The following is a 1,153,433-nucleotide window of genomic DNA, read 5'->3' as shown; positions in this document are numbered from 1 at the left end:
CTTCGTCTCTAGATATCACTATGAACTCTACCTCTCTGCCAAATTTGGTGTAATTCGGTTCAGCCGTTCGTTCTGTAGCCCGGGCTAAAGGTCCCTATGAAAAATTGCATGGGGAAAACACGTTTTGGGGCACCCCTTTTCTCTCGGCCCCCACTTGACGAATCACCCCCAAACTTTCAGGGAAGGAGTGGAGCGGAGCAGGCCATTTTCTTGAAAAAAATAATCGTGAAGATTCGTACACAGGCGCCAAAGTTATTCCAAATAGAATGTTGTGGATCTCCTATGGAAATTAGGTCCTAACTATAACTACCTACTGGCCTATATATATAAGTCAAGAGTTATCCCCTAGGGAGAAGCCACACAGCAGAAGGTAAGTATCAGTGGTTTATTTGGGGTGAGCTGCCTCTGCAGAGTGAACACAAACATCAGGGATTAAAAGTCAATTTTGCCGACGCATTTCGTGCGCTGCGTGCACTTCTTCATGGGCTGAATTGGTGGAAAATTGGCAAGTTGATACAGGACACCTGATATGCAATGAGTACACGCCTATGTGGGCGGGAACATTCCCGCTGCCTCATGGCCGCTGTAGTGCCTGTTGATGTGCTCACAGTGGAGGCTTGCCAATAATTACTATTAAACCAGAAAATTCCTCAGTGGGTTGATGGAGGTTTTCATCAGAGCAGCAACACCATAAGACTCTCCTCCCCGCACCTTCTGCTTCCTATGCCGACGTCGGTTGGCGCCAGCACACAGGCCATGGGTCATAGCAGGGCTTCCACAGCGGCAGGACTGGCCGCAAACATAAAGTCAAGAGTTGTCCCCTAGGGAGAAGCCACACAGCAGAAGATAAGTATCAGCGGTTTATTTGGGGCGAGCTGCCGCTGCGGAGTGAACACAAACATCAGGGATTAAAAGTCAATTTTGCCGACGCGTTTCGTGCGCTGCGCGCACTTCTTCATGGGCTGACTTGGTGGAAAATTGGCAAGTTGATAAAGGACACCTGATATGCAACTAGTACACGCCTATGTGGGCGGGAATATTCCCGGTGCCTCATGTTCGCTGTAGTGCCTGTTGATGTGCTCACAGTGGTGGCTTGCCAATAATCACTATTAAACCAGTACACTCCTCAGTGGGTTGATGGAGGCTTTCATCAGAGCAGCAACACCATATGACTCTCCTCCCCGCACCTTCTGCTTCCTATGCCGACGTCGGTTGGCGCCAGCACACAGGCCATGGGTCATGGCAGGGCTTCCACAGTGGCAGGACTGGCCGCTAACATAAAGTCAAGAGAGTTGTTCCCTAAGGAGAAGCCACACAGCAGAAGGTAAGTATCAGCGGTTTATTTGGGGCGAGCTGCCGCTGCGGAGTGAACACAAACATCAGGGATTAAAAGTCAATTTTGCCGACGCGTTTCGTGCGCTGCACGCACTTCTTCATGGGCTGACCTGGTGGAAAATTGGCAAGTTGATACAGGACACCTGATATGCAATGAGTACACGCCTATGTGGGTGGGAACATTCCTGCTGCCTCATGGTCGCTGTAGTTGCTGTTGATGTGCTCACAGTGGAGGCTTGCCAATAATCCCTATTAAACCAGTAAATTCCTCAGTGGGTTGATGGAGGTTTTCATCAGAGCAGCAACACCATATGACTCTCCTCCCGCACCTTCTGCTTCCTATGCCGGCGTCGGTCGGCGCCAGCACACAGGCCATGGGTCATGGCGGGGCTTCCACCGCGGCAGGAATGCCCGCTAACATAAAGTCAAGAGAGTTGTCCCATAGGGAGAAGTCACACAGCAGAAGGAAAGTATCAGCGGTTTATTTGGGGCGAGCTGCCGCTGCGGAGTGAACACAAGCATCATGGATTAAAAGTCAATTTTGCCGACGCGTTTCGTGCGCTGCGCGCACTTCTTCATGGGCTGACTTGGTGGAAAATTGACAAGTTGATACAGGACACCTTTACTGGTTTAATAGTGATTATTGGCAAGCATCCACTGTGAGCACATTAACAGGCACTACAGCGACCATGAGGCAGCGGGAATGTTCCCGCCCACATAGGCGGGTATTCGTTGCATGTCAGGTGTCCTGTATCAACTTGCCAATTTTCCACCAAGTCATCCCATGTTGAGAATTCATTAAAAACCTTTAGTAGGCAAGGAGGGCAGGGCTATAGAGCTGCTGGTTAATGGAGAAAGTGTCCTGCATGGCCGCGAAAGAGTTTCTCGCTGCAGCCTCCCCGCATGCAGTGATTCTATCTGCATGGAGGGAGTGGTGCACTTCTCCACTGCCAAGGCCAGCCGTGCGAGTATACAAGCAAACAAAATAGCCCCTGAGCTTCGAGAAGGCACACCATGTTGCTCTGCTATCCAGCTTGTTTGGCCCCTGTGCAGCTCTCGTACCCCCTGTCCCTTCAATTCTCCAGGTCCGACGCGTTTCGAGGCTATAACCACCTCTTCATCATGGGATCTTATACAACGGCAGCCAGCTCACCTTCAAAATTCGGACCTCATCCCCCTAAGTTCGGGTGGGGTGTTGAGTGTTTTTGGGGCACGGGGGGGTTGGGGAGGGTCACTGCGGGGGTGAAAGGGGTAAAAGGGGTAAAAAATCCACAGTAACTAACAGAGAGAATTACAGAGAATTAAAAACAAGCATTGGAAATGCAATAGGTCTCGCAGTAGTAAAGTTTGAGCTATAGGTATTATTTATTTTTTTGTTTTTTATTCATGTGTTGTTTTTTCTAAATAGCTAAATTAATAGCTTTCTTCTTTACAAAGCCGATAGTTATAATTTTTGTAAATGTGACACCTCTAGCATTTGTAAAGCAACATGTTTTGTATTAACGGGACTTATATGTGACTTATATGTATTGATATAAAAAAATCAATGGCTTTAAAAAACAATTAATAATTAATATGTAAATAAAATGGATTTTTTTTATATTGCCAATAGCTTAAAGTTTATTAAATATATTTAGTGAAGATGCTGTGGTTGCGCTGAGTGAGGGTGAGTGAGGGTGAGAGTGAGTGAGGGTGAGGGTGAGTGAGGGGTTGAGGGTGAGTGAGGGTGAGGGGTTGAGGGTGAGTGAGTGAGGGTGAGGGGTTGAGGGTGAGTGAGGGTGGGTGAGGGGTTGAGGGTGAGTGAGGGTGGGTGAGGGTGAGTGAGGGTGAGTAAGGGTGAGTGAGGGTGAGTGAGGGTGAGTGAGGGTGATTGAGGGTGAGTGAGGGTGAGTGAGGGTGAGGGGTTGAGGGTGAGTGAGGGTGAGGGTGGGTGAGGGTGAGTGAGGGTGAGGGTGAGTGAGGGTGAGGGGTTGAGGGTGAGTGAGGGTGAGGGATTGAGGGTGAGGGGTTGAGGGTGAGTGAGGGTGAGGGTGAGTGAGGGTGAGTGAGTGTGAGGGGTTGAGGGTGAGTGAGGGTGAGGGTGAGTGAGGATGAGGTGTTGAGGGTGAGTGAGGGTGAGGGGTTGAGGGTGAGTGAGGGTGAGGGGTTGAGGGTGAGTGAGGGTGAGTGAGGGTGAGGGTGAGTGAGGGTGAGTGAGGGTGAGGGGTTGAGGGTGAGTGAGGGTGAGTGAGGGTGAGGGTGAGTGAGAGTGAGGGTGAGTGAGGGTGAGTGAGGGTGAGGGTGAGTGAGGGTGAGGGGTTGAGGGTGAGTGAGGGTGAGGGGTTGAGGGTGTCTAAGGTCGGATTGGTGTCAGTACAACGCGATGTATTACAACGCGTTCCGTTACAACGCGATTTTTACATCGCAAATACCATTACAATGCATGCCATTACAACGCATGGCATTACATAGCAGATACTTTTACAACGCATGGCATTACATCGTAAGTATAGGTAAGTATATCTTTTTTAAAAAAAATTTAATAAAGTTAATTAAATTAATTTAAAATAATAAAAATAATATAACATTTTTTAAACAGTAATTAATTTAATTATAGTAATGTAATAAATATTAAAATTGATATTAATTTAATATATTTAAAATAATATAATTAATGAAATATAAAAAATTTAAAAATAGAAAATAATATAATGTAATTAATTACAATAAAGATAATTATAATTTAATTAAATTATAAATAATACATAATATAATTATATTTAATATAATTAAAAGAATTTAATTAATTAAACATTTTTAAATAATATAATTTAATTATAATCGTTTATTAATACAATTAAATTAATAATTGTAAATATAGTTATTAATGTAATTAAATTAAATAAAATTAATTTAATTAATTTAATTTATATAAAGTCGTAATACCCCTGTACCCCAAAACCCAAACCCTGCCCTAAAACCTAAAAACACCCCTGTACCCCAAAACCCAAACCCTGCCCTAAAACCTAAAAACACCCCTGTACCCCAAAACCCAAACCCTGCCCTAAAACCTAAAAACACCCCTGTACCCCAAAACCCAAACCCTGCCCTAAAACCTAAAAACACCCCTGTACCCCAAAACCCAAACCCTGCCCTAAAACCTAAAAACACCCCTGTACCCCAAAACCCAAACCCTGCCCTAAAACCTAAAAACACCCCTGTACCCCAAAACCCAAACCCTGCCCTAAAACCTAAAAACACCCCTGTACCCCAAAACCCAAACCCTGCCCTAAAACCTAAAAACACCCCTGTATCCCAAAACCCAAACCCTGCCCTAAAACCTAAAAACACCCCTGTACCCCAAAACCCAAACCCTGCCCTAAAACCTAAAAACACCCCTGTACCCCAAAACCCAAACCCTGCCCTAAAACCTAAAAACACCCCTGTACCCCAAAACCCAAACACTGCCCTAAAACCTAAAAACACCCCTGTACCCCAAAACCCAAACCCTGCCCTAAAACCTAAAAACACCCCTGTACCCCAAAACCCAAACACTGCCCTAAAACCTAAAAACACCCCTGTACCCCAAAACCCAAACACTGCCCTAAAACCTAAAAATACCCCTGTACCCCAAAACCCAAACACTGCCCTAAAACCTAAAAATACCCAAACACCCCAAAACATATACATCAGTACCCCAAAACATATACTCCTATACTCATACTTATTTTAAAAAATACTTAAATTAATATATTTAATTTATAATATTTAAAAACGAAATAAATATTTTTTAATAATTAATAATAATTAAATCAATTATAAAATATTAAATAAAATAAAAAAAAAATTAAATACTTACCAATACTTACGATGTAATGGTATGCGTTGTAATAGCATCTGCTATGTAATGCCATGCGTTGTAATGGCATGCATTGTAATGGTATTTGCGATGTAATAGCTGCGTTGTAACAGCATTACGTTGTAAAAGATGCGTTGTAGCGGTAACACACCCTAAGGTCTCATCTGCATAACAACGATCTGATCAATACAGTGTTTAAAGATGGCTCCTATTGGTTTAATCAAGGGCAGCTGTACAGCTCTATCGGGTCAGAGTTTCCAGGGAGTTGTTGTGTGCGTTTGTGACTGAATTCAGTGTACGCTGGGCCCTTACTGTTTGTCTCCTTACAAGTGACTGAATAGCCAGGTATTGCACATTCACAATGTCCGTGGTTTATGTTCGGAGCTGTGTCTTAATGGCTGCAGTTGTAAGAGGTCATTTGTGGTGCTCTGTTCAGGCCCACGCCATTATTTATTTCTGCCCTTTCGTAATACCCTGAATATACATACCCCTGGCATTGTCTGTCATATTATTGCTTTCGAACATTATTCAGTTTATCACTGGAATACCCGAGTAAAGGAATTCAGCACTCTTCCTATGTTCTTTCTTTGTGGACACCGATGTAAAATTAACCTCTTTAGAAATAATGGATTTGCATCCCCAAAATATATTTGAGAATCACATCTCGGCAGATTTATCCTAAAAGCAGAACGTTTTAAAAGGCCATGGTTGTTGACCTAAATATGAACCCCCAAAAATGCTAATGTTCTGCTAAGCATCGCAGAGGTCATGCATGCCGCAGAGTTAAATGGCAGACTAACGTTGAACTAATGAAATGAGTACCACTGGTGTCGGCGAGAACACGTGATATGCCACAGCTGCTCAGTGTGCGGTCAGTACGCTACTTAAATGGTCATTGGTATATTAATGGACCCAAAAAAATCAGTGTGCGGGTAATATAATTAAGGGTGTCCACATGCGTGTTTGAGGTGGTTTCGTGCAATTGTTGCAGAATGGATTCTGAACCAAATCACCTCGTAGTCTCAAACTTTGACATTTACATAGCGCCCAGCTGTCAGAAGCGCTGCCTAAAGCTGCAACTGCAGCGCTTTAGGAAGGCATTCAGATTACATTTTGTACCAACAGGATGTCAGCATTTTACTTTGCGAGAGCACGCTAGAGAACAGAAACAGCAACAACATTGGCGGTTCAAAGGCTAGACTCCTTAATCCGAAATATGTTCCACTGGCTATGGGTTCCAGCAACAGAAAGGCAGCGCCATTTCTCGCGCCAGTAGTGGCACGCAGCCGCTGGGGTGACCGCAGCTCACACAAAGTAGGGGCTGGCATTCCTGGGATGCCAAAGATCTGAGGTGGGGGAGGGAGAGGTGAAAGGCTTCACAGATTTGTTCAACAAGGAAGTAATAAACAATGCGCGACGTCGGGAACTGCGGGCGAGCTCTTTTTGTGTGCATATAAAGTGTCAAATAAAGCGACTGCCAAGGTAGCTGTAGCCAAGGCGTGGAACGGCCGCCATTGTCCCGGGCTGATTGGAATGGAAAGTGAAATGTTTCAGGAAAGCATGTCGTGCCTGCATAGAAGAAGCTCATTAAAGACAAGACGGAGGGAAGAGAGGGAAGGGGGGAGGAGAAATGCGACACGGCGGGAAGGGGAGGGGGCGGAGCAGGTAAAATAAACAAACAAGACGGAGGGAAGAGAGGGGAGGGGGGAGGAGAAATGCGACACGGCGGGAAGGGGAGGGGGCGGAGCGGGTAAAACAAGACGGACGTGCACGCGCTTTTAAGCTCAATGCGCATGCGCATTGAGCTTAAAAGTCACGGGCACTGCAAGGAATCGCCACGATTCCTTGCAGTGGATAAAGAGTGGATAAGCCCCCATAGTCTCGCTTGCTCGATGCGCATGCGCATCGACAGGCGAGACCTAAAAATCACTTTTGATGCCATATGGAAATATATGCGTGTCATTATGTTTGTGTGCTATATATTAGAAGTAATTTTCTTTGGCTGCCTTTATGTTATCTAAGGGGATAAAGATTTGTTCTTTAAATGTCTCGGGCCTGAATAGCTGGAACAAAAAGAATAGGGTAGCTGCAGAATTGCGAAGCATTCAGTCAGAGTTGGTTTGTCTCCAAGAGACACACATACCGTGGAGGCAACGGTCAACTTTAGAAACACTTGAGTTTTCATTGGTGGTGTCTTCGCAGCAATCCTCAATGATCCGGGGGGGGGGGGAGGGTTAGCTAAATCTAATGTTGTAGCTACAGGACGTACTCTCTCAGATAGGCTTGGTAGATGGGCTATGCTGAATGTAGGTTTTGGGATAGTAAATATACAGTTTGTACCATTTATGGATCCAATTTAGATGAAGCAATGATTCTTGAGGAGCTAAATATACATTTAGCAACTTGGGGGACCCCGCTGGTAATCTGCTGGAATATAAATATTAACTTAACAAATCAAGAGCTGCCGAATGGACCCCGAAGATACAATGGCCGCAAACCATGTGTATTTAATGCCCTATATAATCTTGTAAATGATCATGGAGATATTGATGCATGGGGTAAATTACATCCGCTGGACCCAGGGTATACCTTTTACTCTTTTCCTCATAAAAAGATGGTGCGGTTAGATTACTTTTTTACAACTGTCGCTGCTTTGGTAGGGGTCTCAGTCCAAATTGTTCCTAGGATAGCTTCGGATCATTCTCCAATTATGTTAGAAATTGCCGCTGCTGGTTGTCACTCGCCTCCTAAAGGGTTCTCATTTGATCGGAAACTCTGTCTAAATGATGATTTTAGAGACCATATGACTGTTTGGATTAATGAATGTTTTGCTAATAATAGACATTCCGCTCAGAGAGCAATTGTCTGGGACACCTTTAAAGCATGCTTCAGAGAGGAGGTACTAAGTTTTGGCTTTCATCAGCAAAGAAAGAGAAAACTAGAGATGCAGGCACTATATTCTGCTCTGAGAGAAGCGGAGGGTGAATTAACACTCCAGGCTAATAATATTCCGGCACTAGAAGAGGCTGTTGCTAGATCCCGGGCTCAAATTCAGGGAGAGTGGAACTTGGAGAATGCCAGAAAATATCTGGTTCATAAAAAAACTCAATCACAAGTTTGGGGAAGCAGTTGGCAGGTGTCTGGAGCTACGACTGCGCATGAAAGAATCTGCTCGCCGCATTAAGGCGCTGAAGGATAAAGCAGGGATAGTCTGCCAGGACCCCACAGGGATTTTATCAATTTTTCATCAGTTTTATACTGAATTGTACACGCGACAGGTAGAGAAGGGTATTAATGTTAATAGGTGTATGGAAGTGGTTATGTCATATTTAGATGCTGCTGAGGAGACACAACTTGAATGTCCAATTACGATGGAAAATTAGAACTGGCAGTCAACACTTTAGCTTTAGGGAAGGCCGCTGGAACCTGATAAGTTTCCGTTGGAGATTTAGAAGCTTTTTTTTTACTTAATAAAAGACGATATTTTGAATACATATAGGGCGGCACAGGAGGGACATGCCCCTAAATCTTGCGCAGAAGCCACTATAGTGGTTTTAACAAAAAGGGCAAAGACCCGGAATTAGTAGGGTCATATCGTCTGATTTCATTATTAAATTGTGACGGTAAAATATAGTCTAAGATTCTGGCCTCCTGTCTTTCCAAGATTATTAGCTTGTTAGTCTGTCAAAATCAGCATGGGTTCATACCATCACGAGGGACAGTTACTCATGTGAACAAGGTGGTGATGTTTTTTGATGTCGCTCAGTCGGAGAAACAGGACTTGGGACTAATTTTACTGAAGGCATTCGATCGTGTGGAGTGGGAATACCTGTGGGAATTGATGCGCCGCTTGGGCTTTGGGAAAAGATTTATGACTGCCCTGCAGGTATTGTACACTTCACCGGTCGCTAAGATTGCATCAATGGGCCTATTATCGGCTTTAGTTGCTATTACAAGGGGCACCAGGCAAGGGTGCCCTTGTTCACCATTGCTTTTTGCCTTATACATCAATCCGTTTGTTGAGCAGTTAGGTAACACCCCCTTGATGAAACCCTTTGTTGTACAAAATATTCCATATTCAGTGTTTGCCTACGCTGATGATATTGCGGTGACATCGGCTGATCCACAATCTGCACTTCAAGAGATTGAGCAGCTAGCAATACATTTTGATCAGACGTCAGGATATAAATTGAATGTCACTAAAATTCAAATGTTATGCACTGATAATCTTGTTTTTGATGATGTTAGAGTTCTAACGGAAGTGACATATTTGGGTATTAAACTACGGGCGTCGATTCTAGAAGTGGTTGCTGCTAATTGGACTCCGTTGATATGTAGTATCAAGGAATCATTACATCGGTCTCAACTTCATTTTACGCAGAAGCAATATTGTAAAAATGAATGTTTTGCCGAAGGTTTTATATTTATTTAGGGCACTGCCTTTGGAAGTGTCTGGCGCCCAACTTCAACACTTACAATCCATATGCACTAAATTTCTTTTGCCACCGGGCAAACCTAGATGAGCAACCAGATTTATGATACTATCCATTGAACGTGGGGGCCTGCCCATCTCTGATTTTGCTTTGTATTTCTATGCATGTTTTTTGCTAGAGATGCAGGTGCTATTGACGGAGGAGGATCCTGTTAATACTGCAGAGGCCTCTTCGATTTTTCAGATTTTGTTAGGCTCTGAGGCACGACAATGTTTTTTTTAAGAAATTGATGGCAGCTATTTCAAGCGGACTAGGTTTAAAGTTTTGGAATCCGCTTTCAAAGTATGGAAGAGAATCCGCAAACTGTCTTTATTGGAGAGACTATCTCAATGTACCCCTACGAATGCGGTGAAAATTCTTCCCCCTATGTTTTCAGATAGTGTAGCACTTGGCTGGAGGAATAAAGGTATTCTTCAATTAGGGGACTTTTTTGTGGCTGGTTGAACCCTTATGTCTTACGAAGAGTTAGGGAGACTATATAATTCATCAAAATTTCAATTCTTTAAATTTCTTCAAATCTGAGATTTCATAAATCAGAAACATTTTCAGCTCCACCCAATCTAGTTGTCGAGGCTGTTAGGCGACAGGAGAAGATTGGGGTATTATATAAGATATTATTATCTTATGGATTAGACGACTTAGAAAAACATAATTCCAAATGGTCTATGATACTGGGGGTAGGCAATGTATTTATAGAGAATGCCATTGTAAGATCTAGGGAAGCACTACTGTCCACTAATTTGAGAGTGCAATTTTTCAAAACTGTTTTTAATTTGAATTATACGCAGGCACGTATGTTCAAGTGGGGGGGTGGGTACGATGGCAAATGTTTTCGGTGTAAGGTGGACACTGCCAGTAGTCTTCATATCTTTTTTAGCTGTTGTAAACTATCAAGATATATTTTGGGTATTGAGAATTTTCTGTCTATGATTATTGGGACTCCGCTGTGTATTACCCCTGCTATTATGCTTTTGGGCATTGGGCCTGAACTTAAAAAAAAGGTACTTCTTTGTGTAAAGATTGATATCTGATTTTTATTGCAATGACGGTAGCCAGACTTTGTACAGCTGCTGAATGGCTACAATCTGAACCTCCTCTCTTTGAATGCTGGCCGGCAAAAATGTATAATTTATTTCAGTTAGAATTTAGTTTGTATTCTGTAAAGGAGGTTAAGAAACGTAAGATCGTTTAGGTATTTGGGGTGCTTTCAGTGACCATATGAAATTGTGAATTTATGAATATCGGAATATCTTTTATATTTGTGTTACTGTGGTAAAATAAAAATAATAAAAAAAAAAAAAAAAGTATTACTATCCGTGATGATGCATATCAAGTGAGTGAGCTCGCCCCCTTATTCTGTTCACCATTAAGGTCTCTCTGTGATTAGGGCGAGCTCTCTTTTTCACTTTCTTCATTATTTTCCTTGGGTAGTGACTATCAATCAGCCATGCTGCTATTTTGGTGGCTTCAGTCTCATAATCTTCAAGGTTTGTGCAGTTGTGCCTGTCTGCAAGAACCAGCCAAGTGGCAAATTCTCTCTGAGGAGTGAACACGGATGCACACTAGTAGGTTATTTCAAACAGTGTTTTTTTTATAAAGTTGTGTGTGTAAGAATAGGTCTGGAAGTTAGAGCTCTTGATTATTCATTGAGTAAGTGAATTTGTAATATTGGTTTTAACTAATTTAGAAATGTTATTGCTCTATCTTTATCTCAATGCCAGATGACAAACACATCATTGATTTATCGCGGTCAAAGCCTTACATATTCCTCATATGGGTTATTGGTCCAAATCGTATCATTTTCAAATTGATACACATATAAGCAGGCCCAAAGTTGTAAATAAAGTGTTTCACCAAATTCCAAATAGTTTTTGGTAAGTGCCAACTCAGATTGGGTCACAGTAAGGTGAATGGATGTTTTGAATGCATATTCACTATTATGTAGAGTTCCTTCAGTTACCTCTAAACTCTCTGCCTGTGGTATGCTTGTGTAGAGGGCCTCCACACCAAGGCACACAATTATTTCTTATTTTGGGTTGAAAGGGAAATCCTTAAGTCTATTAAGCATATGTTAAGTGTATTTTATGTAGGAGAGCATTCATGTTAATAGGAGTCGCAGAAACCAGTCCACAGAAGTTGACAGCGGTTCCAACACAGAGCTTCTATCTGATACACAAACATTGACATCAAGAGGGATATACCGATTTCATCTGCAGAACTAAAGTCTGTTCTTGCCTTCCTCATGAGTGGACTTTGATCTGTTACACTGGCTACATTCTCCCTGCCACAAGACATACTGGGTCTATATCTTTTCGACCAAAACGAGGCTTGGTGAGTTATTTATGAATCTTCCATTGCCAGAGTGTTTTCACCTTATGCTTGTTGCATACAAGCACTGGTCTGAGCCCCCTGGGCCATTTGTAAACACTTGTACCCCCATTTCGAAGCCTGCGTTTACAACTTTGGCAGTAGTCTAAACTGGCATCTGGTATGTCACCAGGCTTCTGTTGCTTTGTCTTCATTGTGCATCTTTTGGCGAGGTTCTTGGTGGTGCGAGCCTTCCACTGTTCTCCCATATATAGTGCACCCCTCTCTTAGTTTGTTTAATTCATCTTGTACATCAGTTTTCCCCTTTCTCTCAAGTGTTCCTAGTGAGCTCTTACAGTGGGGCGGTTATCATCACTCAGAGGTGAGACTTCAGTTGTTCTGTGAATGTGAACATTTTTCACTGAGACATACATTGAGTATAGATACCAAATTCCATAAGACCACAGGCGTGCCCTATATTTAACTGATTACCTCATGGCAGGTGTGACACCTTCTGTAAGACTTTGATTTTTTAGCCAATGGCGTTAGTCATGTCCGGTCTTCTATAACCATGCTTATGAAAAGGAACATGAAACTATGAGTCCCAGACTTTAAAATGCTGACCGCATGGAGTTGGTATTAAGTCGCACAATGCACATGGGTCAGATACCCAAACGCTGGACAAACATTAATCTCCTATCTGTGGTGAATTTAATTTGTACAGTGTGGGATTTTGGCATCAAATTCGTTTGCGGACAACTTCAAAAACGGTCTCTGTTTTGCCTCCGAGATTTTGTCCCTCGAAAACAAAATACAAATCGACTAGTTAAAAATCACTACTGTTTCCTGACAGTAACTAATGAAGCCTTAAAAAAGCAATTAGTCCGTGACAATCAAAGATTTGATTAATTAAAAGTCAGACCTAAAGTATTAGCAAAGAAAAATCAATTTCTTAAAGGCGTAATTCACCATCTGAGTAGTGTTGTGAATAAACAGATTTTTTTTTAACCTATTGAACAGCGCATGCACTTTTTGTTGTAAGACATGGTGTGGGCGTACCAAGAACGTTCAGAGGCATGGAGCCTGCCCATTACTTACCACCGGATTTCCTATGACTCTCACTTTCCTGCTTCAGAATTGTGTTCCAGCTTGTCACTCTTGTGTTTGTCATTCCCATGGAGCATAGCCTCTTTACCATCTCTTTTGAATGGCTTGCTCTATGCTTCACTGCTTTCTCTTCAAGCACCACTTTCTTCTTTTGGGTAGAGCACTCCAGAGCAATGACTGTAAAATCCTTCTAGGTAACCCATGTCAGTGATGCAGTATCTGCTCACTTCCACACGGTTTACTTCATTTTGTATTCCCTATGAGTATTATTTCCTTTTCGCAGATGTTGTGTTTAGTTTTCCTTTTTCTCATGCAACGGATGTCTCTTGCATAGTACAGACTGTGAACTGAGTTACTCAGGAGTGTGGGTGAGTTCAGGTTTTGTTTGTTCATGACGGTGCACCATTGAGAGCTCTGGAATTGAAGCTAGAAGCAGCGCAAATCAAATTTCTCAAACTGCCTGCCAGTGGTTCTTAAAGATGTTAAAAATACATCCTCATTCAAAGTGTTGCCTGTATGCAGAGTGTAGTAAAGGAAGATGCACAGTCCAACTGTGTAGGTTAGATAATCCTTTATTGTAGATTCCTTCTAGGATAGATGAGTAGGAGAAGATAGGAAGTAAAAGTAAAACCCCACCAGGAGCAAGCTCTAAGCAGCTCAGCCTGAGTTGATCAACTGACACTGCGAGCCAGAGAGAGGCACTGTGAACCAGAGAGTCGCCCAGGCATTCTATGATGTCATGAACATTCTATTCAGTGAAGAACAGCAGAGAAGTAATTTACTACACAGAGCGCATAAATGCCAACTGTAATTACCATTTGATGTAAACATGTGTAGAGATATAAACAGCTTTTAAAATATTGACAGTACCAAAGAAAGAAAAATGTTGTGTTTACAGATGATGAGTGAGAGAGAGAGAGACAGAGTGTGTGTGGGGTGTATGTGTGTGTGTGTGTGTTTGTGTGTGCAAGTATATACTGAAGGTGCAGAGCTTGAAGGAAATACATGCAGAAGGACAGAGTGAGAGGCAGTGATGTAGTGGCAGGAGATTATGTGGGAGATATATAGATGGAGTCTTTCAACAAGTTGTGGGATATAAGGAGATGTAAGTGTCTAACAGAGAGAGAGAGATAGCAGGGGAAAGTCGTGTGAATGGGAGTACAGATGTGATTGAGGCACTTAAAATAGCACTCCTCCTTCTGCCGACCTTATTAATGTTTTATGCACAGTTATTTTTCAGACATTAAACATCTTTTATTCTAATTCGTCACCACAAATTGATTATTGGTACTCATTGTTCTTATAGTGCCAACAAGCATTGGCAAAGGCAAGGGTGCAGATTCACAAAAGCATTAAGAAGGATAAAAAATTGATACTAGAGTGCTCTTTAGGAAGCTGTTACATGCCTGTGGATCGGACCCGAAAAGTCCAACTCCCTATTAGTAAAAGCACAAGGGCACAATTGTCTCTTTTTTTTACTGAATATATCTGAGTATTCCCTGAATATTCCCTTTTTGTTTCGACTTTTGAAAATTTGCATTCATGTAAGAGTACTAAAAGTATACTAAAGGAGAACTACTTTATGTACTTTAAGTGGTTTGTGAATAGGCCCCTTCATGTCTGGCTTGTTTTAAGCAAATGTTTGTTGTTGTGTAGTATGTCTGGATGCAAGAATATAAAACTCTCAGAAGGGCACTAAAGTACGGTGTAAAAGGCCTGCTGAGTGAACCACAGAATTTTTGTTCACATGTTTTTAAGTTCTTAATTACATAGATCCCTCCTCTTGTAAGGGGTTGCTTCTTTGACTGAGCAACACAAACATAACTTGCACCCCTAAGATGTTAAGTACGATTGAAACTCTATTCTTAGCAAATACTTCTGCTGCAAACACACACCAGACACCAGTACTGTAGAAAGAAGTACTGAACAAATATCACCCAGCAGGGTTCCTGAACAGTGCCTGTGCCTGGACTCCTGCAACTGCTTTATAAATAATTAGGCCGTACTGTTGGGGCTGTGCTACTGGAGTCGCATAGACACGATGATGTCATTAATTGCAACCCACTTGGACGTTTCATGCAAGTGATGCTTCTACCCGCGGCCCGTACACAGGCGCTCATCCATCTCAGGCAAACAACGCAGAGTGACCGGCGCAGCCGAGGGCAGGAGTCCAGAACCCACTTCTTCCATCCGAAAAAAATCTGATTTTTCAAGCACACGGATTCGAATAAGCAAAAACATATTTCCACACACCGGCATGAGTTGAACAAATTGTTTGAGTTTCAGCCATTACCCTAAACCCGGGCGCTTCCTATATTTTTTCCGTTCATAATGAAAACATCTGGTGGCTGCAAATTGCAAAGTGTATTGACTTCCTTCGCATTAATGGTGCGAAAGCCCCTTCAAAGACGAATCACCGATGCTGTAAAGACTGGAGGCGGCAGCAGATGTTTCCCTAACAAGGCCAAAGCTGACCGTCAGATCTTGGGATCGGCAGCCACTCTTCCGTCGTCGCCCTGCTCTCCCGTGTGCACGATGCAGCTGCCACGAGTGCCCTCGATTCAGGGCCATTATCGGTGCCAGAAAGTGAGAATACCTCCACCTCCCCGATGAAACGCGAGCAGATTTGTGAGCTGGGCAAAGCATAACAATACACCAAAGTGACCAGACCTGGCATGATGGCAGCCACTATTCACAGGTTTGTGAGACTAGTCCTCCAAAAAAGCATATCAGGGCATTACTTGTGTATTGTACAAGTTTGGCACTCAGGAGGACTGGCTGCCTTTTTGCAAGGCTGATAAACTGGCGCCAGGGAGCACTCTTATGTCACTTCAGGATGGGTCTGCAGAGCATTTACCATATGTGCGAGTATGCATCTGCCATCGCTCAAATAAAGACTAGAGCGCTTCAGCCTTAACCACAGGAATTTAGTCAAGGCCTCAAGGTTGCTTTTCTGTTGGTCCTCGGTAGAATCTACAGCACATGTATGTGATGTTGTGATAAGGAAGAGATGAAGCAGTTAAAGGTAGGATATGTTTAATCTTTACACCTAATCCAACAGCGATGGCGCAGCAACTGTCAACTCTCGAAATCCTCTCACTTGAGAGTCTTCCGAAGCATCATGACAGTGACCTCATAACAGGTGAGATTCCATGCCACATTTCTCCTTCCCATACAACAAACTACACACAAAAAGATAATGCACAAATGCATGAGGAAACAAATGGAAAACCTTTAAAAATAAAACAATATAAGCAAGTAATTTCAGCATGAAGAACATATCACACCACAAAATCCTTGAGATAAGCAGGTTTCCTGTTCTCCCTAATGTTTGTCCAGTGTAATGGAGTAGTACTTCTAGAAGAATTTAGCAAACCTGAATTGCAGACTCCACTTACACCTGGTTGTGATTTTAAAGTTGAGTTGTCAGAAGAACTAAGCGTTTGCCGTATAACAGAAACGTTACTCTTGTTCCATACGTGATCATCATGTGTCTTAACAGTATTTTTGAAACATTTGGGGCCCGATGTAGGTAAATCTTTTTTACCACCTCTTAAATACCGATTCATACCGAATCGGTATTTAAGAAGTGGTAAAAAAGAGCAGGGCAGATGTAGGTAAGTAATTACCGAATCGGAAGGAATCGGTATTTACCGATTCGGTAAATACCGAATCGGTAATGCCCATTGATTCCTATGGGCATTGAAACCCATAGGAATCAATGGGCATTACCGAATCGGTATTTACCGAATCGGTAAATACCGAATTTTGCAAGGGTGCAGGGGGTGTCACTTTGACACCCTCTGGCACCCCAATTACAGGCATGTGTGCCATGTGGCACACAGACATGCCCTAAGGGCATGTCTGTGTGTCACATGGCACAGGTGTGCATGCACAGATGTGCATGCACACCTGGATTCGGTATTTTACCACCCAATTGGATTGGGTGGTAAAATACCGACTCCTAAAGGCCTGTGGCACTGTTGTCAGTGCCACCTACATGTGGAATTTACCGATTCGGTAAAAATACCGATTCAGTATTTTATCGAATCGGTAAATTTACCGAATCGGTAAAATTACCGATTCTTAAATAAAACGTCCCCTACATCTCTAAAGCCTAATACCGGTCGGAAACGGCCGAAATCGGCCGTTTCCGACCGGTATTAAGGCTCCTACATCGGGCCCCACATCACTTATATCCTCCTAGTGAATTTTGACCAAACTGCACACCCCTTGGGAGCTTTGATTTTGACAAAATCACCCACACAGACCTCAACATTTCTCACACACTTGCGGAAATCAAAGTCTTCTTTTCTCTTGCATTGAACAGCAATTTCTTTCTCTCTCCACAAACCAGGAGTATTGTCAACACCGCCTTTGCCCCAACACATCCATCCTGGACACACAGAAGTAGACGGAGATCTACCTTTGAACAATTCAAAAGGAGTCTTCCCGGTAGAGCCATGGGGTGAGAACCGATAGCCCAGAAGTCTATTAGACAATTCCTTCTTCCAATCCAAGCCATTCCCTCTTGCCATTTGGAAGCCTTCCTTTAAGGTTTTGATGTCTCTCTCAATGGCACCATTGGTCTCTGGATGATAAAGTGCCAATTTTGTGTGAATGACACCACACTTCTGCAAAAACAACTCTGTCTCACGAGAACAGAATTGCACCCCATTGTCCCTTTGTAAATACCTGGGAAAACTCTCTCTCTTAAACACACCCTCCAGAAACCTGATAAATGCCGAAGAAGAAATGTCCTGCCCACATGAAACCTCAACCCACCTGGAATATAGGTCCATGAGAACAATGACATAGGGTGTGGCATGTTCCCCTCTTATTGGCCCAAGAATATCAATTGCTACTGCTTCCCAAGGATATTTGGGCAGAGTTCTGCAAACTATGGGTAGCTGATTGGTTTTAAGGCCATTGTAACAAACTGCACACTCAGTCAAATCTCTAATCAAACACTCAACATCACGATCGAGTGAAGGCCACCAAAAATCTCTCCGAAGCCTCCCTTTAGTCTTAACAATACCCATGTGACCTTCATGGGCTAAACGTAATATTTTGGCTCTCAACTTTTCGGGAGGGATTAATCTCGTACCTCTCAACAAAAACCCTTTGTCAACAGCAAGTTCATCCACAATCCTCTCCCAACTTCCTGCACACTCCTTGAGCTGAGATTTACACCTCGTACCTAAACTGACAATATCTCTAATTTTGCACAAAGTCACATCCTTCTGAAGTTCATCCAACCACTCCTCTTCACCAATGGATCCTTCGGTCACCTCACACACACTAACTCCCTTCTCTGGTCCGGTTCATCACTACCATCAGACTAGGCAACATCCATGTCAACAAGTCTAGATAAACAATCAGCAGAAAAGTTGCTCACACCTGGGACATACTGGAGAGTGAAAAAGAAGTCCTGCAAACCTACCACCCATCTCCGTATACAGGATGAAATGGAATCAAGTCCCTACTTAGCAAATACCTCCACTAAGGGTTTATGATCAGTTTGCACATCAAATTTGATGCCCCAGAGAAATTGTTTAAACTTCATTATGGAACAGAACACAGCCAACGACTCTCGTTCAAATACAGAATAGTTGCGTTCTGCATCCCTGAGAGTTCTCGATCTGCACACAATAAGATTTTCCTTGCCATACTTGGTTTGAATAAGTAGAGCACCAAACCCTTTACCACTTGCATCACACAGAATCTTTGTCTCAGACGAAGCCTCAAAAGATTGCAACGAAGGAGCATTGCTGAACTCCCGCTTTACATTTGTGAATTCCTGTTTACACTCTGCACCCCACACAAAATCATTGCTCTTTTTTAACAGTTTCCTCAGATGGTAAGTTCTACTTGCGAAATCTTTTATGAAGCAGCTATAATACTCAACCATTCCCAAAAAGGATGAAAGTTCTTCTTTTGTCTTGGGTTCCTTCAAGGCTTTTATTGTATCCACAAGTTCATTCTAATCCCTGTAGAAGTAACTTTATAGCTTACTTTATTGACACCAAACCTGCACTTTTCTGCTTTGAGCGTTAGACCAGTTTCCTGAAGCTTCCGTAACACCTGGCAAACACGCTGGTCATGCTCTCATCATTGGAACCATAAATAATTATGTCGTCCTGATAACACTTCACGCAAGGCTGATCTTTCAAAAAAACAGACACAATCCTCTGTAAAACTGCAGCAGCAGATATTAAATCAAATGGCATCCTTTTAAAACAAAACATGCCAAAAGGAGTTGTGAAGGCTGTAATACCCTGTGAGCTCTCATGTAATTCGACCTGGTGGTAGGCCTACATCAGATCTAATGTGCTAAATATTTTTGCATTGGAAAAGGTCGTGATCATTTCCTCTATGTTGGGTAGCGGGAATCTGTCAACCACAACCTCTTTATTCAGTGCCCTCAAGTCCACACAAAGGCAAATGTCCCCCATTGCCCTTGCGTGCAACAACAATAGAGCCAACCAGTCAGTAGCTTCAACCTCTTTGATGACTCCACACTCTACCAACCTCTAGAGTTCGCTGTCAACCTCTGCTTGCAAATGCATGGAAATCCTTCTTACCTGCGCCACAACAGGGGTAGCACAGTCTCTTAGTCTGATCTTGTGTTTATAACCAACTAACTTACCAAATTTGTTTTTGAACAAGTCATTGAACTCTTTGGCAAACTTGTTATCATTATAATCAACCTGGTCAACTTGTACCTGTGGGTTTTTACCTGGATGTAGACTGACACCCAACTCCTTCTGGTGACACCAACCCAAAATATCACCCCCCTTGCAAGAAATATACATTTTTTCACTCATACTTTTACGGCACACACTAATAGTTGCTACAAAATAACCCATCATATCAATCTTGCTCCCACCATACCCTCCCGGGTTGTATATCCATTTCAGTGAGAAGCTTATCATCTGGGAACAAACTCAATAGCTTTTGCTTAGAGATGATGTTGATGCGGGAATAATAATCGAATGTTGTTATGGTGTCTTTCCCATCTAGACCAACTATTTCTGAAGGAAATGTTCTTTTTGACTCACTAACTTGCAACATAATCTCCTGGCACGGTTCCTTGCTCCTGCCCTCGTTATATCTTTTGTTTCTGTTCCTACAACACTTACTAACATGACATTTGATGCCACAGGAGTTGCAAACTTGAGACAAAGCAGGACAGAATTTATCATTGGCTCTATGACCATCATATCCACATTTGAAACAAGTAACATTGAGATTCTGTTCCTTACTCCTGGCACCTCTGACCTCAGAGGACTGTTTCACTTCAGGAACACTTTGAGATTTGACACAATGAGATTTGACTGTGTTAACTTCTGTAGTATTATCTGTGTCTGAAGCACTAGAGGTGTGCACCTCTTTCCCTGCCTTAAGCTCGCCAACACACTTCATCATATGCTGCAATTGCTGAGCAACAATCAGAACCTCCTCAAGAAGTGGTTCAGCTTTCATCTAAAGTTCCTCATGTAACTTGTCACTGTTGCAGAGCAGCACAAACTGATCTCTAATCCTTTCTTCGTCGCAACCCCAAATTTGCACTTAGATGCCAATTTCCACAAAGCAGTAACAAACTCTTCCACAGATCCATCCTTACCCTGACATCTTAAACCAAAAGGATATCTTTCTAAGATTGTACTTACTTGTGGTAAATAATGGCGATTTAACTTGGCAATCATAATTTCATACTCATTTAAGTCACGTGGCTCTGCGTGTGGGAGATCAGGTACATTTTCCAAAACATCCTGCCCCTTCGCCCCTGAACAATGTAACAACACATGTTTGCATTCAGCACTTAGCTTATTACCACAAACCAGTGCATCGTTACCAAATACCTTTTTCCACTTTGACCACCCTATATAGATAGTTCACCAGGGGAGGGGAGGGGGTGACGTTACATTCTGCATTTTCCTCTTTAGTTTCAAATATCTAAATTGTACACATTAAAACATGATGTCAATGTTAATGAACATAGAGCAGGAATAAACTCATGTGTCATACTAAGCATAGAGAAACACATACATAGAGCAGATAAATACAAAGAAAAGGTTTAAGCTAATAACCCTTTTGAGCAACTAAAAGGCACAACAATGACTAAAGTAGTGCCATGGACCTGTCACTCAGATTTACAGTTAGTTTGTCTTTTCTCTTTCAGAATGACGTCGTGTTCAAGAAAAGCTGGAGGGTGAACTCGACGTTCCTCCGCGCTACAAATATTAAGATACTGTACTTTTAAATAATGCTAATGTAGCATGCACTTTCTACAAAACATTACAGTTGGAGGGCAAAGAGTAGTTCCTTTGAACTAGACTCTTAGCACTCTAGATATGAGTATAAATGAAGGTATTTCGCATCCTGCTGCTTTACGTGCCCTAGTTGTCTGAAAAATAAACTATCTCCTTTCCTGAAGACTGACGCATGCGCAAAGCGAACACAGTGGCCACAGCGTCGGAGGGAGAAGAGTCGGTCCTCCGAACGCTTAAAAGCAATGAAAGGACGGGCTAGAGGCTGAATAGTCTTTCCTCTGAGCCCAGGGGCAAGAATATTACACACACCTTGGGACGCTCTTAATTCACATACGCCATCAATATCGCTCAGGGAGAGCACTTACCAGTCATCCAACAGCAGCATCTGAACAGACGAGATGTGCAGGCTCAAAGCAGAGACAGTGTCTCAAAGTCAGAGATATGCCAGGAAATTGTCTCACCGAGGAACCCTGGCCCAAACAAAATTGGAAGAATGCTTCGGTCAATTACATGACTCGAGGTCCGCCACCAAAAAACGACCAACTTAGCATCTCACCACACAGCTGCGACAACGAGCTGCCACACGCCCTGTTGAGCTGTACGACGGTGATAAATGCAGCATGAAGACGAGTCCCACCCAACGTCGCCAAAATTGTGATGTTGTGATAAAGAACAGATGAAGCGGTTAAAGGTAGGAGTTATTTGATCTTTGCACCACATCCAACAGTGATGGAGCAGCAATGGTCAACTCTCAGAATCCTCTCACATGAGAGCCTTCCAAAGCATTCTGACAGTGTCCTCATACAAGTGAGATTCCACGACAAACTGTACCAAAGAGTATTTACACTGACTGCCTCTGCCCAGATCACATCAGTGGGTTGCTCCTTTTTAGCTCCTGAATAGACTATACAAAGCATGTACCACAAAATATTTACCCTGACTGCCTCTGCCCAGATCACATTGGTGGGTTGCTCTTCTGTCGCTCCTGGATAAACTCTATGTTGGACTTGGCCCTTTTCCCTGAAATATTTGGCTTTTCGCTCCCCTAATTCTGCATGTCTCCCCCTCCCCCCTCGTAATAAAGTTGTATAGGCCCTGTGTAGTTGAGATGCCCTGTGTATTGTTAAAATCAATGCTAAGGTGCAGGTGCCCTCTTCCCCCAACATGGCTGCCACTGACCCCTGCTACTGCAGCGTGGTCTTATCAGGCGCATTCTAGTAGCCAGGAGCTGGCTGGAACTCCTAAACATTGTAACTATTCCAGCCTGCCTTGACTGCCCAGAGTTAGAGTAGGGAAGCTCCTGGAACCTTCTAGAATAGGGGCAGAGCCTATTTTTGCCGCCTTAGAGGGTGGTCACCTGACCTGGGCCTATATAAAGAAAGGGATGGAAACTTTCCAGTCAGTTAGGGCATCACTGACCTGGGGGACCCTACGCAGGAGACTTAGGCGGTGGGGCCTAGTCAGGGGCCTATGCCACTGGGAGTGACAGGGCTTAGGTGTTGCCTTCCAAGTTCAGTGAGGAACCCTGAACTAGACACTGATCTGGCCCGGTGGGAGGGGAACCCAGGGACCACCTGCAGTGACCTGCTGAAGAATCCTGACAGCAGCCCTCAACTCAAACCCTCCTTCAAGAAACCAAGAAACTGCTATTTACAAAGGGCGCCAGAACCATCAAGCCTCAAGAAGGAACCTAACTACCACAGGACTACTGGGGATCCACCAGGTACAGGGCTGTGCTTCTTCTGCCCCCTTTGTCCTGACCTCGGTCCCTGCGCTATCCTGCCACTGTCGTGTGGCCTGTCCTGCTTCATCTGAATTGCTAAACTGCCTCCCCAGCACACCCCTGCTGGTCCCTGGTAAGCGCTGTGCCACCAAGAACTACTGTGGCTCCAGAAATTGCTGTTGCTCCGGAGGCGCTGTGTTACCAGCGCTGCTGACTGAACTGCTTAGCGCTCCCATTTCTCTGCGCCAGTATCCTGGACTGCCTCACTACTGGTGCTGCTGCCCTACCTTCCCCAGCGCTCTCCTACTGTGCCCCTGAGTAGCGCTGGAGACTGCCGATCTGCTGAGCAGTGTTGTAATTGCTGTCTTGAGCAGCGCTGTATCTGCCGACCTGCTGCCTGTGAAGAGCGCTATATTTTCCCCTCAAGCGCGGGACCTCTGACACCTGATGCGGGCCTGAGCGTTGCGAGCGCTGACGTCATTGCCCCCGAAGCTCTATTTGTGCACTTACGCCGCAGCGTAAGTGCACAGACTGGGCCCCGTTGTGCGAGACTGGGCCCGTTGGCCCTAATTGGCCCCTGGAGCCACCGCCACTGTGCTAGAGCCTGCAATCACCCCTCCACAACCATTGGGGGGGCCCGAGTTTGCTGAGAATAGCCCCTGTTATGGAGAACTGGTGGCTTACACTCACCCTAGGCCGGCCCAGAGGTTATGTATATGGGCTGAGAGATTGTTTACTGTTGCCTGGTGCCAGGTTGGGCCTGCTTAAGGAGAATGTTCATTCTGGCCTAAAGACATGCTGGTTTACCTGATACCAAGGGTTATTACTGCCTAATGAATTGTGGCCCCATCTTTAATGGAATGTTCAGCCCTAATGCAATACTCCTTGTTGCCTGGTACAGTGTTTATCTTGTATTAATGAAATACTAATTTAAGCCTTATGTATGGTCACCTTCCATAATGAAATGGGCATGTTTACCTAATGAAATGTTCTTCTTCTTGATTAGGGAGATGGTTATCCTGGCATGAGGAAGTGTTTATCCCTGCGCAAGGTGATTACTGAAGGGTTTACTTCAGATACTGAGCTGTTCACTCCAGCCTCAGGAAATGTTTATGCTCCCTTGACGAAATGTTTAATGAGTCATGGCTACTGTGATTATAAATCTGCCCTAGGCAGGACTCCAAGGAATGTTGAAACGGCCATCGCTTTGCTGGTCCTGAGGCACAAGGTTATATATAGGCTTACGCTGGTTACCAAAATGTTGAATCCCTCTTCATGAGAGTAATGCCTGCTCATTCTGGTTAAAGGAACTGTTTATTCTAGCCTAATGAAATGTTGGCTTACCGGGTAGGATGTTAGTTCTCCTGCATAATGAAATGTTGCCTGATCTCTAAAGAGTTTTACTTGCCTAATGTTATGCTCACCCTTGCTGGGTGGGAAGTTAATGGATTTGCCTACTGAACAGGTTACTTACCTGCATGAAATGTTTAGTCTTGCTTAATGAAACGCTTCTTCCCTGAATGAAATGCTTTCCTGAAAGCCTACAGTTACCTACTGAAATGTTTAGAGCTAAGTTATGAAATGCTAATCCCTTTATTAGATGGTTATTGAAATATGCTATATTGATTATTGAACTGCTCCCTTTACTCCCCTCTGATGAAATGCTTTGATGAAATAGAGAAACTGTGATTTTTGATTACCCCGACTCTGCTCTAGATAAAATTATTTGATTGTTTTAATCAAACTCACTGGTGTGGTCTCCGTTATTGCGTGTGCGTTTATTGTCTCAGTGGATGCGTGTGCTGGGTAGTCATTAACACCTAAGCTTTCGGGTGCCTACCTGCTCGTGGTAGGCTACCCCCGGGGAACTGGTGACCCCAGTTCCTACACTCTACAAAGCATGCACACGGAATATTTACTCTGACTGCCTCTACCCAGATCACATCGGTGGGTTGCTCCTCTGTCGCTCCTGGATAAACCCTACAAAGCATGCACCACAGAATATTTACTCTGACTGCCTCTACCCAGATCACATCAGTGGGTGTCTCCTCTGTCGGTCTTGGATAGAATCTACAAAGCCTGCACCACGGGATATTTACCCTGACTGCCTCTACCCATCTTAAATCCGTGGGTGTCTCCTCTGTCTCCTCTGTCGCTCTTGGATTGACTCTACAAAGCATGCACTAAAATATATTTACCCTGACTGCCTTTACCGAGATCAAATCGGTGGGTTGCTCCTCTGTCAGTCCTGAATAGACGCTACAAAGCATGCACCACAGAATATTTATCCTGACTGCCTCTACCCAGATCACATCACTGGGTTGCTCCTCTGTCAGTCCTGGATAGACGCTACAAAGCATTCACCACAGAATATTTATACTGACTGCCCTCTACCCAGATCCCATCAATGGGTGTCTCCTCTTTCTCCTCTGTCGCTCTTGGATTGACTCTACAAAGCATGCACTAAAAGATATTTACCCTGACTGCCTTTACCCAGATCACATCGGTGGGTTGCTCCTCTGTCGCTCCTGGATAGGCTCTGCAAAGCATGCACCACAGAATATTTACCCTGACTGCCTCTACTCAGATCACATTGGTGGGTTGCTCCTCTGTCGCTCCTGGATAAAATCTACGAAGCATACACCACAGAATATTTATCCTGACTGCCTCTACCCAGATCCCATCAGTGGATTGCTTTTCTGTTGTTACTGAATAGACTCTATAAAGCATGCACCAGATAATATGTACCCTGACTGTCCTCTACCCAGACGCCATCAATGGTTGTCTCGTCTGTTTTTCCTGGATAGACTCTACAAAGCATGCACTGCAGAATATTTACCCTGACTGCCTCTACCCATATTACATCAGTGTCAAACCAGGCTACGTCGTCCCTTACCTTGTCCGGTTAGCGAAGCCTTTTGGATGACGTAGATGATTTCCGCAGAGACGCAAGGGACCAACTTCCCAAATGACTGACTATACTCTTACTGATTTTAAGTTCACAGTAAAAATAGAACTAGAAATAGGGGAGGAGGGCCGGTACTGGACATAGGTTGGTTGGATGATTCTTGCTGTCGACCTGCGAGGCAACAAGTATCAAAGTTTTAATTACAAGACCCTTTAGGATTCTCTTCTTCCTATTTTACAAAGACTAACTCCCTAACCTGTCTTCTAGTGAGAGAGTTTTAGCCTTACACCTACCTGCGATCAGTCTTGTCTTGGCAAACGTCCAGTATGTCTTGATCTTGTCTTGATGTTCTAGTCTTCAGGTTGCTTTCTGGTAACTGGCTCTAGATGTGTCTTTACAAGGATTTGCTACAAAAACAAACAAGTACAATAAAACACTATCCCTTCTTAACTCTTTTAAACATACATGTGACACTCTATCCTTAACTTACTTGTAACCTTTTCTTTAAGCACTGAAAGAGGGATTCTGTAAGGTCTTGTGTCTTGGCCTGCTTTACATTAGTGAAAAAACACAGGGAGAAACACAAACTGCGCATTGACCATAACTTTACCAGAGAACTTTCATTGCAACATCAAGATTCTGTCAAAGATTTATCATTACAATTCTAACATCACAATATCTTCTTGTAATGCCTTTTATAACACTAGTCTCTTGTTTAAAGAAAATGTATTTGTTATCTTCTTTCTTGTAGATTTAGAAAGGAGAAATGTTTCCAAAAATTGTTCTTGTCTTTCTTGCGATGGGTGCCTAAATAAAGAATCAAGATATGTACTTAACTTGTTGCATCTTTGTCTTTAAAGGAATCGGGATCGAGGATACTCCGTAGAGAAGACTTCCAGCTGCTCTGATTCTTCGAGAAAGGTGAGTTCCAGCGAGAGCCCCCAGGCGCGACCCTTCCTCGAGCTAAAGCAGAAGGCAAAGCGTCTTCTAGAAGGCTGGGTGCGGTTTAAATAGTAGACCGCACCCAGACCACACCCAGAAGATACGTGCGCACAATCACGCTCTGCCAACGCGAGCAGTCCAGCTCAGCGCGGCTTGGCGTGACAAGTGTCTGTGTGTCTCTGAGTCTTGCTGTAAGTTGTGTAGAAAAGATTACCTTGGCATTCAGAGGGAAATAAACAGTTTTGCAGAAGCTAAACAAGAAAACTATTATATATTCGTAGTTTGTACTAGACACTTGGCACATCAAAAATATATTTAGAGAACACAAACACCTTTATAAACCGAGCACCTCCATAATCACTTACACACATACTGACTACCAGGACGTGAGGGTGCACAGGAAAGGGGTGGGTTTTTATGGAACATAATGCCATAAGAAACTTACGGCGGATCCAGAGGGGTGGTTCATGACCAGGAAAGACTAGATTGGGGAATCATGACAATCAGTTGGTGTCTCATCTGTCTCCTCTGTCGCTCTTGGATTGAGACTACAAAGCATACAACACAGAATATTTATCCTGACTGCCCTCAACTCTGATCCTATCAGTGGGTTGCTCATCTTTCGCTCCTGGATAGTCTCTAAAAAGCATGCACCACAGAATATTTACCCTGACTGCATGTACCCAGATCCCATCAGTGGGTGTCTCTTCTGTCACTCTTGGATAGAATCTACAAAGTATGCACAACATAAAATGTACCCTGACTGCCTCTACCCAGATCCCACCAGTGGATTGCTCCTCTTTTGCTGCTGGGTAGACTTTACAAAGCATGCACCACAGAATATTTACACAGTCTGCCTTTACCCAGATCCCATCAGTGAGTGTCTCTTCTGTCACTCTTGGATATAATCTATAAAGCATGCACCACAGAATATTTACCTTGACTGCCTCTACCCCGATCCCATCAGTGGGTTGCTCCTCTGTCACTCTTGGATAGACTCTGCAAAGCATGCGCCACAGAATATTTATCCTGGATGCCTCTACCCAGTTCACATCAGTGGGTTGCTCCTCTGTCAGTCCTGGATAGACTATACAAAGCGTGCACCACAGAATATTTACCCTGACTACATCTACCCAGATCACATCATTTGGTAACCCTCTGTTGGTCTTGGATCGAGTCTACAAAGCATGCTCCACAGAATATTTACCTTGACTGCCTCTACCCAGATCCCATCAGTGGGTTGCTCCTATATCACTCCTGGATAGACTCTACAAAGCGCCCACCACAGAATATTTATATTGACTGCCCTCTACCCAGATCCCATCAGTGGGTTGCTCCTCTGTTGCTCCTGGATAGGCTTTACAAGGCATGCACCACAGAATATTTACCCTGACTGACTTTACCTAGATCACATCAGTGGGTGTCCCCTCTGTCGCTCTTGGATAAAGTCTAGAAAGCATGCACCACAGAATATTTACCCTGACTGCCACTAGCCAGATCACATCAGTGGCTGTCTCCTCTGTCGCTCTTGGATAAAGTCTACAAAGCATGCACCACAGAATATTTACCCTGACTGCCTCTACCCAGAACTCCTCTGTGGGTTGCCCCTCTGTTGCTACTGGATAGATTATACAAAACATGCACCACAGAACATTTACCCTGACTGCCTTTACCCAGATGCGATCAATGGGTGTCTCCTCTGTCCCTCTTGGATAGAATCTACAAAGCATGCACCACAGAATATTTACCCTGACTGCCTCTACCCAGATCACATCAGTGGGTGTCTCCTCTGTTGCTCCTGGATAGAGTTTAAAAAGCATGCACCACAGAGTATTTACTTGACTGCCTCTACCCAGATGCCATCAGTGGGTGTCTCCTCTGTCGCTCCTGGATAGAATCTACAAAGCATGCACCACAGAATATTTACCCTGACTGCCTTTACCCATATTACATCAGTTGGTGTCTCCTCTGTCTCCTCTGTCGCTCTTGGATTGAGACTACAAAGCATACAACACAAAATATTTATCCTGACTGCCCTCTACTCAGATACTATCAGTGGGTTGCTCCTCGTTTGCTCCTGGTTAGACTCTACAAAGCATGCACCACAACATATTTACCCTGACTGCCTTTACCCAGATCCCATCAGTGGGTGTCTCTTCTGTCACTCTTGGATAGAATCTACAAAGTATGCACCATATAAAATGTACCCTGGCTGCCTCTACCCAGATCCCACTAGTGGGTTGCTCCTCTTTTGCTCCTGGATAGACTCTGCAAAGTATGCACCACAGAATATTTACACAGACTACCTTTACCCAGATCCCATCAGTGGGTGTCTCTTCTGTCAGTCCTGGATAGACCCTACAAAGCGTGCACCACAGAATATTTACCCTGGCTTCCCAGATCACATCATTGGGTATCCCCTCTGTTGCTCTCGGATAGAGTCTACAAAACATGCTCCACAGAATATTTACCTTGACTGCCTCTACCCAGATCCCATCAGTGGGTTGCTCCTATATCACTCTTGGATAGACTCTACAAAGCGTCCACCACAGAATATTTATCCTGACTGCCCTCTACCCAGATCCCATCAGTGGGTTGCTCCTCTGTTGCTCCTGGATAGGCTTTACAAGGCATGCACCACAGAATATTTACCCTGACTGACTTTACCCAGATCACATCAGTAGGTGTCCCCTCTGTCGCTCTTGGATAAAGTCTACAAAGCATGTACCACAGAATATTTCCCTGACTGCCTCTACCCAGAACTCATCTGTGAGTTGCCCCTCTGTTGCTACTGGATAGACTCTACATTTACCCTGACTGCCTCTACCCAGAACTCATCGGTGGGTTGCCCCTCTATTGCTACTGGATAGATTCTACAAAGCATGCACCACAGAATATTTACCTTGACTGACTTTACCCAGATGCCATCAATGTCTGTCTCCTCTGTCGCTCTTGGATAGAATCTACAAAGTATGCACCACAGAATATTTACCCTGACTGCCTTTACCCAGATGCCATCAATGGGTGTCTCCTCTGTCGCTCTTGGATAGAATCTACAAAGCATGCACCACAGAATATTTACCCTGACTGCCTCTACCCAGATCACATTAGTGGGTGTCTTCTCTGTCGCTCTTGGATAGAGTTTAAAAAGCATGAACCACAGAATATTTACCCTGACTGCCTCTACCCAGATGCCATCAGTGGGTGTCTCCTTTTAAAAGAAAACATTTTTTATTGAGATTTACTGATGTCATACAAAAAGGTGTATACAAATTTGTTATATAATTATTCCTTTTAGACCATAAAAAAGAAACGCATGTTACAAGTTAATAACAGTTCAATAATAAATACATGTAATCCAAAGCCAAACTATTAAAATAATAGGGCAGTAGTTCAATAAACCATACATGATCAGGATACATATAAAGCCATACTTAGCCACTCGAGCTTCTCCAAATGGCGAGTGGTGCCCAGATGTTTCTTCCTAATTCCCTAGATTTTTTTACCTTTTAGCTCGTAGAGGCAAGACTCAATATTTTGCAATCCGAGCAACCTTGCGATCCACATTTGAAAGGTGGGAGGGGAGGAATCTTTCCAGCCTGCTGAAATAAGGATACGAAGTACAGCAGTAGATATAAAAACCAAAGCTTCGGCAGCACTTCACAGCTTCAATTTCCTATCTACGCCTAGCAGCATCAGGGAAGGGGATAGAATAATCCTACATTCTAGCAGTCCCTCCCAAAAATTTGAAATTTCCCTTAATATCAAAGAAAGCTGATCACAATGGTAGAACGTGTGAATTAGATCAGCAGGACCCTTATCACATCTAGGGCACTTATCGTTCTCCACCAAGCCCCAGGCATGCAGCTTCCCCGGGGTATGATACAAATTAAACAGGGTTTTGTAATGCTAGAGGATCGAAATAATCTCTTATTTAATACAAGTGCTAGATCTAAATCAACATCAGGATCGCCTAACTTCACTGCAATTGCAGATTCTGTTTTCTTCAAATTGTCCTGGATGCCCACCATTAGATGGTTATAGACTAATTTTATTTTATTGCCCCCGTTCCATAAATAATCAATTAGGGGGAAGCGTCTCATTACGGAAATCCTCGGTCTAAATGCCATCACTGTTTGAACTAGTTGTCCGTAGAGAAACCAGTGGTTAGATGGAATCCCAAACTTGTGCTGAATCACTTCAAACCTAAGTACCTCCCCCCCCTCCATAATGTCCCCTATGGTCCTTATTCAGTGTTCTTTCCAAAACAGGCAATTCCTGTCCATACCCAAATAGGGGAACAAGTTAGAGTTCCAGAGGAGGAGATGCGCATTGATCTTAGGGATTTCCAGCATCTTTTGGGTTGCTTTCCATGTCCCCCAAACCCCATCCAGGATCTTATACCAGGCCTTCTTATAATATCTCCGATCTACCTCGCTCAAAAGTAGCCCAACAGCCTTCTTCCCCAGTAAAAGCTCAAAGATGGATGGGGGATCCTGCCTATCTCCCCAGGCCGCTTCTGGGCTAGGGACCGATTGAAACAGTATAGACATTTGAGCCAGAAGGCAAGACGGATGTACCATGTTACAACGCATACCATTACAACTACCTACCATTACAACGCGACCATTACAACGCATACCATTACAACGCATAGCGCTTAGAGGTGCTGGATAGTGGTAAGTATAATTTACTATTCCAACTCCAGTCCCCGTGGACACTAGGGAAGGTGTTGGATAGTAAATTAAACTTATTCCCTATCCTAGAGCGCCCCCCAGCACAATGCGTTGTAATGGTATGCGTTGTAAAAGTTGCGTTGTAATAGTAGGTAGTTGTAAAAGTTGCGTTGTAACAGGTGTATACCAGGCAAGACAGATGATATAAACGGAGGTTTGGTAAGGCCATGCCTCCCCTTTCAAACGGGAGCAACATAAACTTCATGGAGCGCCTAGCGTTCCCATATTGCCAGATAAACTTGTTAAAGATTGATTCCAGATTTTTTATTAGTTTTTCCTCCAGTAATATTGGGATGGCACGAAACAGGTATAGAACCTTAGGGAATATTGACATTTTAAGGACGTTAACCCTCCCTACCAGAGAGAGGTGTAATACATCCAGCCTTTTTAATTCTGCTTCAATCGATCCCATAAGGGGACAGTAGTTTTCTGTGATGATCTTATCCACTGAGGCGCTAATCCTTACCCCTAAATAAACTGCTGAGTCTACGTATCTACTGTCCGACTTACTAATGTTCTTGGTACAAATAATCTGGGTCTTCCCCTCATTTAGCAGATACCCAGACCTACTTCCAAAATCCTTCGCCAGCTCAGCAAGTACAGGCATCGCCTGCTGCAGATCGGTAGTGAAAACCGCCAGATCGTCAGCATATGCTAGCAATTTATTTGTAAACCCGTTCAGCGTCACTGGATTAATCTGAGGGCAACCCAAGATTTTTTAGATCAGGGAGTCTATATATAATGAAAAGAGGATCGGAGAGCAGGGACAACCCTGGTGTGTTCCTCTCTTGATCACAATTTTCTCCAAACTCTCTCCCATTACTGACACCCGGGCCACCGGATCTTTATACATCGCTCTAAGAGCTCTGATGGCCTTGGGACCAAAGCCCCTACCTACAAGGATTCCCTACAAGTACTCCCAGACCACGCGGTCGAATGCTTTCTCCGCGTTGAGGAGGATCATGGCCATCTCTCCCCCCCTGGCAGCATGGGCATCAAACAGCGTGATAGCTCAGCGAGTGTGGTCTGTCGTGCCTCGCCCAGGCACAAACCCATGCTGCCAGGGAGAGACAAGACCGCCAATGATCCTCCCCAACCTTTTGGCCCAGATTTTTGAGTATAATTTAGTATCCGCATTAATGAGCGAAATAGGACGGTAAGAGCCCGGGTTCTCCTTGGGTTTTCCCTTCTTGTGAAAGATAATTATATTGGTCTCTTTCCAAGAATCTGGAATATCCCCTGTACACAGTATACCATTGAAGAGATCCAGCAAAATTGGGACTATCTCAGATTCAATGCTTTTGTAAACTTCCAGGGGGATTCCGTCCGGACCTGCTGCCGTACCGGCAGCAAGTTCCCGTAGGGCAGCCTGAATCTCGCTTCTAGTCATGTCCCTATCCAACTCTTCTCTAGATAGTTCATCCAGCATTGGGCCCCTATCCCCACTTTCCGCCATTTGTTGTTCTTGACGGCTCTCTTCATCGTACAGTTTTTGATAGAAATTTTTAAAGACCTTTAAAATTTCCTTTGACTCCGAGTAGTTCTTACCATCCTCTTGTATGCTCGATATGATGTTCCTAGTTCTATCCTGTCTGATACGAAGCGCCAGAACCCTACATGCCTGTTCCCCTGTCTCATACCGCTTAGCCCTTGAAGCCTGATAATCCCCTACTGCCTTCTGTGTAACCAATTTTTGGAGCTCAGCTTTAATAATCGCCAAGCCTCTTTGGCTCTCCGTCCCATCTACACCCCTACCAATGTCACTGATATGCAGTTCCTTTGCCTTCGCTAGATCGCCCATAAGTCTATCTAGCTCTCCCCTATCCGCTTTCCTAAGTCTCGCTGAGCAGCTAATGGTTTCCCTCCTAAGAGCCGCCTTAAAAGCTTCCCAGACGCCATTCCTGGATGTGCTGTAGCGATTTGCGTCAAAGAACTCCCCTGTCCATTTTGTTATATGTTCTAAAATCTTTGATCCGATAATAACCTCCTTTCAAAGGTCCAGCTGGTATGCCTTTTCTCTGCTATAGCTACTCTACAGGATAAGATCAGTGGATTATGATCCGAGATTATTCTAGGGATTTTCCTGATGCTAACTCTGTTCAATTCAGAAGATGAGATAAAGAAGTAATCTAATTTAGAGTATTTTTGAAACGGGTGTGAAAAATAAGTAAACCCAGGGTTCTGTGGCTCCTTTTCCCCCCAAACATCCTTCAGCCCATGTGAGCTCATTAGAGAGGACATAGCCCGAAACACCCTGGGTTTCCGTCCTGAGTACTTATGTGCATTATGTCAGCCAGTAGATATATTTAGATCACCACAGACTATCATAGGGGTTGGCCAGCCCGCTAGCTCTTCTTCCAGAAAATCAAAAACATCAGGATCATCACAGTTCGACCCGTAAATTGAACAAATTGTCTACCCTAAACACAGCTCTGCAATGACCCACCTTCCCAAAATATCGCTTTTAACCCACTTCGCCCCCCCTAAAGATGATCTACCTAGAATTGCAACCCCCCTGGTTGTTGATGTCTGTGATGTACAGGCTATCAGGTCAAAACCCTTAATAAATAGTAGATTCCGTTTGGCTCACGGCAGGTGGGTCTCTTGCAGACAAAGTACATCAATCCCGTTGTATTTAACGAAATGATCCAGCTTTTGGCGTTTCTTCCAGTCATTCAGCCCGCTAACGTTGACTGTACATATTCTAATATTCAGCATTAAATAATTTACTGACCATCCTTACCACTGTCTGCCCTATTTGTCCCCGAATATTCAGTAGCATTATCCCAACCAACACAATTGTAACCCTGAACCAACCGGGCTCATAACTGCCAGTCTACTTACAACACCAGATTATTTAATTTTTTCCATTTTCCCCCCTCACCCACTTTCCCCTCCCCACTCCCCCAACAGCCCCCTGCTCCCCAACCCCCCCCCTCAACCCCCCCTGCAAACCCCCCTGAACCGCCCACACCCCCCCTGCACTCCCTCAGTCGAGGCGCTCAGACCTTTTCTGTGCGTGTGATGTAAAGCAGTGGTCGCAATGAGCAATAAAAGAAATACCAAACAACTTCAACCTAACATCCCGCCCCAGGAATAGTCACACATAAGCACCCTGAGACCTAGTACACAACTTGAAAACCTGAAAACCAAAGAGAAAGGAATGCAGTATCCCCGTGGAGGTACTCTTAACAAACATGATATCCGGCTAATACTCTTTCCGCTAGAGCCTAATTGTCCAAAGAATCAAGGTACTCCTTCGCCTTTATCTCAGATGCAAAGTAATGGGTCCTCCCTTCATTAATAACCTTTAACTGAGCAGGGTTTATCAGGAAGGCCTGTAGTTTTATTTCTTGGAACGGTTTAATAAGCTGCCGTAATCTCCATCTCCTTTCTACCGGTACATGGCAGAAATCCGGCCGAACGAAGAATGAGATCCCCTCACTGGTCCTCCTAGCATCCGGTCTGGCCTTCTCTGCAATTAATTGCCTCAGTACAAAATTGCCAAGAAAGATTAGAATAGCCCTTGGCTTGTCTCCTTCCCTTGCGTTTTTCCGAACTTTAAAAGGATTGCTATGTACCCTCTGAATTTCGCTGGGCCAGTTCCAGCTGGAGAGCTCCGGGAATGCTTGGTCGAATAGCTTGATGGTATACGCTCTAATGTCTGAACCTTCGACCCCCTCTGGAATCCCAAGAACCCTAAGATTGTTACGTCTCAGTCTATTCTCCATTTCCTCGAGTTTCCATTGAATATCTACCACTTGTGCACAGTGGGCATCCACTTTGGTTACAGCAGCTGCTGCCTCGGCCTCAGTTGAAATGACCCTCTCCTCCAGGTTTGAAACTCTGTCCCCCAGATTCGTGCAAGCCTTAGACAACTTCCTCACCACCCCTGCATCTTCCTCATAGCGGCTTGTGATTTCTTACTGTCTTGGCGAGTCTCCTATCGATGGGCGATAATTTCCTGGTGTATCAATTCCAGAAGCGACATCTGAGATGCCTCCATGTTTGGACTCCCCTGTAATGGCATGGCCGATGAGTGATCCCAGCTTAGCTCATAGTGTTCTTGCCCCTTCGATAAAGCCCAAGGCCTGACCGCTGTAGTAGGGGGTTCTTGCTCCAGATCACTTTCTGAGTCCTGCATACTGCCTTCCAGGAAGGAGCTATGGTCATCCTCGTCTGACCACTCTGCATTTTCGGACACCGAGAAGAAACATTCACTTGGGAGCTTTTCCACCGGACCCCCCGATGCTCCACCTGGGATAGCCTCACTAAAAGCTGGGTCAAGATTGCAAGAGCCCGGGGCTACACCCACCTCAGGCTGCTCACCCCCCTCCCCCTGGGGAAGACCACTGCTGGTATATTGGCCTACCTTGGGAGAGGTGCCTGCCTTGTTGTCCAGAGTCTCTTGGCCTTTTGATGTTCCTCCTGCTGCGGGGTCCCCACATATGTCGGTTGCCGGGGTGGATATAATCACTCGCACGCTACCGGTCTGAGGAACTCCTTCGGATACTTGCTGGGTGATTACCCTTTCTGCGCTTTCTTCTATGCCAGCTAGACTGGTGGGCGTTGCACCTTGGCCCCCAACATCCTGTGTTGCCCCATCCACCGCCTGGAGTGGGATATCCTTTGCCCCTTTCTCCTTACTGCTCTTCAAAAACATGTCCACAATTGAAGCAGTTGCCTGACGTGTCTAAACTGTCAGCTGCTGATGTTTCCTTGCAGTGGGCGATTGTTGTTTCAGCCGGGGGTCTCCTTCCTCAAACGCCACCATTCCCCCCTCAGCCCCTCCTTTCTTCTTGGATGTTGCCGCTTTAGAATTATTCATTTTTGGGGCCATAACTCCTAGGCACAGCGGGCAGCCTCTTCTCCTAGTCCGGCTCCTTCTCAGGCTCGTCAGGCTCCAAAAATTGCCGACACCCAAATCTCGGCCGCGGCTCCTGACTCCGCTCCTGTGCTTTGTCTCCGCACGGAGCTCCGCTGCCTCACTCGCACGCCCCGCCCACCGACATTCGTGGAACGCCAGCGGCAGGGAGCGGGAGCTGTAGCAGCCAGCGCCAGAGCCCGGAGCAAAGGTCTCCCAGAGCCACAGCATGTAAGCAGGAGAATCATAACTTCATTGCCGGTATTTCATTCCTCAAAATCTTGGTCGCATGCTGCCGTAGTCCCAGTTTTGCACCATTCTAGGGCTTAGACCGCATCCTCATCACGACCCGCTGCTAACGGCCACGGCTACGCGGCCGCCATCTTGCCTCCACCCTGACCTTGCCTCACACATCACCATCAGTGGGTGTCTCCTCTGTCGCTCCTGGATAGACTCTACAAAGCATGCACAGCATAATATTTACCCTGACTGCCTCTACCCATATTACATCAGTTGGTGTCTCCTCTGTCTCGCTCTTGGGTTGAGATTACAAAGCATACAACACAAAATATTTATCCTGACTGCCCTCTACTTGGATCCTATCAGTGGGTTGCTCCTCTTTTGCTCCTGGATAGACTCTACAAAGCATGCTCCACAGAATATTTACCCTGACTGCCTTTACCCAGATCCCATCAGTGGGTGTCTCTTCTGTCACTCTTGGATAGAATCTACAAAGTATGCACCACATAAAATGTACCCTGACTGCCTCTACCCAGATACCATGAGTGGGTTGCTCCTCTTTTGCTCCTGGATAGACTCTACAAAGCATGCACCACAGAATATTTACACAGACTGCATTTACCCAGATACCATCAGTGGGTGTCTCTTCTGTCACTTTTGGATAGACTCTGCAAAGCATGCCCACAGAGTATTTATCCTGGATGCTTCTACCCAGTTCACATCAGTGGGTTGTTCCTCTGTCAGTCCTGGATAGACTTTACAAAGCGTGCACCACAGAATATTTACCCTGACTACATCTACCCAGATTACATCATTGAGTGTCCCCTCTGTTGTTCCTGGATAGACTCTACAAAGCATGTTCCAAAGAATATTTACCCTGACTGCCTCTACCCAGATCCCATCAGTGGGTTGCTCCTCTGTCACTCTTGGATAGACTCAACAAAGCGTGCACCACAGAATATTTATCCTAACTGCCCTCTACCCAGATCCCATCAGTGGGTTGCTCCTCTGACACTCTTGGATAGACTCAACAAAGCGTGCACCACAGAATATTTATCCTAACTGCCCTCTACCCAGATCCCATCAGTGGGTTGCTCCTCTGTTGCTCTTGGATTGACTCTATCACGCATGCATCACAGATTATGTATCATGACTGCCCTTTATTCAGTTCCCACCAGTGGGTTGCTCCTCTTTTGCTCCTGGATGGATTCTACAAAGCATGCACCACAGAATATTTACCCTGACTGCCTCTACCCAGATCACATCAGTGGGTGTCTCCTCTGTCGCTCTTGGATTGACTCTACCATGCATGCATCACAGATTATTTATCATGACTGCCCTCTATTCAGATCCCACCAGTTGGTTGCTCCTCTTTTGCTCCTGGATAGATTCTACAAAGCATGCACCACAGAGTATTTACCCTGAGTGCCTCTACCCAGAACTCATCTGTGGGTTGCCCCTCTGTTGCTACTGGATAGAATCTACATTTACCCTGACTGCCTTTACCGAGATGCCATCAATGTGTGTCTTCTCTGTCGCTCTTGGATAGAATCTACAAACCATGCACCACAGAATATTTCCCCTGACTGCCTCTACCCAGATGTCATCAGTGGGTTGCTCAGGAGTGAGGGAGAGGCTTCAGGAGGTGCCATTATTCTACTACTCAAAAATCGCAATTGTGCTAATTTGGCTTCCTTTTCCTGCAAAAGGGCATGGATTCATGTGAATTGTTCAGTACCAGTCACCCAGTCTCTCTCCCTTTACTCCTAGAGATGTAACTACATGATGGGGACCTACACTCAATGGTATAGCACAAATGTTAAAGCCCTTAAAATTGCTGCTACTCATTTAGTCATTTCAAAACCACCAGCATAGAACACTCACTTAAGCCTCCTGACAAACACGTATAGTAATCAGGAGGGGGGGGGGGGGGGGGGGGGGGGGGCACCGTTTCTGAAGGCCCAGCACTGAAGAACATGCATTTACCCTTTTTATACCAATGACAGTGCAAGGAGGTGCTTGGAAATCTGAAGCGGGTGCAATGCATTTCTGACACCGTCGAAGAATTGTCCTCCCTTAAAGAATTGGCCTTTATGTGAAATCTGAAGATTTCCAAACAGATCAGAGCCTTTGAGATCCTTGTAGAGGCACTTAAATTATGTTTTGTCTTTTCTTTTTTTTTGGTTGGTGTGGAGTTTTGCTGTGCAGACGTTCTTCACCTGCAATCTTAGCTTGTTCACATCCAGGTTACTTTATCCTTTATCTTTATGTGCCTCGCAGGGCAGTTTGTATTTCTGGAGACCTGGCATTCCCTTCTAGTGCTTACTAGGCGAATCATTGCCTTGTGCTCTTGTACTCTACTCTATCAGTATGGGGATGTGTACCAGTTCCGCTTCCTCCCTTTATACCTCATGATATAAAGATTATGACATGGAGGTGTGCTCATTGTAATAGACATTACCAGAAAGAAATCAGATATTTTCTTCCATTCAATATTGTTCTGTGAATAACAGAAAAGTATGACTCTAAAGCCTATTCAAGTGGTGGATGTTTGGGGTGGCATAATTTCACCACTGGAGAGTCAACCTGGATAGTTGTCCCTCCTCAGATCCACAGTTGAATCTTTAAATAATGTGTTTAACCCAATATCCAGCTTGGGAGTTGAAATATACATCTTTGTCGAGTCCAAGACAGTTCCTGGTTTTGAAAAAGCAGAAACTGGGTCACGAACTTTGATTGATCGGTCGGTAACACTTTTCACCATGCCCATGCTCTTGAGCTGATTCCAGATAAGCCTCTATCCAGTTTCCCCAGAGATTAAATACATACTGTGCCTTAATATTTTGCAGATGTTATAAATGAAAATACACATATGTTTTTCCTGTTGTCCTATCTTATTTATTTTCCATTTTATTGACTGTTCATCTACCTTTCTAGTATATCAAGTTGGCTCTAAGCCAAGGGACCACACAGACACTGAGTGTAAGGCTACTAGCTGGCAGCAGAGATTAATTATTTTTGGGTCTTTAACCTCCCTAGATAAAGTCCAGCAGATCCTTGTATAGACAACCCATCACGTGAAGGTAAGATGGCCCAATGGATGTGTGTTGAACTGTGAACTTCCTGACAGTTAGGTTAAAACACTTTCTACTAACATATGAACATGATTAGCCCTCCCCCCTTCTTTTTTCCTCTCTAACTGGGGAACCCACAATTATTCCTACCCAAGTATCTGCCCTTAAATAGAGCTTATGAAACTTTCCAAGGATAAGTAATCGGCGGTGATCGACACAAAATGCTAGGATGAGAAAAGCCTTGGTCTGTCAAAAAAAAGCAACTGAATTTCCAGCTGAGCTTGTGTGGACAGTGACGTTGAAATACACTTCTAACCTCAGCAAGATTAGATCTATGTTTGTCACAGAGGCAGCCTCTGAATGGCTAATGGCAGCACGACCAAGGCGACACATAGGCTGCTGTAAGTAGTGCCACCACGAGACTTGAGACATGAATAGACAGAGGGGCAGATTTACTAACCCAATACGCCGCTGGTGCATCACGTTTTGTGACGCACCGGTGGCGCAGCCTGCTAAGGGATATTTACAAGCACAGGTAAAGTCACCCTGCGTGACTACACCTGTGCTTGTAAATATCGCCCCTGTTCACGCAGCACTTTGCGTGTTAGGGGTGGGACATGGGTGTTGCTGTGGGTGTTCTCACGCAACACCCATGTCCACTGATGTATTTCCAGATTTACGAGAAATCGCAAACCTGGAAATGCGTCAGTTTGCTGCGCCACTATAAGGGTGGCGTAGCCAAGTGAAACGAGAAGAAATGTTTTCATTTCTCCTAGTTTTTCCTCTTTCAATGCGTGCTGCATTCTACAGCACGCATTGAAAGAGGAAAATGCCCGCAGTGATTGCTTTTGTGCAGGAAGGTGCCCCTTCCTTCACAAAAGCAATCTCCCCATAGTGCCATGGTGCAAGGGTGCCTGCGCCGGATCATGGCAGCTGTTTCTGCGCCAGCGCTGGGGAGAGCACAGGAATGCGACATTTCTTTGTAGATATGTTGCATTCTGTGCTCTGAAAGTGCTGCAGCGTGGCACAGCCAAAGGGCTTGCGGTGCCACGCTGCGGCACTTTCTTGTAGATCTGCCCCACAGAGTGCCTAAAACATAACATTAAATCCTGGCAAAGGAGGTGGGGTAGCAATTCTTTGAAATTTGTCTTCAATCTTTTTGGTAATGGGCTGCTGTTATGAACTAAAGATATACTCAGGAGCTCCAGTCCAATAACATGAGTATCCGCTATAAACTGGGCCTGTGTATATTGCTGATGCTTTGTGAACAGAAGCTGCATCCTGCCTTTTTTTCTTAAGAATGAAACCAAACCTGAAGATCTGCCCCAGCCCTGCTGCTGTCTGTCCGCCTGCTGAAAAAACGTCCCCTCCTTCTAGACAACTCAAGGAGAGCAGCTACACCGTCTAGAGGACATTGAAGCCTTTCAGTGACCCCTCATATGAAATGACGGTGCGAATAATCTGGAAGAGTGGCAAAATGCAGGTAAGCTTCTCTCCTTGACAAACACATTCTCCTAAAATGCGAGTCGCTCTTGTATTAAAGGAGGGACCTCCCTTTCCGCCATATACTGTGCTCCTAGCTTCCGCCTGGTATGGCATGTCCGTGTGCCACACTGAATCCCCTACCCTCTAGAGCCTGACAGGCTGTGCAAATGTTCACCAACCAGCAGTCGTTTGAACCCCAGATTTGGAGCTCGTAAATGAGGACATTGATGTCTGATTGAACTTTGGTCCTTCTAGACTGAGATAACAAAATTGCTGTATGGGTTGGAATAGGACCAATGTTTCATCCATGACCAGCAGTTCCAAAGTTGTGATGGTTTATGTTTTTGGGGTCACTTAACAATATGAACTCAGGAGTCCTGTATCTTAGTAGCCCTGGCACAGAGGGAGTTTTGGCTCCAGTCAGTAATAAACTCCTCAGTTCATATTGTTAGGCATTGGTTGGGATTGTCTACAATTACCTTCTGATCGCGCTGAACAGAAACATGGGTAACAACTTCAATCCACATTTGATTTACTTTCATTTCATTTCATTCAGACTTTGACTCGTGCAGCTTTTGTGAATAGGCTCAATTGTAAGTATCTCAGGCACACCTACTGGGCTTGAAACTGATGTCTTCTTTCCCCAGGACCACCAGGACTCCTCCTTATCTTCACTGATGATCAGCACTTCGGGCAGCTATCGATGCCGCTGAATTCTCATAAGAAATTATTGTTACCTTATTTCCGATGAGATGTGACAAGAGGAACCAAACATTGAAATGGAAATCTGAACCAATCCCTTGTCTGTGTATCAGTTGATCAGTACTGCACTTCACTCAACCATGAGAAAACCTTTATTGGACAGCCAAACAAACCTATTCAGAAAAGTGAAAACTTCCTAAGCAACATGTTCCGAAGAGTTTATTTCCAAAATGAATTGAAGTAAGGACAGCATGAAAGTGGAAAACAGTTAAGGAACTGTGGTTAGGGGTTTTAGGTTATCTGGGTTAAGCATACGGGTGTAGGGATTAAAGGTAAACGTTTTACAATATAGGCTAAAGTTTTGCGGTATGTGGTAATAGGGTTGATGTATGGACGTAGATATTATTATTATTATTATTATTATTTTTTTTAAAACCTTTATTTATAAAAGAAGGAGGTACATGCGCAGGCCCACAACCATCATGGCCGGCCGCAAAAACAGTCAATGAAACAGGAGAAACTAGAGCAAATCAGTAAACAGGATATATCGAAGTATAAAAGGAGTGGTTGTGGGACTCGCAAACAGGATATGAGGTTTTCATTTTAAAAGTTTAGAAGAGAAATAGGGGCTACAACAACAAGGACATCACACCTCAAAGGATAGAAGCACCAAGGAGACGAAAGGGATTTTACCCCAAGTACTATCGGAGATAGGCAATGACAAAAGCATCTATGCAATCTGGGCAGCCACGGCGACGATATTGGGCAATAAACCATAATACAATAATCCACATTTCTAAAATCACCCCAGAGAGCCTACCCCCCAAAAATAGAAAAACAGAGGCTCATCAAAAAGCCGGAAAAAAGAAAGAGAGGTGCGAGACCAAGAGACAGCCAACCCTACCAAAGAGGAAAGAACCCTCCCAAAGACGGAGAAGAGCGATAGGGACCATAGAACAAAACAAACTAAAATAACAAACCCCCCCCACACCCGCCACCCTGCACCCCTGTAATGGCTACGGCCTAACCCACTAACAGCGTGCCTGTCGCCCCGAAACTGCCCCACAGAAGGGAAATTATAAGAAGAAGCGGTGGAGGAGAAAAAGCAAACAAGCCCCCGGACACCTGGCACCCCCCACCAGCGGCGACCCCCCCATAACACAATCATCATCAAGCAATACTAAACAGTCAGCAATATTACGGGGAGGATAGTCACCATGAACCCCCCTCCCCCCCCCCCACCCAGAGCCCGGTGAGGGATTTGGTGCAGACCCGGCAAAACTAAACGGAGCAGCCCCAGGGAAACAGAAGTCAACCCTGCAAGTCTCACGAGGAGATCCATTACCAAAGGCGTATCAGTTTCAAACAAAGGGAGCGTCTCAAAGGGTCCGAAGCAGTGGCAAGGGGCGAATAAACCTCAAAGTCAAAGTCAGCCCTGACCAGTGCGAATCCGTTCCGGAGCACAACCCGACCAAGCCACATCCGACCAGAGGCAGCCAAAGCGTCCGTGGCATATCAGGGCATTGAAGATGGAACAAAGTCCGGTCACAAAATGGAGGCATCCCTCATGCAGACGGGCCGAGACAAAGGAAAATGGCGAGCCCCGTAGACAGGACCCTGAGACTCGACAAGGAAGTGCAGGACAGCCAGCGACAATACACCATCGGATAGGAGATGTAGAGGGAAGACCGTGTACTGTAGAGGATGAGGGAAAAGTGAGGCCGACTCTCAGAGAAACAAAGTCGGGCTGCCGCACGGGCTCCTCGAGATGGCGGGTCAATTCACTCGACTGGACCGCAGATTTCTGTGCAGGCGCTGTAGCGTCTGTGGCCGGTCTCGAGCAAAGATCATCCAGTTTCGCCGCCAGGGAGACACATGTGTCGGTAAATTGCGAGCGGAGCGCCCCAATCGCCGCCATTACGGATCTCAGTGAATGTGCGCCATCCACCTCCTCCATCCCGGGGCCCAGAGGACGGAGGGGGACACAATCTCCAGCCCACATCGCCGGGCTCCGGGTACACATTTCGCGATAGTAACAACACGGGCGCCCCAGACCAGCAAACTCAGCACACACACCGGCCGTGGGTGCAGCCCGTCAGCCCCCGGGGCGGGAAACGAGGGTCAGGCACACAACCCACAGTCACGGTGCAGGAGGATCACAGCACAGCATAGTGTCTCCACTCCGGCATCATCCATCAACGAGGACAAGGGACTCAAAGGTGGAAAAAAATATTCAGGCCTGGAAGACCGGCCACAATCGCGGTCCCACAGCCGATGTTGATCAGGTCCCTCTCGGGTATTTCAAAAATCGAGGTCCCGGCGGCAGCCCGGGAATAGGCCAAAAATGGAACACGACATAACTTCGTCGCTGAAGTGGACAGAAAATCCGGGAAAGCACCGTTGGCATCAGGCAACCTTCATACATCCAGGCCCAGGGCGTGGGTAGAGGATAAACAACAGGATTTACGGGCCGCCGGTGGAGGTCAACGGAGCCGGGAGCTTATGCGGCCATCTTGGTTCACGGCGTAGCTCCTCCCCCTGGACGTAGATATTTAAATGTTAGGGGTTATTAAAATGTTAGGGGTTAAGTAGGTAATCGTTTTAGGTGTAGGTTAAGTGTATAAGGTTTAATTTTATGGGGATAGGTGTTGCAGTTTAAGGGTATATGCTTAGAGGTATAGTTTTGAGGGTTTGAGGAATAGGGTTAAGGGAACAAGGGTATGGCTTTGGGGTTAACGGTTAAAGGTATATGGTTGAGGGTTTAGGATGAAACAATATGGATTAAGTATATGTTTAAGGGTTATGGGTTTGAGGAATAGTAGTAAAGGTTCAAAGTACAGGGTTATTGTTTAAAGGTTTGGAGTATGAGTAAAGGTTACGGATATAGTGGTCAATGGTTTGTGATAAAGTGTTAGGAGTTAGAATAAATAGTTCAGGTTTTTGCGTATAGCCTTTAAGAGCATAGAGTTAAGAGTTTAGGGTTAAAGCATAAGGCTATGACTTAAAGGCTAAGGGTATAAGGTTAGAGGTTAAGGGCAAGGGGTTATGTACATAGGGTTGGGGTATAGAGTTAAAGGTTAAGGTATAGGGTTTAAGGTTATTATACAGTGTTAAAGTAATAGGGTTAAGATTTGGGGTATAGATTATAAATTTACTGGTTGATGGTATGTGGGTTGCAGGTAATGGTGTAGGATTAAGGGTATATGGGTATAGAGGTTAATGGAAATGCGTATAGGATTATAGGTAGGCCTGGGTGAAATTTAAATTATGCTGGCATATTGTCCATCATTTTGGGAATTTCGCATTATGCTTGTTATGCGAAATTCCTAAATTATGCCATTAAGACTTTTCGCACAATTATGCTCCTTTTGTGTTAAAAGTTTACTGCCAATAGCATAATTTGTGGTACGCACAGTAATAAGAGAACGTGAGCGGCTGTTGTTCATGGTGCACTTTTGAGATGGGCATTACATATAATTCTATGTAATTTCACACAATTTTGCTATAATTTCAACTAATTACTTGAATGTAATAATTGTAGGTATAGAATTAAGAGTATAGCGTTACGGGTTTGGGCTTTAGGAGTTACGGGTTAAAAGGTTAGCTTTAAGGGTCCAATCTTAACCTCTATAAGTGCATTTGTTTAGTGTCATAGTTAGAGATGTGTTTAAAAACTGGCATGATGATTAATTTTACAATTATATTTTAGCCTACCTTTAAAAAGAAAATATCTAAGTATTGCTTTTCACAAAAAACATTATTTTAAATGAAAACATACACATCAGCTTCGAAGTGATTTAACTGAAAAGTGTTGAAAAACATATCTGATGCCATTTTTCAGTAAAAAGTCGGATTGGCAGGGTACAACAAACCCATTTTTTCATCCAGTATCTTAATCAGTAGACGGCACATGACATCTCCCATTTTATACAAGTAAATGGTTCCAGCAACTTCAGGATCTAATAAAAGGCCAGAAAAACATCGTCATGACTGGTAAATTGCAAGCTATAAGCCCATATATTTGCTTTTTAGCCTCAACTGCAAAATAAACCCAAGTTCCTGTTGTCAAACAACGTAGTTCATTTAAAATTCAATTAATATTTGTCCATCAGAAAAATTTGCATTTGCTGCATTCGAATTCCTATCAGTTACCAACAAGCTGTTGCAGTAAGGTTGTCTGGCACGCAGAAATATATTGTATACTTCTGCTCACTTTGTGGGTAATTGTGAAAACAAGCATTTTCAATGCAATAAGTCTCGCGTTTGCGAGAGTTTGGGCTATTGGCATTGTAAATGACAATGCCTTTTATTTATGTAAACCTGCAAGCTGTGAGTAAACACCGCTTGCAGGTTTTGTAAACACATAAATAAAAGGCATTACCATTTACAATGCCAATAGCTCAAACTCTTGCAAATGCGAGACCTTCACATCGTAAGCTAAATTGCAGGTGCCACACTTACTTCAAAAGTAAAGAAATAGAAAAAAAAAATCTTTACTTTTGTAACAATTGCCGCACCCACACTTCAGCTTAAGATGTTTAAAGCTAAAGGCAGGTGCCGCAATTGTAACAAAAGTAAGCAAATGGAAGAGAACAAGCATTGGAAATGCAATAGGGCTCGCATTAGGAAAGTTTGAGCTATTGGTGTTATAAATGAATTATTTTTATTTATGTGTTTTTTTTAAAATAGCTAAATTAATAGCTTTATCATTTACAATGCCAATAGTTATAACTTTCGCAAATGTGACACCTATAGCATTTGCAATGCAACATGTTTTGTATTTACGTGATTTAGATGTATTGATATTACAAATAACAATGGCTTTTAATTTTTTTAAAATAATTAATACTTAAATAATTTATTTAATTTGTAATGGCAATAGCTTAAACGTTTGTAAATAACATCTGTGAAGATTATGTTCAGTGTTTTTTATTGTGACGAAAATCCAAGAACAGAAGTGAAATATTAACATCTTTTTGTGATTTGTAATAAAGCATGAAAGCTTGAAAAATTGAAAGGACATATTTGAACCAGTAATGCTGTGGTTGCGCTGAGTGGTGTGTGCATCGGTAAAGCTGTTTGGTGGGTGCATTGGTGGAGCTTAGTTGGAGCATCGGTGGAGCTGTATGGTGGGTGCCATGGCAGAGCTGTGTGGTGGGTGCCACGGCTGAGCTGTGTGGTGGGTGCATTGGTGGAGCTGTGTGGTGGGTGCATTGGTGGAGCTGTGTGGTGGGTGCTTTGGTGGAGCTTAGTTGGAGCATCGGCAGAGCTGTGTGGTGGGTGCCTCGGCGGAGCTGTGTGGTGGGTGCCTCGGCGGAGCTGTGTGGTGGGTGCATTGGCAGAGCTGTGTGGTGGGTGCATCGGTGGAGCTGTGTCGGTGGAGCTGTGTGGTGGCTGCATCGCTGGAGCGGTGTGATGGGTGCATCGCTGGAGCTGTGTAGGTGGAGCTGTGTGGTGGGTGTATCGGTGGAGCTGTGTCGGTGGAGCTGTGTGGTGGGTGCATTAGTGGAGCTGTGTGGTGGGTGCATCGGTGGAGCTGTGTAGGTGGAGTTGTGTGGTGGGTGCATCGGTGGAGCTGTGTCGGTGGAGCTGTGTGGTGGGTGCATCGGTGGAGTTGGGTGGAGGGTGCATCGGTGGAGCTGTGTAGGTGGAGCTGTGTGGTGGGTGCATCGCTGGAGCTGTGTAGGTTGAGCTGTGTGGTGGGTGCATCGGTGGAGCTGTGTGGTGGGTGCATCAGTGGAGCTGTGTAGTTGGAGCTGTATGGTGGGTGCATCGGTGGAGCTGTGTGGTGGGTGCATCGGTGGAGCTGTGTAGGTGGAGCTGTGTGGTGGGTGCATCGGTGGAGCTGTGTGGTGGTTGCATCGGTGGAGCTGTGTGGTGGGTGCATCGGTGGAGCTGTATGGTGGGTGCATCGGTGGAGCTGTGTGGTGGGTGCATCGGTGGAGCTGTGTGGTGGGTGCATCGGTGGAGCTGTGTGGTAGGTGCATGGGTGGAGCTGTGTGGTGGGTGCATCGGTGGAGCTGGTGGGTGCATCGGTGGAGCTGTGTGGTGGGTGCATCGGTGGAGCTGTGTGGTGGATGCATCGGTGGAGCTGTGTGGTGGGAGCATCGGTGGAGCTGTGTGGTGGGTGCATCGGTGGAGCTGTGTGGTGGGTGCATCGGTGGAGCTGTGTGGTAGGGCATCTGTGGAGCTGTGTGGTGGGGCATCTGTGGAGCTGTTTGGTGGGGGCATGTGTAGTGGGTGCATCGGTGGAGGTGTGTGGTGGGTGCATCGGTGGAGCTGGGTATTGGGTGCATCAGTGGAGCTGTGTGGTGGGTGCATCGGTGGAGCTGTGTGGTGGGTGCATCGGTGGAGCTGTGTGGAGGTTGCATCGGTGGAGCTGTGTGGTTGGTGCAGCTGTGGAGCTGTGTGGTGGGTGCAGCTGTGGAGCTGTGTGGTGGGTGCATCTGTTGAGCTGTGTGGTGGGTGCCTCGGTAGAGCTGTGTGGTGGGTGCCTCGGTAGAGCTGTGTGGTGGGTGCCTCGGTGGAGCTGTGTGGTGGGTGCCTTAGTGGAGCTGTGTGGTGGTTGCATCGGTGGAGCTGTGTGGTGGTTGCATCGGTGGAGCTGTATGGTGGTTGCATCAGTGGAGCTGTGTAGGTAGATCTGTGTGGTGGGTGCATCGGTGGAGCTGTGTGGTGGGTGCATCGGTGGAGTTGGGTGGTGGGTGCATCGGTGGAGCTGTGTAGGTGGAGCTGTGTGGTGGGTGCATCGGTGGAGCTGTGTCGGTGGAGCTGTGTGGTGGGTGCCTCGGTGGAGCTGTGTAGGTGAAGCTGTGTGGTGGGTGCATCGGTGGAGCTGTGTCGGTGGAGCTGTGTGGTGGGTGCATTGGTGGAGATGGGTGGTGGGTGCATCGGTGGAGCTGTGTCGGAGGAGCTGTGTGGTGGCTGCATCGGTGGAGCTGTGTGGTGGCTGCATCGGTGGAGCTGTGTGGTGGCTGCATCGGCGGAGCTGTGTGGTGGGTGCATCGGTGGAGCTGTGTCGGTGGACCTGTGTGGTGGCTGCATTGCTGGAGCTGTGTGGTGGGTGCATCGGTGGAGCTGTGTCGGTGGAGCTGTGTGGTGGGTGCATCGGTGGAGCTGTGTCGGTGGAGCTGTGTGGTGGGTGCATCAGTGGAGCTGTGTCGGTGGAGCTGTATGGTGGGTGTATCAGTGGAGCTGTGTGGTGGGTGCATCGGTGGAGCTGTGTGGTGGGTGCATCGGTGGAGCTGGGTATTGGGTGCATCAGTGGAGCTGTGTGGTGGGTGCATCGGTGGAGCTGTGTGGTGGGTGCATCGGTGGAGCTGTGTGGAGGTTGCATCGGTGGAGCTGTGTGGTTGGTGCAGCTGTGGAGCTGTGTGGTGGGTGCAGCTGTGGAGCTGTGTGGTGGGTGCATCTGTTGAGCTGTGTGGTGGGTGCCTCGGTAGAGCTGTGTGGTGGGTGCCTCGGTAGAGCTGTGTGGTGGGTGCCTCGGTGGAGCTGTGTGGTGGGTGCCTCAGTGGAGCTGTGTGGTGGTTGCATCGGTGGAGCTGTGTGGTGGTTGCATCGGTGGAGCTGTATGGTGGTTGCATCAGTGGAGCTGTGTAGGTAGATCTGTGTGGTGGGTGCATCGGTGGAGCTGTGTCGGTGGAGCTGTGTGGTGGGTGCATCGGTGGAGTTGGGTGGTGGGTGCATCGGTGGAGCTGTGTAGGTGGAGCTGTGTGGTGGGTGCATCGGTGGAGCTGTGTCGGTGGAGCTGTGTGGTGGGTGCCTCGGTGGAGCTGTGTAGGTGAAGCTGTGTGGTGGGTGCATCGGTGGAGCTGTGTCGGTGGAGCTGTGTGGTGGGTGCATTGGTGGAGATGGGTGGTGGGTGCATCGGTGGAGCTGTGTCGGAGGAGCTGTGTGGTGGCTGCATCGGTGGAGCTGTGTGGTGGCTGCATCGGTGGAGCTGTGTGGTGGCTGCATCGGCGGAGCTGTGTGGTGGGTGCATCGGTGGAGCTGTGTCGGTGGACCTGTGTGGTGGCTGCATTGCTGGAGCTGTGTGGTGGGTGCATCGGTGGAGCTGTGTCGGTGGAGCTGTGTGGTGGGTGCATCGGTGGAGCTGTGTCGGTGGAGCTGTGTGGTGGGTGCATCGGTGGAGCTGTGTCGGTGGAGCTGTATGGTGGGTGCATCAGTGGAGCTGTGTGGTGGGTGCATCGGTGGAGCTGTGTAGGTGGAGCTGTGTGGTGGGTGCGTCGGTGGAGCTGTGTCGGTGGAGCTGTGTGGTGGGTGCATCGGTGGAGCTGTGTGGTGGAAGCATCGCAGGAGCTGTGTGGTGGATGCATCGGTGGAGCTGTGTGGTGGGTGCATCGGTGGAGCTGTGTGGTGGGTGCATCGGTGGAGCTGTGTGGTGGGTGCATCGGTGGAGCTGTGTGGTGGGTGCATCAGTGGAGCTGTGTGGTGGGTGCATCGGTGAAGCTCAGTGGATGCATTGGTGGAGCTGTGTGGTGGGTGCATTGGTGGAGCTGTGTCGGTGGAGCTGGGTGGTGGGTGCATCTGTGGAGCTGGGTGGTGGGTGCATCTGTGGAGCTGGGTGGTGGGTGCATCTGTGGAGGTGGGTGCATCGGTGGAGCTGTGTGGTGGGTGCATCGGTGGAGCTGTGTGGTGGGTGCATCGGTGGAGCTGTGTGGTGGGTGCATCGGTGGAGCTGTGTGGTGGGTGCATCGGCGGAGCTGTGTGGTGGGTGCATCGGCGGAGCTGTGTGGTGGGTGCCTCGGCGGAGCTGTGTGGTGGGTGCCTCAGCGGAGCTGTGTGGTGGTGCCTTGGCGGAGCTGTGTGGTGGGTGCATCAGTGGAGCTGTATGGTGGGTGCATCGGTAGAGCTGTGTGGTGGGTGCATCGGTGGAGCTGTGTGGTGGGTGCATCGGTGGAGCTGTGTGGTGGGTGCATCGGTGGAGCTGTGTGGTGGGTGCATCAGTGGAGCTGTGTGGTGGGTGCATCGGTGGAGCTGTGTGGTGGGTGCATCGGTGGAGCTGTGTGGTGGGTGCATCAGTGGAGCTGTGTGGTGGGTGCATCGGTGGAGCTGTGTGGTGGGGGCATCTGTGGAGCTGTGTGGTGGGGGCATGTGTAGTAGGGGCATGTGTGGTGGGTGCATCGGTGGAGGTGTGTGGTAGGTGCATCGGTGGAGGTGTGTGATGGGTGCATCGGTGGAGCTGTGTGGTGGGTGCATCGGTGGAGCTGTGTGGTGGGTGCATCGGTGGAGCTGTGTGGTGGGTGCATCTGTGGAGCTGTGTGGTGGGTGCATCTGTGGAGCTGTGTGGTGGGTGCCTCGGTGGAGCTGTGTGGTGGGTGCCTCGGTGGAGCTGTGTGGTGGGTGCCTCGGTGGAGCTGTGTGGTGGTTGCCTCGGTGGAGCTGTGTGGTGGTTGCATCGGTGGAGCTGTGTGGTGGGGGCATCTGTGGAGCTGTGTGGTGGGGGCTCTGTGGTGGGTGCATCGGTGGAGCTGTGTGGTGGGTGCATCGGTGGAGCTGTGTGGTGGGTGCCTCGGTGGAGCTGTGTGAGGGGTGCCTCGGTGGAGCTGTGTGGTGGTTGCCTCGGTGGAGCTGTGTGGTGGTTGCATCGGTGGAGCTGTGTGGTGGGGGCATCTGTGGAGCTGTGTGGTGGGGGCATCTATGGAGCTGTGTCGGTGGAGCTGTGTGGTGGGTGCCTCGGTGGAGCTGTGTAGGTGAAGCTGTGTGGTGGGTGCATCGGTGGAGCTGTGTCGGTGGAGCTGTGTGGTGGGTGCATTGGTGGAGTTGGGTGGTGGGTGCATCGGTGGAGCTGTGTCGGAGGAGCTGTGTGGTGGCTGCATCGGTGGAGCTGTGTGGTGGCTGCATCGGTGGAGCTGTGTGGTGGCTGCATCGGTGGAGCTGTGTGGTGGGTGCATCGGTGGAGCTGTGTCGGTGGACCTGTGTGGTGGCTGCATTGCTGGAGCTGTGTGGTGGGTGCATCGGTGGAGCTGTGTCGGTGGAGCTGTGTGGTGGGTGCATCGGTGGAGCTGTGTCGGTGGAGCTGTGTGGTGGGTGCATCGGTGGAGCTGTGTCGGTGGAGCTGTGTGGTGGGTGCATCAGTGGAGCTGTGTGGTGGGTGCATCGGTGGAGCTGTGTAGGTGGAGCTGTGTGGTGGGTGCGTCGGTGGAGCTGTGTCGGTGGAGCTGTGTGGTGGGTGCATCGGTGGAGTTGGGTGGTGGGTGCATCGGTGGAGCTGTGTGGTGGAAGCATCGCAGGAGCTGTGTGGTGGATGCATCGGTGGAGCTGTGTGGTGGGTGCATCGGTGGAGCTGTGTGGTGGGTGCATCGGTGGAGCTGTGTGGTGGGTGCATCGGTGGAGCTGTGTGGTGGGTGCATCAGTGGAGCTGTGTGGTGGGTGCATCGGTGAAGCTCAGTGGATGCATTGGTGGAGCTGTGTGGTGGGTGCATTGGTGGAGCTGTGTCGGTGGAGATGGGTGGTGGGTGCATCTGTGGAGCTGGGTGGTGGGTGCATCTGTGGAGCTGGGTGGTGGGTGCATCTGTGGAGGTGGGTGCATCGGTGGAGCTGTGTGGTGGGTGCATCGGTGGAGCTGTGTGGTGGGTGCATCGGTGGAGCTGTGTGGTGGGTGCATCGGTGGAGCTGTGTGGTGGGTGCATCGGCGGAGCTGTGTGGTGGGTGCATCGTTGGAGCTGTGTGGTGGGTGCCTCGGCGGAGCTGTGTGGTGGGTGCCTCAGCGGAGCTGTGTGGTGGTGCCTTGGCGGAGCTGTGTGGTGGGTGCATCGGTGGAGCTGTATGGTGGGTGCATCGGTAGAGCTGTGTGGTGGGTGCATCGATGAAGCTGTGTGGTGGGTGCATCGGTGGAGCTGTGTGGTGGGTGCATCGGTGGAGCTGTGTGGTGGGTGCATCGGTGGAGCTGTGTGGTGGGTGCATCAGTGGAGCTGTGTGGTGGGTGCATCGGTGGAGCTGTGTGGTGGGGGCATCTGTGGAGCTGTGTGGTGGGGGCATGTGTAGTAGGGGCATGTGTGGTGGGTGCATCGGTGGAGGTGTGTGGTGGGTGCATCAGTGGAGGTGTGTGATGGGTGCATCGGTGGAGCTGTGTGGTGGGTGCATCGGTGGAGCTGTGTGGTGGGTGCATCGGTGGAGCTGTGTGGTGGGTGCATTTGTGGAGCTGTGTGGTGGGTGCATCTGTGGAGCTGTGTGGTGGGTGCCTCGGTGGAGCTGTGTGGTGGGTGCCTCGGTGGAGCTGTGTGGTGGGTGCCTCGGTGGAGCTGTGTGGTGGTTGCCTCGGTGGAGCTGTGTGGTGGTTGCATCGGTGGAGCTGTGTGGTGGGGGCATCTGTGGAGCTGTGTGGTGGGGGCTCTGTGGTGGGTGCATCGGTGGAGCTGTGTGGTGGGTGCATCGGTGGAGCTGTGTGGTGGGTGCCTCGGTGGAGCTGTGTGGTGGGTGCCTCGGTGGAGCTGTGTGGTGGTTGCCTCGGTGGAGCTGTGTGGTGGTTGCATCGGTGGAGCTGTGTGGTGGGGGCATCTGTGGAGCTGTGTGGTGGGGGCATCTATGGAGCTGTGTGGTGGGGGCATGTGTAGTGGGGGCATGTGTGGTGGGTGCATCGGTGGAGGTGTGTGGTGGGTGCATCGGTGGAGGTGTGTGAGGGGTGCATCGGTGGAGCTGTGTGGTGGGTGCATCGGTGGAGCTGTGTGGTGGGTGCATCGGTGGAGCTGTGTGGTGGGGGCATCTGTGGAGCTGTGTGGTGGGGGCATGTGTAGTGGGGGCATGTGTGGTGGGTGCATCGGTGGAGGTGTGTGGTGGGTGCATCGGTGGAGGTGTGTGATGGGTGCATCGGTGGAGCTGTGTGGTGGGTGCATCGGTGGAGCTGTGTGGTGGGTGCATCGGTGGAGCTGTGTGGTGGTTGCATCGGTGGAGCTTTGTGGTGGGTGCATCTGTGGAGCTGTGTGGTGGGTGCATCTGTGGAGCTGTGTGGTGGGTGCCTCGGTGGAGCTGTGTGGTGGGTGCATCGGTGGAGCTGTGTGGTGGGTGCCTCGGTGGAGCTGTGTGGTGGGTGCATCGGTGGAGTTGTGTAGGTGGAGTTGGGTGGTGGGTGCATCGGGTGCATCGGGTGCATCGGTGGAGCTGTGTCGGTGGAGCTGTGTGGTGGGTGCATCAGTGGAGCTGTGTGGTGGGTGCCTTGGTGGAGCTGTGTAGGTGAAGCTGTGTGGTGGGAGCCTTAACGGAAATTACAACTCTCAAAACAAAAAAAATCTATCCTTTAACGATAATGGATAAATTATGACAAGTGCTTGCTACTGTTCCAACAGATACATGCAGAAAAATATGTAGGACGTTATTCTGGAAGGAAAACTAAATCACAGAAAAGAAAAGAGTACGAACCGTAAATGAGAGAGGTTTGTTTGTTAACATCTGCATTGGGAGAAGGTTTTGTTAAACCTGTCGGTGTTTAATTAATACAGAAGCTACACTATATTTTAAGGAATGACAAATTTTAAAGGCCTGCTTAGAAAATGATAAGTAGCAGGGCAAAATAAATCGCAACAATGTGTGCAGAAAGGAAAGAAAATATATATGAATGTTGTCTGGGCATGGCAACAGCACATGGCAACATAACTGCGCCTTAGCTAGCTACTACACAGTGCACTCAGTACTTAAACCAAAACTCCGAAAAGCCCTCTTAAGAAGCATGGAATTCGTGGTCCTAAGTTATTGAGGCACATTTTTGGGGGAGATGTGTTCCCAAAAGACGGCACACTGATTCACTCAAAAAATGGTTTTACTAACAGAGCGACATTTATCTTTACAGAAAAGGATACAGCATGCATTCCATGTTTCTTTCAAGCAGAGCATAAACAGTTGTTGCAGCAAGGGACGGGAAGATTAGGAGACGAAACTGAAAGTACGGCCGGCAGGCCGTGAATAATTAGGGGGTGACAAATGCGCTGGGAGGGCTGCCTTTGATGTGGTAATGCGAGGCAGGCAGGCAGGTCGGCTGGTGGCATTGTGCACGCGCTTTTTAGGGCTTGCGCTTGCGCAATGACCTAAAAAGCACATGCACTCAAAGGAATCGCCAGTGGAATCGCCAGTGGTGGTTAAACACTGGATAAGCCCCTATAGAGCTTCCAGCTGTGCTCATGCGCACAGCAGGCGAGCCCTAAAAATGGCGGTCACATGCTTTTTTTTCTATATTTTTACTTTTGTTACAATGGTGGCACCCGTGCTTAGGCTTTAAAAATCTTAAACTAAAGCGCAGGTGCCAAGATTGCTTCAAAGGGGATGGATAGAAAAATGCTAATTTTTTCTGTTTCTTTACTTTTGAAGCAATCACAGCACCCGCGTTTTAGCTTAAAATATTTAAAGCTAAAGCACGAGTGCCATATTGTAAAAAAAAGCAAATACATTTTTAAAAAGGCATGCTGCCACATTCAGCAATCGCAAGGAACAAAAAGAAAGCGCTGTCGCCATTATAAGTTCTGAGGTTAGTGCGCTAGTTAATATATATATTTTTTTAAAACATTGTGGGAGTGAGTGTCCTGCCCTCGAAAGCAGGCAGGAAAAAGCCCTTTAAGAAATTAGTGCTCGGAGACTGTAATTAAAACCTACTGAGGAACAACGCATGTTACAGGGGGTGTATTGATGGGAGGTTACAAGAAGAGAAAATGCGGTACTAAGGAGGGACTACTACGCCTATTGACCAATGAAAAGCCACCATTCACAAAGGATAGGGACAGGAGGCAATTAGAAAGTGGGTAGAGCTTCATGCCCTTATCCTGAATACAGCGTGTCTCAAAGAGACAGAGCAAGCGCTGCCTAGGCGATACCTAACAAGTCGCAATTCCAGAACATCTTAATGCTTCCAGGTGGTTACAAATAATTCCTGATAGGGTAGCATTAGTCTAAACAAAGTGCAGGTAGGAGCTACTATTATGTTTTGTGCCACATAATAGTGAGTAAATGTACTTCGGGTCATGTCTCAAAAAACATATGTTGAGGGCGCCTCTAGTTTCCATTGACAGTCTTTCTTTTAACTTTGCCCTCTTCTTCAGGAGAATTTTTTTTCCAAGGAAACAGCACTGATTGGACATTGACCATTATTAAGAGTAATACAAAATTCGCTATATAGTATTCCACTTCAGCCTTTGCAACATGTCCTCCGAGTCTGCTTTGTAATCGTATCTACTACCCTGGGACACTAGAGATAACAGACTTTTTCATTTAATATTGTCCAGTTCCGTCTGAATTGGAGAAGTCAGACAGAATGCATTTTTTTAATGATCCCCTTTATTTTTGTATAGCAGAGTCTATACTAAATTGAAAGGCGTTAAAACGTATATAGTTAACATCATCATCAAGTAATTGTGAATGCAAAGCAAACAATAGGGAGAGGGTGGGGAAAGGCAATTAGGATTTATTGATTTCCTTGGAGAGTTGTGTGCTAAGGGCTATCCTACTTGCCTTACATTGTATTTCATGTTTTTGTTTTAATTCAGAAATTAAATGAAAGGTCATTCATTGTTTTAAAGAATTGTACGTCACTGACCTGTATGAGAGGACAGATGAAAGGCGATTCTCCATTTACTCTGATTGCTCTTCATTGACTTTTGCGGCAGGGAGCAGGTGAAAGGTGGTTGTGCTTTTTCCATCAGTAATCAGGAAAGCCCTTACTCTAGCAGAGTAAAGGGGCTACCATTCGGCCTCGAGGGCTGATGAATTTGGTCCCACCTAGCCTCAATTAGTTGTTTTTGGGCCTCGTTTGTCTGCGGGTATGCAGACATAATGCCCATAACTGACACTCCTACGGAATACCATGACAGAGTGCGGTAGGGCCTGAGCTGGAATGCAGCGGCAAGTGGTAACTTGCAGAAGTAGTGGGCGGCAACACATGCACACACTCACTTCTACCCAGGCACAAGCACGCACACTTCACACCCATCCATTCACAAGCACATAAGCAGACACATACTCGCACCCATCCATTTACAAACACACAGGAGCACACATACTCACACCCATCCATTTACAAACACACAGGAGCACACATACTCGCACCCATCCATTTACAAACACACAGGAGCACACATACTCGCACCCATCCATTTACAAACACACAGGAGCACACATACTCGCACCCATCCATTTACAAACACACAGGAGCACACATACTCACACCCATCCATTTACAAGCACACACACATATTCACACCCATCCATTCCCAAGGAGACACGCATGGACACACTCCCACCCATTTGCAAGCACATGCACTCAAACACTTGCATTCACTCATTCACAGTACACACATACACATATATTCATACACTCACACACACACGCACCCAAACATTCAATAAGGTACTTACAGGGCGGCAGCAGTGATGACAAGACCAGTGGTTGGTGGGAGAAGCATGTCAATTGAAGATCCCACCACCTGCTTTCCTTAGCTAACCTTGTCATGGGTTAGCAATGAGAGGAGAACTTCCCTAACTTTTCACAGAATACAGTGGGTTCAGTGAGACATGCTGATTCCACCCCACTCTCACAGGTTAGGGAAGGGTGATGTGAGGCATTTCTGATAGAGTCATCATAGGGCTCTTCAAGGCTTACGCCCGCGCTGCCCAGGATTGACTATATTTGTGACATCCCCCATCATTTGAAAGGGAGGATCCTCAGAGGGATTTTCCAGTCTGGTGATTTTGGTGCCATAAGGGCGATGAGATCTTCAGCTAGACAAAACTTGGCTCAGGCCTCATGGCACCTGCACACCTGACCAGGGGCATAATGAACACCCCTGCAGCCCCTGCGGTGCAGGGGGGGGGGGATTCTTCTCTACAAGAAGGGGGCCCCCTCAGCATGTCTGTGCAGCCTTTTATGCACTTGCTGCATCTTATCTTGTAAGCACGTTCGTGCTTCCCATTGACCTCAAAGCACTAAGTCATGATGTTTTGGCTTTAACCAAGATTGTGCATCTTTTTAACCAATTCTTACCTTGGTTGGCTTTCCTCACACTCTCATTTCCTTGCTTCTTATTCATGTCTCTTCTTGTGAGTCCGTTTTAATCCATCCCATAAAGCTTTGCCTCTTTATCATCACTTTTATTTTTTATTTTAACATGTTTTATTTAATTTTATACAAGAACACATTAGCAATTCTGTTACAGGGTTAGCAGTTTATACATCAGTGTCCTGAGACATTATGACATGTATTCTTAGCTAACCCCACATGACGTTATTTAGTGAAAAAGAATGAAAGGTAGACAGAAAAAGGCTGGAAAGCAAGGGGTGAAAGAAGAGGTAGTGGAGAGGCACTGAGAGTTGCATTACTTGTTAATTACATCTGACATACAGTGGGGATGTTAGTACACATGATGACACACATACATGCCCAAGAGGGCCGCATTGATTGCGTCCAGTAGGACCCAGTAAAGTTCTGTTGTCAGGGTGGCTCACTGGTTAGAGGCGGCAGACCCGAGAGCAGAGGACGGCCCGGGACCAGGGTTCGATTCCCGGCGCGGCAGGTTTCTGGACCAGGGTCAGCGGACTCGATAATTCTCTCGCCTCGGTGCCCACTCTGATCAGCGATCACACTCGGCAACTCTGGGCATTAGCTTGCCTCATCTTCACTAACGGCCCCACCAGACCGCCGGGGATGCCTGGTCTCACCCTGGAGATACCCATTAAGGGACCATCTCTCAGGGAAGCCAGGAAGGGTTTCGCAGCGGTCGAAGCGCCTTGGGACCCTCTGGGTAAGTAGTGCGCTATATAAATGCCTATACATACATACATACAGGGTGGTGCTTAATTGGGGGTACCAGAATGTGTTTCGCCGACCTGCCTTGTTTTCATGGAGGCTCAAAAGAGTCAAGGCACGTGTCAAGAGACTACCACATCCTTCTGGAGGCCGGTTTCCAGGGTGAGTTCTGCAGTGCTATGTTATCCGCTCCTCTAAGATGTGTGATCCAGTTGAACCAGCCTTTGTAAGATGTCTTACTTGTGTCTTTCCAATTGGCGAGGACCATTTTCACTGCTGCTGTTAGTAGCAGGTCTAGTAGGTCCTTGTCGTGTTCCGATCTCAGTTCTGTGCTCATAAATGCAGTGGTCAGGGTGGAGAATTCTTTTGTTAGCGTACAGTCAAATCTATTTATAAAAGCAAAGATTTTCTCCCAGAATGTTTTGAGTGATGGGCAGTGAAGGATTAGATGTGCAAGATCGCCTTTATCTTTGTTACAGTTCCGGCATAATGCATCTTCCCTGAGGCCTAATGAGAATAACCGTGCAGGGGTCCAAAAAGCCTTGTGGAGCAGCCAAAAGTTTGTTTGTCAGAGTACTGGGGAGATCTTGTTGCATGAGGCTGAGGTCCATAGTGTGGGCCATTCTTGTTCATTATGTGTGGTTTTAGAGTAGGCAACTGTCTTGTCGTTAAGTTTAGAGGATTTAGGGCGGAGGAGTTTGTAGAGCTGCGAGACCTGGTGCCCTAATTTATTGATGTTTGACACATACCGGGAGATTGAAGGTTGTGAGGTGGATAATTTGGTTTTAGTCAAGGCCGATCTGACTTCCAAAAAGTTATAGAATTCAATGCCAGTTAGGTTATGTCTTCACTTGAGGTCTGTGAATGTAATGGGGTATGTTTTGTTTTCTAGTTGGTAAGGGTAGTAGATACCTTTCTCAATCTATTTATTGAAGGCTAGGCTTTTCCCTTCATAAAGAATCTTGCTATTGACACAGAGTGATTCCATTTTAGACCCTTTGATGCTATTCTCTTGCTTCATATCTACCTTTACTAGGGCGATTTTTGTGTTTTTAAAGATCGACTTGGAGGTATGGGGGTATCTATTTGCTGTTAATAGACGAGTGGGCTTAGGTGGTTTAGGATGGCCTTCTCTGCCTGTAACCAAGCCGGTGTGTAGCCGGTTGGCGGTGAAATCCAGTATGAGCCTTGTTTTGCCAGAAAAGCTAACTGGAATAATCTGAAGTCTGCTAGATATACCCCTCCTTGGTTTTTATCTAGTCTTAATTTTTTTATGCTTATCCGTGCTTTCTTCCCTCTCCAAAGGAATTTAGAGATCAGGATATCTACTTTGTGGTGGAAATCATCTGTGAGGAGGAGCGGGAGCATACTGATCATATAGTTAATCATTGGGGTGATCATCATTTTAATAGTTTAAATTCTGCCTCACCACTTATGATTGACTGGCTTCTGTGCTTCCACTGCTTTCTTTTCGAGCACTACTTTTTTTGTGAGAGTGTATGCTTTTTTCCAGTTTTCTCCGTTATGTACTTCTCTCCCCCTGCACTCCATGTTGGACTCTGCCGTACTTCCCACCTATTGCTTTTTTGCCCGTCGTGTGCTTCTCCCCTGCCCGCTCCACATTGCTCTCTCGCCCTTCAATCAATCAGTGGATTTATTGCGGCTAATCACCCAGGGAGGGGAGGTATCCAGGCTCTGAGGAAGAGGGGCTCAGTTAAACAGCCAAATCTTCAGAGCCCTTTGGAATTGCAGTAGAGAGGAGGAGGTCTAAAGCTGCAGAGGCAGTCTATTCCAAGTCTTGGCCGTAAGGTATGAAAATGAGAGTCCACCACTCCTGCTGCTGTGGATATTGGTGCATAGGTGGGGGACAGAGAGAGAGGCTTGTGGAACAGATATGTTTTGAGGGGTGGGCTAAAGCTGAGGCATTGGTTAGTGTAGGCAGGTCCCTGGTTATGTAGAGCCTACTATGCATGGATCAGCAGTTGGAATTTTCATCTTCTCTACATGAGGAGCCAGTGGATTCTTCCAAGGTTTGGGGTGATGGGTGTTCACCAGGGGAGGTTGAGAATGAGTCTGGCAGTGTTGTTCTGTATGGTCTGATGTCTTTGTAGGAGGTTGATGGGGATTCTTGCATAGAAAGCCATAGTCGAGTCAGCTGATGATGAGGGCCTGTGTGACGGTACGTCTTGTGTTCTGGGGAAGCCACATGAAGATTTTTTGTTACATGCATGGGTTGAAGAATCAGGCAGAGGAAACTGCTTTGATGTTATGTTATGTTAAGGACATTTTTAGAGCGCAACGGTTACCTGAGGGTGACCTAACACTAGCCACTTCACCTTTAGGAAGAGAACGGAAGAAGAGCAATTTATTTATCAAAAAGCCAGGTTTTTAGGCCCCTCCTGAATGCCAGTAGATCAGTGGCATTTCTCAGATGGACCGGAAGGTAATTCCAGGCTTTAGCTGCACTGAAAGCAAAACTTCTACCACCCTAGAATACTTTTTTTTGTGGGTGGTACTATGACAAACTAGGCTCCCCGTGAACAAAGAGTTCTTGTCGGAGTGTACCATTGAAACTGGCGTTTTAAATGGTCGGGTCCTATACCTTGCAAAGTCTTAAAAACCATGCAGAGGAGCAGGAGCTTCACGTTGGCCGTGTAAAATTCCAGCTCCCGCCAGACCTGTCTCCCTACCCTAACATCCTGAAGTTCATCCTGGTTGTAGACCCTGCCGCTTGTTAGCGGAGGGTTAGCGGTGCGCTTTCCAGCGACCCCGGCCCTGCTGCGGCATCGGGGGCCGGAGCTACGCCTCTTGCTGATCGAGGCCAGACAGCTTGCTGGTGCAGGGGACTCGAGTTGGCGAGGGGGCCGGCCGCTAGGATAACAACACTGGGGCCGCAGACCGGAAGTCGTCGTTCGGGCCCCGGTACGGTTTGACTGTTGCCCGCGATATCAGCGGAGCTGTGGCGGCATAGTAAGCGGTGGATGGCTCCCCCGCCCGGGACTGTGTGAGCGGAGCAGCGGTAGCGATGAGGATTGCGGGTGGCCCCTCCCCGCCTTAGGGAACGAGAACAGCTGGCTCCGGGAGGAGCAGGGGAGACTAATTGGCAGCGGGCTGAGGGCCCAGGAGCAGCGCTGTGCAGTGTCTGATGCCCCCAGCTTATGTTGCCTGTTGTGGGCGCCGTTTGTCTGCCTTGGCCCAGGGATCATCGGTGGTGAGGCGAGTCCCCATCGTCTGCGAGAGGTGTCCTTATGGTTCGGGAGCGCCTATGGGGGGGGCAGTGTAGCAGCTTACTGGTCCTCGGAGTGGGGGCTGTTGCCTGTGTGCCCCGCCATGAATGAATGCAGGCTGTTGGCGGCTGGGGGCCCCGCGGGTGAGACCTGCACATATCTCTGGTCACTGACCTGGCAGGCACCTAAACTCCTGATTGGGCAAAGGTCACTGTGTACGGCGGAGGTGGCGAAGTGGCTCCATCTGGACACTGGCTAAGTGGAGGAGCGTTCCACTCTTTTGTTCTATTCTACTTCTTCTTCTTTTGTGCATTTGGATTGCAGAGCCGTCCCCTCCTTAGGGTGAGACATTGCGGGAACCCCTGAACATCCTTCATTGGGCGTGGCGATCGGCTCGCTGGGTCTGGCCCTTGACGCAGCTGTTCTGCGTGGGCGCGGCTGCGCCTGTCTGCGCCGGTGGGTCCCCTGTGGCCCGAGATCGGAATTCCGGAAGTCCAGGTGATTGTCGACAACAGCGGCCTCGCAACTAGGGCTGTCTCGCGGCCCGTTATGGGGCCCCGGCCATTTGGTGGTTGTTCGGTTGCTCATTGCTATCCAACCGGAGGAAGCTGTGCACCATTGCTGTGCCTGGGCGTGGTGGTGTGGCCAGGGATCCATCGAGGTGGCATCTATGATGGCATCTAAGCCCGAGGTTGACAGATAGCAGTCAAGAACCTCCAAGGGGTCCCGACAAGTCCAGTCTAATAAACTGGATCGCTATACGATGCCTCGGGGTCACCCCCGGATTTGAGAAGGATTCAGTCGATTGGAGGAGATTCTTCGGGCCTGCTAGCTGAACCAACTCTACTTGATGTGATAGCAGCGATAGACGGTGTCAAGTCTTCCCTGGGACAAAAGATGGAGATTCTGGACCACAAACTGGACACTGTTACCATCTAAGTCAATCTCATACGGGCGGATCTTACCAAAACAAGTAAAAAAGTCAAGTCTCTAGATATTAAGACCGCCAGCTTAATAGATGACGTGGCACAGCTCCAACAGGAAGTGCGAGACCTTAAGGCCTCCAGCGTACTGACCAAGCAGAAGTTGGACGACTATGAGGGAAGGGCTTGCCGTAATAATGTCAGTATTATTGGCGTTCCCGAGAAGGCCGAGATCCCGGACCGGACCTGTTCGTCGAAGACATAATCCTCAAACATCTCAAGCCCAAGGGACTGGGTAACTTCTTTACGATTGAACGCGTGCATAGAGTGCCGGGGGGGAGGGCCCCTCCTCGCCCAATGATAGCGAGGGTGTTAAACTTCAGGAACAGGGACGCTATCCTGCAGGTCTCTAGGTCGGCAGGCCCCCTTAAATATGAAAACTCTACTATCTCCTTTTTCCCGGATTTCACCCAAGCAGTCCAGAAACAGCATCAAAGTTTCCTCGGAGTGAAGGAGAAGCTCAGAGATGGAGGTCTGAAGTATGCAATGATGTTCCCCGCCCGGTTGACAGTGGAGGCCGAAGGGAGGGTTTGTTTTTTCGATAATCCAGAGGTGGCTTCAGACTGGTTGGAAAATCGTCCCCGAGTGGATCGGAGCGGCAAGACCATGATGGAGGTGGCGGACTGGAGAGCAGTAATGACGACGACCACAGACTATTTGGGGATTTTGACATTTGTCAGGTAGTGGCTTGACCCACGTATACTTTGTTTGTTTTGGTCCCCGAGCTGCGTACTGTCAAGGACACAGAGTGAGGTAGTTCTTTGATGGGTGGGGGGGAGACGGGGTCCTGGTTTCCTCCACCTTTCTACTTTACATTAGTTAGTAGCTTAGTTTATGGGGCGACAATCACACTGCCAGTTGGGGATGGGCGGAAGCCTTGAGCAGGGGTGCAGGGAGAGGGGCGTGGGGGTTGAGGGACCTTGCAAATCTGATGTCCAAGGAATTGTTTGTGATTGGTTTAGTTTTGCTAATGTCAGGTAACGCGGGTTCCAGGGATTGTTTGTGTTTTGTTCGGTTTTGTTCTTATCAGGTGACAAGGATGTGAGTGTATTGTTTCCATACAAACAAGATGTCGAAAGATAAACATGGATAGGGGTTATCCCCTATCCCTGTTTAACTTTCGACATTGTGTGCTTAGCTGGAATGTAAATGGCCTAGGGGACAAGATTAAGAGAGGGATGGTTAGCCAATTTATCCGAAGGCACTCCCCGGATGTGGCGCTGCTGCAGGAGACGCATCTCATTGGGAACCTTTGCATGGATTTGCATAAAGGGGGCTATAAGTTGGTGGCGCATGCAGGGTTCACTTCATGGTCAAGGGGGGTTGGTATCTTGATTAAAAACTCCTTTCCTCTGACTGTTCATGCTACCTGGGTTGACAAGTGAGGCAGATACATTGGAATATCGGGGCAGTGGGAGGGGAGGCTGATTACCCTCGTTTCCATTTATGTCCCGCCAGGTCTGCACTCTGAAACATTTATTGATTTGGGCTCTATCTTCTTGACTCTACCCTTAGGCCTCCTAGTGATGGGATGTGACTTTAATGCAGTCATGGATGGTGAGGTGGATCGACAACCCACCGTGTGCTGTGGCCGGCACACAGGTGGCTCCAAGACTTTCTCGAGACAACGAGGCTGGTGGATGGTTGGCGGGTGCGCAATCCGAATGGGATACACTACACGCATGTTTCCGCTGCACACCATAGCCTGTCTAGGATAGATTACATGCTAGTACCAGCGGCTCAGGCTCACAATGTTCGGGAGACGTGGCATTTAGGGAGAGGCATCTCGGACCACGCACCGGTTTGGCTCCAGTTGGAGATAAACTATTTTAACATAGGCAGAATTGCCCCCATTAGTGCTTGGCATCTGAAAGAACCCGCCACTAAGAAGGAATTGATTAAGGCGACGGACAAGTATTTTCAGGAAAAGAGGGAAACAGTGGATTCGGCTCAGACATCGCAAGATCACCGACATCCACGACAGCTTCAACACCTCACCCGCTCCGACCGCTAAAGACCCAACCCCGAACACCACCTGCACCAACCAGCTGACCTCCTGGTCCCACGTCATTGACAGCGAGACACACATAGTCATGAACTCCATCCACTCAGGGTCTCCGTCAGACCCCTGCCCAAACCACGTCTTCAACAAAGCTGATGCAGCCATCGCACCCCAACTACAGAAGGTTATCAACATCTCCTTCGACACAGCAACATTCCCGGAAAGTTGGAAACACGCTGAAATCAACGCCCTCCTCAAGAAGCCCAAGGCGGACCCCAAAGACCTCAAGAACTTCTGGCCCATCTCCCTGCTCCCATTCCTGGCGAAGCTTACCGAGAAAATCGCCAACACACAGCTGACACGCCACCTCGAGGACAACAACAACCTCGACCCTTCCCAGTCCGGATTCAGATGAAACCACAGCACCGAGACAGCCCTCATCGCCGCCACAGACGACATCAGGCGCAAACTCGACAACAGCGAAACATCAGCCCTCATCCTCCTGGACCTATCAGCCGCCTTCGACACAGTCTGCCACCGCACACTAAGAACAAGCCTCCAAGAAGCCGGAATCCAGTAGATGGCCCTCGACTGGACCACATCCTTCCTCTCCGGCAGAACCCAGCAAGTCCGCCTTCCACCCTTCCAATCTAAAGCCACCGACAACATCTGCGGCGTACCCCAGGGCTCATCCCTCAGCCCAACTCTGTTCAATGTCTACATGGCCCCCCTCGCACAAGTCGCCCGCAAGCACAACCTGAACATCATCTCCTATGCCAACGACACCCAGATCATCCTCTCCCTCACCAAGGACCCGCACACCACCAAAACCAACCTCCACGAGGGAATGAAGGCCAACGCCGAATGGATGAGAAACAGCCGCCTGAAACTGAACTCGGACAAGACGGAAGTACTCATTCTCGGCCCCACCCCCTGTGCGTGGGACGACTCCTGGAGGCCGACCATGCTGGGAGCAGCTCCTACACCCACAGACCACACACGCAACCTAGGATTCATCCTCGACTCCTCCCTCTCCATGTCAAAGCAGGTCAACGCCTTCTCCTCCTCCTGCTACAACACCCTCCGCATGCTTCGCAGGATCTACAAGTGGATCCCACCTGAAACCCGAAGAACGGTGACCCAAGCCCTAGTCAGCAGCAGGCTGGACTACGGCAACTCACTCTATGCAGGAATCCCGATTAAACTCCTGCAACGACTACAACGCATACAAAACGCCTCCGCCCGACTGATCCTCAACGTCCCTCGCTGCAGCCACATCAACCCCCACCTGAGAGACCTGCACTGGCTCCCCGTCGACAAGAGGATCACCTTCAAACTCCTCACCCACGCACACAAAGCACTCCACAAGCCTACCTGAACAGCAGACTCAACTTCCACACCCCTGCCCGCCAGCTCCGCTCCGCCAGTCTCGCCCAGGCCGCTGTCCCGCGCATCCAACGAACAACATCCGGCGGCAGATCCTTCTCCTTCCCTGCAGCCAAGATCTGGAACACCCTCCCACTCCATCTGCGACAGACCCAAGACCTGCTCACCTTCAGAAGGCTCCTCAAGACCTGGCTCTTCGATCAGTAGTGGCACCACCTCCCCCCAACCTCAGCGCCTTGAGACCCTCATGGGTAAGTAGTGCACTTTACAAGTTCATTGATTGATTGATTGATTGTGGGAAGAATATAAAACAGTGGTCCGGGGGGAGGCCCTGTCCCTGATAGCCAAGAAGAAGAAGGAACGATTGGAGGACTTGGAAAAGGCGGAAGAGGAAGTGTTGAGATTGGAAAGAGAAGTGGTCCAGGCAGCCACACCGGAGGGTCTGCTCCAGTTAAAACTGCGGCAGGATGAATTTAGAGGCCTTGCCAGAGGTAAGGCCAAAGCACAGAATGAGGAGACACAGAGTAGAGTGTATGAGCACTGAGATAAGGCGGTCCATCACCTGTTTTGTTTGCAAATTCCGCCCTAAGTGCGCTGGGGATGCTCAGACGTGGGTCCCAGGCACTCCACACCACTGGAGTCAAGCTAGCCAGGCTGATGAGAGGTGTTACCTCGAAACCGGTCCGGTCCTCGGATGCTTGATTCCATTCTGGGAAGGACATGGCTTTTGTAGTTCGGACTGGACTGTTCCCATGGGGCACAGGGTCAGAGCTGATTTGCATATCGCCATTGTCTAACCCAGGGTGGTGTGGAGTGCAAAAAAACGATGGATTTGGGCCCAGATCTTTGGACTGGGATGAATGTGTGACATTGATCCACATTCGGTCCATCACCTGTTTTGTTTGCAAATTCCGCCCTAAGTGCGCTGGGGATGCTCAGACGTGGGTCCCAGGCACTCCACACCACTGGAGTCAAGCTAGCCGGGCTGATGAGAGGTGTTACCTCGAAACCGGTCCGGTCCTCGGATGCTTGATTCCGTTCTGGGAAGGACATGGCTTTTGTAGTTCGGACTGGACTGTTCCCATGGGGCACAGGGTCAGAGCTGATTTGCATATCGCCATTGTCTAACCCAGGGTGGTGTGGAGTGCAAAAAAACGATGGATTTGGGCCCAGATCTTTGGACTGGGATGAATGTGTGACATTGATCCACATTCGGTCCATCACCTGTTTTGTTTGCAAATTCCGCCCTAAGTGCGCTGGGGATGCTCAGACGTGGGTCCCAGGCCCTCCACACCACTGGAGTCAAGCTAGCCGGGCTGATGAGAGGTGTTACCTCGAAACCAGTCCGGTCCTCGGATGCTTGATTCCCTTCTGGGAAGGAGATGGCTTTTGTAGTTCGGACTGGACTGTTCCCATGGGGCACAGGGTCAGAGCTGATTTGCATATCGCCATTGTCTAACCCAGGGTGGTGTGGAGTGCAAAAAAACGATGGATTTGTGCCCAGATCTTTGGACTGGGATGAATGTGTGACATTGATCCACATTCGGTCCATCACCTGTTTTGTTTGCAAATTCCGCCCTAAGTGCGTTGGGGATGCTCAGACGTGGGTCCCAGGCACTCCACACCACTGGAGTCAAGCTAGCCGGGCTGATGAGAGGTGTTACCTCGAAACTGGTCCAGTCCTCGGATGCTTGATTCCGTTCTGGGAAGAACATGGCTTTTGTAGTTCGGACTGGACTGTTCCCATGAGGCACAGGGTCAGAGCTGATTTGCATATCGCCATTGTCTAACCCAGGGTGGTGTGGAGTGCAAAAAAACGATGGATTTGGGCCCAGATCTTTGGACTGGGATGAATGTGTGACATTGATCCACATTCGGTCCATCACCTGTTTTGTTTGCAAATTCCGCCCTAAGTGCGCTGGGGATGCTCAGACGTGGGTCCCAGGCACTCCACACTACTGGAGTCAAGCTAGCCGGGCTGATGAGAGGTGTTACCTCGAGACCGGTCCGGTCCTCGGATGCTTGATTCCGTTCTGGGAAGGACATGGCTTTTGTAGTTCGGACTGGACTGTTCCCATGGGGCACAGGGTCAGAGCTGATTTGCATATCGCCATTGTCTAACCCAGGGTGGTGTGGAGTGCAAAAAAACGATGGATTTGGGCCCAGATCTTTGGACTGGGATGAATGTGTGACATTGATCCACATTCGGTCCATCACCTGTTTTGTTTGCAAATTCCGCCCTAAGTGCGCTGGGGATGCTCAGACGTGGGTCCCAGGCACTCCACACCACTGGAGTCAAGGTAGCCGGGCTGATGAGAGGTGTTACTTCGAAACCGGTCCGGTCCTCGGATGCTTGATTCCGTTCTGGGAAGGACAAGGCTTTTGTAGTTCGGACTGGACTGTTCCCATGGGGCACAGGGTCAGAGCTGATTTGCATATCGCCATTGTCTAACCCAGGGTGCTGTGGAGTGCAAAAAAACGATGGATTTGGGCCCAGATCTTTGGACTGGGATGAATGTGTGACATTGATCCACATTCGGTCCATCACCTGTTTTGTTTGCAAATTCCGCCCTAAGTGCGCTGTGGATGCTCAGACGGGGGTCCCAGGCACTCCACACCACTGGAGTCAAGCTAGCCGGGCTGATGAGAGGTGTTACCTCGAAACCGGTCCGGTCCTCGGATGCTTGATTCCGTTCTGGGAAGGACATGGCTTTTGTAGTTCTGACTGGACTGTTCCCATGGGGCACAGGGTCAGAGCTGATTTGCATATCGCCATTGTCTAACCCAGGGTGGTGTGGAGTGCAAAAAAACGATGGATTTGGGCCCAGATCTTTGGACTGGGATGAATGTGTGACATTGATCCACATTCGGTCCATCACCTGTTTTGTTTGCAAATTCCGCCCTAAGTGCGCTGGGGATGCTCAGACGTGGGTCCCAGGCACTCCACACCACTGGAGTCAAGCTAGCCGGGCTGATGAGAGGTGTTACCTCGAAACCGGTCCGGTCCTCGGATGCTTGATTCCGTTCTGGGAAGGACATGGCTTTTGTAGTTCGGACTGGACTGTTCCCATGGGGCACAGGGTCAGAGCTGATTTGCATATCGCCATTGTCTAACCCAGGGTGGTGTGGAGTGCAAAAAAACGATGGATTTGGGCCCAGATCTTTGGACTGGGATGAATGTGTGACATTGATCCACATTCGGTCCATCACCTGTTTTGTTTGCCAGTTAAAACTGCGGCAGGATGAATTTAGAGGCCTTGCCAGAGGTAAGGCCAAAGCACAGAATGAGGAGACACAGAGTAGAGTGTATGAGCACTGAGATAAGGCGGGGAAGCTAACAGCCTGGCTTGAGAAGGGAGAGTGGACATCGCTGCTGGTACCGGAGTTGTTGAATGAGGATGCCTGTAAAATTACAGACCCGCAGGCAGTGGCAGATAGTTTTGCAGAGATTTCTGTGATGATATATATACAACCATCTCCCCCCTCTGCCTCTAGGGCACAAGTGTGCACCATCTCCCCCCTCTGCAAAGCCGCCGAGGCTCCCTTCAACTCTTCAACTAGTCACTACTCAACACCAGAGTCCAGCCTTCCTATGTTGTTTATTGAGGTCTCAAGACACCCTTCACGGCCGGATCCTGTTTCTGAAGTCTGTATTTTTTTCTAAATGTGATTATGTCTGCCAGTGACGACATTACAAAACAGCACTGCGCACAGTCTACACCAAAATAAAACATTCACGTAACTGTTTTTTTCCTCACCCAAATCTAATGTTTAGTTTAAACAGATTCATGTGCTGATATACATACACCATTTCCCCCTCTGCCTCCAGAGCACACGAGTGCACCATCTCTCCCCTTTGCCAGCCGCCGAGGCTCGCTTCAACTCTTCAACCTGTCACTGCTCAACACCAGAGTCCAGCCTTCCTTTGTTGTTTATTGAGGTCTCAAGAAGCCCCTTCACGCCCAAGGGGCTATTTTTTCTTGACCATGCTGTAGTGATGTGCTAACAGTAAAAAGGTGTGAGATCACCATCACTGCAGATAAAAGTGTTAGATCACTATCACTGCAGATATAGATGTGAGATCACCATCACTGCAGATATTGGTGTGAGATCACCATTACTTCAGATATAGGGGTAAGATCACCATTACTTCAGATATAGGTGTGAGATCACTATCACTGCAGATATAGGCTTGAGATAAATATCACTGCAGATATAGGCAAGAGGCCACCATCACTGTAGATATGGGTGTGGGATCACTATCACTGCAGATAAAGGTGTGAGATCACCATCCCTGCAGATATAGGTGTGAGATCACTATCACTGCAGATATAGGTGTAAGATCTCTATCACTCTACATATTGGTGTGAGATCACCATCATTGCATAGATTGGTGTGAGAACACTATATGAGATCACTATCACTGCAGATATAGGTGTAAGATCTCTATCACTGCACATATAGGTGTGAGATCACTATCACAGCAGATATATAGAATACCTACGTGTTCAGTATACGAGAGTTTAAGGTATTGGCATTATGAATGACAATGCCTTTTATTTATGTTTCAAAAACGAAAATAAATAAAAGGCATTGTCATTTACAATGTTAATAGCTCATATTGGTGTTAATGTGAGACCTATTGCATTTCAAATGCTTGTTTCTCTGTGGGTCTCGCTCTTAGTCTTTCTTTCACACCCTCTCCTGCCTCTCATACAACCACTCTGCCTCTCTTTCTCCCACCTCTCTCCCTCTCTCTGGCTACCTCTCTCTCTCTCTCTCTCTCTCTCTCTCTCTCTCTCTCTCTCTCTCTCTCTCTCTCTCTCTCTCTCTCTCTATGACAGTCCCTCTCACATTCTCCTCTCTCCCACACATACTCTATCCTGTGTGTCTTTCCCTCGCACTCTATCTCTCTTATAGTCACTCCCCTTCTCTCAATCTCCCCCTTAATCACTCTTTCCTTGCTTTGTCTCTCTCACCCTCGCTCTCTCATATGTGTCACTCCCTATCTGCTTCTTTCTCCATCTCTCTAGTGTCTCCCCTTCTCTCATTCTTCCTCTAGCTCTCCCTCCTTGCTTTGTGCCACTCCCCTTCACTCTGTGTGTGTGTGTCTGTCTCTCTCTTTCTCTCTCCATCTTGCTAGTCTCTCCCTCTTTCTCGCACCCTCTCTCTACCTCTCACCCCTCGCTATGTCTCACCCACCTTCTCTTTCTCTCTCTGTCTCCATCTTCTGATTCTGACTGGTTGCTTCCCTCTGGTGCCTCGAGCTGTCTGCTGCAGGCCCCCCCAGGCAGCACCTGCGATTGACCACCAATTAATTTGATAGGAAAGCCACCCCTTCTCAGGAGGACAGGTAGGCGTGACGTCTTCTGTCTCCACTGAGATGCACAGAACCAGCTAGGGCTGCTGCCATGGACACCGGTGGCCTTCAGTCTTACTTTCTTAGCAGTCTCCCTGGGGTCTACATCACATCTGTCACCTTTAGTAGATCTGGGTTGCAGAGACTTGGAAAGCTCAGTGGGTTCATGAGACTCTTCTGCCCAGATGTGACTCGGGCCTAGCACATCCTCCAGGAAACAAATCACTAGACGAGCCGGGCACCAGGTCCATAATGGACACCCCACAGCCTCCATGGTGCGGGCGGTCCCACAGTCTTCTCTACATGAAAGGGACCCCCTCCTCAGCATGTCTGTGCAGCATACTCTGAGCTGACACTGTGCAAACCCAGGACTGAAAATAAAGAATAACTTGTTTGTTTCTCTTCAGTCCCAGCCAGCCAGGCACCTTATATGACTGGGTAGGGCCCCCGAAGGAGAGCATGCTCAACAGAGCACAGCTCCTATTAGAGGGGAAGAGGAAGCATAGAAATGACTGGAGCGGAGGTAGGGTTACCATCTTTCCCAGAGAAAACTGTCATCTCTCTCTTTTCATGTTTTAACATTCTGCAAAGGCTTGCACATGATTCTTTAGTGAAACTTTGAATGAAATAATCTGTACTCATTTTAACATTGCCTTTCTGCCTTTGTTTACTTGAGTTATCAGTCAGGGACCATTAGGGGCATCTGAATACATGTTTTAAACTGTTTTCTTCTTACATTAACTGTTAAAGGTATGTATTGATAAGGGAAAGAAATAAGAGAGACGACATTAAATGCTAGTCATTGCAACTGAGTTCCCAATGTTTCTATTAAAGGATCTTGATAGACCTCAAGCATTACTGTTTCCCTCTGGCATGATTTGAATAAGGTGTCAGACAAAAGTTAAAAGCAACATGCAATACATATAATTTAAAAATAATTGAAAATTTATATCAATAAAAGCACAACATTGAAAAATTTTAAATCCTTGGTTTTCCACCTTGGACAGAAACATGTCAATGAAGGAGCACATCAACAACTCAGCCATAGGAGCCCTTTTCACACCAAAACATCTCAATTAAATAAAATCAAACCTTTTATCCACCCCATTGTTCTTAAGATCCAAAGCCCTCACCAGTGGAACTCCAAAAAGTCAATTTGCACCCATGAGAGACACTCTCAATGTGGCGGCCAGACTTCTCACAGGAATAAAGCGGTTTAAGCACATATCACCTACCCTCAAGAGTCCCACCTGACTTCCCATTGAAGGAAGATTGATCTTCAAGACTGCATGCATCACCCACAAAGCCCTTCATACAAAAAGTCCCAAACACCTAGAAACCAAACTTTTGAGGGCAGGTTGGAGCCGGGCACTGAGAAGTTTCAACCCACTTCATTTTATACCCCCTAATCTGAAAAAGAAATCCACTCTGGCGTGGGCCTTCTCCGGAAATGCCCTCAGGATATGGAACTAACAACCCAAAGACCTCCGCCGCAACCCCTCCTTTTCTTGCTTTAAACAAGACCTCAAATCTCTGCTACTTAACAACTACTTCAACACACAGCAAGTTGATTCACGTTCCCCAAATAACTTGCCCCACTCTACAGACTCTTTGATTGTGGTCTCCTGACCCAGTCAGTCCGTACTTTGGCACTAACGTCATTTGCTATGTACTTTTCCTGATGTTTCTCACTATTTTAATGATGTTTTGTAAATACTTTCCTTTGACTGCATTGACCACACATATTCTCACATGTATCTCAAATTCATCGATGCTCACAACTTGTAAATCAAACTGATACCTTCGGGTCTAGCTAGCGCTATTTAACCCCTTCGAGGCTAATGACGAGCTGGGCTCGTCATGGCGCTTACCTGCCGTGCGCGGATGACAAGGCCAGCTCGTCATCAGCCCCACCCTCGGGGGAAGCGCTGGCGTTCCCCTCGAGGGTCTGCGATCTTGGTTGTGTTGCTGGGGGCGGCAGCGGAAGAGCTTCCGCTGCCCCCCCCGCCTCCCCCATGGGAATCCCTGATGACGTCAGCGCGCACAGCGCACGCTGACATCATCAGGGATTCCCTGCGCTCGGGAAGCCATTTGCTTCCTGAGCGCCGTGCAGCAAGGTAGGTTTTTGGACTCCGGCGGGGGTTTGGGGCAGCGAAGAGGCATCAGGGGAGAGGAAAAAGATTTTCCTTTCCCCTGATGTCTCTTTGCAGGGCATTTCTGCCTCACGATCGCGCACAGCGTCGCGATTGTGCGGCGGAAATGCCCCCACTAGCACCAGGGATTGTTTATTTAGCTTTTCGGAAGCGACCCCTTGGGCAAGGGTCGCTTCCAGGTGGGCAGCCAAATAATTTTCAATTTTCTGCCCCCCCTGGGGGCAAATCGGCCCGTTTTTTCGGCCGTTTTGCCCCCAGGGGGGGCAGAAATTTCCCACTAGCACCAGGGTTGTTTTGTGAAGCCAAGATGGCGGCGATGGCTTTTGTTTACGTTTTTCTGTCCCCCCCTGGGGGCAAATCGGCCCGTTTTTTTTGCCGTTTTACCCCCAGGGGGGACAGAAAATGCCCACTAGCACCAGGGATTTTGTTTTTAGCTTTTAGGAAGCGACCCCTTGGGCAAGGGTCACTTCCAGGTGGCCTCATATATAACTTTTTGTTTTTCTGCCCCCCCTGGGGGCAAATCGGCCTGTTTTTCGGCCGTTTTGCCCCCAGGGGGGGCAGAAATTTCCCACTAGCACCAGGGTTTTTTGTTGGGGCAATGTGTTTGTTTTGGGAAGCGACCCCTTGGGTAAGGGTCGCTTCCAGGTGGCCATGATGGTTTTTTTGTTTTTCTGTCCACCCTGGGGGCAAATCGGCCCATTTTTTTTGCCGTTTTGCCCCCGGGGGGGGGGGGGGGGCAGAAAATGCCCAATAGCACCAGGGAATTAAAATTTTGTTTTTAGGTAGCGACCCCTTGGGCAAGGAGTAGTGCTTGGCTGGCGGTGTGTGCGGAGTGGCGCTTGGCTTGCAGTGTGCGTGGAGTGGTGTTTGGCTGGCGGTGCGTGTGGAGTGGCGCTTGGCTGGATGTGCGTGCAGTGGTACTTGGCTGTCTGTGCACGGAGTGGTGTTTGGCTGGTGGTGTGTGTGGAGTGGTGTTTGGCTGGCGGTGTGTGTGGAGTGGTCCTTGGCTGGATGTGTGCGTGGAGCGGTGTTTGGCTGGTGGTGAGTGGCGCTTGGCTTGCGGTGTGCGTGGAGTCGTGCTTGGCTGGCGGTGTGTGTGGAGTGGTACTTGGCTGTCGGTGTGCGCTGAGTGGTGTTTGGCTGGCGGTGTGCGTGGAGGGGTACTTGGCTATCTATGCACAGAGTGGTGCTTGGCTGGCAGTGTGTGTTGAGTGGTACTTGGCTGTCTGTGCACGGAGTGGTGTTTGGCTGGTGGTGTGTGGCGCTTGGCTTGCGGTGTGCGTGGAGTGGTGCTTGGCTGGCGGTGTGCGTGCAGTGGTACTTGGCTGTCTGTGCACGGAGTGGTGTTTGGCTGGTGGTGTGTGTGGAGTGGTGTTTGGCTGGCGGTGTGTGTGGAGTGGTACTTGGCTGGATGTGTGCGTGGAGCGGTGATTGGCTGGTGGTGAGTGGCGCTTGGCTTGCGGTGTGCGTGGAGTGGTGCTTGGCTGGCGGTGTGTGTGGAGTGGTACTTGGCTGTCGGTGTGCGCTGAGTGGTGTTTGGCTGGCGGTATGCGTGGAGTGGTACTTGGCTATCTATGCACGGAGTGGTGCTTGGCTGGCGGTGTGTGTGGAGTGGCGCTTGGCTGGTGGTGTGTGTGGAGTGGTCATTTGCTGTCTGTGCATGGAGTGCTGCTTGGCTGGCGGTGTGTGTGGAGTGGCACTTGGCTGGTGGTGTACGTGGAGTGATACTTTGCTGTCTGTGCACGGAGTGGTGCTTGGCTGACGGTGTGTGTGGAGTGGCGCAAGGCTGGTGGTGTGCGAGGAGTGCTACTTTGCTGTCTGTGCACGGAGTGCTGCTTGGCTGGCGGTGTGTGTGGAGTGGCGCTTGGCTGGTGGTGTGTGTGGAGTGGTACTTGGTTGTCTGTGCACGGAGTGGTGTTTGACTGGTGGTGTGTGTGGAGTGGTGTTTGGCTGGTGGTGTGTGTGGAGTGGTACTTGGCTGGATGGTGTGCGTGGAGCGGTGTTTGGCTGGCGGTGAGTTGCGCTTGGCTTGCGGTGTGCGTGGAGTGGTGCTTGGCTGGCGGTGTGTGTGGAGTGGTACTTGGCTGTCGGTGTGCGCTGAGTGGTGTTTGGCTGGCAGTGTGCGTGGAGGGGTACTTGACTATCTATGCACGCAGTGGTGCTTGGCTGGCGGTGTGTGTGGAGTGGCGCTTGGCTGGTGGTGTGTGTGGAGTGGTCATTTGCTGTCTGTGCATGGAGTGCTGCTTGGCTGGCGGTGTGTGTGGAGTGGCGCTTGGCTGGTGGTGTGCATGGAGTGATACTTTGCTGTCTGTGCACGGAGTGGTGCTTGGCTGACGGTGTGTGTGGAGTGGCGCAAGGCTGGTGGTGTGCGAGGAGTGCTACTTTGCTGTCTGTGCACGGAGTGCTGCTTGGCTGGCGGTGTGTGTGGAGTGGCGCTTGGCTGGTGGTGTGTGTGGAGTGGTACTTGGTTGTCTGTGCACGGAGTGGTGTTTGGCTGGTGGTGTGTGTGGAGTGGTGTTTGGCTGGCGGTGTGTGTGGAGTGGTACTTGGCTGGATGGTGTGCGTGGAGCGGTGTTTGGCTGGCGGTGAGTGGCGCTTGGCTTGCGGTGTGCGTGGAGTGGTGCTTGGCTGGCGGTGTGTGTGGAGTGGTACTTGGCTGTCGGTGTGCTCTGAGTGGTGTTTGGCTGGCAGTGTGCGTGGAGGGGTACTTGGCTATCTATGCACGCAGTGGTGCTTGGCTGGCGGTGTGTGTGGAGTGGCGCTTGGCTGGTGGTGTGTGTGGAGTGGTCATTTGCTGTCTGTGCACGGAGTGCTGCTTGGCTGGCGGTGTGTGTGGAGTGGCGCTTGGCTGGTGGTGTGCGAGGAGTGCTACTTTGCTGTCTGTGCACTGAGTGGTGCTTGGCTGGCGGTATGCGTGGAGTGGCGCTTGGCTGGTGGTGTGTGACTAGTTACTTTCTGTTGGTCACTACACACATTGCTAGTTGAGTGACACTCTACGCAGTCCATCTTTTTCTGTAGTTGCTGTGTCAGATATGTGGGCGTGTGAAAGTGATGGGCCCTTGAATGGCGCAGGCGGTGTAAATGTTTTGTATGTGTCACACGTACAAAAGGTATATGAATGTCCTTACTGCCCCTGTGTGATGGGGGTACTGTTAGGAGCAAAAGACTGACTGGCACCAAAGGGGTCTGGCAGTAAAAAAAAATCAAAAAATTAACCAGTGTCTTGATGTTAAACCTCATCTAATCCCAATTGGTCTAAGCCCTATTTGGTGGCCCATCTTGCCGAATTTAAATTTGGGGGGCAAGTTTGTGTGTTGTTTTTTGAATTGTTATATTGTTTGTGAAATGTGGTAGTTATTTTTTTTTCTTCTCTATTTTTGTCTTGTTTCAGGCTTTTGCTGTTTGGATTGTTGTAGGTTGCGTGTCTGTTTGCAGCTTGTGTAGTTGCTTGTGCTTGGTAAGTGAATGTATTTTGTACTACTTTCCCTTGATGTTTGTCTTTTTGAAAAAGGTTGTACTTCTACCAGTTTGTGTGGCTCTGTTTTTTTTTTGTTTTCAGTATTAGTGCTTGATGTGCACTTTGTTTTCTAATCTGTCATTTCTTTTTTTCTTTCTAGTGGGATATCATTTCTTTTTGCTGTGTCTCAACAGAGTAGGTGCTGGTGAGTGTAGCTATTTTTGGTTAGAGTGAAATTGTTTTGGATTGTATTTATCTGTTTGTGAAAGCCTTACCTTGTTTACTTCTTACTTTGCACAGTGTAGGTTGTTGTTCACTTGTGTGTGCAGTCTTCTTGCTTTTGAAGGATAATGGCTAGTCGCAGGATTACTGCTCAGCAGGTTCTTGGTTTGCTTTTTGAGTCTTCCTCTGACCATGGTTCAGAGTCTGACTCCGATTTGGACTCCCAGGTGGGGGCAGAAGATTCAGGCAGTGAGTTTTCTCTTCGCATGGTATCATCATCGGATGATGAATCTTCTTCTAGTGCTGATGAAGGGCCTATGTTAGAGGAGGACATTGTGATGCCGGTAGTGGGCCAAGAGGCATCTGTGCTGCTGCCTAGGGCCGCAAGGTTTCCTTTCTTTTTACGTCGGCAAGAGGTAAGTGGGCTGGAGCCTGCGCCCAAAAGGCTTCACATTGCTGTGGTGCGCAAAGAGGCATCTGGTGCTTTTCGTCTTTCTGCTGGTGTAGTGCAGCAAAAGGCATCTGTGGCTGTTAGGCTTCCCGGTGGTGTAGTGCAGCAAGTAGCATCTCAGGCTGCTGGGCTTCCCGTTGGTGTAGTGCATAAAGAGCCCTCTGGGGATGCTATGTATTCTGTTGGTGTTGTGCAGCCTGAAGTATCTGTGGCAGTTAGGCTTCCCATTGGTGTAGAGGGGCAAGAGGCATCTGGGTCTGCTTGGTTTCCCGGTGGTGTAGTGCAGCAAGAAGCATCTCAAGCTGCTGGGCTTCCCGTTGTTGTAGTGCAGGAAGAGCCCTCTGGGGATGCTATGTCTTCTGTTGATGTTGTGCAGCCAGAAGTATCTGTGGCTGTTAGGCCTCTCGTTGGTGAACAGCAGCAAGATGTTTCGGTGCTGCAGGCTGGGGCGGCTGCTCCCCCCGTTGATATGGATGGCCTCTGGGTTCCCCCTGGCATGGTGCAGCCGGCATTGCCAGAGTTCACTGGTGTTCCTGGGTGTAGAGTGAATACTGAGAATTTTCTGCCAATAAATTTTTTTGAGTTGTTTTTTGACAATGTGTTTTTGCAAGAGATTGTTGATCAAACCAATTTGTATGCAGAACAATATTTGAGGGCCAACAGTGCCAGCCTTAAGCCCCATTCTAGAGCAATCCGGTGGACTCCCACAAATGTTGAAGAGTTGAAAAAGTTTTTGGGATTAACTTTTTTGATGGGCTTGCTAAGGAAGCCATCAATTAATTCATATTGGTCCACTAGTCCCTTGATGGCAACAGCTATATTTCCAGCAATCATAAGTCGTGATCGGTATACGCTTCTTCTTCGGATGTTGCATTTTGTTGATAATAGTTTAGCGTTGTCACGCGATCACCCTGATTGTGACCGTTTGTTTAAAATTCGACCTGTCCTGGATCACTTTGTTGATCGTTTTTCTGAGATCTTTGTCCCTGGTAAAGAAATTGCAGTGGATGAGTCTTTGCTGTTGTTCAAGGGCCGCTTGGTTTTTAGGCAATACATTCCTAGTAAGAGGGCACGCTATGGAATCAAACTGTATATGCTGTGTGACAGTGAGACTGGATATGTCTACAATTTCAGGGTGTACACTGGTAAGGAGTCCAGCATTAACCCTCCTGGTTGTCCTTCTACTTTTGGAGTGACTGAGAAAATTGTGTGGGAACTAGGTAGAGGATTATTTTACAAAGGCCATCATTTATATGTAGATAACTTCTACACTGGTGTGCGGTTGTTCAAGGAGTTGGGCAAAGTGGGCACTGTTGCTTGTGGCACAATGCGCAGTAAACGTAAAGGTTTCCCAAAGGAACTTGTTTGCAAAAGGCTTGTGCGGGGACAGTCTACGGCTTTGCGATGTGGGGAGCTTCTAGCTGTGAAGTTTTCAGACAAGAGAGATGTGTACATGCTGACTACTATCCACAATGAAAGAACAGAACCTGTGCCTGTTTGGGGTCAGGGTGCTGAAGTGCGCAAACCTGTGTGCATTTTAGATTACAATAAGTTCATGGGAGGTGTTGACAGAGTAGATCAGAGGTTGGAACCTTATGCTGTTCTTCGAAAGGCTTACGTTTGGTACAAGAAGTTGGCTATCCATCTGTTCCACTTGGCAATTTTTAATGCTTTCGTTGTGTATCAGAAGTCTTGTCCTCAGAATAAGATGCCTTTTGTTAAGTTTCAGGAGTCTATAATAGGCAGGCTTGTACTTTTGGAGCAGGCAAGTGTTCCTAGATTTGGAGTGGTGGAGGAAGTGGCTAGATTGAAAGATCGCCACTTTCCTGAATCTATTCCTTCCACTCCCGCAAGAGACTTTCCGACTAGAAGATGCAGAGTCTGTTGGCGAAGAGGCGTGCGGAAGGAGTCTCGTTTATACTGTCCTGACTGTCCTTCTAAGCCTGCATTGTGTCTGTCAGCTTGTTTTAAATTGTACCACACGCAAAAGAAGTTTTGGGAGTTTTAATGAGCTCTAAATTGAATTGCCTGGTCTGCATTCTGTAAGAAATTTTTAGTTTGTTTCAAGGATTGGCATTAGTGCAAAGTGTTTAGTTTAAGAATTTGTGTTAGCTGTTTTGTAGGTATTTCCATTTGTTTAGTGTTTTTTTCAAAAAAAGAATTCTCAATGTGTTTGTGGTGTGTGCCGGCTGGTGCTTGGCTGGCGGTGTGTGTGGAGTTGCGCTTGGCTGGTGGTGTGCATGGAGTGGTACTTGGCTGTTGGTGCACGGAGTGGTGCTTGGCTGGCGGTGTGTGTGGAGTGGCTCTTGGTTGGTGGTGTTCGTGGAGTGGTACTTGGCTGTCTGTGCATGGAGTGGTGTTTGGCTGGTGGTGTGTGTGGAGTGGTGCTTGGCTGGTGGTGTGCGTGGAGTGGTGCTTGGCTGTCTGTGCATGGAGTTGGGTTTGGCTGGTGGAGTGTGTGGATTGGTGTATGGCTGGTGGTGTGTGTGGAGTGGTACTTGGCTGGATGGTGTGCGTGGAGTGGTGCTTAGCTGTTTGCATGGAGTGGTGCTTGGCTGGCGGTGTGTGTGGAGTGGCGCTTGGCTGGTGGTGTGTGTGGAGTGGTACTTGGCTGGTGGTGTGTGTGGAGTGGTACTTGGCTGTCTGTGCACGGAGTTGTGCTTGGCTGTCGTTGTGTGCTGAGTGGGGTTTGGCTGGCGGTGTGCATGGTCTGGTGCTTGGATGGTGGTGTGGGTGGACTGGCGCTTGGCTGGCAGTGTGTGAGTAGTTACTTTCTGTTGGTCACTACACACACTGCTAGTTGAGTGACACTCCACGCAGTCCATCATTTTGTGTAGTTGCAGTGTCAGAAATGTGGGCGTGTGAAAGTGATGGGCCCTTGAATGGCGCTGTCTGCTGGTGTGAGTGTTGAAATGTGATGGGTCTGCGGCTAGCGGTGTGAATGTTTTGTATGTGTCACACGTACGAAAGGTGTATGAATGGCCTGTAAAGAGGTTGGTGCCTTGACGTGGCTTTACAGCTCACGAGCTGTGAGTCAGTGGTTCAGTTTATCATACTTTCAATTATACGCAGTGTATTTCATTTTTTTGAAATTACTTGCGAATACAATTGTATGTACTGAATCATCACTCACCCTCGTGCCAAATCCAACCAGAATGTGTGTGTGCTTGCGGATTAGATGGCTGTGCAGTAATGTTTGTCTTTTATCTCTTTCTGAAGTAGGGTGTACCTTGTCTCTTATTGTGATTGTTGTAGTGTGTTGCTGTTCTTTCTGGATGGTGTCAATGGTCTGGTTTGTATCAGGTATGAAAGGCGCGTGAATGGCCTGTAAAATGGTTGGTGCCTTGTCGTGGCTTTACAGCTCACGAGTTGCGAGTCACTGGTTCGGTTTTTATGCATTTATTTATTGACAGTGCATTTCATTTTTTGAAATATCTTGTTAATAAAATTTTATGTACTGAACCATCACTCGCCCTCGTGCCAAATCCAACCTGTATGTGTGTGTCTTTCAGGAATAGTTAGCCGTGCCTTGAATGTTTGACTTTTGAGTAACTCTGTTACGGTGAACATTATAGCTATAAATAACTTACTAAATTTAGTTATTATTGTTAAACCATGGAAGTATATGGTCATGTCTTTCTGGTGAATTCTATTGTTGATTTTTATCCAGAATCTCCTGCAAACTTGAAATTGTCTGTCACAATTTCCTTGAATCACACGCTCTCAAATTGAAAACTTAATTCTCCACTGTACGATTTGGACCGTTCCCTGTTGCTGCCACTATGCATACCCACGCAAGTGAGGTACCATTTTTATCGGGAGACCTGGGGGAACGCTGGGTGGGAGGAAATTTGTGTGAGCCCAGTGATGCCACGCTTTCCCATGCAAAAAAGTGTGAAAAACCGATTTTTTTTTTAGCTAAAATTGAGGTTTGCAAGGGATTCTGGGTAAGGGACCGTTGGAGGTTCCACACAAGCCATACCTCCTTGGAAGCCCCCGGGTGTCTACTTTTCAGAAATGTATGGGTTTGGTAGGTTTCCCTAGATGGCCGTCTAGCACGGGGCCAAAAACCCAGGTAACCTCTCTTGCAAAAGCTGGTTGTATTGAATGTCAATACCGCCAGCTTTTGCAAGAGGAATTTTCTCGGATGGGACTGGGTATCGTTGGATTAATTGTGGTCTTAATACATTAGGCGACATATTTGGACATAATGGTATGTTAGATTTTGATACCATGAAAATTTTAAATGGTGTGACAAATGATATGCACTATCAATATCGCCAGCTGAGAGACTTCTTTATCAATAAAATGAAATTAACATCAATTACTCAGTCTGAAATAATAGAGTGTATATATTCCGATAAAACTAAATCACTTATAAAGTTGGGATATCAACTTTTAGCCAAGGATAAAATTGAAAATACTACCAACTTAGCTACTAAATGGTCTCGCCGGTTAAATCGGGATATTAATTCAGAACAGATCAGTAAAGCATTAACTCATATAAATGATGTTGTACACTCCTCCAATTTAAGACTGCAATCATACAGGACTATTACAGAATTATATTATACCCCAGAGAGGATTTCCGCTTGGGCTCAAGGGAACCAAATATCAGAAAAAACTAAATGTATGAAGTGTAACACCTATGCTGCTGATATAGAACATATGCTTTACTCCTGTCCGGCGTACTCTAGCTATTGGATGGGAATTATAAAACATCTTCAAGACAGTCAGATTAAATTACCGGACTTATCACCCCAATTGGTTTTACTTGATATCTATGAGACTCACTGTCTAAATCAAAATCTCATAACAATTTTATTAGCCTGTGCAAGACTAATTATAGCAAGAGCTTGGATATCTAAGAACACTCCAACGGTAGCTGAGTGGCTAACACTGGTTATAGAAATCAGAACTATGGAACTTACACTCGCAAAACATAGAGGCCCCAAAACTTTAGCTAGAAAAGAAAAAATTTGGAAGCAATTTTTTGAGGTATAAAAACTGTGGATTAGTGTGGATATATGAAGATATTAGTGAGAATTAATTGAATCACCATTATTTGTTTTAGGGAAATAGTTCTTTTATTAATAGGGACGTCCAGAAGCGGTCAAATCTAACTCTTGCTCTATCTTAGTTTTTATCCTTCTCCCTTCTTATTTGTGTTTTTGTATTCCAATACCCTAACCCTTTATTATGAGCAATGTAAATTTATGTTTTCTAACAATATTTTGAGAATGTAACAGTACTTATGTATGATGTTTGTTTCTTAATGATTCCTGCGACAATAAAAATATTTAAAAAAAAAAAAAATCAAAAATATATAGGTTTGCTAGGTTTCCCTAGGTGCCGGCAGAGCTAGGGTTCAAAAACAAAAGGTAGTCTCTTTGCCCAAAAAGTGCACAATTTCACTGAAAAATTGAGTTGTGACCACGTTGCGTTTTGCGCTGTTTCCTGTCGCAGCCACTATGCCTACCCACGCAAGTGAGATACCATTTTTCTCGGGAGACCTGGGGGAACGCTGGGTGGGTGGAAATTTGTTGATCCACGCAGATTCCGGAACTTTGCACCACAGAAATGTGAGGCAAATGTGTTTTTTTTGTCAAATTCTTAGCTTTGCAAGGGATTCTGGGTAAGAGAACCTGGGGGTAGGCAGTCGAGTCACCCCATCCTGAATTCCCCTGGGTGTCTACATTTCACAAATATATAGGTTTGCTAAGTTTCCCTAGGTGCCGGCAGAGCTAGGGTTCAAAAACAAAAGGTAGTCTCTTTGCCCAAAAAGTGCACAATTTCACTGAAAAATTGAGTTGTGACCACGTTGCGTTTTGCGCTGTTTCCTGTCGCAGCCACTATGCCTACCCACGCAAGTGAGATACCATTTTTCTCGGGAGACCTAGGGGAACGCTGGGTGGGTTGAAATTTGTTGATCCACGCAGATTCCGGAACTTTCCACCACAGAAATGTGAGGAAAATGCGTTTTTTTTCCAATTTCTTAGCTTTGCAAGGGAATCTGGGTAAGAGAACCTGGGGGTAGGCAGTCGAGTCACCCCATCCTGAATTTCCCTGGGTGTCTACTTTTCAAAAATATATAGGTTTGCTAGGTTTCCCTAGGTGCCGGCAGAGCTAGGGTTCAAAAACAAAAGGTAGTCTCTTTGCCCAAAAAGTGCGCAATTTCACAGAAAAATTGAGTTGTGACCAGGTTGCGTTTTGCACTGTTTCCTGTCGCAGCCACTATGCCTACCCACGCAAGTGAGATACCATTTTTCTCGGGAGACCTGGGGGAACGCTGGGTGGGTGGAAATTTGTTGATCCGCGCAGATTCCGGAACTTTCCACCACAGAAATAATAGGAAAATTAGTTTTGTTTTCCAATTTCTTAGCTTTGCAAGGGATTCTGGGTAAGAGAACCTGGGGGTAGGCAGTCGAGTCACCCCATCCTGAATTCCCCTGGGTGTCTACTTTTCAAAAATATATAGGTTTGCTAGGTTTCCCTAGGTGCCGGCAGAGCTAGGGTTCAAAAACAAAAGGTAGTCTCTTTGCCCAAAAAGTGCACAATTTCACTGAAAAATTGAGTTGTGACCACGTTGCGTTTTGCACTGTTTCCTGTCGCAGCCACTATGCCTACCTACGCAAATGAGATACCAGTTTTTCTCGGGAGACCTGGGGGAACGCTGGGTGGGTGGAAATTTGTTGATCCACGCAGATTCCGGAACTTTCCACCACAGAAATGTGAGGAAAATGCATTTTTTTCCAATTTCTTAGCTTTGCAAGGGATTCTGGGTAAGAGAACCTGGGGGTAGGCAGTCGAGTGACCCCATCCTGAATTCCCCTGGGTGTCTACTTTTCAAAAATATATAGGTTTGCTAGGTTTCCCTAGGTGCCGGCAGAGCTAGGGTTCAAAAACAAAAGGTAGTCTCTTTGCCCAAAAAGGGCACAATTTCACTGCAAAATTGAGTTGTGACCACGTTGCGTTTTGCGCTGTTTCCTGTCGCAGGCACTAGGCAGACCCAGGCAAGTGAGGTAGCATTTTTTTCAGGAGACCTGGGGGAACGCTGGGTGGGTGGAAATTTGTTGATCCACACAGACTGCAGAACTTTCCACCACAGAAATGTGAGGAAAATGTTTTTTTCTTCAAATTTCTCAACTTTACAAGGGATTCTGGGTAACAGAACCTGGGGGTAGGCAGTCGAGTCACCCCATCCTGAATTCCCCTGGATGTCTAGTTCTCAAAAATGTATAGGTTTGCTAGGTTTCCCTAGATGCCGGCAGAGCTAGGGTTCAAAAACAAAAGGTAGTCTCTTGGCCCAAAAAGGGCACAATTTCACTGAACAATTGAGTTGTGACCACGTTGCGTTTTGCACTGTTTCCTGTCGCAGCAACTATGCCTACCCACGCAAGTGAGATACCATTTTTCTCGGGAGACCTGGGGGAATGCTGGGTGGGTGGAAATTTGTTGATCCACGCAGATTCCAAAACTTTCCACCACAGAAATGTGAGGAAAATGTGTTTTTTTTGTCAAATTCTTAGCTTTGCAAGGGATTCTGGGTAACAAAACCTGAGGGTAGGCAGACGAGTCACCCCATCCTGTATTCCCCTGGGTGTCTACTTTTCAAAAATGTATAGGTTTGCTAGGTTTCCCTAGGTGCTGGCAGAGCAAGGGCTCAAAAACAAAAGGTAGTCTCTTTGTCCAAAAAGCGCAAGATTTCACTGTGAAATTGAGGTGCAACGACGTTGCGTTTTGCGCTGTTTCATGTCGCAGCCACTATGCCTAATAACGCAAGTGACGTACCATTTTTTTCGGGGGACCTGGGGGAACGCTGGGTATGTAGAAATTTGTTGATCCACGCAGATTCCAGAACTTTCCACCACAGAAATGTGAGGAAAATGTGTTTTTTTTGTCATATTTTTAGCTTTGCAAGGGATTCTGGGTAATAAAACCTGGGGGTAGGCAGACGAGTCACCCCATCCTGAATTTCCCTGGGTGTCTAGTTTTTAAAAATGTATAGGTTTGCTAGGTTTCCCTAGGTGCTGGCAGAGCTAGGACTCAAAAACAAAAGGTAGTCTCTTTGTCCAAAAAGCACAAGATTTCACTGGGAAATTGAGGTGCAACCACGTTGCGTTTTGCGCTGTTTCGTGTCGCAGCCACTATGCCTACCCACGCAAGTGAGGTACCATTTTTCTTGGGAGACCTGGGGGAACGCTGGGTGAGTAGAAATTTGTTGATCCACGCAGATTCCAAAACTTTCCACCACAGAAATGTGAGGAAAATGTGTTTTTTTTGTCAAATTCTTAGCTTTGCAAGGGATTCTGGGTAACAAACCCTGAGGGTAGGCAGAGGAGTCACCCCATCCTGAATTCCCCTGGGTGTCTACTTTTCAAAAATGTATAGGTTTGCTAGGTTTCCTTAGGTGCTGGCAGAGCTAGGGCGCAAAAACAAAAGGTAGTCTTTTTGTCCAAAAAGTGCAAAATTTTACTGGGAAATTGAGGTGCGACCATGTTGTTTTTTGTGCTGTTTCATGTCGCAGCCACTATGCCTACCCACGCAAGTGAGGTACCATTTTTTTCGGGAGACCTGGGGGAACGCTGGGTGGGTGGAAATTTCTAGATCCAAGCAGATTCCAGAACTTTCCACCACAGAAATGTGAGGAAAATGTGTTTATTTTGTCAAAATCCTAGCTTTGCAAGGTATTCTGGGTAACAAAACCTGGGGGTAGGCAGACGAGTCACCCCATCCTGAATTCCCCTGGGTGTCTACTTCTCAAAAATGTATAGGTTTGCTAGGTTTCCCTAGGTGCTGGCAGAGCTAGGGCTCAAAAACAAAAGGTAGTCTCTTTGTCCAAAGAGCGCAAGATTTCACTGGGAAATTGAGGTGCGACCACGTTGCGTTTTGCGCTGTTTCGTGTCGCAGCCACTATGCCTACCCACGCAAGTGAGGTACCATTGTTTTCGGGAGACCTGGGGGAACACTGGGTGGGTGGAAATTTGTTGATCCAAGCAGATTCCAGAACTTTCCTCCACAGAAATGTGAGGAAAATGTGTTTTTTTTGTCAAATTCTTAGGTTTGCAAGGGATTCTGGGTAACAAGACCTGGTGGTAGGCAGTCGAGTCACCCCATCCTGAATTCCCCTGGGTGTCTACTTTTCAAAAATGTATAGGTTTGCTAGGTTTCCCTAAGTGCCGGCAGAGCTAGGGTGCAAAAACTACAGGTAGGCACTTTGCTAAAAAAGGGTCAATTTGTAACTGCAAAATTTAGGTGTCACCACGTTGCATTTTGCGCCGTTTCCTGTCGCAGGCACAAGGCCGACCCACACAAGTGAGGTACCATTTTTATCGGGAGACTTGGGATAATTCAGATTTGTAAATCAACTGTTATTACCAATTGAGCTTTTGCGCATTTCTCCCTTTCAATGAAAGACATTGTGTAAAAAAAAAATAATTTTGAAAAATGACCAATAATTCTCATGCTAGTATGAGTATTCCCAATTTTGAAAATTAGCAATAATATACTGTTTCTGAACTCTATATTTTGTACCCAATTCAGAAATACATAGGTGTCTTTCATACAGATTTTTCCATGTATACATTTTCCAAGACAAAGTGCTCTATACCCAGTAAATGAAAAAATACCATTGCAAGTTGCTGCTCAGTTTTTGGATCTGGGTTCGTCGGGTTCTTGGTGAAACTACAAGTCCTATATATCCCCACAACCAGGAAGGTCTAACGGATGTAACAGTATATTGCTTTCCAAGAGCTGTCAAAACTAGAAAAAGTTATAGGTGAAAACGTTGAGACAAAAGGCTGTTTTTTTCAACAAGTTTTCAATTATTCGAATATTTAACTGTTAGTTTCTATAAAGAAACCTTCATGGATTTAGACAAATGACCCCTTTCTGAATTCAGAATTTTGTCTACTTTTTGAAAATGTACAGCTTTCTAGGATCCATTATTGCTTTCAAACTCATTTCTACCATTAACTGGAAGGAGGTGGAAAGCTCTAAAAATAGCAAAAATAGGCTATGTCCCAGAAAAATGCCAAAACTGTGTGAAAAATGTCGGTTCTCTGACAAAAGACTGTCATTTCCTAAAAGCTGAGAAAATGGAGATTTCAGCCCCACAAACCCTTTTTTGATAACATTTTCAGGGAAAAACCCAGAGGCTTTCATTTGCAGCTCGTTTTTCCCATTTTTCTGAAAAAAACAAAAAAATCACTATATTTTGGTTAATTTCTGGGACCCCTCCAAGGTAATCCACAAACCCTGGGCGCCTTTAGAATCCACATGATGTTGGAAGAAAAGGACGCAAATTTGGCGTGGATACCTTATGTGGTCAAAATGTTACAAGGGCCTAAGCGCGCACTACCCCAAATCGCCAAAAAAGGGCTTAGCACAGGAGGGGAAAAGGCCTAGCAGCGAAGGGGTTAAAACTCTAAAATATATAAATAAATAGATTGCCTTTGTGTTACATAAAAGTTTCAGTGAGTTCAATATTTAAATAAACATTTTAAGTTGTAGTATTGTAAAGCAGGCATCTCAACCTCTCTCTTGTCAGATGTATCTGTTTTGCAACCTGGTTCTTGTTATTTTGCATTTCCCATTATAGACAGAACTAAAAGTACTAGAATGCAGTGCATCAACTACTCACAATGGAAATGGGAAAATACAAGGTCACTGTGTGTAGGGTCTAATCGATGATTTATTTTACACATACACAGCACGAAAGCCTTTACCTTCATTGTTTCCAAAAAGAACATTTGTGTTTTCATACTGGAATAACAGGAATGTTCTGCATCATTGCAATTTTAGTTTCCAAACTAAAATCCCTCTCTTGTGCATAACAAGGGATACCAAAGCAGTGTCTATGGGCCTGCTAGGAAGGTGACCAAGTACATGATTTTATTGGGCAGATGATGATAATGCCAGGTGGCTGTAAGGGAATTATTGCTGAAAGGGGAGTCTGAAAGGTTTACTGAATTGCAAAATAGGTTTAGTACATATTAAAAACACATTTTGTGGTTGCAAACCCTATGACTTTGTGAATTGCATTGACTGGGAATCCTTCAAAATTGTTTGGTTTTAAGGTTCTGGGGGGGGGGCAGATGTATCAGCCGTTTTTTTAGCCGCAAACACTGTGATTCGTAAAAAAGCAGCATTTGCAACTAAAAAAGTGGAAAAAGGTATGTATGACACAAATCGCATCGCAAAATGAGAAATCACAAAAATTGCGATTTCTTAAAGTGAGAGAACATGAAATCTGCGAATTATATTGCGATTTCTTAATTTGCAATGTTCTCTGTTTGCGAAATTCGCAAACTGGATATCGGAAATTAAGAAATCGCGATGATATGTAACAAAAATTCGCAAATTGCGAATTTGTGAAAATCGCTATTTAAGAAATCGCTATTACGCCAAGTGCATGCAGTTGGTAACCAGGTGGAAGGTATAAAAAGCAGCCCACAATGCAACTGAAACTCCCACAATGGCAGCACTATATGAGATAGCCAGGAGGCTGCGAATCCGTGCCCTTGCACAGAGGAGACTGAGACAGGAGCTTATATTCAGACTGCGCATCACGCTGTTCCAGCAGACTGAAGAGGACATTCATGATAAGTACAGGCTGCACCCACACACCGTCTTGGACCTCATTGATGAGCTGAAACCCTTTTTGGAACACCCAACAGGCAGGACACAATCAATTCCCACCCATGTGCAGGTATTGTGCTCCTGCACCTTCTGGCCTCAGGGAGTTTCCAAGGAGTCATAGCAGAGGTTGGTGGGGTGTCACAGAGTGCTCTTTCTCACTTTTTTCATGCCTTTTTGGATGCAATGCTGAACAGGCTAATACATCACATATACTTCCCAAGAACCCAACAGGCATTACAAGAAGCCAAACTTGACTTCTATCAAATTGCACGTTTCCCCCATGTCTTTGGCTACATTGATGGGAGCCATATCGCCATCACACCACCAGCAGCAACAGAATATGTGTTCAGGAAACGGAAATGCTACCATTCCCTGAATATCCAGATTGTGTGCAATGCCAAATACATCATCAATGACATTGTGGCAAAATACCCTGGCAGCACACATGATTCTTTCATCTTCCGACATAGTGGGATACATGGATGTCTGAGTGCTGGAGAGTTTGGAGAGGGATACCTGCTAGGTACATAAATAGCACACATCCATCGATCTATACATTACTCATTTTGGGGGAGAACATTGACTTACCTTTCCTTTTCATCCATGCAGGTGACAGTGCCTAAGCAGTGCAAGACTTCATCCTAACACCATATCTGAATCCCGGAAATGCAAGTGAGAGGAGGTATAACAGGGCACACAGGTCAACATGCAGCGTCATAGAACGCACATTTGGCATCTTGAAGAGCCGTTTCAGATGCCTACATAAAAGTGGAGGGGCACTGCAGTACAGCCCTGAGACATGTTGTAATATAGTGACAAGCTGCGCAATGCTCCACAACATGGCAATGAGGAAAGAGACCGAAATTGATGTGAGCGATTCAGACCCATCGGATGATGACTGGACACCTCCCCGTGACAGGGCAGGAGCAGATGTAGGGGCAGCAGCTGGATGCCAGAGACGGTCTGAGATCACATAGAACTACTTTTAGGTAAGAATTGAATGTATTGTACAACAAATATCTGTGTAACAGGGGATGTGGTTATTCACACTTTACACACATTTATGTTTTCAGAACCCATGACATGTTACAACACAGTGATGACACTGATAAGTAATGTAATGAAAACACTTTATGTTGGTTGCATCACCAGTTTAAACATCAGTATCATTATCCGCTTCACCTCCTAAGGTGACGGCTGGGTACAGGGCGGGTTTTCTGTCTGTGTGCCCTCTGTTGCATGGCTAGCTGCAGAACCATGTCTGGCCCTGCAACGTTGTGTAAGTGGCATTGTAGTAGTGTTTCTGCTCCTACTGGAGGTCTCTTCACTCTCCCCAGAGACCATTAGGGTGCTGCCACCAGAGTTAGCAGCTTGCAACAGTTCCACAGCATTAGTAACTTGCTTTAGTCCTCTGGCAATGTCTTGGCAGCAGTGAGTCATCTGCATCTGCATAGTGATGCTCCGACGTGTTAGGTTGCTGATTGTTGTGCAGAGGCGGTTCACAGCCTTAGTATAACTGTGCATACGTGCATGGGCACGTTGTGCAGCCCTGTTCCTGGCACTTTCAGTGTGCTCTAATGTAGCACATAGTTTTTCAATGGCACCTGCCATGGCCATCATGCCCTCACCCATGTGACGCTGTTTTTTATTTAATGTGGTCAGCTGCCTGTTTATTGAACGCAGTGCCTTATGTTGCAGGCGCTGCACTTGAAGCATGTTCTGCTCCAGTCCTGCGAAAACAGTGCTCTCCTCTACATTGCCACTACTGCTCCTGGACAAAGGCCTACGTGCTCCATTTGTGTGAGACCTTTTCTGTGGTTGCTGTTGTCCACGACTCTCACATACTTCCTGATTTTCCTGACTATTGTCTCTTGCATCCCCAGTGTCGTCTATGTCATCCTCCAAAGGAGTAAGTGGGGGCACATATGTACGCTTCCTGCACATTATGGGTGTGTGATTTGATTCTTCACTGCTTTCCCCTTAATTGGAGTAGTCCACATTCATTTGGGAGTCCTCTTCCTCAAAAATGTCCCCTGGTGCCCTGGATTGTGCTGCGGATGTAAAGGGGGACATATGAGTTTGTGTTTTGTCATGCATTTTGGACTAAATAAAGGTTTCAAATTTGAAGTTGTATCAATCCTGACACTCTCATTTTGCCTTCACTGCAACCCACAATCTAAGCATGTGTTTTATTAGTCTCATTCACAAACTATCCTTCATCCAACTACAACTCTCATGATGCATTTCTATGTGTGTTGTAAGGAGTGGACCAGAGTCAAATGTGTTTGCTTCATGTCCCTCATTCTACACAGTGTGCATGCTATGTGTAGCTGTTTAAAGATTATTTGCCATGCATCTTACCTTGACTACTGGTTGCAGAGTCAGAGCTGTCAATCTCAGCCACTCCACACACACTCTCAGGCAGGAGAGTGGCCTCCACAAGCTCCTCATGGGGTGTTGGTTGTTCAGCAGTTGAAGTTCCTCCAATGGTCTTGTGTGTCTCCTTCAACCTGGCTGCCACCCTCTCCTTCGACCTTTGGTGCATGTCGTACCATCTTTTTCGCAGCTCATCAGTGGTACGGTTGGTGACTCCCACTGCATTTACCTTTTCCTGGATTTCCAGCCATATCTTTCTTTTTCTTGACTTTGGTACCTTCAAGGCTTGTTTCCCAAACAGGAGTTCATGGCTGCAGACCATTTCTTCAATTAGAGCCTCCTGTTCTTTTTCAGAAAACTTGTGTTTCCTTTTTCTTTTTTCAGGCTCCGTGCCCTCCTGTGGCCTCCGTGACTCCATTGTAGAGCTTGCAATGCTGTGCAGCCTCCAAACACACTCCTAACTGCCACTGGGTGTGGCTCAGGCAAGGAGGTGCAGCTAATCACTCCCACTTCCTGGTTGTGATGTCATAAAGCTGAACCTGTATTGCAGATTCCCGGTTTTGAGATTTCTTAATTTGCGAATTTCGCTATTAAGGATTTGCAAAACAGGATTCTGCGATTTTTTTGTGATATTTAAGAAATCGCAAAAATTCTGCGATTTATTACATACGTCCCGTTTTGCGAATCTGAAACGGCGAATCGAAAATTTTCGCAATTTGAGATTCGCAAAACGGAATCTTGATACATCTGCCCCTATGAAAGGGAAAGAGTTAATGTATATTCAATTGGTATGTAGCTGTGAAATATGTAATGTGTTTTAACCCCTTCCATGCTGATGACGGAACGGTTCCGTCATCAGCATCGGTTGAGCTGTGCTGATGACAGAACAGTTCCGTCATGACTCCGCCCGCGCAAGGCGGAGTCAGCACAGGCGGGGAAAATGCCCCGCACGCAAGGGGTTAAATTAGATTTTTTTAAATTGTTTTCAGTGAGATATTACTACTGTATTGTGTACCTGAAAACAAAATACAAATATAATACATAGAAGTTAGGGCTGCAGGCTTCAGGTGGGCAATTCCATATCTAAACTCTAACACAGCCCACAAATATACATGTTTCCTTGATTCTTTGGAGTGAGGAAACATGTGGTGTGGGCCCAATCAGCTTATCTTGCAGGGGGCCTCTCAGGTTTTGTTACCCCACTGTCCCTGGCTGCCTCACCCTGACTAGGTGAGTGCCTGTCAAACTGCCCTTTTTCTCAGCCTGGCAGATGCTCATCATATTTGAAAAAGGTGAGGTACTGTGGAGCTCCCACATCCGTAATGACAGGCCGTCTCTGCTGGCATGTACATTGAAAGAAACAGAAAACTAGAGAAAAAACTGAATTATCGGAAACGTATAAGAGCGGGACACATAGAATGAAAGAGTATGAGAGAAAGAGGTGAGAAAGAAAATAAAGAACTGAAGAGAGAAATTGGATGGGCAGATAGAAAGGCATTGCTTAATTTGTAACGGAAAGAGTATTGGTGCCCAAAGCTCTGTTCAGAAAACTGCGACCAGTGCACCGAATACTAAGGCTGCCTAGTCTTGAACCAGCCTCATGGCTCTTCAATCCACTATCAGGCATTCTCGGGACCTTTATCTCACAAATGCAGGTTCCTGCTTTCTCCCTTTACAATGGGGTTTCCATCTTTTTCTTCCTACTTCTTTCCTCTATGTATGTTTTTGCCTCTCTCGCTAGCAGTCAATGTCTGTTGAAGAAAAATAAGCGGCAACCACCTGCTCAAAATGAGCATTGTAAAAGGGTAAAGGAAAAAACAGGGGGAGAAAGAATGTTCACAGGAAATGTGAACTGAATGAAAGATAGGTTGTAAGGATGAACAAATGAATGGGTGTAAGGATGGGTAGTTGGAAGAGTGAAAAGTTGATTGTTAGAATGAAAGGATCAACATGTGAAAGTGTGACTGAATGGATGAATGAGGGGATAGAGAACAGTGAAAGGATGGATAGGATACATGAATGTTAATGATGTGTGATGGGTGGCTAAGGGTGAATGTATTGATGAATAGGTTGATAAAAGAAGAATGAAAGACTTAAAAGAACTCTTCTAAGCTACACATGCTCTGGGTGATTAGAAGTATGTTTCAAATGAGGGTATTTTAATATTCTGTCTCTTCTTTTGTGTTCTTTAGATTTCCATTTATTGCCACATGGGTGTGACTCGCTGGTGTTCGAAATTCAGATGTGTTGCAAATTGAGTGAAGTCTTTGCTGTCGAATGTGAGCCCAGTAGTTGTTTTGATGGGTTTATGAATTTCTCACCTGGCAAACATTTTATCTAAGGCAGATATGACTGCCTTTGCACTGGCTGGCGATAGTGACCTGACCAATGCAAAGCAGGAGTATTTGGCCAATGACAGCGAGTTTGTACTTGTCATTCCTCAAAGTGGCCAAAGAAATTGGCGGCCACATTTTGTCTTGCCCATTCTGGGAAAAGAGTCATCTGTAGTAGGAGTGGGCATGTACTCCTGTTGACTACTTGACATTGCTGGCAAGCCTACAGTGTCTCTTCTACTAATTGATCTAGATTAGGAAACCAATCATGCTGCTGCAATACTCGCTTAGTGGCTGCTTACTCAGTGGCTAAGACCTTCATGTTAATCTCACAAGGAGGGCCAGGGGCTTGGAAGGTCCAGCATACAGGCCCCATGCAGTTATAGCGAAACAAAAAGAGTATGCTGTTCATATAAGGAAAAAGGTGAAAGAAACAGCAGTGCGAGGGGAGAGAAGAGAGAGCAGGAAAAAGAGCCTGGGTGGCAGGCAGGGAATGGTATGCTAGTTACGAACAGGTGATAGGTAAGAGGATGCATGATTGCAAAGGGATAGCTCCAATAAGGAGCAAGGGCCTCATGCACCCCGAAGGGTGTCATGCTTCATCATAGGGCAACTCCTCGTTGGGCCAGCGTTGCAATGCCGAATGGGCCTCGCGGGGGCTCTTTGCCGGAGGTCTTCTCGGTTTGCCGTTGTGATGATTTAAGATGTTTTGGAGGGTGCCGATGTGTGGTGAGTAGAAGTGGGATAATGTAAGTGTGAGGTAAAAGTTGCTACATGATTCTCCAATGGAAGGGTTACCTGTGCCATGAGTAAAAACACCAACTGTAAAGTCATGAACTGGAGAGGGAAAAGTTATACCCACCTCAGTTTAAAGGAATGTGTAAGTTGTGCAGGGGGTCGACATGTTTCATGCCCTATACAGTCCAAACGGATCTAAGCATTTCAGCAGGACCTAAGTATCCTCATCTTCTCCTAGGCGATGGCGTGTACTGTGTATAGAAAAAGGAAGTCAGGTCCCCTAAAGTCTGTACTCAATTGTAGTCCTATTAAATGGTGAAAAAAAGAGGCACATTTTATACCTCCTGGAAAAAAGTGCAACTAATTAGGGGGTTGATCAGCCCCAACTGAGCCGGGCTGCTCGCTTGTTTTGCAAGAGAGACCAAACTTAGTCAGAGTGTCTGTAAACAAGGGACCTACCTATGTCCGGCCATCCCAGGATAAGACCTTCATGTGCCAGCTCAACAATTTGCTAGTACAGCTGGAATTATGATTCTTTTATCTTTCAGTATGAGTCCACAATCAGTTACTGATAGTTATCTTCCACAAGCCAGAATTCACTCAGTACTTGTTATTGTCCGCTAGTGTGTCATAAAGGTGTTGCCACACATTGTGCTCGGTTCTCCTCTTCACCTCTGTTAGCATTGAGTCACTGAGCATGTCTGCTGGTAGGATCTCTAGAGAGCAGACAGTGGTGTGGCATGAATAATGACAATAATGTATTTTTTCAGTTACATTGCACCCTGTCTCAGGAGTCTTACGACCACTTGGAATCTGTTCTCTGGCCACTATTCTGTCCCGCATTCGAGCACGAGTGGGTGTAGAAGTGTTTTTCTGCCAGCAAAGGGACCCGCGCTGACGCCTGGAGCCGAGTCACTGCTCCCCCCCGCCGCCGCAGCCTGAACATTGCGCGGCCGCCGAGCGGGGGGAGCAGAACAGGACTACATCTCCCAGGATTCCCTGAGTGGGCAACGCCCCCCCCCCCCCACCCAGCCACTTCCGCGCCCGGAGGCGCTATAATCAAGGCAGCTTCCTCCGCATCGCGGGACAAGTACGCGGGAGCGTCCGGGGCTAAGCCCGGGCAAAGGGCGGGCCGTCTGTGGCCGTCCGGGGACGGTGGAGGACGGGACGGGCCACCCCCTTTTCGCCTACAGGAGTCCCTAAGGCTGGTGTAAGGTAGGACCACCCCACCATGTCAACTATCTGCGATAAATCTGCATCTGCGGGGGGTAGTAAAGGAACTCTTGAGAACTACTTTACTAGGGCTGCTTTGGACTTGGACAAGGAAAACGAGCTGGTGGAGCGTAGGATTGAGCGTCGCCGCTCTATTGAATGCTTGAAGAATAGACCCTTGCTGGACACGGTGCCTGTACCCGTCCTACCAGACTCTCTCTCGGATATTATAAGTGAAGATCCTTTGTCTCTTGACAAGTTCCCTATACTCCTTAGAGACACTCCTCCGCCACCTGTAACTGTAAATATTGTATCCTCACCCAATATGCTGTCTCCGAGTATTTCCAATACAGTACCTAATGTTATTAATGGGCCTTCTCTTGCAGCCAGGGATTTACAAAAAAGGAAGGGCAAGACGCTTTATGCACCCAAAGCTCTTGGCCCTCCACCACCAAAAAAGAGAAGGGGGGTGTCACCCCAGAGGCCCAAGCTCAGTCATTCTGAGTTTGGTAAATCCCTTAAAGCTAACGCTCCAGCTGTTCCTATGATCAAGGCCCCAGTAACATCTGCTATGGCTCCACTGGCTTCTGTGGTTCCAGACACTAGTATTATAGTCCCGGTTTCCGATTTATTAAGAGAAGTGAGGTTAGCAACTCCCCCACTAGAGGAAGCCTTGCTGTCTGGTACCCCCCGGGATTCCATTGAGCACCTACTAAGATCTTTTATGCTCCCAATACTTGATATCCTGAAGAGGGTGGAACAACGGCTAGGGGAATATTGAGTCTTCATTTTGTAATAATGTAGGGGTTGGGCTTCCAATGAACTCCGTAAAGCCAGTCCCTCCACTGTCGGCCACAGCTCAGTCCCCAATCCCCCCTGTCCCTACCTCGGCTGCCCCCAAGGGTTCTAATAAGGGCAACAATAAAGTAAACAAACCCCTTGTTGTCACCCAATCACCCAATTGAGAGTCCCAGCACCTCAGCGAGCCCAACAACAGGTCCCTCAGGCGCCTGTAGTAAAGTCATTTGCTCAAGCTGTTAGCGATCCCCAGAAGGGAGGGTCTAATCCCTCCTCTCTGAACCTGCAAGCAGGGAGGGGAAGGTTGAGTCTACCAACAAATGATATATTACAGGGCTCTTATGTGGAATTACCACCTGATGCAGTGCCCTTTGTGGTCGTGCTTACAGGAGTCCCCACCCTAGAGGTTGGCAAAAGGGAGGGGTAGTCCCAGTTAAAAAATAAAATTATGCATTGGCTAGGACAAAATAGACCACTGCCATATCTTATTAATGGTGAGATCATTCACGTCAGGCGCCTCCCCTGGCTGGGCAGCAGGGAAAAAAAATAAAAATGGTGACCTCGTTGTAACAAATTTTAGGGACCCAGAGGCTGTTAGATTTATACTGAATGGGTCCTCGGGGAACAGGAGTAATGCCATAGTCCCTTATGACTTAACATATTTCTACCCAAGATCCCTAGTAAACCCCCATTCTATCCTGGAGCCCTAGCTGTTCCGCAGTGTAACATGTATATGCCATCCAATAACAGTTACACGGGGCATGTTTCTAGACCATTGCCTATTGGGAACGATCTTGGATGGAATACGGTCCCCGCTAGAGGCTATGGCACGCTTCATCGGAGGTTGGACCATTTACATGGGAACAGGAGAATGGATCATCTGATTCCATTTACCCCGTTAGAAATTTCTAACAGATTCAACATTTTCTCCTGACTGACAGCTGGGGTACTCTGACAATAGCCCATTGGGTATAGCGAATCCAGCACCAAACTCTTTATTACATCCCACACTTAAATACTTTACAATCTGTGCAATCCACTGAGCCTGAAATTGCACCCCCCTCTGATGAATGTTGCGCAGCGCCAGCAGGGTCTGCTCAGGGGTTACCAGTTGGTTTATCTTCTAATAAAACCCCCCATGGCGATTCACCATTGTCAGTCTCACCTGTAAGCTCTTTATTATCTGCCACTGGTAATAGCCCAACTCCCTGTTCAACTAGCCCTGCCGTAATTAGTGCGGCTGGAGGTGGGAAGGAGGCCTCCGGCCGGTGTATACCTTTGCTGAAGATGTCTTCCTGGAATATAGCTGGCCTTGAATCGAAGCTCGATTTGCCTGATTGGGGTAGCTTTATAGACCATTCTGACATTTGGTCCTTCCAGGAGACCTGGGCCATTCGGCCTTTATTTCGCGCTGGCTTTTTAAACTTTCTAGACCAGCTGTGAAAGGTGTCAGGGGCAGACCAGTGGGAGGCTTGGCTATCTGGGTACATCAACATGTGGGTGTTTCAGTGGAGGAGCTCCCGATGGACAACCCTGATTTGCTGGCAATACGAGTAACTTCGTCTTCGGGGCTGAATGTGGTGATTGTTAATGTTTATATGCGGGGTATTCAAGGTAGAAAATGTTCGCCTATTGCACTAGTGTTGGAGGGCCTTTTAAACTCACTGCGGGTGAACACTAACAGGGTGGTAATGGGGGACTTCAATACCTGTTTTGAACCCTTGGGGCTGGATGATGGAATAATCACTGAGGACGAGGATAGTCTATGGGGCATTCCGGGTTTAGAATTGCAACCCATTAAGAAGTGGTCACAATCAGCCCTATTTCTGAAGGGACTCTGTCTGAACCTAGGAATGCGTGCAGTCAATGGGAGATTGAAGTCTGATAGGATGGGGGCATCGACTTTCGATAATGGTAGATCTGGCTCCCGCATTGACTATATCCTGGTGAACCTCGAAATGTGGCCCATTTTATTGGATATGGTGATAGTAAGTAGACCCGAGAGCGACTACAATCCCCTGGTTCTATCGATTAAAGAAAGCACCTTTGCTGAGCTCTCTGTGGCAGAGGTTTGCCTGCCCCAGGTTTCTCTATCTAATAATGAAAGAGGGTTAGTTGGCCTAAACTAGCCCTAGATGAGGAGGCCATGTCAAGGATTAGAAGTTTGCTTAAGGACATAATGACTCAAATCAGTGGATCTGGGCAAGAGTCGGCCCTTCTGGACAATATTACCACAGTACACAGGGATCTTTTCTTAAACCTCAAAACTCTATTTGTTAAGTGCACTCGCCACAGAAGAACTAGGTTGAAACCCTTTACCTGGTTCGACAGAACATGTGGGGAATCACAAAAGGCGCTGCATGCAGCTTTAAAGACGAGAGTACAGAGCTCTATCCGCAGCTGTAGGGCTATCTACAAAAATGCGCAGGCCATCGCCAAAAAGAACTGGGATGAGGCTCGCTGGAGGGAATTGCTGGAGGCCTGTCAGAGTAACAACATGATCACATTTTGGCGGCAGCTTAAATGGGGCAATCGCCCACAAGATACAGTCCCCTCAAACTGTGTTGAGCCAAGGGAGTGGGTTGAGTACTATGGAAACCAATTTAAAGCGAATGTCACTAGTTCTGCCACTCTGCTGCCTATTACTTTCGATGATGCCCTGGTCTTTACTGCTTCTGAAGTGAGGGTGGTGTTAAGGGATGTCCCGGGAGGTAAAGCACCAGGCCCTGACTGCATTCCAGTGGATCTGTTTAAGCAGGAACAGGACCTATGGGTCCCTTATATTGTTCTATTAGCCAATGCACTGGCAAGGGGTGCTAAAGTCCCTGATTCATGGTTGGGGGCGGAGATCCTCCCAATTTATAAGAAGGGCGATCGCTCAGTAACGGTTAATTATCGACCTATTAGCCTATTTGATGCTGTAGAAAAGATTGTGGCGCGCCTTCTTTTGGGTAGGATCCAGAGCTGGATCTCTGATTATGATGTTTTAAGTCCTCTCCAGGCAGGTTTTCGGCCACATATGGGGACCCTGGAGCAAGTATTTAGATTTATGTTACTTTATTGGAAGGTGGTCTACCTGGGGGGGGGCCTTCTGTTCGCGGCTTTTGTGGACCTTAGGTCCGCATTTGACTTAGTGCCTAGGAATAAGCTCTGGGAAGTCTCGACGGATCTGGGCATGCCCAAAGAGCAGGTGGCCCTGCTCATCAATCTGCATTCAAACACTTATGCAAAAGTAAGATGGGGGCACCCGGGGAGACTACTGATAGCTTTAAAATCGCCAAGGGGGTCACACAAGGGTGTGTGTTGGCCCCCACCCTCTTCTCTTTGTTTATTAATGGGGTGACTAAGTACTTTTCCAACTTTCCAGCTGATGCCCCCTCCCTTGCTGGAAGGAAAATTCCCCTCCTCATGTTCGCAGACGACACTCTTATCATCTCTAAAACGAGGCAGGGCCTACAGTCTGCGCTGGCCCGCTTTGAGTGTTTCTGCAGCGAGCATGAGTTAGAGGTGAATGTCAGCAAGACCAAATTCATGGTTCTGCGAGGCCCCAAGGCTGTGAAGGCCAAGGTGTCAATGAGTGGAGCTATTCTGGATCAAACGAAGGTGTTTACATATTTGGGTGTCACACTAAGTGAGAATATGAGCTGGAAACCCCAATTGGATCTTATGGCCCTGAAACATGCCCAACTGGGGGGAGCCTTATTGAAGGAGCATGCAAAATCTCTGACTAAACCTCTGGCCCCGTTGGTCAAAATTTATGGCTCCAAGATAATTCCTGCAATTATCTACGGTGCAGAACTGTGGGGTTATAGTGATCTATCCACCCTGAGGGTGGCTCAGAATAGGTTCCTCAGAATGGCAACTGGGCTCCCACATTCAACACCTTCCATACCTCTACAGCTCGACTTAGGTGTTAAACCCATTGAGGATGTGGCACGGTATAGACCACTGGCGTTTTGGCGGCGCCTGTGGACTACACCCGAATTATCTCTGTTTGCCGAGGCTATCCTTGAAGTGAGGGGGCTTGAAGGGGCCCATAGGGTACCCTGGTTCTCTCATCTTAGAGAGCTCCTGAAAAACCTGAGCTTGGAGGTGCTATGGGTTGATCCAGCTAGTGCTACCTTTCCATCAAAAAAGGGTCTTAAAGATATCTACTGGCACTGGATCGGAGAGAGGAGATCCACTTTGGTTGTTGGCCCTATCATGTCTTTGGAATTTTTGGTTATTAAGGATGCCCCCAGATACGAGCCCTATTGGGACTTAATAACCAAGCCGAAAGATCGTAAATTGTACCATCAATTACAAGTTGGCTTGTTACCTGTGTGGGGGCTAACGCACTCCTGGTCCTCGGGGGGCAGTGATAAATGTCCTTTCTGTGTAGCAGCAGTAGAGAACATCGAACACATATTCTTCTGCTGCCCCATGTATTTGGTACCCAGAAAAATGTGGCTTTCACAGGTTTGCCGCTCACTGGGTACTAGATCTGCTATTGCAGCTATTAGGATCTTAAAAACTGATACTACTCCCCTTATCGTCATTGGTGTAGCAAAATTCCTGAGCTGGGCCTGGTCACTCCGTAGTCGCAATCTTGGAAAATGAAGTTTCTATGTTATTCGTTTTTATGTGTTCTTAGCTGCAACTTAGTATTGCTTATAGGTCATCATGGGTCTTCTTACATCGTTGTTTAAATGTAATACTTTTTTAACTTGGTTTTAAACTGTAAAGTATTTATTATCTTATATACTAATCTGTATGAACTGTATTTTTATGCATATTGTCTTGTATGATGTAAATCGAATAAAGACCTGTTTGACTTGACTTGTATTCCTCTGGTCTTCCATGTCGGCAGTGGGTGTCTGGACGTGTAATCCACCAGGTTGTTATCTTTTCTTAGTTTGTGCATTACAGAGTAGGTGTTTTCTTGCAGGTGAAGTCTCCATCTCTCAATATGTGGTAGTATAGCAGTGTTTAGGTTTCCAACCAGAGTTGCGTGCGTCTGGTTGTCCGTTGTTGTGGTGAAGAGTTTTCCATACTTGAAAATGTGGTAGTCTGCACAGGCCCACAAATCTGTCAAGTTTTGCCTTTCTGGTTGCTAATCTGCCTTTCCATTTGCGTAGGACTCCGATTGGCATATGGCACTGCATCTGTGGTCTTCTCCTCTCTAGTGTTAAACAACTGAGTTCTGTACACAATGTGATGTAAAATAGGACATGTTTATGGTATTGCTGGCATCCTTTTGGAATTCTAGTTCACACTTCTGAGTCTACTCATAAAGATACTCCTATTTTGTGAAGTGTGTCAAAAAACTGCTGATGGTGACCTAGTTTCTGATATACATCAATCAGTAGCCAGCCATTCCCAAAAGGACTGTAAATTGTTTATATCCATCCGTGGGAACTAGCATTTCATTCAGATCTTAGATTGTATCTGGACATATGCCCATATCAGAAAAATGCATCTAAAAAATGTGAGTTGAGTTCTGTGGAAGCATTAGAATCAGCTTTGGTTGATGTAGCACTAAACAAACTTGATATGAAGCTTTATCATAATTTTTTTCAATACTTCAAACATTGTCACATCAAGAATGTATCACTGTAGTTGTGGGCATTCATGACTGACCTGATTAATCTATTGATGCCTTCCTGGAATATCTCTGCTATGGAGGATATTCAGAAACTCAGGGCCAGATGTACACAGTGGTGGCTCCTCCGCTAAGGTGGAGGAGCATCACTCCACTGCTATTTAAGCAGAGCAAGCAAGAAAAATAAAATGGTAAGAACAAACCGTTATTATAAAACAATATTCTGTGAGGGACTGAGCCAGGTCGGTACTGGGCAGAGCTTGGCAGAGTGAGGAGTGTTTTTTGCACATGACTGTTTGGCCGGCACAGAAGGGCCAGCCAAACAGCTAAGCACACTTGGCATGTTCTCTATTGGGCTGTGTTGCTCAGCCCTGTGGAGAACATGCCCAGCCTCCCCAGGCCCTGCCTAAGTTTCCAAACAAGACGCTCAGACCAATCACGACGCTCATGCAGCGTCGTGATTGGCTGGGAGAGTCTGCTTTTGGTGGCTGCTTCCAGTGCAGAATGAAGAAGGCGGAGGAGAGGCGTGCAGCAGCTGTGGTGAAGAAAAGGTAATTTTAACTTTTTTTATTTGATCCATCATCCCTGCCTCACTACACCAGCTCGGAGGCAGCTACCACTGGATCCACCACCATTTTAGCAGCCGCAAACAGGAAAACATCCTGTTTGCAACCGCTAAAAAGGGTTGTAGCATGTACCAAGCCTATTTTGTGAATTTACCGACCCGCAAAATAGGCGTTGCAAGTCGCTATTGTGAAGAGGCGTGCGAAGGGCATCCCTACCTAATAGCGAGTCGCAGGGGAATGTTAGATTGTTTTGTGGCACGGGAAGGGGTCCCCAGGGGACCCTTTCCCCTTTGTGATTGGCAGCTAAAATGATTTCAAGATCAGGCCACTGCCTTTTCTTATGTTTCATTCTTCATTTTTAAATGCATCCTGTTTGCCTTTAAGGATAACAGGATTCATTTTTCGTTACTGTTTTATTGAAAAAGCAGTCACAGACATGGTGGTCTTATGACCCCAGCAGGCCACCATCTCTGTGAGTGCAAGCCATTCCCAATGGGTTGCAAAATGTGACCTGCCTCATGAATATTAATGAGGCAGGTCCTTTGCAACCCATTTGGGAAGCCCAAACAGTGTCTCAGACACTATTGTACATCAGTGTTTGTGACTTGCAATCTGTGAGATTAAAAAAAAATGCAAATTGCGAGTCGTAAACACTGAGTGTTCTGACTCCTAGTCTCTTGTATCAGAACAGCCCACGCTGAGTGGTGAATTTAGTAATGCACCTTGAGTCCTTGTGCTGCTGTAGCTGATGGTATCCCTTATTCAAGTCAAGTTTGGAAAAGACTGCAGAGCTGTTCAGGGAAAGGGGCGACCACTCGGTCCCCCCGAACGTATGGTTGGGTGCCCCGATCCTCCCGGGAAACCATTTTGGGCGAGGGGCGCGCCTTTTCCCGCCCAAGAGGGGTTGTCCTAGACACCTACACCGATGACCACGCCCAATAGGCGTACCGGAGGAGGGTACACGCCCTCCCGAAGAAGAATAAATAGAGCGGGAATCCGAAGAAGCGTCCTCTTGTTCCTGTGCTCTGAAGGCTGCACCCACTCGTTGCTCGTGAGCCCTCGACGGAACAAGCGGCAATTTTGAGAACTTGTAATTCTTGTGTTTCTCTTTCAGTGATTTACGGCTGAAGAATCCAGGACCGTGTTGATCGACTCGGAACGGATAGTCGAAACCATGTCTGGCAAGAAAACAGGAAAGGTTTCCGAGACAGAAACGGTGCTACGCATGTTGGTGAACCGGATAGCGGGCATGGAATGAAAGGTCGGACAAGTCCCAGCGCTTGGTCGAGATTTGGCGGTCGTCAAAAAACAACTGGCTGCAATGAACAAGCCCGGTAACCCTAAGAAGGTATTAGGGCCGGCCTTGCCGGGAATCGTCCCCGAGGGTAGAGGGAAATGGGTCAAGAGGAGTGCGGTTGCAGGGGAGGTTCCGGTCCCTGAGGTCCCTGTCACACCAGCTAATGACCCAGTACCAATCCCAGACGCGGGTCAATCGATCCCGGTTGTGATTACGCCCGCTAACGATGAGGATATGCCTCCTGAACTGGCCACCCAGTTGGCCGCATGGCTCAATAAGAAGGCAGGGGGTGCTACGGCGCCTGGAGACACGGCCGAAGAGGCCAAGTTACTAATCCAGCAGTTGCGGCAGTCGTGAGATGCCGTGAAAGCGAATCTTCCTCTTGTTTCCCCACAGGTGATACCGGAAGGACCGGCAGCTAGTCGCGAGAAAACGGCGGGAACAACGACCGAACCGGGTAAGCTCGCTTTGCAGCTGGCGGGAGAGGGCTCATTACAACATATCCCGATTGCCACGAAAGAACTGATATGGGCAGACAAGTATGTCAATATGTTTTCGTTATTAACTGACCATCGAGAGATGGAATATGCTAAAACACAGAAAGACTTGTGGCACCCAAGCGTCTGGCGCGCCAAGATGGCGGAGTTTAGGGTGGAGGAGACGATAACAAATTGGGCGAAGGCCTTTGCAATGTTTACTGCGATTATTGGTGAACGCAAGCCCGAGGTATTGACTGAACTGTCTTGTTATCAAACTCGTATAATGGATTTTTATGAAATGTATGAGGGAGACGAATGGAAAGGTTACGACATGAAATTCCGTAAAGCGAAAGAGTATGATTCCTCTCTGACTTGGGACTGCCTCGACTCAATTTCTTGGCATAAGCAGCTCCTGCCTGGGACGGCAGGGACATCCTCGCCAGGTGGGAGTGGGTCGGGGGTTTCCCGCCAAAAACCCGCGGTGCCCTTTCGAGCAGGCGCCGGTGGTGATCACCAGCCGAAGACCGGCGGGAATGGTGGAAAGCGGGGGGTCTGTTGGGGCTTCAATCGAGGTAACTGTAACAGACCGCAAGGAACATGTAGGTTCAAGCATGTGTGTGCGGGCTGTGGGAATTCCTCACACCCGGAGAGTTCATGTAGATCCAAAAATAACGGGGGGGAGGAAAGGGAGGCTCCAAGCAGGAGTGAGGCTGATCGTTGTGACCAATTGCCTACACCCGTTGATCTCCTTGGTTGAACAAATACCCTGATCATGTCTCCGCTGGGGTGTTGAGGAAGGGATTCTTATATGGCTTCCACATCCCGGCGGGGGATTTTCGAGGGGAACCTTTTTGTAAAAACCAGCTATCAACGCAGCAGAATCCAAGTGTGGTAAAGAGAAAAATTGTAAAAAGAAGTGAGTCTAGGGCGAGTGTCAGGGCCTTTTCAGCGCCCGCCAGTGGTGGATTTCATCTGTTGCCCATTGGGGGTGGTCCCGAAGAAGGAACTGGGGGAGTTTAGGCTGATCCATAACCTGTCTGCTCCAAGGGGTTTCTCGGTGAACGATGCTATTGACCCAGAAGTTTGTTCGGTGCGGTACGCGTCATTCGATGATGCCATCGCCATGTTAAATCGCCTGGGCCCCGGGGCGCTGATGGCAAAATCAGATATTGAATCAGCGTTCCGGTTGCTCCCGGTACACCCACAGGATCGGCGTTTGCTAGGTTTTGCTTTCCAAGGGAGTTATTACATGGATAAATGCATGCCGATGGGTTGCTCCATTTCTTGTGCCTATTTTGAAAGATTCAGCTGTTTTTTAGAGTGGGCATTCACCGAGGCCACAGGGCATAGGCATGTTATGCATTATCTAGATGACTTTCTGTTCTTGGGAGCAGCCGGCGACACGAAATGTGCGCAGGCGCTACAGGATTTTTGCATCCTCATGAGGGAGTTTGGAGTCCCATTGGCACCAGGTAAAACGGTTGGACCATCTACTTCACTGGAGTTTCTGGGAATTGAGCTCGATTCTGTGGAGGGGTGTTTCCGTTTGCTGGTAGAAAAGGTGGCTAAATTTAGGGCTTCCCTGGAACTTTGCCTTGGTAAGGGGAAAGTGACCCTGCACCAGTTACAGCAAACAGTGGGTCAGCTTAACTTTGCCTTGAGACTTATACCAATGGCCCGCCCCTTCTCACGCTCTATTGCACAAGCTATGGTTGGTCTCAAAGAAGGACACCACCGTACGAGACTGTCTGCAGAGGTTCGCCAGGATATGCGCATTTGGTTGGCATTTCTGGCGGACTTCAACGGTCGGGTAGTGTGGAGCAGGCCGCCAGCGTCTTCAGACGAGCTGGGTTTATGGACTGACTCGGCAGGGAGCGTGGGATTTTGCGCCATTTTTGGTAACCAATGGTCGGCGCAAACATGGCCGGCGTGGTGGCACTCCAGCGGTCTCACAAGTAACATTGGGTTCCTGGAGCTGTTCCCTATTTTTGTCGCTCTGATGGCATGGCCAGACGATTTCAGAGACCGCTCAGTCGTATTTTGGTCTGATAATATGACTGTTGTCGAATGTATTAACCGACAGGCAGCACACTGCAAATGGATTTTGAGATTGTTGAAAGAAATTGTGCTGCTTTGCATGAGACTGAATGTACAGTTTAGGGCGAAACATGTGCCGGGTGTACTGAATCATGTGGCTGATGCACTCTCTCATTCACATATGCAGGCGTTCAGGGGTTATCTACCTACAGCGGACCTAGCGGCGGCACCATTCCCCGAAGCACTCTGGCTAATCGGTGCCCCGGATTACAAGACCTTGTGGCAGCGAGCTTAGCCCCCAGGACGAGGAAGGCATACGAAGGAGCGTTTCGTTCCTATTGTGCATTTTTGGGTCCAACAAGGAATCAGAACTGGGGTCAGGAAGAATCCTTCCTAGGGTTCCTGGTAGCACTGCACAGAGAAGGCCGATCAGCGGCAACGGCCAATAGGCACAGGGCGGCCATTTCATTCATGGCGCAGGTACATGGCATCAAGGACCCAACAGGTTCCTTATTGGCGAAAAAAGCCCTTCGCGGCTGGCAGCGCCTCGAGGGTCGCAAGCAAGATGAGAGGCGCCCGATTGGCTTAGAAAGGTTGGCCCTACTCATAGCGAAACTAGTCGAGACATGCTCCTCCCAATTCGAAGCAGTTCTGTTCCGGGCAGCTTTCGCATTAGCGTTCCATGGGGCTATGCGGGTGAGCGAACTGGTCGCAAGGAATAAGTAAGATGTGGAGGGAGGCTTGTGCAGGGATCACAACCTAATTAGGGGTGATTCGATGGTAGTCACGATAGCGAGGTCCAAGACTGACCAGGGAGCTATGGGAAACAGTGTTGTTGTGCAGCGCGTGCGAGGGTCCCCCACATGCCCGATAATGTGTATAGAGGAATACTTGGCACTGAGGGCGGATACATGGGGGGGAGTTTGCTAAGGCACAACGATGGCACCCCACTGACGAGGTTTCAGTTCCAGAGGGTGCTAGCACTGACAATCGCTGCCGCGGGCATGGACCCGTGCGATTTTGGGACCCACTCCTTTAGGATAGGGGCTGCTACTGAGGCTACAGCCAGGGGTCAGGGTGCAGAGGAAGTGAAACAATTGGGACGATGGTCCTCGAATTGCTTCAAAAGGTATGTGCGATTGCACATGTTGTGAAGTCAGTTGACATGCACTCACGCTTCATGTCTTTTGTTTGAATTACAGTTTCGCGAGCATGTCATGCGGGGCGGAATTTGCAGTCGACCCAGTTTCAGGAGACCAGCGGTCTTGGATCACCGTCTGAGGAGAGAGTGGTGTGGGTCGTGGGCCACTCATACGTGAGGCGGGCCGGGGACGTATTCAAAGCAGGTGACGCGACTCGCGCAGCTGGGGAATACGGGTACAGAGTGGCCTTCCACGGAAGGGGCGGGCTCTGTATTGACCAATTCGAATCTTTTGTTGAGGGTCTCTTAGGGCGACAGAGGTCACCGCCATCTGTAGTCATAGTACACCTGGGGGGCAATGACTTGGTGACTCTGGGTAGACGAGTATTGTTTGAGCAAGTTTTGTCTGCCGTTAGCTGGTTGGCAAAAAGAATCCCGGGGTGCACGATTGCCTGGTCCCACATGATTCCCAGGAAAGTATGGCGGGGGGGCCTTTCGGTGTCAGCACTGAACCATTCGGTGAAGAAGGTTAACAATAAAATTGGTAGATTGTTTCGCTCTACACAGTTGCATAGTATTCCTCATGGGTGTATTCGGGGTGATCACATGTATCTGGATGATGGGGTTCACCTGTCCCGGGAGGGGAATGTTTTACTCATAGGAGACTTCATAGCATGGCTAAGGGGTTTGAGGAAGCATGACCTTTAGGAGGAGTCTGGGGGGGCCGGATAGCCGGTCAACTATCCGGCCTGTGGCGGTAAGGTCATGATCGGTGAGCAGTAATTTCAAGGTCCCTAGAGTGGGGCGCCACCCAATATGGATGGGAGCGCCCGGGGGGAGGCGGCCATTTGCCCCTCCCACTGGGAGGCGGAACCCACTAAGGATGGGTCGCCTTAGGGGAGATGGCCATAGGCCCCTTCCAGGGGAGGAGGCAGCTATATGCCCCTCCTACGAATTTCCCGGGGCCCGGATATCCGCGACGGCGGATAGAGAGTGTGGGGATGGGGGGGGGGGAGTCCACGCTGTCCTTCCTACAGATACCTCACACGGGAGCTCGGACGACCTTTAAGATGGCGTCGAGCGGAAAGGGGGGCCCCCAACAAGACAAGGGAAATTACAGTTGGCAATTAGGGTACAGTCCTCTGCGCATGCGCCATTCACACCGTGAGGGCGACAGTTTTGGTAGTAGGGATCTGACACCGGTTAAGACCTTGCCGTTGGCCCTTAATGCTAGGATGTACAATTTTAATTTAGAATGTATGCATTTGCAGGATGTTAGACTCGGCTAGGAAACCTTTGTATTAGAGATTTGTTAAGGTTAGCCAAAGAACATGTCTTCATCGAAATGTAATAAATATAAAATTGTACATGATTATGAAACTTTTATTTAATGTTTTAATTTTGTTTCATATTTTAATAAATACGGCCGGGAGGGTGACTCCCTCCCGCCTTCCAAAAGTTCAGAACTGCGTCCGACTTCCCATCCTTGGGGATTGTGTTGGGAGGGGGTGACGGGCATCCCGGCCATATGGAAAGGGGCGACCACTCGGTCCCCCCGAACGTATGGTTGGGTGCCCCGATCCTCCCGGGAAACCATTTTGGGCGGGGGGCGTGTCTCGGCTGGTATGCCCAAAGCGGCGTAGCCGGGGCGCGCCTTTTCCCGCCCAAGAGGGGTTGTCCTAGACACCTACACCGATGACCACACCCAGTAGGTGTACCGGAGGAGGGTACACGCCCTCCCGAAGAAGAATAAATAGAGCGGGAATCCGAAGAAGCGTCCTCTTGTTCCTGTGCTCTGAAGGCTGCACCCACTCGTTGCTCGTGAGCCCTCGACGGAACAAGCGGCAATTTTGACCCACCCACCAGCCCCTTATGGCAATGTTTGGTTTAAATAAAGTTTTGCTGAGATAGGCCTTTTTTCCTTTGTAGAGAAAGTAAAGGAATGTTTTAAGATAAGGATGTGACTTCTGCCTGTAAGATAATGAGGCTATGTCAGAATTTTTTCCTTCCTTAGTAGGTAAACAACTGTCGCATTTATGTTTTGGTCGGGCGGTAAGGTCATGATTGGTGAGCAGTAATTTCAAGGTCCCTAGAGTGGGGCGCCACCCAATATGGATGGGAGCGCCCGGGGGGAGGTGGCCATTGGCCCCACCCACTGGGAGGCGGAACCCACTAAGGATGGGTCGCCTAAGGGGAGACGGCCATAGGCCCCTTCCAGGGGAGGAGGCGGCTATATGCCCCTCCTACGAATTTCCCGGGGCCCGGATATCCGCGACGGCGGATAGAGAGTGTGGGGATGGGGGGGGGGGAGTCCACGCTGTCCTTCCTACAGATACCTCACACGGGAGCTCGGACGACCTTTAAGATGGCGTCGAGCGGAAAGGGGGGCCCCCAACAAGACAAGGGAAATTACAGTTGGCAATGAGGGTACAGTCCTCTGCGCATGCGCCATTCACACCGTGAGGGCGACAGTTTTGGTAGTAGGGATCTGACACCGGTTAAGACCTTGCCGTTGGCCCTTAATGCTAGGATGTACAATTTTAATTTAGAATGTATGCATTTGCAGGATGTTAGAATCGGCTAGGAAACCTTTGTATTAGAGATTTGTTAAGGTTAGCCAAAGAACATGTCTTCATCGAAATGTAATAAATATAAAATTGTACATGATTATGAAACTTTTATTTAATGTTTTAATTTTGTTTCATATTTTAATAAATACGGCCGGGAGGGTGACTCCCTCCCGCCTTCCAAAAGTTCAGAACTGCGTCCGACTTCCCATCCTTGGGGCTTGTGTTGGGAGGGGGTGACGGGCATCCCGGCCATATGAGCACGATTGTATCACTCATGTGCGTCCCATGGAGTATTTCTCTTTCTACGGAAGTGTTTGATTCTGTATGTCAACACACAGGCAGACCTGCTCTTCTATGCTTTCCTTTGAGAGGCTAGCAGCAGTGGTGCAGGTCCACTCGATTATTCTATGATCTCATTGATAAGTAGCTCCTGAAGCTCTTTCCTGCTGGCTTTTCAAGCAATGATGGCTCTTCATGTGGAACTGGACCGTGGGTCATCATTGAGTTGTAATTTTTTTTTCAAAAGCTTTTATTTTTTTCCTCCTGGTAAATAATTTGGGGTACTTCGTTACTATGAGGGTGTCTTCCACAATTTTGTATAAGATGGCAACTAGCATGAGTTCTTTGGCAGCTGGGAGGCTCAGCCGACAGTCTGCAAAAGCCACTCCATCTGTTACGTAAATGGGTACATTTACAGGACTATCTTTTGTAGGTTCATGGTATCCTGCATTTTCCCAGGCACTTCAGAGGTTTGATTGCCATTCAGGTGCAATTTTTCTCCTCGCCTTTCTCCTGAATAAGTTTGGGATACATTCGCCAATATTCTATGACACCACTGTTGTTCAGGGGTGCACTGCTGTCTAACACAAACAGTGTCATTTGATTTCCCATCTTAAGGACATCTCTCGGGCATCAGCGACTGGTGAGTATTTTCTACTGGTAAGCAGACATTCTTCACAGTCGCATAAGTATCATTAGGATGACTAGTGTAAGATTCTTGTGATGGTACTCACTGTGACCTTGTTCAGGATCTTCACAAGTTTCTGCTCTTGCCTCTTACTGAACCTGCATTGTGGCTCACTCTGTTGTCTCGTAACGCCTGAGTTTCTCTTTTTCTTATGCCTTTTTCACAGCCTCTCGTGGTGGGTTCATTTGCCACACATTTGAAATCCTTCACCCATTGCAAGGCATTTTTCTTCATGTGGGTAATCTGAACAGAATTTGTAGCGTTCTTGTGTTTTTTTTTGTCTGTGCTTCTTGTTTAGCCTTGCCTCTGTTTTTGCCTTAGTCTTTTGTCCGGGACCATCTTTTGTGGGTGGCTTTAGCTTTCTTTTTTGCTTTGTTTTGTAACCAGAATGCTTGGTCCTTATTTGATTGCTTTTTTTTTTTTTTTCTGCTTGGCCATGAAGTTGTGTCGTCTTTTTAATATTGTCTAGCACTGCAGTTTTCTTAGCAATCGGTTATGAAGGGCTTCTTTTTTTTTTTTGTCCTCATACTGCCAAAAAGTAGAGCAAGACTCAAGATGGGATACCTCTTACTACTCCATGCCAATCTTTACCAGCCCTTCGGATAGGCAATGGAAAAAGATAGAGCATTCCCTTCAAGAAGACACCGGTACCTTCTCCAATCCCGTTCACTTTATCCGGTTTCGTCCATCTAAGCTACTAAGGAGACTGGGTCCGACGGTGTTCTTTGGCTTAATCATTGGACCCGATATCTCTTTTTCTCCAAATTAACAGATTTGCCCATGTCTTCTCCCTCCTTTTCATATCACAAGCCATGTCACTTTCACTAGTATATATCACGCTTCTTAAAAGTTCTGAAAAAACTGGGGGATTTTCTGATTTCCAAAGCCTACAGATTTCTCTCCTGGCCAAAATAATAACATAGAAAATAAAATTAAATATAGGTGTGTTCATAGAATAGTCTTTTGGTAAACCAAAAAAGATCAGGCTAATGCTTAAATCAATTGGTCTCCCCAGAACAAATTCCAAAACATCGCGTACTTTGTACCAATAAAGTTTTCTTTATGGACATTCCATTAATATATGTACATCATCTGCATCTGGGAATTTACACCTCGGGCAACTATATACGTCCCGGTTGCCGTAGTTAATTTTTCAGGGGACCAATAAACTCTATAGACGGTGTATAGATGGTTTCTCCTCAGTTTAGCAGGTTTTACAACATCCTGTAACTTTACAAAGGAATCACACCAAACCTTGTATACATCTCTACTATTCCCTCAGTTCTCTCCATATTCCTCCCCCCATAGTCTCCGTACTTCTGTTTCACCCTTGTCCTCGACTTTCAATAATGCTCCATACTAATATGCAACTTCCTTCTTCCATATACCACTTCTAGTCACTTGGTCTAATATTTCTGCGCGGACTTCCTCAGCCTGCCATGTCTGTGTTAACCACCAAGATGAAATCTGATAGTATTTAAACCTTGTGATTGATCCTCGAGTTAACCTACACAATGCCTCCCAACTCATGAGATTAACACCGTCTTGCAGATCTCCCCAAAATTGTATTCCCACTCTTTTCAGTGGCATACTCAGTTGATCTTTTAGGCACTCTGGAGTACCAGGAGAGTCCCAAACTGGAGCCTGCATTGCATAGTACGGAATATCCATTTTTTTCCTTATGAACATCCATGTTTCTAGAGCGGCCCGCAATATTTTTAATCTTACTTTTTTATAGAATTTAGGATCTCCATATTTGTATAGGAAAAAGACCTGACCGTGAGTCACATCCTTTAACATGGCTTTAAATAAAAGACCTAACGATGAAGAATCAGGCTTATTCATCAATATCCTGAAATTTTTAAAATGGAAAGAATGACAATAAAGTAATAAATCTGGTAGGGCTAACCCTCCTACTTTAAGACCTCTCCTCAGCTTTTTCCAAACTATCCTGGTACCCTTTGTTGCCCATATAAAAGTGCCAATTTTACCTTGCAGTTTGGAAATGTCATCTCGCTTAAAAGTTAAAGGAATTGTGTTAAATAAAAAAGCAATTTTCGGCAAAATAATCATTTTAACAAGATTAACTCTCCCATGGATATTTAGAGGGAGGTTTGCCCATGAGTAAGCTGGCCACTTCCTTAGAAACCCTTTTCCAATTGACTTTTAGGATTTCCTCTAATCTCTGCACTAGATGGACCCCTAAATACCTCATTTGAGACTTTGCCCCTGGATAAATATTGACTTGGTTCCACTCCATTATTTCCATCTTGTCTTTATTTATACTATAACCAGAGACCAGTCCAAATTCTTCCGCCAGCTCAAATAACCGCGGTATGGTCTCTGTGGGGTTATTTGTATATAGGAGTAAATCATGTGCATAAAGAGCAGTTTCAAGTTCCATTACCCGTTGACATCCGTGCCATACCGGACCTACTGTCTTTCCGAAGAGCTATCAAAACTTTTCTGTTTCCATTACTCTAATCTTGGCTCTGTCTGATTTCCTCTTTTGGTTGTGTTATTTTGTCCATTATAGCACCGGGATGCCACTTTGCTGCGGCAGCTGAGCTCTCTATATATTTTATAACATAACATAAGATAACATCTCTCCGAGTCAATAAGGATGAATAGCAGTATCTTGCCTAAGCTTTTTAACAAAAGGTTCAAAATAAAGATTAAATAATAACGGTGACAGGGGGCACCCCTGTCTTGTACCTCTCCCAATATTAAACCAATCTGTCAGGACCCCATTCACTAATACCTTTGCTTTAGGACAGAGATAAATATTCTTGAGCGCTTGAATAACATTTTCAGGAAAACCGACTCTTTTTAGGGTTTCCCAAAGGTATTGCCACCTAACTTGGTCAAACGCTTTAGCAGCGTCTATAGCTACTATTGTCAATGAAACTTTATTAGCTTCAGCCATGTCAATAGCCCCTATTACCTGGAAGGTCAACTCATTGAGCTGCCTCCCTGGTGTAAAACCTCACTGATCCAAGTGGACTACCATCTTCATAACCTTTGCCACTCTTACCGCCAATATGCCAGTAAAAAGCTTATAGTCAGAATTTAATAACGATATAGGTCTATATGACTCTATTGATTGTGGGTCCTTATTGGGTTTTAAAATGAGTGTAACTGTGGCTTCTGACCAAGAATCTGGGGCATTTTCGCCTTCAATATAAATTTTATTAAATAAGATTTTCAAAACTGGTACTAAATTCACCAAAACTGCAAGGTAAAGCTCGCTCGGAAGCCCATCTGGGCCTGCAGCTTTTCCCCTAGCCATTTGTCTACATTGGGCCCAAATTTCTTCTTCTGTAATTTCAGTTTGTAAGTGGGCATTAAATTCTTCTGACAGCTTGGGAAGCATGGCTCACTCTAGCCATCCCTCCACCTCTTCTCGTTCTAGACTTATTTCTTCTTTGTAGAGGTCATTCATGAAAGATCTTGCTTTCTCTAATATCTCCTCCTCCCTACATGTTGACCTGCCAGAGCCCTACCAATTTAAACTCTTTATCAGATTCCTAGCCTTATCTTCTCTAGCTTTCATTCTAACAGAGAGCCACACTTTTCTCCATATGAAAAGTGCAGAAGCTTACTAGCTTTCCACTTGTCTAAAAGTTTCTTATCAATCTTGGCTTGGTATTCTGCACTTAATTTATCTAGATCTTTTTCTAGACATACAACTACTTCTGGGGCACTCATAACTTCCAGAGAAACTTTCTGCAATTCTGTTTCCTTATCCTTAATCTTTGTTATTCTCTCCATTTCTTCATGTCTCAGGACTCTATTTCTGCCTATCGAAATGGAACTAAGTATACCCCTTATATAGGCGTTATATGCCTCCCACACCGTCTGTGGTTTTGCTGTACCAATATTAAATTTAAAGTACTCATCAGTTTTATTTATCATCGCCGCTATCAAGTCTTCTTCTGATAACATGGATCTACCTAGGGTCCATCTCTTTTTTATCTCCCTATGCTTAAATCCCAAAATCATCTCAACTGCAGAGTGGTCTGACAATATCGCTGGGATATGTTTGATGTCTATGACCTCCGAACACAAAGCTTGATCCACCAAAAAAAATCAATTCTTGAATGATGTTTGTATTTTTTGCTATAGAAGGTATAGTCCTTGGAGGCATCATTCAATATCCTCCATATATCTAATAAATTAAATTCTTTGATTATATTATTAAACATTGAAAAAGTTCTTGGCGGGTTATTATATTTAGCTCTAGAGGTACGATCCTTCTGTTTATTAAAAACCAGGTTGAAAATCCCCCTACTATTATTGTCCCAGTAGTATTCATCACACTAACCTCTAATCTTTGAAGGGCTCCTGGATTATCCTCATTCGGGCCATAATAGACAGCACAAATTAGGGGTGAATCCTTTACTGTTAGAGTCGCGACCAACCACCTCCCCGAATGATCTGTCTCTTTTTTTTATAACTCTAATACCTACATTGCTGCTAATTATCAAAGCCATCCCTCTAGTACTCCCCCGTTGATCCGAGCAAAGAACCTCCTGTACCCACCTCTCCTTTTCCAGACCTAATCTACATTCTTGAGATTCTAAATGGGTCTCTTCTAAGCACAACAAATCAGCCTTACTGTTCCTCAAAAATTCCCTAACCCTAGATAGTTTTCTCTTACCTCTCAACCCGTTTACATTCCATGGTATTAGTTTAAGCGTTTGTTGCCTACCCATTCATCCCACTTTCAACCTCACATCAAAATTTTTTGGACACATATGAGAACTAATTTACCCCCCCATGAACCTCCCACCCTTTATATCCCCCCTTCCCTCCCCTGAGGAACCCTCCTACCATCCCCTTGCGGTTTACCAACCGCCATTCGGGACCTACCCTTCGCAGCCAAGACTTCATCTTGTTGTACATCTTTTTAATTAGATAAAGAAATTCCCCACCAGTATTATCTCGTGCACATGTGTTTTTTTTACATTTTCCTTACTCTTATATACACATATATATATACATAAACCCATATACATAAATTCTCTTTTTTTTAATCTAACTTTTTGATTTACTTTCTTCCTTTGTCCTATTTTTGCTGCATATTAACTTCCTCTCTCTGTACATCATCCTTAATCTTAAATTCCAGCTCCAACTACACTTCACTACTGATCCATTGTTTTCAAGAAAGAGTCTACATCTTCAGTGGAACTAAAATTATACATTTTGTTTTTCCACATTATTTTTAACATGGCAGGGTATCTCATCTGGACTTGCACCCCTCGGCTTCTCAGCTCCGGCATTCTTGTGCCTAGGTCCCATTGCCTCTGTGCGGTTCTCTTCCCGAGATCTGACCTATTAGCTATCAAATTAGGTTCTGAAGGGATTCTGACAGCTATCCTTCAATGATCCTTCAGCAGAAGGCAGCTTCATCTGAAACTTTGTCGAACTCGCAGAGTAAACCCAAGCTAACCCAAGTTAGAATACAGCTATCTACCCATGCAGGCTCTTCTTGCTAAGGTTATGCAAGCACACATGTCTGTAATATAGTAAGTCAAAAGGGCATGGTTAGAAAAGTGACAATGATGACAACTATGGTCAGCCCTTAATAATCGCATATGATAGGGTTCACTTAGTCCACAAGGCAAATGTGGGCAGAGAAGTTGCCTGAAAGAAATTCATTTACCAGACTAAGCACATGCTGCAAGGGCTGCCCATAAGGGGCACCAGTACTTGTAAAGAAAAGTTCAAGAGCCTGACACTGAACCAACCATCCAGTTCCCAGGGCATTGCTGACGCTTCCCAGGTCTCCACGGGGATCACTGTAACCCCATTGCAGCTGGCTTGTACTACCCAATAAGAGTCGTCAGGGAAACATCATTTTAAGTCTTGTTTATGACAGTAGAACAGACTTTTATACATATATTGGGCTTTGGGTCCATCCTTTTTAACCATTAGATTTCTGCAACAAGCCTCTCTCAGAAATTTTGAGGCATTGTCAATCACATCATGGCGCATCCCACTCGAATATTCATCTCTCACCTAATGCTATTTGCTGCTTGAGTGTATCCTTCTGCCTCCACTTAGTGTCCTACTTGCAATGAAATGAACGAGGGACTACTTTACAGCCATGGGCCTCCCTGTCCACTATTTCTAGCTCCCCTACCTGTCTTTCTCTTTCTAATGTGGTAATACTGCATCAGACTCTAAGCCATTTCCTTTTACCATCTTACAAACATTGCATCTTAGCTTTCAACCCTTTTTAATCTGCTTGCAGCTCAGCTTAAAAACACACATTTAAAAGTGCAAAATTCATTCATTACTCCCTACCAGATGCAATTGTGACTAATTAAGGGCAAGATGTGGATGGCCAACAAACTGATCAGCACTCATAGGGGCAGTAAAATGTGCTAGGGGTGAATGTGAGAAAGGGGTAGAATCCAGGAACCGGGGACTATCAAACACACAGGAAGAGGCTTGAGGAGGGAGAGCTTGTCTGTGGGCACTCGTTCTTCTTTTAAAACAAAACAGAGCAAGCTGTAAATACCTGACTAATATTATGTCATTCCTGGAAAGCTGTCACCCAACAAGACAACTTGTTAGAAAGGCATTTCAACATGCAGCTTGCATGCAACTGGGAGTAATAGCTAGGTGAAAAGCACGTGGCCCCAGTGAGCGCAGCAGCAAAACAAGCATTAATACAAGTTTGAGCTATTGGCGTCGCAAATGATGTTTGTTCATTTTTTTTGTTGAAAAATATCCCTACCGCAGCATAAGTAATAAAATAAAATGCATGAAGAAAAGGGTGCAGTACCTCCGGCTGTTACTAGGTGTCCATGTGGAGTTATAAAGGGACCTCTATGAGCAACATAAGGTACTGCACCCTTTTTAATGCTACTGCTGGGATATTTTTTAACAAAAAACTTCTAACGAGCATTATTATTTGCAACGTCAATAGCTCTAACTTTCAGTAATGCAAAACATATTGCATTACTGTGCAGTAGTGTGGCTCACCGGTTAGAGGCGGCAGACCCGAGAGCAGAGGACGGCCCGGGACCAGGGTTCGATTCCAGACGCGGCAGGTTTCTGGACCAGGGTCAGCGGACTCGATAATTCTCTCGCCTCGGTGCCCACTCTGATCAGCGATCACACTCGGCAACTCTGGGCATAAGCTTGCCTCATCTGCACTAACGGCCCCACCAGACCGCCGGGGATGCCTGGTCTCACCCTGGAGATACCCATTAAGGGACCTTCTCTCAGGGAAGCCAGGAAGGGTTTCGCAGCGGTCGAAGCGCGGAGATACTCCTCCGGGAGTCTATCCTAGCGCTATATAAACCCACAATTAATTGCAAATGGGGTAGTCTAATCCTGGATTTCCTTTTGCAAATCGAAACTATGCAGTCATCATGAACACGATGAGAATGATCTATTATATAAAAGGCAGGGACAGCTCCTCCGCAATGGCAGTGAAGCATCGCACCACTGTCTCAGATCCAGCCTTGAAAAATAAAACAATTTATCATCATCGTTTTATTTTTCACCTGCTGGCTGAGCCAGCCTGCTTAGGGAGAGCTGGGACCATGGGAAGGGGGAGGAGGACTGGTGCACTTCTATGTGAGCATGTGGGTTTGGCCAGCTGTCTTAGGCCGGCCAAACACACATGCACACTTATGTTTCTCCAACCGGGCTGCATTGAACAGTTGGCGAAACAGCACAGACTCTATCCCGAGCGGAGTGTCAAACCAGCCCGCTCAGGCTAATCCCCGCGCTGCTCTCATGGGATGAGTGCAGCGCAGGGATTGCACAGGGAGTCTGTGATGCAGTGTCTGCTGGGACCAGGAAGAATACCGAGGCACAACGCAGGAGGGGGCTGGCTACATCAGGTAAACTATTTTTTTCTACAAATGATTATTAACAACCCCCTGGGCTCCCCCTGTGCCCCCTCCACCTGCCCACCATGTTTTGTTTGTGGCAGCCACAACTGATAAGGGGAAATGCCGGGTATGAATATATTGAGTCCAAGAGAAAAGGAGTCACCTGATCATTTTACTCATTTATCAGTATGATGGTGCTAATCTCATCTGGTTTTTAACACCTCGTTGGGTGGCTGCCATAAATCTGGTGGGATACCCTCCATGGATCCAGAACTAGCAGAATAATATAGAGAAAAACACGACTTGTACCTTGCAACAGGTAGGTCTGTGGTTGGTGCTAAGAGTGTAAACAACACACTTCCTGGGCATAGACACATTCCTTGCAAAGCCTCAATATGAAAGGATTCAAAGTCAAAACAAAGCTTAACCTATATGCACCAGTAGAATGTTACCAATGTAACTAGAAAAAACACACTGCTTGATCACACTAAACTTCTAAGAAGGCCGTCTAGAGAAAATAAAAAATCAGAAATCCATTTGAACCTGAAGGAAATATTACTGCTCTAAAACGGGCCTGCTGTTTTTTTTTATTTTATTTAGTAAGATGCTGGGATTTGCTGGTATCCCCCCTTGCCGTCACACGCTTGCAGCCCTTGGTCTCAGAGAGCCATATGTTTTTGGCAAAATGGTGCTGCAGCTCATATGAGTGTGGCTGCTGAAACAGGCAGCACCCAGGGGTGCGACTGACGTGGCTGCAGCTGACCGAAATATGAACGAGTGGCACGTTCTAAGCGACTGCCAAGGTGGAGAGGGTGGTCTTATAATGTTTTCTACCATGGGGGGGAGCACATTGCTAATGAGTGTCAGGCAGCTTAACAAATGACATCATGCTTAAACTTAACGAAAACAACAGAAAAAGAAAAGAAACGAGCAGCGACCACAGAGGGGTGGTGGGGGCAGGCAAGCAGGGTGGGGAGGGCAAGCCGTTTGGCTGGAGGGGGTGGTACAGGGAGAATAACAGGTAATCTACGTGTACACTATGGTAATAATTTGCACTCCTTTTTTGAAAATCACTTTAAACTTAATGTTTTGCAATTACATCTGGTGCAGACCCATATCTTGACTAGCCCCAGTCAAGTTAGTATGAATGAGTAAACCACAGAAACCTGTGTTATGGGGTGCACTATCCACCAGCTCACTATTGCGTGATGCGCTATTCTCTAATTTTCATATATATTTTCAATCCAAACATATCAAAAGATTTTTCAAATAAATTATTCTCCAAAATTTAAACACATGATTGTTAGTCATCACATTGCACAATCATTGTAATCAGACCAAAAGCTAAACAAAAGCAGAAATATCATAAAACGGTGGTTGACTTTTCCTTCTTCAAAAAACGCTTTTATTCTTCTTTTTCCATCATCAAATGTGTTTGCTTGAAATCTTCAAACAACTCTCCACAAATAGACATATGAAGACATATCCCAATGCATTTCGATATGCACCTTTGTCAGGGGAATGCTCTACAAATAACATAAAAGTCGATCACATACAAGAAGATTCATGAGTTTTTAACATTTTCTAATCAAATAATACATTATGGGTTATTTAATCTGTTTTAACAGAAACCAGAGAATTACCAGCTAGGTTGTCACATATCGTGTAATGCCAATTGTCATGCTCATAAAAGTTCACCAGTGACTGAGAAACCAAAAAATGAATAAATCAGAAACGCCAAAGGATAAAACTGCACCATGTAATCTCCGTACCCAAAACAATGTTCACCAAAAAACCGTGTCTGTATCCAAGAGTGTCTAAACATGCCTTTAATTTATTGACAATCCTACCTTCACTAGCAATCAACGAACAGGTAAGCGTGTTGTATCCAAATAATAATCGATAACTTTATTCTGCAACATAAGTGATATAGTCCGTAAATGTCTAAGTTATTATGTATTTACTTAAGTTTATCCTATGTCCGTAGCACCAAATACTCACTCACTTGTCTTTATAAGGCCGTCCAGATTTTTGTGACACTAATTAGACTTGGTCTCTTTCCTTTATCTGAAATATAGTAATAATGCCGCCGTGTAAAGCTTGCAACCCATGCTGTTGATGAAACTGAAAAACGATATGCTCTGCCGCTCTACAATACCCAGTTCTTACCTATATTTTCATATGCTCGTCCAGAACGATTTACACTCGCTTTCCCGGTGATTCTGAACAATCTCAGAGTACCGGTACTTGGCATCTGACGTCACCCTTGTTGCGAACATCAATAACAGACTACAAGCCTGCCCACTCTATCCAAGATGGCGTATGTTTGCATTCGCTTGTTCTGGACAAGCCCGAATCGAATCTCACAATCTCAATAGTTTTGTGCTCACTCAAATACTGATCGATACTTCACTAAAAATAAACAATTGCCTGTATGTAAACTATTTAACAATTAAATAATAACATGTATATGAGATATTCACACAATCCTAAGGGGGAACCCTGTATAAATGTTTGTGAGGTTTTATTCAATTCAATTCAATTCAATTAATTTATATAGCGCGCTACATACCCAGAGGGTCTCAAGGCGCTTGAAGAAGGGTGGGGAATTACTTGTCGAATATCCAAGTTTTAAGTTGCTTTCTGAATGCTAGGTGGTTCTGAGTGAGGCGAAGGTGAGTTGGAAGTGAGTTCCAGGTTTTAGCTGCCAAGTAGGAGAAGGATCTTCCTCCCATGGTGGTTTTGTTGATGCGAGGTACAGCAGCAAGGGCTTGGTTGGAAGAGCGTAGCTGGCGTGAGGGGGTGTAGAAGGAAAGTCGTGTGTTGAGGCATTCGGGTCCAAGTTCGTAAAGTGCTTTGTGTGCGTGGGTTAGGAGGCGGAATGTTATCCTCTTATTGACGGGGAGCCAGTGGAGGTTTTTCAGGTGACCAGAAATGTGGTCTTTGCGCGGGATGTCTAGTATGAGTCTGGCTGATGCGTTCTGAATGCGTTGGAGTTTTTTCTGAAGTTTTGCGGTGGCACCGGCGTATAGGGTGTTTCCGTAGTCCAGGCGGCTTTTAACCAGTGCGTGGGTGACCGTTTTACTAGTTTCGGTGGGGATCCAGCGGAATGTTTTTTTGAGCATGCGAAGAATGTTGAAGCAAGATGATGAGACGGCGTTGACTTGTCTGGTCATCGAGAGTGAGGAGTCCAGGATGACGCCCAGGTTCCGTGCGTGGTCCGTCGGGATGGGTGCTTTTCCAAGGGCCTCTGGCCACCAAGAGTCGTCCCAGGTGGAGGGGGAGGTACCTAAGATAAGGACTTCTGTTTTGTCTGAGTTCAGTTTCAGACGGCTGTGCTTCATCCACTCGGCAACTTCTTTCATTCCTTCATGTAGGTTGGTTTTGGCGGTGTTAGGGTCTTTGGTGAGTGAGAGGATCAGTTGAGTATCATCAGCGTAGGAGATGATGTTGAGGTTGTGTTGGCGTGCTATGGCCGCGAGGGGGCTCATGTATACGTTGAAGAGGGTGGGGCTGAGTGAAGATCCTTGTGGCACGCCGCAGATGACTTCAGTGGCCTCTGACTTGAATGGTGGGAGGCGGACTCTCTGAGTTCTTCCGGCAAGGAACGAGGTGATCCATTCCTGTACTTTTCCTTGGATTCCGATGTTTCTGAGGCGTTGTAACAGGGTGCTATGACAGACTGTGTCAAAGGCTGCGGAGAGGTCGAGGAGGATGAGGGCGACTGTCACATAAATGTGATTGTAGTACAAGATATAACAAGCATTATTTCAACACAATGATGTAGTATTTACAGAAAGCAAATCATCTCTATCTAAAGGAAAGAGACCAAGTCTAATTAGTGTCATGAAAATATGGACTATTTAAGACATTAACCAAAGAAAAGAAAGCTTTTCCAAAAGGCTATTAAAGGAGCCAATTAAAAACATGGGCGAACATGGGCAGAGCTTAAAGCCCACATCCTGAGTACAATGATGTTCATTGTATACTTGGCGCAGCCTTACTGTGCTTTAAGCCAAAACCCTTGTTGTAACTAACACACATCCTGAGTACAGCGCTGCCTAGGCTAGACCTAAAAAGGGGTGAGAGTGGAAGAGATACTTTGTCAGCAGAGAGAGGACACAGCCTAAAGACATGAGAAATGAGGGAAGAGTCCAAATGGCCAAGAAGTGAATTTCATAACAGTAAAGGAGTTTTCTTAACAGCATCAGGCGGAGCCAGAAAGTTTTTCGATTCTCCCCCCCCCCCAAAAAGTGCAAATCTGTCCTCTGGATACATAAGTGAGAGGAGCCATTTTCAGCAAAACAGGCAAAGGATCAAACAAGTAGTGTGGTGGCCATTTTGAAATCAAGAATACCACCATAGGAATAAATGAAGGCGACCATTGCAAGGTCAGGTGGAACACAAAAATAGACACTTGTGGCAAATAATCAACCAGGAACAAGATAAGTAAAAAATAATGTGGATACGGACTTATTAGAGAGAAAAACAAATAGTGACCCAGAACACTGAGTTATCCAAATTTGAGCACTAAGAACACACATGCAAAACTATGTTGACTGAAAGCTAGCCAAGCAAAGGCTAAACCCCATTCCTAAGACTCCCAGATCCATTCGTAATAACTAAAAAAAACTGTATGGGCCCCTAACATGCTGAATGGCTGTATGATTTTGATGATTTCATTGAAGTGTTAAGTGAAGGGCTCCAATATTGATGCCCCCAAGCTTGCAGGGCGCACTGTACCTGCCCTGAAGTTTGCAGACGATACGTTATTGCTCGCAAAGTCCCCTATGGGCATCGAGAGGACTCTTGACAATTTCGATGCCTTATGCAAACATCGGGGCTTGGAGATTAATCTCCAAAAGACAAAGTTTATGGTATTTAATGGGGGCAAAAGTTCACGTATTAACCCGACCCTGAAGGGTCAACCTCTGGAAAGAGTTGTAGTGTTTGATTACCTTGGTATTACTCTGACAGAGAAAATGGATTGGGGAGCGCAGACACGCAAGGCTAACTTGAAATTAACCCAGGTTTTGGGAGGCATCCAAAAATTATTTAAAAAATCAACACAAAAGCAGGCTCTTCCGCCTATGGAAGCCTATAGGGCACAGGCAAGAAGTGCTGCACTATATGGTGCAGAAATTTGGGGGCATTGTACGCCATTAACTCTAGAACGCACAGAGAATGCGTTCATTAGACAGCTCTTTAGCCTCCAAATAAGTACGCCCCTAATTCCATTGAGAATGGATCTGGGAATTAGGTCCATTTGTGAGGAAGCTGCACTGAAACCATTAAACTTCTGGAGGCGCTTATGGAGCACTCCCGAGTTAGTCCTGTATAGAGAGGAATTAACTGAGATAATGGGGCTGAACGGGGCGGGTAAGATACCCTGGTTGAGACATTTAAAGTTGTTATGTGCGGAACTGGGACGGGTGGATTTGTGGGGGGAGCCTCGAATTCTGTCACAATCTATTACTAGGAAGGCCCTGGTTGAGGCTTATAGGGAACATTGGCTGTCCAATCTGATGAGTAACGGTTCAACTGGTCGGCTGACTAATGCTTTTCTTACAGTTAAAAGTACTTATTGGGCCGTGACCATTTTGGATAGTATTCAGCCAGCGTTGGCCCAAAAATTGTTTTTACAATTTAGATATGGGTGCCTCCCGCTTCGTTCGTTTGTTAAAAACTGGGGGGACCATGATGTGATTGAATGCCCTACCTGTGGTGAAGTAGAGGAAACGGAGGTGCACTTTTTCTTTCACTGCCACTCTTACAGGACACCTAGGCGACGCTGGTTAGTACAAGTATGTAAGAATATGGGCACAAGACACTCTAATGAGGCTTTTAGAATACTCAAAACTGAGTTGCACCCCCCAATTGTCTATTCAGTCTCCCATTATTTATTCTCCATGTGGTGCATAAGAAGGAAGTTTTTGGAGCCCGATCCCTAACGGTTGAACCCAGTATATGGTCTTTCCCGTTTTTTAGAAACAAAATAAGATTTATTAATTATGTCCCATGATTGAACAAATGTAATTGTAATTTTATTAACAATGAAGCTTTAGCTTCTGTTTTAATAAGTTATTTTATTGTATGTGTGTGGGTCTCTAGTATGGTTCTGTTCTAACAATTGCACAAATTATTTGCACTAGCACTTTATGGCCATTGCTGATGTGTACGGTGATTGAATGGAAGAACTGTATTAATGTTTTTACCAAGTTTTTATCCAAGTTTTTATGTACTGTGGACATTTATATGCTTTTATGGTAAATATACCGAAATAAAGCTTTCCAAAAGAAAATGAATGTTAAGTGAAACAGATAAAAAACAAAGGCTCCTCAAGAATACCTACTACTCAGATCGTTACCTATCATAGTGTGTGGATAGACTTAATGCAATAATCTTGCCAAAATAAAACGAGGACAATGAGCGATACAATTTCAACCAGACGTCCCAGAAAAAGGAGAATCGATGAGTGACTTCATAACACGCCCTCATTTATAAGACCACCCTCATGGTACCTCTAGTGATACCTGGTAATTCTATTCTTACCTCCCTCCCACCCTGGAGTTATCAATCCCCCCAGTATCGGGAATCCTGGGGTAGAGTCACTGGTTGATACCTGGGACGTTGTTATAAAGTTCTTAGTGGCATTAATAGTGGCATTAAGCAACATGGAAAAGATTAGCACTTTAAAGAGTTAGAAGAACGTTTCAGGGTACCAGTGGAAGCACTTTCAGAACCACATTCTGATATTTATGTGTACTGGCACTGAGCTGCATTGTCATTTGGGGGAAATGAGCACCACCCACTAATGGAGTTCTTTACAGATTGTCGGATGTTTTTATGCTATACCACAATTTGGCAATACTGTTACCACAACAACTTATCATGACATTATCTCAATTTAAATGTTCACGCATTGTTTTTGTGCCTTTTTCCACAATTATTGATCTAAAACTAGCACCAAATTTTTTGCTTTTGTTCTGGTACTGGTAGGCACGGAATATAGTCATTTTCTCTAAATGCACAAATTGCATTAAATGTAATGCAAAAAACTCATTTTCCTGGATTTTTACAGCATTCCACATATTATAAATGACTCCCAAAGTTGTATGTAAGTGATTGTCAAAACGCAACCAATATTAGCGCATGGCAATTTTTTTTATAATAATCGAGTATGTAGGAAAGATAAACTTCCATTTTAGTTCTGGCTTCATGGCTCTGCTGTCTGGATGACATATTTTTTAGAAATTCTTTGAAATATGAATAGAGTGGGTTTTGGCTTGGGTCCACCCAGAGAAGTATTACTCTCTTACCTCATGCATTCTGCTGGTGATGTATCATTGCACCTTCCAGGAAGTGCTTCAATCCATTAAAATATGCAAGGGGTTATTCTACATCTGAAACATAATTCAACTATGATGTTTGTCACAATCAGTTATTTTTCTCCTGCATGCATTCCACATGAAAGCAGCATGTGTGAATGTCTGCGTTTACATTTGTTAGTACATTAAAGCCAGACCTTTTGCTTGTTTCACATTATGCAGCAGCAGCAGTAGGAAAACCCTTTCTTCATGGAACAGGTTCACCTTGGGTAGAAACAGTGCCCTCCTTCACAGGGGTATTCTGCTAGGACGACAGCAGTGCATACCTTCTCCATCTCATTGCAGATAGAAATAGGGCAGGAACAATGCAAGCGTTGCTTCCTCACAGAACAGGTACCTCATGTCAGAAGCTAAGCATGCTTCCCACCACCCTCACAGAAGGGATCAAGTGCAATCTTCTATTCCCTGAAAAACATATCCAGCACTGCAGACTAGCATAAGCCTTAGAAGCTTCAGCAGCCACATGGGGTTAGTGAGCGCTCCAAATGTCTTGCAATACATAACCTTTACAGGTAAGGCATTAGTGAGATGTAGGTCCCTGAGAGATTTCTTCGATAATCAGGGGGAGGGAAAGAGAAGCTGTGATCCACTCGGCTTCCAATGGTCAGTATACCGATAAAGAATGCAAAAATAAATGCAATGCAGACCGTGCTACGAAATTCGTTTTATTAATTACATTGTTTACTTACCTCCAATTATCCAGATTCCGGTTTTTAGCACCCCCGCCCTGCCCCTCCCCGCTCCGCCTTTCTGCCCCAACGCAACTCCCTCCACGGGCCATGGCTGTGAGCTATGGATCAGTTATCACTTACGTGATATTCCACGTCATCTCCCACATGGTTTTGCTGTCGCTCGGAGACCATGTGTCGAGAAATAGCTGAGATCTAGTAGGTCATTGTTATTTGGAACAGCCTAGCTGCTGCCGACGTCCCTATGCTCTAGAGGGTACACAGGAGGCAATTTCTTACAAAAGGTTTTGAATGCGCATGTACCGGGCACTGTGCATTCCCAGCCCAGGTGCTGCACCTGTTCAAAATGTTGAGGGCCGCCACTGGTTACGGGGCAGTGACCATGACCCGCCATAATTCTCCCACGCTTGCTGCTGTGTGATGCCAAGATGTGTCACTCCACAGCCTCACAGGATGGTTCCCCCCCCCCCCCCCTCACTCTTCAGACAGGAAGGGGAGTGACAGATTCAGCAGACAAAGATCTATGTAGACAGTGCGTCCAGGTTTTCAACAAGTATAATGGAATATTTGTTCTCTTGATAGTAGCCCTCCACTCCTGAGAGTGAGGGGGTTTGCAAGAGGGCCGAGAATCGAAATATGATCGTGCTTTGGGCTTTATCCTGCAGATGGCGGGCTGACAGCTGTCAAGCACAGACATATCAAGTCTCACCCTCAAGGAATGGGCCTGACTCATTCTGGCTTCGAGGCCGGGCGCTTTTCACAGAACCCCTTTGGTAAACAGCAGTCAAAGTCACAAAAGACAGATTTCTCAAGATTGTAGCTGTAGGAGACATCAAGCACATGGCGCAGGCGGTAGGGCTGTGTGTTTACAACAGAGGATTGAATCTTTCAAAAGCAATTCTAAATCACATTTTTGAGCAATTGACTACATTTGGAGGGACCTGCCCAATGGTGGTTTGGGGGGTGGAGCCACAGAGGTCCCTGCACCCCAGGCTTTTCATGAGGATAGTGCAGTCAATTGACTGCGGAGGGGGTCCTTGACCGGTGGGTATAAGGGTCTGGGATGGCCGCAGTAAGTGGCAGGAGGCAAAGAGGTTAGTTTCGTCCTCTTAGAGGGTCACATGGCACGTAGGCCACTTCAGGGGGAGCAGGCAGTTTTTTTAGGCAGGCCCACCCTACCAACCACTAGCATAATGGGATGTGATATTGGATATATGAATAGAGGTGGTAGAGTTATACATGTGCGTAGGGGCGACATTTTTAAAGTTGCTGTTGGTAAGCAGGTGTTGTCTGCATGGCAGGTATGCCAATTGCTTATAGGCCACCTGAATGTTGGGTACACTGCTCAGTGGGTGGATCAGCTGCGGTGGGGACAGGGGTGAGAGTTATACAAGAAATGAAGGTTGACGCAGTGACTGTGAGGAGATTTGAAGAAAATAATTGAGTGAGAGTTGTTAAGGAATTGTGTGACAAATTCTGAATGGTGGTATTTAGGGGTGTGGGTACATTGTTTAAAAATAGAATTGTTTAGAGAGGCATACTGCCTCTGTAAGGCAATGGGCAGGAGCTTTCTATAAACTGCCTCATTGAAACTGCCTTTTTCACACATTTATAGTGTGTTGATCAAATTGTACAACATAAGATATAAAATATCAAGGCCTTTTGAAATGGTTAATTTTGCCAAAAAAGAAATAGAGAGGTTTCCTCGACAACAGGTTGTGTTCTGATGAGTGGCTGCATAGCTCCTAAGATGAGAAAGTTGATTTTGACCTTAACTGCCCAAATTCTTTCTCAACCCAAGATCCGGACTTTTGATACCTAAATATTTGTTTTTGATTAATTCTTCTTTTTTGTATGTGCCGGTGTATTGTGTGATCTGGAACAGGTGACACTGATGCAGGTACATTTCTTCCACTAGTCTTTATCATGATGCCCTCTATAAAAGCCTTAATTTGTCTTTCTTGTCTCCCACCTTTCGATCCATGCCCTATCATATGTTCGAGTCCTTGTCAACTTTCCCGCATTTCCTGTCCTCTTCCAGAAACAGGAAATGATGACTTGAAACCTGCCTGTGGATCTGAGAGGACTGCAGGGTTATATCTTTACACAACAAAATACCTGTGCTTAAAGAATTTTGTTCAATGGATGTAAACACTAATGTCTATGTTTCCGACTCAAAACATCGCTCTCAACTTGCTCTCTTTGAGAGGGGTACAATTGTTGTTATGAACGACATTTTAACTGTGAACTTTTCTAAGTTTAATTTTAGGCTTTCCAAAGCATTCTCCTAATATTACGTATTTTTTGTAAAACTGGACCTGGTTATAACCTTAACCTGCTCTCAAAGTGGACATCTGTCCTACATCTGAGCATAAATTCCTGGGCGCTGGAGACAGTGAAGACGGGGAGAGGAATAAAAATCCACAAATATGTCCATTGAAACTCTAAAATGACCATGACATCTATTAAATTTGAGCCCAAAGGGCTGCTAATTTGAACTCAAAATGTACATAAATTTAGAGCACGAACGTCCCAGGTTGAAATCCAAAATGAATCCTCAGATCGAGTTAAAAATGTCTTTTTTTAACCCAACCTATCACTCATATTTGTGCAAAATGTGCCTTTTTATTTTCGAATTCGTACTCTCCTCATCTTGGCCTAGTATTTCTAGAAACTGAAACCAAGGCAGCCCTAGGAACAAACCAGTTTGCTGGGAAAGAAGTAAACTGCAAACAAAAAATTCTGAAAATGTTAATTTCCTCCTTCTCGTTGTTGGTAGTCCTAGGGATGTGTGTCCACCCCACACACTCTTAAGCAGGAATCAGAATATGTTGGAAACCAAGAAGAGGTTGTACCTGAAAAACCAAAACAGGAAATTAATGTTCAGAGGAAAAGGGGTCTGTACAATACTTTTGTTAAATTATAATAAATTAGAATTTGTGCATTATCTAAAATCATTCCCGCCCTTCATGCCTTCAATAATGATTTTTGCACCCTCAACAACAGGTATAGTGTGTTCAAGTGAAGCTTTCTGAACCTTCCGTATCCGAGGCTCCTTGACATGATTTGGAGAGCTAGGGCTTTCTTTATTCTCGCTGACAAGCCCAGCAGGAGTATCCTTACAAGTCAACTGTTTTGTAGATTCTAACTGTGCAGAGATGCACCAACTTCGAAGGCCTGCCTTTTGGAGCCAGTAACACAGTTGAAACTCAAAACCCAGATTCTACCAGCTTTAAAACACTACTTACACAGACATTTAGTAAATGCAGTCTGCAAAAAAAATTATTACGCTGACTCCATATTTACTTGAAAGGCAATTTACAAATTTACGATAGGAAAAAAGTCCATAAATCTTGAAAAAGTCCACATAGGGATTGAGCAAGGGTTGTTAACATTGTTACCATTAAACCAGAGGCAAAGAAGTCATAGTTCCCAGGCTGTTTCCCACTAAGCTGGATATCATTGTATTGTAGCACCTTTATGAAATATGTTGACACCCTGACAATTGAACAAAATTCGAGGAAAATACGACTCTTCTTGTGCGTGATTGGGAACGTACAGGTTTACAGAATATCCTTAAATATCCTTTCTGGGAAACATTTTGGTGTTGTGTGTGAGGTTTGGAGGACTGCTCATAACATGTTGCAGAAAGCTTTGCTGCACTGAAGCATGGAGTGGACCAGGGTGGTGTCAGAGAGAGGGAGAGGCATTTGTGTATACTTGGCACCTTCAAGAAAGGCTACTCCATTTGTTGTGCATGGTCGATAGCATGTGGTGTTATGGAATATGTAGAAGTCATGTTTGTGTGCTGTGTGAGACTCACAGGCGTGCTACTAATTTGTTGCTTGAAATGTGCTTCTGCTAATAGACATAGATTGATGCAGAGAAAAGTATGACATAGGGTCACTTTTGTGTTTACTTAGAATGAAGATCATCTTCTGGTTATTGCTTAGGAAGACATTCTGATGCTTGTGGGGTTTGGTATGAAGAGGGTGTATAGTCTGGTGTAAGTGAAAGAGTTGTATGTCATTTATGACATTTTCCAGTCTTCTATAATGGCCACACAGAAGTGGCAGACAAGCATCCTACTGGAAGACCTTACTTCCCAACTGCACGACTGATTCTATGGAGACCACCTAGATGGAGAATGGGTTTAACTGAACCCTCTTAAGTTGCATGGTGAATCGCAGTGTTATGGACCATTCACTGTCAATTATAGTTTTAGTATGTGTGCAGTGCTTGCCATTTGGTGGGAACCAGGACCTGTGTGGTCGATAGCGGGGAAGAGATGTGGAAGGCAGCTGTAGCATAACTTCCAGTAGGACCACCCAAACTCTGCTTCCATTTAGGAAGGAGTTGCAGATGCACCTCTTTAAAGAACACTACATCACAATGCATTACCTGTCCACAGCCCAGCTTCCTTTTCTATCATTCATTGACCCTGTAGAGCTCGCTGCTCTCTTTTGGCTCCATTTGCGCTATAGTAATGCCATATACTTTCATACATACAACTCTCACAACTTCACACAGTAAGTATAAAAAAAGTCTTGAATGCTCATGTGAAGCGCTCTGACATCCACTTGTGTATCATGTTTGCGCTACAGAAAACAAGGGATAAGTAAATAAATAAACATTTGTGTGTGTGCGCACACACATGTGCCTGAAATGCAAATAGCACTAATATATGTTTCCAGGTTTATTCTGGTAATATTGGTCCTGGTATAATGGTGGTAATTCTGGGCATATTGTTGGCATTCATTGCATGATGGACATGCAAAACACGTGGCTTCCATACATGTGAGCACCTAATGAAAATGATGCAATTATAGCTGGGCACCAAACATGCATTGACTAAAAATGAAAAGTAGGTATTTCAGGACAAAGATTGTATCTTTTTCCAAGAAAGTAATGCACATTTTTAGCAAGGAAGTAAGTTAATATTCCAAGTGAAAAAGCGTGTATGTGACAGCAATGCGTTTACGTTTTCACGAAACTTAAAAATTGATGATTGACAACAAAAGTATTGCATTGTGAAAAACATATTTAAAACTAATACTTGAGTGATAATCGCCATTGCTGTCTGAGGCCCTGGCCTGTAAAACTGCTGTAATCTGTCTGATATTATAAACTGTAGTCTCCATCGCCTAAGTAATAGCACTGTTGTATGAGCTTGTAAATCTGCCCAACTTTCCTGTCTATGTCCAGAGATTGTAAGATTTGTGTATTTTAATATTTTCCCACCATATCCCTCACGAGGAGCTTCTCACTCATAACAAATGATTAAGAGTCTTCTTGGAACAAACATGATAGAAACAATGAAGGAAGTGATTTATAGAAGTGTAAAAGAGTGCTAGGAACAATTATAGGCCATGTATAATTGATTTTTAGAGTTATATATTTTAGGAAAGGCAGTTAAGTTTTGGGGGGAAACTATGATGATAAATGCAGCATTTTCTCTGATGTAAGGGTCAACCCTGCTCGCCCCGCCATGAAAGCATTGAAACATTTAATCAGTACCTTTTGAGAATGTTTCGATTTTTAGCACATGTATGTACAAATTATGAAGTAACAAGCACTGGCGTTGCCAATAGGTCTCGCATTAGGAAAGTTTGAGCTATTGGTCTTATGAATGACAATTTTTTGTATTTATGTGCTGGTTTTGAAAATAGCTAAATTGATAGCTTTGTCAGTTACAATGCCAATAGCTATAACTTTCGCAAATGTGACACCTATAGCATTTGTAATGCAACATGTTTTGTAGTTACGTGACTTAGATGTATTGATATTACAAATTACAATGGCTTTTAATTTTTTTAAATAATTAATACTTAAACAAATGTGATTTTAAAAAACCACCAATAAAGATATTTTGCTCTACCCCACTAAAGAAAACACTGTATCTAAATGTTGAATGTGTTGACCACAGTCATTCTTTGCAGAAATATAATTGAACTGTAATTAAAAGCACAAGATAGCTAGATGGCTGAGCGAAGCCAAAGCCACAGGGCAGACTTAAAAGAAATGTAATTGTTTTTTTCCAAACTGCTGCAGAGATGCTGTCACAAGAGTACAAAATTTAATTTGTTGCCTAAAAATACTACATACGCATGCAGCTCCAAGCCTAGCTACAGGTCTGGATGTGTGTGGAGGTTCTACATGAAAATGACATGTGCTGCATATCAAAGGATTCCTTTAAAAAAAAAAAAAAAAAAATATATATATATATATATATATATATATATATATATATATATATATATATATATATATATATGTAAAACGTGCTCAAATAATTAAAGGAAAACTAAACTTTGTTTTTCAGCGCAAGGACTATAAATATTACTAGTAGAGAGGTGATTTCAAACTACAATCGCACAAAGGGATGGGGTTGTCCGTTCTTCTGCTCCCAAGCTTAGGACATTCTTTATTTTCAAAATCGAGGCATGTTGCCAGAGGCCTTTCCGGAGCCAGATGGACCTCTTGTTACCTCCGTTTTACCAAAGGGGTGAAGGTGTCATTCCCGCTCTCTAACTGGGGCTGGCCGATTAACGTATGCAGATTGAACAGCGGGCCTGAGCAGAAGTGGCCTCACTTGTATTCAGCTGTGGCTCACCATTATGAACTAATCGTGCACAAGAGTCCTTTTGCATTATTTTGTTTATCCCTGAGAAGTTAAAAAAGCGTGTCTTTTTTTATAACCCCAACCTCCTTCTTTTCATAATACTTAAAACACCGAAGCAGTGTTTTGTGAAAAGGAACAATATGCAAATGTGAGCCACTTTGTTTTGGGTGCATGCCCATTTTTAGTCCCAATCCAACCCTGCCAGTGAGCATAAACGAGACACTAGTTAACAACTAATGCAACATGTTAGGTGAAGGAACTCAGCAAAGCGTTAATCATGCAGCCGGTGAAAAAAAACCACAGAATTTGCCTGCTCTTGAATAGCCTTGAGCATCGTTCAGACTGCACGAAACTTCATACATTGCATTTCCGCAAGGCAGCAGTTTGAGCTTGCATTGCTTGGGGCACAGCCCAATCCACAGACCTTAATTCACGGCATTGCCCACTAACAGTCTGAAACACCTTGGCCTACCCTTTCCAAGGCCACAGACCGCAAGGAATCATTTGTACCGTGAGACGGGCTATGTGTTTGCCTGGTTGGTGGAGCAGAGAGACCAGAGATGAACTCCACCCTGCTGATGTCATAACACTCCCTCATGTTGGAGCTCAGGCACGGAAGACTGAAGAGACGCACAGGTGGAGCAGGACACGCCCGTTCGTGCGTAGATTTTCACATGAAAGCTTTCCTAGACACAATAAGTTCCAGTCACTGGTTGGTGAAAGTGAAGTTACTGCATTGCAGATAGGTTGTATACATACCCGCAAGGTCATTGCAGGCCTTGAAGGCTTTAGCCCAGAAGTCGTCCACTGTGGCAGAGGAGGACGGCGCCATCCCAGAGAGGATGGCTGAGTGAGCTTCCCCCGCAATAGCAGCAGTGTCACCGTAGCGACATATGCATTGTGAAAGTGAAAGCGCTCCTAGCGCGCTGCTAACACAAAACAAGGCAACTAGAGTTCTTGGAACATCGAACACGGAGCGCCTTCGCCTGTTCCTACTTCATGTAGCGTGCTCGCCTCTAGGAGCTGTGTGCGGCAAGGGGCATTGGGGAGATGGAAAGGTTTGTAGACGGGCCAGCAGATTAATGAGCCGGGCATTAAGTCTTGAGTAACCAGGAGCGGCGCATCCAGTTTGAGATGTTTATCTGAGAGTGAGGGATGACGTCATGAATCTCCAATACGTTTATAAGTGGGTCATATCAAATGTTGGCAGAGGACAATGGTCGATATGTGCACCAATGTGGTTACAGCTCTTTGTATTCTGCTTATTTTCTTGGAAGATAAATATTCCTCTGAACAGAAAAAATGGTGGATCTGACTTTGCACACAGATAAACAGTGTGTTTTAGACAAAAAGCCGGGCTTTAAACGTGGAGCGTGCGTGAGCGCCCGCCGAGGTTAAAGTGAAAGCACATATATTTCCAATTAGACTGAAGTCGATGAAGGGGAAGACATTAGGAACAAGAGCGGCCGGGAAAGTGAAAGTACGGCCGGCCACCGGCCAGCCATGAATAATTAGGGGAGGAGAAGCCGCACAGCACACGCTGGGAGAAGCCCTTTGATGTGATGTGCGGCCGTGAAAAAATGCAATTAGGAGGGAGGGAGGGAGGCTGATGCGCGTGCTTGTTTGGTCACGTGATTCAGGTGAACTCAAAGAAAACCGCACGAAAAAACCCTTGGTTTCACGAGCATTTTGAGCACTTGAATTCTCGCTCCGCTCAATGGGCATGCGCATTGACAGGTCGTGAGACCTAAAAATGCACAGTTTGGTCACTTAAAAAAATGTTCTGGGACTTCCCAGGAGGAAGTAAAGTTTGCTTAGTGCAATTGGTGGTGGGTATTCATGCAAGATTACAAAGATTAACATTCAGCACTTCAGACAATTCAGCCCACCTGGAATCAAATGTCTCTTTATTGACATAGTGTGGCCAGACACTGTCAGGGTACACAGTTTCAGGGGCCAACAAGCTGTTTAAATGTTAGTATTCTAGGATTCTTACTAACACTGAATACTCAATCTGGCTACAAGTAGTAGTTGGTAGCTTTGAAAAAAAAAAACGAATTGATATCTGTGTATTATGCATTTATGACTACAAGTACCAGAATGCACAGACTGGATGAGCTACTGACGTATAGAGCAGCAAAATGCGAGCGCATGTTACCGTATCAGAGGGAATTTTCAACTATATATGTGATCTTGAGCTGTGTCCTATGGGTCTGGCAAATATTTCTAGTGGTGGGCGGTATGTTCCGGTCAGCCTACTGAATGGGTAGAATTTTGGCCACTTTGCTTTACTTCTTAATGCGGAGTTCTAGCCAAATTACACCAATAGCAAAAATTTTCTCTTGCGAGGCTACAGAATATGTGAGCTGACGAGCCAGATTTGGCTTCCCCATGATCAATAATTTAATGTGGTGGGTCACCAGCGTTTGCGAGCGGTCGTGGTCAGAGGGCTGCAGTTCAGGTAGATTTGCTGCTGCTCTAGCAGATTTTGAGGAATACTGGGTGGTAGAACAGTGTGGCTCTCCTCAGATTCCAGAACTATCCATCACAGAAATTTCGGTAAAATGTGTTTTTCTAGTCAAGCATTGAGGTTTGCAAGAGCTTCTGGGTAGGAAAATCTGGTGAGAGCCACAAAAGTCACCCTACCGTGGATTACCCTAAGAGCCTAGTTTTTAAAAATGTGCAGGTTTTCCAGGTTTTCCTAGGTGCCAGCTGAGCTAGGAACCAAAACCCACAGTCACCCACATCGCAAAAAAGAGTTTGAGCCCTTTCCTGTCAGGGGCACTAGGCCTACCCACACAAGTGAGATACTATTTTTTATCATGAAACTTCTGGGAACATTAAAAAATGTGTGGCTGCCCTCAGATCCCAGAACATTTCTATCACAGACATGTGATGAAATTTATTTTTTTAGTCAGCGTTTTAGGTTTGTAAGAACTTCTAGGTAGGAAAAACTGTTGAGAGCCGCCACACGTTACCCTTCCCTGGATTTCCCCAGGAGTCTAGTTTTCAAACATCTGCAGGTTTGCTAGGTTTTCTAGGTGCTAGCTGAGCTAGAGCCCCAAATCCACTTTTCTCTTTGTTCCTTTGTCATTCTAGGTAGGATCATTCTACGGGTCCAATGAGTGGCACTACTAAATTGTACTTACCTCACTCCCATCCTAGTCCTAAAGAAGCACGAAGGATCTCCTCCTGAGACCACATTATTGCACAAAACATGTCGACCCTACCCACATGCTAAACGGACTTTACACTCTTCTAGCTACTGAGGGCCATTATCACCCTCGAGCAGCACACAACCTTCTGTTTTTTTAATGATGACAGAGGGATTTTTTCTATTAAACTGTACTACCCTCACTTCCCTCTAGCCATCTTTTAATATCTGGACTTCACATCACCCATACTCAGACCCGCACACACCCATATGGCGAGATCACTAAACAAAGTGAACCTATGGGGTACACGTAGGGCATTGCAGGACCGGCCTGATGGGGAGCACAGCCCCATGATTAAGCATGACATCCTTCGGGGTGTGTGAGGGCATCAAGTAAAGGACACACTGTCCCCTTTTTTCTAAAAAGAACGGCACTCCCTTCTCTCTCCCTTACTCTTTCATAGGAACTGTGACTCTCCTCAGTAACAATACTATTATTCAGGATCACGAGTCACCAGACCTATATCCAGCTACTTACCCCATCTCTCAGTGGTTTTTAACTCACATTTTCTGGCTTTCCATTTGCTAGCTTTATTTGCCTTAGGATATCCAGCTCAAGTTTGTACCACCCCATGCCAAAGCAGGTTTTACAGTATTATTCCAGAAAACTAGTTTTCTGTGTAAACAGGCCGCTAAATCGTGTTCTTATCTCATCACATTTGCTGGCCATTCAAAGACAGAGGTCAAATGTCAGGCCGTATCTTCGAGGTAGCTTGGTGTTTATTTTGCTTTTAGCTGACATCATAGTAAGAGCGTTGACAGGAAAGAGGAATGCTGCATACTTTCTCCATGGATCTTGCTTGAGTCCATTTTTATTTTTTATTTTAGACATACCCAACTCAAAAGGTATCACAAAAGATTTGACTTTCATTCGTGGGGCATGAAGTTCACTATTGACATTGTCAGAGTGGGTAAAAGCATGAATGTTTCTAAAGTTATGATGGAAAATTATTACTTTAGTCTGATATACTAGTTACTCTCTTTCTTCAACGTTGATTAACTTATAAATGCCTGTCCATTTTTACAAGGAGCTGCATGCAAAGTTCAGGAGAGTGCTTGTGTACCGCACTGATTTAGTGTGATGTACTAGTACTAGTAAGATTAAACAGTTCTGCATGTGAATGAAATACCTTTCTTCAATTGTTGCAGAGACTTTTTCATATTTAACACGTTTTATGTAAAATTCCTCTTCTCTGTTGAGCCCATTTAATTTGTGAAACTGCCTTTTTAGGAACAAAGTACAAAACCACATTTCAGTCTCAGGGTCAGCCTAACATATGGTGATCTTGGGCAATTTACACTGTTTATGGCCCTTTCACTGTCAAGCACAGGATAAGGTCTTTTCACAGAAAAGAGCAAGCCACTTTGTAACACAATTTAACAAAACTTGTTTTTCACTTTGATGTTTAACCAGTTTACGGCGGCTGCGATTTTGTGGCAGTGCGGCACTTCCACCAAACAGGCGCGGCTGCGTCGACCATTGACCGACGGCAGCACTGGGGAGGTAGTGCTGCCGTCGGCCAATGGCCGACGGCAGCATGGAAGTGGTTAAAGCATAGGCTTTATTTATGACATATGTGGCAATTCGGTTTGGAGAGTTGTACAAGTTAAAAGGCATATTTATGAAAGCCTTTGTGTTTATGTTTAGCTACACAATAATGATATATTCCATCTGCAACTGAGCCTTTTTTTGGAACACATATATTACTGGATATAAACATTTTCTTCTTTTGTCCCGGCAGGTACTTAGGTTGTGATTCGACTGGTGCAGCAGGCGCAGTGGCACAAGTGTGAAAAGGTCTAGAAAACTCACTGAACAAGGAATATTGCTATATTCGACTTTGAAATAAGCAGTCACATGTGTAGTTACCTTGCAGGCCCTAAGTTTGTGATTTGAATAGTGCAGCAGGTGCAATGCCACATGGGCCAACTGGTCTAGAAAACACACTGAACACTGATTATTTTTATATTCTTCTACTAAACAAGCAGTCACAAGTGAATTTACCTTGCAGGCACTAGAGTCGTGATTTGAATGGTGCAGCAGGTGCAGTGGCACAAGGGACAAAATATCTTGAAAACCCACTGAATACCAATCTTTGCTATATTTTATGAATAAACAAGCAGTCACAAGTGCAATTATCTTACAGGCAGCATGGCCATGATTTGAATGGTGCAGCAGGTGCAGTGGGAAAGGGGCCAAAAGCGTATTGCTATATTTTACTATTAAACAAGCTGTCACAAGTACAATTACCTTGCAGCCACCAGGGGCATGATTTGAATGATGCAGCAGGTGCAGTGGCAAAGGGGTCAGAAGGTATATGAAACCCACTGAATACCAATTATTGATATATTTTACTACTACCCCCAACTCAGAACTAGCTATGGCCGGTATTTCTGTGCTCCCTAGTGACCATCTGTCATCCCCGTGTTCCCTGTTGTGCAGTACGAGCACTGCCGACTCCACCGCTGTGCTTTCTGACCCTTTCACTCGCCCCTCACGGGCTTCCTCCTTCGCAGGCTTTCTCTTCTCCTCACCTAGGACACTAGCACACCTTAAAATTGTGCAGATCACCTTTTTCACAGAACGGGTAGCTTTTATAAAAGCACTTAAAGGTTGTGTAATGTAATTAAGTGCTTTATAAGAGCAACAGTAACACTTCACAAAGACACCTGTTTTATGGCACTGGGGAGATTACATGATTTTGCCAGGATCCAATATAACCCCCCTAAGGATAATCCCAGCCAATCTCACATGACCAGCCATCCCAGGAGCGGTCAGTCAAACGACTCCCTAAGAAGGAATAGCAGCGTACCTACTACCCCGCAGTCACAGGAGTTAGGCGAAATTACCACAATGGGAGTAGCACACATGGGTGAGGGCAATGTCGACACGGACCAGGCATTTATCTCTCTTTTTATCTCTAACGGCCTCTTGGATACATTAAACCAGGGAATCTGTTACCATTACTACAACATATTCCACCTTTGAAAAACCTGACATCGGCTGAAATCACTTAGGTCAAATTCGCCCAAACTCCTGAAAAAAGGACATCAGAGACCACAATCACTAAATGAGGATCCACTGTCATCATGTACGCCCTCCTGAGAGAAGCCATACCTTTGAGGAGTGGGCATTGAGCTTCAAAAGATACATCCGTCAAAATACTGCATGTATTACTTCTGGAGCACTTAGCTGGTCAGCGAGGAAGCGCCCTGAAGGGCGCATGGGGCGCAACCCTCTACGGGCTACCATGCTCCACAAAAGCATATAATTACTTGGTAGTACACTGTGGAAACAATCAAGAAATGTTTGGTGCCAGTCAACAGCCCAGAAGGTTGAGAGTTGGAACCAGCTGCCCAGCTCTCAGAGTGGCACCTGACAACCCGCTTCCTAGCACCACGCAAAATCTCCTTCCGCAACCTTTTAACCTCCAGATTGGAAAACAGTTAAAGAAAAAGGAGCTTGTAATTACCTCATGGAATGTGGCAGGCCTTACCTCTACCGAGAACAAAAAGAGTCGGAAGGTCTGTTAAGCTACGTAGCTGAGTTTATAAGGTCCTTCTAAAATGACCCTTTTGGATTGCACTGAACCAGACCAAATGGTAACATGACACGATAATGTATTAGATATCCTATCAGCCCACCCATCTGGCGGAGCCTCGTCATGTAGGACGTCTGACCAGGTGGTGAGTCCAAGCCCATATGTATTGGCTAGACACCACACACTACTGGTTCATCATATGAACGTGTCCGTGCCACTGAATGGTGCTGAGAAAATGCAGTGCAAAACAGGGAATAAAGAATAAGTGATCTTAAAATGACGGTCGAGGTAAAGAAAAAATGTTTTTATTGAAGATATTCACCAAGACGCCAGATTAAAAAAGAGTGTGGGACAGTGTGAAATAATCACTGTGATGCTTGGTTGTGTTAAGGATCAGGCCAACATGTTTCTGCCGAAGGTGAAACTACACCGGCATTCTTCAGGGCCGAATACACAAAGATGTTGCTACTGCAATGATACACTCAGACAATTAATACAAAGTGCAGACAAAAAAAGGACAGACCAAATGATTTGTTAAAGTACTGTCCAAACTACTGGTGTGGTCTGATAGACCATCCTACCATCTCCTCCAGATCAGTAGTTAATAGAGGTAGAGATCCTAAAAATGGAAACAAAAAAAGACAACTAATATTGTTTGTTCTGCCATCATTATGGACTAATCACAATATCAGGACCAACATATAAACTCAGCTAGGCTAGTCCCTATTAGGACGGCCACATGTTAATAAGGTTTCATATTCAGGTCAACCACCAGACATTGCTGAACATTAATTATGAACAATGCTTTCAAAGACTTACCCAGCAATATGTGGGAGTCGAGCCTCACCTCACCCGGCGACGGCTCGGAGATTGAGGCCCCGCTCTGTGCACAGAACAAAAAATTTAACGTGTCATCCTGAGTTGACTCAGAGGTCTGTGGTCAGTGTCAGGTTATACAGTCTGTGCATTTAAAAACTGGTTGTGTGACTGTCCTCACTGAACGCTGCCCCATGGAGAACAAAGAGAAGGACTGGCTGTCTGACCAGATCAGAGTCTAGTCGCTGGCTAGTACAATGACCCTAGAATGATTACCTATGTTCATCTAGTGCCCATTCGATGGTGGTACAATCAGTTGTAAATACCCACCCTCCCTAGGCCAAGCAATGGATGTAAAAAGTGTGGCTCAGGAATAGTTATCCCGGAATTAGGGATCTGATTAGGAAGACCCATGTAATGTGCTCATCTAGAAGAGTACATGGAATGAAATAAAGTAGAGCATAAACCAATCCCCTTGGACTGCAGGTGAAGAAGGAGTAAGTTAAATGCTCAAAATTGCAAGTCTGACTAAGAAAGCGTCTGCCCCAAGTGAGTATAGTTTAACAATAAGCTATATGTGAAAATAGGGGCCACAGCAAGACCACAAAGCCTAGAAATGCGCGTTCCAATCAGGCTAACTCACCTCTCCGTCGGTACCTCTCGGCTGACACCTAAGCCGAAGGGGAGGCAACGAGGAGAGGTGAGGCTAATGTATTTATACCCCTTCTGATTGGTAAAACGGCAGCAGCTGTGCTCCTATCGCTGCTGCCGATATAGCGATCGTCTTAGTTATGCGCATGCGCGGAAAGGTGGCACTGAACAGCGCTGTCTTTAATATGCGCATGCGCGGCAAATTGGCACTAAACAGCGCTGTGTACCCAAACGCGGGCATGCGCAATGATGTACCCCAGCGCCTCCATGTCGGCGCCGGAATTAGAGCAGCGCACGCGTTTAGATAAACGGGCTGTTTGCAAACAACAGCAGAGATCCTAGCTAGTGAGCGCATGCTCTGTGATGTGCATGCTTGTGTTGTATGTATAATGCGTGTTGCCGAGAGTGACCATTCGGCAGGAGAATAACGCGGTATACTACATTGAATGACCCTGCCCCTCGAGACTAACACGCAAGGAATGCATAAAAGGTGATCACATTGGTGGCACAGTACATGACAGCTCCCAGTACGAACATAGCTACATTAGCTAGAGTCCCTAACAAGACATAATGCATCCTAAGGGGACAATGAACACCAACATGCTTATAATGGCAATGGTGTAGTTAGATACAGACCATAGTCAATCAGTGTAATCTGTAGATATAGAGAGAATGGGTGTAAAAGTGTGCTAGATGCCAGGACCCACAGCAAATTAAGGCGGAAGGGTACGAGACATGGTAGATGTTGTCACTATAAGACAAGGGGGTTCCAACACATGGCAGTAATCGCTGGTTATACTCAAGGGTGAGTCTACCAGGAGCAGAGACAACGGAGCTAACAGACTCTAGCCTAATGGTAGTATCGTGTTGGAAGTGAGATAAACCGTTTACTGACGTGTATTAAATGATGTCTGGTTGCTGCAGAGGTCTACATAGTGTGAAGTATGGGTAACACCATCTAATAGTGTGTTGAGTCATTAGTAGTAGATGGCGTCTCCGGAAGCTCGCGGCTGATTAAATGGACACCCAAGGTATGTTGTCATTCAACCCTGAGGTGTCAGTTTGCAATTTAAAAATCCAGCGTTGCTCCTTGATGAAAAGAAACCTTGAAATGTCCGTTATATGTGGTGGGATGAATGGTTGTTCCAAAACAACCCACCTAAGATCTTCAGCTTTATGCTTTTTAATCAAAAAGTGGTTTGTGAGGCAGGTGGACTGTTTATTACACCGTATTGTGCTCTTATGTTCACTAATACGGGACTTCACTTTCCTGGTGGTATGTCCAATGTAAGCCATGCCACACGGGCATGTAATCCTGTAGATCACTCTCTCAGAGTTACAGTTAGTATGTTTCAGCAACTTCCACGGTCTGTCGGTTCCGATGTCAACGGAAAGTGTCTTACAGGTCTGCGGGCATGACGCACAGTTACCACAGGGGTGGTGCCCTTGAACCGGAGTGGTATTCCAAATGGTGTCGAGGGTGGTGGTGATTTCCTTCCTTGGTGTCCGTGGTCTAGTGTGGACCAGTGTATCCCTGATGCTGGATCCTCGTTTGAAAGCAAACAGGGGCCTGGGTATATCCCCTGACACCGTGTTCAAGATTTTCCAATGTTTCAGGATTATTCTCTTGACCCTGTTGGAGCTGGTGCTGAAGGTATGTACCATAGTGATCCTTTCGGAAAGTGTCTTCACATTACGGTGTTCCATCAGAGCCTCCCGGTTATTGTTAAAGGCTCTCTTGTTAGCCCGACGTATCAATTGTTTTGGGTAATGCCGCTCCTTCAGGTTGCATGCTAGTTCCCTGGCATGTTGTTCATATAGCTGGTTAGAAGAGCAATTTCTCCGTACCCTGAGAAACTGACCCACTGGCAAATTGTCACGTAGTGACTGTGGGTGAAAACTCTGGTATGACAAGAGGGAATTGCGTGCCATTGGTTTCTTGTACAATCGGCTCTGAAGTCCTCCCTCTTCTGGAAAAATCAGAAGATCCAGAAATGGTAGTTGCTGCTTACTATACTCCACTGTGAAGCGGAGATATTGGTTCCTGGAGTTGAGCCATGCATGGAAATCGGTTATCTCCCCACAGGTGCCTCTCCATATGACGATGATGTCATCTATGTACCGTCGCCAAAGCAACACCTTACAAAAGTAAGGGTTGCTGTTGTTCAGGACGTGGTCTTGCTCGAACTGATGCATATAGAGGTTCGCCAAACTGGGGGCGAAAACGCTCCCCATTGATGTCCCCGAGACTTGGAGATAAAGGTCATCCTGGTACTGGAAGTAGTTCTCCATCATAGCCAGCCTGGCACACTCCATGATGAAAGGTATCGGAGTGATGGTCTCAGGTGGTTTAGATTCCAGTAGATGTCTTATGCAATCAAGGGTCTCCTGCTGCGGGAGGCATGTGTACAGAGACTCAACGTCGAAACTCACCAATAGGTCGGTCTCGACGTTGAACTCAGTCCCTGCAAGAAGACGAAGGACATCGCCAGTGTCCTGCAGATACGTGGGAGTCTCTTTCACCAGAGGTTTCAAAAAAACATCCACAAATGTTGAGAGCGGCTCCAGTAGAGACCCTATACCCGATATTATGGGGCGACCCGGAGGTGGTCTCTTCTCCTTGTGTATTTTAGGGAGGCAATAGAAGTAAGGGACCACCGGATGGATCGTGGTCAAATACCTTGCTTCTTGAGATGTAATCCATCCCTCACAGGATGCTTCCTCAACGAGACTCTTAATATCGTTGGAGAGCCTCATGGTCGGGTCTTCAGTGAGTCGACGATAGGCCTGCACGTTGCTCAGTTGTTGTAGGCACTCTCTGTGGTAGGTGTCTGTGTCCTGTATGACGACGGCACCGCCTTTGTCAGCGGGCTTGATGGTGATACTGGTGTCCTTGGACAGGGTAATGAGTGCCGATTTCTCCATTCTAGTCATGTTGGAAAAGGACTTGTTGTTGTCACGGTCCATGTTCATGATATCATGAGTAACTGCCTGCTCAAAGGCAATGACCCTAGCTGGCACCTGGTGACTGAGAGGTGTGAAAGTGGACTTGGGTTTAAGACCAGTATTGTGATCTATCGGGTCCACCGAATCGTTGTTTTCATTGGTTAGTTTAAAGAAAAAATGCAAGCGGACCTTCCTATAGAAGGACTCTAACTCACACCTCAAATTGAAAGGGTCTCCTACATTTGTAGGGACAAAGCCAAGTCCTTTGTTCAAAACTGAGGTCTCCATAGGCGTGAGTGTGCGACTGCTGAGATTCACTACTAAGTCGCTATCTCCTTCTAAGACTGTTCCCCTCTGCTGTTTGCGGGGTCTGGTGCCCAATTCACTGTCTGTTGACCTCTCTTCCTCCCCCGACTCCTGCCTCGGCCCTGCCATAAAAAAGACTGGTCGTAGTAGAAGTTAGGGTTTGGTGGGTAATTAGGCATTTGGTGACCAATGGGGGGTCCCATCGGGGGTTGATGATAGCCCCAAGGAGCAGGGGGCCACCAGGGTCCTGGACTCGGATAATATTGAGCCGCACGGCCCCTGTTGGATCTTCTCTGTGGGCCCCTCCCTCGTCCTCTGTTTGTTGAGCCTCTATTTGATTCACCTTGGTCGCTAGACCCTGATTCAGAGCCTGAGGAAGAGTAGTTGGATCCATATCTCTTCCCCTTGGAGTTATACACAGGGGCTACATAAGAATCACTCATGTACGGGTATGTGTTTTCCATTGAAAAGCGTGCAAGATCTTTCTTAAACTTCTCAACTTTAGTGGCGAGGATGTTATCATAATACTCTTTATTAGTTTTATTGGTTTCATCTAAAGTTTTTTTGAATGGTACTGACCTAATGGCTGCATTGATTTGACCTTCAAGGACCTGGATTTCAACCAAAAGAGCATCGGCTGTCTTCTTTGCGGTCTTAATAATCAGGATGAGCCAATCACGTGTACAGCGCCACGCTATAAGTGCCCAATCCCTTAGGAAGCCCTTGTCAGTTAGAAAGAGACGTGGTGTATTGGTCACTATTAGGCCAGAAGGTGCACACTTGCCATGCAAGTACTCATTCATGATTATGCCGTGTATTGTGGTGCGAGAATGGTTTTTCTTCATGTTTAATAAAGTTACCCAATCATCCTCTGTTGTTGTAATAGTAGTAGAGGATGTTGAGGCCAAACTTTCTAGAATACTGGGGTTGTCAGATAGAAGTGTGTTGAGGTCTTCGTCGTCAAAAGCCAGCCCTCCAAAGTCAGCCATGGTATGCGATCGAGGTGGGACAGAACAATCAAACAGTGAGCGAGAGTAGACCACACAGTCTCGTGTCGTCAAAAATTATAAAAGACCCGCAGTGGAAGCTGCTCAGAACGGGGAAACAAAGGTTAGGGAGGGTCAAGGGGACTATGTTTAGAGACCTACCAGACTCAATACCCCTAATCAAACTACCGAGAACAAAAAGAGTCGGAAGGTCTGTTAAGCTACGTAGCTGAGTTTATAAGGTCCTTCTAAAATGACCCTTTTGGATTGCACTGAACCAGACCAAATGGTAACATGACACGATAATGTATTAGATATCCTATCAGCCCACCCATCTGGCGGAGCCTCGTCATGTAGGACGTCTGACCAGGTGGTGAGTCCAAGCCCAGATGTATTGGCTAGACACCACACACTACTGGTTCATCATATGAACGTGTCCGTGCCACTGAATGGTGCTGAGAAAATGCAGTGCAAAACAGGGAATAAAGAATAAGTGATCTTAAAATGACGGTCGAGGTAAAGAAAAAATGTTTTTATTGAAGATATTCACCAAGACGCCAGATTAAAAAAGAGTGTGGGACAGTGTGAAATAATCACTGTGATGCTTGGTTGTGTTAAGGATCAGGCCAACATGTTTCTGCCGAAGGTGAAACTACACCGGCATTCTTCAGGGCCGAATACACAAAGATGTTGCTACTGCAATGATACACTCAGACAATTAATACAAAGTGCAGACAAAAAAAGGACAGACCAAATGATTTGTTAAAGTACTGTCCAAACTACTGGTGTGGTCTGATAGACCATCCTACCATCTCCTCCAGATCAGTAGTTAATAGAGGTAGAGATCCTAAAAATGGAAACAAAAAAAGACAACTAATATTGTTTGTTCTGCCATCATTATGGACTAATCACAATATCAGGACCAACATATAAACTCAGCTAGGCTAGTCCCTATTAGGACGGCCACATGTTAATAAGGTTTCATATTCAGGTCAACCACCAGACATTGCTGAACATTAATTATGAACAATGCTTTCAAAGACTTACCCAGCAATATGTGGGAGTCGAGCCTCACCTCACCCGGCGACGGCTCGGAGATTGAGGCCCCGCTCTGTGCACAGAACAAAAAATTTAACGTGTCATCCTGAGTTGACTCAGAGGTCTGTGGTCAGTGTCAGGTTATACAGTCTGTGCATTTAAAAACTGGTTGTGTGACTGTCCTCACTGAACGCTGCCCCATGGAGAACAAAGAGAAGGACTGGCTGTCTGACCAGATCAGAGTCTAGTCGCTGGCTAGTACAATGACCCTAGAATGATTACCTATGTTCATCTAGTGCCCATTCGATGGTGGTACAATCAGTTGTAAATACCCACCCTCCCTAGGCCAAGCAATGGATGTAAAAAGTGTGGCTCAGGAATAGTTATCCCGGAATTAGGGATCTGATTAGGAAGACCCATGTAATGTGCTCATCTAGAAGAGTACATGGAATGAAATAAAGTAGAGCATAAACCAATCCCCTTGGACTGCAGGTGAAGAAGGAGTAAGTTAAATGCTCAAAATTGCAAGTCTGACTAAGAAAGCGTCTGCCCCAAGTGAGTATAGTTTAACAATAAGCTATATGTGAAAATAGGGGCCACAGCAAGACCACAAAGCCTAGAAATGCGCGTTCCAATCAGGCTAACTCACCTCTCCGTCGGTACCTCTCGGCTGACACCTAAGCCGAAGGGGAGGCAACGAGGAGAGGTGAGGCTAATGTATTTATACCCCTTCTGATTGGTAAAACGGCAGCAGCTGTGCTCCTATCGCTGCTGCCGATATAGCGATCGTCTTAGTTATGCGCATGCGCGGAAAGGTGGCACTGAACAGCGCTGTCTTTAATATGCGCATGCGCGGCAAATTGGCACTAAACAGCGCTGTGTACCCAAACGCGGGCATGCGCAATGATGTACCCCAGCGCCTCCATGTCGGCGCCGGAATTAGAGCAGCGCACGCGTTTAGATAAACGGGCTGTTTGCAAACAACAGCAGAGATCCTAGCTAGTGAGCGCATGCTCTGTGATGTGCATGCTTGTGTTGTATGTATAATGCGCGTTGCCGAGAGTGACCATTCGGCAGGAGAATAACACGGTATACTACATTGAATGACCCTGCCCCTCGAGACTAACACGCAAGGAATGCATAAAAGGTGATCACATTGGTGGCACAGTACATGACAGCTCCCAGTACGAACATAGCTACATTAGCTAGAGTCCCTAACAAGACATAATGCATCCTAAGGGGACAATGAACACCAACATGCTTATAATGGCAATGGTGTAGTTAGATACAGACCATAGTCAATCAGTGTAATCTGTAGATATAGAGAGAATGGGTGTAAAAGTGTGCTAGATGCCAGGACCCACAGCAAATTAAGGCGGAAGGGTACGAGACATGGTAGATGTTGTCACTATAAGACAAGGGGGTTCCAACACATGGCAGTAATCGCTGGTTATACTCAAGGGTGAGTCTACCAGGAGCAGAGACAACGGAGCTAACAGACTCTAGCCTAATGGTAGTATCGTGTTGGAAGTGAGATAAACCGTTTACTGACGTGTATTAAATGATGTCTGGTTGCTGCAGAGGTCTACATAGTGTGAAGTATGGGTAACACCATCTAATAGTGTGTTGAGTCATTAGTAGTAGATGGCGTCTCCGGAAGCTCGCGGCTGATTAAATGGACACCCAAGGTATGTTGTCATTCAACCCTGAGGTGTCAGTTTGCAATTTAAAAATCCAGCGTTGCTCCTTGATGAAAAGAAACCTTGAAATGTCCGTTATATGTGGTGGGATGAATGGTTGTTCCAAAACAACCCACCTAAGATCTTCAGCTTTATGCTTTTTAATCAAAAAGTGGTTTGTGAGGCAGGTGGACTGTTTATTACACCGTATTGTGCTCTTATGTTCACTAATACGGGACTTCACTTTCCTGGTGGTATGTCCAATGTAAGCCATGCCACACGGGCATGTAATCCTGTAGATCACTCTCTCAGAGTTACAGTTAGTATGTTTCAGCAACTTCCACGGTCTGTCGGTTCCGATGTCAACGGAAAGTGTCTTACAGGTCTGCGGGCATGACGCACAGTTACCACAGGGGTGGTGCCCTTGAACCGGAGTGGTATTCCAAATGGTGTCGAGGGTGGTGGTGATTTCCTTCCTTGGTGTCCGTGGTCTAGTGTGGACCAGTGTATCCCTGATGCTGGATCCTCGTTTGAAAGCAAACAGGGGCCTGGGTATATCCCCTGACACCGTGTTCAAGATTTTCCAATGTTTCAGGATTATTCTCTTGACCCTGTTGGAGCTGGTGCTGAAGGTATGTACCATAGTGATCCTTTCGGAAAGTGTCTTCACATTACGGTGTTCCATCAGAGCCTCCCGGTTATTGTTAAAGGCTCTCTTGTTAGCCCGACGTATCAATTGTTTTGGGTAATGCCGCTCCTTCAGGTTGCATGCTAGTTCCCTGGCATGTTGTTCATATAGCTGGTTAGAAGAGCAATTTCTCCGTACCCTGAGAAACTGACCCACTGGCAAATTGTCACGTAGTGACTGTGGGTGAAAACTCTGGTATGACAAGAGGGAATTGCGTGCCATTGGTTTCTTGTACAATCGGCTCTGAAGTCCTCCCTCTTCTGGAAAAATCAGAAGATCCAGAAATGGTAGTTGCTGCTTACTATACTCCACTGTGAAGCGGAGATATTGGTTCCTGGAGTTGAGCCATGCATGGAAATCGGTTATCTCCCCACAGGTGCCTCTCCATATGACGTTGATGTCATCTATGTACCGTCGCCAAAGCAACACCTTACAAAAGTAAGGGTTGCTGTTGTTCAGGACGTGGTCTTGCTCGAACTGATGCATATAGAGGTTCGCCAAACTGGGGGCGAAAACGCTCCCCATTGATGTCCCCGAGACTTGGAGATAAAGGTCATCCTGGTACTGGAAGTAGTTCTCCATCATAGCCAGCCTGGCACACTCCATGATGAAAGGTATCGGAGTGATGGTCTCAGGTGGTTTAGATTCCAGTAGATGTCTTATGCAATCAAGGGTCTCCTGCTGCGGGATGCATGTGTACAGAGACTCAACGTCGAAACTCACCAATAGGTCGGTCTCGACGTTGAACTCAGTCCCTGCAAGAAGACGAAGGACATCGCCAGTGTCCTGCAGATACGTGGGAGTCTCTTTCACCAGAGGTTTCAAAAAAACATCCACAAATGTTGAGAGCGGCTCCAGTAGAGACCCTATACCCGATATTATGGGGCGACCCGGAGGTGGTCTCTTCTCCTTGTGTATTTTAGGGAGGCAATAGAAGTAAGGGACCACCGGATGGATCGTGGTCAAATACCTTGCTTCTTGAGATGTAATCCATCCCTCACAGGATGCTTCCTCAACGAGACTCTTAATATCGTTGGAGAGCCTCATGGTCGGGTCTTCAGTGAGTCGACGATAGGCCTGCACGTTGCTCAGTTGTTGTAGGCACTCTCTGTGGTAGGTGTCTGTGTCCTGTATGACGACGGCACCGCCTTTGTCAGCGGGCTTGATGGTGATACTGGTGTCCTTGGACAGGGTAATGAGTGCCGATTTCTCCATTCTAGTCATGTTGGAAAAGGACTTGTTGTTGTCACGGTCCATGTTCATGATATCATGAGTAACTGCCTGCTCAAAGGCAATGACCCTAGCTGGCACCTGGTGACTGAGAGGTGTGAAAGTGGACTTGGGTTTAAGACCAGTATTGTGATCTATCGGGTCCACCGAATCGTTGTTTTCATTGGTTAGTTTAAGGAAAAAATGCAAGCGGACCTTCCTATAGAAGGACTCTAACTCACACCTCAAATTGAAAGGGTCTCCTACATTTGTAGGGACAAAGCCAAGTCCTTTGTTCAAAACTGAGGTCTCCATAGGCGTGAGTGTGCGACTGCTGAGATTCACTACTAAGTCGCTATCTCCTTCTAAGACTGTTCCCCTCTGCTGTTTGCGGGGTCTGGTGCCCAATTCACTGTCTGTTGACCTCTCTTCCTCCCCCGACTCCTGCCTCGGCCCTGCCATAAAAAAGACTGGTCGTAGTAGAAGTTAGGGTTTGGTGGGTAATTAGGCATTTGGTGACCAATGGGGGGTCCCATCGGGGGTTGATGATAGCCCCAAGGAGCAGGGGGCCACCAGGGTCCTGGACTCGGATAATATTGAGCCGCACGGCCCCTGTTGGATCTTCTCTGTGGGCCCCTCCCTCGTCCTCTGTTTGTTGAGCCTCTATTTGATTCACCTTGGTCGCTAGACCCTGATTCAGAGCCTGAGGAAGAGTAGTTGGATCCATATCTCTTCCCCTTGGAGTTATACACAGGGGCTACATAAGAATCACTCATGTACGGGTATGTGTTTTCCATTGAAAAGCGTGCAAGATCTTTCTTAAACTTCTCAACTTTAGTGGCGAGGATGTTATCATAATACTCTTTATTAGTTTTATTGGTTTCATCTAAAGTTTTTTTGAATGGTACTGACCTAATGGCTGCATTGATTTGACCTTCAAGGACCTGGATTTCAACCAAAAGAGCATCGGCTGTCTTCTTTGCGGTCTTAATAATCAGGATGAGCCAATCACGTGTACAGCGCCACGCTATAAGTGCCCAATCCCTTAGGAAGCCCTTGTCAGTTAGAAAGAGACGTGGTGTATTGGTCACTATTAGGCCAGAAGGTGCACACTTGCCATGCAAGTACTCATTCATGATTATGCCGTGTATTGTGGTGCGAGAATGGTTTTTCTTCATGTTTAATAAAGTTACCCAATCATCCTCTGTTGTTGTAATAGTAGTAGAGGATGTTGAGGCCAAACTTTCTAGAATACTGGGGTTGTCAGATAGAAGTGTGTTGAGGTCTTCGTCGTCAAAAGCCAGCCCTCCAAAGTCAGCCATGGTATGCGATCGAGGTGGGACAGAACAATCAAACAGTGAGCGAGAGTAGACCACACAGTCTCGTGTCGTCAAAAATTATAAAAGACCCGCAGTGGAAGCTGCTCAGAACTGGAAAACAAAGGTTAGGGAGGGTCAAGGGGACTATGTTTAGAGACCTACCAGACTCAATACCCCTAATCAAACTACCGAGAACAAAAAGAGTCGGAAGGTCTGTTAAGCTACGTAGCTGAGTTTATAAGGTCCTTCTAAAATGACCCTTTTGGATTGCACTGAACCAGACCAAATGGTAACATGACACGATAATGTATTGGATATCCTATCAGCCCACCCATCTGGCGGAGCCTCGTCATGTAGGACGTCTGACCAGGTGGTGAGTCCAAGCCCAGATGTATTGGCTAGACACCACACGCTACTGGTTCATCATATGAACGTGTCCGTGCCACTGAATGGTGCTGAGAAAATGCAATGCAAAACAGGGAATAAAGAATAAGTGATCTTAAAATGACGGTCGAGGTAAAGAAAAAATGTTTTTATTGAAGATATTCACCAAGACGCCAGATTAAAAAAGAGTGTGGGACAGTGTGAAATAATCACTGTGATGCTTGGTTGTGTTAAGGATCAGGCCAACATGTTTCTGCCGAAGGTGAAACTACACCGGCATTCTTCAGGGCCGAATACACAAAGATGTTGCTACTGCAATGATACACTCAGACAATTAATACAAAGTGCAGACAAAAAAAGGACAGACCAAATGATTTGTTAAAGTACTGTCCAAACTACTGGTGTGGTCTGATAGACCATCCTACCATCTCCTCCAGATCAGTAGTTAATAGAGGTAGAGATCCTAAAAATGGAAACAAAAAAAGACAACTAATATTGTTTGTTCTGCCATCATTATGGACTAATCACAATATCAGGACCAACATATAAACTCAGCTAGGCTAGTCCCTATTAGGACGGCCACATGTTAATAAGGTTTCATATTCAGGTCAACCACCAGACATTGCTGAACATTAATTATGAACAATGCTTTCAAAGACTTACCCAGCAATATGTGGGAGTCGAGCCTCACCTCACCCGGCGACGGCTCGGAGATTGAGGCCCCGCTCTGTGCACAGAACAAAAAATTTAACGTGTCATCCTGAGTTGACTCAGAGGTCTGTGGTCAGTGTCAGGTTATACAGTCTGTGCATTTAAAAACTGGTTGTGTGACTGTCCTCACTGAACGCTGCCCCATGGAGAACAAAGAGAAGGACTGGCTGTCTGACCAGATCAGAGTCTAGTCGCTGGCTAGTACAATGACCCTAGAATGATTACCTATGTTCATCTAGTGCCCATTCGATGGTGGTACAATCAGTTGTAAATACCCACCCTCCCTAGGCCAAGCAATGGATGTAAAAAGTGTGGCTCAGGAATAGTTATCCCGGAATTAGGGATCTGATTAGGAAGACCCATGTAATGTGCTCATCTAGAAGAGTACATGGAATGAAATAAAGTAGAGCATAAACCAATCCCCTTGGACTGCAGGTGAAGAAGGAGTAAGTTAAATGCTCAAAATTGCAAGTCTGACTAAGAAAGCGTCTGCCCCAAGTGAGTATAGTTTAACAATAAGCTATATGTGAAAATAGGGGCCACAGCAAGACCACAAAGCCTAGAAATGCGCGTTCCAATCAGGCTAACTCACCTCTCCGTCGGTACCTCTCGGCTGACACCTAAGCCGAAGGGGAGGCAACGAGGAGAGGTGAGGCTAATGTATTTATACCCCTTCTGATTGGTAAAACGGCAGCAGCTGTGCTCCTATCGCTGCTGCCGATATAGCGATCGTCTTAGTTATGCGCATGCGCGGAAAGGTGGCACTGAACAGCGCTGTCTTTAATATGCGCATGCGCGGCAAATTGGCACTAAACAGCGCTGTGTACCCAAACGCGGGCATGCGCAATGATGTACCCCAGCGCCTCCATGTCGGCGCCGGAATTAGAGCAGCGCACGCGTTTAGATAAACGGGCTGTTTGCAAACAACAGCAGAGATCCTAGCTAGTGAGCGCATGCTCTGTGATGTGCATGCTTGTGTTGTATGTATAATGCGCGTTGCCGAGAGTGACCATTCGGCAGGAGAATAACGCGGTATACTACATTGAATGACCCTGCCCCTCGAGACTAACACGCAAGGAATGCATAAAAGGTGATCACATTGGTGGCACAGTACATGACAGCTCCCAGTACGAACATAGCTACATTAGCTAGAGTCCCTAACAAGACATAATGCATCCTAAGGGGACAATGAACACCAACATGCTTATAATGGCAATGGTGTAGTTAGATACAGACCATAGTCAATCAGTGTAATCTGTAGATATAGAGAGAATGGGTGTAAAAGTGTGCTAGATGCCAGGACCCACAGCAAATTAAGGCGGAAGGGTACGAGACATGGTAGATGTTGTCACTATAAGACAAGGGGGTTCCAACACATGGCAGTAATCGCTGGTTATACTCAAGGGTGAGTCTACCAGGAGCAGAGACAACGGAGCTAACAGACTCTAGCCTAATGGTAGTATCGTGTTGGAAGTGAGATAAACCGTTTACTGACGTGTATTAAATGATGTCTGGTTGCTGCAGAGGTCTACATAGTGTGAAGTATGGGTAACACCATCTAATAGTGTGTTGAGTCATTAGTAGTAGATGGCGTCTCCGGAAGCTCGCGGCTGATTAAATGGACACCCAAGGTATGTTGTCATTCAACCCTGAGGTGTCAGTTTGCAATTTAAAAATCCAGCGTTGCTCCTTGATGAAAAGAAACCTTGAAATGTCCGTTATATGTGGTGGGATGAATGGTTGTTCCAAAACAACCCACCTAAGATCTTCAGCTTTATGCTTTTTAATCAAAAAGTGGTTTGTGAGGCAGGTGGACTGTTTATTACACCGTATTGTGCTCTTATGTTCACTAATACGGGACTTCACTTTCCTGGTGGTATGTCCAATGTAAGCCATGCCACACGGGCATGTAATCCTGTAGATCACTCTCTCAGAGTTACAGTTAGTATGTTTCAGCAACTTCCACGGTCTGTCGGTTCCGATGTCAACGGAAAGTGTCTTACAGGTCTGCGGGCATGACGCACAGTTACCACAGGGGTGGTGCCCTTGAACCGGAGTGGTATTCCAAATGGTGTCGAGGGTGGTGGTGATTTCCTTCCTTGGTGTCCGTGGTCTAGTGTGGACCAGTGTATCCCTGATGCTGGATCCTCGTTTGAAAGCAAACAGGGGCCTGGGTATATCCCCTGACACCGTGTTCAAGATTTTCCAATGTTTCAGGATTATTCTCTTGACCCTGTTGGAGCTGGTGCTGAAGGTATGTACCATAGTGATCCTTTCGGAAAGTGTCTTCACATTACGGTGTTCCATCAGAGCCTCCCGGTTATTGTTAAAGGCTCTCTTGTTAGCCCGACGTATCAATTGTTTTGGGTAATGCCGCTCCTTCAGGTTGCATGCTAGTTCCCTGGCATGTTGTTCATATAGCTGGTTAGAAGAGCAATTTCTCCGTACCCTGAGAAACTGACCCACTGGCAAATTGTCACGTAGTGACTGTGGGTGAAAACTCTGGTATGACAAGAGGGAATTGCGTGCCATTGGTTTCTTGTACAATCGGCTCTGAAGTCCTCCCTCTTCTGGAAAAATCAGAAGATCCAGAAATGGTAGTTGCTGCTTACTATACTCCACTGTGAAGCGGAGATATTGGTTCCTGGAGTTGAGCCATGCATGGAAATCGGTTATCTCCCCACAGGTGCCTCTCCATATGACGATGATGTCATCTATGTACCGTCGCCAAAGCAACACCTTACAAAAGTAAGGGTTGCTGTTGTTCAGGACGTGGTCTTGCTCGAACTGATGCATATAGAGGTTCGCCAAACTGGGGGCGAAAACGCTCCCCATTGATGTCCCCGAGACTTGGAGATAAAGGTCATCCTGGTACTGGAAGTAGTTCTCCATCATAGCCAGCCTGGCACACTCCATGATGAAAGGTATCGGAGTGATGGTCTCAGGTGGTTTAGATTCCAGTAGATGTCTTATGCAATCAAGGGTCTCCTGCTGCGGGATGCATGTGTACAGAGACTCAACGTCGAAACTCACCAATAGGTCGGTCTCGACGTTGAACTCAGTCCCTGCAAGAAGACGAAGGACATCGCCAGTGTCCTGCAGATACGTGGGAGTCTCTTTCACCAGAGGTTTCAAAAAAACATCCACAAATGTTGAGAGCGGCTCCAGTAGAGACCCTATACCCGATATTATGGGGCGACCCGGAGGTGGTCTCTTCTCCTTGTGTATTTTAGGGAGGCAATAGAAGTAAGGGACCACCGGATGGATCGTGGTCAAATACCTTGCTTCTTGAGATGTAATCCATCCCTCACAGGATGCTTCCTCAACGAGACTCTTAATATCGTTGGAGAGCCTCATGGTCGGGTCTTCAGTGAGTCGACGATAGGCCTGCACGTTGCTCAGTTGTTGTAGGCACTCTCTGTGGTAGGTGTCTGTGTCCTGTATGACGACGGCACCGCCTTTGTCAGCGGGCTTGATGGTGATACTGGTGTCCTTGGACAGGGTAATGAGTGCCGATTTCTCCATTCTAGTCATGTTGGAAAAGGACTTGTTGTTGTCACGGTCCATGTTCATGATATCATGAGTAACTGCCTGCTCAAAGGCAATGACCCTAGCTGGCACCTGGTGACTGAGAGGTGTGAAAGTGGACTTGGGTTTAAGACCAGTATTGTGATCTATCGGGTCCACCGAATCGTTGTTTTCATTGGTTAGTTTAAAGAAAAAATGCAAGCGGACCTTCCTATAGAAGGACTCTAACTCACACCTCAAATTGAAAGGGTCTCCTACATTTGTAGGGACAAAGCCAAGTCCTTTGTTCAAAACTGAGGTCTCCATAGGCGTGAGTGTGCGACTGCTGAGATTCACTACTAAGTCGCTATCTCCTTCTAAGACTGTTCCCCTCTGCTGTTTGCGGGGTCTGGTGCCCAATTCACTGTCTGTTGACCTCTCTTCCTCCCCCGACTCCTGCCTCGGCCCTGCCATAAAAAAGACTGGTCGTAGTAGAAGTTAGGGTTTGGTGGGTAATTAGGCATTTGGTGACCAATGGGGGGTCCCATCGGGGGTTGATGATAGCCCCAAGGAGCAGGGGGCCACCAGGGTCCTGGACTCGGATAATATTGAGCCGCACGGCCCCTGTTGGATCTTCTCTGTGGGCCCCTCCCTCGTCCTCTGTTTGTTGAGCCTCTATTTGATTCACCTTGGTCGCTAGACCCTGATTCAGAGCCTGAGGAAGAGTAGTTGGATCCATATCTCTTCCCCTTGGAGTTATACACAGGGGCTACATAAGAATCACTCATGTACGGGTATGTGTTTTCCATTGAAAAGCGTGCAAGATCTTTCTTAAACTTCTCAACTTTAGTGGCGAGGATGTTATCATAATACTCTTTATTAGTTTTATTGGTTTCATCTAAAGTTTTTTTGAATGGTACTGACCTAATGGCTGCATTGATTTGACCTTCAAGGACCTGGATTTCAACCAAAAGAGCATCGGCTGTCTTCTTTGCGGTCTTAATAATCAGGATGAGCCAATCACGTGTACAGCGCCACGCTATAAGTGCCCAATCCCTTAGGAAGCCCTTGTCAGTTAGAAAGAGACGTGGTGTATTGGTCACTATTAGGCCAGAAGGTGCACACTTGCCATGCAAGTACTCATTCATGATTATGCCGTGTATTGTGGTGCGAGAATGGTTTTTCTTCATGTTTAATAAAGTTACCCAATCATCCTCTGTTGTTGTAATAGTAGTAGAGGATGTTGAGGCCAAACTTTCTAGAATACTGGGGTTGTCAGATAGAAGTGTGTTGAGGTCTTCGTCGTCAAAAGCCAGCCCTCCAAAGTCAGCCATGGTATGCGATCGAGGTGGGACAGAACAATCAAACAGTGAGCGAGAGTAGACCACACAGTCTCGTGTCGTCAAAAATTATAAAAGACCCGCAGTGGAAGCTGCTCAGAACTGGAAAACAAAGGTTAGGGAGGGTCAAGGGGACTATGTTTAGAGACCTACCAGACTCAATACCCCTAATCAAACTACCGAGAACAAAAAGAGTCGGAAGGTCTGTTAAGCTACGTAGCTGAGTTTATAAGGTCCTTCTAAAATGACCCTTTTGGATTGCACTGAACCAGACCAAATGGTAACATGACACGATAATGTATTAGATATCCTATCAGCCCACCCATCTGGCGGAGCCTCGTCATGTAGGACGTCTGACCAGGTGGTGAGTCCAAGCCCAGATGTATTGGCTAGACACCACACACTACTGGTTCATCATATGAACGTGTCCGTGCCACTGAATGGTGCTGAGAAAATGCAGTGCAAAACAGGGAATAAAGAATAAGTGATCTTAAAATGACGGTCGAGGTAAAGAAAAAATGTTTTTATTGAAGATATTCACCAAGACGCCAGATTAAAAAAGAGTGTGGGACAGTGTGAAATAATCACTGTGATGCTTGGTTGTGTTAAGGATCAGGCCAACATGTTTCTGCCGAAGGTGAAACTACACCGGCATTCTTCAGGGCCGAATACACAAAGATGTTGCTACTGCAATGATACACTCAGACAATTAATACAAAGTGCAGACAAAAAAAGGACAGACCAAATGATTTGTTAAAGTACTGTCCAAACTACTGGTGTGGTCTGATAGACCATCCCACCATCTCCTCCAGATCAGTAGTTAATAGAGGTAGAGATCCTAAAAATGGAAACAAAAAAAGACAACTAATATTGTTTGTTCTGCCATCATTATGGACTAATCACAATATCAGGACCAACATATAAACTCAGCTAGGCTAGTCCCTATTAGGACGGCCACATGTTAATAAGGTTTCATATTCAGGTCAACCACCAGACATTGCTGAACATTAATTATGAACAATGCTTTCAAAGACTTACCCAGCAATATGTGGGAGTCGAGCCTCACCTCACCCGGCGACGGCTCGGAGATTGAGGCCCCGCTCTGTGCACAGAACAAAAAATTTAACGTGTCATCCTGAGTTGACTCAGAGGTCTGTGGTCAGTGTCAGGTTATACAGTCTGTGCATTTAAAAACTGGTTGTGTGACTGTCCTCACTGAACGCTGCCCCATGGAGAACAAAGAGAAGGACTGGCTGTCTGACCAGATCAGAGTCTAGTCGCTGGCTAGTACAATGACCCTAGAATGATTACCTATGTTCATCTAGTGCCCATTCGATGGTGGTACAATCAGTTGTAAATACCCACCCTCCCTAGGCCAAGCAATGGATGTAAAAGGTGTGGCTCAGGAATAGTTATCCCGGAATTAGGGATCTGATTAGGAAGACCCATGTAATGTGCTCATCTAGAAGAGTACATGGAATGAAATAAAGTAGAGCATAAACCAATCCCCTTGGACTGCAGGTGAAGAAGGAGTAAGTTAAATGCTCAAAATTGCAAGTCTGACTAAGAAAGCGTCTGCCCCAAGTGAGTATAGTTTAACAATAAGCTATATGTGAAAATAGGGGCCACAGCAAGACCACAAAGCCTAGAAATGCGCGTTCCAATCAGGCTAACTCACCTCTCCGTCGGTACCTCTCGGCTGACACCTAAGCCGAAGGGGAGGCAACGAGGAGAGGTGAGGCTAATGTATTTATACCCCTTCTGATTGGTAAAACGGCAGCAGCTGTGCTCCTATCGCTGCTGCCGATATAGCGATCGTCTTAGTTATGCGCATGCGCGGAAAGGTGGCACTGAACAGCGCTGTCTTTAATATGCGCATGCGCGGCAAATTGGCACTAAACAGCGCTGTGTACCCAAACGCGGGCATGCGCAATGATGTACCCCAGCGCCTCCATGTCGGCGCCGGAATTAGAGCAGCGCACGCGTTTAGATAAACGGGCTGTTTGCAAACAACAGCAGAGATCCTAGCTAGTGAGCGCATGCTCTGTGATGTGCATGCTTGTGTTGTATGTATAATGCGCGTTGCCGAGAGTGACCATTCGGCAGGAGAATAACGCGGTATACTACATTGAATGACCCTGCCCCTCGAGACTAACACGCAAGGAATGCATAAAAGGTGATCACATTGGTGGCACAGTACATGACAGCTCCCAGTACGAACATAGCTACATTAGCTAGAGTCCCTAACAAGACATAATGCATCCTAAGGGGACAATGAACACCAACATGCTTATAATGGCAATGGTGTAGTTAGATACAGACCATAGTCAATCAGTGTAATCTGTAGATATAGAGAGAATGGGTGTAAAAGTGTGCTAGATGCCAGGACCCACAGCAAATAAGGCGGAAGGGTACGAGACATGGTAGATGTTGTCACTATAAGACAAGGGGGTTCCAACACATGGCAGTAATCGCTGGTTATACTCAAGGGTGAGTCTACCAGGAGCAGAGACAACGGAGCTAACAGACTCTAGCCTAATGGTAGTATCGTGTTGGAAGTGAGATAAACCGTTTACTGACGTGTATTAAATGATGTCTGGTTGCTGCAGAGGTCTACATAGTGTGAAGTATGGGTAACACCATCTAATAGTGTGTTGAGTCATTAGTAGTAGATGGCGTCTCCGGAAGCTCGCGGCTGATTAAATGGACACCCAAGGTATGTTGTCATTCAACCCTGAGGTGTCAGTTTGCAATTTAAAAATCCAGCGTTGCTCCTTGATGAAAAGAAACCTTGAAATGTCCGTTATATGTGGTGGGATGAATGGTTGTTCCAAAACAACCCACCTAAGATCTTCAGCTTTATGCTTTTTAATCAAAAAGTGGTTTGTGAGGCAGGTGGACTGTTTATTACACCGTATTGTGCTCTTATGTTCACTAATACGGGACTTCACTTTCCTGGTGGTATGTCCAATGTAAGCCATGCCACACGGGCATGTAATCCTGTAGATCACTCTCTCAGAGTTACAGTTAGTATGTTTCAGCAACTTCCACGGTCTGTCGGTTCCGATGTCAACGGAAAGTGTCTTACAGGTCTGCGGGCATGACGCACAGTTACCACAGGGGTGGTGCCCTTGAACCGGAGTGGTATTCCAAATGGTGTCGAGGGTGGTGGTGATTTCCTTCCTTGGTGTCCGTGGTCTAGTGTGGACCAGTGTATCCCTGATGCTGGATCCTCGTTTGAAAGCAAACAGGGGCCTGGGTATATCCCCTGACACCGTGTTCAAGATTTTCCAATGTTTCAGGATTATTCTCTTGACCCTGTTGGAGCTGGTGCTGAAGGTATGTACCATAGTGATCCTTTCGGAAAGTGTCTTCACATTACGGTGTTCCATCAGAGCCTCCCGGTTATTGTTAAAGGCTCTCTTGTTAGCCCGACGTATCAATTGTTTTGGGTAATGCCGCTCCTTCAGGTTGCATGCTAGTTCCCTGGCATGTTGTTCATATAGCTGGTTAGAAGAGCAATTTCTCCGTACCCTGAGAAACTGACCCACTGGCAAATTGTCACGTAGTGACTGTGGGTGAAAACTCTGGTATGACAAGAGGGAATTGCGTGCCATTGGTTTCTTGTACAATCGGCTCTGAAGTCCTCCCTCTTCTGGAAAAATCAGAAGATCCAGAAATGGTAGTTGCTGCTTACTATACTCCACTGTGAAGCGGAGATATTGGTTCCTGGAGTTGAGCCATGCATGGAAATCGGTTATCTCCCCACAGGTGCCTCTCCATATGACGATGATGTCATCTATGTACCGTCGCCAAAGCAACACCTTACAAAAGTAAGGGTTGCTGTTGTTCAGGACGTGGTCTTGCTCGAACTGATGCATATAGAGGTTCGCCAAACTGGGGGCGAAAACGCTCCCCATTGATGTCCCCGAGACTTGGAGATAAAGGTCATCCTGGTACTGGAAGTAGTTCTCCATCATAGCCAGCCTGGCACACTCCATGATGAAAGGTATCGGAGTGATGGTCTCAGGTGGTTTAGATTCCAGTAGATGTCTTATGCAATCAAGGGTCTCCTGCTGCGGGATGCATGTGTACAGAGACTCAACGTCGAAACTCACCAATAGGTCGGTCTCGACGTTGAACTCAGTCCCTGCAAGAAGACGAAGGACATCGCCAGTGTCCTGCAGATACGTGGGAGTCTCTTTCACCAGAGGTTTCAAAAAAACATCCACAAATGTTGAGAGCGGCTCCAGTAGAGACCCTATACCCGATATTATGGGGCGACCCGGAGGTGGTCTCTTCTCCTTGTGTATTTTAGGGAGGCAATAGAAGTAAGGGACCACCGGATGGATCGTGGTCAAATACCTTGCTTCTTGAGATGTAATCCATCCCTCACAGGATGCTTCCTCAACGAGACTCTTAATATCGTTGGAGAGCCTCATGGTCGGGTCTTCAGTGAGTCGACGATAGGCCTGCACGTTGCTCAGTTGTTGTAGGCACTCTCTGTGGTAGGTGTCTGTGTCCTGTATGACGACGGCACCGCCTTTGTCAGCGGGCTTGATGGTGATACTGGTGTCCTTGGACAGGGTAATGAGTGCCGATTTCTCCATTCTAGTCATGTTGGAAAAGGACTTGTTGTTGTCACGGTCCATGTTCATGATATCATGAGTAACTGCCTGCTCAAAGGCAATGACCCTAGCTGGCACCTAGTGACTGAGAGGTGTGAAAGTGGACTTGGGTTTAAGACCAGTATTGTGATCTATCGGGTCCACCGAATCGTTGTTTTCATTGGTTAGTTTAAAGAAAAAATGCAAGCGGACCTTCCTATAGAAGGACTCTAACTCACACCTCAAATTGAAAGGGTCTCCTACATTTGTAGGGACAAAGCCAAGTCCTTTGTTCAAAACTGAGGTCTCCATAGGCGTGAGTGTGCGACTGCTGAGATTCACTACTAAGTCGCTATCTCCTTCTAAGACTGTTCCCCTCTGCTGTTTGCGGGGTCTGGTGCCCAATTCACTGTCTGTTGACCTCTCTTCCTCCCCCGACTCCTGCCTCGGCCCTGCCATAAAAAAGACTGGTCGTAGTAGAAGTTAGGGTTTGGTGGGTAATTAGGCATTTGGTGACCAATGGGGGGTCCCATCGGGGGTTGATGATAGCCCCAAGGAGCAGGGGGCCACCAGGGTCCTGGACTCGGATAATATTGAGCCGCACGGCCCCTGTTGGATCTTCTCTGTGGGCCCCTCCCTCGTCCTCTGTTTGTTGAGCCTCTATTTGATTCACCTTGGTCGCTAGACCCTGATTCAGAGCCTGAGGAAGAGTAGTTGGATCCATATCTCTTCCCCTTGGAGTTATACACAGGGGCTACATAAGAATCACTCATGTACGGGTATGTGTTTTCCATTGAAAAGCGTGCAAGATCTTTCTTAAACTTCTCAACTTTAGTGGCGAGGATGTTATCATAATACTCTTTATTAGTTTTATTGGTTTCATCTAAAGTTTTTTTGAATGGTACTGACCTAATGGCTGCATTGATTTGACCTTCAAGGACCTGGATTTCAACCAAAAGAGCATCGGCTGTCTTCTTTGCGGTCTTAATAATCAGGATGAGCCAATCACGTGTACAGCGCCACGCTATAAGTGCCCAATCCCTTAGGAAGCCCTTGTCAGTTAGAAAGAGACGTGGTGTATTGGTCACTATTAGGCCAGAAGGTGCACACTTGCCATGCAAGTACTCATTCATGATTATGCCGTGTATTGTGGTGCGAGAATGGTTTTTCTTCATGTTTAATAAAGTTACCCAATCATCCTCTGTTGTTGTAATAGTAGTAGAGGATGTTGAGGCCAAACTTTCTAGAATACTGGGGTTGTCAGATAGAAGTGTGTTGAGGTCTTCGTCGTCAAAAGCCAGCCCTCCAAAGTCAGCCATGGTATGCGATCGAGGTGGGACAGAACAATCAAACAGTGAGCGAGAGTAGACCACACAGTCTCGTGTCGTCAAAAATTATAAAAGACCCGCAGTGGAAGCTGCTCAGAACTGTACGACTCCACCGCTGTGCTTTCTGACCCTTTCACTCGCCCCTCACGGGCTTCCTCCTTCGCAGGCTTTCTCTTCTCCTCACCTAGGACACTAGCACACCTTAAAATTGTGCAGATCACCTTTTTCACAGAACGGGTAGCTTTTATAAAAGCACTTAAAGGTTGTGTAATGTAATTAAGTGCTTTATAAGAGCAACAGTAACACTTCACAAAGACACCTGTTTTATGGCACTGGGGAGATTACATGATTTTGCCAGGATCCAATATAACCCCCCTAAGGATAATCCCAGCCAATCTCACATGACCAGCCATCCCAGGAGCGCTCAGTCAAACGACTCCCTAAGAAGGAATAGCAGCGTACCTACTACCCCGCAGTCACAGGAGTTAGGCGAAATTACCACAATGGGAGTAGCACACATGGGTGAGGGCAATGTCGACACGGACCAGGCATTTATCTCTCTTTTTATCTCTAACGGCCTCTTGGATACATTAAACCAGGGAATCTGTTACCATTACTACAACATATTCCACCTTTGAAAAACCTGACATCGGCTGAAATCACTTAGGTCAAATTCGCCCAAACTCCTGAAAAAAGGACATCAGAGACCACAATCACTAAATGAGGATCCACTGTCATCATGTACGCCCTCCTGAGAGAAGCCATACCTTTGAGGAGTGGGCATTGAGCTTCAAAAGATACATCCGTCAAAATACTGCATGTATTACTTCTGGAGCACTTAGCTGGTCAGCGAGGAAGCGCCCTGAAGGGCGCATGGGGCGCAACCCTCTACGGGCTACCATGCTCCACAAAAGCATATAATTACTTGGTAGTACACTGTGGAAACAATCAAGAAATGTTTGGTGCCAGTCAACAGCCCAGAAGGTTGAGAGTTGGAACCAGCTGCCCAGCTCTCAGAGTGGCACCTGACAACCCGCTTCCTAGCACCACGCAAAATCTCCTTCCGCAACCTTTTAACCTCCAGATTGGAAAACAGTTAAAGAAAAAGGAGCTTGTAATTACCTCATGGAATGTGGCAGGCCTTACCTCTAACCTGACATCCAAATCTGGATGAGAATTTCTTCAAAATAGTGGCATCATATGCCTGCAGGAAACTTAGGCACTAAACCCCTCAGTGTTATAAGGTTTCCATGAGCTCTTTAAGTCGGACACATGTACAAGCTTATTTGGCAGGCCATCAGGTTGCCTTTCAATCTTTATTAAGCAATCAGCTAAAATTCAAGTATCCCCATGCACTCAAAACCACAAGGGCCTGCAAGTCGTATCAATAGTAAAAGGGTTAAGATTCGGTCAGAGGGCTTTGCCTCTGCTCCTAATCAACTGTTACTTGAACTCTCAAAAAAACATGAAAGCATGCGCAATGGTCTCTCTTTGTACAACCTTGAAAGAAATTCTCGTATCCTATCCCTCCCACGAAGTAGTGATCGCAGAGGATTTTAACACCATGTCCCTGGGCAAATACTCCAAGACGGTACAAATGAGCAAGGAACGGGAACAAGTCAACAAGCTACTTGCCTCATTCAACTTAAAGTCTGTGGACCAAGTCATGACATGACCCACGAACATGCCTTGTCCCACATTTAAAGGTATCTCAACCATCGACTACATATTTATGCCCCCCTCCCCACCTTGGCAGACCACCTTCTGAATCTTGAAATAACAAATCGAGGAGAAAATGATCATAATACCCTAGTTTTAACCATGCACCTAAGTAATCCCACAGCAGACGAATTTCTGGGGTCAGGCATTTCAACTGGAGCAGAAATAAAGACTCTAGTCAGGAGAATCAAATGCTGACCCTTTCATTCCATACAGGTGGTCAAAAGGCTCGCAAACAGAAATAACAGCTATATGAACCGATATGGGGAGCAAATTCTAACACAATAGGATACAATGACCGAAGAACAATTAGATTCCTGGGGTGCAGGTGACGTTCGCAATCCATAAAGCCACTGCGATGCTACCCATAGTTGCCCAACCAGGACAAAAATACCTCAAGGAAGAACCTAAGGAGAACCATCCAATTATGTAAAATCAACCCCACAAGCAAACATTTAAAGGCAGTAAAAGACTTGAGAAAAGCTCATAAAAAAGGTTATGGGAACTTAAGAAGGCACAACAAGAAAAGGAGTTTTTAGAGATATTCAGGATGCTTAAGGAAAGATCTCTCACTCATTTCTGGATTTACGTGAACAAATTAAAATCACCTTACCCAACAAGGGAAAGTGCAGTTTCTAAATCCGAATGGGAGAAACATGTAACTGGCCTATTTACGTTCATCACTAAACAGACAATAAAGAGGTCCACCCAGCAGCAAATTGGAGACACACAAGAATTAACCTCACCATCCCAAATTGTAAAAATAATTAAGGATATGAAAGGCAATGGAGTGCCTTACCCAAACGGTCTCCCAGCCGGAAACTTCAAATGTGCACCAGAGGACTGGGCATCTCTTCTGACTCAGCTTTTGAACCGAGCCTACAGCTTGGGTCTAATTCCAGAAGCTTGGAGAGGTTCCACCCTATGCCCAATATCTAAAAAAAAATGTATTAATCGCCTTATAGCTTTGCTAGACTTGGAGGTAAAATCTTATTCCCGAATTTTGCAAAAAAAAATCTGGAAAACTGGGTATTAGAAAATGAGCTGCTTCCCTTTTTCCAAACAAGCTTCAGTGGAGAAGCAGCCACTAATGACAATATCATTGCACTAGCACCCTTAGCCATCAAGCCGCGCAGCATAAACAACTCCCACTCCTTTGCTGTTTTATTGATTTTACTGCAGCATTTGACAAAGTTGACAGACAGACTTTGTGGAGGAAACTGGCATGCTGGGTATTTCATCACCTCTTTTAACGGCCATAATCTCCCTGTACTCTACAACATGGGTTTATGTGAAACCGGGTCCGGCTACTCTCTCCGCCAAAATTTTCATTTCTGGGGGATTGAAACAAGGTCGTGTGCTAGTGCCCCAATATTTAAATCGATACACAGCAGACCTGGGGAAAGCCTTGGTTAACAGCTGCTGTGCCCTCCCTCGTTTATGTCATAGATCACTCCAAATTCTTCAATATGCTGAAGACATTGTTATTATGGACCACACCAAAGTGGTGCTTCAACGAGCACTGACCAGCCTAAATCCACATAATGCAAAGAACTTTCTTACCATCATTCCAGATCAAACCGTTCGCTATAAGAACTAAAAACAAGTTTCATGTAATGGGATCTGTGATCCTCACTTCAGCCCTTAAGTATAAGTATCTGGGTCTGTGGTTCACTGAATCTGCTCAATCGCCTGCTCAAATAAATTCTTTAAAAATTAAATCAACAGCAATCATTTATGGCTTAGACAGGCTTAATACCAACTTACACAGCCCATCTGCAGAGGGAATGAGCAAAGTCATTCAAGCCTTTCTTCTCCCAGCACTGCCACATGGCCATCAAGCCCTCCCTGAGCATGCTCGGAACACCTGGAACATGCGCAGTGCATGGATATAAGAACATCTTTCAACCGCCGAAATACCTCCATAGAGCAAGACCCAGATTGGAACTTGGGTTGGTAAAACAATCCCTCATTATCGAGGCAGACTTCCTTAAATTTTACATTTGCATATTAAAATCACCAGAAAACTCGCTCAAGTCCCGCCTCAGAGTCATTTTCGAGAAAAAAAACAGGATCCCTGTGGAATAAACAACTTCAGAGTGCGGTAGTAACTACTGCAATAAATCAAGCAGCGACCACTCTGGAGCCTACACAATATGGAAAAAGACCATCAACAGACAAATGCAACTGGCCTCATTTCAGCAAGATCAAGCTTCCGTAAAATCAACAGAGTTCTTGTGCCCTTTAAACTCTTCGTATTTGGTAGCAAAAGCCTAGACCTATCTATCAGCTACCCTAAAATATAGAACGCGGAGTGAGACCATGTATATTCGTTTGCTGGGCCTACCGATCCTGAGCAAACTCCAACTCACTTTTATTTCTTTTTCTGAACTTAGTGAATATAGTATGGCTCTAGCACTAAACTGCTCTGTTGTCTCCAAAGAAACAGTTAGAATCATATAACCCACCTCCCACAGATAATAGAGCAGTCATTTGTTAGAGGGTTCAATACAGGGAAAGAAGGGCGGGTTGAAAGTGTATCTATTTATTTGCATGAACTGATTCACAGTTTTTAAAGTTTTTATCTTTTTGTATTGGTGGTAATTAACTGATACAAATAAATTGATTCTTAATCTGAATCCAGGATCACATGATGTGGAGCTACGGCTGAGACGCGAACCTTGTTCCCCAAGTCAGCAGCTCTTACCGTTAATTAACATCTTTATTATAGCCATCTGCAACTTTTACAAAAAACATGGACAAAGACAATAGATTTCGCATAAACGAAACCTATTGGCTTTGCCAATTCTTGCGCTTTAATTTTGCATATAACACGATCTTGAAATACATTCTTCAGGATGTACGCTATATGAAAACTTCTCTAAACATTTGTTTTTTACTAAAACGTCCACGTAGAATAACAACCCAGGCCAGCCAAAGGGTGCGCATAACTGACTTGCCTCTTAGGGCCATATTTTTACCCATTCTGGGCCATATGTATCAAGCTAATTAGCATTCGCAAAGGCCGAAATTCGCAGAATTTCGGCCTTTTCGAATGCTAATTACCTAAATGGTATGCATCAAACATTTTTGCATCAAAATAAGGAATCGCAAAATTTGCTATTCCTTATTTTGCGTTTGCACTTAAGGAATCGCAAATTTTGCGATTCCTTAAATGCAATGTATTAAAGAAAAAATATGCAAAAAATGCCATCAAGGAATCGCAAATTACCACCAACTTCCAGTTGGTGGTAAGTTGTGAATTCTTTTAATAAAGGTTTTCTCCAAAAAAACAAAGGTGCCATATGACGCCCATACATGCCCTTAGGGCATGTATGTGCGCCATGTGCCCCCAAATGTCTTTTTCAGGGGTGCAGCAGGGTGTTCTTGAGACACTTTTGTAAGAAAAGAGAGGAACCCCTTGAGTTAGTCAAGGGAAGTGGGGTGTTGGACCCAGAAATTAGACTAGTTCCCTTGAGACATTATACAGGATAAGCTAAAACTTAGCTTTAAAGCAACCAACGATAAAATCACAACAATTTATTAAAGTAACAGAAATAAAAACAGTTTACATTTATACATCATACAATTACGAAGAAACAATTAAAATTTCAACTAATAATACAATCTATTGTGACCTGCACAATGCAACAGACAGACAAAAATTTGTTGTAAAACATAAAAAATTGTAAAATACAAGTGGTACATTCAATACTACAATTTCATCACTCCCTAGTTATATGGCCACAAATTTGTATATCAACAGAGGAGGAGAGGACTTGAATTGTACAGGAGTTTGGCGTCAATGCGTTTCGGTGGTTCTGAAGTGAATATGTTCCACCTTTATCAAGACTAAGGTTCGATGTCTGTCTTGTTTCAGGGTCTGTACAATTCCCCTGTATAATCTCTTCAGAATGTTGAATGATGTCACTTTATAGATTACGACGTTGTACAGATTAAAATGGTTCCTGAAGGAGATCAATCAAGTTCCATCTCTAAAATCGAGTGGAGAATCTTCTCCAATATGGAAAGAAGAACGTTTACATTAGCAAAGTTTTGCTGGAAAATGATGGGCGCTTGACACGTCTTTCGCTGTCAGGTAAAGCTGATTTTTAAGGTGGGGCGCTCTAGCAGTTTCCTCGAGCGGGAATACAATCTCCCCTCCTAAAGCGGATCAATCACGCTGCTTCTGGGGGTTCTGGTTCGAACATATTCGCTTCAGAACCACCGAAACGCGTTGACGCCAAACTCCTGTACAATTCAAGTCCTCTCCTCCCCTGTTGATATACAAATTTGTGGCCATATAACTACGGAGTGATGAAATTGTAGTATTGAATGTACCACTTGTATTTTACAATTTTTTATGTTTTACAACAAATTTTTGTCTGTCTGTTGCATTGTGCAGGTCACAATAGATTGTATTATTAGTTGAAATTTTAATTGTTTCTTCGTAATTGTATGATGTATAAATGTAAACTGTTTTTATTTCTGTTACTTTAATAAATTGATGTGTACCTTATGTTTAGAATTGTATTAGTTCATGATTTTATTGTTGGTTGCTTTAAAGCTAAGTTTTAGCTTATCCTGTATATGTCTCAAGGGAACTAGTCTAATTTCTGTTCTTGAGACACCCCTGCACCCTTGAAAAAATTCCTAATTTGCAATTAGCAAATTGCTAATCGCAAATTGCCCCTTCATTCCTATGGGCCTCCTGGCCCATAGAAATGAATGGTTAATTTGCGATTAGCAATTTGCTAATCGCAAATTAGGAATGGTAAGGAATCGCTATAAAAAAGCGATTTTGTACATACATACCGTTTTGCGTATTCAAAATAGCGATTCCCTAAAATTCGCTATTTGGAATTCGCAAAACGGATCTATGATACATATGGCCCTCTGTGTCTATGGGAAATGTGTTCATACATACGGCCCTTAGTTCTCTATTGTCATTGTCAGGGTGCGGGGATGCATGAATGTTTCAAAATTCATGTTTGAAAACTGTTCATTAAAAAATACTTGTACTGATTTAGTCTGATGTACTTCTACTACTAAGGTGAAACAGTTCTGCATGTGAATAAAATGTATTTTGCGATTTTTTTAGGAGACTTTTTCATATTTTACTCGTTTGTTGCGAAAAATCATTAAAAATGAAGGTGGCCCAAATGTTAGCTGTGCATCACACACTAGATATTTGCTTTCTTTCAAGTTGATTAACTTGTAAATAAATGCTGGCATATTTTGAAGAGGGGCCGCATGCAAAGGTAAGGAGTGACCTTGCGGTCACTAGACTATAGATCTATAGGCACATTATAGTAAAGATCATACAGCAGCACTGGCTTCAGTGCAGCATAGCTGAAAGTAAAAAAGAAAACACGATGATGGAGTCAAAGCTTGCTGTGTCATAAAGCTTTTTATCTTTACTTTCAGCAATTTACAACATGGCTAAAAACAGTGGCGAACTCAATAGATCTTGCATAGGCAGGATCTAATGACTTTGCCAATACTTCTAGTGTCATTTATGCAAACTCTTAAAGCCAATACTTGGTAAGTTATGTACCTCTAATTTACATGTGGTAGTTCTTCACTAGTTGGATTTGTTTCTATTGGAGATTGACCTTTGTTCATTGTAGTCCAGTTGAGGGTGTTGTTCAAATTTTAGCTTCCTTCTAATTAATCAAGGTGTCCTACCATAGAAGCAGCTTGATACACGATGGTTTGAACATGATTGCACATACCCTCCCTCCTCTCTTGTTTGCATGTGAGCTTGATATCTGCCATGTCACTGCCAATGTAGAGTTTCCCTGTCATGTCCCTGGATTTTTAGGTCTCACCTGAAACAGCGCATGTGCTGTCTTCGAGACATTTAGTAAGTGGCTTTTAAAAGTGCCACCACAGGCTTTTGCTGGCCTACAGCTTGCGTTCACAAGCTTGGGCACGTGCACAGCTGCCATCTGTGTTTTTATTGCCGTAGTCAGGCTCCTCTACTTGCAATACCCCCCTCCGTTTCCCCCTCCCTCCTGGTCAGCTTCATTTGCGTCTTCTATCTGTGAATCATGCTCCTCTGCTCGCACTCCCCCTCCCTTCTCCCCCTCCCTCTTCATCAGTTTCATTTGTGTCTTCTATCACTGTGAATGCTCCTGCTTCCACCAGGCACACACACCATCAGTCGTCAGTGCACGCTTTCACCAGACACACACACCACCAGCCGTCAGTGCACGCTTCCACCGGGCACAAGCACCACCAGTTGTCAGTGCATGCTTTCACCAGGCACACACACCACCAGCCGTCAGCGCACGCTTCCACCAGGCACACCCACCGCCAGCCATCAGTGCACACTTCCACTAGGCACACACCACCAGCCATCGGTGCAAAATTCCACCAGGCACACACACCACCAGCCGTTAGTTCAGGCTTCCACCTGGCACACACACGACCAGCCATCAGTGCATGCTTCCACCAGGCACACACACCACCAGCCGTCAGTGCACGCTTCCACCAGGCACACACACCACCAGTCAACAGTGCATGCTTCCACCAGACACACACCACTAGCCGTCAGTGCACGATCCCACCAGTCACACACACCACCAGCCGTCAGGGCACGCTTCCACCAGGCACACACACCACCAGCTATCAGTGCATGCTTTTACCAGGCACACACACCACCAGCCGTCAGTGCACGCTTCCACCGGGCACAAGCACCACCAGTCGTCAGTGCACGCGTCCACCAGGCACAAGCACCACCAGACGTCAGTGCATGCTTTCACCAGGCACACACACCACCAGCCGTCAGTGCCCGCTTCCACCAGGCACACCCACCGCCAGCCATCAGTGCAAAATTCCACCAGGCACACACACCAGCAGCCGTTAGTGCAGGCTTCCACCAGGCACACACATGACCAGCCATCAGTGCATGCTTCCACCAGGCACACATACCACCAGCCGTCAGTGCACGCTTCCACCAGGCACACACACCACCAGTCATCAGTGCATGCTTCCACCAGACACACACCACCAGCCGTCAGTGCACGCTTCCACCAGGCACACACACCACTAGCTGTCAGTGCATGCTTTTACCAGGCACACACACCACCAGCCGTCAGTGCACGCTTCCACCAGGCACACACACCACCAGCCGTCAGTACACACTTTCACCAGGCACACACACTACCAGCCATCACACACTACCAGCCATCGGTGCACTCTTCCACCAGGCACACACCACCAGCCGTCAGTGCACGCTTTCACCAGGCACACACACACCTCCAGCCGTTGGTGCATGCTTTCACTGGGCACACGCACCACCAGCCGTCAGTGCACACTTCCACCAGGCACACACACACCACCAGCTGTCAGTGTATGCTTCCACCAGGCACACACACCACCAGCCATCAGTGCACGTTTCCACCAGGGACACACACCACTAGCCATCAGTGCACGCTTTCACCAGGCACACACACCATCAGCCATCAGTGCGCGCTTCCACCAGGCACACACACCAACAGCCACCAGTGCATGCTTCCACCAGGCACACACACCACCAGCCGTCAGTGCACGCCTTCACCAGGCACACACACCACCAGCCGTCACTGCACGATTCCACCAGGCACTCACACCACCAGCTGACAGTGCACGCTTCCATCAGGCATACACACCACCAGCCGTCAGTGCACAATTCCACCAGACACACACACCACCAGCCGTCAGTGCATGCTTCCACCTGGCACACACACCACCAGCCGTCAGTGCATGCTTCCACCAGGCAGACACACCACCAGCAGTCAGTGCATGCTTCCACCAGGCACACACACCTCCAGCCATCAGTGCACACTTCCACCAGGCACATACACGACCAGCCGCCAGTGCACGCTTCCAACAGGCACACACACCACCAGCCATCAGTGCACACTTTCACCAGGCACACACACTACCAGCCATCACACACTACGAGCCGTCGGTGCACGCTTCCACCAGGCACACACCACCAGCCGCAGGTGCACGCTTTCACTAGGCACACACACCACTAGCCGTCTGTGCACCCTTCCTGCAGGCACACACACCACCAGCTGTCAGTGCATGCTTCCACCTGGCACACACACCACCAGCCGTCAGTGCATGCTTCCACCAGGCAGACACACCACCAGCAGTCAGTGCATGCTTCCACCAGGCACACACACCTCCAGCCATCAGTGCACACTTCCACCAGGCACATACACGACCAGCCGCCAGTGCACGCTTCCAACAGGCACACACACCACCAGCCATCAGTGCACACTTTCACCAGGCACACACACTACCAGCCATCACACACTACGAGCCGTCGGTGCACGCTTCCACCAGGCACACACCACCAGCCGCAGGTGCACGCTTTCACTAGGCACACACACCACTAGCCGTCTGTGCACCCTTCCTGCAGGCACACACACCACCAGCCGTCAGTGCATGCTTCCACCTGGCACACACACCACCAGCCGTCAGTGCATGCTTCCACCAGGCAGACACACCACCAGCAGTCAGTGCATGCTTCCACCAGGCACACACACCTCCAGCCATCAGTGCACACTTCCACCAGGCACATACACGACCAGCCGCCAGTGCACGCTTCCAACAGGCACACACACCACCAGCCATCAGTGCACACTTTCACCAGGCACACACACTACCAGCCATCACACACTACGAGCCGTCGGTGCACGCTTCCACCAGGCACACACCACCAGCCGCAGGTGCATGCTTCCACCAGGCACACACACCACCAGCCGTCAGTGCACACTTTAACTGTACACACACACCACCAGCCGTCAGTGCATTCTTCCACCAGGCACACACACCACCAGCCGTCAGTGCATGCTTTCACCAGACACACACACCACCAGCCGTCAGTGCACGCTTCCACCAGGCACACACACCACCAGCCTTCAGTGCACTCTTCCATCAGGCACAAACACCACCAGCCGTCAGTGCACCCTTCCACCAGCCACACACCACCAGCCGCCAGTGCACACTTTTTACCAGGCACACACATTACCAGCCGTAACACACTACTAGCCATCGGTGCATGCTTCTACCAGGCACACACCACCAGCCGTCAGTGCACGATTTTACCAGGCACACACACTACCAGCCATCAAACACTATCTGCCATCGGTGCATGCTTCCACCAGGCACAGACCACCAGCTGTCAGCACACGCTTTCATCAGGCACACACACACACCACCAGCCATCGGTGCACTCTTTCACCGGGCACAAACACCACCAGCCATCAGTGCACACTTTCACCAAGGCACACAAACCACCAGCCATCAGTGCACGCTTCCACCAGGCACACACCACCAGCCGTCAGTGCACCCTTACACCAGGCACACACACACCACCAGCCGTCAGTGCACACTTTCACTGGGCACACACACCACCAGCCATCTGTGCACACTTCCACCAGGCACACACACCACCAGCCGTCAGTGTACTCTTTCACCAGGCACACACACCACCAGCTGTCAGTGCACGCTTCCACCAGGCACACAAACTACCAGCCGTCAGTGCACGCTTCCACCAGGCACACACACCACCAGCCATCAGTGCAAGCTTTCACCCGGCACACACAACACCAGCCATCAGTGCACACTTTCACCAGGCACATACACTACCAGCCGTCACACACTACCAGCCGTCGGTCCATGCTTCCACAAGGCACACACCACCAGCCGTCAGTGCACGCTTTTACCAGGCACACACACATACCACCAGCCGTCGGTGCACGCTTTCACCGGGTACACACACCACCAGCCATCAGTGCACGCTTTCACCAGGCACACATACGAAAAGCCGTCAGTGCACGCTTTCACCAGGCACACACACCACCAGCCGTCAATGCACGTTTCCACCAGGCACACACACCACCAGCCATCAGTGCACTCTTTCACCGGCACACACACCACCAGTGGCGTCACTAGGGTTTGTGTCACCCGGTGCGGGTAACTCATGGTGTCACCCCCTCACGACTTACCGCATGGACCTGAAACCCAAAAGAGAAATGGCACACCCAGTGTACCCAGAGAAGCATGGCCCCAACCGAGGAATAACCAAAATAACAAATCACAAGTCAGCAGAAACACAAATCCATAGCCAAAAGCACAGGGACATAAAAGCTGCCAGGATGAACAATAAGGCAGCAGGATGAAGACCGGCCAGCAAAGCAGGCATATTTCAGCCAAAGCAGTTCACTTCATAGTATACGTATGAAGTGAACCACCTGCAAGTGAAGTGACGTGTTCAAGGAAAGGCCTGCACCCTGCCTTGAGCAATGAATCATGCAGGCCGGCCGTGTGCAACTGCAAGCACAATGCACCGCCCGGGTCAGGACTAGCCTAGGAGGCTGGAAGGGCGGGCCGGACAGGGTCTTCTTTTTATTTATGCGTTTTTATATTGCGCAGACTTTACCCAAAGGCGTCAGAGCGCTTCACATAGGAACAGTAATGAAACATGAGGGGAAAATTACAAGTGAATAAATTACAAAAGCAAACGTTAAGTTACAAGAGGCAAAAGTGACAATTGTGAGCAAACAAAATACATGAGGTTGCAAACGCTGCATTACAGGAGGAAAAAGTGACATCTGTGTGCAGGTTACAAGAGAAAACAAAGTACAATTAGAGGTATAATACTGCAATATATGGTAGACACTCAAGCACAAGAACAAACGTTACCTAAGCAATGGTGGCACTTGTGCAAGTATTGAAAGCAAACAAAATGCCATTACAGCAGTCCACAGGCGGTTCCTTCTGTGATGGCAAGGGGGAAGAGGGTTTCTATGATTCGTATGAATCAACATATCCACCGAGGCTCTGGGAATGACATCAGGAACTTCTAAGCTAGGACTATCCATCAAACGCCAGGGAGGGCGACATAGACGCCAGATTTTAGGAATGGCCACAATGTAAATAAGGTCTCTGGTTGAATTCTCAACCCAAATTATTTTTTTTGTGGTTATTCTGCAAGGAGCCCGCCCACTTGGCTTTACATTGGAATCCCCAGCTAAACACTGTTTTCGTTTTTATACCTGTTAGATGAGACCACTGCATGGATCTCTCTCAATCACTAACCTCTCTTGTGGAGAGAGACCCAATGCTCAAAAGTTGCTAAGTTTCAAGAAAGCTTAGCTGGTGGTGCACTAGACCTGCCCGAAGAGGGCCGAGTTTTCGTTTGTGCCAATGTGCGCCCAAGAAAAAAGCATTGCAGCTAGTAGCTACTGTCTGAATCTGATTCATTTGTGTGCCACTGAACTGCCACATTTCTAACTTAACTTAGTTCATTATAATAAATATTATTTCTCTCTCACCGATTGCCTCGCGACGATATCAAAGAAGATGTCGGATAATTCTTTATTCCCACTCCCCTGCGCAGCGCTGCCGCCGGTCTCGTCTCCTCCCTCCTGGCGCTTGACCGCTTTCCGCCGTGACGCGTCAGAGCAGGAGCGCACAGCGTGCGGGGGCTGTCCCAGGGCCGTCATTGGTAGCGCTAAAGATTGACGGCCCTGGGACCCACAAACTGCTGGGTAGTGGTCCTAACGGGGAGACTATTGCACAGTTTCAGCAGCATAACCTGATCCGATTGTTCACATAAATAAATTGCCACCTCGTTCTCTTTTAAAATAAATAATTAAAGGCAGGGTTAACAGGATGCCTTAATTAGGAGGTGAGACACCTGGGCTATTAAACAGAAGAGGAGGAGCCCTCGGGGAGCCTCATTCCTTAAACCACGTGATCGCCGGTACAACTGCTGCTCGTGAGTCTTGGGCAGAGAAGAACCCGAAAACCCGACCCCCCCCCCCCGCCCCAGTCAGCGTCAAACAACCCCCTGCTGGATAGAAATGCAACAATAGAAAATGAAACACAGGACTGTCAAACAGATTAGAAGGTTTCTTGGACTGGTGCAAAATGAAAAGACACTTCTGCAAGAAAAAAACAACTTCATTGACCATAACGCATTGCACATAAGAACGTTGGAACGGTTAAGTACGTGCGTGGAGCGAGCTGTGCAATGCACCACTACTACAAGGACCATAGTGCAGTCGAGATGAAGGAAGCCACGGTGAGCACCTGAGAGACTAAGTCACTAAGGGGCACCAACGTCGGAACGAAGCACAGGTGGCGTCCGGTACGGGCATCGCACCAGTGAGTGACCAACATCATGCATCTGGTGCGTGCGTGGCGAAGTGCTGCTGCTGCAGTGAGAGTGCACACACTCCAGCACTGCACTGACTGCAGTAGTAGCAGTATTGTATTTTTTTGTAAGCAGGTGCGCAACTGCGCATCGTGGTAGCGTGCGCTTGCGGCTTGTTGCACGCACTTATCCAGATTGGTGTCACCCCCCAGATGGGGTGACACCCGGTGCGGTCCGCACCCCCCGCACCCCCCTAGTGACGCCGCTGCACACCACTAGCTGTCAGTGCACGCTTTCACCAGGCACACACATCACCAGCCATCAGTGCACGCTTTCACGAAGCACACACACCACCAGCCATCAGTGCAGCAGGCAGGCTCTTTTCAGAGTTTCTTGGTAAATGTGTGTTCGATGCCGGGGAGGGAGTGGGTCGAATTTCCTTAAACCATGCTGATTATGCAGGTGCAGTGCATGAACTCCTATGTGGGTGAGTCATGCTGCCTGGGGCTCACTCACTCTACACTTGTAAATTGCAGCTGCACCAGGCTTTTTCTCATTTGCAAAGTTCGGCACATGCGCACCGCTAGGCAGCTCCCACATCTCCGGGAATGACTGCTTCCTACATCTAGAATGGAAACAACATTCAGAGCAATGAAAACAAGTTCATTTGATGCAAAGAACTGTTAACAAAAACCATGTCCAACTATTATACACAAAAGGACGGTGCACCAAAAGGGAGTACTCAGAAGCTCCAATTTGTATTCCAAAATTTCTCTATTCAATTCAAATTAAAACAAACTCCTCAGCCAGCGTGTTTCGTTCACAAAGAACTTCGTCAGGGCTATTCGGTGAAGGAAATGTCCCGTAGAATTGGACCCATCGCTGGAATGTATTAAAAACTATTGCAAACGACAGTTTCACAGGGGGCCAATAGATTAGTTGGCCACTGGACAAACCATGTACGTTGTCCGTCCTAAATAAAGTGAAGTAACCAATAGGGTTCCCGCAGTATAATAACGTTGGGAAGATCCGACCTAAGTCACGGCCGCCAGTTCGGATAGCTGGTAATGTAGAGAATGAATTGATCGTATGTCCATGTACAGCTATTGTAGCTTTGGCAACTTAAACAAAACAGGAACAAAAAACAAACAAGCATTGGCATAGCCAATAGGTCTCGCTTTTTGGACCCTATCAGTATTTAGTTATGCAGCAGAATATCCTTGGTGCACCAACACCAACTGTTGCATGGCTAAACACTTATAAGGTCCCAAATGCAAGACATATTGGCTATGTCAATGCTTGTTTCTTGTACCATCATTCCCTGTCACCTAGCTCCTTCACTTTATCCACTAGAAGGATGCGCACAGATAAATGACTTCCAGAAAGACAAGGGGCCTCATTTATGATTCCCCTTGTGGCACTTTTGTGCCGGAGGAGCATCACTTTTTTGACGCTCTGGTGGCACAATCTGCCAAAGCATATTTTCAAGTCCACACAAAGCCACATTATGTGGCTTTGCAAGGGCTTGTAAATATGTGCTCATAGATAACTGTCTGAAAGGAATTGTAAACCTGGGAATGCGTTGGATTCTAATACCACCCCAGGAGTGGCGTTAGGGAGGTACAACGAGGAGAAATGTTTTCTCTCTTTTTATTTGTGCTGCATTGTGCAGCACACATAGAAAGAGGAAATTGCCTCAATTGATTGATTTTGTGCAGAATGGTGTCCCTTCCTGCACAAAATTAATCAACCCCGCAACACCTGCAATGCCTGCGTTGGTGCATGGCAGCCCATTGTGCACCAGCTCAGGTGAAAAGCACTAGATACGGCGCAAACCTGCCCTTTTCTTTTGATGCAGGGCAGCGCTGCAAGATTCTTTGCGGCGCTGCCCTGCACCAAAACCTTGTAAATGAGGCCCATGATGTTTTCTTGCTGGAGAGCAGAACAGAGAGGAAAAGGATGGGCAGAAACCAGGATGAAGACGGGCTGCAAGCTATAGAGCTGATGAACAGGCAAAGAAAGGGACAGAGGCGTGAAGTCCTGGAAAAATTAAACATTTCTGATCTATCCTCTGACCTTCCAGCTTCCTATGACCTCTGGCCTTCCAGACAGAGTTAGGTTAGTTACATTTCTTGTACTGCCTATGGTAGACCTATAGGGCTGGGAATGAGTCATTAATTTCCCATGAGTCTACCAAGTGCCTTCGAATAAGGGAGGTAAGGCTTAGTAAAGTTCCACATTAGCTTTTATATCTTTGCTAGGTCAAAGTCATATTTTATTTTATCTAGTGTGAAACACTGAGAGGTAAAAACTAGGCAGTGAAGAAATACAGAAGACGCTAAAAACTTGACTGGGAAAACGTTGATTTATACCGGCATAATCTCTCATAATTTGGGGCATTTCGTATTACGATTGTTATGCGAAATGCGTGAGGTTACGCTATTATACAATGCTGTGTAATCGAAACTTTTAGAGTAAACATCCTATTGCGGGAACGCAGGAAGAGCCCAAGGAAACGGAACACCAGCAGCTGTTATCCATGTCATGCATGATTCTGTGCTATTTTTTAAGGATGTAAGGACGGTTTTTGAACAAACTGCAGAAGTCAGCACTTCATGCGATAACGCATAATTTCACTCAATTTTTCATGTAATTTCTGCAAAGGAAATTACGCAAATTTCTCTCAGGTCTAGTAAGGATGATAGAAGTGGCAAGACTGACAAAGGCACATGTGTGCTGAGACTATTTTTAGAGTCAAGCCTGCGAGACACTTGTTAACAACAAGCATTTGCAATGCAATAGGTCTCGCATTAATTAAGTTTGAGCTATTGGCATTGCTAAATATTGCAACACCAATTGCAACAAAAGTCTATAAATTGTAGGCCAAAAAAAGTGTATTTATTTTTGTAGCAATGGTAGCATGCTGCACTTTAGATGAATATGTTTAAATGTGAAGTGTGCAATACTGGGATTGCTACAATAATTAATTGTGGATGCTTTAACAATTGATGTGTACACAGATGGCTGGTGGAGTGTGTGCCTGTAGAAATTGTGCATTGATGGCTGGTGGAAGCGTGCACTGCTGGCTGGTGGTGTGTGTGCCTGGTGGAAGCGTGCACTGACGGCTGGTGGTGTGTGTGCCTGGTAAAAGCATGCACTGACGGCTGGTGGTGTGTGTGTGCCCGGTGAAAGCGTGCACTGACGTCTTTTGGTGTGTGCCTGGTGGAAGCGTGCACTGACAGCAGGTGGTGTTAGTGCCCGGTGAAAGCGTGCACTGACGGCTGGTGGTGTTTGTGCCCGGTGAAAGCATGCACTGATGACTTATGTTGTCTGTGTCTGGTGAAAGTGTGCACTTGCGATGTGGTTGTGTGTGTGGTTGTGTGTGTGGTTGTATGTGTGGTTGTATGTGTGGTTGTGTGGGTGTGTGGTTGTGGTTGTGTGTGTGTGGTTGTGTATGTGCGGTTGTGTGTGTGGTTGTGTGTGTGTGGTTGTGTGGTTGTGGTTGTGTGGTTGTGAGTGTGGTTGTGAGTGTGGTTGTGTGTGTGTGTGTGGTTGTGTGGGTGTGGTTGTGTTTGTGGTGATGGTGTGGTTGTGTGTGTGTGTTGTTGTGTGTGTGTGTGTGGTGTGTGTGTAATAGGGGGCTGGTGAGACTTCTCGCTCATGGTACTGTAAGCACTAGTGAATGGCCTCTAGGCGCCTGCATGAAGAGGATGCTGGTGAGAAGTAGCGATTTATTTGCAGTGCAGTCTCAATGCACCGTAGGCACTTATATGGTAAGCGTATGATGTTGAGAAGTACCAAATGATTTGCACTGCATTTCGAAAGGTCTTTTGACGCTTGAGTGAAATGCGTGCTACGAGAGTCACCGATTAATTAGCTCTGAAACGGAAGGTCCTCTACGGGCAGGGACGAATTGTGTGTTGGTGATAGGGAGAGAAGTTTAATATTTTTAAGGAGTTTTATATAGCTCGAACTGGACCCGTAGCACAAAGGTCGAGAGTGAGCTCATGGAACAGCGGGACGTGGATGGAGTAAATTACAGTGGTAGGGGCGAAAATATTTAACGTGATGTGGCACAAGGAGGTTTTAACTATAACATTGAGGTTTAAACAGCACACTGAGGGCCACTCCGAGGCACATACGAGGTGCACCAAAACTAAAAAGAGTTTCTATACCTGCCCACTAGAAAGAAAAGTAACTTCTCTATTAAAGTTATGATTATTAAAAAGACATTTTCTTTACACACGGTTTGCACATTTGGGTGGTGGCATGTTTTTAATTTCACTTTTTTACTGTTGTGACATATGAAATAAATAGAATACAAAAATCTATAAATAGTACTTTTCATAGCCCAAAACTATTGCCTTTGCTAGAGTCTGTTTCGATGCGCTGCACAGTCAAATGAAACTTTGGTGCGTTGCAGCCACAAATGACTAATCCTGATAGGCAGATTTTTACAGGAGCAGAAGACCATTGCTAAAGCAGAAACTGGTCAATAGTTTGCATTTGTGGCAGTTGCACTTGAGAATTAGAACATCAAAGCGGCCGCTTTTGTGGCGCCTGCTGTCTGTTTGAAGGTGAGAAAAAAAAGAAAAGAGCGGAAGTAAAAGCAGAGCGAGGCCAACAAAGAAAGGGGCAGGACTCCTTAATGGAGCAGGGAGGAGATGGGGGGCTCTTAGTGCTTAGTGAGGTGTGTCAACAGCAGCACTGTGTGTGGGGGAATGCAGCGTGTGCTCCAGTGAAGTGAATCCAAGCAGAGTTTGCATGTAAACAGAGCCTGTGATTAGCAACAAAAAAACAAGAGCAAAGACATAGATTTTCTATTATGCCAGTCATTTATTGGTGACAGAAGTGTAAGAATTTAGAACTTTGTAGATACATTTTTATTTTGCCTACCACAGTATTTCCAATCAACTGAAAAATTACCCCATTAGGGTTCTTTGTAGTAATGTAGACCCACCTCGAGGTGGTGCCCCAAGGCCAGTGCTGCTGTTTACCAGTTTGCAGGTCTTTGACTGGCAGGCTTCTGTGATATAATGCTACCGATAGTCAGAGCTTATTGAACAAATCATGTGGCTCTTATGTGAGGACATGTGAAAGATCAGTGGGGGCAGCAATGTGTGAAAGGGGAGTAGAGAGGGGCAGGGACTGCAAGAAGTACTCCTACAATCACCTAGAAGCTCAGCTCAGCGACTGTGGGTGCTTGGCGCAGTGTGAGAATAGCGCGAGGAGGAGGCCGGCCGGCATGCCAGGGCTGGTCCCGGTGTTAGTGGTGTTCGGCACCAGGGGTCTAGATGAATGTTCATGTTCCATTTTGCAGGTTAGGGTGATGGACGTGAATGCATTAATCCTTGGAAGCTGATTCTGAAGGATAGACAGACGCTGTCAGACGCAAAGATCAGTGTTGTTCTTAGTTATTCACTGACTTTACCCTCCTACTAGAAAGGGGGGGGGGGGAAGTTATAAATTCCAACACACAGATATGCAAACTTGTGAACTTCTGTATGTCAGATTGTGTGTAACAATACAACTGTACTTCTTTTTGCTAACATTACTGGAGTTTTCATCAGCGACAGTGCAATCCCGGCGCTCATGCACTGTACCCAAACCGCCTGCAGCCTTTGGGAGCATTTTTGAAAGTCCCTACTTAACTCTTGCAGAGCAACGCATGTGCGTTGGCTCAGCGAGACTTAAAAATGGCTTGTAGCCTGCCTGTTGCTTACCATTTGTTGGCTTGTGTGACACTCTTCTTTACAGCTTCGTAATTCGTCAATGCAGGCTTAACATAATTTCCGTTCCTCTCTGTGGAGGAGGGGTCAGGCACCGATTTGTTCAACTTATTCAGTGCCCGTCCGCTGCTCCCGATGGGATTGAGGTGCTATTTTGTTCTGTTTCACTTTTAGTGCCCTGCAAACAGAAGGCGTTTGACTGGCAAACATATACCCAGCAGGATAAACAAAATTACAAAGATTTATTTTTATAGTTAACTTTCTTTTATTTTGCCAAGTCTTCTTTTCTCACTTTGCACTCATGTTTTTTGTTTTTGCTCATAGGCACTGTTCTCAAAAGATGAGGATTATCTTTTTGCAAAGTGGCCTATATATAGTTTCTGAAATTATTCTTTAACACATATTCGTGTAGTACACTCTAAACCATTAAACCCCAATCCACGCCAATCCACCTCACCTCACCTTACACCAATCTGCCCCACTCAATCCAATACACCCAAGACAAATCCAATCCAATCCACCCCACTCCAATCCAAAGCACTCACCCCAATCCAAACCACTCCAATACACCACACTCAATTCCTCCCAACCCACCCCACTCCAGTCTGCCCCATTCCAAAGGAAAACAAACTGCCCCACTCCAATCCAAAACAATCTGCCCCAATACAATTCTCCGCACTCCAACCTACACCCCACTCCAATCCCCAAAAGTCTGCCCCACTCTAAAACAACTTGCCCCACTCCAGTCCAAAGCATTATGCCAACTCCAATCCAAAACATTCTGCCCTAATCCAATCTAAAACAGACTGCCCCACTTCAGTCTGCCCCACTCCAATCCAAAATAATCTGCCCACTACAATCCAAAACAATCTGACCCACTACCATCCAAAACAATCTGCCCCTCTTCAATCTGCCCCACTCCAATCCAAAACAATCTGCCCCCTCAATCCAAAACCAATCTGTCCCACTCCAATCTGCCCCACACATATCCATAACAATCTGCCCCACTCCAATCCAAAACAATCTGCCCCCTCAATCCAAATCAATCTGTCCCACTCAAATCTGCCCCACACACATCCATAACAATCTGCTCCACTCTAATCCAAAACAATCTGACCCACTCAAACCCATCTAACTCCAAACTGCCCCACTTCAATACATCCAACTCCAACCTGCCCCACTCCAGTCCGCCCAACTCCACTCTGCCCCACTCCAATTGAAAACAATCCGCCCCCCCTCCAATCTGCCCCACTCCAGTCCACCTCACTCCAATATAAAGCAATCTGTCCCACACCAATCAGCCCCACTCCAATCCAAAATAATCTGTCCACTCCAATCCAAAACAATCTGCCCCACTTCAATCCAATACAATCTTCCCACTCTGATCCACCCCACTCCAGTCTGCCTCAATCCAATCCAAAACAATCCACTCCACCCAATCCGCCCCACTCCAATACAAAACAATCTGCCCAGCTCTAATCCATCCAACTTCAATCTGCCCCACTTTAATATATCTAATTCCGACCTGCCCCTCTCCAATCCAAAACAATCTGCCCAACTCAAGTCTGACCCACTCCAATCTGCCCCACATCAACTTGCCCACTCCAATGCAAAACAATCTGCCTCACTCCCATCTAAAGCAATCCACCCCACTCCAATTCAAAATAATCTACTCAACTCCAATCAGCCCCACTCCAATCCAAAACAATCTGCTCCACTTATTTCTGCCCCAATCTAATCTAAAATAATCTGTCCTGCTCCAATCTAAAACAATCCACCCCACTCCAATCTGCCCCACTCTAATACACCCACTTCAGTCCAATCCACCTCACCCCAGTCCAATCCACCTCACCCCAATCAAATCCACCTCACCCCAATCCAGTTAAATCCAACCTACCCTTCTCCAATCCGCCCCACCCCAATGCACCACAATCCAATCCACCCCACACCAATCCAGTTCATCCCACCCCAATCCAATCCACCTTAATCAAATCCACCCCAATCCAAACTATCCCACTCAATCCGATCCACCTCACTCCAATCCAATCCACCCCACTGCAATCCAATCTGCTCCACCCCATCCTATGCCAATCCAATTCACCCCTCTCCAATTCACCCTACTCCATTCCACTCCACTCCACCCCACTGCAACCCAGTCCACCCCACTCCATATCAACCTACTCCACTTCAATCTAATACACCCCTTCCAGTCCACCCCACTCCATTGTAGTCCATTCAACCCCATTCTATTCCAATTCACCCACTCTACCCCAATCCAATTCATATGACCCCAGTTCAATCCACTCCACTCAGTTCAATCCATCCAGCCCATCACACTCAAATACACCCCACCCCACTCCAATCCAATCCAACCCACTCCAGTCCAATCCACTCCAATCCAGTACACCCCACTCTAATCCCACCTCCATTCCAGGACACCCTCTTTACTTTAATTCACTCCACTCCAAACCACCCTACTCTAATCCAATCCACCCCACTAAATCCAATCCACCCACCCCAAACCATTATAATTGACACCACTCCAATCCACCTTAATCCAATCCAATACACCCCACTACCTCAATCCACTCCATCTCACTCCACCCTATTCCACCCCACTCTACCCCCATTACACTCCACTCCCCTCTATGCCACTCCACTCTATGGCACTCTCTGCTACTGAACCACTAAACTCTCCTCCCCTCTACTCAACTTAAGACACTCTACTCCCCCGACTCTACCACAGCACTCTACTCCACCAAATCCAGTCTCTGACACTGTACTCCCACCGCTCCCCCCTAGGACACTCCTTGCCACTAAAATTCATCCATGTACAACAGCAGTCATGCTGGTGTAAAACATGGCTAAACACATTGCCAAAGCCAATGTCTCTCAGAGAGGTGAGACATGTTGGCTTTGCCAGTGCCTGTTATAGTTTTTCTTATGTGAAAAGGGCTATGAGGAGTTCTAGGGAATATGTTGTCACACTTCACTCACGCTGATCTACTAAGCTGCAGAAGGTGATTTGAATATTTGAAACTGCAACACATTACAAGCAGTATCCATGAGACCTCCGAATGTGGATGGCTTTTCATACTCACTCAGACAGCAGAAGGGCGCATGGTGGGAGACAGGGGCATAGGAAGGGGGGTGTAGGCTACCCCGGGGTGCCATCATTGAGCGGGGTGACAAAATGGCAAAAATATGTATTTTTAAAATAAAATTTAAAAAATTAAGGCTCACAACACTTTAAAAAATATATATATATATATTCAATATTCAACCGGGGGGGGGGGGGGGGGGGAGAGGGGTGACAACAAATTTTCCGCACCAGGTACCACCTGACCTCGCTACGCCACTGGCGAGAACAAAGCATCGATCATGGAGGGGGGGCTTGAACGGGAAATGTGCTGCATGGCTTTACATGCAGGCTGCTCAATGTTGCACAGAAAAACCTTACCTAATAACTCTATTAATCACCTCAAGGCCAGGAGACAAAAACAAGTAGTCTGAAGGTCCTCTGGAGGGGGCGTAACAGCACACTGGGGTCAAGGACAGAGGGGGCTTACCACAGAGATCCTTGCAGAGTTGATCCTCTCTCTAGGTCACACTGGATTGATAGTTCTTTGTCCTTCCTGCACAGTTCCTTGATCCCTAGATACCTGGACAGTTGTCCCGACTTCTAGGCAATTTCCTTCCTCGGGGTTATTCTTCTAACACCCACTACCCTGCCCCAGCATGTTCGCTTCTCTCAAGCTTGCCTTCCAGCAGGTTTTATTAACTACATTCTGTTCCAAACTTAAAGGGGAGCAGGTGATCAAATATTCTATCCCTGAAGCTCAGTGTGTTTCATTCACTTCCTCCTATCCCTGGTAAAGACGATTCTCGATCCACTGAGCAGAAAATAGTTCAATATTTGTACTCTGTCCAGCCAATCAGCTTTGTGCAATGTTAACATTTTGAAAGCAGCCTTCACTCGGATCCTGCATCCCCCCTACATGTTCCGTGCAGGGTCGCCATAGGTGTCTTCCAAAGGAAGGCCCCGAACGGTTCCAGACAGCTGATTTTTTTTCATATTAGGCTCAGACTGGTGCTGCTATGGTCCTTGTCACACAGCAGACAGAGCCTTGAGGGGGTAACTATTAGTGTCCTGACAAGGTACGCGCCAAATAACGAAAAAGAGGATACACCACTCTCACCCAAAAAACATTGTGGCACAGCTACAGTGGCAGTTCGAATGTCTACCATCAGGTTAAACATAGGCCAATCTCATATTAGGCGTTCAGTTTGTGTAGACAAAAACATAAAGGAATCTGGAGATGGATTCCTGTGATCTTGCGCACAGGGTCAAGACTGATTTGCATATAGCTGGGTTTAAACTGGAATGGCATGGGGAGCAAAAAAAGGATGGATTTAGGCCCAGGTCTCTCTACTGGGGTGAATGTATGACATTGTTATGCATTCTGTCCATCAATTGTTGTTTTTATATTTGTCACCCCATGGGTGACTGGTACGCCCAGTTGTAGGTCTCGTGCTCTCCATGCCACTGGAGTCAAGCTATCCTGGCTGATGAGGGGTGAAACCCTGAAACCGGTCCTAGGATGCTTGTTTCCAGTCCAGGGAGGACCTGGTCTGGCAGTTCGGGCTGGACTGTTCCCATTAGGCGCAGGGTAAAGACTGATTTGCATATGGCTGGGTGCAAACTGGAATGGCATGGGGAATCGAAAAAACAATGGATTTAGGCCCATATCTCTGTAGTGGGGTGAATGTATGACATTGTTCTACATTCTGTCCATCAATTGTTGTTTTTGCCCAATCACACACAAGCATATACACACATTCTCCACAATCACTTTTACTCATGGTTGCAGAGTGTGTGCACACCGCCCATCCAGGCCCCACATAGACTCAGAGAAAGATCCTGCAGAGTGAATCTAGTAGACCTTTTAACAGAACACTATTAATTTCTTCCCTGAAACTGACATGGAGAATGCCTATTCATTTTCATTAGAAATCACTGCTTTATAATATTTATGCTGCCCCCCTTGCAAAGAATGTGAAATCCTACAGGTTTGAATTAATATCCTATGGAAGGCATTTAATTGGTGACCCAGAAGCCTCTAAAGCAAGATTTTTTGACTGCATGAGGAAAGTCTCTTATTGGATGAATTCAAACGACCTACAACTTATTGGAAGAAAAATGGAAATCCTCCTGTTCGCTAAGGTGCAAGAACATTTGTCAGACGAATGGTGGCCGAAAGAGCTTGTAGTGCTCCTTGTTTAAAATCTGGGTTTTCAAGCAGACAAGCTCTCTATGAAGGAACATGTGATTTCCACCTGTGGTACTTGTTTCGGCCCCCTGCGACTGCTCAGGAGATTGTTCCCTTGGCTTTCTATCAGCTCATGGAAAACAAAGGCCTGGCTCTCATAATGAGGCGCCAAGGCTATGGTAAAGCACTTTTGGTGGCAGTGAACGAAACTTTCCTGTCCAAACTACAGGTGGCACAAAATACAGCAGCCCGTTTGGTCTGTGAGCTCCCTTCCAGATCTCCCTCAACCCGTTTAGTGCGGCCCCGATTTTCCCGCAGTGCGGCACTTCCGCAAAACGGGCGGGCCGCGTCGGCCATTGGCCGACGGCAGCACTGGGGAGGTAGTGCTGCCAATGGCCGACGGCAGCAAGGAAGGGGTTAAGAGACTTGCACTGGCTACCCATAAGGAAGCGTATTTTTTTTAAACACACATCCCTCACACAGAGCACTATTTGCCAATGGCCTGACTACCTTCGCACAAGGCTCTCATGGTGTCACCTGGGTAGAAACCTGAGGTCTAAGGATACAGCAGTCAACCTCACGACACAATCGTAAGACCCAAAAGTAGGGCTGTTTGTTCTCTTACCTAGTCACCAATCACTGGAACAGGCCAGCCCCTTAAATTTGATCTGGTCAGGATTTTGGTAGGTTTAGGAAATTGCTAAAAACGTGGCTCTTCTAATTATTATCAGCCGCTTTTTTTCCAGAGTCTGCAGTATTAGTGAGAGTATTCTCCTCTGGGAGCCTATTCAACATAACATAGCAAGTCTCACTTCGCCCAGTGACAGGACAATACTGAGCCCATCTCTCCAAAAGAGGTGTGCACTTTGGGTGCCCCTCCTGACATCAGAGCTATGCTCTGGACTTCAGTCTATTTACACAGGTGCCTTCAATGAACAAATCTGATTGACTTGTTCACTGAGGCAAAAACGAAATATCCCACTCTCCATCCAGTGACTTTACAAGCACACTGATAGAGCGGTGAGACTGGAGAAGGCTCCAGGGCCTGTGTGCCATTGTTTTTAGGTCTCGCCTAGCGAATGCAGCGCATGCGCTGCTGCACCTTGGCGAGCCTATTGTTGTCGGTTTTGTGCGCAAAGGGGACAAAACATGTGCACGCCTCGACAGGCGATGTGCATGCGCACGTCGTTTTGCTGCATCTTTTCCTTCAGCCAAATGCAAATCATGTTTATTTCTGTGTGTGTGCTGCCCGCTAAGGTCCCTTGATCAATAAATGTATCTGAGAGCAGGGCTCAGCTGTTCTATTGATTAAACTGATACAATGCTGTCTCACATTTGACTGGGGGTATTTCCAGCACCTATAGAAACCACCCATTGACTCTCACTGAGGCACAGGTGACTATGGGGTCAAGGAGGCTGGAAAATAATCCAATGGGGTCTATAAATAGAAGCGTTGGCCTTCAAGGACAGTTATTGTGGGCGCTTTTTACTTTCTTAACACATAGTGTCCAGAGCGCGTGTACACCCCGTAGTCCGGCCGCCGGACGTGCCTGGTGAATCGGTAAAGCCCAGCTCCTTCGCTGTTCAGGAGGAGAGAGCGTTTCACCTTAAAAGTCTGTTTGTCTCAAACAAAGACAGCCGGGCACCGTGGCGGAATCGCAGCCAGCTTACGTATTTGTTTGAAAAGCAGAAAAAAACGGCATAGATTAATGTCTGAAGGAGGGAGGAAGGGAGAGTTGCTTAAAAGAAAGGGTGGGAGTGTTTACATTTGCTGCATGTCTCGAGACATCTTTACTGGAACAACATGTGTCAGTGGCTCAAACAGAAGAACTGGGACAAAAAATGTGAAATCAAAATATTCCCACACGGTTCGCACTAATTATGTGGTGTGTGCCAAACATTTGGAAGACAACGATACTGTTCATAGCGTGAAAAAGACAACACAAGGTTGCACAGAAACGCCCCATTAGGCAAGTGATATTTCGAGGAAAGCAGAAACATATTAGTTAAAAAAAATATTTACCAATATATTTTTAAAAAATCGAAATTTGAAGTGCAGTTTAATAATAAACACGGGCCACTGGTATAAAATTCACAGAATCAACCCAAACAGAAGCTATTGGCATTGTAAATGACAATGCCTTTTATTTATGTTTTAAAAACCAACAAGTAAATAAAATACATTGCCATTTACAATGCCAAAAGCTCGAACTCTCACAACTACGAGACGTATTGCATTGCAAATGCTTGTTATTAATCTTTCTTAATGAGAGTTTAAGAAAAACTGCTAAGCCCAAGACAGAGAGGTGATACCCTCAAGAAGGTGAGAGTGGACCAGGCAGTGAGGTGAGTCAGAGGTAAGATACAGGTGGAGAAGCGAGACCAGCAAGTGAGGTAGGACAATGACAGAGACGCGGGATACAGAGAGACATTGGGCCTGCCTGTGGTGCAAGAGACAGCCAGAGAGAACAAGGACCGCCCGGTCTCAGCATCTCACGGACTGTGTTTCACAAATGTGTATTGGTGATAATGCTGCACCGGTAAATTGTTGATGCATTTTATTCTCTTTGTCTGTACATGTAAAAAGGCAATAAAGACAATATTTTTTCTTTTTTAAAGTATGTCAGACAAGGCAGTTACTGGAGACAAAGACAGAGAGGTGAGAACTGGAATTGAGGCGAGACAGGGGTGGGCAGATGAGACAAAGGCCATGAGGTGAATCAGAGCAGTAAGCGGAGACTAGGCAGTGAGGTTAGGCATTGACATGGTGTTGAGATGCAGATAAAGAGGTGAGACAGTGGAAGGTGGTGAGGCAAAGGCATGGAGGTGAGACCAGGCCAGGAGTGGCAATGCAATATACGTGAGACACAGATACAGAGGTGAGACCAGCCTGAGACTTCAGACCACTCGGTGAGGAGAACCATGGACAGGTAGGTGAGACACAGACAATGAGGAGAGACACAGGCAATGAGGTGAGACACAGACAATGAGGTGAGACACAGACAATGAGATGAGACATAGACAATGAGGTGAGACACAGACAATGAGATGAGACATAGACAATGAGATGAGACACAGACAATAAGGTGAGACACGGGCAATGGCATGAGGTGAGACACAGACAATGAGCTGAGGCACAGACAATGAGGTGAGACAGACAATGAGGTGAGACAGACAATGAGGTGAGACACAGACAATGAGGTGAGACACAGACAATGAGGTGAGACAGACAATGAGGTGAGACACAGACAATGGCATGAGGTGAGACAGACAATGGCATGAGGTGAGACAGACAATGGCATGAGGTGAGACAGACAATGGAATGCAGTGAGACACAGACAATGGCATGAGGTGAGACACAGACAATGAGGTGAGACACAGACAATAGAATGCAGTGAGATACAGACAATGAGGTGCGACACAGGCAATGAGGTGAGACACAGACAATGAGGTGAGTAACAGACAATGAGGTGAGGCACAGACAATGAGGTGAGACAGACAATGGCATGAGGTGAGCAAGGCAGTAAGGTGAAACACTGGCAGCGAAGTGAGGCATGGTCAGAAAGGTGAGACACAGATGGAAGGTGAGACCAGGCAGTCAGATAAGAAGCAGGCTGTGAGGTGAAGCAGACAGAGAGGTGAGTCACGGACAGAGAAGAGAGGTACAGACAGAGAGGAGAGGCACAGACAGAGAGGAGAGGTACAGACAGAGAGGAGAGGCACAGACAGAGAGGAGAGGTACAGACAGAGAGGAGGAGCACAGTCAGGGAGTTAGACGCTGCCCGGGAGGCCTAGGCAGCCCCTGCGGTGATGTGCAGGCAGAGAAGGGACTCACAAGCAAGGGGGTGAGACCAGGCAGTGAGTGGAGACAATGTCTGGAGGGTGCCACACAGACAGAGAAAAAGCGATCAAGAAGTGAACTGGGTCAGTGGAAATGATGTTAAAGGGGGTGAAACGCAGACAGGAATGTGAGAACAACGAGGGGTTGAGACCTACAGTAAGACAAGACAGAGACGACGGAGGTGGTCAGGTGGTGAAGTCAGAAGCAAAGAGGTAGATGTGACAGAGCCAGAGACAGGAAGGTGAGTCCAGTCAGTGAGGTGTGAGAAGGGCAGAGCCGGGTGAGGCACTGACGGAGAGGTGAGGCAGAGTAGAATAAGCAGAAAAATGAGACAAAGGCATGAAAGTAAGACGCGGGAGGGAAGGTGCGATATAGGCAGTGAGGGTAATAGGCATTAGGCAAGGTTAAACAGAGGCATTGAGGAGAAACACGAACAGTGCGTTCAAAGACAGTTCGAGAGGCGAGACACAGGCAGGGAGGAGAGAAACGGCCAGTAAGGTGAAACAGACAGAGAGAGCAGCAGGCGAGGGGCAAGTTACAGACAGGACGGCGAGACACACAGCCAGTGTGGTGAGAGCGAAAGACAAAGATCACTGCCGAAATGGGCTGCACGGAGGGCAGGTGCTCCCGGCGTCACTAGGGACCGGCCGGTTCACAAACACTGTATCCAAGGGAGGGGACGCGGCGAGAGGCGAGGAGAGCAGCGAGGAGCGGGCGCACGGAGCGGCAGACACGGGGCTCTGGATCGGTGGGGGGCCTCGGGGGAGAAGGGGGGCACTGGCAGCAGCACTGCAGAGGGGCAGGGACTCGAGGCAGCAGAGGAGGCAGGAAGAGCTGAAATTGCGTCAAGTATAGGGAGGCGTTAGGAGCAACAAACACTCACTCCCCACTACACCCCAGTGCCAGGGTTTGGGGAGAGCAGGACAGCTGTAACCAACCGACAAGAACGCCCCGCAAAGCATTACTGATAGGGGACAGGGCGACACTAACAGCCCCACGCTGCCCCAATAGTGCAGTGGTTGAGGGCAGTAGATGCAGCAGTGCTAGCATAAAGTACCACAAGGCTGGTTAACTGCCCCGCGTGGGGGAGGGGACAGAGGCGCAGGGCAATAGAGTTCAGGCAACCCCAAGAAGGGCTCGGCAGTGGGCTGAGAGCAGGGGCAAAAGGGTGAGAATTACTCTCAAAGAGTCAGTAAGGCTTGGACTGGGATAGTGTGAGCAGGGGCAGAAGCATCCCCCGCCTGTGTGATAAGAGCAGGGATGACACGTTTCTAGTCATGCTTTCAGCGAGTCAGGGCAGCAAGGCCAGGAGCAAGAGTAGCCAGAGGTGCTAAAAGAGATGGCACCAGGATCACATGCAGCGGAAACAGGCAGCACATCTGCGCCAGGATTCTGCTGAGAGGAGGTTTGGGTGAACCTCGAGGGAACACCTCACAAAGCCACTGGGATAATTGGGTACAGGAAGCGTCCAGACGAGGCCCTCTGTATCCAGCTGTTGGTAATGTAGCTGGCTTGCTTACCCCCTTCGAACACAGCCCCCACCGCCCACAGCTCTTCCGGGCCCCGCTGCACCCCCCGAGCGGACACAAGCACCATGTCTCACGTGTAAGTAAGACCTTTTCGGGGGAGGGGCATTGGAACGAAGGAACGTGACTTAACTGATTATGTTTTTTTCTTTGAGGCCTTCCTTCAAAGGGGGAACAGGGGAATGCTTTGAAGTCTTTTGTTGTTTCCAGGGGCGGTGGGCAGCGAGGGAATGCATCTCTTTGATGTTGTGGGTTCCAAAGGTACACGTGCAACTAACCTGGGCCCCGCGCACACCTGCCCCTTGCGGAGACCCTGGCACCGGAGAAGGGCTGGGGACCTAGACTTTGCACTGACCCACTGGTCCTATGTTAGGGGTGACACATTTAGCCAGTCTTCACTTTTTGGTTAGCCGCACTTTCTTTAAGTGGACAAGTAGCTCCAGGTTTTCCCTTACAAAATATTCTCTCGCAGGTCCCAGCAAACTAGAAGTGCAGGAATGGCTGATGATGTCACTCATTGCATGGGGATACTTGAGAGCTATCAATTCAATCAGCATCCCATGAATGCAAGTTGGTGGTTTCTAAGCGAAATGTATCAAAAGTGCTGTGGGTCAGGGCTCTACCGCACAATAAGGGTTCTCAGTCAATTAGACCCTGTAACCACAGGCCCTGCTGTTCTTCTAGACATGCTTGTGGTGTGGGCTGCTGCGGCAGCAAATGATGGACGGAATGCAAAATGAATCAAACATTCACCCCCAGTCAAGAGATCTGGGTTAAATTCATCGTTCTTTTGCTCACCATGCCACCCCAGTTTGGACCCAGCCATATGCAAAGCATTCTTGACCCTGCTCCTCTTGGGAACAGTCCAGCCTGATCTGCCACGCTGGGTCCTCCCTGGACCGGAAACAAGCATCCTGGGACCAGTTTCAGGGTAACACCCCTCATCAGCCAGGCTAGCTTGAATCCAGTGACACGGCGAGCAAGGTACCCAAATCTGGAACGGAACGGCATAGGGAGCAACAAACGCAATGGATTTAGGCCCAGATCTGTGTACTGGGGTGAATGCTTGATATTGTTCAGCATTCATCAATTGTTCTTTTTGCATGGTTTTGGCTGGGCACTAGCTGTAGCAGAAGCGCATTCCAGAATGCTGGACTGGGCCCTTGCGACGTTGTAGAACCTGTTGATGTCTTTCAGACTAGAGGACTCTAAACATTTTAAAGGTAGAGGTGGTACAATAGCAGTTTATAGTTTGGGGGCATATTCACCCACATCGTTGTTAAATTGCTATAGACAATAAATTCCTCAAGCGATCACTCAACCTTTTTGAAATGAAAAAAAAGCACGTTTTTAAAAGCACATTTAACAGCTTTAAACTCAGATGCTAAGACAAGAGTCACAACTGGGCATCTGGTCAATGAGAGTGTGTGGTTCCCTGCCCACAGGATTGGCCACACCCTCTGTACATGGTAGGTGCCACTGCTGGTAAGCTGCTTGCTAAGGGGCTGCTTTCCGAGCAGGATGAGCTGCATGACTCACCATGCCCCTTCTAGGCAGGGCTGGTTTGAACCTTTTTGCTCGGGGTGATTTTCGTTTCAAGTCAAGTCATGGGCCTCAACATATTATACCAAAGGTACTCACCTGGAGGCTTTAGATCCTAGTGGCTGTTTACAAAAAAGGCTCAAACCAATTTATAAGCTTTATTCGACATTTGTCATAAAAGCATTCACCTAGCCCTATACAATAAATACTACTTATAAAAATACTTCTAAAAATACATATTAAACATTAAATGTCGAATAATACATAGTAAAAAGTACATAGAAATTAGAACACATTATTACAGTTTAAAAGGTCACATTCCGTAAGTTAAAAAACAAAGAACAATAATCTATGTCGCAAAAAGACAGATTAAGGATATACATAATTTCATTATAATACAATAGCCGTTAGTGATCGGGTACGGATTAGCCACGACCAGGCCAAAAATTTTGCTACACCAACCACATATAATGTTGTACAGTCTGTTTCAAGTATCCTAAGGGCTTCAGATTGGCTTCTTGTTCCCAACTTTAAGCACACCGGTTTTAGCCACTTACGTCTGGGGGACAAATACAGTGGACAACAAAACAAGAAATGGGAGATGTGTTCAGTTTCTTCATTACAATGGTGACAATGTTCATCCCATGCCTGGGACCAATGCTTCTTGTACGCATTCAAAGGTAATGTACCAATGCGAAATTGAAAATAAAGTTTTCTGTCATATGGTTTTTCAATTAGGTCCCAAAAAGGTTCATATGAGGGGTACATTTTTATATTTAAAAAGCGAGATGTTAGATTTACGCTTGTGCTGTCACTAAACATTGTAAAATATACCATTTCCCAGTACAGATCTTTTAGCTTTTCCTTAGTAGGGAAGCAAGCTAGGTCTTTGTTGTCCCATAGATAGTCCAATTTCAATTTTATAAGTAGTCCCCGCAACTCCCTTAACCATGGGATAGTATGAAAACGATCGAATTTGATGACATCCATCAATGCTGCTGCATAGTGGCCTAATTCTGGGGTCACCATAATTCGTCTCCAATATAGGAGGGGCCGAAGCCTCGCTATATCCACAACTGATTTTCTACCCAGGTCTAGTTTTAACGGAATTGTTGGTGTGCTTTGGGGGACCATTACGATCCCTCTTAGGAACCTATTTTCAGCTCGGCCCAGTTCGCTCAAGTTTGAGAAACCCCATAGTTCAGAACCATATAAACAAGCCCCCAGGACTTTCATAGAATAAATTTCCATCACACAGTTTACAGGCTTTGTCAGTGAGGTTCGGTGTTTTAACGAGATGGCACCTGCTAGCTGTCTAAATTTTAGTAGGGTTGTGGTTATGTGATGCTTCCAGCTCATGTTTTCTTGCAGAGTGATACCTAGGTATGAAAAAGAGTCCACTCTTTCTAGTGGTGTTCCTTTGTATTTTATTACACCCTTAAAAGAGGACTGCTGATTGAGGCACATGAATTTCGTTTTAGTGGTGTTTAATTCTAGGCCCCTTTCATCACAATATACACCAAAGGCATCAACTACTTTTTGTAACCCACTGGGGGTGCGGGAAAGTAATAGTGTGTCGTCCGCAAACATGAGGACTGGCACACGAGAGCCGGCTATTACAGGGGCGTCACTGGCAATCTTCTCTAGATGTTTAACGATACCATTTATATAAATAGAGAAGAGGGTTGGCGCAAGGACACACCCTTGCCTCACCCCACGTTCGACCGGGAAGGGATCAGTTACATCTCCTTGTTTGCCCCATCGTATCCTAGCAAAATTGTTTTCATGTAGGCGAACAAGGAGTGTGAGCAATTCCTGGTTTAAGCCTGCGTCCGCCAAGGTCTGCCAGAGTTTTTCCCTGGGGACCAGGTCGAACGCGGCTTTTAAATCTACAAAAACTGCATACAATGTCCCCTTCTTCAAGGTGACATTTCTCCAATAAATTGTTAGAAAATGGAGGACTTGGTCGACGCTACTAGTTAGGGGCCTGAACCCAGCTTGATAAGATGACAGGATGTTATTTTCGTCGATCCATTGCTGCAGTTTATTTTGTACTAGTCGGCCCATTAGCTTTTGAGCTGTATCGATCAAACTAATGGGTCTGTAGTTTTTAGCCAGGGACCGGTCGCCTTTTTTATATATGGGAATTATTTCGGCTCCCTTCCATGAGGCAGGCACTTTCCCTCCCATAGCCACTGCATTGGCCAACATTGTAAAGTAGCTGCACCAGGACTTCCGGTCAGATAGGAAAATATCAGCCGGAATTCCATCCATGCCTGGGGCTTTCCCCCCTGCTACACAATCCAGTACAATACTCACATCCCTCTCAACAAATATTGGTGCTTTATAGTAAACTTGTGGAGGAAGACTAACATTATTAAACATGGGGTTACAAGCATACTGTGGTTGAAAGTATTCTATCCAACTGTTCTTTGCGACATTATTAGCAGGCTGGGGTGCTATGCCACCCTTTGCCCATTTTACTGAAGCCCAGAAGCGCTTAGAGTCCTTGGAGGTACATACCTCCTTGAGTTCTTGCCAGCAATCCTCATCCCAACGCTTCTTAGCTAATTTTTGAACCTGTCTATACTGGTTTCTCGCCAGCCTTACTGCTTCTGGCCTCCCTGATCTTAGTTCCCTGCTAAGGTTGTCTCGTGCTGCCCTATAGCTCTTATCATACCACCCTCTAATTTCTTGTGTTTTCTTCGTTTTATTTGTGGAAGTTTTTTTACGAAAAAAACTTTGGATTATGGAAAAAAGTGTCTCATGGGCGGCCATCATATAGTCATTAAAATCAGTCTGGCCATAATGGGACTTAATCTTGGCAACTTCGCCCACCACTACTTTCTTTAGAGTCTCTATTTTAGCAATATCTTCTAGGAGCATACTCCACTTCAAGTGTCGGGAGTTATTTGAACTTACTAGGTCCTGTGTAACCATATGATCCTCTCTAGGGTGCTCGGGTTTATCGTGGTAGGTATGTAGTGTCAGGCACAATGGATTGTGATCACTTTCAATCTTTTCCTTCACTTCCATATCTACCAATTTATCCCAGACCCTTACATCCAGGAGTATATGGTCTATCCTACTGGCCGATCGACCATTATCAAAGGTATTTTTCCCCATAGAATCTGACACTGCCCGACCATTTGCTGCTCTAAGTCCTCTTGAAAGACAAAAACTTTTCAGTTGTATTGCTACCGTGCTCCATTTCCTAATTACAGGGATATCTAGTTGGGGAATTCCCCACTTGGTATCCTCATCTTCGGCCAGGATTTTATCCTCCTCACCCAAGGGTTCAAAGGTAGTATTAAAATCCCCGCCTATTATTATATGGGTAGGGTCTGGTAGCTGTTCAATATTATTCTCGAGGCACGTTAGGGTCTCTGATGGTTTACCCCTGGCAACTCCCCTTGAAAAAAGATTGAACAGGGCTAGCTGTTGACCATTTTGCCAGGTGATATCAAGTGCCAAAATGTCGTTAGAGGGTATAGACCTTTGCTTAACCGAACAATTCAAAGTTTGGCGTACCCAAATTAACAGGCCCCCCGAGGGACGTCCCACTCGATTTCTTATTGCCGGGACGAAAAAGTTCAAATACCCTTGCCTAAAAATTGGTGTAAGCGACCAGGTTTCTTGGAACATGATAATGTCGTACTGGTTAATAAAGTCGACCCAGTCTGGGATATTTAGTTTATTAATAATTCCAGCTATGTTCCATGAAATAATTGATAATTGCGGTTTAGCCTTTTGGGGGTGTGTCTGAACTATATCAGGAATATTTAATGTTTCTGCAGGATCTACTCCTAGTATTACATTTTTACTCAATGTTGGTGGCATCTCAATTTCCTCCAATGTTCTTTCCTGTTCCACCTGGACTCTATTTTCTTCCTCTGAAAGGGAAGTACGAAATACATCTGGGGCTAGTGTAGATTCGTCTAACATGGAAGTCTTAACATATCCTTGGCCCAACTGCATATCTAGGGTGACAGGGGAGACACATGCGAGTCAATCACACTCATTTAAGTCAGTTAACACAGAATATTGGTTGTCCAAGTTTAGCCCCCACTCACATACTGGATTGGACCTGGCCCTTCTATTTCCCACAACTGTCCATTTTGTTCTTAATATACTCGGTTTGGCTACTAGACCTCTTCTGCTATAGAAGAAATCCAGTGTCAGTGGAACTATTTCAGCTGTCCTACGTTGTGGGGGGAGGATGTTCCGTAGGACATCAGGCAGGACCTCAGGGCCCTTGAAGTTCAAGACCACACAATCCCCTTGAAATTTCTTCGCCTTAGTACCTATCCACCTAACCCTTCTTGCTGTAAGCAGATCGTCAGATAATTTTTCCTTGCCCCAGGGAGATATATGCATATTACTACTAAGCCACTGGAGAGCCTTGTTTCTTAAGGAATCTGGAGACTCGATCTGTCCTGTTTTCAGCATGGGTGTGTTTGCTAGTACTAAAATAAGGGGCGAGGCTTCAACAATTAGTTCAACTGGGGCAGTTTCTGTGTTTAGGATCTCAGGGATGCCGTTGCCCACTAGTTGGGCTGCATCTGGAACTAGGGCCATGTCAGGGGTATTATCGTTCCTAGGGCTGGCTTGTTGGACTTGCTCTGATGGAGCTTGTAGGCCAATATTCATGTTCACCCCGAGTGATTTTCCCGCAGTCTCCATTTGTTCAAATTTGGATACTACTAAATTTGATATTTCCCCCACCCCCTCGTTGGTTTTCCTTAACAGGGACTCTAGCTTGTTGACCTTATTAGCTAATTGGTCAACTTTTGATATGAGGGGTTTCATTAATCCTAATAGTTTGGACTCTAATGTACCCATAAGCTTATTTAAGAGGGTGTCCTCCCCTTCTTCATTTTCATGCTCTTCCTCCCTTATCCCGTCCTCTATCTTTTTCTTTGCTCGTCTAGATGGGGTTACAGGTTTGTTTTTACAAGAGCGTAGGCCGCCTCTTCTAGGTGGCACCTTGGTAATCCCCTTTTTGACTCTTGGAGCGGGGACCGGTGTTGGGGGGGTATTGCTCTCTATAACTGACTCCTCAATTGTTACAGATTTATCTTGGTCTTCTAAGTTAATCAAATCTGTAAAGGGGTCAAGTTGTTGGTCCGTAGAGGCTATAGAAACATTAATTGCTGAGTGCTCATTTGGGTCTTCAATAGGGTCGATGGCAATGAGATCATCAGTGACAGACTGAGACACCCCTGATTGATTGATTTGAGCACAAGGTGGCGAATCCCCCATGCCCAGGGAGGACCTCCGATTATTATTAATTTTTGTCACTACCTGGACCAGGTAATTGTGCATTGTATTAGCCGGGGTGACAGGCGTTTTTTGTTTTGACATAGTGATCACACAATGATTAGCAGCGAAGCCCTAAAAATATGTAGCAATAATAGTCCAATTACACTGTAGATATGAAAGTGTATTACCTTGCCACAGTTCGATTTAGAGGGTGGGAGTAAGAGGGATGGCCCAGTCCAGTCTCTCACTGTCTAGAACGGGCTAAAACGGGCCCGCCCTTGGCCCGGGCTTCGCCCGGCGTCCCGCGAGACGGGGGTGATGCGCAATTTGAGCGCCTCCAGGCGCGCTGGTGACGCGGATGACGCGGCGTGCGCCGCTCGGCCTCCTGGGTAATGTAGTTCCCTCAACCACACTCCACTCGGCCACCTCGTACTCCCAGCTGGTAATGGAGTCGGGCAGCGCGAGACAGGAGGCGGGAGGGCTAAGCAGCAATAGGGTGGATTCAGTTCAGGACTCCTACTCCTCTCTGGCAGCAACAGCGTTCAACCGGCAAAGGTTCCCCCTCTCGACCGGGGTGATGCGCAATTTGAGCGCCTCCAGGCGCGCTGGTGACGCGGATGACGCGGCGTGCGCCGCTCGGCCTCCTGGGTAATGTAGTTCCCTCAACCACACTCCACTCGGCCACCTCGTACTCCCAGCTGGTAATGGAGTCGGGCAGCGCGAGACAGGAGGCGGGAGGGCTAAGCAGCAATAGGGTGGATTCAGTTCAGGACTCCTACTCCTCTCTGGCAGCAACAGCGTTCAACCGGCAAAGGTTCCCCCTCTCGACCGGGGTGATGAGCAATTTGAGCGCCTCCAGGCGCGCTGGTGACGCGGATGACGCGGCGTGCGCCGCTCGGCCTCCTGGGTAATGTAGTTCCCTCAACCACACTCCACTCGGCCACCTCGTACTCCCAGCTGGTAATGGAGTCGGGCAGCGCGAGACAGGAGGCGGGAGGGCTAAGCAGCAATAGGGTGGATTCAGTTCAGGACTCCTACTCCTCTCTGGCAGCAACAGCGTTCAACCGGCAAAGGTTCCCCCTCTCGACCGGGGTGATGCGCAATTTGAGCGCCTCCAGGCGCGCTGGTGACGCGGATGACGCGGCGTGCGCCGCTCAGCCTCCTGGGTAATGTAGTTCCCTCAACCACACTCCACTCGGCCACCTCGTACTCCCAGCTGGTAATGGAGTCGGGCAGCGCGAGACAGGAGGCGGGAGGGCTAAGCAGCAATAGGGTGGATTCAGTTCAGGACTCCTACTCCTCTCTGGCAGCAACAGCGTTCAACCGGCAAAGGTTCCCCCTCTCGACCGGGGTGATGCGCAATTTGAGCGCCTCCAGGCGCGCTGGTGACGCGGATGACGCGGCGTGCGCCGCTCGGCCTCCTGGGTAATGTAGTTCCCTCAACCACACTCCACTCGGCCACCTCGTACTCCCAGCTGGTAATGGAGTCGGGCAGCGCGAGACAGGAGGCGGGAGGGCTAAGCAGCAATAGGGTGGATTCAGTTCAGGACTCCTACTCCTCTCTGGCAGCAACAGCGTTCAACCGGCAAAGGCTCAAACCACCTTGGGGTTTAACTGACGGTGGTGAGAAAAGTCAGTGGTTTGAGTGACCACTGCAGAGGTCTGTGCAAAACTCAATGTCACAGATTCAAATCCACACAAGATTGATTCGGTCTTTCATCCAGAAAAGATCAAGCAACTACTTCCATTGAGTTGGATAACAAGAACACGTATTGTTTAAAAGTGGAGAGTGTCGGTGTATGAAATTTGCATAGACTAACTTTACATAATTACACAAAATGTCTATAGAATTGCATTCAAAATGCGAATACAGGGGCATATTTACAAGATAATGATGCAGCGCTGCAGGCCATCTTCTGCGCCTAGATGCACCATTACAAAAGTGCAGAAATGCGTCATATTTATTTATTTACAACAATACGATGCATCCCTGTGCTTTCCTCTGTGCTCCTCTAGCACCAATGCAGCCACTCTTCCACCATGGTACACGGTTGCCTGAGTTGCAGGGTTGATTGTTTTTGTTCAGGAAGGGGCACCTTCCTCCACAAAAACAATCATTGATGGCCTTTTCCTCTGTCTTTGTGTGCTACAAAATGCAGCACACATAGAAAGAAGAAAAAACGAGGCGAAATATAGGTATTTCTCCTCATTACGCTACTTTTATGCATTCCCTGGGGAGGCGTTAAGATCTGGCGCATTTCCAGGATTAAGAAACCTTGAAATCTGGGAATGCATCAGAATCCCACAGCAACACCCTTGGCCATGAAAAGTCATGCAGTGTGGCTTTGCGTGCCTTGTAAATATGAGCCAGCACACTGCACCACCCGAGCGGCAAAAAAAGTGACGCTCTGGGGGCGCAAGGAGCACATAAATATGCCCCACACTACTTAGCACTATATTTTAGTATGAAATGCATCCTCGTGTTTGCTAAAAAATGACCACAAAAAACATACGTTCCGCGAGCGCAAGCTGCCTGTATTCTGGTTGTGTGCATTGTTCTCAAGCCCCTGTGCTTAAGTTTTGTCGCAATCACAGCATAATTACACAAGGTAGCGTAATAATTTGTTAGGTGAAATTCCTGATATTATGTGAATCACACCGTGGTAATTTAAATTTCACCTGGGCCTAGGTGAGCGGCAGTTCAGCCGTTGGTATGTAAAAGATTATTGTTATAGTGATTTTATTAATTCCCAGTTACCTCCCAAGAGCAGCTAATCCTGCTGCAGTCTCTCCAGTGGTAACCACTCAGGCTTTCTCCTTCTGAGAACATTAAGCGACCTTAATATTATCCCGGAGCTCTGGAAGAACATTTAGAGGAATCAGGTTGTCACTTTGTAGAGATTTATAGGACTTTTTCTGTTGAACTGGCCCATTTCTGTCCCAGTAATGCTGATTCTTTGCATACTTTTAATTCGGTCTCAGTCCCAGCCCATCCATTACCCTGAGCATAAGAAGGCTTGTATTGTGCAACTAGGCCCCTCCAGGCTCTGCGATCGGAGCAAGAGATGCGTTGGAGTGAGGTAAGTGCACAGATTTTCATAAAGCGAGTAATCTCTGCACGGCTCATGTTGCCATAGAACAATATTTCACATATCATCCATCACAAAAATGGAGAAAAAAACATGTTCTTTTGATTGTTGAGGTAGAGCAGGCCCAGGTCCCGCGCACGTGCACTTAACGTGACAGACTTTAAATTTCCGTGCTCGAGACATCAAGTGCGCATTAGGAAGACCAACACCGAATTACAGGCCTCGCGTACAATTTAAGACCGGCGGATTTTCACCAGCTGGAATTCGTTGTGAAAATTTACAGTAACGCAGTGACTGGCGGCCGGGGGCTATTAGAGGTGGGAAACCTTAAAAATTCAAAGAGAGGACCGAGCCAGAGCCGAGCCGAGCCGGGTGCCTAGCTCGGCTCAAAGAGACAGTACGCTGACAGTACACAGACTGCAAACAGCTTCCGTTGGTATAGCAGGTGCAGTGGCACCAGAGTCCAGAGGTCTGAGTAACCCACTGAACCCTGATTATTCCTATATTTTATCATTAAAACAGCAGCTAGGTGGGGCCATATTTTCCCTAGTAATAGGGCCCGGGACACACTGGCTATGCAACTAAATGTAAACCTGACAACAACTGTTATGAAAAATAAGACAAAGGCACGTTATAGTGACTTTCTAACATCTTCGAGTGTCTTATTTTTGTGCATATGATTATATCACTGCGCAAAGTAATATTTATTTAAAGCCAGATTTAAAAAAAAAAATCAGTATTACCTCCATGTGCTGACAAAGCTGAAGTTTCATTCTGCCATGTTATCTGTATTTTTGGGGTATATTGTATTATGTGTGAAGCAAAATTATTATCCACTAACCATGTACAGGTGAGGTCTTTAAATAGTGCACATCCTGGACTAAATTGCTTCAATGTGCTCTCAAATTGATTGGTCAAGGAAAATGAAACATAGTACATTAAAGCAATTTGCCTTTGATCACACCATTTTGTCTAGTGGGGAAGCAGGCATTTGATTACAGGTTTTTTAGCCACTGTAGGTAAAATCGTTCTATCTTCCCATTTGAACAAAGCTTTGTGTTCAATATTATTTCCTGAATTACCCTTAGTTAATGGAATTCATTAAATGCCCCATCACATCATAAATCAAACTGACACCATAAACACCCACACACATATGTGTGTAACATATGTTCAGCCAGGCCCTGCGTCCAAACCCTTACTATGCAGTCAATAGCTATGCTCAGTGGGGGAGTTGGGTGAATATAGCAAAGAAATTCCCCAAAATTCACCGTCAAGTCAAAGGTTAAAATGATGTTATGTTAGGTACGGTATTTAGATCTTTCTGTAGGTTAAAAAAAACCTCAGAAATTCACTAAAAACATCAAAGGTTAGAGTGACGTTATATTTGGGTAAGGTACCAAAATGTTTAGCTTACATAAAAAACCCAAAACGCAGAAACAATATATGGCTGGTGCTCACTGGAGGGTCAGGCCTAACTCTAAATATTACTATTCACAAAAACAAAACAGGCCATGGCACTCCAAAGGTTGGTATTCCAAAATATATTTCTTCTACCATAAAAGTGACAGCAACATGCTACCAACGGGGTTGTTTGGTTATAGTTAGGTGAAAATGTCAGTTAAAACACATCATTCTAAATGTACAAATGTACAAAACCACTGAAATTTACCAGTTATGGTTACCTCAAGTAACTGTATCTAATACCCTAAGGTAATTATAACTTTTGCCCTCGCCATGCACTGCTAATTACCCCACTTATTAATTACTCATGACATCCTCTATTGCATTGTTGATAATATGACTGCAACATTTTCAATGAAATTATTGATGAGGAAATTGTGCAATGTGGGGGCACCAGTGAATGAATATATCTGGCAGCTTCGCGGATAGCCTGCGGCATGAAATATCTATATTTTTTCAACACAAATTTCTCAAAAACTACTGAACAGATTTCGACTAAATCTCAAAAAGCAAGCTTTCCTTTCTAGACCAAGATCTAGCTTTCTACCAAATTTTATTTGGTGTAATTATGTTCAGCTGTTTTGGCTCTATCTGTGCCTGATTTTCCTATGGAAAAATGAATAGGGCGAATGTGTTTTTTTCGGCACCTGCTTGATGGAGCACCCAAAAGCTTTCCAGGGAAAAGCCAGCATATTTTGTTAATGTCTGTATCCTGTTGGTGCCGCTAGGAGCAGGAAGGGCACCACTAAAAAAGTATTTAATGTTGTGGAGGGCTTCTGGAAGCCCAGCTTCCCCAATAAACATAAAAAAACACAGTAATTCTTCAGGGTCTTTAAATCCTTTTCCCCAGCAGAGCTACCTTATTTATTTTAAAGCACTCCATGTTGGAGCACTAAGCTCTTCACTTGGAGAGCAGGGACCCCTTGTGGTGAGTTCTATGACTGCACTTTGTGGTCTGAAAAATGTTAAAAGAAAGACTCAAAGCCATGGTTTTTTTTTTCCAGATAAGGTTTTATTAAAACAATTTTACGATAATCACTTTTAAACATGGCTATGTGAGAATTAATATTATATACATTTGGTTACAATTATTGCTGAGGTCTTGACAAAGATAACAGGTCTGCTCTATACTTGATAGTATACTTACTCCTTGATAAAGTCAATAGGCCTACTTTTTATATTTTGATGTTCTGACCCTATGATGAAGTCAGCAGGTCTGCCTTAACTAAAATGACGCACTTTATACACTTTATATTGCTACATCACAGCCATGATTGCCCGCTGGGATTATGTGCAGGGCTTGGCCAAAGGCCAGGCCTAGCACACAACCCCACACTGTACAAGGCCGAAGTACTACAGCACAGTTAGGAATCAATAATTTCAAGTAAGTATGCTATTTTGGGACTATAATACTTTTACGAGACTCGGGTATTTATATTGAACACGTGTGGTAAAAAGATTATCAAAGTAATAGTAATATTGCTGAATAATTATCATTCACTCGAAAATCACTTTTACTCAATAGTGCAGCAGGGCCGGACTGGGAACCACAATCAGCCCCGGCAAAGTGCTCGGCCGAGCTCTTTGCTGGGGCTGGTTTTCGGCCGATTTTGGCACAGGGCCGATTTCGCAGCTATGCTGCAAAATCGGCCCTATAAAAAAAACGGCCCCCAGTGGCCCAAAACCGTCCCCCACCCTTGCGGCGCATGGGGGGATTTCCCCGCACCCGCTATGGCCAGTCCGGGCCTGAGCAGCAGTTGTCGAGAGTACAATGAAACATGCTGATAATTTTACTTTTATTTAAGTGAAACATGATGCAAAATTGTAAGTTTACTTTTTTCATCATGTGTATTATTCAGCCACCCAGTGTTGTTTTGTTTTTAGTGTCACCCTTTGTTAGTCACTTTTCGGTCTCTATAGTATTTATGTATATAATCCTGTTCAAGGAAGGAATACTCCTATTTAAAACTGTTCTGAACACCTTGTGGTTGAACATTATCAACTTCACTGTTGATAACCAAACCATTTAATCTGCAGGCCTCAACAATATGGTCTGAAGGCCCTTTGGTTACTTGGAGACCAGAAGAGTGTCATCTGCAAATAAAAGAGTCACAGTCTTAATGTTTGCTAACACCGGGCCATTAGTACATGTGTACAGACCCTCTTCCAAAAAAACAAAGAGGGTCCCTGTAGGCTAAATGCTAGAAGAGGAAGCAGGGAAAATACAATCCAAAAAACATAGAAAAAAACGTCTCATAGAAAAGTATATAGCAATAGGTAATGTATCCATCAATTTCTATACAACATCATTGTCCCACACAGAACAATTTATAAGCAAAACATATACATTTATTTTTTCAATTCAAAAAATAAAATTATATGTTTTGCTTATAAATTTTTCTGTGTGGGACAATTATGTTGTATAGAAATTGATGGATACATTACCTATTGCTATATAATTTTCTAGGAGAGGGTTTTCTATGTTTTTTGGATTACAGAGCTTCTTCCACCTGATTAATATACAAAGAGAACAAACATAAGACAATTATCAGCATTTACAAGCACCTTTCTTTCTTGACAAGAAAAAGCTATGTGGGCTCCCCAGCTAGTGTCCAACAGACAGTAGTGAGTGGTGATCAGGTTACCTTTTAAAAGTATATTTTGCTCAGTGAACTGAAAAAATGCTCTAGAATGAGAAAGTTTCAGTCCTCGATCTTGCACAGTAGATGAGAAAGATTCAATCCTTGGTTCAGTGTCACCCCTGCCACACTTCTTTGCGACCCCCTAGGATGTGAAGCGCACCCCACATTTTGAAGACCACAGCTTTAGCACTACTTTTTCCATCAGCAACCTTTCTCAATTTGCTTTCTGTGACCATCTATATATATAAAAACAAATGTATGTCTGTCTGTTTGTCCTTGATGCATTACTACACCATTCATCCGATCGGCATGAAACTTTGGGAAGTTGTTGAGTACACCCCGCGAAGGTTTCTGGCAAAAAAAAAAAAAATGTTAAAAGTTGTTGAGTACACTCCCGCGAAGGTTGCTGGCAATTTTTTTTTCTTTTTTAAATATCGGCCCCCCCGGCCCCCCAGGGCCCTCATTATCTTTCCAATACTGAACGTTTACAGTTCCCGGTGCGACTCACTTTTGCAATGACCATCAACAAAGCACAAGGACATTCGAAATGAATAAGTTTCAATAAAAATTACACAATGTAAATTGAATGTTATCATAACAAGTTTCCTTAAATTTCCTTTAGTCTGAGATCGCAGCAACGCGCGACGTGTAAGCTCGTATATTCTAAAATGTTTATGTATCCTATACAATGGCGTGCAGGTGCACTGAAATGACTTTCCTTCATAGATTAAGTTTGTATTTATATTCACTCACATGTGGATCAGCCATATTTGTTGCTTCTAAGGACAATATTGTCACCCTGCTAATGGCACAAGATGTGTTCCTACAGTATTGAATTGCTCTAAAACTGGCCCAACCCTCGTAGCATTTCTGTTCAAGATCATATATCAACTAGGCGGGCTTCACTGGACCCCATCAACAACATCAGGCATAGCCCTTTCATACTGAAAATGTGTAATGAGAGGATTTTTATACCACTGCTCATAGCAACAAGCCACTTAGAGCTTAAAATTGAATATCATCCTGGTAATTTTTAAAAGTGGAGATTTGGTTTTTTTCTTTTTGTTTTTTTTTGGTAAACCTTTATTGTACGTAAAGCAGATACAATCATGGGCAAGCAAATCAATAAAGTCATAAGCATGCAACATTCCGTCTTCCAATTGCCCCATTGTAGCTCAGGAGAATGACCGTACCAGAACGATACCAGGATGGATGAGGTTTCTTTTTTAAAATTTCTAGAGATTACAGGATCAATGCCAAGCGATCGTTTCAGGACCTACAGCTGGCCATCAAAATGTACAAAAGCAGCCAGCTTAGCAATTAAAGTGGGAGTGAAGGGCGAAATAAACAATACAAAGTAGCCATCAAAACAATCACTACACGTGATAAACCATTGCCCCACCCCACAAAAACTGAGTACGCTACAGGAACCCTGTGGAACGATAAGGCAGAAAAAGAGTAAAGAAAAAGGGCCATAGAACCAAGGAGGAAACAAGAAAATAGAAAGAACCCCACCCCCCCCCACCCCCCAGCCCGCACCCCTGCAGAAGGCCATGGCCTACCCCCACCGGAATGTGTGCCCGTCGCCCTAAATAGGAGACCCGAAATATAGTTAGACAAAAGAGAAAGAAAGTGGAGGAGGAGAGAAAATTATTATACTGGCCCCCAGCCACCCACCCGTCCAAACCCCAGCCCTTCAAACCGGCACCCGTGCGACCGTCATTTCAATTCACAGAAGGCATGTCAGACATAGTCACCAGGAAATCAAACTCCAGCAATCCAGGACACGACCTCAACCCTGTCCCGTGCGATCTGATGCACCAACGGAGTCCAACCACAATCGACCCATTCCCACAACGAATTTTGCGAGGGAGTGAAGCCTCAAATCTAGTCCAGACTGCAGTCCACACACAATAAGGCGACATATCCGAATACGAACACAGTCATCATCATGGCAGTCCAACGATCTCAACACCGCTCTGGAGCGTGTCTTCCAGATCGCATGCACAGCATCCGGGAGGAAGAAGGGAAACAAAATGTCCGACAGTATCTGAGGCATCTCTAGGGTCTTCGGGAGCATAGCGTAGAGCGACACTGCCGCCTCTGGATCCAGTGTTAGTCCCACCGAACAGTGCGAACATCTGGAAGCCTGCGCACCAGTTACCACACAAGCCGGGACCTCCGGTGCTGCAATGTTCACAGGGGCAGCCATCGCGCTCCTCCCGGGTACAGATTGAACCAGGCAGGTAGTCGTGAGCCTGAAGACCGTCTGGCATCGTAAGTCTCGAGGTAGACACCATGGCATCCAATTTAGTCCCCAATGCTTGGGCGTCTTGTTCCAGGGTGGAGTGCAGGGCACTAAGAGCCGCTAGAAGGTCATAACACGTTAATCCAACTCCATGTACCATCACTTCCACGCTCCTCATTTCCATGCACTCCCCTCCTTGCTGCAAGCCAGCACTTCGGGTGGTACACTCCACATTATCACTTTGGGCAGCAAGCCGTTCCCTTAACGTGTGGGACCGAGCCTCAAACAAAGGCATGTCAGGCTCCATAGTACTGCAGCAATTCTGTGAGGGCAGTGTCAATAAATGTCCAATTGGCGGCATCCGATACGAGCCATCCGTGAAAGGGAACAGTTCATGCAAAAGCGGGTCGGGCGGCCAGCAGCGTCTGATCGGCTCACTTGCAATTAGACGCGTATTTACACAGTCCGTCGAAATTCCTACACTAGGCATACTCCGATCCGCACCGCTAGTTGTTCTAGCTGTCCTCGGCAAGAAGCAAGCCGATCATCACAGTAATCCAGCTGACTGACTCCTCCCCCGCACGGGTGACCGCTGTTGTTCACTTAGTGCCTGGCCCCGTCTTCAACGCACTGTCCCGGTTCCTACGTCATTGCAGGCCGCAAGATGTAAATGGATGTTTCTCCGGGCGTGTGGCCGGGAGAGCTGTCGGTGTCACGCGACCTATGACCGGGCGTCCTCACCGATGCAGGAGCGTAAAATAAGACCAGGATCTATTGCAGGATATCCGATCGGGAGGAGAAGGGCCGCGGAGCCGAGGTCTTAGGCGGCCATCACAGTCGCTGTCTTGGCTCCTCAAAAGCGGAGATTTGTTGATATAATTTGTGTGGATAGCCGAATCGATACATAATCAGACCAAATTAGTTCTCAAGTATAGGAATTAAATAGAGCAGAACCCTAAATGGGAGCCTATGAGAAGCCCTTGCCCACCTGGCTCGCTATTCAAGAATCTAGGAGTATAACATCAATAGTGCTAATCATACAATACACTCCCTCATACTTCCTCAGACTATGATCACCAGGCATAATTCTTCTTTGTAATTTCTTCCTCAACATTTGTCCCTCCCAATACTTCTTCCATTACTTAGTACTACCCCGCTGGCTTATACTAGCCCTTACTTTTGAAAATTGCAACAGTACTTAACGTGTGCCTTTAAGTTACTCATCCTTATACATTTCTTACATTTGAATATACATCTTGCTCTAGAGGCGACTACCACCCAAATACTGCTGGGTGTATTGAATAACTCTGCAGGGTCATCATAATACAAATTGTTGATTAACCTAGGGTACATAGTGGCGAAGAGGGAGATAGCCCAAAAATGGGGTAATAAAATAGGTCCAAAACTGCACTGCTGGGAACAGGGAATGGAGCTGTGTAGGATAAGGGAAAAGATGGTGTATGAAGGCAGAGAATGCTGTCGCAAATATGAGACAATATGGTGTGGAATGGACACGGGATGGTGAAAGGATATAGAGATCTGGGGCGGACAGTTGGCCATGGGCTAGGAAGGGGGTTAAAGAGGCAGTCTGGAAATAGGAACAACAAAGTATATAGGTGATAAAACCCAATCTGTGAATAGTCGAACCCTGAGAGGGACACGGCATCAACCTGATGGTCATAATGTAGGCTGTATCACTGCTGCATTTAATTTAAACTGTCGGTCTGTGTTTGAGAACTTGTCTTATATAAAAATAAATACAAATTATTTTGGGGGAAAAATAATATACATCTTGCTCTATTCGTATCATGTTTTGATACGTTACTGATTGATTCTCTACTTTTAAATGTATACTTTTAATTGGGTAAATGCATTTATTTTTGTCTAAATAAACAATGTAATAGTTGCTAAAATCTTTTCATTTCACAACTCTGTAACTGACAAATACAGAATATGTCAATAAAGCTGATCTAATTTCAGATTTAACAAAAATTCCCAATCAAACAGGTGGTAATATCTGAGAAATGGCAATTTTCATGCTGCACATTGGAAAGTTATATGCCTAACAAATTGAACTTCCTTAGTGCAGAAATTACTTACGTAATCTTCACAGTTTATCCCGTACCAGACTTCTTCAATTTCTCATGTAGGAATCATGCCAAGTCTGAACCTTGTGAACTTATTTAGCTTAGCAGGAATACAGAGTTCATTAATACAATGCTTGGGGAAATCATGCACAGTCTGACGTATACACCAGTCTATAAACTAGGCCTATAGCACTTGTGTTGACTTTGCAACTAGAAATGTTACTTCTCTCGCCCTGAAAGCATACCACTTATCGATAATATTAGATAGTTCAAACTCTCCACCGTTCCATTCACTTGAGGATAATGCAGGGATGTATAGTTTTGTTAAATTCTGAAACTTCCTAAAATATAATAATCTCTGCAGGTACTAAAGAAAGGCAAATGTTGATTCCAGCTCCTCAAAAAATGTCTCTTTTGCAAAAGCATAAGCCAAGAATCAAGCTACATACTCAGTGGTCCCCTCAATCTAATATAGCGAAAGAGCAACACTAAACTGAATGTCCACTCACACAATTTTGAAAGTATCCATGCTTTTGATTGTCAGTTGTATCCAAGCCAACTTAAGAAGGACCACATTTCCTGAAATTAATAGGAAAAGATCATGAATTGGTGTTTCACCTCTAGACTGCTAGAGGTACTCACCTTTAAAATGCTATCAAAGCTAATTGCAAGAATTCTACTAACATTTAGCTTAGGCTTTTCAGAAGGGGAGATAATTCATTCACTTTAACAGTTTCTGAGATTGTAATATATCAGCCCTAAGTGGTCAGCTTCCCTAAGCTATAGTGAAGTAGGGGTTTTGTTTTAAGGTTTATAAAGCATAGACAACTATCAACATGTGAAAGATGTTTTGTAAAATGCTTATTGAGTTAGCTCCTCTTGTACTTGGCACTTGCATTGTACCGTAGGCTAACAAGCATCGCCTTGTCTCCCAAGTGACGACCACTGCTATATTAGGTGAAAGTATGGGGACTGCTGAACTAAACTGTTATAGGGAGGATCTTTGTGGTGGTTTAGGCCTGGTAGTGGTTCTTTTGGCTGGTTCATGGATGTACAGGACTTGTTGAGGCAAATGGGTTGCAGCATATTTGGCTCTCCCTCAGTTCCATTACCACCCAAGCAGCACTTGAGATAAAGTCAACATTTAAAGTTTGGCTTCATGAGAAGCTGCTTTCAAGTACGATACAGGGAAGTTTGACGGAGGTTCTCCTGATTCATAAGTGCACCCTCAAACCAATCGCAGCCTGCGCAGGTAAGCGGTTGAGCAGTGGGGCGGATGGGGGGTGGGTTTCGACAGAAAATCCACCCCACCCGGCCCCACCGCTCTTACCTGCATTGTCCGTGACTGCCTCTAACTAGATGCTTATCTAGATGAGGTAGAGCCAGTGTTGGCCCAGGTTCTGTTTTTTAAGCTTAGGACTGGTATAGTACTATTGCATTGTATTACCCATACCTGGGGTACTCGGTATGTACGTAAAAAAACAGTGTTAGAGTTGATTGCACTGGTTTCAATTTGTTAGTTTGTTTGTCTGTTGTATGCTGTTCTAAGAGTAAAATTACAAAGGCCCTTATTTAATGATCTGGATTTCCCGAATTTGTGATCATCACAGGATTTGATGAAGACTGAAGCTTTAAGCACTGTGGAATTTTCGGTGTCCTGCTAGTTGCTAGTAGCTTGGATAAACATTTGCCTCTCTGTTTTTCCAAGATAATGCCATTTATTACTGTATGTATGTGAATTTTGACGAAAATTCGTTTTATTGACTTTGAAAAGTTTTATGGATTGCATCCAAAGTGAACTAAGTGACACAAAAGGGGGTGGTGATGGGCGGAGCATCTGAATCAATCAAACAATCACACCCAGTCAAAAGATCTAGGTTTAATCCATCACCGTTCTTTAGCCCACTCTGCCACCCCAGTTCAGACATGGCTATATGCAAATCAGTCTGACCCTGTGCCTCATGGGAACAGTCCAGCCCGAACTGCCAAGCCATGTCTTCCCTTGACCGGAAACAAGCTTCCGAGGATCGGTTTCTGGCATTCCAGCCGTCTTTAGCCCGGCTTGCTTGAATCCAGTGGCAAAGTGAGCAAGGGACTCACGTCTGAGCATACCCTGCCACACTTATGGCGGCCAAAAGCGGTACAAAAGGGGGTGGCGATGGACGGAGCATCTGAATCAATCAAACACTCACACTCAGTCAAAAGATCTGGGTTTAATCCATCACCGTTCTTTAACCCACTCTGCCACCCCAGTTCAGACATGGCTATATGCAAATCAGTCTGACCCTGTGCCTCATGGGAACAGTCCAGCCCGAACTGCCAAGCCATGTCTTCCTTGGACCAGAAACAAGCTTCAAAGTACCGGTTTCTGGCATTCCAGCCGTCTTCAGCCCGTCTTGCTTGAATCCAGTGGCAAAGTGAGCAAGGGACTCACGTCTGAGCATACCCTGCCACACTTATGGCGGCCAAAAGCGGTACAAAAGGGGGTGGTGATGGACGGAGCATCTGAATCAATCAAACACTCACACCCAGTCAAAAGATCTGGGTTTAATCCATCACCGTTCTTTAGCCCACTCTGCCACCCCAGTTCAGACATGGCTATATGCAAATCAGTCTGACCCTGTGCCTCATGGGAACAGTCCAACCCGAACTGCCAAGCCATGTCTTCCCTGGACCGGAAACAAGCTTCGAGGACCGGTTTCTGGCATTCCAGCCGTCTTCAGCCTGGCTTGCTTGAATCCAGTGGCAGAGTGAGCAAGGGACTCACGTCTGAGCATACCCTGCCACACTTATGGCAGCCAAAAGCAGTAGAAAAGGGGGTGGTGATGGACGGAGCATCTGAATCAATCAAACACTCACACCCAGTCAAAAGATCTGGGTTTAATCCATCACCGTTCTTTAGCCCACTCTGCCACCCCAGTTCAGACATGGCTATATGCAAATCAGTCTGACCCTGTGCCTCATGGGAACAGTCCAGCCCGAACTGCCAAGCCATGTCTTCCCTGGACCGGAAACAAGCTTCCGAGGACCGGGTTCTGGCATTCCAGCCGTCTTCAGCCCGGCTTGCTTGAATCCAGTGGCAAAGTGAGCAAGGGACTCACGTCTGAGCATACCCTGCCACACTTATGGCGGCCAAAAGCGGTACAAAAGGGGGTGGTGATGGACGGAGCATCTGAATTAATCAAACACTCACACCCAGTCAAAAGATCTGGGTGTAATCCATCACCGTTCTTTAGCCCACTCTGCCACCCCAGTTCAGACATGGCTATATGCAAATCAGTCTGACCCTGTGCCTCATGGGAACAGTCCAGCCTGAGCTGCCAAGCCATGTCTTCCCTGGACCAGAAACAAGCTTCCGAGGACCGGTTTCTGGCATTCCAGCCGTCTTCAGCCCGGCTTGCTTGAATCCAGTGGCAAAGTGAGCAAGGGACTCACGTCTGAGCATACCCTGCCACACTTATGGCGGCCAAAAGCGGTACAAAAGGGGGGTGGTGATGGACGGAGCATCTGAATCAATCAAACACTCACACCTAGTCAAAAGATCTGGGTTTAATCTATCACCGTTCTTTAGCCCACTCTGCCACCCCAGTTCAGACATGGCTATATGCAAATCAGTCTGACCCTGTGCATCATGGGAACAGTCCAGCCCGAACTGCCAAGCCATGTCTTCCCTGGACCGGAAACAAGCTTTTGTCAACCTTTCTTGGACTTTATTTAGAGGGTGCACATATTGAAGATTTATTCCCCAAAACCCTCTTCTATTTTCACAAAAAGTGTGCACCTATTTGACTGTGTCGAAGTTATGCGCAACTGGGCTTTCAAGGGGAAAAAGAATGTGGCGTTTTTCATATACCATACACCACCTTTTCACAATTCGTATGCAAATGCAATTTGATATACCCTTCTCTCATGAGTGTCTATGTCTAGTCACCCGCAAAGAATTCCGTTGTATAAAATGATTTCAAGCCCCCATTCACATGAGAGATGGAGAGTAAAAGGAAATGTAATTTTTTATTTAGATCATGTTGCATTTATGAATTTAAGTTTAGGACAAACATGCTTGGTCATAGGGCTACAGAATGCAGTAAGTATTGCAAACCTTGTCACAGCAAATAATCGTGAACTACACAAACCTACCCTTGTGAATTAAAAAAAAAAAACACAGCCCTGTTATTCAAACTCGCTAACTCACACAGATGTGGTTCCAATTCTGAAAATACAAGGGGAATATTATCAAGGAACGGAGTTGAAATTATCGCCGCTTTAGCGGCAGGAAACTGTCGCTCAAACGGTGATAATGGGCTCAATAGAAGCCCATGTTAACACCAGAGCATGGGCTTCTATTGGAACTCTCAAGGGCATATTATCAAGCCCATTGTCGCCGCTTTAGCGGCAGTTTCCACCCGCTAAAGCGGCGATAATTTTAAGGCCGTTCCTTGATAATATGCCCCCACATTTCTTTATTCCACATACTTCATTTATTGTGGGGGAAAAAGTAACATAAAACTCGAGGGCCTATTAGCAAGAAGCTCGTTAAAATTATCGCAGTTTTATTGGCAGGAAACTGCTGCTAAAGCGGCGATTAGAGGCTTAAAAATATGCGTTATAGAATTCTGATAGAAGCCCAGGTTAGATGTTGTTATGGCAGAGTTTTTGGCTGTATTTAGCAGTGATATAGACCTTAGTCTTGCTCACATCTAGTATAGGTATTCTTAGCCTGTGTTGGCCCTTTTAAGCCCTTTCTTCCAGACCTAGAAGAGGATAGCTGTTTAATATGATGATAGATCCTTTATTCTTGACTTTAACCTGTCTATTGCCTATTGGCTTTGACATACTTGACACATTGGTATGGTTTATGTAGGTATTCTGGCAGAGCTAAGGGGCATTTCATCCCTTTCAGGCCTACGAGCCTAGAGCTAGAGGGACTCCATCTTGATGAAGCTGAGAGGCTTTTCAGGGCAAAGGTAAAGTTTATAGTTAAGGCTGTTGTTCGCTTGGAGAGAACCGGCTCAGGCTGGCCCTTATCGAAGGAATGTATTTTTCTCCACTCCGAAGACACAACTTCAGGCTGGCCAGCTGGGAACGTGTCTTTGGTACGGGGAGGTACAAGAATTTGGCCGTAACTTTCCATGAAAGGACAAGCTTCCATATTAGTGAGCTACGGGAGAGGAGTAGTGGTCAGTTCAGTTTGGAGTTCAGTTCAGCGTGGTGCTCAGAACAGCTGGGAGCTCAGAACAGCTGGGAGCTCAGTTCAGCTTGGAGCTCAGAACAGCTTGGAGAGAGAGAGAGAATGTCTGCTGGAGCTGCAGAATAGAGTGCAGTTCTTGAATGGAGAAAGAAGGCAGACGATTGCTGAAGATGAGGAGAGAGAGAGCAGTGCAGAGGGCATCAAAGAAGGCTGTCAGCTGGAGCAACTGAACCAGAGGCGTGGTGATGTGGTGAAGGAGGGAGAGACAGAGAGAGCCCTAATCCCACCAGAGGCAGCGAGAGCCCTGATCCCACCAGAGGCAGAGAGAGAAATCTTCCTTCTAATAGGTGAGGTAGTCTGAATTAGTTACACTTACACTTACACTTTAACCTTGTTCTTATTCCCTAGGCTATTGCATGTCTAATCTTTTCCCTTTCAGCGGTGTGTTCCTGTTACCCCGCAGATAAATTGTATGTCTAATTCTTTTCTTTCAGCGGTGTGTTAAAGTTACTGCTAGTTATAGAGACCCCATAGTTTTGTATATGTATACTTTATTATTGTTACAATAAACATCCCCATTAATAGTGTGCATGAGTTTTTTTATGATAAAGCTAACCTGGCTTCTAGCCAGTTGCCGTTGAGCCACTGATGGATCAGAAGGGAGTAGGAGCGCTTAAATCAAGGAATAACTCAATCACATAGTGTGTATATCTTTGTCCCCATACAGTGAGGGTAATCCCCTTTCCTAGTAGTATTACTGTTTGAACAGATGCTACCCCTGATCAGGTAAGTAGTAGTGAGGGAGAGAGGAGACCTGCAACTAAGGGACTAAGTTAGTACACCCTCCCATAATCCTGTAAACAGCGTCTTCTGTTCCAAAGCATAGGTAACCTTTTTCTCATAGTCAGATGTTACAGCCAGAACAGATGCTGCCCCTGATCCGGTAAGTCTGAGTAAATAGAGAGAACAGGGAGCCCTTGAGCTAGGGAATTGTTGACACTAAGTAATTCGGCTATCCCATAATATTATTGTAGTAGCAGACCCTTAGTGAAGAGACATATATATATATCTGAAGGTGTTCATAGGAATGTGGTCGTCGTTGATATGCGGCGTTAGTGAGAACGTTGGGGAGGATGACCAGCGTGTATACCCACAGGATTGTGGCTTGTGTAAGTGAGAGCGTCAGGTGGGAGACTGGCGTGTAGGTTTGCCGGATTGCGAACCGTTTGGAAAAGAGAGCATTGGGTTCTGCAGGCCCATGTGTAGACGCACCGGATTGTGTGTCATATCTGCCCTAGGGTAGACCGGTCTGGGTCGGGGTGGCCGCGAGACCAACTGATGTGAATATAAGTGTGGTGTAGGGTATGGATATCCCTAGTAATCAGTGAGTATTCTTAGTATCCCTATAGATTTAGTGGTGTTTTTAATAATATGAGCTTGTATATTGCGAGTTCCCCATCCTCAGGTAGGTACCCAGGTGCCTGGATAGGTGGTCCTGAGGAGGGATGTGATTACGTTCTGGCTGGGTTGGAGGGGCCCCTAGGGGCTGATCCCATCTAATCAGAAAATCCAGCCATAACAGATGTGTAGGACATCTAACCTGGTCTTCTATTGGAATTCTACAGCGCATATTATCAAGCCCATTATCTCTGCTTTAGCAGCAGTTTCCTGTCGCTAAACAGCGATAATTTTAACGAGCTTCTTGCTAATATGCCCCTTGGTTTGGTGATTTTTCTGTCTAAGTGGCGCCTTCTGTTCTCACTTGAAATATTTTGCTCATTTGCAATGTTTTACAGGGTCTATATTTTTTGGGAAGAATTGAAAATCAATGCAGAAAGGGAGTCTTTGCCTATGTTCTTAGAGGAAACACCCTCAAGCACGACCACAATGTCTGAGCTTACTCTCAATATTCAACTTTTTGCATAATAATTGTGAGAATATGTTATGTAGTTCACAGGAGGATCCTTCTAAATTATTATTATAGGTAAGAATAGGACACTCAACCTCAAAGTGAAAATATACTGCAATATATCATGAAGCAGTAAGACACTTATCAGCAGAACCTCTACGTTTAGTTGACACATTTCATTTGATTTGATACATCTGTTTTGCTACAGATGCTTGAAGGCGTGGCCCATGCAGGCAAGAGCGGTGGGGTGTGGGGTGGGGTGGGGTACCATTCGACAGACGACAACAAGGAAAACTTAAATGAAAAAAACAGAAAACTACTTACCTTGCGCTCGCCGGATCGCCAACTCGATGATGCGCTGAGCGCAAGGTAAGTGTTTTTTCTTTTTAAATTTAAGCTTCCTCGTCGTTGTCTGTCCACTAACCCTCGCCTCACCGCTCTTACCTGCACAGGCCGTCCATGGATGCTTGATTTCTTAGAGACACGAAGATATGACGTGACAGATGATGAGCAAACATTTGTATTTCATTCCACCAGTTTAACTAACCCACATGTGCAAAATCTGTTAATGAAAGACAGATTCCTTTTTCTCTCACTTTCTTTTGTAATGCCAAAAAGAGCAACCTGATGGATCACTGCGTCTCCGAGCTGGGTAATGTGTCCCCTGCAGGGATTTAAGATGCAGTCATTTTAGTCCTGAGGCATGGGCATTTGATAGGCTGTCTCAAATTCCTAGGAGAGATGAATTAAGTATAAGGTACTGTATTGTTAAAAGGAAGTTTACTCTTATAACAAGAAACATTGATTACTCAGCTCTTTACCTCCTGGTCTGCGCTCCTCTACCCACTTCTGACAGCTCCTGACAGCCCCTCAAGACCGGGATTGCGACCCCAGTCCCTGATGCCTCCAGCCACTGCTCAGAGGTATGCTGGTTAGGCATTTGTTTCTGCTCGGCTGGGGTTGAATATCACCAGAAGCCCAATATTATTTTAATTTTATCGGGGGTAATCTTACAATCCAATTATAAACACTTCCTTTGGGGTAAGATGTTGTTCCATCTGTTCTTGCCGACTTTTTCCTGCCTCATTGCCATTTCTACTCCCCGCCCCCCTCTCCCTCCTCCTTGACAGCCCTTGCCACCTCCCAGGACTACTTATGGAGGCCACTGCACATCTGTGCCACTGGCATGCTGATGGCACACCAAAGGCAATCTCGTCTGCACCTGTCCATGCCTGGACCACGCCCAGCACCAATACCCCGGCCCTACCACCATCCACTGCTACACCTCCAAGGAGCTCCTGGCCCTGGACCCCGTATGGAGAGGACGTGAAGCAGTTGTTGGACAACTGCTTCACGTCCTCTCTGCGATCAATCAAAGGACCCCTCAACTGCCACCACTGCTGATTCGCCTGCCACACAGGACATCCTTCCTGAATGGAACCCCACACCACTCCCAGTCAAAAGACTACAAACAACCCTCAACAGCTCCAATGTATCCTGCTCAATGCCCACTCCCTCTGCAAACACGGCACAGAAATCTGGGATACTTTCACCACCCTCTCCCTAGACATAGCCTTTTCATCACCAAAACCTGAATCAATCCCTCCTTGAATCTCAACATCGCCATCGCCACCGCCACTCCCGACAGCTATAAGATGATTCATCAAGACTGCTCCAAAAAACACGGAGGAGTCACCAGCCTCATCTTCAGGGAAACTATACGATGCACTGTCATCAAAGACAACCTGACATCTCTCAAGGATCATGTCAGCTTCCGGCAACCGACTGACACTAAAACCACAAGAAGAGGCACTTTCACCTACAGACTTCCGGGACCTCATCCAGGCTTCTGCAACATCATCTCCAACCCTCATCGTCCCCCTAGCCATCAAGTCCCACCACTAAATCCTACTCAGCAGACTCCTTTTCCATGTTGACAACCCCAACAACGTCAACTCCATCTCCCTCCTGGAGAACTTGAGCAACACAGACCTCACCCAACTGGTTACCGAACCCATGCACAAAGCCAGACATGTACTCAACTCCATCTTTACCTCCAGAGACAAAGTCAAATTCACCCATTTCACATATCTCACCTGAATCGACCATGCCACCGTCCTCTTCACCATCTCCGATCCCCAGCACACAGCTGACAAACACCATTACCCCTTCCACAGAAGCTGGAGCAAGGCAATCAAGACTCAGTGGACTTAGGCATTCAGCTCCACAAAACCCAAAATGGCAGCAGACCTCGACTAGGGCATACCAAACTTCTCCATCTGGATCAGAAAATGTGCTGACAGAGTCGCTCCATGAAAACCAGCAAAAACCAACAAAACCTCAAAACAAGCGAGTTGGTACACCCCAGAGCTCAAAACCACCAAAAGCATCTGCTACTGACTCAAGAAGATATGGTGAACCACTAGGAATCCCTCTGACAGTGCCACGCACAAAGCAACCCTCATCAACTACCACCTATGCCTCAAGGAACACAAGAGAGCAGCTATTAACACCTGCATTGATACCGCGGCTAACCACATGAAGGAGCTCTTCAAAATAGTATAAGAATTCTACAACCCAACTTCCACAGAGAACACCATTCACCCCTCTCAAAAACCCTGTGACACCCTTTCGGACTTCTACTATGACAGCATAATCGCCACCTTCTACAACAACTTCGACCATCAACCCACATCTCTCAGTCTTGGTAAACTCAACCTCCCAGCAGACATCAGCCGAATGATCACCACCTGGTCTCCACTCACCACTCACACCACCACAACCGTCATGTTGTCTATCCACTCCAAGGCACCCACGACACCTGCCCCCACCATCTCGTCAACCTCGGAACCAGTCAGATCAGCACGGAACTCACTAGTATCATAAACACCTCCATCTCAACAGTGACCTCCCCGGAAAGATGGAAACACTCACAGGGCAGACCGCTCCTGTGAAGGACCGGGTTTTAGAACCCAGCGGCGTCAGGGAAAATGCCCGATGCCTTCGAGTTCCCCTGTCTTGGCTAACAGAGACACGGGACACTTCTTGATGACGTCAAAGACCAACGTTTATTGGCTGCAACCAGGAACAGAGGTCTACGAAGCACAACACGGGTGGTTTACTAAAGACTGCACAATTTCAATGAGCGGAGCATGGTCTTTTATGCCAAAAATCAAGCCTCAGGCAACATTTCAGACTAGCATTGGTTACCTACAAACTGACCAATCATAGAGTGACATTTCAAACATATTGTATGACGACAATCCCACTTTCCGTTGTCCAGCCCACCAGAAATGACCAAGCACATTCCATTTTCTTGTTCAGTCAGGCCGGACAAACCCATCATAAACCCTCAACCCAAATCAGTGATTATGTCGTAAAGGAAGGAGCAGAAACATATTAGAAGCAAGATAGAAAGGTGGGTACAGTGTACTATAAACTTCGGCATGTCCTGCTCTTTGATCTTTATCTGACCAGCTGCTTAACAAGGAACTGGCTCAGCGAGGTCAGCCTCGGGCAAGGGTGTCAGTTCGGCCAGGTCATTCAAGAGTCAGCTAAGGTGTACGTGTCCCAAAGACTCGTTCAGCCGTAGTCATCGGCCTATGTGAGGGCAACCACACAAAATGGCTGCCGCACACAAAATGGAACCCAAAGGTTCAAAACGAAATCCCTAAATACATAGTGTTCTCATTGATCGATTAATGCGAAAACACTCGTACACACCACACTCGTGATTTGCGGTCCGCTGACACCAAAATCATCCGACGACCTTTATTGAACGTTTTCGGAACCACCGAACCTCAGACCCTCAAACTACGGAACTACACCTGAAGAAACTCTCTGCCAAACCCAGTGAGCTCAAAAACTGCGGAACAATCTCCCTGCTCCTCTACCCAGCCAAAGTACTGGAGAAAGCCATCAATCAACAGCTCACTGAATAGCTAGAACACAACCACCTTCTTGATGCCTCACAATTAGGATTCCGTACCAACCACAGCACCATGATCATGCTGATTGCTGCCACAGATGACATCAGAACCCTTTTCGACCATGGAGAAACTTTGGCACTTATCCTCATCAAGCTCTCTGCTGCGTTCAACACTGTCTCCCACCACAGACTTTACAACATCGTCATACAGTAAAATGTCCTTAAGTGGATCGCCTCCTTACTTACAGACTGCTCAGAGAGCATCAAACTGCTATCCTTCCCCTCTGCACCCTAGCTGATCATATGTGGCGTACCACAAGGATCATCCATTAGCCCCACCCTGTTCAACATCTACATGACCCCCTTGGCAGATGTCATCAGAGACCACAGACTCAACATAATCTCCTACGCAGATGACACTCAGTTAATCCTCTAACTCACGAGGACCCCTCCACTGCCAGAACCAACTTGTTCAACATCAGGACGAACATGGCTAAATGGATGAAAGACAACTGCCTCAAACTCAACTCTGACAAAATAGAAGTTTTGATCTTCAGGAAGAATACCTCCAGTTGGAACCACAGCTGGTGGCCACTTGAATTCGGACCCACGCTCACCCAGACTGACCATGCACGCAACCCCTTGGCATCATCCTCACAGTCAACTGACCATAAAAAGGCAAGTCAACACAATCGCCTCCTTCTGCTTCCACACCCAGGAGCCACATCGCTCCACACATCAAAAACAGCCACTTGCTCCCCAGCCAGAACAGATACGAGTTTAAGATCCTTACACACGCCTACAAGCTCTTCGTGATCAAGGACCATCCTTCATCAACCACTGACTGAACTTCCATAAGCCCTCAAGGAGCCTGCACTCCTCGTAATTCTCCCTCACACACTCCCTCAACTGTGGGCACTCCTTTTCCTACATCGCTGCCAAGACCTCAACCAACCTGCCCCTCTACCTCCCGACAGCACCCTCCCTGGCAGACTTCAGGAAGAAACCCAAGACCGAGCTATTCAATGTAGACACAGCACTCTCAGTGCCCAGTTACCCCATGGGTGACAGTGCTGCGTTTTACAAATGACTGATTGATTGACTCAGGCTCTGCTCAACAAGATGGCTTGATGCTGTCAGTTCTGCTGCTGTCAAACCTAGTCATGGCTTATTGGATAGACAGAGGTAAACTCATTAGTTGTCTGCTGACCTAACTTATTTGCCCATCTCCTTGCCAACAGCCATCCCATTTCTGTCAGTGCTCTGCCCATTACCATTGACTCACCAATGTCTTGTTGGGAGACCAGAAGGGGTCCAAGCAGGGTGTCAATGATAAATGTACGGAAATCATTTTTCCATTAATGGACAGTGAATCAATGGAATGACCTCTTGTAGAAGTGATTGATTCGAAATCAATTAATTGATTAAAAAGGCCCTGGATAGACACATGGGGGCAACATACTGAGTAATCATCAATAATGCATGCTGTGCATGCTAAGAATAGGAGGACGTGAGCAGGCGTGATGATTTCTCCATGGAGCTCTTTCATATGTTTGGGTAGTGCAAGTAGTCTGTTGCCTCGGTGATTTGATGTATTGAAAGTCAAGCGTTTTTTCAAATTTGACTGTAGTTCTTGAACTCAGACTTGTAAATATGTTAAATAAAGTGAGTGCACTGTGCAGCTCATTCTCCTCGCAGTTTCAAAACGCGTGTTCCTTTAAAGTCTCTGCACTGGTGGAATCATGCTATTCCTTGTTTTGAGGTTTTGAGGCTGGTGGTTATTATCTTGAAGAAGTTAACATGGAATGTAAATTCTGGTTCATCCTAAAAATTGTGGTAGAGTTCTCAGTGTAAAGTGAATCATACCTCTGTGCATGGAAGGATTTAAAATGTCGTTTTTGGCTAGTAAAAGGTTCAAAACTGAGAGCACGAGTGATTGAAATCTATCACAGAAAAGGAGCATTTCACACTTTCTGCCAATACACGTCATAGCAGCCGAGGTGATGCAAGAGTATTTTATAATTAATGTTGATTCAATTCTTACCCTCTCTGAAGAACCTCGCAATAATATAATATTTGCACAGACTCAAAGGACTAGTAAAAAGCATATTTTGAAATGATTTCTGGGTTTGCTTCATTTTTCTTTCCTTCTCAGATATTTGTGTTCAGTTCAGATAAATACAGTTGTCACTTTTCACAAAGACCTCTTAGTCAGAAGTTGTAGGTGATACATTTGACAACGTGTGTACAAACTATCCCTTTGATCTTTTACCTGTGAAGTGAAAAGGCCCCGTTAGTCAAAATTATACTTACCCCATCTGTCTTTATGTAACTGCTCCTCACCCTGTCACCCAGTGTTCCTGGAGGGAAGGAAAAAAAGGGAAAACAGTGTTAGAAATCCCTCGGGTGTCATCCGGCAAGTTTGAGGGATCCCTTTTGGCCCTCAGTCATCTTCCTCACTGTCACCTTCCAATCCATCAATTACTGTGTAATCACGCAGGAGGCAGTATGTCGTCTTTGCGGCAGGCCAGAGTTGATATCTTCTTCTTCGTACTACAAGGCGGTTTCTGGAAAACAGAAGATTATCTTTAAAATAGCACAGAAGCCTCCAACAGTCCTGGAGGTCTCTGAGTGCGTGAGTCTTTGGAAACAAACCATAAATTACCGAGCCCATGGTGATGCATGTTATGGTGGGCGATAAGCCTTCTCCTGATCAAGGCTTTCTGAACATTTTGGCTTTTGACATAATCAATCATGTCCGTCACCAAGGAAAGATTGGGATCTGGCGACCCTGTATCTCACAGGCGAAACATCGTTTACAACCCAGTGTTTACCACGCAATGCCTTTACCACACAATGCCTTTACAACGCATTACCTTTACAATGCAAGACTTAAAAGGCATTGTGTGGTAAAGGCATTGTGTGGTAAAGACTGTGTTGTAAAGGATGTTTCGCCTGAGATACTGTGTCGCCAGATCGCAGACAATATTTGCCTATATATGTCTATATCTTTGGCACCAGTTGATGAATCTTAATGAAATTTCCCCCAGAAATGTGCCTGGTACTTCAGCCACTGTCTAGGTAGTTAGTCAAGCGGGGTCGGAGAAAAAAATGGGGGTCCCTAAATGCGTTTTTCACATGTTAATTCCCATAGACATTTAAACAAGACTACAGCCCTAACCACTGGACAGAATTAAACCACATTTGACAGGAAGTGAAATCTACGCAGATAATGATTTTTGTGATATGGTGTAAATCCATTTGGTAGTTTGGGAGAAATTTAGAAAGTGGGTGCATGGGCCCCCCCCTCCAAGTCTTTATGCAGTGGACAGCCACCTACCTGGGGCTATTTGTAAACATAATGTGGGGGAGGCTCGCACTCCCTCCTTCGCATCCCGGGGACCGCCAGCTCCCGGGGTTAATAGTAATAAATGTGGTGGAGCCTTACAGACCCACCCATGGCCTGTGGACCACAACCTCCCCGGGGCTGTCTAATTTGGAAATGGGAGAACTCACAGACCTCCCCTGGGCCCTGGGGACCAACACCTCCCTGGGCCCAAAATCAATTTTTTTTAAAATAGCAGGGAGGTCATGCGGCCCTACCCCAAACCGGTCTTGGCCCTGGGGACCACCACCTCTCCGGAGCAGGTCGTCATACAAGAATGGTGGGGTCCCCACGGCCTCCTCCTGGAATCAATAATGGCCCTGGAGACCACCACCATCCAGGGGCGCCTCCTGCTATGTCCCGGAATGCGCACCCTTGCGACATTATTATTATTATTATTATTATTATTACATTGCTCTTTGGTGTGTCTTGGCGGGAGCTTGTGGGCACTCCAGCTCATAGCAGGAGTTGGCCCTAGGGGTTGCGGTCCCCAGGGTCATTTATAGCTCCAGGAGGAGGGTTCCCTTCTTTTTTGTGTGTAGGGCCAGCCTTGGTGAGCTGGACGTCCCGGGGCCGATAATGGCCTGGGAGGGAGGCACCTAATTATTTTTAAAAAAATGGCCCCAGGTGGGTTGTGGACCCAGTGCCAGGGGGTCCCTGAGGACACCCCACTACAAATTCATTATGGCCCGTGGAGGTGGTTGTCCCCGGGGCCAGGAAGGTGTCCGAGAGGCCCACCATAATAATACATTCGCGCTGGGAAGGTGGTGGTCCCAGGGCATGGGGGGGGAGGGGTCCAAGAGCCCCCGATTTCTTTTTGTCATGGGGTCCTGGGGATATGGTGGTCCCTGGGGCCTGGGGGCTGTCCAAGAGGCCCCACAATTTTAAAATGAATAATCCCTGAGAGGTAGTGGTCCCCAGGGCATTGAAAAAGCCCCAGGAGGGGGGGCATGTGCCCGTCTCCTTTATTATCAAAATGCCCCGGGACCTGGCCCGCCGGGGCCAAATACAAATAAGATATAAGATAAGATCATTTTCTTTTATGCACAATTCATTAAAATCATTACAATCAGGCCATATAAAAACAATGTAAGGTGCATATATTCCAATATTATAAAAGAGTATATAAAACATTTTATCACTTTGTTATTTTAAAATGTAAGAGATTTAAACACAGCTTAAGCGACTATAAACACGAAGCTTAAAAACACTTGGCACTGCATTATAGGTTATAGTTCTGTGTGATGGTCGGAATCCAAAATTGCTTTTACTGCCTTCAGATATTTCATGAAGCGTGCCGCCAGCTGCACTAATTCACCTTTCATACACTCGACTATGGTAGCATGACATGTCTGTATATTTAAAGTGCGTCTATTAGGGCGAAGCCAATATATTCTCAGTGTGCGAAGTTCCGCGCAGATGCACATTATGTGGCTTAGAGATTCCTTTGCTGCTCAGCATGCTCGGCACTGAGTAGCTTCAGTCTCTTTGTACCCTCGCCCTTATTTGTAGGCCAACAATGAAATCTGTCTGAACCGCAATTTCATTAATTGACACTTCATTATTGGTTTTACGGGGAGGACAAGTAATGTGGCAAGGTCCCACTATTATAGAGTTTTAATGCTCATCTTCCATGACTTAAGTTTTTCAAAGTTTATGTATTGCTGTCAGCTGAAAGTAACTGTGCCTGTTTTGTTAAAAGTCTTGCTGCCTCCGATATCGGTATAGAGGCTGACCATATTTCCTTTGTTTCCAATACCTCAACACAATGAGCTAGAAATTCAGACCAAGTGGCCCATCAGGTGTTTATCATTGTCCAGATGTTTTTCTTGAATGTGTTATCCCTTGCTTGGTTGGCTTTTAGACAATAGGCTATGAATCTAGCTTTCAGCATCAACTTTTGAGATGAAAGGTTGAATTCTCTAGGTATTTGCGCATGTGAGGTAGCGGTCGATAAAAAGAAGACTTTACGGAAACAGGCTGACTGGGCTCTATCCAGCCATGTTATCATCTTATCTTTGAAAGCTATTGCATCATGGCCCATGACCTACTGATGGTAATAATTTTGCCCCCATTATTTGGATTAAGGGAGTGAGATCCAGTGAACCTAAGGTTTTCCTTCCTCTACAGAAAATGCCCTCCAAAGAGTGAGCCGTTCCTTGCATTGCAGTGATATGAGCGGACAGACATCCTTTGTGATCGATCCACACTCCTAAGTACCTGTAGGCAGTGACTATCTCAATAAGTTTATCTGCTATGTTCCATGCCCCTTTTCTTTTTAATTGTCGCAAGATTATCATTGCCTTTGTTTTTGCCTTATTTATTTTTAAATTGTTCTCTATGCAGTATAAAGACAATACAGTTAACAGCCGCTGTAATCCAGTCGGGGTTTGATCGAGCAATATTGTGTCGTCCGCATATTGGAGCGAATGAATTTTGGTTTCGGCTAGTTTGGGAGGAAAAGCTCAGGCTTCAGCCAAACATTCAGGTAAATAGGCAGAGTACAGATTAAAAAGCATTGGGGCCAATACGCGTCTTTGCCTTAAACCTTTATTGGTTTGTATATTTGTAGTGGTAGACCAGGCTGTAGTGACTCTAATCTTGACCCAAGTGTCCGAGTATAGAGCAATCAATGTTGCTAAGAGTGTATTGTCAATGCCCCGATAATTTAACTTCGTCCACAGTTGCGGGCGGGAGGGACACACTGTCAAAGGCAGTTTGGAAATCGATGTATGCAAGATACAGAGCCCTGCCTTTTTCTGCCAATGTTGTCTCGATCAGGTGGGACATACAAGTCAAGTTTTCTTTGATGTGCGATCCCTTTTGGAACCCTGTTGGTGTGTGAGGGATCAGTTTATGCGCTTCAGCCCAAGCCCTCAGCTATTGTAGCAGCATACTAGCGTAGAATTACTCATCCATATCTAGGAGCGCGATCATTCGGACATTTTCTGGGATCGATCTTGAGCCTTTTTTGCATATTGGTACAAGAAGGGATCCCCTCCATGATTCAGGAATGCTTTTTGCCGACCTATACTTCCAGAATAAAGGCGCCATGATTGTTACCCATTTACATGCTGTCCCTTTAAAGACCGTGGGCAGAATAGCATTGGGAACCCGGGCCCGTTCAGAATGCATTTTTTTAATGAGGTGAGTAACTTCGTCAGATGTAATCTCTTTTCGGTCACAGGAAAGGTCTTCTAACTCCATGACCCGATTTACATTGTTAATGTTCCTCATAACGGGATTTGTGCCATTGTTACTGGATGTCTCCACATAGAGAACTTCTATGTCATTTTCCCATGCTGTAGGCGAGATATTTGTGATTGTAGGGACTGGGTCAATCTACAGCAGTTATTCATCCAATTCCAGAAACACTTTTGGTCTCGAGATTTTATAATTTCATGTGCTTTACTCCAGTGGTTTTCTTTGATCATTCTCATGTAGGAGAATCTTGCTTTTCTATACTCTTGGCGCATATCTATACATTTTGCCTTTAAAGATCTATGTTCGGGCACCTCCTCAATGGTTTTGCGCATGATATTATTTTGTCTGCGCTTTATTTTCACCATTAGTAGTTTTTTAGGTCTCGGCTAAGCGCGCGGAAGCGCGTTCTTGCCGAGCACCTATTGTCGGCGTGTGTGCTTCCCAGGAGACATTCCTGGCTGAGTGCATCGCCTTGGAGGCGATTTCAAACTGACACGCGCACACGTACGATCGCTGTTGCCAGTTTCTTGCAATGTGCGCAGCTCCAATACAACACACGCATGCGCATAAACAGAAACACACGCACAAGGGCACACGCACGCACATACATACAGAGACACCCCCCCACACACATTCACACAAGCTCGCACACACACGCAAGTGCACCGAGCCCACCCCCACCGTCACCGTCGCACACATACATACACACACGAGCATACACACACACACACACACACGAGTGCACCAAGCCCCCCCAGCCCTTTGGAACTTACCGGGCCAATGTCGCGCAACCTCCTGCTGGCAGCTCCGGGGCTCTCCACCGCTCACAGGAGCCCCGGGCCGCGAGACGCATTGACTTCGCCTGCCTCCTCTTCCGGTCCGGACCAGGCCCCGCCCCCGTCACAGGCGACCTTGCCTGACTTCCGGTGCGGCCGCGGCGGGATTCCGGGGGCATTTTCTGCACAAACCTTGTTTTTTTACTTATATGTACCAGTGTGTGCTACAGCTTTACACCAATACAGCTATATCCAGTGTTATGTAGATTAAAAAAATACGTTTGAAATTCAGTGTCTTTTGAACTTTCTTAGAAAAGCGTTACAAAAGCAGTTCATTAACGTCGAAAAGGACCACAGTTAATTAAGGATTCCTTTTCATAAGCGCCCTCCTACCATGGTAGAAAGGGTACCGTTTTGTATTTGATTATTGAACAGGGGTCATAAGCTCTGGGATAGCTACAAAAATGCCCCGGTGAGCGTAAGTAGCAGTTTACATGATAAGTGTCCTTATCTTAGCGACAACATACACATATTGTTGGTTATCCTTGCTGAGAGCAAAACGTGTTTATCATCGGGTTTATCCAGGCTGCTTGATGGTGTTGGTCCTCCAACTCTAAACAAAAGATCTCACTTTACGGTTTTAAATAATTTGCATACCCCTGGTGTAGGCTCTCGCAAGGATTGATGCATACACGCAATTGCTTGTCTGGTCGGCTGTGGCAATAAGATGAATATCTTATTTGTTATGTACATGTCACTTCGACTCTGGAGACCATTTCATTTACGTTGTTTTTATGTCTAAGTTTGAGTAATGCAAGTACATAGTTTACAACAGTTTCCTAGACAGAACTCGTTGTGTTTTGCCAGGCAACAGTAACTGTTTGCCAAAATACATAAAATTAAAATGGATAAATGGCAAACTACTGTGACTTATTCAACTATATAGGGACGAGTCAAGGCTTTTTTTATTTTAAGAAATTCCTCTACTTTCAGAAGGCTTGAAGTTATACCTGGTACAATGAATGGTATTGTCGTTTGGCAGACTGTAGTGCATACCTGAGAGGAACATACTCACATCTTAACTGACCATTGCATGCTAGAGAATACAATTAATCAAATTATGTGGTGTAAAGTGCAAAAGGATTTAATCTTCAAATAAAACAAACCTTTTCATCAGAATATTTTGACGAATGTGGATTTCTTGGCACAGGAATGTTCCTAGTTTATGCAAGTTTTTATAGCTAGAGATTTGTTCACTAGCGGTGAAACTTTCTAAATGTTTTCTCTACAAGGGTGTCTTTTTTGCAGGTCTTTAGTACCGGAAGACCGGAGTCCTGTTCTCAGATTGTCAATTTGCTAGAAACGGCCAACCGGGCCATATCGTCTTGTTCCTAGTTCTAACCTCTACCGAGGTTGATGCGATCATGAAGAGCAGAGCACCGGTATTAGGTGCTACATTAACAATAAACGTTCTCTGAAAGGGCGAAGGACTATCTGGTCCACATTGTTGTGCTAGTCTGGTCTCCAAAGGAAAAGAAAATGATGGTGGCTTCAATACATCAATTAATCTCAGCCACTAGTAATTATTCTGGGCACCATGTCAGTCCTTTGTGTTTAAAAAATAAACAACTCAGTGCTAATCCAATAACAACTGGACGCAAACTGCAGTCCGTCATCGCTTATATACAGCACCATCTCTTATGTAAAGCACCACAGCTTCCCAATCTCATGCAAATGTAAAAACGTGATTTCTTTTGTCTAAGATTCGTCTAGCTTGCCTAATGCAAGATTTATTAAATAAAGCCAAGGAAAAAACCTTGAACAGCTAAGAACTGAGGATTTATGGGGTTACTGTTACTTTTTAGGAATCTAAATAAAAGCTTGAACACTTTTGCAAACAAAAATAAGGAAGTAAAATCTGTCAGGCACCACACTTACAAAAAAGAAAAAATAAAGTGTAGCCAAAGCTCTTATAATGACTTAGAAATTGAACAAATTAGTTGAACAGGAAGTATTACACTTGCTAGGCTCAGAAACGTTCATTTTCTTGTAGCAGGTCCTTGGAGACCTTCAATTGGCAAGCAATTCAATTCTTTGTTCAAGATTTTGATCTCAAGAGGTCCACAGAAAATTTAGGCAAATCAATACATAAATAACGTTACATCCTAAAAATATGTAATAATGTAATTGATGGTAATGTTACAAAATGTATAGTATGTTGTTTATTTCCATGCTGATGCACTTTGCCCTTTAAAAGGAGGCAACGCTGCCCATGCGCTGTCATGTGATAAGCAAAAACCCTGCCAGTGCCTTTTAAAATAGTTTACAATTCTAAAGGAGAAAGGGAAATCCCAAGCTCTTCCTTTAAATCAAAGCAACTCCGTGCCTGGGAAAAGTCTTGATAGAGAGAATATTTACACATGTACGAACCAAATATTTCATCGTTCATAGATCTCCTCAAAGAATCTTTTTTGCTGTTCTTAAGTGGATAACCCCACCGAATCTCACTAGCTAATCATTGTACATAGGAGCTTCGCAGTCCAATTCCAGCATCATTGCTGGAGTCGAAACAGACTAGTTACAGTTACATATTTTGTATAAAGTCTTCCCTTCCATATTCTCCAGAAAGTCCCATTTAATCACATTAATAGATTCTATAGCATGCAGTAATATAGGAAGGGCTTTCACTTTGAAAACAGAGAGCATATACATAAAGTGCCTTCACCCCACTGCATTATAAAAGGCTTGCAACCCATTTGCATGTGAGAGGGCTATAAAGGAACAATCTTGTATGTGGGCTTTATCCAGTGTACTGCCAGTTAGAACGTTCACTAAATAGGAATATGATTTTACAATCTTCATTTTCTCCGAGTCTATATTTCAGACATAATCAGTAATCTTCTAACATTTCTTACTTTTTAAAATAATTTTGCTCATTGAGACGTTGATCTTCAAATAGTGTAAGGCCGTATATACTTGGAGATTCAGAAAAGGGGGTGGTGATGAACAGAGTGTCTGAATTAAGCAGACCACTCTTACCCAGTCCAAAGATCAGGGCTTGATCCACCACCGTTTTTTAGCTCACTGCACCATCCCAGCTCAGAACCTGGCTACATGCAAATTAGTCTGTCCCTGGCCCAGTGCATCATGGGAACAGGGCAGACCAGACTACCAAGCCAATTCTTCACTGGAAAGGAGACAAGCTTCCGGGGACTGGTTTCTGGCATTTCAGCCGTCGTCGGCCCGGCTTGCTTGAATCCTGATGGTGCTGTGAGCAAGGGACTCATGTCTGAGTATACCCTTCAACACCTATAGTGGCCAAAAACGATTCAGAAAAGGGGGTGGTGATGAACAGAGTGTCTGAATTAAGCAGATCACTCTTACCCAGTCCAAAGATCAGGGCTTGATCCATCACCGTTTTTTTAGCTCACTGCACCATCCCAGCTCAGAACCTGGCTACATGCAAATTAGTCTGTCCCTGGCCCAGTGCATCATGGGAACAGGGCAGACCAGACTACCAAGCCAATTCTTCACTGGAAAGGAGACAAGCTTCCGGGGACCGGTTTCTGGCATTTCAGCCGTCGTCGGCCCGGCTTGCTTGAATCCTGATGGTGCAGTGAGCAAGGGACTCATGTCTGAGTATACCCTGCCACACCTATAGTGGCCAAAAACGATTCAGAAAAGGGGGTGGTGATGAACAGAGTGTCTGAATTAGGAAGACCAGTCTCACCCAGTCCAAAGATCAGGGGTTGATCCATCACCGTTTTTTAGCTCACTGCACCATCCCAGCTCAGAACCTGGCTACATGCAAATTAGTCTGTCCCTGGCCCAGTGCATCATGGGAACAGGGCAGACCAGACTACCAAGCCAATTCTTCACTGGAAAGGAGACAAGCTTCCGGAGACCGGTTTCTGGCATTTCAGCCCTCGTCGGCTCGGCTTGCTTGAATCCTGATGGTGCAGTGAGCAAGGGACTCATGTCTGAGTATACCCTGCCACACCTATAGTGGCCCAAAACGATTCAGAAAAGTGGGTGGTGATGAACAGAGTGTCTGAATTAAGCAGACCACTCTTACCCAGTCCAAAGATCAGGGCTTGATCCATCACCGTTTTTTAGCTCACTGCACCATCCCAGCTAAGAACCTGGCTACATGCAAATTAGTCTGTCCCTGGCCCAGTGCATCATGGGAACAGGGCAGACCAGACTACCAAGCCAATTCTTCACTGGAAAGGAGACAAGCTTACGGGGACCGGTTTCTGGCATTTCAGGCGTCGTCGGCCCGGCTTGCTTGAATCCTGATGGTGCAGTGAGCAAGGGACTCATGTCTGAGTATGCCCTCCCACACCTATAGTGGCCAAAAACGATTCAGAAAAGGGGGTGGTGATGAACAGAGTGTCTGAATTAAGCAGACCAGTCTTACCCAGTCCAAAGATCAGGGCTTGATCCATCACCGTTTTTTAGCTCACTGCACCATCCCAGCTCAGAACCTGGCTACATGCAAATTAGTCTGTCCCTGGCCCAGTGCATCATGGGAACAGGGCAGACCAGACTACCAAGCCAATTCTTCACTGGAAAGGAGACAAGCTTCCGGGGACCGGTTTCTAGCATTTCAGCCGTCGTCGGCCCGGCTTGCTTGAATCCTGATGGTGCAGTGAGCAAGGGACTCATGTCTGAGTATACCATGCCACACCAATAGTGGCCAGAAACGATTCAGAAAAGGGGGTGGTGATGAACAGAGTGTCTGAATTAAGCAGACCACTCTTACCCAGTCCAAAGATCAGGGATTGATCCATCACCATTTTTTAGCTTACTGCACCATCCCAGCTCAGAACCTGGCTACATGCAAATTAGTCTATCCCTGGCCCAGTGCATCATGGGAACAGGGCAGACCAGACTACCAAGCCAATTCTTCACTGGAAAGGAGACAAGCTTCCGGGGACCGGTTTCTGGCATTTCAGCCGTCGTCGGCCCGGCTTGCTTGAATCCTGATGGTGCAGTGAGCAAGGGACTCATGTCTGAGTATGCCCTGCCACACCTATAGTGGCCAAAAACGATTCAGAAAAGGGGGATGGTGATGAACAGAGTGTCTGAATTAAGCAGACCATTCTTTCCCAGTCCAAAGATCAGGGCTTGATCCATCACTGTTTTTTAGCTCACTGTACCATCCCAGCTCAGAACCTGGCTACATGCAACTTAGTCTGTCCCTGGCCCAGTGCATCATGGGAACAGGGCAGACCAGACTACCAAGCCAATTCTTCACTGGAAAGGAGACAAGCTTCCGGGGGCCGGTTTCTGGCATTTCAGCCGTCGTCGGCCCGGCTTGCTTGAATCCTGATGGTGCAGTGAGCAAGGGACTCATGTCTGAGTATACCCTGCCACACCTATAGTGGCCAAAAACGATTCAGAAAAGGGGGTGGTGATGAACAGAGTGTCTGAAATTAAGCAGACCACTCTTACCCAGTCCAAAGATCAGGGCTTGATCCACCACCGTTTTTTAGCTCACTGCACCATCCCAGCTCAGAACCTGGCTACATGCAAATTAGTCTGTCCCTGGCCCAGTGCATCATGGGAACAGGGCAGACCAGACTACCAAGCCAATTCTTCACTGGAAAGGAGACAAGCTTACGGGGACCGGTTTCTGGCATTTCAGCTGTCGTCGGCCCGGCTTGCTTGAATCCTGATGGTGCAGTGAGCAAGGGACTCATGTCTGAGTATGCCCTGCCACACCTATAGTGGCCAAAAACGATTCAGAAAAGGGGGTGGTGATGAACAGAGTGTCTGAATAAGCAGACCACTCTTACCCAGTCCAAAGATCAGGGGTTGATCCATCACCGTTTTTTAGCTCACTGCACCATCCCAGCTCAGAACCTGGCTACATGCAAATTAGTCTGTCCCTGGCCCAGTGCATCATGGGAACAGGGCAGACCAGACTACCAAGCCAATTCTTCACTGGAAAGGAGACAAGCTTCCGGGGACCGGTTTCTGGCATTTTAGCCGTCGTCGGCCCGGCTTGCTTGAATCCTGATGGTGCAGTGAGCAAGGGACTCATGTCTGAGTATACCATGCCACACCTATAGTGGCCAAAAACGATTCAGAAAAGGGGGTGGTGATGAACAGAGTGTCTGAATTAAGCAGACCACTCTTACCCAGTCCAAAGATCAGGGATTGATCCATCACCATTTTTTAGCTTACTGCACCATCCCAGCTCAGAACCTGGCTACATGCAAATTAGTCTGTCCCTGGCCCAGTGCATCATGGGAACAGGGCAGACCAGACTACCAAGCCAATTCTTCACTGGAAAGGAGACAAGCTTCCGGGGACCGGTTTCTGGCATTTCAGCCGTCGTCGGCCCGGCTTGCTTGAATCCTGATGGTGCAGTGAGCAAGGGACTCATGTCTGAGTATGCCCTGCCACACCTATAGTGCCAAAAACGATTCAGAAAAGGGGGTGGTGATGAACAGAGTGTCTGAATTAAGCAGACCATTCTTTCCCAGTCCAAAGATCAGGGCTTGATCCATCACTGTTTTTTAGCTCACTGTACCATCCCAGCTCAGAACCTGGCTACATGCAAATTAGTCTGTCCCTGGCCCAGTGCATCATGGGAACAGGGCAGACCAGACTACCAAGCCAATTCTTCACTGGAAAGGAGACAAGCTTCCGGGGACCGGTTTCTGGCATTTCAGCCGTCGTCGGCCCGGCTTGCTTGAATCCTGATGGTGCAGTGAGCAAGGGACTCATGTCTGAGTATACCCTGCCACACCTATAGTGGCCAAAAACGATTCAGAAAAGGGGGTGGTGATGAACAGAGTGTCTGAATTAAGCAGACCACTCTTACCCAGTCCAAAGATCAGGGCTTGATCCATCACCATTTTTTAGCTCACTGCACCATCCCAGCTCAGAACCTGGCTACATGCAAATTAGTCTGTCCCTGGCCAGTGCATCATGGGCCAGTGCATCATGGGAACAGGGCAGACCAGACTACCAAGCCTATACTTGGAGAGACACCAACCTATTTTTCAAACTCTTAGGTGTTAAAACCAGAATTACTATGCCGTCTGCATACATCAAACAGGGGAAGGGGCGACCACCTATTTTCGGAGCATCTCCCTTATTAGCTGAAAAACAGTCGGGGGGGAGGTCGAAACCTACAAGGACAATGGGGTCAGCTAACACCCTTGATTCAGCCCATTTTTTGTTCGAATTACGGAGGATAATCCTCAGTTGCCCCTAATGACAGTTGGCACCAGGTGGCGGAATGCAGGGCAATTAATAAAGAGAAGGGTGTCTGGCACACCCAGCTTCTTTCATTTTTAGGTCGAGCCTGAGCCAGCGCTGCTCTGGGGGTGAGCTGTGGTAGTTCTGTATGGAAGAGAAGCCCTGCTTGTCCTTTGTAAAAGCTGGTGTCTGATTCCTTAATAGGCTTGTTAGTCCCTCCTTACTACGGCCATGTCGTCATTTGTATCCTCCCATGGCTACTGGCCCCTTTACTTGCTTGTTACACAGTATATGTACTTTTTTAGGTTTCGGCCTAGCGATACACTGCGCAGCCGAAATGTAATGATTTGGAGTATGGGGGATTAAACCCGCCCCACTTCTCCATTGGCTGGCTTCCTAAACAGAGGCCAGCCATTGGAGCAGAGGGGAGTCACTCCATTTCAGCCCCGTCCTTTTCGGATTTGGAGGCGTGTTTTTTAATTTCAAACAAAAACATAAATAAAAATAATGTCATGAACAATGCCAAAAACTCTAACTTTAACAATGCCGAGACCATTGCATTGTATATGCTTGTTCTTTGAGTTGCTCATTTTTGGGGGGAAATTGGTTGGGTCTTGAATAAGCCTGGGCGTAGTTCGCGTAGCCGCACTCCGCGAGCTACGCGAAGATGTACTTGCACTCCGCGAACTACGCATAGCTCCGCGAGCATGCGTAGTAGCTTGCTTGACCCGTTTGCAAACAGAATGAGCCTTACAGGAGGTAAGGACGAATCCTAGGCACTCTGATAGGCACCTTGGTGCGTAAGTTCAATAAAGTTTTGAATTCAAAGTTGAGCGTGATTTGTGATTGATTTATTTCAACAATCCTTGTTCATAATAGTATTCAGTTGATCACGATTCAATATTTCATCATCATATTATAGTCATATGATCCAATGAATTTAAATTTTTACATTTCTTGTGAGGTTATACATTCAAAGCAGTCCCCGATGCATTTCGTGCTGAGATGCACTTCTTCAGACCAAAGCTGTCTCATCTGGAACCATCACCGAAAAAGACAAAAGATTTCTAGTCAAAGATCACCCCCAGATACCATACATTTATCTTGTACCCAAAATTCATAAGCACACTACCAAGCCACCTTTCAGACCGATAGTGAGCACATGTGATTCCATCCATGAACCAACCGGCAAGTACATCGATAAACATTTGCAAAAATTTGTGACAAACATGTCCACTTACATACAGGATACCACAGATTTTCTAATCAAGCTCCAAAACATTAACATACAACCCAATCAACCTGTGATCTTATGTACTATTGATGTCAACTCTCTATATACGTCGATACCTCATGATTTGGGACTGGAAGCACTAGAAACTGCCTTGGTACACAGTGAAAAACCCATGGATTTACAAGTTTTCATCATGGAACTCATGCAATATATTTTACATCACAGCTACTTCAAAGCATCGACTGGCAAATTCTACCAACAGTTATCAGGAGTCGCCATGGGCAACTGTGCGGCTCCTGCATATGCAAACCTGTTCATGTACTCATTCGAGACCAAACATGTATTGAATCACCAATTGTGGCAACCACACATACATGCCTATTACCGATACATTGATGACATTTTCCTAGTGTGGACAGGCAATGAGATTCAACTCCATCAAGCCATCAATTATCTCAACCATGTAGATGACCGCATTCAATTCACTTACAGTTTTGATTCCAAATCCATATCTTTTCTGGATGTACAAATCACATTAACTAACAACCAATTTGTCACTTCAATCTACACAAAAGCCACCGACTGGAATAACTACTTGCACTATAAGAGTTTCCACCAACCTAGTTTGAAACGACACCTGCCATACTCGCAACTCTTGCGGGCCAAAAGAATTGCATCTACTCCTGAAAATTTTGACCATAACAGTTCTACCATCATCACTAAATTCAAACAACGGGGCTACCCAGAGGAAATCACAGAAACAGCCAAAATCAGAGTCTTGAATAAATCCAGACAGGACCTATTAAAACCCAGAGAACAGCCTACAGAATCAGACACCCGTGTTGTATTTGTCTCAAAATATTCGACACAATCCTCAAAAATCAAACAATCTATTCGCAGGCACTGGCAAATGCTACAACTTGAAACGGACTTCAACAAGATATTTGACCATCCGCCAATTTTTGCGCACCAACGCTCTAAAAATATTGCGTCCATGCTTAAGCAATCTTCAACTCAAAAACAAATTACCTACAAAGGCACTATACCATGCCACAACTGTGGCCATTGCAGCAGTATCATTTCAGGAAATTGTCTATCACACCCTACCCAAGGGACGCCCATCCATCTGAAAGTCAATGCCACCTGTGACTCAACTAACGTCATATATATGCTGAAATGCCCGTGTGGCCTACCTTATGTAGGTAAAACTGAAAGGAAAATCAAAATAAGATTGACGGAGCACCGTAGCAACATACGCACTAAAAACCTCAAATCTTGTGTAGCAGCTCATTTTGTGCAACATGGACACAATCCCAGCCAAATTCGCTTCCTTGTTTTGGAAGTAGTGGATAAACATCCTCACATAGACAATAATAAAAACTTGCTCCGCCGTGAATTATATTGGATACACCGTCTTCTAGCGATGCACCCAAAAGGACTCAATGACAGATTGGAATACAGTTGTTACCTTTAAATATACTGTTCCGGTATTTTATCGATTCCACCTGTGAAATGATATGCTAATTTGATTGATACCCTTTATGTATATTTGCCCTTTGTGTACATTTGTCTTGCATCTATTAGGTTGTTCTATTCTCTTTTGTGACCTTTCCTCTGTTCTTTGCATCATCCCATTCTTTAGTCTCTTACATTATGTTCATCCTTGTATTGTCTTTCATACATGCCACTTTTTTACCTACACTGCTTTCTGTATCTTTATTATTTTCCTTTCTTCTGTACATGTCTCTCCTTTGTGCTTTACGTTGTTTGTCATCTTATTGATTTATATATTTTCATAATTTTTTTCTTATATTCACCCTTCATTCCTATATTTATTTGTGACCATTTAATCGTACACTTTCTTTTCACTCGCGTTTTTCGCCATTTCCCTAACCGAGTCTGTTTTCACTTTTCCGACTCCATGCGCTCTTAACCCCATCCAACGCGCATGCGTGGCGTCTTCCGGGTTCTCGAATCTGAGCTCGGTGTTCACTCGGATTACTTTGCGGAATGGGTCTAACCTTTTGCATACTTGGTAAGAGCCTTGCCTTTTCTTTCACGTTCTCAGTTCGGTTTAAGCTGTCACTTATTTTTAACGCACCGCCGCTTTTACAATCTCACATGTTTGTATTTCGGGTGTATTTTTTTTGGGATACTTCAATTTCTCACAGTGTTCTTTTACGTTTCTACTGATCACTATGTATATTCTTATTTTTCGATCACTGTTGTTTTTTACTCTTCGACTTTTCAACGTTCAACTTGGATACTATCTTTTCACACAACATGTTGGCATGCTATCTTTACGTTTGAACCGTCCTTTATTCACGTTCCTTTCCACTAACCGAAGATGAACCCACACTGGTTTTTCATCCTCTCGCCTAGTTTAACCTTGGTACCGTTTTCATTCACCATTGTTTAGTTTAGTTATACACACTGTGTGTCTGGGACTCCTGTATCAGCGCCCTACATATGGTTTCCCTTTACCTTTCAGATTCCCCCTGAAGAAGTGCATCTCAGCACGAAATGCATCGGGGACTGCTTTGAATGTATAACCTCACAAGAAATGTAAAAATTTAAATTCATTGGATCATATGACTATAATATGATGATGAAATATTGAATCGTGATCAACTGAATACTATTATGAACAAGGATTGTTGAAATAAATCAATCACAAATCACGCTCAACTTTGAATTCAAAACTTTATTGAACTTACGCACCAAGGTGCCTATCAGAGTGCCTAGGATTCGTCCTTACCTCCTGTAAGGCTCATTCTGTTTTCATGTTATATGCACCTTTTGGACCAGGAAGGTGACTTCCTAAGCACCTACAAACCAGACTACTGACCGCTTTCACCCTGGAGTGCAGCGGTTTCTCACAAAGTATCTTGACCCGTTTGCAAGCCATTTTTCATCTTCGGGAGCGCCGTGGAACTCTGGAACCTGCTCGACACCACATCTCCAGACGTCGCCTTCCTCTCGGAAACATGGATGAATGCCTCCTCAGCGCCCGACATCGCCGTCGCCATCCCGGGCGGATACAAGATCACCCGGAGAGACCGCGTCAATGAGACAGGAGGAGGCACAAGAACACCATCCGCATCACGACCAACTCAGACGACACCCTCACAGCCCCTTAACATCTTCACTTCCAGATACACACCGACCCCAAGACCACACTTAGAGGCACCCTCATCTACAGACCCCCAGGACCTCGCACACAATTCAGCGAAGACATCGCAGACTTTATCAGCCCGCACGCCCTCGCCTCCGCTGACTACATCCTCCTAGGGGACCTCAACTTCCACCTGGAGAACAACAACGACAACACCACCACCACCCTGCTGGACAGCCTCGCCAACCTCGGACTCATGCAACTGGTGAACACCCCCACCCACTACGCCGGACACACGCTTGGCCCAGTCTTCTCCTCCAGCAAGTACATCTCCTTCAGCCACTCCACCGGACTCCACTGGACAGACCACAGCTGCGTCCACTTCAGCTTCAGAAAGACCACGACTCACCACCACCCGCAACAGGTTCCCCGCAGGAACTGGAACAAGATCACCACCGACCAGCTCACCACTTCACTGAGCCAGAACCCGCCCGCCAGCTCAACGGAGCCCAACCAAGCAGCCAATAACCTCACACAGTGGATCACCAATTGCGCTCGCCCAACCAGCCTCGACCACTCGCAGTCCGGCTTCCGCGCCAACCACAGCACCGAGACCGCCCTCATCGCAGCCACTGACGACATCCGAGCCCTGCTCGACAACTGGGAAACAGCGGCCCTCATCCTCCTGGACCTCTCCGCAGCATTCGATACGGTCTGCCACCGCACCCTAGTGCAGCGCCTCAGCAACATCGGAATCCAAGAGAAGGCACTGGAGTGGATCATCTCGTTCCTCACCGGAAGAACCCAGAGAGTCCGCCTCCCCCCATACAGATCCAAGGCCACCGAAGTCATATGCGGCGTACCACAAGGATCATCACTCAGCCCCACCCTCTTCAACGTCTACATGAGCCCCCTCGCAGCCATCGTACGCCAACACAACCTCAACATCATCTCCTACGCCAACGACACCCAGCTGATCCTCTCCCTCACCAACGACCCAGGAACCGCCAGAACCAACCTACACGAAGGGATGAAAGACGTAGTCGAGTGGATGAGGAACAGCCGCCTGAAACTGAACTCAGACAAGACGGAAGTCCTCATCCTTGGATCATCACCCTCCGCCTGGGACGACTCCTGGTGGCCCCTGCCCTGGGCAGCGCACCCAAACCAACGGACCACACACGCAACCTGGGCTTCATCCTGGACTCCTCCCTCTCGATGACCAGACAAGTCAACGCCGTCTCATCATGATGCTTCAACATCCTACGCATGCTCCGAAAGATCTTCCCATGGCTCGCCACCGAAACCAGGAAGACGGTCACACAGGCACTTGTCACCAGCCGACTGGACTACGGAAACACCCTCTATACCGGAACCACAGCCAAACTCCAGAAAAGACTCTACCACATCCAGAACGCCTCCGCACGACTCATCTTGGACATCCCCCGACACAGCCACATCTCCAGACACCTGAGAGACCTTCACTGGCTCCCCGTCAGCAAGAGAATCACGTTCCAACTCCTCACCCGCGCACACAAGGCCCTCCACAACCTGGGCCCCAGGTACCTCAACAACCGCCTGACCTTCTACACTCCCACCCGCCAGCTACGATCGACCAGCCACGCCCTCGCCGCCGTGCCACGCATCCGAAGATCCACCATGGGAGGAAGATCCTTCTCCTACCTGGCAGCCAAGACTTGGAACTCCCTCCCCATCCACCTCCGTCTGACCCAAGACCACCTCTGCTTCAGGAAGCAACTCAAGACATGGCTGTTCGAGCAGTAGCGGACCCCCCTCCCCCAAGTGCCTTGAGACCCTCTGGGTGAGTAGCGCGCTATACAAATATCCTGATTGATTGATTGATTGATTGCCTGCATGCTCGGGATGTGTAGCGCGCGAAGGTACTCATGAGGTTTGTCCCGCCCGCTCGCGTCCCCTTATTTCCGGTCACTACTAACGTGTTCGCGAGTTATTCTGTGCCAGATTGCAGTTTCAGCATGTTCGGCAACTCGATCTTACCGACAAGCATCCTCGCGCACGCGAAAATGCTATTGAGCGCGCGAGAACTACGCTACGCAGCAGTTTGCGGAGTATTCGACAACTTCGCGTTCTCCGCGGAGCGCGGAGTTGCCGAAACTCCGCAAACTCCGCGAACGGAGCGTAGTTCTTCGCCCAGGGTTAGTCTTGAATTCGTCACAGTTGTTAATTTTTCCCCTGTTTCTTCAAAGAGGAGTTCCCATGATTTGGTTAAGGGCAATTCACCAGTACCCTGGGTAACTTTGTCCAATAGAGTTTCCACTTCTGAGTTCATTTTTTCTTGATGTTCTATCGCCCACTTTATTTTGTTTATTGGTTCTAGTTTTTCCTCTTCACCTTTCATCTCAATTCTTGGGTGACGACATTGCAGGGAAACAATATCACAAGTGATAATTGCGTGGTCACTTGCCACAATTGGTGTTGCCGAGAAGTCCTGAACTGAGTGGAAATGGGCAAACGAGATCCAGATGTAGTCCAGTGTAGCCAGTCTAACGTTTGAGAAGTGTGTATAAGCTGCTGGCAGGTCAGCGGCTGATCTACCGTTTAGGATTCGGAGGCCTAGGTGATTAAAAGAGCTGACAATTTGAGGCCATGATAATCTTTTTATTGGTACTGGCTGCTTATATTTGGAATAGACCAGGTGGAGTCATCCAGGGCTACCAGAGGGGAGTTCAGGTCTAAGGAGGCCATGAAATTAGCATTAAAGTCACCCATTATCATCCATAGGTCATCTGGGCACTGGGAATGGAGGTCCTTTATTGTTGGTAGCATTCTACTTAGGGTTGCTTCTAGTTTGATCTTTGATCAATGAAGATAAATGAAACCTAGTATCAGGGTCTGTACAACCTGTGTTGGCATGTCTAGTTTTAGCCACTTTGCCTTAACAAAAGTATAATCTCCACTTCCCTCACTTGTCAGCGATACCTGAGTGGCCAGATTGTTTTTAACGTAGATGGCTACCCCACCCAAGGCATGGCCACCTACTTGAGATGCGATGGCGTGTGATTCATAAATAGTGTAGTCCAGCCATGGTGTTGAGCACAGAGCCCAGGTTTCCTGTACCGCGATGATATTGTATCCCTGGAGATGTTGGATTGCGTCCCTTTTATCTTCATTGGCCGTTAGACCACTAATGCTCCAGGAGCAGATTTCCAACTTGGAAGCAAGGATTTTCTTGTTAGGAAGCAGCGCCAGGATTTTAGGAAAAGGGGTTTTATGGCCCATGGTAACCAGGCCCTTAGTCGAGCATTGGCGTTTGCCCCCTTCTGAGTCCATTGTAATTTGAATTAACCCTTCGCTCCCTGGTTTTATTCTCGGACCATCTTTGAGGCATGCAAATTGGAGCCTGTTGCAAGCTGAGTTGTGTCTTTACTATTCTCTCTTTCTTGATATTTTTGTTCTTGTTTTGCCTGCAATGCATTAACAGCTCAACTCTTCAGTATCGCCGGATATTTTATAGTGACCGGGTTCTTGATCTGAATCCCCCAGGCATCCAATCGCTTTTTATTTCCCCTTAGGGCATTAGTCATGGCCAGATTGGAGAAGATTGTCTCTGTTGTCTAATTTATCCCACCAGGCTCAGGAGCAAAAAAGTGACACTATCGATATCAGTAGTTTTTATATTTTCTGAACCTGGGATATTCGAGCAGAGCTTCAAGGTGTTCCCTCTATTGAGGTTATCCCACTTTCCCTGCGAGATGCATTCAGAGTATAGCAATATCTTTAGGTTTTCTGAATTTTTGTGTTTTATTTTATTTTATTTTAAAGGTTTTATATAGCGCTGGCTAGATCCGGAGGTATCAAAGCGCTTCATATGAGTATCAGATCATAGTTACAGGTTACGTTGTTACAAAGGTTACACAGTTATTAGAGCATGGCAACATAGTACTTGTAAGGTCGAGATAAACAATAAGCACAAATACTTAAGGGGAAAAGAAGGCAAGGGGAGAGATTAAGGGGAGGGAGGTAGGGGCAGGGGAAGTAGACAGATAATGAAGGCGGGAAAGAGGAGAGGAGGGTGAGAGGCACCGCATTGAAAGAGGAGGGGAAGGGCGACGGGGACACAAACCGGTAGACGAGTCAAAGCAACATCCAAAGTCCAGTAAGCTGTGATCCCAAGGGAGGTGGTATCACTTCCCTATCTCTGTCGCGAGAGGCTCCCTTTAGGCAGTGGACTCTCTCAGAGGGGTCTCTGAGACTCCAAGGCCTACATACTGGATCCTTCCCCAAAAAGGGGAGAGGTAGTGCTTTGGCAAGGGGTGCCATAACATACCTCAGCTGCGAGTGGCTCCCTTGGCGCAGTGGACTCTCTCAGCGGGGTTCGCTGAGACTCCAGAGTATAAATATTGGATCTTTCCCCAACAAGGGGAGAAGGAGTGCTTAGTCAAAGGGCACAAATGACAGGGGGTTAGGCAGAGTAGCAGGCAAGGGGAGAGATTCAGGGGGAGCGTATAGGAGCTAGGGAAGTAGACAAAGAGAGAAAGAGTACTAAATAGGAACCTATTTAATTAATGAGTTATTATATAGCACTGGCTAGACCCGAAGGAATCAGAGTGCTTAACATGAAGAACAATAATGTTGCAATTACCTTCAGTTAAAAGTTACATAAGTATCAAGAAAAGCATTTAAATAATATAGGGGACAAGGTGAATGGAGCAAGGAGGGGTAAGGGGAAAGGGGAAAGGGTAAAGGGGTAGGAGGAAGATAACACATAGAGACGAGGGGAAAATCAACCCAAGGTCCGGCTGGGTAGGTGACGGCGGGAGTCCATAACCCATCTCCTCTTTAGCTATCTGGTAGTTCCACCGGGCATCAGCACATAGGTGAGTCGCTGGTCTTTCTCCCACTGTTTCTCGCTGCTTACATTCACTGGCTGTGGGATAGGATGCGTTCCTGTACCCTTTACCAGAGTTTATGTATTGGGGAGGTGGGTTTAATGGGGGAATGGTTTGCACAAGATATACTCACGAGATAGTAACTTCAATTGGCATCTATGTTGTTTTTATGCTATCCCCTCACCAAGGGACACTGTTTGTTCAATTTATTAGCTATACTGTAATTGCTGAAGGGGAAAGTTTTTAACGTAAAGCATTTCTTGGCTATGTGAAAACTGCAATACAGACAGTTTTGACAAAATAACGTGCGAGTTAAAGAAATCTAACTTTAATTCAACTTAATTCACATTAAACACTCTGGTGGATTCAACCAGGGCCCCCAAGTCAGTCTATGTACGTTAATCTAAGAAATATATTTGTTTAAAAACGTATTTCAGGAATGTGATGGGCTTTACAAAGGTTGTACAGGCTCAAAGAAAATCTTCAGTAATATAGTTCACAATTCATAAATGTTTCTTCATGCAGCTGGTCTATGGTGAAGAAGTAGTATCACAAAAGTGTTAAAGAAACGTTACCTTTTTATTATAGATTTTAAAAGTCCAGATCAGAAACATAACGAACACTCAGGTTTACAAATCGGATGAGTCCTTCCAGAAGGAGTCTTCCTCAGTTATACAGAGACTACAATTGAGTGTTTGACCAGGCAGCAACCCTCTTCCATACTGGAGAATCCAAATGTCACAAAACCATTATAAAATATGAACTACTGGAAGTTAAAACTAAACTAAGAATAACAATGTCTCTCATATATACATGTGTACTGCTCAAATTGGATGTGAGGAACAACAGTTTCTCTGGGTTACCCAACATTTTCAGAACACCTTCACATAACAGCCTGTAATAGGATATTTTGCACTAATGAACAGAAGAGCAAAGACCCTATTCAGTTTCTAAAATCCTCAGTAGCTAGGCACATTCACAAAGAGACTCTCTTCACTCAACAAATCTTTGTATGACATTAACAGTCTTCTTCTGTTTGTTTGAGGAAATGTAAAGTGGTGAGGTCTTTCAGTACCACACCATGCTGAGTTTCCACTAGTGAACAATCAATATTACTGATGCTTCAGCTCTCCATTTGTCCATTTTTTGAAGGTTTGTTCTTGAAAGGATCATCTTGCGAAGAGGGTGTCGACAAGTCTTCAAGCTTATAACATCCATTGGCAGCTCCTGGCTTCACTCCACTGTCCCCTCTGTCAGACACCATGTACGGTTTGAGCCAGCCAACCAGTGGCGTGCTCCCAGGGGTATAGTGGGTCATCTTATGGTAGAACAGGAGTCCATCCACCTTAAATGTGAACTCTGTAGACAACACTTCACAGATTCTCTCTGGTGAACATGCAAAACTTTGCAGCCTCACAAATTTACAAAGGTCAAGTCGGGTTATCACATCCAGGCCTTCTTCTTCTTGCACTTTGGACTCAATCCAGAAGAAGCGCAAATCCGTCTGACAACCGTACACAGGATGGCCCCTCCAACACATAACATCCAGGATGTGGTACGTTCGGGTAACTTCGCAAAAAATGCAGTCAAGGATAGTGTAATCTTTTCCAAGAGCAGAGTTCTGCTATTTGTCTCCAGGCAGGAGTGAAGGAAATCGGTTCACACAGTAACCACTCTTAGTGTATGCTGTCTTAGAGCCCTTGGATGCTACAACAAGTGATCTTTTCCTGACAGGACAGATAACCAAAAGCCAATCCTGAGTCAATTCTTGGGCAACATCCATCAGCCACTCAGATAGCATCAACTGGTTGGCATAAAATGTTGATAATGTCTTGCCAGCATCCACATCCACATTGACTTTAGGACATCGAAAACCTCCATGTTATTTGAGGTTGGGTTCCTCTCGATTCTTCCAGAGGTTGGCTGGGCCTCACTGCCTGTGGGTGTACATCCCTCCTGGTCTTATGGTGAGTTAATGATAGATCATCAGTGCACGTTTGAGTAGATTTCCTTTCCCTGTGATTTGTATTTGCGATTGATAAGAGTCTTTGATTTTCTTGAAATGAGAGCTCCTTAGGGACTATTTTTTATGTAAGGTCAAGTCTATTTATTTTTCTTGGTTTAGATTTTCCTTGGTGGGTACTGTTATTATTTGGGTTGTCCACTACGTTCGCTGACGACCAGAGGTTTTTTGAATTTCCTGTTGGTTTGTCAGCAGTCCTTTCTAATTTGGAAATTTGTAATTTGTAATTTGTAACTGGGTTTTGTATCGCGCCAGCTCACCAACAGGTCTCAAAGCGCTACTGACCAAGTACAGCAACAAGAAACAGGATGAGAGTATAAGAGTGTCTGAAGCTAGTAACCGACTACTGAGGTGTAAGTGCGTCTTTGAAGAGTAGGGTCTTCAGGGACTTCCTAAAGTGGAGGAGGTTGGGTTCTCTATGAAGCGCCCCCGGTAGCTTATTCCAGATGATAGGAGCCTGAACTGAAAAGGATCTGCCTCCTTTTGTTGCCCCCCTCCTGGGGTCTGATTTGGTGGAGATCATCAGTTTTCATTTTTGGGAGTTCATTTTGTGTATGCCATATACCTTCGACTTGTAAGCATTGTGCATTATCCATTAGTTGCCAAAGCTCTGGTTCATTCACTGGCTGCTTTGTGGTTGGACGTTCCATAGTTCGATCTGGATCACATGAAGTTGTAATTTCACTTTTGGTTCTACCATCCTAATGCGTTCCTGGGGTTCTATCATTTAAATTTGAATTTGTGGGGCATAAATATCAACACTATGTTCCTTTTTTCCATCTGAAGCCAGTGCATGATAGACCCATCCTTGTTGCATTTTCCTTTGTTGGGTTTGTTTAATTAAAAAAAAAACGTTCTTGTTTTTCCTGGATAGATGTTGAACTTTCAAAGTTATTGTTTTCAGAGAAGTGGTTGTTTCAGAGCTTAGGTTTAGATAAGAAGAGGGTTTACTTTCAAGTTTTGGGTCAAATTTTGGATCCAGGGCATTATTACTTGATATGTATTTGGTGTCACTCCCCTCATTCCCGGTGATTTCCTGTGATTCCTCCAACCTGACCTGATTGCCATTTGACCTTATCTCTAAGGTAGCGGGTATTATTGGAGAATCTTTTGCTCTAGTTCTATTTGTTTGATCACCCATATTCCCAGAGAGCTCATGAAAGTCTTTGTTCATGTTTAAATGCGAATCATAATTCATGCTTGAGTTCAGAATTCAGATTACTAATGTAATGGAATGCCAGGGGCCCGTGCTTAAAAAAAATATATTTTCAGCAGGAGCCTCGTACCCAGCACGACAACTGCAGAAATGTTGAAAAATAAAATGCTTTTTTGGGGTCCCTATGGGTCCCTTCAAGAGGTCTAGGGGGTCGGGGTATTTCTACCCTGGACATTTCTTTTTTCTTTTAAAGTTTTTTCTGGGACTTGGCTCAAGCCGAGTTTCAAGATGGCTGCCAACACGTCCTGGTTTGAAATGTTGTCAGACAATCAGATCTCAACACGAGATTGGGAGGGGTCGCGTATCCGCTGTGTTCCAATATATACAAATTGAGATTTTCTTTAATATTTCAAAAACTACTTAATGGATTAAAACCAATTCGCAAAAAGGTTGCATTCTGGACCAACAGCTACCTTTCTGCCAAATTTGGTGCAATTCCGTTCAGCAGTTCAGGCTGTAGTCATGTCCAAAATCTCAATGGGAATTAACATGGGAAAAACTTGATACGGGACTTGTGAGAAGCAAGCCTGGTATATAATGTCCACGTATGTAAGTGGGCAACTTGCACAAGTCCAGACAACCCTTATGATGATTTAAGAGTTCTTAGACAACCGTGGAAAGCTCTCCAAGTCGTAGCTGTGGAGATCAGCCTTCAGGCTTAGTCCAGAAGGGGTGTGAAGCAGCTTGATCTACCAGAATGCAATCTTATAGTACAGACTAAGTGAAAAAGAATCACACAAAGTATTTATGAAAATATTATTTTTATATAATGCTCTCTAACACGTACAAATATCTCCTACCCGAAGATATGCACAATACACACAATACTTTGCAAAGAAATACAGGAAATAGCACAGAATACACAGTGGACCCCAGGTGGGGACCAAACCATATACTAAGGAAGTGGTATAAGAACCACGACTCGAGTCAAGACAACGTAGAAGTGCTGGAAACCGAAGGAACCACCCTAGGTGAGTGACTAGTAACCCCATGCAGAGAGTGTGCAGTGTGGGAACATGACTGCGTGCTCCGTACAAGTCTACGTGTATGTCACGGTGGATTTTTAAAGATTAAGGACCCTTCCCAGTTGACCCTGAAGAAATCCCATAGAAGACAGAAGGTTGGAGAGCCACCTTACCCTTGGATACCCTAGTATCCACATTACCTACACCAGGGAAGCCGGGTGCATACTTGCAAAGTGGTGTAGGAAACCGCTGTCGAACCCAATGGAGAACTTCAGCAAAGTGCAGCTGCTGAAGACAGAGAAAGTGTGCGGTAGAATCTGAAGGTGGATTCTAGTTGAGAGGTACCTGCAAACAGAGGGTACAGAGTCTGTGTCCCTCAGGAGTGACCAGGAGACTTGGAAGACAAATGCCCTCCGATGTCAGGTGTTTCAGGAGAGTTGACGATGACCATGACTCTGCAGCTGTGAGAACCAGGCGATGCTGAGGAAAACCAGGAGCCATGTATGGGCTGTCCCACGAAGTATGTCGAGTGCTGAGGGGTCAGTTTCCAGCGAGAGCCTTGGCAAAGGCAACCAACGCAGAAGTTGAAGAAGGTGCAATGTCGGAACCAGCACGGGTCAGGGGAAAAGCAGTGGAGGCAGGGCAGGCCCTGTGCAATGAAGAGATCCCAAAGAAGCAACGATAACCCTCAACAGGACCCACAGGCCAGAGGCATTGGAGTCGCAAGAGGACCTCGAGCAGCTCACCAAAACATGCAGGCCACAGTGCACACGATACAATGTGGACAAAGATTTCGGTCACTGGAGGTGCTTGCAGTTGGGGCCATATGGAGCCCGAAGATCTTGGTGGAAGGAAGCCAACAAGCCTTAGCAAATGCCAGATTCCTTCAGGTGTGTTTGATGCCCACAGGCCTTGGAAGGTTCCTGTATGGTGCACAGGTACAGACGATGCAGCAGATTGGAAGCTAGATGAAGTCGATCCCAAACGAAGTCCAGAGTGCCCAGATGGTGGAAGAAGAAGTGGTGTCTGATCTGAATCTTGTCCCATGACGATTCTAGGGACCCACCCACAGGTAAGCCCTTAAGTAACCTAAGTGAAGGGTTGGGACGATTCAAGGGACCCTCCAAGGGGAGGGTCTGGACATTGGTGGGGTTAGTCCCATGTCCTTTTTCTAGTTTCGCTCCAGAGCGGGAGCCAACAGCTCCCAGAGCTGGTTTGAACTGGACTATGCATGGGGACACCAAATGTGTACCTCATGCAGACTTAGTGATGCTGGCAAGTGCACCCACCCGGTCCCAATGCACTAAATCCTATATTGGAGGTGGTCACACCTCCCCATGACAATATGCCTATTGTTCTGCCTTCCCCTGCTCGAGCTTGGCTCAGCAGCAGGAGGGCAGAATCGTGTCTCTGGTCAGAAGTAACTATTTTGTGCTGTCCGGGTCTAGAAGGCCGGCACCGGGAATACTGAGACGCTAATGGAGGACTCTTCCAGTGCTTGGAATCATAGCTCCCACACTGTTTACGGTGTGGGGATATGATTCCAACATGTTGAATACCAAACATGATAGGATTCATTGCAGGCAGTTTTGAAATCGCATAATTACGCGGTGCCCCTCTATATGGTGTATGGCTTCTTCACTGACAACCCTGGAGAATGGGATTCATAGGCTGTAGGGGTGTCCTGCCATGCAGGGGTACCCTCTCACTTAGAACCAAGCACCCTGCCTTCAGGATTGTAAAGGTGTGCTATAGTGGGGACTTTTAAGTGCAGTGACCCTAGATATAGGAAACCTATATCTTTAGTAAGTGGTGCTAGTACCAGCTTACACAGGCTGCAATGGCAGGCCTGTAGTTCCATTTTGAATGGTCTCTCATGGGTGGCATAATACATGCTTCAGCCCATGGGAAACCTCTGCAGTACCTATGCCCTCGGTACCTTAATACCATATACTAGGGACTTATAGGGACTTATAGGGGGACCCAAGTATCCAATCTGGGAGGTACCTAGGTTCTGAACACAACAATTAAATGGAGAAAGGAGATAGACTGGGGTCCTGATTAGCAGGATCCCAGTCAGACTCGTCAATAACAGCTTAGCACCAGGCAAAAAGTGGGGGTAACCGTAAAAGCGGGTCCTACTTTCCTACAGGCCTCCTCCTTTTTCTCACCCCCGCTTGACAGATCACCATGAAACTTTCAAAACAGCATCTGGAGTGAGCATCATACTAATTTTCAAAATTTTACAAGGATTCGACGAACAACGTCAAAGTTATTGACAAATGAACAAAACACTTGTCCTATGGGCACTATATCCTAACTGTAACTACCTACTGGCGACAGCCAGTAGGTTATGTATATTCTGGTAAAATTAGGCGGTATGGAGGGGTAGAATGTCAGTCCCAAATTAAGTATCCTTTATTGGCTGGGGGTCACTATTAGATAGTATGGAGGGGTAGAGTGTCAGTCCCAAATAAATTATCCTTTGTTGAGGAATATGATTATCTACTATGTAAACATCCGCAAATCCCAGCCCTGTATTTATTGTCAAAATGACATTAAAATGTGTGTATACCTCCAGGGAGGCCAATTGTATCATCAGTAGGTAGTTTGTTGGAAAACACCTCGAGATATATAGACTATTTTTTGCAGCCTTTTGTACGTGCACTGCCCTCTTATCTCAGGGATACCTCGGATTTTCTCCAAATTATTGGGAACCTGGCATGGAAACCTGAGTATTGGCTGATTAGCTTTGATGTTACCAGCCTTTACACAAGTATACCGCAAGACTTGGGTATAGATGCAAGTAAATACTTTCTGAGGGGCAGATCACTTTTGCATTTGACACACACCGACATGCTTTTGGAGATGATGAAGATTTGTCTTCAAAATAACTATTTCATCTTCCATAAACAGTTGTACAAACAAATCCGGGGGACGGCGATGGGTACTTGCTTTGCTCCCAGTTTCGCAGGGCTTTACCTGGGCTGGTGGGAGAAGCTAGTGGTGAATAACATCTCCCACTTTAGTACCCACGTCGTCCTCTGGGCGCGTTACATAGACGACATTTTCTGTGTTTGGGGAGGTACATTAGAGGAGGCTAAAGAGTTTGAAACCATCCTCAATGATAACTCTTTGAATTTGCAGTTCCCGAGCACAATGAGCGAAACCCAATTAGAGTTCCTATATGTAAAACTGGAAGTTAACAATGATGGCCTTTGCAGCACCCTGTTTTGCAAAACAACAGCAGATAACAGCCTGCTACATGCAGAAAGCTGTCACCCTCCCAACCTGACCAGGAGCATCCCTCAGGGGGAACTTATAAGAGCCAAACGCAATTGTAGTACCCCAGATGGGTTTGATCAAGAAAAAGAACTAATGAATAAAAGATTTCAAGAGAGGGGATACAGTCGAACCATAATTAAACAAGCAGAGGATCGAGTTAATCTTCTTAAGAGAGAGGACTTACTTATCCCCAAGGAACATGATAAAAAAGAACAAATTCGTTTTATCACTACTTATGACAGTCAGGCATGGGAGGTTCGTCGCAGTTTGAAAAAATACTGGGATGTGCTTAAATTAGACAGTGATTTAAAAGATGCTATAAATAAAACTCCTTCAGTAACTTACAGGAAAGTAAGATCTCTGAGAGATACTTTGAGCACCACATTAATTAAGGAACCACGAAAATCAAGTTCGGTCCAAGGGATTTTTCCGTGTAGGAAATGTAAGGCCTGTAGACACAGCCACAATTGTAAATCATTAAAATTGTCGCAAGATCATATTGCTCATAAAATTATCAAACATTTACATTGCAACACTGATTTTGCAATTTATGCACTACGTTGTCCGTGCAATAAATTTTATATTGGCTGTACAACAAAGCCAGCAAAATTGAGGATACTAGAGCACTTGAGGGCGATAAAAAATCTGAATCAGCAATACCCAGTGGCCAGGCATTTTGCAGCTTAACACAGACAAAATCCTGATTTACTAGAGTTTACTGTGATCGACTGCATTGAGAACAAGCATTTACAATGCAACGGTTTCGCCTTTGGAAAAGTTAGAGCTATTGGCATTGTAAATGACAACATTTTTATTTATGTGTTGGCTTTGAAAACATAAATAAATGGCATTGTCATTTACAAAGCCAATAGCCTAATCTCTTGCAAATGCGACACCTATTGCATTTGACCCACACACACACAAAACTGGATCACAAGAAGGGAACAGAGGCACACACAAAACCGGGTCACAAGCAGGCAACAGAGGCACACACAAAACCGGGTCACAAGCAGACAACAGAGGGACACACAAAACCGGGTCGCAAGCAGGCAACAGAGGCTCACATTTTACTAGCAAGCTCGCCTTGGAAGAAAAGTTATTCACACAGCTTGGAAATGTGCAAGGTGGGGGCCCCAGTTCATACCACGCGCCCCCTTCCAACTTTGAATAAACTCTCTACAGATAAATACTGATAAAATGGCCCAAAAATACATTTGAATACATAGAGACAGAAATGTTAAAAAAAATAAAATCGGGAGCCTTCATCATAACTTTATCCATTGTCAACAGTTTGTTTGACCTTAAATGGTAAAGTTATCACAGTACTGTAAACTTTCCTTGGTGTGTATCAGGGCAGCAGAAAGCGATACAAATTATCAATGGTGAAGCACTATACAAATGCAGTTACTGTAAACCAGTGTTGGACAGCCGCATCTTAAGGCTTTGGATGGTCATCTTTAATAATAAATAATAATAATAATCAACATTTGTAAAGCGCACAGTCTCTAGGCGCTGGGGGCCGCCGGGAAGATTAAGCAAGCTATTGCCCAGTCACATGGTGCTGGGCTAATCTGCCGCCGGTGCAGGGGATCGAACCGTGATCCGCAGATTCCTAAGTCAGACGCCCTAGCCGCGGCGCCACACATCTTTACAATACTTCTCATACATTCACTGTATTCATTTTGAACTTGTAAAGAAATGCTCTAAAGGTGTTTGGCATGGTATGGAAGAGCGCACCCATTTCTACTTGCTGTAGGCAATTTTTGTAGCAATATCTTGCGAATCAACAGTAAAACGAAACCCTCCAGACCATAAAATTGGATGTCAGTAAGCCAGAAAACCGTCCACACACTGGCCTGTCAGACCAGCTCCTTTGGCATGGCGTATTTCCCTACATGCCAGCCCGACCCTGCATCCTTTGCAGCCTCTCGTTGATATACTGCCCGTCCCTCTCCGCGTTAATCTCCTTGTCCCTCGCGCCCCCTCTTCGTGACATAATATATGTCCCTCTTGCCCTCCGACCCCAATACGTCAAGTGCGCCTCCCCTCCCGTCCTCGCGCCCCACTTCCTGTGTTCGGGCGGCCTGCGCCTGTCTCCTGGATACAGGCCGCGGCTCGCGCTCACCCCGGTCCTGCTCTGTACACACCGGTTGCCTGGTGTAAATCTAGCCGCCAGATCTCCGAGACAGGAGATTGGACGGGGATAGGAACGCCATGCCGGCCGCGGTCAGGCCCGAAAAACCCTCACGTAAACATTGCTAACTTCATTCATTCCCGCCCTCGCTGCCGCGGCTTCCTCGTGAGAAGGAATTCAAGCCCACAGCAAACACACGGTGAGTTTATAGCAACCAACCGGCCCCGGGCGCGCAAAAAACCTCAGCAGCCTCGACTGCTGGTAGAGAGAGCGAGGGGCACAGTCTCAGAAAGAGTGGCGGGAGAGAGAACATTCTTCAGGACCAGGGTGTGAGGGAGATTGGCGGGAAGGAGGTTGGGGCGATAAGCACAAAGTGAAAGATGTAGCAATAGGGGTCAGTCTGGAATAGCCTGGTGGGATTTGGATATGAGAAAGCCGGGCATGAAACAGAGGTGCATCGAGCAGTGAAAGAGGTGTCCGAGGTGGGCGGTAATTATGGAGAAAGTAATGTTGAGAGAGGGGTATACCCTATCCCAGAGGTTGCCGAGAGATCCTAAATTTCCCTGCTGTTAGCGTGAGTACCATATCCAGTTAATTCTTTGGATTATGGCTCATGCACTTACAATGGAATAATAAAACAGGACTACAAGTACCAGAATGCCAAGCGAAAACCTTAACTGAACGAGCTGCCTACCCATGGACCTGTGAAACTATGGAGCTCGGGAATGTAGATAATAACATAGTGTAAAGGTCGGCGGTTAAAGGAGAGCTGTTTATGTAAATGGAAAGGTGGTAATAGAGGTCGAGGTAGCCGGGTAGTCCTAAAACTGATGACCTACCAGTACGTGATGTGCGCTGAACGTGTATTCCGGGGAGCGTGGCTATACAGGGGTGATAGGGACAAAGTATATATGTTAATGAGAGAAGAGAGAACAAGTCAGGTCCCGGGCCGGCAGCCAATCACAGCGCGGGCCGGGGAATGACGTCACGGGGGTGTCCCGGCCGGCAGATTCGGGGGCGTGTTTTTCGCGCTCTCTCCTTCCCATTGGCTGGAAGGTAAAATTCCAGCCAATGGGAAGAGGAGAGGGCGGGAGTTAAAAAAAGACTGAGAAACGCCCCCGAATCGCGTTCCGACGGGGAAAGAATGATTGACAGCCACTCTCTTCCAATGGCTAGCCTCCATTTATGGAGCTAGCCAATGGAAGACAGAGGTGGGACGAAGGCCCATACTGTCTCTAACATTAGATTTAGCCCTGGGCGGAGCACCTGCTTTGCAGGTGCTACGGCCAGGTCAAAACCTAAAAAGGAGAGGGGCGGGAATAGATGGCTGGAACTGCGGAAACTCGAGTCCAAATATATCATTCAGTCACATTACAGCCAAAAGGACATAATGTGGGGGATGAGTTGGCAATTCATCTGCAAACCTGGCAAGTATGTTTTTTTATGATTGTGAAATAATGACAGCTGCCTAATGTAAATCTCCATTCCTATGATTTTAATTGATTTTAACCTGTATTTCGTGATCGGACTGAGTACATAACAGTATGGAGTAAGAGCATCATTGTCTTTTTGTTTGCAGGAAAAGGAGCAATTAATTGAACTGATGGATGTCTTCGCCCACTGGGGCAACACTGAGATAAATGAACTATGTCCCATAAAATAATTCGTCCCCTACGGAGTATGGGAATCAATATTTGCCCACTGGGGCTTTATTGGATATTCAAAAATGGGCATTATCCAGGGACATGGATACATTGACTTAAATAATAATTACAACGTGTGGTTCAACAATGTGAAATCCGCTTTGTTGAAAACGGCAACTTTATTGAATACCACGAGGTTTTGAATAAGTAACAATGTAACGCTCAAAGTATGTTGTGTATGTTGTTTGATCACGTGTACGTTTGCAAAATATGCCACTATCTCTTTAAAAGGAATGGCAATGGACGATACCTCCACCCGTGAGCCAGAGGTCGGCTGACCTCGAAACGCGTAGGGTATTTTTCTTTGTGCCAATAAACCTTTTCTGCGCACTATTGGGGCCTCGACTCTGGTTTTTGTGAAGGATTTACAACCAGGAGGTGACTGAAAGTTTATGAGTCGGCAACCCTGCCGAGCGCCCGCCGAGAAAAAAAGAGGCAAGAGCACGCCGCTTTTTGTGTGTTTGGATATATATATATATATATATATATATATATATATATATATATATATATATATATAACCTGATATTGCAGCACTCTAGCTCTTATGTTTGCCACCGTCTTGACATAACCTGAAAGCATTTCTGGTGATATTTAGTTAGTTAGCACAGGAAATTCAGTGACGTGATATTACGCATGGGCGCCCATTAGGATGGTGGGCGGATCGCCCCCGTTGGGCCGGCGGTAGTCACCGCCACCCCGGCGGGGGCAATCCGCCCGCCATCCACACAGCAAAGACCCCCCGCCATATCATGATGGCTGGGGGGTCCGTGGCGTGCAGAGAGACCGTCCACTGCTTTTCCGCCTGTCGACTCGTGGACCGGCGGAAAAAGCGCCTGCATATGGTGGCGGTGTCTGAAAGACACCGCCATCCATATTACAATGCTGGTGTGGAAAGGCATACGGTCTTTGCTTTGGGGGCCCGTTGCGGGCTCCCAGGGTGAAGGGGGCTTGGGGGTGCACATGGGGGGTACCTATGGTACCCCCCCTCATTGCCGTGCACTACGTGGCAGGCACCACGTGGTGCCTGCCATGTAGTGCATGGCAATGCTGTGCACAGTCCTTTTCCATTGCGGGTGGGTCTGCAGCAGCAGATCCACCTGCAATGGAAAAGGCACAGGATGCGCCCGCCAGTGTGGCGGGCGCATCCTAATGTGCATGGCAGGACCGCCGCAGCATCGGTGGGTAGTCCCGCGCTCTGTTACTATGGCGGGCGGGTTATATCCGCCCGCCATCGTCATCAGCCCCTAAATCACCTTTTATTGACAGAGTATTTATGATGAGTATTTTCCCTTCTCAGAAACAATGTAACAAATAAACATTGTTGGTCCTCAAGCACAAAATGTGTCAGCTGTTCTTTTAGTGTTCCTGTGACAATGAAGATTTCCCTCTACAAAATGTGTGACGTTTTTTCCATAGCACTGCACTCTTGGCTTAGATAGCAACATTAATATGTATATTTTGTTGATATTTTTTTTTTAAAAAGCCAATAAGGGTGGATAACTATTACAGTAAGTTCGAGTCATGTAATCAGCAGCTGATTGCCTTAATTACACGATCTGTTGGACTAAGAAACAGTGGGCTTCCAAAGCCAACATCCACGCCAAGGAACCTTTTGAAGGGATGAGAAACCCCACCATCTACCTATGCAGATATAAAACCCATGCCTTTCTCTCTAGCATTCCATTCTGTTTCCCAGCTTGGTATTTCCAGTGACCGTGCACATCTGCTTTGCCAGCAGCCATACAATCATATTTTTACACCAAAGTCTAAACAGTGGACCACTCTCTACTTCTAGTGATTTGCAGAATGTCTCTTCGCTTGGAGTAAACCCTGTGCGTGCATTTTGATGAAGGTTGTAGGCCCAACACAAATTATTTAATATCTAGGGCAATCGCAATTGTCACCACTCCCAGTATGCCAGCAACTACCCTGCCCCAAAATCTCTACTCGACTCTGTATGACTACACCATTTGGAGCAAGTCAGCCCCATCTGAGTGACATCTTGGTGATTTTCCTGAAAGAGAATGAAATGTTTTTGTACCAAAATGGTTGTGAAATTTGATTTATGAAGGTTTTTGACGTGAATGAGATGAAATCGGGCACTGCTTGACAATTTCTGAACATACTCCTCGATCCTTTTCCACTAAACCTCAGTATTCTGCAGTCCACTCCCTGTGTCATTTAATGCTGAGTAGGGGTCTGCAAAGTTCATGTAATTTACATTGGCATGATTGTGCGAAATTTCTGGAAAAACTATGGGAAATTACATGAAATGCATAACCAGCATTTTGTGCTTTATTTTAACATGAAATGCGCCCTCACGTTTTTTTTTTATAGCACTTTCAACAAAAAACGCTTGTGTTTTTTTGTTTGGGTTGTTCCCTTGCATTTGGCATTTGAGGTAAAGTCTTACTGAGAATGGGTGTAATTGCGCAACGTGGTAAAATAGCATAATTTGAGAAATTTTGGACAACAAAAGTAATGCAAAATTAGTTACCATCATTGCGCTAGATTATGTTGGCATAACGAACATTTAATCTATACCTAATTCTGACCGGCAATTTCTGTCTCAGTGGTCTTCACAAAATGCTTTGTAAGGATTAGACAGCAGTGGCCACCCTGAATCAGTGAAGATCAGAGTTCCAATAGGGCGTTAGATTCTGGTGGCCTTACCAGAAAGCTCTCTCAACTCTTCATTAAACTCTACGGTCGCACATAACGAAAGGGCGCCGAAGGTTTTGTATCATATCCTTCATATCAAAGAATGCACATTTTTAAAACAGCTGTGGAGATAACATTCTACTACCAGTCGTTCTTGCAGGAAAATATACACTTTTCACAATCCTAGTTTCTAAGAAGCACACAGTTTTCTGATTCACCCATAAATGTACTGCTTGGAGTCCAGGAACACTTATTCTTGTTAATGTTGTAGGCCTTGAATTGTTGGAATATTTAATAATTTCCTTTTCAAATTTTTACCTGAAAAGCATGTCTTTTGTACCCAATTAATTCAGAAATAGTTCTTCTAGAGTCATTACTTAGGCCAATGCTTTCTGAATCGTCTTTGCTATCTGGAAAATAACTAAGACACTCAGATATTTCTTGGGGTGGTTGGGCTTGCTTGATACGAGGGCTTACCCACTGTTATATTGCTACATCTACAAATCATGCCAGGGAAGCATTTTGATAACCGTATGGTCATGACTGTTCTCATGATCACTTGTATATATTGCTCTAAGGACCTGATGTATGAGAGAGTTTTACCCATTCTGTGTCTATGGTGAAATGAGTTGATACATCAATGAATCAGGGAATTGTAGGCGTGCTACTCACCCATGGCGCTGAAGGGGGAGGGGGAGGGAGGGGGAAGCGGGGTATACCTAGATCTGTTTAGCCAAAGAACCAGGGGCCTTATTTATGAAGGACTTGCGCCGCCGATGCGTCACTTTTTCCCATGTTAAAAGTGACGCACCGGCGGCGCAAGTGCTTCATAAATAAGCCCCCAGGTCTTGAGGGTCTTCCTGAAGGTGTTCAGGGAGGGGGCGCCGGTAGCTCATACCAGGTCTTGGAATGAGGGTTGTAAGTGAAATAAAGAAGTAAAAAAAAGATGTTACTGTTGCCAAGGATGAAAATCTGAGTCTGGCTTGAAGGGATGTAAACCTAAGACATACCAAAACGCTGCATTTCTCAGTGGAGAGCGTTCAGCTCACTTAGCGTTCTCTATTCACCTGACTTGATCTTGCAGGAAGGGGGGAGGGCAGATGGTAAGTTCAGGTCAGCCATCCCAAATGGAAAGCACGTCCCTCGCCAGCAGACAGACCAGGTAACTCAAGAGCTGGTGTTTGCAGTTCAGTAGACTGGAACAATAGTCTGTTGTGTTCACTTTCTTTTCAAACTTCTGGGCCTCTGCCATGAAAGCAGGTGCTGGACCTGAGTTATGACCGGGGGGAAGAGGAGGGAGTGAGAACTGTAGAGGAAATTGGCTGTTCACCTGTGCGCATCGTCCTGAGAAGGATGACAGGCTCTGCGGTTATCCCGTCTCCAAGCTGACGTCAGTTAGTATGAAATATCCAACATGTGGCCTATAAGTCTTTGAAGGCATTGTTCAATTAGCATTTGCCACCTTGAATAATGATTGGTGGGCCAGGTGGTGAGGCGGGATAGCTACCATTGGTGCAGTAGGTGCAGTGCCACCAGGCCCAGAGCGCTGAGGGCCCATTGAACCCAGACTATACTGTAATTTACTATTACAAAAGGAGTCGAAAGGGGCCTTTATCCTTGCCTGCACCAGGGCATATGGCATCTTTGCACTGCTACTGGCTCGGTCCTTCCATCTGCTCTATCACCGAAGCTTGAATGTTAGAGTTCAGGGGAGAGCTGAGCTCATTGTATGCTTCAGATGCAGCCACACACCTACTGAGTGAAGACCCTCCAGGCGAGTGGCAGCTCCTCGAGGGAGTGCTGTGGGGCAGTGGGCCGGGTGGGTGGTAGTAAACTCCGGCACACGGCCGAACGGAGGAAATTAGATAAATAAATAAATAAAATGGATTACATTGCGCGTGCTGCATCGCCATTTGGTGATGCAGCTCGTGCAATGTAATTCGTTTTATTGATTTATTTATCTACTTAACTCCATTTGACTGTAGGCTGGAGTTTACTGTCCCCCACCCTGCCCCTACCCGGCCCCACCCCACCGCCTCGCAGCACTCCCTCGATGAGCCGCCACTGCTCCAGGTGCTAGCAGTGGGAGACAGGAACCAGCAATCCATCATATCAAAATGATTTATTTCAGTAATGACAGACAATGAAGGTGGTGCCAAAATAGGCGCTATGGCGGTTACTGCACGTGGTCGCCCTACCAAAAATGTACACTAATTACTCCACAGAAACACTGAATGTGTTCCTGCTTTATGGCACACTTGATCATACAGCGATTTAGTGACTGCTGCAGCTGTCAGTTCACAGAGAAAAAGATCTTATTTATGTTCATCGGCTGTGGTCACTCACAGACCCCACAGAGGTGTGAGCGCTACATAAATACAAACCCTTTTCCCTTCTCTATCCCTCCACTATTCTTCTCAATCCAAATAACTGACTAACATATCCACCACTCAAATTACTCTCATATTTTCACTGTACTAATTCTAGAGGTCTTAGATTTGGTGGGGGGCTGCTGGAAGTCACTCACCCATCAGAGGCGAGATTACTGCCTCTCTTTCAGTAGACGTAGTCTAAGAGCAAATGCCATGGAGGGAGCAGATCATTCAGCTATTCACCCACGTTTGTCACACGAGAAACGCAGATATCACAGGACAGTCATCAGTCATTATGTGTTCAAGTCCTGCTATCCAATCACAACCTTTGCAGACAATCTAATATTCATATTTAGGGGATGCTGTCCAATTATAACCATCACAGAAGACAGTTTTGTGGTGCAGGTGTACAAACCTGCTGTCACACAGTGGGCCACAGGAAGGACAGCTTGAAGGCGATGTTCATCCATTGAAGTCCAGTCGTAGGCTCCACAGAATGGACAAAAACATCATTGTTTGAGGCTGTTGCACAACACCCGCTGGTTGCGGACTGCCGTCCACCCACAGGATCTGTATACAGAATAATACAGGTGTTTTGCACCTCCTGTCCAGTCCGGCCCCACGTAGGGTAGATGTTTAAGGAGGTGCATGGTCGCGGTCCAGCTGCGGACCCAATCGAGTCTAGATTCATGCAGGGAATGAGCCACGCTAGTCTAATGGCAGGTTCAAGAATCATAATTTTCTGGGGCTTCTGCCCAGCTGCTGACTCTGCTTTGAGACGGGTGCGTTTAATTTGGTGGTGCTGTCCAACTCCAGCCCTCACAGAGAAGACATGTTCATAACTCTGCTCGAGTTCTGCAGTCATCAGCCCACTGGTACTTCCCTGGCTCTGGTTACTTTCAGGTGTCCAATTAGGGCCAAACCAGACTTATCCATACAGGTTTTGGTGCTGCAAAGATAATCATGGACTCATAGGTTGTTAATTGGTGTTCCAGTCACTGGAGTGCACACAGGGTCATTTCTTAAACGTGTTCAAACTTTGGCGAGCAAGCCTCAGTGTGCCGATACATGCAAAGAACTGCTCAGCATCTGTTGGGTCTATCAGAATGCTACTCGTCCAAGGCAGTCAATAAAACTCTAAAGGCGCCCATATAAAAGGGATTCCCTGACATGTGTTCAGATACATCCACCGCTAAACCCAACCCACCCCAAAGCCGGCCAGGAAAGAAAAGGACTGGAACATTCCTTTCAAACAATTACCATTTTAATGGACTCAACCTGAGTTGCACAATATTGTCACCTGTACGGTTACTGGAGGAAGGGGTCTAGGCAACTTAATCATTGGACAAGGCTCTCGTCCACGAGGGTCCTAGAAATGAAGGTGGTCTCTTCTGATCTCCAACCTGGAATTAGTCCTTAATACATAAAAATCCAACTAGAGAGTAGCCTGACCTCAACAGGGAGAAGTAGATTCCTCCAGCTCAATATGAATGTGTGTAGCAATCTCCCTTTGGCCATTTGAGCCAAAACTATTGTGTGACCCGAATTTGTCTGACGGGCTGGAAAGTGAGCAGGATTATTTATACAGCACACATTGCAAAACAAATTGTTCTGTGTCAATTGTGTATGTAAAAAAGGATTTCTGTAACATAATGGAGATTTATGTAACGATGGTGTTAAAGTCGAGTCTCTGGTCTCAATCCTTGTGTTGGTCTAGGTGAGAAGAAGCAGCCCCATCACCCAGGAAAGTTGTACTATTGAACACACTGCCAGCTGCGGAAAAAACTCATATGGAATTTAAAATTCAGGCCTACAAACTTTCCCTATATCTCAAAAGTGAATCGTACATCACTTCTTCAGAATATGCACTTAATCTCACACATTTTTATTCATTAGTTACTCAGAGCCACATGAAATGTTTACTTGGGTCACGGGAGCATACCAGCAAGAATGTCAGTTGTGGCAGTATGAAAATGGATCTTGCTTCAAAACTCACTCCACAGGTTGATCAAGGCACCACTGAGTCCCTGACCTCCACATACTCCAGGTTGGATGCCCTTCAAATAGGACACCGCAGCGGAAAACCATAAAGGGACTTATTTACAAGCCTCTTGCGCCACCGGTGCATCACTTTTACTAAGGGAAAAAGTGACGCACCTGCGGCGCATGTGGCTTGTAAATAAGCCACAAAGAATCTTTACTAACAGTAGCCAAAGCCCAGTGAGGAGTGCACGACATCCTGCAAGACCTCCTTGGTTAACACACAGCCATTACTGTGGGGCGCACTAGGCCCACGAAACAATAACAGTTACTGGGCTATCCATAACGAATAAAATATTTAGACAGATTATCTCTTCCTGACTCAATACAGTTTGCTCAAACGAGGAGTCGGAACACTTGCTGCAGAAAGACTTTCATTGCCTACAACTGATTCTGAAAGGGCAACAGTTGACTCCCAATATCAGGACAGCAGTAAATGGGGAAAACCTTTACAACACACTACCTTTACAATGCAGTCATTTAATCGCAACATCCTTTACAACGCATGCCATTACATTGCAGCCATTACAACGCATATCACTACAACGCATGCCCTTACAACGCATACCATTACAACACATCGTTTTTACCCCTACACTATCCAACACTTACCCTACTGTTGCACTCACTGGAGTGGGAATAGTAATTTTGACCCCTACACTATCCAACACTTACCCTACTGTTGCACTCGCTGGAGTGCGAATAGTAATTCTTACCCCTCCACTAACCAACACTTACCCTACTGTTAACCCCCAAAATTATGAGATGCAATGGTATGCGTTGTAATGGTATGCGTTGTAATAGTATGCGTTGTAATGGATGTTGCGATGTAAAAACTGTGTTGTAAAGGCATGCGTTTTAAATGTTTGCAGTGTAACATCATACATTTAGTAAATGAAGGGGCATCTTGTGCAACTAACAATATATTGCAGCACCCCAAAAGTCTTAGACCGCAAACGGAATGTCCTGGCTCAGGCACTCATATTTGTAATCTGAACGCATAGATGGACAGCATGTTTGTAAGTTTGGGAAGTGAACTCTGCTCTGCTCACAGAGTTTGCAGAAATGCCCGCGCTCCACGTTATGCACAGCTCGCGGACTTCCGAAAAACTCCACTCTGCGTAGTGGAGCAAAGTTTTTTCCCTCGCTCGCGTTCGTCAATGTCAAGGTGGCGAGCGCGAGCGAGGAAAATCCCCTTCTGGGGAGATTTTTCCTCGTTCAAGAATCAACATCAAGTTGATGAGTGCGAGCATGGAAAGTCAACCTACCAGTAAGATTTCTCAACGCAGGCGGACAGATTTCTAATTGCGAGTAGTAGCATATGCTCGCGACTGCTCGGTTTGAGAAACTGTCCGTTCGCCTTGAGAAAGCTGATGCTCAAGTAAAAATCTCTGTCAATCTTGACCCAATCTTTTTCCTTAGGGGAAAAATTCCCTTTAAAAAAGATGATTATCTGATTGTACTTTTTCATTACCTCATTCGATGGTTCACCTATTTTCGTTTCTCAAGAATATTCTTCTTTTGGCCAATCTACAGTAATCTTACACTCTGTCCCTAAATCAGCTAGAACAACAATCTCAAATAAGCCATCTAAGTATTTCAGCAACACCTTTGAAACCTTCACAAACCTCTCTACTTGTTTGTACCACCCGACTGGTTTCTCCCTTAGTCTGTGGAAAGCGTTCATAAAAGATAATATATCCTGTCTCGTCCAAGGAACATGAACACATCCACCACCTGGAACTTCTCTCATCGGACATGCCCTTGCAACTTGCTCTGTCTCTCTCAACGGAAACATAGATGCTCCTTTGGAAACGGCCTCTTCTTTCTTTCTCATCCATCTACCTTTCCATCGTTCTACATCTTCCCACTTCTTCAATCTATTCATCAATTCTTTCATCTGCAACCTTTTTCCAGACGCATTCAAACTCTCCAAATCCTTTTCAGTAAAAGCCAATCTATATGATTTCTGCAACACCTTCGACTTCCCTATGTCTACTCCATATTCACTAGCAGCCTCTGCTATTTTCTCATGCAGATTTCTGGCTCTCCAAGTAATACTTTTACACAAAAACAACTCTTGCTCTCAATAGGTTCCTAATCTGTCTGGACTTATTGTACCAATATTCATTTCTTCCAGATCTACTTTCAATTGACTCACATTTATACTTTGTGGTTGAGGTTTTTGCCTCTGCATTCCTTTTATCCAATCATTTAATTCTTCTGGTGAAGGACCTGCTGAACTCCCTGTCACTGGAAGGATATTCTGCCCTATTCTCCTTGGGTCTATTTGTATACTTCTTTTAGGGGTTTCTGTTATCATTTCACATACCGGAAGATCTAACAATGCATTATTCATGTCAGCCTGTCCATCTTCTCTGCTACTGTCACTGTTCCACTCCTCACGCTACTCCTTGGAACTGTCAACGTAAGTACTTTTGATATATTTTGTCTTTCTCCATACAACGGAACTACAGAACCAATTGTTACTGGCACCGTCTGTGCTTCTGCATTTAAACTTAACTGATTTAATTTCTGGATCTGCTCTAATTTTGCCTTATTTAATATGTCCATTTCCTTTTCTCGTATTACTCTATCTATTTACGAAACCTGTGGAGTTAATGGAGTTCCCATTCGTGGTGCAATCAGAGTCACCTTATTTGGACTTTCTTGATCGGGCGTAGGTCTTTTGGTCATATTGTCTTCTAACAACTCATCATCAGAATAATTTGGGTCATCTCTTAAACTTTAGGTCTCTATGTTTTTCCTTTTCTCTTACGTGTATCAAGAGGGAGAGAGAGGACCAGATAGCTAGTCCAGATCCCCGGTTTATATGTCAATTAATCAAAAAGAGACTAGCTAAGAATGGGGTTGACATGATATTTATATTTTAAGGATCATAGTGACTCAGTTTTGTTTTGTCAAGGGGTGGTGGCACCTGCTGGGTGTCCTTTAAAAGCCCTCACCCACCAACCTAGTTGGTGGCATGCTTCATCATCGGGCCCACCCAGTGACACCTAGCGTGTCCCGGGTGTGCTACGACGCCTGGTTACAGCGGAGCAGGTATGTCACTGTGTGTGCGGTGAAGGGTGATAAGTTGTGAGTTTAAAACGGCTTGGCGGGGGTCCCAGTGCCCAAAGGGTAAAGACACTTTATTACCTGGGCCTCCGTCAGCGGTTAAAAATAAGGCTGTGGGACGTTAGAGGCGAGTTACGACCTCCCACGTCCTTTAGAGTGTCAACATGTTTCAGCCAGTGCCTTATCAATATGCTGGCTTTCTTCAGGACTGATAAAAAGGTGTGTGCAATTAAAACTAGTGGGTGTGTAGTGCAGGCTATGTGTCTACACGCCCTAAAGTGTATCTAAGTGTGAGAGTGGGGATTCCCTTCTCAAGATCACCTGTACATATAACATAAAAAGACAAAGACAAAACATACAGAGGAAAAAGAGTCACTAGGAGATATTTATCATAGGTTTTGACAGCCGGCTTAATAGCGTTGGGGTGCAGGCTATGAGCGGCTCAAGTGTAATGGTACTGGTGGTACCATTATGGTGAAAGATCGCACTAGAACTTCGTAAGTGAAGTGGTTAAAAAAACGATATTTACAACAGTGGTGAGAGAGGTGAAAAAATGAGGCGTAAGGTCTATTTCTTACGCTAGTTTTAAGTTGTTTTCTCTTCAAGGTTATTGATGTGGCAAGGGGTTGGCCCTATATGGAAGACAAAGGTAGGACCACTGGGTTTAGGAGACCTGTGGGGAGAAAAGAGTGGTGGCGCTTACCCATGGTCGGGATGGTAGTTCAGCATACTCACAGGATTTCTGGCCAGCGCCGGCTTTGGACCTGTTGTGCCTCCTTCGCAGAACCGGTAAGTAATGGCCTGTGCTGCAGGTTTATATACTGAGGTTGATTGGTTGAGCGAGGGCACCTGGAGGATGGAAGGAATGGTGGAAAGACTCGAATTGTCGAGTCATGATCGCACTCAGGTGTGTGCCGGTTGCCTCGCGCTGGAGCGCGGTGTAGTGGGCAATGTCCGCACATGCGCGGTGCGAATGACTCGTTGGGCGCATGCGCGGTGGATTAGGTCTGCCGCGCGTGCGTATATTGGGAGTGCTGCCTGAAGGGTCCTATCGGCAGAGTGTGCATGCGCTGGTGATTAGCGCTTCTGTTGTCTTACACGTGCTGGCTCCTATGCGCAGAGGGAGGGCATGAGCACGTGGAGTAAAGCGCACGTGAGGGAAGGGGGTGTGGTGCTGGTTGGTGGCCAGTCTGGAGTGAGTGATTACACTTGTGGGCAAAGCGACCCAATACCTAGGAATAAAAGGTTCAGGGGGTTACTTTATTGAAAGGGGGAAGCCGGACATGATTATGAAGGCGGGTGGGCTGTTCCCTGGGAACACAGTTTGGTCAAGGAGTTCCGGGCCAGTCTGGAGTGAATGATTACACTTGTGGGCAAAGCGACCCAATATTTAGGAATAAGAGGCTCAGGGGGTAACTCAATTTACAGGGAACCGGTTAGTTGTTCCCTGGGATCACAGGTTGGTCAAGGAGTTCCAGGGGATGGCATCGTTCAGACCATGTGTAGCAGTGGAAAGACGGTATATCCATCTCTGCTCTTTGCTGAGAAGTTTCTTGTCATTATTGATGGGGCTTTCAGGGATTTGCTCAATGACTGTCCAGGTAAAGTCATTGGGTGTGTGGTAGTGGGTGATGAAGTGGTTGGTCAACTTACTGATGTACTTCTTGCATCGCATAGTGCTCCGATGCTCGGTTATCCTGGTTCTGATTTTGCGTGTTGTCATCCCCACATATCTGAGGCCACACGTGCATGTGAGTAAGTCAATCACATTCCGTGAGTTACAATTGGTATGGCTCCTTTGGGACCAGATTTTGTTGGGTTCGAGGTTCAAAGTTTTGGTGTGGGATGTGAGATGGCACACACTGCAGTCGTTGCAGGGGTAGTGTCCTGTTACTTTGGGCAGGCCCCATGCATTAAGTATTGTGTTTTCTGGTGGTTTTGGTGGTGGTTTCGGTCGGGTGCTTACTAGTTGGTCTCGCAGGTTGTGGCACCTCTTGTAGGCGAACCTGGGTAGTTCCCAATTCCTCTGTCCTGAATTGATGATTCTCCAATGTTTCTTAATGATCCCCTGTTAATGTTTTTCCTAACAGGAGCAATGATATGCGAGCAGCTTTTATTATTATTTTCATAAGCCCGGTACAAGATGTGAAATGCGGCCTAGTCATGCATTATTCTCGTTTCTTTCAAAGCGCAATGTTAAAGGCTGCCTAATTCTTTCATGCTTTAGTTTACTTTAGCAAACACATGCGCAAAACAGTTTTCCCAAAGTTTCGTGTAATTTGCATGTTCATTTTTCACTGCACACTGTTAGTAAATTTATGGGGGTGTTAATTCGAGCAGGCTTCTTTTGCGAGTTCCTGCTTCATCACCACGTACCTGGTTTGCTGCAAGAAAAATGCTGCTTCCAGTTTTGTCCAGCTTGCATGGCCGGACTGGCCATAGCGGGCACCGGGCGTTTCCCCGGTGGGCTGCTAGGGTGGGGGCCGATTTTAGGCCCCTTGGGGCCGTTTTTGTTACAGGGCTGTTTTTGCTCTATAGCTGAAAAATCAGCACCTGTTACAAAATCGGCCCTGGTAAACAGCTCAGCCGCTCCCAGGGGGGTCGACCGAGCTCTTTGCCAGGGCCAGTTTTGGTTCCCAGTCCGGCCCTGCCAGCTTGCGTAACCTGGAAACACCAGAAGAGAGGAGGAGAGCTTGCTCTTCTGAGGAAGCTGTCTTGATGTGGATTGTGAGATGTTGTGGCATTTTTCCGGCCTTCGCAGTATCTTGGAGTGCTGTGAGGATTATGAATTAGAAACCGGTCCCAGGATGCTTGTTTCCGGTCCAGGGAAGACATGGCTTGGCAGTTCGGGCTGGACTGTTCCCATGAGGCACAGAGTCAGACTGATTTGCATATGGCCATGTCTGAACTGGGGTGGCGGAGTGAGCTAAAGAATGGTGATGGATTAAACCCAGATCAGTTGACTGGGGGTGAGTGTTTGATTTGCTCAAACGCTCCGTCCATCATCCCCTTTTGTACCGCTTTGTGGAATGCATCTGTGGCATTGGTTGAAAGTCCGCACACTCTATCAGCTGTGGAAAGAGAGGAGTTGGTTTGAAACAACCTCCACGCCCTCAAGAGACCAGCCTGGGAGTGCGCTTGACAATGCACAGTGGCCTTAACAACTTTTCTGAAGACAAACTTTATCATCTTTAAAACAAGCCTGTTTGTGTGCGTGGTGACGCTTAGCGGCCATTTTACCGAGTTGAGGTAACCCGTTTTTGTTTCAATGCTGATATGAGTACCAGGCATGCGCTGCAGCAGAGATTACGTATTAAGACAAAAGCAGCCTAACGATCTGTAGGAACGTAGGGGCATATTATCAAGGGGGTTTATCTCCGCTTTTTTGGCTTTAAAAGCCAAGAAAGCGGAGATAAAATTATCTCCCTATTACCTAGCTGTCGCTAACACCAGTTAGCGACAGCTAGTGGGAGATAGCGACCATCTTGGGCCCCGCTTTGCATGTCAGTGATATTTATCACTAATGACATGCAAAGTGGGCGTGCCAAGATGTTAGCTACTGGAAACAGTCGCTAACATCGCTATCTCCTATTACCAACTTTTGGAGACATTCACGCTAAGCGCAAATATCTCCAAAAGCTAACACCTGCCCTGAGCAGTTCTTAGCCATGTTATCCAATGGGAGATGGATAACATGGCTAAGAGCATTAGCTCGGTAATGCATGAATATCGCTGGCTTTTCAGCGATATTCATGCATTTCGGCCGATTTTTATCGCTTAGGAGATAAACCTTGATAATAGCAAGGTTCCTAAGCGATAAAAATCGCCGCAGCTCGGCGATAAAAATATCCCCGCTAAACCAACATAGCGATAATTATGTTATGTTATGTTATGTTATGTTATTAACTTTTGTATCGCGCGCAGATGCCGCAGCCAAGAGGCGTCCCGGCGCTTTTGGAGATGGAAGACATAACACAACAGTGATGACCAAAGCACAGTGCTATACAGCAGAGAATAAGTGGGTTTTTAATTGTTTCCTAAACTGCAACAAATCGTGGATGGAACGAAGTGAAGCAGGCAAAGAGTTCCATAGTGAAGCCGCCATAACCGAGAAAGAGCGTCCACCCATTCTGGACTTTTTAAAACGAGGAACAATGGCCAAATTAGACCCTGCAGACCGAAGAGCTCTAGCAGGGACATAGTGGAGGATGGTCTGGGAGAGAATGGAGGGGGAGGCCAAATTAAGAATTTTAAAAGTGAGGCACAAAGCCTTGAACTTAATTCTTTGGCCTACTGAGAGCCAGTGAAGGTCGCGGATAGTACTACGAGCTGAAACAAATTTGGGGAGGCCGACCAGCATCCTAGCCGCCGAATTTTGTACCCGCTGAAGACGGGCAAGCTCAGCTTGGTTGATACCCAGCAACAGAGAACTGGCATAGTCCAATCTGGTCAACACCAGAGCTTGGACTATGATCTGCCTGGTGTCCGCGTCAAAAAATTTAAAAATAGGCCGTAGGCTTTGTAGAGCGCCAAAGCAGGTTCCTGCAACACGTTTAATGTGGGGAATAAAAGACAATTGATTGTCGAGCCAGACGCCCAAATTTCTGACTTCGGTTACAGGAGTAGGAACAGGACCCAATTCAGGAGGCCACCATTGGTCTCCCCAGAGCTCGCTGTCTCTACCGAAGAGAATAACCTCCGTCTTGGTGGCATTGAGTTGTAGGCGATTGTTCGCCATCCAGCCGGCGACCGCTTTGAGGGCTGCCTGAAAGGTGGGGGCGTTCATATTAGAATCGCCATTGAGTGACACCGCCAATTGTGTGTCATCGGCGTATGACACTATTGTAAGCCCAAAGCTAGCAGCTACCTGCGCCAGCGGAGCAACATACAAGTTAAAAAGGGTGGGGCTGAGGGCCGAGCCCTGTGGCACTCCCTGCAGAATGGGGCGAGGGGCGGAGATGTAGGGAGGAGTAGAAACTTTGAAGGTTCGACCCATAAGAAATGATCGAAACCATTCAAGCGCCTGTTCTCCGACTCCAGCCTCAGCGAGGCGATATAACAGGATGTGGTGGGAGACCGTGTCAAACGCGGCACTTAGATCCAGTAGGATCAGTGCCGCCGTCTGACCTTGGTCAAGTATATGCCTGATGTGTTCCACCACCGCCAAGAGAGCAGTCTCGGTACTATGACCGGCTCGAAACCCATTCTGGGAGTTATCCAGTATGTTTGCTTCTTGCAGGTGGAGGGATAAGATCTTATTAGCGTGAGCTTCAGCTATTTTAGCCATCCAAGGAAGGAGGGAAATAGGACGGTAGTGCTCAGATTTGGAGAGGTCAAGAGACGTTTTTTTTAGAATTGGTAAAATAGTGGCCCGCTTCCAAGCAGTGGGAACACTACCAGTTCTAAAGGAAAGATTTATTAAGTTCTGCATCGCCGGAAAACAGCAGTCTGCGAACTCACGAAATTGCATGGGTCTCATCGGGTCCTCCGGAGAGCCTGATTTAACTTTAACCGTCAGATTTAGGAACTCCTCTTGGGTGGGACCTGGAATGACTAGTAAGGGTTTAGAGACCGGAGGGGAGCTGGTAATTTCACTGACAAAAGGCGTGATAAACGACCTATATATGGCCTCCACTTTTTCGACGAAAAATATGGCCAGATCTTCACAATGCGTCATAGAAGCAGTGAACGTGGAGGCGGTTCTTTTGTTAGTGAGATCCTTACATACCCTAAAAATGGTTTTAGTTGGATTCGTGCTGCTTTTTATTTCTTGTGAGTAAAAAGCAGCCCTGGCTGAGCATATGGCCTTATGATACATCCTGATGCAAGATCTATAGGTTGCTTTAAGATCAGTATCATAGTTTCTGCGCCAGGCGCGTTCTGCTTTTTTACAAGATGCCTTTAGTGCCCTAAGGGGCTCATTATACCAGGGACTGGGGGAACCAGATTTAGCTTTGCTCCACCTAGCTGGTATGAGGGTATCCAAAGAGTGCTCTAGCCACTTGCAAAAGTCGTCATAGCCCCGGGAAACTTCCTCAGGAGGTTGAGGATGGTGCTGCAGCAGCAGATGGTGAAAGTGCTCTAAGTTCAGGTTTCTCCAAGGACGCTTAAGAATCTTAGGCAAGTTGTTATTGGCTAAGGGGATGTCAATGGCAATATGAGTTTCTATCAGGTGGTGATCAGTCCAGGCCATAGGCTTGGGCTGAAGCACTTTGATGTTAGAGGAGATGTTTGTCAGAAAAGGACAGTTGTTGGTAATATGCCCCTTAGTCCCTGCACGTTTCGGTGATAGGCACATCAGTTGTGCACAGTCAATTCTTGTGGGGACAGTTTTAATTCTCTCATGAGGTATAGGAATGTGAGTGACGGCCTTCTTAGATTGGTGACATACACACTGCATGCCTATGGATTTGCTACAAGTAACTTAAAATTGGTGAAAGACTGGTGTTACAGGTGGCATCCTTGAACATCGCTCTGTGTTTTGAGAAAAATAATATTTGAAAGCCAATCTTGAACAATGATAGGCACACCTGAAACTTCTTAGGTCGAGCCCAGCGCCTGCGCGCATGCATTGCTCGCTCTGCGAGGCATGCTGTGGTAGAGTATGTTGCGGAAGCCTCGCACACTCTCCACCCATATTTGTAATTGGCTTCTGTCATCGTCCTTCGTAAACTCTGGCTTCAGATTCATTATGAGGCTTGTTAGTCCCACCTTGGTACCGCCCTGTCCCCATTTGTTACCTCCCAAGAGGACTGGCCCTTTTACTTCATTCGATATACGCTATGTCTAATTTAGTCTGCAAGCACTAATTTCATTATTTTGTCCTCCAGACAAGTCATGCTTTCCTGCATAAGGTCCCTTCAGGTTCCAGAAAGGCAGCCGCTCATTTCTTGTTCTGCGCCGCTGCCAAAATTAACACAAACTCATGAATGGTGCCTGCTGCTCGCAGCCCCTCACCTCTGTCCAGCCATTGTTGTTCATGCTTACATTTCACGTGCTATACTTAATTTTGCTTTTACCAACAGTCCGCGCCGCTCCGAGTGCTGGATATGCTACTATGCAGAGCTCATTATCGCCCCACACAGTCCTTGCATAAATGTGCCAGCCGTCTGCTTTTGTTTGGTTCGGCATACAAGGGCCGCAGCTGCCTACCCCACCGCACCCCTCCCTTAACACCATTTCCCCCCCCCACCCCCCCCCCACCCCGCCCCCACAGGGTAACTAGGTGCATATTAGCAAGAACCTTGTTAAAATTATCGCTGTTTTAGCAGCAGGAAACTGCAGCTAAAACGGCGATAACGGGCTTGCTAATATGTGATGTAGAATTCCAATAGAAGCCCAGGTTAGATGTCCTGCACATATAACCTGGGCTACTTTTTAGCAAGCCCATTATCGCTGTTTTAGCGGCAGTTTCCTGCTGCTAAAACGGCGATAATTTTAACAAGGTTCTTGATAATATGCCCCTAGGTTATTTGCTGCTCAGTTATTACCGTGCTGGTTAGTGCCGGGTGCTTCTTGCGTAGCGCTTTATCTCGAGTGCACAGTTTGACAGGCGCGCAACACCCATTGGGCTCACCGGGCTTCAGCCCCCCCCCCCCGTCGCCTCCTCTGCCTGGGCTAAGATTACACGCACTGAAATGGTGCAAGATAGCATCCGATCGGAGAATGATTTTTTTAATGCTTTCTGAGAGGCCCAGCAGCCCGATCCAGCCAGCCTCTGCTTCAGTGAGTGACCTCCTGCCCCCACCTCTTGTTTTCCTTTACGGTGGCGCCGCGAGGTGAAATCCTTGCCTGAAGGCAGGGATTTCACCTAAGCGCTTGTGAGCATGGGGTGTGAAGTGCACAGCAGGGGGAAAGGGCTGGCCAGTTAAGGTGATGCTTTTCCTTTGTAAAGGAATTTCTGCTGGCTTCATAGCCCATGGGGTGCTGTCTGTGCACTTGTATAGATGTGTATTTCATACAAGTGCGCAGACAGCAACCCCTGGGCTATGATGCCAGCAGGAATTAATTTACAAAGGAAAAGCATCACCTGCACTGGCCATCCCTTTGCCCCTGCTGTCTGTGTACTTGGATGGAATTCACATCCAAGGCGCTGCTCACCAGATAAATGGTGAACAGGGCCATGGATCTTTCTATTTTCGCATCCAAGGGCACCAGGGAAGAAGCAGAGGAGGCCCAGGCAAGGAGAATCCAGGAGCCATTTGACCCCCACCTATCTACTCTGAGACCTTCGAGGGACTGGATGCCAGGACACAGTGCTGCTGATCAGCCAGCCTCCACAGTATAGTATCAGAGGAGCAGGCAGCAGTTTTTTATTTATGTAAGTCCCAGTAACTTTAATGCATTTTTCAGTACAGCATTACCTACTGCCTGCATGTCTAGGTTACTTTGAATGTTGTTCTTGACTTACATAAATAGAAACGTCAAAGAGGACAGTCCCCTCCAAATATGCAAATGTAGTGTAAGTTTGTAGTGTTCATTTTTTTTTTTTGTGGTGGTAGTGGGTAATTTTAGAGTTCAGGGTGGGTGTGGGTTTTAGGGTGCCAGTGAGTACTTTTATGGTTCAGGGTGGGTTACGGATTGGGGTGCCAGGGGGTAATTTTAGGGTTCTGAGCGGGTATGGGTTTTGGGGTTCCAGGGGGCAATTTTAGGGTTCAAGGTGAGTATGGGTTTTGGGGTGCCAGGGGACATTTTAGGGTTCAGCGTGGGTATGTGTTTTGGTGTGCCAGGGGTAATTTTAGGGTTCAGGGCAGGTGTGGGTTTTGGGATGTCAGGGGGCTATTTTAGGGTTCAGGTGGGTATGTGTTTTGGTGTGCCAGGGGTAATTTTAGGGTTCAGGGAAGGTGTGGGTTTTGGGGTGTCAGGGGGCAATTTTAGGGTTCAGGGTGGGTATGGGTTATGGGGTGCCGGGGGAATTTATGGTTCACCATGGGTATGGGTTTTGGGGTGCCAGGGGTAATTTTAGGGTTTAGGGCAGGTGTGGGTTTTCGGATGTCAGGGGGCTATTTTAGGGTTCAGGGTGGGTATGGGGTGCCAGGGGACATTTTAGGGTTCAGCGTGGGTATGTGTTTTGGTGTGCCAGGGGTAATTTTAGGTTTCAGGGCAAGTGTGGGTTTTGGGGTGTCAGGGGACAATTTTAGGGTTCAGGGTGGGTATGGGTTATGGGGTGCCAGTGGGGAATTTATGGTTCAGGGAGGGTGTGGGTTATGGGTTGCCGGGGGGCATTTATGGTTCAGCATGGGTATGGGGTTTGGGGTGCCAGGGGTAATTTTAAGGTTCAGGGTGGGTGTGGGTTTTGAGGTGCCATGGGATTAATTTTAAGGTTCAGCGTGGGTATGTGTTTTATAGTGCCAGGGGTAATTTTAGGGTTTAGGGCAAGTGTGGGTTTGGGTTTGGGATGTCAGGGGACTATTTTAGGGTTCATGGTGGGTATGGGTTATGGGGTGCCAGATGGAAATTTATGGTTCAGCATGGGTATGGGTTTTGGGGTGCCTGGGGTAATTTTAAGGTTCAGGGTGGGTTTGGGTTTTGGGGGGCAAGGGGGAATTTATGGTTCAGCATGGGTATGGTTTCTGGGGTGCCAGGGGTAATTTAAGGTTCAGGGCGGGTATGGGTTTTGGGGCTCTAGGCGGGTGATTTTAGGGTTCAGGGTGGTATTGGGTTTGGGGGTGCCAGGGGGTAATTTTAGGGTGTGGGGTGGGTATGGGTTTTGGGGTGCCGGGGAGGGATAATTTTAGGGATAGGATGGGTATGGGTTTTGGGGTGCCAGGGGTAATTATAGATTTCAGGGCGGGTATGGGTTTTAGGGTGTGAGGGGGTTAATTTTAGGGTTCTGCGTGGGTATGTGTTTTGGTGTGCCAGGGGTAATTTTACGATTCAGAGTTAGTATGGGTTTTGGGGGGCAATGCATCAAACTAACAAAAATGTGTGCTTTAATTGTTGTCCAGTTTCAAATGCAGAATTCACCACATTTTTTTCTCAGCTTGACCTGAGCATTAACCGATCCTGATTATCTGCCATTTTAGCTCCGCCCCATTGATTTACATTAGCCACGCCCCTTCGTCTGCCATGTTAGCCCCCCCGAAATTAAGACCTAGTTGCGCCCCTGCAGTTTGATGATACATAACATGTTTGAACTGCAATAATACCCTTTTAGAGTATGACAGTAATTGATGTACTAATGATTTTTCATAAAAAATCTGAGTTCTATCCCTATTTTTTTGTAAAGCTCTTTAGAAGTGCGGGGGTAACGCGAAAGGGTTTCTTTGCTTCCTCGAGCAGCCGTGAATTGGTGAGTTCATTGTGAGTTGTGTACATTTAGACTAAGAATAATTCCGTACGTGCTTGCATCCCAGGTTTCAGGCTATTTATTACCTAATTCACAAGTAGCACTACAATTTGTCTTCTAGAGGGTAATTATGTTTAATTCACCTGACAGTGAACCATCAGTTTGCCGAGAGAGTAGAGTGCACAGGCCAGCATGCAGAGAGCGTGTGGCACAGGCTGCAGCCCTACAGATTGTGTAGGAGCTGTCGGTACCCAAGTGGAACTTCTGGCTTCGTTTAGCCTGCTGCGGTGGTGATAAAATACACAGTATTGATATCATGGCATGTTTTACCCTGCCACAAAATTGCAGTATTTATTTCACAGAAATGCTGACTGTTAAATTCTGGTGAAAGCCAAATGGAAACACTACAGAAAGATGTGTAATAACTGCGTTATCCCAGGCTTTTCTCCCATGTACTTGGACCCAACTTTATAGCTGTAGGAAATGCCATGTGATAATACTTTATGGTAATGCCTTCAGATTTAGCATATTTAGCTTGGGTCTAAAAGGGAGGACCCTCATATCCAGGAATTGGGATCCTAGGGGAGTACCGGTACACAACTTCTGCAGCAGTGAGTCCTGCCGTAGGCGGAATCCTGGTACGCCTGCTGAGGCTTACAAAATGGATGCCAAATAGCCAGATTATGACTTGCACTTTGAACCTAGGGTCTGATCATTAATGACTTTGAGATTGCTCGGGGTTTGCAAATTTGCAGTTGTTCAATTTTCGGTAATTTATGCAGGATTGGTGAACAACACCCAAAAAGTTAATTATATTCCCTAATTATGCATGTGCAAAAGGTCATTTGCACAGTTGGCACTTGATTTTCCTTACAGCAAATCATGGATGCAAACATCAGTAATCGCAGCTGGCTAGTAATATATGTTTCAGCGAAAATGGAAGTTTGTAACAACAGATCAGGACAACGACTCATCGTGATCTAGGCCCTGCTTGATATAGAGCCAAAGTATTACATCCAGACAGAAGCTGAATAGGGAGAGAGAGAGATTAGGAACTCGTTCAATATGCAGCTCTTTAAAGAACACTAGATCACACGCAGTAACACTTTATGTCTGCTCTCAGAGCCCAGCTGCATCTCCTGTCTCTTGTTGACTGTATGCTTGCCTTTCACCCTGCACAGAGCTCCAGTGCTAGGTTTGCGCTATACAAATACCACATACATACATACATACATACCTCGGTTGATTCAGGGTTCTGTAAAGTTGGTCAGTGATGTGCCACGTTCCCAGCTTCTATGTGCCCACTCATGGGTCGCTGCCACTGCAGGAGACATGAAGCAGATTGTTGAACTACATGCATGAATGGCACTGAAGTGCCCTGTCATCAGACTAATATTCACACAGCACAGGAGAGAAGGCAGCTGTGTGCACACTACAGTAGAAAGTGTGCAGAAAAGATTCAGAACTGACCCTTCTGTCTGAGTATAAATTATCCCTCCCCTCCGTGGGCAGATTTAGGGTTTGGCGCAGTCGGTGTATGGGCGGTGGGTTTTGTCCTAAATCACCCTTCCTTTCTGCTGTGGAATCCTGTTTGGTGTCCAAGGTTCCTTTGCAATCACTCTCCCCCATCACACAGGTCTCTATCTCCGAGATAAAGGCCCAGACTGTCTGAGTACCCTTTTGGCATCAGCTCTACACGTCAGTGCCTTACTCTATCAGTCTGTCGTGCTGCAGATAATAGGTACTGACATATGGGCATCTTTGGCTCAAGACATAAGTCTACAGAAAAATAGAACTGCCCCTTTCCTGCCCCAATCTTCTCAAACTCTTGTCTTAAAATGCCTCCCATGTTCCTCAAAGCTAAATCCATTTTCAGTTGTTTTATACGTAAAATGTCACAAGGCTATGTTGTTCTGAGTCCTGGATCAACTTTGTCCTATATAGGGAGGCTATTTGTGTACCCAACTGACTCTTATCCTACTGCACTCATATTGCACTCATATTATATAACCATATTACTCCCTTTGTACCAGCCGCGGTCCGTGCAGGTAACAGCGGTGGGGCGGCGTTGGGGAGGATTTTGAGGGATGATGCAGAGGAAAAATTAATTTAATAATTATTTTTTTCCTCTGCAAAGCCCTCGAAATCCCCTCAAACCATGGCTGTTACCTGCACGGACCGGACCTCGGCTGCTTTGTACCCGTAACTCTGCAAGAGTAGCTAGGCAGAGCAATTAAGACGTACTGCAGGAGGGGAAGGTGGGTCTTTAAAAGATACAGTTTGACACAATGATCACAGTCAATAAATTCAATATCCAGCCATCTTCGTATCATTTGATAAGCAGATGTCTTGATTTGTGTATAGGAAATGCAGGAACATGAAAATGAAGAGCCCCAAAACGAACCAGACCGTTTTGGCCCCTTCCATGTTGTTATGCTATGTTATGTTTATTTGTATGAGACCCACTATTGGGTAACTCTGCCGCCTAAGAACGGGGTGCAGCTTTAGCTGGGGCCTATTAGAAACCCCATCTTTTTCAGTTTCTTATGAAACTGAAGGTCTGAGTTGGTGGCTTTGATGGTCAGTGGGAGGTTGTTCCATTCTTTTGGGGCCAGGTACAAAATAGTGCCCCCCATGACTCTGGTACTTAAGATGAGGGGAGCATGGGTGAGCAGGGGGCCGGCTGAGCAGAGTTTTTTGGTCGGTATGCAGAAGCTTATGCAGCTGTTCATGTATGCAAGGTCTTGATTGGGCAGGGCTTAGTATGTACGTGTGAGGAGCTTGTAGAGTGTGCGTTTGTGGACTAAGAGCCAGTGAGGGTCTTTGGGAGGCGTATAAATGTAAGTGCAGGGTGGGAGTTGGAGCTTTATGCTGTCTGCTCCGTTTTGGATGGTCTGGGGTCTTGTGGTGAGTTGTGTGGTCATGCCAAGATAAAGTGCCTTTCTGTAGTACTGCTTGCTGGTACTCAGGGCCTCTGTGACGGTTCTTGGGTGTTCAGCAGGAGCCATCTGAAGATTTTTCTGTAGAGCTTGAGGGGTTGAAAGCAGGAGAAGGGGACCATGTTGATCTGGTTGGTCATCAACATTTGATTTTCATTCACTTTTCCTAGGTTCCTGGCTTGGATTGACAGGTTGGGTGTCAGTCCTAGATTGGATGGCCACCAGGCTGAAGTTTAGAGTGAGACGTCTTTGCTGAAGACTAATATTTCCATCTTGTCAGAGTAGAGCTTCAGTCAGTGGTCTTCATCCAGTTGGGGACTTTGATCATGCAAGTGGTGAACTTCCTCTGGCTGTGGGAGGAATGGTCTGTGAGGGAGAGAATAAGACGGGTGTCATCTGCATATAAGATGATGCTGATACAGCGCCCTTCAGAGATTTTGGTGAGCATTGGCAAGCAAACATTCAACAGTATGGGGCTGAGCGAGGGTCCTTAGGAGACTCTGCAGATCAGTTTGGCAGCAACAGAGGATACAAGGCTTACGAATTTGGTGTGTGCATTGATGAAGGAGCTGATCAATCAGAGAGTGGGTCCGCCTATGCTTGTTTCATGGAGGTGTTGGATAAGGATAAAGTGAGAGGCAGTGTCTAACATGGCAGAGTGTGTGAGCAGGTCCAGTACCACCGTGTCTCCCACGTATAAGACAGATATTGTCAGTTGCGGAAATGAAGGGCAGTCTCCTTCCTGTGATTTAACCTGAAACCAGATTGAGAAGGGGCCAGGAGGTTGTTGTTGCGGTGGTCAGCCAGTCATTTTTTGAAAAGTTTTTAAGACTGTAGCCGGGGTGGGGAAGCATGAAGATCGGTCTGTAGTTTGACAAAATCTTCAGGTCTGCCAAATATTTCTTCAGAAGAGGTAGTATGATAGCATGTTTCCAGGCATCCAGATGGGTGATGAAGTCAATGAATATCGAGGTAACGGTGACAGAGATGAGGTTGAGTCTTTTTGTGAAGATAAAGTTAGGGCAGGAGTCTGATGGGGCCCCCGAGTGGATGGAGCACATCATGGTGGCAGTTTCCGTCTTGCTTGCGGGCCAACAGGTTGTAGCAGTATCTGGAGTTTTTTGTCATCTGCTTGGAGGGCTTTAAGGGTGAACAAGTCCAGTTGGGGAGCAAAGTTGCTGTACATGGTGCTGATTTTGTCTCTGATGTATTGGGAGAGTTAGGTGCATGGTTTCTGTGATGATGGGACTGTTGTGGAGCTGTCAGTGGGGGAGGTGAAGTCCTTTACTACAGAAATTATTTCTTTAGCGTTGTTGGAGTTGTTTTCAACTTGGTCACTGGAGTTTGCAGATGTGTGTGGATGTTTTCTTTGCAGACGATAGCTAGTCCTCCTTTTGGTTTGAAGATTTTCTCTTGTGTTCCAAATTTGAAGCAGTAGGAAAATGGCTACTGCGATGTCGGGTTGAGCCAGGCCTCTGCCACGAATCGAAGGTCTGGGAAGAGTTTGTGCAGGAGGTCCCAGACTTCGATGGTGTATGGGATGAGAGTGTGGATGTTAAGGAGGAGGCATATCAGAGTGTGGTGGGCGTTGTGCATGCAAGTGGTGTGTGGAGTATGGTAGCATGTGTGTGGTGGGTGGCAGGGATGCAGATGGGTGATGTGCATGAAAAGTGGCCGGTGGTGCAGGAGAATGTGCTTTGAGTGCCAGTAGTAGAGGCCCTGGTGCAGCACCTAGAAGGATGTACGGTTTTTAGGGTGTGGAGGTCTGTGGCTGGGTAGCATCTAAGGATGAGGTGGGTCGTCAGAGTACCAAGGGTCCATGAGTCGGGCGTGGATGTGTAGAGATGGGCTTGCCGATGCATTGCCAGCAGCATGCCTGCTGTATGCGTTTATGCTGTAGACGCCATTATGTAAGTCTGATCTGAAAGAAGATCATGGGGACGGTGGAGTTTTATAGTACTTGAAATAAGAGTGATCATGAAAATGGTTATACTATGAAACTGAGATTGCATGACTTCTGTTTTTCTCTGTGGCTACTCAGGTCTTTGGGGTTTATTATGAGCCCTCCAGATTGTCCATGGGAAATCAAACTAAAGGAGTATGCATCATATTGGAATTGTTCAAATGTGTTAAAATATGTCTCACTGTGTTGAAGGTTTGAGTGGAAATGTCAGAATAATACAAGACCACCACTCTATTTATGAGACTGGAAGGTCCATTGCAGAGGTATTGGTATAGTTCAGACCAGATGGACTGCAGAGTCTTAACGGCTCCTTTGAGACTCAGTTCCTCAGATCATTCTCATGCAAAGCTCCAGCCTGTAGGACAATGCCTGTGTCCTCCTGTACAGGGCTCAATTCCTCCTCACACACCAGGCAGTACAGCTTCCTCTTTCAGGACTCGATACAGGACAGGGACTACCACAATCTTCAGGGAGGGTTCCCAACAATGGTGGAAATGGCAACTTGGACAGTCCTGCTCCTTTTATATGATACTACAGAATTTTTCCAGAAGGCTGGACTAAGGCAATCAATTGATTCAAGGTTACACTACCTAAAATGAGATCTCAAGGCTGATAAAGTTGGAGTGCTAGATTTACAAACCTTAAACTCATCCATCAAACGTAGGGGCGCTAGTGAGCCCAAAGCAAGATGGCCGCACATTAGTGCAGCTCTGCTGGTCGGGGCCACAATCCGTCCATTATCCTTTAATTCTCCCAGTCATCTGCGGTGTAGAGTTAGCGTTTTGGATTACACATTGTTTGCTGCATCGGATGCAGTAATGTATGCGGCTGCTGCCTATACGGGAAAGCTGATATGTAGCCTCTGGTGGTTGGGGCATGAAACTAAGGAACTAAGGCGGGCGCCGACAAAACCTGGCTGTGTTGGAGACTTTACTGCTCGAGGAGTGAAGCTTGCAGTGTGGTGTTTGCAAGAGCCACTGTGGGGACGAGCGATATTGTGGCAGTGCTCAGGCCCGGACTGGCCGTTGAAGGCACCGGGCAATCCCCCGGTGGGCCGCATGGTTGGGGGCCGGTTTTGGGCCCCTGGGGCCGTTTTTGTTACAGGGCCGTTATGCTGCAAAAACGGCCCTGTAACAAAAACGGCCGAAAACCGGCCCTGTCACAGAGCGCGGTCGCACCTCTCCCCCCTCCCCTCTCCTGGGGGGGGGGGAGGGGAAGGGGGGCCGGCCGAGCACTTTGCCAGGGCCGGTTCTGGTTCCCAGTCCGGCCCTGGCAGTGCTGCCGGGAGCCGCTGTGTGTCAAGAGCATGTCGCAGATTTCGGGGCCTTGCTACGGGCTGGGGCCCGCAGGCGAGGAGGCGCGCAGAGGACAGGTGGCCGGTTGCGGCGCGGCCTTGCTCCTGCTCTGCTACGCCCCCGGTGCTGGAATACGGCTGGACGTCGGAAGCGGCCCTATGTGAGGTGAGCAGCGGCGGAGGATCAAGGGTGTCCAGCGCGCTGTGGGGGGCCTGTAAGACTGTTGCGGTGCGGCCTTACTGAGGCCACCGTGAGCCTCGCGGCCGATGTGAGGCCTGGTGTCCGGTGATCGTTGCGGGCATCGGGAGCAGCGCTGTCTGGAGCCGTTACTTGGATCCGTGGCTCTGGCTGGGAACGGGCGCACTAACAGCGGAATGGTGGAGTGGAGCATTTCTCTGCGGGCGGAGAGTTAGAGGAGGCTGGACGGCGGGAACAGAGACTGTTTGGTTGGCTGTTGTGCACCGGCGGCCCCCTTGGGATAATTTGGACTGTAGACTGTGTTATTTACGGCGGCGGAGGTTGTGTTCAGGAGTTATTGTGCACCCTCGCTCCTTGGGAAACTGGCACTCCTCCATTCTTGCTGGTATGTATGGCGGAGCCTACTGAGCCCATATAGCATCCTCTGTCACGCATTTGGCCAACGCTGTGGAGGTGGGTGAGGCCTGCGTTCGCTGTGGTTGGCCTGTTTGGAGTACGCCCTTGCTGCTGGTGGGACCGGCTGAAGTGGTGTCTGCTTCTGCACAAGCTTGGGACTAATTTCTTGGCGTGACATCTGCTGGAGACTTCCTCTGTGTTACTGTTGTGGCGCTACATGGTGGACTGCAGCTTTTGATTCTGTGCCCGGGCCTTCTTGGAGTTACACATACCTCAGGAGAGGTTCTGAGGAGTGCTGCTGCACCGGTATTGAATAGGTGCTGTGGCAGGGCTAATTTTGTATTTTTCCCCCCCGGATTGTTTGGGGACAGCATTTTAGATTGTCTCTGTTTGATCTGATTGTGACCAGCACAGTGAGCGTGCGGCCCTGACGAATTGTGGAGACCTTGAGTAACCTTGTATTTCGATTAGTATAGTGCGCAGTCTACAGTTTGTTTGTTCCGGTGGCAGGATGGGTAAGCCGGACTAGCACCTGCAATCTACGCTGTCCTTCGAATCTAAGCGCCTGAAGAACACGCAAAAACAGGAAGCGTCAGACACAGAGACGGATATGGAATCTGGTGGCAGCTCCAAGCTGGAAAAAATGTTGCTGGCAATGCAGCAGAGTCTTCAAACTATAGATGGAAAGATAGATAACCCGAACCTGCATATGGAGACCATGTCAGCAAACTTAGACAACCATGGTGTGCGTCGAAGGGAGGCGAAACAACATATCTCCACGGTTGAGGATAAGGTGGAACGTATTACGAAGTCTTGCTCTGAGGTAGATAAGATCTTTGAGGTCATAAGGGCCAAGAATGAGGACTTGGAGGCGAGATGGCGCCGGAACAACTTGCACATCACAGGAGTGCCTGAGCCCACCAATACGGGCAAGTTGGAGCTTTATGTGGAGGATTTGCTAAAAACCATGCTGGGGGCGGAGCATTTTTCAAATGTTCTGGTGGTGGAGAGAGCGCACTGGTCTCTTGCACCACGTCCGGTGCTGGGGGTGCTGCAGCGGCGGTTTTTTTGAGTCTTCCTAATTATCGCGACAGGGATGTGGCACTTCGGCGGGCAAGAGAATTGGGTACCACCAGTTATCAGGGGCTGAAGGTGGCCTTGTTTCTGGATTTTACAGTCGCAGTTCAACAGGACCGGGGGGAATTTAAGCACGTCAAAAAGAAGCTGCGCGATATGGGAAATACAGTATGCCATGTTATATCCCGCTCGGCTCAAGATACTCTATGGAAACAAGCCTCGGATCTGTATGACCCCTAAGGACGCTATGCAGTACATTAAGCAGCTGAAGAAGCGTGCTGCGACCAGACAGGCTGGTGAAGATGCGGACAATGAAGATTAGTATGTAATTACGGGTTGTATGCTGCTCCTGTACAATATAGGTGTGATTCATTGTAAATTGGTTGCTTACTGTTAACGTGATTTCTTTTTCCTGACTGTAGGATCCTGTCTTTGGGCTCTGGACAGGGGCTACATGTGAACTAATTTTAACAAATGAGATAGGAAATTGGAGAGCAGGGCAGTTGGGACCTCTGGACTTTTTGGAACACACTTGTCTCTGTACCATTTGGCTGCAACTTTTGTCCTGATGGGATTATTACTTGGGCTGCTCAGTATAAGTACAAGGAGGTTGTTGTGGCATTGGATATGGTTGGGAGTGGTGGGACGCTCAGCCATGCATTGCTGTACTACTTTACCATGCGCAATGTCCACATCTTTCTGGCTACTAGTATGCAGGGGTGAGACTGCTGAGCGATTGATTGATTTTAATTGATTGATTGATTGATTTTAAAACTTATATAGCGCTTACTGTCACCCCACGGGTATCCTGGCGCTTCAGACTAAAAACTGAACCACAATTGCATAGGTCACACCAGCCCAAGCCTAAATAGGGGACTCAAGCTAGGCTTTGGGAAAAAGCCAGGTTTTCAGGTTCCTGCAAAACTCTAGCAGGGCGCGGGTCTGTTTAAGGCACTGGGGAAGTCCATACCACAACCGAGCGCCGGCCACACTGAATGCTCTACCTCCTAGCCTGGCCCGTTTGAACCTAGGCACTGTGGCTAGTGCCTGGACGATCGGAGCTGCCTAGTGGGTTGATACCAAGAGAACCTTTCCTGCATAGGAACTGGCCCTAGCTCATGTACCGCTTTAAAAACCAAACACAGGGATTTGAAGCGAATACGTTCCATCACAGGTAGCCAATGCAGCTCTCTCAAGGCCAATGTTGTCGAGGAACAGGGTTGCCAGCCGAGGGCAAGTTTAGCTGCTGCAGACTGGATTCTTTGGAGCCCCTGCATAATGTATAATGGGGCCCCCAGATACAGCGAATTGCAATAATCCAGCCTGCTACCCACTATACTACTTACTACCAGTGGGCGCGCCTCTTTAGGTAACAAGGGAAGTATTTTACGCAACATATGTATTAAAGTAAAGAAGACATTGACGGTCTTATTAGCCTGTGATTCCATCTGGAGATCCTTGTCAATCAGTACCCCCAGGTTACGTACTCTGCTTGCCGGGGTCAATGGTTCCTCCTCTGGGGTAAGCCTAAATTCAGAGGGAAGTTGTCTAGGTGGCCTACCCGAGGAACAATAGACCACCTCGGTCTTTCCTGCGTTAATCTGTAGGGAATTCCTACTAAGCCAGTTGGCTGTCTTCCGCATGCATTCCTGAAACAGGTCAAGGGATACTGCATTGTCACCTTCCAGAGAGAAGGCCAGTTGTGTATTGTCCGCGTAATTGACTGTGCAGACTCCGACAGACTTTGTAATGGGGAGCAGGGGCTGCAGATAAATATTAAATAAGATGGGGCTGATCGCAGAGGCCTGCGGCACCCCATGGATGACTGATGATTTACTGGCAGTGAAAGGAGCTAGTGTTACCACCTGCTGACGTCCTGCCAGGTAGGATTGTAGCCATTGCAGTGCCCGCCCCCTCACTCCCAGATTCTGTAGTCTTTCCAGTAGGATGAGGTGGTTCGCCGTGTCGAAGACGGCCGACATATTGAGAAGCACTAGCACAGTCGCATTCCCGTTGTCAGCACGCATCCACAGGTTATCCAGCATTGTGACCAAGGCCCTCTCCGTCCCGTGACCAGGTTGGAAGCCAAACTGATCTTTGTCAAGTAAGGAGTACTCCTCCAGAAAACGCGACAGTTCCCTACTAACTGTTTTCTCTAGGATCTTCACTGGGTAGGGTAGGAGAGAAATAGGCCTGAAATTGGCCGGTACTGGTGGATCCAGGGAAGGCTTTTTAATCAGTGGAGTCACAGCTGCCAGTTTCCATTCCTCTGGGACCTCTCCTTTCTCCAGGGACTGATTACAAATCTGCCTCAACCAAGGAAGAGTGTCTCGGCCAGATGACTTCCATATTCTGGAGGGGAAGGGATCATTCGGTGAGCCTGAGGAGACACTCTCTACCAGACTATCAAATGCAGCTTTTGGGAGGGTTTGAAAATTATTCAGAGAAACCGGTTGTAATTGATCTTCAGCTCCCGTCTGTACAGGATTAAGTTGTTCAGCCTTGTTGGTAGCAATAAGACTATCCACAATCTTAGCGATTTTGTCTTGGAAATGTGTGGCAATTTCATCTCAAAGTTTTTGTGATGCTGCCACTTTATTGTCCATACATTTAGGGGCAGACAAAGCCTTAGTGATTTCAAAGAGGGCTTTTGTCCCATTAGATGCGTGGGCAATTGATCTTGCATAGAAGTCGGCCTTGGCCTTAAGGATGCTTTCCTTATAATGCAGCTGTCTCCGTCTTAGTTCAATTTTATCTTCCTCTCCATACCCCTTCCTCCATTTCCTTTCCGCCTTCTTGCGGAGCATGCGGAGCTGTTTCAGCTCCTCATTGAACCAAGGTGCTGTAGCCTTCCTCTTATTTTTTATCCTCTTCATGGGGATTACCTGGTCTAAGATGGCAGATATATGATTTATAGAGTAAGTAGTTCTCTTCTACCGATAACATGGGGTCGAAGTGTGTGACCTCTGAGTCAAATACTGGGGGTCTAATGTGACCCAGTTTCGCCCATTCCCTGCCTATCCTATAGGACCTTTGCTGATCTTCACTGTCCCTTGAGTGCAACGTCCTGATGCTAAACAGGACTAAATAGTGGTCTGACCAACTCTGAGGCATTACATTTAGTACCCTCGTTGTGGCTTGATTAGAAAATAGCAAGTCAAGGATGTGCCCCCCTTCATGTGTCGGGCTTTCCACCATGTGGGTGAGGTCCAGATTAGTACAAGTATGTCTTAGATCTCGCAGATGGTTATTAGTCTACCCATCTTCCCAGAGATTAAAATCTCCAAGAATAATCATTCTAGAGTGGGCCAGCGTAAGATTGGTAATTACATCAAAGAGGTTCTGATAGTCTGTAGAGCCCCCAGGGGGTCTATAGCATAGGAGTCCGGCAAGTAGGTTCCCACCTAGAGAGTATAATGCGAACCCCATCATTTCTATGCCCTCAACTTCATTAGACTGTAGGAATCTGAGATCCAGCTCTTCTTTAAAGATGACTCCCACTCTTCCCCCTCTGCCCGAGGCCCTAGGCTTATGTAGAATTTTATAGCCACTAGGGCAGGCAAATCCCAGAACAGCGGTGGACTCTATATTCAGCCATGTTTCTGTTAGGAATAGTACATCAAGTCGCAAATCCTCAATCAGATCAGAGACCTCTGCGGCATGCTTTGTGATTGACCGACTATTAATCAGCCCTCCCCTGAGAGTCCTCCGATCGTCTTTCACAGGGGCCACAGTCTTACCTAGCTCCAGAAGTCGTTCTCTATCATATTTTATCTGCCTTTGGTCGGCTTCCAGGCGGGCAGCGATTCCTGCGCCGTGCTCCTCCGGGGCGCAGACGGGCTTGCCTTTAAGTATGCTGGGCCGTGTGATCCGCCGAGCAGCAACGACTAGAGCGCCTCCCAAGATGGCGCCTGACAATGGTCGTGACCCTGCCTCTCCCTCACCCAAAATTACTGAAGACAATAATTTTACATTATGTGGGACGGAAATGCAATGTGACTGACCAATGCTTTTACAACTTGTAGATACTCCTAACAAAGGTTCTTTAACCGAAATGCATTGAGTAGGATGTGAATTGAATGTGATGGAGGAAATTCGGAACATGTTCATGCATAGGCCTGGGTGGGCAATACATAGAACAAGCTACATGCTAAAAGTTTATCAACAAATTTCACAGTTTTTGACGTGATAAAAAAACAAGAGAAACTATGATGAAAAATGAAGAAAATAAAATGGACCAAAACTGATTACTAAGGTGGATGTGTATTATTTTGAGATACCAAGTTGTATACGGCTGTGCAACCTGTCTCGACCTGCGAACCTGCGGGCCACTACTCTTGAATTAATTCTGTTCGGGTGCGTAAGGAACAGCGCACTAATACGGGTGCTGCACGCCAAACGTTAACAAGCATTTGCAATGCAATAGGTCTTGCATTTGCACAAGTTTAAGCTATTGGCATTTTAAATGATAATGCCTTTTATTTATGTTTTAAAAACGAAAACAGAAATAAAAGGCATTGTTGTTTGCAATGTCATTAGCTCAAACTTGCTTAAATGCAAGACCTATTGCATTGCAAATGCTTTTTTTAATGATCCCTGTCAATGGTGATGGGGGATTTCAGCAAGGGAGACTTTAAATAGGAGTGCACATGAACACAACATATGTTATCAAATCAAGCAGACAAAATGGCGTGCCTCGTTTAGGAAGCACATACAGCAAAGATGCACCTCAGACAAACCTTCTAAGACATAGGTACTGTTGGTAATTACCAGAAATATCGAAGTAGGCTGCTCCTGGACCCATAGTGGCATAACATATGGTTAATAAAAATGGGTCTTTGGGAGTATAACTTTAAGGCAGTAAACTGAAAACATGGTACGGACTGGGTATATGATGTAAGTAAATGGAAAATCAGACAATACTATGAAAACCCTACCTCGCAGGCCAAGCCTGCACTACCGGTCTTCTCTTAAAAAATACAAAAATCCTACAGCATTAAAGACGCAGGCCCAATTAACTCAAGTAAGTGCAGGTGCTTAAACTGACCATCGTGTTTACGATGTAACAATTACATCACGTTTGCGAATTAACAATGAGCTTTTACAACTAGAAAGTACGAAAAGCATTTTTTTTAAAGAAAAGAATGTGTTAGCTTGTCACAGAAGGAGGGCGGAAATAAAGGGACCCGGAAGTGTGAGCCCTGGAGGGGAACCCGAGGCCTGGGATTCCCCTCCAGCTCTGACTGGCCTACCAGGAAACCATGTCAGAGCAGTCTGTCTGACTCTGCCCCAGCCCTCCCAGCCTTAAGAGGGCAAGTAGATACGCCCCTGTGCAGCCTTTCAGAGGCGCTACAATAATGCTGGCTCCCTTTCTCCCAACCCTCAACACGTGCCTGGCTTTGCCTCAGCCCGTCTGAATCCTGGGTGGCGTCACACGAATCTTGTGGGGCCGAGAAGGGGCGAGGTCTTACCTGTGGGGGGCAGGGCGAGGAGAAGCAGCAGTGTCAGTTCGGAGAAGCGTGGGCTCCTGTCACCCTCGCCATGGTGCGGGCTTTCCTGTCCCGATACTGCCCTGTGCATCCTGGACCTCTGGAGCTCTGCCCTGTCAGCCCTGGTGCATTAGTGTCCGCTCTGCCCGTCTTAGTGCTCTGCCCGGTTAGGCCAGGTGCACTATCGCCAGCTCTGCCCGGTCACTCCCGGTATATTAGTGCCCGCTCTGACCGCACTGTCCTTGTGCATTAGTGTCCACTCTGCCCGTCTTAATGCCCTGCCCGGCCAGTCCTGGTGCATTAAGGCACGCTCTGTCCGGTAGGTCGTGGTGCATTAATGCCCACTCAGTCCGATATGTCCTGGTTCATTAGTGCCCGGTAAGTCCTGGTGCATTAGCGCCAGCTCTGCCCGGTAAGTCCTGGTGCATTAGTGCCCGCTTGGTTCGTCACCATGGACCCTTACAAAGGTTGGAAGGGGCTGGTCGGTAAAGGGCAGTATTGTAAATGCCGATGTTTTATGCATGGTGTCAGACCCCATGAAAAGCCCCTTCCCCCACAGAGAGCATGGTCTGGTCTGTTGTGCATCTTCAGACCCCATGTGAAGCCCCCGCCCCCCACCTGAGAGCATGACGCACTGCTTTCGTTTCTCTAAATTGTAGACTGAGTATCTCCGCGGAATAGACACCCGCTATTAGAAGAAAAAAAAACATTTGACTATGGACACAAATACGAACGTAAAAGGTGGTACATTTATACCCTAAAATTCAGTTGTTTTCTACCCGTGAAAACGGCAAATACATATACCGCTGGAACACATGCTTACCATTGAATAGTCATCCTAGGGAAAACAGGAAGCCATTGTTCACCTGCCATTGGCAAAGCAAGTGCTGCCACTTTGATCGACGCCAATACAAAAACGGCCATTATACAAGCCCAATAACCCTCCGCCCCTTGTAGAATAGGTTAACCTCATATGTGGGTCAATCAGAGATGGCAGCTACGGCGCATACTCGTACGTTCAGGCGATGTTCTCCTTTATGTACATTGAACCGCCCCCCACCCCAAGGACCGACTAGAGTTGAACCTTCACAGGGTGAGTCCTTCAACCTGGGGCGGGCGTCAAACAGACCAACTTTAGACACTGGGGTGACAATTCTGATTCTATGAGAAAACGCTGTTTTCACCTACTTAAGCCATATGAGTACCGCATGTCTGCGGGAGGGAAGCCCCACTAAATCTGTGCCTCCATCACCCTGCCTCTGACTGCGGCGCATGGCACGGACAGGAACCGGACGGATCCACCTGCCTCACTTCCTCTCCCAGTGACCGCGAGGCGGGGGTCCGGGCTGTTTACCACATTCACAGAGATAGACATCTTGTGGGGAAGGGGTGCAACTCGCCGTCCGCACGGAGAACCCAGGGAGCACAGACAACGAGCCCAGAGAGCAGAAACACAGCGTCCAGGCAGCACAGACACCACTGAGGACCGGCAACGTATCCATAGTAATGCCATTCGATAAACGGACCCCTCGCTCCAACCAAGGCAGACTATGCTTAAGCTGACCATAGATAAGATGAAAACGCTGCATTTTTCTATAGCCCACATATCAGGGTCCTCCGTCCGTCTGCCATGAGGGAAAGCACGCCATGCTTGTTGTTGAGGAAGACGAGTACACGTGTACTGGCGGGGTGTGTGTGTGTGTTTTTTTGGTGCATGTGTATTTTGGCGCAGTTACTGCATGGGACAGGAGATGTGCACAGCGTGTGACTGTACGTGGTGAGCGCACGCGTTCACATTTCCATGCCGGCCTGAAGCCTGCGCGTGCTCATCTCCTGTCTCCCTTGAGAGCCAAGTCAGCGACAATAGGTCTCGCTGGCGACAGCGCTTCAGGCTGAGTCACCAGGTGCGAGACCTAAAAAAGGAAGGCGACATGCACAATAATAAAGAAGATTAAGGGTGTACTTCGGGGCATTTCTTGTCTTGTCGCCATATGCATCAACACATTTTCCCATACACACAGAATGGGCAAAACCCTTTGATGCATCTGGCCCATGATCTCTAATTTGTGTGTTTTGTTCATTTGAATTTGCTATACTCGCTCAGATAACTGGATGTTTGACTATTTGTCTGGTTTTAAGGTGGATTGCTGTCTCTAATTACTAAATGAGTGAATATCCCTAAATATTGATGGTTAACTTTCCAATTACTTAATGTGTGCCTGTAAATCTTATCTCATTGAAAATGTGGGTTTTGGGGGCTAAGTGCAAGTTAGAGTGGGTGAATGGCTTTATAATACCAGACAACATAGTAAAGTTTCCCTCTTCTTTCTTACAGGGTCTATAATAAAATATGGGTGGAAGTGCAGGAGGCCCTGGGGCAACTGCTCCAGCAGGAAGCCTCAGACAAGCCCACAAAGCCTCAAAAGGACCGCCTGGTGATATTCCAGATGCTGGCCACCTTCTACATCAAGTATGTTCAGATCTTTCGCAACCTGGAGACTGCCTACGACCAAATGGCACACCCGCAGAAGCGACGAGTGATCCGCCTAGTGCTGGATGGCGTGATGGGGCGCATCCTTGAGTTGAAGAATGAGATGGTGGAGCTGGAGATGTCTGAGTTCCATTACTTTGATGACATCTTGCAGGATTTCAAGATGAGCCCAGTGAGTAACCTTCCAATCTACAAAATACTAAATCTCAGAAGAAGGGGCAAAGAGTCTGTGTAATACCTCTAGTGCCTGAGTGCCCCAGCATAAAACTGAAGAATCCTAGGGGGTGATGAGTAATATCCTGGAGGCTTGAGTTTTGTGAACATCCTTTTATGTTACAGCACTCATAAGAAAGCACATAGGCAAAAATGACATGGTTTGAGCCCGATGAGAGGCCTTGCATGGTACTGTGGATCATCTAGTTGTCACTGTGTAATACTAACAGGCCCTGAGGCCAATGAGAGTAATAACAGTCAGTGCAATGTCCAATTTTATTGATCCTAGTGGCCTCCTTGATATGTTATTGTTAATGTGAGGTTAGACATAGATTGCAGTGCCTTGATCACACAAGTTAATGCTGTCAACAATGACAGTCCTATGTTAATGGTCAAAATGGTTGGTAGAAAATACCTTTCTCTGATTTTATAACTTACTATGTCTATTTAATATGTGGCCTTCATGTGCTGACAACAAGAACCACAATATAGATGGCGGCTCCAGGTACATTGCATGCAATTTCATGATTGTCTTACTCCCAACAGAAGTGGAAGAAATAACATTAACCCCAAATCCTAGAGTAGCAGGGCTATTAGTCAGGAAATTAATTCTTAATTCCAGATCATGCAGCTCTACATCTTCCCATAGACCAGGGTTCTCCAAAGTTGGTCCTGGAGGGCCTGGTCCATGCTAGATTTTTAAGATAACTATATGTAACTAAATAGGGATATGCTAAAATTCTGCATGGATCTGGTCCTCCAGGGCAGACTTTGGAGAACCCTGCCATTGACCATACCTTCAAACCACAAACCATATTAGCCTCTAGAACACATTTCTTTAATACGAAACCTCCTCCACTAAGCCACACATCCTATGACACAGTAACATTTCTGGACTACACTCACGGTAGACTATATCCATATCTTCTCCACAGAAAACTATTTCTTCTACTTTACACAGTTTTCAACTATATCTCACATTATACTTCCCGCTAAAGCATGTAGAGCTACGTACAGATCGCACCTCTACATAGCTGTACATGTTTGCATGATATTGTCACCTTCCTGGCCCTTATCCCACTTTCTGGACCTTTTCTGCCCTAAATAGCACCCCCAACTAAACTAGTTAGAGTGCTTAATTTGTGCTAGTGGTTCTCAGTGGGAGTTGGCACCAGAAGCTCATTTTAGGGACTGATACCTATTTTTAACCATCAGATTTTAAATGAGAGCAAGGTAGAAACGGGAGAAAGAATTAGCACAGTAAAGGTAGGAAAACAGAAACAAAGGGAGAAAGAAGGAACTGTAAAAGTGAGATAAAGAGAAAAGAAGCAGAGGATGGTGGAAGAAAGGGGCATGAGGTGCAATTAAGAATGGGTGAATTTGATAATCTGTAACTCCATTATTCAGCAGGGCCAGTGGCATGCTTCACAGAAAAACCTTGGCCGTGCACTTTTTGTACAAATTAAGGGATGATTAGGCCACACCTCTTCCATTAGACCACACCACCTGCAATAGACCACACCTTATCCACTAGGTTCCCCCTTTTGTCTTGCAGATTACATGCGGTCCATGAGTCCATACATTTGACTAGATCACACTGCACCAATTAGACTTTCCTCTTGACTAGGCCACAGTGTCTTCACTGGATGCTGTTTACTTACCTAGACCACACTTCTTATTAGACTATAGCTCCTCTGTGAAAATAGCATCTCTCAATAAGATCACACCTGACACAGAATCACACATTTTGAAATTGAGCCTACTTCTTCAGTCAGATCACATTATCCCGTCTATTGACAGCTCCTTTTCCAGTAGACCTACAACTTTCTTCACTGGAGCACAGACTACAGGGTTAATGCTGCACTGCATATCCCACCCACACTTGAATGTACTGACCAACCCTGCTAGATGTCACAACTTCCACTAGACCACAGCTTCTGTGCTAGACAGCACATTGCCTACTACAGCATATATCTTGCATAGCCCTGATTCGCTAACCCACACTATTTACTCTAGAAAGCACCTCCTCAAAATGCTTCTGCCAAACTTTCTGTGTTAGCTTGCTCTAGAGAGATCTTTTGAACCACTCACCCGCTCTCTTCCCTTACTCGTTCAACAGACGACACATCTTTGCCTAGATCATGTATCATCCAATATACCACCTATCCTTCCCCAAAGAGTCCCTTCTCACTACATCATAACTCTCTCTAGATAACATGTAGCCTACTACCCTAACTTCTCCTACTGAATCACACCTGTGAGCACTGAACTTCCCCACTTCCTGCGCTATACTTGCAAGATTACTCATAAAAAGCATTATTTAGCATTTATCTGTCATACTTTTCTCCCTCCCCCACCCTCTTCTAGCAAAACCTGGAGATTCCCATCCCCAAGTACTTTGTGAAGGAGAAGATGAAAGTACTGAAGGATCGAGAGAAAATACTTGCCCAGATATTAGCCGATGCCGGGATGCAAGTCACAGAGACGGTGAGTGTGCGTAGACACAAGCGTGCTTATCAATCAATGATCTGTTGAGCAGCAAAGGCAAGCCTTGTGATGAATTTAAAAATATTGTTTTTAAGGCATAATAATTCAGCATTTTCAGCGATGTCATTAAACCAGCTATAGCCATTGTGGCATAAGAGTTACACTGAATGGCTTAATACATAGAATAAATAGTTGTATATAAGAGCAGTACAAACGAAAACGACCAGCTACTTGCAACCGAGAAAAGTCTGCTAAGACCCAGGAATATGATACATTGGGGGATGTTTCAGAGCATACATATGGCATCCATTTTGGGACTATTGGGCAAGTAAATATTTGTACTTTAAATATATAATGAGCTACACATAACCGGTAGGACAAATCCCAACATTGCTGGACAGATGCGGCAACCCTAAGAGGTGAAGTTGTGGAATGGTCAGAGCTCAGGACTTACGAGCGGGAAACCAGGTTCTAGTCGGTTCACCATCCGGTAATTTTGGGAAAACCACTTAATCTCCCCGTGCCTCCAAACATTGATGTGTCCGTCTGTAATGCGACTGGTGCTCATGTAAAGCGCTCCAATACCTTCGGGTCGAGTTCCCGCCATATCAAACTGCAAAATAAAATCTCTCGTTTAGGTCTCCTTCCTACATTACTGTCTTAGCTGATTCTTCTACAAACTTTTTTTCACCTTGGTTACGGGAGTGCAATAAATCCTAGGCTTAGGAAAAATAGAATCTTAAGAACTACGTTGAATTATACACCCCTTCAGGCCATCTCCTTGATAAGAAGTTTAGCTGGAGTTGGCAAAACATTAATTTTCTATTGTCTTTTCTCTGCGTGACAGTCTCTGGACATGGGCTGTGCTTTTTGGCATGGGTCCTCCGTGTTAATCTTCGTGCTGCCAGATAAGATATGCCCTGGTTCCTCTCTCACTGCCACCCGAGTTCTCCCTATGTCTGTGTCTCCATCCTTATCTTTTCTGGCTTTCGTGCTGCCGTTTTCTGGTATCTTCCTATATTTCACTGCTCTCGACCTTGGCCTGTACATACACATGGGACAACCAGGGCATCAGTTCATGGGGCCGATGGGAGTTTTCCTTCGGGCTCTCCAAGATTATTGTACATGAACGTAAGACACTCAACCGGAGTGCTGGGATAGTGTCGTGTGCAAACACCACTCAGAGAAACACTAGTTGCACACGGTAACTGGCCGTTTTTTTGCACCCAGTTATAATTTTCGCACAATACAAATGAGAATAGTTTGCACCACAACTTTTTCCAGGTAGGACTGGGGACGTTTCTTGATTCTGTTTTCTGTCCTGCACTGGCACAGAAATGTCTGTGTATTTCTTCGCCCCATTTTTAGAGCACACATAAATCCTAAAAATATCCAAGTTAGTGCATGTGTTGGAGGCAGCAGAACTTGGACTAGAGTGACCACCTGGCAAGAAGGGAAATTCTGGATTATGATCGTAAAAAGTCAGGACAAATAAACAAAATTCATGACAAAAGGTCATTTTTACGGACACATCGGAGTATGTTGCACAATTATAAAATTGCTGACAAAAGCCATTGCTAAAAAGGGTTTATTATGTGTGGTTTACATTACACATTGGAGTACGGGACAAAAATCCACACATATCTGGACGTATTTCAAGATGAAGAAACTAGCAAGCTTATACACTCCATGTAGAAATTGACAGCCGAGGTAAGGGTCCGTTTTCACAATTGGGGGCCGGTCTTTCAGGCTGTTGGCGCCACAGCTTTGGAACACTCTGCCCGTGACACTGCGGAGTACCTCCAATCTGCTGGCTTTCAGGAAGGGCCTTAAAACCTGGCTTTTTGCTCTTTAGATACGCTCTTTTCTTTTGATCTCTGGTTCTTTTTATTTGCTTTGTTATGCTTTCTACTACAGGTTTACAATAAAGCGTCGGGACACTCTTTGGAGTAGCCGTGCGCTATAAAAGATTTTTATAACATTTTATAACATAACAATTCTACCCAGTACCATGGATGATGGTGCCGGAAGCAGGGCTGTGTTGCAGAATGTAGACTTTGAGTTCACAGCAGCAGCACTACTAAAGAGTCTGAAACAGGGAGAGATGTGGTGGTGGGAAAGGAGCAGAGAACGATATTTATAGAGATGGCGAGACAGAAGATGGAAGAATGAAAGTGTACAGAGAGAGAAGAGGAAAGCAAGCGGGGGTCTGCCAGCTGAGAAAGAGAAAGATCGGACGATGGTGAAAAGAGAGTAGAGGATTACAGAAGAAGATGGTCAGAGAAAGGTGCGAAAAACAGAAACAGGAAGATTCTGAGGGCGGCAGAGAGGGGATTGAAAAGAGAAAAAAGGTAGAGGTGAATATGGGGTCAATATGGGGGCATATGGGGGAACAGAGATAAAGCATTTGGGGAGTGCGAGAGACAGAGACGAATGGTAAGGTAGGAGAGTGTACGAGGTTGAATAGGGGGTGAATGAAGAGATTGTGTGAAGGTTCACTGTGTAACTTGCATGTCAAAACTTTCAATCTCATTTCCGGTGCACCATTTCTTTGAAAACATGGTGCTCTTCTGCTCTTTCCCTTTTACGCAATGCAGCACAGCACCTGCACTTACTGCGCAGTGCTGTGTGAAATGTTAGGAAATATGCTCCTCAAGGACATGGCACAGGTGTCCAGACATAACTTGTGGTGGACCTTGTACAGTGCTCTGCTGTCATTGGCTATGGTCGCGCCACAGAAATAACATATACATACATACAGACAGACCGGAAATCACTGCTTGTTCAGAGAACTCTATTTTTCAAAGAATGAAGGACAAATCCATTCAAAGCTCCAGCACGGACCATTGTTTGGCAGTGAAGTAGTGTGGCTCACTGGTTAGAGGCGGCAGACCCGAGAGCAGAGGACGGCCCGGGACCAGGGTTCGATTCCCGGCGCGGCAGGTTTCTGGACCAGGGTCAGTGGACTCGATAATTCTCTCGCCTCGGTGCCCACTCTGATCAGCGTTCACACTCGGCAACTCTGGGCATTAGCTTGCCTCATCTTCACTAACGGCCCCACCAGACCGCCGGGGATGCCTGGTCTCACCCTGGAGATACCCATTAAGGGACCATCTCTCAGGGAAGCCAGGAAGGGTTTCGCAGCGGTCGAAGCGCCTTGGGACCCTATGGGTAAGTAGTGCGCTATATAAATGCCTATACATTTACATTACAGTCTTGCATAACAAACTTTTGGGGTTTGTGCACACCAGTCATAATACATGTTATGTGAGGCATTGCTAAATATCCTCTTCATTCTCCATTAACTGGACATGTTGAAATACAAACTTTAAAGAAACAGAGATTACAATAAAATGAAATCCCTCTGTTCTACGGCTAAGTTTTACTACCAGTCTATTCACCAATCAGCTCCTGAAGTGCTTTTGCCTCAGAGCCTGGGGCACTGGACAGGCTGCAGGAATGAGCCTAGAGTTGGGCGAGCCAACAAATTACCAGGGTCAGCCGAGCTGAATCAAGTGTCTGGTTTGGCTCTTGGAGCCTGTGAATGAGCCAAACCCTGAAAATGTTTAACATGTGAATCATATAACAGACATCACGTAAAATATGGTAAAGTCTCTTCATAATTCAAAAAAAGTGTGTTTCTTTAACGCCTTAACCGCGGCGGAAATTCCGCCACGGTGCGGGGCGTTCCATTGAGTGGGCGGGGCCGCGTCGGCCAATCGATGTGCGCAGCTCTACGGAGGTAGTTCTCGCGACAGCCATTTACCAACGGGCGCAGGGAAAAAGTTAACATGTGAAAGCATTCACATTAAAACGTCGTATTATAGCACTGCACTGAGAAGTCTTTTATAAAAGTGAACTTAGATTTCTGCCCCACCTCGTCTTGACGACAGTCCAATTAGTAAACTAAGAGGCAAAATAGTTGCCATGTGAAGAGAAAACAATACTGGAAGGTGCACCCAATGATGAAGGTCCAAAGGATACAGTTTTAACAAATGTTTATTTTGCTTTCTTTACTCCATATTCTGTAGCCCACCGTTGTTTTTTTATTTGAAATACAGTCGTCATGTGAACCCTAAATGTGGCCCAGATTGTTATAGAAAGAGCAACATTATAGTCTATTAAATCAAACAATACTTTTTTTTTGTACAACTGGCTTTCTGACCTCACATATTTGAAGGTAAATTCATAGGTGAAAGTGAAGAAAAATCAAGATCGGTAAAATAAAATATTTGCCTGAGATTGCACAATTTGGTTAAGGGGGAAGCTGCCATCAAACCAGGTTTTGTGGTTTCACTTTGTACAAATCAGTCGCTAAATTATTTGTCTCTCCTTACCGTAGTTTTTTTTTTTGCATGAGGGTAGAGCGAGGTTGGCAGGCAGAAACCATATGAAAGCTCTACTCATTATGGACTCAAGGTGCCAATGTGACCTCGAGCTGAGCCAGACTAAAGGCTTGAGGGAGGCTCGAGCTTTCAGCAGCTCTCCCACCTCAGCTACGCCCCTGACAGGACAAGCCTTAGTGCTGGTGGTAGCCGGTGTGACTATCTTTGTTGGCACCCCCGCTATCCCCGAACCGCACCCCAAAGACCTTGTTCTCCATGGATTCCCTCACTACCAGCATCCAATGCCCAAACAGACCCTCTCTCATGTGCATTTAATTTCCTAATGTAGAGTAGGGTGCCAGAGTGAGTTACATCACACACGTATTTAACAGAGGCAATGAATCATAGTAGTATGTAAGTCAATGTATAGGAAATGTTACGTAAGCCAATGATAGCTTCAAGGTGTAGGAGTCACATGCCAAGCATACTGGTAGGCATTATATGTTAAGAGTGCCGAGTCTAGAGACATACAAACTCTGGATTAAGCATGAGCGAATTTTGCGGATCTCGCGTTCGCGAATTTTGCGGATTTGCGGATTCGCAATCCGCAAAATCCGCGAATTCCCGCGAATTTGCGGTTTTTTTTTTTTTTGTGTTCGCCCGTGTTTCTGCCAGTTCGCGAGGGTTTTGTACACTTTCGCAAATTGCGAACTTACCTGTCGGGTCGCAAGTTTCGCGAACTTGTTGTTTCTACGTGTCCAGCCTGTTTGGGACACTCTTCTTCATCACTGCCACTCTCTGTCACCACTGCCACTCTCTGACTACTCATGCCACCCTCTGGCCCACCCATGCCACCCTCTGTTTCATCACCACACCCTCTGGTTGTCCAGTGTACATTATTTTCGGCAAAGCAAAGCACACCTTCCCTGCCTCAAGTGACCTGAATTAATTTGGGGCTGATTCATGTGTCACAGAATATTTTTTTAGCTGGCACCTGCTTCCTTAGTGCGCCCTGATTAGTGATCTTTTGCACTTGCTAAGTGCTTTCATTGTTGCAAAATTAGTTACAACACCTGCCCTGCCCCAACTGACAATAATGAATTAGGGGCTGATTAATGGATTTTAACTTCCAGCCTGGCTCCTGCTTGTCTCCCTTAGCTGTAATTCAGGACCTTTGTGGCATATGTGTAACTATTCTGAGGTTCAGAGCAGGGTCACATAATAGTTTCAACTGGCAACTGAACTCTGGAGGGGCCCCTCAGGAAGCACTCCAGGAAATGGCTACTAATGATGAGCCTGAACTTTTGAACCTGGTAAGTAGTTACTTTCAGTTTTGCTAAGATCGTATTTCTGCAATTTTGCACTTATTCGCGGGGCGCGAACTCACGCGAACAGTGCGAGCAGTGCGAGCAAAATCCGCTGCTCGCGGATTTGCGGATTTTGCGGGAAATTCGCAAATCTCGCGGATTGCGGATTTCCCGAAAATCCGCAAAATCCGCGAGCGGAACGGATTTTCCGCCCACGCCTACTCTGGATTTGAAATGTAACATAGTGGTTGGGGAGTCTTTGCTAATAAATAGTGATCATTATCCAAAGGAACACTACTTAGCGACCTTAAAATAATGAAAGATTGGGAAAAAAACATTAAAGTATAAACCCATGCATTACTTTTTGCATGCAGCTATTTGATGACAGTTTGTAGATAGCTGTGATGTGTTAGGATTATAGCTTATGAACTGCAATTAACAAAAGGAACTCTGTGAAAACAACAGTAACACGCTAAACTATCTACATAAGAAAACAATTTTTTGATCTCCATGTTAAACGTTGTTCTGTGGAGTCACATTATCCCGCTGCGCTACTTTATGGTGAGTCAAAACTGGACTACACAGAACTTGGATCTTGCAAAGCGATACAGTAGTCACCCGAGTTCTACTCCTATTTTTAGGTCTCACCTGGTGTTAGCAGCTCGCATGCGCTGCACTTGCGTTGCGAGAGCTTCTCGGAATCAATACGATTCCAGAATCTCGCTTTCTGCTCCGCCTGTGTTTTGCATTGGTGCACGTCATTTTGCGTCACCAATTATGCAAAACCGGGTGTCACGATTGTCCAGGAGGCTTTTTAGTCCCTCCTGGTTACCACCCTGTCCACTTTTGGCCCAGCCCACCGGGATTGGATCTTTTACTTGCAGCGGGGGACAGTGCCTCTTAATTAGCCGCTAAGCAGTTTTTTCTTTTCTTTGTGGGCCAATCTCACTGCAGGCACAACGTGTTTTTTTAGTAACGGAGCATTGTGCTTTAATGCGCTTTAAATTTTAAATGCAGTACGGGGCTGTACAATGCACTTTAAATTTTAAATGCAATATTGGGCTGTACAGAGGCCTCATTGCTGTGCCTGCCCTACATGAACGGATATTTCTTTGTTGTGTAGTGTGCAGTACTGAGCTATACAGAGCCCTCATTGCTGTGCTTGCGCTACATGAACGGATATAGTAGGCTCTTGCTCTACAAAGTCTGCTGGCTGTTTGTTTAGCAAATTCATAGAGCGCAAACTGAACTGAAGAGTAGTAGAGACCTTTACAAGACACCCAGTTACATTACAAAAGAGCACATTTACACAGGAACACGTTGCCTTTTAGAAGGCATGGGAGATTAACTAATTTGCCCAGAATCACACATTGATAAGCCAACGCCGTGACTGGAACAACACCAGCTTCCGCACGCAATCATCATGCGTGATTAGTAAATTAATCGCACGGGAACATCATGCGTGATTATTCAATTAACCTCCCCATGGTCCCCCTGTTTACTAAAAACGGGGTGCTAAGGAACATTCACATGCGCTATAAGAAGGGACTACCCCGTTAAATCTGTTTTGTGTTCTACCAACTCACCGTTTTTGTTTCTAATATTTGTGCTCTTTCTGCTCTCCCATGTGTCCCCTTCCAGATCCTCCTCTCCTTCTGCATTCTGCCACCACCCTCCTACCCAATAGTCGTCCACCACCACCATGTTTACCATCATCACCACGTCCACCACCACCACGTCCACCACCATCACCACCACCATGTCCACTACCACCACCATCTCCACCATGTCCACCACGTCCACCACCACCACCACCACCACATCCACCACCACCACGTCCACCACCAGCACCATGTCCACCACCACGTCCACCACCACCAAGTCCACCACCACCATGTCCACCACTACCACCACGTCCACCTCCACCTCGTCCACCACCACATCCACCAGCACCATGTCCACCACCACCACATCCACCACCACCACATCCACCACCACCACGTCCATAACCACCACCTCGATCACCACCACCACCACGTCCACCAAAACCATGTACACCACCACCATGTACACCACCACCATGTCCACCACCACCAAGTACACCATCACCACCTCCATGTCCACCACCACCACAACCACCACCACATCCACCACCACGTCCACCACCACGCCCACCACCACGTCCACCAACACCAAGTCCACCACCACCACATCCATCACCACCACATACACCACCACCACATCCACCACCACCACCACATCCACCACACCACCATGTCCACCACCACCACCATGTCCACTACCACCATGTCACCACCAACATCCCCACCACATCCAACACCACATCCACCACCACCACTACATCCACTACATCCATCACCACCATGTCCACCACCAACAGATTCACCAGTACCACGTCCACCACCGCCATCACCATGTCCACCACCATGTCCACCACCAAGTACACCACCATTATGTCCACCACCACCATGTCCACCACCATAATGTCCACCACCACCATGTCCACCACCACCATATCCACCACCACGTCCACCATGTCCACCACCTCCACCACCACCTCCACATCCACCACTACCATGTCCACCACAACCATGTCCACCACCACCGCGTCCACCACCACCACCATGTCCACCAGCACCACCAAAATGTCCACCACGTCCACCACCACCACGTCCACCACCACCACGTGTCGGGTTTGCCCCACAAGACTCACCTTTGCTTGTGGCGCGATTCCGCAGAGACGACAAGAGCACCCGTCCCTGCACCCACCTAACCCTCGTGGACGACAACACCCAGCAGGGATGAGATGGACGCCGGGATGGGAGCCAGGGTGTAGGGTTAAGGATGGCGTGGAGCTGGTGGGGCGTTCCGGAGACACTGGAAACCAGAATAAGAAAGATCAGAAAGGGATGCAGACCCGAAAGGAACCACCCCCACGTACACACACAGGACCAGGTACCCCTTGAGGACTTACCAAGGCTTCCGAAACGAAGAGTTCCCGATGAATGCAGCTTCGGTTGTGAATAGCGAGGAAGGTGCTCCTGCGCGTTATCGCCAAGTACAAACTAAAGAAAGCGCTCCTGCGCATTCACCCAAGCTAAAACAAAAAGGAAAGCGCTCCTGCGCGGGTAGCTGGAAACGGGAAACAACCACCCAGCTTGTGGTATCCGTGGAAAGGTGAAAGGATCTGTAGGCGGAGTTATTCCCTGATAGCGCTCCGGCGCGATGGGAAATCAAAGTAAAACCCCAAAACACAATCTTAGATCCAATTAGTACCCTTAGGGCGCTCCTGCGCACCAAGGGTCATGAAAACAAAATACAAAGGCAGCTAACGTGACTGGAAGTCAAAGCACTCCTGCCCGGCTCTTCTCCGGGCATGCAGGTCTCAGGAAACGTGAGCATCAGCTAGAATCCGGAATCCGAAGCACTCAGCCGGCGGGAAACGCGCCGTTTATGCGTTTTCCCCCGGAAGTGCTTCTGTGCCTGGTTTCCCCAGTGGCTAGACCGGGCACTCGACTTCCACCGGAAGTGAGTATCCCGGCCTCCCGTGTGTGTTGCGGGATGGCCGGCCGCGGCAACGCCGCGAGCCGTGACACCACGTTCACCACCACCGCGTCTTCCACCACCACCACGTTCACCACCACCACCACGTCCACCACCACCACATCCTCCACCACGTCCACCACGTCCACCACCATCACTACGTCCACCACATCCACCACCACCACATCCTTCACCACCACGTCCACCACCACCACCTGTGATGGGTCACTGGAGAGCAGGGGTAATAGGAGTATCAACCCCAGCTGTACATGGGACATTTAAAGATGCATTGGGTGCGAGAAGACAGGAAAAGGGGCTAGAAGTATTACACCAGACCAAAGAAACATTTTGAAGAGGCACAATGTCACAGGGGCTTCTGTAAAAGCACTCGCAGCATCTCGACCTCACAGTGGCATACCTGCACGAGCCACTCACTCAAAACAAGCATTGGCATAGCCAATAGGTCTCACCTTTGGTACCTTAAACGTGTTTAGCCATGCAGCACTTCATTTTGTTGCATCAAGGATATTGTGCTGGACAACTAAACACTTATAAGGTCCCGAAGGTGAGATTTGTTGGCTTGTTATTATTGCCTATAAATTAGTGGCACACAAGGAACTCAGAAGCCTGTGCCTTTAACCCTTTAATTTCAAACACAGTACTCCAGAAGCGTTAGCTGCACATGCCCCTTGACAAAAGCAGAATGCTATGTTCTAGGTCAGAGGAGGAGTAGGCGCACCACCTGCTGTAACATAACGGGCTGTCCCATTGTCATTCTGTTTGTGACAATTAGCCAGCAGACAGAATGACAATGAGCTTATCGCAGTCTGTGTGTAGTGAAAATGCACACCCCAACTTGGTGTACAAAATATCCTTTCTTCACAGGAACAAAGAAATTTGACCACATCTCGCCGGCACTCAAAGATCTGAAATGGCTCCCGATTGACCAACGAGCCAACTTCCGCACAGCCTGCCTAACACATAAAGCCATGCATACAGGCAAACCAGAATACCTGGCCTCAAAACTCAAAAGGGCTGGTCAATCCAGGAACCTCAGAAGCTCCGAAACACTCCTACTCATCCCGCTGAAATCACAGAAACGCAAGACCTCAAATAAATCCTTTGCGGGGAACGCGCCCAGGATCTGGAACTCCATCCCCCCACATATCAGAACGACCGCCTCCTTCCCACTATTCAAAGCGCTACTCAAAGCCCTCTTCCTTGAACGCTCTGGTGCTTAGCGAGAACCCCATCGCCCAACAGCAGAAATCAGATATCCTTTTGCGGAACTCAGAACTAACTAATTCTCTTATTGCGCTCTAGCTGCTGGTGTATGTCTGATTCTTGTTTTCTATGCTTATTGTCTTTGTTGCATTTCTCTATTTGCTGTGAAGCGCTCTGATACCCCCCGGGTCCAGCTAGCGCTATACAAAACTTCAATAAATAAAATAAATAAATTCTGCAGTAGCTGGGAACAGCAAGGCAGCAGCACTTCCTCATCAAAGCTCCTAGTCCAAACCACCCTCCGTAGAACCATGTATTTTCCAACACTCTATATTACCTGACAGATAGCTTACCACACACATGCTATTTCTTGCAAGCAACAACACCACACATCCTTCCTCTTTATACACATCAATATATAACAGTAAATCAATAAAAAATATATTAATATCACAACATAAAGATACAATCTTGATAATAGCATCTTGCTACCATAAGAGGGGTATAATAATAACAACACACACTAGAAAAAATTATACAAAATGCTAAATAGAAGATCTAAGAATTATGGATAATAATAACACATTAAAATGTCGGCTATTTTACTGTAACACAAAATCTTTACGTTTAGCTGGGGTTTTAATAATCCTACCCAATCCTTTCTACACTACCACCATCTTCCCCCAGGAACCTCTTCTCTTTCTTCAGAGGCTTCCAATCTACCTTCATGCACCATTACGACATATTCTTGTCACAACCAATTATCCCCAGAATACCCTTTTTCCTCAGCACACCTTTTCATAATTTCCATCTCCTTGCATTTTGCTATTTGACTCCAGTGCCACTTCCAGTTATCACTCAACCTCGCAGAATCTTTCAAACATCCCACAACTCTCAATGGTTCCGAATGCACACTTTCAGCTTAAGGAAGCTTACCCACCTTCCTGTCCTTCACCCAGTCACCTTCTACCAATCTCGCCACCTTGGTCCCTTTCTCAGCATCAAGAATATATTTGTACACACACTGAGCTTTCAGAATATTTTCAACCACAATTTCCGGTGACCATTCTACTTTTCTCACACTGTCCATCCATCCTAAACTGTCCATCCATCCTAAACTGTCCTTAGTGTATCGTTCTCGACTCCACATTAGGACAAAAGAACTGAATCTCATGAGTGAAGGAGTTAGGCGATCCAACCACAACATCTTCTTTAGTTCAACCTCCCATTTCTGACCATTTTTTACTGGCTATCTGAATGATTCCTTTAATCACTCGATTAAAGCACTCCACTGCGCAATTTCTAGCTGGATGATATACAGAGGTATTAACATGTTTGATTCCATTCTTTTTTAGAAACTCCTCCACCACAGCAGCCTTAATTTGGGGTCCATTATCACTTAAAAGTGTCTTTAGAAAACCCTCACTTAAAAAATCGGTGTCCAAAAATGTCACCACTGTCTCTGCATCTACTTTTCGTACAACGTTCAGTTCTGCCCACTTACCGAAGAAATCTACCAAGAAAAATATATATTTACTCTCCCCATTACAGTATGGATTGGACCCACATAATCCACTGGCAATATTTCCTAAACCATTTTTGGATACTTCATTGAAATCAGAGCTGGTCTCAGTCTATTTCAAGGTAAGTTTCTAGCCACTAGTGCACTGATTGAACTCTCCTTTTCATTTTCACTATATCAAAATGCCCTTTGCCCCCCACATAATAAAATCTGCCTCCACTCCTAGCTCATTCCTGACCTCCCGGAATCCTTTCACCACACCCCAACAACTCTTCCTGTCCACCCAACCTTCCTGGACACATTTCTTCACCTTTCCCAGTACAACACTCTTCTCATAGGCTTCCCTCCACTCTTCCTTCCCAATAGAGTCACAAACCTTCATCATCAGCCTAAGCAAACTAAAATTAATCCCACACACTCCACTGCAGGTAGAGGTATTGGACTTAAACAGTTCACCACTTTTTTTGCAGACCAGATACCTATCTTATCCAATAATTAAAATCCTGCAGCCTCATGGAAAACCTTGCAATTCTTGCTGAGCCTTTGGGAAACCCCCAGTAGTTACCAAGTTAACCAGCAGTTTATTATCCGTCCTCAAATCAAATTCAGTACCCCATACAAATGACCCCAAATACTCCATACACAAGCACGTTTTTCATTTCAATGGCAGAATCCGCTTTTTCAGCAGGGGTTAAACTTTGAGAAACACATTCAGTTCTTCTTGCTCATCCTTCTGTCTTAATACCACACCCAAACCCTTCTTGCTCCAATCTACTGTTATAATTCTACGCAGCATTATGTCAAACACATGAATATGTGCAGCCTTGCAAATAGCCTCCTAATGTTCTGAAATGAGATAGGGTAGTCTTATTACCCCCTGTCCTCTCATTAATTTTAACCCTAACCAATTTGGCAGAAGAATAAAGGATAATGTTCAGCCACCATGAGATAGTTTTATGGATGCTTTATATTATTTTGCCCTCTGTCCTCACTCTCAAACACTATCATTGCGCATCTTGAGAATTATACGTTTAGCAGGAGCATTGCTGTTGAGTGATATTCAACCTGGGGATGTCGGCAGCTGCAAGCAGATAAAATAACCTGGTGAAATACCGAGGAAAATCATCTGCATGCAAGACTGATTCTCAGATGTTATTCCCCAAAACCTACATTCCTAGTTATAGCCTCCCTCAGTAAATTGCTGTGACCCCCACCAATGGTAATTCTAAGTGGGGGAGAGGCCATTTCTGGCATTAAAGCGGGCAACTCAAAATGAGGGCCGAAGGACTGTCTATACAATACAATTCCTCTTCATCACCTCTGTTGCTACACATATTGTCTTATGACTTAAATACATGTTTAAAGTCCAAAAAGGAATGTCATCATGTCTAGATCAGGCCCTACGTTATTTTAAGGAGGATCTCAACTGAATATAAGGCAATCCCTTGAATGCCTCACCTCCCATCTGCCCTCATTCCTCCTCTGTGCCATTCAAACCTGAACCCGCCATGATGTGATGTACTGCACTCCCCAGCACATGACAGCTTAATGTCTTCTCCTGCAAAAGTACCAATTGACTAACTTTGACATACCTCTCTCAGATTCCCTACTGGTGTCTCATACTAAATTGATTGAATGCCTGGATGCTATAATACTGTATACACCCACCTATGACTATGACAGTCACTGAGAAGGGACTGTATACTCAGCCACTGCCACTCAGGGTGGCCTACTTCCTTATATTTGCTCTGATTTACTAGATCTCAACCAATCTTCATTGGCAATTCAATCAACGTTTACTCTGATTTTATCCACACCTTTTCTCCACCACCTTTAGTTTATCTTCTCTGCTCCCACTCTTTATTAGAGGTCTCAACACCCAACTGGAACACAGGCCCGGACTGGCCGTTGTGGGCCCGGGCAACCCCCCGGTGGGCAGCAAGGCTGGGGGCCAGTTGTGGGCCCCTGGGGGCCAATTTTGTTACAGGGCTGAAAAGCGGCTCCGCAAAGAGCTTGGTCACCCCTCTCTTCCAGGGAGGGGGTGTTAAGGGGTGGGGGGGACAGCCGAGCACTTTGCCAGGGCTGGTTTTCTTTCCCAGTCCGGCCCTGCTGGAAGACCCAGTTACAGTTTACTAGCCACCTTAAGGAGTCCCCTCCCCAGCTTTCCTACCCCACTCCAGCTAATCTTGTCCTGTGGCTCTGGTCATTGTTTTATATTGATGTAAAATTTGATGATGTTGTAATAACCTTTAATATGATGTCCACTCAAATGATTCTGGCAAACTGATTTCATTTGTGATCTTTGTATTTCAATAACGATCTGTTAAAAAAAAAAAAAAAATATATATATATATATATATATATATATATATATATATATATATATATATATATATATATATGTTTTGCATTCTTGCAACTTAACAGTTCAACCAGTAAGCACTGTGCGACAGGAAGATGTTGAAAACTCCACGGTTCTTCCTCCATCACAAGTGAAGCTCACACAGGACACCAACTGGTCTGGCCCTTGTCCTGTAAGCCCCAAGAACAATAATGAAGACCTTTCAAAGTCTATGGCAGTTACAGGGATCCGCTGAGTCAGTGGGCCAAATCATTGCACCAAATAGTGCAATGTGTCTATGCAGACAAAATTTGTATGGTATGTCCCTGCGAGAAATCTCCGTTCTTCATTGGCAAGACTGGTGAAGATACCGAGGTTCAGGAAAGTTACGTCGGGTGGTAGATCCTTTGGTGTGGCAGCTGCTAAACTGTGGAACGAACTCCCTGTGGAGCTCAGACAAGTCAGTGACCTCCTTCCCTTTAGAAGTAGATTAAAAACCCGGTTGTTTCCTAAGATTTAGTTGGCTGTCTGCTTCGGGCACATTTTTATGCTGCACTCTGAGTCTGCCCGCGCCAGGATGCCTGTTAGGTGACAGTGCGCTCTACAAATAAAGTAAATAAAGTAAATAAATAAATAAAAATGAAAACAAACATGGACATAAGCACAGTGTTCTGTGACCCTTTCTCACAGCTGGCACCAGGGCACAAGCTTGAACGTATTTGTGAGTCTTTGAAGCTGCCAGTGTTTAATAACACTGTGTGCCCTATAAAACGACATTTCCACATTTTGTCTGGAATAGCCAATAAAGAACCTTCTTCCTTCATTATGGGCTCTCCATGTGTCCCATGAATGGACTTGGGTAAAAGATCACAACAGAGATGCCAAAAGCTTCTCCCAGCAGCCGAGTCAGTGGTTAGACCAGTGCAGACCTTTAACATGTCTTGTTTCGCTTTGTTTAGCAAAGTATCCAACGGGGAAAGGCTTTATGGAATTTCTCAAAGCCACACACGTGCATTTGCAAAAGATAATTAAACACAGGGGGGTAAGGGCAGAACAATACTTGTGCCTCCTTCACAGAGCAGGTGGCAGCTTCCACTGGTGCAGCAGGTGCAGTGTTCTAGGACTATGAGTCCAGGTGCAGGTAACTTTTGCCGGTTGTCTTAGGCCGCCAAACAGACAGCACTTCTATTTCTCTAACCACAGTTGGGTTGGAAAAAAGCTGCAGGCTCCCAGGCAGTGTCAGAGTGGCAGACTAGGCCACTCAGACCAATCCTGGCGCTGCTCTCATAGCATGAGAGCCGAGTCTGGATTGGATGGGGAGACTGTGCCTTCCCAGAGACTGCTAGGATTGAAAGCCAGAGGTGGCCAATGACGTTTGAGGCAGCAGCAGTGAAAGGTATGCTTAAAAATTCATTATTTCCCCCTAAATTTGCAGCCCCCCCCCCTGCCAAACCGCCCCTCCCACTTTTGTGGCAGCCACCACTGCCTTTTGCTGAATATCGACAGCCAGGCATTTTACATTGTTCCAAGATAGTCATGTGTTTACTCAATTTTCTGATGGTGACAGATCTATAAAACTCATCAGATTCTGCCCTTGGTCATTAAATGGTAGCTGCTGGGTGTCTGAAGACAGCCAGGAAAGGTGTAAGAATGTGGTGGAAAGTGATTGGTTAAAAGTGTGCTTGACCCAGCCTGGTGCCTTAATACGTGATGATTCTGAGAGATTGTAACTGATATGACTGCTTGAGCTTGGGCCTTTGTGTATGAGGACATGCACAGCTCCCAGCAGCTTGGAAGAGAGGTGATGTGCAAAAACATTTTCTTCTGGGTGTATCTTAATGGAAGCTTTGTGATTCCTCAAATTCCCTGCTATGAGACAAACACATGGTCTGTACTACCTTTGTCCTTACAATTGGATTCCACTTCGACCACCCTGATTGGTCAGTGGCTTTTTGACCTCATTTTTGCCCTTCAACCTCACCCAGTCTGCCGAGGCGGGAACTGTATTTTTGTTTTAGTGAACTATGTACAAGGATTTTCCCCAATACCTGGGTCTGGGCTTAGCGCTCTGTTTTGCCCATGTGTGATAAGTTAAATAAGGACCTGCCCAGGGGTAATGTGTAGGGCATTTACCTTAAAAAGGACTATGGTGTGCATATTCAACTACATATGAGTATAGGAGAATCTTCCATTGTGTTTCTCATGCATATCGAGTTCTGTTTCTTTCTCCTGACATGTTTTCCCGTAAGGGGAGGCACGTGACAGAATGAACCTCAACTTTAAATCCCTGCTTACAGTGAATACCCCTTTCCTATCTCTGCAAACTCTCTCAAGGACTCATGGGTCCACCCTCTTTGAAGAAGGGATCCTCTTCCCTGTCCTGTTATCAACTATAGGGTACCCCATCTTAGAAGAGAGACTTGACCGGCTGGAATGTCATCTGTGTAATACATCTGGCTTTGCATTCGAAGATTAAACTGTTGACAGTGGAACAGCATTTGGCGATAAAAACTGTCAACATGTCAGTGGCCTAATTTACAGCCGCTGAGCTTCCCTCTTCCCTGTGTCTCCTTGGGATATGGGAAGAGGACATATGGTGGCAATAAAAATTACCATTGTTAAAAAAAATTGCATTAAAAAAGTTACGCTTTTCTTTTAAAGAATGGAAAGAAAAGGTAATGTCAAAGTACATTATGGGTAACCCAGCCCCAGCACTGAAAGGTGAGTCAGTTTAGGGGCATGTGCGTTTAATAAGGCAAAATGTTAGCAATCACAGTGATAGAGATATAGTGACTGGAGTGGGCTAACCTATCGTCCCATGCTGTACGCTGCGGAATGTGAAAGCAAAATATAAATCAAATTTGAACATGTCAGTAAATGAAGAGGGCTGACTCAAAACCCTAGTATACATTCAGGTATGTATTTGTGTTTTACTCAAGATTTGTTTTACATTTACATGAAGCGGAGAGACAACTAACTTTTTCTTGACCAGACCTAAAATGGCTTATCTATTCTTTACAAATCATTTCATTCTTTCAAGAAGAAAAGGCATATATATTTTATTTTAAAAAAAAAACCTCTGGCTCTTGCCCTTTGTATTTCCTAGGTCGCTGCTGCTTTGCTGCCATCTGTTGCCCCAAGGATTTTGGAGTGTAGTGGACACAGATATGTGTCGCGCATCCTCCAACCCCCTGCTGATGTGCCCAAACTTGACCTTTTGGGCACTAGACCACTATTTAACTTAACAATAAAATAGTGGGGAAATCTGGGATGCCTTATCAGAGGTATTTTCTAAAAAAAAAAAAAACTCCTTTAACCACCCTTCAGAAAGCACACTATAAAATTCATGCTGGGTTGGGAATAGAATTTCACAGGCACAACCATTGCTGGCAAAGGACTCTAGAGCTGACTTGAGGTTAATCAGTGGTGCTTGGTTGTTGCTTAGTGCTGGACCATATGAGGTTCTGGCATTGGCCTTTATCCTCGATGCTTAAATGAGGTTCTAGCACTGGCAACTAACTTCGACGGATCAGAAGTCTCCCTCCCCAGCAGCATTAGACCCTTAACGGTGAGTAGTCACGCTCTACAAGACACTTGAATTAGATTGATTGAACCTAACGAAATCCTATAGAATTGCACCAGCTGTTTCTTAGGTCCTAATCCTTCAGGTGCTTCTCGTTTTAGATGATATGGTGGGTTTGGGCATGATGGGAGAACTACAGAAAAAAACCATCATTCAAAATTGCCCTTACTTTGCTGACCAAAGGTGCCCTAGTCAACAGATTCCAGGTACTGCAGGTTATCAAGCACATAGTGTGTTATGTCCTCTGCTGCCTATTCAGATGGTTCATGCTATTATTGTTTTACTCTTCTTCTATGGACCAGAAGCCCAGATGCAGTCAAGACAAACATGATCTACCAAATGTATGTTTGCTTTTAAAACTGGATTGACAAGACTTACACAGTGGCACATGTGGGTAGTTTCTTCTTGGGGAAATAGTTGAAGGACAATGTCAGGCAGGATGCAGGCCATTATGTAGGGTAAAAGATGCATTAAAAAAAGAGTCTCTTCACTGAGGGCTCCTACGTGAAAGTCTCAGTCAACTGGCTGGTCGGCAGATGTGCAAATTCCACTGTCACTTTTTTACTGTTTTGATCATGTGGCGAGCATCGTGGATTCTGGTAGGTCTGGCCTAATCCATAGAAACTGTGCCTCTAAAATGCATTTTGCACTAAGATAATAGCAATAAATACTATAGGGCAAAAATACCAGTAGTCAGCAGCTGTTCGCTCTCTCTTTGTACTTTATTCCTCTGCTCCTGCAGTAGGATTTTGCCCCAAATTACTCTTAATTACTTAAATTCGCGTAATCGCATGATATTGGTAATTTGCATCACAAGAACAATTGCTGAGATTACTCCAATCACACCAGCATAATTAAATGTTTGCGCAGGCCTAATGAAACCCACAATCCCTTGGATCCTAGACAGAATTCAGTAACTGGAACGATGTATAGCAGGAAAGGTTCAAGCAGTTGTAGCATTACATGCTAGAGCAGAGGACGTCATTTAAAATGTGAAAGGTTCAGAGCCATATAGTAGATGGTGACAGGGGATGAATGTGGTTATATGTAGACTTCATCCTCATTTCCAGTTTCTGATCAGCATATCCACATTTGCACACTGACTCTAATTTGTAGGGTCTAACTATAATTTAGCATTCATTTGTAATCTCTGCTGGTGTGAGTACTACACTAACGTTTCCTGTTCCACTTGTACAGTTTTGTTTCACCTCTTCAATAGAGCTTAAGGATTCCCACTGTTGAATATATTCTTCATGGATCCTTTCCACTCAGAATCATCAGAAAACTGTTTTGAAAACCATTAAATAACAGACTGACCCCCTTCTGCTCATTCCGCAGTGTTTCCCATCCAAGACTTTTAGAAATCAGTAGCTCTTTTCTTTCAAGATAAAAAAATTCTTAGCCAGATTGCCTTTAGACCTATGTACCCTTCTCTACTGGACCTCCAGACACTGATAATCCTTAACAGCTGTAATTCCATTTTACTGATCCATTTGCTTGTCTGCAGGAATTACTTAAGCTGAAATTGGGCTCACCATTGCATGCCTGTCCTCCTTATATCAGTAGTCTCTGCCACCCCCCCCCCCCCTCAGTCTTAATTTCCTGCTTCTGCTGGGCCCTGTATTTTCTATATTCTAACAGACCATTAGCATTCCACCTATCCTGAAAAAACTGGCATGGGTCCTACCCTTATGCCAAACTTTAGGTTGTCTCTCTTCCACTGGCCACTTCCAAGTTCATGTAGGGCTTTATTTCAAGGCACTATTTTGACCTCATAATTTCTAACTTCTTATATGACATTCAGACTGGGTTTTGCTCAGAATGCATTATTGAGTTAGTGCTTCCAGCCACTCAGGCTGGCTTTGCGCATGTCTTTGCCAACTGGGATGCGCTGGAATTAGAACCTCTGCTTCCGGTGTTGTGGTCAGATCATTTTCTGATCACGTTTAGAATAAAACTGCCCCGGTCCAAAACACAGGAGAAAGCTAAGTTCGGTATGAAAAGAAGGAAGTGGGCGGAATTTTCACAGGGGGCTTTTAATCTGGTCTTTCTAAAGAAAGGTCCCCCCTCTGGCCGAGATGTAAATGGGGTGTGTAAAGATCTTGAGAGGCGTATAATTGATGCTCTGGACTGTACCGCACCTTGGGCAACTAAAACATCTATGAACAGACCCAAATCCGCGCCTTGGTTTAGTGAAGAGCTACGAACCGCTAAATCAACCTGCAAACACCTAGAAAGGCGCTGGAGGAAAGATTTCTCAGTCCATCTGGAAGCGGAATATAAAACTAGCCTTAAGAGCTACCATTCGCTTATTAGGAAGGAGAAGGCAGCTTATTTTAATGGTAGGATCAAACAGCGGAGAATTCTACAAAAGAGCTGTTTAAGGTCTTTTAAGAAATCTCCGCCTTGGCATCCGTCGCAGAGCCTATCGTCGGCTCTGATGAGGCATGCAATCGAATGGCTGAATACTTTGCAGAGAAGGTCGAGAAGATTTACTCTTCTTTTCCTGACTCAGCGCGCTTTGGCATAAGAGTGGAAAAGAAATCCATGGGTGCTCCCGAAATACAGGGTCTGTTTGAACTGACTGTGCCCCCCCCCAGGTCACTCTTAAAAAGATTGCCATTAGCATCAAATCAGGCTCGTGGATGTACTTGAGCCTTTTATGAGACATCTTGTGGAGATGTCTTTTATCTCAGGAGTGGTCCCGGAAATGTGGAAGGAGGCTATGGTACTCCCTTTACAGAAGAAGCCTCACATTAGTACTGATCAGCTTGATAACTTGCGCCACATCTCTCTGCTCCCGTACTTTGCCAAGATGGCGGAAAAGATTGTGAATATCCAACTCACCGCACATATTTCGAACAATAACCTTCTTCATCCTTCCCAGTCTGGCTTCTGGGCCTTTCACTCTACTGAATCGGCCCTGCTATACTCCACTGAGACCATCCGGAAGTTTGTGGACGAAGGGCAGACAGCGGCCTTAATTCTTTTAGATTAAAGTGCCGCTTTAGACACTGTCGCCCACCATACCCTGCTGCATGATTTAGAGAGCGGTGGTGTAGGTGGAAGAGCATTAAAGTGGATGGAATCCTTTTTATCTGAGCGCAGTTTCCAGGTCATGCAGGGTAGTTACTACTCTAGGAGGATCAAGTTGACCCAGGGGGTGCTGCAGGGCTCTATTTCGAGCCCTACATTGTTCAATCTTTACGTCGCCCCCTTGGCTAAGATCTCAGATAAATTTGGGATTAATGCCCTGTCCTATGCTGATGACACCCAGCTGGTGGTCTCTCTGACCCAAGCCCGGTCGGGAGCTGCCTCCAACTTTGTATCCTGCATCCAAGAACTGGCTGTATGGATGGCAAACAATTGCTTAAAATTGAATGGCAGCAAGACTCTAGGTATTGGTAATAGGGAAGGCTCCATCAGTATGGTCCTCGGCATAGTGGCCACAGTCACTGGGCCCCACTCCTACTCCTTGCGAGCAAGTTAGGAATCTTGGGGTTTGGGTGGACAACAAGTTGTCCTTCGTTTACCACACCAGGCGGGTGGCAGGCGCCTGTTTTGATATTTTGAGGGGACTACGGAAATCCCTGGAGACCCTACCCACGTGATCCAGAAAAATCCTTGATCATGCTCTGGTAACCTCACGCCTAGATCACGGCAACCTGCTGTATCTGGGTGCAACTGTCAGATGTCTGCAACGCTTGCAGTGCATCCAAAATGCAGCACCAAGGGTTGTTCTTATGCTCCCGAAGAGGGCCTCTGCCACTGGTGTGCTGGCCTCTCTACATTGGCTCCCCATTAGGGAGAGAGTAAAGTTCAAGGCCTTGTGTGTGAGTCACCGTATTTTATAGAAAAAGGTGCCCTATGACCTGCATGATTTCTTAACTCCCTATCTTCCGACTGAACTTTTAAGGTCAAGCGGGAAAGGGAAGGTGTATGTTCCAAAAAACAAGAGAGCTAGAATGGGCGGACGTTCGTTCTGCTATTTGGCAGCCCAGCTGTGGAACTCGCTCCCTCACGCACTCCGACTGGAGTGCTCTGAACCTACCTTACGGAACGGTATAAAAAACCCACCTGTTTCCTGCCTCCTAATCTGATTTGTTTAGCTGATTGTTGTTGTTTTTTACTGCTACCGTAGCGCGGGGACACACTGGTCTCAGTGTAACCAGGCGCTTTACAAATGTATTATTATTATTATTTACATGATGTCAGCGATGCAATGCATTGACTTCAACAGATCTGCAGCAGCATCTGACACCACCAACCATCAGTTGCATGTAACCAGGCTTAGCGAGAGTGGCATTATGAGCAATCTCCTTTCCTTGCTTAGTACTTTTGAGTAGGGTCCCCACAAAATATTATGCTGCCCATTCACATTTGGCCCTTATCACCCTCTTTTGTTGTGCCCTAAAGTACATTTTTTAAATGTATGGGGAAGGGTGTGCTGCTTTTTCCTCATACATTTAAAAATGTTACTTTGAGACGGTGGTGAAGCTTATTCAACCGCAAATGTATGTTATTAGGCTAACCACCTCAACATAAGCTGAATCTCTTAGTGGATACGTAGACACCACTGAAAAAGAATCTCAAAATAAACTGAGGTATTAATGTTGGGAGATTAAGTTGACCGTCAATGTAATTCTTACTGGCCCACTGCAATGGCTACTCCCCTGTGAAAGATATGGGGAACGCCAAGTTCAAAACTGATTATGTACTCCCATTGATCCCACAGATTTTCTCTTTCATTGCCGTCTGTACCTTCTGTCTGTGATGCTTTAAAAATGAATGCCTGTCCACTCTAGTGATGGCAATTATCTTGCCATATCAGTTATCATTTAGTCCTGCAAAGATTATGGAAAATGTATTTACTCGGGCCTCCCAAACTATTCTGTGGAATGACTTCAATGTCTTCAAAATCAGGAAATCTGAGTCATTAGGGAAGTTCTTCCATGAGACATGTGCTTGTGCATGTAATGCCCATGATGCAATTGGAGGACACGTTTCTAATGTAGTTTCTTGTGATGAAAGATTGAATTTAGACCTACTTACCTAAGGTTTGGTTAAAGAACACCATTTGAAGAGCTTCTAATAGATTGCTGTTTCATAGAATTCTGTTTGCCCAATTGTACATTCTGAAACAATGGAAGTATTCTGATTCCCCCAGTTCATTTTTGACTCAAAGAATTGCTTCATTTATTTGGAGTGGGCAAGCACTTGTGCAAATGTTAAGTATGTGGAAAACATTTTCAAAAGCCTGAGTAATATAAAAACAAATGCTTGTCTCAGCTATGACGTTTTAATATCAACATGCATTATCTACCATTAGATGAAAATGTTCTTATCTTATTTTCTGTATTTTGTACTTTTAGCTATCACACATAACCGTATAAATCATATTATGTATTTTGTATTTTTGAATTTCTAGCTTTTGACCTTAATTATCTGAAATATTGATGAGCATCTTTTTTTACAACAACATGGAATACACAGTTTCCCGATTGTCTTTGCGTGGGAGATAAAAACATCTGTGGAATTTTGACATTTCACATTTTTGGGAAATTTTAGAATGTCTGGGTTTGGAGCTTGACTGGAGGTTACAATCACTCTTTCCATTATGCACTCACTCACTGTATTTATTTTGAAAGTCTAGGTTTTTAGACATGTACCGCACAAAATTCAAGATTCTGCTGTATTGCTCTAGGTTTGCAACTTAGTAGGAAGTTATCATATGGACGTCCCATTATGCATTGCATTGCTTTCTATGCGGGTCACAGTTATGTGCGATGTTGTGGGAGAGAGAAATTCATGCAAGGTTATAATGTTTAGCCTGTTGCTGTATCCCAAATTAAGCCTGAGTGTGTAACTGATTCCCATTACCGTCTATAGTGTAAATCCAGGAGAAGTGGTTTTACCAAGTAATGTCTGTTGACTTAGATTCATCTATTGACCTTAAGGCGTACACTACAACACAGAAGCCCTAACCCACAACCATAGAGGAGAAACTACCCTTGGTGGCAGGAGTAAGGATGGGATTCTTGGACTTCTGTAAATTGTATACCACCTGAACAGAAGCTTTGCCCAAATAAAAACACAACATGATTGAACGCACCGTTTGTAAAGCACATTTTCCAAACCCATTCATATCTACATATATACATTTCCAGACTATACCCCTGCCTAAGCTTTTCTTACTGTTTTATGCGATGGTAATTGTTTTAGCACTTCCGAGATGTAAGATGGTTTTCCATATTGTGCTGAGTTTCTGGTATTGAGCCTAGCTTTGGTTCTTGAGAATAGAAAGGCAACCATAGTGTAAAGGCTGTTAACACTGTCTGGAGGAGAGAGTTAGCTCCACTTACTTGGTTGACATATATATCAGTAAATCTGTACTTACCCACGTATACTTACGTGGATGATATAATGTGAGTTGGTATTCTGGACTCTATATTTGCTTAGGCTGATGATAAGACAGTGGAATGCTGAAATACAACCCTTTCCTTCAGATTACAGATTGAATGATGCATTGTTTTGTTCTAGTAGCTTCAATCCAAGACAAATCGGTGATCTTTCTTAACTCCCTATCGTATCTCTCTTCCTTCTGTTTTCAGATTAAGCCAGAAAAGACCGTGTCCCTGGATGAAGCAGTGCGCATCCTTCAGATATCTGAGCGGGCCCGTCAGGGGCGGCTGAGGGCCAAATTTATGAAGGAGATTCACATGGAGGACAAGCGGGAGAAGATGGCCAGACTCCACGGGGACCACCTGTTGGACCCCGATGTTGCAGCTGTCCGCATTCAGAAGGTGAAACTCCTTTGGGGATAAAGATTTCTCACATTGGCCTGTTTCATCTCCAGAAAGAACTTTATATTGTATTTTACGTTGTTTAAGAGTAAAGTGAACAAAATGATTGTGCCCAAGCAGATTAGGGATGCATCCGGGGCCGGACAGGCCATAGCGGGCACCGGGCATTTTCCCAGTGGGCCAAAAGGGTGGAGGCCAGTTTTAGACCTGTGGTGGGCGGTTTTCTTACTTGGGCCAGTTTTGCAGCTGTGCTGCAATATCGACCCCCTGTAACAAAAAGCGGGAATGGTGCTTCTCACTAGCAATCCCCTGAGCTCCTAGAGCCTGTCTAGCACATGGCCAGGGCTGGTTGCTGTTCCCAGTCCGGGCATGGCAGCAAGTGATAAACCTGCTGGTGCAACTTCTGCCTGTGAGGACCTTTACAATCTGGGGGAAGTCGCAGCATTAGTCAGGCATAGATTGGATATGGAGAACTCTCTACTGGTGCATGAAGATCTTGCTGCTTTTCGCATGCATACAATGGCAGAGCAAGGGAGCAATAGACCTTCATGGTTGGCAAGTATTATGGAACATCAGGTACCATGTTATTTAGTAAAAATAATCGCAATCGGAGTCCAGAGAGCCCCACATAGCCCTGGTTCCCGGTGCCACTGCACCTAGAACACTATTGATAGCTATGTCCTATATGTATGCCATGTGCATTTTCTTTCAGAATATGTTCTTACACATTCTGCAACCTACTCCACTTTGCCAGGCTTTCCACCACCTCTGTGCTCCTCTCCCTTGCTCCGCAAACACCAGGGATGGTTTAAAAGGAATGTGAACTGGATGTAGTTGCAGTGCCATAGTATTCCAGGCGGGAAACATCCTTTACAATGCAACTTTTACCACGCAGTGCCTTTACGACGCAACTTTTACAACGCAAACCATTACAACGCATAGCGCTGGGGGGGAATAGGTTTAATTTACTATCCAACACCTTCCCTACTATCCACGGGGACTGGAGTTGGAATAGTAAATTAAACTATTCACTATCCAGCGCCCCAAAGCACTATGCGTTGTAAAGGCATGTGTTGTAAAAACCGCGTTGTAAAGGCATGCGTGGTAAAAGCATGCGTTGTAACGTCATACATCCATTCCAGGCGTACTGTCCGTGCCCAGAACTGCATGGTTGAGGTAATTTAAACTATTGTAAAAATATGCTGTAAACAAGCATACTCACTGTGTATGGCAACTTCCTTGGTCTTCACTAGCTGCATTATCTCTCTCTAATGACAAGGTGGAGTTGTTAGAACAGTATTGAGAACAAGCAGCATGTCAGGGGAAACACCAGAGGCCAGAAGCCTATATCCCAGAACATTACTAACGACTGATGATATGTCTCCTGTTTTCTTCCCAGACCTTGTGAAGAGGTACATTCGGCCAATAATCTCCGCACAGTGATGCACAACCCCCACAGACTATTGGGGAGTGTCAAAAGATCATTCTTGGAACACTCCCGTTGGGAGAGAGAAGGTTTAGAACTTCAGAAGCTATCAGCTAGAGGTCACATGCTTTTAAAAACTGTACAGGGGATGGAGCCATACCTGGGCTTGGTTCGCTTACAGCATGATAGGTTTTTACTGGTTAGGTTCAGGTGTAATCAATTGCACCATTTTTTGGCTTCCCGGTGTAGGTGGGTTCGGCCTGAGGCAGGGGTACCCTGCGGCTGCGACCATGTGTCTCCGCAGGACTTGCTCCACTTCATAATGTTTTGCTTCTACTTCAGTTGACCGAGGAAGCGTTTTTTAATCCTTCAGTATAAACAAGTCAGGCCCGCCTTGTTCTATCTTCTGATGCTCCCAACTGAGTATGTGACTTTTACTGTTTTATCTTTTTTACGAGCTGTATGGGCATCCAGGAAAACGAGACCTGATTATTTGCTTTATATGCTTTTTGTTCTTATGAGCAATTTTATTGTCTGTGTTTTATTGCTCATGAATTTGATTTTATTGTTTTTGATCTGTATTCTTTTATGGTGATTTTATTTACCAATTAAAGATTCAAATTGCATTATTGGGGCTTCCCAATGTAGTAAAACAGCCCCTTACAGATATCCATATTAACCAATCAAACCAATATTCATGAAAAAGTGTCTCAATACCTTGTAGTTGGTTTCCTAACTTCATTCAAATATATGTGTATATTCAATGCAAAAAAACACCAGCAGTGCGTACACAATATTATCTTACATTATAGCAAATATTTCCTTGCTTAACGAAGAAAACAATCCGCCCTTCTACCCCAATATTCAATGTGAAGATTTATTGCACTTGTACCACAAAGGATATTCTCCATTTGTACATTTTTTCATGATTCTGATCCCCTGTACTACTGTGTTTTCTCAGAATTGATATTAACAGCGGTCTAAAGAAGGAAAACTCTATCTATTTGCATTGTCTCACTCACAACTGGGTTATGAAATCTGATCTAGATCTTTTTCTTTCTCGGCACACTGTTATCTTCTTGTCGGACACAATATACTTTCGTTTACAACAAAACGTCGTTCAGAGTAGACCCCAAATAGTTCCAGTGCAATTAGGAAAATGATCGAAAACAGACTGAGTAAAGTTTCAACTAGATCAGAAGAAAAAAGACCTTATGCAAACACAGAAAGCCCAGTTGATGTTAACATGAAGGTCTTGTGCAACGCTTTGAGCTCCAGACTGGATCTACTAGTATCCCCAGAAAAGTAATGGATAAACTCACAAAAAGGAAAGAGAAGAAAAGAGAAGGGAAGGGAAGGGATGGGAAGCGAAGGGGAAGGGGATGGGTAAGGGGAAGGGGAAAGAGAAGAGAAGAGAAGAGAAGAGAAGAGAAGAGAAGAGTGAGTGAGTGAGTGAGATGGGAAAAACTGTGCATAAAAAATAGGACAAACTATGGATAAAAAGATAGGCTTAGCGCTGTTAAGCAAACATGGCAAAAGAAGCTTACGCTTTAGTTGAACACTCAGATCAAATTCACTATGAAGAACAAAGTGTGTCTGAATTATTCATGGTTTTCCAGGTACTTGCACAATCAACTGCCTGGAAAACAAAGTAATTCTGCCCGGGGACCTGGTAAGGGAGCCTGGGCAGTCTTTTGATAATGACATCTAGGGGATCTGGAAGAATCAAGGTGTCTCCGTATTTAGTGATTGACACAAGCCCTTAACCTTAAGTCACGATAAGGGAATTTCTGTACCTTTGAACCAAAATCTTCAGACAGTGGGGCATGGTTAGTAAAGACCAGCTGTTCAGCATCCTCCTTAAAACATCACCTGTCTTCTAAAATGACTGGCTCTACAGGTGGCTCCTTTGATAGGGAAGATCAGAGTTTGTTTAAACTTACAATTTTTACTGTGTCTCCTTAAGAAGTGACGCAAACATTTTACGCCAATTCTAAATATAATGTTTCGACAAGTAGCAAAGGGGCTGGGTCAAAAGCAGCTACTAAAATATCTCAGTGTACGCTATACTGCTTTCAATCAGGCTTTCATCTTGGGCATTAAACTGTGTTGCCCTCGGTCAATATCAGAGAGAAACTGATTTGGGAAAGGGATCTAAAGCCACCATTACTAATTCATTTGGATTTGTTTGGCCATTTCAACATGATGGATCATCATGTTTTACTGGAAAGGGATTAGGGACTAAGGCTTAGGGGAGCAGTTAGAATCTGCTGGACATCTTTTCTTTAGGAGAGCGCACCTCAAGTGAAAATGGAAGCATTTCTTTCTTGGAGTGGACATGTGAGCTGTGGAGACCCTCACGGATCAGTGCTCTCCACACCTCCTAATGCCTGCATGTAGTCACAAAAAGGGGGAGGTCAAAGCATGGATGCTGGAATTCCAAGGACCCCCAGCTCCTGGTACTGCTGGAAGAGCCTTGGGAAGTGGTGGGTGAGGGGCACATTCACAACAACCTTCGCAACATCTTGAAGTGGATCTAGGTCGTCATTGTTTTGATACAGTTAGAAACTGTGGCCCCTTTGCCAGCTCCATGTTCTTTGTCAGAAATTAAAGTCGCCCTTTCCACTGACAAAGACGTGTAAAAAAACACTCTTGTGCTTCTTTTTGACCACAATCTATATATAAAAAAAGAAATACATGAAAAAATAAGGAGCTGCTGTTTTTTTAGCTCAAATTGTCCGTCATGTCATTCTTCGAGGCAATTGAAAGTTATTAAGTCTAAGACAGTATCATCAATGCACCATGGTGACGTCATTGTAGTTTACAATGAACTATGTGCCTGAAAACTGCCTAGACTGTAGAAAGCGCATAACAGGTGGTAATAAGCTTTTCTAAGGTGAGAAGATAGCCTGCCCTGAAATGATCTCACTGACCTCTGGCCAGGCAGCATATAGAGTGCACAGTGAGGCAAAGGCAGCTGCCATTTGAAATATGTCTTTAGGTGGCATAGATGCCACCATTTGAAAAAAACACCAAGGAGACACTTTGCCGCGCGGGACTGCTGCAAATAGAAAGTTCGTGTTTGCGTATCTGTGTGTAATAAAGAGGAACGGTTTCTGCGACAATATTACCTAGGACATAGTGCCCACACTGCCAGCGCTCGCTCCACCTTGAGCCCCATACCACTTTCATACCAAGGAGACTCATGAGACATAAGTGTGGGAAACGTTGGTGCAGGTTTATTTTGCATAACAAGTAGCAGATAAGGTGGGTCATCTTACAGGCGATCCAATGCGGCAGCCCCTCGCTGACCCGCATGCCTAATTAGCCAATTTGCACGGTAAGTCGATGCTCTTGACGGTGCAATACGTTACTTTATTTCGTTGTACTCCCGCCCCCCCTGTCAGGGCGGAGCGATGAGGCACACCCCCGGTCGGTTCAGGCCCCCCGACCGCCCGAAGGACTAACGGGGCGCCGACGCTGTTTCCTGGAACCCCCTCGGCTCCAGGTTCTTGGCTCAGGCACCCCTACTGTGCCAGGCAGAGGTATTGACTGTATCCTTCTGCCGCAGAGGTACCCTTACTGTCCATCTGCTTCCAGATCGCCCTGTGACTCCGCCTGCAACACAAAACAGACCATTAGTTGTTCACAATTCGCCTGCCGCTCTGCTGCTGGGTCAGGGGCAGGGTGGGAACAGCGCAGAGCAGCCCAGGAAACGTGACCGGAAAAGACCGAGCAATGCTAGCCCTGCTAGTTATAGGTCGTCCCGTGAGCCCGCCTCCTGCTCGCAAGTCTCGCCACTCATTGGCTGTTGCAAAGGGGCCGGCGCGCTATTGTTCTGCTTCGCGCGGCATGTGGAACTAAGACGCTGTCTCGCGTGATCTCCCCTTCGTGTCGCGCGGCCAGCGGCATAGTGCCCACACTGCCAGCGCTCGCTCCACCTTGAGCCCCATACCACTTTCATACCAAGGAGACTCATGAGACATAAGTGTGGGAAACGTTGGTGCAGGTTTATTTTGCATAACAAGTAGCAGATAAGGTGGGTCATCTTACAGGCGATCCAATGCGGCAGCCCCTCGCTGACCCGCATGCCTAATTAGCCAATTTGCACGGTAAGTCGATGCTCTTGACGGTGCAATACGTTACTTTATTTCGTTGTACTCCCGCCCCCCCTGTCAGGGCGGAGCGATGAGGCACACCCCCGGTCGGTTCAGGCCCCCCGACCGCCCGAAGGACTAACGGGGCGCCAACGCTGTTTCCTGGAACCCCCTCGGCTCCAGGTTCTTGGCTCAGGCACCCCTACTGTGCCAGGCAGAGGTATTGACTGTATCCTTCTGCCGCAGAGGTACCCTTACTGTCCATCTGCTTCCAGATCGCCCTGTACTCCGCCACAGCTCTGGAGGAGGCCCCCGTCGATGACAGAGCCCCCCCACCACCTAGCTACTTTCCGTTGCTCTCTAGTGTCCTCAAGATCACTGGCACCCTGCAGCTCCCGGGGCTTCCTGTAAGTCAGAAGAAAGACATCCATACCAATCCCAGCCAGGTGAACCCCATCGCTTTCGTAGTAACCCACAGTCCTTTCTTGTATCAGCGCATGCCTAATGCCCAGGCCCCTCTCCTTCATGAATTCTTGCGTGGCCCTGTTGACCCTCTTCCTGCCTTGCTCGATGGCAAGTGCTGACCGCGCTCCCCTCCAAGCCCTACGGGGGACAATCTCCGACCATATCCGTGCAGTGGCACCCAATTTGTTCGTTATAGCGGTTACATCCCTCTGCATGTTCTCCACTAATGCTCTCCTCCCCACCGTCACCCGATCATTCCCTCACAGGTGTATCCCGAAGATGTTGGGAGGCCCCAGGTGCACCCCGCACCTTGAACCCCCCATTGTCGTTGTAACCCCTTAATTTAAGCCCATTATTCGGATGCTTCAGCCTGATGGTGACCATTGCATTTTGGGTCATTTATTTAATCTCTCCCCTTTACTAAGCCTTTAGGTGCACCTCTATCATAGTACCCTTCCACACACCACTATGGAGATTTCTTAGTATTTGCATTACTGTGTCTGCTGGTAATGGCAAACCAGTGATATGTGGCCAAGCAAAGCGGTGGCCTTGTGAAAGACGTCTCCAATGCTGAATAACCTGACCGTGGATGTCCTGGCAACTCACTGCAGGATCGTTATTTGAGATTGGTTAGAGCCCGCACTAGCAGATGCCCGTAGCCGCCAAATGTCATTCACAGTTCTCTGTTGTATTGCAGTGTTTCACCTCTAATTATACAGTATTTCCCTTGCAACCGTGCCACCATCGCCTACCTTACGTTTGTTCTAGGCCTGGGTGTCTAGCACATATTGCAGTATTGTACCTTCCATTGTACTTCGTATCCCTTACCACCTGCAACTCATCACTTATCCCTTCTACCATGCACTTTATGCTACCTCATTTATTTACTGTGCTACACAATTGTCACTTTACCACCTGTAACTGACGTCTTCTTTTGTACCATTGTCCCCTGTCATTTCTTGTACTTATTGTGAAGAGATCCGCCTTCGGGTAACGTCCGTGCTGTATAAAGAACGCATAAATAAATTAAATGAACAAAGTTGACCTCGAGCACATGAAGGACTGCCTCATTCAGGCTGCCTCATTCAGGATGGCGTACTTGACGCCCCTACATTGCACAATTTATTTTTATATCGCGAGCCAGGGAAAGGGGCTGTGCCCAGAAGGTGGCGACAGTGAGCTACCAGAGCTCAATCCTACAAATGGATGCATTTCTCAATGTATACATAAACTTGCTCCGACCTAACGATGGCGCTGTTGAATTAAAACTACAGCAAAAGTGGCGTAGTCAGCTAGCCTGAATTGTCATATACCTTCCCTTTGGAACATGCCGACACCTTTGCGCCAAAATGGTTACCTGGTGGATGTTGTGATGCTGTCAGCTGCTTTGGACCCGGACTAGTTAAGGGCAACATATACGTTAAGGATAGCGTGCTATTTCAGAATGCTGTCACGTAAGCTGAACAATATTGTACTAATGTCAAACCTGAAATGGACAATCCTGGAGTGATGTTGTTTACTGCTGACAAGCCAGGGAAAGATTTTTAATCCCTGTGGCAAACATGCGTGGCATTATAACGATGATGCCAGTCCCTTGGCTGAGGGGATTACCCAAGGCCACTCAAAATCCCCGATTGGTAAATTATGTTACTTTGAACCACGCCAACAAGCACAACAGCCGCCAACAAGGCACCTCAACGAAGATCCTCATTCCGTTTTGCCCAACCCCACTTCCGAACGCTGTACCAAAACATCCATCCCTCGAATCAGAAAGGAGAAGAGGGTGGAAGGAAACGGCGCGGCAACGATGCAAATGCAGAGATTCAATCTGTAGAAAAGGCGCACACATCCATGCGAAATGATGCTAGGTGAACAAAGCCAAACTCGCCCCCGCTGCAGAACAAAGGCAAATGTTGTAACCGGGCAATCTGGGCTCCAAACGAACTACAGCCAATTCACATTCAACAAACAAACAGGGGCCGGGGACCCACGGTCCTTGTGGCGACGGAGATGTGAGGCGGACGCTTCCTCATGCCTGGTCACGGTGCGCTGCACGACAACTCTGCACAAAATGAATCCCCACTACAAAGGCCCATCACCGGCCGCCGCTGCAACCCCCGCGTGGCAATCTGGGCAGACCAAGTTTCCAAAGTCACCGGAAGTAAACATCACCCCCAAATCGCTTTCGAGCACTTCGTTTACCCACTTTATCTCTGAGCACCTCGTACAAAAGGTGTTCAACCCCAGAGATGCAATCAATTCAACATCTGCTTGACAACAACCCAGAGTCTGAGTGCAACATAACCGGCTTCCATCTTCTCGGCTCACCAGAAAACGTCGACATGCCCTCCGCGCGCAGGACCAAGATGCCCAGTCCTCGACTCAACGCGCCCGCCATTTAGATGCCGAACATGAAACCAGGCACCACACTCTATTCACAACTCAGGAGCCGGTTACAGACACTGCCCGGCCCGCTCCCCCTCGGTCCCCCTAGGCCACACAAACCGCCGCTCTCGCTCCTCACCTCCTCCCGCTCTGTGCCCCTCCAACGCAGCCCCCGCAAGCTGAACACAGAACCCCGGAACCAGCACTCACCGCAAAACCGGACGAGGGAATACCCGACGCAAGACCCGAGAGGCCGGCAGACGCACGACGGACACACCATGAACAACAGCGCAGAGCAGCCCAGGAAACGTGACCGGAAAAGACCGAGCAATGCTAGCCCTGCTAGTTATAGGTCGTCCCGTGAGCCCGCCTCCCGCTCGCAAGTCTCGCCACTCATTGGCTGTTGCAAAGGGGCCGGCGCGCTATTGTTCTGCTTCGCGCGGCATGTGGAACTAAGACGCTGTCTCGCGTGATCTCCCCTTCGTGTCACGCGGCCAGCGGCAGTCTCCAACTTGCCGGGACTGTCCCTGCAAAAACGGGACGTTGGCAACTATTAGGCGGGGGAGACCAGAGAGCACATGAGGTGGAATAATAATATTAGGCTCACAATCTATAAAGGTTAACAGAGGGTAGCCATGAGAGCAGCCTGTAGCAATCCAGGAGGTGAATCCCGGGACCAAGGATGCAGGATACCGACTGAGTTAGAACCTTAAGGCTTCCGCCATGCGCCATGAAGCAGATTTATGTGTCCATGTTGTTGGATAAATAATAAATAAATAAATCATTGAAACATAAGACAACATTTATATTTCACTTTGAGAGCCCCCTTCTAACCTTACTTTGGGTGGCTAACAGTGTTTTGTCCAGTCACAACCTACAATTTGGAGCCGAGGGTTGATTACTCAATGTGGCTAACTTGTTTCTCCCACCACATGGCATTAGCCCAAACCACTGCACCTTGGGAAGTGCTTGCAATGTGAGCTCATTGGCAGAAGGAGCAGATGTCATACAGTGTCCAGGCCTAATACATGGGCGACAGACATGCACTGAGAGCTCCCAAGAACGCCTCATTAGACTTGATTAGCTATGTGTGCACGCAGAGCGCGCTAACATGATAAGCAGCAGGAGCAGCCTGCAGAGCAGTGCTTAATTTGTAAAAAAACATAAGTGTCATGGTCCCACGACAGGAGGCCTCTACAGCTGGCACCGCTCATTACCCCTTCCAGAGGTGCCACTGACAGTACAAACATAACTACTGACTGTCATACTCCTGCACATGTGACAATTCAGACTATTCCAGGACCCTAAAACTACAACAATGGCTTGCACAGCAGGTATTAGTCATTTCAATGTGTATGAAGTTAATACACATCTGTTCTTTTAAATTACACAAACAGCGCCACCATGCGGCAGAGAGCCACATGTGTCAGTGTTGACAATTAAATGCCCGGTGCCGAGCGCCAGAAACCCCCGGCTCAAATTAAGCACAACTACAGAGTACCCTTTTACCAAATAGTCTGCATTTGTGTACTGTTCCTTAAGGGAGAGGGTTTGAATGTCAAGGGCATTTTGCCCTAATGTCTGTTTCTGTTTTCCATCTCACCATAGGTTTGGCGTGGATTCATGCAGAGGAGGAAAACCAGGCGAGAGAGGGAGGAGGAGTTAATATTCCTTGGAATGGTAAGACGTCCTCATTGCTGAAGTATGTCTGCTTTCTGCCACTACCTCACCTTTTCTCATGTGATTTGCCTATGCAAAATCTTGAGATAATCTGTTACTAACATGTTCTGTATATACATTCTAAAATAAAATCTAGATAGATTGAAGGTGGTCTTTGCAAAATGTTGTTAGAATCTATAGAACTATGCAGATCTCCTTGAATTCAAAAAATCCATCAAGGTTGCACCTTTTCTGTTTGAATTCAAGAGTGCAGGATAGGATAATACTGTTCACTTAGACTGATAGCCTAGTTGGCTTAATGAATAGCCCAGTAAATTAGCATAGATAACTTGACTATCCTATTGGTCAGCATTTGATTAATGGTGCATCCCTGATTTTCTATGACATAGCTCTGTTGGCCAATGATATAGTCCAGTTGGCAGATACTAGAGCTCTGGTGGCTGATGGCATAGCTCTGTTGGCCAATGGCATCGCTCAGCTTGCTTGCAGGCAGATGTTGGGACGAAAAAGTCCTCTGCATGGTAATGGACTTGCACCCCTGCCCTAAATGCCCAATTGTACTGATGTCTGAATCCCTAATGCTGATTTATGTTGTCATAGGCAAAGATGAATCATGCGTGCACACTATGAGATATGCCTGTATCACAGATTGCCTTCTTGTTGGACTGGGAGAGGTGCCTAAAGCGCTACCCTCTTAGTGGTGGAAATTTTGTTGCCTTTGCCAGGAGTTAAGCAGGAAAAGTGCTGTGATGGCAGCATAACGTGTAGTGATTTTTATTTATTTATTTAATGCGATTTTCTATAGCGTGAACATTACCCGAAGGTGTCAGAGGGCTTTACAAAAGAACCAGTTGCGATACATGAGGACTTAGTATTACATGAGTTACATAAAAGATACAAAGATGAAAAAAAATTGCAAATGTACAAGTTGTAAAGTCACACAGGGAAGAGATACAAATAGAAAAAATTGCAAATGTGCAAGTTGTAAAGTCACTCAAGGAAGAGATACAAATGGATAAACTCTAAGAATCACATAGGAATGGCAGCGAGTACAAAGGTCTACTACATATACTAGTGGTTACAGTTATCTCTATATACATATATATACAAATAGTAGATTTTCTCAGGATTCCATTTTACCAGTGGTTCGGCTTGGACAAGTATATATCACATACTTACAGAGTGAAAAGTGAAATAAAAATTTTAAAAAATTAAATTAAATTAAAATAAAAAGGGGTAGAGAGCGTTATGTGGGGGAGAAGAGTTGGAGGCTGAGATTGGTGAGAGGAGAGAGGGGGACCTGAGGGGGAGAAAGAGATAAGGCAGTCCAGCGTAAGAGAAATGTCTGAAGGTCAGCAAGATGGAATCCAAGGGACCAAAGGAAAGGACAAGAATCAACAAAATGGCGGACCTGGGTCGTGGGCATCGATGGAAACCATCTCAACATGGCAAGATGCATCCAGGGCAAGAGCAGCAACAGGAGAGGGTCCCAAAATGGCGGGGCGCACTCGAGTTCCAGTCCAAAAGTTACGAGGGCCAAGTCCAAGGAAAACCAGGGAGCCGACTCAACGGAAGAAGAACAAGAGGGGAAAAGGAGCCAGACAGACAAAAGGAGGAGCATCATCAGTATTTGCACCTCCTTTCACCACTGCTGCACACACATGATCCCCTGGGGTAATCAACCTTTATCCCGCATTTTTTTTCCCACGGACTTTCAGGCCGCATACTATTAATCCGCAATCTCATTCATCCCGCATACCATCATCCCGCATTTTTTTACAACGCATGTGCTTTTATCACGGATGCCTTTAGAACGAAATATGTTGTAAAGGCATGTATGGTAAATGCATTTGCATTGTAAACGATGACGATGACAAGAGAGGTAAGGGGGTTTGGGTTAATTTTTAAGGGTGGGGGTCGTGCTGGGGTAGTGATTGTGTAGTGTAGTGTTGTTTTAGTGTAGTGTAGAGTTGTGGTGGTTGTTTAGTGTAGGGTTGTGCTGGGGAAAGTGTAATAGGGTTTAGGGTAGTGTTGTAGTGTTTGTGTAATGTAGGGTCATGCTGGGGTGTAGTGGTTTAGTGTAGTGTTTGTGTAGGGTCATGCTGGGGGTAGAGTATTAAGGTACTGTTGTAGTGTTTGTGTAGGGAAGTAAAGTGCTTTATGGTAGTGTTGGGGGTCGTGCTGGGTAGTGTAAATTTAGAAAATGGAATGTGTGTCAAGGGTGGGTGGTGCAGGGGTACTACATTAGAGTGTAGGGTAGTGTAGGGTAGGGTAGTGCACTTTTACTTACTTTTACAACTTTTACAACGAGTATACCTTTAACATGCATGCCTTTACGTTGTAAAGGCATGCGTGCTAAAGGCATATTCGTTCTAAAAGTTTTCGTTCTTTTAATTTGCGGACTAATAGTAGATGCAGGATTATTTCTGCGGACTGATGGTATGCGGGCTGTTTGTCTGCGGGATCACGTCATATATTCAATCCCTGGTCTAAATGCTCCCACGCTCCTGTACTGGGCACCACAGTCCACCCGTGTCATTAACTGGAGGGGTGTTAAAACAAATCCCCAGGTCTCCACCCAGCTTTCATGCTCAAGAAAAAACTGATGTCTATCTTGGCTCTCCCAGGGGAACGTTAGTGGCTTCGTCATATGTAGGGGTGAGCGCTGTAATTAAAATCCTCTCCCGGTCGTGTAACCTGTCCCGCCTGTCTGCTGTGACCACGAGCCCCCATCCACACACTGCGGTCGGGCCACACAGGCGAATGGAGGCTGCAGATCCAGCGATCACAGGCTGCACCAGCTTCGGGCACCCGCCGGGGAAGATGAAAGGGCAGCAGGGGGCCTGCTTCTGATGTTGTGTCCCCTGCATTGTTTCCTCATAACGTGGGTCCGTTTCACCGCAGCCCCTTCACGTCTACCTCCGTTTCACCATCTTGAGGTGTTATCGCCGGGGTGGATATTGCCGATATCACGGCAGAGCAGCCGCTGGAAGTATCGGCGGCCCCATTGGCAGACACTCCAGATCGTCCAATTTTGGCATTTGGCCCTTACAGATAATTTAGTGGGGATTGGAGGGCCACGTTAGGATGTTGTGCGCAGGGTTTCCACCAAGCTGAAACTCCAGGCATCCATGTTGGAATTGGTTCCTCCCTCCTTTTCCGTCCGCCCCCCCACCCAAATACGAGAACTCGGTTTGCGTTTTTGTAGCTGCTGCCTGCTACATGTTGGAATGTGTGTTCCAGCTGTGAGGGTACGAGCTGTACGGCCCCCCGGTGTCTGCCAGCCACAAGGTGGAGCCCTCAGGGCTGGATGAAGACCCCTCCTTCCCGGGGTCTTCATCCAGCTCCTCACTCACTTTTAAAAGGTCAGCTCCTGTGTGCTTAACTCACCCTTGGCTACATGAGATTGGTGTGAAGTGCTGTGCTGCGTAGAAGTGTGTATGTTTGCGTGGGAAGGGTGCAATACTGGGATAATGCAATACTGAGTATTATGTGCATGGTGGATGCATGTGATGGAGGTGAATGTGCTTCTAAGTGGTGAAGTACCTGAAGGATGTAGTGCTGTGCAGTGTGGGTAGGATAAATATATGCACTGAGTGTATGTTTTACCAGTGAGTGGTACAATATATGAAGGATGCAGTGCATGTATGATAAGTGCATATGCTGGGTGTACGTGGAGTGGTGTGGCTCACTGGTTAGAGGCGGCAGACCCGAAAGCAGAGGACGGCCCAGGACCAGGGTTCAATTCCCGACGCGCAGGGTCGTGGACCAGGGTCAGCGGACTCGATAATTCTCGCCTCGGTGCCTACTCTAACCAGGGATCACACTCGGCAACTCTGGGCATTAGCTTGCCTTATCTCCACAACGGCCCCACACATACGCCGGGGATGCCTTGTTTCACCTTGGAGATACCCAGCAGGGACCATCTCACAGGGAAAGCCAGGACGGGTTCCCCAGCGGTCTACAGCACTGAGATACCCCATGGCGGGGTGATACATGCGCTTTACAAGACACCATTACATTACATTACATTACATGTATGTCTACGAGTGGCACAGTAAAGGAAGGATACAGTGTTGGCCAGTGCGTGCATGTTAAATGCAAGTTCTGGATGTATGTGTGCCTCTGAGTGGTCAAGTACATGGAGGATACATCATTGTGAAGAGCGTGTATGCTCTATACATGCAGTTGATGGTGCAATACATGGAGGGCCCTGGCTTCCATTAGGGGAGACCCAGGCCTGCATGGTGAGATATGGAGAGGAGATAGAGAAATCCCCCCAGACAAATTTATATGTTGCTGTATTCCTGTAAGCTGTTTGGGGCACACACACTGGGGAGGGGGGGGGGGGGGATGAGGCCTCAACTGTACACTGAAAAGGGTGCTCTTTTACTCGGTGAGAAGTGACAAGGATATGCCTGGGCACCTCCCATGAAGGACATACGGCTGAAAAGAGAATCCAAAAGAGTAGTCCTGGGGCCCTGGGCTAACCTTTTGATGCATCTTTCACTGTGGCTGACATCCAGGTGAGAAGTCTAGTTACTTCCATGGCCAGTGTTGTGGGACTCCCAGCTTCAGAGGTATCCCTGCATTGACAGACTGTTTTTCAAGAGGAAAAGGAAGCAGAAAAGTAGGCATTTCAAAACCTCTCGCCCTAAATCACATTTAGTGTCTGGAAATGGACTATGAGAAAGGGATTTTGATACCACAATAATTGTAGTCTGCCAAGCAGCCAGATGTGCTAAGTGAAGAGGAGAAACTCTGCAAAACTTCTGCCAGCCACAGTAACACTCTAGAAAGAGGCCCACCCAATTCAAATCAGTACTGACCCTGTTTCTCAAGGAAACATTCCATCAAGAGCCTTGTTCATCTCACCCTTCCACTCTGCAGCTACTGCTCTTTTAGTTGGGAAATTGGAGGTTCGCCCCACCCCCCCCCCTCCCCCCCCCTCCCCCACCGTGTCCTTTTTTAAAGCCAAGTACAGCTTGATATTGACATCTGGCATATGTGAAGTGCTCAATCAATGGGAAGGCTTGCCACAATATTTTTATGTTAGTAACTATGTGCAGTCTGAGGCAATGCACTTTGTCGCTTTCACTGACATGTTTTTCAGTTGTTTCACCATACTTTTACTGCTTTTATGGGGGTTTCGTAACAACTTGCTGGCTGTCTTATAACACTTCCATCTGCTGGCTGTTCTATAACACTTTCATCTGTTTTATGATACTTTCAGTGACTTTGTTTTATCTATCTCTGACCTAAAACGGTTTTGTTATTCATAGTATTGCATTACATGGTAATATGCGGAACACATGGAGTGAAACATAAATATAAAGTATTAGTTTCACTTCTCTGTGTGATTCCATTAATTTATTTTGTTTTGTAAAGCATACAGTGGGGTGGGGTGGTTCTCTTTCAAGTATTTTTCACAAGTTGCCCTGGAAACACAACCTTTGTGTAATGTGATTATTCTCAGGTAGTGCCTTGGCTGACTCCAACCGTGGCACAATGAAGGGTGCAATCCTCCTAAAGCAATAATCAGGGACAGACAAAGCCTGGCCTAGAAGCTTCTTCCCCTTGAAAAAGGGAAACTGCAAGCTCACCTCTCTTTTCTGTCATCCACCAAATAACAGTGCTCTGGAAGACTAATTTGCACCTCTATGTTAAACAAAAGACTCTGTTTAATTTCCACAGGTAGTTCCGCCTCTCCTTCCTCACTTCCATGTCAGGGTCTCTTTCCCCCAGCTACAGGAATGCCGGCAATACACTTCCACTGTCAGGGATGCTGTTCTCACCCCTGTCCTGTGCCATGCTAATCCTGGGGCATCCAAATGGACCTGACTCTCCTTTGATATTTAATACTGTGAGGCAAACTTTGAGGGCGCAAGAAGACATCCTCTCCGGTATTTGCAAAATCGCCTTTTCACTGTATCCATCACTTTCCTTGTGAACATTCTCACGTTGATTTTGAGACGAGGTTAGTGATTCATTCAAGTGCCGCTTAATGCTTTAGATATGTCCAGCCATTACTTTGCTCTTCTAACTGCTGAGCTCATCTTCTGTCCTCACTGTAACAATGGTCATGCAGCAGGCAAACTGTTCACCTGTTTCTAGGGCCTGTCCAAAAATACCTAACATAGTCTATCTCATATGCAAAGAATGATGTTTATCTCTACAGTTTTTTTAATCTTCAGAGTGCATGCTACCCCAGAGGTGTACTCTATGTTCCTAAAAACTTGCATGAAAATGTTGACCTTGACTTAAAACCTTTGACGGTTACCTCTCCTTTTTCTTTGAATGGCCTCTCCTTATTTTCCAGCCTCAGCATGCATTCTCTCAGAGTACTACCTGCTCAAAAACACGTGCATGTGTGCCTTAATCTATTGTTGTATGGCTGGTAGCTGCCCACGCACTATCTTAAAGATCACAAACTGTCATGCTTTGACAGTCATAACCGGTAATTTGGCAATACCTAATCTCCTCTAGCTCATCTTCTAATCCCATTAACCATCTATATGAACTCACATATGCCATCCCATCACCCCTCTAATGTTCACACCAAATACACTAGAGTAAATTCATGGAATGGTCTCCTTGAGAGCAGTGGCATGAGAAAACCTTGAGTACCCCCCTGTGAGGTGCAGCGAGGGGGCCCCACGCATAAAACCAGTGGTGAAAAACATAATTTGTGCAAGAAAATTCATACTGACACATGCATCAAAGCTTTTTGCGATCGCAAACGATGCGATTCGCAAAAATCGGCCGTTTTTGCGATCGCAAAATTAGCTTTTGCATTGCTTCAAGGATCAAGGCCCTCGCAATTTGAGAATTCGCATTTAATTGTGAGTTCTCAAATTGTGATTGCATTTATGGAATCGCATTTTGCGATTTCTTAAATGCAATGCAAGAGCCACTTTGAAGTAGCGATTTCGCTACTAGGGGTCCCACATAAACATGAAGTTGAACTTCATGGTAATTTGCAAAAACTTTGAAAAATGCACTATAGTGCATTTTTCAAAGTTGTAGGATACACACACATGTCCTTGGGACATGTGTATGCGCAACATTTGTGCACAGATCAATTTCAGTGGTGCAACAGAATGTCCTTTTGACACCCTTGCACCCGTGAAATTGCATGTGCAATTTGCAAGGACCTATTGGTACTTGCAAATTGGGCATGCAATTTCCCTTTCATTCCTATGGGCCTGTAGTCCCATATAAATTAACGGGAAGCCATTCCTTATTTGCTAATCACAATTTGCGACTCGCAAATAAGGAGTGTGTAGGAATCGCTATTTGTATAGCGATTACTACATGCATAGGCTTTTGCGAGTCCTTAATTGTGCTTCCTTAATAATCGCAATTAAGGACTCGCAAAATCCTAGCTTGATGCATGTGCCTGATAATCTTTTTACATTGCTTTGCCCTTTGCTGTGGATTTTAAGACAAACTTGAAAATGTTTTTATGGGCATTGTTGAACACTGCCCCTAACATAAGAAACTGGACCAGGTGGATTCACTATATATGGAAAGTTGCTCCAAACACTTTTTAGCCAAGACCATGCTCAGATTTTGGAGTTCATACTTATAATAATTAAAATTAAACTTCAATTCCCACGATTTCTAGTGGTGCTGACTAAAGCACCAATTACTGAAAGTAACACTTAGCAAATGGAAATTTGACAGCACTGTCCCAGCACTGAATGCAAGTTTACGGGGAAGCCTCCCAGACAGAGCAGCTGTCTGGTTTGCTAAAGACATCTTAGAAACGGATCTATGACAGAATTTCGACAGACAGAATTTCGACCTGCACAAATATCGGCGTAATTATATCGATAGCAAAAATATCGACGCCCTATGTACAACATGGTAAGTACCAAAATATCGAAAAAATAATATCGATGTTAAAAATATCGTTGTCAAATATATCGATTTTTTTTGGATTTAAAATAACATAACAAATACTGTAAATAATACTTATTAATTACTTAAACATATTTAAATATATGTAATAATGGTAAAAAAAATAATAAGACATATTTAATTAAAAATATAATAATTAAAAATCATATATAATATATACTTACTTAACAATAATTACTATTCCTACTCCAGTGGGTGCAACAGTAGGGAAAACTGACCCTGTACCCTAAAAATACCCCTTTACCCAAAAACCTAAAACTGACACTGAACCCTAAAAATACCCCTTTACCCAAAAACTGAAAACTGACCCTGAACCCAAAAAAATACCCCTTTACCCAAGAACTGAAAACTGACCCTGAACCCAAAAAATACCTCTTTACCCAAAAACTGAAAACTGACCCTGAACCCTAAAAATACCCCTGTACCCAAAAACTGAAAACTGACCCTGAACCCTAAAAATACCCCTTTGCCCAAAACTAAAAACTGACCCTGAACCCTAAAAATACCCCTTTACTCAAAAACTGAAAACTGACCCTGAACCCAAAAAATACCCCTTTACCCAAAAACTAAAAACTGACCCTGAACCCTAAAAATACCCCTTTACACAAAAACTGAAAACTGACCCTGAACCCTACAAATACCCCTTTACACAAAAACTGAAAACTGACCCTGAACCCTAAAAATACCCCTTTACCCAAAAACCCAAAACTGACCCTGAACCCTAAAAATACTCCTTTACCCAAAATTAATTAATATTACAATTAAATTACTTCCCACCCTATTCCCCTATAAACCCACAACCCACTCCAGCAGTAAAACATATAATTTAGTTAAAATTATACATAAATTATCAATTAATTATTCTATTAATGAATTAAAATGATTCATTGCCAATTAATATTTAATAGCAAAATAAATTAATCATAAAAAATAATTATTTAATTACAAATAAATTACTTCCCACCCTATTCCCCTATAAACCCACAACCCGCTCCAGTAGTAAAACATATAATTTACTTAAAAAGATACATAAATTATCAATTAATTAATCAATTAATCAATTAAAATAAATCATTGCCAATTAATATTTAATTGCAAAATAATGTAATCATTAAAAAATAATTATTTAATTACAAATAAATTACTTCCCACCCTATTCCCCTATAAACCCACAACCCGCTCCAGTAGTAAAACATATAATTTACTTAAAAATATACATAAATTATCAATTAATTAATCAATTAATCAATTAAAATAATTCATTACCAATTAATATTTAATTGCAAAAATAATTTAATCATTAAAAAATAATTATTTAATTACAAATAAATTACTTCCCACCCTATTCCCCTAAAAACCCACAACCCGCTCTGGTAGTAAAACATATAATTTACTTTTATATATTTTTTATTTATAAAAACATATTAAACACATATTATAAAAATTAATTTAAATACTTAACTAAAATGTCTAACACATATTAGTAAATCGAAATTACTTACATCGATATATATGCTATCGATATAAGTAATGTCGATATTACTTACATCGATATATATGCTATCGATATAAGTAATTTCGATATTACTTACCTTAGGGTCGATATTCTGGCCATCGATATTCTGGACATCGATATTCTGTCTCTTCGATATTAGCAACTCGATATAAGTGTAAGTCGAAATTAAAGATTCGATATTTTGACTGTGTACCCTTAGAAACATTGTGAGAGCTTCCCTGGAAATGCTTTCTGCCCATTGCTTACTATTGACTTAGTGGTTTGTAACTCATAATTGCTCGCTTTCTATTTGCTGGCTTTATTTATTTTAGGATGTCCAGCTTGAGTTCGTCCCTCCCGTGGAGCATACCCTCACTATATTCTTCCACGTGCTTGCTTTCTGTAATCGGGCCTTTAAATCCTATTTTTATCTTGTCACATTTGCTGTGCATCCAAAGACAGAGGTCAAATGTCACGCTCTGTCTTCCGAGGTAACTTGGGGGCAGATTTACAATAAGTGGTGGCACATCCCTGCATGTTAGCAGGGATGCGCCACTTTTGTGCGCCATGCCTCCGCCACCATTGATGTGCTGCATTTACAATGAGGCGCACCAATAGGCAAAAACGGCACAGATGCATCACACATCTATGCTGTAAAAGCGGCGCATTGCTGGAGTTGCGTCGCAAGCGCGACGCAGCTCCAGCAAGGCACTGGGGGGGCCCTATCTTGTTAATGCTGCGTCAATCCTTACGCCTCCTTCAAGCAGGCGCAGGGTTTTGACGCAGCCTGGGCCCCAAAGTGTCTGAGTTAAATCTTGTAGATTTCACTCAGCCACTTTTAGGAGGGGTTCCTACGCGGGAATGCCCCCTCCCCCCCCCGCCCCGCGCAGGAACGCCTCCTTCTGGCGCAGGGCTTTACAACGTGACGCATCTCCCAGATGCGTCACGTTGTAAGCACCCCGCACCATGGCGCTGGCTTTGCGCCGCCGCTGCATCACGAAAGTGACGCAAGGGCGGCGTAAAAGGCGCGCAAGGGCTTGTATATCTGCCCCATAGTGTTCACTTTTCTTTTTCTGAGTTCAAAGTGCGATGACTTGTGTACAATTTTGCTGTAAAAGGAAGGCTTTTTTTCCATCACACAACAAAATGTGAATGTCTGTAAGTGAACTATGCATATATTACAGAATATATCAGAATTAAGAAAGGGCAAATGATGCACATTTTTTTGTGATACTGAAGTGCGGCAGAAACAAATATTTTAATACGATCAAAACAAATCAATACACTAGGTGATGTCATTTCCACACTTTATCGTTTATGCAGCTGTGTACTTTTATTAGTAAAACTGTATGTCGGTGCAAAATATAATGGTCATTTCAATTGAAAATGTGTTCTCTATAATGGCAGTGAGCTACCAAACCATGCATACTCCACTTCACGTCACTCCACTGTACTCTGCAACACTCCACTGTCCGCCATTCCACTCTACGCCACTCCACTCTCCTCTGTTCCATTCCACGCCACTGCAGCCTACTCTGCACCACTCCACTCTATGCTAGTCCCCTCTACGCCACTTCACTCTACTTGTCTACTCTACCCCACCCCACTCTATGCCACTGCACTCAATGCCACCTCACTTTACACTTCTCTACTTTACTGTGCACCACTCTACATTATTTCACTGCACTCTACGCCACTCTATGCCACTCTGTGCCACTCCACTCTAGGCCACTTCACTCTACTCCACTGCAATCTACCCTATGCCACTCCAATCTACACCACTCTCTTCTACTCTACACCATTCTTATCTATGTCACTCCATGAAACTCTACTCTGCACCAGTCCACTCTATGCCACTGCACTCTACTCTACCCATCACCACTCTTCTCTATGCCTCTACTCTCTGTGCCACTCTACTCTACTGTGCACCACTCTACTCTACGCCACTGCACTCTATGGCACTGCACTCTATGCCATTGCACTCTATGTAACTCTGCTATACTCTACTCTGCACCATTGCACTCTATGCCACTGTACTCTATGCCACTTCACTCTGTACCTTTCTATTCTACTCTACACTGCTCTGCACCACTCAGTTCAACCCCACAGAAATCTATGTCACTGCACTCTATGCCACTCTAGTCCACTCCCTGTCACTCTAATCTTTGCCACTGCATTCTATGATTCTTCAACACTCCGCTCTACAATATACCACTCTATTACATACCACTCTACTCTATACTATGCCACTCCACGCTACTCTATTCTACTCCACTCCAAGGCACTCTCCTCAATGTCACAAACGTTTAGCCGTGCTGAACAGTAGCCTCGCTGGTTTAAAACATGGCTAAAACACATTGGCAAAGTCAATAGCTCTAGCATAAGTGCAAACTATTGGCTTTTCCAAAGCTTGTTCATTTTTGACAGTGCAATGAAAAGTTAAAGTGTTGATCTACCTTTTCCTATTCGATCAAGGTCCATGGTTCACTAGCCTCAGTACACAAAAGTACAAACACAGCCCAAGATGATGTGTGCCTCTCTCTCCCCAAATCAGGCTATGTGGAAACAGTATCAGACAGCTCTATTACTTGAGCAAAATCACTGGCTTCAGTCCGACAATATGTTTCTATCCTGAGCTCCATAGAGTGGACTCAAGCAGGTTCCTTCACCCTGGACAGAATGCAGATGTCAATTCTGTGTCCAAGCAGCCTGCTGCCATGGTCGGTTTGCGGTGATGTGGATGTAGGGCACAGCCTGCCAGCATGTTCCATGGGGTACCCTATTAAATGTAATGAATGGGGGGCTCCCACAGTGTGTGGCTGTGAGTCCTTCCATTACGCCCCTGCTTGAAAGCACAAGACTAACCCCAGTAACAGACAACAATCACTGGTCTGACCAATGTCCTTGTGTTCCAGAGCAGCGTGTTGCCTGGCGTAAAGCACCTCAATGCCTCATCCACCAGGTGAGTGATTCGCATCATAGCACAATACATTACGCATGCTTTCTTGTTCGTGCTCTCCTGGACATGGTTTGATTGGGAGCGTGGCGGGTCATTGCTCTTGCTGGGGTGATCGGGAAGCAGGAAGGACACATTTGGCTGTGGCTATTCCAACAGGGCTAACTTTATGTCCAGTGCATGAAAATCTTGTTGTCCTTTCACTGACCCATTCACAACGCATTACTCATTTTTTCTTTGCATCTCAGGCGTAAAAATCGTTCACCAGAGCAGTTTCAAACGTTTGCAAACTCATTCTTACCCCAGAAACACAAACACACACGGGTTCAACCTAAACTGATCGAAGAAAAGAGACTTGTTTGTTTCAGGACAAGAGTCTTTTCCCTGACATTCTACTTGCATCTGGTTCCAGAAAGGCACCAAATGTGAGCTCATTGACCACTTTCAGATGGTCCTGGAGTGAAGCCGTTTAGTTGGGATCCAGAGAAGTCACTGGTACTGCGCAGTATCAGTGGTGGCTGTCAGTGGTAGGTACCGTCCTTCATCAGGGCCACAACTGCCAATTGCTCTCCAGTATGACAATGTTGATTTGCCTGTAATAGTGGGATCGAGGAATCAAGGCTTAACCACGGAGATCCTACTTGTCTAAAAACTAAAACTGAGCAAAATTGTAAAATTTTATTTTGTGAAATTCACCAAAAATTCTGTAAAATTATAAGAAGTTTCACAAAATCAAAATGTACAGCGTCCTGTGTGAAAATAAGCAAGAGGGCGTTTCTCTTGTTTCAGATATAAGCCAAGGGGACTAGTGTGTGAAGACGGTGTCTACTGCTGGAGATTTTATGCTCGAACCAGTCTCAAGCTGAAAACCGCGCAAAATCGTTCAACGTTTCGTAGTTGTAAAGTTCAGAGGAATTCACATTCCTTGAACTTCAAGAATTTCATGGATTTCGCAGGCATAATAAAAAATTCACACAGGCCTAAAAACTCAGAGTCTTGGTATCAAAATATTGAGTTTATATTTCATGCAATAAAAATATCATAGCAAAAATATCAACAAGGTAGTTATATGTAAGTAAGAGTATGTTTACTTTACTTAACTCCATTTGTACCTTGACAATATATTTATTTTCAAGTATGTAGAGGAGAGTTTAGAAAGTAAATCTGTACTCACAATTTCGGTTCTTTTATATTTCTGCTACTATACTTTGGTAGGACAGTATGAAGTACCTACAATGAACTCAGATACATCATGACACAGTAAATAACCCACTGTAAACTAGGAAAACTTTATTCTTTAGGCAAAAGTGTGGGTGTCCTCACAAGCCTTCACGTGTCGCTGTGTTCACCCTAACCACTCAATGAGGCAGAGTGTCTGACAGGAGGATGCAACAATGTGTCAAACTTTATTTTGATGCTCCAGCCCTCTGCACCATTAAATATTGGTGCTGCTAGGTATGAGTCTGGACCACTCATTTCAAAACAGTCTAAAAACCCTTAAAGGCCAAAACCCGCCACCAAAACTGGAATCATGGCTCTGCCAGGTCTAAAGTTAGTTTAGGGGCTGAGTCAAAATTCACATGAGTGGATCAGTTGAAATCACGGTGCTAGATGGTGACGGTGCACACTTCAGATGCAAGCATCTTGAAGTTAGCCTCCAGCTGTCAGGTTTTCGTTTGGTGGGAATTCTGAAATAACAGCTGTCAAGTTTTTTATTTGGTGGAAATCCTGGAATGCCTCTCAGCATGTACTCATTTTCACATTTTGCTGTGAATTCTGTCCGTCATGCCAGGCTGCAAAGTGTGCATAGCTCCCAGGCTGCAAACACATTAAGACACCCCTCACATAGGCTTCAGGGATGAGGTCTTGTTCTTTGCCCTCCCAGTCAGAAACATGCTCCTCGTCTATCAATGGGCAGTCCATCTTTCTATTTTCTGGAGAGGTTACAGTAGTTTGTGGTGGAAAGCAGGGGCTGTCCGATAATTCTGCTAAGTTTGAACACTCTTCCTATGAAGATGGACTGATTCTCCAGAGGTTTCAATCTTCTCTTTAAGGCAGAGGAGAACTTATTCCATCTGGTCACTGGCAAACATAGTTTATGTGCCTGTTAGGCAATGCCCATCACTATACTGCAAAGGACCCAGGGAAGCTTGATTTCCTCTACCCACCACATACCTCTGTATTTCAGGTCAGAGACTCTGGACAAAGCAGGACATGCAGATTGTCACTTCCGACGAACTATGATTTTGCGAGCCCACTCCGTGTGTCCTAGATCACTCTACTTACCCTAGACATGCTATTTTGGTCCACTTACCAAACAGTCAGCTAACCCATTACAGACTCCAGTTAGGGTTACAGGTATTTCCAGGAAACCAAAAATGGTGTCGAGGAACATTACCTACAATCAACTATGGGTGAGAATATACTTTGTAGTCACGAAAATATGAAGCACCTTTACTGGACCATTAATAGTCTAAAAGTAGAAGGAGGCACACCTTTTCCCAATCTAGGAGCCCATTATGATCGCGGACGGACTTGAGTCCGTCCGCGACCATAGAGGAGGAGGGAACCTCCGCATGGCCTGCGGAGTTACCTCCTGTCCAATTAGGATGTGAACGCCACCCTGGCGGTCACATCCTCTATTTTTACCATTGCGGCGGGTGTGGCTTCAAGCTGCACCCGCCGCAATGGTAAAAATGCATACATTGCATTTGTATGCAGAAAGTGGCAGGCACCGTGCGGTGTATGCCGATTTCTGCATACAAATGCAGGGGGGTACCATAGGTACCCCCCATGTGCACCCCCCACACCCCCTTCACCCAGGGGGCCCGCAACGGGCCCCGCAGTGAAGTTCCACATGCTTTTCCACGGCGGAAAACCCGCAGCGGAAAATCACTTTTTAAAGCCCATCCTAATATGGCTGGCGGTGTCTGAGAGACACCGCCACCATATTAGAGCTTTTCCGCCGTGGTTGTAAGCCAACCGCCGCGGAAAAGCTGCGGACGAAAACCAGGACCCACCAGCCATCCTAATGTGGCGGTGAGTCTTTGGTGGGTCCGCTGCGGTCTTTCTGCATCCTCCGGGCCGGCGGTGGCTTCCGCCGGCCCAGAGGATGTGGAAAGACCGCAATAGTAATAGGCCCCTTGGTGTGGATCTGCTGCTAATAATTGTCAATACTATCAAAGAAAACAATGGTCCAAACCGAAATTGATCTTTTGATCAATAAATAATGCACTCACAGTTGTTCTTTTTTCATTTTTCATTATTCAAACGAGTATCTGAATTGATCTACTCTAAAGAGTTAAACAATAAGGGTTATTTAACAAGGGAAAAGAAAAGCATCTGCCTGAAACCAACTAATTTATTCCAAACAGGAGTTTTTAATAAATTACTCCATCACAGCAAAATTAATTATATACATTTGTACATCTTCAAGAAAACAAACGGTAAAAAAGGGGGAGCAATCAGCTTCTAAAGAGGGAGTGCCAGAAAAAGAGAAAAAAGGTGATTTAGAGAAAAAGGGGTGTCAGCCTCAACGGAAAAGTGACATAAGATTTTGGGTAAATTGAAAAACAAAAGCTGTAAAAATCAGCTGATAATGCAATAAGGCCACTGTTGTTTGTTAAACTTTTCACATTTATACAGTCTCAACTGGCATGTATAATGAAACTTTCAATAAATAGTGGTCCTATTTGCTTATTAAAAGAAGTGTCGACGTTTCGACCCGTCTTGGGGTACAGGGGTGACTGGGAACCTCGACCTGCGGGTCTTCCTCAGGACGTGTATGACACAACCCTTTTACCGTCGATTTCCAAAATGTGAACCCAAGGGTTTCTTTTCCTAGGGTGATCACGGTCCTCCTACACCTGGATGGACATGCGTCTTGTCCCCAGTTCCTTACGCCTGCTTAATAAAGAAATAAACACACTGGTTAGGGAACAATACTTGAATAGGTCCACAGAAAGGTCTCGCAAAATAACCTTACTAAGGAGAAGGAGAAGGAGAGCAAGGTTAAAAATTAAAAAAGAGAGGGAAGATTCCCTATGGATAAAGTTAAGGGAGGCTGCAAATAGAGGGAATGTACGATTATTTTGGTCTCTCATTGGTGAGGGTTGTGGAATAAGAATCAGGTCCCTTCCCCCTCCTATTTCTGAGAAAGTTTGGGTGGGTTATGTCATGCAATTATATGCTGGTAATGGGCCTGTTGAGAATGACAGAAGGGTGGGCGATATCGGACCATTGTTTGAGCCGCCCTCTGAAAAGATCATCGAATTAGCCATAAAGGACTTGCGTTCGTCCGGCGCCATGGGCCCTGATGAGCTCCCAGTTTCGGTGTTAAAACAGGATACCGAATCATGGAGCAAAATCTTATTTCCAGTATTTAGATATTGCTTCCTACATAAAACTGTTCTTCCCTCTTGTAGGGGGAGTATTCTGGTACCCCTGTTTAAGAAGGGGGATAGGAATGCGCCCCAAAACTACCCACAAATAGCTTTGCTTGATGCCATAGGGAAAGTATTTGCGAAATGTCTATTAACATTAATATCTGACTGGGTAGATGGGGGGTCAGTTGCTGCCCTTGGAGCAAACGGGTTTCCGTAAGCATCACAGCACAATGGATAATTTATCCGCCTTACAGATAATTTTGGATAAATATATAGGGGCACAAGGCGGAAGAGTTTATGCTGCGTTTATAGATTTCTCCACAGCATTCGACAAAGTTGATCGCCCCCTGCTGTGGAGGAAGCTATCTTCTCTCGGAATGCCCTCCCTGCTCCTAGATTTAGTTAGAGATCTCCATACTGACACCTGGTGCAGGGTTTTATTGGGTGGCGAAAGAGGGCTATCCCAGGCGATACCCACTGCAAATGGATTGAAACAAGGATGTCTACTAGCGCCATTATTATTTTCTCTTTACATCTCTGACCTTCCTTCGTTTTTGTCATCAAGTGATGGTAACGTCCCAGTACTAGGGGGCTATCCAATTGTTTGTATGCTATATGCGGGCGATATTCTGATATTGGATTTAACTCCTAAAGGTTTGAATAATCGTCTACAAGCACTTCACATATATGCAGAATATCATCACCTGAAAATAAACGTAGTAAAAAGTAAAATCATGTGCATGGGAGATAGGAGAAAGATGAAATATGAGAACTTTAGGTGGATGGTGGGAGGAGACAGGCTGGAGGTGGTGAATTCCTATGTGTTCTTAGGGAAGATAATATCTGCCAATTCGAGCGATAAGGATCATGTTGCCAACAATTCTCGAAAGGCTCTGGCTCAGGGCAAAAGTCTGAGTGCTTTATATTGCGCGACGGGGAAAAGACACTTCCCGTATTTGCTAGAGGTCTTTCGGGCAAAGATTTCAGCATCCCTGCTCTATGGTGTTGAATTAATTGATCTGGGGCAATGGAGTTTTCTGCATATTGTAGAGGGAAAAGTCCTCCGACAATTAGCCTCAGTTAATACTGCCTGTACAACGGCCGCACTTAGATTAGAGTTTGGAATCCGTAGTAGTTGGGTGCAGGCTTTAGCAGGGATTGTCCGCTGGGTGTCGTGCATGGCTCGGGGGGAACCTGGGACCATGCGGAATCTGATGAAAAAAGAATTATTGGGATCCTTAAAAGAACACTCCAGAATTGTGAGGAATTTCAGAAAGGCGGTTGAATACCTTCAACTAGATGAATTAACTTTATTCACATTGTCCCCAGGACAGTTGAAGGCTGTTTTAAAACTGGCCACCTGGAAAATGAGTTTAAGCCTAGACAGGGAGGCAATTCTTGCAAAAAAAGGCCCCTCACCATTTATTGACTCCTGCCTATATAAGAAAATGCAACCGTACGTTTCATGGAACATACCTCACGGTATACGGCGTTTTTGGTTTCTTCTGAGGCAGGACCTCCTTCCTCTAAATAATTTAACATCTAGATAGTATGGGTCCCCTGCAATTTGTCATCTTTGCAATATGTCCACCCAGGATACTGTACATGTACTCTTTATATGCCCAGCCTTGCGGACATTACGTAGAAAGTGGTTTAGACATATATGTTTAAAATTGGGTCTCTTGTCGGCGAGCTCTTTTTTAAATGCCTTGTACAATCCGCCCAATGAAATGTTCTGCTTTAATATATTCAACTTTTTTAAATGTTTTTTAGATATTTATTAGAGGGCTTGGGAATCAAATGTCTAATAGTATATATTTTTTATCTTGTTATGTAAAGTATGTGTATGTATAAATATATGTTGTATTTTTTTTATGTGGATCTCTTATGAGTTCCAAAACATAAATAAAGAATTGAATTGAATTACACATGCCATGTCACTTGTAGCCCTTTGCTGTGCTTAAGTGGAAGCTTAGTCGGCAAACCCTGGCATTTCAGACTGTCACAGCGACGGGCTGCCGTGACGGGGTAAGTGGAAGGCTTCATCAGCTACAAATCTGACCAATACCTAAAGTACTAATCTAAGTGGCATCTGGTTCTGCACTCCCGTGCCACTCTCTGAGACGCCTTGTTTTAGAGCCTTTCCTATGTTAATTTAATGCGCTTGTTTAGCAATGTGCCCTAATGGCCAGAGCTGCCGACTTTGGAGCTGGAGAACCAAGTTCGAGCCTCGGCGTCAGCTCACCATTCTGAGATTCTGGGCAAATCACTTAATCTCCCCATGCCCATCAAAAATGCATGTGTCTTTGTGTAATGTAACTGGTGCTTATGTAAAGTGCTCCAATACCTTCCGGTCGAGTTTTTGCTATACAAATCTGCAACAACAAAAAGAAAATCCTGGGGACAGGCTCTGCCAAAGCATGCCCGACATTTAGAGGCAGGCGAATGTACACATGGTGGACAATACATGGTCCCATTTTGTTATAAAAGTGAAATGTTCTGCCTCTCTGCCAACCACGTGAGCCCAAAGCCAGCTCCTAAGAAGGAAAACTCCCCTTCCGCCTGCCACCCTTTAGGGTCACCCAGACCTCTCTGTCGTGTGGGCCACCTGACTCTATGTCCCCAGGGTGCCATCTTGCTATTACTGAGCCTTTCTTCTGTGACCCGCTGCATTCTGGTACTTGTAGTCTAATGTAGTCCTTTGTGATCTAAACGTGCATCGACCAGCACACATCGGAGCAGATTTACAAGTCCCTTGCACCACTTTTGCGTCTCTTTTAACATGGGAAAAGTGACACAAAAGTGGTGCAAGGGGCTTGAAAATCTGCCCCATCGTTTCTTAATTGCAGCTCTAAGACTGAACTATATTGTCTTTATGAAATGAAGCCACGGGGTCCCCCGTTCTGCGCTCCTGTGATCCCCTGCACACAGACACAAAAATCCTGTAAATTCCAAGTCCTATAAAGAGCTTTGGATAGACCAGAAATGTGTTCTCTCCCTTTCCGGTGTTTATCTTCTACCTCAGCCATTGTGCCCATAAATAACAGTCTGTGTAAACAGTACACAGATAATGCAGGCAAGGCACGCGCCTGTGTGTACAGCCAAAGGATCGAGCCTCGTAAATAAGCGATTTCCCGCCCCTCGTTTTGCCCGTCCTCCTATGCGAAGCTGTAAATGTTAGTAAACAGTATTGGCAGGGGCCAGGGAGGTGCAGGCTCAGCGCACAGACAGAAAGTTACATCTGAAGACTCATTTGCATTGGCTAGACTCTAGGAAGAAGGGTGATTTCTGCTCTGTCTGGCCCTGTTGATAGTTTCTAAATTCTAAGTTTCATGAAATGTGCTGTCTTTTTTGCCTTTTTGCATAACTGTAACTTTTGTGTGACGTTTGATCGTGGTAGGCAGGTTGGACTATAAAATGTCTTCCTGAGAGACATGTTTCTCCTGAAATGAAACGGTTTCAACTCAAACCAGTCTGATGACTATTTCGCTAATTACTTTTGATACCTTTGGGGACAAACAGCCTGATCCATCATTGGGAAGTTTTGCGAGTCTGAAATAGCGATTCATAAGGAATCGCTATTCCAGACTCGCAAAACAGGATTCATGTAGGAATCGCAAAAACAAATGCGATTCCTACATATTCCTTATTTGCGATTAGCAAATTGCTAATCGCAAATAAGGAATAACTCCCCATTCATTCCTATGGGCCAAAAGGCTCATAGGAATGAATGGGGAGTATTCCTTATTTGCGATTAGCAATTAGCTAATCGCAAATGAGATAGCGATTGAAAGGGTGCCAGGGGTGTCCAAAGGACACCCTGTAGCACCCCTTAAATGCAAATTTGAACAGGTGTTGCGCACACACATGTCCAAATGACATGTGTGTGTGCAACATGCAACTTCGAAAAATGCATTTAAAAGCATTTTTCTAAGTTTTCGCTATTTACCACGAGGTTTGACCTCGCGGTAAATAGCGGGCCGAAATTGCGAATTCGCAATTTTAAAATGGATGATGAATTGCATTTAAGGAATCTCAAATAGACATTCGTTAAATGTAATTCCTCGCAAAATAGCGAAATCGCTATTACCGATTTTTGCATTTGGGATGATGAATCCCAAATGCAAAAATAGCGCTCGCAAAGGGCCAGATTCTCAGAATCTGGCCCTTTGCGCGCCGATTTCGGCTTCATGAATCAGGCTATAAGTAACTAGGCATAAAGGAAAAAACTATTGTTTTGCATAGCATGCATATAACATTTTCGGCTGGATGGAACCATCAACGATAAATATGGGTGCTCGAAGAACCGTAGGTCTGTGGATGGGTGCCATGGATATATGTGCTCGTTGCCATCTTGGAAGATAAAACTCTGTATGTAGCAAAAATAATAGAATGTGTTCAGGGTGCTGGGAAAATAGGTACTATGCATGTTGACACAGCTGCCCATGTATCATCAGAAGTGGTAGACTGCACACTTTTTTTTAGGCCTGCAACATGCAGTTTTACAACAACTACACAGAAGGTACGTGGCGATAAAAACCTGGTATAAAATCTGGATCAATCGAGGTAACGAGATCAATAATGTGCTCTGGGCCACTCTACAAGGTGACCCTCAGTCTGCCTACAAAAAGTATTTACAAACATCGTTAAAAATCACTAGGATGGTAGACCTCTGGCAGCAGAACCTACCTCTTGCTTCCTTTCAGTTTATTATAAAGAAGGTGGCAATAAAGCACTCGCTTATAGAGGATAAAGCAATGTTCAGCAAGCGAGCCCGCGCATGGATGGTATTGTGGGGCATATTATCAAGGGGGTTTATCTCCGCTTTTTTGGCTTAAAAAGCCAAGAAAGCGGAGATAAAATTATCTCCCTATTACCTAGCTGTCGCTAACACCAGTTAGCGACAGCTAGTAGGAGATAGCGACCATCTTGGGCCCCGCTTTACATGTCAGTGAAATTTATCACTAATGACATGCAAAGTGGGCGTGCCAAGATGTTAGCGACTGGAAACAGTCGCTAACATCGCGATCTCCTATTACCAACTTTTGGAGATATTTGCGCTAAGCGCGAATATCTCCAAAAGCAAACACCTGCCCCATAGCAGTTCTTAGCCATGTTATCCAATGGTAGGTGGATAACATGGCTAAGAGCATTAGCTCGGTAATGCATGAATATCGCTGACTTTTCAGCGATATTCATGCATTTCGGCTGATTTTTATCGCTTAGGAGATAAACCTTGATAATAGCAAGGTTCCTAAGCGATAAAAATCGCCGCAGCTCGGCAATAAAAATATTGCCGCTAAACCAACATAGCGATAATTATGGCTAGTTGTTGGTAAAATGCCCCTGTATTCTTACACGAAAATTTGAGCCAGCTGCATAACTGGGTCTCCCCTTCTGCCCCTACTTAAAAACTAAGCTTTAGCACTACGTTTGGGGAAGCTGCCCTCCAATGCAGACTTGCCCCGCTGGAAGCATCAGGGTTCAAAATCATGTACTATTTGTGGGTCACCCACACAGGACTGCATTCATTTAATATGTATCTGCCCAGTCTTAGGTCTGCATCGCCGTAAACTGCTGAAGAGACAGTTCAACGAAAGAGGCATCCGCTCCTGTAGGATCGCTATATTATAATGCCTCGACCCGAACTGCAGCTTAGTTGCCACTTAATAACACTTTTAATCAGTTGCGAGAAAGACCTAAAATATTGACAGTGGTCATGCACAACGTTGCTTTAGAGGCCAATGTCTGTTTCTTTTAACATCAATTGCACTGTATAAATCAACCGTTTTTTATGTACTGTATAAACTTGGTGGTGTATCTCCCACTCATTTCGACCTTACACCTCCAAATTGAATTATTTTAAAAAAAACGTATGTAAACATAAATTCTAAGATGTATTTATTTCTGGGTGCATTTTAACGGTCTAATGCATTTTGATTATTGGAACATTGTTTTGGTTTTAATTAACTAAACAATAAAAAGTTTGACTGACAGTGTCAATTGCACTATATTGGCACATTTATCCCTGTACAGAACAAAACACATCTTTCGACTCACAGTTCCCAGGTCATAGCACCTGAGGGGTGCATTTAGGGTTTGGTGGAGCAGGAGCACTTCCGCAAATCATGATTAAACGTGTAGTCCCCGCACCACATCTAGTCAAACACTGTGTCATTAGATCTCTAGGACCCTCATCCCCTCCGCCACAGGTCTGCCAGATTTATGCGAAGAAGGATGTCCGTATTTAGGGGCTCATGACGATGTCGAGCGGAAAGCATCTGTCCGATACCGACTGGAAATCTGGACTAACGGACTAGCGGTCAGCAGTTACGCCTGCTCGATTACGATGCGACCAAACACTGTTCATTCTATTTCCCATAGTTCCCTATGGGAGCTCATTTTTCCACCTGACAACAGGTCGTAACACAGGCTCCTATGGGGAAATGGGGTGTGTGTAACACCCTGCACCCTGTCGCGGGTACCCCGTTGTGAAAGCCACACAGTTCAGGCTTTAACAGGGGGGTCCCTTAGATATCCCTTGGCCCCCATCCGGAGGCTACAGGATGAAGGGGGCCCTGCTAGGGGGACCCAAAGTCACTTACTGACAGCCTTCACGTGTCTGAAGAGCTGGCACAGAAAGGCTGTTGGAAACCGACATCGTAATACCGAGTATGGAAACGTTGTCCATAGGGGTGTATGATGTGGTTCCGACCGACACAGCTACTTTGAGAGCCGGTCTGAACCGATTCGAAATAACCTTGTGGTTTACGTTCCTACCGTGAACATCATAATCGGCCGGTTAGAATGTAAACCAGCTGAGTCGGACGGAAGGGTTCGGACGCGGTACAGAAAATTCTGACTGTGGGAAGGAGACTTTCCTCCTGACATCTTAATCGGCCCTATAGACTGGGCCTTTTAAAGCATATTTTTCGTGGCTAGGACTGCCATACAATGCACAGCAGGATGGAGGACATCAAGCCAGGGTTCTCCCAATCTCCAAAGGCTTTGGCGTGGTGCTTCAGTGACTTCATGTTGACAATCTTATGGACTATCTGTTGTCTTTTAAGTATGTACATCAGAGAACATGCAAAGTTATTTATTTGACTAAGTGGAGTACCACCAAGGCCATCAAGGGAAAATGGCAGCCAAGCGCAGGCAACATCTAGCACTCCGGCAAAATTGCATTCTTTTCCCTTACACTTATCAACCTAGGATTTAGCCAAGAATTTTCCTAAGTGTTAAACAATGAGATCGTAGTATGCCTTACACTGGATACACAATTGTTATGTCTCTACCAGACATTCAGAGTGTTGTTATCCAATAATGCGTACTTACCAGCTACTTTTAGGGCAGCTACTTGTCTATCCATTGACTTTCCAGTCATATATGTATCGTTCCTCCAGGCAGTGTGGTACATGCTACTGGTTCCACCTCATCTAATGGGAGTGGCCAGACCTTCCTTCCCTTGAGCGATACTTGTTCCACTTGTACACCAAGGTGTAAACAAATCCTAATACTTGGAAATTCTGCCGCTCATGCTAGCGACCCAACTGTTCATATTGAGCGTAATTAGACCAATATATCAAAACATCACTTTTCATCTGCATCCCTTCTACAATGCTGTTGTAATGACCAATTCCTGTACTTGCTGCACAACAGGCGAAGCAGCCTTGTAAATTTCCAGGCGATGGAAATAATTTTACTCGCTTTGTCTTCAGTTACCAATGCTCGTGCTAGACCACGCTGTCAATTTCATCCGGGTCACTAAACTGACGTATCAAGGCTCTGAGATAATTCAGATGTGTAAAGAGAACCAACCCCTGAGAATATCTCCCGGCCAGTTTGAGGAGTACATTGGGAATCCAGATTTCAGATAATATTTTGCCAGAAGGCAGTTCTTAAATTTCTAATCATTTTCTGTACTTCCTTGCTAATCCACCCCTCGCTCATGATCCCTATTGATGACTGATTGGTTCACAGACTCCTTTATTAAAGTGTCGACAGATCCAGGTGCAGTGAAGACACTCAGGCTCACATTACGAGTTCCACAGCGCGCGGGGCCAAAATTACCGGATCTACCCTCACACAACTGGCGCTCACTGGAAACCGAGACAGTTATTTGGGATTAATGTACATGATACTGTAACCACATCGAAAGAATGGAGAAGGTATTAAATTATAGAGCTGATTGTCTTTTGGGCGTGCACCTGATAGAATTTTTTAGTAGCTGCCAGAATACCCTGTAGTTAGCGAGGTATGCGTGCAAAGGAAAAATACAGAACTGCAGATTTTTTCCTGACTATTGTTACAGCTCAGTACATTTACTTTTTAAAGCGATAAAACCGAGATGCCTTGGCTCGATCCTTGGTTTCTCTTCCTTTCAGCAGTATGACTTGGGTTATTAATACCAACAATGAATCAGCACGCAAGGGACTGATTTCACATTTTTTAAATATAAACTTCAGAACTAGAGTGTTTCCTTTCTCCGGCTCATTATTTCACAAACACCTGCTTTGCTTAGCCTCAAATACTAAAATATGAAAGAATTCTGAATGAACTTCTCTCTTGTTGAAATTGAATTTCGGTGCAGCCGCCATGCATGGAGCTTACAAACACTTCCTGAAGGAATCTAAGATCATTAAACCGAGGCAACGTGATCAATGTTGATGGTAAGCAGCTGCTGCCTGTCACTTCAGACACAACCTCTGTTCCTGGGATTTTCTTCAACAAATCACTAAGGGGCAGATTTACAAGACCCTTGCACCACTTTTGCGTAACTTTTAACACGGGAAAAGTGACGCAAAAGTGGCGCACGGGGCTTCTAAATCTGCCCCTAAGTTCGATTGTGTGTTAAGTTTGATCCATTTTGGTGAAACAGGACTACAACTCGAAGAATGCCTAAGAATTGTTAAAGGAAAAGCCAGGAGCAGGGCGCACTTCATTTGTTGATTAATGGTCATCTAGAACCCTTACCAGATTTGATTTCCTTACGAAACAAAAGTGTAAATTGGTCATCTCAACAAAGATACAGCAGTACCATGAGGCATCGGTACCAGGCTTGGATGGGAACTCTGGCAAAGTTTTTATCCTCCAAGATTCCCTGCAACTTCCTCAACATTGTATTATTTACAAAGCACTGATACCAAGGTTTAGTGCCACACATAACAAAAGAGGAGGAAACAAAGGCACACATCTGAGATTTATTTCAACGGGAAAACTCTCCAGTGTTGTGCTAAAAGGCAAAAGTTGGCCATTCCTTCGTTAATGATAAGGGAGTTTGCTTCTCTCAGCTCTGTTGGGAAGGCCTGTCCTGCGTGTGAAGCTGTGGACTGCTGATCATAGGAGGTTCTGTCAGCTGTTTGCCACTGGAATGCACATGCTCCGGGGCTTTAATACATGTGTTTTCGAGAGAACTTCGAATTTAACTCTTTCTTGTACCAGTAACCAATGCACATGTGATATCTTGTGATATCTGATAGTACTGTGGAATATTGCAATTACTGCTCAGTTTTGAACAACTTGAAACTTTGCAGTGGTTTTTGCAGCCTCATAACACCCTAAGTAATCTAACTTTGTACTCACAGTTGCACATGCAAGTTTCAATCTTTTAGCTTCACCAATTAAGGTTGATCTCTGACTAAAAGTACAAGATGATACTATGCGGCTTAGTGGTTGAAATCATGGTGATCGTTTGGCTGCTTGTATACAGGAGTCTGATATAACTCCAATAGTTTTCACTTTGTTCTTAATAACAATGCTTAATTTGTGCAAGTGGTTTGGCTGAGCCAAACTGGGGTGGCATGGTGTGCGAAAAAATGATGGATTAAACCCAGATCTGCGACTGAGGGTGAATGTTTGAATTGTTCAGCAGTCCATCCATCTTCTGTTCTTTTTGCTTTTGTCACCAAAGCGAGAAGGGAATGCCCAGACATGGGTCCGTGCTCACTGTACCACTCATCATTCAAGCTAGCCTGACTGACGAGAAGTGATTTCCCGAAACTAGACCCAGGAGACGTGTGTTTCCTGTCCAGTGAGGACCTGGCTTGGCAGCTTGGGCTTGACTGTTCCCATGAGGAGCAGGGTCAAGACTGATTTGCATATGGCTGGGTCCAAACTGGGGTGGCGTGGTGAGCAATACAAAGTGGGTTAACCCCAGATCTGTGAGTGGGGTGAATGTTTGCATTGTTCTGCATTGCATCCATCATCTGTTCTTTTTGCTTCCCAAGTGGAAAGGGTAAGCCCAGACGTGGGTCCCGTGCTCATTGTGCAACTGGATTCAAGCTTGCCTGGCTGATGAGCGGTGATACCCTGAAACCGGTCCCAGGATGTTTGTTTCTGGTCTAGGGATGACCTGGCTTGGCTGTTAGGCCTGGACTGTTCCCATTAGGAGCAGGGTCAAGACTGATTTGCATATGACTGCATCCAAATGGGGTGGTGTGGTGAGCAAAACAATGATGGATTAAACCCAGATCTGTGATTGGGGGTGAATGTTTGCATTCCGTCCATCATCTGTACTTTATGCTCTTGCAGTGGTTGCAGATAGGGCCCACCAACACTCATTTTTGGAAACTGGCACTTATTTTTCCTCATCAGACTTTAATTCCTAGCAAGAGAGAGAAAAACAAACAAGCATTGGCAGAGCCAATAGGTCTGGCCTATGTGACTGCTATTGTAATTTGTCAACATCTTTTAGCCATGTTGCAGAGCAGAGTGGCTGCTGTGCAGTATGGCTAAAAAAAGCACTTGCTTGGGAACAGGAAGCTAAAAAGAAAAGCTTTATGATGCTGACAACGCTGGCCACATTATAGCACTTTTTTCTAATGGAGGGTGGTGCGGGCAACACATACATTGGAAGGGTGCGACCTCGGATGACTGCCCTAGCTATAAACAAAAAATGGTACCTCACTCACAGCACCTGCAGCAGAACGACCCTAATCAAGATAAAGAAATCAGTACTTGGGCCATGCTTAAGATGAATGAAGAGGAAGTGAAGCAAGCAGGCGATGCACAGTTAGGTGGGAGCAAATGAAAGTGACAATGAAGCCCATAAATGCTATGCAATGGTCGGGGTTCAATCCCCTTCTTGTACACAATATCTATCACGAGCAAAAGCGCATATGCATGCAGAGAGTGCGCTGTCCAGGTGAGACAAAAAATAAATAAAACCATTAGCTGAGCAAGTAAGTCTGGGCAATTTTAGGTGAATGTGTTCTTTGCTATAATCTTTTGCACTGTGTGTGTAAAACACGGGTGTTTGCTTAATAGCACCCTGAATTCTACTAACAAACATGGATTTTGTTTCAGCAGCATCCAGGTATAGCATTAAAGTAACCCTCAATTTGCCTAAATCACCCGGGTGAAATGTACTATTCAAATTGTGACGATTTGTCATTACCCAGAAAACTATTGGTGTGGGATGAGGTCATGAAATTTTGGGATGGAGACTAGAACACTGTAAAATGAGGTTAGGAACTCTGTAACTCCTCCTTGGTCAAATATTTCACCCCAAATGTTAAAATAGCACCTTTGTGCCAAAAGTTAGAATGTCCCTTAGCAATGGAGTCCATAACTTTTGGATACTTGGAGAAGTTTATGAATCTGTCAAAAGTTCACTGCACAAACCCAGCCTTCTATAAAATACAGTTCAATCTGGCCACCAGGCAGTCAAGCTCAGGTTGCTACACTTCAGTCAGTAATGTATCTATTAACTCTGCTGAGATCTGGGATCCTGTTTAAAGTTCCACTGTTTGGGTGTGCCAAAGCGCTGCCCATGATCCATCCAGAATGACAGAACAGCCCTCTCCAACACTCTCTGCTTTAATGGACATAAAGGGCGTTGATGGGGCAATGTCCAATGCCCAATGGCAGGTCATGGTCCAAGGAAGCCCACAAACTCAAAAGCAACAGTGCAGACAGGGCCTACCTTTTTTCAGATAGCACCCTGAGCAAAACTGATCTTGGGGGCCTTCTGATACTGTCTTCACCCCTCTCACCCTCCAGACTCGTTTTTTTTCAATTCAGCCTTTTCTGAGCACTATTTATAAAGATTGTTTCTGTTACTCAGTCAAATAGTACTGCTGATGCTGTGCTACACTTTTTTGTGTGAATGATAAAACCTTGGCCTGGTACCTGACACTGTTCCTCCTGTTATGATTGCATGAAAAAAAGATGGCCGACCCGATGGGTTCCGTTCACACTTCTTTAAGCTGTCGCTTTGCACGCCTGAAAGCAAGAGAGTATTCTTCCATTCATGGAAAAAACACATGGTTTATTTATCATGCTATGTGTTTGTTGTTTAATTTGACGTTCCTGGAAATAAGCTTAATAATGTCTGCGAAATGTAGCAAACCATACGAATGTTAGTGAAAAGACATGAGCATTATTAAAAGGTAAAGGGTGATGAGGGTTACAAATGGAATAGATACCTCAGACTTTCACTGCAAAGGTAAATAAAGAAAATAATATCGTTTGATCTTGTCACGTGATTAAAACTGAAAAAGGTCAACAAAAAGATCAAAAGAGGGAAAAAGGGACACAGGATGGACAGAGAGGATTGTAACATTCTTCTAAACTCCGTTGAGGCAGTCTGTTCAGCAGAGAAGGCATACTCCAGTCCCAGCTTCCACATTGTTAGAGTAACCTAGGGTATTGCTTCATCATGGAATTTTCTTTCTGGGACAGCTAGGGGCTACACACACAAAGTTGGCCAAGTATAACCAAATGCTTCCTCTACCAAAAAGCCAGGCCAATTGTCTTCGCCAATGCTTGTTTTATTCCTTGAAGGATCAGACCTGGTTGAATGGATTCATTTACAATATGCATTATAACTGACACATGCACCGAGCTGCAGGCTCTAATGAATCTCATGGACAGTGATCACTCAGGCAAGCGGTAGACTTATGTTTCCTAATATATCATTATTTCCTCAACTGTAACTTCCTGAAATGAAAAGTTCTATGAATGGACTCCTTGTCAGTCCTGTGGACAGAAAGTGCTCCATGTAGCTAGGTGTCATTGTTTACTGTAGTGCTCTTAGAAATTGATTAACCAGTCTACCTCTTTGTCCTCAAAATAATTGACACTTATTACACCGCCCGTAACTACAGAAGAAGGTAGCATGAAGAGGGGCTGGATTACCTAGTGATTTTAGTATACAGAATATCACTTTAATGAAGTTATCTGCATTATCAACCTTCTCTGCACTTTACACTTACTTTGCACCTTGAACTAATCCTTACACTCCTTTTTGAATGCCTTCATCCTCGTCAACTTAATATTGTACGTTGCACAGTCCTTAGTTTGGGTCAATTGTTCCTAAGTTGACTTGATTTTTCTCTTTTGTGGTCCGTTGTAGGGTTGGTCTAAAACATATCACCTTGTTTCGGGGCGTGAAAGACGAATACAATGTTTAGTTTCTGATGGTGAAATTGATACCCCAGTCATAAGGTGATCCAATGAATGGGATTTACTTGACTCAATAGACACAGCCAATTAGCTTCTGTTTATAGATGATGGATATTGCTGCCACCGCAGATGCAAATAGTTGTGGGAGCTCTCAGTGTACAATGTGACTCTGGTATTATTGGTAACAACAAAATGGCCAAGGACATTAGCTAGCCAAGTTTGATTTTCATTAATAGATCTGCCATTATCCAGATTGTTGATCGCTAAGTGAAGTGCAACTATGGATCATGCATATATAAGAGTACACTTATGTGGTATGTGAGTGCACCCTTGATCAAGTTGTATATTTTAGTGGAATTCGGAGTTTCTACCCGTTTCAAAGTTAGATATGGAGTGTATGCTACATTGATGAATTTGCACTTTTTTTGTTAAGTTCTTACAGTTTGCCCAAGCAAACTGAAATATTATCCATACATTATATATATGCACTTAGTTTTGAGAAATTACTCTTTTACCGGACTTAGGTTAAGTCTGGTGCTCCGATTTAGGAATCACTTTTTTCGGTGTCTGACCCTATGTAGAGAGGTTTCATGTGCTTAGTTACACTTTGTTCTACTGACGTCTCATTTGAGAGGTTAATTCAACGTGATGATCTTCCTTTTTTTTTTTAAAGTGAGTGCAGTTAAAGCAGAACGCTCTGTAATTTAAATAAATTCATTACTAATAATATAAAAGTGTGCGGCATGCTGCAATGTTGTGAGTGGATTCATGGAAGATCATTAAAGAAAATATTGCTCACCAACTTATAAAGTAGACCATGTAACAACACAAGTTAAAAGTCCAGTAATTATGGGAGGTTACAAACGCAGACAAGGAGAGACTATTAAGCCCATTCACAAATGAAAGGCAAACATTTTGCAAGGACAGTACAAGAGCCAATTAAAAATATGGGAGGCAAATTGGTGGAGCTTCTACGCCATACCTCAGTACAGCATGCCTCACAGAGCAGCACATGCGCTGCCCAGGCTCGACCAGAAATATCACCAACATGTGGCAGACTGTCATAAGTAACGGTTGCGGGAATTAAGTGCCAGAAACTGTCGGCTCAAAATAAGCACTGCTGCCCACCCACTGCCTCTTTTCAGCTTGGTGATATCTTGCTTGTCCAGTCACCATGAAAAAATATTTAGGTAAATGCCATGAGTATGCCCTACTGTGGGGAACTGCCGGTCATGTGATGTTGCGAACATTGCATTAACCTCTATTGAAGGAGCAAATTCAACAGCTATAACAACCACAAGAAAGGTCACTAGAAACATGCACTCAACGCCACTGTATCGCACTCTACATTACTTCACTTTAGGACATACTATTCTACACCACTTTACAATAATCTACTCAACTCTACAACACTTAACTCTATCACACTCTACTCCACTTCAAGTAGCCCTGGGCAAAGCACTACACTAAGCTCGCGTAGTTTGCGAAGTTTGTGCAACTTGGCACTACGCGAACTGCACGTAGCACAGTGCGAACACGCGCAGCGTAGTGCAGCGGTCATTTTTTGCTCGCTCTGGGTCCTCAACATCAAGTTGGCGACCGCGAGCAAGCAAAATGACATCCTGGCGAGACTTTTTCCTCGTTCGCGATCAGCAACATTTAGTTCCTGATCGCGAGCGTGGAAAATAAACATCCCGGTGAGATTCTCAATGCGGGGAGGTCTGGTTTCTCATTGCGAGTGGTCGCGTAAGCTGCCGCTCGAGTAAAAATCTCCTTGAGCGGCAGAAAACTACACCTCGCACTGTGCAAGATGCCGTTTTCAATGATTGCACAGTGCCGGATGCTTGTCCGCACTGTGCAATCATTGAAAACAGCATCTTGCACAGTGCGAACAGGGTACTACCCAGTTCGCGTAGTGCTATGCGTAGTTCGCGTAGTGCGAAGTGCACTTCGCGTAGTTACACGTAGCGCTACTTAGCGAACTACGGCCAGCCCTAGCTTTAAGCCACTACACTCTAGGCCACTCTACTCCACTTTACGACACTCCATTCTATGACACTCCACTCTGCGACACTCTACTGTATTGCACTCTACTGTATGGCACTCCACTGTACGACACTCCAGTCTATGACAGAGTACAACACTCCAATCTACAGGACTCTGCTCCACTCTACAAGGATCTACTCCTCTCTATGCCACACCACTTTACTCCATTCTACATCACTCTATGACCCTCTGCAACACTCTACTCCACTCTACACAACTTCCTCTATGCCTCTCCATGCCACTTTACTCCAGTCTACTCCACTCAACTCAATGACACACTACTCCACTCTACTCAACTCTATACCACTCCACTCTATGCCACCCCACTCTACGACACTCTATGCCACTCCACTAGACAACACTCTACTCCACTCTACTGTATGCCCCTCCACTCAATGCCCCCTCATTCTTCCCCCTCCACTCTACTCCTTTCTACTCTATTCCACTGTACACAACTCAAATCCACTCAATTCTACTCCACAACACTGCACGACACCCCACAATACTCCACTCTCCTTCATGACATTCCACTACACTACGCTCTACTCCACGACACTCCACTGAACTTTACAACTCTCCACTCTAGGATACTCCACTTTACAACATTCCACTGTACTCTATGACACTCCACAATTCTTCATTTTATGACACTCCACTCTATGACACTCCATGACACTTCTCTACTCCCCTCTACACCACTCCACAACATTTTATGTCACTCCATAACCTTCTACGTCACTCCACTATACTCTATGTCATCCCACTCTACGACACTATATGCCACTCCGCTCTACTCCACCCTGCTGTATGCCCCTCCACTCTATGCCTCTCCACTCTTTGCCCCTCCACTCTACTCCATTCTACTCAACTTCACTAAATGCCACTCTACTCCACAACAATTCATTCCACTCCACGACACTCCACTCTATTTCAAAATACTCAACTCCACAACACTCCACTCCATTGTACTCCATGACACTCCACTCTATGACTTTCCACTCTATGACACTGTACCTTACAACACTCCACTCTACTCTACAAGACTCCACTCTATTACATTGTATTTTGCGACACTCCACCCTATGACACTACCCTGTATGACACTCCATGACACTCCTCTCCACTCCACTCCCATCTTCACCACTATACATCCCTCCGCAACTCTCTATGTCACTCCACGACATTCTATGCCACTTCACTCTACAAGACTCCACTCCACTCTATACCTCTCCACTCCACTTTCTTCTACACCCCTTTTAGCCATGCTGAACAGCAGCCATATGTGGGTGAAAGCTGTTGCACAACATGGCTAAAACACATTGGCAAAGACAATACCTCTTGCATAGGCATCACTTATTGGCTTTGCCAATGCTTGTTCATCTCCTCACTGGTTCACATACATGCTCACCTAATCAATTATTTGTCAATTGATTTATTTATCCACTAGACTACCGGCTCACACTTCTCCACTCTGCTTTCTGACCTCTCATTCCCACCTACTCGCACTTCCCTACTGCCAATTCTGTGCACACTACCCTCTTCCATATACTCTTTTTCTCGCCTACCCAATGCTAACTCACTCATTCATCCATCTATTTTGCATCTCAGCTCATTGACCCACCAAAAGAGCTATCCAGTCATCTACTCTTCCACAAACTGACTTAAGGAATTATTCACTGACTTATCTATGTACCACCAAGCCACATCACCATCTATTTAATCATCTTTCAAGGCGTACACTCCTTTCCCCCACTCAGCAGGTGGGCCACAAGGTAAGTGGGTGGGTGCGTACCATCAATTAATGTATTTATTAATTCACCTAGCCGTTGGCACACTCCCTGACCCACTCATCCACCCTCCCACGGACTCAGGTGTCACTTAGTCACCCACTCGAACAGTCACCCGCCCATTTATTCACTCAACCTTCGGCTTCGGGAACAGTAATGGAATAATTCTTGCAAACCATGCCCCAGTCCAGATACCCTCCAGTGCCTGCTTAGCAGACTGACAGCTCACAGGACCTCTGGACGTTCAGATGCTGGCTGTGAATGCTGCGTTTTGTTTGGCTCTCTAGAAAAGTTCTTCATGCTCCCTCTCCGTGACAGATGATCAGATTTCTGGCTTTGGGCCACGGGACGAATGCTGAGCCAGGGCTCGAAGAGCTCTGACATGTCAGCCATAACAGCGTAGGCTTTAACAAAATACATGCATGGTGCCACAGTTTCCGTTTTCTCAGTGAATGTCATGCTGTTAAAAGGCACCAGATTGACAGCTCTTCTGCTGCCTAGCCTGTAGGCTGGCCTTGCTATGGCCATCTCTTTAAGTAGAGCGAGTATTTTGGGGGAGATGGTTATGTCCACCTCAATTTGCATTCAGGCAAACCACTGTGCACAGTGGAGATAAGATCAGTGTCTGCGGGCTTATTTACAAGCCCCTTGTGCCCCCAATGCATCACTTTTTCCCATGTTAAAAGTGACATACCAGCGGCACAAGGGCAGCGGCGGCCGCTCCATTAGGTTGGAGGAGCGCCACCACCAGCAAAAAAACAATAATAATACAGGTTTTAAACCTGTTTTATTTTAATCTGCTGAACCCGCCACCAGGGCTCTGATAAGTGTTGTGGGCGGGTCCAGGGGAAGACACTGCTGGTGGGAGAGTGGCGGGCACTGTTACAGTGCGCATGACGGTTTGGCTAGCCGTCTCAGGCTGGCCAAACCGTCCTACACAGTGAAGCTCTCTCCAGCCCCATATGCATTGCTGGAGCTGGAGAGAACAGGCACAGGCTCCCAGGCTGCCTGAGAGCAGTAGTTGCCAGCACTGAGGCCAATCTTGACGCTGCTTTCATGCATTATCGTGATTGGCTACAGTGCATACTAGGAGCCTGTGCCCAGGAGTAGCCTGGAGGAGCACAATGAGGTGGTCGGCATCCGTAGGAGTTATTTTTTTTCTTTTTTTCTTTTTTTTAGTTGCCCGAACCCTGATCCCTGCCCCACCTCCCTCATCTGGCCCAGCCCGTAGCCCCCCGTCACTTTGGCAGGGGGCGGGTTGCTACTGCACAAGGGGCTTGTAAATTAGCCCCCTGATTTTTACTGGTAGTGAGGCAGAGGACTTGGTGTTGGGGCGTTAGTCAAGAACTTTGATTTCACTGAAATTATACATGTAATATTCTTACTGATGGGGGATTTCAGTCAGCCCTCTTCATCTATTGGTTTGTTGTTGTATCATTTACATTTTCCACTCACTAAAGCATGCAGCATGCAGCAATGGTTCAACCACACCAAAGGTTGTCACTGGCTGGTGTCATTGGTAAACTTCACTGTGAGTGACGACGTTCTTCTCTTTCACAAGGTGCACATCTGCACACAAACATTGGCGTAGGTAGGGGTGTGTGGTGGGTGCGGGCCACCCCGGGTGTCATCACTGAGGGGGGTGACATAAAGGCAAAAATATGTGTTTTAAACAAATATTTTTGCCATTTTGTCAAGCCAGGGGTGAGAAGAAATTTTCCGCACTGGGTACCACCTGGCCTTGCTACGCCGCTGCACACAAAGCAGTTTCCTTTCATGGCAGGGAGTGCTATGACAATGTGTGCTTTTGGAGACCAAAAAGATTGTTTTGATTTTAGTCACTTGTGTTTTTTTATACTGATGAGTGCCTGGCAGCTCCCAGGACAATCTAGCTTTACATAGACTATAACAAAGCAAAATAATCACTGAGAAAGCAAAAAGGTTAGCAGGCAACGACAGCCAGATTGGCTTTGCCAATATTTGTTTATCGAGTAGCCGGGTCCTGATCGTAGGTCCCACTCCTGACAGTCAGTAATTAGCGGTTATTTTCTCTGATTATAACATTGGACCCTATTCCGAGTCTGTAGGTATTCTGAGATATAGATAATGCTAGAGTTATATGCATCAAGCTAAAAACCGGTCGCAAAGGGGCAGATTCTCAGAATCTGCCCCTTTGCGACCGGTATTTTTGCATTTGGGATGCATCATCCCAAATGCAAAAATCGCAAATAGAGAATTCGCTAAATTGCCATTGTTTGCATTTAAGGAATCTGCAATGCATGAAAGTTTCAAAAATAGCGAATTCGCTAATAGGGCACGCAAATTACCACGAAGTACAACTTCATGGTAATTTGCAAAAACTTTGAAAAATGCACTTTTGTGCATTTTTCAAAGTTTCATGTTGCACACATACATGCCCTAAGGGCATGTGTGTGCGCAACAAATGTGCACAGATCAAATTCAGGGGTGCAACAGGGTGTCCTTTGGACACCCCTGCACCCTTGAACTCGCAATCTCAATTTGCGAATCGCTAATTGCGATTCGCAAATTGAGATTGTCTTCCCATTCATTCCTATGGGCCTCTAGGCCCATAGGAATGAATGGGGAGGTATTCATTAATTGCGACTCACAATTTGCGAGTCGCAATTAAGGAATTCTAAGGAATCGCTATTTTTGTAGTGATTGCTTGATGCATTCCATTTTGCTATTCCTTATTAGCGATCCCTTATTTTTCGCTAATAAGGAATCTCAAAATGGATGATTGATGCATCTGGCCCATAGAGTCTGGTTGGTATTTTCATCGCTATTACTGACCAGTTCGAGTTTTCAGCCTGGAATGGTGAAGACCTGGAATTACTGGCTCCAATCCTGCATGTGATTTCCAAATCTTGGCCTGTTTCAGCCCGTGTTTTCATCCTGCTTAGGTAGGAGTTAAATCTGTACAGAAACACATTTGGTTTTACCTGTTGTTCCCACATCTGGTAACATTTGGAATCACAAGGCCTGTACCTCGCATGGGCATACCCCTCCCCTCGAACAGAGCATGAGGGCCAGAGAGTACATTTTGTATTTATTAGCACAGTATCAGGTCCGGTATATGTTTGTCTTTCAAGTGAGTATCAGAAAACTGAAGCTTTACACATCTATATACTGTGAGATGGGATTTTCCTAAGGAAGAAGGACTGGGCTCAGGCAGGACTGAGCCAGATACCATCCAAAGACCTGGGGTTGTCTCACCATCCTAAATAACAGATGGAGGAGGGAGACTACTGACATTGGACCATCAAAAGGACCTTCACGGCCTGTGATGGGGCATCTGAGATACCATCAGGTGATAGAGGAGGTTTGAGTTTGAACTGTCCTAATGGCATCATGTGACATGGGAGCTGTGTGACTGAACCACCATCATCCTGTTCGACTGTGGAAGGCAGTGAGAAAGGACTGCCAAAAAGACCACTGGTAACCAAAGGAGTTATGAGATAGAAAAGCCTTAAAGGTCACCCGGAGATGCTGAGCTTTGAGATGACATTTTGAGGTACTGGACTGACCTGAACACCATTTTGCATCCATAATTTGGCAGTGTTGTCGATCCTTCCCATTTTTGGGGACCATGAGTTACTTCACATTTTCAGGGTTTGTAATGATGGCGGTCATAATGGAATGGCTACACCCAATATCCCACAACTAAAAAAAAATCAACGTCTACTTACTGACAACTGAGGAATAGAAAAGGAACGTGCAAAATTAGAAAGAATAGCAAAATATGTATTATTTGCGTAAAAACTGCCCACAGTTATGCATATTACATGAGACGTATGTAGTTGATAACTAGAGTCAACATTTCATGCAAGGACATACACTAATTCTTTTGAGGTGCCAGTAGGGGACTAGTTTGAGAACAAAACGTGTCATGCGAGCCATTTTCTGTTCAATGCAGTATCTCGCAGATGGAAATTCTGCGAAATTGGTTATTCTTGAAATGACAAATATTTCGCAGGACCCGAATTTCTCTACTTTTCACTGGTGTAATAGAAATGTAGCCAATGTGTCCCTCCTCACGCGGGTGCGGACAGAGGTAGAGGAAAACTGGATTCTCCCAGCCTTGACTTTTGACGATGGAATGTGCTGGCACTGGGACTTGGCCCCTCCTCACATCTTGGCCAGTCTAAGATTGCAGGCATTATCAGCGTAATTGAACTGGAAATATTCCATCTGCCACTTAATTTGCAAATATAAACATGATAATTCTATGTTTCTAATTAGTAATTTTACGAAATTGCTGCTATCTGTCCTTTGGTTCTTTGGATATTAAGAGTAAGAAAAACATTTAAAACAATAGGGTATTTCAAGGACGGTGCAATGAATAAATAAAGGCAAGGCACAGGCATGGGGAAGGGGAGTACTAAGTCAGCAAGGTGAAGCTGGGGTAAACCATGCATGTAAGAGCAGGCAGGAGCAGGAGTGGCTGAGTGGGCCTGGCGATGCTTATCAGCCTTGAAACACTGAGTGACTATGTTTACAAAGATCAAAGTGCAGTAAAGTGCTCTGCAGGCTCACCACATCTCTCCAGATGCCCCTAGATGCCAGCCCTGTAATATCCCCCTGGCATGACCCTTAGATCTTGATGGTTTATGGAAATCAGTCTCACTTCAGACAGGACCACCGTGAAAGTAGAAAGGTCTACTCCTGTCAACAATTTTGAAACCAGCAGCATTCAAAATGATCATCAACCTGGAATGTCAGCCTGGCTGTTCCTGTCCCTTCTGGGCGTCGAAATTGTTGCTTTATATGTACCAAGCACAACTCAATTTCCTAAACTGTTTTTCTGCGTAGGTCTTTTTTTTCTGGACTCCTTGTGTATATATGTATGCATGTATATTTATATAGTGCAAACCTTGCTGAGAGCAACAGAGTTCTGTACATGGTCCACGGCGAAGACAAAGTCAGTGTGTGATGAGAGTGGTAGCTGGTTTCTGAGCTCACAAGTTCACTGTATTGTGATATAGTGTTCCTAAGAGGTGAGTCTTCAGCTTCTCCTAAGATGGAGCAGGGTTGGTCAGTCTTGATGGATATGGAGATGTTTTTAATCCAATATATGACAAGGAGAGAGGTAGGGAGAGTACTTTGACACTCTTGTTCCCCGGTCAATGATCAATAAACAAAAGAAGAGTGTCTATGAAAAGGCTAAGCCGTTCTAGGGAGCACAGTAACAGCCACACTGGGATGTTAAGGAAGGCCCTCACTCACCACCTAGTGATGACATGCTTCATCATCGGGCCCCACCAAAGAGACCGAGTGTCTCTTTGGTGTGCTGCAACGCCAGGATTACTGCGGAGCGGGATGGTGAGTTTAGGGCGTGTTGAGTGCAAATGAAAATTAGTGAGTGATGAGGGTATTAAAAAGAGTCAGTAGTGTATCTGAGGTAATTTTATTAAATGATCACTAAAGACAAAGGGTATTAAAATATGTGAGGAAACAGTCCACTTTAATTGAGTGGTGGGTTCCTAAAGAGTAGTCGACATGTTTCTTGCCATCGAAACGGTGTTACTTTACCCGGCAATTCATCAGGACTGGGTGTGATAAACCCTGGCGGTATGGGCACACTAAGGCCCACCCTTACCTAGGGATGTGAGTGTGAAAATTATAAATAAAGGTGAAAACATCCCAGTGTGGCTGTTACTGTGCTCCCTAGAACGGCTTAGCCTTTTCATAGACACTCTTCTTTTGTTTATTGATGTTTTTAATCCCTTCACTGCGGCTATTCCGCCACAGTGCTAAGGGGGGAGGGTGGCAGAGCGGCGGGCGCATGCTGGTGACGGAACCGCTCCGTCACCAGCGTTGGTTGCGCTGTGCTCATGATGGAGCGGTTCCGTCACGGCCACACCCGCTCAATTGAACTCGCCGTGCAGGCGCGAAATCAGCGCCGTGCAGGCGCGGCGGCAGGGCCATGACGGAACTGCTCCATCATCAGCACAGCGCCACCGCAGCTGATGATGGAGCGGTTCCGTCATCAGCAGGGGAGGGGTTAAAGATCCTCGGTGCACAGATATAGCAGGCCAAGCTGAGATGTGCAGAGAGCCACCAGAGACTGTGATCTTGTCAGGCAGATGGGCAGGGGTGCTGGTTGTGATGGCTTTGTAGATGATGCAGCTAGCCGACTGCTCATAAGTGCATTAAGTGTCTCCTTTTTTAAAATCATTCACAGTGGTTTAATTCTCAGGTCCCTTGAGTAGGGGCTCAGCATGTGTAAGCATGAAGAGCAGAGATTGATTCACAATCCAAAAGGAAGAAACAGATCGAGAAAAGAGAACCACTATTAATAGCGGGAAAGCAATGTATAACATAAAGAATATTTTTTCATGCACTGGGCAAATAAGTGGATATGAGTCACCTTTTTGTGTATCCTCATCATCATCCTCCTGAATTTGTAAATGCTTTGATGGAATCCTCTCCCAACTAGCGGGAGATTAAGAGCCCGATTTAGAGCTCTCCAAGTGAAAAATCTGTTACTATCTTGATGGAGATTGAATATCCTCCAAAACAACAGGTTTCTGCTATTAAGGTGGAGCTGTGGAAAGACCACCAGGGTTGTAAAGCCAATTTGACATATTTCACTGGTGGATTTGCCTATTGGTTCTCAAATCAGTCTGTGAATTGTCAGCAGTATTTCTGCTACCATCAGAGCTATCATCCGTACGCGATATACTGGAAACAGGTCCACTGAGAAAATGCATTGTGAGCGTCTATAGTCCTCATCCTTTATATATGTTGGTGGGGATCCTCAACATTTTAGGGACTACACAGGTATATTTTACTGCCATTACTGCCAACCTTGTGCAGCAGATAATTTGGGCGGTAAATCAGCTTAGATGCATTTATGCCAGTTGCGGGGGATAATCGATGGTCAATCCAGATGAATTTGGGCTGATTAAAACTTATATAAATTGACAGATTTACTGGTCTTAGTGGATACAATGCATCAGTTGCTCTTGAAGCAGAAATTTTTACTACCAACTTTTAAATGTGGCCCTCATTTAATACTCAGCATATGGCTATTAAAGTACAATAAGAGTCAGATGCCCGTTTGGGAGAATGCGCAGAGAATGAGTAAGCCTTACAAAGGTTATGAAAATCAGTGAACTGCTGCCATTTGGTTGTAATAAGCAGATCTGGACTGGCCTACCGGGCATTCAGGCAGTGCCCAACAGGCTGGTCTGACAGGTCAGTGTGTGTGTGCCAATTTTTGTTGACTGGCTGTGGGCCTGCTTTGTGGTCTCCTGGGTCGGTCTTAACCGTTGATTTCCCTAATATTAAAAAAAGGATTGTCTGCAGCAAGCTTAAATCTTTCAGCCTTTCATACCTTGCAAAACACTTTCATAGTGTTCTTTGCAAATTCAAAACTGTCCCAATTTGCAAACATGGCCCTTTTTATTTGCTATCTAATTAATTTATTGTTGCCACTTTATTTTGATGCCAGGGCCTTTTCTGTCCCAGTCTGACCCTGGTATAAGATTCAAACAACTAGAGTTACCCCGGAAAAGGTAATGTCTGGTTGAAGACCGTGGTACGTATGTATCCACATGTGTATGTATGTATGTATGCATGCATGCATGCATGTATATATGTATGTATATATGTAATTATTTGTGTATGTATTGGTATCTTTACAGCCCAAACCTAGCTTGAGAGCAATGAAGAGCTGTACAAGAGCCATCGCTCCTGGGAAGATAAATGAATTGGTGGGAGGTCAGGGGTAGACTGTCCCCCTTGAAGAGGTGCATTTGCCACTCTTTTCAGAATTGAAGTAGAGTCGTGTACTTCTGATGTTGATAGGGATATTGTTCCAGTTCATTGGCTTAAAAGTCAAAGAGGGTCAAACATCTTCACAAGCAGTCCCGTCCCGAAACCTGGCAGCACCATTTAAAAGAATCAAGACTGACACTGGATCAGATGCCCCACGAGAGCCTCAGCAGAATTTGAACCATATGTCATACTTGAAGTAGTCAATATGCAGAATTGTACATACACTAAGCTGAAGTCTCTTCACCCGCACAAAAGAGAAGATGAATTCCAAAAGGACAGGTGCAGCCGCTGAGAAACAGTAGTTGGGGCATTACTATTCTGTACAAGAAGAGAAGACAGGAAGTGCACAGCATGGATGGTGGTAGCACTTATTCTCTTCTGTGGGGCCCTCTGTGCCTGGATCTACACAGGGTGCCTCAGGTCTAACTTATCAATTGGATTCTGAATGTGCATCAATAATGCCTGAGGAGTCTTCAGAAAATAAAATATTAATTGAGCTTTGCACTTCCAGGATAACTACCTGTGCATTAATCCCTAGTGTAGATTTCAACACCGTTTTGGCTGTGTTTAATACAGGGGCGTGGCTTCCATTGATGCAGCAGGTGCAGTGGCACTGGCGTCTAGAGGAGGCCTGAGGGGTCCACTGGACCCTGATTATTGCTTTTTTTTCCAAAGTTCAAACAGTGGCCAGGGAGCCCATTTCCTTTCTTGCACCAAGGCCCATGCCACACTGGCTGCACCATTGGTTGAAGACTCCATTCAACAGTCAGCAAATTCAAATTTGGTTCAGTGGAAGAGTGTATTTCCTGCCTTAGGGTCCACTAATGGTCTTTTTGACAGTTGGCCGAGTTGCCACGTTAATCAAAAAGGAAACTTAAAAGCCAGTCCCGCGAGCTGCGACGCAATGAGCCGTTTTGTACAGGGTTTCCCAAAAGCACCGGAATGGCACAGCGTGGGGTGTGCATGTGCAGAAACGTTCTGTTATGAATGTGTGTGTTTGTGTTGGCTGCCGCCCTGGCTGCCGAGGCAGGCTCCATTAGTCGGTTCTGGGTCATTAGAGCCGTGCAGGCAGTGGCTCGGGTTAAGCACGCGGGAGGCCTGAGGAGATGGCCGCTCTTGCAGAGGCGGCTGCGCGCGCTCTTGCCGGCATCCGAGGGCGCACAAAGCGCCTAAGGGCTTCTGTCGAACATCGAGTCTGAGTTCCACTTGGAAATGTAAACGAGCCGTTTATTTTCATGTTTACAGCTCCGCGGAATTCGTGCGGGTCATGTTCTTGCCCCGAAGCAAGGGCCCTTTGTTAATGTTTGAACTTAGAACAACATTCTTCTCCGTAAGAGAGGGCTGCACCTGTGTCTTGCGAGCAAAGTGCAAAGCCTGAGAGAGAAAATGGCGCTGTACTGTGCGGTCCGTACCTGTTCTGTGAGAGTATATAGGAGGGTCAGAGTTTGTGCTCTTTATTTTATGTTTGGGAGAAACTGCCGCCTCTGTGAGGGAGCAAAGGCACCAGTTAGTACTCAATGTGTGCTCGTGTTACAGGTGGTGGCACCTGCCCTCATTTTTGTGGCCGGGACTTATTTGTCTGCATCAGACTTTGGATGGAGCAAGAGAGAGAAAGACAGGAGAGGTCATAGGTGACAAGATTCCCAGGTCAATGCTTGACTAGTTAAGCCAACCCATTTAGGAAGGTATCACATTGCACACAACAGCACACATCTGAGCAATCATCACAAGCATAACATCTAACTGTACATGTTAGACTGAACATTAGCCACACATCCAACACAGCACAGATGCACTACATAGCTGAGTATCACAGCGCTGTGCGCCAAGAAGCACAACACACTAACAGCAACAGTCATTGGGCCTGAATGCAAGAATGGCTGCTAAAAGACATCATCAAAACCCAGTTTTCGAAAATTCTTTTAAAAAATGTCAAACATATTTATCGATCTTATTCCCATTTCTCCGTTGAAAAAAATGAAACTGCAGGGACATCCTTTGTTGACTCCAAACAATTGATTTTACATTGCATTGGAAAAATGGGCTGTTGCTACATGCTGTATTGGTGGTCTGTATGCAGGGCCCGAAACTATGCAGGTGTAGAGCTAATGAAAACAAGTGAGTCATTTTGCCAGTGTCAAGAAAAATTACTGAAGTATGTGACTGAATTTTGGGCAATTACAGTAATTGCAAGAGATTTTAGGAACATATTACAACTTTCTTCACAATGGTCTTTTTTATTGAACGAGGCCAGCTCAAAGCTTTAGGCAATACTTACACATTAAATAGGACAGAACTTCCTTAGTTATTTACATATCCTATTATTATGGCTATGTTTAAAAAATATACCAATTTTTTAATTAATTAATTAAAGGAATTTGCTCAACCACTAGGATTTTAGTGCTATTTTCCAAACTACAAATCCTACCTAGATTACACCTAATTTTCAAAAGCACTGCATGGATATTTAGGGTAGCACTTGAATATTAAAATTTCAGATTTTATTCTTATGCTAACGTTCAAACTAATTTACTATTACATTCTCTTCAGGTTTTGAAATCAGCAGATAAATACACTGGCAAACCCACAAATCCTAAACCCAAATAGTACATGCAGTTTGCAGTGGTCTTCAACTATGAAATGTTATTAAGGGGTAAACATTTCTGAGTAGGTTTTCTATTCATTAACAGCCACATAATAAGCTCACACTGGCAGCTCGATTTCAAGACAATCTAGACTACTTTACTTAGGCATAAGTCGACGCCAAGGCAGAGGTCACAATACATGCCTTTTCTCATCCGATTAGTAGTAGGTCGATATATAAGGCATCTCTCTTCTGTAGATGCTACAAAAGTAATATAACTGCAGAAAGCAGACATCTAAGTCAATCAGGAGTTTGTTAAAGCGCGACTACTCACCCGTAAGGGTCTCAAGGCGCTAGGGGTGGGGGGGTGCAGGTTCCATTCCATCAAGGAGGGGGTCTGTCGAAGAGCCAGGTTTTGAGGTTTCTTGCGAAGATGGGGAGCGATGTTGTCTGTCTGAGGTGGAGCGGAAGGGCGTTCCATGCTTTGGCCGCGAGGAAGGAGAAGGAGCTTCCTCCCGATCTGGTCTTTCTGGTGCGGGGGACCACGGCGTAGGAAAGCTGGGCTGATCGTAGGGTCCTTTGGGGTGCGTGGAATTTGAGTCGGCTGTTCAGGTATGCTGGTCCGGTGCCGTGGAGGGCCTTGTGTGCGTGGGTGAGCATCTTAAAGGTGATTCTCGCCTCGACGGGGAGCCAGTGGAGTGTGCGCAGGTGCTGGGAGATGTGGCAGTGTTTTGGCAGGTTGAGGACCAGTCTTGCGGCGGCGTTCTGGATGTTCTGTAGCTTGCGGATGAGGTTTTTGTTTATTCCGGCGTAGAGTGCGTTGCCGTAGTCGAGTCTGCTGGTGACCAGGGCGTGAGTGACTGTCTTTCGGTGTTCGGGGGGGATCGATTTGAAGGTCTTACGAAGGAGGCGGAGGGTGTGGAAGCAGGAAGATGAGACAGAGTTGATCTGGCGGTCCATTTTGAGCTCGGAGTCCAGGATGATTCCCAGGTTGCGTGCGTGGTCTGTGGGGGCTGGCGGGTTTCCGAGGGCGGTAGGCCACCAGGTGTCGCTCCAGGCGTCGGGGTTTGGGCCCATGATGAGTACTTCTGTTTTGTTGGTGTTTAGTTGAAGGCAGCTGTTTTTCATCCATTTGGCGACGGCTTCCATGCCTTCTCGAAAGTTGCGTCTGGCGGTGTTGGGCTCGTTGGATAGGGAGAGGATGAGCTGGGTGTCGTCTGCATATGACACGATGTTGAGTCCGTAGGTTCTGACGATGGGGGCAAGTGGAGCCATGTAGACGTTGAAGAGCGTCGGGCTGAGGGAGGAGCCCTGGGAGACTCCGCAGGTGATCGGTGTGGGGTCCGAGAGGAAAGGGGGGAGTCTGACCCGCTGCGTCCTGCCGGAGAGGAAGGAGCAGATCCAGTCGAGGGCCTTGTCCTGGATTCCTGCATCGTAGAGTCTGCGTATTAGGGTGCGGTGGGAGACTGTGTCGAACGCCGCTGATAGGTCGAGGAGGATGAGGGCTACTGTTTCTCCTTTGTCCAGTAAGGTGCGGATGTCGTCTGTTGCGGCGAGGAGGGCGGTTTCCGTACTGTGGTTTTTTTCTGAAGCCGGATTGGGAGGAGTCGAGGATGTTGTGTTCTTCAATGAATGTGGCGAGTTGGCTGTTGATGGCTTTCACGATGACTTTCGCTGGGAACGGGAGCAGGGAGATGGGTCTGTAGTTTTTGAGGTCGGTGGGGTCCGCTGAGGGTTTCTTTAGGAGGGGGTTGACCTCGGCGTGTTTCCAGTCGTTGGGGAACGAGGCGGTCGCCAGGGAGCGGTTGATGGTTTGGCGGAGCACAGGTGCGATGGTGTTGGCGGCTCTGTTGAAGATGTGGTGGGGGCAGGGGTCCATGGGGGCCCCTGAGTGGATTGACTTCATTGGCTTCAGTGTGTCTTCGGTGGTGAGGGCTGTCCAGTCATCAATCGCTGGTTTCCGGGTGTCGGGGGTGGTTGGTGAGGGTTCAGTGTGTTGGTTGTCTTCGTCGAAGTTGTCGTAGATGCTCTTGATTTTGTGGTGGAAAAAGATGCTGAGTTTGTCGCAGAGGTCTTGTGAGGGAGGGATGTCCGTAGACTCGCTGGTGGGTTGGGCGAACTCCTTGATGATGCTGAAGAGTTCCTTGCTGTTGTGTGCGTGGGTGGAGATTCTGTCTTCAATCGCTTTTTTCCTCCTTTCTCTGATGAGTTGATGGTGGGCGTTGGTGGCGGCTCTGAAGTTGTTGTGGGCTTCTGTGGATTTGGTGTTTCTCCAGGCCTTTTCAAGGCGGCGGCATGTGCGCCTGGACTCTCGAAGTTCGGTGGTAAACCATCTGGCTTTCTTGGCACGGGTATTGTTTTTCTTGAGGGGGGCTATGGTGTTGGTGCTGTCCGAGATCCATCTATGCAGGGTTCGGGCTGCGGTGTTGGGGTCGTTGTTTTCCGCGATGGTTGGGGTGGAGTTGTTGAGTGAGGAGGTGAGCTGGTCATCGGTGATTTTGGTCCAGTTTCTTTGTGGAAGCAGGTGCTGGTGTCTGTGGATGGTGGGTGTTCTGAAGGTGAAGTGGACGCAACGATGGTCGGTCCATGGGAGTTTTTAGTGGTGTGGCTGAAGGTGATGGAGTTTCCTGTAGTGAAGAGGGGGTCGAGGGTGAGTCCTGCTGAGTGCGTGGGCTCGGTCACGATCTGGTGGAGTCCAATGTTGTGGAGGTTGTCCAGGAGGGATGTGGTGTTGGGGTCCAGTTGATTGTCGAGGTGGAAGTTGAGGTCTCCCAGCAGGGTGTAGTTGGTGGATGCGATGGCCTACGGGGAGATAATGTCCGTGATGGAGTTGGCAAAGGGTCCGCGGGGTCCAGGGGGTCGGTAGATGAGGGTTCCTCGGAGGGTGGCGGTGGGGCTGGCCAGTATCTTGAAGTGAAGGTGTTCCATCAGTTCTGTGGACTCGTCAGGGAGTGTGCTCAGGCAGAGGCTGGATTTGTGGACGATGGCGATTCCTCCTCCTGGGTGGATGGGGCGGTCCTTCCTGGAGATCTTGTATCCTTGGGGGATGGCGATGGCGATGTCCGGTCCCGAGGTGGTGTTGGTCCAGGTTTCGGTGAAGAATGCTACGTCTGGGGTGGTGCTGTCGAGGAGGTCCCAGATTTCTGTTGCCTGTTTGTGGAGGGATCGGACGTTGAGGAGGATGCATTGCAGGGTCTTCGGTTCGGTTGTGTTCTTGTGGGCGGGTTGTGCTGGATCCGTGTTCTTGGCGGTGCTGCAGGTGTGCCGGCAGCGGTGACAGCTGAAGGGTCCATGGGTGTCGGCTGGTGATGCTAGCTTGCAGTTGTTGTTGCAGCCTGGGTTGAGTGCGTGGAGTGCTGCTGGGTCGTAGCGTTGGCGGGGCGGAGGTCCAGGGTTCCTGGTGCTGGTTGCAGACGGGTCGCAGACGGGCGCAGACGTGCTTGCCTTTGATGCGCCTTCGGATGCGCCTTCGAATGAGGCGCAGGGAAACCTGCGGGTGGAGGAGGACCTCGATCACCAACACTGAAGAGTGCAGGGGTAGGGGCACCTCACTTAATGGTGGAGTTGCGAGGGTGGGAGAGCAATTTCACTGACAATGAGTCAGTGGTCTTGCTCGCCTGTCCCCGCAGTGGCTGCCATTAAGTAGGGGTCGGGGAGGGCTGGACAGCTGGGAGGCGGGGAGGGGAGCTGGATTGGGCCGGTCGTGCTGGGGGGGGAGGGGCCGCGGGGGCAGCAGCGGCGGGGAAAGGTAAAGGGAGGAAAGAAGGGATAAAGAAAAAAGGGAAAATAAGCAGAAATAAGGCACAAAAGAGCAGAGATGCAGAAAAGAGCAGAAAGGTGAAAGATAGAAAGGGTAAAAAAACGAGTGAAAACGAGTGAAGGAGCAGAGGGAGAGAAAGGGAAAATGGGCAGAAATAAGGCTCCAAAGAGCAGAGGTGCAGAAAGGTGAAAGATAGAAAGGGGAAAAAAACGAGTGAAAACGAGTGAAGGAGCAGAGGGAGAGAAAGGGAGAATGCGCAGAAATAAGGTGCAAAAGAGCAGAGGTGCAGAAAGGTGAAAGTTAGAAAGGGGAGAAAAACGAGTGAAGGAGCAGAAAGAAAGAAAGGAGACAGAGGTCCACTGGACCACCAGGGATGAGGCGCAGGGAAACCTGCGGGTGAAGGAGGGCCTCGATCACCAACACTGAAGAGTGCAGGGGCAGGGGCACCTCACTTAATGGTGGAGCTGCGAGGGTGGGAGAGCAATTTCACTGACAATGAGTCAGTGGTCTTGCTCGCCTGTCCCCGCAGTGGCCGCCATTAAGTAGGGGCCGGGGAGGGCTGGACAGCTGGGAGGCGGGGAGGGGAGCTGGATTGGGCCGGTCGTGCTGGGGGGGAGGGGCCGCGGGGGCAGCAGCGGCGGGGAAAGGTAAAGGGAGGAAAGAAGGGATAAAGAAAAAAGGGAAAATGAGCAGAAATAAGGCACAAAAGAGCAGAGATGCAGAAAAGAGCAGAAAGGTGAAATATAGAAAGGGTAAAAAAACGAGTGAAAAAGAGTGAAGGAGCAGAGGGAGAGAAAGGGAAAATGGGCAGATATAAGGCACAAAAGAGCAGAGGTGCAGAAAGGTGAAAGATAGAAAGGGGAAAAAAACGAGTGAAAACGAGTTAAGGAGCAGAGGGAGAGAAAGGGAGAATGGGCAGAAATAAGGCGCAAAAGAGCAGAGGTGCAGAAAGGTGAAAGATAGAAAGGGGAGAAAAACGAGTGAAGGAGCAGAAAGAAAGAAAGGAGACAGAGGTCCACTGGACCACCAGGGATGAGGCGCAGGGAAACCTGCGGGTGGAGGAGGGCCTCGATCACCAACACTGAAGAGTGCAGGGGCAGGGGCACCTCACTTAATGGTGGGGCTGCGAGGGTGGGAGAGCAATTTCACTGACAATGAGTCAGTGGTCTTGCTCGCCTGTCCCCGCAGTGGCCGCCATTAAGTATGGGGTCGGGGAGGGCTGGACAGATGGGAGGCGGGGAGGGGAGCTGGATTGGGCCGGTCGTGCTGGGGGGGGAGGGGCCGCGGGGGCAGCAGCGGCGGGGAAAGGTAAAGGGAGGAAAGAAGGGATAGAGAAAAAAGGGAAAATAAGCAGAAATAAGGCACAAAAGAGCAGAGATGCAGAAAAGAGCAGAAAGGTGAAAGATAGAAAGGGTAAAAAAACGAGTGAAAACGAGTGAAGGAGCAGAGGGAGAGAAAGGGAAAATGGGCAGAAATAAGGCACAAAAGAGCAGAGGTGCAGAAAGGTGAAAGATAGAAAGGGGAAAAAAACGAGTGAAAACGAGTGAAGGAGCAGAGGGAGAGAAAGGGAGAATGGGCAGAAATAAGGCGCAAAAGAGCAGAGGTGCAGAAAGGTGAAAGATAGAAAGGGGAGAAAAACGAGTGAAGGAGCAGAAAGAAAGAAAGGAGACAGAGGTCCACTGGACCACTAGGGATGAGGCGCAGGGAAACCTGCGGGTGGAGGAGGGCCTCGATCACCAACACTGAAGAGTGCAGGGGCAGGGGCACCTCACTTAATGGTGGAGCTGCGAGGGTGGGAGAGCAATTTCACTGACAATGAGTCAGTGGTCTTGCTCGCCTGTCCCCGCATTGGCCGCCATTAAGTAGGGGTCGGGGAGGGCTGGACAGCTGGGAGGCGGGAAGGGGAGCTGGATTGGGCCGGTCGTGCTGGGGGGGGGGGAGGGGCCGCGGGGGCAGCAGCGGCGGGGAAAGGTAAAGGGAGGAAAGAAGGGATAAAGAAAAAAGGGAAAATAAGCAGAAATAAGGCACAAAAGAGCAGAGATGCAGAAAAGAGCAGAAAGGTGAAAGATAGAAAGGGTAAAAAAACGAGTGAAAACGAGTGAAGGAGCAGAGGGAGAGAAAGGGAAAATGGGCAGAAATAAGGCACAAAAGAGCAGAGGTGCAGAAAGGTGAAAGATAGAAAGGGGAAAAAAACGAGTGAAAACGAGTGAAGGAGCAGAGGGAGAGAAAGGGAGAATGGGCAGAAATAAGGCGCAAAAGAGCAGAGGTGCAGAAAGGTGAAAGATAGAAAGGGGAGAAAAACGAGTGAAGGAGCAGAAAGAAAGAAAGGAGACAGAGGTCCACTGGACCACCAGGGATGAGGCGCAGGGAAACCTGCGGGTGGAGGAGGGCCTCGATCACCAACACTGAAGAGTGCAGGGGCAGGGGACCTCACTTAATGGTGGAGCTGCGAGGGTGGGAGAGCAATTTCACTGACAATGAGTCAGTGGTCTTGCTAAGTGAGGGAGCTTACAGTGGAGTAGCTAGCCCTTTGGCTGTCCGTGGCAGTCCCTCCGTTTGCCGCCCCGCGGCGGCCTTATTGAGGCGTGGGGGGGTTGCTGCCGAGATTCCGCTGATTGCCGCCCCCGAGGGCCGCATTATAGAGCGGGGGGGATTTCCACCCGAGGCGGCAGGTAAGAGCGGGTGGAGGCAGGCGCCCCCGGGGTGGACTGCCCCTTCTTGCTATGCCACTGGGTGCTTATGAGCGATCCTCCAATCCTCCATTAATGTTGACCTTATGGAGATCTCGTCACACCTAAGGAAACATTGGCACCAGTACTTAATTTGGGAGAAAATTAGTCCCAGGGCCCTCGTCAGGAGGACTGTACAGCTTGCACCATCCATAGCCCCGCCAGTAAAGCCAATGACAGTGCCAACAGAACAACTAACAATCACACAGGTGTGACAAATCATAATATTCCGGGCCCCCAAAGTCATACAAATGGCTTGGAGGCAGGTATTAGTCATTGTAAATGTAAATTGAATGAATAAACAGCTGTTGTGCTCATATTTAAATTAGGCAGACAGCAATTAGGTGTCGGTGCCGAGCACCAGAAACCACAGGCTCAAATTAAGCACTGGTTGACACATTCCTTATCCAATATACAACAAAAAGTAATTGAGAAAATCTAATAGTGCATGATTAATTGCTTATACCTTTACAACTCCATGAAAACATAATGGCAACATAACTTTAGTGCAATAAATGTAGTATGAAGAAGGAATATACTTAAGAAGGTCAAACTCAGCCCACAGGTGCAACAGAAGTAAATATATTTCATACTACAATATGGATTGATTAGGGAATTGATGCAATGGGAAAGCCAACATAAATCCTGCAATTCTCTTGCTTTATTTAGCGGTAGAGGAAGCACCATGCTTCAGGCAGGCACTGTCTTAGCAGTCTCTACCATTGGAAATCTTTGTATCATGTGAATGTCATAAGGTTCATTCAGTTTAGAGCAAGCTTATTTATATTTATTTTTTCGCCAGGGTTCGCAATGGCAGGAAAATAACAAGAATTTCCAATGCAATAGGTCTTGCATTTAGGAGAGATTGAGCTATTGGAATAGTAACGCCTTTACTATATGTGCTGTTTTTAGAGCAGATAAATAAAAGGCATTGTCATTTACAAGGCAAATAGCTTAAACTCTCGCAAATGCGAGACCAATTGTATTGCAAATCCGTTCGGTGCCATGCTGTAAAGGTTTTTTAAAAGATTAGGAGAGAGCATGTCAAGCCTACAACAGCAGGCAGGAAAAAGCTTTTTGAGAAAATAGTGCTTAGAGGCTGTAATTAAAGCCTACCAATTAACAACACAAATAACAGAGGGGGTCGCCACGGGAGGTTACAAAATGTGACAAGGTTGTACAAAGGAGGGACTACTAAGCCTATTGACCAGTGAACAGTGGACAATGACAAAGGCCAATGAAAATATGGGCAGAGAGTGGGCGGAGCTTCAAGTCCTTACCTGAGTACAGCATGCCTCGCAGAGCAGCGTATGCGCTGCCCAGGCTCAACTTAGAAATTAACACAATGCCCCATGTGAACAGGGAGACAACCCCCTTCCAGTCACATATGTTTGTTTTTGTATTAAAGAAACAAACCCCGTCTTCTGGGAGGGTTGGTTCAGAAGTTTAAAAAAAGTAAGCAGGAAGCCATGAACTGGCAGCTCGCGAGGCATTTGTTTTCACCAAAAGACCTCTGGGCACCCCGGTAATAGTACTTTCAGTCAAAAATGGCTAGGAAGAGTAATGAGAAACTCAAAATACAACAGGAGGACAGCTGTGGGGGGACAAGAGATGTGGCCTTCCACCTATCTTTAAAAAAACTCCCGTCATTCAATTATCAAAATGTAAATAAAATTAAGCAAATGTAAAAAACAAAAGATATATTAGGACTTTGGTAACCCCTCGAATAAACAGATACAACAACCATCTCTCTATTGAAATTATGAATTTAGGACATGAATTAGGGTTAGTTGACAATTAAAATTATCCAACTTCGTGAGGAAGTCCTAAGTCTAGAGGACAATTCTCCTGAGATTTTGTTCTCCATCATAGTAACCCTCTGACAGCGTTATTTCTATGTGTGGATTCGGTTATGTAGTAATCTAGTTCGCCTGAAAGTGGAGAAATTTCAATTGCAATCCAATACTAAATCAGTGTCATAGGCACTGGTGACAATTGAAATCCCCATTCTTCATTACCCATCAGCAAAATGTTTCTTAAATTAAAATTGAAGAGAGAAAAAATGAGTTAAAAATAGAATACAAAATAAAATCCTGAAGCTTGAATCAAGATGTAAATAAACTTTTGAGATCATCAATGTATGCTCCGTCTAATTCAATCCCAAATTCCAATAATTCAACTGTGAATTATTTCTTTAAAATAAGAAAGGCAGGAGGAATTGCATCGCTTGCACATTGACTCCTATTGACACTATAAAAGTGTCATCACACAAAAGTTGACAATTGCCCTTGTACCTTTCATAAATAATATATAAAAAGGTTGGTCGCTGAACGAGAAAACAATCTTTACAGTACGGTCACTACAATGAATGCGTCTTTACCACACATTGTTAAAAAGGGTTCCAAAGACAACCAGTAACCAAAGACCCCTTTTTGTTGCCCGGCGGTATCGCCTCTATGACCCACCAATGTTAATCAATGAAGAAGCAGGCGCTGGAGACTGGAAGGCAGGAAACGAGGATTTTTATTCTCTCCGGAGGAGAACACATCAATTCAGACAGCAAGTATCGTCACGAGGTGCTCTAACCACATCTCTGAGGCCTGGCCTCTTATACTAGGGTTTATGACCTTTATTGCACATAACACATTCTCGCAACACGTTGATAGTTGAAAGAACATCCTCGGAATCTCCCCTTCAGGCCCGTTCCCACATACATGTACAGTTGGATTCCCCACCCCGGTCACAACAGGTGATGGTTGCCGCACAGCAGGGCATTCCGCCGATTCACGGAATGCATGGGGTTGATCGGATCTCATAGGGTGGGGGCTTTGATCGGCTCGAGGGTCTTTTGATGGGGAGGGGAAGCTTCCTACTGTACGGGGTAATAAACAGTATCCGCAGGGCCAGGTGGCGGCCTGGGAACAAGGAAGACAAACGGGGACACAGGAAAAGGGGGTTTGCATCAAAAGGATCTGTGGCCATGAAAGGAATGAGGGGAGGTGTCGCGCTGGGAACAGGATGGGATTCTGTGTTGAAGCTGCGCTGAAGGGGGGTTTATGACCCAAGGCATGAGAGAGCGGGGGTTGCCAATGTGCGAGGGGAATGCTTGCGAGGTTAAGGGAGAGAGAGACGCACTGGCTATCAGCGAGGGGCAGGGAGGCCATGGTGTTCAAAATGGCTGCCGCTTACGCGCACGAATGGGCTTGAAAAGGGGGCAAGATGGCGCCGATAATGTTGACATTTGCAGTCTAATCTTTAACAGTCCTCCCTTTTCAACATATCTTAGCCAACTTGCTTACTCAATGTCAATCTTCATCAAATTCCTAACCTCGGCATCATATATTGCTCTCATATGTTCGTTTCCAAAGTCCACAGTCTTAGGGCAAATACAATTTATACATAATGTACACAGGGGTGGTAGACATTGAATTCCTAAGCATAAACCGCATATTACAACCACAGGAATCAGGATAATGGTGAATAGTCTCCAGCCCCAGTTCTTAACGGTGCTCCAGAACCACCCACCAAGCGACCATTCTTCTTGTTCTTGGTGGACTTCTGAAGAGAGTCTATGAAGATGTTCGATGGCTTTGTACACTGAGGGTGAGTTGTCCGGTATGTACGTACAGCAGCTGGACCCAATAATGCGGCATGCCCCACCACGATCCGCAAGAACCACATCTAGGACAAGGCGGTTCTGGAGGGCCACCAAGCGGACCGCTTGAAGTTCAGCGGTGTTGTTAGCAAGGATACCAGCCGTGATGTTCATTGTTGTCTCAACTGCTTGAGTCAGATGTCGGATGGCACGGCTGTTTGCCATCGGGCCCCAGAGGGGGACAAGTCCTTTCATAGCATCGATGAACTGCGCTCCTGTTGAGTCGGCTTGTTCAATGTCCTTGGCTCGTTTTTGTCTGTGATGATTTGCTGGTGCCACATAAGTCGGAGGAAGGATGAAGGAAATGAAACAAGTGCCCCCCCAGCCTTTGGGGAGCCAGGTGTAAGCCTTCGTGCCACAGACGAAATACGTGTTTGGAGATGCCACAAAGGAAGGTGGGTCGGCGGAGTCCAGAGTTCTGGAAAACCGGCAAGCACTGTGGCCTACCAGCTGAGTCCCAAGCCCTTCCATGCACATGTGGCCGGTGACGTTGATGACTGACAGGGCCACAGTCAGAGTGGCAGCCGTTCGTTTTCGCAGGTAAGAGAAGGTGGTTCTGGTTGGATTATTGAACACTTGCATTTCAACTTGTTCTTTAGCAGGGATGTCCAAGTGGTTTGTGTTGTTGGTGGTCTGCGGGCAGAAGTGTGTCTTTGTCCTGTTCCGCCAGACCTCGTGGTAGAAATGCGTTACGGTTTTGCTGGAGGTGACATTGTCCTTAAAGCTTTCTTGCAGAAGCATCAGCCAAGCAAGACAGGAGCCGTGAACTGAGAAAGGTGAAGGGATGAATGGTATCGAGTGTCCAGTGGCGTGGGGTAGCAACCCACAGATCCAACAGTTGGTGGCATTTGTGGCAAGGTTGTGCTGGTGAAGTAGTTGTACGAAGGAGTTATTCCAAAATTCCTTTCGTCTCTCTCTGAGTTGGGGAGAGAGCGAAATCAGATAATGTTCCTTCATGGTGGTAGGCTGGACAGTGGTCAGGAATGTTTCGTGAGCAGGTGCATTTTCTTCCACAATCCAGAGTGTGGTCATGAGGAGAAAGCAGAAAAGGATCGTGATGAGGAGTGCAATAGTCTTTGGGCTATGGAGTCTGTCTGCTTTTGGGTTTCTGCGGTGGGTATTTCCTGTTGCCTTCATCATCTTCTTATTTGGCGCTTCCATCATCTTCTTATCTGGCGCTTCCATCATCTTCAAGGTGCTCGGTAGCGGGCAGAACCACAGACTTTGTTTTGCTTCTCTCCGGGTAACCCTTGGTAGTGTTTAGGTCACCGTTCTGAGATTTAACTCAGTCCGTGGTCTACTTAGCCGAGGCTCCCTCCTTTCGACGCAGGAAATACCCTTCTTTCGATGGCACTGTGGGATCAGAGAATTTTGAAAGTTCAAGTGTTTCGGTATCAGGATAACAGGTTAGTGACGGTCGGTCTTTGTTCAGGAGCTCTTCTTGGTTGTCGATGTTTTCGGTCGAGGTCAGGGTCGAAGAGATCTTCTTACAGTGGTGTGCATGCAGCCAGTTGCGTTTTCCCTCCACCCGTAGTGCTGTTCGGGTGGTGATGAGGACTTGCCAGGGGCCCATCCACCGGGGTTCCAGACTCTTGGCACGCTGGAAGTTCCGGATCAGGACGAAGTCCCCAGGTTGGATGGTGTGCCCGGGACCCCTGGAAGTGTCAGGGATGGCATGCAGCACCTGTTGATGGATAACAGACAGAGTTTTAGTCAACTGGCATAAGTAATCAGACATTAGGACGTCCGGGACGTCATGAATGGAAGTTGGTTTCGGTGCAGACCAGACATTCATAGGCCGGCCGAAGACAACCTCGTATGGTGTCAAGTGGTGTTTGGTAGGGGTGGAACGCATTGAGAGCAATGCCAGGGGGAGTGCGTCTGGCCATTTCAGTCCTGTGGTAGCTACTATTTTGGCCAATTTTAGTTTCAGTGTGGCGTTATGTCGTTCAACTAGTCCAGCAGATTGGGGGTGGAAGACTGCATGGAACTTTTGTTTTACACCCAACCCCTTCAAAATGAGTTGGATAACTTCGGCTACGAAGTGGGGGCCATTGTCGCTCCACAAAATCCTACAAAGGCCGTAACGGGGGAAAAACTCCTTTAATAGTACTTTTGCCGTGGCCATAGCAGTGTTGTCACGGGTTGGGTATGCTTCCACCCATTTGCTAAATGCGCACACCACCACAAGTACATATTTCAGGCCTTGACATCTGTCTAGTTGGATGTAGTCCATTTGCAGGACTTCAAACGGGTGATTCGGGACCCCAAACCCTCCCCGGGGTACTACAGTTCCTTTCCCAGGATTGTGTTGCAGGCATATCAAACATTGTTGGACCAGGCGTTTGGCGGACTCTGTGATCTTATCATTGTGCCAAACTCTGGAGACAAGTTCAATCATGGGGGCTGATCCTATGTGGGCAGGGGAATGTGCCATAGTCAGTATGGGAATCAGATATGAGTCAGGTAACAACCATTTGTTTGTGTCTTTTGTCCGCCAGCAGCCTTCGTCATCTTTCAATCCCACCCGTGTCCATTCAGTCAGTTCGTGTTGTGTGCTAGCCATTTGAATGTCTCTAATAGTGTCCCTAGCGTCAGACCATTTTTCTGCTTGTGACCTGGTCACGTACATGCGTGTTGTCGTCCTATTTTCAGCTGTCGTTCGGGCAGTGATGTCGGCTAGTGCATTCCCCTGTCCAATAATGTCTGTCACCTTTTTGTGTGCCTGACATTTGATGACTGCTAGCTTTTTGGGGAGAAGGACGGCTTCGATCAAGGCGGAGACTAGATCCCCGTGCAAAATGGGGGTGCCGTGTGAGGTCAAGAATCCCCTCTCCCTCCAAAGGAGCCCAAAATGGTGAACCACCCCAAAGGCATACTGACTGTCGGTGTAAATGTTTGCTGTGGTTCCTGCTGCTAGAATACAGGCTCGTGTCAGGGCAATCAGTTCCGCCGCCTGGGCAGATCGTTGTGTTATGCGGGCTGTCTCGACTACAGTTCGAGCCGTGGTGACTGCATAGGCAGCTGAAGTGGTGCCATCGGGGAGTTTGATGCAAGAACCGTCCACCCACAGCTCTCCGTCGGGGTTGGGAAAGGCCGTGTCTCTGAGGTCAACCCTACTTCTGGTCTGTTCGTCTGTGAGGGTCACACAGTCGTGTACAGGGTGTGCATTGGGATCGTTTTCTGGTAAGGGCAGCAGGGTTGCTGGGTTCAGTGTGGTGCATCTCTTCAGAGTGATGTGGGGTGCGAGCAGAGTCAGTTCGTACCCTGTCAGTCGTGCACTCGTCAGGTGTTGTGTTTTGGTTTGGTTTAGGAGGGTGTCAACTGCATGGGGTACCAGTACTGTGAGGGAATTCGAGAGCACGATCCCCTCACTCTGTCGGATAGAGATCGCGGCAGCAGCTACGGCTCGAAGGCAAGCAGGCAGGGCTCTGGCTACAGGGTCGAGAGTGGCTGAGAAGTAAGCGCATGGTCGTTGCTTTGAGCCGATGGACTGGGTCAGGACAGATAAAGCACACCCCTCCCTTTCATGGGTGTAAAGGGAGAAGGGCTTTGTGTAATCGGGGGTACCCAACACAGGGGCCGAGCAGAGGGCATCTCGTAGTTGCATGAAAGAAGCCTGACACTCAGGGGTCCAAGGGAGTGGGAGAGGGATGTCCTTTGCTAACAAGGAAAGCAGTGGTTTTACTACAAGGCTAAAGTTGGGTAACCACTGTCGGCAGAAGGAGGTGAGGCCTAGTAGAGAGCGGACCTGTTTCTGGGTCTTAGGGACGGGGGTGTCGAGAATGGTTTGGATTCGGTCAGGAGTCAATTTCCTCCCGTCTTTGGACAAAAGGTGGCCTAGGTAAGTGACCTGGGGTTGGCAGAATTGCAACTTCTTCTTAGAGACCTTGTGGCCATTTTCTGCAAGGAAATGCAGGAGTTGAATGGTGGCTGTGACAGCTAGTGGAGTGGTGTCGGCTGCCAAGAGGATGTCATCGACATATTGTACTAACACCACTCCATCGGGTAACTGGACTTGATCCAGTTGTCTCTTGAGGGCCTGGCTGTAGATGCTAGGGCTTTCTGTGTAGCCCTGGGGTGCTCGGCAGAACCTATATGAGCGGGCTTTTAGGGTGAAACCGAAGAGATATCGGCTGTCTGGGTGGATGGGGATGGAAAAGAATGCGTTTTTGAGGTCAATGACAGTGAAGGTGGTGGCAGTGGAGGGAATCAAAGTCAGGATGGTGGTAATGTCCGAGACCACAGGGTACTGGGGTACCACCACTTTGTTGATCTCTCGAAGGTCAATGATGAAGCGGTATGCTTTCTCGTCTCCTTCTCCCTGTTTCTTAATGATGGGCAAGATTGGGCTGTTGCAAACGTTGCTAACTACTTCCTCTACCACTCCTGCGTCTATCAGTGATTGGATGATTTCTACCAATGCCTTCTCGCCCTCGGGCGATATCCGATATTGTGGAAGTTTTGGGAGTGCTGCATCTGGTCGAACAGTAATGTGCACTGGGTCGATCATCATGCGCCCTACATCCAAATCCGTTTTGGCCCACAGATACGGAGGCAGAGTGTCAAGCAGGGAAGTGTCAGCGTCGGTGATGGAAAACATGTGTCTGGGGGGGCAATGTCTAAGCAGATCAGGATTGTCGTAAAGGAAAACTCGGACTCCATCTTGGGAACATCTAATCGTTGCTCGGAAGTGTTTCAATAAGTCGAGTCCCATAATTGCGTCAGGGCTTTTGGAGGAAAGCAAAAACGTAGTGTCGGTGGTGTTGTTTTCTAAGTCAAAGAGGATTGGGGCGGACAAAGGGTTAGTGGAGGGCGTCCCATCGAAACCTGTCGATGTTATTAGTGAGCCAGACAAGGGTGCCCTTGGAATCAGTCGTTTAGATAATGCACTACGTGTTGCGCCAGTGTCTACCAGGAATGGTGACTTTGTACCCAAGACCTTAGCAGTGACATAAGGGCCTTGCTGGTCAACATGGAGCTCGACTGGATCCCTCCCTTGCCCTAGGCAGTCCTATGCAAAGTCATGAACATCATCGTAGTCAGATTGCTGGCATTGGTTCTGTCGGGGTCGATCAAATGTGTTTGGCCTACTTGATCTATCATTAGTTGCGTTGTTTGGGGGTCCTCGCTGTGGTCCCCTATTTCTTGGTTCGTTTGCTGAATCTCTAGGATCTCTATTTCTGGTGAGTTCCAAAAGAACTGGGCACTGAGATTTCCAGTGGCCCGATCCTTTACAGAAGGCACACTGGTCCTCTCTAATGTCTGTACGTCCAATGTGGGGAGTTGAAGTACGGTCTTTGGGAGGTGCCGTTTTAGGGACGTTCACCTGATGGTTTCCCCGGTATTGGTCTCGTCCCAGAGTCACCCCTTGCAGTTGAGCCATCATCACCCTTTCCTTTAATTCTTTCTTCTTTCTCTCTGTTGTTCTATCGTTTTCGTTTTTCTGATGTTCATAATATTGGGCCATCTGGAGGATAGCCGTGGGTTTGGAGGCTGCCCAACTACTTTCGCTGGCCTGTAGTTTCTGCGAGACCTCCGGTGATAAGCCCTTAACGTAATTCTGGACAAACAGATGGTGTCCGGTTGCAGTGGTCAGATCCTGGCCGCTGTAATCGGAGAACACCGTTTCAAACCGGGAGAAGTATTCCGATACATCCTCCTGAGGTTTCTGGCGACAAGCCGTTACTATCGACCAGTCCACTTTCTTTTCTGGGATCAGGGTTTTTAATTTCTGTACGATTTTATCCGGGAGGTCTAAAATGGCTTTCAAAGGCTTTTGTCCGGGTTCTCGTTGTCTGTCAATGCCATCGAGTTGTGACCAGTTATGTCCAAACAGCTCAGAGTGGTCGACTTTCCGGATTTGCTTCCACACATCAGCTGGTAGACATAACCCGAAAAACAAGTCGATGTCAGCCAGAGTCATAATCGTCGATCCTAGAGCTGTACCCAACTCAGTATAGAAGGCAGTGGGGTTTTTACGTAGGTCAGGCAGAGATTTCCGGAAGGTCAGAATCTCTTGCCGGTCCCATGGTTGGTAGACCCAATTGTACACTACCCTTCCCTTTGCATCTTTGTTGTTTGCGTCATCGTGAGTCCCTTCACCTCGTGGAGGAACCCAGTAAGGGGCAGCCTCTCGTATCGGCATCATGGTGTTAGATCGTTCAGTTTGTGGTTCGGTTGCTACGGATGTTGTGGATTCGATTTTCGGCTTTTGTTCAGTGAGGTGGCGGAAAACCTCAAGCGTACGCGTAAGGAGGTCCGTCACATCACTCTCACTCTCGTCCCCGATATCAACCTTCCGGTACAGAGTCGTTAGGCTCTGGGGACCTTTTTCTTGATATCGGTCCTCGTACGCATTTAAGACGTGGTAACACAGTTGTACAGTAAAGTGTCGTCTGTGACTCCCAGTATAAGAATTAAACACATCCGTGACGGACTCCTCATCTTCCCTCTTCTCTACCAGTATCTTTGCTATCTTGTCGACCCCTGCTCGCTCATGTTTGCTTAGTCTGTATGTTCTAGCAGGACCAACCCTTCGGGCCTCTGGGTCGCCCAACGTTGTCGTTTGCGTAGCATCTAATACAAGGAGTTCAGCCGGCACAGAGGCCATGGGGGCTGAAGCCGTGGTGCTACTCTCGCTTGTACCTGGGGGTAGTGGGTGCTGTGCTAAGGGTTGGGAAGGGGCATATGGAGGGGGCATGTGGATGATCGGAGGACCTAGCAGCAGATCATCGTTGGTTCGCTGTTTCGAGTGTAATTCAGGGTAGAGCGTGGAGGGCGTTCTAACCAGACACTGGCTTGATGTTTCTATTTCTAGCTTCTGTTTGGTATCCTCTCTTTCTTTTATCTCTTTCTCTAGTTTCTGAGCCGCTAGGTGGGCTGCTTTCCGCAGCTCTTTTCCCAACCTACTCTCAGTTCTCTTTTTACGTTGTTCGGCTTCTTTTCGCCACATGCCGAAGCTATCAAGCATAGTGGGCGTCGTCTTGTTTTTACCAAGGGCTGTTTCTAGTGTGTTTATCGTCTTCAAAGGATCCTACCAGTGGCCACTGACTTTCTCGATCCTTTTTCGTATATTTATGCCACAGCTGGCTATAGGCTATAGCGATTAATCCATGCTTCATGAACATGTCCTTATTAGGGGTGCCTTCCAGCGGAGCCGGATGGTTCATCTCTAATAAGCGGTCCGGGCTAAACAGGCTACTAACCAGTGGGGAGAAGACAGGCATGACGGATCACAATGGGATAATAGTCAGCACTACCTATCTTATCGCTGCGTGCAAAGACTAGACAGAATATTTCTATTCTACGTTGTTTGCACGTAGTGAATACCTCATGAACCAATCTTGAGCAATCAATGTTAGGTCAAAAATAAAAAATCAATATGGTCAATGGGAAGAATAAGTAGGCTCGCAAAGGTTCGCGTCACCTACCCTTTCACTATCTGCAAAGAGGGGACCTATTCTTCCCTGTTTGCAGACAGAGAATCTCCAGAAAACAATCTATAACAGTTAATCAATGGGGGGTGGGGGGCAATTGTTCAATGGGGGAGAAAGATAGGTCCGACGGGTGCGTACCTATCCTTCGCTGTTTATAAAGGGAGAGCCTGTTGTTTCTCCGTTTGCAGACAGTGAATCTCCAAATAAATTAACAAAAAGTAATACTAGTATTTTCTCAACAATTATCAATCACTTTCAATTATCTATCACTTTCGCAATTCGTCGTGTTTACACGACCTTACCCGGACCGCATGGACAGTTTCTTGTCTTCCGAATCCAGCGCCCGATCGTCCTCTTCTCTTCGTACTTCTCGTGGCACTCCTGATGGTTCCCAGTCAGGACCGCAGATCACTCGAGAGAGGTCTGTTCGGAACCAGTGAAGTTCGGATGATCGGCTGTCAGACGAGGGTCTATCGGACAGGGTACCTTCCGATCGTTGCAGTCGTTCACTCTGTCGTCAGGACCTCTCCCACTGGATCCACGAGTCGCTGATGGGCCCCACGTTTGGGACGCCAATTGTTAAAAAGGGTTCCAAAGACAACCAGTAACCAAAGACCCCTTTTTGTTGCCCGGCGGTATCGCCTCTATGACCCACCAATGTTAATCAATGAAGAAGCAGGCGCTGGAGACTGGAAGGCAGGAAACGAGGATTTTTATTCTCTCCGGAGGAGAACACATCAATTCAGACAGCAAGTATCGTCACGAGGTGCTCTAACCACATCTCTGAGGCCTGGCCTCTTATACTAGGGTTTATGACCTTTATTGCACATAACACATTCTCGCAACACGTTGATAGTTGAAAGAACATCCTCGGAATCTCCCCTTCAGGCCCGTTCCCACATACATGTACAGTTGGATTCCCCACCCCGGTCACAACAGGTGATGGTTGCCGCACAGCAGGGCATTCCGCCGATTCACGGAATGCATGGGGTTGATCGGATCTCATAGGGTGGGGGCTTTGATCGGCTCGAGGGTCTTTTGATGGGGAGGGGAAGCTTCCTACTGTACGGGGTAATAAACAGTATCCGCAGGGCCAGGTGGCGGCCTGGGAACAAGGAAGACAAACGGGGACACAGGAAAAGGGGGTTTGCATCAAAAGGATCTGTGGCCATGAAAGGAATGAGGGGAGGTGTCGCGCTGGGAACAGGATGGGATTCTGTGTTGAAGCTGCGCCGAAGGGGGGTTTATGACCCAAGGCATGAGAGAGCGGGGGTTGCCAATGTGCGAGGGGAATGCTTGCGAGGTTAAGGGAGAGAGAGACGCACTGGCTATCAGCGAGGGGCAGGGAGGCCATGGTGTTCAAAATGGCTGCCGCTTACGCGCACGAATGGGCTTGAAAAGGGGGCAAGATGGCGCCGATAATGTTGACATTTGCAGTCTAATCTTTAACAACATTCCTTTACCATGTATGGGGTCCATTAGTATTGCGGGCGGATCGCCGCCTGCAAAAAACCTCCGCCTGCTCTCCATTTACCCCCCGCCACATTACCATGACGGGGGGACCCCGGCGGACGGAAAGACCATCCGCCAGTTTTCAGCCCGGTCACAGAGTCGACCGGGCGGAAAAGGTGCTAACATGGTGGCGGTGTCTGGGAGACACCGCCATCCATATTAGCATGTCTGCTGGGTTGTGCCTTTCCGTGGCGGCAACGGGCAGGTGGTTTTCGCCATTGGGGGCCCGTAGTTGGCTCCCTGGGATTCAGGGGGGTGGGGGGTGCACATGGGGGGTACCCATTGCATACCCACTGCTTTGGAACTTGCGTTCCAAAACAGTGGGCATGTAATGCAAAATAGACATATCTGCCCTTATTGTGGGATTTACAGTAATCTCGAATCAGATAAAAAAAAGAAAAATGGAAGTTGGTGTGCAAACACTGATTCACTGTGTAATTCTCCGTACCTGAGAGACGAGCTTGGAATGTCCCAGTAATACCTCATCATGGAATTATGTTATCCAGTCATTCTGGGTGTGGGATCAACAATGAGGTAACCCCCAAACCTCTTGTAATTAGTGTCATAGTTGTTCTTCTTCCTATAAATGATGCTGCAGCTAGGATGCCATTTTCTTCAGCTCCAGACCTCTGAATTAGGCAGGAGATCATATGACTCCCCTCCAGTGCTTAATTTGTAAAATATTAAGTGCCTGCCAGGGCTCTGACCAGGAGGCCACTGCAGCTTGCAACATCCATCGCCCTTGTCAACGCTGCCAAAACAACTACAAACCATCTCTATCGCATGTAAATGAGACAGTTCAGATTATTCCAGGTCGCCAAACCTAAAGGAATGGCTGGGGAGGCAATTTAATAGCAATTTTAATGTATATTGTAGTCTTAGACTACCGTTGTTCTGCTCATCTCTAAATTAGATGAGCAGCGCCACCATGTGGTGGACTCTTTCAAGTATGCTGGTGACAATTAGGTGCTGGTGCCGAGCACCAGAAATTAATTAAGTGGCGGTGCTGAGCACCGGAAAGCACCGGCTCAAATTAAGAACTGCTCCCCTCTTTCCAGACATTTTACGACCAAAGTTTCAAAGCAGAGGCAGTATAATATACATTTTTATTTTGAGGCTGAGATATCATTTGTGGTTAGTCGGTTTTCTTAACATCAGTATACCATTTGATGCCTAGAGAATCAATACCTGACCATTCGTCCTCATTGGTTCATGACTATTAAGAGTGTATGGTTATAGAGAAGTTTAAGTGAATACGTCTAGGCCGTGCCATTGATACCGCAGACTACACCTGTGTTTGAAATAGGAGTTACTGCTTCCAAGACCTAGGGGCCCTATTATGATGGCGGATGGACTTGCGTCCGTCCGCCACCCCTGAGTAAGAGGGACCGTCCGCATGGGCAGCGGCGGTCCCTCCATGGCAATTAGGATGTGACATCCACCCTGGCGGTCACATCCTGTATTTTTTACATTCGGCGGGTGCTGCTTGAAGCAGAACCCACCGCAACGTAAAAAATGAAAGCAGTGCATTTGCATGCACAAAGCGGCAGGCACCGCGTGGTGCCTGCCGCTTCGTGCACGCAAAGGCAGGTGTGCACCCTCCACCTCCCCTTCACCCAGGGGGCCCGCAACGGGCCCCCAAAGTGAATGTCCGTATGCTTTTTCACGGCGGAAAAGCCGGCGGGAAATGCATGTGATTCCCTCCATCCTAATATGGCTGGCGGTTTCTGATAGACACCGCCAGCCATATTAGTGCTTTTCCGCCACGGTCGGAAGGCGACCGCGGCGGAAAAGCTGCGGACGGAATTCAAGACCCACCAGCCATCCTAATTTGGAGGTGGGTCTTTGGAGGCTCCGCAGCGGTTTTCCCACATCCTCCGGGCCAGCGGTGGCTTCCGCCGGCCCGGAGGATGCGGAAAAACCGCGATCATAATCGGCCCCTAATCTGTATTAACTAATTCTCTGCATCAAAATGGTGTAGCCATTGGTGAACAGTCAAAATATCGATTTTTTTATATTGATATGCCAAACTATCGAGTTTTTAATATCGAGTAAACATAATATCGACCATCAAAAATATAGTGGAGCAGAATATCGACATGCAGGTAAGAAATATCGTTTTCAATAATATTGAAGTCAGTAATAACAATAGTCATAAAATCGTTGTTAAGAATATCGATTTTTTTTTACTGTTTTAAGTGTTATTATATGTGTTAAAAGTATATATTATTTTTGTAAAGTATGTCGAAATTTTTTTAAAGTAATGAATTTTATGTTAAATTATTTTTGATTATTTTAGTTCCGTAGCGGGTTGTGGGTTTATAGGGGAATAGGGTGGGAAGTAATTTAATCATAATATATTACTTAAGAATTATTTAGAATTAATTAATCACATGTTAATTACTTTTTGCGTAGTTTAATTCTGTAGCTGGTTGTGGGTTTATAGGGGAATAGGGTGGGAAGTAATTTAATTGAGATTAATTAATTATTTTATTAATTAATCAGTGGGTGATAATTCATATTATTAATTAAGTTAATTAATTTATTAAACATCAAGTATACATTTATTAATAACAAGTAATGAGTAATTGGTAATTATGTTTATTGTGTAAACATATTAAATAGTTATTAATTTGTTTATATGTTAATTGTGTACCTTTTTTAGGAGTGGGTTGTGGGTTTATAGGGGAAGAGGGTTGAAAGTAATTTAAATTGTAATTAAGTACTTATTAAATTGTATTTATTGGTATTGGTAATTATTTTACTGTTAATTATTAATTGGTAATTCATTTTTATTAATTGAAAATTATATTAATTGTATTAATTATTAATGGAGTGCAGTGTGTGTTTCAGCCGCGGTCGGTAGTGGGAGTACCTGCCGGGTGGTGATGTGGGGAGGGAGAGGGACAGGGTGGGGGGTAGTAAACTACGGATTACGGAGGTTTACAGGTAAGTAAACATATAAATAAGTAAAACGAATTTCGTTGCACGCACTGCATCGCATTTGGGGATGCAGTGCATGCAACGAAATTTGATATTATTAAGTTAATATATATATAAAAAATGTATGTTTATTTTTTTACATTTCATTTACTATGTAATATTTTTAAAAAAAATTAAGTATGCTTTCCTTAATTATATTTATTATTTAATTAATTTTATATTACTTTCAAGACATTTAAAAAATTTGAAATTTTTGCAAACTTGGGGGTCCATTACGATGGTTGGCGGGCGGACACCGTAACAGAATGCGGGCCTGTCCGCAAGGGCTGCGGCAGTCTTGCACCTGCAATTACGATGCCACAGTGGCGGTGGCATCGCCTATTACCACCATTGTGGTGGGCTGTGCTCACAGCACCACCCCCCACAATGCTGGGAATGCACTTTGTGCATTGACATACACAAGGTGACAGGTCCCACGCAGGGCCTGCCACTTTGTCCATGCCAATATAAGGGCAAAGTGGACCCATGTGCACCCGCAGGCCCCCAACTTCTTCGGGGCCCGCTACAGGCTCCCAGAGGCAAAGACCGCATGCCTTTTCATGGTGGCAACGCCATCGTGGAAAGGCTGCTCTCCGCTGTAATCCTTATATGGTTGGCAGTGTCTTGCAGACACCACCACCATATGAACCATGTTCTCTGCCCGGTCGACGAGTCGACCGGCGGAAAACCTGCGACCAGTCTTTCCATCCGCCACATGGCGGGGGTCTTTGAAGTGTGGGCGGCGGGCGGATCGCCCCCGCCGGGCCAGCGGTGACTACCGCTGGGCCAGCGGGGACTATGCGCCCGCCATCCTAATGGACCCTTATATTTTTAACATCGATATTTTGGATTCAATATTTTTGCACTTACCTGTTAGTAGATAGGAAGTTAATATTCTGATCGTCAATATTTTTACCTCGATATTTTGGTAGGTCGATATTCTTCACATCGATATTTTGTCAGTGATCCTTAGCCATTGCAGGATTCAACATACGCGTTCCAAAAATGCAACAGCTGGGCGTTCCCTAATCTAGAAAGTGTAATTTAACTCTCCTATTACTACAACTGCATTATTGCTCTTACTGGAGCAGAGATTGTCCTACGTGGGGCTGAAGCCAAAAACCATTACTTTGAAAGAGAAGTACAAAGCCTCTCCCAATGGCTTTGATATTGGTAGATGCCCACCAACTCCAGATTCTGATATTCACTATGTCTAGGTTCATTCAGATCTCTGAAGTTTCATTGACCCATGTGTCAGATGGTGGTAAAACAGGCACTTTGTCATTACTTCCTTTAAAGACTGCATATACTTCTCTCTCATTGCTGTACAAGATGACATTCTGCAAGGCTAAATGGGAGAGATCGGAGAACCTCTGTGGAAGACAACCAATAAGCAGCTCTGTTGAAGGACGAATAATTAGCTGAACATCAGTGTTCTGGGCTACCTTAGACACTGCAGATCAGAAGACGAGGAATGTGACAAGCCACATTACCTTACAGAGGTCATCGAATTTCAGTCCTCCTCTGTCGTAAGCTGTCAGGCATATTAATACTGAAACCAAAAGTTACAAAAGCCATGGGACCCTCCAGAAAAATTAGGGGGTCATTAGGATGGCGGACTGACTTTGTCCGCCCGCCATCTTTTCGGGGATTGGGACCGCCCGCCATAAGGGCGCGGGTCCCGTTTGGGCAATTAGGATGCGCCCGCCACAGTGGCGGGCTCATACTGCATTCCTGGCATTGTGGCGGGCGGTGCACTCAGGACCGCCCCCCACAATGCTAGGAAGGCATGTTGTTTACTTCCATGCACAACATGGCAGGCACCGCGCGGTGCCTGCAATGTTGTGCATGGAACTGCTTGGGGGTACAATATGTACCCCCCATGTGCCACCCCCCAACATCCTGGGGGCCCGCAGTGGCCCCCCTAACCCAAACACCGCATGCCTTTCCATGGCGGAATTGAAAGCACCCTCCCGCCTGCATCCTGATGTGGATGGCAGTGTCTAGCAGACACCGCCACCATATGAAACCCTTTCCCGCTCGGTCAACTCATTGACCGGGCGGAAAAGCGGCGGACGGTCTTCCCGTCCGCCACAGTCCCCCCGCCATACTAATGTGGCAGGGGGGAAATGGGTGACGGGCGGGCTAGGATGTAGGGCGGCTCGCCATGCTAATGGGCCCCTAAGTGTCTCCATCTGATCACATTCTCAAGAAATTATTATTTTCAACACTATTACAGGGGACTCTATCCACAATTGTTTTCAGATTTAAAAATCTCATTATCTAGCCAGGTCCAAAACTTCCAAGTCTAATGAGTAAGATATTCAATGGAAAGTCATTAGGATTATCTTCCAAGACTGCCTCTCTTTTGAAACAGAATTACCACCTATATTCCTCTTTTGGAAAGTAGGATGGCCACCTCATTCCAGTTCTGAAGTTTTCTACTACAAGCCATTGATTGCAGGGTTATTAAACTAATTCCTTAGGCTATCTCACAAATGCTGGCTAATGGAAAAAGTGCCCTTTATGACCTGGAGAGAAGTGGTCATCTAAGTATCAAGATAAATGACACACTGTGGGCCTCATTTACAACATTTTGATGCACAGCAGTGCAACAAACCTTCCTGTCGAAGATACAGTGCATTCCTGTCCTTCTCCCCTGTGCCAGCGCACAAACGGCAGCTGTGCACCAGTGCAGACACCCTTGCATCATTTTGCAGGGGGTGCCTGCGCTGAGGAGATGGTTGTTTTTGTGCAGGAAGGTAGACCTTTGTGCACGAAAACAATCAATAAAGGTATTTTCCTCTTTCTATCCATACTGCAAGAGGAAAATATGAGGAGACATAAAAGTATTTTTCCTCGTTGTGCTTCCTTATGCCTCCCCTGGGACTGCGTCAAGTTTCATGGATGTTGTGTGGGAACACCCACAGCAACACCCATGGAACACCCGTTTCATGCAGAAGTATGCATGAAAGGGAAATATATTTACAAGGTCTTGAAAAGTCACATAGGGTGACTTTACAAGTCCTTGTAAATATGGGGAAGCCCATTGCGCTGCTGGTGAATCAATAAAAGTGACTCACTGGCGGTGCAATTGTTTTGTACCGCCAGTTTTCCAGCAGTGGAAAGACGCACTTTGGTAGCAAGTTAGACTACAGCCTACAAAGAAGCAGGCTGCAACTAAAATGACCTATCTACAAAGAAAAATGTTTAGAACTTTACAATAGGAGATGGAGGGTCATCAGGTCAGCACTCCTAGGTAAATATTTCACAGGAGTATTCCCAGACACTTATGAGTAAAAATAAAAGAGGAAGACATACTCTTCTATCAGACTTTACAAGGTTCAGCAAATAACTGTGGAAAGAGACAAGTCAGACCTACTTTTTCAAGTAGTAGGTTTATTTCTAGAACTCAAATGCTTTTTACTTATGAACCTACAACATACATGCGTAATTAAATTGTGTAAATTCAGCTCACCTGTTGACATTCTTCCTCTCGATATTCTTCATCTTGAATTATCCGCCTTGACCCTTTCAATTTCTCAGAGTATTTAACCCTCTTTGAACCATGGACTTGTTTCTAAGGAACTTAAAATCAGGGTTGTGAAGCCTCCTTTGAAAAAGGTGAGGTTGAACCCCAAGACCTCTTCAATTACTTCCCATGTTGGTTGTAGATTGTGCCATAGTAGAGAATTTTCCCTGCTTGCAGTACAGAGTGACCTATTAAGGACTGCTGATGGGAACATCGCAAGGGTGTTAAGTCTGCTTGATTTTTTGGCATCCTTCGACATAGTTGACCACAATCTTCCTATTATACACCCAGATGAGCGAGGTATTGAGAGGGTGGAACTTAAGTGGTTCAAATCCTTTGCAACAAAAGCCTCCAGATAGTCTCCATAGGGAGATGGATGTCCGAAACATTTGTAGTACATACTGGAGTAAATCAAGGCTCCACATTAAATCAGCTTCTTTTTAACACAAGTCAAGTCAAGTAGTCTTTATTCAAATACAAATTCATAAAAGACATTTACAGATCTAAAACACTAATCGATATAAACCATGTTTAAAAAACAGTGTCATCTTTAACAAATCACAATGATCGTAGGTCCAGTCAAAATTTCCATGTGGCTCGGTTCATAAATACTAGAAATACAAAATTCGTAATGAGAACGGTAATGAATAGAATAAAATGAGATAAAATACAATTTTAAAAATATTGGTCATGCGTCAATTTTAACTTTTTAGTTTCTAAAGTAAAAACCAGGACCATTAAAAAAGCAATGGGGGTGTTCCTGTCACATTTACCTTGTTCAGACAACCCTTTCGCCCGCTGGATCCACATGCCATGTAAAAATTTAGATATGGCAATAATACAGAAGTCATTATCGTCTGTTTTAAGGATCCTAATGGCTTCTGTGCCTGATGTAATACCCAACAAAAGACATATTGGCTTAATCCATTTATGTCTCAAGTTCCTATATGTTGGGCAAATAAAAAAAACATGAGCAATGGATTCCACTTGGTCCGGGCAAAACGGACATTCCTTAGATTTTCCTAAGCCCCATTTACTTGTGAAAGATTTTAAAGGGAGGGTACCTATCCGGTATTGATGATACAATTTCCTATCACTTGGGACTGTAATAAGATTCCAATATTTTTCAAATACCGGTACATGTTTAGTCTCCATAAATGCTTTGGACAAGGAGTTGCTAGTTAGAGACAAAAATCTTTTGGCCGTCACCATGTTCCAATACAGTCCCTTAAGGTCCTTGCGAGATGGAAATGGAGAACTGGTTGGATTAAGCCACAGATGATTAAGACCCATCTCCATCAGAACCAACCTAACTTGCCTTAGCCAGGGGATTTTACCTGATCCATAAGTGTCCCTGACCTCCACTAGGGAATGGGCATACTCCACGAGTTCCTCTGTAACCCAAATCCTCCTCCAATATGCCACTGGTCGAAATCGGGCTATATCCTCCAAAAATTGACTGCCCAGTTCATAAAAGAGCGGTATGAGTGGAGTAGATTGTGGCAAGCCTGTTATGGACCGCATACATTTATTTTGGGCATTTGAGAGGATGGATATATTACTGAATTCTGCCCCATATAGGATAGATGCAGAGATTTTAGCATTAAAGATCTTCAGTAAAGGGGCGATCGGCTTGGAATGGGATAGTCTTATTTCTTTGGCCAAAACCCTTGTCATTTGAACATGTCTAAGTGAAATCATGTCCACGTGCGGGGACCAGTTTAATCTAGAGCTGAGTGTGATGCCCAGGTATGTGAATACATTGGCATGTTCGAGCGGAACATTATCCATGGTGGCCTGCCCTACAACTGTTTTATGATTATGGAGAACCATAAACTTAGTTTTGGTTACATTAATTACAAGTCCAAAGTCTTTACAAAAGGTCTCAAACCTGTTAATGGCTATCTGGAGACCTTTTTGGGTTTTTAACAGCAACAGGGTGTCGTCGGCAAACATTAACAGGGGTATTTTCCTTCCATTTAGAGATGGGGCATCAGTGGGGAAATTTTCAAAGTAATTAGTCACCCTGTTAATGTATGTAGAAAATAACGTTGGAGCCAGTACACACCCCTGTCTTACCCCCCTTTCTATATTGAATCTATCTGTCACTTGGCCAAACCTGCCCCAGCGGACTTGGGCAAAATTTCCTTCGTGTAGTTTGATCACAAAAGCCAGCAAGTCCACTGGCATCCCCAGGTCGGCCAAGATTTCCCATAACCTTAATCTAGGCACCAGATCAAAAGCCGTTTTGAGATCCACAAAAGCAGCATATATTCGCCCTCGTTTTAAAAACACCACATTCCAATATATTAAGACAAATCTAGAAACCTGGTCAATGGTACTTTGGTGTGCACTGAACCCTGCCTGTAGGGGAGATAAAATACTACACTCATCAATCCACGTTTGAATACGGCCCAAGGCAAGCCTAGCGATTACCTTTTGAAGGCAATCTATTAGGCGTATGGGCCTATAATTACCTGGGTCCGATTTATCGCCTTTTTTGTAGATAGGTAGTATTTCTGCTCCTTTCCAGGAGTCCGGGATTGGGGTTCACTTGGCAATAGCGTTTGCCAGGATCTGAATGTAAACTACCCAGATCTCCTTGTTGTGCAAAAACAAGTCGGCAGGTACACAGTCAATCCCTGGGGCTCTACCACTACTTACACTTACACTATTAAGGGCTGCTTCTACTTCCTTTCTAGTAAAGCTTAAGTCCGATGTTCCTATCTGATTGACCACATGTCCTAAGGGGATGTTGAAATCATCTGCTCCTCTAACAAATTGGTTTGTATAGTGTGAAACCCATTTCTCAGGAGGGACATGATTGTCTGGTGGTTTACCCTGGCAGCCCCTACCCCATTTCAGGAGATGCCAGAATCCTGTCATATTTTGTTCTAAACTGGCACCATATAATTCCTGCCAGTATTCTTCCTCCCATTCTTTTTTGCCTATCTGTTGGACCTGCTTGTAGTCTATGCGTGCTTGGACTATAGTGTCTCTATTTTTCGTGCGGATTGCCTCATATAATGTTTTGTAGGCCCTCCTGCATGTATTACTATACCAGGACTCTACAGAGGGTTTTACAATACTTTTGGTTTTAAAATTATCTATAATAAAAAAGCTCTTTAATTGATTAAAAAGATTTTTATGGATTGTGATCACTCTCTACTCTTACCTCAACAGACACATCGACAATTTTTGGCCAAAATTCCTTGTTAAAAAGAATATAGTCGATACGGCTACATCGTTGGCTGGTGCTATATGTAACAGAACCTCCCTTATCTGACAGGGTTCTGCCGTTGGCTGCTCTGAGGCCATACTAAAACATTGGGGGCTGTATTACACATAGTGCCCCGGTAGTGTAATGGGTATGTTTGTGCCCCGGGGCACTATGGTTTTACAGAAAAGTCCTGTAATGAATGTGACTTTTCACCAATACGCCACACTTAAACCCTGGACTTCCACCTGGGAGCAAATTTACCACTGCACCTTTAAATGATACACTTTGAGCAGCACTTCCTAAAGACAAGGAAGGAACACAGCACTCCCTTTAGGCAAGGCAAAAAACAAATCCAGATACATTTAAAATAACACACACAGGTTTATTAACGCAATATTTTAAAAAGGCAGGCCATATATATCAGTAATTGAAGACTCCCAAAATATCAAATGACTCAAATGAACAAGTAAAATAAAATGCAGTATGAACAAATGGAAAAGAGTAGAAAATGTATACAAGAGATGGTTAGGAATATCTCACCGGTTGAATTTGCATCATCCTTGCCAACTCAAGCTGGGGTAAGCCCATCAACAGCCCAGGAAGGAGTACAATCCGGACACAAGTTCCGTCACCTCCACAGCAATAAGTCTAGTCTGTGGTGAGCTTCCACCTGGCCCTTGAAGGTTCCCAGCTTAAATATCATTATTAAACGTGAGGTGAAGCTTCTAGAAAACCTCGCCCCTTGTCATTGGAAAAAACCTAGCTGGCTGTACCAGTCTGCGTCAAGGCCAAGACGAAGGCTGGCCAAGCTTCCGTATTTTGACTTCGAGGCAGAGTTGCACATTCTACCGATAATATCCAGTTCACTCTGGTCAGTGAGGACGAAAAACAAGTGAAGAGCAAAAACCTACCCTCCCTCACTGTTTCTTGAGACAATAGTCTCAGAAAAATTAAATAAGGTAAAACATCCAAAAGATGTACACATTAAGAAAATCACATCACTAAAAATTGTTCCTTCAAAGAGGTTGGAAAACAACCTAAAGCTTTAGCTACATCCATTTTTCGCAAGTTCACTGCAAGACTCATTGCTACACTGTGAGACATTGCCCTGCATTTTACATATAATAGTTTTAAAAATTGTCTGTTTTGTTGTTGTTGTTAAATAATGTTTCTTGAAACAAGTGTCGCTTAAAAAATTAATGTTAAGAAAAGAAAGCAGTCCAACAGTACATAAGAACATGTACACTTAAAAGTCACACACTGATTCTATTAGATGCCGAAAAGGCTTTTAACCGGGTCGCCGGGACGTTTTGTGGATTGTTTTTCTGCAGTTGAGGTTTGGCCCCGGTTTTATTTTACCTGTCCAGGCTTTGTACCGATCTCCTACAGCTAGAATATGTATGATGGGTCTAGAATCAGAACTAGTAAGTATTACTAGAGGTACAAGACAGGTATGCCACTGCTCCCCACTGTTGTTTTCCCTATATATTCACTCTTTTTTAAATATGCTGGAGCAGAGCTGTAGGATCAAACTTATTACTTCTAGACAAGACCAATTTCGGGTTTAGGCTTATGTTAACGACATAGCAGTCATAACATCGGACCTAGCGGAAGCTATGCCAGAAATTAAGCAACTTGCACATAGGTTTGGTTCCTTTGCAGGGTACAAACTTAACGTGTCGAAATCCCCAGATTATCTGTGTGAACAAAACCAGTAATAATGATCCTAGAATAGTTGAGGAGGCGACATATTTGGGAATCAGGATTAGAACATCTCTAAGGGAATTAGTCGAGGTTAACTGAAGGGCAGTTTTGCCCAATGTCAAACAAAGGTTGGAGAGGTGGGAATGTTTGCATTTTTTGCTGGTTGGGAGATGTACCATCTTGAAAATGAACATCTTGCCTAAAGTTTTATATTTCTTTAGATCAGGCCTGCTAGAACTTTCCTGCAATCAGCTACAACAGCTGCAATCAATCTGTGCTTGATTTGTTTGGGCCCCGGGAAAACCGTGGAGAGCAATGCATTTCATGACTCTCCCATGGGAGAAAGGTGGATGGTCAGTCCCAGATTTCACACTATATTACTAGGCCTGCATATTACAAAACATGCAGATTATATTCATGGGAGAAGAGGATGGTAATGCTGCCAAAGCTCCATCTATATATCGGTTTGATTTAGGAGTAGAAGCTATTAATTGCTTATTCAAAATGCTGAAAGGTAGCTATTACAAAAAAACTTGGTTTAAGGTCATATTCACGACTTTTATGATTTGAAAGGTGGTGCAAAAGAGTTTCCAGATCGAAGGGATTTCGTACTATACACCTACATCCGCTATAACCTTACTGCCAGACGTTTTTTGGGATTGGATGGTTGACAGCTGGAGAGGTAAAATGATTAAACAAATCGGTGATTTCTACGAAGAAGAGGGTCTTTGCTCTTCTTTTGCAACACTGACTGTTAAATACGATCTACCTAAAAATGCATTCTTTAAGTTTTTACAAATTTGTGACTTCTTATGCAAGCTGCAGAGGGTGATAGAACCAGACTTGATAGTAGAAGCTATTAGAGGCAATCCTAAGATCGGGGTATTGTACAAATGCTTATTGGAGACAAGGAGGGACGACCTTGACATGCAAAATCTTAAATGGGAGCGTCGCCTGGGGAAAGTTCTTTCAGTGAAACACTCGAATGATATAGCTGGGAAGATCCTGATTTTGGCTAAGTTAAGAGCACAGCACTTTAAGACTCCATTCAATTTGTATCATACCCCAGCAAAGATGGTGAAATGGGTAGGAGTGAATGACGGAAAATGGTTCCGGTGTGGAACAGATAGGGCAGATATAGTACTTTTTTGTATACATGTGAAAAATTGATACAGTTTGTGGGATATATTAAGAGATTCCTTTCAGAGATAACAGGGGGCGTGCTTAAGATCTCAGCGTCTATAATGCTATTAGGAATTGGGGAAGACGAAACAGGGGCTACTGGCTCATAGATTTTTCTATTTGGTCTTCATAGCAATTGCAGTGGCTTGGCTCTGCATCTCGTCCATGTGGTTACAGCAGGCTCCTTCCTTTGAGATGTGGAGGGTCAGATTTTATAGTATATTTAATCTAGAATATAGCCTATATACAGCAACGGCCCCCACAACGCTAAGGATGGCTGGCCTCCACCTTGGGGGTGCCCAGGAGTGAACGCCTCACAGGGAAAGCCAGGATGGGTTCCACAGCGGTATTCGTACAAGCGCCTTGAGACCCTTGCGGGTGAGTAGTGCGCTATACAAGAATCAATTTACTATGGTGCTACAAAGGCGGAAGTTGGGTATGCAGGTATGGGACCCAATGATAGAGCACATGAGAGATTGAAGTTTTTATTACTATGTATAATGCACTTCATGCTTAGATAGGTATTTCATTGTATATAGTCAATTTGTTTTTAACTTAAACATGAACTCCCCCTATGTTGTTGTTATTATATTAGCCCTGATGTGTATCTACTGTATTACATGTGATGAATTTATGATCTTTGTACTAATTTATTCCTGCTATGGATTAAAAAAATTAAAAAAAAAAAAAAAATGTCACACACATCACCCATCATTTTCCCACATTCCAGGTGCTAGACCTAGAGCTGATAACAGACATTACATGCTAATCTACCTAGGGCTATCTCTGTTCTCATTCTTGAAACCAGTAATCAGGTGATATTAGCATACATTTCCTCCACACACAAGGAATTTAAAATGAGTGAAATGGAAGCCACTTTTCCTAAAAGAGATCTGGGGGGCTGATTCACAGAACTAATTTACGACAAAATCCTAAACTTACTACTTTTGGTATTCACAGAAGGCATTTAGTAGTCTTAAATTAGGATTTTGTCTTAAATTATGATTTAGTCTCAAGTTAGGATTTTGTCCTAAATTAGGATTTTGTCTTAAATTAGGATTTTGTCCTAAATTAGGATTTTGTCTTAAATTAGGATTTTCTGTTAAATTAGGGTTTTGTTTTAAGCTAAACTTGAGACAAACTTAAGCTAAACTTAATTTTAACTTAAGACAGAATCCTAACTTAAGACAAAATCCTACTTTAGAACAAAATCCTGATTGGGACAAAATCCTAACTTAAGACAAAATCATAATTTAAGACAAAATCATAATTTAGGACAAAATCCTACTTAAGACAAAATCCTAACTTTAGACAAAATCCTAACTCAGGCCACAATCCTAATTTAAGACAAAATCCTAACTTTAATACAAAATCCTAACTCAAGACTATTAAATGCCTTCTGTGAATACCAAAAGTAGTAAGTTTAGGATTTTGTCGTGAGTTAGTTCTGTGAATCAGGCCCTGGGTTATTAAATGTTTCAACTGTTGCTTGTGATGAAATGATTTAGATTGCTAAGAATTCACTAACTGAGCTTGTGGGGCTTTTTCATTCCAGCATAATTCAGAAAATGTGTTGTGCTCCTTGAGATATAGTTTGTGCAGACACCTTAGTGAACAGTTTACACTCGAGCACAAGAGACTCAGAAACTAACGTCCTACGCGGTACGCAAGCAGGGGTAAGAACACGCAATAAGCATGAACTGATTCTACGTTTGATTTGCAGAGCATCAGAATCTGCACCTGAGACTGATTCATGCTTCTTGCATAATGGCCAAAAGGACAAGCTTATCAAGGGTCACCCAAGTGGGAGATCGTATGAGGTAGAATCAGCAGGTGTAGAGTCACAAGGGAGAATTGCGACCAGTGTAACTTCTCTATATACAGGGTGACGTGCTAATTAGTGCTACTTTGAGATTAAAAAGCACTGCCTCTTCTAAAAAAGACAAAAATTGGACTGGACTTTAAAGTTATTGTACCTGTTGGTTGATTATTGGGTTCGTAGCTGCCCACCTCCCACCCACACACTCACACTACCTCCCTAAGCAACCCGTGACTGCTATAGCTCACTTCCATGACAGTCAAGTGCGGTAAATGTTGTAGTTCGCCCAGTTTACAAAGCCATAGTAGCAAAGAGCCCAGGAACCAAAGACAAATTAGGTCAATCACCACAGATAGGGCCTAGGAGCCCATGTCTTCCCTGCACCCGCCCACCCACCTATATCTGACAGGTGCCCTCTATTTCATTTATTTACATGTATTTGTTTATAAAATGGCACAGTAATGTATCATTTTTTTGACTATTTGGTTTATTGAGAGATTGAGTGGGTAATATTTTTAAAAAAATAATGTATTAGTTGTTTAAAATGCTAAATATTTAATACTTCTCAGAGAAACCTTTTCTGTGAGAAAGAGTCTCTTACATGCTGAAATGATGCATACTACATGGTGTACAACTGTCAACACATTTTGCGATTATTGTGTAAGGTGAAAATCAGAGGTTATACACATATATCGTCAGTGTAATAAAAATGTCATGCAAGCCTACCCATGAACATTTGAAAGCCTTTCCTATAGCATCCCCTGTATTACAATTACCAGGTGTTAGCACCTCTTTATAAAGCAACCATTACAAGTCTGAGGCTTGAAACGAGGAATAAAGCACGGGTCCCTGAATAAACGGATTGTTTACTAAATGTTATCCTGAATTCTGGAACCCTTTGGCACTCAGCTTTTCCAGATTTTTACAGAATATAAGAAAGAAGAGAGCCTCGTAATCCTGTGAAGGTTGCTGTGATTTCCATGTGCCTTATTTATGGCTATTAACATGGTACACAAATAATACAAGACTCATGACCGGGCTGCAGGCAGTCACCAGCCAGGCTGGCAGATGTAATGTGACGTCACATTATTTTGAACCCACACGATCAAAATAGTCAAGGCTGCTAGCCACCACAACAAACTGGAGGCCCTTTGTTGAGGTCCCCCGAGTCTGATTTGCTGCGACGGCGCACGGTGCAACATTTGGCGGTAACTGGGGAGACAGAAAGAGAATACTGTAAGTAAACAGGTGCTACAACAAGTGGGGAGAGCTTAGGACAAAGCAGGCCTGCCCCCGGCAGCCCTTTTCTGCCAGGGGTGTTTTTGTTGTTATTTCCATTTGCATCGACGGAAGTTGCTTTGGAAGGCCCCAGAGCCAGCTGCTGAGACTGCTGAGAAAATGCACGGAAGCAAATGAGAAAAGGAACCCTTCAAAAGTCTGCAAGCTGAAACAATCACTGTGGAGCTCAGAAAAAAAACAAGGGGAAGTGCGGGGTTTTAGGAAATTCAATTAACAAACACACATAACCCTCACTGGGAGAGCTGGCGTTTGATGCATAGCAGGTTTCTCAGCCTTGGGCCACTAGGGAGTGCCTTAGATCCCACGCCCCTGGAAAGTTAAATGTCGTGGATACTTTTGCACATCGGAACATTCTTTGGTCTGGCGTGCTCCAGGCTTTACCAGCTCCATCTTAGTGCAATGTACTCACTGACAGCTCTCGCAACGGCGGATCCTATGGACACCAACCTATTTGGACTCATTCACCCTGCACGAGTGTGGTGCACACTGGGATTTCCTGTATTAGACACATTGCTTTGTCATAAATGCACCATACTCATATTTCAATTCAAAAGGAATTATGAAGACCTCCCCACACCCATTCCACTGGTGATAGCATTACATACATCAGGGAAACTTGAATTATGCACATCTACAGCCACAACGTTTTCTTATAATTATGGATATAGTGCACTTTACACATAGCCCACCATCTGCGGCATACATGTCAGACGTCATCCAAAATAAATTCTTTCTAGCTGTACCAGATCAAACATGACCAAAAAAGTCCCATACACGGTCCAGCGTATGGCACTCCCTTTTCAAAGCTTATCTGGTAACGTTTTAGATGCTAATTGCTTCATTCCAGTCTTAAAATGGTGCTGGTTAGGTGAAACCTTTGCTCATACAGTATTTACATATGTTAAATGACAAAATAGTGATATTATACTGCCACAAAATGTGCCACATAGTTTGCATTGTTTGCCGCATCATTTAGTCAACTCTGCCACATAATTTGGCCCTTCATTACTGCATAATTTGAAACAAAATAGGTAACCAATCTAAACCATGACTTAAAAAATATAGCCTTTTGAGTATATGGCTATTTAAGCAGCCCCAAAATAAATTATTTTGACTTCTCAACTGGTATGCTCAGGAGTTTTTGTTTCATAAAGTAATGGCGAACTTCCAGAATGTTCCCCCGTTAAAGTTTGTTTAAGCGTCATTTATTACAGCACATGGAATGCCCGAGCTTCAAGTAGGAGTTGTTTTTAGAGGATTTTCCTTAGCCAGGCGTTCAGTTAAGAATGTTTTTACTGGCAGAATAAGTTGCAAATAATGCTCTTGTAACTGGATTTCTTTTTCGAGTAATCTTCTAAAGGAAGATCTGGAGAGAACTGAGCTCTCCTTTGGGAAGAAACGTGCTCACAGAATACCATTATTATTGCAGCGTTTGATGTAATGTTTCTTTTCTTGCAAATTTTTGCAAACTGAATATCCTCATCATGGTAATTGGTATTATAATGTGCCCTTGGCCACTAGAGAGCATACTTTACTAGCCAATTGCTTTTCTAATACGGGCGCTTACCCCATTGGGAACTCTCAACTTACTCAAAGTGAAGCCATGGCTCAAAATATTTTAATAAAATTTGAGTCTAATGGAGTTTGTGACTCAACATTTGCTATTTGGTCTGCCCGATATTGAATCCGAATACATTCCAGAGAGCATCCTTCATTCCCTACATAGACACCCTCCATGTTTAAGGAGCTTGAACCAGGGCAATATAAAATTTACTGAATGCGTCAATTGCACCGGTCTTGTGAGTCAACACTTATTTTGGATGGAAACGACAGTGACTTTGTCAATAAAAATGAGGTTGTTCTCGGTATAGGCTCTTTAACTGTACTCAGTTTTGTACCTGCAGTCAGTGTAGCTTATCCTGAGGTGACAGGTTAATCTGGCTTCTGCATTTTAAATTAGTGGAAGAAGTTTGATTTTCTTTGATGCATCGGTATACCTGGTGTAGTCAGGGTGGTGAGGAATTTGGGGGTGAGGGGGTGGGAGGGACTCAGGGTGCAGAGGGAGAGGTTAAGTACTACCTTTCCCAGGGATGTCTAGATAAGATGTTAAAATCTTTGGTAGCCTTAGACGAAAAGTCTAGTCTTTACCACCCAGTGTAAATCGGTCTCATCCGCTAACATGTAGGAACTCCTACTGTTGGGCTTCAGCGCCCCATCTGCTAGGCTCCCGCATGTATTCTGTTGCGCAGGAAGTTGGGCGGAGTCACCGCTTAAGTTGGTGTTCTCTGGAGGGTAGCAGTCAGGTACCAGCAGGTGTCTCTTCTCCCCTGCAGGAGGAAAGAGTGTCTGACACACGGTGTCAGTGTCCCAATATGAGTAAAGGCGCCATCTTGGATTGGTTTTAAATTTGATCCTAGATGGGATTCCTCATTCCAGGATAGAAATTGCCTAATCCAATATAGAGGAAGGAATTTCTGTGTAGAATTTGTCACTTCCAGTCTTTGCGTCGCAAAGCTCCTGTTATGCTTAGTAATTTTGTTGATATTCTGTGTTGCTATTTTCTTCCAGTTTAGGTTCCTCTGGTGTTACGCAGGCATTTGGTTCTCTGCTGTCATCTTCAGGGGGTTTTTGCTTTGGCTTTTTCCCCTCCTCAGGAGTGGTTTCTTTCCTTGGACACTTTCCTGTTGCTGTTTTTTTCCAACATCAGTTGGTACAGTGTCTGCAGAAAGGAATCGCCCATATCTCGGGGTCAAATCCTCAAAGCTGTGAAGACTTCAGCTATGTCCAGCCCTTAACACCTACATTTTTTAAAACATGAAGAGGTTTAAGCTGATCCTCCATGGGCAGAGACCAGGGAAATGAATCCAACAGCTAGGGAGTGAGATTGGATGTGTTTTTCCTGAGTTTAGCAGCCAGAAGCTTCTCTGACGTGTTACCCGCTTCATAATATTTTTATTGAATGTTTGCCAAAGGGCACTCTGCTTTGTTAATCACCATCAGTTGGAGTTGGCCTGAGTTATCTGGAGCCAAGTCTTTGCAAGAGGGTTTCTCTTCTAGTAATGAAAGTCTGTTTGAAAGTCTTGTAATAATGGACTGTGGATCTGGGCATGCCTAGAGCTTTCTGCTATGCAGGTCGCTCCAAGCCTAACCTTCATGAAATCTCATTGCATCGCTAAACTACATTCCCCTATATCATTATGTCATATACAATCTTTTAAATGGGTTTGTAGTGCTGCTGCATCTATCCTGTCTCTGAACCGGCACTATTTGGTCAGATTATGTGATGAAGCATCTCTGGCCATGTCTCAGTAATATTTACACCAGCTTGATAAGTTATGGAGTATTTCCGCTCCTTCTACTGCTCGCTGCCTTCTCGTTCGGAAGATTCTTTGCAGGTTTGCTGTCCTAGCCACAAGGGCCTCCAGTAGCACATAGTTGTGTATTCTACCGAAGTTCCCTGCTCTCTCAATGTATGTGTGTAATAAAGGCCCACTTCGGGCGCTCCCAACCTACTGTACAAATAAGGGCCCTAGTCGGAGTCCTGTCATTTCAGTGCCTCCCTAGACCCTCCTCTGCCTTTTTCCCTGCTGAGGCAGGTTTGCGGGGCGGGGAGTGGTAAGTACTTAGGTGTGCATGACAGTTTGGCCGGCCGTCTTGGCCTGGCTAGTCATGTACACTTTGCATATTCCCCACCAGGCTGTAATACACAGCCTGGTGAGGAACATGTACATGCTCCACTGCCTGTCTGAGCGCCCAACCTCTGCATTCAGACCCACCAATCACAACACTGCATTGCAGCATTGTGATTGGCTTACAGGAACCCATGTGTGCTTCCTGCTTCTGTTCAGGACTCGCTGTAAGGGAAGCGGAGAAAAGACGTGGCCGGTGAGGAAGTGAATGACTTTTATCTTTTCTACTCCCCCTGCCCTACCACCCCTGATCTGTGCCAGCCGCCACTGCCCGGAAGTGAGTGGAGAATATCTTCTTACCCCCTCCTCCTTGTCCATGCTCCAAACCAGCGGTGTAGGTTTTTTGATGGATGTTTTATTTGTAGGTTCCATTCTATGAAGAACATTCTTGCTGCAGAAATTATTGTGCAAACACAACAGGTGATGGACCGAATGTGGATCAATGTCACACACTCAACCCAGTCCAAAGATCTGGGCCCAAATCCATCGTTTTTTTGCACTCCACACCACCCCGGGTTAGACAATGGCGATATGCAAATCAGCTCTGACCCTGTGCCCCATGGGAACAGTCCAGTCCGAACTACAAAAGCCATGTCCTTCCCAGAACGGAATCAAGCATCCGAGGACCGGACCGGTTTCGAGGTAATGCTTGATTCCGTTCTGGGAAGGACATGGCTTTTGTAGTTCGGACTGGACTGTTCCCATGGGGCAACAGGGTCAGAGCTGATTTGCATATCGCCATTGTCTAACCCAGGGTGGTGTGGAGTGCAAAAAAACGATGGATTTGGGCCCAGATCTTTTGACTGGGGGAATGTGTGACATTGATCCACATTCGGTCCATCACTTGTTGTTTTTGCAATTGCCGCCCTAAGTGCGCTGGGGATGCCCAGACGTGGGTCCCAGGCACTCCACACCACTTGGAGTCAAGCTAGCCGGGCTGATGAGAGGTGTTACCTCGAAACCGGTCCGGTCCTCGGATGCTTGATTCCGTTCTGGGAAGGACATGGCTTTTGTAGTTCGGACTGGACTGTTCCCATGGGGCAACAGGGTCAGAGCTGATTTGCATATCGCCATTGTCTAACCCAGGGTGGTGTGGAGTGCAAAAAAACGATGGATTTGGGCCCAGATCTTTTGACTGGGGGAATGTGTGACATTGATCCACATTCGGTCCATCACTTGTTGTTTTTGCAGAAATTATTGTGCAACAATTGATCTGGTGAAGGTTTTTCATGTGAAAATATTGTTCTTTTTGCAGGAGATATTTTCAGCGAATGTTAGTGTTGTTGTAGTATATGTTAGCAGTACGTTCTTTTAGTGAACATTCTCGCTCTGTCAAAGTCCTTGTTCACAGGATTTGCATAAGTTGTCCACCCTGAGAAGAACGCCAACTATACATCTAAGCACAGTCCCAGATTTCGGTAGAAGTCAAGCAGCACAGCAAGTAAAGTTGCAGCTCTGCATTTCATGAAAGGAAGAGAGCAGAACAGTGCCCTATCTACCAAGATGTGGTGTTGTTCCACTCTCTCCCTGCACTGGTGCACTTTTGGCCGCCATGCACAAACGCAGACATCCATGTGTCATAATGTAAGGGTGCCTGTGGTGTGGGAAGCATAGAATGAGTGATAAAAGGGGTCCCTACCTGTACGAAACATATGCTTAAAGGCATTTCCCACTTTTTATGTGGGCTGTACAATATAGGATTCTTGCAAAGTGGAAAAAACTAGGAAAAATATTCTTGTTAAGCCTGCCTCGCAGAGGCTCAGGATTTTATCATAAATTCCTGTGTGCAATTCTTCGCAAAAAGGAAGTTGCGTTGAAGACCATGGATGGTTCCATGGGAACCCCTATGCACCACTCAAGGAACGACCCTTGGGTGCAAGTTAATGCATGTCAGCAGCTCTTTGCATTACTTTGGGTTACAATCCAATGAAAATCACAATTTATGATGGGTTGCAAAACCCAACGTAACACTTTGTGTTGGGTTTGCTTCAAAAGAGTAACGCAAACATGACAAAAAGTATTTGTAAATCTAGGCCGAAGTTTCCTTTTTTGATGCACCAGTTTAACACTCCCTCCCCCCCCCCCCCCCCCGCCCCCCTCTTTTAATGAGATATTTTTTGACTTGTCCCTCTTGGTATTCGAGGGGATGCCATAACACAGTGCCTGTCTGAGCCACTTCTTTATTGACATTTTCAGGTCCCCCCATCTCATTTCCTGAAGGTGACGGCCACCCAGCAGCGTGCCCAGAAGACCTACTCTCTGCGCTGGGGCCTACAGGAAGATCATGAGGTGGAGTACCAGCAGGCCCTGGTCCAGATCAAAGACAGCATAAGAGAGCTGGAGGGCCCCGACATCAAGGAAACACTGCAAGAGCAGATCCGCCAGTGGTTCATCGAATGCCGGTAAGGAGGAGGGCCTCATGTGGTACCTGAGCTGACAAGCTGTTGTAGTAACACCAAAGAGTATACTGCGCTCCCACCATTATTTACCTGCTGGCGCTCTTGTAAAAAATCATTGTCACTCAAGTACCAAACACATGGGCATGCTGACCATTGCCTGGGGGCCCCATGAGCATAGGGGCCGCTTGCAGACCAGAATTTAACACTCATTTTCTGTTAAACATTTTTATTCCTGTGACTGGTTGTGTAGGCAGGGTCCAGTGCACTGCTTTGCCTGGGGCCCATAATGCTGTTAAGACGGCCCTGCATCCAAGCTTTGGAAAGTTCCTGTAAGCAAGCATGTTTGGCACTACACAAGCCAAGTTAGAATAGATGGACACATTTAAGTGCAGGGCAAACACGTTATTCTAGAGAGACAGTCACGGCGTTGAATAGAAACACTGCTTTAAGCAGCAAGCGCAGAAAGCAATGGGAAAGTCACGTGCAAGGATTATCACAATGACGATCCTTAGCAGGCACGAGCAGTATCAAACACGAGACGACCTCGTCAGCTGTCCCACAACTGTACTCAATTCTGGGTGTAGCCGGCACAGGTAACAGCGGTGGGGCGAGGCAGGTAGGGGTGGGGGGGGGGGGGGGGGGGGAGAGGACAGACAAAAGGATAGGGAAAGTAAAATTTAAAAATAAATAAAACCACTTACCTTTGTGCTCGCCGCATCGCCGACTCGGTGATGCAGCGAGCGCAAGGTAAGTTGTATTATTTATGAACTTGCGCTCGCCACACCGCTGAATCGGTGGTGTGGCGATCACAAGGTAAGTGGTTTTATTTATTTTACTTTCCCTATCACTTTGTCTGTCCACTTTTCCCCACAGCCCTGCCCCACAGCTGTTACCTGTGCCGGCCACGCCTGCTCAAGTCACACACACACCTGTCCATTGTGTCTGGTACGCGTGCACCCGCACCTGCTTACACAGTGTGGTTCTCAAGTTGTTGAGACTGTTACTGTGCACTGGGGAGCATTGACCTCAACGGACCATTTTGTGCAAGACCAGTCCTTATTTTCCCATTTTTTGGAGTCAATAAAACAGTTTCTATATGGAAACTTCCAAAATAATCACACTTTCTTAATCAATGGGCAATCTACTGTATTAATGTATATCATCTGTGTATTGGGAGATTGGTTAGCGTTATTTGTAATGTGTGTAATGTAAACATAATCATCAGTAGACTTTTGAAGCTTGGTGGATAGTCATTTAAGAGGGATCTAGCTGGTGACCGGGGGCATTGCTATCATTGGTGCAGCAGGTGCAATGTCATGGGGCCAAATAATCCAAGGGGCCCTCTGCATCCCAGATGTGGGTGCATTCAGTACCTAACTCCTTGAATGAGTGGCCATTTTCCTTGTTGCCTTAAAGCCCATCATACCCTTGTAGTGCCATGCGCTAGGTAAAAGGTTGAAACAGGAGAGAGGAATGGAAGGGGATGCGTAATATCGAGCGTAAAATTCGAGGTTACTATGTAACCTACTTAGGCGAAGGACGGTTCTCAAGATCACACGTGTCAGAAGAGTGCTTTCACCGCTGTCATATGTCCTTAATCTAACAACTTACCCATATATCTCAACCTTTATGACAGATTCACTAGAAAGTCTCTCCTGCAGCTGAAATGCATCTTGCAGTACTTGCAGGAACACAAAAAGATGATGGACAGAATCCTTAACATTGTCAAACATTCACCCCCAGTCACAGATTTGGTTTAAATCCATCTTTTGTTGCTCACCATGCCACCCCAGTTTGGACCCAGCCATATGCAAGTCAGTCTTGACCCTACTCCCATGGGAACAGTCCAGCCTGAGCTGCTAGGACCAGTCAATCCTATACTGGAAACAAGCATCCTGGGACCAATTTCGAGGTATCACCTATCATCAGCAGGCTAGCTTAAGTCCAGTGGCATAGCGAGCATGGGACCCACGTCTGAGCATACCCGTCCCACTTAGGATGTCTATAGCAACACAAAAGGACCCAGGATGCTTGTTTTCAGGTCCAGGGAGGACCTGGCCTGGCAGTTCGGGCTGGACTGTTTCTATGGGCGAGTGTGCTCCTTGGGTTTCAACACTTCAGGGCGACACATGTAATATGCAGCATGGCTTCAGACAGACTTCTTCTATCAGTGAGTATGATCTTCAATTTCTGTGAAAAGATTCGAAACTGAAAAGCACATCTTTAAATCTTATTTCACTCTCATTTAAGCCAAAACATTGCGTGTAGTGTCAGTTTCATTTAAGGCATGATAAGCTTATTTATTGAACTCTATGTAGTAATATTAATTCAATAAATAAAGGAATACAAAGCATTGCATTTCATTAGGATGTAACCATACAGTGCACGAATTGAACACTTTACCTCCAAGAAAACTTGGGTTTACATCTCAGCTTCCCCACTTGGGCAAATCGCCTGATCCGTGGAACATCACTCTGCTTCACTATGTATCATTTTCCTTACCCAAGCAATTTGAGAGCACATGGAAGCAATTCAGTGCTGGAACTGCTCAATAAAAAAACGTTCTTATATATTAATATAAAGTAAAAAGTAATCTTGCTTCACATTTAATAATATAGGCCATGTAAGCAGAGAACATGACAAGCGGAAACGTCTTGAGTAGCTGATGCATCGTCATTACGGCATGGGATTATTCATGAATGTTTAAAGAAATATTACTTTCAATAAATGCCACTCAATTCAAGCAATTTAAAAGTGTGGATTGGAGACTCTCAGAAATGCTGTTTTGTTTTAGTTTTTTCATTTTACAGTGTTTATCATATTTTTTCATAGCATTTGTTGGCAAATTTTGATCTTTTGATATCTCAGCTCGTTCTTTGGCTTTTAGATCCAAGCCAGACCCCTAACTTGGCTCCGGCTCTGTGCTCCCCAAGGCCTTACATGACCCCACTGAGAAAAGTAGTGTCTCCTACGCCCTTGGTTGTGGTCCCAGGCCATTGGAAATGTGCTTTTGTCTCACAACTCACATGAGAGAGGCAGGTCCTGCAGACGGTGCTCCCCAGGGCCTGACTAAGCTGCATCTGCAGCACAGTGGAAGGAGGTGGAGAAAGTAATGATTGGGGCAAGGGAAAATTGGGAGGATGGGGAATGTTTCACGTGTAGAGAGTCTCTGTATAACCTATGTGGTCCTGGATGACGGGCATGAGCATTTTCTTCACAGTCGGAGACTGAGAGAGGCAGTAGAGCTGGAATAGAGTCAGTCACTTCAGACTGATTGATATGCTACTGCTGTCCTAGTCAGCATATCGGGTGTGCTCTGCAAGTCTGCACGTGAGTTCCCAGCCTCACTGATGTGACTGGGCAAATGCAGGGTTCATTATGTGCATTGACTCTTTAAGGACAAATTTTTGAGGAGGTGGAATTGGAGCACTGGTGCTTTTACATGTTAAAACAATCCTGCACCTTTTCATGGCTTTGTGTTGAGCAAGGACACTGAAACTGAAACATTCCCTTTTTCCATAACACCAGACTCGAATACCTCAATCACCACCTCTCCTTTACACTCCGACCGGACATCTCCACTCCGCCCATCCGGCCCTGGCCACTATCCCACGGATCCGCAAGACCTCAATTGGAGTAAGATCCTACTACCTCGCTGCAAAGACCCGGAACTCCCTACCTCTGCATTTTAGGCAATCATTGTCACTGCCTCAATTCAGGAAGGCTCTGTTACTGAACTGCAGGAATCCCCCCAGCGCCCTGAGATCCTCACGGGTGATTAGTGTGCTCTATAAGAATATTGATTGATTGAACACATTCAGCAGCGTCGGCAGTTGTCTGCTACTGTTATGAGCCACAATGTTGGCAGGGGGAGGCATATTGCATTCCAGCTTGGCCCATAACACAGGCCGAAGTTAAGGTACCATCGGGCCTTCTTTTGTTGGAGTATCCTGGCTGGGAGCTAACAGGAGCCTCACACCTAAATGCAATAGAGTGGAAACAAAGGCTCACAGCCAGCTTATAACTTCATAGGTAGTTAAGAGAGGTATGCTTTTGGTTTTTTTCAGTTTCTGCATGCAAGAAATATGCATGCACTGTAATAATGTCAGATGTGTTGGTCTGTCCCTGAATTTACACAAGTAACTTAAAAACAACGATTTTGTTTGATATATTTTATAGCACTACTCATCCAAGTGCAGGGTGTCAGAGCACTTACATCAGAAGTACACAATATATATTGATAATAAATCATATGTGTGTAAATTAATGTACAGGGTGTGTTACATGTGACATTGAGAGGTACAAGGTGTAGTAGCCACATGTCCTTCAGAGCTCACTGTACTATATTAGAAGGAATACAATTTATGAACTGTAACCAACAAAAAGATCTATGTGTTAAAAGCAGTAGCTCACTTATCTATTTACATTAAAAAAACTCTGTCATCTTCATGTTACATATTGTGCTTTGCCGGAGACATATTAACATTCTATGCTGCTTTGATTTAAAACTGGGACTTGACAAAGCACAGATCTCTCTAAAAAATATGTTAACCTCCAAAGTTATCTTACCATTATTATTATTACCTGAGATTTATCAAGTACACAAAGATCTCTGCTGCAGGTGTCTTAACCCCATAAGATATTGTAAAATGGACTTTGCAAACAATTAAGCAGAACAGAATTACTGCCACGTGTCTCCTTATTGCCAATCACATTGCAATAACTCAGAGAGGTCAATGAAGGGATTATAAGAGAGCAAACCAGGCATAAACATCAAGAGGTGAAAGAATAGAGAGGGCAAAGCAAGGACACAGGAGAGAGTACAGTGGTTGAAAGGAAAGTCTACGAGGCATCGAGACTGGAGGGAGACCAAACAGGTAGATGGAAAGGGCATGATGGGAGAGAGCAAAATAGCATGGTTATGGTCAACGCTTGTACTAGAAGTGGGCCATGTAGACTAGAGAGTGGAAGTGGGCGGCAGCCTCATTGGAATTTTGTGTTTTCAAAACAGATTATGCCGTGGGAGCAGCTGTTCATCTTCCCATTTCTTACACACAAAGCAAGTACACCAAATGCAGCAATGCAAGTACCACTTCCCTCACGCCACTGAGGTAGAGCATGAGCAACAGCATGTGTGTTTGTAAGCGGTGCCAGAAGGGTATCTTGGAACCGAATGACAGAGGTTTATTATTATCTCTCTCAATGGTACTCATTTATTGAACTCTGATCAATTAAAGCCTGAGTAGACCCTGCCAGGACATGAACCTGTGACCAGGAGGTCAAACACGGGGCTCTATGGCAGAAACATCAGCCCACTAAGCTGCAAGACCTGGCATGCTTCCTTCGTGCACAATAAGTGCTGCAGGACAGCAACAGTAAGCTCCCTCACATAAACAGCAGGCGAGCAGAAGGAGCAGAGTTTATCCTCCCCTTCTTTACACAGGGTGCGAGTACTTGTAAAGATGGGTCTCAGGCAGGATTCCTTCTTCAAGTATTTTATTGGCAACTCTGCTAAGCACAGCATAGACGATCACAACATGTCGCCGTTCCCTCATCAACTGTCCCTCCCTGGAACACCACGCATGCACTCTATTCTAAGAACACCCAAACACTCTACCCAAGAACACTACAATAAGAATACAACAACACAACACATCTTCCCCCTTAACAATAATATTGATGAGCAAAGGATAAAAACTATATACAACATAAAGGTAGAGCAAATGAAAACTATCTACAACATAATGGTTTACAACACAACACACATCTTCCCCCTTAACAATAAAATTGTTGAGCAAAAAAAAACTATATACACAGTTAATTTCCTATGCAATTATCTTCTTCAGCTCTTACATCTTCCACTTCGTCTTCTTTCCTCACTTCTTAGTTTTTACCCAGTCACCTGCCTCAAGTTCTTCCACCCTTGTCACACTCTTTCTGTCAAGGTTCTTATTTCCCTTAACTCTTCCCGGTGATGTACTATCCATCCATCCTATGTCAAATCTACCCTCTCCATTCCTACTCTGGCCTGAAACAACAAAATTAATGGCATTTCTTTCTTTATAACTTACATGAACAGCATACCCTTCCAATTCCATTTCATGTATGAATTCCATAAGCACGCCAATTTTCCTTGAGAACACATCACTAAACTTTCCCTTAATTCCTCCCGCTAAATCATCATCTTTAATTTTTTCCGCTAAATCATCATTCCCATCCAACACCATAACCTGCTCTTTTGCATTCGGATTAAGTATTATATCCAAACTTGCCTGATCTTTCCATCCTAAAACACTTGGTCCATTTTGCGCAGCATACATTCTTACCTCTGCCACCCTCCTTTTAAACACAAATGTCACATCTCTACACCCCACCATAGGAATGCTTTTCCCAGTGAATCCTCTTGGATTTACGTCACTTTTCATTAGAACACTACAATAAGAATACAACAACACAACAGTACTGTTCACCGCAGGCAGCAGCAGTGTCACCTTTCTGACGTAACACTCAAACTCACAGTTTACAAAAAACCCAGCAGGGCACACTCTGGCCTTGTGCACAGAACCAGCTTGGAATTCAGGAAGGGTATTGTGCGCGTGGAGTGGGAGGAGTCGGGCCCGAGAGTGGCTTTTCTTGCGTCCCAGTACAATGAGTGTTTGTTTCTGTATTTCTGTCCCAGGTCCAGCACTCTGTCCTGTTCTCTGGGCCAGTGGGTTGGTAGCCGCCCTGAAGGTCACACGGCGCAGCTGCCTTCTCAGCCTCCCACTGGACTCTGAGTCTGGGAGGCATTTGAGGCCGCAGTGGGGCGCGCCCCTCCTCGGCACGAGCCCTTTCATCCCATGGCGGTGGCGGTGCGAGAGATCAAGGGCCTGTCTGCTCTAGTTTCAGGTACACGAAGCAGCCCTGCTCTGGCTGCAATCTGCAGGCGCGTCCCATCTCTGCGCATCTGGAGCCCTGGGCTGCGCCAGGGCCTCGCGCGCCAGCAGCAGCCCCAGCCTCTGCTCAGACCCCTCGCTGCTTTCATCTTGTTGTGTGTCAATTTTTAATGCACACAATGGGTTCCAGATTGAACGCATTAGATGCAAATGTTCTCCTTCACATGGTCGTAATACCGCAAGGAAAGCAGACATGAGGAAGAAGGAATCTATTTATTACCTCGCTCTGAAAGTTGTTCTGCTCCGTAGACTGGAACCATTAGTCTGGAGACGCCAAACGTGGAAACGTGCTCAAATGTGGCTTCTGGAACATGTAGAGCCCAAGTCTAAAATCAAGTGCAATATAACAAGAAGGGTAAAGAATACAACTTAGCTCCCGCCTCTTCTCGTGAGGAGAGAGGTGACCTGTTGAAAATGCTCAACTTAAGTGCCATCCACATGGGTCTGACACACTCCCTCAATAATGGATTTAGAAAGATTTAGTAGAACAACAGGGGCGTGGCTTAATTCTTTTGTATATTTTAAAACATCTTATGGGGTTAAGACACCTGCTGCAGAGATCTGTGTGCGCTTGGTACATCTCGGAATAATAATGCTAAGGTCACTTTGGAGGTCAACGCATTTGCTGGAGAGATCCGTGTTTTGTCAAGTGCATGTTTTAAATCAAAGTAGCATAGAGTGTTAATATGTCTCCTTCTGCAAAGCAAATTATGTAACACGCTGTCAACAAGGTTTAATTTCATGTAAATTGGCAAATTGGTTACTGCTTTTAACAGAGATCCTTTTGTTCCTTGCAGTTAATACATTGTATTCCTTCTAACATAGCACAGTGAGCTATGAAGGGCATGTGGATACTACACCTTGTAACCCTCCCTGTCTAATGTATTACATCCTGCACATTAATTTAAACACATATGATTTATTGACATTGTATCATGTGTGCATGTGATGTAAAGTGCTCTGACGTGCTGCATTTGACTGAGTTGCCCTATATCACTACAAAAGAAATCAAACAAAATAGTGGGATTTAAATTATTTGTGTAAATACTGTGACATATCAACACAAGGACTGAACAAAGTCAAAAGCTTGCCTCTCTGAACTACATGTGAAGTGATAAGCTGGTGCCTTTGTTTTCCCTCCATTGCATTTAGTTGGGATGCTCCCAATAGCTCCCAGCCGGGACGCTTGAAAGGCCCCCACTGGAATCTGATAATACCCGCAGGTAGGCATGGGCGGAAAATCCGTTCCGCTCGCGGATTTTGCGGATTTTCGGGAAATCCGCAATCCGCGAGATTTGCGAATCTCCCGCAAAATCCGCAAATCCGCGAGCAGCGGATTTTGCTCGCACTGCTCGCACTGTTCGCGTGAGTTCGCGTGAGTTCGCGCCCCGCGAATAAGTGCAAAATTGCAGAAATACGATCTTAGCAAAACTGAAAGTAACTACTTACCAGGTTCAAAAGTTCAGGCTCATCATTAGTAGCCATTTCCTGTAGTGCTTCCTGAGGGGCCCCTCCAGAGTTCAGTTGCCAGTTGAAACTATTATGTGACCCTGCTCTGAACCTCAGAATAGTTACACATATGCCACAAAGGTCCTGAATTACAGCTAAGGGAGACAAGCAGGAGCCAGGCTGGAAGTTAAAATCCATTAATCAGCCCCTAATTCATTATTGTCAGTTGGGGCAGGGCAGGTGTTGTAACTAATTTTGCAACAATGAAAGCACTTAGCAAGTGCAAAAGATCACTAATCAGGGCGCACTAAGGAAGCAGGTGCCAGCTAAAAAAATATTCTGTGACACATTAATCAGCCCCAAATTAATTCAGGTCACTTGAGGCAGGGAAGGTGTGCTTTGCTTTGCCGAAAATAATGTACACTGGACAACCAGAGGGTGTGGTGATGAAACAGAGGGTGGCATGGGTGGGCCAGAGGGTGGCATGAGTAGTCAGAGAGTGGCAGTGGTGACAGAGAGTGGCAGTGATGAAGAAGAGTGTCCCAAACAGGCTGGACACGTAGAAACAACAAGTTCGCGATACTTGCGACCCGACAGGTAAGTTCGCAATTTGCGAAAGTGTACAAAACCCTCGCGAACTGGCAGAAACACGGGCGAACACAAAAAAAAAAAAAATACGCAAATTCGCGGGAATTCGCGGATTTTGCGGATTGCGAATCCGCAAAATTCGCGAACGCGAGATCCGCAAAATTCGCTCATGCTTACCCGCAGGCACTGCTGAATGTGCCCCGGTATATAAAAATTACACAGGTAAAAGTTTAGTATATTTCTGTGGGGCCTAACCTCTTAGTAGGGTAGACTGTGTCCACCCCATGACAAAAGTGGGTAGACGCCGTCTACCCCTGTCTACCCTCGACGTGTGCCCTGGTACTTGCCCATTTAAAGCACTAGATGGGTCACAGAGAAAGGTAAACAGCCCAAGAGAACTGTGAGACAAGAGCTGGAGGGGGGCAGGTGGGAGCTCACCAGGGGTTGTAGTGCAGAGGGCCAAAGCGGGTGGGATGCGTGTGGCGAGAGGGGGAGGGTAGTGGAAGAATGCATTAGTTGCTGAGCAGTTTTATGATGCGTGGCAATGTTCGTGATCTCATACAGCCAAATTCGTGCTGGCTGTTGCACATAGAGCTGTGTTTGTAAACGTAAGCTATTCTGTAGTGCCCCATTAACTTACTGTGAGAGATCTCAGAGTTTATTTGCAGCTGTCTGGCATCCGATAGCAGCAATTTGTTTTGCTTAATGTTTTTTTCTTGCGGAAGAATTCTGGCATTGGGCTTTGACAGACACTACATCTCCTCGCGCGCTGTTTAAATCGGGGGTTATCTCTCGTGGCGCAGGATTTATCACCTTCACTCCTTAGCTGAGGTGCAGTGTAAAAGGATAAGTGCTATTTCTGTGGCGCATCGTCAAATGAGTGTGCCTAATGCACACCTTTTCCCCTTCCTCACTCACCCGCACGTCCAGTAAGTGCGAAGAGCCGTCCCTGAGTTTCCTCCGCCCCCTGCTGGCGGGGAAGCCCAACTGCCCCGCCGCCGCGCGCGCTGCGCAGGTGCACTGACCGCAGCCTCTGACGAGCAGGAAGGAAGACGCGGAGAGCGGGGAGACGTTTCCCGACACATCTGTTTTGGAAAGGAATGTGCGCTTTCACACACACAACAGCTCAACCGGAGCTGGCAGTGCTTTCTGCTTAGTCTTTTGCAGCACATAATTATTTAGAGGGCTCAACGGGGGATCAACTTAAAACATCCCCATAAATATGGAAAGACATCCTTAATCTTGCAGCGTGTTTCTGCAGACAGAGCACACTGAAGCAATGCCAGAAATGTGTTGCCTGGCCTGACATCATACTTCAATTGCATGCTTTTAGTTCTAGTTCTCCGGCCTGTTTCTTGACCCTTTCCCTATTCCTATTATCATTTCTGGTTCTAATGTTTTATTTCCGTTCTTCTCACTCTCTTACCATGATTTCCGACTCATCTATCTTTTTAGCTTTATCCCTCTTCCCTTTTCCCTGAGTTTATGTCCTTTGTTTTTCAGTGTTTTTGCTTTTTCTGTTACTATCAATTCTGGTTCACTTGTTTCTTGGACTTGTTGCTCTCCTTGTTTTCCTTGTGTATGTTTTCTGGGCCCTGGAACTGTCTCTTAACCTATTGCCCTGTGTCAGAACCCCTTTCAGAGAGCAATGGGACAAGCAAGAGTTACTGGGCCCAGCCATGGGGATTTCAGACATTTTACTCCTGATGTCACGGGCCAAACCTTCTATGGGTTCAGAGTGAGCAACTGGGCTAAGGACCTCTACAACACTTGGAGTGTGGTCCAAGCAGTTCTCGGCTTCCTCGGGGTACGGGGGAAGGTGTGGGCACAGGGGATTGAACACAGCTCAAAAATGTGGGAAGCAGCAGCAATACATCATTGCCCAGCCAAGTATTTACTTTTATGAAAAAAAGGATGCATTTTATTTTTACCACTAACAACGCAAGAAGAAAATATGACATTTGCAAACAACTACACAGTTCCCCTGAAATTGGAGCTCTAGTATTTCTTTAGACAGTTTCCAAGGCCCACTCTCTCCTCGGTCCTAGTGATAGTGGTTATTCCCCCTGAACTATAGGCAACATCCTGGGAAAGCTCCACTAGCAGTCAAAGTCTCAAGATTCCACTATGACTCTATTTATAAAGTCTGCAGTGTTCGAGTGCCACACCGCTAACTTGCAGCAAGTTCCCCACTGGTTGACTGGCTCGAAATCAGTCTTATATGCATCTTGCATGATAGGTGCATCAGGAGTTTTTAAGCAGATCCCTTCCACAGGCACTGGGGTGGCATCAGCTGATTCAGGTGAGTTCACTGTATGCGGCCAAATGAGTTGCACTCACGGTTGTAGAGTCCACGCATGTGGTTGTGCCTCCGCAGTGTCCCAGAGGTTCTCAAAGGCTCCTCTCTGCAGGGTAAGTCTCTGGTCCTTCTGCAAGGGGGTAGCAGGGTAGTGATGTGAATATCCTGGTGCGAATTCTTAATCCTGGGCAGGTTCACAGATTTACCACAGCAGCCTCACTCATTCGGCGACGACTCCGACCAAGTTACACATCTTACTGGTCCCAGTGACCCATCTCTGCTAGACGGGGTCAACTCAATGTATCTTCATGGTTGACATACTCTGGCCCAATTGTTACAGTGAAGTCCTTGGCAGTGGTCCCCTTCTGGCATATGGGGTCGTGTCCTACTATCACCCGCAGGTTTTGGCCCTTACTGATACCATCATAGTCTTCTCACAGCGGCTCTTCCTGGCATACAAGCTTCTGCTCTCCATTATGCACAGGCTCCGGCTCGATCAGGGCAGTGATGTGCACATGGCACAATTCATGATGGTCCTCTTCTGGCATACTTCGTACTGTACATGGGCAAAGGCTCAATCAGTGGAGCAGCCGTAAATTCACACCTCGCAAAGTGAGTCATCTGGACCGGGCTCCCCACTGGACCTTGCTCCCTTCAGTGCTCTCCACTCCCTCACAGAAACCCACTGGCATTGGCAAGAAAGCAGGCAGTGGTGTCCAGGGCAGATAGTTTAGGATTCCCTTGGCCAGCAGGCACACTAGCAGGTCTTGGCCCCCAATCCTGGTCACAGGCAGAAGCATTACTGAGCATCCCCTCCTCTCAGCCCGTTTGACTGCTTTACATATGACAATTTATGGGGTCTCAAGCTACACTTCTTATAGACCATTTCCAGACACCAAATGTGATTTAGAGTCTGAGTCTTTGAAGTTGATGTTGGGGGTCTGCTTCTTTAGAAGTGCCCACTCCTCTGTTGCTCCTCTTGTTAGCTTGTTTTCTGGTTCCCCTCGTTCTTAACCCAGTTCCTGATTTCTTGTTGGAATGATTCTTGATACTGTTCTTCTTCCATTTTAATGATTTCGGTTTTTCCTTGTACTAAGCCAGGTTTTTAGTCCTGATACTTTGAGTTCTGGTTCTTCTGTTCCTTGGCCATGCTGCTCTTCCTCTTGTTGTAGTTGCTGGTCTACTCTAGTTTTGTCCTTATTCTCTTCCTTTTAACTTATAAGTAAGCTGGAATTATGTGGCAATGAGAGCCAAGTGGCAGAGTGAGATAACCAATGTGGGAAGGAAAAGTAGATTAAATGACGAGAGGTACATCATATACGATTAAAGACACACTATGCACACATTCCGTGGCATTACCTAGCTATGTCTACATTTTAACGTACATAACCATGGGATACCGTAGGGGTGCAAATCCTGCAGAGTACAAAATACAGAACATTAATAGAAAACACATTTTCTCATCAACGCTAATCAAAATGTTGTTCAACTACTATGAATGGCTTTGTCTTCCATGAACAAACAGGAATGCATTTTTATGAACACTGTCTATTCTACGCGTCAGAGTAAAACAATTGGCGTAACAAATGTGCACCATGCACATCTTTTGATAAAAGTTGTGACTCTGTGATTCTGCTCACCCACGCTATGTTTTAAATCTTGTCAGCTGGATCTTTGTTTCAGATTGATTCTGTGTTCACATCTCTTTCCAAACAGAAGTAGCTCTGAAGAAAGTAATACAGTATTCTCAAATCTGTGCGTAAATTGCACTTATGTATGTAGGGATTGTATTCCTTACTGCAGATAAAAGCCTCCCCACTCCATAAATCAGGGCTATTAACACTGTCTACATAAAATGCTTATCTCTTTATCTCCTGGAGTCACCTGGAAATAATATTCTAAATAATGCCTTAATAAATGGAACAATACTCCACATCAGCTGCGGAGAGCTAAGCTCAATAGTGTAGTTGTGGCTTCCAGAGCGAGACACAATACACTATGTGATTACTCCACAACTGAACACAATTCTCTCTTATAAAATCCCTATGGCAGGACATATTGCACTTCAAAAGGAATCTGGAATGGGACACCAAGCATCCAGAACAACAGCCAATAGACCAAGTGGAGAAGTGTGGCTTACTGGTTAGAGGAGGCAGACCTGGAAGCAGAGGTCAGCCCGGGACCAGGGTTCAATTCCTGGTTCGGTGGGGTCTTGAGTCCTAAAATGTCCATGGACTCAACAATTTTCGCTCCGGTGCCTACTCGATTCACGGATTCACACTCTGCGACTCTGGGCAATAGCTTGCTTAATCTCCACAACGGCCCCTCGTGGCGGGATTCCTGGATTTCACCTTGCGGATACCCTGCTGGGTTTATCTCACAGGGGAATACCAGGACGGGTTCCCTAAGCAAGTGCTTAGAAACCAGTGGTAATTTGCGCTATATAAATTCCTGTACATTTACATTTACAAATGTGGCCTCCAGACCAGGATACAATACTTCGGGTGAGACCATCTTCAAAAATGGGCACAGTGTTCCAGAGCAGGTTCCCAAGGAGTGATTACTTTTTGTGTAGCCAGCAGAACATGGCACATTAATCTAGAGGATGGGCTGAAAACTAGATTCAGCAGTCCCCATGCGATCTGATCTTCAGAACCAGACACAATACTCTGGGTGAGGCCTCCAGAGCAGGACACAACACTTAAACTGAGGCCTCTAGAACTGGACACAATTCTCTAGGTGCCCTCCCCCAAATGTGCAAAATGTTAAATTGAAGCCTTCTAAAGTGGGCCTCATAATTGAGGCAATATTTATTAATCCCTTCTACAGTGTTATCTCTCCTCTCTGCTCCTCCGCCCTCATTGACTTTCTCACTTACTCTCTCTTCCCCTCCCAAGCAAACCCGTTGGACCTCTGTCAATGCCCTGCGGCCTTCCTTTTAGAGCAAAACGCCTTCCCCTCATAAGCAAACCCGTTGGACCTCTGTCAATGCCCTGCGGCCTTCCTTTTAGAGCAAAATGCCTTCCCCTCACAAGCAAACCCATTGGACCTCTGTCAATGCCCTGCGGCCTTCCTTTTAGAGCAAAACGCCTTCCCCTCACAAGCAAACCCATTGGACCTCTGTCAATGCCCTGCGGCCTTCCTTTTAGAGCAAAACGCCTTCCCCTCACAAGCAAACCCATTGGACTTCTGTCAATGCCCTGCGGCCTTCCTTTTAGAGCAAAACGCCATTAATAATTTTATGTGCAGGAAGGTGTCCCTTCCTGTACAACAATTATCCCTGCAACTCAGGTACCCTTGCACTATGGCGCAAGGGGGACTGCGTTGGTGCAGGGGAGAAGGGCAAGAATACGCCGTATCTTGTGGATACAGCACATTCCTGCCTTTTTATTTTGTCGCACAGCACCGCAGCATGAAGGCTTGCTGCACGGCCGCGAACCAAAATATAAAATATATGAGGCCCTGGGTTTTTACTGGAGGTGGCCTCAGGCATGTTTCTGACACTGATATAACACCCCCTTGCATGACTGTCTTTCCAGGTCCTGTCTGATTCCTAACATTTCACTTGCCTCCTTTCCAGAGCTGGCTTGCTGGAATTCAAAAGAGAGGCATTTTTACTAGTCCTTTTACAGACACTTGGGGGCATATTTACAACAAAAGTGACGGAGGGTGGCTTAGTTCCAAAATAGCTACTACCACGCTCTGTCACTTTAGAAACGCAGAATGCACCGTATTTACAATGATACAGTGCACCCCTGCATTTTTCCTTCTACTGGCGCTATATTCAGCTGCCTAGTGCTAATGCAGGCACCCTTGCACTATAGTGCAAGGGTGCCTGTGTTGCAGGAATGATTGCTTATGGGCAAGAAGGTGTCCCTTCCTGCACATGAACAATCCAGAAGGGCGATTTGAAATTCCTATGAGTGCTGCATTGTACAGCACATATAGAAGTTGCAAATCATGATTTTCAAATGATTGGTTATGTGCCTGCACGGGGAGGAGCCAAGATGGCGGGCTGAGCACCGCCGAGTGAGGACGTGTATGTGTGGTCTGCAGCGGTAACTCACTATGTTTGCCTTAAATGAGCAAAGCTACGCTTTTTAAATCTAACACAAGGATGAAGGAAAAGAAAGTTTAAAGGCGCCCGTGTACTCGCTGTTAAAATCAGCAGGCGACTGGCTGGAGTTCGGTGCTTTCGGCAAGGGGCTGATGTGCTCGGCGTTTTGGGGAAGGGAGAAAGCGAAGAAAACGAAGCACTCGCTTACCTGAACCTTTCTAACGAGAAGAACGTGAGGAACGGCTGGAATCCGGTTGAAGACCGGGTTTTGACGGGGGCCGATGCTCTGGGAACTGTTGCAGCAGGGAGGCAGGAAATTGCTTCGCTCCTGGATTCATGTAGCGAGCTTCACTCGCTTATCGCCGCTCTCTAACCTCTCAGTCGGCTGGGCGTTCCCAGCCTCGGTTCAGCAAAGTGCACACCTGAGGTCTTCCCTGAATACACGGCTAAAGCAGCTGAAACTGACAGAAACAGTGGAAACGACTACAACACATGAACTAATCTCAATGCGCCAGACCAGATCCAGGAAGACTGCTCTGACAGTGAAAAAAGCACTCTCAGGTACTATGACTGCAGTGGCTACAGGGGTAACGGTGGTGGGGGATAAAAATGAGATTAAGAACTCTGTTAAACTTAAACAGCACCCTGAGCATTTTAAACCTGTGGATACAAGGGGAGGTGCTAGTGTCTGTAGCGAAGTCAATGTGGATTCAGATATAATAGAGATACAAGTCACAGACAAACAAAAGAGGAGTAGCAACGACAAAGGTGAAAAAAACAGGGATAAATCCAATGGGATAATGGTAGATAAAGAACTTGCTGTACCTATGGTGTCCACAGTGCCCACAGTGCCAGGTAACAAAAACGGAGAGACTTTGTCAGGAAAAACTACTCCACAGGCAATTAAGGATAATGGGCTTGCTACTGAGACACGAGGAGGCAAAAAAGGGTCAGATAAACTTTGTATGGATAAAGGGCCTACATGTTTAGCATTGAAAGAAGCCAGTGAGATAAAGCTGGTTAGGACAAATGAAATTGGTAAAAATGTGGAGGTTGCAGCAGAGAGTGACTTAATAAATAGCCCTCTGCACACAGTACAAGACCAAGCAGGAGGCTCTGTACACTTTAAGGTTAATAACACGGCATCAGCACTGACTGAAAAGATCAATTCAAAGGAGAAAGAGAAGGTGAAAGAGGGGGTGATTGAATCTGAGGCTAAATCAGATGAAGATTCAAATATTGACTACGAGGAGTTAACAGAACCTGAAGAAGAAGGGCATAATGAGGCCTCCAAAGCAATCGTTAACAAAAAACTGCTATCGAGGAAAACCAAGAGAAAGGTCAAGACTAAACAAAAAATTCTCCTACTAAAAACAACAGGGAAAGAAATGGCAGAAAGCAAAAAAACTCGGTTAATAGACGACAGCCCTCTGAGAAGATGGATAGAGGCGAAAGGTGGGGTAAAGAACATGGCCCTAAGACTCTCAGGGGCAAGTCCTGACGAGCTGAAAAGTCAACTTAGTAAAATACAAGAAGACAACCTAAGCAGTGACTTAAGCTTAAAACCGAACAAGCCTATGGATCTATCAACTGACCCTAGCTCGAGTGCATTACCCCTAAACCAAGAGGTATCTGGCAACATGGTTATAATCTCGGAGGAAGGAAATGGGGACTTAAGTACTGAGATTTACTCAGGGATTTCTAGAGCTTCACTTAATGATATTTCAGATACCCCGCTGTTTCATACCACACTAAACATTACTGAGAAATCCAGTGAGGAGCAAGATCCTGAACTCTCAATTCTGAATTCTGAAATGATGAATGAAACTATAGTATCCAGTTTGAGGAAAACTCCAACGCAGTTAGAACATAACTTTAGTGCTAAACCAAGAGAAAATGCGGAACACGATTCTTTGGTTGATGTGTCCGATGAGATAAATTTTGGAGAAACATTACCTGATACATCTACTACACAAACTAGTAAATCCGAGCTACAGTGCGCTTCTGACATCTCAGATCCTATACCTCCGAAAGCTATCTCAATGGAGGCAATTATGCAGATTCTGATAGAACAGAGAGTAGAGATACAACAACAATACTCTCAACTAAGAGAAGACAATACTAAAATACAAGGAACTATGATGGAGATATGTCAGAATCTAGGAGGAGTAACAAAAGAAATAGAAGACATCAAATCACGAATAGTAGAGGTGGAGGAAGATATGAACCAAACTACATCAATTGTCAGACAAAATACCTCAAGAGTGTCCCTTCTGGAAGCTAAAGTGGAAGACTTGGAAAATAGGGCCCGGAGACAGAACCTTAGACTTTTCGGAATACCTGAAGGAATTGAGGGGTCAGATCCGAGAGCCTTTATGGTTAAACTTTTTCAAAGGGCCTTCCTGGACCTCACGGATTGGGACTGGGACTCCCAACTCCAGAGAGTACATAGACTTCCGCTAGTCCAAAGAAACACTAACAGCAAATTTCCGAGACCCTTTTTGATTTATTTTGGCAACTTTCTTTTGAGACAAGCAGTAGCATTAAAAGCAAAACCTAATAACCCGGTTACGGTTGATAACTTCACTTTTTTTGTGAAGTCAGACTTAACTAAGGCCACCATGGATAAACGGTGGGAACTTCGGAAGCTGATCGATGCCTTTAAAAATTTAGGATGTTTGGCCTATCTTCAAGAGCCTGCTCGCCTTAAGGTTATTCGGGATGGGCAAGTGGTCTTCTTTACTGATCCTCTATCTGCGGAACAATGTCTGGAAAAATTTTCCCGGGACAATGAAAGAAGAAAGCAAATAGAAAAAGAAAATTAGTGCTGCACTCTTTTGTAAAATTCTAGAGAGACAGGCTTATATATATTGATATGTTTATATATGTTTATACTTTTTCTCCCTCTCTTTCTCTTTTTCTTTCTTTTCTTTCTTTTTCTTCTTCTCTTTTTCTTCTTGATTTAAGTGGATTTTTTGGGTTTGAATTGAATCGAATTGAATATAGACACAATAAGATACAATTAGGCATGAATTAAATATGGTTAGAGCAGCCACTCATACATGTTTCTTCACTGCGCTGCCACGCTAGCGGCAGCAACGCTAGAGGGGAGCTCCCCCCCAAGAAACGGGTTGCAGCAAGGGAGGGGGTGGGGTTGCCACAAGGGCTGGGGTGGCAACGGGTGTCGTGGGTGGGGGGTGGTGATAAAAGTAAAAAATATGATTGCAAGATTTGACGATTTATTTTTGCTTAGGAAACGTAGAAACGAAATGGTAACGAAGGTAAAACATATCGAGGAAAAGGAGAATAACATATTTACGATCAATATCAAATAAATGCTTAAGCTAAGAATTCTATGCTGGAATGTAGATGGCTTAAACAGTAAGAGTAAAAGAAAATTAGTACAGGAAGAGATTAAATTGTATAACCCCAATATAGTACTGCTGACAGAAACTCATATAAAATATCAAGACAGAAAGGTGTTAACCCAATTAGGCTATGAATTGGTTGTTTGTACTTCTTTAAATGAGACCATAAGGGGGGTCGCTATTTTAAAACAAAAAACACTCCCATTAGAGATAATTAAAACTGCATCTGATATTAGAGGTAGATGGGTAATAGCACAGATGCAAGGAGTGAAGGCTAAGCTGGTACTCTGTGTGGTATATGGCCCAAATATTGATAAGCCTAAAATTTATGAAGACCTAAGTTTAGAACTATTAGAGTGGGAAGGGGAAACTATGATTGCTGGAGATTTTAACTGTGTTATGAACTATAAAATAGACTCTACGGGGCCAATGAACTTTAAAAGAATGTATAAAGTAAGAGCTGCAATTTTAGAGCTTGCAAGATTAAACAACATTAAAGATTTATGGCGGTCCAAACATCCTAGGGTGCCCGGCTTTACTTACTATTCCGCCCCGCACAGGTCATGCTCTAGGATTGACATGGTCTGGGCCTCGCAACAAATCTTAGAAAATTGTGCGATTGAAATCTGTCCCAAAGTCACATCGGATCATAACCCTCTTCTTCTGGATGTTAATTTTGAAAATCAGAATGTAAAACCACGAAAGTTCACCTTTCCTAGACATTTGCTAGTTGACCAAACGTTCATTTCACTAATTAAAAAACACATACAAGAGTTTATTGAGTTAAATGTTGATACAGCTAGTATCAATACGGTATGGGATGCTTGTAAGTGTAGCATTAGAGGGTGTGTCCAGCAATATGTATACAGGCTCAATGCAGAAAATTATAATAAGAACAAAGATATGACATCTAAATTGTTGGACCTGGAAATACAATTGGCTGAAGCGACTTTGCAATCAAAAAGCGATATTGAGGTGCTTAGAGCACAATTGGTGGAACTGCAAGCTGGACTCAGAAAAGTGCTGAGAGAAAGATATGCAACTAAACTACATAAATATAAGTTAGATCAGTATGAAGGTGGGGACTGTATCGGAAAAATATTGGCTTTTAAAACTGCAGATAGAAAAGCAAAAACTAGAATAAAGGAAATAATTGGACCAGATTCAGTGATATATGGACAAGAGGATCAAATATTAAAGCAATTTGTAAAATTTTATCAACACTTATATACCCCTGAGGAGCCATCGAATGAAGCAGAGGTTGTAAAATATTTAGATCAATACTTAGGACCATTGCGAGCATTAAATCACGAAGTAATTCAGCAACTAAACGCTGACATCACTACTGAGGAGATTAAATTGGCTATCGACCATTTACCATTAGGTAAGGCGGTAGGTGAGGATTGCATACCAGGGGAACTGTATAAACTGTGTTATCAAGAGCTGGCCCCATTACTTCAAAAAGTCATTAACTCAATTATTGTCTCTAAACAATCACCATCTTCATGGAAACTTGCTAAAATCATATTTTTTCTGAAGAAGGGAAAACCGGAAAAAGAGTGTGGCTCATACCGGCCCATATCTCTACTCAACTCTGATGTGAAAATTTTTGCAAAAATTTTAGCTAATCGGTTAGCACCCCATATGCCGGATATTGTTAATCCCCAACAACATGGCTTTGTGATTGGTAGAGATACTACATTGCATGTTAATACTTCCATAACTGCTTTGGATGTAGCTGAAACTACTAACACCCCACTCGGTATGATAATGTTAGATGCTGAAAAAGCATTTGACCGAGTGGGGTGGGAATATCTGTGGACAGTATTAATTAAAATGGGCATAAATGGTTCTTATCTAGATTGGGTTAAATCTCTTTATGATGATCCACGAGCCGTGATCAGCTATGGAGGTATAGACTCTGACAACTTCAAGATTGCAAGAGGTACAAGACAGGGATGCCCTCTTTCCCCATTATTATTTGCTTTATCTCTGGAACCTTTTCTAAATGCTTTAAATGATCAAACTAATATAATTCCAGCTCAACATGGGGATATAACCCTTAAACTAACTGCCTTTGCGGATGATATCGCAATATATACACCGGATGTTTGTAAAGCTATGCCCGCAATTATAGAAGAAGCTCACAAGTATGGGAAAATCTCCGGGTATAAATTAAATGTTAACAAAACTCAAATTATACTTAATTATACTCCGGTTATATGTAACTATAAAACCTGTAAAGAAGCCGTATACTTAGGTATTAAACTTACTGCTAAAGTGGAGAAAATTGTGGAATTAAATTATGGGTTATTCCTTAAAGAAACAGCTGCGAGCTTTAAAAAATGGCACAAGATACCTTTGAGTTTGCTAGGGAGACTAAACCTGATAAAGATGAAAATCTTACCCAAGTTGCTTTATTTGTGCAGAGCTATACCGCTTCAACCAAATAAGCTTTTTTTTAGACAATTAGATGGCATTTGTAGTAGCTTTATCTGGGGGTATAAAAAAGCACGAAGGGCGGTAACATTTTTGACACTTCCAATCTCTAAAGGGGGTCTTACCTTACCGGATTTCAATCGCTATTTTTTAGCTACTTTTCTTTTACGCACTAGGAGCCTATTAAAAAATACTCCCTCTTTATTCTTTCATCAATATATGTTGGGGGCAGATGCTAATCAATTTCTACTACGGGTCCATGATCCAAATTATTTCAAAAGAGTAAAGTTCAAGACTGCAAAACATGCCATACGTATTTGGGATAAAATTCTGGACATTAGCAATAGTTCATTTTACAATACTGAACTTAGATTATGGAACAATCCGGGTCTTCCTGACATATTTTCGGACGGTTTGGGCAATCGATGGATTAGACAGGATATAAGCACACTGGGAGATCTTTATTGCACTACAGGGTTGAGGGACTTCGAGAATTTAAAAATTACAAACGGGCTTACGGATGACATGCATTTTAAATATAGACAACTAAGAGACTATTTCTGTAATAAACTGAAAATAACGGAAGTTAAACAATCTGATATTATTGAATGTATTTACTCAGAAAAAACTAAATCATTAATCAGGTTGGGATATCAATGGCTTATTAAGGAGAAAGGCGAAAACACATCTCAAATTGCAGCCAAATGGTCTCGTAGATTAAATCAAAACATAAATTCAGCACAAATTGGAAATGCCCTAACTCATTTTAGTGAAATAGTTCACTCGTCTAAGTTGAAAATGCAGCTATATAGGACAATCACGGAATTGTATTACACGCCGCAAAGAATATCCCGATGGGCACATGGTAATTTGTTGACAGAGAAATCTAGGTGTGCTAAATGTAACACTGTTGCGGCTGGAATTGAACACATGTTATTCTCATGTCCTGCACTCTCCAATTTCTGGAATCGCATATCGTACTATCTTCAATTTAACCAGATAAATTCATCGGATCTTACGGTACAAATGGTATTATTAGACATCCAAGACGAGAACTACCCCAATAAGGATCTCTTAACGATTTTGCTAGCATGTGCTAGATTAACAATAGCTAGAGTCTGGATTTCTAAAGACCCCCTAATGTTGCGGATTGGTTAGCTTTGGTTTATGAAATTAGAACTATGGAATTTGCTTTAGCTAAACTTAGGGGCCCTAAAGCTCTTTTGAGAAAAGAAAAGGTATGGAAGCACTTTTTTGAAAGCCAAGATGCATGATTTAGTTTAGTTTTGTTTATCTGCTCTAGTAGCTTATTACTGGAATAGTAGAGCTAATGTGAAATATAGGTTTATTTATTAACTATACGTTGTTATCATTCCTCAAATTTTGTTGCTGCTCATATTAACTGTATTTGTATGTTAAGTATCGAACTGAATTGTAATGAATCATATCATTTCTTGCAATCAATAAAAATGTTTAAAAAAAAAAAAAAAAAGGTTATGTGCCTGCACATAAACAATAATTCATGATGTTTTGCTGTTTCTATGCAAGCTGTAGAATGCAGCACACATAGAACCAGCAAAAACAAGGATAAATTAAACAATTTCTCCTCATTTCACCATGTTAGACCAGGTTTTCCCTGGTCTTAATTTTGGCTCTGTCCCATATTTATGCTACCCATGTGAGTATGGGGCAGCATTAAAATCAATGGGTATTGCGGTGGAACGCCCACGTGACACCCATTACTCACCCCTTTCACGCTAAGTATAGCGTTAAAGGGTGCCTTATAAGGTGGCGTAAAGCAACGTTAAGTGGCTTAACGCCACCTTGTAAATAAGACAAAGCCCCTATCGCCTCAGGAACATGTTTAAAAGCGACGTTCCTGTGGCAATAGGGGCTTGCAGTGGTGGCTGCTACTGGACAGGAGTGGTGGGGTGGGGTGGGGGTAAAAAAGATGACAAAATAAAAAAAATAAAACACCTGGAATCACGCGGCCGCCGCCCCTACCCAGTCCTCTTTCTCTTCCTTTTGTCCGGCAGCAGGAAGCACCCAGACTTCCACGCTCCACACAGCCAACAATACTATAATGAAGTGTTGTAATTGTTCTGAGTGCTGTGGTTCGATGCCCAGCTAGGGAATGGGAGGCTGGGCATATTTTCCACCCAGGCTGTAATGCAGCCTGCGTGGAGAACATGCATAGTGTGCATGATGCTTTGGCCAAACCGAGAGGGCCAGCTAAAATGTCATGGGCATTTAGAGAGTGCACTCACCATTCCTCCCCCGGCAGTTCTCTAGCGACACAGAGCCCAGCTCCACCCCAGCTAAGCCACTGCAGTAGGAAAAATAAAATGATAATAAAACTGCGTTATTATCATTGTATTTTTCCTCTTTCAACTGCACACTGAGCAGTGGGGCGACGCTCCTCCGCCTTAGCGGAGGCGCCGCTGCTGGGGGCTTGTAAATATGCCCCATGGATCCCCTTCTTCAAGGTTTGATTATTTACACATGTAGATAGGAAACGTTTGGGCCTAATGTATCACATACAGCCCTGCCAAGTACCATGCATCAGGGTTTAGACTAAGGCATTTTAGTGTGGTGGTCCACATCACCACTCAAAAATGCATAAGTCACGCATTTATAGTGCTTACTGACACCATTGGTGCTGCATGACACAAACCGAGATACATGCTGGAGCCGTGCTCCATTAGGTAAAGCAGAGCAAGCCTGTTGAGGCCAGTGCACACACAGTGTGCTGCCTGACCACAGCCTGCTCCATACAGACTGTGAAGCATAGCAAATTTGAGTTGGCACTGCGTCGCGACCTGGAGGCGGCTGCCTGCATTCACTCATCCGAGACTCACTCTCAGCCCGGGCCGCAACACAGCTTCACGTCATGACTGTCACAGAGAACAACAGTCTATATCCAAAGATATGTAATCACCTAGCAGTGTGCCCGACTGAATGAATCAGGGCGGCGCCTTTCCTTTGCTGGTTTTCCAGAAACTGGTGCCACCCCTGCACTGCCTTCAGTTTGTGTTAGGATTATGGCCAAGCAATGAGTGCGGGGAAATTAAACTTTTTTTCTTGTAGGGGCGCATGATGCTGGCAGAGAGACTGGCATCCTCTGGTAAATGCTGCACCTAATTGGCAGGGCACTCTTTGTGTGTTCATCCAAATATGCCTTGCCAGGCTCGTCAGCATCCCTTGCACCATGCAGAATGTTATTACTTTTACTATCCTGTGTGTTCTGCCGTCCCCATGTAAGGCATCCCTGCTGCTCGGGTGGGCCCACCGTAAAACAGCATACAGGGGGTCCTCTAACAGGGGCGACCTTAGGCATGTGCAAGCTGTGCACCTGCACAGGGCTGCCAAACCCCAGGTGCCGCCACGCCAATATATATCCTTAATATAATAATCCTCTGAGGATGGATACATATTTGCGTGGCGGCCCCTGGCAGGGATTTGGCGGCCTCCGGCTCTGTTCCACTTCCAAACACACTGACCCCCCTTCTTCACTGGCCTCCGCGATACGCTCCGCCTGGACCCCCTCTTCCGGGGCCCCCTATCTAAGCTCCCTACCCAGGGTCGCCATGAGGCCCTGCCTCTAATCATCAAAAGCTGTAGCCAGCCCGAGGAAGACACTATGGAGAAGAGGTGCCCATGGCTCTCCATCAGGTCTTGAAAAAACTTTAAACTGCAGCTGCAGCCCTTCGTCCTCCTTCCTAGTTGAAGCCCCGACACAGCTCAAGACTATGTAAATAAAGCTAGTTGGTGAAGCTCTCAGCTTGGAGATACACTCCCAGGCACTGGTGTAATGCAGCAGTCAGGTTAGTCATGCACTCTGCCGAGTATTGGCATCTTTCCAAGAGAAGTTTAGTTGTTGTTTTAAGCAGGGCCAAACTGGCTGTAGTGGGCACCGGGCATTGCCCCGGTGGACTACCAGGGTAGGGGGCGGTTTTAGAGCCCTAGTGAGCCATTTTTTTTACCGGGGGCCAGTTTTGCAGCATAGCTGCAATATCAGCCCCAGCAAGAAAAGCGGCACAAGCTTTCTGCTAGTAGCTCCCGGGGGCGGCAGAGCGCTTTGCTAGGGCCGGTTTTGGTTCTCAGTCTGGCCCTGGTTTTGAGAGTCTGCTAATGCCTGGATGTAATACTAAATAGAACTGGAAATAAAATCTTATTTATTTGTAACATGCCGTTTCTGTATTTGTTTACTTTAAGTATTAGTAATGGGGCAATACATTTAAAAGTGCTTTCGATTGATATTTGTTCTTTGAAGTACTTACAGATAATGGGAAAAAAATATCTACCATCTTTAAGTGAGTTTGCGCATTTTTGTACTGGCTAGATCAGCAAAATATCTGGCCTGTGTTCATTTGATCTCTGCAGCATGTGCTTTACTGTGTATGGCTCGAAAAAGTGCAATGGCATGGGGGTGTAGATATTTTATGATGATTTATTTACTTTTATATTTTCTGGGCACACAAATTGTTTTGTATCAGTATCCTAACATTCCATTTCAGGGGTTTTAAAGCAGTTCCAAGATATTTAAGGGCTTCTCATTGATCCAAAGTGTGTCATTTCTAATATTTATCTCTTTCCATGCACTTCATCTCTTGATTTTACTCACAAGAAAATGAAACACTTAGGGGCCGATTAGGATGGAGGATTTTCCGCCTCCTCCGGGCCGGCGGAAGCCACCTCCGGCCCGGAGGAGGCGGAAAATCCTCTGCGGAGTCACCAAAGACCCACCGCCGCATTACGATGGCTGGTGGGTCTTGGTTTCTGTCCGCTGCTTTTCCGCCGCGGTCGGATTACAACCGCGGCGGAAAAGCTCTCATTTGGCTGGCAGTGTCTATCAGACACCGCCAGCCAAATTAGGAAGCATTAGTAAACATGCTTTTCCGCGGCGGTTTTTCCTCCGTGGAAAAGCATGTGTACTTTTGATTTTGGGGGCCCGTTGCGGGCCCCCAGGGTGTTGGCGGGTGGGGGGTGCACATGGGGGGTACCTATGGTACCCCCCAGCATTTACATGCACAATGCGGCAGGCACCGCGCGGTGCCTGCCGCTTTGTGCATGTAAATGTAAAACATGCACTTTTAACATTGCGGCGGGTGCTGCTTGAAGCAGCACCCGCCGCAATGTTAAATATCCAGGATGTGACCGCCAGGGTGGCGGTCACATCCTAATCGCACATGAGGGAACGCCGCAGCCCCTGCGGACGTTCCCTCATACTCTGGGGTCGCGGACGGACTCAAGTCCGTCCGCGATCCTAATCGACCCCTAAGTGTCACACATGTGGCACTTGAGGTTGACTCACAAGTGCACTGAAACCATGGATATGTCTCACATAAGCCATCTGAAAACGTGGTAGCTATGCTTCTTAGAGCTTCTCATTGTTCTAATGGATGTGATTTCTGAATATTTATGTTTCCCTCATCTTCATTGCTTGATTTTTCTTCCTAGAAAGTGTCACTCATTGTCATTGAATGTCACTCACAATTACATTGAAAATATGAAAATGTCACACATAAATAATTTGAAACCTTGGCAGCTATGCACACATGAGGATGCTGTTAAATCGTCAGTATAGAGTGGAAACGATTCTTCAAAACAAGCTGTTTTGGCATGAACACTAGCCACTTCATCAGTGAGAGTGTTGTATGTAAACAGTACACATCCCACGCAGACAGAACTTATGAGATAAATGTGTCTCATGCTCCTCGTGGCGTGTTTAATACTTTCAGGCTGTTTAAGGGAAAGTGTGTACGAGAGGAGGCGGATGCCGACTGGTAAGTAGTAAGCTTCCATCTGAGGTCACATGTTCTTTTGCTCTAGAATTGCAGCAACAGTCAAGATTCAGCTTTTTGATTGGGTGGGATAGTTGCCAAATTTGATTTTGCCCAAAGAGCTTTCAGAGCTAATGCCAGCTGTACATAAAGTGCCCAGAGATGAATTCGGCCACGCCCCCTATTATATACCCATATCTGCTTGGTGCATTTGCCTACCTTTACGTAGGCCTGTGGATTTTGGGCCGACATTCCCTTCCACTAGAGATATTCCAGTGCCATCAGTATCTCTTGGGATGGGGTGGGTTTTAACTGGGTTTTGGAAAATAGAGAAGCATTATTGATTCTGTGCCAATTTCCATGTTTTACCTTTGGTGTTTTACTAATAATCTATAGCCAAGTTTAGCGGCTGGACTCCCTGGATGACCATGGAAAGCTTGCCTGATGGGAAACTACTTACTGCCCCATAAGGATTACCCAGAGCACTTCAAATGAGTCCCATGGGCCTCATACCGAGTGGTGTGGGACCACTGCATCAGTAATACCGAACCTGGTGTCACCTCATAATAGTGCCAGACCAGCTCTGACTGAATACAGCTTTTCAACACCAGAACCCCGAATTGGAATAACATGTGCGAATCATTAGTATTTGTGATATAGAGGTGTACCAACAACAGATACTCCAATACCATGTACTCACCTGGGCCCATAAACACACACACAATTGGGTAAACCGCAGGAGTCAATGTTTATGTTTTCGGAATTCAAGATTAGTTACCTTTTATTCCTAACTAACCTTTCACTGATTAAAAAGTTATTTCCTCTGGTTGATGGGCCTTTAGTTGAACTAGTTGATGGTGAAATGACATAAGTTAACCCTCTTTTATTATAATGAAATGACCACAGACTCTGAAAAGGTTCAAATCGTTATCTAAATTAATTGCATGTGAACCACTTCAAAGTACAGTACAGTCTCCGTCACTCATAGGAGAGAAGATTCAATTAATCAATCATCAAACACATACTTTGTACTTTTGCAAGGACTTATGCTCAGAAAGGAGAGAACAGAGAGAAAAGAACATCTGCAAATTCATAAAGTTATAATGACCAAGGATGGTGGGAAGACCAACCCCTTGGTCAAATGGCTGGTAAGGGTTCCCTGGGATAGATAGGTGACAAAGGCTTCACAACAGGAATCAGGACAGGATAGATGACCTCTCTAAAATACCGACGACAGTGTCGCACCCCTCTCTGACACTCTTTTCCTCCTTGAAATTCTTCGTCGATCTTCTTTCTAATCCTAATAATTTACGATATCAGGCTTAGCATTTGATTCTTCTCAGCATCTCTCGCTACTCCAACAGCACCCACGGCTCACAGCATTTCAGCATCGACATCTCTCTAACTAACTAAAAGCTACCTCAGTTATACCTTTTGCTCTTCATGTACCACCCACTAAAGCTTCAATATCGGGAAAAAAATACTAATTCTGATTGGTCAGGCAAGGGGGGAAGATCATCACACCATGCTTACATATCACTCTTTTCAGTTAGCCCTTTGGTAACAAACCCATCCCCTTAATTTTTATTCATACTTTATTTCCCTCCCCCATTCAAAATTAATCTGCAACAAATTTGTTTATTTGAACATATAGTCTTATTCATTCAGGTCTTGTACTGCTGGTTTCTCAGGCTCAGGCAGACTATGTCCTTGTCCTCTTCTTGACCCACACGTCATCCTTCCGGACTGACTTTCAATTGCCATGCACAAAACCCACATGACTCGGCTCACTTCAGACATACCCAAGAGGCCTAAATGCACACTAGTGATAGAGTCAGAAAGACAGATGTTACTTTAAAAAATAAATGGTTTCACTGTTTACCACCCATCTCTACTCTAACCCCCTTTACTTATTAATACTTTCCCCGCATTAGCATTAGTAAAATAGCTTGATTTTGTTTCAGCTAAGCAGGTGCCATGCACGCGAGTCTTCAAGACTCCATATTAGTACCTTCTGCTCATGCACAAGAATTTCCCTCCAAGCGACAGCTCGGCATACTGCGTAGATGCAGTTGACACATGTACAATAAAGGTTTCCCATGTACAGCCATTATAGAAATTCGTTTGAGTTATTCACGTTAGTAAACACATATGCAAGCTTCTGTAGCCCTCTTTTTTAAGTGGTGCGCATTAGTTTTACACAATATGTAATTAATAACATGTTAGGGAGTTAAATGAGAGGATTACTTCCAAGCTAGTCTCTTTTCTATGAGTCCTTGCTCCATCAATCCCCTCTCTGATGGCAAAATTACCCATCCCAATCAGATGCCAACTTTAGCATATCTCAGTTTCTTTTGTTCCCTTTTCATTCTTAATCTCATCTATGTATTTCAAATCTTTCATCCTTTTACATAACTTTCCTTTAATTTCCTCCAGCTGAATTTCTTCATATTTTCATTTTTTCCCGTTCCATTCACTTCATATTTTCTTCCCTTCCCTTTGTTTCAGCAACATTTACACCATAACATTATTGGTAAATTAGTAAACCAAGTCCCTATTGAAGAAATACTCCTTGTTAGTCTTTCCCATACACTGTCAACCTCCAGTGGTTTCAAATCTTCTTGAAGTTTTGTAATATTCTAAATGTACCCTATGATTTCCCTACTTTTATCAGGTATGCAAGTGCAACAATGTTGCACTTTTAACATTATACAGATTCCGCCTTCTCTTGCCAATAATATATCAAGCGCAAGTCGATTTTGTAAAACCATAGACCTAATTGCAACCATTTCCGTATTAATCATCAAGAAACCCCTAGCAGTATCAGGCGAGAGACAATCAACTACTGTTGGCAATTGACAGATTCTATGTGAATTTAGAATGACTCCCACTGAAGGTATCAATGCACCAAATATGTCACCTATTATTTCTAAAAAAACGAGCTCTCTTTCTTCGTGTTAGTTCATTAGTGTTTTCATTGCTTCCAGTGATTCTTTTCGCGTGGTAAATTTTCGGAAATACAGCTGATTCTTGCATGCTTGGTGCTATTTCTGTGTGTTGTTTCCCTTGAACATGTTACCTGCTTTGAGCCACGATTCGCCTGCAAAATTGGTGTCCAAATGGAACTGATAATTGCTCTTAGTGGCCCCATGGACAGTAAAGGGCTGCTCGCCATGACAGCCTTATTTATTTGTGAGTTTACATAGTGCGAACTTGACTCCAAGGTTTCAGAGTGCTTCACAGAGTAATCACACACAATAAACCTACAGTAATAACATGCGGTACATAACGCCAATAATAACAAGAGGTACATAAAGGGTACATAAATATATATATATATATATAGTAATGGCAACAAAGTGGATAGGAGTACAATGGGATATATACCAAGATAGTAGTGACCTTTCATGCCAGACTGCTAATACTTTTTTGAGTCTGCACCAGACCTTTTTTGGTCGAGCCTGGGCAGCGCATGCACTGCTCTGTGAGGCATGCTGGGTTGGAGTATGGACTTGAAGCCCGCCCACTCGCTGCACATATTTGTCATTGACTTGTGTAATTGTCCTTCATAAATGCTGGCTTCTGATTCATTAATAGGCTTGTTAGTCCCTCCTCAGTACCGCCTTGACTTCATTTGTAACCTCCCATGAGCACTGGCCCTTTTACTTCAGTTGTTACGTGGTATGTCTTATTTAGTCTGTAAGCACTATTTTCTTTAATGAGTTTCTCCTACTTCAGGCACGACATGCTTTCTCTGCAACATTCAGTGTGCCATGAGCGTTTTCAAAGGGTGCTTTTACCAAAAAAATCATTTGTTTGTCTAGGTGACAAACAAATGCTTTTTTTGGTAAAACGTCCCATACCACACTTTCACTTTAATAGCAATCAGAGACCTTTCTTTAGAGACGGGTCGTCTAAAGAAAGGGGCATGGCCTCTATTAATGTGAAAGTGCAGCATGGGCCGCTCGTAAACATCAAGCATGTGCAATGCAATAGGTCTTGCATTTTAGAAACTTTAAACTATTGGTTTTGTAAACGAAAATGCCTTTTATTATTACAGATTTTTAAACACATACATAAAAGGCATTGTCATTTACAATTCCAATAGCATAACATCTTGCAATTGTGAGACATATTGCAATACTTGATTTTAATTCTGTTACTGATCTCACCAGTCTGTGTCCTCTGGAAGAAGTTTCAAACATGTGCCTGCAACTCTTTGTTTGATATTTGCCTTATTTATCTTCTAAGCTTCTCCTGTTTTACCTTATTATTCTGTCTCTAAGTCTGTCTGCATGTGATTGCATCATCAAATTTTGTATCTGTGCATTGCCCCTAACCACGCACTTTTCAAATAGAAGTAAACTTCTGATTGCTACGGTCGTCTATAATGCGACAATGATACAATTATAGCACCTGCATAAAATATAAAAGTTAGATAGCATATTAAATTTCAATATATTCTCTCTCCTCCATACTATATTGGTTAACGTTTTAACATCTCGTTTTTTATCACATTACTGATGCAAACCTTGGGATCGCCTGCACGACCGGGCTGCCTGAACTCTGCTGCAATCCTTTTAGATATGTTGTTTCTGGAACTGGGCACAATAGTGCAGAGCAGGCTTCCAGAAGTGCACACAATACACCAAGTGACCTTCACGAGTGGGCAACACAGGCTCCGTTTTCTGTTATTTAAATACTGCAGCGTTGGGATTGGTCAGGGGAGCCTGGGTGCTTACCAATTACAACACTGCATTGCAGCATTGGGATTGGTCAGTGGGGCCTGCTTCCTGTACCTCAAGTTCTAAGAGGAGAGCAGGAGCTGAGGCACAGGACCCGGTTGCATGGTAGGTGTATTTTATTTTTTAATATTTTTTTACTGCGCAACCCTCCCCAACCGCCAACGCGACCCCCTCGCAACCCGTGTGTCCCGCCGCTCCCAAGCCAAGCCAGCCGCCACAGGTACCTCAACATTCACTTAGCATCTCATGTTTCCTTGTTAGACTCTTTATTGACCTTTAGGGAATGGGTCAGGTAACCTCGCAATCCATCTCATGTGATGGCATTCAAAACCTCCTCTCCATCACTTATTGCTTCTTGCTGTTAATCCTTCGAGACTGGAAGAGAACAATGAAGTCTGAGATTCTCACTAGGGCTGGACTTACCATTCCGGAATAAACATAGGTTGGTTTAGACTTTAGAGCATATTTTCAGGACTGGATCAGCTAAGGGATCATCAGCCCACCCAGCTGTGAAAACAGGTCTGAAGGAGAGCGCCCACTTCTTGTTGACAAATGAATAATTTGTTGCTGCAGAAAAATAATGCTTCTGGGTCTTGCACCCGACCCTAAATTATTGTAATATTTCAAGTTTCTTTTTTCAGAACAGCATGCAAATCCCATTGTAATTAGCTAACATGTAAAAAACTGTGCTGCATAATGAATTCTTTGGCAATATTTAATAAAATGCAGTAATTGGGAGAAACACCTCTAAAAATATGCTTGAATGTTTTCACAATCTCAAAGCAGTGGGGAGCAGGTATTAAACCATTATCCGGACCTGGCTTCAGCTCCTGGTCCAGGCCTGCTTGCTAACTCTGAAACGTGTCGATTTGCCGGATTCTTATGGTGTAAGATGTTGGTGGGCAAAGTTAGGTCTGATACCAACAGGTAATGTCTTTTCACCTGTCTCCAGGATGGTTTCTTTGTGACATTGTGAGGCCTGTTTCCTTGACATGTCAAGAGCAATAGACAGAATGTAGGAGGTGGAAAAGCATTGATTAACCATTTACGGCTAGTTGTGACCAGCTTCAATCCTTCCATTCAGCAGTCATAGAGAGTCGTTGAGTCAGATTTTGATTTTCTTACTGTTGGGTGATTTTCTGAGCAAGGTTGACATGACTTTGGTTTGAAAGATGATAGCTGGGGACAATATATTTTTTGACAGGTTACTGTGTGGCCGTGCAGGGATTATGTTAATGGCGGTTTGTAAAGGAGGAAAGTGACATTTCTGTAGCTGTCTAACCCATTAGGGGGTTGTTGCTTGTTGAGAGTTAGTAACAGTAATAGGGTGTGGAATATCTTGTTGGTCAATTCAAAGGCGAGCCATACAGTCTAGACTATGCATCCCTTAGGTTGTTTGGACATTTGGTTGAAAGTATGTCCAGTGGAACTTGAATTGTTTTTCATGATTTGAACAGGTCTAGAGTTTGAGTACCTCAAGGCAGAAGGAACTGAATTGTTCACAAAGAGGAGGAGAGGTGGTCAAGACTGTGAAGCAGCAGGAGCCTATTTGTTTTCACTGTTTGCATAACGATTAAATAGATTAAAACAGTGAAGGAAGATTAGAAATTGGTGCTAATGTCTGTTGATATATGGACCGTTCCATGCTACTTCAGAGTTTGCAGAAGGATGAGAAATACCTTGTTGTATGATTTACTGTGGGTGATTGGTTGGTTTAACTAGATGACTGAAAGCATGCTACTTGGTCTTTTGTTTGTGTGGCGTAGTTTTCTGGCACAAGGTCTGGTCGGGCAGAACATCAGTCTGTCTTGGCCCATCACCTAGGAGCCTTAAGATCCACATTCGTAAAACAAATTCAATCTAACATATTTTGCATATAGCTGGGTTCAAGCAGAACATATGGGCTTGGGCAAATTGTGCTGCATGTGTGCAGATTAAATCACTCATTTAAATCTGCCTTGCTTACAATTTGCACAAGGGAGTATAAGCAAATGTGTGCAAGCTCACAAAAACAGGTATGTCCCTCACTCACAAAAGGATTTGCCTCGGTTTTCACACCCCCTCACCCATACTTTTTTTTTTTTTTTTTGGAAAACCTTTATTGGTAGAAAAAGTACACCGCTATTCAGCCATACATCCCGGAGGCCAGGCAGCATCGAGGTAGCAGGTAAGGTTGTGTACAATACTATATGCAGAAGCAATCAGGTTTAATTTTCAAATAATGTCGAACCTAGAATTGAATAAACCAAGGAATAAGAAGGCCTCAAAGGCCAAGAGAAAGAAGTGTGCAGTAAGCACGAAAGAAAGTTAAAGAAGAAAAAGGTGGGCTGAGGACGGTACAGAGACAGCGGACTTGTGTAGCGGGAGGGGGTCGAGGGCCGCACACCCAAGACAGCACACAATAATAATGACGACAGTAAGGCATGTGGGAGGTAGCACACCAGGATAACCTATCTGGAACCACGGATAAGGGGCACTACGGGGAAAGCTGGGCATCGGAGTCAATCTCCACAGGGGGGTCGCAAATATCACCTCTATAGGAGTTCCAAGCACCCCACACAGATCTCCACATTCTAGGTTTGCCCCTGGCCACATACACCGTCTTCTCACGCAGCATGCACCAGTCCATATTGGTTTCCCATAAGCTGAGCGAGGGAGGAGCAGGCGCACCCCATTTCTGGGCGATATCTCTCTTGGCCACCATGTTGCCCAAGGTGACCCAACGGGTCTGGGCAACGCTGTAATCATTCGGGCACCAAATATTGAGGAGGCATCGCCGGGCCTCAGCCGGTAGGGCCACACCAGTCACCTCTTCCATCACCTCATGCACTCGTGTCCAATACCGGGCAACTCCAGGACATTCCCATATGATGTGCATGAAGGTCGCAAGCATACCACATCCCCGCCGGCACAGACCATCCGTTGAGAGCCCCATATGTATGAGTCTGGGGCCGGTGACATACACCCTGTGTAGTATCTTCAACTGAACCAGGCGGAGCCGTGCCGATATGGCCACCTCTCTAGGGGAGGAGACCGCCGACTGCCACTCCTCGTCATCCACCTCTATGCCATCATTCACCCAGTGCTCTCTCAATCGCTCAAGCAAATCAACTCTCACATTAATTAGCTTCTTGTACGTTAGGGAGATAGCGCTGTCCGGCATGTGACCGTCCAGCACCCGATCCTCCAGGGGTGACGATTCGGGGATCGCCTCCCCCTCCGATATATGGGGGGAGAGGGCATGGCTAAGCTGGGCGTGTCGGAAATATTCCGTCGCCGCCAGTTGGAACTCAGATTGTAGCACCTCAAACGTCTTGACCCTTCCCCTTGCCACCATGTCCCCAACCTTAGATATCCCAATGGTGTCCCATCTGTCGAAGCCCTTAGTGTGCCACAGCTTTCCCAGTATGTCCGAGTCATACAGTGGGGTGGCCATGGTAACCCTATCTTTCCAACCCAAGGTGTCAGTGACTGCACGCCATATATGCACCATCGTCTTAGTGGGGCCCGTCAGCTTCCGATCCAGAGACCTGGAGTATAATGCTCTATAATAGTTCCCGTCACCCACGAGCCACCGATCCATGGCGTAGCCCGGGTTGGTCGCCGGGCCGTAGAGGCCATGGTTGATTGCCGCGAGCTGGGACGCCCAGTAGTAGCGTCGCACATCAGGCAGGGCGATACCACCATCATAGCATGGTATGGTCAGCTTGACCAACGAGATTCGTGGTCTACCATCCCACAACAGCGCTCGCTGCAAGGATTCGATCTCCCCGAAGTATTTAGCTGGCACGGGATCCTGGGTATTCTGCAGAGCGTAAAGGAAGCGAGGCAGCGCCATCATTTTAAATAACCCCTCACCCATACTTAATCCAAAACCCATTCACAGGCAACACGCATAACACTTTACAAGAGTGATGAGGAGACAAAGTCATGGGTTAAAGCAAACATAGGGATATAGAAGAAGCATAGGCATATCCAATAGGTCTCACCTTTGGGACCTTATAAGTGTTTAACCATGCAACAGTTAATGTTGTTACACCAAGGATACTGTGCTGCATATCTAAATACTTATAAGGTCCCAAAGGTGAGACCTATTGGCTATGCCAATGCTTGTTTATATTGCTGTCAGGAGGATGCGATGGGAGGGATGTCTGAGGAAGAGAGTGCATGCAATTCGGAAGGTGCAAATTCCCACCAACAATTTATTAAAGTGCTATCATGCAGCAGGCACTGGCCTGATCATATTGTTTTTATTCTAACCTATGAACCATGCTGCACAGCACCTACTCTGCTGTGAAACATGGCTAAAAATATGGACAAACCCCCCCAATAGGTCATGTAGCTGAGACCTATTTACTTTGCCAATGCGTGTTTCAAACTGTGTACATGTTACAAAGCTAGATGTTTTTCTTGAAATGTAGACCTTAAACACGGTATGGTGACAGATGGGTGAGAGTGAAGAGCAACACCACAGACTGGATTGGAAGAGTGGGAGGGGGCAAGCAACAAGACAAAGAGAGTGGGAGGGTGATGGGGGAAAGAATCAACATAGGAAGGGGCAGGGGGGACAATTCATGCAACAATGCAGAGGGGTGGAAGGGCTAGCGCAACCAACAAAGGGAGCGGCAGCCTGCAAACACATGCATGTCTATGGGATGCTGCAACTAAAAGAAAAAAAGTAGCTCAGGAGCAGTGGACAGTCACAAGGTAAGTAGATATCACCTTGGCAATGCTCCAGGGAAAGGACAAACCATGAAACCAGCACACGCTGACCAAAGAGTAGCAAGGAAATGAGAGTGCCGATGAAGTCAACCAATGGTAAGCAATGGGCAGGCTCTAAACACTCTGTGAGTAAACAAAATGTCTTGCAAGCGACAGCGCATGTGCTGACCCAGTGCTTGAAATGGGAAAATAGAGGTGCAGGTACTCTATAGTAGAGTACCTGTTTGTTTCTGGGAAATGCCGGTACTCTCCAATTAAAAGTATTACGCCTCACTTGAGAAGTGCCGGTACTCTCCCTCTCAAAATAAAAAAGTGCAGGTACTCAGTACCAGGCAGTACCGGCCCATTTAAAGGAGCGTGCTGACCTAAAAATAAAGTAACTGTGATTAAAATGAGCCTTATCGCGGGGACCCAATTAAATTAGCCTTGAGGGCAGCATGAAAACGTTTGAAAGTCACTGTATTTATTAGTGGTATAAAAACACTGTTAAGAAATATTGGTATGATTCAAATAAAAGTACAGCAGCCAACAGGAGAAACAACAGAACTATCTACTGCTCTATGCAGCACAAACCATTCTCAGGTGTGTGAGAAGTTGCAAAGCTCAGAATTAAAGACAGTGGCTATCTTTAGTGGGTTGGTACTAGGATTCAGGTGGGTGTGTGGTAGACCCACTGCACACCAATCATAAATGTATTTTACTAAACAACTACAGAGGGCCCTTTGGGGTATGTATGTTTTCTCTACTATCCCTCCTTGGATCATCTCAAACCACTTTTACTGTTGAGATCTCCAAAATAATCCTTTCTAAACCCCTCTCCCTGAATCTTCGCCTCCATCTTCCCTTTACTCATCCCAAATTTCCTCCTACTTTAGGATGTCCAAATAAACACTTTCGAGACCGTTCCCTCTTCTATACCTTCACTATCCTTTTCAGTCCAACTAACACACTCACATGTCCACAGTTCAAATTAATTTCATATTTCCCTAGACATTCAGCACAATTCCTGTTTTTGGGTTCCGGAGAAGTGTGATACTTGACAAAGAGCACGTTGACGCCTCATCAAGGGTAACAAGCGCTACATAAATGCAAATCTTTGCTTATTCTACTCCTCCACTATCCTTTTTCAATCCAAACAACAGACTCACATGTACACAACTCAAATTAATTTCATATTTCTCTATACTAATTCACCATTAATCCTTTTTGGGTTCTGGAGTAGTGTGCTACTCGCCAAAAAGCACTTCAACACCTTGTCAGGGTAGTAAATAGTGTAGTGTCCTAGCTGACCTATGAACCACGCGGACAACTTCTTACTTAGGGAGCTTCTTTATTCAGGTATTACAGCCATGGTGGTCAGCAGTGAACTGCCCTCTCGTCCCCCAGCTCCTCCCTTTCCTCCCGCCCTCGGCCTTCCCTCGGGCTGGTCCTAGTGCCTGGTCAGTGTGGTCACTGGGCACTGTCTGTTGACTACATTACACCTCCCCCCTCGGTGGATGGTGGCATAATGACGTGTCCCTGATCAGATCACAAGTTCATTTCTTTAAGGTTCTTCGATCAGACGCGATGGCTTCTTAATCACACGTCTGGGGCGTGCTTGAAGGTCGGGGTTGTCGCTCTCATTCTCATCAGTGACCTCCATTGGTGGTGAGCTGTTGGTTGTCAGTATCTCATGGTCTTCCGGCTCCCGTTTGGGATTGGCCAGTGACTCAGTGACAGTGGGTCCGCACTTTTTGAAGTATGTCACATTTCTGGTGAGTCTCTTCCCTTCAGTCTCCGCGGTGATCATGGTTCCCTTTTGTTGGATTACCTTGAGTGGAACCTCGTTATATCGACAGTCAGTCTTTCGGTGCTGCTCTTGTCTTGCCAGCACCCAGTCTCCTTCTTTTATTTGCGGGGGGCCGCGTGACGTCGCTCGTCCGCATAGTCTTTCATCTTTTCCTTTTTTTCTTTGTCTCTTGCCGCGATCTCTTCGTGATCAGAGTCAGAATCCATTTCTGGCGCAATCAGATTCATCATTGGTATTCTGGTGCGCACTGGGCGTCCTAGCATGATGGTAGCGGGACATTTGCCCGTGGTGGAATGAGGCGTGTTTCGATAGGCCCGCAGCACCTCGTCAAGTGCTTTCTGTGGGCGCTTTCAGGTCAGTTCTGCTTGCTGTAGGGTCCTCTTGATCGTGGCCATGAAACGTTCAACCATTCCGTTGGCCTGGGGCCATAGTGGCGTGATCTTGCGATGTGTGAAGTTGAGGTGTTGGGCGAACTCAATGTCGCTTCCACCATCTGATCTAGTGTTGGGAACCAGACCCTTTCGCGGAGTGCTCTTTTTGTAGCTACAACGCCCCGGTGTCCCTCATGCGCTAAGTTGACAACCCCTTGTCTGAGTTGTTGTGGTATTACTATTCTGGTGTCTCGTAAAATGAGTCCATTGGCGGCTATCGTCAGTTCTTCATGGACATGTTTGAATGCCGCCATGTCAGTGTTGTTTTGTCTATTGCTTGACTTGCGTCTCCAGCCGTTGGTTTGGATCATGTGTTTCACTTCTTGCAGGGTGGTATCCGTTTGTGTTGCTTCACAGATTGCATCCAGTGGTACAGCCAGAGGCCTCGCTTGATTCACTACGAAGTGAATGTATTCATCCGCTATTGATTGTTCACGTTTGTTGTCTTTGATGGGGTGTCGTGACATGTAGTCTGCCGGGTTTGCATCCTTGCCTGGCTTGTGGATGATGGTGTATGTGTACTCTTGCAGCCTTAGGCCCCACCGCTCTATTCTTGGTGGCATTTTTGCTTTCGGGTTCCCGAAGATTGTGATTAGGGCTTGGTGGTCCGTTATGAGTGTGAAATGTTTTCCAAAAATGAAGATGTGGAAGTGTTCACACGCTCAGACAACCGCCAGGCTTTCCTTTTCTGGTGTCGAGTAGGCCCTCTCTGTGTCCGTCAGGCTTCTGCTAGCATACGCTACTATGTGCCTTTGGTCTTCGTCCCTGTCATACTGTGCCAGGATGGCACCTAATCCTACGGGACTGGCGTCCAACGTTAGCTCAGTCTTCATTGCTGGGTTGAAGTATGCTAGGTTCTTTGCTGATTCAACAGTTCTCTTAATTTCCCGAAATGCTCCTTCACACTGGGTGGACCACTGGAAAGATTGCCCTTGTTTAGTGAGCTTCCTTAATGGGTAGCTTAGTGTAGCATAGTCGGGAATATATCTGGAGCAGTAGCTGGCCATACCTAGGAACGATCGTATATCGCCAACGTCCTTCGGGCTTGGTGTGTCATTCAGCGCTGCTACCTTTTCTGGGTCTGGTTTCATTCCGTTTCCAGAGAACAGGTGTCCGAAAAATGTTAGTGTTGGTTTGTGCAGTTCACATTTAGCTTCGTTAAGTGTGAGGTTCGCGTCCTGCAGCGCTTGACAGACCTCATTCAGCGCCTTGTTGTGTTCAGCCTCCGTTGCTCCGTATACGAGGATGTCGTCACTGTAGTTCAGGACCTGTGGGATGTGGTGTATTGTTCTCCTGATGGCCTCTTGAAATATCTCTGCCGCTGATGACACTCCGAAACTTAGCCTCTTATATCTGAATAGTCCAAGATGTGTCGAGAATGTTGTGATGTATCTTGACCTTTCGTGCAACTCTAGCTGATGGTATCCTTTGTTGAGGTCCAGGTTTGAAAATATCTTTGCTCCGTTGAGGGACGTGATCATGTCACTGATGTGTGGGCCAGGATGTCTCTCTCTTTCAATGGCTGTGTTGGGCGCTCTCATGTCTACACACAGACGAACTCGGCCAGTTTCTCCTTTCTTTGGGACCACTACGACCGGGGAGACCCACGGGGTCGGCCCTTCCGTTCTCTCGATGATGTCTGCCTCTAGCAGGTCTCCGAGTTCCTTCTCCACTGCTTCTTGGAGGTGAAATGGAATTTTTCGGTGGTGTTGTGCCACCGGCGTGACTTGTTCATCTATATGTAATTTTATTTGGCAGTTCTTCAGTTTTCCTAGGCCTTGGAACAGCTTTGGGAATTTTCGGATGAGTGCTGGTTTGTCAGTGACTCTGAATAGGATATCCACCAGTTTCAGCCGTTCGGCAGTTGCCAGGCTCAGGAGGCAGTCTGCTTCGGGCCCGTCAATGACGTGGATGTATGCTGGTATTGTCCGGTCTTCATAGGATAGGTCCGTTTCGAACTTCCCGAGGCACGTCAGTGGCTTTTCAGCCATCCACGTATACACTTGCACATGGGCCTCCATTAGTTCGGGTTGTGGATTCATCCGGAGGTATTCAGTGGCTGGTAAATAGTTGAGCGTTGCCCCACTGTCAAGCACAAACTGGGTGGGGTGAGAGCCAACGTTGATGTCCAGACGCGGGTATTCTTTCAGTTGGTCTTGGTCTGCTACCCGATAGAGGTATTCTTTTCGAGGAGCAGGTGGTGGAGATCGAGATTCTCTGGAGGATGATCGCCGAGACTGACATGTCCTGCAGGAGCGGTCACTTGATTGTGAAGACCCGGAGGACGAGTCACGTTTGTCTTCGACAGCCCTGACATGATGGCGACTGCTTGAGTTCGGGTATCGTCGGTGGTTTTTCTTGTGGTCACTCTTTGATATGGCCCCGCACATGCTTTCAAAGTGGTTGTCTCTCCCACATTTCCGGCATTGCTCTCCCAACGCTGGGCATGCGTCTGCATGTGGGAAGTCGTAGCCGCATCGGTAACATTTGGTGTGCTTGTCCGAACGTCCTTTCGTGTATCTCGCGTTTTTGTGCCCCCGGTGAGATTGGTGGTGGTGTTTCTTGGACCTGGATGAACGATCACTTGGCGGAGACCGCCTAGGTTCGCGCCGAGACTGCGTCCTGAAGGCTTGCTCCGGTCGCTCGCTTTTCCCGCTTTCCATGCTCTTTGCATGCTCGTCAACTTGTTCCTCTATTCTCGTCATGTCCACGATTTCCGTTAGTGCATAGCTTTTCTTCAGTAGCTTGCGTCTCAATGGTTCGGAGAGGCATCCTTCTATGACTCTTAGTCGCATAGCGTCTTCCTTCGAAAATTTATCAAACTCGCAATGCTCTGCTAGGCGATCCAGACGAGTCACGAACGCCTCCATTCGTTCATCTCTCTCTTGCACGGCCCGGTTGAAAGTGTACCGCTCATAGTCAACATTCTTCTTGTGCAGGAATTTACCGTTCAGGGCTTCCCGTGCTTTAGTGTAGGACACCAGCGATTCTGTTGGCAGTTCTTTTATGATCCGTCCAACGTCCCTGCCAATCAGGTTCCTGAGGAAGAGTAGTTTGTCTTCCTCGGTCGTTATCTTGGACGCCTTCATGAAGTTGTCAAAGTCTTCTATCCATTCTTGCCACCGCAGGCTCATACTCCTGCCAGACTCGACAATAAGGGGCTCGGGATGCCGCAGGAGAGATGCTTGCGACATGCTTTCCGGGGCGGGGTCGGGCATTGTTTGCTCGTAGGTCTTGACGCCTTTTGCAGTCTGTGTTCACTCTTTTGTCCGTTCTTGTTGCACTCGCCAGTGCTGATTTGTTATCTCTGTTGCACTCGCCAGTGCTTGTTTGCAAGTTTCGTTGCACTCGCCAGTGCTTATTTGATACCTTCGTTGCACTCGCCAGTGCTTGTTCGTTATCTCCGTTGCACTCGCCAGTGCTTGTTTGTATACTCTGTTGCACTCGCCTGTGCTTGTTTCTCTGCACTCGCCAGTGCTTTTTTTTTTCTTTTTAGTACCTTAAGACTCTTGCCTGACTTCAAAATGGCCGCCGGCAATCCCTCGCAGGGGATTGGTCGAGGCTGCCTGACTCCAAGATGGCCGCCGGGAATCTCGTTTCTGGCGGGATTTCGGCCGATTTGATTCTGATTTTGACCGGGAGCCTGGCTGGGTCGGCGTTTTCACTCACCCAGACCGGGAACCGCCGCTGGAGGCACAGGGGTAAGGCAGTCTTTATTTTTCACCGCCGAGGTGGGCACTCGGTGGGTGGTTGTCTTGCTACGCCGTCGCCGCCGAGGTGGGCACTCGGTGGGCGCTCCTCAGGTCCGCGTCTCGCCACGCCGTCGCCGCCGAGGTGGGCACTCGGTGGGCGCTCCTCAGGTCCGCGTCTCGCCACGCTGTCGCTGCCGAGGTGGCACTCGGTGGGCGTTCTTTCTGGCTGCACGCCGCCGAGGTGAGCACTCGGTGGGCGTTGTTCTTCACTGCACGCCGCCGAGGTGGGCACTCGGTGGGCGTTCTTTCTGGCTGCACGCCGCCGAGGTGGGCACTCGGTGGGCGTTCTTTCTGGCTGCACACCGCCGAGGTGGGCACTCGGTGGGCGGTCTTCTTGGCCGCACGCCGCCGAGGTGGGCACTCGGTGGGCGTTCTCCTTCCTTTCCGTTCGCAGCGCGCTCAAGCCTCCATACGTGGGGCGAGCCCGGGTCAGTCGGTCGCCGGTCTCTGCAGGCGCTAGTCACACGCACAGGGTGTCTTTTAACCCTCGTCGCCAGTTGTAGTGTCCTAGCTGACCTATGAACCACGCGGACAACTTCTTACTTAGGGAGCTTCTTTATTCAGTTATTACAGCCATGGTGGTCAGCAGTGAACTGCCCTCTCGTCCCCGAGCTCCTCCCTTTCCTCCCGCCCTCGGCCTTCCCTCGGGCTGGTCCTAGTGCCTGGTCAGTGTGGTCACTGGGCACTGTCTGTTGACTACATTACAAATGGTACATACATGAAATTACAATTATAGTGGCACTAACAATGCTTCATAATTTTGCATTCCTTGGAGCATATTTACAAGGAACATTAAGCCATGACTGCTAACACCCCGCTTTGACAGTTTCCAAACCCAGGGTTCCTCCGTATTTACAAGAATGTGGCACGCCCCTGTCCTTTTCCCTAGTGCTGATGCTATATTTAGCTGTCTGGCGCCAACGCAGGCTACCTTGCACCATAGTGCAAGCATACCTGCGTTGCTGGAAATTATTGTTCAGGTGTAGGAAGGTGTCCGTTCCTGCACATAAACAATCCGCAATGGCGATTTGTAATTTCCATGTGTGCTGCTTGCACTCATAGAAGTTGCATCTCATCATTTTTAATGATTGTTTATATGCAAGAAGGGACACCTTTCTGCACATGAACAATCACTAGTGGCAATTTGCTCTTTCTAGGTGTGCTGCATTTTGCAGCACACATAGAAACAGCAAAAATGAGGAGAAATTAATCATTTCTCCTCGTTTCGCCAGGTTAAGACCAGGTTTTCCCTAATCTTATTTTTGACACTGCCCAATATTTATGCCACCATTGTAAATATGAAGCAGCGTCAAAAAGCACTGGGTGTTACGGTGGAACGCCCACTGCAACACCCATTGCCCGCCCTTTTCACGGTAAGTGCTGCGTGAAAGGGGGGCTTATTCACAAGGTGATGTTAAGCCACATTAAGTGGCTTAACGCCACCTTGCAAAGAAGGCGAAGGGCTTATTGCCACCAGAACTTCACAAAAAGCGATAGTCTGGGAGCAATAAGCCCCTTTGTTTTTTACTTCTCCAGTTTTATGAAGTGTGAAGCTGGCAAAAGTTCCTTAAAAAAGATGATAAAAGAGATCCAGAACATGTCCTACTGCTACCCAGTGCTGCTAACTCCCAACTGTAGCGCGACAACACATAACTTTTTTATTTCCCAGCGTGCACCAGACCGGGTGCATTCCCCCCAATGAAAGATCTTTTTAGAGCAGGAGTTCTGCTGCTCGAAGAATAGATGGTGCTGCACCAATCGGCTGCTGCCACTGAGGGCTAAGACAGCCCTGAAGGCTAGTGGGAACAACTAAGGGCTAGTTCCTTTGAGCCTGACATCCAGTCCATAATTTGAGCCTGCAGACGGTGGGGGCCGCCAGCACTCATTTTTGGGAACCAGCACTTATTATTCCTTTTCAAATATTTACAGAGAGTAAGAGCGGGAAAAATAAATGAAGGGGAAAGCGGAAGAAGATAAAGATGGAGAAATCGTCATAAAGAGAGAAAGCAGGAACATGTAAGAATGAGATAAAGAGGCAGGGAGTGTCTGATAATGGATGAAAGCGGCATGAGGTGGATTCAAGACAACCCACCCTTGGTAGTTGGCTCACTCACATTTAGTTGCACTGGTGGTAGGTTGCTGAATAAAGCTTTGTACACCATTACTTATTATCTTACAAATTAGGCTCTGCTGACACCTTACCCTTCTCGTGAGTCTTCTAGCTGCAGGTAAAAAAACAAGCATTTGCAATGCAATAGGTCTCGCATTTACGAGTTTAAGCTATTGTCATTGTAGATTACAATGCCTTTTATTTATGTGTTGTTTTTTTTAAAAAAAATAAAAGGCATTGTCATTTACAATGCCAATAGCATACACTCTTGCAAAAGCGAGATCTATTGGCTATGCCAATGCTTGTTTTAGTTAGTTGTAAATCCATTGGGAAACTTAAAGAATTTAGCAGAAGAGGTGTAGAAATACGAAAAATTGACTGTAAGGAATAGTGTAGGGAAGAAAAATGTGAGGAAGGTATGAGAGTAGTGAATTGCGAGAGGGATACTGGCATGGCTAAAAATGTGAGCTGTGAAAGAAATGAAGGAAGAAATTGAGCAAAAGGAATGGAGAAGGCAAGAGAGGTGCAAAAGGGAGAAATGGAGTAGTCTGTGAAAGGGGGAGAAGAAAACAAAAAACAAAATGTGGGTAAAGAGAGAAACACTATGAGTGGCAGGTGAGGCAGATGGACAAAACAAGAGATACGGACCGAGAGCATGGAATACAAGGAATGAGATGTGTAGCAAAAACAAATTGGCAAAAAGATATGTAGTAGGTGGTAGTAATGGATGCTAAGACATGTGTGAACCAGGGTGTGTGTGTGTGTGTGTGTGTGCAGAGTACAATGAAAGAGAATACAAAACAAAGCATTAAATACCATAAAACCATAAAAATTGGGAAAAGAAAAAAAAAGTCAACAAAAGTCTTATACTGTAAAAACATAAGCATTTCTGAGTATTCCCTGCATAATTTAAGGACAATCACATAAGACGTTTAGCTTAACATCAAGCTCAATTTGGTTAGATTTTTTTTGTTCTACGTAGCCAAAAACAGATCATAGTAAGCGACGAATATACAGATACTGCAATTTTCACTAAGGTAAAAATGAAGAATTAGAAGCTCTGCCAAGTTTAAGTCCACTCATAGTTAATTGCTACAGTCACGTTTTTCAATTGCATTCTGGGACTAGTAGTTTAGTATATCTCATTAAAACGCTAGGACACCAAGCCTCAGCAAAGAGAACCCCTGCACTGGAGCTGCGAGTACTAATGCATCTGGGAAACTATGGAGCCATTAAAGCGTTTTGTTAAGAAAACAATCAGAACAAAACCCCTTAAATAAAAAAAAATGAAGTAGCAAAAATTCGGTGGCGAATAGGTTGCTGGAAGGTAACAGCATCAAAATGAAGGTGACGCATATAAAAAGCAGACCTTAAAATCCATGGGAACCTTAAGGGGATGGAAGGGGCTGTTCACATGGCTCCGGTCAAGAGTAACTGAAATGGAAAAGCTCATTACAAGGCAGAAAGGTCAATTTGAACAACAAGCGGGAGGCGGCTCGGGCGCAGCACGTCTTCCGGAGACGTGCGCGTTCACAGAGCTGAATCGGCTTGTGCACAGGCCAGTAGCGGCTCGTGCACAGCTCTATCTCCCTTGCCAGTTAACACGGTGACTATAGAACTCGCTGGCGGGAGCGCTTCGCGCTCCAACGCCAGCTCAACCTAAAAAAGTGAAGCTTTGCCTTATCAGATGAGCCAGGGAAACTTCGCCTGCCTTCACAAGGTAGTGAGCTTTTGTGCATACCCCTAATCTTAGTGTGCACAAACTAGCCTGCATGTGCACAGTCCATGAAGGAGCAGCTTTGTTTTGTAGCACCGTCATCTCAGTGGGCTGGACACACCACCGGACCCCCGAGGCCAGCCTGACATAGAAGGTAGACCTCAACGCACTGAGCTGGAGTAAGACCCTTTCAGGAAAGATTGGAGACCAGGAAGAGATTCTAGTTGAATTAATCACTTGTATCTACGTACACTCGACTATGAAGTCCTTAGGGGCTTATACAAGCCCCTTGAGCCACTGGTGCGTCACTTTTGGTATGGGAAAAAGTGATGTACGGGTGGCGCAAAGGGCTTGTAGTTAAGCCCTTTAGTATTCCTGGAGCGTGCAGCCTGGCAACAAGGACAGACGCCAAGAAACCAAGCCGACGGAAATGGGTTCCGAGTATGACCGGAGGAACATGACCCCTCCCCTCCCCCATGAAGTTGAGCCACTTACTTCTTATTGACACTGTAATATGGCTTTAAGTACCCTATGATTCGCATATGTATCAAGGACCCCCTGAATAACTGATTCTAATAATTCCTAGGTCAGGGAAAAAACATACATGAAAAATAACAACCTAGGCAATTAACACTGGCTTGTCATAGATATTAATAGAGAGGGAGAGAGCTAGTCATAATTCAAAATCTCATGTTTATTAACATAATCGAAAAAGTACATATTTCATAAAAAATGAATTATTAAAACCGTTCACATGAGTAATGAACAAACAACATTACATATACATAAAAAATAGTTTAAAAGTGGCAAAATGAACAATATCAATGTAAGTACCCTATGAACATAAAGTGTGGAGTTGTAGCCTTTATGACTTTCTGGCTGGAACTTGACCACTGGGGTAACAAACGATGCCAGCCCGCCCCTTTGAATGATCGGTAAGTGTGCAAGCCACCAGCAGATCAACGCCAGATACACATACACTCCATGCATTCACCCTATCCTCGAACGCTACTAACCAGCCCACACCCATGATGCCACCCACCACTGCCGGCAACACAGGAACTAGGCTCACCATCGCCACCAGCTTCTAGCAGCGAGTCAGGTGACCGTCCTGTGTCTGGAAAAATGGAGGACTGCAGAGATCAAGGGGCCAGCGAACCTGGGCATGGCCTACATGGGGAGGGGGTACCTGAGGCTGCCAGTGAAAGAGACTTTTTGCATCTGGGACATGGACGACCCAGCATCCAGGACCCACCGAGCCCCGAAACAAGGGCAGGCGCAGTGGCTGCCGGCTCTGTCTCATGGGCTTCGTGAGGATTCAGGTTCCCTCTCTGCTGACCCGGGTGAGGGTGAAGGATTCTCTGACACTGTTTGCTCAAAAAGGTCTAAAAAATGTAGCCCTTCCGTGAGAGTGGTGAGCACCAGCCCTTCTTCTCCCCTGTTCTGTAAATAAACACGAGGCTTTGGTTTCAGCAGCCTCTGCTCACATCCCATCAGACGCAGAGGGATCAGTTGCAAAATACATTTACATGTCATGCAATCCGTGTTGAGTAAAGTGTTAGTCGTTGTGACACAACCCTGACAGGAGAGAAGAGCTTGTCATGCAGCTGAGGGAGAGCGCCCCGAGGAGAAGATCCCGGAGATATCCGGGCCTGATTTCAATCAATCTAGACACATCTTTATTTAGTTGAAATTGTTATTCTTTCGTATGACAGGTACATTGAAAGACAAGGACATTGAAACCATTGAGTGAAAAGCAGGCTGCTCATCACTGGATTAAGTATCCGATGGTGTAACTGCCTAAGAAACAGTCACGCTACCTGTAAAAACCGAGCAGCACTGCCTCCCTCATTTATTGAGGTCATATTGCCAAGCAGGGCCAGACTGGTCGTAGTGGGCACTGGGCGTTTCCCCGGTGGGCCGCCAGGGCGAGGCGGTTTTGGGTCCTTTGGGACCATTTTTGTTACCAGAGGAGGACAATATCGGCCCCTGTAACAAAATCGGCCGAAACCGGCCCCAGCAAACAGCTCGGCCGCACAACGCCCCCAGGGGGTCCGGCCGAGCAGTTTGCCAGGCCAGGTTCAGTTCCCAGTCCGGCACTATTGCCAAGTCGTGTATCTGTGGCACCTTCGTATAAAATAATATAACATTTCATGGGAGGAAAGTAGGTAGTAGAGAAAATTCTGAGTATGCTCGCCTGCTAAGTGCCAGCAAAATTAGCAGTAGTGGCAGTATGGAGGGGTGGGGGTGCAAGCAGTAGGGTACCGAAACTTGAGGGGGCCCCCCTGAAAAGTAAATTGGGTGACCCCCCGCCCCCCAACACCTCCCCGGACCCAGTCAGGAGCTTTCAGGTGAGGGGCCTGTCGCCCATGCACAGTGCAGCGGGGGCCCTGGTGCTGGGGGGGCGCACAGCGGAGGATGCAGGGACTACTGTTACGCCACTGGGTGCAAGGGGCCTGGTAAGGGAAGCTGGAGAGCTGGAATGATGCAAGTATCTAGGTGCTGGCGGTCGGGCTCGTGGGCCACAGGAAGGAGTAGTAGCAGCTTCCAAGGCTGGGGCTGAGGCTTCAAGGAGTGCAACCTTCACAGTCTGCGGAGTGGGAGAGATGGGTCTGCACCAGGGTGCCCAAAAACTCTTCCAGTGCCTTGAGAATGTTTCTACAGCGGATGCACGAGGGCAGAGAATAGCAGGGCACCAATCACCAGGCGACCATAGTCTTAATGGGACCCCTTCTAGGAGTGTCACACAAACAGAAACATCTGCGTCAATTCCAACCTTCAGCTTTGGACGTTTGATTTTAAAGTATGCCATGCAAGCCGTCAAATTAGCCTGTGCGTAGATGTAAAAGGTGCTGTTTTTGCTATAAAACCCAATAATGTTCCCTGTGAGGTTTCATTTCTGTGTTTTATGTGGGTATTTACAATGCGTGACCCAACGTGTTTTCCACAAAAAATCAAGCGTGGTCGTATTTTCCATGCACCTGGCAACATAGTATATCACCCTGTCAAGTTCCTAGGAGGACATTGGATATCAGTGCAAGAAAATGACATACATAGCGGAAGTGCTATCACGCATGCGTTGCCCCTGATAAAACCACGGGGTTGTAGGCTTGTCTCATCTTGAACCCACCGTCTACCTTCTCTTTGTTGCAGTGTATTTGCAAGGAATAGGGGCCTGCTAGTGTAAACATGGCTTCTAAAACTCTGGCTTATTTCTGTTCCGGAAGCTTTTGGTTTGGCAACCGAGAACAGAGGGTGCCACGTGGCAAGCCACTGGCATCAGATGCTACCCTTTTCAATGGTTCACATTCAGTTCTCCCCTGATGTCTTAACCGAATTAACTGATTAATGTTATAGATGGATCCTGAACAAACAGTGGTGGAAAATCCCTATGTGAAGCTGTGGATTATGCGCCACTAGGAAGTGGGAAAGGAGGCACGTCCTTTTGTTTTACATTCCCTCACACATCCTAGTGGTGTCATGCTTCATCATCGGGGCACCCTGACGCCTAAAAGTCAGGGTGGGCTCGACCGTATTTCAGGGAGCTCTGAGAGAGGTATTTGGCCAGGGGGGATAAAGATTAAAAATCCACAGTTAGATCCCAGTTTCCCTTTATTCTTGGTTCTGACATCGATATTAAAAAGGAAGAAAAAAGGTCATATGGGATATTATGGTCCTAAGACCCTAATGCCAACATGTTTCAGTCCACTTATGCCCCTAAATGGTGCTGGACTTTCTTCAGGGCGATGACGCTCAACCCTTTGGCATCAGTGTAGTACGGGAATTTCCCTATACTATTTATAATAAGGACAGATAGCTGCTCCTTTTTCTGTATCCTATTTGGCTCAAAGCCATTAGGACCCACACTGAATAGGATACACTATGGGGCAGGACCCTTGATGGCTGTGTGACTACAGGGCTGCCCCATTGTAATGTGAGGTTCCATGTGGAGTATAACCTCTCCCACAATGGAATGGAGTGATCACACTTAGCAAAAGTTCTGATATTAGAAAAAGGAGCAGCTATCAGCCCTTATTCTAAATAGTATAGGGAAATTTCCGCACTATACCGATCCCAGGAGGTTGAGCGTCATCGACCTGAAGAAAGTCCAGCACCCTTTAGGGGCAGGATTGGACTCAAGCATGTTGGCATTAGAGTCTTAGGACCTTAATATCCCATATGACCCTTTTTAGGTCGAGCCTGTAGCAGCGCGCATGCGTTGCTCTGCGAGACTTCATGTAGGGGCTTCTGAAAGCTGAAAAACAATAATTGAGGAGGGTCAAGGGGACTATATTTATAGACCATCCAAACTCAATACCCCTAATCAAACTGCAACAAACACAAAGAGTTGGAAGGTCTGTTAACCAACGTAGCTGAGTCTAAGAGGTCCTGTTTAAGCGACCCTTTTGGATTGCACTAAACCAGACCAAGTGGTCACATGACACGAGTATATGATAGATATCCTATCAGCCCACCCATTTGGCGGAGCCTCGTCATGTAGGACGTCTAACCAGGGTGGTGAATCCTAGCCCAGTTGAATCGGCCAGACAACACTCACTACTGGTTCATATTGTCAAAGTGTCCATGCCACAGAGTGGTGCTGAAAAAGTGCAGTGCAAAATAGGGAGTGAAAATAAGTGATGTTAAAATGACGGTCGAGGCAAAAGAAAGTATTTTTATTAAAGATATTCACCAGGACGCCAAGTTAAAAAGAAGTGTAGAACAGTGTGGTCTAGTAGACCATCCTACCGTATCCTCCTGACCACAGCCGAAGGGGAGGCCTGTGGTGTCAGCCGAGAGGTACCGACGGAGAGAGCGGGCCTCAATCTCCGAGCCGTTGCCGGGTGAGGTGAGGCTCGACTCCCACACACTGCTGGGATTTCATCCTCTATCAACTATTGGTCAGGAGGATACGGTAGGATGGTCTACTAGACCACTCCAGTAATTTGGACAGCTCTTTAACAAATAATTTGGTCTGTCCTTTTCATTTTTTCACTTTGCACAAAATATTTGAGTGTACCTTTGCAGTAGCAACATCCTTTGTATCTGGCCCTGAAGAATGCCGGTGTAGTTTCACCTTTGGCAGAAACATGTTGGCCTAATCCATAACACAGCAAAGCATCACAGTGGTTTTTTCACACTGTTCTACACTTCTTTTTAACTTGGCGTCCTGGTGAATATCTTTAATAAAAATACTTTCTTTTGCCTCGACCGTCATTTTAACATCACTTATTTTCACTCCCTATTTTGCACTGCACTTTTTCAGCACCACTCTGTGGCATGGACACTTTGACAATATGAACCAGTAGTGAGTGTTGTCTGGCCGATTCAACTGGGCTAGGATTCACCACCCTGGTTAGACGTCCTACATGACGAGGCTCCGCCAAATGGGTGGGCTGATAGGATATCTATCATATACTCGTGTCATGTGACCACTTGGTCTGGTTTAGTGCAATCCAAAAGGGTCGCTTAAACAGGACCTCTTAGACTCAGCTACGTTGGTTAACAGACCTTCCAACTCTTTGTGCTTCTGAAAGCTGACCACACGCTTGTGTGTGTGCTTTTGTTTTCGTCAGCTGCAATTGGCTTTTGCATGCGTCTTTTTAAAAAAAACAGCACGCAATTGGTGAAAGGCGGGTGCATGACCCTGCTTCCTTTAGAAATGTAACCGCCCATGGCCTATTGGTATCTGTTACACGCAGCAGCGGCATCTGGTTTTAATTATAAACATGTGTTTATAATTGGCGTACGTTCGCTTTGCTGCCGCGCTCCCTTGCCCCTGCTCCTCTATGGTGCGCGCACACCATTGGTTTCGATTCCGTGCTCTTTTTAGAGTATGTGGCTGTTGCAAACGGTGTGAGTTGGGACAATGTACTTGTGTTATTTTGTCAGCCCTCGTCCTTTCTGTCAGGTGAGAATACACAACCACCTGCAGCAGGTTTTCTTACATTTTACTGAAGACCCAGGATGCACCAATCGTCTTCATATAAAATCTGCCCTCTGATGAGACTACCAATAAGGGTGGCAATCGCGGAGGCATCTTTTTTTAAGTGTTCTATGTAGCTCTAATACGTGCCCTACAGCTGCTTTTGTGCACTATGAGATTAATCTCAGATGTTCAATTCTTATTCCCTCTGGTTCGTTAACACTGGTAGTCGGCGGGGAAGATCTGAATTTAGTGAAGAGCTGAGGGGTTGACATGGAGCAGCAAGACGCCTGCAGAGCTCTCCTCATCCGCGGCTGTACGCAGCCTGGCAGTGCCTGATAACTTCTCCTTCTGCATCAGAGCTGGAGCGGGTTATCTTTCCTCCGCTGAAACACTCTGGGTTTTAGCCGGCATTCACCAGGCTCCTGCACAGGCACAGTAAATGGACGGGTGGTCACGCCGGATCACTCTGCTGCAGCAACGTGATAACAACTTGAATGAAGAAGGCCGGGTTAGCACACTAGTCTCGTGTGGGCTGTACATGGAAGGCCGCACTCCTGAGCAGTAAGAACCTGTGATCTAAGTAAAGAACAGAACACAACAGAGCCAGGCCCCCATCGTTTGACAACGGTCTTCCTATTGCAGTGTGTGCAGAGGATCCTTGCTCTCAGCTTCACTCATGGGTGGCCGCAAGGTTTTTGTTTTTTTATTAGACAACTCTTACACGTCACTCCTGCGTTGTATTGAACTTTATACCTCACTATAGTCCTTTTCTTTTAGCCTACATTAGGCATGGGTAACCAACGGGTCTCCAAACCTTTCAGAAAGGCCGTACTCTTCGAAATGCCCATTCGATCCTGTGAGAGAAGCACAGACATGGGTCCTGCTTGCGCAGGGCGCCAAGGACAGACCCAGAGTAGCACAGGACCTGGCAGACGGGAGCCGATTGTAGTCCCTTCCATCTGTGTCGACAGGTCAACTAGCCATTCCACACGAGACCTGCAGTCTGTAAGCCTGCAGCATGCTGTATTCAGAGACGTGCAGTTCAGTGTTTAACACAATACGTATGGAATCACCACAGGATGACAGGTGCTTTTGCCTAAAAAGGTAGGACTGGTTGATTGTGTGCAACGTGCCATCGGGAAACTTGGTGGCAAATACTGCAAGGCAAACAAATCAGTGCTTTCTGCTCTCAGTTAAACATATCCAAGATGTTGTGAATTAGCAACGTTGCAGCAAAATCACGGGCAGACTGGATACTATTTCAATGATTTCTGAAAGCAAACGTGAGAAAACTTGTTAAACCATCAGGAAAAAAAGGTCAATAGATCTGGTGCTGGCTACAAACAGGTTTTGCTTGATCAATCATTGTTTTGACATGTTTTTGCAAAACTATAGTTGGGAAAGCTACCGGGCCCCAGCAATAAAATAAAAAAAGAAGGCTGAAAGAAAAACTATTTTTGGGTCACAAAAAGCAAGCATTGCCATAGTTCTCTTGGTACTGAAGGGAGCTAGTATGTGTGCCTTTGCGCTTATTCTGGACGGGAAGAACGCGGTCACTCACAGTGAAGGTGTACAATGGCTGAAATGGGCTGAATCATTGTCCCTTATGAACTGTAGTGTGTGGAAGAACAATGTCACAATAACAGACACACTGGACGAAGGGGGGGGGGGGGGACTGAAAGCCCATAGAGTTATATATATTGTACATACAATTTTAGTAACATGTAAAAAGGTCTTGGATAATGCCAGACCAAAAAAGTGTGACCTATTAATTGGGAGCAAATATAAATTTGAGAAAAATCAACAATGTCAAATTTGGAGTAGCTTATTATAGAAAATTACCAGTATGTTGGGGCAAAGAAACGGTTTTAGGCAGGTGTATCTGCTTTGATGTTCTAAAACAGTGCTTATGCCACCGTGAACCTGCTTAAATATGCTTGGAGACAACAGCAGAAAGCTGAACAAGCATTTGCAATGCAATAGGTCTCGCATTTACGCGAGTTTGGGCTATTGCCATCGTAAATGACAATGTCTTTTATTTATGTTTTGGTTTTTAAAGCATAAAATAAAAGGCATTGTCATTTTTCTTCCTTTTTAATATCCCTGTCAGAACCAAGAATAAAGGGAAACTGGGATCTGACTGTGGAGTTTTAATATTTATCCCCCTGGCCAAATACCTCTCTAAGAGTACCCTGAAATACGGTAGAGCCCACTCTGGCGTTTAGGCGTCAGGGTGTCCCGATGATGAAGCATGACACCACTAGGGTGTGTGGGGGAATGTAAAACAAAGGGGCATATTATCAAGGGGGTTTATCTCCGCTTTTTTGGCTTTAAAAGCCAAGAAAGCGGAGATAAAATTATCTCCCTATTACCTAGCTGTCGCTAACACCAGTTAGAGACAGCTAGTAGGAGATAGCGACGATCTTGGGCCCCGCTTTGCATGTCAGTGATATTTATCACTAATGACATGCAAAGTGTGCGTGCCAAGATGTTAGCGACTGAAAACAGGCGCTAACATCGCTATCTCCTATTACCAACTTTTGGAGATATTCGCGCTAAGCGCGAATATCTCCAAAAGCTAACACCTTCCCTGAGCAGTTCTTAGCCATGTTATCCAATGGGAGGTGGATAACATGGCTAAGAGCATTAGCTCGGTAATGCATGAATATCGCTGACTTTTCAGCGATATTCATGCTTTGCGGCGATGTTTATCGCATTTGCGTTAAATCTTGGTAATACCAAGGTTTATTTGCGGTAAAAATCGCTGCAGCTCAGCGGTAAATTTTTGTCTCTAACCAACTAATAGCGATAATTATCGCTATTGCTTGGTAATATGCCCCAAAAGGACTTGCCTCCTTTCCCACTTCCTAGTAGTGCATAATCCACAGCTTCACATAGGAATTTTCCGCCACTGTTTGTTCAGGATCCATCTATAACAATAATCGGTTAATACGGTTAAGACATCAGGGGAGTACTTTTTGAGAACCAGTGTTATAACACGGGAAGGTGTACTCCCTCTCTAGAGTTCCTCTCGGCCCTTCAAATAGCAAGAGAATCTTCTTTTGATACATTTGTGTATCACACTACCCTTTGCAACCCATAATCGGAGGCCAGGGGTTGGGGTGGTGGGGGTGCGGCAGTGGCACTCATATTTCACCCCAGTCCTGCCGGCCCGGCCTTCATGAGGCAGGAGGCAGTGAGGATTTGAGAAATCTCGGCGTGTTGCTATAGAGCACAGCTTGTGCCTGCGTGATGTAAAATAAGAACACCCTAACCCATCAATAAATAAATAAACAAGCAATTACACCGAAGTGGCGAGAGACAGCCAGCGCCCTACATGCTCGCGGTGTATGTGACTGATGCATTATGGATGAGATTGAGAGGCTCTCCCAAGGCCTTGTCTCCTCTTTCACTTCTGCACTTCTCTGACAGAGTGCTTCACACCCTGCAGCTTGAAGACACTGAAGGAGTGGAGGGCTGGTACTTGCCAGGCCTCTGCCGCCAAAAGGCACGTGTTTCTAGTCGCTTGCTTCGAACAGCGAAGTCACGTGAGATTTACGAACAGAGAGATGAGCTTCGATAAATACAGGCGTGAAAGGAAACTGCCCCAGAAAGCTTCACACCCACAGAAGCGTAACACACACGGGATGAAATACCCCATATGTTTTTCAGTGTACAAATATTGCAAATACTGTGACCGGATGGAAATCACGTACCTCCATGAGGTCACAGTACTTCGAAGTGACTTGTAAAATCCGTTTAATTTACTGTTTGGGGATAGTTTATGTTGTTTAACAGGTGTGTGTTTCCATCCCCCTCAGAACTCGTAAATTGTCTCAGGTCAGACAGAAGTAGCTGAGAAGAAACACGATTGAAGGTAGAAGGAGAACCACTTCCGGTTGGACACAAGAGCTGGCAATAGGCTACTCTATGAAACTTGGAGACTATCAGGTGAAAAATATTTCAAACAGGATAGCTTTCAAATTGAAAATAGTGGAAATACTCCTAATTACGACATTTTTAGGAGGAAAATGCTGGAATTGGTGCATTGGCACTGATTTCAGGGAATTTTACTTTTTACCCCGGATATCATGCCCACTTTTGCCAGTCAAACTATACAGGACAAAATGCTAAATAATCCACAGTGTAATCCGGATTCACCTAACAATTTAGGCAACTTCGCTCAGAATGAGAGTCGCCCATGTTATGCCAGATAAGCTTTGTCATTCTGTATTGCACACCCTTTTAAGATGAATTATACCTTTTCGAAGAACAGAGAGTATCTCTTACTGGCCCCAATAGATTAGTCCACACCAGTGGATACACGAGGGCAGAAGAAGCTCATTTAATGTGTGCCTTATGCTGAGGAATAGGATGGTCGCCTATACTGGGTATTTCAATACTTACAAGGACGTAGGGTGAAAAGGGGGTTCTCTTGGTTACCATTAGCTTGCCCTGTTCTAAGGTGCGCTGTATGGTTTAATATGCATTACTTGTAGGCTCCTAGGCGTGACCATACACTAGATTATTAACTGTAACAAGAGAGGGAGTGAAGAGGTATGGTATGCTGGGGACTCTGCCTCTTCTATCTATCACAAAACATGACAAAAAGTCCACCCTCAATAAATAGAAAATACTAACCTTCCAAAGATTGTTCTACACTCAGTGGAGTCTGTTTTCCTAAGGATGTATAAGAAAACAATTTTATTTTAAAACAACATATTGTTTTCCTATACATCTTTAGGAAATCAGACTCCACTGAGTGTAGATTGAGCATCTGTGGTTGCCAATTGAGAATTTGATGTTCGTAGCACCCTGGCGTGCAGGCAGTGATTTAGGCGTGTGTACCTCTAGCTGACATTACAATGTGGAGTGTGAAGTCTGCACATGCGCAGTTTATCTTCACATGGTAACTGCACATAGTTGTAATTCTCAAGATGTTCTTCTATAGTTATATGCAAACCCTGCTTCTTTTACTATGAAGCATACGGTGAACTCAACGCGACTTTTCTAATTGTATTACACAGTTGTACTAAGCCATTTGTAGGTAATATACTTGCGCCCTTAAGTGAGTTAATGGAAACAGCGCTCATAAGGGCTTCGTGGCTTAGGTTATTAGTGTCACTAAAAAGTCCCTTGTCTTTTAATTGGAAGCCGTAATAAATAAACGTAAGTTGGCATGTGACAGACATGAACTCTGTGGTTAGGGGTATACTCATGCTATTTCCCAAATAGGCTGTGACCTGAAATAAGACATGTTTGGGGTAGAGAATGTCCCTGTTTAGAGCCTGTGAGTGGCCTGTCAGAAAATGTTTTCTTGTCGGCTACTCTTCCACTAGTTCCGCACACTGGAGGGGGGAGAAAAAGTGACACTTCATTTCTGCAAGTTCTGTGTGAATTTTGTTTTAGCGGAGAGTGGTTGAAAACTGTATTCTGAGAGGAAAATCTAGCAAAAACATACGTATATCCTTTAAGCAGATTTTTTTCTTCCCCAGGAACAGTTGTCAAATTTCTTAATAAAGTGCGAAGTAGGCAATTTGTCACAAATTTACAGGAGGGTTTGTAATGGCGTTCCCCCTCCCCATCTCCAAGAAAACACACAGCATGCCAGGCATTCCCATGCCTTACACACAGCCCCTGTGCGTGCCTGGATTGATGGGAAGTATAATGCTGAATTTGCGATCACCCAATAAAAAGCTGTGAGTTGTGTTTTGTGCAGTGGTCGAAGTGGGAAAAAAAAGTAGGGGAACTGTGGGTGGAGAATCAGGGGGCGGGAATAACCGAAGATTGAATCAGTGGGCGGAGTCAGGGGTGTGGCTAGAAATAGCAAAACATACAAATTTTTAGTACGTTTAGCATTTCGCTGACCAGTTTCTTCAGGAGAATCTAGACTCAAGGAAACCCACAAAGGCTCCTTCATATTCATGTCAGCCAGCTACCTGCTCAATCATGATATAGCAAAAAGAACCACTGAATGCAGAAAAATATCATACATTCACCCCAGTACAGAGATCGGGGCCTAAATCCATTGTTTCTTTGCTCACCATGCCATTCCAGTTTGGACCCAGCCATTTGCAAATCAGTCTTGATCCTGCACCCAATGGGAACAGGGTCCTCCCTGGACTGGAAACAAGCATCCTAGGACCGGTTTCGGGCTTTCAGCCCTCATCAGCCAGGATAGCTTGATTCTAGTGGCATGGAGAGCACAGGACCCACGTCTGAGCATACCCGTCCCCCTCGGGGTGACAAATGCAAAAAGAACAATTGATGGACAGAATGCAGAACAATGTCATACATTCACCCCAGTTCAGAGATCTGGGCTTAAATCCATCATTTTCTGCTCACCATGCCATTCCAGTTTGGACCCAGCCATATGCAAATCAGTCTTGATCCTGCGCCCAATGTGAACAGTCCAGCCCGAACTGCCAGGCCATATGTATTCAAGTGTCCTTTCATTTGGGAAGTGAAAACAAAGCAGTAACCCCTGAACTATGCACATAACATATTGCTCTTTGATATGCATGGTACATGTTCTTTGCAGGAGGCATATTACCCCTCTGCACTACCTTAGATGAGGCAAACAGCCACCAGACAAAACATGCTCCCATCTCTCTCCAGCAGGTACATTGATCACCAAAGTTATCTTGGCACTTGTATTGTTGACCAAAACCTGCTGAATATACAAAGAAATTTGCAGTGTTTTTAAAACTCCTGCACTTATACAAGACCGGTCCCCCCAAACTAAACTGGCCCACTACCCTTCCAGTCGCCCTGGGAAACGCCTTCTCCTGTCCTTTCACTGCTCCTGTCCAGTCAGTACTCCTGCTCGATCAACACTGCGGCTTCGTCAATTCCCCTGCCCCCTCCCTTCTCCTGTCCTGTCACTGCTCCTGCCCTGTTCACTGCTCCTTGCCTGTTTACTGCTCCTGCCCTGTTTACTGCTCCTGCCCTGTTCACTGCTCCTGCCCTGTTCACTGCTCCTGCCCTGTTCACTGCTCCTGCCCTGTTCACTGCTCCTGCCCTTTTCACTGCTCCTGCCCTGTTCACTGCTCCTGCCCTATTCACTGCTCCTGTCCTGTTCACTGCTATTGCCCTGTTCACTGCTCCTGTCCGTTCCCCGCTCCTGTCCGTTCCCAGTGCCTAATCACTGCTTCTGCCCCGTCACCTCTCCTGCCCTGTCACCTCTCCTGCCCCGTCACCTCTCCTGCTCTGTCACCTCTCCTGCCCGTCATGTCACCTGACTGTCATGTTGCCTGCCCGTCACTTCTTGTACCCGATCACCTCTCCTGCCCCGTCACTTCTCACTTCTCCTGTCCCGTCACTTCTCCTGTCTTGTCACTTCTCCTGTCCGGTCACTTCTCCTGTCCGGTCACTTCTCCTGTCCCGTCACCGCTCCTGCCCCGTTCACCGCTCCTGCCCCGTTGACCGCTCCTGCCCCGTTCACCGCTCCTGCCCCGTTTACCGCTCCTGCCCCGTTCACCACTCCTGCCCCGTTCACCGCTCCTGCCCCGTTCACCGCTCCTGCCCCGCTCACCGCTCCTGCCCCGCTCACTGCTCGTACCCTGTTCACTGCTCCTGTCCGTTCATCGCTCCTGCCCCGTTCACCGCTCCTGCCCCGTTCACCGCTCCTGCTCCGTTCACTGCTCCTGCCCCGTTCACCTCTCCTGCCCCGTTCACTGCTCCTGCCGCGTTCACCGCTCTTTCCCCACTCACCGCTCCATCCCCGCTCACCGCTCCTTCCCCGTTCACTGCTCCTGCCCCGCTCACTGCTCCTGCCCTGTTCACTGCTCCTGTCCATTCCCCGCTCCTGCCCCGTTCCCCGTTACTGCCCCGTTCACCGCTCCTGCCCCGTTCACCGCTCCTGCCGCGTTCACCGCTCCTGCCGCGTTCACCGCTCTTGCCCCGTTCACTGCTCCTGCCCCGTTCACCGCTCCTGCCCCGTTCACTGCTCCTGCCGCGTTCACCGCTCCTGCCGCGTTCACCGCTCCTGCCCCGTTCACTGCTCCTGCCCCGTTCACTGCTCCTGCCCGGTTACCATTCCTGCTCAAGCCTAATCATTGCTCCTGCCCCATTACTTCTAATGCTTCGTCACTTCTCCTGCCCCGTCACCTCTCCTGCCCCATCACCTCTCCTGCCCCGTCGCCTCCCCTGCCCAGTCGCCTCCCCTGCCCAGTCACCTTCCCTGCCCAGTCGCCTCTCCTGCCCAGTCACCTCTTCTTTCCTGCAAAGTTCACATAATGCCAAGAAGTAACTCAGTTCTGTGAGACTGCTGTACAGACTGCTCATTCAGAGTTACTAGCATCCACCTCAAGAGCTGTAGCTTTAGGCTCACTGACCCAATGCTGTCAAATTTCACACCAACTGAAATTCGTTTTGGCAAACAGCCTACTGTCCAGTCCACTACACAGCTCCAGACCCTGCTGTTCATATACAATCCTTGGGACAATTAGGAGCTTAGCAAGGAAGTGTATGTTCTTTTGTGCAGTTTATCATACCCAAATCCCCCTCAACATGCACAGCTACCAAATTAAACATTGATACCATCTCTGGTGGTAGGTGCATAACACCCCAAATTAGTGATACATGCTGAGACGTTTGCTGGAATCTCCCATCCACCCCCACCCCCACCCCAGCCCTCCACACGCCTCCCTTGGCCCACGAGGCCTGCATTCAACATTCAGTAGCCCGATTGGCTCCTGTAAGACACAGCCCTCTACTGACTTCATAGAAACACTTTTACTCAGCCATGAACAAAAGTCAGGAATTTGAGTGCAGCTGGAGTTAAAATGACTAACAAACAGCATCAGTAATCTATGCGTGTGAGTGATGCAACCTACTTTCTATTGGTGTCTATTCAAGGCAATTGGTTTCATATTGCGTGGTAAAAAACATAACGTATATTTTGCAGTGAAATACTCCTTCCGAATGTGCTGCAGCTTCTGCCTCAGAGTTCAAACAGCCTTTCACACTGATGCATTTGTTGGCATCTCAGCACGCCCGGGCTGATGAGAAGTGAAATTTGAGCTAAAAGTTTACTCGAGACTTTGACTTAGAGGGCGTACATAATTAATAATTATAGCATCTGTTCGCGACGCCCCTGTTTAGTTTTAAAGGCACACCAGGGTGCTGCACAGATTGGGAACCCCTGTGCTAAAGGCAAAGGGCAGGCGAATTGTCATTCGAAAGGGCTAATCAGCCTCAATCTGAATGACAATGGGCCCACCCTCGGTCTGTGGGAGGTCAGGGAGGGGCTGCTGGAGTCACAGAGAAGTGCGAGCAGCCCCTGGAATCGGGATGGAAAAAAAAGTTCTTGTTTTGTTTTTATTTAGGACTATTCTTGCCGTCCCGGGATGCTTTGTGGAAAGTAAGAAGTAGGGGAACGGACTGAAAGAATTTTTAGAAGTAGGGGAACGCCGTGCCCTTCTGTCCCCGCCCACTTCTATCACTGGTTTTGTGTTATTTTCCTTTGTTAAACGGCATTGCCGAACGTATTTACGTCTTCCGCTTCTCTCAGGCTGCTTGATGGAAGCAGTTTTGGACCAACCTTATCTGAAGCATTCAAAAATAGGACCATTAGTTCATCTAGTGCCCCTCTTAAAATGTTTCATTAAATTAGATTAAAAAAACAGAAAGCCCCTTTCCTCAAGTGAGTCACTTAAAAACAACCCCAGACTGAAGACAGCGTGTGCCCTGCCGCCCTGGCATTCGCAATGCCCTTCTCATGAATAACAAGCCTGGAATCTAGAAAGAGAGGGTTCTTCAGAGCGCAACAAAAGTCATCCGAAGACAGACAAAATATATATAAACTAGCGTTCCCTCGCATTAGCGATGTTTTGCCCTTCGTTAAACTTCTTTCTGATGGGTGTTTTGTAATATGTCGCACGGCATGAGCTGCTTTGGAAATATGTCTCACGGTGAGACGGGGAGAGAAGCATAGATTAATGTCCTGCCATATTTGGAAATAGCCCAGCCTCCCAGAGGTGGCGCCGTGCCTTTCTAGTTAGCATGCATGCATTCTAAGCTAGGTCGACTGCGGGAGGCAGGGCTGCCTCGGAAGGAGATGTCAAAAGCCCATTCGGAACTAGCAGTGAACACAGGGAAGCTTTGAAAAAACAAGCATTTGCAGTGCAATAGGTCTCGCATTAGGAAAGTTTGAGCTATTGGTCTTGTAAATGACAATTCTTTTATTTATGTGTTGGTTTTGAAAATAGCTAAATTAATAGCTTTGTTATTTACAATGCCAATAGTTATAACTTTCGCAAATGTGACACCTATAACCTGGGGTTGCGCTGAGTGATGCTGTGGTGGTGCTGAGTGGTGCTGTGGTCGTGCTGAGTGGTGCTGTGGTGGTGCTGAGTGATGCTGGGGTAGCGCTGAGTTGTGCCGTGGTGGTGCTGAGTGGTGCTGTGGTGGTGCTGAGTGGTGCTGTGGTGGTGCTGAGTGGTGGTGTGGTGGTGCTGAGTGATGTTGTGGTGGTGCTGAGTGATGCTGTGGTGGTGCTGAGTGGTGATGTGGTGGTGCTGAGTGATAATGTGGTGGTGCTGAGTGATATTGTGGTGGTGCTGAGTAATAATGTGGTGTTGCTGAGTGATGCTGTGGTGGTGCTGAGTGATAATGTGGTGTTGCTGAGTGATGCTGTGGTGGTGCTGAAAAAATGCGTCCAGCACCCGAGCTTAATGTCGTGTCTGCCGTCTTTAGTTATTTAAAAAATATTCACTATTAAAATGGGATCATAGGCGGTGCAGTTCCAATGTTTATAAACATAAAACAATATCCTGTGTTGGACAACTGTAGGGTTTGCAGCGTCGTGCCAGAGGACAGGAATAATTACCCACAGTCAAAGTATAACATATGAACAGTTGGCAAAGGTCCATCAGAGCTCACATAACTGTAGAATGACTCAAAGCTCCCAGGGCCGCCAAGGAATGAGTTGTTAGGACCAGCAAGTGAGAAAGGGTTTCGCAGGCTTTACTACTCGGGGAATATGGAAACAAGGGAAAGGTTTGAGATGTCAGTTGAATGGGCGCACTGCTATGGGTTTAAGCGCATATATTGACAACATACAATATCATTAAGTGGTGCAACTGGGTGAATGGAAAACCTGTAAAACCATTCAATAGTCTATCCAGCAAGCTGGTAAGACACTAGTCATGAAACAACAACCCTGTGCACACACATATAGAGTACAAGTGTAAATTATATCGTAGGATTATAGCGGAGTAACACAAGGTAAAGTGGCGGAGAGACGAAGAAGTCTTGTATATGTTGAAATCTTCAATACTTTATTTTCGGATCACTGAAATTATATCGACCTCAAAAATATCGAGTTGCCATAATATCGTTGACAAAATATCGATGGACAAAATATCGACTGGCTATCTTTAAACAGGTAAGTACTAAAATATCGACTCTAAAATATCGAGTTACTAAAATATAGACTGTAAAAAGTATAGTTTTTTTTAAATGTCTTTAAATTAAGTTAAAACTAATGTAGTAATACATATATTTATTATAAACTTACTTAAAATTATTAAATTAATGTTATATTAATAATTATTTATTGTAAATAAAAAAAATATAAAAAATTAATACATATATATTTATATAATTTTTTTTTTAAATAAACATATATAATAATTTTACCGTAGCATAGCAAAATAGTTAAAATTTATTGTAACAACTGTAGTGAATTCTACAATAGCTAAAGCGTTGGATAGCGTAGGGGTAAAATGTACTATTCCCACTCCAGTGGGTGCAACAGTAGGGAAAGCGTTGGATAGCGTAGGGGTAAAATTTACTATTCCCACTCCAGTGGGTGCAACAGTAGGGAAAGCGTTGGATAGCGTAGGGGTAAAATTTACTATTCCCACTCCAGTGGGTGCAACAGTAGGGAAAGCGCTGGATAGCGTAGGGGTAAAAATTTCTATTCCCACTCCAGTGGGTGCAACAGTAGGGAAAGCGTTGGATAGCGTAAGGGTTACAATTACTATTCCCACTCCAGAGGGTGCTACAGTAGGGAAAGCGTTGGATAGCGTAGGGGTTAAAATTACTATTCCCACTCCAGTGGGTGCTACAGTAGGGAAAGCGTTGGATAGCGTAGGGGTTAAAATTACTATTCCCACTCCAGTGGGTGCAACAGTAGGGAAAGCGCTGGATAGCGTAGGGGTAAAGATTACTATTCCCACTCCAGTAGGGGTTACAATTACTATTCCCACTCCAGTGGGTGCTACAGTAGGGAAAGCGTTGGATAGCGTAGGGGTTAAAATTACTATTCCCACTCCAGTGGGTGCAACAGTAGGGAAAGCGTTGGATAGCGTAGGGGTTAAAATTACTATTCCCACTCCAGTGGGTGCAACAGTAGGGAAAGCGTTGGATAGCGTAGGGGTTAAAATTACTATTCCCACTCCAGTGGGTGCAACAGTAGGGAAAGCGCTGGATAGCGTCGGGGTAAAGATTACTATTCCCACTCCAGTGGGTGCAACAGTAGGGAAAGCGTTGGATAGCGTAGGGGTTAAAATTACTATCCCACTCCAGTGGGTGCTACAGTAGGGAAAGCTTTGGATAGCGTAGGGGTTAAAATTACTATTCCCACTCCAGTGGGTGCAACAGTAGGGAAAGCGTTGGATAGCGTAGGGGTTAAAATTACTATTTCCACTCCTGTGAGTGCAACAGTATAAAAAGGCAAAACTTCATAATTAATTATAATTTATAGAAAAATTAGTACCAAGTAAATTTAATTTCCTATACCAATAACTTTTATTTACCAATTATTTTTAATTTCATGGACAATTATTAATTAACTAAACAATTTAATTAATTAACTTAATTAATTAATTAATTATTGATTTACTTCCCTCCCTATTCCCCTATAAACCCACAACCCACTACTGAAACTAATTTACTATAAATTAATTATTTATCAATTAAACAATTATTATTAATTACCAATTATTTTTTATTTAATTACCTATTAATAATTATTTTACAATTAATATTAATTTACATAATTAATTAATTATATTTAAATTACTACCCACCCTATTCCCCTATAAACCCACTACCCGCTACTGAAACTATTTTACAATAAATTAATTATTTTTCAATTAATCAATTATTATTAATTACCAATTATTTTTTATTTAATTACCAATTATTAATTTTTTGACAATTATTATTAATAATTACATAATTAATTAATTCTATTTAAATTTCTTCCCACCCTATTCCCCTATAAACTCACTACCCGCTACAGATTTATATTACACAATTATTAAAAATTAGTAAAAACTTTTCTTATTTTCCTTTTTCTTTTGTCTATATTCTATCTAGTAGATATTATGTCTAGTCTATATTTTTGATTCGATATTTTGGCTATTAATATCGATATAACTCGATATTTTTGTAGTCGATATTATGTCTTGTCGATATTTTGTCTAGTCTATATTTTTTCCTCGATATTATGTCCAGTCTATATTTTGGATTCGATATTATGTCTGTTTACCTTTATTTTCATCAAAGTAATACAGCAGCCAGCCGACACGTGTTTCTTCGCTCACACGATTCTTCAGGGCTCGGACGCTACTGAAAAATACTTAGGAGGTCGCTCTGCCGGTGATACTTCCGACCCGGTGGGGCCCTTGACCAATGTAATGGAAGTCGACAAATATAAAGAAGTCATCTCCGATAATGTGGCATCGGGGAGGGAATGAGTAATGGAGACCGGGATGTCCTGAATATTCAAGATGAATCCAAAGTCGTGAGTCGGGTTCCTAAATCAATTGTACTCTCCAGTGGTAACCAATGAGGCAAAAGCAGATTATATAGCGAAGTGCGCAGTACTCTCAGACATCCTGGGTCAGTGTTCCTGGTCTCGCCTCATTGGTTACCACTAGAGAGTGCCAATTCCGTACCCACTCCACACCTTCTGATCAATTCTATTGCCACATCTACTGACGCGAACTGCAAAACTGTTTCTTATTTTTAGCAGTGAAATCTTAACTGATGCATCCTTAGGCCATGAAAGGTGGTGTATCATTCTGCATTCCCCATCTTACTTTTTAGAGACCACTCTCAAAGGAGATAACATTAGGTCACCTAACACACAGTGATCAAAGGGACCTGCCATTCTACCCTATACTACTTCTTTGTCCAAATTAGCTTTACCACCTATGGCATGTGGAGAAGCGTGGCTCAATGGTTAGAGCGGCAGACCCTGATGCAGAGGTCTGGCCCGGGACCAGGGTTCAATGCCCGCCTCGGCGGCTCTTGTACTCAATCTCCCCGGACCTGATAATTCTCGCCTCGGTGCCTAGTCTAATCATGGGTCCCACTCTATGACTCTGGGCAATAGCTTGCTTAATCTCCACAACGGCCCCAGCAGTGCTTGGATGCCTGGCTTTACCTTGGGGGCGCCCAGGAATGGACACCTCACAGGAAAGCCAGGAAGGGTTCCACAGAGGTATGAATACTGCGCTACGAGACCTCTGGGTAGAAGGCGCTATATAAATACAAAACACATTTACATTTACATGTCTCTAGCAGATTGTAGGTTATCCGCAAACCTTCTTTGTCTAGGCCCATGGTATCCCAGGCTGAAACCTTCCTGCCGCCCATCGTTGCCTTGTGCCCAAGCCGCCCACACTCCTACAGGTGACTCCAAGCCCATGCAAGCCCTGTGCCATGCCCGGAGGCGCTGATGACGGTGTGTGCACCCGGAGGTGCTTAAATTGAACTCACGGCTCCAGCATTGCGGGATCCGCTCATCATTGCAGTGTGCCCAAGCGGCCTACACCGCCTACATGGGACTCCAAGCCCATGCAAGCCCTGTGCCTCGCCCGGAGGGGCTGACGATGGTGTGTGTGCCCGGAGGCGTTTAAATTGAACTTGCGCTCGGGTGTGCCTGGGCAGTGCCTGGGCCCATCCATGCCCATCAGAGCCCGGAAAAGGCTGGGCTTGGCCACCTTATTTACATGTAACCATCAGATATCAATATGGGTAAGCGTAAAAATCCCGGTAGTATCAAACCAGTGAAAGCAAAGTAAAAATTATCAAGGAAATCATCTTCTCTCATATCATATTTAACCTCTGCAGTTGGGGCGTTAACTCAAGAGATCCAAAATGCAGAAGAACAGCTGGGTCAGAGAACTGAGACTCTGGGTCAGAATATTTCACTTACTATACCCACACAGACTGTACCCCCTGATGAACCTGTAGATAACCCTGGTATGCAGGAAGTCACACAGGAGGGTCTCTTTCTTCTGGAGGATATGACAGGGAAAGAGGCAGGAGGTTTGGTTGCTCCCCCTCAAAGGAATTGTCTATTACGCTACCTCCGCCAAACAAGAAATTGAAAAGGAGAGCTTATAAATCTATTATGGTAAAATCTGGACCTACTGTTAACCCTGATAACGCTTTGGACTGCAGTCTTGATCCAATCATTCACTCCTCTGTAAAACAAGCTTTCGAGGATATATGGCATACTCATATGGAACAATCTCTTTTTTATGCAATTAAAGATATCTCTGATCTCTATAAATGGGGGTAATGGGGAAGCTAGAGCATCTACAGCACCACATTTTAGATATAAATAGCAAAAAGATGCCAAATGAGAGAGATGATACTGAGGGTTCACAACCCCAGACAGTCAATAAAAGGGTTGGGGGGACTTTCACTGGAGAGGGTCTCTCTCAGACTAGTCAGGGTATACCATCCGGGGAAACTTCTACTCAGAATATAGGGGGCGGTGACGTGGGTAGGCAACTTGTTCATGTCCCGACCGTGAACAAATATCCCAGGGACCTAGGTGAGTCCATGGGTCGAGAGGGGAGTATAAAATATATAACAGATGTAGACTCAATCTTCCACCTGAGGCCACCCCGATAGTCGTAGTCCTTATAGGAGTACCTCCACTCAAAGTGAATGGAATGGAATCCACTGAGGATCTCTTACGCAAAACCAAGTTTTGGTGTAAACAACATTCAACAAATGGGGCGCAGACCTCAGCCCATATAATAATGGCTAGACGAGTTGGCTGGGTATAAGTATGGGCGGAAAATCCGTTTCGCTCGCGGATTTTGCGGATTTTCGGTAAATTCGCAATCCGCGAGATTCGCGAATCTCCCGCAAAATCCGCAAATCCGCGAGCAGTGGATTTTATGGCTTGCTCGCACTGTTCGCGTGAGTTCGCGGCTTCCCAGTACAACTTTGCGCCCCGCGAATAAGCGCTAAATTGCAGAAATACGATCTTAGCAAAACTGAAACTACTTACCAGGTTCAAAAGTTCAGGCTCATCATTAGTAGCCATTTCCTGTAGTGCTTCCTGAGGGGCCCCTCCAGAGTTCAGTTGCCTACTTACAACTATTATGTGACCCTGCTCTGAACCTCAGAATAGTTACACATATGCCACAAAGGTCCTGAATTACAGCTAAGGGAGACAAGCAGGAGCCAGGCTGGAAGTTCAAATCCATTAATCAGCCCCTAATTCATTATTGTCAGTTGGGGCAGGGCAGGTGTTGTAACTAATTTTGCAACAATGAAAGCACTTAGCAAGTGCAAAAGATCACTAATCAGGAAGCACTAAGGAAGCAGGTGCCAGCTAAAAAAATATTCTGTGACACATTAATCAGCCCCAAATTAATTCAGGTCACTTGAGGCAGGGAAGGTGTGCTTTGCTTTGCCACAATAATGTACACTGACTGGACAACCAGAGGGTGCTGTGATGAAACAGAGGGTGGCATGGGCGGGCCAGAGGGTGGCATGAGTAGTCAGAGAGTGGCAGTGGTGACAGAGAGTGGCAGTGATGAAGAAGAGTGTCCCAAACAGGCTGGACACGTAGAAACAACAAGTTCGCAAAACTTGCGACCCGACAGGTAAGTTCGCGTTAGCGAAATTGTACAAAACCCTCGCGAACTGGCAGAAACCCGCGCGAACACAAAAAAAAAAAAATCGCGAGAATTCGCGGATTTTGCGAATTGCGAGTTCGCAAATCCGCAAAATTCGCGAACGCTAGATTCGCAAAATTCGCCCATGCTTAGCTGGGTAGGACAGAGGGCCAAAGAAGGAGAAGGTGATTGTATTGCTATTAACTTTGATAAAATAGGGATAGCAGGAATACTTTTTCAGGGAGGTTTTAACATGGATCCAGGTGCTATAAGGGCCCCACCATTGTTTTTTTTTACCCGCCTCCAGAGGGTAGACAGTTCCCGCGTAGGAGCTCGTTGGGGAATTCCTCACTAATAAAAAGGAAGGAAGATCAGTCACTGGGGTTTTGCCCTAGGGAGGTCCAGTTTGGTAATCTGACTCAGCATTCAGACCCATCACCCCCCAAAACATTACTTAAACCCTCTGGGAAGGAGGCAATGGCGAGTGGTTTAGTGTGTATTAACAGATTTTCCCCATTAAGTCAATTAGATGAAAATGACTTACTGAAGCTCCTTATATTATTGGGAAGGGAGGGGGAAGAAGTGGTTTCCAAGCAAATGGAGCATGAGAACCTGAACTGTAAGATCTTAAGTTAGAATATGGCAGGACTTAGAACAAAAAGTACAGAACTTTGTTGATAGGGACTCCCTTTAGGGATTTGATATTATTTTGCGTTTCTTTGTGGCTTTTATGGTTTATTTTGATTTTGTTAGGTGTGTATATGATACATATGTTGTAAGTGATGTACTCTTTCTGGCGATTGCTCTCCTTTTTGGTTTGTTTTTGTTGTGTTTTTTCAATAAAAAGATTTATAAAAAAAGTACGGAACTTAGGTGGATTGATCTTCTTAAAAACCATGATATAGTGGGACTACTAGAGGCATGGGATAGAGAAGATAATTTCTGGCTGGATGGTTATAAGTCATATTTTGAGCCAGCTTGGCCCTTGGCCTCAGGTAGAGCAAAGGGGGGCCTTTTAACTCTAATATCATTAAAGTGCACGGGAAAACATTGCATTGTGAATACAGGCTCCACTAATTGTGTAGCTGTAGAAATTAACAATGTTAATTCTATGAAACTGTTAATTGTATATTTCTATATTTCACCTGAGATTAGATATTCAAATGAACATTCATGTATTTTAAAAGGTTTTTTAAATGACTACAGACTTAAGCAAACCGCTTTTTATTCTATTATCATTCTGGGAGATTTTAATGTTCATTTATGTATGAAGGAATGCCATGTTGTAGACTATCTTGGCCCAGAGGATTCCCTTAATTGTCACATTGAGCACACTCAGCAAGGAGAATGTTTGGAGGATCTTCTGGCCACATACAAATACTGTGGGGAGGAGGATCCCTACCTTTAAGGCAAGAGGGCAGGATTCTATAATTGATTATATTTTTATCTTGCCTGTATTGCTTTCTCAAGTGATCTATTATTGTGCTTTATGGTCCTGTTATACTTGAGTTAAGTAGGGCAACTGGCCTCAGAGCCAGGGACAACCTCCCCGTATATGTGTAAAGACCACAGACCAGGGATGAAGGCTAAAGTAGACCAGTGTAATTCCTTCAAGATCTAATGCATAAAGCTGAAAAGAGTTGTGATATTTGTCTTAGTCCGGCCAACGAGGGAGTAGGGGTCCTATTGGCATTTGAAGAGATTTGTGCGCAGGTGGCATCTAACAATGTCTAACATACGTCATACCTATCTGGGTGAGAAATGGTTTGACAAGGATTGCTCGAAAGCTCACCAAAAGCTCATTTCTGCTCTGAAGCAGGTGCCAAGAGATTGTTTCCTTACAGCCCAACTGAGGCATTCCTATAAATACACGATTAACCGTAGACAACAAGAAATTAAAGATAATGCTTGGAATGACCTGCTTCCAGTTGAGGTCCATAGGGATAGTGCTAAATTTTGTGCTATCGTTAATAAACCCTTTTTTTACAGGACTAAACAATATGCCCTTACAATGTAATATTACAGAGGATCAGTGGTACTCTCAATTTAATACTATTTACGGAGTATCCCAGTTCAGGAGGGGTTCTCCAGGTTTCCTGATCGAGATTGGTGTAATACATCATTGAATTTTACAGAAAACGAAGTAGAGACGGCCATCATTCAAATGACTAGCAATAAGGCCCTTGGCCCTGATTGTGTTCTGGCTGATTTATATAAACAAACACTGCACCTTTGCTAAAATCATAACCAAACTTTTAAATACGGCTAGTATGTATGGATTTCCGCCATCTTTTAAAACGGGGCAGAGAGTTGATCTGGGTTGTTATAGACCAATCTCTCTGATTGATTCCGTGATTAAGGTTTTAGGTAGAGTTATTTTAAGTAAACTTTCGGAATGTCTAGATGAAACTGGAATTTTAACAGACTGCCAATATGGTTTTAGAAAAGGTAGAAGCACTATAGATCAGTGTTTAAATTTGCACCTTTTAGCCAAGAAATATACAGTGGCAAAGCAAGGTACGTTACAGCTGGCCTTCATGGATCTATCCTTGGCTTTTTGTCTAGTAAATAAATCAAAGCTATGGGCAATATTGATAGGTATGGGGATGGATTATTTTTTAGCAGATCTTCATAAAGATCTTTATGCCAGGGTTAGACTCAGCCAAGATGGCAAATGCACTGAGTACTTTAAAATTGATAAAGGGGTATGACAGGGCTGTATTCTAGCTCCTTTGCTTTTTACACTTCATATAAATAATTTAAACACCTCCCTTAGCACTGCAACTTTAGATATCCCAAGTGTAGGAGACAGGGCTATTCCTGCTCTCCTGTACGCTGATGATGCGGTCCTACTGGCCTGCACCGCAGTTGGTCTGCAGAGACTTCTGCACTCTTTTGGGTCCATTATGCAATCTTTGGACTTTATTGTCAATAAAACCAAATCGCACATGATGACAATGGGGCAGAAGCAAAAAAAATTAAATTGTTTTACTGTGAAGGGGTTGAGCGGTCAAGGGTTTCCTCTTTCTCCTTTTTGGGAGTTTTATTTGATGAGAGGGGCTCGTGGACTCCCCAGTTAAGGGCTAAAAAACATGTAATTTTGAGGTCCACAGCTGCTATACAAGTTTTTCTATCCCGACTAGGAGCGAAGCCCTTGAAGCTTTACTTAAAATGTATAGATCTAAAAGTATTGCTATAGCAGGGCATGGGTCTGCTCTTTGGGGAAACAAACCTGCAGTAGAACGCCAGCAAGTTGAACATAAATTTATGAGATATCTTCTGGCGGTTTCCCAATCTACCCCTACCTATGCTATTCATCAAGAGTTGGGTAGTTGTTTTGTTGTGGATCAAATTGGGCTGGGTCCTGTGGTATGTTGGCTAAAGACATGGATTAATCCAGAACTGGCATTGAATAGAGAAATTGCCAGGGTCTGTGTTCTGCTGGATAAAGTAAGTGAAATGCAGTGGATACAATAGGTCAAGTCAACGCTGGATAAATTGGGACAACCTGAACTTTTTGCCAACCCAGAAAAGATAGTGAAAGAGGACCTGGCATTTAAAGTATAATTTGTAAATGTGTTGTCTGAGGAGAGAGAGGCGTTGGAGATTGTGAAACCTAAAGCGAAAGCCTATTTCCTGTTAAAGACTGTCTCACTGATAGAACCGTACTTGACAATTGTTACAAAACTATTTCACCGTTTTTTCCTAACCAGGTTCCGCTTCAATCTCATTCATTGTCTTTTAGCAGATGTACAGTTGTGGAGTAGAGTATATGATTTAGGTTCCTGTACATGTGAAAATTTTTCAACACAGGATACCATGCATTTTATAATGTTTTGTGAGCATTTTAGCTCCATGAGGAGAAAGTTTTCAGGTTCTATCGTAAAGGGGAGGGGTTTTCTGCAAGTTAGACCTGCCTTAGTATATTTGCAGATGTTAAATAATCCCTGGGAGATTTTTATTATTGCGAACTTTTTGGTGGTGGCTGTTAGACATAGAAAGAAAGGGTGCTAGGATTTTTAAAATGTTGATCAATTTTATACATTGATATAATTGTTTCTTTTATGAATTAAAAAAAATATATTTATGATTAGGCTATAGAGGAAAATATTTGATTGATGTATTCGTTGCCTGATCTATGAATTATGAGTGATCCCCTTTTTCCAGTATTCTTTCAATTTTTTAAGTGATATATTTTATTAAACCCTAAATGTTTTAACATCATTTTATGTATTTTTCATATGAAAATTGTTTTTTGTTGTGTACTTTTATGGCTTTCGTTAGTCAAATAAAGTGGTTTTACTTGGTGTATAAGCCCTTGTTACCAGGTTGGTGTTGCCTCCCCGCCCCTTCCTGTAGTTGGCCCCATGTATGACGCTCCTGCCGGTTACCCAAAACATTGCAGCATTGTTCCCTCCACATCTGGCTCATTTGTGTTTATACCTGCAAGGGATCTGTGCACAAAATTCCGTGTTAAACCCCAACTGGCTCCAGAATTAGTCCTTTGTCCTCTTTCCCAGACTCCCATCCCCTACAAGGGTAGGACGCCATAGAAAGGGGTGAAATTATACTGCCAAACCAGTTGCAGTTGGTGGTCTCATAGGATACATCTATTGATGCTATAATTCATTACCTACTTCTCCCCGTGGTTTATTATTATTATTATTCCAGAATTTGAAGTGCGCACTGCTACCCCAAGGGTTTTCCGGCACCAAGCGAGGGTAGGGAGCAGAGAGGGAAGACACAAAAGCCAGATTAAAACAACCAGGTCTTTTGGCCCATGCGGAATGCGAGAAGAGATGTCACATCTCACAGAGAAGCAGGCAGGGAATTCCATAATGTCAGCCCAAGATAGGAAAAAGACCAGCCTTTCATATGGGTGAGTCGGGTTTTTGAAACCACAAACCGGATCTTTTGAGTAGATCTCAAGGGACGAGAATGATGATATAGATGTACCAAACCCATCAAATATGTAGGGGCAGAACCTGATTTGACCCTGAACAAATAGCACAATGCTTTGAACTTAACCCGGTTCAACACAGTCAGCAAGGGTAAGTAACACGAAATCCCGGACACTGAGGCGAACTTGAGTAGGCGATTGAGAAGCCTTGCCGCTGCATTCTGCACCAATTGCAGTCAATGGAGGATCGATTTATTTGGTTTTACCCCCAGCCTCGCTCCAAACTCTTCATCAAAATGAAACCAGGCTATACCCCCAAATTCCATCTGGGCTTTCCTTATCATGTCATGTCCATATATTTGAAAATAGACATGGAATGCTCACAAAACGTTTCACAATAGACACTTGCATATATGAGAAAAGCTGATGTCTAAGTTGCTATGTTAGTAGGCACCCAAAGGTGCTGTGTCAATTCCCATGATTCTTTTTCAGATCCCTCTCGCAATTGCACTTCTCTGTATATGAGCTTGTATAAATAAATATAAATCTCCTTTCCTTATCTTCTCCTTCATTTTTGTTGCCAATTGTGCCCCTGGGGGTATTGTGTGTTGTAGTTTTCTCAAGCCTTCCGATTTTTGGCTATTTTCCTTCTTTTGCCTGTCACTTCTTTCCTAGACCTGCTGTTTGTCTACCTTGCCCTTATCAGTGCACTCTTTGCTGCCAACCCTTGCTTTCTTACCTCCTCCCTCATTTATTCAGCTTATCCCCAGTACCAACGCTTTTGTCCATAGAAGGAGGGCTAACCCCTTTTTCAACCATCTGTCCCTTTAATTTCCAAACCCCACTGCCCCAACAGTGCCAGCATCTATGCTCCCCGTCTGTATCTGTTGTCTTAACTCTCGCTTCCCATCACGTATGTCTTTTTCAGTGTGTGCCCTACTTCTGGCATGTTCTACTTCTGCTCTATGTGTCTGGGAATCAACCATCTGTAAAACAGCTCTTTTTTCTGACATGTTAACCCCTTCGCTGCTCATGACAAGCTCAGCTCGTCATGCAGTACACTGGTCGTGTGCTCATGACGAGCTCAGCTCGTCATGAACAATGGGATTTGAAAAATTTCAGCATCCAAGAAGAATTGCCTCAGCATTGATGTGGTTAATCACCCACCACATCGCCTCCCATCTTATGACCTTGGATTTTTCTTGTCCTGCCGGAATATCCCACTCTTCTTACTCTTCTTTGTCAGCATTATTATCCAGCTCAATTACCTCATCATTGTCTCATACACTTCTTTCACTACTCACACCTGAACATTCACCAGCCCCAACACCTCCATCAAACGTCCTCCATCCTATTGCCGTTTACGAATCCCGCTCTGCCTCTTCCTTCTGCTCCCTCGCCCTTAGGATGGTTGTACTGAACCTCTACCTCCCTTCAGTGCAGCGCCTACAGGTCGCTCACAACCTAGCTGGTTGCTGCTCCCTTTACCTTGTCTCAGTTACCAGGGTATTCACAATATTGTCCCTCAGGTTGCCACAACCTAAAAGAGAGCTGGGTCCTGTTTCCTAGAGCTACTGTTTCCATGCCTGTTGGACTACTGGACCTTCCATCTGACCATCCCATTGACCTCCCGCCACTTCAGAATGACTATACATTTGTTTTGTTCCACTGGCCGAACGTGCAAAATTCTCACCCTTTCCCTGGCAACCCTGTAACTACAGCTGCGGTTATATTGTCCTTAATTAAACCTGTCTCCATCTTCTTACCCTTCTTAACACTGTCCATTAAGCGTTCTTTCCCTAAAACAGAAGGTACATATTTCCTCTTTCCCTGCAAAGCCCCAGAAACTAAGGGGAAGATTTATGTTGGGAATGCGCCACGTTTGCGTCACGCAACTGTGGCGTAAACGTGGCGCATCCCTACGACCCATTTACAACGTGACGCATCAAGGCAGATGTGTCATGTTGTAAAGCCCTGCGCCACTTGTGGGCGTTCCGGCGCAGGGTGGGCGTTCCGGGGCAGGTGCGCCTCGCAAAATTGGCTGAGTGAAATCTATAAGATTGCGCTTAGTCACTTTCAGGCCAATGCTGCGTCAAAACCCTGCGCCTGCTTGAAGCAGGCGTAGGTCTTGACGCAGCATTGTAAAGATGGGGTACCCCCGAGCCTTGCTGGAGCTGCGTCGCGCTTGCGACGCAACTCCCGCAATGCGCCACCTTTACGGCACAGATGCGTCACGCATCTGTGCCATTTTTGCCCCATGGTGTGCCGCATTGTAAATGCGGCGCACCATGGGTGGCGGAGCAGCGGCGCAAAATAACTGGCGCATCCCTGGGGATGCGCCAGTTATCATAAATCTGCCCCATGTTTGGGTGATGGGTGTGCCTTCATCTCAAAAGTAATTTCGCCTATCTGACCAGCGGCAATTTCCACATTATTTGCAGTGCACAGTGCCACCAGGTGTTCATCGTAGGCTTCTACAGCTTCCTGGTCACTCAAAACGCTAGGCGTCACCTGTTGACTGTAAGACCTTAATGCCTCCACATGCTGTGGGGCCGACTCAGCCCTCATGGGATACAGCAGTGAACTCTCGCCCCTGACTGCACCACCTGCACTTGCTGGCCTCCTCGCTCGCAAGGGCAGCAGCTGCACTCTACTGCGCGCCAATGCCCATATCTGGTCCACCTTATTCTGGCTCACTGGTGAGCTCTCGCACCATCCAGTGGCCAAAGTTGCCATCTCTATTTTTTAGGTTTCGCCTGCACAGCGCTTAAGCTATGCTTGAGATATCTATTGTTATTTATATAAACTTAAAAGGGACTTACATCCGCCTCCTCTCTTACCTGGCTTCTTATTGGTTCCTGTGCGTGCCACTTACCTTTCTTCCATTTCCATTGGTTGTAGCATATTTTTCTGCATTTAACAATGCTTGTTTAGCGTCAGCTTTGCTTATCAGTTTCCCACTGCCGAAATACTGTTAACATCCACTTTGGTGGAACAATATTTTTGTAAAGTTTTGCCTTTTACGATTGCAGCATATTTTTCTAGCAATTTATCACCCAGAGAGATTAAGTGATTTGCATAAAATCACATGATGTTGTGTGGCGCTAACCAGACTCGAACCAGGAACCCCAGCTCTTGAGTCAGCAGCTCTAGTGGCTGCACCACATCCTCTACACACTCATGTTATCTGTCAGGGAGCTCTTTCCTTCTGCCGGGTGATGAAAACAGCTCTTTATTCATTACATAGGTGAAACTGATGCATCACCAATGCTTGTTTCAATGTCTGAGCAGATTTAAATGTACCATTGTTCCCTTTATTGTGTGGTAGCAAGCAGGCCAAAACTGCTGGCGCCTCCCGACTTGCTGCCTCACGTCTTGGCCTATTAAGGCCAACCCTGGACTGCTCAAGGACTTGGGCCTTATCAAATCATCCATTCCATCTGCAAACAAAGTACTTAACTCCTCTCTGACTGCAGCGCTCTCCTCCGCCATTGCCTCTCCATCCAATCGAATAAATAAAGCTTTATATACAGCCTTATTACCAAATACTCCACCCAAAGCAACAAGGAACCTACCCTACACTAATTGCAGGACCACAGCGTGCCTAGAGCTGTCCTTTCAGACTGCGTGAGGCCTAACTGTCGCCAAACCCTCACCCCTGACCATAAAATGTCAAATTCCTGACCTCCCTGGGCATGGACTGTTCCACTCGCCCGAAAATCACTGGGTGTGGACTCCCTTCTGGAAGCCACCCTTGGAACCCCTTTGGCCTGCTCCAAATTACTGATTTCCTAGTGTGACTTCCCATTATTTCAGATTTTCTGCACAAATCTCTTCCTGATTTCCTCACCTAGTGGTTCCAATTCTTTTTCATGCCCTTCCAAGTTTTCGAAACTTCCTTTCTCTTGCATCCAGCACCGGCTTAGGAGCAGTGCGACCGCTGCCACAACACCAAGAGCCAAGTTCATTGGGCGCCATTCGCACTGTAAAATCAGCTGGCCCTTACTGCATCACCCTGAAGCCTTTTCTGTGAGTACCGTTAACCTTTCATTTCCACAGTGTCAGTCATTGTGGGAATACAAGACAGACGACAGCACCCAATTGGTTTGGGATGGTAGGTCTGTCCTCAGATAAAATAATGCACACAACTTAAATGAAAAATAAAATAAGGTTGAATACATTTGCGGAAAATACAATCTCATTATGAATCCTCAGTTGATTAGTGCAATCACTGCAGATGTCTATGTATTCAGCAAGTCACAGAACTGAATCCTGGTTATCGCATTGGGGACTGGTAACGTGTGTATTTATACTGGTAAGAGATCCCAGCCTGTGTCAGAAAGCACTGAAAATATGTAAGTTATTATCCTAAAATAGTGTTAAATACTGTATAAGTTAGGCTGCCAAATGTGCACACATTTAATGTTTAGGATAAAACAAATGCTATTAAAATATATCTTGTAGTGAAACACAGGCTGTTCCTAGAGCAAACATTTGTATGTGTCCATTAAAAGGACACAATCCAGATTCCTTTCCATACTCTTCGTTTATACAGCCTATCTTCAATATGTGGTAGTGATACCATAAACCTCGACTTGAAAGAAGAATTGGCATAGCCTTTGAGACCTTATAAAGTATGTTGCCATGCAGCATATATTTCTAAATTAAGGACCTCTAAAAAATCACTTTAGATTTAGATAAAAAGGGAAAAAACAAAAGAAAAGCAAGTGCTGTGTTAAGCACCAATTTGTTTCACTGTGCTCGTGCAAAAGACAAATCGTGAAATGCACCTAGGAGACAACTACTCTTTTTAACGTTTTATATTGCATCTTATTATTGAAAGACGCTTTTTACTTCGCTCTTGCTCACAGAAATCACACCGAGTAAGATGTTAGCTCAGAAACAAACCTGGACAGAAACAGATCAGCAATGCCTAATGCAACGAGGAATAAGACTGCCCGACTGCTGGATATAATCGAAAATGTTGTTAATTCAGTTTACTGTAAACTCAGTAACAGCCCTTTTCGCCCTAAGGAAGAACGTTCAGGTACATAGATACGGTCTGCGTCCGGATCCACAGTCCTAGTCGAGGATTCCACACACAATCTAAAACAATTCTCGAATCTGGGCAAATAATGTTACTTTCTATTTGCCTCAAGTTCGTGAGCGTGTGTAACAAAAAATATCTATCGAACCTTACAGCAAGATGCCCCCTTAAAGCCCCCGCTAGTAACACAATAAATGGCTTCTGTAAACCTACACCCATCCGCCTCTAAAAAGGACAAAATCCAGTAGTGCCCACAGACATACCACGCCCGATGAGCGAGGTCACTAAACACAGTAACAAATTAACCCTATCTGCCACCAATATTGTTGTATGGGTTTCCAGCAAATAGTCTGTCCGAAAAGATTTGACTTCCCAAAAGTGCAAACACAGTACAAAATAGATAGTTGGGAAGGCTCACTGTGAACAACATGTGATTACGCATAACTTAGTTGCCGCAATGTTTTAAAAAATCCGCCTGAATGTCAAAGCAGAGAGAAAGCGGGTAGAATCAGAAATGAGACAGAGCTGCAGTGACAGCTCATTTAGACTAGTAACAGCATAGGCAATGATTGAGGTACTCATTCATTGACCTAGCAACTCAGCCAAGTAGCAGACTTGGCCAAGCATAGCACGTATGTGCACAGAAGCCTTCAAGCCTCTAGGTCACACAATCACTGAGGCTGTAACTGAGCGCAGCAAGCACTGGTAAAGGATGCAGAAAGCCCAAGGAAAGAAATGTGAGGGGGAAGTGGCGCACCTGGCGTCATAACTCAACTTCAAACTGACGATAGGTAATTAAAGACATAAACTAGCTATCGCTCTTAGTCCTATACGAAAAAACCCTGGATACCTTGAACTGAGACAGCTAAGAGACTCGCAGAGTATAAAAAAACATAACAAAACAATGTATGGGGGGAGGGAGTGCTCCTAATGCGAAGCAGGAGGGGGGAAGTACATTAACAGTAACCTGACCCACGAGGAAACGAGGAATGCAGCTTCTGCCCTGCGTGCCGGAGTCAACATTACAAAAAGAGTTGGGGCATGTGCCTGCCTTTAGCCATTTGCGTGCTTTCATTTTTCAAAGACACCCGCAAAAGCCAATCCAGTGTGTGGGAGGAGTCAGACCCACACAGAGAAAGCCGAACAAGCCACAAAAAGCCTCGCAGAGCAGCGCCTGCGCGCTGGCTCAGGCTCGACCTACAAAAGCAGGTTGTGGTGGCGAGGCGTCAACAAAACTTGTCACAATAGGCGCCACAAAAGCTAAAAGCCTGCCCTGCTGGCATCATGTTGTCCTCGTTTGCTTGCTTACCTTTCTTGCAGTTCTCATTTACTGACCCAACACTCTCACAGTCCCCATTTGCTGTCCTTGTCCTCTAATGGTAATACTGCCTTCCATGCCCGTATCACAGTATACATTTCTTATTATGAACCTCTCATATTCCTCATTTCCTATTGCACCCCTTTCAGGTTATCATTTCAACTTTCTCTCACGAGTGAATCGCAAACCCAAATTGCAATTGGGTAAAGTGTTACTCAATCAAATTTTGGGTTGCATACATACCAAAATGCGAATCAGCTCCTTTGCGACTGCAAAAAAGCTCAGTACATCTGGTACGATGTTCAGTCCTTCCCCCGCACAAAGATAACTTTAGGTCTTGTTTTACCCCGTGCAATCGCCCTTATGCCCTGTCCTATTTTCACAGCAGCACCTATTTATAGTCTCAATCTCTCAGTTTCTGTTCTCCTTTCCTTCTCCTGACTTCCGCACCAATTTCCTATCCAACCCTTAAAAGCTATCCAAATTCCCTGCTATACACCTCTACATTTCCAATTCCTTCAGTCTCTCCCATTGCTATGATGTCCAGTTTTGCCTTTCTTGTAAGCAGATTTTGCAGTCCCACTCTGGCTCAATAATTCTTGTTTTGTGTTCCTCAAATTCCAGAATTGCTTTTGTGTCCATTCCAGGGTCATCTTTTTCCTTTTCAGCCCCTTCCACTTGCCCAGATTTCCTAAGCTCTCCCTACCTCCCATCTCCATTCTATTACTGCTTTTCCAAAACGTCTAACACTCTTGCCTTGCTACTTTTTGTGCTCACAGTTTTGTGTTTTACCTCACCCTATGACTTGTTCTTCCTTTCCTTCTCTGCTTTTGGTCTTACTCTCCTATCCCACCTTATTTGTGGTTCCAGATTTCCTGTTCCTCCCATCCTAGTTTATAGTAATAGGACTGCAGTTTTAGCAGAAGGAAGTGGCATCAACTCAACAATATACTGTTGTGACGCCCCCCCCCCCGAGATTCTGTACCATGCACATGTTTAATTCATCTAAAACAATGCTCTTCTATAATATATTCTTATAGCCTGCTGCCGAGTGCTGTACAGGTTGCCAAAGGCCTTGAACCAGAGTTTTAGGCCCAAGATGCAGAAGAGGACCTATAACCACAGAGAGGGCCTTTAACAAACAGTTTAGCCCGAGGCATGAAGGCTATATCCATCCACTGAGGGTGGAGGTTCTAAATTCAAAAGAGAGAAATAGAATGACAAACATTGGAATGTTGGCAGAAGTCTTATGCCAACCATTATTAGCCTATGCCTCTCCTCTTCTGCAACTACCAACATACCAATCTTCTTATTAACCATAGGCACAAATGCTATAATTCAGCTTCTGCTTAAATTTGTTTTACATTTTTTAGTTAAAAAAGTCATATATGGATATATTCTAATGGTTTTCGATTACTTGAGGAGCAACTGTTTGAAATTCAATCACAGTTAATTGGGTGTCCTATTAATACCACAAACAAGAACATGGGCAAAGAGTTTTGATTGTTAGCACAGGTCAGGCCAAGGTCACGGTGACAGAAGCCTGGAATCTGAGCCTGGTCATTAGTAAGTGTTTCCAAACGTGAATGATTCGCTGTTGTTTGTCAGACGGTAGATATTCTGTCTAGGGGCGGGACCTCCTGTGAGTTCCTGTATGCATGTCAATGACACCAATCCTACTTCAGGCATTCGTGCCGGTGAATTCGCTCTGCGCTCCTCATTGTTAAATACTGGAAAGATGACAACTGGCTCTGTCTCAAAAGATGAGGCTTCAGATTCTGTTATCTATTTAGCTATATTTTAATGCTTGGAGTCCCCCGATACTGCAAGGTTTCCTGGCTCATCTAACACACACAGAGGAACAACGAGGGTGGAACGTGAGCCAGATATCAACTGTCCAGAATCCGCCGGTTTTTAATTCTTTCCGAAGGATAAAAAATAGGTTGCATTCCACTTTGCAAAATTAGCAAAGGTTTATTCTTTCCCTCACGCACATGGAACGTATGACATTTGCAAAACCTATGCTGAAAAAAACAAAAACTATCTTTTGCACAAGATATACTTTGCATAAAAAGTCATGGTTGTTTTTCTGTGCAAAGTTTTTGTGAACAGCAACGTAAAATGTAAATCTTTGGCGAAAAAATCTGCATACATTTTACGGATTTGCCGATTTATTTAGAATGAAAAAATTACCTCACTAGGACATAACACCTCTCTCACTATTTAAGTTCTTGTTTTTCAAGTCAGATCTCTACCAGCATCTACACAAAGTAAGCAATAAATCCAGGAGTTCGTGTTGCCTGCCTGGCATCCCTGTAATTGTTCAGCATCCTATCTTGGAAACAAAAATGCATTCCCTTAAGCTTCTTCACCACTTTATGTCCTTGAATGACCAGAAAGGTACTCTTTCAATGACCACAGCCACTGAAGGCATACTGCAGCCCCCCATGTAAGTGCATCATTGTGCTTATGAGTTAGCTGATGATCCTTTTTCAACATATATCATTCATGTTTTTAACCAGCCTTCTCGGATCCTTTTCTTTAATGTACAGTTGTATATTATTGTATTGGCATTTATAGAACACTTTCCATAGGCCTTGCAATAAAGTTCATAGGGCATGAGGATTGATGTGGATCTGCCAATCGAATATGGCTGGCAAAAATACAGAGTCTAAGCCTAGTTGCCTACAAGAATTGAATGTTTTCCTTAAAACACTTTAGCTTCAGCACCAGGTGCCATCATTCAGGAATGACCATGACAGCTTCTAGATTCATTTCATTTACCATGTATGTCACATGCCTAGGCGCTGGTGGGTTTGATGTCCTCATTATATAATTAGTAAGTGTGTGTCCACCTATGAGCATGTAGTCCTGCATACACATTCCCCATAATTTACTAAGCCTGTCCGACCAGGGGCATGGATTTCTGGATGCTCGTTTACCATCCATGTCCTATGTTTGTGAACCTGTGGACACATTGTTCATTATGCTGCACTATGCTGTTTTGTCATGTAATGTTGTTATGTGATTCACATTTGTCTAGTGCCAGCACCATTGTTATGTCTTCATGACGCATTGCCTATCTGGATGCTCTTTCATGCCATCCTGGGAAGGCCATAATATTGCCGTGGAGATGCCACTGTTGATCACGTCAGTTGTTTGTTCATGTTTGGGTGTGTGTGGTTATTAGAGGGTGTTAGAATTCTTAAGATTCACAATGTTTTATAAGTATGGGTGGGTGTACAGAAGGACTGTCTGTTTTTTTTAACTGAAGCAGGGGGGTGCCAAGTCTACTTTTCTCACCCACTGTATAGTGCCTTTTATCCAAGGATCACAACTCAGGTCAGTGGTATGTTCACAAAGACGTATTATGTGTATGTGACTTCATCTATGTGTTTCTAGGGTGCCTACTGATGTGGTGTGTGACAGTGCTGTTGATTTGGCAGTGCTTCGGAAAGTATATGATTTGAGTACAATGTTGTGCATATGATTACAATTTGAGCTGGAGTATTAGAAGGTGATATTAGGACAATTGTCTTCTGCATTATTGTTGGCGATACAGTGCTGTTAGATATGAGATGAATGCCCAAATATGTGTTATCAGAAGTGTTTTCGTTGCTTGTGGTAAGTGCTATCCATATTGTGATAAGTTTGGGTTTGCCTGTTGATTTTGGGTTTGGAGGGTGAGATTGGTCGCTTTTATACATTAGTGTGGTTTGGGGTGGTGTTTTCCGAGGGTAAGTAGTCAACCTTGACTTTCCAATGGGATGAAAGTACAAGAAGAAGCAGCATTCTTGACTGTCCAATGGGATAAAAGTACAAGAATAAGCACATTGGCGTAGCTAGCCCTATGGGCGCCCGTGGCGGTCTCTGCGTTTGCCGCATGCGGCGGCCGCAGTGAAGAGGGTGTGCTACCAAGTATTTTCTCAAACACATTGAGGAGCGGGAGGGGCGGCTGTTGTCGCCCGAGCCGGCCTCCCCCAAAACTCATACCGCCCTGAGCAGACGGCACCCCCGGCCCCTCCTCGCTACTCCACTGATGAAGCATCAACCTTGACTGTCAAATGAGATAAAAGTACAAGAAGAAGCAGTGCAATCTTAACAGTCCCAAATATCCAAATACTACAGCAGTCACATGATTAGATTCAACAAATGCTAAAGAACTGAATATGAAGAATTACCTTGCTCTACTTTTGACCAGGGTGTATTCATAGTAAGAAAACCTAGCATGCAAGATCACCCTACGCATACCTCTTATGTTATCTGCATTATCAGTCGCGGCTCACATGACTCACGCGTGGGAGGTGGGTGAGGGGGTCGCATGGGGGTCACGAAGGGGGTGTTAAAAAAAACTTACCTTACCGTGTCCTGCGCTGCCTCCACTCCTGGCCGGTCCAGCGCCGCGTTTTCCTGCTACAGGAAGCATGCATCCTCCCTCCGCTAAGCCAATCACAACACTGCAATGGCAGGGTTGTGATTGGTATGGACAGCACCCAGTCGGGCACCTGTAGGGAGACCATTCTCTCTATGTAGGCTGCATGCATCCTACATAGAGAAAATGTAAAGTGTGCATGACTGGTTTGGTCGGCCCCAGAGGGACGACCAAACAGTCAGGGCCCACAACAGTGGGCAAGCCACTCCTCCCCAACCCGGCCACCAGCCCGCCCCCAACTGGGCATACCCTCCCGCCCCCAACCGGGCATACCCTCCCGCCCCCAACCAGGCAAACCCTGCCTTCTGCTTTCTCGCAGCGCGAGAAGCAGAAACATAAAATGGTATGTAAAATACCATTTTATGTTTCTGCTTCTCGCCCTGTGAGAAAGCAGATTGGTGATTCTCCTACGTCCTAATGGAGGAGCCGCCCCTGATTAAGCCTCTAATGTGATAATGAAGCGCCGTTTTTCATCTCCACAACTTCTTCATATAGTTGGTAGTCTGGTATTTAAAAGAGAGAATAAATTAAAGAGAAAGGTAGGTGCTCAGATGAGTGTGCTTGTGTATATGTGTACATGCACAAGAGAAGAGAGAGCGTGTGCAAGTGTTTGGTAACCGGAATTGGACCTGAGTTGAATTATAAGTACAGATGTTCTATGAGGGGGGCACTAGGAGAAGACGGGGAGAAATCCAGAGAAATTAGAAGCAGTGTTCCATCCTTTCTGGCAGGCTCTGCTCTCAGCCTTACTGGTGGTGATCAAATTCAGAAAAGGGCGACCGTGCAAGTTTGAGTTGACTGGGTTACTGGTCCCCCCTTTATTTTCCTAGGTGGTCTGACAAAGATTTGGAACATAGGTGTCAGGGTTCGAGAGGATGCCTCTCCGGATGCTGAAGGCCCAGCCTTAGCGTTCTGTAAGCTGATAGTGACCTGGATTTGGCTACACAAGCATAGGGCCTTACAAGTGGTTGCCATCGTGGCTGATGTTGGGGAGCGCCTATGTTCTTCAGCTGTCCAGCGTGTGGGCTCTTGTTTGGATGTGTTCAGGATTCAGGACCTCTGCCTGTTTACATCCAGGACTTCAGGTGCATCTGTCCCATGCACTTCTACTACTCTGTTCACCCCACAAACTTCCTGCCCACAAAGTCATGTTTACTGTGCATGTCCATCTGCCCACCCATGGTCATCAGGCTATGCTTTGCTATGCTATGCTATGCTATGTACGCTTGAGTATACATTATGTGTCCACACATGGGCATGCCTGCCTGTATGCAGATTTACTAGGGGAGCCCTGCACCTCTAAAACAGTAAATATGTTTCCCTGTTGCCTGCTTTGCCCTGTGTGGGTTTCACCCACGGACACTTACAGGCAGAAGGCTCCCCGGCAGCCTCAGCTCACCCCTCTGCTGCACCCGTTGTCTCCTCTTGTCTTTCAGTTGTCTCTGGGAGGAGGCGGGGGTCGGGCGGGCAGGGATGGTGAACGCTCACTTGCTAAATACAGGCTTGCCAAATGAGGGTTGAAGCATTCCCTAGTCTGACCCGTGTCAGAAGGGCGAGGGTTAATGATCCTGCCACCCTGAGGGGCTGTGACGTCTTTCTCGCCTGGTAGGCGGGACCAGACGTCAGTGCCCTGCTTCTATTAGCCACAAAGACGGATGGCTCAGCTCTCCCGCATGTCAGGCTGAGCAATGGCGCCTCGCTGAGCCGTCACCGCCAGCCACTTCCAGACATCAGAGGAGAGCCGCATCTGGCCTTTGGCTGTGGCTGAATTCATGTTCAGTGCTGCTCCGACGAGGGTGCATTAATGGGGGATTCATCAGCCAGTTTGATAATCAGAGCATTGGAATCGTGAATGAAGCCACCCACTAACTGTAGTCTCTACAGTAGCATGCCCAAGTAGGCACCCCCAAACTTTATTGGTTTCACCACGTGCACAGTGACCCAGAAAATCAACCTGCTTCCCCCCTTCACAAAAAAATCCGTTCTCCTGGAACATCACACTTTTTTAATAATCTAAAAAAGGGACAATAATTATTTTCGCAAAATAGTGTTAAATGATACCATGCATTGTCATGGTGTACTGTTACCCAAGATCTAGGATTAATTCTTTTAGCTATATATCACTGGAACATCTATATTACGTCATTAGCCTTGGTATAAATTAAATATTCTACAGGAGAACAGGGTTGCTATTCCTATAGGTTACCAAATATAAAGGAAAATAGTATTCATCGTTTTGTAGTTTCATTGGTCTTTGGTAGTACTGTTTTTTCTTCCTGGTATTTACATGTTTATCAGGAACAGAGGGGCATATTACCAAGGCAGGCGAAATGAAATTATCGCCGCTTTTGCGGCTGTTTACGGCCGCAAAGCAAAGCAAATTTCATCGCCCTATTTTAGGTGATAGCGAGCGGATTGGGGCCCGCTTTGCATGTCAGCGATATTTATCACTAATGACATGCAAAGTGGGCGTACCCACCCTGTTAGCGACTGAAAGCAGTCGCTAACATCGCTATCGCCGATTATCAACGCAGGCGTAGCGATTAAAATATTCGCGCTAAGCGCGAATATCGCCAAATCCTAACGCCTGCTCAGACCACTTCTTAGCCTGTATATCCAATGGGAGGTGGATATTCAGGTTAAGTCCCTATTAGCGATAATGCCTGAATATCGCTGAATTTCCAGCGATATTCACGCATTTCGCCGCTATCGCCGGATATTTTATCGCTTTGGAGATAAACGTTGCTAATAGCACGTTATCTCTGCGATAAAATCCGGCGATGCATGGCGATAAAAAAAATGTCGCTAAGCTTATTTAGCGATAAATATCGCTAGTTGTTGAGAATATGCCCCAGAGTTTTATCTTTCTGTGCATCAAAAGTGTGTGTTGGTTCAGGAGGGGAAGGTGTGTTTATAGACCAAAGGGTCATGGGGCAGAGATGAGTGACTGAGGGCTGGTGATGGAGGAAGTCAGGTGTAGACCAGAGTGGAAGGCAGAAAAGATAGGACCTTTAACAAGTGCTACGTGGGCATTTGAAAATATGAAACTGTTTTTATTTGCCTGCCAACACATATGCACTTATGAAACAACAAGAAACGCTACTTTGGAAGACAAGCAATCAAAATCTGAAACTCACCTCACAACCTTTACCCAGGAAACGGACCGAAAAAGTAGGCCCAGGCCCTGTCCTTTTATAAAATTCACACAACCTCGATGTGTGGAATCATTTGACCTTTAATAATGAAATAATACCATTAATGCATAGTTGTATTCTTCTGCAATCAGCTAAAGCTCAGGGGTAAAACTAAGGAAAATCTTCCCTGAACGACTTGCAAACACAAGGCACTGTCTGCCGGGACGACGGGTGAGGAAAGATTCACTGACTCAATAATAAAACATTCTTTGATAGACCCAGGGAAGTGATGTTTGGAAAGAAAATAGGTAGCTCAGCTTGGGTCTAAGTAGAGGAGGTTTGAGTGATCCTATCTCAAAGTTTTAACTTGTGATGTAGTGGGTGTAATATTATTGTCATGCAATATAACACATGCAATATAGTGGGGTGTACCAGAGGGGGTTGTCTCCTGAGTCAAATCAGCAGCAGGGCAGATGGGGACATAAGGCAACCCACGAGGGTGACCCGTTCAACCTCAGGCCAGTGGATATCTGTGAGATATGGGAGTCTCGGGGCCCCTCCCACATTCTGCTTGGGGGGGGGGGTGGGGGCATCCTTTTGCCACACACCACTGATCAGCAGACAGCTTTGGAGGTGTCCTCATCCGCTCTCAGTCAGATGAAAACAAACCTCCTCTGACTTGTGAGTGATCATGCATCAGTTGTGTATGGATAAGGAGGTCCAGTCTGCTCACCTTTAGGATCCAGGGGAGGCCGCAGAGGTCAAGGGTGAACTCAGACTATAGGGCCATTCAGAATATAGAGCTGGAGTCTGCACTCTCGACCTCCACTCCAGAGGCAAGCGTGACAAATGGAAGCAGAGGTGTGAGACTAATGAGGCGCGGCGGCAAGAGTCACGGTCAGGGGCAAGCTTGAGCCATGGCCTGGAGAGTGCAGGCCATCCATCGAGGAGCCTGACAGGCCGCGTAAACATGAGCCATTAGGGCCACAGGAAGGAGTCGAGAGAATCGTGGGAACGGATGAGAGCTCAGTGTAGGACAGTTGTCCAAGCGGGCTATCCAGGGTAAGCTTGAAAGCTCATGAGGTTCCTACAAACCTGCCACCCTAGCCCACAAGGTGTGCATTTGACACTATGAAAATTGTTTTACTCCTGTTATGAGTGTACCGCCTAAACTCTCTCCTACTCTGAGCTCACCCTCTAAACCACTCGCCACGCCCACCTGTGATCGGGGTCTGCTCATTGTTAAAGACACCACTCGCCAGGGATCCACTCCACTCACAAGGGATCCACTCCACTCACCAGGAATCCACTCCACTCACCAGGGATCCACTCCACTCACATGGGATCTGATCCCACCACCCGATTGTGTATCTTTGCCCACAAAGGATCTGCCCGGGCCGAGAAATGACCTTATTTCACTCAGGCAGGAGTGATATAATGCTACTCACCCATGACCTTACTATGCTCATCAGCATTGCTAAGGAAGATGTTTACTTTTTTCTTTAATATGTTGAGGTTTGGAGTTAAAAAAAATGGTGGGGAGTTCCAAAGTATTGGTGCAGCTCCTGTAAAGGTCTGATCCTCTTTCAATTGCTTTGAGGTTGTTGATGTTTCCAATCATAATCAATGTTTGCTTCTCGAAGTGTGAGTTCAATGAGAGATCTGTTTCTTTAAGAAATATCTACTGGTGGCTCCATCTACATCCTCGTAGGTTGTGCTAGTGAGCTTTAATTTACATTACTGTTCTGGATAAAGCCATAGGAGTGCAAACATGACATACTCCTGTCCTCTTACTCCATTCACAGCCTTGCTGCACCATATAAGACTGCTTGAGTGATGCAATATGGATTTAGAGAGACCCCCGAGAACGGAGCTTCCATGTCAATCCTGCTTTGAGCTAGTAACTCAACTACTAGATTTTGGTAACATTTGGGTTTCGTGTTGCTTTTTATCTTCAACTGGTATTGGGCCTCTTTCACCGCATTTACTTGGTCTGGTTTTAGACTGAGTTTGGGGGGAGACATCCAGCTTTTGATTATTTTCCAGGAAGTTTTCCAGGAAGGATGTGACTTGTCAATAGTTTACTCTGGGGTATTGATGCGTCATCAGTGCACTTATTATAGTCAATACAAAGATTATTCAGTAGGCCTCCCAGAAGTTCCATGCACATATTGAGAATGAGGGGAGCAATGGTCGATCCTTGAATCACTACAAAGGGAGTAGGGTGGGTAGGTGATTGTGCAACTTGATAGGGTTCAAAGGATAGGATGACAAAGGGATATCCTTGTAGGACGAAGTGTGTGATGCACAGCTGCAGCTTATGCAGGTAAGAGCGGTGGGGCTGGATGGGGGAGGATTCCGACAGACGACCACGAGGGAAAATTAAATAAATAATTTATTTTCCCTCCTCGCCGTCAGTCAAATCCCCCCCCCCCAACCTGGCCTGCAGCGTTTACCGCACGGGCCGCAGCTGGTGATTCACTTCAGCCGGTAAAACTTTTGTCTACCTAGAAGAGGGGTTTTATTGGACAATTTCCAAATACGTAAAAGGCAGACATTGATTGAACTCCATCATAAAAAAAGCATTGGCAAAGCCAAAAGGCCTGACCTTTCGGCTGCGTGTGCGAACTTAAAAGCCTGCCAATGCTTTTAGCCAATGTTAAAAGGCATCAGCAAAAAGAGAAAAAAAGGCTTTTTGTTGAAAGTGTGCAGCATAGGCAGAAAAAAGACTTTGCAGCGTTGGGCCTCAGTAGGGGCTTCTACCGGACGGAGGTGGGGGTGCAGGGGGTGGGTTAATTTATAAAAAATAAAAAACACTTACTTTAGAACTGTCAGCCGCTGCCTCCCTGCGTCCTCTTCCTTCTTCCTCTGCAGTCCGGCTGGTAGCAGGAAGCACCCGGCACACAGACTCGCCTGAGCCAATCACAATGCTGCATTGCAGCGTTAGTGATTGGTCTGAGTGCCGTGGTTCAGCGCTCAGACGCGAACTAGGAGCTTGTGCATATTCCTCACCAGGCTGTGTAATGCAGTCTGGTAGAAACATGCAAAGTGCGCATGAACTGTTTGGTCGCCCCAAGTGGGCCGGCCAAACAATTCAGGCACACTTTGGGAGTGCACACCACTCCTCCCCTGTGCTGCCCAGCCCCACCCCACACTGCACACATGCAATAGGAAAAATAAAAAACGACAATAACTATACGTATTGTCATTTTATTTTTCCTTTTTGCGCAGTGGGGCAAGTCTCCTCCACCTTAGCCGAGGAGCCGCCACTGTTGGGGCTGTTCCAGGCAGGAGAGGTTCTGCTCCAACAGGAAGATTCCCTGTACCGGTTCACAAACAGCATGCTGCAGTCTTGAAATGCACTACTTAAAGGAATCAGAGGCCATCTTTCAGTATGGAGATGCCAAGCTTCAGAAGTGATGTTGTAAGCTTCCAGGTATCAATGTCCTTGCTCCAGCAGTGAGTCTCACCACTCCAGGTATCCGAGGGCCTGCTCCTGCACGGGCACGCCCTACTCTAGAAATGAGACGCCCTGCTACCAGTTATCAGACGCCCTACTCCAGCTGTGAGATGCAGCACTTGTGGTTATCAGACACCCTCTTCCAGGCTTCCGATGGTGTCTCCAGGGATGCCAAGCCATCACAGATCTCCCACTTCATCTCCCAGAGCTGCACGCCCTTGACATGGATGGAAGGCTTGCTGAGGCTTTGCAGATGTTGGCCGCCTTCCAAGCATGAGAGGCCCGCATTCAGTTATCAGAAGCCGTGCCTTGGTGATGAGATGCACCATTTCCAGGCTTTGGACCGCCTGCTTCCAATAGAGTTTCTGTTTCCAGTGGTACCACACCCTCACACATCACCCCTTCCTCCCCCAAGGTTGCATGCACTTGACAGCGTCGGCTCACTGAGGCTTTACAGATGTTGGGTCTCTTCCAGGAGCTGTGACCCTGTGTTCCAGATGTGGAGTCCATGACGATGACCCTGGGCTTGCTGACAGAGTTTCAGGCCTGCTCTTGAGGAAGAAGCCCTGACTCTGGCACGTCAGCAGCTGTGCACTGGGACATGACATGACATGATCTGCTCTTAAGCCGGCGAGTGATTTGCTGACAGGCCGCGGGTAATGTGAGGTTTTCCAGGATTCCCGCTGCAGCCGCAGCTGATCCCTGCATGGGGAAGGGCGATGCTGCTCTCTGTAACAGTATAAGGCTCTGATTAGGGGGTCCTCGGTTAAGCACTCTCCTGAGTCTGACTGTTTGTAGGAATTGCTACCTGGATTGAGCATCTATGGGATCTCCTCTTGTGCTTCAGGCGTGGTGAAGGCACTTTAACCACTTCACTGCCAGTTAGAAATGAGCCCTCCACCATTTATGCCCCCCCCCCCCCTGTTAAGCATCAGCGTATCCTACTGATGGTATGTTGGTGACATTGGGGAAGTAGAAGAGGGGACCAATGGACACTGTTGTGTCCGCCGGGTCCTAGGGGCAGCGCACTGAGCAGATTGGATGCCAGGCAGGGTGAGACATAGTCGCTCTTTATTACTTTCTGTTGTGGAGCAACACATAGCCACAGTCACCCTCCTGCATCCTCCTTCCCCCAAGTGTGTGAGTGTGTGTTTGTGTGTTACTTCCGGTCCCCTCTGACCTCCCTTGGCAGTGTAAGGTAGAGTCGAGTGTCCTCAAGGTCCTATCTCGCCACTACTCTACACCTCCCACCTTATTAAACTGAAATCCTGTTTTTAAACGGATACTGAGATTCCTTAAGCCTACATTGCAGCTTTTAAATCAGCTGTTGGGGTCGAGTGATGATTAGCCCTCACCATGGCATCATTTCTGGTCGCATGACTTTTGTACTGCTCACTGTTGTCAGGTCTTCAATTTTTGCCTCCTATCGGAGTCTATTTATTCCTTCCACATCTCTCTCCTTCCCTCACTCTTTTCGCTGTGGCAATGATGGTCGATGGCCTTGAAGTGGGATATTTTTCACGTGATGTACTTTTCTGGTCAGGTGGCACTGACCATGTTGCCTTTCTGCTCTGTCACATCTATTCGGACGACTACCCTACTACTACCCACTCTCCTTCCTTTAGGTCCATCTCTTGTGCACACCTCCTGGCATCCATATAGAACTTCATCTTTCTCTTCTTCTCTTTCTCTTTGACTGTGGTTCTGAGTTTGTCATCTTTTGTGGTGTCTCTCCATTGTCCAAGTTTGGTTGGTATCAGCCTCCCAAAAATGAAAGTCACATGCATTCCCCTGGTGTTGAGTGTGGGGTGTTCTTCTGATATGCCTTCAATACCTGGCACAGTTCCTTCGCCACTAGTTGCCCTTTGTCTTGGCCCCTTGCCTGTCTTGTTAAGGGTGTCCATGAATTTCTCTCAATATTGCATTAGCTATTGGACACACTCGCACTATCCTACGGTGTTCAATGGCCAATAGGCTGAGAAACTCTTGAAACTCTACACTGAATTGTGGACAATTGAATCCCTTTAGGGTCTTTGGGAGACTCCATGCCACAAGCATGTTTTCTAAGGCTAGTGCCAATTTTATGGCATAAATGAAAGAATTTTGTTTTTGAGTGGAAATGAGGCACACTCATCCTTGGGAGCTAGGAGGTGCTTGCCAATAAAATCAGTGTCAGCCAGATGTGACACCATTTTGGGCAACTCTGACATTATCAGAGGCAGTGGTCTCAATGCTGTGGAGAAGCACCTGCTTATGTGACAATCCTGTAGTGCCATTTCAACCATGCTGTCTAGTTTCAGGAATCACATTTCTTCCCTTAATGTTCTGTAGGTGGTCACAATTCCACTGTGTCCCGTACAAGTGAGTTTGAATGCTTGTTTCCCTAGGCAGTGGGGCACAACAATTCCAGACCCCCTTAGGATGAGTCCTACTGTTGTTATGAATGTTGTTGAATGATTTGATTTCCTCTCAGTCTACTCTCCTACTATGCTCTGCTTTTGCTTTTGTGTTTTGATTACCTGAACCACTGCTTCCAGGTCTTTATCTTCGTTCTTTGTTGTAATGACCTGTTAAAATCCCCAACAAGTGTAGGTATCCCTCAGCTATAGAAGGATTGGACTTTGTTGACTTCAAGGGGCGCCTAGAAAAGTTGTCAGCTAGGTTCTGATTTCGTTTGGGTTTGTGGATGATTTGGTAGGCATACTCCTGCAGTTGTATTTCACAGCATTTAATCTGTGGGGGAATTTTTGCTTTGGGGTTCCCAAGGATGGTCAATAGAGCTTGGCAATCTGTTACAAGCTCTTGCCATATAGAAACATGTGAATGTGTTCACATGCCCACACCACAACCAGGCTCTCCATTTCTGGTTGAAAGTATGCATTTTTTCTATGTCCAAAAGGATTTGATTAGCATACACTACTTCTTGATGAGGGAATTCACTGCTTCAGCATGTTTTGCTAGTGTTTTCTCAGTCGTACTGGACTTGTGTCAAAATATGACATGACCTCTGCTGTTTATGCCACCTCTTTGATGTCCCTAACGCTTTTGTCCCACTTAGATGACCATTTGAATTCTGTGCTTTGCTTTTTAGTTGTTTGAGTGGGATTCTCATAGTGACGTAGTCTTTGATGTATCTTGCGCAGAATCTAGCCACACGAGAAATTACCACAGCACCCCTATATCCTGTGATGTTGTCGTCCTGGTGAGTGCTCTGACTTTTTCTGGATCTAGAGTCACCCCTTCTCTGTGAAGATGTGGCAGAAAGATTATAATATGGTTTTATAAAGCTCACCTTTTCATTACTCAGTGTGAGAGCAAAGTCCACAAGTAATTGGCATCCTTGGTAAAGAGCAGCATACTTTTCTTGTCTTGCTGTTCTGAATGCTAAGATGTCATCACTGCAGTTGAATGTGTAGGCTAGCAGAAGGTTTGGGGAATTACCTCTTGGAAGATCTCCAGTGCTGATGATATCCTGAAGTTAAGGCGCTTGTATTTGAAGAGCCCAAGGTGTCTGACGAATGTTGTGATGTACTAGCACTCTTCTTTCAGCTCCAGTTGATAGTAGCCTTTATTTAGATCGAGTTTTAAGTGGATTGTGGTTCCATTCTGTTTCATAATCATGTCTGTTATGTGGAGGCTTGGATGTCATTCACGCTCAATGTCTTTGTTTGACTGGCACATATCAACGCATACTCTCATGTCTCCTTTCGGGTCTTTTTTTGGCACTACTACTATTGAAGAGACCTATGGTTTCAGGTCTCTGGAAGCTTTGATGATATGAGTCTATCAGGAAGCTTTTAAGAATATTTCTAGTTTCTCTCTCTACAGCCTCCCACAGGTGGAAAGCCACTTGTCTGTATCCTTGCTCTACAGGTCAAACTCCTTTATTGGTGTGTAGCTTCACTCAGATGTCTTTTATTTTTCCCAATCCACTGAAGAGCATTGGGAGTGTGAAAAATCCAAAAATACGACTTGCGCTGCCTGGATACTGAGCGCCGCTCGCCACAAATTGGACACAGACCCAAAGTTAGTGTTTCAAAGTTGTTTTATTTCCCGTATGCCAAGACGCGTTTCGCAGCACACAGCCGCTTGCTCACTCGACGTTGGGAGTGTCTGCACCACTGGAAGTCTTGTCTGTAGGTCATAGATGATAGCTATTAAATCCATGTCTGCTGCCATAGAGAAGCTCAGGAGGCACGATGCTGACATCCGACCTTGCACAAAATGTAGGTCCGTGCTTACAGTTGTTGTTCTATAGCTCAGAGTTGCTTCAAATGACCCTAGACTCTAGAGGGGTGTGGAAGCTGCCTATGTGTAGACTTGAACATCAGTTTTCTTTAGGCTTGAATTCTTCTATGCACATCATGTTGATCGCCGCGTAACTGTCAAGGATAAAGGGCTCCGGATGCACGTTTACATTCATGTAGATCAAGGGATATTTATTTCCTGCCAGTCTGTTTTTGGCTTGGCGAATGTTTTCGCTGAGGTTGTTTACTGTTAAAATTCTTAGTTTAATTGCTGTCTTGAGGCAGAGTACACAAGGGGCTGATGTTTGCTCATCTAGGAAATGCATCTCAATACCTACTTTCTTGCCTTAGAGTTCAAGATGAGCTGTGAATTTGCCCTTGCATCTGTGTGGCTTCGATGCTGCCCAGGTGTATATTTGTTCCGCTACATCAGTGAGGTGTTACTTGCATTTTATGCAAGCCAACTCTGCCATTCCCATAATGTACTTAGAGGCTCCGCTGTCTACTCTGAATTTTGCTTGGTAGTCTCATGGGCGTCCGCAGGGGGGGGCAAGGGGGGGCACTTGCCCCCCCCCTGGATCTGGTGAGTCAGTGTGGCATTTATTTTCAATAAATAAAATGGAAGAACCGAACTTCGGAAGTTTTTATTTTGTGAGCAGGCCTCTTCATTGTAGAATTTTAGGCCAGCAGCAGCACCAAAATCCTTATGACATCATGACGCCGGAGTCTAGAGTGCTGCGCCACCTATCTTACGCTGCAAAGTACCACGCAGGGCGCGCCCGCGCATAAGGTCACACACAGCCGGGCCCCACAGTGGTGTTTGTTTCCAGCCTGGGCCGGCCCGGTGACACAACATTAGGAGCAGCCCGGCGCCGAGCAGGAATTCGGGAAAACGGCTCTCCTTGCCTGTTTCGAGTAGCATTTGGGTCTGCAAGTAAGAGAAATGTGTTTGTTTCTCATAAAAAATTAATGGTTTGTGCATGTGTATTTATCTGAAGGCGCCGGCGGTAGTGGGTTCACGAATCACGACCTTTCCCACGCATATCATCACAGCCCCCCCTTTTGTCTGCTTGAGCCGCCGCCCAGGACACATTAACTACAGAAAGCCTCACAGGTATTTATTATTCATGCCGGCCTGCTCGCTAACATTCCTATGATCATCAGCTCCTACCTTAGCCCCCACCACGCGCGCCGCGCTTACACGTGCGTGGTTCTGAGCCCGCCCATAGCCACGAATAGTGGGTAGCATATATTCAGAAGGGAACAGCTGAGGAGACTGACACTAAATGGCTTCATTGAGTGGGTAAAGGAGAGTTGGGTACTTTCTCGACAGCTTCTGACTCCTTTCTATCTGATATAGAACCGGACTAGTTTAAGTGCTCTTGATGCTGGATGCAATCTAAAGTTCCTCAAAGATGCATATGATTGTAGGGTACTCAGTAGGTCTGTGTGATATGTCCTAATAGCACTGACTCTAACATGTTTTTATAGTAGAATCAGTGAAAAATACAAATAAATATCATAGAAGGTAAATCACAGCCTGAGCTGTACACCCACTGAGGCGTGCCTGCATTAGGTACTGACACTGCATGCCTTCTTGGGAATGTAGGAAATATATTTTCCTATTTGACCTCCTCGCCTAGCTTCTTAATGCCACTGCATGTTGGTTCTCCACTTAGCATGTCAACATTTGCGTCCCATTCTCCGTCTTCACTCTGCCATGTCCCTCACCACTTAAGCTCTGTTGTCTACACTTTATCATTGCAGTGGTTGTAACTTTGCCTTGTGCTGGGATATCTGCGTCACAACTACAGGTACTGGTGAGTTAGTTTGGGGGTGCTGCTAATGTCTTCCTCGCATGCAGCACTCTTGGCAGGACTTGAAGCTCGGTGTGGCACCCGGTACATTTGTCTTTTCTTCCTGGCTTGGATCAGATTCAGTACATCTGCCTGTGCCAAAGCCTGCGCCTGCCTGACTTATGGGTACTCAGTTAGATTGTTAAGGGCTGAGCTTGGGCTGTGTACCTGCAGCCTGTCCTCCATGTGTGCCTCCAGGTTTGCTGAAACTGGAAGCAGAACCTGTGCCCTTTTTTCTGAATCCAGAACAGAACTTGCTGATTAGAGTCCTATGCAAGTCTTCACTTTCTAATTATCCCAGACCATAAAACAATAACCTCTCTTGTGGTACTTAGTCCAATACAATAACTGTGAGTTTACAAATGTTACTTTCTTGTGTACGGGTTTGCATTTGTCTACTGGAGTTGTAAATTGACAATTGCTCTGCCCATTTTCTGCCTTTTCTGGAATTCCACATAGCGTTATTTGTATGTACATGGGTATGTTATTATATTAATTATATTTGTGTGTAAATCTAGCTGGAAAGCAATGGAAAAGGGATCAATTGGTGTTATCAAAGAGATACGATTCATGATCGTTTGCAACCAGGACGGTGTTCAGGTGTTGGTTGGTTCCTATCTAGTGATGCTGCAGGGTTGTTTCAAGAGACGAGTCTTTGGTTCATTTGGATTTGCAGGTGGGTAGGTTCAGTTCTTATGTTGAGGAGGTTTCTTCTGGATCTCGGTGATGTAACAGAGCTGGCTTGTCTTCTGGTCTTTTGCTGTGGGCATCTCTTTGTTTCCAGTTTGGGGATGTCTTTGTTCCTGGTGTGTTTCTGTCGAGTTCAATTGGATATTTTCTCAGTCAGGTTTGTAGGGATGCCGCATCTTGTGGCCTTAGAGGTGATGCAGCTCCCGGTCTTGGGAATAATACAAGTTTGGAGGGAGAGCCAGCTACTTCTTTCATTGTTGGGACGGTGTGGTCAAACGTTTTCAGGCCTTTAATGAGATGTGCAGCAGCTGCCTGAATGGCTTTCATGCCTTTTCAGCAGTGTCAGTGTGGTGCTGGGGAGGACTCGGAGCAGGATCTAGAGTGGATTCTCCGACAGCACAAAAGGAAAAGGAATTGAATTGTGCTTATCCCATAGTTGATAGATGCTGTGATTCTCGGACAGCACAAAAGGAAAAGGAATTGAATTGTGCTTATCCCACAGTTGATAGATGCTGTGATTCGTGGGCTATGACAGCTGATTTTGTATTTGATCACCAGTGGTAGTCTTTGTGGTTCTTCGCTATGTTTTAGTACTCAAGTATAGCTCCTATTTAGAGTTTTGTATTATTTGATTTGGCTTTGAGTGTGTTTATGTAATTCCTAAGGGCATATGTAACTTTGCTCTGCTTTCTTTGGTAGTCAGTTCAGGTTTCTGTGTTCTAAACATCTCTTGTTTCTATGTGAACTGTGCATCTCAGCTGGGGGTTTGATGTCTCATTTGGTAAAGTGTGTTGCTACTTTTCTTTAGATGTATGTGGAATACTGCTGCCACTTGTCTATGCTGAGCTGTAGTGGGTGTCTGCCTAGATCTGCTCGACATGCCTTGCTGCAGTCAGTTCTGTAGATCTTCGGTACTTGCATACAGACTTGCACGTGCTTATCTTTGTTTAGATTGGATGCATGCCTTCATGTTTATAAAGGACAATTTGTTAGATTGAAATACATTTCCAGGGTTTTGTTGATGGGTTCACACTGTAGTTTTGTCTTTATGGCATAACAGGCATACATAACTTTCTTGGGGTGGGGGGATGGGGGCATTTCATCGTTTGGATGAATTTTCCATTGGAGCTGAATATTCTTTCTAGGTATCTATGATTGGTTGCATATTTGACGTCTTCTTTACCGTGTATCTTAAACTAAATCTTGGTTTTTATTTTGAGCTTGTTCTGGAAGATCATGATTTTACTTGTATTCTGTTTGTTTATAGGCTCCATATGTTGTAATAAACATGCATTTTATAAAAGCTCTGTCTTGTTCCTTTGGGCCAAACATGTGCATATAGCAGAAGGTTCATCTTCGCATCGTCTAGAAGTAATCCAGGTACTGGTGATCCTACTAGGATTACTGTTCTTTGATATTTCTAAAGCGATAAGGTTTTTATGGCACTAAATACGGAGTAAAGGAGTGTAGCAGACCATGCTGGGTGAGGCAAAGCAGGAAGAAAATAATCAGGTTAGAGCTTTTTCCTGCATTAAGGCAATCCTATGATGGAAGGAAACTCTGGAGAAATTAGGTTCCACACCTTATGGGCACAATCATTCATGTATTTGTTGACTAGGGTTTGTCTGAGGCAGCATTCAAAGCTTTCGTGCTTTTTTAATATGTACATTGCATTTTTCTCTGGTTCTTCATACCTTTGACTATAATGTATTGTTCTGTACTACAGCAGTTCTATAGCGCAGTACTACATCTTCTCCAGGCCTTAAAGTGCTTTGCAGATAAAGTCAAGGGTAGTGATTCTGAGTGGCATGGATCTGTAAGTGCTGACTATTGGTGTCATGCAGGATACCTGGAGACTTTCCCCAAACTTCACGCAACAGTGTTTGTGTGCTTTACGTATGTGCCGGTAAGCAAAGGAGTGTGACCAAAAGTTCATAAGCAGCCAATACAAATCAACCAGAGTTGCGGTGTGAAGTACTTAAATGTATATTATGAGAAAACCCAGGATTTACCGGCTCTACTAAATTGCAAATGGTTGCTGATAGTTCTGTTTTTCTTTGGCAGTGTATTCTGTAGTTTGCACGTCTGTACTTAGAAGTTGCTAGCTACCACTGTTAAAGGTTTTATGGTAAGAGGATATTGCAACCTGCGGCCTGCTTCCTGCCCCCATGGCTCCTCCTGTGCCCCAGTTTTTCTTGTGCCCCACCTGGCACACATCATGTCGGAGGATGGTAATGAGGTCAACCTTTTGCCCCCCCCTGGAAAAAATTCTGCGGACGCCCACGTCTGCAAATAGTATGTGTTATTATCACCCAATGTAATGGTCCTGGGTACCAGCTTTGGGTGGATGAAGAGCAGACGGGATTGAAACTCGTCAATTGCAGTTTAGAACAGAAGTAATGGCAAGCACATAGCTCACGGAGCCATCTTTGTGGAAAGTCTGATATTATAAACCTGAACTTCGATATTCAGGTGTAAATAGTGGCACTTGTGAAAGTGGAGGTCCATGTGGGACTTTGAATGCTCTTTCGAACAGAGGGACATAGGTACGACAAACTGGCGGAGTGCAAGGGTGTCTGTGTGCAGGGGAGGATTGGTTATGTGTAGGAAGGTATCCCTTCCTGCACATAAACGATCCTAAAATGCCATTTTATAATTTTTATGTCTGCTGCATGAAGCAGCACACATGAAACTTACGATATGGCATTTTTAAAAGGTTTGTTTATGTACAGGAAGGAATACCTTCCTGTACATAAACAAACCATGGCATTTTGTTTTTTCCATGTGTGCTGCAGCACACATGGAAAAAGCAACAAGCATTAGAAATGCAATAGGTCTCGCAGCATTAGAGTTAGTGCTTTTAGAATTGTTTATGGGTTTTTTTGTAAATCTTTAGCATGAGGTTGAGGGTGAGTAAGGGTGAGTGAGGGTGAGGGGTTTGAGGGTGAGTGAGGGTGAGGCTGAGGTGTTGAGGGTGAGGGTGAGTGAGGGTGAGTGAGGGGTTGAGGGTGAGGGGTTGAGGGTGAGTGAGGGTGAGGGGTTGAGGGTGGGTGAGGGGTTGAGGGTGAGTGAGGTGAGGGGTTGAGGGTGAGTGAGGGTGAGGGTGAGTGAGTGAGGGTGAGTGAGGGTGAGTGAGGGTGAGTGAGGGTGAGTGAGGGTGAGTGAGGGTGAGTGAGGGTGAGTGAGGGTGAGTGAGGGTGGGTGAGTGAGTGTGAGTGTGAGTGGGGGTGAGTGTGGGTGAGTGTGGGTGAGGGTGAGGGGTTGAGGGTGAGTGAGGGTGAGGGGTTGAGGGTGAGTGAGGGTGAGTGAGGGTGAGGGGTTGAGGGTGAGTGAGGGTGAGTGAGGGTGAGGGGTTGAGGGTGGGTGAGGGTGAGTGAGGATGAGTGAGAGTGAGTGAGGGTGAGGGTGAGTGAGGGTGAGGGTGAGTGAGGGTGAGTGAGGGTGAGGGTGAGTGAGGGTGAGGGTGAGTGAGTGCGGGTGAGTGCGGGTGAGTGCGGGTGGGTGAGGGTGAGTGAGGGTGAGGGTGAGGTGTTGAGGGTGAGTGAGGGTGAGGGGTTGAGGGTGAGTGAGGGTGAGTGAGGGTGAGGGGTTGAGGGTGAGTGAGGGTGAGTGAGGGTGAGGGGTTGAGGGTGAGTGAGGGTGAGTGAGGGTGAGGGGTTGAGGGTGAGTGAGGGTGAGTGGTTGAGGGTGAGGCTGAGGTGTTGAGGGTGAGGGTGAGTGAGGGTGAGTGAGGGAGTGAGGGTGAGGGGTTGAGGGTGGGTGAGGGGTTGAGGGTGAGTGAGGGTGAGGGGTTGAGTGAGGGTGAGGGTGAGGGTGAGTGAGGGTGAGGGTGAGTGAGGGTGAGGGTGAGTGAGGGTGAGTGAGGGTGGGTGAGTGTGAGTGTGAGTGAGGGTGAGTGGGGGTGAGTGTGGGTGAGTGTGGGTGAGGGGTTGAGGGTGAGTGAGGGTGAGGGGTTGAGGGTGAGTGAGGGTGAGGGGTTGAGGGTGAGTGAGGGTGAGTTAGGGTGAGGGGTTGCATTGTTGGCATTATCCTCCCCCATCCCTAGTAGATTAGGAGAGGCATAAAAAAGGCACTGTTTTCATAAACAGAGAAGCTGTTACTGGGCTGCTGGGAGGGGACAGAGGGAGCCCACAGGAGAAACCATGTCTGTCTGGCCTGTTCATATGAACAGGATGCAGAAAAAGTTGATATGTAGGAAAAGGGAGTGCATTCAATGAAATGCGACCACTATCATTTACCTCAAAAACTAAGACTTATTTCCGGCTGCATTTGACATAAAAATGAATGCAATGAAACGCGATCACTAACATTTAATTCAACGCCAAAGACTGATTCCTGCATTTGACATACATAAAGAATGAATTTTTAGCACACTGCGCATGCCATGAGCAGATGGGAGCGAAAAAAAGCAGAACTGCATGTTTTTTTTCTCTATTTCCGGACTCAGCTGCATCTGAAAGACAGGCTGTCAAAAAAGCATCATATTGTGCTGGAGAATCTGTAAGTAAAGCTGTCATTCATCCTTACTGGAGAAAATGGAGGCCAAATATACAGAGGGTGGGGGCGTCAGGAAAATGACATTGTACATGCAGCCTGATAACACAGAGTGACCCGGCCCAGCAGGCTGCACTGCCAGCAGCAGCCCTCTGCTTCGAGGCTCTGGCTGCCTTTCTCTCCTGCTTCCCCCCTGCCATCGACAGGACCTTACCTCGTCAGCATCTCCTTGACCACATACAAAGAATTTATGAGGGGGAGGGGGGCTGAGGACAGCTCTCATCTGCTCGGTTAAAATGCCTGTCTGTCTTGATTTCTTTTCAACAGCCACCTTATTACCAGGCAGAGCGAATGGGGTGGAGGGGGGTTTGTTGGAAGAACGAGGGCGCTGCAAAAGAAATATCTGTTTGCGGGGTGATTTTTATCGCCACGGATAATATTGTGCCATGAGAGCGCGCATGAAGTCGCCAGGACAAGGCTGATTGCTTAATTCTTGAGCTGAAAAGGACTGCTTGCTGCTCCATAGCCCAGTTGCACGGGGTCTTTAAAGGGCGATGGGGGGTCCGGGGAAGAAAATGTTCACTTTTTGGAGCAATTCATTACAAGGCTTCCGTTGCCACTGAAGTAAACGGCACCATTCCAAGATGGCGGTGAGCTCCGGGATGTCTTGTGCGCTGTGAGCTATTACTTTGTATACAAACAGCCGTTTGAGTAGAACCGTGTTCGGTGACCTTGGAGTCGGAGCTGCCGGGGCGCACGGCGCGACAGTAGGCGGGCTCATAGACAGAAGGGACCGCCATGGGTGATGTGTCGGAGCGTAGCCTGTATCTTGCCGTAACTCTCGCCTTTGCCTCAGGGGTGCTGGTGGGGTGGCAAGCTAACCGCCAGCGTAGAAGGTTCTTGGACTGGAAACGGAAGCGACTGCATGACAAACTCATCGAGACCCAGAAGAAGCTCGACCTTTCCTAAACATTGCTCAAACAGGCGAGTCTCCCCAAAGTAAATAAACCCTTAGTGTGCATCATGTGTGCAGGACAGAGGAGTGCAGTGTTTTTAAAGTGGCACGTGTTCTAATGATTCCGGGCAGGTTTTGGTAACTTTTTGCGCCCATGAGTCACAGGTTTGGTCTGTGGTATACGACAAGGGTTTTATAAAAAGTGAAACTCCCCGGTGGGAAAGATGACTGATAGAGGCACGGACTCTGTGATTTAAACAACAGATAGAGTGTTGGCAGGGAAATTTCCACTGTACTACAGTAACGAGAAATATGACGACTGCGCAGTAAACAAGTTTTCCAACTACTGCTTAGTTGGCAAAATCAGACATAACAACAAGACGGAGGGAAGAGAGGGGAGGGGGGAGGAGAGATGCGACACGGCGGGAGGGGGCGGTGCGGCTCAAATAAACAAACAAGCCGGAGGGAAGAGAGGGGAGGGGGGAGGAGAAATGCGACACGGCGGGAAGGGGAGGGGGCGGAACAGGGGAGGGGGCGGAACGGGGGAGGGGGCGGAGAGGGGACATGCACGCGCCCGTGACTTTTAAGGTCAATGCGCATGCGCATAAGCTTAATGCGCATGCGCATTGACCTTAAAAGTCACGGGCACTGCAAGGAATCGCCACGATTCCTTGCAGTGTGGATAAAGAGTGGATAACTCGCAATACTCTCGCCTTGCTCGATGCGCATGCGCATCGACAGGCGAGACCTAAAAACGAGGAGAAATTATGCATTTCTCCTAATTTTGCCACCTTAAGACCAGGGTTTCCTGGTCTTAATTTTGGTGCTGCCTCCTATGTACGCCACCCTTGTACATAGGGGGCAGCATCAAATACAATGGGTGTTGCAGTTGAACGCCCACCACAACATCCACTGCACGCCCCTTTCACGTTAAACATAGCGTGAAAGGGTGCCTTATGTACAAGGCAGCGTTAAACCATGTTAGGTGGCTTAACTCTGCCTTGTACATAAGGCAAGGCCCCTATCGCCACGGAACATCACAAAAAGTGCCGATCCCGTGGCGATAGGGGCTTTACGTATGCCCTAGAATTTACAAACAAGTGCTGTATGTTGACATTGGTGGCACATTTGTGAGGAATGCATTTTTTCCCGTTTTGTGGCCTTTTTTCCTCAGGCAAATTGTTCCAGGTTTTTCAAGGTTTAATTGATTGATTCGGAGTAAAACTGCAGAGGAGCAGTAAGTACTCCCAACTCAGAATCCCAAATCTGGGCAAACTCGTGTTTGCACGCGGAACTTGGAGTCGTGGGGCATTTGTAACCAAGCTTTTAATCTGTGATTTAATCTTTTTATGGCATGCCTTTATTCTCCCTCCAAATACCAAACACGACTGTACCATGTTCTTATTCAGAGCGACACCTTTAATGTAATGATTTTCGTCCCTTACCGGGGAAGATGGTGTTTAACTAATAACATTTTACACAGACAAGCACCACTGAGGATTCAACTCTGATCAGAAGCTGAGTCAGTCACTACTTCCTCCCACGCGCCTGGTCAATTTCTCTAAAAGTAAGCCTGCCACGTCTACCCCTACTGACACCCCCACAGGCTGCCGGAAATTGTTGCTTATGGGAGATGGTCTTGAGCTGCGCGCTTTATGCACCGTCCTCTTTGACAACACTATCTGAGGCAGCTCTGACTCCACAGAAGGACTTTCCCACTAATTATAAAAGAAAACAGGCTCGAAGTAGAGCATCAGGCAATGTTCTGGTGACATTCCCATGAGAAGTGTAATGTAGCACTGTTGCTTGGAGGCACCACACACAATCCTGGCGTCACCACAGCAAGAAGTTGTCACCACGGCAACAATTCCCCACCCCATGCGCCACACCTGCCCTGCTATGCAGACAGACTGACATGGTTTAAACATGTTGTTAGGGGTATACATTTCTCACAATGAGCATGCATCAATTTACTGTGCAAAGTCGCTTTACCGATGTAACTGATCCCTGGCTCGTTCGCTCGCATGACGGCTACCTAAACAGAGAAAAATATTAATGTGTTCCTGTCCATCTAGACAGTTGCATGCTTCCTGATAATTCAAGTGACCCAGTCTCAGTCTCTGTAAAATGCGACCTAATTTACAGGCCGATCTGTGAGCTTGCAATAAATAGATTTTTTATAAATTTACAATTGTAAATGCAACCGATTTTTGTTGTTAGTGTTTCTGCAGGATAAAGGTTTCTGCGGAGACAAATATTTTGTCAAACATATATATTAATCATGTCAGTGCTTAGTAGATTTATCCCTCTGAATGCTTGAAGTGTTAAATTGGCTTCTCTTTCAAGTAATCCCGTTGAAAAACTGTCATTGGAGTTTGAAAATGATTTGAAAGTTGCCCAAGTATCAGAAGTAGGATGAAATAGTTTATTGCTGACCATGTTAGCAGCAGCAAATATTCTGGAACTGCTAGCATTAGTGTATAAAATGCAATTCGTTACAGTGTAATTTATTTGGCTGTCACAATCTATGAGGAAAACTCAGTTAATGTATTCATTTAAATGGTCAGGATTCATAAACCGAATCATGCACCTATGTTCAATTTCAGTACTCACATAAAAGCATTTGCGAGTGCAGCAATGGCAGGATTTTCCCCCTCGTAAACTAGTTGTGAGAATGCAGAAATTCTTTCCATATGCTGAAATTCCTGCATTGAAAAATTGAGGGTTAAATGTAGGTATCCGGGCAACTCCAGGGAGGTCCCACCATTTTCAGGTCTTGCCTACACGGCGATTGGGTCATGCTTGAGAAATATCTTGTAAAGAAAATAAAATCTTAAAAGGGACTTAGAGCCCACCCATCACTTACCTTTGGTTGGTTCCCACGTCACTCTCATTTCCTTTCTTTCTGTTGGCCATCACCTCCTCCTGCCTCCTGTTTCCTGCTCAGCTTCACATCTTCATCCTTGCTGTGGAGCCTGGACCAAGTAGTGCTTTCTTCAGCCAGTGTCCTTCCAGTGGTTGTGCACTTGTAACATACTTTATTTATTCTTTGTTTACCTTCTAGTGTCCGCATTCTGTCCACTGCTTGACCGTCCCTACCACCAGTTCACATCTGTCACTTCATGCACCTTTCCCGCATGCCTCCTCCCCATTCGTTGCTGACCTGTCCCTTCCCCAACCAAACTCCCATCACTGCATGACCCTACCCACTCAATCGCTAGTTACCTCTCTCCTACCTCCATCATTGCTTGTTTTATATAGTGTGAAGTCGACCTGAAGGACTTGACGCAGTTTACATGAGTGCCAGTTAATTTACCGAAGGACACAATTTTTTTTACACCCACTGGGAGATTAAGTAATTCGCTCAGAATTACAGGATGTTGAGTCGGCACCAAGACAAAAATCTGGTTCCCCAGCTGCAAAGTCAGCAGTTCTGGCCACAACACCAAAGTCTCAGTGTTCCAGCTAGCTACATTTCGACACGCTGGTAACTGCAATGAGCATTTGTTCAAGAATATAAACTGCATATTAAGTATAGGGAAAATAAAAATGTTAACTTGTTTGTACGTGCATAGCTTAAAGTAAAAAAAAGTGTTATGACCAAGTCATAGCGAGTTTTTTTTATACTTTCAGATATGTAGTACGCCACCTTGCACCGCTGTGCAGCATTTAAAAAACATTGACAAAGTCAATAGATCTTGCACATGTGAAACCTATTGGCTTTGCCTGTTCTTAGGCAGTCGTTGCCGAAGTATGCCACTTTTACCAGACAGTGTCTACTGCTCTGTGCTCCCGCTTTCAATATAGACCCCACCGAAAGTCTCTGGTGCTCTCATTACACCTGAGGACAGCTGTTGGTTTGGTGATGGAGAGATCCAGGTTATGAGTGAGAAGGGGTGCATTCATTTTAAACTTAGAGTTTTCAACTTTTCTGCAAGTTCACACAACAGATCAAGCTTACATATCCGAGAAACATCAACCATATGAGTGCATAATGTCTACTGTCAAAATCTAGAATGCTAGATCAGTGGCAGCTAGTGATCTTTTAAATGAATGGGGTCTTTTCTTCGAGGGCGTTTGATGGGTCGACCTGTAAGAACATTGCGGAAAAAAAAATCAAATGGTGAAAAAAAAAACAATAGGCTCTGAAAGGGCATGGCTGAAATATTCTGGCACTTTCTTGTTCTGGTCTGGGAGAGAGCAAGGGATGGGCTGTGTGACGGTAGGACTTGAGCTTTAGTTTTCATAAAGCGGGCAGTGCCAAAGCTACTTAGCAGGGCTGCTTCAGTGATATTGGGCACTAGTTAGCACTTCAGTGAGACCTTTCAATAGTATACCTGCTGTACATTAAGTGTGGCAGTGCCTGAATTTCTCGCAGTGGATGGCTGCCCGTCTCAATATCCTGAGGTCTCTATAAACAATTTCAACGGGAAACGTCGTTTACAACGCGGTCGTTACATTGCGATGCCATTACATTGCGGTTTTTAGAACGCAAGTCGTTACAACGACTTGCGCTGGATGGCGCTCTAGGACAAGGAATAGTATAATTTACTATCCAACACCTTCTGTACTGTATGTAGACTGGAGTTGGAATAGTAAATTATACTACTCCTAAGTCCAGTGCCCTCCAACACAAGTCGTTGTAAAGACTTGCGTTGTAAAAACCGCGATGTAATGGCATGCGATGTGTTAGAATGCGTTGTAATGTCATACAACCATTTCAACCATTTGCAATGCATTTTTCATCTAATGTTTGCCTGTAAAATCCTTTCTTATAAAATCCTTTTTAATTAATGTTTTTTATGGGAGTGATTGTCATCAAACATGCAGATAGCTACATTGAACATGGTTTTCCAGCAGGTTCTGTGTTGTGGTCAGGTGTGGTGGGATTCAAGGCAAGCGGCAATCCATCTCTTCTAGCAAACAGTTCACCATGAATGCCATAATTTTGTTCTAATTCTATCATTTATCATTGTCAAATGGGTGAAAAGAGCAAACAAAGTATGAAGCCTAGTACACGAAAATTGGGCCTGTCAAACTGAAGTGTCATCTTATTTCAAAAACTGCTCAAATGCTCGCTTCGGAATGGGGTAGATATTTAATAATGTTCTGTACCCATCAATCATGTGTTGTCTCACCAAGTGTGTAGGCAGCCATTCTACAAACAGGCAGGCCTCCTTTAAATTGTAATTATAATTTTATTTATATAGCGCTGACTACCCAGACGTTGCATCGAAGTGCTTTTTCGGTGAGTAGCATGATACTCCGGAACCCAAAGAGGATTTATGGGTAAATTAGTATAGGGAGATATGAAATTAATTTGAGCGGTAGACATGTGATTTTGTTATTTGGATTGAAAAAGGATAGTGAAGAGATAGAAGAGGGAAGGGTTTGCATTTACATAGTGCATGCTACCCCTGATGAAGTGTCAAAGCGCATTTTGGCGAGTAGCACTCTGCTTCGGAACCCAAACAGGAATAGTAGGGAATTATTTTAGGGTAATATGAAATTAATTTGAGTCGAGGACATGTTAATCTGTTATTCGGATTGAAAAGGATAGTAGAGGGGTACAAGAAGGAAGAGTCTAGAAAGTGTTTTTTTAGAGCTCATAGCAGTAGGAAGAGGTTTCCGATGAGTAAAGGCGAGGGGAGAAGAGTCACAAGGAAGGGTTTAGAAATGCTTGTTTGGGAGATCTGAATAGTAAAAGAGGCATGAGATGATGCAAGGAGGGATAGATGAGGGAAGAGTCTACAAAGGGTTTTTGGGGGGATCATAGGAGTAGACTAGGGGTTGGAATGAGCCAGACAGTGGAAGTAGAGGATATATTGAGAGAGGATGTGTGTAAAAATTCCTAGGCAATCTTCATAGTAGACAACAAATAATATGGACCAAGTGATGATGAGAACAGGCAGACTGTTAGAGAGGAACAAGCAAGTTCATAAGTTAAAAATAAACATGTTTTTAATATAATAAATAAAAATCATATAAGGAACAAGAATGTTCAAGTTATATGACAGTACAGTAAAAAAAACAATTAATACATCCAATAATATAATAAACAATCCTTATACATAAAAAGACACCATATAATAAGAAGTGGTGCCAACAGGGAGGTTGAAGAAACAATACCTTGTTTTTCTCACTTTATATTGAGAGAGGTACATATGTGAGATATAGGGTTAGTACATTGCAGATGTTGAATTAGAAGTAAAGTAATAAATATAGATACATAAGTACATGGAAGGTATATATGTATAAGGAAGGAAATATATGTAGATTTAACTTGTATTTAATAAATACAGACTTTCAAGTGTTGCTGTACTATAAGTTAATTTATTTGCTTTAATATTTTTTGTGTAATTCAATAGTGAAGCAATTGTAGATAAATAGTGATGATAAATATTTACTTATTTATGCAGTGACCTATATACATGTTAAATATAGAATAAGATAACCACAAGTAATATGTACATTTGTTAAGCAGAACTAACAAATATCTATATATTTATAAACATAATTATTATACAAGTTTATAAAAAGCAATAAACATATGTAGGGACACATATATAGTCCAAATATATACATGGGGATATGCTGTATATTTATGCTTGAGTATGGTGCTTATGTGGGGAAGAGCCAACTCTTGAGTAGTCTTCTGAAGATAAGTTACTTAACTGTGGATCTTATGTTTGGGAGAAAAGAGTTCCATATTTTGGCTGCTTGAACAGGGAAGGATGTGCCACCTATGATTTTTTTCTTGTAAGGTAGGATTTTGAGGTGAGGTGCCACTTTAGAGAAGATGTTTCTTTGTTGAATGTATTTGGTGATTTTACTTCTGATGAAGAGCATTCCTGTACCATGTATCGCTCTGTGGGTGATACAAAGCAGCTTGAATGTGGATCTTCTGGCAACCTGTAACCAATATAGGACCTTCAAGGCAGGCGAGATGTGGATGTGTGGCTTTATATGTAAGAGTAGTCTGGCAGCAGAGTTCTGAATCCGTTGGAGTCTTTTCATAGATGTTAAAGGTGATCCTTGGTGGAGGCTATTGGAGTAATCAAGTTTAGACAGAACAAGAGAGATAGTAGCCTTGACCTTATGTAGAAATCCCATGTGGGGGAAGATGCATCGCAGAGTTTTTATAGTAGTGAAGCTTGATCTTGCTAGTTTGTCCACTTGGGCATTGATTGGTAGCTTGGAGTCCATGGTAAATGCAAGGTTTCTTACTTCGTTTGATACTTTAGGCGGTGTTCTCAGATCGTCAGGCTGCGAGTGGGTCATAATTTTTCCAATCGCCACATGTATTTCTGTTTTGAAAGCGCTCAATTTGAGATTACTCCATGTCATCCACTGATCAACAACTCTGAGGTTACTGAAAATTGACTTGAGATGATTATTTGAGGTAAGGTATCACGTAAAGTCAATAGATGGAAAAAGGAAGAGAAAGAGAGTGGAATTTCAATAAAGTGCACTTACCTATAGATTCTTTAAAATACTGAAGCACAGGTTGTCTGAAGATCTTAAGACAGTAGCATTAGCTAACCCAATATGCATTGCCTTTCAAAAGCATTAGCTGACCTTTTACCTTTGACACTGCTTGTTGCTGAGGCTAAACAGCATTGGCAAAAAGAGAAAAACACTTTGTTGTACGTGCGAAATAGCATCAGGAGAGAACATCTCAATGTGCCCGTTACAGTGTAGTGGCGTGTGACTGTGTCATTATGCCACAGGGTCTATTTGGCTTTTTTTTAAATTTACAGTTTCAAATGGTAGACACCATCTTGATACAGTAAATTATAGAACTCAACAAAAGTTGTTAAATAGTGCATTCTAAAGAAAGCAGCACCCCAGAAGCAAATGGCAGCTCCTGGGCCCTCCAAAAATAAAGATAAAAACATAGAAAAACAGCACCGAGAGGGAACAATGATGTTGGGAGATGTTTAGTGGAGCAACTGAATGTGGCCGACTGGCATGGAGCAACAACGAAAGCAAGCAGGGGAAGCGTACAAAAGAGGAGCTTGGGAGAGAGTTGGAGGGGAAATTAATACAATAAAAAGCCAACTGGGATGTAGATGGGCAGTGGAAGCACTGGGCAAGTTTAGTGGTGCAAGTGGGAAGAACAGTATGGAGTGCACGTGGGGCAGGATTGCAACAGACTTCTAAAAGCTAGGTGTAGATGAAACCCAAAAATCAGCAACATTGAGAACACCTGCCATCGCCTAACATGAGAGGCTCTATGGGTTTTGCAAATAAGCAGGACATTGTGACTTTCAAAGGTCATGCATATGATGCACTGAAAGATACTCCCTGTGGCTATGCTTTGAGGCAGCTTAACAGCAACAGGAATTGTGTTACCATTGAGTGATTGACGACAGCCAGGCTAAGGTCACAGAAGATGCTCCAGACATTGTCCACGTGGCACTCTGTGATGATGACATGCCTCTTTCTCTCTTTACCCACTGGAGACGGAAGTGGGTGTCTACAGTCCTGAAGTGCCAGGGTGGTCACACTGCTACTGAGTGCCCATAAGTGCTTCATTTGAACTGGTGGTTTCCTGTGATCAGCACGGGCACTTAATCATCAACGTTGGTGCTTTTCATGAGCACCAGCTAAGGACACATCCATTTATGTGCAGATTAAGTGATTTTCCCAGAATCACAGGATGTTGCTCCGACTCCGAGACGAACCTTCCCCAGCTCCAAAGTCAGCAGCTCTAGCCATTATGCCACATCCTCTCCCCACTTTCATGGTTAGCAGCTGGTTCGGTTTTAGGCGGCACTTAAAGGAGAAATTAGCTGGTGCAAGCTGTGTCCTGACGAGAGCCCTAGCACTTATTTTTTACAAATTACCCACTGGTGCACGTACTGTGGCTGCCTACTTCCCGTACGTCTGGTCTGGCACTGGTCCAAGCCATACTTCCGTAGTGCAGTCATTGAGGCAGTGGCCTGCTTCTCTACATGCAGTGCTGCTTGAGCTGTGTGAGAACCACACACAGGGAGGATCAGGGTGTCACAGAAGCTAACCTCAGACAAACTCTGGAAAAGCCTGACCAGCTCCCCACAGTCCGAATGAGTGCCAGCCACTTACCTGTCCCTTACCTGTCAGCATTGCAGTTCAAGTTTGAATTGGTCAGGGCTGGCATTTGGGACGTTTTTTTGGAGAAAAGCGGTTCAGTTTCTCAGATCCTTAAATTACTTCTGTTGAGAGCAGCAGAAAAAACATTTTTATGCTGGAAATGGGTCAGAAAAATCCCATTCAGTTGTAGTGTATAAGAAGATGATTATTTAAGGGGAAGAATATATGTTTAAGCAGCAAGCCTATACAATAAAAACTAAATTTTCCATCATGTTTGCGTCAATTTTCTGTAGGCAGAATTCTTCACCTGGTGAAAGTTCTATGGCGTGGCGTAACTCACGTAATTCAGTGTAGTATAATCACGTGGAATTACCTACGAATTCTGCGAAATTACACTTATTCATACAAGAAAAGTAATTTTGTGTTTAGCATGATTTCTTAGCACAAAACCACCCCCTCTGCATCAAAAATGGGCACGATAATACATTTTCTGCCAATAAATAGCGCTAAATGCAACAGAACATGAGCAGCGAGCATGAGCACCTGCTGACGCTCACTAAATGCAACTGAACATGAAAAGCGAACATGAGCAGATGTTTGCATGCACTCACTTTATGTGGTCTTGTGGTAGGATTTACCCCCAACCTACTTCCGGCATTGAGTGCTATTTTCTTCGCGCAACATGCTAATTCCCATTCAAAATGGGTGCAAGAATGCATTTTGTACTAAAAAATATCAATAAATGTGCTCTTGGGATAGGATCTTCCCCTTAACACAAAATGCACTTTTGTGTCTAAAATAGCCGTAAGGATGCATTTTGAACTAAACAATAAAGCTAAATGCAGCAGAACCACGGGTAGGATTTTCCCCTTAAATTGCTCTGAATTACGCAAGCAGGAATAATCGTGTTACTGTTGACAAGTCTACGTCAAATAGTAAAGCGGAATTTTCGACATTGCTATGATTACTCAGGCATAATTGAAATTCAGTCCGGGCTTAGAAAATTTCACATTCGTTATTGATACGCATATTAATAATGCTGGGAAAATACAGCTTTCATAGGTTTGCAGCAGTACTCCTGGAAAGGTTGGAGATTTTCTGTTGCATTCAGTCCACATCTTGTGTGGAGTGGTGTGGCTCACTGGTTAGAGGTGGCAGACCCGGAAGCAGAGGTCGGCTCAAGACCAGGGTTCGATTCCCGACGAGGCAGGGTCTTGGGCCATGGTCAACAGACTCGATAATTCTCGCCTCGGTGCCTACTCCAACCATGAGTCCCACTCAGCAACTCTGGGCAATAGCTTGCTTAATCTCTACTAACGGCCCCATCAGCGCCGGGGATGCTTGTCTTCACCTTGGAGATGCCCAGGAGGGACCATCTCACAGGGAAAGCCAGGATGGGTTCCACAGCGGTATACAGCGCCGGGACGCCCCTTTGCTGGGGCAGCTGTGCGCTTTACAAGTATACGACATTTAACATTTGTGAATCAGTCTGAATGCTTGTTTGTGCCTTTTGCTCCTGTGATATTATGGTTTAAAAACCAAGTAATTTCTGATGCATATAAAATTCTTCACATCATATAAATATGTTTTTTTTCATTTTGTCTATGGGCCCAATTCACAAACATTTTTGCCCACTAAAATCTCACTTAGGTGCACAAAAAAACATTCACAATGGTAAATTTCCGATCTGCCATGACATTCCAAAATGAGTATTGTTGTTTTGCCCTAAGGCAAAAGGAGGGGAAGACACACACACTTATTATTTGGAGAGAACTCAAATGCATCAGGAGAATAGTAAGACTTTGAGATTTTTTTGTGTCAGGAGCAGAAGTAACTGTGCTTTAATTCTGGCAATGGGAACAGAGCATCGCCATATTTAACAGAGTATTAAGAAGAAACCATTTATCTGTTGAAGAAACTAAAAAAAAAAGTAAAATGTGCAAATATAAATTAGTGCCATAATTACATTTACAGATTGTTCCACCAGAAAGAAATGTTATATGTGTACGTTTTAAACATTCGAGTACTCAAGGAAATCTATGACTATTTCAGATAACCGCACATACTCCTGGGATCCATGTAAAGCATGTAAACGTTTGCAATGTACTCCAAGACATAGCAGTAATGTACTACGAGAAAATGTGTAACTTGTATAGCCGCAGCTTTTTAAGTCAGATCACATGGCAGAACTTTAGTCTCTCCAGGCAGGGGCAGTGATGCAAATAACTGGCCATTTAATGATCTACAGCAAACGTTTCACAGAATCGACAATTGTTGTGGTCGATAAACCGGCCTGAAAAGCAGGTAGGTTAGAGGTTAATGGAAAGATGTTGACCTTGCTCTTTTGTTGTCCAAGTACCCCGTGCACAAGATGCATCTCAGCAAAAAGATGAATTTTACGTTCATGCAAATTTACAAACAGAATTTGCCCACATACAAAATGAGATACATGATCACAAATTGGCTTGTACACAAGTTTCTTGTTACTGCACAATTTTTGCACTAGAGATGACAGAAGGGTCTGTGTAACTGGTTGCTCAGTTCATTCCAATGACAGAAGGATGCAGTGGAATCCAGTGCTTTAAATGGAAAAAGAGAAGTGCTAGTAGTCACCAAATTGATTGGAATGGGTCTTGAGGGTCTGGTAGGGGTGTGTCTGTGGGCGTGGCTTCAAACAGGCATTTAACAAAAGCAGAATTTTTGTATTCAATGCAAAGGCGCCCTAGTGTCCTTCGGCCAAGTTCCTTTATATGTGCAGGGCGTAGTTGGTGTTTTTTGCAGTTTTACATAGTGCAAACTTGGCCAGAGAGCATTAAAGCAGTTTACTTGAGAAGTAGAAGTTTTACATGAAAATATACTTTTTTTGTTTAAATTGCCCAGAATAACAGGATGTTGAGCGGGAGTTGGGATTTCAACTCCCTGTGCCATAAAATCAAAGAGCGCTATGATCATGGTTTCATTTGTACAGGTGGTTGCAGGTGGTGAGAGCACAGGCAACCATGTTTGGAGAAAGGATCCTCATCATCGGACATTGACCTGGAGCATAGGAGAAAAAGGCAGAAAAGAGAGAAAGACAGATGAAAAGAAAGTAAGGTAAACAGTGACAAAGTGAGGAAGTAGGGATAGAAAAGAACCCACAAGAATGAGACAAGGTGGTAGATGATGCCCCCAGAAATGTACAAAGATATGCAGCTGGTGCTGGAGACTACAGGGGCGGTCTTCCATAGGATCCTGGCAGTGGGGGCTACTACTATAAAAATATGGTGAGGCACTACGGTGCCAAAATCACCATATGTTGCTCCCCCTGGTACGCACCTCTCTCCCCATCAGCGTCTAAGAGCAGGAAAGGGAAGGACTTCCTTCCTGCTCACTGGACACCAGTAAAACCAATCCTGGAGTAAGCATGGGCGAATTTTGCGGATCTCGCGTTCGCGAATTTGCGGATTTGCGAACTCGCAATCCGCAAAATCCGCGAATTCTTGCGAATTTGCGGATTTTTTTTTTTTTTTGTGTTCGCAAGGATTTCTGCCAGTTCGCGAGGGTTTCGTACCAGTTCGCAATTGCGAACTTACATTTCGTCGCGCAACGGTCGCGAATTATGTTGTTTCTACGTCTGGTTCATCATCACAGGTTCCCAGCACCCTCTGTTTCACCACTGCAACCCTCTGTTACATCAATGCCACCCTCTGGTTCATCATTACTGTAGATTATGGGGGGGAAAAGCAAGCACACCATCCCTGCTTCAACTCAGATGAATTAATTTGGGGTTAGTTTATTAATGTGTCACTGTTTTAAAATTCCAGTCTGGCACCTGCTTCCTTATCTGTAATTTTGCTTTCTGTTGCAGTGCATTTTTTTTCCCCAGGACCTTCTTTGTGGCCTACTTGTAGCTATTGTATGAGCCTGCTGTGAGGGTCAGAGCAGGGTCATACAATTGTTGCAACTAGCAACTGAATTCTGGAGGGGCCCCAGTCAGGAAGCACTACCGGGAATTGTTACTAATGATGAGTTTGAACTCTTGCCCCTGCCGAGTGCTTTCACTTTTGAAAAACTCGTTTTTCTGCAATTTCGCGGGGTTCGCGGGGTGCGAACACGCGCAAGATCGGATTCGGAAGCCGCAAATTCGTGATGCAATTTGTTTTTTTTGCGGCGTGTTAGTTGGCAAGGTTTTGTGCGTTTTTGCGAGCCGCTCGTAGCGCAAGACGCGAAGTTACCCTCGCGGTCGTTCAAGGGCGCAGCCATCTTGTTTGCCTGACGTATTTCCGTTTCCGGGCGCGAAGTGTAATCTCGCAAAGTCCGCGGTTTGCCAGTACAGTCTCGCGCGTGTTCGCAAGGAAAATCTCGCGCGAACTTACCCGCGCGGTCGTGAACGGGCGCGGCCATCTTGTTTCTCATTCATTGCTATGGTTCTGGGCATGGTCTTTGTATCCTCTGTCAATCTCTGCCATCCTTTGCTTGTTTGAAGTTTTTTTTTATCTATTTTACTTATTATCTATCCCTCTATTTTTCTAGCCCTATATTTTTGTGTTTACTGCTACTTTTGGTTAATTTTAAACTACTTTTGTAAACTCTTTTCTTTTCTTCTCTTCCCTATTCTATTTTCTTTATTCCTTTCCGCCCAGACCATGGTGAAGGGAGCCGGGAAGCATCCCGAGAAGGGGAAGGGTCCCGCACCCCGTGTCCGGCTCCCGTGCGGGCGTTTGAGGGGGGAGCTAGTGATGCCACGGGAGATCTTTACCCCGGAGGAGGTGGCCCAACTCATTTTTTATGTTCAGCGCCGCCTCCCCAGGACCATCATGGGAGGCGGCAGGATCAGTGCCGGGTACGGGGCCCGGGAGCGCCGGAAGCGGTGGGAGAAGGTGTGCCAGGCCATTTACCACCACTCTCGGGTCTGGCGCACCTACAACCAGGCCACCCACCGCTGGACGGATGTCCTGACCCGTGAGCGAGATCTGCTCGACCTCCTTGGCCTTGAGATCCCCGGGCTTGGTGAGTAGTAGTAGCTATGTCTTTACTACTATGTTTTCTCCTGCTGTGTTATTATATTGCAAATTTTTGTTTTTTACCAAGAGCAATAATGCTGCTCATTACATTGTAGGTACATTTTATTTCAAAATCTTCTGTGCATTTCAGGTACACTGCTCTCCTTCTCAGTAGTGTTGCTACTATGCTTATTTGTTTTAGATTTTGTGTTCATTTCATTGGCCTGTGAAATTATGTATGAGTGTAGTTGAAAGAACTGCGCAATGCTACACACTAAGGTTCAGATTTTTAATTACCGGCGCATCCCTGCAAAGTTGCAGGGATGCGCCAGTAATTGTGCGTCACGCCACCATCACCCATGGTGCGCCGTATTACAATGCGGCGCGCCATGGGCCCAAAACGTCACCAAAGCGTTACGCATCTGTGCCGTAAAGGTGGCGCATTGCTGGAGTTGCGTCGCAACGATGGTGCAGCTCCATCAATTCTCTGGGGTGCCCTATCTCCCCAATGCTGCGTCAAGCCGTACGTCTGCTTCAAGCAGGCGCAGGGTTTGAGTCACGCATCATTGTCCTCAAAGTGACTGATTGAAATCTTGTAGATTTCCCTCAGCCACTTTTAGGATGCGTTCCTGCGCAGGAACGCCCTCCCTTGCGCCGGAACACCCCTATTGGCGCAGGGCTTTACAACGTGATGCATCTCCCAGATGCGTCACGTTGTTAATATACGCCGCACCATTGCGCCTCTTTTGTGCTGTCGCTGCGTCACAAAAGTCACGCAACAATGGAGCAAAAGAGCCGCAAGGGCCTTATAAATCAGCCCCTACAGACTCAAGTCCAGTCCTTCCTTTGTACACATGGCGATAAGAAGAAATAGTGGTGGTGGATTAATAGTTTGAGTATTTTAATGACTGGTGAATGTAGTAGGAAACTTTAGTGTTGTCGCTGATCTTCAATCACGATGGACTTTGGCTGTCACTTTGCGTGCTGCGGACTGCTGCCTGCCAATCCTAGGCAAACCTTTTTAGTACTTTGTTTAGTGAGTTACATAGGGTAGTTTCCAATTCGACGGTCCGCAAATCAAGCAATACTAAAGTAATGACGTAGTCGACCACATGAGATTGGTCAATAATATATCCCGTGGAGTCGTTCCCTATTTGCTATTTCGCAAAAATATTTTGTTACTTTGTTAGTTCTTTTTTAAATGTTTGATTTGGTTGAGAAATAAATATCATCCATGTTTTCTGTTTTTCTTTCTTTCATGTTGTACATCAGCTTCCCCCAGGGGCAAGAGGAGGACACAGGAGGAGGAGGAGGAGGGTGCTGTTGTCGATGCAGGCCAGGACCGGGCAGTCGAGGGCTCCTTTGCTGGCCCCAGTAAGTTTTAATTTTAATATAGAGTACTTATTTTTTCCTAGCGTTCCTCATTCGATTTTTTCTAAATCGTCTTTGATCTTCTTGTAGACAGGATCTAAATTCTTATCCCTATGACTCCGTGTGGTATTACTAGATTATTCTTATTAGTCTGTCTGTGTAGCTAACTAAGATTGCACATTTGGCATTTCCATTGGACTCCCATTCTAGTCAGCAATAGCTCTATGCACTGAGTGTAGTCCTCTGGGATTGTCCATAATGTCTTTTCAAGTATTCTAAATGTTTATGCTTTGACCATTGCCAACAATAAAAAGGTGAATGACCACCACCAAGAAATAATAAGATACTACTTTACTTTTGGTTTGGATAGGACAATCCATTCTACTACTGTTGCAGGGACAAATCTGCACAAACAGAACTATGGACACTAAATAATGCATCGCTTAGCTTATCAATTATAATAGGTGCTGTAACTGTTAGACTTTCCACATACCTCAGTGATAACAGACTTTGTAGTTGAACCCCCAATCTCCTTACTGACTAGATAGTGTGGCAGAGTCATTTAGCTCCCAAAGTCACCGATGGCAGAGGCACGGACTCATGCTTGCAAAAATTCGAAAACCTTTAGCTCATCCACTCTAGTCTGGAGGACCAAAAACCACAGAGTCTATTTAAGTTTAAAAGCTTTATTAAAAGTAAACACATTTATTAAATTCAAGTTTGTCATAAAAGTGAACGTGTAACTGAAAATGGAAAAGTGCTTAGTGCTGACGATTAATTGGACACATTTCTTGTGGTCGAGCCGAGCTCTCACCTGGTTTGAACTTGATCCTGCTCGTGTTCTTAGAAGTCAAGGTTCTGTCTGTTAGGAGAAAAAGTGGTGCGTGTTAAAAAGTAAAAAGCAAACATTCATCAGTTGTGCCAAAAAGTGCAGCAAGACAACAGCCTTCCCTGGAAAAAGGGACATTTTTACTCTAGAGTACACAGTCAAAAATTATTAAATTGTACACTTTTTTTCACATTTCTTTCTTCCTCCTAGACCAAATATTATATAGTAGTGAGTGGTGTATTCTAACATTATTAAATGTACTTTGTAGGTGGAACATCTGGAGACGGGGCCAGCGCGGAGGTGGTGGCATTGGACGAGGAGGACAACTCTGGGGAGGATGCGGTGCAAGTGCCGGAAAAGGACATGCCTGTGAGGGTTCACACGGTGGTGGCGGGCAGAGGTAAGCTATACATTCCTTAGTCATTGAGATTGAAGACTGCAGAGTGTGCTTTCTGCACGGGTGTATTATAAAAAAAGCAGGTAGTAGCCTCCTCTAAATGTACTTCGACTTAGCTGTGAAGTTTTTGGCGAGAAGAATCCCAATCAGATCTGAGGTGAACTTGATGGATGGGATGAACGAAAAGCGAAAGAAGGGTGTAAGTAAGTGTGGAAGCACGAGAAATGTAATGATGACTGGCAAAGAAGAATGATATGTGTTTGCTTGGTCCCCGAGGTGGCTGGGAAGGTAAGAAAATGGTATGGTGCATGGCTGGGTGAATGATGAAGCAAGGATGGGTGGAAGGAGAACAGCCTGGGTGGGTGAGACAGAAACTGTATGTGTGCAATATACTTTGAATGGATGGATGCCTGGATCATTCATGGTACTATCTGACTCTTAGATAGCATATGTGAATCTAGAGAGAGTAGACGGTCACTGGATGAACTAAGTGTTACTTTGAAGAGCATGTAACACCGCACCCGCACGTCCGTTCCAGTGTAGGAAAGGCAAGGAAAAGAAGTTGTAACGTTGTCCAAAGACTACCATGAATAGTAGCAGTAGTTTGTATTGCAACTGCAAGCACAGCATATATCCAGTTATTACGGTGGGCACTCCCTACCTCCCTTAATAACTTTAGTTTAGTAGTAGTACGTCATTCATGTGTGGGGGTATCACTGTTCACTCAATAATAAGCAAAGCACCTAAAGTCATCCCATATGTCATCAAATACATCCCATGTGAAGTGATAGATAATCAGATAATTTAGCTTCTTCATTTTCCTTTTCTAATACTCATTTGCACTGTAGGGTGAAAGCTAAATTAATTAAGCAGTAGCCCTTTTAACAGAGTATTCTCAGTGCCACCCGTAATAGAAAAGTAAGAGCTTCACCACCTGCATGTACTGGACCGGTACAGTAACGCAAGTCTGTCTCACTCACCATGGTGTGCGTCTGTTTTTCTCGGGTGCAAGTTCACTGCGCTGGCATTATGCCGGCTTGCATAAGATAACGTACCAATTTTCCTAAACAAGAGAGAAGAAGAAGAATAAGAGTGGTGTACTGTCATAGTCGACTGTAATAGAAGTCCATAGTGCTCGTAGAATTTGTTCCTTAAACTCCCACTAATGTTAGAGCAAGGATGAAGAAGTCGGAGGTTACATAGATACTGTCCTCAATAGTTATGCACTGTGCTTTCAATTTGCTACTTGTACTGTGACAACTTTCTGCTCAATCATTTTGTGTTAATCTTAAGGAGCATTGGTTACAGACTATGTCTTTCTTTTTTCATGTAGTTGCTCCTTCCAAATCCAAGACACCATCAAGGAGGAAGGAGCTGGCTCGAATGGCCCGGCAACGGAGGCTGGATGCCACTGTTGCTGAATATCGGCGGCTGGTGGCCCTGGAGGAGGAGGAGACGCAGTCTGGAACAACAACAACGTCCACTGGGACAGCTGCCTCCTCCTCCGTGCGGGCTGCCAGCCAGCGCAGTGCTCCAGCGGTACGGAGCCGGGCTACCAAAGCCAAACGCCACCGCCCAGCAGCAAAGAAAGCAGCTGCCCCTCACAGGATTTGCAAGGCACACCGGCGCCGCTTATCCCTCAGACTGTCCTACCTGGAGCAGGAGGTCCATAATTATAAGAACGTGGTGGAGGGCCTCCGCTTCGAACTTGCCACCCTCCGCAAGGAGCATGATGCCCTGGCTGCTAATTCCAACAGCACCCTGCCATAGTGTCCCTTGCCCCTTTTTTAGAGACTTTTGGGGGGTGGGAATTGGGAGTTGTGATTTTTGGGGACTTTTGAAGGACAATCGTTGGGGTTAGGGAGGGTCTTGCGGGAGATTCTTTTGTTAGGGCTATAAAAATATACTTTTTGAAACTTTATCTGACCATACCTGTTTTTTACTGCTTTTGAGTCTGGTGGGTGGGGGTTTAACATAACAGTAAGTTTGTTTTCCTGAATAGTCCTAGGACTTTAGTAGTACTACCGTCAATCAAATCTCTCGTCTCTCCTAATACTCCATTATACTACCTCCAACCAAACGCCTATCTTACCTGTAATTTCTGTTTGCAAGTAGGGCTAGGCCCAGGGCTGGCTCCACGGGAAACAGCAAATAAGGTTGGCAATCCTGGGCGGATAAAATTTCCTCATAGCGGTGGTACTAGTGGTGTGACACAGTGGCAGTTGCTTGCCTATGAAAAAAAGAAAATGAAATCTGGTTTGTCCTCCTGAGCAATACAAAGGTACAATACAGAATATAGCAGGTGACAGAAGTACACTAGAACAGTGCCACGTTGTAGCCTAACAAATGTTAAAGTATAACTAATTCGGTTGAAGTTCTTTGACATTAGCCATGGGTCTTTGTCAAGCAGAGTAAGAATATATCCTCGGATTTCTTCACCAGCCTGTTGCTATCACCTTATCCTCCCCAGCAAGTGTGTGGATTTATTGCTGTAATTTAGTCACACATCAATCAAAACCACACAGCCCGGGGGAAGAGGGTTAGGGTTTGAAAAATGGATGGGTACGGGGGTTTTTGGGAAAGGTTTTGGGAGACAAGAAAAAGTAGCACAGCATGGACGAACAATTGTGAACATAAACAAATCTTTGGGTACAAACCTATCCATCAATCTTTGAAAGTGCATACACTACTGTAACTGCATGCATGTCAGTTAAAAGTAATTAGTACTTTCGACAACTGTGGAAGAAAGAATGCGACAGTACAGGGCGTGGGTGGAAATATTGATAACTATATTCAACATAAGGTCTCTGTAGCCAGATACCTGAGAGCCTTGCTGGTCACTATAAATCCATTCACAACAACACTCAATGGGGTTGGTCTGGAAGGTGTCAGGTTTACTCCCCGTGATCCAGTCGATGCAAATATGGTTCCACCTCCAAATGTCACCAACACCCAGAAGTGTAAACACAGGGTGTTCGAGGCATTAGGCGGGGGAGAAAAATAACAAACTAAAATAAAAAATGTGGGATGGGTAAAGGTAGGGTCAGCAGGGAAAGGATACCTGTAACAGAAGACAAGACAGGCATCAGTGAAGTGCTGTCCTAACATACAAGGGTACTCTCATATAGTCTCACTAAATAGTCTGCAAGTCTCCCGCCTACTCATGGGAAATGTAGTTTCATAGTACGGTAGGCGCTTAGGGGCTGCGTAACCTGACAGAAGGTATAGTAGATAGAAAAGGAGAAATTGCTTTTTTTCTAGGTGTCCCCTCACTCACCAGGGTTGCCCCTTGGTGACATGCTTCATCATTGGGGCCATCCCAGTCCTCTACGGCCTGGGGCGTGCTGCGACTTGCGAATTACGTAGGAGCACTTACAAATGACTATGTGTGGTGCAGATGTGATAGTGGAGTGGACTAAGTGATGTGTTAAGGGATCAATGTAGAAGCAGAGAGAGAGCCAAGAAATGCAGTCACAGTCAGAGAAAAAGGCAAGGGATACTGTATCTATGTGGTTGTAGTGGTCCTGTTGGAAGTGGTAAGTAAGTTGCCCGCAGAAAAAAAATCCTCCTATTAGCGGCACTCCTCCATTGCAGCCGACGCTTCGTCCATCGATGTTGGTCACCAGAAGACACCCTGTCCACTGCCTGCCTGATGCTGAATTGTGGCTCGCTACTGTGAAGCCTGACTCCATCCTTTTTTCCCCATTGCAGAGACTGAAACCCGGCCTGTAATTATTCAACGAAAAACAGGAAGTGATATAATATTACAACACCACTGATAAATAAATATAAGGTATGTAGGCTGTGGAGTGCAAAAAGTCACAATTTGTTTTTCCTAGTAGACAGTACAATGTTTTTGAAAGTGCGTACTCTGAGTCACCTTTTGAAGGATAAATAAGTATGGGCAAATTAATGTATCGGATCTTGCCCCTCAAGCTAGGTGTACTGTAAACTGTGTTTTAGAACAAAATTAGATCTTCCTAGCAGTGCTCCCACCCAGACCCTTACTAAAGCCAGTCGCAAAAATGTAGAAGACCCCCAATCAAATCTCAAAAAACGAGGCCTAGCAGAAAACTGGTGACAAAACTTACTTTGAAAGTAAAAGTAGGCCGAAGTACCCTAATTACCCATTACCCACCGTGGATTGCATTCAAACCACTTGCAAGCAACCAAGCAAAAGTAGCCATAGCCAGCATCGCTCCAAGACTCGAAATCCCCCCCACTCAAACACATGCAATAGAAATACTGCTAACCCTAACGAACCCTAAGTTAAGAATAGTGGCAAAGGCTTTCTTTAACTATGCCAAATCCCCCCTTTCCCACCATGGATTTTCTTCAAATGACTTGCAACCAAAATTACACATTCTCACGAGTGCTCTAAGACCCCAGAACTCAGTTTGAAAAATCTAGAACACCCCGAAACACATGCAATCCTGCTGCTAGGGCTAACCCTAACGAACCCTAAGTTACAAAAAGTGCCAAAACTAAAGGCTTTTCCGCGCGGATTTTGTCCCAACCACTTCTACCCGGTATTAGACCTTCCCAGGAATGCCCCAAGACCCGGCAACCCACCCGCCAAGAAGCGTAACACCCCCAAACAGGCCAAAAGCAAAATCTCATACTTGCAATATTTCTGGGCCTTCGGTCCAAACGCGCTGCGTAGCTAGGCCATAAGTCGGGGTTGGCACGACGGATTTCCTGAAAAGCAAATGCAATCAAGATTAGAGTGTCCCAGCAGTGCTCCCAGACCACGAAACTCACCCGCAAACAGACGGAACCCCCCCTAAGAGCACCTCAAAGGCAAGCAAGTCATCAAAAACACACAAAAAATTCTGCCTGGGATTTGGTCCAAAACACTTTTATCCGGTATTAGAGCTTCCCAGCAATGGCCCCAGAGCCGTCAACCCAGGAGAAAACGAGTAGAAGACCCCCAAACAGCCAAAGAGCAAAAGTACAAAAATGGGGACTTAGTCACTTTTTCACAAATTTCCCAAATCACTCCGCGCGCGCTCTGCAGCTAGGCCCTAAGTCCCCTCAGCCACCATGGATTTGCTTCAAACCTCTTGCAAAGTAAAGTATATATAGCCAGCAGTGCTCCCACACCACGAAACTCACCCACAAACACCAGGAAGCCCCCCAAACAGGCCCCCGAAAACGCTACATAGAGCAAAATGTCAGAAATAGCCCAAAAAAAAATCGGCCTGGATTTTGTCCCAACCACTTCTACCCGGTATTAGACCTTCCCAGGAATGCCCCAAGACCCGGCAACCCACCCGCCAAGAAGCATAACACCCCCAAACAGGCCAAAAGCAAAATCTCATACTTGCAATATTTCTGGGCCTTCGGTCCAAACGCGCTGCGTAGCTAGGCCATAAGTCGGGGTTGGCACGACGGATTTCCTGAAAAGCAAATGCAATCAAGATTAGAGTGTCCCAGCAGTGCTCCCAGACCACGAAACTCACCCACAAACACCAGGAAGCCCCCCAAACAGGCCCCCGAAAACGCTACATAGAGCAAAATGTCAGAAATAGCCCAAAAAAAAATCGGCCTGGATTTTGTCCCAACCACTTCTACCCGGTATTAGACCTTCCCAGGAATGCCCCAAGACCCGGCAACCCACCCGCCAAGAAGCATAACACCCCCAAACAGGCCAAAAGCAAAATCTCATACTTGCAATATTTCTGGGCCTTCGGTCCAAACGCGCTGCGTAGCTAGGCCATAAGTCGGGGTTGGCACGACGGATTTCCTGAAAAGCAAATGCAATCAAGATTAGAGTGTCCCAGCAGTGCTCCCAGACCACGAAACTCACCCACAAACACCAGGAAGCCCCCCAAACAGGCCCCCGAAAACGCTACATAGAGCAAAATGTCAGAAATAGCCCAAAAAAAAAATCGGCCTGGATTTTGTCCCAACCACTTCTACCCGGTATTAGACCTTCCCAGGAATGCCCCAAGACCCGGCAACCCACCCGCCAAGAAGCATAACACCCCCAAACAGGCCAAAAGCAAAATCTCATACTTGCAATATTTCTGGGCCTTCGGTCCAAACGCGCTGCGTAGCTAGGCCATAAGTCGGGGTTGGCACGACGGATTTCCTGAAAAGCAAATGCAATCAAGATTAGAGTGTCCCAGCAATGCTCTCAGACCACGAAACTCACCCACAAACAGACGGAACCCCCCCTAAGAGCACCTCAAAGGCAAGCAAGTCATCAAAAACACAAAAAATGTTCCGCCTCGGATTTGGCACAAACCACTTTTAGTGCTTCCCAGCAATGGCCCCAGACCCGTCAACTCACCTGCAAAGAGGTAGAACAACACCCCCACAAGTGCTGAGTCTTTCTTCATTGGGCGTAAACCAGCCCTCTGCTTTGATGGAAATAGGAGTCTGGAGGAGGAGGATAGAGGAGCATGTTCTTCTGAACTTGTGAACCTGAGGAATGCAGACTGCGGCACCTTCAAATAAATTAGCAAACAAGTGAAGACAGTTCTGCTGATGGGCTTGTTTTTGTGATTATCTGATTAAAGTTTGAATTATATTAACTGTGCACAACAAAGAAAGACAGACACACAGGAATAAAAGTGAATAAGGATGAAAAAGAAAGTTATTGATTCGTTGTCTCATTTTCAGGGCTCGAAGTCGGTATCACGGTCCAGGAATAAGAATAAGGCTTCGTCATCATACTCTGCGAATTCAGCCAGGGTGAGGTCAGTGCCACCTGACAGAGTAGAAATTCCCTCATCTATGGTGCTGGCCACCTCCTCTTCATCCGGCACGCTCTCTCGTACTCTTATATCTGGTGGTATGAGGTGCTGATTCATCTTGATCATTGTTAACCTCTCCACATTTTTGGGCGAGAGGCGGCTCCGTTTGGGAGTTACAATCCCACCAGCCGCACTGAAAACCCGTTCAGAAGACACACTTGCGAGTGGGCAAGACAAGTAGTTTAAAGCCAGGTTGGTGAGCTGTGGCCACAATTCTTTTTTCCCATGCCAATACGCCAATGGGTCAGAATTAACATAGACCTCTGTGGAGTCATTCAGATAGTCCTTCACCATCGACTCAAGGTCCTCCTCCAAGGTTCCTCCACTTTGCGTAGCTCTTGCTGTGCCTCTGACCTTTTGAGAACCAAACCCACGCAGAGCTAGCCAATCCTCTTCAGCCTCCAATGTTTCTGTTGTCTTTCGTGCAGATGATCCGGTTGCCGGTGTCTTTAACGGCTGAGAGGTCACTTGTGCCACAGCCACAGGTGCAGAAGTGGATTGTTTTGACTGGGGATGGCCTGCTGATGTACTGCCATTTCCTTCAATTTCCAGCCGTTCTGTTTCAAACTTCTTGGCTGACAAGGCTAGCCAACGTTTGTACTTTGTAACATCTTCATCAGCAAAAGGAAAGAATGCTCTGCCTGCCAGCGCCTTTTTGTAGCGTGGATCCAGAATAGTAGCACAAATGTAATGCTGTTCTGAGTGGATCTTTTTAAGACGTTCATCACCTTGTAGGAGCTCTAATAATTGCTCAGCCAGAAGCAAAGAGTCTTTCTTTTTGTCATCTTTTCGAAACACAGAACACACCTCCTTCAGTTGGTCCTCCAGCATGTACAACAATGGGATAGCTTTTCCCAAATTAGAGTCCTCCTTGCTGACTGCACGTGTGAAGACCTCAAAAGGACGAAGCATGCGTGTTAGGCTTTCAACTATGTTCCATTGCGGCCCACCCATCCTCAGCTCCTCTATACCCTCTTTCAAGAAATATTGATCGAGTTGCGTATACTGCTCATACAGACGCTCAAGCATGTAGAAGGTTGAGTTCCAACGTGTTACCACCTCCTGGATGAGTGCTTTCACTGGCATTTGACATTGATATAGCATGCTCCTCAGCTGCTTGCGGGCCTTAAAAGAATGCCTGAAATGCTTGCAAATTTTTCGGCAGTTCTCCAATACACTGTACGCTGCACTGCGTTTATTACCCAAGAATTTTTGGACAACCAGGTTTATACAGTGCGCCAAACACGGCACTCTGAAATAGTAACCGTCCCTCATGGCCTTAACTATATTGGAGCCATTGTCCGTGGAAACATAACCAACCTTGCGTTTTAGTGGGGACAGACAGTTAAGGACCTTTGTGTTAAAGACATCCAAAATGTTTTCTGCTGTGTGACGTTTCTCCAAACCAAACATGGCTAGTGTTGCATGTTTCCGAGCACCTTTAAAAACAATGTTAGTGTCAACACCTGAGTTTAGCTTTGCTTTAGCCCCTGAAAAAGAGACCCAGTGTGCAGTGATGCACATGTAATCAGCGCCTGCGCCACTGGTCCACATGTCTGTTGTCAGATGTATAGTGTGAACAGCACTCTTCTGCAAAGCTGCCCCAATCACCTTCAAAACATCTTCATGTAGTGCTGGAACCGCAACTCGGGCAAAATAGAACCGGCTAGGAACCTTCCATTTAGGGCAGAGCGCTGTCACTAATTCTAGAAAACCAACCCCTTCTACAAAAGAAAAAGGGAGAAGGTCCAGAGCTAGCATTTTAGCCAGCTTAGTGTTATACAGACGGGTCATTGGGTGGTTGCGTTCATATTGCGCTTCTGTAAACAACATCTTTTTAATGTTGCCCTGGACCAATGATTTACGGGATGATGATGATCTCTTCGACCCAGTTACGCTCGCTGATGAACTTTTCCGCATTGATGTCTCACTCTCTCCCACACTCTTAGTGTGGCTCCCATGGGGTGTGCTGCTGACATGGGAACTGGGTGTAAGTGAAGTGTTTGAATCGTCTTCTTCTACCTCCTCGTCATCAGCAGATGACAAATCAACGTTTTCATTACGTGCAATTCCGGCTTTCTTGACCGCCTCTAGGTGCGGAAACCATTCGACAGCGTGCCTTCTCTCAAGATGACCTCTCTGGCCTCCGGTACCATAGTTAGAACCAAGCTTACCACGACTAAATCGAAGCTTACAAAGGCTACAAATGGCTACGTTTTCCTTTTTTGGGCAAACACTAAAGAAGTCCCAAACTGGAGACTTGAAATGTCTTCGGGGGCCGGAGGAGGCGGCGATACTGGTGGTGGTGGTCCTGCTGCTAATGACAGATGAAGTGGAGGATGTGGATTGCCGAACTTCAGTACGTTTTGCACTTTCACCACCACGAATTGAGGTCGAGGACGAGGTGGGTACCTTCTTGCGAAGAAATATGGAAGCGGTAGGTTTTGGTGTACTACTTAACTCCAAATCTAATGATTCCATTTCCATTGCCTCCTCGCCGACATCATCATCACGCTCAGCAGCTTCTCGGGATAGGGTCAAAATGTCTCTTTGCTGCATGCCCGGTGGGGCTGCAGTGACCTTTGTGATGACTGGCTCGTCGTCATCGTGAGAGGCTTCATCACCAGCAGTATCTGTCACTTCTTGTTGAGCCTCATCACACTCCATAGGTTTGAGTTTTTGGACGACCTTCCTTTTACGCTTAGGTACCGGTGTCAGATCATGGTGTGCCTCTGCCTCACTGTCAGACCGCAGTTGTGGTTCCCAAGACAGATCACTTGCACCAGAACGAGGTGGGCTTGAAGAAGATGTAGACACCCCCCTTGATCTTTTCCTTGCTAGGGATGTGGAAGACAATGAATGATCATCAGGAGGAGTGGCTTCCAATGATACCTCAGCTTCATTGTCGATTTCCAAATGTGCCCCTACTTCGGGAGGAACAACTATTGTGGGCACTTGTGAACGTCCATGCACCTTTGCTTGCGCATCTCCTTTTGCTGCCTCTCCTTCCACATGTACTTGGGCGTGTACTTGCACATGGTGTTGTTGTTGCGGCTGTGGTTGTTCAACACTTGTCAGATGAGTTACAACAACCTGTGTTGATTCAGGGACATTGCTGCTACTTTCTTGCGATGAGCCAACATCACTGGTCGATGGTGATTGGAGAAGTACACTGACTGCCTCTGAAGCACTCAAGGGCTTTGACTTAAGTTGGCGTGGTGGTGGAGGCACTGAACCCAATGGAGCAGGGGTGCTGCTCTCAGGTTGGTCCCCAGCAGATCCTGCTGCTGCAGGCGTACTTTTTTTTTTGCTCCCAAAAAAAGTGGCGGGTGGCACACCAGCCTCCTTGGTAACTTGCTTCTTCTGCTCCTTACTAGCAACTTTCTTGCTAGAGGAGCTACGGAGAACTTTCTTTGGGGGCGGGGCCATCTTCTTCAGAGCAGGTCAGACAGCAGGCCGCAGTTGCACGAATTGTAGAGTTGTCTGAGGCCAGACGTGACGTCGCGTGACGTTATGCTGCACACACACACCGCTGCAGGACTTCTTCCTGGCACTGGTGGTTCTCTTGAGTCTTGTGCACCTAAAAAAAATGGAAGACAGAGGAACATCAGTTCAGTTATAGAGCACAAAAAAATCGAAAAACTCTGCAAAATCAGCACAATCCCAATCCATCCATGCCCTCCATAATGTTTAAATTCAAGACAACCCACAGAAAGACTAGGCCCATGCTAGACTCAAATACCCCTGGTGAAAAGGCCACAAGTACAGGCCCAAAAATCGAAAAACACTGCAAAATCAGCACAATCCCATTCAATCCATGGCCTCCATGATGTTTAAATTCAAGACAACCCACAGAAATACTAGGCCCATGCAAGACTCACTACCCCTGGGCATAAATAAAGGTTGAAAAGTAGGCAAAATGGTTGGAGGCCTAACAACAAAGCCTGCATTCAAAATGGCCACTTGCCTGCCAGCACATGGCCAGTGCCTGTAGCTGCACTCAAAATGGCCACCAGCCACATGGCATGTCCCTCCCCATGAACACCCCCAAAAATCGAAAAACACTGCAAAATCAGCACAATCCCATTCCATCCATGGCCTCCATGATGTTTAAATTCAAGACAGCCCACAGAAAGACTAGGCCCATGCTAGACTCAAATACCCCTGGTGAAAAGGCCACAAGTACAGGCCCAAAAATCGAAAAACACTGCAAAATCAGCACAATCCTATTCCATCCATGGCCTCCATGATGTTTAAATTCAAGACAGCCCACAGAAAGACTAGGCCCATGCTAGACTGAAATACCCCTGGTGAAAAGGCCACAAGTACAGGCCCAAAAATCGAAAAACACTGCAAAATCAGCACAATCCCATTCCATCCATGGCCTCCATGATGTTTAAATTCAAGACAGCCCACAGAAAGACTAGGCCCATGCTAGACTCAAATACCCCTGGTGAAAAGGCCACAAGTACAGGCCCAAAAATCGAAAAACACTGCAAAATCAGCACAATCCCATTCCATCCATGGCCTCCATGATGTTTAAATTCAAGACAGCCCACAGAAAGACTAGGCCCATGCTAGACTCAAATACCCCTGGTGAAAAGGCCACAAGTACAGGCCCAAAAATCGAAAAACACTGCAAAATCAGCACAATCCCATTCAATCCATGGCCTCCATGATGTTTAAATTCAAGACAACCCACAGAAATACTAGGCCCATGCAAGACTCACTACCCCTGGGCATAAATAAAGGTTGAAAAGTAGGCAAAATGGTTGGAGGCCTAACAACAAAGCCTGCATTCAAAATGGCCACTTGCCTGCCAGCACATGGCCAGTGCCTGTAGCTGCACTCAAAATGGCCACCAGCCACATGGCATGTCCCTCCCCATGAACACCCCCAAAAATCGAAAAACACTGCAAAATCAGCACAATCCCATTCCATCCATGGCCTCCATGATGTTTAAATTCAAGACAGCCCACAGAAAGACTAGGCCCATGCTAGACTCAAATACCCCTGGTGAAAAGGCCACAAGTACAGGCCCAAAAATCGAAAAACACTGCAAAATCAGCACAATCCTATTCCATCCATGGCCTCCATGATGTTTAAATTCAAGACAGCCCACAGAAAGACTAGGCCCATGCTAGACTGAAATACCCCTGGTGAAAAGGCCACAAGTACAGGCCCAAAAATCGAAAAACACTGCAAAATCAGCACAATCCCATTCCATCCATGGCCTCCATGATGTTTAAATTCAAGACAGCCCACAGAAAGACTAGGCCCATGCTAGACTCAAATACCCCTGGTGAAAAGGCCACAAGTACAGGCCCAAAAATCGAAAAACACTGCAAAATCAGCACAATCCCATTCCATCCATGGCCTCCATGATGTTTAAATTCAAGACAGCCCACAGAAAGACTAGGCCCATGCTAGACTCAAATACCCCTGGTGAAAAGGCCACAAGTACAGGCCCAAAAATCGAAAAACACTGCAAAATCAGCACAATCCCATTCAATCCATGGCCTCCATGATGTTTAAATTCAAGACAACCCACAGAAATACTAGGCCCATGCAAGACTCACTACCCCTGGGCATAAATAAAGGTTGAAAAGTAGGCAAAATGGTTGGAGGCCTAACAACAAAGCCTGCATTCAAAATGGCCACTTGCCTGCCAGCACATGGCCAGTGCCTGTAGCTGCACTCAAAATGGCCACCAGCCACATGGCATGTCCCTCCCCATGAACACCCCCAAAAATCGAAAAACACTGCAAAATCAGCACAATCCCATTCCATCCATGGCCTCCATGATGTTTAAATTCAAGACAGCCCACAGAAAGACTAGGCCCATGCTAGACTCAAATACCCCTGGTGAAAAGGCCACAAGTACAGGCCCAAAAATCGAAAAACACTGCAAAATCAGCACAATCCTATTCCATCCATGGCCTCCATGATGTTTAAATTCAAGACAGCCCACAGAAAGACTAGGCCCATGCTAGACTGAAATACCCCTGGTGAAAAGGCCACAAGTACAGGCCCAAAAATCGAAAAACACTGCAAAATCAGCACAATCCCATTCCATCCATGGCCTCCATGATGTTTAAATTCAAGACAGCCCACAGAAAGACTAGGCCCATGCTAGACTCAAATACCCCTGGTGAAAAGGCCACAAGTACAGGCCCAAAAATCGAAAAACACTGCAAAATCAGCACAATCCCATTCCATCCATGGCCTCCATGATGTTTAAATTCAAGACAGCCCACAGAAAGACTAGGCCCATGCTAGACTCAAATACCCCTGGTGAAAAGGCCACAAGTACAGGCCCAAAAATCGAAAAACACTGCAAAATCAGCACAATCCCATTCAATCCATGGCCTCCATGATGTTTAAATTCAAGACAACCCACAGAAATACTAGGCCCATGCAAGACTCACTACCCCTGGGCATAAATAAAGGTTGAAAAGTAGGCAAAATGGTTGGAGGCCTAACAACAAAGCCTGCATTCAAAATGGCCACTTGCCTGCCAGCACATGGCCAGTGCCTGTAGCTGCACTCAAAATGGCCACCAGCCACATGGCATGTCCCTCCCCATGAACACCCCCAAAAATCGAAAAACACTGCAAAATCAGCACAATCCCATTCCATCCATGGCCTCCATGATGTTTAAATTCAAGACAGCCCACAGAAAGACTAGGCCCATGCTAGACTCAAATACCCCTGGTGAAAAGGCCACAAGTACAGGCCCAAAATCGAAAAACACTGCAAAATCAGCACAATCCCATTCAATCCATGGCCTCCATGATGTTTAAATTCAAGACAACCCACAGAAATACTAGGCCCATGCAAGACTCACTACCCCTGGGCATAAATAAAGGTTGAAAAGTAGGCAAAATGGTTGGAGGCCTAACAACAAAGCCTGCATTCAAAATGGCCACTTGCCTGCCAGCACATGGCCAGTGCCTGTAGCTGCACTCAAAATGGCCACCAGCCACATGGCATGTCCCTCCCCATGAACACCCCCAAAAATCGAAAAACACTGCAAAATCAGCACAATCCCATTCCATCCATGGCCTCCATGATGTTTAAATTCAAGACAGCCCACAGAAAGACTAGGCCCATGCTAGACTCAAATACCCCTGGTGAAAAGGCCACAAGTACAGGCCCAAAAATCGAAAAACACTGCAAAATCAGCACAATCCCATTCCATCCATGGCCTCCATGATGTTTAAATTCAAGACAGCCCACAGAAAGACTAGGCCCATGCTAGACTCAAATACCCCTGGTGAAAAGGCCACAAGTACAGGCCCAAAAATCGAAAAACACTGCAAAATCAGCACAATCCCATTCCATCCATGGCCTCCATGATGTTTAAATTCAAGACAGCCCACAGAAAGACTAGGCCCATGCACCACTCACTACCCCTGGTCAAGGCCCCAACAACAGGTCAAAAATCGAAAAACACAAAATTTTACAAAAAAAAAAAATCGAAAAACACAGAAAAATCAGCACAATCCCAATTCATCTATGGCCTCCATGATGTTTAAGTTCAAGACAACCCACAGAAAGAATCAGTCCACCCACCACTGAGTACCCCTGGGGAAAAGGCCCCAAAACAGCCCAAAAATCGAAAATCCCAAAATTTTAGTTGCAGCAACTATAATGCCCCAAACAAATTTACTTGTAAAATTTCTAATCCAACAGTGATCCAAAGAAAGTCAAAAAGGCCTCAAATCCAAAGATCCAGCAGCATCCACAAAAAGTAATCCTTCCAGGTCCACATCCGAATGAAAAGTGACCAGGAGATGGACAAAGCACTGGGAGGAGCCTGCTGAACAGGAACAGGAAGTTGAAGACTATGGGGCACTTCCTTCCTCCCACCCCCCTGCCCCCCTCCCCAAAATGGACTCCTCGCTAAAAAAGTGCAGGCAAATGTCAAACTAAGGAGTTATTCACATAAAAATCATCATTTCTAGAAGGTTTATGCTGCTTGCTGGTGGATTTCTTGTGCAGAATTGCAAATGTATATTTTCGCTCGCCGCATCTCAAATCTCGCAATTGCGAAGTACCGCGAGACGTGATCTCGCCGTACTCGCGTTGACAAACTATCGCTGGCAAGCCGCGATGACGTAATCGCGCTCGCAAATTCCCGCGGGATCACACAGCAAGATCCAAAATGGCGCAGCACTCGCAAACTATCGAAAAAAACAACTCGGCAAACGATGATAAACGCCGCGCGCCGCAAAAATTGTATCACCAACGCCGCGCGCCGCCAAAAAAATCCGCTGCGTGCGAATTTGCGGATTTTGCGGGAAATCCGCAAATCTCGCGGATTGCGGATTTCCCGAAAATCCGCAAAATCCGCGAGCGGAACGGATTTTCCGCCCATGCTTATCCTGGAGCTGCTCAAATGCTGAGAGCAGCTCCAGGATTGGTGGGAGCACGCTCATTTTGAGAATGGGGGCCTGTGCCAGCAATCTTCCGGTTGTTTCACAGCCACAGGATTAGTGGGTTTACAGTATGCATGTCATGTTGGGCATAGCAATAGAGCTACTAACCTGACATGCGCACTGCAGCGGCAGCTGTTATCCCGCTATTGCAGGATTCAGCCCTGCCCCTGTCCTCGCACTGCGACATTTAAGTAAAATGGCATTTGACATTCCATTTATTTATGTATGTGTGCCTGCTGCGCTCGCAGCAGGCAGGGTGACGCACATCCGCTCACACGGAGGCGCCGCCTCTCGATCCCAGTCCAAGTGGCAGACTCTGTAACCACTGGGCTCCATAGGGGTAATAGACATTCGCCAGAGTTCAAACTGTACGGGTACAGTGTGGAGAAATCTGTCTCCCTTGGGACTAGGACTTATGCACTCCTTGTCAGTAGAAGTCATCAAAAATCTTCTGTATTCATGCACACCAGCAACAGGGAGTTTCAGTTGACTGTATTTTCCCATACTTTTCTGTTATCTGTGATAAATGCACAATAAAAAGATTTGGAAAATGAAAGAATAATTCAAAGAGACTGAAGAGGGAGGCCTGAGGTGGAATCAAAATTAGGCAGCCTTGGTATTCAGCAGTACTCGTATTCGGAAGAGCTGCTGATGGGCTCCTGAATTTTTAGCCAATGCTCTTATTTCTTTTTATACAAACCATGTAGTGTTTGTAATGTATCAGATTCTAAAGATAAAACCAGCTGCATTCGACAGATGAAAGCACAGTGACTTGTGGTAACTCCAAAGCAGTACAAAGTGGATAGCACAATTGCATTTCAAGACTCCTATTTTCACAATGACTAATGTGTAGGATGACTAAATTCACAGCACTCTATAGCTGGCTCTTTACAGTCCATCTTCTAGCCAAGAAAGCACATTTACTTCCTTGGACACCATCACAACTGCATCAGTAATTTTGATGTGTTATTCCCTCTCCCAATAGGATTGATACTGCTGGAAAACCAGGGACTGTATTACATATACGGCGCACTTTGCCTGTTTGCATCATGGTGCACCTTTAAATAGATGCACCGTGTGCAAACAGGGAAATTGTGCTGTATTAATATGAATGCACTGCCCCACGAGCAGCCATGAACTTTTCCTGGGGACAGAGCATTCAAGTGAAATACGGAGCAGCTGTTTAAAGCTGTGTTTCACTGTGCTGGCGGCAACCTGCTTCGGGAGAGAGATCTTCTTGCAGGCAGGTCCAGTGAGTGACAGCACCCGCCTGCAAGGGAACATCTGGGAGATCCATGGGACCCACTTTATCCCCTTGGACTAGTTTGGAAGTATGCAAGTGACAGCACGGCGTGTGAAGGTGCGACATCACAGCGCATGACATCATGGTGCACAACATCATGCACAACATCACGGCGCACGACATCACACATGGCATCACAGGAATTGACATCATAGAAAGTGGCATCACAAGCCACGACTTTAAAGGACGAGGCATCACAGAAGTGACATCATATCTAAAGCCCTGACATGTATGTTTAGCAGGTCTATCATGTGTACGTTTGAGCAAATTGGAAGGACAATAGCACAGTGAGCTATGGAAGATGATATGTGACTTCTACACCTTGCAATCCTCCAGTTTGATGTAACACAGCCTGTATATTCATTTACAAACTTATAGAATTTATTGTACATTTAATATGCACGTGTTGATGTAAAGCGCTCTGACAACCTGCATTGGAATGAGTAGGGCTATACAAGAAAGTAAGCTCTATATAAATACAACTTGCTTTGTGTGAACTGACACCCTGCAAGGTTCGACATGCCCAGGGGTAGGAGCGGACAGGAGCGCAGGGAGGAGCGGGCAGGAGCGCGGAACCTACACCCTGCGAGGTCCGACAGGCCCAGGGGTAGGAGCGGCCAGGAGCGCGGGGAGGAGCGTCGGGGAGCGCAATCATGCGCAGTCCGACATAGACATGCCCAGGGGTGCAAGAATGCTGCTGGAGTGCCCGTGTCACCCTCCGACATGCCCAGGGGTAGGAGCGGCCAAGAGCGCGGGGAAGAGCAGTCAGGGCCGACATCAACATGCCCAGGGGTGCAAGAATGCTGATGGAGTGCCCGTGTCCAGGGTGCGCGATGCTGGTGAGTACCTTTCACCTCCAGGGGCGCGGGGAGGAGCGGCCAGGGCTGACATCCACATTCCCAGGGGTGCAAGAAGGCTGCTGGAGTGCCCGTGTCCGGGGTGCGCGATGCTGGTGAGTACCTTTCACCTCCAGGGGCGCGGGGAGGAGCGGCCAGGGCTGACATCCACATTCCCAGGGGTGCAAGAAGGCTGCTGGAGTGCCCGTGTCCGGGGTGCGCGATGCTGGTGAGTACCTTTCACCTCGCAAAGCCTACCCGGAAAACGTCGGGACGGGCTGCTAGTAGCTTATAAAACATGGATTCTCTTATTTAATGGCATCAGAACAAGGCCTTCAGAATGCTGCAATCTCCTAAACCTGATCAAAACAATATGGTAATCCCAGATAGTATTGGAGAAACCATTCTGGTTAATACCAAAGCCAGAGCTGCACGAGTACCTAGTTATTTTACATAGTACCAACGTGCTGCCTTGTGGCTGCTTCAGTGTGTTCTGAGACCTCTGAGACCTCTGAGATACTGTAAGCATGCAGAAATGCCAGTATAAAGTAGTATATAAGTCACACATGAGTCTTGTGCATAACAAATAGTGCACACTGGGAGGTGATTTGTTGTCCCTGGTGGGGTTTGAATGCCTCTTGCTGGTCACTGGAAAACCACAAATGACTAGATTCTATAGGAAAGTTAAATGTATGGGACTTGGGGCATCTTTACACGAGTGTGACTTTTGGTTTCAGAATCATCTGAAGGCAAATGGATGGACCAGGAGTCTGAGCATTGCAACATTTGAGCAGACTGTCTTTTGGTATGGGAGGGGGTGCTAATCACTGGCTCTGTTGGTAAATGCCAGGACTTTTTTGCTGCTTATACTACAGCTCCCACCTTCACCTAAAATATGGACTCAGCTGGAACCCTAATATATGCAAGTTATAGATCATCTGACTGTGAGACCTAGTCTTTATCCTTGCCTCTGTTTGGCTGAGAGGGCTGGAGTTCCAATGTGTGTGTGAGTTAGTAAATGAGTGAGTGACTGTTATGCCTAACAACACACTAGACACATTCAGCTTTTGCCCTTTTCATATTTCGTGGTTCTTAATCTTATAAATTACATAGCTCTCTTCTGTCCCCTTCAGGCATGTGACAGGCAAATTCCCAGATTTTCCTGATGAAGAACACGGGGGATCAATCGCCATTTTCGCTGAGAAGACACCAGAACAGGTATTTTGGAGAACTGGTGTGCGCCTCCTGATTCTGTGAATGTGCTACCTAATCTACTGCTTTTTATCAAGCCAGTGCTACTGCTGTCCAGAGCATTATCTAACTTCAGCCTTCTTAGGAAGAGATTGTGCCATTAAAGACCTACAAGAGCGCTCCAAACTGTAGGCACCATGAGCATCTTTCCACCAATGTTACTGCACAGATCTTCTATGGCGGACACATCTCAGGGTTTCTTTCAAGACAACCCATTGAATACACCTGTCTCATGTGAGACCTGAATTATTTTTCTCATAATGTCAACAAAATATCACAATGGCTGCATGTTTGGTGAACCCTTGAATGCATTGGTTGCACTGCAGAACTCTTGAGGGAGAATTAACAGGATTTGATATCAGGTTTCTCGAATAGTTGCATAATGCAGATCATGACATGCAGGTGATTTGGGACTGGATACAGATTGCTTTGATGGGTGTGGAAAGGTCAATGATAATGTTATTAAGGTGTCCATCAGAGAGTGAGAAGGGCTGCTCCCAGTGCCACTCTCAGGATGCGAGGAGTGTGAAGTAGGGAGTGGGTCTGTTCTGGTGTACTAACCTAGCGAACAACTGGAAGAACATTTGTAGTTCTCTAATCAGTACAGATCGATTGTCCTAGAAACTACAAAACAATAACCTGCCACTAACCTACAAACTGTATTGTGGAGTTAGTACAGACAGGATATATGTACACATAAATTCCATTATCACGACTGAAAAAACGTAAAGGGCAAAGGCCATTATGAAGAGTTTGTGAAAAATTGCCCTCTCGGTGTTCAGCTTGGAGTGCAAAGTTCCAGTAAAACTCTGCCAACTGCAGCATGGTGGAGGTTTTTCCTTTCATTCGACTCACCGACATTAAGTTGGCGAGCGAGAATTTGAGTCCCCTAGCACTATTTTCAGGCGCTAGAACAATTGTAATTGTGATGACATAAGTGTACACCATTTTATGACATTCAGTATGGCATTACAGCCAATACGTACCCACAGTCCATGGCGCCTTATACCGACTTCAATCCTTACGCAAACGGAAAGCCGCAGTATTACGGGAGGAAGGAGGTGGGGACCAAAGCCTTGGGCTAGGCTGGTTTGCCTGGTGAGAAGTTATTTATTTTTGAATGCATTCTGTTTCGCTGCCCTTTCATCTGGATCATTTTACTTGTAATTCTTTGTAGGCAGTTGCTTCATGATGTAATATGATTTCATGCTCTGTGGGGTGGCTGGTTTATTATTGTACCATGGACTGTGTTCATTTCATCCCGTGTGGGAATGTGCACGACGAGTGTTCAGAAGGCAGTGTTCCTATGATGGGGCCCATTACACTCGATGACCAGGGAAGGGGTGCCAATTCTAGAGAGTTCACAGGCGGGCCACTGAGGTCCACTGGCCGCTTTGTTCTCCGCTCCATGAAAGGATCCGTCAGTTGCAGTGAGTGCCTTTGAAAGGACAAAGAAGAAAATGGTGGAAATATTAGTTTTTAAATGTCCATCCATGATAGGGCGCAGGAGAGGGGAAGACACTGTCCTGTACAACTCTTCTCTGATCATTGGGCAATGTTCTGTAGACTGACAACAAAAGAAAAAATGAAAAAACCTGGATACAGACAACTGAGAGATACAAATGGAGGACTATTATTTTACATACTACAAGTGCTCGGAGGAACTTTTGTTGTATTTCAAGATCACCGGAGGGTGGTTGTATTTGGGGTTGTGGTAACCGACCCTATCTTCTTGGAGCACTATTTGGAGATTTGAACATTGTGACTAGCCTATACTTGCTGTGCGCTCTTTTCAAACTGTTACCCCCATTTTTTGTTCTGTAGACTGACTTTGCCGCAGTCAACCAGTCACAATGACGTAAGCGAGTGCGAGCATTCCAACACAGGAGAGTAAATCGCATCAGGGTGTTTTTACAGATAGCTCAGTGGGATCTGCGACTATTGGTTCACTACTAATTCTGGAATAATCAAACCCGCCCATGCTCCAGGGATTGTCTTTTGTAAATTCCACGCGGCTCTAGAATCAGCCAATCTGTGAACTGGACTCAGTGGGGAAAGGGATATGATATTATGTTACTCATTGTGGTTCTCCTTAAAAACTCCAGGTCTCCTTTATGAGGCCGCATGCGCTGCTGGAACATCACTTGTTGTGACTTCTGTGGCGCAGTAGCCTGCTCCATATTTATAAGACAGCACTAAGACACTTTTTTTGTCTTAATGCTGCCTTAAATATCGTTGAGTTTAACGCAGTTTTCTGCATTGAAGGGGCGTTCAATGGGTGTTGCTGGGCCGTTCCCAGCAACATTCATGGCTTTTTGACACTGCCTCAGATTTACGAGACATCGTAACTCTGAGGCAGCGCCCAAATATTTACACCTCCCTAAGGGAGGCATAAGGGAGGCACAATGAGGAGAAATATCTTTATTTTTCCTTGTTTGTACTTTTTCTGACTAGAAAGAGGGAAAAGGCTCTTGTGATTGTTTTTGTCCTAGAAGGTTTCCCTTACTGCACAAAAATAGCCATCCCTGCTATGCAGGCCCCCTTGCACCATGGTGCAAAGGTGCCTGCGTTGGCGCACAGCAGCCCATTATGCGCCGGTGCAGGAAAAAGGACAGAAATGCATTGTATATGATAGATACCGCGTGTTCCAAACCTTGTCTTTTGCCGTAGGGCAGTGCAGCAGGAAGGCCTGCGGCGCTGCCCTACGGCAAAACCACATAAATGCGGCCCTCCTATCTTTGAGAAACATCAGACAGCCTGGTATGAACTCTGCAAACTACAAATAATAAAAACGTATCTTACGGGCTCTGGCTTAAGAAGAGTGACCCTCCCAGTGCCCGTCACCTGGTATCAGGATGTCGCTCCACAAAAGTGCATATTGCATGCTGCGAGCTACCTCTTCAAAGGACCAAAGGAGAAAGCTCACAGCACTTCAACCCCTGACTGTACCTCCAGACCCTCACCATCTCCAAGGCTTGCTGCATTAGCTGCAAGTCTGTAACAACTGGAACATAACCCTATCTCAAAAACGCACAAAGCATCTCAAGAAGCCAACACAAAAAGCCATGACAATCCCACAAATCAAAAGTGCAAAAAGGAAGGCTAGAAGACAATCAAACTGAAACTATTCAGCTGGAACAACAAACCTCCACAATTTAACCTTATGTCAGTAAACCACTTCAGAAAAGATCTCTAAACACTTCACTTGAAAGAACACCTCTTCTGCTGTCGATAAGAAACCGCCGGGTCCCTTGGCGTCGTGGCCCACAAAACAGATTTCTTCTTTGAGGCTAAACCTCCCAGCATTATATACAACCCTTCAATTGCTCCCATCCCAGATAAATGCTGTATACCGGCATGAACATTAACATCAAATAATATTTATAAAATGCCCTGAAAGAAGATGGAGGTTAATTCCCACAATCCCACACATAAACTGTTACTCTACAAGAACAAGAACCTCTTACCGATACTTTTTCCTCCTACTTCGTTAGAAAAACCAACATTATATTTAATCAAGATTACAGATTAAGAGATTACGGCCGCCACTGCACTGTGGAAGGACCACCACTCTATTTAGAGAGCTCCACCTACCTGCCAGTGAGACATAAAGACTTTCTTCAATCACTGGTGCAGCAGTTTCACTAATGTCTGTAACTTTTTACAGAGCAGGCGCCATGTTTGTTTCTCCCGCGTGGCAAACATTTTTGTTTTCCAGCAACAAGCCTCCAAAGCGGAGGTTAATAGATGAAAAATAAAGAAAATGGCCATGTTGTCAGGCCAGTGCTACTGATGTCCAGAGCATTATCTAACTTCAGCCTTCTTAGCAAGAGATCGGCCATTGGGCAGGTAAATCCACAATGGGAACCTACCCCCCTCCCTGCCCCCACACACACATACACAACAGGGTGTGGCAACCACCACTATGAGCTTATAGCCCAGTGATTCAGGGTTGCAATCAGCAGAGCTGACTGAGACTCCACTGAAGGAAGCCCATTGGTTTTCTTACCTCTAAATGGGGCAAGAGAGCTGCATGTTTGGGAGGGCAGGAGCACCTCGGATTCCTGTAGATGTTCCTGCTCGTCCAAACTCAAAATCACCTCCATTAACAACTAGTCACCTTATTCAGCTTGTTCCTGGTGCTCAACCAAAAAGATTGCATTCAGTTGCTAGTGAGGGTCTAAGAAAAAGGTAAAGTGAGCTACATCTAGATACGATATGCTGAATGCAATGGAAAGGCGGTGGGGGATACCCAATGTCATGTATTAAACAAGTTTGATTTTTGCTATCATATTTAAATAATGAGGAAAAATCCTACACGGATATCAGGGTGCAAACTGGGTCCCATGGGGTAATAAATATACAATGTTAGAGTGGAAAGCCGGTAGGGTGCTTCAAATAATTGAGGGGGTGCTTTGAAGCAATGACCACTACTTGGCAGTATGTAACCCTAGAGAAAGATTCCTGGACTCTATGCTGACTGGATAAATGAATAAGAGCATGTTTAGGCTGTAAGGGGCACTGACGGTCAATGATGCCAAGGTGTCGAGCTTGGGCGAACAATAGATCTGGCTTGCAACATAGTAGTCATGCTGATCACGTTTTGAGTGGATAGCAAGAGTACCAGGCAATGTAACTCTCTGTGCTCCTAATGATGGAACGTAACGATTCCGACAACAACGTGGCGCAGAGTAACCATAGTGCATCAAACAAGCATTAAGGGACACACTGGAATCCCAGTCATATTGGCATGTATGCTGTTTCACTGATCTGTTCAACTCAGTGACATTAGCACTTCTCAAACACCTGGAGGGGCTCTGCTATTCTTGCTGTCTCATTCGAAGTGAGCCTTAAAGGAAAATAAGTAGAAACTTGATTTATTGATATTGTTAAGTGGCATTTTTGTAATGCACAATCAATCAGTTACTAGCAACAAAGACAGTAGACACTGCAACTACCTCCCTGCTGTCTGCTGTCCTGCATTGGCCTTTCCTCTTAGCCTATAGAGCAGCCTGCTGCTTTGTAGCTATGTTTGCATTACAAAATGCAGCATACGTACATATTTGAGTTCTGTTAAAAATCAATTTTTGCTCCTGACTTGCAAAAGTAGGGTATAAAATACTCTCACTTCAAATCTTGTCTTTGGCCTTAGTTAATAGCAGTGGAATATTTATGTTCTCACCACCCTTAGGCAGCGACAATGGTGTTGTAGTACAGACATTTCCAGTACAAGCCAGCATTGTTTAGACATTGCTTGATCACTATTATATCAAGGTTCCTTTTTAGCACTTAGTTCTGTAATAGTGTATAGAACTAGTGCTGTAAAAATGTTTAGTCTTTAAACCAGTAAAAGATCATGGTTACAGCAGTATTCGTTGTTTTGGCCAACTGGAGAGGTAAAAGCTGGCAGCCATCTTATTGACAATCTCCTTTGTTATCTACAGAGCATTGGACATTTGTGTATTTGGGAATATGCGACACTTGTACTGTGCAGTATTTGCAGACATCAGTTGACAGAGCCTCCCATGTCTGTTTAGAGTGAGGCGGACTCCCGTCCAGCCCTGACCTCGGTCTGCCTGCCAGGTTTGCACAGGTGTTAGTACTTTGTCTGGATGGGCCATGCCTGATTAGGCACAATTAGCAGAAGATATTTTCTTTCAGTGCTCTCGGTGGGTGTGTTATCATATAAAATATTAGATTTCATGCAAGTTACTTCAGCTGCTTAGAATCTGAGTGCAGTTAATTTGACCATAAATGGAAAGAAATGTAACAAAATACTGGAAAGAGAGAATTAAACGAGGGAGAATGCGAGAGCGGAAGGAGAGGGCAGAGCAATCAGAATGTTTTATGTTTTGTGTTAGAAGGAGAACAGCTGGAAGGTCAGCCTTTAGGATCTGCCAATGCAGGTCAGAGTGTACAATTCTTTAGGAGGTATGAGGTTTTTATGGCCCTGTGGATCGAGATGGCAAAGCTGCGCTCTATCAGACTGTTGCGTATGGTGGTGAGCTTAGTTCACACAGACTGTGCATTACTCACAGGTGTGCAGTGGAGGAGCAGTGCAGTGGATTGCATTGGTTATTTGTGAAGAGGACTGATTGATCCACACTGCTACCTGTCCTCTATGTAAATATCCCACGGATATTCCACAAACCTGGTGGTAGAAAAATTCAGACCAAGCTCCTAACAGGTAATACATTTATTTTTAGGGCAAACTGGACCACCTCACTGATGCAGACCTTTGGAAAAGAGCCTCTGTGACTGATGGAGGTCATCAAGCAATGCCTTTCGACAGGAGAGGTTCCATTCTTATCGCAAAAGCCTATAGTATGTCCAGCCCGGAAGAACGTCTCAAAGAGCTTTGCCTCTTTGAGAGCACACCCCTGGGCTGTGTAGCTGAGAGACGTCCATTGCTTGTGAGGCACATGATATTCTTGTGGCCATTGTCAGGAGCCAGAGTTCATCACTTGTAATGGTAGACTTGTTAGTCCCCTTCGGTGTTGCTGATCATGGGATCTCATCAAAAGTGGTCGAAAAACAATGGGTTGGAATGCTACCTTGAGCTATTGTGGTGGTTCGACTATTTGCAAGCATTCATTCCATCACCTTTTGTGTGTATTATGTAACGCCTTAAGTGGTCAAGGGTATGCCAAGACTTTGACACAGAATCCAAGCTATACTTCACTTAAGAGGCAAAATAAATCTAGAACCAGTCTGGGGTTGTTTGTGGTCCCTTCTGAAGGAGGCTTTAACTTGGAGTTTGAGATGGACCGTTGCAATGAGGAGCAGGGTCAATACTAATCTGAATAAGGTGGATCGTTGTCTAGAGCGGAACATTGGGTGAAAAACAATGGGTTGGAATGAAACACGAGCTGTTGCTAGACAGTTAGACTATTTCAAGCATTCCGCTATCATCTTTTGTTATGGGATGTTCATAGCCAATTAAGATTCAGCCGTGCAGCAGACAAGCGAAAGGTTCCTTGTCCATCAATGGAACGTCGAATCTGTGGATCAGGTTTGTCCTTTTTTTGCTCTCCTATGTTAAATGTATACAATAGAGCGCTAAGTCAAATCTTCAAGAGACATAGGCTACAGCGTCAGCAATTTGCTGCTGATGAAAGGAGCCGTCTCATTCCAAAGAAGCTAAAAAAATTATTGTATTTCCCTTGCACCTACTTGACTAAAGCAAACGCCTGATTGTCAAATTGTCTGAATTATAATCTGATAATTAAACAGGTTACATAATTGTAAGAGACAAGGACAATATCTGTGGAACGAGAAGACAATTATGAAGGTGAGAAATACAGTATAATGAAAGAGAGAAGCAGGGACTAGATGACCGAATAATGCTGGAGAGATGGAAGCAAAGTGAAGGGAAAGAAACGAGATAAGAAGAGACCAAATGGCAAATGAATAAATAGGGAGAGGGAGAACAATTAAGAAAGTGAGCACCATGTGAGAGGAGAAGGGGAAGCAGGGAGGGCGTTAGAAACATGCACACCAGCAACATGGAGGGAACAGAAGGAGAAATATTACTCACATGGAAGAGAAAAATGGAGAAAGAGGGAAGTGAACATCAAAAAGAAAAGGAAAGGTGAAAAGATATTGTGAGAGACAGAGAAAAATAAAATGAAGCAGGAACAAATTAATGAAGGAAGTGGGAAAACAGTGGGAAAAAAGACAAAGGCACAAAAACATAGGAGAAAAGTGGGGGTGGGTGGGAGTGAGACAATATGGAAGGAAAGAAACATGCCAGCGAGACAGACACAGAGATAAAGAGGGAAGAGTGGTAGAATGAGACATTGAGAAATAGAAGAAGTAAAATGGCAGAGTTCGAGATCAACAAAGAAAATGAGAAACAGAATAAGAGAAACAGAAGACGAAATAGAAGAGAAGAGAAAGGAGATAGAGAGGGAAAAAAGAGAAGCACAGAGAAAGACTGAAAAGGTGATAGCAGGATAGAGAATTGACTTAATATTACACTCTCTATTGGTTTAAAGATGAAGGATATAAAAAAGTACTCCAGCTCAAGCAGTCAAAATAATTCCCTGGCACAGAAGAGCTCGGGAAGAGTTTGGAAATGTTTTAATTACATTTACCATTTCACCTGCTCATACCAAAATATCCAATATTTTCCTTTGTGTGCCAGGTTTTTCATGCTGTACCACCATTCAAAGCACCGGCTATTTATCTTGCATAGTCTGAATTCCACATCTACTTATTGTTTGCACTGAAATAACTATTGTATAAAAATACAAAAAATGCACTGTAGAAGTAAGTAAACCGGTAAATAACAATTGTCACAAATTAGAAAATGCGTCTTGGTAAAAGTGGGGATGCCTTGCAGAAGGCGTCGACCCCTTCAACGCCCCCACCCCCTCAACTTCAGACCCCTCCAGAGGGGGGGGGGGGTTCGGGGGGGCTGGTGATGAGGGGAGAGGGGGTGGGGGCTGAAGTCAGCTGCCAAATTTCACCTCCCGCCTGATGAATGAATGCATTCTCTTTCCCCTTGACTAAAAACACCTTCTTCCTTAACCAGGTTAAATAAAGTGAGATAAAACCCTAGGCGGGGCCCCCCTCACCCCTGGGGAACCCTCTACATAAAGCAGAAACATCTGCTCCGGTGAAGAGAGCTTTGTTAGTTGGTTTTAGCAGCTGGGGGGCGCAGCAGGTATCACTTATGACTGGGGATGAGATGGCTGCCTGTGCCCACGAGGGCCATTAAACCTGCCACAGACTAAAATAAACAAGGATTGAAATGAAAATATACTCCAGGCCAAAACCACGCGTCCACAGCGCCCTTGTGCGCATGCGCGAGGCCTACCGAAACCGGAGTCTGTATGCACCAGAACTTGAATCTCCAAGGCGCTGAAGTTTCCCTGGAGAACATTGGCTCGAGAGACATGAGCCTGTTGCCCTCGTTCCCCTGTAGTCATGCGGCTAAGGAGTGCCAAAATCTGGCTGAATCATATTCTTGACTGAGTTGTGGATTCCTAGATATAGTTGAGCTCGTTAATAAGCGTGGTGCTGGGGTTTTCACTGTATTGCACCTTTGCTGATGCTCTGTTGAATGCACAAGTGGCAATTGTCTACTTTCAAGTTAACAGAGTATAACCAAAAGAAAAACATACGTGTGTGTGTGTGGAGGGGGGTGGGGTTGGAGGTGGAGAGTCTTTTGAGGTCCACCAGGCAGAATTAATAAAGACCGCTGGGTACAGCGCCTCGGAGTGAAGTTAACAGGACGTTGGTGGCATGCCACCTATCTCACACATCTCTCCTGAACTTCTATATGGTTTCATAGCTCCATTTTATCCTATACCCGCACCTGTGCATTATTCGAGTCATGCTCTTGCCCCTAGTGAGTCAGATCATCGAGCGGGTCCTGTCCTGTGACACATACCACTTCGCTGTCCCATAGGTGAACTAATGGACGCCAGTGTAACCCAATTTTTTTCTTCTCTACGGAGGGCAATGCTGTCATTACTGTCCTTTCTCAACTGTTTTTCACCAACCATTTATGTTAGGGGCTTCGGTCGATTTCCATGCCATTGCAATAGTTCTTTTGTCAATTAACAGTGCTAAGACCAAGAATTTATTGTCCACTTTTTCACTCTCGGATGCAGAACCAATGCCTCCTTAGCAAAATCCCTGGGTGCACAAACCTTACCTATCTAGAGTCTTCCTCAATTTTTGGTTTATCTCTTTTCATGCAGGTGAACTGCATCTGAGGAGGAGAGCTCTGGTTTGCCCTCCAAAGGTGTTTCTGCACAGCATCTAGGTCTTCACTTCCTCTAGCTCTTCAGTGGTTGGGTGGGTGCCAGCTATTCTCCATCACATTCTACTTCATAAGCATCCGGCCAACCCCACACTTCCTTAGGTTCTGTAAAGGAAGAAGTTTTGTCTTCAACTCTAACCTTCAGTGTTTTCCGGGAACTGCAGCATGTAACTGATCACCATGTCTTACAGGCATATTTTAAAACCCATAAAGCATGATCTGCTTGTTGTACCGCCTGTAGTCCGGAAAGATTGAAGTTTTGCTATTCTACATCTTGAATTGCCAGAGTGTTCAGGCTCTCTACTGTATCACATCAATGTGGAATAGGTGCACCACCCCTGGTCTGCGGGGTGGAGCACCTTGGTTTCCAGCTAGTTCTCTAGGCACTTTATTTTATAAGTCCCCTCAAGGCCTTCAGATAGTCTCACAACACAAATGCTCTTGCACTTGTTAATGCCCCTTGGCCTCTTCTGCTCTGCTTTTCAAAGCTCTTATCCTGTCAGGGTAATGCCTAGGGTGCAAAATTACATTGCTGCTTTCTGCTGGTCCTCTATCAGTACTGATTTCAGTTCACTTGGTAGTAGCTCCTCTGCCCAGGGTTCCTGATGTTCTAAGTGGGTTGCCACCAGTTCTTGTATCAAGCTGAGCTCAAACTCCTGGATCTCTGTTGCAAGCCTTTATTAGTCTCTGTACTGGAGCATCACATTTGTTTGGCCTTCACCGGTAGCAGGCAGTCCCAGACCCGTCTCACTTGTATCATTTGTAATCCTCTCCCCACCGCTCAGGTCCTGTTGTGCGAAGGATTGGTCTCTGTCAGCTCCCTCAGTTCTTCTCTACATGTTGTCCATCATGCTGCCATCTTGGGCCTTGACTGCTGCCTTCTCTGCACCTCAAACCTAGTGCAACCATCGTGGAGGTAGTCCAAGGCCTCCTGCACTGCCAAGACAGATCTGTGCCAGGGTCCCAGTGATTAAAAGAGGTCCGAATTTTGGGGTGTTGGAGTGGCCAGCAGGGAGCTCTGAAAGTGCATCTTTTTCAGTGCTTAATTTGAAGTGATGGTTGTAGGTAAGACACTCAGTTTTGGGGACTTGTACTTATTTTTCCTCAACAATCTTTAATCCGATGATAGAAAAACACAAAGGGGGAATGAAGGTGGAAGAAAAAAAGCAAAAACATTGACAAAGGGAGAAAGCAGGGATAAAGAAGGACCTGCAAATGAGATAAGGAGGAAGGTAGTGTCAGGTGATGGATTGACGAGGCATGAGGTGGAATCAAAACTACACAGCCTTGATATTTGGCACCCCCACCTTCATGAGTACCATCCACAGGCCACTGAACAAAACTTTGAGCCCTGGGACTTGTGCATTTTACAAATTAAGAACTGGGCATACTACATGAGCAACTGGCAATGCCCCTCCCCCTCCATGAGCCCTACTTCCTGAAAAGAAAAAAGAGGAATTCTGTCTCGCGTCTTGTATTTCAGTACCTTCTTGTGGACTAATAGAAGGCAGCTGTATATGTAAAGAAAGAACCAAAGAAGACTCCATCTGAGTTCATTGCTGGACTTTATTGGCTATTGGGAATAGACGGTTCTCCCATCCGTCCAGTTGAAATCATTTAGTTGTGCCTGTAGCACTGTTCTGGAGCGTGGCCCCATCCTTGAAACAAAATGGCCTCTCTTATCTTCTTCTAGGGGACCTGTAATAAGGAAAAATGACATTCTTTGGTTCATGGAGTGCGGAATGTCAGGCGCATACAGAGTGGTAGTTAGCAGTGCTCTTCGTGGTTGTAGCTCCTTTCTCTCCCATTACCACGTGATCCATGCCACAGAAGCCGTCAATGTTGTGGGACCTTTCACTTTACGTATATGTGTGTCATACATCTTTCTTCCTCATTGTGGCAGCCTGGTAGATGTTTGCCTTCTGTCTTCTGCCTGCAGAAAGACACAAGCACTCCAGGAGCTACCATGCTTCCATTTACAAGGTCAACAGAGATCCTCCAACAGAGAGTCCTGCCAGTAGGAACCTGGTGCAGCCAGCAGTAGTTGACAGGCTGATTGAAAATCCAAACACACTCCAACAGTAGGACCAAATCACGACTCACCATTGCTACCAAAAGTCAAAATATGCTAGCAACAGTAGCAGCCGGCAACATTAAAATATGGCAGGGCGAAGGGGGCGTGGCTTGCAGCCAAGCATGGCAGCAGCATAGTGTGAGAGCTCCCGAGGGCACTGCGGCCTAATCAACAATCCGGCACACTAATCCATTAAACTACTCACCCGAAGCGGCGATAACCGGGTCCGGATCCGAAGCGGCACCACCCGACCTAACCCTGGCGAAGAACGGAGGCTGGGAACGGCCTAATCACGCACTGGCGAACTTGGGCCTGCGACCGGAGGAGAGCATCGGCCTTGCATAATTGTCCGGCCACGGCGGAAGTGAGGCCGGGCCGGCTTAATTTTGGAGGTGCTCCCCTGCACCCTGACCGGAACACAGAAACAATCGCCCATGCGACGGAAACACTAGGGGGACCTTCTGGGACACCGACGAGACGTGGACCAGCAGGTACGCCTACCGACACTTGAAGACTGCTGCCGAAGGAAGACGGCGATTGCAGGTACAGGCGGGAGACAGGGCGACCGGCGGCACTCTGCACGACTGTACGGCGCCCCGGCGTGGGTGCGATCTGACCGGAGTAGCTGCGTTGGAAAGAGTGCGGCCGCGACGGGCGAGGAGAGCCCCGTTCGCCCTCTACAGCGGCGCGGCCGATCCCACGTGGAGCTGGCCTGCGGCGGTGAGTGCAGGTGCCCCCGGGGTCCCGCAGGACACAGTGAACGCACAAGGCTGAGCGCCGGAAGGATTGGAACGATCGTCCTGACCCAGTGGCAACAGCAGCCCTGACCCAGAAAGGGAGCAGCGGGGGGGACACCAAGCGGGAGGAACTCTGATAGGACTCCAGCCGGGCCTGTGGCATTGGAACCGTGTGTGACCCACCAGCGGTGCTACCGATACCCTGCACGGCATTCCACCTTGCTATGCAGAAACTGACTTGAACCAGCCCAGAAAGCCCAGCAAGAGGATTGACGAAGTCGTCCCTGCTCGGGGTACGATTGGAGACGGGTTGCGACGCAGCGCACTAGACGCACAGAATAGCGGCGCTGAGAACCGCAGTCGCCCCAACCAGTTTAGCGACCTACCAGACTGAGGCAGCCCGGAGGATTCGTACCACAGGTGATAGGCGGGACCGGAGAGGGGTCTGTGGTACATCGACAGGTGCGCAGCGAAAGGCTCTTCAGTGTACGGATTGTCCGAGGCGTGCTGGACACCCCTGCCACCAAAAGGTACAATACCCAGAGAGGGGCGCTCTTCCAGGCCCACAAGGTCACGGGGCCCACGCCGGTCCGCTCTTCCCTGGCCCACGCAGACGGAGCAAAGGTCGTCGCAAAACACTGACCGTGGTACAGACTGGAACAAAACCGATATCCGCAAACCCCGAGCCATGGCGGGCAAAGGAACCAGGAGTGGATCAACACAGGCCAAATTGGATAAGTTTGCCTATAGCCAGCACGGGCAATCGCAAAGCAATGGGCGAAACTCCACGGGCACTACTCAAGAAACGGAAGGGACCAAGAAAGTGACACTGGAGGACATTATGAGAACCCTCTCAGAAGTCAAAACTACAGTAGGCTCCATCTCTTCTGAGGTTACGCTGCTACGAGCGGACTTCCAAAAAATGACTGAAAGGGTATCCCAGGTAGAGGTAGTCACGAAATCTCTTGTAGAAGACACATCGGAGCTACAAATAGCCATGGAACGTATGGAAAAAGTCACCAGGCTTCTACAGGATAAGCTGGACGACCAAGAAGGGCAGTCTCGAAGAAATAATGTACGCATCCTTGGACTTCCGGAGACAGAGGGGAAGGGAGCAATGGACCTCTACGTCGAAGATCTCATAAAAAACAAACTGCAACCCAAAGGTCTGTCTCACTTCTTTTCAGTAGAAAGGGCGCACAGGGTCCCTGGTGGACCACCCAAACCAGGAGCCACGCCACGGCCTGTGTTGGCCAGACTCTTCAATTTTAGAGACAGGGATGCAATCCTACAAGCAGCAAGAGTCTCACCACCTGTTAAGATTCAAAACTCGACCCTGGCTTTCTTCCCGGACTACACAGCGGAGGTGGCCTGACGCCGGAAATCATTTACGGAGGTGAAAAAGGCACTACGAGACAGAGAATTGCCATACTCTATGCTGTTTCCTGCCAAATTACGGATTGTAGCCGATGGGAAGGCATGGTTCTTCGACAAGCCGGAAGTGGCACAGGACTGGCTTGATGGCTGGAGGCAAGTGGGGCGACCTCACCGTGCACATAGGGATCGGCCTAATCATCGTAACGGCAAACATATGGACAGACAGACCGGACACTCGACACATCGAGACAGCATGGAAGGAACAGAGTCTGACGTGGCGCAAGATCCGACTGACTCTGGACAGCCAGCCCCTGTCTGAAGATAGACTACATATGGGACGGATTGAGTGCGACGCGATGGACCTTGGGCCTGGTGCAGCTGAGTAGGGTGGGCAAAGCCGGTGCCTGTAGGGGACTCACCAACCCCACGAGCAAGTAAGATAGTTGGGGAAGGACTAAAGCACTCTGCAAAGTTGGGGAAACGGGCGGGGGTTTGTCCGTGGAGCAGGGGAGCAGGGAGGGGGGATGGAGGGAAAGTTTTATTGTTCACGTTTCTGTTCGTAGTCATCACTCACACCACACAGTATACAGACACACCAAATACCAGCATACTCCTATGCACCGACACGAAACGCGCCGTCTGCACTGAGACTAGCGACACGGTGCACATGGTGCTATCCCAATGACCCAATGACCCGACCACTTCATGCTACACCCACTGAGGATACCCCTACGACTCTAGAAGTACCTCCACTGCGCCTGCTAACTTGGAACGTCAGAGGCTTAGGGGATAAAATAAAAAGGGGCTTGGTCCTACAAGCCATTAAACGCCAGAGCCCAGATTTAGTACTACTCCAAGAGACACACCTTGCAGGGACAACGTGTAAAGCGCTTGATTGGCGCGGCTATACGATGGCGATACATGCAGAATTCACTACAGGCTCCAGGGGGGCAGGGATACTAATGAAAAAGACATCGCCCTTTATAGTAACACACATCAAGACAGACAACCAGGGTCGTTTCGCAGCCATACATGGCCAGTGGGAGGGGAGGCCACTCAATGTGGTCTCCGTATACATCCCCCCGGCACTTCACTCCGTGGCATTACCTGTCCTGGGTAAATTCCTCCTAGACCTCCCTGAAGGCGATACGATCATAGGGGGGGACCTGAATGCAATAATAGACCCTACGCTGGATACCTTTCCCATCAGAGACCGCCCAAGAGGAACTGCATCACTCCCTGACTTTCTAGACGCAATGGGCATTACAGACGCGTGGCGACACCTACACCCCGCGGAAACTCAATACACTTTTTATTCCGCCGAACACAATAGCCTATCGCGAATAGACTACTTTTTATTCCTAGGGGTTGGGCTGGGGTCTGTAGACAAAATTGACATCCTGCCTAGAGGCATATCTGACCATTCACCAATTTCTCTATCTCATACCACCAGAGAAAAGAAATGTGCAAGAATCTACCCAGTATACCCGAATTATTTAAAGGTCCCTAAGATCAGGAAGAAACTTAAATTAGCGACAACACATTACTTTGATGAAAATGCTGGAACGGTGGCCTCGCCATCGGTCCTGTGGGAAGCGTATAAAACGGTCCTCCGGGGTGCAGCAATAGCAGCAATAACGGGGCACAAACGGGACTCCCGGCGAGACCTCACAGAGATAGAACTGGCACTCAACGGCGCGAACACTGCCCATATGGCGGATCCCACCCCGGAAACAGCACACACACTACAGTTGCGGCAGCGACAATACCAGGCCCACCTCAAAACGAAAGTCCAGGGCTATATCGCAAACACTGCACATAGAATCTATGATGTGGGCGACAAAGCGGGGAGAAGGCTGGCGTGGTTGGATAGGAGAGGGGGAGGTGCGAGGGGTATTCAGAGGCTCCACTCCCATGACGGCCAGCTGCTGACACATCCAGAAGAAATTGTGCGCACCCTGGCAGACCATTTTCAGTAGATATACACCCCAGAACGTGTCGTCACTACACAGACGGCATCGGTCTCGCTTGAAAGCATTGCCATCCCCAGTATAACACAGGATGCTATGCGAGACCTAGAGGTAGACCCGACAGAGGAAGAAATTCAGTTGGCGATTCAGGCGCTGCAGTCAGGCAAAGCGCTGGTTCCCAATGGACTGCCCGTGGAATGGTATAAATCGATGGGCTCAGAACTCAGTAGACCTCTACTAGACATGTATATGGAGAGCCTGGAAAGAGCGGAATTACCGCTTGACCAGCGCACAGCCACGATTGTAGCCATACCAAAGCCGGGAAAACCTCCAACTGAATGTACCTCATATCGCCCAATATCCCTGCTTAATGTAGAGGCCACGGTGCTGGCTAAACTTCTGGCCAGCCGTCTGATGCCACACCTGCGCACCCTGATCCACCCTGACCAATCAGGCTTTATGCCCCACAGAAGTACAGCACTGAATCTCCGGAGGGTTCATGGGGTACTGGCTCGTTCGCACCTCCTCTCTGAGAAGGCTGTGATTCTTTCCCTTGACGCCAAAATGGCTTTCGATCTAGTGGAGTGGGAATATATTTTTGCGGTGCTTGCACGTATGGGCTTTGGACCGAAATATATAGCTTGGATACGACTACTCTACACGAAACCGGTTGCGCAGGTGGTAGCCAACGGCCACATCTCGCCGACGTTCCCGCTGGGCAGGGGGACTAGGCAGGGATGCCCCTTGTCACCCTTACTTTTTGCCTTAGTGCTAGAACCCTTAGCAATCCTGATAAGAACAACGCCTTTATTCAAGGGGATCAAGTGGGAGGAAGGATGGGAGGATAAAATCTCCCTATACGCGGACGACATGCTCATTTATATGGTTGAACCTGACCACGGGATCCCAGCCTTGCTGAATCTCTGCAACACACACGGGAAGTCATCAGGCTGTACCCTGAACTGGTCAAAGTCGGTAATATACACACTGAAGGGCCCGGAACCAAGGTTACAGGAAGATTGCCCTCTGGCTTCACCGACGACCTCCTTTAAATACCTGGGCATCGTCATCACAAATAATGAAGCGGACTTCTTTGCCAACAACTTAAAGCCACCTATGGATCGCCTACGTGCAGACGTTAAGCACTGGGCTACCTTGCCCCTGACCCTCCTCGGGAGGGGGGCTCTATATAAAATGATGGCACTTCCCAGGTTCCTATATGTACTGGAAAACACCCCGCATCTTGTCCCACCGCGATATTTCAAACAAATTGCTGCGTTAGTTTCCAACCTACTCTGGAATAATGGCCCGGCGCGTATAGCCTATGACAAATTGGTAAAAAGTTGGTATGAGGGAGGGATTGCGCTGCCCAACGTTCAGCTGTATTACTGGGCAGCTCAACTTAAAATAATTATCCAATGGATCCATACCCCGAGAGACGACCCAGTATATAGGGCGGACTGGTCACAGTTGGGGACGGACTGCATGCTCTCAGTACTATATAATAAATCACAACTTAAAAAACTGATGGGTCCAACACAACACACGGTGGCCTTGTGGCACATAGCACAGGCGCAACTGGGCTGGAAAGGAAGGATCACCAAAATGACGCCGCTGTGGGACACAAAGTCACTGGGGAACCTTAGATCATGGAAAGGATTTACGCAATGGGACTGCATAGGCATCTCCACAGTGGGGGACCTATGGGACAAAGACACGGTGATTGCGTTTCCACAGCTCCAGCAGCAGTGTGGCCTCAGCCCCACTGAAACGTTTAGGTACGTACAAATTCGACACGCACTGCTCCGGGCGATCCCAGCAGGCACTGACATACCAGAGTCCTCACCACTAGAGGATAGACTACTGACAGACTTTATGCAACAAAGCGCGACTTCCCTCACATACAAAAAACTGGTCAACAACCTGGAGGACCCTACACTGAAACTCAAAGAAAAATGGGTGGGGGAGATAGGTGAGGCAGATGAATCGGAATGGAATGAGGCACTAGCCTCCCCGAGAGAGGTGGGCATTTCGGCAAAGTTCAGACTAGTGCAGCTCAAAATTCTACACCGCATCTACTACACTAGGACACTGCTTCACAAAATACATAGGGCACCTAATCCCTTTTGCTTGAGGGGTTGCGGGGAGGAGGGGACACTGTTTCATACACTATGGGACTGCCCACAGGTACAAGAATTCTGGAGGCAAATTATGCGTACAATCTCACAAACGCTTAGGATCTCCATTTTGCCAGAGCCACTCAAATGCCTCTTGAACATCTGGGACCCCAACGACCTAGATAGATATGGACTGATTTGGGCTACACTGGCCATGACAGTGGCTAAGCGAGATATTGCGCAGAAGTGGGGGGCTCTAGAACTGCCTACAGCGAACAGATGGTCTAAAAACATGGACATACTGATGATTACGGAAAGGGCGGTATATGTGCTTCGGGCTTGCCCCCGCAAATGGAACAAGGTATGGGCGGCTTGGAATGTCTATAGGGGAGAAATATGTGAACCTTTGCCGGAAGGAGACGACCTGGACTCCGAGGGGGAGGATGAGTAAGGGAATGGGTGGAGGATGGCTACCTCAATGGACCAAGTGGAGTAACGTTCTGCGACAACTTTACTGAAAAGTAACTCAGGGGCATGGAGAATTGCTGATGGGTAGAGATGAACGTGGAAAGCATACCTGAGAGTGATGACTCATGTTTGGTTTTTTAGAATTTATGTGATGGGGGTTAAATGATGGACAGCACACAGCGAAAGAAAATTCAATGTACTCCGGCGACTGCTATATGGACATATGGGAACGACTACATAAGTTATAGTTGGGGTAGATTAAGTCACGAATTGAAAATACGTAATAAATGTTGTGGCCTACAGATATGTGAATATACAAATACAGGACTAAAAGTTTGAATGTACTAAAATATATGCATCATATGCCTTCATGTTAATAAAGATTTAAAAAAAAAAAATATGGCAGGGCGCCATGCCCAATAAACTCACCATAGTTGTTGTGCTCGCACTTAGGGTCCCGTTGTTCCTTTGCTCTCTTTGACGGTGACTAGGGCCGGGCTGGCGGAAAGGGACGGACTTACTCCCTGGTGGGAAATGAAACCAACCAATCCTGGTTGGAGCAGGCTAACCCAGCGCTCATTTTGAGGCTAGGGTCCTGTGGCTGAAATCCCTCAGCTGTTTCTTAGCCCTGGCTTTGCTAGCTCTGAAGTGCACTGGTCAGATTGGCCTTCTGTAGGCAGCCGGCCAATATGACATGCACAATGGCAGGTGGCTGAAGTAAGAGTAATTGCACTAATCAACCCTGCCCCCTGCCCTCATGCTGTGACAGCCGAGCCTGGGACACATTATAATAAAATGGTACTTATTACCATTTTATTATGAATGTGAGTGCCTGATGAGTTTGCAGTAGGCAGGGTGAGGCTCCTCCGCCATAGCCGCGGAGACGCCGCTGGCTAGCAATAGGGGCAAATTAGCAAGACCTGCCAATAACCTTCTTTGTACAGATTCTTCGTCATTGTGGATAACTAACAATACATGATCGCAGAGAGAAGCAGCCTGGTTAACGCTTCCGTGAATTCTCCAAAACAGCGGTCATCATTCATTCCCATCCAGGAAGCAGAGATAGTCAATCTAATAGATAACGCCAAGCCCTCAACTCACGCCCTGGATCAGCTACCACCTCACCAGGCCAAAGACCTGAAGGTAGTTCTAGCGCCAATATGGTGCAAGATCATCAACAGCTCATTGAGCTCTGGAATCGTACCAGACTGCCTGGAGGTAGGGCAAGTCACACCACTATTAAATAAACCAGGGCTAGACACTGAAGATCTCAACAATTTCAGACCTGTCTCGAACCTTCCTTTTTTGTCCAAAATCATGGAAAGATGTGTACTCCCACAGCAAACCCAACACCTAGAAAACATTAAATTACTAGATCCCCACCAATCGGCCTTCAGAAATTGATGCAGCACGGAAACAGCAATTCTCAATGTCATAGACGACCTACTCAAGTCACTCAACTTGGATCATTTCTGCCTTCTCATCCTCCTAGACTTATCGGCTGCATTCGATACAGTAAACCACAACCTGCTCTTAAGAGTTCTTCAAGAAAGGGCCGGTCTTAAAAGACACGGTCCTTCACTGGTTCTCTTCCTTTCTTCACAACCGTTCACAAAGAATAAAAATCAAAAACTTCTAATCCGACCTTCACTCTGTCACCAGAGGTGTTCCACAAAGTTCTGTACTCTCCCCCCAGCTCTTCAACATTTACATTGAACCCCTCACTTCTCTACTCAGAAAATCCAAAATCCCCTTCATCTATATTCTGACGACACGCAGCTATATCTGTAAACAACCTCAATTGATGACATCCAGAGACTAAACAACACGCTCAAAGAGGTCCAACACTGGTTCACAACCAATCACCTGAAACTGAATCAAGAAAAAACTGAAATATTACTCATCTCCAACAAAGATGATAACCCACAAGTCAAAGAATGGCTCAAAGCCATCGATGCCCTCAATGGTAACCTCTCCTTGGCAGACTCGGTGAAATCTCTAGGGATGACCCTAGACCCAAAACTGGACATCAAGAAACACATCGCAAGATCCGCAAAAAGTGCCTTTCTCAACCTAAAATTACTATACAAAATAAAACCCTTCCTCCCACCTAAGGACCTCCAACAAGCCACCCAAGCACTGTTCCTCTCCAGTAAAGACTACGGGATCGCTACCTTGACGGGGACAGCAAAAACCCACCTTGCCCCCTTGAAGACTACACTCAATGCACCAGCAAGAATGGTCACCGGAACTAAGAAGTTCGAGCACATTTCTCCAGCCCTCAGAGAACTCAGATGGTTCCCAGTGGAGTTACGAGCCAGCTTTAGAACAGCCTGCCTCACACACAAAGCCCTGCATACAGGTAAACCAGAATATCTGGCCGCCAAGCTCAAAAGGGCAGGTCAGTCCAGAAACCTCAGGAGCTCCAGCTCTCTACTGCTCATCCCGCCAAAAACTCGCAAGCATAGAACCACAGCCAAATCGTTTGCTGGTAACGCACCTAAAATCTGGAACTCCATCCCACCCCACATCAGAACAATCCCCTCGTTTCCAAAATTTAAGAGCCTACTCAAAGCCCTCTTCCTCGACCGCCCTCGAGGGAGCTGACAGACCCTGGTTAGGCACCCAACAGACACTCCATCTTTACTAATACTTGAGACTGACAACATGGTTGCAGCTCAAGAAATCCTTTCATGTATAATCATTTCGATTACCGATTACTTATGATTAACTATCAGATCCTTCCTTCTGATGCAGTTAGAGAAATCCTTGGGTGTTTAAACGTATTGACTATCAGACTATCAGTTCCTATCTTCTGACACAGTTCAAGAAATCCTGCCATGTATAAACTTTTCGATTACAGATTATGGATGGATGAACCTATGGACATATACCAGTCCCTTGCCCGCCCCAACCCTTATTTTCCCCCCAATCTCCTGTATCACACGTCTTTTCAGTATTGTATATGCTGTGAAGCGCTCTGATACCCTATGATCTAGCTAGCACTATACAAAACTACTAAAATAAAATAAATAAAATAAACAAGCCGCAACTGTTGATCTAATGGTGGTAGAATACCTAACTAATCCTGTGCTGAACATCCGGGTACCCATAAACAACATGTGCTGGGCAAATTTCACACGCTGAACTCAAAAACACCCATTGAGGCAACAGGCACTCAAATAGACATATCAGTATTAATCAAAATTGGATAGGACACTTGTAACCACTTGGCCAGGAGATTTCCTATGAAGTTGCCACATTAGCGGAAACCTATGAGCAGTTCAGCGATTTCATGTAGCATATGTCTATTTGAGTGTTTATCAAAATGGAGGGAGGAGGAATAACTGTCTTATCAGTTCCCCAGGACTTATCAGTATTAATCAAACTTGGATAGGACACTTGTAACCACTTGGCCAGGAGATATATATTGAAAAACCCTCATAAACGCCGTGTATTTCGAGTAGCGGTTTATCTTATTCTCCGCCCCACACTGGCGTTGTGGCAATAGTCATAGGGTTAGACAACTTGTGATTTGCCAGCCTCGCCCGAGGCAATCTCTGGTGTATCGTGGCAGAATCCAGAGAAAAGGTTTTACCCCACTGGTAAGTTGTCATGAAAGGTAAAAATAGTCTCCAATCAACAAACTAATCTTTATTTACGTCGCTGGATGACTATAATAAAACAATAGCTGGGTATGCTCTTAGGGCTGAGTAAGGGGTCCCTAGCATATCTCTTTAATGGAATACGTCAACATGTTTCAGCTCACTGGGCCCGTAGGTCTATGGAGCCTTCGTCAGGACAGAAAAAACATACAAACACATAATAAAATACTGTCACAATTTGTGAAGTAAAAGGGTATCTCAAAACTTAATAGTCTTACCCACTGTGGTACAGGATTCACCACCTGAGGACGAGAGACAGGGTAATACCTGGCATATTAATTATAGTGGTTAAAGCATAATGAATTTATATGCTAATCGTGTGTTCTCATTTAACACGGATATTACTTTGCGGTACATTTTAAGAAACACTCATTATGGGAACACTCATGGCGAATTAAACAAAGAAAACACTATAGTGATGAGGAAAGCGGTCACAGTTGTATCACAAATGAAAACCAAATTAAGTTGTGTAAATAACTCGGGTCAAATTCAGAGCTCAAAAAACGGCCATGTGATACATGGTCGATATTATAGTATCGTTACATGACGTTAATAAAGTAGCAGATGCAAATCTCATACGAAACGGCAATTTTATGTATGGTCAGTTTTAAAGCATCGATACGTGATGTTAATCAGGGTAACAGGTGCATTTCAAGGGCACTCATTCAAAACTGTTCATACCTCTTATTTTAGGTGGATATACCGTGAACCTGGGGAGACAAAGTAAACAAGTGCAGTAGTCTTTAAATTACGGCGAGGGGACTTTATGAAGGTAAGGAAGGAGGTGGCCCTCGTGTGAGGTCTTACCTAAAGTTTGCGTCATTAGACTCCCTCAGAGGGTGTGGACAAATTTGTCCCAGGCTGTGGAGACCAAGATTAATAAAGATTACTTGGCGTTACCCGTGTGTGCTGCCGGCTTCGGTAAAGTTCAGGTCCTGACCCCCAAAGGAAACCGGTTCTGCGTCTTGTGCTGACACTGCCCTCTGGACGCCGGAACCACGTTTGCGGTTGGTTTTTCAAAGGTTACGTGTCATAGTTATAGAAAGAGGACTATTCCAAGTACTGTGGGCTCGTAATTGTGTTAAACTATGAAAACGTTAGTGCGGTATATAAAAGCTCATTTGACTTTGGCTATTAAATTGTATATGCATTTTAATTTATCAGAGCTCGAGCTTCGTTCAGGGCACTAATTTTTTTAAAGTACGAATGGAAAGCCGGTATACAGGTAAAAATGGGAAAGCTGGGACACTCATCTTTTTTAGTCTGTGTTAAGGTACAACGGACTGAGGAAACCTCGTGTGAATTATCGAGTGAAGTGATGCCATGAAATTTCATCATTCAAACCATATTTATTTGTCTTGAGACAATCTACCCAACGTTGTTCCCTCTCATAAAGTACTTTCTTTACATTGGGGGTACTTTCAGACAGTTTTTCGATGACAGTCCATTTTAATTCCTCAATGCTATGTTTCTTCTCAACAAAATGAGAACAGAGCTTCGTGGTGTTTTTTTTGAGGCGGATATTGGTCTTATGTTCTCCTATCCTTAGTTTAACCTTCTTGCAAGTCATCCCAATGTACTTTTTTTTTGCAAGGACAGGTTACCATGTAAATAACATGGGATGAGTTGCAGTTGCCCGCCCAAGACAAATGATCCTTGAGACATCAATAAGAGACGTACATATGGCGCCAGTGACAGGACACTATCCCTGCGGGTTATGCCTGGCCTGCAAATCTACGTCCAGTACTAAGGTTTTACAACTGACGCCTACACTGAACTGGATTCAAAAACAACACAGCAACTGCAACTCATCCCATGTTATTTACATGGTAACCTGTCCTTGCGAAAAAAAAGTACATTGGGATGACTTGCAGGAAGGTTAAACTAAGGATAGGAGAACATAAGAGCAATATCCGCCTCCAAAAAAACACCACGAAGCTCTGTTCTCATTTTGTTGAGAAGAAACATAGCATTGAGGAATTAAAATGGACTGTCATCGAAAAACTGTCTGAAAGTACCCCCAATGTAGAGAAAGTACTTTATGAGAGGGAACAACGTTGGGTAGATCGTCTCAAGACAAATAAATATGGTTTGAATGATGAAATTTCATGGCATCACTTCACTCGATAATTCACACGAGGTTTCCTCAGTCCATTGTACCTTAACACAGACTAAAAGAGATGAGTGTCCCAGCTTTCCCATTTTTACCTGTATACCGGCTTTCCATTCGTACTTTAAAAAAATTAGTGCCCTGAACGAAGCTCGAGCTCTGATAAATTAAAATGCATATACAATTTAATAGCCAAAGTCAAATGAGCTTTTATATACCGCACTAACGTTTTCATAGTTTAACACAATTACGAGCCCACAGTACTTGGAATAGTCCTCTTTCTATAACTATGACACGTAACCTTTGAAAAACCAACCGCAAACGTGGTTCCGGCGTCCAGAGGGCAGTGTCAGCACAAGACGCAGAACCGGTTTCCTTTGGGGGTCAGGACCTGAACTTTACCGAAGCCGGCAGCACTCACGGGTAACGCTAAGTAATCTTTATTAATCTTGGTCTCCACAGCCTGGGACAAATTTGTCCACACCCTCTGAGGGAGTCTAATGACGCAAACTTTAGGTAAGACCTCACACGAGGGCCACCTCCTTCCTTACCTTCATAAAGTCCCCTCGCCGTAATTTAAAGACTACTGCACTTGTTTACTTTGTCTCCCCAGGTTCACGGTATATCCACCTAAAATAAGAGGTATGAACAGTTTTGAATGAGTGCCCTTGAAATGCACCTGTTACCCTGATTAACATCACGTATCAATGCTTTAACACTGACCATACATAAAATTGCCGTTTCGTATGAGATTTGCATCTGCTACTTTATTAACGTCATGTAACGATACTATAACATCGACCATGTATTACATGGCCGTTTTTTGAGCTCTGAATTTGACCCGAGTTATTTACACAACTTTATTTGGTTTTCATTTGTGATACAACTGTGACCGCTTTCCTCATCACTATAGTGTTTTCTTTGTTTAATTCGCCATGAGTGTTCCCATAATGAGTGTTTCTTAAAATGTACCGCAAAGTAATATCCGTGTTAAATGAGAACACACGATTAGCATATAAATTCATTGTGCCTTAACCACTATAATTAATATGCCAGGTATTACCCTGTCTCTCGTCCTCAGGTGGTGAATCCTGTACCACAGTGGGTAAGACTATTAAGTTTTGAGATACCCTTTTACTTCACAAATTGTGACAGTATTTTATTATGTGTTTGTATGTTTTTTCTGTCCTGACGAAGGCTCCATAGACCTACGGGCCCAGTGAGCTGAAACATGTTGACGTATTCCATTAAAGAGATATGCTAGGGACCCCTTACTCAGCCCTAAGAGCATACCCAGCTATTGTTTTATTATAGTCATCCAGCGACGTAAATAAAGATTAGTTTGTTGATTGGAGACTATTTTTACCTTTCATGACAACTTACCAGTGGGGTAAAACCTTTTCTCTGGATACTGCCACGATACACCAGAGATTGCCTCGGGTGAGGCTGGCAAATCACAAGTTGTCTAACCCTATGACTATTGCCACAACGCCAGTGTGGGGCGGAGAATAAGATAAACCGCTACTCGAAATACACGGCGTTTATGAGGGTTTTTCAATATATCTCCTGGCCAAGTGGTTACAAGTGTCCTATCCATTTTTGATTAATACTGATAAGTCCTGGGGAACTGATAGGACAGTTATTCCTCCTCCCTCCATTTTGATAAACACTCAAATAGACATATGCTACATGAAATCGCTGAACTGCTCTGAGGTTTCCGCTAATGCGGCAACTTCATAGGAAATCAATGCTAACAGCAATCCACATTTTGGAGTGAAAAGTACAAGCCCTCCTCCTGCCTTTGGAATTTTCAGGCAGTCAAATGTTGGCACATTGGATGGACCAATGTCAACAACCTGTGTCAAATTAACAATAACTGGGTACAAAATAATTCCTTATCTAGGGAGCATCCTACTCCAGGATTACATCTTCTTGACGTGGGGCATCTCTGTTATGGCGTATAAGGGACGATCATGCACCTGGCAAGATTTTGAGAGGTGTCAAGAACTTAAGCATTGGAAGATCACACCAGTATGACCCTGAGACAACAGTGGAAGGATTAGTGAGGACACTGAAGCTAGAAATCCAACCAGCTGAAGCCCAAACTGCTCACTTACAGTACTGTACACACAAAAACACCCCTCACATCAATACACTGAAATGTCAAGTGCATCTGACATATAATAGGAAAGAGGAATTCTCTTCTACAGCGGATGGTACTGCTTCTTGACGAGGAATTTCTGGAATTCAAGATTTAAGCTGTGAAGTGATAGACATATGGGTGCTGAAGAAGCTGATGCAAAAGAGATTGTGGGGTGCTAGTGTGTCAGCAATCGAAGAAGTGTGTAACTCCTGAGGTGAAGCTCCTGAAAGTGACAGCAGAGAATGGTTGCATGATCACGATCTGCATTTGGTGTTGCTTTCTGCACAAAAAACATCCTCGCACCCATTTTGGATGCTAGAGAAAATTTAGCACTTGAAAAAATAGAACAAAATCGCATGTGACCCGAAAAACAGCCATTCGTGTTCTGTTCCTTAGTGTTGGGTCCACGCTCCCGCAATAGGATTTTTACCTGAATGAAATCCCAAATACATGATGTGGTGAAATGTCATAAATCGTACGTTTCGTCTAACAAGCATAATGTAAAATGCCGGAAATCATGCAAGATTATGCCGATGTAAATGACATTTTCCCTGGGGTTTCAATGCAGACATTTAGTAGGCAGTTTCTACGCTCTGGGTGAGGTAGTAAAGAGTAGTTGGATTGTAGATCCCTGAGAATAAAATAAGAACCTGGACAGCTATAAGCACTTCCTGGAAAAGAGGAGACGGGGAAGTGAGAGAGAATGTGGCACAGGGGGCCCGTGGTGTGAGATCAGCTTTCCTAAAAGTAAATAACAAGTGTTAGGAGGTCTCAGTAAATGAAGAAAAGTCAGCGAATCCGACACGCTTCGTGCCATCACTCGTTCTACTTCTGTAGTCATGGGCTAGACAAGGATATTGATTCCAGAGAGGCCATGTGGCAGTGTTGATAAAAAAATATAGTATTTTTAACTCATAAAATCCATCTTTTGAACATTGTATTCTTTTCATACGGAGCCTTTGAATCAGATATGGTTTAATTTTATCCAGACTGGAGGAGTTTTGTGTGGCTAAGGAGAAACCTCTGTACTGACCTATTTTGCTTTACTGTTGGCCTAAAGGCTCATATTAGAGATATATCCTCAAATTAACTTCTTACAATATCATTAGTTCATAGAACTGTATTTTATGATTTATAAAAATATTTTTTCATTTTTTTAACTCTTTTTCCACATATTTGTCTACTTTGTCATGATAAATAAGCATTCATGTATTTACAATTTCATGTGAAACTTGTCATTATACAAGCTTGAAACACAATTTACAAGAACATCTGAAACCCCACAATCACCCATCAAACCTGCAATCTCACCTATCAAACCTGTACAACCACCCTAACATTCATACTACACAGAAATTAAGAAAGGATTCAAAACATGTGGGGGATCCTACATGATTCTTGCAGAGACACTTGAAAATTGAATTTGTTGTGCAATTGCGTTCCATCAGATTCTTCTCATGTATGTGACTCTGGTAGGATTCTCAAATATCTAGAAATGGTCAATGCACGTTTTGGTGCAAACCTAATCAAACTACCTTCATCAGGACCAAATATAAGTCAAAATATTATCATACACAAGTGGACAGGGGTTATCTGAATAATTCTGTTTGGCTCCCAGCAGGTAGGCATAGCTAAACAGTATGTGGATCACAGACCATGTGGGGCTCTATGTTTATATTTTCCGTAAAAATGCAAACTGGTTATATCCAAATGAAATGACAAATCGCTGCTAAGCTACATCTGTAGATTAACGATATTTTTTACTTTTTATTTAAAAAAATTCAGGCTTGTTCTACCCTGATTGGATGACCGATCGTAACTTGACTTTCGCCATAGTCTAGCCGTTATTAGTGAAAGCCATATTGAGGAGGACGCTCGGACCCGCTTAACCAACAGGGTGACGTTAAGCGACCAAGCGAGGTCGGGGAGAAGGGCTACCCAGATCCCCAAGTACTTGAAGGACTGCCGCCGAAGAGTTATCGTCGACTGCCAGTCGAAGCACTCCTGTGAGAGATGGAGGGGGACCAAGATGGACTTGGCCGGGTTCAACAGAAGGACAGAGGTGCACTCGAAGAGAGTCAAGACCCGAAGGCATCGGGCCTTGATCGAGCAGGGTCTGCTGAAAATAACAACACGTCAGCCGTGTAGAGCGCGATCTTGTCCTCTACAAAACCGGGCCAGCTCCACCCGAGACCGGTCTGAGCAGACAGAACAAGCAAAGGGTTCCATGATCAACGCGAAAAGAAATGGCGCAAGGGGGTACCCTTGCCTCGTGCCCCTTCTGATAGGAAAAGGATGGGACAGAGCACCGTTTACTAAAACCTGAGCCTGAGGGCGGCAGTACAATGTCTTAACCAGAGTGCAGAAGGGGAGCCCAAAACCCATTTCCTCCAACACTGCCTCCAAGTAACTCCAGTCCACCGAATCAAATGCCTTCTCAAAGTCCACAAGAAGGAGAGGTAAGCAGGGGGTCAGGAGGTGCCAATTCGCTAAGGCAAGGTGGAGGCGTCTGAGGCAGTGCCTGGTCCCTCTGGAGGGCATAAAACAGCACTGGTCTGGATGGACCAGCTGGGCCAGGTGTGGTCGTATACGGTTGGCCAAGACGGAGGAGAAACTTTTAAGCTATGAGTTGATTAGAGAAATGGGGCGGTACTCGGAGCAACAGTTCGATGGGGACTGAGACTTAGGGATCACCACGATGGTGGCTAGGTCCATCTCTGGACAGTCCACCACCTCTCGGTACATTTCCTGGAGAGGTGGGACCAGGTGTCCTGGTGGGATGCATAAAACTCTTGAGGGAGCCCGTCCGGTCCGGGTGTCTTACCTGCCGCCATGTGGGATATGGTGTCATGAACCTCCTCAGGGGAGATCGGTAGGTCAATCGCTTCGGCCTCCGAGTCACTAAGGCACGGGAGGGGGAACCGTTCATGCCGGAGGAGCTCTGGGAGAATGAGACTAGGAGCCCGAGCCAAGTAGAGAGTGGCGTAGTAGGTGGGAAAGCATTGGGCCACGCTGCCGGGGCGTGATGGGCTTCCCTGCTCAGATCAATCACCTCTGGGATGATACGGTTGGCGATAGGGTAGGTGGCCAGGCGATGGAGGAGCTTCCCATTTATATTTCCCCATTCGTATACTCGGGTCACAGAAGATCTCCAGAGCAGCTTGGCAGCATCTAGGGAGGTCTGTCTGATCTCATCCCTCAGAAACGTGAGTCTCCTGTCTTGAGACTCGGTCCTACCATCTGGGGGCAAGGTCTCAAGCTGGGTGGCCTGGGTCTCCAGAAGTGTGAGTCGGGAGTCGTGCGCCGCGCGGTTAAGTTTAAGTTGGCCTTTGGCAAAGCCTCGATTTGTGGCCTACCCAGCCTCCCATAGGGTACCAAAGGAGGACACCGATCCTTGATTGTTGATTGTTGGTGAAATATGGACGAAGCTCAGCTCCCACCTGCTCCCTGAATCCCTCATCCAGGAGGAACCAAGCATTGAGGCGCCAGATCGGACCTGAGGACGGAGGGAGCGCACCTACCTGTAGCGCCACCGGGGAGTGGTCCGATAGGCCCCTGGGGAGAATGGCGATGGTCTGGATCACCCAACAGTCTTGGGCCGGCAAGAAGACATATTCTATTTGTGCATGAGAGTGATGGGAAGCCGAGGAATAAGTATAGTGTCGGGTCACTGGGTGCCAGAGTCTCCAGGCACCCCCTAGACCTAAATTGGTAGCCCAGGTCGATAGGAGGACCAATTGGGCAAACCTCTTGTGGATGAGGGGAGGCAGCGTGTTGAACTCATTTATTGAATTTGTTATATTGTGTAGTTGTAAAGATAAGAAATCTATACAATAAAGATTACACATTAATGAATGAATTAATAATATATTATATGTCATTGGGGCCATTCTGGTCAGGAGACACGGTGGGCATTTGAAGCATCTCACTGTGGTTATCCTGAATATATGTTAAAGTCGTTGTAATTGAGTGTGAGTCGCTGTGGCCATTTAAAGAAGTGTTCCTTGGGCCATTTTGAGACTGTGTCGCTGCGGCCATTCTGAGCATCTCTTGACCAGGCAGTACAGAGCATATGTTGGCGTCGCTTTCCTGAATATCTATCAGAGTGTCTATTCAAAAGCTATGTGTCACCGTGGTTTTTCAGAAAGTGTCTCTATGGTCATTCTTAATATATTTCACTGTGGTCATTGCAAGCAGGAGTCACTGTGGCCTTTCAAGAGTATGGACTGCTGTGGCCATCCGGAGCGTGTCACTCTGTCCATGCTGAAAATATGATACTATAGTTGTCCATAGCAGGTGTTGCTGTGGCCGCAATGAGCAGGTGCTATATTGGCTTCCCAGACCCAATCCTCCTTGAAGACTGCCATAAATCCCAATCCTTCCCAAGTATGATGTCAAGAAGAAACAAGCATTTACAATGCAACGGTTTCGCTTTTGTAAAGGTTAGAGCTTTTATTATTGTTTTTGACAAATTCTTTTATATATCTTATAGAAATGTATTGAGTAAATGGCACAGCCTTTTCCGGACATATATTATTCACTGGCGGAGAAAGGAGTATCCAGGCCCCGCCCTTTACGAACTCGCCCCTATCTCCGCGGTGTGTTCAATGTAAGCAGGAAACTGGCGTCACCTAATGTAAGATCACTCGAGTCACTCTGAATCTGCACTCTGCACTCACAATCTGCACTCTGAATCTGCACTCTGCCCTCACAATCTGCACTCTGAATATGCACTCTGCACTCACAATCTGCACTCTGAATCTGCACTCTGCACTCACAATCTGCACTCTGAATCTGCACTCTGCACTCACAATCTGCACGCTGCACTCACAATCTGCACGCTGCACTCACAATCTGCACTCTGCACTCACCAAGCACCAGAATGGTTCCATAACACGACAGAGAATCATGCCCCACCAATTTGGAAATCACTGTAGGGTGAACACACTTTAGCTGTCTGTCACAGTTCTTTAGGCAGTGTGATTAACTTCGAAGTAGCCCTTTTTCATTAATAAGGATCTTCGCAATCCTAAACATGTCTTCTTGGGCTGTGGGATAAAGCACATCGCCTTATACGGATCTCAAAATAGACCATACCTTCTTAGGGACTTAAACTTCCATGCAATTGCTATTCTCAGTTATACTGGATTTCAGAATCAAATAGTCTCGAAGTTTATCATACGCCTCAAGCATACTCAAGTTTGAAGGTTCATGGGGAGAGATGACATTGCTTAATTCCGAAGCATTAATAGGGGGCCTTTTATACAGGTAAAGTGCACACTCAAGTATCAACAAGATTTAACCCTCAACCATATGTGGCTTTCATGCCCAGCACCACACTGGAGCTGCACCACTCTTCAGCATCAGTGCACTTTCACCATAGAACATTAGCAATTGCAAAATAATTGTTCCTTTGTATGCAGAAATAGGCAAGACATGCCATGATTTCGACATCTGTGTTGAAGTAAACTCATTACAAGCTTTTTTAAGCAGCAAGCACACCATTTACCATAATCTGTTGAGAGTAAAAAAAACATGAAGTATGCGGGCACAACAATTCCAATGTTCTTACATTTTTTCTCTCTCAGTTAAGCTTTTCTTTCCAAAGTCAGAGTAATTGTGTTAAAAGTGATTAGAAGCACATGAACACATGATTTCATACACAGTATTCTTAGATTGAGCATATTACAATAATTATTATAGGAGACAGTGCACGCCTGGGGTTTTGTACAGATGAATAAGTAGCTTATCGCGTCAGTATGAGGACTGCACCTTAGTTTTTCATCCCAGTGCCACAGTAAATACCCCTCCTACGTCACACTGCCCCGCACTTCCGGTGGGTACCACTGGAACGTCATGCCAGGCCTCTGCCAGCACCAACAATTCAAGATGGCTCCCATGACATCACCGCACTCCTCCGCTTCCAACGGGGTGACCCCACTTCCCCAAGACCCCTTCCTGACATTGTTCCAGGGTGTCGCCGCCTGGCAGAGCGCTTTCATTTCTGCTTTTAAACACGCGTTGTTAAGAGAGGTGTGGAAGAACATTGGGTGATTAGACGAGGATCCTCTGAAAGCCCGGTAGGGCTGGTGTAGATGGGCGAGGGGATAAAGATGACAGTAACCAGGTTGTCCGGATTATGCCGGTGGATATAACTAGGGAGGTTTTATCACCCAGATCGAGACTGTCAAACAACCTTTTCTGGACTGACTGAGGGAGATCTCTCCGCCTTGTGGACAGTCTTGAACCAGAGGCTTTCTAAGAGATTGAGGAAGCTCCATACACCCTGCAAATCAGAGGGTCTCTACAGCACCGGAAAGGTATAACCACCCGGTAAGCACAAGCCTATCAGAGACCTTCTAATGGGCCATGGGCCCTTCTGTTCTCAGATCGCTCACCTCTCTCTCCACACCTTGCTCGTCTCCCCCGCCTCTGGGTCCCTTCACCCCAGCCCTCCACCTATTCCATGCTGTCTCCCAGGGCAGGAAACGTGGTTCTACCTCGCACTAAATTTATCCAAAAATAAATACATCTGTTCCTTTCGCACCCCACAGCGACAAGCCTCCGTCTGTGCCCCCAACACTCCCTTGCGCCCACAGGCAGCCCGTGGCCACATGAAAGGACAGACGTCCGGCTGCAGGCCAGCGTGCGGCCTTTCATCTCAGGCGAGCCAGAGACGCCCTGTGCGGACAGGTCTCTGGAGCACACCGGGGGCAGCCCGAGGTCACCCCTCCGGCCAGCGCTCCTCCGCCGCCCCATCAGCCCTCTAGTCTCTCCGTCCCTCGTTACCATGTCCCCAGACCAGCCTCTAGCGTCCACGCTTCGTCTTCCCTCTCCCTCCAGCCCATCCAACATCCCCGCCTACAGCTTCTCTCCCCTCCAACCTTCGGTGTCTCTGGCCCTCCAGTCGCTCCACCATCCCCGCCTACAGCTTCTCCCCCCTCCAGCCCATCAGACACGAAGACTACAGCCCTCCCCCATTCCCTGAAGAAGCTCGCTCAGCCCGTTCCGATGGAGGTGGGGAAGGCGCGTCAACCGCAGAGACACACAAATACGTAAAACAAACAGGGAGACGACATGAGACACGGGGTACACGTACAAAGGGAAGACATACCGTGGAAAGCTAAACATGTAGAACATGGGGCATGTAGAGACAGCAACGAGACACGCAAAGACGTAAAACAAACAGGGAGCCGACATGAGACAGGGTACACGTACAAAAGGAAAAAAAATTAAAAACAAAATGCTGCTTACCTGATCGCAAATAAAAACTACTTCCTGGCAACTTAAATCTCGTAAACCACTCCGGCTAAAGGCACTTCGAAAAAGACGAAAACATCACGGGGGGGGGGGAAACCACCCGCTCACCGCCGCATGACGTTCTGCAAGGGGCGGAGAGGGAAAAAATCGCCGGAACACCCACAAATCGCCTCGCACAATGACGGACGCCTCTCTCTTCCAATGGCTAGCCTCCATTTATGGAGAGTAGCCAATGGAAGACAGAGGCGGTACAAAGCCCACATACTATTCTCATAAGATTTCGCCTGCGCGAAATGCTGCTGCGCAGCTTTCGACATGCGAAACCTAAAAACTAGGAAAGAAGGATCGAAATGCTCCATTTGTGAGCACACTGGCATAATTTTGCAGTGCCACTCCTGGGCATAGTTCTTCAGAGATACCTTTTAAGGAGAACGAGTTTCACAAGATATCTCTCTGCAATTATTTTCCGGTAATGGAAATCGCAAACCCTATGTGGCTATGATGGAGCTTGGTAGCCATCTCTTGATCTGATTTTGGAAAATTCAGGATCTGATTTTCGATTTTGGCTAATAGATTACTAGCAATGTGCATTTGTAAAGCACACAGTCACCTGTAAGCTTCTTGGTACTGAATATCAAATGTTTATTGTTACCCAACGGTACACATTTTATCAACCTCAGATGGATGAAAGACTGAGTCCACTGCCAGGATTTGAACTTGTAACCATGCGGTTGAACAAAGGCTCCTGCAGTGGATGCATTAGTCAACTGAGCCACCAGTCCCACTCCCATCACAACACAATGCATTTGTGATAAGGCAGACTTTTCTGACTGACTAATCTGGCCCCCAAACTCTAAATCAGGCCTTTTCCATCACCTTCCTCCATCATCTTTGATGCAGATCCTATTTGCCATCCTGAGAGATGTTCATGCCCACGTGGGCTGCTTCAAGCAGCCACTTCAAGCCATGGTAGAAAAGTGCCCCATGACTCCAACACGCCTGCTTGCGATGCCAGACCTCTGCAGAGGAAGAAGACACATTGCACATATACATTTCACGCTAGAGTGGAAAATTGTGTCGGATTTTGTTTCAGCAGTGGCTAGAGTTTATTTTATTTCCTATTCATAACTCTTACAAATAAACATTTTGAATTACACAATAATCTCATTAGCATTGGTTATAATATCATCTTTCTCCGAGCTCCTGTTTTCCCTTGATAATGAGGGATTTGCAATTCTGTTCCTTTGAACACATTAGATTCTCTTGACCAGGGGGTAGCACAGGCCGCTGCAGCTCCTGTGGCGCAGCCCCACCACCCCCTAACACTCAAGGGAGCCCCCATCCTTTCATAGAGCCTCCTATTCAGCCAAGGGCAATGACTATCTGTAAGACACAGGAAACTCTGGACATCTCATCCCCTTCTACAGGGGGCCCCGTCTTTTTAGGTCTCGCCTTAGCGACACAGCGCATGCGTTGCTCTCCTTGGCGAGGCCTATAGTCACCGCTTTTCCTGCCGAAGGGAGACAAAAGGTGGCACGCGAGGACAGGAGATGTGCACTCCGTACGCGTGCATATCTCCTGTCCGTGCGTGCCAACTCCTGTCTCTCTTCAGCAGAGAAACCGGCGGTATAGCGCGCGCATCGTGCACTTTCACTTTCCCTCCCTCCCCTTCAAGAACCCGGACATTCCACAGCCATAGCTTGTTTTTTTTGTTGCTTTGCTCCTGTCTTTCCTTCTGTCCTCCCAACACCCTCCTACACAACATGGGGTGCACATATAGGGCGCACAAGAATAGAGTGGATTTGTACGTGGGGGCCTCATCAGAGGTCCGAGGGGGTGGAGGGGGGGACACGGTACTCAGTTTTGCTTTTATAGGTTGTCCTCCAAAACACTCCGGGATGGGATGTAGCCTGTGAAGCTCCTGTCTGCCCCTGTGACTCTTCCTTGCTCTACCCAATGCCCTCAATAGATGAAACTTGTAGTCTTTGTCTGGGGGCGAGAGGGGAGTCACGGTGTCACAGTAATAACCAGCCTTGTGCGAGAGTGCGCCGTTCGCCGTCAAAGCTGCAGCTTTTGGTCTGCTCTGTCGCGGGGGTTGTTGTGAGAAACAGAGCTGAAATGTCGCCACGGGAGTCTTTTCAGATGGAAGCCTCCCAAGGAAGGGGAGTGTGGACGCTCCCACGGTAACCATGGAGATGCGCGTTGGGGAGCGGCGGAGGGCAGCAGGCGGGTCTGCACAGTCTGCGATGCTGGCGGGCCTACGGGGCACTAGGGACTTATGTGTGGCCCCCGGGGTGCTGCATGAGTGTAAAGACAAAACATAGGGAACAGACCTGCCCCTTATTTGGAGCGTCGGTGCCCACACTCCAGATGTTCCCGCGCTCGTCTCGGTGTGCAGGAAGTGTATACACAACCGCTGGACTGTACTGTGCAGTGATGCACATAGCTGTAAATATGCAGCTCTGACCACTGGTGCCTGGTCAATCTTGTCTACAGTGGTGACCTCTGCCCCGGCATGTCACACTACTGCCTTCTCGCCTTACTATTTCTGCCTGTCAACAATATATCTTGCAACACTCTTGCCATTCTAGTACATAAATGAGTCTGTAACTTCATGTAAATTTGACCTTTTGCTCTTAATTTAAATTGCAAGTAATTTCAGGCTTTTCTATTGAGTCTTTTGGGTGTTTTCTAGCTTCTTGTATGTCTAGTGTTTTAGAACTTGTCTGTGCAGTGATTTTTAGTTTCTTAAGTCTTTCTAGTGTTTTCTAGGTACTTGAGTGTTTAGCAAGTGTTTCCTAGATTCCCGTGCGTCTTATCAGTGTGATGTTGCTTTTCTAGTGATCATAACTTATTGTGTCTGTCCATTCCTATGTGGATGCCTCGATCTTGTTTGGCTGTGTAGCGTTTTCTAACTTTTTAACTCTAACTCTTATGTGTGGATCCTATTTATATTCCATCCCTGCTGCTTCCACTATGATTGTGCGGAGCTCTGAAACCCATTTTGGGGAGGGTTTGCATGATGCATGCCATACATATAGATGTAAATCAAAATTTTCCTTGTTGAAAAGCTGCCAATAATTGTGGGATACAGAACGAAGGCTAGATGTGATCCTGTGGTTTTTTTTTCTCCTCGATAAAAGGTTTCACTGTGTCACCGGTTAGGTCACTCCGGCTGCTCTCTCTGCAAGTTCAGCCAAAGTGCTTGAAGTGTAGTCAAAACTGACCTGGCCTAAGTACTGTCTCGGCCCTATGCCCCCATTAATCCAGGGATCCCTCTGTGCCAACCCCAAAAGTAGGTGGTGATGCTGCCCACAAAGCTAGCCCCAGAGCTGGCTGATGTATGGATGTGAAAATTTTATCATCCATATGGCAAGGGAAGAAATTGAAGCTTACTTCAGTGATGAATCACTATGTGTACCCCTCCCCTATGCCAAGGATATTTAGAGGAAATTATTTGTTTAGATACAGATACCTGGGCAATGGAGAAGAAGGGCTATGGACGCATGGAGGATTATGATTCATAAGTTTATCCGCCTCCCTCTTCAACAGTTTGTGTGAAGTCCTATCTTCTTTTAACAAGGTACGCCAAGACACTATAATTGTAGCAAGGGAGAAATCATTTCAGGCCCAGCAGTCCATAGGCTGATAGCCAGGTGCTATAGCTTTAGCTCCTGGTGGCAAATATGTTTAGCCTTCCCATCCATCACCTGAAATTCTGGGCATTTTGATGTCTTTGAAGCAGAATACATTCCTTTCCTCCTCTCTAGACAGTCCAAGAAACTTGACACTTTGGCTCACAAAGTTTTCCCTCTGGCAACTTGGCTTTTACACACTGCAAATGCTACCTGTCTTTAGGACCTTTATATCCATGCTTTATGAGGACTAGCAAAATGTTGTGGTCAGTATGCCAGAGCACAGGAAAAGGCCATTTCCACACCTGGTGAGTGATGAATTTGCTGCTTCCAAATGCAAACTAAAATGTGGCTTTAACAGTAGGGACTGTGGCCCTTTCTAAGGGTGCAGTTATCATGCTATGTTAACAGATGTGGTTGTATTCCACAGTTTTTAAGTCGGGCCTGGGCAGCGCATGCGCTGCTCTGCAAGGCTTTCTGTATCCGAGTATGGAGTTGAAGCCCGCTCACTCTCAGCCCATATCTGTAATTGGCTTGTGTCATTGTCCTTTGTAAATGCTGGCTTCTGATTCGTGAATAGGCTTGTCAGTCCCTCCTTAGTACCGCCCCGTCTTCATTTGTAACCTCCCATGAGGACTCGACCTTTTACTTCTGTTGTTACACAGTAGGTCTTATTTAGTCTATAAGCACTATTTTCTTTAATGAGTTTCTCCTAATGCAGGCATCACATGCTTTACTGCAACATTCAGCACGCCATGCGCGCTTTCACTTTCCAAGCATCCCGGGACAATGACGGACGATTTCTTTAATAAGTCTCACATTTACAAGAATTTGAGCTACTGGCATTGTAAATGACAGTGCCTTTTTATCATGTGTTAATTATCAAAACAGATAAATAAAAGGCATTGTCATTTACAATGCCAATAGCTTAAACTCTCACAAATGCGAGACCTATTGCATTACAAATGCTTGTTGTATCATGCCACTACTCTTGAGAGAGTGCCCTACACACCCACAGACAGATCGTGGGCAAGAAAAGCAAACACTCCTTTCTGGATGTCTCTGTGCCACTCCTGTAGACTAGGGCTCGAGTGGCCATTCTGCCATTACGGGATTTTGCCACTAGGCTGCACGTTAGGGGCGGCTTTCAGAGCACACTGGGCTGTCGTGGTCCAAGTAATTCTTAATTTGAGTTAGTGTGCTTGGCACCGGCACTTAATGGTCAATACCGGTGCTTGTGACAGTCTGCTTCAAGGTGGTGCTGTCTGGCTAATTTAAAAATGACTACATCAACAGAAATTTATTAACTCAATATTCATTAAAAAAATTGTTATTACCTTCCACCCAAGCCATTCTTTATAACTTTGGAGGCCTGAAATAGTCCGAATCGCCACACTCATAGGAGTGTGATGGTTAGTAGTTGTGCTGTTACTATCACTGGCAGTGCTGGCAGGAGCAATGTGTGGTGCAAGATGGAGTGACCTCCTGACGAGAGCCCTGGCGCTAATATTTTTACAAATTAAGCACTGGGTCCAAGCTGGCCCGCACAGACCCATTTTAGCGGTGGGCCTCCTGTGGCGTCAAGCTGGGTTGAACACTTTTGCAAGGGCTTATTTTATATCCAGTCTACACCCTTCACTTTTAAAGCACCCTATTTCCTTCTGACCTAACCCCTTAGTTCGGTCTCTTGCCGTTCATTCATTTGTAGCTCTGTGTATGTTTTTCTTGTTCGCTTCTAACATGGTGATTCACCAAGGTGAGATATTATGATTTACTGTATAGAACTCTACCTTTTTCCACGTAATTCCACCAATTTTTTACGTCTGCCCTAAAAGCTAGGTGCTTGTCTCGAGCATGCCCTCACCCAAATAGTAGAATGCGTCATTCCATGATTTGACCTGGATGAATGACTGCTATTGTCAGTCCCATCCACTTCTCGCCTCTACCCTTGAAACTGAGGGCAAGGTGCCTGGGATGTTGCTGCATGTGCTTCCCATTTGCGTTCACCGTGGGTCTAATTTTTATTTACGTTCCTGTGTTATTATAATCAGCACCAGTAGCACTGCATGCCTCTTCCAGCCCCGCCAACAATATGGCCGCCAGGTTCACAATTAATCTTGACTGTGGCTGATGGACATGAGCCAGATTTGCTGCGGGCTAATTACTAACATCCCATCAAGAACACGTGTTCCAGTAGCCGGAGGAGGGGGCGAGGTAGGAATCTGCTTATGACATATTTTCCCTCTAGATTAAATGTGTGTGGTCGCATTCAGACTAGTTGCTGTGATTCCGCAGCGGTGTGGGGTTGCATAGCCAGCCAACCCCATGTGGCCTTGAGGAATCACTCACCTGCCAGCAGGGTCGGACTGGGATACAAGATTGGCCCGGGCACCAAAATAAAAGTGGCCCCAATTAGCGAACGAGTGCGCTAAAAAAAGGGGCCCACGTGTGCAAATCAGGCCAGCTTAGAACTTGTAAAGACACGCTGTTTGGGTATTTTGCAAGGTATGGGAGACTGTATCCATTTGTGGTTGCTGAAGGCAATGTTTGTGGTATTATTAGGTAAATCAACAGTAGAAAAACACCTGGCCATAAAACAGGGCTACAAACTGCTAAAAACGCCCCACACATTGATCAGTGACCCCAGCCCATAATGTACTTCTTGATTGCCCTATAAGCCAGGCCGACCCTGCCAGCCTGTCAGGAGTAGCCTTGGAGCATCCATAACCAGCAGCTCAAGGAAGTACAGAGCTCGCCAGTGCATCTCAGTTCCAATCAGGGCACAAGTCGGGGGTACACGCAGGTGGACGGCGTCCACCCACTATTTTCACAATGTGAATGCCGTCCACCCTGCCAAGAATTTGGACCCCTCTGAATAATGTGGTGAACTCGTACCGGTGTAATTTCCAAATAACGGGAAACTTTCAGCAGTGCCTGCACTTTGTTGTCTGCTATCGATCCGCAACAACGTGCAGGCGGGGACAGAGCTTTCCTTTTAACCGCATCAATGCGGCGGCTTTTCCCGCTGTGTGCGGCGTTTTTTAAAATACCGCGTTACATGACGAGCTCAGCTCGTCATCAGGATACGAGCGCCATAGCTGATGACGAGCTCAGCTCGTCATCAGCATTGAAGGGGTTAAGGCTCCTCCTGGGCCCATAACACAGGCCGAATTTGAGGGGTCATTTGGCCTTCAGTTGTTCGAGTCTCTTGGCTGGGAGCAGTCAGGAGACCTCACACCTAATGCAAATCAAGCGGAGATGAAACAAAGGCTCACACCTTGTTAGTGCTTCATACATAGTTAAGAGAGGCAGCTTTTCACTTTGTTCAGCGCCTGTTTAGGAGATATGCATGCACTGTAAGAATGCCAGATGTGTTGGTCTTTCCCAGTATTTACACAAAGCAAATTGCATATATATATATATAGAGCTCACTACACCTGAGTTAATTTAAGTTCCACTATTTTTTCTTGTATAGCCCTACTCATTCCAATGCAGGGTGTCAGAGCGCTTTACATCAATGCATGCATATTACATGTACAATAATTTATAGAAGTTTGTAAATTAATGTGCAGGATGTTACATAAAACTGGGGGATTGCAAGGTGTAGAAGTCACATATCATCTTCCATAGCTCACTGTGCTCGCAATGAGCTCAAACGTATACATGATAGACCTGCTAAACATATATATAAGGGCTTTAGATCTGATGTCACTTCTTGTGATGCCACTTCCTGTACAGTCGTGGCTTGTGATGCCACTTTCTATGATGTTAATTCCTGTGATGCCATGTGTGATGTCGTGCGCCATGATGTTGTGCGCCGTGATGGCGTGCGCCGTGATGTTGTGCGCCGTGATGTCGCGCACTATGATTTCGCGCACTATGTCACTTGCATACTGCCTAACTAGGTTAGTCCCCCCACTTCCTTTTTTAGGACTTGTGCCCTGGTTCTAACTTACTGCACCCTAGTCCCTAGCTGCAGTGCCTGCTGCTTTTCTAGTGGCGAGCCCTGTGTGCAGGGCCCTTCATTGTACTAATTCTGGAAGCCCCTGAGGCATGAGTTGCAGTGCTCTTGGTAATCCAGGACTCAGATACACACATACACGTCACTCATATTCCAGCCACAAACATTGCCACACAGCATCAAAACAGCACTTATTTCCTCTTTTATGGGACACCTCTTCTGTTTCAGCACTCTGACCTCACACCCTAGTCAATCAACACATATATTGTGAATTGCATATCTACTGCTTTCTCTTGCAATTCTGGGGGCCATCAAGCGCTGCAAAGGCACCTAAACTTTGCCCCCTCAAACATCTACTATTTACCTTCTGGGACCCACACCAAGCTCTTTCAGTGCTCTTCAATAACACCCTGTAACAGCCCTCTGGGTCCAGAAGGCACCACACACACCCCAAACTCTAATCTGCTTTTGCAAGTCAGTTGCAGGCTGTAGCAACTCTTATTGCTTGAGTGTCTGTACCCATATCTAGCTCTGCTGGAATACCCCTTTCCTGACTTGCAGCGATCGCCCGAGCTTTTGCTTGATACACTTCTGTCTTTGCACTTCATCTTTATACTGCCAAGCAAAGCAATCAGGGGATTTTCTTGCATAGTTACTATTGTTAGTGCAGGGATTTGACAGTGCAGTTGTGTGGAGAAGTGTGGCTCAGGGGTTAGAGGCGGCAGACCCGGAAGCTGAGATTGGCCCTGGACCAGGGTTCAATTCCCCGCCTCGGCGGGTCTTGGGCTCAAAAATTCCACGGACTCGATAATTCTAGCTCCGGTGCCTTCTCGACTCACGGGTTCACACTCTGCGACTCTGGGCAATAGCTTGCTTAATCTCCACAACGGCCCCTCGCGGCGGGATGCCTGGCTTTCACCTTGTGGATACCCTGCCGGGGTTATCTCACAGGGGAATACCAGGACGGGTTCCCTAAGCAAGCGCCGGGAAACCCTTTGTGGGTAGCTGTGCGCTATATAAGCTCAAATACATTACATTACATACAGAACTCTTGCTAATTATTGCTCCTTTCAAACATTGGCTTTCTGAGAATAGACTTTCAGCCATTGGCTTGAGACTTTGTCGATCATGTCTTGCCTCAGCCCAGTGCAGTATCCATCTCTCACCTAATGCTATTGTCTGTTTGGATGCATCATGCTGCCTCAACTCGAGCAGGTCCAATGAACTGCACGAGAGACGACTTTACAGCTGTTGCCTTCTCTAGCCACACCTTCTGGCTTTTGCCTGTGTTTTGCGCTCTAATGATAAGACAGCATCTGTCAGCACATTGAATCAAGTTCTATTCTCTTTGCCAATACTTGTTTTATGGAGAGTTTATTTTTGTTGCGTCCTTTTCTGCCGTCCACAAGCTCATTAACATTGAATTTCAGGCCTTGTTCGGATATTGTGGCTTCCTTAAATGGTCATGGCATACATACGTTGTTAGGGAATGCCTTTACAGAGAGAACATCTTGTACCAAAGTGAGTAAAGGCGCTAGAAAGGCAATAAAGAATAAGCAGACTTGGAAAAGGAAACAAGCATTGGCAAAGCCAATAGGTTTCACTTATGCAAGATCTATCTAAGACAAAACGTTTCTCTTAATTCTTCTGGACCTATCGTCAGCGTTCGACACAGTTAATCACGAGAAATTACAAGATTGACTCGAAAACAGGATGGGATTAGGGGGAACCGTTCTCGAATGGTTTAAATCTTTCTTCCAGAACCGCTCTCACAGATTCTTAGTTAATCAAAATCTATCTTTTCTTTCCCAGATAACGATCAGATTTTCCACAAGGCTCAACTCTCTCCCCAACTTTTTTTAATCTCTGTCTGGAACCATTAACAGAAATAACAGTGTATCGCCAATATCTCTTTACATGTATGCAGATGACACACAGATCTACATCAACATTTCATCCCTATAGGAGTTCAAGACAATGAAAGGGGCACTAAAGCTGACTGTGCAATGGTTAGCAAGTAACCAGCCCAAACTTAATGCGCAAAAATCCGAATTCTTACTAATATCCCCTCCTAAAATTTCCCTGACATATTAAAACGGACCAAATCAATCCCTGTGCTGAACTGCACCCAATCATAGTGAACTCAGCCAAATCAATAGGAATCACGCTGGACAACAACCTGAACATGCTGTCCCACATCAACACACTGGCCAAAAATGCCAGGTTTAACCTGAGCTACCTTATGAAACTAAAACCATTCCTAGAAACGTCTGACCTTAAAATGGCAGTGCAGACATTAGTCATCTCTAGACTCTCTCAGGTCTGCCCAGGATCTCAACGGCTCCCCTAAAAGCATGTATCAATGCAGCCGCAAGACTCCTAACAGGTTAAAAAAAATGTGACCACATTTTACCGCACCTGAAGGCACTGAATTGGCTTCCTTATGAAGCCAGAATCCAACTCATGTTGACCTGTATCACACACAAAGCATTACACGCTAATTCACCTTCGTATCTAGCTCAAAAAATTGTGTTATCAGGAGGAGGCAGGCACTCCCAAAGTGAGAGGGATTTGGGGCTGAAACCACCCTTCTTCCAGAAGAAGAAAACTTACAACAGAGCTTTCTCTGGGGCCGCACCTAGAATGTGGAACTTGTCGCCACCAAACATTTGAATAATCCCAACCTCGTCAAGATTCAAGAAAGACGCTAAGATTTTTCTAATGGGCAAATTCCTTCCATAACCTCTCTCAGAGCAAACACCGAACAGCGGCTGAGTGATACTTTACTGCTCTTCACTGGAGCATTACCCGCTAGCCTAGCAAGACTTCGTAGATGCAACTTACTCGATTCTGTGCCCCCCTCTCTCGGAGAGTTTGACCACAGATCTTCCAAGGACGTTGCCCAATTGTAAGAGTAAAATATGGTATTGTGTATGATGTTTAGCCTATTGCAAAATCCGTACTTCACTGTAAGCTTAGTGGCAGAGGTTGGTGTAGGCGCCATTTCCTCCGGTCCTGATTTGGTTGGATTATCTCTCTCAGGTGTTAATCATGATTGCTTGCTCTTATTGTATGAAAAGCTCTATATCTCTGTAAAGCGTTCTAATGCCTTAATGGGTCACGTTTGTGCTCTATAAAACACTAAGTAAATTAATAATTAAGGAGCAAGACCTTCTCAACAGTTTATGACTTGAGCAGTGTGAATATACCTCAGCTGTGCTTTCCCATTCTCTAGAGGCCTCTAGCAGTGTACGCTTTTTCCAGAGGCGTCTTGTCAGTAATAACTAACCCCACATTGTGATCTTCCTTGAACTTTCCTACGAAGTTTGCTAGGAAGTACCAACCTAACTACCACCTTCACTTCAGAGTACTAGAGGTCACCAGCAACTTAATATCCAGAACCAGCTTGTCTGTGCTTTAGGACCCCAGTACTGTGACATTCTTCAATCAATGTCTTCTCAGTACGTTATTATTGCAGTTCATATCAGTTGCACAGAGAAGTGCCTTCTCAAAGCACTAGGACACAATAGTGTGGGATTCATCCAAAAGTCTTGTTGGTATTGAAGTGCATCTGCATTTTAATATTCCCCTAACAATACTTTCTTTATGCTGGGGAGCAGTGTGGGCCGCCACAATAAAGAGGTGGTGGGAGTCTGGAGGGGCACGGGGGAGTGCAGGAGGGACAGGGTGCATGGGGGCAAATAATTAAAAAAAAACTTACCTGGAGCTGCAGCCCGCCTCCCGCGTCGTGTTCGGTCTCGTCCTGACCAGTCCAAGCAAGCACTGGGGCCACGTCACGGACTGCCAGCAATCCCGGTGCTGCTCTCATGTGAGAGCAGTGCGGGGATTGGTCTGAGTAGGCTCGAAAGACGCTCCGCTGAGACCAGGGTGTCTGTGGGGGTTTCTCCAGCCCGGCTGCTCAGTGCAGCCGGGCTGGAGAAACCTAAATGCGCATGTGTGTTTTGGTAGGCTTGGGACAGCCGGCCGTACACATATACGCACTTAAGGAGCGCACATAGCACTCCTCCACCCCATCCCCTGTCCCTCCCTGAGCAAGCTGGCTCAGAGCCGGAAAACGAAAACTAAAACGATGACGTTGTTTTATTTTTCATTTTCTGTCTCGAGCCATGTAGTGGGACAACGCTCCTCCGCCATTGTGGAGGAGCCACCACTGATTGGGGATGTCCTTCCAGCTGTGGCTTGCCAGTGTTACAGCACTTCAACAATGTGACTTTTCCCAATAAGTTCTTCCTTAGTAGATTAGGTTGTCAGCGATGTGTCCTGCAGGTTCTCAGAGCAGAGCATTCTCATTGCTGTAAGGCCCCGGAAATCTGATCTCCTCCCCTCAGTGCAAAGGACTCCAGTGATGCAACCTTTTTTAAGAGAGCCTTCTTAGGACACCAGCTAGATCAGCTTCTCCAAGAAGTACATTCTCAGTGTTCTAAGGACACTATTAGGTAATGCCTCCTCAGTACTGCAGTTCACCCCAATGCGATTGTCCCCAGAAGAGTTTTGCCAGTGAATCAATCCTTCCTCCAAAAACAACCCCTCCATGATTTAGAAACCCATTTAGTGTTAGTTTCTTCCAGAAGTAACTTCTTGGTGCTAGAGAACAAACCTGAAGGCTGTCACAGGTTTTCCTTGTTTTCCCTTCACATTAGTGCTACTAGGCTCAAGCGATATGTGCAGCCAGCGTTATAGGAGTTCAGTAGATCAGCCCTGCTAAGTTTCCCAGGTCCATGCATAATGTGCTGCTCCAGTTCAGGTTTTTTCTCTGAATTCTGGTTCTTGTAGTCTTACTTATTCCATTGTAAAACAGAACTACCAGTCCCAAAATCCAAAGGAAAAATCATGGACTGGAACAGCATATCAAACATGGACCTGGAAAACTTGGTAGCTCTGTAGCTTGGTCCTCTCCACAAGGGCTTATTCGGTGGTATAGGTCACTAGGATCCTGTGTGTCTTCAGCAATTCCTTCCCAGTGCTGTGAGATCCCAGTCAGCGTTTCCAAGCAGTACCATCTCTGGGATGTAGCACGTTTAGAAGCTATCACTAGTTTCACTGTGTTTTCCTTTTTCACAATTTCACTCAAAACCTTGAGATTGTACTTATTTCCAAAAGTTTATTAGGGCCTATGACTGTGATCCTCTGCCTATATACGCAATTTGGGTTTGGTCATTTAGTTCCTCCCCAGAACGTTCCTACCCCTCCCTCACCACTCTTCCTTCCTTTCCAATTTTAATGTTCCACCATGACCATGCGATGATGAGTGTGTGCGACTAAAAGACACGGGCGCTTCCATTAGAAGATGGTGGTTGAGGAGTTCTGAGTTCGGGAAAAACACAGAGCAGTGGCCAGTCTCTCGAATGAAGACGCTGGGGCAGATTTACAAGCCCCTTGCGCCTCCTTGCGCTGCCATTGCATCAATTTTTTCAAAATACCGGTGAAACAAACAATGCGGCCCATTTACAACGTGATGCATCTTGAGAGTTGCATCACGTTTTAAAGCCGCGCGTCACATTATACCCGTGTCAGTTATAATGTATACAGGGTGGGCGTTCTGAAGCAGGAAAGCCTCGTAAAAGTGACGCAGTGAAATCTACAAGATTGGCTACAAGATTTCACTATACCAGTTCTAGGACGCCACTGCATAAAAACCTTATGCCTACTTGAAGCAGTACAATAAGTATAGGTCTCAGAGATGCATTGCTGGAGTTGCTTCATGCTTGCGACATGACTCCAGCAATGTGCGACTTTTGGGCCAACAGATGCATCAGAATTTCGACGCATCTGTAAATCCTTGCGCTATGGTGTGCCGTATTATAAATATGGCGCATCCTTGGTGGTACAAGGGTGTCACAGACTGGCGCAGGGAAAGTGACGCATCTCTACAGATGCATCAGTTTCTTGTAAATCTGCCCCTGTGTACTGAATGTATCTCACCTTTAACCTCATAAGTGCTGCGCCTAGTCCAACGGCCGACGGCACCACTACCTCAGGAGTGCTGCCGTCGGCCGTTCGACGTTCGAACCTCACCTGCGCAATGGAACGTTCAGCACTGGAGCTGGACGTTCCATAGCTGCTAAGGTGTTAAATCCAAGTAAAATATATTAGGATACATTTTAGACAAACAGGCACAACCAGAAAAAAAGGAAAAAATAGTTTCTGCACAAAAAATAAGATGTCACTGCGTGTACAGCACTGAAGTAATATGTTAAATTGAAGCAGGACGAGCGACAGGAAACACAAACCTAGATAAACTCCTTTGAAATAAGTAAAAGGAAATAGAAACAACTAAATTACCTTCCACAATCAGCAATTAACAATCTGATTAAGAACATTTAGCAGCCAATTGTGAGAACAGAACCAGACATTGAGGCTAGGTCAATACACTTCTAACATCACTTATAAAGTCTTACATACTTCCACCCCTCTTGGCTAACAAACTCAAATTATCGGGCGGCTCCAGACCTTCACGCAATGCTGAAAATCTACTGCGCGAACCTCCAACTTTCAAAAAGGAAAGACTTATGATGCAATCCTTCTCAAGTAATGCGACTAGAATTTGGAACTCACTACCTTCAACCCACCACCTCTTTCCGGAGTATCAAAACAGACCTAAAACTCTTCTCTTCCAAAGACATTTCTATCAATAATTATCCTCACTAAGCTCCCCCCAGGTAAATGCCGCCCTCACCCCATGTAGTGACCCTGATTGTTACATGAAACTTTCTTGAGCTACTACAATCCTCTTTCTCGATTGTATTAAATATGTAACATGTTTTTGTGCAAACCTAATTGCTCCACCTTTTCTTAATATGTAATCTTGAGTGTATATGTAACTTTGAATCTGCAACTCTCACAATGAGTAACTGTAGTAGATATAAGTATTGTCACCTACTACCATATTATTCTGAATTCCTTATGCAATTTACTTTGCTCTGCTCTGACACGTCTGGGTGAAGAATGCACTATATAAAATGCATAAAGAAAGAAAGAAAGAAATAAGAAGCACTGGTAAAGTCACTTGGTCTCAGTTTACAACCAATTGATTTCGGTAACGCTAATAGCCCTAGACCAGGCCTGTCATAACGCCTATATTTAGGTCTCGCCTGGCATTAGCAGTGCGCATGCACTGCTCTCGCCATGCGAGGGCCTTTTGTTATCAATACAGTTGCGGAAGATACTTTAAGCCCCGCCCTTCTTTTCAATTGGCACGCGTCATCATTTATGTTAAATGCTGGCTCGTGATTGAAAAGCGGGCTCTGGGGCTAATGCCTTATCCACTTTTCGGACGGCCCATCTGGACAGGCCGATGCCATCTTGGTTTGCCGTGACGTATTGTTCATGGGCTTACATCGTGCTCGCACACACAGAGGTTGAAAGATTACCATCACACCGGGTGGAGTCCGAGACTCGGCTTGTTCTTTTCACTTCCATTTTTAGGAAGCTTGAAAGGTCAGTGGTCGCCTGCTTGGTTCTCTGCGCTGAGTTTTCTATTTCACAGCCGCTGCAAGCAGAAAGGACGTGTTTTCGTGAACTCTCCCACAGGTAAGCAAGTGCCTGACAGCTTAGACCTCTTGTGCAGTGCTACTTTTATTTTCCAACTTTGCCTCTTGTGCAGCGCTACTTTTATTTTTCCATCTTCACCGTAGTCGCACGTTTGCGTGTAGAGATGGTACTCAATCATTTAATTCCTTTATCTCTTTCCGAACTTCGCATCTGTCACTGTTAAGCAGAGCATGTACTTAAGTAGTTTAGAGCTTCCATCACACTGGGTGGAGTCCGAGGCTCGGCTTGTTTATTTTGGTCATGGCGCCCGCTGCCAAAACTGAGCAGGCTGCCTACTATGTACACTACAGAGAGACTCCCTCTGAAACTGTGGCATGAGGGAACACCGAGCACTGGGAGCTGGGAACGAGGCTACGCAGAAATTATTTTATACAGTGCTTGCAGTTGCAGCCTCAGCTGTTAAGCGCTATAAAGAACAGGTACGGCTTGTGATGCGAGTCTGTGTCCCTGGAAGGATGAAATGCCGTCCCAGCCCTGCTGGATGCAGTAACCCTAATCAGCAGATTAATGAAAGATCTCTGCCATAGGTGCACTGTGATACTGAGCTGCTTCGCTGGCTGGATTACATGAAGGGTTGCAGAAACCTGGGCTGTGGGGTAAACATGCTGCCCTTTGCACGCCTTAGCCCCGAGGGATTGGTGGCATAGACTCCAGTGACTCTCTGAAAGACCCCAGCACTGTAGGTCTGGGACCATGTTTCTCTTCCCTTCCTGAGCCACCTTCTCACTTACCTCACTGTGCTGACGTCACAATCATCTGCAATCGGACCGGACCCTGGAAGGTGTTAACATGCTGGGAATCACCCCTGCACGGCATGTGACGTCACTCCACCCGTCCTGCTTCGGTCTGCTCCAGCCCTCAGTGTAAACATCGCCTGCTAGAGGTGGATCTTCGGAAATTACGGAAGGGGCTTGGCCAGCGAGCGTGAGGTCATTAGGGAAGATGCAGGCGATTCAATGACGACCCTCCCCTTTTGTCTTCCTCAGTCATACAATAGGTGGCGGCTTTTACACTCCTTGGGTTCTGAAGGTTCCATTCAGTAGCCTGTCTGTGACATCATAAACGAAGAAAACCTTGTTACAGTGGCCGTTTGTAATGCAATGGGCTGAGCACGCTACATTCTAATGACTGATGTCATGTCATAGGCTTATTTTAAACAGAGTAAAGTTCCCTTGATCACAGTTAATATACTCAACTACACTTCAACTCCACTATTCACTCCCCTGCACTGGGCTTCTTCTAGTCCAAGGACCTCCCTTAATCATGCATCATAATCATACATACATAAGTAGAACCACAAAGGCACTTAACAATCTAAGTATATATTAAAACATTACGATGCCAAGGTATATATTGTATTCAGTGTTTATTAAAAAATATATATTCTGCTTTAATAAATTTCCAATGGGAATACTTTAAAAGTTTCTACATAGACAGATCATGCGCAGTTACACTATTCCTGATAATGTAATTTCTTTTCTTGATGCACTAAGTCCACATATGTAGAAGCAAATACAGAAAACAAATATAATCGATCAATAAAGTTAAAATTGAAACCATAAAGGTTTAAAAAGTCGACGCGCTTCGGTGGAACCTGCGCTCGCACCACCTTCATCAGGACAATTAATAAATCTTTTTATGCTCGCACTACCTTCCTCAGGACAATTAATACATCTTTTTATGCTCCTGCACTTTGCCTAATCCCAGTTTGCTTCTTTAATATGAAAGAATTAGGGTCAGCTTGTTATTCATACACTCCTATACTATGATATTTCAGAGTGTTAGATTCAATTGCACTCCTCGGTCATATGCTCAAACAACAGCGTATCTTTATTTAACGTCTGTTTCTCTCTGACGATTGCACCCTTTTATGAGTGGTGTAGTTGCAAATTCTTAATATATTTAGAATTTGTGCACGGTTCCTGCGTGATGTTGGATTCACCTTCCTTACACCAATATTGGAATTATTCAATTATCCCATAGTTATTTTTTCTTGAGCAGTCGTGAGTACGCTCTTCCTATCGCCCGATTCACCGGATAATGTCATAGGCTTAGAACGCTGCATTCCAATGATTTGTGATGTCATAGCTCACAAGCCTTCATTGCATTGGCTTTGTGATGTCAGACTTACAGCGTACCGCCCACTGGCTGTGATGTCATAGGCTTAGAGCGCTCCCTTCCAGCGGTTGTTTGTGATTTGATGAGCTTAGAATGAATCATTCCATCTGCGGCTTGTGATGTCATCAGATTAGAACGCTTAAATGTAATGGTTGTTTGTGAGGTCATGAGGTTAGACCGCGTCACTCCAATGGCTGTTTGTGATGTCATAAGCTTAGAACGGTGCATATCACCGGCAGTTTGTGATGTCATTAGCTTTAAACGCTACATTGTAATGCTTGTTTGTGATGTCACAATCTTAACATGCTCCATTCCAACTGGAGGTTGTGATGTCACAAGCTTAAACTGCATAATTACCACGCCTGTTTGCGATGTCATAAGCTTAGAACGATGCCCTCCATTGCTGTTGGAGATGTCAGAGGAGGTGCATGGTGTATTGTACCGGCAGTTGGGTATTACCCAGACGAAACGTTGCATTACATTGTTTGTGACGTCCTAGCGGGGCTCACGCAACTTTCACAGCGTGTAAGGTTAGAGAGAACAATAAACTGTACTGGCTTTTTTTTACGTCAGTTGGGGCATGTACATCCCACAAACAGATGAGGATGGCAAGAAAAAGGGCAATCACCATGCGCCTCACTAGGGACACTTGCTTTATTATGGTGTTCTCCATTACCACGACTCCCTGTGATGCATCAGGACTACATATTACCCAAGAGTAGGCCAGTACTCAGCGCGGCATGGCTAAACACTTATAAGGGCCCAAAGGTGAGACCTATTGGCTATGCCAATGCTTGTTTATTTTTTATTTAACATTTGGAAATGGATCAGTAGAATAAATCCATACTAATATAATAAAGAGAGAGCCCAAACCTTTGAGTCGGGTAATCTCAGGAACCACAGCACCAATCACAACACCCAATACAGCGTTGGAAAGGGCAGTTGCAACAGAAGGACATAGGCTATACAGACGCCCACCATATACATTTAAAAGGTAAAAACAACGTGCCAGCAAAGTAGTCCCTTGTGGGCGTGTCTGCGTTGTGCTGTGGGCATATGCTGGGGGCGTGACAAATGCTGGGGGCGTGTGGTACGTTCCGCCCTTCATGCCATGTCTCATATTGTGTGCTAATCCCACCATGCTCCCTTTAAATACCCCTGCACCCCATAATCATAACCCACCCTTACTCCTTAAAATACCCCAACACCCTTAAACACTAACCCATCTTAACCCTATAAATATACCCTGTACCCCAAAACCCAAACCTATCCCTAAAACCTAAAAATACCCCTGTACCCCAAAACCCATACCTAGCCATGGACCCTATAAATACCCCTGTACCTCAAAACCCAAACCTACCCCTGAACCCTAAAAAATACCCCTGTACCCCAAAACCCAAACCTAGCCCTGAACCCTAAAAATACCGCTGTACCCCAAAACCCAAACCTACCCCTTAACCCTAAAATACCCCTGTACCCCAAAACCCAAACCTAGCCCTGAACCCTTAAAATACCCCTGTATCCCAAAACCCAAACCTAGCCCTGAACCCTAAAAATAACCCTGTACCCCAAAACCCAAACCTACCCTATAACCCTAAAATACCCCTGTGCCACAAAACCCAAACCTAGCCCTGAACCCTAAAAATACCCCTGTACCCCAAAACCCAAACCTAGCCCTGAACCCTTAAAATGACCCTGTACCCCAAAACCCAAACCTACCCTATAACCCTAAAATACCCCTGTGCCCCAAAACCCAAACCTAGCCCTGAACCCTAAAAATACCCCTGTACCCCAAAACCCAAACCTAGCCCTGAACCCTAAAAATATCCCTATACCCCAAAACCCAAACCTAGCCCTGAACCCTAAAAATACCCCTGTACCCCATACCTATCCCTAAACCCTAAAACTACCCCTGTACCCCATAACCCAAAACTATATCCGAACCCTTAAAATACCCAAACACCCCAAAACATATACCTCAGTACCCCAAAACATATACCCCTATACCCATACTTACCTTATCCAAACATTAAAAAAAAACATGCTTTTAACATTCATGCATTTACAACAAATTTCGTTGTAAATGTATGCGTGGTAAAAGCATATAAAATGTAATGGCATGCGTTATAATGGCATTGCGGAGTCATGGTACTTTTGTAATGAAAGTATGCGGAGTGATGGTATGCGGAAAGAAAGTTGCGGAATAATGGGTGTTTACCCGCCCCCTGTAAGTACATTGGTGGCACGGCGGCCTACATCTCCAGCAACATACTCATATTTTTTCACCACCCATTTGAAAAATGCACAGGTCTCTCTCATTGATGGCCAGCACCGACATACACTTTTAGACACACCTCCCGCCACAAGTTCTAGAATTGCGAACTTTAGAGCTGGGGAGCTACGTTCGAATCTCGGCATCAGCTCAACATCCTGTGATTCCAGGCAAATCGCTTTGTCTCCCCGTGCCTACCACAAATGAATGTGTTCTTCTGTAATGTAAATTGTGCTCATGCCATGATGTCGAGTTCGTGCTATATAATATTGCAAGGAAAAATAAAGTAGGGAAACTTGAGTTCACACACTACTGAAAGCACACTCTTAAGTGCATCAGCAGTGCACTGTGAATCGGAGCGTTTCACAGGCCTGTCACAGATAAGAAATGCTATCAAAACGAAATCCTACAAAACAATATACTACTGGCCGGCAGCAATTCATACCCGGACAACGTCGTAACGGACAGATATATATATATATATATATATATATATATATATATATATAGAGGTTGGGTGAACTGGGGGAGGAATTGAAGCAATGTGACTTTTGGGGAGAAGCATAGGGACGAGTCAGGAATACAGAGGGGCGCAAAGAAGCACACTGGTGATAGAGAGCGTTTGGGGGAGCGGTGTGAAAACAGATGGCGAACAGTAATGTGGTATTGGAGTGCAGAGTAAGCATGGGCGAATTTTGCGAATCTCGCGTTCGCGAATTTTGCGGATTTGCGAACTCGCAATCCGCAAAATCCGCGAATTCTCGCGAATTTGCAGATTTTTTTTTGTGTGTGTTTGCGCGGGTTTCTGCCAGTTCGCGAGGGTTTTGTACAATGTCGCAAATTGCGAACTTACCTGTCGGGTCGCAAGTTTCGCGAACTTGTTGTTTTCTACGTGTCCAGCCTGTTTGGGACACTCTTCTTCATCACTGCCACTCTCTGTCACCACTGCCACTCTCTGACTACTCATGCCACCCTCTGGCCCACCCATGCCACCCTCTGTTTCATCACAGCACCCTCTGGTTGTCCAGTCAGTGTACATTATTGTGGCAACGCAAGCACACCTTCCCTGCCTCAAGTGACCTGAATTAATTTGGGGCTGATTAATGTGTCACAGAATATTTTTTTAGCTGGCACCTGCTTCCTTAGTGCTTCCTGATTAGTGATCTTTTGAACTTGCTAAGTGCTTTCATTGTTGCAAAATTAGTTACAACACCTGCCCTGCCCCAACTGACAATAATGAATTAGGGGCTGATTAATGGATTTGAACCTCCAGCCTGGCTCCTGCTTGTCTCCCTTAGCTGTAATTCAGGACCTTTGTGGCATATGTGTAACTATTCTGAGGTTCAGAGCAGGGTCACATAATAGTTGCAACTGGCAACTGAACTCTGGAGGGGCCCCTCAGGAAGCACTACAGGAAATGGCTACTAATGATGAGCCTGAACTTTTGAACCTGGTAAGTAGTTTCAGTTTTGCTAAGATCGTATTTCTGCAATTTTGCACTTATTCGCGGGGCGCGAAGTTGTACTGGGAAGCCGCGAACTCACGCGAACAGTGCGAGCAGTGCGAGCAAAATCCGCTGCTCGCGGATTTGCGGATTTTGCGGGAGATTCGCGAATCTCGCGGATTGCGAATTTACCGAAAATCCGCAAAATCCGCGAGCGAAACGGATTTTCCGCCCATGCTTAGTGCAGAGAAGCACACAGTGTTTCAGAACAAAACTGAAAAGCATACGTGGGTGACCGCTTCAAAACACATGCACTTTCATGAATGCTTTGCAAAAAAGAGTTCCAGAAAAGTGAGCATTATGTAAGGAAAGAAGGAGCCAATTAGAATGGCGGTAAAGAAGCTATGCTCTATGAGAGGGACAAACATACGCTGAATGTGCTAATACAAATAAAGTATATGTAAGGAAATCTGAAAGGCAAAAGGCAAATCCAAGGGAAAGCACTGGGAGGATTGCATTCCTAGGTCAGCTTTCAGCATGTCCCCAAGAAGTCTTTCGCAACCAGCTAGCATGGCTGTGACCTAAAAAGGACTTACAAACAAGTATGCCTTCTGCTGCCTGCACACCAAGCTACTCAGTATGGTATGAATGACAAAGGGCTACGCATTTCAAGCTTCATGCCTTTGGGAGAAGAGACAGCTGGCACTTCCGCCGGCAAACAAGAAGAGGGGGAATATTTAGGAGGTCTAGCGTGGCAGAGGGTGTCTCACAGCACATGAAAGAACAATGCTCTTTGAGCAGTGAGAATGGCAGAAGAGAGCATGGAGGGCATACTTTGTAAACTCAGAGGTGGACAAATTTGGCAAATTTTCTCAGTTTGCCAAGGTCTCCAATGGTGCTCGAGGAGAATGTTTTGTGCATAAATATATTTTTCGCTAGAGAATTTCGTGTTAAAGTGTTTTTCTGTTTTCCCACAATCCAACATTTATAAAATATTTCTTCCTGCTATTTGTTTTTTACTATACAAACTTTGTAAAGTGCATGAAAATCGCACGTGTTCTTAAAAACATAAAAATTAATTTTCTGATTTCACAACTTTTCATACCTCTAGGCAGATTTCTAAAATGTGTCTACAAGGCGTACATCCCGACATACGGACTTCACTGGTTTGTAGTGACCCATGTGAGCCAGGCAGTTCACTCTTCTGTTCGAGTTCCCTAGTAAACACAAAAACTAATCATAGACAAAACTGGTCCTCAAAAGCCAGCTGGTTCCTCTGTGGATCAGATGGTCGAACAGCAGTGCGAACGTCTACATAATAGTCAGTGATTCAAATTTGGCCGAACAGGGTAGTTTTCCTGATGTAAACAGGTCTTTAATTATAATAAACACCACTCAGTAAAATCATATACAGGAATGAATTCCAGATTCTCACAGACATAACGATTTCTCAGATCTGACTTCCAACAGGTTGGAGCCCACAGGAGGAAAACAGGATGACATGATAACTCAGGGAGAAAGAATAGCCTATGGTGTCTTTTTTTATTTATTAAGAAGGCATATGTACAAGATTATACATGTTGCTGATTTTCTCTCCTGCACGATTATATTTTTTACTTGAGTTGTTTTACTATTGTGTTGTAATTTGTGAATTTGGATTCAGTTTTTATGACATTGGAAATTGTTTCAATTAATCCAACTAACCAAAGTCTTGTTGTTATATAAAGAGTGTGCACTTCTGCAAGCCACAATTACAAATACGAATTTGTGAAAACAAAATGCAAAATGCAAATTTCAAATAATACAGAAAATAAGCAATACAAATTTCCAATGAAGCATTACTCTCTGAATACAATTCAAAGCCAGGTCATTCACGCCAACCCACAGTCTAAATAAGTGGATTACCACATAACGTAGCATTAAATGGGATAGAGTTGTCACCAGTCTTTTGATGGTGCCAACAGGCAAGACTTATTTGTGCAGTTAAGTGGTATCTCCACATTTCCTCACTTGGTAATTCCAGAGGTGGGTGAGCCACTGAAAGCTTGAGCCAGGCTTGAGCCTGAAGCCCGGCTCTGGCTCAGCTCTTTGTCCTGCTGGAACTTAGAGCCCATAATGAGCCGAGCTTTCATGTGGCTTCTGCCTACCACTCATCCTCTACCTAGGAAGTGGCATTAAAACCAGATCCAGGTTTGAGTCACGGCGTCGGCTCAACATCCTGTGATTCAGGGCAAATTACTTTATATGCTTTTGCCTATAAACAATGAATGTGACCTTGATAAGGTGATTGGTGCTTCTGTCAAGCGCTCCAATACCTTCCGGGGGAATTTGTGCCATATAAAAACTGCCATAAACCTGAGGCAAAAGCAGAGCCTAAACGTAAGGAAATACAAATTTACTTGCTGATTAGTATGAAGTGAAACTAGAAAAACTGGATACATTGCAGCTTCTCCACTTAAATTGTGTGATCTTAGGCAAATATATTATTTTACCAAAACTCCTTTTTCTTCACTTCAATATGTCAGTGCAGAATTCCAGTTGGACAAAAATGTATTTTATTGGATTTAATAAACTATATTATTCCTATAAAATTATCTGGGCCTCGTACAGGGTTTAGATGACAACTGTCTTGCCTTTTAGTTTGCTGATGGTTCATGTTTAAAGTCTATGAGGCATATGTACCATGAAATGTCAGAATGCGAAGCGGCACCAAATTTGGCAGCACAGCACTCCAACATTTCCAAAACGGAGGGATGCGCCGGTTTTACAGCAATTTGGCACACCTCTGTGTTGTCCCTAGTGCTGGCGCTACAATTAGCTGCCTAGCACCAACGCAGGCACTCTTGCACCATGGGGTAAGGATGCCTGCGATGTGGGGAATGATTGTTTATGTGCAGGAAGGGCACCTTCCTGCACATGAACAATCCATAATGGCGATTTGTGGTGCTACAGAATACAGCACACATAAGAAGTAGCAAATCATCATTATTTAAGGATTGTTTAAGTGCAGGAAGGTATCCCTTCCTGCACATAAACAATCATTCACTGCAATTTGCTCTTTTTATTTGTGCTGCAGAACGCAGCGCACATAGAAAAAGCAGAAACAAGGAGAAATAAAAGTATTTCTCCTAGTTTTGCCATTCTAACGCCTGCTTTTGCATGGCGTTAGTTTTTGACGCTGCCTCAGATTTACACCTCCTTGTAAATTTGGGGCAGCGTCAAAAAGCAATGAGTGTTGCGGTGGAACGCCCACAGCAACACCCATTGCATGTGCCTTTCACTCTAAGTGATGCATTTAAAGGGGTTGTGTTTACAATGTGGTGTTCCACAAAAAGTGGCTTAAAGCCGCTTTGTAAATATGGAGAAGGGCATAGTGCCACAAGAACGTTCTGGTGGCGTTATCCCCTTGTAAATATACCCCTATCACTTTTAAAAAGTACATTTCAGTGCATTCCTCTAATGTGATGTGTAACGTCAAAGCTTCCACAAGTTAAATACACTTTATTTGAATTTTGAAGAGACTTTATCATATTTTATGTGATTTTTGTTGTATGGTTTACATAGCAAACATTTTCAGGGCTCAGCTCGTTCACGAGCACTAAGATCGGGGACAGACCCTTGGCTCGGCTCTAGCTTTCCTCTACCTGTTATTTGTTGGCTCACCCATCTCTAAGTAATACCACTTTTCTCTGAATTTACCTCTCAAAATCTGTAGCTTGTTTTTTTTCGGATGGAGAAAGAAAGTGCCTGTCCAGATATGACAGAACGCAAATCTGACGGATGGTATTTCTGACTTTTATGGCTACAGCGGTTTGCTTTGTAAATCAGAATGCAGCTGAGCATTGCTACCTCACACCATATCCCCCACACTAATTTCCAAAACAATATTTGGTATTATTGTTGGTGCTGTCTTTATATAAACTGTGTTATAAAAAACGCATTGTTTGAGGGGCTCAGATGCTCTTTGGGACTTTGTCCGCGCTTTATAAAACTGCCAGAATATAGCGAAAAAATAGATTAAATGAAAGTTGAGATAGAATTTCTTCGCCCGTGAATTGTAATTAACTGGGAGCAAAAAATAAACCCCGCATACCTAAGTATTCCTAGTGAGAGACCCTTCCCGCCGGCGCCGATAAAAGGATTGCAACAAACGTTAAACCCACGGAGCTGTCTTTGCCCATCTTCGCGTGCGGCAGTGGTGATGTCCTTTGGACACGCACTCATCTCTCTCCCTTTGAGCCTCATGTCTGCCCCCTGCGCTCCGCGGAGGAGGGACTCAGCCCCCCAGATCTGTTCCGGCCGGCCTCGTGCGATGAGAGATTGCTGGCCCGGGAGCCTGAGCCCAGAGCTGACGCTGCTGCGCCGGCTTAGGGTGGAGTATCCCTGCTGGGGCCTTAAGGCGAGCTCACGGATCTGGCCTATCCATTAATCTCTCCGGGTGAAGGGCACGCCTTCCCAGACTGCGCGTGGAGACGTGATTGAACGGTGCCCGAGGGTGTCATCATCATATTTAATTAAATGTAAGGACCTAGCATGCTTGGGGGAGCCAGCGAGAAGTACTGGCCTGGGCTGGCTGGAATGCAGAGCTGTCTGTTCTGCTCTTCGCTCGCTCTCTCCCACTCTTATATTTCCATCCTCAGAAGATCATAAAACTTCTCCAGGGTAATGGACGACTTACTGCTCCAACGTGGCGTGTGTCATGCTGCTTCCATGCATACCCTGGCCTGGACATGAACGTGGGGTACAAGCTACCCTGGTTCTCAGGTGTCAGAAAGAAAGCAGGCCTCACAAATATAAAGTGCACATGGTCCAAGGAGCCCTATTTACTTGCCACTATTTGCCCTTACCTACCCATCTTGTCTTCCTCGTCACAGTCCTTTCTAATTCAGCGAAGGCTCCCTTCCAGGGCCGGACTGGCCATAGCCGGCACCGGGCAATCCCCCGGAGCGCCGCACGGGTGGGGGCCGCAAAATCGGCCTTGTAACAAAATCGGCCGAAAACCGGCCCTGGCAAAGAGCTCGGCGGCACCCCCAACACCCCCCGCTCACCCCTCCCCCACTCCCCTGGGGGTGGGGCAGCCGAGCACTTTGCCAGGGCTGGTTTTGGTTCCCAGTCCGGCCCTGCTACCTTCCGAGACAGCCTCGTCCTTACCGAGCTAAGGGGCATACTTACAAGAAAATGCAGGAGTGTCGAGCTGCGCCAAATTTGGCAGCGCCGTGCTCTGACATTTTCATAACGCAGGGATGTGCCGTATTCTTTTGAATACGGCGCACCCCTGTGTTTTTCCTAGTGCTGGTGCTAAATTTAGCTGCTTAGCGCCAACGCAGGCACCCTTGCACCATAGTGCAAGGGTGCCTTCTGCGTTGCAGGGAATTATTGTTTCTGTCCAGGAAGGTGTTCCTTCCGGCACTTAAACAATCACTAAGGGTGATTTGTTATTTCAATGTGTGCTGCAGAATGAAACACACATACTAGTAGCAAATCAGCATTATGTAATGATTGTTTATGTGCAGGAAGTGACACCTTCCCGCACATAAAAAATCATTAATGGCATTTAGCTCTTTCTATGTTTGCTGCAGAATGCAGTACACATAGAAAAAGCAAAAACGAGAATAAAAAAAAGTATTTCTCCTTGTTTCACAATTCTAACGCCTGCTCTTGCATGCGTTAGTTTTTGGTGCTGCCTCAGACACTCTATTCACACCTCCTTGTAGATCTGGGGTAGCGTTAAAAGCTATGGGTGTTGCGGTGGAACACCAGCAGCAATACCCATTGCACGACCCTTCCACTCTAAGTGATGCATGTAAAGTGGCCTTATTTATAAGGTAGCATTAAGCCACAAAAAAGTGGCATTATAGCACTTTGCAAATGTGGAGAAGGGTATATCACCACCAGAACGTCGCTAAAAGGGACGTTCTGGTGGCAATATCCCTTGTGAATATACCCCAAAATACTTCCACTTTGTTTACCTATAGTAAATGTTCAACTGTTTCTTCTATTTTCCTGTTCGTATTGAACCCATCACTTCCTTCCAAATACTGTAGCTAAAAGTGACCAAGTCTTACTGTACTTTTTCCCTGTCTTGCTCCAACGAGGCAAGCATCGGATACTGCATGTGGTATACAGATTCAGTGGTGCTGGAACAATTTTTAGACTGGGGGTACTGGCCGAGGCTATCATTTCAATAAAGGCGTAGGGTATATGTGACTGCCTGTCTCTAAAACACAACAAATGATACCAGGCGAAAACATTGTCCATTCTCAATCTAGACTATTTCGGGTTTATAGACACACACACCTACGCCTCTGTATTTGGTACCACTGTATAGATTGTGGGGCAGAAAGGTGAAATGCATTTATTATTGTAATCATACTGGTGGCATGACACACTACAGCGGCCTGCTTTGTATGCAATACGTCCCTTGGGGATTTCACCTTGGTAGCTTCAGTGGCGGATAGAGGCGTCTATGCAGGTGGGGGCGCCCTGGGTTCCGCACTGAGCTGGTTTCCCACTTCTCCAAACTAAAGTGCTCCTGTGGCACACATCTACAGGAAGAAGGCAGGTGGGACTGAAGGTATTATATAGGTTTCAAATCCGGCCTTAGATGAGACTCTGTAAGGACCCTGCTGTAGTTGAATCCCAGATATAGCTGCTTGATTACATTTCAACCAGCTATAGTTATGGAGGATAAAAGGTTTACTCACAACGCAAAACCTACAGAAGAGCCTGTTCCCTCTCCTGAAAGACAAGAGGCAAGCATTTCCCTGTTACCTGATGATGCTATACATGAAGTGAGGGACATCGGCAGCTGCCCTACAAGCACATAGGAGCCAAAGGAGGCAGGTGATGAAGATACTGAACCAGAGTCATAGAACGGAAAGCTGGAGCAAGGGGTTCAGCTGGCCCAGGTATTTAATTAAATAAGAGAGAGGTTGGAGTTCTATTTAATGAATAATTGGCTAAGAAAAATAAATTCTTTTCAATTCTTGTAGTCTTAGCACACCTGATGATTGACCACTTCAGAGAATAGTAAAAACACCTTCATAGGGAAATGGAGGAGATTGACAAGTTGGGATGTTACAGATATCTGAGCTAACCTTATCCTTTAAAAACATTTGATGCAGAATTTCCAGAATCCGTTAAAGACGATTCATTATCCATAGAGGCCCGTCTGCCTCTTGATTCAGTAGTCAAAAAGGTGGAAGGCCCTCTAAAGAAAGCATGAGTAATTACTAATGAGCTTTTAGTAGTGCAGCATATGCCGCTTATATATCATATTTAGAAATAAACAAAAGGAGGGTACCTGTAAACCCAGCTGAGACTTGGTTAGATAATATGTTTAGCAATATCTCAACAGGTATTAATAAAGGGCAATTTCACTTAAAAAAAAAGCATGCACATAAAAGGTGTAAAAGGAAGGAGACAGGGAGACAAAAGTAGTTGTGGAAGTTAAACGCAAGAACTAGTCTGTATTAAGCATAAATAGCATAAATAACAAAGGACAAAATGGTGGCACTCAGTTGCATTAATTGTACATGTAACCTATACAGACAGGTGCACATTAGTGCTCGTGAATATTAAGGTGTGTAGAACTGGCTTCTTTAAGACCTCTCTCCGCTGGAAAGTCAAAAGCCAGCGGTGCAGGGGACACCTAGAATCTACGGGTTCTTCTTGCTTAAATCATACATTACCAAAGGGACCAGGACAACCAGCCGTGGAGGGAAGTAAGTTATTTATTAGCTCGAGCTAAGGACAGGGTCCCAGAATGGTACAAAGACAATTCTTCGGAGACTGTTGCTTCAATCCGCAGCGCACACATACTTATAGCTCTAGCCACACCCATTTGCACAATACATAGTTCCACATTTTGAAAAGTTCCTCATCAGACAAGTTCTTCATCAGTCTCATGTGGTGCAATCGTGGCCAGGGGACATCTGTCTGTGATTGCACAATGTACACAGCCTCGTGCTTCCTTGCTCAATTGTGTGGTCACAGTGCGCAGCCTCGTGCTTCCTTGATCAGATGGTGTGGTCACGGGGCACAGCCTCGTACTTCCTTGACCAGATGGTGTGGTCACGGGGCACAGGAGTTGGTCGTGACAGGCTGAGATACCAATGGTGGGCAGGATGTGGCTAAGTCTCTGACACAACTGGGGGGTGAGGTACACAGCCAGCTTCTCGGTATCAGCTCGACCACAAGGAGCGGGGGGGTTGAGCAAGTTTCAACTGGGACGTGACAAGCAATTCTTCACCAGGTTGCCGAGAACATGGCAACACAAAATGGAGTCTTGTGGGTCATTTTAATTACAGTTCAACAGTCCCTCCTTTTGCCATGCAGAGGCAACAATCAGTCATCATCTAGGTCAATGTCCATCATCTCCTGGACCTCTTTCTCGATCATCATCATGGCATTGTGATGGTGTGAATTCACTTGTTTGTGTGCCAAAGAGGTGGCACAGAGCCCACACAGCGTAGGCATGCATTGAACACAAAGACAGCAAGAGAAAAATGTGGCTGCAAGGATTGCAATGAAAATCATTATCTTCCATTCCCACTGAGATGCAATGCTCCAAAACCAGCCTGTTAGGGACCATGAACCCTCATCCTGATGGATGTAGGAAGCAATCTTATGGAGCTTCTGGATTTCTTGATAAACTGTTGGTGCGTTATCAGGTAAGTAAATGCAGCAACTTGTTTTAATCAATGTGCAGACTCCTCCACGATCCGTCAGTATTATGTCAAGTACCATTCTGTTCTGTAAAGTCATGAGGCGGTCCGCTTGAAGTTCAGCCGTGATGTTACTGAGGGCACCGGCAGTTGCGTTGATGGTGGCCTCTACCACCCTTGTGAGATGTCGCAGACTGCGACTATTGACCATACGGCCCCAAAAGCAGAGGAACCCTTTAGCAAAGTCCCCAAACTCTTGGCCAGCTGTGTCTTAAGCGTCAATCACACCTCTCTTCTGGATGTGGTGCGTTGCATCGGCTGTGTAGGTGGGGGGAGTAACCACGCAATGTAACAGGTGCCGGCCCAAGCCCTAGGCAGCCAGGTGTAGGCCTTGCTCCCACACACGCACAAAGTACGTATTCAGTGAGGACACCAGAGCTGGGAAAGTCAAACCATTGAGCTGGAGCGTGTTGGCACAGTCACTTAGCCCCACCCATACTGTTCCATTGCTTTTCATGCAGTATTTTCCGGGATGTGGGTAGACAGGGAGATCCCTGAGAGGTGGCAGTCTTTTCTTTCCCCGACCTTTGTAGATGTTCGATGGATAAAAAGACCCAAAATTGTTCTCATATTCATTCTTTTCTGCTGAATCTTTATCCATGCTTGGCCACTCCGCAGCCATGATGTGGCGGAATGCTTGTCTGCTGCTGATCTTCCCCAGGGATCGTGTGGATGTGTCACCTGAATAGAATGCATCAAAAAACACAGTGTACCAGCCGTAGGCTGAACCAGCTCGAGAAAAAGGAGCAGGAATCAGGGACATCCCAGTGCTTGCAGTATGGGGCAGCAACCCACATACCCAACAGTTTGTTGTGTTCACCACAAGCTGGTGCTGGTGTAACATTTGAATGAAAGTATTGTTGAAGAAACCTATCCTGTTTTTCTCATGGGTGGGTAATGACACATGTTGATGAGGTGATTCTGTAGAGGTAGGAGGCTCAGGTGCTGCAAGGGCAGCGTGTATTACCCACCCGAGGCAGGCCAGTCCAGGTGAAATAGTCATTAGTACGATTAGACCGATCAAGTATGAATGAATGAATGAATGAATGAATGAATGAAAAATACTTGTAGAGCGCACGATGGCCAGACGGCTTCCTGGCGCTGGGAGCTCTGAAGAACCGAACAGACAGGGCCAGGAGGTTTAGCAGGGGTAGGCCAGGGCAAACAGAAAAGTTTTCAGCGCTTTACGGAAATGAGAAAAAATAGGGATCGAACGCATAGAAAGAGGAAGGGAGTTCCAGAACCGGGGAGCAAGAACAGAGAAACGGGTTCCACCAGTGCGAGATTTGTGAAAGCGGGGAACAGTGAGGAGGGCAGAAGATGATGAACGGAGAGTGCGGGCAGGGGAGTGACGGGAAATCAAAGAATTGATGAAAGCCGGTGCGGAGTGGTCAAGGGCCCGGTAAACAAGGCACCCTAGTTTAAACAGAGATCTCTGCAAAATGGGCAACCAGTGAAGGGATTTGAGGACGGGAGTGATGTGATGGGTTTTGGGCAAATGAAAGATGAGACGGGCGGCCTGATTCTGGATAGCTTGTAAGCGGCGGGTTTCATAGGCAGGGATGCCAGCGAACAAGCTATTGCCATAATCAAGGCGGGAGGTGATAAGGGCGGAAATAATAATTTTAAGGGAGTCAAGAGAAAAGAAGCGAGAAATTTTCCGGATCATTCGGAGGGAAAGGAAACAGGAGGACACAACGGCACTGACCTGGCCATGCATGGACAGGTCCTGTCTGACCTTGATGCCCAGAGTTTTAACAGAGGGAACGGGGGTGGGAGGGGGGCCAAGGATGGGAGGCCAGAAAGCAGGGGACCAGGGACTGGATGAGCCGCCAATCAGGACAAGCTCAGTCTTATCTGGGTTGAGCTTGAGGTGATTGGCGCTCATCAAGTACCGGCCACGTATTGTGTTTATGTACTCTTGTTTTTTTATTTCTTTGCTCTTCAAGCTTTCAGTGTTCATTTTGGTCACCGTCTGCTTCACTTGGTCTTCCCTGGTTGCTGCCTGTGATTAGTGGTTGCTTCACCGGTCAGTGATTCCGTCAGTCCTATTGGCACGCTCCAGTCCGCTGTACCGGCTCCGGTCAAAATGCGCAGGTGTATCATAGCCCTGCAGCGATTTGTCGGACCATGTCAAGCAGAGGACAGAGACCTTTGTCTCTTCAGTCCTTTTTTCTGGGTCTGAGGTTGTACCGGGTGGACCCGGGCATTTTTTGATCAGGAAACAAAGCTCTGGCTGTTGAGTGTCCCGCAACTTCAGATGCGGAGGAACGGCAGATTGCAGGATGTCATTGTCCTCTTGTTCAGATGAAGCCCAGGCAATGTTGGCATCACTGAAGGGTACAAAACTGCAGGACTTTCTCACATTCGTCATCTCCCAGGCCTTCCTTGACCCACCGGTCGTATGGTAGTGGTACAGGCACCTTTTTGCAGTGCACTCCGTGAACCCAGTTTTTTCTTCCTGCCACCTTCACTGCAGACCTGGTAGCCAGCAACACTTGCTGAGGCTGCTTCCACCTCGGCTCCAAGTTCTTTGTTCTCTGGAAATTGCGGATGCAGACCCAGTCGCCTGGCTGGCTGGTTTGACCAGGGTCCTCGGGTTTGGGTGGCAGGATATCTTGTACCTGACGATGAATGAGACATAGGTTAGTGGTCAATTCATGTAAATAATCAATCAACAACGGGTATTCAATATCAGAATACTTCTTGGGCGGGGTACTCCCCAAACATTTGCTTGCCGACCAAACACTATTTCGTACGGAGATAGTCCGGTATGAGAATGTGCCGTGGCTCTAGTTGATAGGAGGGCATGGGGCAGGGCGTCCGGCCAAGACAGTCCTGTGTCAGCCTGGATCTTTGACAATTTTAATTTCAGTGTTCCATTGTGGCGCTCAACCAAACCTGCTGACTGGGGATGATTGGCGGCATGGAATTTCTGTCTATTCCCCATCCCTACACACACTTTCTTCATTATTTCCCCTGTAAAGTGGCTTCCGTTGTCGCTCCAGATAATTCTGGGCATCCCAAATCTGGGAAAAAAATTCCTTCAACAGTATTTTGGCAGTGCTTATAGCAGTGTTGTCCTTAAGGGGGTAGGCTTCGATCCACTTACTAAAGGCACACACAACTACCAGGACATATCGGAGATTGTTGCACCTTTCCATCTGTATGTAATCTATTTGGAGCACTTCGAAGGGGTAAGATGGGGGCGCAAAATTCCCAGCAGGGGTTGGTATACCCTTACCTGGGTTATGCATCAAACAAATCATGCAATTCTTGACTAACCTCTCGGCATATTTTGGTATGTGCTTGTTTTGCCATACCGGAGCTAGCAATTTGCAAATACCTTTTGCACTAATGTGAGCTTGGCCATGAGCCATAGTGACCACTGACAAAACATAGGCATCGGGTAACAACCATCGCAGTTGTTCAGACAGATCCGTCCAACAGCGATCCTCATTTAATAGACCTGTTTCCTCTTCCCAGAGAGCGTTTTCCTCTCTGGTTGCTTCCGCCTGTTTTTCCTTCACATTTTCAATAGTATCCTCATGCATCCTTTTCTCCGGTACCCAATTTGAGGGGCCAGCTACATACATACGGGTAGAGACATCTTTAGCTGTTACCTTTGCAGTCTGGTCAGCAAATGCATTACCCCTTCCTATGTCATCAGTTATTTTCTTGTGGGCGCTACATTTAACCACAGCTATCTTTGAAGGAAGAGTCAATGCGTTTAACAGCCTGCTGACCAGCTGACCATGCTGTATCTTAGTACCGTGAGAAGTTAAAAATCCCCTCTCTGCCCATAGTCGCCCAAAATTATGGGCCACTCCGAAGGGGTATTGGCTGTCAGTGTAGATGTTGACGGCCATCCCTGTACTCAGTTCACAAGCTCTGATTAGTGCCACTAACTCAGCGGCCTGGGCTGATTGGCAAGGTATTCTTTCACTCTCCACTACTGTCTGTAACGTGGTGATATCATAGGCAGCAGTTGTGCTACCATCAGGAAGTTTGAAGCAAGAGCCATCCACATACAGGGTACCATCAGGGTCAGTGAGGGGTGTGTCAGTCAAGTCCACACGGCCTTTAGTCTCTTCCTCCGTCCGGAGGAGACAATCATGTGGATCAGGACTAGAGTCACCATCAACAAAGGGTAGCAATGTGGCTGGATTTAGCGTAGTGCAGCGTCGGATGGTGACATGACTGGCTAAGAGAGTCAATTCATATCCGGACAAACGTGCACTAGTAAGGTGTTGAGTTTTTGTCCTATTTAATAAAGTATCACCTGCGTGAGGAACCATAACTGTAAGTGCAGTATCAAGGACCATGCCAGCAGATTGGCGAATGGATATGGCAGCTGCAGCTGCCGCTCTCAAGCAACTGGGCAGTGCGTGGGCCACGGGATCTAGAACTGCAGAAAAATATGCACAGGGGCGTTGTCCGTTGCCAAAGCGCTGTGTTAGCTCTGACATTGCGCAACCATCATGCTCGTGTAAAAAAAGAGTGAAGGGCTTCTGATAACTAGGGGTGCCTAGCACCAGGGCCGAACACAAGGCTGTTTTCAGTTCTTCAAATGCATGCTGGCACTCATTTGTCCAAGGGAGTGGGTGAGGAACATCTTTAAGTGTGAGGGTTAATAAAGGTTTAATGAGTAAAGAAAAATTGGTAATCCACTGGCGGCACAGACCTCTTTCTGCGTCTTTGGTGGGGGCATTTTACTGATTGTATTCGTTCAGAGGTGAGGCGGCGTCCCTCCTTCAACATGAGATGACCTAAGTAGGTCACTTCATGTCGACAATATTGGAGTTTGAAGAGGGAAACTTTGTGATTGAACTGTGCCAGATGCAGGAGCAATTTCATTGTAGCTTCTTTACATAACGCCTCAGTGTCTGCCGCTATAAGCGAATCATCAACGTACTGGAGAAGTGCTGTACCTTGAGGTAGGGACAGGGAATCAAGTTGGCCCTTGAGGGCCTGACTATCAATTCAAGGGCTCTCTGTATATCCTTCTGGAGCTCTGCAGAACCAGAAACTCCTTCCTGCCAATGAGAATCCAAAAAGATCCCTACTTTGTTCATCAATGGGTATACTAAAGAAGGTGGTTTTTAAGTCAATGACAGAGAAGAAACATGCAGACGGGGGAACCATAGTCAGTAGAGTGGTGATATCCAGGACCACAGAAAACTGGGGTATTACTATTTTGTTTATCTCGCGCAAATCAATGACAAAACGATAAACAGGGGGCTTGGAAGGATCGGTGCGTTTTAGGACAGGCAAAATTGGGCTATTGCACACGTTTCCTCTTGTCTCTTCAACCACCCCTTTGTCAACAAGTTCAGAAATGATCTGGAGTAATGCCCTTTCCCCTTCTTTGGGTATTTTGTATTGGGGGAGTCGGGGAGGGCAAGCATTTCCCTTCAGTGTAACAGAAAAGGGGTATGGACAAAAGGCCTACATCAGTATCACCTTGGGCCCAAAGAGCAGGAGGGACATTCTGAAGTTCCTGGGAAATTGGATCTGAGGCGGCTAAGTATACTGGATGTGTGGTAGGGGGACCCATAGTGAGGTAAACCCCATCAGGAGAACAGTATTTGGTGGCATGTAATCTTTTTAATAGATCTAAACCCAACAAATTTTCGGCAAATGTGGAAGTCAAAACCAAAGGGGAATCTACTGTGTGGGGTCCTATTGTTAGTTCCAGTGGTTGTGAAATGGGGCTGAATACTGGGGTGCCAGAAAACCCCACAGAAATGTTATTTGCGCCAGACAAGGGGGCCCCAGGGACTTTAAACCTAGCAATAGAACTTTTGGTTGCACCAGTGTCGACCAAGAATTTTTCCGTAGAGCCCAGTGTTGTAACATGAACATATGGTCCCTTTTGGTCAACAGGAATAGGCACGGGTCCCTTCTCTTGTCCTTGACAAAAACCCCGTCCCTTCTTCGGGATCATAATCCTCAGTAAAATAATTGCGTCTTCATAATTGGCCGTATCAAATCTATTCTCTTGCATGGGGGGGCGCCTGTCTGTAACTGTGTTCTAGGTCTGCCTCGCCCTCGTCCTCTCTGGGGACGTTGGCCTGTGAAGCGGTCAGCGGAGGCAGAGTTGTTCTAGGCCAACAAGGGACACTCGTCGCGCCAATGACCCTCCTGGCGACAATAAGCGCACTGGTTGGGTCTCAGCGGTGGGCGAGGAGTCACGGGGGCAGGTTTCTGAGCAATTCGCTGGAACTTAGGGGCACCTCTGTTTTGGGTCTGGGTCGGGTATGCTTGTTGGAGTAAGACCTTTGTCTTTAAGTCTTTTCATTCTCCCTATTCTCATAGTACTGGGTCATTGTCAAAATGCCAGACGGGGTGGAAATGGGCCATGCACTTTCTGACATTTTGAGCTTAGTCCTAAGTTCTGGTAACAGATTGGACACAAATTTATCCACAAACAGTCGCTGTCCCCCTTCTGAAGTCATGTCCTGTCCACTATAGTCGGTGAATGTGCTTTCGAATCGTGTGAAAAAGTCAGAGACACTTTCATCTTTCTTCTGCTTGCAAGCAGCTAATCTGTCCCAATTGATACGGTGAGGTGTCAACATCTTTTTCATGGCAGTAAGTATCTGGGCCGGAGGGGCTAAGATCATGGGATCGGGTTTCTCACCACCAGTTGGAGCTCTGTCAGCTTCCTCAAATTCTTTTCACGTATGGCCAAATTCTGCTTGATCATTGTGGCATATTTTAGACCATACTTCAGTCGGTACTACCTGTCCCATTAACATATCTATATCTGCTAAAGTCATCATGCAAGATTGGAGTGTCTGAGTCAATTCCTTGTAATAACCTGCTGGATATTTACGCGGGTCAGGCAATTGGCTTTTAAGTTGGAGGACGTCAGACCTTTTCCAAGGGACATGGACCCACATTTGTCTAAAACCTGCCGGTGTGTCAGGGTTGCCATCTATGCCAACAACACGGTCTCTCCAAACAGGCTGTACCTCCCTCATTGGAAAACCCTTATTTAACGTAACACCAGATAAGGAGTCTCTGTAGGCTGTCAACGTGATTAGATCGCATAATAGTGCTGGGCCCTGTATATCCCCTTTTTCAACCTTATGGCGAAGGTCAGACAGACCTGGGGGTGGACCTGATTCTACAAAATCTTCCCACAATTTGATCAGTATGTCACACATATCACAAAAAATGTCGCTCTGTTGAATGAGTGTCCACTGATCCATTGTCATCCATATATCCTGAGCGGTGTACATAGTGTTATTTTCCATCCCCATACGAGCTTGTTGACTCATAGCAAGTTGTTCCTGTGTACTACCTATCAGTCTGCGCAAGGTGCTTCGTATGAGAGTTGTTGGTCTATGCGGAGTTACATAAGGGATATAATCATGAACCACTGACCAGGCATTCGCTAATAGCCCAGTACTGGGGAAAAGCGTTGGATGACTGTCAACAAGAAACGGGTTAGTAGTGACGGGAGTTAAAGGCACATTAGGTTGGACAGGTACGGGACTAGTGGAAGATGCAACAAGGGGAAGGGAAAGGTGGACTTACATTGGTACAGTGGCCTGAATAGTCGGGCTTTGGGAACGAGTGGCTGAGGTATCGGATGGACCGAGGCATGGGCAAGGGCAACAACTGGAGCAGTAGCGGCGTCAATTGTGCGGGATCAAGGGCCGGATATATGGCGGCAGTATAAGGTGGAGGGGTGCTTAACATGGAGGACATGAGAGGGTCATCCTCCTTGTCCCGGGACTTTTCTGGAAACTTCTTTGTAATGTAACATCTATCTACCTGCATTCGATGTAATCTATCATGTATACTATACCCTCTTCTATTCTCTGATTATCATTATTCTGGGCTTTCTGAATCACACTCATACGCATTACTTTAGCTTCTCTCTTTTTAGTTTGATTTCTTTCTGTTTGGATTCCTTGCGCCAAACCCAAAAAGAATCAAAACATTGCAGGTCTAGCTTTCCTTTGAACCAACTTCTCCTCTAAATTATCTAATACAGGAGGTTCAAAATTACCGTACATTGGCCATTGTAATTCAGCACAACCCTTTGTATACTTGTGCCAAAGTGAGGAAAACACAATCGGGCCAACACCATGTTTAGCATAGACTTCATGATTAGGGGTCCCCAAAGGAGGAATCGGACAAGATTACTCCAATGCGGAGTCCTGTGTACAATAACAACACCATTTCCGAAACGTACTAAATCTAGGCATCTCTAGACATGTATCCTGGTTCCAAACATCAAAGGGTAAAATCTAATATTTACAGCATATGACTGTACTTACCCTCTGGCTTCGGCTTTCGCAAAAGTCGAACAATACCCAAAACCAAAATACAATTCACCAAAGAAGTGGGCCACTCTCACTCTTACCTGACCGTTAATCTTCCATCACACGGCAAGTGTCACAAAGGTCTCGATCTCCCAAAACTAGGAACCAGAACTGGGGCATCAGTCGGGCCGCAGTCGGGTAGCCCACTGGAGGGAGGAATCACGCAATCGGAGACCTCGGGCCCACAAAGACAATTTTCAGCCGATGTAGTGGTGCGCCTCCCTTGGAATTTGATCACGGACCCCTAACGACCACCAGGCTCGATGACGACCACCGAAGACGCGCCACGTTGGGCGCCAAATTGTAGAGCCAGCTTCTTTAAGACTACTCCCCACTGGAGAGCCAAAAGTCAGCGGTGCAGGGGACACCTAGAATCTAAGGGTTCTTCTTGCTTAAACCATACATTACCAAAGAGACCAGGACAACCAGCCTTGGAGGGAAGTAAGTTATTTATTAACTCGAGCTAAGGACAGGGTCCCAGAATGGTACAAAGACAATTCTACGGAGACTGCTGCTTCAATCCGCAGCGCACACATACTTATAGCGCTAGTCACGCCCTTTTGCACAATACATAGTTCCACATTTTGACAAGTTCCTCATCAGACAAGTTCTTCGTCAGTCTCATGTGGTGCAATCGTGGCCAGAGGACATCTGTCTCTGATTGCACAATGTACACAGCCTCGTGCTTCCTTGCTCAATTGTGTGGTCACAGGGCGCATCCTCGTGCTTCCTTGATCAGATGGTGTGGTCACGGGGCACAGCCTCGTGCTTCCTTGACCAGATGATGTGGTCACGTGGCACAGGAGTTGGTCGTGACAGGCTGAGTTACCAACGGTGGGCAGGATGTGGCTAAGGCTCTGACACAACTGGGGGGTGAGGTACACAGGCAGCTTCTCGGAATCGGCTTGACCACAAGGAGCGGGGGGGTTGAGCAAGTTTCAACAGGGACGTGACAAGCAATTCTTCACCAGGTTGCCGAGAGCATGGCAACACAAAATGGAGTCTCGTCGGTCATTTTAATTACAGTTAAACTGGTGAACGGCGCATGTGACAAGTGAAAAACTATATACAGCAATAAAAAGGTGCAAGAAAAAAGCATAAACACAAATGTCAATGTATATGGAGGACTTTTGGTGGTTCCCATACATTAGTACATAGTTAAAAGTACAGTTAGATTCATTGAACCATGAAAGTAGCACCAGGAGTTGCCCTGAAGAGTCAGCGGCTTTTCGACCTGTACAGAATTCAGGTCATCATCAGGAGGACCAGGTAACGCATTTCTGGGAGTGCGGTGTGTCGACCAAGTCCAAAATTCCAACCAGGTCAAGGCACGAAGTCACGAGGAATGGGGTAGTAGAATGATACCGAATGAATCATTGCAAGAAGGGCAAAGGTGATTTGGGTAAAGGAATTACAGGTCAATAATTTAAAAAATGAATGCGGTTTGGAGCTTTGGGTAGAGGCGTTGAAAGCAAAGTAGGCAAAACCGGCAGTAGAGAGCACTGGATGCGTTGGTGAAGGAGAAACGGAGATCCGGTAAGTAATTGCAGATCCTCAAGGGGCAGCAGGCTGACTGGCGAGAGTCCGGAGCATGGAAAGAGGGACAGAAGCTCAGAAGGAAAAACTGAGCTGGCCTGGTGACCTCATGGCAAGACGTATGCAAGAAGACGTCGGGCTTGTGTGAAAAAAAGGGAAAACAGGGAGACAGGAAGACAGGAACCAGAAGGAGGACAGACAACGCAGTCTGGATAAGCAAAAGAGAGTGAGGCAAGGGAGGGGCAGCAACCTGTCATGTGTATTTTTAACCAACTGATGCACAAATGTATTATGGAATACTGTGAAAACAAGGAGAACCATATGAGGTAATTATATACGTAATTTCAAGATAACAGTTAATGCCAGTAGTAACCCAGAAGCAGGCATTATGAATTCACACGTACTGTTAAGGTACCAGTTATAATAGAGGATGTATATGGACAATAAAGTGCAATTAAAGAGACCCACTTTGTGAGTGACCCAGCTGTCTGGAAAACTTCCCTTCAAGCTGCCTGCCCCTGACCGCGAAGACAGTCTTGATGCACAGAGCCCGGCTGACCTATCTGCTCTGCACCTAACCCGCCTGGCCTGGGTATTGACGAAAAAACTGTGCTCCTGTGGTCCTGAGGCCCTTGCAACCTGATCCCTCATCTGGGGTCCCTCAGACTTAAGTGTAGGTCCTCCCGTGCTGCCTGGTTTTAGGTGACCCCCCTTCTTAATAGTGCATCAGTTACAAACGACCTCAACACTCTTCTCCCGACCAAATCCAGGAATCTCCCACCGATCCGCTGGTGGAACATTGGAACTTGACCTGCTGCTACCCTAAACCTCAAAGGTGAACCCCTAGAACCGACTGTACGATTTTAGACACATTTATGTATTTTTCTCCATAGACCTTCATTGTACGTAATTGGACAGAACAGTGAGTGATTTTATGAAATTGAAAAATCATAGTTAAAAAAGTACTTACCTGTGAATGAAGTTCTTGGTCTGAAAAATTATATGAAAATCTGTTCTTTTTGCAAATTGGTCTCGGATTTATTCTTGAGTGTGTGTCTCATTTATTACCTCTGTGAGTACAACAAATGCTTAGTACTACCTTCGGATAACCCTAACTGCTCACTCACATTACCACAAATAGAGCTTTAGTATTATCTACTTTTGCCTCTGTGTACCAATCTGGTTCCCACAGGACTCTCTGAACAGTGTACTTAGATTCAGTCAGCCGCGGTCGGTAGTGGGATGACCTGCAGGGCGGTGATGTGGGGAGGGGGAGGGGGAGGGGCAGGGTGGGGGTTAGTAATGTATGGATTACGGAGTTTTACAGGTAAGTAAACATATAAAACGAATTTCATTGCGTGCAATGCATCACCAAATGCAATGCAGTGTGCGCAAAGAAATTCGTTTTATTTATTTATCTGTCCTGCCCCTCCCCCTCCCCACGTCACCGCCTTGCAGGTCATCCCACTACCGACCGCGGCTGGTTTCAGTACACTATACACAGAGCCAGTATCCTACACTATTCCAATAAATCTTCCCTCTCCAAAGTACAACTGCTTGGCTGTAGCAGAACCTTATTATCAGTTCATGGTTTCTCATTTGGTTTATCAGTGGCACCAACAATATTCATGAAGATGTTGGCTCTAGTAGTGGCTCATTTTCAAGTGAAAGATGTTCACATATTCCAGTATTTTAATAATGGGCTAATTTGTGCTCCTTCTTTATAAAAGCCCCAAGACCCAACAGGAATGGTGTGCACAATGCTCCAGGAATGTGGTTTTTGTGTGAACTGGAAGAACTCTCACCTATCACCATCTCAAGACTAACAGTTCAGACCCTCACAATTCAGAACAGATTTGGGGAAAAGTGTCTGCATAAAAAACGGTGTTGGTACTTTATTCACAACTACAGATCCTACTGAAAGTGGACAATATACATTCTGAACACTTTCTGAAAGTACAAGGTGTCATGTTGGCAGCCACAAGTGTAGCCCCCTAATTCAACATCTGTTGAGACATTTGGGAACTGGCCATATAGGATATGAGTCAGGTAATTCCAATGACAAACTCCCTCAGACAGGAAATGGGGTGGAGGATGGTAGAGGACAATTTGGTAGAGAGTGTGTCTCTGTTACGATGAATACATAGAGTAAAAACAAAAGATGACAGTCATATAGGTCTGGGGCTAGGTTGGGGAGCAAGCAAAATCAGAGGAGATGTGTTAGGGCAAAATCAGCCCAATCATCACATTTTAGAGAGCTAAAAGTGATCCTCGAGCATTGGAGGCATTCGCTCCAACCATACAAGGGCAAGATGTCCTAATGATGAAATTTAGCCAAGGAGCAAAAGCATATGCAAGTCACTAAGGGGGGAGATGCACAAAGGAACCCCTAGCCTTGGAGAAAGCAGCGTATCATCAATGGGAGATGACTTTAGTAGCCGATCAGTTGATCTGAAACTTCCCTTCATCAATGGAGTTTTACTTTCATCCAAAGTTCTTCAGATTTCTGACACTATTTCTGGGGAATGCGTGGCTGGGTCATTTCACGTCCAAGAAAGATGCACAGCTTCAAGCTTCTGTGAAAGCATTGGCAATCAAAAGGCCAGTGGGGCTCCTGTTTATATTACCTCCAGACCCCCTTCTCCAAAGGTACTCAATAAGATTCAGAGAGAGAACCTGCAGGTACTGCTAGTGGCCCCTTTTTGGCTAGAAGGCCTTGGATCCATCTGTTGCAGAGATTTTCAGTAACTCCCGTAATAAATCTTCAAAAGTTTGCAAGACTATTGTTTATCCAGAGCTATTGCTTCAAGCTCGTGCTCAGTTAAAACTGATTACTTGAAACTTGATTGGTTATCTCTTAAAATTTAGGATGTGCAGAAAAAGTGGCAACTGACATTCAGGAAAGCAGGCAACCAAATGCAAGAACGTCCTATGCCAGACATTGGGAATATGTATCCAAACAGCACCAATCTCAAAACCTAAATCCAATATCAAAGTAACCCTTTTCAAATATTATATTTCTTAAGAGACAGCTTTGATAAATAGCTAGCTCTTTCGACATTAAGAGGCCGGTGGAAGCCTGGCAGCCCTCAAGGCCATCAGGAAGCATTGTGATTCATTCAGAGGAAGCTCCCTGCTTCTTCTCTACGCTGACAACAAGTCATCTGTATCTGTGCAACCCGTGAGTGCGGTGAGCTCTTTGAAGTCAAATGTTTATGGCATTCTGACATTGCTGTAACTCACACAAAGTATTGGGTAGCAGGGTGTCTAAAAAGGGAAAGAAAAGTGTGGCAGGTGTGGGCACAACTAGTGTATGGACGAAAAACCCTCACTCTCACGAGGGTGACATGCAGGCGCGCAACACCCATTGGACTCACCGGGCTTCAGCCCCTCCCCCCCCTTCCCCCCCCCCCCGTGTGTGGCAGGCCAGGATGAGACAGATCCCGGGCACACACAGAGCCGCACCCGAACGTTTCACATGCCTTTAAAAGACCATTTGAATGCTAATTAGGCCTTGCTGTTGTTTCACCCCTTGTTGGAGGCCCTGCAGCTCCACTCTGCCTACTGATTAAAGGTTCAGCCCCCCCCCCCCGTCATTTTTTCTTAGCCCCCCCCCCCCGAAATTTGGCTCTAGTTGCACATCTGGTGACATGCTTCGTCATTGATCCTGTATCCTGTACGACGTTATAATAACATTTGTTGTTCCTACTTTTTTTGTTTGCACTCTGCCCCTCATCTCTACCCTAGAGGTATTCAAATACTGATGTGCCTTTTGAGAACCCTCCCGCTCCTTCCCTGAGGGGATGTTGTAGCCCACACTGGGTACCTTGTAGTTCCAGTGTGTTGGAGGGACCCAATGACGAAGCATGTCACCCTCGGTGAGTGAGGGTTTTAGTCCATAGACTAGTAGTGCCCACACCTGCCACACTTTTCTTTCCCTTTTTAGACACCATGCTACTCTTTTTGGGACTCACTCATGTTAAACCACCAGTTACACAGTATATAGGGTATACATAAGAGCAACAGAAGACAACTCCTGAAGGTGCTCTAAAGCCAAATATAATACAGTGTATGAAGTCCACTTAGAAGCGATGGGAGCCAACCCTACCATATTTTACCTATCATGGATCTTTGTTGTGATGGTGCAACCTAGGAAAGTGGCTGATGGTGTTGCTGAAAGTTGGTATGGTCTAATCAAAAGTGAAAGAAGCAATTTATTATTACCCATATACACCATATTATTGGGCTATGCAGTCTGCCTTAAAGTAGGGTAGCAGCAACACAGTATACCACAGATACTCCAATATTAGTTTTATGTGCCCACCCAAAAGCAGAAAAGAGGAGCCATTGGCTGGGTGTGGTTTCAGTATCTGTTGAGTTGAAAATGATATAAGGAAAGGGAGGAATGTGAACATTTGCAAGTGTTCAGATAAGATACACTAGAAATTATAAATTGTAAGGAAGAGAATTGGGCAGGTTGGCATCGTTTCTAGTCCAAGATCTTTTCAAGCACAAAACAGGAAGATGCATAAGAAGACATCCTTAATCTTACACCCTTTACCTGACTGTTCATGATGGGTGTCCATGAGAGAAGGGTTGAAGTCTTAAGTGTGACCAATTAGGTGGTGTAGATGCGGGGAGGCAACCAATGAGACCCTGGTCCTGTACCTGCAACCCTGGAGGGCTGGGGAAAGAAGGAAACAGGGGTAGTCCTATGCCCATTCAGAGGTGGGAGATGTGGGAGGGAAAGCAGAAGAAAGAGTAACAAAATCAACCTAAATGAACTCTTGCTAGATTTAGAGTAACTTTTCAGTTGCAAATTTAAAAACACACTACTTTTCTTAAGCACAATACAAATTAAAATGATTGCCCATATTAACATTCAGTTTGACCAGTACACCTTCCGTCAAGCACTTTGCTGCACATGGCATACTTACTGTCAGGACCCTCAAAGCTTCCTGGATGTCCCATGTCCATGCTGTAGGGACATCAAGGTCATCAAGGGAGTTCAAAGCTCAGAATAGATTGGAGGGCCTGAAGACGAAGCCTTTGATGCAGACAGGCAGCCAATGAGACCCTGGTTCTCCCTTTGTGAGCCTTTAGTCTGGGTATTATGCACAGACCCCTCTTCCTTCTCCTAGTCCTTATTCATAAGGTGTACAAACCAAGAGCAAACTGGCTTGTGCCTCTACCTGAGACAGAAAACACACTAAGCCAGGACCTGCTACAGAGTGTGTCCACATTAGAAAAAAACTCACTAGTTTAGAGTTGAAGTGAACCTTTGCATTTCAGTTTTTACATATCATGCTTATCTGTGTGTTTGCCAGGTGGCGGCTGAACTTGCTGCGAAAGAGGAACAGCGGGAAAAGAAGAAGAAGGATAAAGGAAAGAAAGGGAAGAAGAAAGAAGGGAAAAAGAAAAGCAAGAAGGGCAAAGAGTCTGCGAAAAAGAAGGGAAAAGGAGAGGTGAGTTTCTTCAAATGGAGAAGGGGAAAGAAGAGGTTGGTGCTATCAAAGAAAGAAGGAGACCGTAATGGAGTGTGGAGGAAGCCTACTCAAAAGCAGTTTGCATGAAGCACCCTATATCACAGCTGCAGGAGGGTACTCTCCAGGAGAGCACTAGTCAATGACAGAAAGGCCCGTTGAATCAGTAGCCGCCTGGACACACAAAAAGAATAGGATGATGATCAAGGAAACCAAAAACCTACGGTATATAAGAGATTTGGAATTGTGTTCCTTCAAAAAGATTTTTGATTGCATTAGAGGCGAGGGGAAGGAGATATTAGTCGATTGAAGATGTCAGGGAGTTAGTTAAGGAGTATTTGATATCATAGAGGAAAAAAGGTAAAGTAGGTGGGGCCTTTGTGGGTGGAGAAAAAAGATCCATTGAAGCGAGGGGACAGATTTACACGAATACTCCTTGAAGGAGAGGGGATAAAACAGGCATGAGTCTCCAAAGAATGAACACACTTGTAGCAAAATGGAAAGTATGGTAAAGATGTGCAGGGGGAGATCAAGAAGCATAAAAGCAGAGGAAATCGTTCTTCAAACAGAATAGAGGGTAAAAGACAAAGAGGCACCAGAATCATGGATAGGGCAGATAAAGGGTCCAAGGCGGATGGAGAAATAATAGGGTTAGGAGGAGAGGCGAAGAGTAGAAATACAGAGTTTCTGGAAGCTTAGAAAAGGAAGACAGATGGGGACAGCCCTCCAAATATTTCTTTTTAGGTCTGCTGCACAGAGCTTTAGCTGTCTGGAATAACTTATGACATCAAGTCTTCAAAAACACAATAACAAGTACAGAGAGAGTGTGTGCGCTTTGGGTCAGCCATTCATTTACTTGCGTTTTTGATGGTTTGCCATTGCTTTGATGGGCTTTCCATCAATCTCATGCCATTTAATGAATTATTACATTGCTCCTTTCATTTTACCAGCATTAATGATGACGGCTAAAGTAGTCCTCTTGTTAAACCAGGGTCAGTGTGTGTTTGTTGATGCATTTAATTTGCTGGCAAAATATTTTAATTTCAGATTTATTGTTTTTTTGTAGGAAATTGTGTGCTCTTAGAATGACTAGTTTGTTATAGAGACACCATGCTATTCGCTGCTCACACTTATGCATTTGTTTGTTGTACTTTACAGTCATGATAACATGTTAGATATACAGCCTTTTTGTTATTTGTCTCAAAATAAGAATACACATATGCTTTCTTAAAAATGCAACACAAATACTAGCACAATGTCAAAAGTATCTACTAGCCAATATTTTGCCAAGTAAGTACGTCTCTTCATCTTCTGACTTGTTTCCCTGGAACAGTTCTGTGACACTGCAGTCTAACTCTGCTAATGAAGTTGGTTTAAGAAAGAGGCCCTCTTTACAGCTTTCATATTGTTAGTGTCTAAGATGTTGATTCATTTTGTGATTTTCTTTCAGGGCAGCTGAGTGCAGCACCCACGAAGTCACCCTACTATTACCGAATAGCACCACTAGCAGAAAGCCAAACTATTGGCATTCCCAGATCGTGTGAACATTCTAAACTAAGAGCAAACTCTAATATTAGGAATCCACATAGGCCCAGACGTATCAAGATACCCTTTAGCGATTCTCATATAGCGATTTTTAAGGAATCGCTATTTGAGAATTGCTAAATGGTATGTATCTAGAAATTCGCTATTTTTTAGCGATTTTTAAAAATTTCTTAATTGCGATGAGAAAAATGCTAATCGCAATTAAGGACTAATTTCCCATTCATTCCTATGGGCCAGGAGGCCCATAGGAATGAATGGATAGTTATTTGCGATTCGCAATTTGCTAATCGCAAATTGAGAATAATTTCAAGGGTGCAAGGGTGTCTTAAGGACACCCTGCTGCACCCCCTGAAATTGACATGTGTGCGCATATGGCGCACCTACACACCCTAAGGGCATGTATGACCGTCACATGGCACCTTTAGAAATTTCAAAAAGGGCTTTTTGAAAGAATTTGCAAATTACCACCAACTACAAGTTGGTGGTAATTTGCGATTTCTTAGCCTAAATTCGCAAAGCTTAAATGTTACATACATCGCATTTGAGGAATCGCAATTTGTGATTCCTTAAATGCTTGCGCAAAATGAAGGAATTGCAAATTTTGCGATTCCTTAATTTTGCGGTACGATTTTTTGATACATCGCATTTGCCGATTTTTTTCGCAAACGCTGCTTTTTTGCGATTCGCAGCGTTTGCGACAAAAAAATCTTATGATACATCTGCCCCATAGTTTCAGTGGGATTAAGACATCACTTTCGGCTTTGGACACTCATATTTATTCTTTACTTATTGAAGGATATTTTTCTCTATAAATATCTAGTGCTTTCTGCAATCCATGTACTCACATTAGGATTTAGAAGTTACTTACTGTCTTCAGTTTTGATCTTAGCTCTTCAAAATGTCAGAAACATTTGTTTGGCTGACACATCACCTAATAAAATTTTTTTAAACTGCAAAAGTCATTTACACCCAAAATGAATTTTATTTGTATCAAGCCTCAATGGATTTCGAGAAATGAGTGAATTTTGCATTTTGCTAAATTAATCAAATCTCCTGAAATATTGCATTACGCATTTTGTAATTTTAGGTGACAGGGAACTGAAGCCAGCCGAAAAATGTCTGCTTCAAGAGGCATTTTCTACTTGAACCAGTGTCCCACTTGTGTCTCCCGTGACTTTTTAAGTGATATATTCTCTTGCATGAAATTTTACGCAAGACACTGGCAAACCACATTTCAGTAATTTTACATCATTTTTTGGAAATATAATTAAAAAGCTTCTCATACCTTATTTATATAATTATGTTTTTTAATATGAGTTTTTATGTGTGCTTTACATGGAACAGTGGTAGAGTCTTCTTCACAGTCAGCTGAGAGGGCGAGGAGGGCGGGATTAGGATAACCTGACAGCAAGGGGGTGGGGGGGGGGGAGTTCACAGTGAGTTTAGGGGGTTTACGTGTATAATGAACAATAGCATGGCTCAATGAGCTCAAAGTTCTCTGCTAACAAATGCGTCTGAGGTCGGCAAAAGGAGTACTATAAATAGGGTCATAGTAACGTGTTATTTTCAATGCCTTAAAATGGTGGAAGTGTGGTATTTAGAAGAGGGGGGGGTTGAACTCACCTAATTTGCTGAAGCGTAATTGCACGAAATGACAGGAAATTTACGAAAGATTACACGGAATTACTTAGGGAGCGTAACCCCAGCATTTAGTTCTATTGTTTACAAAACTGACCCAAGGACGCATTTAGTACTAAGAAAATAGCACTGACTGCAACAGAACAGCAACACCAGCGCCCATCAGCTGCTCACGCTCTGTTCCTGTGCTCTTGCGTTGGCATTTTTTCCCAGAAATGAGTCAGAATTACGGGGACGCGCGTAATTTCTTAATTTTCTGTAATTTCAGTTCACAAGAGTAATGCAATATCCTGAAATTACTCTTTAATTTCGGCCTTACAGGCCGAGTATTTAGTGGCGGATAGAAAAATATGAATGTTAAGGCTTTTGAACTGAGGACATTTTCAAATGTTCCATTTGAAGAGGTACATACAGTACATGAGAAAATTTACGCGCTATTAGATGTGGCAAAATATGACTTTCAATCAAAACAGGTTAATGAGTAGGCAGGTGGGGAGGTGTCCTCATACTAGAGGGGGGAAGATGAGGCTGCCTTCCGCGGAGTGGGTCCGCTGCTCGGATTATTTATGCTCGTGACTGACGGCCGGCGGCGGGAGTCTCTGTTCCCTGGCCAGGTCTGCTCCGTGCTCAGACTGGCTCTGGAGGTTTCCTGTCCTAGCTCCTTTGGGCCGTGAATTCCGTGCAGCTCTGCCAGCCGTCGGTGATTTGTTTTGTTTTTCAGGTTTCTGTAAAGCAGATTTCCCCCCAGATTACCCCTCCAGCATCATCTCTACAAAGCAACGTCTGTGGAAGTAATATTGAATTTCCCCATGTGCACTATAGAGTGGAACCTGGAGGTAGTCGGGTTCAGGGGATGCTGTTGACCCCTTAAGGTAGAGGGGCATATTATCGAGCCCAATTTTGACGCTTTAGCTGCCGTTTTTGGTCGAAAACCGCGATTTAAATATTGCTCTATTATCAAGGACACGCTAACTCGTGTTTCCTTGAGGTAGCAGCCTTCTTTTCTCCACTTTGCATGTCAGCGATATTTATAGCTAATGACATGCAAAGTGCGCGTTCCTCACTAAAATGACATGAATACTGTCGCAACACAACTGCCCTCTATTATGAATCCGGCCCTGACCCGCGTAGCAATAACAAAAGTCGCCCTAACCGTGATTATCTCTGGTTACTAATGCCTGTTTAAAACCTGACTTACCCGTCTTGTCAATGGGAGGTGGGTTGTCAGGCTGAGTCCGTACTTGCCTATTAGCAAGCTTTGCAATAGCACAGTGGGAATAACGATTGTTTTCTCGCGCTATTGCTGGTTGCCGCCGCTATCGCTGGATTTTGCATTGCTGGATTTTGCATCGCTGGATTTTGCATCGCCTCTGAGATAAGCGTTGATAATAACGCGCTGTCTTGGTGAGGCAATCCAGAGATAGCCGGCGATAGAAAAAAATGCGCTGAGTGTGCTCTGCAATATTTATCGCAGTTTGTCGATAATATTCTCCAGTGTTTTGCAATGGGCCATATGGTACCACAGCCGGAAGCGCAGGCTTAGTTGGCATCTTTTAAGGGCTTGAGACACTGAATGATGTGACATATGGTCTCACCCAGTACCTGCAGAAGATAGTCACTGAGTGAGGCAAAGCCCCTGGAACGACTTGCAAGCACCTAACCATGGATCAGGGGTGTGTGGTCACCTTCTCTGAGGATGACCCTCGGAGCACCTGATGGGTAAATCTGTTGCTACCACTGACCATCCTCAGGAAACCTTTTGCCACCACCAACACTACCAGCATTATCAGCATTTTCTAGTTCTAAATTTGAGATCACACAGGTTTGTGTGGTTCTCATACATGTGGCACACGCATGTTCTATTGATAGTGCACCAGGTTATAAACTTGATGCACTTGTGCGCAGGCAGCCAGAAAGTGAAGACCAGCGGAGCAATGGTTCTACTTCTTTATTCTGAGTTATATCCTTGCAGTGCTCGGGATGCACCCACGCCTAATGAGGAACTAGTTAGTAACATCTAGATAGACAGGGATCACAACAGAACTATAAAAAAGAAGATCCCTCCACTGCCTTTCAGCAAGGTTCCCGCTAAAAGCAACACAAACATACAAGCACTGCATTCCTCCATTCATAGCAGGAATAAAGCAGCAATTCACAAAACTCAAGTAAGACAAACATAGTTTAGGAAGAATGAGGACCTGCAGACCCATTCATTCTGCCCATTTTGTGCATGATAATGACCGATTAATTCCGCGTAGGCTTACATTAACCTGGCATACGTATTTGTAAAACACACACACACCAGTTAAGATTGAATAGCACATGCTTATTGTTACACATTCAATAATACATGTTTTATTGGCTGTGGAAGGATGCAAGATTGAGTGGCCATGCTAAGCTTCAAACCTGTGATCATGAGGTTAAACAATCAATCAATCAATTCAATTCAATTCAACTTTATTCACTTTCAGAAATATAAACCATAAATGCTATCATCACAGGAAAATCACATAAAATTGACACATTTAATCACAATTAAAATACATTTCACAGCAATCCATAAAAATCTGTAACAAAGTGCAAATTTAAAATACCCATAAACATAGCCTGTGATTTAGAAACCTGCCAACAAGGTTAAACCGTCCAAGACCTTTGACGAAGGTTAAAAATGAACTTAAACCCTGGCCCTTGTCGATGTTTAATCAAGACTGGCCTGAGAATTTACCACAGATTTCAGGTAACCAACAACAAAAAAAATATATTCATCCTTCAACAGTTGTAAATACAGGAGAGCTGGGCGAGCCTGTTTAAAATTCATCCACTTTAAAATCGGCACAATAAAATTCTTCCGGGGGACCTCATAAAATTTACAAAATATTACAAAGTGTAGCAGATCCTGTGGAGACTCTCCGTCGCAGCCACATGTTGCTAACTCCTGCCCTCTACTGCTGCTCCTAGGTATGGCGAGCAGGAGGTGGAAAAGATCCAGGCGAAACCTGGTCAATAAAAAAACGTTCCTAAATAGTAAAAAAACACCAGGAGTTAAGGCTCAGCTAATGACTTTGTGGTGTGGCGCCGCAGCCAGGGTGACTGACTCCGGAATCTGGGGATCACGGTTCAATCCCCAGGGCCGACTACAGATTAACCCAGCACCATATGACTCTGGGCATTCGCTTGCTTAATCTTCCCGAAGGCCCCCAGTGCCTAGAGACCCTAACGGGTGATGGTTCGCGCTTTACAAATGTGGATTATTATTATTTTTTAGCATTAGAAATTCACGTACACTACGTTTATGCAGTTCCAACTCTTACCTCTCCAGTTTCCTGAGACTGCCAAAGGACTCCCTTGAGATCCCCATATCCTGTTTGGTTATTAGTTATTATTAAAATCATCTGGCTCAGTGTTTATTCCTTGCTCAGCAAAGTTTTTAACCAAAACGTGAGGGGACAGACTGCCAGGATATCACTTAAAAAAGGCACCCCATGTTCTTTGTCTACCACCATGTTAGATAAGCCACATGGAAGGCCCAATTATCACTTCAGGAAGCTGTTCTCGGTTACCTGGAGATCATCTGTGGAGACATGCCCCATATTTCGCTACCATAGGAAGCTGTCGCTACACTCTTGGCTTGATAAATCTTCAACAGTGCTGTGATGTGATGGGTCTCTTTCCCAGCTTAGATGCAAAGCTGAAGATGGCCGCGTTCACCCGCACCAGATCCCCCTTTTTTTTTTGTTTGAGTGTCAACCAAAATGACCCCCAAGTATGAGAAAACATCTGTGCCTGGTACCTTGGCCAACCTACCCTGAATTGAAACATTTTTTGGGGGGGTATCCCCACTTGCATGACATAGGATTTCAAATCATTAATGGATAAATCCTGATCCGCCATAAAGGCGGATATGGCATCAAGTATGGTTTGTAGCTCCCTAGCATTTCTTGAAATAAGGACTGCACCATCCGCGTAGAGTAGTACAGAGAGGCCATGTCGGCCCACGTGCGGATAAATAACCCCTGTTGATAAAAAAGGCTTTATCTAAATCGATAATATATAGATTAAACAAAAAGGGGGCCAAGATACAGTCTTGGCATACACCTCTTTTAATATTGAAATCCTGTGACACACGTAGGTCCTGCGAGATTCTAACGTTGGCCTTGGTTGCACGATGAAGGTCTTCTAAAAAGTGAACGATGTTGCTGTCTACCCCTATGTCTGCCACAGTTTCGTTTTATTCACGCAATCAAACGTGGAGGATAAGCCAATGAAAGCTAAATAGATAGTACCTGGGCGTGCAACCGTGAATTTACTGAGGATCATAGTGAGGTTAAGGCACTGGGCCACCGTGGACTGGCCTGGGCGGAACCCGTATTGTACGTTTGATAGTATATCATGTTCCTCTGCCCATCCGGTCAACCTATCTAAAACCACATGGCCCACCACCTTGACCACCGAATCCAGCAATAAAATCGGTCTATAACAATATGTACTATCACGGTCAACCTTTTTAAAAACTAGCACGATGGTCGAAGTGGCCCAAGACTCAAGGCATCCAAACCTTGCCACTGCATTAATTACAGCAGCAAGTACCGGGGAGGGATCATATTTAAAAAGGTCAGAAGGGATACAATCAGGTCCAGGGGCTTTGTTGCTTTTCAGCCCGGCAATACCTCCCTCGATCTCCCCCAACCTAAAAGTTAGTGCGGTGGAAACTTCTTCTTGACCTGACTCACAGAACAGCTCAGGGGGCTCTCAAACATCGATTTAAAATGGAGCACCCATTCATCCTCTGTAATGCGTGCATATATGACGCTACCTTTGACATGCTCTAAGAAGGGGCTATTGATGATGCTCCAAAATTTAGAGCTATTCCTCAGGTACTGGCCTCGGGCAGCACCCTCCAAGCTTCCTCCTTCAGAGCAGACTTACGTTTAGCCAATTTCCACTTGTAATCTTTATGGCATGCTTTGACCAGGGTCTGGTTTCTTGAGCTCATATTAGGAGCTTCCCACAACTTTTTTGCAGACTTCGAGCAGGTGGAATCAAACCATCCAGGGGTCAGGGAGACTGTTTTATGGGCCGGGGCCCTTAAAAGTTCTCTTACTCTAGCAGAGATAGTGTTAAAAGCACTAATAACCTCCCCCGGGGATGTGTGCGGCGATTTATAGAATGCATTTGGAGAAATCTGTGTCCACTTTAGCCTTCTTTTACCATTTGTTGGTCTCATTACCCCTTTTACACAACTCCCCTTTTACATGTCAATAGTGGTCCTCAAAATTCGACAGACAGGGGGTTGTGATCACTATAGACACTTTCTTGTATAGTAAAACAACGAAATGAAGAATGGAAGAGCGATGAAATTAGTATAAAATAGATCATTGTACCACCCCCTCTTCCTTGAAAGGAAGGGATGGCTACCTTACTAAGGGGATCACTTAGTGACAAGAGGGATATTAAATCAAATTCAGGTAGGAGATTATTCAGAGCATCCCCCTGGGCTGAGTGCTCAAAATGCGATCCCCTCACACGAGGGCAACCTAGTTCAGCTGATCTTGTAGTCATGGGATCTCGACAAGGATGTATGTTAAAGTCCCTTGTAATCATCAGGTTTTGAAGTTCAGCTGTACAATGGTGCCTTATGAAAGAAAACAACAGGCTGATGTTACACCCACCGTTAAGGCTTGATACAGAGTTATAAAAGTTGAGAAGACCCAATTTATTGGATCACTTTCTTAAAACCAAAGATTGTTTGCTAGGGCTTGGTGGAAACAAAACCTGTATTTGACAATCGACAGCTACAGAGATAAAAATAACCAGGCCACCCTGTGGGCTGCCAGCCGTAGAGGGGGAGGCCGGGACGAAGAAGGACTTATAACCCTCCAAAAACAAACTGTGATCTACCAGCCATGTTTCCTGTAAACAAATCACATGATGTTTTTTTCATAAATGCAGTCCACAATGGGTCGGAGAACTTGTTAGCCAAACCTGCGACATTCCAGGATAGAACATTAGTAACATGTACACACAGAATCTCCTGGCTTTGCCCTAGAGAGCCCTGGCGGACTATAGGACTCATTGTCTCCGTTGATGGGGAACTACCAAGTCAGTCACATGCATTCATTCTAGACAGGGGAGTACATCTATTAGACAGCTCCAAAGACTGTGGGTCAAATCCCTGCCGGTGCATAAAATCTCGGCGAGGTAAGCTGATGACGGAAATCAATCAATCAGCGGAATCATGAGCGCACTACTCACCCCTGAGGATCTCAAGGCGCTGGAGGGATGGGGGTCAGCAGTTCCAGTTGGAGACCCGGTCTTCAGAGCCTTCCTGAAGGTGTTCAGGGAAGAGGTGCATCTGATGTCCGTCAGGAGCTCGTTCCAGGTTTTGGCTGTCATGTAGCAGAAGGATCTCCCCCCTGCTCTGGCTCTGTAGATGCGCGAGGTTTTGGCGAGGAAGAGGTTGGTGGAATGGAGGTTTATTTTGGGTACGTGGAGGGTGATTCTGTTGTTGAGGTATTGGGGTCTGGTGTTGTGTAGGCATTTGTAGGCGTGTGTGAGACTCTTTTTTCAATGGGGTGCCAGTGGAGCTTGCGAAGGTGTCGGCTGATGTGTTTGTGTCGAGGAATACCGGGAACGAGTCTGGCTGCAATGTTATCTATCGTATGGAGTTTGCAGAGTAGGGACTTGAAGATGTTGGCATAAAGGGCGTTTCTGTAATCCGACCTGCTAACAATGAGTGCGTGAGTGACTGTCTTACTTGCCTCGAGGAGGATCCATTTGAAAGTCTTACGGAGGATGATGAGGGTGTTAAAGCAGCTGGAGGCCACTGTGTTGATGTGTCGGTTCATGGAGAGGGAGGAGTCGAGTACGATGCTGAGGTTTTTGTCGTGGTCCGTGTGGTTCAGGGGACTGCCAAGGGCGGTGGGCCACCAAGTGTTGTTCCATATCGATGGGATGGTCCAGAAGACGAGGACTTCTGTCTTTTCCGAGTTGAGCTTTAGGTACCTGTTGCTCATCCAGGCTGTGACGTCCTGCATTACTTTCTGGAAGTTGAGTCTTGTGGTGGTGGGGTCCTTGGTGAGGGAGAGGATGAGCTGGGTGTCGTCGGTGTAGGAGACTATGCTGAGGCCGTGCTGTCGGACAATGGCAGCAATGGGAGTCATATAGATGTTGAAGAGGGTTGTACTGAGTAAATATCCCTGTGGGACTCCGCAGTTGATTTCTGTGAGTTCGGAGAGGAAGTGTGGCAGTCTGATCCTTTGGTTTCTGTGGGTGAGGAATGATCGGATCCAGTCGAGGACGGTGCCTTGTATGCCGGTGTCGTGTAGTCTGGCTGCAAGTGTGCTATTGGAGACGGTGTTGAATGCTACTGACAGGTCGAGTAGAATCAGCGCTGCGTGTGGTCTTAGTCGAGGAGGTTGCAGATGTCGTCGGTAGCGGCGAGTAGGGCGCTCTTGGTGCTGTGGTAGCTGAGGAATCTGGTTTGAGAAGAGTAGATGATGGCGTTGTTTTCGATGAAACTTGTCAGTTCTGCGTTGATGGTCTTCTTGGCGACTTTCGCCGCAAAGGGGAGGAGCGAGATGGGCCGGTAGTCCTTGAGGTCCCTTGGGTCTGCTGAGGGCTTCTTGAGCAGGGGCCTGACTTCTGCGTGTTTCTAGTCGTCGGCGAACGAGCCGGTCTTGAAGATGGTGTTGATGGTGCGTTGTAGTATGGGTGAAATGTCAGTGGCTGCTCTGTGGTATAGGTGTGATAGGCAGGGGTCTGTGGAGGCCCCGTAGTGGTTGCCTTTTATGGTCGCTGCGGTTTCTTTGGTCGTGATCGATATCCAAGCAGAGATGGTGGGCTGGGCTGGCGTTGCTGGAGGGCAGGCTGGTTTTCTGCTGATGGAGGGGATGCAGCCAGGACCAATTGTTTGCAACCTGTCTGTTCTCTTGTTCCCTCATGTTTGTCCCTGGCCATTATCAGCTTGCTGGGCTTTTTCCCAGATCCGCTAAAATGTAGAGACTATCCACCATTATCAAAGGTCAGCAGGCATGTTTTCTCTACTAAGCAGGACGCTGGATACTAAGTTTGCTAGAAGAAGTAGGGCACCCTAATCCAAATTGGCTCTTAGAAGTAGATTGATCGAAAAATCAATGTGTACCTCATACTTTGTCCTGACAATCATCTGATCTTAGTACAGATCTAAAGAATTTGGAGGGAGGAAGAAGCAGAGGTTTATTCAGCTTTCTAGAAGTACTGGTTATCAGGGAAAAAATGAACCACATAAGCCTCAATACCTGAGTCTCAGAACTGTTTGTCTCAGAGAACTTCAATTACACTTTCAGAGACTGTGGTGTATGTAATCTTCGATTAGTGTGGATTGGTGGATAGTGTCTTCATCGGATCTTGTCATTTGAGTGTCCCGTTCTACAAGTGATATCAAAACCTACACCAGGAGAGGGACTGTCTGGATGTTGACAGTGGTGAGTGGATTACAATTATCTCCTATCCTTTAGGTGAATCTTTACTGGGGAAAAAAGTAGGATAGGGATAGTCTAAAAACAAAGCATTGTTTTGTGGCTGAGTCACTGGTCCTTGACACCTAGTGGTCGGATCTTCATGTTTTGGCCTGGAGCAGTCCCTACGGGTCTATGGCCTTCGTCGGGACCATCTCACTCACAATAATTATTGCACAGCCTGAATTATCTGTTTGGGAAAGTACAAAAAAAATGTGAAATTACAACAAATGAGGAAAAAAAGTAGCTTATAGCATAACTTTGTCACTCCAAACAGGCTGGACTCAACCCAAATCTGATGCTGGTGAACTCTATTGTGGTGTAGTCACAGTACTATTTTCAGCCACGGGGCCGTTCGCAAGCACTGTGCTAACACTTGGCAATTATCATCTCTCCCATAGGACACAATGACTAGTGTTATCCTATGGGGGCACCAGGAGTAACTTTAGTTTCAGGGCTTCCCAAAGGAATGAAATTATTTAACATGGGAGTTTATGGAAATTCTCTGGGGTATCTTGAAAACACACAGTTGTTAGCTTTGATGAATCCTCCCTCCAAAACGTTCAATCTGTTTAGTGTATTAAGTTGAACAAACCCAAAGCCCGAAAAGCAGAAATATACTAATTTCAAATTTACATTAAGTTCAACACAACTTTAAAAAGTCCACATATCTCTATTCCTGACGTTCATAGTTAACTGGTCATGTTGTCCGCTGTATATGTGGACTTCTAGGTCTCATCTCTCTGAATATACGAGTCATGGCTAAAAAAATGGAAATCTAGTGGCCCAAAGAGATCTACGGCTAGCCAAACAATCATGTTTTAGTAGCCCAAACCTGAAAACTGTCATACCTCAGGACCTGCTAATCTTGGTCAAAAGATTACATTGATGGATTGCTTAGTGTGACACCAACTGTCTTCATTTAGGGATAGGAAGACCCTAGACCTTAGAACATCTACAATTCGGATACCCAACCTGGCAGTGACTGTGATCTATAACTTTAGGCACAGATGAAGCCTGTCTTGATGTTGAAAACTGTCAGGTTGGCCCGTGATCCTGACACTGTTATGTATTGTGCCCACGGTATACAATGCACAGGCAAGGACTTAGAACACTGTATGCAGCTAATGCTGGACCACTGCTCAAGCAGCTCGGAATCCTGGGAGCATGGTCACTGGTCGCAACTAGGATCCCTGCCATAGAGGAGTTGTCTGTGTCAAGAGCCTGTCCCAACCCATTTTCTTCTCAGTGTAGCGCCAAAGCTGTATGATGATTCTATAGGCAGGGGGTGAATGGTTGAGGTTGTTTCGGATGTAGAGAAAGCTTAGGAGGGGGTTATTCCCCATCGCAAGTCTCTCCACTGTGAACGATGGGTCTGTGTGGAGCTGTACAACTACTCATTGATATTCAGCAGGTGAGATGCTGTATAGTAAGCATATACATCAGCAGGTGCTATCCGGCCACAGTACATGGACTGTGTGCAGGTTCGCAGTTCAGCGCGTACAGCGCCCCTCACCCCATAAGATGCAGTTGAGGAGTGCATTGACCTGGGAAAACCATGATCATGGGCTATTGTATGAAAATGTTGTAGTAGGTATAAGATGAGAGGTGGGGAGACCATTTTAAAGATTGTTGACTGCACCCGAACAGAGACAATGGTAAAGGGGACCATCCCCTCATCTCCTTCCGGATACGGGAGAGTAGTGGGTTGATGTTGTGCTTCCAGGAAATCGTGGGACATAGCGCAATGTAGACCGCTAAGTAATTAAGCCCCCTGTTGCCTGGGACAGTTGTGAAGCCCATGTGCCACGTCCCTAGTCCCCGCACACTGGGAAAAGCACCGACTATGCTGGGTTGGTTCCAAGCCCGAGGTTTCCCCAAAGACCCGAAGCATCTGGAGAATTCATGGGTCAGAGAATCTGGGATCTGTTAGGAAGAACAACACATTATCGGCATATAACGCGATCCTATCGGACCTGTCCACTGACCAGTCGTATCCTCGTACCAATGGGTCTCACCTCACCTATGCCGCCAAAGGCTCTATTGCAAGTACAAACATTAGCGGAGACAGAGTGCAGCCATGTCTCGTGCCACGACAGATTGGGAAGTGCACCAACCGGAATCCTGCAACCTGCACTGAGGCCGAGTGCCTGTATATAATAACTGTATATAGGACAAGAAGCACTGATCAAAGTTGAGAGCCTGGAGGAGCTGAATTAGGTAGGTCCAGAGTAGGGAGTCGAACACGTTGTCTATGTCAGCCAACAGGATGGCTGCTGGGTGGCCCAGTTCTGGGGCTTTCACAGTCTCGTCTAATATTATGCCGGGTAGATCGTGAGGCAATAAGCCGGCCTGGTCAGAGTGGATGAGCTCATGATTATATGCGCGGAGGTGGTCGGCAAGAACTTTGCCCAATAATTTAGATACAAAAAAATTCAGGAGGGAGATTAGGTGGTACGAAGAAGGTTCTTCCGGAGGGTGTCCTAGTTTAAGGAACACTGATATCTCAGCGTGGCTCCAATCGGGGGGCAGGATGCGCTGCTCAAGGGCCTCATGGAGTAGATCTATACGGTGTGATCGTAAAAATTCACTTAGGAATCCGTTAGGGCCAGGCGCTCGACCAGAGTGTATGTTCGATAAGCAGCACTGAGTTCTTTCACTGTTATGGGAGCATCTAATTTGTCCCGTATGTGATCAGATATCTTTTGGCGTGGTATGTCTTTTAGGAATTCTCTATCAGCACACTCAATATGAATTCCTTCTGTGCATAGAAGGAAGTGTAGTAGGTTGCAAACGCCTGAGCCACGGCATATGGGGAAGTGCATAGAATCCCTTCTGCATTTCACATTACAGGCACTGGGGGTGGAGGACAGCACAGCCTGACAAAGGTGTTGAAGCGTCTTGCTAAATTTGTCACCACATTGATAAATTCTATGTTGGATCGCCAACCATATCTCATGGGCCTCATTAGTGATATTTATTTATAAAGTTTTATATAGCGCCAACTAGATCCCGAAGGATATCAGAGCGCTTTACAGTTAGTGGTAGAGGAAGCAAAAAGATCACAACAAGCCTAATGTTGATGTAGCTGCTGTTGTATTTGGAGGAGGCTACGCCCTCTGTCACCTCTGCTTCAGGGGCCCGCTGGTCTTTTTCCAGGGCTACTAATTGGGCCAGGCGCTTGCGTTTTTCGCCCGCACGATAACTGATGTCTACACTGTGGACGGTGGGTTTAAGGGCTTCCCACACAGCAGTGACTGTGTTAGATAGTCTGTGATCGCCTGTCGGAGGAACCTCTGATAACCCAAATCATGTAGATGCCTGGGTGATATAGGCCATCTGAAGCAGGGTTTGTTTGGTCAAATACGTAATTTAAGGAAGACCAGGAATGGTCTGAGAGACCCCTGGGGAGGATGGAAACTGACGAGACCCCATGTATGGAGCTGTGTGGTAGAAAAAGGTAGTCTAGCCTGGATAGAGATCCGTGCACGCCAATGCATCTGACCACCCTAGGGTAGTGGCTAGCTGGTAACATTTGGATTCCTTATATGTGTTTTACAGACGATTTGCCCACAAAAAAAACTGCATCATTATATCAAACCAGGTAAAATTCTAAACCAGAAAGATTTTCAAAGTGTAATATTCACCTGGGGCAGAATGAAATTAAATAGTGGGTTCTGCATGAGTCCATTGTCTTCCGTTGGTAAATGGAATTTCGGATATTCTGAGAGCCAAAGCTGACATGATTCACAAATAGCAAGGTGTGGGCAGGTCTGCATGTGCATGATTAAAATGGAACTCCCCAGGGGTAGTTTCGTGGAGGTCCCTGAATAGCTTTGCCTCATTACACCAGCATGCACACGTTTTTTGGATCAAAACAGTCTGCCACGCGCCAAGATAATAAAAAGCTTACTTGTCATATTTGACAGTACTTTTTAACTTCAGCTCCAAATTATTAGTATTTCTCATTCCGACTTCATTCTTTTTGCAAATCATTTGTATTACAGATTTAGTAATGGAATGACAGCTGTTACCATGGAAGTACTTACCTTTCGCAACAATTCCCAATAACAACAAAATAGAAATTCAAATGGAGGAAAAGTGTACAACAGACTTTATCATGGTCGATAACAGGCCTACAATGTGTTTTTATACTACTAACGTGACACAACATGGCAATATTACACCAGAAATAGGGACTTAACAGTCACAGGCAACCTAGTTTCACATATTGTGAATGTTGTCATTCAAACTTGTTTGCATTTTTTATCATACCAGTCTTTTTAGAGTTTGTCCTACGTTACCGTCACAAGGGTTTTCCAACTTGGCTTGATAATATGGCAAATCTTCAGGATCACCCATCAGAATCAGTCGTGCAGTTGCTACAATTTTTCTAGTGACGTGTCTGTTTTTGAATAGACACAACAACCACAAAACACTCCAACCACGGTGTAGTATAATGTACAATGTGTTGTGCATGTTCCACACACCCTGGTCCAAGCGGCGCCATCTTGACCCCTCCAGTGATCCATCGGAAGTAATTCTTAAAACAAGAGCCTCCTCATTGCCACAAACCGAGGGACCACTCAGCAAACTTTCATTCAATGCCACCAGAGCGTTGCTGGGGTTCCTGCCTTATCCGTTCCATAATTAAGTGCATCTACAGCTAATGTCAAACCATGTCTGTCACACATTTGTTTCAAAACCCCTGTAGGGTGAATTTTATTTATTTGCTGAGTGTTCTATAGCGCGAACATGACTCAAATCTATCAGAGTGCTTAACAGAGTTAGCATAGCAGCAATTACATGATTTACATAAGGAGTAAATAAATACACATAGTAACAGTATATAAAGGAAGTATACAATAGACAGTAGAATATGAGGAATTTTCCTGTGCCCTGGAGAAGTAAGTTTGCAGATGAAGTGGTCTGATTACTTATTGGTAATCCCGTTACTCTGATTCCTTTGCTCGTACCATTACTTCCTTAACTGAAGTGTTTTCACACCGCTAAACAAAAAAAATCCCAAATTTGCCTTGCCGATGCCTTCCTTGCTGCCCAAGAATCACACTTCATCAAACAGTAGTACCACTATCCAAGCTACAAACAAAATGGGGCCGGTCCGAGGGGGACAAATGGAGTGGGTTCAGGGGAGGTATATGCAGTGGTTTGAGAGAAAAGTTTGGGATGATATTACCAGTAAATAATCAGGCTGTTACCTACTCATCCCCTCTTTGTCCCAGGCCTTACTTAAATGAGGATATACCCAAGCCAAGAATACAATTTCGAAGTCACCTATTCAAAACATTCATCAGAGACATGGTCTAATGGAAGAGCCCATACCTTTAGACTCAGACCTCAAACATGTGATACAACGGACAAAACAGTGTTCCCGAGGAGCTCATTGTAGAATCTCGACTCCCACCGTTAGCCGGTAAGTGGTGGTAAACGTGGAAATAGATGATCATGTGGCAGCCTTGCAAATATCCTTCAGCAGGAACTCTGTACTCCAGCCCAGAATTCACTCTGCACCCAAATACAACCCCTGCCATACACCCCACAAATGAGGGCTTCTATGTGGTTGTATGCTATAACATCATACACAGGAACATTGTCTGCTATAAACATGTTCTCCTAAATATTAGCTGAAAAACATTGTCCCATTGGGTGCAGATTTTCTATGAATTAACTCCAATGGGGAGATATTTCTTTGGAAAATATTTAGTACCCATATAGGATATTTTGACAATGATATTCTGGTACCAAACCCCTAGGTGACTTCGCCATCAAGGAACACATCCAAATACTTACAATAGATCAGGAAGGATGAGAACCGGGCCTTCCTGGCTCCAAAGTACCAAAAATGACTATCCATCAATGGAACGGGTCTGTATCATCCAGGTAGTAGTATCCTGCCCTGTAGCTAGCCAGAGAATGAAGGGTCACCTCCATTAAAGGGAAGTTAGGGCAAAGGCAGACAGGGTAATCTCACATCCCTGTGCAATTTAAAGAAACTGTTATGCAAAAAACTCAGTATACACATAATTCAGGAGGGAAAGATGTGTAAACAAGAAGAACCAGTCACCAAAATCACTTAAGAGCCTAACAGAGGTGATGGTCACCAGAAACAAAAACGTCTTTAAAGTCGAGAACAGAAGTGAGAAAGCCCTTTAGGGTTCAAAGAAAGATGCTTGTAGTGAAGCCAACACCAAGAGGAGGTCGCTGAAAGTTGCTAAAGCAGAGACAATCAGACTTATCAAAGCGATGCCCCAGAGTACTCCAGAGGTGAGCTATTTAAAACGGCCAACCACCTCTCCACAAGGCTCCCTAAAGTGTTGACTACACCTTCAGTATCTCCAGGATGACAGCACCACCAACACAAACCCATTCTGTCTGATCTGAAAAATGAGACTCAACTTAAGCAGTAAAGGCTGAAACACATAGCGGAAACCCTGAGGTTAAGGGCATCAACCCAGCATGCTATCAGAAATTAGGAGTATTAGTTGAGAGAGGTGAGAACCCACCTCCAGTAATAATCACAATCATTGCCAAGGTGGCCAAAGTGAACCACAAAAGTCACTAAACAAGCCTGTGCTTAACCCTCTGGTAGCTTGGCACATAGCAGTCATGCTTAACTTTGAGGAAATGTATAAAGCATTTACACAGTACTAAACAGTAATACCATTGAAATAAAAAACTATAGACAACAAAACACTAAAAATCCCAATATTAAGTCAAATTTAATAAACAAAATGACACCAAAAATTATGAAAAACCAATAGGAGGAACCAGAGTTATGCATTTTTAATGGTTTAAGTAAAAATATCGCCAAGAAGCAACAAGTACTAATAGTAGACAATGGTTGTAGTAGAAGAGGGCTTAGACACTATTTGACGCTGACTGCGAGGGAGCTTTCGTCAGACACTCTAACCATGTTTTGTCCTGGTCAAAGATTTGATCTTATGACTTTAGTCTTTTAAGTCCCAACCCACCACATAAGTCCACTTCTAAAGCCCCTGAGGTCATCAGACGAGGCACTTAGAGACTCACAGGGTGGCAGGTAGAGGCCACAACAGGGTTCAATCAAGGTTCTGTTGCCAATGATTAGCTGGGCAGTTGCAGAAAAATGTGTCTTGCAGCTTGTTGTGTCCCTGTAGTTTTAACAGGAGGTCAGCCTATGTCACCTGTAGTCCATGTCTTTGTCCTTGGTACAAGAGGGAGAACAGGTTCAGTTTTCAGTGCTCTTCCCAGGTCACAACCAGCAGGGCAGTCCTTCTTCTTTCATTTTCAGATACACAAAGTGTTCTGAGGTAGGTGCCTGGAGGTGCCACATTTATGCCTGGCACAAGCTTGTGGGTGGAATGACCCCTGTGGATACCCTAACCCAATGGGGTGCAGGTTCACATGGCCAATTCTTCCCACTTTATACATTTTCAAGATGGCAAAGTCGTCAGCCACACTAAACTTGGGCTCTGAGTACTGGGGGTATGATGGAGGAGTATACTATGGTAATCCTAGTGTCCTCCCACATGTATCACCAAAATCTATTTTAAGGCAGTCCTTGTATCCCCAGAGTTTAAATACAGAAGTCTGGTAGAACAAAAGCTGGCCTTTCAGCAGCCAGACAGTGAATATACAAGAGCTAGTTTGGTATCCTGTCCTCCCCCCTTTGAAGTGTACATTAAATGTTATACATAAACCTGTCACTGTAATGCCAAAATGTGTCCCACTGATGTAGGAACCTGGCTGGCTAGCTGGTTTAGGGAAGTAATAGCTACATTGGCCTGTGACAGTAGAGGCTTCAGTTGAAATGTAACTAGTCCTGGAGCACAGCCCTCAGGCAATCCTGTGAAACGAAAGCCAGCACCAACCCACGCTCCAACCCTTTGCCCTCCGTCTGGACACAAAACATATTCACCCCAGAGGAGCCATCAGAGGTCAGGTGACGTTTGGCACTGATAGTAAAGCCTTTGATGTTTAGGGCTGGAAAATGACAACTTTCTAAAAGAGTAATTTCAAAATAGTAGTATAAAATCCATCTATGCTAATAATTTGGATTTTAAATTACTATTTAAATGAGTCTTTTAAATATTTCTCAAGCTGCCCCCAAACTGGAGGCCATCCTTGCCACTGTGAAAAAAAAACTTTGGAGATTGTTCCCTTCCAAGACATGGTAACATTAAATATACATGTCCTACTTTTTAAATAGCATGCACCCTGATCAATGTGCTTTTATAGCATATTTTAGAGGTGACACTTATATGTATTAAAAAGGAAGGTTTAGGCCTGGCAAAAGGTTTATTTTGCCAAGTCAGAATGGCAATTTAAACTGCACACTTTTGCTGCAATGGAAGGCAAGAGCCATGTTTTACAGTACTACTATTGTGGGTGGCACAAGGAGTGTTGCAGCCCACTTGTAGCAAACAGTTTACTGGCTCTGGGTACCTGTAGTACCATATACAAGGGAAGTAAATTAAAGGTGGTGATCATGCATATGCCAATTTTACCAGGTTTTAAGGGAGACCATGTGAATGAGCTTGCACCCTGAAAGTTGAGGTAAGCCTTTGTAGTAATGTTGCCCGTTTTAACTAACTCTGGCTCACCTATTGGCAGAGTATTATATGACCTCAGTTATAACCGCACCATATGAAAATCTTTTAACTTGGACGAGTGTCCCAAGCCTCTCAGGGCCAAAAGTCTTGCATTGCCTGCACTCCCAGGCTCCAATCTTAACCGTACGTTGATGCATTCATAGTCAGTGGTCCTGGTGACCTTTAAAAGTTGTAGGGTGTAAAAGTTGGGACGTGTGCCCTGTGGTGAGCCAGTTTAGTGAGCGGGCCTGTGCGTCATAAGAGGGACATGTGGAGGTTCTCCCTCTGGGAATTTGTTTTAAAAAGAGGAGGGCACATGGTGCTTTTCAATGCAAATTTGAGAAAGCAATTGTGAAATTGTAGAGTGTGTGTGTGTGGCTGTCCTCCATATCATTCAGGGAATGGACCCACCTCCTAGTTTCCATCAACCTTATGCCATGCTTGTGTAATGTGGGAGCAAGGGTCCTCTATATCGCCTAAGAAATTGAGTTACGTCAAGATCTCCATGCCCTTCATGGTGTATTATGAGAGAAGGGTCTGGAAGGAGTGGACACCAAAATAAGGTTTGGAGAAGTGTTGAAGTCAGCCCTGCAGTGGGGCAATGGAATGAGCACGTATAAGTCAGATTGTGCAGAGGGTTGAGCTAAGTTGAAGACCATGAGTTAACCCCCTCCCCCCGACATCAGTGGCAGCACTAGAAGCCGCAAGATGTGTTTTCAGGACAGGTCAGTGTCTCAGAGGCGGTAATGGCAGGTCCGTTATCTTCATCCTCAGAAGCACACTTACATGATACTGAAGGCCCTCTTGGTTCCAGAGTAACATTCACCCGCAACTTGCTTCACACTTACTCGTGGGTGTCCCTCCCTGGATCTCCCCAAACCCAGGGTCTGAGTCTCTGACACTCAGCTCGGTCTTCCCTCACACTCAGGGAGGTCCCTTCATAGTCACCCAGGGCTCCCCTACACTCACCTAGGGAACCACAGGGCTCCCCTCGCAGGAGGCCTTGGCAGGAGAGCAGAGGGAGGCAGCGTAGGAGGTTCATGTCGGCGGGGCTAGGGTAGTGTCACCCCAGCTCCACTGAAGGCGGGAATCTCCTCTGAGCTCTGCACGGTCCATGGGCTTATAAACACATGGGTCATACAGACAACACAGGCTGAGCCCTGAATGGTGGATGCGCTGCAGGAGGTTGAGTCTGAGACAGAGCCTATGCTGCTGCAGCCAATGACTGCCCCTCCCACGAGCTACGGTTTGTGGCCCAGAGGGTGTGTGCACATGTGCTTGCTTTTTTTAGCCCTCATCCGGGCTATATTAAGTAAATGAACACACAGGCACAGGCACACATGGCATATAAACACACTGACACACACAAACATACATACACACAGTCACGGACATAAGTGCACACACGCAGACATACACACACACGCAGGCACCTGTACCTGGTATGGGATCAGATGTAGGTTTCACCATCTAATAATTCGTATACAATAGTTCACTTCTACCAGGCTGGTATTCACAGGTTTCAGACAGAGCTGCAAGTGGCTTCATTATAGACAGCCGCGGCCCGTGGAGGGCGTTACGGTGGGGCAGAGAGGCGGGCAGGGGAGGGGCAGAGTGGGGGGGTGCTAAAAATCGGAATATGGATTATTGGAGGTAAGTAAACAATTTAATTAATAAAACGAATTTCGTAGGGCGCGGCATCGCATTTTGCAATGCAGGGCGCACTACGAAATTCGTTTTATTAAATACATTGTTTACTTACTTCCAATAATCCATATTCCGGTTTTTAGTACCCCCCACCCTGCCCCTCCCCCACCAGCCTCTCTGCCCCACCGTAACTCCCGCTACGGGCCGCGGCTGATTATAGACATGTTATTTTCAAGGCACGCACCAAATTAAAACAAACAGTTACAATGCAACAGGTCTCGCATTTGCAAAAGTTAGAGCTGTTGGCATTGTAAATGACAGACCTTTTATTTATGTGTTGGTTTTGAAAACAGATAAATAAAAGGCATTGTCATTTACAATGCCAATAGCTTAATCTCTCGCAAATTAGAGACCTTTTGCATTTGCAATGCAATAGGTCTCGTATTTGCGCGAGTTTGAGCTATTGACATGGCAAATAACACTGCATTTTATTTATGTTTCAAAAACCAAAACATAAATAAAAGGCATTGTCATTTACAATGTCAATAGCTCAAACTCGCGTAAATGCGAGACCTGTTGCATTGCAAATGCTTGTTGGTTTATGTTGGCATCAAAGAGTAACCATGGAGTGATGTTGCAGGCACACACTGCCCTACAAATGTCTTGGGAGGGAGTTGATCGTACATCCTATACAAAAGTGCACACATGCACTCCATCCAGACACACAACTAACAATCATGCCATCTTACGAAAGTAGAGACACCTCACAAGCACACACCACCCCAAGAGACAATCTAATGGATACGAAAACCGCTCGCAATTGACCTAAACACATCAGTAATGGCACACACAATTGTGACACTAACAGACACCCACACAACGATGCAGCTTGCAGTATTGTGAGTCTGCCACTGACAGACACCCGCACACCGATGCAGAGGGCGGGTCTGTGAATCTGCCACTGTCAGACACCACACACCAATGCTGAGGGCGGCTCTGTGAGTCTGCCACTGACAGAACCCACGCAGCGATGCGGCTGGTGGCACTGTGAGTCTGCCACTGACAGACACCAACACACTGATGCAGCTGGCGGCTATGTGAGTCTGCCGCTGACAGACACACACACACTGATGCAGAGGGCGGCTCTGTGAGTCTGCCACTGACAGACACCCACGCACTGATACAGCTGGGGCACTGTGAGTCTGCCACTGACAGACACCCACGCACTGATACAGCTGGGGCACTGTGAGTCTGCCACTGACAGACACCCATACACCGATGCAGAGGGCGGCACTTTGAGTCTGCCACTGACATAAGCCCACACACCGATGCAAAGGGCGGCTCTGTGTGTCTGCCACTGACAGACACCCACACACTGATGCAAAGGGTGGCTCTGTGAGTCTGCCACTGACAGACACCCACACTCCAATGCAAAGTGCGGCTCTGTGAGTCTGCCACTGACAGACACCCACTCACCGATGCAGAGGGCGGCACTGTGAGTCTGCCACTGACAGACACCCACTCACCGATGCAGAGGGCGGCACTGTGAGTCTGCCACTGTCAGACACCCATGCACCAATGTAGAGGGCAGATCTGTGAGTCTGCCACTGACAGACACCCACACACGCACGCAGAGGTTGAAGGCTGACAACCCTTGAAGGACCACAGACCCACAACCTCCGCATAAATTAGCCCAAGGGGCGTGTCTGATTCCTCAAGGGTCACGTGACCAAAATAGCCTGATCTGGAGGATTAAACAAACTAATGTGATTTTAAAGTTCACAATTCCACTAAAGTCTACAAAAGAATGTGGGCTGGCTGGTAGCATTAACACTAGTAAGACTCACTCGCAATGAGCGAGCCATGGAATAATTAATAAAACGAATTTCGTAGCTCGCACTGCATTGCATTTTGCGATGCAAGGCGCACTACGAAATTCGTTTTATTAATTAAATTGTTTACTTACCTGCAATTATCCATATGCTGGTTTTTAGCAACCTCCACCCTGCCCCTCCCCCTCCCCACCCTCCTGCCCCACCGTAACTCCCTCCACGAGCCGTCGCTGTTCTCCACTCTGCCAATATTAGAAGATTGTTAGCTAAAGCGATTTATCAGTTAGATAAACACACACACAATCCACACACACACTCGCTCCACATACACACGCACACGCAGACACACACACATCTGTCCACGTGCGCTGTCCCAGGCTCCTGCGCAGATTTCAGAAAGTGTCAGTATGAAGTCTAAGCATTTAGTACATGTTTGCAAGCCTTAAGAAGACAAGATAAAGGCTCTGCCTTTTGGCCCCTCAACAGCTACTGAATTAGAAATCCAAAACAAACCAGCGGTGTGCGCGCACCACAAAGGAGCCGACGCCATAATCAAAACCAGTGGTGCACGCGCACCACAGAGGAGCGGGGGGGGTGAGGGAGCCTGTCGTCTGTGACGCGCGCTGATGCACGTCCTAGACACGGACAGGAATGGGCAGAGCAAATGTGGGACATGCGCCCACCTTTGCTCAATTGCATGCCGTTTTTTTTAAAAGCATGCTACAGCCAATGCCAGCCTGCGAAAGCATAACCACATGCACGAGCGTGTGGTTAGCTTACTGAAGCCCATTCAAGAGGTCTCGCGCTGCACGAACAGTGCTGCGCATTGCAACGCAAGGTGTGAGACCTAATGAGTAAACAAAGGTTTAAATCAGCCACAATTGACGTATGCCATTGTTTGCAAGTGAACCGAGGGACTTTAATCAAACCCTGATCACATTCACACAAAGCGCCTCTCTCTTCACTGTTAGCAGGAGCATGGCCTGTAATGCGATCCTTCAAGGTTTCAATGAAAAGCAGCACAAGTCTTCACTCTTTGTCACTGATTGGAGAGAAAGCAGGTGTGTTATCTGTCTGCAGCAATCTTACTCCTGCAAAGCGGGGCAGAGCCCTCGTGGTGCTAACAAAAGGAGATCCTAAGTTCTGTTTACTTGGGTAAGAATCTGGACACGCATATTGTTGAAAAGAAGAAAACTCACTCCTAACAGAACACCCATTTGTCAACACAATGCAACTCTTTGTAGCAAAGAACGATGGACAATGCTCTGAACGGGGAAACCCTCGGGTCACAGCAGTGACGGAGGTGCAAGTCCAGCACGTTAGTGGGGGCCGATATCATTTAAAAGCAGGGGTGGGTGGAGGGGGCGCAATGGGCTGAAGGGTTGGGGGGAGGATGCGCAGGGGATCGCTGCTTCTGTGGTCTGCTGCTCACAGCAGTCCTTGGGGCAACATCTGGGACTCTCCATCCAATCCCTGCACTACTCTCAAGCATGAGAGCAGTGCGGGGATTGGCCTGAGCAGGCTGAAAAGATTGGCTTGAGCAGGCTAAAAGACGCTCGCTTAGGCACAGGGAGTATGTGCTGTTTCTCCAACCCAGCAGTACAATACAGCCGTGACAGAAAGTGACGAGCGCATGTCAGTTTGTCCGACCTAAGACGGCCGGCCAAACTGAGATGCGCACTTACAAGTGCACATACCACTCCTACTCCCCCTCCCATGGCCCAGCCCCGCCCTCCTTGCACATGCTGGCACAGAGCCAGCATCTAAATAATAAAACAATAGTAAAATATTTAATTTTTAAGCGGCTGGCTCTGAACCAGTGAGGCGAAACTCCTGCAGCATTTGCTTCCCAGTAATTTCCTATTCAAGGTCCTAGAGAGGTCCCCGCAACAGTTTATGATTATGTACAACGACATCTACTGTGTCATAGTTGAAGCATGCTCTTGTGATGTACTCTTTAAATAAAGCAAAAGTACTCACCAATGTTGGTTCCTCCGGCTGGAAGGCACCCAGCTCGCAGAAAACCACAAGCTCGAAATGAAGAGTCAACTTATAAACCCAACCAATCATGGAGCTGCTCCCATAGCATTCCCAGCACGAGAGCAGCCCCATGATTGGTCGGGGCAGGTCAACCCAGCACTCCCTCTCAGACCAGGAGCTTGTGCCTGCAATCCAGCGGCTTTCACCCAGCTCATAGATAGGTGCGGTCTGAAGTGCGCATGTTGGGCCAGACTTCACAAGACAGCCAGCCAAGCTGACCTGTGCACTTCAGGCTTTAGGCAAGTTATTCCTGCTGCCAATCAGCAACAGGAATGGGCCCTTCCCCGCCCCCAAGATGAGACAGTGAGTGCACTCCACCAAAATGGTCATATCCATTGACCATTCCATTAAATATCCGTTTACTGCAGCTGCTCTGCTTGCAGCAGGTGGGGCAATAAACTTCCACCCAAAAGGAGGAACGCCGCTGTTCAAAGTCATCTCACCAATCAGGATTTTCTGAACATCCTTCTACCTAGGTAGCATTGTTTTCCGGTCATGCCAGAACAACTGTTTTGAGACGATAATATGGGAAGTATTAAAAAAAAAACACTTTTAGATGGTTGGCGTATCATCTGAACACTATGAAATCTAAACCAAATTTTGCCCAAGAAAAAGGGATATTGGAAACATCTACTTTCATACAGTTTCATTTGAGCAATACCAAAAATCTTGTATTCATTTGAAACACTAGAAAAACATGATGTTCCAACAGCGAACGAATGGAAATAAATACAGCTATGAATTTATTGAGGATAATTTTACAGCAATATCGTCTTCTCTAGTGGTGTCAACATTAGATCTGGAAATAATGAGAAAGACTAGTAATGCCATTGATTTCAAGAAAAAGGAAGAGTGCCAAACCACTAGTGGTCATGCAATCTGTTCTTGCCAATTGAATAAATACAGATTTTTCCTTTTGTACCAAATCATTTTCAGAAAGCAATTCAAACTCAGAGTCTCCCTAATGCATTTATAATTATAAGACTAGGCTCGTCTTGAAATAAGCATTGGCAAAGTCGCTAGGTCTCGCTTTTATGACCTATTGGGTTTGCCAGTGGGTTTTGAGTCATACTGCACAGCTTTGGCGAGGTTGTGTATAAAAAATAATTTAAAAACAACTAAAGCCTTTGACATGGCCTTCTGCATCATTTTGTAGGCACGACCACCACACATGTACAAAATAAAAAGAGGTAAACCACATTTGAACGTATTCCATACAGACCTGTTTCCCTTAAATCCTGTTGCATTTGCTTCCACATATTAGCATTAGGTACTATCTCATTATGCTTCAAAGCTCATTTACTGAAGTCCACAATGAGATTGCTTCTAGATTAACTGTTTTCCTCAAGCTGTCATGAATAATATGTATATAATTTGTGGGTGGAGCACATCGCATAATAACAAGAGAGGACTTGCTTTAGATAAACCAATATTCTTGTATATCACAGAATTATTTGTATAGAAATCCATTATTATAAATAAATCTCATTATCATAACCCTAGAACTCTTTTAGAAATTAACAAAACCTTTCAGCATGGATTTTATTGGAATGAAGTATCCACCTGAGGAGCCCCCTTCCTGTCTAATCTTATTAATGGCATTGGAAAATGTATCCAATGCCATCCTTCGCCATCCCTAACTAAAATGGTGTTGCTCAACAGGTTAGAAACACCAAATTGCTATCTGCAATAATGAATTGCTACTATTTTTAGCCTATTCATTGGCAGGGATTCTATGCATTTGTAAGCATTTTAGGGCCAATGAAAAGACTACAGAATAATAATACATATTAGATATATTTATGATACATACTGTCTGGTAGACTTGGCATTCTTGGCGTGGTTTCCCCCTGACGTTTTGCCTGCACTACTCCTGTTTTTGCTGACTTCGTTTTTGCTGACCTTAGGAGTCGGCACACTTTAAAACTGCAAACCAGTGCTAAAGTGCTTTTGGTCTGTCCGTGAAACAATGTAACATTGGCTTATACCCAATTTACCCTTTTGATTTACTTATAAGTCCCTAGTAAAGGGCACTATATGTGCCTAGGGCCTGTAAATTAAATGGTACCAGTGGACCTGCAGAACTAGAATCTACAGAATTCCTCCATACTGACAACCCTCAAGGACTAGAGGCTAACAAAACTATGTGGTCTACAATTGAAATACCAGCAAAGGTAATTAGTAATTCGTATACTTTTTATCAGTTGAAGATAGGGATACCCCCTCATGAACCGGCCTATCCGACTCCAGTTCTCCATAAAAATTCACTTGCAATTGGCAGGAGCAACATATTACATGCTCTATACTTAGAGACGCAAGAAGTACATCCCCATCTATCACTTACATTAGTCACACAAGTGACAAGAACGAAATAAGAACCAGACATTAGCCACTCGATGGAATAAACAGGGCCAACCAGGGCCGAGTAACCCGAACATTCAACACTTTCTTTAGCCATTGACAGACAACTTGTCTTTACCACTGCCACAAAACAACAGATCTTATACCAATTAGAATGTACACATGGAACATCAGTGACCTGGCAAACAAGGAAAGCGACCCGCAGCTTCAAACCTTCGATCCAATACTTCTCCAAGAAAATTGGGCTGTCCAGCCAGTACAACTGCAGGGATACCACTCCCATCAAATCCCTGCAGCGAAAGAAGCCAAATTCGGACATAGGGGAGGCGGCTTAACAACCTACACATCACTAACAACAACAGGACCAATCAAGAGCTTGAAGGCAAACCTATTGACGCCCAACAAACTATTAACAATAAAAACAATGATCACAACAAACAAACTTGAATGCTCAATCATAATTGTAAAGGTTTATCTACTACCTAGGCATAAATCCCTGGGGGTGAAACGATTAATAGAAGAACTGATAAAAATCATAGAGGTGGAGGAGACTGATAACATCATAATTGCAGGAGACTTCAACCTGCACCTTATGGGTGCCCCAAGCGAAGACAACTTGCTTCAGGAGTTAAACAGAGCATGGGAAATCCCATTGCTAAGGGCAATCCACCGCAAACAAGCAGACTGGATTAAGTGCAAATCTTCTAAAGGAGCTGGAACATCTCAAGTTTAGAGCACCAAACGGACGATTCCACGAAGACAACTCACCAGGACCTACTTTTCATTCAACATCTGCCGCCTCTCACATCGAATACACGTTTATGATGCTCCCATCATTCCACAAAATCTCTTCCTATGAACTGGGTGAACTGACGGAGAGCGACCATCTACCTCAAGAAGTCACCTTTCAAAGACTCGCTCTCCCATTTCATTCAGCAATCTAAACAGTTTCCACAGCCTACACAACTAACAAAAGGATCAAGTGTAGCCTGGATTCAGTGGAGAAGCTACTAGAATCGGCTAAATCCATTGTGCTTGAAAAATCTACCCAAAAAGTAGCCCCCTTGCAACATGAGAAATTGTAACTCTCGCCCTTAAGGAGAAATTTGCAACAAATGTGAGAGATAGAAAAAAGAAACTCAAGAAAGCACAGCCAATGTCAACACGGCTCAAATAAAAAGAACTTAAATATGCAGTCAATCAAACTCTAAGGAAACTCCGCCAGCACCCAAGGGAGAACTGCCCACAGGGAGATCTGAGGAAACTCAAGGCAAGCCTCAAAAAAACAAAATGGGTCGTCAAGAGGCAAGAAAATGAACTAATGTGGGCAAAACTCCTCCACAAATCAATAAATACAAACAAAGCAAAGTTCTGGCAAACAATCAATTCCTTCCAACGCTCTACTCAACACAGAATAGACTCCTACCTCCCAGAGGTTGTCTGCACAATGTACCTCCACAGCCACTTTAATAGCCTTAACCGGAAGATTCTGGGTCAAATTTGTCAAATGACACACAAGGGAAACCACATAATAATCCCAATCGCCCAGAAATAGGCTAGGAAAGCCTGGGAAATTGTTCAACATGAGACCTGAGTGATGACTTACTTAAGATTACAAAACAACAAATAATTAGTTAAATTGCAAAAGGAAGGACAGAAGGTGCCCCAGGCCCAAGCGGGATTCCACTGATTTGATGTAAACATGATCCACAGTACTGGTCCGATATTCTGGGACCAGTATACAATGAGATCTTGTCAGGTGGAAAAATCCCAGATTTGTGGACAGGATGGATCATTAATTTCACCATTCTAAAAGCAGGCAACAAGTGGATGCAAAAAATACAGCCTTGCTGCCCTGACAGACAATGAAGCCAAATCCTATGCAGGACTGATCCTGGATGAGCTGAAAACTTGGGCCACATCCTCATCAATCATACCAATACACCAGACTGGTTTCTGCAAACACAGGAGAACCACCACTAACATAATGGCCTTAACCCTTTTAATTGACATTGCAAAGGAAGCAAGACAACCATTATATCTGTTTTCTTTATCGACTACAGCTCAGCCTTTGATCCCATAGACCAGACAAGACTATAGCAGAAGTTGGAAAGATGGAGGTATACCACCACCCCTACTAAAACAACTAGCCTCATTACACACCGATTCTTGGGTAAAAGTCAAATTAGGGGCAGGAACACACCTCTTGAGATGCATCGCAACCACTAAGGGGCTAATGCAGGGGTGCGTCTTTGCTCCCATGCTATTTAATCTATTTATGGAAGGCAAAGCTAGTCGACTGCACCTTGCATGCCCCCAAACATGGCAAGATGACCATTTCTAACCTCTTATATGCAGACAACTTAGTCCTAGTAAGTTGAACACCAATAGGACCCCAACATTTACTTGATGTAACTCAAGAATACTCTAACGAAAATAATTTGAACATCAATTTAGCCAAAACAAAAACAATGCCCATAAATTCCAATAAAACGAAAAAACTTAGCTGGCTTCTAGACTCACTTCGACTAGAACCAGCAAGGGAATACAAATACTTGGGTTTTCAACTGGATTACAAAGGCTCCTTCAACCTTCATATGCAAGCACTAAAACAAAAAGGCAACACAATAACCTTTGCCAAGAAAACCTTAAAGAAAGTGACTACCAGGCCCTCTTTAGCCCCCCTATTAGAGGTCATTCAAGCCAAACTCCTTCCAACTATAACCTACGGAAGTTAGGCAATGGGAGGAAGTGACGCCACTACTGTGGAAAAAATTATCACCAGGTCGTTCAGGACAGTCTTCAGCATCCCAAAATACAACTCCCCCACCCAAATAAGGTTAAAGTTTGGGCTACAGAAGCAATCATTGGCCAGAAGGGGTGCATTTATAAAATGCTGGCACAAGATCAGAGGGGCAGAGGAAGATACACTGAACTGACAAATTTGGGTTGAACTATCACTAAGAAAGAACTTACCAGCGGGAACGTACCTCAGAGACTCCCTAAGTAAACTTGGCCTAGACAACCTATGGGCGACACCAGCCTCCCATAACAGCTTCAAGAAAGCAGTTACTAAGACCATTAAAGCACTGTCTTTGGCTAAAGATAGGGCCACACTTGCGAAGCGAGCACAAGGCTGGTACATAGTAAACAACTATGTAGCAGTCAAACCACAAAAATATCTCAGCAAAAGATTCAATATCCATACGAAAGAGAATTTTTTAAAGTACAGGATGGGTATAATGCCGATCTTACCACACCTTCAACCATGGGAAGAGGAAGCTCTGAGATAAAATCTGTTGACTATGCAGCCTCGGAACAGAAGACCTTGCGCACATAATTTGCAACTGCAAAAGCCTAGCAAATGATTGACGCCAACTCTTGCACCCTCTTTTTAATCTATACGAGATCCATTCCTGCAGACAGGTAGTGCTGATTTGTTTCAAGTCTGTCAACTTGCAATTGACCTGTCGATTTACAAACTTTCCAAACATGGCAGAGGAGACAACAGCTAGAACCATCCTTATCCCTGCCTAACTCCAGCAAGCTGTGTAATTCAGCCAACACACAACAAAGGACAGCTTAGCAAAAAGACCATAACAGGGGACCCAAGGTCCCACGAATCTCATACGCCTATTCTGAGTAGCAGCACTTCGCACAAGACTTATTAATTTCTTTAAATCATAACCTAAAAACTTCCAAAATGGACATAACTGGCCAAATGAGGCCCTTTTAATCCTCATTTTAACCTTGCTATTTAACACAATCAACGTATCTTTTTTTTAAAATCACCTATGCTATGTATATGCAACAGTTTTAATTAATCATTCATAATAAAACTACCTTACCTTACCAGTGGGCCTACAGCACTGATTGTGCCACCCGATTAAGTAGTGAACATGCCATTTCAACCTGTTGAAATAACCAGGGCCGGACTGGCCATAGCGGGCACCGGGCAATTCCCCGCACAGGCGGGGGCCGGTTTTGGGCCTTGTTACAGCGCCGTTTTTGCAACAAAATCGGCCCTGTACCAAAATCGACCAAAACCCAGCCCCGGCAAATAGCTCGGTGGCACCTACAATTCCCGCCCCCACCCCCTCCACCCCCGAGTAGGCTGGGTATGATTCCCAGTCCGGCCCTGGAAATAACCCTTTTGCCAGCTCTAAACCTTCCTTTTTAATAAATATGTCACTCCTAAGCTACCCTGGACAGCCCCACGGTCAGGGTGCAGTGTATTTATAAAGTAGGACACGTTTCTTAAGTTGTACATGTCCTGGTATTGAGAAACTCTTACATTTGTTTTTCACTACTGCAAGGCCTTTCTGTCCCATAGGAAACCATCTCAGTTACCTTATTAGATTGTATACTTGTAATTTCTTAATGGGAAGAATTAACGCCTTCAAGTTTGGTGTCTGTGGAATCACAATTTAAAATCCTAACGTATGGTGAAGACAGATTTTAAATTTCAATTGTGAAAATGCCACTTTTAGGAAGTTGGCATTTTCATGCCTTAGCCATTTTGTGCCTGCAGCCTGGCTCTGGTCTCATGACTGGGTGTAGTTCGCTGTTGGGCTTTGTGTGTTCTTTACAGAGAGCCACACACAATGGTATCTTAGATGTACTGGATAGGCCATCACTGGCTGGATGGGAGGGAGGAGCTAGGCCCAGTCTCACTTACACCTGAATGGGCTTTGTCTTGTCTTATCATTTCAGCTAGCTTGGGGCCAGGGCACGGGAAGCAGTTCAGTTATGCACTTCAAATGCATGCCTCTAGAAGTTTTTCCCAACTTCAAAGGCACAACTGTGTTTAAAAAAGGACGTCAGATACCACAACTTCTGAGCACTTCTGGACCTGTGGAATCTCTGCCAAGAAGGACTGCTGCGCTGCTGAAAGGACTGCCACTCTGAAGGAGTTGCAGCCTTGCTGTGCTGACCTGCTGCCCTCTTCCCTGGCGAAAAATAACTGGACCTGCAACTCCATCATGAACCCAGGACACCAGAGTGACTCAAAGGGCTAGTCTGGTGGCCTCCTGGTGTGAGCCTCAGGGACATAACGGGCTCCCCACCAGCTCTTGGTCCCATCATCAGCGAGTTCCTGACCACCAAGAGGCACCTCTCTGGTCCTGGGCCTTTCATTATGCCCTCAAGGTCTTAAATTCAAGCTTTTGGACTTTTCGCTACAAGGGACAGGCCCATTCGCACCAGAACCGAACCGCTCCCATGGAAAAACAGCACAAGCTGCAATTACATCTCTTCGCACAGCAGGCATCGATCGCTCACATGGACCTCCAACTCAAAGCACCAGCACACCTGTCTGCGATGCCCAGCCTGCTCCTCACGCCATGCCAACCACCGCCAGCAGCGCTCTCCTTGCTCCTAGCAATCTTTTTCACGTAACCGGGACTCATAGCACAAAACTAGAGATGGTAATCCTTCAGCTGGACTAATCTGGGATTGTATCCGACCCGCACTCCATAATGGTCAGCTTGAACTTTTTTATTTTACCCAATCCTGCAATGTATGCCTTTAGGCACTATTTTAAAGTTTATTCTTTAAAAATGCATATATCTGATTCTATTGATTGGATTTTCGTTGTTTTGATCTTGTTTTATGTATTAACTTTTGCTCTATTATTTCTAACCTGGTTTGGATATCTTTTTGTGTGATGTTTTCACAGTTTAATTGTCTGAATGTTGCACAAATACTTTACGCATTGCCTCTGAATTAAGCCTGACTGCTCTGTGCCAAGCCTACCATGGGGTTGAGCACAGCTTAATTTGGGGTTTGCTTGTGCCTTACCCTAACTAGGGCTGTGGCTGCTGGTTGACCAAGGCTCACACCCCATTCAACAACTAACCGAGGGGCATATTACCAAGGGCATTATCGCCGCATTAGCGGGACTTTTTCCCGCTAATGTGGCGATAATTTTAAATTAAAAGTGTAATTAAAATTTTAATTTTAACACCAGTTAGCGACAGCTGGTAGGCGATAGCGGGTATTTAGGGGCCCACTTTGCATGTCAGCGATAATTATCGCTAATGACATGCAAAGTGGGCGTCCAAAGATGTTAGCGACTGAAAACAGTCGCTAACATCTCTAATGTCTATTAACAACTTTTGGAAATATTCGCACTAAGCGCGAATATCTCCAAAAGCTAACGCCTGCTAAAAGCAGTTCTTAGCCATGTTATCCAATGGAAGGTGGATATCATGGCTAAGAGCATTGTCACGATAATGCATGAATATCGCTGATTTGCAGCGTTATTCATGCATTTCGCAGGATTTTTACCGCTTTTGGGATAAACCTTGATAATATCAAGGTATCTCAGCGGTAAAAATCCTCGGCGATATTTTTTTCCCGCTAACCAAGCAATAGCGATAATTATCGCTATTGCTTGGTAATATGCCCCCCAGTTTCTAACACTGCCTTATTTTCATAATGCTCAGGTTGATTATTAATGAAGGCAAAATACAGATCATGCCGCTCTCAGTTATACAGCAGTATATTCTGAATATCAAATGCTCTAAAAACACGAAATGTACAATGGAATAGTGATTTCTGCATTAATTTTGAGGTAGGAAACTTGTATTACTATTATTTAACCATTAAAAATTGTGATAAATGAGAAGTGTGTTGCATATTAAAATTGTCCTGGAAGCAAACATCCATCTGAAATGGATATCCTACCATTGCAAGTGTACTTTATGTATGTTCCATTTGAGATTCCCGATTCACTCATAAAGAAAAGTTATAGGACCATTGATGACTTAGGAATTCAGTTGAATAGCTACATAAATAGTGAATTTATCAAAGACTAAAGAAGCAACGTCCTTAAGAAATTTTAATCAATATTGGATGATGGTAATAGAATAAATATATTTTGTTGTTGAACTCGAATTATAAATTAAATGATCATGGATAGACCTGGATGAAAAAGTTACTCATAATGGACAAAAGCTCATACATTAATAATAGGGATGTATTAGTTCATGTTTAGGTCTAATCTGTTTTTTCTCTCTATGTTTCTGTTAATATTAATATTAATATAAATGATTATCATTATTAAGTAAATCTGTTTTTATAACTATACAGGACTGCTCTGAGCTACTAAAGTTCACGCTTTTGAATATGTTGATAAAGAAAGGCACCCAGATGTTACACAGATGGAATCATAGAAGAGCTTAACCTTTTTCCTCAAAAAGTACTAGGCCTTTTAGGTTGTCCATTCAACATTTATAGCTTCTTGAGTTAATGCCATTGATTAATGTGTCAAATATAAGTTTAGTCACAGAGAGAAATGTTCCTCCAGGTTCCAACCTTTAGAAATCCTGGCTCTAAAAGAGCCAAGTCTGCTTTTTCTACTTTTCACAGGCAAAATGGACTACTTCTTTTAAGAACCAATGGCACAATCTTCCGTCCACATAGGGCCCGAATATGAATGGCTGCCAATTCCTGTTTCCGTCTAAAACGAGATTGCGCTCGCTGAACGAATCATGGATGTTTGCTCCTTGATTTGCGGCTGGTGAAACCTTGCACAAATCAGTCATGGGTGTAAGTAGCTCATGTGTGCTATTTACACACATTAAAACAGCGCATAACATGCGCTATTAGCATGTCATTCCCCAGTGCAATGTACCACATGTGTAATTGACCTCAATTAGTACACCAGGTAATTGCACTAATCACAAATTAGCAGGTGCGCAATTTGTGCCTGATGTTTGTGGATGATCATTGTTGCTTCTGCAGAGGCTTCACACCAGGAACCCAGGGGCGGCCTTAGGCATGTGCAAGCTGTGCACCTGCACAGGGCCACCAAACCCCAGGGGCCACCACGCCAATATATATCCTTAATATAATAATCCTCTGAAGATGGATACATATTTGCGTGGCGGCCCATGGCAGGGATTTGGCAGCCTCCGGCTCTGTTCTACTTCCAAACACCCTGACCACCCCCCCTCTTTGGGGACCCGCCCGAACCCCCTCTTCCAGGGCCACCTACCTACGCTCCCTGCCCAGGGCCGCCATGAGCCTAGAGCCGCCCCTGAGGAACCTGAAGCAACTCATATATATTTTTATTGACCTAAGTTCGAAAATACAGTTATGATGAAAGTCAGAAGAGCAACACAAAATAACCACAAAAAACTCTTAGTTATTCAAATGTCAGTAAAAATATAATCATTAAATCCAAAGTAACAGAATACAAACTCATAATTTCACATGCACACCACATTCGCATCTGCAATCACACTAATCTCATTCAACGTCTGAAATCAAGGGACACAAAAAAACAGCACAGTTATTTACAGGATGCTCTATAAAATCTGATGCTGCTGCACATTGTATACAATGATATTCCGTTGAGGAAGATAATGTGTGCCTTGACAATATTTAATTTCATTCATCAATCATCTACGCGCCTTTCAGCACAGGAGCGCCATCGTCTGAAAGCTACTAGAAAAGAATTGGATGGTACCTGTAAATGGATATAGAAACATACATGCCCCACATAAATATAATGCCAAATGAAAAAGGAATCTACAATGTTTTTGTCTATTGGCCAACTAAGTTTGAACACGTACCCAGTGCCTTATCAGTGTTTAAATAGACAATGCACTTGGCTTTGTTAGTTAACACTGGCTGCTGACGTGTGCTGACCTTCAATTCAGGACGAGTTTGAATCCTGACAATGCCAACCAGCTTTTCATTCTTCCGAGATCATTCAAATGAGTAGCATTACATTGGGTACTAGTACCATGTGTATTTTACAGCGCCCGCTTTGAAACAAAGAGTTGTGTCGTGAAGTGCTATGTGTAGCAAGGGGAGTTGCTTTTATTTATTTGTGATTGAAATACCTTACCCTCTTATGACTTATCAACACCAAGCTTTGTGGTTAATTGAAGTGCCCCCAGGCTATTTCCTTCTATTCTTTCTAGGCCAATTGATCGATCCTTCGCTCTTTTCAATGGGAGGTTCTGGGACTACTCCAGTTATTTTCGTGTCTAAATAAAAAACATACCTAATGCTTGCGTTTGAACTGTTTTAAGTCACTTACATTAATCAAAATGATGACTTTAGTGTGCATGCAATGATTATGTTTGATATGGAACCAATTTGGAGGTTTTGCTCAGCTTTGGTTGTAGGATTCATGGCTATTTTTGGCGTCCATCTTATCTGCAAGATGGTCCAGTGAGTTTCAGATATACTGCAGGGGGGCAAAGCTTTTCCCTCTTCCTTGTGCAGTTATGTGCTGTCTTTTTTTCTTTGTAGCAATTAGTCACAGTCATTGCGTTTGCGTTTTTTTACATCATTCCATCTAGCTGTAGAGAAAGCCCTGAAGCATGCTAGCAGAAGTGATTGGCATTTTTACTTTGGCAGGGCCAAGCCTTATAAGACCACACAGCGCTTCGTGGTCTGGCCTTGGCGGTAAAGGCAACGAGAAAGATTTCAACACAGGCCGCCTGCAGATGCTTTGTTTCTTGTCTTAGTCCCTTGTTATGTTAATTTAAATAGGGGTAGTAGGACGCACAGAATATCCCCCAAAGCGCTAAAGTGTAACTACGAGTTGCATGTGACTTTACTCTTTCCTTGTGGTAAAATAGCTCCAGCACGGTGCAGTTATGAGTAGAATTCAACCGAATGAGGAATTACCGTGTGTGGCAAATTTTTGTCACCATAAAACCACACAGAATCTCGTGTCCCGTGCTTTTTTTTACCACATACACTTGCCACCTGCTCTGAGCAGATGGTACATGAATGCAGGGGGTGGATGAGGGGTGAAGAGGAGGCATGGGGGAACAAGGGAGGGAAGGGTACATTTTCTTAGCAGGGTGATGCATGTGTTACTTTCCTTCTGCATGGCTTGTAATCAGGCACCATGTAGTATTTCTGTAATAATTACTGATGAGCTTATATGGCCTATATAGGCTTATATGGCCCTCTGTTCATGCTTTCACCAGGTACCAATGAGCGGAAGCTAACGCCAGAACTGCTGCCCACTTCCTGTTAAACATGTCTGATGAATGCGCACGTTTTATCCGAGTACAGCCACACGCTTTGGGCACTGCTCCGATATTTCATACAAAAGCTGTGCAGACGAGCAATTCGCATTTATTTTGCTCGTCCATAACGACGAGTATCCAGAAATTAATGCATTGCTCATTTCGGGTCCTAGATGTGAGCATTAGCTGAGCTCTGAATCTATTTCCAGTCCTGGTGAAACAGGGAAGTGCTGCTTTGCATGGGAATGTCAATATATTAACTCCCAGGACACTTGAGGGGCGGGAGATAAGGCTGAAAAAGCAGGCCGGTGAAGAGGGTTCATTAAAAAGTAGATACATCTTTATTTTTAGCGTGCCCTCTGACCTCGCAGTATAGGGCATTTCAAAAGGTGCGAGCCTGCGTCTGTCTCCTTCCGAGATTCATTATCACGGCCTCCCAAGGTAAGAGGAGCTTATCAACTTCTCCCATCAGTGAGCTCGGAATCGGCAGAATGATGGCTGGGTTTCCTTCGGGTCCTTTGACCTTCCTTTCTCTCCGTCTCCAAGGTAAGGTCGTGTGAATACGGGAAACCGCCGTCTCCGACGCTGCAAAATCCAAATTCTCATTAGATTTGCTCTTTGTGCCAGAGTCTGTCCTGGATGTAAGCAAACCTTTTGTCTTTTTCAAACATCAGAGAGACCTCCTCGACTGGTCTCTTATTTCTTGGAGATATGCCTCTGTCCTCCTCTCTGTTGCTCAGGCAACCGCCATCGCTCTGACAAATGGCATTCCTCTACAGCTGCCACCCAAAAAAGTCTTCGTGCGAGACCTTGCGGAAAGGTTTTCTTTTAATCTATGGAATTTATTAACCTTTGACCCGGAGCTGTCTTGGGGCTGTTTGTTCTGCAGAGGCAACACTAATTGACAACCTTATGTCATAAGGCCTTGCTTTGCTAATGTAGGGCCAATATAGCAGCTTCAATTGGAGTCTGGAAGCAAACTTGTACCAAATCCAGGAACCAAGAAAAAAGAGAAAGAACAATGCACAGCAAGCATTGGCAAAGCCAATAGATTCGACTTTCATGAAGAGAAATGGCTTATCACATTTTACTAAAAGAAAGGGACTGATATAGAATGGCCACTGGAAGTGCAAGTTGTCCTGAAAAACAGCAAAGTTACAATAAGGAAAGTATCAGGTTCAGCATGGGCCGTAGCTGAGCACTCTTCTTTAAACCCACAGGACAGGTACAGAACGGCCGAAGCAGGATCAGCGTGGGCAGTAGCAGTGCTCGCTCCACTAAATCCACAGGATAGGTACAGCATGGCCGTAGAAGGCTCAGAGTGCGCTGTAGCAGTGCTCGCTACACTAAGCCCACATGATAGGTACAGCATGGCCCGTAGAAGGTTCAGAGTGCGCTGTGGCAGTGCTTGCCTCACTAAACCCACAGGATAGGTACGGCATGGCCGTAGCAGATTCAGCATAGGCAGTATCAGTGATCGCTTCACTAAACCCACAGGATAGGTACGGCATGTCCGTAAAAAGTTCAGCGTGGGCAGTAGTAGTGCTCTCTTCACTAAACCCACAGGATAGGTACAGTATGGTCGTAGCAGGTTCAGCGTGGGCAGTGGCAGTGCTCGCTTCACTAAACCCACAAGATAGGTACGGCATGGCTGTAGCAGGTTCAGGGTGGGCAGTAGCAGTGCTCGCTTCATTCAACCTACAGGATAGGTACAGCATGGTCATAGCAGGTTCAGCGTGGGCAGTTGCAGTGCTCGCCTCACTAACCCCACAGGAAAGGTACAGCATGACCGTAGCAGGTTCAGAGTGCGCTGTAGCAGTGCATGCTTCACTAAAGTCACAGGATAGGTATGCCATCACCATAGCAGGTTCAGCATGGGCAGTAGCAGTGCTCGCTTCACTAAACCCACAGGATAGGTACAGCATGGCCGTAGAAGGTTCATAGTGCGCTGCAGCAGTGCATGCTTCACTAAAGTCACAGGATAGGTATGCCATCACCATAGCAGGTTCAGCATGGGCAGTAGCAGTGCTCGCTTCACTAAACCCACAGGATAGGTACAGCATGGCCGTAGAAGGTTCAGTGTGCTGTAGCAGTGCATGCTTCACTAAACCCACAGGATAGGTACAGCAAGGTCATAGCATATTCAGCATGGATAGTAGCAGTGCTTGCTTCACTAAACCCACAGGATAGGTACAGCATGGCCCTAAAAGGTTGAGAGTGCGCTGTAGCAGTGCTCGCTTCACTAAACCCGCAGGATAGGTACGGCATGGCCGTAGCAGGTTCAGCATGTGCAGTGGCAGTGCTCGCTTCACTAAACCCACAGGATAGGACGGCATGGCCATAGCAGGTTCAGCGTGTGCAGTGGCAGTGCTCGCTTCACTAAACCCACAGGATAGGTACGGCATGGCCGTAAGTAGGTTTAGCGTGGGCAGTAGCATTGCTCGCTTCACTAAATCCACAGGATAGGTACGGCATGGCCTTAGCAGGTTCAGCGTGTGCAGTGGCAGTGCTCGCTTCACTAAACCCACAGGATAGGTACGGCATGGCCGTAAGTAGGTTTAGCGTGGGCAGTAGCATTGCTCGCTTCACTAAACCCGCAGGATAGGTACGGCATGGCCGTAGCAGGTTCAGCATGTGCAGTGGCAGTGCTCGCTTCACTAAACCCACAGGATAGGACGGCATGGCCATAGCAGGTTCAGCGTGTGCAGTGGCAGTGCTCGCTTCACTAAACCCACAGGATAGGTACGGCATGGCCGTAAGTAGGTTTAGCGTGGGCAGTAGCATTGCTCGCTTCACTAAATCCACAGGATAGGTACGGCATGGCCTTAGCAGGTTCAGCGTGTGCAGTGGCAGTGCTCGCTTCACTAAACCCACATGATAGGTACGGCATGGCTGTAAGTAGGTTCAGCGTGGGCAGTAGCATTGCTCGCTTCACTAAACCCACAGCGTAGGTACGGCATGGCCATAGCAGGTTCAGCGTGTGCAGTGGCAGCGATCACTTCACTAAACCCACAGGATAGGTACGGCATGGCCCTAAAAGGTTCAGCGTGTGCAGTGACAGTGCTCGCTTCACTAAACCCACAGGATAGGTACGGCATGGCCGTAAGTACGTTCAGCGTGGGCAGTAGCATTGCTCGCTTCACTAAACCCACAGGATAGGTACAACATGGCCGTAGAAGGTTCAGCGTGAGCAGTAGCAGTGCTCGCTTCATTAAACACGCAGGACATGTACAGCAAGAGCAGGAGAAGTGTGCCTCACATATACAAACATCTGTCTCTCGGTACAAGCAGCAGCAGTGAGAGAGATCACCACCATTCACAGACATGGAATAGGTCCTGCCCAGCAAGTGAAGCAGCAGAAGAAACCGCTCTCACACACAACACTTCCAAAGCAGGTTGGGGACACACACACAAGCTCAGAGCAGATAGCATAAGTGTAAATCTGTTTCAAACAAACAGAACAGGGACAGACAGCAGAGCCGGACTGGGAACCAAAACTGGCCCAGGCAAAGTGCTCGGCCGGCCCCCCAGGGGGAGGTCTGAGCTCTTTTCCGGGGCCGGTTTTCGCCCGATTTTGTTGCAGGGCCGATTTTGCAGCTATGCTGCATAAACGGCCCTGTAACAAAAACGGCCCCAGGGGCCCAAAACCGGCCCCCACCCTTGCGGCGCACCGGGGGATTGCCCGGTGCCCGCAACGGCCAGTCCTACCCTGACAGACAGCTCAGGCAGCAGACGTGCAAGTTTCTCCAAACTTAACTACAGGAATTGCTTAATTTGATCCAGTAGTTGTTTAGGGGCCCACTGGACCTCTTTTTTGGGGACCGACACTTATTTTTCCTCAATAAACTTTGACTGAAATCAAGAGAGAGAAATATGAAAAAACTGTTGCAAAGAAATAAAGCAGAAATGAAAAAGAAGCTGAAAATATCTGTTGACAGATGAAATTGGCAAAAGAAAATGTACTAATGTGTCTCAGACACATTTAGCGATTCCCAATGGGGTCGGAAATGACCTGCCTCATCAATATTCATGAGGCAGGCCGCAATTTGCGACTCATTGGCAATTGGCTACAATCAAAAGAATGGTGGCCTGCTGGGATCAGCAGACCACCATGTCTGTGTTTGCTGTATAAATAAAGCAATGTTTTTTTCTCTCGAATGCAGCCCATTTTCCATAAAAGGAATACAAGATGCGTAGAAAAGTAAAAATTAAAACACTGCCTGCTCCTAGAAAATATTTTGCTGCCAAACTCGAAGGGGAAGGGTACCCCTGTGGTCCTCTTGGAGTATGAAAATAGGTTACCACCAATTTGAAATTGGTGGTAACTGCAATTGTTTTGCAACCGCATTTGCAGGAGTAACTCCCACAAAGACCAAGTACAGCAGTGCATATTCTACTGGAAGCTCTTCTCACACAAAGAACACGAAAATCTTACATGCGTCCATAAGCACACGGAGCAAGGAGAGGACGGCGAGCTGGAGTACAGTCTTCCATCACAGAAAAACAAATACAGTAGAGTCAGCCATATTGAAATCTTCCCAGACACCACAAAAACACAAATAAGGCAGCATTTGGTTAAGCTTCTCCCACAAGCAGACACAGTACGGTCAGGAAAAAGGTATGCATTCACACTAAAGCACAAAATATACAGCATGGGCAGCGGGAGGGTAACACAAACCTACAGTGCAGTAACACAACACAGTACCTACAGTCATCATCAGTGCAAGCTTCTGTCACACAGAAAAAATTGTAAAACAGGCAGCAATATTTCAAGTTCCCTCACAGTGAGAGAAATTACAGTACAATCAGTAATTGCATTTCCTCGCATACAGAATTCAGAGGAAGAGTTAGGGATTCTGCATTGAAGCTGCGAGGGCAACTCTCCAAAACAAGCATTTACAATGCAATGGTCTCGGCATTATTAAAGGAAGAGCTATTGGCATTGCTCACGACATTTTTTTTTAAACCATAAATAAATGGCATTGTCATTTACATTGCCGATAGCTTAATCTTTTGCATATGCAAGACCTATTGCATTAGCACCCACACACAGGGGGCAGGGGCAGGAGAGCAAGCACAATGAACGAGGGGGCAGTGGAGCAAGCACGAGCAACGAGGGGGCAGGACAGCAAGCACTAGCAACTAGGGGGCAGGACAGCAAGCACGAGCAACGAGGGGACAGGACAGCAAGCACAAGCAACGAGGGGGCAGGACAGCAAGCACAAGCAACGAGGGGGGGCAGGAGAGCAAGCACGAGCAATGAGTGGGGGCAGGACAGCAAGCACATGCAACGAGGGGGCAGGACAGCAAGCACGAGCAACGAGGGGGCAGGACAGCAAGCACAAGCAACGAGGGGAGGCAGGACAGCAAGCACAAGCAACGAGGGGGCAGGACAGCAAGCACAAGCAACGAGGGGGGTAGGGGAGCAAGCACGAGCAACGAGGAGGCAGGACAGTAAGCACAAGCAACGTGACCTGGAGCAGTGGAGTAGTAAACATACCATGGGCCCTAGAGCAAGCAAAGAAAATTTACCCCCGAACACTGGCTGACAAATCAAATATGGCAAGGTTCAGTGGGTCCCTGGGCCCCGGTGCCACTGCACCTGCTGTACCATTGATAGCTGTGGCCCTGGCTTAGAGGAAGAGGGGAACAGGAACATTTAAGAGCTATGAGAATGAGCAGAGATGGGGTTGCAGTATGGAAAGGAAAAATAGGCAAAAGTGCCTTTATGAGGGAGTACAAAGGAGCATGTAATAGAAAACTAAAAAACTACCACCCTCCACTGTTCCCTGACTCACCAGATCTGAAGACAGGCGAGTGCTTCCCCCAACATATCTGCCACCTGGGCCTTTCTCACCACTGCTAGACTGCCTTCATGTGAATGTGTTCCAGTGACTAAATGGTGGAGCTTGAGGCCCCAAGAAATGGGTGATAATCCCAGCATCTGACCGAAAAGTGTGATTTTGAACAAATATACAACTGTGTAACTGAACATGTAATAAGCTATAGTGTTGTCAAGTATTATACCATCTACGTTCCCCACGCCTCTTTCCATCACATCCTAATTACTGTCATCAAACCTTTCGATACACAGACACTCACCTATAAATCTGTTGTCGGTGTGTACCTCTGCTGTTGTACAAATATTGTCTTAGGGTGCTCCGTTGTTATACAAATTAAATGCACGAAAACATATCAAAAGTGGCTCTACTCTTCTATCCCTCAGAACTGAAGAGTTTTAATATAATTCTCAATTCTCCATCACATTTTAGATCTATTAACCGGACATTTTGCAAATGTGGCCGAAAATAATCTCCGTCTTTTTGCTAGCATTGGATTAACAGAAGTATCTCAGGGGCTCCTTCTGTCTGCGGCGTCTGCCATTAACTCTCGCATTGCTCGGTAGCCTGGGGTGTTAAAGTTCAGCTCCTAGCAGGGCACGCGCTTTCATCGGAGAAGCAAGGATTAAACAAGGGCCGGGTGTTTCCTCCCCCTTTTCGTGAGAACCGGTGATTTATGGAGCGGTGGGCGTTACTGTATTTGTATAAACTGCCCGCATTCCAAATCGTAATTGATTTTCGAACTCGGGACATTGATTACCAACACATGAAGATATTCCCCTTCCTACATCACCCTCAGCCCCCTCTGGCGTTGCTCTCTTTTCAGCCATTTGGCGCTCCTGCTCTGCGTGACAGGCTGTGTCTGTCTGTATGTCTATGGGGTAGAAGTGTCAGGTATTCACTTTAAGGTCATGTGAGGTGCTAAACGAAAAATGTATTAAAACGTGCGAGAAATGATGTGGCAACTTGCACGCACAGACAACAGAGAGTATCATGGCTAGCCAAATACCCCTGCACCCTAAACCGAGACTGAACCCCAAGGAGAAGCTTAAAATAAGAACGGACTCCCCACATACAGAAAGACTCTTGGTTACGACGGAAATAGCCCACAAAGGAAATCCTCTAAACAAGCTTGATACAGATTCTGGAAAGTGCTGACAGCGGAACCTATGCGAAGGATTACAAATATATAGTTTTCTTTGTGGGAGTTATTCTGCATGCCTAATTGCCCAAACATCATCCAAAAATCACTGGTTTGCAAAAAGTGTTTGTGTCCTCTTCTTTAAGGCATAACCGTGTATACCGTGTAGTGGGTTTTCATTCCTGAAATATAGATTCCCTCAAAAGGAACGTCAGAATGAGCATTCAGCAAAAGCTCAAGTAATTTACGAGCATATCTTCCTGTCTTTTTGTCAAAATGGGGTACTTCGGACTGTGACTAGTTGAACCCGAGATAAACGGCAAGTACCTCACCTAACACCAGAGGCAATATTTCACAAACGAATCATATACGTTTTGACGTTCAGGTCCTTAAACTAAACCTGAAATGAAAACGGATGCCACTGTCTGTACCGCTTTCACCAAGATTTCAACAAAGTCTTATTTAGAAAAATACCGGACGCAACAGTTAACTCACAAAGCAGATAAGTCGCGACAGGGTTAAAAATCTGTTACAGTTCATAAAATAATTAGTTTCAGTGACTGCACGAACGGAGATAACTCGCAATCGGCAGTTACATCGTGTAAAACAAACTAGAAGTTCCTGTGGAAGAACAGCAGTTTGTAGGATACGCCTTGCTTTGCCGAATGAAGGTGCCGTATCTCACCCGAAAGGTGGAAGAATGAAAAAAACATTCAAGGCGGAGGAAGAGGTGGAAGAAAACCACTGGCAAACTGTAGCCGGCAACATCTGCCCGCGAAAAATGAATGTTTTATCTTTGGAAAACTCCGCCCCCCTCGGCACTCGTACAAAAATGGTGCGGCCCAACCCAGCCATGCACAGAAAGACACATAAGGAACGTTCCATTAGAGAGAGCAGAGGGGAGGAGTTCAAAATGAGGCGACTGAAGCATTAAACCAAATACCCTAACAAACTATTATATGTGCGTGATGTGCCCTTTACCGGTAGGGTTACACCCCACCAAACCCAATGGCCCAGGTGACACACCAGTACTTTCACTCGCTGCGCGCCACAATAATGAAGAAACGCGCCCCTGCCTTTGCCGGGTACCTTGACGAAATGTGCGGCCCAGTGAATCGGGGTCCAGCCGTAGAAGGAGTCCTCCGCAGCCAGGTCGGCGATGCCATCGGGGGTGCAAGGCGGCTGCAATAGGGAGCACAACTCGCAGAGGTCGCCGTCCCTGCAGGCGCGGTGCAGTGGGAATCGGCTGCTCAGCACCTCCTCACTGGAAAAGCCGGCGTCGAAGCAGAGCTGGCCTGACATAGCGAGCAAGGCCCGTAGGTTTTGGTAGCCGGTGGTTAAAGATGCTGTGAGATGGTATTTTCTTCTCTACCCTCCAGCTGTAACCAGCACAGCCTTCTCCTACAGCCGGGACAAAGAAAATGATAGGCCAGACCTCCTTGCCCACACACGCAAGACGCTCCGCCTCCTCCTGGCAGTCAGTTAAACAAAGCCCAGAGGAAGATGGCAAAGCATGGCCTGGAACTAAGAAAAAGACGTACCTCTGCCCTTCTGTCATGTAACTCGCGCTCAACCTTTTACCTCAACTCCACGACCTCTGTCGAATTTGGGTGGGTCCGACTAGCTAAGTAGAACAAGAAAAAATGGCTGCCGCAAAAGCCCGAAATTTTTGGAATAGGGGGCGTGTTTTTTGCTGAGTGACGGATGACGTCACAGATAGAAAGAACGCAAAAAACACCCCTCCGAATCCGAAAAAGACGGGGCTTGAACCGAGTGATGCCCCTCTCCTCCAATGGCTGGCCTCCAATTAGGAAGCCAGCCAATGGAGAAGAGGGGCGGATTCCAAGCCCCCTCTAAGAAACATAAAATCTCGGACTCCACCCACTGCTACGCAGTGCGACGGTCCTCGACCTAAAAAGGAAGCACAAGGGTGGATGTGTGTGGAAGATGTGTTGCAATTGGCAACCCATTTAAAGGAGGTAAATCTTTAGCCATGGAAGAAACTAGGTAGAACTGTGTGGATCCCTCCTCAAAAGAAGAGAAACAAGCATTTGCAATCCAATAGGTCTCGCTTTTGTGAAAGTTCGAGCTATTGGCATTGTAAATGTTAATGCTTTTAACTCATGTTTTTTTTTTTGCAGTGCAGTAATGTAACAGGTAACACAGCTAACTTTGGAATTGAATTGAAAGCCTCATTGAGTGTATGCCTTGGCTCTGCAGTTGAGATCTCACTGTTTTTGAGCTTAGAAACATTGTGTTTTCCTCAGGGAAAGCTTAAGTATTTACATGTATAGCAAAATTGGGCTGTTAATAAATAAATAAAAGTGCGCTGCCAGGATGTGTCGGAGGTGGGAACGGTTTGCTTTAGCGAAAAGGCAAGAAACTATTTTGATGCACACAGGACTGTTATTAAATAAATGAACGTGCATGGGCATGCTGTGTCGGAGGTGGGAGGTCTGCTTTTGAGGAAAGGAAAGAAACAATTTATAAGCACACAGGTGTTGTTAATAAATAAATAGGGGATATCATCGACGTTTCTACCCTGGGTGACTACCGCGATGGAGAAAGGAAGCTGCCACGAAGCTCGAGCTAAATCACTGTGCTTCGGTTTGAACTGAGTTTTCAGTCCCCGAATTTTTGAATTGTTGGAATTTACTTTCATTACCACCGCAATACCTTGCGGGAAGTTTTTGCCCTAGAAACTACACAGAACTCTTGGGCACCACACTGCTATATTTTGGCGGGTGGCCTTGCTGGGCTCGACTCATAACCGCATCCCCCGGAGGGTTGCCTCACGTCCCCTGTCCTGAGGAAGATTCGCATTACTGAGGTTGAAGTTTCCCCTTTTTCCGTCAAGTCGGATCGAAACGTCGACAATATCCCCCCATTAGCCTTGGACTTTTTATCCCCTGTTGCCCATTCATCCCTTGTTATAGGAGATACAATTCCTTACACTCTGTAAATTATGCGAACTGAGTATATACATATTATGTTTTGTTTGGCCAGGCTATGAAGACTATGTATTTATTTGCAGTCCTATGTACAATTTTGTAAATATATACCCTTCAATTTTCTTTGGAAACCTTTTTCCCCTTTGAATTTCCTTCCAAACAACTTACACTTGAGCACTCCCCCTTGCACGTTCCATCTGGAGCAACCCTTTATCTATTTGTCTTTGACTTGGTCTTCTCATGTTTCTTCTAATTTGCTAATTGAATTGAATAAATGCATGCCCTTTTTTAAATCATTTAGTTGTTGCGCATCCTATATTTCCATATGAAATCATTTTCATGCTACGGAGAGCTGACTATTTAGCTGTTCTAACAAAGTTGAATGATTAGTATTATCATAAACTATTATCCATAAAGGATCGGTTCGGGCCATTGTTTTCCATACCAGTTGAACTAACTGGCATGCTGCCATGTCACCCATGAAGGCACGGATATCCGGGGTCTCCTGCAGCTCTTAGCGGAGATTCCAGTCCCCCATGATGGTAAAGTTGGCTGCCTGAAGGGCCAATGGGATAATGGCATTGGCTAGGGCTTCTCTAAAAGTAGCCGATGGTCCGCGAGGGTGATAACTCAGAACCCAAGAGAGCATACAATTAGCTGTTAGGGTGATTTTAAAGAGAGCGCTTTCACAGTGTACTTTTGACACAACAGTCCAAATAATTGTCTTGAGATGGGAAGGGGCCAGAGACAGACATTAAAGAATAATCTCATGGTAGATGAACTCAGATTCACACTCAAAGTAACGTGGCAAGACGTAGAAAGGAAAGGAGGTGATTTGGGCTGGGCTATGAAGAAATTAAGGAATGCAGCCCCAGACATAATCCCGGATGCTCATTCTAGAGAACCTGAGATACAGTACGGGATGATGGGCATGTCATACCCTGAATATAGGTCTTTGTGGGTTTGACTGGCAGCTCCATTGCCATCACCTCGGGTTTTTGAGATTATACCTGGTAGCGGTGAGCCAAGGAAGAGCCTCAGCAGGCTCTGTGAGGAACGAAGCTGCGCCGTTAAAGGAGGTCATCATAAATATGTAAGGGGTTAAGCAAGGAAGTGCAAGGAATCAATCAGGAACAGCAAGGAATGTAACAGGGTGATGCAAGGAGTTTGTTCTACAAAGAATTCAGTAGGGAAGTGCAAATTGTTCATCAAGACTATGTGAGGTTAGGCAAGGAGGTCAGCTGGGTTTCAGACGAGCCCTTCGAGAGGCCTGTAGGGTGCTCAGCAAAGTTGTACAAAGAGCATGCCAGGTTTCTGTGAGCAACTTCTTATAGCTGTGGGAGGACCCAGGCAGAGGCATGCAAGAAGCGTAGCAGTGCTATGTGAGGGGATATTGTTAGGGCTATGCATAGAGGTCATAGGAAGGTGTGTTGAGTTCAGGCATGCTGTACAAGATGCTCAGTCAGGTTGTGTGAGTAGCTCAGAAAATCTGGACAAAATATGTCAATGAACAGAACTGAGTGAGTCCATTTGAGTGGGATAACAGCGCTGTGGTACGAGATCTGGGTGCTGGACAGCAGGGCAATGCCGGGAGCTAGGAGGGAATGTTAGATGTTCAGTAGAACTGTGTGCTGAGCTTAGTAGGGTAGTTTGAGGATTTTAGTAGGAGCTGCAATGAGCTGGGCAAGGTGGTGGGAGGATCCTAATAGACATGTTTGAAGCTCAGTGAAGCAAAAAGAGTACCACCGCAGTTCCATGCGAGTATTGCCATCAGCAGTATTTTTAATAGTGAAAACCTGGTGCAATGGTATTAGAGTACTTTACAATGGAAGTACCACAGCAGTTCCATGTGAGTATTGCTATAGGCAGTATTTTTAATAGCATAACCCTAGCACAATTGCATTAAAGAACTTTAAAGCAGAATCAGGGTACTTTACACACTTTTTTAGGTCGAGGGACCGTTAAGCTGCGAAGCAGCTTCCGGTCCGGAGATTTAATGTTACTTAGTAGGGTTTCAGAACCCGCCTCCCTGCCCTGTCTCTCCACCATTGGCTGGCTTCCTAAACGGAGGCCAGCCATTGGAGGAGAGAGCCGTCCCTCCAAAGAAGCTCCGTCTTTTTCGGATTTGGGGGCGTGATTTTTTGCGTTCTTTAGACAGTGACGTTGTCTGTCACTCAGAACCACAAAACCATGCCCCCGATTCCGAAAAATTTCAAAAGCTTGTGGCCACCATTTTAAGTCTCCTTAAGATGAGGTAGGCTGCTGTCCTCGTTTCCCGCTGTCTTTTTCCCGCCCCCCTCCCGCTGTCCGTCTCTGTTTCCGCCCTCCTACCGCTGATTAGGTCGGCCGTTGTATTCTTTCCCCGCCGTGTCTTTTTCCCGCCCCCCTCCCGCTGTCCGTGGTTGTTCCCGCCTTCCTCCCGCTGATTAGGTCGGCTGTTGTATTCTCAGAGGCTTGTAATCCGCTGATTAGGTCGTCCGTTGTATTCTTTCCCCGCCGTGTCTTTTTCCCGCCCCCCTCCCGCTGTCCGTGTTTGTTCCCGCCCTCCTCCCGCTGATTAGGTCGGCCATTGTATTCTCAGAGGCTTGTAATCCACTGTGAATCTCTGCCCCCCCCATGGTTGACGCCCCCGTGCCTGCAATCCCGGGCTCCGGGCCCCTTTTCCCGGTCCACTCTCGCGCTCCGAGGGCGGGAAGGGCCTTCTGCAGGGAGCGGGCCCTGTGGCATACATTAAATCGCATTTTGTGACTAAGACCGTAAGCGCACTTTTTGTTGCCGTTGCACACAGAAGGAAGCCGAGCCTAGCGGTATCTCACTGGGATCGGAACTCAACTGACGGCCGTTTGGTTACAAGTAAATCTGTGCTGTAGACCCATAAAGCCTCTTGCCCATCACAAGCCCCACGTCCCCTAAGCCCCGCCGAGATATCCTACAGCTCCAGGAACATGTGATCTGCTTGTCTTATTGCATAGGAAATCATCCACAGGCATTTCAACAACGCGAACGGTCTGACTGTGATAGGAGCACGGGGTCTAGTTGTGGTCACACGCACCTCTGCAGCGGGCAAACCTGCCCTGTGTGCATTCTCACTGTAATTGCATCGGGAAGACGACCCCCTTAGCTGTCTTGCGGATTGGTAACTGGACTGTGTATCCTACACATCACAAACAGTTTTTTGCAGCAGGTGAGGAACTAGGTTTATCGCATGTTATTTCCCTTATATATTCTTCTGTTTCCAAAGTTTTCAAGATAACATGTAATCAGAAAGATGCGTGACTGAGTCACATGCAGGGACTGTTTCTCAGCTAGGCCTACAGCGCTGGAAGTGGGTGGAGGGGGTGTGTCTGAGATCGCCAGTAATGATTGGCCCGTCTTAGGAGGTGTGTTCGCTAAATCCTCCTCTGAATTGAGTCATTCAGACATACAGCATCTGGAACGCAGCAGAGCGCAACCGCGGTGAAACCAGACGGCTGGGACCCTGCAGGCCCAGTCCTAATGGGGAAGTGAAAACTTTGTACACAGTCACCCTTTCCCTCCTCCCGCTTTTCTCCCTACACTCTGCTCTACCTCATGTATTCCCCTCACTCCCCACCCCCGCCTTTCCTCCTCCACTGCGCCCTTTATCCCGCACCCCTCCCTCTTTTTAAACCCCCATCCTTTTTGAACAAAGTAGAGTGCGGGTTTCTTGAGGTGGCGATGACGTCAGGCGTGCACACTAAAGCGAATAAGGTGCACAAACAGAACGGTGGATAAAAGCACCGTTTGTACTTTCTGTAGGGTGACCAGACGATCCGGATTTGCCCGGATAGTCCTGGTTTTTCATCGGCTGTCCCCGCAGATTTCGGTAATTTTGGCTCATGTCCCGGTTTATAGAGGGGGTCGACTGAAAGTATTGAGAGGCACTTTTTTGGGTGTTATAAGGCTGTGCTAGTGAGCAGCTGTTATAAGTAAGCAGTTTAATTAATATGTATGAATATGGTTGTAGAAATTACATTTTATTTTCTTAATGCCTTTTCTGTGTCCTTATGTTGATGAAAATTGTAATTCTGCACCATTCTGTTGATGAAAAATGGTAGTCCTTCTTTTTTTCCTAAAATCCCGGTTTTTGGTTCTCAAGATCTGGTCACCCTAACTTTCTGGGCAGTTTCGGCATCCGTGCAACATGCTGGAGTTGGGCCTTCTCCGTGGCCTGCGGAGACGTTGTGGCGGGAGGGGGGAGCAGTCCGTCAGGCTGAGATAATCAGATAGCCGCAATGGCATTAATATAGCGCTTCTCACACGGTGACTCTAAAGAAGTGAATCCTTTCACTCCAGAGTAATATTACCCCAAAATTACACAATACCCCACCCGGTAGGTGGGATGTGGGTGTTCCAAGCACTGGGAGTTTGTGATCGCCTACAAACTTGTGAGTTTGTGGGGGTCGACTGAAAGTATTGAGAGGCACTTTTTTGGGTGTTATAAGGCTGTGCTAGTGAGCAGCTGTTATAAGTAAGCAGTTTAATTAATATGTATGAAGTTGGTTGTAGAAATTACATTTTATTTTCTAAATGCCTTTTCTGTGACCTTATGTTGATGGAAATTGTAATTCTGCACCATTCTGTTGATGAAAAATGCTAGTCCTTCTTTTTTTCCTAAAATCCTGGTTTTTGGTTCTCAAGATCTGGTCACCCTAACTTTCTGGGCAGTCTCGGCATCCGTGCAACATGCTGGAGTTAGGCCTTCTCCATGGCCTGCGGAGACGTCGTGGCGGGAGCAGTCCGTCAGGCTGAGATAATCAAATAGTCGCAATGGCATTAATATAGCGCTTCTCACACGGTGACTCTAAAGAAGTGAATCCTTTCACTCCAGAGTAATATTACCCCAAAATTACACAATACCCCACCCGGTAGGTGGGATGTGGGTGTTCCAAGCACTGGGAAATTGTGATCGCCTACAAACTTGTGAGTTTGTGGGCAGTCACAACATTTCCATCCCCTTGTCCTGCAAGTGTTCAGAGATTTACTCTTGCCCATGGCATTCTCTATCCTTGTAAAGGACCAACACACTCTCCTCAACTTGGCCTGGGATCGAGCTCCAAAAAACGACAAATCCTGAAGGTTCTAGCAGGACTTTTGGAACTTGATGAGGAGGTTTAGGATGCTCGGTGTCTGAAATATGACATCCAGCCGACCGGTGGCCGGGCTAGGAAAAATACATGGATGGACCAATCATCGTGATGCCTTAAGAAATACACTGCTAATGGAAACCGCCAACCAGAAAAGCTAGAATGTTTGTAAATACGCTGTTTTTTTGCCCGAACATAAGTGTAAAAGGGGGAAGAAGAATCTCAGAGATCTCCAGTCTTCCTTCAGAGTCAGGATCTGTAGGAGATGTGTGGATATGCATCCTCCACGCCAAGAAAGCTACAGATTCCTGCAGGAAGCTAAGAGGGTTAGTTTTTCTGTGTGATATGCATCCAGAAGTTCATGATTCCCACGAGGAAATGTCCTCATTTAAAGTTGGTGATTATTTTTGGTGGTTTATGGCTTTGTGAAAGTAAAATGTTACTTTTATCTAGGACATCATCAACTTCTGGAAAATCAGATTCCTCACAAAAGTTCCATGACACCTTTCATCCATTCCCCGAAATGCAGCCGATGGTTGGAGTCGGCCTTTGGTGGCCATTCCTCCTCCGAATCCCACTCTCCCTCACACACACTCTCTCTCACACACACTCTCTCTCACACACACTCTCTCTCACACATACTCTCTCACACTCTCTCTCTCACACTCTCTCTCTCTCACTCTCTCTCTCACTCTCTCTCTCACACTCTCACACTCTCTCTCACACTCTCTCTCTCTCTCACACTCTCTCTCACACACTCTCTCTCACACACTCTCTCTCACACTCTCACACACTCTCTCTCACACTCTCTCTCTCACACACACTCTCTCTCTCACACACACTTTCACACACACAAACACACACTCTCTCTCACAAACACACACTCTCTCTCACAAACACACACTCTCTCTCACAAACACACACTCTCACAAACACACTCTCTCTCACACACACTCTCTCTCTCACGCACACTCTCTCTCTCACGCACACTCTCTCTCACGCACACTCTCTCTCACGCACACTGTCTCATGCACACTCTCTCTCACGCACACTCTCTCTCACGCACCCTCTCTCTCACGCACACTCTCTCTCACGCACACTCTCTCACACACACTCTTTCTCACGCACACTCTCTCACACACTCTCTCACACACTCTCTCACACACTCTCTCACACTCTCTCTCTCTCTCACACTCTCTCTCTCACACTCTCTCTCTCTCACTCTCTCTCACACTCTCTCTCACACTCTCTAACACTCTCTCACACTCTCTCACACTTTCTCACACACACACACACTCTACTACTCAACATTACTCACTCATAATTAGTCACTCTATACTACTCACTCTTTACTACTGAAACTAAAAGTACACTTTGGATATGTAAGGGTGTGGCTGTGCATGTACATGTGTGTGGCTCTAGGACTATTTACTACTCCCTCTCTCACTATTTAATACTCACTCTTTCACTTTGTACTGCTCGCTCTCTAATACTCGCTTTCCTAATAACTCTCTCCTACTCACTATCAACTACTCACTCTACTGCTTACTCTGTGTGTGGGTACTAATGCAATAGGTCTCGCATATGCAAGCTATTGGCAATGTTAATGATAATGCCATTTATTTATGATTTAAAAAAAAAAGAAATGTCATGAGCAATGCCAATAGCTCTACCTTTAATAATGCTGAGACATTGCATTGTAAATGCTTGTCCTTCTTAGGCACAGGGAGCTTAAGTGATTTGCAGGGATCACAGAATGTTGAGTCGAGGATGGGATTGGAACAAGGTTCCCCACATCAAGTCACCACTTCTAGCCATTAGGCCACGCCTCCTTTAGGATAGGGCCCCTAAAGGAACAATGCAAGGATGCATGAGGCAATAAGCAAGGTTGTGTGAGGAGCTTCTGAGGCCTCATGAATGGAGCTCAGAAAGACCATGAATGAAGCATTGCAATTGGTCAGAAAGACATGTCGTTGATATGCAAAGTGCTAGGAACCGTAATATCAACAAAAAAAATCAAATTGCCATCACATGCAACAAACATTCAATTACACAAAACGCTAACTGCCTGGAGGCAATAGCATTTCAATTAAAACTTGCAAAGACAGACACAGGAAAGCCCTAAAGAGAACCCCTTAGAGGGCCAAAGCAGCACAAGTAGGAGATAGTTACGAAAAGAAATCGAAAACACTGATGAGTGGCAACCGTCTTAAAAGCCCCTCAACCAATACCCACATATTAGGAATAAATGGTTTCCAGGTGTAATGTTTCTATTAAAATGAATTTCAAGCAAAGGGTTTCTTATAAACGATCTGCACCTGAGAAGTTCGGCAGGACCGGGCCATAAATATCCCATGATTAACACTTCGAGAATGTCAAGACTACCTTCTGAAAAGAGGGTGGGAGTTCAGACAAAGGTCATTCACCCTCTCACTTTCACGCCCTGTGAATTCCTGTGACCTCTGCCCTCTTCACGCTCATTTAGACCTCGGCTCGCCTCGGTTGCACCTGTAGGCATGGCGCCCTGTCCCAAGGCCACACGCAGAGACGCGAGGTGCTGACGCAGTACGCAGACACCAAGGAACCGGAGGGACGGCGAGCGTCCACTTTTACCGTTATGGGCTCGAGGACTTGGTCTTTGATGACAGTTCTTGCTCCGGATAACGTTGGGCGGTACTTCCGTTGTAGGGATGCCCGAGCGCATTCCATTATTTGAAATGCAACAGGTAGTTCTAGAGGAAGACACACTGCACGCCCACACTAATACACACATTTCACACCCCATATACACACCAGAACACGCCACACTAACACACAATGTGTACACGTGACACAACGCAACACATATACGGAGACATATACCACACGCATCAAATACTTCACTATCCAATAACAATGGCACAGAGCACACCACACACCCAGTAATGACATACTCGACTTGCGTTCACCGCACGAACTCACCTACCTTTTTTGCCTGTAGACCAAACTGTGGCAGCTACCACAACGCTCTGATAATGATCTTTTAAGCCCACATTAATCTTCTAATCAGTCCCCTTTACTTTCTACTTTATGGGGTCGTGACCTCTAAATTGGCAGATAAATAGAAATAACAGAAGACTGGCGCCCTGGAGACACCAGAAGAGATTTGATAGACACCACGTGATTCTTGGTGCATCACGTGACATACCTCCCTGAGACTCTGAACTGTAAATGTCTGTAATGTAAATCCACAGAAAGGGCAGGTTTTGTTCTCTTGCACTGTCCAGTCCCGTACTCCCTATTTGCCTTCCTTATGCAGTCCCATCTCAGCTGGACCACACTAGCCTTAAGTGCAGCACGTCCTGTTAGTGAAATATCCAACATGATATGCTCCTGTAAAACACTCTTGGAACAAGGCTTGTGTTATATCAAATAGTTGAACTAAAAGAAATAACCGTAATATTTTTGGCCCCCAGACCCCTTGATACCCCAGATCAAGAACAGAGTGTAGCCATACTGAGCTCTTCGCATTGGTCTGCTGGCATGGTTTCTAAACTCTTTGCAAAGCCCTGCAGGCCTCTTCACATAGCCCTGCTTACCTCCTCCCATTGTGCTTCTAAGCTGCTGGCATTACTGCTGGGCGCCCCTCAATCCCTTGCAGAGCTGCCTGGGTAGCTCTACTGGGCACCTTATGTGGATCTGTTCCACTCCACTACCCAGCTGAGTTCCTCGTGTGCCCCTGCTGACCTCCGCGCATGGCCATGCCAAGCTACATACATGCCAGTGCACATATCGTTCGATAGTGCCTCGATTTATCATCTGGCTCCACGGGCTGCCCTGCAGGGCGCCTTGATCTGTCACTTTCTACAACTACAAGGTGTCTGAGTGCGAAGAGATGGACAGGAACCACGGATTTATATTTGTTCAATCTTCTTGTGCTAATTGCTAACCCTGTATAATCATCAGCAACAGGCGTCCACAAAACGCTGACAAACCTTTCTGGTCCAAACTTAAAATATCTGGATATTGCTAATGAAATACTTTGGGACGTGTTCAATGCGTCGGAAGCCGAGTAGGATGAAAGAAGAGACGGAGCGTGTCAGTAAAAGGGGCTCTGAAGGCTTTGGCTGGGTCGTCACTTCATGGTGTCCATGACAGGCCAGTGCGGCCACAAACTTATTTCTATCTAAGCCCCTCGGGGGTCTCCACGGCGCCAGGCTTCTGGTATTTTTATTTCCCCGTGCACGCACAGGTCAGGGCACACACAGAAGAGAGAGTAAGCGGGTTTTAGGGGCTTAAACATAGGCTTAAATAGATCAATATCCGAATTTAAACAGGCCTGTCACCTCTGAATGTACAGAGAAAGTGATATACGAGGTTAGACGTGCGGTGGTGTGGGATAGTGCTGAGGCTGTGTTGTGAGGCTCCAAGCCGGATCTGTCTTGTCTCTTAAGTGTAGTTTCCTTCTCTTAGTAGTGTCTCTTGCGTGTGTGTCGTTATGTATAGTATGCAATACTTTTGATTCTGTATCTGTGATGTGTGACTCCCTGGTCGATATGTAGCCTCTCTGAGAGTGTATGTGTGCACTTTTCAGGTGCCTTTTTTTTAAAAACTGTTTTATATAGCATTGACTTGGCCCAGGGCGCTGTACACGAGAAGGTTTACGTCACACATTCTTTCACGGCACTGCGATATGCCCAGAATCACAGAATGTTGAACTGCTTCCAGGTTTCGAACCTAGCTGCCCAGTTCCAAGACGGCAGCTCTTGCCCCTAAGCCACAACTGGTCTCCTGGTGGCCCTTGCTTACTGAGGGTAAAGGCTGCTCTATAAGCCCTCATAATTCAAAGGCATCCACGATTTCAGGAGTAGTTAGGCACAACAGATAGAATGAATGAGCACCAGGTTCCTCACTGCCTGCACCTTTGACGCGGGGGAGAGGGCTCAGCACAGACGACTAACGTGTCTTTGTGTGAAAAGGCCGCTTTTATTGAAACAGGTCCGCATCACAAAATTCCTAAGCATACCACTTTACTGTCAAGCAAAGTTGTTTATTTCCAGATCAAGCCCATAAAACATGCAATAAAAATATATATATATATATTTTAAATAATTATGTAAAAAACGCAATACTTGTACAAGGTATAAAAGCAGAGCACATAGTAACAGTTAAAATCATTGCAGTTCCTTCAATACAATATTTAGTTTAGCAGTGATACCGACAAAAAGAGCATAAATACAGTTTGTTATAATTGCCTGGCCAGCAGTGTGCAGAACCGAATGACGAGTTGGAATACTACAGCAAGATTCCGATGGAGTTCCTTGTACAGCTAGCAGGTAGTGATAGAGCGCGCAGGTCACCCAGCTAGGAAATTTTTACTAATACTCACCTGGGCCCATAATTTTACTCACTACACACCCTAAATACACCTTAACATCACTTGGGTAACTCACGCTCTATCAGTATAACTTGAGATTCTCTATACTACTAATTCTGATTCCTATATCTATAACCTAGCAAAATAGATACTAGGAACCCAATCACCTAGGATCAGGGCGTTGATTTATAAATCAGATAGTCAAAACATTTATAACATTTGTCAAAATTAAATAACCACAGACTCTGGGTAGGTTCAAAACTTTATCTAATCATCATCATATGTCTTGAGTATCAAATTGAAGCAAAACAAACTATCTATAATCAAAAGCATAAGTAACGTATAACTATGCCAGAGATAGATTAAGCTGAGCATTTAATAACTTTTGAATAAAGGAAGGTAAGAACAAGGGGCATGCTATTTTAGATAACAATCTTTCGCAACATAGATTAAAGGAGAGTAAAGAAAGGGAACATACTAAACCCAAAGACTTTTGCAAATCAGATAACAGTTTAAGGAGAACTTATTCCAGCTCAAGTTTTAATTTTGCTCAACACTATAGGGTAGGTAAGATATGGAACATACTATTGGATACAGCTTATCTCCTGAAAGGGAGGGTAAGAAAAAGGAACATATACTATATTGAAACGATTTTGCATTTACTAAAGGTGGGTTGAAATTTGGAACATGCTAAGGTCAGTAATACATGAATATCTCTTTTACAAAGGGACGAGGAAGATAAGGAACATATGCAATCAAAGCTTTGCAATTTCAGAGAAGGTAAAGAGAAAGGACACAATTAGGAAAACACAATCACCCACACAGACTTTATATTTACTTAGGATAGAGTGAAGACCAACCCTGGCCACGGGTCAGTTAGAAAAGACGGGAAGAAACCCTCAAGGACTTAGGTGCAGCTCATGGACAGTCAGGACAGGATAACCCCAGAATTTGGATCAGGACCGGGTTCACCAAAGGGTACGACCAACACCGCAGCTTCGGTTGCAACGCCTGCGCTACTCCCTCTCTGCAAGGAATCTGCCAATAACCCCGATTGGGTTCACGAACCTCCCAGCAAAGTACCTCGCCAGCATTTTCAATTGCCAAAACCCCGGAATGGGTTTCTCGAACCTCCCAACTGAGTGCTCCGCAGCTCTCTGTATCAGTCACCTATAGAGTGCGTTGGGTCAGTGACAGGTCAGCTATTCGGACAAGTCGGACAATTTCTCTAGCTAAACCTACGCTATTTATATTGTTTTTTGGGTCAGTGTACCACCCCCAATGTTGCAAGTGTAAGGATCCCCAATTTTGATTGGACAAAGAAGGAGGTTAAGTCATCACACCACCTACATTTTAGACTTTCTCAGGCTTAATATTCAATTTCTGTACCCACCCCTTAAATTCCATTTTCTCATGACATATGCTTTTCGGTGAACAATAGTGAATACAATATTCGTATACATTTGTTGCATTTGTAGTACAGTTCAGCTTTGTTCAGCTAGGTCGCAGGTCAGGTTCCCAGGAGCATCTTGGCTGTGGCTGCCAGCTGGCTGGGTTCCACTGCTGGAGAGTTCTTTTCCCTCCGCAACGTGTCTTGCGCAGTAAGGACTTTCAAAATGGAGTAGTAAGCACCTCCCAGGCCCAAAGGATACAATATATGAAAAGCAAGAGAAACCATTTAGAACACAATAATAAATGATTACACTGTATACCATGAATCACTATACTACACCCATTACTGTAATATAAACTATAGCATTAGGAGTTAGCAGAACGAACAGCTTAGCGAAAGCGGCAATGCAAGCTTTAAGCATGTGAGAACACAAAGCAGCCACATTAGCTTCATTTCACATGCGCAATTATTTTCCCTCCAAGACATTGAACACGTCACATGGTTATGACCGACGAATGCGCAGTCTAAATTCCCACGTAGCAGCAGCCATTTTATAGTGCAAGCGTATTAAGATTAATAAACACATAAGCAAGCGTCTCTCGGACACCCCGTATAATGAATAATGTGCAAAATTAGTAAAACGAACATGTTGGTTATTTTATTACCGTTATTTGAGGTTCATGATACAAGCAAGTCGCTTAACGTGCAAATCCTTGCTCCATCAATCCCCTCTTTGATGATATTTACTATCATCACTATTAATGGAACCAGGTGCCAACTTTTCACATTTCACCCATTTCAATCTCTTCAAACTTTCTATTCAGCTTTTTCTCTGCATCTTCATTGGGATGAGAATTTTTCACTCTTTTATAAATTTGATTATTCATTTCTTCTAGTTCGAGTTCTTCAACATTTCGTTTAATTCCTCTCCTATTGACAGTATATTTCTTTTTGTGCTTTCGACATTTGCAGCAAATTATTATAGTGAACACTAATAAACCTATGCTCGCTATTGGCATCAGGATTTTACTCACAAGACTTTTACCTAGGTTAGAAAACCAACTACCTACTGAGGAGAGGCCATAAGTTCATCTCTTCCAGGCACTATCAACCTCCAGTGGTTTGAGCTCTTTTTCCAAATTAGTTATGTTTCTCACATACTTCTTAATTTCAACACTTTTGTCTGGTATATACGTGCAACAATGTTGCGCTTTCAACATTCTGCAGACTCCGCCCTTTTTTGCCAATAGGGTGTCAAGAGCAAGTCGATTTTGTAAAACCATAGATCTGATCGCAATCAATTCGGTATTGACCATCAGTAAACCTCCAGCAGTGTCAGTTGATAACCGATCTACTACTGTTGACAATTTGCAGATTCTGTGTGTATTCAGAGCCACTCCCACTGTAGGTATCAATGCACTAAATATATCACCTATTATTTCTCCTACACTTTCTCTTTTACTAAGTATTAATCCATTAGTGTTTTCATTGCTTCCAGCGACTTCATTTACATGGCATATCTTTGGGAAGACAATACCAAAATAACAGCTTCCATACCAATGATCTGGCAATTCGAAATAAGCCTTGTTCCCACATATATAATAAATTCTGGGAAACACAGGTTCTGACCCATTTTTGAAACCCCAACCTCCAATTGCCTTGTAATTGTGTTCGCATTCACTGGAACCAATGAATATATTATTATAGTAACGAGTCTTTTCTCTATGAAGACAAAGTTTCCCCTTCTTTTCGAAATCCAGCAACAAAGCAGCATTAGCTCCACTATTTAAGGTGCTCCCTATATTTTCAGCCCATTTAGGAGTTTTCAGCCTTTTTGTCATTCGCTTTTCTTTGGAAACTTTCTCTTCTTTTCTCTGCCATATTTAGAAACATTTTCTCTTGTTCGTGTAATGAACATGGTAAGTTATCTCTATGTGGTTCACCTAAATCTATTGTACCTATAGTTAGAAAGTATTCACCCATATAACGTGTTACATCACTCTTAGTATGTACAGGATTCAGATTCCCACGTATAGGAAGTTCAGAAAATATCACATCTGAATTAGAATAATAATATTGTAAAGGTCCTCTCTTATAGAATAAACTAGCTAAAACACTACAGGAAATTCCATATGTTAGTGGCAAGTGATGGTAGGTCACACCCTCAGCTACTGAAGTAGGTAGCTTCATACAGACGTAACAGTCTTCTATCTCCATTGCTTCTACATAATGTACTAAAAGGTTTGCAAATACATTTAAATGAGTTCTGTTTTTGATTCTATGATAATGCAGTCATTCCTCATCTGGTGCATCTACGTCCATTCTAGTTTGTCTAAGGCTAAGTGCTTTCTCTTGTGTCTCTACTGTTTGTGGTATAACTTTCGTTTGCAGCTCTTCTGTGTCCTTTGTAACGGATTTAGTAGGGTACAAATTAGTATCTTTACTCATCATGTAAGGAAGAGTAATTGTTAGTCCTATCCATAATATAAGTACTAATGCTACACTAAATAAACATACTTTGCAGCATGTTTTACAACAATTTCGTCTCGGTCTTCCATTCACAGAGGAATCAGACATTTTGGCTCAAAAGAAGCTTCAACCCCTCTTTGTAACTTTGCACAGGTTGCTTACACAGGGTAACTTTCAGGTTGGTTTCACTTCTTTGTCATTCTGGTCAGCAATCAATTCTTCTTCACTTTCGTCACTTATTTCAAGGTTTTCAAAATCTTCCAACACCAGATAAGTCCATTCAGGACTTTGATACTTGTTATTCAGCCTTTTTATTCGGGCACTTCTTCTCTTAGGTTTTATCACAGACTGATCAGTTTTACTGGAGTCTTGATTTTCTTGCTCAAGTTCTTAGTCGATAGTCTTTAGTCTTAGTCTCAGTCTTTTGACAAATCTAGGTACTTGATCACCTTTTCTGAATCTTTTAACTGGCACTGTAATTTGGCTTTCTTCAAATGCTCTTTTATTTTCATTCAGTTGTGGCACATCTATTTCATTGTCTTCGTTTTCCCTTCCTGTCTGACTAGTTCCAGGTCTTATTTCAGCTTCTTCTGCCTGGTCACTAACCTGGCCTTGTTCAGGTATATGTAGGATTGGGCTTTGTTTTGTTTCAATTTCTTCTTCCTGAACACATTTATCCAATTCTATCTGATCCTGTTCAAGCCCTTCGAACTTTTGATTTTCTTCCGCTTGAATTCTGCTCTAATTTCTATCTGTCCCTTTTCAGGCTCTGGAGTTCTTGGAGGAGTGTCAATAACCTGTTCTTTCCCTATCTGGTATTCCTCATCATCAGATTTTATTTGGATTTCGATAATCTGATCGTCTTCTTCTATTCCTGTCTCATCCTCACTATCCCACTCTCTATCTAAATAGGTTTGTCTTCTTGTTCTTATTGGATCGAGAGTCAGGTCGATTACTGGGACCCAATCATCTTGACTGGAGCTCAGTTGTTCTTCTTCAGCTACTTCAGGACCAATTTCTTGAGACCCCTCAGCTGCACAACCTTCAGCCTCAGTTTCTTCAGGTTCATTCACTTTCTTTGTATGGCTGGCATGTATCCACCTTGGCACACCTGCACACTTCACAGCTGTTGTGGTAACCAGGATTACTTGTCTTGGTATTCCCCACTTCGATGCAAGGCAACTCTTCCGAGTATGTTTCTTTATTACAACCCAATCACCTGGGTTCAAGTCATGTGCTGGAGTTGTTGGCCTGGCGACGGCGTATTCCCCAATCTGGTGAGAGATAGAACGCACTTGGTCACCCAGTTGCTTGCAGTATTCCAGTACCAAATCATCAAATATGCTTATCAGTTTGTATCCTGGCACCCATGCTTGCCACATTGCTCTTCCCATCAGTATCTCATGTGGACTCAAGCCTGTGTTCCGGTCTGGAATACTTTTGAGTCCCATCAAAACAAGTGGCAAAGCATCTGGCCATTCCATTTGAGTAGATTCACACATTTTTCCCAATCTTGACTTGATAGTGCCATTCAGTTGTTCTACCACTCCAGAAGCCTCTGGGCGACATGCACAGTGCAGTTTTTACGTAATTTTGAATGCTTCACAGATTTGTCTTATTACTTCGCTATGGAAATGCCCACCTCTGTCTGATTCAATTGTGAGTGGAAAACCGTACCATGGTATCAGTTCCCTAAGTAACAGTTTGGCTACAGTGATGCGAGCAGGGTAAGCTTCTACCCACTTGGAAAATAGGCAGACAATGACGTACTTCATTCCTCGACAAGGGGGTAACTGAATAAAATCAATTTGTAATCGTATGAAAGGGCCTTCTGCCTTCCCAATCTTTCCTGGCAAAACTACAGTTTTCTTTCCGGGATTGAATTGCTGAGAAACTAGACACCTTTGGCAGGGTGCCTCTGCTATGTTCCTGAATTTCGAATGGAACCATGTTTTCTAAGCATGGGCGAAACGTGCAAATTCGTGTTCCGCAAATTCGTGGATTTCTCCGCAAAATCGCAAAAAATCTGCGAATTCGCAAATTTTCCAGCGAAATCGCTGATTTTTTTGTGATTTGCCCGGGAGTACTTTCTACTGGCTAATCCAGTAAGTGCTCCCTCATTGGGTAAATGTATAGTGCTTTTACTACACTGCAGCTATGTAAAGGGCCAGAAGGCGTGTCTCCAATGACCATGTGTGCCTGTAACACAGGCACAGGCACACATGGTCACTGGAGACACATCTTCTGGCCCTTTATGCAGCTACTGTGTAGTAAAAGCACTATGGGGCAGATTTACAAGCCACTTGCGCCTCTTTTGCGCCGCAGTTGTGTCACTTCTGTGACGCAGCGGCAGCACAAAAGATGCGCCATGGTGCTGGGTATTAACAATGTGACGCATCTGAGAGATGCATCACGTTGTAAAGCCCTGTGCCATCAGGAGGCGTTCCGGCGCAGGGGAGGGCTGAGTGAAATTTACAAGATTTCACTCAGTAACTTTTAGTCCAATGCTGCGTCAAAACCCTGCGCCTGCTTGAAGCAGGCGCAAGGCTTGACGCAGCATTGGGGAGATAGGGCCCCCCAGAGCATTGCTGGAGCTGCGTCCAGCAATTCTGAGAGATGCGTCACGTTGTAAAGCCCTGCGCCATCAGGAGGCGTTCCGGTGCAGGGGAGGGTGTTCCTGCGCAGGAACGCCTCCTAAAAGTGGCTGAGTGAAATCTACAAGATTTCACTCAGTCACTTTTAGGCCAATGCTGCGTCAAAACCCTGCGCCTGCTTGAAGCAGGCGCAAGGCTTGACGCAGCATTGGGGAGATAGGGCCCACCAGAGCATTGCTGGAGCTGCGTCGCGCTTGCGACGCAGCTCCAGCAATGCGCTGCTTTTACGGCACAGATGTGTGACCATCTGTGCCGTTTTTGCCATATGGTGCGCCGCATTGTAAATGCGGCGGACCATGGGTGGCGGAGCTGCGGCGCACAATAACTGGTACATCCCTGGGGATGCGCCAGTTATTGTAAATCTGCCCCTATACATTTAGCCAACGAGGGAGCACTTACTGATTAGACAGTAGAAAGTTCTCCAGTTGAGTAGAGGTATTGCACAAAATGGTGGCCTCTTCGTGGACAAACACGCAGGGCGAGATTCATTCTGCCCCCTGTTAGACTCATTTTTTGTGCCCTTCTGCCCTCTGTTAGACTCATTTTTCCCTTGTTTTTCTGCCCTTCTGCCCGCTGTTAGACTCGTTTTTCCCTTGTTTTTCTGCCCTTCTGCCCCCTGTTAGACTCGTTTTTTGTGCCCTTCTGCCCTCTGTTAGACTCGTTTTTCCCTTGTTTTTCTGCCCTTCTGCCCGCTGTTAGACTCGTTTTTCCCTTGTTTTTCTGCCATTTTGCCCTCTTTTAGACTCGTTTTTGTGCCCTTCTGCCCTCTGTTATTTTCGTTGTTTTTCTGCCCTTCTGCCCTCTGTTAGACTCGTTTTTTGTGCCCTTCTGCCCTCTGTTAGACTCGTTTTTTGTGCCCTTCTGCCCTCTGTTAGACTCGTTTTTCCTTTGTTTTTCTGCCCTTCTGTCCTCTGTTAGACTGTTTTTTTCTGCCCTTCTGCCCTCTGTTAGACTCGTTTTCCCTTGTTTTTCTGCCCTTCTGCCCTTTGTTAGACTGCTTTTGTGCCTTTCTGCCCTCTGCATCACCACATCATCACTCAGAGCTACACCAGCATCACTCAGCACCACCACATTATCACTCAGAAGCACCACAGCATTCCCTACTCCCTAGCCCACACATTCAGTGTCACGTAGGCTGGAAGCGAAAGACAATGCAGACGCCTCTCGGGAAGTCCCAGACCACCACCAGGCATCAATAAATGTTCAAATGAGCCCCGCTGTGTCCCTTCCTTCTTTCAACCATGAGAGGACTTCTGGCATACTACAAGTGCATTCCTGTGGAACTTTTGAAGGGACCCTTCCTGCTTGGGCTGTGATACCTACAGGATATATATAGATCGTGATCAAGGGAGCTTGACTCCCAAAACGCGTTGATGACATTGCTACAATTTAAATAAAGAAGACTATGAAATAATGCTCGTGAGTGCCTGGATGATTTCAGCCAGAGATCAATTGGAACTGAAACCTTATTTTCAATATATATATATATATATATATATATATATATATATATATATATATATATATATATATATATATATGTATTCCAAACCGCATCTCGGCAGCAGAAAGCAGCTCCCGCCCTGCCGCAAAAACTCCTCGGACACGGACCATGTAGTTAGCTCAAATATTTATTTTTCTGTAGCAGATATATGCTGCATGACGTTTCGGCTCCGTGGAGCCTTGCTCACATGACAACAACGTCCATCAGTCAAACGCTCATTTTTAAAGTGACAGTGCCAGTTTCAAATATACCACGTGACAGTAAAACAAATAGATATAGAAGAAAGAATGAGCTTCAGATAAATACATTTACATAATTAAATATAGTTTTCTCATAGAAAGGGGAGCATAATTCGTTCCAAATCATTTCTATTCATGATTAGTGCTTATTTTCGAAATTATAACAGTAAAATACATGTTTTCATAGTTGCTCTCCAAATGTTGTAATGTAAACCATCTGCATAATACTAGTTAAAACACAATCTAATTGATATAAGACCCTGTATGATAAATGTAAAGTACTAGCCATCCATATGGGTCATATCATCATAACTTGTTAAAAAGACCATTACCAAATCAAAAATGACTCTAAATGTATCAGATTCCATCTATCTTGTAAAGCGCAAAAACCTGCTTTGTTGTGCAAATACACAATGTAAACAATACCTCTCAATCATCATGACATATATGAGTGCATGAAATACAAGCATAATGCTTAGCTTCGTTCAACTAATAACCATATTATGTTTTCCAGCTGCACAAGGCTATGTATAGATAATAAATGTAATCTCCAAAGCATGCCTTCTAATGTGCAAAAGTGCAAATAAGCAAATATTGTGCCAATGTATAGCTTAAATCTAATTACAGGCAGAATCAGTATATCATGCAGTAGAAAAGGGTACCACTAGTGACTTTGATTGACCTATTTTGTCATAGGTTAATATAAAGTGCAGATGTGCCTCTGTTTGTGCAACCCCAATAGAAATCAATGCTGTTGTAAAACTACAGCTAATATCACGTATTTGCTGTGTTGGGTCATTCCTTCTAAAAACATAATTACAAAACAACTGTGCTGAACACCAAGTGAAATTGTGTACATGAGGTTTATAAGTGTGGTCCTTCTAATGTACACAAATCTACAATAAAAAAACAAAAAAAACCCTTAATGTTTTTTAAAAAAAAGTACATTCTCATCTTGTAGCAGCAACTGTGCATAATTCCTACGCTTAGGAGTATTTAATAAATCACTAAAATTGTCCATTCGATACATAGGGCAAAATGTGTCAGGGAATCACCTGGGTCCTACTGGTAAAACTATAATAGACCATGTGGCAACTCATGTTGTCTGTTCATTTCCCCAGCCGGGGATATCCAAAATCAACAAGAGGATGGATCGGAAGAAGACTAACAGGTGGCATAGACAAATGAGTGTTATACTTAAAATCAAATGACTAAGGATACATCATCCGGCTACCTTGTCATGTCTGAAACTGGGTTGGCGCCCAACTATCACCTAGAGGTACTGGAGATTAAGGTGAACATGTATACATGTCTTCAGTTACATTAAGACCTCCTGGAGACTTTGTATCCAACTGTAATATATATCGAGTCTCCAATCTCCGAAGTCTGGCCTCCCTGTCACCTACTGGCTTTGACTGCGTCAATAACAACATATTTGAGGCTGGTATTGTCACCCTGATGTACATCACGGAAATGCCTAGCCATTGAATACGTATCGTCCTGGTTGGCTATTGCTCTTAGATGCTGAAGTATGCGTTTGTGCACAGCAAGCTGTGTACTCCCGACATACTTCAGGAAACAAGGGCACTGTAATACATAGATGGCGTATTCCATCTTACAAGTTAAATCTTGGGTGATTAGATGTTCCTGATTGCTAAACCCGTCAGTGTACGTTTTTTTGTTAATCCCATTTACAGAGGATTTACAGGTTTTGCATCTAAAAAAGCCACTGTTGTTTTGCAGCCACATTGTTTTTTTAATGGTCTCAGGGCAGGTGTCTACTAATTGATCTTTTAAGGAGGGGGCTCTGATGAAGGTAATAGAAGCTCTACATGGTAATGTAGATCCAATGACAGGGTCATTTAATACAATTGGCCAATTTTTATTGATGATATTATAAATTGCCTTGTGTTGATTACTGTACCCTGTAATTATTCTAAACGTGCTGCTCTTACTACTCCCAGGTTCTGCATTGTTCAGAATCGGTTCCCCATCCGGGCATCCTTCCTTCCTGTGTTTATCTAGCAGATCCTGTCTGCTGTGTCCCGTAGATTTAATGCGGGCACTTTCAATAATCTGGTCAGAATACACCCTCTCTAAGAATCTATACCAGCTGGCAAGTTGGGCCGCTTCTAAATCTTTTGGGTTGCTACACACCCTCCTAATGCACAGCATTTCCTCGTAGGGGATCCTGGCAATAAGGTGGGTTGGATGCGCACTCCCTGCATGCAGGATAGTATTTCCCGCCGTGCTCTTGCGGAACAGTTTAGTTTCCAGCTTGCCATTTTAACATAGACCTCTGTATCAAGGAAGGTGACAGAGATTTGGCTCAATGTTGCTGTAAAGGCTAGATTTAGGGCGTTGGCATTGATGTCCTTAATGAATTCATTTGCCTGCTGTTCACTGCCTCTCCAAATCACGAATAAATCGCCGATAAAATGATACCACCCAATTACATTGGTGTCAAAGACTTCCTGATGTTTGATTTTGAGAACCAGTTCCTCCCAAGCTCCCATGTGCTGACACGCGAAGCTTGGGGAGGAACTGGGCCCCATTGCAACTCCCTGTAACTGTTGATAAAGGAGATTGTTGTATATGAATACATTGTTTGATAGACAGTACTCAAGCATTTGTAGCAGCATAATGTTGTGGTCACTGAAATGATCAGATCGTCGTGACAGGTAATGTTCCACTGCTGCTAGTCCATCAGTGTGCACTATACTGGTGTACAGGGCGGTGACGTCGAGTGCCATCATCCGATCACCCTCTACCCACTATACTACCCTCTATATATATATATTTACCATACATATTATATATTTTTTTCAAGCAGACCTAAAGAATGCCCATATATTTTTAAACCATAAGTAGTTTATATATTTGTACAAAGAAATGCTCATATCTAAATACATATATATTCAAATTCTACGTTTAAATACACTGGCATATGCTGTACATTTGGGTGTTTGAGTATGGTGTTCATGTAGGAAATAGTCAACTCTTGAGTAGTCTTCCGAAGATAAGATAGTTATCCATGAATCTTATGTTTGGTGGTGATGAATTCCATAGTTTGGCTGCTTGAACAGAGGAAGATGCACCACCCATGTTTTTTTCCTTATATGCCGGGGTTTTGAGGCAAGGTGCCATTCTGGAGCGGTGGCCCCTTTGTTGTATGCGTTTGATGGTTTCGTACCTGATGAAAAGTGGTCCTGTTCCATGTATTGCTTTTTGGGTGACACTAATCAGCTTGAAGGTGGATCTTCTAGCAACCGGTAACCAATGTAGGGCCCTCAAGGCAGGGAAGATGTGGGCTTGTGGCTTTACATTTAGGAGTAGTATAGCAGCAGAGTTCTAAATTCATTGTAGTCTTTTTTCATAGTTTATAAAGATGATCCATGGTATAGGCCATTGTAAATGTAAATTGGCATAATCTTGTTTAGACAGCACAAGAGATATAGTGGCTTTGACCTTGTGTGGGAATCCTAGGTAAGGGAAGATGCTTACAAGAGTTTTCATAGTAATGAAGCTTGATTTTGCTAACTTGTCCACGTGGGCATTCATTTATAACTTGGAGTCCATGGTAAATCCAAGATTTCTTACTTCCTTAGATACTTTAGAAGATGGTGTCAGATCCCCAGACCATGAGCAGTGTGGGCCATAATGTTTTGAATCGCCACGTGTGAGTATTCCATGTTTGGGTACAGTGATTGTGTTTTCCTACTGAGATCAATGCTGAAATACTGACATGGCAATAGTGCCTTAGATACTGGGGCAGTATGGATTCTAGCATGGTAGTGGTGGTCTACATACTGGGACAATGTGGCTTCATGCATGGCAATGGTGCTTTACATACTGAGGGGCTTCGTGGATTCTGGCATTGAAGTGGTGCTTTACATAACTAAGCAGCATGGCTACTTGCATGGCATCGGTATGTTGCACTTGCGGTATTCGGACTGGTTTGGGGGGCCCAATAGCATTGAAGGCTTAATGGGTCCTGTTGACAATTTGCTTTACTGTTTAGCCAACTGTATATTTTGTATAGATTTATGATTTATTGTGTAGTATTTGCGAGTGAATTAAAGTACATTACCTTTTTAAGAGTGAAAGCAATGATAGCACAAAGATTTATTGAGCGTCATCATGTGTTACAGAATTCTGAGTTTCAAACCCACCTCTCCTCCCAAAGAGAGCCGTGGACTGCCCTGTCTCTCTACATCAGAGAGTCAAGGGCTGAGGAGGTGTGCTTGGTTTTCAATTTAGGGTGGCAAGAGTACGGGAATCCCTGGTCACCAGTGGTTAATTACCTCAGTAGATATAATTAAGGCCCAGTAACCCTTTGATGCCAGCGAGCCCCCATCACCAGTTCGCACAGCTCCCATATTTAAACTGACAAGGATAGACAAGATGCAAGTACATCTACGAATTGTAATGTTCGTTTCAATTTTGTTTTTTATATATTTTAAAGTTGGAGGATTGACAAGTTTTGTGACACTGGATCCTGCTTCGGAGTAAAACCTAATGAAAGTATATATACACTTGCCACATTTCAGGACAAGATTAGTTGAAATTTATTTTTACTGGCAGTGAGTTGATTAACGTCTGACATAAGTATTTATGTCAATGGGAATTAGACCGCAGCATGTGGCAAATGAAGGATGTTTTGTGTGAATCAGCGTTTGTGATCTGTTCTTTAATATTAAGAGTTTAAAAAAATATATATTTTTTTAACTTCTGTGTATTGTTTTTCGAGCTATAGGGACAAGTGTGCTGCCTTTCTAAGAGTATCTAGAACATATGCAACTAAACTTAAAATTTACATTGGAAGGCCGTGTATTCCAACATTAATGCTCACACATGCAACACTCAGAATAGGAGCTGCACGTGTCTGGGGGGCGGGCGGGGGTTGTTCAGTGTGAGAGAGCGGTCGAGATCCACCAAGAAGTTTAAAATCCTTTGATTTGTGAGTCGCGGGTACTGGGTGGACACGAGAAAAGAGCTTTTTCAAAGGAGGACGCGTCCTCCAGAAAGCGAGGGCAGGCGCTCCTCTTTATAAACCGCCGTGTACTGTCCTTTGAGCCTGTTCCCGGACACTGGCAGACAGGCACAGACGCAAACATTGCAGCGGAGGGTCTGCCCAAGTGATGGGTCACAGAGGACTCGACGCTGGGCTCCCTTGGCCCTCTTCACATGTTATTAGACCTGAAAATCGAAACTCAAGCTTCTTAATGCCTTTACCAGACCCAGGAGACCTGCTGTTCACAGGGTCAGGGCAGCGATATTTTAGGATGAATTATTAGACCGGGGGAATAGTGCTTTTGTTCAGGAAAGGATCAGACGTTTCCTAAGTTGCTCAAGGGGAAGTTGTCTTTTTGAGTCTCTGGCACAGACGGCTCTCCCACTGCCAGCGCCCACCTGTTACATTGTGGTCACGCCTCTGGGGCCGCCACTAATGGTCAGCAGAGAGGCCCATGCAAGCGGACCCATGGTATGTGTGACAGACTCGGCAAGTCCTTTCCCTGGTTCCAGATGTGTTGCTGGATGAAAAGTCAGGACTGGAGGTGGCACTCACTGCACAGGAACAGCTGAAAGTTTAACTAGTTTGAGGCTGACATCCCAACAGCAAAAGATGCAGAGAGAAGTCCAAAGAAAGTTAACAGGCTGCTGAAGGCCAGCTGTAGTGCAACCTGTCGCCTCCAGGCTGGAGCCCCGCCTCTGCACATAAGGGAAGAGCTGTGTACAGCTACCTCCAGGGTGCAGACCCAACATTTTTTTACATGTTATCTTGGTGATGAACCTCTTCCAGGTGTGGGTGGTGCCCTTTATGCATTGTTGAGTAACGTCGGTTTGTGTGCAGGGATGTAGCTTTGGGGGCATGGGTGCATTCATGGCTTGGTAGTTGGGGCTGGGGGCCTAAAATCGTGTCTGCTAAGCTTGTGTTGGTTTTTCCCACGTCTTTAGTTGGGAAATGTGAGATTCACAACCACTAAGCTACGTCCCGGTCTGTGTGGGTTGCTCGACAACCTCGATGCTCACATTTGAGCAGGGGCGCAACTAGGTCTTAATTTCGGGGGGGGCTAACATGGCAGATGAAGGGGCGTGGCTAATGTAAATCAATGGGGCGGAGCTAAAATGGCAGATAATCAGGATCGGTTAATGCTCAGGTCAAGCTGAGAAAAAAATGTGGTGAATTCTGCATTTGAAACTGGACAACAATTAAAGCACACATTTGTGTTAGTTTGATGCATTGCCCCCCAAAACCCATACTCACCCTGAATCGTAAAATTACCCCTGGCACACCAAAGCACATACCCACGCTGAACCCTAAAATTAACCCCCTCACACCCTAAAACCCATACCCGCCCTGAAATCTATAATTACCCCTGGCACCCCAAAACCCATACCCATCCTATCCCTAAAATTATCCCTCCCCGGCACCCCAAAACCCATACCCACCCCACACCCTAAAATTACCCCCTGGCACCACAAAACCCAATACCACCCTGAACCCTAAAATCACCCCCCTGGAGCCCCAAAACCCATACCCGCCCTGAACCTTAAATTACCCCTTGCACCCCAGAAACCATACCCATGCTGAACCATAAATTCCCCCTTGCCCCCCAAAACGCAAACCCACCCTGAACCTTAAAATTACCCCAGTTTTAACAAAAAACAAGGAGGACCCACTAGGTGGCTTTGGACCATGGGTATCAGGTATTTTCAAAAGAACAAAGGTCCTAAGCCTAGAGCAGTATAGAAAACACAATGTAATATAGACCACAATCGGAAACTATATCTTCTTTTTCCTAAACCCAGCCGGGCAAGGAATTTATTTGTTAAATGTAGCAAATTTAGGTTTGAGATACAGTTTCACAACAAACATTACTGTGTGAAGTAGAGCACAAACCTGTGCTGTACTAGAGGTTGAAGAAAAGAATGTAGAAAAAAAAATGTAGAAAAAGGAAAAGCAGTTTGCTTCAGGCAAAGGAGTTGAGCAAGACTGGATACTGTTTTACATTAGAATTGACAGTAATATCCAGAGTAGTTCATACATAAAAAATTCACAAGTTTTGCTGTATGTCTACTACAGAAAGTCGACGGCGTTTCGATCCCGTGCTCTGAATTTTTAATGGGATCATCATCAGGACTTAGAATATGAATTGCCTGGTATTACGAATTAATTTAGCCTGTAGGAAAAAACAGGGAAGAAACAGAAAAGCAATAGATTTGATCACTATTCTGTGAAAAAAGTTCGAGGTCAACTTAGCCACATATAATACTTACAGTAGTTTTCGAAATCGCAGTGCCGTGGTGGTGCCAAACAGTGCTTATTTAGCTTATTATCCGTGTAGTGCCGTGCGTAGTACCAATGATTAAGTGGGCAATTAGGGACGGCGTGAGGAGTTCAGCAGACATGAATGTTTTTGGGCTTGTGCTACTGTGAGAGCGAGGTTGAAACACTGCCGCCTCCGTGAGGTGAGGAGGCAGAAGCCCGTGTTCATATCGGACAGTGAGTGAAGATTCAGGCAATCTATTCGTTAAGTGCACCGAATTGGGGGGGGCTTATGGCAAACCGCCTGGTGGTGGGGGGGGTTGTATTGAGAACATACCCGCTTGTAGGGGATTCTACTGGTATATGCGTACTGTCTTGGATCAGCGATATGGAAAGACCAGGGTGATCACTGGAATTACGGGTCATTCTGTGGGAAAAAAATGACGTGAATAAAAGTACGATAGATGGTGAGCCCAATTTCCACGTAGGTGGTAGCTTACCGATTGGCGAGTTTATGCAAGGCTCGGTTAGGTGTACCGTCCTGTTGCTTTAGGTTTACGGTCGATAATTTATTCGATCCGCTAAAAGATTGAGAAAAAACTGGAATGAGGAGCGTGCTCCATTGGGAAAGCAAGCTCAGTGTGATGCCTTAGCCGGGGAGTCTCTTACCGGTATTGGTCGAAGCAGTTCGTGCGTCGGTCGGTAGAATACTCGATCCGCTATCAAGGGGAGGGGGAAAAGAAATTAATGAATTGCGGGTTGCGCTTGTACTGCAGCGAGAGCTGAGTTCACGCTTTTAAACCGGGCAGTAAGTTAGTTGGGACATAGTCCTTACCGCTGGTTGAATCCATAGGCGAAGTGCCGATCCACTGGTGCCCGTGGCTTAGGTTGCTTCTCGTGTTGTGGAAGCGCAGTCATTCGATAAGGCTGTTTGGTCAGGTGACACGGAACACGTGGCTCCGGACTGGCTGTGGGTAATGTGGCGGACATCTTGGAACGGGCATCATAGTAATATTCGTGATGTGATAGGGACGACGCAAGTAAGGTGAAGGAATATACAGTGAATCAAGATCTGTTAAAACTCGCATGCTGGGGGGTGACGGTGATTAAAAAAGTGCAGCTATTGTGATACACATCTTCGACAGAACTCACAACGCACGCACGCACTGAAGGTTTTCTGAGCAAAAAAGAACATTGTTTCCTAAATGTAAAAAACCCACGGTTACCGGTGATATACACCTTACCCAAAGTGCATAAAAACGCCAGCAAACCTCCAGGAAGACCAATTGTCTCAGCCTGTGGGTCTGTTCTGGAACCCCTTGGTGCCTATGTGGATTTGTTCATCAAAGAATTCGTACCTATCACAGCCTGCTATGTGAGAGATAGTATGGGAATGATAAATCTGATAGAGCACTACCCATTTGATCCTGCCATCAATACACTTTGTACCATGGATGTAGAGTCGCTCTACACGAACATCCCACAAACAGCGGCTCTACTGGTGATCCAAAAAATTCTAGACACACGGCCTCGCCCACACAGGGTCCCAACCATCTTTATTCTCCAACTACTTGAATTGTGTCTTTCCAATAATTTTTTCACCTTTGATGGCACATTCTACCAGCAGATAAAGGGGACCTCCATGGGGGCAATTTTTGCTCCAAATCTGGCAGTGCTGTTCATGGATGCATTAGAAACTGGCAGCATTCTAACAGACAGTAATCCTTTTTTCACAGGAATATCCCTGTGGCGTCGTTATATTGACAACATCTTTATGGTCTGGAATCTTGACATTGACACATTAAAACTGTTTATACACTGGCTCAACAATAATTGTGCGGACCTGACTTTCACTCTGTCCCATGATAAAACCCAAATCGCCTTTCTTGACTTAACAATCTACAACTGTGAAGGTGAGTTACTAACACGTCTTTACAGGAAGCCGACAGAGCGCAATACCCTGTTGAGCTACAGTAGCAATCACCCTAGAGCACTTAAAGATTCTTTACCTTACTCCCAATTCCTTAGGATAAGGCGTAACTGCTCGAACAAATCAGACTACTTTAAGGAAGCCAATGTCTTATCAAGAAGATTGGTTAAAGCAGCATTTAAAAGGCTTGGTATTGCCCGCTGGATGTCCTTCTAACACCCAAGACTCGAGACAGCAAAGACAGAATAGCCTGTGTTACCACATTTTGTCCAGTGTCCAACAGGATTCGGAAATCAATCCTCAAACAGTGGCCCACCATAAATGCAGGCCTTGTCAACTTAGAGAGACCACTTTTCGCATTTCGAAAAAACAAAAACTTGAAAGATCATTTGGTCAGGGCAGCTCTACCAGTCCCTACCCCTCGAACCACTATATACTCAAATTGGGGGCTTCCACCACTACAGGGACATGTAAAATGTGGTCAATGTATTGTTTGTGAGTTCACAATAGAGGCACAGAATATCTGTCACAATGGCATTACTTTTGAAATGAGATCTTTTACGAATTGTAATACATGTAATGTCATTTACGCGATTCTTTGCCCATGCCAGAAAATGTATATAGGCCAAACTAGCCAGAAGGCGAAGACACAAATCTGCCAGCATCGCAGTCGAATCAGGTGCAAAACGCCCAATGCACCTTTGGTGGAACATTTCGTTGAGATGAACCATACAGTGGATGACATCAAATGGACAATTCTGAAAGCCGTCAAGCTCCCACAGAGAGGTGGAAATCTTTCTCAACTTTTGAATAGAGAAGAACTTCAGTCCATAATCCAATTCAATACTATCCGGACGGGATTGAACAAAAGCGAGGACTGGACTAATTTACTCTAATTCAAACAATGATCAGATAATTCAGAGGAATATGTCTTGTAATACTGAAACATTAACCAAGTATTGAAAGTGCCTATCGACATATTTTGCATTTAATCCTTATGGTTAATAGAGCATAAGCTGTGTAAATGTAATCTGTCGAAGATGTGTATCACAATAGCTGCACTTTTTTAATCACCGTCACCCCCCAGCATGCAACGTTTTAACAGATCTTGATTCACTGTATATTCCTTCACCTTACTTGCGTCGTCCCTATCACATCACGAATATTACTATGATGCCAGTTCCAAGATGTCCGCCACATTACCCACAGTCAGTCCGGAGCCACGTGTTCCGTGTCACCTGACCAAACAGCCTTATCGAATGACTGCGCTTCCACAACACGAGAAGCAACCTAAGCCACGGGCACCAGTGGATCGGCACTTCGCCTATGTATTCAACCAGCGGTAAGGACTATGTCCCAACTAACTTACTGCCCGGTTTAAAAGCGTGAACTCAGCTCTCGCTGCAGTACAAGCGCAACCCGCAATTCATTAATTTCTTTTCCCCCTCCCCTTGATAGCGGATCGAGTATTCTACCGACCGACGCACGAACTGCTTCGACCAATACCGGTAAGAGACTCCCCGGCTAAGGCATCACACTGAGCTTGCTTTCCCAATGGAGCACGCTCCTCATTCCAGTTTTTTCTCAATCTTTTAGCGGATCGAATAAATTATCGACCGTAAACCTAAAGCAACAGGACGGTACACCTAACCGAGCCTTGCATAAACTCGCCAATCGGTAAGCTACCACCTACGTGGAAATTGGGCTCACCATCTATCGTACTTTTATTCACGTAATTTTTTTCCCACAGAATGACCCGGAATTCCAGTGATCACCCTGGTCTTTCCATATCGCTGATCCAAGACAGTACGCATATACCAGTAGAACCCTCTACAAGCGGGTATGTTCTCAATACAACCCCCCCCCACCACCAGGCGGTTTGCCATAAGCCCCCCCAATTCGGGGCACTTAACGAATAGATTGCCTGAATCTTCACTCACTGTCCGATATGAACACGGGCTTCTGCCTCCTCACCTCACGGAGGCGGCAGCGTTTCAACCTCGCTCTCACAGTAGCACAAGCCCAAAAACATTCATGTCTGCTGAACTCCTCACGCCGTCCCTAATTGCCCACTTAATCATTGGTACTACGCACGGCACTACACGGATAATAAGCTAAATAAGCACTGTTTGGCACCACCACTGCACTGCGATTTCGAAAACTACTGTAAGTATTATATGTGGCTAAGTTGACCTCGAACTTTTTTCACAGAATAGTGATCAAATCTATTGCTTTTCTGTTTCCTCCCTGTTTTTTCCTACAGGCTAAATTAATTCGTAATACCAGGCAATACATATTCTAAGTCCTGATGATGATCCCATTATAAATTCAGAGCACGGGATCGAAATGCCGTCGACTTTCTGTAGTAGACATACAGCGAAACTTGTGAATTTTTTATGTATGAACAACTCTGGATATTACTGTCAATTCTAATGTAAAACAGTATCCAGTCTTGCTCAACTCCTTTGCCTGAAGCAAACTGCTTTTCCTTTTTCTACATTCTTTTTTCTACATTCTTTTCTTCAACCTCTAGTACAGCACAGGCTTGTGCTCTACTTCACACAGTAATGTTTGTTGTGAAACTGTATCTCAAACCTAAATTTGCTACATTTAACAAATACATTCTTTGCCCGGCTGGGTTTAGGAAAAAGAAGATATAGTTTCCGATTGTGGTCTATATTACATTGTGTTTTCTATACTGCTCTAGGCTTAGGACCTTTGTTCTTTTGAAAATACTTAAAATTACCCCAGGCACCCCAAAACCCATACCCATGCTGAACCATAAATTCCCATCTGGCACCCCATAACCCATACCCACCATGAACCCTAAAATAGCCCCCTGACATCCCAAACCCACACCTGCCCTAAACCCTAAAATTACCCCTAGCACTATAAAACACATACCCACGCTGAACCCTAAAATTAATCCCATGGCACCTCAAAACCCACACCCACCCTAAACCTTAAAATTACCCCTGGCACCCCAAACCCCATACCCATGCTGAACCATGAATGCCCCCCCGGCAACCCATAACCCTCACCCTCCCTGAACCATAAATTCCCCACTGGCACCCCATAACCCGAACCCTAAAATTGCCCCTGGCACACCAAAAACATACCCACGCTGAACCCTAAAATGTCCCCTGGCACCCCATAACCCATACCCACCCTGAACCCTAAAGTAGTCCCCTGACATCCCAAAACCCACACCTGCCCTAAACCCTAAAATTACCCCTGGCACTATAAAACACATACCCACGCTGAACCCTAAAATTAATCCCATGGCACCCCAAAACCCACGACCACCCTGTACCTTAAAATTACCCCTGGCCCCCCAAACCCCATACCCATGCTGAACCATAAATTCCCCCCCGGCACCCCATAACCCATACCCACCCTGAACCATAAATTCCCCGCTGGCACCCCATAACCCCTACCCACCCTGAACCCTAAAATTGCCCCCTGACACCCCAAAACCCACATCTGCCCTGAAACATAAAATTACCCCTGGCACACCAAAACACATACCCACACTGAACCCTAAAATGTCCCCTGGCACCCCATACCCACCCTGAACCCTAAAATAGCCCCCTGACATCCGAAACCCACACCTGCCCTAAACCCTAAAATTACCCCTGGCACCCCAAAACCCATACCCACCCTGAACCATAAATTCCCCCCTGGCACCCCATAACCCATACCCACCCTGAACTCTAAAATTACCCATTAGCACCCCAAAAAAAATGAACACTACAAACTTCCACTACATTTGCATATTTGGAGGGGACTGTCCTCTTTGACGTTTCTATGTATGTAAGTCAAGAACAACATTCACAGTAACCTAGATATGCAGGCAGTAGGTAATGCTGTGCTGAAAAATGCATTAAAGTTACTGGAACTTACACAAAAAACTGCTGCCTGCTCTTCTGATACTATACTGTGGAGTCTGGCTGATCAGCAGCACTGTGTCCTAGCATCCAGCCCCTCCAGAAGGTCTCACTGTGTAGATCAATGTGGGTCAAATGCACAGACAGCAGGTGGAAAGGGATGGCCAGTGCAGGTGAAGCTTTTCCTTTGTAAATTAATTCCTGCTGGCGCCATAGCCCAGGGTTTGCTGTCTGTGCACTTGTATGGAATACACATCTATACCAGTGCACAGACAGCACACCCTGGGTTAAGATGCCAGTAGAAATTCCTTTACAAAGGAAAAGCATCACCTTAACTGGCCATGCCTTCCCCCTGCTGTGCACATCTTCACACCCCATTCTCACAACCCATCAAGTGCTTAGGTGAAATCCCTGCCTTCAGGCAAGGAATTCACCTCTGCGCCACTCTAAAGGAAACACAAGAGGTCAGGGCAGGGGGGTTCACTCGCTGAAACTGTTCAGAGGCTCGCTGTCTGGCTCGGGCTGCTGGGCCTCTCAGAAATCATTAAAACAATCACATTCTGGGATCGGATGCGCAGCCTTCCTGCACCATTTCAGTGCGTGTCATCTTAGCCCGGGCAGCGGAGGCGACGGGGGGTGGGGGGGGCTGAAGCCCGGTGAGCCCAATGGGTGTTGCGCGCCTGCATTTGAGCATGTTGATTTAGGGCAATTGATAGATGTTGGGTGTTTCTGCTGTAAAGGACCTGTGTGTTATGATCTATCGTACGCTACTGACAGTTTTGGCAGAGGCCAGAACTTATTTAATCTGTGAAAAAGGAGGGATAGGTTTGCTGCCTAAGAATTGTACGTGTGATAACTAAGTTGTTGGATGGCAAAGCTGCCTACATCTTGATCTTCTAAGATGAATGTAAATGACAAAGATACAGATCACACACAGGTACTCAATGTTTGTGTGAAGTCATCTGATTTAGTTGACATTCAGGGTTGACAATGTATGTGTGACAGTGCTTGTGAGTACATTTCCATCCAAATGGCACTCTATGCAAGGGAGTTGTTAGACTGCCTGATAAGGAATGGCTGGCAGGTGCATCATTGACCTTAGTGCTGAGAGGCCCTCTCCACCCCAGTTATGGTTGTCTTTTTCTAGCAGATAGGGAGGTGGGAGCTATATTTGTTGTTTGCATTGGAGGACATAAAACCTTTCTATGGTATTTGTATCTAAGTTAGTGTACATGCTTCTAGGTAAATCAGTGATGGGAGAGACTGCTAGGCACATCATATGGCAATCGCAAATAAGGGAACATCAGCCTGACAAGCAGGGCAGTGTGCGAGAGTAGTTGCCCATTTTGAACAATAAAAAATATTTGAAATAGCAGAAGTACTGACACCCTCTGATTAGCATGTAAACAATCGATTCAGACCATCTTCACACTCTTACTGCCAGGATGTGCCTGGAAGTGACAGAGAGTAAAAAATGGCTATATGTCACGGACATATATCTAATTTTCCAACAGCCCTTATGTTGCAATAAAGTAAAAATAAATCAGTAAAAGATTAAAGTTGGTTTATTGGCAGCACGAATGACATCCATCAGTATCTCAGTACAGGGTTCCTCTGAGCTTCCACAGTAGATTAGCACAGTAAAGCAGTTCTGGAATGCAGGACACAGTTAAAGAAATACATGTCTCATGCCATGTCTCATGCACTGGCATGCGACCACAGTAGAACAATTAAAGGGAAAATGTTATGCAGGAATATAACACATCTCCCTCTTTAACAAAAACAAAACCAAAAGGAAAAGGAAACTAAAAAAGGAATAATCTAAACTAAACAGCATGAACAAAACATACGTTTAAAGTCTCAACTTGCACATAATCAATTAACATATCTTTTAGGAAGGTTGATGACACGTTTGGTATCTTTCACTCTATGAGCGATAGAATCATTTGCAAACAAATCACTTTGCTTATTAGATGGGTTTCTCTTATCATTAACGACAGTACATTTTGCTAATTTCTTAACGTTCCAAAATTTGCCATCCTGAGTCATGACACTATTAGAGAATATTTTTTTTATCTGAATGGGATCACTAAACTTATTGGAACCCTTGGGTAACAAACCCGGTCTGAGAATTCTCACCCACTCCCCCACCTGAAATTCTTGAGATTTTGTGTTCCACTTTTGGTCATACCATTCTTTAGCCTTAAATTGCTTACACTCCACACGTCTAGCAACATCCTCCAAATTAACCTGGTCCACAGAAAACTGATTGCATTTCTCTTTCAACCACCATGGTAACATTCTTGAAGCTGGATTACGACCCTTGAACAACTTAAAAGGACTTACCTCAGTGGTAGTGTGAGGTATAATACGATAAGCCCACAGTCTTTCCCTCAAAGAACTTACCCAAAACACTCCAGATTTGACTGATTCCACAACAAAATTCTTCAGAAAATGTTATGCAGGAATATAACACCTTACTTTGTCGGGCGTCGGAGAAGTTCCGACATGGCGTTGACAAAGTAGTAACCACTGTGGCCAAACTATGGTCTGCTAAACAACCAGAGGTACGCAGTTCCCCAGAAAGGAGGCTAAAATGTGGAGGGAGGGAGAATGAACCAAGAAGTGGGTGAAAGCACACCTAAGGGGGAATCCTCCCTTTCGGAACTAAAACCCTCACATACCCAGCAAGCTAGGTGTCATGCTTCATCATATGGGTTTTGCTCCTCGTCGGGTCGGCGGTGCAATACCCGACGGGCACCCACGGAGGGGCTCTTTGACGGAGGTCTTTTGTTCCTGCCGTATGGTGCTGTGGGTGTGAGGGCTCTAGGGAAAGGAGTGTAGATGTGGATGGGTGGTGGATTAAAAAAGGTTAGATAGTCAGTTTAATAATGTTATAATCTACCTTAATAAAATTCGTGAAGAGAGGCTGCTCGCTGGCGCAAAGATCTTGGGGAGCAATGCTCTACTCTGTGTTATTGGTCAACATGTTTCATGCTGAGTGTTCAATAAGATACAGTACATTTCGTCGGGACCTAAAAATTTGCTATCTACACTGTGGTATAGGGAAGGTATTCTGCCTACCACTAGACTAAGGAGGCAGACAGAGAGTCCCGCCACTTCTAGTGAAACCTGCACAGGGATGACAAAAAGGATGACAAAAGTAGCAGTGAGTAACGTCATCAACCTGGCCCAACTGGTGTTGGTTCATTTGGCTAGAGCATGTCAGTGAAAGCTGTTAGAAGGAATTTAAAACTAGACAGAGTCAAGGGGGTTGGGGGAAAAAGGATACTATATTAAAAAACAAGCATTGGCTGGTTCTGGTAATAACGTAGTTACAAGTAGCAAAATTGAAATGTTGAAAAATAAAAGGAATAGTAGTCTCACCCTATAAATGTGAAGCTCTGGCTTCAATGGTCTTTTCAGTGAAAAGCACCTCAAATGTAGGTGCCCTATGCGAAGGAGACAAAATCAAGGCAATGGTAATCATTGGGTGGTGATGGAGAAGTAAAAGTAAACACTCTCAATAATGGCACGGCTTCCATGCAACGGCCGACTGGTAAGGGTTAGGGGGCTCTGTTAACCTAATCCCTCTGTCGACTCCATAATAGGATAAACAACCAATAATCAGGCTGTTGTGGCTAGCGAGGGGAGCGTGGCGCTCTAGGGGACATACGGGCAGGGCAGCGCTCGCCGATAACCCCAGGACACCAGCACCCACAACAAGCCAGGCAAACTATGGTCTTCCCGCATTTAAATCGGGTCGGCAGATCACTATGTCGGCGGTGAAGGAACACTGTTGCCGTTGCAATGGAGTTTCCCCTCCATCAACATATAATTTAGGTCCTATATCTAGAATCCCATCATCGAAGTTGGGAGCCTAATCTTTGCACGGTATTACACTCAGAGATGAGATCAAAGAGTCATCCAAATTTCATTTAGTGAAAATGCGCGGGCAATCAATGATGTTAGAGTAATTTGGGGTGTCTTAAAACTGATAATTGAAGAAGTGTGCACCACAGCTATGCAAGGAATCAGGACAGGACTGCAGAATAATTTGATTCATTTTCAGACATTTGGAATGCGGATTGGAGAAAGCTCCTCCATTGCTCTGAAACAGTATAAGAATATATTGAGTTCAAAGTAACGCATCACAGCGGGGATGAAAATATACACAAATTCAAGTACAAGGAATGCACTTTATGAATGCATAGTGAAGTAAATATGCGTAGCAGATTGGAACCTTAGTTGGTTAAAACAGAGCACCGAAGACATTGATCTTTCCTTCTTCCTCCCCAACCTTACCAAGTGGTGAAACTGGGAGACTACATTTCAGGGCCAACGTACCATGCTGATTTCCCCTGGGTTCGAATCGTTGCACCAACTCTGTTCAGAAAGTATCTACAGTCCATGCGTCTAGGCCTTTAGGGGACTCAAGTCTGTTTCCATAATATACAGAGGACATCAAAAGTTTCTTCTAAACAATCTCCATTGTTGTCAAATCTTTGCTGCACTTATGCTTAAGTGAACTCTATAACTGGGCAGCAGACTATCTTTTACTCCTCAGACTGTCTGACAAAACAGAATGTATCCTCTTCTCTCCTTCACAAAAATCTAAACTAGACCACATTCTACTGGTGTTCCCTAGACATGATGGCTACTTCCCATTCTCTCAAAATATATGAATTAACTATGCTACACCATGTGTCATCCTTATCTCTGACCCTCACATCAGCAATGTAGTGAAAATTGTCAGTCTCTCTCTTTCTTCATTCCTTGAAAACAGTGAAGCACCTGTTCACTAAAGAACAACAAAGAAGAGCGCCTGCCTTGGCAATCTGCAGCTTCCATTTTGGCAACTCCATCCATGCCGTGGGCTGTAAGCCATCTCTTGACCTTTGAATGTTATATTCCATTCAGGATGGCTAGTTCTTAAAAAAATGGTTCCCTGTTTGCCCTATTGTCTTTGAACACTACTGCCTCCCATTGAAAGCCAGGATAATCTTCACATTTCCTCAAATAATTTAATCTGAACAATCCTCCCTTACATACTGCTTTTCTCTATCGAATAAACTTCCACACACCCGCTAAACACCAATGCTTCTCTTCACTCACCCTTGCACGAACCCCCGCATCCCCCTCACCAGTAGCGGCAGCCGCTCCTTCTCCTACATCACAGCCAAGACCTGGAACTACCTCCCCCTCCAGCTTCATATGCCCCCCTCGCTGGCAGGTTTCAGAAAGAGAATCAAGACCTGGCTCTTCGACAGAGATGCAGCACCCAGATACCCCTAGGGATGACAGAGTGCGCTTTACTTTTTTTTTTTTTTTTTATTGATTTTTTTATTGACAGCACAAGCAAACTTGCATTTCAAAAATAAAATATTTGACAACGATAGTAAAAATAAAAAAAGAAAGTTAAGGTACATGAATTCCTTGAAAGCTTAATCAAAATAAAAGATAGGCAAAGAAATCTACAGTATAAGAAGAAAAGAATACATCAGGAGCTATTCACAAATCGTGAATAGGGAACAAATTGCCCCAAATTTTATCAACTTTCTTCAAAGAACCAATCCCTCGAATTTTTGCAGTTGAAAGTTCCATATCATATATCTCGTTTACCAGTAGCCACCATTCGGCTACCACTGGTGGTTTATCAGAAATCCAAGCCCTAGCAATTATCAATCTTGCACAAGAAATTAGAATAAACATTAGGTCCTTATAAGTAACAGTATTTGGTTGTATTCCCAAAATTATCATCTCAGCGGATATTTTACCAGAAAACAATTTGTACAGTTTCAACACTTTTTCTATTTCATCCCATAATGTTTGTAGAGCAGGGCATGAAAAAATTATGTGTACTATATCTGCTGCTAGTAGATCGCATTTTGGGCATATTGTACGTTCGGGTAATGAATTGTTCCCTGACCATTTAGAGAAGTGAAGCGGCGTATAGTATAGCTGGCATACAGTCTTGTAGGATTGAAGTTTTAAACTAGAAGAATTAGTTAAAAAGTTACTCTTATAAAAAAAAGTGGAGATATTATTTGAAAAAATGGGAAGTCCTAAAGTAGTTGTCCACTTCTGTGCGATTTTGACACAGTCATCAGGTTTAGATAGACAGAGACATTTGTACCCCAAGCTAATTAGTTCGCTGTTTGTTTCCCCGTAAATGTAAGTCCATATTTCTGAGTCTAAAATTTCCCTTAGTTTCATTTTATTCATGAAGAAGTCACGTATCTGTGTGTATTTAAAGAGAGCATTTACAGGTAGTTTGTAAAGTGTTCTTAAGGTATCAAATGTTAAAAAGCCTGATGATCCGTATAAATCGGAGAGGTGGTTTATACCGTGATTAGCCCATACTCTAGCTATCGGATCACTAAAAATTTCAGGTAAACCCGGATTATACCATATGCTTAAATTTGGGTGGAAGAACGTAGTTTTATTAATATCCATAATAGTATACCAAATATGTACTATATCTTTCGCGGTCTTAAACTTCACTCGTTTGAAGTAGTTTGGGTCGTTGCTTCTAGCTAAAAATTGTACAGAATTTGCGCCTAACATGAATTGGTGATAAAAATAAGGATAGTTAGAAGAAAAAAGGCTGCGTATCCGACCCAGGAAAGAAGCGTAAAAATAAAATTTAAATTCGGGGAAATCTAGGCCGCCTTTAGTAGCAGTTAATTTGAGAAGAGACAGAGCTCTGCGATTTTTCTTGTAGCCCCATATGTAGCTTCCTAGAATACCGTCCAGTTTTTTAAAAAATAGGTTGTTGACATATAGCGGGATGGACCTGAACAAATACAAAAATTTTGGCAAAATATTCATTTTTATAAGGTTGATTCGTCCTATTAAATTTAAGGGAACCTTATGCCTTTTTTGATGGTCCTTATTGTCTCATTCAATAGAGTATCGTAGTTTAGGGTCATAATTTCTTTTAAGTTGGATGTTATTTTAATGCCCAAGTAGTTTGCAGTGTGGCAAACCCCCAAAACTGGAGCTGGTAGCTTATGGTTAACAACGATTTGGGTTTTGTTTAAATTTAGTTTGTACCCCGAGACCAAGCCGAAATCATCAGCTTCCTTGATGATCCCAGCTATGGCTTTAGGCACATCGGTAGTATAGATTGCAACATCGTCTGCGTAAGCAGTGATTTTGAGGGAGTTATTGCCATGCGTGAATGGAATAATGAGTTCTTGGGTCCGTATTGAGTTAATAAAAGGCTCCATTGCGAGAGCAAACAAGAGGGGCGACAAGGGGCACCCTTGACGTGTGCCTCTTAAAACCGGGAAACTATTGGAGATTAAATTAGCATACCCTATTTTTGCATTAGGTGAGTCATACAGGGCTTGCATGCTGGTAAGAAACCGTTTCCCAAAGCCCATCCTCCTTAGTAAAGCCCAAAGATAATCCCACCCCACTCGATCGAAGGCTTTTTCTGCATCTAATAGCACCATACCGAGTGGGGAGGTGTTAGTATTGGAAACGTCGAATGCAGTAATGGCAGTGTTGACATGTGCTGTTGTGTCTCTACCCATCACAAAGCCGTGCTGGTGTTGGCTAACTAATTTAGGCATTAGCGGGGCTAATCTCATAGCTAGTAGTTTTGAATAAACCTTGGCGTCAGCGTTTATCAGGGAGATGGGCCGGTAAGACCCACACTCCACAGGTGATTTACCCTTCTTTAAAAAAAAGATTATTTTAGCGGTTTTCCAGGATTTAGGGATTTTGCCTGAGTTTCCAATTTGGTTGATCATTAAGCAAAGTGTAGGTAGAAGTTCCTCGCTGCAGCATTTATAAATTTCCATTGGAAGTGTATCATCCCCAGCGGATTTCCCCTGTGGGAGAGAAGAAATAGCCATTTGTATTTCAGATAGTGAAAAGTGTCCTTCAAGTTGTTCCATCAGGACAAGTTCCCTATCTAGTGGCCAGTTCTTAGTTAAGTATCTTTGCATGTTCTCTTCTGTAGGGGTAGTTTCAGGTGTGTATAGTTTGCTGTAGTATGTTACAAACTGTTGTAGTATCTGTTCTGGTTGATTGTAGCTAATCCCATCCGCCCCGGTAATGTTTTTTATCGTAGAATTAGCCCTGTCTTCAGCAACTTTATAAGCTAGAATTTTGCCAACTCTATCGCCACTTTCGTATTGAGATTGTTTGTATTTGTGTAGTTTCAGACTCGCTTTTCCTCTTAAAAAAGTTTTAATTTTAGAGGGAAGGGTGGTTAGTTTTAATTCCAATAAAGGTTTATTTTTCGAAATACGCCCCCCTGAGTTCTCTTGTACAATAGCCTCAGCCAAGTGTTCTTCCAGTGCACGTATTCCAGAGTGCGCTTTACAAATGCTGATTAATTGATTCTACCAATCTCTGGGGAGCAGAAGTCTCTACACTGCTGAAAAACCCCAACTATAGAGGCATTAATGTACAGAACATCCTCTGTCAAAGCTGCTCCTTCACCAGGATCACTACCTCAGACTCTCTTCCAACAAGTATCTTCAGCTAACCGTGCTCCCTTTCATTCAGGAAGTGGCTATAGACGGACACACCTATTCTTCTTATTCCTTGACTAATCAATCTCTCACTTATCTGTTTTGCTCTTCCATTCTCGCCCCAGAATCTTTTAGGTCCCATGTAATGCAGCCTGATCCCCCCTCCCTTCTCTCTCTCTCTCTCTCTCTCTCTCTCCCTCTCTCTCACACACACAATATTGTGTGAAATCACGTGCCTCAAAATAGTATGGTGTGTGGAATCGGCAAACGTTTAGAAAGTATTGAAAGTGCAAAATAGTGAAAGGTCCCTACCAGATTGAGAATAAAAAATTAATGTGTGAGACTGCTGTAGCCGATTGAAAAATTCACACTCTCCAGAAATGTAAATGACTACAGATGTAGAAGGATTCAAACACTAAGGGAAATGTATTTATTTGTTAGTTTTAGTAGTCAATGTGTGTCAGTTTCTAGATAAGCCGTAGGGCTGAGAGTTAATTGAACAAAGCAGTTCACTTAGGGAAGAGAGGTTTTAATCTAATCAGATAAAGGTAGAATTAAGGGCCATATGTACTTACACACTGGTCATAAAATACAGTCGCAAATTGCGTATCAACATCATTTGTTTGTAGCAAACGTTTTGCTGGGAGGCACTGGCCTTTCTTTGGTAATACCCTAAATTGAAGCAATTTAACAAACCCACCTCTTCTTTCAGGAAGAAGATGAGGGCTGGAAAATGGCACCAAGTCGGTTCTTCCCCGACATGACCGAGGGAGACCAGCTGTACAGAGGTCAGTGTTGGTTGATATGGTTTGCAGCAGCAGTTTTCTCCTTGCTACTTTGATGAGTGCACCATGTGTTGTTCCTTACCACTGTGGATGCAGATTGGGACATATATTGAAGTTGCACTGAAACTCACCCTGCCTGTGCTGCACTTGTACTGCTCTTCATTTTCCTACTATGTTAATATGTGGAGAGGCAGTGACCAGTGTTATGCGTGGAATGCTGTTCATGAACTGGATCACTCTCTGTGGTCACAGGGGCGTCAAACTTTCAATGTCAGATCTGGTCCAGAAACCATATGATGATCATGGAAGGGTAGCAGGCAGCCTTGAAATCCTACAAGAGAATGCCCCGCCAACTTTTGGTAGCATGTAACCATCATCAGTGATTGGCTATGGTTTTAAACTTCACTTTGGGTGGTCAAATGTGGGACACTGCCTCCTTTAGCAATGGGCGAATGTTCCCAACTTCACCTCAATAAGAGTGCGGCATGTAAAGTCTGCCCAATTCTACTTAGAACTTGAAACATTTTAAGAACATTGTACAAATAATATTACATAATCATAACCACATTTTTTATTCCAGAAACCTATCACAATTCTCATAGATTGTCTGCTTTTAATATTTAAAATTAACAGCAAATGTGCAGACCCTATGTTCTTTTCAGGCGTTCTCGTAATACCCTCTTTCTAAATTTATCATAGCGGGCACACAGCCACAAAATATGTCCCTAAGTCTCCTCTGGGCACATCATGTAGTTACACCGTAAATCATAATTAAGGCTCCAAGGTTGCTTTCTTCTTTTTTTTCCATATTTATTTTTAGCAGTCAATCAGTATTTACAAATATTTATTTTTAGTCTGTGAAAAAAAGATTGCATACTTTTTCACATGTATTTAGGTAATAAATATACACTCAAACTTGGATGGCATTTGGTTTTAGTACTATAATGATCTATATGCAATACAACATTGCATTAATCTGGCATGTTGCACTGTAGTACAAGCACATAAACACATGCAGGTGTCTAAGCTCCATTAGGCAATACAAGGCCTTCTGTTTAACTGTTCATGCTGACACTCTATACAGCTATTGGTCTAGTAGCCATTGTGACAGCATTGGAGAGCCACTTGAAAATGATATATTTTTAAGCATTTGAAAATTACTTTTAAGTAAGTGATAGAATGTTTTGTCTACATTTGTGTCTAAAAATCTGTAAGGATAGACTTCTGGGAGCCTTGATGACAATCCTTCCATTTATTATTGGAGTGTAAGATACCCAACTAATTGCACCATACTCTGTGCATGAGTGTCCTCGCCAATTAATATTCAATGCTTCGGACACTGCATTGGCCACTCCTACATATCTGCCAAATATCTTGCATTAAAAAATAGATTTTTATTCCTTCTTCATAGGGACAATGACTAAAATATTCTGCCCATCAGACATGAACCTTCATGGTTTGACTCCCACGTGCACAATATTTAAAGATCCTTCGATATTACCTTCATGGTGACCTGTCGTTCATGGCCTAAATGACCAAATTTCCTCCTCTGGAAACTACATTTTGTTCTTCCCTCATCTTACTTTTACAGCACTATTCAAGCTCTTTTGTGTACCTACATTGATGGAATGCACACCCTATTTAATGGCAAGCCATATTCTCTATATTCTCAGCTCAACACCGCCTATCTGGAAATCCAGACATGCATTCGTAGTTTTGTCTCTTTATTCCAGTCCCAACACGTGCTAAGATTTCCAATAGTACCCACTCCAATAGATGGCTTCTTATGACCTATACCTTGTCTACCTCTCAAATCAATTGGACCCTGAAAACTACTTGGTAACTGAAACGTAAATCCTGTAGCCGTGGAAGACACAATGCATTATGAAACATATGTATGTAGGTGGCCTATGTAAATATCTACAAGTGTACCACACACACACAGAACTTCGGCTGCCCCAACCCACTGGTGGACCAGGTTTGCACTTAATAAATAAAATAAAAGGAATTCGATAGGTGAATCCTCATAAAATTTCTCCTGAAAATATATGAATTAACTACCTCAAATCGGGTGAACTTGTGGTATTGTCAACTTCAACTAGTTCAATTTGTAATGGTATCGAAGAATATCAACTATATAACAGGATTTCATCACCAGTGTGTTCCATGCTGGTTCATATTCAGAATGTATGAGAAGTATGCTGCTATAATGGTGTGCACGAAGTCCAGGTATGATTGAAGTAGTATTAATGAGGCAGGTAACTATCAAGTCCACCATAGCAGTATTAGGGGAAGTGTTTAGGAGTGGAGGTATGCCGCACGTCTTGGTAACTGACAATGGGACTCAATTGACATCCTTGGAAATAAATGAATTCTTGGAGGGTATTGGAGTTAGGCATGTGTATACTTCTCTTTTCAATCCCCAGGGAAATGGTCAGGTGGAGAGAGTAACAGGTTAGTGAAAGGGAACTGCAATTAGCTTGCAATGCTGGTTTAAGTGTCCAAGATACTGTTAAGCACATATTGTGGGTTAGTCTCACCACTATTAATATGGGCAAGTTCTCTTTTAAGATGATGAGAGGAAGGCAACCAGTGACACAATGGGTTCCTTCGTGGATGCAAGAACTGAAGGAGTGTGGGGATAAAAAAGGGGAACATGTGTCCTACTGAGGAGGTTCATCAATGCAGGAGATTGGGTAATGGTAAAACCTGGTGGTGTTGGACATGGTTTATCTAAGTTCAGGGGACCATAGATGGTGAAAAAAGGTGGGGAGTAATTATTGGTGAAGTTGGAAAATGGTCAGGAATGGAATTTGAGAAGAGTAGCTTTGTTTCAGAAAAATTATAAAGATCCTATTCAGGATAAGAAGGAGGAATGTAGTTGTTGGTTGTTAATGAAGGACTGTGCATTTTAAGGATGTGTTGGTGTTTGTGGATGCAGTGAGGGCGTACGTGAGGGTGATTGTAATGTTCCTTCTGCAGGAAATGGCGGTGTTGTAGGACAGGTGATGATGTTTCTCAGCCCACCGGGTGGTTGGGAGATTTTGTGTGTTTTGAATTACTCCTACACCAGTCCTGCTTGGAGTTTGGATACTTTTTTTGCTTGTTGACTTAGTATGTTCTTGTTTTTCTTGGAGATGTGTTATCTGTGTGTTTGTGTATAATCCCTTGTTTTTTTATGTGTTTTATTTTGTGAGTTGGGGTTGTGAGTTGTTGTGTTTGGGAAAGGCGGGGGATGTATAATATTTTCACCTTCATGCTAATTCTGTTTGTATTTATATCTGGAAATATTCACTGTGTAACATACCAGTGTGCTCCATGCTGGTTGATATTCAGGCCATTACCCCCGGTTGGACTCTTCCCATGCCACTGTGGGTTCCACTAAATGTCCAAGGGTCCCCCCACTGTGTCTTCCCTCCTCTTTTTCACGACTGTCACCCCCTGCCCCCTGGTGCCCCTGCTCAATGCACCTTTATTGGCCTTACAAGCCCCCTTGCCCACCAATTGGTCGCATGTCCCTCCCCATAAATTTAAAGGGGTCTTCCAGGACACTAGATCCCCTCACCCCCTCCTACTCGTTGCTTCATTCCAGCATAACCATCACTGTGGCTGACGCCCGCCCCTTTGACTTGGGACATGAGCCAGCTCCCCACCTTCCTGTCTCCCTTTGTTGCTTCCTGCCTGAAGACCTCCTCTTCTTGGTACTCCTTTGTCCCCGCAGCCTTCCTTCTATCTCAATAGGCCTATGTGTGCCCTGCCATACTCCCCTGTCCACTGAAGCCACCCCTGCTATTCAGTGGTCCCAATTAGTCCCTCTGTCCTATGCCCTTCAGCATCACAAACTACATGTCACGCTGATGACCGTGTGGTACACTTAGCCACAGCCTTGACGCTCTTCCCTGACTCTCCCCTGAGGGCCGGGCTGCTTATCACTCCCGGGCCTTCAAGTACAGGCATGTCTGCCAAACATAAACCTTGCTGCCCAACTGCCTCTGTTGCTCCCTCTGCCCCTCCCACTCTGCACCCTCGCCGTATTCCAGCTCACCCATTTTATAAACGCTTTTCTCCTGACGGTGAGCATTCAAATATTGCCGCCGCCACCACTGCTTACGCATGGCAAGCGAGCGCCAGTGCACCGCCTCTCTCCTTCCACACCTTCTCTGACAGGAGATCCCCCGACCCGCTTTTTGGAGCAGGTGGAATGTCTCCAATACCTTCAATTCCATCCTGAAACAAAAAATCTGTTCATATAGTTTTTGGGCTATCAGCCATCATGTTGCCTCAACAGAAAATGGTGGCAGGAGCCCAAAAGCACCTCTTTATTTCCCCTAACCCCTGTCCAAAATCTACCAGGTTTCCCAAGTTGTCCCAGCCCCCAAGGCTGCACCACTAGCCCAAAAAACCAGGGCCCATAGCTCCTTCGTCAGCCGCTCTCCAAGCCCCAGTGTCCTGCGAGGGCAGAGGAACCCGGCGGTACTACTATCCTGTCTCTATGGTGTTTTAAGAAAGATAGGACAATGCATGCTCTTACAGTACCTGGTGTGTGTGTATTTGTGTGTGTACCTGTTGGTGTATTTATCTACAACCCTGCCAAGTACCACGCATCAGGGGTTAGACTAATGTACCGCCAATTAGGATGCGACCGCCACCGTGGCGGTCGCATCCTGTATATTTAACATTGTGGTGGGAGGTGCTGAATTCAGCACCCGCCACAATGTTAAAAGGGCATGTTGTGCATTTGCATGCACAACATGACAGGCACCACGTGGTGCCTGCCACGTTGTGCATGCAAATGTCGGGTGTAGCATGGGTACCCCCCAAGTGCAGACACCCACACCCTCACCCCCCCTGGGGGCCTGCAACGGGTCCCCAAAGGCATTCTCTGCATGCCTTTCCATGGCAGAGTCTCCGCCATGGAAAAGCATGAGACCGCCATCATCGTAATATGGATGGCGTTGCCTTCCAGGCACCGCCACCATATTGCAGGTCTCTTCCGCCCGTCCGCCTGGGTCCCCTGTAGAATAAGCAGTTTTTCCCTAGATATCCTCAAGCACTGCTTGGCGTTAGTTGCCTCTTATTCACTCAGTGATTATCAAATAAAAAGGCGGGCACTGGCAACTGGAAAGCAGGAAACAGATTTATTTCTCCGGAGCAAAGCACGTCAGATCAGACAAACATGGTATCGTCTCGAGGTGCTCTAACTGCATCTCTGTGGCCTGGCCTTATATGCACATTGGTAATGTTTTATTACAGTGTAATAAATTCCTGACATTACTTTGATGTATGGTTAAACATTTCTGGAATCCCCACTTTAGGCTTGTTCCCACACATAGTCACACAGTAAATGTCCCCCACCCTGATCTCAACAGGTGATGGCTATCGCACAGATGGGCATTCCGTCAGGAGCTGAAATATGCACAATCAGTCGGCTCTCATGGGGTCGTGGCATTGATTAATTCCGGCTCCTTTGATGGGAGGCGAGATCTTCACTGTACGGGGGCAATAAACTGTATCCGCAGGGGTTGGTTATGGCCTGGGATCGGATCGAACAACCTGGTGCAGGGGAAGAGGTTATCAAAGGGGCCTGTTCGTGTGCGAGGGATGAAAGGGCATGTGGGTTTGGCACGGGAAGTGGCTCCGGGGCAGGGTCACACTGAGGATATTTTATGGCTCTAGCATGTGTGCTTGGGGGCTGCCAGCGCGCGGGGGATGATAGCGAGGTCAGGGAGACGTGCAGGCGATTGGCAATGTACGAAGTGGCCACGGTGTCTAAAATGACTGGCGCTTACGCGCTCATAGAGAAATGGGTTCGGACAAGATGGCGCCGGTAGTGTTCATATCGTAATCTAAATTTCCACAGTCCGCCCTTTGAACATATCCTAGCCAGCTTGTCAACTTATTTCTATATCCATCATATTCTGTATCTCTAGGTCATACAGTGCTTTCATGTTTTCAAATTTAGTGTCCAAAGTCTTAGGGCAAAGAGAGTTCATAAAAAGAGAGCACAGGGGTGGTATGCATTGTATCCCTAGGCAGCAACCACATATTATGAAAACTGGCACCAATATTATCATCAACAGTTTCCAACCCCAGTCCTTCAAAATCTCTGATGCCAGTCTGTGAAGTTGTTCGATAGCTTTATAAACGGAAGGTGAATTATCCGGTACGAAGGTGCAGCAGCTGGCACCGATGATGCGGCATGCTCCTCCATGATCGGCTAGTACCATGTCTAAAACAAGACGGTTCTGTAGAGCCACCAGGCGGACCGCCTGTAGCTCAGCTGTGTTGTTTGTGAGGAGGCCGGCTGTAATGTTTAATGCTGTTTCAATTGCTTGGGACAGATGTCGGATGGCTCGACTGTTTGCCATCGGACCCCAAAGTGGAATGAGTCTTTTTGCTGCATCGAGGAACTGTGATGCGGAGGAGTCTGCTTGCTCCGTGTCCTTTGAGCGTTTCTGTCTGTGATGGTTTTCTGGTGCTATGTACATTGGAGGAAGGACAAAAGCAATGTAGCAGGTGCCCCCCAGCCTTTTGGGAGCCAGGTGTAAGCTTTTGTACCGCAGACAAAGTACATGTTTGGTGATGCAACGAATGATGGGGGATCAGCAGTGTTCAAAGAGCTTTTTATGGAGCAGGAGCTGTGGCCCACGATTTTCGTCCCATGGACCTCGATGCAAACAAGGCCTGAGAGGTTCACCACAGATAGGGCCACAGTTAGGGTTGCGGCAGTCTATTTTCGTAGATATGAGAAGGTGGATTTGGCTGGGTTATTGAACACTTGCATTTCGATTCGTTCTTTTTCCGGAATGTTCATTTGAAACGTTGTGTTTGAGGTTAGAGGGCAAAAGGGAGCAGAGGTTTTTCTAGTTTTGTTCAGCCAGAACTCGTTGTAGAACTGTGTGATTGTTCCATCATTTGTAGTGTTGTCTTTGTAGCTCTCTTGTAGGAGCATTAACCAGGCAAGGCAGGATCCATGGACAGAGAAGGTTGAAGGGATGAAGGGAATAGAGTGTTCGGTTGCATGAGGTAGCAGCCCACAGATCCAACAGTTTGTGGCATTGGCAGCAAGATTGTGTTGATGCAGCAACTGTACAAATGAGTTATTCCAAAATTCTTTGCGTCGTTCTCGGAGGTGGGGTGACAGTGAGACCTGATAATGTTCTTTCTTGGTGGTGGGCTGCATTGTGGGTATCATTGTCTTGTGAGTGGTAGCACTTTCTTCCATGATCCAAACTGTGACCATTAGCAAAAGGCTGAGGAGAGATAGGATGAAAAGTGCAATTGTCTTTGAGCTATGTAGCTCGGTAGTCTTGGGGTCTTTGCGGTGGGTCTTCGGTCGTCCGGGATCTTCCATCACCTTCAAGAGGCTCGGTGTTTGGCAGGACCACATACTTTGTCTGGCATCTCTCCTGGTAGCCTTTGTAGTGTTAGCTACTGCTCTCAGATTTTTGACTCAGTTAGTGGTCTGCTTTGCCGAAGCACTCTCCTTTCGTCACAAGTTGTACTCTTTTCTGGATGGCACAGTGGGATCGGGAAATTCTGCCAGTTCAAGTGTCTCTGTTTCTGGGTAACAACTCAGGGATGGTCGGTCTTTGATCAAGAGCTCTTCTTGGGTGTCCACCTTTTCGTTCGTTGTCAGGGTTGGGGATATTCTTTTGCAGTGGTGCGCATGTAGCCAATTCTTCTTTCCTTCCACTCGAAGTGCAGTTCAGGTGGTGATCAAGACTTGCCAGGGGCCCATCCACCTGGGTTCCAGACTCTTCGATCTTTGGAAGTTCCGAATCAGGACGTACTCTCCAGGTTTGATGTCATGTCCGGGGCCCCCGGATGCGTCTGGTATGGCTTGCTGCACCTGTTGGTGGATAACAGTTAGTTCTTTTGTAAGATTATGCAGGTAATCAGACATTAGAACGTCCGGGACATCATGGATGGAGGTTGGCTTCGGCGCGGCCCAAATGTTCATAGGCCGGCCAAAGACAACCTCGTACGGAGTCAAGTGGTGTCTGGTTTGGGTGGAGCGCATTGATAGTAATGCCAGTGGGAGGGCATCAGGCCATTTCAGTCCTGTGGTGGCAGCTATCTTTGCTAGTTTTAGATTCAGTGTGGCGTTATGTCTTTCTACCAGGCCCGCAGATTGGGGGTGGAAAACTGAGTGGAACTTTTGCTTTACTCCCAATCCCTTCAATATGAGTTGGATAACTTCGGCTACGAAGTGGGGGCCATTGTCGCTCCATAAAATTCTACAAAGGCCATAGCGTGCGAAAAACTCTTTCAACAACACCTTTGCAGTAGCGGTGGCAGTATTGTCGCGAGTGGGGTAAGCTTCCACCCATTTACTGAATGCGCACACAATAACTAGGACGTATTTTAGACCATGGCACCTTTCTAACTGAATGTAATCCATTTGGAGGATCTCAAAGGGATGGTCAGGGACCCCAAACCCTCCCCGAGGTACTACTGTCCCTTTCCCCGGGTTGTGTTGTAGGCATATAATGCATTGTTGAACTAGGCGTTTCGCTGAATCTGCTATTTTGTCATTATGCCATACCCTAGTAATCAGTTCGTTCATGGGAGCGGATCCTATGTGTGCCGGTAGGTGTGCCATGGTCAATATGGGGATCAGATAAGCGTTAGGTAGCAGCCATTTGTCTTTGTCTTTCATCCTCCAGCAGCCTTCGTCGTCTTTCAGTCCCACCCGAGCCCATTCAGTCAGTTCGTGTTGTGTGCTCGTCAGTTGGATGTCTCTTATAGTGATCCTAGCGTCTGTCCATTTCTCTGCTTGTGACCTGGTCAAATACATTTGTGATGTCGTTCTTTTTTCAGCTGTGGCTCGGGCAGCAACGTCAGCTAGTGCATTTCCCTGTCCAATAAGGTCAGTTACTTTCTTATGTGCTTGGCATTTGATTACTGCTCGCTGCTTCGGGAGGAGGACTGCTTCAGTCAGGTCAGAGACTAGATCTCCATGTAGGATGGGTGTGCCGTGTGAGGTCAGGAATCCCCTTTCTCTCCATAGGAGCTTAAAATGATGAAGCACCCCAAAGGCGTACTGGCTATCGGTGTATATGCTGACTGTCGTGCCAGCCGCTAGAATGCATGCTCGTGTAAGGGCAATGAGTTCTGCCGCCTGTGCGAATCTTTGGGCAATTCGGGCTGTTTCAATAATGGTTCGGGCTGTGGTGACGGCATATGCAGCTGAGGTGGTGCCGTCGGGGAGTTTGATGCATGAGCCATCTACCCATAGTTCTCTGTCAGGTTCTGGGAAAGCAGTGTCTTGGAGGTCTACTCTACTCTTGGTCTGTTCATCAGTGAGGGTCACACAGTCATGTAGGGGAGTTACATTAGGGTTGTTTTCAGGCAGTGGTAACAATATAGCTGGGTTCAGAGTGGTGCACCATTTCAGGGTGATGTGTGGTGCCAATAGGGTCAACTTGTATCCAGTCAGTCGTGCACTAGTCAGGTGTTGGATCTTGGTCTGGTTCAGGAGGGTGTCAACAGCATGGGGTACTAACACTGTAAGGGGGTTAGAAAGTACAATTCCTTCACTCTGTCATATCGAAACTGCTGCGGCTGCTACAGCTCGTAGGCAAGCTGGTAATGCTCTGGCTACGGGGTCAAGAGTGGCTGAGAAATAGGCGCAAGGGCATTGTTTAGGGCCAATTGATTGTGTCAGGACAGATAATACACATCCCTCTGTTTCGCGCGTGTAAAGGTAGAATGGTTTGGAATAGTCTGGGGTTCCTAGAACGGGTGCTGAACAAAGGGCGTCTCGCAATTCCTTGAAAGAGGTCTGGCATTCCGGGGTCCAAGGGAGTGGAGAGGGAACATTTTTGGCTAGAAGGGAAAGTAGGGGCTTAACAATGAGGCTAAAGTTCGGCAACCACTGTTGACAGAATGAGGTGAGGCCTGCCAGAGAGTGGACTTGCTTCTGGTTCTTAGGGACGGGAGTGTCTAAAATGGTCTGGATTCTGTCAGGCGTGAGTTTCCTTCCTTCTTTTGACAAGAGGTGATCTAGGTATGTCACTTGGGGTTTACAAAACTGTAACTTCTTTCGGGAAACTCTGTGACCATTCTCTGCTAGGAAGTGTAGGAGCTGGATGGTGGCTGTGACTGCAAGTGGAGTGGTGTCGGCCGCTAAAAATATATTGTCTATATACTGTATTAACACCACTCCGTCCGGTAACTGAACTGCATCATTTGTCTCTTCAGTGCCTGGCTAGAGATGCTTGGGCTTTCGGTGTACCCCTGGGGTGCTCGGCAAAATCTATACGAGCGGGATCTTAGGGTAAATCCGAAGAGGAAGCGGCTGTTTGGGTGAATGGGTATGGAGAAGAAGGCATTTTTGGGTCAATTACAGTGAAAGTGGTGGCAGTGGACGGGATCAGGGTAAAAATGGTGGTGATGTCAGAGACTACGAGGTATTGAGATACGACTATCTTGTTGATCTCTCGCAGGTCGATGATGAAGCGGTACGCTTTCTCATCTCCTTCTCCTTGTCTTTTGATGATTGGCAGAATTGGGCTGTTGCAAATATTACTCACTACTTCTTCTACCACTCCTGCGTTTACTAATGACTGTATTATTTCGATCAACGCTTTCTCGCCTTCTGGTGATATCTTGTACTGCGGTACTTTCGGTAGAGTCGCGTCCTGTCATACAGTCACATGCACTGGGTCTCTCATCATCCGTCCTACATCTGAGTCAGCCTTTGCCCATAAGTACGAGGGTAAGGAATCAAGTAGGGACATGTCTGCTTCGGTAATGGAGTACATGTGTCGTGAAGGGCAAGATCTGAGTAGGTTGGGGTTGTCACATAGGATGACTCGGACTCCGTCGGGCGAGCACCTGATAGCTGTTCGAAAATGCTTCAGTAAGTCAAGACCCATAATGGTGTCTGGGGTATTGGAGGAGAGGAGGAATGTCATGTCAGTGATATTGTTTTCAAGATCAAAAGGGATCGGTTTGGACAAGGGGTTGGTGGAGGGCGTACCATCAAATCCTATTGATGTCACGTGTGAGCCAGACAAGGGTGCCCATGGAATCAGTTGTTTGGATAATGCACTACGTGTTGCTCCCGTGTCTACCAGAAATGGAGACTTCGTGCCTAGGACCCTTGCGGTAACATAAGGGCCTTGCTGGTCAATATAGAGCTCGACTGGATCTATCCCTTGCCCTTGGCAGTCCTATGCAAAGTCGTATGCGGTGTCGCAGTCAGATTGCTGGTACTGATGCTGTTGGGGACGGTCAAATGTATTCATTCTACCTGGCCTTTCGTCACTAGCGTCGTTTGCGTACCCTCGTCCACGCCCTCTATTTCTCGGTCCATTCACTAGTTCTCTTGTCTCTTTGTTCCAATTCATGTCTAACAGGACCGGGCATTGAGACTTCCAATGTCGGTACTCTTTGCAAAATGCACATTGGTTCTCGCCTAAGTCTCTATGTCCAGCGTAGGGTGCGGGTGCATTACGTTTGGGTGGTGGGTTTCTAGGGGCACTCTGTTGATAACTGCCCTTGTATTGTTCTTTCCCTATATTTACTCGTTGTAACTGAGCTATCATGACTCGCTCCTTTAAATCTTTCTTTCTCCTTTCTGAAGCTCTGTCGTTTTCATTTTTCTGGTGTTCTGGAGGATGGCAGCGGGCTTTGAGGCCGCCCAACTGCTTTCGCATATTTGCAATTTCTGCGAAACTTCCGGTAATAGACCTTTAAAGTAATTTTGTATGAACAAGTGATGTCCGGTTGCAGTGGTGATGTCCTGTCCACTGTAATTGGAGAACACCGTTTCGAACCGGGAGAAGTATTCGGAGACGTCTTCTTGGAGTTTCTGGCGGCAAGCTGTTACTATAGACCAGTCTACCTTTTTCTCTGGGATTAGGGTCTTTACCTTTTGTATGATCTTATCTGAGAGGTCTAGTATGGCTTTCAGGGGTTTCTGTCCAAGGTTTCGTTGCTTATCTAGGATGTCGAATTGTACCCAGGTATGTCCAAGCAGATCAGTGTGGTCGACTTTCTGGATTTGCTTCCACACATGAGCTGGCAGACATAGCCCAAAGAATAAATCAATATCGGCTAGGGTCCTGATTGTCGATCCTAAGGCGGTACCTAAGTCCGTATAGAACGCTCTGGGATTCTTTCTCAAGTCCGGCATGGATTTGCGGAAAGTCAGGATGTCCTGTCTATCCCAGGGTTGATACACCCAGTTGTATACTACTCTTCCTTTGGCGTCTTGATGATTTATATCGCCATGAGTTCCCTGACCTCTAGGGGGGACCCAGTAGGGGGCTGCTTCCTTTATGGGCATCATGTTGTCTAATTTTTCTGTCGGGGGTTCGACTGTTACGGGGGTGGCGCCTTTGACTGTTTGTCCCTGTTCTATGAGGTGGCGGAAGACTTCTAATGTATAGGAAAAGAGTTCCACTACATCGCATTCACTCTCGTCTCCTATATCTACCTTTCTGTATAGAGTTGCAAGTCGTTCGGGCCTTATATCCCTATACTTTTCCTCATGTGCCGTGAGAGTGTAATAACAAAAGCGCACAACAAAGTGTCGTTTGTGGTTGTCGGCATAAGAGTTGCATATATCCGTTATGTACTCCTCAGTTTCTTTTCTTTCTACTAGGGTTTTGACTATTTTATCAATGCCTGTTCGTGCATTTTTGCTCAAACGGGGAATTCTTGTTGGTTCCTTCTCTTTTATTTCGGTTCTGTCCGAGGCGTCTTTTGACAAGGTGTTTAGTATGAGAGGCTCGGTCGGCGCGGAGGCCGTGGGTACCGAGGCCCTGGCGCTACCCTCAGTTAAATTCTGGGGTTGTAGGTGCTGTACTAAAGGATGGGTGGGGGCATAAGGAGGAGGCGTATAGATGATTGGGGGACCTAGGAGTAAATCATCGTCTGTCCTTTGCTTCGATGGGAGCTCAGGGTAAAGCACTGAGGGTGTTCTAACAGGGCATTGGCCTGAGGTTTCTGATTCTCGTTCTTTTTTAGCTTTTTCTCGTTCCCTTATTTCCTCTTCTAACTTTTTACCAGCTAAGTGAGCACATTTTCGTAGTTCTTTATCGATCTTTGCTTCATCTCTCTTGTTACGTTGCATTGCTTCTTTTCGCCACATGCCGAGACTATTGATCATGGTCGGCGTAGTTATATTTTTGCGAAGTGCTATCTCTAGCGCTTCGATTTTAGCGAGGTCAAAAGATCCCATCAGTGGCCACTGACTTTCTCGATCTTTCTTCCTATTTTTATGCCATAGTGCTATATACAGTGTAGAAACAACAAGGGAACCCTTAAGGTAATCAAGGACCTGGGGTCATAATCTATTTAAGCAACATTGGTCCTTAATTTATAGAATTTAAGCAAGGAGATGCAAATTATAGAAAACAATCTGTACTATAAGAAAGGTGTCCAGCCGGACACTAATTTAATCAATGTAAATGTCTAACCAAAATTAAAAAATACATTAATACAGTGGGATACAATCCTGTATCCAATACATATAACACATATAACAAAACAAGGGTTACAAAAAATTACAGGCAATTTAATAGGGGGAGGCACTAGTACTAAATTGGTGGTCATCTAGCTGACCTCGTGTAGTATACACAATGGGTTATTCAGATAATAATTAGAGTGTCACTACATCAACTGTCAACGGCGTTTCGATCCTACAATTAATAAGGGATCATCATCAGGACTAGAATTAATTGCCAGAACACACAATGCCTCTAGAGACGGGAGGCAAGAGAACAGGGGACAGGTTAAGCCCTTTGGCCTGTAAGATATTACATTTCTTATAGACCATGCCGTACTTAGCATGAAAACCTTTTAACCGTGAGTGAAGTGCTCTAGAGTCACTCAGTCTTGGCGCAACCTGTGGATTGTGAACATTGTTGGAAGTGCAATTCTGAACAGGGAGGGACATGGGAATAGGGCTGGGATGCGGCTAGAAGCGGCGTGGCTTACCTAAGGGGGGGTAATTGCGATGGTTCCAAGATGGTTGGGGAGTCGGTAAATCAATCAGAACCGTCTCAGGGGGCTTCGGGGCGGCAGCAATTTCTACCCGGAAGCTGAAGGGCGGTGAAATTCTCACAAGGAAAGGGAATATGTGGCATTCAGGGAAGTCCACGGATGGCTTCAAGGCATAACCATATCCAGGAGGCTGTGGGAATGATATTGGTATTATGACAGCCGTAAAGGACATAACCAGGGTGATCTGACTTAGCGATATGGCGGCTAATTGTTACCTGGTTGCAGCGGTAAGCACAATGCCGATAATGGGCACCACAAGTGTGGAACGGCTGTCTGGAGAGGAGAGATAACCTGCGGGTAACAGAAATGAGGGTAAACCTCGAAAGGTAGGTAGGTAGGGAATCTGGGTGTAGCTAAACCAACGCAATTTCCAATGAAATTTCAGGCCGGTTGGGAGGCGCGGGTGTCAGCGCTGGTTACAGGAGCTCGGTTGCGAGAGACCTGGAGGGGAATAAGGAAGGTTGGCAGGTTCCACCAGAATTTGGCCAGGAAGGGGATCGGACAAGCAACAGATTGCTTACCTTAATGTCCGGAATGGGACATCATTAACGTCCTACTCGGCTCGGTGGCGCGATGCCATAAAGACACTCAAATCCACGGACAAACTGGTCATTAAGAGTGCCGACAAGGGTGGCAGCATTGTCCTCCAAGATAGGGACTCCTACACTAATGAAACCATGCGTCAGTTAGCCAATACTGAACATTACACAAGATTACCCACCAACCCCACGAAAGATTTACAGGTCATCATTTCTAAACTAACGACTGCAGCTCTGGACTCAGGCTTCATAAGCCAAAAGGAATTCTCCTTCCTTAATGTAAAGTCACCCAGAACGCCAGTAATTTATACGCTCCCGAAGATCCACAAAAGTGTCACCAACCCCCCAGGTAGACCCATAGTGTCTGGTTGTGGGTCCATTTTGGAACCTTTAGGACATTTTGTCAACTTTTTCATTAAAGATTTTGTACCAGTTACCCAATGCTATGTGAGAGATAGCATGGCGATGGTCAACCTCATTGAAGATCTCCCATTCTCTGAAGGCACCCAGCTCCTGTGTACATTAGACGTTGAGTCTTTGTACACGAATATACCGCAGATTAATGCCATGCGTGTGATACAAATTATCCTTGACTCCAGACCCAGGCCACACCGAGTACCATCACTATTTATTTTACAACTCCTGGAATTATGCCTTACAAGGCATGTTTTTTAATTTGATCAGCAATTTTATCAACAAGTAAAGGGCATGTCCATGGGCCCTATTCTTGCCCCAAACTTGGCCATACTGTTCGTGGACTTCATTGAGACCCATACCATACTTGACACCATCAATCCATTTTTCTCTGCCGTCTCCATCTGGAGACTGTATATTGATGACATTTTCCTTATTTGGAATGAGGATCATGAGACACTGAAACAATTCATCATTGGCTCAATAACAATTGTTCCGGTCTGACTTTCACTAGCACAATAGACAGTTCAGCCATTTCCTTCCTTGACTTAACCATATATCATTCTGAAGGCGGTCTCCATACCAAACTATACCGTAAACCCACAGAACGCAATACCTTGTTGAGCTACACCAGTAACCAGCCCAGAGCTCTTAGAGACTCCTTACCTTATTCCCAATTCCTGAGAATTATGAGGAATTGCTATGCCAAGGAGCACTACTTCCAGGAAGCCTCTGTTCTATCTACTATACTCAAAGACAGAGGGTACCCCAATAAAATAGTGCGCAGGGCCGCTAAAAGGTCCTGGTATTGTTCTAGAGAGGTGCTTATCTGTCCCAAACAAAAAGACACAACCACTAAAATCGCTTGTGTCACAACCTTCTCACCTGTGTCTAACGCCCTAAGGAAATCCATTCTAAAACATTGGCCACTGCTAAATGCTGGTACCCTAAAGATTGATCGTCCAATTTTTGCTTTAAAAAAAAGCCCCAACCTTAAAGACCATTTAGTGAGGGCAGCCCTTCCCAGCCCCCGCTACGTCTAACTCTAGACTCACATTGGACCCCAACACCACTTGTAGGACATGCAAAATGTGGTACGTGCAATGTGTGTAATTACACTATGGAAGGCAAATCCTTCATTTTTAACAATGTACAAATCAAATGTCAATCTTTCACTAATTGCAATACTAGTGATGTTATTTACTTAATTCAATGCCCATGCCCTTGTATATACATTGGGCAGACCAAACAGAAAATCAAGACAAGAATTGGACAACATTGCAGCAGGATACGCTGTAAAACCCGGAATGCCCCCTTGGTGGATCACTACATGAAGGAAGGCCATTCCGAAAATGACATTAAGTGGACGGTCCTCAAAGCCTTGAAATTACCACTGCGTGGAGGTGACATGTCTCTTTTACTTAATAAAGAGGAACTTAAAATGATCATTCTTATGACAGCATTAGGAAAGGTCTCAACCGAACATAAGACTGGACTTCCCTTCTTTAAATTTTGAAATGTCCTGGACTAATTCTGTATCTGCCTTAATTGTTCACCATTGATATGCATATTATCCTCCTTAATGTCACTCCCACTGCACAGTTTCACTATATATAACTGCACTGTTTTTAATTTTTAAGCCTTATTATGTTCGTTCCTTATGCACTTATGCCACCCTACACAATTCTTATTTTACTCCAGCTCATTAACTTGAGCCTCTCCCTCCCGCTAGTCAATTCTAGGTCCATCATCCTCATCCATCATGGCCGCCAAGCAGCCATCCAATTGATAGCTGAACCGGCCCCCACTCGTGACCGCACTGGCAACCGCCCGAGTGTCACACAAAACTGCCCCAATTGAGCAGTTAACACCTTAACCACCCTGGGTGGTCGTCCACATCCTAGTCCCCTGGATTTTTTGCTTATAGTCCCCAAATCCCATGTCAAATACCTTTTTTTCCCCACACAATATGGCCGTCAAACGGGCCTGCACGCCGACGTGCACGCAATCGCCTCAACCAACATGGCGGCTCCCTGATCACACGCCATATAGCTGAGACACAAGCGCCATCCAGGTTCCTTCATCGCGCCACTGAGCCGAGTAGGACGTTAATGATGTCCCATTCTGGACATTAAGGTAAGCAATCTGTTGCTTGTCCAATCCCCTTCCTGGCCAAATTCTGGTGGAACCCGCCAACCTTCCTTATTCCCCTCCAGGTCTCTCGCAACCAAGCTCCTGTAACCAGCGCTGACACACGCGCCTCCCAACCGGCCGGAAATTTCATTGGAAATTTCCGGTATGTATTGCGTTGGTTTAGCTATACCCCGATTCCCTACCTACCTACCTTCTGAGGTTTACCCTCATTTCTGTTACCCGCAGGTTATCTCTCCTCTCCAGACAGCCGCTCCACACTTGGGGTGCCCATTATCGGCATTGTGCTTACCGCCACAACCAGGTAACAATTAGCCGTCATATCGCTAAGTCAGATCACCCTGGTTATGTCCTTTACGGCTCTCATAATACCAATATCATTCCCACAGCATCCTGGATATGGCTATGCCTTGAAGCCATCCCTGGACTTTCCTGGATGCCACATATTCCCTTTCCTTGGGAGAATATCACCGCCCTTCAGCTTCCGGGTAGAAATTGCTGCCGCCCCGAAGCCCCCCTGAGACAGTTCTGATTGATTTACTGACTCCCCAACCATCTTGGAACCCTCGCAATTACCCCCCTTAGGTAAGCCACGCCGCTTCTACCCGCATCCCAGCCCTATTCCTATGTCCCTCCCTGTTCAGAATTGCACTTCCAACAATGTTCACAATCCACAGGTCGCGCCAAGACTGAGTGACACTAGAGCACTTCACTCACAGTTGAAAGGTTTTCACGTTAAGTACGGCATGGTCTATAAGAAATGTAATATCTTGCAGGCCAGAGGGCTTAACCTGTCCCCTGTTCTCTTGCCTCCCGTCTCTACAGGCATTGTGTGCTCTGGCAATTAATTCTAGTCCTGATGATGATCCCTTATTAATTGAAGGATCGAAACGTCGTCGACAGTTGATGTAGTGACACTCTAATTATTATCTGAATAACCCATTGTGTATACTACATGAGGTCAGCTAGATGACCACCAATTTAGTACTAGCGCCTCCCCCTATTAAATTGCCTGTAATTTTTTGTAACCCTTGTTTAGTTATATGTGTTATATGAATTGGATATAAGATTGTATTCCACTGTATTAATGTCTTTTTTAATTTTGGTTATACATTTACATTGATTAAATGAGTGTCCGGCTGGACACCTTTCTTATAGTACAGATTGTTGTCTATAATTTGCATCTCCTTGCTTAAATTCAATAAATTAAGGACCAATGTTGCTTAAATAGAGTTTGCTATAAGCTACGGCGACTAGTCCATGTTTAATGTACATGTCCTTATTAGGGGTGCCCTCCAGTCGAGCTGGATGATCTACCTCTAATAAACGATCCGGGTTAAACCAATTACCAATCAGTGGGGAGAAGATAGGCATGACGTATGTCGGAGAAGTGAAGATCTCAAATAATGGTGGACAAAGGTCCGCACTACCTATCCTTCACTATCTGCAAAGACTAGACAGAATATTTCTATTCTTCGTTGTTTGCAAACAAAGAATATCTCGAAAAGAACCAATAAATCGAGTAGCAATGGAGGCTAAACGAACCAATCAATGAGTAATAGTAGTATTTTCCATACAATCAATCAATCAAACAAAAAGAGTCGTGCTGCACGACCTTACCCGGACCGTATGGACAGTTTCTCGTCTTCCACTTCCAGCGCCCGATCGTCCTCTATTCTCCGTTATTGCCACGGCACTCCTGTGGGATCCCAGTCAGGACCGTAGATCACTCGAGAGAGGTCCGTTAAGAACCGGTGAAGGTCGGATGATCGGCTGCCAGACGAGGGTCTTTCGGGCAGGAGCTCTTCCTGATCGTTGCAGTCATTCACTCTTTTGTTAGGACCTCTCTCACTGGACCTACGTGTTGCTGATTGGCCCCGCGTTGGGACGCCAATTGTGGAATAAGCAGTTTTTCCCTAGATATCCTCAAGCACTGCTTGGCGTTAGTCGCATCTAATTCACTCAGTGATTATCAAATAAAGCAGTGTGTGCTGGAAACTGGAAAGCAGTAAACGGATTTATTTCTCTGGAGCAAAGCACGTCAGATCAGACAAACATGGTATCGTCTCGAGGTGCTCTAACTGAATCTCTGTGGCTTGGCCTTATATGCACATTGGTAATGTTTTATTACAGTGTAATAAATTCCTGACATTACTTTGATGTATGGTTAAACATTTCTGGAATCCCCGCTTTAGGCTTGTTCCCACACATAGTCACACAGTAAATGTCCCCCACCCCGATCTCAACAGGTGATGCTATCGCACAGCTGGGCATTCAGGCAGGAGCTGAAATATGCACAATCAGTCGGATCTCATGGGGTCGTGGCATTGATTAATTCCGGCTCCTTTGATGGGAGGCGAGATCTTCACTGTACGGGGGCAATAAACTGTATCCGCAGGGGTTGGTTATGGCCTGGCATTGGATCGAACAAACTGGTGCAGGGGAAGAGGTTATCCAAGGAGCCTGTTCGTGTGTGAGGGATAAAAATGTGGGTTTGGCACGGGAAGTGGCTCCGGGGCAGGGTCTCGCTGAGGATATTTTATGGCTCTAGCATGTGTGCTTGGGGGCTGCCAGTGCGCGGGGAATGATAGCGAGGTCAGGGAGATGTGCAGACGATTAGCAATGTACGAAGTGGCCACGGTGTCTAAAATGGCTGTCGCTTACGCGCTCATAGAGAAATGGGTTCGGACAAGATGGCGCCGGTAGTGTTCATATCGTAATCTAAATTTCCACACCCAACGCAATCGTATTATGGCAGGGGGAAATGTTAGGCGGGCGGACGGAAATGGGGGGCCGATCGCCATCCTCATAGACCCCTAAAATGCTTTAGTCCTGCATTATAGTGCCCCTCGGGTAACCCTGAGGTGCGCTAGGAGGAGCTCCAGCGAGTGTACAGCTGGTAGAATGGCTATAGAGACTGACTATGTGTGCTCAAGTTAGCAAAAATACACAATAAAGGACCTCTGTTGCCTCGGGACATAATTAAATCGCCCACATCAGGCGAGCCCAGCTAGCAACTACATGCTATCAGGGTAGGGCACATTGTGGTCATAAACAATACAAGACAGACCGTTTGATGCTCGGGGCCGGACTGGGAACAGAAACAGGCCCTGGAAAACTGCTCAGCTGACCCCCGTGGTGTAAGCTGGAGTGCAGCTGAGCAGTTTGCGATTGCCGGTTTTGGCCGATTCTGTTACAGGGGGCCGATATTGCCGACCCCTGGTAACAAAAACGGCCCCCCAGGGACCCAAAACCGGTCCCCACCCTAGCCGCCTACCGGGAAACGCCCGGTGCCCGCTATGGCCAGTCCGGGCCTTCTGATGCTACACTTGGATACGTGTGGACGTGCCGCCTTGCTTATTGATCCAATAAACTTTTTTTCTGTATAGACAAACCAGTTCCAATCAGCGTGTGACAATGACCCATGTGAATCCTGGGACAGCGCCCTGTATTTTCTGACAGAAGCCTGCCCCAATGCACTAACCATGGCAGACAATGAGATGGCGGCAGCTTTTCTTTTTCTTGCCTGTCTCCCGAACATCCAGAGTGCAGGAGCGGCTGCTACCGTGCATCAGTGCTGGGGTGATGTGGAGGGGGGTAAGAGCTAATAATGAAAAACGGAGGGGAAAAAAAAACTTACCTTGTTAGCTGCTGCCTCTCTTCCGTTCTTCTTTCACGATGGCAGGAACAGGAAGCACCTAGACTTCCAGAGCTCTCTGGCCAATCACGACGCTGAGTGCTGTGGATCTGAGCTCTGTGAATTAGCGCTCAGAATGCGGAAGTAACGCGGTGGCTGTGTATTCAGTAGTAAAGTTTCCGACCGGAGGGCTGTGGCTGCTGCATTCGGATAGGTTTTCCCTTACCTCTTGAAAGATTTGTCATCAAGGAGTATATAAAACGGATGATTGGGACCGCTAAGATGTGAAATGTGGCGGCGTTCATCATAAGTTCAAATTTAAGAACCAGCCGGAAGAGATTGGAACACGACTCGCATATCATACATGAATTTGGTTGTATGAATTTGATTTGCCCATTAAGTCCTGATGAGGCCTGGATTTACAAGAGGCTGAAACGCGTCGACACTGTTATTTGAAGACACCCATTCAAACAAAAAATTTGTTTGACTAAGTCAATAAAATAAAGCTTGAATTAAGAATGTTAGAGAGAGATAGGTTAAAAAACTTCTAACGCGACAACACTCTTTTGGAGTTCGGTTTGTGTTGGTGATCTGGAAATAAGGAATGTTTTTGAATGTATCTGAGATAAACATCCTTGGTTAAAAATAAATAGGGCAAAAGAACCTGAAAAATAGGGTTTGAAATAGTGTGCATGTGTACATAAATGTAAATGTATCTGTATGTGTATATATGTATAAAATGTGTATAGCAATGTTAAATATGAGATAACAGAAATTTAAGAAAAATATGGTTTAATAAAAAGAAATACTTAAACCATATAGATGTAGATGGAATTTGTGGAAATGGCGGATTAAAATTGGAGAGTCTCCTTATACATAAGGCTTTGGATGAAATCCGACAAAAAACGATCTTTCATAGAATGGATAATTTATGGTACCCATTCTGAGAAAATTAGATGGACAGATAACCATTCCGTAGGCTATATTCCTTGTGTTTTTGTTCAGATTGGGACTGGGGGCTTGGGTATGTTCCTCACCAGGCCGTGTCTGGCAGCCTGGTGAGGAAAATGCATGGTGAGCATGAGTGTTTGGCCGACCCAAAACGGCCAGCCAAGCAGTTATGCCCACTTGAGGAGTACCTAGCACTCCTCCCCTGCTCTTTGGGCAATGCATGCCAGCCCCGCACCGCCCTGCACCTGGGGATCTGCTAGGGAAAAATAAAACAATAATAACCTGGTGTTATAATAATGTTATTTTCTTGTGGGGCGCCGCTCCTCTGCCTCAGCTGAGGAGCCACCACTGCCAGAGTGGTGCCTTTTTGTTCGTTTGCAAACAGGAGGAGACCGCACTCATTGACAGGGACTGTCGGTCTTGGCAGTTGGTCAGAGCGGGCCACGCCGGAGGGCACACATGCTGATTACCAGTGCCAGGGAGAGCCATGTGATTGCTTTCTAGAGTCCCTGGTCGCCCTGACAGAATCCGGATTTCATCTGCCGCATAATTTCTTTTTTTATTATTCACATAGTAGTGAAAATCACAAGTAGTGCTGAGGCCGGAGATACTCTGTCGGGTAGAACACAGGCTTATACTGCCACCTGCTGCTGCAACCTGTGCCCCCTGAAAAACTTGAGCCCCTAGGCTCATCTCTGCCATGGAAATGTCACACTAAAGCAATCTAAAGACTTGGTAGGGGGGGTGCGTGGCCAAGATGGCGGGCTGAGAGGTCGCACTTGCCGAGAGCTCCCGGACCCCTGAATTCCTGCACCGCTTGTAACCGCTGATTCCCCCCCGGATCACGCGGCGACTGAGCCTGGTGCCCACGGTGGAGGTGTGGAGCGACTGCTGAGCCCGGTTTGCGCCGTCGGGGGTGAGGTTCTGACCGGTGAGGCCCGGGTTGAAGCCCGCTGAATGGCCCGTGTGCGAGCCGGAAGCCGCGAGTCTTTGACCCTCGGAACACGACGGAGCGCCCAACCTCCTGTGTGTGAAGCCCGCTGCGGTGCATGAGCTGTCGGAGTGGGAGTCAGCAGCAGCTTCGTGAACGGCTTGGGGTTGTCCGACGGCGGTTGTGCGGAGCGGAGCAGTGCGGAGGCGAAGAGCGGAGGCGGAGTCGGCATTGCCTCACTACGCCAGCCCGTGGATTGAGGAGGCCCGCTGGGAGAGGCCGCTCCGGCCAGTTTGTCTGTGTGGGGCAGAGGAACGGGACTCCCGGGGCAGATCTCCCCCTGAAGCTACGGGTCCCGGCGACCATCGCACCGTGACTTTGCCCACTGGCCGGATTTTTGGATCCCAGATCAGAGACGGAGAGGGGCTCTCCATCTTGGGCGTTGGCCCCTCGACATTACAGAGCGGCCATTTTGTGATCCCCGGCCGGGCAGTTCGGCTTCCCTGGTGCTCTTTGTGTGGCGCTGCCCCCGGCTGGTATATAGCTGCTTTCTTTGCTGGACAGTAAGCCTCAACGTCCTCTACTCAGCTGAAATGTCGAACGCTAGAGGACAGAGACGGGGCGAACGAACCTTGCCGGACATGCTGGGACACGGCGCCCTACGCAGCGGAGGAACCCAACCCGCCACGACCTCCCCGGCCCCGACCAGGGGAGCAGATGGTGGAGAACCCCCGGTGACGAGATCATTTCTCGAGTCGCTCTTTAGCTCTCTTCGGGAGGACTTTCAAACGCTCAAGCGTGAGGTGGCCGGGGAGGTCCGTGAAGTAAGGAGAGAGATGGACTCCCTGGGGGAACGTGTGAACACAGTGGAGGAAGCGGGTCACTCCAGGGATGAGGAGATCACCCATCTGCAGCAGGAGGTCCTGCGGCTGCGGGAGCAACAGATTGAGTTACAGGCCCACGCCGAGGACCTTGAAAATCGGTCCAGGCGGAACAACATACGGGTCCGCGGTGTGCCGTCCGGAGAGGAGGGTGAAGACGTGACTGCATATCTGGTGGCCATCTTTCGTGCGATCCTGGGAGAGTCGGAGGACTTTCGGATCCGCATAGACCGAGCACATCGGGTGGGTCGCCCCCGCAGAGCTACGGCGCCCGCCCCGGACATTCTGGCCTTCCTCCCGGACTTTCCCCTGAAGGAGCGGATCCTCCGAGAAGCACGAGGGCAGCAATCTTTCCGATTCCGGGACCACCCTGTGACCCTGTTTCAGGACTTATCCACAGTTACGCTGCAGAAGAGGAAATCATTCAAGATCGCCACTGACTTCATTCGGGAGCAAGGGACACAGTACTCTTGGGGGCACCCTTTCCGTCTGATATTTAGATGGAACGGTGTTTTGCATCAGCTTCGGTCCCTCCAGGATGTCTGCGCGGTGTTGGGCCTCACAGCATCGGATACAGATACCCCGGCTCCGCGGCGGAGGCGAAGCACTCGTGACGGATGGCAGCAAGCTGGAGGGGGGACCTCTCCTCCGTCGGAGCATCCGGGCTCGCCCACGATCCGGGCGGACATGGCGGCCGCCATCCAGGAGGCCTCCAGAGTGGCGGCGAACGGCGAAGTGGCCCTGACGGCCTGAACTCACTCCGGGGGGAGTCTACTCTAGCTTATTCCTTTTGCAGGTGCGGGGATCCGGGGGGTGGGCTGGGAGGAATGGCGAGTGCTGGAGGTGGTGGCTGGACGTCCACTAAACTGATTTACCACGGCCTTGCCCGTTACGGGCCGGACTGGGACAATGTCTTTTTTGAAAAGTTTGAGAGGCGGGGAATGGGGTTGGGACAGGCGGGCAGATGTTTTGATTCTGGGGCCTAGAGGGGGGGCCAGTTGCGGGGGGTGGTGTAGATTTGGTTGTGTGGGGGCAGGGGGGGTTTTTCTAGTTGTGGGGTGTTGGGGTTCGGGGACTGTACTGTGCCAGTGGACGGTTCAAAGTTGCTCTGTTTTGAGGCCTCGAGTGGTGCCTTCTGTGTTTGCCAGCGGGGCTTTGCTTCTTGATATGTGCTCCATTGATCCCCCTCCTTGATGGCTCTTAAGGTGCTTACTCTCAATGTGAAAGGGCTGAATAATCCGGTTAAGAGGCGGGCAGTGTTATCCTTGTTGGAAAACTCACAAGCGGATATCTGCTTGTTGCAGGAGACCCATTTGCTGGCTAAGGACTGCTCGAGGATGCGTACCCCTAAGTTCCCCACGCAGCTGTTCTCCTCTAGCGCCTCCAAGACGGCAGGGGTGGCGATCTTGTTTTCTAGGGGGTTCAGGGGAGAGGTTGTGTGCAAGGTAGCAGAACAGAAAGGGAGACTTCTAGTATACAAGATCAAGATGGGGGGCTTAGCACTGACTGTTGGCACCATCTACTGCCCCAATGATCATCAGGACCAATTCTTGCACAGGGCTTTGGAGGACGTGGCATCCACCTCTGATAGGCACATAGTGTTGGGGGGTGATTTGAACCTGGTTTTCGACGCGGCAATGGACAGGTCTGTGCAGCGGCGCCACCAGTTGGGTGAGCTTTCGGGCTCGATTCGAACTCGACTTGAGGAGCTGGACCTGCATGACATGTGGCGCCACCTCCACCCCACCACCCGCGCATACTCTTACTTCTCACATGCCCATAGATCTTATGCGCGATTAGATCATCTCCTTGTGTCGGGCCCAATGCTCCTTTTGGCTTCGAGTGTGGACATGGGGGTCCTCTCTCTTTCTGACCACGCTCCGGTGGAGGGCGCTTTCACTCTGCCACCGGTGGTTCGGCCGAGAGGGGTCTGGCGGCTCCGGGACACGCTCTTGCACAGGCGGTCGGTGGTGGATCAGATCCGGGCGGCCATTTTGGATTTTCAGACCGTGAATGATAATGGGGATACTTCTCGTGCGACACAGTGGGCAGCTCTGAAGGCGGTGCTCCGAGGCGAATTTATCGCGATTTCCTCGGCCGAGAATAGGGACCGACAGCTCAAGAGAGATGAGCTCACCCGGCAGGTGAGGGAGCTGGAGCAGGTTCATCATAGGACAGGGGCCCCCAGGGTGTGGAGGCAGCTAAAGGCGGCACGGAAACTCCTGGCGGCCCTTGACACGGACCGGGCGGAGTATGCGATGCTTCGCCTGAAACACAAATATTACACAGGGGGCGATCGGTGTGGGCGGCTCCTGGCTAACAAACTTAGGGTGCAACACCAGCAGCACCGAGTGAAGGAACTGGTGGACCCGACCGGAGGTAGGGTCACGGCTGATGAGCAAATAGCAGACGTCTTTCGCGGCTTTTATGCTGACCTCTACACCGGGGAGGCCCCTTCGGCCCAGGCTGAGGTGGACTATCTGGACTCGGTCCCGCTCCCGTCGTTGACACAGGATCAGGCTCAGTATCTGGAGCGTGACATCCGTATCGAGGAGGTGATCACGGCGATATCCCGGCTCAAATTGGGCAAGGCCCCGGGTCCGGATGGCTTTATCCCGCTGTTTTATAAAACCTTCTGTCAGGAACTGGCGCCTCTACTGACCCGCCTTTTCAACTCCTTCGCAGAGCCGGGAGCCATCCCCTCTGAATTTCTCCAGGCCACGGTTTCCGTGATTCCGAAGCCGGGTAAGGACAGGACCGCCTGGGGGTCCTACCGTCCCATTTCACTGCTGAACACAGATTTGAAAGTGTTCACTAGTATATTAGCTGCACGTCTGGCGTTGCACCTCCCGGGCATGGTTGACTCGGACCAAGCGGGCTTCGTGCCCGGTAGGCAAACAGTAGATAACACAAAGAGGGTGACACACATCCTCGAGAAGGCTTCCAGGATCCCTGGGGAGAGGATGCTCCTGTCCATAGACGCGGAGAAGGCTTTCGATAGGGTGCACTGGCCCTACCTGGAGAAGGTCCTGAGCAAATTCGGGATTGGGGAGAAGTTCCATCATCTGATCTTCAATTGTTACTGGTTCCCCTCTGCGGTTGTCCGGGTGAACGGCGGCAGCTCTCGACCCTTCCCCATTGGGCGGGGTACGAGACAAGGGTGCCCACTCTCCCCTTTGCTCTTTGCCCTGTACATGGAGCCATTTGCCCAGAGGGTTAGGCAGAACCCCGACATTATCGGTGTCAAGATGGGTGAATTTCATCATGCGATCAGCCTGTACGCGGATGATGTCATTCTGACGCTGGATGACCCGCGGAGATCGCTGCCGGCCTGTGTAGAGGAACTGAACTTATTCGCCGACGTGGCGGGCTTCAAGGTGAACCTGGGGAAGTCGGCCGCCCTTGACATTTCGCTTACTAACGCTACTAGAGCGGAACTACAGAGGCTTTACCCTCTGAGCTGGTCCAGGGACCGGATCCCGTACTTGGGGATCCTGTTGGCGCCCTCCCTCCCGGAGATGGTCGCGGCCAATTACGCGGCTCTGGGCGCGAAGATCAGGGAGGAATTGGGCCGGTGGGATAAGGGCACGCTGTCGTTACTGGGTAGGGTGGCCGCGGTGAAGATGACCCTCCTGCCTCAGGTGCTTTACCTCTTCAGAGCGTTGCCGCTCCAGCCCCCCACGGGGTGGCTTGCGGAGACACAGACTGCCATTGCGCGGTTCGTATGGCAGGGCCGCAGGCCGAGGATCAAGAGAAGCATCGCTATGCTGTCACCGGAATCCGGGGGGTTGGGGATACCGGACTTGCGGAAATATTTCCAGGCTGCTCAGCTCCGCTATCTAGTGGAATGGAGCCGGTGGGAGTCTGATAAGCATTGGCTGTTCCAGGATCAGGCGGTGGCGGGTAGGACGCTGCAGGAAGTACCATTCTTGCGGCGGGCCCATCGACCCCCCAATCTCTATGCGTCTCTGGTAACGCGGGTCCCGCTCCGGACGTGGGACTCGGTGGCTGCCAGATGCGAGCTTACCACCTTCCCCTCTCCCTTTACGCCGCTCATTGGCAACCCGGACTTCGGCCCCGGGATGGAGCAGGGTGCTTATGAGCGCTGGCGGGTGGCCCGCTGCTGCACTTTGTATCACTTGTACTGCCCTGAGGGAGTTGTCCCCTTCCCGGAGCTGAGGAGGGATTATGGCCTCCCGGAAACGGAGCGCATGCGATACATGCAGGTGCGCCACTGGGCATTACAACCCCAAGTGCGCGACGCGGCACACCGGGAAATCACGGCGTATGAGCGCTGGTTAATTACTCGCACGTCGGACGCTAAACTGATCTCAGACCTGTATGAAATGCTGAAGCCCCCCTCCTTTCATATTCACAACCCCGGTCGGGAACGTTGGGAGCGAGAGCTCGGGCGCGTGTTGAGCCATAAAGAATGGGAACACATCTCCTTCCGCGCACGTCACTCGGCCTATCACACGGGTCTTACGGAGACCTTCACTAAAATCTCGACCTACTGGTACCGTACTCCGGAGAAACTGCACGAGATGGACAGGGCAATACCAGGGACGTGCTGGCGCAACTGTGGCAATACTGGTACACTAACACACATACTATGGGAATGTCCCCTGCTGGCTCCTTATTGGGAAGAGGTCTTGGGCGAGGTGGACAAATGCTTTGGGATAGAACTGCCTAGATTCCCTGCCTATGTTCTGCTAGGGTTGCCGAATGGGCTGATGTATCCCCTTAGATCTAAGAGAGGCAGATAGATCGCGATTGCTCTGGGGTCAGCGGTGCAGAATATCCTCATACACTGGCGCACTACCACACTTCCTTCTGTAGTTGGTTGGCTGCACAGGTTATGGCATGTCCTTGGAATGGAGAAGATGTCCTTAGTAGCCCTGGGGGATACTGATACCTTTGAGGAACTGTGGGAGCCCTTTCACAGCCTGTTATGTTCCGAGTTTCGGGAGATCACCTGCCCTAGATACCTTAGGTTGTTAAGGCTGACGCCGCCACCGGACCCGCCTGCTTGATTGGGTAGGGTCGGTACTGTATAGCGGGGATTCTCGGAGAGCTGCATGTAGCGGAGACTGTAGATATTGGCACAGTACAGGGGGTGGGCTGGGGTAAGGTAGTTGGGGGTTCTGTTTGGTCAGGTAGGTTTTTGGAGCGGGGTTGCTTCTCCTCCCTTCACCCCTCCGTTTTTCCTTTCCCCCTTTTCCCCTCCCCCCCTTTTTCTTTTCCTTTTTTCTTTCATTCTCTCTTTGTCCCCCCCCCCCTGATTTTCTTTCCTCCCTCCCATCCCGTCCCTCCCTCCCTTTCTCCCCCCCCCCCCCCCTCGTTATTTGTACGTGACCACAGGTGCGAAAGCTATGCTCCCGAGTCGGATGGAGCCTCTTGCGAAATTGTAACTGCATTGTTGTACTTGCTGTATGATGCGCATTGATGTGCGGTTCCTGTGGTTTACCTGTTCCTTGCCCCTTTGTGTCCTACCCCACCCTGCTTCAATAAAATACTTTAAACCTAAAAACTTGGTAGGTATGCGGGGCAGCGCAGGCAGCAGCGCTCCAACCGGGTAATGGTGGTAATGACCACACTGATGCTCTGCAGCACCCTCATTATGGTACTTTGAAGCAGTTTTAAGATCTTCTTCGAGTTTCTTGTTGCTCAAATGGGTGTGATTTCTGATATTTATATATGTTTCCCTCATCTTCATTGCTTGATTTTGCTGGCGAGAAAGTGTCGCTCATAGTCATTGAAATGCCACTCATAATTACACTGAAATTATGAAAATGTCACACAGGGCTTTAAGTGGGCCGGGTCTGTCTGGGTCTGAGCACCGGCAGTTTTTTTTGGGGGCCCTCGAAACGGGTCTCTATCGGGCTCTATTTTCCCGCTGGCAAAGGTAGTCCGTTCTTTATTTATTTTTTTTCAGACCCATTTCGAGGGCCCCAAAAAAAACTGCCGGTGCTCAGACTCTGCCTCTGCCCACTTAAAGCCCGGGCGGTTGCTGCTCGTTTAGGAAACATGTCTGTGACATTTCTCACTACTGCAGTGAGAGCTCAGTTTCCTCACTCAGTAGTAGTCACGGCATGACGTCCACGGCCCGACGGCATGACGTCATTCCAGGTGAGCTTTGTTGGAGGAAGGGAAATCCTTTAAGAGAGCCATTTTCTCTCAGGATTTCCCCTCTATCCTCTCTTTCCAGCGCAGAAGGAACGTCGTGGTGGTGCCAGCGCGGGACTTTTACCATTACAGGAGCAACGATGTGGATGATGAAAAACTGAAGAGGCAGAGGCCCCAGGCAGCCTGCTCCAGCACGACCTACCCGACCTTCACTTGATGAATTGGCGCCGTGTTTAGAATTGGAGAGGTCGGGGAAATTAGTTACAGCATTTTTCACCTGTGGAGCCCCATCCTTGATCGGTAAGTGCAGTGGGTTATCCCCACAGTTTGATTAAAATCGTTTTTTTGTTTCAGCTGGCATAACGTGTAGATGCTAGTCACAAACTTGCATCTTTGTTTTTTTTGCGTGTTTTGTTATTGACAGCCAAGTGCCTCCTGGCAAGGGACTGTACTCTGCAACGAATTGTTTTGTCACTTTTAGTTACTTGATGCTTATCTTTGACTCTGAGATGTATATTATCCAAAGGGTACGTCGAAAAACTGTAGTTTTAGTTGGGAGAAAGTCACGGGGGTGGGGGGATTAAAGGGACTGTATAGGTGGTTGGGGCCTGCATCTGGGCTGGAGAGGTGGGGATGGCCGTTTTCTGTGCTGGAGAGGTGGGGATGGCCTGTGTCTGTGCTGGAGGGGTGGGGAGGGCCGGCATCTGTGCTGTAGAGGTGGTGGGGGCCTGGATATGTGCGTCTTCGCCCGTCCGCGCCCGCCCGGGCCCAGGGGCCACAACCCCTGGCCCCCACATCACATACCCTGCGAAAACACTCAGGGATCTGCAGTTTTCTAACTGCCCTTTGCCGCCTGGCGTGCGGGAGCGCACTGCTCTCCTGGAGATCACTAGTAAGCTACCTGACCCTGGCACTCACTCTGACCATGGTCTTGTCCATTCTTGTCCTATGGCCCCCCCTTTGGTACCTAACAACAACACCCATCTCCGGGTGTTCTACCTCAACACTCGTTCCATGGTGAAGCACCAGCTTGATTTATTCTTGCTGCTCAACATGGACAAACCCGACATCTTGCTCCTAACGGAGACCTGGCTCACACCGGATTCCCACCCGGATATCCTGGCGACCCTCCCCCCGGACTATTACATCCTCAATGTAAATCGCCCTCTCAGTCGCCCGGGAGGGGGAGTAGCGGCCATCATACACAAGAACTTCAGATTCCTCACCTCCGCTTCACTCATCCTACCAGGGGTAGATAACATAGTTATCAGCTTGGAAACCTCTGGGGGTGCCCTGGCGATTGTACTCCTCTATCGTCCCCCCCAGCCAATGCCATCATTTCCATTGTCCTTCAGTGAGCAAGTAGTCGACCTGCTCACCCACCATCCCCGACTCGCCGTATTCGGCGACTTCAACTACTGGTTTGACGATGACCAAGCCGGACCCCACGCCACCGAACTGTTTGAAATCTTGACAAACCTAAATCTGTCCCAACACATTTCTTCCCCTACTCATATCAAGGGTCACATTCTGGACCACATCTGGACTCACAACCTCGTCCTGTCTTGCCCAGTCATCTCCCCCTGCCTCTGGTCTGACCACCATCTGATTGACGTCACTATCTCAATTAAAGGGAAACTCAAGGCTCCTCCCCTCCCCGGGGGACTGAGTCGCAAATGGAATTCTTATGATTCTCAGGGATTTATTGATCACTTGACCAACACCCGCCCCACTACCCACCCCGAATCAGATATCGATTCTATGTCGGATGGGATTACCACCTGGCTGTCATCAGCCAGCGACATATTCGCCCCTCTCACCAAATTTGCCCATACCAGACATGGCAACTCTCATCGTTGGTTTTCAGAGGAACTGAAAGTACAGAAACTTAAACTGCGTCACCTGGAACGAAACTGGAGACGGGGCTACTCCAAGGAGGACCGCACCGAGTTTGTGAGGGCCCGTAATGAATATAAGAACGCTATTACTAAAGCAAAGGCCTCACACATCACGGAAAGAATCGACACAGCTAGTGATAAATCTAAAGAAATCTTCAAAATCTTCAACGATTTCTCATCTGACCACAGAGTACTTCCAACCCAGGCCCCCACCCAAGAAACCTGTAATTCGCTCAATTCTTACTTCATTCAAAAAATTGTAAATATCAAGAATGCTATTCCTCTCTCTACCCCTGTTAGCCTCTCTGACTCCCCCCCCTCTTAACCCTTGCTCCTTCATCCAGTTCCCACCAATCACCGCCAGCACTCTCTCTGAGCTTACCACTCGTGTTAAATCTGGATCTCCTAGGGACTGCTGCCCCCCCCAAGTTCTCAGGGCAACTTTTTCTGCTCTGCCTGATTGTATCCTCCCCCTTTTGAACACCTCCCTCAGCTCCGGCTCGGTCCCCAGGGCATTTAAGGAAGCCATATTGGTCCCCCTCTTAAAGAAGACAGGAGCCGACCCCGCCAATCCTGCCAACTATAGGCCCATTTCTCTTCTGCCTTACATCTCTAAACTTCTCGAGGCCTACGTCACCACCTGCCTCTCGGCATTCGTCGAGAGCTCCGGGTTCTTGGTACCTAATCAGGCAGGCTTCAGACCGGCTCACTCAACCGAAGCAGTCATTCTAAAAGTCTTGGACACCCTTCGGGAGAATGCCGATAGAGGGTTCCCTCAGGCGTTGGTCCTTCTGGATCTCTCGGCCGCCTTCGACACGGTGGATCACAACATCCTTCTCCACCGTGTCGGACAGGCAGGCATCAAGGGACCCGCCTGGGAATGGATCAAGTCCTTCCTCTCGGGCCGAGCTCAAACAGTCCATCTAGGCCCCTTCACCGCCACCCAGGTCCCCACTACCTGTGGAGTCCCCCAGGGCTCCTCCCTGTCTCCATTATTGTTTAATTTATATCTGCGCCCACTTATCCATTCACTGAGCTCTTGGAACTGCACTGTCCTCAATTATGCTGACGACATGCAAATCATTTTTCCATTAGATTCCCAGGATGCTGTATCCAACTTTCAGGGAGCAATGCTGCATATCCAACAATGGATGATCTCCAACCAGCTCAAATTAAACCCTGAGAAGACGGAACTCCTCCTGCCTGGTACCAGCCCTCTGTATTGGGGCCCTCACTTCTGGCCTAAGGAGCTTGGCACCCCACCTAAACCCTTGAATTCGGTAAAAAGCCTGGGCGTCACCATCGACACTGATCTCTCCCTTAAAACTCATGTTGGTACCACCATATCTGCCAGCATGTTCCAGCTACGTAAAATTCGCAAGATTTCCCACTTATTCTCCCATGAATCCCTGGTGCAGATTGTCATCTCCCTCGTTCTCTCCCGCCTGGATTTTTCTAATTCAATTTACTGGGGGCTACCTAAGTCCCTCCTCCATCGTCTCCAGCTGGTGCAGAACCAGGCAGCTAGACTTATTTGCAAAACTCCCAAATGGCAATCCGCCAGGCCTCTCCTGGCCAAGCTGCACTGGTTGCCTATCGAACAGCGAGCTGCTTTTAAAATTGGCTGCCTGGTATACAAGGCCCGGCAGTCCAAGGGCCCGGCCTTTTTAGAATCCCTTCTCAACCCTCATTGCCCGGTTCGTAACCTCCGTTCTGCCCATCTTCATCTTCTCATCACGCCGATGGCCAAACTAAAAAAACTGGGTGGCCGTAGATTCAGCTACTTGGCACCCAAATTATGGAACTCCCTCCCTCTTCACATTAAAACCTCTGGTACCCTACTAAGCTTCCGAAAGAGCCTAAAAACATGGCTCTTCTCAAAACTCATGTAAACTATGATTCCCACCTTCAATCTTAATCACAGCGCCAGGAAACCTTTGGTGTCAGTGCGCTCTATAAATACAGCATAAGATAAGATAAGGAGGGGGGATGGGGTCCTGTGTCTGTGCTGGGGGGTCGGGGGGGGTGGTGAGGGCCTGTGTCTGTACTGGAGAGGTGGTGAGGGCTTGTGTCCGTGATGTAGAGGTGGCGAGGGCCTGTATCTGTGCTGGAGAGGTGGCGAGGGCCTGTATCTGTGCTGGAGAGGTGGAGAGGACCTGTATCTGTGCTGGAGAGGTGGCGAGGGCCTGTATCTGTGCTGTAGATTCTTAATAAATATATTTTTTGCCTATTTTATTATCCTTTGCTGGATGCGACTTCATGATTTTCTTAAGCACACAATGCTAGTTATCTTGATTTAGACCACGCCCCTACTCGGATAGGCCACACCCCTTTAAGAGATTAGCCACGCCCCTTTTAGAGCACCCCCGGTATTTTTTTCCCACTTAAAGCCCTGATGTCACACATAAGCAACTTCACTACGTCTCTGTATCTGCTTGTGCGCAGTGTGCGTCTTTGTGGGCTTGTCTGTGTGTGTGAGCTGTGTGTGTTTGTGTGGCTGTGTGTGCTATTGGCCGTCTTTGGGTGTGTGCTGGCACGCGTGCTTCTGAGGAGCAGGGTTGGCCTTTCACACCCAAGCCAATTGAATCGCTATCCGAGCAGTGAATTCTTCAGTGTGCGTGTCTCTGCTGTCAGGCCTACTCACGACGCTGCACAGAGCTGGCTGTGCCCGGATACAAGTGTCAACATCACCAATACAATAACATGGCCGCTTGTGTAAACTTCGGGCTGTGCGCCATTTATTCATCGATGAAAGAGGCCAGACTTTGGCGCAAAAATGAAAAGGTGGCTTTGATTTACACCGAAACGTGGATAAATGAAGGTCTGCTCTGAATCCCCGTCATGGAATGGAGGAACCTGACCGCTGGCAGCCTGGGTGTAACCGGAAACACATAAGACCGTTTGCTGCCAAGGGTAAAATCCCTGTGGCAAAAACCAGACTGCACGCAGAGGCCTGGCACAGCCGACTGCCTCAGTGCCAACAGCGTCGCCCTTCCTGGCTACTTCCGTCTGCTACCCTGGAAAAGATTCGTCTGACAGCAAAGGGCGGGTAACCAACCATTCATACAGACCAACGCCCTGACAGTCGGGGTAATTCCTTCCGGAGCACGTCCCCCAGTTATGGTGTACTCAGTGTCCCTGGCAGGATTACGTTTCCATTGCAAATGTAAACTGCCCGGCTGAGCAAAACTCCCATCAAAATAAGAGATTCCATTTTGCTTGTTTCCCTTTCAGGGGCCCAGCGTCTATCATGAAGCGTTGTAAAAGTGCCCGTGGAAGAGATATTTGCAGGAAAAACATTCTGAGCATAGACCTTTGCACCCCCATGCCATTTAAAGCAGAGATCTCGTGCCGCATGGGTCTCACACCGTCGATAGATGCAGCTCATTTCTTACCTCGAACCAGGGTTTCACCTGCTCCATTAAACAACCCGCAGTTTAAAATATCCGTCCTGGAGACTCCATGAACTTGAAATGTCTGCCTTTCCTTTTTCCCTGTAAGTGACTCGTCACCTCTACATATGTGTCAGGTCCTAAAACCTGTGTGATGTGTCGGGTGGTCTGATTTAGTGCCATCTTTCGCTCATTTCCGGTGTGGAAAACAGGAAGTCCTTCCCTGGTCACAGGAAGCCTCATTTTAGTGATGTGCCAGTGCTGGCACACGGGGCATTGATGGTATGGACTACCTTACAAACATGCACCGAAGAATAAAACTACAGCAGTGTTTAACCACGCTCTGCCTTTTAACACACATGTTCACCCCTTAGGCATTGTAGCGAGATACTCAACGAAAAGCTGCATCTTATAAGTGAGAATTTGCCTATCCACAATATTCCCTCACTTGCCTTCTGAAGCGAACCATATGAAGACGCCACAGGGCCGTTGCAAAGTGAGGTAATCAATGTTCATATGGGATGGAATACTTCCTTTCTGGTAGGTACAATAGTTAATGCATTCTCTCTCCTTTTTTAGGTCTGAATTATGATAATACAATATACAATGACCAAAGAGTGTGCTTTGGGCCCACCCCTTTCCACCATGGACTTTTTCCGCAAGCCTATTTCAGCCATTGGCTATACACTTTGTCAATCATGTCTTGGCTCTGCCCAGTGGAGAATTAATCTCTCACCTAATGCCAGGTGAGCCCAAGGGACTACTTTTACAACGATGGTCCTCTCTGTCCGCACCTGGTTACTATATTGTGTTTATACTACACATGTTAGCAGATTACAGCACATAACTACTGACAATAACCAACAATACCACTAGAGAAACCACTAACCTTGGTTACCAAAGTAGCGTGTTACTCACCGTAAAGCGATTCAATGCCTTGCCAGGGGGAGTTCGCACTACACAAATACAATTACAATTAAGCCCAGAGCTATTGTCTTTGCCAATGCTTGTCATGAAATGTCACTTAACGACACGTTGAACAGAGCTAAGATTGCAGCTTGATTTCTAGGCATGGCACAGACAAGGATTGTTACATTATCTTCTTAACTACGATCCCCTTTCCTGGGGATTGTCAACAAATTGAGGAATTCCAGATGGAAAGCTGTCGTCACCTAAGTAAATGCTCCAAGTTCCCTTATGTCGCGTCCAATCAGAGCAGATGCTTTAGTGCTGCAGCTTGTCTCTCCTGTCTGCTCCCAAGATAGCACTATAATTGCTTCTCACTAACTGATGCTGTCAGCATGGCCTGTGCACTGTGTCACTCTGGTAGCATGTCTGTCCCAGGAGAGAGAGCGCGGAGATTGGGGCTGTCAGCACGGCTGGTAAGCAGGACAGCCGGACGTGTGGCCACTCTCAGGACAGGAGAACACAGCCATGTTGCTGTCTGCGTGGACCGTGCCAGGTAGTGGCGGCTAATGGCCTTAGAAAGAGGTGGGCCTCGTACAAGTGAAATATATTTAAAATGAACAGTAAATGCTGTTTAAATAGAACAAGCGCATAGCATAGCTGAAAAATGGAATTCGTAATGCAGAGGTGATCGTGGCCCATACTATTAATAAAGCATTTACTGTCTGAAGTATCTAAATAATGCAATAATAAATAAACACTAACTTAACTTAACTTAGCTTCACAACTTCATTTAGCACACGTTCAGCTCGCAGTGCATTCTCCCGCCTCGCAGTGCCTGACTGCAAAACAGGTGAATGCTGATTTAAGAGAAATGCTTCCCAGCCAATTTAAGCGCTGCTGTCATGCTGCCTGTGATACTAAACAGCATAAGAGCAGTGCAAGGATTGGCTGGGTCAGGCAAGCACAACGCTCCATGGGCGAATGAGGGCTCTGTGTTTCTGTCATTCCAGCTCCCTCGTAACATTGGTCTGAAAGCCTAAACTGCGCGTGATAGGCTAGGCATGGTGCAAACACTGGCCAATCTGACATGCGCTGTCCAGTTTCCATAACTTCAGCTGCTCCTGGCAATCAAGGAGGAGAGTGCTGTAACTCCGCCCCATAGTGGAAAAACAACAGGTGATGATGCATGGGTACGTTTTGATAAGGGAAAGCTTTTAAATAATGAGTGTCTCGGCTTGTGGGGGCCCCAGTAGGGGGTCACCGCCCCCACGCTTATGTAGAGGAACCGTCCCTGGTGGCGAGTCCGGGTGCGAGCAGACACTGGGCAGTGCGGCAGTGTGGCCTACTCTGGGTAAGGATCTCACTGGTCCCAGGACATAGCTTCTATTGTGCAGCAAGTGAGGAGCTCACCAAACTCTGATTATCGCTGAACTTCACAGTTCAAACAGCGGCCAGGGGCCCATTTCCTTCCTTGCACTGAGGCCCATGACTCACTGGTTATGCCACTGAATGAGGCCACAGTCCAACAAACTTCAAAGACTTGTTCTCTGAGGTCCATGCTACTTATTTGAGGATACAGCATATGCTGTCTGCAGACCTCACAGAGCATAGTGCCTGGTTCCGACCCTGTACTCAGAGTGGGAGAAATGGGGCATTGCTGCTATGTTGTCTAGCACTAGTATAGTGCATAACTGCAACTACTATGGCAGATTTGTCGTAATACTGTGATCTTTGTGGGAATAGATTAGTGAACGATGTGAAGTCCTGACATGTACGTACGCTAATCCAGTGTTTACTTTGTAAAGAAATAAGTGGCAGGGTTCTCTTCAAGAGGCGACTGCAGCTTGCACCATCTATTGCCCCTGCCAGCGATGCCAAAACAACTACTAACAATCCCACTCCTACAGTTGTGCAAATTCAGATCATTTCCGGCCCCCAAAGTTAAAAGAATGGCGTGGGCAGCAGGTATTTATCGTGTTAAGGTGTACTGAATTAATAAACAACTGCTGTTGTTCTCATCTCTAAATTAGGCAAACAGCGCCACCATGTGCCAGATTGTATTAACTGCCGGTGTTGACATGTAAGTGCCTGTGCAGAGTACCGGAAACCACCTGCTAAAATGAAGCACTGCCATAATCCTATTGCAGCAGACTTGTTGCATCCAGAATGCGTTCAAATATTTATACTGTATGTAAAAGGAATAGGACATGCTTCTTGCAGAATTTTTCCACTATACCTGATCAATGGGTGATCTCTAATAATTTCAGCTGGAATTTCTGTGTTCTGCAATACCTGTGAATGAGGCCGGGAGGCTGACCGTACGTCCTTTTGATCAATAGCACATATAGGTAGGAGGTACCATAGTTTGGTTTGCCAATCTGCTACTTCCCAGAGTTTATATCTATTGATGTAGACGAGATGTAGGTTCCATTTCCACAGCTATTTGCACATATAACATAGTCTTTTACATGCAAATAGACTTATTTACATGGCAAAAACACTTTTCTAATTCATAAATGATGGTTTCGCACTAGTAAAGGTTTTTTCTCACACACAGATGTCCCTTGTGAGCAAAACTATGAGTAGAGATGTGATTAGGCGGGGTGGCCTTTACAGGGAATGCCTGCAGATCTGGGAACACACGTAAATGTATGACCCCCCCTCATACCCTGAAAAAATTGAGAAGTAGCCCCGTTACGGACAAGAGTTAATCTTTTTCCAGGGCAGGAAAAGAACACCCTCAAAAGTTGTGTTGGTGCAGAAAAAGGGGTTGATCCAATGATTTCCACTAAAGAAAAAAAACAATAGTTAGCAGCTGCATACTATTGGTGCTGCATACTATTGGTGCTGTAGTTTTCTCAGGAAAAATATTCACTTGTATATTTGAGCACAAGTAAATGAAATTGACAGTATCTTTCCAGGAGTATGCTTGGAAGCTGGTGACTGCTTTCCGAATGTAGTATGTAAAACGAATTGCAAAACATCAGAAGTCGTCGCTCAGACAAGTTCTGAAACCTGGAGGTGCAGATTTCGGGCTTTTTCGTTCTCACTTTTCAAGAAAGACAGCATTAAACTCAACATGAAGCCCTCCACCTACCTACGAATTCAAAAGCGAAGGGGGACCTATATCCAATTGGAATGTGCACAGTTCAGACACTGTTCCTGATACCAGCCTTTGTCTATAGCATGGCATGTACTTCGATGTCACCTGTCAGGGGGGTGTTCTAGGGAAGGCCCCAATTCTTTGATTGGTTGGTTTAACGACTTGCACTCCCTATGCCAGTGCCCTTGCATAGGGCTATGGTATTGGCTGAAGCAATATAAAATGGCTAGGATGGCCTGCCCTGGACTGCTACGAGTACAAACCACAGGGTGCAGCTGTCAGTGGGTAATGATCTTCTTCTTTATTTGAAATGATTTAGTCAAAAGCCACAACCAAAGTCAGAGAGATTACCTCCCTTCAAGGCAAGATTACTAATTTATCGCAGCACTTAAAATCATTAATTTTGTTTTTATACAATCTTCTATATTCATTTTGGAACCTGACATTATAAATCTTGTTAACATAAATCTTGAGGTATATAAATTGTGGTGTTGACATTTTGGATACAGAGATAATGTAATTCCAGATCTTTATCTTATTTCCTGGCAGTTTATTTTAGTTATACTGTGATCTCAACAGTAACTCTGAAACTACACTACTTTGTTAGTAAAAAGGAAGGGCATCTTGCACAATTAGCATTCAAAGGCAACAAAAAACATAAGGGGATTTCATGAAATTGTCAAAGAAAAGTACTCTATATTAAAGTAATCCTTGACTCGCTCCTCACACGGTTGAAGTATCTATCCTATTACCATCAAAAATATCAGCAACAACTCTGACGACGTAACATTGAGTGTTAAACATGCCCAAATGGACATTTATAGTCAAACTGATATTCGGCCTGATTTAAAATTGTTCTGAGAGTCACTCCATCATAAACTTGGCAGCTAACCCGTCTGCCTCATTACAAGTGCCATAGAATATTATATAATGGACTTGAAATAAGGTGGACGGGATACCTGTCACACTGTTTGCAGTCAAGTGAATCTTGGTTTCGTGGCTTCTTCCTGAGGCCTAAACATGCATGAGCCCACCCCGCCCAAACAAAGTTGAGATCCCATCACAGTCACCGTGGTAATCCTTGGGCTTCAACTAATGACCTTTCTGAGCTCATGAGAAGTCTTCCTCTTTGGTACACTTCATTCAGATAGGACTGCTAAATACACTTGAGTGTTACTCATTGCATCACACTTCTAGCTGTCCACTTTAAAACTCCCTGGTACCTAGCTCAAAAACTTTAATTATCCTGCTCGGGGTAGAGCCTCAAGAAGCGCTAACACTTTCCTCCTGAAACCACAAATCTTTAGGAAAAAGAGAACTTGCCAGTGAGTCTACTCCGGCGCCGCCCCAAAGATATGGAACTCTCTTCCACCGGAAATATGGAGAATCTCCTCAACGATTGCTTTCAAACTGGAAGTCAAAAGATTCTTAATGAACAAATTCCTACCTAAATTGGGCTAGGCTCACCTCCTCAAGGTCATTGATCCTACAACCACTGGACCATCATTGGATGCTGCTCTTCTTTATCACATAGTGTGCCCCCCGTTTAGTCCACTATGTACCTGCTTATTGTACTACTGTCCTTGACCCATGTGTCAAGTGATTATTATTGCTTTTATTCCTACTTAATGTCGATATTGTATGTATTACCCTCCTTCCATCCTTTTTGTAAAGCACTCTGATATCCTTCGGAATCTTGTTTGCGCTATATAAAGCTTTATTAATCAAATAAATAAATCAGTAGTTTCTCCTTTCGGGTTAGTAACCAGGTGCGTTGGCAGTCTTCTGGAAGGCCCATGGTCTGGGGTACATTTAACGGTCACTGTACACTGCAGGAGGAATACCGAGGACACTCATACCTCACCTGTCTGTGTGAGAAGGAACAGTATTCCCAATTTGCCGCAGCAGCCCCAGTTTACAGCTGCCTGAGCTCCTTTGCTGTCCCCCACCCTAGGTTGCATCTTCCTCATGCAAGGGTACCTCCAATGCCCATGCAAATCAGTCAGTCATCTCCCTCCTTCAAGCCAGGCTCCAAAGCAGCTTCTCCTGCAGGCTGTCGAGCTCCTCAGGTTTTTGGTCCCTACCCCGGCAAATGGGAGTGCCTCAACCCAGGCGCACATAAGAGATTCTCGGTCACCACTGGTGTAGGCAACAGATCCTGGTAGAGAAATATTTGCACATTGATCAGAAGTTTCTGCCACATCTTTATACCCATCTTTCAGCAGTGTTTTTGTAATCTAAAAGTCAGCTTTGTGGCCGGGTTTGGGCAATTCCATTTGTTTGTTTATTCCCCTCGGACTGGTCTATCTTTGGTCTTTGCCTTCAATGTCAGCAGGATCGTGGGGAGTGTAATGTATGGTGAGACCCAAACCATGAGAACAAAAGAGGGAGGGGCTTAAGAGGCCCGGTCCAAGAATTCTTATTTGGGTGGGCCAACGGTGCATTCAGGTGGGACACTACAGGCCCAATTTGTCGCTTCTTTAGGTAGCCTACAAGCCCTAGATTACATTATATTTTCTTGCGAACAGTCACCACCATACAGGAGATAGATTCTGTGCATAGACAGAGAACTGGAAGAGTTATTTGAAAGTAACAGCAATGTCTTTATCTAAGTGCAAACCTTCAAATTCCAACAGGCTATTTGCTTGTTACAATTTGTCAACACTTATTTCTCTGCTCAATTTGAACTTTATGATTTTTATTTTCTTGTCATTCTTTTGCAACATACTTTCATAGATAGAATTTTTTTTTAACCGTAACATTTGAAAAAAAGTGAAAGGAGTATTATTGAAAACTGCCAGCAGTTTTCATGTTCAACAATTGCAAAACTAGTCATTGCAGTTATAGAGGCAACCTTCTGTTGCTCTTTGAAAACTCCCTTACAAACTCATCCATACATAGGTTTGCTGTGAACTCCTTCTCATATTGTAAAATAGTCAAATTCTGTTTCCTATCATGAATCATTGCGCATCGGAAAGGTGTGAGAATACGGGACAGGGTTGAAAGGGAACGCACAGACTGCATTTGAGACCCCTACAGCCAGTTCAGATACATACATTTCATGAAGTGCTGGTAAAGCTTCAGCATAATCATGTACCAGTTCACAAATAGTGGCAACATCTGCAACATCCGTGACTTTTTTGTAACTATGGTTTTGCAACAGTTAGTCCTACTCCAAGAGTAGCCTTGCTTACAATATTTAGGTCTAGAAGAGGTGCACTTGTTCACATCAGGAAAATGAGGCAATGATGGAACCAAGATAGAAATGGCGTCAATAAGTTTAATTTTCTTCTAAGAGAATCTGGTCTCCATTTCAGCTATTTCTCTGTTCATAATGTTCAAAAGGGGCTGCCTGAGCACTTGCTGTTGGGAAAAGAAAGTCTCAGTTGCAAATCGCCCAACTGTTGAAATGCCACTGATTCTACAAATCGGTAGTTGAGAGTCCTCCTTTTTGGTCCATTATTAAAAACGTGTTTTTTCGTCTGACACATCAGCAGCAGAGTAGAAAACACTGGATCTGCACACATTGCTGTCGGGGCACTAAGTGTGGACTGTACAACTTTAACTGCAAAAAACATACCAATTTGTTTGCTGTGTCTGAAGCACAGCATTAACAGGTTTTAAAGCTAAAAGTAGATCTTGCACACATTTCCCAATAGTGTGCACATTTTCCATTTGAATATGAGACAATAAATGACAGCTTCTGCCTTCGACTCAGATGTAGCACTGTCATCATGATACATGTCTGATATAAGCTCAGAAGTTGCATCTGTGTTTTCAACCACACATTTTGTAACCTCATAATGACTAGTCTATCTACTTTCAAGAAGACGTTTGAGAGTCGGTCTATTATATAGTTGACTCACAAAATGACGATGAAAGTAATTGTACAGTATGTCACAAACATCAAAGAATCGCCTTGCCTCTGGATGCCATGTATGACAACAGGATGAAATCGGTGATGATAACAGTGTATGTAAGGAATATATTTATTTAATCTTCTCTGTATCAGAGCCTGAGCACCCCCATTACATCCACTCATCACTGATGCTCCATCATAGCACTGACTTAAAATGTCTTCTGGCTTGAAATCAAAGGCAACCAAGTGGCTTGAAATCTGATAAGCTATATATTCAGCATCTAATAGTTTCAGCTGTAAAAGACCAATTAAATGCTCCTCAGGGTAGGCTTGGCTCACAAAACACTCCATGAGGGACAGATTTTGAATATGACATTTATCACATTTGTAATCACTTTTAATACAAAAACGATTTGAATCACAACTTTTGTACTACTTTTTGACTTGCGAGAGAGCCAGTTAAAGTATCTATTACTTTGTTCTGGATACATTTAGATGTATATTTTGCATTTAGGGAAATAGAGTCTATAATTACGGATAGCTTTTTATCTTTTTTCAAATTGTATCGGAAAAGCTTTAAATATAATCTACTTGTTGAATCAAAAACATCTTCTGTGTCACCGCGCAGGCGGAGTACATTTACAAAAAAAAATTGAATTACTTCTTCAATTCTTTTGAAGTAATATTGATTATTTTCTATGACTTTTGTATCTAATAAAACGGCAATTGTATCTTCTCTTTCCCCTCTCTTAGATGCCTCTTCTAGAGCTAGCACAGCATATGTGTGTGTTTGACTGGCCGCATATTTAGCAAAACCTGTACCAGATGCTAGCGCACTTTCCAACTAAGGAAACCAGTTACAGTAAAAGCTGTATCCATATCATTTTTCCCATTAGTAATCCCACGACATGGGAAACAATAGCAAGAATCTAGACAAATAGAGTACTCCAGCCATGATCGAGTTTTGTACCAGTCTAAACTGAATGCCCTCTCAGGGTCACCAAATCTATGTCTTGGATAAGATCTAAGAAATTGTTGGGATGGTTTATCTCTATTCAGATAAGTAGCATTGCTGCTGAGATGAGCTTGATGCTTTTCAATATCAACAAGGTGTTTATTCACAGTAGTACCATGATGTAGGTGAGCAGATATTTTCCTTTCATTTTCAGCTTTCATTGGGGGTGCTGGTACAGGACCTAGATTATAACACAAGGGATTGCGTCAGGAGTCCAAAAAACCTCTATGAATGATGAATCTGTCCATGATGCCCGAGCTAGGCTTAAAAGCATCTAAAAAATATTAAAAAAAATTAAAAAACATTGATTAGTGAGAAATGTTCCTGAAATAGCAGTTAAAAATGCCATAGGTCAAACACTTATAGAAAATTCATGATATTGCCCGTACAATGATTACAACGTTTTTTAAGATAAAAAATCCTGAAGTGAGTGGTTGGTATTAAACACTAGAATATTCCTCAATAAGCAGTTCTAAAATTGCAGCCATGGATAACTTTGGTATCATGAAATTATCTGGCTATACAGAACGGTCCCTGCTCTTTCTGGCGAGGCAAAATGTCATGAGTTTCACATTGCATTTGAAATAAGACTCTTGAATTATGAATCCCCAGATGAGGATGCAATGCTGCATAGACAACAAATTCAATATGTGATATATGGGATCCAATTCAACTCTTTCCCTCAATCCCAGCCATTCTACATCTGCATTTTGTAGGCTTGTTGAGCTGCACATCTCTTTATGGTTCATGGGCACTGAAACGGTCTGTGGCACAATGGACTGAGGGTTTTTCTGAACCCTGTGTATTGTTGCATTTTATTATTCAAGTAGCAGCCGGGGAACTCATTTCCCTCCTGCACTAGGGCCCATGATACAATGGCTACTCCACTGGCCTTGTGATGGAGAGGGAGAGAGCAGGCTGGAAGGGTGAAACGAAGGACATATGAAAAGAAGAAACTATATATATTCCTGTATGTGGCAGAAGGGGCTGACTGGCAATTTACCTCGTTGGGCATTTCCCCACAAAGAGGTGAAGGGGGACTCTGAGGATTTGGGGACAGTAGAGGCCAGCTTCTAAAAGCCCAGGGTCATCTTCTTGTACATCTGGATAGAGGTTGTCAAGCCACTGAAGGCTTGAACCTGATGCCTGGCTCAGCTCAAGGTCCTCTTGGACCTTTGCACCCAAAACAAGCCTAGCTTTCATGAGGCTGCTGCACAGGCTGTAACGTCATACTCCAAGATTGAAAGATAATGCATTAATCTGTAATGCAAAACAGGAAAATGAGATACCTATCTAGTGGCTGAATTGAATGGGTTGTATGTCATGACAACGCGTGGTATTACCACGCGTGCCATTACAATGCAGGAATTACAACGAAAGTCGTTACAACGACTTAAGTTGGAGGGCGCTGGATAGTGGAATAGTTTAATTTTCTATTCCAACTCCAGCCCACGTTGACAGTAGGGAAGGAGTTGGATAGAAAATTAAACGATTCCCTATCCAAGAGCGCCCTCCAGCGAAAGTCGTTGTAATGACTTTCGTTTTAATCCCTGCGTTGTAATGGCAGTGCGGGGTAACCCCGCGTTGTCATGGCTGTTCATCAATTGAATGATATGAAACTAGAAAACCTGGTATGAATCCTGACTTCCCTGCTTGACCAGAATGTATGATCCTAGCCAAATCTTTATTTTTTTGAGCCTCGTTTTTCACAATTGCATAAGAGGGAGCCTTCAAATACATCTGCTGAAGATGTGCTCTGTACAAAAACCTTTTCTCTTTGACTTAGTATACTATAATTAGGCTGTGGGGTTTTAGGTTTAAACCTATAATAACTGATAAAACCCCACTGAAAGAAAAATAGCGCTCACCGGTGAAAACATATAAACACTGAAAAAACACCTGCACAATCACAAACTAAATGCCATTCAAAGAAAGGAAAAAGAAAGTGAAAGAGTCATTTTGTTCTTACTGAAGGGTTCAATAAAATGTAACTTTGTTATACAAGCTAGTAGTAGGAAAGACTGGCTAACACTATTCTGCTTGAGTTTTGTTCTTTAGGGATGCCACTAAAATATTGTTTCTTCTTCCTTTTACTTTTTTCAGTTTTATGGCCTTTGGTCTAAAAATGCAGGGTTTAGTTTCACGTTTTAGGTTTAGATTAATTATTTTATAAACTGTAGAGAATCAGGAGATATCAAACTCACATTTGATATTTTGGCTGCATTTGATTATTTCACTGATAGGTAAAACGGCTAGTTTCATAAAATCTTTCCTAATATGTGTCATCACATTTACTCACAGAGAATGGGTAAAAACCCTTAATACATCAGACCATAGTTTCTAGTGGGACAGTATTGATAGTAAGTGAATTGCCAACACCTCAGGCTTTAAACATTAAATGCAAGGTATAGTGACAAGTATATATATATCACCAAGAATCTGGGATAGTGGTGAAAACGTGACACCAGACTTTTGGAAAACATGGAACGCAGTGTCATTTGTTATGCTCTGCAAAAAAGGTTCTTTCCAAGTTCAACAAAGATTGGAGTGATATTGTTTGTATTTGTAGTGATTCAGCTACGTATATAAAAAATGTATGTGATGACCTGTCAAAATTGATACCCGAGCTGAAGTGATTCCCTGTAGGAGATCCTTGCCACTTGTTATATGGTATGCTGAAAGCATCTTTACAATCTTCAGAGTTAATGAGGGATGCTATTGACTTTTTAGTCCATTCTGGTACACTGTTTTCTTATGCTCAGGAACTAAAACGCAAATATTTATCAATTCGTGCTTTATGTGGCATCAAAGAAAGAGTCATCCCAACTGTGTCCCTTAGCTGACGGTTCTCAGCCCAAGGGGCTATGAATGCTGAGAGGGCCTTTTCACAAATGTTTACATGGGAAGGAAAGCGCACATGACCAAAGACTCACTGAAGAAGTATTGTATGGTGTACTACAATAAGATTCATTTGCAAAAATCTCTTTGGACCTCATATATGCTATACGTACACTGTCTATATACCATGTTTTTTCAGTGCAGAAAGCAAGCAATGATAAAAGCAAAACGTTCCATAAACACCGGAAAAACACTTTTTCAGTTGTTTTTAGTGGCGTGAAAATGTGTAGCCACTGATAACAACTGTTTTTTAAGATATTGAAAACACTGAAAAAACCCCACCAGAATTTACCAAAAATAGAAACTAAAAACAGGACAGCCTAACTATAATGGTGCTTCATCTGCACTAAGAATCTAAGCTACAAGCAAGGCGCACATGACAACAGACTTGCCTTTTAGTTCACTAAAAGCTTTGCGCAGGGAGGTTGGGGAATTATTGTTTCTGTTGATTAAAAAAAATATATATCACTTAATAAATACCTTTCAATGCAGGGATATAATCTGATGTACTATGGTGAACCACTTCTGCATGTTAAAGGAAAGCACTTTTAAATGTTGAAGAGATTTTGTGTGAGGTATGTTGTACAATTTACAATGCAATGCTTAGCTTGTTGCCAGGTTCTTTGAACCAAGCCAAGCATTTGGTTCAACTGTCCCTACTCTTCCTGTTAATTTTTTGTTCCACCCACCTCTAGACCTGGGCGCAAATGTCTAGCAAGGCCTGTTTCAGGGCTCTCCTTTATCTCTCCTTAGTCCTACATGGCCTAGTAAAATGCAGTCTATTCTAAGTCTCTAGCTAAATGCTAACACTTTCAAGCGAGCCAGGCACACATGGTTGGTTCCTTGACTTTCAAAAAGTATTTTTTCCAGGTTATGTCTCTTTGCTGGGAAGAGGACGTTTCTGAGGTGGGAGAATCCAGCAAGTGGCACTGCTTGGGCTCCCTTTATGCCAGCCTTCAGAGAGAATCCCTCTTCATTATTACCTTCACCCGACCACGGACTCTGCAGCGCACTTTTCTACCATCCCTCTCCTATGCTCCTTATCTCACAGATGACCTTTGGCCCCAGCCCCATATCATTCACCATCCGCTCTACTTACATTATTCCCAACAAAAACCTTAGTAAAATCACCTTCAAACTTCAAACATTGAATATAACAGTAAATATAATTTGCATGCACTTTTAAAATGTCATGTTTTCCACAAAATCCACCACCTGGTACCTAATTTCCAGATTAAAAAAGGTTTTTCCCCCAAGCTAAATGGATAAAAAGGTAGCTAAATAGTTGAAAACGATTTTGTATATCACGTTTGACACTTAAGAAAAAAAGTCACATCTCAGCTGGTGACTTCTGTAACTTGCGATTTAAAAAGACGATGATATTGAGGAAACATCAGCCTTTGATGGGCATGGGATAGGGAAAAATATAAGCTACTAAAATGAAATTTGAACAACACAAAGAGCTTTGCTTCAGTAGTCACATACATTCATGTTAACAGAGCAAATAGACCAGCAGTCTCCTCAAGAGGACACCTGACCTCAAGAAGAACCCAAAACGTGTTGTATCTCTGTTAAAGGATTGATGGCTTAATTCCTGAATCCGTCGAAAGAAGTCACAGGCATATTTAATGTGAAACAATTAATATGTTCTATAGGACCAGTGGGAAAGAATGCTTCCAAGGCTTTGTGGCTTTAATTCAAGGTTAAATCAAACCCGAAGGTGAATTATGGAACATAACTGACATGTACTGCATAAAGGAGGTAGACCATTTATTATAAGATGTATGTGCCTTTAAGCTGGCTTTCTTTTGAATGCAACAATGTGAGCAGTGTACTGGCAGCAGAGATCTACATTAGCAGAGCACAGTAGTTAAAAAGAGAAAACCTAAAAAATTAATTCAAGCACACATTCCTTAACTGCACCAGTGTATCAGACAAGGCTATAGCAAAGTGTGCCTCAACTCCCTTCCGTTAATCCTAAGCCAGACCCCAGTCACACTGTGCCTTCTGTCAACAACTGTTGCTTCGATAAGGAGAGGAAATGCAGTCAACTCAGCACTACCCCCAGTGGTGCTATCAAATCCTTACTTAAAACCTGGAAAGTAGCTCCTATAAGTGCATGTACTGCATTCCACAAGAAACACTGCTCTTTTGCCAGGACAGCTTAAATGACAGTAATGCTTGGGTATTTGACGCCACTTCATAGAACAACTGCATTGGGTAAATTAATGAATATGTCTCTCCATGCTTGAAATCGGTAGATCATCCAAAGTTTACTATTTTCAGTGTCTTTACTATTAGCAGAAGCATTACGTAAGAAAAGTCTCCGTGGTTCTCTTTAAATTTGTCTATGCATGATTCTGGTCCTTGTGATGGTCATATCTTCAGGCCCGCTACTCCTTCTTTTGCAGTCAGAGTTTTGATCATGGTTCATTCATTCACTGCTTTTAGAGCCTACAGTCATGACCCGATTGGAGCTGGCACACCTAATTCAGACCATTCTATGCAGAGCTGCCAGTACTACAACTCACCCCAGAATGCGTTTGACCTAGTGCCATGACTCACTCGAGAGTTGATGATTCTGCCGGCAATCCTAATGAGCAGTTTGAAGCGGTAGCTCCACAACCCACATTCCTCCCTCTGCTCTGCTTTGGGTCTGGACTGTCTGTTCTCCTCCACACCAGTTCAAGGGCATGGGTACAGTTTGCAGCTGGGTACCAACCAGAGGGTTGGTGAGCAGCAACCTCAACCTCTATTGTGAATGCATATTTGTGGAACAAGGGGCCAGATATACAACTGTATTTTGCGGTTGCAAAATTGGCTCGTTTGCGACCGCAAAAAAGGGTTTTGTTTGTGAGTTGCTATTAGGAAGGGGCGTGCAGGGGCATCCCTTCCTAGTAGCGAATCAGAATGGTATATACCATTGTTTTGCAACCGCAGTTGCGGTCGCAAAACACTTGCAGTTTACTGCCTACTTCAAATAGGTGGTAAGCCACTCACAAACGGGGAAGGCTCCCCAGGGGACCCCTTTGTGAATGGATGCGAAAGCAGGAAGCATTTACAAAAAAAACGGCTTTATTTAAAAAACAGTCACCGACATGGTGGTCTGCTTACCCCAGCAGGCCACCATCTCTGCAAGTGCTGGCCATACCCAATGGGTCGCAAATTGCGACCTGCCTCAGGAATATTGATGAGGCAGGTCCTTTGCGACCCCATTAGGAATCGCAAACAGTGTCTGAGACACTATTGTACATTCCATTTTGCTAGTCGCAAATTGCAAGTTGCAAAACATCGCAATTTGCAACTCGCAAATTGGAATGGTCGTACATCTGGCCCTTAGAGATTCAATGTGAGGCCTTGGATTCTGTGTTTCAAAGCTCAGATGAAGAAACATTTTACTGTAGCAAAGGCAACAGTGGGGTAGCTCTAATAGGTTCCCAGGGGCGGTGGATTCGGAAAAAGGACAGCATTAATGAAACTGCAACTAGTACATTTTCGCTGTGTCTTTACAGAGTCAAAAAACAAGAACAAATAGCCAGACAATACAGCAACATTTTCTTACCTGCTTAATGTCGAACTGGATCTGATGTAGCAGCAGCTGCAGGGGTCAGGAAAGATGAAGCTGTGGCAAGATAAACGTGTTTTCTTCAGTGCTGAATAAAAGGCAAAATCCACACAGCAGGACGGCAGGAAAATGTACTTCAGTGACAAAAAAAGGATTTGTTCCCCTCTCCATGCCCCTATTGTACCTGCAGTAGTGAGCGGACCATATCCCACCTTTCTAAAAGGAGATACATGATTGGGGTGCCTGCGAGATAGAGTCCTGGCCCATTCACGCAACTCCTGGAATGTCAGAAAAGCAAAGTTCGGATGAAAGTTTTTAATTAAATTGGGCATTTTCCATAGGCCTTCATGCCGCAACTGTGAGGGCCAAGGATTATGTGTGGGTGGACCAGGGACATGTTTGGGTGGACCTGGCCCACCCGTTAGAACCGGGCCTGAGAGGCTAGCCAATATAACTACCTGTTAATCTGTGGGGTGTAGTCATTCCAGTGAACTAATAAAGGGCAGGGGGCTTTCCTTACACTTCATATGGTCCCTCTGTTTTCTCCCCACCACTCTAATGTCCAACCCACTAGAAAGGATCTGTACAATTCACATTGCTGTCTATAGCTATCTCTGCTCTCCATCTTCAGCAGCTCCGTGAGCTGATGGTGATCACACTTAGTTAAAAGGATGATGCACATGGTGTGTCTCTCCAGATCATACAGCTCCAGTCTCAGTGGCAATCTGTGATACAGGCAGTATTCAACGCACACACATGATGTTCATGGGGCTGAAGTGAGAGTCGAACATTTCCAGAAACCGCTATGATGACTCAAGGCAGGGACGCACACTCCCAGAACCATTCATGGGAACTTTTCTACCACAACAGCTTCATGCTACAACATTGCAGTTTATAAGCTTTGTGATTTATAGCTTTAAAAATGCCCAATTCACCGGTACTGAATATATCGACCTTGGAAGGATAGAAGGCAAAGAGTTGCTATTGCCAGGATTCAAAAGCATGGCTTGCAGACCACATAAATGCTAGCAGCAAGCCTTCAACTCACATGGGACCTGACTTATATGTTGGAGGAAAGGGTACACCTTCGCAATGACAATGGAGTAACCTTCCCACTAACGTAATGGTCAGCCCTCCAGGTTTAAAAGTGGGCGGACCTTTGGTGTAACGACAGAGTCGACTACTGTTGTAATATCCCTCAGATTATTCACATGAGTTTTGGTATGCCCCAATCACCCCTTCCCCAGTGTACTGTTAAACCGGCCCATGGAATGTTGGTGGGGCGTTCGTGTTAGAACGCGGTGTGAGGCCGGCAGCGGAGAGACCAAGACGTGAATAAAGCTGCTCTACTTCAATCTCCAGTGTGGCAGTAATTATTCTAACAAATTGGCGATGGGGCTGCGCGGGGGGCAGGTCCTGGTCTTCCCCCGTTTCTACAGCGCTGCCGACAAGCCGAGACACCGTTTATGAAGAATAGCTGTGAGTCAAACTGAAATTGACAGCGCTTGATTGAACTCGCCAGCGCATACAGTTAGAGACTAGCTTAAGAACGCAGAGCGTATATTTAAACGTGTCCGCGTAGCGCTATTGTCTCGCTTCGTGAAGTGTCAGCTGTGAGACATTATTGAGAAGCGGCTGGCAGGGTGAGGTACCCAGCTGGGAAGCCGGCGAAACGTGAGTCCGACTTTTATCACGGCTTTTGTTGATGTCAGTGAAAAGCGGCATCCAAGCACTGAGGAGGCTGTTTTGTTTTCCTCTTAAAGTGAGCCAGTTGTGTTGCGGAGAGGCTTAATGAGGGGAAGTGCTTGATTGAGAACGCGTGCGAAGTCTGTCAGCGGTTGACAGCCAGGCGTTCCTCGGTGTTCCGTCAGCAGCGCTTATGAGGCAAAGGAGCGTGTGCGAGTGCATTCCAGCCAAGAGAGGGCACACTGAGAATTCTCGGTGCACAAAGTCTGTCAGCGGTTGGCAGCCAGGCGTTCCTCTGTGTTCCGTCAGCTGCGCATAGTGAGGCAAAGGAGCGTGTGCGAGTGCATTCCAACCAGGAGAGGGCACAATGAAAATATCTTGGCGCACGGATGGTAAGGCGCATGTAACCAAGGAAGCATCCGATCGTGGAGAGAGCTTGGGCACATTTTGAGGTGGAGGCCTTGTACAATCCGTTGCATCACGCTGATAGGCACAGCTGAAAGGAAGCCTATTGGTGTTGGAGATAATAAATAAAAACACGCTGACGGGCACAGCTAGACTCAGGAAGCCTGTCAGGGTCACGTTGATCACGTTGATAGGCACAGCCTGTTGGAGGACTATAAGGCGGAGTGTTTACACATTGATATTGGAACCTGAGGGTGCTGACAAGCTTATTATTTAAATCAAAAGTAAATATTTTCAGCCTGTGTTCTTGCAATGCTGTGAAGGGGGTGGAATGTATAAAAGAGTGTAATTTTCTTGTTCACTCACAAGTTATGCGAATTAATTAATGCTTATTGTATGTAAGTATTTGAGTCTGTAAAAGCTTAGGAAGCCGTACCTTCACTACCGCTTTTCTTCACTGTCCCTACTCAAATACATGTACCTCAGCGCTTACCACAAGTTTAACTCATTTAATGGCAACTGCGATGTCAATGTCCCAACCACCTCCCTTCTTAAATGAGGATGGGGAACCCCTCACTCCCTGGAAAAATTGGGTAAGGATATTGAGTCCTATTTAATAGCTATTGGTGGTAATAGGTTCTCATCTGTAAGAAAGCTACACATATTGCTACATAATTTAGGGAAGCATGCTAGAGAGATATATGACAATTTACCTGACATTGCTAGCGATAGCAGTAGTGGAGGTGTGGATGGTGATGCTCTACCTGATGTATATCAAGTTGCTTTGATGAAACTAGATGTTCAGTTTGGAAAGAAAAGTAATGTGGTTTTGGAGAGACACAAATTCTTCTCAAGGTCTCAAGGGAAGTATGAGAGAGTGGTAAATTATATAGCGGTACTTAGAGGCCTATCATCCACTTGTGATTTTGGAAACCTTACTGATTCTCTGATCAGAGACCAATTGGTTAGATGTACTTCAGATAAAAAGATACAAGAAAAGTTGTTAGCAGATGCCCCAGATTTGAAACAGGCTGTGGATATAGCCAAAAGTATTGAGCACACAGCCTTCTGCATGAGTGAGATGAAGGATGCTGTTGAGGTAAAACAAGTGCGTGATGAAGAAATACTGAAGGTATCAACAAAGCATGACAAAAGCAAAAGTGTATCAATGGGGAATTCTGTTCAAAGGGCTGAAACCCAAAAGTTAAAATGTTTCCGTTGTGGCAATCCTAACCATCTAGCTAATAATGTGAGATATCCAGCAAGAAGTGTTATGTGTAGAAAGTGTAGCAAACGGGGACATTTTACCAAGGTGTCTCATGAAATGAAAAAGGATGTGGCCCATGTTATTTTTGATGAGGAGTAACCTAGAGGTGACATCGTATTCCAGGTGAATGAACTTCTTGAGAGCTCTGATTGTAATTACCCTGAGTGTGAGATTTGGCTTGACAATGTACCTTATAATGTATATGCTGATTCTTGTTCACCTTATACACTCATAAATGAAACCACATTTAAGGCAAGATCTGTTGACAAAGAATATGAGCTATTATGTCTAGACATCAACCCAGGAGGATACAACCATGACACCATACCCTTGGTGGGAATGGTCATTATGCACATCAAATTCAAGAATAGAGTCACTGTGGGCAAAGTATATTTAACCAAGAAGGGATCGTGCTTACTGGGGTGGAAACATCAAAAAGACCTTGGCATCAAGTTAGATCCCAATGCCTCTGAGCCAGTGTACTTGGTGGAGCAACCAAGCATAGGTACAGAAGTGTGTGAGGATTTCCCCGAGGTATTTTCAAATGAGTTAGGACTGCTGAAGGGTTTCCTCCATAAGATAAAATTGAAGAAGCATTGCAAGCCCACTGTACATAAAGCAATATCTGTACCGTTAGTGGTGAGAGATTCTCTGAAAAATGAACTGGAGAAGTTGCAGTCCATTGGGGTGATTGAAAAAATTGAGAGCTCGGAGTGGCTCGCCCCCATTGTGGTAGCTTCAAAAGGAGGTGGCAAAGGGATTCGTTTGTGTGTGGATCTCAGGGACCTCAATGCTAACATCTGGGTGGAGAGGCATCCTCTCCCCAGAATAAATGAGATGCTCAGCGTGTTACAAGGTGCAAAATTCTTCAGTGTCTTAGACCTCTCGGCGGCGTACCACCAGGTCGCCCTTCATCCGGAGTCTAAAAGCCTAACTTCTTTTATTACGCCCTTCGGGGCATACCAATACAACCGTATGCCATTTGGATTGGCATCTGCGGCTGCTGTATTCCAACGCTTTACGCAGCACATCTTAGATAGTCTTGGAAAAGTCTTGTGCTTCCAGGACGATATACTAATTTATGGAGACTCAGAAAGTGAGCAAAACATGAACTTGAGAGAGGTTTTGAGCAAGTTGAGTAAAGCAGGCTTTACTACCCAAAAGGACAAGTGCAAGATAGGGGTGAGGTCTGTGACTTACTTAGGGCACACCATTTCAGGAGAGGGAATCAAGCCAAAAACTAGCCTGGTGGATGCAGTGATGTTAGCTCCTGCACCCTTTAATAAGGATGAGCTGAGATACTTCCTGGGTTTGGTGGAGTACATGACCAAATTCATTGAAAACTTTTCAAGTCACACATGCTCAATGAGGGAACTCTTGAAGAAGGGTAGTACCTTTGTGTGGAGTTCTTAGTGCCAAGAGGAATTCAAATACTTAAAGTCAGCCATTGCCAAGGCACCCACCTTAGGGATGTTTGATCCCAATGAAAAAACCACACTAACTACTGGCGCTAGCAGTAAAGGCCTGGGGGCATCCCTCGCTCAAATGGTTGGTGGATGTGAGAGAATAATTGCTTTTGCTTCCAGGGCGTTGAAAGACCCAGAGTCAAATTACTCAACCATTGAAAGAGAAGCCTTGGCGTGCTATTGGGCAATAAATCATTTTAAATTCTTCCTGTGGGGAATCCCCTTTACCCTGAGGACTGACCACAAGCCACTAATTCCATTATTCTCCACAAAGAACATCGAGAGGGCCACTCCAAGCATTTCTAAATGGGTTTTGGCATTGCAAGGTTACAATTTCACCATGTGTTATGTGGCCGGTGAGAAAAACACTATAGCAGTCTGCATGTCAAGATTGCCAGTACAGGGTGAGGACAACTTGTGCAGCCCACCAGAAGAGGTTATTCTCGCAGTAGAACACCCAGCCATTAGTAAAGAGGAGTGGGAGAAAGAATCTCAAAATGACCAGGTGTTAAGGGAATTGAGGAGATTGATTGAGAAAGGGTGGCCTAAGCAGAACAGTGAGCTATCAGAAAACCTCAAATCATATTGGGCAGAGAGAAATGAGTTATCTAACATGAATGGTCAGGTGTGCAGAGGAAATAAAGTCATTCCTCCCGGCAACATGAAGGATAGGATTATAGCATTAGCACATGAAGGTCATCAAGGGAGAAGCATGACCAAGAGTAAGATCAGACAACATTATTGGTTCCCTAAGATGGATGGTTTGGTGTAGATCACTGTAAAGGACTGTGAGGCATGTGGAAGGTATGACAAATCCAAGGTAATACACAAAGCACCACTCATTCCGGTGGGGGTACCAACTAAACCATGGGACAAGCTGGGAATTGATATAATAGGCCCCTTGAACCTACTTAACACCAACCAGAGGTTTATGTTCGTAATCATTGATTATCACTCTCATTGGATCAGTACCAATTTTGTACCTTCAATAACTACACAAGATTTAATTGAGTTTTTGTAGGAGGTGTTCGCTACAGAAGGAAAACCGAGCACTCTGGTGACAGATAACAGGGTTCAATTTACGTCAGATGTAATGAAAAAATTCTTATCAGAGTTGGCCATCTCACATATAAGAACTCCTTTTTACTGTCCAAAAGCAAATGGAATGGTAGAAAGGGCAAATAGAATGTTGAAGAACTCTATTCAAATGGCTGTTACAATGCATGAACCTGTAGAGGAAGCAATTAGGAAAACACTATGGTCCTATCATTCTTCCCCTAATGCTGTGACAGGAGTATCTCCTTTTGTATCCCTTAAAGGGAGGAATCCAGGGTCTAAGCTCAACCCAAACTTGAGGGGGAGGGGTGGAGTGGAGGTGGCTGATTTCTGAAAAAGCCACATTCTTTGGCGCTCTCTTCTCAGTCTGTTTCTACGCCCACCTGGCCCCTCCTGGGCTCGAAGTCCTTGGGACCATTTAAACCTGGAGAAGTCTGGTGGAACCTATTGGTGCTCTATCCTGTAGTCAAGCTGTGCCAGTGATGTGGAAGGAGGGCCTACTGAGGATCTGGCACATGCCCACTTTGCAGATAATGGCAACTTTGGGACCGTCGCTCCCCCATGTTGGGGAAAGGGTAGCAGTGCAGGGAGCATCAGTGTCTACCTGAAAGCTAGGAACCAGAGTTCATGAACATACATTTTGGGAGCTCCTTGGGGTGAATAGACATGTGGAAGATTGAGCCTGTACTTGGTGGAGGCTAGTGGGGCAGGGGATGAGCCAAGTAGGTGCTGGCATCTCCTTACATAGGGTGGGTGGAGGCATGCCTTTCACCTAAGCCATTGCAAGAAGCAATAACAATGATATTGGCCAGAGTCAGTGTGCAAGATGGCATTGCTGCTGTGAGGCTCTTGCTGTTGCTGTCTCAGATCTGACAACATCCACCCTGATATGCATGTCTCTCATCCAGCCCTTGTACTACACTGCATGTCCTGAACCACAGTAACAGACTGGGTCCACCCTTTCATCCAACAAAGGGCTGCAGTTTGCACGAGCGGACACCATTCAGAAGCCGTATTCATGGCCTAAAAGATGGTATCCCCACCCGGACGAAATCAGATTAAGACCAACGTCACTGTAGTGGGGGCCCAGTGTGTGGAGGGGGCGGTGGCCGACCTCGACTAAAGTTGCCTGGCCACGGCACCTGCAGTGCCTCCGCTGCAGTGGCATGGACCACCGAGAGGAGGCCTGAGGCAGCATTGCTGTGCGGGGACTGCACAGGACTGCTTGCTGCACCTGCCAAGAGGGAGACTACATGAGGAGGTGAGTGCTTTTTCCAGTGAGCTCCTGAGTCCTCTTGGGACATGTTCTCCCACACGGGCCGGCTTGGCGACGCACAAGGCATCCAAGAGGGGCTTCTCCGGTACATGAGGGTGGGATCACAGCCCTGAAAGACTAGTTGCCTGGCGTGGTTAATGTCCACCGAGAGAGACAGGCTAATGGAAGGTCTTCAACACATCCTCTCTGCTCCCAAACTGTTAACTGCTACATACTTGGGGGGATCAGCTTGGTCTGCTCGTGCCCCCCTGGTACTGTTGACTGTATCCAGGATTGAGGCTGGCCCTGTCCCCTGGGTACCATTGGCCTTACAGATGTGTGCATATACAGCACACTGCAAAGGGTTGGGCTCGGTTGATTCTGCCTTGTCATTTGTTTACCTTATGAACGGAGACTCCATGCACGCTAGTAACATCCCTCTGCCCCTCTTGGACCCTCAGTCAAACACTATGGGAAAGGCGGATGGTAACCAGTCTAACTGCATTTTGAATCATGCAAAGGAGTGAGATCAATTGCTTCTGATAGTAGCCAAATTGATGTCCTAACAACACCCCAGACACAGGTGACCAAGATGTAGACATAACATTCATCCTTAAGGGCATGCAGGAGAGCCTGGCATCCAATGATTCCAAAATGGATGCCCTCACTGTTAGACTTGATGCCGTCACTTGCAGGCTGGAGAATCATAATGATAGATTGAAAGAGACTGAACGTAGAATCTCCACTGTCGAAGATGACTTAGCATCAAATGGGGAAACTATGCTTAGCATGGAATAAATATACTTAGCATGGAATAAGTCCTGAGACTGATCACAGCTAAGAATGAGGACTTAGAAGCAAGATTTCAACGCAGTAATATCAGTATCCTGGGTGTTCCAAAGTCCACCAACACCGGCAGGCTGGAGGATTATGTGGAATACTTACTACTATCCCTTTTTGGAAAAGTTGCCTTTTCTCATTTTATTTTTGTGGAGAGAGCCTACAGATCTCTTTTGAGTAGGTCCCCATCCAGAGCCACAGCACGACCCATCATGGCGCACCTGCTGAACTTCCAGGACAGGGATATAGCTCTTCATCTGGCTCGAGAAAAAGGCACTGTTGCCTTTGATAGTAACAGTTTCTCACTCTTTACAGATTTTACACTTGCCGTACAGGAAGCATGGTGCAAATGTAACCCTGTGAAACAGAAGCATATCCAGGCCAAGATTCAATATGCCATGCTGTACACTGTGTATTTCACACCAGAGGCAGCACATTTTCCAAACACTGCAACAAGTCTATCTCCGGAAGCTCCAGGATAGTCCAGTATGGAGGGGCGCCTCCCGATCCCCCACTCAACTTACTTCATCGCATGAGGAGTTGGACTAACCGTGGGAAAGTGTTGGTGCGAGTTGTCCCCCAAGTTCCCTGCTTCTCAAGAGCAAACTAAGGGTAATTTTCTGTACTAATGCTGACCATGGCTCCACTATGTCTTTCTTTTTACACACACATCCAATTGTGGACTATCTAATCGTATGTGTGATTTTTGCTCTGTTCTGCCTATGTAATACATATCGATACACTTGCATATATGTCGGTGCCCCCAATACCCCTACTCTTGGTTGGGGAAGACTTACTGTTTCTGATGGTGAACTCCAGGGGTTACACAATCACAGAGGTACTTGTATGTGGGCTCTTTTCTATTATTCTAAGTTTGCCGGTATCTTCGTTGGATCTGGATTTTGCACGGGGAATCCACAGAGATGTCTGACATGGAACGTACGAGGCCTCAATGATCCTCGGAAAACTAGACGGGTCCTTCCTACCTTGATAGGAATTGTGTGAATATCGCTCTCTTGCAGGAAGCCACCTCACACCCCATCACACACTGCTATTGCTGGTCTTCTTACTTTTGAATCTCCTCCTACTCATCCTATGCCTGTATAGTGGCCATCCTCATAAAAACAGGGACACAGTTCATGGCACATGGCTCCTTCTGCGATTCCCAGGGTCACTTTGTAATATTGTGTGGGAATGATGATGCATTCCAGGTCTACCAGTGTAAATTGTTATGGACCGAACATTGATGATCTAGGCATATTCAATATTCTGTTGAGTAAGATACTATCCACAGAGCCACAAGCGTTAATTTGAGATGGAGATTTAAATTTTGTTCTCACAGCCCCCCCAGATGGGTCACAGTTGGTGCCTGTGGGTAAGTTACGGGCTTTCAGACATCGGGTGTCTATATTGCTAAATCATGGCCTGATCGACATTTGGAGAAACAGGTTTCCCCAGACTAGGGAAGGCAACTACTATTCATGTGTCCATAGAATGTGGTTCTGACTGGACTTCTACCCACTATCTAAGAATATAATACCTTGGATGAGGGAGGTCATGCACTTAGCCGGTGCCTTATCGGATCATGTTTCGATTTTCTTAACCTTGACAGTTCCAAGGGCATTGCTATCTAGCTTCGCCTGACACTTAAACCCTGTAATATACTAGTTACTGTCTTTGCAGACAAACTGGGCACAAAGATGCAGAGGTTTTTCGAAATCAATGAGGGAATGATGGACTCTATGGGTATGATCTGGGAAGTGTTATAATTAGGAGCCAATGTGTGGCAAATGTAATGGAGTGCTCCACACACTCCAAAATCACTTGACACAATGAGGTGGATATCAAGGACACTGAGCGTGCTTTTTTACAAGAAGGAGATGTGGCTCCTTTAGAATAGGTCTGTCTTCAGCCCTTCACTGTTACTGATCTGCTACAAGTATTAGGCAAACTCTCCACTGGCTAGGCGCCTGGCTCGGATGGGTTACCTGCCGAATTTTATAAATGATTTGCTACTACCCTGACCTCCTTATTACTCACAATGTTTGAGGAGGCACACTCTAAAGTGATCCTTCCCCCATCTGTATGTGAGGGGGTGATTTCCACTCTCTTTAAACCAGATAAACTAGCACATAAATGTGAATCCTACTCCTCCTTATCACTCTTGAATTGTTATAATTAGATACTGGCCAAATTAACTACCAACAGGCTAACTCTGTTGCTTCCCGATCTTGTTCGCCCAGATTAGGCCAGATTTGTTTTGGGTCGAACAACAACGCTCAACCTGCATACACTATTTGCACTCCTGCAGGACACAGACCCGGCTCTTATTGCTGCTGCAATATTACTGAACACATCTAAGGCACATGATTCTCTTGAGTGGAGCTATTTATTTATGATGCTGGAAAGGTTGGGCATCCCACATTGCCTCTTGAGCTACATAAAATTGCTTTATACTTCCCCCACAGCCAATGTTCGTTCTTACAGCACTTACTAAGACTCCTCAATGATATCCCGGGGCACAAAACAGGGATGCCTCCTCTCACCCATCTTATTTGCACTGGCCATTGAACCATTGGCAGCTGGGCTTCAGCAACATCACATTTAATACATGCTGCAGTGTATAAGTAGACCCATATTGATGTCCTGCTATCTCCATTGGAGGCTTCTGTCGGGTGCCTGACCATCATTCGTGCTCAGATCTAGAGCTGCCAACACAAAACCTTTATCTCCTTTTCTCCCTCCTTCCTTAATTATCAAAAAGAGGTAAGGGCTGAGATTTTTGAGTGCCAGCCTCTTTTTGAAAATTATGGAAGGAGGCAGGAAAGGCCCTATTGATATCCATGTATGCCTAGAATATGACACTTTACATTTCAGAGCCTCATTTAAGTCTTTGTGTGATTGTTCATGAATACATTTGATTTGGATCCATTTCTGGGATTCATGTCATTTGGAATAAATTCCAGATCTTCCCCCTTACGACTAACACATTACAGTTTATGCCTGTGTTCCCCTTGTCCTGGTGTACCGACTCTAAAATACTTAGGGATCTGGGTGCATAGAGACAGAGATGTGGTACTAAGGCAAAATTAGGGCTCGGCGGTTGATCAAATTGCTGATCCGGTCCCTCGCTGGCTCTCACTCCCTCTCTCAGTGGCAGGTTGGGTCGGTCTTACGAAAATGATGATCCTCCCTAAACTGCTATATCTCTTCCTGAATATACCACTGCCTCTCAATAATGCCTCATTTAGGTCCTTAGATCCTGTATCCCCTATATTAGACTGGTATGGGCAGGTTGGCAGCCCAGGAATGGATGGGAGACTCACAGGTTGTTGTTTCACCTTGCTGAATTTGAAGCCACTTAATTTAATTTAATTTGCGTGTTTATAAGTCAAGTCAAGTCATAACATTTATATAGCGCACTACATACCCAGAGGGTTTCAAGGCGCTTAGGAAGGGGGGGTGGATTATTTGTCAAATATCCACGTTTTAAGCTGCTTTCTGAACGCTAGGTGATTCTGGGTGAGGCGAAGGTAAGCGGGGAGTGAGTTCCATGTTTTGGCAGCCAGGTATGAGAAGGATCTGCCTCCCATGGTGGTCTTGTTGATGCGAGGTACAGTGGCGAAGGCTTGGCTGGAAGAGCGAAGTTGGCGGGAGGGGGTGTAGAAGGATAGTCGAGAGTTGAGGCAATCTGGTCCGATGTCGTAGAGTGATTTGTGTGCGTGGGTAAGCAGTCGGAAAGTGATCCTCTTATTGACGGGTAGCCAGTGGAGGTCTTTAAGGTGACCAGAGATGTGTTCGTTGCGTGGGATGTCTAATATGAGCCTGGCTGAGGCGTTTTGGATTCGTTGTAGTTTCTTCTGGAGTTTAGCGGTGGTACCTGCGTAGAGGGTGTTTCCGTAGTCCAGTCGGCTCGTGACAAGAGCGTGGGTGACTGTTTTCCTTGTTTCGGAGGGGATCCAGCGAAATGTTTTTCTGAGCATGCGAAGAGTGTTAAAGCAGGAAGAGGATACGGCGCTGATTTGTCTGTTCATTGAGAGTGAAGAATCCAGGATGACGCCAAGGTTCCGTGCGTGATCTGTCGGGATGGGTGCATTTCCGAGGGTTTCCGGCCACCAGGAGTCGTCCCATGCAGAGGGGGATTTACCTAAGATGAGGACTTCTGTTTTGTCTGAGTTCAGTTTCAGACGGCTTTGTTTCATCCATTCGGCGACTTCTTTCATTCCTTCGTGTAGGTTAGTTTTAGCGGTGCTGGGGTCCTTGGTGAGAGATAGGATCAGTTGAGTGTCATCCGCGTAAGAGATGATGTTGAGGTTGTGTTGGCGGGCGATGGCCGCGAGGGGGCTCATGTATACGTTGAAGAGGGTGGGACTGAGTGAGGATCCTTGTGGTACGCCGCAGATGATTTCAGAGGCCTCGGACTTGAATGGTGGGAGGCGGACTCTCTGGGTTCTTCCGGTGAGGAACGAGGTGATCCATTCCAGCGCCTTTCCTTGGATTCCGATGTTTCTGAGGCGTTGTAAAAGGGTGCTGTGGCAGACTGTGTCGAAGGCTGCAGAGAGGTCGAGGAGGATGAGGGCGACTGTGTCTCCATTGTCTAGTAGAGTTCGAATGTCGTCTGTTGCTGCGATGAGGGCGGTCTCAGTGCTGTGTTTGGCTCGGAAGCCAGATTGTGAGGGGTCGAGTGATTTGTTGGTTTCGAGGAAGGCGGCGAGCTGGTTGTTGACAGCTTTCTCGATGACTTTGGCCGGGAATGGAAGAAGCGAGATGGGGCGGTAGTTTTTGAGTTCGGTGGGGTCTGCTGTTGGTTTTTTCAGAAGGGCGGTGAGTTCAGCGTGTTTCCAATCTTCTGGGAAGGTAGCGGAGTTGAATGAGCAGTTGATGACGTCTCGGAGGTGCGGAGCTATGACGGAGTCTGCTTTGTTGAAGATGTGGTGGGGGCATGGGTCAGTGGGGGATCCAGAGTGGATGGAATTCATCAGGCGGATGGTGTCCTCAGTGGAGATTGGGTTCCAGGCGTTAAGGGTGTTAACGGGGGGAAGGTGGTCAGCTGATGGTAGGGTGGGTTGGCTTCCGGGTTGGTTGTCAAAGCTGTTGTGGATGTCAGCAATCTTGTTGTGGAAAAAAGAGGCTAGGGAATCGCAGAGGGTTTGAGAGGGGGTGATGTCGTTGGAGTTGGCCGAGGGGTTGGAAAATTCCTTGACGATGTTGAAAAGTTCCTTGCTGTTGTGGGCGTTGTTGTCAAGTCGATCTTTGAATGCTGTTTTCTTGGCTTTTCGGATCAGTTGGTGGTGAGTACGGATGGCGCTTTTGAAGGCGTCCTTGTTGCTGGTGGATGGGTCTTTTTTCCAGGCCTTTTCAAGGGAGCGGCACAGTTTCTTGGATTTCTTGAGGTCGCCGTTGAACCATGAGGCCTTCTTGATGCCAAGTTTGTGTTGACGTTTTTTCAGTGGTGCTAAGGTGTCGGCGGTGTTGGATAACCAAAGGGTGAGGTTGGAGGCGGCTTCGTTGGCGTTAGAAGAGAGGGCTGGGGAGGTTTGAAGGAGTGATGTGGAGATCTGCTCTGTGGTGATTTTGTTCCAGTTTCTTTGTAGAGTTGGTTGGAGGTGGATGATGGGTTTCGGCTTGTTGTAGGTGAAGTGAACGCAGCTGTGGTCAGTCCAGAGGAGATCCGTAGTGTGGCTGAAGGAGACATGGTTGCTGGAGGTGAAGATGGGGTCGAGAGTGTGACCTGCGATGTGGGTGGGGGAAGTGACCAGTTGTTTAAGTCCGAGGTTGGCGAGGTTGTCTAAGAGGGTGGCGGTGTTGCGGTCGTTGATCTTTTCAAGGTGGAAGTTGAGGTCTCCCAGAAGGATGTAGTCTTTGGATGGGAGCGCGTGTGGGGTGATGAAGTCTGTGATGTCTTCACTGAATTTTGCGCGTGGTCCTGGTGGTCTGTAGAGGAGGGTGCCTCTGAGTGTGGTCTTGGGGTCGATGTGGATCCGGAAGTGAAGGTGTTCGGAGTTGGCGAGGTTGGCATCAGAGCTGGTTGAGATGCGGATGGATTTCTTATGGACGATAGCGATTCCACCTCCTGTATGGTCGGTGCGGTCCTTGCGTGTGATCTTATAGTCATCAGGGATAGCGATGGCGATGTCAGGGGCAGAGGAAGCGTTCATCCATGTTTCCGTTAGGAAGGCGACGTCAGGAGAGATGGTGTCTAGTAGGTTCCAAAGGTCAATGGCGTGCCTGTGGACCGAGCGGGTGTTGAGCAGGATGCATTGTAGGTGGTTGGGGTCGGGAATCGGTGGTGTGGTCGTAGCGGAGATGTTGTCGGTGCCGCTAAATTTGCAGGAGTAGCAGGAGAACGGTCCATGGGTGTGTCCAGGAGCGGCTTGGACGCAGTTGGGGGCGCGACCGGGGTTAAGGGCTAGGAGGGTGGCGGCATCGTAGGTAACGCGGGGGGGCAGGGCAGCGCGAGGGGCAGGGGGTCTGGCGCTGGGCGCGGTCCAGGCGCGGACGGGCGTAGACGGGCTTACCTTTGGCGCACCTTCGGCGTGGCTGAAGCGCGTGGACGCTGCGCGTGGGACCATTGGCCATAAATGGATGGTGGGGGGGGGGGAGGGGCGAGGGCGTCTCAGCTGGGAGGCGGGTCGGGCACACGAGGACGACAACAAACACGCAAAATGGAGGCGGGGGGAGGAGCAGAGCGGAGCGCTATTGACAAATGCGCAGTCAATGTACACAAGCAGAAATGAAATCAGTAAACAAGTACAAATTGAAAGTTACAGCGCTATTTAGGCAAAGCGCTATGCAGGCACACAGCACGCGAAAATCAATGCAGATTTGAGAGGGCTTCTGACACGGAGCAGCGCTACGATACCAGGTGTCTGCCAGGGAGCGACCACTCCGACCGTGAGGAGGAGCGAGTCACAGGGTCTGCAGGGCGGGGAACGCTTTTACAAGTCAGTGGGAGGGCGTCTCAGCTGGGAGGCGGGTCGGGCACACGAGGACGACAACAAACACGCAAAATGGAGGCGGGGGGAGGAGCAGAGCGGAGCGCTATTGACAAATGCGCGGTCAATGTACACAAGCAGAAATGAAATCAGTAAACAAGTACAAATTGAAAGTTACAGCGCTGTTTAGGCAAAGCGCTATACAAGCTATCACTAAACAAGTACAAATTGAAAGTTACAGCGCTATTTAGGCAAAGCGCTATACAAGCTATCACTAAACAAGTACAAATTGAAAGTTACAGCGCTATTTAGGCAAAGCGCTATGCAGGCACACAGCACGCGAAAATCAATGCAGATTTGAGAGGGCTTCTGACACGGAGCAGCGCTACGATACCAGGTGTCTGCCAGGGAGCGACCACTCCGACCGTGAGGAGGAGCGAGTCACAGGGTCTGCAGGGCGGGGAACGCTTTTACAAGTCAGTGGGAGGGCGTCTCAGCTGGGAGGCGGGTCGGGCACACGAGGACGACAACAAACACGCAAAATGGAGGCGGGGGGAGGAGCAGAGCGGAGCGCTATTGACAAATGCGCAGTCAATGTACACAAGCAGAAATGAAATCAGTAAACAAGTACAAATTGAAAGTTACAGCGCTGTTTAGGCAAAGCGCTATACAAGCTATCACTAAACAAGTACAAATTGAAAGTTACAGCGCTATTTAGGCAAAGCGCTATACAAGCTATCACTAAACAAGTACAAATTGAAAGTTACAGCGCTATTTAGGCAAAGCGCTATGCAGGCACACAGCACGCGAAAATCAATGCAGATTTGAGAGGGCTTCTGACACGGAGCAGCGCTACGATACCAGGTGTCTGCCAGGGAGCGACCACTCCGCGCTAGAATCACTCCCGGGGGAGTATCTCCGCGCTTCGACCGCTGCGAAACCCTTCCTGGCTTCCCTGAGAGATGGTCCCTTAATGGGTATCACCAGGGTGAGACCAGGCATCCCCGGCGGTCTGGTGGGGCCGTTAGTGAAGATGAGGCAAGCTAATGCCCAGAGTTGCCGAGTGTGATCGCTGATCAGAGTAGGCACCGAGGCGAGAGAATTATCGAGTCTGCTGACCCTGGTCCAGAAACCTGCCGCGCCGGGAATCGAACCCTGGTCCCGGGCCGTCCTCTGCTCTCGGGTCTGCCGCCTCTAACCAGTGAGCCACACTACCTCACTTGACTTTGAGGCATGCCACGCTCTATTTTGGTACAATCCCCTGTCATTTCCACTGCATTTAGCGGTTGAAGTTGATAGTATGGAAAAAATACTGCAAAGGGTCAGAGTTTTACGAATCTAGCACTAAACACCAATATTAGTGTAAGCCTATCTCCTTTCAATCCCTGGGCGTTGGGTCTGGGATGTGACCATATACATCCCACAGAGGTGATTATGAATCACCTCTAACAGAAAAAGCACAATTGACCCCGCACCCATGTAAAAATAGAGATTTTTTTACTCGGGTGCGGGGTCAATTTAGCTTTTTCTGAAGTTGATAGTATGGCTCCTGTTCCACCCCCTCTTTCCTGGGGAGGCCACTTGTTAGATCCCAGTGCAATATATCAACAGCTGAATGCATGATCAGAGCATGGGATGGGTCACCATCCCCTGCTACAAATTACGCATGAACCCAGCACTGTAGCACCACTCCACGATTGAAGCTTGCAGAAATGGGGTGATTTATAAAGAAGACGTCTGTTCCTTATTCTTGAATATTATAAAGAGAGTCTTCCTTGCTCCCCACTGGATGTCTTCACATAATATCGCCGGCGCACAAGCTGCAAAAGCTCACTCCCACAATTCCCAAAATTTCCACCTTTGGAATAAGATGCCACCACCAATAAACACCTCATCACTAGACAGGGGCGTACGCCTATACAACCCCAGACTCCATGGTCCCACTGAAAGAAGGAGTGGGGCAAGAGATGCCTGATGAAGCATTGAGTTTTGTCTGCACTCAGACAGACATGGTGTCGTGCAGCAGTAGACTCAGCATAATCCACTACAAGTTCTTACAAAGAGCATGTTACACATGGTGAGTTTACACAAGTTCGGCCTGAGAGATGATTCCACTTGTAACCGGTGTGATGCTCTGGAGGCAGGGTTCCAACACCTCAATCAATCAATCAATCATTGACACTTATATAGCGCGCTACCTACCCGTAGGGTCTCAAGGCGCTGGGGGGGGGGGGGGGGGATGGGTGCCGCTACTGCTCGAACAGCCAGGTCTTCAGCTTCTTCCTGAAGGAGAGGTGGTCTTGGGTCAGGCGCAGGTCGGGTGGGAGGGAGTTCCAGGTCTTGGCGGCCAGGTAGGAGAAGGACCTTCCTCCCGTAGTTGCTCTTCGGATGCGGGGGACGGCGGCGAGGGCGTGGTTGGCTGATCGGAGGTGGCGTTTGGGAGCGTAGAAGTTGATTCGGCTGTTGAGGTAGCTCGGGCCCTGGTCGTGTAGGGCTTTGTGTGCGTGGGTGAGGAGGCGGAAGGTGATTCTTTTGTTGACGGGGAGCCAGTGAAGGTCTCTCAGATGTCCGGTGATGTGGCTGGTTCGTGGGATGTCGAGGATGAGTCTGGCTGAGGCGTTCTGGATCCGCTGGAGTCTCTTCTGGAGCTTGGCGGTGGTACCGGCGTAGAGGGCGTTGCCGTAGTCCAGTCGGCTGGTGACGAGGGCCTGGGTGACGGTCTTCCTGGTCTCGGTGGGGATCCACCAGAAGATCTTCCGTAGCATGCGTAGGATGTTGAAGCACGCCGAGGAGACGTTGTTGACTTGCCTGGTCATGGAGAGGGAGGAGTCCAGGATGAAGCCCAGGTTGCGTGCATGGTCTGTCGGTTTGGGTGCGGTGCCCAGGGCGGGGGGCCACCAGGAGTCGTCCCAGGCGGAGGGTGAAGAGCCCAGGATGAGGACCTCCGTCTTGTCAGAGTTCAGTTTCAGGCGGCTGGTCGTCATCCACTCGGCTACCTCTTTCATCCCTTCGTGCAGGTTGGCTCTGGCGGAGGCGGGGTCGTTGGTCAGGGAGAGGATCAGCTGGGTGTCGTCGGCGTAGGAGATTATGCTGAGGTTGTGTTTGCGTACGATGGCCGCGAGGGGGCTCATGTAGACGTTGAAGAGGGTGGGGCTCAGAGATGACCCTTGAGGGACGCCGCAGATGACTTTGGAGGCCTCTGACTTGTACGGTGGTAGGCGGACTCTCTGTGTTCTTCCGTCGAGGAAGGAGATGATCCATTCCAGCGCCTTGTCCTGGATTCCAACGTTGCTGAGGCGCTGTACTAGGGTGCGGTGGCAGACAGTGTCGAATGCCGCGGAGAGGTCTAGGAGGATGAGGGCCGCTGTTTCTCCATTGTCCATCAGGGCTCGGATGTCATCGGTGGCGGCGATGAGGGCGGTCTCGGTGCTGTGATTGGCTCGGAAGCCGGACTGTGAGGGGTCGGGGGATCCGTTCGTCTCGAGGAAGGCGGCCATCTGCTTGTTGACGGTCTTCTCGATGACTTTGGCTGGAAACGGGAGGAGCGAGATGGGGCGGTAGTTCTTGAGTTCGGTGGGGTCCGCTGTTGGTTTCTTGAGGAGAGCGCTGAGTTCGGCGTGTTTCCAGCTCTCAGGGAAGGTGGCGGTGTCGAAGGAGGTGTTGATGATGTCCCGCAGGTGGGGTGCGATGACAGCGTCGGCCTTGTTGAAGACGTGGTGAGGGCAGGGGTCGGTCGGTGATCCGGAGTGGATGGAGTTCATTGTGCGGATGGTGTCTTCGGTGCTGATCGGGGTCCAGGCGTGGAGGGTGGTGGTGGGGGGTGGTTGTTCGGTCATGGTGTGCGTTGGTTGGTTGTTGAAGCTGTTGTGTATGTCCGCGATCTTGTTGTGGAAGTATGAAGCGAGGGAGTTGCAGAGGTCTTGCGATGGGGTGATGTCGTTGTTTCCTGCGCTGGGGTTGGAGAGCTCTTTCACAATGTTGAAGAGCTCTTTGCAGTTGTGTGCGTTGTTGTCCAGCCGGTCCTTGAATGCTGTTTTCTTGGCGGCGCGGATCAGCTGGTGGTGCTTCCGGGTGGCAAGCTTGAGGGAGGTCCTGTTGTCCGGTGTAGGTTCCCTTCTCCAGACTTTCTCGAGGGCTCGGCAATTCTTCTTGGAGCTCTTGAGTTCGTCGGTGAACTACGGGGCTTTCTTGCTGCCGGGTCTGCTGGGCGGGGTCCTCAGCGGGGCGAGCTCGTCCGCGCAGTTGCTGATCCACTTCGTGAGGTTGTCGGCGGCCTGGCTGGGGTTCGCTGAGCTGGCAGGAGGGTGCTGGCTCAGGGAGGTGGCGAGCTGGTCTGCTGTGATCTTGTTCCAGCTTCTGCGGGCGGCCTGTTGCTGGTGGTGGTGGGTCGTCGTTCTCTTGAAGGTGAAGTGGACGCAGCTGTGGTCCGTCCATTGAAGCTCTGTGGCGTGGCTGAAGTCGATGTCTGGGCTGGAGGAGAAGACTGCGTCCAGTGTGTGTCCGGCGAGGTGGGTGGGGGTGGACACCAGTTGCTTGAGTCCAAGATTGGCGAGGTTGTCGAGCAGGGTGCTGGTGTTGCTGTCGTTGTTGTTCTCCAGATGGAAGTTGAGGTCCCCCAGGAGGATGTAGTCAGCGGAGGGGAGGGCATGCGGGCTGACGAAGTCGGCGATGTCCTCGCTGAATTGTGTGCGTGGTCCAGGGGGTCGGTAGATAAGGGTGCCTCTGAGGGTGGTGTTCGGGCTGGTGTGGATCTGGAAATGCAGGTGTTCGGCGGTGGTCAGGGTGTTGTCGGTGCTGGTCGTGAGACGGATGGTGTTCCTGTGGATGATGGCGATGCCTCCTCCCATCTGGTTGGCGTTGCGGTCCCTCCGGACGATCTTGTAGCCCTCTGGGATAGCGATGGCGATGTCGGGAGCTGAAGAGGCGTTCATCCAGGTCTCCGTGAGGAAGGCAACGTCAGGGGCTGTGGCGTCTAGAAGGTTCCAGAGTTCGATGGCGTGTCTGTGGACGGAGCGGGTGTTGAGCAGGATGCACTTGAGGTGGGTGCTGCTGGTGTTCGACTTGGCGGGTGCTGGTGCGAGGCAGGTCCGGATGCAGGTGAATTTGCAGGCGTGGCAGCTGAAAGGTCCGTGGGTGCGTCGTGGAGTGGCTTGATGGCATTCTGGGAGTCGGCCGGTGTTGAGTGCGGTGAGGGTGGCGGCGGTGTACCTCAGGCGGGTCGGTCGGGGTCCTCGTGGGCCAGGGGTCCTGGCACTGGGCGCGGTCCAGGCACGGACAGGCGTAGACGGGCTTACCTTTGGCGCGCCTTCGGCGCACAATCGGCGCGCCCGCTGCGCGTGACCGCTGCGCGTTCGCACGGTCGCCATTTAAGGCGAAGTGCGCGGGTGGGCGGAGCAGCTGGGAGGCGGGAGCGGGGAGGGAACAGAAAGAAAAAAGGGGCGGGGTCAGCGGTGGTGGCGGGAGCGAGGAGCGGGGAGGGAAGGTGGAGGGCGGCGAGGTAGGCGGGCAAGCAGGAAGGAAAACACTATCACGGGCAAGAAAAAAAGATTAAAAACCAGGCACAGAAGGGAAAATAAACAGCGTTAACACGGGCCGAAACTGACAGGAAAAACAGGCACAAGTGTCGAACAAAACAAGAAAAACAAATCCAAAACAAGCAACAGCCGGGAGAACCGGCAGCGAGGCAGGCAGCGAGGCAGAGGGCAAGGCGATGGGGCACACGCAGCAGCTGGTGGCCGTGCGGCGCGGGGGTGTCCCACAAGTGGGTCACACTCACCTGCGTCGCACGGTCGCCATTTAAGGCCAAGTGCGCGGGTGGGCGGAGCAGCTGGGAGGCGGGAGCGGGGAGGGAACAGAAAGAAACAAGCATTGGAAATGCAATAGGTCTCGCATTAGAAAAGTTGGAGTTATTGGTATTGTAAATGACATATGTTATTTATTTGTTGGTTTTTAAAATTGCTAAATTGATGGCTTTGTCATTTACAATGCCAATAGTTATAACTTTTGCGAATGTGACACCTATAGCATTTGGAATGCAACATATTTTGTATTTACGTGACTTAGATGGCAGCTCTTGTCGTTAGGCCACATCTCTAGAGAGCAGGAGAGTGCAGCAGGGGAGAGAAGCACAGCAATGCAATAGGTCTTGCATTAGGAAAGTTTGAGCTATTGGTATTGTAAAGGACACATTTTTTTATTTATGTGCTTGTTTTGAAAATAGCGAATTAATAGCTTTGTTATTTACAATGCCAATAGTTTTATCTTTTGCAAATGTGACACCTATTGTAACACAATATGTGTTGTGAGGGTGAGTGAGGGTGAGGGTGAGGGGTTGAGGGTGAGGTGTTGAGGGTGAGTGAGGGTGAGGTGTTGAGGGTGAGTGAGGGTGAGGTGTTGAGGGTGAGTGAGGGTGAGGTGTTGAGGGTGAGTGAGGCTGAGTGAGGGTGAGGGGTTGAGGGGGAGGGGTCGAGGGTGAGGGGTTGAGGGTGAGGGGTTGAGGGTGAGGGGTTGAGGGTGAGGGAGGGTGAGGGGTTGAGGGTGAGTGAGGGTGAGGTGTTGAGGGTGAGTGAGGGTGAGGGTGGGTGAGGGGTTGAGAGTGAGTGAGGGTGAGTGAGGGTGAGGTGTTGAGGGTGAGTGAGGGTGAGGGTGAGGGTGAGGCTGAGGGGTTGAGGGTGAGTGAGGGTGAGTGAGAGTGAGGGTGAGTGAGGGGTTGAGGGTGAGGGAGGGTGAGGGGTTGAGGGTGAGGGAGGGTGAGGGGTTGAGGGTGAGTGAGGGTGAGGTGTTGAGGGTGAGTGAGGGTGAGGGTGGGTGAGGGGTTGAGAGTGAGTGAGGGTGAGGTGTTGAGGGTGAGAGAGGGTGAGGGTGAGTGAGGGTGAGGGGTTGAGGGTGAGTGAGGGTGAGGTGTTGAGGGTGAGAGAGGGTGAGTGAGGGTGAGTGAGGGTGAGGGTGAGTGAGGGTGAGTGATGGTGAGGGTGAGGGGTTGAGGGTGAGTGAGGGTGAGGGGTTGAGGGTGAGTGAGGATGAGTGAGGGTGAGGGATTGAGGGTGAGGGGTTGAGGGTGAGTGAGGGTGAGTGAGGGTGAGGTGTTGAGGGTGAGTGAGGGTGAGGTGTTGAGGGTGAGGGTGAGTGAGGATGAGGGTGGATGAGGGGTTGAGGGTGAGTGAGGGTGGGTGAGGGTGAGGGAGGGTGAGGGTGAGGGTGAGTGAGGGTGAGTGAGGGTGAGGGTGAATGTGAGTGAGGGTGAGTGAGGGTGAGGGTGAGTGAGGGTGAGTGAGGGTGAGGGTGAATGTGAGTGAGGGTGAGTGAGGGTGAGTGAGGGTGAGGATGAGGGGTTGAGGGTGAGTGAGGGTGAGGGGTTGAGGGTGAGTGAGGGTGAGTGAGAGTAAGTGAGGATGAGGGGTTGAGGGTGGGTGAGGGTGAGTGAGGTTGAGGGTGAGTGAGCTTGAGGGTGAGTGAGGTTGAGGGTGAGTGAGGGTGAGGGTGAGTGAGGGTGAGGGTGAGTGAGGGTGAGTGAGGGTGAGTGAGGGTGAGTGAGAGTGAGGGTGAGTGAGGGTGAGGATGAGGGGTTGAGGGTGAGTGAGGGTGAGTGAGGGTGAGGATGAGGGGTTGAGGGTGAGTGAGGGTGAGGGGTTGAGGGTGAGTGAGGGTGAGGGGTTGAGGGTGAGTGAGGGTGAGGGTGAGTTAGGGTGAGGGGTTGAGGGTGGGTGAGGGTGAGTGAGGGTGAGGGAGGTGTTGAGGGTGAGTGAGGGTGAGTTAGAGTGAGGGTGAGTTAGGGGTTGAGGGTGAGGTGTTGAGGGTGAGTGAGGGTGAGGCATTGAGGGTGAGTGAGGGTGAGGTGTTGAGGGTGAGTGAGGGTGAGGGTGAGTGAGGGTGAGTGAGGGTGAGTGAGGTCGAGTGAGGGCGAGTGAGGTCGAGTGAGGGCGAGTGAGGGCGAGTGAGGGTGAGTGAGGGTGAGTGAGGGTGAGTGAGGGTGAGTGATGGTGTGGGTGAGGGGTTGAGGGTGAGTGAGGGTGAGGGGGTTGAGGGTGAGTGAGGGTGAGGGGTTGAGGGTGAGTGAGGGTGAGGGTGAGGGTGACTGAGGGTGAGGGATTGAGGGTGAGGGATTGAGGGTGAGGGGTTGAGGGTGAGTGAGGGTGAGGGTGAGGGGTTGAGGGTGAGTGAGGGTGAGGGGTTGAGGGTGAGTGAGGGTGAGGGTGAGTGAGGATGAGGGGTTGAGGGTGGGTGAGGGTGAGTGAGGTTGAGGGTGAGTGAGGGTGAGTGAGGGTGAGTGAGGGTGAGTGAGAGTGAGTGAGGGCGTGTGAGGGCGAGTGAGGGTGAGTGAGGGTGAGTGATGGTGTGGGTGAGGGGTTGAGGGTGAGTGAGGGTGAGGGGTTGAGGGTGAGTGAGGGTGAGGGTGAGTGAGGGTGAGGTATTGAGGGTGAGGGGTTGGGTGAGGGTGAGTGAGGGTGAGGTATTGAGGGTGAGGGGTTGAGGTTGAGTGAGGGTGAGGGTGAGGGGTTGAGGGTGAGTGAGGGTGAGGGGTTGAGGGTGAGTGAGGGTGAGGGTGAGTGAGGATGAGGGGTTGAGGGTGGGTGAGGGTGAGTGAGGTTGAGGGTGAGTGAGGGTGAGTGAGGGTGAGGGTGAGTGAGGGTGAGGGTGAGTGAGGGTGGGTGAGGGTGAGTGAGGGTGAGGGGTTGAGGGTGAGTGAGGGTGAGGGGTTGAGGGTGAGTGAGGGTGAGTGAGGGTGAGGGGTTGAGGGTGAGTGAGGGTGAGGGTGAGTTAGGGTGAGGGGTTGAGGGTGGGTGAGGGTGAGTGAGGGTGAGGGGTTGAGGGTGAGTGAGGATGAGTGAGGGTGAGTGAGGGGTTGAGGGTGAGTGAGGGTGAGGGGTTGAGGGTGAGGGGTTGAGGGTGAGGGGTTGAGGGTGAGTGAGGGTGAGGGTGAGTGAGGGTGAGTGAGGGTGAGTGGTTGAGGGTGAGTGAGGGTGAGTGAGGGTGAGTGAGGGTGAGGGTGAGTGCGGGTGAGTGAGGGTGAGGGTGAGTGAGGGTGAGGTGTTGAGGGTGAGTGAGGGTGAGTGAGGGTGAGTGAGGGTGAGGGGTTGAGGGTGAGTGAGGGTGAGTGGTTGAGGGTGAGTGAGGGTGAGTGAGGGTATGTATGTATGTATGTTGAGTTTGAGGGTGAGTGAGGGTGAGGTGTTGAGGGTGAGGGGTTGAGGGTGAGTGAGGGTGAGTGAGGGTGAGGGTGAGTGAGGGTGAGGGGTTGAGGGTGAGGGGTTGAGGGTGAGTGAGGGTGAGTGAGGGTGAGGGTGAGGGGTTGAGGGTGAGTGAGGGTGAGGGTGAGGTGTTGAGGGTGAGTGAGGGTGGGTGAGGGTGAGTGAGGGTGAGGGGTTGAGGGTGAGTGAGGGTGAGGGTGAGGGTGAGTGAGGGTGAGGGGTTGAGGGTGAGGGGCTGAGGGTGAGTGAGGGTGAGGGGTTGAGGGTGAGTGAGGGTGAGGGGTTGAGGGTGAGTGAGGGTGAGAGGTTGAGGGTGAGTGAGGGTGAGGGGTTGAGGGTGATAGAGGATGAGTGAGAGTGAGGGTGAGTGAGGGGTTGAGGGTAAGGGGTTGAGGGTGAGTGAGGGTGAGGGGTTGAGGGTGAGTGAGGGTGAGGGTGAGTGAGGTGTTGAGGGTGAGGGGTTGAGGGTGGGTGAGGGTGAGGGGTTGAGGGTGAGTGAGGGTGAGGGGTTGAGAGTGAGGGGTTGAGGGTGAGTGAGGGTGAGGTGTTGAGGGTGAATGAGGGTGAGGGTGGGTGAGCGTGAGGGAGGGGTTGAGGGTGAGGTGTTGAGGGTGAGTGAGGGTGTGGGTGAGGGGTTGAGGGTGAGTGAGGGTGAGGGGTTGAGGGTGAGTGAGGGTGTGACCATATCCATTCCAGACACTGATAATTAATTGGCGACAAAAGTTATTATTTGACGTGGCATATCTTAATTGCTAGGTTTTTTAATTACTAGTTGATGTTTAATTTTTGTAATCATTTTTTTAAGTATGCACCTCTTAAAAAATAAATAAAAATATTGCTTGTTATGTATTTCCATTTGTAGACCTAGAATAGTTATGGTGCATTGTATGTAGCTTTAAAAAATAAAAATGTAGACTGCTCAATGTATTTCCGTGAATAGATGCAGGTTGCCTCTTTCTGTCAAATAATATCCCTTGTTCAACTTACTATAGTGGCACGGCATACTATGAAGCAGAGGAGGACTGACTGTCAGAGCCTTGCTCTTTCCTCTCTTGCCAACAGGGCTACTCCAGAATAAGACCACGAAAACAATAATTTGTGAAACATGGCCATTTGACTCGCAGCCCGGTCAGTGGAGGGGCTCCGCTTTCTGATCCGTAGAGGCTGATGCGCAGTCACTTTCTTGAAGAGGAAATGGGGAATAAAAACTTTACTTTTGCAGTGATGTCGATGAACCTGGCTTGATGTCACACTGCTGCATTGTGCTGATTTTCTAAGTAAAAACATGCATAGTGAGGAGCACTAATACGGGTTTGAGATGGTGGAAGAGCTGCTTATCTCTTATGGAGATAGATTATCTGGGGGGAGGAAGGGCTCCTAATGGGAAGTGTAGACGGGGAGAAATTGAGAAAAAAGCTGAGCAGGGAGGGTGTTATTGCGGCTATCTGTTTGCCCGAGGGGAGGAGAAATGCAGGCCTGAGGCAGAGCACACGCTGAGAAGCTTGTGGGAGGGGGGCTGGGCTGCCTTTGATCTGGTAATGCGAGGCAGGCAGGCAGGCGGCTGGTGGCATTGTGCACGCGCTTTTTAGGGCTTGCGCTTGCGCAATGACCTAAAAAGCACATGCACTTGAAGAAATCGCCACTGGAATCGCCAGTGGTGGATCAACACTGGATAAGCCGTAATAGAGCTTCGCCAGCGATGCGCAGAAGCGCATCAGCAGGCAAGCCCTAAAAAGGGGCGGGGTCAGCGGTGGTGGCGGGAGCGAGGAGCGGGGAGGGAAGGTGGAGGGCGGCGAGGTAGGCGGGCAAACAGGAAGGAAAACACTATCACGGGCAAGAAAAAAAGATTAAAAACCAGGCACAGAAGGGAAAATAAACAGCGTTAACATGGGCCGAAACTGACAGGAAAAACAGGCACAAGTGTCGAACAAAATAAGAAAAACAAATCCAAAACAAGCAACAGCCGGGAGAACCGGCAGCGAGGCAGGCAGCGAGGCAGAGGGCAAGGCGATGGGGCACACGCAGCAGCTGGTGGCCGTGCGGCGCGGGGGTGTCCCACAAGTGGGTCACACTCACCTGCGTCGCACGGTCGCCATTTAAGGCCAAGTGCGCGGGTGGGCGGAGCAGCTGGGAGGCGGGAGCGGGGAGGGAACAGAAAGAAAAAAGGGGCGGGGTCAGCGGTGGTGGCGGGAGCGAGGAGCGGGGAGGGAAGGTGGAGGGCGGCGAGGTAGGCGGGCAAACAGGAAGGAAAACACTATCACGGGCAAGAAAAAAAGATTAAAAACCAGGCACAGAAGGGAAAATAAACAGCGTTAACACGGGCCGAAACTGACAGGAAAAACAGGCACAAGTGTCGAACAAAACAAGAAAAACAAATCCAAAACAAGCAACAGCCGGGAGAACCGGCAGCGAGGCAGGCAGCGAGGCAGAGGGCAAGGCGATGGGGCACACGCAGCAGCTGGTGGCCGTGCGGTTCCATCATCCTGCGTGGTCCTGTGGTGCAGTATTTAAACATGGGAAAGAGGTACTGATAGCCCTACCCGCCATGATTGAATGTGTCAAACCTACAGATTCAGTCATTGCGTTACTGGGATGGGTGCGGGGGCCAGATACTTCACACAAACAATTCTTGGCCTTAGCAATTTTATCAGCCAAGAGATTGCTGGCATGTCGTTGGGGCAGGGGCAAAGCTGCCACATTTATGCAATGGATACGTGACTAGGTATAATGCAATGGGTACCTGGAGCTCTATGCAGAGCTACCTCCAGAGTCATCCTGACCTAGAGACATCTGTAGACCCCTCGGGGCATATTTACAGCTTCATGTCATGGACCTTGATGTTCATATGCTGGCAACCCCTTGATGGGGTACGTGGACTGACAGCAGGGACATTATCTCTGCGGCTGTGACACCGACTCTTTCTTGGGAACCATACTGTGAGTGGAGAGAGGCAGCATAGCTGTCCCCGCGGGACATGTTTTTTCATGTGCATGTCCCCTTTGATTGTCTAAGAACATGAAGATGATCGGCAGTACTCTCTTAAAACGCCCTCTGCATTCATTCGGATGTTTTATTGATGTCCTCCAATCCATATATGCCTGAAGAGCCACTGTCCTGCATAATATGCATCTGACTTGTATGTTCTATTTGCTCTTCTGCTGGATTGTAATATAAGGAAATGTAAATAAATAAATGAAAGAAGATGATATTGGTGGAACAGTAAACGAATGAACATACTGTATCTCAGTCTGAATGGCTGTTGTGCAACTGAGAAGGACATTGTGATTGTGTTGTATCTTAAAAAATCTATAAAAAATTGAATAAAAAATGACATCAGGTTGTTCACTTTGGTGGCTCTTCCTTCTTGCCCCGAGCAGACAGAGGACTGCTGATAGACCATTTATCGAACCAGGGCCAGACTGGCCGTAGTGGTCATCGGACGTTTTCCCGGTGGACTCAAAGGGTGGGGACCAGTTTTGGAGCGGTAGGGGCCAGCGGTGGGCCATTTCTGCAGCAGTGCTACAATAGCTGTCCCCCAGTGACAAAAGCAGCAGGCAGTGCTGGGGGGCAGTTTCATGAAGCAACAGTGCTTCATACTAGACCCTCCTCCCCCGCAGGGCTGATCCGTCGAAATTGCCAGGGCTGCTTTGGGTTCTTAGTCCGGCCCTGTTGGGAACCAACAAAGCAGCAAAGTTGTGTGGAATTGTGGAGGCACCTATTATGAATGCCATGGCACTACAAATTAAAAATAAAGACTATTTCTTTAATGTATTTTCCATGACCTCTAAGACTAGTAGAGAGATATATCAGGCCCTCGGGCGGACGAACCACCAATGACCCAAGGAGAAAAAAAGCTGCTGCGGTCCAATAATGTCTTACTTAGTGGCTTGAAGAAAGAAAGTGGCAGTGTCAGACATGTGGTTAAAGAAGTGGAGAAGAAGCTGTCAAATCCTTCTTGTAGAGTTTTGGCATTTATTAGAAGTTGTAAGGGGACTTGGGAAAAGCTGCAAAGACTGTGAGAGTCGCGGTGGGGATGGATGAGAAGCTGAAGGGAGAAAAGTGGTTTGAGTCCAAGACTGTAGAAGTACAGGACACACCAGAGGAGACTGTTCCTACAGGGATGCCCAGATCAAAGACTTGGTTATTGCAGCGGTGGTTAAAGATGAGGTGTTTATGGCAGAACCCCTGGAGGTTCTAATTGAAAGTTTGTGCATTCAGCAAGAATTGAGCACGGACATACTAGTGAACACCTTCTGGCTTTTTAAGAACACGCCTGAAGGTGGCGGGAGGCCACAGCTGTAATGATTGTAAAGTCACCTGAGTTGCTAGGGCAGGTTTTTAGAACTGTCATACAGAAAATGACAGTGAAAAGGGGAGAGAACAAATTTCTGATATTTCCTGATTTAGCCTCTTCCATGATCATGGCGGCTCTCGGCTGCCATGAGTCACTGTGGGTGTGTTTTCATGACGGCCGGGGGCCGTAGCAACCACGCCCGCGATTGGAATGTCTAGCACTGTGGCGGAATAACCACCGCAGTGAAGAGGTTAAGTCCCCATACAGTAATGAGGAAGAGAGCACCAATTTCCATCACACAATAGTGGAATAAGAGTGGGATAGAACCTTCAGTGGGTTTCCCTGCTCCTGTGAGTCGATTATGGTGAGAAGAAGTGCCTGTTCTCACAGCCTGAGCAAGAGCCTTTTTTGGCCAATCTAGATTAACCTACAGACTGAGGTTGTATTTGCTAACATTTCATGCAATGCAGTGCAGCAAGTGATGCATTTTTTTGCATGAAAGGAAGCAAGCAGTACAGCACCAGATTTTCAAAGATATGGCGCAGCTCTGCTCTCTCCTAGCGCAGGTACCCTTGTGTTATGGAATTGTGGTCAGTCTAGGTTTTACGCACGTAGGATACCTTTCTGCACAAAAAATATCCATGAGACTATTTCCTCTTTGCATGTGGGCTGAATAGTGCATCACACATACAAAAAGGAAATAACGATAAGAAATAAGGATATTTCTCCTTGTTACACCAGCCTCAGGTAGACGCACCATTTTTGCGCAAATTCATGTTTATAAGTCTATGTAAAAACAGGTTTGGTTTTAATATACATGGGCGGATGCACAGGAATGCCCAGGCACTACCCATGTAACTACTGATGCACTGCCTTGCGTTCTTTTTAGGTCGAGCAGACCTACCCTCAATGCGTGAGCATTGAAGGTGTCTGCTTCAGACCTATTGTGGCCCATATTTAGGAATGTGGACAGCTATCAGACGCGCGCTTTGACAATGTCAGATTTCACCTCGGGAGCGCGCGTCTGAGCTGCGCTTGCGCGGTGCAAAGCTCTTGCTCTCACACAGACACAGGCAGCCCCCACCCCTCTGCATGCGCGCACGCACACACACACACAGGCGCGCGCATGCACACGCAGGCACACGGCACACATACAGGCACACGGCACACTATCCCCCACCTCGCATTCTCTCTCAATCACACACAGTCACGCATGCGCACACACATTCCCTCGCGCACACACGCACACACGCACGCACAACCCCCCCTTTCCCTCCCCCACAGGCATACACACAGGCACGCACGGACTTCACATCAGCCCTGGGCCCCACTCACCGACTGCGCTCTTCCGGCGGGGCTCCTCTCGCGCTCCGCTCCCCACGGCGCGGCGCCACACTCCTCCTTCTCCCCGGCCCCCTCCTGGGGACCCGGGCCATCCCGGACCGGCAGGGCGCTCCATGCGCCGGCAGCTCGCGGACCTCGGGAGGCGGAACTTTCGGTCGGCCGCGAGCGGATTGGCCGGCCGGCCAAGAGCTTCCGGGTCGCCGCGGGCAGCGCGGCGGCACCCTATAATATGAACTTGTTTTTTATTCTCTGGAAGAAGTGGGTTGTGCATGACTTCGCGTTGTGTACAAGTTAAACACTCAGCAGGAAGATATTTAATTCCTTTGTAGAGCAACATTTACATTTCAACGGCAGTTGAGTCTGGTTGCTATTTTTTGTTTTTCGTCTGGTGATGTACACACATTTTAAAGGAGAAAATCATACGAATTCTACTGTTATAAAGAGTAACTTCTACCAATGCATGTTATAGGAAAGAAATAATTTTGGAAACAACCTTGCTTTGACTATTTAAAAATTGCTTCCACTGAAAGACCTTTCCCACGTGTCGTGTCACGTGATCGTTTCTGGGCACTGCGGCCGGTCCCGGGCACTGCTCCTCTCCCAGCAGCCACTCCGTGGGCGCGACTGGTTTCAAATGCAGCTCTTCATTGGACTTTGGCGCTGTGCTTGCACAAGAGCTGTCTCCTCGCAGACGAGAGGCCTCCTGCAGCAGCTGGTGAGCCCCAGACTTCAAACATCAATCATTTACCTGAAGACGCCCGTATCCTGGGTCTTTTAGAAACCCCATTCTACCCCTGTGGTCCAGGCAGTGCTTAATTTAAGGATGTTTACCCCCCCCCCCATTGATGCCTGAGTGAGGTGCCCCTACACGCCCTCTGCTGCCCTGAAGCCCAGCTCCCCGGTCCACTCACCGACAGTGATCTGTGTGCCAGTCACCCCAAGCCTCGAGTCTAGGCGCTTTCTCGAGCTACATACGGCTAGATTCCTGCAAAGTCCGTGCGAGGATTGTATGATAGTGCATGTACCGCAGTGAGAGCTGTGCGTCCTTTGCACCCAGGGCATTAAGTGGGACGAAAAAACGAGGGGGGGGGGTGGGCTTGTAAGGTAGGTGGCGCTCTGAGTGCAGCTCCTGCTATTGTGATCGATGCTGGATGCTACACGGTGTGTCTAAGTCGCAGCGGCCGTCACGGGTCATTCTTAGCGCTCTCTGCCGGGGATTAATGCATCTCACATGCTTTCTGCACTTTAAGTGCTGTTTCAATGCACTCTGCTTGTTAAAATGTCTTCCCTCTTTATTGTGAGTAGGGTGTAGGATCCATTGTGCACTGCGAGGGGCTACTATTCTCCGTAGCACCCCACAGTGTCTCAGTTAGGGCTGCGTGCCAATTTGGTTTCAGTTCGGCTCGAGGGGCCCTCACACTGGATCTTGATGTTTGTGCAAGATTTCCTTCTTCGTTAGCGGCGTCCGAATATTCTCACATTTTCCGATGGCCGATTATGCGATGTATTGACTCGTGTGGACTGCCATTCCTCTTTTATTCAGTGATGTTGTGCCACTAGGTGTGGAACCGGAGAACTACACTGCCAGCTTCTCCTAGTCACCCTCACTCACCCTCACACCCTCACTCACCCTCACACCCCCCTCACCCTCACAACCCTCACACACCCTCACATCACCCCACCCTCTCACATCCTCGCACCCTCACACCATCACACACTCACCCTCACACCATCAAACCCTCACTCACCCTCACTCATCCTCACACACCCTCACACCTCCTTGGCCACACACCCTCACTCACCCCCCTTCACCCTCCCTCACTCACCCTCACACACCCCCTCACCCTCACACACCCCCTCACCCTCACCCCCCCTCACCCTCACACACCCCTTCACCCCCACACACCTCCACACACCCCTTCACCCTCACACTCACCCTCACACACACACCCACCCTCACCCACCCTCACCCACCCTCACCCACCCTCACTCACCCTCACTCACCCTCACTCACCCTCACACCCCCTCTCACCCTCACACCCCCTCTCACCCTCAAACACCCTCTCACATCCTCACCCCGCATCACTCATTCGCCACAACAACATAAATCTGTGCAACCATTCAACAACTAGTTCAAATATGCTCTCTCAATGTTTCAAGCTTTATTACAAATGTAACAAAAAGATGTTAATATTTCACTTCTGTTCTAGGAGTTTTGTAACAATAAAAGACACAGAACATAATCTTCACAAGTTATTTACAAAAGTTTAAGCTATTGCCATTATAAATTATAATACCTTTTATTTAAGTATTAATTATGTAAAAAAAAATTAAAAGCCATTGTTATTTGTAATATCAATACATGTAAGTCACGTAAATACAACACATATTGCATTACAAGTGCTATATGTGTCACATTTGCAAAAATTATAACTATTGGCATTGTAAATGACAAAGCTATTAATTTCGCTATTTTCAAAAACAAAACCTAACTAAAAAATTTGTCATTTACAATTCCAATAGCTCAAACTTTCCTAATGCGAGACCTATTGCATTGCAAATGCTTGTTTTTTTACAAATCCAACCAATGTGGGATTTGCGTCACTATGTAAACCCCAAAATGGATTTTGTGTTGGGGCTGCTCCCGTTGGGGCAACCCCGAAGCACACTTTGGAGTAAATCTGGGCTTAAGTTTGTAATATTGTGGTGTGCAGCAGTGGTGGTTGGCATCTACCGGGAGGGGGTGCGGGGCATGCGTGAGAAAAATATAAAAATAAATAAATAAAACTTACCTGATGTGACGTCCTCGCTCCAGACCTCTTTTCGACTTGGAACTATCTTAAGACTGTTTGCTGCATTGATATAATCAGAGATGCTGTTTCAACCGATTTGAGTGTGGCTTCTAATAATAAGAAAGACATTTAAATACATGGCAATGTTTTATGAGGTAAGTATAAGTCATATTCAATTCTTGGCACTCACAGATTAATTTTTTGGGACTAAATCTCCTTGCTTTTGGCTTATACAATGAATCTTAGCCACGACCCAGACACACAAATCACTTTAATTGCACTTCCATCTTTTTATACGATGACAGTTACTAACTCTGAAATGTGGATTGGTTTCATTTCTCATATTTCCCAGTTTTGCAGTGTGATGCTAAACTAAAGCAAATAGGAGACTAAACACACCGGGCCGCATTTATGAAAAGTGATGCATCGCTGCATTCAAACAGCGATGCGTCACTTTTCATTCCGTCCTCCTTGCGACACCAATGATGCGTCATATTTACAGTATGACGCATCATTGCGCAAAGAGTAACAGAGACGTCAGTATTTCTGACGTATCTGTTGGCGCAAAAGTGACGCATTGATGGAGTGTGTCACAGAAGTGACGCAACTCCAGCAATGTGTACTTTCACATGGGCAAGTCCCATAGTGCCTGTGTCAGTCTTATGCCTGCCATGAGGCAGGCGTAAGATTTTGACGTATTAGCAGCCAAGAAATGGCGCAGTGAAATCTTATAGATTTCACTGCGACACTTCTATGACTCTTTCTTGCGTCAAAACGCCCCCTTGCATACATTATACCTGGCGCAGGTATAATGTGGCGCAGGGGTTTACAAAGTGACACATCTACCTAGATGCGTCACTTTGTAAATATGGCGCAACAAGGCGCATTTTTACTCCACTGGTGCGTCACAAAAAGTGACGCACCGGTGGCCTAAAAGTGACACACAGTCTCATTAATGAGGCCCAACATTTTTTAATAATTGTAAACGGAAATGGTTCCTTAGCTGAAAGATGCTGGGCAAAATGACCTGCTCTGTAATGATGTCCTTGCCAAGACTTCAGGGAGCTCCTGCTTAAAATCCACATCAGACTACAGAAATAAGTAATGTCAAAGATGTGAATCAGACATATGTGGTTGTGATGAACAATCACTCTATAGCAATCTTTTATAAAAATATCCCTCGTGTTTGACTTTAATAAGTAGGGCTCATATTGTGTGTAGCTTAATACATATAAAACAAGATCCTTCACGGATGGCGGCCAAAGAGGTCTTAAATTACCCAAAGTATGAATTGTTTTCTTTAGGTTTAAATCTTTTTTTATTATCATAATTCAAACAATGCCATCAGTAATAGTTCACAGACAGCGATAAGACATAGCATGGCACTTTAACAGAAAAGAAGAGGGAAAAAAGAAACGTCCCCAACACCCCACCTACACCACGGCCTGAATTGTTTTCTTTAAAGAAAATATAGACTACAAAAGTCGCTAAGGTCGATGCCTATTCCCAGTTTTATTTACCCTCTCGCGAGGACAGCAAGGCCATTGGGTAAAACCCTGGCTGTGTTGGCAGCAAAACGCTGACATTCCCACCACCTCCCGATCCAATAGGAAGCCGAGCATTGTCCGCTTCGATGAAAACAGTAAACTGAATGTTTCAGGCAAACCCCTTAAATGATCCATTACTCCCCTGATTCTGTTTCCTTTTGCTAAGAAACATAATCTGTGTGCCTAGAAGCAGAACCGAGGGTGCATGGTGTGTAGTAAGTAAATCATGATTAACATGAACCCTTTTATTCCTTTTTACACCACATAGATTATACAGGTGCAGTCTCCTTTTGCCATTAGCATTCTGCAGCGTGGTATTTAAATATCAGAGTTCCCAGAATGCACTTCATTCATGGATGCACAAGTAGAGCCTTCCTCTGCTACTCCCCTCTCACCCCCACCCCCAATCTATGAAGCAATACTGGATCCATAAAGCAACAGTCATGTTATGCTATATCCATTAATTACCTTTCATGCTATTATTGGCACCAAACTGTGGATAAACCTATGTAGCTATGGTAATGTACTTACTGTGCTCGCAAATTGGGCTTTTCTTTGCCAACTGCCTGTGATTTGGCTCTCACTGGCTGAATTCAGGGCGTCCAGCAGGGAAGTGCTCACAGATCTCTGGTTATTGATAGCTTTGTGCAGTTTAATGAAGTGCTCTAAACTGATCACGCCCCTGCTACCTCAGAGGAACAATTTAGCATTGCATTTGTCATCTGCCTTCAAAAGTTTCATGGAAAATATTGCCCTGAAATAAAAAAAAAAGCGATGGCAAGGCCAAAAGTACTTGGAAACTGAATTTCTTTGTTTCATTCTTTTTGCAAAATAGACATCAAAAATGTTAACCTAATAAAAACGAAATTGCCACCATCTAGAGGTTTTGTGCACATGTTTGCATAGAATAATTAGAAATTGGGCCATGGAAAAATAAGGAAAAAAACATTAAACATAAGCAGTGGCTACTTTTAGGCAATTGTGCGCATGAGCACGGGCAAAATGCTTTCACGCACAGTAAAGAGAACCATTGGCTGAAGTGTGCTGACCTATTGATCCCAGCTGCCTACGTGGTAAGCAAAAGCAAATTATGAATGCCAGCTGAACAGACCAATGAATGAAGAATTCTGACCGAAAGCCCCTGTTGGTATATATGTATCTATTAGTATTATTATTATGTTTGGGGTGACATATGTCTGTAGAAACTGTTAAAGATATTCGACCACATCTAAAAGTACCTAATTTCACTGACCTAGCTAAAGAATATTAGCAAACTTGCTTTCTACGAGCACAACATAGACACATTCCAATTATAATATTTGATTACATTTTGGCAATGTTTGCTGAGCACCCTGATAATATCGCTTCAGGCCAATTTGAGAAAAACTCTTTTGGGCCTATTCACAAACTGCACTTAGTAGCATGTGAAGAAGCACTGCACTATCGCTAATGATATACTGCAAAATGTTGTTCAAGAACCTACGGGCAGAGCTTTCCACCTCTGTTTCTCCTATCTTTTTCTATTCGAAGATCTCACCTAGTGTCATCTCAAGGATTATCAGGGCCCCAGGAGAGACACGTTTTTTGGGTCCCTGTTCAGAACAACTTTGAATTGGATCACCCATTTCACTCTATTTCAAATCCTCGTGATGCCAAACAAAAGTGAATATAGGATAACATTTCGGAAACAGGATCATAGAAAAACAGGTGATCTCTTCTTTGTAGCAGAAAGAGTGCATATGCTTCTAGGCGGGTACAGTAGGATAAATTGGTGATACCTTAATTTACATTTCACTTAAACTTTAACCACATCGAGACTTCTCCTGACAAAGGTAGAAGAAAATTGTGGTGCCTCAAGATGCAACAATGCGTCTTCAATGCACGATGGATTGAGGGGTCTGTGTGTGACTGTGGCGTGACTTGTTGCAGTGTTATACATCTCTCCTCTCAGTGGCCTCGTGGCTTTGGGGAAATCAGTTATTACTCCTAGATTTGTTTCAAAGCCTCTCTGACTTCTCTTTCCCCAGGTAACGAGGCATTCCATGTACAGCCCTCGTGGCAGATATAAAAGGAAATGAAAAGTTTGAGCTTCAGGCTTCTGCTCATATTTGGCACAGAGGAAACCAATTTCCTTTGGAGCAATAAACGTGTCCTCCTGTGTTTGAGAAGAAGCCTGCAGGTGTGATCTGGCAGCCCGAGGCAGCATCTCATAACCAGGGGCTCTGTGACCCTATCAGGAACTGGGAAGAGGAGGTGAAAGGGATTATGGGCAAGAACATGTGCTCAGTGTCTAAGGGGTGCAATAAATACAGACGTCTTGGCTTCTATATATCTCTTTCCTGGAGTCTACCATGTAGAGTCCCCCCTTGTGCACTGTCAGCACTAAGAAGGGCAAGAAGCTGCCAGCAGACACTGTGGGGTTTGTGCCGAGTAACTCACTCTGCTGAGGCCTGGTATTAAAATCCATATATCACAACGGGAGAGACTTAAGTCTTGCCAGAAATCGCAAAGCATTACAAGGGCGAACAAGGATTCCATCTCATTCTACAGCCATTAACTCCAAAAACTCAAAGCAGGGAAGTGAGATAGCTAACGATTTTTGGCTGCTGACCCACATTCTATAAACTCTAACTCCTTAATGGCGCACTAACTACGGGGCATATTATCAAGGGGGTTTATCTCCGCTTTTTTGGCTTTAAAAGCCAAGAAAGCGGAGATAAAATTATCTCCCTATTACCTAGCTGCCGCTAACACCAGTTAGCGACAGCTAGTAGGAGATAGCGACCATCTTGGGCCCCACTTTGCATGTCAGTGATATTTATCACTAATGACATGCAAAGTGGGCGTGCCAAGATGTTAGCGACTGAAAACAGTCGCTAACATCGCTATCTCCTATTACCAACTTTTGGAGATATTCGTGCTAAGCGCAAATATCTCCAAAAGCTAACACCTGCCCTGAGCAGTTTTTAGCCATGTTATCCAATGGGAGGTGGATAATATGGCTAAGAGCTTTAGCTCGGTAATGCATGAATATCGCTGACTTTTCAGCGATATTCATGCATTGCGGCGATTTTTATCACATTTGCGATAAACCTTGGTAATACCAAGGTTTATTTGCTGTAAAAATCGCCGCAGCTCAGCGGTACATTTTTGTCTCTAACCAAGCAATAGCGATAATTATCGCTATTGCTTGGTAATATGCCCCTACATTTCTACAGAGAAACCGGCAACTGGGGCAGCCTTACATGGACAACATTTCCTCGGCTGATACCCGTGCTGTCTCTTTTTATGTTGAGTGAAACTTACATTGCTGCTACCTATGATGGAAATGTAATTCCGCCTACTGGTGCTGTGATTGTCCTGTGGATTAGGGAAAGTGCTACTAGTACTGTATACGACATAAATAAATAGTGCACTTTTATAAGAAGCAAGGCTGCAAGTGTCTGTCAGGTGCACACTTTGTTTGCTACGGATGCTTGCGCTGCTGCTGTCAGGTTTGAAATTGAATAGCACACAATCCGATATTAGAAGTTTTGTTTTTGCTTGAATTTCGGTAGTCTGGAGTAACAGATTACTTTCAGCACTTTTCCATTGTAGACCAGAGTCTGATACAGTTTTGTGGCGGTCTGTGGTCAGTAGGGTGAGTATGTAGGTTTTATCGACTTGTAGGTTTTTTGATGAGAGGACTCAGTTTGCTTACGTAGTCGCTCGTTGGTACTCGTTCTCATTACCTGGCAAATTAATGTTTGGTCAGAAGATGGCCGTAGCAGGGGCTGGCTCGGAACAGGGATAATGGGGCAGGGGCAGTAAGAGATGGAAAAAATAAACAAATTAACTTACCTTGCTTCGACGCCGCCGCACATCTCTCCTCCGTCCTTGCCAGTACCGCAAGCACCCAGACTCTCCCAGCCAATCACTACACTACACTGCAGGAGCGTTCTCCACTGGGCTGTGGAGAATATACCTAGCGAGCATGACTGTTTGGCCTTCCCCAGAGGGCCGACAAAGCCGTCATGCGCAATTAGGGAGGGAGTGCAAACCACTCCAGCTCCCTCTGACTGGGGGGAGCCTAGCTCCACCCGAACTGGCTGGAGTCCCGCAAAAAAAAGAAAAGGATAAAAACTTCTTGTTATTATCATTTTATTTTTATTTTCCACTGCACAAAGAGCATTGGGGCAACTCTCTTCCACCTTAGCGGAGGAACCGCCTCAGGACAGTAGCAAATGTTGATAGATGCCCCAATTGCAAGGTGCTTGCATGTTGTGGGTGTATGTTCTGGTATTAAGGGCTCTGTCTCAATGCATGCTATTGAAAGTTGGTGTGTGGTATGTGTCTACGGCTGTTTTTTGTGACTTCGTGTAAACCTAACTATACCTCATATCTGTACTGTGTTTTCTGTGTGTACAGAGTTCCATCTAAAATATTTTGTACATGATTGTTCTTTAGTCTAGTGCTATTCGGCCCCATTATGGCCATTTAAGTCATATCTAAACTGTGGTAGGGGTGCCTACTATGTAATGTTTCAAGTGCACAGCTTGACTAATTTGAGGAGCATCTCAAGGAAAAATATGTACCTATTTGGTTAGCCTGAACAACTTCTGCCAGCTATGAACTTGTGTGTTTTGATACGGTAGTTGCTATGCTGCTGCAGTTGTTTTTTAGGTATCACCTGAGACAGCATATGTGCTGTCACTTTCAAGACATTTTGTTAACTAAATGGGTTCAGGAGCCTCCCATTGCTTAACATTTATTGACTTCATGGTCACTCTTATTTGCCAGCTCCTGATTGATCAATGCATCCTCCATGCAGAATGGTTGAAAGTTTTTAAAAAATGTTATGATTCAACCAGCTCTGACCACATCAAATCCCTTTTTAGGTCAACGCCTACAAGACAGTGCCGCTGCTGTCTGGTTTACTAAAGACTTCTCGGGACATTCAGAAAGCTAAACTAGGAATGTATTCTGCCTGGTGTTTTTTGTAGATTGTAACACATTTTCTGGCTTTCTATTTGTTGGTTTTATTTGCTTTAGGCTGTCCAGCCTGAATTCGTCCCTCCCCATGTCCAAATTTTGTTTACTGTATTCTTCCACAAACTCACTTTCTGTAAACAGATCTTTAAATCTTGTTTTTATTTTGTCACATTTGCTGTGCATTCAAATACAGAGGCCAAATGTCAAGCTCTCTCTAGTGAGAGAGCTTGGTGTTATTTTTCTTTCTCTGACTTCAATGTGAGTGAATTTATGTGACAATCCTGCTGAGTATCCATTTAAGAGAGGAGGGTGTAGGATGCTTTTTTCTTAGCACATAGAAAAAATGAACTGTGCTGATGTTTCAAAAAATATCATAATTATAAAGCAATTTTTTTTGTAATTCTGAAGTGTGGTGGAAACAAATATTTGAATGTGATCAAGACACATCAATACAATAGATGATGACATTTGCACACCTTATCGTTTGTGTGCAGTAAAACTGTTCTGTGCAAATGCAATGGTCATAATGTGTTGTCTGTAGTGGCAGTAAGCTACCACACAATGCATACTCCACACAACACCACTCTAGTCCACTCTATGCCGTTCCACTCTGAGCCACGCCACTCCATTCTACAACACACCACTCCACTCTACGACATGCCACTCTACTCTACGCCCCTCCATTCTAAGACACACTATGATGCAACACACAACTCCATGCCACTCCAATCTACGCCAATCACTCCATGACATAACATGCCACTCCACTTTACTCCGTTTCATTCCACACCACTTACCCCACAACACTCCAATGTACCCCAATCTACCCCACCCCACTCCACTACAGTGTTTCCCATTCTACTCCAGCCCAATCTACCCCACTCCACTCCACCCAATCTACCCCACTTCAATCTACCCCACCCAAATTTACCCAACCCACTCCACCACACCACAGTTTATCCACCCCACCCCAATCTACCTAACTAAACCCCACACTAACCCAATCTACCCTGTTCCACTCCAATCTACTACAGTCCACTTCACCCAATCTACCCCACTCCATCCGCCCCATCCCAATTTACCCACCCCACTCCACCCCAATTTACCCACCCCACCCCAATCTACCTTACCACACTCCAATCGACCCCACTTCAATCTACCCTTCTCTAACCCAATCTACCCCACTCCACTCCAATCTAACTCAGTCCACCTCACTACAATCCAATCTACCGCACTCCACTACAATCTACCCCACTACACTCTACCCCACTCCACTCCTCATCAATCTATGTCACTCTACTCCAATCTAACCCACTCCACACTACCCCACTCAATCTAGCCCAATCAGACCCACCCCAATCAACCACCCTCCACTCATATCTACCCCACTCTGCTCCAATCTACCCCACTCCAGGCCACTCCAGTCCACTCCAATCTACCCTAATCCACCCCACTCCAATGTACCCCAATAAAACTCAGTTGACTCCAATATACCAGACTCCACTACAAGCTATCTCAGTCCAATCTACCCCAGTTAAATTTACCCTACTCCATTCCAATTTATCCCACTCCACTCCAAACTCCACTGCAATCTACCTAACTCCTCACCACTCCCGTCTACTTCAAGTCACTCTAATCTACCTCACTCAAACATAATCTACCTCCAATCTACCACAACCTACCCCCCTCCGATATACCACAACTTAACCCACTACACTCTACCACACTCCAACCCACCCAATATACCCCACTCCACTCTAATCTACCTCACTCTACCCAAGTCTGCCCCACTCCACTTCACTCCCATCTACCCAACTTCACTCTACCACACTCCAATCAAATCTACCCACTCCACTCCAATCTAACTCACTCAACCACAATTCACCCCACTCCAAGCTTCCCACCCCAATCTACCCTACTCCAGTCTATCTCGCCCCAATGTGCCTCACTCCAATTCAGCCACCTGCACTCTAGTCTACCCCACTCTACCCCAATCAACCACACTCCACTCCACTGAAATCTACCCCACCCCACTCCACCACATCCCACTCTACCTGACTCCAATCTAGCCCACTCCACTCCAATCTCCCCCCATTCTGCTCCAATTATTCCCAGAGCCACTCTACCATACTCCACTGCAATCTACACACTCCACTCCATCTAACCCACTCTACCCCAATCCACCCAATCCAATTTGCCCAACCCCACCCCAATACACCTTACTCCAATCTAGCCTTCCCAAATGTACCCCTGTCCAATCAAACCCACTCCATTCCAGTCTAACACACTCCACTCCAGCCTACCCCACTCTACCCCAATCAACCTCACTCCACCCCACCCCACCCCACTGCAATCTACCCCACTCCACACCAATCTATCCCACTTCAATCTACCCACTCCAATCCGCCCCACTCCAATCCACCCCACTCCACCCCAATCTACCTCACTCCATTTGACTCTACACAATCGACCCCACTTAACTTCACTCCAATATACCAGATGCAAACCCTGTCCCTCCCACTCCATCCCAATCATCCCAATCATCCCAATCCAATCCACCCTACCCCACTCTACCCCAACTGCTTTACTTTAGTTTACCCCTTCCAACCCACCCCATTCCAATTTACCCCACACCAGTCTATCATAATCTACCACACGCCACTCTTCCCAATCTACTCCATTCCACTCCACTCCACTCTATCCCAATCTACCCGGATCTACCCTACTCATATCTACCCCACTCTAATCTACTCCAGTCTACTCCATTCCAATCTATCCTACTCCACCCCAATTGATCCCAATTCTATTTACTCCACTTCAATCTACCATGCTATTCTACCCAACTCTCGCATTCCAATCTACTCCAATCCGCCCCATTCCATTCTACCCCACTCTACTCCCACTCCACTTGATGCCAATCTACCACACTCGACTCACCCCAATCTACCCCATTCCACTCTACCCCAATCTATCAATCTACCCCACCAACTCCATTTCACTGACTTTCAGCCATTCTGAACAGCAGCCACACTGGTGTTCTTAATGGCTAAAACCCAATTGCCAAAGCCAATGACTCTGGCATAGGCGAGACCTATTGACTTTGCCAATGCATGTTTTTTTAAATTATTTTTTTTTACTTTCAGACATGTTGCACAGCACCCATGCTGCTGTACAACATGGCTTAAGAAAAGGAAAAAAACACAAAGCCAGTAGCTTTCACATAGGTGAAGCCTGTTGACTTTGCCAATGATTTATCTGTTCTGTCTTTGTGAGAGAGCATTGCATTACTGCTGCGTGTGTCGCACTTGTTTCATCTAGCCCAAATCAGAGTTTCCCCAAACTTCTCAGGAGCAAATGTGGTAAAAACTGTGGGGCTTATGTACAAGCCCAGTACGCCGCTGGAACGTCACTTTTTATGACATACCCGTGGGGCACTGGGCTGAACTACGAGGCCCCATACAGCCACCCTGTGTGGCTTTTCATGGCCTTATAGAAAGGGTGAGAGGCAACACAGTGCAAGTTGCTGCATTGCCTCATACTGCGATGTGTGCCATGGGCATCATGGTGGGCTTTCCTACGTAACACCCATGGCATTTGACACATTCCCAGATTTACATGCCTAAAGCCTACACCTCCCAAAGGGTGGCGTAAGGGTTGTTTTTGGGTGGGAAGGTGTCCCTTCCACCACAAAAGCAACCTGATTTCAATTCAGACACACATGCAAAGGTACCTGCATTGGAGCATGGCAGCCATTTCTGCTCTAACCTGGTGAAAGAGTAAAGGAATGTGCCATATCTCATAGATACGGTGCATTCTTGCCCGTCTCTTTTGGCGTAGGGCAACGTAGCAGGAAGACTTGCTGCGCTGCCCTCCACCAAAATATTGTAAATGAGCACCTGTATGTTACTTGTTTCTGAATCAGCAATGGCCAACATTTGCAATAAAGTATTCTGGCCTTGGAAGTGTGACGGAGTCTGAGAAAAGCACATATCTGTGTCACTAAGGGATGTGCTAGGTTCTGGACTCTACCTAGGCTTCCTTCTCCTGCACAGGTATGGACCTTTTATGCCCTTTGCCTACAGTATGCACCCTCGAACAACAATGCCTATTGGTGCCAGAGAATGTGGTGTACATTATTTCATTCATAACACTTAATTAGGTTTAGAAATGATAGGTTATTCATTTCCCGGATCGGCCCCTTAAAGTCTAGCTATTCAGCTGCACTTCCTGAAGCATGTGTTTGAAGGTGCATCAGCTAGTGGCGTAACTCAATATGATGGCCCCCCCTGCAGAATGTGATAAGGGCAGTGCTTAATTTGTAAAAAAAAAAAACATAAGTGCCAGGACTCATCAGGAGGCCGCTGCAGCCTGCACCACCCATTGCCCTTCTAAGCTGCCAATGATAGTAACAACACAACCACTAACCATCGCACTCCTACGAGTGTGACAATGCAGACTATTTCAGGCCCCCAAAACTAGAAGAATGGCTTGGGCGGCAGGTAATGCAATTTTTGTTATCTATATTGAATTAATAATTACCTGTTGTTGTGGATATATCTAAATTTGCCAAACAGCGCCACCTTGTGGAAGACTGTAACAAACTCGGTGTTGACTATTAAGTACCAGTGCCAAGCACCAGAAACCACTGGCTCAAATTAAGCAGTGGATGAGTCGACGAAGAGTCTCCCATGTATTATAGATTTTAATTAGCCCTGGCCTGAATGGGTCCCCCTGAAGAATTGGGGGGCCCTCTTCGGGGGCCCCCCTCCCGCGCACCTCAGGGGTTGCATTGGCTTGGGTTATGCCTCTGCCATCAGCTCACTGACGTCAGCAGGCCCCTGTCCCTCCGCATATGTTCCTCTTCAGAGCCTATGTGTCATAAAACAGCCGCTGCTCACCTGCTGCCATGTTTTGCAGGGCGTAGGGGGCAGGGGGTAGGGGTAGAGGCGGGGGTCGAATCGCACTTCCAAACCAGATCTCCGGCAGCACGCAGGTCCTGAAATGCACACCAGCCAGCAGCAAACTGCCCCTCAAAGAAGTGTAACTGCGCTCTTGAGAATTCGCTCAACACTAGCACTGCAGCAGGCCGCACTTCTTTTGTTCTGCCTCTGGGAAGGAAGGTTGCACTGCTGCTGCCTGTGCTGTACCTGTCCTGCCTAGGTGAGGGGAGCGTGCAGTTACGCTGCAGTGCTGCAACTCTCCTATCGCTGTAAAGGTGCATGAGCTGCACCTGTTCTGTGCATGTGGGGGCTGGGGTTTATCTGCACTTCTGCTGCCCGTGCTGATCTTCTTTTGTTCAGCAAAAAATATCAGAAAGTTTCTCTTGAATTACAACATTATTATTACTGGAGTACACCTGACAGAAGAGAGGCGTTCTTCTCAAGTATAATCAGTTAGAACCTGAATTCTCTTTTTAGTGCGCCTCTGCCCTCTCAAATGTGTACTCTATAACTCATTTTTGTAGGTGATTGTGAGTGCATGCACCTGCTCATAGTAGATAAGTTGGATGGAGATAACAGTTGTGGCCGGGGGGAACATCACTTACAACGCATTTTTTACAATGCACTACCATTACATTGCAACCATTACAACGCAAACCATTACAACGCATTGCGCTGGGGGGCGCTCTAGGATAGGGAATATATTTAATTTACTATCCAACACCTTCCCTGCTATCCACGGGGACTGGAGTTGGAATAGTAAATTAAATAATTCACTATCCAGCGCCTAAAAGCATTATGCGTTGTAATGGACTGCGTGGTATAAACCGCGTTGTAAAGGCATGCGATGTAAAAGCATGCGTTGTAGTGACACCAATCCGTGGCCGGTATGTCCATGTCCACCCCAATTGCAGGCCATTATAAGCTTAGAGGTCGACAATTAGTGGAAGGCTCCATGACTTAGGCCCCAAATACCTCAACAACCGCCTCTCGTTCTACACGCCAACCCGCCAGCTCCGCTCCGCCAGCCTCGCCCTCGCCACCGTCCAACGGACCCGCAGAGCCACCACCGGAGGAAGATCCTTCTCCTACCTGGCGGCAAAGACTTGGAACACCCTTCCCACCCACCTGCGACTTACCCAGGACCATCTCTCCTTCAGGAAGCACCTCAAGACCTGGCTTTTCGAGCAGTAGCGCCCCCCCCCCCTTCCCCCACATTCCCAGCGCCTTGAGACCCTAGCGGGTAAGTAGCGCGCTCTATAAATGTTATTGATTGATTGATGTGTGGTACCTGGAGTTACAAGATCTAATGCCCCATACTTTCCGGAATTCTGGTCCTACTTTCCTCACATATCTGTATCCTCATTCCAATATGAGGAACATGTGCATAGAAACGTACTGTTTTTTCCAACGTTTGTGCCCACACCTGGGGTAACTTATAAGCAGATTGAACGGTATCACCGCTGGACTCTGCTCCAATCGACCTGCAATAAGGTCATCTCAGTTGGGAAACACATTGAGTAAAAGGCCTGGTAATAACATGTCCCTCATGTTATTCCCCATTCCCCTCCTCATACTTGTGATGCACTAAAGTATATAAAAAAAAAGTGATGGATAGAATGCTTGAATTAATCTCAGCCACTGGTAAATATTTGAGACGGCATCCCAAACGATTGTTATTTTGCATACCATGTCACCTCTGTTTGGATCCAGCTATATGCAAATCAGTCTTGACCCTGCGCCAATCGGAACAGTCCAGCCGATATTTGTGATGGCCAGTAAATGGAATGGTATTACCACCTAGTAATAGTAATGCTGAACTGGGTCAACCTGTCATTGAGATCCTTAGCGGGATGGTGTTTTAAATGGGGACAATCAATCAATCAATGACATTTATATAGCGCACTACATACCCGTAGGGTCTCAAGGCGCTGGGGGAGGGGGGGTGCCGCTACTGCTCGAACAGCCAGGTCTTCAGCTTCTTCCTGAAGGAGAGGTGGTCTTGGGTCAGGCGCAGGTCGGTCAGGAGGGAGTTCCAGGTCTTGGCGGCCAGGTAGGAGAAGGACCTTCCTCCTGTAGTCGCTCTTCGGATGCGGGGGACGGCGGCGAGGGCGTGGTTGGGTGATCGGAGGTGGCGTTTGGGAGCGTAGAAGTTGATTCGGCTGTTGAGGTAGCTCGGGCCTTGGTCGTGTAGGGCTTTGTGTGCGTGGGTGAGGAGGCGGAAGGTGATTCTTTTGTTGACGGGGAGCCAGTGAAGGTCTCTCAGATGTCCGGAGATGTGGCTGGTTCGTGGGATGTCGAGGATGAGTCTGGCAGAGGCGTTCTGGATCCGCTGGAGTCTCTTCTGGAGCTTGGCGGTGGTACCGGCGTAGAGGGCGTTGCCGTAGTCCAGTCGGCTAGTGACGAGGGCCTGGGTGACGGTCTTCCTGGTCTCGGTGGGGATCCACCAGAAGATCTTCCGTAGCCTGCGTAGGATGTTGAAGCACGCCGAGGAGACGTTGTTGACCTGCCTGGTCATGGAGAGGGAGGAGTCCAGGATGAAGCCCAGGTTGCGTGCATGGTCTGTTGGTTTGGGTGCGGTGCCCAGGGCGGGAGGCCACCAGGAGTCGTCCCAGGCGGAGGGTGAAGAGCCCAGGATGAGGACCTCCGTCTTGTCAGAGTTCAGTTTCAGGCGGCTGGTCGTCATCCACTCGGCTACCTCTTTCATCCCTTCGTGCAGGTTGGCTCTGGCGGCGGCGGGGTCGTTGGTCAGGGAGAGGATCAGCTGGGTGTCGTCGGCGTAGGAGATTATGCTGAGGTTGTGTTGGCGTGCGATGGCCGCGAGGGGGCTCATGTAGACGTTGAAGAGGGTGGGGCTCAGAGAGGATCCCTGAGGGACGCCGCAGATGACTTCGGAGGCCTCTGACTTGTACGGTGGGAGGCGGACTCTCTGCGTTCTTCCGTCGAGGAAGGAGATGATCCATTCCAGCGCCTTGTCCTGGATTCCGACGTTGCTGAGGCGCTGTACTAGGGTGCGGTGGCAGACAGTGTTGAATGCCGCGGAGAGGTCTAGGAGGATGAGGGCCGCCGTTTCTCCGTTGTCCATCAGGGCTCGGATGTCATCGGTGGCGGCGATGAGGGCGGTCTCGGTGCTGTGATTGGCTCGGAAGCCGGACTGTGAGGGGTCGAGGGATCCATTCGTCATATTCGACATATTTTGTTATGTACTTTTGTGTACACCAACAATAAATCTCGCTCACTGAACGAATGAATGAAGGAATGAATGAATGAAGCATTTATACAGCGCACGCCTACTCAAAAAGTGTCCCGACGCTTTCTCACTCACTCACAGAAACAAGCACAAACACATGGAGTAGAGAAACGACTTTGTATACAGAGGCAATAATTAAACCAGAGTTTCTCCAGGGTAGGTCGGCTGCAAATATATTTTGTGGTGAAGAGGGCTGAATGAGCAAGAAAATAGAACTGTGTCCACGGAAAATGAAGAGATTAATCCAAGGTTGGTGAGCATGGCTGGTCTTTGGCTATGGAGACTGGTCTCTCTTTATCTGTTTTGGGGGAAAAGGTGTACTTCAGTGGTTAAGTTATTGCCCTTCAGATGTTGAGACCCGAGGTCTCATCTTGGCTTCCCAATTCGACTAGTGTGATCCTGAGGAAATTCACCTGGTCTTAGTTGCTTCATTGCAAAGACTGTAAAGACTTTTGGACATTCTGGCAACCCTTATGAACTGTATCAAATTTGCAGGTTCACCTTTCCATTCTTTGGCAGGATCTCTTGTCCTTTAAAGAGTTGCGACAGGCGATTTAGGAATCTGTCTCCACGGATACTCGGGCAGTTAATACCACCCAAGAGGCAGAGGGAAGAGAGATCGGTTAAATCAGATGCTAAGGTGAGGCTAAAGGGAAGGGCGAGAACTGAGAAGGCCTTTTCACCTCCTAAGACTTGCCATTTTGTTTTACTATTGAAGGCTTGTTCCCTGCCTTCCCACCCTCGTTTTGGACTATCTTTTGAGGCTCGAATGTTAATTGTGCTTCGAAGAATTGTGGGGATATTAAGCTGTTGTTATGGTAGTAGATGGGGCTGAGGGAGTTACAGTTGATGTGCAGCACTAGTGCATTACCTTGAGGCAGACACTTTTATGAGACAGGTATGTAAAATGAAATTTGTTAATGTTGCTTGTGATCATGTGTGCTGATTTACTATTAAATTTATATATGGGCAGGTTTTTAGGAAGTATAGGTTTGAATCGAAAGCTGGCTTTGCTACTGACCTGATGAACCAGCTCAATGGGACATGGAAGTGGATGGGGAAGTAGATGATAATGACGACCTTTGAGGGAAAGAAATGGGAAAAGCCAAAGGCTGGTTAAAGGAGTGAGGACAGTGGACCATTGGTAGGCGTAGTTGGTGATTAGGAAGTTAAAGGGAGCAGGATGTTGAGTTATTTCATTTAGGGGTAAAAGTTTAAGGGGGAATTAAGGGATGGTATTTGGTAACTATGTTTTATGTGTTGAAAGGTTTTTTAGGCTGAAAGATATTGACCAAGTTCTTTATAGTTTGTGATGCTCCCCTGTCTGACTAAAGCAACCTTTACCACATTACTGGCATGCCTGTCGGGCTTAAACCATCTTGCCGACCAGACTTTGCTGAACTTGTGCGTTAAGAGTCTTCATTGAAGTGGAGATTTTCTGGTAACAGCGACCTCTCCTGGTCACAGTAGCACCATCTGTCCAGGAGGTAATCCGCAGCAGCCTGCCGTCTTGACCAAAGGAAAGAAGGCAATGGCGGCAAGATATATATGTATTTTATTTCTCACTTCCAAATGCAACTCTGATAAATATGTCTCGATTACTATAGTATTGGCGACAGTTACATGCCTTATTTCTCGAAACTGGTCTTTTGGTACCGGATGGTCAATGTCCTAGTATTTATATATTTGAGCAAATATTTTTGATAGTACTTAATGTCAGTCGCAGCCGGCATGGCTCACGGTTGGGAGGCTGGTAGCAGAGAGGGGGGCTGCGCGGGGAAAGGGGTGGGTTGCCGGAATGGTCTTGTGGGGGGGGGGGGGTTTAATAAAATGTAAAATAGGTGTTTAAACGTACCTAGCGAACTGGTCCCGCGTCTTCTTGGCTCCTGCTCTCATGCCTCCCAACAGGAACAGGAAGCAGGCAGTCAGGCTCCCTCGCCTAAGCCAATCACAACGCTGCACGCAGCATTTTGATTGGTAGGGACGGCGCACAGTCAGGGGATTATGAGGTGGACTTGTTCTCCATGCAGGCTGCAGGCTGCAGCCTGCATGGAGAAGGGCAGAGTGCACCTGACTGGTTTGGGCGACCCGAGAGGGCTGACCAAACAGTCTTTGCGCACTCAGGAGTGGGCACACCACTCCTCCCCTGCCCTTCTCGGAGAGCAGAGAAGCCCCGCCCACCTGCAACGTAAACATAAAATGGTAATAGCTGAGAGTTATTACCATTTTAAGTTTCTGCTTCTTGCACTGTGAGAAAGCAGCGGGGCGATGCACCTCCTCCACAGCGGAGGAGCCGCCTCTGCTTAATGTGTGTGGCTCTTCTACACTAGTTGGGCCTTTGATATCCATATATGTGTATGATATACATTATGTTCTTGTTCTTTTTACTGTCTAAAAATGTAATAAAATATTTGGAACAAACAAAATTGAAAATGATTGGCCAGGAAATGTCCCTCTTAGACCTTCGACCAAAGCTGACTTGTTCCACATAGATATGTAACCTGCTGCCTTCAGCCTCCAGTGACCCCCATAAACTCTTCCCCTTAATACCTCACACTTACATTCCTTTTGTCAGGCGTTTGGCAGCGGCGGGATGAGACTTGGAATTTCCACCAGCGTCACGACGAAGAGCTGATTAGAGAGGAGAAGCGGAAAGAAGTCGAGGGGGAGGTGAGAGTGCAGGTGAGTGCTCAGAGACAGAACATGGCCTCACTGAATGGAGTAAGAGGTCGGAGGGCAGGTATGTGGTCAAGGACCCCACAGCACCTTCGGATGTGTGAAGTGATCAGAGTGCAGATCTGCTCAGAAGCGCCATGGGTCCTCCAGGGAAGGAGGAAGAGATTAGAGATGTCAGTGCAGGTGAAATGAGACGGTCAGAGCGCAGGTGAGCACTTAGCAATGGGAAGGAGCATCCACGAATAGAGAACGAGATCAAATGCATGTCAGTCCTCAGAGATGCTACTATGCTCCAAGAAGAGCAAGAGGTGGAGGGCAGATGAGCTCTCAGGGAGACCCGAGGTGGTCTCCAGGAAGAGGAAGAGGAAGGGGTTAGTGTGCCAATAAATGCCCAGAGAAGACAAATGAGGGCTCGAACACTGCAGAAAGTGAAGGAAGTGAAGCTCCCATATCCTCTGCAATTTACTGCTATTGACATGCGGGCTGTAGGGTGGATGAAGAGGTCAGTGATTAAGGTGTAAGTGACCAGGAGCAGTGGAAAAAAGTGCCTCCAAGAGTGTAGAGGGAAGGATGCCCGTAGAGGACAAATGAACTCTCACACAGCGAACGGAGCCTGTAGGAAACGGGCATGCAGGTGGGTGCTCAGATTACTCATGAGCAAATCCAATAGTTGTTCGATATGTTGCCTGTTTTTGTAGTGCAGATTTCAACAATTTCTTGACCTTTTAGCACTTTAAATTTTTCCTCTGGCACTTTCAGCTCTCATTTTAGCGTCCAACGCTCAGTATTCTGCTCTTTTCACTCACTCTCCTCTCCGCCTTGCACTTTCTCTCTTTCCCTGTCTTTCTCTCTTTCTGACCGCACTCTGTTTTGCCCTCACTATAAACCTCCCGCCGTGTCTTTCTCTTTCTCTCTCTCGTACCCTGCCTCTTTCTTTCTCTCTTCCCCTCTTTTTCTTTTGCAACTGCTGATGTTATCTAACCGGTTCTCTCTCTGTTTTCCCCTCTGGTGCAGTACGCGTCATACTCCCTGTTCCCACTAGAGATGGTCAATTTGGTAACATTACTGCTTCAGGCTATTTTTTTAGGTGCTCTTGCTCCAGCAGTGTTTTGTTGACAGGCAGATATGCCACAGCTGAATTAAAAAAAAAGTCCATTGTCTGACAAGCAGGCACTGTTAGGTTGGTGTAAAGCAGTTGTCTGTGATGTGAGAGTTGTGTTTACCTCTTGCGCAGGTAGATGAGCTGATGCGACAAGAACTCAAGAACCTGAAGCTGGCCGTGGATCGAGAGAAAGGAAAGAAGAAGAAAGGGAAGAAAGGTGGAAAGAAGGTGAGAGGGCAGATGTGGGTACATGAAGGAGTGACGTTTCTTAGCCTTATCAGGATGTCTGATGAGTCTCTGCACCGCGGAGTAACACAAGCACCTAGGTTCACAAAAACACGCGAACATCCATGTAATTACTGGATCCACTGAGCACCTCAATAATGCAGATTATAACATGGTCGTATGGAGTCAGTAGACCTCCGAAGAGTGCAAATACATGGAAACATTCAAAGCTGCATGGTCTTTTGTGTCACAGGAACACACGGGTTCTCTGTATACTCGGGAACCCCAAGAATCACCATAGATATAATGAACAGTGCAGAAAGTTGACCTCTGCTCAGTCCCAGAAGACCCTCTAAATAACTAAGAAACAAAGAGACACATGGAACCCAGTGGAGGCTCTTCGCCATAAGCCCTAAAATAGACATAACAGGAACAGCCTCTGTTCTACCCCACACACCATATACACATAGAACAGCTCGCATATGTGAGACTGCACGTTCTCTTGATCCCATATACCTGAAGAACAGAACAGGTAGCTGGACCTCTGTTCAATCAGGACTCTAGTACCCTCCATGCATATGAAGAAGAGTGGCTGTCAATTGCCTCAAGGTTTATACATAGAAATGAAGCCTAGGGGGGCTGGTGGCCCTTTGTGCCGTCTTTCGTCCCGCAGTGCTCACCAGATCCGTGAAGAACAGCCCTAAAATGAGGCACTCTGAAATGATGACCACCAGCCTGGACAGGTGAACTTGCAGAAGGGGACAGTTAATTACCATCAAAACACAAATTGACTAAAGTTCTTGCTACCATTGCACTTAGATACCTTAGACTGCCATTAATATGTCTGTCCTTGCTATCCAGCGCTTGAATGCCCTCAAGAACTGAGTACCAACCATTGACCAACAATTAAAATCAATGTGAGCTCTTTGACTTAAAGGGCAGATGACCTCCCCCCTTCCCCCTCTCCAGAACCATGCCAGGGGTATCTACACCCTTGCAATACTCTTTTGGCCAAGGTAGAAAATGAAAGGAGTAATAATGGATTCTATCATGACCCTGAACACCAAGTGTGAGCCATCTATTAAAAAAACCACCTCTTCCAGTTGTAGAAACTCAAAAAGAGCATGCCTTTTCTCGCCATCAGCAGTCTGGAATTGGTAGTTTGGACTTCATTCAAGTAGCGATGAGATTAGTGAACTTAATAGTGTTAGCTGGGCATGCCCACCAAATTGCTGGCTCTGACTTCATGTTATTCAGGATGATGCAGTCTATCTGATGTTTGCTCGAACAAAGAATCACATTACAAAAGCATGAAGGCTGCTGCCCTGGTTGTCAGTGACACCCATGATTAAAAGTTGGGTTGTATGGCAGAGGCACGCACGGCTTAAACACAGGTGTCTGTACAACGTTGCCCAAACAACGACGGCGTCTTAACAACGCATGCCTTTACCACGCAATTTTGTGGAAAATGCATGACAGGTAAATGGATATGTGTGGTAAAGATCACACCCCAGCAACCCCCCCCCGCCCATAGCCCTAAAAACAACTCTGACCCCCCAGCCCCTGAGCCCTAAAAAACAATCCTGACCAACCTGGGCCCTAAAAGCAACCCGACCCCCCCCCCCCAGCCCTTAAAACAACTCCAACCCCCCTGAGCCCTAAAAACATCCCTAACCCCACCAGCCCTAAAAACAACCCCTTCCCCCATAAGCCCTGAAACCATCCCGGATCTCCCCTAGCCCTAAAAACAACCCCAACCCCCCTGAGCCCTAAAAACATCCCTAACCCCACCAGCCCTAAAAACAACCCCTACCCCCATAAGCCCTAAAAACATCCCGGATCTCCCCTAGCCCTAAAAACAACTCTAAAACAACCTGAGACCTGAAAACAACCCCAACCCCCCTGAGCCCTAAAAACTACCCCACTGCTAGAAAATATCCCCCAAAACCAAGAATGCTTGTATGTGGTTGAGGCAAGCATGGTTCCGCTTGTGAGGAAATTGCACATGTGGCTCAGCCCACGTCGTAAAGGCCGTTTCCCTAAAAGTAAGGCCGACTATTTTGGGAGCTTATAATTTATATAATTCTCGTGAGAATTACAAGATTTTTCTTGTATCAGACAGTGGTTTGCGTGTCAATGTGCACACGGGGTATTCCATCCCATACAAAAGTCATGCGATCAACCAGCTCAATGTAATATCCGTAAAGTTTCTAAAGTCACCCAATGAACCAGTGAATGTTGCCTGCGCGGCGCGTGCAGCAGCAAATCTTTATTTTCACTGCTCCTGTGAGACATTTGCTGTTCAAACCAGGTCTCATGTGACCTCAAATTATGTGAACATCATAAGAAAAAGAGAAACAAAAGTTGCATGAAACATGTGTAAGCCCATAATAGGATTCGAACGAGATTAGCTTGTACAATAAATATTTTTCACAGGGCTCAACAAAACATCTTTAACATAAAATAAGGGGAACCACTAAGAGGCAAACACACGAGCTAGTGCTGTCCAAGTGAGCGTTAATTCCTTATACCTATTCAGTTGTCCTTGCTGCAAAATATATTTACAATATACTAATTCAACACTAATCCTTCATGGGTTCCAGAGTAGCACTCGCCGAAAAAGTGCTTTGATGCCTCGTTAGGGGTAGTAAGCGCTATATAAATGCAAAATACAATACAGTACAATACATTGTGACTAGTGCTGAGAACATTTGCCTTCTGTAGGTTTGAGTCTTGGTTCTACCCTTGAAGTGGAGTATTCCATCGTGACTTTGAGGTTTCTTGATGCTCCCACACAACTGTCAAAGAAATGATCCAAGGATTGAAGAAACAAGTCATTTCTAGTTGTTATTTTTATTCGCGATATTATTGGCAGGGATTTTCTGTTGTCCCGGAAGTGCAGATGGACCCTATTGTCTCACTAGGAGGGGCAACAGGAAGAACAGCTGTCGTGTACCTCAGTTGTGCAGGTGTGGTCAAGATCTTCTAGTAGTTTGCACATGGCCCCTGCGCCTTGGACCGTGTGAAGAAATTATGGCAGTGGGTCTCATTGCCACTTCACAGAGGTTAAAGACGTAGGAGGTGTGCCATGGGACTCATTTACAGTGCATGGAAGGGACTCCATGCAGGGTGTAGTACAAGTGTTGTGGAAGGAGGCCTGCGGAGGAGGACTTTCAGAGGGAGGACTGTGGAGTGTTGGCTCCTTCAGTGACTGCCAGGGCCTGAGGGTGCACATTTCCTGGGTATCCGGCACAGAGAAGGTTACATGCACATGTCGGGTCTCAATGTGGAAGCCTCGCCTGTACTTGCTACTTGATATAGTAGATCCCAGCTGATTGTTCTCCTCAGTGACTGATCTGCCCACTTGGCACCATCAGCGCCTGAGATCTTAGGATATGATGTATGCTGGCCACAGACAGTCCTGGGTGCTCCTTCGTTGACGGTGTCTGGAGTTTGGACACGGCTTAGGCCATGAGGAAGACAAGTCAGGGTGCAGGAGAGATCAATAGGTCCGTCTGCCCAACTTCACAAGACCGTCTTGTGAAGTTGGGCAGACGGACCTATTGATGCAGGGGGAACAGCGTTTACAACGCAACTTTTACCACGCACTACCTTTACCACGCAACTTTTACAATGCAAGTCGTTACAACGACTTGCGCTGGGGGGGCGCTGTAGGATAGGGAATGGTTTAATTTACTATCCAAAACCTTCCATACTATCCACGTGGACTGGAGTTGGAATAGTAAATTAAACTATTCACTATCCAGCGCCCCCAACGCAAGTCGTTGTAACGACTTGCGTTGTAAAAGTTGCATGGTAAAGGCATGCGTTGTAAAAGCATGCTTAGTAACGACATACATCCGATGCAGGTCCTGTTATTAAAGTGATGAGATGCTTGTTGTAATTACGTTGCGATGAGTGGTCATTTATGAAGAAGATATCGTTTGGACTGATAATTTTGGAAATCCAGGAGAGGATTCTTTTACTCTTACACTTCCATATGTATATATGTGCAACTACATCGTCCTGATGATGGTCCTGTGGATCTCTTAGACCAACGGGCGACCGAAACGTCGACAACGTTTTGCTCATTTGTCTATATTTTAGACTGTGCATCTGATAAAATGCTATGTTTGATTCTCATTTAATATGGTATTTCAGTTGTCCATAATCCAAGCAAAAGGTGTTTTTACACTACTGTGAATAAGTCTGCAAATTTCTGTATTGTGCCCGTTGCCAAACACCAAATGATATATTTAAAGTGTATTCGAACAAAATAAATATCATGTTTTGATATATTCTGGTATATGTACATGCTCATATATTCTTCTCCTGCAGATGTTTAATTATTGATCCTCACTTGTTCCTTTCACCTGAGGCAGAAGCCGGGTGTGGGCGAGTGACCAGCATAGCGCTGACATACAAGCGGTTTTTAAACATCAGATGCACTCGTTTTTAATTTGTTCTTATCTGTTGTGTTGTGTTCCTATTTGCACAGTTTTTAAAAGAAGCTGACTACTAGCTTCTGTGTTCATCTTGCTGCTGCTCTGCACTTTGCACTTTCAGGCACCTGAGGCGGAAGCCGGGTGACCTTAGACTCTCAGTATTTTTAATCCCTTTTCCCTTACCTTGCATCTCTTTCTTTCTCGAGCCGCGCTGCCCTGCCTGCAGCCTCCCCAGTCTTCCTGACGGCACATCAAGGTGCTAAGGGAGTCTCTGGGACCTGCAGACGCGCATTTGATGGCGGCCATCTTGGGGGTAGGCAGTTGCACGGGCGGCAGTCTAGTGGTGCAGCTTCGCGCCGGACGGCCAGCGACGCCTTAAAACTAAGTGCACTCCCTTCCACGCAGCGGAGGCGCCTAAGGAGCGCCGAAGGAAAGCCCGTCTGCGCCCGTCAGCATCCCGGAGGCGCCGGTCGCGGGCCCGGGTTGCAAGGTGATCATGCAGGATGATAACTTTCACAAGGGATGAGCTTCTTTCTCTTAGACACACTAACGACATCTGTTCTAAGGTCTTTCCCATGTCGTCTCGGTCAAACAATAGGTGTACGGCTTGTGGCTGGCAACCAGGCTATGGCTGCATCACCTCCCTGACCCCTCCCTCCCATAGCACTAGGTGTCTATTGCTTAATATCAGATCTTTAAGCAGGCACGCGCTTAACATCTACAATCTTTTGATAGACTCCAGATCCGACTGTCTGTTCCTGACAGAAACTTGGCTGGGTGAGGGTGCAGGACCTGACATTGCCACTGCTATCCCCCCGAGCCATGTTATCTACAGGAAAGACAGAGCCAATGGGAAGGGGGGTGGTGTCGCCCTGATTATCGACAGGCGCATTGCATGCTCTATTATTCCCTCGGACAACACTACGGGATGTGAAGCTCTTGCTTTCTCCCTCTCCCTTTCACCTCAGCAATCATGCATTAGGCTATTGGTCTACAGGCCCCCGGCCCTATGGGCACTTTCTTTGAAGAACTCCACTCTTTGATCTCCACACTATGTCTTAGGTCTGACCACTGCCTTTTATTGGGCGATTTTAATATCCATATGGATAAGGAGGACGACCCTGACAGTATCAAGCTCAACGACATTACTTCCTCCTTAGAGTTTCTGCCGTACCTACGATCCCCCACACACTGTAAAGAACATATATCAGATCAAATTTTCTCTACTGTTCCTGTGGTCCTGACCTCCCTTGCCCCTGTTCTATGATCAGACCACTTCTTAGCGGATTTTGAGATCCCTCTCACTATAAAGAGAGTAGCTAATGGACAGTGGCGCGATGCGCTTCCCTCCAGAGCGTTTCAGCATGTCTCCCCAGCCATGGGGGTGTGGAGAAGTGTGGCTCACTGGTTAGAGCAGGCAGACCCTGAAGCAGAGGTCAGACCCGGGACCAGGGTTCAATTCCCGACGCGGCAGGGTCTTGAGCTCAAATGTCCACGGACTCAATAATTCTCGCTTCAGTACCTGACCAAATCATGGGTTCACACTCTGCAACTCTGGGCATTAAGCTTGCTTAATCTCCACAACGGCCCCCCGCGGCGGGATGCCTGGCTTTCACCTTGGGGATGCCCTGTAGGGGCTATCTCACAGGGAAAAGCCAGGACGGGTTCCCAAGGCAAGCGCTTAGAGACCCCTGGGTGATAAGCGCTATATAAATCCAACATACAATACAATACAATACAATGCTGTCAAAGGCCTTAGAGACCCACCCATGCCTGCTAACAGGCTCGCTCGAAACGGACCTTGATCTTTTTCGGGGCTGGCTGACGCAACAACTTGCTGTCCTTGCCCCCCCCATTCCGCCGAAGACGAGTTCGGTCAGATCCTCTGCCCCTTGGTTTTCCCCGGCACTTGCCGCCAAACGACGACAATGCAAAAAAGCCGAAAGGACTTGGCGCAAACTTTATGACGCCAGTGCTAAGGAAACCTACAGGGCAATGACCAGAGACTATCATCACGACATCGCCGCTAGCAAAAAATCCTATCTGGCTAGCAGAATTGATGACGCCTCCAACCTGTAAAGAAATCTTCAGGATAGTCAAGGATTTCATCTCCCCCCTGGTCCACCCCCAAATTGACTCATTCAGAGTCCTGGATCTCCGAACTAGCAGACTTTTTCACCAGCAAAATTAGGACTATCAAGACCTCTTTCGGGACCGCCAATTTGAGTACCCCTCCCTTCACAGGATCTCTCGATCCCCCCCAGACCTTGACCACTCCCTCCCTCTGGAACTTTCCTCCATTGTCCCTCCAGTCCTTCCTAGACCTCCTCTCCAAATTAAAATCAGGCTCTCCTCTCGACCCTTGTCCTGCTAAATTTCTTGCGCAAATGGCCCCTACCCTTAACCATCTCATTAATCCCATTCTCAACCTCTCGCTTAACACAGGTGAAGTACCGCAATCCTGGAAGCAGGCCCTCATTTAGCCTCTTCTGAAGAAAGCCAACCTGAACCCTGAATCGCATGTCAACTACAGACCCATTTTCCTCCTGCCAGCTTTGGCGAAAGTGGTTGAAAAACATGTCCACACCACCTTGTCCCACTTTCTAGAATCTAATGACATTTTACATAAATCCCAATCTGGCTTCCGCTCTAATCTGAGCACCGAAACAGCTTTGCTTGAGGTCACCGAAGTGATCAAAGAAACCTTGGACAGGGGAGGAAAAGCTATGCTGGTGATGCTTGACCTCTCCGCAGCCTTCGACACCGTCCCCCATGATCGCCTCCTATCTAGACTCTGGGAGGTAGGTCTAAGGGGGACGGTGTTTAGATGGTTCAGGTCATTCCTCACCGGCCGCCAGCAAACGATCTGGGCTCCACCTTTTTCTGCCGCGATGCCGCCTCTGGAGGTCGGAGTGCCGCAGGGCTCGATTTTGAGCCCTTCACTCTTCAACATTTATATGACCCCTCTGGCGGCACTTGCGGAGGACTTTGGGGCCCAGATCGTGTTGTACGCTGACGACACTCAACTCCTGTTCACTTGCAATAGGGGCCATGACTTCGACGGGGCATCTATTCGGGGCTGCCTTGGGGCTGTGTTTGACTGGTTTAGTCAGCACAGCCTCAAGTGTAACTCCGGCAAATCCGAGGTGCTCTTCTTCGGTTGCCCCGCTGACCCCAAATGGAAAGAGTGGTGGCCTGCAGCCATGTTCCCTCCCATTAGCGACCCAGGGGCCGCAAAAAAACTGGGTATTCAGGTCGATAACTGTCTCTCCTTTAGGGCTCAGGTGTCGGGCCTAGCCGGCAAATGTTTTGCCATCCTAAAGATGTTGAGAAAGTTCCTGCCGCTCCTATCCTTGGAGCACAGAAAGACCACTGTCCGGGCCCTGATTGGATCGAGGCTGGACTACTCTAACGTCCTGTACCTAGGACGCAGGATTACCTCCTATCACGTCTCTAGGTGGTGCAGAACTCGGCGGCCCGTGCCATCTTCGGCCTCTCCAGGAGAGCCAGGGCCAGTGGGCTCCTTAGAACCCTTCACTGGCTGCCCATGAAGAAGCGGATCACTTTTAAGGCCCTGACCATCGCATTCAAAGCTCTTCATGGCACAGGTGCCCGCTATCTTCAGAAATGGATCAGCTTTTACTCACCGTCCAGATCCTTGCACTCTTCAACCCAGGCCAAGGCAGTCACTCCCATGATCCGTCGTGCCCGCTGTGGGGGGCGCTCTTTTAAACATCTCGCCCCTCGGCTGTGGAACGATCTTCCTCTCGGCTGTGGAATGATCTTCCTCTCTCTCTCAGATCCAGCCCCAATCTGTTGGCTTTCAGGAAAGACCTGAAAACCTTGCTTTTCCTGCAGTAATACCACCCCGCTGAGCTACGCTCCCTTCATTCGTCATGTCTTTTTCCACTCTGGACCTGTGAGGCTCCGACAGCGCCGGGACACTCCTCGGAGTAGCTGTGCGCTATAGAAGCACCCCCTATAACATAACATAACATAACATTAATGTGACATTACATTTGAATTATAAGGAAATTGAAATGGTTCCTCGAGGGGCAATTGTATTTTGTTATTGATCATACCCAGTCCCTAGGGGATTATTGGGTGGCTCTTTGTGATCTAGGCTGCCCAGGTCAGGGCGCTTGCGCCCGGAGCGGGAGTCTCTATAGCCGGTTTTGCAGAAGCACGAGAAGAGGGCGGCACAAGAATTTCTGCAACACTTGGAGAACGGTGATGGACCGGCTGTGATTGTAGAAACATGGGAAATACGCGTGGAGTGAACAGGGAAGGTTGGGAGGTGAAGCTTGGGGTCGCGTCAGGGTGGGTTAAGGTGGCCCAGCCCAGGCTTACTTGTTCAATGTTGTACAACTTAAACTGTGGTTCGGGGAAGGTCTGTTGGGGCATGTGGTAACAAGAGCGAGGCTAGTATGAGGCATACTGCCAAATTTTTTGTTTACATGTTAGTTATTTCCAGTTTTACAGTGTGCCTTTGCGTGGCACTTCCATGTTGTATGTGTGGCATTTTATTGTAAGGGGTCTTAAAAGCGTATTTGCATCGAAAAGATAACAAGCTGGCTTTGTGGAGCCGACGGGGGAAGGGAAACTGAAAGCGCGTGATGTGCGGGCTCTCATTTTCCCGGGACAGGAGATGTGCACGTGTACGGAGAGCACATCTCCTGTCCGCGCGTGCCACCCCCTGTCTCCCTTCCAGCACCAAAGCGGTAGCAATAGAGTCTCACTAGCAAAGCAGTGCATGCGCTGCGTTCGTACCGAGACCTAAAAAGGAGGGTCGTTAAGCAACATGAGGGAGGCGTGGGAGAGGAGGGTGGGTGCAGCAACACCAGGAGAGGGGAAGATCAACACGAGGGAGGTGTGGAAGAGGAGGAAGGGATCACCAGACAGGGGCAACAATGCAGACAAGGGATGTGTGGGAGGGGAGAGAAGAAATAGTACCTCAATCACAGCATGACCAGTGGACGGGCACAAATTAAGTTCAGTCAAACTGTGCTTGGTTCATGCTCTTCAGAGAAAGGAATGGAAGTAAAGCTTGGCCCACAGTAGCCATTTTGGAGGCAGCAAAGAAGAGTGGCACTGAAGCCAACAAATGGTAAGCAATGGGCGGGATCCAAGGTCTGAACAGTGCCTAAAAAGTGAGAGCACGTGCAGTGTGTGTGCTGTTGCAGGCGTTGGTGTACAGAACTTCCAAAGAGTGCCACCAATGAGGCTGGAACCGCATAACCAGTGAAAGGAGGCTCCTCCCTTAACATGGGGAAATGTTGGTACCCCGCTAGACAGCAGCAAAACCCGAGTGCTCCTCTGTGCACAATGAAGAGCACTAAGGCAGTCTCTAAGGTCTGAGCAGAGCAGGGCGAAACAGACATGCAAGAATTCCAGAGGAATACAAATAAGAATGAGGGATCGCTCCAGCATACATCTTTGGGCTTTCCTCCTTACACATCCAATTAGGAATGCATCTGGAATTGGTTTACATTGTAAATGAAGTGACTTGTATCCAGTCCTCCCACTGAGTGTGCTGTCATTCCCAGAGTTCTGCTTCTTCTCGGAGTGCTGTTCTGGTCCAGGGATCGCTTGACTTTCTACAGACTTTGGTTTGGTTTATGACGAGACAGTTCAACATTGTTTTACAATGCATTGCATTCTCCATTCAGTCAAAATGAGAAAATTCCTGCAAGCCAAGAATCCTCAATTTTAAGGCAAGCCCTGTCAGTAATTCCGAGTCTTTGATTAGCTTCCCCCAGCCTTGCAATAGCAACATCTGAAAGTATATAATATTTGATGCCCCAATTTACCCACCAATGGAATCCTAGCTTTTCTTTTTATCAACTGTAGGGGTGTGTGAAAATGAGTGTCTCGCAACATTGCATATTATTTTTAAAACTGCTTACTTCACAGTGTTCAAATCAGTTAATCTTCTGTGTAGCGCCCAGTGCGATACTGGGAAATGCTCCCTGATGCTCGCCCAGCCGCCATGTATTAGTGCTTCACCACTATCAGAATTCCCAACCTAACGGGTCACAGGAATCACCAATGCAGCTGTGGTGCAGTGTTGCTCTACCTCCTTCTACCTGGGGCTATGGACAGACCCGAGTGGTAGTGAGAAAAGCAGCCCCGCAGACAGTCAACGCAACCATGCCGACAGCCAATGCAACCATGCTCTGCAGCTGTATGGGTAGAACATCAACCTACCAGGTATGGGTAGAACATCCACCTACCAGGACTCAGCGGTCAAAGATTCACTTTGGGCACAGCCAGGTCAGGAGATGCCAGGAAACTTTGCTCACCTCTCCAAAGGGTAAAGCTTCCTGATGTTGCATACAGAGCAATATCTTTGACCACCTCTAATCCTAGGCCGTTGCAGGATTGATCAGAATACTTCGGGCAAGCTGATGAAGACATGAGACAGAGACACAATTATTGTATCCTCGTGTTTTCTTTCATTGATCATTCTTTTCTTGTGAACTAATTCATTGTTTTCTTGTGAACTAATTCAATTTAACTGAAACAAGACTACAATCCTCAGAATACTAAAAACCCAGAGCTAGAAACTAGGTATTTGGTGACATGGAGCCATCCAGTTACACTATCATTCACTGTGTGCTATCACAATGACCATCCCGTGGGCATGAGATCTATGAGTGAATACTTCAGGTTTTGACGCGACCAAATGTTGCAACAGACCATAGAATTATTTTATGGAATTCGAGAAAAGATGTTTAAGAATTGATCACCGTGCAGTTGATCATTCTTTTCTTCTCTGTCGCCTGGCTTGGACTGATTTTTAAGATCTGGACTTGGCTTAGATTATTTTTAAATAAGCAGTTTAATTACCACATTATGAATCAGCACTAGTTTCAGTTCATACTGCCCTAGTGATCTGCACTGTTGCCACTGCTATTTAGTTAATATAAAAGACGCTTGCCAAACTAATGTAGAATTTTAAGGCCAGATTTTACATATGTGCACTGGGCACGGAGATCCTGGCTGAAATATACATTTACCAGCGCTGTGTGTACGGATTGATTCTACCTTGCTATCATCAGGTGGTCGACGGCTGCCAATTTTTTGACCCCCAAACCCACCATAACCAGGTCGAGCTGACAAAGCAAGATTCACCTATTTAGCTGCCTATACTTGTGTCCAGTCCAATCAGTCTTTTCTCATCTCCAATGAAATTGGTAAGAAATTGTGGCATAAAACTGGATGCAGATTTATCTTTAAGTTTTCAGGTAGAGTAAGTATACAAACCATGCTTCTTCCTCCTACAAATCTACATATTTTTAAACATGTGATGCTATTTCTAACACAGAAGCACCACATTAGCGCAATAAATGCATTTAATCATTGTCGACTTAAGTATGTCAAAAGTTTGTGTTTAGAGTCAACTACAAAGCACATTTCCGAGGTACTTTCTGCTTTGCTTTTGCTGCTAGTGTAGTAAAGGATCTTCTTTAAATCCCTGTGCATTTAATGAAAAAACTCTTATGACCCAAATCATGTCTTAAGAGATCGAGTGCTGATCATCGGTTTGTTCTCCTATTGAAAGGAGAGCCAGATCAGAGAATCAGGACTTTCGTGAACATGCCACCCAGAATGAGAACAAGTTATTATTGTACGTTTTTGCATTTTGGAGACAGCTAAAAGCGTTTCATCTGTGCAAAAAAGAGGTTCACACGAAAGCCATATCTTCTAGTTCTTGTGAGGACTATACACTTTGTTTTGTTTTGTTCCTTCTTTCTTTACCTCCAAGAAACCACGATAAACGAGCTTCCAGATACAAAATCTAACATAACATGACAAGACATCAACAGGTTGATGAATAAGAGACAGTGTTAAAACTCAATTTTCGCGAGGCAATTTATCCCTGAGGAAAGGCGCCTCCCAACATATCAAAAATATAAGTAGTTCAGTAAGGGCCCACTCAATAATTGGGTTCTAAATCATCAGAATATATTTCAAAGATTCATCACAAATCCAAAAGGCTTGTGATACAGAATGATTGCATTGAAGGCCCTCAGCAATGAGAGCATTAAAGAGTAGTGCAAAATCTTACTATCACAAACACAAGAGGTGACCTGCAATATGGCTGTCTCAAGAGTATGCAGCAACCTGCATCCTGGCGGTCTTTATAGCAGAATGTGGTTTAGCATCTCTGTGTTTCCTTATTAGAGGAGGAAATGGGAACTGGCTGTCTAGAATGGAGGAGGTGGTCAGAAATCTGAATGTCTTGAATGAGTGAGTAGATTTAGGATCTAATTGTCTTAAATGAAGGAGGTGGTTTGGAATCAATTTGTGTTGAGTGCAGGAGGTGACTTAACATCTGTTTACTTTGCACTCCGAATATGACCTGAAATCTGACTATATCTAGTTCAGAAGATGATATGTCATCTACCACTCTAATACAGAGACTAGCAGTCTGCCTCACGTGCAGGATATGATTTTCGTTCTGTTGAATTCGAGATGTGACATGGATCTTCAACCAGTGCTTGATTTGAGCCGATGGTTTTCAGCGCTCAGCACCAGCACTTAACCATCAACACCAGCGCTTGAGAACCAGTATAGACATTCATTTTTGGTACGCACGGGGAGATAAAGTGATTTGCCTAGAATCACAGGATGTTGAGCCGACACCAAGACTCGAACCGGGCTCCCCAGCTCCGAAGTCGGCAGCCCTGGACTTTGCGCCACATCCTCTCCCCACTTTTAGGGTTCCATGGTTCTGTTTTAGGCGGTGCTAACAGGAGAAATGGCCTGGAAGCTGCCTCCTGAGGAGAGCACTTATTTGTTTTACAAATTAACCACTGTCTTCAACGCTACAAAGCAGGTTGTGGCCTGGAAGCTAACATGATTCAGTGCAGGTGGTGAGGCTAACTGACTTTTGTGAATAATATACGTGACCTGGAAAGTCTCATAGAGTTCCTGGAATCGGAATTTCTCATAAGGTGACCTAGAATCTAAAAGTCTTATATTGTGATTTGTCCCTCAGAGGCGCCGTGCATCCGCATCAATTAGCGCTTCAGGTGACCTAGCACACATCAGACAACAGTGGCCCCAGTCACACCCAGCCGAGGTCTGCTATAGTCCCTACTCCCTTAGGGGGAGTCTGACTACACAGTCCTGAACCACGCCTTGGCTCTTCTTTGTGATCTCTTTCTGACCTTCTGTAGACGGCCAATACACCCATGCACCCTTTGGTTCAGTACAGCCACCATTGTCCCCTTTTAAATTACCCTCGACTGGCAAACAGTGAGGGAAGGGGCGCAAAATGTAGGTCACACCTTGGTGGCAGAAATTGTGGCACCTTCTCTGTAATCATCCATAGGAAAGTCAGTTTCTTTCTTTCGGATGGGGACGAACACCCACATATCATGGGACAGCAGAGCACCGCTCATTGGATGTAGGGTGCAGGGTCGTGGCCAGTGTGTCTTCATATTGCAGATATTACTGTAACTCCTCTTCGGTAATACCTCGCTGCACTGAAACCACAAAAAGTGTTTATCTATGTAATGAGGCTCCTGGTCCGTGGTTGTGTTTTGTAGCTGATTATGGAGAACAGTGGAAGCGTGCCAACAAGTTATGCTTTTATTTATATGTAGGTCTTTTTTCACCAAGCGGGTTACGGTTAGTGTCCGGTGTCACTGGCTCAGCGTTTCCATGCTTTCTTTCCTTGGGATCACTTTACAGTGTGGCTGCTTTACCGAACCACAGCATCGTCAAATCCAGCCTGGTTTTCAAAATGACTGGCAAACATGCAAATAAACGCCACTGAAATGCATATTGGCCTCCAACATATTTATTTTGGCTATCCTGACAACGTGACTGGGGTTTAATATTCAGTGGCTATGCAAGCAGGTACAAGCACTCTCAGTGGCTTGTTGTATTGCTACTGACTAGACCTCGCAGGAAGCTGCTGCTGAGCCGCGTGCCCCTTCTTTCGGAGCGGATGTTTCCCCAGAGGAGGATATGACACCAGCCACCAACCACTGGCCTCTTCTTTGCCTGTTTGACGACTGTATGAAAATGGTTTCTATTCGTCCTTTGAATCTGTGGATAAGCAGCGCCTTTCACCTTGACGACTAGTAATGCTTGTAATTCCGATGTGTTTAGACCTAGGTAGACATATAAATCTGCCCAGAACCATATCTGCCTCAACAACCTCTAAGACACTAAAAAGGCTCTTTGGTGGAGAAGATTAGAAACTCAACTAATCAACCAAGGCATATCCCACTTTCTCCAGGTCACTGCTACTCCACAGTTAGTCCTACTTATGAGCTTCATGAGGCATTACATTCTTAGCTTATTAACAAAATCAACAGAATAGCACTAACCCAGACAGGACTTCTAAGCAGCCAGCCCAGACTAGGTGCCTCTAGTGCTGATGACTGCATGGGATCAAGTATATCCACACTCTGCTTATAAAGCATCACAGAAAGTAAGGCTGTACTGAACACTCTTTAACTCACTGATACCTTGGAGGATGCAGTCTCAGCATTGTTACCAAGGGAGGTCACACCCCTCCTCCACACCTACGTGACATGCTCCTTCACAGAATGAATCCTTACTCAATAGCTCAAGGACAGCATAGGTTCGCATCTGCCAAAAAAATCATAGACTCCACAATCTTGACTGCAACCATTTTATACCTACTACTTATCTCCCAGGCCTTGCTAAGATCCTGGAGAAATTCGTGGTGACTGATCTATAATACCATCATTTCGATGACCATAACTGCCTGCCAGGACTTGCAATCAAACTCTAGACCAAGGCTTGGCACTGGAAGCGTTCTGATTGGCTTATGGGTGACACCGTGAATTTTGTAGCTAAGGATACAGGCTTTCCTGTTTTTAGTGCTTGGCCTGTTAGTGGCCTCTGACAACGTGAAACACCAGTTTCTGCTGGACAGGTTAGCTAAGGTGGCACATGCAAGTCCACCAGTGATCACATGTTTTAACTTTAGATCTCAAGGAGTAAGGAAGGGAATACCGATGTCATCCTCTGCATTCAGTGACTGCAGAGTTGCACAGGGTTCACCATTGCACTGAGATAAATCCATCTTTACATGACACCATTATTTGAGCTCTTGAAAGGACTATAGATGCAGTTCTCAGGTGCACACACAGTCCTTTACAGTGTACATCCATTTTGCCAAATATCTTACCTCTACTTCACAAGTGTTGGGCCTCCATGGAAATGTATAACACTGGATTCATTACAGTCATTGCAGCTGAACAGTTCCAACACAGAAGTCATTCTGTTACACATTAAAGACTGTCGCGCCTTCTATACCATGCAGCTCCCCATCTTAATGAGGCAAACCCCTACTCTTGGAAATACAGAAAATATCTTAGTTGTTATTTCGACCAAGATATGACATCGAAGGCGCACGTGAGAAAGATTGGGAGAAATTGTTTTCAGCAGATCTTTAAACTTCAAAATGTTCCTTCCAGTAAGGCCAGACTGGCTACTGGGCGTTTTGGTGGGGTGCCAAGTTGGGGGGGGGGGGGCGATTTCACTGCGGTGGGGGCTGATTTTGTTTTTATGGGGACCTGCAAGTGCTTCTAAATAAGAAAACAAAACAAATGTTTTTAAAGCATACTTTAAAACTATTTGGTTTTCCATTGTTTACTTAGAAATGCCCGGTAGCTTGTTCGGCCCTGCCTTCCAGTAGTGTCCGACAATACGAAAGCTCAGGCTTTGTGCTGTTGTTAAGTCCAAATTAGACTATTGCGGCATCATTTATACCAGACTGCCTATAGCTCAATTTGCAGAGTACAAATCACAGCTCCCAGACACACAGCAAGGCTAAAGCGCATAGATTGTATTCCTCAGACAAGCAGAGGCACTACTTTGGCAACTAATCAAAGAGCACACAAGGACCAATGTGGTGTAATAAATGCTTAAATACCTTATTAATCTAGCATCCTTGTGCCTATCTGATCAAAGCCAGTAAAAAAGGGTGGATGTATGACCCTAGATGCAAGATATAATCAAGAAGTCACAGTATCCTTTTCAGTAGCTGTCCTCATCTTCTGGAGTTCCTTGCCCCATCAACTCAGAAGTTCATCCTCGCTTGATAACTTTAAATCAGGTCTACAGTCACACTTCCTCTAAGTTCTTTTTTTTGGCAAGATCAGTAGCCTAAAACTTTGTAAGAGGTAGAGTGCCCCTTTTGCTATTATTATTCATTCATAAGCGCACAATCGTCTGTTGGCCACAAGGTGGACTCCTTTAAAAGTTATGTAATCAGTTGGGGGGTATTTGGGTGTGTCTGGGAGCGGCCAATCAAGTCAAGGAATTTAGTTAACGGTTGCATGCCAAAGAATAAAGACTTGTATAACAGAGCTCCTTGTGTAGCATAGTCATTTGCGTGCTGCAGAGCTGGGATGGATGCTACAGCCGGCAATGAGTAGGGGCTACATGCTCAGAAGAAATGAAACTGCTCCAGCAAACTGCTTGTGGGTGCCACATACGCCCCAAGAAGCAAAGCACTGTTGGTGTATGTTGAGCCAAAGTATCGCTCTAGCTCGTACAAGTCCCTCGAAGGATGTGAAGACCCTACAGAGGAGCATCATCAGAAGGCCCACCAGGAGCCTACTGGTAAGGCTCAAAGAAGAGATACTGCATTGCAGAGTAGCACAGAGCCATCATCAATACAAAGCAGAAGTGCCAAACACAGAAACAGCCAGGCGCGAGGAAGCGCGGGAGGTTGAAACAACCAAGTGCAAAGAAATGCTGAAGGCAGCGACAAATAGGTGCGCAGAAGCACCCAAGGTAGCGAAAGTAAAGTACAAGAGAGCACTGGCGAGGGCGTGGCTAAGGAACCAACCGCAATGGCCGCTCACCGAAAGAGCTTAGCACGAAGATCACCTACCCAGCATAAATATCCATCCACAAATTCAAGGATTTCCCGGACTTTGACATGCCAGGATGAGCAGACCACAGGGAGGACAGAAATGGCTCTTCCAACTCTCCTCCCCCTCCCAAAATTCAGACGAACCTGGGAATGCTGGTGAGCACCGGAGTTGAGAAAGGAAGAGGCTGCGCCGTGGGGTGGTGAGGTGGCCTTGCGAGACACTGCGGTCTAAAGAGACGACCGACGCTGGTACGGGAGCAGCTGCCAGCAAACAGCCCTAAAATAAAAGTGGGAGCTCCAGAGATGAATCGGCCCCTGGGGAAGCAGCCAGAACAGAAAGGAATCTGCGGCCTGCAGCGGTGAGGCTTGAAGCTGGGCCGGCCTGAAGTGCGAGAGCGGCAAGAGAACTACACATGGCCGAGCAGCCCACGAGGACAGCCATTGCCAACAGAGGGGCTGCAACAGGCCATCATAGAAAACCCCCTGCATAAGACAGTAGTAAGGCGACCGTGTGGCTAGAGAGAAATAGCCCAGGGGATCCACTGAAGCAGGAAGGCGATAGTGAGTAGGCCTGTGTCTGGATTCGGCGGTCCACCTCAGGCTCCAGGAGAAGGGCCTGGGAGGGGACGCACCTCACTGATGGGCCCCGGCAGCGTCCGGTCCCCTGGGGTGCAGCTACAGTAGAGAAGGAGTCAGTGACAAAAGAAGTATGTATGTATGTATGTACTTATATAGCGCTCGAATTACCCAAGGGCATCTCGGCGCTTGCATAGGGAACCTGTCCTGGCTTTTCCCTGTGAGATAACCCGTACTGGGCATCCCCAAGGTGAAAGCCAGGCATCCCGCCGCGGGGGGGGCGTTGTGGAGATTAAGCAAGCTTATTGCCCAGAGCTGCATAGTGTGAACTCGTGCTTAGAGTAGGCACCGAAGCGAGAATTATCGAGTCCGTGGACAATTGGGCTCCAGACCCTGCCGCGTCAGGAATTGAACCCTGGTCCCGGGTCTGACCTCTGCTTCAGGGTATGCCTCCTCTAACCACTGAGCCACACTTCTCAAGTATGCAGGGTGGCTTGGCCCACAAAGACAGCAAGTGAAATCAGAGGGGCAGCGAGTGGCCATAGGGGGCGGCTGGGACCCAGTGTGTATCCAGGCAGCAGTGAGGCAGCTAGAGCAGCCGAAGAGAAGGCGCCCAGAGGGTTAGCCTGACCTCGAGTGGGACAGTGATAATCAGAGGGCCTGTGGCTGGTTTCGGCAAACTGCCACTGACTCCAGGAGGAAGGCCTCGGAGAAACCACGCATCGGCGATAGGGAAGGAGACGCACTGCCTTAACCAGACAGAGGTGATAGGCCTGTCCCTTCGAGGATGTGAACCAATGGACACCCTCCCCTGGATTCTCAACTACAACTGGCAGCAACAAGTGAGAAGAGGAGAAATAGTCAAGCAATAGGGGCTGGGGCGGGCCTGTTATCAATTCAACACCACCACAAACACTTAAGGCCTGAAGAGCTGGCTGGAGGAGGCTGGCCCCTGAAGATGGAGTGACCACACCGGCGATGGGTGCTCAGCCTGGCCGCAGAGCCACTGTCACTGAGGGAAGCTCAGGGGGCAATTCTGCGCTGCCCTGCCACTGAGGGAGCCAATGACGGGGCCCAGAGGGACAGTGGACAAGAACACGGCTAAAGCTGAAATCGACTCACCGGGAGTTGGCTCACCTCGATCAATGGGGGTGAGGATGGTCAAACCCAAGACTCGGATAGTGGTAAGATCCAATAAAATTGACAAATACCCAGTGACTAGACCGCCGGTGGAAGTGACACAGAGCCAACCGGCTCAGGCTGGGCCCACAGATCCCACTCTTGGGGCAATAATGGCAGCCATAGCAGACCTAAAGGGCACTCTAGAGCCAAAATTGGACACAGTGACAACAGAAGTTAACCTGCTCAGAGCTGCCTTCCATAAAATCTCAGACAAGGTCGCCAAAGCTGAAACCAACATAACGCAACTACAACACACCTCCAAGAGCCTAGGGGAACGAGTTGACAATCTGACCAAGGTGCAAACAGCACTAGCAGCAAAGCTGGAAGACCAGGAAGGTAGAGCACGGCGGAGCAAGATCTGAGTGGTAGGGGTCCCAAAGGGGACAGAGGGACCATGTGTGGACCTCTTCTTGGAAGACTTAATACTTAACTACCTGCTATCATATTTCTTCCCAGTGGAGCAGGTGTGTAGAGCACCAATACCACAGCCGAAACCTGGCCCCCCCTCACGATCATTGCCAGGATCCTAAACTACCGGGACAGAGACGCAATTCTACAGGCCGTGCGCTCACATGGCGACCTACAGTATGAGAACGCAGCGATCCAATTCTTTCCAGACTTTTCACTGCAGGTCCAGCACCAGCAAAGGAGTTTTGAGGCAGTCAAAAGAGAACTACACAGCAGGGAACTCAAATACACAATGCTATTCCCTACAAGACTAGCGGTCGTGGCCGAAGGAAACATGTTGCTCTTCAATACGCAGAAGGAAGCCTGGGAGTGGCTGGAAGGGTAGCAAACAGTAGGGGGTCGCTCCTAGTGGAGCAAAGAATGGAGAGACAGCTTTCCATCGCAAAGAACCGAGACAAGAGGGCAAGGATCAACAAGTGACAGCAGGGAATCGAGATGAGGGGTGAGGGCCGCACACGAAGAGTAACTGGCAAGGCAAGGTTGCAGGACTGGGAGGCCGCCTGCAAGGAGATGAAGCTGAACTTTAAATATATCCTTTTGTACTTTTGAGAGAATGGATGTGAAGACAGGTAGGGGTGTGGGGGTGAAAGTGAAATGAACTACGGCCCGGGCAGGGGACGCACAGACAATGATGCAAATTGGGACAATCTTAAATGGCATTGAGTGCCTGTAGAACAAACTTAGCCCACCCTGGATAGGTTATGTCAGTTCTTGGGCGACAGACACTCTGCAAGATGAGGAGGTGGGTGATTCTGGTATGTAACCGTTTCAACGCAACTTTTACAACGGATTACTTTTACAACGCAACTACTGCAACGAAGGATCCTGATAAGCGTGGCTCAAATCCACCCGAGTGACTTACCGCACTCACCTATAGTAATTATATAGGAAGTCAGCCGGACAGTGGAGAAGAATAAACAAAGTCTTTATTAGGCCAAACAACACTCATATGAGAGGGCCCTGTCCGACCTCACCCTGGGAGTGCGAACGAGAGGACTGACTCTCTACATTACAGCAATACATTATAATGCAACGAAGTCCGTTGGGGTACGCCCCTTCTGGAAAATTACTGAAACCCAGACCAGCGAACAATGCCATCATACAGCAGGCATCTGCACCTGCAAGGGATACATCGCTATCTTTACTCAAGGCCGTGGAGCTGGGCTTCAGCGTCTCTGGTGCATGAGAACATTACTGATAAAGAGACTTGTTAGTTTCGGCCACAGTAAGCCGAGAAACGAAAACTGCTGTCTTAGGGAAATTCTCTATTCCTGCGGGAGGGGCAGATGAGCGAGTAAGACTCGCGGTCACAGAGGAATACACAAAATGGTGGCACACAAGCTAAGCTAAGGATCTAATATAGTCACACATACATTTGAATAATAAAAAGTGGCAAGCGGAATACTTCGACACAAGTGCATATACGAACTTCATTAGTTAGCCATATGATGCTAACTTACATATGAGAGGAGACAGTTGGGGCATCGAAAAGTGAATTCTATCAGACCCTCCTTTTAGCATCATTGGCTAACTGCGGCCACATTTATTTGCCTAAAGGTAGTGCCGGCATATCCATTCTAGGGGCAGAACACATTATTTTGTCTTTCTTTTAGTCTAAAACATCCTCTGAAATAAACATCAACCAACTTGCATCAGCAGGAATTTCAGTTATCATTGACGTAGCATATTGACCTGACACCTTCTTCCATGGACGTAAATTCGTAGCACACATTGAACAGCATGGAGGGAGGCAATATACACAAAGGCAACATGTCAGTATGACGCTCACCACACCAACCAAACCCATCAATATTTTCCAACCCCAAGAGGAGAAGGCACCCCAGAGCCACCCCTGTAAGGACCATGTCCCGTTATCCTGATGTAGTTCAGTCGCTAATCTATGTAATTTCTGTACTGCCAAGTTAACAGTCGGTGCTGAGTCAGGAATATACACGCAACAAGAAGTCCCGATGACGCGACAGGCCCCGCCCCTATCTGCCAGGATGACGTCAAGCACCATCCTATTTTGAATCGTGAATAATCTCATAGCCTGAATCTCAATGGATATGTTAGTCGTAATGTCAGCTTCAGTAAGTACTACCTTCTCCATTACCCTAGATAGTCGTCTAATGGCCCTACTGTTAAATATCGGACCCCAGAAAGGTAGTAGGCCCTTAGAAAAATCAGTCCATTGCTGGTACGAAGTGTCTGTCTGGTCAACGTCATCTACCTGGAGCTCCCTCCTTTTACGCTGTTCTTGTGGACCGGGAAATCTACGATGAGTTCTATGATAGTCAGAGGGGGCCACATATACGGGAGGAATCATATAGGCCAAGTAACACACCCCACCCCAACCCTCGGGCAACCATAAGTATCCATTATCTCCACACACAAAATAGATACTAGGTGGTGTAACCAAAGAGGGGCTGAGAGGCAAACGTATCAATGCCGTCACGTTACAGGAGCTGTTACCAACCTTAATGGGACCCCTTCCCTCTATGCAGAAAAATGGCGCGGGACCCACCACAGCCAGGGGTATCAGGGACTTGACACTGTCATTTCCCTTTGGGGGGTGTCTGTAGGACAAAGAGGAATTCAACCGCAGGAAACTATCCCTTACTTTATCAGTATCATTAGGTACCAAAAACCGGCCCAACTTTTTCTCACACGTCTCTATAAATGTCTGATCAAAACGTCCGTCAGTATATATTCGTCCAAGGGAAGAGGGAGGTAAAGGACGTACTCGCATTGTCATGGTCCATCCCCTATTCTGCAGTCTAGGAGTCAGAAAATCTGGCTGCTGAAAATATTTAACAAGGCCTATGAGAGTATACCACCCCACACAACTATTCACAGGAGTCAAAGGGAGTGCTAGAAATCTATCTTTCTTATAGGCAGCCGAAGGGAGGAGCCCACAGACCCAGCAGTCAGTCAAATTGGTGGTGGCATGTGCATGGTGCAAAGTCTTAATAAAAACATTTTCTTTGTAACCCTTTCTCAACATTCGTTCACCATAATCCACAGTAATCATGTTATGTTCAGGAACGGCAGTAGGTGTGGGTGCAAACACATGAACGGGATAGGCTTTATCCAGGAAAAACAATATACCAAGAGTCACTATAAAAGCAATTAAAACAATGATGATGACCACTATTTTCCCTTTCCGAGAAAGGGCCAACCAAGGGGAATCAGGCACGGGTCTTGGAGGAGCCGCAAAGGGCTGCTCCTCATCAGGGATGGGGCGGCCAAAAGGATACATTCTCAAAGGCGTTCAAAATATGTCAAAAATGTAAAAAAAGAGAAAAAAAACACTTCTACTAAAAAAATAGTCCCAGACAGTCCGCAAAACCGGCCAGAGGGGTTCTTCAACCCTAAAAAGGGATCTTCTCCCTGGGTCCTTCAAAGCCTCACAGGCAGGCTTTTACCGTCCATACCTTATTCCAACGTCGCTTAACACAAAGCAATTGAAAACAGGGGAGCACTTAATCCGGGCCCCGCACCACTCTATAGTCTCATAGAACACAATCTTCGGCTAAACACCAGGGCTCTTACAAGTCCATCCCTACCACTAAATCTTCGTATTCAGAAAGTCCACTAAGCCCTTCTTCCAGTGTTTAGTCCATCACATTTGTCGCTCTTATTTATTTTCTTCGGGGCCTCAGATGATAGCGAGTGCTCCCTGGCACTTCGGGATCAATGAACAAGCCAGGTGTATTTATGGCAGATGCTGAACTCTCTGATGTCTCTTCACTAGTAGCATCGGGAGTAATAGAGCTCACTGAATTCTCAATTCTGCTTTGCTCTTCTCCAATCAGTGAAGCATCCGAGAAGGGAACGTATCTGGGTATTTTCTCGTGTTCCTCGTCAGCAATGCCTTCCTTTACCCATTGATCATAGGGTAGTGGCAGCGGGACCTTTTTCACATGTGAGGCGTGCGTCCACGCCTTCCTTCCTTCCACCCGAAGCGCCGTACGTGTCGTGAGGAGCACCTGACGCGGCTCCGACCACCTGGGCTCCAGACAGGACTTCCGTTGGTATCTTCGGACGACAACCCAGTCGCCTGCGTTGATGGAGTGTCCGGGCCCCTCCGGCAACGGCTTCAGGGTGTCTGCTACCTGCTGATGAATAGAACGAAGATCTTTAGTCAAAGCATACAAGTAGTCTGTCAACAAAGGGTACTGATTTTCGGAGAAGCATTTAGGCCTGGGCACTCCCCAGACATTGGCCGGTCGGCCGAATATCACTTCGTGGGGGGAGACGCCCGTTTTCGAATTCACTGTTACTCTTGTAGAAAGCAAGGCTAAAGGAAGGGCATCTGGCCAACGGAGACCTGTACTCTCCTGTATTTTGGCCATTTTCAATTTAAGCGTTCCATTAAACCGCTCCACAAGACCCGCTGCCTGAGGGTGTAGGGCCGAGTGGAACTTTTGGGAAATCTGTAAACCTTTACATATTTGTTTGACTAGTTCTGCATTAAAGGACGTACCGTTATCACTCCAGATCACCCTGGGTAATCCAAAACGAGAAAAATACTCCTTTATCAACATTTTTGTAGTAGAAATGGCCGTGCAATCCTTAGTTGGAAAAGCCTCCACCCACCTGCTAAAAGCACATACAACCACAAGAACATATTTCAAGTTGTTAACCCTCTCCATTTCTATGTAATCCATTTGAATCACTTCAAAAGGGAAAGAGGGAGGTGCAAAATTTCCAGCTGGGACAGGGGTACCCTTCCCAGGATTGTGCCTCAAACACACCATGCACTGTCGGACCAAGTGGGTCGCCACTTTGGAGATATTCTTATTGCTCCACACTGGGTCCAACAATTTGCATATGCCTTTCGCGCTAATGTGTGCAGGCCCGTGGGCCATCGTCACTACTGGGAGTACATATGCATTCGGGAGTAACCATCGTCTCTTATCAGACAAATCTGTCCAACATTCATCCGCATCCAATCGTCCCTGCCCATCCTTCCATGCCCTCAATTCATCTTCTGTCGCTTTTCCCTGTATATTCTTTACACTCTGTACAGTATCTGAGAACATATTCACATCTGGGACCCATCTAGCTGGTCCTGCCACAAACATCCGTGGTAATTTTGTCCGAGCGGTCTCTTTTGCAGTTTCATCTGCCAAGGCGTTGCCTCGCCCTACTTCATCCACTATTGTCTTGTGTGCGCTACACTTTATTACAGCCAATCTTTTGGGTAACGTTAGTGCCGCTAACAATCGTAGTATCAGTGGGCCATGTTGTATGCGTTGGCCGTGTGAAGTCAGAAATCCCCGTTCTGCCCAGAGTCGCCCATAATTATGAGCCACGCCAAAGGCGTACTGGCTGTCAGTGTAAATATTCACGTCCAGTCCCTCACTCAATTCACATGCTCTCAATAGGGCTATTATCTCAGCAGCTTGGGCCGAATTGTAAGGAATCCTAGATGTCTCTACTACTGTCTGTAACGTTGTTATTGCATATGCTGCTGTCGATGTACCGTCTGGCAATTTGAAACAAGACCCGTCCACGTACAACTCCCCATCCGGTTCGTCTAGGGGCCTGTCTGTCAGATCCACCCTCCCTTTTGTCTCTTCCTCGGTCCGAAACAAACAGTCGTGTATGTCATCGTCCTTTATATCCGTGGGGATAGGTAACAATGTGGCAGGATTCAATGTAGCACATCGTTTGATCGTCACATGAGGTGCAAAGAGAGTCATCTCATAACCTGTAAGACGAGCACTAGTTGAGTGCTGCGTCTGTGTTCTGTTTAACAAAATGTCCACAGCATGCGGTACCATTACTGTGAGGTCTGATCCCAATACGAGCCCTGCCGATTGTCTTATAGAGACCGCAGCAGCCGCCGTGGCTCTCAGACAACTCGGCAGTGCTCTTGCCACATTGTCAAGCATTGCGGAAAAGTAAGCGCAGGGTCTCTGTTTCCCCCCAAAACACTGAGTTAGAACAGACAACGCGCAACCTTCCGCCTCATGTACGTAAAGAACAAAAGGCTTCTGGTAATCAGGTGTTCCAAGAACGGGCGCAGAACATAAAGCATTTTTTAGTAGATCAAACGCTTCTTGACATGCAGGGGTCCAGGGTAGGGGCTCGCGCACTTCTTTGGTAGTCAGATACAATAGGGGTTTCGTTAGTAACGCATAGTTAGGTATCCACTGGCGACAATACGATGTTATGCCCAAAAACGTGCGCACCTCTCGCTGCGTGTTAGGTACCTTCATGTTAGTGATAGCTTTTATGCGCTCCGGTGTCAACCTCCTCCCCACTTTCGAAAGGAGGTGACCGAGGTAGGTGACCTCCGTTCGACAGTATTGAAACTTTGGAAGGGACACCTTATGCCCCCTTTTTGCCAAATGGTGTAGTAATTTGACAGTAGCATCCCGACAACCTGTCTCGTCGTCCGACGCTATCAGGATATCATCCACATACTGCAACATGACGTTGCCAGGTGGAAGTTCCAGTTCATCCAATTTTGCCTTCAGAGCCTGACTATATATACTCGGACTTTCAGTGTACCCCTGGTGAATTCTCTTAAACCTGAAGCTTCGGCCAGCCAATGAGAATCCGAATAAATATCGGCTATCCTCGTGGACTGGAATACTGAAGAAAGCATTCTTCAGATCCAGAACAGAGAAATATGTGGCAGAAGGGGGAATCATCGTCAATATCGTAGTGATATCCGAGACCACCGGGTATTGTGGCTCCACTACTCTATTCACGTGACGCAAATCGATCACGAACCTATATACATCAGGAGTGTTATCTGTAGCATCGGGTGATCGTCTTTTAAGGATAGGTAGAATAGGGCTGTTACATATGTTCGAATCCGTCTCTTCCACTACACCAGACCGAATCAAATCTTGTATTATTTTTAACAGGGCCTTTTCTCCCTCCCTAGGAATCCTGTACTGTGGTACCCGGGGCAATTTCGCTCCCACCTTTACTCTAATTGTCACCGGGGCTATATCCATTTTACCTACATCTGTGTCATTCACAGCCCAGAGACTGTCGGGTACTCCTTGGAATTCAGGTGGTAATGGATCATCTTTGGAAAAACACTGTAGTGGGCGAGCGACATTCGGGCCTAACGTAAGATACACACCATCCGGGGAACAATAGATAGTGGCGTGCAATCTCTTCAAAAGATCTAAGCCCAACAAATTTTCTCCACAATTCGAAGTCAATAGGAACGGTGAATCAACAGTAAAAGGACCAATCGTTAACGTGAGGGGTTTAGAAATGGGGCTAATCACCGGGGTACCTGCAAAACCCACAGAGATATTATTCTTGCCCTGGGACCGAGAATGAGCCACTGAACTTTTCCTTGCACCCGTATCCACTAGAAATTTCTGTTGAGACCCCAATAAGTCTGCCTCGACATAGGGTCCCCTTTGATCAACTTCCACAGGCACTGGTCCCTCGCTCTGTCCTACGCTGTCCTAGTTGTGGGAGAATCCTGTCAGATCGTTTAGTGAGTAGTCATCATGGTAGTACTGACCACCCCCCCTCTGCAACTGTTGTCTATCCGCACTGTTGTCAAAATAATTACCTCCCTGTCTCCCGCCTCCTTCTGACCGTGCAGCCTGTCTCCCATAATCACCGCTACCTCTTCCTCTTCCTCGTCCCGGACCAGCATTCGACTGAAGCAGTGGGCAATCCCTCCACCAATGCCCCTCCTGCTTACACTTCGCGCACTGATTCGGTCCCAGCCTTTCCCTACTCTCACCTCTCCCAAAGCCGCCACCACGACTCGGTGCTGCGCCTCTTCCTCTTCCTCTAGCCACTTGCTGCAACAAAACCCTAGTCTTCAAATCCTTAGCCTTCTTTTCCTGCTTATCCTTGCTCTCATTTTCTCTGTGCTCATAATACTGTGCCATACTGAGGATACCCGAAGGAGAGGACGTTGTCCACGTGCTCTCTGACGCCTGCAATCTCGCTGAAATTTCAGGCAATAAGTTCATGACAAACCTATTAACAAAAAGCCGCAACCCTCCGTCCTGTGACACATCTTGCCCACTATAATCCATAAACGTTTCTTCAAACCTTGTAAAGAAGTCCGAGACTGCCTCATCCTTTTTCTGCTTACAAGCCGTCAACTTGTCCCAATCTACCTTCTTCGGAGGAATGAGAGAATGCATGTATTTTATTATGCGCCCCGGCAAGGCCAAAATCTCAGCTTTCGGCTTTTCTCCTGGCTTACGTTCCTTATCCCAGTCCTGTAATTCCTGCCACGTACCTCCCAATTCCTCTGAATGGTCTTTACCTTTTACCTGCCGCCACACGTCAACTGGGACCAAAAGCCCAAAAAACAATTCAACATCTGCCAAAGTCATTACCGTGGAAGACGCGGCTTCTGTCAGCTCTTTGTAGTAGGCAGTCGGATTTTTCCTAGAATCTGGGAGCTGAGCCTTCAATGATAATACCTCACTTCTCTTCCATGGGGTATACACCCATTGTTCCTGGAAATGTGCATCTATCCTGTCCCTAGTGACAGCCTTCGTAACTGGATCTACCATTTCTGGGATCTCGGGATGAAAAATAGGGTGCACTTCGCGCATTGGATGTATACCTGGAAAATGGGGCGCACCTGCAGCTGGTAATTCATTTCTATACTGTAGTAGAGCTTTTAAACTACGCATCACCTCCTTCACCCCAGTATTCATTCTGAAAGCTCCACTCTGTATGTCCCGTAAAGTCGCCGGAGCCACACCTCGATACCCCTGTTCCCATAACTGTATCAATACATTCGACATATGCCACAAAGCATGTTGTTGCATTAAGGGCTCAAAATCTTTCATTGTGGACCAAATATCTTCAAACGAGTAAATATTATTCCTTGCCCACTGGCATGCCTGATTAGCCACTATACTCTTTTCATCTAAACCCACTGTAGAGCGCGTAAGCAACTTCCGTACCTGTGTGAATAGTCTGCTCCCTGCGCCTCGGCTCGGTGTTAACATCTCCTGGCTGGGGGTGGTACTAGCTGAGACAGTAGGGAGCGCTAAAGAGAATTGGGAGGGTGCAGGAGAAGTGGTCTGGAGTAAAGAAACAAGAGGTGTCTGGGGCGAGGAAACTGCGCTAGGTTGGGGGGCACTCGCTGATGGACCTGGGACCCCACTAATGGAGGCCGGAGCTGGCAAGGAGGGATACAAGGACTGCGGGGCGTAAGAGGGAGGGGGTCGAGTTTCCAAAATGTCTTCCATCTCATCCGGGTCATCTTCTCGTACTACATAACTTTTATTTTCTTTCAACCTGCAAAGCCTGTCTGCGTGCTCTAATCGCAGCGCGTTCTCATTCCCAACCTGTTCTCTCGCTTTCTGTGCCATTGTTTGCATGGACTTTTTAAAAGCCTCTTTCTCATCTCTTATCTTTCTCTTCCTGGCTTCTTTCTGCCACACCCTTAAAGAGTCGAACATGCTCTGACGGCTACGCCTAGCAAACAATTTGTCTTGTAAGTAATCCAACTTGGCTTCATCAAAAGAACCCGTCAAGGGCCATTGCAAATCCACATTATCAGCAGTGTACCGGTGCCACAAAGTTCCAAACAAAAGAGGGACCAACCCATGCTTGACGTACATATCAAAGCTTGGAGTGCCCTCAGGGGGTGCTGGTTGGCTCTCGGCCAGTCTAGTATCTGAGGGTCGACAACAACATCCAAAACATCGCAACTTGCTAAAACACGGCATTTTTAAAACACTTCTCTGTCAACAACTTCGTTACCTTGGATCACTTAGCTCGAGCTCATTCACACACACATATACTTATGCACTGAAGAATCACGCACACACATATACAATACCTCCAAACACGTGTTACCAAATGGGACAAGGCCCGTCGACCAAGTCCTGGGGAACCTGGACCCTACCGCAGACCGAACAGTACTCTAACTGTTCTGAAGATGGGGAAACAAATCCGCTCCCCGCGCGGCACTATAGATCACTGCGCACTTTACCCCGGGAGACCCAGGTCTCACCTCCACTGAACCACCACTCTAGGAGTTCAGGGTAAGCACCGGAGTCCACCCGCAATGAGCCGCGCCTTCACCACAGTACCACCCGGTCGGATCACTACAAACAATATAACTAGACGTTCCCCCAACCTCGTCAAGTCTGTCAGAGCGCCTACTCGCACTCTGAGTTCCCCGGAGCACACTAGCCCCAAGAGCACACCGGCTCCTTCAAACCTCTGGAGACACCCTAGTCTCCCGGAACACTCCAGTTCCTGAAACAATCACAGGTGGACCACTCACCTTCCGTAGGCGGCACCGACCTCTACCGTTCTCCACCTCCGGCTGCCAGGACCAACATGGTCAGCTTCGAGTTCCGCCTTCTGGACCCCGGCGTAAGATCCGAACCGGGACCTCTCCCGATCAGCAGGGTGGGGCAGCGCTGCGAGAACCAAGCTCGGCATCAGATGGGTACCCGGGCCCACCGTGCCGACCAGCGGGTCCCCGGTCTTCTGCTACCCCCTTACGGGTGAGAAAGATCCTTATCGCGGGGTCCCTGTTCGGGCGCCATCTGATAAGCGTGGCTCAAATCCACCCGAGTGACTTACCGCACTCACCTATAGTAATTATATAGGAAGTCAGCCGGACAGTGGAGAAGAATAAACAAAGTCTTTATTAGGCCAAACAACACTCATATGAGAGGGCCCTGTCCGACCTCACTCCTGGGAGTGCGAACGAGAGGACTGACTCTCTACATTACAGCAATACATTATAATGCAACGAAGTCCGTTGGGGTACGCCCCTTCTGGAAAATTACTGAAACCCAGACCAGCGAACAATGCCATCATACAGCAGGCATCTGCACCTGCAAGGGATACATCGCTATCTTTACTCAAGGCCGTGGAGCTAGGCTTCAGCGTCTCTGGTGCATGAGAACATTACTGATAAAGAGACTTGTTAGTTTCGGCCACAGTAAGCCGAGAAACGAAAACTGCTGTCTTAGGGAAATTCTCTATTCCTGCGGGAGGGGCAGATGAGCGAGTAAGACTCGCGGTCACAGAGGAATACACAAAATGGTGGCACACAAGCTAAGCTAAGGATCTAATATAGTCACACATACATTTGAATAATAAAAAGTGGCAAGCGGAATACTTCGACACAAGTGCATATACGAACTTCATTAGTTAGCCATATGATGCTAACTTACATATGAGAGGAGACAGTTGGGGCATCGAAAAGTGAATTCTATCAATCCTTTACAACGAATGCCTTTCCAACTAATGACATTACATAGCAGGTGCTATTACAACGCATGCCTTTACATCGTAAGTATTGGTAAGTATATCATTTTATTTATACATTTATTTACTTCCAAATATTTTTTTTATTAACTTAATACATATTAAAAATTAATTTAATAAATTATTTTAAGTAATTTAATATATATATAGTTTTGGGTTATGGGGTACAGGGGTATTTTTAGGGTTCAGGGCTGGGTTTGGGTTTTGGGGTACAGGGGTATTTTTAGGGTTCAGGGCTGGGTTTGGGTTTTGGGGTACAGGGGTATTTTTAGGGTTCAGGGCTGGGTTTGGGTTTTGGGGTACAGGGGTATTTTTAGGGTTCAGGGCTGGGTTTGGGTTTTGGGGTACAGGGGTATTTTTAGGGTTCAGGGCTAGGTTTGGGTTTTGGGGTACAGGGGTATTTTTAGGGTTCGGGGCTGGGTTTGGGTTTTGGGGTACAGGGGTATTTTTAGGGTTCAGGACTAGGTTTGGGTTTTGGGGTACTCGGGTATTTTTAGGGTTCAGGTCTAGGTTTAGGTTTTGGGGTACAGGGGTATTTTTAGGGTTCAGGGCTAGGTTTGGGTTTTGGGGTACAGGGGTATTTTTAGGGTTCAGGGCTAGGTTTGGATTTTGGGGTACAGGGGTATTTTTAGGGGTTAGGGCTAGGTATGGGTTTTGGGGTACAGGGGTATTTTTAGGGTTCAGGGTTGGGTTTGGGTTTTGGGGTACAGGGGTATTTTTAGGGTTCAGGGCTAGGTTTGGGTTTTGGGGTACAGGGGTATTTTTTAGGGTTCAGGGCTAAGTTTGGGTTTTGAGGTACAGGGGTATTTTTAGGGTTCAGGGCTGAGTTTGGGTTTTGGGGTACTGGGGTATTTTTAGGGTTCATGGCTAGGTTTGGGTTTTGGGGTACTGGGGTATTTTTAGGGTTCAGGGCTGGGTTTGGGTTTTGGGGTACTGGGGTATTTTTAGGGTTTAGGGCTAGGTTTGGGTTTTGGAGAACTGGGGTATTTTTAGGGTTCCGTTTAAAAAAAAATAAGTTAAATAAATTAAAAAAATAATTTTAATAATTTTATTATTTATTAATAATAGTTCTTTAAAAATTAAAATTAAAGTAATTTTTACCCCTACGAATGACCTTACATAGCAGGTGCTATTACAACGCATGCCTTTACATTGTAAGTATTGGTAAGTATATCATTTTATTTATAAATTTATTTATTTCCAAATATTTTTTTTATTATTTTAATAAATATTAAAAATTAATTTAATAAATTATTTTAAGTAATTTAATATATATATAGTTTTAGGTTATGGGGTACAGGGGTATTTTTAAGGTTCAGGGCTGGGTTTGGGTTTTGGGGTACAGGGGTATTTTTAGGGTTCAGGGCTGGGTTTGGGTTTTGGGGTACAGGGGTATTTTTAGGGTTCAGGGCTAGGTTTGGGTTTTGGGGTACAGGGGTATTTTTAGGGTTCGGGCTGGGTTTGGGTTTTGGGGTACAGGGGTATTTTTAGGGTTCAGGGCTAGGTTTGGATTTTGGGGTACAGGGGTATTTTTAGGGTTCAGGGCTAGGTATGGGTTTTGGGGTACAGGGGTATTTTTAGGGTTCAGGGCTAGGTTTGGGTTTTGGGGTACAGGGGTATTTTTAGGGTTCAGGGCTAGGTTTGGGTTTGGCGGTACAGGGGTATTTTTAGGGTTCAGGGCTAGGTTTGGGTTTTGGGGTACAGGGTTATTTTTAGGGTTCAGGGCTGGGTTTGGGTTTTGGGGTACTGGGGTATTTTTAGCGTTCAGGGCTAGGTTTGGGTTTTGGGGTACTGGGGTATTTTTAGGGTTCAGGGCTGGGTTTGGGTTTTGGGGTACTGGAGTATTTTTAGGGTTCAGGACTAGGTTTGGGTTTTGGGGAACTGGGGTATTTTTAGGGTTCGGTTTAAAAAAAAAAATAAGTTAAATAAATTAAAAAAATATATTTTACATAGCAGGTGCTATTACAACGCATGCCTTTACATCGTAAGTATTGGTAAGTATATCATTTTATTTATACATTTATTTATTTCCAAATATTTTTTTATTAATTTAATAAATATTAAACATTAATTTAATAAATTCTTTTAAGTAATTTAATATATATAGTTTTGGGTTATGGGGTACAGGGGTATTTTTAGGGTTCAGGGCTGGGTTTGGGTTTTGGGGTACAGGGGTATTTTTAGGGTTCAGGGCTGGGTTTGGGTTTTGGGGTACAGGGGTATTTTTAGGGTTCAGGGCTAGGTTTGGGTTTTGGGAACAGGGGTATTTTTAGGGTTCCGGGCTGGGTTTGGGTTTTGGGGTACAGGGGTATTTTTAGGGTTCAGGTCTAGGTTTGGGTTTTGGGGTACTGGGGTATTTTTAGGGTTCATGGCTAGGTTTGAGTTTTGGGGTACAGGGGTATTTTTAGGGTTCAGGGCTAGGTTTGGGTTTTGGAGTACAGGGGTATTTTTAGGGTTCAGGGCTAGGTTTGGGTTTTGGGGTACAGGGGTAGTTTTTAGGGTTCAGGGCTAGGTATGGGTTTTGGGGTACAGGGGTATTTTTAGGGTTCAGGGCTAGGTTTGGGTTTTGGGGTACAGGGGTATTTTTAGGGTTCAGGGCTGAGTTTGGGTTTTGGGGTACAGGGGAATTTTTAGGGTTCAGGGCTAGGTTTGGGTTTTGGGGTACTGGGGTATTTTTAGGGTTCAGGGCTAGGTTTGGGTTTTGGGGTACAGGGGTATTTTTAGGGTTCAGGGCTAGGTTTGGGTTTTGGGGCACAGGGGTATTATTAGGGTTCAGGGCTAGGTTTAGGTTTTGGGGTACAGGGGTATTTTTAGGGTTCAGGGCTAGGTATAGGTTTTGGGGTACAGGGGTATTTTTAGGGTTCAAGTTGGGTTTGGGTTTTGGGGTACAGGGGTATTTTTAGGGTTCAGGGCTAGGTTTGGGTTTTGGGGTACAGGGGTATTTTTAGGGTTCAGGGCTAAGTTTGGGTTTTGGGGTACAGGGGTATTTTTACGGTTCAGGGCCGGGTTTGGGTTTTGGGGTACTGGGGTATTTTTAGGGTTCAGGGCTAGGTTTGGGTTTTGGGGTACTGGGGTATTTTTAGGGTTCAGGGCTGTGTTTGGGTTTTGGGGTACTGGGGTATTTTTAGGGTTCAGGGCTAGCTTTGGGTTTTGGGGAACTGGGGTATTTTTAGGGTTCCGTTTTAAAAAAAATAAGTTAAATAAATTTAAAAAATGTATTTTAATAATTTTATTATTTATTAATAATAGTTCTTTAAAAATTTAAATTAAAGTAATTTTTACCCCTACACTATCCAGCACTTACCCCACTATTACACTCCCCTGGCATTAGAATATCATTTATAAACACCTAAACTATTTTTTAAAATATATTTATATATTTACAAATAAATTAACTAAAAAATAATTTAATAAATAAAATTCATTAAATATTTATTAATTACATTTTTTAATAAAATAATGTACTTACCTATACTTACGTTGTAATGGCATGCGTTGTAATAGCATCTGCTATGTAATGTCATGCGTTGTAAAGGCATTTGTTGTAAAGGATTCTGCGTTGTAAAAATTGCTTTGTAATGGTGTGCGATGTAAATGTATGCGTTGTTACGACATACATCCGGTGATTCTAGGCGCACTATGCAGGGTAGCAGGTAGGGGGACTTTAGAGTTGGGCATTGTCTTCAGCTAGAAGTTTTACAATGCAATGGGAGGTTTACGCATGCTCAGGAATTATCAAACCGCAGGGTTTAGTACACAAGGGGGAGAGCGGGACTGAAGAAAGGTTTTGTTACCTACAACTGAGTCATGCCCTCAGGAGTACCATCACAAAGGGAGAACAATTAATGGAGTACACACCACTAGAAGACAGGCTTCTCCTAGACCAAATGATGATGAAGGCCATTTCCCTGATGTACAAGAAGATCCTACATAACTCCCCAGATCCCATGGGAATGCTGAGGGAGGCTTGGGAGACCAACTTGGGTCTGCTAGAGGACGATGATTGGGCTGAATCACTCCAGAGCCCAAGGGAGGTGGCCATTAGGTCCAGTTTGAGACAAGTAAAACTTAAAATCCCACACAGGTCCTATATATCTAGGTCGCTTATGCATAAACTGGGACATAGCGACTCGGGCAAGTGTGTGAGGGGCTGCAGGAGTAAGGGGATGCTTTTACACATACCGTGGGAATTCCCACTTATCCGAAGGTATTGGGGAGAGATTACGAGGGTCATAGCAGAGGTCACAGGTTTAGAGATCTCACTGGAGGAGTGATAGTTTCTCCTGTGTTTAACGGGTGAAGAGGCCTGGTCAAAAAACAGAATAAGTGGCTCATGCTTTCGGCTATAGTGGCAAAAAGGAACATAGCCTGGGCTTGGGGTGCAGACCTCCCACCAACCCTGAGAGCCTTGGAATGAGACCTTGATTGGTGTAGTCTGGCCTACAAAGTCATATATCAAAGTAGAGGTTGCCCCAAGAAATGGGAGAAGGTGAGTGGGCAGTCGTAGGGATACAGAGGAAATTAGAGGGGCTGCCCAGGGCCTGGGAATTGTTAATATGCTCCTTGATGCACTGTTATACATATACCAGGAATGGGTGCTCCCTTGTCGAACCAAACCTATTGATATTTTGGTATTCAAGATCCGACATTTGCTAATGTGCTAAGCCCTGTGTTCCCTGTAATGATGATAATTTTTTGTACTGTACCTGAGCAAAATGTTGAATAAACAGAGTAATTTAAAAAAAGAAGAAAACACTGAAGGCAGAGATGACCAGGCACAAAAAGCGCTAAAGGCAACGGCAACCTCGTGTGATGAAGCACTAAAAGCAGTGACAACTGGGTACAGAAAGAACAAACATACTTACCAGAATGAGCAAGGGACGTGCCACACAACCTCGAATCGGGTGTGATGACCAAGCCTGGTTGAGTCGCCGATGCGTGCAAAGTGGCAAGTAGCAAACAATATACTGAAAGGTTTTTGTGATTGTGAATGTTTTTAATGCCTTCTGAAAAGAGCACCAAATACAGTGCAACCATGTTCCAGATATCACCACCACCATTTGAGACCGCCAAAAACAAAATATTGTCGCCAGATAGACTGCTTGGATCTAAATGTTTGATGACTTCATAGATGCTCTAAAAAAAAGTAGATCGTCAACTACTTAAACAACCTTGCAGGGGATGGTGTGAAAGAAGTGATAAGGAAAATATCCCAAGCTGATGAAGTATTGTACCGCAAAATCAAAGAAACATTGGAAGCCAAGTTCAATCCAATGCCGAATGTCGACTATGAGAGATACATTTTCAGCCATGCAAGACAACAAGCTGGTGATACGATGGATGAGTTAGTTGAAAGACTTGATACCCTCATCAAGCATTCCAAATTCAGTGAATTCAAAGACAAGGAAGCCTTGCATCTTAGAGTCATCAATGGGTCCCTCTCTGATTCATTTAGGTGACATATGCTGAGAGAGACGCTCAGTCTAGAAAAGGTTTCCAAGGCTTCGAGAGTTGAGGAATGTGCAGATTGACAGGCTGCTAATACGGAAGCTGAACCAACCCAAAAGGAATCAGCATTGATCATGAAGAATAAGCAGAAACACAATACTGAGGCCCAGAAGATGATGTCTCCAAACAAAAAAAAAATGTGTGTTTCCGATGTGGATTTTTATTTCGGCACGAAAGTAAATGTCCTGCCATTGGGCAGATATGCAAAGGCTCTGGGAGAAAAATCCATTTTGTAACAGTCTACAAAGCAATGGAGAAACTAAGTACGTCAAGACGAGATGAGAAACTGGGTGCCAGAAAGTTCCAGAAGCATTCTAGCCCCACCCCCAAACCCAAACAGGAACATCAATTGAGGCAAGTAGAGAATAAATTAAGTTGATCGTCATCAAAGTCGTCTTCCAAGCGTTTTTCAGCGTCATCGTTGAGCGACAGTGAAGACGATGGGTGTGCAAAGGTTATGTCGACTGAAGAACAATATGCAAATGTAGAAGTTGTTGCTTGCAAAGACGAACACAAGTCAAAGAGAGATTGCCATGTGATGCGACCCAACTAATTTGGCCCATGCCACAAGATCTGGCTAAAGGTGAATGGCTGCCCTGCAAACTTCACTGTAGACAGTGGTGCATTGACCAATATCATGCCAGCAGGAAAAATACAATGAACTGTCTGAACTGCTGCTTCTGGGCCAATGCAAAGTCATGGTTCATTTATAGCGACCCTAAGGCATATGAAAATGGCAATACAAGTTCCAAATCATGTTCCCCAAGGTACATTGTCGAATGCATGTTTACTCAGTTTCAGCACTGCTGCTGACATGGGACTAAAATCCATCAACTACAACCTCAATGCACATTCTGAAATAGTTAGTCAATACCCATTTTTATTTCATCGACTAGGTAAACTCAAGACAATGAATATGCAACTTCACATTTATGAGGACGTTTGTCCTGCTGCTCAGTGACATAGTTGGAGTGCTTTTCATTTACAGGAGGCTGTTGCAAATAACTAGAAGCATTATTAAAGCATGACATCATTGAGCGCTCTACTGGTCCAACGCCTTGAGTTTTGCCCATAGCGGTAGTGCCAAAAAGTACAGTGGAGGAACAGTGTGCATTTGTGTTGATGTGTGCCAGGCCAACAAGGCAATTGAGAGTGAAAGACATCCAAGCCCACACATAGCAGACATGATTACTCAGATGAATGGTACCAAAGTCTTCTCCCGTCTTGATTTGAACAACGGATACCATCAACCCAAGCTGACAGAGAATTGTAGGTGCATTACTACTTTCTTAACTCATGTAGGCTTGTTCAGATACAAAGGACTCCGTTTTGGTGTGTCGTCAACTGCAGAAATCTTTCAAGATGTCATTCGCTGAGTTATTCAACTGGTCACATATGCTTTTAACTAAAGTGGTGATATATTAGTGTTTGGGGCCACACAAAAGAAATATGACAAAGCTCTGACACAAGTATGTTTGCTGGGGCAGGTCTCATGTTAAATGCAGAAAAGTGTGAGTGTCACAAAACCTAATTCAAGGATTCTGAGTTGAAAGAAGCAGGTCATCACTGTTGGGGTAATCTATTCCACTACTGGCAGGCCTGAAGCAAATTTGATTGTTAGGTGGTTTTTCACTCAATAATCAGTGAAATGCTGCTGGCCAAGAGAAGGGCGTCAGAAAATATATTGCCACATCGTTGATGTACCTTAGAGGAAAACAATTTCTCTTTCCCCCCACTCATTTTAAAATAATTTTCAGACATCCAGCAGTGGACGTTGTCATGACATTTTTGTAAGCTAACAGCTGAGACACTATCTGCAAATATCAGGAAAGCCAGTCCACAGTTTTCAATCTGTTAGGATAATGGCACCATATACAAATTAAACAACAAAGGAGAAAGCACCAACCCCCTGTGACAGACCATATGTCACTGGCTGTGCTCCTGATAAATAGGGTCCTAGTTCAACTTGGGTCATCTAATCAACCAGAAAACTTTGGAACCAATGTATGGTGAATCTCTGATGTTGTAGCTCTCCAGCTACTCCAATAGTATCTGGTGGTTCACACTATCACATACCTAAAGTGTCCAAGGGTCTACAGCAGTGTTCTGAACCCTATAAATTCTAGAGAATTAACACAACAATGAAAAAATGCAGCAAAAAAAGAGGAAAATATTCAATAAATTTCCGGATTGCCATCACTCACCAGCCTGGTGACATGCTTCATCATCCGGGTCTCCTCTTGAAGTCAATCTGGTGACACTAAGGGCTACAACCCCATCATAGTGATTAGGGCGCCTGAGGATGTTTCATACAGTTGGTAAAGGAGGATAACTCGTTAGACTACCGGATGAGAGTAGTTAATTGTGTGGGAAATAAGTGCAGTGCATCAGTGATAAGTGAAGTTGAAATTGGGTTGCGACAGACCCTATATTTATTATTGTCTCCCGCAATTCAAGTTAAAAACAGTACAAAAGACTGTTTAACCTAATAGCTGTCTAGGATTACAAAATGGTCAACATGTTTCAGCACACTCTGACATTGTTCTGTCCTGTGCCTTCGTCAGGACCCACCAAATTCTTGATACTGCAGAAATGTGAAGAAATACATAATAGAAAATTAATTGATAACAGTACACTAGAAATGGTTGGAAACGATACAACCAAATCACCTGTTGTGTGGAGTGTACAATCCTTCCTCTCCAAAAACATATACCTGAAGGTATCTAGAAATTGCAAGGAGGCTACATCACCTCACCTGGCAACAGCTCAGGGAAAAAGGAGGCACCGCTCTCTCCCTCGGTACCTCTTGACGGTCAACCTCCCTGGTTGCTCAGTTGTGTTCATTCTCTAGAATTTATAGTGTTCAGAACACTGCTGTAGACCCTTGGACACTTTAGGTATGTGAGTATTGTTGATTGGGGCAAGGTATCCAGGCAGGTCTTTAAACATTGCCTCAGACCCTATTTAAAGGTATTTGTGTATGGTTCACAGTATCAAACACTTCTAATAAATCCAATAATATGAGCATCGCAGGGATAGCACAGTTTACACAGCATTGTAAGTCAGCAGGAGCTGCAGTGACAACAGTTTCTGTACTGCAACCTGCTTTAAATACTGTTTGCATTGGGAGGAGCAGGTTTTGCTGGTCTACAGATGTTGAAGGTTGATTAGACAAATTACTAAGAATTTTACAAGATAAGAGAGTTGGAAAACTGGTCTGTTAATTTCCAGACAATCTGGGTCAAGGTGGGAATTATGTATAGTGCAAACCTGACCCAAAAACATCAGAGCACTTTACATGAGCACCAGTGCTACAGGGTTCACTTTTTTAATACAGTTGGATTCGATCCTGACAGGAAAGAGGGTTAATAATATCCTGGATCGCAGAATTTGCATTTAGTAGCAGTTCCTCATGAATTCTGGCTGGTAAATTGCCATCCCCTGTGCTTGATGGTCTGCTACCCTTTATTAGAGCTTAATATTCCTCATTGATTAGTAGAGTAAGCTCACCGAGGCTCTCCCATGTCTTTGGCAGCAGCTCTTTTGATATGGTAATCTCCTTCATACCTGAGGCCAACATCCAATTAATTTGTTTTCTTTTTTTACTTTCTGTTCACAGAACTCGGCAAATTGGTTACACCTAGACTCTGAGAAATCTCAAATTAATTGGTTCGGTCTTCCTTCAGTTCTCCGATTGTGTGAAACACCACATTTGAGAGGGATGAATTTACAAGTCAATCTGAAAAAGGGAATTGCCTTGACCCACTTAATGGCCTTTTCATATTTTTCGTTGCAATCAAGTAATACAATTTCAGCCACATCCAAGTAATTGCGCTGCCAAATGTATTCCAGTTGATGAAGCTTGAAGCTCATTTGCTTCAACTCCTTGTTGAAACAGCTATACTGCCTATGCATTGCCGTGCTATAAATATTGTTACTGGGGGCCATATGGGCTGCACAATGTTTGAGCAGTTCATCATGTTGTCTTCATAAGACCTCGCAGGGTGCATTCGCAGTTCAATACATTGGGGTCCTTCTTAATTCTATCTGCCAGTACCTTAATATCCATATGTTGCCAATTTCACACCGGCTTCATCAGTGGGGGCTTTGGCTTATGGGCTGTAAGAGGTTCAAGCACCCAACTAAAAGGGTTAACAAAGGGATCCAAATTCCAAGGTACCTTAAGTGCTGGCTGAATATGACAGGAATGAATGTCTCTCTCCTAGATAAGGGAGTGATTCTGTTCTGGACTGTGGAGGCTGGAATCAATATAAACTGTTCATGAAAGGGTGCCTCCCAGACCATACATTTTGATCGATTTTCAAAATAGGAACCTGTACCTTATTCCTATCGGAATCCATAAATGGATTATCTTTCTGAAAAAATGTTAAGGGTATATTTTGCTATCCGCACCTTTCAATTCTGAAGTGATCTTTAACACACTTGTGACCCATTGCAGTTTGTCTTTTTTTTTTTTAGAGTTAAATACATTTTTTACACACACATAAATACATTAGTTTGCAAGTTGCACCATAAAGACATAAGACAACTGATTTTTACACGCAATATTTTGCTTCGTCACATACATAAGGAATTAGTTGGACAAGGTACAGGTTCCTATTTTGAAAATCGATCAAAATGTACGGTCTGTGAGGCACCCTTTCATGAACAGGAATTAATATCTCAACACACACACACACTGACGAGCACCTGACAAGTTTGATGTGTAGGATAGCCTTCTTACAAATTAAAAGTAAATGATGTCAGTAATTCTCTAAAGTTAAGTTGAGTTGTATCAGTTGGCAGGTCAACATGTACATTCAGGTCTACAATGATGATATTTCTAATATTAGTGATGCAATGTGGCTTAAGTGGGTGCTCAAACATTCCAACGATGCACTGGGGCAACTATTGGGCGGGGGTCTTCTAACAAAGAAGCACATCCCATACAGATCCTAATGGATCGGTCATCCTGCTCTGCAACAACAACTGATCATCAGTGCCACCCACAACTTTCTCAAATTGTACTGTTTGTCTGGTAATAAATGCTAGCCCACTTCTCCGCTCTATCAGCGATGATCATTCGCAGTTTTGGGGGAGAGTGGTATGCAACATGACTGAGGGCGACCTTACCTTTTCAGAATGGGGCCCTGGCTGGTGCTGTGTACCCGGAGAGCCTGGCCTGGATTAAAACGAAATGAGACCATTGGTGGAAAGTATAGCAGTGGTTTGAACTAATCTGAAGAGAAGCTGCTGCTTTTGAAGTTTACTGACTAGAAATGAATTTTGAACAATCCGTGAAATCTGAACGTGATTTAAATAACATTCAAAGAGATATAACATCAAATATTAAGATAATGACAAGGATTTGGGAACATCCTCTGAAGTGTGAAAGTATCTACTTAAATTAGAAGATATATATGGTAATACCCAGACATTTTAGGTAATTTGCTGGCAATGAGAACCATCAGTTTTGAGTATTATGAAGTTTGTCAGTTTTTTAAACTGTCCTTCGTACAATGTTACTAAAATGTATGTGTTTAAATTATAAATCCGAACAATCAGGTTACAAATGCTTTATCCTGCGAGTGTTGTAATCTTTTCTGATGGCTTTTAGGCTTTTTTAGCATGACCAAAATGTTAAAACGTTTACTTTGACTCGATTGAATGTCAGCTGTTTGTTTTCATGAGTGTATTTCTATATTCATTGCAATCCGACTCTTTCCGCGTGAGTTAGAGGTGCCAGGGCACGCGGGCAGTGTAGGGCCTGAGTGCGGGGAGGCGGAGGGGTAGGGGGAGGGGCAGTTCGAGCGCTGACGGGGGGCAAAGCCAACCCTGGTAGTGGCTGGGGGTGGGGTGGTGAGCCATTGTAGGCATGGCGAGTGGGAAGCAGGAGACGGGACTGGGGCCTTTCCCCTCGGGTGTGCCAATCTACCCTTTGTCCTGCTCAGTCCGTTCTGCAGAGGTCGAGTTTCCTGCTGCAGAGCATGCTACTAAAGCGGCCCTCCTTTATTTTTCACAGTTCATCGTGAGGTTCACAATTTGAAAGCTCACATAGTTTGAAAAAAATATTTTAGACATTTTGCAAAGTTTCAAATCGTCTGTTATTTAAACTACATCGTCCATGTAAGCTGCTCAGTATATCGACCTCAGAAGGTTGGGAAGATGAGTTGCCTTCGGCAGGATTTGTACTCATGACCTGCAGGTGGAAACAGATGTCAGTGGCAAGTGTTTAACTCACCGTGTCAACGTGCCAACATGTACAGTACCTTTTGCAGAGAACCTACTGTTCAGGCAGGGCAGTGGCATCTGTTGTTCTGCTGTGAAGATATACTAAGATTTTTTGTTTTAGAGCTTTTTAGTTTCATATGCCGAAAAAGCGCTTCAAAACCCCATCAAGGGTAACAAGCGCTATATAAATGCAAACCTTTTTCCCTCTTCTATCCCTCTGCTATCCTTCTCAATCCAAACAACTGACTAAAATCCACCACTCAACTTACTTTCATATTTCACTATACTAACTCAACACTAATCCTTTATGGGTTCTTGAGTAAAGTGCTACTCGCCGAAAAAGCGATTTGACGCCTCATCAGCGGTAGTAGGCACTATATAAATGAAATTACAATACAATACAATATTCTGCTACCCAGTGGCCACCCACTCTTCTGTTTCTCACTCACATACTCTCATAGCCTACTGTATAAAGTGAAGCCGCAGATGCCCCTTTTATTGGTAATCTACCCATAGCTGGCACTAAAATGAAAACTCTTACAGTGTAGATCTGTTGACACATTGTTGGAATTAGGTAGCCTGGCCTAGGGAAAGACTAGCATATCAGAGGCACAGTGTAAAGGTTGCAGACCACCCAAAAGTAATTCCACGCAATAGCACTCAAAAAGAAAACACTACACCAAAATTATATGAAAATACGTACTGCTTTATATAAAAATAATATTCTCTGTGTTGTCAAATATAAGTAGCTCACATGTAATTAGCTCAAAACATTTCAAATCACTTTTAGGTTCAGCAGTTACACCTTTTAAATTACTAGCAGATCATCACTTGTTAAGTTAATAACAGTTACTATATTCCTAAACTTCTATCACACTTTCGCAATAGGATAAGCGGTACCTTAGAATCAATAATTACTTTTAAAACTGCTAAACAATTTTATCAATTGAATTCTAAGGTGCAGTACATTTACCAGGTAATCAATAATGACACTTTCAATTATACCAAAACCACATTAAGCAGGATTAACAGTATACCTCATTAAGCACTGTACTTGTTTAACCTGTTGTAATTATGACTTCCTATGACTCTTCACAGAGGCAATACCAGCACTTTACTTTAGATCAGATTCTAGCATACCAGCCTTGCAGAGGTAACTATAATCCCCTCAACCACAGTTGAGCCTTAACTCACTAAGATGACAGGTAACCTTTTTCTCTTCAGCAGGCCTCCCTCCCCTCTCCTATACACCACTGGAGGCACTGTCTAGAGTATCTACCCCCACTTCTCCTTACTGTAGCGTGGAGACGATGCTTTCCCAGTCTCCACGCGTCGCTGCTGTTCTGGGGCTCTTTTAAAGGTCCAAATCGCCAATCTCCACACTCCACGCCCAGCGCACTGCTGACTCGGCGCTGGCGTGGGGAAACTTCAACTACAACAGTCCCCGCTCTAGGGACACTGCACTGGCGTGGGGAGATTCTCTGATTCACGTAATCCGGGAATGCGGGACGACTCCACTGCTGGCGTCCAGCTCCTCGCTCGCGTTCCCGAGGGTTTCCTTTACTCAAACGGTGCTGCGCAGGCAAGCGCCGGGTCACTCCCGCCTCCACTGCCGGCCTCTTCCTCACCACGCCCAGCGGCTCCAGTTGGCATGCGCGCTGAGAGAGCGTCTCTCCTCAGCGATCGCGCAAGACAGGGGACGCCTCTTCCTCGCTCCGCCTACCCGGAAACAGTCCGGGGATTCCTCCGCTCCGCAGCTCCAAGCTCTCGTCAGTTACGGCGCCACTTGCCTCGCGCCGGTAATGGACAGAACGGCCTGACAGCTCGCCGGGTCCGCTCCTCAGCTTCCACACGCTGGCTCCTTCGCAAAGCGACTCCCTGCTCCTCACCTCGGGGCACACGATGTCAACACCAGAACGGCGCCGCTCGCCCTGCACCAGATTGGGGGGTTGAAAGGCAGGACAGCCCGTTTCCTCCTGGCTTCTGCTACCCTCCTCAGTGGCGCTCCACCACAGCAGGTGAGAGTTAACGCTTCAGGGGTTTCCACAATAGGGGACAGTCTAGGACAATTTAACAGTCTCTGGACTCTTTATGCTGGGCAGAGGACTGCACACCGCAGCGCTGCAGTCTCCTTCTCCTGAAGCTGTCCCTGTATAATTTTAGACAAGGGGCTAGCTAGGCGCCCAGGGTCTCCAGTAACTTCCCACAGCGGGGCCAGGACAAGTAACCAAAAGGGGAGTTGTGGGCTGGACCAAATAGACAGCTTCCAAGTCCAGGAGGTCAATCCAAAGTCCAACCTTCTCCCACCCTTCGCCACCACCTGTCCTCCAGCTGACTTCCACAGGTAGACAAAATGGCTGCCCCACATTCCGCCTTATATAGGCTGCCCTTCAGTGGTCCAGAATGGACCAGAAGGTTCTGGAATGCCCTATGTTAGGCTATGGCCAAGTTCTGTTGGTGACAGTTGGGGCAGTTGGTGGCCACCATTTTAGGTGGTGCCAACTTTCCTGTCAGAACAGGCCTCTGGGCCTAAGGTAAAAGATTATGAGGGGGGAAGAAAACACCTATCCCCCTGACCAACACCTACAAAAAGTCAGTAGACACAAAAATTAACAAGGGTTTGAGGGGCAAAAAGGGGACAAAATAAATAAAAATTAGGAGGGACTTCGCCAAAAAGCCAGACAGGTCTAACACGCGTCCCCCCCAGCTGAAAGTGGGGAGAACTACCCAACCCCTTGGGAGTCCTCATCACTAAGGCGGAAATACCTGGAGAGACCGTCTGCATTGGCGTGGTCCACTCCAGGCCGATGTTCCACCCGGAAGTCCATTCCCTGTAGGGAGATGGACCACCTCAACAACTTGGGATTTTCCCCCTTCATTTGCATCAGCCAACGAAGGGGTCGGTGGTCAGTCTGAACCAGGAAGTGCGAGCCAAAGAGGTATGGCCGCAACTTCTTCAGAGCCCACACCACCGCAAAAGCTTCCCTCTCAATGGCACTCCACTTCTGTTCCCGGGGAAGCAGCCTCCTGGATAAGAAGACTACAGGTTGATCCAGGCCCTCTTCATTGAGTTGCGATAACACTGCCCCAATGCCATGTTCTGATGCATCCGTTTGGACAATGAACTCCTTGGAGAAGTCTGGGGCCCTCAGGACCGGTGCCGCACACATTGCCTGTTTCAACTTTTCAAAGGCTTGCTGACAAGCCTTTGTCCAAACTACCCGTCGAGGTTGTTTCTTGGAGGTGAGCTCTGTGAGGGGCGCTACAATAGTGCCATACCCCTTCACAAAGCGACGGTAGTAGCCTGTGAGGCCCAGGAAAGCTCGGACCTCAGTCTGTGTCTTGGGGGGTTCCCAGGCCATGATTGCCTCAATCTTCGCCTGCAGGGGCTGCACAGTCCCCCTACCCACCAAGTGTCCAAGGTACACAACCGACCCCTGCCCAATCTGGCATTTGCTGGCTTTGATGGTCAATCCAGCTTGTCTCAGGGCCTGGAGAACGGCCTGCAAATGCTGCAGATGGTCCTCCCAGCTGCTACTGAAGACAGCAATGTCATCCAAGTAGGCAGCAGAGAAACTCTCCAATCCAGAGAGGACCTGGTTCACCAGCCGCTGAAATGTGGCAGGGGCGTTCTTGAGCCCAAAGGGCATCACACAGAACTGGTAGTGTCCCTCAGGCGTGGAGAAGGCTGACCTTTCCCTTGCTCCATCTGTCAAGGAGATCTGCCAGTACCCTGAAGTGAGGTCAAAGGTACTCAGATATTGGGCAGCTCCTAGCCGGTCAATCAATTCATCCGCCCTAGGGATCGGATGTGCATCAGTCCTTGTCACTGAATTCAGTCCTCGGTAATCCACACAGAACCTCAGTTCAGGTGTGGTGCCTGGTGGTGCGGCTTTTGGCACGAGCACCACCGGACTGGACCAAGGGCTGTTGGAAGGTTCAATTACTCCCAGCTCTAGCATCTTGGCAACTTCTCCATGTATGCTAGCCTTCACCTTGTCAGACAGCCGGTAGGTCTTGGACTTCACTGGTGGGCTGTCTCCTGTGTCCACATCATGGGTACACAGGTGGGTCCTTCCCGGGACAAGGGAGAACAACGAAGAGTACTGCTCCAGTATCTGGCGGCAGTCCTCCCGTTGCTCAGGAGTGAGAGTAGGAGAGAGATTCACTCCCTCCACTGACCCATCCTTCTCTTGGGACGAAAAGAGATCTGGGAGAGGTTCGCTTTCCGCTTCCTCTCCCCCGTCAGTCACCATCATCAGCATGACTTCGGGCCTCTCATGGTGGGGCTTGAGTCGGTTGGCATGCAGCACCCGTAGGGGCTGTCGAGGGGTCTTAAGGTCCACCAGGTATGTGGCCTTACCCTTCTTTTCCAACACCTCAAAGGGGCCTGTCCAGCGATCCTGGAGGGCGCTAAGCTCTCCAGGCTCCATCACCCACACTTTCTGTCCAGGCTCCAGTTCCACCGGGTGAGCGTTGTGGTCGTACCACTCCTTCATGACTGCCTGGCTGGCCTCCAAGTTGTCAGAAGCTTGCTTCCACAACTTCGCCATTTGGCTCCTGAAGGCCAGCATGTAGCTCACCACATCCTGGGGGGGTTTCCTGGGAGATTTCTCCCAACCATCCTTCACCAGGCTGAGAGGACCGCGTACAGGGTGCCCATACAGAAGCTCAAAGGGGCTGAAGCCCACTCCCTTCTGGGGCACTTCCCTGTAGGAAAAGAGTAAACAGGGTAGGAGGACATCCCATTTCCTCCGCAGGCTCTCGGGCAGACTTCTGATCATGCCCTTCAAGGTCTTATTGAACCTCTCAACCAGTCCATTCGACTGGGGGTGATAAGGAGTGGTGAACCGATAGGTCACTCCACACTCCTTCCACATGGCCCGCATGTAAGCTGACAGGAAGTTGGTCCCCCTGTCGGACACAACTTCCTTGGGAAATCCCACTCGGGTAAAGATTCCCATTAGGGCTCTTGCCACTACAGGTGCAGTGACTGTCCTCAGGGGTATTGCCTCTGGGTACCGTGTGGCATGATCCACCAGTACCAGGATAAACCTGTGACCAGCTGCTGTCGGTGGATCCAAAGGCCCTACAATGTCGATGCCCACCCTCTCAAAGGGGGTGCTAACGACTGGAAGTGGTTCCAGGGGAGCTTTTAGCTTCACCCCTGTTTTCCCACTGGCCTGGCAGGTTACACATGTCCTACAGTATGTGTTGGACGCCGCTTTCATCTGAGGCCAGTAAAAGTGGAGAACAAGCCGTGCAAAGGTCTTGTCCTGGCCTAAGTGTCCTGCCAGGGGTATGGCATGAGCCAGTTCCAAAAGAAAGGCTCGGTACTGTTGCGGGACTACCAAGGCCCTCGATGAACCAGGCGAGGGTACCTTGGGTTCACTGTAGAGGAGTCCATCCTCCCAGTAAATATGGTAATGTCCCGTAACATCACCTGCTGCTTGGGCTTCAGCCTGTCGCCTCAGTCCCTCAAGGGTGGGGCACTCCCTCTGCCCCTTACAGAATTCCTCTCTGGTAGGACCTCCCTCCACATGCCACTCCGCAGGGATGGGCAAATCCTCCAGAGAGTCTACTTCCCCCTCCACGGACTCCTGGTCCACCACCGCAGGTGGCCGATCTGTCTCATGGGGTGTGGAAGCCGGAGCAGGCTTTCTCTGTCTCCGGGTCTGTCCCTTCTTAGCAGCGGGTTGGGCCATTGTTCCAGGCTCCAACCCAGGCGAACTCCCTCTCCGGGCAGTCGCAGACCGTGTGCTGACACAGGCCCAGTCAGGTGTACCCAGCATCGCAGAATGCGTCCGGTATTCCACCTCTCTCCAAGTGTTGTGTTCCATGTCATTCCCCAACAGACAATCGACTGGCACGGCAGGGCTTACGGCAACTCGAAGTGAACCTGCAACCCCCTCCCACTCAAAGGGAACCTCAGCCACTGGATAGTGGCCCATTCTGCCGTCAGCCATCGCGGCGGGGTGGAGTACATTAGGAACAACCTGCTCTGGGGACACCAGCTGACTTCTCACCATAGTCATGCTGGCTCCTGTATCCCTCAGAGCCTCCCCTCTCTGGCCATTGATGGTAACCCATTGCCCATACTTTGTAGTATTTGGGGGCACCTGGATCTTTGGCACCATCTCCCGCTCTCCCAGGGACACTAAGGTGACACCCGCCCACTCACCCCCCTTATCTAAGGGCAACTCCTCCCCGAGCGCTACACTAGCTACTCCCGGTGACTTTCCTCCGGTGGGAGGGGGTGGTCTCTTTGGGCATCTGACATCTCCCTTATAATGTCCAACGCCACCGCATTCAAAACAGTGGAGAACCCTGGGCTGCTGGCTCTGGCCAGGATGAGGGTTCCGGGGCGGGTTTGCCCTAGGGGTGAAACCTGCTCCCTTCCCTTGGAAGTTATTTTGGGGACCTTTAGAGAACTCTTTCTTTTTCTCCCCCCCCTCCTTCTTCTGGGGGGCGCCCTGTCCGGCTTTTTGAGATTCCCCTCCAGTCCCCTTGGTGGACACCCGGGTACTTGTCCAGATGTCCGCCTCCTCTGCAAGCTTCCGGGGATTGGTCAGCTTGCTGTCTACCAGGTGTTGGCGCAGCTCGGGAAAACATTTCTCGAGGAGGTGTTCTCTCAAAAACAGATCGTACAGCCCCTCATAATCCTTTACCTCACTGCCCTTGACCCAACCCTCTAAGGCCTTTCTGGCGTAATCAAGGAAGTCCACCCAGTTCTGAGTACCCATCTTGTGGCTCCCCCTGAACTTCTGTCGGTACCTTTCTGGGGTGAGCCCGAACTTCCTCAATAACGCCAGCTTCATGGTGGGGTAGTTTGTCTGTTCCTCTGGATCCAGGGCCAGCAAGGTGTCCCGACCAGCAGGAGGCATGTACTTGTACAAACTACCCCCCCAGTGCTTCTCCTGCACTCCATGAACCTTCAGAGAAACCTCATAAGCGGCCAGCCACTTAGCTACATCGTCCCCCTGACTGAAGCTCGCTATCAGGTCCTTTGGGATATAGGGTTTGGTCTCCCTGGCTGACTCTTTCAGTTCGCTGCCACCATTCCTAACAGGAGAGGACCCCCGTTGCAGACTTTGGAGCTCCAGTTCCTTCAGTCTAAACTCGTGGACCATCCTCCTCTCCTCTTTCTCCAGTTCCATCTTAGCCAAGTCCCACTTTAGCTGTCTTTTCTCCCTCCTATCGGTGAGCTCAGCTTCCGTTAGGCTTCTCCCAGAAATGCTACTGCCCTTTCTGGAATAGGACACTGGTCCGGTGAGCAAGTTTTCCCCCTCATGGCGGAATAACTCCTCCACCTCCCCCACCGTGTCCTGGTCGACCTCTTCATCCTCCTCCTTTGTCTCTTGGTGTGCCTCCACCCAGGCCCTGAGGCTAGTCTGGAGCTCCCCCTTCCTAGCACCATGTTTGAAAAAGACCCCCATTCGTTGGCAGAACATTCTCAATTGGGGCACGGAATAGACTTCCAGGTTTTCCACCGCAAACTCCATTGTGAGTCTGGCAAACCTGGATACACACCAGAAATTTCAAAGGGGCAAGGGCAACCTTAAGCCAACTCCACCCACCACCAGGAATAAATTTAGAAAAAACAAAAAGACTAATTGGGAGGGCCGCAAGGAGAAAACTCCTGGTGTAGGTTGGGTGTATTACGTCAAATTACTAGTAAGTAGCTGCAACCAAGTCCGCAATCCCACCGCTAGGCACCAATATGTTGGAATTAGGTAGCCTGGCCTAGGGCAAGACTAGCATATCAGAGGCACAGTGTAAAGGTTGCAGACCACCCAAAAGTAATTCCACGCAATAGCACTCAAAAAGAAAACACTACACCAAAATTATATGAAAATACGTACTGCTTTACATAAAAATAATATTCTCTGTGTTGTCAAATATAAGTAGCTCACATGTAATTAGCTCAAAACATTTCAAATCACTTTTAGGTTCAGCAGTTACACCTTTTAAATTACTAGCAGATCATCACTTGTTAAGTTAATAACAGTTACTATATTCCTAAACTTCTATCACACTTTCGCAATAGGATAAGCGGTACCTTAGAATCAATAATTACTTTTAAAACTGCTAAACAATTTTATCAATTGAATTCTAAGGTGCAGTACATTTACCAGGTAATCAATAATGACACTTTCAATTATACCAAAACCACATTAAGCAGGATTAACAGTATACCTCATTAAGCACTGTACTTGTTTAACCTGTTGTAATTATGACTTCCTATGACTCTTCATAGAGGCAATACCAGCACTTTACTTTAGATCAGATTCTAGCATACCAGCCTTGCAGAGGTAACTATAATCCCCTCAACCACAGTTGAGCCTTAACTCACTAAGATGACAGGTAACCTTTTTCTCTTCAGCAGGCCTCCCTCCCCTCTCCTATACACCACTGGAGGCACTGTCTAGAGTATCTACCCCCACTTCTCCTTACTGTAGCGTGGAGACGATGCTTTCCCAGTCTCCACGCGTCGCTGCTGTTCTGGGGCTCTTTTAAAGGTCCAAATCGCCAATCTCCACACTCCACGCCCAGCGCACTGCTGACTCGGCGCTGGCGTGGGGAAACTTCAACTACAACAGTCCCCGCTCTAGGGACACTGCACTGGCGTGGGGAGATTCTCTGATTCACGTAATCCGGGAATGCGGGACGACTCCACTGCTGGCGTCCAGCTCCTCGCTCGCGTTCCCGAGGGTTTCCTTTACTCGAGCGGTGCTGCGCAGGCAAGCGCCGGGTCACTCCCGCCTCCACTGCCGGCCTCTTCCTCACCACGCCCAGCGGCTCCAGTTGGCATGCGCGCTGAGAGAGCGTCTCTCCTCAGCGATCGCGCAAGACAGGGGACGCCTCTTCCTCGCTCCGCCTACCCGGAAACAGTCCGGGGATTCCTCCGCTCCGCAGCTCCAAGCTCTCGTCAGTTACGGCGCCACTTGCCTCGCGCCGGTAATGGACAGAACGGCCTGACAGCTCGCCGGGTCCGCTCCTCAGCTTCCACACGCTGGCTCCTTCGCAAAGCGACTCCCTGCTCCTCACCTCGGGGCACACGATGTCAACACCAGAACGGCGCCGCTCGCCCTGCACCAGATTGGGGGGTTGAAAGGCAGGACAGTCCGTTTCCTCCTGGCTTCTGCTACCCTCCTCAGTGGCGCTCCACCACAGCAGGTGAGAGTTAACGCTTCAGGGGTTTCCACAATAGGGGACAGTCTAGGACAATTTAACAGTCTCTGGACTCTTTATGCTGGGCAGAGGACTGCACACCGCAGCGCTGCAGTCTCCTTCTCCTGAAGCTGTCCCTGTATAATTTTAGACAAGGGGCTAGCTAGGCGCCCAGGGTCTCCAGTAACTTCCCACAGCGGGGCCAGGACAAGTAACCAAAAGGGGAGTTGTGGGCTGGACCAAATAGACAGCTTCCAAGTCCAGGAGGTCAATCCAAAGTCCAACCTTCTCCCACCCTTCGCCACCACCTGTCCTCCAGCTGACTTCCACAGGTAGACAAAATGGCTGCCCCACATTTCGCCTTATATAGGCTGCCCTTCAGTGGTCCAGAATGGACCAGAAGGTTCTGGAATGCCCTATGTTAGGCTATGGCCAAGTTCTGTTGGTGACAGTTGGGGCAGTTGGTGGCCACCATTTTAGGTGGTGCCAACTTTCCTGTCAGAACAGGCCTCTGGGCCTAAGGTAAAAGATTATGAGGGGGGAAGAAAACACCTATCCCCCTGACCAACACCTACAAAAAGTCAGTAGACACAAAAATTAACAAGGGTTTGAGGGGCAAAAAGGGGACAAAATAAATAAAAATTAGGAGGGACTTCGCCAAAAAGCCAGACAGGTCTAACACACATCCACTAATTACTACTCAATCAAAACTGTCTCTGTCCTGGAGGATGGTCCAGGTGACGATTCAGCTCTTGTCTCATCATCCCTCGTGCTGTTCATTGCCATGAACTCTTTTGTAAGATTCTATATCCATGAAAGATCTTAAAAAGGTGAAATAAAAGGTGTTTACTTGTAAAAGCAGCTCTCCTCCATCAGGGTATTTTTACAGCTGTCTCTGTGATTTACCTAACATTTCACTTTAAAAAAAATGTTTTGATGGCCGGTTCCTATTTCTACGATAAAATAAAAAATGGTTCCCAGTTTTGTGTTTTTTCATTGTCTTCGTGCAACAAAGCTTTTGCCGCTGTCCCTTGAGTCCCATGCTAAACATGCTTTACTGTTAGTGTTTTAAGATTCATTCCCTTGCAGAGGGGACTATTGTAATTTGGTGGTGTTTTGGGAGAAATATTGCTATAGGTTGATTACTATGTTGTTTGTGACAGGGTTTTTGATTCGTTGTCCGTTTTTCACTTATGTCAGCAGCTGAAGCAATTTAGGGCTATGTTATGTTCCTTCCTTGTAGTGTGGTTGCGAGGCAATGTACTAGTCTGTGTTCTAGCACTAGAATGTGGTCACTGTTTGGAGTCAGTTTTACTGCTGGACACAGTGTTGTGTAGACGTTACTACTGGTGCCTGCAGACAATAAACTTGTGTACTTGAACCTCTGCTCTGTCCTATCGCCAATACAAAACAAATTACGAGTACGACACACGCCGAGAGAAGATAGACTTGTTTTATTTTCTCTCCGTCCAGGCCCCCCTCTGTATTCATGCATCGAAAGACTAAGATGCACTGTTTAAAAACCGGCTAGAGTCTCTTCAAAAGCAGGTGAAAGAAATGCCAGGAATGTCTCCTCTGCCCTCTGCCTGTCCCAGTGATTCATGGGTAAAGATTGATTGCACCTGCAGTGCCCTTATTTATGAGTTTGAGTAAGACTGGCCCAGCACCGCCCACAGGATCCACAGACCAGTCTGCATTCACACAGAGTGTAGTAAACAGCACTTACACAGCGCACTGTATGCACACAGAGTCCACAAAACTGCTGAATCAGCATTGAACATAGCTTTATTTCGGTTACAACCTTAAAAAGCACAAGGAAAAATCTCATAAAATAAACAGTACATAATCATATTATCTAAAAACAGAAAAAACCGTCAACATCAATTCCATGGTTCCTTAGCATGCAACAATGAATTCAAAAGCCATTATCAGATGGAAAGTGCAAACAACCTTGCAGAACATAAATATTCATCATCATTACATTTCTATGGCCGCATTTTTTGTTCACTCGCAATGCAACTATACAGCCCGCAATCCTTTTATTTGTAAAAAGTGTAACAGTGCAGTAGACTTAGATCACAAGCCTTTTTCCCTGTGTGCTAAGTTGGTCAAGTCAGTGGCTTCCTGTATAAATTTTAAAATACATTTGATACGATTGAGATCTGTGTTTTTTTTAAAGATTCAAATCTAGAGTAGTTTAAGCAATCTGCGGAAGGATTACAAGAAAAAGCTACTTTTTCGACTAGTCATTGCAAATTTGGTATGCCTTAAAGGTTCATGCCTTTCTCTTTCTGAGCAAACCCAACTGCAAGCAAATAACGGTTTACACTCAAAACTATGCACAGGGAAATGTCCTTTTAGGGGGTTCCTTAGTAAATCTTGATATTTCCTAAATCCCAAATTGTGGCATACGGAACGGATCCATTTCCTTCTAGGGTTTGCATAGGTAGGGCAAAAGAATAATATGTGCGCCTGATTTTCTTTGGTGTGTAAATCACAAAAATTACAGCTTCTGTTCACCAAGTCACTATTATCCAGTATGTATGTATTGCGACTTATATAGCGCACGTATCACCGAAGGCATCAAGGCGCTTGCCTTGGGACACCCGTCCTGGCTTTTTCCCTGTGAGATAACCCTTACTGGGCATCCCCAAGGTGAAAGCCAAGCATCCCGCAGTGGGTGGGCTGCCGTAGTGGAGATTAAGCAAGCTATTGCCCAGAGTTGCAGCGTGGGACCCCATGATTAGAGTAGGCACCGAGGCGAGAATTATCAAGTCTGTGGACATTTTTAGGCTCAGGACCCTGCCACGTCGGGAATTGAACCCTGGTCCTGGGCCAGACCTCTGCATCAGGGTCTGCCGCTCTAATCAGTGAGCCACACTCCTCTAGCTCCATGTATACTCTCTAGTGTGAAAAACGTCATAAAGGAATTTCAAATAAAGTGATTTGGCCATTTGGGGTAGAACATCATCCAAAAAAGATTCAAGTCAGCCTAGCTCGTCTGGAGTTCTGGTGAAGTAAATTGGTCATAAAATCCCAATGAATCTGCTTTAACTGCCTTTTCAAGTGTGCTGTCAAATCCTGTCGGTGACTCCAAAAGGAGCCCAGACCCAATCTGGCAAGCCAGGGCTCAACATGTCAGGCCCAAGGAAATCTACGACATTCATCTATCTCCAGAAGTTCCATTAACCCAACCCTATACCAGCTAAATTTTTGTGTGGTCCATAATCTCACCCAGAATAATGAAATAAAACGAGTCCAAAATAAGCACAAAGCACAACCACCATGCAGATTACTTCACACACAGAGCAGAACACCCAGCAATCACTAAGAGCCTGATTATGAGTTGAGGCGTTTATTTATCGCCGCTGATAAATAACACTACTACAGGGTACGTTATTTAACGGGCATGATAAATAGCACCTATTAAGAGTTTATGGGGAGTAACATGGTGATTTTGGTGTTTTACGACCCATGTGTAGGAGCTATTTAACAATACCACAGGGTACGTTATTTATCTAGTGCGATAAATAACACCTATTATGAGTTTATGGGGATAACACCTGCATGAAATGGTAAATACCATATGCTTTTCGCCTGTTAAATTTTGGCAGGTTTGACTTGCCGAAATTTAACAAGCCTTTAGGTATTTAACACATCTAATAATTATCGGATAGGTGAAATACCTTTTAACTTGTAATTCCAAACTGTGCATAAACAGGGTTTGACGCATGGGTCAGAATACACCAAACATATCATAATCAGGCCCTAAGTGTGATAAAATGCTGTTCCACAGAGTGTGCAGCATGCAGCTTTTGAACAAGGTGATGATGTTTCTCCATAGTTGTCGATGAAGACCTTGACATCTCCTCTATTGGTTGATCAGGGTCTGTGCACCCAAAGATGACTGAGTAATCTGATTAGCGCATTTAACATCCCGTCATACGTCGGGCAAACAGCACGCAGCTTCGGAACAAGGTGATGATGTAGATCCATAGTTGTCGATGAAGACCTTGACATCTCCTTGATTGGTTGATCAGGGTCTGTGCATCCAAAGATGACTGAGTAATCTAATTAGCGCATTTAACATCCTGTCATACGTTGGGCAAACATGTGATGACTCTGTCGATGATATGCGGGTAGCTCTGGACTTGTGCAGCTCACGCTTTCTTTGAGCCTCAGCAGAGCACCTCGCTTCGGAGGTTTAGCGGCCTTTGTGAATGAGGCTGTGCCATGCTGGATAGTTCAAAGTCATGGTTTTCCAGTAAGCGGTGTTGATCTCAAGGGACTTCAGGGAGGCCTTCAACATATGCTTGAACCGCTTCTTTGGTCGTTCATTAAGCGCTTTTCCTGAGTGAGTTTTCTCCAAAGCACCCAGACAGAACACGTCAATGCATCCACAAAAGCCCATCACTGCATCCACACAAAGTGCAGTACACACAATCCACACATTGCTCACAGTACACATCACATAATACACAGCATAACACATAAGATATAATATTACATCCACAGAAAGCACTACAGAGAACATACACTAAGATCACCTCAAGTTGCATCCACATACTGCATCCGCTCAGAACACTGCACCTGCATCCATTAAGAGTGCTGCACACAGCAGTAGCGCAAAGCACAGTAAGCTTCATCCATGAAGTGCTCAGCAAACTGCCTCCAAGCAAAGCAAATATCATCACATCTGTACAAAATGCACTGCACAGAAACCACAGAACGTTCTACATTTCATTAATGCAACATTTATATAGCGCTTACAATACCTATGTTGGGCGCTGAAGCCCTTGTCTGTATTGGTAGTCCTACACATTGAATCTAACCCTGGGCATAGTTCGCGTAGTAGCGCTACGCGTAGCTACGCGAAGTGCACTTCACACTACGCAAGCTACCCACAGCTACGCGAACTGCGTAGTGCGGTAGGGAAAATGCTGTTTGCACTGATTGCACAGTGCCGGATGCTTGTCCGCACATGGTGCAATCATTGCAAACAGCATCTTGCACAGTGCAAGCGGTTGTTTTCTGCTGCTCGAGTAGCTTTGTACTTGAGCAGCAGCTTTCTCAACGCAGACTTGTAGTTTCTCATCGCGGGCGGTTGCGAGCATACGCGACCACTCGCAATGAGAAACCTGACCTCCCCGCGTTGAGAATCTCGCCGGAAGGTTTATTTTCCACGCTCGCGATCAGCAACTTTATGTTGATGATCGCGTACGAGGAAAAAATCTCACCGGGATGGTGATTTTGGTGAGTCGCTAACTTGACGTTGAGGACCGCGAGTGAGCAAAAAATGCCAGCTACACGTTTTTGCACTGTGCTACGTGCAATTCGTGTAGCGTATAGTTGTGCAAACTACGCACACTCCGCGAGTGTAGAATAGTGTTCCGCCCAGGGTTAAGTAAATCCACAAAGATCAGGCATCAACACACAGCACAGAATAGTATGTCCACGCTAAAGATGGTACAGGTGCATAAACACAGAACAGGCCACAATTCACTCACACAAAAGATAGCACAAAACATCCAAAAGCAGAGTTACAAAAAATGCATCCACGCAGAGCTGCATTCCTGCACTGTACAACACACTGCCCTCAAACAAAGCACAGAACAGTGCATTCTCATAGACAAATTAGGCCAGAAAACACAAGAGCAAATCACATCACAGTCAGCATACCACACAGCCGAGGGAATTCACAGAAAGCACAGCACTTTACATCTGAACTGATGACCACAGCTTGGACCAACCAAAGTGCACCACACCCCATCGACTCCATGTGCAGCAGACAACATTCATACAGAAGATATGGTGCTACTTCAAAATAGTGCATAACAGCCAGCATATACATCGAAAACAGGACGCACAAGTAAAACAGATTACTGTATATCCACAGAGTGCACTCTGCATCCACTGCATCCACATGGAGGACAGCAGACTGCATTCAGACAGTATACAGCACACCGCATTTATAAAGAATACACTGCATTCTGTGCACTTAGAGGCAGCACGTGGCACATTTTTAGAAAACAGCACCACGCATTCATTCCGATTACAACATGGTGCATCTACTCAGAGCTCAGTACAACGCAGCTACACACAGACTAGCATGCTGCATCACCAAGGAGAACATAGCAGTGCATTGAGACATCGCGTGCTGCATCCACACAGATTGAAGCCCCTTGTTTGTATTCCCACACAGCCCTATATGCTCTGTCCAGAGAGCACAACAGACTCAATCTACACAGCACTATACATCCACACAGAGCACAACAGGTGGCATTGACATAGGGCATGGCACATTTCATATGCACGGTAAAAAGTACACAGCACAAACAACAAATCCGGATATTTTGACCACAGCACACAGAACAGTGCATCTACACAGAGACAGTGCACTGCATCCACACACAGATTATGCTCCATGCACACAGAGTTCAGTGCATCCACTCAGAGCACAGCGGACTGTAAACACACAGAAGGCTATTCACAAAAGTAACTTGCACCTGTAAGTAAATTGCATGAGTAAGTTTACTCATTCACTTTTGAGTAACTACTATTTCTGGCTATCCTTCATCTATGAGAGTATAGTTAATCAAAAGTATAGACTTATGTAATGTAATGTAACTACTTGTAAAGTGCACGGCTACTCCACAGAGTATCCCGGCGCTGAAGACCACATGACAGGCAGAATGTCCTCGATGCAGCTAGCATATACTACTGGTGGAATAGCCAGGTTTTTAATTTCCTCCTAAAGACAAGGAGGTCCGTTATCTGTCTAAGAGCAAGTGGCAGACTGTTCCATAGTCGAGATGCCACCACTTGAGAAGAGCGGCCCCCCCCCATGGGCGAGAACTTAGGGATGGTCGAGAGGTGTTGAGTAGAGGACCTTAGCGTCCGCTGAGGGGCGTACTGCAGTATCCTTTTCCTAATATAAGGTGCCCCAGAGTCGTAAAGGGCCTTAACTGGCAAGACAAAAGCCTTAAAGGGGACCCTTGTGCGTCCCGGAAGCCAGTGTAGCGCTCTTAAGTGGGGAGTCATATGTGCCCTGGGGCCAACCACAAGAATGTCTCTTGCAGCCAAATTTTGGATCATCTCCAGTCAGCCTAGTAGAAAATCTGGTAGACCCAAGTATAGGACATTAGCATAGTCTAGTCTTTATATGATCAGGGCCTGGACTACCGTCTTCCTGAGGGAGACTGAGAGCAGGGGGAGGAAATTCTTGAGCATCTTTAGAAGCCCAAAGCAGGTGCCAGCCACAGTTTTGATGTGAGTCTTCATGGGCATGTCTGTATCCAGCTTAAGTACTATACAATAGAAAAACGCCAATGCTGCCTATTTAATTTATTCTCTACTCTTTTATCCGTCTCACTTTTGACTGAAACATAAAGTGAGCGGACCATAGTTGCTTGAATAAATCATGAATTTTATTTTGTTCTACTTCATTTGTACTTTTTGATCATTTTTTCTCACAAGTATGTATTTCAAACAAACTTATGACAAATAATATATGAAAAACATTCTGTACAATAAAACATTCCCCTCAACACATTCTCACTCTATCACTAAAGTTCACAGTCATACACTTTCATACAAATAAACACTCATACCATTCCTATTTACAATGAGCAATTCAATAATTACTTCAAAAAACAAGATTTTTATGTAAAGCCATAGATTATGATGTAAACAATGTTATATAATTCACAAAAATTATCTTCTTTAATTGTTGTTCTTATGGCTCTATTAAATACAAGGTCTACGCGTTTCGAACTCTTCTTAATGTGGAGTTCTCATCAGGACCACCACTCTATATTTAAGACCAACTAAATTGCAGAGTTCCTCAGGCCCACGGCGCAGGACAACAGTTAAGATGTGGAATTCATACACACTCTACCCCGATTATTTTCGTCTTTAGTAGGTGTGGGTGAGAGGGATAATTGTTGTTGGATGGTGCCCCTCACTTTTGGGCAGCCATCGCATTAAGCCGGCTTCTGCGGTTCGAATCAAACGCGGCTGATCAATTCATCCAGCTTAAAGCAAAAGGTTTTTTACGACCGTTACTGAGGCCACGTGGGGGGACATGTCCTGAGGCCACCACTGATGCCATGCCTCGCAAGGATTGGAGCCGAAGAAAATGATCTCTGACTTTTCGGAGTTACACTTTAATTGGTTTCCTCTAAGCAACGAGAACACCTCCGTCAGGCAGGTGTTAATCCCGCTGCCTCTGAACGTGGAGCTCACAGAAGCTTGAAAATAGTTCTTCTCCCTAGGCGATTTCCACACGCTGTCGCAATGCGGAGTTGAAAGGAAAGGAAACCTTCCTGACCTTCTCGAAATTCTCAGGAAATCTCGGGAATTAATGAAGATTGACATTGCTGCAAAATATAACTATTTTCGCACAAATGTGTGAAAATTCAAGTCACCACAAGCCAACCTGATGAGGAAAAATCTGCATATATTTCTCATTTAAAACAAAAAAACTCTGTAAAAAAAGGTAATCTGGCAGAGAAAAAATCTGCATACATTTCAATCATGGCTGGGTTTGATTAGAATCAAGGTTAAGGTAATAAGATCTTATTTAGAGTTTAGTTAACGTAGGACACACCTGTGGTACACCTGGCTACATCCTTTAAATAGGGTGGACCACGGCCTGACTGGGAACCCAAAGCTGCCCTGGCAATTTGGTGGACCAGTCGCCAGGGTTGGGGAAGCACAAGTGTGCACTGCTGCTTTTGTTACTGGAGGCCGATATTGCAGTGCGGTGCAACAGCGGGCCCCAGTGACAATACCAGCCGCCGCTGCTGAAAAACCAGCCCCCACTCTTCCAGCCTCTCGGGAAAATGTCTGATCCCCGTCTGGACATGGGACAGAACGAAGATCTGCCAATATGGGGTGGATGTTCACCCACTGTCAAATTCTAAATGACTCCCATTTTCTCTATTTTGCAGAGCACCCATAGCTGGCAAGAGTCCCACTTAGGGATTCTTTCTGAATTTTTTTGCATTGTGTCTCCACAGGAGATGCTAGACTGAATAAATCCAAGTATTAAAAGGTGCAAGTAGACACCTGGTAAAACCCAGTGCTGAGCCTCACATTTTGCACCTGCTGACCACATGCAATATCGAAAGACTCTGCGTTGAATGATTGAGGCACATAAAGTAAGGGCCCATTGGCGTTTCCTGGCAGGTGAGTGAGCGCCTCTGAGGGCCTGGAGGTCTGCGCCAGAGGGCCGCGTCACGCGTGTCACGCACACCTGGCATAGGGCAGAATGTGTCCCAGCTCCTTAAGGGCGCGTGAGAGGCACCGTCCTGTCGGGGAGTCCTCGGCTTTACTGCCACCTCTGACCCAGAGGGAGGTCAGGGCACAAAGTCTGTCTTGTCACTGAGCAGACACGCATTGTCACACACCGGCTCCTACTTACCCAATGCGGTATCTTCCAAACAGCTGCTGCCGTCTGTGACGCAGCAAAGAGGGATGAGGGGTGGGTGGAGGATGGGGGGTGTTGGGCAGGACGGAGAGAGAAGAACCCTTGGCTCTCCATCAGGCCAAGGGTTTCCTTATTCTACCAGGGGCGGAGCTTGGTCATTAAGATTGGGGTGTGTGAGCGTCAGATTAATGAGGATTGATAGTAGTACTAAGTAAGAGAAACACAATATTTTGTAAAATAATTTGTTTAGGACTTTCAAAACAGAGGGGAGATAGTGTTCATGCAAATATCTGTGATGAAATCCGACAGACACTTCATTACACCAACTGAAAGCACCTGTACCCAATTATTCACCAGAAAATATATTTATTAGAGGGGTCTAATACCCCAAACACATCCCCTGAAGCTACCCCCCCCCCCCCCTGTACTCTACCAAGACAGACTAGCACTCTCTCCACCTCCCTCCCCCCTTCCTAGACACACTCCAAGAGATTGAACACAAGTAGCAGAAAGAGGACAAATTCGATTCACAATGTGCAGGGAAACAAAACCCTCCTCCACCTTTCCCGACCTCCTCCAGAAGAGCTCTCTCCAGATATAACTAAGAACAGAAAGGGAATGGAGCACGATTTACCATCTCGCTGCTTAGAAACCGAATGTCCAGAGAGAGTGGCACTAAGTTTGAATGGGCACAGACATCGAGCTCCTCTGTAACCTGCTAGGCCCTCATTGCGAGTGGCCTGGAAATTCTACTCTGGATGAAAACCGGCATAAAAGGCTTGCAGTGGGCCTGCACTTGGTGTTCAAGGCTGGGTGAGTGCAGCTTATGTGAGTGGCAATTCATTTATCCAATGGTGGCACGCACTAAGACTCCCAGCCTCATTCGTAGGGGGGTGATGGGGGAGTTTATATATAACGTTCGTTCCCCTTGAATACATGAAACAGATGAGGTAGAGGAACTGAGGGGTATTCCTACCACTGTTCCCAATAAGCCGCGCGCTTCCCTACCCCTGAGCGCGCAGTGCCATATGCAGAGCGCTCACAGAGGGCACATCCCATGACAGTATTCGCGCCGCCGCCGCTTTTAATAGGTGCGCGGCGCGAAAATCTGTCATTTCCAGGTTGCAGAGATAAGTATTTTAGATGTGGCCACTTGCGTGTGCCTATTGCCCTGAATCGCACGCACTGATTGCTGTAATGTTTTATTAGTACTGCAAGGCTGCGGGGGAGATTGTCTGCCTTTATTTAGGTTTCCATGTTAATTGCAGCCCCATCACGAGCTGCGATTAACATGGATATTTAAACAAAAGAACTCAATCTCCCCCGCAGCCTCGCTTTACTGTCAGAACAATACAGCAAGTTTCAAAACACAGCGTGTGTTTTTTAGGCTAATCTGCCTTGTTCGCAGACTTGCTGTATTGGTTTGGTAGTAAAGTGAGGCTGCGCGCAGATTGAGTGTTTTGTTTAAGTATCCATTTTAATCGTAGCTCGTGAAGGGGCTTTGATTAACATGGATATTTAAATACAATCTCCCCGCAGCCTCGCTTTACTCCCAAACCAATACAGCAAGTCTGAGTGCTTGGTGAAATAAATCCGTGCCCTTCTTCCATAAGCTACTAAAACCATTCCAGTCATTTTCCCTTTTTTAGCAGGTTTATTAGTCTTGTCCGAGCACTGTAGAGAAACGAAATTCCAGAATTGCTTAGGGTTGCTGAAGTTAACAGCCCTAATTATTTCATCTCAGTTTAAAAGATGTACATGTTGATTTTAAACGTAATTACATTGTTTCAACAGCTGCCTCTGAACACAAGTACTTTGATAAGGACATCTTTGGCATCAAGAGACAAACCAGCTCGTTTTAAGTAGTTTCATAAAAGAAAATGTTGTGCTTTCCATTATGATTATATACATTTTCGATTAGAAAAAAAGAATATATGGTTTTATTGCAGGGGAATATCTAAGGAATTGTGTGGATTGGGGTGCACTGAAGCGAAACCTTCTGGTATGTGCTGGTCGAGTGTTGTGAGTGAGGGGGTTCTGGCTGTTGTAAGTCACTAAAGCACCACGCTGTTAGGCTGTGCCCCGCCTCGGTGAGGCTGTCAGCTTGTACTGAGTGTGCTGCCCAAGAGCACAGCAGAGATAACCATGCCAGACGGCCGTTGGGGCGGGGAAGGTAGCATATCGTTTTAGCAGAATGAGAACAAGCCACAAGTATCTTAATTGACTCCTTTATTCGGGTGATAACGGTGTCAGTGTAGTAGGCCAGTGTTTGAAGAGAGAGTGGTCTGATCGCCCCTATAAGTATATTCGGTATTAGTAACATTAAAAAAAAGTCTCACTTAAGTTTAGACATAAAAAGGCACAGTGAAATTGGCTGTGGCCTAGGATCATACATTTGGTCAAGCAGGTTAAGAGAGACTGGTCTCAGGTTTCCTAGTTACACAATTTCACCACAGCACGAGTCTCTTTCCCTCTCTCTCCCATTTTAAATCCAAGGTTAATAAATTGTCTTGGATTCTTTGAAGAGCTCCATCGTTACTCTGTGTTAAATAAATACGTGTGTAAAAGGCTCCAGTAAGTTGAAACCAGAAGATTCTAAAGAAAGTTGATTAAGTGGGCAGGTACCACATGAGCACTCTTGTCTGTTTTTGGCTTGAGGTTTCAAGAGGACCTTGAGCGGAGCCAAGCTCATAGCTCGAGTCTTCAGAGGCTCGCACCTATACTTTTTAAAGGTTGTTTTAGTCATTTTGTGTCACACTGCATAAGCAGCAGTGATTCGGATAAGCGCACCACAGCCCTGCTGTAGCACCCAGTGAACTCTCCCACCTACTGGAGGCTGCACATGCCATGGTTTGTATTCTAGGCTGCAAAGATCTTTCTGAACTGAGGTGACTTCCCTCCCTGCTGTTAGACGGCTATAATGGACTTCTTTGATAACGAGGTGCAATAGAGCGATTCTGTCCTTTAAATGTATAACCTTTGTAACAATGTAACCTGCAACTATGGTCTGATACCCCTGTAAAGCGCTCTGATACCTCCGGGTCTAGCCAGCGCTACATAAAACCTTTCAAATAAAAAAATAAAAAAATATGGGGATAGTAGTACTGGAGGCCTTTATCACGGAGAGAGTGACTGGAACAAGGCAGAGGCTTGTGCACTGATGGTGAAATGTGTGCCAGCACTGCTGGACCAGTTGCCTGCTAGGTTGGTTGCACATGGCTGGTGGTGGCTAATGTAGGCACTCAGGGGGCTTGAGCGTGAAGCCATGGTGATCCATGTCAGCGTGTGGAGCTGGGAAGCCTTTCCATGGGCATGAATGATACTGCCCTTGGCAGAAAAGATGAGATGCTATTTGCATCCCTACATTGTCATAAACATGCAGTTTTTTGGATAAAGTGTTGTATGCATAAATCATGACATGCAGCACAACAGGCTTGGAGTCCCAAAACAACTTCCTGTCTGGGACGAATATAGACATGCTAATCTGTACAGTGCAAGAATGCTCTTCATTACTACGCACATGATGGCAGTGCCTAAAACCGCATGTACAGGATTGTATTAAAGCATGCATCTGCTTATCATGCGGCAGTGTGAGGTTTGCATACCATGGAATTCACACATACAAACACTACACTATGTGTAAATTATAACCATAAGTGCATACAGTCAGCTATTCTTGCCTAATATCGAGACCCAAGCCCAATAGTGTTTCCAGCTTTAATAATGCTTGTGCATGAATGGAGACCTAGCTATGCTCTTTTTATGTTACCTGGGCTTGTGTTGTGTCTCTGTTCTCCTAAGGATTTGAATTACAACCACTGCAGACCACCATAATGTAGACAATCATCTTTGTTCTGGTCAATGACAACATGTTATGATTGCTAGACCTTCATCGTCATCTTTCCCAAGGGATTCAACACACAACTTTGCCAGATCATGATGTGATGTTTGGCTTGATTTCACATCCCCTAGTAGTAATGTGGCTGCACTCCTTATGAGTGAAAATACTATTAGTTCAGTCTCCGTCAGGCCCCAGTGCAATGCATGTTTTGAACTTTTATAGTGCAAACTTACCCATGGCACAACAAGAGCTTATTCAGTGTACACTATGTGTAGTCGCAAATGTTTTACTAGGGGCCAAAATGAATGGTCTGCTGTGACCGAGGGCAGCATTGAGGCCAGCAGGGTGGTGATAGGAGGGGTGAGTGTAAGGTGGGCATACAGGAAACGAGGCATGTACATGGTATGGGCAGTGAGTTATAGATTTATTTTGAGAGTTTCAATCTATGCTGCCCTCTAAACCAACCTCTTAGTTTCTAGAGGAGTCACAAATTTGATAGTACTGTATTATGCTCTATCTGAATCATGATCCCTCTCCTGCACCCTGGCTGGGGTAAGCCTTCTCTGCTTGATTTTGCTCCCTTTTGCAAGTCAAGTGTACAAAGGAAGTAACCTGATTATTGAACTGAACTGAAATAGAATCATAGGCCTCACAATCTTCTTATGCCTCTAGCCACTTACCTGTAAGCCATAGGAGTGGTAGAAACAGGCTCAGTTAAGGCAGTGAGTGCAAAGACCCCCAAACAAGGTGTTCAATTCACTGAGGTTGGCTGACACAAACACCCAACCTCCTCCACGAAATTTGGGACAATGCCATTAGCCATAGTGCTAGGAGATTTGACGTTTAATTCTGACTTTACCACTTTTCCAAAATATGCTGAGTGTGAACTCTATTAAAAGTCTGGGAAGGTTCCACAGCACAGTGGCATTTCCTTGGTGAGAGTAGTCCCGGATCTCACCATGGAACCACTCACACCCCCGGTTGTCTAATGAGCAAGATGGGAACGATGAAAACAAATGGCATGTTATTGTTAATTAATCACAGCCTACCCTTGTGACAAATTTTGCGCTCTTAGATAATCACTTGCTCAACATATTTTTCTACCCATTTCCTTTACAGAGATATGAAAACTTAAATTACACTAAACATCGGTAGCAATTATTTGATAAGAAAACAATACCATAACCCAACAATAATTTGATTTTACCCATGGTTAGAGAACACTCAGTCACATAGACCACTCACTAAAACGTGGGGTTGTGAGAACATTATGAATCTAGAAACAAGAAGTCATGCACTGTGGTGGTATTACGCCTGGTTCACCAAATTGTTTAATGCTAGTCAAACCATATACTGCCTGTTACATCTGGCATTCTTGGTGTGGTTTTCCCCAAATGTTTTACCTTCATTCCTCCTGTTTCGCTGAATTAGTTTTTGTTGGCTCTAGAACTCTGTAAACTTTCCACTGCTAACGTGCTTGTAAGCATGGTAAAACTGTCTTACACAAATAATGGCATTTTTAATTTAATTGTAAATCCCTAGTAAAGTTACCGTCTACCCATGGCTGGTCAGTTATATGCAAAGAGTGGACCTGCAGCACTTATTTAGTCACCCAGTTATGTTGGCCTTTAAAATACGGCTCAGCTCTGCCATAGAAGCCTGTATGTGCCGTTTCAAACTGCCAATATAAACATTGTGCCAGGCCAAAACCACCCTCCTTTTTAACCCCTTCATTGCTGATGACAAAGCCAGCTCGTCATGGGTGTTACCTGCCCTGTGCTTATGACGAGCTGGCTTTGTCATGAACAATGGGATCTCAAAGAGTTCAGCACCCAGCGGGAAAACCCATAGCAGCCAAGGTGTTAATGCATATGTCACTCTAAGGTAGACCCTAAACATCCCAGAAGGCAGGAAGTGTTGTATTTAAAAAGGTGGATATATACTTTTACGTTTTACATGCCCAGGTAGTGAAAAACGTTCAAATCCAATGTTCACTATTTCAAGGCCACCTCTCCCATAGGATAACATTGGATTACCTAATTATATTTAATAAGTGATTTATTTTGTTTTGGAGCAGGTAGGAATGCCTTGTTTGGTGTGTGCATAATTGTAATTTGAAATCCTCTTCAATGGTAAATTCAAATTTTAGGTCACAACTCTGAAAATGCCGGTTTTAGAAAGTTTTTATATCAAAGGGGCTATGGCCCTAAACAACAACTAGAAAGGGCCTACTATTAGAAAAACAAAGAGCATATAGTCATCACATTCATGTTATGCAATAATCATGTGGCAAACCAAGAAACAGTCACATGGTTTGGAGTATTTATCTACTCAATTTTTCATTATTTTTTAATTGAGCCTAGTTATTCACATATGTTCAGAACAGGAAAGACATCACAATTCAAACAGTGAATGTACATTAACACAATTGACAAAAAACAGTTGATAAGAATGCACATGACCATACATAAACCTTAAAACCAATCATGGTTTCAAAAAGAAAGAAAGAAACCTTAAGACCCTTAACGTGGCGCCGTATGTGTGAAAATGCACCATCTCACTTTGGAGTGACATTTGGCACTGCAAACGCGCGTGGTCTGGTTCCTGGTGCACATAGCCATGGTTGCAGTGCACAGAGACCATCCACTGCCGCACACAGAGGAAAAAAATTAGAGGGAACATTGATTCCTACTATTGACTCTGCCTTGTGTGTTCCCCACACGGTCGCAGCCAGTCAATTTGCTTCTTTAACTTTGTTCCATGGCCTGCGCGCCTGTAATGGGAGATCCTTGTCTGACCACAAAGATCACCCACATTCACCAGAGGCTTGGATCACAGGCTGATTGATTACATTTTATTGGATATTTCTATCTGGGCTTAAAATTATTGAATTTAAAGCAGCATTTTATCTTATTCCAAGCTCTCTCCTATGGGGAACACTGAGTTCCTTGGAAGTTCCATCTTCCCTTTTTAACGTCATAGTGAGGCACCATAAGGGAAATTATGCCACGGTCGGATGGGGCAGTAATGGTGAACTGACGGAATGCATTCCTGTCAGGGAGAGGGTAAGGCAAGGGTGTGTTCTCGTCCCTACAGTCTTTTCATTATTATTTTTAGTTTGATATGTCACCTGTGATTTCAGCTCAGTACACGCACAAATTCGCGAAAAGCAGCCTGGAGGCTCTCTGACATGCATGCTGTGATCGTGTGTTTTTACCTGTTAATGCCACTGAGTTATTAACCACACTATGCCTCTGATTCCCAGAAAAAGAAGAAAGGAAAGAAAGGCGGAAAGAAGAAAAAGAAGGAAAAAGATCTGACTGCAGACAGGTAATTGAGAGGTTATTCATTTTGCTTTCAAGCAAGAGACCAGGGATAAGAATTAGCTTGTGCCTATTAATAGAAAACCTTAATAAAATGGCATAGAAATGCTTTACATGGGTATCCGCCGGGGTTATAGCCTGTTCCAGAGAGAGTGGTATGATTTCTAACACCTGTGTGTCCTGGCACAGGAGATCAACAATATAACATCTGGGCCAACCTCACCCCTCATGGAGCAGTCTTGACAGCCAGTTGTGTCCAACTTAGGTCCAAGTGGGCGGGCCTCTCCCTGACAGACTTTTAAGTTATCCAGGTGAGTTAAATGCAGACCTGAGAAATGTAAACTCAACTAATTTTCATAGCGGCTACCCCGAAATTCTATTGGGGATCTTGCCCTTCTAGCTCTACTTTTGACACCACTGTACTGGGCTTGGCCATTTTACCTTATATTACCAATAACTCCAGATGCATTTCTCTTCGACTAGAGTCTGTGCAGAGCACAGAATCCTCATTTAGACCGTGAACCATACCATACAAAGACGGATAAAATATGCTGAAAGTACATCTTTATGAACTGAGGGCGTAACATTTTTGCCCTCGAGTTCTCGTGCCATCATTGTTCAGCTTGTCTGTGCCTTGACAGGAATGGATCAGCCATTCGGCCCCATAAGGCAGTCAAGCTTGCTTGTTGTCTGGAGCAGAGGGGCGGGGCCTATCGTTGTGAAAAGTCTCTTCTTTATGGGGAAGGTCAGTTTTTGCTCTTGGTTGCGAGTAACAAAAGGATGCCTTTGATGGTGAAGGAGCAGACGGGTGGAGTTGGGCGTGGGTAAATTATTCTGGGCCGTCCAGTCTCGGATACCTCGGTTCTTGGCCCCCCTCTATGGTGACGCTAGAGCACAGATCTGGAACCCCTCTCATGGAGACTGCGCATCTGGATCTATTACTCCCCTTGGGACCACTAGGTAAGCCATTTGTTACCAACCCTTGTCCCTGTGTTTGATCCGCAGGACCATTGATTCCCTGTACAAGGAGCTGGTGGAGGAAGGCCTGCTGGTCAGGCCTCAGGATGTGAAGCTTTCCGAATACATAGGTGAGTAGAAGTAATACATTTATTGTATGATTAATGAAAACCATGACAATGTGGAACATTGAAAGAAAAAGCAGTTAGTTCATTATAATTCCACGTGGCATACAGGAGTAAAAAATAGGACAGGTGATTTAAAATCAGTTATAGTTATACTGATGTCAGTGTGGTTATTTAAAGTCAATTGCAATTAAGCCAAAGTGCACAGTGCGTTGGGATAAATTGATCTTTTTGAGCCATGTAACCTTCACAAGCTTGTGGTATCAAAAGAATAAAATGCATATTTTAAAATCAGCATTCATTACATTGAAGAACATGTAATTGTTTAAAATCTGTTGTAAATAAGCCGGGTGCATGGTGTGTTTTATTAACCGGCAGTCATCTATGCACTTAGTTGCTTTTTTTTAGCAGGTCCTGCACTGCCTTGAAGTCAGGGGCGCTCCTGTACGTGGGCGGAGGACCGTCGCCCCTCTGCTTTCTCGCAGTGCGAGAAGAAGAAACGTAAAATGGTATAAATACAATTTTACGTTTCTTCTTCTCGCACTGTGAGAGAACAGAAGAAGGGTTTGTTTGGGGGCGGGCTGGTGGGCGAGTCGGGGAGGAGTGGCTAGTCCAATGTTATGGGTGCTGACTGTTTGGTCTGCCCCAAGGCCAACCAAACCAGTCATGAGCAATCTCCCGTTTTTTCTATGCAGGCGGCATGCAGCCTGCATGGAGAAAACGGCCTCCCGATAGACGCCTGTATGGACGGCGTCCGAGCCAATCACAACGCTGCCATTGTAGTGTTGTGATTGGCTATGGGGAGGAGTGGGAGGCTGCCTGCTTCTGCTTCCTGTGAGCGGAGAGAGAGCAAGAGATGCGACGCAGGAACCGGAGGCAAAGGTACAATTTATTTTAAATGTTTAAAATTTAAATAAACCCGGGGCGTGGCCAAGGCGGCGAACATGGCGGACGTTGCTTAGCACAGCTCCGTCCCGCCGTTCCATCTACTGGCCGACTATCCTGCCTTCTCCCCCTGCTGACACCCATCCCGCAACAGGGCAGCGTGGCGGAAGGGGTCCGGCGGCTGCTGCGTGGATTTCGGCCGTTCCGGTGACCCAGCGTGGATCCAGTGGTCTGCTTAATTCAGACACTCTGTTCATCACCAACCCCTTTTCTGTATCGTTTTTGGCCACTATAGGTGTGGCAGGGTATACTCAGACATGAGTCCCTTTCTCACTGCTCCATCAGGATTCAAGCAAGCCGGGCCGAAGAGGCTGAAATGCCAGAAACCGGTCCCCGGTAGCTTGTCTCCTTTCTGGTGAAGAATTGGCTTGGTAGTTTGGTCTGCCCTGTTCCCATGATGCACTGGGCCAGGGACAGACTAATTTGCATATAGCCAGGTTCTGAGCTGGGATGGGGCAGTGAGATAAATAACGGTGATGGATCAAGCCCTGATCTTTGGACTGGGTAAGAGTGGTCTGCTTAATTCAGACACTCTGTTCATCACCAACCCCTTTTCTGTATCGTTTTTGGCCACTATAGGTGTGGCAGGGTATACTCAGACATGAGTCCCTTTCTCACTGCTCCATCAGGATTCAAGCAAGCCGGGCCGAAGAGGCTGAAATGCCAGACACCGGTCCCCGGTAGCTTGTCTCCTTTCTGGTGAAGAATTGGCTTGGTAGTTTGGTCTGCCCTGTTCCCATGATGCACTGGGCCAGGGACAGACTAATTTGCATATAGCCAGGTTCTGAGCAGGGATGGGGCAGTGAGATAAATAACGGTGATGGATCAAGCCCTGATCTTTGGACTGGGTAAGAGTGGTCTGCTTAATTCAGACACTCTGTTCATCACCAACCCCTTTTCTGTATCGTTTTTGGCCACTATAGGTGTGGCAGGGTATACTCAGACATGAGTCCCTTTCTTACTGCTCCATCAGGATTCAAGCAAGCCGGGCCGAAGAGGCTGAAATGCCAGAAACCGGTCCCCGGTAGCTTGTCTCCTTTCTGGTGAAGAATTGGCTTGGTAGTTTGGTCTGCCCTGTTCCCATGATGCACTGGGCCAGGGACAGACTAATTTGCATATAGCCAGGTTCTGAGCTGGGATGGGGCAGTGAGATAAATAACGGTGATGGATCAAGCCCTGATCTTTGGACTGGGTAAGAGTGGTCTGCTTAATTCAGACACTCTGTTCATCACCAACCCCTTTTCTGTATCGTTTTTGGCCACTATAGGTGTGGCAGGGTATACTCAGACATGAGTCCCTTTCTCACTGCTCCATCAGGATTCAAGCAAGCCGGGCCGAAGAGGCTGAAATGCCAGAAACCGGTCCCCGGTAGCTTGTCTCCTTTCTGGTGAAGAATTGGCTTGGTAGTTTGGTCTGCCCTGTTCCCATGATGCACTGGGCCAGGGACAGACTAATTTGCATATAGCCAGGTTCTGAGCTGGGATGGGGCAGTGAGATAAATAACGGTGATGGATCAAGCCCTGATCTTTGGACTGGGTAAGAGTGGTCTGCTTAATTCAGACACTCTGTTCATCACCAACCCCTTTTCTGTATCGTTTTTGGCCACTATAGGTGTGGCAGGGTATACTCAGACATGAGTCCCTTTCTCACTGCTCCATCAGGATTCAAGCAAGCCGGGCCGAAGAGGCTGAAATGCCAGAAACCGGTCCCCGGTAGCTTGTCTCCTTTCTGGTGAAGAATTGGCTTGGTAGTTTGGTCTGCCCTGTTCCCATGATGCACTGGGCCAGGGACAGACTAATTTGCATATAGCCAGGTTCTGAGCTGGGATGGGGCAGTGAGATAAATAACGGTGATGGATCAAGCCCTGATCTTTGGACTGGGTAAGAGTGGTCTGCTTAATTCAGACACTCTGTTCATCACCAACCCCTTTTCTGTATCGTTTTTGGCCACTATAGGTGTGGCAGGGTATACTCAGACATGAGTCCCTTTCTCACTGCTCCATCAGGATTCAAGCAAGCCGGGCCGAAGAGGCTGAAATGCCAGAAACCGGTCCCCGGTAGCTTGTCTCCTTTCTGGTGAAGAATTGGCTTGGTAGTTTGGTCTGCCCTGTTCCCATGATGCACTGGGCCAGGGACAGACTAATTTGCATATAGCCAGGTTCTGAGCTGGGATGGGGCAGTGAGATAAATAACGGTGATGGATCAAGCCCTGATCTTTGGACTGGGTAAGAGTGGTCTGCTTAATTCAGACACTCTGTTCATCACCAACCCCTTTTCTGTATCGACACGGGAGGAGGAGCAGCCTGTCCCTCGAGACGAAGCCGGGACCTCGATTTTGGAGGAGCCCGGGGTGAGCGCAGTTGGGCGGCAGCCTGCGGGACTGTGCGGAGCCGAGGTCCGGCCCTCCTGGGGGGCGGCGGCTGAGTGCTGCGAGCTACGGCTGCCTGCTGAGTTGGAGGTACGGTGCCTGGGGGCCCCACATATTGCGGGACATTGGCGGGCCACCCGGGGGTTGGCACACTGACCCGAGCAGCGGCTCTGCGCCCAGTGAAAAGGCCCCTGAGGTGGGGGTGGACGAGGGGTGCAGGGCAGTGGCCCCGGGGGTGGCGAGGAACCTGCGGAGAATCGGCGGTCAGATCGGACCGCACCGGCCCTCACTGCTGGAGGGTGTGTGCGCTGATCTTGGAGGGGGTGCAGATCCCTTGATCCTTGGCATCTGCCCCACGAGGTCTCCGGCACTGGCAGTTGCAGCAGGCAGGGAGCAACAACTTGGTGCACGAGCTTCATCTGGCAGCGTATTGGGCCCCCTGAGGTGGACACTTGGCAAGGCACGGGGCTGGGCGGCGACGGCCTAGGAAGGCTTGGCAGACCGGCAGTGACCAGCGCCCGCTCCATATTTCTCTGGGCTTAGAGGTCCCTAGTGCGGTAGGGGATAAGGCGTCGCAGACAGCCCTTTAAATCTGTGCACAGTGGTCGTGGCCCGGACCCCCTGCTGCCTGTAGGCGAGATCTGTGGTGAGGCTGCAGGTGCGTCCAAGGAGCTTTCCCTTTTTGTCGTCCATCATGACCCGAGGCGGGAGTGGCGGTGGGTCCTCGAAACAAGGGACAATTGATAAATTTACGGGGCCGAGTGGAAACTCCGGTGCTTCGGGCGGACAGTCGACCACTGGACCAGACAATGCAGCTCTGCTGGCAGCGATCACCCAGTCCCGAGACACGCTGGACGCTAAGATTGGGGCCGTTGGCGCCGATGTGACCCTGCTGCGACAAGACCTGCGCAACGCGGTAGCCCGGATTACGGAAGCAGAAACCCGGATCACTGGTGTGGAAGGTGACATGGCGGCCTTGAAGAAAAGAGTGGCCAACATGGAGGGCGTACAAAAAGGCCTAGCCCTGCGAGCCGAGGATGCCGAAGGACGAGCCAGACGCAACAACCTGCGCTTTGTTGGCTTTCCGGAAGACTGTGAGAAGGGAAACATGGAGGCCTTCCTTACGGAGTGGCTGGAGAGCTGGATGCCGTCGGAGTCCCTCTCCCGCTGCTTCGTCATTGAGCGGGCGCACAGGGCACTCACTCAGAAGCCACCAGTCGGTGAACGTCCGCGGCCGGTGATAGCCAAACTACTCAATTATCATGATCGAGACACGATCCTGAAGCAGGCCCGGCTGAAAGAGCCCCTCCAGTGGAACAATCAGCGGATTATGATCTTCCCTGACTACGCGCGGTTGGTGCAGCAGCAAAGACAGTCCTTCGTGGCCGCGAAGGCTCGCCTGCGGGGCCTCAAGATCCAGTATGCTCTGCTTTATCCGGCTCGGCTGCGAGTGGTTTTTCAATCCTGTACTCTCTTCTTTAATTCCCCTGAAGAAGTTTTTGCCTGGACGGATGAGACTGTGCGTGTCAGGCCTCACACGCCGCCTGCTAGAGACTCGGACTCGTCATCTTCAGCGGCGCCCGCGCGGACGCCCCGGCGCTCCCGCAGCAGAAGTAACTGGCGATCACGCTCCAAGAAACGCTCGCCGGCCAAGACGGGAACTGTAGAGGAGTCTGGGCCCCCAGACTCTCCAATAGTGGATCCGTGAGGACTGCAGTGGCGGGGGGCGCCTACTCAACTGATTGCCTATGGTACAGGCTGCGCTGCAGTGATTCCAGGCCTGAATGGCGGTGCTCTACGACTATGGTAACATTAACACTGACACATACGAGTGGCTTTTATGGTTGCGGGATGCGGGTTGGTTGGGGGGGTGGACCATAAGGCGGTCAACCCTCATCTTAGAGGTGTTTGTTAAGGGGGGGGGGGTTGCGAGAGACTGAAGTTGGGAGTTCATGGGGATCCATTGGAATAGTAGATCTCTGGCCTCCCGTTGGGGGCAGGAATTGACCTATACCGCGACAGGTACTTCAGCGTTCTTGAGGTATGGGGTGGGGGGTAGGGGAACAGTTTCAGGTGAGGCTTGGGAGGGAGTGGGGGTTGGGGGGTTTGTTGAGAGTTGGGGGTTGAGGTGGGTGGGTTGGTGGGTGGGGTTGGCTTGCACAGTGTTCTTTCTTGTACTAATGAGGCGAGATGTGTGTGTGTGGCTTTGGCGGTTCCGACTGCTTCTATTCCGGTCCTTAAATGGCGGTCACTACCCCTGAATATGGCCTGCAAAGGGCTTCGTTACATGTTGTGAGCTGGAATGTGAGGGGGTTACTGGACAGGATTAAAAGGGGGGCGATCCTCAAAGGGGGGAAGAAAGCTGGGGCCGATGTCTTGTTGCTGCAGGAAACCCACCTCATGGGCAACAAGGCCCTTAGCCTGCAGCGATATGGCTTTCAGCAGGTGTATCATGCTGGTTTTGCAAGGGGGTCTCGGGGTGTAGCAGTTTTGGTACACCGTAGGGTTTCCTACGTTCATGAAACTCAATGGCTCGACACACAGGGAAGGTATGCATTCATTCAGGGTAAGATCGGCTCTGAATCGGTACTCTTTGGGAGCGTATATGCCCCGCCTACGCTGCAAGGAGCTCTTATTGAAAGGCTGTTCGGTGTGTGGGCCGCGATGCCTGATATCATGGCTGTGGTTGGTGGTGACTGGAACGATGTGATGGATGTGCGGATGGATAGACACAGGCTCAGAGGCGAGCAGCTCCCGGACACACCCACTAAACTCAATGGCATGGTGAGGGGGATGGGGTGGGTGGACGTGTGGCGCCGCCAGCACGCTCAGAGTCGGGAATACACTTATGTCTCGGCAGTACATAAGTTCTTCTCTAGGATTGATTACCTATTTGTTCCCCTTGCTTGGGTTGGGAGGGTGGGTTCCACGTCTATCTTGCCCCGAGGTCTGTCGGATCACTCCCCGGTTGCAATGGACTTACTCCTAGATAGACGGAGACAGCCGTTTAGGTGGCGACTCTCCACGTGGCATTTGCAGCAGGAACCCTATCAACAACACATGAGGGAAGCGATTGCACACTACTGGACCGATAATGATCACCCTGACATAGATGCCATGACTCTCTGGGAAGCCCTGAAACCTACGCTCCGAGGGGTGGATATTGCGTGGTGTGCGGCTGCCCGTAGGGCACGCGGGGAGGATTTAGCGCAGGCGGCTGACCGGGTCCGCGCCCAGGAGGCACGTTGCCATGACGACGGGAGCGAGGAGGATGTGGGTCAACTACTGCTATTGCAGCAAACTTACGCCTCCCTACAGCTGGATGAAGCCAGGCAGTTGTGGCTGGCGACTCAAAGTAGGATCTACCAATGGGGTGATAAATCCAGTTCTATGCTGTACAGGCTCTGCCAGAGCACTTTTCACCCTCAGACACTGCCGTGCCTACGAGACGAGGAAGGTACACCCGTGATAGCCCCGGCGGACCTAGCGGCCAGGTTTGCACAGTATTACGCGGCCCAATATGCCCCCCGGGAACTTCTCCAAGCGGAAGACATAGATAAATTTCTTGCTGACCTTCCGCCGCGAGCGGTTTCGGACGAGGCACGAGATAGTCTCGACCTTCCGCTGTCGGCTGAGGAGCTGGGTACCGCCCTCGGGGAATTGAATGCGGGCAAGGCCCCGGGCCCGAACGGGTTTCCCAGTGAATTCTTTAAGAAGTTCCATCTTCAACTTGGTGCACATTACGGTAGGGCTCTGGAGGCGGCCAGGGAGAAGGGCCAGCTCCCGAGGGACTGGCGACATGCGGAGATAGTGGTATTTTGCAAGCCTGGTAGGCCTCCTGACCTGCCTGAATCTTATAGACCAATATCGCTTTTAAACACCCAGTCCAAAATCTTAGCGAAGGCGCTGGCCAATCGTCTTCTCCCATACATAACCGACCTTGTACACCCCGACCAAGCTGGCTTTATGCCTCATAGGGCAGCGCGACATAATATCAGGCGCACCCAGGTGGTGGTGGAAGCGGCCCGTGCGGCGGGTATTCCTGCGGCACTCTTACTGGCCGACATAGATAAAGCCTTTGATTCGGTGAGCTGGGTCTATCTTCGCGCACTGCTGTCTCGTCTGAACCTCGGGCCCCGCTTCCTATCATACCTGTATTTGCTGTATACTGACTTGACTGCGTCGGTGAGGGTGGCTGGAGCGGTATCTGCCCCATTTCCTATAGGACGTGGCACCAGACAGGGCTGCCCCCTATCGCCCTATTTATTTGCCCTGGCCATGGAGCCGTTGGCAGCATGGGTGAGAATTGACGCTCAGATGCGGGGTGTCGAGTGGCAGGCAGGTCCCACCGATAGAATTGCTCTATATGCGGACGATGTCCTCTTCTTCCTTACGGACCTGAACAGATCGGGGCCGCGAGTCCTAGACATAATGCGGATATTTGGTGAGGTGTCGGGCCTCCATTTGAACCAACGGAAATCTGTGTTGTGGGTGTTGGGGGAGCGCGGTGGTCTAGGACCCTGGGCAAAGACACTACAGGCAGCGGCGGGTGGCCTTCGGTATCTGGGTGTGTTTCTGACTGATCTGGGCGGTGTCTCCTGGTCGCGTAATGTTGTGCCCGTGTGGGAACGTGTACGCTCTGACATGCTCACCTGGTCCCGCATGCCTCTTAATGTATATGGCCGCTCAGCCATATTCAAGATGGTGGCCCTCCCGCGCCTGTTATACCAGCTACAAAACCACCCATATCCCGTTTCCCCGCAGTGGTTCAGACAGGTCAACTCGACGCTTAGTCAGTTTCTATGGTCCGGGGGAGTGGCGAGAGTGGCGCTGCGCACATGTTTTCTCTCCACATACTGTGGCGGTCTGGCGACGTCGGATATCCAGTCCTACTACCAAGCCTCCCACCTACTGATCTTAAATGAGTGGTGGTATGGGGACCGGAGCGATCCGGCCTATGCCTTGGAGAGGCATCTGATGGACCCAGACACGTTACATACCATTCTCTACTCAGCGCCTCGGCGACGAAACCTCCCAATGGTCACACAGACGGTATATCGTATTTGGCGTGACGCCCTTCGCCGTATGGGGTGGTGGAACAAACTCACAAGGGAGACTCCTCTTTGGCGAAATGGGCTCTTGCCCTCATTGGCATCCCTCCCGGGGTTTAGGGATTGGGATGCAATTGGAATATCGGCCCTGGGGCACGTCGTCAGAGGCACTGCCCTGAAGTCATTCCAGGAACTGCGTGAAGAATATAATATGCCCCAGACCCAGTTTTTTAGATATCTGCAACTTAGGCACGCCATCACACCCACCCTGAGAGGCTTGGACTCCTTGCCGGAGTTCAGCCCCCTGGAGGCCAAGGTATTCATGGGGGAGCTAGACAGTAAAAAAATATCCACTATATATCAGACACTGGTGACGCATTGCTCGACCTCCCTCGATAGCTTACGTGATAAATGGGAAAGGGATGTTGGTCCTCTGGAGGAGGAAGACTGGAGGGAAGCACTGGAGGCCCCGAGAGGAGCAGCCATAGCGGTACGATTGCGGTTCATTCAGTTTAAGTACCTCCACAGGGCTTACTACACGAGGGAAAGATTGTGGAAGGCGGGCCTGATCGGATCCCCGGATTGCTTGAGATGTGGCAATGAAGTAGGCACCTTCCTTCATACTGTATGGGCGTGTGCTGGATTGCAGAGGTTTTGGTCTGGTGTGTGGGACTGCCTGTCTGAGGTTCTAGGTTGGGAGCTCCCCCGCTCGTCCCCACTGGGTCTTCTTCATGTTATGGAACAGATAGGGGGAAACATTTATAAAAGGCATCTGCTATTACTGGGTCTTATTGTGGCCAAGAGAGACATTGCCCGTGCCTGGAAGGACCCTAGGGCCCCTCTGGTAGGAGTGTGGAAAAGGGGGCTGGACTTCTACATGGGCCTGGAACGCCCGATCTTCGCAGCTAGGGGCTGTCCCAGGAAACATTATAAAATCTGGAAGCGATGGGCGGATTATCGTGGACTGTGGCTGGAGCCGCCGCCGCCTGATCGGCCTGTGGAGGAACTCTTGGATGCTGGGCCCGGGCCATAGGGTGCACACACTAAACGCTTCTTCTTGCCATTGTACATGAATGTTGTTTCGACGCTGTGCCAGGGGAGGGGGGTTGGGTTCTGGGCTGGGGTCGTGGGAGGGCGGAGGACGGGGGGGAGTTGGTTGCATTTCTTTATGTTGAACTGTTGACCGTATTGCTTTCCTGTGATTGCCATTATGATGCTCACAGCTCCTCCGATATCCGGGGTGCTGTGCTTGTTATGCAATTTGTCAACACCAAAATAAAAATCTGTTCTGAAAAAAAAAAATTAAATAAACCCCCCCTCCTCGCACAACCTCCTCCCCGCGTGACCCCCCATCCTCTCACCTGCGAGTCATGCCGGCCACAACTGATTGAAGTATTTGTTAATTCTTGCCAGTTCCGAAGGGACCATGGTAGTAAAAATCTGGGTAGTCTAGTCACTGCAGGTCCTTATGCCATAGGTTGAAAAGAGTGGCTTTAGTAATGTCCGCCTAGAATGCAGTAGCAAAGGGCAACAGCAGAGAAAGTGCGGGAACGTTTATAGCCACACTGCCTGTACTTCACAAAATTGGAGAGGAGTGACCAATTTGGGTTGAAGTCTTTATATTGTAGTGTACATAGGTGAGTACTGGAGACTAAGCACAACTTCCTCTGCTGAGCCTTGAGTGTGTAAGTACCTCCAATGAGATGTGACGTGTCAGAAGCTAAGGGCACATGATTACCACCTGATTCAGGCACACTCTCCCTTAGGCCTCACCAATCCCTGTCACACTCTTTAGTTTTCTCTGTTGAGGCAATTATGGCGGCGTGGGTGATGCAGAAGTTAGATCTGGCAGTAAGTGGGCGGGAGATGTGGTGTGTGGGTTAGGAAGAGGAGCAAGGGTGGGCTTTAAGAGGGCCGGGTTCCTGCCGGGCCCCTTGTGGCTCCCATGTCCCTTTCTTTAATTTCCATAACAGACATGTTCACAGCCACAAGTTCATTAAATCATGCTCACATACGCAAACTCTCATGCATAATGCAAGTCCTTCTTGCTCCTAGATGTATGTCTACATATAGCCCGGTGATTTCAGTTTGGGGCGGGGACTAAGCATAGGCACCAATACTGAAATCCCTTGCTCTAGGGCTACTCTGCAAGTCTACTGCCTAATACTCACTAGAAAGGCTCTTTGCTGTGCTCATATAAAGAATTTTCCCATGACTGGTGGCTAGCAACATTTCTGATACTCCCTTACCCTGTTTCTGTAAAAACCAACTAGGGGAAAAAGCCAGTAAATTTGACTTTCGCATACCTGCCAACGTATAAAGAAATGTCACCGTGTGAAAAGGGGGGTGGGGCCTCACGCAGAGAGCTACCTAGAAGCTCTCCACCTGGGACGGCTTTAGGGCAGTGTGACTGGTGCAGCCTCACTGGGCGCTGACCTGGGGAGGGGGGCGCTGACCTCTTTGGAGGGAGATGCTCTATTTAGCCATAACTTATGTTTTTAAAACATCAGCAGACCTCCTTGTGCATCTAGTTTTCAGGCAGTATTAAAAATGTCAAGACAACTCGTGATTAATGTTCCTGCTAGAGAGAGATAAAAATTTGGGGCACTTTCGACTCGCCATAAAGTAGTGTAGAGGGTTAATATGCCTGCTGCAAAGAGCACGTACCGTGCAGATCACTGATCTGTATTTTATGTGGATAGTGAAGTGGATTACTGCTTTTGTCACAGAGATCCTTTCACAGAGATTCTTTTGTTACCGCAATTCATAAGATACAACCGTTACATAGAACAGTGATGTTATGAACTGTCATCGAAGAGCTGCACGCAAGCTGCATAAAATAGGTTAGGATGTTCTGTTATTCCCCCCCAGTCTTTCATTACATATTTCTAAAGTTGCTGTAAAGGTTTTTTGGGGGTAGATATACATTCCTCTTAGTACAGTCAGCCTTTACTAGTGCTTTAAAACAAAGCAAATGTATGAGAGAGAGGGGCTATGGTGAGATGAGTGGCCTTTTGCCTGGTCGTCATGAGGGAATCCAAGGAGGTGGTCATGGGTGGTATGCAAAACATATTGTCGCACCGGACCCCAGCAGCGCTAAAGCCGGCCCTGCTCTCTGCCCTCCATTAACCCCAACCCACAAAAAAACATCCACAAACCCCTCTGCACTGCCTTCCCTCACAAAAAAAATCAGAGTCACTGAGGTGGTGGCCGATGCCCTGGGGTGTTTTCACACCCTATCATTTTTTTACATTTATTCTATTTTGCAGATTTTTATATAGCACAAACTGGGCCCGAATCGGGTATCAGAGCACTTTACATAGCACCAGTTGCATTACATGAGGACACATTCATTTTTGTTAGGCACGAGGAGATTAAGTAATTTGCCCAGAATCACAGGATGTTCAGCATCATTGCCGAGACTCGAACCCAGTTCCCTAGATTCGAGGTCGACCACCCTAGCCGTTAGGCCAACTCCTCTTCCCAGAGATAATGGACAACGGCTGCCTACAGCCTCCAAAAACAAGCGGGAAAGCCACTCGGTAAAGTGATTTCCAGCTCGTTTTCCCTGCCACCATGTGATTTCGCCTTCTCGCCAGGTGACTGTGTAAAGAGAGCCAAAATCGTATCACACACAGTAATACTGTGTGAGTGGCTTTGTTGTGCCAATGCCCGGAATTAGCAATTGTACATGCCTGTATTCGCACAAGATGGCTCATTAATGCAAGATCTGTTGGTAAACCACACGCAAATACACATAAACACACAAGGAAAACACCACACATAGGGACACATAAAAGGAGACTTAAACAGAGAATTATACACACATGCACACACAAGACACACTTAGGTACAAAACCATAGAAGTAAAGATTCACCCATGTTTATCTGGAGTTCTGGCAGGAGCAGGGCCGTTTCTAGGTGTTTTGCCGCCCTAGGCAAGAATTGAAAAATGCCGCCCCCTCCCTTTTACTACCATCACTCTCTCCCCCTGTGAATGCATTAGATCACAAAATGTGCCTCAGTATGCCGCATGATTTGCATTTTTTTGACGCATAATTCAGCCAACTCTCCGCATAATTTGGTTCCCCCTGCGGCTTAATTTCAAGTGGCTCTGCATATAAATAACACCAACAATCAAAGAGCACATGGCAAAACAGCTGAGTAGATTAACCGCTTGCTGCAGAGATGTGCAGTGTTAGCTGGTCACAAATTGAAATATTTGCACAGTCTACTCAGCCTTTTATCTTTCCAAGTTAAAAAGGAGTGCCTTTGTGTTGAATAATATTGACCTATTATCTAAGAACCGAGGCACAATTTAATTAGCGATGCATGTTTTGTAAGTGGGCGTATAGAGTGCAAACGTAGCTGTAGAACATCACAGCGCGTTACAATAGTAGCCTGGGTACATTTGAGTTGTTAATCATATAGAGCTGCCAAACTGACTCTAGAACCAGGTGGATTGGAGAGTCTCGCTATATGTATGATTTTATTCACGCCGGTCAAGCATCACACGCTTCATATCTAGCCGCCGCTGATATGTCTCGCCGCATAAATCGTGACAACACCAAAAGCTAAAGCGCAAGAGGCAGAGCACAATGTGAACTTGTTTTTATTGCAGGTTAGAAAATAAATTATGGCTTTTCGTCTTTTTTTCACTATTTCCAGACCATACTTAGACCGGAACCTGTATTTTGGGGTGAAAAGACAAAAAACGAATTTCAGATTGATGTGATGGAAAAAATAAGCCTCTTGGCACCATATATTTTTTAGGAGTGGCATGCTATTAGCCACCTGTTTGCACTGAAATGAAATGAAATGAAATGAAATGAAAAAGAAACTTATAAAGCGCACTGCGGCCAAGCGGCTTCCTGGCGCTGAGGAACACAACCGTATCTGCCAAGGAGTCCAGAGGAATTAGCCAGGGAAAGCCTGAAGAAAAAGAAAAGTTTTAAGAGCTTTACGGAAGTGTGAAAAGATAGGAATGGAGCGAATAGAGAGAGGGAGAGTATTCCAGATCTGAGGGGCCCGCACCGAGAAGCGGGTGCCTCCGGTGCGGGATTTGCGGAAGCGGGGAACGTGAAGAAGAGAGAGAGAAGAAGAACGAAGAGAGCGGAGTGGGGCATAAGAAGAGATTAAAGAATTGATGAAGAGAGGAGCGGAGCGAGCATGCGCCCGAAAAGCCAAACAGGCAAGTTTGAACTGGGACCTGAAATGAACAGGGAGCCAGTGGAGGGATTTGAGGGCGGGAGTGATGTGGGAAAACTTAGGAAGACGAAAAACAAGACGGGCCGCCTGGTTCTGGATGGCCTGAAGCCGGCGAATTTCGTAGGCGGGAATGCCTACGTAGAGGCCATTACCATAATCCAGGCGGGATGTGATGAGGGCAGAAATGATGGCTTTGAGGGCGTCAACAGAAAAAAACCGGGAAATTTTACGAATGAGGCGGAGGGAAAGAAAGCAGGAGGAGACAACGGAACTGATGTGCGCGTGCATAGAAAGATCATTATTGATCTTAATGCCCAAGGTCCGGACAGACGAGACTGGGGAGGGGGGAGGGCCAAAGGAAAGGGGCCAGTGAGCGGAGGACCAGGGATTGGAGGCACCACCAGTGAGAACAAGCTCAGTCTTGTCAGGATTGAGCTTCAAATGATTGAAGCTCATCCATTGAGAAATAAAGACAAGAGTAGAGCTGAGCTTGGGGAGAGAGTGAGTGGGAGAGGATAGGTCAAAGACGAGCTGGAGGTCGTCTGCGTAGTTGTACACCGAGACCCCCAGCTCAAGAAGAGAGGAAATGAGGGGACGGATATAGAGATTGAAAAGAAGGGGGGAAAGAGAAGAGCCCTGGGGTACCCCACAAGTGACCGGGAGGGGGGGTGCAGAGAAATCAGAGAGGTGGACTGCCTGTGATCTGCCCTGAAGGAAGGACGCGATCCAGGAGTGGGCAGTGCCCTGGATGCCCGCTGCGCTGACACGGTCGAGAAGAATGGCATGGTCGACCGTATCAAACGCAGCGGACAGATCCAAGAGGACTAAGGCCTGGGGGAGATTACTGTCGGCCTTCGCTTTCAATTCGTCCAGGACCGCAAGGACCACACTCTCAGTAGAGTGGCCAGGTCGAAAGCCGGCCTGGTGAGAGGCCAGGATGTTATTCTCCTCGATGTAATTAGAGAGACAAGATGTCACGTAGCTCTCAAGAATCTTCCCAAGATAGGGAAGAAGGGAGATCGGCCTGAAGTTAGATGGAAGAGAGGGGTCCAGGCCAGCTTTCTTCAGGATAGGAATCACAATGGCAATTTTAAAAGAAGAGGGGAGAGAACCCAGAGCTAAGCAAGAATTAAGAAGAGTTAAAGGAGGGGTAGGGCAGCTGGTGAATAAGGTTCTAAGAATCCGAGCGGGTGCGCAGTCCGCCGGAGAGCCGGACTTGACTTTAACAAGAAGGTCACGGAAGAGCTCAGGTGAGATGGGTTTAAAGTGATCCAGAACAGAGGAAGGAGAAAGAGAATGATCCGGTAGATTGGGTTGGGGCACGATGGGAATGTTAGCCTTAATGGTGATTATTTTATTGATAAAATAATCATTAAGGGAATGACAGAAAGATTGGGAAGGGACAGGGGAAAGGCTGGCACGATCGGAGGTGGCAAGGCTGCGCACCAGTGAAAAAATCTCACGAGATTTATTGGCCGAGCGGGCTACGCGCTCCGAAAAATAACTGGATTTGGCCGCTAAGATGGCCAATTTGTAGTTGTTTAGAAGAGCCTTATAATTAAGACGGAGGGTGGGGCAGTAGTTACGGCGCCAGCGGCGCTCAGAGCGCCTGAGCTCTAATTTCAGGCATCTGAGGTCGTTGGTAAACCACTTGTGAGCATCGTGAGGGCGGGCTGATCTGATCTTTTTAAGCGGAGCAGCCTGGTCACAGGCCGAGGAAAGCCAGGTGTTAATGGCAGCCGCCTGATTCTCCACAGAGAGATCGGTCAGGGTGGGAGCCGATGAGGATAGAGAGGAAGAAAGATCATTAAGATCAGTCTTATTCCAGCTCCGGGCCCAGATGTTTTTGGGCAGGGGGGCTTTCTCGGGCTGAGAACGCTGTATAGAGCACAGCAAACTATGCACAGGGATTTCATTTCAATATTTATTTCCAGTGTAGCCTACCACAAGCAGCCATTATACGGCCAACATTCTGCAGGCTGAAGACTGGTCTCAAAGCATTCTTTTGGAGAGGTTGAAATCTGTTAAAAGTTTTTGTTGAGAGCACCGCATTGCACACATTTCCATAGTCTAGTCTAAATGAGATGGCTGTGCCCACGACAAGAGCTTTCCACTGGGGTTTAATATAAGGAAGAATCTTCCTTAGGATTCTGAAGTTGTATCAAAATGGAACCCAAGATTCTTGACTAGGACCACCAGATGGGGTGGGAGGGCACCTCAGCGTATAGATTAAAAATAGGCTTTTCAGAGAGAATTAGGGCTGCAAATGAACACTTTGGTTTCGCCTGCCTTAAGTTTGGCATACTCTCGGCCCCCCAAGATTGAACGGTTAGAAAGAAAAAGTGAAGAATTTGTTTTATCTCCTCTGGGGGGGGGGGGGGGGGGGGGTGATAAAGTCTCAGGATCAATATAAGGTCATCCACATAGGATACACGCTCCATGTCCCAGGATCTTATGATGTCAATAAGAGGTTTCATTTATGTTAAACAGAATGTGTGATAGCGATGATCTACAGGGTACTCCACACCAACCTGAGTGGATGCTCATCTAAAAGAAGAGAGAGTCAGAGATTGACACCGAGCAGATCCGAATGAGGAAAAACAGGCAAGGGAAGGCTTGCTAACCCAAGTGCTGCCAAACAGTTGATAAAGGTGGAATGTTTGATCGTATCAAAGGCAACAGAGAGTTCTAATAGGATAAGCCAGATAGAGCAGCCCTTATCAAGGCTCCTTCTGAGGCGATCTAGCAGAGGTACGAGCGCAGTCTGCATCCCTATCAGTATGGAAACCGGTCTGAGCGACATCCAACAGGTGATGGGCCTTGAGATGATTCCATATTGTGGGAGGGATCTTACAATCAGTGGAGCAGCTGTAAGAGAATGTCCCTGATAATGCTGACTGGCTTTAGGCTTCTAGAGGTGTGATGGTGGATTTATCAATCCTCAAGTCTCTAACCCTATCATGTGGAGAGAAAGTAAAGTTGGGTATTCCTCAGCGAGAGCCGCATGGGGGCATTGTATTGAAACCGGATATATTTTCCGGCGGACATAGCGCGGTTGAGCACAGGTGGTCTTCCTTTTGGTATCCGCACATGAAATTCAGTATATCGGTGCACAGGCTTCAGATGACTGCTCGGGCTGGACCACTGACTTAAAAAGAAATCAGAATTGCTGCAATGGCTACATTGAAAACCCCATGTGCGATGCAAAGATAAAAACTAAGGCAGGAACCTCTACAATCCTGTCAGGCAAGTTCAATTTAAAAGAGTGAGATAGAAAACATAAGCGGAAATGTAAAAGCGCGTCTGTAGATGAATGAGGTGATGTGAAAGCGATCACTCACTTCACATGAAACAGTCAATATGCATAACCATAGTAGAAGCACAAAGCACCCCAACGTACACATAGGCTAATGAATGGAAACTCTGCAAGGCTATGCTTGCATAATAAAGACTGCACACACTCCGACACATACCCTTGGTTGTGATGGACTTGCTGCCGCCTTACACCAGTCTGGAGTTCTGTCAGGGGTCCTGGGAAGAATTCCGAGCCCTTGTTGGAGTCGCAGGTCCTTGAGGACAAAGGAAGGTTCAACACATGCTCTTGTTGCATTCATGGAGACTGTGTGCCCAAGTCACAGCTGACTGTAAGTAAACCGTCTGACATCCCCTAGGTAAACCTGACAAAACTGCTTTCCACCCAGAGCCTTACCGTTTCCGTGGCATCCACACGATGCATTCCTGCCGCCCTGAAGCGATCTGTGAGCTTATGGCGCTATCTAAACATCCTGTGTAAATATATATGTAAATCCATAGGAGCTTAGCGATGCTACTGAACGCACATCTGACACATGAGCCTCTAAACCCTTCCCTAACGAAGTTCCTGAGGAATCAAAAGCTGCCACCCATTGGGGAACAAGGTAAAAGCGAAATAGCTATTACCTCCTACACTTTTATTAGCATTACAGCAGGTAAAACGGGATTTTACAGCAGGTATAAAGAAAAAGAAAACCCATTGTATCATGGAATAGAAGTGTGATATTCCCCATGCTCCCTAGGTCATTTTACAATAGTTTTCACTTTAGAATTGAGATGGGATCAGTGACATTGGTATGCATGCTCACAAGGACCACCCGCTTCTCTGCGCTTCAATGGCTGCAAGCTGTATCATAGAACTATGTGTCAAAAAGCAGTTCCGTTTTAAATGAAATGCTGTCAGCCCAAGGTATTTCGGAAAGATGTTTAACCATCACAGACGTGTTTGGTCTTGCTTGGCCCTCTTAATCGTGGTGAAGCTCACATACTTTGAGAGTACTGGAGCTTGTGGAAAGGTAACACAAACATGTTCAGTGTTATGCTGATCGTGAGAGTTTCACCCGAAGTTCCCCGTGACCAGTTACTCGTTGTTGACCGTTCAATTTAAATCGAAAATATAGACACACCCCTCATTTTCACTGAGCATTTCCAAGGTTTTTGTTGTCTAGTAAATTATGAGCTAATTCATACAGCATTATCGCGAGCTGAGGCGGATTGTCTTTAGACATGTGTATCTACCTTTAAAAGTCTGATAGATGTCAACAATTGTCTAGGGTTATCCTCAGCCTCGTCAGAGACTCACTTTTGGAAGTGACGCATAAGTTCTGTAAGAACTCATGGAGTCAAAATGTCAATTCCTCTTGTTGTATCTTACCCATGCCACCCCCCTGCACCCCTGCGCATGGTACCTTCCTTTCCCCTGCGCGTGAACCTCCCCAGAGTTCTCCCCTTCCCATTGGTTCCCCCACATTCCATTCCTTCCCCAGCTGACAACGTTGACTCCAACTGTCATTCTACTGATGTTCCGCCTACCCACGCACCACCATCGTGTGGGGCTGTTATAATAAACCTAACTTCACACTTCTTCAGCCTGCAGTCTGCTTTGTAACAGTGGCGACGAGGTTACCTGCGGAACTACAGCCTCACACCGTGGTACAGCTGATGGACTATGACTTTGCTGTGATCGACCATCGATCGATCAATTCATCTTAACTATTCTTCTCACTTTGGGAATTCCGGTACCCCCTCTTTATAGCGGAAGAGGACGTGAACCGCACAGCTGTCGAGAGTAGCGTAGCCTGGTGTCTTCAACCGAGATTTGAGCATCTCGCAACGACCGGCTGCTGCACCACACAGAGGTAGGACCTCAACGGTACCTTTGGGACTTTCCTTCCTGTGTGCCCTCGTCTCGACGCTCTTCCCTGGCTGCGACAGCGCTCTTCCGTTCCTGTCAGTGGCGTATGCGCTTTCCCTGCGCATTCGAAGAGGAAATTCCTGTCAGCTGTTTTCGCGCCTGTGATTCCACTCGTCTGCGCATGCCCAATGACGCGTGACGTCAGTGAAACGCAGCGCTGGGGGCCATTTTGAAAAAAAAAAAACACTTCATGAGAAATTGATCGTTTTTTTCTTCGAGTCAGTGTTCGAGCCTGGCCCTTTCTCAGCATTCTTTTGACTTTGCGACTTGTGCTTGAAAGAAATAAATAAGGTCACAAAGCGAGCACATACTAAAGCCATTCCTGTGAATATAAGGCGACAGTGTTAACACTTCACAAATAAAGGTGTATTAAGTGACATTCTCAACCACTTTGGAATCTTCGCAGTGTGTATTCTAAGCCAACAATCCTTCTACCGTCATGTGTGCTCTCAGTTCCTTGAATCTTTCGCAACCTCAGGCGTTTCTGCCTCTCAAAGGTGCACCTTGCATGCCTTGGAAAGAGTGGAAAGAGTATTTTGTAAATTACATTGAGACAGTTGAAGATGATGATTTCACTGCTGTAAAGAAAAAGAAAGTTCTTTTGTACTGCTTGGGTCCTGGTGGACTTAAGACCTACAATAACATAGAGAAGAAAGTAAGAACTGGTGATGATGTTTACCAACATGCCCTAGATGATCTGGACGATCACTTCTCGCCTATTGTGTGCGTTGCTGTTGATCGGTACAAGTTTTCAAGAAGGAAGCAAGGTAAAGATGAAAGTGTTGAGGATTACGTCGCTGCCTTGAACAACTTGGCCTTAACCTGCAGATTTGGAGCACTGCAAGAAGAGTTCGTGCGCGATCAAATAATAATGCACGCGAGCAACCCCAATATCCAGGACAAACTTTGGGTCAATGGAGAGGCTTCTTTGAAGGAGGTTGTTGCCCTTGTCAAGAAAGCTGAACTGACAGGGAGATGCGCCAAAGCTGTTATTGAAGAACCAGCAGAAATTAAAGCTATAAAGTCCTCCAATGCTAGTAAACTCAAACAGAAAGGAAACAAAAAAGAAATGAGTCATGATTATCACAAGAGAAGTGAACCAAGCAGATCGAAGCATAGCAGTGATAGACGCAGTAATACAAGGGACAATGATTTTACTGAACTCAAATGCTATCGCTGTGGGTCCCCAACCCATCTAGCTGATTCAAGAAGGTGTCCAGCCTTACATCAAAAATGCTCGTCATGCGGAATGACCGGTCACATCGCTAAGGTTTGCAACAAAAAAATGTACAAACAAAGCAGACAGGTACGACAAATTCAAGAAGAGAGTGATTCCACCGAAGAGGATTCGGAGTATTCCGACTCCGACAATGTCAGTTATGTTTTCTCAATTGAATATGACGTGTTAGAAGTCACGCCCACAAAGAAGAAAAAACCCATGTGTGATGTCAGTTTAGGAGGGGTGACAGTCAATCTGATGGCAGACTCTGGGTCTCCCTTCACGATTATCAACGAAAACGTTTGGAAGCAATTCACGGATAAAATTGGCTCAACTCTAGAAAAACCCAAAGTTATTGCTAGAAGCTACACGGGAAACAACATTGAATTCCTAGGAACACGTGATCTGGAATTTGAATTTAAAAACCGTAGAGCATTTTGCCGACTTTATGTTGCTAAAAAAGGCCCCTCTGTCCTTGGCTGGAGTGACCAAGCTGATCTAGGCATCATGCTCGATCCCAATAGTGATGATCCCGTCTTGTCCATAAATGATTCCTGTAAACTGACAATACAAAAAGACTTCCCCGAAGTGTTCTCAGGTAAAGTTGGTCTTCTTAACAGTTTCGAACACAAAATTGAACTCAAGGACTCAGCTGTTCCTTGCATTCACAAGGTAAGACATCTACCAGTGTCTGTGAGAAGTGATGTCCAAACCGAACTAAACAGACTTGTCAAGGATGGCATTATAGAAGTAGTGGAATCGGCAGAGTGGGTTTCCCCCTTGGTTGTTGTCAAACGTCCCAACGGGAAAATCAGACTCTGCATCGATCTCAGGGACCTCAATAAGAACATTATTGTTGATCAATATCCCCTACCACGTATATGTGAAATGTTCAGTGCCACCAATGATATGTGTGTATTTTCCATAATTGACTTAAAATCCGCATATCACCAAATCCCCCTGCATGCAGACAGTAAAAAATTCACAACCTTTATCACACCCTTTGGTTGCTATCGGTTTACCAGGGTACCATTTGGCTTGGCCTCTGCCGCAGCACTTTTCCAAAGGGTCATGACATCCATTCTGGAAGGTGTTGATGGTATCAGGTTTTTCCAAGATGATATCCTGGTCATGGGCAGCAACCAATCGGAACATGACACACGCCTTAGACAAGTGTTTTGCAAACTGAAAATGCATGGTTTAACAGTAGAATTAGACAAATGTAAAATCTCACAGGACAAAGTGGTTTACCTTGGGCACACCATCAGCCGTGATGGGATCAAACCCAAACAAGGTTTGGTGGATGCCATCCTTAATGCCCCATGTCCCTCAAGCAAAGAGGATGTAAGAGCCTTTCTCGGCTTGACGGAGTATTACTCCAAATTCATAAGGAATTTCTCTGAAAAAACCTACAGCATAAGACAATTGCTGAAAAACAAAACCAAATTTGTCTGGTCACCGGACTGTCAGAACACCTTTGTTACCATCAAAAAGGAAATCAGCGAGGCGCCTTTCCTCAAAGGTTTTGACCCCAAAGCAGATATCTACCTCACCACAGATGCAAGCAACAAAGGTATTGGAGCTGTGCTAGCACAGAAGGACTCATCTAACCAAGAATGGGTTGTAGCCTTTGCCCCCAGGTCGCTCACCTCTGCGGAAGAAAAGTACTCTGTCATTGAGCGTGAAATGCTGGCTTGTTCGTGGGCGCTCAACTACTTCAGAGCTTATGTGTGGGGTTACAAAATCCATCTCCGCACAGACCACAAACCGTTAATCAAGATACTGACAGCCTCTGGTCTACAAAATGCTTCACCAAGACTCAGCAAAATGTCGATCAAGTTGTTGGATTACAACTACTCGGCTGAATATTGGCCAGGGGTGAAAAACAAGATTGCGGATTTCCTCAGCAGACTACCTCTGCCTCACACGGAAAGCATGATCGCTCAAGAAGACGAGGAGAAGGTAGCTCTGCTCTTCAACACTGACCTGGATGGAATATCAGCGGAAGAATGGGGTCAACACATGTCGCGCGACTCCACTCTGCAAATGGTATGCCAATTCATCAACTCCGCATGGCCAGATAAGCGCAACCTACAGGACAATGTCAAGGTGTATTGGGAAACTAGAAATGAACTCAGTTTGGAAAACGGCGTGTTGTACAGAATGGGTAAAGCCATAGCCCCTGCCACGCTCAGAGACAAAGTCCTAAGTTTGTGTCACGTTGGCCACCTTGGCATCACCAAAACTAAGCAGCGTGTCAGGGCAAGTTATTGGTGGCCGGGTATTGACAAGCAAATCGAGGTCCAGGTCAGGAACTGTATGGAATGCTGTGACTCAGACAAAACTCTCAAAACGTCAAAAGTCAGTCTCTCTCCGATTCAACCCCCGCAAATGACATGGGAGAAATTAGGTTTGGACATAGTGGGGCCCATAGAAGGACATGATGGAGAAATCAAGTACATCTTGGTGGCAATAGATCACTTCTCCAAGTGGCCAGAAATTAAGATCGTAGAGGAAATTGACAGCTCCAAATGTATAGACTTCTTGGACAAGCTTTTTCTCAGTGAAGGTTTACCCAAATCCGTCCTCACCGATAATGGCCGGCAATTCTGTTCTGAGGCATTCAAGTCATTCCTTGCTAGAAACTGTATCACCCACCACACCACTTCAATTTATCATCCAGAAGGAAATGGCCTCACTGAACGTTTCAACCGTGTCTTGAAAGGACACATACAACTATCCAGAAATGCAAACTTAAACTGGGAAGAGGAAATATACAAACTTATCTGGGCATTCAGGATTGCTCCTTGTACAAGCACACGCACAGCACCATTCATTCTCATGAGAAGCAGACAGCCCATGAGCATTGATCTGGGGTGGATGTCTGAATCAAAACAAATTGAATGGTCACCTGAAAACATAAGAAATAACATCATCAAGGCACAGAAGTACTACAAAGAATGGTATGATTCTAGACACAGCGCAAAAGATCATTCATTCAAGGTTGGCGACCTTGTGAAAGTTCGTTTGGAAAAAAAAGTAAAGAAAGGAGAAAGCAGATTTACCGCCCCACTTCACATTGACGAACTGTTTAACAATGCGGCAAGACTCAGTGATGGAAAAGTCTGGCACATGAGCAGACTGGCGAACTATCATCCCAGTGACAAGGCCCAGGGTCATCAGCAGCATGTTACCGTTAGCAATGATTTGTGGGTAGATGTCGATAGATCTAGTGTTGATGTGAATAATAGGTCTAGAAACAACAGCACACGCGACCCCCAACCTGACTCTGACTCTGACGATGGTCAATCGACAGATCGGTCTGCAGGTGTCGATCCCAGCACTTCGACTTGTAATCGGAGTTGTCAGGATGACCCTCATTCGGATTCTGAAGTTGCGTCTGATGGTCACAGATTCAGTGGTCGGTTCGGCAGATCTGACCGTGACTCTCATTCGGACACCGAATGTGCACCACACTTACCCGCGGCCTCTGGAAGGTTTGGAAGAACCATCCGTAGACCTAAACGTTTAGATGATTATGTGTGTGACTAACTCCCAACTGTTTATGCACCCTCCTGCTTTTTGCCACCGCATCCCGTGGCGCTGTTGCCAAAACTCTAAAGAGAGGAAGATGTGTTGTATCTTACCCATGCCACCCCCCTGCACCCCTGCGCATGGTACCTTCCTTTCCCCTGCGCGTGAACCTCCCCAGAGTTCTCCCCTTCCCATTGGTTCCCCCACATTCCATTCCTTCCCCAGCTGACAACGTTGACTCCAACTGTCATTCTACTGATGTTCCGCCTACCCACGCACCACCATCGTGTGGGGCTGTTATAATAAACCTAACTTCACACTTCTTCAGCCTGCAGTCTGCTTTGTAACACCTCTTTAGGTCTCATCTACAGACAGATTTAGTTGTCTTTCGTTTAGAGACCTATGGTATATAACATTTGTACGTGTACTTAGAGAAGACTTTGATACGAAAATGCCTCTTGACTCCGCATCCCGTTACCCTGCATGTTGTTACAACTTGGTTGTTATAACAACCGCGTTGTAACAACACATACCATTACCCTGCAAGTCGTAACAACGGCTTGCGGAGTGGGGTGCTGGATGTTGGAATAGTATAATTTACTATTCCAACTCCAGTCTGTGCGGACAGTAGGGAAGGTGTTGGATTTTAAATCCAACACCTTCTCCTCCCTCCACAAGTCGTTGTTACGACTTGCAGGGTAATGGTATGCATTGTTACTACGCGGTCCTTGTAATGACCACATTGTAACAACATGCAGATGCAGGGTCAAGGTCGTTTACCCTTTTGGACACCTCAATTTAACCAGTGACTTTTTGTGCGTTTTCCTCTTCCTGCCATTATCTTGAGACATTATCAGTCGCATCTCCGATAAACCCAGTGCTTTAAATGGGCCGGTACTGAGTACTGGCACTTTTTTATTTTGAGAGGGAGAGTACCTGCACTTCTCAAGGAAACATAATACTTTTAATTGGGGAGTACCAGCGCTTCTCAGGAAAAAACAGGTACTCTGGTACAGAGTACCTGCACTTCTATTTTTCCATTTCAAGCACTGGATAAACCCAGAGGCGATTAGGCCGCTCACCTCATTCTTTTGCCTGTTTACATGTGCTTCCGCCCTCCATGGAGTCCTTGCATTCCAACGCATGAGACTATTTTTTCTCCCTCTGCTTAACGCTGCTTTCCCTGCCACCCACCCATCCTCTCTTTCTGCTAGTCACTGCACTATTTTGCTCGTTCATCCCTTGCTTCTCCTTTACTCTAAGGCACTCTCTCTCTCTCTACTTTCTCTCTCCGCAAAACCTCTCTTTCCACCTCAATCTCTGTCCATCAGTTCGTCTCCCTATCTACCAATTTTGGCTTTGCCAGTCAGTGTATAATTAATTGCATTGGTAAAGCCAATATCAGTGGGCAGCCATCTTTAGAAAAAATATTCAAAGATTTCCACCGTTGAATGCAAATGATGTGAGCACACAAGTGTTTATTTTAATGTTTTATGGCAAAGACCAATCAAATTCGACAGCCTTTGAGTGCACTTGTATGCACCAGCAGCCAGCTCTGAATGTTTTTTAGTATGCTTCTAAAAATGAAACCATACCAAAACAAACAAGCATTGGGATAGAATATACGTCTGCATCCACATATTAAAGACACAACCGATGTAGTTGGCCAGTGCTTGTTTTTCCTAGTGTCACCGGCACTTTATCCAAGAGCTTCCCCAAGTTCTCAGGAATGGGAGGAACAGGCATTTTCTAAATGCTTCTGAAGTTTTTCTTGTCGCCTTTAAGCCCTGCCCTCAGGGCAGGAATTATATGTTTTGTCAGATCACTTGAATCCTCACTCTGAGGCCTTCTAATGCCTTCTGTCTTTGGGTGAGCTACAATCTTGCATTATGGGACTAAGGACTCCTCGTCTCTCAGAGTATATCCAGAGTCTGGTTGATCAAATGTTAAATGAACTTTCCAATGTATTTAATGAGGAACGACCTCATTGCTGTCGACAGTCACACAATCCATGGGAATTCGTTTTGTTGATTGTTGCCATGCTTGAATGACATCTACTGGCCTCATTGTTGATGTCCAGGCTTGCCTACTTGACATGACCTTATGCAGCAAAAACTGTTTGTCAGTTTTGTGAACAAATTCTTAGAAATGCCTATGCCTAGTTCAGCATCTTCTAGGCCCTTGAGACAGACTTGGCTACAATTGTTGGGAGCTATGCGCCTCATGTTCCGCACTTCTTCATGTTCTCCTCTTTGTGTTGTGTGAGATACTGAGATTGGTGTGCTACCTACTCAGTGGAGGGTGGTGGTCTTGCTCTGGGTCATTTCAGGCTGCTGGGTCCGGTTGGGAGGTTGGTGGTTGGAAGTATTATGAATCCTACTTACTCCTGCCGGCTTCCAGAGATGGCACGCGCCAGCTTGGATGATCTAATATCTCCCAATCCAAGATGGCGGCCCATCGATACTGTTTTTCCTTTTCTGCCCAAACCACCATGGCAGCATCAGCTTTCTGTGGCTGTGCTTTTCCTTCCAGTTCTAATTAAAGGTATAAAACGGATAAAGGGAGGAGTATTACAATAATATTGTGTCGCAATTGCTTCCTGATTCTGGGGATGCTGTTAATTTGCGCTGTTCCATTCTAACTAGTCTTTCGCCAGTACTTCTGTCCAGGTGTTTTTTTTTTGTCCTCTTTATTGTCTCTTCCCCTTCTAGAGTTTTATTTTGGAGGTTGTTGGAGTCATTTGCTTTTCCTCCACTGAAGAGGTTTCTTTTCAAAGACATCAACTGAAAAGAGTTCATCTCCATCGGCAGGGTGGCTACGGGATGGGATCGCCTTTTCTCTGGAGTCAAAGTCTCTTGGATCGAGATCTACCTGACACGAGCAGCGATTGAGAGTAATACAGAAATCTCAGGGCTATGTGTGCCCTGCCTTTTCTAAGTGAAGGACTCCAGCCCATCATTGACCGCAACAGACATGTGGTAACAACAGTCGTCCACCAAGCTGTTTGAAAACCAGTGGAAAGGTTGACTCCTGCTTGGACCACAATAACCCAGTTGTGGATGGAAGTCTTCCATTATGTATGGATGGGGTTGGTTTTCATTCTTCCTGAATGGATGATCCTTCGGACCTGTGTGCTTGTAGATAATGAAGTTTTGGGACTTCTTTCTGTTTGTCAGGAAACACTCTTCCTTCCTCCATCTTCCTTATTCCAGTTCTCCCAACCCTGACATAAAAGCAGAGGAGCCCTGCTCTGTGAAGGTACCAGGAATCAACCCTTTAAAGAGAACACAGCAAGAGATTCTATTTTTGATACTTCCAGATGCCTGAGAAGAGTTGAGCTCCATTGCCATTTCTAAATCTGAGGTTTTTAAACAAGTTCGAGTGGAAGGAAAATTTCAAGTTAATCACCTTGGCGCAAATCTTTCAGATTCTATAGTTCAAAGGGTGCTAACAGTTTTGTTAGCACACCCGATCAGGAAGAACATTCATTTCAACTGTCAGTTGGATGATCGGCTCATTAAATCAGACTCTCCTTGGAAGGCAACTTCTCTATGTATAGTGACTTCCAACAACCAAGTGATGAGTATTTTTACTCAGCTTTGAAAAGTCTTCTCTGATCTCTCAACAGTGCCAGCGGCTTCATGTGCACAACGACCAGCACTGCACAAGGGAAAGGCTCCCCTAAACCTCCAGAGATGATCCAGAGAATTCGCCACACAGTGACCTTGTTTTTCCCTGGTATGGTCTCACAAGTTGTTTTCTTTCTCCTGATTGGTCTCCTGGCATTTTGTATTTTGGTCTAAGCAACCAAGGAGGTGATGTTCCCAATGACTCAAGACTGGAGTGGACTCTTGGATGTTCTATATATCTCCCTGAATACGTGCACAGACGTTTGCAGATAGGAATCTCAGAATAAATCTACCTTGAGAGAACCATTTAAACCAAATGGACTTGTGAGGAGTGCTTTGCTGCTTGCCTTGTGTGGCTGCTCAGTAGAATTTCAAACAGTGGTCTATGGCATGGAGTATTCAATCTGCTGTATTTGTAACATGCAAACCCCTCATCTGGCAGTTGTTGCTTTACTCCTGTCAGTGTAGGATCATTCAGTGCAGATTGAAAAAAAAAACCAGTAATTGGAACCACCCCTTCAGCATGGGACAAGACTTGGTGGCCGACCGCCCTTCGAAGCCCACCTACCCCCACAGACCATGCCAAAAACCTCGGTATTGTACTCGACTCATCACTCACCATGAACTGACAGGTCAACACTGTCACCTCCAGCTGCTTCAACACCCTCTGCATCCTTTGCAAGACCTTCAAATGGATCCCCCCTCAGTCAAAGAAGACAGTCACTCACACACTCATCACAAGCAGATTGGACTATGGAAAAGCACTCTACGCCGGCATCAAGAGGTGCCTACTCCGCAAACTCCAGACAATACAGAACACTGCCGCCAGGCTCGTCCTCGGCATCCCCCGGCACAAACACATCAGCTAACACCTAGGAAGACCCCACTGGCTCCCCGTGGAGAAAAGAGTCCCCTTCAAAATCCTCACTCACACCTACAAATGCCTACACAACAACAGACCCAAATACCTCAACAACATAATCAACTTCCACGTACCCAAAAGAAGCCTCTGATCTTCCACCCTCGCACTGGCTGAAGCCCCATCCATCCACAGAGCAGGCGGAAGATCCTTCTCCCACATTGCAGCCACGACCTGGAACGAGCAACCAGCAGACATCAGACGCGCCCCCTCCCTGAACACCTTCAGGAAGACTCTCAAGATCTGGCTCTTCGGCTAAACAGACCTGTGGACTCCTCCCCCCGCCCCCTCAATGCCTTGAGACCCTCACAGGTGAGTAGCGCGCTTACAATTCCCCTGATTGATTGATTGATTGATTCCCCATTTATCTCATATTTACCTGATCCAGCAGTGCTAAACGATAAGCCCTCCTTCTCCTTGAAAGAAGTTTCTAAATTACATTATACAAGAACATTTCCTATCCCATCTTTATCCTGGCCTCCATGGTGTGGAAATTCTGGAGATACTTCACCTACAGCAGTGACACCTACCTGGTCCATGGACGATACCATTCAGGACAGCATAGAGCTGCTATCAGACAATACTTAGTTTTCCAGATTCTGTCTAATGGCTCAAAATACAACAATTCTGCCAAAAATAGATCATTCGTCAGAAGAAAACACAGAAGAGGAACTACCTCTATTTTATCTAAAAAAGACCTCCTTTAGATTTAGGGATCCTAGTTTTGTGGTATATATTTTTGTGAACATTTCTTTTGTATTTATCCATATTTAGCTTTGGTTATCTTATTGGTATTTATCCATATTTATTTTGTGTTTTGAAAATAAATGGAACAGTAAAATGGCCTGTTTCCACGTTTAGTTAACTCTTGGACATGCACTCATAAATGGATGCCTGTCACCAACCACGTATAACCAATCACTACACTCACAGGAACATATTAGCATTATACTACAAATATGTTCACATATGCCTGTATTTAAGGAAATCTCATCCTGTTTTTTAACTCTCCATGCTGCCTATTTTCTCAGCTGTTGCCTGGCATTCATGAAAGACAGCATGGAGAGTCTCTCACAACAAGTAACATTTTCAGCATTTTTCCGCTTTTAAAAATAAATACAGACCGGAAACACATTGTTTTCTGTCTGTATTTATCTGTAAAAATAGAAAACTGGAAGCCTTACTTATATTCAAGAGTCTGTTTTGTACACCTTGAGATTTGTCAATGGGATGCAGAGGACATGTTTGCAGAGTATTGATAATCGAGGTTGGTGACAGCAAACACTTTCAATGTGATAACAACAAAATGATTACAAAAAGAGATAATCTAGTGTAGAGTGAGTAAGCAACAACAAGTTACCTCTGGTGATTCACTTACTACTTCAATTGCGCAAAGCTTCCAGTGGGAGCAGGTGATGCGAAGAGCGGATGTTCCTCTCTAAAGATTTACATTGCGCACTGCTACTTCTGGTACCTTGATTCTAGAACCACATCTCACAGGAAAGGGGGGCACTAAAGAACAGAGCTGTCAAAGTGATGTATGGCTATTTTGATTGTATTAATGAGTAGGGGCAGCTACTCCTAAATGGTGGAGGAGCGTCACCCCGGCTGCTGCGAGCGCAGCAGGCACACACTTATAAGTAAAATGCCATAATAATGCAATTTGTATTTGCCACCAGCTCGTACTGTGTACAGCACAAGGGTGAGTCGGGGCGAGGCTTACTCCTGCTATTGCAGAATTACTGCTGTCCCTTCAGTGCGCATGTCAGGTTGGCCTGCTGGCTACCTACAGCCAGCCCAACATGCGCACTGTACACCCAGCAATCCCCGGGCTGTACAAAAAAGCCCGGGGATTGCTGGCACAGGCCTCCAGACTCAAAATGAGTGTGGAGTTAGCCTGCTCCCACCAATCCTGGCCATTACAATAATGGGGTTACCCAATCCTGGTCAAGGACCTGGGTTCAACGTGATACAAAAAACAATGGTCCCAGACCTATATTTCATAAACGATGTATATCAAATTCACAGTACTGGGTTCGAAAAACAATTTCTTGACCATGTACAATAATTAGATCGTAGTAATCAATACAATTATTTGAATTAATGAAGTGCAACAACTAAGGTATACTTCACCGAGAATGTATTTTTATATCATAAGGTGAACAGTTGATTATTTACTGTATCAATTGAGGAGAGGTGGGGAAAATAGGTTGCTCCAAATGGAACGTGCAAAAAAGAGGTGCTCTGGTGTTTGAAGGGTGAAATAGAATTTCAAAGTAGTGAAATAGAGAAAAATTAAAAACGTTCAGATGCTAGACTGGTTATACATCTCTGTCTTCTCTGGCCCTTCCCTTTCCTGCTGCTGGATGCCATGTCACACCACCATCGCCGAGAGGGCTGCACCGGGTGGGAGAATCATTGAGGGGAGTTGTGCCCCCGATATTTTTATATTGCCAGCCACCGCTGCTACTGAGTATCGGGTATATGAATATCGTAATTCAAGAATATCGAAGACTAATCTATCGAAAGGTCAGTGCAGATAGAGCAAGTATAGATTTACTATTTCTAACTCTACATCTATGTACCTTGAAGATGCATATATCCTCAAGGTACATTTAATGGAGTTAGGTATAGAAAGTCTATACTGCTTACCATTCAGTGTTCTGGTTTCAGATTTTGGGGCCCATCGGGAGACGGGGAGGGGAAGAACCGACCGGACACAGATGTAGGTGTGATAAAGGCCGCTTTATTGGGAAACAGGTGCATCCTGACAACATACCCCAACCTTGGCCTTTGCCGTACAAAACTAGGCCTAACTAATTATACATGTACCTGCCAAAACCCCCCACCCCCTCCCCTAAACAGTTCCCCGCCAACAACATAACATCATTATAAATTACCCAACACTTGTCTCTCTGTTTCAACATCAGCCATCTGTACACTCCCTCTCCTCAGCCAGTAAAACTCCTTCCTCCTACCCTACCCCCCCCCCCGTTTGGCTAGGAAAAGCGCCACTCGAAAGCCCCATACGGCTTTCGACCCCCCCCTAGGGCCCCTGCACCTTTGGATACCTGCGCACCCCTATTTCCCGGTCCAACGCCTCCTTCAATTGCACGATATACAGCTCCATCCCATATCTCGACAAATGTACACCATCCTCCATAAAAAAGTAGACCGCCCCATACTTCAGCTCTGGGTGTTCCATTCTTCCCACCCCCTCCTTGTCACAGAAGGCCCTCATCTCTCTGTTAATTTTCCTCCTAGTCCTATCTATAGCCCCTGGCCTCTCCGCCCCCCTCCAACACCTCCTGGGTATGAACTCTGACCAGATGACATAGCACCCCGCCCACTGCTTCCTGATTTCCAGCAAGTCCCTCCTCATTTGTTTCACCAGCGCCAACCCTTTGCACTGCACCAAGTCGTTCTCTCCTAGGTGAATGACCACAACATCTGGGCAGACCCCCCCCCGCACAACATTGTTCAAAACTGGCACCAACTCGTGCCAACGCATGCCCCCCTTGCCCCTCCAATGACACCTAAACAAATTCTCGTCCAGCTCCAGATTGAGGTTCCTGCATTTCTCCCACTCAGCCCTCTCCGCTCTTTTTACAAACGAATGGCCCACGACATATATGGACACCGCTGCCGCTGTAGGCCCCGCCACCGCACCTGAAAAGAGACATATGTAAGCAGCGATCCCAAACATCCATTCTAATCCAACACTACCCCTCGCAACCTCACATACGACTTATAGCAGTCTGATTTCCACCGCCCCAGCCGTTTGATCTCCTCCTTTCCCCAACCCTTCCGCGCTGCCTCCGTCGCTGCACCGATGCGAAACAAATGCGTTCCAAACTCTCCCGGGTCCTCACCCATAGACCGCAGGGCGTGCCGCAGGACCCACAACAACTGCGCCGCCGTCACACGGCCCCCCCCTCTCCTGCCAAAGAACTCCGAACCATCCTGTCTCCCTTCTTCTGCCAGCCGTCTCCCCCACTCCGCCGGGCACACCGCCTCCGTACCCCCCGGGCCCAACAACACCCACGTACCCTTTCCCCGCTGATCAGTCTTGGACCGCCGAAGCCGCACCGCCACTTCCCGACCACCGATCTCCACCTCCCCCCACGTCAACCCTGTACCACCCTTCAAACCCACCAACTCCGACACCCGAAAGGCTCCAAAATACAACCACGACATCAACGTGGAAAACCGCACCGTCTCCGCACGATCCCTGTACACCCGCGGTAACTGGCCCACCAGGCCCGCCAACATTTCCTCCGTAATCGGCCGCCTCTTCCGCGCTCGAGCCCCTCTCTCTCTCTACCAACCTTCCAGCAGTCTCCCCCCCAATTCTCCCGCCGAGGGCGCATACCCCCACCACAGCTTGCCCATGAAGGCCACACCTGCCAGTTTCCCGCGATGGTCACTCTCGCCAAACCTTTGTCCATCAACCCCAGCATGAAACGCACCACCTGCTCCTCCCGACACCACTTGCCCCGCTGCCTTACCGCTCCAAAACACAGAAATTCCGTCCAGGCCTGCTCGTAACTCTTCCATGTGGACGTTGCCAGGGACGTCCTCACCAACTGAACGACCCGCGCTCTCCCACCAACCACATCTCCCTCGGCACCTCCGTCTTGACCGCCGCCGCCTCCGTGGCTAGCCCATGGAACCTCCGCCACTGCGAACGAGACAAAGCATCCGCAATGTCATTGTCCACTCCCGGCACATGCTCAGCCCGGAACAAGATATCGTGTTCCAAGCACCTCAAGACGAAAACGCGCATCAGCTTCAGCACCTGGGGCTCCCTCGCGGACTGCCGGTTCACTACCTGCACCACTGACATATTGTCCACCTTGAACAACACCCGCCTGTGCGCCAGCTCCTGCGCCCACACTGTCACCGCCACCACCAACGGGAAGAGCTCCAAAAATGCAATGCTCCTACCCCCTGCCTGCCACTGCTCCGGCCATTGCTCCGCGCACCATCTGCCCGCCCAGTAGATTCCAAAACCTCCAACTCCCGCCGCATCCGACGACATCGTCACGTCCCACTCCCAGTCCTCCGGGGGTGCCATGGGCACGCCATTGAAGCGCTCCAAAAACGCCAACCACATGTTCAGATCCTCCTTCGCACCCGCCGAGATCCGCACATGATGATGCGGCCGTGTCAAACCAGCCAACGCCAAACCCAGCCGCCGACAGAAAGTCCGCCCCGCTCGCACAACGCAACACGCGAAATTCAAATGCCCCAGCAACACCTGTACTTCGCGCACCAACACCTTCCGCCTGGCCAACATGCTCCTCACCAACTCCACCATAACCGACCGCTTCTCCTCCGGCAGGCGTGCTTCCATGGCCGCCGAGTCGAGCTCTATCCCGAGGAACGACAGCACCGTGCTGGGCCCTTGTGTCTTCTCTGGCGCCCCCAGGTGACCCATCAGGTGACCCATCAGTTCCGAAAAACTGTCCAGACTCTGCTGGCAGTCCGTTGAACCGGGCCGACCCACCAGGAAGAAGTCGTCCAGGTAATGCGTAATCGCCTCAGAGCCTGTGCGCCAGGAAAAAGCCCACTGCAAAAAGGAGCTGAATCGTTCAAACAAGGCACACGACACGAAACACCCCATAGGAAGCGCTCTGTCCACAAAAATTTGCCCATCCACCTGAATCCCCAGCAACTGATGATCAGCCGGGTGAACTGGCAGCAACCGAAAAGCCGATTTCACATCGCATTTCGCCATGAGAGCGCCCAAGCCCGCCGTCGTCACCAAACGCCTCGCGACGTCCACCGACGAGTATGACACGGACGCCAACTCCGCCGAGATAAAGTCGTTCACCGACGCGCCCTCCGGCCACAAGAGATGCTGAATCAGACGGAACTGGCCCTGCTCTTTCTTCGGGACCACTCCAATAGGTGAAATGATCAAATCCGGCAACGGCGCCTCTGCAAAAGGCCCTACCATCCTCCCCTCCTTCACCTCCTTAAAGAGCTTCTCCCGGACGATGCCTTTGTGCGCGTTCACGGACTTCAGGTTCTCCGCCCACCGAGCAATCCGCGGCCCCTCGTACCCCAACCGGAATCCCTCCCTGAAGCCCCGACGCAGCACGGCCGCATCGTCCGCCCGCGGATACGCCTCCAACAACGGCTCTAGCCGGTCCAGCCTAACCGGTGTACGAGCCTTTTCCCAGGGTACTCGCCCCCCCCTTTCCCCCTCCCCTCCCTCTGCTGGGCCCTGGAGCCGGGTGTTGGGCCTGCGCTGGGCCTCCCCAAGGTCCCCAGCATCGCGCCTCTGGGTGTCGTCTCCCACATGCGGAGCACTCGTGCCGAAAACGGCAGGCCTGCCGGAGACAGGAACCCCTGTTAAAATCCCAACAGGTCCCGACACCCTGACTACTACCGGCACCCCCCGCCCCCACCCCTCCACGGGTGGGGCGGGCCGAAAAGGGGGGCGGCGCCATCGGCAACCCACTGGCCGTGAAAATGGTGCGGCCAAACTTTGCCCCACTCATCGTCTGTTGATAGAGGTCGGCATCCAACTCCCCCCACTTCGCCTCCGGATCCGATGCCATGCGCGCCCGAAACTCCTCATCGTAATGTGACCAAGCATTACCTCCGTAAGTCACCTGTGCCCGTCGCACCACGTCCATGTACTTGAAAAGCGCGACCGCCCTATCCGGGTACTTCTCACAATACACACTGGCATAGATTAGGAATGCTGCCGACCAATTCTCAATCGTAACCGGCACTTTCGGACGCCTAGCTAATTCCTGCTCCTCTTCTTTCGACCCTTCTTTAGCCATCAACTCCCTGTGAAGCAACCTCCAGATCTCCACATACTCCCCCTTCCATATCTTTTCTTTGGTCACCAGCGACAAATGAGCCCCCAGTGGCTTCGCCACTCCCATGTACGGCAGCTTCTTCACCGGCACGTCACAACTCTCTTTCGCCCCGGCGCCCGTCGCCACTGACCCGCCGGCCTTCGCCGCGTCCCCCGCCGCCGCACTCCCCGACGCCGCGCCCTCTACCGCCTCCGTACCTACCCCCGCATCCGCCACGTATCTGCCCTTCACCAATCGGCCGGCATCTGTCCCCACAGACTTCTGGCATCCGCCATCTGCACTCCCACCCTCCTGGCCTCCATGAGGCCTGCCCAAGCCACACCCCGACCCTGTACTGGTCTTACCTGGCGTCAAGGCGTGCGTCCTCACCGGATCCCGCCGCCTAACCAGGTCTGCTGGGGGGGCCGTCACTCGCGGCACCGATTGCCGGGGGCACACCTGTAAAACACTGTCAACAACATTACCGGATTACCCCCAACCTCCCGCAGTTCCCCTTCCTCCTCCGACTCCATCTCCTCATCACCACCCCCCATGACCGCTCCTGCTGACATCCTGCTCAGACCTGCTTTGTCCCTACACGCTGTCATCAACAACCCCAAATCCACACTCTCCATACTCATGTCCCCAGTTTGGTAGTCAGAATTGCCTGCCAGATTGCTGCTCCATCCCCGTCCCCCGGCGGCTGGAGTGACCCATCGGGAGGGGGCGTTGGAGACCTCTGACCTTGCCAACCGTTGCCCGCACGCACATGGTCCCTCGTCGGAGCGCGACCGCCCGTACTAGGCTGAGCCGGCCCATCCTCTCGGCGGGTTGGAGCCGCATGCTGCTCACCCGAGCCCCTTACCAACTGCTCCTGCCAAGAGAAAAACAGGGAAGTCCAGCATGCCGGGGCAAAACCAAAACCGCCGCCATCCCACCCCCCTCTCCCCCCTGCCGCCGAATGTCCTCCATGACGCGCCGGAAGTCCCTCCCCCCAACCCCCTTCACCCCACCCCCATCCCCCTGACTCGCCCGCCCCTCCCACCCGCCCCCCCTTGACCCCCAACCATCTCCGCCCCCCCTCGGCCCCCACCACTCCCGCCCCCCCACTGCCCCCCTCGGCGACCCCCGCGGTCCCCCCACACCCGAAGTCCCCTCCGCCGTACCCCCCCCTCCCCCATCCCCCCCGGACCCGCCGTACCCCCCCTCCCCCAACCCCCTCCACCGCCCCCCCCGGACCCCCGAGGAATCCCCCCACTCCGCTACGCCCCTCGCCACCTCCCCTCGCCCCCCCTCCCTGCCCTTCGCCCCTCCCCCCGCCCCCTGGCGAAACCGTCTGACTGGGAGGCACCACGTCCTCATCTGCCGAAGACCCCAACTCCACATCCCCGCCCCATCCTCACCGTCCCCCACCTCCTCCTCCGACTCCTCTACGATTACCGGCGAACCCCCCCTTTCCTCCCCCAGCCCCCTCGCCTCCCCCTCCCCCACCGTGTTCTCACCCCCTGCTCCTGTCTCCCACCATCATTGCCCCCTCGTGCCCCCTCTGTCTCCCCCCCCACCCCTTGCCCCCCTCTTCTTCGTTCTTCCACTGGCTGCCCCCCGTCTCCCCCACCACCCCCTCCTGCCTAGCGCCCTTCCTGGGAGCTTGTGAGCCCTGCACGCCCCCTCGACCCCTGCCTGGCCTCGTCCCCCCCCGCGCCCCCGACTCACCCTCGCGCATGGTCCCGACCCCCCCCACCCCCCCCAGGCCTCCCGCCCCCACCGCAAAGACAAGCGGCGCCTTCTTCCGGCTACCGCGCCCCTTCGTTGCGCCTCCTCTCTTCCGCGGCGCCCCAGCCGCCTTCGAACCGCCGCCTCGCACCGCTCCGCCCCCGGCTCCCGCCCCCTCCCCCTTCCTAGCACGCGACCGCGGAGGCTCGCACGCTAACACCGCCGCCGTGGCGCCATCAGCAGCGCGCCGCGGCAGCCTTACCCGCACACCGTCCTTCAGGAGGTCCGTCCTGCCGGCCTCCTCAAGCAGACGCAACGCTTCCTGCACCCTGGGATCCGCCATATCCTCCGCCGCCGTCCGACCGCAACACGCTCTCCTCAGCTCCGGCGCCTCCAAGGTAATCTCCCTGATCTCCCGCCCAGGACACAACCGGCCACTACCTCGGTGCCCCGCTCACCACCGCCACAAACCGCTACCTTCACAGGCCCTAACTACCCCTAACACGCTACCACAACAACGCTCCAAACTACGCCCCCCTGCTGCTGGGTCACTGTCCCACGAAATGATGCACAGTGACCCAAAATGGCCGGTTTTATCCCTACCAGCCCAAAAGTAGCCCAAACCCTACTGTCTAGCCCAAGACCCACGTCCCTTCCTGTGTCCCCTCGTAATGCTTCCCCCCTCCCCTCTTCCCGGGACCCCAAAACTCCCCGGGGGGGGGCAAGCCTCCCTCCGGTCGGCCACCCCCCCAAAGCCCCATTCTCCCCGATATTTCTATGCCTCTATATTTTATCGTTGACATTCAAAGGGTAGGCTGTTATTCAGATTATTTTGTACCTACTCTCTAAAATTTCAAAAGCACAAATTGTAACCAAGGGACAAACCTGGCGCAAACAGCTCCAAGAACCCAAATAAGCTTGGCGGGAGCACGTAGGGCCAGCGACTGGCCAGCCTGGCGGTTCTCATTGGCTGTCATCTACAGGCCGCTTCTAGGCACATATGCCCACGAGGTGCTGCTGTGATACCACAGTGTAAAGACAGGCTCCCATCAGAGGGTTTATTTGCCTTTAACACCTCTTCCTCCCCGCCGCGCCAATTGCGTACACCTGCGCTTAGACCCCCACTGCCCCTCATATCCCCCACGCAGCACCTCACAAAGGAAGTCAGTAGCAGATGGCAGATATTAAACTTCTAACGCGGTCCGAGGCCGAACAAAGAGCAAGAGGCGCTTTAGGAAGCCGGGAGATAGACGTGCTTTGTTTCGGTTCACTTGCTCCCAGCGTAACCCGGATGATGACAAACAGGGGATTATTATCTCAGGAATTTAAGAAACAGTAGAAAATATGTAAAGACAAGTTTTGTGTGTACAGTCTGACAGCTAGGAGGGGGAGCCCCCGTGGAATGACTGATGCGCTGCGCCGGGTCACAGAGGGGGGTTCAGGCCGGTGCCAGGCCGCTGACACGTGCAAGTGGCCTGAAGAATGCCCAGAGCGTCATGTCACTCACCGAAACCTCTTCTTTCTCCAACAGGCGAGTTCAGCTACTTGGGCACCACGCTGCGCCAGGCGGACATCGAACCGATGCCATCACTCACCGACGTCCAGCAGCTCATAGCGCTGTACGGCATCCTGCCGCTGGGTAAGTGCGTAGCGCCGCCTGGTGGTGACGTATGACGCATCTAGGCACTCGCAACACGTGTACCTTCTACAGATAGGTAGACTTGTACCATGCACAGAAAGGTGTAACATTTAAAGAAATTATGGTATATCCGATGCTTTACATGGAAATACAGAAGTGCAAGTACTCACTATTTAGAGTATCTGTTTGATCCTGAGAAGTGCCGGTTCTCTCCCATTAAATGTAAATGTACTACTGCAGAGAAGAGCAGGCACTCTACCGCTCAAATTAAAGAAGTGGGGGTGCTCAGTCTGGACAGTACCAATACCTGCCCATTTAAAGCACTGGGAATGTCCCATAGAAAGTGAGATGAAACATGGACTATACCAATAAAGATGCAGTGTGCTGTATAAAAATGATGCAACGTCTTTGCAGGCAGATAGGAGACACATTGGTGTTCTATACAAAAAGGTCAACATTTGTAGGCCGAATATTGCAAGCATATATCATACAGACACGCAGCATATCTGTAGAGAGAGGCCTATATGTGTCCTATACTGAATTAAGTAATATGTCATGTAAAAATGCAACATGAATCAGGCAAAAAATGCAATCTACAAAAGGAGATGAATTATGACTGTTGCACCATGGAAAAACGTGAAATGTGTACCATACAGAGATGCAACATCTGCCTGGTGCAGAACAGCGGGATGCAAGAGAAGCCACACATATATAAAGAGAGATGCCGCAACTTTATACAGAGAAATGCAATATGTGCCATACACAGAACTAAAGGATGCAATATAAGCCACACATATATAAAGAGAGATGCAGCAACTTTATACAGCGAAATGCAATATGTACCATACACAGAACCAAAGGATGCAAGATAAGCCACACATATATAAAGAGAGATGCAGCAACTTTATACAGCGAAATGCAATATGTGCCATACACAGAACCAAAGGATGCAAGATAAGCCACACATATATAAAGAGAGATGCAGCAACTTTATACAGAGAAATGCAATATGTGCCTACACAGAACCAAAGGATGCAAGATAAGCCACACATATATAAAGAGAGATGCAGCAACTTTATACAGAGAAATGCAATATGTGCCTACACAGAACCAAAGGACGCAAGAAAAGCCACACATATATAGAGAGATGCATCAACTTTATACAGAGAAATGCAATATGTGCCTACACAGAACAAAAGGATGCAAGAGATGCTCCACATATATAAAGAGAGATGCAGCAACTTTAGATGGCACACACACATAAAGGGAGATGCAGCAAGTTTATACAGAGAAATGCAATATGTGCCTACACAGAACAAAAGGATGCAAGATAAGCCAGATTAAACAAAACCATTAAAATAGGGTCCTAGGGATATATATTTTAAAGACCCACACCTGATTTTATCCTCAGCAACAACTGAATGTATAACACACAAAACACAGGGGGTCTAAAAGCCAAATTGAGAGGCTACACTGTCGATACTGAGTCAACAAGATCTCAAAATATCTTCATCGCACACACATAACGTATTAATAAAAATAAAGGCTCACACTACATGCATAGAGGAGACCGATACATCATCGATTATTCGTAAATGGCTGATTAATCCTCCCCCAAGTCTCAGATGAGAGCTTGAGGCACCAACGGAAAGTGCGGGGCCTTTTAGTACCTGAGCAGTGTCCAGGTGAGGTGAGGTCTGTTGCCCTACCATAAAGGAATTCACAGTAACCATGGTGAATCGGAGGGTTAATGTCCATGGTTGCTACAGGTTGTACCGTTTCCAACCAGTTTTATTATAATTTGTTTTGGTGATGGTGGTGATTTCTATATTCCACTAGTAGGAGTGCAACTATCATACGAGCAGAGGCCCTGACGAATGCCATGGGATTAAAAAACCCGTTAGGCAGAAACATGTTGGCCCTTATGTAGACAGATATTTGTTACTGTCTCTTCTTGCACTGTTCTATTTTTTAATTAGGAGGCGTGTCTGGTCCGCAGAATAAAGTATTTAGAAGGAGGACATTCCATCCTATTTTAAATCACTTCTTGTTTGTTGCACTATTTTTCTTTACTTTACCATCAAAAGATCAGTCATCATGGACGGTTTGTGCATTTGGTGGACCAAATCCTGAAACAACAATAAGGTGCGAAGCGGAGTGTCCCACTGATCAGGGGACCAGCCTCATTTGCACATGGGTTTGGCCAAATGATAGGACTGATCATTGAGTCTAATTTGATGGAAACCCTTTACAATTTGTTGTGGATTAATCAGCCATTTACGAATAATCGATGATGTATCGGTCTCCTCTATGCATGTAGTGTGAGCCTTTATTTTTATTAATACGTTATGTGTGTGCGATGAAGATATTTTGAGATCTTGTTGACTCAGTATCGACAGTGTAGCCTCTCAATTTGGCTGTTAGACCCCCTGTGTTTCGTCTGCAAGATAAGCCACACATATATAGAGAGATGCATCAACTTTATACAGAGAAATGCAATATGTGCCTACACAGAACAAAAGGATGCAAGAGATGCTCCGCATATATAAAGAGAGATGCAGCAACTTTAGATGGCACACACACATAAAGAGAGATGCAGCAAGTTTATACAGAGAAATGCATTATGTGCCATACATAGAACAAAGGGATGCAAGAGATGCCACAAATATATAAAGAGAGATGCAGTACGTTTATACAGATAAATGTAATATGTGCCATAAGCAGAACAAGGGATGCAAGAGATGCCACAAACGTATAAAGAGAGATGTAGCAAGTTGATACAGAGAACTGTAATGTGTGCCATACATAGAACAAAGGGATACAAAAGATGCCACACATACATAAAGAGAGATGCAGCAGGTTTATACAGAGAACTGCAATATGTGTCATACATAGAACAAAGGGATGCAAGAGATGCCATGAATATATAAAGAGAGATGCAGCAAGTTTATACAGAGAACTGCATTATGTGCCATACATAGAACAAAGGGATGCAAGAGATGCCACAAATATATAAAGAGAGATGCATTAACTGTATACAGAGAAATGCAATATGTGCCATACACAGAACCAAAGGATGCAAGAGATGCCACACATATATAAAGAGAGATGCAGCAACTTTATACAGAGAAAGGCAATATGTGCCATACATAGAACAAAGGGATGCAAGAGATGGCACACATACATAAAGAGAGATCCAGTACGTTTATACAGATAAATGTAATATGTGCCATAAGCAGAACAAGGGATGCAAGAGATGCCACAAACGTATAAAGAGAGATGTAGCAAGTTGATACAGAGAACTGTAATGTGTGCCATACATAGAACAAATTGCAAAAAACACAGTTGATGGACAGAATGTAGAACAATGTCATACATTCACCCCAGTACAAGGATCTGGGCCTAAATCCATCTTTTTTTGCACTCCACACCACCCTGGGTTAGACACTGGCTATATGCAAATCAGCTCTGACCCTGTGCCTCATGGGAACAGTCCAGTCCGAACTACCAAGCCATGTCTTTCCCAGACCGGAATTAAGCATCCAAGGACCGGTTTCTGGCTATCAGCCTTCATCAGCCTGGATAGCTTGACTCCAGTGATGTGGAGAGCCTGGGACTCACGTCTGAGTATACCCAGCACACTCGGGGTGAAAATTGCAAAAAACACAGTTGATGGACAGAATGTAGAACAATGTCATACATTAACCCCAGTACAAGGATCTGGGCCTAAATCAATCATTATTTTGCACTCCACACCACCCTGGGTTAGACACTGGCTATATGCAAATCAGCTCTGACCCTGTGCCCCATGGAAACAGTCCAGTCCGAACTACCAAGCCATGTCTTTCCCAGACCGGAATCAAGCATCCAAGGACCGGTTTCTGTGTTTTTTGCAATACATAGAACAAAGGGATACAAAAGATGCCACAAATGTATAAAGAGAGATGCAGCAAGTTTATACAGAGAACTGCAATATGTGCAATACATAGAACAAAGGGATGCAAAAGATGCCACAAATGTATAAAGAGAGATGCAGCAAGTTTATACAGAGAACTGCAATATGTGCCATACATAGAACAAAGGGATGCAAAAGATGCCACAAATGTATAAAGAGAGATGCAGCAAGTTTATACAGAGAACTGCAATATGTGCCATACATAGAACAAAGGGATTCAAAAGATGACACAAATGTATAAAGAGAGATGCAGCAAGTTTATACAGAGAACTGCATTATGTGCCATACATAGAACAAAGGGATGCAAAAGATGACACAAATGTGTAAAGAGAGATGCAGCAAGTTTATACAGAGAACTGCATTATGTGCCATACATAGAACAAAGGGATGCAAGAGATGACACAAATGTATAAAGAGAGATGCAGCAAGTTTATACAGAGAAATGCATTATGTGCCATACATAAAACAAAGGGATGCAAGAGATGCCACACATACATAAAGAGAGATGCAGTACGTTTAGGTATACACCCGTTACAACGCATCTTTTACTCCGCACTACCATTACAACGCGACTTTTACTCCGCATACCATTACAACGCATTGCGCTGGGGGGCGCTCTAGGATAGGGAATAAGTATAATTTACTATCCAACACCTTCCCTAGGGTCCACGGGGACTGGAGTTAGAATAGTAAATTATACTTACCACTATCCAGCACCCCAAAGCGCTATGCGTTGTAATGGTATGCGTTGTAAAAGTCGCGTTGTAACGGTATGCGGAGTAAAAGTATGCGGAGTAACATGGTACATCCGTACGTTTATACAGAGAACTGCAATATATGCCATACATAGAACAAAGGGATACAAAAGATTACACAAATGTATAAAGAGAGATGCAGCAAGTTTATACAGAGAACTGCATTATGTGCCATACATAGAACAAAGGGATACAAAAGATGACACAAATGTATAAAGAGAGATGCAGCAAGTTTAGACAGAGAACTGCATTATGTGCCATACATAGAACAAAGGGATGCAAGAGATGCCACAAATATATAAAGAGAGATGCAGCAAGTTTATACAGAGAACTGCATTATGTGCCATACATAGAACAAAGGGATGCAAGAGATGACACAAATGTATAAAGAGAGATGCAGCAAGTTTATACAGAGAAATGCATTATGTGCCATACATAAAACAAAGGGATGCAAGAGATGCCACACATACATAAAGAGAGATGCAGTACGTTTATACAGAGAACTGCAATATATGCCATACATAGAACAAAGGGATACAAAAAATGACACAAATGTATAAAGAGAGATGCAGCAAGTTTATACAGAGAAGTGCATTATGTGCCATACATAGAACAAAGGGATGCAAGAGATGCCACAAATATATAAAGAGAGATGCAGCAAGTTTATCCAGAGAACTGTAATATTTGCCATACATAGAACAAAGGGATACAAAAGATGACACAAATGTATAAAGAGAGATGCAGCAAGTTTATACAGAGAACTGCATTATGTGCCATACATAGAACAAAGGGATGCAAGAGATGCCACAAATATATAAAGAGAGATGCAGCAAGTTTCTACAGAGAACTGTAATATGTGCCATACATAGAACAAAGGGATGCAAGAGATGACACAAATGTATAAAGAGAGATGCAGCAAGTTTATACAGAGAAATGCATTATGTATCATACATAGAATAAAGGGAAGCAAGAGATGCCATACATATTAAAGGATAGACACAGTAAGTTTAGACAGAGATATGCAATATATGCTATACACAGAACATACGGATGCAGGAGATGCCACAGATTTATAGAGATGCGGCAAGTTTATACAGAGAAATGCAATATGTGCCTACACAGAACAAAGGGATGCAAGAGATGTCACAAATATAGAGATGCAGCAAGTTCATACAGTGAAATGCAATATGTGCCATAAAGAGAAAAAACAGACGTGAGAGACAAGGCAAATATATAAAGTCGATATAGAGAAATGTAATATGTGTCATATACAGAACAAACGGACACAAGAGATGCAGAAAATCTATAGAGAGAAATCCAGCGTTTGTGCAGAGAAATGCAGTGTACCATATACAGAAGTAAGGGATGCAAAGATACCATAAAAAAGAGAGTTGCAGTAGTTAATGTAGAGGAATAACGTATCTTAGACAAATGCAAGGGATGGGGACTAAAATCCCACGATAAATACTGTTAAAATTAATTAATTAATTTAAACTTTTCAAAAAAATATATGAATTCATTTTAATTAAAAAATGCTTTAGGCTGATTATTAAATATTATTTTAAAAAATATTCTTTAATAAGCTTTTTTCGTTTAAAAATAAAAGTAGTGTTTTCAAAAATGAATTCAATTCATCAAAATTATTTCTATACATAACTTTCAGTAACTGTTAATACATAATAAGTAAAAAAATGTTTTACTTTAAGGGGATGTTATATTTTTTAATTAATCTTTAAAAAGATGTATGTTTAAAAATTCATATAATTAAACTATTTGCATTTAATTCAAAATGTAGCTAATACCGCTGAAGTCTTTTTTGAAATTGATTCTACATTCAAAATGCATGGATACAATTGTTTTACATAAACATTTAACTTCATTTTTTAAGTTTTTTTTTAATTGTCAATTAACTTTTAAAGATTTCCGTACTTTACCATAGGGAGTCTCCTCCTAATCGTGGAGAGCTCCGTCAAATGTGTGAAATTTAAAATAGAGTTGTAAGTTCACTACTGGTAGTAACTGTACAGTCTTGTATAACACTTTTACTGACTCCACCCCCTGTTTTATGGAATGGGGACGTATAAGTCTACATTATTGAGTAACTTTACACTTATAAACTGTGAATAGCCAAAAGTAGTAAAGTTACTCAAACAAGTAAGAGTAAATGTACATGTGCTGATTTACTCACACGTAAGTTTACCTTTGTGAATAGGCCCCATAGTGTGTTCCCTTGTCTCAATACAATATATAGAGTTAGAGATTTTTACAGTAAACCTCTGTGAGAAGCCTTTTAAATGCACTTTTATTACAAATGTGTAGGCCTCGGCGGTAAATTCAGTTCAGCTGCGGACTTTGGCTAATTTTGCGTTCTGCGGAGAACGCTAAATTGCCAAAGATTCCGTGGCTTTGCAGAATTTTTATCTTGTTCGCACTTTTAAATTGCGTGTTCATGAGATAGTCCTCCCCGAGCACGCAAACAGGAAAAAAGCATTGCGAATGGGCGGAACAAGCAATTACACATGTTCACGGAACTTTTGGTGCTCACAGAGATTTTTTACCATTTTGCGGAACTTTGGGAAGTGCGACTACGCATATTCCACGCACCTCAAAACCCTGTTCAGAGGGCCATGGGGCAAGCAGGAGTAACAAGGTCCAACCATGGTGTTGAGGCCTTTTTCTCTTGATTTCCCAGATTACTACTTACTATGGATCCTGAGCAACGGGGCAAGTACAGCGCTTGACTCTCAGATGTAGCACTGGTCAGGCAGTTCAAGGCTTCTCAGGGGTGAGATAAACAGAGGGGGAAGAACACAGACTCACAACTCATAATGTGTGCAGCAATAAATGATTGTATTATCAAATACTTGCTTTTATGAAAAAGGAGTATTTGTATATGACCACAAAGTAAACAAGCATTTGCACTGCAATAGGTCTCGCATTATTGATAGTTTGAGGTATTGGCGTTGCAAATAATAATGCAATGCCAACAGCTCATACTTTCAGTAATGCATGACCTAGTGCATTGCAAATACTTGCGTAGTGAGCCAGACACCAGCATTGTATGTCTCAGTGCAGTACCGCAAGCTGCTCCTAGAGGTGTCTAGTGAGCAAGGCACCAGCTCTGCATGTCTAGGCGCAGGACCGCAAGCTGCTCCTAGAGGTCCCTAGTGAGCAAGGCACCAGTACTGCATGTCTCAGGGCAGTACTAGTAATGCATGACCTAGTGCATTGCAAATGCTTGTGTATTGAGACAGGAACCAGCATTGTATGTCTCAGTGCAGTACCGCAAGCTGCTCCTAGAGGTTCCTAGTGATCAAGGCACCCGCGCTGAATGTCTAGGTGCAATACCGCAAGCTGCTCCTAGAGATCCCTAGTGAGCAAGACACCTGCACTGCATGTCTCGGTGCAGTACCACAAGTTGATCCTAGAGGTCCCTAGTGAGTAAGGCACCAGCACTGTATGTCTCAGGGCAGTACCGCAGACTGCTCCTAGAGGCCCATAGTGAGCAAGGCACCAGCATTACATGCCTACAAAGTTGGAGTTATTAGCATTATAAATGTCAATGTTTTTTACCTAGCCCTGTTGCAGGGTGCAGTACCATATGTGGCCAAAATGGGACCTCTTTTGGACACATATGGTACGGCACCCTGCAAAAGATATGGTAAATCCACCCTACCCATAATGCATTGCATGCAAGACAGTACTACGAGTACATTCAAATAGCTATGTCCATACAAGCTTTGAAATTTGACAACTGAATTATTACATTAATTTCGGATTAGGTTGTACTCTGTGTGGAGCTGATGAAGGGAAATGTATAGATGGTCTCATATAAATGTGAGATGTTCTAGTGAGTTAGGTAACCACTGCCAGCCTAGTTTAGAACCAAGTATGTGTCCTGCCTGAAGCCTTTAGAGAAACTAGTGCCTTGAGGCTGTAATTAAAACCTAGGGAGTAACAACACATGTAACAGGGGGTGTCCTCAAGGGAGAGACAAGGCGGTACTAAGGAGGACTACTAAGCCTATTGACCAATGAAAATCCACCATTTACTTGGAACAGTACACTGAGTACAGCTGAATGGCACGGCAACAATCTTCACAGTGGCCCCATCTGGCATACTGGGTTGCTGACTTGATACCACATATGGGCTACAGCCTTGACGGCACTAGGGCATTATTCACGGTGGCCTTAAGTGGCATGCAGGGTCGCCGACTTGGGACTGCACATAGGAAATGACCCATTAAGTGCATAAAAGGTGACTCCTCAATTCACACCGGCTGTCCTGTGTCATACAAGGTTCTCGGACTTGTCTCTAAACATAGACAATGCCTCGATTATTGCCGCAGCCTTCTCCTCACATCTCGCTATGGGGATCCACTCACCAGAATCCCTCCACTGGACTTCGCTCCCTCCAGCGCTCTCCTTTCCTACTCAGGGCACAGTGTCCTTGGTAAACAGGCAGGCAAGGGTGCTCCAGGCTCTAAAGACATGTGATACCCTGTGTGGTGGCCCCTCACGCAGCTGGGAGACTAGCAGGCCTTGGCCCCAGTCTTGGTCACAGACAGAAGTCTGGCAGAGCTTATCTTCCTTGCACAGACTGATTGGCTGCATAACATTGACAACTTTTGGGGGCTCAAGGTCCTCTTCTTACAGTTCATTTCCAAAAACCAACTGTGATATAGAGTCTGAGTCGTTGAAGTTTATGTTGGGGGGTCTGCTTCTTTTTGAAGTACCTTCTCCTCTGTCCGCTCTTTCTCCAGGAAGCAGTATGTCACTGCAGTAGCAACTCCAAATCTGATAGCTCCACAACACAGGCCATTGAAATGAACAGAGGTTCTCACCTGGATGTCAGCCACAGTGATAGGTGCATAAAAAGATTGCACTGGGACCTTAGCCCTACTCTTTGTGATTCTGTTCTCAGCCTCATCTCCTTCCTGAGATGTGCCATGCCTCTTCCCAGTGACATCCCTCTGAATCAAAGAGCACCTGTTTGAAATGTATGGCAAACCTGTTTCTCCATTCAACCAGTGTGTCCCACCAAGCTTACAGGAATGCTGCAATGCACAAATATTTCAGGGGATTGCTCTAGCTTCTTTCCTCATGTTGTTCCAGTCAGCCCTGGGTCTCCTAAAATGGAACTCAGAGTCTTCCATGTACTGTACCGATTTAGGGTAAGGGTGAGTTAAGCACACAGCAACAACATTTTAAATGAGTGAGCTTGTAGGCTTCACTCTAGTGACACAGGGAAAAAGGACATGTCCACTCCTACTGATCACTATATGGTATGTTGCCATCACTGCACTCAGGCTGTTTAAATTCTGGCAAAGGCAGCAGCCTTTCACTACTATAAGGGTGACGCTTTGGTTGCCCCTACCTGTCCAAACAGACCACAATCTGCGAGACAGGCCTCACAATTTGTGTTCGCCTATAACAACAAAAATCAGCATTAGGGGTGCAGACATCAGTACAGTTAGGGTACTCCAGACAGGTGTGTACATCTATCAAATGCAAAGGGCTTTTCTGTCCCGACAAAGTGCATGCAAAAGCAGGTCACAGTGTGAAGACATATGCAGAACATTGTTTATGGATTTATACCCTGGAACAACACTAATCGATATTGTATGAACATTTAAATTACACCTATATAATGGACTTAATACACACTCTTGCCACTCTCTGATCGAGCAGCATCCAAAAGTGTTGAGCTAGGTGTGTTCTGAGCCTCCTTTGGAGGAGAAACTAGAGAAAGAGGTGGTCACAGGAGTAGGTTCGGCTCCTTGCACATTGAGCCTGTGGGAGAAAGGGGATGGGGCTTGGCATGGTCAGGATGCTCTTTGCTCTCACCAGGCCTGCTTGTGAACTCTGAATCATGGATAGTTGTTTATTAAAGCTCATACCATGATCAGGGTGGTTCCCTGACTAGGGTAGACTGCCATTTCACAGAGTTCAGTGATTAGACTTGTCAAATGCTTAACTGTGGTGAAAAACTCAAAGCGCAGCCAAGCGTTGATTATAACCAGTGAACGCAGACTGTAAATGGATACTGGACATGTATCAAACACACACCCATCGAAGAAGAAAGACTTTCCAACTGTGTAACTTAGGAGAGTGAGAGACCGAAAGACGACTTCTCCTATATTGGGCAAACTACAAAACACACTGGGGACATGTACTTCTTGGCATTCAATAGGATTCGACGTAATAAAATTCATAATGCCCACTGTTACCAGCAGTTTCCTGGCGCTAAGGAAACAACTAACTATTTTGCAAGGAAAATGCACATCTTTAAGAGTTAAATTGGAGCAGGAAAACTCTGTATCCTCCTAGGAGACTAACAGGAGCAGGAGTGAGAAAACAGCAAAATATGTGTAATGCATGCTACCAAAGGGACGCAAAAGACAAAAATGAAACTTCAAAATAGCATGGAAAATGTAGTGACTCGTTCTGGAAGACTGTGATATTTATTTTACATGTTTATTTTGGCAACATTTATCTGACTTACAATGCCTGGTGTTCTGTATTGTATTGATAATAGCAGGAGTCCATGCAATCATACCTTGTCCACTGAATAAGCTGCCATGCCACGGTATATATTGATCATGATTGAGGCATGGGAAACATCCATTACAACGCAGTCATTACATCACACTGCTTTTACAATGCAACTGTTACAACGCATGTCACTACAACGCATGCCATTACAACGCATACCATTGAAATGCATGCTATTACAACGCATTATAAGGTAAATAATAGAGATTTTTTAGTTTTAGGGTGTATATGGGTTTTGGGGTAGATGGGAATAGTAAGTTTTACCCCTACACTCGCCAACACTTTCCCTACTTTTGCACTCACTGGAGTGGGAATAGTAATTTTTACCCATACACTATCCAAAACTTACCCTACTGTTGCACTTACTGGAGTGGGAATAGTAATTTTGCCCCTACACTATCCAACACTTACTCTACTATTGCCCTAAAAAGTCTTATGCATTGTATTGGTATGCGTTGTAAAGGTATGTGTTGTATTGGAATGCATTATAATGATACTTTTAAAAAATACGTTGTAATGGCATGCGTTGTAAAATCATGTGATGTAATGGTAGTTGCGATGTAAAAACCTTGTTGTAAAAGCATGCGTTGTAATTGTTTGCGTTGTAACGTCATATATTCTACCGGCATATCTCACCTTCTTAAGATCTCACTCCCATGATGATCTCTCTCGCAAAGCACATGTAGATTTCTCTCAGGCTTCAAAGGAAGTACACAGAGCCCAGCCACAATTTGGATTATCCATTTAGACTAGGCCTGGGCGGTAAATTCCATTCCGCTTGCGGATTTTGCGGAATTTGGGTAATTTCGCATTCCACGTGTGGAAAATAACTCAAACTTGGTGAACATTATCGGCGCCATCTTGCCCCTTTCCGAGCCCATTCGTGCGCGTAAGCGGCAGCCATTTTGAGCACCATGGCCTCCCTGCCCCTCGCTGATAGCCAGCGCGTCTCTCTCTCTCTCATAACCTCGCAAGCATTCCCCCGCACGCTGACAACCCCCGCTCTCTCATGCCTTGGGTCATAAACCCCTCTTCAGCGCAGCTTCACCACGGAATCCCATCCTGTTCCCAGCGCGACACCTCCCCTCATTCCTTTCATGGCCTCAGACCCTTTTGATGCAAACCCCCTTTTCCTGTGTCCCCGTTTGTCTTCCCTGTTCCCAGACCGCCACCTGGCTCTGCGGATACTGTTTATTACCCCGTACAGTAGGAAGTTTCCCCTCCCCATCAAAAGACCCCCGAACCGATCAAAGCCCCCACCCCATGAGATCCGACCAACCCCATGCATTCCGTGAATCGGCGGAATGCCCTGCTGTGCGACAACCATCACCTGTTGTGACCGGGGTGGGGAATCCAACTGTAAATGTATGTGGGAACGGGTCTGAAGGTGAGATTCCGAGGATGTTCTTTCAAGTACTAAAGTATTGCGAGAATGTGTTATGTGCAATAAAGGTCATAAACCCTAGTATAAGAGGCCAGGCCTCAGAGATGTGGTTAGAGCACCTCGTGACGATACTTGCTGTCTGAATTGATGTGTTCTCCTCCGGAGAGAATAAAATCCTCGTTTCCTGCCTTCCAGTCTCCAGCGCCTGCTTCTTCATTGATTAATATTGGTGGGTCATAGAGGCGATACCGCCGGGCAACATAAAAGGGTCTTTGGTTACCGGTTGTCTTTGGAACCCTTTTTAACAATTGGCGTCCCAAACGTGGGGCCCATCAGCGACTCGTGGATCCAGTGGGAGAGGTCCCGACGACAGAGTGAACGACTGCAACGATCGGAAGGTACCCTGTCCGATAGACCCTCGTCTGACAGCCGATCATCCGAACTTCACTGGTTCCGAACAGACCTCTCTCGAGTGATCTACGGTCCTGACTGGGAACCATCAGGAGTGCCACGAGAAGTACGAAGAGAAGAGGACGATCGGGCGCTGGATTCGGAAGACGAGAAACTGTCCATGCGGTCCGGGTAAGGTCGTGTAAACACGACGAATTGCGAAAGTGATAGATAATTGAAAGTGATTGATAATTGTTGAGAAAATACTAGTATTACTTTTTGTTAATTTATTGGAGATTCACTGTCTACAAACGGAGAAACAACAGGCTCTCCCTTTATAAACAGCGAAGGATAGGTACGCACCCGTCGGACCTATCTTTCTCCCCCACTGAACAATTGCCCCTTCCCCCCATTGATTAACTGTTATAGATTGTTTTCTGGAGATTCTCTGTCTGCAAACAGGGAAAAATAGGTCCCCTCTTTACAGATAGTGAAAGGGTAGGTGACGCGAACCTTTGCGAGCCTACTTATTCTCCCCATTGACCATATTGATTTTTTATTTTTGACCTAACATTGATTGCTCAGAATTGGTTCATGAGGTATTCACTATGTGCAAACAACGTAGAATAGAAATATTCTGTCTAGTCTTTGCACGCAGTGATAAGATAGGTAGTGCTGACTATTATCCCATTGTGATCCGTCATGCCTGTCTTCTCCCCACTGGTTAGTAGCCTGTTTTACCCGGACCGCTTATTAGAGATGAACCATCCGGCTCCGCTGGAAGGCACCCCTAATAAGGACATGTTCATGAAGCATGGATTAATTGCTATAGCCTATAGTGAGCTGTGGCATAAATATACGAAAAAGGATCGAGAAAGACAGTGGCCACTGAGAGGATCCTTTGATCTTGACAAAATAGAAACGGTAGAAATAGCCCTTCGTAGGAATGAAACAACACCTATTATGCTCGATAGTCTCGGTATGTGGCGCAAAGAAGCTGCACGACGAAGGGAAGGCGACGAATTTAGAAAAGGTGAAGGGACACGACGGACAACCCTCCAAACGTCTAGTAGGCAAAGGGAAGGGCCAGCGATGGCACAGTCCCGAGGAGTAGACATGAAAAGCGAACGGTGTAAAGGGATGTGCCGACAAGCCAACCCCGGAACACAACGACCCGAAGGTAATCCCCCGACATTACGCACAGGACGGACAGATTTAAAACAAAACCAATGTGCTTTCTGTAAATGTCTCGGGCACTGGAAAACCCAATGTCCGACTCTGCAAAGCATAGGTAAGAATGGAGGGTTGACAGAAAGGACAGACCGACAGAAAGGAAAAAGGCGTGAGATAAAAACCAATCAGACTAGTATGGACAGGACAGATAGAACCACCCCGTTTGATTATGCTCGGTGGCACAGATTTCGTCAGACCAATTTTAACGACATGTTAGAGTTCTGGGACTGATTGCTCTCTGTTGCTCCCCCACTCTGAAAAACAAACACAACTGCAGGTCAGTGTAAACAACCCCCCGTTAGAGAAAAGACTCAAGAAAGCCAAGCGTCTATTATATAACTTAGGATTTAATTACGGTAAAACACACAACCCACAGTAATTAGAATAACTAGTAGAACTCTCTAAAAAACAAACTTTACTAATAGGAAAAATACAAAACATATTACGCTCACTCCGGAAGTCTTCCAATGTAACAGTTCGATGGTCCCGCCCATCCGAAACACATAGCACGTGTGGGGCGGGGCCTGCCAGCAACCATGGGCCAAAAAGAGATCGCTGGCGAGAAGGTACTGGAGACTCCACACAGCAGGCAATGAAATGGTCTTCCCATACTACCCTTCCAGGGATGGCGTCCCCCGGACCGCGAGTAGGGAGGGGGCGGATGAAAATGACCCCCTCCCTTGTATCTCCTGGTCCGGCCATCACGAATTTCTCCATCGAACGGATGCAGGATGGGCAGGGAGGAAGAGGCGACGCGGACGAGCCTCTTCCACCTCCACAGGTAGGAGGCTTCCCTGCCCTGGCCCGACGCCGATGTCCTCCAGCCGGGCGACGGCCATATACCTACGCTGCACAGGAAATATAATGCCCGACTGGTATATTTCCGCAACACAGGACATACAAGACCCGGCTGGTATATTTTCTCAGCACAGGACATACAATGCCCGACTAGTATACTTCCTCAGTACAGGACATACAATGTCCGACGGGCATATTTACGGAGCACCGGATATACAGTGGTCCCCCAAGAGTCGGAATCAGGGGTGTAGGGTGGTCATCATGTGCACCCCTGATTCAAAGGGACGGCGTAGGATGCGCCGGGAGAGGAAGGCGGCACGGACGAGCCTCCCTCACCTCCCCAGATGAAGGCTCCACTGCTGCACCCTGGCGCCCCGAACCAAAATGTCCTGCTCCAGCCGCATGATGCTCCGTCTTTCGCCATCACAAGAAGTTTCTTCCTCTCCTGATCGATACAACGAAGGGCGGTTGCTGCAGGGTTTCAAAATGGCGTCTGGGCCCTCGAAAGGCGGGTCTAGGCCGCTGGAGTAACTTTGTCCGAAATTGCAACTCGGGCACTTGCCCACCTGGGCGCAAGCCCCCACCATCGACAAACATCCCCTCGACTTTGAAGATTCTACCAAAGTCCCAAAAAGCCCTCGGCCCCATCAGGCTTCCGGTGAGGAACAGTTGCATTGATCTCAAATGAAATAACCACGGCACAGCAACAAGATGGCGGTGCTCTCGTGTCTGCATCAGCTTCCGTCTGAACCACCCAGGAACATTATGGGCTAACGAACTCGAGCAAGTTCCGGTTGAACATCTCAACATGACCCGGTAAGAGAGACTCTACCCCCTCCCTCTCTTGATTGACGGTCCACACCACCAGCCCCTCTGTTAGCACAGTTTTCTTTTGAACTGCCGAAAGGGACTCTGGTCCAACCGCCAATTGTCGGGGATATTTTGCCCCTGATGCTACTTCCGGACTAAACCGGCCTCGCCCCAAAATGGCGCTGGTATCAATGGAAACTAACGGATGCCTCGTGGTGTCCCTTAGCTAATGAAACTTGATGTACTAAGATATATATATATATATACGAACCATTGCGCACTCGATGTTAAAGGGAGGAGGGTTCACTTGGCGAACATTTAAGAAGGGTTCCGTAAAATGTTGATTTCAATAAACAATTTATTTTTGATATTTGTTGTAACTGATACATAACGTCGCTTATGATGCACACCCGCGGTTTACATCTAGGAAATGTGATTACGATGAACTTGACTGTGTTTCCATTTATGAACTGAAATGCCCCTGATTCCATCGTCACGCAATGAAATGTTTTTGGTTACTTGCAAATAATTAATTAGGCCTTTTTTTACATGTTCTTGTGCTACAAAATAACCCCCTACTGTATGTGCTTCCATCGACGACATGTCAGGCCAAAATATGAATTGCGCTCTCACATTTTACGTACTGAATAATTCTACAAATAAAGGTCTTAAAAAGCTATGGATAGGCATCGCATACTTTTGTAAATGCGGGTATCGGTGGGAGGGTTTTTTCTGTGCGCAACTGTTCTGCTCTTTTTTAAGGTTATCCGAGAAATGGTTGTTCGGCCCTGGGCTGATGGTCGAATCAAAGGTATGATACGCTGCCTCCAAGATATGCGACTAAGCTCAGGAACTGACGTATGAAGAAGGACCTCGACTTCTGAGAATGGGTAAAGTAAAACGGTGTGATTGATAAAATGTTATAAAGATATGGTGGTCGAAGGTACTAAGGTACAGGGTTGAACGAAGAACTGATATGCCTTAGAACATCACAGCTTTGGGAATGATTTAGGGATCCCGATGGCCGGATACATCTACAAAACCGGGTACCTCACGCTAGGCACCTCTGATTCCTCTTTTTAGCGTTTTCACTACACACGATCCTTAAATGCCATCCTCGAACCTCCCCATGAACCACCTATCACATTGCCTGCCCCCATGACTTTAGGAAACCAAAACCCTAAGGGATTATATCCCGAAGAGATAAGTACGAGTATGTGGTAAGTAAAGGACTTTCGTGCCTATACATTTGATGTGTTCGAATGTTGTCCCCCTACCTCCCCTTTTTCCCCCTTTTTCCCTCTGCAGGTTACATTAGAATCCCGATTAGAGTATCATAAGGGATCTGGAACCACGTCACGCCCGATGCATGAAAACGGACTACCGCTGCAAGACGACACAAAAAGGACGCCCTACCCAATACACGACCTTTTTGTACTAGATCTAATGCTTTTCTGTCCCAAAACTGCATGCTTTTTTTACATCCTAACACAGACCCGAAATGTCTAACGTTGGGTAACGCACTGAATAGCCCAAACAATACACGGTCATTCTCTATGTCCCATGTGTACTGTTTTGCCTATTGTCTCTCTCTATCTCTCTTTCTCTCTTTCTCTCTCTCTCTCTCTCTCTCTCTCTCACTCTTTCACTCCTCCACACTTTCCCTCTTCCTAACAACTGGCACCTAATTGGCGAACCTGGTGCACCTCCTGATTGGCCCCAAATACCACAAGTATTTGCACAAATTTGTCCTAAATAAAATTGTATCGGTACCACGTTACTACCTCTCCTTTTCTACTAAAATATGGATGAAATTTAAATTGGCCGATAGGAAAGGGACCGGTAAGACGACTAAGGTTCCCTAAATTTGACCCACTCTGAGGGAACTATTTGTCAGTGGCTTCTATGATAAAATGTGTCTGAGGTAATGCGACCATCCCCATTGAAAATTGTCTCCGTACCCCAAGCTGTAAGAAATGATCGAGACACCCCCATCTACCCAAAATGCCCCCAGTTTGGTATCAGCTGCCCTGAACGAGAACTTGAAAAACGCCCCTTGCTCCGATTTGCTGTGTTCCAAATCGTTTTTCATAAGATCCCACCTTCCCCGAGGATAAGTTTAATAATTATCGCAAACCACCCCCCGAGTTTTTGTAGTAACCAGGTTGCGAGGATTTATATAGAAAGTTAGAAAGATGTATGCAAAGTTAAAAATTAGATCGAAAATCGAAAGACCTTGTTGCTGTAAGCCTTGCTGAAAATAAGATGTTTTGATGTAATGAAGACTTGTTTAGCCTATGTTCATCCCTCAGAAGGATGCCTATCAGACTATGGTGAATAGCACGTTGCACTTTTTGTAAAATACAAGGCCCTGAAGACCAGCCTAGCCTTGCAAGACTCGTACTAGGGAAATGGGTCTCTGCCAGAAGAACTGACATCTACTATAATAGACATATGACAAATGAACGTAATAACCATCAAAACGCCAAAGAATTAGCCAGCGAGAGGAAGTTGTAAGGAATCCAGCAAACCCATCATCAATTGTTTATACGTTAGCCGCAAGAATCTCCAATGTAGCGAATGCTTACCCCAGTTGCTTGGTGTTGGGAGAGAAATAGATTTATGTAATTACCTTCTTCTGCAATATCTCTAAAGACTGTCTTTTCAAAACTCATTTAAGGGTATCACTGTCGGAGGAGAAAGAGACCGGATGTGGGAGCACGCGGCCTGACTGCGGATTGTGGAACATCAGCGACGGAGGCCGAGGCGAGACCACAGCAGTAAGGAGACGCCGGACGGGGCACTGTTTCAGACAAAGCTAAGGAAAGGGCTGACCTGAAGCCCCTGCTATATGATCAACGTGTGCCAAAAGCCCCCGCTCTCTGAACATGGTAACGGACTCGCCTGACGCAAACTCACCGCCTCCCCCTGATCTGTTCCCGACTTGGCCTTGCTCCATCCCCTCCTCCTCCGACCTACCATAAGGACTGTTCACACCCGCACCTTTCCACCCGAACTCCCAAGTTCCTCCAAATCCTACTGAGCTACCCAGAGAAGAGTACTCCCTGCGTCAGAAGGGAGGGAGCTCCGACTAAGTAGACCACGAACTATGTTAAATCCCAGAACGGTGACCTAGAACTCCACCAAGGGTCGCCCCCGAAGAAAAGATAAACAAAGTCTGTGGTTCTGCCCGCTACCAAGCACCTTGAAGATGATGGAAGCAACTGGAAATGCTCACCACACAGACCCAAGAAACAAACAGATCTCACAATTCAGGAACAATCGCATTTTTCATTGCAAATCTATGCTCTGCGTTACAAAAGAAAGTGCACCTGCTCCAAAACCGTAACGCACTGCTCCTATGAGGCCTGGCGAAACAAGACAAAGTGTACCCCTGTCCGCAGACCTCCAACGACTCAATCCACATGAACATTCCTGTTGACAGACCGAATTGTAATCCAGGTGCTTAACAGTGCCAACAGAAGACGACAAAAGACAACAAGAACTCTGATATTTTTACTATCTCATTTCTCTCCCAAGCACCATTGGACTAACTATGCACCCGCCGAATGCTAAAAGGACTTATTTATATGATAACTTACCAGCTCCTATTTCGAATGACTATAAGCATCTATGATCTATACCCAACGCCCTCGCTACATAATTCTAGTCTGATATTGCATTACGATGACTTTTTCTGCAACCAACTTAACGATGAACCCGCCTACTAAATGATGAGATTTTTCAATATGATGTTTATAATGTGATGTTTATGTACAGTTCTTTCGCCTAAGTCCTCTCTCCCTTACTTATGATCGCTGCATATAGGTGTAGATAGGAAATAGGCCAGCAAGATGTCTTGGAAATGTTAAAGGGAGGACTGTGGAAAATAACTCAAACTTGGTGAACATTATCGGCGCCATCTTGCCCCTTTCCGAGCCCATTCGTGCGCGTAAGCGGCAGCCATTTTGAGCACCATGGCCTCCCTGCCCCTCGCTGATAGCCAGCGCGTCTCTCTCTCTCTCATAACCTCGCAAGCATTCCCCCGCACGCTGACAACCCCCGCTCTCTCATGCCTTGGGTCATAAACCCCTCTTCAGCGCAGCTTCACCACGGAATCCCATCCTGTTCCCAGCGCGACACCTCCCCTCATTCCTTTCATGGCCTCAGACCCTTTTGATGCAAACCCCCTTTTCCTGTGTCCCCGTTTGTCTTCCCTGTTCCCAGACCGCCACCTGGCTCTGCGGATACTGTTTATTACCCCGTACAGTAGGAAGTTTCCCCTCCCCATCAAAAGACCCCCGAACCGATCAAAGCCCCCACCCCATGAGATCCGACCAACCCCATGCATTCCGTGAATCGGCGGAATGCCCTGCTGTGCGACAACCATCACCTGTTGTGACCGGGGTGGGGAATCCAACTGTAAATGTATGTGGGAACGGGTCTGAAGGGGAGATTCCGAGGATGTTCTTTCAAGTACTAAAGTATTGCGAGAATGTGTTATGTGCAATAAAGGTCATAAACCCTAGTATAAGAGGCCAGGCCTCAGAGATGTGGTTAGAGCACCTCGTGACGATACTTGCTGTCTGAATTGATGTGTTCTCCTCCGGAGAGAATAAAATCCTCGTTTCCTGCCTTCCAGTCTCCAGCGCCTGCTTCTTCATTGATTAATATTGGTGGGTCATAGAGGCGATACCGCCGGGCAACATAAAAGGGTCTTTGGTTACCGGTTGTCTTTGGAACCCTTTTTAACACACGGAGAACGCGAAATTGCCCAAAATTCCGCGATCCGTGGCTTCACGGAATTTTTTGCTTGTTTGCGCTTTCAAAATGCGTGTTTGTGAGATATTTCTCCCTGAGCACGCAAACAGCATTTGCGAACAGGAAAAAAGCATTGCGAATGGGCGGAACAAGCAATTCTGCGTGTTTGCGGAACTTTTTCGTGCTTGTGGAGATTTTCTACCATTTCGCAAAGCTTTGCGTAGCGCGACTACGCCTATTCCGCCCACCCATAATTTAGACCTCAACACACAAACTTACAGACCTGAAGGACAAGGATTAAGTAGCTGGTTACCTTAGACCTCGTTATTTTCTGAATTTCAGGAATTTTCTGTTGCGCTTGTTACACAAAATTTCAAAAAATATATCATTACACCACGTTGCATAATTACTCCGCCATTCTAGGCAAAATTATAATGCGAGAGTTCAGGAAGAACCAGAACAAACGGAACAAGAGCACCTATTCTTTGAAACAATTGTGTATTAATTTTTTTTTTTTTACAAAATGTATCCTCATTTCACAAATTGACGCTGGGCCGCATTTCTAGCTACAAAATATGCAGGACTGAATCACATTTTGCATAATTACACAGCCTTTTGCCTAATTTTACCAAACTTTTGCATAATTAAACAAATGCAAATTATACCAATTTCGCACACACCGACTTAGAACTACCCAAAGTTACTGCCAACAATCCATGGGTATGGAAAAAGATTCCAAAACACACACCCTTTCAAAACACCCTCTATTGGACTAGACACACCATGCGCAAACTGTGTGGACGCACCAATGCAGGGCAGAGAGAAAAGTGCACGATGAAGTATACCAATGGAGTCCACTCCAGTGCAATCACCATGTAAATCGTTTGAAATTAGAATTCTATAGGTTGAACATATGACAAAATTTGTATCTTCATAAAAATGTAAATGTTTGAATTGTCACCTCATGGCCTGTGGTGAGGTATTCTCCCAGAAAGAACAAGCATTGGCAAAGCTGACAGGTCTCGCTAATGGCTATTCCAATGCTTGCTTTTAGTTTGTCATTGTTTTTGATAAAAACTATTAAGCTGGCCACCGGTACATGCACACGTGCATGGCAGCCATCTTTGAATGGCTTAGTGGGTGTTCAAGCTGAAGAAATGGTTAAAGTAAAACATCCCAAGATGACCAATGTGCGTGCACACACGTGTGCATATGCAGAGCATTCGTCTAGGAATGTTTTTTCTTATACTTAATTAAAAACACTCCAATGGGCCCACCGTGCTTGCACACATTCGGTTGCCTTATGAGAAGGGTTTTTCATAAGCTTTATAGAAAACGATTATGGGTTAATTCTGCCACAAAATACACTTTTACAGGGTTTTGTTTTTTTGTTAAAAATGTTCTAGTTTCGACAAGTGAATTGAAAAACATATTTCACCGAGTTAGCAAAAGCCATCTTCTCATATTTTGCATCCACGTACATACATGTAAGGTTGGCATTAACATCTTTCTAATGACAGCATCCCTGATACCAACCTCTTACAGCTCTGACAACACGCATGAGTCAGGACCTGCAGTGGTGTGTCCTCGGTGCAGGTTTTTGGGCACAGGCAGCCTTGTTTTGTTGGACTCAGGCTTGTGTTTCATCATCAGATTTTGATCCAGAAAAAAAGAGAGAAAGACCGACCACATTCTCTGCTCTTCCAGAATAGAACGACATGCATCTGTGTCATTTGGAGGGATTGGGGAAGGAGTCACAATATTATAGCCAAATATTCAGCCCATGCCAAGGCCTTCTCCTCGTTCTGCCTGGTGTGTTCTGTATGTTTTGGAATGTATGTCACTACAGTGCAGGGGGGACCTTACCCCTTTGGATGCCCTTGCTTGGGCCAAGACCCCTGTTTGTTTGTATGTTTGTAAGGTGGCTGGTGACTTTTTACACCCCTACTTAAGTTCTGCAGGGGTGGTCCTCATTCTGCCGCAAGCCACTGCATTCCTCTATTACAAAACTAGAACCACGTGCGCCGCGGCAAGTGCACATCTGTCAGGCACACGCCTCGCAATCGAGCACAGATCTAGATCCAGATGCGGCTCTGCTAGTGCACATTGTTCCCATCCTACACCAAGCCCTACTGTCCCATCGATAGAACCACACAGAGCCTCTCCTGCATACATAGGCGACAGCCTACAGCCACCCACTGCTAATAGAACCCCCATATCCCTTTCAAGCACATTCCACCCTTGGTTGGCCCAGGGCCAGCAACTACAACCCGCAGTATCGCAGAGCGGAGGAACGGAATAAGGAGAAGGATGCTTTACTTGATTACCGCCCATACTCCCTCTAAGGAGATGACTGGAGTGAGCAGCATAAGATGAAATAACTTTTCTCCATTTTGTGACTTTTGGTTGAAAACCATCATGAAGATGGTAGGTTCATAAAATGGAGGGTGAAAAATCATAAAAAAATACTTTTTTGTGACAAAAACAGCAACCATACCTATGAGAAGAACAATTCCATTGAAAAACGTTATCTGTAGGACATTTTTCACAGAGATGTAGTTTCTGGTAAGGTGACACATTTAGCGACTGTGTCAACATGAAGTTGCAAAATGTGCCATCTTTGCAAAACAATTGCATGCCTTGGATGTGGCTGGATAAAAAATAATGTGACACCAGAAAAGTTCTTGAATCCCTTTGCGTGTGAAGGGTTAAACTGCAGTACAGACCAGTTGGTTTCAGATTCATAAAGTCTTCTGGCTCCACAGAAAACAATTTCATAATCTTTGCCATAAACGTTTATATGGAGAATTAATTTTCTCCTAGTTTTTAAATCCATCGAATGCCTCTGGGGTACGCAGTACACAGCTGTATGGTTCATGGTGTGATGGTATCAGGCCTTGCATTCTCTGCACCAGCTACTACAGCAGCTACAATAAAAGCCAAAGGCTCTCTCCGTGACCTACAAAGCTGCCAGTGGTCAGGCCCCTCTTCCCCACTAGTGAACTCACTGCCAGTATTCAGAACTCTGTGGACACCTCTTGCCCCATGTCTGAGAGGTCGGGTTGTTCCTGTACATTCAACTCTTCTTTAGGGCACCCTGTCCAAGAACATCCTTCTCTGCATGACACTCAGAAAGTCCATAAAGATATACAAGTTTAATAGAGGTTTGTCTCTTCGCACACATTTCGGATTTCTTCCTGTAGTTTGCCTTGTCCTAGTTAACTATACGATGACTCATACACAGGGCCAGTCGAATGATATGATTCTGCAACCGTGCATAATTATGGATTTGACATGTAATCCTTTATCTGCGGCACAATTTGCAAATTGTGTGTATTTCTCAAGCAAATCAGAAAGTAAAGAAGAAGTGCCGGACTTGGTCCTGCGTGTGGCAGACCCTGTGAAAAGGTTATCTGGACACCTTGTAGTTTCTGATTCCTGCATTCACGTGCTAAACTGGAACTAATGAGGTGACCATTTGCCCTTGCAGTATTAATATGTATTAAAATGACAAACAGCAAGACTAAAGAAAATTCCAAATTATGCCCTTAAACATATCTTTTGTTGCCAATGTATTTAGTCACCCCTGCCCCGTTATTTGGCCTTCATTGTCACATGGTTCCCATCCCGAGGCCCTTCTTAAGCAGTCTCCTTTGTTCTTTTAAGTCTTCTGCTATTAAATGAAATGACCAATACGGAGGGTTGGGGATGCACAGCAAAAGTTCAACGTTTTTTTGTAGTGTAGAAATAGGTTAGTGAATGGTTTAGGGTGCTCCTACCAGGTGGCGTTTCCGTCCTAGTAACGTCAATGAATTAATTCAATAATGTGTCACCATGTAAGGATTGGTGACATCCCTGTGTATTGCGGGCACACCTTTGGTTCTTGTACAAAGCAAGATTCCGATAATAGTAGATTTCAACAGTTTTAATTTCATATCATCATTATTTTCATGATAACCTTTTTTGATAACTCTACAAATCAGGCTTTCAAATCGCTTCAAATCACTCCAATGCATTTCGGGCTGCCCGCCCTTCATCTGGGAGTTCTATAAATGATAGAGGATACAGCACTAAGTGACACAGTAACAGAACTAATAACTAATTGGGTACGTAACATGCAGGTAGGTGTTCGTGAGGGGTGTCCGCAACATGGCTAATTATTAACAATTAGTTATTAGTTCTGTTACTGTGTCACTTAGTGCTGTATCCTTTATCATTAAATGAAATGACCCATTGAAGACCATGCCAAAAAAGTAGTGTGTGCTGAGAGTAGCCCTTTGCTTACCATTGGTTGACTTTCTTGCCACTCTAATTTGCTTGCTTCTTATTCAGTGCTTTTTAGGTCGAGGACCTAAAGGCTGCGCTTGCGCAGTCTGGGGAGGAGATTTAATGATTCTTAGTAGAGCTTTAGAACCCGCCTCCCTGGCCCCTCTCTCCTCCATTGGCTGGCTTCCTAAACGGAGGCCAGCCATTGGAGGAGAGAGCCGTCACTCCGATTTAGCCCTGTCTCTTTCGGATTCGGGGGCGTAAGTTTTGCTGTTCTTTAGCTTGTGACGTTGTCCGTCACTCAGGACAGCAAAACCACACCCTCGAATCCGAAATTTTTCTGAGCTTTGGGCCGCCATTTTTTTCTTATCGTCTGCCGTGAGGATCGTCATTTCTCGTTTGTTCTAGCGCTTTCCGTTCATCACGGCGGCCCACGCTGCACTTGTGCCAATTCTCGTGCCACCCCGCCTTGCAGCGCAAGAAGAGAGGGAGAGAGGAGCTGGCGCCCGTGCCTGACGGTGGGCGGGGCCGGCTGGGACAAAGAAGAGCCTCGTGGGCTCCATTTCCGCTTCCCCCAGGCGGGAGGAAGCTGTTCTCCAGCTCGCGGGCAGCGCTGCGCAGCTTCGGTCTCAGGAGCGGACCAGGCCAGAGATCAGCACCAGCGGGGGCTCTCCTGTGTAAAAAGAGCCCCGCTCCCCGCCTGCAGCTTACCTGGCGCGTGACGGACCGGGCTGCGCAGGAGACCTCCGTCAGCCCCACACCGGGAAGAGTGGTGCATCCAAACTCTGCAACTCACCCTGAGGAGCGCCGTCCATCTGCACTCTGCCCCACCCCCCGCTCTTCCTCCGGTGACCGAGCTCATGAGGGTCTCTGTGCACCCCCCGTCTGCGCGCCCCCTCATCAGACACGAGCGGTGCCCATCAGCCCCTGCACCCATCCTCCCCGGCTGATGTTCGAGGAAACTAACTGCTAACGGGGCCCCCTCTTCTTTCGAGCATTTCCACCCCTGTCATCTCTACTTAAGACCCCTTCTCGTTCCACTCTCCTTCTATCCTGAGGGGCTTCGGTCCCTCTCACTCCCCACCATCTAATGTTTCCCTTCCCCCTGCTGGTGTCTCCGGCCCTGGAGCTGCCCCCGGCCCTGAGGTAAGAGTTTGTTGTGGGGTACGGGGTGGCATCTGTCAGTGATGTTGACCGGGGCACTTGACCGGGGGAGTGTCGGCTGCAGGGAGTGATGTGAAGGGTTGTGTGTGCATGTGTGTGGGGAGGGGATGCATGTGTGTGTGTGTGTGTGTGAGGAGGGATGCATGGTGTCCCCGGCGAGCTGGCATGTGTTTGTTGCTGCATCCGATAATTCATAAGCCAATATTTCTAAAATGTCCATGTATTGTAGCTGAAGATAGTGAGCATCTGTGATGTGCATGTGCATTTTTAAAAACAAAGGTCCATTGTGGTCATATATGCAACCGTGCACATACAGGAAACGTCTCCACGTGGGCTATTACTGACTTAATGATTATGTAAGTTGCAGTACTGCAGAAGATTTGTCTTGATGTAATTAATTCATAATATATACCAATAATTAAATGAACTAATTCACGGAGCCCATGCACATTCAGTGTAACCTTGGCATGGATGCGTTTCAGCCTGTGGAACCCGATTACGGTAGCCTTCGCCATGACAGAAGCACCTCTAATCTTTGTAGGTACTTTGAATGTACACCTGGTACATACATGTGCATTTGCACATGTGGAACTGCTACTGCTTTTTAATTAAGAATTCACAAAATACCTCCAGAACTATGCATAGGAAATTGTAACTGTCTCAGCTTTTCTTCGAATATTGGGTGAATAAAAAAAAAGTGTATAAACCTACTCCAGATGCAGGCATTTAGGTACATTGTAGAGTTCAGAAACTCTTTGTGTATTGAGCCCAATCGCACCAGACCACCATGTCTCAGGTCAATGAGAAAATACCAAAACCATCAAGAAAGAGTGACCAGATTTCAAAAGCACTATACAACTCCATTAAAAATGGTACCATAAAATAGACGATCTGACATGGAACAACCTGAGACCTGCGCTTTAAACTGCCAACCACAAGTTTCAATCCCAATATAACGCAGTTGGTTATGATGGCTGCTACAGAAGATTGTGTGTCAACAGAAGGTGTTGGGTTCTAATAATAGTAAGATAGCTTTGTGGGTTAATGTACCTACTGCCGAGGTCTATGCTGGTCACAGGTATGACTAGTGACAATTTGGTTTCGTCCTTCTGAAGTTAAAATGGGTACTATTGGTTTGGGTGATGTTAGCAGTTCTAATAATCCCGACAAACAAGTAAAATTTTCTAATATAGATTCTAATCTATGGTCCTACAACAACAGGTCAGATCAGAGTAATTCAACGGATTTCTTTTTTTGAGTTTGCTAAAGAGTTTTTGCCTTTTTTTTTTAATTGATGAGTCTTGCAAGAGCTCTTCTGGAAAGACATGAGACTGCTTCCGTTGCTTAAAGACAGACAGAACTGCTATAATCGTGACTCATGTACTAGGGCTTTTAAGCATTTTCTAACTGCCTTGACTTTATGTCCTCTCCCTCTGAACACCCGAATTATTCATGATGTACGACGAACTATATACCTTGACATTTTTGATGATATAAACAGGCATATTAGTTGTCTTAGACAAAACCTCGTGTCTGGTATTGCAGTCGTGGTGTAATTAGGGCCTTCGCAGAAATATATTTTTGACAGTAAAACGTGATGCAATCCTTTTTTTGTACTTTGGGGTCACCCGTTCAAAATGCCCGCTTATTGTCTTCATTCCTCAAATGCTGAGGTGGCAAAAGCAAGAAACCTAATATGAACATTCGGACTATCCCAAAACAATTTATAGCACACTAAACTTAACCTGAAAATTGCAAGATGCGATATTTATTATTATGACATCGTTCACTAAATTCCAAGAAATGGAAGAAGGGATGTACAGAGGCTTCAATTGAAAGGTTTAACAAAAAAATGTTTTAGTGAGTATTGGAGTATTTCATAAAGAGAAAAAAGCTTTTTAAATGAGAAGATATGTAACTCATTATTAAATGACCTTCAAAGGATGTTAAAAGCTCAGAACGCACCAACTCATCCATATGGGCCCTGGATATCCCCAGAGGAAAATAACTTTTTTATTTTATAATAAAATGGAAGAAAATTGTGGTGTCTTTGGAATGCCATTTTTTGCTTGCTCTTTGAAGCTCTCTGGTATTTTTGATCCGGTGTCACCCCTCTCTGCTTTTGACAGCATGTTAAAAGTCGAGTCGAGTGGTTGTTTTGGTGAACTGTGATCCGGATTTCAGCACTTCAAATCCCAGTCCGGGCCTCTGTTTCCCCTTAAAGCCCCATTAACTAGCTTGGGCCTTGCCTGTTCGCTGTGGTGCCCTGGTCCTTCCTCACCTCCTGTTTGGGGTCTTGGGAATGTGTTTGGAGGCGATCACTTTACAAAAGGCGCTGCAGCCTCTGAGGGATCCCTCTAACCCAAGGCCTGCTCCCAAGTGACAGCAGGCTCTCTCGATAGAGACAGGCCAAAGCGGGCCCTCCAACTCCCTGGTGGTGCTCCCCTCCCGCTGTCCGTGTCTTTTGCCCGCTCCCTGCCGCTGATGAGGTCGCCGCTCTTGTTTCTCTTGTGCCTGGAGAGTTTGGTGGTGTATCAGGAAACTGTTGCCTTTTATGCCAGGTCCATGATGGGCAGTGGAACGAGCGCTAATGAGCCTGGGATAGATTGTTCTTGTTTCTCCTGACAGCTTATGTGTGCTAATCAGCGGCATGAGAGGTAAGATGGGTCTCGGGTTCATCAGTGATCAGTGACAGCTGGCACGTCCGACCTGCTGGGCTAAGACCTGGCTGAACCCTGAAATTAGTCTCAACCATTCAATCCTTAAAGTCGGTCTTGGGGTGGGAGGTATTTGTAGCATGTTTATTTGTTGCTTATTGTTAGTATGCATTCCACATCACTCTCAAACACACTACCTCACAACTTTACTCTCTCTCTATCTCACTAGCTCACTCTTTTTCTATCTCACTACCTCACTCTATCTATTTCTATCTCACTATCTCACTCTCACTACCTCACTATATCACGACTCACTCCCTCAAAAATTCACTACATCACTCTCTCACTAACTCACTCTCTATCTCACTACCTCACAACTTTACTCTCTCTCTATCTCACTAGCTCACTCTCTCTCTATCTCACTACCTCACTCTATCTATTTCTATCTCACTATCTCACTCTCACTATCTCACTATATCACGACTCACTCCCTCAAAAATTCACTACATCACTCTCTCACTAACTCACTCTCTATCTCACTACCTCACAACTTCACTCTCTCTCTAACTCACTACCTCACTCTCTCTCTATCTCACTACCTCACTCTCTCTTTCTATCTCACTAAGTCACTTTCACTCTCTCTTTCACTACCTCACTCTCTCTCTATCTCACTACCTCACAAACTCACTCACTGTTTCTATCTCACTACCTCAGAACATCCCTCTCCCTCACTACCTCACTCTTTCACTACCTCACTCTCCGTCTCTCACTACCTCACTCTCTATCTACCTCTCTCTCACTACATAACTCTCTCTACCTCACTACTCCACTCTATCTATCTCACTACCTCACTATCTCACAACTTCTCTCTCTCAAAACATCACTACCTCACTACCCCACTCTCTAGCTCACAACTTCACTCTCTCTCTCTCTCTCTCTAACTCACTACCTCAATCACTCTCTATCTCACTACCCCACTCTTTCTATCTCACTAACTCACTTTCACTCTCTTTCACTACCTCTCCCTCTATCTCACTACATCAAAACATCACTCTATGCTTATATCTCACTACCTCACAACATCCCTCTCCCTCACTACCTCACTCTTTCACTACCTGACTCTCTATCTCACTACCTCACTCTCTATCTACCTCACTCTCTCTCACTACCTCACTCTCTCTCTATTTCAATACCTCACTCTCTCTCTCTATCTCACTACCTCACTCTCTCTCTGCTAATGCAATAGGTATCACATATGCAAAAAAAGCTAATGCCAATAGAAATGACGATGCCATTTATTTAGGGATACAAAAAAGATTTTAAAAAATGAGCAATACCAATAGCTCTACCCATAATATTGCCGAGACCATTGCATTGTAAATGCTTGTTCTTCCTCTTCTAGTGTTTGTCCCTGCCCTGGAGATTTGATTCTTTACCATCCTGTTGAATGGATGACTTGTATCCTTACACTGCTCAGACTCAGGGAACTACTTTTTTCTTTATTTCTGTACTGCATGAGAGTGGGTGCTTTCTTGATCTCTCCATCCTGTGGTGCTTCTCCCCTCTCATGCTACCCAACCCTATGTGTTCTGTGGTGTTCCCTCCTTCATGCCCCCAGTCCCAGGTCATTTATTACTACACAACTCCCCCTTTTTAACTTTTAATTTGGGTTTGCTCTTTCCCTGCCTCAAGATCCTCCATGACTCTTCCATCAACTCATCGTTGCCACCTGTACATGTATTGGCTTCTCTCCTACCCACTCCTCCATTGCCCCACACCCCTCCTGTTGAGGTCCTTAAAAAACATTTTTTATATGTGCACTTTTGGATGGCTCAGCAGCTGGCATTTGCTTTCCTGCCACTCTGTTTTTAGGTCTCGGCCTGCGTAGGCTGCGCTTGCGCAGTCTTGCTGGCGAGATTTTATGTTTTCCAGAGTGGGGCTTGAACCCGCCCCTCTTCTCCATTAGCTGGCTTCCTAAACGGAGGCCAGCCATTGGAGAAGACGGGCGTCTTTCTATTTAAGACCCGTCTTTTTCGGATTGAGGGGTGTGTTTTTTAGTTTCTTTCTCTCCTCTTCCCATTGGCTGGAATTTTACATTCCAGCCAATGGGAAGAGGAGAGAAAGAAAAACACGACCCCCAGTCCGAAAATGACGGGGCATTTCTCCGAGGCATTTCTGCTTGACCTCGGAGAAACATGGTGGTGTTCGACTGCCCTCCTGATCTTGTTTTTCAAAACCCTCCTCGTTCTCTTGAAGACGCCGTAGCAGTTATTTGGAATAACAAGTACGTAAAGTCCAGGATAACGTAACACCATTGTCTAGGGGCAAATTAGATCTGCAATTTTTTTTTTACTACTGTAATTGAGCAGTCGGCCGTGCATTTGGGTTGGTGTTCCATAGGTGGCGCTCTCACGCTTGTTTTGGCTTGACGGCGCTCTTGCCAGCTTCTCGTTCTATGCCCCTCCCCCTTCTATCGCTTTCTGTGACCGCCTCTCATTCCATTAGACATGCGGGAAGGCGAGTTACGAACAACCGCCGAGCCTCAAACCCTGAGCAGGATACAACACACTCCCACCTTTCAGGCGGAGCCACAGCGGGACGGACCGAATCAAAAAGCAGGTAAGAGAGTCTTGCTGACCATCTTGGGCGCATATATCAAGTCAGCTCAAGGCCTACGGAGCGTGTAGCCACCAACGGACAAGCGGCAGTTCTTGAGCCGCGGTGAAACCCCTGCCAGTAAATGTTTACATTGTTGTTCTGCCGTTGTTTCTTTCAGACTCCGTACAGGGCCATTGGGTGATGATACTGATGGCGCCCCTGCAGAATGGTTGGAGGGCCCTCATCCAGGCTGTTCTTCCAGTCCAAGGCCCCTCTACCCAGTCTGCAAAATCAGACCTCCCGCCAATCCCACCAATTCATGGGATAGCTATCTTGTATGCGGCTTTCCACGAATCCTTACAGTCTGTCTGCCATCCCAGCCACGCATATAGAAACACAGGTCCACTCCCCTCATTGGGTCGTTATCCCCGAGCGTCCAGTACTAGAATTTTAATTCTAAGAGGACCCACTGCAGGGTTTGTTTTTTGTAGTGCTTCCCGAAAGATTAAGTTTATGGTATTCCTTGTATCAATGGAGCGCCTGTTATGAAGAAATCCACCGCTCGATGTGGTTTAACCCATCATTATTCATATAAGGATAGATCTGTGCAAACAGGTACAGCCTTCACAAAGTACCATGGAGTGCCCCTAACCGTTCCCCTAGAGCTGGGACTCGGTGTGGAGGCCTGGTGTTATCGGCGGGGTGCAGCGTGAGGCATTACTCACTGCTGCGGGAGGATAGTGGTGCCGGAGCTGGTTGCGGTGAGTGGGGGTGCGACCTTGCTCGGGCCTGCTGCTGCAGAGGCAGGTGTGGGCCTAAGTGCGGGGCCGCAGTCTGCGAGCAACGACTAGCGGGAGGGCCCATGCATTGCTGAGGCCTGCTGGTGGTTGTCGTACGCTTGGATTGGGCCTTGGACTAAAGAGTTAGGCCCAACTGACTCTGCTATGTAGGTTTCCCGCATGGTCCTGGGTTTGTGGTGCTGCAGCCGCTAGCGTGGCCTTTCACTATTGGATCATTCATATCTTGCATGCAGTAATGTGTAAAGTGTGTAAGTTCTCCCTATAACCACCCCCGGTGCCCTCAACCACTCCCGGTGCCCTCCTCCACTACCTCTGGTGCGCTACTTCCCCTCCCCCTACGAGCCCTCTAACCTCTTTTCAGCGGGGAGTCCCGGGAGCCTGCCCCCGCCGCTGTGTGGCCGAGAGCTGGGACAGAGCCACGGAACCGGTCTCCCAAGCTTGGTTGGTGAGGCAGTTGTGTGTGTGTGTGTGTGTGTGTGGCTGTGTGTGTGAGGCGAGCTCTTTATGGTTTGTACAGCAGACTGTGTGTGCTGGAGATCACACAAGCGTCCCATGCTCGGGCCGTTTACAAGCTTTTTTAATGTGACAGCGCCATTGGCGTTTGTCCCCAGCAAAGTATTGGGTGTGGAGTGCTCGGACTGCGAGGGAGCTCTGCTGCTGAGCGACATGCCTCGTGGGCGCCCAGCGGTCCCTGAATGGTTGCGGAGACCCCGACGGAGCTGACTCGGTGTGGAGGCCTGGTGTTATCGGCGGGGTGCAGCGCAAGGCATTACTCACTGCTGCGGGAGGAAAGTGGTGCCGGAGCTGGTTGCGTGAGTGGGGTCGCGGCCTTGCTTGGGCCTGCTGCTGCGGAGGCGGGTGTGGGCCTAAGTGCCGGGCCGCGGTCTGCGAGCCGTGACCAGTGGGAGGGCCCATGCATTGCTGAGGCCTGCTGGTGGTTGTCGCACGCTTGGATTGGGCCTTGGACTAAAGCGTTAGCCTCAACTGACTCTGCTATGTAGGTTTCATGCATGGTCCTGGGTTCGTGGTGCTGCAGCCGCCAGCGTGGCCTTTCACTATTGGATCATTCATCTCTTGCATGCAGTAACGTGTAAAGTGTGTAAGTGCTCCCTAGAACCACCCCTGGTGTCCTCCTCCACTACCCCTGGTGTGCTGCTCCCCCCGCCCCCCACGAGCCCTCTAACCTCTTTCCAGCGGGGAGTCCCGGGAGCCTGCCCCCGCCGCTGTGTGGCCGAGAGCTGGGGCAGAGCCACGGAACCGGTGTCTCAAGCTTGGTGGGTGAGGCAGTTGTGTGTGTGTGGCTGTGTGTGGCTCTGTGTGTGTGTGTGCAGCTCTGTGTGTGTGTGTGGCTGTGTGTGTGTGTGTGGCTGTTTGTGTGTGTGTGGCTGTGTGTGTGTGTGTGGCTGTGTGTGTGTGTGTGTGTGTGGCTGTGTGTGTGTGTGTGTGTGTGTGTGTGGCTGTGTGTGTGTATGTATGGCTATGTGTGTTCGGCTGTGTATGTGTTTGTGGCTGTGTGTGTGTGGCTTTGTGTGTGTGCAAATGCAATAGGTCTCGAATTTGCAAGAGCTAAAGCTATTGGCATTGTAAATGACAATGCCATTTATTTATCTGTTTTCAAAACCAACACATAAATAAAAAGTTTGTCATTTACAATGTCAATAGCTCTAACTTTTGCGAAGGCAAAACCGTTGCATTGTAAATGCTTGTTGAAAAATACCTTTCCTTTGTTATGTTCATTTTCAGTTCACTTTTAGGTTTTATTTAACACTCCAAGTGGCGTCCGCCATCCTGGAACAGCAAAAAAAAAAATAAATTAAAAGGGTGCCTTGTCATGCTGTGTGCATGTGCATGGGCAGTGATGCCTGCTCGCACTTATCATCACGCTACACTGCCATAGCATCATGAAGCATGCATGTACGTGCACATATTTCTGTAAACTTCGGTTTTTTTTTTTTGGTCAATGCTACAAAGCACTTTAAAAAAAAGGTTCCTTTTAGGCTAGCAAAGCCAGCAGATCAAAAAGGCAAGACATATTGACTTTGCCATTGCTTGTTTGCGTAATGCCACAAAGTCTTTGGGGGTATACACGGGCATCACGTAACACCTGGCACATGTCCGAGGTTTCTTTTATTAAGTTATGTTATTTGATCAGCTTGTTTGATGTCACTCCATTTGCGTTTCCATTAAGCAGCTTCAAAGAGCAAGGGGTCAGTAACTGAGCGTGCTGACAAGGCCAGTTAGAGATAAGCATCACAGCAGCAGCCCCCGCAGAAAGGTTAGTCATAATACTCCCTAACACAGGGACTTTCACTGTTTTCCAACCAGACCCAGATCTGGCACTCAGTGTAGCTTGGACTTTACTGAACTGAGGCAGGTAGATCATAGGAGTATTGACAGAAGGTTAAATGGAGGCTGCCTCATGTTGAAGAAAGGGCCTCTTAACTTACAGTGAGTGTTTGCCCATAGAATGCCCACACCTTAGCGCTCAATCTGCCCTCCATCAGCAGTTGGCATAGGCTTCCCATCTGTGGGGATATCAAGCTCCAGAGATTGCTCTGAGCTCACATTTCTTCACCCTCGGGGAACAGGCTTAAGCTGGGCATCCTGCAGTCCAGAAAGAATCCTTAACCGATTAGGTCTATCTGGCTTCGAAGCCCAAAATAGGCAAATGGTACTAGCAAGGTGATGTCAAAAATTAAAATATTTCACACCTTTTTGCAGTAGAGGACGGCGATACATGTGAAAAGTTCTAAGCACATCGAACATGGAGTTTGTTAGGCCTTTTGCAGCTTGCGGGCATTTCACAATAAAACTTCAGGCATTCTGGAGCTCAAGTGTTGTATTATTCAAATGAGCATCTTTCGCCATATGCAAATGATCCCATGCACTGGGTAACTTAGTTTTCAGCTCAGAGCCCTGTTTGCAGTTCCTTCTGGTTCTGTTTCCGGTGCATGGCAGGCGCACTCACTGAATCCATCAGTGTGTCAGACAATATAAAGGCTCAAAGATGTTATGGAAAAGGCAAAATAATAACCCCAACTTTCTGAATTTCAGAAAACTCTTGAAAACTGGGTTGTTCAGACTGTCATTTCACTAAGACCTTGTGCTAGTGAGTATAGAATTATGAATATAGGTCATCCCTACGACCTGTCAATCTTGCGTCAGTTTCCTCTAAACCGATATATGCTCTGAAGAGCCCAGAAAACAACACACTGCATTTAATCAAACATAAGTAAATAAATGCCTCCAACACTCCGCCAATGAGGCTCATTCTCGGTTCCCTCCACCCACACTGCTTGTCAGGTTGACCTCATGTCCTTGCAGGAATCTGCCATTGAACTTAGCAGTCAGTGATGGATGGCAGTGCAGAGCCCCGCTATTGTGTGTCACTGAAGCATGATAACAAGTAACAAGGCCCTCCAAGCATTCCAGGAAGCAGAAGGGCTTGTCAGGGCCAATGAGTCCAGCCTGTGGTAGACGAGCAGGGCAGCTTCCTTTACATGTTAGTAGTTTGTGAACCACAGCACACAAAGGAAGCCAATTACAGAAGAGAAATGTGAAGACAACCTTGGGTGACTGCTATTCTTCAGGCTAAGTGGGGACCAGAGAAGCTGGGCTGAAGTTACTGCTCGTCGCGCTCTAGTCCCCATCACATTGTCATCTGAGGCTTTAACAGGCATGAGCGTGAAGCATCCATGGAACGGCCACGCTTGCTGACCAGTCTTCATTCACTAAGCGTCTGATTGAATACTGGCCGCAGTGGTCGCCTCTTTCTAAGGTGCTGACTACAAGTGCCCCGTAGTTTCTGCTATTGCACAAAACGGAATTTTGACTTGTGCAGTCTTTACCAGGTGTGTTAAACATCACATCTCCAGATGAAGATATCATAACTCATAGTACTTGGAGGTATCATATTTCTTGCTAGGCAGTACTACATTGACTCCAACTTGATGGCCTGAACTAAACAACAATACTTAAGTCTTTTATACATTCCCCCCAAGCAGTTTGAGAGCTCCTGGGCTATTGAAGGTTGTATAATAATTTGATGAAACCTTATGTATCTGCCCAGGCCCTAGTGACATTCGGAACATGTATTTATTATCATGTTTTGGAGAGTTTTCATTACGAAAAGTAGGCAAAACAACAAGAGCGTAATTTGCGCAGGGAATGAATTTAATTTAAAAAAAAATGTATCTTCCCGGGTCCCGAGTCGTCTCAGCTCCTGGCTGAGTACCGTGGAACAGGAAGCAGGAAGCCTCCCTCCCCTTCTCTAAGCCAATCACAACGCTGCTATGGAAGCGTTGTGATTGGTGGGGACGGCACACAGCCAGGCTCCTATGGGGAGGCCATGTTCTCCATGAGAAAAGGGAGAGTAAGCTGGGGCCAACCAAACAGTCAGGGCTTGCAGCATTGGGCTAGCCACTCCTCCCCTGCCCTCCAGCAGATCCGCCTGCCCCGACCAAACTCTTCTGGTTTCTCGCAGTGTGAGAAGCAGAAATATAAAATGGTAGTTTTACCATTTTATGTGTCTGCTTCTAGAACTGCGAGAAAGCAGTGGGGCGACGCTCCTCCGCCCTAATGGAGGAGCTGCCCCTGTCTGGTCTAAATAATGTGGACAGTCTGGTGTACTTAGACCAACATCCTCAACTCTGTTGGGGTGGGTTTTCCACCAGCAGAGGCGCCTCTATTGGAATCTTGACGGTCCACCTCACTCGCAAAAGAGTGGGTGGATTGTCTGTTTGGCAGACAGTATACTCCACCATCATTGTGTTGGAATACCCTGTCAGCCAAACTATAAATCATGCCGTAAGTTTCTTGGGATAGGATTTTATCACATGCTTCTTGATGGAAAAAGCTGGGGCACCATCTTCATAATACAAAGCAGTGATAGGCTGAAAACTGCTTAGTGAGTATCCCAAGCCTTTTAATTTAGGTTGGATTTTGAAGTTTCAATATTTCAAGCTGATGACATCCTCATTGAGTTACTCACACTCTGATGCAAGGTCTTGGGGTCATTTTTTGTTGTTGTTGCGTTGGACATTGTAACCATTTGTGAGACTGGAGGTTAGACTTGTGTGGCCTCTCTGGGTTTTCAGGAATATGGCAGACATTTCTGCCATAAAACCACCCGAACACAAATGCAAACATGATTTTGTCAGCCAGACTAGGGGGCATATTTACAAGGAATTGGCATTGGGCAACGGCACAAATGATTTTGCTGTGCAACCCTACGGCAATTCGAAAGGGCAGGAATGCACACCACATATGCAAGATACAGAGCATTCCTGTCTTTTCAGCCAGCGCCGGTTCACATTTTGCAGCCGTGCACCACGCAGGCACTCTTGCACCATGGTGAAAAGGGGTCTGTGTTGTTGACATGATTGTTTTTGTGCAGGAAGGGTCACCTTCAACAACAACACAGACACCCTTGTACCATGGCGAAAGGGTACCTGCGTGGGCGCACAGCTCCAAAATGTGCACCCCGCTGTTTGAAAAGACAGAAATGCTCTGATTCTTGTAAACACAGTGCATTCATATCCTTTCTAATTGGCTTGGGGAAGCACAGCAAAATGATGTGTGAAACTGCCTTATGCCCATTCCTTGTAAATATGCCCCCCAGTTTTTCCACGGTGTAAACAATTTTCATATTTTGGGCAATTACTGGTGAGAGTGCAGCAGTGGAAACAGCAGTAGTTTGAACCGTGACCCTCTTTTACTGCAGGTGTGGCCCAGCTTCCCTTTGGGTAAGGCAATATGTGACTGCACCCTCCTGCCGGGTACCTGTCGAGGGGACTCTGGAACATCCATGTTTTCTCCAAAATTGCATCCTTTTGGGGGCTTAAACTGTGCATCACTTCATAGGTAGAATAAAGTTAGTGCACCTCCTGAAAACCTCTTTGAGCATGAGTCCTTGTCTATAACATGGCACATACATACACGGGATGTCGGTGGATGAAATGCCCCCTTTACATTGTGCAGGTTTAAAATAAGTACCCTGGGAATGAGCATTACAGAAGGAGAGAAGTGTCTGCCGCTCAAGTGTAATTCAAAAGTAATTCAAAAGTACCTTCAGAGCAAAGAGTGCGCTCTGGCATCACTACCATAATATGGTCTGTGGATGTGACTCTGATCTCTACCTCAAATCACAATAACTGCCATTGCAGAATAGCCATAACTGCATAAGGTGCCATAGACAGTGTCATGCTACATTTTAACCACTTATGCACACCGACGTCAGTATTCGCCTCACTTCCATACATTCACCCACAACACACACACACGAGCAATATACATCTAAACTAATACTTATAGTTCAACAGGTGCTGACAGACCATACTCATTTTGAAAAAGTATTTTGATCATCATCATTGCTGTATATGCCCTTCTTTGTTTTTTTTTGCAGTTATATATAGCTCGAACTCGGCACGAAGGTATTGGAGTGTCTTACATGCGCACCAGTTATGTTATACAGGGATATGTAAATGTTTTTGGTAGGCATTTGGAGATTAAATGATGTGTCCAGAATCACAAGATGTCGAGCTGATGCCGAGACTCGAACATGGTTCCCCAGTTCCAAAGTCGGCAGTTCTGACCTTTACGCCACATCCTCACTTGAACACATTTCTTTGTACCTCTCTCCAACAGAAATTGTGGTTCCACTTTGGCCCGGTCCTGAGTCGGTGCAGTCGTATCCCCGGGTGCAGTACCGCTCCACACAATCACAACGGTTCTGAGGCTCTTCCTGCACCCGGAATTACTGGATGCTTCTGAGCATCAGGCCCCATTTTACTGGCCAGAAAAGCCAGACTGTGAAATCAAGTGCTGGTCGGCCATTGCACAATGCAGCCCTCCCCCATATCCCCCCCACTTAAACCAAAGGAGAACAGCCTGGCACCAGCCTCCCTTCCTGTGTACCACCTGCAGCACCATCAGAAACTCAAAAGTTATTTTGTAAAATTATTTATTGCAAAACGAACGAACCTTTAAAGTTCCCCCAACGCTTCTAAATGCATACATAAATCGTGCATATTAAAAATAAAATTAATGATCTGGATTATGTTTGTCATGTTATGTGGAAAGGCGGTCCAGCACAGCAGGTGTGACTAGAATTTAGGCTCCTGATTCCCCGGGTCCCACAGTTTTCACCTTAGTCCCAATCTGAAAGTTACCGATTTATTTACAGACACAGCATCCATCTATATCTACAAGCATTAAGGGATAGAATCATAGAACAGAATTTTGTAAAGCCATTTAGTTGACCTCAAGGTGACCTGTTTTTTCCCGACACTCCTTCTGGGGCGAAAAGCATCAACTAAATGAAGTGTTTCTTGTCAAGTGTGGGTAATCCAGCGTGCCTTCCCCGTGTGCCCTCCTCACCCCTCCATGTGACCTCACACTACTGAATTGTGCATATCGCGACCTCTGACCCCGGCCGTGCTGGGACTCAGAGGAGGGCCTGTGCTCGGGCTGTATTTGTACAGCTGTGCAGCTGTTCCACCTGCCAAGAGAGCCTGGCACGAGACAGTTCTACCTTTACACTTGCCTCACTGGTCAGTAATGCGTCAGTTTTCAGCCTGCTCTCTCTCTGGATTTCGCCCCCTTGGGCCCGCGTGTCAAGGCAGTTGCACAGGTTTCACAACTGTGTACCTCAGTTTGCCACCACGCTATGGCAGGCTGTCATCTCTGGGATAAAGCAGCTCGATAATTCTCGCTCCGGTGCCTTCTCGACTCACGGGTTCACACTCTGCGACTCTGGGCAATAGCTTGCTTAATCTCCACATTGGCCCTTCGCGGCGGGATGCCTGGCTTTCACCTTGTGGATACCCTTCCAGGGCTATCTCACAGGGGAATACCAGGACGGGTTCCCTAAGCAAGCGCGGAGATGCCCCAGGGTAAGTCCTGCGCTATATAAGTTTCATACATTTACATTTACATTTACAGTCTTGCCCTGGTGACCCTGAATAATTCTTACACAGATTGTAATAGACTCTCACAAATCACCCATATTCAAAATAAATGAAAGGAAAACGGTATTTAAAAACAGACATTTTGTCGAGAAAAGTTGCGTTTGTTTCATTCTTTCCTATCAAGGCAGGGCCTCACATAGTCAAATTTCACAGAGATTATTTGCAGTAGTATAAGTGAACTGCTGCTGTGTCACTTCACTATCCCTAAATATTAGATGTAAACACATTTAGAATATGGACCAGTGTGTCACAGCCCCCAAAATACGCTTGGCCCCGGGCCCCTCAAATCCTTAAGACGTACCTGGATCACGGAGGCCTCAGGGGCGGCTCCTCCGCTATGGTGGAGGAGCGTCGCCCCACTAAGCAGTGCACTGCAAAGTAAAGGAAACATAATATGATAATAACTTATTTTATGTTTCCTGCTGTTTTGCGGGCACGCGGGTGGGCGGGGCTGCCCTGCTGTTGGAGCAGGGCAGGAGAGGAGTGGTTTGCCCTCTCCTAAGTATGCAATGACTGTTTGGTCAGCCCTCTTGCGCGCACAACCCAGTCATGCGCACTTTCCCTGTGCTCCTTGCAGGCTGCTTTACAGAGAACAAGCCCAGACCCCCATTCCCTGGTTGAGCGTCGAACCAGGATGCTCAAAATCAATCACAATGGGCCATTGCAGGGGAGCCTTTTGTGTACTTCCTGTGCCTCGTGTGACGAGGAGAGCAGGAGCAGAGATGCGGGACCCTCACAGCAAGGTAAGTGTTTCTTTTTTTTAACTGTTTCTCCATCTTTCCCTTGTGACCCCACCCACTTGCCTGCACGCACCCACCCCGCCACCCACGAACCATGCCGGCCGCCACTGGCCAGCAGGAGGACCAAAGCGACTTCTCCTCAGGCACAGGTGTCGTTTAATTAGAATCAAAGGGGAAGCAGGCCGACATGGCATTATCACAAACATAATTGTCCTCTGATGCCATCACAGAAAGCGACATCCAACCCTGCAAGGTGTCGAACATCTCGCGTTATACTAACCCATTTTAAGTCATTATACTGCATTACTGCAAGCAAAAATATTGTCACGCACATCAGCTTAATTTTAAAAGCTGAGCACGTTACCTCTTTTTGAGATCTATAGTATCAGCTCCCTATTTCTTTGTGAAGCTTCTTATACACATGTGGGTCAAGGGAGCTCAGCAGCCAATTGATGTTCTTGCAAGTTATTATTTGGCTGGCTGATTCACCCTGATTGGACGGTGATTTATTTGTTAGGGCAGTGATTGGTCACTACCATTACGCATATGGGTGCTCTGTGAAGCCTGTCCTGCACCACGAGATTTACCGCTGCTCCACCAGTAGAGTGTACTGGTAAAGGAAGTTTGACAGTCGCTTAAGTATGGGCCACTGGGTTGGGTACACAGAGTGAGACAAAAAAGCATCAGAATCCTAGGAAGGGTGTTTTGGCCGCAAGATGCTAATATCGCCTAACAACAACTGTTGGGTGGGGTTTTTTCGAGGCTCGATGGTGCCAGCTGAGCAGAGTCTTATCGGCCCTGTTTATAACTTATAATTTCTCTGCATTCTTGAGACACTTGGACTGCTAATGGCTTTTCAGTAGCTCTGTATGAAAATGAGGCTTGCACTGCAATTCTCTTTGCTGGACCTCTTTGTGAAGATTTCACTGCCACTGTCTATTTGGCTCTACTTTATGGGATTAGGAATTAAGGGTCCGATTCGCAAGAAACTGACACATCTATAGAGATGCGTCAGTTTCCCTGCACCAGCCTGCAATGCCCTTGCACCACCATGGATGCCCCGTATTTACAATACGGCCACCATGGCACAAGGATTGAAAGATGGTCAGAAATTCTGACGCATCTGTTGGCCCAAAAGTCACGTATTGCTGGAGTTGTGTCACAAGCATGAGCGCAAGTACAGCAATGCAAGTTGAGGCCTATATTTATTGTACTGCGTCACTCCTTACGCCTCCTTCAAGAAGACATAAGGATTTGACGCAGTGACGTCCTAGAAGTGGCACAGTGCAATCTTGGAGATTTAACTGCATCACTTTTACGAGGCTTTCCTGCCTGGGAACGCCCACCCTGCATACATTATACCTGAGGCTTTACAACTTGATGCTTTTCCCTATATGTGTCACGTTATAATTTGGCCGCATTGTTTACGCCGTCGCTGCATCACAAAAGTGGTTCAATGGTTGGGCAAAAGTGTTGCATGGGGCTTGTAAATCTGCCCTTAAGTTTACTCCGCCCGCCACTTTTGCTGCGCTGCTTGTTCTGTGTTTCAGCATATGTTGCTTGTACTGCCTTCCCAGAGGGCCTCTGTTCCCTTCGAGCAGGTCAGTGCACCGGTGCAGAATGTGAGGCCCAGATCAGCACTGGAGCAGTCTCTAGCTGCTGGTAAGAATACCTACAAGGGCCGGGTCATGGTGATGGAGATGTAAAATGGGCTTTCATTTGCACAGCTGGAGGTCCTGAGGCCGTCGCTCAGCGACATGTAGACAGTGCAGTATAAATGAGAGTATGGGAGTGTTGTGTGGTGCAATAACCACCACCGAAGCACAAAGTCCATGTCAAGTAAATTATTAGTGATTGGACGTGTATTCATCAGTCATACACGGGTCTCTCACTGCACAGCTGCACTGTAAACCATTCTTTCCAAAGATGTAGAGAGAACAGGCCTCTCTGTGCTCATGTGAGAAATGTTTTGCCACAGATGCACCTTATGGGAAAGAGCTCAGCCAACCTCTCACACAAACCAGCTGAGCTACTACTTTTGTCGTAGCTGCCAAGTGGCTGTGTCATCTTTTTATACTTTTAGCCAGTAGAATCAATAGTCCCGAAATGTAACATTATGTAGGTTATAAGTTAGAACTATAATAAGGTGTTACTGAGGATAAAGAGCAATTTAGTAAGTAAACATTAAATAGGAGTCCTTCAGACTAAAAGAGGCAGTGGTGCTAAATATGAACAGGAGTCATCAAGACTTGGGAGAGTGGAAGAGAGAGATAGACAAGGGTAAAAGTGGTGCAACCGGAGAAAGTACAGAAAAAAGGAAGAGGGTGAAATGAGTAGAAAGAAAGGAGTTATACAAGAGACAAAGGGTAATGGGAGAAAGCTGGGTGGAGAGAGACTGTTATCCTCATCTTCAGTGCTTGATTTTGCTCGCGATAAAGTGTCACTCATAGCCGCTGAATTGTCACTCATAATTACGCTGAAAATATGGAAATGTCACACATAGTAATCCAAAACATTGGCATCTATGGACATCAGCATGATATTTGATACTAGTGATATCACAGCCAATATGGCACAGCCTTCGACCCTCAAACATCACAGCAAGTGCCAATACAATTATGGGTGTGCAAAGTTGTGAAGTTGAGTGACACTCAACTTTGATATTTAAATTTAGAAAAATTGCAAGCTGTGCCAAACACAGAAAATAACAACACAGCTTCTGCCACTGTATCAGAAGGAAATCTTTCCAGCTGCTGCAAGGATCCAGCAGTGAACTAGTGCAATCTTAGCAGCCGCCAGGAGGGAAACTTTGCAACAGCAAACTTGAGCAAAGACATAAAACTTCACCCACCCCTCTTCAGGTGAAGTTTCTATACTAACCCAACTTTGCCCGACGTTTCTAAACTAACCCGACTTTGCGAACCACCTCTAAATAAATTCTGACAATAAATGCAAAGCTGATATATGCAGGGCACAAGTCCTAAAAAGAAAGTGGGGGGGACAACCAAGTTAGGCACTAATCATTGCGCATGGCATTGCACATGGCTTTGCTGGATTTGATCGTTACACATGACCTCATAGGGAGTGAAATCACAAGAACTGACATCAGATCTTAAGACCTTACCCATATTTAGTAGGTCTATCATGAGTACATTTGAGAGCATTATGAGATTTAATAAACGAGATTTTGCATTGGGGTTGTGCCAAAAAGGTAATGCAACACCAACATAAAATCTGGACCCCACTTATACATTTACTTTTAAAATCTCTACCATGAAGAAATGACAACACAAAGAAAAGTGGCATTAAGACTATTCTGCTCAATTGTTTGCAAAGTCTGCATTCTAAAATATCGTATGGGGTAAAGGCCCTTGCTGTAGATATTTTTGTGTGCTCAGAAAATCTCAGGGAATCATATTAATGGAAGGATAACTCTGGATGTTAACACATTTGCTATAGAGATCTCCATTTTTTCAAGCCACAGTTTTGAATCAAAGTAGCATACATAGAGGGTTAATATGTCTACCGCAAAGCACAAAATGTACTATGCAGATGATAGATTTGTATTTTATGTAGCTGGGTAAGTGGGTTACTGCTTTTAACACCGGAGTCCTATTGTTACTTGCAGTTCATAAATTGTAATCCTTCTAATATAGCACAGTGAGCTATGAAGGACATGTGACTACTATACCTTGGGATGTATGATAGTACAATGCGATCATTTTGATCGCAGTACTTTACATCTTGGATTTTACAACGCAAGTCGTTACAACGACTTGCGTTGGAGGGAGCGGATTTAGGATTATTATAATTTTCTATTCCAACACCATCCCACGTAACAGTAGGGAAGGTGTTGGAATGGAAAATTACAATATTCCTTAACCAACAGCGCCATCCAGCGCAAGCAGTAGTAATGACTTGTGTTGTAATGGCAGCGTGGTAAAGGTCGTGCGGTGTAAACATCGCGTTGTAAACGACGTTTACCATACCTAGCAACCGTCAATGTCATATTTAACACATCCTGTACATTGATTTACACACTTGCATGATTTACTGCCAATGTATAATGTGTAGGTGTGATGTAAAGCACTCCAACATCCAGCATCCAGATAAGTAACACATCTGGCATTCTTATAGTGCATGCATATGTCTTATACACAGGAACAGAGCAAAGTCAAAAGCATGCCTCCTAGGTACTTTTTTTTTTTTTGTCCTCATATATGCCACCAGTATATACTCTAGATGAGAACCCCATATGCCTTTCACATTGTCAAAATTGATACCGCCCTGGACTCAATGTGTGGCAGTCAGGGGTCACCCAGAGGTAGGCTGTTTCCTTGTCCAACTCCCCTGTCCTATGATGGAATACCTCGGACCTGCGGAGGACAGGACCGACACAAACCTCTGGCATAATCATCGGACCGTTATATCGACAACCAGGCCACCAGTTCCGACCACATATTGTCTGTGTTCTCTACTTGGCACGCCATGTCCATCTTACTGACTTCTATGATGTTTCGTAAACAATCAGTAAACCTGGGAGGGGCCGCTGACTTCCATTCTTTTCAGATCTCTCTCCTTGCTATAACCATCACATAGAATATAAATTGTGAGGAATAGTTATTAACGTTGTAGCCAGGTGGTAATCCCAAAAATACTAACCTCGGAGAGCATGTAATAGTGGTTGTTAAAACCTTCCCCAGGAAGTCCACGATCTCCTTCCAGTATTCAAGAATCTTTGGGCATTCTAGGAATATATGTATATCGTCAGCTGCCAGGAGTTTACAGCGTGGGCAACAATAATTCTCAAGTGTAACCCTGGACGGTTTAGCCGGGGTCCAGTACACCCAATAGACCATGTACAGATGGTTTCTCCTTAGATTGGCTGGTTTTATTAGGCTCTGGGACAAGGAGAAAGAATCTGTCCAGATCTTACTAGTTACTTCGGGACTATCTGATATCAAATTACCCCAAAGACTCGCCAGCTCACAGTTTAAAATTTCTGTTGCCCCCATTAATGCCTTATACCAAAATGAAACCTCTCGTTTCCACCCTCCTCCCCTGCAGACAGAATCAAGGATCTCAGGGTCCCTCTCTCGCTGTAACGTCTGTCTTGACCACCAGGCGGAGAGTTGGTAAAACTTAAATCTCGTTAAAGATCCATTTGTGAGTGACACTAAAGAATCCCAATCCATAAGACCAGAGTTGCCCCAGAGATCTCCCCATCTCCTCATGCCAGCTGTTTTTAAAGGCTGGGACAGCTGGTCCTGAAGGCACTCCGGAGTGCCCGGGGAGTCCCAAACTGGGGCATTTGTATGGTAATATGGGATTCCCAGAGCTCTCCGGACATATACCCAATTCCTAAGGGCCGCCTGTAGGATCTTCAGGCGAACTTTTTTATAGAATTTCTGGAAGCCAAATTTGAATAAGAAAAACTCCTGTCCCTGTGGTAATTCATTGAGCAATGCCTGGAATAGGCGAAGTTGAGTCCAATTTGTTGGCCAATAATCTCAAATTTTTAAAATGAAAGGCATGACAATACATGAGTAGGTCTGGTAAGGCTAAACCCCCGATTTTTAACCCCCTCTTTAGCTTTTTCCAGGCTATCCTGGGAGATTTGCATGCCCAGATGAAGGAGCCGATCTTACCTTGAAGGCTCTTAATCTCTTTCTGTGGAAATGATAGGGGGATAGAATTATAAAGAAACGTTAATTTGGGGAGTATAGACATTTTGATGAGGTTAACTCGTCCGTAAATACTTAATGGCAGACTACCCCATCTTGTTAATGTTTTTGTAATTTCTTTTGCTACTATCTGCCAACTAATTTTCGGTATATTTTTCAGTTAATGAGTTAAATTAATTCCCAAGTACCTCATTTTATATTTTACATCTTGTATAGGCGTGCTGTTATTCCAACCCATTATTTCGGTCTTCTCCCTATTTATTTGGTATCCCGAAAGCCTTCCAAATTCCTCCACTGGATGAAACAACCTAGGTATGGCGTCCGCGTGATTGGAGGAATATAAAAGAAGGTCGTCAGCATACAGAGCGGCCTTAAGCTCTAGGTCTGCTATTCTAAAAGGTTGAATTACATGATCAGCCCTAATACAACAAACAAAAGGCTCAATATAAATGTCAAACAAAAGGGGAGATAAGGGGCAGCCCTGTCTCGTGCCACTGGATATTTGAAACCAGTCGGACAGGCCATTATTAACCAAAACTTTGGCTCTAGGATCCTGGTATAAAGATTTAATTCCCTCTATAAAGATTGGAGGAAACCCGAACCCAGCCATAGTAGCCCACAGGTATTTCCAGTTTACCTGGTCAAAGGCCTTAGCGTCTATCACAATTAAAGCTAATGGCAGCCCTCTGTCTTCAGCGTAATCTATGGCTCCAATCACCTGGAAGGTTAGCTCATTCAGCTGCCTCCCCGGGATAAACCCTCTTTGGTCCGGGTGAATTATAGATTGTATAGTTTTGGCAAGCCTAGTTGCCAGGATCCCCGAGTAAAGCTTCAAATCTGAATTCAAAAGAGAGATGTGCCTATAAGACTCGATTTTTTTGGGGTCATTATTGGGTTTTGCAATAAGAGTAATCCTAGCTTCAGCCCAAGTAGGGGGGATGCTGTGACCGTGGATCAATAAATGATTAAAAAGTAAAGTAAGCACAGGTACCAATTGCTCTGAATAATCAGTATAGACTTCACTTGGTAACCCATCTGGGCCCGCCGCTTTCCCCCGCTTCATTTTCTTGAGTTGAGCTATTACTTCCCCTTCCATAATCTCACTCTCTAAATACTTCCTGTCTATTTCAGAAATTTGGGGTAAATTTCTCTGACTTAACCAAGACTGAGCTTCCTCTATCTCAACACTCTTATCTTCCGTATATAGACCTTGCATAAACCCTCTAGCTTCCTCCCTGATGTCCCCATCTTCCATAATTGATATACCTGTCTCCCTTTGTGTTAAAACTTTAATATTGTCCCTGGATCTTTCCTCTCTGGCTTTCCAAGCAAGAAGGGCCCCGCATTTCTCCCCATACTCAAAATTCTTCAGCTTACTAGTTTCCCATTTTTTCCTAATGGTCTTTTCATCACTGATTTTAAGAGATAGTTGTAGTTCGAAAAGCTCCTTTTCCAATTCAGAAATCTTCTCTCTATCTGAAACAATGGCCACTTGTAATTCAGAGTCTTTTTTAATAATTGCTTTCAAATCATCCTGCTTTTTTTTTTAATAATCTTCCTATTGTGAGCCATTAGAGAACTCAACACGCCTCGTAAAAAAGCCTTATAAGATTCCCACACAATCTGAATGGTAGAGGAACCAATGTTAATATTTAGAAATTCAATTGTTTTTTCTCTCACTTCTACTTTTACTCGATCCTCTAAAAGTAGTGTCCTCTCTAGTGTCCATCTACTAACCGGAAGTCTAGAACTTAATGAAAAAACCACTTCAACTACCGCATGAACTGATATCCCTACTGGGGTATGGGAAAGAGAGGTTATGTCTTTGAGCAAATGTTGGTCTCCCAGGAAGTAATCTATTCTCGAGTAGTGTTTATATTTCTTACTATAAAATGTGAACCCCCTAGTAGAACCAAATTTAGCCCTCCAAAAATCTAACAAATTAAAGTCTTTACTCATAGATCCCAGGACAGAAAGTGATTTAGTAGGGGCATGGTATTTAGCCTTTAAGGTCCTATCCAAATTATAATCAAAAATCAGATTAAAATCTCCTCCCAAGATCACAGGACCTGGGGTCTCTAGTAGACCTGCTGTCAATTTCAAAAGAGGACCAGGATCATCGTCATTTGGGCCGTAATAAACTGCACATGTGTAGTGGATGCTATGAATAGAAAGGATTCAGAAAAGGGGGTGGTGATGAACAGAGTGTCTGAATTAAGCAGACCTTCCCAGTATAAGAATTGGCTTGGTAGTTTGGTCTGCCCTGTTCCCATGATGCACTGGGCCAGGGTCAGACTAATTTGCATATAGCCAAGTTCTGAGCTGGGATGGTGCAGTGAGCTAAAAAACGGTGATGGATCAAGCCCTGATCTTTGGACTGGGTAAGAGTGGTCTGCTTAATTCAGACACTCTGTTCATCACCACCCCCTTTTCTGAATCATTTTTGTCCACCATAAGCGTGGAAGGGTATACTCAGATGTGAGTCCCTAGCTCATTGCACCATCAGGATTCAAGCAAGCCGGGCCGAAGACGGCTGAAATGCCAGAAACCGGTCCCCGGTAGCTTGTTTCCTTCCCAGTATAAGAATTGGCTTGGTAGTTTGGTCTGCCCTGTTCCCATGATGCACTGGGCCAGGGTCAGATTAATTTGCATATAGCCAAGTTCTGAGCTGGGATGGTGCAGTGAGCTGAAAAACGGTGATTGATCAAGCCCTGATCTTTGGACTGGGTAAGAGTGGTCTGCTTAATTCAGACACTCTGATCATCACCACCCCCTTTTCTGAATCATTTTTGTCCACCATAAGCGTGGAAGGGTATACTCAGATGTGAGTCCCTAGCTCATTGCACCATCAGGATTCAAGCAAGCCGGGCCGAAGACGGCTGAAATGCCAGAAACCGGTCCCGGGTAGCTTGTTTCCTTCCCAGTATAAGAATTGGCTTGGTAGTTTGGTCTGCCCTGTTCCCATGATGCACTGGGCCAGGGTCAGACTAATTTGCATATAGCCAAGTTCTGAGCTGGGATGGTGCAGTGAGCTAAAAAACGGTGATGGATCAAGCCCTGATCTTTGGACTGGGTAAGAGTGGTCTGCTTAATTCAGACACTCTGTTCATCACCACCCCCTTTTCTGAATCATTTTTGTCCACCATAAGCGTGGAAGGGTATACTCAGATGTGAGTCCCTAGCTCATTGCACCATCAGGATTCAAGCAAGCCGGGCCGAAGACGGCTGAAATGCCAGAAACCGGTCCCCGGTAGCTTGTTTCCTTCCCAGTATAAGAATTGGCTTGGTAGTTTGGTCTGCCCTGTTCCCATGATGCACTGGGCCAGGGTCAGACTAATTTCCATATAGCCAAGTTCTGAGCTGGGATGGTGCAGTGAGCTAAAAAACGGTGATGGATCAAGCCCTGATCTTTGGACTGGGTAAGAGTGGTCTGCTTAATTCAGACACTCTGTTCATCACCACCCCCTTTTCTGAATCATTTTTGCCCACCATAAGCGTGGAAGGGTATACTCAGATGTGAGTCCCTAGCTCATTGCACCATCAGGATTCAAGCAAGCCGGGCCGAAGACGGCTGAAATGCCAGAAACCGGTCCCCGGTAGCTTGTTTCCTTCCCAGTATAAGAATTGGCTTGGTAGTTTGGTCTGCCCTGTTCCCATGATGCACTGGGCCAGGGTCAGACTAATTTGCATATAGCCAAGTTCTGAGCTGGGATGGTGCAGTGAGCTAAAAAACGGTGATGGATCAAGCCCTGATCTTTGGACTGGGTAAGAGTGGTCTGCTTAATTCAGACACTCTGTTCATCACCACCCCCTTTTCTGAATCATTTTTGTCCACCATAAGCGTGGAAGGGTATACTCAGATGTGAGTCCCTAGCTCATTGCACCATCAGGATTCAAGCAAGCCGGGCCAAAGACGGCTGAAATGCCAGAAACCGGTCCCCGGTAGCTTGTTTCCTTCCCAGTATAAGAATTGGCTTGGTAGTTTGGTCTGCCCTGTTCCCATGATGCACTGGGCCAGGGTCAGACTAATTTGCATATAGCCAAGTTCTGAGCTGGGATGGTGCAGTGAGCTAAAAAACGGTGATGGATCAAGCCCTGATCTTTGGACTGGGTAAGAGTGGTCTGCTTAATTCAGACACTCTGTTCATCACCACCCCCTTTTCTGAATCATTTTTGTCCACCATAAGCGTGGAAGGGTATACTCAGATGTGAGTCCCTAGCTCATTGCACCATCAGGATTCAAGCAAGCCGGGCCCCAGACGGCTGAAATGCCAGAAACCGGTCCCCGGTAGCTTGTTTCCTTCCCAGTATAAGAATTGGCTTGGTAGTTTGGTCTGCCCTGTTCCCATGATGCACTGGGCCAGGGTCAGACTAATTTGCATATAGCCAAGTTCTGAGCTGGGATGGTGCAGTGAGCTAAAAAACGGTGATGGATCAAGCCCTGATCTTTGGACTGGGTAAGAGTGGTCTGCTTAATTCAGACACTCTGTTCATCACCACCCCCTTTTCTGAATCATTTTTGTCCACCATAAGCGTGGAAGGGTATACTCAGATGTGAGTCCCTAGCTCATTGCACCATCAGGATTCAAGCAAGCCGGGCCGAAGACGGCTGAAATGCCAGAAACCGGTCCCCGGTAGCTTGTTTCCTTCCCAGTATAAGAATTGGCTTGGTAGTTTGGTCTGCCCTGTTCCCATGATGCACTGGGCCAGGGTCAGACTAATTTGCATATAACCAAGTTCTGAGCTGGGATGGTGCAGTGAGCTAAAAAACGGTGATGGATCAAGCCCTGATCTTTGGACTGGGTAAGAGTGGTCTGCTTAATTCAGACACTCTGTTCATCACCACCCCCTTTTCTGAATCATTTTTGTCCACCATAAGCGTGGAAGGGTATACTCAGATGTGAGTCCCTAGCTCATTGCACCATCAGGATTCAAGCAAGCCGGGCCAAAGACGGCTGAAATGCCAGAAACCGGTCCCCGGTAGCTTGTTTCCTTCCCAGTATAAGAATTGGCTTGGTAGTTTGGTCTGCCCTGTTCCCATGATGCACTGGGCCAGGGTCAGACTAATTTGCATATAGCCAAGTTCTGAGCTGGGATGGTGCAGTGAGCTAAAAAACGGTGATGGATCAAGCCCTGATCTTTGGACTGGGTAAGAGTGGTCTGCTTAATTCAGACACTCTGTTCATCACCACCCCCTTTTCTGAATCATTTTTGTCCACCATAAGCGTGGAAGGGTATACTCAGATGTGAGTCCCTAGCTCATTGCACCATCAGGATTCAAGCAAGCCGGGCCGAAGACGGCTGAAATGCCAGAAACCGGTCCCCGGTAGCTTGTTTCCTTCCCAGTATAAGAATTGGCTTGGTAGTTTGGTCTGCCCTGTTCCCATGATGCACTGGGCCAGGGTCAGACTAATTTGCATATAGCCAAGTTCTGAGCTGGGATGGTGCAGTGAGCTAAAAAACGGTGATGGATCAAGCCCTGATCTTTGGACTGGGTAAGAGTGGTCTGCTTAATTCAGACACTCTGTTCATCACCACCCCCTTTTCTGAATCATTTTTGTCCACCATAAGCGTGGAAGGGTATACTCAGATGTGAGTCCCTAGCTCATTGCACCATCAGGATTCAAGCAAGCCGGGCCGAAGACGGCTGAAATGCCAGAAACCGGTCCCCGGTAGCTTGTTTCCTTCCCAGTATAAGAATTGGCTTGGTAGTTTGGTCTGCCCTGTTCCCATGATGCACTGGGCCAGGGTCAGACTAATTTGCATATAACCAAGTTCTGAGCTGGGATGGTGCAGTGAGCTAAAAAACGGTGATGGATCAAGCCCTGATCTTTGGACTGGGTAAGAGTGGTCTGCTTAATTCAGACACTCTGTTCATCACCACCCCCTTTTCTGAATCATTTTTGTCCACCATAAGCGTGGAAGGGTATACTCAGATGTGAGTCCCTAGCTCATTGCACCATCAGGATTCAAGCAAGCCGGGCCAAAGACGGCTGAAATGCCAGAAACCGGTCCCCGGTAGCTTGTTTCCTTCCCAGTATAAGAATTGGCTTGGTAGTTTGGTCTGCCCTGTTCCCATGATGCACTGGGCCAGGGTCAGACTAATTTGCATATAGCCAAGTTCTGAGCTGGGATGGTGCAGTGAGCTAAAAAACGGTGATGGATCAAGCCCTGATCTTTGGACTGGGTAAGAGTGGTCTGCTTAATTCAGACACTCTGTTCATCACCACCCCCTTTTCTGAATCATTTTTGTCCACCATAAGCGTGGAAGGGTATACTCAGATGTGAGTCCCTAGCTCATTGCACCATCAGGATTCAAGCAAGCCGGGCCGAAGACGGCTGAAATGCCAGAAACCGGTCCCCGGTAGCTTGTTTCCTTCCCAGTATAAGAATTGGCTTGGTAGTTTGGTCTGCCCTGTTCCCATGATGCACTGGGCCAGGGTCAGACTAATTTGCATATAGCCAAGTTCTGAGCTGGGATGGTGCAGTGAGCTAAAAAACGGTGATGGATCAAGCCCTGATCTTTGGACTGGGTAAGAGTGGTCTGCTTAATTCAGACACTCTGTTCATCACCACCCCCTTTTCTGAATCATTTTTGTCCACCATAAGCGTGGAAGGGTATACTCAGATGTGAGTCCCTAGCTCATTGCACCATCAGGATTCAAGCAAGCCGGGCCGAAGACGGCTGAAATGCCAGAAACCGGTCCCCGGTAGCTTGTTTCCTTCCCAGGATAAGAATTGGCTTGGTAGTTTGGTCTGCCCTGTTCCCATGATGCACTGGGCCAGGGTCAGACTAATTTGCATATAGCCAAGTTCTGAGCTGGGATGGTGCAGTGAGCTAAAAAACGGTGATGGATCAAGCCCTGATCTTTGGACTGGGTAAGAGTGGTCTGCTTAATTCAGACACTCTGTTCATCACCACCCCCTTTTCTGAATCATTTTTGTCCACCATAAGCGTGGAAGGGTATACTCAGATGTGAGTCCCTAGCTCATTGCACCATCAGGATTCAAGCAAGCCGGGCCGAAGACGGCTGAAATGCCAGAAACCAGTCCCCGGTAGCTTGTTTCCTTCCCAGTATAAGAATTGGCTTGGTAGTTTGGTCTGCCCTGTCCCCATGATGCACTGGGCCAGGGTCAGACTAATTTGCATATAGCCAAGTTCTGAGCTGGGATGGTGCAGTGAGCTAAAAAACGGTGATGGATCAAGCCCTGATCTTTGGACTGGGTAAGAGTGGTCTGCTTAATTCAGACACTCTGTTCATCACCACCCCCTTTTCTGAATCATTTTTGTCCACCATAAGCGTGGAAGGGTATACTCAGATGTGAGTCCCCAGCTCATTGCACCATCAGGATTCAAGCAAGCCGGGCCAAAGACGGCTGAAATGCCAGAAACCGGTCCCCGGTAGCTTGTTTCCTTCCCAGTATAAGAATTGGCTTGGTAGTTTGGTCTGCCCTGTTCCCATGATGCACTGGGCCAGGGTCAAACTAATTTGCATATAGCCAAGTTCTGAGCTGGGATGGTGCAGTGAGCTAAAAAAACGGTGATGGATCAAGCCCTGATCTTTGGACTGGGTAAGAGTGGTCTGCTTAATTCAGACACTCTGTTCATCACCACCCCCTTTTCTGAATCATTTTTGTCCACCATAAGCGTGGAAGGGTATACTCAGATGTGAGTCCCTAGCTCATTGCACCATCAGGATTCAAGCAAGCCGGGCCGAAGACGGCTGAAATGCCAGAAACCGGTCCCCGGTAGCTTGTTTCCTTCCCAGTATAAGAATTGGCTTGGTAGTTTGGTCTGCCCTGTTCCCATGATGCACTGCGCCAGGGTCAGACTAATTTGCATATAGCCAAGTTCTGAGCTGGGATGGTGCAGTGAGCTAAAAAACGGTGATGGATCAAGCCCTGATCTTTGGACTGGGTAAGAGTGGTCTGCTTAATTCAGACACTCTGTTCATCACCACCCCCTTTTCTGAATCATGAATAGAAAGGGCCGCCACAATCCATCTACCAGCCTCCTAGGTACTTTGTGAAGTAATAACAAGCTGCATGCCTTTGCTTTCCCTCCATTTCGTTTACATTTAGGCATGAGGCTCCAGAGAGCTCACAACCAGGATACACCAACAAAAGGAGGCTTGATGGTCCCTTAAGTTTGGCCTTTGTTTTGTGCCCAGATGGAATTTATAATAACAAAGCCCCCACAAGCCTGCATGTTGCTGCTCTGAATGAAAGCAGACTTGTTTGTAGGTGCTTTCTGAATGTGTCCCAGTGTCTGAAAATGATACCAGGAGGAATTCAGCAAGTTTCTGTCAGGCCAACTTCTTGTCAGGGTAGATAGCGTCCACCCTGTGAAATGAGTGGGTAGACGCAGTCTACATGCCTGTTCCCTCATCTTGTGCCGTGGATATATGACTTTAAAATATCACAGAAGCAGGTAAAAGGCAGGTATATGTGTCACAATTTGGAAATGAGGAGGGGCAGCTGAAACCCTTGCTAATCCCTAAATCACACTGGCATCATTTAGGCACCACGTCCTGGTGCACGGTGAGACTTGCCAGTCTCTTCTGCAATGGCCATTTACTATCAGAACAGAAAGAAAACGGATTAATCTTCCCAGCTAGTAAAATCCCAATATACAAACGTGCCTGTAGGTGCTGTAAAATCTGCCCTGTCTGGCTGTCATCAAATGTGGGTTCTTACTGGAGGGAATGGTTCACAAAACCACGTATCTCTGTACTCGTGTGTGGGAAAAACTCCAAATATGCCCATTTGAATAATGACCATCCCAATATCACAGGCATTGCTAACCGATCACAATCGCATCTCCTGACATCTGCTAAATAACCTACATCTGTTTATATGGTAATACCAGCTTTTGATCAGTCCAGTGGTGGCTTTTTCGCTGTGGCGGAGGAGCATCGCCCCACTGCTTCATAGCAGTGCCAACTTTAGATAACTTTGTTGTTATCATTTTATGGTACGTGTCCGTCTACATTGCGGGCAGATGGGCGGGTGGTGCTGCTGTGCTCTGGGAGCAGGGGAGGAGTGGTTTGCCTACTCCTAAGCGCACAATGACTGTTTGGTCGTCCCTCTCGGGCCGCCCAAAACAGTCAAGCACACTTCCCTTCTCTCCATGCAGACTGAATTACAGTCTGCATGGAGAACATGCCCACCCCTCCAGCGTCTGGCTGAGCACCGTGTCATGGCACTCAGACCAATTGGCTTAGGGAAGGGAGACTGGCTGCCTGCTTCCTGTTCCTTGAGTCGGAGACACGGATGCAGGAGCAGAGACGCAAGACCCAGCCTAAACGTAAGTTTAAGTCCCCCACCCCACGCAACACCACCCCTTCAGCCACCCTCGCGCCCTCACCCACCTTGCGACCACCCCCCGCTCCAGACCCCCCCACCCGTGAGTTATTTATGCCGACCTACTCCCCCCCCCTCCCCCCCCCCTGGATCAGTCAGACATTGGCGTGTGAGCATGCACCACTAGGAGGGTTAAGAGTTTAACATTGCCTCTGTAGCTAGTGCTTGTCCCAAGAGAACATTCAGAAAGCTCCTATGGACCCTTCTCATTCCCATTTATTGTGCCAGATAAATTGAGTGCATAGAGCAGATCTACGGCATCCACGCAAAAAAGTACCTGTTGTCTCATGAGCCTCTGACCTGCCCCTCCTGGTGCTAAAAGGCCATTTCAGTTGAATCAATACAGGGTTTAAAAGACTTAAGGCCTGGATGAGTACATAAAAAACATAGCTCCACGCGTGTACCTGGACAAAATTAATCATTTTGCAATTACAAAAAAATTGGAAAAGCATACTTTTAAGTCAAAACAATTCCGAGAAACGTTCCTGTTTTTGTGGGAACGTTCTCCTCAAAAAGTCAATTTACAGATATTTTTTCAGCAAGCTATTTTGCCGAATCTATCAGTACAATAGTGAACTTGTCAGGGACAACATAATCTTGAAAATAAACATCTACAAAGCAACTTTGTAAAGATTGTTTTCCGCACAATACTTTGCAGGTAAAAGTCAGCAAATAATGAACTTGCATGTTTTGATTCTTTTTCTCCTGCTATTAAAAGAAACTTGACCAATGTCATGAAAGCTGTAAAGTTTTCAATTTCCATAGAATTTTAGAAAACTCTCAGAAATGACTTGTGCGCCAACATTTGGCATGTCAGTTATTGAGAAAGGACGACGATGCCACTCATAACTTAGATTATGGAGTCATCAGTAGGCTCCAACCACAATGACAGAAACAATGACCAAGAAAGGAGGCAAAGGTCGCTGTGTTACTTGTTGAGGCGCTGACATGTAGTCTGCCATTTCATGGATGTTACTTCGCCCCTGACTCAATTCTTGTTGCATCCATTCCTCCACTCCTTAATGAAAGGACAGAATATATGGTAGAATTTCACTGTCAAAGGCGTATATTTTAGGTCAGAATTACAGTGTCGCATCTTTTAGCCCACAAAACACCAACTGCACGTGGTTATTAAAAGAAGCTAAAGTGGTAGTTAAAAATGGGCATGCACAAAAACAAATGAAAAACTGAGAAAGGGAGTGGGTTATTTTTTCATTCCATAACATAAAATCATAAAAGCTTGCATTTGGATTTTAGGTGGAGTGCTGAAATTGTCAGTTGTGCGAAAAGTATATTATAGAAAGTTAAAGTGTGTTCTAGCTCCAAAGAGCCAACCACGTGTCTTATCCCGTCCAAGATGTTCCTGGATTTTATGACAAGCTAGGATAGATATTACCTCCTGATGAAACAATGTCACAATTTCCTCTCTGGCCCTGACCAGGGCGGACCCCATTGGGACATGAGCCCTGAGGCCAAATTCCACCTGCTTGGCGCTTGTGATGATCCTCCCTTAAGTTATTCTGGCTGACCATGTGCGAATGCATAAGGGGCCCACCGCACATCAGCAATTTCTGTGGTATCCATGCCCTAATTTTCACCCAACTAACGACAGGCCACTTGGCTCACTTTCACACTGTAAATAGATTAGACATATTGGTTTCATGGCCAAGCTCCATGTGGTTGTTATCTGATGATTGGTCTGGACCCATGCTGTCAATCACGCCTTGAGCGCGAGACTGAGGTGCTATCATTTTAAGGGTGTAGTACAGGGCATGAAGCTGGAGTGGGGGCACATGGAGAAGCCAGTGAAGATGCTAAGGCGGGAGCACTTGAAGAGAAGGAGTTCTGGGCAAGCAGAGGAGAATGGTGCATTTAAAAGGGTCTGGATGGCTGTAGGGGGCTTGGAGTGTGCAGTGCTTGATGGACTTTGCACCGCCGGAACATCGGTGGCGCAATGTGCCCCGGCATATTTGCAAGGCGATGGAAATCCACTTTACGTAGCTTTTCTGGCCTTGTCAATAAGTGCCTCTTTCACGCAGAACAGTGCGTGAAAGGGGCTTTTCATGGATGTTGCTGCAGGTGTTCCCAGCCACATCCATGACTTTTTGACACTGCGCCAGATTTATGAGAGGTAGTAACTCTGAGGCAGTGCCAAAAATGTAGGCCTCCTCAGGGGAGGTGTACGGGAGGCAAAACAAGGAGAAACATCTTTATTTATCTCCGTTTTTCCTTTTTCTATGTGTGCTGCATTCTGCAGCGCACCTAGAAAGAGGAAAAAGCCTCTTGTGATTGTTTTTGTGCAGGAAGTTTCCCTCCTGCACAAAAATAATCATCCCTGCAACACAGGCACTCCTCCACCATGTTGCAAAAGTCCATATGCGCCAGCACAGGGGAAAAGCGTTGAATGCGCCGTATCTGATGGATCCGGCGCAATCCTGCCTTTTTCTTTTGCCGTATGGCAGCACAGCTAGGAAGGCCTGCGGCGCTGCCCTATGGCAAAAGCTCATAAATTAAGTCCTAAGGGGGCAGAAGCCTAGATTTAGCCTCCTGGGGATCAGTGCCCATCCACTCAGAAATTTATTAAATCGAGCAGTCCATTTCACGTAAGGAATGTCTGCTTTTTTGAGGGTGGGTTCACCAATGGCAGGGACATTTGCTTACACTAATAATGCGGAGTTACATCCATGCCATTATCTCTTTGTGTGCATTTAGCCTGTTAAATAAATGTTTCTCTCCCACAGAGATAGCTTATATAAAGGACCACAAGATTGTCAATATATGACGCCAGCTCTTTCCAGCCGATGAGGCCAGTGGCGTCTGGGAATATCCTTTCCCATTGTTAGCGCACATTCAATCTCACTTATGCTCCATGTGTGTAAACAAGACTAACTTGCAGAAGGAAGCAACTCGCGTTTCCACTTCTGAAAAAGAGCCAGGAGTTCAGGATGGTAACCCTTGGCACCAGTTCTGTCCTGAATAAGTGTATATGGTGGGAAATTTACACTTCAGAAAATGCAGCAACCCTCCGGTTGACTGCCCCAGAGGCCTTTCCTGAGCAAGCCACGAACTCCTTAAATAAAACAAGTCATCTTTGTACCTTTCAATTCTGCTCTAGCAAAGATGTCTTCAGTAATGCATCAAGGATTCACAGATACTGCAGGAGCAACACCAGGGTGCATGATTGCAGAGCCATATTTATGCACTAACGAAGTGGACATTTGCCCAGGGCCCCATTTCCAAAGTGATCAGGAGAGTCAGAGGCCTACCTAAAAATGTTTTTTTTTCATTTTGGCAACTGAGCACACCCACTTCACAGAAGCTTAGGACCTGAGTTAGGGTTTGGTGGACTGAGTAGTTTCCATCCGGATGTGCATTACCTTCACTGTCCTGACGGTACTCTGTCTGCCATCTCTGTACTTTGAAAGGAGCCACCATCACTCTGGTTCCTTTCAATGCACTAAAAGTTTGGTGGACGAGTATCATTGGTTTTGATGGCTGTTCATTAAACTTTTTTTATTTTTTTATTTTTCAAAATCTAACTCCCAAAGAGGGATCTCAACTCACTGGTAGCTTTCTCCCAGGGTGTGGGCTCATTTTTTTTTTCCTGCCCCTCACAGGCCGGTTTTTCCTAGCAGTGATGGTAAAGACATTACACTGTCCATCCTAAATATGATAGGTGGTGTAATGTCCTTCCTCCGATTGCCCCTACTTCATTGCACTGTCGGAGGAATACTTAAGGTCTGACCATTTGTGAATGAGGTGGGCGAACTGACTTTTGGCTGGCAAGGCACACCATCATGTTAAACACGGCTTACCCTGTCTGCCCAACTCTAAACTGGGCACTTCGAGTGCCTGCCAGGCCTACCCATCTATAACGTTCATGATCTCTGGCTGTCAATGGGAATAAGTGAAAAAAAGAATCTTCTTCATGTCTTTCACCTTACTTTCCCTCACATCTTCTAACTCCTCCCTCTCTCTTATAGTCCTATGCCTCAACCTATCTCTACATCTCTATGTAACTATGTAGGTTCTTTCGAAATTAACAGTTTCTACCCTATCTATATCTACCATACCTCTCTCTCAATAGATCTCTCTCTAGCTTTCTCTGAAAACCTCAACTCTCTCTCTACCTTTCTCCTTGCCTACCTCTCTACCTCGCTGCCTCAACTATCTTTAAATCCCCCTTTATCTGTACCTCACTACATTTTGATCTAACTTTCCAATGCCTCTCCTCCATTTACTTCACTTCAGTCTCAACCTCACCTCTCTCTTTTACTCACCTTTTTATCTGTATCTCCCTCTCTCTTTACCTCGCCACCCACAGTCCTCTAAGTAGCTCACCACTCTCTAGCTCACCTCTTTGTCTACTTTATTTCTCTCATTCTTACATCTCTTTCACCATCCCAGCTCTTTCTACCACACCTTTCTCTCGTTCACTGCATAACCTTTGAATTTAAATCTCACTACCTCTTTCTCCACCCTCTCACACTTTCTTTCTACCACCATTATATCTACCCCACCTATCATGATATGTTACTCTTTCCTTGCCATCATTCTTGTTCTCCCTCCTTCTCTCCATCGTTGCCCCCCCTCTTTCACATCATTCTCTCAGCAATTCCTTCAATGTTTTTTATTCACCCTCTCTACCTCACTTCTCTCTAATTCTCTTTATACATTTGTCTAACTCACGTCCGACTATCTATTTTGCATCTTTTCTCTATTGTATTGTATTGTAATTGCATTTATATAGCGCTTACTACCCCTGACGATGCGTTGAATCACTTTTCGGCAAGTAGCACGCTACTCCAAAACCCATAAAGGATTAGTGGTAAATTAGTATAGTGAAAATATTAAAGTAATTTGAGTGGTGGATATGTTAGTCAGATATTTAGATTGAGAAGGATAATGTACTTCCTCATCTTTCTTTTTCTGGCCTTCACCGCTCTCACTCACACCTCTCTTTACCTAAAATGTCTCTCTGTATCTCTTGATATTCTGCCCCTCTCTCACCAACACTGCTCTCTTCCTAGGTTGCATCATGCAAATGTTATCCTCCTAGCTTACATCTCTACCTGACTACCTCTACCTCTCTCTTCTGCTTCCACTCTTTATAACATATAACTCGCCTCTCTTTCTACCTTATCTCTGCCCCTCAGTATACCCCATCCTTTCCCTCTTGATACATTTCCTCTCTACCTGTCTTCCTCATTCGAAAACCTTACATTTCATTATAATCTTTCACTACCTACCAATTCCTGCTAAACCCCATTTGTATTTTTCTTTTGGGCCACCTTGTCTTCCTCTCGTTACCTTATGTCTCTATCTACTTCACATATTTCCAGTCCCACTAGATTTATGTTGCAGTGGAGAACACAATTACGTGGCAGGGATGACAAAATCATGATGTAAGAAAATGCAAAGTAAGGTGTATAATATGACCTATATCTGTATTCATTTCTTATTTGGTCAATGTAAAAATTGTCTATAATGTATGGACAAAAATTCTCCTATTTAGTACCATATTTACATCTACATCTGGAAATAGAAATTACCAACTGAAAGTTGACAAGTTAGCCTTTGCAAAGAATCAGTCAATGAACGGAACCACCTGTTTCTCTTTTTGTTTAGTAGCTTTTGATCTGTTTGAGCTCTAGGTTGGATTGTATCCTTCAACTTAACGTTTTTTTTCTTTCAAATTAAGCACTCCACGAGAGTGCATGTGTTGTCCAGCTCTCTCCCTCATCTGATGCTTCCCCATTGAAATCCCTGCCCCATTGCTCCATTGCACGTAAAGCCCTTTGAAGAATGACGCAAAAGAACAACTCACCCACTGATTGTTTCTTCGAAGTTCATCCAAATCAAGAAAAACAAAGCATTTTTAGTCCTAGGTCTGGGTGTTACAACTGAAAAAAAGCAATCTTTTTTTCCCAAGTCTAGAAAGCATTGCATTGTAATAACATCCATGTCAAATGCACCCCTTTGTATTCAAAATTGTGATATTTTTCTCTTTTCATAACTTGACAACTCTCTCGGGGGACTCGCAAGGACGCCTGTTATTCTGTTGCTACCCACGGACCTTTTTTGCCTACAGCTAGCGGAACCCGCTCCGCGGGTCCCGCGTCGCAGGAGGGAGCTAACCGAGGCTGTTGCTTGTTGCTGGGCGGTGAGTGTGTGACAGGGCTGCGAGCAGCAACCCGGACTCAGTTTCCCAGGAGTCCCGGGTTGTCCAGGCCGATTCCAGCTGGCCCGCTCTCCCTGACCGCCCCGCCCAGCCCCACCCGCCTCATATTGTGCTGTGATTCCCATTTGCCCTGGGACTCGCAAGGACGCCTGTTATTCTGTTGCTGCCCACGGACCTTTTTTGCCTACAGCTAGCGGAACCCGCTCCGCGGGTCCCGCGTCGCAGGAGGGAGCTAACCGAGGCTGTTGCTTGTTGCTGGGCGGTGAGTGTGTGACAGGGCTGCGAGCAGCAACCCGGACTCAGTTTCCCAGGAGTCCCGGGTTGTCCAGGCCGATTCCAGCTGGCCCGCTCTCCCTGACCGCCCCGCCCAGCCCCACCCGCCTCATATTGTGCTGTGATTCCCATTTGCCCTGGGACTCGCAAGGACGCCTGTTATTCTGTTGCTGGCCACGGACTTCAAATCCCAGGATTGCCCACAACCCCAAATTGCCAACAGCTGGGACATTCTCCCCGTAGACTCCTCCCCTTCCTCTTCCGTCAGTACATTTCCAGCTGAGTGTCCAGCTGCGCGGGAGCGCGCGGGAGGGCGCCGGGAGAAGCCCGGGACAAGGGCGGGACCATCTAAGGCCGTCATAGGCCGAAGTAGGCTGGGCTGGGCTTACCCTCTTGGGCCGTGCACTCGACCCCTGGACCTATTGTACTGTTAGAGCCCCCTGCGGAGTACAACTCATTACTAACATTATGCCGTCCCCGGCAAGGGAGAGTACCCCATTGAAGCCGGGAGGAGTTAAAAATAGGACCCTAGAGAACTACTTCTCCCGGGCAGTGGGGGAGGGGGACAAAGAGTGCAATCTGTCCCGGTTAAGGGCAGAACGGAGACGCTCAATAGATAACTTGAAAAACACCCCCCTCGGAGAACAACCCATTACACCCAGGGAGGAGCTGTCCCGAATTGATGATGTCCCACTTCTGCTGAGGGATTGTACTAACATTTCACCAGTTGCAGTCATGAGTATAGCTCCAGCTACCAGTCCCAGCCCTACCAGGGTGACTATTGATTTAGTCTCCCAACACCCCCCCCCAGCCCCTAAGGCCAGGAAAGCTAAACCCAAGCCAGTCACCACACAAGTAGTTTTTGGACCCCCTCCCAATAAACGCAGGAGGAAATCGAAGGGAGTCCAGGGAAGGAGTAAACCCAAGATCCCTCATTTGGACTTTGGGAAGTCTTCAAAACCCCCTGTATTAGTAGCGAAATTACCGGCTGATTCACATCCCAAACCTATTGCCCAGGAAGATCCAGCTCCTGCTACGATAAAAGACACAGGAGCTAGTATTGCTAATGTTCCCCTCTCTGTTGTCCCGCTTGGAAACCTGGAATTCCTGCTAAGGTCTCTATTATTACCGATCAGCGAAAGTATAAAAAAGATGGAGATCAGACTAACTATACTGGAGGCCACATTAGGTAGTCTGAAAACTCCAGCTGGTCGACAGGGAAGGCATCCAGAATCTACTCCCACCACTGTAGCCCCTCAACAGCCGGCAAACAGTGCAGTAAACTTAGTCCCTCCACAAGCCGCGAATGCGGCGGCCTCGCAACAACCCTTAAGGTCAAAGCCTGCATCAACTAAGCCCCTTAACGCCAATATGCCCAACCCTCCGCCAGGACCTGTACCTCCGGCACAGCCGGTAGACAATACCACCCCGACCCCTCTAATGAAGCTCCCCCCGAGACCACGCAGACCCAACCTACCCCCAGAGACTAATGATTTCACTGTAGTCATGGCGGGTGTCCCCCCACTCGAGGAAGGTGAAACTGAGGATTTTTGTGCCCTGAAAAGTAGGGTAATTAAGTGGTTAAACATAAATAGACCCCTCCCGACACATTTTAATAACGAAATCATAATGGTAAGAAGGGTACCATGGGTGGGGAGAACACAGAAATCCATTATAGGGGACTGCATATTGGTGAGTTTTAGGGACACAGGAACGGTGTCCTACATATGTCAAGGGAAGAATAGATCTAGGGAATCCACTATCCAAACCCTTCGTGTGTCTTTCTTTTTTCCCATTACCCCAGCCCCATTTCAGCAACCCCAAATTCATGACAGCTGGGAGAGGGTTGGAAGGAGGGGGAGACACCAGGCCTTTAACCCTAGGCCGTTATTTGGTCGACCAGAACCACCCTTTCATACCTATAACCGGTTTGATTGCCTGAACGGTCTAGAGGGGGTGGATTGACAACCAGATAATGCCCCCCAGGGTTACACAGAAAAGGGCGCTCTGGTAGAGGTGTTGGAGGAGCTAAGTTCTAAGGCTCAGCAAACCCTAGCGACTGGTGTGGGGGAACCCATGTTTGCTGAATCTAAGGCCATAGCCATAGATAGTACAGAAGGGGGATATGGGCTGGCTATGCAAGGGTCAATACAGGAGACAAGATCAAGGCTCCAGGGGGGTGTAGAACGGAGTGGAGAGGGTGTGAGACTCATCTCCTGGAACGTAGCAGGCATAGCGGGCAAATTTAACAACAAGGAATGGGTTGATTTTATTAGAAAATTTCATGTCATATGTGTACAGGAGACATGGGCTGTGGTGAATAATTACCATCTTCAGGGGTACAAGTGCTTTTTTGTTCCCGCCCGAAAATCCAGCTCAGGGAGAGCAATGGGCGGTTTGTCCATCTATGTAGATTTAGACCTCCCAGGCACCTGGTCCTCCCCAGACTGGTCCTCACATGGGATCCAGGTAGTTTGGTTCCTCGGAAAGGGGTTAAGACTCTCAGTTTTTAACATCTATAACACTGAGATAGTAAATAACCATATCCCGCTACTAGCTGAACTTGACCATAGGCTAGGACAAGAAATTACATCCCAGAATAAGGGGCCGTCTCATGGGCTGCTTTTGGTGGGAGATTTTAATTGTCATCTCTGTCCGGCACTGGTCAAGGTAAATACAGACTGGGCACAATGCCCAATTGAGAAGGGGCCGCATTTTTCTCACACGCCTACTGGGTTGGCTCTTAGGTTGCTTCGGCTTAAGTACGACCTAGAGCACACCATCAATATGATAGACCCACAGTCGGATGGCACACTCCCACCAACTTTCAAGGGCAGGGGCTGCTCATCTATTATAGATTACATCCTGGCTTCGAGATCCCTGATTAATAAAATAATCAGTGTAGGGATAGATTGGAGCAGCTTCAGTGACCATAATCCGCTTGTTTTAACGCTCTCGTATAGGGCGGGTACTGGAACCAAAGTCCATCGCTCAACTGAGGAGAGGGTCACTGATCAAGGCAGGAGACTGAAATGGTCCAAAATAGATGGGGCAAAGTTTTATAAAACTTTGGGTGACAAGGGCCTACTGGCCATTAACGATTGTTTAGATTTGGAAGTCCAGGGACCAAGGTTACTGGAAGCGTTTGACCATATTGCTAACCTGATCGATGGACTACTAAGGTCCAGTGCGCCCACACGCAACCTGGTAAATCCCCGGTGGTTTGATAAAGACTGTTCTAAGGCACTGAGGGAATTGAAATGCTCCCTTAAGACAAAACCAAGGGACCCTCAAAAAATTAGGGTGTGTAGAGAAAAATATAAAAAAGAGACCAAAAGGAGGAAACTTGCCCTGCAGGCAGAAGCATGGGCAGATCTAAGAGAGGCAGGGGAAAGAAAGGACCTAGCGGGGTTTTGGAGAATCATTAATAAACCGACCTTTCAAGAAAATGATTCTCCGGAGATAGGGGCTAACATCCTCCTGGAGCAGTGGGTCACTCACTTTAGAAGTTTATATAATTATGAGCCTGGCACCCATGTAGAGTCACCGGTAACCCCAAGTCAGGTTTCCCCGGTAGTATTCACTCTTAAGGAGATTACGGCAGGGATGGAGGGTCTAACTAAAAACAAAGCCCCGGGTCCGGATGGAATTCCCCCTGACCTGTTTCTTAGTAATATAGAATTATGGGCCCCTCTGATGACCAGGGTCATAAACACTGCTATCACCTGCGGTCTCCCACCATCCTGGTCTAAAGCGATCATTGTGCCAATCTTCAAAAAGGGCAACAGGGACGACCCTAAGTGCTACCGGCCTATTTCCCTGATTGACGTATCGGCTAAACTTCTGGGTAGGGCAATTCTGAACAGACTGTCCGAGTGGACCGAAGAGAATAACATCTTCTCGGACACTCAATATGGGTTTAGGACAGGGAGGTCCACTAGTGACCAATGCCTGAACCTATATATGCTGACTGCCAAATATACCCTGGCCAGTGACGAACCCATTTATATGGGATTCATGGATCTGGCAGCAGCATTCGATCACGTCAACAGAGGAAAGCTGTGGAATATGATGTCAGGCATGGGGATTGAGAGTGGTCTAATCACCATATTGAGCGAACTGCATAGTGATACTACGGCCAAGGTCAGATTTAACAGGGAGGGAGGATTGTCTGACTCTTTTCCATGTAAGAGTGGAGTCAGACAAGGCTGTATTCTTGCCCCTTTTTTGTTTTCCCTTTACATCAACAACCTGGAGCAGTTTCTTTTGGGTTTAAAGGCAGATTCCCCAAGGGTCGGGCCGCGGCATATTCCTGTCCTGCTTTACGCAGATGACGCGGTCTTACTTGCACGCACACCTCGAAGCCTACAAATCCTGATAGACGGGTTCGTTAAGTTCATGAGTAACCTGGATCTATCTGTCAACCTAGGTAAATCATATGTGCTCCTGGCCGGCAAAAAACCTTCCTCTAAATTTACTTACACAATAGGCACCCATAGTTTAGAGGAGGTTAAAACGTTCTCCTACCTTGGAGTAACCTTCGACGGTGCTCTGCAATTTAACTCCTTGGTGGCGGAACGTTGTAGCAAAATGATTGCCTCTAATGGGGCAATAGCTGGATATGGCAGGAGGCTGGGTAGATGGAGTCCGGAACAGGTGATGAACTTGTACGGCTCCATAACATGCTCCAAAGTAATCTATGGGGCAGAAGTTTGGGGCTTCGTGAACACTACTAGAATCCAACAGGAAGAAAACAGATATCTGAAATCTATCCTGAGGGCACCACCTAGTACCGCTGGATTCATAGCTCACAGGGAGCTAGGGAGGCCATACTTGGACGATATGTTAAAACTTAGGCCAATTGTGGCCTGGCTAAAAATATGGGTCAATCCAGATGCGCATCTAAGCAGAGAAATTCTATTGGACTGCCTAGGTAGGACTCATTGTATGCGCATCACCTGGCTTAAATATGTGAGAAATACCCTTGAGGATCTAGGGTTTGGAAACCTCTTCACGAACCCCACAACCATCTCAGCACAGCACAAGAAACAAGTAGGGGAAATTTTCCTAGAGAGGAAAACCCAATGCCGAGCTGAGGCTGAAGGAGTGAAAAAGACTGTGAGGGCTCATAATCTGGTGAAGAGTGTGGAGGGCATGGAGCCTTACCTGTTTCTTGTGCATAATACACAGGATAGATTCCTCATGTGACGTTTTAGACTGAATTTACTTCCTTTTATGTTGGCTTCACCAGCAGGTTTCACCACGTCAATTGAGCAGAAGGGACCCTGCGGCTGCGACAATCGGTCTCCGCAGGATTCCCTTCACTTTGTCTTGCTTTGTTCCTATTTCTCTATGCCCAGGCGTAGATTCCTTGTAAATATTTTAAAAAAAGCTCAACAGGAACACGCCAGGGATGCACTAGTCTTTTTGCAAAAAGCCTCTGACCCACTAACCTTGTGTTGTATTATGAACTTTATCAAGGTTGCGGTCCGATTAAGGATGACGAGGGGAGAGGAATGAAAGACTTGGGACTCTCTATTTGAAATTTATGGCCCTGTATGTTGGTATTTTTTATTGTATTAACTATGTACAAGGATCTTGATCAATATTTAATGTTTTTTTTTATCTGTGTATATGTATATGTGCTTTTATGGTGTTTTCTAATCACCGAATAAAGTTTCTTGAATGAAAAAATAAACTCTCTAAAATATTCCTCATGTCATTACAAGACAGTGGACTAATGAAAACCACAGTCTTTCCAATAGCAAATCATCCCTTTGTGTATTACCAACTCTCAAGTTGTATAGTTATCCTCTATCAAAATGTAAAGCATTTTAAACTTTAGAAATGTGATGCATTGCTAGAGAAACAGGAAACTGTGCTCTCTGTCCTACATGTTCTCCTGATTAACCCCTTCCTAGAATGTTTTAGGTTTATAGTAAGGGATTGTCAGGCCTTCTTGCAGCAGTTAGGAAGTCCCTTCCCCAACCCTGCAGGCCTCAGAGTTGTTGATACGTGAACAACAAAGCACTAAACAGGCGTGAACAAACATCCCAAACCGGATAAAAGATTCACCGTTGTTTTAATAACTTCAAGAAGGGACCAGAATAAGCAGCATTGTGTGCAAGATGTTTCCAGCACAGGCACAAATGTATCTCGAGTACCCAATAAACACAAGTTAAGCATACACTGGCCAAACGAGTATCATATCACCTGTGTACAAAAGGCTGGCGAACAATTAATGTGTCAATAAGAGGCGCATGCTATCAGGTAGAAAGAAAGCTGTTGATGTACATCCACATCCAGTTTAATAGATGCTTCCCTATCATGTTCACATGCCATGCTCGGCATGTGTACAAGATAGGGCACAAGCACACACATAAGTCAGGTGTATGCCGCCCCAAAAAGTAGGATGCCCACTGGTCCTTGAATTGTAGCCAACAACACAATGTGAATGAATGAATGAATGAATGACTACACATTTGTATAGCGCATGGCTACCCGTGAGCATCCCAGCACTTCAGACAAACCCAGTCAATCCTCACCGGCTCATGAAAACAAAAATGTTTTTAGCAGTTTTCTGAACTTTAGATGGTTGGCTTCCAGCGGTAAGGAGTCAGGGAGCTGGTTCCAGAATTTGGCTGTTTGTAGGGAGATTCGTCTGCCACCTGAACGGGTTCTTTTTATCTTAGGCACCATAAGAAGATTCCTAGTGCTGGACCTTAAGGTCCTCAGGGTCTGATAGGATTGGAACAGGGGTTGCAACACAATAGGTCCAGATGCTATTATCGCTTTGTGTGCAATCGTCATTGACTTGAACCATATCCTTTGTTGCACCGGTAGCCAATGCAGTTAATGTACTGCAGGTTTAGCTGAACTCCTCCGGGGCAAGTCCAGCAGCAGCCCAGCCGCACAGTTTTGAACCGTCTGCAGGATCTTGATCGTTCCCTGTGGAGCTCCCAAGTAGATTGCATTTGCATAATCTAGCCGGGATAAAATCAAAGCCTGCACCAGAAGGCGCCTGGCTTTGAAAGGGAGGAGCTTGAGGATCTTCCTTGTCACCCTCATTAAGGCGTAGCAGGTGGCTGCAACCTTACGCGCTTGCACCCGAAAGCTGAGGGTGGGGTCCAGCCAGACTCCCAAGCTCTTGATTTGTTCCTTGGGCAGAAGGGGGCTGGCCAAGATTGTTAGGCCACCAGGCGTCGACTGACAAGGGGGGGGTTGTGTCCCAGCATCATGACCTCTGTTTTTGTGCCATTCAGCTTGAAGAAGGAGGTGTTCATCCAGTGACATACCTCCAATAAGCAGGAGGAGAGATTTTCACTGGTGGATTCCTGACCCGAGAGTGACATTATTAACTGGGTGTCATCGGTGTAGGTGACCAGATGTACCCCCCAGGGCAACATCACCTCAGCCAAAGGTCTCATGTAGATGTTAAACATGGTAGGGCTGAGGGAGGAGCCCTGGGGGACGCCGCACTGCAGAGGGACTTGGGTTGAAATAGCCTCCTCCTCAAAGACAGCAAAAGTTCTGCCAGTGATAAAGGAGTCCAGCCATCTGAGTGCCACCCCGGCCACGCCTACGTCACTCAGCCTTTGCCTCAGGATGGAATGATTGACAGTGTTGAAGGCTGCCCTCAGGTCTAGTAGAACGATAGCAGCACAGCTTCCTCCATCCACTATTTTCCTAGCTTCTTCGATCACTGCAATCAGGGCGGTCTCTGTACCCTCTTTCTGCCTGAAGCCCGTCTGGGTAGGATGTAGGATGTTATTATTCTCCAGAAAGGAGGACAGTACGGTATTTACATGTTTCTCCGCTACCTTACTAATTCCTGGTAGCAAGGAGCTTGGCCGATAATTTGCCCAGTCCTCCGGATCCAGGTTCAGTTTTTTCAAGAAGGCTTTCACTCTCGCTTGTTTCCAGGAAGAAGGAACAATACCTGCTATTATGGAAGAGTTAATTAACTCCTTGATAACCAGGGTCACTCTCTCTGATATTTTCATAAGGATGGTGGGAGGGGCAGGGTCGGCAGGGGAACCGGACTTAATACCACCGAGGAGTTGCTGCACCATCTGGCAGTCAAGGGGATTTAACTCCTCGAGCCTGGCACTCCGTACCGGCCGAGACGAGGATGGTGGTATGTAGGTCTGTCGAAAAAGGGAGTACATATCTAAGACTTTAGATGCAAAGAATTTTGCTAGTTCATCGCATCATTTCTGTGCGAGAAGCGGGTCCCTAAGTGGACTAGGGGGGGTAGTTAGGGTTTTAATTTTTTTTTACATTTCCCGGGGTGAGTTTGCAGCTGCAGCTATCTTCCCTTGATAGAAGCTAGACTACGTAGATTTTATTTTGTTTTTGTAAGTCCGGAGTGCGGCTCTGTAGTGTTCTTTACTATCCACAGAGTAGTCTTTCTTCCAGTTCCTTTCCAGCTGTTTACAGTTTAGTTTGAGTGCCTTAAGTTCAGGTGTATTCCAGGCCTTTTTATTTGTGCCATTATGATGACAGACTTCCACTTTAGGCAAAGCAGCGTCAAGTGAGGACTCCAGCCATTTGTTAACAAGGGTGTCTGCTACCGCCGGATCTATGCTATTGGCTGGCACTGTTTTTTTCAGGTTCATGCTCCATTCCACAATTGATAGCTTAGACCAGATCCGGACTGCACTCTTGTTAGTTGTTGCTGGGGTTGCCTGCTCCCGGGGCGCCCAGGAAAAGGATAGTAGCGTATGGTCAGACCAAGGGACCATTACAGATTCATCAAATTTAAGATTTACCGGATTCGTAAAGAAATGGTCACGGGTGTGTCCTGCCGTATGAGTGGGGTCTTTTACAATTTGTACTAACTGGATTACGTCCAGTCCTGCCATTGGATTCTGACTTGCGGGTATATCTGGGGTGTCCACTGAGATTACAGGCCCACCTGCTAAATATAGCTGGAAAAGCAAAACTTCAAGTCCCAGAATTCAAAATGCTGTTGGTGAAAGCACCTGGACTTGATGAAAGTAAATATTATGAAGATGGGCTTATTCTCATTCATGCCGACGTCCTATCAGCAATCTTGATTTGTTATAATTGTGTGTACAGCCATGCCTGTGGTGCAAAGACATGCTTTTACACCCATTTGCTCCCATCAAGGCAAAGGAAGTTACAAAATGCCGCACTCCAATTCAGAAAATTATTTCTGTGTCAGTCATGTGTTTTCTTTCTTTTAGATTTAAACAGCCCTTTTGTGTTTTGAGGGCAAAGCTGCACCCCTAGTCTGACTGCACTCTGTTGAGAAAATAGAGCTGTTAATTTCTATGAATTAATGAGGACAGTGCTAAATAGACTACAGCTTTTCAGTGGCACAGTGCTACTAGAAAAAGGCCTTCTTTCTTTTTTGGCTAGCTCAATTCTGACGGTAAAGAGAGAATCATTAGGTCTCACCTACATACAGATGTTTAACTGTTTGTCGTCAAAGACTGTTTTGGTCAATACCAGCACCAACAAGGAACTGTGGGTCAGCCCATTGCTTACCATTGGGCGGTTTTCTTCTCAAACCTATTTGCCTAATCGTTATTCTATGGCTTTTTTCCCTTTCCTTCCTCTTCTTGTGATTGTCCCTCCTTGGAAAATGGCTTCTTTAACATCATTTAGATCGGATTATATGCATCCATCCACTGCTTACATTTAGTGAACTACCTTTTTATTTTTCTATCAGTACTCCACGAGAGCATGTGCCTTTTTTGCTCTCTCCCTGTTGCACTGTTTGCCTCTTCAAACACTTGTACCTGCATGGTCGTCCTGTTGCTTGTCTACCCTAAATTACCCTGCTGCCTCATTTCCCCACATCATACTGCCCAGCCATCCTTTTTTTTATTTCAAGACATTTTCATTGAATTTTGCAAAAGCAATACAAAGAAAAAGGCAAGACAAAGAAGCACGACTGCAATAAAACGCTCGTCATTAGAATGGATAGAAGGTAGTAGTTCTGATAATGCCATTTGGGAACTGGTTTTCACAAACAATATAGTTGAGATGGCAGAAATAACATACCAAAGCAGATAAGTGTACACATGATGAGCTGCCTATTGTAGTCATTTTACATTTTTAAACACCTCAGCTTCTTCATTACTCCTCTGTTCCCCCACATACTTTCTTTTTAATTCACTGTTCCAAGATTGGTGTCCACCATCTTGAAACTGAAGAACCAGAATAACCCACTTACTGGGTCTCGGCAGCGGGGGAACCGCCCATGTCTTACATACCCTCCATACTTAGTAAAAGGAGACACAGAAGCCTTCGTCTGCAGGAGAAACCCAGATTTATTCAAATAGCCTGGGCTATGGAACAGAGTGCCAAGCTCGTTAGAAACAAGACAGAGGAGGCTGCTGCTTTACTCTACAGCTTACAAGCCTTTTATACTTTTTCATCTCAGTCTTTTGGCTGTTAGTTCATTGTTCAATCAGGGCAGTGTTTGCAGTTGATAACCAGATCCAGACGACGTTTGTAGATGGTGACCTGGTCAAGGCTTGGCACACAAATCATTGTTCACTCAGCTTCATCAAGGCTCAGTCTTTCAGGTCATTGTTTAATCACCTTGATCAAAGCCCGGTCTTTCAGGTCATTGTTTAATCACCCTGCCAAGGCCCAGCAGTCAGACCATTGTCCAGATAACCTGATCACGGTGTCAAGGATGTTTAACAGGCTGGGAGAAGGAGATGGAAAACAAATCATTTACACAGGCTGTGAGTGTCTCGTGGCTTTCTGGTAAACTGCAAAGAACGGGGGGGTGGGTGTGTGACAGTTCCTGGGCAGAAGTGCAGGCTGCAAGATGGATTTTGTCGTGTCAGTTAGAATTTCCTCAGGCATCAGCAGAAACGACCAGGTGGGTCGTGTGGAACTGTTTGACACGAGATGGCAATGAAAAAGCAATGGAGTCCCGGTACAAATGATGCCGATCAGAAGAACACTTTTCCTCAAAGCAGTAAATTAAATATAAATTAAATGTGGCAGCCATTTCAAGACTCCTAAGTGCATACAGAAGTGTTGATGCATGTGCACTTATAAGTCATCACTCTGCTGCAGCTTTTTATTTTGTTTTTTCTTTTACTGCTCCACGAGAGCAGACAAGCTTTTTTATTTTTGCCAATCCACAACAACATCAGCAAAAAGCACTGGTGAAGCCGAAAGGTTGAAAGATGAGATCTAGTGGCATTGCCAATGTTTTTTTTAACTTTTGCAGCAAGAATTCCTCTTGTAAAGGGATATTTATGTGTAATCACAAATATCTGGCAACTGACGCTACAATTCAGTTGCTATGTGTATACCTCTTATATAGTAATATGCATTAGTCCACTACACAGCCACCAAGTCACTCTGACCATGAATTTCCTACAATGAGAGGAACATGCTGATTAGACTCTTAATTCCATATTAAATGACTGTGGTGCAAACAAACAAATCTACATTTTAGCTCAGGAAAAATGGCCTTTGGTACTATTTGGCTGGCAGAGGGTCGGCTTTTCTCTGTTTTCACATACCCCCAAAATGGCTTTGCATCACAATGCTTGAATGGGATGTAAAATGGGTAATAACTTCAGAGTTGTTCCAAAAAGGGGGACACAAATATTTCTTGCTCATGGCACCAAAACCACAAGGTGGCGCTGCATTGTTTGAACTGCATTACAGCGTTATACACATCTTTGTCACATAGGATAGGTAAAGACCAGAAAAATGCTGCAATCGGAATTGGCAAAAAAACTGCCTTTTGTTTAGTGTGCCTGTAGATGACATACTTTAAATTGAAAACACATCACAACCACAGCCAGACACGACAGAAGCACAGATTTCATGCCCATAGATAAAACATAGTTTGTCTGTTAGCTCATTTGTAAACCACGTAAAGAGTCCTAGTGACCAAACGGAATGGCTTTATTACTTATACATATTCTAATTGGTTAAAAGGATGGGTTCCTCCCATAAGGCTATTCTGATTAGCCACTGGCTGCCAATCAAATTAGTTGTGGGTTGACCTCCCTGTGACTGACGGCCAGCGTGGCATTCTCGCAGCAGGCTCTGTACCACAGCAGGATACCGCCTTCCAGCTCCTATTTTTTCAGTCCATTTTAAGCAGAAGCAGATCTCTTGAAAAATGCATATTTTGCCATGCGTTCACATCTGCTTTCAGTGGACTGATGAAAAATTCACCCACCCATGGTAGAGACATTCATGCATCACTGTAGAGGAAAATTGGTAAATAACAAACTTGTGTATAGGTTGTCTGTGATGGAGCACTGTATATGGAAATTTCTTGTTTGACTTCCATCAATGTGAGGATTCTAGTTTTCATTTACATCATGGAGAGGACTTTCAGAAATCAAAGAAAGGTCTTAAAATGCTTTCCGCCTGCACAGCAGAGCACACATAAGCCTCACAGCCTAAATATCATTTTTAGGTCCTTTCTTTGGACTTTGGCGCCCTTAGAAAAGGGGTATTTTGCTCCCTTTTTCTAAGGCAATGGTGCTGTATGTAATTATCCTAGGGGCAATCTTGCACCCACTAGCTGATGGTGGCACAGACAGGTGCTTGGATTTGCCTTGGTGTAGCACCAGCCCTCATTGCTAATCAAAATTAGATTTACAAAATAGACGAGCATACTTTTTTTGACACGTAAGTTCATATTCAGCATTAGATGATTTTCAGAACAAAAATGTGTACAGTACTCTATGTCTTTCACAGAAAACGTATAAACGTATAAAATATTCAGATATTTTGATGCCTAAAAACACTTTGACCGTAGGCCTTACAATATAACATACTCTAACATTGTCTCTCAAGCTCAATCTGTTTGATCATAAACAGATTTCTGAATGAAGCTTACGTAGCTGTTAGTACAATGCTAATGTTTTCAGTGACTGTATTGCTTTATTGCAAACGCACACTTACCAAACTTAGGGGCACATGCATCAAAGGAAATTGCATTCGCAAATGGTGCGAATCGCAAATTCGGCCGTTTGCGAATGCAATTTCCATTTTTGGGATGCATTAACATTTTTGTAATTTTCGCAATTTAAGAAATCGCAAAATTGTGCTTTCTTAAATTGCGATTGCATTTAAGGAAACTCAAATTGAGATTCCTTAAATGCAATGCATCAAACTCTAAAAATTTGCAAATTCGCAAATAAGGGGAGCAAATTACCATGAAGTTGACCTTCATGGTAATTTGCGAAAACTTTGAAAAATGCACTAAAGTGCATTTTTCAAAGTTCCATTTTACACACACACATGCCCTTGGGGTATGTGAGTGTGCAAAATGTTCTTCTAAGCAGATTTCAGGGTTGCAACAGGGTGTCCTTTGGACACCCCTGCATCCTTGATATTGCATTCTTAATTTGCGAATTTCTAATGGTGAATTGCAAATTAAGAATGTCTTTCCATTCATTCCTATGGGCCTCTAGGCCCATAGGAATGGATGGGGAGGTATTCCTTAATTGTGATTCTCCATTAGAGAATCGCAATTAAGGAATTTTAAGAAATCACTACTTTTATAGTGATTTCTTGATGCATTGCAGTTTGCAATTCCTTAATTGCGATTCCTTATTTTTCGCAATTAAGGAATCGCAAAATGCAATATTGATGCATGTGCCAGTATGGGTCAGATGTACTAACATATTTTGCTATCGCAAACACTCTGATTCACAAAATAGAAGTGTTTGCAACCACAAAATAAATATGAGTGAATAGAGATGGAAATGTATGCAAGTATATAAGTCCGAATTATATGAACAATGTTATAAAGAACTCTGCAAACTTTTTGAATTCTGCACATATTTCTTTCAATAATGCTGCACCATTTATGCAAAGAATTGTGCTCCATTTTCTGAGAAATGTATCCAGCATTTAAAAATGTACATATCATTTTCAACAAACAATTTCTCATTTCTTTGTAGAGTGCTCTATGATTGAATATTATGAAATTTGAAATTTGTTTGAGAAAATTTCAAGCTGATGCATTTGTTACGAAAAATTTAATTCGGGTCTGTATACTGTACAAAAACAGCAAAACACTGCTTGGGTTATACATTTTCTATGCCAGGCATTGTTTACAAAGGCCTGAGATTGTACTGTAGTCTTTAGCAGAATTGACAGATCTTCCTGACAGCAGGATCCGTGGAGGACTTTCATTTAGTCTATACCTGCAGTTCCCAGCGATCACCTATAGGGATCAATCACTGGACTTCCCACAGTTACATAATAACAGACCAACTGGACAAATGGATGTCTTGCCCCTCCTTGCTTCCCTGTATGTCCCTACCCCCAACCTCCAAGACTTCAGAGTGATTTGCCTATCCTCTTCAACCAGCACAGAAAACGGATTGAAAACTTAAAGGACACCTTCATAATGATAAATGATCTACAGAACTAACCGCAGCTACAAGCCAATTACCACATTAACTTGAGAATCTATCCTTTACACTTTCTTCTCCAATATACCCCTAAGCGCTGTGTCTCAAGTTGGGATAAAGTCTCCCCTCTAGTCACTCACAACTCAAAAATGCTTTGCACTTACACACAACAAAGACAATATTATACCAACCAGGCAGTGCCCAACTCTAGCCTTTTGAAACTGCCCTTCAGTGCAACACACTGGGCCATGATGTAGGCTAGTGAGAAATTTAAGTGATTCTAGCGCAATTGATTTAAGTTTGTAAATTTTGCTTTTTGCGTTTGATATAAAATTCCCACAATTATGCAATGATGTCACACATGTAATTACGTTGACATTCGCAGCTAAAATTATAGCGAGGGAGCACGGGCACTACGTAGACAACCAGAGGGTGACCAGCTATTGTTCGCACCAATTGTGTTTTGCACTTTTTGGAGTGCAAAAACATGTCTTTGCTAAAATATAACACTAAATGACAGATGTGTGTTTTAAATATTTAGGCATACTTTTGGGTACGCTTCCTGAATTTCGTGTAATTATGCAAAAGCAAATTACAGAAATGTTGCATTCCCGAGTGGGAAGAGCCATATAAATGTAGTTCAGCATCTCTATAAGATTTATGGCATCACCTACGTGTATATTTGCTGTAACTTGGCACATGAGACCAACTCCGAGTAGTCTCTGTTTTATTCACATTTATTCTTAATGGGATGTTTACTAGCACAGGAACAGTAACGTCTTAAAACGTCATTAGTACACAGAGTATGAAATGGGCTCCTTGTAAGTCATGTAGCACACATTTCTGTCTGCTGACCCTGACCCTGTGCTGTATGTTATGTTATGTTATGTAATGTTATATAAAAAAACAAGGATTCGTGGGGAGTCAGGAGTTCCGTACAAAAACACAATACAAGAACTGCTTTTATAAAGAGTGATTGTATTTAAAGAAATAAACAGAAAATTCATTTTGGAATGATCATTAAAGCATAAGGTACAAGGAACGATACCTAAGAGTCATACAGATACTGAAGTAGCCAAATATACTGAAGTTGCCAACATGCGTTCTTCAGGGCTAAAAAGAGATGTATGTAAACATTACAATTAAATAAAATCCAGTTTATAACATATTAACCAGGTAAATATGCAGTATTCTAGGCTTTTTGACTTAAAAAATAATAATTGAAAATTACCATCTTGGAATATTGAAATAGAAAAAAACAAAAAAGAATCACAAAATCAAAAAACAGATAATGTGGTATATGAAGAGAAAGCGTATAGGCCAAAAACAGAAGTACGAGGAAAGAGCAATATTAAAGTTAAAAGACATAAGATAGGAAGAGAGAATACACAAAAACATGACCAAGTGCCATATCTATCAAGCCTTTTTCCCGTTTGCAAATGGGCAGATTCTCAGAATCTGCCCGTTTGCGAATGGGAAAAAGCCTTTTGGGATGTATTATCCCAAAAGGCTATCACAAAATAGAGAATCGCAAAATTTGCGATTCTCTATTTTGCGAATGCAATTAAGGATTCGCAAATTGTGATTCTTAAATTCAATTCTGCAACACCAGCAATGTTCTATTTGGCCTTAAAGAATTGCAAATTACCACCAACTTCAAGTTGTTGGTAATTTACGATTTTCTTTAAAAAAGCACTTTTTTGATTTTTTTAAAGTGCCATATGTCGCACATACATGCTCTTAGAGCATGTATGTGCGCAAAATGTGCAAACATGCATATTTCAGGGGTGCAACAGGGTGTCCTTTCGGCACCCTTGAAACATTGAAATTGCATTCTCAATTTGCGATTCTCTAATTGGTAATCGCAAATTGAGAATGCCTTCTCGTTCATTCCTAAGGGCCTCCTAGCCCATAGGAATGAATAGAAAGGTATTCCTTATTTGCAAATCTCAATTTGTGATTTGCAAATAAGGAATATGTAGGATTCACAACATTTTTAGCAAATCCTACATACATTGCATTTTGCGATTCTCTAATTGCGATTCGCTAAAATTCGCAATTTGAGAATCTCAAAACTCTTTTTTGCTACATATGGCCCAAAGATAAAGACAGCTAAAGGAACAAATATTGTAAAAAAAACAGAAATCTCACTAGAATAAAAAAGTAAAGAGGAAAGTAAAGGTGGAAAGAAATAAGAAATAGGTTCTAAACTCTCAGCTATGCTAATCAGTGGCACAATTTATATCTTAACTCTGGAGTGGTAATGAAAACATGTATAGTGATACAAAATAAGCCCACACATAAGACTTACCATGAAAGTCCTTTTGGAAAAAACTGTCAAAAGTTATGGTTTTCAACTCCGAAGTCTATTGATTTGAAATCTTGTAAGGTGAACTGGTTCACACTGATAGATGGATCTAAGGAGTGATAATATTGAAACGACTTATGTTACTGATAAGTGGCGACACATAGACATGCTAAGTAGCTAAAGAATCAACAAGTAGGCTTACCTAGCTTTACTGAAATGAAGATAAGAGAATCACAAAATAACCAAATCACTGTCAAGTCCAAGTTTTTTCATGAAAAAATGATCAAAGATTCCTGACAGACATATATGAAAAAAGGCATGAAAAAAATTCATGTACTGTGCTCACTACAGTGAATTCACTTATCATTAAGGCTTCTGCCTTAAAATATAATAAAATTAAATTAGCCGTACACCTGACACCACAAGCCTATTTGAGGCATTAAGACTCCACACAGCATTGGTTAGTGCCTTGGTGTATTAATATGTAGAACGAAGAAATATTTATTATGAAAGAAAGAAATAATGTAACCTTATTTTTAAGTCCAAGAATATGAAACGTTAACTAATAAATAACACCAACTTCGAAAGTTTCCATCACGTACAAATCATAAAATATAAAAGTATATTTATCATATGACGATATAGACCACCGAAAAGAAATTCAAAAGTTAGAGAAGAATTCCATCTCTAGACAGAGAAGACCATCTAAATGTGTCAAAAGTACTTACCAAGAAATACTAATTTTACTCAGAATTCACATTAGTCCTGCTACTCAAAAAACGACAATGATCAAACAATGTTCACACCACGTCAACCATCCTACTTATTGAACCAGTCACTTCCACATCTTATTAACAATGCTGGAAAGATACAAATATTGAAAAATGTATTAATCTCCTTGTAACAGAAAGTCAAAATTCACAATAGGTCTAACAATTACATGCACAGTCGAATGTCACTTACCTACAAGCTCTTTCACATCAAAATTCTTTCTGTTCTTGAACCAACTCTATGCCTTCATGCACCTTTACATATAGCTGCCTAATTATCTCTCAATTGATTGCACCTACTCAAAAAACGACAGGGTAGTTAGTAAAAGAAAATATGAATGGACATCACTTCACATGGAAGGTGAGATAAAAAAACATGTACTGCGCAAAAATACCATGTGGATGGCAGATATACAAGTTCCTTTTTCTAAAAAAAATGTATAAAATATTTTTATTGTTTTTTTTCCCCATTTTATGCAAGGAATGTAGAGTTCAGGTTGTATATATAAAATAAATTCGAGAAATGCAGTCAGTAAGCAGACATAGCACATAAACAAGAGATAACACAGCAAACAGCAGATATATATCCTGTGTCGTAAAAAAAGTTTTAAAAAAAGAATAGAAATACAAAACCTGTACAAAATTTCTAAGGAGAACAATCCCCATTAAAGCCAGTCAGTTATAGCAGCCCAGATCTTAACTCCCATAGCCCTCTTTCTTCTACCCTTAGTCTTTTATATAGCCAGTTTCAAGTTATACATAGCGAGTAATCTCGCACGCCAGCTAGAAGGAAGGAGGATCCGGATTGATCCAATCATTATTAATTCATGCACGTACTACAGCAATGCAAATAAATACAAAATATGTAATAATCTTGGGTCTTGCATAAGCAAAATAATCTGAACTAACACCAATCAAAACCAATTCCCCGGTTATAGTCATTGGTGAGCCCATTATTGATCCTAAAAATTGTTCGATAGAGGAAATAATTCGGATAATTTGGGACAAGAAAAAAACATATGAACAACATCAGCAGCAAACTGACCGCATCTATTACATTTAGTACCAGCAGAAGTCCCCCATTTAGATATCTTTCTTGGGGTATAATACAAATGATATAAGGCCATGTAATGCTGGGCACGCATCCTCCCTGTCATCAAGATCAGATTCGATAACCTTAGTGTTTCAGCAATATTAACTCCCTCTTGGCTTAGCTTGGTTGCCCACTTATCTTGGCAATTCTCAAGATCATCTGGCAGTGCTACAAGAAGGTAAGAGTAAAATTGCCCTATCAATGTTTTTTCCACATACTCTCGATAAGGGGACATTTCCTCAATTGTTGTTCTATCTCAGGGCCTAACCTGTTCAAGTAACTGCGAATTTGGAGGATTTAAAAAAATTCATGTTTAGCCAAACCAAACTTCCTTTGTAGCTCAATAAATGGTGCTAGATGTCCATCTTGCAACAAATCACCTAAACATTGAATTCCTTTTGAGAACCATCTGTTAGCCATTTGATCCCGAAAGATAAAATGTAGTATCTCAGGCGCAGCAAACGGAGTGTACGCGTTCACCTTCGGAACCCCCAACTGACGCTTAACAAGTCTCCATACCGTATATGCAGCTTTAAGAATCTTAAATGTTGTTCTTTTGAAGTAGCTAGGTTCTTCTATTTTAACCAAACAACCCCTAGTCGCCTCACCCAACCTGAATTCATAAATTGAAGGAGCATGGCAGGGAAGAATTTGGGCCCTATCCCCCATTACCAGCGTGCTAATAAATTGCAGCACGGCTGCCAGATAATAAAACATAAAATAAAGTATATCCCAACCACCATGATCTTTCGGCAGCACCATCTTTTTATAGGCCCTTCTTTGCCGCTTATATCCCCACAGAAATCTAGAGGTAATCCTCTCTAATCTCTTAAAGCATGTAACTGGGAATTCAAGCGGGATTGTTTGAAACATGTACAGAAATTTAGGTAATACCAACATTTTTATAACGTTTGATCTTACGTATAGGCATAAATGGCTAACAGGGCCCACCGCATTGCCGACCGCCAAAGATAATAAAGCTGCCTCCTCTTCTTCCCATGTGATGTCTGTATCTAATTCTGTAGTCTGATCAGGTGTTAGTGTGGAAGTGTCTATACCAGCACTGAAATCTGTTACATTATCTTCAACACCACATATACTTTCCTCCATATACAACTTACTGTAGAATTTACAAAAAACCTCTACAACTTCTGCAGGTTTATCATGAATTTGCCATGATTCATCCTGAATACTGTCTATCCTTTTTCAACCTCTTTCTGACGTAACCTTTTAGCCAATATTCTGCCCGAATTTTCTCTCACCTCATAAATCTCTGATCTGTATACTGCAGTTTGTGCGGCTAGCTTTGTGGCAAAATTCAGATACAGCCTCACATTTTGAGCGGCTAAATCACTCAAATTTTAATAAGTATCCTGGCGATTACTAACTGCAGCCATAAGTTGAGTTTCTATCTCACGGAGTTTCTTCATCTCATCCGCTAGCACTTCTCGTGTTTTCCATTGTTTATTGTTGAAATAGCTTAATGCTTCTCACCATACCCTTGACTTAAAAGCATGCCAAACCATATGAACGGAAGCGGATCCGCGATTGATTCCAGCAAATTCTACTATCCATTTACCCATTTGTTCGACATAGAGTGGATCAACTAATAATTTACGCTCAAAAGTCCAGGCCCTCAAAGGAGTACTGTAGCTAATATCTAGTTCTAAAGAAATAGGGTATGGTCAGAAATTATTTTAGGCAGGATATGGAACCTAACATTATTGAAATATCCTACAGTAACCAAAAAATAATCCAAGCGCACGTATTTTTGATGAGGAGCAGAGTAATAAGTGCTCCCTGAAGCTCCCATTCCTTTTACATACCTAACATCAACTAACCCAAACTCTTTAATAACTCCTCTGGTGGCCTTGAAAACTTTGTTTTTCTTCCCTTCATAGATGTAATCACTGGTTATGTCCACCTTCCCTTCCAAGTGGAGATTAAAATCTCCACATAAAAGTAAGGGAGATGGCAGGCCGCAAGTTCAATACTGAGATGATAAATCATATCTGGGTCATCTTAATTAGGGCCATAAATTGAACAGATGGTCAAAGAAAGGCCTTCCAAACACAGCTCAATAATCACCCAATGACCGAAAGAATCTTCTTTTACCCGCTTACATGTCCCCCAATCATATCTTTTCAGAACCGCCACACCTCTTGTTGTTGTGCCTTGACGTGTACATCCCACTAATTCCATACCCAGATCTTTAAACCAGCTCCTGTTATTCCATGTAATGTGGGTCTCCTGTACACACAATAAGTCCACCCTCATGGAATTAAGAATTTGGGCCATTACCCCTCTTTTTTTTCTTTCATTCAGCCCACAAATATTCCAGGAACAAACTGTAAATTTACCCATGCTCCCAATAAAGGTGTTCTAACAAGACTGAAACATCATACCTAGCTGCAACACTTCTTAACAATACTAAAACAGGATATGCAATTATAAAGTCTTTATTTACCAAGTCTTGGCTGCTGTTTACACTCAATAACACAACTCTACTATTCCTTGCCCCACTACCCCCCTCCCACCCGACGCTTCCTACCCCAAACACCACCCTCACTAATCCATACACCCACCCAAATGAGGCAAAAGGACTGAATAGTCCCCATTGGCGATGGAGAGAAAGGCTGGATGTCCTTCACCAGTCAGCCCTGCCCCCCTGGTGCAGAGAGGGAGAGAACGCATTAAGAATTTATCTATACAGCGATCAAAAATCATATCATCACACTAAATTGTACCTAGAAAATCCTTAGCAGAAATCTCAGACAAAAATAATTGTGTTTTCTCCTTATGAATACTTTTAAGCTTGGAGGGATTAGGTAGGTATGCCTGTGCTCCTTTAGCTTGAAACAGTGGTATAAGTTGCAGCAAATGCCATCTCTGTTGTACCGTAGCCTGGCAGTAATCAGGACGAACAAAAAATTCCACCCCCTTCCCCTTTCTCTTGCGGTCTGGCCTGGTTAAATCATATAAAACTTCCTGTGACAAAACATTGTTTAAACAAATCAATATAGCTCTAGGTTTCCCATCAGATGCCCTAGTACCATTCCGCTTATGAAAGGGAAATCAGTGTACTCTCTGTAGTTCTACTTCCCATTTCCATTGGGTCAGCTCAGGGAAGGCTTCTGAGAACAACTCAACAATAAGCTGGCGAATGTCCCTGCCTTCCGCCCCTTCCGGGATGCCAAGCACTCGCAAATTGTTCCTCCTGGATCAGTTCTCAAGATCAATTAGCTTCCAGTTAATATCTTCCCGAAGAGCATTCAAGGAAGAAACATCCGTTTTCTGCTGCACCATTTCCTCCTCGATTAAGGAGATTCTGCCTTCCGCCTCCCCGATCTGAGCAGATATCTCATTGCAGGTCTTGACGACTCGGCGCACCGTGTTTTGAAGCTTATGAACTGCCCCTTGCATCCGCAAGCCTCCTGCCTTTGTCTCCTCGCCGTGCGACATGATGGCTTGATAGATAGTGGCTAAAGTGATCTCTCTCTCTATATGTTCTTCTGGGCAAGTATCTACGTAACCACCGATGGAGTTGCTTATTACACCGGGATCTGGCTCCGCAGAAGAGTGACCCAAAATGGGGGATCCATAATTTTCAAAGCACTCTCTAGGCAGAGAGTTAGGCAAGTCCTTTGCTTCTTTTGCTTTACGCACTTTGCTCTTTTCCTCCATTATTGACAAACTGTTTTCATTATACTCCAACTGAGCTGAACTTGTCAAGCTTCTGTCATCAAGCCAGTCACCTTTAGCACTCTCAATGTCAGAGGTATTAGACAAGTCTGACATAGAGTAGAATTTGCTAGCTGAATCTCCAGAGTCCGCCTCAATAGTTGCTTCACTCATGGTCCCGGCACATTGAAAGATTTTGTCTAGCTTTGCACCAGCCCCTGCTGTTAATAGGGTCCTCTTTCTATGCAATGCAGTCCCTGCTTTTCCTGAGAGCGAGAGACAGGATACAGCCTTTTCTGAATGAGTCCCTAGAGTGACACCCCCAGCAATAATATCAGTACCATTATCGGCAACATCATCCCCAGTTTCCTCCAAAGTCTCCTGTTCTTTTACAGGAAGAGATGAGTCAGCCCTTAATAAGAATTCATGTTTATCAGTTACTGGCTCAGAGTTATCATGAAAGTTGTCGCTTTGCTGGATGTTCACTTCAGCCAGGGCAGAGGTCTTACCTTTAAGCTGTATTTTCTTTTTAAATATCCCAGGGATTTTAACCTTCGCGCCCTCAGCCTCCTCCGTTCTGGTGGTGGCCGGGAAGGAAGATGTATCCCCTTGCGCTGTGTTAGGAGTGCCAAGAGCACCACCATCCAGATTATTTGCAATAGGGGTCGCCTAATGTTCCAAATTTTCAGAGGTTCCCCCTGTGGCGGCGGCCGCCGCCCGAGTCTTTGGCCCCTTTGCTGTGGCACTAGCGTTCTTGGTTGCCATTGATACTAAGCGAGTCCAGCCCGGAACTTGCAGTCGACCGCAGCGTTCCGCTGCCACAGATCTCACCGCCTGGGACCGAGAGCCGGAAGCAAGCCCCCGATGTCTGCGCTGGTTCGCCACAGACCAAACGCGAGAAGGCAGACACCAATGGAGCCAATAAAGTCGGACCCAATCCAGAAGCATAACCAGGTACACCACATGTCGTGGCAGGAACCGTCTGTTACCGTTTACTCCGTTCCCTCAGTTTCCAAACCCGAAGCAGCCAGAGGGGAAGAGGGGTGGTTATCAGTGGAGAGCACACATCGCCTGCCTCACTCGGACACACCCGTGTCCGCCATCTTGCCCCAGTGTCTGATATACAAGTTCCAATATGAAAAAATCCAACTTCACTGAACCTTAATAGCGTTAATGGAGCACAATAAAAAACTGGGTCCAAAGATAGAACATCCAGAACAGGAGAGTCAAGGAAAACTGGAACAATAAATACAACTAATAAGCAAAAGTGTTCCAATATATCCTAATAAGGAGACTGAACTACTTCCATTCTACATTAAGCAGACACCGAGTGAAATAATATTTAGCCAAATGCCTCCTTAATCTATTTGCTCTCATAGGCTTCTAGAGTTGAAATCAAATAAAAAAGAAGAACAACTGGACCAGTTTAACCTGTCCAGGACTCTAACACGCAGACTCTTGGACGTTGATTCAGAGGCTCCATAAGAGAATAAAATTTTCCTACGGTCACTCCCAGTGCAAATTTCCCACCAAAGCATGTACTATGTAAAAATATCATGGATGTTGATTCCTAGGCGCACGGAGAGAATACCATTTTCCTACGGCCACGTTTTGTGTAAAGTTCCCACCAAAACAATTACTGTGTAAAGATATGAAAACAGCAGAACTAAGCTATCTTCTTTCTACATTAGGCAAAATGAGAAAAATCCTGTTTTGCCACACGCCATCTGAATCTATCTCATAGGTTTCTAATGTCGAAGTCAAAGAAATGAGAAAACAAAAATCAAAAGGGAAAACTGGACCCATTAAAACCTGTTCAGGTTTCGAACTTGCAGACTTTTGGATGTTAATCTTCGAGCACTGGAAGAGAATATCATAATCCTACAGTACCACTGTGTGCTGAATTCCCATTAACACATACTGTGTAGAAATATCATGAAAACTGTAATAAAAGACAAGAAATTCAATTCTACAAAAGTCCAACCTCACAGGACCTAGATAGCGAAAACAGGACACAATGAAAATTGGACCAGAAACAATTTTTAAAAGAATCTAACAATCAGAAAGGAAAGACAAAAGCAAACAAGTCAAGCAATAAGAGAAGCTGGACCCATTCAGAAGTATTCAAATGACAAACTCATGGACTCCTAAATATTCTAATCATACAAACTAGGAGAAAGTACCATTATACTTTATTCACACTGTATGCAAAGTTCCCACTTAAAAGTCTATCTCTACTAGTACCAATGGAAAAAAAACACTTGGGTGCATGTCTTCAAATTGTCACTCACAATCAATGAGACAATAAATCCAACTACATTAATAGTGATGAAAAAGAAAAAGAAAAATGGAAAACAGGAGGGCAAAAAAGTAATGTTTCACTTCTTGAATCTAATGTTCTAAAATTGATCTACACATTTATACCTGAAGCCAAATCCGAGGTCTTAACGAGCAAGTAATCAAAATATAGAATGGTGCAGAATTTGCCAATTATTACCTTGGAGGTCTCAGTGTTGCAAAAATAGCATAATACTTTTGGGGCAAAAGATTTCACTGAAGGAAAAGTAAAATATAATTCATGATTAGTAAGTAGTCCTTAGGTAGAATGTTCAAAAGACCTCATAATTTTCAGGGTAGTGTACAACTCATGATCAATATTTAAATCATATCTCACGCACTGTACACGATTAATGCACCAACTTTCTTTGTATCTTAATATCAGTTCCCTGTCACCATCGCTATGGTGTGTTGGTATATGGTCAATACCCATAAAAGAAATCTGGCTCCTCAGTCTTACTTGGTGTTGTTCCTTAAAGTGTTGGGTGATATTGTATCTACATATCTAATGCAACCCACATGTTCCCTTCATCTAGCTTTTAATGGTTTCTTGGTCGAACCAACACATTGTAATCCACAGACATAGGTAACAATATAGACACAGTAGCTGGTATTACTGTTCATGAAAAAAATCAGTCATAAACTGTTTGAATTGATCATGATTCAAAAACCTCACGGGCTTGTCTTAAACATATTTACAGCAGATACAGCTTCAAAATGTGTAACATAATGCTGGTTTGGTATCTAGCCATGTTTTGTTTGTGGCTTCTAAGTAATGCACCATATCACTAGGACTCAAAATCTTTTTTAAAGTATCTGCTTTTCTGAAAGTGATTGAAGGGAAGTTAAGGAGATACCACTCAACTCCTTTTCCAATTTAAGGACATCCTAACGTTTGGGCATGTTCTTAAAAATTGTGTGATTTTCTGCGCACAAATTTGTAATACAGTGCGTCTGTCTATGTGTGATCCATGTGCTTTTTATGGCTTTGGGAATTTTGTTAGTAAGAAGGGAAGACCTTTGATATCATGGACTCTATTTAAAGCAGTTTTCAAATTTTTGGCAGGATAGCCATTTTGGCTAAATCTAAAAACAGTGTCTTGTGCTGGTTGATAAAAGTTATGAGGATCACTACAATTGTATTTGTGTCTTAATAGTTCATCAAACTATAACATTATTTTCTGTCTAGTTGGATGACCAGAACTAAAATACAAAATACTACTCCTCACAGGAGGTTTGTAACAGGATTAGCTCTGTAGTGTATGATCGTTGGCATACAGTTCAAGATTTAAACCATTATTATGTGGGCATACAACTCTAAGGGTAGTTTTATATTGAGATAATTCCTATTCAGAAAAGTGCAATAATCCTTTAATTCCATATATGTTAAATATAATCTATATAACGATACCAAAGCAGGTCTTTTGGATATCATGTGGGCAGTTTCTCATTCCCGGTGTGCTCCCTCTCATACCAAACCATGAAAAGGTTGGTAAAAGAAGGATCATACCTGGCACCCATTGCCCTACCGTGCAGCTGGTGAAAGTTATCTCTTTGGAACAAAAAATTGTTGTTTTCTGGTACAAATTGAGTCATTTCAAATAACATATGTACATGTTTGTAATGGCTCACAGATTTAAATTAAAAGAAGTATTCAAGGGCTCTTAACCCTTCTTATGAGAAATAATTGTGTTGAGACATTTCACATCCATTTCAGTCAATTTAGAAAGAAGATCTTTGATATTGCTGATGTATGATGACAAAGCAGTGACCATGTGGGTGATACATCGATATCTATTTATTATGACATTTTCTCAGTGTATGAACCTATACCAGATATAATTGGTTTGAGGGTGGATTTGTTCACCCTTTGTGTATTTGTGTATAGGAAAAAAATACATAATAAGTGTAATGAGAGTATTAACCACCAAATATATATACTCCTCTTGGTAAAAAAAAAAACCTCTTCAAACCATTTTTGCAACATTGTCTGACACTTTTGTTGTGCAGTACTTTACATATAACATGAGCCTTTGACATAATCAGTTATAACATTTAGCTGTCTGTTTCATAAATCTTAAAATCCATCACACCGACATTGCCCGTTTGTCTGCTTGGCATGTTACGATTAAACAACTGCTACGTAAGTTCCCAATGCTCTGATCTCTTTATTTTACAAATTGTTGTTACATGACATTTTATTTAATTAATCAAATTCTTTTGCAACCAAATCTTTTGGGAGCGTGGGGTTTAAAGTGGACTTCCTGGTAAGGACGCTATGTTGAATGATGTGGTCTTCAATAGAAAGATCAAATGCAAATTCTTCACTATCTAGTGTGAAAGTATCTTCAAGGCTCATGAGTGTATGAGTGTCAGATAGATCTTGTAGTATCAATGTCGGAATATTAGGTTCCAACTCTATAGTAGTAGGCTTATTAGGCGTGTTGTAAAATAGCATCTTCAGATTTAGAAGTCTAATTAATCAAAAAATGTGGCTGTAATCGAAGTTTTCAAAATGACGGGTCGATGAGAAAGACAGACCTTTATTTAGAACACTCCTTTCATCCTCTGCAAGATGCCTAGATGAAAAATGTACTATTAAGGATGGTTCTGAGCTTTTGTCCCTTCCTTGGGCATAGATCTTGTTTGGATCCCCATGTTTCGATTCTCTACTCCTTCTGAGCTTCTGTCCCCCCCCCCCCCCCCTCTGTCCTCTCTTACAGATTTCTCTTGGTATTGCTTCCTTTCTCTGTTCCATGTATTCACGAGTAGTCTCATCATTTTTAGCTCATCTAATGAAGTATTAGTTATATTTTCAGGAATAGAACTGATTTGATATTGGAATTGCTAGAGAGAACACTAGAGGAGTCTGAGGGGGAAATGATATCTTGTAATGGTGCTTTCTGAGGTATCTCTCTTTTGAAACCTGAGCACGATTTTCTGACATATGTGCCCTGAGTTGTAGTCCATCTCATCCCTAAGGAACTCAGACTATTTCTTATCCTTGATGTCTTCTTAGTATTTATCAAGTATCACTTCTAATATCTCATAATCTTTCCTGGAGCCTTTGTCTAGTTTAAGATCTGTAATAACTTGTTTGGTTTCTTCTAGCTCCTTCCTAAGAGAGTCCATTTTTATTTCAACTTGCTCAATGAGCATGAGCATTTGACATAGCCATTAATTGTCTACCTGGATAGCATCCAAATCTTCTCCTGCACGGAAAATGTTGACATGCATGCCTCTCAGAATTCGACCTACCTCTAAGTATTGTGTAAGCATGACAATTTCCCACCATTTTTTAGACCTTTCTAATTTAAAGTATTGCTTTCTGAGACCTCTGGATGTAGTAGAGTCACTATTACTGCTGCCATTATTTCGAGTTTAAAAAAGGTGATCCGCTAGTGTTTCTTGTGTCCTCAAATAATTCTCAATTTTCCACAAAGGGAGGGCGTTACAATATAGTTTTACTGAACAGCAAATAATCAATATAAACACTAAATCCTTACACGACTTTGAAAAAACAAAACCTCAAATGGATTATAATATTCAAAATGATTATACTACTCAGAGAACCATGCAGAAGTGCCACTCGTTGTGCAAATACGTAACGTTTTTGTACGGAACTCCTGGCTCATCACAACTCCTTGTATTTTGGTTTAACATATTGTCAGGGGGATAACTGACATAGTAGGTGAATGTGCAGGGCCGTAGACTCGAACTATCCAGTGTTGTCGTTATGTTATGTAATGTTATATTATGCAGATTTGTAGAGCAGACTATCTCCCAGGAGGGTATCCTGGCGCTGAGCAGGTGTGAATGTAACCACACCTAGGGCCTATTGGCCTGGTCTTCAGTGTAGTGTGTGATGCAAGAGGTGAGGAGGAAGCTTTTACATGTAGCAGCATGTTGTTACACTCTTTAGGAGCAATGGAGGAGAAGGCTCGACCGCGAAATATGGTATTCCGTGGCATAGAATTTCTGCAGTAAGAGACAGGCAGGCGAAGGTGCCTGGAAGGTTTGTGAAAGCAGATGTGATTGGTAAGGTATGCTGGGACAGTTTTATGTAGTGCCTTGAAAGTATGGGTGAGGGGTTTAAATTCTGCTTGTTTGTGAATGAGGAGCCCATGGATCTCCTTCAGATGTGGTGTGATGTGAGTGCTGCATGGGAGGTTGAGAGTGATTCTGCCCACCAAGTTCTAATGGTGTGCAGCCTTCTGGTGAGTGTTTTGTTGATCCCTTAGTCCAGCTTGCTTGTGGCCAGGGCGTGCGTGATGAATTTCCCAGTGCAGATTGGGAGCCATTTTAAAATCTTTCTTAGCATATTCAAGGTGTGGAAGCATAAGGCAGTGATGGTATTGACTTGGGCGGCCAAGCTGAGTTTGCTGTCCATGATGATCCCAAGGTTCTTGGTGTCGGTGGTCAGAGTGGGAGTCAGTTCTAGCTGTGTTGGTTACCAGATGGAGACCCATGGTGGTTTGCTCTTCTGAAGATCACAATTTCAGTCTAGTCAGTGTTCAGCTTAGACAGTTGGTCTTCATCCAGTGGGTAACTGCAGTCATGCAGGCATTGAACTTGATCTGAGTACTTGACGTCTTGTCTGTGAGGGAGAGAATGGGTTGCATGCCATTGGCATAGGATAGAACATTAATTTGTGAGAGCAGATTATGCTGCCTAGAGCGATCAAGTTTGAGCTCACGGTGGTACTTGCGTAACTCCGCAGATGAGGTCACAGGCGTCTGTGGTGTAGAGTGTCAGATTAATTGGCGGGGTACTTCCAGTCAGGAAGAAGCAGATCCATTGGAGTCTGTGGCCTTGGTTTCAGATGTTCTGTAGGCGTTGTATGAAGATGGACTTGGAGGCTATGTCAAATGCTGCACAGAGGTCCAAGAGGATGAGGGCCGCTGTGTCTCCTCTGTCCAGAGTCATGCAGATGTCATCTGTTGTGATGGTGGTGGTGGTGAGGGCAGTTCCCATGCTGTGGTTGTGCCTCAAACCAGACTCAGTGGTGTAGAGGAGTTGGTGGTCGTGAGATATTCGGTGAGGTGTCTGTTAAAACCTTTCTCTAAAACCTTGTTGCGAATGGTAGCAGGGAGGTCAGTCTATAGTTGGTGGACGTTGAAGGGTCCGCAGAGGGTTTCTTCAGCAATGGGAGGCCAGTTGTTTGTTTTCAAGCATCTGAGAAGGTCACATGAGTGGAAGAGACATTCAGAATGGGTGTGAGCATGGGGCTAATTGGTTGTAGTCCTCTGGAGTAGGAGAGGTGGGGGCAGGAGTCTGATGGGACCCCTGAATGGAGTGACTCCATGGTAGCGGCGTTTTTTTCCAGGGTGATGACAGGCCATGTGGTTAGCATTGGTTCTTTGGATAAGATGAGGAGGTGTTTTGGGAGGTCTATCATATATGGTTGCAAGATTAATTTGCTGTAAATGGCGTTGATTATGTTCCTGAAGAATTGGAAGAGGTTGTTACAGGGGTCCTGTGAGGGGGTAATCAAGCTTGAGTTGGCCGACAAACATTTCTTTGCAGCTGTTGTTCCTGGCATCCATGCGGTCCACCAGAGTGGCTGATTTGGTGGTAGCGTCTTAGGGCAGATTTGCATGTGCTCATGTCTGCATTGTATTGGCTCATTCTCCATTTGTGCTCCAATTGTTTGCAGTGTTGTTTCATCAGTCTGAGTTCCTCTATGTACCACCTGCCCTGGGATCTGGATCTTGTATTACTGTGTTTGAGGACAGCCAGGTAGTTGGTGCAGGAGGTTGTCCAACTGATTAAAATCTTGATAGCTTTGGGTAGGCTGGTGCTGTGTTTGGATCAGCGGGGTTGAGAGCGGTGTTCCAGTTCTTGTTCGTGATGCTGTTTCAGTTTCTGCAGGTTGGTCTGCCAGTGATGCATGTGCGTCTGACCGGGGCAGGGATGCTGAACTTGATCAGGGTGTGATCTGTCCAGACTGGTGTGGGCTTGTAGACTTGGATGTTGTTGAAGTTGGTAAAAATAGGGTTCAGGAGGTATCAGGTGACATGGGCAGGTCCTTTTACTCTTTACGTGAGGTCCAGGCTTCAAAGGTCTTCAATCATAGGCATATTCCTGCCTTTGCTGTTACAGAAGATTAATGTTATACTGTGCTCTGGTATACCCTTTAAATGAAGGATTATTTTGTTAGTTTCATTATTGCCTCTTGTTAGAAATGAGATTTCTGGTTGGCTAGGGCATGTGCCTAAGCCAGGCAGAAACCACCACTCTAGTCAGGGCAAGGGAGTTACTCACCGAAGATAACGCCTGCTCACCCCCTTGGTAGCTTGGCACAAGCAGTCAGGCTTATCCCAGAGGCAATGTGTAAAGCATTTGCGCAACACACTCACACAAGGTTATATATACAAAAATAGCCTTTGCATTACTCATAAAATACATTAGAACACAATCACATATATACACTATGCCACCTGATACTAGGGTCTATTTCACAGGGGATTATATACATGACAGGGCCAATTGAGCCACTGTCAGAACCCTTACAACATACAAGTAGGGAAAATAAAAACAGCTGACTGGCAATAGTACCCTCAGCATAACACATTATGCCTAAACATCCTTAGTCTTGCATCATAGTAATTACTAGCAGTGTGCACCCTTTAATCACCACAGCAAAGTATGGCACATGTACCACAAGTAAGGCAATGGGGTAACTACCCCTACATCACATAAATCATTATCTCAGGGCAGACGATGTTAGGCGATCAGACTGAGGCAAATACCTGCATCATAGATGCTGTGCCTGCTATGTAACTCTTGTGTCCCTACTCATTATCCTGCCAAGCAATGCCCCCAAAAGTGAGTAGCAGTTTGCCCACGACGTGAGGCACAGCCACCGAGAACAAGACGGGCTCATCGGGGGGAGCAATCCATGCCCCCTAACCCATCTACTATCAAAACAATGTCCCCCAAAAGGTCTACATCGAGACTGTGGCCTGCTGAAGTGGTTCCACTATTTGGCCATGCCCTCCCCACCTCTGTAGGCCAAAACTCACCGGAGCCTCTCTTCCAGCCGACTCACCACGGGGCTGCCCTCAACACACGGTGCAGCTCTGGTCACCCGGTGCTCATTGGCTTCCTGTTCCTGAGGGGGGTGGGGGGAAGACCTCCTCTGCCCTTCGACGATCAATCCTAGGGCCCGCGGGGACTGCAGCATGGAGCCCTGGCACGGTTGCCAGGCTCCCTTGTCCTCCGCAATCAGCCTTTGTGGAGAGGAAGGGCTGCAATGCCTCCACTCCCTAGCGAGCCTCCGGTAGCATGCAGGGCTCTCCTCTGCCACACATGAGCCCCGCCCTCAAACAAGCTGACTATGCCTGGCTTCCTCTTTCTTGCATGGAGTGCGGTCCAGCATGGCCCAGCCCACATTCAAGCTTCTTCCGACTGGGCCTGACTTCCGGTTTTGGCAGCGCGTTGCTCCGGTTGCTGTACATAAAAGAAGGACACTTTCTACTGGGCACCAAAAATGCGGGGTAGGCTTCTGCCCTGCTTCTGACCTCAGCTCCCCTCTCTCTTGGCAGACGCACACTAGCTCTACTAGTACCAATGGAAAAAAACACTTGGGTGCATGTCTTCAAATTGTCACTCACAATCAATGAGACAATAAATCCAACTACATTAATAGTGATGAAAAAGAAAAAGAAAAATGGAAAACAGGAGGGCAAAAAAGTAATGTTTCACTTCTTGAATATAATGTTCTAAAATTGATCTACACATTTATACCTGAAGCCAAATCCGAGGTCTTAACGAGCAAGTAATCAAAATATAGAATGGTGCAGAATTTGCCAATTATTACCTTGGAGGTCTCAGTGTTGCAAAAATAGCATAATACTTTTGGGGCAAAAGATTTCACTGAAGGAAAAGTAAAATATAATTCATGATTAGTAAGTAGTCCTTAGGTAGAATGTTCAAAAGACCTCATAATTTTCAGGGTAGTGTACAACTCATGATCAATATTTAAATCATATCTCACGCACTGTACACGATTAATGCACCAACTTTCTTTGTATCTTAATATCAGTTCCCTGTCACCATCGCTATGGTGTGTTGGTATATGGTCAATACCCATAAAAGAAATCTGGCTCCTCAGTCTTACTTGGTGTAGTTCCTTAAAGTGTTGGGTGATATTGTATCTACATATCTAATGCAACCCACATGTTCCCTTCATCTAGCTTTTAATGGTTTCTTGGTCGAACCAACACATTGTAATCCACAGACATAGGTAACAATATAGACACAGTAGCTGGTATTACTGTTCATGAAAAAAATCAGTCATAAACTGTTTGAATTGATCATGATTCAAAAACCTCACGGGCTTGTCTTAAACATATTTACAGCAGATACAGCTTCAAAATGTGTAACATAATGCTGGTTTGGTATCTAGCCATGTTTTGTTTGTGGCTTCTAAGTAATGCACCATATCACTAGGACTCAAAATCTTTTTTAAAGTATCTGCTTTTCTGAAAGTGATTGAAGGGAAGTTAAGGAGATACCACTCAACTCCTTTTCCAATTTAAGGACATCCTAACGTTTGGGCATGTTCTTAAAAATTGTGTGATTTTCTGCGCACAAATTTGTAATACAGTGCGTCTGTCTATGTGTGATCCATGTGCTTTTTATGGCTTTGGGAATTTTGTTAGTAAGAAGGGAAGACCTTTGATATCATGGACTCTATTTAAAGCAGTTTTCAAATTTTTGGCGGGATAGCCATTTTGGCTAAATCTAAAAACAGTGTCTTGTGCTGGTTGATAAAAGTTATGAGGATCACTACAATTATATTCGTGTCTTAATAGTTCATCAAACTATAAAATTATTTTCTGTCTAGTTGGATGACCAGAACTAAAATACAAAATACTACTCCTCACAGGAGGTTTGTAACAGGATTAGCTCTGTAGTGTATGATCGTTGGCATACAGTTCAAGATTTAAACCATTATTATGTGGGCATACAACTCTAAGGGTAGTTTTATATTGAGATAATTCCTATTCAGAAAAGTGTAATAATCCTTTAATTCCATATATGTTAAATATAATCTATATAACGATACCAAAGCAGGTCTTTTGGATATCATGTGGGCAGTTTCTCATTCCCGGTGTGCTCCCTCTCATACCAAACCATGAAAAGGTTGGTAAAAGAAGGATCATACCTGGCACCCATTGCCCTACCGTGCAGCTGGTGAAAGTTATCTCTTTGGAACAAAAAATTGTTGTTTTCTGGTACAAATTGAGTCATTTCAAATAACATATGTACATGTTTGTAATGGCTCACAGATTTAAATTAAAAGAAGTATTCAAGGGCTCTTAACCCTTCTTATGAGAAATAATTGTGTTGAGACATTTCACATCCATTTCAGTCAATTTAGAAAGAAGATCTTTGATATTGCTGATGTATGATGACAAAGCAGTGACCATGTGGGTGATACATCGATATCTATTTATTATGACATTTTCTCAGTGTATGAACCTATACCAGATATAATTGGTTTGAGGGTGGATTTGTTCACCCTTTGTGTATTTGTGTATAGGAAAAAAATACATAATAAGTGTAATGAGAGTATTAACCACCAAATATATATACTCCTCTTGGTAAAAAAAAAACCTCTTCAAACCATTTTTGCAACATTGTCTGACACTTTTGTTGTGCAGTACTTTACATATAACATGAGCCTTTGACATAATCAGTTATAACATTTAGCTGTCTGTTTCATAAATCTTAAAATCCATCACACCGACATTGCCCGTTTGTCTGCTTGGCATGTTACGATTAAACAACTGCTACGTAAGTTCCCAATGCTCTGATCTCTTTATTTTACAAATTGTTGTTACATGACATTTTATTTAATTAATCAAATTCTTTTGCAACCAAATCTTTTGGGAGCGAGGGGTTTAAAGTGGACTTCCTGGTAAGGACGCTATGTTGAATGATGTGGTCTTCAATAGAAAGATCAAATGCAAATTCTTCACTATCTAGTGTGAAAGTATCTTCAAGGCTCATGAGTGTATGAGTGTCAGATAGATCTTGTAGTATCAATGTCGGAATATTAGGTTCCAACTCTATAGTAGTAGGCTTATTAGGCGTGTTGTAAAATAACATCTTCAGATTTAGAAGTCTAATTAATCAAAAAATGTGGCTGTAATCGAAGTTTTCAAAATGACGGGTCGATGAGAAAGACAGACCTTTATTTAGAACACTCCTTTCATCCTCTGCAAGATGCCTAGATGAAAAATGTACTATTAAGGATGGTTCTGAGCTTTTGTCCCTTCCTTGGGCATAGATCTTGTTTGGATCCCCATGTTTCGATTCTCTACTCCTTCTGAGCTTCTGTCCCCCCCCCCCCCCCTCTGTCCTCTCTTACAGATTTCTCTTGGTATTGCTTCCTTTCTCTGTTCCATGTATTCACGAGTAGTCTCATCATTTTTAGCTCATCTAATGAAGTATTAGTTATATTTTCAGGAATAGAACTGATTTGATATTGGAATTGCTAGAGAGAACACTAGAGGAGTCTGAGGGGGAAATGATATCTTGTAATGGTGCTTTCTGAGGTATCTCTCTTTTGAAACCTGAGCACGATTTTCTGACATATGTGCCCTGAGTTGTAGTCCATCTCATCCCTAAGGAACTCAGACTATTTCTTATCCTTGATGTCTTCTTAGTATTTATCAAGTATCACTTCTAATATCTCATAATCTTTCCTGGAGCCTTCGTCTAGTTTAAGATCTGTAATAACTTGTTTGGTTTCTTCTAGCTCCTTCCTAAGAGAGTCCATTTTTATTTCAACTTGCTCAATGAGCATGAGCATTTGACATAGCCATTAATTGTCTACCTGGATAGCATCCAAATCTTCTCCTGCACGGAAAATGTTGACATGCATGCCTCTCAGAATTCGACCTACCTCTAAGTATTGTGTAAGCATGACAATTTCCCACCATTTTTTAGACCTTTCTAATTTAAAGTATTGCTTTCTGAGACCTCTGGATGTAGTAGAGTCACTATTACTGCTGCCATTATTTCGAGTTTAAAAAAGGTGATCCGCTAGTGTTTCTTGTGTCCTCAAATAATTCTCAATTTTCCACAAAGGGAGGGCGTTACAATATAGTTTTACTGAACAGCAAATAATCAATATAAACACTAAATCCTTACACGACTTTGAAAAAACAAAACCTCAAATGGATTATAATATTCAAAATGATTATACTACTCAGAGAACCATGCAGAAGTGCCACTCGTTGTGCAAATACGTAACGTTTTTGTACGGAACTCCTGGCTCATCACAACTCCTTGTATTTTGGTTTAACATATTGTCAGGGGGATAACTGACATAGTAGGTGAATGTGCAGGGCCGTAGACTCGAACTATCCAGTGTTGTCGTTATGTTATGTAATGTTATATTATGCAGATTTGTAGAGCAGACTATCTCCCAGGAGGGTATCCTGGCGCTGAGCAGGTGTGAATGTAACCACACCTAGGGCCTATTGGCCTGGTCTTCAGTGTAGTGTGTGATGCAAGAGGTGAGGAGGAAGCTTTTACATGTAGCAGCATGTTGTTACACTCTTTAGGAGCAATGGAGGAGAAGGCTCGACCGCGAAATATGGTATTCCGTGGCATAGAATTTCTGCAGTAAGAGACAGGCAGGCGAAGGTGCCTGGAAGGTTTGTGAAAGCAGATGTGATTGGTAAGGTATGCTGGGACAGTTTTATGTAGTGCCTTGAAAGTATGGGTGAGGGGTTTAAATTCTGCTTGTTTGTGAATGAGGAGCCCATGGATCTCCTTCAGATGTGGTGTGATGTGAGTGCTGCATGGGAGGTTGAGAGTGATTCTGCCCACCAAGTTCTAATGGTGTGCAGCCTTCTGGTGAGTGTTTTGTTGATCCCTTAGTCCAGCTTGCTTGTGGCCAGGGCGTGCGTGATGAATTTCCCAGTGCAGATTGGGAGCCATTTTAAAATCTTTCTTAGCATATTCAAGGTGTGGAAGCATAAGGCAGTGATGGTATTGACTTGGGCGGCTAAGCTGAGTTTGCTGTCCATGATGATCCCAAGGTTCTTGGTGTCGGTGGTCAGAGTGGGAGTCAGTTCTAGCTGTGTTGGTTACCAGATGGAGACCCATGGTGGTTTGCTCTTCTGAAGATCACAATTTCAGTCTAGTCAGTGTTCAGCTTAGACAGTTGGTCTTCATCCAGTGGGTAACTGCAGTCATGCAGGCATTGAACTTGATCTGAGTACTTGACGTCTTGTCTGTGAGGGAGAGAATGGGTTGCATGCCATTGGCATAGGATAGAACATTAATTTGTGAGAGCAGATTATGCTGCCTAGAGCGATCAAGTTTGAGCTCACGGTGGTACTTGCGTAACTCCGCAGATGAGGTCACAGGCGTCTGTGGTGTAGAGTGTCAGATTAATTGGCGGGGTACTTCCAGTCAGGAAGAAGCAGATCCATTGGAGTCTGTGGCCTTGGTTTCAGATGTTCTGTAGGCGTTGTATGAAGATGGACTTGGAGGCTATGTCAAATGCTGCACAGAGGTCCAAGAGGATGAGGGCCGCTGTGTCTCCTCTGTCCAGAGTCATGCAGATGTCATCTGTTGTGATGGTGGTGGTGGTGAGGGCAGTTCCCATGCTGTGGTTGTGCCTCAAACCAGACTCAGTGGTGTAGAGGAGTTGGTGGTCGTGAGATATTCGGTGAGGTGTCTGTTAAAACCTTTCTCTAAAACCTTGTTGCGAATGGTAGCAGGGAGGTCAGTCTATAGTTGGTGGACGTTGAAGGGTCCGCAGAGGGTTTCTTCAGCAATGGGAGGCCAGTTGTTTGTTTTCAAGCATCTGAGAAGGTCACATGAGTGGAAGAGACATTCAGAATGGGTGTGAGCATGGGGCTAATTGGTTGTAGTCCTCTGGAGTAGGAGAGGTGGGGGCAGGAGTCTGATGGGACCCCTGAATGGAGTGACTCCATGGTAGCGGCGTTTTTTTCCAGGGTGATGACAGGCCATGTGGTTAGCATTGGTTCTTTGGATAAGATGAGGAGGTGTTTTGGGAGGTCTATCATATATGGTTGCAAGATGAATTTGCTGTAAATGGCGTTGATTATGTTCCTGAAGAATTGGAAGAGGTTGTTACAGGGGTCCTGTGAGGGGGTAATCAAGCTTGAGTTGGCCGACAAACATTTCTTTGCAGCTGTTGTTCCTGGCATCCATGCGGTCCACCAGAGTGGCTGATTTGGTGGTAGCGTCTTAGGGCAGATTTGCATGTGCTCATGTCTGCATTGTATTGGCTCATTCTCCATTTGTGCTCCAATTGTTTGCAGTGTTGTTTCATCAGTCTGAGTTCCTCTATGTACCACCTGCCCTGGGATCTGGATCTTGTATTACTGTGTTTGAGGACAGCCAGGTAGTTGGTGCAGGAGGTTGTCCAACTGATTAAAATCTTGATGGCTTTGGGTAGGCTGTTGCTGTGTTTGGATCAGCGGGGTTGAGAGCGGTGTTCCAGTTCTTGTTCGTGATGCTGTTTCAGTTTCTGCAGGTTGGTCTGCCAGTGATGCATGTGCGTCTGACCGGGGCAGGGATGCTGAACTTGATCAGGGTGTGATCTGTCCAGACTGGTGTGGGCTTGTAGACTTGGATGTTGTTGAAGTTGGTAAAAATAGGGTTCAGGAGGTATCAGGCGACATGGGCAGGTCCTTTTACTCTTTACGTGAGGTCCAGGCTTCAAAGGTCTTCAATCATAGGCATATTCCTGCCTTTGCTGTTACAGAAGATTAATGTTATACTGTGCTCTGGTATACCCTTTAAATGAAGGATTATTTTGTTAGTTTCATTATTGCCTCTTGTTAGAAATGAGATTTCTGGTTGGCTAGGGCATGTGCCTAAGCCAGGCAGAAACCACCACTCTAGTCAGGGCAAGGGAGTTACTCACCGAAGATAACGCCTGCTCACCCCCTTGGTAGCTTGGCACAAGCAGTCAGGCTTATCCCAGAGGCAATGTGTAAAGCATTTGCGCAACACACTCACACAAGGTTATATATACAAAAATAGCCTTTGCATTACTCATAAAATACATTAGAACACAATCACATATATACACTATGCCACCTGATACTAGGGTCTATTTCACAGGGGATTATATACATGACAGGGCCAATTGAGCCACTGTCAGAACCCTTACAACATACAAGTAGGGAAAATAAAAACAGCTGACTGGCAATAGTACCCTCAGCATAACACATTATGCCTAAACATCCTTAGTCTTGCATCATAGTAATTACTAGCAGTGTGCACCCTTTAATCACCACAGCAAAGTATGGTACATGTACCACAAGTAAGGCAATGGGGTAACTACCCCTACATCACATAAATCATTATCTCAGGGCAGACGATGTTAGGCGATCAGACTGAGGCAAATACCTGCATCATAGATGCTGTGCCTGCTATGTAACTCTTGTGTCCCTACTCATTATCCTGCCAAGCAATGCCCCCAAAAGTGAGTAGCAGTTTGCCCACGACGTGAGGCACAGCCACCGAGAACAAGACGGGCTCAGTCGGGGGGAGCAATCCATGCCCCCTAACCCATCTACTATCAAAACAATGTCCCCCAAAAGGTCTACATCGAGACTGTGGCCTGCTGAAGTGGTTCCACTATTTGGCCATGCCCTCCCCACCTCTGTAGGCCAAAACTCACCGGAGCCTCTCTTCCAGCCGACTCACCACGGGGCTGCCCTCAACACACGGTGCAGCTCTGGTCACCCGGTGCTCATTGGCTTCCTGTTCCTGAGGGGGGTGGGGGGAAGACCTCCTCTGCCCTTCGACGATCAATCCTAGGGCCCGCGGGGACTGCAGCATGGAGCCCTGGCACGGTTGCCAGGCTCCCTTGTCCTCCGCAATCAGCCTTTGTGGAGAGGAAGGGCTGCAATGCCTCCACTCCCTAGCGAGCCTCCGGTAGCATGCAGGGCTCTCCTCTGCCACACATGAGCCCCGCCCTCAAACAAGCTGACTATGCCTGGCTTCCTCTTTCTTGCATGGAGTGCGGTCCAGCATGGCCCAGCCCACATTCAAGCTTCTTCCGACTGGGCCTGACTTCCGGTTTTGGCAGCGCGTTGCTCCGGTTGCTGTACATAAAAGAAGGACACTTTCTACTGGGCACCAAAAATGCGGGGTAGGCTTCTGCCCTCCTTCTGACCTCAGCTCCCCTCTCTCTTGGCAGACGCACACTAGCTCTAAGGTTTTCTCCTTCTTTCCAGAGTTCCGCCCACAACCTGGCAACGGCCGCCTGGTTTCCTGGTCCTAGTTCTCGTCACTGCAAAGTTGGAGCCCCCGTCTTGGGCTCAAGAACTCAATTAAAAGCGCCAATAATGCACTGCGTTGAGCAAGGGTCCACACCTCTGGGCAGATCAATTTTTCAGCATGTTTGAAACGTGCCTGGCTTGGAGATAATGAAAAGGTCCAGCACTCCGTCTGCACTCAGCCTCAGAGCTCTTCACCAAGGGAACACCCGGCCAGCATCCAGAGCGCTGCCCCACAGGTTGGGGGTAGAGTTCCTTCTCAGTTCAGTTAGCGTTAGCCGAGGCAGGCCAGCACATCGGGGCTCAACAGGGCAGCAGCTCCACCCCCACAAGTAGGTAGCCCCAGATGGCGGTTCCTGCTGACAGTCCAGCAGCCTGCTGGCCACCAGTTCCAAGTCAGCACCAACAGCAAAGCTCATGGGGTCACAGCCCCAATATTTATACCAGTGACGTTCTTTTTTCTGGCCTGGCACAGGGCTTGGGGACCCTGTTTAAACCAGTTCTGCGGCACTCACACCTTTCTCTAAAGGTGCACGACCACCTCCTTTGTCAGTGTAGACTCTGGCCCCAGACACACCACAGGGGGCGGAGCCAGCATTGTGTGAGGCAGGCTGTGTCCTAATCAGACCCAGATGCTACTCCTCCGACTCCTCCAAATGCAGATGGGCCTATTCAGCCTAGCGCTAACTCACCCAGCTCCTCTGGAGCCACTGGACCTCCCCAGTCCCTGTCACTCCAGAGCCAGACATGCAATACACATCAGGCAGGCACAAAGACATATAGCACACAGAAATACCAACTTCTGAAAGTGGCATTTCTAAAATAGTGATAATAAATCTGCAAACACCATTACGCAGCATTTATTATCACTATTCCAAACATACTAAACTTGACCACTCTACTCTTCTCAGGTCAGGAATTACCCCTGAAGCACATATCAGGGAATCCCCAATGAATTCCTGTGAGAGTGCAGCCTTACAGCCCAGAGAAACTAAAATGTTTGTTTGTCACTTTCAGGACATGCCACACAGTTAAGGCACATGTCCTACCTTTTACCTACATTGCACCCTGCCCATAGGACTAGCTAGGGCCAACCTTAGGGGTGACTTATATGTAGTAAAAGGGGAGTCACAGACGTGGCACCCACTTTATGTGCCACATCACAGCGGCAGTAACCTGCACGTGCAGGCCCTGAAATGGCAGAGGTCTGAGACAGGTTTGAAAGGCTACTTTGGTGAGTGGCGCATTTAGCGCTGCAAGCCCACGAGAAGCATTTAATTTACTGGCCTCAGGTATATGAGATACCACTTTACAAGAGACTGATAGGTAAATTAAATATGCCAAACAGGTGTAGACCAATCTTACCACGTTTTACCATAAAGAGCACATGCACTTTACACTGGACAGCAGTGATAAAGTGCCTAGAGCCCTAAAAACACAAACACCAGGTCAGAAAAAAAACCAGGAGGAAGGCAAAAAGTTCAGGGATGACCCTGCAAAAAGGGCCAAGTCCAACACCTCTCAATCATATGTTTGGAGGCCTGGTATAAAATGGAAGCTGTAGGTTGGTTCCCAGCCCCCCAAAGTGAGCTTCTCACATTGCTCACCAGTAACAGCTTCCACACTGCCCGCTAGTGCAGGTTTGCTATTGTGAATGCCACAGGATGCACCCTGACCTGCTTTAAACATGGCCAGGCAGGTGAGCGGGAAACGTGTGCTCTACATTCGTTCAGTTGTTAGTCTTTCCTCTGTGACTGGCAGTTGCCACTTTTCACTGTTATTTTACTGAAGAGCTCCCGGTACCCTGTTTATTTTTGTTAGTACAGACTCACAGCTGACTGCATCAGCCTCCTCGTGACCTAAGCTGCTGTGTTAACTTGTGACATGAACTCCTGGCCTCAGGTCTCTGCGGGGAGGGAAGCCAGGCCTATGAAGGGGGAGCCGTGATTGGCCGGCAGAAGTGGAGCAAGTGCCCCAATCAAGCCTTAATGAGAGGCAGATGTGGCTGTCTGTCATAAGAAGAGTATTTTCTTTTAATTCGAACTCGATGTGGGTCCTTGTATTTTCTGTGACTTTCAAAACCAAAACGTTGAGCCTCGACAAAGCAAGAGCAGTAGGACCAGCGCAAACACTGACGCCTTGCTCATATTTGAAGAATATAAGACAGAGATATGTACTGAATGATATCCATCAATCCAGACAAACACCTGAATTTTACAAAAATTCGATATGTACAAATGAAACATAAGAAAAAAGGCGCTGAGAACAATTTACAGCAACAGAATGGAGCCAAACGCAGGAGAACATTTACCTGTTTTAATTACAGAGTTCACTGAAAGAATAAATGAATGGATGAAAGAATGAATAGTGTACCTATAGTGCGCATTGCCACTCCCAATGGAGCATCCTGGAGCTTAATGGCTATAAATGCAGCTAACAAGATAGGACCTTATCTGAAGGGAGACACAATCAAAGAATGAGCGAGTCTTGAGCTGGCTCTGGAACATAACTTCTGAGTCAATAATTCGTAAATGGCTAGGTAGATGCCATTTACCCAAGACTGTAAAAGATTTACCTCCCCATGTTTTAAGTCTAAACATAGGGGGCCTCATTTATGAGGCTATGCGTCACTTTTACGCCGCCGGTGCGTCACTTTTTGTGACGTACCAGTGGCGTAAAAATGCACCTTGTTGCACCATATTTACAAAGTGGCACATCTAGGTAGATGTGTCACTTTGTAAACCCCTGCGCCACATTATACCTGTGCCAGGTGTAATGTATGCAAGGGGGGCGTTTTGACGCAAGAAAGGGTCATGGAAGTGACGCAGTGAAATCTATAAGAATTCACTGCGCCACTTCTAGGACACAAATGCGTCAATTTCTTACGCCTGCCTCACAGCAGGCGTAAGACTGGCGCAGGCCCTTTCACATGGGGCTTACTGTTTTCACGCAGCGATGCGTCACTTTTCATAAAGGAGGCCCAGGAGTTTAAGAAGGTTGACTTGGTGGGACCTGAGCGCCCGTAGAGTCGTGTGGGGTCTGACTCTGGCAGTTAAGTATTTGGGGGGAAAGGAGCTATTCGGGTCTTCACTGCAAAAAGTCCAATAGGCAGAGGGAAAGGTCTAGCATAACTCGCTTGTTCTGAGGAGCTGTAGAGTGAATTGCTGAGCTTGACTCTGAAGGATTCAAGTGCATATTAAGGCCAGCTCGTTGTGTACCTTAATAAATATTTTTTCACAATTTCGTCCTATAGCCCAGAAACTGCGCCTCATTCTGATTTGCTTTCAGAGGTATCCCTATGGCATAAGGATCGATAATCTTCAATACAAGCCCTCTCTCCAATTACCACGTATGGATAAATGGCTTGAAACAGACGCCTGTCTCCAGAAGTATGCACCACAGTGCAACTAGCCCTCCCGTTCTCTTGGTCATGAGAATCATTTTGTGAGTGAGACTCCCTTTTGTGAGTGAAGAGAAGGCAACTCTTTGCTAGCTGCATGGTCCGACTGGGATAGAAAATCGGCCCGGGTACCAAAATAAAAGGGGCCCCATTAGTGAATTACAAAGCTAAAAAAGTCGTCCATGTTTGCAAATTGGGGCAGATTTGACCTTGTACAGATATCCTATAGATGTTTTACAAGGTAAGGAAGAACACATGGATTTCAGTTTGCTGCAGACAATGCTTCTTTTAATATCAGGGAAATCAACAGTAAAAACGCACCCAGCAGAACAAAAACAGACCCACAAACAGCCAAAGAAATGTCTCACACACTGACCTGTCAGACCAACCCTTCAGACACTGCTTGGTTTCCCAATCGGCCAGTTCGAGCCTGGATAGTGGCATAGAGAAACCAAAGGCCCAGTGCAGGAACAGTGCACATTTTAACTATGCACAGATCATGTACAGGTTTTCAAACAGCAGTGCAAGCTCTTCTTGTGAAAAACACATCATGGGCAGCCTACAAACAAAGAATAGGGTGATTCATTGTTCTCTGGTGAATGGAGATGCTTGCCTTCTTATCCTACTGGACCTTTCAGCTGTTCTCTGTACAGTCAATCATTCATCCTTACTTGAATCTCTCAAGTCTACCTCTGGCCTCAATGGCACCATTCTTAAATGGTTCACTTCCTACCGTTAACACTGAATACAACAAATTAAAATAAACTCCTGCCTTCCCAATCCTACACCTGTCTCTCTGGATGACGGAGAAACAGCGGCCCTCATCCTCCTGGACCTCTCCGCGGCATTCGACACTGTCTGCCACCGCACCCTAGTGCAGCGCCTCAGCAATGTCGGAATCGAGGAGAAAGCACTGGAATGGATCATCTCCTTCCTCGCCGGAAGGACACAGAGAGTCCGCCTGCCCCCATTCAGATCAGAAGCCACGGAAGTCAGCTGCGGCGTCCATCAGGGATCCTCGCTCAGCCCCACCCTCTTCAATGTCTACATGAGCCCCCTTGCAGCCATCGCACACCAACACAACCTGAACATCATCTCCTACGCCGATGACACCCAGCTGATCCTCTCCCTGACCAACGACCCCGCCACCGCCAGAGCCAACCTACACGAAGGGATGAAAGACGTGGCCGAGTGGACCAGCCGCCTGAAACTGAACACAGACAAGACGGAAGTCCTCATCCTGGGCTCCTCACCCTCCGCCTGGGACGACTCCTGGTGGCCCCCCGCCCTGGGCAACGCACCCAAACAGACAGACCACGCACGCAACCTGGGCTTCATCCTGGACTCCTCCCTCTCCATGACCAGACAAGTCAACGCCGTCTCCTCGTCCTGTTTCAACATCCTGCGCAAGCTACGTAAGATCTTCCGGTGGATCCCCACCGAGACCAGGAAGACGGTCACCCAGGCCCTCGTCACCAGCCGACTGGACTACGGCAACGCCCTCTACGCCGGAACCACCGCCAAGCTCCAGAAGAGACTCCAGCGGATCCAGAACGCCTCGGCGAGACTCATCCTCGACGTCCCCAGACGAAGCCACATCTCCAGACACCTGAGAGACCTGCACTGGCTCCCGATCAACAAAAGAATCACCTTCCGGCTCCTCACCCACGCACACAAAGCCCTACACAACCAAGGCCCGACCTACCTCAACGGCCGCCTCAACTTCTACGCTCCCAAACGCCACCTCCGCTCGACCAGTCACGCCCTCGCCGCCGTCCCCCGCATCCGCAGAGCGACAACAGGAGGAAGGTCCTTCTCCCACCTGGCCGCCAAGACTTGGAACTCCCTCCCGACCGACCTACGCCTGACCCAAGACCACCTCTCCTTCAGGAAGAAGCTCAAGACCTGGCTGTTCGAGCAGTAGCGGACCCCCCCCCCCCCAAGCGCCTTGAGACCCTCCGGGTAAGTAGTGCGTGATATAAATGCCTATGATTGATTGATTGATTGATGTCCCCCAGGGCTCAATGCTCTCCCCCTCTCTCTGCATCCTCTTCATTGAACCCCTTACTGTCTTTCTGAAACAAGCCGGGATCAATTATCACCTTTAAGCTGATGTCACGCAACTCTACTACAAAATCAAATCACACAGCGATGTCCTTCATCTAAACAACACTCTGAGCAATATTCAATCCTGGTTTTACTCCAACCATCTAAAATTGAACCCTAACAAAACGGAAATCATTCTATTCTCCTCCAAAAGTAACCATCTTTTCATCAAAGGCTTGATCTCTGACTTCAATGCCCTTAACTGTCCTCTCACTCTATCCAACTCAGCAAAAACCATAGGTTTCATCCTGGATAAGAATTTGGCACTGAAGGACCATATCAACAACGCAACCAAAGGAGCACTTTTTACTCTTAAACACCTCAAAAAAATTAAACACTTCATCACTCAAGACGACTTTAAATGGGTTGTTCAATCACTAGTCCTCTCTAAACTTGATTACGGCAAGGCTATTCTCACTGGTGCCCCTAATGCTCACCTGGCCCCCCTCAGAGCCGTGCTCAACATGGCTGCCAGGCTTATTACGGACCTCAAACGGTTTGATCACATCACGCCTGCCCTCAAATCCCTTAAATGGCTCCCCATCGAAGGAAGATGCATCTACAAGACTGCCTGCATCACCCACAAAGCTCTGCACTCTCTATCTCTGGTTTACTTAACTAATAAACTCACAAGAGCTGGAAGCTCATGGCCGATGAGAACCTATTAAGCTCTTCTCCTCGTGCCCCCGTTACTAAAAAAGAAATCCACCCAGACTCGCTCCTTCTCAGGAAATGCACCTAGCATCTGGAATGCCCTTCCGAGGGACCTTCGCTGCAACCCCTCCTATCTCAGCTTCAAAAGAGACCTAAAACGCCATCTCCTCAATAAATACTGGAGTCCATAATTCTTTCAGATCCTAATATTCTATGATCTCCTGTACAGGTCATCTCTCTATTAACCTGCCAACCTTGTGTTTTCCTTGTGTTCTCCTTATTGTGTACACCTGCTTTTGCTCTTCTTGGTTCTCTCATGTATTTTGTTGACTCTAATGTAATTTCCCCAAGTTTATTTGTGTTCCCCCCTTATTTTGTTAATTTGTCTTGACCTCTCTTCAGTTACCTCATCCCTTTTATCCCTACAAATGTTTTGTTGTCATATTTTTATTGTTTGCTCCTAGGTTATACCCCCCTCATTTTATTTAACTGTACATAACTTTCGAATCCTAAGATTTTTGCCTTTCTCTTGTTTTGATAGTGAGATTCTCATGTACTTCATTGTATTTTGCATGTAACGACTATTCCATTGATATTGCCTTGCTCTTGCTTCCTTAACCCTTTGCATTCTTATGACGAGCTCAGCTCGTCATGAGGCACAGTGGAGCAGTGCTCATGACGAGCTGAGCTCGTCATAACTGCCGCGGCCTGCCCATGCGCGGCTAGTTTCCCGCCTGTGCGGGGGTTCTATTAGAGTGGGCAGAGTCGTGACGAGCCCAGCTTGTCATGAGCACAGCTCCACTGTGCAGCATGACAAGCTGGGCTCGTCACAAGCACCGTGCCGCCATGTGCGCCCCACCCTCCGCACCGCAGGGGAAGTAGCCCCGCATGGAAGGGGTTAAAGCGCTCTGATACCTCTGGGTCTAGCCAGAGCAATATAAAATCTTTAAAATAAAATAAATAAAATATTGGGCACTTTACTTGCACAAACAGAATATATTTGGTCCATTTGAAGGCATAAAAGTTGAAACGCACTGACTATTATTTTTGCCCTTTGCAAATTATGAAATTAAAATAAGTTATTCTTAATAGCACTCTGTGTGGGGCCGCCTGCTTCAAACACCAAGTTCTACCGGGGATAAGAGGTTATTGGACAATATAAACAGCACATGATTCTCTCATACATACAATATGTACAGCAGTAGCGGTCGCTCGTGGGAGTGCTGCCGGGCGGTGACGTGGGGAGGGGCAGGGTAGGGGTAGTAAGCTATGAATTACGGCCGATTACAGGTAAGTAAATATAAAAATCAATAAAACAAATTTCGTTGCGCGCACTGCCAACTGCGATGCAGTGCGCGCAACAAAATGTGTTTTATTTATTTATATGTTTACTTACCTGTAATCGGCTGTAAGCCATAGTTTACTACCCCCCACCCTGCCCCTCCCCCTCCCCACGCCACCGCCCAGCAGCACTCTCGTGACCGACCGCTACTGATGTACAATACAGGTGCATGCTTCCCTTATGCACAGCACAGTTACATTATGGGCAGCAGCATTGTAAGCAATACACAGACAACGGATAGAAGCCTTGCAAGCTTCCAGATTGTACAGAATGAATGCATCCATTCTGTACAATCTGGAAGCTTGCAAGGCTTCTACCCGTTGTCTGTGTATTGCTTACAATGCTGCTGCCCATAATGTAACTGTGCTGTGCATAAGGCCAGGCCAGAGGTATGCAAGTTTCCTTCACTCATGCAAATAGCACAGTTTAACCCGTTCAGTGCTGCGAACGTCCAACGGTCGTCGCGTGCACTGTTAAAGATTAGACTGCAAATGTCAACATTATCGGCGCCATCTTGCCCCCTTTTCAAGCCCATTCGTGCGCGTAAGCGGCAGCCATTTTGAACACCATGGCCTCCCTGCCCCTCGCTGATAGCCAGCGCGTCTCTCTCTCTCTCTTAACCTCGCAAGCATTCCCCTCGCACATTGGCAACCCCCGCTCTCTCATGCCTTGGGTCATAAACCCCCCCTTCAGCGCAGCTTCAACACAGAATCCCATCCTGTTCCCAGTGCGACACCTCCCCTCATTCCTTTCATGGCCACAGACCCTTTTGATGCAAACCCCCTTTTCCTGTGTCCCCGTTTGTCTTCCTTGTTCCCAGGCCGCCACCTGGCCCTGCGGATACTGTTTATTACCCCGTACAGTAGGAAGCTTCCCCTCCCCATCAAAAGACCCTCGAGCCGATCAAAGCCCCCACCCTATGAGATCCGATCAACCCCATGCATTCCGTGAATCGGCGGAATGCCCTGCTGTGCGGCAACCATCACCTGTTGTGACCGGGGTGGGGAATCCAACTGTAAATGTATGTGGGAACGGGCCTGAAGGGGAGATTCCGAGGATGTTCTTTCAACTATCAACGTGTTGCGAGAATGTGTTATGTGCAATAAAGGTCATAAACCCTAGTATAAGAGGCCAGGCCTCAGAGATGTGGTTAGAGCACCTCGTGACGATACTTGCTGTCTGAATTGATGTGTTCTCCTCCGGAGAGAATAAAATCCTCGTTTCCTGCCTTCCAGTCTCCAGCGCCTGCTTCTTCATTGATTAACATTGGTGGGTCATAGAGGCGATACCGCCGGGCAACAAAAGGGGTCTTTGGTTACTGGTTGTCTTTGGAACCCTTTTTAACAATTGGCGTCCCAAATGTGGGTCCCATCAGCGACTCGTGGATCCAGTGGGAGAGGTCCTGACGACAGAGTGAACGACTGCAACGATCGGAAGGTACCCTGTCCGATAGACCCTCGTCTGACAGCCGATCATCCGAACTTCACTGGTTCCGAACAGACCTCTCTCGAGTGATCTGCGGTCCTGACTGGGAACCATCAGGAGTGCCACGAGAAGTACGAAGAGAAGAGGACGATCGGGCGCTGGATTCGGAAGACAAGAAACTGTCCATGCGGTCCGGGTAAGGTCGTGTAAACACGACGAATTGCGAAAGTGATAGATAATTGAAAGTGATTGATAATTGTTGAGAAAATACTAGTATTACTTTTTGTTAATTTATTTGGAGATTCACTGTCTGCAAACGGAGAAACAACAGGCTCTCCCTTTATAAACAGCGAAGGATAGGTACGCACCCGTCGGACCTATCTTTCTCCCCCATTGAACAATTGCCCCCCACCCCCCATTGATTAACTGTTATAGATTGTTTTCTGGAAATTCTCTGTCTGCAAACAGGGAAGAATAGGTCCCCTCTTTGCAGATAGTGAAAGGGTAGGTGACGGGAACCTTTGCGAGCCTACTTATTCTTCCCATTGACCATATTGATTTTTTATTTTTGACCTAACATTGATTGCTCAAGATTGGTTCATGAGGTATTCACTACGTGCAAACAACGTAGAATAGAAATATTCTGTCTAGTCTTTGCACGCAGCGATAAGATAGGTAGTGCTGACTATTATCCCATTGTGATCCGTCATGCCTGTCTTCTCCCCACTGGTTAGTAGCCTGTTTAGCCCGGACCGCTTATTAGAGATGAACCATCCGGCTCCGCTGGAAGGCACCCCTAATAAGGACATGTTCATGAAGCATGGATTAATCGCTATAGCCTATAGCCAGCTGTGGCATAAATATACGAAAAAGGATCGAGAAAGTCAGTGGCCACTGGTAGGATCCTTTGAAGACGATAAAATAAACACACTAGAAACAGCCCTTGGTAAAAACAAGACGACGCCCACTATGCTTGATAGCTTCGGCATGTGGCGAAAAGAAGCCGAACAACGTAAAAAGAGAACTGAGAGTAGGTTGGGAAAAGAGCTGCGGAAAGCAGCCCACCTAGCGGCTCAGAAACTAGAGAAAGAGATAAAAGAAAGAGAGGATACCAAACAGAAGCTAGAAATAGAAACATCAAGCCAGTGTCTGGTTAGAACACCCTCCACGCTCTACCCTGAATTACACTCGAAACAGCGAACCAACGATGATCTGCTGCTAGGTCCTCCGATCATCCACATGCCCCCTCCATATGCACCTTCCCAACCCTTAGCACAGCACCCACTACCCCCAGGTACAAGCGAGAGTAGCACCACGGCTTCAGCCCCCATGGCCTCTGTGCCGGCTGAACTCCTTGTATTAGATGCTACGCAAACGACAACGTTGGGCGACCCAGAGGCCCGAAGGGTTGGTCCTGCAAGAACATATAGACTAAGCAAACATGAGCGAGCAGGGGTCGACAAGATAGCAAAGATACTGGTAGAGAAGAGGGAAGATGAGGAGTCCGTCACGGATGTGTTTAATTCTTATACTGGGAGTCACAGACGACACTTTACTGTACAACTGTGTTACCACGTCTTAAATGCGTACGAGGACCGATATCAAGAAAAAGGTCCCCAGAGCCTAACGACTCTGTTCCGGAAGGTTGATATCGGGACGAGAGTGAGAGTGATGTGACGGACCTCCTTACGCGTACGCTTGAGGTTTTCCGCCACCTCACTGAACAAAAGCCGAAAATCGAATCCACAACATCCGTAGCAACCGAACCACAAACTGAACGATCTAACACCATGATGCCGATACGAGAGGCTGCCCCTTACTGGGTTCCTCCACGAGGTGAAGGGACTCACGATGACGCAAACAACAAATATGCAAAGGGAAGGGTAGTGTACAATTGGGTCTACCAACCATGGGACCGGCAAGAGATTCTGACCTTCCGGAAATCTCTGCCTGACCTACGTAAAAACCCCACTGCCTTCTATACTGAGTTGGGTACAGCTCTAGGATCGACGATTATGACTCTGGCTGACATCGACTTGTTTTTCGGGTTATGTCTACCAGCTGATGTGTGGAAGCAAATCCGGAAAGTCGACCACTCTGAGCTGTTTGGACATAACTGGTCACAACTCGATGGCATTGACAGACAACGAGAACCCGGACAAAAGCCTTTGAAAGCCATTTTAGACCTCCCGGATAAAATCGTACAGAAATTAAAAACCCTGATCCCAGAAAAGAAAGTGGACTGGTCGATAGTAACGGCTTGTCGCCAGAAACCTCAGGAGGATGTATCGGAATACTTCTCCCGGTTTGAAACGGTGTTCTCCGATTACAGCGGCCAGGATCTGACCACTGCAACCGGACACCATCTGTTTGTCCAGAATTACGTTAAGGGCTTATCACCGGAGGTCTCGCAGAAACTACAGGCCAGCGAAAGTAGTTGGGCAGCCTCCAAACCCACGGCTATCCTCCAGATGGCCCAATATTATGAACATCAGAAAAACGAAAACGATAGAACAACAGAGAGAAAGAAGAAAGAATTAAAGGAGAGGGTGATGATGGCTCAACTGCAAGGGGTGACTCTGGGACGAGACCAATACCGGGGAAACCATCAGATGAACGTCCCTAAAACGGCACCTCCCAAAGACCGTACTTCAACTCCCCACATTGGACGTACAGACATTAGAGAGGACCAGTGTGCCTTCTGTAAAGGATCGGGCCACTGGAAATCTCAGTGCCCAGTTCTTTTGGAACTCACCAGAAATAGAGATCCTAGAGATTCAGCAAACGAACCAAGAAATAGGGGACCACAGCGAGGACCCCCAAACAACGATAGATCAAGTAGGCCAAACACATTTGATCGACCCCGACAGAACCAATGCCAGCAATCTGACTACGATGATGTTCATGACTTTGCATAGGACTGCCTAGGGCAAGGGAGGGATCCAGTCGAGCTCCATGTTGACCAGCAAGGCCCTTATGTCACTGCTAAGGTCTTGGGTACAAAGTCACCATTCCTGGTAGACACTGGCGCAACACGTAGTGCATTATCTAAACGACTGATTCCAAGGGCACCCTTGTCTGGCTCACTAATAACATCGACAGGTTTCGATGGGACGCCCTCCACTAACCCTTTGTCCGCCCCAATCCTCTTTGACTTAGAAAACAACACCACTGACACTACGTTTTTGCTTTCCTCCAATAGCCCTGACGCAATTATGGGACTCGACTTATTGAAACACTTCCGAGCAACGATTAGATGTTCCCAAGATGGAGTCCGAGTTTTCCTTTACGACAATCCTGTTCTGCTTAGACATTGCCCCCCCAGACACATGTTTTCCATCACCGACGCTGACACTTCCCTGCTCGACACTCTGCCTCCGTATCTGTGGGCCAAAACGGATTCGGATGTAGGGCGCATGATGATCGACCCAGTGCACATTACTGTTCGACCAGATGCAGCACTCCCAAAACTTCCACAATATCGGATATCGCCCGAGGGCGAGAAGGCATTGGTAGAAATCATCCAATCACTGATAGACGCAGGAGTGGTAGAGGAAGTAGTTAGCAACGTTTGCAACAGCCCAATCTTGCCCATCATTAAGAAACAGGGAGAAGGAGACGAGAAAGCATACCGCTTCATCATTGACCTTCGAGAGATCAACAAAGTGGTGGTACCCCAGTACCCTGTGGTCTCGGACATTACCACCATCCTGACTTTGATTCCCTCCACTGCCACCACCTTCACTGTCATTGACCTCAAAAACGCATTCTTTTCCATCCCCATCCACCCAGACAGCCGATATCTCTTCGGTTTCACCCTAAAAGCCCGCTCATATAGGTTCTGCCGAGCACCCCAGGGCTACACAGAAAGCCCTAGCATCTACAGCCAGGCCCTCAAGAGACAACTGGATCAAGTCCAGTTACCCGATGGAGTGGTGTTAGTACAATATGTCGATGACATCCTCTTGGCAGCCGACACCACTCCACTAGCTGTCACAGCCACCATTCAACTCCTGCATTTCCTTGCAGAAAATGGCCACAAGGTCTCTAAGAAGAAGTTGCAATTCTGCCAACCCCAGGTCACTTACCTAGGCCACCTTTTGTCCAAAGACGGGAGGAAATTGACTCCTGACCGAATCCAAACCATTCTCGACACCCCCGTCCCTAAGACCCAGAAACAGGTCCGCTCTCTACTAGGCCTCACCTCCTTCTGCCGACAGTGGTTACCCAACTTTAGCCTTGTAGTAAAACCACTGCTTTCCTTGTTAGCAAAGGACATCCCTCTCCCACTCCCTTGGACCCCTGAGTGTCAGGCTTCTTTCATGCAACTACGAGATGCCCTCTGCTCGGCCCCTGTGTTGGGTACCCCCGATTACACAAAGCCCTTCTCCCTTTACACCCATGAAAGGGAGGGGTGTGCTTTATCTGTCCTGACCCAGTCCATCGGCTCAAAGCAACGACCATGCGCTTACTTCTCAGCCACTCTCGACCCTGTAGCCAGAGCCCTGCCTGCTTGCCTTCGAGCCGTAGCTGCTGCCGCGATCTCTATCCGACAGAGTGAGGGGATCGTGCTCTCGAATTCCCTCACAGTACTGGTACCCCATGCAGTTGACACCCTCCTAAACCAAACCAAAACACAACACCTGACGAGTGCACGACTGACAGGGTACGAACTGACTCTGCTCGCACCCCACATCACTCTGAAGAGATGCACCACACTGAACCCAGCAACCCTGCTGCCCTTACCAGAAAACGATCCCAATGCACACCCTGTACACGACTGTGTGACCCTCACAGACGAACAGACCAGAAGTACGGTTGACCTCAGGGACACGGCCTTTCCCAACCCCGACGGAGAGCTGTGGGTGGACGGTTCTTGCATCAAACTCCCCGATGGCACCACTTCAGCTGCCTATGCAGTCACCACGGCTCGAACTGTAGTCGAGACAGCCCGCATAACACAACGATCTGCCCAGGCGGCGGAACTGATTGCCCTGACACGAGCCTGTATTCTAGCAGCAGGAACCACAGCAAACATTTACACCGACAGTCAGTATGCCTTTGGGGTGGTTCACCATTTTGGGCTCCTTTGGAGGGAGTGGGGATTCTTGACCTCACACGGCACCCCCATTTTGCACGGGGATCTAGTCTCCGCCTTGATCGAAGCCGTCCTTCTCCCCAAAAAACTAGCAGTCATCAAATGTCAGGCACACAAAAAGGTGACAGACATTATTGGACAGGGGAATGCACTAGCCGACATCACTGCCCGAACGACAGCTGAAAATAGGACGACAACACGCATGTACGTGACCAGGTCACAAGCAGAAAAATGGTCTGACGCTAGGGACACTATTAGAAACATTCAAATGGCTAGCACACAACACGAACTGACTGAATGGACACGGGTGGGATTGAAAGATGACGAAGGCTGCTGGCGGACAAAAGACACAAACAAATGGTTGTTACCTGACTCATATCTGATTCCCATACTGACTATGGCACATTCCCCTGCCCACATAGGATCAGCCCCCAAGATTGAACTTGTCTCCAGAGTTTGGCACAATGATAAGATCACAGAATCCGCCAAACGCCTGGTCCAACAATGTTTGATATGCCTGCAACACAATCCTGGGAAAGGAACTGTAGTACCCCGGGGAGGGTTTGGGGTCCCGAATCACCCGTTTGAAGTCCTGCAAATGGACTACATCCAACTAGACAGATGTCAAGGCCTGAAATATGTACTTGTGGTGGTATGCGCATTTAGCAAATGGGTGGAAGCATACCCAACCCGTGACAACACTGCTATGGCCACGGCAAAAGTACTATTAAAGGAGTTTTTCCCCCGTTACGGCCTTTGTAGGATTTTGTGGAGCGACAATGGCCCCCACTTCGTAGCCGAAGTTATCCAACTCATTTTGAAGGGGTTGGGTGTAAAACAAAAGTTCCATGCAGTCTTCCACCCCCAATCTGCTGGACTAGTTGAACGACATAACGCCACACTGAAACTAAAATTGGCCAAAATAGTAGCTACCACAGGACTGAAATGGCCAGACGCACTCCCCCTGGCATTGCTCTCAATGCGTTCCACCCCTACCAAACACCACTTGACACCATACGAGGTTGTCTTTGGCCGACCTATGAATGTCTGGTCTGCACCGAAACCAACTTCCATTCATGACGTCCCGGACGTCCTAATGTCTGATTACTTATGCCAGTTGACTAAAACTCTGTCTGTTATCCATCAACAGGTGCTGCATGCCATCCCTGACACTTCCAGGGGTCCCGGGCACACCATCCAACCTGGGGACTTCGTCCTGATCCGGAACTTCCAGCGTGCCAAGAGTCTGGAACCCCGGTGGACGGGCCCCTGGCAAGTCCTCATCACCACCCGAACAGCACTACGGGTGGAGGGAAAACGCAACTGGCTGCATGCACACCACTGTAAGAAGATCTCTTCGACCCTGACCTCGACCGAAAACATCGACAACCAAGAAGAGCTCCTGAACAAAGACCGACCGTCACTAACCTGTTATCCTGATACCGAAACACTTGAACTTTCAAAATTCTCTGATCCCACAGTGCCATCGAAAGAAGGGTATTTCCTGCGTCGAAAGGAGGGAGCCTCGGCTAAGTAGACCACGGACTGAGTTAAATCTCAGAACGGTGACCTAAACACTACCAAGGGTTACCCGGAGAGAAGCAAAACAAAGTCTGTGGTTCTGCCCGCTACCGAGCACCTTGAAGATGATGGAAGCGCCAGATAAGAAGATGATGGAAGCGCCAAATAAGAAGATGATGAAGGCAACAGGAAATACCCACCGCAGAAACCCAAAAGCAGACAGACTCCATAGCCCAAAGACTATTGCACTCTTCATCACGATCCTTTTCTGTTTTCTCCTCATGACCACACTCTGGATTGTGGAAGAAAATGCACCTGCTCACGAAACATTCCTGACCACTGTCCAGCCTACCACCATGAAGGAACATTATCTGATTTCGCTCTCTCCCCAACTCAGAGAGAGAGGAAAGGAATTTTGGAATAACTCCTTCGTACAACTACTTCACCAGCACAACCTTGCCACAAATGCCACCAACTGTTGGATCTGTGGGTTGCTACCCCACGCCACTGGACACTCAATACCATTCATCCCTTCACCTTTCTCAGTTCACGGCTCCTGTCTTGCTTGGCTGATGCTTCTGCAAGAAAGCTTTAAGGACAATGTCACCTCCAGCAAAACCGTAACGCATTTCTACCACGGGGTCTGGCGGAACAGAACAAAGACACACTTCTGCCCGCAGACCACCAACAACACAATCCACTTGGACATCCCTGCTAAAGAACAAGTTGAAATGCAAGTGTTCAATAATCCAACCAGAACCACCTTCTCTTACCTGCGAAAACGAACGGCTGCCACTCTGACTGTGGCCCTGTCAGTCATCAACGTCACCGGCCACATGTGCATGGAAGGGCTTGGGACTCAGCTGGTAGGCCACAGTGCTTGCCGGTTTTCCAGAACTCTGGACTCCGCCGACCCACCTTCCTTTGTGGCATCTCCAAACACGTATTTCGTCTGTGGCACGAAGGCTTACACCTGGCTCCCCAAAGGCTGGGGGGGCACTTGTTTCATTTCCTTCATCCTTCCTCCGACTTATGTGGCACCAGCAAATCATCACAGACAAAAACGAGCCAAGGACATTGAACAAGCCGACTCAACAGGAGCGCAGTTCATCGATGCTATGAAAGGACTTGTCCCCCTCTGGGGCCCGATGGCAAACAGCCGTGCCATCCGACATCTGACTCAAGCAGTTGAGACAACAATGAACATCACGGCTGGTATCCTTGCTAACAGCACCGCTGAACTTCAAGCGGTCCGCTTGGTGGCCCTCCAGAACCGCCTTGTCCTAGATGTGGTTCTTGCGGATCGTGGTGAGGCATGTCGCATTATTGGGTCCAGCTGCTGTACGTACATACCGGACAACTCACCCTCAGTGTACAAAGCCATCGAACATCTTCATAGACTCTCTTCAGAAGTCCACCAAGAACAAGAAGAATGGTCGCTTGGTGGGTGGTTCTGGAGCACCGTCAAGAACTGGGGCTGGAGACTATTCACCATTATCCTGATTCCTGTGGTTGTAATATGCGGTTTATGCTTAGGAATTCAATGTCTACCACCCCTGTGTACATTATGTATAAATTGTATTTGCCCTAAGACTGTGGACTTTGGAAACGAACATATGAGAGCAATATATGATGCCGAGGTTAGGAATTTGATGAAGATTGACATTGAGTAAGCAAGTTGGCTAAAATATGTTGAAAAGGGAGGACTGTTAAAGATTAGACTGCAAATGTCAACATTATCGGCGCCATCTTGCCCCCTTTTCAAGCCCATTCGTGCGCGTAAGCGGCAGCCATTTTGAACACCATGGCCTCCCTGCCCCTCGCTGATAGCCAGCGCGTCTCTCTCTCTCTCTTAACCTCGCAAGCATTCCCCTCGCACATTGGCAACCCCCGCTCTCTCATGCCTTGGGTCATAAACCCCCCCTTCAGCGCAGCTTCAACACAGAATCCCATCCTGTTCCCAGTGCGACACCTCCCCTCATTCCTTTCATGGCCACAGACCCTTTTGATGCAAACCCCCTTTTCCTGTGTCCCCGTTTGTCTTCCTTGTTCCCAGGCCGCCACCTGGCCCTGCGGATACTGTTTATTACCCCGTACAAAAGGAAGCTTCCCCTCCCCATCAAAAGACCCTCGAGCCGATCAAAGCCCCCACCCTATGAGATCCGATCAACCCCATGCATTCCGTGAATCGGCGGAATGCCCTGCTGTGCGGCAACCATCACCTGTTGTGACCGGGGTGGGGAATCCAACTGTAAATGTATGTGGGAACGGGCCTGAAGGGGAGATTCCGAGGATGTTCTTTCAACTATCAACGTGTTGCGAGAATGTGTTATGTGCAATAAAGGTCATAAACCCTAGTATAAGAGGCCAGGCCTCAGAGATGTGGTTAGAGCACCTCGTGACGATACTTGCTGTCTGAATTGATGTGTTCTCCTCCGGAGAGAATAAAATCCTCGTTTCCTGCCTTCCAGTCTCCAGCGCCTGCTTCTTCATTGATTAACATTGGTGGGTCATAGAGGCGATACCGCCGGGCAACAAAAGGGGTCTTTGGTTACTGGTTGTCTTTGGAACCCTTTTTAACAGCACTACCTCGCTAGTGCTGCGCACGACCGTTGGACGTCCGGATCCCGTTAGCGCAATCGAACGTCCGCACTGGGGAGGAATTTGCGGCGCGCTTAACGGGTTAAGCAAACTGGAAACAACTTCCCATGTTCACAGCCTAAGGGTCTCGTTTATAATATTTTGCATTAGGGCAGTTCTACAAGCGTTCCTACTACGCTGCCCTACAACAAAAGAGAAGGGCAGGAATGGCTGTATCTATCAGATACAGCGCATTCCTGTCCTCTTTCCCTGAGCTAGCGCTCAATTGCCTGCCATGCACCAACACAGGCACCATGGTGCAAGGGTGTCTGCGTGGTAGGGATGATTGGTTTTGTGCAGGCAGTGACACTTTCCTGCACAATTAATGGAGGTGATACCCTCTTTCTATGTGTGCTGCTGAATGCAACAAAAATAGAGGAAAAAAACTAGGACAAATAATGTAATTTCTCTTCATTTCACCTCCCCTACGTCTTCCTTGGTGAGGCAGAGGCTTTTGATGCATTCCCAGGTTTACAACTTGTTGTAAATCTGGAAATGTGTCACGCACCATGGGTGTTACATGGGAACATCCATTATAACGCCTTCCATTGTCTTGTGAGGCAGCGCAGCAACTTGTGCTGCGTTGCCTCACTCCATATCTACAATGCCATGAAAAGCCTCACAGGGTGGTTTTACATGGCCTTGTAGATGTGGGCTGTAACGTCACAAATAGTGGCGCTCCTGCAGCGCACATGGCTTGTAAATGAGCCCCTTAGTGTACTATGAGCAGTGCAAGCTTTCCTTAACGAGCAGTGCAAGCTTTCCTTAACCCCTTCCATGCTGATGACGGCCAGGAGCCGTCATGGCACACAGTGCTCGTGTGCTGATGACGGCTCCCGGCCGTCATGACCGCACCCGCGATCGGAATGTGCCGCACAGGCGCAGAATCGCGGCCGCGCCCAAGGGGTTAAGGATAGAATAGACGCTTGTCAGGTATTCACATCACAAGATTCTTCTGCACACAAGCATAGGTATATCACAGGTAACAACGGCATAAGATTGATGCAAATATACTGATCAGGAACAGCACGGTCAGAAGCAGAGTAAACCTCTCCTAAGCACAGACCAGACAGCATGTGCACTCTCAGGAACAGCTTCTCTGGCTCAAGGTGCAAGAAGAGTACAGGTTCAATAAATGCTCACCCAGGAATCGCATACAAGCAGTGGTGCAAGCTTGCTTCTCACGCACAGCAGGTACAGCACGATTGTAAGCTAAGAATGCTTCCCTCACACAGGACAGGATGCACAAGCAAAACCAGTGCCAGCTTCCCCCACATACAAAAGAAGCACAACATAGATAGAGGCAGCAGTGGAAGAGCGTTCATATATGTGATTTCGAACATCTCTATCACCCAACCGAACAAGCACTGACAAAGGCAATAGGTCTGGCTTGCATTTTAATTCTCCACTGGGTGGAACAAAAGCCCACTCAATGTGCAGTGTAGAGATATGGGAATAATTGGTCTTGCAGATAGTTGGGCTATCAAGCCAGACCTAAAAATCATACTCTTCCGTTCTCATGTCCAGCGCTATCTATACCAGTGGGCTCTGGTGACTGGACTTATGCCCTCATGCAAACACCCTCTATCCTTCCGCCGCTATCAGTGGCGGCTCGCACAAGTAAGAGCACTAGGCAGTGATGTGGGGCGGGGTGCAGGGAGGTGGAATTCGACAGAGGACAAGATAAGTAATATTAAATAAATAAAAACACTTCCTTTTCCCTTGCCGCATCATAGCTCGCCGACGCCGCGATGCACGAAGTGCAAACTAAGTGGTTTTATTTATTTATTTAATATTACTTACCACCTGGTCTGCCGAACTCCATCACCCCCACCCCGCCATGCACCCCACCTCACCACTCTTACCTGTGCAAGCCGCTACTGCCCACTATGCAGCCCTTCCCCATTCAACAGTGTTGGAAACCTTTTCTTTGCTTTCACACATTTTCAGGTAAATTATGCTGCCCATTTTTTATGCGCTGTCCTCTCACGTAACCGCAAGGAATTTAATATAAAAATTCCTCTCTTGGCAAACACTATTTGCATTCATAACAGATACATTTGTTTTTATTAGTGCGATCTGAAGTTTCACACAAATCTTCAGTGTTGGCAGCAGGAATGCCCAGGGGAGAATCTGTATCCGCACACTGCGCACCATGCCAGATAACCACAGGGCTCCCTGTGCCACAGAAGGCCTCTCTGTGTGACTCTGCTGTGGCCTCTGGGTCTGTCAAACTTCAGGATAGAACTTTAAACGGCCCTTTTGATACTTGTTATCGATTTTCTTCACTATCCGTTTGCATATTTCCTTTATTGTATATTTCTGTAACTCCTAGAGTTTGGCTTTCCGTAGCTTTATTCCACGAAGATGTTAAAAGTGTGCACTTGGGTAAGAGAGAAAACTGTGAAATCTGTCAAGGAACCTGACATCGACCATTTAGACATTCATCCAAAATATGAAATATGGCTGTCTGATATTAATACTATGCCTGGGACCAGAGGGTATCCCGTAGCACTTTTCTGAAAGCAGGGCCTCAGGTTGAGATGTAACCTCAGGATTCTAGCGCCAGTCTTTGGCTGCAGGCCCAAATTACACCGCGTCACCACTCTAAGAAAATGACGTCAAATTACTATATTATCCAAGGATTCTGGCCTAGAAGGTGAAACAACTCAGGAATCAAACACATGTCCCATAGACAAGACAGATTTTAGAAAATATTTAGGTATAGAAGAAAAGCACAATTAGTGCTTTCGTGGAAAGTAAAATGAAAATATGTAAGCAAAGCTTTAGAAATCAACATTGGAAATTGAGCACAGACCCAAGGAAAGCACACGTTTTAAATTAAAGCTCAGACTGAAACGTAAATTAACATGTTGGAAAGGTGTAGGAAGCAGGCAGGCATGAGCTAATAGGCCCAGAACAGATTTTATGAGTTTGCTTACAGAGAGCAGCATAATAAATGAATACATATTGCTTTTTTTTCATGGTTGCTTCTACCCCTTATGTAGAGCGCAGCAGGAGCAAGCCGGAAACCCTCAGGTCCCAGGGAAGTGCCCCCTAATGAAACTAGGGGGGGCTCACAAGCCACCTGAAGGTGGGGGCTGTATATTGGAGGCAGTGTGGCCCCTAGGGATGGGGCTGCAGTGCAGACCCTTCGTGTCTATACTCTATGCTTGAAATGTACGCAGTGCTTAACGTGTAATAAAATGTGCTGGTGCCCGAGTTTCTGCTCAGACGCCCGTGGCCGGTGTAATTAAACATCGGCGCGCCGAATACCAAGGCTGCATAAGCCAAAATCCACCTTGTGCCTCTTTAATCCACTGCCAGACTCTCCCTTCACCTTTACCTCGCTCTTGCATGTTCTTGCTTCCTACCTCTACAACTGCTAAGTTCAGTAGAACTTAAAGTATTATAAGAACTTGATTTATATGTACCTACAGGTACCTTAATGTGATCTTTCAAATGATATCTTAAGATTATATGGTAAAACAACAGCAAGCTCTTACCCCATCCGCTGCACACCAATGTGAGAAGTTAGCCTGGCATATGATGTCTACTATTCTAGTGGGCCCCTTGCACCAGTCTAAACGACCCTTATTGATGGTGGTTGTAAAGTCAACCTTATAAACATGCTATCCTAGTGGTAGCATGGACCAGCAGTCTTAGGCTAAAAAATCAGAGAGCATGTGAAGCAAGCTGTTTTACCAATTAGAATCACTTGAGTACCAAATGAAAGGACACCACACCAGGTATATATCAAATATATATGTATTTATTTATAAAACAACCCCTCTGCACTCTTTATGAGGTCAGAGATTGAGGTACATCACAAGTTACTCAATTAGCATACGATAAGTTGCACAAATACAGTTATGCCCTAGGGGCCTCACAAACCATATACTAAGTAAGTGGTATAAAAAACAATTCAGAAATAGTGAATAGGCCTAGGGAATCGCTGGGGCTACACTAGACAACCAAAGGTTAGGAAGTAGGAGACCCACGGGAGACGCGTGCAGTGTCTACACACAGTCGCGAGTTACCAATGACTTATAATGGAGAACGAAGAAGTTATAAAGTTGCTATTTAAGGACACTTCCGGAGGGACTACGGTAAAACCCCTTTAAACTAGGACACATCGAGAGTCAAGACCCATGGGAGCACTGGAGTACTCAAGTTACCTCACCCAGGGAAGCCGGGTGCAAAGGTGTCTTTTCCTGTCGTGTTTCGTCGTTGTTTTCTATAAAGATCTGCAAAGAAGTGCTGCAGGCGACCAGAGGAAAAATGTCTGGGTGGATCCAAGGGTGGATCGGTGAAGTGAAGAAGCTGAAAGGAGAGAGGACAGAGTCTGGGTGACTAGCCAGTGACCAGGAAGGAACCAGGAAGGAACAAGGCAATGTTGTGATGATCTCAGGTAAAGAGGTGAAGCTTGTCTCTGCAGCCACGAGGACCAGGAGGTGTCAACGACAACCAGAAGCTGGATTATAGCTGTCCCACAAAGGATCTAGTTGACTGCGGTGTCGGTATCCGGATTGGACCTAACAATCCTTGGCAAATGCAATCCACACAGGAAGTGAAGATTGGCTTCTGGTCAGACCAACAAGGTCTGAGGAGCTTCTCCTTTGCAGGGAAGCTGGAGCAAGCCTGGAGCAACCAGGAAAACAGTTTAGTTTTAAAGGTTTGTCTTCAGGGGGCTCACTAGGCAGCGGGCTAGCAACCAGAAAGATGCATTAAGCTGAAATGCAAGAGCGGGCCCCACACGGCACTCGTGGAATGTGAAGGGCTAAGCTTCAGTGCAAATAGCACTCAGGTCTGGGGCTTCTTGTACCCCAATGTACAATTGCAAGAGTGCCTTGGTAGTTTCACTGTTAGCAAAATGCAGGCTGTCCAGGGTGTCCAGCCCCACATCTCCGGTGTCTGCCACAGGTCTCAGCTTTGCTGTGGGTGTGGGTCAGAGTCAGAGAAGTCTGAGAGTCCAGTTCCTGTGTCGCTGAGTCTTCAGGTTTCAGCGGGAGCGTCAACAAAGCAGACCGGCAAGTTACTGGTGGTGCCTGTTTGCACAGGGTGGTCACTCCTTGACCACAAGGAAGATGTCGTCAGTCTTCTAGTCAAAATAGAATGTCGAAGGTCCAAGAGTACTGGATCAAAGTTTTGTTCCAGAATAATCTAAAGTCCTGGGGACACAGCACCTATCTTTATACTAAGAAAATGGGCTGGATCACCTGCTAGGTCCCTCCTATGGGTGGACCTGGGAAGGGAGTAGTTACACCCCTTTCCCTTTGCCCAGTTTTGCCCCAGAGCGGGGCTGGAGTGCTCAAGCAACTGGTTTGAACCGGGCTATGCATGGAGCACCTTGTGTGCCCAGGCAGTGTCTGGAAAAGCATCTTTCCATTCAACCTACCCTGCCACAATACACTACAGGCTGTCTGGGGAGGTGCTAGCACCCCCCTTGACAGGAAACCTATTGTCCAGGCCTCCCTTGCTGGAGTTTCAACCAGCAGCAGGAGGTCAGACTCGTGTCTGAGGCAGCAGCATCCATTTTGTGATGCTAAGGCTCTGTTTAACTTTAACCGGGTAAAGCAGTAACATACATGTCTTTTCCCTCTAGAAGGTTGGAATGCTACCCCCGCTGCCAGAATTGGCGGGGTGCAGTATTCCAAAGTGTTTGACACCTTACACAACATGTTTTGATAAAGCCAAACCAAAGTTAGCATTAATTGCGAGGATTATAATGCACTTAAGAGTATATGGTATGGCTATATCATAGAACAGCTATAAGGAGATGGTTCTGAAAGCTGCAGAGGGGCTCAGCTCATGCTAGGGCACCCTCTCACATAAAACCAAGCACTCTGCCTCCAGGATTGTCGAGGCCTACCATAGGAGTGACTTATAGGTGCATATGTGTCTATATATAAGGTAGATATAGATATACTATATCTAAGTATCAGCCTGTGGTGTCAGTTTGGATGGCCAGCCAGGGGTGGCAGAATACATGCTGCAGCCCCTGATAGGCCTTGGATACACCTATGCCCTGGGTACCTATGGTACATTATACAGGGGCTCACAAAGGTGACCCAATACCCAATCAGGTATGTACCTAAAGTACATGGCATCAATTTAGAGAGAGAACAGCTGGGCCGTGGGTCTGATTAGCAGACCCACAGCCACACTAAAGATGAAAAACCAGAAAATCACAGCAAAAAGTGGGGGTGACCATAGGAAGCAGACCCTACTCTCCTGCAAGTACCACTGGTCACTCATGCATGACACCAAAACTCTTCCACATACATTTCATCGCAAGTACAACATGTTTCCATATGTGCACCTTGTCACAGTGTAGCGTGCTACCCATTTAATGAAGTGGTTCTGTACCTCAAAAGTGGTAGGAGGCACTATACAAATTCAATTATAATTTCAGTCTTACCTGCACTAATTTCTACACCACTCCACTAACCTAAACCAGCTGTGCCTCCTCCAGATGTGCAGAGAGAGGAGGCAGACAGCCATCTGTCCGGGTGCCTACTTTCTGGAATTACCTTCTCCATGCAAGATCCCTATCCAGCCTGGCGCTCTCATGTTCCATTTCTCGGGCCGTAAGATGTTGACGTTTGACTTGCACAATATAGTAAAAATGATCAAGTTTGTCAAAGCTTTTTTTTCCTTTGGAAAATAATTGTTTTGGGCATTTTTCGTGAGTTTTCACGCTGAAATTAAATGTGAAAGGGGTTTTTATTCCCCACTTGTTTTTATAAAACTCCAACTTTTGTGAACTTCAAGAAGGCTGGAAAGTTTTATGGAAGAAAAGTGTTGAAAATGTGCACACCTCACCCCTTCAGAAGGCCCTGAAATCCTTTTACGAGCACATGATGGAAGCAGCAGACTTTTGGCAGGACAGACATGCGCCGAGGGAATAGTCAATGGGTTGAGTGTGCTGAATGCACGTTTAGAAATGTTTGCTTTCTAGATGAAGTGTCCAAAAATAGAAGTTTGACTTTCCAGATATATTTTATTTTTGAAGCACTTAACCTATTGCTCGTTTTGGGTCCACAAGAGTCTTAGTTAACTCTGTTTGAGGTTACACTCACGACAAATTATCTGAGACCCTGCGCTTTAAATGGGCAGGTACTGTCCAGTACTAAGTACCTGCACTTCTTTAATTTGAAAGGGAGAGTACCTGCACTTCTCATCACGGCTGCAGTTCATTCAATGGGAGAGCACTGGCACTTCTCAGGAACAAACAGGTAATCTAACTAGTGAGTACCTGCACTTCTAAATTTTCATTTAAATGACTGCTGATACCCCCAGGCACACGATTGCACACTTTAAACATGGGTCAGACTCAAAAGGGTATTTGTGAACTGAATAAAGTTTTTTTATGTGTAAATATCTGACACTTTTGGAGAAAATAAAGTGCATTTTAGAGATCGCAGGGAAAGTTCTGTCAAATGAAAAAATACAATGGCAAAACCAATAAGCATTGCATTTTGGACGTCTCATCTTTGTCATTGCAGTTCGACAATGCTGTGGAAGATCAGCAAAAAGAAAAAATGTTTTTCCCATGCTGCAGTGCTTCGGCAAACAAAATAAAGAAGGAAAAAAGGGACAATGAAGTGACCACTGTTGCTGCTCACATCATTCTGTAGTCGCACACCTGGATCACCATGTGTGTGCACGCCTACAGAATGGTGTGGGCACCTTTTCCAATTTGTATTGATTGATTCGGTAAACAGCCTTTACAACGAAACTTTTACAACGCACTACCATTACGACGCAACCATTACAACGCAAACCATTACAACGCATTGCATTGGGGGGCGCTCTAGGATAGGGAATAGATTTAATTTACTATCCAACACCTTTCCTACTATCCACGGGGACTGGAGTTGGAATAGTAAATCAAACTATTCACTATCCAGCACCCCAAAGCGATATGCGTTGTAATGGTATGCGTTGTAAAAACTGCGTTGTAACGGCATGCGTGGTAAAAGCATGCGTTGTAACGTCATACATCCATTGATTCAAGATGGTGGATGCCACTTTGAATTAGTAAGTAACTTTTGTTTTTTCTTTTAGTTCAGAAGCACACAATATAACTAAAATGGCAGTACACGAGTTAGAGAGCAACAAGGAGGCAAGGAGGTTGCACAAGATCAATGGAGCAACAGGGGACAGTTGAAGAAACACTGGAGGGCGAGAGCAACATGTAGTGCAGGTAGTGCGCTGGATCGAGAAGTACACGAGAGAGTGAGCAGCAGACAAGGTAGAGAGCAACATGATGCAAGGACAGAAGTACACAATAGAGAGAGCAACACGAAGTGCAGGGAGTTGGGGTGTTGGGGTGGAGAACCAGAGGAGGGTGTGAGTAGCAGACGAAGGTGAGGTCAACATGGGATGGGAGAGAAGTGCACAAAAGGAGTTAGCAACGAGGAACATGAAGCGGGAGAAACGTACAAGAGAGAGGGCTGCAAAACAACCAAAAAGAAAAAAAAAAGAGTTGCCTAAAAGTGAGCAGAGGAAGGACACAAGTCAGTCAATCAAAAAGATGGTATAGAGGCTATGATCCTGGGGAGGGACAAATACAAGCAGAGTAGGCAGGCCATCAAATAAGAAGCTAGCAATGAGAGTGAGAATAAAGGCAACCAGCGATAAACAATGGCTCTAAGCCCATTGTAAGTTCAAAATAGGTCTTCCGCAGCTGAACAGCTTGCACTGTCTGCTAGGCGAGACCTGAAAGAGCACTGGGCCTTACAACGTAATCTGTTAGTCAAGTCTTCAAAGATTTTTCCCCATTGGTCATATGGACCTTTGTTTGTTGACATGAAGGATTGAAAGGGAGAACACACCAACAATACATTTCTTACTTGTGAAGCCAATGCAACTCCACAATGAGGACCAGGAATCCCTGAATATGGTTAAAGGGTTTCATTTGGATTAGCAATCAATCCAGTATATTTGCAAACCAAATATAAGTTCAATAATTACAGCAATACAATAGGAAAGCTGAAACATCTCAGCAGATTAAGGCACATTAGAATGCAATACAGAATTGTGATAGCCACAATAATACAAAAACAAATTACAGCATACAGGTGTTCCATAAAGAAACTTCCCTTCTCTCTTCTTAACATAAGTCAAAATGGGATTAAATATCAAGTGTCTCTAATGTGGGAGCATAGAAGCTGTCAGCATGATCAGACCACTAGAAGTCTTGGAAAAAGGTGGTTAGCATAAAGCCTCACACCTGCAAGAATAGGGCAAGCAGAGAGGTATTTACCTCTCAAAGTCTAAAGGGAATCTCTGATGACTTTAACTGTGTGCACCCTAATTCAAAGGTAAAAGGATATTAAGAAATGCCCTTATCTCCTTCGAATTACCAAGCTCTCAACCTTGAAGGTCTTGCCATCCTGGTACATAATGAAGAGAAAGCTTCTTTCGGCCACTGTGTCTCCACGTTTACTGCCAAGTTTTCTATCCAGGTCTCACTATCAGCTGTCTAATACAGACAATAAGCCTTTCTCTAACAAATACAGCACAAAATATGCAAGAAAAAGAAATATATGCTGACAAATCAGAATGCATTTCAACTGAGGACAGTAGTCAGGCTAACTTTAATTAAGCATTTAATATACACTTTGATACAGGGTTATACATGCACACAGGTAACTTAAGGAATATAAAATGTGAGTATAATAGTGCATGTCTACATTTGCAAATATAACTTGAAGTGCAAGTATAACATCAATTCTGTAGCTGTAAATGCAGAGTTAGAGCCGGATGATGAAAAAACTGTTTCTCATAAACCCAGTTTAATCTGCTTTTCAGTCATGTACTCTGACAGAAGTTCTTTTATTCAGTGAAACATTCTGTAAGTTTTTGCACATGGCATAGCCATCCTGTACCTTTGTTGCCGAACTTCAGAAATCCTTTGTTATCATTCCATTAAATGATTTGAAACATCCTTTCTACTTGCGAAGTAGCTGATTCGCTAGGCTTACATAGCCCCTTATTTCTAAAATACATCCGAGGCGCTGGAGATCTTAATAGAGATGTACAACATAGAAGATTTGAGTGTCGTCCAGGAGCTAAGGGTGTAAGCAGAAAGGAGGTTTAGGACAGTAATGTGAATAGAACACCTCTAGAGTGCCGAATAGAAGACACAGAGGCCGTCGCTACAACAAGGAGGGGCTTGTTATCAAAGACAGGATTCGGGGCATCTTGCTGCGTGCTTGCAGCTTCGTGGGCCGACAAAAGCGTTGTTCATTCATTATTTTTTTAAAACCGGTTGGCGCTTTGCTTTTCAGCTCCATGCAAGGCGCAGAGTAAGGCAGCTAGCTAGCTACTATCCTGAAATGCAGCGGGGCTGCAGCTCCCCCTAGTGGAATCTCGGAGTTATTCCCATGAATAGGATAACATCCATTAGTGTTAAATGTCCTTTGCCTGCAGGCATTTTGTGGACTTGCGCCACTGTGATCACTTCTTTCGTGATGTGGATGGAACAGCTCTGAGAGTATGTTGCTGATAATATTATTGGGTATGTCAAATTATGGCTGTGACTGTTAGTGGATTTATATTGTCACCCTGTGACTAGTTAGGTTGATGGATCTAATATTGTATGTCACACTGGATGAGATGCTGTTCCAGATCCCTGGTGAGGAACAGGAGGAGGATTGCCTTCTGGGCTTTTTCTTTCACATTTTAGACTCCATAGCGCCAATATGAAGAGTGCGCGCGGTGTAATTGCCTCTCGAGACCTTGATTTTTGTCTGCCATGAAGATGAGTCAAAATTTCAAATTGGGACTCATTAGCAGTATGGTGGGGAAGCATGCTGGCGCACTGTCACAGCAGAGGCACCCGCAATCCCAAGACCACCCACCATACTCAGAGATCCTCAACGTGTCACCAAGGGTAGTTTTAGGAAAAGTGCTTCCACTTATGAGGCAAAAGCACTTCCGCCAAATGGGCTAGCTTCCATATCATGAAGACTAGTCAGCACTGATGCTGTTTATGCATAAATAAGTGCCTCCAGAAGCGGGACTTACCACAAGCTGAAGTGCACAGTCTTGGGGGGGAGTATCTCCTTGCAGACCCAGCAGATGTTCTAGCATGAGAATCCCGCTGGCCTGGTCTCTGCTTTCTTGCTCCTGTAGATAGCCGCAACGAAAAGGCAGCGTACTAGGTTTTCTTCCCCTTTGTCATCGCAGAGTTATACTGCGGTTGCCAATTTCTCCTGAACTATCCTGGTCTTATCAACGTAAATGATGTTTACTCCTGGTTCGTGAAAGGGCATTCCTTCTGTGCCTGTGCTCAAAGGTAGATAAAAGTTGGTCTTGCTATGGATTTCACATTCATCGAACTCTTCTAGATTACAAATATCTTGCACTTCTCAGCCCTTTTAATAGATTTCTGGAACATGACGCTGCAGTGCTTAGCATTGTTCCACTGTGGTTGGCGCTATTATGTTTAGGTCTTATTCACTGTCAGTCCTCTTTAGCCATTCCTTCCGCGCTTCTTCGCTCAGATTCATACCTTGGTGCACTTTGCAGAATAAAGTGCTGGTGTCTTTTTTCTTTCTTCAATAGGATTCGACTTTAAATCTGCTTTCTCTATGGATGTATGACGGTACGACGCGTACCGTCACAACGCGTGCTTTTACAACGCGTCTTTAACAACGCAAGTCGTTACATCGACTTGCGTTGGGGGCGCTGATAGTGAATAGTATAATTTACTATTCTAACACCAGTCCCCGTGGATACTAGGGAAGGTGTTGGAATAGTAAATATACTATTCTTTATCCTCTAGCGCCCTCCAGCGCAAGTCATGGTTACGACTTGCGTTGTAACGGATGCGTTGTAAAAGTACTGCGGGGTAACATCCGCGTCGAAAAGGATGTTCCCCTTCTGTATAGCTATTGGATCGGAATTTGCCAATCGGAAGATTATCTTCTAACATGACCTTCAATCGAAGCCCTTAAATTTGTCACATCTGAGAGAAAGAACCCTCTATGAAACAGGAAGGAGATATTGAAGTGTAATTGAACAATGGGTGATTAAGGATAGGAGACAAGCCATATTGCCACTTTGTCTTTGCCAGGTTCGTAGGCCACCTGAACATGTATAGGATTTCAATTAATGTGATTGATAGTGAGCAGAAAGATATAACTATTCATTTTGGCTCCATTCAGTGTGAACATGTTCGCTTTGACTTTATGTCCTTCATGACACCTTGCATACTCTTGGATATGACAAGGCTTGTTTTCAGTTTGGTCTCTTTGCACCATCACAGGGTTCAATCTATTTGTGTTTGGAGGCCAATGCCAATTTTAGCAACTAGATTAAACCCCCCGCATAGCTTTTGTTTGCATCTTTCTTATTTTATCTATTTTTTTCTACAGTTCTCTGTTTAAAATATTTATATATCTCCATAGAAAGTTTGTATTTGCTACATTGGACTTTCCATTGTGTATATAAATGTGCTACGATTATTTTGTTAAAGACCAATAAACAGTCATGAAAGTAATTACATTTATCAGCATGATATTAACAGAGAATAGTGTACTGGCAACACTGTGTTCATCTTGGGTGCTTATTTTAATAGTTTAGATGTTTTACAGGGAGAAGTAAACCTGTTTGCTTGTTTTACTTCTAAAGTGACAGTGTTTAAGAACCCCATTAACTTGTAAAGCTGCTCACTCTCACGCAAGCTCCATTCAGAGAATAATGCACCATGTATTTTTCATGTGCTGCTGCTCTGCATGTTTCATTTCAGCTTCACTTCTTAGGACCTTTCAGACTGATCTTTTCCTAATTGATTGAGACACTGTTTCAAACTGTTGTTCAGTGAAAGACTGTAAGAAATTGGGGTATTAGTTGAGATGGGGTGAGAACCCACCTCAGATAATAATCACAAAAACTACTAAGTAAACCTGCGCTTAACCCTCTGGTAGCTTGGCACAAAGCAGTCACACTTAACTTAGAGGCAATTTGGAAAGAATTTATGCAGAACTAAAACAGTAATAAGTCGAAATGCAAAACAATAAAATATTCCAAAATGAATTAGAAAGATACGAGTATAGTTTTATAAACAAAGTGACGAAATTCCAATAAAGAGAACCAAAGATAAAATGTTTTAAATGTTTAAGTAAAAATAGAACCAAGAAGCTTAAAGTGCCAATAGAAGTCAATGATTGTGATAGGCCAGGACCTTGAAGCAATTTGATGCTGACCATGAGGGAGCACAATTGAATTGAATTGAATTGAATTGAATTGAATGAATTGAAAGAAAATTTATAATGCGCGGAGAGAGAACAATAACCCGAAGGTATCAAGGCGCCTAACAAAAGATCAGAAAATGATCAGGAGAAAGACATAAGACCCTAGGCATATGCTTGCTGGAAGAGAAGGGTTTTTAAGGCAGTGCGGAAGTTCTGTAGGGACGGGAGAGATCTAAGATCCAGAGGGAGTTCGTTCCACCACTTAGGGGCAAGGGTGGAGAAGGCTCTGCCGCCCCATTTGGCTCTTCGTACACGGGGGGCTGCCAGAAGCAGTTTCCCAGAGGAGCGCAAGTTCCTTCGGGGGACATAGTGGGAGATGATGGATCCTATTCCAGTGTCGCTCTTTTTGGCGATGGCTCTGTAGGTCATACATAGGACCTTAAACCGGATACGATATTCGAACGGCAGCCAGTGCAGCGTTTTCCTGGCTGCAGTGGCCGAAGAGCGTCTGGGAATATCCAGGACAAATCTGGCTATGGCGTTTTGGACTACCTGTAAGCGCTGCAGCTGTCCTTTATTAAGTCCAGCATACAGCGCGTTACAATAGTCCAGACGCGAGACGATAAGAGCAACAGCTATTTGTTTTCTTGCCTGGAGGGAGAGATATTTCCTGACCCTTCGTAGGGTGTGAATCAGGCCCCAACAGGTGGAAACGGTTCTGCTCACCTGGCTGCCTAAGTCAAGGGCAGGGTCTATTAGCACCCCGAGATTTTTAGCAGAAGATGTGGGGGAAGGACAAGTTCCAAGAGAGTCAGGCCACAAATTGGCTGACCAGATGTTTTCTTTCCCCCCAAACACCATCACCTCCGTCTTCTCCCCATTCAGTTTCAGAGAGTTCTGGATCATCCATTTACCAACCGCCTCCATGCAGGATCTAAACTTGGAGGCGATTAGTTCATCTGAATGGGGAAGAGAGACGAGGATTTGAGTGTCGTCTGCGTACGAGACTACCTCCATCCCGAATGATCTTATTAATTTGGCTAGTTTGATTTGATTTGATTTGTCCATTTCTAAAGCGCACGAATGCCCGAAGGTGTCTTGGCGCTATGAATTGTCCAGATTCCGGGGCAAGTCTGGAGTTAGTAAAATTTATGCGGTGAATAACCAGGTCTTGATTCTCTTTCTGAAAATCTCCAGGGTTGGGCTGTTTTTTATGTCAAGTGGTAGTGAGTTCCATGTCCGTGCTGCATGCACGAGGAAGCTTCTTCCTCCCCAGTTTGATCGTTTGAACTTGGGTATCGTTATCAGTTTTTTTTCACCTGATCTGAGAGGCCTTGATGGTTCGTAGAGCTTTAGGTGAGTTTTCAGGAAATGAGGGCCTTTGCCCTGCAGTGCCTTGTAGGTCAAGCACAGAGATTTAAACTTGACTCTTTTGGCTACAGGTAGCCAGTGGAGTGTCTCTAGTTTATGACTGATAGGCTGAAACTTTGGGATTTCAAGTATCAGTCGTGCCGCTGCATTCTGGAGTCGCTGCATTTTTTCCATGATTTTTACTCTGGCTCCGGCATACAGTGCGTTACCGTAGTCCAGTCGAGATAGTGCTAGGGCTGTCACTACAGTTCTGCGTGTGTCTTGAGGTAGGTATGGGAGTATTTTTCTGATCATGAAATTACATAGATATTAAAAAGGGTCGGGCTGAGTGCTGACCCTTGAGGAACCCCACATAGCACAGGACGGGATGGAGATAGAAACTCCCCAAGCTTGACTCTTTGTTCCCTCCCCGTGAGGAAGGAGGTCAAGAGATCCAGAGCTGCGTTCTTCACCCCCACCTCCCTCAGCCGCGATGTAAGTACTGAGGGGGAGAGGGTGTCGAAAGCCGCAGTTAGATCTAGCAGGACCAGGAGAGAAGTCTGGCCCTCATCTACTGTCGTGCGGATCTTGTCAAGCACGATGGTGAGGGCTGACTCGGTGCTGAATTCTTTCCTGAATCCATGCTGGGAGGCGTCTAAGCATCCTGAGCTTTCCACAAAGGCGGCAAGATGCTTGTTAAGATGTGTCTCAAGCATCTTCGCAGGAGCAGGGAGCAGGGAGATAGGCCAAAAGTTTTTTAGGACCCCCGGATCCAGAGAGGCCTTTTTCAGCAGGGGTTTTACTACCGCCTTCTTCCACTCTGCAGGGAAAATGCCATCTCTAATGGCTAGATTCATTATCTCCAGCAGCGGTGGTAAGAGGGTCTCCCTACACTGCTTGATGACTTTCAGTGGGCAGGTATCCAAAGGTGAACCAGACTTAGTCTTGGCTAACAATAGCTCAAGATCTTGCAAGGCCAGCGGGGGAAAAGCGTCCAGAGTGTATGGCGGGGAGATTTCAGTAATGATGGAACTCGTCTCTACCCAGGGTGTTGATGCACTGAGAACAGCTCTTTGTTCCTCGAGGGCAAGGTGGATATCCTGAATTTTAGAGTGGAAGAAGGAGGCGATCTTATCACAGAGATCCTGCGAAGGGATGACAGGGTCAGGGGCTTGCAATCTGACCAAGGAGTCAACAATTTTAAAGAGTTCCTTCGGGGAGGAGAGCGAGGAAGTCTCGGTCGCAAAGTATTCTTGTTTAGCCTGCACAATTTCAGCTTTGTATTTTTTTAAAAGAAGTCGATGAGCTTCCTTGTTCTTGAAGTCCCACCTAGCATGCCATAGCCTCTCCTTTCTCCTCACTTCTTACCTAAGAAGCCTAAGGGAGTCGGAGAACCAGGGGGCAGAAGGTCTCTTTCTAGCGCGGCGCCGGGATTGTTCTGGGGCTAGTAGATTCAGGGCCTCGGTAGTGACCTGTTCAAAGTGAGCGACTGCGGTCTGTACGCTATCTAGGCCAGTGATAGCAAGGCTTGCAGCCCAGGGCACGAAGGAATTGCTGTTAATATTCCTGAAGTTTCTAGTCGTCTCTATAGTATGGTTCCCTAGTTTACGGGAGTTCACCCTGTGATGTTTAACTCCATGGCTGCTATGCGTTTTCCCCCTCTGTGCTGCAAATTGTTCTTTTTCATTGTTTTATGACGAGCTGGGCTCGTCATCAGTGTTTGAGGAGGCTACACCATGACGAGCCCAGCTCGTCATGAGTGTGGAAGGGGTTAAGAAGGAAAGGGACCGCCAGATGGTCGGACCAGGAAAGATGGATCGGATCCTTGGTAGTCAAACGGGGGTCATTGGAAAAGATGCCATCCAGAGTGTGACCAGCACGATGAGTGGCTCCCATGACACGTTGCGTAAGCCCGCAAGATTCTAGGGCCTCAGTGAGGCAGGAGGTATCAGAGAGGTCGTGCAGTTCTAGGTGGTAGTTAAAATCACCCAGGATGGAGAAATTATCTCGGCCAAAATAGGGTTCAAGAGATTGGAGGAGGTGGTACGTGAAGTGGGTTCTCGAGCCGGGGGGACGATAAATTAAGATACCGTTAAAGAAGGAGCGTTGCTCTTCCTTTATTGAAAAAAAGAGAGCTTGAAAACTGTCAGGAAAATCAGTCATGGGTACTATGTGGCATTGAAGGTGATCTTTGTAAAGGATCGCTATCCCCCCTCCCACTCGTCCCTGCCTATCTAGTCTGGCCAGGCAGTAACCTTCCGGGACAGCCTCTATTAGATCAGGGTCGGAAGAGTCCTTAGCCCAGGTTTCGGTCACAAACACTAGAGTGGGTGTTCTGTCCAGTACCATCTCCTTAAACATAACCTTGTTCTTGATAAGGGAGCGGGCATTAACCAAGAAGCCCTCTACTTCTACTATATTAGAACCGGAAGTGACGGGGTGGTCGAGGGTAGGGTAGATGGGATTGGGAGGTCTTAACGAGAGGTAGCAGCCACATCGAGGTGGGAGCAAGAAATCATCCGGTTCATAAGAATGAGAGCAGCGTTTTTTACAAGGCTTAAGAGCCAACAGATCACAAAGAGAGTAACTGCAAGGGAGGGAAGACATTTTACCAGAGTCCAGGGGCCGTCCGTCCAGCGCGTCCTCAGCGCGGACGGGCGCAGATGGGCGCAGACGGGCTGGACTCTGGCGTGACTCCGGCGCTGGGGACGGCGCTCCCGCAAACGCGACCGCTAGCGCGGGAGACTGCTGTTTCCTTTTATGGGGACACTAGAGCGCTCCCACCGCTCTTGCCCTCACAAAGATGGCTGCCGTGAAAAAGTAACTTCCTAGCCCTTCAAAAGCACCAAAACGGCCGATAGAGCCGTGCAAATGCGGCGAAAATGAGTGCAGGTAGGCTGAGAGAATGCTGTCTGCAACACAGTATGGAAAAATACAATTTTTAAAAACACTGTAAAAACGAGCAAAGTGACTCGTAAATAACACACAACACACTAGTACACATCAGTGCATGGCAGGTCTCGTTTTAGAATGCTACTCGCCAAGAATATCGCGAGCACGGTCAGAGGGCTCCTTTTATGGGGACACTAGAGCGCTCCCACCGCTCTTGCCCTCACAAAGATGGCTGCAGTGAAAAAGTAACTTCCTAGCCCTTCAAAAGCCCCAAAACGGTCGATAGAGCCGTGCAAATGCGGCGAAAATGAGTGCAGGTAGGCTGAGAGAATGCTGTCTGCAACACAGTATGGAAAAATACAATTTTTAAAAACACTGTAAAAACGAGCAAAGTGACTCGCACAGGTTAGATACACAAATCAGTTTTGTCCTTGTCAAGGATTTTACCTTCTAACTTTAGTCCTTTAATTCTCAATCCCCCACAGGAGCCTCCAGGACCTCTAGGGAGACAGAGTAGCAGGAAGAGGACACAGCAGGGCCCCGTTATGATCAGCTCTGCAGGTGTGGGAGAAGACCTCTTGCTGCTTTAATGTTTCCATGTAGCTTTAACAGGAGTGCATGCAACTGACCCTTGGATTCACTTCTGAAGTCCCGGGTTTCAAGGCAAGCAGGCTCAGGGTTCCTTATTCAGAGAGCAGGGCAGTCCTTCTGAATCTTCTCAAGTCTAGGACTATTCTGATTTCAGCTTTTGAGGGTGCCACATTTATACCCAGTGCCTAGTTGTTGGTAGAGGACAATCTTTTGACTACCACCAAAACAAGTTCTAGACAGTTCTCCCCTCTTTTCTGAGTTTGGCTCCAACCAGGCTAGTGAAGCAAAAGGTAGGTGCATGTCTAGTGTTAGGTTCCTTTGTGTGAGCTCAGGAGAGCCCCTTTGAAGTGTAATCAGAATGGAAATGGTACAGCTCCTCCCCTGCCATCCAGCCAGGAAAACCCACTCCCTTCTATTGTATTGTATTGTAGTTGAATTTATAGGGTGCGCAGCTACCCACAGGGGGTCTCCCGGCGCCAAAGAAGTAGTGATTACACATCGCAGTTGTTAATGAGAAAAGAGCCAGGTTTTAAGGTCTATGCGGAATTTCAACAAAGATGATTCAAGCTTCAGTGTAGCCAGAAGAGAGTTCTATAGTCTGGGGGCAGCACAGGAGAAACAGTGTCCGCCCATTCTCGTCAATTTAAAGCGTGGAATCAGAAAGTTGCCATGACCTGATGATCTAAGATGACGGGGTGGAGAATATTGTTGGACGAGAGCCTGGAGGTAGACTGGAGCTGACCCTTGCTTGATTTTATGCATAAGGCAGAGGGCCTTGAATTTGACTCGGTTGGCAATGCGGAGCCAGTGAAAGTCTCTAAGAAAGGGGGAGATTGGGGATCTCCATGGGACCTTGCAGAGGAGGCGAGCAGCTGAATTCTGAACCAGCTGAAGTCTCCTCTGAAGCTCCAGGGTGGCTCCGAGGTAGAGTACATTGCCGTAGTCCAAGCGAGAGGTGATTAAAGCCTGGACCACCGAGCGTCTAGTCCCCACTGGGAGCATCCATAGGATTTTTCAAAGCCACCCCAAGATGGAGAAGCACGTGGCTGCCACCTTGACCACTTGATGCCGCATGGAGAGCGAGTCATCCAGGACAAAGCCAAGGTTGCGAACCTGGGTCACTGGAAGGGGTGGTGGGCCCATTTCTGAAGGCCAGTGTGCAGGGCTCCAGAGGTGCTTCTGCTTGCCCAGAATGAGCAACTCCGTCTTATCTCCATTCAGCTTCAGGAGATTCGCCTGCATCCACTCTGCCACTCGGCTAAATCCAAGTTTAAGAGCGGATGGAGCGTTTGCTGCGGCTGAGGAGAGAGAGAAAAGGATCTGGGTGTCGTCTGCGTATGAATAGAGGGATAGGCCAGCGTCTTCCACAATGGTGGCCAGGGGTCTCACGTAGATATTAAAGAGCATAGGGCTCAGTGAAGACCCCTGCGGGACTCCATACGCAGATGAATGGACAGAGGAGGAGGAACCGGAAGAGACAACCTGAAAAGTGCGATGATTCAAGAGCGAGGCCAGCCAGGCAAGAGCAGGGCCAGTCACTACAGCCATTCTCAGAGCTCTCAAGAGAATGGGGTGTGAGAACGTGTTGAATGCGGCGCTTAAATCTAAAAGAATAAGCGCCGCGGTCTCAGCATGATTGAGACGAGAGCGTAGGTTCTCAGTCACCCCCAAGAGGGTTGTTTCAGTGGAGAAATGGGGGCGAAATCCCGACTGGGATGGATGTAAAAAACCTGTAGTCTCCACATAAGAGGAGAGATGGATGTTAACATGCCTCTCCAGGATTTTAGAGAACATAGGCAGCAGGGAGATGGGCCGAAAGTTGGCAAGCATCTTGGGGTCTGCACCGTTTTTTTTTTTTTAAAGTGGAACTACCAAGGCTCTTTTCCATTCATCCGGGACTATAGATTCCCGCAATGAGGAGTACAGGAGCTCTTGGATGACTAATAGAGAGTCAGGAGAGAGCTGGCGGAGGATGTTCATAGGAATTGGGTCCAGGGGGGATCCTGAGTTGACCTTCGTCATGCAGGCAAGCAGCGTGATGGAGTCTAACAGGGGTCATTCCGAGATCTGTTTTTTCTGAGGTAGTAGGCTCAGGGAGTTCGGGGTGGGGGGGTCAGGAGGTGGTTTAGGGGGAACTGAGGACAGGGTGTTGTAGATGGTTTCAACTTTAGATATAAAGAAGTCCGCAATTTCATTGCATTCCACTTCCCCAAGCATGGGTGGAGTGGGGGCGGTATTTGAGCCTGCTAGCTTTTTAACCCAAGAAAAAAGGGCTTTCGGCAGGTTAATGGCCTTTTCGATAGACTCTGAGACAAAGAGGGCTTTAGCCTTTCTACAGGCTCAATGGTATAGCCTGAGTGCTGAACGATAGGTTAATTTGTCTTTCAGGGTGTAAGTTTTTCACCAGGATCTCTCCAGATGTTTGCATTCAGATTTAATAGCTTTCAGATCGTCCATAAACCATGGGGCTGGGGCAAGATGAGGGATTGGACGTCTGGGACGTAGCGGCAGGTGATGATTGATGTTAGAGGTAAGCCAGTAGGATACTTCCTGAGCCAGGGAGGTGCACCCAAGTTTGGTATCAGGGCAGGTGGCAGAAAGAGAGGCGTTAAATGCAGGGAATGTTCAGCTTATACCAGGCTCTGTGATTGCCCATAGTGCCAGGAAAGGGCATGCCCTTAGTAGTATCCGCAGGCAGGGTGAAATAAATGGCGAAATGATCGGACCAATCAAGGGGGAGGGCAGGGGAGGTGCAGTCAAACAGGATATTAGAGATGATAGGATCAAGTAAATGGCCGGCCTGATGGGTGGGTCCTCGGTTATGCAGTATTAGATTGATGGCCTCGCAGTCGGATAAAAACGTTCTCCTTAAGCCATTCTGCGTGTCCTCTAGATGGAGATTTAGGTCTCCCAAGATCGTAAAATTAGCTGCCTTCATAACGTGGGGAGCAACGTGCTCAACGAATGAGGCCAGCCGTTGCGTGGGCTTGTCAGGGGGACGGTAGATGAGAATGCCCGATAGCGTCAGTCGGGGGGAGACCGCTATCTTTAATAATGCAGCTTCACAATTTGGAAAAGGAACAGCGTTCAGAGAGCAGGAATAGATGTCCTTAAAAATGATCGATGTCCCCTCACCTTTCCCGGTGGTTCGATCCTGCCTAACTATGACATATCCAGGTGGCAGGCCACTAGCCACGTCTGGGCCGGAGCTCGCATGCAGCCAGGTTTCCGTTAGGAACAGAGCATCTGGCTGGGTGGAGGTTAATAAGTCGAATATATGATCTCTGTTTTTAGGCAGAGATCGACAATTGATACTCCAGAACTTGTAGGGGGGGGGTTAGAGGCGCTAAAGGTGCGGTGTTGCAGGGGTATGCAAAGTTGCACTGTGGGTATTTAGATGGCGATTTGAGCGAGCAATCAAAAGAGGTGCAAGAGGGGAGGGTGTAATTCAGGTGAGGAAGCTCCTCAGAAGAGTAAGTGATTGAGCTGCGGAGTATTGGCCCAGGGTGGGCAGAGTTTCTGGCCGCCGGGCGCCTCAGGGCGCGGGCGGGCGCAGACGGGCTTGCCTTTGGCGCGCCTTCAGCGCGCCGCAAGCGTGCCCGCTGCGCCTGCCCACTGCGCGGACAGGAAGTGGTGTGTATTATCTGGGGGCAGAAGAGGGTGGGCTCATCTCAGCACAGGTGGGCGGAAAGAGTCAACCCCCAACAACGGCAAGCCCTGCCTCCAACGCGTCAGATTCAAATCGTCTGCGCGAGGAGCGGCTGGGCAGGGTGAGTGAAAGCTAGTATTTTAAAACGACACAAATCAAATCACAAGTTTTTTAAAGTGCAGCAGAAGTAATTCCAAACAGGTTAAAAAATCGCAGCTATCTGTCCTCCGGCTTCCGCCTCAGAGGAGTCGTAATCACTAGGTCTAAGGCGAGCGGGAGGGCGGGAGATTAAGTAGCCGGGTGGGCGGGGCTCATCTCAGCACAGGTGGGCGGAAAGAGTCAACCCCCAACAACGGCAAGCCCTGCCTCCAATGCGTCAGATTCAAATCGTCTGCGCGAGGAGCGGCTGGGCAGGGTGAGTGAAAGCTAGTATTTTAAAATGACACAAATCAAATCACAAGTTTTTTAAAGTGCAGCAAAAGTAATTCCAAACAGGTTAAAAAATCGCAGCTATCTGTCCTCCGGCTTCCGCCTCAGAGGAGTCGTAATCACTAGGTCTAAGGCGAGCGGGAGGGCGGGAGATTAAGTAGCCGGGTGGGCGGGGCTCATCTCAGCACAGGTGGGCGGAAAGAGTCAACCCCCAACAACGGCAAGCCCTGCCTCCAACGCGTCAGATTCAAATCGTCTGCGCGAGGAGCGGCTGGGCAGGGTGAGTGAAAGCTAGTATTTTAAAATGACACAAATCAAATCACAAGTTTTTTAAAGTGCAGCAAAAGTCATTCCAAACAGGTTAAAAAATCGCAGCTATCTGTCCTCCGGCTTCCGCCTCAGAGGAGTCGTAATCACTAGGTCTAAGGCGAGCGGGAGGGCAGGATATTAAGTAGCCGGGTGGGCGGGGCTCATCTCAGCACAGGTGGGCGGAAAGAGTCAACCCCCAACAACGGCAAGCCCTGCCTCCAACACGTCAGATTCAAACATCAGTTGTGGTGCCCACTCCTTTTGCGTTTCTTGGTCCTACTCTCATTTCTTCTGTGGGTCTTCCCACATTACCATCATCTTCTATCATCATATTGCAGTGTGTGCTGCATCAAGCCCAGAAGGTGTACGGAAAGGTAGAACATTATTAATGGAGTCTTATCATATCACTATTTAATCGTACGCATTAAATATGCTGTTTAGTATGTTTAGTAATTAATTAGCAAAATAAACTAGGTGGCAGGACCCTAAGATTTTCTCGAAGCCAGCTGCCAATGCTAGGGTTTGCCGAATACCGAGGCTGCCTAGTCTTGATTTCACCCCACACTTCTTTCTTCCCCCACCATACACTTCCTGTCTCTTCATCTCACTCTTTTGGGTTCTTTTCCATCCCTGCTTTCTCTCTTTCTCGTTGTTTTTCTATTTTCCTCGTTCTCTATTTTCTGTCTTTCTTTTGCTCCAGGTCAAGGTCTGATGATGAATAACAGGCCTCGTCCCCAGAAATGAGTGTTGCCAGTGGCGTAGCAAGGTCAGGTGGTACCCGCTGCGGAAATGTTCTGAGTGTTGGTGCTCACCACCTGTAGTCACCGGCACAAGTTAGACCTGGGTACATGCTGCAGTGCTTGCATCTGCATCTTTATACCCTGAATATGGATTTACTGAAAGATCCATCATACATTGCTGCAGTGGGAACAGCATCACAAGCAGTCATTTCTATCATGGTTTCAGGCTAGACCAGAATAACTGAGGAATAAAATGTGACAAAATTGGAAGATCGCCCCGTATCTATCTCAGGCAGCTCGGAAACAAGCAACGGTTGCCTTACTGTCATCTAGGCTAGATTACTGTAATGCCCTCTACAGTGGCATTAACAAGTGTTCCATCCACCGTCTTCAAATGGTACAGAATGCCGCGGCCAGGATGGTCCTGAATCTCCCCAGGCTAGCCTCTGTAACCATGGCCAGAAGGGATCTTCACTGGCTTCCGATCTCCTCTAGGATCTCTTTTAAACTTCTCTGTCTGGCCCAGAGTGCTATTCATGGCTCTGGCTCAGAGGGAATAAGGTCCCTTCTATGTGTCTATACTCCAAAAAGAACCCTCCGTTCAACATCTAGGAACATGCTTTTGGTCCCCAGATTTGCGAAGGCAAGATGGGGAGGTAGAGCTTTTTCCACCTTAGCTCCAAAACTTTGGAATTCCCTCCCTTCGGAGCTCTCCAGTCAATCTTCTTTGGTCGTTTTTAGAAAACGCCTGAAGACCTGGCTTTTCTCTCAGGCATATTAGTGACTATGCCCCCAGTGCTCTATGGTCTTGCAGTTGGTAGCTTGGACTTTCTGTTTGTTTGTCTCCGCGCTTTGACGCCCTTCGGGGCTAAGTTTGCGCGTTACAAAAACGCCCTCATTCATTCATTCATTCATTCATTCATTCAATTGTAACCACTGATTGTTTCTGCATCCATGCTCCAGCAGCAAAAGGCTGTCAGAGACAATGTTACTGAGAAGTGTGTGGTAATACCATCACAGCTCCCAGTGGTTTCCACAAAAGTGGCAGAGAAGGGAGAATCTCTAGTAAGCCAAATACAGTACGTGACTTGACTTATGCCACAGCACTGGTGGAGTCTCAATAAATTCATTAGATAACAATGAATCTATCTACTAACGGAAGTCTTTCCAAGACCAGTTAATTTTTTAGAGAACAATAAAGTTGATTCACATTTAATTTAATAGATTGAGGGGCCAATTTAGAGTTGTGAGGATGTGTTAGTACCATCTCCATGGTGGAGTACTTTACTCCTGCCTTGCCGAGGGTACTCCACCCACCAAATTTAGGAATGCGCGCCGGCCCAGCAGGCAATCCTAGCATTTACAGGAACCACTGTCACGGTGGTTCCTGAAAATGCATTGAAAGTGTGCAGTGCTGCTCGGTCAACATGATGGCTCTGCACTACACACTTTCATTTTCTGTTTTTTTATTTTCAAAAGCTTTTGAAAATAAAAAGATCCAATGCCCCCCCTCACCCCCCTATAATCGCCATGAGAGTTTCTTCCCACAGTGTGGGGGTAATTGAAAAGTTTTTACTTTTACTTAAGGCCACGTTTTGGGTGGCAGTTTATAAAATTAAAAACTGGAGATGTGTCCGCCCTCTCTAAATCTGGTGAGCAGATACATGGGAAAACCTCCAACAGCCGTTACTCTGTCGGGCCGTCAGTGGGATATGTAGGGAGTGGAGACGGAGTAGTCGCCACTGTCTGTGTACTGAAGGTAAACCCATCTATAAATCAGGAAGGCGGACCTTCAGTTTGACCGAAGAATGGAGTACCCTCTCCACCAAACTCTAAATCACCCCCTTAATTTGGTAATTCTGTGACTTTAACAGCAGATTCAAGGGGACATTGGATCCGTCGGGAGGCAGGGTTGGTGAACATAAGCTGACACAGAACCCTGATATCTGGTAAAGTTCCCCCTGGCATCTTTCAAGACTGTACATATGTTTGTAGATTTAATGATGCATGTCAAGTTTTTTCTCAAGAAATGTTTTTTTTCTGACTGGGTGTGTCAAATTTTGACTTTAAGCGGCTCCTTTTGATGCTGTAACTCATTGTCCCTGCTATTGGGCAAAACACCATGATAGGCAGTGTCCCAGTGTTACTTTGTGCATCAATCAATCAATCAATGAACTTGTAAAGCGCTGTCTGTAGGTGAGCAGGTCTTGGGTCTGTCTCAGATGGGTGGGTAGGGTGTTCCAGGTTCTGGCGGCAAGGAAGGAGAAAGATCTGCCGCCGGAGGTTGTTCGTTGGATGCGCGGGACGGCGGCAAGGGCGAGGCTGGTGGAGCGGAGCTGGCGGGCGGGTGTGTAGAAGTTGAATCTAATGTTCAGGTTAGTTGGTCCGGTGTTGTGGAGTGCTTTGTGTGCGTCGGTGAGGAGCTTGAAGGTGATCCTCTTGTTGACGGGGAGCCAGTGCAGGTCTCTTAGCTGGGAGGTGATGTGGCTTCGGCAGGGGATGTTGAGGATCAGTCTGGCGGAGGCGTTTTGGATGCGTTGTAGTCGTCGCAGGTGTTTGGCTGGGATTTCTGCATAGAGTGTGTTGCCATAGTCCAGCCTGCTGCTGACGAGGGCGTGGGTCACCGTTCTTCTGAATTCGGTCATCTAACAGAAAGTGCACATTTTGACTCTGAGTTGGTCAGCCTGTAATTTTAACTTTGTGGATCTGATAGGGTACATCTCCCCATGGTTTAGCAGATATATAATATGGTGTGTTATGGTGTCCTTTGATGAATCTAAGGGTCTCCGACAAGGGCTTTGTGCATCAAACAGGGTTTGTCACATTGCTGCTTGATAGGTGTTAATGTCCAGTCATACTCATAGTTTAATATATTTTTTCTAATAGTGTCAACACTGTAACTTTGTAAGTTTCTCCATCGAAGCAAAGGTGTCACACAATGACTGATTTTCTTAGTCTCATGTAAGTTGGAAGATTTCGTGAGGCATGCCACATCACCCTTTTCACTGGTTGATCACCCAGGATACAATCTACTGTTTTTCTGTGTTTTAAATCTCAGAAATGAAACTGAAGTGACGTTGAGGTGGAATCTTTTCCATTCGTGTGGTGTCTACTAAGAACATCTCATGTGTGCATTTGATATAGCAGCAGGTCTCATTGTTTCCTTAATTCATATATTTTGCAGGTTCTCAGGCGGTTCATGAGAAAGCGCCTCTAGTGAAGGCTCTGCTCCTGGCAGGGCCGCCCGGGGTGGGAAAGAAGATGTTGGTCCATGCCCTCTGCAAGGAAACGGGAGCCAACCTCTTCAACTTATCCGCAGCCAACATTGCCGGCAAATACCCTGGGAAGAGTGGTTTGCTTATGATGCTGCACATGGTGTTCAAGGTAAGCTGAGAGTACTAACACTCAAGCAAAAGACTACTAATGCCTTGGCAACAGCAAGATTAACCCCTAAGCCTGGTATCAAATCCCTGTTAAAAAAATAATCAAACAGTTCTTTTAATGTTACCAATCAAAAGCATAGTGAATACATTTTTTTAGAAAAAAGCAAGAGAAGGGATTTGCGTAATGAAAACCAAAAGGTTGTGCTAGGTTTATATCTATACCTATCATACTTATGCAATAATGAGGATTGTGAAAGGAGGTGTGATCAAGGAGAGCAAAGACAAAAGAGTATCATGGATGTGAAGGGATGGGGAAAGTAGGGAGGGAGGGGAAAGCTGAGTGGGTGGAGGAGGAGTGCTGGATCCAGGGCCGTTTCCAGCAGATAGGCCAGATGTGACAGGCCCATCCATGGGAGGCTCCTGTAACACCATAAGACATTCACAAAAGGACAAATCAATTTCTTAAAGGTGTCTCATAGTCCTGCAGTGCTACTACTTATTGCCTTTTTACTTCACTTAGAAAATGACTATCAATGACTTGAACTGTTTAAATAGTCCTTGGTTCTAAGTAGGACCAGATAGTTACATTTTGTTGTCCTCATTAACCCCAGGGCCATACCCCGACGTTTCTGACATTACAGTCTTATCTTTGCAAGGTAGCCATACCTGAAAGGTAGTTTTCTTTCTCTCTCGATGTACATTGGCATATGACCGATTATCAAGATACAGAGAAAAGGATAGGTGTAATTATAGGACAACATTTTGATTTATGAGGCAAATAGCACCAGACTATGTACCATTCACCCGCCAACAGTACCTTGTTCCACCAACTCATTAGTGGTAACCAAAAATTACATCTTTTAGAAGTAGGACCCGTGGCATCCATTTTTAATATGTGCTTTAGCAAAGTGAGCTATATAGTATACTTCGGTGGACAGCTATTTCCTACAAATTTCTCTGTGTTCCAAAAGTATGAAGTAGAATCATAATTTTGTTTCATCTTTACTCAGCTTTACTGGGCCCTCTAAAATCCCAAATATAATGAGGGGGAGGCTTACCTTAATGTTTAATCCAAGAATGTTCATCAAGGCCTTGTCCACATTTTCCCAGAAGCTGAAAACCCAGGGCATTCCATAAACATTTGGGCATCATTGGCCTTCTCTAGGCCACTTTTCATACATTTAGCTGCTCTCCCTTTTCCCATCTTCAATATCTTGTAGGACATCCAGTATGCTCTGTGGAGGGAAAAGAGGTGGCTCCTCCTTAAAGTAGCGGATTTGAAAATACAGTATAAAGTGCTCTTTGATACTTGCCTAGTTCATTTAACTGCGTCTTCGGAGCACCACAGCTCGCCTGGTAGCGTAAACTCTTCATCTGCTATATCCATCAATACCCAGTGCCAGCTTGAAACTTCCTTCCTCTTTAGTATTCCTTGCATTAAGGTTTCCTCCAATTCATTTCTTTCCCTGGTCTTCTGCATCAAGCTCTGAGACCAACTCTTTAATTGATAAATACTTAAATCTTGATATGTACCCTTCCGTCACCATATGAAGCTCTTCCCATGATAGATAACTACCATATTGCATGAGTTGGTCCTGCTGTTTTTACAGGGCATGCAAGCTTGCCATTTACGCATTCTGGTGCACACGATGGATCCCATTTAGGTGCAAATTTACTATAGTACATAAGTTTAGATACTTTCCTGATTTGATACCAAAGTTCCGCCATAGCTAGTAAGACTTTAAGTCTGACCATCTTGGTGTCTCCATATTTATACAAAAAGTCGGTCTCCTCGCCCCTAACATCTTTTAGCATGGCCCTATATAAAATGCCTATCTCAGAACTGTCCAGATTATTTAACAGTATTTTACTGTTCTTTAGTTGTAATACCCACACATTGTACTGCATGTCTGGTAATGTCAGCCCCCCTTTCCTCTTCTCTGCACCTTCCGCCATGATATTCGTACACCTTTTGAGGCCCAGATAAAGCTTTTAACATTTCTGTGTAATCTATTTAGCCACTCCTTCTTGAAACTCAAGGGGATTGTATTGAATAAAAATTTAATTTTGATACTATTAACATCTTGATCAGGTTTGATCTTCCGAAAGCGATAAGCGGGAGATACAACCAACCCTTCACCAGGCTCCATGCCTCTGTGAAAACTCTTGTATAATTGGCCTCAGACAATTTTCTAAGATCTTTTCATTTTGCCTTTAATTAAGCTATTACGCCCTCTGTAAGTTCAAGATCATAATTTCAGTTTCAAAAGTATTGACCAAATACCCCGCAACCTGATCAAAGTCTACTGTCAGTTGTATGATGATGGGTAGCGCAGTCTGTATTGCTGACGTTTAAACCATGAGGTCATCTGCGTATAAGGAGACCATTTTTACCCAGCTGTTATTGGCATAAGGAGGGATTGAGATCTCATTTCTTATCTTGGATACCAATGATTCTATATACAGATTGAATAATATGGGTGATAACGGGCATTCTTGTGCCTCACCCCCTCGATATCTCAAAAGCCCTAGTAAGGTTACTATTTATCAATTTTCTAGTTGATGGCTTTTGATATATCCAGTGTAAAGCTCCACAAAACGTATCTCCCAAATTATAATGGTTTAGCATAGCTAGCAGATATTTCTATGGTTAGTTAAATTTCGAGCCCTTTGCAGACAGAATTGAGGATTGCGCGATCATTATCACCTGGAATTTGATGTGTTAAATACCATTTCTCATTTTATGCCTTATTTTTCAAGTAAATAATTTGAAATAAGAGATATTTGCCACCTGGTAATACCCAAACCTGAGCCTGTGGTAGTGGTATTTACCTGTGTAATAAATACTTCACCCCATTCTGGCCCACTTTTTTCAGGGCCCAAAAGTGTACAGAAATAGGTGGGAAGTCAGAGAGGATGGAACCTTTTATATGACATCATATTGAAAACACCACTATATTACGCACATGACACCCAAATTATATTCTTTCTGTCATCTGCAAAGGATCATGGACCATCTAATCTTAACCGGGGCTTTTGAGTCGAGTCCCCACAAGGATAAACACCAACTCTCTCGAGCTCAATGGTGATAAGGCAGAGGTCATGGCCTTAGGTAAGACCCCCCAGCTCTGGGGCCCCCAACATTGGCCAGAATCTCTAGGCACTCTCCTTGACATGCCTCTCAAAGTTAAGAACTTGGGCGTTGTCGTGGATGAGAATCTTTCCATGAAGCCTCAGATGGTGAATGTTACCGCCACTTGTTTTGCTGTGCTTAAGTGGGTGAAAAAGATCATATGGATCAATCAATTAATCAGAGGGTCTTGTAGAGTGTGACTTGTCACTCCGGGTGGTGTCCAGGTACTGGGGTACTGTGAGCCTAGGTTGGAGGGTCGTGGCAGTTGAAATACAAGGTCTTCAGCTATATCCTGAAGTTCTTCAAGTGCAGGTGGAGGTCGTTCCAGGACTTTGCAGTGAGGTAGGAGAAGGAGCGGCCACCTAAGCGGTTTGACAGCTGTGGGGGATGTGGGCCAAGGTGAGGGAGAAGGTTCTGAGCTCTCTGGTCAAGTTGTGGAATATCAGGCGGTTGTTGATGTCGATGGATTGAAAGGAGGCGAAAGTAAGTTATCCCAGTGTGCAAGTGAAGGCAGGGCTAGAGTAAGCTGCATCTTGGTACAGAGTAACAGATGTTTATTGCCAACCAAATGAATGTTACTCAGTTCGTCGGCCTCTAGTAGGATGAAAGGCTGAGAAGACGCGCTGGGGTTCGAACCTGCATTTGTGAGCTGAAACATAAGATTAATAGGGTGCTTGCCTTAAAGTTAAGATTGCATTATATAATGCCAGTACCATATTAGAAAGCGAGCACAGTAGAGAAAATCAGGAGCCGAATTGAAAGGAGGCGTAAGTGAGTTATCCAAGTGTGCAAGTGAAGGGGCCGGAGTATGCTGCATCTTGGTGCAGAGTAACAGATGTTTATTGCCAACCAAATGAATGTTAATTACTTTGTCTGCCTCTAGTAGAATGAAAGGCTGAGCAGACGCGCCAGGGTTCTAGCCTGCGGTTGTGAGGTCAAACATAAGATTAATAGGATGCTTGCCTTAAAGTTAAGATTGCCTTCCTCCTTCTACAAGTCAACAGCAATGGGCCTAGCAAGACAGCGAATTCACAAGTTTCTCATTGCAAACAGAGCATTGGCAGGGTTGTGTGTCTGCATGTGGCATGTGAAGGGAGGGTTGGTTAAAAAGAATGGCGCAGAGAGAAGCGGGGACGAGTGAGCACGGCAGCGCGGAGAACGCACTAATTAAAAACAGATGGAGACATGACCCTGAACAGATGGCGCCCCTGCTCGTAACCGCAAGTTGTTGGCCGTGGGCGGATACATTTACTGGGAAAGGTGGGACATGCAGCCACCTTTGCCCAATTGCGTGCTGTCTTTTTAGAAACGATTCAGAAAAGGGGGTGATGATGAACAGAGTGTCTGAATTAAGCAGACCACTCTTACCCAGTCCAAAGATCAGGGCTTGATCCATCACCGTTATTTATCTCACTGCACCATCCCAGCTCAGAACCTGGCTATATGCAAATCAGTCTGTCCCTGGCCCAGTGCATCATGGGAACAGGGCAGACTAAACTACCAAGCCAATTCTTCGCCAGAAAGGAGACAAGCTACCGGGGACCGGTTTCTGGCATTTCAGCCGTCTTCGGCCCGGCTTGCTTGAATCCTGATGGTGCAGTGAGAAAGGGACTCATGTCTGAGTATACCCTGCCACACCTACAGTGGCCAAAAACGATTCAGAAAAGGGGGTGATGATGAACAGAGTGTCTGAATTAAGCAGACCACTCTTACCCAGTCCAAGAAAGACACACGCAAAGACCAATTGAAATAATGCAGAAAAAATTAACAATCGTGTGGAAAGTCCAGAGTGATTGCAAGAGGTCGTTTTCCTAGAGCAGCGCATGCGCGCTGCGCTAGGCTCGGCCTAAAAAGTGCCAGTACTCAGTACCGGCCCATTTAAAGCATTGATTTATATGAGGGTGAATTACTGCAGCTCAGTGCCCTCAGAAAAGAATGCTGAAGGCGGGTCGCGGAGGAGTTTAGTGGATTAACCTTTTGCGCTAGTGGGAATTTTCACTTCTCTGCACCCCACTGCGAGCTTTTGAGACACACCTTTCTAACTGTGAGTGAATTTGCTGATAGCATCACGGTCTCTTCTAGTCTTTTTAGTGAACAAGCGTTCTGTGCCTAAACATTCCTTGAATGCATTCAGAGTAAGGCACCGATATTTTTAAAACCGTTCCTCCAGGGTTTGTCATTCACATAAGGGACAGGACATTCAAACGGGGGGAAGAGAGGTATTGTGGTACTATAGTTGGAGCAGGTTATCAAAGCAGTACTTTCCAGCTCACTAATGTAAGAGGGGCTAATGCATGACATTCTGAATCTCTCTCACCCCAAACCTCTCCTCCAGGGTTCTGGTTTACCAGACACCTAGCCCGGCGACAGAATGCATGGATTCTTGGGGCTATGCGATCTGCCCAGTGGCACTTCGGTATTTTAACCTGACTGTGCTGAGAGATTTTAATCTGCTTGAGGGTGTGGCTACAGGAACTACTGGGTGTGCTTTGCTAAAGCCTGTCAAGCTTACAACCTGCACCAATTTGTCACCCACACCACACATCAAAGCGGACATATGCTTGATCTCATCTTTTCAAATCTTCCTCTGCCCTTTGATTCACTTCCCCTCTTCCATGGTCGGATAATTTTTTGGTTCATCTTTTTTGGTACATGGGTACCATAAAAATGTGCTCTGTCAGTCGGGGTCCGTTGGAGGTGAAAGTGTGGAACAAAGTTGATAGGCTGACATGAATCCTTCCTAAGGTCCTCAAAATATGTTTATTCAGGTGTGCTGAACACAGATGCCGGACTATTCTATAACTGGCTACAGGTAGAGGTGGTATCCTTACTAGTTCCCTCAAAAAGGAGCTTATCCAAAAAAGAAGCCCTTCCGCACCTTGATTCACACATGAACTCCTGTCGTTAAAAAAGCAGTGTAAACAACTTGAGTGCAGGTGGCGGCGGAGCAATAATTCCGCTCACAAAGATTGTTATAAATCAGCCCTTAAGGATTATCATAAAGCTATTCTTCTTATGTTGATTGCACTGATATGGCTGAGAATTCTTTAAGGGAGATCTTTAGATTTGTAAAATCTTATTTAAACCCAGCAACGTGCAATTCGCCAATACTCTAATCTACTGCTCTGCAAGCATTTATCCTCTCTTTCTGAGGATCAGGTTCTCAGGATTTATCAGGGTTCACTCCGTCATCATCTGCTGTAGGGCCAGGAAGCATAGGATTTGAGGGAAAAAAACCTATTGCATCGCACTGTCTCTATAACCTGGATACTATTTATTTGGCTCAAACTCAGCAGGCTTTGCCTCAGTGTAAATCCAGCTCCCCTATGAATCCGGGCCCTCCAGTCCTATTAAGTCTTTTTGCAGAATCTATTGCCCCCGCTCGTAACAAGATCCTTAATTGTTCCTTAGAGTCATGAGTGATTCGGGCTTGCTGGGAGAGGGCTGGTTATCCCTCTTCTAAACGAGCCGTCGGAAGAGCCCGCCATCTTGTCCAACTATTGACCCATCTCTTTGTTTCCTGTTGTTACCAACATTTTCGAAAGATTTGTTAATGTACAACTGTACAACAATTTGGAGGCAAACAAACTCCTTCACTGCACTCAATCATGCTTTTGTCCACAGCACAGTGCTGAAACTGCCTTACTTGAGTGATGGAAATGCTCAAATCAGTTTTGGACGAGGGGCAAATTGTAGCTTTGATTTGGCTTGATCTGCCTCTTGCTTTCAATACCGTGTATCACACGGTTCTATTGCAGCAAATGGCGGAGATTGGTATTGGAGTTCTGGCCTGATGGTTTAAATCTTTCCTTGAAGGAAGTGAACAAGAGATTTGATTTGTCCCCCACTCCTCCTTTGGGAAGTGTCTTGTACTTGGGTTGCCACAGGGCTGTTCTTTGAGCCCTTTATTTGACATCTATTTTTTTATTTAATTTTACAGAGTTTTATATAGCGCAAACCTGACCCGAATCGGTATCAGAGCGCTTTACATAGCACTAGTTGCATTACATGAGGACACATTCATTTTCTTTTTTTTTGTTGTTAGGCACGGGGAGATTAAGTGATTTGCCCAGGATCACAGGATGTTCAGCGTCATTGCCGAGACTCAAACCCAGTTTCCCAGAATCAAGGTTGACCTCCTTATCCATTAGGCCAACTCCTCTCCCCGATATATGGCACCATTAGCCAAACTCATTGAAATGCATATCCTGGTGACCATCTTATATGCTGTTGACACCCAGCTGCTCCTTATGTTTCATTATTCTGCTACTGACGAAGTCTTGTCATTTGTTGCTTGTTTGAGGAAAGCTCTACTTTGGATTGCCAAGAGCTTTCTTCAGTGCAATGCTGACAAAACTGAGATTTTATTGTTTGGGAAGGCCAGAGATCAATGGATTAATTACAGCCTGGGGGATCCGCTCCTGTCCTTACTACAGTTGCTAAGATGATAATCTATCTTTGGACTCCCAAATTCTCAGTAGGGGGATCTGTTTTGGCTGGCTTCAGTCAATGAGGACATTTTTAGACATCTTACCATTTGAAACAGGCAGAACGGTAGTCCGTAAACTCGTAACATCAAGGCTGGCTTATTCAAATTGCCTCTATTTCGCAAAACACAGCATATCACCTCATCGTTGACTTACTGAGGAAGGAATCAATTTCTGGTTACCTTAGGGATTTGCATTGGCTTCCTGTTAAGACAATAAACCTGTTTAAGGCGCTGATTGCTTTCACGAGCTGTCTACAAGCAAGGTCCTATGTACTTATTCTCTGGGACATTATAATCCATCTTGAGCGCTCTTCTTCGCAGAGACACTGGTGGTAAAGGTTCCCAGATTCCGTCTGGGTGGGACTGGTGGGCGGTGCTTTGTGATACTTGCCAGTAAAGAGTGGAATAGGCATCCAGTATCTCTTTGATCCATCTCACAGGAATCACTAGAGCCTAAAACATATCTTTGCTCTTTTCGCTAATGACTTGGCGAATGAGCTTGCCTTCAAGGATGTACCGCCAGGTCACTCCTTGGAGTAGCTTTCCGCTTAGTACATCATCTCATTCATTCATACTGAATTAGTTAAGGGTTTTGCATAGAATTGTTTTTTTCCGCCAAAGGCACTTATCTAATGTATTTCAATACATTTGTGACAACTCTCTTCTTCTGAATTACCCACCGTCAAGCTTCACAGACACCTCTTCATTGAAAGTGTCCTGTTGCTTTGTAGGTTTGACTTTATCAGGCACATTAACGTATACATATAGAAGAACACTGAGGCCTTCTAGTCCTATACAGCAAAGAATCTGAAGCCATGTAACTATATTATGAGCCTGTTGGGTAATATATTTGGAAGGCCCTATACACCTCTATCCAATGCGATGAACCCCCAAACAGCTGCAGGGCTGACACATCCAAGAAGAACCCACATTTCTTAGTCCTTGGCCCTTCTGCATTTGATTCTTGAGCCGCCCATGTTTTTAGTATGCCCGCAAGCGCAGGGCTGTACCCCAAGCACCATTGAGTTCTGACTGTCATAGTCACGCTCAGAGGCGCAACTAGAGACAAATTTCGGAGGGGGCTAAGAAAAAATTTCGGGGGGGGGGGCTGTACCTTTAATCAGTAGGCAGAGTGGAGCTGCAGGGGCTCTTAGAATGGGTGAAACAACTGCAAGGCCTAATTAACATTCAAATGGTCTTTTAAAGACATGTGAAACGTTCGGGTGTGGCTCTGTGTGTGCCCGGGATCTCTCTCATCCCGGGCTGCCACACACGACGGGGTAGGGGGGGCGGCTGAAGCCCGGTGAGTTCAATGGGTGTTGCGCGCCTGGTCACGCTGCAGTGGGCAGAGCTCTGTTTGTGCCAGTCCTTGCAGGTGGGGCTAATCGGCACTCATTTTTGGGGACTGGAACTTATTTTTCTGCATCAGATTTTCAGCGAAAGGCACAAAAGGAGGAAAGAAAAAGGAAGAGAAGGACAGAAAACCGCGACAGATTGAGAAAGCAAAGGTGAAAAAGAACATTCAAGAGCAAAATAATGGGTCAGGGAGTGTCTGGTGATGGATGGAAGTGACATCAGGTGGAATCATGACTACCCAGCCTTGGTATTCAGCACCACTGATATTTGCAGCAAAATATGGGCCGCAGCGCTCATAGTTTTACAAATTAAGTACCGGCGTTGGATGACACGGGTGTTGGCTGACATTAGCAAGGGGCCTACTGGGCGTGGCAGGGCGCATGCTTCGAAGCCAGCGGTGAAGCCCCTGAGCCAGCACTTGAGGTTGACCGAGGCCTGTCTCACATCCGCTCTCTGTTTGATAATGAAAGTTTGAGCTTTGAGAAGGGTTTCTCTGTGTTTTCGCTGACTTAGTTGAAAAAACGCAGCCTGTCCCTTTTAGTTTAGATTTAGAAACACAGCCCCTCCCCACCCCCCTTTTAAGGATCATAAAAGCGTTTAGATTAGAAATAGAACACCCTGTCTGGAAGTAGGCTCTGGCAAATAGGATGGATAAAATCTATATAAATATGTATGTAGACATGTCACATGCTATTTATTACCACTGTTGAGTTAGGTTGGAGCATGCGCAGGAGAGGCCTCTGCTTGAATGGGTAATGAACAACGTGTCCTTTACGCTCTGCATAATCTACTTATTTCCTGTGTATAGTTATAAGCACATTTAGTTAATCAGAACCACAGCACAAAGTATTAGGTTGTGGAGAGAGATAACATCTCATGAAATGCTTAGTATTTCCCAAGTTTATTTTTGCTACATCAAGTGAATAATGCATGCAGTTTGTCGGTCTGTCAGCAGTGACATCTCAAATCAGTTAATCTGGGACATGGTAATACATGAAGGAATCTGACCTTTGTGCAATGGCCATAAAGGCATTCATTGTTTTTTTTATTACTATGCTAATTTCCAATAATGTTTAATTTCTCCACATTTATTTTCACTGCTATGGTATAAAATGGAAAGAGTAGTAAATTCTTCAGTGTGCTGTGTGCTGTCACATTAGCCTACAGTTACCCCCAGCTGGGCGTTAAGCAATGGCATACTTGAATAAACACTTAGCCAATCTGAATGTCAATTAATGGCATAAATGTGTGATAATAAAGTTACTTCACCTTTTTCATGTTACCACTGATTCCTAAAGAAAGTCCTTGTCCCATTTTTAGGGTCTGGGTTATCCCAGCTCGGCTGCCAAACACACCTTGTGCATACAATATTCATAGAATGGGATCTGGAGCCCCCGCTTTCAACCATTGGCTCCCTTCTCCAATCCTCTTTTAGCCATTGGCTTGAGACTTTGCCAATCACGTCTTGGCTCAATGGAGCATTCCTCTATCACCTAATGCTATTGGCAGTTTGTAGGTATCCTTCAACATCCACCCCAGTGCTATCATTGATCTGTCGAGGGACTTCTTTACAACTGTAGCCCTCTCGTCCTCTCTTGCGGCCTTCCTCTCGTGTCTCACGCTTATGAGCTCTTACTGCATGCCTTATTACATTAAATCTAGACCTACTGGCTTGGCCAGCGCTTGCTATCGCTGGGCATTTAAGGTCCTGGTGTACCTGTACTTTATGTTCGACCTGTTATTTGTGTAACGAAACCTGAACTGCTGCTTCCCTTGTCGTACCTCTTCTATTTGGGAGAGGAATCATTGCGCTGTTGCTGCAGAGACACAGGGGGATATTCTCAAGGAAGTGGCGGTGAGAGGCGTTAGCCTCCTTGGCTTAACGCCTCTCACCGCCACTTCGGAAACGCGAGGCTGCACCCTATTCTCAAGAATGTGGTGCAGCCTGGCGTTACCCCCTGCAATGGTGCTAAGTTATACGACTTAGCGCCAACGCAGACATCCTTGCATCAGAGTGCAAGGGTGTCTGTGTGCAGGAGAGGGTTGTTCATGTGCAGGAAGGTGCCCCTTCCTACACATGAACATTCCTGAAATACCATTTTGCTTTTCCCATGTGTGCTGCCTGCGAAAAGCAAAAACGAGGAGAAATATAGCATGTTTCCTCGTTTCGCCTACTTAAGACCAGGATTTTTCTGGTCTTAAGTTCAGCGCTGCCACCTATTATTACTGCCCTTGATAATAGGTGGCAAAATCGATCACAATGGGTGTTGCGGTGGAACGCCCACCACAACACCCACTGCATGCCCCATTCACACTAAAGTTAGCATGAAAGGGGCCTTATTCTCAAGGCAGCTTTAAGCCACGTAATGTGGCTTTAAGTGGGTTAACGCTACCTTGAGAATAAGGCGCTGACCCTATCGCCATGGGAACTTCAGAAAAAGTGACATTCCTGTGGCGATAGGGGCTTGAGAATATTCCCCACAGTGCTTAATTTGAGCCTGTGGTTTCCGGTGCTTAGCACTGGCATCTAATCATAAGCACAGGTGCTTGAGCACCAGTTAAGGACACATTTATTTTTGTCAGGCACAGGGAGATTAAATGATTTGTTTAGTACCACAGGATGTTGAGCCTATGCAGAGACTCGAACCTGGTTCTCCAGCTCCGAAGTTGGCAGCTCTTATCATTACACCACATCCTGCCCCCACTTGTAGGGTTTCATTGTTAGTGATTGGTTCTGTGTTAGGCAGCGCTAACAGGAAAAATGGGCTGGTCTAACCTTTGTTATGACGAGAGCCCCGGCACTGATTTTTTTTACTAATTAACCACTGCAGAGACTGTATCCAATTGGTGTATTTTTGGAAGTTTTCTCTCTTCTTGCCAATTTGTTACTCATTGTTAAGCAGACTGTAAGAGAAAAGGCTGATAGCAGTAGGACACAACTACCCCACCCTGCATTTCCATTGTATCTCTCTCTTGTAGTCTCTGTTGTTTTACCACCTTGCCTCTGACCCACTGAGACCTCTGTGGTGGCAAATGTATGTAATACTCTCAGCGGAGCGCCAGGCTTCTGCAATAGAGCAAACTAACCAGTAGTTTACCATTACATTTATTGTTGAGAGCGTAACTCCTCTTGCCCTCTCATAGGGTGATTGCACTTGGTGATTTATTTCTGTATAGGGCCTTTTTTGGTAGCCTGGGGTTGAGTTCTAGTGAACCCCACACCCTCCGTGTGAACTGCATGCTCTGCCTCTTAACCAAAAGACACACAATTAATGGACGGAATTCAGAACAAATCAAAACACTCACCCCATGTCAAGAGATCTGGGTTCAATCCATCATTCTTTTGCTCACCATGCCACCCCAGCTTAGAACTGACCATATGCAAATCAGTCTTGACCCAGTGCCTCATGGGAACAGTCCAGCCCGAACTACCAAGCCAGGTCCTCCCTGGACCGGAAACAAGCATCTTAGGACCGGTTATGGGGGTTTTAACCCTCATCAGCCAGGATAGCTTGAACACAATGGCACGGTTGAGCACGGAACCCAGGTCTGGGCATACCTGGCACACTTAGAGCGAGAAAGCAAAAGACACACAATTGATGGATGGAATTCAGAACAAATCAAAACATTCACTCCCAGTCAAGAGGTCTGTGTTAAATCCATCATTCTGTTGATCACTATGCCACCCCAGTTTAGACCTGGCCATATGCAAATCAGTCTTGACCCTGTGCCTTATGGGAACAGTCCAGCCCGAACTGTCAAGCCAGGTCCACAAGCATCTGAGGGCCGTTTTTGGGGTGTCAACCCGCATCAGCAAGGATAGCTTGAATCCAGTGGCACAGTGAGCCCAGTACCCACGTCTGGGCATACCCGGCGCACTTACGGCTTGAAAGCAAAAGACATACAACCAGGCTGGCAGGGACTCCAGGTACAGGTTGGAGTAGCTCATCCAGGACAATGTTTTCATTATACTACTTGTAATCTTCGACGTTTAATGGAAGAAACAGGAACACAAATGTCAGGACACAAAGAATAAAACTGGAGACTGGATGAGCTGCTCGTGAATGGACCTGGAAAAGACGAGAGCTCTAGTAGTGTATTGTATTGTATTGTAATTGCGTTTGTATAGCGCTTACTACCCCTGACGAGGCTTCAAAGCACTTTTTCGGCAAGTAGCACGCCACTCCAGGACCCATAGAGGATTAGAGTTGAATTAGTATAGTGAAACATGCAAGTAAATTTTAAGTGGTGGATAGTGAACATAGGACAAGGGGGCATATTATCAAGGGGGTTTATCTCTGCTTTTTTGGCTTTAAAAGCCAAGAAAGCGGAGATAAAATTATCTCCCTATTACCTAGCTGTTGCTAACACCAGTTAGCGACAGCTAGTAGGAGATAGCTACCATCTTGGGCCCCACTTTGCATGTCAGTGATATTTATCACTAATGACATGCAAAGTGGGTGTGCCAAGATGTTAGCGACTGAAAACAGTCGCTAACATCGCTATCTCCTATTACCAACTTTTGGAGATATTCGCGCTAAGCGCGAATATCTCCAAAAGCTAACACCTGCCCTGAGCAGTTCTTAGCCATGTTATCCAATGGGAGGTGGATAACATGGCTAAGAGCATTAGCTCGGTAATGCATGAATATCGCGGACTTTTCAGCGATATTCACGCATTGCGGCGATTTTTATCGCATTTGCGATAAACCTTGGTAATACCAAGGTTTATTTGCGGTAAAAATCGCCGCAGCTCAGCGGTAAATTTTTGTCTCTAACCAAGCAATAGTGATAATTATCGCTATTGCTTGGTAATATGCCCCAAGGTGCCTTAATATTTTACTATATTTCATTATTGAATTTCCATTTCATTTTTGTACCAGCCGAAAGCTCCCTGAAGCCTCAGCATTATTGCACAATTACACGCATTTTAAATGAGTTCCCATGTTGCTACCCCATGTTGTACACTACCCTTTGTAGTTGACCCACGTACGCTTGCACACACAAACATCAGTCCAGCAACGCTTGGCTCAAAGGTAGAGCCAACAATCAGCTCATGCAAACACTGTTAAAAATCAACCACACACAATCTTTCTCGAGTTTCATTTACCTTTTCCTGATGAGTGTTGTCCTTTGGGCTCTTAAATCGTGCCTAGAAGTGCGCTCTGGGAGGGCTCCGCTGAGGGCGGTCAGTAGGTCCGCAGAGGTGTGCATGTGTTCTTACTTACCCGTTCCACCTTCTAGCACTGGACCGGTGTCAGATATTGAAGGCACACTGTGTTTTTCACAACACATGTACTTAGCTTACATTTTGATTACTTTCTATGTTATGTTTTGAGTCAGAATCTGCTTTTTTCGTATTCTTTCTATTACAAGGTGAAAGATTTAATGTGGAGTGATGTAAAATCAGCATAATGTTGGGGTATGTATGTCCCCCGGGAGTTAATCACCATATTTATATTATTTTTGGAACAGGTCTAGCAACGAAGCTGACCTGTGTCTTATTATTGTTAGAAAGGCGGATAGTGAGAGCAGAAAGGGTGACTGGGAAAGGAGCAAAGAGTGTGGAATAGAGAAATGTGAACTGAGTTTGAGGAAAGAAGAGAAGGAAGTGGGAAAAGTGGAAAAAAGCAAAAGAGTGCTAAAGGGACAGAAAGAAAGGCAAACTGTAAGAGCCTAAGAGAGCAGGTTATGAAGAGGACGAATAGGGTAGAAAGAAAGTGGAACATGTAAGAAAACAGAAACATATAACACGTGGGGCAGAAAACTCTTACGGTATGATAGGAAAAAAGCAAAAGATTTAAAGAGAAGTGTTATTAGAGACCAATCATTACAAATCTCTGGTACAAACTTAACATAAATACAAACAGCAGTCAGACACTCCAACAACCACTTAATCAATGTTTCCACATGTAAACAAGCATTGGCACATCCAATAGGTCTCGCTTATGCGAGCTATTGGCTTTGGCAATGCTTTGCAGCAATGCTGCACCCCTGAGTGGATGCTATGGAGTGTGGCTAAAACTAATTTTCAAAAGAGCTATGGTGCAGACAGGGGTAATGTGCTTTTTTTTATCTGCATTAGCACTGGATGCATCATAGTCAGTTTTTATTATCAATTTTGGCCTTGCGGCAAAGCAGCCATGCTACTAAGCAGCGTGATACAAATAATTGCCAAAGTTGGCAATGCCCATGCTTTACAGCATGAACAAAAGGCAATGGCAGTGCCAAATGTCTCAAAGGGGATACCTATTGGCTTTCCAATGCTTGTTAGGTCCCCGCAAAGCCCCTCTGTGATTCTGAGCAAGTCAAAATAACCCCCCTGTGCGTAAAAAAAGAGAAAATAAAATATGACATTTAGCAAATAAATCCTATCACATAAATGTTCATGCTTTAGTGAAAACATATTTGGAAGCAGATAACAACTGTTGTCACAATAAAAGCAAATAACATCTGTTGTTACAGTAAACAATCATTTCAAAGGAAAAAGTGCTTCTTTGAAGTATATGTGGCTTAGTAAAATATATCTACAAATGGTAACAGGTTGACATGAAAGAAGAAAAAATAAAAGTAGTGCCTCAATCACAGCGCGATTAGCGAAATGAAAGCAATCAAGCTGAAGTAATCAGTACTTGAACCATGATCCATGCTCCAGCCGAAAGAAAAGGAAGTGAAGCCAGTAAGCGCTGACTAATTAGAAAGCAGCAAATAAAAGTGAGGGTGAAGCCAATGAATGTTAAGCAATGGGCGGGCTGCAAGCCCCTTGTGGTAAACAATATCCCTTGCCAGCAAAATCACATACAGTGCATGCGCTGTAGTAGGCAAGTCCCAGAAATTGAGAAAGAGCAGGAGAAAAGACGAGAGAACGGACAGCAAAAGGAAACACAGAACACCAGGAAATGGTAAAAAAAGAAGGGAAACAAAAAGGTAGGAGAGACAAAGAGTGAAACAGTAAAGTGCAAAATAGTGCCAGATGACTTTAACCACATGGCTGCTAGGCGTTTTCCCGTCCTGCGCTGAAAAACCAAAATCACCATAATTCATGACGAGCTGGCCTTGTCATCCGCGCACGGCAGGTAAGCGCCATGACGAGCCCAGCTCGTCATTAGCTTCGAAGGGGTTAATATGTAGTAAGGCAGCCATAGTTGAGAAATAGTTTATTGACACCATTATGAAGGACAGTCCATAGCCCAAACTTGACATATTGTGTGCATTGTTGTAACCTTACCTTCCACACTTTCCATCATGGTCGACAAATAGACAAAGTTACCACATCTTGAATGAGTTGCCCTAGAACTTGTAAGATCAGGGACAGTGATGCTCCCTAAAGAAGGTAAGCAGCTTTGATGCCCTCCAAATCAGCATAAGAGTTCCATTTGCAGTATGGGGCCTCACTTTTAGCCTTATTAAAAAAAATGCTTTGCTGTTCCAGCAAATCTACACCTGAATATAAATAACCATTTCTATGCATTTACATGCATCAACCATGATGCTTTAACGTGGATTCATCCCTTGTGATCTTCCAGAAGATCCCTTTTTAACCTCCCTCTTCCCTTCACCCCCATTTAACCCCCCACATGAAGGAGCTGTTTGTAGTAATAATGGTTGGTGACTTTCCGCCACTCAATTACCCCGTTTCCATGGCTTCCCTCCTTGATAGGAAACCACATTTGATGTGATGGGAAAAGTCTTATTTTATTCTGTCACCAAGAGGACAATCATCTGTAGCAATGTAAGTTATAAATCTAAATATTTTCCGAAAAGCGTTGGAGCGCTAATTAATCTATAGAATCCAGTGTGTCTGCACATATATGTTCTCTGGCTAGACGATCAGTCTAACACGCTACATGCTATTTGAAGCACGCTTGTCGCCACTGGGTTCTATGACAATCCAACGGTGAACATGCTGAGGGCCAGATTTGCTAAAAGTGAATGAAACTATGCGTCATCGCATTGTGGGAACAGTTACAAAATGTGCAGCTCAATATACACAAAAAATTACGCGGCTATGATGTCTTCAGCCATTCATCACAACACTCCCAGCAATCTGGAACAGAAACTGGTGCTTTCATGTGGCAACAGATCTTCCAGAATAGCCAATAACCTCTTATTGAAACCACAAAGATACAACAAGAGGAAAACATGCAATTGAACCTTCTTGGGTATGGCGCCCAGGATCTGGCTCCATCTGGCTCTTACTTAATCTCCCTATTGCATCCTTCAATAAATAAATGAAATCCCTTCTCATGGCTAAGTTCACTTGAACACGGGTTACTGTGATTATACGGTTCTATTCTTGATCTATAGGGAACTATATATTATATTATTTACTACTTCTCTATGTATCTTCGTTACTGTGTTTATACTATGCTTGATTTGTATGGAACTACATATCCTTTTCCATATGCCTATGTATATTTGATATGCCGATTCTATTATCCCTGATTTTTATGGAACTATATGTTATTTACCATATGCCTATGTATCTGCTATATTTACCTTGTAAAGCGCTCTGATACCCGCAAGGGTCTTGTTCGCGCTATATAAAACCTTCAAAATAAATAAATAAATCAGCCCAGCTAATGCAAAAAATACTGCTTAAGCAAAATGCTCTGCATTGTGCTGCAGCATAAAGGTCAGTCAGTCAATGGGGTCTTGTATGACATTTGCTCTCTAGTTACTTCTTCCAGGACAAATATCTGTACAACAACCGCCCAAGGTTGATCCATGTAAAATGTGCATTGTCACTAAAACTACATATTACATGCAGGATTTTCACTCAATATTACACTTGTGTTTTTCTTACACCTGGTTCTATTTGTTGCTAGAATTCCACACAAAGTCAGATAATGCAATTGTAGTAAATCTGGGGCCAGATGTACAAAGCATTTTACTGGTTGGAAATGGCCCATCATGCTTTTTGCCACGTACCAACCCTATTCTGCGAGTCAGTAACCTATTACCAACTCACAAAATAGGGTTTCCGAGTCCCTTTGCGACCGGTAAAAAGCATTTTGCCATGTACCAATCCTATTTTGCAAGTTGGTAACCTATTAACAACTCGCAAAATAGGGTTTCCGAGTTGCTATTAGGAAGGGGCATGTTAATATCGTCCCTTCCTAATATCGAGTCGCACTGGGATGTATACATGTTTTGCGACAGGGAATGCGGTCACAAAACATTTGCAGTTACCACCAACTTGAAGTTGGTGGTAACCCATTTGCAAACAGGAAGGGATTCCCAAGGGGCCCTTTCCCTTTGTGAATATGTGTTTCAAAATTTTTTAAGAGCAGGCAGTGGTCCGGGACCACTGCCTGCTCTTAAAAAATGAAAGGTAGCTTTTCATTTTTATTTTTGAAATGCGTACCGTTTTTCTTTAGGGAAAGCGGGCTGCATTACAAAAAAAAAATTGCAGGCCACCATTCCTGTGAGTATAGGCCATTCCCAATAGGCCACAAAGCAAGACCAACCTCATGAATATTCATGAGGTTTGCCTATTTGCAACCCACTGGGAATCGCAAAATGTGTCTAAGACACATTTTTACATGGGTGTTTGCGATTTCCTAATTACGGATTTAAAAAAATTGCAATTAGGAAATCGCAAACTGACTTTTTTGAACATCTGGCCCTTAGGAGTGTCTCAGCTGTTTCGCCCCCTAAAAAAGCCCTCTTTGCATTTATAGTCAAAGGTTTGGTGTTATGTGATGCAAAGCAATTAGGCACGTTAACCAGGCAAAAAAATCTTTTTGAGTGGGAAAGTTGATTAATGCTGTCTTTACAGCGCTTATTGTTGCACAAGCCCAATCACAAATGTTTAGTAAATCTAGGCCCAAATTAACAAATTGGTAACCGATCACCTCATCTGATACAAGAATCCAAATGAGCTTCTTTGTTAGCGAATAGATAAATTCTACCACAGGGAGAGACACAAAAAAACAAAAAAACAAATATCCAGTGAAAGCATGGATAAAGCTACTGACAATCTATACTACTATTATAAAGCGAGAACAGAAACCTTTTGGCAAGGTAAACTCGTGAACCACAGCGCCAATCCTCACACCCAATACATTGTTGTAATCCTCAGGGTGTGTAGATGGACATAGGCTGCATAAAATAAAATAAAAACGTAAATTAAAAAATTAAACTTTAAAAACACAGTAGTCCCCTAAAAGTAGCGCCGGCCGCGACGTAGCGCTGGCCGCGACCTAGCGATGTCCACAGCGTGCGTGATGACGACAGGCGGGGAGGAGCGGTGACGAGCAGCGAGGAGTGGCGATGAAGTCCGGAGCGCGGGTAAGAGCGGCGGCTCAGGTAGGGCAAAGGCAAAGGCGAGGCGGGAGGCGATCTGGGCAATGTCGGGGCGGGCAGGGGCCGGGATGGGACTGCACCCAAGCCTGAAATGTTGCCCCCAGCCCCCTTCTGTCCCGGGCAACGCTGCCGCAATCCGGAAATGCTGCCCCCAGCCCCCTTCTGCCCCAGGCAACGCTGGGGCGGGCTGCTAGTAAACAGTAAAACAGACTTCCTGTAAGGATCTCACCCGTCTTTGATATCTGTATTTTGAGGACCCAGTTTGGCGTGGCCTAATTTTCAGTGTTGAGTCTTTTCGAATGAAAAAACAGATCAATTTGAATTAGCGAATACCTGGCTCTTGAGGGAAGCTGGACCAAGTATTTTCTCACTTTTGTTTACATTTTGCCACATCTTTATGAAAGCCATTTAGTTGGTTGCAAACCCTGCAATTCCCCAAGTCACGGGGTTTGGAACCAGTGCATGGCTTTTTGTTATGTACTAAGACCCATTTAGTGATTCCATAATAGGGTATCGAATGGCTAAATGAATTTATAAAAACATTGTGAATTACTATTTGGATGGGGTGTATTAGGGCGTTCAAATAGCAATTCGTAAGACAATGTATCAACGCTTTGGCATCAAAATTCAGTTGCAAAACATTGAAAGGTTACTGACTTCTGAGCTGGAGTGGAAACCTATTCACAAATGCAGAAGGATCCCAATGCAACCCCTTCCCCTATATAAATTTGAAAAAAAAACGTGTATTTGGCAATGAGCAGTGGACAACTGCCCAGCTCCTAAACAATCTTAAACAATTTTTAATGCAGGGACGTTTGCTTTAAGGAAAATGGGATGGTTTAAAGAAAATGATTTCTTGAAAAGCAATCACAGAAGGGGTCTGCTGACCCCAGCAGGCCACCATGCATAAGATGGAATCTAATCATTTAGAGTCACAATGTGGGACCTTCCCATGCACATTGGCGAGGTAGGTGGGATTGCAACCCACTGTGATTCAGAATTTTGTGAAACAACCTATTACCTAGGTTGGGTCGCAAAATTCCACACTAGTTGCAAATTACAACCAGTATTTACACATATGGGCCTTCATTTATTTTGACTCTATATTCAGAGCTCGACACAAACTGAGCGTTCAATGTATGCGTAAGCTCAATATTAATTTAACTGATTGTACTAATATTATTGTCACAGGGAGGCTGAGTCACACACTGATAACTCGAACTTTTGATCTCCAAGTGGCGCACACCTCTCTGCAGCACGTGCATTAACCCATTTATCTTTCTCCACAATTTGTGTGGCTGCGGGCGGCTCTTTGTTGACTGGTGCAACAAGTCTGCCCTGTCTGTCAGAAGGAGTGTATTCCTTGTGAGCTGTGAAGAGATATTCCCCCGTGGCCGGCTCAGGAAGCTCTCCGTGCCAAGAAACTGCTTGCTGCTGTCCCTCTGTCCTCGCACTGACCCTGGCGAGGACAGACCACTAGCTTCCAAGCTCCTTTCATCAACTCGCCACCCCAGACACTCTGCGGGAGGTCCGGGGCTGAAAGAAGACCCTTGGAGAAGAGGCCTCCCAGCTCCGCAGAAGGGAGATGACGGATGGGGCCTTGGTTTGACAAGGCGCCGATGTCCCCAGCTACACTTCATGTGATCCTCGGCTGCTGCTGGAATCTTGGATAGGCCAGAGTCTAGGAGATGGTGTGTGCAGGCATCTCACACATCTGTCCAATCAAGGAACAGGGTTGGCAGCTGAGGGATGTGGCAGGGTTGTGTGTCAGAACGCTGTTAGAAAAAATGTATTCTTGTCCTAAATATCGTTTTTTAAAATATTGTCCCATTTGGTGTGGATTTCCTATATTAGCTCCAATAGGTTGGCAGTTTTGTAAAGAAGGATATATTTCTATCAGAGGATGTTTGGTTGCAGTATTCCAGATATTTCTGTGGGTATGCTTTCAAGACAAATGTATTTATTTATACTGTTTATATAGCGTAGACATTAACCAAAGGCGTTTGAGCGCTTTACAAAAGAAATAGATCACACAAGGCATAGAAATGACTTTACCCACAGGTGCTAGGACATTTACAATAGACAACGAACATCACAGTAATGAATACATTACAGCAATTGTGGGTGGGTCCCGGTTACAGAAAGAACCCCAATGAAATCGAGGTAGAGAGGTAAGCCTCAAGGAAGGCATCAGGCGTATATAAACTAAGCTAAGGAGTTGTAGATTGTAGAAGAGAGATAAACTAAAGTGTCTTTTAAAAAGATGGGCTTCGAATTCAGTATTAAAGATAGCAAGTGTGGTGGTAGTGGGTACCAGGCGCAACCTGTACCGGTAAGAGCGGCTGGGCGGGGGCAGGGCGGGGGAGTCGACATACAACGGCATAAGGAAAATAAAATAAACAGGGCTTTATTTGGGATGAACAAATGGGGGGGGGTCTCTCAAAGGGACGTGGTCGATGTAATTTAGGGAATGGCTTAAAAATACATAAGCTAAAAAACTGTATTTAGCGTAGTGTGCCGCCCAACTGGTACTTTTCGCTTCTGTCATTGCATCCGGATATATAATACAACAAGTAACATTACACCTACAACAAGCCAGGGCTATTGGCTTTGTCAGTGGTTCTTAATTTCATATAATAAGCAACGACTATGGCTTTGTTAGTCAAGTTAAGTCAAGTTTAAATTTGTATAGCGCACTACTCACCCAGAGGGTCTCAAGGCGCTTGAGGGAGGGGGGAGCTTTAATTATCAAATATCCAAGTTTTTAGTTGTTTTCTGAAGGATAGGTGGTTCTGTGTGAGGCGGAGGTGGGTGGGGAGGGAATTCCAGGTCTTGGCCGCTAAGTAGGAGAAGGATCTTCCTCCCATGGTGGATCTTTGGATGCGTGGAATTGCGGCGAGGGCTTGATTGGACGATCGAAGTTGGCGGGTGGGGGTGTAGAAGGACAGGCGCGTGTTGAGGTATTCGGGTCCTAGGTCGTAGAGGGCTTTGTGTGCGTGGGTGAGGAGGCGGAACGTTATTCTCTTGTTGACGGGGAGCCAGTGGAGGTCTTTCAGGTGACCGGAAATGTGAGCTTGGCGGGGGATGTCTAGGATGAGTCTGGCTGAGGCGTTTTGGATGCGTTGGAGTTTTTTCTGTAGTTTGGTTGTAGTTCCGGTGTAAAGGGTGTTTCCGTAGTCTAGGCGGCTTGTGACCAGTGCATGGGTGACCGTCTTTCTTGTTTCGGTGGGGATCCAACTGAAGATTTTGTTGAGCATACGTAGGATGTTGAAGCATGAGGATGAGACGGCGTTGACTTGTCTGGTCATCGAGAGGGAGGAGTCCAGGATGAAGCCCAGGTTACGTGCATGGTCCGTTGGTATGGGTGCGGTTCCCAGGGCCGGTGGCCACCATGAGTCGTCCCAGGCGGAGGGGGAAGATCCTAAGATGAGGACTTCCGTTTTGTCCGAGTTTAGTTTTAAACGGCTGTTCTTCATCCACTCGGCTACTTCTTTCATCCCTTCGTGTAGGTTGGTTTTGGCGGTGTTTGGGTGTTTGGTGAGGGATAGGATCAGCTGAGTGTCGTCTGCATAGGAGATTATGTTGAGGTTGTGTTGGCACACAATGGATGCGAGGGGACTCATGTATACGTTGAAGAGGGTGGGACTGAGTGAAGAACCTTGGGGTATGCCGCAGATGACTTTGGTGGCCTCTGATCTAAAAGGGGGGAGGCGGACTCTCTGGGTTCTACCGGCGAGGAACGAGATTATCCAGTCCAATGCTTTTCCTTGTATTCCGACATTGCTGAGGCGTTGTATAAGGGTGTTATGACAGACTGTGTCGAAGGCTGCGGAGAGGTCGAGTAGGATGAGGGCAGCAGTTTCTCCGTTGTCCAGTAGAGTTCGAATGTCGTCTGTTGCTGCGATGAGGGCAGTCTCGGTGCTGTGTTTGGCTCGAAGCCGGATTGTGCAGGGTCGAGGGATTTGTTGGATTCGAGGAAGGCGGCGAGTTGACTGTTGACGGCTTTCTCAATGACTTTGGCAGGGAATGGGATGAGCGAAATGGGGCGGTAGTTCTTAAGTTCAGTGGGGTCTGCTGTAGGTTTCTTCAGGAGGGCGCTGAGTTCGGCGTGTTTCCAGCTTTCCGGGAAGGTGGCGGAGTTGAGGGAGCAGTTGATGACGTCTCGGAGATGGGGTGCGATAATGCAGTCTGCTTTGTTGAAAATGTGGTGGGGACATGGGTCGGTTGGCGATCCTGAGTGAATGGTGTTCATCAGGCGGATGGTGTCTTCAGTGGTGATTGGGTTCCAGGCGTAAAGGTTGTTGGAGGGGGTTTTTAGTTCAGAGGTAGGTGGGGAGGGCTGGTCTCCAAAGCTGTTATGTATGTCAGCGATTTTGTTGTGGAAGAACGAGGCTAGAGAGTCGCAGAGGTCTTGGGATGGAATGATGTCGTTGGTGCCGGCGGTGGGGTTGGTAAATTCTTTGACGATGTTGAATAGCTCTTTGCTGTTGTGGGCGTTGTTGTCGAGTTGATTCTTGAATGCTGATTTCTTGGTGGATCGGATCAGTTGGTGGTGTTTGCGGGTGGCGTTCTTGAAGGTGGTCATGTTGTCAGTGGTTGAGTTTTTTCGCCAGGCTTTCACGAGGGTGCGACAGATCTTCTTGGATTTCTTAAGGTCATCATTAAACCAGGGGGCTTTTTTACTGCCGTGCTTGATTTGATGGTTTTTCAAGGGTGCTAATTCGTCCGCGCTGTGGGTGATCCATTGTGTGAGGTTGGTGGCTGCTTGGTTTTGGTCCGATAATTTTGCAGGAGGGTTTTGGTGGAGCGATGTGAAGAGCTGGTCGGTGGTAATTTTATTCCAGTTTCTCCAGGGAATTGGTTGTGGGTGGTTGTGGGTCGTAGTTTTTTTGTAGTTGAAGTGAACGCAGCTGTGGTCCGTCCAATGGAGAGCTGTGGTGTGATTAAAGGAGATGTGCTTGCTGGAGGTGAAGATTGGGTCGAGCGTGTGCCCGGCAGAGTGGGTGGGGGTGTCAACAAGTTGTTTGAGTCCGATATTGGCGAGGTTGTCCAAAAGGGTGGTGGTGTTGCTGTCGTTGTTCTTTTCCAGGTGGAAGTTGAGGTCTCCCAGTAGGATGTAGTCCTCGGAGGGGAGGGCGTGGGGGCAGATGAAGTCAGTGATGTCTTAGCTGAATTGTGAGCGTGGTCCGGGTGGTGTATAGATGAGGGTGCCCCTGAGTGTGGTCTTAGGGTCGGTGTGAATCTGGAAGTGAAGGTGTTCGGCGGTTGTGAGGTTGTCATCGGAACTGGTCGTGATGTGGATGGTGTTCTTATGAACGATGGCGATTCCTCCTCCTATTTGGTTGATGGGGTCCTTTCGGATGATTTTGTAGCCGTTCGGGATGGCAATGGCGATGTCGGGCGCTGATGAGGCGTTCATCCAGGTTTCTGTGAGGAAGGCGACGTCCGGCGAAGTGTCGAGTATGTTCCAAAGTTCAATGGCGTGTCTGTGGATCGAGCGGGTGTTGAGTAGGATGCACTTCAGGTGGTTAGTGTCGGTGCTCTGATTGGAGTCTGTGGATTTGGTGTGCGTCCTGATGCAGTCAAACTTGCTGGAGTGGCAGGTGAAGGGTCCATGGGTGTGTCCTGGGGCGGCTTGGTAGCAGTCTCGGGGATGGCCGGTATTGAGTGCTGAGAGGGTGGCGGAGTCGTACGTTATGCGGGTGGAGGGGAATTTGCGGGAGCCAGGGGAGTGGCACTGGGCGCGGTCCAGGCGCGGACGGGCGTAGACGGGCTTACCTTTGGCACACCTTTGGCGCGCATGGGCGACCGCTGCGCGTGAACGCTGCACGCAAAAGCATCTGTCATAAGTGGATAGTGGAGGGGGGTGGGGCGAGGGAGGAGCAGCTGGGAGGCGGGAGGGGGGTGATTTTCTTTTCCAACCTGAGGTCAAGTGAAGAAATGAAAAGTTCGATAGGAATCTATCTCTGCACCTTCTTTTAAGAGCTGCCCATACTCAGAACCGACAAGACCCAGCCCACTTAAAGCCCTGAAAATAAATAAATAAATAAAACCACTTACCTTTCGCTCAAAGCATCGCGATTCGGCGATGCGGCGAGCGCAAGGTAAGTGGTTTTATTTTTTTATTTTTTTTCCCTATCCCGTCATATGTTGAAATCTCCCCTGCCGCACTGATCTTGCCTGTACCGTCCGTACCTAATGTGCACATTCTTAGGTGAGGAGTGCCAGACTCTAGTCGCACTTCCTGAAAAGCATTCAGCCATAGATTGTTCCTTTTTAAAGGTTGGTGGTTCTAGCAGCAGAGCCTCAGCATTCCATGATGGTTTAGCATCACAACAGAACATAAGCTTGTCAGACAGGAGATGTGAGTGGATGTATGTGTGTTGAGTAAGGAGACTTGAGGGAGCACTGGGTGGAAGGAGGTTTGTGTCTCTTCACAGATTCCAGAACTTTCCATCACAGAAATGTGAGTACAATGTCTTTTTTAGTAAAAGTTTGAGGTTTGCCAGGGATTCTGGGGAAAATAATCTGGTGAAAGCCAGACAAAACACCCCACCCTGGATTCGCCTTGGTGTCTAGTATTAACCCCTCCCATGCTCATGACGAGCTCAGCTCGTCATGAGCCACGGTTCCCGTGTGCTCATGACAAGCTGAGCTCGTCATGACCGTTAGAACGCTCACATGAAGGACTAATTCCACTGCTGTGCGAGCGTTCTACAGAAACGGTTGTGGCCATGACAAGCTCAGCTCGGCTCATGACGAGCTGAGCTTGTCACGAGCACAGGGGCGCTGTACGTGCCCCCCCAGCACAGCGGGGGAATCAGCCCCGCAGGCAAGGTGTTAAATAATGTACAGGTTTTCCTAGGTGCCAGCTGAGCTAGAGCCCAAAATCCACAGCTACCCAGCTTGAAAAAAATGGGTCAGTTTTGAATTGTAAAATGTGACGTCTCCAAGTTACTTTTTGGGTTGTTTCCTGTCGCAGACACTAGGTCTACCCAAACAAGTGAGATACCATTGTTATCGGAAGACATGTGGAGCACAGAGTCGTAGAACAGTTGTTTTTACCAATGGGATTTTGGTGCATTTGTGAGTCCTAAGCATAAGTGAATCAAGAGAGAGGACCCCACGCGACAAGGGGACGGAGCACCATTTTAAACAGTAAAATCAAATCTCCCCTTGGAATACTCGGTACTCAAATTTAAACCATTGTATGGTGCAGCTCAGTTGTTGACTCTCAGTACTTTGGGTTCTTCAAAAGCCTATTAATCATATATTCCCACAACTAGAAGTGTTTAGTGGATGTAATTGTATATTTGTTTTGTAAATTGGCCATTGTGACAAAAAGTTACAGATAAAAACGTATACAAAATGGCTGGGTTTTTTCCTATTCATTTCCAACATTTCTTTATTTCAACATTTAGTTTCTTTGGGAAAACCTTGAGGGATCTACACGTATGTGAATTAGGAACATTGTCTAGTTTTCAGAAATCTACAGCTTTCCAGGATCACCCATGTGTTTCACACTTGTTTCCACCACAAATAGGAAGTAGGTTGAAAGCACAAAAATGGGCTATATCTTTGAAAAGTGCCAGAACGGTGATAAAAAAATAGTTTTTTTAAATCAGCTCTGAATGTTTCTGACAGTGACTTTAGCACAGCAGACATTTATGTCATTTTTAGGGAAGAAAAGAAACTTTTACCAGGAGCACTTTTCTTCTTTTTCCCACAAAAACTCAAAATGTAGCTATATTTTGCGTAGTTTCTTGGTCCCCCCTCCAGCGGATTATACAAACCCTTGGTACCTTTAAAAATCCTAGGATGTTGGAGAAAAAAGGATGCAAATCTGGCATGGATACCTTATATGAAAAAAAATATACAGCTCTAAACGCAAAATACCCCAAATAGCCAAAAAAGTGCTCAGCATTGAGTGTAGAGGGAGGCAGTGGACCAGCAGTTAAGAGGCTAAACTTTGGGAGCTGGGGAAAGTGACAGAGCCACGAGGAGGGCCCTGGGCTTTCAATACTGCCTTCAATGGTCCTGCCGACTGGAGTGATGCCCAGTGGAATAAAATGCCAGTCCAGCCCTGCCTCCACCCTGTGACTTGGCAGTGGCTCGGTTCTTCCAATTAATTCTCTGGCTTGCCCACCTCTTCTGCAGTGTGGGCATTTACAGCGCTGCCAAGTTTCCGAGGTCCAGGTGTGATGTACAGCTCTAGTTCAGTTTTTCTTTGAATTCTGGGACTTGTAGTCTTGTCCATTATGGAACAGGATTACAAGTCCCAGCACTCAAATTAACCTCCTGTATTGAAGCACATCACGCATGGACCTAGGGAACAACGTGGCCGCAATGAGACGCCTTCAGCATCTTTCAAGATCATGCAGAGGGGAGGTGTGCCTTATTGCGGGCTCTGCCTTAGAAGTTTCACATTCCTCGATAGAAAATGTCAGCACGCTTTCAGACATTATTTGCTGGGCGCCTGTTGCAGCATTTGTAAGCTAATCTTCTTTAGCACCCTTGAGTGTTTTATATTGAGGACAGTGTATTTTCCACTTTAAACAAAGCGTGGATGTGACAGGCTCTACGCCTGCTCGATACCCATACATTATGGCATGTGCTGCTGGGTTTCTTTTCCGTAAAAGAGTAGGAATAGTGGAGTAAGGCTGTGAACTAAAACGATGGCGCCCTCTCCTGGCCTTTTAAAGACACTGTTCCATCTCCTATCAACTGATATTGGTAATTGCAGAGAGCTTACTTACTAGCCCTGACCTGGTGCTGAATTGCTTTGCGTGCGGATAGCAAGCACCCTACTCTACGAGACCCCTGTATTAATCATTTAGTCAAGCCTAACGTTTTTGAGGTATTTCTAGTTCATGTCATAAAAATATATGGTGCTATTGCCACGCAGATTTGTTCCGATTTCAGGAAGTACCGTAAGAGGATACCAATTTCCTGTCCTGGAGATAGTGGATTCTTTGCACGACTAGTAACCGGGGGGAGGGGGGGCATATTGGGGGGAGGGGCATATTATCAAGACAGGCGATAAAATTATCGCCGGCGATAATGAGATTGATAATATGCACTATGGAATTTCAATTGAAGCCCATGTTAGATGTCCTTCACATCTAACATGGGCTTCAATTGGAATTCCATAGAGCATATTATCAAGCCCATTATCGCCATTGTAGCAGCAGTTTTCTACCGCTAAAGCGGCAATAATTTTATCGTCTGTCTTGATAATATGCCCCCGGATCTTTGTTATACGAGTAATATAATCGCGCCGTTAGGCCCATGAATATTTGGAGCTAATGTTTCAGTATACATTAGTTCTAGGTTGGACGGCTATGCACCTGTGAAGTTAGGCAGATACATCCCCTCAGTATGTATTTGTAGTCCAAGCATAGTTTCAGTGGTACCTGCTAACATTTATTACATCTCCCACGCAGGTATCATACAGCTGCAGACAGTCCAACAAAGGAGCACCCATTTTCAGTTAGCTGTACAGGTTTTGATTGTATTTGTGAGAGTTAGAAGCTTGTTTTGTGTTCCATTGTGTTCTGTGAATCCTATCTTACTCACCAGCAAGGCAAGGGGGTGTCAGTGCATAAGGTGTAGGAGCTTTAGTAACCGTTCGAGTCTTGCATAAGTAACATAGGGCTATTTAGAGTAGTCTGGGGAGATGTGGGCGCTTCAATGGGAATAACAAAAACTGCAACAGACCTTCAACAAACCATAATTAACCCCTAGGTATCGGAAAGCGGCTGCTTCAATACGGAGTCTAGGGTGTGAATGCATTAGCAGGGGCAGAGTTTCTGATCAAGGAAAAATACAGGGCCTCATTTATGAGACCTTGTGTCAGTTTTGCGCTTCCGATGCGTCACTATTTGTGGCGCATCGGCGGCGTAAAACATGCCTCCTGTTGCGCACTATTTACAAAGTGAGGCATCTAAGCTGATGCGTCACTTTGTAAACCCCTGCTCTACATTATACCTGTGTCAGGTATAATGTATGCAGGGGAGTCGTTCCTCCGCAAAAAATCTATGAAATTTCACTGCGTCACTTCTAGGACGCTGTTGCGTCAAAATCTTGCACCTTCCTCACAGCAGGCGTAAGACTGACGCAGACCCTTTCACATGGGGCTTGCCTTGTGCGTTCTGATGCGGTCTACTTATAATTACCTTCTCAGCTCCTCACTGAGTAGTAAACCTCTGCCTCGCAGTGCCTCTGTACAGAGCCCTTCAGTCTGCACAATGAGCCTGAGGTTCAAAAGCAACATATCCCAGGGCCTCGGGGGCCTTGGATGAAAGAAAGCATTGTCTCTGGCAGAATGTTGCTGCATGCTTAACAGCGGGCTTCGAGTGAGCGGTGCCCCAGCCAGCTCTACAGAGCTGCTTTTTGAGTTACCCTTAGTAGGCAAGGAGGAGCCGAGAGCTGAAGTGCTGAGAGGCATGCTGCCTGAAGGGACAGCACACTGAAGATCACCAGATCTGCACCAGGCACGTCGAAGGCACTGCATGGCTCTGCCACTGAGCAGAGGCATTGATGTAACGCTGCAGGGCAAGTAGGGAATTTAGACTGCTTTATTGGGAATATGTGGTATGGTGATAATTCTAATGCAAATGATATACATTGACTCAGCACATAACAAATATTAATTATTGTAAAATTAAAAAAAGAGGTGTGTATCTACTGTTTCGTGACGTCAGTGAAACACCTCCTCATCTATACTCTGCAAGGCATTCTCTCACAGGTTTCCCATATTCCGAACCTCACCAAATCCCCGGGTCTTGTCAAAATGAAGGAACACTACGAGGTTCTTCACTCTACAGCAAACATGGCTACACATGTGCCTCTGGGGGCTAGGTCCATGCTGGGTGTGACCCCTAAAAAAGAGGGGGTTCATGACAAGATAGTCATTGGAGCTGAGGCGTGTACAGTTCTACACTTGATTAGGGTAACCGTCTCAATTTGGCCAGCCCATACATTGACCGTGCAAATAAACTTTCTGCAAAATGTGGAATTTCACTCGACTTAAAACACAATGGGGCAGATTTACAAGGAACTGACGCATATGCATAGATGCGTCAGTTTCCTTGCGCCACCTCCAAATGTCCTTGCGCCACCATGGATTCACTGTATTTACAATACAGTGCACCATGGCACAAGGAATTACAGATGCGTCATAAATTCTGACGCATCTGTTGGAGGAAAAGTGACGCATTGTTGGAGTTTATCACAAAAAGTAATGCAACTCCAGCAAAGCACCAGAAAACATAGGTAGGTCCCATGTAAAATGCCCTGCGTATATCCTTATGCCTGGTCTTCTGAGCAGGCGTAGGGATTTTGACCCAGTGAAGGCGTAGAGTGACGCAGTTAAATCTTCGTGGCTTTTTGCATGGGAATGCCTACCCTGCATACATTATACCTGGCACAGGTATAATGTGACACAGGGCTTTACAACGTGACGCATCTCCCTAGATGTGTCACATTGTAAATAGGCCGCAACTTTTACGCCACCGCTGCGTCATAAAAGTGACACATCAGCAGTGCAGAAGTGACACAAGGGGCTTGTAAATCTGCCCCAAAATCTTGTCTCAGAGGCAAGTGCATCTCTACATTGTCTCGGAGTCTGCCTGACACACATAATTCTTCTCTGATTGGCTTATTGATGTTCGAAAAAAAATTCACATTTTGTTTTAAGATCTGAAAAGCAGCCTCTTCTTGAAGCTCCCTAGTCAGAAGTGGTAAAAGAAGATTCCCCAATGTAGGCTCTCTGCATGTGAGAAGGAAAACGAAGGAAAGAATACAATCATATTTTCTGATTAATGAGAGACCTTCATGTTTGAACTACTCTCACTTCAAAAACTATGATGCGCTCCCTTATGCATTTAAATCTTTGGTATGCACTTTAAACGTGCAACACTCACTCCCCAATCAGGTGTAAAGCAGTGTTGGAGAGTACAGTGATCCGCTTTGCATGTGCTCACATTGCTAGGAAGAGCAGCCATTCCTGTTCACGTCACATATCGCTTAGATAGATGTAATGTCTGCACGAATCCCATTGTGTTCAGATGAGGCGAGTCCTGCATGTGTATCACGTGGTGGAGAGGGGGGCAACCAGGCAAGGTTCCACCAGTGTTGCAGAGCACAGACCAACACAGCATGCATCCCGCAATGTCTCTATGCAGAGGTCAGCCTCATGGTCCACCAGCGTTGCTGAGCACAGGCCAGCACTGCATGCATCCCGCATTGTCTCTATGCAGAGGTCAGCCTCATGGTCCACCAGCGTTGCAGAGTACAGACCAACACAGCATGCATCCCACATTGTCTCTATGCAGAGGTCAGCCTCATGGTCCACCAGCGTTGTTGAGCACAGGCCAACACAGCATGCATCCCACATTGTCTCTATGCAGTGGTCCGCCTCATGGTCCACCAGCGTTGCAGAGCATAGGTCAACACTGCATGCATCCTGCATTGTTGCTATGCAGAGGTCGGGCTCATGGTCCAGTAGTGTTTATGAAGCCTGTAGCCTCTTCAGTAGTTAAGGTGATTCTGTCACTAGATGTCCTTAGGATGGTAGATAACCCCTTGATAGCTGGTTTCCCGATCTCTTGATCCAGAATACAGCTCTGCCAATGGTGGTGCCTGAGGGGGGACTGACTCCCCTTGAACCCTTGCGGTTTGTGTATAGTAGATCGCATGTAAGAAGATACCTCATCACAGAACTCCCTGATATCCAAAGCATGCCTCTCTAAACCTCACATGGCCATTGTTTGTGTCTGTTACAGGTCGCCCGACAGCTGCAGCCATCCGTGGTGTGGATTGGAGATGCCGAAAAGACCTTCTACAAGAAAGTGCCCAAACAGGAGAAGGCGGTGAGGAGCTTTCCTAAAATCTCTTATTTTTTCTCACATGTGGTGCTGAACAGTAACAGTGGCTCACTTCACGTCTGCAGAGTGGTTTACATTTACCAGTCAGGATCTCCTTTTAGGTATAACTGCAGTGCCATCTTCATGAGATGAATCTAGCTGAACATATCTTCTGTCCATCACTCGTACCTCATTAAGGTATTGCTGACCAGCATAACTCAACTACACGCGACTCCACTCGAAGACACCTGATACCCCACACTTCCAGAGAGCATCTAGTGATCACCCTTTGTGTCTGAAAAGGTCTTGCTCTGAAAACGCCCCGCGCCTGCAGCATCCATCTCTTGATCACCCCCACACAATCTGATGACAGTATCTTACCATCCCTCACGCCCGCAGAGGTCTGCTCCATACTGTCCCTCTCCTGTACATTTAAAGACTGCTGCTACAACCACAGCACTCATCTGCTGATCACCCCCAAACAATCAGCAGGCATCTTCTGGCCATCCCTCAGAGCAGGAGAGGGCACCTGGTCACCAACCATACCACATACAGATAAGATTGCCCAACCACCCTTGCAGAGAGCAGCTGCTGACCATTCCTGCACCATAAGAGTGCTTGGCTTGGCTATCCCCCACATCTGCAGAGGACTTCTTCTAACCACAGCACAACTGCAGAGAGCATTCCCTGACCACTCCCTTCGTTGCATAGTGACCACCCCGTACATGTGTAGAGACTCTTCTAAACACCACTCTAACCTGTTCCTTTTCTCAACAACACCAGCAGATAAGATCTCCTTAGAACCACTCATACCTAATGCGTTATTGACAATGTCAAAACTTCAGAGTACATCTCTGAACACTACAAATCTATACAACACTGGAAAGACCTCACCTTAATGTGAGAATACCAGAGGCCGGATCTATGATTCCAGCAGGTATCACACACCAAAAACTGGCAATTACAGCTTTTGTCCCCAGAATGGGAAATAACCACACTGTCCCACTAGGTAATACCAAGTGCTTTTCCATATGCTGTCCCTGATTCCAATAACAAATCCGCTGACAGTTTGCACCTGCTCAGAGCAGGCTCAAGATGTTAGTGGGGAGGGACAGAGGCATTGAGGTGGGGAGCAGATGGGCGGTGTGACAGGGCGGACAAGGGCAGTGGTGAGGCAGGCCAGCAGGAGCCTTGTCTGTTCCCCTGGGGTGCTGCAGGGGTTAGGTAGGGTTCTGCCTGTGTGCCCACCCGTCAGCCCTTCCCCTTTACTTGCAGTGGTTTCACGGGGAGAGGTTCTTCATCCAGTGAAACCAGGCTGCTGTCTCTGGTTCGAGATTTTTCGGGTGTGGAGACACAGGGTTACCTGTAATGGCCCTGGATGGGATACCACAACTGGTAATGAGAGCCCGTGTGGCATACAGAGCTTGAATCCTTCTCACATTGAACGATGGCGACCTCTGATAGAACAAACTATGATCAAAATAGTGAATAGAATTGATATGATACTTCATTATACTACAATTATATAACTACTTTAAAATATGTATCTTCGATGTTCTTTCTGTACATCAATGAATAGTGTTATTATTACCAAAATATGCCATACAAAGGCAATAATGTAAAAGATTCTCTTTACTCACACCTGTCCTCTGACCATTTATCGGCTTCTTCGTGCATCTTCTTTATTTCTCCTAAAGCTGGATCCAAAGCGACTGAAGAAGAACCTCCCCAAGATCCTGAAATCCTTGAAAGCCGAGGACCGGGTCCTGATAGTGGGAACCACTGAGCGCCCCTTCGATGCCGACATCAAGTCCTTCTGCAAGATCTACAAGAAGGTGATCCTAATCCCCCGGCCAGACTACGCTTCGCGGTTAGGTAAGTGGAGGCTTCCACGTGCTGGGATAAAATGGCTTAAGAATCACATATATGAGACCTCCACAGCTTAGACGTTTGCTACAGGGGTTGACAATGTTTCATATCAAACTTTTCAGTCTAGGTCTGCAGGCAATCTATTGATCTAGCTACAGTGTGGTTGCCTCTCATGCCTCAGTGGTTTGTGGTTGCTTGCATGTCAAGTGTTCAATGACACCAAACTACTTGGTATTGGCAGTCACTACTGTATGTAGCCTGCGCAAAGGAAATGAAAGATTAAATACACTTCCACATTGTTAATGCAGCATAGGCAGCAACTGCACACTCCTCATAAGCCTCTGAATGGTTACCTGGACAAAAGATACCTGCTCTATCCTCCTAGACTGTCACATAGGCAGGGAAAAGAAAAAAAATCAATTTTCATTACTTTCAATCCAATCAATTGAAAACAAATAAAGAATTATACAGAAGGGAACTGCAATAAAATAGCTAAGGGGCAGATTTACCAACAAGTCAGGCAACACAGCAAGGCAACACAGCAAGGCAACACAGCAAGGCAACTTGCTGTGATGTGTCGCGTTACGGGCAGCAAGCCGGAATGCACAATATCTTCTAAGATATGGTGCATTCATGGTCTCTCCTTGGGCTAGCCCACTGAGGACAGTCTAGCTCTAAGGCAGGCATTTTGTGCCATGGTGCAACGGTGCCTGCGTTACAAGCAGGATTGTTTCTGTGCAGAAAGGGACACCTCCGTGCACGAAAACAATCCTGTGAACCTTTTTCCTCTAGCGGTGTGTGCTACAGAATGCAACACATGTAGAAAGAGGTAAAACCAGGGGAAAACAACATATTACTCCTCGTTACGCTTCACCTGGGAAAAAACAGCATTTGGACTCATTTCCAGGTGTACTAGCGTTAGTAAATCTGGGAATGCACAAAAAACATGGGTGGATGCTTGGGAACACCTTCCAAGGGCTGAGTAACACAAAGCAGCGACTTGTGCTTCCTTGCGTTACTCCAGATATACTAAGGCACGCAAAGCCACACAAGGTGGCTTTACTTGGCTTAGCAAATCTCACTCAAGCCATTCCGCTGTATTGCGCTGCCATGTGTGGCATAGGAGCAATGTAAGTGCTTCGTAAATCTGGGCCTAAGTGACGAGCTAAATAGTAAGTGGTTATCCATTTCCTCTCTACTCAATTTTTCATTGTAGTGCCAGAAATGAAGAGTAAACCCAAAAGGGAGCTTGACATTTCTTTTTCCAGATTTTCTGTACACATTCTAAGGTGAGAAGCGACTACGTTCACCCCCAAACCTGCAGACTCACACATTAATGCAGAAACCCTCGTAAACACATACCCACCCACACTGACGATCAGACCCATACACATACATGGGTTCACCCAACAAAGAGATCAATTCTGGAAAACAGACCCACACAAACTGTCTCACTGGCACAGATCCACACTAAACAAATACCACCACATGCACCCAGACCCGCAGTCTCACAGATTAACAGGCTGACCTATACACACAGACCGACCCCAAATACAAACTACATTATGCACCTACACAAATGCCCACACAGTCAGACCCACTCCAATAGAGCCCCATTCACATCCGGACATATTCATACACATAGATCCACAAACACTAGCTCACAGACATTCATACGGTCCGCCAATCTCCATCTCACTCGTCCATACGCTACCAGTGTTTCTTCAGGTGCCAATACTAGCACCAGGTTTTAGCAGTAAGCATTTAACAAGGGCCATATCCAAGGATAATCTGCTTCTGGAGGCCACACCTGGAGTATGATAATCTATCTCTTGCTAATGGACAGGAGAATACTAGTGGAGGCAATGGTGGGTCTATGCAACATGAGGCGCGTGCTGAAAATTCACAAAGATTCATCTCCTTGCAAATACATATGCCCAGTGGCGGCTGCCACACAGTAGTATGGATGGGGCAGGGGTGGGAGGGGGAAAGACAAATAAAAAAATTCACTTACCTGACTGCCGGCCGCCACCTCTCCTCCTTCCTCTTCTGTTCCTCCCGGACCAGAAGCACACAGGCTTCCCAAGCCAATCACGACGCTACTGTTACCAGCATGACAGCAGTGTCATGTTTGGTCTGAGCGTCGTAGTTCGGCGGGATGTATGACATTACAACGCATGCTTTTACAGCGCATGCTTTTACATCGCAACTTTTACAACGCATGCCTTTACAACGCATAGTGTTGACGGGTGCTGGATAGTGAATAGTTTAATTTACTATTCGAACTCCAGTCCCCGTGGATAGTAGGGAAGGTGTTGGATAGTAAATTAAATCTATTCCCTATCCTAGAGCACCCCCCCAGCGCATTGCGTTGTAATGGTTTGCGTTGTAAAAGTTGCGATGTAAAAGCACTGCGTGGTAAAAGTTGCATTGTAAAGGATGTTTCCCAGTTCGGCGCTGCCTGTGCATGTTCTTCGCCCAGGCTGTGCATTACAGCCTGGTGGAGAACATGCTAAGTGCGCATGACTGTTTGGCCGGCCCAAGACGGCCAACCAAACCGTCATGCACTCTTAAGTGCCCCAACTGCTCCTCACCATGCTGGCTGTGACGACTGACCAGCCCGCCCCATAAAACTGCCTCGGAAAAATAAAATGATAATAACATTGTGTTATTATCATTTTACTTTGTCTTTTTCCATTGCTCAAAGAGCAGTGTGGCTGCGCTCCTCTGGCTTAGCAGAGGAGACGCCGCTGCATATGCCCCTACATAAATACACATAACTTCACACCAGGCGCGCAACACCCATTAGGCTCACCGGGCTTCAGCCCCCCCCCCCCCCCCCGTCGTGTGTGGCAGCCCGGGATGAGACAGATCCCGGGCACACACAGAGCCGCACCTGAACGTTTCACAGGTCTTTAAAAGACCATTTGAATGTTAATGAGGCCTTGCAGTTGTTTCACCCCCTTCTAAGAGCCCCTGCAGCTCCACTTTGCCTCCTGATTAAAGGTTCAGCCCCCCCAAAAAAAATTCTTAGCTCCCCCCCCCCCCCCGAAATTCGGCTCTAGTTCCGCCTCTGCTTCACACAGGTACACGCAGACAGATTGATTCACACACACACAACCCCTAAGGCTTGAGCTTCCAGAAATCGGTCGGCTGCTGTATTAGGATGCCACCACCAGGTGGCACCACAATACTAGAAAAAAGCCTGATAATTCTTTTTATAGGTGGCTTGAGAGCACAGTTATCTAATAGTGATTGCTACCAATACCTTTAAAAAAAATAATACACAGAGTTGACTTTGTCCCTGCCCGGAGGAATATTCCTCTCTCACCGTATTCAGTTGGTTTTATGGTGTATCATTCTGACCCAATGGTGTGCTTTCATTGCAACACAAGAAGAACAAATGAACATCTTAGACCTCCAATGAAATATCACATATGAATTCCCTATATCATAAATGCAATATGTTTTCAGAAAACAATCATTTGTTTTATTTGCTCAATAGTTCAAGCTTTTTGTAACATATCACTTTCAAAAGTTTGTTTATTAGGTGATAAAGGCTCTCCAACAGCATACTACTATTTTTCACTCAGCACTCAAAATACTTGCACCATTCCTGCCTGCCTCATACACACAGAGCAAACCCCCAACAGGCAACCAAAGAAAGACATGTGCAGTCATACTCACATACACACACACGCACACACACAAACAGGCACACACATAAGCACCTACACAAATCACCAATACACACCGCCATGCACTAATGACAAACACACACCTACAAACAGACCAACATGCACAACGCCCACACAGACAGTCCAAAGGCATAGATGGGCATGCATGCACACACACACACACCTCAAACACACAAACCCATAAAAACTTATATTGGTCTCCAATGGGTAGTTATAGTGAGGTCTGCATTTCCATAGAAACTTCCTTTTTTAGTTTTAACTTTGGTATCGTTTGACTTATCTTCACAAAACTTCCCAAAAAAGTGTTTTATTTTGCTTAGCTCTTTCTTGAAGTGTTACAGGATGATCCGTCAAGCGGGCGAAGAAAAAGCGGAGTCCCAATACACAAACTCCCCATGTATTTTCCATAGACTTTTTTGGATTTTGAGACTGCAAAAACTCTTAAACCAAATTATACCAAATTTGACAGGAAGCTAGGTCTTGGTCCAAAAAGTGTGCTTTTTGTGATTTGGTGTACATTCATTCAGTAGTTTTTGAGAAATTAAGGATGAAATATATTAGTATACTTGGGTTTGATGGGCTCTCACAAGAGTGCCTGTGGGAACGAGCACCCTCATAGCTGCCCACAACATGAAAGTGAATGTTGCAGCAACCATTCCAGGACTCCGGGAACTTAGGCCTGTGCAATAAAAATTCATTTAAAAAAGTAATATATGGTGCAGGGTAGGGATACCCTGCTCTCGCAGCCCTTCTGAGGAGTACCAGTGGTTCACCCTGAGGCCAAAATGTAATTAAAATTGGGGGGGTTTGCCCTGAGCCTGTGGTATTCCCAGAGGGTCATGGCAAATAAATAAATAAAATGGGATCTGCCATATTATTTAACTTTTAATGACCCTGGTATGGACCAGGTTTGACAGTCACAGTATATCATTAACTGGGGAGGTGGACATACATGGGGCCCCATCCTCGAGCCACTTTTGTCCCCGGGTACCACTTCCGCTGGAGCCCGTTGTGTTAATGAAGGGGGAGGGTGGCACTGTCTTGTGTGCAGGGTAACTGAGATTGCTCCTACCTGACGGAGCATGGAAAAATACCTGGTCCCACAGGTGGGAGCAATGCTGGCTCCTTCTGTACCCAGGATTGGTGCATGCAGGGATCCAGCAGGGGCCACCTGGGCTCTGGGGCTTCCCTCTACAGCCTCCAATGGCACTTTTTCTTGGCCTCAGGAGGTCCCAGGGCACCTATATTAGGCACTGGAGGATGGGTTTCACCGGTTGGAAAGGGCTCAGGGATGGGGGCCATGCACCCCTCCCCTTTAAAAATAATACAGCCCCAAAGGTTAGGGTCAACAGGGTCTGTAAACACTCGGGGAGGAGAGCTGCATCCCCACTCCCCCCAAAAAGTAAAACAGTCCCAGGGGATAGGGGTTCCTGGGGCCAGTAAAGGCACAGGGATGCAGCCATGTGCCCCCCTCCTCGCAAAAAATATTGCAGCCCTTGGGGACGGGGTCTCTGAAGACTGTACAGGCTCAGGGTGGTGGACGCATACCTCCCTCCCCAATAATTATAAAAACACAGGTGTCCGGATGGGCACCGAGACACCCAAGATATTGTAAAAATACATTATTTTATTATTCACTGCTCCTTACAAAGAGGACCCCATAATATCCTGCAAGGGTTTTTTTAAATATTTATTTTAGCTTGGTGTGCTCCTAGACGGCACAGGGGTACCACCGAATATTTTTTAAATATTGTGGGTGCTGCAGGGAGTGAATGCCCCCAGGAGAACTTACCATATATTTTGTAAATCACTCCTAGCTGGATCTCTATGCTCCTCAGCCGGAGTGCAGAACCTCCTTGTGGTGGCTGCACTATGCAAAAAAAGTCTCCAAGACATGTTGGTAATTTTGTATTTAAATGAAACTATAATACATTTTTTTTATCACAATCAGTTTTATTAAATATTCCACTGTGTAAATAAAGAAAATATATATTTCATTGTAATTATTGGTCATATTTTAACAATGTAGTTTATATATGTTTATATACCGATAACCTAAAGGAACTATAACTCATGTGTGTGTATACACACACACATATATATAACAGTAGTCTCTCACCACAAAACTACCAAGCAGGTAACAAATAGGAAAAACCACGCGAGTCCCAATCTTCATTCGGCAAGTTTATTGGTAAGGAAAGTTCACCAAATCTGACGCGTTTCGGGCGTCCGCCCTTGGTCACAGATTGTCAGGTAAATGAAAGAACATCCCTTTTAAAGGGTACATTGCACAAATTCAATTGGTGATTTTTTCTCATTTGCAACACCATGTGATTAAAAAATTAAAAACCGAGGACACACTACATATGGCTGACCTAGATAGTCTGTTTTCCAAACCACAATTTGATAGATACAGAAATCGAGCAGAAGGAGGTATTATTACAATATTTACATTTAGTTACCAAAAACATGTAGACATTTCATTTTTAGTTGCAATGTTTAACACCATGTAAACTTCATTTCAAACAAATGCTGTCGGTGTCCAATTAAAGTGATATATATATATATATAAAGAAAAGAAGTTGCCTCCAAGATGCAGCCACACTACCGTGAGTACAGTCCTTTATTTGTGAACTACAGGGAAATCAGACCATCTGCTCCTTTGCATCCATTTCAGGCCAAACGCGTTTCGAGCGCAACATCGCTCTTGTTCACTGGCAAAGGGGGAAAGGCATAACACACACCACCTGCGCAAATTTAAATATCCCGCCTCTGTGGGCATCTGCACAAGGAATGCTGGTAGTTGTGGTGCATGATAAATAATACCCCCAGTGGGTTATATGCCTCGCCCCAAAAAGTTCAAAATGATTACCTCAGTGGGCTGCGCTGAAGCTGTCCAGGCCAACACCCTGTCCGTACTGCATCCACAAAGCGGACTCACCGTCCCCACAGCGACTACATTCCCTGTTGCTGCAGGCCCGCCTTGTAAGCAGTGGGGGTCCATCGGGCGGGGAACGCCTTATTATACAAAGAAAAGAAGTTGCCTCCAAGATGCAGCCACACTACGGTGTCCCAGAAAGCAACAGTGGCTCCCAGGTGAGTGGTGCTCAGGGTCGTTCTCGGTGGAATCCGAGAGAATAGCTGGGGGTTGGGCACTCTGCAAGAACGTTCAGGGACCCCACAATTGATGGTGCTGCCTCGGGTCCCCGTGACCTCTTCAGTCGACAATCCGGATTTGGAAGTAAGCAGGGGCGGGAGGGCAATCCAACCCGTCCAATATATATATATATATATATGAAACAACAGATCTCCTTTCAAATGAAAAGAAGCAGAAACCTCAGCGGGGGTGAAAGGCAGCTCCATTTTAATAACAGTTCAAAGGCAAATGCATTTCGGCCGGTGTGGCCTTCGTCAGCGCCTGCAATAAATGTTTGAAGAGCCCCACGTTGCTGCAGTTTAGAATGAGTCCAACCGCACTACGATAGGTGCAGATGTCAGCTCCGCCCCTAAGCTTCAATTATCTCAGTTCAGCTGGTCAGAGAAAGTCTCAAGACTCAGTGTCCCAGAAAGCAACAGTGGCTCCCAGGTGAGTGGTGCTGATTTCCCTGTATTTCACAAATAAAGGACTGTACTCACCGTAGTGTGGCTGCATCTTGGAGGCAACTTCTTTTCTTCATATGTATATATATATATATATATATATATATATATATATATATATATATATATATATATATATATATATATATATATATATATATATATATATATGTGTGTGTATGTGTGTGTGTGTGTGTGTGTGTGTGTCTCGTTCCGTGTGGATTTTGAAAGGAACCGGGGAAAGATATATCTATCTATATGACTATATCCATATCTATCAATGTACATCTTTTGATTTCTATGTACTCTGGGTGTTCTCCTTAAATAGCTGCTGTTTTCTTTAAAAGCAGTGTATAAAGAGTAACATGAATTTGTATGATTAATGAAACGAATCATTTTCATGACAAATAAGTAACTATCTTTTCTGTCATACTTACATTTCTATAAATATGTAAGGAGTTTTTGCATGCTGCTGACAAAAGCCTTTCCCCAGTGCATCAGTTGGGAACATTAATAATGCCTGGGCAAAAGTGTAACCTCATTAGTATCTGTTTTATACATGAATACACCAAACAACGGTTGAAAGATGGATGATTAATAGTGTCTGCCACTGAGTTGCTCCACATCTGCCAGAAACCAGTGTTTAGTAATCTGAAAATGATGCATCAAGTGGTGGAATATGTGGCAAGTGCATCAAATCCATAATTAAGTGGAAAACGACTGCCGGAGAATTACACAATTTTAATTTGCTTTTAACTTAAATACAAATAAATACTTCCATATTTATTACCTGACTGGTGGCAGTGATCCGTGAATGCTCACTTGCTTTTCCTCTTCATTCCTCTCTCTTCCTCTGCGGATGGCAGTGCTGTGGAAACACCTCATCCTGCAGCATGGGGGCTCCGTCAGCAGCGCCCTGAACCTCAGCTGCCTGGCAAAGATCACGGATGGCTTCACACCGGGACACATGGTGCAGGCTGCCCAGAATGTCCTCAGTGAGCGCCGCATCCGACACCTCGTCAAGAGGCCCCTGACGGCCAGTGAGTTCATCCCCTACCTGGCCAGGCAGGAGCCCGTGTATCAGGAGGAGGAGGAGGCGTTTAAGGTGAGGGATGGGTGGTGGTCGGGGCATGGGGCTGCCTGGAACTCAGCTCAAGTCTGCCCTGCTATTCCTCACCCTCTGTCACTGTCAGTCAATAGAAGCTTTTCCCAGTATATGTCACTAACACTGAATGTCTATTATTTCCATCCTCTTCATCTGCACGTGCCCTGTCAATGGAAATTAAGAGCTGGCTCCCTCCTCTTCGTCCTAAGAATTGCTCTCACTGGAGGTGAAGCCTTTCTCTGGCCTCTGCATCCTCTCAGTATGTTCAACTAGAAGTAAAGGCCTCCAAATCCCCCCTATTCCAGTCCTGGGGCCTGTACTCTGGCTGCAGAAGTGTCCCCCTCCTCTTCACTCTGCCCAATCCCAGCAGCTGGAGATGACGGCCTCTCTGTGTGTTGAATATCTCTCTCTCTCTCTCTCTCTCTCTCTCTCTCTCTCTCTCTCTCTCTCTCTCTCTCTCTCTCTCTCTCTCTCTCCCATTCTCTCTCTCTCTCTCTCTCTCTCTCTCTCTCCATCCCTCTCTTCCTTTCACTCTCTATCTCTCTCTCTAGCTCTCTCTCCCTCTCTCTCTCTCTCCCTCTCTCCCCCTCTCTCATTCTCTCTCCCTCTCTTTCTCTCTCTCTATCTCTCTCTCTAGCTCTCTCTATCTCTCTCTCTAGCTCTCTCTCCCTCGCTCTATCTCTCTCCCCCTCTCTCATTCTCTCTCTCCATTGCTCTCTCTCTTTCACCCCTCTCTCTTTCTTTGTATCTACCCACCTAATACAGTATGCTGAAGGCACTTCATTGTCCTCACGGTCCTTCAGTGCATGATGCAATACCCCACTCCTCATACTCCCCCAGTGCTTGCCTCTGTCTCTGGCCCACTCTTTCTATCTCTGTCCATCCTCGACCGAATATTCCCCCAATGGTAGGTTATCTGGAAGCATGACCCTCTCTTCATGTTCTCGCAGCAATTTACTAGAGGTGAAGCGTTGCCTCCCCTCCTCATCCTCTCCAGTCCCTAAATGGGCGTCCCTTCCATCTCATCCCTCCCAGTGCTGGTCATAGGAGAGGAAGGCCTATCACTCTCAACCTCCACTAGTGAACTGGAGGTGAAGGCATATCACACTCTGATTCTTTTGCTGTTTTCACTGGAGATGATGGCCTTCCTCCTCATCTTCCTCCAATGCCTGTGAAGGAGAGGTGAAAGCATGTAATTTGTAACTTTGTAGATTTATATAGCCCGGCTTATCACCTATGAGGGTATCCAGGCGCTGCCCATGGGCAGGGGGGATTAGGTGATTTGCCCAGAATCAGAGGATGTTGAGCCAACACCGAGATGCGAACCCGGATCATCAGCTCCTGAATCGGCAGCTCTGCCCCTGCACCAAATCCTCTCCCCACTCTGTGCCCAACACCCCACCCATATCTTTTATATGTGAGAGTAAGTCTCCTTATTTGACAGTGTTTATCGTTCAATGGAGAGGGCTTGCCCACCTCTGACTCCTCGTCCTGCCCAAATGTCAGTCACTGAGAGGTGAAAACCACCCACCTCCTCCTTATCCAGTCTCATCGCCTGTTTCTCAGAATCTTTGCCTTACCCCATCTCTCTGATCTTTTCAGTGCGTGTTATCTTGTAATACTCAGGGCGTGTTATCTTGTAATACCAAACGGGGCCTTGCCCGTACCATGTTAATCAGTGTAAGGTGTTGTGCTGTTGTCGTTGCAGGCATGGTATGCAAAGACTCCCCTTGGCAAAAAGCGAGCCAAAGCGCTAAGGGAACAAGAGGAGGGCACGGAGCAAGGAAAAGGCAAGAAGAAGGAGAAGGACAGTGGAAGTAAAAAAGGCAAGAAAGGAGGGAAGAAAGGAAAGAAAGGCAAGAAGAAGAAGAAGTAACCAGACACAATGTTTACCATCGTGGAGTCTTCCACCGACAAGAGATCATCCCCTCCCCATCCTCGGCTGAATGGATCCCAGCAGACCTATGAGACTAACAAGGTCTAAGACCTTCAAGAATGTGAGATGATGTCTATTGTGACAGAAGCACTCCATTTGTTTTATCCAGTTGACCATAGGTCCAGCACCACCTTCATCAGAAGTACTCATTGGCCAACAAGTGGGGTAATTAATACTCCAGATGATGCTTCCAAAATATGGCCAATCCTTCTGAGAAATCGTTAATCCTTAGATCACTGTTTATGTCTAATTTGTTCGACAAAATGTACCTAGTCTGGGACCACACACACCAGATCACACTCGGTGTATAAAAGCATCCTGGGAGTCTAGACCATTCATTCCCATTTACAGCAATAATCCTGCGCAGAAAAATAAAAATGTTTTTATTAATTGTTCGCCCAAACATTGAAATGATACGCTTCCTTTTCATAACTTCAAATCACTAGAATCACTAGAAGAAATCATTGCTGTGTATTTGGAAGTTTTTCCTACTGGCCCACATCCAGTGTTGCTGATTTAGCCAGGCCATGGTGCAGCTGTGCTGTACCTCATTAACTGATGGTGTCTACACCTAAATGACATCGCCAAAATGAACAGAAATCACAAACCCCGAAGAACTAAATTGAGTCAGATTTCCAAGTCTAGATGGTAGAAGAAGTTGAATTCTGAAGGCACTCACCTTTTACTTCAATAAACTGTGGAAAATATGATTAGAATACTGCAAAATAAAATGAAGGCTTTGCCAAAAATATAATTAGTGATGAATCAAGCCAACAAACTGGTTTAATTTTATGGTTTCTTCATTTTTGTATTGCATTGTAGTTGTATTTATAAAGCGACTCCTACCCCATATGAAGTATTGAACCTCTTTATGGCGGTGAGCACACACTCTGTAGCCTAAACTTAGTAGTTAATCCAGTAATTATTAATTATTGTAAATTTGTTGATTATTGGGTTAGTATTGTGCTCTGAGGGAACTAAAGTATTTACTCCAGTTTCTAGAGATGGATTTGGTTAAAGGTTTACGAAGGGTCCTGGCTTGGCAGTTCAAAGTTCATGGCTGTCGGAGTCGGTCCCTGGAGCCCCAGTGTGCTGCTGTCACCTTTGGAATACTCCATGGAGTGAGTTGCTTCAAATTACTCTCCTGTGTTTGCAATGGTTGAGGGGTGTGGATACTAGGCCAAAAGTGAGATGTAACTGGAGATTCTTTGACCAACGTTCTCAAGATACCAGGATGTCCAGGCACTGCGGTTAAATTTCAGAGGCGCTGTCAAATGGCAATTCTTGCAATAACCAGTAGAAGGAGCAAAAGTGCTCTTCAAGAAAGTGGGCTAACAGCCTGCTTCAACCAAGTCAGGACTCTGCCTCACATACTGAACACCTCAGAAGGTGGGGCAAAAGAGTGCTAAAATGCTGCAGCGTGGCAGAGGCCACTGAAGGACTGGGTTCTTTTGGACCCAGCGGTGCCAGGGCACAACACCTGAAACCTTCGTGGGTAACCTGCTCCGGCGTACAAGTCACAGAGACACGGGACACTTCCTTCGGCGTCAAAGAGTCAAGGTTTATTTACTGCAGGGAACACAGAAGTCACGACAAGTACACCACGTGCAACTTGGGGAGACTGCTTCAAATTGCTTTTGTGGATCGCTCCTTTTATACAGTTTTTACCCATACGCTAACATTGAACACAAAGGTTTACAACTCAGTTCCCACATCTAGCACCCAGAGGGGTCGCTTTGGTCGCTTTGAAACATACAAGGTCCGGAACATAAGTGCGGAAACATTTGGCGGTTCCCAACTGTAAAAACCCATCTTCCCACCATTAGCAAATTCCAGTCAGCAATAAAGTAGATCGAAACAGGAACGAAGGCAGGTGCAGAGGAAGACGGAGACAGTGGGGAGATCGGAAAGGGTGTAAAAGGGGGGGTGCCGGGAAGCACGAGATACAGGCATCAAAGGGACGTGCCTAATGAGATGCACGGCTGAGACAATAAGTCCGTGCGGCAAGATGAGCCTCGAGCGGCGTCACCTGCCTTACAGTAGCAACCCCCTCGTCATAAAGACACTTTCAAAGGACATGTGTCTTCCGCAAATATCTTGGGAGTCCCAGGGTCGCGAAGCGGACAGCGTCCGTTCGCTGACTACTTGAGGGCAAGAGACAAAATGGATGCCGTATCTAAGATGGAACCCGTGGGTACAGATGAAAAGCCCACATAACAAACGAACGGTTTAAGTTAGCACAGCGAAACTGCGCACACTTACTAAACTCGTCATTTGCGGTTCATAGATACTAGACTCGACCATATTCGTGCGAGTCGAAAACACCACTTACAATTGTCACGGAACCTCAGACGCTCCTTTTGCCCTCATGTAGGCAAGCACTAGTCGGAATCATATTCGATATTCATCAGACCATCAAGATGTCGCTGTAGCATAGCTCTGTCCGACCGAGTCCCCTTGGTAACAGGTGGTTGTCTCATACACGTTGTAGCACAGAGGCCACATAAGGCAGGACCACACTGCACACAAAGGCAACACGTGAACAGGAACACTACCACAACCCCGATGATCATCAGAATCTTCCAACCCCAAGTCGACATCAGGCCCCAAAACCAACCGAGCAGCGTCCAATCCCCTACATCCACGTGTATGGATTCGGAGATCTTATGCAACTTCGAGATGGCTTGATAGACAGTAGGAGCATTATCAGGTATGAAAATGCAACAGCTCGAATGGATCACTTTACATACCCCACCACGATCTGCCAAGACGACGTCTAAAACCATACGGTTTTGTAACGTCATAAGTCTCTCCGCCTGAAGTTCTGTGGTGATATTACCAAGGGCACTGGCAGTAACATTAGCTGTCGATTCTACCACTCGAGTCAAATGTCTCAGGTTCCTACTATTAACCATAGGTCCCCAAAACGGGAGGAAACCCTTGAAAAAGTCTCCTGCCTCTTGACCGGCAGTATCCTCTTCGCTAATTACGCCTCGTACAATTCTAGTCTTATGGTAATCGGCATCTACAGTGAACGTCGGAGGCAACAGATTTGCAACAAAACATGAGCCCATGAAGTCTGAGGGCAACCATGTATATGCACGATCATGACAGATGAAGTACGTACCCTTGGCAGCCAGAAACACAGGGATCGGGGACATTGACAGAACGTAACTCTCAGTGCAAGCACTTACTCCAAGTGAGGCTTGCGAACCACGACCCACGATACAAAGATTACCAGTGTGGGGTACGACCCATATCGGAGGCGAGCTTTTAAGCTGCTTTTCATTAGTGAACGTACTATATTCCCCTCTATCCGGTGCCCTATAGGCTTGTACCTCTGCCTTAGGGATGAGAAAAGCATCATAGATCTCATCTTCCAAATCCTGTATTGTCATCGATACCACCCACTGCCACGAGGTAGGACCCGGTTTGGGGGAACGTTCTGGAGAGGGGTGGAAACCTAGTGCGCTTCGAAGCATTGTTTGATATGCTCGAGCTGACCCTTGGGAACTATACGGTAACACCAGATATGGAATTCCCTTACCCGTAGTATGTGGCATCAACCCACACACCCAACAATTAGTAGTGTTAACCACTAACTGATGCTGATGGAGGAGCTGGATAAAGGAATTGTTGCGGAATTCTACACGTCTAGCCTGTTCGTGTTCCGGTAAAATATGAAAGGAATGGGGAGAAGCAGTAGTAGCAGTAAGAGTAACGTTAGGGCAAGAAGTAGGAGTAGGGGTAGGAGGTAAGAAGTAAGACATAGCGTAATACACCCCACCCGCCAAGAATGCAGAAGTAGTTAAAAACAGTACAAACAATTGGAATACAACACATTTAGTACGACTAAGTTTCTGCAGTTTAACTCTATACGCCTGAGCTCCTTCCAAATCGTTCAGCTTCGAAAATGCCATTTCCCTACGACCGTCCGCAACGTTTCTTGACGCACTTCGTTCTGTGCAGCAATAGTCAATCCCCAGGAGTTCCTAGGAACCGACGGCCTTTAACCTAGCGTCAAGACCTACTGTCCAGAAGGAAGTACGCGCGCGGCCCTACGGCCCTCAATACACAATATGTATTTTTATTTAGCACAAAAATCAGCTGTGGAAGGAAAAAGATACAAGAATCTTAATACATGTACAAACAATTTTCAATCATACGAAATGTTCAAAGTTGATCAGGGGAAACGAGGATATTGCAGTTATCAGTTTCAGCAAAGCAAGAAAACAATTTTATTTGTCCTTAGTATGAGAACGCAAAGAATATCGATGTTTCCCGGGACGTGTCTGCTCGTCAAACAAAGGATCCGTTGAAGAGACAGCGTCCTGCTGATCAGTTTGTTGATTTGGTCTTGAGTCTTTTGCTGACAATGTTCCAACAGTGGCTTTCTGCTGCGCTGAGTGTTCACCAACAAGCTGTGCGTCGCTAAAAGGTACAAACGCCGGCAATGTCTCTGCTTCTGTTGACGCAATGCCTTTCCTCACCCACGGGTCTGCCGGCAAAGGAAGGGGGACTCGTTTACAATGGGTAGCGTGTACCCAATTCTTCCGCCCCTCAAGACGAACGGCAGTCCTCGTGGCCAGGAGCACTTGGTGAGGTCCAACAAAACGGGGGTCCAGATTCTTCTTGCGCGAAAAATTACGGGTGACAACCCAATCACCGGGCTGGAGCTGGTGGCCTGGACCCTCCGTCTGCGTCGGCAAGGCGTCGTAAACCTGTTGATGAATTAACCTCAGTTTAGCAGTCAAGTCATGTAAGTAGTCAATCAACATCGGATACTCAAGATCAACGAATATACCTGGCCTAGGAACCCCCCACACATTCGCAGGACGGCCGAACACTATTTCATAGGGACTAAGCCCTATTCGGGAGTGTACAGTCGCCCTAGTTGACAGTAATGCTAGAGGCAAAGCGTCAGGCCACGAAAGTCCAGTCGTAGCCTGAATCTTCGCTAATTTCAGTTTAAGGGTACCATTGTAACCTTCAACCAATCCAGCTGACTGGGGATGATTGGCGCTATGGAATTTTTGATTAATTCCAAGGCCCTTACACACACTCTTCATCACACTTCCAACAAACTCACTTCCGTTATCTGACCACACGACTCTAGGCATTCCGTACCGAGGAAAGTATTCCTTCAGTAGGATTTTCGCAGTAGACAAAGCAGTATTGTCTTTGAGGGGATAGGCCTCGATCCATCGGGAGAATGCGCAAACCACAACCAAAACATATTTCAGGTTATTGCATCGCTCCATATGGATGAAGTCCAATTGAATCACCTCAAAGGGATACGAAGGAGGAGCAAAACTGCCAGGGGGAGTTGGGGTTCCTTTGCCAGGATTGTACATTATACACACCATACAATTCTTCACCAGACGTTCAGCACACTTCGTAATACCATCATTCTTCCACACATCAGCCAACAACTTGCAAATACCTTTCGCGCTAATATGTGCTAACCCATGTGCCATTGTCACAACGGCTAGTACATACGCATCCGGTAACATCCATCTTTTCTGATCCGACAAATCAATCCAGCAACCATTCGCATCCAACCTTCCCGTACTTTCTTTCCACTTCGTCTTTTCAGTGTCGGTGGCCTCATTCTGAATTGCTCTCTATAGTATTCTCACACATACTTGATTCTGTAGGCCACCTAACCGAACTCGTCACATACATTCGAGTGCCAAGGTTCCGGGCAGTCTCCTTAGCAATCTCATCTGCAAACGCGTTACCACGACCAACATCATCCGTCACCTTACGGTGCGCACTGCACTTAACAATCGCAACCTGAGCAGGCAAAGTCAATGCATCCAAAAGGTCGTTCACGAGCTGGCCATGCTGTATTTTCGTGCCATGCGACGTGAAGAAACCACGCTCTCGCCACAACCGTCCAAAGCTATGCGCTACACCGAAAGCATACTGGCTATCGGTGTACACATTCACACGTTTATCTTTTGCTAATACACATGCTCTAGTAAGAGCAATCAGCTCTGCAGCTTGGGCAGAATTCTGATTCAATCTCGCAGTCTCAACCACAGTATTCAGCGTTACAACAGCATAAGCAGTAGTCACATCACCATTCGGCAATTTGAAACATGACCCATCCACATACAGGGTGCCGTCAGGGTCTTCCAATGGGGTGTTTTTAAGGTCCACTCGACCTTTCGTTTCCTCCTCTGTACGCAAGTAACAGTCATGTTCTGTTACTGCATCTGACTCTGCACTAATTGGTAACAAAGTTGCCGGATTTAGGACATTACAACGTTTTATCTGAATAAGGCTTGCCAAGAGCGTCAATTCGTACCCAGACAACCTCGCACTCGTCAAGTGCTGAGTTTTCGTTCGATTCAAAAGAGTATCGACTGCATGCGGAACCATCACCGTAAGCATATTATCCATGACCAATCCTGCTGATTGTCGGATAGAGACCGCAGCTGCCGCAGTTGCTCTTAAACAACTCGGCAATGCTCTAGCTACTGGGTCTAAGGTCGAGGAAAAATATGCACATGGACGTTGCTTACCACCGAAAGGTTGCGTTAAGACACTCAACGCACAACCTTCCCTCTCGTGAACATATAACGTGAACGGCTTGCTGTAATCAGGGGTACCTAACACAGGAGCCGAACACAATGAATCACGTAATTCAGAAAAACTTTTCTGACATTCTTCCGTCCATGGTAAAGGAGTTGGAACATCCTTGCACGTAAGAGCCACCAATGGTTTCGCTAGCAATGAAAAATTTGGAATCCACTGCCTGCAGTACGACGTGATACCTAGAAAGGCACGCACATCTCTTTGGGTTTGTGGCACAGCCATTCGTGCAATCGCTGCAATTCTCTCTGGGGTCAATCTCCTTCCCTCCTTTGACAATAAGTGACCTAGGTAGGTTACTTCTTGACAACAATATTGGAGTTTAGAAGGTGACACCTTGTGATTTAACTCACAGAGATGTTGCAGCAACGATACCGTAGCAATTTTGCAAATGTCCTGAGTATCGGCAGCCACCAATAGGTCGTCGACGTATTGGATTAAAGCCGCACCAACCGGCAACCTAAACGCATCCAGTTGACCCTTCAAAGCTTGACTGTAAATCGATGGACTTTCACAGTAGCCTTGAGGAGCGCGTTTGAAGCGGAAGCTACGTCCACCAAGAGAGAAACCGAAAAGGTCCCTGCTCTCTTCGGCAATCGGGATGCTGAAAAACGCATTTTTCAAATCAATCACCGAAAACCATGAAGCAGTAGCTGGAATCAGAGTCAGTAGCGCCGTGATGTCAGGCACAACAGGGAATTGAGGAACCACAATTTTATTTACCTCCCGTAAATCGATAACAAAACGATAAACAGGCGGTTTGGTAGGATCAGTACGTTTAAGAATGGGTAGTACAGGGCTGTTGCACACGTTTCCCCGAGTCTCCTCAATAACATCTTTCTCGATCAAATCATAGATGATCGCTAACAACGCTCGTTCACCATCAAGGGAGATACGGTACTGGGGAATACGTGGCAATCGCACATTCGATTTCAACTGAACAACATAAGGGGAGATATCAAGTAGGCCCACATCGTTTGGACCCGTCGCCCACAAAGACGCAGGAAGAGAATCCAATTCCGGTGGAAGCTTATCGAGGGACAAATACATGGGAGAGACTACTTTCTCTCCGAACGTAAGCTTTACACCCGCAGGAGAACAATACAAAGTTGCATACAAACGTTTAAGCAAATCCAGACCCAAAAGATTTTCACCACAGCCAGTGGTTAAAATCAACGGAGCTTCGAGCTCACGAGGCCCAATCTTAAGGGGCAAAGGGCGCGAAACTGGATTGCTAACGGGGGCGCCAGAGAATCCAACGGATACATTTGTTAAGCCAGACAAAGGTGCGCCAGGGAGTTTCGAATGCATGATAGAACTTTTCGCTGCACCAGTGTCCAACAGAAAAGGCTCAACGACGCCCGATGTAGCAACTGCGACGTAAGGCCCTCTCTGATCAACCGGAACTGATACCACTCCCTCTCCTTGTCTTCGGCTGTCCTAGTAATTACTATCGTCAGTTCCCTGATCGACGTAATAATCGTCTACATTGTACTGCGCAGATCGTCCTTGCGATGATCCACGTTGGTCGAAACAATTATTAGAATTTGATGAGTTGTCAGAGCGGTCGTTCTGAGCACCACGACCTCTACCACGTGATGTATTCTGTGAACCACCACGGCCTCCTCTAGATGAATTACCACTATTACGATCATTTAAAGCAGGACAATCAAATTTAATGTGTCCCTCCTGTCTACAATAAGCACATTGATTGTACCCTAATGAAGATCTGTTGAAAGAGGAATCATTACGCGATTGCGATCGATTCGATTGCGACTGTGATCTATTCTGCTGAGACGCATTCTGATTAGAACGCGGCGGATATGCTTGTTGTAACAACACTTTAGTTTTCAGCTCTTTTGTCTTTTTATCAGCGCGGTCAGTTTCCTCTTTCTCTCTATTTTCGTAATACTGTGCCGTAGCCAGAATCTGAGCTGAGGTAGAAACGGCCCACGCACTTTCTGAATTCTTCAATTTATTGCACAAGTCGGGCAATAAGTTCGATACAAATTTATCCACAAACAACCTCTGTCCACCCTCAGTACCCATATCCTGTCCACTATGATCAACGAATGTTTCCTCAAACCTCGTAAAGAAGTCTGAAACACTCTCATCTTTCTTTTGCTTACAGGCTGACAACTTATCCCAATTTACCTTCATAGCTGGCATGAGCGTTTTCATTAACGTAATGATTCGCTGGGGAAGAAGTTCAATCAATTGATCGGGTTTAGTAGCAGCCGCTTGTCCAGCGTCTGCCGCTGTAATAGCAGCCCAATCACCACCTAATTCATTCGCGTGATCTTGGTGACGAATCTTGGCCCATACCGGTTGCGGTACGACATTGCCAAACAACATGTCGATATCAGCAAGATTCATTACCGTAGCATCTACGAGCTGCGACAATTCCTTGTAATACCCAGCAGGATTTTTGCGAGGATCGGGCAAAGTTTGTTTCACCTGAAGCACTTCCGATCGTTTCCATGGGAGGTGTATCCACACTCTCTGGAAATGTGCCGGTATTATGTTATTAACATCGGTATTATCAGCGGGTACCCAAACCGGCGGAACTTCACGCATAGGATATTGACCAGACTCAGCTTGTTGGCGTTCAAGATCCTCTACAAACAGTGCGTGAGGAACAGGAGCTAGGCGGAAAGACAGCAACTGCTCAATAGCACGTCGGACATTAGTATCGACTATCAGTCCGGTTGCGAACTGAAGCCGAAGATTAGACAGGGCGGTCAGCACCTCGTCAGGCGCAACTGCCGCTATCTGATCATGTAAAAGTTTACACATTTCGTCAAACACATATCTCTGAGTCGGTATGTTGAATTGACTAAACGTTTCAAAAACAACACGGGGTGGATTTCTCTGCGGGTTATCTATCCAACTCATCGCCATATTGTATAGCGCAGCGCGTTCCCTATTACCAGGAAGCTGACTACGCCTCTGTGGTGGACCAGCAGACCCAAAAACAGGTCCGAGCGACTGAAAGAAGCTAGCCGCAATGGGAGAATTACGGGTACGAGTAGAGGGACAAGAATAAGACACAGGACTAACAAGAGAAGGAGTAGAAACATTAGCAACAACAGGGGTTAACAACACAGGAGCAGTAGTGTGAGCAGGAGTATGTGGAAGCGGAGGAGCAGTAGGAATAGAAACAGGCACAGGAGCAGGAACAGTCGGAAGAGCAGGTGCAGGTTGAGGAGGAATAACAGGTGGGAGAACAGGTACGGCAGGGACCACAGGAGCTGCGGTACCCTGTACGTACGGAGGTGGCGACTTCATAAGATAGGACATTAAAGGATCCTCAACTGCCTCTTCCTTCTTATCCGACTCCGTAGGCAAAGCAGGATAACATTTATCTATGGTCATACGCTGCAACCTCTCAAACACTTCCTTATCCTTAACCTCCTTATCACGCTGAAACTGCTCAGCTTTCTTTACAATAGTAGCAACATTATCTCGCTCACTACGTTTATTCTGTCTGATCTCTTTCTGTCGGGCTTCTTTGCGCCACAACCGAAAGGCATCAAACATGGCCGGCCTAGATTTACGTTCGAACAACTTAATTTCCAAATTATCTAAGATCGACGCTTCGAAGCTACCATGAGGTGGCCAACGAAGATCGCCGTCTTTCTTTGTATATTTTATCCAATAATCGTTAAAAGCAATCGGGCCTAGCCCATGTTTGCTATATAAGTCATAAGTAGGAGTTCCTACCGGAGGTATCGGACACGAGTCCTCCAGCAGGGAATCCGCACCACAAGGTCTAAAACAACTGAACAAAGTACTGCGACCAGGCATCTTGCACGCTAGCCGAGTTTCACAAACTTCAAGGGTTACGGGATTTACCAAGTCCCAGCAAGAACAAAACCCTCGGTCTTTGGCGGCTGCAGTCGTCAAACAAATACAACAACAAAGTTACGCTAGCAAAGTGTCACCGACAAAAACACTCACACAGCGTGTACAACAACAACAAACCACTAGTGTTTTACAACAAAGACACTCGCTAAAGTGTCTACAACCAAGGATTCTGGGAGCGACCCACAAATACTTAACTCAAAGATCAATGGCGTCCTCAGGAAGGCCCGTCAATCGTCTCGCTATACCAAGGTCTACGCCAGGCGCCAAAACAGGTCTACAGTCAGGGCAGCAGTCCGTCGCAGCCGTTAGGAGGCGGGAATCTTCGCGGGAAAAGTCTTCGGGCCACTTATTTCGACAACTGGATCGATGAAGCGGGGTGCACCTTCCCTCGGAGATTTCACACGAAGTTCCTCACGATCGTCGGGCTTGGACCGGTACCACTGATGCAGCCCCACGTTGGGCGCCAACTGAAGGACTGGGTTCTTTTGGACCCAGCGGTGCCAGGGCACAACACCTGAAACCTTCGTGGGTAACCTGCTCCGGCGTACAAGTCACAGAGACACGGGACACTTCCTTCGGCGTCAAAGAGTCAAGGTTTATTTACTGCAGGGAACACAGAAGTCACGACAAGTACACCACGTGCAACTTGGGGAGACTGCTTCAAATTGCTTTTGTGGATCGCTCCTTTTATACAGTTTTTACCCATACGCTAACATTGAACACAAAGGTTTACAACTCAGTTCCCACATCTAGCACCCAGAGGGGTCGCTTTGGTCGCTTTGAAACATACAAGGTCCGGAACATAAGTGCGGAAACATTTGGCGGTTCCCAACTGTAAAAACCCATCTTCCCACCATTAGCAAATTCCAGTCAGCAATAAAGTAGATCGAAACAGGAACGAAGGCAGGTGCAGAGGAAGACGGAGACAGTGGGGAGATCGGAAAGGGTGTAAAAGGGGGGGTGCCGGGAAGCACGAGATACAGGCATCAAAGGGACGTGCCTAATGAGATGCACGGCTGAGACAATAAGTCCGTGCGGCAAGATGAGCCTCGAGCGGCGTCACCTGCCTTACAGTAGCAACCCCCTCGTCATAAAGACACTTTCAAAGGACATGTGTCTTCCGCAAATATCTTGGGAGTCCCAGGGTCGCGAAGCGGACAGCGTCCGTTCGCTGACTACTTGAGGGCAAGAGACAAAATGGATGCCGTATCTAAGATGGAACCCGTGGGTACAGATGAAAAGCCCACATAACAAACGAACGGTTTAAGTTAGCACAGCGAAACTGCGCACACTTACTAAACTCGTCATTTGCGGTTCATAGATACTAGACTCGACCATATTCGTGCGAGTCGAAAACACCACTTACAATTGTCACGGAACCTCACCACAAAGGTGAGATCAGATTATATAAGTTGGGTACTCTTGAATTTGGAGACCTCTCTCTTTCACACGATGAAATAGCCCTTGGCTGCTCCCTAGGAGCATGGCCAGTGCCAGATCCAGTACAAAAAGATCAGTGTGCCCCTTAGGAAGCAGATCTGGTAATCCTCCGTCCCAAAAGCCAATAGTGACACATTAGTTGAAGATGGAATGGTGGGCAGTCGTGTCTTTGCAAAGAGAGGCATCTTTCTATGCCTGGCTTTTATAGGCCTATGACTTTTCTACCTCGCCGTGCTGGAGACAGACCTAACCTAGGGCTATTGCTTTTCAACACTAGAAGGTGGGTTCCTTGGAGCCTCCAAAATTGCTCTGGCGCAAAGGCCCAAATGGCCACTGTTCGTTTTGAACAGTAGGTAGGATGTCAAACAAAAAGTGATATAGGGCCATATTTTGAATTTGGCAGTCCAATGGACCACCGCACCCACGGTAGCAGTGCGGCTATCACTGGAGGTACAACCGCCCTATAACAAGTGGGGCAGTCGGATCGCCAGGGACTGCTTCTGCAGCCAGGGATCCACGATCCCTGGCGGTCTTGTAACAGTCTGAAGCCCCTAATATGTGATCCCGCTGCGGCATCGCCAAGCATATTAGGAGTATCCTTACCGCTACAGTTTTCATGGCGGTGAGCCCGCCATGAAAAGTGAGGCAGGAGAAAACAAAGGGGGCCCTGCAGGGCCACCCTGGTGCCTCTGTGCAAGGAACTGCTTGCAGGGGAGCACATGCTGTGCCCCGCCTGCCTGCATGCACCTCCCAATTCCTCCAGGGAACTTGACAGTCCATGCCCTGCAGGAACGTGCAATGGCATTCCCATTGAGGCGCCTTGTTAAGGCTCACATATGAGCCTTAGCACTGCACTGCAGTGTGCCAGCCACCGCAGGACTACCGGAATCCGGCGGTCTGTCGCATTATGGGTTTGGCGGTGTGGCAGAGGGCACTGGTGGTCAGCGCTGGCCCTCTATCACACCGCCAAAGTCATAATAAGGCCCATAGAAATGCAAAACCATTTACTTTATCCTGGAAAAACTTTGTCTGTATCTCCAGACAAATCCATAAACCAGCCATGACAATTGAACATGCCCCTCCACTTCCCCCACACATGCCTAATGCGCGGACTCTGTCGCCCCTAGCAACGGCTTGCTCTGATCAAAAATGTTGTGGATTGGAAAATCGATAGAACAATACACTGTGGTAATGATGTCCGTTTTATAGGAATGTGTAATAAAATACTTTTGATTTTATTTCTTCCAAGGCATTGTTGAAACGTGACATGTTTACAAAATATCGTTTTCTGTCTGTGCACACTACTTAATAATGGTACAGATTAATTCATGCCCGTTTAGGTCATAACCCGCCTGAGGCACATTGATAAACTCCTCTCTATCATTCCAAGTGGCATTGGTATTTCATCACAACCTGTGCAAAGAATCACCTCTGCTTTGCTAGTTTTCCTCTTGCAGGATAAACAGTAACAGCCTCATTCCAAGCGGGCCTAGAATGCCAATAACAACTTCCGGCGTCCCGAATTACCGGCACCGCCGAATCAGATTTTTTGAATGCAGGATTAACATTGTATGCTGACGAAGACTCTCATGGTGCCATTAGTAATGGGGAATAACAAGGCAATCAGTATTACTGTACTGATTCAAATGGTGATTCCTCATTTTGAGACGGCTTCTCATCTGGAATTGTCACCAGCCTTTACCTGGTGAAATGTCGACTAGGGTGGAATTTTAGGAAAATAAGAAACATGGGGGCGTATTTACAGGCCCATTGTACCGCAGCTGTGTCACTTTTTTTTGACGCACTGGCGGCGCACTGGGCTTGCTCATATTTACAAGGTCATGTAAAGCCACCCTGCATGACTTTTCATCGCCTTGTGAATGTGGGCCCCTTTAATGCATTACCCTGCGTGAAAGGGGCATCCCATGGCTGTTGCTGTGGGTGCTCCCACGCAACATCCATGGAACTTGACGCATTCCAAGATTTACAACATTTTTTAAAACTGGGAATGCGTCACAATCCTACCCCTCCACAAGGGAGGCATAGGAATGGTGCAGCAAGGAGAAATACTGGTATTTCTCCTCGTATTTTCCTCTTTCTATGCGTGATGCATTCTTCAGCATGCATAGAAAGAGCAAATGTAATTAATGATTGTTTTTGTGCAGGAAAGAGTCCCTTCTGCACAAAAACAATCATCCCCGCAGTGCAGGCACCCTTTCAAAATGATGCAAGTGTGCCTGCACTGACGCATGGCAGTCAGTTGTGCGCCAGCTCAGGGGAAATCACAGGGATGCGTCGTATTGTTGTTAATACAATGCATCCCTGTGTTTTAAAAATGGCGCAGCACAGCGTAGCTAAATGACTTGCGACAACGCACAGAGTCATTTTCTTGTAGATGAGGCCCTCAGTTTTAACTAAATCGGAAATTTCTCTAAGCTTGCAATGGAGGGCTAACAATTTATCAAGACTTGTTTTCCGTCGAATATTATCCGCCTATCACCTTGTTCATTGCACAACTCATATAACACGCAGTTGGTTATGTCATGTTCCACTCTCCACAAAGAATGCTCCTCTTACTTTTCAAGGTGCGACAGGCAAATCGTAATATAGCCCTTCCTATGAGTGAATTACAAACGGGAACCTAAAAGCCACCTGCAAATGAGGAATTACCAGGAATCAGTAATTATGGGTCAGCTTCCTCTTTAATTCCTCATTTTGCTCCGCAGTTTCACCCACAGATTTCAGCTGCTTTTAGCAGTTTACAATATGTCATGAAATAAAACAGATCCAGTGTTCCAACTTTACAAACACCAAAGGGTCATCTATGGCATGTGCCCAACCTTCCTTCAAGCGAAACTGATAAGATACTCAAAGATCAGAACCGTTTGCGCTACAGGGCATCTCTGTTTGCCGTCCCTAACTAGACATCATACTTTGGTGGACCTTCCTTCACATACAGGCAGCACAATTATGGTACGCACGTCCTGGAAAAGACAAAACCCACGTAAAAATTCAGAAAGGCAGCAAAAACTGGATCATCCCCAACAGATGAGGAAGGAGCATAATAAAACCAAGAGACAGAACCAATCAACATACTAAATAAGGTCTGATCAAGCAAAACACAAGCATTCCCAACCTAGGGCTGGCACCAAATCTCCCACAAAGATTGTGGGCATCAGTGCTTAATTTGAGGCAATGGTTTCTGGTGCTCAGCACTGGCACTTAATTGTCAGCACCACCACTTATGACAGTCTCTCACATGGTGGTTTGTTTGCCTGATTTAACCCGTTACGTGCTCTGACGCGAGCACTACCTTCTGGGTGCTGTGCACGACCGTTGGCCGGCGCAGCTTCGCCCACTCTGTAGAACGCCCACACCGCAGCAAAATGTCTGCGTCAGTAGACGGTTTTGCCACGGTAAACGGGTTAAAGTGAGCACAACAACAGTTGTTTACTAATTCAATATACTCTAAAAATGACGGATAGCTGCCACTCTTGCTAATCTTATAGCTGTGGCGGCCTGGAATAGTCTGAATTGTCACACTTGTAGGAGTGTGATGGTTAATAGCTGGTTTGGTACTGTCATTGGTAGCGCTAGCAGGGGCAATGGATGGTGTAGGCTGCAGTGGCCTCCTGATGAAGGCCCTGGCACTTAATTCTTTACTGATTAAGCACTGTTGGGCATGACCACTTTCATTTTGGCCTTCCAGTAATCTAATGTGATCCTACAATTACATTTATCTCTCAAGCTCATACTTACTAAAACTAAAGCCACCCAGTGGTGTATGAAAGTCTTCATACATGCAAATGGGATTGGGTCCTTGTGAAGCAAAGGAGGTTGGGCCTCAAGATCATAACATAATGAATAATTATACCTCCGCTACAATTATTTGCCAGAGATTTTTATAACAATGAAGTTAATACCATTGTCTCAAATGAATAAATTGCATGTATTCATGCTGTCAATAGTTGGCATGCTTCAAAAACAGTACTAATACATAAGTTTACATTATGCGTGCATGATTCTTGAAACAAGATCCAGCAAAGAAACGAACAATTATTGGTAAGTGAAAGAAAAACAGGAAAGTATCCTTCACCAGTGTGAATGAGAAGGGTGAATAAATGATGAATATACAAATCCTGTATAGTACGTTCTTTTACAGCATTAAATACATGCAGTGGCGGTTGCCACTGGGTAGTTATAGTTAGGACCAAGTTCCCATAGGAAAAGCATTTTTTTTTGGTTTGGTTATAAGTTTGGTGCCATTTGAGAAATCTTCACGAAACTTTAAATAAAAAAAGTCTCATTCACCTCAGCTCCTACCTGAAATGGTTTGTGGTGATCTGTCAAACAGAGGCCTAGAAAAGGGGGTCCCAAAATTAGGTTTTCCCATTACTCTTTCCATAGGAAAGTTCAAAAGAGCTACAGCCAAAATGGCTGAACGAAATGAGCCAAATTTGTCAAAAAGCTAGACCTTGGTCAATAAAGCATGCTTTTTTGTGATTGTGTGTATATCCATTCAGTAGTTTTAGAGACATAAAGGTTGAAAAAATTAGACATTTCACACCCCAGAGAATCCCCAGAGTCAATACATCTTGATATTGAATTTCTTTAGCTGCCACCACATCAACAAAGAGGTTGGCCAGTCATTTTAGGACTTGGGGTATGAGTCCCCTGTCCCAGAAATAAGTGTAAAAAAGAGATAAGGGGGCAGGGTAGAAATACCATACCCCTATAAGCCTTATGAGAGGGGGGTCACAGATGGACACCCACTTGCGGCCAAAATTGAATATCTTCTAAAGTTTTACAGTGAATTTACAGTAGATCTGCTAATCCACAGTAAAAAAAAATTGTTTAAATAAATGTGGGTTCACACACTTTAAAATTACAAATCCCCCTGGGAAGGGCCAGGGCCCGGGGGGCAGCACAAAATATTTTATAGAGGAGGGGGAAGTGCAGCCCTCCCACCCAAGCTTCCTTGAGGCCCCAGGGACCCCATCCCCTGGGGCCGATGTGTAATTTATTAAAGGGGAGGGGGTGAGAGCCCCCCCCTACCCCAGCGTCCTTGAGGCCCGAGGACGCCATTTCCTGGGACCAATGTGTAATTAAAGGGGAGGAGAGTGTGAGGCCCCTTCTTCCTGGGTATCCTTCAAGCCCTGGGGACATCATCCCTTAGGCCCGATGTCTAAAATAAATGAGAGGTGGGGACATTGGCCCCCACTCCGAGCCTCCTTCAGGCTCCTAGGACCCCATTCTTTTAGGTTTGAGTTGCAAATTGAGTAAAGGGGAGGGCACGTCCCCCTCTCTGAGCCATACTGTGACTCTGGAGACCCCAACCTCGTGGACAGCTCTCGGATGGTGACCCAGGAACCCCAACCCCCTGGACACCCTGGTTTCTCTGCCCATAAGAGCATGATCAGGGAAGTCTAACGTACTTCCACTCAGAAAGATTAGAAAACTGCTCTTGCCTGATGGGAGGACATTTGACTTCCTGCCCATGCCCTCTAAGGCAGAGAAACATAGAATTGCTGGTGGAAGCTAAAGGAATGCTACTCCTGCCGGGTGGGAGCAATGCCAGCTCCTGCCTCATCACCAAATGGGTGCTGGCAGGAAACCCAGTGTGGCCGCGAGGTCCTTAAGGCTCCCCCAGCAGCCCCCAGTCTTGAACATAATGTGGGGTGCCCTGGCTTGACACCGAGACACCCCAGAAAAAAAATCAACAAAGTGTTGTTGGCTCCTACGCTAGCAGGTAGCTAGCAGGACCCATGAGGCTCTAGAGCCCACCCACTCCCCAGCTGCCCGCCAATATAAAAAATGCAGCGGGATGCCCTGGGTGGACACCAGGGCACCCCAGTTAAAAAAAGAAAAAAGAAATCAAGGTTGCTGGCTCCAGCACAGCCTATAGGGTCACTTACAGGGAGCTGACAGGCCGCAGGGGCCCCATCAGAAATCAAACATATGGGTGTCCCAGGTGAGCACTAGGACACCCAATCAAATGAATAATAAGCAGCAGGAGTCACTCATTTATTATTCACTGCTTCAAGCAAGGAGCATCCCATAATGTCCTGCGAGGGCTTCTTATTTACATATGTTAGATCATCAATACAAAATTGGTGGCAGTGATATAAATATTCTGCAGTTAACCTTATAAAGAATGCATAGGGCCAAAATAAATAATGTCAAATGGTACTCAATAGGCAAATGACACCATGCCACCAGAATGGTATACAACATTTATGGGAAGAATTTCTCATATAACACACACAAAATCACACATAGAACACTCCAAAGTCTTTAAAGGTCTGCAAAAGGGGAAGCAGGTCCCTTTATTGTAGAGAATTCAATGGTCCTACTTTGTTTGCACATATCGAAGACAGCCTACGCCTGTTAGAAGGAATAAATGCAATTTGTTCTAATGAAAGAGGAAAAACTCCAGTGAAAGAAAACCATGCTAAAGACCTTAAAGTCATGGTGAGAGTGGACTACATGACCATAGGACAAGGTAGAAAAGGGAAAAAAGAAGAAGAAAGAGTTTTGCTCCCAGTTGGGTATCAGGAGAAATTAGGAATAGCAAACGGGTATCACAGGCAAAGTACCTGAAAATGATCTAGGTAACTGAAGTGGACAGGTCCGCAAGGGTCCATTGTTTAAGGCTGACAACCTTTAAAGACTATACAGCAAAACACAACATTTAGTTTCCAAGTTCACATGTAAAATAAATAAGATACAAAAAATGAATTAGTTCTTTCTAAATAAATGGAGTTTTATTTCACTGACTTCATTAGTATCAACACACATACACCTACATACGCACACAGAGACCGTATAGCCACACCTGCAAGAATAATTTACATTCTGCATTATAAAAAGCATAATAGCTTGATCACCCTGAGGCATTTCCTCACAGTGATACTCACCCAGCTTTGTATGAGGCCCCATACTCCCGAGCGGTCGCCGGGTGAGGTGAGGTCATCACCCACACAAAGCTGGGTGAGTATCACTGTGAGGAAATGCCTGGCTATACGGTCTCTGTGTGCGTATGTAGGTGTATGTGTGTAATTTAGTGTTGTTTGACATATTGTCTTTCTGTTTTTTGTTTCTTGATAGGAAGAAGACATATTTATCTCTCTCCAGTGGACATTTAAGTATTTAAGTTCCTGGTATATATGTAACTCTCTATTAGTACATTCTTGTTATTCTCCACTTTAACACATCATATGTAGTTGCAGTAGCTATTCTATGTCAAAGGTCCTGAAGAAAGCCGGGTCAAATGCCCCTAAGGCTGAAACATGTTGACAGTACTGCACAGCGCCACAGGGTAGTCCTACTACTTGGCGTGTTTTTAATCTTTGACACTTGGACTCCTGTCTAAACGTTCTTCGGAGTCTGGGTAGTCAATTTTATCCATCACTATTATTTGAGCACTGCACTTTTTTCCTTCACATCACTCTAGGATGTACATCATGACTACATTTTTGACATCCATTCCCGCACCGGCACTATATGGTCAGACTTGGGATGGCATGACTAGCAATTCCCACGTGACGCAAACTCCACCATAAGGGTGGTCTGATGGGAATTGCTCTAGCCTTCTGTTACTAACAGTCTCTGTTTTCAATAACTTTTTTTCACGCATTCACCACTATTGTCACGCAGTCACTGTTGTAGTTACACACCGCCTCTAGAACTGGTCTGCTCTTTTGTGTGTTTTGTACCTATATATCTATGGCCTCGGTGGATGCGCGCATCTTCCACAGACTATAAGCGCACCGTTCTGATCACGCGCTGAATGCTGATTGGCGGTCAAGTGGTTGTCAACATTCAAAACCAGGAAGTGTTGGCAGCCATTTTGTGCCTCGGTAGAAGCGAGGATCTAGAAATTAGTGGAACAAGTGTTCAAAATGTATAACGTGGGCAGGTGAGAAATATTTTGACCCTCTAGATATGCTGAGGGGGTCCCACTAGGACCCCTAGGGCCGCAAATTAAAAAAAAAATGGATAAATGTGCATGGATCCTCTGTAAAAAAAAAAAAAAAATGAAGCGCGGGCTCATGTGCTTGTTTAAAAATTAGCTATCTGGGTAGGACAAATCCCGTGGTCTAAAATACTGCATTTGAAGCGGGGGCAGGGAAAAAAGGGGGGTCCCAAAACGTGTTTTCCCCATGCAATTTTCCATAGGAACCGTTGATTGCGGCTATAGTACGAACGGTTGAATGGAAGTATACCAAATTTGGCAAAGAGGTAGTCCTCGGTTCATACTCGAGCCTTTTGCTTAAATGGTGTAAATATGTTCAGTAGTTTCTGAGGAAATTACATGTACAAGTACATATATATCTATTAAGCATGGGCAAATTTTGCGAATCTCGCGTTCGCGAATTTTGCGGATTTGCGAACTCGCAATCCGCAAAATCCGCGAATTCTCGCGAATTTGCGGATTTTTTTTTTTGTGTTTGCGCGGGTTTCTGCCAGTTCGCGAGGGTTTTGTACAATTTCGCAAAACGCGAACTTACCTGTCGGGTCGCAAGTTTCGCGAACTTGTTGTTTCTACGTGTCCAGCCTGTTTGGGACACTCTTCTTCATCACTGCCACTCTCTGTCACCACTGCCACTCTCTGACTACTCATGCCACCCTCTGGCCCACCCATGCCACCCTCTGTTTCATCACAGCACCCTCTGGTTGTCCAGTCAGTGTACATTATTGTGGCAACGCAAGCACACCTTCCCTGCCTCAAGTGACCTGAATTAATTTGGGGCTGATTAATGTGTCACAGAATATTTTTTTAGCTGGCACCTGCTTCCTTAGTGCTTCCTGATTAGTGATCTTTTGCACTTGCTAAGTGCTTTCATTGTTGCAAAATTAGTTACAACACCTGCCCTGCCCCAACTGACAATACTAAATTAGGGGCTGATTAATGGATTTGAACCTCCAGCCTGGCTCCTGCTTGTCTCCCTTAGCTGTAATTCAGGACCTTGTTGGCATATGTGTAACTATTCTGAGGTTCAGAGCAGGGTCACATAATAGTTGCAACTGGCAACTGAACTCTGGAGGGGTCCCTCAGGAAGCACTACAGGAAATGGCTACTAATGATGAGCCTGAACTTTTGAACCTGGTAAGTAGTTTCAGTTTTGCTAAGATCGTATTTCTGCAATTTTGCGCTTATTCGCGGGGCGCGAAGTTGTACTGGGAAGCCGCGAACTCACGCGAACAGTGCGAGCAAGCCATGAAATACGCTGCTCGCGGATTTGCGGATTTTGCGGGAGATTCGCGAATCTCGCGGATTGCGAATTTACCAAAAATCCGCAAAATCCACGAGCGAAACGGATTTTCCGCCCATGCTTAATATCTATGGCCTCGATGGATGTGCGTATCTTGGGCGCACACTAAGTGCACCGTCCTGATCAAGCGCTGAATGCTAATTGGCTGTCAAGTGGTTATCAACATTCGAAACCAGGAAGTGTTGGCAGCCATTTTATGCCTCGGTATAAGCGAGGATCTAGAAATTTGTGAAACAAGTGTTCAAAATGTTTAAAGGGGGCAGGTAAGAAACATTTTGACCCTCTAGACATGCTCAGGAGGTCCCACAAGGACCCCTAGGGCCCCCCAAAAATATTTTTTTGGTTGAAAAATCAGAAAAATTTGCGTAGGGTGCATGGATCTGCCATAAAAAAAATTAAAAGGAAGCGTGGGCTCCTGTGCTTCTTTAAAAATTAGCTACCAGGAATGGTCAAATTCTGGGGTCTAAAATATTACATTTGATGGGGGTTCACAGGGGCCCTGTAGCCTAGGGACTGCCATTCCTCGTGCTACAAAAGAAATGGATGAGGGAGCTCTAAGGTCCATCTAATTCCCAGGGATTACCACCCTCCTGGGCTTTTTATATTTTGAGAGGGGGTCGCATGTTCTCCAATATGGGGCAGTCGAAGGCCTTGGGAAATATTATTCCCCAGGAGCGTCTCAAGTGATTCAGGTGTTTACAGCGTGTGATAGGGCTCAGGAGCTGCAGTTTACAAACATAATAAATACACAGACACAGATAAATAGATGAAGTGGGTACAGGCACATGAGCTTGACTCCATTTTATTATGTTGCTGTTGGTAACAAGTAGAATAGTAATCATGATATTATACACAGATATTCAATCATAAACGGTTTATGCATTCTGCTGTACAAAGGTAGGAGCACTACATGTGAAATAATACAGAGAAGATTCTATCGAAAAGGGTTCATGAGTTGTGGTGCTCTGAGGTAGGGGCGGTTTGTGTGGAGTCTGCGATGATGCGTGGTTCAGGCAGACCGCACTGGTAAAAATGTGTTTTGAGTATTGAATTTTGCCTTAACAAGGGCACGTGGTGATTATTTACGGTGTGCTGAGTTAGTGGTACGTCTGGTGTTTACCGTGTGCTCACCCTGCAATGATGCGTGGTCTGAGCGGACTGCCCTCAAACCATTCACTGTTGCATACTGGACTATATGAACTTTGAGGGGGGGACTAGCATCGATGGTTATCAATTGCTGTGCAAACTAGGTGTACTGATTGCTCCCCATAACAAATTAAACGATTCCACTTCACACAGTGCATTCTGACTTTCCCAAATTGTGGAGGTATGTCTGGTGGCGATGTTGAAGGTGATATCCCAGAGGTACTTGGTATTGCCGGTGGTGGAGGTACATTTTGGCGCAATCTTCTACATTCTTTGTGACCATAGTTCACAGGATGCAGGGATTGAAGGTGCTTGCGCATACTAGCGGTGCAACACCACTATTTTTTGTCTCTGCTTTAAATAAATCGAGGCTGAATTTAATGCTGTCTGTAGTGTAGCTCGAAAGGTAAATTTAAGTTGTGAACCCTACTGTCCGCAGTGTACATCGAAGCCAGTCGTCTGTACAGTTATAGAACAATGCTTCTTTTCAATTATTTTAACAAAATCTGAATAAATACAGTATAGTTTTCTCTGCATTAAATAAATCAAGGTTGAATTCCCCACGGTCTATAGTGTAGATGCAAAGGTGAATTCAAGTTGTAAACCCTGCTGTCCGCAGTGTAGATCTTATGGTGGAGTGCATCATCTGCAATCATGATTGTAGTGGAAGACCGAACATTTATGCAGCGGGAATTTTATTATTCAACTAAATTTATAAGTGATATATAATACATTTTGTACGTTTTTTAGGAAGCATACTAAAGGGATATTGTGTAGGGTTTGAGAGGTGTTACACTTAGTTTGGTTTGCACTGAGTTAGTGGTACCTGAAACAACAAGGTTCTGTGGAGCCTGTGATGTGTGGTCTGGGCAGGCCGTACTAATGTTTTTTGTCTCGTGAATTCTGCCTTAGTAAGCCACGTGGCGATTTTGTGTAGATTTTAGGGACGTTACTTTGTTTGGTACTGCACTTTATAAATAATGAATGAAGAATCAGTTGATTCTGCCTGAATACGGCCATGTGGCGATGAATTATGGTGCACTGAGTTAGTTGTACCTTTGGGACTGAGCGTGTACCTGTGATGATATGTGGTCCGGGCAGGCCGCACTGGGGATAATGTTTTTTTTACTACGGAATTTTGCCTTAATAACGCCTTGTGGTGATTATTTATGGTGTACTGAGTCAGTGGTACGTCTGGTGTTTAGCGTGTGCTCATCCTGTGAAGATGCGTGGTCTGAACGGGCTGCAATCAAAGCATTGACTGTTGCATACTGGACTGCATGTACTTTGAGGGGAAAAAAAGAAGTACTATGGATGGTTATCAATTCTTCAGCAAAACAAATTTCAGAATTAGATGATTCTTCCAGTGGTGTAGACATTTTTGTCTCCAAAAAAGAAATTCAGGTTTTCAATGAAGAAAAAGTGAGGTTCAAATTGTTACCTATGCTGTCCATAGTGTGGAGTATCATTAAGTGTGCCTTTGCACTTGCAGCGTGAATTTTATTATTCAACTAAATCTATAAGTGATATAAAAGAAGTTCCTAAAGGAAGTATAATAAAGGGATATTGTATAGGTTTTGATAAATGTTATACTTAGTTTGGTATTGTACTCTGCAAATAATAAATCAACAGTGTAATTAATTGTGCTCTGATTACCGCAGTGTAGGCAGGAGGCAGTGGTTAGCAAGAGCCCACGACCACGTGGCGTTGATTAGAGCTGCACAGTATTGGTAATTTAGTGTGTGTGTAGCCAGTGATGATAAGTGGTGCACAGAGTTAGTGGCACCTGAAGCAACAAAGTTCTGTGGAGCCTGCGATGATGGTGCTCCGAGCAGGACGCACTGGTAGCAAAGTCTTTAAAATCAAGTTTTCTTATAAATATTGGTTGTCCTTTCACGGGAGAAAGTTGCAGTAGATCTCAAAAAACTATGATATGTTTTCTTCCAAATAAGACATCTGACTCAATACGGTCACGTGGCGATGAATTATGGTGCTCTGAGTTAGTAGTAGCTTTGGCACTGAGTGTGTACGTAACCTGCAATGATGCGGGGTCCGGGCAGGCCGCAATGGGAGCAATTATTTTTGCCTAGTGAATTCTGCCTTACTAAGGCCACGGGAAGATGACTTGCGGTGCAGTGAGTTAGTGGTACCTGAAGAACCGAGCATGTGCGCACCCTGTGAGGATTCGTGGTACAATGTCTTTTGCCTACTGGAATGCGTTATGTGAAATTGCCATTCCACCTGAAACGTGAACACTCACAATGTAGATCGAAGGCAGCAGTAGTCATCACAAACATCAAGAAATTATTTTTGTCATACCTTTAACAAAATGTGAGGACATAATCTACAATTATCTCTACCTTAAATAAATCAAGGCTAAATTTCATGCTGTCCGTAGTATAGATTCAAAGCTGAATTGAAGTTGTGAACCCTGCTGACCGCACTGTAGATCGAAGGCAGCACTCAGCACAGATATCGACTAATTATTTTTTTGTCACATACGTTAACAAAATCTGAGGACACATTACAAATGTCTTTGCCTTAAATAAATTGATGATGAATTCAATGTTTTTTTTTTTTAAAACCTTTATTCTAGCATAAAAATACAAGCATGGGCCTACAACCGCAGGGGCCGGCCACTAAACAAATTATGACTGCCGATATCACAGTACGACACAGCTCATAAGCCAACAACCCAGAGGTCCGGCAGCAATTCAGGATAAAACTTGTATTAGAATGCACAACTGGGTTCCAGGATGAGACAGAGGTTTCATTTTATATTATATAAGAGAGGATCAGGTGCCATACAATCAAACAGAAGAATGCGGGGGACAGGGTAAGAGACAGGATATGCATATAATAAGCACTATAATGGAGCATTGGCGCCAAAGCATATAGATCGGTATAAACGAACACACAATATACATTCCACGTTGCGCCAGTTCTCTGGGCCTGCCCACCAAGAAATCAGGATAAAAGCATAAGCACTAAATACAAGCACACGATAGGAATCCGAATGATTCATAGCTATACTGATCCTTTAAGGAAAGAAAGAGAAGAAAAAGAAAGGCCATAGAAAATAAAAAAGGCAAAATAAAAAACCCCGTCCAGCCTCCCACCCTGCACCCCTGCAAATGGCTACAGCCTAGCCCCACTAGCAGCGTGCCTGTCGCCCCTAATAACTAAAACCCTAAAGATAGGAAAAAGAATGGAGGAGGGCATATCCATTTGGGCTCCCAGCCCCTTTAGTCCCCCCGCCAGAAACAGCCACCCCCAATCACTAAAAAGACAAACTAAAAAGACAAACTTATGACAACACTATAGAAGAAATTAGAGGGTACCGTGAGACACCGCCAAGCCTCTTAGATCAAACAGTTGCAGGTCAAACACTTGTGAAAGCCACTCCAACCCTTCCCGATCTAGTCGATCTTAACCTTGGCCCTTCCGAACAAGAACACGAACCCCCCCCAGCGAGACCCAAAGGCACACAAAGAAGTAATAAAGGAGAAGAGAGTCATCAAAAATCAATCCATGGTGACTCGCAGGCAGTAAGTCCACAGGAACTTTAGATGCAGAAGAACTCTCCCTCCTAGATGAACAGTCCCAATGTATCCTGTACAGGAGTCGCAGAGTCACCAAGAAAGGAGAAGATGACCACAAAATGAATGGAGAGTCACAAACAAAAGTCTCCGGGAGGGGAACGCCTTTCGATATCTCCAAAGCCGATAGTGGTGGAAGGTTCGGCAATACCATGACATCCTCGGGAACACCGTCCCCCAGGGCACCATCCGATGGTTCCAATACTTGTTTCCTCACGGGGTTCTCGCACGGAGTCAAAATGGCCACGGTTGGAATGGCTGCAGATTCCTGTTCCAACAGTAAGGCTGGGTCCGGTTCCAACAGGAGCATCTCAGATAGGCGCGTGTCCAATTTGCTCAACAAGATATCCACATTTCTGCCAGTATTGACCACAGCGATGGCTCATGCACCGTCCGATCCATAGTCTTATGCCCGACATCAATCACAATCACCTCCCCAGGTGAATCTGGCATCCTCGGGGGGGACAAACAGGATCATGAACGTGCAGATGCGGAGGGTGACCAGTCTTTATTCGCAGCCACGGTCTACCCGGTTAAGGCCGCAGGCCAGAGACCCCGAACCACCGGACCCCGGCGGGCCCAATACCGGGTCCGCAGGACGGGGACCCCCACCCGCAGCCAGCAGCAAGCAGAATCACTCCTCCGTCGATGCTGAGCAAAAGAAACGATTGCCGTCAAATTCGGGCTTAAACGACCGGACCCAGCCTGGTTCTCCTGGCCGATGTTGTTGCACTGCAGCCCGGCTGTGAAAGTATTTAAGGCCCCGGCTTCACCGCTGGAGTAGGCCGCAAACTTCAACTCGATGGAACTTCGTCAAACAAGCCGATAAAAGTTTCCGGATTTCACCATCGGAGTGCGGAACAGTTCATGCACACAGAGACTAGGCGTAAAGTCAGGATAAAGTACAGGATATTGCGGCGAGTTACGGAGGTCAGCGGAGCCGGGAGCCTAAGCAGCCATCTTGTTTGCTGACGTAGCTCCTCGATGATGAATTCAATGTTGTCTGTAGTGCTGAGGCGCTTCTGGAATCAAGTGGTGAACTCCGTTGATCTCAGTGTACATTTGAAGGCTGTACTTAGTACAGACATTGAGGAATGTTTTTTTGCGGCATCCATTAACAAAATTGTCTCTGCCTAACATAAATCAAGGCTAACTGGAATATTGTCCGTAGTGTAGATGGAAAGCTGAATTCAAGTTGTGAACCCTGCTGTCCGTAGTGTAGATCGATGGCCGTTGTAGACACAGACATGGAGGAATGCTTTTTGTCACTTATTTAAACAAAATCTAAAGACATATAGTAGAATTGTCTCTGCATTAAATAAATGAAGGCTGAATTTCCTACTGTTCATACTTTAACAAAGTCTGAGGACATAGTACAATTGTCGCTGCTTTAAATAAATCGAGACTGAATTCAATGTTCTCTGTGGTGCTGATGCGCAACTGGTATCAAGTTGTCAACTCTACTGACCGCACTGTAGATCAAAGGCAGTACTCAGCACAGATACCGACAAACAATTTGTATCACTTATTTTAACAAAGTCTGAGGACATAGACTTGAATTGTCTCTTCCTTACATAAATGAAGGATAACTTCAATGCTGTGCGTAGTGTAGATCCAAAGCTGAATTGAAGTTGTGAACACTGCTATCCTCAGTGTAGATCGAAGGCAGTAGTTGATGCAGACATAAGTCTGCGGTGCTGTGGCGCTGAGTTCGCAATGGGCCTGTATCGAGGAAGCACGTGGTCATGGCGGCAGCTACATGGCAGGGACGGACCTTCGCTGTGGCGGAGTCTTTTGCCTTTGCAGAAGTGAACCACACCCAAGGCGTAGGCTAATTATTTATAGTCTTACGCTGACTTTGCGTACGTTGGACCAGCCCACTCCGTTTCTGCTTTGGGGGGTGGGGGGAAGGCAACACAGCTCCATGACCAAAATATTCCCCAGTGTCTGAAATAATATGGTTGCACCCACTGTGTAGTATACTACACCCATTAATGGTATATCTACACACGGAAAAGTTTTTGGT

At 46.0% G+C, this 1,153,433-nt stretch overlaps 2 protein-coding genes and 1 pseudogene across 2 annotated transcripts; 2 read left to right on the top strand and 1 right to left on the bottom strand.

Moving 5' to 3' along the window:
• Positions 1 to 193,953: 193,953 nt before the first annotated feature.
• DRC11 (dynein regulatory complex subunit 11) lies at positions 193,954 to 1,125,858 on the top strand. The gene is made up of 19 exons (XM_086956298.1): positions 193,954 to 194,878; positions 295,419 to 295,746; positions 298,155 to 298,274; positions 322,752 to 322,943; positions 332,925 to 332,996; positions 418,101 to 418,306; positions 556,958 to 557,042; positions 635,699 to 635,836; positions 724,942 to 725,017; positions 825,114 to 825,220; positions 826,449 to 826,544; positions 894,783 to 894,847; positions 895,846 to 895,928; positions 934,084 to 934,191; positions 1,080,923 to 1,081,122; positions 1,113,192 to 1,113,278; positions 1,114,970 to 1,115,147; positions 1,123,306 to 1,123,544; positions 1,125,253 to 1,125,858. The coding sequence occupies exons 1-19, from the start codon at positions 194,868 to 194,870 to the stop codon at positions 1,125,418 to 1,125,420; spliced, it is 2,559 nt and encodes an 852-aa protein (XP_086812424.1). The 5' UTR covers positions 193,954 to 194,867; the 3' UTR covers positions 1,125,421 to 1,125,858.
• Positions 248,954 to 271,878, bottom strand: LOC147731279 (snurportin-1 pseudogene; annotated as a pseudogene).
• LOC147731278 (mitoregulin-like) lies at positions 521,515 to 521,869 on the top strand. The gene has a single exon (XM_086958715.1). It carries the CDS (start codon positions 521,673 to 521,675, stop codon positions 521,841 to 521,843), a length of 171 nt encoding a protein of 56 aa, XP_086814841.1. The 5' UTR covers positions 521,515 to 521,672; the 3' UTR covers positions 521,844 to 521,869.
• Positions 1,125,859 to 1,153,433: the final 27,575 nt, after the last annotated feature.

This window comes from Lissotriton vulgaris, chromosome 2_1 (genome assembly GCF_964263255.1).
Source record: "Lissotriton vulgaris chromosome 2_1, aLisVul1.2, whole genome shotgun sequence".
In the NCBI taxonomy this organism is placed as follows: Eukaryota; Metazoa; Chordata; class Amphibia; order Caudata; family Salamandridae; genus Lissotriton; species Lissotriton vulgaris.
This window is presented reverse-complemented; position numbering and strand designations above follow the sequence as displayed.

Coding starts and splice junctions, on each gene's coding strand:
- LOC147731278 (XM_086958715.1), top strand. CDS start 521,673: ATGGGTGATGTGTCGGAGCGTAGCCTGTATCTTGCCGTAACTCTCGCC.
- DRC11 (XM_086956298.1), top strand. Junction 895,929..934,083: donor GAAGCTTTCCGAATACATAG/GTGAGTAGAAGT, acceptor TTTCTCCAACAG/GCGAGTTCAGCTACTTGGGC. Junction 1,115,148..1,123,305: donor AGACTACGCTTCGCGGTTAG/GTAAGTGGAGGC, acceptor TGCGGATGGCAG/TGCTGTGGAAACACCTCATC.